Source organism: Nakaseomyces bracarensis (genome assembly GCF_045282275.1).
Source record: "Nakaseomyces bracarensis strain CBM3 chromosome Unknown Scaff7_0, whole genome shotgun sequence".
Classification (NCBI taxonomy): domain Eukaryota; kingdom Fungi; phylum Ascomycota; class Saccharomycetes; order Saccharomycetales; family Saccharomycetaceae; genus Nakaseomyces; species Nakaseomyces bracarensis.
The window spans coordinates 1-925,214 of NW_027263968.1; the positions used below are offsets into that span (position 1 = coordinate 1).

General features: G+C 37.2%; 359 protein-coding genes across 359 annotated transcripts; 180 read left to right on the top strand and 179 right to left on the bottom strand.

The window, feature by feature from the left end:
- Positions 1–1,195: 1,195 nt before the first annotated feature.
- On the bottom strand, positions 1,196–3,802 carry RNJ42_01491 (uncharacterized protein; the record flags this gene model as incomplete). Its single annotated transcript, XM_071051656.1, has 1 exon — positions 1,196–3,802. The coding sequence occupies one exon, from the start codon at positions 3,800–3,802 to the stop codon at positions 1,196–1,198; it is 2,607 nt and encodes an 868-aa protein (XP_070907046.1).
- Positions 3,803–5,996: 2,194 nt separating this feature from the next.
- ALD4 (aldehyde dehydrogenase (NADP(+)) ALD4) lies at positions 5,997–7,568 on the bottom strand (the record flags this gene model as incomplete). The annotated part of the gene is made up of 1 exon (XM_071051657.1): positions 5,997–7,568. One exon carries the CDS (start codon positions 7,566–7,568, stop codon positions 5,997–5,999), a length of 1,572 nt encoding a protein of 523 aa, XP_070907047.1.
- Positions 7,569–9,452: 1,884 nt separating this feature from the next.
- Positions 9,453–12,119, bottom strand: NUD1 (Nud1p; the record flags this gene model as incomplete). The annotated part of the gene is made up of 1 exon (XM_071051658.1): positions 9,453–12,119. One exon carries the CDS (start codon positions 12,117–12,119, stop codon positions 9,453–9,455), a length of 2,667 nt encoding a protein of 888 aa, XP_070907048.1.
- Positions 12,120–13,914: 1,795 nt separating this feature from the next.
- On the top strand, positions 13,915–17,376 carry SPA2 (Spa2p; the record flags this gene model as incomplete). The annotated part of the gene is made up of 1 exon (XM_071051659.1): positions 13,915–17,376. The coding sequence occupies one exon, from the start codon at positions 13,915–13,917 to the stop codon at positions 17,374–17,376; it is 3,462 nt and encodes a 1,153-aa protein (XP_070907049.1).
- Positions 17,377–17,948: 572 nt separating this feature from the next.
- Positions 17,949–20,225, bottom strand: KNS1 (serine/threonine protein kinase KNS1; the record flags this gene model as incomplete). Its single annotated transcript, XM_071051660.1, has 1 exon — positions 17,949–20,225. The coding sequence occupies one exon, from the start codon at positions 20,223–20,225 to the stop codon at positions 17,949–17,951; it is 2,277 nt and encodes a 758-aa protein (XP_070907050.1).
- A 2,615-nt stretch (positions 20,226–22,840) lies between these two features.
- Positions 22,841–23,131, bottom strand: COX19 (Cox19p; the record flags this gene model as incomplete). The annotated part of the gene is made up of 1 exon (XM_071051661.1): positions 22,841–23,131. One exon carries the CDS (start codon positions 23,129–23,131, stop codon positions 22,841–22,843), a length of 291 nt encoding a protein of 96 aa, XP_070907051.1.
- Positions 23,132–23,634: 503 nt separating this feature from the next.
- On the bottom strand, positions 23,635–25,302 carry DPS1 (aspartate--tRNA ligase DPS1; the record flags this gene model as incomplete). The annotated part of the gene is made up of 1 exon (XM_071051662.1): positions 23,635–25,302. One exon carries the CDS (start codon positions 25,300–25,302, stop codon positions 23,635–23,637), a length of 1,668 nt encoding a protein of 555 aa, XP_070907052.1.
- A 3,345-nt stretch (positions 25,303–28,647) lies between these two features.
- On the top strand, positions 28,648–32,583 carry RNJ42_01498 (Cell division control protein 25; the record flags this gene model as incomplete). Its single annotated transcript, XM_071051663.1, has 1 exon — positions 28,648–32,583. The coding sequence occupies one exon, from the start codon at positions 28,648–28,650 to the stop codon at positions 32,581–32,583; it is 3,936 nt and encodes a 1,311-aa protein (XP_070907053.1).
- Positions 32,584–32,860: 277 nt separating this feature from the next.
- Positions 32,861–33,760, bottom strand: RNJ42_01499 (Chitin deacetylase 2; the record flags this gene model as incomplete). Its single annotated transcript, XM_071051664.1, has 1 exon — positions 32,861–33,760. One exon carries the CDS (start codon positions 33,758–33,760, stop codon positions 32,861–32,863), a length of 900 nt encoding a protein of 299 aa, XP_070907054.1.
- Positions 33,761–35,399: 1,639 nt separating this feature from the next.
- STT4 (1-phosphatidylinositol 4-kinase STT4) lies at positions 35,400–41,120 on the top strand (the record flags this gene model as incomplete). The annotated part of the gene is made up of 1 exon (XM_071051665.1): positions 35,400–41,120. One exon carries the CDS (start codon positions 35,400–35,402, stop codon positions 41,118–41,120), a length of 5,721 nt encoding a protein of 1,906 aa, XP_070907055.1.
- Positions 41,121–42,376: 1,256 nt separating this feature from the next.
- Positions 42,377–44,716, top strand: ACO1 (aconitate hydratase ACO1; the record flags this gene model as incomplete). Its single annotated transcript, XM_071051666.1, has 1 exon — positions 42,377–44,716. One exon carries the CDS (start codon positions 42,377–42,379, stop codon positions 44,714–44,716), a length of 2,340 nt encoding a protein of 779 aa, XP_070907056.1.
- Positions 44,717–45,480: 764 nt separating this feature from the next.
- On the bottom strand, positions 45,481–47,037 carry RNJ42_01502 (putative glycosidase CRH2; the record flags this gene model as incomplete). The annotated part of the gene is made up of 1 exon (XM_071051667.1): positions 45,481–47,037. The coding sequence occupies one exon, from the start codon at positions 47,035–47,037 to the stop codon at positions 45,481–45,483; it is 1,557 nt and encodes a 518-aa protein (XP_070907057.1).
- Positions 47,038–48,220: 1,183 nt separating this feature from the next.
- Positions 48,221–49,546, bottom strand: MET17 (bifunctional cysteine synthase/O-acetylhomoserine aminocarboxypropyltransferase MET17; the record flags this gene model as incomplete). Its single annotated transcript, XM_071051668.1, has 1 exon — positions 48,221–49,546. One exon carries the CDS (start codon positions 49,544–49,546, stop codon positions 48,221–48,223), a length of 1,326 nt encoding a protein of 441 aa, XP_070907058.1.
- A 1,113-nt stretch (positions 49,547–50,659) lies between these two features.
- RNJ42_01504 (uncharacterized protein) lies at positions 50,660–51,718 on the bottom strand (the record flags this gene model as incomplete). The annotated part of the gene is made up of 1 exon (XM_071051669.1): positions 50,660–51,718. The coding sequence occupies one exon, from the start codon at positions 51,716–51,718 to the stop codon at positions 50,660–50,662; it is 1,059 nt and encodes a 352-aa protein (XP_070907059.1).
- A 1,012-nt stretch (positions 51,719–52,730) lies between these two features.
- TYW3 (tRNA methyltransferase TYW3) lies at positions 52,731–53,534 on the top strand (the record flags this gene model as incomplete). Its single annotated transcript, XM_071051670.1, has 1 exon — positions 52,731–53,534. The coding sequence occupies one exon, from the start codon at positions 52,731–52,733 to the stop codon at positions 53,532–53,534; it is 804 nt and encodes a 267-aa protein (XP_070907060.1).
- Positions 53,535–53,913: 379 nt separating this feature from the next.
- Positions 53,914–56,970, bottom strand: TIF4632 (translation initiation factor eIF4G; the record flags this gene model as incomplete). The annotated part of the gene is made up of 1 exon (XM_071051671.1): positions 53,914–56,970. The coding sequence occupies one exon, from the start codon at positions 56,968–56,970 to the stop codon at positions 53,914–53,916; it is 3,057 nt and encodes a 1,018-aa protein (XP_070907061.1).
- An 862-nt stretch (positions 56,971–57,832) lies between these two features.
- RPT6 (proteasome regulatory particle base subunit RPT6) lies at positions 57,833–59,056 on the bottom strand (the record flags this gene model as incomplete). The annotated part of the gene is made up of 1 exon (XM_071051672.1): positions 57,833–59,056. One exon carries the CDS (start codon positions 59,054–59,056, stop codon positions 57,833–57,835), a length of 1,224 nt encoding a protein of 407 aa, XP_070907062.1.
- A 502-nt stretch (positions 59,057–59,558) lies between these two features.
- On the top strand, positions 59,559–60,158 carry ALG13 (N-acetylglucosaminyldiphosphodolichol N-acetylglucosaminyltransferase catalytic subunit ALG13; the record flags this gene model as incomplete). The annotated part of the gene is made up of 1 exon (XM_071051673.1): positions 59,559–60,158. One exon carries the CDS (start codon positions 59,559–59,561, stop codon positions 60,156–60,158), a length of 600 nt encoding a protein of 199 aa, XP_070907063.1.
- A 7,168-nt stretch (positions 60,159–67,326) lies between these two features.
- Positions 67,327–67,488, top strand: RNJ42_01509 (uncharacterized protein; the record flags this gene model as incomplete). The annotated part of the gene is made up of 1 exon (XM_071051674.1): positions 67,327–67,488. The coding sequence occupies one exon, from the start codon at positions 67,327–67,329 to the stop codon at positions 67,486–67,488; it is 162 nt and encodes a 53-aa protein (XP_070907064.1).
- Positions 67,489–68,817: 1,329 nt separating this feature from the next.
- On the top strand, positions 68,818–70,941 carry RIM8 (Rim8p; the record flags this gene model as incomplete). The annotated part of the gene is made up of 1 exon (XM_071051675.1): positions 68,818–70,941. One exon carries the CDS (start codon positions 68,818–68,820, stop codon positions 70,939–70,941), a length of 2,124 nt encoding a protein of 707 aa, XP_070907065.1.
- Positions 70,942–71,445: 504 nt separating this feature from the next.
- RNA15 (Rna15p) lies at positions 71,446–72,273 on the bottom strand (the record flags this gene model as incomplete). Its single annotated transcript, XM_071051676.1, has 1 exon — positions 71,446–72,273. One exon carries the CDS (start codon positions 72,271–72,273, stop codon positions 71,446–71,448), a length of 828 nt encoding a protein of 275 aa, XP_070907066.1.
- Positions 72,274–72,586: 313 nt separating this feature from the next.
- Positions 72,587–73,483, top strand: DST1 (transcription elongation factor DST1; the record flags this gene model as incomplete). The annotated part of the gene is made up of 1 exon (XM_071051677.1): positions 72,587–73,483. The coding sequence occupies one exon, from the start codon at positions 72,587–72,589 to the stop codon at positions 73,481–73,483; it is 897 nt and encodes a 298-aa protein (XP_070907067.1).
- Positions 73,484–73,962: 479 nt separating this feature from the next.
- On the top strand, positions 73,963–74,403 carry DPC13 (Dpc13p; the record flags this gene model as incomplete). The annotated part of the gene is made up of 1 exon (XM_071051678.1): positions 73,963–74,403. One exon carries the CDS (start codon positions 73,963–73,965, stop codon positions 74,401–74,403), a length of 441 nt encoding a protein of 146 aa, XP_070907068.1.
- A 273-nt stretch (positions 74,404–74,676) lies between these two features.
- On the bottom strand, positions 74,677–75,699 carry HEM2 (porphobilinogen synthase HEM2; the record flags this gene model as incomplete). The annotated part of the gene is made up of 1 exon (XM_071051679.1): positions 74,677–75,699. The coding sequence occupies one exon, from the start codon at positions 75,697–75,699 to the stop codon at positions 74,677–74,679; it is 1,023 nt and encodes a 340-aa protein (XP_070907069.1).
- Positions 75,700–76,255: 556 nt separating this feature from the next.
- Positions 76,256–78,811, bottom strand: POP1 (ribonuclease P/MRP protein subunit POP1; the record flags this gene model as incomplete). Its single annotated transcript, XM_071051680.1, has 1 exon — positions 76,256–78,811. One exon carries the CDS (start codon positions 78,809–78,811, stop codon positions 76,256–76,258), a length of 2,556 nt encoding a protein of 851 aa, XP_070907070.1.
- A 1,114-nt stretch (positions 78,812–79,925) lies between these two features.
- Positions 79,926–81,224, top strand: ADE12 (adenylosuccinate synthase; the record flags this gene model as incomplete). The annotated part of the gene is made up of 1 exon (XM_071051681.1): positions 79,926–81,224. The coding sequence occupies one exon, from the start codon at positions 79,926–79,928 to the stop codon at positions 81,222–81,224; it is 1,299 nt and encodes a 432-aa protein (XP_070907071.1).
- A 395-nt stretch (positions 81,225–81,619) lies between these two features.
- ALG9 (dolichyl-P-Man:Man(6)GlcNAc(2)-PP-dolichol alpha-1,2-mannosyltransferase) lies at positions 81,620–83,275 on the bottom strand (the record flags this gene model as incomplete). Its single annotated transcript, XM_071051682.1, has 1 exon — positions 81,620–83,275. The coding sequence occupies one exon, from the start codon at positions 83,273–83,275 to the stop codon at positions 81,620–81,622; it is 1,656 nt and encodes a 551-aa protein (XP_070907072.1).
- An 825-nt stretch (positions 83,276–84,100) lies between these two features.
- MGS1 (ssDNA-dependent ATPase MGS1) lies at positions 84,101–85,834 on the top strand (the record flags this gene model as incomplete). Its single annotated transcript, XM_071051683.1, has 1 exon — positions 84,101–85,834. One exon carries the CDS (start codon positions 84,101–84,103, stop codon positions 85,832–85,834), a length of 1,734 nt encoding a protein of 577 aa, XP_070907073.1.
- An 872-nt stretch (positions 85,835–86,706) lies between these two features.
- On the bottom strand, positions 86,707–87,195 carry YPD1 (Ypd1p; the record flags this gene model as incomplete). The annotated part of the gene is made up of 1 exon (XM_071051684.1): positions 86,707–87,195. One exon carries the CDS (start codon positions 87,193–87,195, stop codon positions 86,707–86,709), a length of 489 nt encoding a protein of 162 aa, XP_070907074.1.
- A 496-nt stretch (positions 87,196–87,691) lies between these two features.
- Positions 87,692–88,621, top strand: PPN2 (putative serine/threonine-protein phosphatase; the record flags this gene model as incomplete). Its single annotated transcript, XM_071051685.1, has 1 exon — positions 87,692–88,621. One exon carries the CDS (start codon positions 87,692–87,694, stop codon positions 88,619–88,621), a length of 930 nt encoding a protein of 309 aa, XP_070907075.1.
- Positions 88,622–89,526: 905 nt separating this feature from the next.
- Positions 89,527–91,704, top strand: RAP1 (DNA-binding transcription factor RAP1; the record flags this gene model as incomplete). Its single annotated transcript, XM_071051686.1, has 1 exon — positions 89,527–91,704. The coding sequence occupies one exon, from the start codon at positions 89,527–89,529 to the stop codon at positions 91,702–91,704; it is 2,178 nt and encodes a 725-aa protein (XP_070907076.1).
- A 662-nt stretch (positions 91,705–92,366) lies between these two features.
- On the top strand, positions 92,367–93,494 carry IES2 (Ies2p; the record flags this gene model as incomplete). The annotated part of the gene is made up of 1 exon (XM_071051687.1): positions 92,367–93,494. The coding sequence occupies one exon, from the start codon at positions 92,367–92,369 to the stop codon at positions 93,492–93,494; it is 1,128 nt and encodes a 375-aa protein (XP_070907077.1).
- A 1,253-nt stretch (positions 93,495–94,747) lies between these two features.
- MFG1 (Mfg1p) lies at positions 94,748–96,838 on the top strand (the record flags this gene model as incomplete). Its single annotated transcript, XM_071051688.1, has 1 exon — positions 94,748–96,838. The coding sequence occupies one exon, from the start codon at positions 94,748–94,750 to the stop codon at positions 96,836–96,838; it is 2,091 nt and encodes a 696-aa protein (XP_070907078.1).
- Positions 96,839–97,358: 520 nt separating this feature from the next.
- PEX17 (Pex17p) lies at positions 97,359–97,988 on the top strand (the record flags this gene model as incomplete). Its single annotated transcript, XM_071051689.1, has 1 exon — positions 97,359–97,988. The coding sequence occupies one exon, from the start codon at positions 97,359–97,361 to the stop codon at positions 97,986–97,988; it is 630 nt and encodes a 209-aa protein (XP_070907079.1).
- A 323-nt stretch (positions 97,989–98,311) lies between these two features.
- On the bottom strand, positions 98,312–98,926 carry RRG9 (mitochondrial ribosome assembly protein RRG9; the record flags this gene model as incomplete). The annotated part of the gene is made up of 1 exon (XM_071051690.1): positions 98,312–98,926. The coding sequence occupies one exon, from the start codon at positions 98,924–98,926 to the stop codon at positions 98,312–98,314; it is 615 nt and encodes a 204-aa protein (XP_070907080.1).
- A 323-nt stretch (positions 98,927–99,249) lies between these two features.
- On the top strand, positions 99,250–101,643 carry VID27 (Vid27p; the record flags this gene model as incomplete). Its single annotated transcript, XM_071051691.1, has 1 exon — positions 99,250–101,643. The coding sequence occupies one exon, from the start codon at positions 99,250–99,252 to the stop codon at positions 101,641–101,643; it is 2,394 nt and encodes a 797-aa protein (XP_070907081.1).
- Positions 101,644–101,970: 327 nt separating this feature from the next.
- On the bottom strand, positions 101,971–102,234 carry MRX7 (Mrx7p; the record flags this gene model as incomplete). The annotated part of the gene is made up of 1 exon (XM_071051692.1): positions 101,971–102,234. The coding sequence occupies one exon, from the start codon at positions 102,232–102,234 to the stop codon at positions 101,971–101,973; it is 264 nt and encodes an 87-aa protein (XP_070907082.1).
- Positions 102,235–103,356: 1,122 nt separating this feature from the next.
- On the top strand, positions 103,357–105,198 carry SSB2 (Hsp70 family ATPase SSB2; the record flags this gene model as incomplete). The annotated part of the gene is made up of 1 exon (XM_071051693.1): positions 103,357–105,198. One exon carries the CDS (start codon positions 103,357–103,359, stop codon positions 105,196–105,198), a length of 1,842 nt encoding a protein of 613 aa, XP_070907083.1.
- Positions 105,199–106,698: 1,500 nt separating this feature from the next.
- On the top strand, positions 106,699–107,139 carry RNJ42_01529 (uncharacterized protein; the record flags this gene model as incomplete). Its single annotated transcript, XM_071051694.1, has 1 exon — positions 106,699–107,139. One exon carries the CDS (start codon positions 106,699–106,701, stop codon positions 107,137–107,139), a length of 441 nt encoding a protein of 146 aa, XP_070907084.1.
- A 1,260-nt stretch (positions 107,140–108,399) lies between these two features.
- On the bottom strand, positions 108,400–109,878 carry RNJ42_01530 (Zinc finger protein STP4; the record flags this gene model as incomplete). The annotated part of the gene is made up of 1 exon (XM_071051695.1): positions 108,400–109,878. The coding sequence occupies one exon, from the start codon at positions 109,876–109,878 to the stop codon at positions 108,400–108,402; it is 1,479 nt and encodes a 492-aa protein (XP_070907085.1).
- Positions 109,879–116,248: 6,370 nt separating this feature from the next.
- On the top strand, positions 116,249–117,874 carry ART5 (Art5p; the record flags this gene model as incomplete). The annotated part of the gene is made up of 1 exon (XM_071051696.1): positions 116,249–117,874. One exon carries the CDS (start codon positions 116,249–116,251, stop codon positions 117,872–117,874), a length of 1,626 nt encoding a protein of 541 aa, XP_070907086.1.
- Positions 117,875–120,676: 2,802 nt separating this feature from the next.
- RNJ42_01532 (uncharacterized protein) lies at positions 120,677–123,745 on the top strand (the record flags this gene model as incomplete). The annotated part of the gene is made up of 1 exon (XM_071051697.1): positions 120,677–123,745. One exon carries the CDS (start codon positions 120,677–120,679, stop codon positions 123,743–123,745), a length of 3,069 nt encoding a protein of 1,022 aa, XP_070907087.1.
- Positions 123,746–124,896: 1,151 nt separating this feature from the next.
- Positions 124,897–126,699, top strand: RNJ42_01533 (allantoate permease family MFS transporter; the record flags this gene model as incomplete). The annotated part of the gene is made up of 1 exon (XM_071051698.1): positions 124,897–126,699. One exon carries the CDS (start codon positions 124,897–124,899, stop codon positions 126,697–126,699), a length of 1,803 nt encoding a protein of 600 aa, XP_070907088.1.
- A 3,503-nt stretch (positions 126,700–130,202) lies between these two features.
- RNJ42_01534 (Vitamin H transporter) lies at positions 130,203–132,059 on the top strand (the record flags this gene model as incomplete). Its single annotated transcript, XM_071051699.1, has 1 exon — positions 130,203–132,059. The coding sequence occupies one exon, from the start codon at positions 130,203–130,205 to the stop codon at positions 132,057–132,059; it is 1,857 nt and encodes a 618-aa protein (XP_070907089.1).
- Positions 132,060–132,484: 425 nt separating this feature from the next.
- Positions 132,485–132,793, top strand: SPT4 (transcription elongation factor SPT4; the record flags this gene model as incomplete). Its single annotated transcript, XM_071051700.1, has 1 exon — positions 132,485–132,793. The coding sequence occupies one exon, from the start codon at positions 132,485–132,487 to the stop codon at positions 132,791–132,793; it is 309 nt and encodes a 102-aa protein (XP_070907090.1).
- Positions 132,794–133,217: 424 nt separating this feature from the next.
- COX18 (membrane insertase COX18) lies at positions 133,218–134,186 on the top strand (the record flags this gene model as incomplete). The annotated part of the gene is made up of 1 exon (XM_071051701.1): positions 133,218–134,186. The coding sequence occupies one exon, from the start codon at positions 133,218–133,220 to the stop codon at positions 134,184–134,186; it is 969 nt and encodes a 322-aa protein (XP_070907091.1).
- A 704-nt stretch (positions 134,187–134,890) lies between these two features.
- ADE6 (phosphoribosylformylglycinamidine synthase) lies at positions 134,891–138,943 on the top strand (the record flags this gene model as incomplete). The annotated part of the gene is made up of 1 exon (XM_071051702.1): positions 134,891–138,943. The coding sequence occupies one exon, from the start codon at positions 134,891–134,893 to the stop codon at positions 138,941–138,943; it is 4,053 nt and encodes a 1,350-aa protein (XP_070907092.1).
- A 637-nt stretch (positions 138,944–139,580) lies between these two features.
- Positions 139,581–140,507, bottom strand: ERG25 (methylsterol monooxygenase; the record flags this gene model as incomplete). Its single annotated transcript, XM_071051703.1, has 1 exon — positions 139,581–140,507. The coding sequence occupies one exon, from the start codon at positions 140,505–140,507 to the stop codon at positions 139,581–139,583; it is 927 nt and encodes a 308-aa protein (XP_070907093.1).
- A 1,545-nt stretch (positions 140,508–142,052) lies between these two features.
- SPR3 (septin SPR3) lies at positions 142,053–143,372 on the bottom strand (the record flags this gene model as incomplete). Its single annotated transcript, XM_071051704.1, has 1 exon — positions 142,053–143,372. The coding sequence occupies one exon, from the start codon at positions 143,370–143,372 to the stop codon at positions 142,053–142,055; it is 1,320 nt and encodes a 439-aa protein (XP_070907094.1).
- Positions 143,373–143,786: 414 nt separating this feature from the next.
- Positions 143,787–144,914, bottom strand: PEF1 (Pef1p; the record flags this gene model as incomplete). Its single annotated transcript, XM_071051705.1, has 1 exon — positions 143,787–144,914. One exon carries the CDS (start codon positions 144,912–144,914, stop codon positions 143,787–143,789), a length of 1,128 nt encoding a protein of 375 aa, XP_070907095.1.
- An 833-nt stretch (positions 144,915–145,747) lies between these two features.
- On the top strand, positions 145,748–146,584 carry LST7 (Lst7p; the record flags this gene model as incomplete). The annotated part of the gene is made up of 1 exon (XM_071051706.1): positions 145,748–146,584. One exon carries the CDS (start codon positions 145,748–145,750, stop codon positions 146,582–146,584), a length of 837 nt encoding a protein of 278 aa, XP_070907096.1.
- Positions 146,585–146,780: 196 nt separating this feature from the next.
- Positions 146,781–149,552, bottom strand: RSC1 (RSC subunit protein RSC1; the record flags this gene model as incomplete). Its single annotated transcript, XM_071051707.1, has 1 exon — positions 146,781–149,552. The coding sequence occupies one exon, from the start codon at positions 149,550–149,552 to the stop codon at positions 146,781–146,783; it is 2,772 nt and encodes a 923-aa protein (XP_070907097.1).
- Positions 149,553–150,482: 930 nt separating this feature from the next.
- MUP1 (Mup1p) lies at positions 150,483–152,234 on the bottom strand (the record flags this gene model as incomplete). Its single annotated transcript, XM_071051708.1, has 1 exon — positions 150,483–152,234. One exon carries the CDS (start codon positions 152,232–152,234, stop codon positions 150,483–150,485), a length of 1,752 nt encoding a protein of 583 aa, XP_070907098.1.
- Positions 152,235–153,731: 1,497 nt separating this feature from the next.
- RNJ42_01544 (translation initiation factor 2A) lies at positions 153,732–155,678 on the bottom strand (the record flags this gene model as incomplete). Its single annotated transcript, XM_071051709.1, has 1 exon — positions 153,732–155,678. The coding sequence occupies one exon, from the start codon at positions 155,676–155,678 to the stop codon at positions 153,732–153,734; it is 1,947 nt and encodes a 648-aa protein (XP_070907099.1).
- A 1,493-nt stretch (positions 155,679–157,171) lies between these two features.
- MCO32 (Mco32p) lies at positions 157,172–157,987 on the top strand (the record flags this gene model as incomplete). The annotated part of the gene is made up of 1 exon (XM_071051710.1): positions 157,172–157,987. One exon carries the CDS (start codon positions 157,172–157,174, stop codon positions 157,985–157,987), a length of 816 nt encoding a protein of 271 aa, XP_070907100.1.
- A 761-nt stretch (positions 157,988–158,748) lies between these two features.
- On the bottom strand, positions 158,749–159,819 carry FMP48 (protein kinase FMP48; the record flags this gene model as incomplete). Its single annotated transcript, XM_071051711.1, has 1 exon — positions 158,749–159,819. One exon carries the CDS (start codon positions 159,817–159,819, stop codon positions 158,749–158,751), a length of 1,071 nt encoding a protein of 356 aa, XP_070907101.1.
- A 5,508-nt stretch (positions 159,820–165,327) lies between these two features.
- SCM4 (Scm4p) lies at positions 165,328–165,891 on the bottom strand (the record flags this gene model as incomplete). Its single annotated transcript, XM_071051712.1, has 1 exon — positions 165,328–165,891. The coding sequence occupies one exon, from the start codon at positions 165,889–165,891 to the stop codon at positions 165,328–165,330; it is 564 nt and encodes a 187-aa protein (XP_070907102.1).
- A 6,338-nt stretch (positions 165,892–172,229) lies between these two features.
- On the top strand, positions 172,230–173,801 carry RME1 (Rme1p; the record flags this gene model as incomplete). Its single annotated transcript, XM_071051713.1, has 1 exon — positions 172,230–173,801. One exon carries the CDS (start codon positions 172,230–172,232, stop codon positions 173,799–173,801), a length of 1,572 nt encoding a protein of 523 aa, XP_070907103.1.
- Positions 173,802–174,589: 788 nt separating this feature from the next.
- On the top strand, positions 174,590–175,390 carry RNJ42_01549 (uncharacterized protein; the record flags this gene model as incomplete). The annotated part of the gene is made up of 1 exon (XM_071051714.1): positions 174,590–175,390. The coding sequence occupies one exon, from the start codon at positions 174,590–174,592 to the stop codon at positions 175,388–175,390; it is 801 nt and encodes a 266-aa protein (XP_070907104.1).
- Positions 175,391–177,960: 2,570 nt separating this feature from the next.
- On the bottom strand, positions 177,961–178,833 carry RNJ42_01550 (aquaporin family protein; the record flags this gene model as incomplete). Its single annotated transcript, XM_071051715.1, has 1 exon — positions 177,961–178,833. One exon carries the CDS (start codon positions 178,831–178,833, stop codon positions 177,961–177,963), a length of 873 nt encoding a protein of 290 aa, XP_070907105.1.
- A 5,483-nt stretch (positions 178,834–184,316) lies between these two features.
- Positions 184,317–185,606, top strand: RNJ42_01551 (C2H2-type zinc finger protein; the record flags this gene model as incomplete). Its single annotated transcript, XM_071051716.1, has 1 exon — positions 184,317–185,606. The coding sequence occupies one exon, from the start codon at positions 184,317–184,319 to the stop codon at positions 185,604–185,606; it is 1,290 nt and encodes a 429-aa protein (XP_070907106.1).
- A 1,806-nt stretch (positions 185,607–187,412) lies between these two features.
- On the top strand, positions 187,413–187,940 carry CNB1 (calcineurin regulatory subunit B; the record flags this gene model as incomplete). The annotated part of the gene is made up of 1 exon (XM_071051717.1): positions 187,413–187,940. The coding sequence occupies one exon, from the start codon at positions 187,413–187,415 to the stop codon at positions 187,938–187,940; it is 528 nt and encodes a 175-aa protein (XP_070907107.1).
- Positions 187,941–188,987: 1,047 nt separating this feature from the next.
- HYM1 (Hym1p) lies at positions 188,988–190,196 on the top strand (the record flags this gene model as incomplete). Its single annotated transcript, XM_071051718.1, has 1 exon — positions 188,988–190,196. The coding sequence occupies one exon, from the start codon at positions 188,988–188,990 to the stop codon at positions 190,194–190,196; it is 1,209 nt and encodes a 402-aa protein (XP_070907108.1).
- A 268-nt stretch (positions 190,197–190,464) lies between these two features.
- PXA2 (ATP-binding cassette long-chain fatty acid transporter PXA2) lies at positions 190,465–193,128 on the bottom strand (the record flags this gene model as incomplete). Its single annotated transcript, XM_071051719.1, has 1 exon — positions 190,465–193,128. One exon carries the CDS (start codon positions 193,126–193,128, stop codon positions 190,465–190,467), a length of 2,664 nt encoding a protein of 887 aa, XP_070907109.1.
- A 1,153-nt stretch (positions 193,129–194,281) lies between these two features.
- FAT3 (Fat3p) lies at positions 194,282–196,492 on the bottom strand (the record flags this gene model as incomplete). Its single annotated transcript, XM_071051720.1, has 1 exon — positions 194,282–196,492. One exon carries the CDS (start codon positions 196,490–196,492, stop codon positions 194,282–194,284), a length of 2,211 nt encoding a protein of 736 aa, XP_070907110.1.
- A 1,779-nt stretch (positions 196,493–198,271) lies between these two features.
- MTR2 (Mtr2p) lies at positions 198,272–198,802 on the bottom strand (the record flags this gene model as incomplete). Its single annotated transcript, XM_071051721.1, has 1 exon — positions 198,272–198,802. One exon carries the CDS (start codon positions 198,800–198,802, stop codon positions 198,272–198,274), a length of 531 nt encoding a protein of 176 aa, XP_070907111.1.
- A 1,623-nt stretch (positions 198,803–200,425) lies between these two features.
- Positions 200,426–202,561, top strand: ASH1 (DNA-binding transcription repressor ASH1; the record flags this gene model as incomplete). Its single annotated transcript, XM_071051722.1, has 1 exon — positions 200,426–202,561. The coding sequence occupies one exon, from the start codon at positions 200,426–200,428 to the stop codon at positions 202,559–202,561; it is 2,136 nt and encodes a 711-aa protein (XP_070907112.1).
- A 1,262-nt stretch (positions 202,562–203,823) lies between these two features.
- On the top strand, positions 203,824–205,194 carry SPE1 (ornithine decarboxylase SPE1; the record flags this gene model as incomplete). The annotated part of the gene is made up of 1 exon (XM_071051723.1): positions 203,824–205,194. One exon carries the CDS (start codon positions 203,824–203,826, stop codon positions 205,192–205,194), a length of 1,371 nt encoding a protein of 456 aa, XP_070907113.1.
- A 562-nt stretch (positions 205,195–205,756) lies between these two features.
- LOT5 (Lot5p) lies at positions 205,757–206,584 on the top strand (the record flags this gene model as incomplete). Its single annotated transcript, XM_071051724.1, has 1 exon — positions 205,757–206,584. One exon carries the CDS (start codon positions 205,757–205,759, stop codon positions 206,582–206,584), a length of 828 nt encoding a protein of 275 aa, XP_070907114.1.
- Positions 206,585–207,504: 920 nt separating this feature from the next.
- On the top strand, positions 207,505–213,753 carry FAS1 (tetrafunctional fatty acid synthase subunit FAS1; the record flags this gene model as incomplete). Its single annotated transcript, XM_071051725.1, has 1 exon — positions 207,505–213,753. One exon carries the CDS (start codon positions 207,505–207,507, stop codon positions 213,751–213,753), a length of 6,249 nt encoding a protein of 2,082 aa, XP_070907115.1.
- A 707-nt stretch (positions 213,754–214,460) lies between these two features.
- Positions 214,461–215,747, top strand: PRS1 (ribose phosphate diphosphokinase subunit PRS1; the record flags this gene model as incomplete). The annotated part of the gene is made up of 1 exon (XM_071051726.1): positions 214,461–215,747. The coding sequence occupies one exon, from the start codon at positions 214,461–214,463 to the stop codon at positions 215,745–215,747; it is 1,287 nt and encodes a 428-aa protein (XP_070907116.1).
- Positions 215,748–216,008: 261 nt separating this feature from the next.
- Positions 216,009–219,134, bottom strand: VAM6 (Vam6p; the record flags this gene model as incomplete). Its single annotated transcript, XM_071051727.1, has 1 exon — positions 216,009–219,134. One exon carries the CDS (start codon positions 219,132–219,134, stop codon positions 216,009–216,011), a length of 3,126 nt encoding a protein of 1,041 aa, XP_070907117.1.
- Positions 219,135–219,814: 680 nt separating this feature from the next.
- Positions 219,815–220,903, bottom strand: RXT3 (Rxt3p; the record flags this gene model as incomplete). The annotated part of the gene is made up of 1 exon (XM_071051728.1): positions 219,815–220,903. One exon carries the CDS (start codon positions 220,901–220,903, stop codon positions 219,815–219,817), a length of 1,089 nt encoding a protein of 362 aa, XP_070907118.1.
- Positions 220,904–222,198: 1,295 nt separating this feature from the next.
- RPL31A (60S ribosomal protein eL31) lies at positions 222,199–223,176 on the top strand (the record flags this gene model as incomplete). The annotated part of the gene is made up of 2 exons (XM_071051729.1): positions 222,199–222,255; positions 222,892–223,176. The coding sequence occupies 2 exons, from the start codon at positions 222,199–222,201 to the stop codon at positions 223,174–223,176; spliced, it is 342 nt and encodes a 113-aa protein (XP_070907119.1).
- A 1,291-nt stretch (positions 223,177–224,467) lies between these two features.
- Positions 224,468–226,537, bottom strand: BRE1 (E3 ubiquitin-protein ligase BRE1; the record flags this gene model as incomplete). Its single annotated transcript, XM_071051730.1, has 1 exon — positions 224,468–226,537. The coding sequence occupies one exon, from the start codon at positions 226,535–226,537 to the stop codon at positions 224,468–224,470; it is 2,070 nt and encodes a 689-aa protein (XP_070907120.1).
- Positions 226,538–227,800: 1,263 nt separating this feature from the next.
- On the top strand, positions 227,801–231,178 carry AHK1 (Ahk1p; the record flags this gene model as incomplete). The annotated part of the gene is made up of 1 exon (XM_071051731.1): positions 227,801–231,178. One exon carries the CDS (start codon positions 227,801–227,803, stop codon positions 231,176–231,178), a length of 3,378 nt encoding a protein of 1,125 aa, XP_070907121.1.
- Positions 231,179–232,145: 967 nt separating this feature from the next.
- Positions 232,146–233,801, bottom strand: RNJ42_01567 (Transcription factor SFP1; the record flags this gene model as incomplete). The annotated part of the gene is made up of 1 exon (XM_071051732.1): positions 232,146–233,801. The coding sequence occupies one exon, from the start codon at positions 233,799–233,801 to the stop codon at positions 232,146–232,148; it is 1,656 nt and encodes a 551-aa protein (XP_070907122.1).
- Positions 233,802–235,163: 1,362 nt separating this feature from the next.
- YET3 (Yet3p) lies at positions 235,164–235,727 on the bottom strand (the record flags this gene model as incomplete). Its single annotated transcript, XM_071051733.1, has 1 exon — positions 235,164–235,727. The coding sequence occupies one exon, from the start codon at positions 235,725–235,727 to the stop codon at positions 235,164–235,166; it is 564 nt and encodes a 187-aa protein (XP_070907123.1).
- A 738-nt stretch (positions 235,728–236,465) lies between these two features.
- Positions 236,466–237,068, bottom strand: CBS1 (Cbs1p; the record flags this gene model as incomplete). Its single annotated transcript, XM_071051734.1, has 1 exon — positions 236,466–237,068. The coding sequence occupies one exon, from the start codon at positions 237,066–237,068 to the stop codon at positions 236,466–236,468; it is 603 nt and encodes a 200-aa protein (XP_070907124.1).
- Positions 237,069–237,574: 506 nt separating this feature from the next.
- On the bottom strand, positions 237,575–237,748 carry COX9 (cytochrome c oxidase subunit VIIa; the record flags this gene model as incomplete). Its single annotated transcript, XM_071051735.1, has 1 exon — positions 237,575–237,748. The coding sequence occupies one exon, from the start codon at positions 237,746–237,748 to the stop codon at positions 237,575–237,577; it is 174 nt and encodes a 57-aa protein (XP_070907125.1).
- An 897-nt stretch (positions 237,749–238,645) lies between these two features.
- IDP1 (isocitrate dehydrogenase (NADP(+)) IDP1) lies at positions 238,646–239,917 on the top strand (the record flags this gene model as incomplete). The annotated part of the gene is made up of 1 exon (XM_071051736.1): positions 238,646–239,917. One exon carries the CDS (start codon positions 238,646–238,648, stop codon positions 239,915–239,917), a length of 1,272 nt encoding a protein of 423 aa, XP_070907126.1.
- A 306-nt stretch (positions 239,918–240,223) lies between these two features.
- On the bottom strand, positions 240,224–241,204 carry RTA1 (Rta1p; the record flags this gene model as incomplete). Its single annotated transcript, XM_071051737.1, has 1 exon — positions 240,224–241,204. One exon carries the CDS (start codon positions 241,202–241,204, stop codon positions 240,224–240,226), a length of 981 nt encoding a protein of 326 aa, XP_070907127.1.
- Positions 241,205–242,062: 858 nt separating this feature from the next.
- Positions 242,063–243,016, bottom strand: PEX19 (Pex19p; the record flags this gene model as incomplete). Its single annotated transcript, XM_071051738.1, has 1 exon — positions 242,063–243,016. The coding sequence occupies one exon, from the start codon at positions 243,014–243,016 to the stop codon at positions 242,063–242,065; it is 954 nt and encodes a 317-aa protein (XP_070907128.1).
- A 432-nt stretch (positions 243,017–243,448) lies between these two features.
- UBC9 (E2 SUMO-conjugating protein UBC9) lies at positions 243,449–243,922 on the top strand (the record flags this gene model as incomplete). The annotated part of the gene is made up of 1 exon (XM_071051739.1): positions 243,449–243,922. One exon carries the CDS (start codon positions 243,449–243,451, stop codon positions 243,920–243,922), a length of 474 nt encoding a protein of 157 aa, XP_070907129.1.
- Positions 243,923–244,336: 414 nt separating this feature from the next.
- SYO1 (Syo1p) lies at positions 244,337–246,202 on the bottom strand (the record flags this gene model as incomplete). Its single annotated transcript, XM_071051740.1, has 1 exon — positions 244,337–246,202. The coding sequence occupies one exon, from the start codon at positions 246,200–246,202 to the stop codon at positions 244,337–244,339; it is 1,866 nt and encodes a 621-aa protein (XP_070907130.1).
- Positions 246,203–246,611: 409 nt separating this feature from the next.
- Positions 246,612–246,782, bottom strand: RPS29B (40S ribosomal protein uS14; the record flags this gene model as incomplete). The annotated part of the gene is made up of 1 exon (XM_071051741.1): positions 246,612–246,782. One exon carries the CDS (start codon positions 246,780–246,782, stop codon positions 246,612–246,614), a length of 171 nt encoding a protein of 56 aa, XP_070907131.1.
- Positions 246,783–248,171: 1,389 nt separating this feature from the next.
- TSR1 (small subunit rRNA maturation protein TSR1) lies at positions 248,172–250,580 on the top strand (the record flags this gene model as incomplete). Its single annotated transcript, XM_071051742.1, has 1 exon — positions 248,172–250,580. The coding sequence occupies one exon, from the start codon at positions 248,172–248,174 to the stop codon at positions 250,578–250,580; it is 2,409 nt and encodes an 802-aa protein (XP_070907132.1).
- A 290-nt stretch (positions 250,581–250,870) lies between these two features.
- RAD59 (Rad59p) lies at positions 250,871–251,515 on the bottom strand (the record flags this gene model as incomplete). The annotated part of the gene is made up of 1 exon (XM_071051743.1): positions 250,871–251,515. One exon carries the CDS (start codon positions 251,513–251,515, stop codon positions 250,871–250,873), a length of 645 nt encoding a protein of 214 aa, XP_070907133.1.
- A 1,194-nt stretch (positions 251,516–252,709) lies between these two features.
- On the top strand, positions 252,710–258,748 carry USO1 (Uso1p; the record flags this gene model as incomplete). Its single annotated transcript, XM_071051744.1, has 1 exon — positions 252,710–258,748. The coding sequence occupies one exon, from the start codon at positions 252,710–252,712 to the stop codon at positions 258,746–258,748; it is 6,039 nt and encodes a 2,012-aa protein (XP_070907134.1).
- Positions 258,749–258,889: 141 nt separating this feature from the next.
- On the bottom strand, positions 258,890–260,125 carry RNJ42_01580 (CRAL-TRIO domain-containing protein; the record flags this gene model as incomplete). The annotated part of the gene is made up of 1 exon (XM_071051745.1): positions 258,890–260,125. One exon carries the CDS (start codon positions 260,123–260,125, stop codon positions 258,890–258,892), a length of 1,236 nt encoding a protein of 411 aa, XP_070907135.1.
- A 1,236-nt stretch (positions 260,126–261,361) lies between these two features.
- RNJ42_01581 (uncharacterized protein) lies at positions 261,362–262,306 on the top strand (the record flags this gene model as incomplete). Its single annotated transcript, XM_071051746.1, has 1 exon — positions 261,362–262,306. The coding sequence occupies one exon, from the start codon at positions 261,362–261,364 to the stop codon at positions 262,304–262,306; it is 945 nt and encodes a 314-aa protein (XP_070907136.1).
- A 690-nt stretch (positions 262,307–262,996) lies between these two features.
- MBP1 (transcription factor MBP1) lies at positions 262,997–265,411 on the top strand (the record flags this gene model as incomplete). The annotated part of the gene is made up of 1 exon (XM_071051747.1): positions 262,997–265,411. The coding sequence occupies one exon, from the start codon at positions 262,997–262,999 to the stop codon at positions 265,409–265,411; it is 2,415 nt and encodes an 804-aa protein (XP_070907137.1).
- Positions 265,412–266,023: 612 nt separating this feature from the next.
- Positions 266,024–267,109, bottom strand: PSA1 (mannose-1-phosphate guanylyltransferase; the record flags this gene model as incomplete). Its single annotated transcript, XM_071051748.1, has 1 exon — positions 266,024–267,109. The coding sequence occupies one exon, from the start codon at positions 267,107–267,109 to the stop codon at positions 266,024–266,026; it is 1,086 nt and encodes a 361-aa protein (XP_070907138.1).
- A 1,088-nt stretch (positions 267,110–268,197) lies between these two features.
- On the bottom strand, positions 268,198–269,622 carry MCH1 (Mch1p; the record flags this gene model as incomplete). Its single annotated transcript, XM_071051749.1, has 1 exon — positions 268,198–269,622. The coding sequence occupies one exon, from the start codon at positions 269,620–269,622 to the stop codon at positions 268,198–268,200; it is 1,425 nt and encodes a 474-aa protein (XP_070907139.1).
- Positions 269,623–270,367: 745 nt separating this feature from the next.
- On the bottom strand, positions 270,368–270,835 carry PBP4 (Pbp4p; the record flags this gene model as incomplete). Its single annotated transcript, XM_071051750.1, has 1 exon — positions 270,368–270,835. The coding sequence occupies one exon, from the start codon at positions 270,833–270,835 to the stop codon at positions 270,368–270,370; it is 468 nt and encodes a 155-aa protein (XP_070907140.1).
- Positions 270,836–272,010: 1,175 nt separating this feature from the next.
- Positions 272,011–273,027, top strand: RNJ42_01586 (fructose-1,6-bisphosphatase; the record flags this gene model as incomplete). Its single annotated transcript, XM_071051751.1, has 1 exon — positions 272,011–273,027. The coding sequence occupies one exon, from the start codon at positions 272,011–272,013 to the stop codon at positions 273,025–273,027; it is 1,017 nt and encodes a 338-aa protein (XP_070907141.1).
- Positions 273,028–273,434: 407 nt separating this feature from the next.
- Positions 273,435–274,334, bottom strand: SLC1 (1-acylglycerol-3-phosphate O-acyltransferase SLC1; the record flags this gene model as incomplete). The annotated part of the gene is made up of 1 exon (XM_071051752.1): positions 273,435–274,334. The coding sequence occupies one exon, from the start codon at positions 274,332–274,334 to the stop codon at positions 273,435–273,437; it is 900 nt and encodes a 299-aa protein (XP_070907142.1).
- A 713-nt stretch (positions 274,335–275,047) lies between these two features.
- Positions 275,048–276,790, top strand: SHE10 (She10p; the record flags this gene model as incomplete). The annotated part of the gene is made up of 1 exon (XM_071051753.1): positions 275,048–276,790. One exon carries the CDS (start codon positions 275,048–275,050, stop codon positions 276,788–276,790), a length of 1,743 nt encoding a protein of 580 aa, XP_070907143.1.
- A 682-nt stretch (positions 276,791–277,472) lies between these two features.
- Positions 277,473–280,175, top strand: VID30 (glucose-induced degradation complex subunit VID30; the record flags this gene model as incomplete). The annotated part of the gene is made up of 1 exon (XM_071051754.1): positions 277,473–280,175. One exon carries the CDS (start codon positions 277,473–277,475, stop codon positions 280,173–280,175), a length of 2,703 nt encoding a protein of 900 aa, XP_070907144.1.
- Positions 280,176–281,319: 1,144 nt separating this feature from the next.
- Positions 281,320–281,757, top strand: MTC3 (Mtc3p; the record flags this gene model as incomplete). Its single annotated transcript, XM_071051755.1, has 1 exon — positions 281,320–281,757. One exon carries the CDS (start codon positions 281,320–281,322, stop codon positions 281,755–281,757), a length of 438 nt encoding a protein of 145 aa, XP_070907145.1.
- A 2,486-nt stretch (positions 281,758–284,243) lies between these two features.
- CRH1 (transglycosylase) lies at positions 284,244–285,632 on the top strand (the record flags this gene model as incomplete). The annotated part of the gene is made up of 1 exon (XM_071051756.1): positions 284,244–285,632. The coding sequence occupies one exon, from the start codon at positions 284,244–284,246 to the stop codon at positions 285,630–285,632; it is 1,389 nt and encodes a 462-aa protein (XP_070907146.1).
- Positions 285,633–286,053: 421 nt separating this feature from the next.
- On the bottom strand, positions 286,054–290,304 carry ULS1 (translocase ULS1; the record flags this gene model as incomplete). The annotated part of the gene is made up of 1 exon (XM_071051757.1): positions 286,054–290,304. One exon carries the CDS (start codon positions 290,302–290,304, stop codon positions 286,054–286,056), a length of 4,251 nt encoding a protein of 1,416 aa, XP_070907147.1.
- Positions 290,305–291,398: 1,094 nt separating this feature from the next.
- Positions 291,399–292,715, bottom strand: SPR1 (glucan 1,3-beta-glucosidase; the record flags this gene model as incomplete). The annotated part of the gene is made up of 1 exon (XM_071051758.1): positions 291,399–292,715. The coding sequence occupies one exon, from the start codon at positions 292,713–292,715 to the stop codon at positions 291,399–291,401; it is 1,317 nt and encodes a 438-aa protein (XP_070907148.1).
- A 1,914-nt stretch (positions 292,716–294,629) lies between these two features.
- IES4 (Ies4p) lies at positions 294,630–294,878 on the bottom strand (the record flags this gene model as incomplete). The annotated part of the gene is made up of 1 exon (XM_071051759.1): positions 294,630–294,878. One exon carries the CDS (start codon positions 294,876–294,878, stop codon positions 294,630–294,632), a length of 249 nt encoding a protein of 82 aa, XP_070907149.1.
- Positions 294,879–295,276: 398 nt separating this feature from the next.
- MSB1 (Msb1p) lies at positions 295,277–299,086 on the bottom strand (the record flags this gene model as incomplete). The annotated part of the gene is made up of 1 exon (XM_071051760.1): positions 295,277–299,086. One exon carries the CDS (start codon positions 299,084–299,086, stop codon positions 295,277–295,279), a length of 3,810 nt encoding a protein of 1,269 aa, XP_070907150.1.
- Positions 299,087–299,900: 814 nt separating this feature from the next.
- TUF1 (translation elongation factor Tu) lies at positions 299,901–301,202 on the bottom strand (the record flags this gene model as incomplete). The annotated part of the gene is made up of 1 exon (XM_071051761.1): positions 299,901–301,202. The coding sequence occupies one exon, from the start codon at positions 301,200–301,202 to the stop codon at positions 299,901–299,903; it is 1,302 nt and encodes a 433-aa protein (XP_070907151.1).
- Positions 301,203–304,735: 3,533 nt separating this feature from the next.
- On the bottom strand, positions 304,736–305,926 carry SER1 (O-phospho-L-serine:2-oxoglutarate transaminase; the record flags this gene model as incomplete). Its single annotated transcript, XM_071051762.1, has 1 exon — positions 304,736–305,926. One exon carries the CDS (start codon positions 305,924–305,926, stop codon positions 304,736–304,738), a length of 1,191 nt encoding a protein of 396 aa, XP_070907152.1.
- A 1,810-nt stretch (positions 305,927–307,736) lies between these two features.
- On the bottom strand, positions 307,737–309,629 carry LAS17 (actin-binding protein LAS17; the record flags this gene model as incomplete). The annotated part of the gene is made up of 1 exon (XM_071051763.1): positions 307,737–309,629. One exon carries the CDS (start codon positions 309,627–309,629, stop codon positions 307,737–307,739), a length of 1,893 nt encoding a protein of 630 aa, XP_070907153.1.
- Positions 309,630–311,624: 1,995 nt separating this feature from the next.
- On the top strand, positions 311,625–316,043 carry RNJ42_01599 (uncharacterized protein; the record flags this gene model as incomplete). Its single annotated transcript, XM_071051764.1, has 1 exon — positions 311,625–316,043. One exon carries the CDS (start codon positions 311,625–311,627, stop codon positions 316,041–316,043), a length of 4,419 nt encoding a protein of 1,472 aa, XP_070907154.1.
- An 814-nt stretch (positions 316,044–316,857) lies between these two features.
- Positions 316,858–317,463, top strand: SYC1 (cleavage polyadenylation factor subunit SYC1; the record flags this gene model as incomplete). The annotated part of the gene is made up of 1 exon (XM_071051765.1): positions 316,858–317,463. One exon carries the CDS (start codon positions 316,858–316,860, stop codon positions 317,461–317,463), a length of 606 nt encoding a protein of 201 aa, XP_070907155.1.
- A 2,455-nt stretch (positions 317,464–319,918) lies between these two features.
- Positions 319,919–322,630, top strand: GAC1 (protein phosphatase regulator GAC1; the record flags this gene model as incomplete). Its single annotated transcript, XM_071051766.1, has 1 exon — positions 319,919–322,630. The coding sequence occupies one exon, from the start codon at positions 319,919–319,921 to the stop codon at positions 322,628–322,630; it is 2,712 nt and encodes a 903-aa protein (XP_070907156.1).
- Positions 322,631–323,116: 486 nt separating this feature from the next.
- On the top strand, positions 323,117–323,917 carry RNJ42_01602 (uncharacterized protein; the record flags this gene model as incomplete). The annotated part of the gene is made up of 1 exon (XM_071051767.1): positions 323,117–323,917. One exon carries the CDS (start codon positions 323,117–323,119, stop codon positions 323,915–323,917), a length of 801 nt encoding a protein of 266 aa, XP_070907157.1.
- Positions 323,918–324,670: 753 nt separating this feature from the next.
- CIT1 (citrate (Si)-synthase CIT1) lies at positions 324,671–326,068 on the top strand (the record flags this gene model as incomplete). Its single annotated transcript, XM_071051768.1, has 1 exon — positions 324,671–326,068. The coding sequence occupies one exon, from the start codon at positions 324,671–324,673 to the stop codon at positions 326,066–326,068; it is 1,398 nt and encodes a 465-aa protein (XP_070907158.1).
- Positions 326,069–326,842: 774 nt separating this feature from the next.
- RNJ42_01604 (Flavoprotein-like protein YCP4) lies at positions 326,843–327,685 on the top strand (the record flags this gene model as incomplete). Its single annotated transcript, XM_071051769.1, has 1 exon — positions 326,843–327,685. One exon carries the CDS (start codon positions 326,843–326,845, stop codon positions 327,683–327,685), a length of 843 nt encoding a protein of 280 aa, XP_070907159.1.
- Positions 327,686–327,906: 221 nt separating this feature from the next.
- DOM34 (ribosome dissociation factor DOM34) lies at positions 327,907–329,100 on the bottom strand (the record flags this gene model as incomplete). The annotated part of the gene is made up of 1 exon (XM_071051770.1): positions 327,907–329,100. One exon carries the CDS (start codon positions 329,098–329,100, stop codon positions 327,907–327,909), a length of 1,194 nt encoding a protein of 397 aa, XP_070907160.1.
- Positions 329,101–330,213: 1,113 nt separating this feature from the next.
- On the top strand, positions 330,214–331,731 carry STP22 (ubiquitin-binding ESCRT-I subunit protein STP22; the record flags this gene model as incomplete). The annotated part of the gene is made up of 1 exon (XM_071051771.1): positions 330,214–331,731. The coding sequence occupies one exon, from the start codon at positions 330,214–330,216 to the stop codon at positions 331,729–331,731; it is 1,518 nt and encodes a 505-aa protein (XP_070907161.1).
- A 375-nt stretch (positions 331,732–332,106) lies between these two features.
- On the top strand, positions 332,107–333,006 carry ILV6 (acetolactate synthase regulatory subunit; the record flags this gene model as incomplete). Its single annotated transcript, XM_071051772.1, has 1 exon — positions 332,107–333,006. One exon carries the CDS (start codon positions 332,107–332,109, stop codon positions 333,004–333,006), a length of 900 nt encoding a protein of 299 aa, XP_070907162.1.
- Positions 333,007–333,510: 504 nt separating this feature from the next.
- On the bottom strand, positions 333,511–334,608 carry MRP7 (mitochondrial 54S ribosomal protein bL27m; the record flags this gene model as incomplete). Its single annotated transcript, XM_071051773.1, has 1 exon — positions 333,511–334,608. The coding sequence occupies one exon, from the start codon at positions 334,606–334,608 to the stop codon at positions 333,511–333,513; it is 1,098 nt and encodes a 365-aa protein (XP_070907163.1).
- A 338-nt stretch (positions 334,609–334,946) lies between these two features.
- RNJ42_01609 (Serine/arginine (SR)-type shuttling mRNA binding protein GBP2) lies at positions 334,947–336,365 on the top strand (the record flags this gene model as incomplete). The annotated part of the gene is made up of 1 exon (XM_071051774.1): positions 334,947–336,365. The coding sequence occupies one exon, from the start codon at positions 334,947–334,949 to the stop codon at positions 336,363–336,365; it is 1,419 nt and encodes a 472-aa protein (XP_070907164.1).
- A 540-nt stretch (positions 336,366–336,905) lies between these two features.
- Positions 336,906–337,763, bottom strand: PET8 (Pet8p; the record flags this gene model as incomplete). The annotated part of the gene is made up of 1 exon (XM_071051775.1): positions 336,906–337,763. One exon carries the CDS (start codon positions 337,761–337,763, stop codon positions 336,906–336,908), a length of 858 nt encoding a protein of 285 aa, XP_070907165.1.
- An 817-nt stretch (positions 337,764–338,580) lies between these two features.
- Positions 338,581–340,068, top strand: NFS1 (cysteine desulfurase; the record flags this gene model as incomplete). The annotated part of the gene is made up of 1 exon (XM_071051776.1): positions 338,581–340,068. The coding sequence occupies one exon, from the start codon at positions 338,581–338,583 to the stop codon at positions 340,066–340,068; it is 1,488 nt and encodes a 495-aa protein (XP_070907166.1).
- Positions 340,069–340,535: 467 nt separating this feature from the next.
- Positions 340,536–341,633, bottom strand: LEU2 (3-isopropylmalate dehydrogenase; the record flags this gene model as incomplete). The annotated part of the gene is made up of 1 exon (XM_071051777.1): positions 340,536–341,633. The coding sequence occupies one exon, from the start codon at positions 341,631–341,633 to the stop codon at positions 340,536–340,538; it is 1,098 nt and encodes a 365-aa protein (XP_070907167.1).
- Positions 341,634–342,183: 550 nt separating this feature from the next.
- On the bottom strand, positions 342,184–343,134 carry RLP7 (Rlp7p; the record flags this gene model as incomplete). Its single annotated transcript, XM_071051778.1, has 1 exon — positions 342,184–343,134. One exon carries the CDS (start codon positions 343,132–343,134, stop codon positions 342,184–342,186), a length of 951 nt encoding a protein of 316 aa, XP_070907168.1.
- Positions 343,135–349,060: 5,926 nt separating this feature from the next.
- RNJ42_01614 (RFX family transcription factor) lies at positions 349,061–352,102 on the top strand (the record flags this gene model as incomplete). The annotated part of the gene is made up of 1 exon (XM_071051779.1): positions 349,061–352,102. One exon carries the CDS (start codon positions 349,061–349,063, stop codon positions 352,100–352,102), a length of 3,042 nt encoding a protein of 1,013 aa, XP_070907169.1.
- A 1,753-nt stretch (positions 352,103–353,855) lies between these two features.
- On the bottom strand, positions 353,856–354,767 carry LST8 (TOR complex subunit LST8; the record flags this gene model as incomplete). The annotated part of the gene is made up of 1 exon (XM_071051780.1): positions 353,856–354,767. One exon carries the CDS (start codon positions 354,765–354,767, stop codon positions 353,856–353,858), a length of 912 nt encoding a protein of 303 aa, XP_070907170.1.
- Positions 354,768–355,476: 709 nt separating this feature from the next.
- Positions 355,477–356,562, top strand: SIS1 (type II HSP40 co-chaperone SIS1; the record flags this gene model as incomplete). Its single annotated transcript, XM_071051781.1, has 1 exon — positions 355,477–356,562. One exon carries the CDS (start codon positions 355,477–355,479, stop codon positions 356,560–356,562), a length of 1,086 nt encoding a protein of 361 aa, XP_070907171.1.
- Positions 356,563–357,270: 708 nt separating this feature from the next.
- On the bottom strand, positions 357,271–358,695 carry CBF5 (pseudouridine synthase CBF5; the record flags this gene model as incomplete). Its single annotated transcript, XM_071051782.1, has 1 exon — positions 357,271–358,695. The coding sequence occupies one exon, from the start codon at positions 358,693–358,695 to the stop codon at positions 357,271–357,273; it is 1,425 nt and encodes a 474-aa protein (XP_070907172.1).
- Positions 358,696–359,041: 346 nt separating this feature from the next.
- Positions 359,042–360,283, bottom strand: IDP3 (isocitrate dehydrogenase (NADP(+)) IDP3; the record flags this gene model as incomplete). Its single annotated transcript, XM_071051783.1, has 1 exon — positions 359,042–360,283. One exon carries the CDS (start codon positions 360,281–360,283, stop codon positions 359,042–359,044), a length of 1,242 nt encoding a protein of 413 aa, XP_070907173.1.
- Positions 360,284–360,605: 322 nt separating this feature from the next.
- On the bottom strand, positions 360,606–361,331 carry PYP1 (putative phosphoric monoester hydrolase; the record flags this gene model as incomplete). The annotated part of the gene is made up of 1 exon (XM_071051784.1): positions 360,606–361,331. The coding sequence occupies one exon, from the start codon at positions 361,329–361,331 to the stop codon at positions 360,606–360,608; it is 726 nt and encodes a 241-aa protein (XP_070907174.1).
- A 754-nt stretch (positions 361,332–362,085) lies between these two features.
- RNJ42_01620 (uncharacterized protein) lies at positions 362,086–363,546 on the top strand (the record flags this gene model as incomplete). Its single annotated transcript, XM_071051785.1, has 1 exon — positions 362,086–363,546. The coding sequence occupies one exon, from the start codon at positions 362,086–362,088 to the stop codon at positions 363,544–363,546; it is 1,461 nt and encodes a 486-aa protein (XP_070907175.1).
- A 278-nt stretch (positions 363,547–363,824) lies between these two features.
- SSP120 (nucleobindin SSP120) lies at positions 363,825–364,514 on the bottom strand (the record flags this gene model as incomplete). The annotated part of the gene is made up of 1 exon (XM_071051786.1): positions 363,825–364,514. The coding sequence occupies one exon, from the start codon at positions 364,512–364,514 to the stop codon at positions 363,825–363,827; it is 690 nt and encodes a 229-aa protein (XP_070907176.1).
- A 289-nt stretch (positions 364,515–364,803) lies between these two features.
- On the bottom strand, positions 364,804–366,762 carry SPO1 (putative carboxylic ester hydrolase; the record flags this gene model as incomplete). Its single annotated transcript, XM_071051787.1, has 1 exon — positions 364,804–366,762. The coding sequence occupies one exon, from the start codon at positions 366,760–366,762 to the stop codon at positions 364,804–364,806; it is 1,959 nt and encodes a 652-aa protein (XP_070907177.1).
- Positions 366,763–367,122: 360 nt separating this feature from the next.
- On the top strand, positions 367,123–368,601 carry HRR25 (serine/threonine protein kinase HRR25; the record flags this gene model as incomplete). Its single annotated transcript, XM_071051788.1, has 1 exon — positions 367,123–368,601. One exon carries the CDS (start codon positions 367,123–367,125, stop codon positions 368,599–368,601), a length of 1,479 nt encoding a protein of 492 aa, XP_070907178.1.
- Positions 368,602–369,814: 1,213 nt separating this feature from the next.
- Positions 369,815–370,351, bottom strand: MNP1 (mitochondrial 54S ribosomal protein bL12m; the record flags this gene model as incomplete). The annotated part of the gene is made up of 1 exon (XM_071051789.1): positions 369,815–370,351. One exon carries the CDS (start codon positions 370,349–370,351, stop codon positions 369,815–369,817), a length of 537 nt encoding a protein of 178 aa, XP_070907179.1.
- Positions 370,352–370,668: 317 nt separating this feature from the next.
- Positions 370,669–371,037, top strand: RPB9 (DNA-directed RNA polymerase II core subunit RPB9; the record flags this gene model as incomplete). Its single annotated transcript, XM_071051790.1, has 1 exon — positions 370,669–371,037. One exon carries the CDS (start codon positions 370,669–370,671, stop codon positions 371,035–371,037), a length of 369 nt encoding a protein of 122 aa, XP_070907180.1.
- Positions 371,038–371,461: 424 nt separating this feature from the next.
- On the bottom strand, positions 371,462–373,183 carry AFT1 (DNA-binding transcription factor AFT1; the record flags this gene model as incomplete). Its single annotated transcript, XM_071051791.1, has 1 exon — positions 371,462–373,183. The coding sequence occupies one exon, from the start codon at positions 373,181–373,183 to the stop codon at positions 371,462–371,464; it is 1,722 nt and encodes a 573-aa protein (XP_070907181.1).
- Positions 373,184–374,638: 1,455 nt separating this feature from the next.
- On the bottom strand, positions 374,639–376,792 carry HSF1 (stress-responsive transcription factor HSF1; the record flags this gene model as incomplete). The annotated part of the gene is made up of 1 exon (XM_071051792.1): positions 374,639–376,792. One exon carries the CDS (start codon positions 376,790–376,792, stop codon positions 374,639–374,641), a length of 2,154 nt encoding a protein of 717 aa, XP_070907182.1.
- Positions 376,793–377,278: 486 nt separating this feature from the next.
- On the top strand, positions 377,279–378,415 carry MPS2 (Mps2p; the record flags this gene model as incomplete). Its single annotated transcript, XM_071051793.1, has 1 exon — positions 377,279–378,415. One exon carries the CDS (start codon positions 377,279–377,281, stop codon positions 378,413–378,415), a length of 1,137 nt encoding a protein of 378 aa, XP_070907183.1.
- Positions 378,416–379,851: 1,436 nt separating this feature from the next.
- On the top strand, positions 379,852–381,507 carry HNM1 (Hnm1p; the record flags this gene model as incomplete). Its single annotated transcript, XM_071051794.1, has 1 exon — positions 379,852–381,507. The coding sequence occupies one exon, from the start codon at positions 379,852–379,854 to the stop codon at positions 381,505–381,507; it is 1,656 nt and encodes a 551-aa protein (XP_070907184.1).
- Positions 381,508–382,049: 542 nt separating this feature from the next.
- On the top strand, positions 382,050–383,618 carry DBP3 (RNA-dependent ATPase DBP3; the record flags this gene model as incomplete). Its single annotated transcript, XM_071051795.1, has 1 exon — positions 382,050–383,618. The coding sequence occupies one exon, from the start codon at positions 382,050–382,052 to the stop codon at positions 383,616–383,618; it is 1,569 nt and encodes a 522-aa protein (XP_070907185.1).
- A 213-nt stretch (positions 383,619–383,831) lies between these two features.
- KXD1 (Kxd1p) lies at positions 383,832–384,446 on the bottom strand (the record flags this gene model as incomplete). Its single annotated transcript, XM_071051796.1, has 1 exon — positions 383,832–384,446. The coding sequence occupies one exon, from the start codon at positions 384,444–384,446 to the stop codon at positions 383,832–383,834; it is 615 nt and encodes a 204-aa protein (XP_070907186.1).
- A 302-nt stretch (positions 384,447–384,748) lies between these two features.
- Positions 384,749–385,126, bottom strand: MPC1 (pyruvate transporter MPC1; the record flags this gene model as incomplete). The annotated part of the gene is made up of 1 exon (XM_071051797.1): positions 384,749–385,126. The coding sequence occupies one exon, from the start codon at positions 385,124–385,126 to the stop codon at positions 384,749–384,751; it is 378 nt and encodes a 125-aa protein (XP_070907187.1).
- A 466-nt stretch (positions 385,127–385,592) lies between these two features.
- Positions 385,593–386,327, bottom strand: RNJ42_01633 (uncharacterized protein; the record flags this gene model as incomplete). The annotated part of the gene is made up of 1 exon (XM_071051798.1): positions 385,593–386,327. The coding sequence occupies one exon, from the start codon at positions 386,325–386,327 to the stop codon at positions 385,593–385,595; it is 735 nt and encodes a 244-aa protein (XP_070907188.1).
- Positions 386,328–386,815: 488 nt separating this feature from the next.
- On the bottom strand, positions 386,816–387,973 carry MIY3 (Miy3p; the record flags this gene model as incomplete). Its single annotated transcript, XM_071051799.1, has 1 exon — positions 386,816–387,973. The coding sequence occupies one exon, from the start codon at positions 387,971–387,973 to the stop codon at positions 386,816–386,818; it is 1,158 nt and encodes a 385-aa protein (XP_070907189.1).
- A 912-nt stretch (positions 387,974–388,885) lies between these two features.
- On the bottom strand, positions 388,886–391,198 carry NAB3 (Nab3p; the record flags this gene model as incomplete). The annotated part of the gene is made up of 1 exon (XM_071051800.1): positions 388,886–391,198. The coding sequence occupies one exon, from the start codon at positions 391,196–391,198 to the stop codon at positions 388,886–388,888; it is 2,313 nt and encodes a 770-aa protein (XP_070907190.1).
- Positions 391,199–391,552: 354 nt separating this feature from the next.
- SCY1 (Scy1p) lies at positions 391,553–393,931 on the bottom strand (the record flags this gene model as incomplete). The annotated part of the gene is made up of 1 exon (XM_071051801.1): positions 391,553–393,931. One exon carries the CDS (start codon positions 393,929–393,931, stop codon positions 391,553–391,555), a length of 2,379 nt encoding a protein of 792 aa, XP_070907191.1.
- Positions 393,932–394,723: 792 nt separating this feature from the next.
- GUP1 (O-acyltransferase) lies at positions 394,724–396,490 on the top strand (the record flags this gene model as incomplete). Its single annotated transcript, XM_071051802.1, has 1 exon — positions 394,724–396,490. The coding sequence occupies one exon, from the start codon at positions 394,724–394,726 to the stop codon at positions 396,488–396,490; it is 1,767 nt and encodes a 588-aa protein (XP_070907192.1).
- A 136-nt stretch (positions 396,491–396,626) lies between these two features.
- On the bottom strand, positions 396,627–397,403 carry LCL3 (Lcl3p; the record flags this gene model as incomplete). The annotated part of the gene is made up of 1 exon (XM_071051803.1): positions 396,627–397,403. One exon carries the CDS (start codon positions 397,401–397,403, stop codon positions 396,627–396,629), a length of 777 nt encoding a protein of 258 aa, XP_070907193.1.
- A 283-nt stretch (positions 397,404–397,686) lies between these two features.
- MAD1 (coiled-coil domain-containing protein MAD1) lies at positions 397,687–399,726 on the bottom strand (the record flags this gene model as incomplete). Its single annotated transcript, XM_071051804.1, has 1 exon — positions 397,687–399,726. One exon carries the CDS (start codon positions 399,724–399,726, stop codon positions 397,687–397,689), a length of 2,040 nt encoding a protein of 679 aa, XP_070907194.1.
- Positions 399,727–399,989: 263 nt separating this feature from the next.
- On the top strand, positions 399,990–400,563 carry MMS2 (E2 ubiquitin-conjugating protein MMS2; the record flags this gene model as incomplete). The annotated part of the gene is made up of 2 exons (XM_071051805.1): positions 399,990–400,000; positions 400,158–400,563. 2 exons carry the CDS (start codon positions 399,990–399,992, stop codon positions 400,561–400,563), a joined length of 417 nt encoding a protein of 138 aa, XP_070907195.1.
- A 926-nt stretch (positions 400,564–401,489) lies between these two features.
- On the top strand, positions 401,490–402,014 carry MF(ALPHA)2 (Mf(Alpha)2p; the record flags this gene model as incomplete). Its single annotated transcript, XM_071051806.1, has 1 exon — positions 401,490–402,014. One exon carries the CDS (start codon positions 401,490–401,492, stop codon positions 402,012–402,014), a length of 525 nt encoding a protein of 174 aa, XP_070907196.1.
- Positions 402,015–402,303: 289 nt separating this feature from the next.
- LIF1 (Lif1p) lies at positions 402,304–403,479 on the bottom strand (the record flags this gene model as incomplete). Its single annotated transcript, XM_071051807.1, has 1 exon — positions 402,304–403,479. One exon carries the CDS (start codon positions 403,477–403,479, stop codon positions 402,304–402,306), a length of 1,176 nt encoding a protein of 391 aa, XP_070907197.1.
- A 752-nt stretch (positions 403,480–404,231) lies between these two features.
- On the bottom strand, positions 404,232–404,558 carry PET191 (Pet191p; the record flags this gene model as incomplete). Its single annotated transcript, XM_071051808.1, has 1 exon — positions 404,232–404,558. The coding sequence occupies one exon, from the start codon at positions 404,556–404,558 to the stop codon at positions 404,232–404,234; it is 327 nt and encodes a 108-aa protein (XP_070907198.1).
- Positions 404,559–404,971: 413 nt separating this feature from the next.
- Positions 404,972–409,174, top strand: RAV1 (Rav1p; the record flags this gene model as incomplete). Its single annotated transcript, XM_071051809.1, has 1 exon — positions 404,972–409,174. The coding sequence occupies one exon, from the start codon at positions 404,972–404,974 to the stop codon at positions 409,172–409,174; it is 4,203 nt and encodes a 1,400-aa protein (XP_070907199.1).
- Positions 409,175–409,289: 115 nt separating this feature from the next.
- On the bottom strand, positions 409,290–410,453 carry CPR7 (peptidylprolyl isomerase CPR7; the record flags this gene model as incomplete). The annotated part of the gene is made up of 1 exon (XM_071051810.1): positions 409,290–410,453. The coding sequence occupies one exon, from the start codon at positions 410,451–410,453 to the stop codon at positions 409,290–409,292; it is 1,164 nt and encodes a 387-aa protein (XP_070907200.1).
- A 388-nt stretch (positions 410,454–410,841) lies between these two features.
- GEA1 (Arf family guanine nucleotide exchange factor GEA1) lies at positions 410,842–414,876 on the top strand (the record flags this gene model as incomplete). Its single annotated transcript, XM_071051811.1, has 1 exon — positions 410,842–414,876. One exon carries the CDS (start codon positions 410,842–410,844, stop codon positions 414,874–414,876), a length of 4,035 nt encoding a protein of 1,344 aa, XP_070907201.1.
- Positions 414,877–415,600: 724 nt separating this feature from the next.
- RBH2 (Rbh2p) lies at positions 415,601–418,123 on the top strand (the record flags this gene model as incomplete). The annotated part of the gene is made up of 1 exon (XM_071051812.1): positions 415,601–418,123. One exon carries the CDS (start codon positions 415,601–415,603, stop codon positions 418,121–418,123), a length of 2,523 nt encoding a protein of 840 aa, XP_070907202.1.
- A 983-nt stretch (positions 418,124–419,106) lies between these two features.
- RPL17A (60S ribosomal protein uL22) lies at positions 419,107–420,365 on the top strand (the record flags this gene model as incomplete). The annotated part of the gene is made up of 2 exons (XM_071051813.1): positions 419,107–419,415; positions 420,120–420,365. 2 exons carry the CDS (start codon positions 419,107–419,109, stop codon positions 420,363–420,365), a joined length of 555 nt encoding a protein of 184 aa, XP_070907203.1.
- Positions 420,366–420,840: 475 nt separating this feature from the next.
- Positions 420,841–422,805, bottom strand: COY1 (CCAAT displacement transcription factor COY1; the record flags this gene model as incomplete). Its single annotated transcript, XM_071051814.1, has 1 exon — positions 420,841–422,805. The coding sequence occupies one exon, from the start codon at positions 422,803–422,805 to the stop codon at positions 420,841–420,843; it is 1,965 nt and encodes a 654-aa protein (XP_070907204.1).
- A 519-nt stretch (positions 422,806–423,324) lies between these two features.
- Positions 423,325–424,626, bottom strand: STE3 (Ste3p; the record flags this gene model as incomplete). Its single annotated transcript, XM_071051815.1, has 1 exon — positions 423,325–424,626. One exon carries the CDS (start codon positions 424,624–424,626, stop codon positions 423,325–423,327), a length of 1,302 nt encoding a protein of 433 aa, XP_070907205.1.
- A 665-nt stretch (positions 424,627–425,291) lies between these two features.
- TOH1 (Toh1p) lies at positions 425,292–426,482 on the bottom strand (the record flags this gene model as incomplete). Its single annotated transcript, XM_071051816.1, has 1 exon — positions 425,292–426,482. The coding sequence occupies one exon, from the start codon at positions 426,480–426,482 to the stop codon at positions 425,292–425,294; it is 1,191 nt and encodes a 396-aa protein (XP_070907206.1).
- A 692-nt stretch (positions 426,483–427,174) lies between these two features.
- Positions 427,175–429,712, bottom strand: LST4 (Lst4p; the record flags this gene model as incomplete). Its single annotated transcript, XM_071051817.1, has 1 exon — positions 427,175–429,712. One exon carries the CDS (start codon positions 429,710–429,712, stop codon positions 427,175–427,177), a length of 2,538 nt encoding a protein of 845 aa, XP_070907207.1.
- Positions 429,713–430,470: 758 nt separating this feature from the next.
- Positions 430,471–432,327, top strand: ZRT3 (Zn(2+) transporter ZRT3; the record flags this gene model as incomplete). The annotated part of the gene is made up of 1 exon (XM_071051818.1): positions 430,471–432,327. The coding sequence occupies one exon, from the start codon at positions 430,471–430,473 to the stop codon at positions 432,325–432,327; it is 1,857 nt and encodes a 618-aa protein (XP_070907208.1).
- Positions 432,328–432,665: 338 nt separating this feature from the next.
- TPO5 (Tpo5p) lies at positions 432,666–434,675 on the bottom strand (the record flags this gene model as incomplete). Its single annotated transcript, XM_071051819.1, has 1 exon — positions 432,666–434,675. The coding sequence occupies one exon, from the start codon at positions 434,673–434,675 to the stop codon at positions 432,666–432,668; it is 2,010 nt and encodes a 669-aa protein (XP_070907209.1).
- Positions 434,676–435,112: 437 nt separating this feature from the next.
- On the top strand, positions 435,113–438,049 carry SNU114 (U5 snRNP GTPase SNU114; the record flags this gene model as incomplete). The annotated part of the gene is made up of 1 exon (XM_071051820.1): positions 435,113–438,049. One exon carries the CDS (start codon positions 435,113–435,115, stop codon positions 438,047–438,049), a length of 2,937 nt encoding a protein of 978 aa, XP_070907210.1.
- A 914-nt stretch (positions 438,050–438,963) lies between these two features.
- Positions 438,964–441,732, top strand: NNK1 (protein kinase NNK1; the record flags this gene model as incomplete). Its single annotated transcript, XM_071051821.1, has 1 exon — positions 438,964–441,732. One exon carries the CDS (start codon positions 438,964–438,966, stop codon positions 441,730–441,732), a length of 2,769 nt encoding a protein of 922 aa, XP_070907211.1.
- Positions 441,733–442,566: 834 nt separating this feature from the next.
- Positions 442,567–442,983, top strand: MRPL38 (mitochondrial 54S ribosomal protein uL14m; the record flags this gene model as incomplete). The annotated part of the gene is made up of 1 exon (XM_071051822.1): positions 442,567–442,983. One exon carries the CDS (start codon positions 442,567–442,569, stop codon positions 442,981–442,983), a length of 417 nt encoding a protein of 138 aa, XP_070907212.1.
- A 532-nt stretch (positions 442,984–443,515) lies between these two features.
- KKQ8 (putative serine/threonine protein kinase KKQ8) lies at positions 443,516–445,813 on the bottom strand (the record flags this gene model as incomplete). Its single annotated transcript, XM_071051823.1, has 1 exon — positions 443,516–445,813. The coding sequence occupies one exon, from the start codon at positions 445,811–445,813 to the stop codon at positions 443,516–443,518; it is 2,298 nt and encodes a 765-aa protein (XP_070907213.1).
- A 562-nt stretch (positions 445,814–446,375) lies between these two features.
- On the bottom strand, positions 446,376–446,771 carry MRP49 (mitochondrial 54S ribosomal protein mL61; the record flags this gene model as incomplete). Its single annotated transcript, XM_071051824.1, has 1 exon — positions 446,376–446,771. One exon carries the CDS (start codon positions 446,769–446,771, stop codon positions 446,376–446,378), a length of 396 nt encoding a protein of 131 aa, XP_070907214.1.
- A 526-nt stretch (positions 446,772–447,297) lies between these two features.
- Positions 447,298–448,860, bottom strand: TPK3 (cAMP-dependent protein kinase catalytic subunit TPK3; the record flags this gene model as incomplete). Its single annotated transcript, XM_071051825.1, has 1 exon — positions 447,298–448,860. One exon carries the CDS (start codon positions 448,858–448,860, stop codon positions 447,298–447,300), a length of 1,563 nt encoding a protein of 520 aa, XP_070907215.1.
- A 350-nt stretch (positions 448,861–449,210) lies between these two features.
- Positions 449,211–449,468, bottom strand: RNJ42_01661 (uncharacterized protein; the record flags this gene model as incomplete). The annotated part of the gene is made up of 1 exon (XM_071051826.1): positions 449,211–449,468. One exon carries the CDS (start codon positions 449,466–449,468, stop codon positions 449,211–449,213), a length of 258 nt encoding a protein of 85 aa, XP_070907216.1.
- A 64-nt stretch (positions 449,469–449,532) lies between these two features.
- RNJ42_01662 (uncharacterized protein) lies at positions 449,533–451,227 on the bottom strand (the record flags this gene model as incomplete). The annotated part of the gene is made up of 1 exon (XM_071051827.1): positions 449,533–451,227. One exon carries the CDS (start codon positions 451,225–451,227, stop codon positions 449,533–449,535), a length of 1,695 nt encoding a protein of 564 aa, XP_070907217.1.
- A 571-nt stretch (positions 451,228–451,798) lies between these two features.
- MCD4 (mannose-ethanolamine phosphotransferase MCD4) lies at positions 451,799–454,549 on the bottom strand (the record flags this gene model as incomplete). Its single annotated transcript, XM_071051828.1, has 1 exon — positions 451,799–454,549. One exon carries the CDS (start codon positions 454,547–454,549, stop codon positions 451,799–451,801), a length of 2,751 nt encoding a protein of 916 aa, XP_070907218.1.
- A 2,557-nt stretch (positions 454,550–457,106) lies between these two features.
- On the top strand, positions 457,107–458,213 carry RNJ42_01664 (Cell wall mannoprotein PIR3; the record flags this gene model as incomplete). Its single annotated transcript, XM_071051829.1, has 1 exon — positions 457,107–458,213. One exon carries the CDS (start codon positions 457,107–457,109, stop codon positions 458,211–458,213), a length of 1,107 nt encoding a protein of 368 aa, XP_070907219.1.
- Positions 458,214–459,468: 1,255 nt separating this feature from the next.
- Positions 459,469–460,107, bottom strand: RNJ42_01665 (uncharacterized protein; the record flags this gene model as incomplete). Its single annotated transcript, XM_071051830.1, has 1 exon — positions 459,469–460,107. One exon carries the CDS (start codon positions 460,105–460,107, stop codon positions 459,469–459,471), a length of 639 nt encoding a protein of 212 aa, XP_070907220.1.
- Positions 460,108–461,683: 1,576 nt separating this feature from the next.
- On the bottom strand, positions 461,684–462,904 carry RNJ42_01666 (type II protein arginine methyltransferase; the record flags this gene model as incomplete). Its single annotated transcript, XM_071051831.1, has 1 exon — positions 461,684–462,904. The coding sequence occupies one exon, from the start codon at positions 462,902–462,904 to the stop codon at positions 461,684–461,686; it is 1,221 nt and encodes a 406-aa protein (XP_070907221.1).
- Positions 462,905–464,204: 1,300 nt separating this feature from the next.
- On the top strand, positions 464,205–464,372 carry PMP3 (Pmp3p; the record flags this gene model as incomplete). The annotated part of the gene is made up of 1 exon (XM_071051832.1): positions 464,205–464,372. The coding sequence occupies one exon, from the start codon at positions 464,205–464,207 to the stop codon at positions 464,370–464,372; it is 168 nt and encodes a 55-aa protein (XP_070907222.1).
- Positions 464,373–465,679: 1,307 nt separating this feature from the next.
- On the bottom strand, positions 465,680–466,498 carry DON1 (Don1p; the record flags this gene model as incomplete). Its single annotated transcript, XM_071051833.1, has 1 exon — positions 465,680–466,498. The coding sequence occupies one exon, from the start codon at positions 466,496–466,498 to the stop codon at positions 465,680–465,682; it is 819 nt and encodes a 272-aa protein (XP_070907223.1).
- Positions 466,499–466,835: 337 nt separating this feature from the next.
- CCC2 (Cu(2+)-transporting P-type ATPase CCC2) lies at positions 466,836–469,871 on the bottom strand (the record flags this gene model as incomplete). The annotated part of the gene is made up of 1 exon (XM_071051834.1): positions 466,836–469,871. The coding sequence occupies one exon, from the start codon at positions 469,869–469,871 to the stop codon at positions 466,836–466,838; it is 3,036 nt and encodes a 1,011-aa protein (XP_070907224.1).
- Positions 469,872–470,629: 758 nt separating this feature from the next.
- MSW1 (tryptophan--tRNA ligase MSW1) lies at positions 470,630–471,763 on the bottom strand (the record flags this gene model as incomplete). Its single annotated transcript, XM_071051835.1, has 1 exon — positions 470,630–471,763. One exon carries the CDS (start codon positions 471,761–471,763, stop codon positions 470,630–470,632), a length of 1,134 nt encoding a protein of 377 aa, XP_070907225.1.
- A 556-nt stretch (positions 471,764–472,319) lies between these two features.
- On the top strand, positions 472,320–473,333 carry CIA1 (iron-sulfur cluster assembly protein CIA1; the record flags this gene model as incomplete). The annotated part of the gene is made up of 1 exon (XM_071051836.1): positions 472,320–473,333. One exon carries the CDS (start codon positions 472,320–472,322, stop codon positions 473,331–473,333), a length of 1,014 nt encoding a protein of 337 aa, XP_070907226.1.
- Positions 473,334–473,676: 343 nt separating this feature from the next.
- On the top strand, positions 473,677–475,653 carry HEL2 (E3 ubiquitin-protein ligase HEL2; the record flags this gene model as incomplete). The annotated part of the gene is made up of 1 exon (XM_071051837.1): positions 473,677–475,653. The coding sequence occupies one exon, from the start codon at positions 473,677–473,679 to the stop codon at positions 475,651–475,653; it is 1,977 nt and encodes a 658-aa protein (XP_070907227.1).
- A 255-nt stretch (positions 475,654–475,908) lies between these two features.
- On the bottom strand, positions 475,909–476,889 carry PEX10 (ubiquitin-protein ligase peroxin 10; the record flags this gene model as incomplete). Its single annotated transcript, XM_071051838.1, has 1 exon — positions 475,909–476,889. The coding sequence occupies one exon, from the start codon at positions 476,887–476,889 to the stop codon at positions 475,909–475,911; it is 981 nt and encodes a 326-aa protein (XP_070907228.1).
- A 403-nt stretch (positions 476,890–477,292) lies between these two features.
- On the top strand, positions 477,293–479,554 carry AKR1 (palmitoyltransferase AKR1; the record flags this gene model as incomplete). Its single annotated transcript, XM_071051839.1, has 1 exon — positions 477,293–479,554. One exon carries the CDS (start codon positions 477,293–477,295, stop codon positions 479,552–479,554), a length of 2,262 nt encoding a protein of 753 aa, XP_070907229.1.
- Positions 479,555–480,182: 628 nt separating this feature from the next.
- DIN7 (exodeoxyribonuclease DIN7) lies at positions 480,183–481,385 on the top strand (the record flags this gene model as incomplete). Its single annotated transcript, XM_071051840.1, has 1 exon — positions 480,183–481,385. One exon carries the CDS (start codon positions 480,183–480,185, stop codon positions 481,383–481,385), a length of 1,203 nt encoding a protein of 400 aa, XP_070907230.1.
- A 387-nt stretch (positions 481,386–481,772) lies between these two features.
- RNJ42_01676 (uncharacterized protein) lies at positions 481,773–482,540 on the bottom strand (the record flags this gene model as incomplete). The annotated part of the gene is made up of 1 exon (XM_071051841.1): positions 481,773–482,540. The coding sequence occupies one exon, from the start codon at positions 482,538–482,540 to the stop codon at positions 481,773–481,775; it is 768 nt and encodes a 255-aa protein (XP_070907231.1).
- Positions 482,541–483,266: 726 nt separating this feature from the next.
- Positions 483,267–484,988, top strand: EXG2 (glucan exo-1,3-beta-glucosidase; the record flags this gene model as incomplete). The annotated part of the gene is made up of 1 exon (XM_071051842.1): positions 483,267–484,988. The coding sequence occupies one exon, from the start codon at positions 483,267–483,269 to the stop codon at positions 484,986–484,988; it is 1,722 nt and encodes a 573-aa protein (XP_070907232.1).
- A 585-nt stretch (positions 484,989–485,573) lies between these two features.
- On the top strand, positions 485,574–485,987 carry SWM1 (Swm1p; the record flags this gene model as incomplete). The annotated part of the gene is made up of 1 exon (XM_071051843.1): positions 485,574–485,987. One exon carries the CDS (start codon positions 485,574–485,576, stop codon positions 485,985–485,987), a length of 414 nt encoding a protein of 137 aa, XP_070907233.1.
- A 3,371-nt stretch (positions 485,988–489,358) lies between these two features.
- YAP6 (Yap6p) lies at positions 489,359–490,402 on the top strand (the record flags this gene model as incomplete). The annotated part of the gene is made up of 1 exon (XM_071051844.1): positions 489,359–490,402. The coding sequence occupies one exon, from the start codon at positions 489,359–489,361 to the stop codon at positions 490,400–490,402; it is 1,044 nt and encodes a 347-aa protein (XP_070907234.1).
- An 879-nt stretch (positions 490,403–491,281) lies between these two features.
- On the top strand, positions 491,282–493,621 carry HSP78 (chaperone ATPase HSP78; the record flags this gene model as incomplete). Its single annotated transcript, XM_071051845.1, has 1 exon — positions 491,282–493,621. One exon carries the CDS (start codon positions 491,282–491,284, stop codon positions 493,619–493,621), a length of 2,340 nt encoding a protein of 779 aa, XP_070907235.1.
- Positions 493,622–494,082: 461 nt separating this feature from the next.
- Positions 494,083–495,621, top strand: RKM4 (ribosomal lysine N-methyltransferase; the record flags this gene model as incomplete). Its single annotated transcript, XM_071051846.1, has 1 exon — positions 494,083–495,621. The coding sequence occupies one exon, from the start codon at positions 494,083–494,085 to the stop codon at positions 495,619–495,621; it is 1,539 nt and encodes a 512-aa protein (XP_070907236.1).
- A 419-nt stretch (positions 495,622–496,040) lies between these two features.
- Positions 496,041–497,681, top strand: PEX29 (Pex29p; the record flags this gene model as incomplete). The annotated part of the gene is made up of 1 exon (XM_071051847.1): positions 496,041–497,681. One exon carries the CDS (start codon positions 496,041–496,043, stop codon positions 497,679–497,681), a length of 1,641 nt encoding a protein of 546 aa, XP_070907237.1.
- Positions 497,682–497,921: 240 nt separating this feature from the next.
- On the bottom strand, positions 497,922–498,560 carry MRPL6 (mitochondrial 54S ribosomal protein uL6m; the record flags this gene model as incomplete). Its single annotated transcript, XM_071051848.1, has 1 exon — positions 497,922–498,560. One exon carries the CDS (start codon positions 498,558–498,560, stop codon positions 497,922–497,924), a length of 639 nt encoding a protein of 212 aa, XP_070907238.1.
- A 444-nt stretch (positions 498,561–499,004) lies between these two features.
- On the top strand, positions 499,005–499,556 carry IMP3 (snoRNA-binding rRNA-processing protein IMP3; the record flags this gene model as incomplete). Its single annotated transcript, XM_071051849.1, has 1 exon — positions 499,005–499,556. The coding sequence occupies one exon, from the start codon at positions 499,005–499,007 to the stop codon at positions 499,554–499,556; it is 552 nt and encodes a 183-aa protein (XP_070907239.1).
- A 505-nt stretch (positions 499,557–500,061) lies between these two features.
- SKG6 (Skg6p) lies at positions 500,062–502,137 on the bottom strand (the record flags this gene model as incomplete). The annotated part of the gene is made up of 1 exon (XM_071051850.1): positions 500,062–502,137. One exon carries the CDS (start codon positions 502,135–502,137, stop codon positions 500,062–500,064), a length of 2,076 nt encoding a protein of 691 aa, XP_070907240.1.
- A 911-nt stretch (positions 502,138–503,048) lies between these two features.
- Positions 503,049–504,647, top strand: PEX28 (Pex28p; the record flags this gene model as incomplete). Its single annotated transcript, XM_071051851.1, has 1 exon — positions 503,049–504,647. One exon carries the CDS (start codon positions 503,049–503,051, stop codon positions 504,645–504,647), a length of 1,599 nt encoding a protein of 532 aa, XP_070907241.1.
- Positions 504,648–504,760: 113 nt separating this feature from the next.
- On the bottom strand, positions 504,761–506,470 carry MTC6 (Mtc6p; the record flags this gene model as incomplete). The annotated part of the gene is made up of 1 exon (XM_071051852.1): positions 504,761–506,470. One exon carries the CDS (start codon positions 506,468–506,470, stop codon positions 504,761–504,763), a length of 1,710 nt encoding a protein of 569 aa, XP_070907242.1.
- Positions 506,471–507,940: 1,470 nt separating this feature from the next.
- Positions 507,941–508,354, top strand: SPO12 (Spo12p; the record flags this gene model as incomplete). Its single annotated transcript, XM_071051853.1, has 1 exon — positions 507,941–508,354. One exon carries the CDS (start codon positions 507,941–507,943, stop codon positions 508,352–508,354), a length of 414 nt encoding a protein of 137 aa, XP_070907243.1.
- Positions 508,355–508,670: 316 nt separating this feature from the next.
- RNJ42_01689 (uncharacterized protein) lies at positions 508,671–509,219 on the bottom strand (the record flags this gene model as incomplete). The annotated part of the gene is made up of 1 exon (XM_071051854.1): positions 508,671–509,219. The coding sequence occupies one exon, from the start codon at positions 509,217–509,219 to the stop codon at positions 508,671–508,673; it is 549 nt and encodes a 182-aa protein (XP_070907244.1).
- A 916-nt stretch (positions 509,220–510,135) lies between these two features.
- On the top strand, positions 510,136–513,243 carry RTT107 (Rtt107p; the record flags this gene model as incomplete). Its single annotated transcript, XM_071051855.1, has 1 exon — positions 510,136–513,243. One exon carries the CDS (start codon positions 510,136–510,138, stop codon positions 513,241–513,243), a length of 3,108 nt encoding a protein of 1,035 aa, XP_070907245.1.
- A 958-nt stretch (positions 513,244–514,201) lies between these two features.
- LAM1 (Lam1p) lies at positions 514,202–518,086 on the top strand (the record flags this gene model as incomplete). The annotated part of the gene is made up of 1 exon (XM_071051856.1): positions 514,202–518,086. The coding sequence occupies one exon, from the start codon at positions 514,202–514,204 to the stop codon at positions 518,084–518,086; it is 3,885 nt and encodes a 1,294-aa protein (XP_070907246.1).
- A 136-nt stretch (positions 518,087–518,222) lies between these two features.
- Positions 518,223–519,134, bottom strand: LIN1 (U5 snRNP complex subunit LIN1; the record flags this gene model as incomplete). The annotated part of the gene is made up of 1 exon (XM_071051857.1): positions 518,223–519,134. One exon carries the CDS (start codon positions 519,132–519,134, stop codon positions 518,223–518,225), a length of 912 nt encoding a protein of 303 aa, XP_070907247.1.
- Positions 519,135–519,608: 474 nt separating this feature from the next.
- Positions 519,609–521,207, bottom strand: PUS1 (pseudouridine synthase PUS1; the record flags this gene model as incomplete). Its single annotated transcript, XM_071051858.1, has 1 exon — positions 519,609–521,207. The coding sequence occupies one exon, from the start codon at positions 521,205–521,207 to the stop codon at positions 519,609–519,611; it is 1,599 nt and encodes a 532-aa protein (XP_070907248.1).
- Positions 521,208–521,533: 326 nt separating this feature from the next.
- Positions 521,534–523,465, bottom strand: SRP72 (signal recognition particle subunit SRP72; the record flags this gene model as incomplete). Its single annotated transcript, XM_071051859.1, has 1 exon — positions 521,534–523,465. The coding sequence occupies one exon, from the start codon at positions 523,463–523,465 to the stop codon at positions 521,534–521,536; it is 1,932 nt and encodes a 643-aa protein (XP_070907249.1).
- Positions 523,466–523,838: 373 nt separating this feature from the next.
- On the bottom strand, positions 523,839–524,909 carry IPL1 (aurora kinase; the record flags this gene model as incomplete). The annotated part of the gene is made up of 1 exon (XM_071051860.1): positions 523,839–524,909. The coding sequence occupies one exon, from the start codon at positions 524,907–524,909 to the stop codon at positions 523,839–523,841; it is 1,071 nt and encodes a 356-aa protein (XP_070907250.1).
- Positions 524,910–525,218: 309 nt separating this feature from the next.
- RKM1 (protein-lysine N-methyltransferase) lies at positions 525,219–526,970 on the top strand (the record flags this gene model as incomplete). The annotated part of the gene is made up of 1 exon (XM_071051861.1): positions 525,219–526,970. The coding sequence occupies one exon, from the start codon at positions 525,219–525,221 to the stop codon at positions 526,968–526,970; it is 1,752 nt and encodes a 583-aa protein (XP_070907251.1).
- Positions 526,971–527,546: 576 nt separating this feature from the next.
- Positions 527,547–529,961, top strand: TYW1 (putative tRNA 4-demethylwyosine synthase; the record flags this gene model as incomplete). Its single annotated transcript, XM_071051862.1, has 1 exon — positions 527,547–529,961. The coding sequence occupies one exon, from the start codon at positions 527,547–527,549 to the stop codon at positions 529,959–529,961; it is 2,415 nt and encodes an 804-aa protein (XP_070907252.1).
- Positions 529,962–530,456: 495 nt separating this feature from the next.
- On the bottom strand, positions 530,457–531,443 carry PGC1 (phosphatidylglycerol phospholipase; the record flags this gene model as incomplete). The annotated part of the gene is made up of 1 exon (XM_071051863.1): positions 530,457–531,443. The coding sequence occupies one exon, from the start codon at positions 531,441–531,443 to the stop codon at positions 530,457–530,459; it is 987 nt and encodes a 328-aa protein (XP_070907253.1).
- A 1,937-nt stretch (positions 531,444–533,380) lies between these two features.
- Positions 533,381–535,156, top strand: PUT4 (proline permease PUT4; the record flags this gene model as incomplete). Its single annotated transcript, XM_071051864.1, has 1 exon — positions 533,381–535,156. The coding sequence occupies one exon, from the start codon at positions 533,381–533,383 to the stop codon at positions 535,154–535,156; it is 1,776 nt and encodes a 591-aa protein (XP_070907254.1).
- A 1,283-nt stretch (positions 535,157–536,439) lies between these two features.
- PYK2 (pyruvate kinase PYK2) lies at positions 536,440–537,966 on the top strand (the record flags this gene model as incomplete). Its single annotated transcript, XM_071051865.1, has 1 exon — positions 536,440–537,966. The coding sequence occupies one exon, from the start codon at positions 536,440–536,442 to the stop codon at positions 537,964–537,966; it is 1,527 nt and encodes a 508-aa protein (XP_070907255.1).
- Positions 537,967–538,228: 262 nt separating this feature from the next.
- REV1 (deoxycytidyl transferase) lies at positions 538,229–540,904 on the bottom strand (the record flags this gene model as incomplete). Its single annotated transcript, XM_071051866.1, has 1 exon — positions 538,229–540,904. The coding sequence occupies one exon, from the start codon at positions 540,902–540,904 to the stop codon at positions 538,229–538,231; it is 2,676 nt and encodes an 891-aa protein (XP_070907256.1).
- Positions 540,905–541,916: 1,012 nt separating this feature from the next.
- Positions 541,917–542,645, top strand: TYE7 (Tye7p; the record flags this gene model as incomplete). The annotated part of the gene is made up of 1 exon (XM_071051867.1): positions 541,917–542,645. One exon carries the CDS (start codon positions 541,917–541,919, stop codon positions 542,643–542,645), a length of 729 nt encoding a protein of 242 aa, XP_070907257.1.
- A 1,926-nt stretch (positions 542,646–544,571) lies between these two features.
- RNJ42_01703 (uncharacterized protein) lies at positions 544,572–545,492 on the top strand (the record flags this gene model as incomplete). Its single annotated transcript, XM_071051868.1, has 1 exon — positions 544,572–545,492. One exon carries the CDS (start codon positions 544,572–544,574, stop codon positions 545,490–545,492), a length of 921 nt encoding a protein of 306 aa, XP_070907258.1.
- A 1,325-nt stretch (positions 545,493–546,817) lies between these two features.
- Positions 546,818–551,746, bottom strand: RPA190 (DNA-directed RNA polymerase I core subunit RPA190; the record flags this gene model as incomplete). The annotated part of the gene is made up of 1 exon (XM_071051869.1): positions 546,818–551,746. The coding sequence occupies one exon, from the start codon at positions 551,744–551,746 to the stop codon at positions 546,818–546,820; it is 4,929 nt and encodes a 1,642-aa protein (XP_070907259.1).
- Positions 551,747–552,467: 721 nt separating this feature from the next.
- RPA43 (DNA-directed RNA polymerase I subunit RPA43) lies at positions 552,468–553,379 on the top strand (the record flags this gene model as incomplete). The annotated part of the gene is made up of 1 exon (XM_071051870.1): positions 552,468–553,379. The coding sequence occupies one exon, from the start codon at positions 552,468–552,470 to the stop codon at positions 553,377–553,379; it is 912 nt and encodes a 303-aa protein (XP_070907260.1).
- Positions 553,380–554,121: 742 nt separating this feature from the next.
- Positions 554,122–555,000, bottom strand: RNJ42_01706 (uncharacterized protein; the record flags this gene model as incomplete). Its single annotated transcript, XM_071051871.1, has 1 exon — positions 554,122–555,000. The coding sequence occupies one exon, from the start codon at positions 554,998–555,000 to the stop codon at positions 554,122–554,124; it is 879 nt and encodes a 292-aa protein (XP_070907261.1).
- Positions 555,001–555,785: 785 nt separating this feature from the next.
- On the bottom strand, positions 555,786–558,380 carry TEA1 (Tea1p; the record flags this gene model as incomplete). The annotated part of the gene is made up of 1 exon (XM_071051872.1): positions 555,786–558,380. The coding sequence occupies one exon, from the start codon at positions 558,378–558,380 to the stop codon at positions 555,786–555,788; it is 2,595 nt and encodes an 864-aa protein (XP_070907262.1).
- A 177-nt stretch (positions 558,381–558,557) lies between these two features.
- Positions 558,558–558,728, top strand: RNJ42_01708 (uncharacterized protein; the record flags this gene model as incomplete). Its single annotated transcript, XM_071051873.1, has 1 exon — positions 558,558–558,728. The coding sequence occupies one exon, from the start codon at positions 558,558–558,560 to the stop codon at positions 558,726–558,728; it is 171 nt and encodes a 56-aa protein (XP_070907263.1).
- A 284-nt stretch (positions 558,729–559,012) lies between these two features.
- KRE5 (Kre5p) lies at positions 559,013–562,963 on the bottom strand (the record flags this gene model as incomplete). The annotated part of the gene is made up of 1 exon (XM_071051874.1): positions 559,013–562,963. One exon carries the CDS (start codon positions 562,961–562,963, stop codon positions 559,013–559,015), a length of 3,951 nt encoding a protein of 1,316 aa, XP_070907264.1.
- Positions 562,964–563,583: 620 nt separating this feature from the next.
- On the top strand, positions 563,584–566,454 carry ALA1 (alanine--tRNA ligase; the record flags this gene model as incomplete). Its single annotated transcript, XM_071051875.1, has 1 exon — positions 563,584–566,454. The coding sequence occupies one exon, from the start codon at positions 563,584–563,586 to the stop codon at positions 566,452–566,454; it is 2,871 nt and encodes a 956-aa protein (XP_070907265.1).
- A 223-nt stretch (positions 566,455–566,677) lies between these two features.
- Positions 566,678–568,054, bottom strand: MRS2 (Mrs2p; the record flags this gene model as incomplete). The annotated part of the gene is made up of 1 exon (XM_071051876.1): positions 566,678–568,054. One exon carries the CDS (start codon positions 568,052–568,054, stop codon positions 566,678–566,680), a length of 1,377 nt encoding a protein of 458 aa, XP_070907266.1.
- A 475-nt stretch (positions 568,055–568,529) lies between these two features.
- VMA4 (H(+)-transporting V1 sector ATPase subunit E) lies at positions 568,530–569,225 on the bottom strand (the record flags this gene model as incomplete). The annotated part of the gene is made up of 1 exon (XM_071051877.1): positions 568,530–569,225. One exon carries the CDS (start codon positions 569,223–569,225, stop codon positions 568,530–568,532), a length of 696 nt encoding a protein of 231 aa, XP_070907267.1.
- Positions 569,226–569,836: 611 nt separating this feature from the next.
- Positions 569,837–573,628, top strand: MIP1 (DNA-directed DNA polymerase gamma MIP1; the record flags this gene model as incomplete). Its single annotated transcript, XM_071051878.1, has 1 exon — positions 569,837–573,628. The coding sequence occupies one exon, from the start codon at positions 569,837–569,839 to the stop codon at positions 573,626–573,628; it is 3,792 nt and encodes a 1,263-aa protein (XP_070907268.1).
- Positions 573,629–574,226: 598 nt separating this feature from the next.
- On the top strand, positions 574,227–576,764 carry SCD5 (Scd5p; the record flags this gene model as incomplete). The annotated part of the gene is made up of 1 exon (XM_071051879.1): positions 574,227–576,764. One exon carries the CDS (start codon positions 574,227–574,229, stop codon positions 576,762–576,764), a length of 2,538 nt encoding a protein of 845 aa, XP_070907269.1.
- A 339-nt stretch (positions 576,765–577,103) lies between these two features.
- Positions 577,104–578,378, bottom strand: REI1 (Rei1p; the record flags this gene model as incomplete). Its single annotated transcript, XM_071051880.1, has 1 exon — positions 577,104–578,378. One exon carries the CDS (start codon positions 578,376–578,378, stop codon positions 577,104–577,106), a length of 1,275 nt encoding a protein of 424 aa, XP_070907270.1.
- Positions 578,379–578,687: 309 nt separating this feature from the next.
- On the bottom strand, positions 578,688–579,818 carry TSC10 (3-dehydrosphinganine reductase; the record flags this gene model as incomplete). The annotated part of the gene is made up of 1 exon (XM_071051881.1): positions 578,688–579,818. One exon carries the CDS (start codon positions 579,816–579,818, stop codon positions 578,688–578,690), a length of 1,131 nt encoding a protein of 376 aa, XP_070907271.1.
- A 437-nt stretch (positions 579,819–580,255) lies between these two features.
- YPT10 (Rab family GTPase YPT10) lies at positions 580,256–580,873 on the top strand (the record flags this gene model as incomplete). Its single annotated transcript, XM_071051882.1, has 1 exon — positions 580,256–580,873. One exon carries the CDS (start codon positions 580,256–580,258, stop codon positions 580,871–580,873), a length of 618 nt encoding a protein of 205 aa, XP_070907272.1.
- Positions 580,874–581,111: 238 nt separating this feature from the next.
- On the bottom strand, positions 581,112–582,581 carry SHM1 (glycine hydroxymethyltransferase SHM1; the record flags this gene model as incomplete). The annotated part of the gene is made up of 1 exon (XM_071051883.1): positions 581,112–582,581. One exon carries the CDS (start codon positions 582,579–582,581, stop codon positions 581,112–581,114), a length of 1,470 nt encoding a protein of 489 aa, XP_070907273.1.
- Positions 582,582–582,898: 317 nt separating this feature from the next.
- MIC12 (Mic12p) lies at positions 582,899–583,234 on the top strand (the record flags this gene model as incomplete). The annotated part of the gene is made up of 1 exon (XM_071051884.1): positions 582,899–583,234. One exon carries the CDS (start codon positions 582,899–582,901, stop codon positions 583,232–583,234), a length of 336 nt encoding a protein of 111 aa, XP_070907274.1.
- Positions 583,235–583,653: 419 nt separating this feature from the next.
- Positions 583,654–584,349, top strand: TAE1 (N-terminal protein methyltransferase; the record flags this gene model as incomplete). The annotated part of the gene is made up of 1 exon (XM_071051885.1): positions 583,654–584,349. One exon carries the CDS (start codon positions 583,654–583,656, stop codon positions 584,347–584,349), a length of 696 nt encoding a protein of 231 aa, XP_070907275.1.
- Positions 584,350–584,697: 348 nt separating this feature from the next.
- On the top strand, positions 584,698–586,917 carry RGD1 (GTPase-activating protein RGD1; the record flags this gene model as incomplete). Its single annotated transcript, XM_071051886.1, has 1 exon — positions 584,698–586,917. The coding sequence occupies one exon, from the start codon at positions 584,698–584,700 to the stop codon at positions 586,915–586,917; it is 2,220 nt and encodes a 739-aa protein (XP_070907276.1).
- A 179-nt stretch (positions 586,918–587,096) lies between these two features.
- Positions 587,097–588,914, bottom strand: RNJ42_01722 (uncharacterized protein; the record flags this gene model as incomplete). The annotated part of the gene is made up of 1 exon (XM_071051887.1): positions 587,097–588,914. One exon carries the CDS (start codon positions 588,912–588,914, stop codon positions 587,097–587,099), a length of 1,818 nt encoding a protein of 605 aa, XP_070907277.1.
- A 228-nt stretch (positions 588,915–589,142) lies between these two features.
- SHG1 (Shg1p) lies at positions 589,143–589,535 on the top strand (the record flags this gene model as incomplete). The annotated part of the gene is made up of 1 exon (XM_071051888.1): positions 589,143–589,535. One exon carries the CDS (start codon positions 589,143–589,145, stop codon positions 589,533–589,535), a length of 393 nt encoding a protein of 130 aa, XP_070907278.1.
- Positions 589,536–589,596: 61 nt separating this feature from the next.
- POP4 (RNase P/RNase MRP complex subunit) lies at positions 589,597–590,460 on the bottom strand (the record flags this gene model as incomplete). Its single annotated transcript, XM_071051889.1, has 1 exon — positions 589,597–590,460. The coding sequence occupies one exon, from the start codon at positions 590,458–590,460 to the stop codon at positions 589,597–589,599; it is 864 nt and encodes a 287-aa protein (XP_070907279.1).
- A 281-nt stretch (positions 590,461–590,741) lies between these two features.
- Positions 590,742–591,065, bottom strand: RNJ42_01725 (SPS-sensor component PTR3; the record flags this gene model as incomplete). Its single annotated transcript, XM_071051890.1, has 1 exon — positions 590,742–591,065. One exon carries the CDS (start codon positions 591,063–591,065, stop codon positions 590,742–590,744), a length of 324 nt encoding a protein of 107 aa, XP_070907280.1.
- A 56-nt stretch (positions 591,066–591,121) lies between these two features.
- On the bottom strand, positions 591,122–592,804 carry RNJ42_01726 (SPS-sensor component PTR3; the record flags this gene model as incomplete). The annotated part of the gene is made up of 1 exon (XM_071051891.1): positions 591,122–592,804. The coding sequence occupies one exon, from the start codon at positions 592,802–592,804 to the stop codon at positions 591,122–591,124; it is 1,683 nt and encodes a 560-aa protein (XP_070907281.1).
- Positions 592,805–593,754: 950 nt separating this feature from the next.
- Positions 593,755–595,419, top strand: RNJ42_01727 (MCT family MFS transporter; the record flags this gene model as incomplete). The annotated part of the gene is made up of 1 exon (XM_071051892.1): positions 593,755–595,419. The coding sequence occupies one exon, from the start codon at positions 593,755–593,757 to the stop codon at positions 595,417–595,419; it is 1,665 nt and encodes a 554-aa protein (XP_070907282.1).
- A 597-nt stretch (positions 595,420–596,016) lies between these two features.
- RNJ42_01728 (MCT family MFS transporter) lies at positions 596,017–597,771 on the top strand (the record flags this gene model as incomplete). The annotated part of the gene is made up of 1 exon (XM_071051893.1): positions 596,017–597,771. The coding sequence occupies one exon, from the start codon at positions 596,017–596,019 to the stop codon at positions 597,769–597,771; it is 1,755 nt and encodes a 584-aa protein (XP_070907283.1).
- Positions 597,772–598,649: 878 nt separating this feature from the next.
- Positions 598,650–600,515, top strand: RNJ42_01729 (MCT family MFS transporter; the record flags this gene model as incomplete). The annotated part of the gene is made up of 1 exon (XM_071051894.1): positions 598,650–600,515. One exon carries the CDS (start codon positions 598,650–598,652, stop codon positions 600,513–600,515), a length of 1,866 nt encoding a protein of 621 aa, XP_070907284.1.
- Positions 600,516–601,046: 531 nt separating this feature from the next.
- CDC14 (phosphoprotein phosphatase CDC14) lies at positions 601,047–602,651 on the top strand (the record flags this gene model as incomplete). The annotated part of the gene is made up of 1 exon (XM_071051895.1): positions 601,047–602,651. One exon carries the CDS (start codon positions 601,047–601,049, stop codon positions 602,649–602,651), a length of 1,605 nt encoding a protein of 534 aa, XP_070907285.1.
- Positions 602,652–602,814: 163 nt separating this feature from the next.
- ECO1 (Eco1p) lies at positions 602,815–603,600 on the bottom strand (the record flags this gene model as incomplete). Its single annotated transcript, XM_071051896.1, has 1 exon — positions 602,815–603,600. The coding sequence occupies one exon, from the start codon at positions 603,598–603,600 to the stop codon at positions 602,815–602,817; it is 786 nt and encodes a 261-aa protein (XP_070907286.1).
- Positions 603,601–604,055: 455 nt separating this feature from the next.
- On the top strand, positions 604,056–605,078 carry HIS2 (histidinol-phosphatase; the record flags this gene model as incomplete). The annotated part of the gene is made up of 1 exon (XM_071051897.1): positions 604,056–605,078. One exon carries the CDS (start codon positions 604,056–604,058, stop codon positions 605,076–605,078), a length of 1,023 nt encoding a protein of 340 aa, XP_070907287.1.
- A 598-nt stretch (positions 605,079–605,676) lies between these two features.
- On the top strand, positions 605,677–607,062 carry ARG4 (argininosuccinate lyase ARG4; the record flags this gene model as incomplete). Its single annotated transcript, XM_071051898.1, has 1 exon — positions 605,677–607,062. One exon carries the CDS (start codon positions 605,677–605,679, stop codon positions 607,060–607,062), a length of 1,386 nt encoding a protein of 461 aa, XP_070907288.1.
- Positions 607,063–607,532: 470 nt separating this feature from the next.
- Positions 607,533–608,873, top strand: RNJ42_01734 (SYLF and SH3 domain-containing protein; the record flags this gene model as incomplete). Its single annotated transcript, XM_071051899.1, has 1 exon — positions 607,533–608,873. One exon carries the CDS (start codon positions 607,533–607,535, stop codon positions 608,871–608,873), a length of 1,341 nt encoding a protein of 446 aa, XP_070907289.1.
- A 454-nt stretch (positions 608,874–609,327) lies between these two features.
- Positions 609,328–611,127, bottom strand: PES4 (Pes4p; the record flags this gene model as incomplete). The annotated part of the gene is made up of 1 exon (XM_071051900.1): positions 609,328–611,127. The coding sequence occupies one exon, from the start codon at positions 611,125–611,127 to the stop codon at positions 609,328–609,330; it is 1,800 nt and encodes a 599-aa protein (XP_070907290.1).
- Positions 611,128–611,705: 578 nt separating this feature from the next.
- Positions 611,706–614,477, top strand: BUB1 (protein kinase BUB1; the record flags this gene model as incomplete). The annotated part of the gene is made up of 1 exon (XM_071051901.1): positions 611,706–614,477. The coding sequence occupies one exon, from the start codon at positions 611,706–611,708 to the stop codon at positions 614,475–614,477; it is 2,772 nt and encodes a 923-aa protein (XP_070907291.1).
- Positions 614,478–614,709: 232 nt separating this feature from the next.
- MRPS35 (mitochondrial 37S ribosomal protein mS45) lies at positions 614,710–615,738 on the top strand (the record flags this gene model as incomplete). Its single annotated transcript, XM_071051902.1, has 1 exon — positions 614,710–615,738. One exon carries the CDS (start codon positions 614,710–614,712, stop codon positions 615,736–615,738), a length of 1,029 nt encoding a protein of 342 aa, XP_070907292.1.
- Positions 615,739–616,085: 347 nt separating this feature from the next.
- TRS65 (Trs65p) lies at positions 616,086–617,606 on the top strand (the record flags this gene model as incomplete). Its single annotated transcript, XM_071051903.1, has 1 exon — positions 616,086–617,606. The coding sequence occupies one exon, from the start codon at positions 616,086–616,088 to the stop codon at positions 617,604–617,606; it is 1,521 nt and encodes a 506-aa protein (XP_070907293.1).
- A 297-nt stretch (positions 617,607–617,903) lies between these two features.
- CLC1 (clathrin light chain CLC1) lies at positions 617,904–618,542 on the top strand (the record flags this gene model as incomplete). Its single annotated transcript, XM_071051904.1, has 1 exon — positions 617,904–618,542. One exon carries the CDS (start codon positions 617,904–617,906, stop codon positions 618,540–618,542), a length of 639 nt encoding a protein of 212 aa, XP_070907294.1.
- A 248-nt stretch (positions 618,543–618,790) lies between these two features.
- RNJ42_01740 (uncharacterized protein) lies at positions 618,791–619,852 on the bottom strand (the record flags this gene model as incomplete). Its single annotated transcript, XM_071051905.1, has 1 exon — positions 618,791–619,852. The coding sequence occupies one exon, from the start codon at positions 619,850–619,852 to the stop codon at positions 618,791–618,793; it is 1,062 nt and encodes a 353-aa protein (XP_070907295.1).
- A 193-nt stretch (positions 619,853–620,045) lies between these two features.
- On the bottom strand, positions 620,046–621,284 carry PUS6 (pseudouridine synthase PUS6; the record flags this gene model as incomplete). The annotated part of the gene is made up of 1 exon (XM_071051906.1): positions 620,046–621,284. The coding sequence occupies one exon, from the start codon at positions 621,282–621,284 to the stop codon at positions 620,046–620,048; it is 1,239 nt and encodes a 412-aa protein (XP_070907296.1).
- A 560-nt stretch (positions 621,285–621,844) lies between these two features.
- On the bottom strand, positions 621,845–622,129 carry LSO2 (Lso2p; the record flags this gene model as incomplete). Its single annotated transcript, XM_071051907.1, has 1 exon — positions 621,845–622,129. One exon carries the CDS (start codon positions 622,127–622,129, stop codon positions 621,845–621,847), a length of 285 nt encoding a protein of 94 aa, XP_070907297.1.
- A 1,112-nt stretch (positions 622,130–623,241) lies between these two features.
- On the top strand, positions 623,242–626,973 carry PSD2 (phosphatidylserine decarboxylase 2; the record flags this gene model as incomplete). Its single annotated transcript, XM_071051908.1, has 1 exon — positions 623,242–626,973. One exon carries the CDS (start codon positions 623,242–623,244, stop codon positions 626,971–626,973), a length of 3,732 nt encoding a protein of 1,243 aa, XP_070907298.1.
- Positions 626,974–627,201: 228 nt separating this feature from the next.
- On the bottom strand, positions 627,202–628,929 carry MSM1 (methionine--tRNA ligase MSM1; the record flags this gene model as incomplete). The annotated part of the gene is made up of 1 exon (XM_071051909.1): positions 627,202–628,929. One exon carries the CDS (start codon positions 628,927–628,929, stop codon positions 627,202–627,204), a length of 1,728 nt encoding a protein of 575 aa, XP_070907299.1.
- A 373-nt stretch (positions 628,930–629,302) lies between these two features.
- YIP1 (transporter YIP1) lies at positions 629,303–630,055 on the bottom strand (the record flags this gene model as incomplete). The annotated part of the gene is made up of 1 exon (XM_071051910.1): positions 629,303–630,055. One exon carries the CDS (start codon positions 630,053–630,055, stop codon positions 629,303–629,305), a length of 753 nt encoding a protein of 250 aa, XP_070907300.1.
- A 5,883-nt stretch (positions 630,056–635,938) lies between these two features.
- On the top strand, positions 635,939–636,400 carry BUR6 (negative cofactor 2 transcription regulator complex subunit BUR6; the record flags this gene model as incomplete). The annotated part of the gene is made up of 1 exon (XM_071051911.1): positions 635,939–636,400. The coding sequence occupies one exon, from the start codon at positions 635,939–635,941 to the stop codon at positions 636,398–636,400; it is 462 nt and encodes a 153-aa protein (XP_070907301.1).
- Positions 636,401–637,323: 923 nt separating this feature from the next.
- RNJ42_01747 (uncharacterized protein) lies at positions 637,324–638,976 on the top strand (the record flags this gene model as incomplete). Its single annotated transcript, XM_071051912.1, has 1 exon — positions 637,324–638,976. One exon carries the CDS (start codon positions 637,324–637,326, stop codon positions 638,974–638,976), a length of 1,653 nt encoding a protein of 550 aa, XP_070907302.1.
- Positions 638,977–639,959: 983 nt separating this feature from the next.
- Positions 639,960–641,441, top strand: RNJ42_01748 (uncharacterized protein; the record flags this gene model as incomplete). The annotated part of the gene is made up of 1 exon (XM_071051913.1): positions 639,960–641,441. The coding sequence occupies one exon, from the start codon at positions 639,960–639,962 to the stop codon at positions 641,439–641,441; it is 1,482 nt and encodes a 493-aa protein (XP_070907303.1).
- Positions 641,442–641,799: 358 nt separating this feature from the next.
- On the bottom strand, positions 641,800–644,148 carry COG3 (Golgi transport complex subunit COG3; the record flags this gene model as incomplete). Its single annotated transcript, XM_071051914.1, has 1 exon — positions 641,800–644,148. The coding sequence occupies one exon, from the start codon at positions 644,146–644,148 to the stop codon at positions 641,800–641,802; it is 2,349 nt and encodes a 782-aa protein (XP_070907304.1).
- A 300-nt stretch (positions 644,149–644,448) lies between these two features.
- On the top strand, positions 644,449–645,591 carry MYG1 (Myg1p; the record flags this gene model as incomplete). Its single annotated transcript, XM_071051915.1, has 1 exon — positions 644,449–645,591. The coding sequence occupies one exon, from the start codon at positions 644,449–644,451 to the stop codon at positions 645,589–645,591; it is 1,143 nt and encodes a 380-aa protein (XP_070907305.1).
- A 400-nt stretch (positions 645,592–645,991) lies between these two features.
- Positions 645,992–646,528, bottom strand: NUT2 (mediator complex subunit NUT2; the record flags this gene model as incomplete). The annotated part of the gene is made up of 1 exon (XM_071051916.1): positions 645,992–646,528. One exon carries the CDS (start codon positions 646,526–646,528, stop codon positions 645,992–645,994), a length of 537 nt encoding a protein of 178 aa, XP_070907306.1.
- Positions 646,529–647,050: 522 nt separating this feature from the next.
- MET16 (phosphoadenylyl-sulfate reductase (thioredoxin)) lies at positions 647,051–647,836 on the top strand (the record flags this gene model as incomplete). Its single annotated transcript, XM_071051917.1, has 1 exon — positions 647,051–647,836. The coding sequence occupies one exon, from the start codon at positions 647,051–647,053 to the stop codon at positions 647,834–647,836; it is 786 nt and encodes a 261-aa protein (XP_070907307.1).
- Positions 647,837–648,259: 423 nt separating this feature from the next.
- On the top strand, positions 648,260–648,607 carry MRP2 (mitochondrial 37S ribosomal protein uS14m; the record flags this gene model as incomplete). The annotated part of the gene is made up of 1 exon (XM_071051918.1): positions 648,260–648,607. One exon carries the CDS (start codon positions 648,260–648,262, stop codon positions 648,605–648,607), a length of 348 nt encoding a protein of 115 aa, XP_070907308.1.
- Positions 648,608–649,225: 618 nt separating this feature from the next.
- RHO1 (Rho family GTPase RHO1) lies at positions 649,226–649,858 on the bottom strand (the record flags this gene model as incomplete). The annotated part of the gene is made up of 1 exon (XM_071051919.1): positions 649,226–649,858. One exon carries the CDS (start codon positions 649,856–649,858, stop codon positions 649,226–649,228), a length of 633 nt encoding a protein of 210 aa, XP_070907309.1.
- Positions 649,859–650,269: 411 nt separating this feature from the next.
- On the bottom strand, positions 650,270–654,379 carry RNJ42_01755 (uncharacterized protein; the record flags this gene model as incomplete). The annotated part of the gene is made up of 1 exon (XM_071051920.1): positions 650,270–654,379. The coding sequence occupies one exon, from the start codon at positions 654,377–654,379 to the stop codon at positions 650,270–650,272; it is 4,110 nt and encodes a 1,369-aa protein (XP_070907310.1).
- A 338-nt stretch (positions 654,380–654,717) lies between these two features.
- MMS1 (Mms1p) lies at positions 654,718–658,719 on the bottom strand (the record flags this gene model as incomplete). The annotated part of the gene is made up of 1 exon (XM_071051921.1): positions 654,718–658,719. One exon carries the CDS (start codon positions 658,717–658,719, stop codon positions 654,718–654,720), a length of 4,002 nt encoding a protein of 1,333 aa, XP_070907311.1.
- A 1,037-nt stretch (positions 658,720–659,756) lies between these two features.
- RNJ42_01757 (uncharacterized protein) lies at positions 659,757–660,935 on the top strand (the record flags this gene model as incomplete). Its single annotated transcript, XM_071051922.1, has 1 exon — positions 659,757–660,935. One exon carries the CDS (start codon positions 659,757–659,759, stop codon positions 660,933–660,935), a length of 1,179 nt encoding a protein of 392 aa, XP_070907312.1.
- A 509-nt stretch (positions 660,936–661,444) lies between these two features.
- Positions 661,445–662,782, top strand: TIF3 (Tif3p; the record flags this gene model as incomplete). Its single annotated transcript, XM_071051923.1, has 1 exon — positions 661,445–662,782. One exon carries the CDS (start codon positions 661,445–661,447, stop codon positions 662,780–662,782), a length of 1,338 nt encoding a protein of 445 aa, XP_070907313.1.
- A 984-nt stretch (positions 662,783–663,766) lies between these two features.
- ORC4 (origin recognition complex subunit 4) lies at positions 663,767–665,395 on the top strand (the record flags this gene model as incomplete). The annotated part of the gene is made up of 1 exon (XM_071051924.1): positions 663,767–665,395. One exon carries the CDS (start codon positions 663,767–663,769, stop codon positions 665,393–665,395), a length of 1,629 nt encoding a protein of 542 aa, XP_070907314.1.
- Positions 665,396–666,000: 605 nt separating this feature from the next.
- Positions 666,001–667,977, top strand: SGV1 (cyclin-dependent serine/threonine protein kinase SGV1; the record flags this gene model as incomplete). The annotated part of the gene is made up of 1 exon (XM_071051925.1): positions 666,001–667,977. One exon carries the CDS (start codon positions 666,001–666,003, stop codon positions 667,975–667,977), a length of 1,977 nt encoding a protein of 658 aa, XP_070907315.1.
- Positions 667,978–668,320: 343 nt separating this feature from the next.
- GCD11 (translation initiation factor eIF2 subunit gamma) lies at positions 668,321–669,880 on the bottom strand (the record flags this gene model as incomplete). Its single annotated transcript, XM_071051926.1, has 1 exon — positions 668,321–669,880. The coding sequence occupies one exon, from the start codon at positions 669,878–669,880 to the stop codon at positions 668,321–668,323; it is 1,560 nt and encodes a 519-aa protein (XP_070907316.1).
- An 816-nt stretch (positions 669,881–670,696) lies between these two features.
- YAT2 (carnitine O-acetyltransferase YAT2) lies at positions 670,697–673,495 on the bottom strand (the record flags this gene model as incomplete). The annotated part of the gene is made up of 1 exon (XM_071051927.1): positions 670,697–673,495. The coding sequence occupies one exon, from the start codon at positions 673,493–673,495 to the stop codon at positions 670,697–670,699; it is 2,799 nt and encodes a 932-aa protein (XP_070907317.1).
- Positions 673,496–674,369: 874 nt separating this feature from the next.
- Positions 674,370–675,224, bottom strand: PRO3 (pyrroline-5-carboxylate reductase; the record flags this gene model as incomplete). The annotated part of the gene is made up of 1 exon (XM_071051928.1): positions 674,370–675,224. One exon carries the CDS (start codon positions 675,222–675,224, stop codon positions 674,370–674,372), a length of 855 nt encoding a protein of 284 aa, XP_070907318.1.
- A 355-nt stretch (positions 675,225–675,579) lies between these two features.
- Positions 675,580–677,598, bottom strand: SRB4 (Srb4p; the record flags this gene model as incomplete). Its single annotated transcript, XM_071051929.1, has 1 exon — positions 675,580–677,598. The coding sequence occupies one exon, from the start codon at positions 677,596–677,598 to the stop codon at positions 675,580–675,582; it is 2,019 nt and encodes a 672-aa protein (XP_070907319.1).
- A 547-nt stretch (positions 677,599–678,145) lies between these two features.
- RPN3 (proteasome regulatory particle lid subunit RPN3) lies at positions 678,146–679,681 on the bottom strand (the record flags this gene model as incomplete). Its single annotated transcript, XM_071051930.1, has 1 exon — positions 678,146–679,681. The coding sequence occupies one exon, from the start codon at positions 679,679–679,681 to the stop codon at positions 678,146–678,148; it is 1,536 nt and encodes a 511-aa protein (XP_070907320.1).
- Positions 679,682–680,289: 608 nt separating this feature from the next.
- Positions 680,290–681,672, bottom strand: STE24 (zinc metalloprotease; the record flags this gene model as incomplete). Its single annotated transcript, XM_071051931.1, has 1 exon — positions 680,290–681,672. The coding sequence occupies one exon, from the start codon at positions 681,670–681,672 to the stop codon at positions 680,290–680,292; it is 1,383 nt and encodes a 460-aa protein (XP_070907321.1).
- A 916-nt stretch (positions 681,673–682,588) lies between these two features.
- GPA2 (guanine nucleotide-binding protein subunit alpha) lies at positions 682,589–683,908 on the bottom strand (the record flags this gene model as incomplete). The annotated part of the gene is made up of 1 exon (XM_071051932.1): positions 682,589–683,908. One exon carries the CDS (start codon positions 683,906–683,908, stop codon positions 682,589–682,591), a length of 1,320 nt encoding a protein of 439 aa, XP_070907322.1.
- A 2,226-nt stretch (positions 683,909–686,134) lies between these two features.
- RNJ42_01768 (pirin family protein) lies at positions 686,135–687,274 on the bottom strand (the record flags this gene model as incomplete). Its single annotated transcript, XM_071051933.1, has 1 exon — positions 686,135–687,274. The coding sequence occupies one exon, from the start codon at positions 687,272–687,274 to the stop codon at positions 686,135–686,137; it is 1,140 nt and encodes a 379-aa protein (XP_070907323.1).
- Positions 687,275–688,901: 1,627 nt separating this feature from the next.
- NBA1 (Nba1p) lies at positions 688,902–690,449 on the top strand (the record flags this gene model as incomplete). Its single annotated transcript, XM_071051934.1, has 1 exon — positions 688,902–690,449. One exon carries the CDS (start codon positions 688,902–688,904, stop codon positions 690,447–690,449), a length of 1,548 nt encoding a protein of 515 aa, XP_070907324.1.
- A 245-nt stretch (positions 690,450–690,694) lies between these two features.
- On the bottom strand, positions 690,695–691,165 carry SDH5 (succinate dehydrogenase assembly factor SDH5; the record flags this gene model as incomplete). Its single annotated transcript, XM_071051935.1, has 1 exon — positions 690,695–691,165. One exon carries the CDS (start codon positions 691,163–691,165, stop codon positions 690,695–690,697), a length of 471 nt encoding a protein of 156 aa, XP_070907325.1.
- A 434-nt stretch (positions 691,166–691,599) lies between these two features.
- THP1 (Thp1p) lies at positions 691,600–693,000 on the bottom strand (the record flags this gene model as incomplete). Its single annotated transcript, XM_071051936.1, has 1 exon — positions 691,600–693,000. The coding sequence occupies one exon, from the start codon at positions 692,998–693,000 to the stop codon at positions 691,600–691,602; it is 1,401 nt and encodes a 466-aa protein (XP_070907326.1).
- Positions 693,001–693,301: 301 nt separating this feature from the next.
- On the top strand, positions 693,302–693,709 carry RNJ42_01772 (spliceosomal snRNP assembly; the record flags this gene model as incomplete). The annotated part of the gene is made up of 1 exon (XM_071051937.1): positions 693,302–693,709. One exon carries the CDS (start codon positions 693,302–693,304, stop codon positions 693,707–693,709), a length of 408 nt encoding a protein of 135 aa, XP_070907327.1.
- A 334-nt stretch (positions 693,710–694,043) lies between these two features.
- Positions 694,044–697,913, top strand: RNJ42_01773 (uncharacterized protein; the record flags this gene model as incomplete). The annotated part of the gene is made up of 1 exon (XM_071051938.1): positions 694,044–697,913. The coding sequence occupies one exon, from the start codon at positions 694,044–694,046 to the stop codon at positions 697,911–697,913; it is 3,870 nt and encodes a 1,289-aa protein (XP_070907328.1).
- Positions 697,914–698,023: 110 nt separating this feature from the next.
- MDM20 (Mdm20p) lies at positions 698,024–700,375 on the bottom strand (the record flags this gene model as incomplete). The annotated part of the gene is made up of 1 exon (XM_071051939.1): positions 698,024–700,375. The coding sequence occupies one exon, from the start codon at positions 700,373–700,375 to the stop codon at positions 698,024–698,026; it is 2,352 nt and encodes a 783-aa protein (XP_070907329.1).
- A 372-nt stretch (positions 700,376–700,747) lies between these two features.
- On the top strand, positions 700,748–701,632 carry BRX1 (ribosome biogenesis protein BRX1; the record flags this gene model as incomplete). Its single annotated transcript, XM_071051940.1, has 1 exon — positions 700,748–701,632. The coding sequence occupies one exon, from the start codon at positions 700,748–700,750 to the stop codon at positions 701,630–701,632; it is 885 nt and encodes a 294-aa protein (XP_070907330.1).
- Positions 701,633–702,100: 468 nt separating this feature from the next.
- On the bottom strand, positions 702,101–702,292 carry ATP19 (F1F0 ATP synthase subunit k; the record flags this gene model as incomplete). The annotated part of the gene is made up of 1 exon (XM_071051941.1): positions 702,101–702,292. One exon carries the CDS (start codon positions 702,290–702,292, stop codon positions 702,101–702,103), a length of 192 nt encoding a protein of 63 aa, XP_070907331.1.
- Positions 702,293–702,543: 251 nt separating this feature from the next.
- AVO1 (Avo1p) lies at positions 702,544–706,272 on the bottom strand (the record flags this gene model as incomplete). Its single annotated transcript, XM_071051942.1, has 1 exon — positions 702,544–706,272. One exon carries the CDS (start codon positions 706,270–706,272, stop codon positions 702,544–702,546), a length of 3,729 nt encoding a protein of 1,242 aa, XP_070907332.1.
- Positions 706,273–706,770: 498 nt separating this feature from the next.
- Positions 706,771–707,583, top strand: REX4 (putative 3'-5' exonuclease; the record flags this gene model as incomplete). Its single annotated transcript, XM_071051943.1, has 1 exon — positions 706,771–707,583. The coding sequence occupies one exon, from the start codon at positions 706,771–706,773 to the stop codon at positions 707,581–707,583; it is 813 nt and encodes a 270-aa protein (XP_070907333.1).
- Positions 707,584–707,774: 191 nt separating this feature from the next.
- On the bottom strand, positions 707,775–716,882 carry IRA2 (Ras GTPase activating protein IRA2; the record flags this gene model as incomplete). The annotated part of the gene is made up of 1 exon (XM_071051944.1): positions 707,775–716,882. The coding sequence occupies one exon, from the start codon at positions 716,880–716,882 to the stop codon at positions 707,775–707,777; it is 9,108 nt and encodes a 3,035-aa protein (XP_070907334.1).
- Positions 716,883–717,329: 447 nt separating this feature from the next.
- On the bottom strand, positions 717,330–718,580 carry RNJ42_01780 (uncharacterized protein; the record flags this gene model as incomplete). Its single annotated transcript, XM_071051945.1, has 1 exon — positions 717,330–718,580. The coding sequence occupies one exon, from the start codon at positions 718,578–718,580 to the stop codon at positions 717,330–717,332; it is 1,251 nt and encodes a 416-aa protein (XP_070907335.1).
- A 505-nt stretch (positions 718,581–719,085) lies between these two features.
- Positions 719,086–722,022, bottom strand: PHM7 (Phm7p; the record flags this gene model as incomplete). The annotated part of the gene is made up of 1 exon (XM_071051946.1): positions 719,086–722,022. The coding sequence occupies one exon, from the start codon at positions 722,020–722,022 to the stop codon at positions 719,086–719,088; it is 2,937 nt and encodes a 978-aa protein (XP_070907336.1).
- An 884-nt stretch (positions 722,023–722,906) lies between these two features.
- On the bottom strand, positions 722,907–723,155 carry RNJ42_01782 (uncharacterized protein; the record flags this gene model as incomplete). Its single annotated transcript, XM_071051947.1, has 1 exon — positions 722,907–723,155. The coding sequence occupies one exon, from the start codon at positions 723,153–723,155 to the stop codon at positions 722,907–722,909; it is 249 nt and encodes an 82-aa protein (XP_070907337.1).
- A 418-nt stretch (positions 723,156–723,573) lies between these two features.
- Positions 723,574–724,632, top strand: ADH1 (alcohol dehydrogenase ADH1; the record flags this gene model as incomplete). The annotated part of the gene is made up of 1 exon (XM_071051948.1): positions 723,574–724,632. The coding sequence occupies one exon, from the start codon at positions 723,574–723,576 to the stop codon at positions 724,630–724,632; it is 1,059 nt and encodes a 352-aa protein (XP_070907338.1).
- A 411-nt stretch (positions 724,633–725,043) lies between these two features.
- On the bottom strand, positions 725,044–725,298 carry MHF1 (Mhf1p; the record flags this gene model as incomplete). The annotated part of the gene is made up of 1 exon (XM_071051949.1): positions 725,044–725,298. The coding sequence occupies one exon, from the start codon at positions 725,296–725,298 to the stop codon at positions 725,044–725,046; it is 255 nt and encodes an 84-aa protein (XP_070907339.1).
- Positions 725,299–725,840: 542 nt separating this feature from the next.
- On the top strand, positions 725,841–729,185 carry DUF1 (Duf1p; the record flags this gene model as incomplete). Its single annotated transcript, XM_071051950.1, has 1 exon — positions 725,841–729,185. One exon carries the CDS (start codon positions 725,841–725,843, stop codon positions 729,183–729,185), a length of 3,345 nt encoding a protein of 1,114 aa, XP_070907340.1.
- A 651-nt stretch (positions 729,186–729,836) lies between these two features.
- On the top strand, positions 729,837–730,484 carry RPB5 (DNA-directed RNA polymerase core subunit RPB5; the record flags this gene model as incomplete). The annotated part of the gene is made up of 1 exon (XM_071051951.1): positions 729,837–730,484. The coding sequence occupies one exon, from the start codon at positions 729,837–729,839 to the stop codon at positions 730,482–730,484; it is 648 nt and encodes a 215-aa protein (XP_070907341.1).
- Positions 730,485–731,042: 558 nt separating this feature from the next.
- On the top strand, positions 731,043–731,792 carry MPD2 (protein disulfide isomerase MPD2; the record flags this gene model as incomplete). The annotated part of the gene is made up of 1 exon (XM_071051952.1): positions 731,043–731,792. The coding sequence occupies one exon, from the start codon at positions 731,043–731,045 to the stop codon at positions 731,790–731,792; it is 750 nt and encodes a 249-aa protein (XP_070907342.1).
- A 607-nt stretch (positions 731,793–732,399) lies between these two features.
- Positions 732,400–735,708, top strand: HAL9 (Hal9p; the record flags this gene model as incomplete). The annotated part of the gene is made up of 1 exon (XM_071051953.1): positions 732,400–735,708. The coding sequence occupies one exon, from the start codon at positions 732,400–732,402 to the stop codon at positions 735,706–735,708; it is 3,309 nt and encodes a 1,102-aa protein (XP_070907343.1).
- Positions 735,709–735,876: 168 nt separating this feature from the next.
- On the bottom strand, positions 735,877–738,759 carry MSH2 (mismatch repair ATPase MSH2; the record flags this gene model as incomplete). Its single annotated transcript, XM_071051954.1, has 1 exon — positions 735,877–738,759. The coding sequence occupies one exon, from the start codon at positions 738,757–738,759 to the stop codon at positions 735,877–735,879; it is 2,883 nt and encodes a 960-aa protein (XP_070907344.1).
- A 292-nt stretch (positions 738,760–739,051) lies between these two features.
- Positions 739,052–740,623, bottom strand: RNJ42_01790 (uncharacterized protein; the record flags this gene model as incomplete). Its single annotated transcript, XM_071051955.1, has 1 exon — positions 739,052–740,623. One exon carries the CDS (start codon positions 740,621–740,623, stop codon positions 739,052–739,054), a length of 1,572 nt encoding a protein of 523 aa, XP_070907345.1.
- A 372-nt stretch (positions 740,624–740,995) lies between these two features.
- YPQ1 (cationic amino acid transporter) lies at positions 740,996–741,919 on the bottom strand (the record flags this gene model as incomplete). The annotated part of the gene is made up of 1 exon (XM_071051956.1): positions 740,996–741,919. The coding sequence occupies one exon, from the start codon at positions 741,917–741,919 to the stop codon at positions 740,996–740,998; it is 924 nt and encodes a 307-aa protein (XP_070907346.1).
- Positions 741,920–742,239: 320 nt separating this feature from the next.
- On the bottom strand, positions 742,240–743,238 carry TRM10 (tRNA (guanine(9)-N(1))-methyltransferase; the record flags this gene model as incomplete). The annotated part of the gene is made up of 1 exon (XM_071051957.1): positions 742,240–743,238. One exon carries the CDS (start codon positions 743,236–743,238, stop codon positions 742,240–742,242), a length of 999 nt encoding a protein of 332 aa, XP_070907347.1.
- A 318-nt stretch (positions 743,239–743,556) lies between these two features.
- On the top strand, positions 743,557–744,519 carry RFC4 (replication factor C subunit 4; the record flags this gene model as incomplete). Its single annotated transcript, XM_071051958.1, has 1 exon — positions 743,557–744,519. One exon carries the CDS (start codon positions 743,557–743,559, stop codon positions 744,517–744,519), a length of 963 nt encoding a protein of 320 aa, XP_070907348.1.
- Positions 744,520–744,835: 316 nt separating this feature from the next.
- On the top strand, positions 744,836–746,959 carry HMI1 (ATP-dependent 3'-5' DNA helicase; the record flags this gene model as incomplete). Its single annotated transcript, XM_071051959.1, has 1 exon — positions 744,836–746,959. The coding sequence occupies one exon, from the start codon at positions 744,836–744,838 to the stop codon at positions 746,957–746,959; it is 2,124 nt and encodes a 707-aa protein (XP_070907349.1).
- A 254-nt stretch (positions 746,960–747,213) lies between these two features.
- COQ3 (hexaprenyldihydroxybenzoate methyltransferase) lies at positions 747,214–748,143 on the top strand (the record flags this gene model as incomplete). Its single annotated transcript, XM_071051960.1, has 1 exon — positions 747,214–748,143. The coding sequence occupies one exon, from the start codon at positions 747,214–747,216 to the stop codon at positions 748,141–748,143; it is 930 nt and encodes a 309-aa protein (XP_070907350.1).
- A 387-nt stretch (positions 748,144–748,530) lies between these two features.
- Positions 748,531–749,817, top strand: WRS1 (tryptophan--tRNA ligase WRS1; the record flags this gene model as incomplete). Its single annotated transcript, XM_071051961.1, has 1 exon — positions 748,531–749,817. The coding sequence occupies one exon, from the start codon at positions 748,531–748,533 to the stop codon at positions 749,815–749,817; it is 1,287 nt and encodes a 428-aa protein (XP_070907351.1).
- Positions 749,818–750,482: 665 nt separating this feature from the next.
- Positions 750,483–751,121, bottom strand: RIB3 (3,4-dihydroxy-2-butanone-4-phosphate synthase RIB3; the record flags this gene model as incomplete). The annotated part of the gene is made up of 1 exon (XM_071051962.1): positions 750,483–751,121. The coding sequence occupies one exon, from the start codon at positions 751,119–751,121 to the stop codon at positions 750,483–750,485; it is 639 nt and encodes a 212-aa protein (XP_070907352.1).
- Positions 751,122–752,189: 1,068 nt separating this feature from the next.
- Positions 752,190–755,246, top strand: SDD3 (Sdd3p; the record flags this gene model as incomplete). The annotated part of the gene is made up of 1 exon (XM_071051963.1): positions 752,190–755,246. One exon carries the CDS (start codon positions 752,190–752,192, stop codon positions 755,244–755,246), a length of 3,057 nt encoding a protein of 1,018 aa, XP_070907353.1.
- An 87-nt stretch (positions 755,247–755,333) lies between these two features.
- On the bottom strand, positions 755,334–758,618 carry PKH2 (serine/threonine protein kinase PKH2; the record flags this gene model as incomplete). Its single annotated transcript, XM_071051964.1, has 1 exon — positions 755,334–758,618. The coding sequence occupies one exon, from the start codon at positions 758,616–758,618 to the stop codon at positions 755,334–755,336; it is 3,285 nt and encodes a 1,094-aa protein (XP_070907354.1).
- Positions 758,619–760,658: 2,040 nt separating this feature from the next.
- Positions 760,659–761,588, top strand: IZH4 (Izh4p; the record flags this gene model as incomplete). The annotated part of the gene is made up of 1 exon (XM_071051965.1): positions 760,659–761,588. The coding sequence occupies one exon, from the start codon at positions 760,659–760,661 to the stop codon at positions 761,586–761,588; it is 930 nt and encodes a 309-aa protein (XP_070907355.1).
- A 293-nt stretch (positions 761,589–761,881) lies between these two features.
- On the top strand, positions 761,882–762,568 carry TPT1 (tRNA 2'-phosphotransferase; the record flags this gene model as incomplete). Its single annotated transcript, XM_071051966.1, has 1 exon — positions 761,882–762,568. The coding sequence occupies one exon, from the start codon at positions 761,882–761,884 to the stop codon at positions 762,566–762,568; it is 687 nt and encodes a 228-aa protein (XP_070907356.1).
- A 425-nt stretch (positions 762,569–762,993) lies between these two features.
- Positions 762,994–764,754, bottom strand: RNJ42_01802 (sugar porter family MFS transporter; the record flags this gene model as incomplete). The annotated part of the gene is made up of 1 exon (XM_071051967.1): positions 762,994–764,754. The coding sequence occupies one exon, from the start codon at positions 764,752–764,754 to the stop codon at positions 762,994–762,996; it is 1,761 nt and encodes a 586-aa protein (XP_070907357.1).
- A 904-nt stretch (positions 764,755–765,658) lies between these two features.
- NDJ1 (Ndj1p) lies at positions 765,659–766,402 on the top strand (the record flags this gene model as incomplete). The annotated part of the gene is made up of 1 exon (XM_071051968.1): positions 765,659–766,402. One exon carries the CDS (start codon positions 765,659–765,661, stop codon positions 766,400–766,402), a length of 744 nt encoding a protein of 247 aa, XP_070907358.1.
- A 568-nt stretch (positions 766,403–766,970) lies between these two features.
- On the bottom strand, positions 766,971–768,005 carry RNJ42_01804 (uncharacterized protein; the record flags this gene model as incomplete). The annotated part of the gene is made up of 1 exon (XM_071051969.1): positions 766,971–768,005. The coding sequence occupies one exon, from the start codon at positions 768,003–768,005 to the stop codon at positions 766,971–766,973; it is 1,035 nt and encodes a 344-aa protein (XP_070907359.1).
- Positions 768,006–768,350: 345 nt separating this feature from the next.
- INO4 (Ino4p) lies at positions 768,351–768,704 on the top strand (the record flags this gene model as incomplete). Its single annotated transcript, XM_071051970.1, has 1 exon — positions 768,351–768,704. One exon carries the CDS (start codon positions 768,351–768,353, stop codon positions 768,702–768,704), a length of 354 nt encoding a protein of 117 aa, XP_070907360.1.
- Positions 768,705–769,169: 465 nt separating this feature from the next.
- Positions 769,170–769,937, bottom strand: RNJ42_01806 (putative haloacid dehalogenase-like hydrolase; the record flags this gene model as incomplete). Its single annotated transcript, XM_071051971.1, has 1 exon — positions 769,170–769,937. One exon carries the CDS (start codon positions 769,935–769,937, stop codon positions 769,170–769,172), a length of 768 nt encoding a protein of 255 aa, XP_070907361.1.
- An 828-nt stretch (positions 769,938–770,765) lies between these two features.
- Positions 770,766–775,554, top strand: RNJ42_01807 (uncharacterized protein; the record flags this gene model as incomplete). Its single annotated transcript, XM_071051972.1, has 2 exons — positions 770,766–771,707; positions 771,853–775,554. 2 exons carry the CDS (start codon positions 770,766–770,768, stop codon positions 775,552–775,554), a joined length of 4,644 nt encoding a protein of 1,547 aa, XP_070907362.1.
- A 551-nt stretch (positions 775,555–776,105) lies between these two features.
- VPS17 (retromer subunit VPS17) lies at positions 776,106–777,716 on the top strand (the record flags this gene model as incomplete). Its single annotated transcript, XM_071051973.1, has 1 exon — positions 776,106–777,716. The coding sequence occupies one exon, from the start codon at positions 776,106–776,108 to the stop codon at positions 777,714–777,716; it is 1,611 nt and encodes a 536-aa protein (XP_070907363.1).
- An 831-nt stretch (positions 777,717–778,547) lies between these two features.
- On the top strand, positions 778,548–779,621 carry BAG7 (GTPase-activating protein BAG7; the record flags this gene model as incomplete). The annotated part of the gene is made up of 1 exon (XM_071051974.1): positions 778,548–779,621. One exon carries the CDS (start codon positions 778,548–778,550, stop codon positions 779,619–779,621), a length of 1,074 nt encoding a protein of 357 aa, XP_070907364.1.
- Positions 779,622–780,036: 415 nt separating this feature from the next.
- Positions 780,037–781,146, top strand: IDH2 (isocitrate dehydrogenase (NAD(+)) IDH2; the record flags this gene model as incomplete). The annotated part of the gene is made up of 1 exon (XM_071051975.1): positions 780,037–781,146. The coding sequence occupies one exon, from the start codon at positions 780,037–780,039 to the stop codon at positions 781,144–781,146; it is 1,110 nt and encodes a 369-aa protein (XP_070907365.1).
- A 685-nt stretch (positions 781,147–781,831) lies between these two features.
- RUP1 (Rup1p) lies at positions 781,832–783,760 on the bottom strand (the record flags this gene model as incomplete). Its single annotated transcript, XM_071051976.1, has 1 exon — positions 781,832–783,760. One exon carries the CDS (start codon positions 783,758–783,760, stop codon positions 781,832–781,834), a length of 1,929 nt encoding a protein of 642 aa, XP_070907366.1.
- A 1,307-nt stretch (positions 783,761–785,067) lies between these two features.
- On the top strand, positions 785,068–787,218 carry SFL1 (Sfl1p; the record flags this gene model as incomplete). The annotated part of the gene is made up of 1 exon (XM_071051977.1): positions 785,068–787,218. One exon carries the CDS (start codon positions 785,068–785,070, stop codon positions 787,216–787,218), a length of 2,151 nt encoding a protein of 716 aa, XP_070907367.1.
- A 1,518-nt stretch (positions 787,219–788,736) lies between these two features.
- ARP8 (Arp8p) lies at positions 788,737–791,286 on the bottom strand (the record flags this gene model as incomplete). The annotated part of the gene is made up of 1 exon (XM_071051978.1): positions 788,737–791,286. The coding sequence occupies one exon, from the start codon at positions 791,284–791,286 to the stop codon at positions 788,737–788,739; it is 2,550 nt and encodes an 849-aa protein (XP_070907368.1).
- Positions 791,287–792,840: 1,554 nt separating this feature from the next.
- Positions 792,841–793,803, top strand: LSC1 (succinate--CoA ligase (GDP-forming) subunit alpha; the record flags this gene model as incomplete). The annotated part of the gene is made up of 1 exon (XM_071051979.1): positions 792,841–793,803. The coding sequence occupies one exon, from the start codon at positions 792,841–792,843 to the stop codon at positions 793,801–793,803; it is 963 nt and encodes a 320-aa protein (XP_070907369.1).
- A 368-nt stretch (positions 793,804–794,171) lies between these two features.
- On the bottom strand, positions 794,172–795,119 carry THI80 (thiamine diphosphokinase; the record flags this gene model as incomplete). Its single annotated transcript, XM_071051980.1, has 1 exon — positions 794,172–795,119. The coding sequence occupies one exon, from the start codon at positions 795,117–795,119 to the stop codon at positions 794,172–794,174; it is 948 nt and encodes a 315-aa protein (XP_070907370.1).
- Positions 795,120–795,467: 348 nt separating this feature from the next.
- On the bottom strand, positions 795,468–797,795 carry ELG1 (Elg1p; the record flags this gene model as incomplete). Its single annotated transcript, XM_071051981.1, has 1 exon — positions 795,468–797,795. The coding sequence occupies one exon, from the start codon at positions 797,793–797,795 to the stop codon at positions 795,468–795,470; it is 2,328 nt and encodes a 775-aa protein (XP_070907371.1).
- Positions 797,796–798,279: 484 nt separating this feature from the next.
- On the bottom strand, positions 798,280–799,092 carry PNO1 (Pno1p; the record flags this gene model as incomplete). The annotated part of the gene is made up of 1 exon (XM_071051982.1): positions 798,280–799,092. One exon carries the CDS (start codon positions 799,090–799,092, stop codon positions 798,280–798,282), a length of 813 nt encoding a protein of 270 aa, XP_070907372.1.
- Positions 799,093–799,452: 360 nt separating this feature from the next.
- MDM32 (Mdm32p) lies at positions 799,453–801,345 on the top strand (the record flags this gene model as incomplete). The annotated part of the gene is made up of 1 exon (XM_071051983.1): positions 799,453–801,345. The coding sequence occupies one exon, from the start codon at positions 799,453–799,455 to the stop codon at positions 801,343–801,345; it is 1,893 nt and encodes a 630-aa protein (XP_070907373.1).
- A 142-nt stretch (positions 801,346–801,487) lies between these two features.
- On the bottom strand, positions 801,488–801,994 carry SPP2 (spliceosome ATPase-activating subunit SPP2; the record flags this gene model as incomplete). Its single annotated transcript, XM_071051984.1, has 1 exon — positions 801,488–801,994. One exon carries the CDS (start codon positions 801,992–801,994, stop codon positions 801,488–801,490), a length of 507 nt encoding a protein of 168 aa, XP_070907374.1.
- A 370-nt stretch (positions 801,995–802,364) lies between these two features.
- On the top strand, positions 802,365–803,630 carry RPT3 (proteasome regulatory particle base subunit RPT3; the record flags this gene model as incomplete). Its single annotated transcript, XM_071051985.1, has 1 exon — positions 802,365–803,630. One exon carries the CDS (start codon positions 802,365–802,367, stop codon positions 803,628–803,630), a length of 1,266 nt encoding a protein of 421 aa, XP_070907375.1.
- Positions 803,631–803,814: 184 nt separating this feature from the next.
- SMP3 (glycosylphosphatidylinositol-alpha 1,2 mannosyltransferase) lies at positions 803,815–805,320 on the bottom strand (the record flags this gene model as incomplete). The annotated part of the gene is made up of 1 exon (XM_071051986.1): positions 803,815–805,320. One exon carries the CDS (start codon positions 805,318–805,320, stop codon positions 803,815–803,817), a length of 1,506 nt encoding a protein of 501 aa, XP_070907376.1.
- A 436-nt stretch (positions 805,321–805,756) lies between these two features.
- On the top strand, positions 805,757–806,260 carry MRPL23 (mitochondrial 54S ribosomal protein uL13m; the record flags this gene model as incomplete). The annotated part of the gene is made up of 1 exon (XM_071051987.1): positions 805,757–806,260. The coding sequence occupies one exon, from the start codon at positions 805,757–805,759 to the stop codon at positions 806,258–806,260; it is 504 nt and encodes a 167-aa protein (XP_070907377.1).
- Positions 806,261–807,107: 847 nt separating this feature from the next.
- On the bottom strand, positions 807,108–810,776 carry RPB2 (DNA-directed RNA polymerase II core subunit RPB2; the record flags this gene model as incomplete). The annotated part of the gene is made up of 1 exon (XM_071051988.1): positions 807,108–810,776. The coding sequence occupies one exon, from the start codon at positions 810,774–810,776 to the stop codon at positions 807,108–807,110; it is 3,669 nt and encodes a 1,222-aa protein (XP_070907378.1).
- A 656-nt stretch (positions 810,777–811,432) lies between these two features.
- Positions 811,433–812,218, top strand: PUP1 (proteasome core particle subunit beta 2; the record flags this gene model as incomplete). Its single annotated transcript, XM_071051989.1, has 1 exon — positions 811,433–812,218. One exon carries the CDS (start codon positions 811,433–811,435, stop codon positions 812,216–812,218), a length of 786 nt encoding a protein of 261 aa, XP_070907379.1.
- A 482-nt stretch (positions 812,219–812,700) lies between these two features.
- On the top strand, positions 812,701–815,103 carry NFI1 (SUMO ligase NFI1; the record flags this gene model as incomplete). Its single annotated transcript, XM_071051990.1, has 1 exon — positions 812,701–815,103. One exon carries the CDS (start codon positions 812,701–812,703, stop codon positions 815,101–815,103), a length of 2,403 nt encoding a protein of 800 aa, XP_070907380.1.
- Positions 815,104–815,470: 367 nt separating this feature from the next.
- Positions 815,471–816,814, top strand: ISN1 (IMP 5'-nucleotidase; the record flags this gene model as incomplete). Its single annotated transcript, XM_071051991.1, has 1 exon — positions 815,471–816,814. The coding sequence occupies one exon, from the start codon at positions 815,471–815,473 to the stop codon at positions 816,812–816,814; it is 1,344 nt and encodes a 447-aa protein (XP_070907381.1).
- Positions 816,815–817,064: 250 nt separating this feature from the next.
- On the bottom strand, positions 817,065–821,555 carry PDR5 (ATP-binding cassette multidrug transporter PDR5; the record flags this gene model as incomplete). The annotated part of the gene is made up of 1 exon (XM_071051992.1): positions 817,065–821,555. One exon carries the CDS (start codon positions 821,553–821,555, stop codon positions 817,065–817,067), a length of 4,491 nt encoding a protein of 1,496 aa, XP_070907382.1.
- Positions 821,556–822,730: 1,175 nt separating this feature from the next.
- PET123 (mitochondrial 37S ribosomal protein mS26 PET123) lies at positions 822,731–823,651 on the top strand (the record flags this gene model as incomplete). Its single annotated transcript, XM_071051993.1, has 1 exon — positions 822,731–823,651. The coding sequence occupies one exon, from the start codon at positions 822,731–822,733 to the stop codon at positions 823,649–823,651; it is 921 nt and encodes a 306-aa protein (XP_070907383.1).
- Positions 823,652–823,819: 168 nt separating this feature from the next.
- On the bottom strand, positions 823,820–824,101 carry SME1 (mRNA splicing protein SME1; the record flags this gene model as incomplete). Its single annotated transcript, XM_071051994.1, has 1 exon — positions 823,820–824,101. One exon carries the CDS (start codon positions 824,099–824,101, stop codon positions 823,820–823,822), a length of 282 nt encoding a protein of 93 aa, XP_070907384.1.
- Positions 824,102–824,480: 379 nt separating this feature from the next.
- On the top strand, positions 824,481–827,369 carry MTR10 (mRNA transport regulator MTR10; the record flags this gene model as incomplete). Its single annotated transcript, XM_071051995.1, has 1 exon — positions 824,481–827,369. The coding sequence occupies one exon, from the start codon at positions 824,481–824,483 to the stop codon at positions 827,367–827,369; it is 2,889 nt and encodes a 962-aa protein (XP_070907385.1).
- Positions 827,370–827,608: 239 nt separating this feature from the next.
- Positions 827,609–829,309, bottom strand: PNS1 (Pns1p; the record flags this gene model as incomplete). Its single annotated transcript, XM_071051996.1, has 1 exon — positions 827,609–829,309. One exon carries the CDS (start codon positions 829,307–829,309, stop codon positions 827,609–827,611), a length of 1,701 nt encoding a protein of 566 aa, XP_070907386.1.
- A 1,440-nt stretch (positions 829,310–830,749) lies between these two features.
- YRR1 (Yrr1p) lies at positions 830,750–833,197 on the bottom strand (the record flags this gene model as incomplete). The annotated part of the gene is made up of 1 exon (XM_071051997.1): positions 830,750–833,197. The coding sequence occupies one exon, from the start codon at positions 833,195–833,197 to the stop codon at positions 830,750–830,752; it is 2,448 nt and encodes an 815-aa protein (XP_070907387.1).
- Positions 833,198–834,389: 1,192 nt separating this feature from the next.
- Positions 834,390–834,923, top strand: DDP1 (polyphosphatase DDP1; the record flags this gene model as incomplete). The annotated part of the gene is made up of 1 exon (XM_071051998.1): positions 834,390–834,923. One exon carries the CDS (start codon positions 834,390–834,392, stop codon positions 834,921–834,923), a length of 534 nt encoding a protein of 177 aa, XP_070907388.1.
- Positions 834,924–835,107: 184 nt separating this feature from the next.
- On the bottom strand, positions 835,108–836,031 carry GET4 (the record flags this gene model as incomplete). Its single annotated transcript, XM_071051999.1, has 1 exon — positions 835,108–836,031. One exon carries the CDS (start codon positions 836,029–836,031, stop codon positions 835,108–835,110), a length of 924 nt encoding a protein of 307 aa, XP_070907389.1.
- Positions 836,032–836,321: 290 nt separating this feature from the next.
- On the top strand, positions 836,322–838,646 carry SEY1 (dynamin-like GTPase SEY1; the record flags this gene model as incomplete). Its single annotated transcript, XM_071052000.1, has 1 exon — positions 836,322–838,646. One exon carries the CDS (start codon positions 836,322–836,324, stop codon positions 838,644–838,646), a length of 2,325 nt encoding a protein of 774 aa, XP_070907390.1.
- Positions 838,647–838,813: 167 nt separating this feature from the next.
- SWT1 (mRNA-processing endoribonuclease) lies at positions 838,814–840,106 on the bottom strand (the record flags this gene model as incomplete). Its single annotated transcript, XM_071052001.1, has 1 exon — positions 838,814–840,106. The coding sequence occupies one exon, from the start codon at positions 840,104–840,106 to the stop codon at positions 838,814–838,816; it is 1,293 nt and encodes a 430-aa protein (XP_070907391.1).
- Positions 840,107–840,462: 356 nt separating this feature from the next.
- RPS28A (40S ribosomal protein eS28) lies at positions 840,463–840,666 on the bottom strand (the record flags this gene model as incomplete). Its single annotated transcript, XM_071052002.1, has 1 exon — positions 840,463–840,666. One exon carries the CDS (start codon positions 840,664–840,666, stop codon positions 840,463–840,465), a length of 204 nt encoding a protein of 67 aa, XP_070907392.1.
- Positions 840,667–841,014: 348 nt separating this feature from the next.
- GLN4 (glutamine--tRNA ligase) lies at positions 841,015–843,405 on the top strand (the record flags this gene model as incomplete). The annotated part of the gene is made up of 1 exon (XM_071052003.1): positions 841,015–843,405. The coding sequence occupies one exon, from the start codon at positions 841,015–841,017 to the stop codon at positions 843,403–843,405; it is 2,391 nt and encodes a 796-aa protein (XP_070907393.1).
- Positions 843,406–843,831: 426 nt separating this feature from the next.
- LCB4 (sphinganine kinase LCB4) lies at positions 843,832–845,553 on the bottom strand (the record flags this gene model as incomplete). Its single annotated transcript, XM_071052004.1, has 1 exon — positions 843,832–845,553. The coding sequence occupies one exon, from the start codon at positions 845,551–845,553 to the stop codon at positions 843,832–843,834; it is 1,722 nt and encodes a 573-aa protein (XP_070907394.1).
- Positions 845,554–847,396: 1,843 nt separating this feature from the next.
- On the top strand, positions 847,397–849,895 carry YRM1 (Yrm1p; the record flags this gene model as incomplete). The annotated part of the gene is made up of 1 exon (XM_071052005.1): positions 847,397–849,895. One exon carries the CDS (start codon positions 847,397–847,399, stop codon positions 849,893–849,895), a length of 2,499 nt encoding a protein of 832 aa, XP_070907395.1.
- Positions 849,896–850,613: 718 nt separating this feature from the next.
- Positions 850,614–851,792, top strand: DCS2 (5'-(N(7)-methyl 5'-triphosphoguanosine)-(mRNA) diphosphatase; the record flags this gene model as incomplete). The annotated part of the gene is made up of 1 exon (XM_071052006.1): positions 850,614–851,792. The coding sequence occupies one exon, from the start codon at positions 850,614–850,616 to the stop codon at positions 851,790–851,792; it is 1,179 nt and encodes a 392-aa protein (XP_070907396.1).
- An 826-nt stretch (positions 851,793–852,618) lies between these two features.
- MED4 (Med4p) lies at positions 852,619–853,638 on the top strand (the record flags this gene model as incomplete). The annotated part of the gene is made up of 1 exon (XM_071052007.1): positions 852,619–853,638. The coding sequence occupies one exon, from the start codon at positions 852,619–852,621 to the stop codon at positions 853,636–853,638; it is 1,020 nt and encodes a 339-aa protein (XP_070907397.1).
- A 1,137-nt stretch (positions 853,639–854,775) lies between these two features.
- On the top strand, positions 854,776–856,128 carry RNJ42_01843 (uncharacterized protein; the record flags this gene model as incomplete). The annotated part of the gene is made up of 1 exon (XM_071052008.1): positions 854,776–856,128. The coding sequence occupies one exon, from the start codon at positions 854,776–854,778 to the stop codon at positions 856,126–856,128; it is 1,353 nt and encodes a 450-aa protein (XP_070907398.1).
- A 65-nt stretch (positions 856,129–856,193) lies between these two features.
- LRG1 (GTPase-activating protein LRG1) lies at positions 856,194–859,256 on the bottom strand (the record flags this gene model as incomplete). Its single annotated transcript, XM_071052009.1, has 1 exon — positions 856,194–859,256. The coding sequence occupies one exon, from the start codon at positions 859,254–859,256 to the stop codon at positions 856,194–856,196; it is 3,063 nt and encodes a 1,020-aa protein (XP_070907399.1).
- A 3,933-nt stretch (positions 859,257–863,189) lies between these two features.
- Positions 863,190–869,549, top strand: RNJ42_01845 (uncharacterized protein; the record flags this gene model as incomplete). Its single annotated transcript, XM_071052010.1, has 1 exon — positions 863,190–869,549. The coding sequence occupies one exon, from the start codon at positions 863,190–863,192 to the stop codon at positions 869,547–869,549; it is 6,360 nt and encodes a 2,119-aa protein (XP_070907400.1).
- A 39,051-nt stretch (positions 869,550–908,600) lies between these two features.
- Positions 908,601–909,041, top strand: RNJ42_01846 (uncharacterized protein; the record flags this gene model as incomplete). The annotated part of the gene is made up of 1 exon (XM_071052011.1): positions 908,601–909,041. The coding sequence occupies one exon, from the start codon at positions 908,601–908,603 to the stop codon at positions 909,039–909,041; it is 441 nt and encodes a 146-aa protein (XP_070907401.1).
- Positions 909,042–909,077: 36 nt separating this feature from the next.
- On the top strand, positions 909,078–910,544 carry RNJ42_01847 (uncharacterized protein; the record flags this gene model as incomplete). Its single annotated transcript, XM_071052012.1, has 1 exon — positions 909,078–910,544. One exon carries the CDS (start codon positions 909,078–909,080, stop codon positions 910,542–910,544), a length of 1,467 nt encoding a protein of 488 aa, XP_070907402.1.
- A 3,074-nt stretch (positions 910,545–913,618) lies between these two features.
- Positions 913,619–914,377, top strand: RNJ42_01848 (uncharacterized protein; the record flags this gene model as incomplete). Its single annotated transcript, XM_071052013.1, has 2 exons — positions 913,619–913,783; positions 914,051–914,377. 2 exons carry the CDS (start codon positions 913,619–913,621, stop codon positions 914,375–914,377), a joined length of 492 nt encoding a protein of 163 aa, XP_070907403.1.
- Positions 914,378–920,437: 6,060 nt separating this feature from the next.
- Positions 920,438–921,349, bottom strand: RNJ42_01849 (Transcriptional activator HAC1; the record flags this gene model as incomplete). Its single annotated transcript, XM_071052014.1, has 1 exon — positions 920,438–921,349. The coding sequence occupies one exon, from the start codon at positions 921,347–921,349 to the stop codon at positions 920,438–920,440; it is 912 nt and encodes a 303-aa protein (XP_070907404.1).
- Positions 921,350–925,214: the final 3,865 nt, after the last annotated feature.

Genomic DNA, 925,214 nt, shown 5'->3' on the forward strand with positions numbered 1-925,214 from the left:
AGCACCCAGACCCCACAGCACCCAGACCCCACAGCACCCAGACCCCACAGCACCCAGACCCCACAGCACCCAGACCCCACAGCACCCAGACCCCACAGCACCCAGACCCCACAGCACCCAGACCCCACAGCACCCAGACCCCACAGCACCCAGACCCCACAGCACCCAGACCCCACAGCACCCAGACCCCACAGCACCCAGACCCCACAGCACCCAGACCCCACAGCACCCAGACCCCACAGCACCCAGACCCCACAGCACCCAGACCCCACAGCACCCAGACCCCACAGCACCCAGACCCCACAGCACCCAGACCCCACAGCACCCAGACCCCACAGCACCCAGACCCCACAGCACCCAGACCCCACAGCACCCAGACCCCACAGCACCCAGACCCCACAGCACCCAGACCCCACAGCACCCAGACCCCACAGCACCCAGACCCCACAGCACCCAGACCCCACAGCACCCAGACCCCACAGCACCCAGACCTTTTTTTCTTTGTTTTCCTTATTATGTTTGTTGTTTTGTTTGTTTTTATATAATATGTTTCGTTACAATCCTTTTAATTTTTTTTTTTTTTGTTTTAATTTTTTATAAACTTCTGATAAATGTTGGCTATATTTAATTTGTATTTTTGTTTGCTGTTATGTTTTATAGGGATTTTTATATTTTGTTGTTTTTTCTAGTAAGAACATAATGTATTCCTGCAGTTAATATTTTTAGCTGATAAAGAAAGTTATTAATTTGTTTATATTTTATTTTTAGTTTGTCAGGGTATTGCTCTTTATAAAGATGTAAATATTTTTTTAGTTGGCTGGAAGAAAATAATGATAAGAAATATTTAATGTTTTGGTGCTTATATGATCATGGAAATTGTATACATAGTTTGTTGCTGACAGTATATATAATAATTTTAAACAATACATAGGGTATTAATCTATTATAATGGCTGACAAAAATTCAAAAACTAAAGTTGAATTTTTAAGAAACAGGTTAATTTTTATAAAAGAATTATGAATTTTAAAACGTCTAAATTATTAAACTGTAAATAAATATATTAAACGAACGGATTGCATGCAATTATTAAAGTCTTAATGTAGGAAAAGACGTATTATTCATAGTATTTGTATCAAATACTATGTGCTTTGTTTGATGAAAGCGTTCTTAATTATACTAAGTCGATCAAAAACAACTAAAGTAATAATAAGGCAAATAAAGATAACAGGTAAAAGTGTAATCGTCCTATGTCCACTGAAATGGCTGCGTTGTGTAACTGTTGAGAGAAAATATTTGGCGAAATAATACTTTGAGACGTTGGATGTGACCCATATGTTACAGATGTAAAAGGGATGGGACCAGATGAGGTTGGGGTTGTTGGAACAGTTTTAGTAGGCGTTGTTGGGTTACCATTAGCATTCTGAGTTGTGACATCGGATACAAAAGCTGTTAATTGTTGTCCGTTCGTTGTTATAACAGTTAATTGGTTACTAAATTTGTTAATAACAGTTCCAGAGGAGTTTGGAATATTAGCAGGTATGACAGATTTCACACTGTTAGTAGAGGAAGTAGTTGACAGTATTGTGGAAGATTGCTGCTCTGATGATAAATACACTGAATTAGCTCCTGCTAACGTCTTGTATAGTTTAGTCCATGTAGATGTGGCAATAGTTCCATCACTGTCTGTATATAGAGATATGATTACTTCTTTGTGAATTGTCTCACCGTCGGACACATATGCAGTATCTTCAATGGTTGAAGCAGGTAATTCCGTAACAGTCGTAATGATGATATTACCAGCCAAGTTGGTGGTAGTGCCGTGGTGGACAACTTCAACACTACCGTCGGAGTCGGTGATGGTGTTAGTGTAGTCGTCTTTAACATTGTCAATGGAGCTGGTGCTGTAGCCTGGGTTGCCACAGCTATTGCCACAATTGTTACTTTCAATAGTTTCAGATGTGCCAATGACAACTGGTTTACCATCACTATCAGTGGTAGTGACGAATTGCACAGAGTCATTCACGATAATGCTGTCAGAGTGTGTCTCAACGTTGGGGTTGTCATTGGTGTTACCACTGGAAGTTGCAAAACTTACTATGGCTGATCGACCGCTACTACCAATTTTATCTATACTGCTGGAATCAAGTTGAAAAGATTGAAATACTCCCTTAGTATCTAGCTTGACTCTGAAATGTTCCTCGGCACTATCGGTCACAATCTCGCCCTTACCATCAGTGGTGATGAAGTACGAGATCACATCCGTCTCAACATAGGCCTCCTCTGTGTTGGTCCTGTCCGTGGTGGTCACGGCTGGAGGACTGTACACGCTACTGTTGCTGGCCGTCACGAACCCGCCATACGAGTCCGTCGTCACCCAGTAGCTGATCACAACATACTCAGTCACGTTGTTCCCCAAGTCAACAGTCTTAGTCGTGTTTGGAGGTGCAGGTCCCAGAGAGGTGCGAGCTGCAGCAGAGTCGATCTTCTGTCTGCTCTTCACAACTACACTCTCGGTCACAATCTCGCCCTTACCATCAGTGGTGATGAAGTACGAGATCACATCCGTCTCAACATAGGCCTCCTCTGTGTTGGTCCTGTCCGTGGTGGTCACGGCTGGAGGACTGTACACGCTACTGTTGCTGGCCGTCACGAACCCGCCATACGAGTCCGTCGTCACCCAGTAGCTGATCACAACATACTCAGTCACGTTGTTCCCCAAGTCAACAGTCTTAGTCGTGTTTGGAGGTGCAGGTCCCAGAGAGGTGTGAGCTGCAGCAGAGTCGATCTTCTGTCTGCTCTTCACAACTACACTCTCGGTCACAATCTCGCCCTTACCATCAGTGGTGATGAAGTACGAGATCACATCCGTCTCAACATAGGCCTCCTCTGTGTTGGTCCTGTCCGTGGTGGTCACGGCTGGAGGACTGTACACGCTACTGTTGCTGGCCGTCACGAACCCGCCATACGAGTCCGTCGTCACCCAGTAGCTGATCACAACATACTCAGTCACGTTGTTCCCCAAGTCAACAGTCTTAGTCGTGTTTGGAGGTGCAGGTCCCAGAGAAGTGTAAGGTACCGCAGTGTCTAACTTCTCTCTGCTCATCAAAATTATACTCTCTTTCACAAAGTCGCTCTCCGCAATAGTATTCAGGGAATACGAGATCACATCCTTCTCGATATAACCTTCATCAGAATTAGTAGAGACAATCGTCTTCAAAGTAGGAGAAAGGAAAAGACCCTCAGTCATGACACTCCAAAACAAGTTCCCGTTCCAATACGTCGCTCTCTCATAGATAACCCATTCATATAAAGTTACGTTGTTTGGCTGGACTTGTTGATACGTTATGTGAATGGTTTCGACCGTAGAAGTATGGACAACACTATCGGTGATGATTTCACCCTGTTCATCAGTAGTGATAAAATAAGATATCACATCATTCTCAACATAAATCTCATCCATGTTAGTTGAGATGAAGGTCTCCATGGTAGGAGGGCTATAAACGATGCTGTTCTTGGCTGTGTAAGTGCTCCCATTGTCATTTGTCGTGAGCCAGTAACTGATTATTTCATATTCTGTTACATTATTGCCAAGGTCAATCTTGACTGTTGTTGGAGATGGGGCTAGGTTTTCTTCCTTGACTGCCTGTTTCATCAAAGTTCCATCATCTTCCATCCGATGGGTAATAACATTGCCATTAGATGTCTTATCACCATTTAGGGCCTTATTGCTTGATATATTCTCACTCAGTACTAAACTTAGCTGTAAGAGCAATAGTAAGTTACGGAAACTTTTTGAAGTCATATATAATTTATCACGATATATGTTTATTATCAAAATATTGCTTATTCGAACTAAATACAACTATATCTTGTTTAATTAATTCAGTATTCTAAAGTTATGGATAATCAAGGTATGGAAACAATGAGGAGCAAAATCGCTCCTAGGAGAATAAAAGACTCAATTATATAAGGGGCAAAGTGGGCGAAAAATTGTTAGAATGCATTTATGATTCAGCAGGAAATTTTTAGTTCTTAAGATAAAGTGTCAATCGACGGAAGATTAAATATTAGAAGAAAAGAAAAAGACAAATTTGCATCAGGTAATGAATACTATTTCGGTGGGATATTCTTAAGTTTAGGCAGTATATCACCAAGGCAATAAATACTGGATAAAATTCAGTGGGATGTAATTAGGTTAGTGAAGATTCAATTTTCGTATTGACCACCTTCTATATTTATTTTGGAACACTCTGAAATAAATGTAGAAGACTGTATTTGCGAATTTGTTATCTCGGCCATTTCTTTCCTAATTTGTAGGCTCGGCCTTATCTTTCGTTCATTCTCGACCTGTTTTTTGTTTTTCCCGGGAAAATCACAAAAAAAGGATTTTCCTAAGCTTCTTTCAAGGGTCCCGCACCAATGAAAAAAGGAAGATACACTACACACGAGAAGATCGAGAGATTTGCATCAAGGGGCAACATCTAAATCACTTACATGAAATAGAAACATTAGCAATGTTAGGTGCATGATTTTCTCCACGGTTGATATGTTTATAAAAAACAAATCTCTCCTTATTTTTTTTTTTTGCAGGAATGGGAACGTCATGGAATTCAGGGAAGAAAAAGAAATCTTGAATGTGAGAATCTACATCAGTTTAGTGAATCCCCCTTGAATTCCACCACGGAATTACTTTGGAAAATAAGGAATAACACTCTAAAATCCCGCTCATAGGCAAAAAGTAAGAATGTTTTTTATTTGTATACACAATACATCAACTTATGGTGTAACCGCATTAGGAGAAGTATTTTTGATCCTTATTTTGTTGCTATTTTAGCTCTACGATTTGGTATTATGTTATCTTTTATTCAAAAGTTTACCGGTTTCTCTTTAACATTCTAGATATTTCTTTCTTTTTTTGTAAAATTATACAAGCTTTATTTATTTTCTCAAATCTATCATATAAATCACAAGATTAAACCAGAATACTAGTGTAATGGAATACAATAATATATTGCACAAAAGATTCAATAATCCCACGGATTGAAAAGGAAAGTATCTATGGACTACATTTTGTTATTGTCATAGTTGCACGGCACTTTGTCTACCCAAATTTTTAGTTCCAGGGAATGCGGTAAAGGGAACGGGATATTTTGTTTAAAGACATATGATCAAGCACTCTGTTTGAAAGGGACACTTTTCCGTAGGTTTCAACAGTAAATCAGATGGGGGGGGTAATACTTGCATAGTTGATTCAAAATCATTGGTTGTTGAAGATACTACTGGATTAATGGACTCAGTTGAAGTATTTGTTCACGTAGAGCTGAGTTACTTTGATTTTTTTATCACTGCCACCCCTATTCCTACTCCTAAGTAAATGTGAATTGGCAGGAACTTAATAAGGTTTTTTAGTAATAAAATCTGTATTATTTTAGCCGCAGAACCTGCACACAGATCTTCGTAAGTCAGGAGACGTAATATATTACCCAAGGTGAACTAAATAGGCAAAAAGTTGGATTAACTATATTCTAAAGAAGTTTTCAGAAGTTTCATAGTTAATAGTTACTCCTTTTTGAATTAGCAGCCATTTTTGCTTTATGAATTCTTTACTCACTGCTCCTTAAAATATTATATATAAATCGATTATAATATCCTCTGATTCATGCATCAAGTAATATCTAATATAGTCACGTGTATTATTTTATTTAGGTATCTGTGATTTCAAAGGCGGGTAACAAAAAAGCTGTTAAAGGCTATCCTTCGAACTTTAAATTTTCATATTTTGTAGTCCCGGTACAGCTGCTAGGATATGGGATGACTAACCGAATATTATATATCGCTTATTATTAAACTAATCAGTAAAATATCATATTTCTAGTATTTTTATAAACATTTTAAGTGCTGGTATTTTGTATATTACATAGTAATGTTAGTGAGCTAATTGAATATTTGCAGATATATAGGCTTTGAAGTAAGAATATATTATATAGTTGCTATTTTTAATCTAGCTTAACACGGACAGCTTTAGCTTGTAGGTAACCATCTAGAGCCTCTGAAGACATCTCACGACCTAAACCGGAAGCGTTGAAACCACCGAATGGAACATTATGGTGGAAATCATTATATGTGTTAACCCAGACAGTACCAGCCTTAAGCTTATCAGCAACCTTGATGGCACTGTTGATGTTAGTTGTGTGAATACCAGCAGCTAGACCGTATTGGGAATCATTTGCCATTTGGACAACGTGATCCAAGTCCTTGAACTTAGTAACAGTGACAACTGGTCCGAAAATTTCTTCCTTAACGATTCTCATATCCTCAGTCACATCAGCAAAAATAGTTGGTCTAATGAAGAAACCCTTCTCACCTAATCTTTCACCACCAGTAACTAAAGTTGCACCTTCCTTCTTACCAATGTCGACGTAGCTTAAAATTTTATCTAGTTGCATTTGGGACGTTTGAGCACCTTGGAAAGTGGACTCATCAAATGGGTTACCAACCTTCAAAGCCTCAGAAGCAGTCTTGAATTCTTGAACGAAGCTGTCGTAAATAGATTCTTCAACATAAACTCTTGAACCAGCACAACAAACTTCACCGGAATTGTAGTAGATACCTAGAATGATGTTTTGAACAGCCTTCTTTAGCTCAGCATCGCCAAAAACAATGTTAGGGGATTTACCACCAAGCTCTAATGTAACCTTCTTCAAGGTTTGAGCTGCAGAAGAATAGATGTGCTTACCAGTGGCAGTGGAACCAGTGAAAGCAATCTTCTTAATGTTTGGATGAGTAGTTAAAGCTTCACCGACAATCTTACCGAAACCAGATACAATGTTGATAACACCAGGTGGGATACCAGCCTTTGGAATGTATTTAGAGACATATAGAGCAGAAAGTGGCGTAGATTCAGCGGTTTTTAGAACAACAGTGTTACCGGTAACCAAAGCTGGGGCGATCTTCCAGGCCCACATTAGCAATGGGAAGTTCCATGGGATAATTTGACCACAAACACCCAATGGTTCTCTCTTGACGTAGTTGAAGTAGTTAGAACCGGTGTTAACAACTCTGCCATCAATCTTGTCAGCTGCACCAGCAGATGACTTTAAATAGTTGATAACCAATTGAACATCACCTCTTGCAGATTGGATAGCCTTACCGTTGTCCAATGATTCAATAGATGCGATAATCTCCTTATCCTTTTCAATATATTCAGCTAGCTTGTACAAAGCTTGGCCTCTCTCAAATGGTTCAATGTCAGTCCAGCTTCCGTTCTTGAAAGCAGTGTCAGCAGCTTGTACTGCTGTCTCAACATCATCCTCTCTACCTTCATAAATGTGACAAATTTCTTCTTCAGTGCTTGGGTTGACAACTTCGAAAGTCTTGTGTTGCTTAGAAGGAACAAACTGGTTGTTAATGAAAAGACCAGTTGGCTGCTCATACTCCAATCCGTTTGGTAATTTAATTGGGACGTGCAATGGCAAATGAGAGTATGCTCTCAAAACCATAACAGAGGAAACCCCTGTAGTTCTAGCTCTGGCTGCCTTAGCCAAAACACTAGTAGTCGATCTAAACATTGTGATTTTCTAATAAATGATAATAAAGAATATTATAGGGCTAGCAATAAAGAAAAAAAAAAGAAATGACAATAGTTTGTTGTTAATTTCTTATTCTTCCTTTATCCTTTTTAACCTTTTATTACAAAACTAAACTTTATACATAACAAATAAAGAAGCATGACACGTCTTTGTCAAATTTATCTCGTCTATCCCCATGCTCTTTATATAGTACACAATATACAGTTAAAGTTGTAAGAGTCTGGGTCTTTTTAAGAGTGTAAACCGATATTCACCAAAAAAAATAAAAATAAAGCGATGAGGTTAACACAATTTAGGGAGAGCAACTCTTATTCAGTTCTCCTCTACGTGATCATCTCCATTTCTAATCCCCCCAACAATTATAGATATCTACAAACAGTCCAAGAGGAGGAGGGATGCTAGTGATTTTTTTGCAAGATGAAAACAGAAACCCCTCTCTACTTTACACTTATAACACAAGGAGTAGCGGTTTTTCTTCTTTCTCTTCTTTTCTTGATGATCACACATCAGTTTTTCCTTAGAACGTTGAAAGGACCCTGTGCTCTGAGTGTGTGTACGTTCCTCATACTAAGAGATTATCTGTCTACTCAATTTGTTGGGTCTGTTGATATTACCTCTACATATATTTTATTAACAGGTTTCTTTTACCCTTCCAGCGTTGAAAGTGTCTAATGAACGTTGTCTCTTCCTAGCATTGTACGTCCCCCTCCTACATAAATCGTCATCCCCTGCAGGTTTCGTTACATCCCCCTTTTGGTGTGAGAATACGAAGTACCCCAGCTCTGTTGAGTCTCTCAGAGCGAAAGAAAGAAAAAAAAGAGGAGAGGTAAATAACGTCATTTCATAAGAAAGGGACAACCAAGATGTGCGGGGAAGGTAATGATCAATGAAATATCTTTGTAAGAAAATTGATAGTTTAAACGTTCATGAGTATGTCTGTTATAACTTAACGGTCAAAGGGAAGTTGGATATATTTGGAAGTCTCCAAAATATTTTGAATTTTTTTGTTAATCGAGTCCTGACATGCACCACAAATTAAGAAATTTACGTTAAAATGGATGGCATGAAAGAGAAAAGCACATGATAGAGAAAACTCATGATAGAAACAATAAAGAGGGGTTCAATGAACAAAAAAAAATTGCTTATTAACTGTGAAAGAATACATATATTATCATTTTTCCTTGAATTTGCTGCTCGATATCTCAGTAAAAAGATCAAGATATCTGATACCAGATACTCTTCAGTTCTTTAAAAGAACTGGGTACATCACTGCAACCGCACGCGGATACGCCTTTTTTACTTTCTTATATTGCATTGTGTATTTTCCTGTAAGAAAAACTAGTAGGTGCATAATAAATCAATGTGTAAAAAGTGAGAAACAACGATTTAATGAAAACCCAACAAAAAATAACCGGGTTTTCATCTCTTCAAGAATCTAGGTTCCTCCTATTCTATTCTTTTCATATGACCCGTGGGAATGACTGAAATGTAATTAAGAGAGGGAAGCTGTATTTAATATTCGCTATCTCGATCAACCCAAGATTCGTAGAGATTGTTGTTAGTGATGAGAAAGCCATTATTTTTCTATTACCCGACATCCGAAACTTCGGACAAGAGTTCTATCTCAAAAGAGCCTCAAGCTGGGAGTAGTTTATCGGAAATTAAAAGCCAACAAACATTCTGAATTAGGTTGATACCTGCAAATTACTACGTTTATAATATTTATGTTTAAGATAAATGTAATAAAAATTATATGGATTAATGTCTCTAGAAAACAAGATCAACACTTACAAAAATATATTCAGAATATACCGCTTTCATGCTCTCATATTAAGTATTGGTATGCCTATTTGCAATAAACAATTACCTAATCACTTCTTTGAGACACGGGCATGCAATCTTTAAAGCTTGCTCAAATAATTCGATGTCTTTCAGAGTACTTGAGAAGTCATTATCTGATATATCTATGCCTTCAAGATATGTAGTAGGTATAGATGTAATGATATTTTTAGGATCTGATAAATTGTTGGAACCTAGTTCCAAGTATCGTAGAAATGGGACCCTTTCAGCTAACTCATTCGGCAATCTCATCAATGAAGAATGCCCGGATAATTTGAAATACTTTAAAATAGGAAACTTGGAGTTGTTTTCAATATTATCATCCAACATAAAATAATTCCTTATCCTGGCATCATTGAATTGATCACTATTTACACCGAGAATAGAAAGTTTGGTTAATGATAATGGAAGTTCCCTAAAATGACTGTTCAAACCTGTCAGTACCATTTCATCTAAATTTTTGAATGAATCTTGGTTAAAGTTTATATTACAAAGAAGTTTGCCGTCGATACCTAGACATTTGATTCTACAGTTAGATGTTATATTAGTGTCAATAGTGATTTCTTCTATTGGGTTGCCATTCACAAACATTTTCTTTAGTTTTTTTAGGTGATTGATATTCAAAATTTTTTTGATTTGATTATCTTTCAAATCAAGGATTTCAACATTATCTAACCAGCAGTTGGAGGATTTGCCATATTTTCCCCTTATCGTTGCAAAATCTAGGGTTCCTTCTAATAGGTTTGAACTTAAATTCAACTCGACTAGGCTATAGACATTTTCAATACCACATAATAATTTTATCTCATTATTACTTAATATTAGCTTCTTCAAGTGCGGTAAACTATCAAATGTCTGATGCATTGAATTGATTTTATTATTGGAGAAATTAACTACTTCCACATGAATTAAATCCTGTAATAATAAAAAAGCGTTTGTAATGTCATTCTTAGAGGCATTAATATTCATGATGCATAATGGTAGACCATTCAAACTGTTCAGGTAATTATTACTTACATCAATTTCCAGCAATGAGGGTAAAAAGTCATCTAGTTGATTTACATTCAAAAGGTGCTGACCTTTTAGATCAATACTTCTGACTTTCGTCCAATCAGCCTCATGGTTTACCACCTCTGTTAATATTGATAAAAGATTAATTTTATTCTCATGAAATGATGTATTTCCTTCAAATTGCGATACCGATGTAATATCAGCTGCTTCAGGAGGGGTAGTATTTCCATCGTAACGACTATGTATTGTTTCTTTAATTGGACTTAATTGGTCATTGAAATTATGACCTTTATTGCGTTTTCGAGAGCTTGTTTCTGTCAGGATACCGGTCTGTAGATAATCTTTGTGTTCAATTATATATTTTCGATCTATCTTTGGTGGGGTGAGAGATGTGTCATCTGATATAAAACCAGATTCATCCTGCTCATCCAATTTTGTTTCTTTGAATTCCTCTATTGTTGGTGATTCTTTAGCCGTGTTTGAAATGTCACTACTCCGTAAAATTTTTGAATTGATTCCTCTCCTATGGTTTTTTTTTTGTATTTGAAACCTGTTGTTGTGAATAACCTCCGAATCTAAAGAATATTCCTCGGTATTTTGTGTACTTGTGTTCGATGTAGTATTCTCCACTGTATGACTGTTTGTAATATCGTGATTTTGGGACTCCGGTTCTTGCCACAAACCATTCGCTTGATTGAAAACCAAACCAATCGACTCTGGAGTTATTAATGGAACCTCAGAAACAGTATTCGTTTTCGATTTATCATTGCCAAGTTTTTGCTGAGCATTTTTGTTTTCAGCCGATGTTGGAGGAGACTGGGATGAGGTTGACATTCTTGATAGTGAAGAAGTACTTGAAATTTTTCTTGAGGTGTTGTCAGAGACAGACTCAAGTCTATGTAGGCGTTTTTGGTTTTTCGCAGATTCAAAATCATGATATGATAGCGAGTTCACCTCATTCTTCGGATAACGTCCATTTGAATCAGTTTCGTTGTGATAAGCATGTGAGTAGCTGGTATCAGAATTAGAGGTTTCGTTACTTACAATTCGTTGGGTGGTGGAGTTGATAGCGTAGTTTGATTTTTGATTCTTCAGAACATTATGAAAGATATTGGCAGCTTCCAGCGCTGGATCAGTATCATTAACATAAGAGGGGCCTTCCTCGTGAAATTTTGCGTTATCTTTTTCAATTCGGTAATCACTTTCAAAATGATCAGCTTCACTGTCAGTTTTAACACTCCCATTTCTCATCACATGCGAGTTATTGCTACCATTATTTTTTTGACCTTGTTTTCTGAAAGTGTTTGTATTAAGGTATCCTGATATGTCATCTAATGCCTGGGTAACCACTAGATCACCATGCGGCAGCAGCAATTGACCTTCAGAACTCTGGTCCTTACCGCCGTTACCCATCATAAATGCCTTATACTGTGGAATATCCTCTACGGAGCCTTCGTTTTTGGGCTTATGTCTTTGCTGTACAGTAGCGTACATAACGCTTTGGTCTGCTCCTCCGAGGACAGAACCACTATTTGTTCTCTCCAATCTACTTTCCTCATCATCTTCTTCCTTCAGCTGAGACATAAACTTGGAATCCGAAAACTCGTGATTCGAAACGTACTCCTTTGTCTTATTAGCTCTCGGCACCATTAAATTTACACCAACATCACTTCCTGACATAGTTTATGTTTATTGTAAAGTGGAAACCAGAAATATTTCCTCTATACCTTACAGTAAGTATCCGATACGTATTGTATAGTATTTATTATACGATAATAATAAATAACTACCTAACCTACAATTCAAACTATTATAACTTATCCATATCTAATTAGGAAGAGCATCGCCGTGCAAACAAATCGCTTGTTTAACAAACCTCTTGTTTGTTTACATAGCAAAAAAATTAAAAAGGCCCATTGTCCTTCCGTACATCCAGCACACGCTGATCGCGCGCTCTTCGGGGGGAAAAAAAAATTAAAAGATACCAATAAATCACATGAATCGTTCGTCAGGAGTGTTTATAATGTGATATATCGTGAAACAGTATATATTTATATTATGAAAACGTAAACAGAAAAATGAGTTGAAATTTGGCTGTAGAGACAATGAATAAAAGGGGGAGATAATAAGGTTACCCGTAGAGTATTTTTCACATATTTCCGTTCCAGGAAATAAGGTATGTCCTTAGAATTATTACATGTCCTAAGGTGGGTGTAATTTTCACTTAGGTTGGCTTTTATATTAATGATTACGTTGTCAGTAATTTTATTTTTCTCGAGCGAAAAATTGAGTGTTAAAAAACTAAGTAACTATATTCGATTGAGGACCTCCTATTTCATATATTTCTTTGTCAATAATAGGCTCTTCTTATCCTAAAAACAGTGGCTGTGAGTCGTGAACAATACTAGTATGTAAAAAAAAAAATATAAAAAAATAAATTACCCTTGTTGTGCGAGGAATCTTTCATAAAAGATTTTTTATATAATTTTCAATTCTTTACGCGTTTTTTCCAGTTTCCCGACGCGAGACGATGACCTTTCCCAGTAGGCATCTAAACAACAACACCGCTTTGAAAAAGGGACTAGTAGACCTCTTTTATCTTTGAATACCGATGCTATCTAGTCTGACAAAGGGACAGAGTGGAAATTCTAGTAGATGGTAAATGGTTATCTTTCTTTAAAATTTTTTTTATTATTGTAGTAGTAAGAACATTTGACAGGTCTCATTTCTTCTTTTATGTTTTTTTTTTGTTAAACTCATTCTTTCATTGTGTACCTTTAATAATATAAAATCCTTTTATTAGAATTATATATATGTTTTTTGTTTGTTTTTTTGTTATTCTTTGTTTTTATTTATTTTAGTGAGGTAGAATATAAGCACATAAGATAACTAGATAATTTAAACCTACCTTACGTCTAGACAGGTTTGGGCTTATATAAACAAAACAGAGTGCAGATAACTCAAAAAACAACAGTATTAAGAAAAGAGAAACGACTCTATTTGCTTTACCATTCAAACTGGCCTTATAAAGAATAGAAAGACGTAGGGGAATAACTATCACTACTCTAACGTCAAAATTATCTACAAAAAAGGTTACGTGGCTGTATTATTATTACTATTATCCATTTTCGATTTGTTTTAAGAACGGAAGTACCAATTGGTATTCTGTAATTGTTAATTTCCATTATAATTTCTCATCATAAGAAGAGATTTAGGTCAACGACTGAAAGAAAAAAATTGAAAAAATTTTGAAAAATTAAAAAAAAAAAAAGAAAAATACACAGAAATACAAAATTAATTACTGGTAATAAAAAATAATTAATTAATAAATTACTGTGTGATAAAATTGTTGAAGTATCTTGCGCTTTTTAGTCTATTGTTGTGGTTAATATCAACTGTTATATTGTTATATTTAAAGAGAAAAAAAAAATTGGGTGAAAGTTGAAGCTCAAATTAAAATAGAGAAAAAAAAAGCATGTCAGAATTATCTGAGTCACAACAACAGGATGTGTACCAGTATTATATTTCACTGAAAACATTCTTTGAAGCAACAGATTCTAATAAGGATAGATCGAGCTCTAGTAGAGCCCAAAAAGCCAGAGCAAAACTTTTGAAATTGAGTCCGTCTCAATTCTATGAGTTAAGTACCGATGTTTCTGATGAACTGAATAGGAGAATCGATGAAGACCAGGACCAACCAGAATATCTGCTTCCTAAGGCGAGTTTCCATGTAAAGAGGAATCAAGCAAGACAAAAACTAGCAAAATTATCTCAAACTCGATTTAACGATCTTATTGATGACATACTATATGAAATTTATAGGAGAGGTTATGATAAATCACAGCCTTCGAAGAATGATAGCAGCATGCATGAGATACCGGCAGATGTGCATAGGGAAGACAAAAATTCCATCAAAATACAAGAAGAAGTAGATCACTTACCTAAACAGTTAGAAGGAAATGATGAACAGGCAAACAATGATACAACAACCTCATCTTCTGTTCAACCCTTACTTGTGTTACCTAAGAAAGCCTCTATCGATTGGTCATCAGATGAAGAAGAGACAAATGATAAGGTAGAACGTGAAGTTGGTGAACTTGCCGAAGTAGAGACAAAGTCGAAAGATATCTCAAATATGATAGAGAGCACTTTCCAAAAAGCTGCTGATATCCAAGAAATGGAATATAAAGAGAGCCCTAAACCCAAGTCGGAATCTGATTTAAATACTACTCCTGATTTAAACCAAGTTATACAGTCTGAATTCAACTCAACGGATCAAGTCTATGAGTCGAATAATATCTCATTTGAATACGACCAGCCTCAAGATACTTATAGCACAACCAATGATTTTCAATCACTATATAAATCTGCTGAAGATATTTCTGAAATACAGGATGATAAAGATGAGGACAATGAATTAGCGAACAAAGCAACAGATACTTTACACTCTTCTACTTCAGTTGAAGAAAGATACCAAAAAGATTTTATTCAACTTAACTCTGAAATTCGCGATCTCTCTATTGAAAATGAACATTTAAAACAAAGGATCTCTGAACTAGAAATTGAAATTAAATCTCCCTCTAAAGCTAAAAGAAATGAATCAAATTTGCAGCCAATGGATACAAAGAGAGTTCTAAAAAAATTAATGGATGAGAATATCCTAAATGATTTCAAAACCCTAGAGAGCTATTTTGACTCGAATGGATATATTTCGGTCGATGTTGTTGAGAACATTAGGGAAAATGTTAATCAGATATATGCGATAATTTATGACAATTACAATAGTAAAAAAGATAATTTCGACATTAATGGTAGACAATTATTTAAACATATGGCACACATATCTGATTCTGTTGCTAAAGTATTGAATATGGTGGATTTCCCAGAATTCAATGACCAATCTGTTATCTTAAAAGCTGCCATATCGCACGCAATCACTACTTTAAGGTATTATACCACATATGGTCCATTAATTCCTGTTATCACATTGCTAGCATCGATCACAGAGGTTTTATTCTCATTTTGTAGCTTGATTAAAATTGCAAAAATAAAATTAGATGAGAAAAAATCTCTATTCGGGGAGATTGCGGACTCTAACAGCAACAAATCATTTAAAAATGAAACAATACCTACATTTCCATCTACACCAGTTGTTGCAGAGAAAAAGACATCTACTCCATTTTTTGAAAAACCAAAAGATGTTGATGGCTTCTTAGATCAGAATGATGAATCTCCTGTTAAACCGTTAAAGATAACCCAAAAGGCAATCAATAGTCCGAAGCTTACACCTGCAACGAGTTCTAGAAAACCTTCAGGGACAGGCTTGTTTTCGTTAAAAATTGACACGAAATCTGTTGATGCACTATCAAAATTAAATGAAACCTCTCACGAAAAAGATTCCGATATAACTCCATCAAAAAAGAAGCCTGAAATTCAAGAAAACCCATCTAAATCCAATGATTTAGAAATTATATCACCTAAAAAAGATGATGAAGAAAAAGCCTCTAAATCGAGTGGCATGGATGTTCAAGCACCTAAAAAGGATATTCATAATCCTCAAGAGGTTATCGACTCTAACAACAATACTATTCATGAGGTAATTACTAAAGATGTATTGGAAACAAGTCCAATAAGAACTGATGTACTTCATAACAAAATTTCATCTGATCTTAAAGAACTAGACCACAATCAAGAAAGCTCTATAGAAAATATAAATGAACCCGAAGAAGAATCGGCTACAAAAGAACCACAAACTCATATTAACAAGGATGAAAACATACAAAAAAATCAAAATGAACCTGATATTCATACTCCAAAACAAAATGGCGTTCCTATATTTGGAACCATTGAAAGGGCGTCTCTGAAAAAAGTTGATTTAGCATCCCCAAATGCTAATATAAATGCGCCAAGTACAGACAGTGTTTTGAGTAGCAAAGCAAAGGGACTGGGTATAATAAAAAATCCTGAAATTCCACAATTGCCACACTCAGAAAAAAACAGTAACCAATCTGAGATCAATGAATTAAACAGGAAACTGGATTTGTCCAAAGACATTCCTGTTGGTAAAATAGAAAGAACAACCGAAATCCAAACAAGTACTGAAACTGGTTTCAATGACAGCAACCCTATTAGTGAAAATAAATCGACCGAAAACAAAGAAGCTTTTGACACTCAAGGATTGAAAGGGTTCAATACTACTGATGCAGTAAATAAGAATAGAGAAGTAAAAGTTAAACCAAAAGAGAAGATAAATCCTCAGCTAAATGCGGAAAATGTGGAGAATAGAAAAGTGGAGATAGAAGATAAACAAGAATCCAGTGAGGAAGAAGACGAATCTCTTGACGAAGAGGAATCGGAAGAGGGCGATGATACATCTGAAGAAGATGAAGAAGATGATTCTGAAGAAGATGAGGAAGATGATAATGAACAAGGTAGCGACATAAATTTCGATATAGATGCATTTGATATCGAAAATCCTGATAATACATTATCTGAGCTATTGTTATACCTCGAACATCAAACTATGCAAGTTATTTCGACTATACAAAGCTTGTTGACCTCAATTAAAGAACCACAAGCTACGAAGGGAAATCTAAGATCCGAATCTAATGCCATTAATGGTGTAATTTGGCAAATGGTGGACGCTACTAGTGTTTCAATGAATCAAAGTAGAAATGCAAATCTCAAAGAACATGGTAGTTGGGTAGTACAAAGTTTGGAGGATTGCGCTATGAGACTCACTGCACTTTGTAAATTGAAGAAGGACGGTCATATCATTCATGAGGATAATGATGATGAGTACGCTGATAAAAATTTCAAACAAAGGTTAGCTGGTATTGCATTTGATGTTGCTAAATGTACCAAAGAATTAGTAAAAACTGTTGAAGAAGCAAGTTTGAAAGAAGAAATTGATTATCTAAATGCCAGATTAACATAATATTCTAAAAAAAGATAGTAGTTTTCTAACCCAATTTGTATTTATAAAGAAAAGTTGTATTATACGCATAAAAAAGTTATATTATCTAAAATAGAGAATTTTCACTATGAACAAGATATGCTCAAGATAATATGGAGTTGATGATAGATTCTCAAATTTACATAGTAAAATTATGTTTGAAAAGAATACTCATAACGTACTTAAATATAATAAGATCATAATTTTTTAATCAATACTAATAATAAAGTAAAGATATTAAATCGAATATAATATATAATATTAATATTTGGTATCCTAATATTAACTAACCATAACAATTAATTTACATACAATCAATTAGGTCAATTTTTAGTATTATAAATTTATAATTGCGCTAAATTGATGGTGATGAATTGTAATAAAAAATATTAGGTAAAACATTTAACTAAACCCATGAATATTAAATAACTTAAAGTTGTTTCCTTAAATTCTACTCCTAACTTGCCATTTTTTTTTTTTTTATGCATGCATGTGTTTACCATGACTTATTTTTAGTGTGTTGATTATCAATTTAAACAACAATATACCTTGATTTAAATGGAATTACGATAACCTGCTCTTGAATTAACAAAGTTAGCAATTCCCTCATCTAAAATACCTAAGTCAAACCATTCATGATCAAGGGCATTTCTTGCAGTAATCCTTTTAGTTGGATCAAACTCAAACATTTTCCTACATAAATCAATGAACCAATACCAGAATAAGAACGACTCCTTGTCTAGTTTATATGGAGGAGGAAACAACCTTGAACTGTCGTAATTTGCAAAATCGTCTTGGTCCCTCCACAAAAGCTTCGAACTAATCAAACTCCAATTTTTTTCTGGAGCTAAATTCCAATTAATACTCAATCTCTCTCCATAATCCTGTTTTAATACTCTAGAAATATAAATATCAAGTCTATCACATGATTCCATAACTCTTTTCATTGACTTTTCTGTGCTGATAATTTCACCTCTCTTATTCTTCTCGGGCCATTGTAGGGTCAGAGATTGGCGATTAAAATGTCTAACTACAGTAGTATTTAAATCAGAGGGGAGATTTCCCAGTTTGTGTCTGACTTTGTAAAACATTTTATCAACCAATTTTGTAGGGAATGGAGTACCGTTTATTCTTTGCATCATTGCCATGTGTTCCAAGTTCTCGTGGATTGGGTATAAAGACTCACCAATTACAAGTTCTACCAGGACGCATGCAATAGACCAGACATCACATGGAAAAGACCATCCTAATCCTAGGACAATTTCAGGGGCTCTATAGTGTCTTGTAGAAATAACAGGTGGATGATATTCCTTGTGAAAAACTGCACTTCCGAAGTCTATAATTTTGATTTCGGGATTGGTTAAAATCTTTCTTTTCCCTTTACTAGCTAATCTCCTACGGTTGCTCATAGAATCAACAACATGTTGAGGTAAGTCATATTCAACGTAAGTTTCATCAACTAAAAGTATGTTTTCTGGCTTTAGATCTGTATGAATAATTCCCATATCATGTAAAAAGCATACAGATCTAATTAGCTGTCTTGCGATAGCTTGAATATGTGACCCTGGGAATCTTGCTATACCGTTCGAACACATAAAATCATAAACGGATCTACCGTACAAATCTGTAACCAGACAGATATGATTTTTATAATCGAAACAATCACGCAAAAGCAAGCACTGATATTGTCCAGAAGGATCATGCTCTAATATGGTGCTCAGTACACGTAATTCAGTTTTAGCTGCTTCCCTATATCTGTCTACAGCCCTTATAACTTTGACTGCTACGTACTTGTTATTGGGAGAACAAGTATCAATACATTTCAATACTTTTCCAAATGTGCCTTGGCCTAACAAATCTCTTACAATGAATTGTCCGTTAGAGCCAAATACATCATTTTCCTGGTAAATGTAATGTCCATCCTTGTCTGTCTTGAAATAATCATCGGGTACCTTTTCCAGGCCATATTTTGCGGTGCTTCTCCTCCTGCCTGTATAACTACCACTGCTACTTCCTCCACTTCCACGCCTGTTGGCGCCGGATTGGAATTTTTCAATCTCATTGGATGATGTTGGTAGTAACCTCCTGAAATTTTCTTTAAAACCAGAATGGTTACTCATGGAAGACATTGGAGACACACTATGGGCGACCTTCAATTGCACCCCACGGTTACCCTCAAGAGTTTTGCTCGATGAGCCAGTTAAATGTAATAGTTCATCATCATTTTGTACCCTAGCTGGTGGAGTAATAAGCATGCTTCCAGCGCTGCTTAGACTATTATTGTTATCGATGTTATTATTATACTGATTTTGACCGGTATTGTTATTGAAATGCAGATGACTCGAAATATCACCAAGTACGGAATTATAATGAGTATAACTTGAGTCATTGAAGATATCATTATTAACAGTACTGTTTGAAGCGATACTGTTGTTCAGATAGTAGCTGTAGGATAATCTCGAATGTGGCAGTTGAGGTAGTGATACTGTTCTCTGCTTTTTGTATCTTGACGAATCCTGCGTCAAAAGTTGTGGGTGTTGTGGAAACATCATCAAATCATCATCTTCCTCCTCTTCGTCGTCACCTTCGTCCAAGATCGCATTCTCGTTCGGAATATTTAATTTGCCATGATCATCCAGTATCAGGTCGTCCATCATATCTGATGTGTAAAAATTAATGAAACTATTAGCATTCATAGTGTTGTTATCTCTGCTCTCGATAGTGGTATTAGTATTGGTATTATTATTATTATTATTATTATTATTAGCACCTAAAATGTTGTGTGTTTCTGAGGGTAAAATTCTTGATCTCTTCCTTTTAAAACCTAGCATTATTTTCTTTAATTCTTTGTTATTATCCCTCCTCTTTTTATTACCTTATTAACTCTAAAAAAACACCTTTGTATCTTTTCAGCCTCTTTAAGTATTCTTTTCAAACCGATGAAATAAAGTGCTTCTTATTATAACTTTTTTTTTAATATTCTTATGTTAGTTTTATTTTAATATTGATTTAGCTTGCTATGCTTTTTGTATTATTATTTTATTTGTATTCCGAAGATAATAATATTACCAAAAGAATAAAGGTTTTATAGTTTTAATCTTGATTTCTTTATAAAAATTAATAAAAAATCGGTATTCCTTATTGAAATAATATCTTCTATATTTCCAGTTAATAATGTTCTATTTTTATGTTCTATTTTTCTTTTAAATTTTAAATGTGTTTTCCCTCTTAACAGTATATTAATATAGTCATATACACGGCTCCTTGCAAAGGAGGAAGAGAGAGAGAGGAGGAGGGGGGAGGGTATTTTATTTTAAACAAAGTTGGTGGATACTCAAAAGAAAACCTGGAAAAATAATAACTGGGAATTGCAAAATGAACAAAAAAAAATCAAATAGAATAATATTCTAATATTTTTTTTTTATTGAGCTGGGATAGGCAATGCCTTCAAGATAAAGGCTGGAGGAAGAGTATGGCTGTATGAGTGCGCAGTAGTGATACAAAAAATGTGGTATGGAATTGAAGAGTACATGGGAGTGTAAGATAATGAAAATACAAAAGAGAAACGATCAAAGTGCAGTGGGTTGAACCGTATTTCTGTTCTTTTGGGTTTTAATTTAGTTGACTACAAAGTACTTTTCTTTCCGGTTTTGGGGGGTAAGTTAGACTTATTATTTTTGTAGTAGTTTTTGATTTTATGTTGAAAAAGACCCAAACAATTACACTTAATTACACGTAGAAATATAGTCATATGTTCTCGTCCTTTCTCTCTCTCTCTCTCACTCTAATCCCTTTTTTTTTAATGGTATTATCCTATTTTCTATGTATTTTGTCCTCAAAGTAATAGGGATTTGCTTGCTCCTTTTTCTGTGCCAAGTATGATGCCATCTCTAGTATAGAGTGCTTCGGCCTTACACGAACTATGCCTCATATCTCCATAATTTCACTCTCAGCTAATAAAATGTCTATCTACACGTCTGTCTCTCTCTTTCATATGGTACTTTCTCGCCTATCTCTCTGCGTCGTTTGTCTCTCTCGATCTTAAAATGGCAACATATTTGCTGTTTAAGCCTACAGGAAGACTTCGACGTTACACTACCAACATCAAAATGAAGGCGTTTTATTTGTTGTTGTTGGATTTCTCCTTTTCCTGCTACTCCATCTGTGAAGAAAACGTGTTAAGTTTCTTGCTCCCGGGAAAAAAAAAATATCCGGATATAAGAAAGAAAAAAAAACGTGTATAATAGAATTAAACAATGAATAAAAAAAAAACCCCACCTGGGACAACCGAAGGTGGTTATAGGGAGTAAGAAAATTACGTACAGATATGCCCTTCTTCTATTCGTTCGTCCACCCCCGTTACTTCTTCATTTATTATAGTGATCAACCTAATGTGCGTGCATTTTATTGTCTTTACTAGATGTTCCATTTTCTTTTTTAGCTCCGTGAGGGCGTGCATCAGTTCTAGAACTTGCTTTTCATATGTGGAAAACATGAACCGTGGGTATAGGCAGTATTGAACCCGTTTCCCATACCCACTTATTCCACCACCGGATAGGTGGACAATCTGATCTGCAATAGGTGGTGTGTGGGTGTCAAGTAAAGGATTGTCCTGAACTGAAAGGTATCAATGAGTAATAATGAGTGTACAAGCATGTGAGAGAGAGAGATCAAGGGTGAATAAAAAGGAAATGATACTGAAAAAGAGTTTGTTTCTTATGGATAACGTACAAAGGTCGTAACATTGTCGTCATGATTGCTACATATAGAAATCAAATCTGAATAAAAACATGTAGGGATAACAATTGAACTCTCTCTCTAGTACGTAGATATGCACAAGGGAATTTTCTTGATCGTTATTGGACCTTCTGTGCGGGGGAGTCATAGATGTTTAAATTTAATAACAATCCTTGGAAGGAACAAGGATTAGTTGAAAGGTACAGCTCTCAAAAAAAAAGAGACAAAGAGATAAATATTAAAAAATTAAAAATAAGGTTCTAAAAAAAAAAATAAAATAAAATAAAATACTAAGAAAGGCGAAGCGGTGATATCAATCCTTTAATGCATCATTGCTATTGTAATTTTCTTTTCGTATACAGCGAATCTCTTAACATAACCGTAGAATAGTAGTTCTGGTTCGGGGATGTGCATCTCCATAAAAAGAGGAGTGGCAGAGATTGAAATCAAAATATAAAATATAAAAATAGACTGGAAAATATCATATTGAAAAGAAAAAAAGAATTCAAATAAAAAAAAATCAAGAACAATGCGATGACGATAAATGAATAGTTGAAAGATTAAAGGGAAGAAATACTAGCATCTTACACTAATGCTTATTTACAGGATTAAAATTATTTTGGAAATAACGCTAAATTACGTAGGAATTATGAATAAATATTCGGATTTTGGTTTAATATTTGATTACATGTTCGATTTTATAGTTCTCTCATTTCTTACCAAAATTCTTGTGTTCAGTTGTAGAGGGTTCTTTATCGGCTGGCAACCCAAGGTTCTTCCAGTCGTCATAGTCCATGAGTTGGTTGTCCATTCGACACTTTAAATAGTCCTTAGCTAACAGCCGACAGTTGTGTACGTTTTCGTTAGATGCTAGTTTCATACACTCGAGGTATTTTTGCATATGTGCGGCACATTCACCATCATGGTCTAAAGGAAAAGATCCACGCTCAGGTGGCGTTGGCGATAATGCCTTTAATCCTCCACCAGGTCCGCTCGACATTGTATCTTCTTTTTTTTTTTTAAATAGACTTCAAACTTTTGAAAGAAAATGCACTTATGATTATTTTGTTTGAGGATAGCTTCCGTTTATAGTGAAAAGAAAATAAGTACTAAGCTGGCAAAATAGTAGTGTAGATATAATTTGTTCTCTTATTGAACAAAATAAGAATCTTGGGTCTAGAATTAGACCTTAAATAGTTTTTTTTGCTTCATTAATTACCATGGTAGTAAGGTTCCCTTATTTTTCGAAGTGATAGAGTATTACTAAACTTCATTTCTCGAAGTTTTTGCACAGAAAAATAAAAATATACGGTAATATTCACGTGATATATGATATTTGAAAATTTTTGATATACTACACATCAATCACCCATTATGAGTAAAGTTCGAATATATCCTCGCATTTATTAAATTTTATATTTAATTATTAAAGATATACGGTTTGGGACGTTACTAGGGTCATTGGTTTGAAAAATTAATTAAAAGCTATAACAAAATAGTTATTCATGGTCTCAATCTCTTTGGATCTCTTGGGAACAAAGAGGCTCTTCTGATATTCTTTAGATCCAAGAAGAACATGACAACTCTTTCTAGACCAATACCACCACCAGCGTGAGGTGGACAACCGAAACTGAAACCATCACAGTAATCTTTTAGACCTGGGTCTTCGCTACTCAAACCGTGAACCTTCATACGTTCAAGCAATAGGGCATGATCGTGAATTCTTTGAGCACCGGACAAAATTTCTTCACCTCTCATGAAGAAATCGTAAGAGTTCGAATATTGTGGATCTTCTGGATCTGGCATAGTATAGAATGGTCTAACAGCTAATGGGAACTTATCCAAAATGTAGAAATCGGTGTCGTATTTCTCACGGACCAACTTACCCAAGAATTTTTCGTTCTCTGTACTTAGATCTTCAAAATCACCTAGTTCCTTACCGGCATCTCTCAACATCTTAATACCTTCCTTGTATGTAATACGAACCATCTTACCATCCTTTGGTAATTTGAAATCTTCAACTGGATATTGCTTACGGACAAGCTCAATTTCTTTGGCGTATCTCTTCTTCAATTCAGTAAATAAGAAAACGAACAATTCACTCAAAACATCCAAAACTTCGTGGTAGTGCTCTTCGAAGGCCATCTCCATGTCCAAACCAGTGAATTCAGTCATGTGACGATGAGTGTTGGAGTTTTCGGCTCTGAAGACAGGACCGATTTCAAAAACTTTTTCGAAATCAGCGACAATCAATTGTTGCTTATTAAATTGTGGTGATTGAGCTAAGTAAGCCTTACCCTTAAAGTAAGTAACTTCAAAAACGTTAGCACCACCCTCAGTAGCAGCACCCAACATTTTTGGAGTATGAGACTCAATAAAACCCTTGTTGACCAAAAATTCTCTGAATAATGCACAAACACCATGTTGAATCTTGAAAATAGCTTGGTTAGTAACAGTTCTTAAATCAATAACACGGTTGTCTAAACGGGTGTCTAGGTTAACAACTGGTAGGCCGGCAGCCTCAGCTTCAGCTTCTGATCTGGAAGCATCCTCAATCAAAATTGGAAGGGTCTCTGGAGTTTCACTGATGGTATGAATCTGGGAAACATGAATTTCCAAATCTTGAATAGTAGCAGACTTAATTGGTTCATCAACAACCTTTACAATACCACGAACAAGAACAATAGATTCTAAGTTCAAAGAACCAGCCCATTTGACCATGTTCTTGGAGACCTTTTCACCATTCTTATCAGCCTTGACCAAAGCTTGGATCAAAGAACCCTGTTGTCTCAAAGTCAAAAAGGCTAAGGTAGCACCTTGTTGTCTAGTGTTATGAACACGAGCTCTGAACAGGATTTCCTTATCAGCATCGGACTTAGATAGATCCACAAACTTGGTACGTTTTTCACCAGTACGGGTTTGAGATTGAACCAACGGAGCCTTACCATAGTTGTCAGCAGATAAGTCGACCTCAGCAGCTTTAGCGGCTTCACGTTCCTTTTGTTCAGCTTCCAATTGAGCAGCACGCTCTTGCTTTCTCTTTTGCTTTTCTTGCTCTTTTTGTAGCTTCTTTAAAGCTTTCTTAGATAGTGGTTGACCATCTTCACCTAGAATAACTTCGGCTGGAGCATCTGGGGATGGAGAGGCTGCTTTAGCTTCTTCAGTAGACATTGTTGATAGTATATGGTTATTGTCTAATAAAATGCCAATTCGTTCCTCTTTCCAAAATAATAGTAAATTAAAATCAATTAAAAAATAAAAAAAAATAATTGTGTTCCTAAGAAATAATATGGGTTAAGGAAGCCGGTTCCGTTAGTTAACACTTACAACAAACTATTGGTCCCAGTAACAATTGCTCATCGCCGAGAATGAAAAAAAAATTTAATAAATAGGTAAGTATAATTGTGTACGATGGAATGCACATATAATTCGTGCAGAGTGTTTATTCTGAGCAATAAATTGTAGAACAACTGGGTGAGCGTTCTGAAGCTAGCATCTACGCTATTTTTTTTATATTTAGTGGATTGTTTTAAACTAAACGTACTACAAAGTCTTTGAAGTTTCTATTAATAATTACTTGAATGAAAAGTCATAAGATTTTATTCTTATTCGGTCAAATAGTTTTATAGCCAAATCAAATAGTCATCTTCGTGTAACGGTTGAATAACCTTCAGATTCAATTAACGCCACTCTATTTGTAAAATGTTTTTATAGATTAAATTGAAGCAAGGATTTCAAGTCTGATAAGAGCTAATATTGGTATATTCATAACTGCTGTATATAATGCTCAGTAAATTGGGTTCTATGTATGCAATTATTTGGCTTGGAATTACAAATATATGATATTATAATTGCAGTAAAACTTGTAGTATGAGATATCAACTACAATATACTTATAATTGATAATGGATAAATCAAATATGAGTATTTCTTTTTGTCTCTGTAAAAAAGAAATACATAATCTATTTTGACTTTATAATTGAACAGGGAAATAGAAAAACAACTTATAGATAACTCGATTTATAATTCGATGATATACAAAAAGTTTAGTCACTCGAGAAATATATTAATTATATTTCAAATGACTGATGATGATGCAGAATTTCTATTATATGAACCTATTTTATCTCATCTCGTAAATTCTTTACAGGATTAATTGGTGTTTCGAATTATATCACATTATTACTGTACTGAACTCAGATCAAAAAGAAACGGATTTTATTAAGATGTAATAATGACACAATAAAAATTTAAATACTACAGCCTATATGTTATATCTAGAATTTGTAGAACCTTTGCGTAGAAAGGTGGTAATGGATACTAGAAGAGTTCTGTTGATCGTTAGTTATTCCTAATTATATTGAAGTAAAAAAGTCTGTCAACTAAAGTTTATATTTACTTCTTTAATTTGTTTTTAATGACAATCGCTGATATTTATTAGCGGATCTTAAAATAAAAACTATAAAACCACAATAAAAATAATAACATGGTGTGTATAAACTGCTATTCTTTTAAGAAACATTGCCACTATCAATAAATAGTGCCTCTATATCCCTGTCAAAAGAAACATGCTACAAGCGTTTTGGTAGCAGTAAATATTGACGTAGTAAACATCGTTGCCTTAAAGTGACATATATCTATCTTTTCTCTTTAGCTTAAAGAAGTTAAGGGTGCTCGTACCTAGTATTATAAAATGTAATCTATATTAGCTTCTTTTTTTATAATCGTAGGTCATTTATATTGTCTGAACGCCTTTAGTATATACATGGAAAGACATTTATTGGCAGGTAATGATGTACAAAACATATTTTCTATCCGAATACGGTTCCATTCTCATTCTCCCGTCCTGAATATAGTCAGCTACTACTATCTGATATTTTCTAAGTGTTCTGGTGCATTTGCATAGAAAACAAAGCAGACGTTAGGGAAATAATATGAGGAAGAAAAGCCTGAGATTTTTAGCTGTGGGGATAAGGTTTATTCTCCTGCGCGGAATCTTCTACAGTCCGTTCGTTGCATCTAACAGTGGTAAACAAATAAAAAAAATTGAAACCGTTTCTACTGCAGTCATTTCTAAGAGATCTGGGGGTATCCCTAATTTTTTTTTCTCTCTTCATTGTAATTGTTCACTTGTACGTCTCTGACTCTCAGCCAGACAAAGCATAGCATAGCACACAAAGCCCCATTATTTATTTCTGGGGTATCAGTTTGTTTCGACAATTTTCAGATTGGTATCCTTAGTAATATTGACGTAGCGTGACTATTTTGTGATTTTTTAGTCACTTGTATAATTCCGTAGGCCATTGTTGAAAAGAGCTTTGGAAATGTGGTTTTTGTCCATGTTGATTTTTTTTTTTTAAGGGTTACATTCCTTATTAGTCAACGTCATCACCTTATTTACATTAATTTATTGTTTGCTGCTAAAACTCCCTTATTCGCAATAGTAGGCAAGTAACATTCAACTTCATTTCTAAATATCTTTTCTTAGAAGTAGATAGAATAGCAAGAGGCCGGGGGATACTTAAAAAATAAGACAAGAAACAAGGGATTGTATTGGAAGGGGGGAGGCATAAAGTTCTTCACTACTAAGTTTCTCTTTCCTACAGGTTCCTGTGGTATCTCGGTGGAATGTTCTTCTCTTTTGTTAATATTGCATCCGTGTGGATCCGTCTCTTCCATATGATTGCTGATGCACGATACTATACTACCAATAAAAAATTAACTGCTTTGGCTGACGTTCCCATGACTCGTGGTGTCCTCATTGATGAATCAAAAAAAATTTATATATGATAATTTTAAGGGTATTTGATATAACTGCGGGGTTTTCGTTGTTATTTGAGGAACCATGTTCTTTTTGAAAGAATTTCTATCTAATCTGGTTATTTGAAACCCTTGCCTTCATTGTAAAAGGAAATGGGTGAAAATGCCTCTAGTTGAAAGGCGTTTTGGATCATATGTGCCTGATATTAATAGAACTAATTTGATGCTAAGTATTGTAATCTGGGGGACTGATCGACTACTTGTTGATTAGTATTTTATATTTTTGGGCTGTATTGCAGGAAACCTTCCATTAATAGCCGACAGAGTTATGAAGTTATTGGTTTTTGATATATCTTATCCCCTTATATTCTATACCACGTTTTAAGGAATAGGATAAAGTCCGAGATAGTTTACTATTAGTTGATAACTAATAAATAATATATGAACCGATAGACGTTTTATGATTAGATCTGAACACTGTGCCCACTTCGAACAAAAAAAGAATAATCAAGATTCTAAATAATCGTTCCATTCCATACACATTCCAATTACGGTTGGTTTATCAACACACCCCTAAAGGTTTGAAGTGAAGGTGATAAAAATAGAAGCATAAATTAATATCTATATAAAATAAAACTTTGAACAAAGAAACCTGATAATTAGCACCTATTGGTGTTAATACTTGAAAACGGAGAGTTACTAAAAACACAAATTAAAAAAATATAATTAACTACTTTAAATTTTTAATATTAAGATATGCTTAAAACGAATGAAACTAATGGTTTCAAGCCTATGGACGTCGTACGAGCGATTGCAGATTATATGGACCATGTTAATGAAAAAGACCAGAATAAACTTACATTCTATCATGGAGATGTCATATATGTGGTAAATAAATTAGATTCCGGTTGGTGGGATGGCATAGTAATACAAGATAATCTAGTATCTACTGGGAATAACAAGCAGCAAAATGTTCTCCGTGGATGGTTTCCTGGAAGTTATACTAGATCGCTTGTTATGAGTAGCAAAAAATGCAGTAATACTAATTCTGTAATGTCGTCTGAAGTAAATACAGAATTTTCAGCATTTGATATAAATACCCTTACAGATACTGAAAAATTACGAACCTCAATAACCTCTATGCTGACCTCAGCACCTAAAGTTGTGAAGCTTGAGCAACAACCTGAGAATTATGATGAAACAGTACTACTTAATTATGTTCAAGCAGATAGACATTTATTCTACTTATCTGATAGCGATATCATTACGTGGACACAGCTTTATCTGGTTCTACGACATTTCTCAAATAAATGCCGTGAATATTTCCTTAGTAGTTATAAGGATATATCTAATACTAGAGATAAAAAAACACATAGACCGGCTTTCCGATATAACTTTAAAATTCTCAGTGCCTACATTACTTACTTAATTGTTGCTTGCAGAATCCTGGAACATTCGACGCCGAACGATACAATTATTCCTGGTAACAAGGAAAAAATATTATATTTAGTAGAGAATAAGCTAATTGGATCGCTTTCACTTCTTGCTGAGCATGTTCATATTTGGTATAATCATCTTTATTACATTCATTACAAACACAATGATGCTGATACTGTTATTCGAGGAGAAAATATATCTACTCTGAAGAAATCGGGGATAATAACGAAAAGTTACCATTTAGTTTTAAAAGGTTTTGATGATATGAATGATTCACTTAGAGATATATTTGAACTGTTGAAGACCTATTCTATTAACCATAAAACAGTCTTGATACCACAATTATTTCCAAGGTTTTTCAAATCATCTTTTAATGGTGGTGCATGGTCAAATCCCTTTGCGATTAGTCCAGCATTGGAAAATAACTTGAGATCAGAAACGGCTAAATCTCAAGATACAATAGCTGAGATAGTTAGGAGAGTACATGATTATCATAGGATAAAGAAGTATAATGTTAGTAGCCAGCGTCAATCTGAATCTACCAGTGACTCTAGAAATAGTTCGATAAGTGCTGTATCTGGACAGAATCCGAAAGGACTAGTAAATGGATATGCACCTTCAAGCATTTTCAGGCCACCAACAAGACGAACTACATCGTGCTGTAACCATTCAATTCATGGTGTAAAAAATACTTCAATAAGTAATGCCTCCCATTTCACTATATTCAAGGATAAAAGTAGGAGCTACGATTTAGGCCGTATTGTTAAATATCCATTAACTAAAGACACATTGGAATTACTCGAGAAAAGAAAGGGTCAGATACATGTCAGTTTCAGTGAAAGTTCTGATAGTGAAAATAATGATGGAAAGGGCAGCGTTGGTTCTGCTACTTCGGCTGATAAAAATGCAAAACCCAAAGCCATTCAGAATTTGGAAGCTAACTTTAAGACTTATAAGGAGATTAACACCACATTTTTGATACTTTCGATTTTAGAAAATCTTGATCTATCTTTATTCACAAAAATGAATCAAATTGTAAGAGAAAATAACGTATGTGGCACCCAATTTGAAATATATAAAGATCTTCTGAGCCATACATTATCGTCTGTTGCCATTGCTGTCGACGAGTTTTTCAGAATTAAACAAATTTTCCATGATAATGCTATTCGCCTAATTATGTGCTCTCAGCATACCACCTTAGATGATCCATATGTATTTGCATCTATGTCGCCCAACTATGCAGTCGGTACGCTAGATTCTTCCAGTCTGGGAAATTTAACGTTAAGATCTAAATCTATAGTCAGTGCATATGGGACCTATTTACTTGACAATGAAAAGGAATTAGCTGACAACCTTTATAAAAAATTAATTTCTGAAGATGCAGAATTTAACTATGTCACCTACTTCTCGGTCAGCTCAGATTTCAAAGATGCTAGACGCAAGTATCAAGAAATGGCTGAAGCTGCCACGATTGTTGTTGCAAAACTCATAAAAGAGCGTGAGGATATACTGAATTATGCTGCCAGAACTATGCAAAGCGAGCTGGTAGCGAAACTACTGGAGGATGAAGAAATAAATGATTATTTAAACGAGGAGGAAGAATTATCTCAGGATGATTCAGATATTATTATTTCCCCTGAAACTGATGATATGTTAATTCCCTGGTTCCTTCAACCTAATTACACTGATGAAGTAGTTTTTGACTCTAAAGGGAGACTAAAGAGTGCTAATAAGCACGATATACTAGAGTATTTGTTCCAATCAAAAGGTTTAGACAAAGAATTTATGACTACATTGTTATTAAGTTTTGCTACAATATATAGCCCCTCGGAATTCATACATAAGGTTATTGAAAAATATGAGGAAAGCCCACCAGAAAATTTAAGCTATGAGGAATATAATATCTGGATTGAGAAGAAGTATCTTCCCAATAAAGAAAAGGCTATATTTATACTATGGAACCTTTTTAAATTTTTCTGGAATAAAAGCTATTACAACTTTTCTTTTGAGTTACTTGAAAGATGTACCAAAGCTGGTATAAGAGAAAAAATTGTATATGCAAAAGAATTACAATCTTTAATTCATAATATAAAGAGCAATAATAAGAATGCACATTTCACGTCTTGGTCCTTGTCCCAGCCAACCTACTCTAGCCGTCCAAAGTTCCCAAATCATACTACCTTATCGAGATTAAATTTTGTGGAAGAATTTTCTATGTTTTTCCCTAATAATATAAGTGATATATCGGCGGCAAAATTATCAAGGCAACTAACAGCCATAGAAGAAGAACTGTTCAATGAAATAACAATATTTGACTGTCTTTACCGCGTATGGGGTGATAAATTCTATAATTCAGATGCAGATAATAATATCAGTAAGTTCGTTGCATTTGCAAATAATTTAACAAAATTTGTGACTTACAAGGTACTCAGTTACGACTCGCCTAAAGAACGTGCTTCGATTATCACATATTTCATTAAGGTTACTGATGAATGCTATCTTCTCAAAAACTTTTCTAGTATGACTGCTTTGATATCGGGATTATATGCCTCTCCTCTTTATAGGCTTAAAAACACGTGGAAATATGTACAACCTGAATACTGCTCCAAGCTTCAAAATCTAAACGATTTTATGGATTCTGCTAAGAACTTTCATAAATATCGGGAAACTCTGAGGAATATAAAAGGAGAACCCTGTATTCCTTTTTTCGGTGTGTATTTATCAGACCTCATTTTCACACATAATGGTAACAAAGATTATATCAACAAAAATAACTCCATTGTGAACTTTACAAAAAGATTTAGAATCTTTGATATCATTCAAGAAATATTCAACTATAAACACTACAACTATAACTTCAGAGTAGACAAAATGATTAGAACTTACATAAATGCTGCAGTTAGTGATCTTCCATCGATTGAGGAACAGTATCAAATATCTCTGAAACTAGAACCTAGATCAGGCAAGAATAATTCTGATCTGGATTCTCCACTAGGTGATAAAGTAGGAAATACAGAATTGAAAGGAATATTTCCTGAAGAATCTCAAAAGAAGAAATCTAGAAGGCATCACCTTTTTAGATCAAGAAGATCTAGGAGTAATGAAACTAAATTAACATCTGGAAGTGAGAAAAACAGAAAAAGTCATTCAAAAGCGAGAAAGAGGAGTTCTGGTTTTAAACTGTTTAGTAGTAAACCTGCAAAACTTATAGACTCTGAATCATCACTCCAAGATACCAAATTAGCAAGTTATTGAGTCTCACCAAAACCTTACTAAAAAAAATAAATTGAAAGAACAATTATTCTCTAATAAGAGTACTGTACTATATTTGCAAGTTGTAGAAACAATTTGAGTTGTATTAATAGCAATATTTATGTAAACTTTAATTACATACAATGATGACCTTCGAAGCTTGATTTATTAAGTGTACACAGAATTATTTCAACCTCTATATATTTATATAGATATTGTTTTTTGATTCAAGAAAACTTCCTAACTAGAACTATATATTAATTTCTATATAACCTTATGGCTATAACTTTCGAATATAATTCGTTCCCCCAACACATTGTGCAACTGTTTTCTGTTTATTATTTAGAATTTCTTCCAACTGTAGACCAATATTCGTCGTCAAATATGTGGTATCATGTTCCAAAATTATTCCATTATCTCCCTTACTGTGCCATTTTAAGGCATCTTTATATATATCATATTCATTTCGTTGACCTATCAAGACTTGCCAATCAAATGTATCATGGTCCCATAAAACTGATTGTAAACCGAATTGTCTTGCAATCGCTCTAACCCTACTGTCCACGCCTCCAAAAGGAGGTCTAAAATATCTTGGTATATGATTACCTGTGGCATTCATCGCCCACATTGTCCATTCCAGTTGAGCAACTATTTGTTCATTGTTCAAAGAAGGAAGGTGGACATGAGACCAAGTATGGGATGCTGTATCATGGCCCCTATTAATGATAGTTCTATAGATATCAGGATATTTTACTATATTTATCCCCAAATTGAAGAATGTTACTTTGTTTTTCAAATTATCCAGTAAATTTAACGTTGCTGGTGTTGGACCATCATCGAATGTTTGTATAAGTCTATCACAAGTTATAATATCATCGTGTTCTAAGCATTTGTGACAATCGAAAGAGCACGATAATCTTGAAACACCAGGACATTGGTTTTGGTTATACTTCGGTAAATCAGGAACTTTCGAAAAATCGATGAAACTTAAAGGTATATATGGTGGATTCATATCTGGCCAGTCGTTGAGATGGGTAAAATCTTTTAACCATTGTGGAAATTCTAATTTTGAGTTAGCAACAGTTTGAACATTTTTATTTCTATATGGTATGGCAAAAACAATTTCATTAAAAAAAAGGACCATTACTATAGCAGTAAATCCTCTGCTATTTACCAGCATTTGTTTTCTATAATATCTGAAGTTGTTTTGTTGATGAAAGAATAAAGAGAAAAGATTATTCCAGGTATAAATATAAATGTTGTTTTAAAGCTTCAGAATGACGAAACAGTGAATTTTGCCCTTTCTTAAAAATATGTTTTTGTGCCCTTGTTAGAATAAACACTGACCACCGATCCTAAGTAATCAATATACCAGAACACATTTGAAGATTATCTAATTCCATTTTTCTGACGTAAAATTTTCAATCATTCAAGTTTCACATTAAATGACACATTCATAATAAACGTTTCTAACCATGGCGCCCATCATAGATAACCGGGCAAGGTCAGCAAATTTATGCTCGTCATCCTTTAAAATATCAGCAGCTTCTTTATTTAGTGGATCAGTAGGATTGGGTTCTAGAAATAACGAAAGAAGACCGATAATTATACTCTGTAAGTCTAATGCGGGGGACCAGTCTTCCCTTAATATATTAAGACATATCTTGCCCTGAGGGTCGATATTAGGATGAAATATTTTGTTATTGCAAATAACTTTAGGTGGTTCAATAGGATATGTTGGGGTAAATGTGAGGGTGAACCTAAATTTACCACCTTTGTAAAATCCCTCATTTGGCTGAACAACCACACTGATTGTCATTTCGTTAGGATTATTCAAACTTAAGATATTAAGTGTAGTGCTTGGTGGTAAGATAAGCTCCTCTAAGTCATTTTGTAGCCTAATTTTAGCGGGAGAAGACCCAGTCGAGCTTCTATTCAGTGCGCTTGTTGCTCCGTTGTTTGAAGCAGAGGCCAATTCCCTCTGCTTTTGTTGTTGTAATTGACGTAATTTCAACTAAAAAAATTAGAAATCTATAATCATACTTCAACAAAGGAAGCTAAATTATTAGTAATTGTTAGCAAATTTCATTCTACTGTGTATTACTATGTCTGCGAGGAGTTTCTACCAAACCCTTAAAAACAGGGAGAAAAAGGCCATTTTACTGTCCTTTAGTCAATCATTATCCTCAATGAAACCAAATATTCTACTAAATCTAATTACATACCATATTCTATAGCCTTTTTCCAACAAATCTTGTACTATAGGTACCAGACCCGCTGACTAATAGTAATCGAGTCTAACAGGGTTATACATCATCGAACTTCAGTATTTTTATTTTTTATTGGCAATAATATTGTAAACATTTAATTACCCGGAACGATAATATTTTTTTTTTCACCTCGAGCGTGAGCTTCAGAGCTCGAGTTTTTATAGATGTTAGATCTATGAAGTCATTGAACTTTATTTGGGATAAAGCTATTTATCTTTTATGGCAGCTACGGTTTCAGGTGATACTCTGGATAAATATATCTCCAATTTACATTCATTGTGTTCCTAAACTTTGATCGTTCAAATTAGGATATTGAGATATACGTACACACTCTCTTTTTTTTCGAGGAACGTTAAAATTACGAACTGGTTGAACTGTTTTATTTACGTGTCATATTGACTGGAGATAGATTTTTGTTGATCCTGAAATAATCTTTTCGAGGACGAATTGACGTTAGCATAATTTTAAAGGTACATTAACAAGCGAAAAAGAGGATATACTATTTTACTCAGTATCAATTCTGATTATATACACATCTCTGTCAGAAAAATGGGTACCAGTCGGTCATTGAGAGGTAGAGCTTTGGAGAAGCTGGCCCAATATGCTGTTTCGAGTAAGTGCACTGGAAATATCACAGTTGCAAGCAGTGATGGCGACATTAGGAAAGATATCGATGAAGCTGATGATACCTTGGAGATGATCATAAAGTCATTGCCTATATATTACTCCACTTCACCTGCTAAGCTGTACACTATTCCTATGAACTTGAATGAATGGGAAGCTATCGTTGCCTTATGTAGAGCTATTCCCGATAATCTGGACCAAGCGCAAGATATCATAGATAACGCAATTGCTTCTTATTTTTTGCATGCACCAAGACAAAGAATGTCAGATCTGTTGTACGCTAAGTTCAAAATGCAATATTTGAGAAATCCAAACGAATTAATAACTTTTGAGATGACGAAGTTCTTAATTGCTGTTGCTAATAAATTTGAAAGCCTTATTCCTCAAATAGAAAAGCTGATTTCCCAATTTATTACAACTATTACAGGTGTTATCTTTAATAACAACACTGCTATTTTCTCTCTATTAGGATTTTTAAATGCTTTTATAATTGAGGTCCCGCCTATTCAATTAACCACCATTGTTTGGAGCGGAATTTCTAATTTCTTCATCACACAGAAATTCCTTGTAGATTTGGATAATGTTTTGGCTTCTACTAGTGGTTTTGATAACTCCTTGTTAATTCAATATTACGAAGGTGGTGAGGAGATTTGTGCAGCAAAATTTTGGGGGATCCTAAGTGCATTACAAGTTACTATAATGAAAAGAATTTTGAATGTCCCGGCCAGCTACGATTTGATTTCTGAATATCTGCTAGGTGTTCAATATAATCATTATAAAAATATGCATAAAATAGCATCCAAAAGAACCGATGAGCAGGATTATATTAAACTGAATGAAAACTTGAGAACCAACTCCGATATAATATTCCAATTAATAGAATTCTCGATAAAAATGTGTGAGGCAAAAGATTATACTGATTTATCTAGCGACACCAGGACCAAATATACATTCAATATTGACGCACATTTTTGTCAGGTATTGGCTATTTTACCATTCATGGAATTTGATCATAGAAAGGATCCATTGCTGGATAGGTATATCAAATTGATATCAGCAAGCATGGAAAAATATCTTCTGTTTGAAGATTCCACAGATTATTTGGTAGAAACATTAATATCTGTTGGAGCAATTATTAACTTCTTTACTTCAGAAATCTCCTTGCTTGAATTAAGATTCTTTCCTCTTTTGATTGCTTCTCAGCATATAGGTCCTAAAGTTTTATCCAATGTAACTAAAAACTTCACAATGGGTTTGAAACCGCTTAATGAGGATGCCATTGTTAGCACGATATACTCGATCAATAATTTATTAGCTTTAACTGAGGATGGCCTACCTATGCCTATTATTAAAGAAAGAAAGCAAACAATCACTTCTGCGAACGATGATGTGCAAAATGGCATGCAAGTTACTCCACAATTTTTAGATGGTTTTGATATTAAAGCTACTTCAGCTACTGTGCCTACAGTAAGAGAAGTCTCTTCCACACCTGCAACATTTCACAGAATGTTGTTTCGTAACTGTGTTAGTACAATTACACAGATTGCCTCGCATTATAATACTCAACCAATTACTGCACTTACACTTTCGATTTTAACCCAGAAGGTTGGTGTTGTTTCAAATGAATTAGATGATATCATACTACAATCTATGGCAACATTTGCTCCTTTCATTGCTCTCTCGGAGTTCTCGTTATTTTTGAAGTTTCTAAAGCTAACTGAACATTCCTCTTTGAAACAAAATAACAATACCCTGTTCGAATGCCTTTTAAGAGCCAAAGTGACATTGTCGAAGTGTTTATATGAGAAATCTTTCAATTCAGAACTGTATAAGCTCTACTTGCATGATATTCTTGAAAGTATCATAGCTAGTGGTGATGTTGAAAGGTCTGACCACCATAGAACACAATCAGAAATTACCAGGGTTGCTGATCAAATTGTAAAGTACTTACAACCCTTATCGCAGTTGCTACCAAATTTAGGTACTGTTCCTTTAGATATGACTGGTGATGCTAAAACAACTGTTATGTTTAGAAATATTTGGTTTAATATGGTTGTTCATGGGTTTTGTTATGAATCTGACCTAGTTAAGTTACATTATGACAGTTTATTACGAATTGCTTTTAACAGTCCTCCTCTTACCTCAGATTTCCCAGTTAATAATAAGGAACTATCCGTTGATATGAACTCAATTTTGCGTCGTAGTTCATCAAGTGCTAACATTAAAGTTCAAAGGCAATCAGTCTCTGAATACTTTAACAGTAATATAGTCCAATCTCGAACGATCTCAACCACTAAAATAATGTTTCTAGCATCTGCCAAACTAGTCGAAACCATTCGTTGTGAGGCCGGTGATTGTTCTAAGGTTGTTTTATACCTTTCTGATCCCGCCTTAAACTCAGGTTCTATAGAAACATTCATCAATGCCATGGCGGTAGCAATGATAAGGAAGTATGCCAATATTTCAAAAACGGAAGTTTCAGACCAGTTTAATGCAACTGCTATTGCCAAACAGTTGACTAATCTGCTTCTATTATTGTCTCATAGAGAACAAGTCCTTCAGGATCTGGCATTCCAGTGTTGTGACCTATTGATACGTAGTATTCCTTCGGCATTGCTACATCATAATTCATTATATACGCTGCTTGATCTTTTAACTACTTTGTTTGATAGTATTGTTGACTCGGAAGTTACTAAATTTGATCCACATTATGAATTTTTATTGAAATACTCTAAAGTGAAGATCTTACTACCAGGATCACTGACTTGGAGGAAGAGAACATTAACTAGACTACACAATGCAGCAAAAGTCTGGACCATGTTTATTATGAGTAACGCTAGTCAAAATGCTAAGATTTTACTTCAAACATATATTTCAGGAGTTGCTCAATTTTACAGATCTAATTCTATTGAATACGGTGTTTCCTTCGCCATCGATATGGCAGGATCTATATCAAATGCTGATAAAGAGTTAAGTAAAATTGAATTTGAAGGTTTTGAAAAACCTAATGCTGTTGCTGGTTTTATTTCTCAGCAGTCTTGGAGATCAAAGTTCTTGGTTGATACTAGTATTTCTTTCACCCCAGAAAAATTTGCTGATCAAATTCAGAACCAGGCAACAGCTATCAGAAATAAGATCAAAAGCGGATTGAATGTTACTGGACAGGAAATATCAGATTTGTTAGACTTCTGTGCTGCTTTATTAATTATTGGCAACTATAATGGAAAGTCAATTATTTATGACTTGGTCCGAATTCCTTTTGAAGTTTTTAAATCCTTTTCAATGAAAAGCGCAACTAATATATGGTTGACAGTAATTACCGAAAGGCCTGATCTTGCACATACTATATTAAGCGATGTTATTTTTTGCTGGAAAGAATCAATTGAATCACGAAAGGGTCTGTTTAGCAAAGAGCATGATTTACTAGATGAAGACTTCCAAATGATGGAATATGCTCCTTATAACAAACGGGAAATAAATAGAGACGCCAGATTTGCCTCAGATGCCTTGAAACCTCATAGACACTTAATTAACTTCTTCGCATCTCATTTTGCAGGTACAATGCATCAAAGTGATCATCTACTAAGTATGTTCACGTCATGTTTTATATTTGGGGTTGAGAAATTTGCTATTGCTTCCTTACACCCCTTTGCACGTTTGGTTAGGAATGAATATCTACTCTTCGGTATATCCATATTAAAAGCAAATCTGAAGAGAAATACCAGTAAAGTATCATTATTATCAAACTTGATTGTTAAATCCGGTTTAGATTGGTTCCGCAGGCCAGCAAGTTGGCCATTTGGTTCCAATGAACTAAAAATTCGGGCCGACTTGTCCATATTAACACAGCTCTTTAAGCAATTTGAATTATTAGATTCTGTATTTGTCGAGAATTGTGGTAAATCCTTCAAATTACTTGAATTCTTTATTGCTCATGAAATACAACAAATTCAAATATGGTTGACACCACTGGAGAGAATTCAAGGTGCTAATAGTAATGATCTACCGTTAGACCTGTTGAGCGTGGCATATAATATGAATCCTCAGCTAGCTGTCAATATAACTCATAGGTATAACAGTAAGAAACTGCGCCAATCCCTTATAAAACTAATAGTTGACCATCCACTAAGGTCTGTAGGGATATCGTCTACTTTTGAACACTTCTTACATGAGTCTAAGCCAAAATCAAGAAATGATCTTCACTACGCCCTTTATTGGGCACCTGTAAGTCCATTGAAGTCGATAAATCTGTTTTTGCCTGATTGGAATCATAATGAATTCATCCTACAGTACAGTATATTTTCTCTTGAAGCACATGATGTTAATTTAACCTTCTTCTATGTTCCACAGATTGTACAGTGCCTAAGATATGATGGCTCGGGCTATGTTGAGAGATTAATTTTGGAAACTGCCAAAATAAGTGTTCTATTTTCTCATCAAATCATTTGGAATATGTTAGCGAACTGTTATAAAGATGATGAAGCCACTGTTGAAGACGAAATAAAACCTATTTTGGATAAAGTACGCGCGAATATGGTATCAAAGTTTGATGCAGCATCACTTGATTTCTACAATAAAGAATTCACTTTCTTTGATGAAGTCACCAGTATTTCCGGTAAGTTAAAACCATATATCAAAAAGAGTAAAGCAGAAAAGAAGCAGAAAATTGACGAAGAGATGGGCAGAATTTTAGTCAGACCTGGTGTTTACCTACCATCTAACCCAGATGGTGTTGTGGTTGATATTAATAGAAAAAGTGGTAAACCATTACAGTCTCATGCAAAGGCACCATTCATGGCTACATTTAAGATTAAAAAGGATATTCGAGATGAAGATACGGGTGATCGTAGAACTATTGAAAAATGGCAAGCTGCAATTTTTAAAGTTGGTGATGACTGTAGGCAAGACTTGTTGGCATTGCAATTAATCTCTTTGTTCAGGACAATTTGGTCAAGTATCGGTCTTGATGTCTATGTTTTCCCATACAGGGTTACGGCTACAGCACCCGGTTGTGGTGTTATCGATGTCTTACCAAATAGTATCTCAAGGGACATGTTAGGTCGTGAAGCTGTAAATGGGCTATATGAGTATTTCATTAGTAAGTTTGGGCATGAGGATAGCATTGAATTCCAAAAGGCCCGCAGTAATTTCGTGAAGTCGCTAGCGGGTTACAGTGTCATATCGTATCTGCTACAGTTCAAGGACAGGCACAATGGTAACATCATGTATGACAGCGATGGACACTGTTTACACGTAGATTTCGGTTTTATCTTCGATATTGTTCCAGGTGGTGTCAAGTTTGAAGCTGTGCCTTTCAAGCTAACGAAGGAGATGGTTCGCGTGATGGGAGGCTCCCAGAACACGCAAGCATACCAGGACTTCGAGGAGCTCTGTATCAAGGCCTACCTAGCGGCTCGTCCGCATATGGAGATGATCCTCGCCGGTGTACAGCCCATGTTGGGCAGTGGTCTACCATGTTTCAAAGGCAGTAAGACAATGCGTAACCTAGAGAACAGGTTCCAACCGAACAAGACCGACCAAGAGGCCGCGCACTACATGAAGTCGCTAATCAATAAGAGTTACGAGTCCATCTTCACGAAGGGTTACGATGAGTTCCAACGCCTAACAAACGGTATTCCATATTGAAAAGAAGCAATGTATACATTAATCATATTAAATAACAATAATAAACCTAGAGTAAACTCCGAAGAAAAGTCCCTCCTGTTCTTTATAAGATATTTAATATACATAAAAAAATTTTGTACATAAGCCCCGAGATCTCGGTCTTGTTAGTTTTGTTTTACCACCTCTTTTTCCTCAATAACGGGTTTCTTGCTCTTAACCACAGCTTTCACCCATCTCCGAGAACTCGGCCCTGTCTACGCTAAGAAAGAAAAAACCGGTCTCTTTCTATTTGTCGCTGACCAATGAGCGCTCAGAAACGTCATCTTATTGTGTAGAGAAGAGACGAGTCGTCGTGTCGCCGAGGTGGAAAGGGCGTGACCTACCAAAATCGCAGGAGGGAAAAAAAAAAGGTAAAAGATCCTCCCGCTCCCACAGAATAAATGCGGAGAAACGGCAACTTGGTTCATCCGATTTGTTTTTTTGAACAAAATCATGTTTAACGTCACGAAGAGGGAAAAGGGCCAATGGGAGACCGACTTTGCGGTTTGAATTGGTGCCAGTTGTATTCTCATTGGCCCAGAAGCCGTGAACTCCGCATAACTCTTTCCCCTTTGACCCTTTAACAGAGTCTGTGTTCTGCCCGTGTGCTGTCTACTGTTGTGCTTCTACTGCTGCGTTGTGCTACACTCGCTACAGCTAATGCTACGCTAATACCGCGCTGCAAAGTGACAAACAAAACAGGTGGGAGGTAGACACTACCTTACTGCTAACCACTGACACTAGTATAATACACTATTAAGAGCAGAGAGAGAGAGAGAGAGACTGGAGTGATTATAGACTTGTACAAACAACGACAATAGAGACATTATTATACAGGGGAATGATTTCGAACCTAGAGAAACCCATTCTGAAAGGAAGAAAGAAAGAAAAAAAAAAATAATATATATATAAAGGGATTTTTATATGAATTGTGATTCTTTAGAAAAAAAGGATTAACCCCAGGTTTATATTTTTATTTGTTAATTTGAATCAAAAGAAGTTAAACAAATTATAAACCTTTTTTATTCAAATCCCTTTGTTTTTGTTTTTTGAAAGAACTTTGTGTTTAGAAAAAATAATATATATCGATATCTGTTAAAGTATCATATATTAAAAGGAAAAGAGAAATAATATATATATAATATTCTTTTGTGAGGATATTTTATAAGTCTAAAAGGGGAAAGACTATTTATTAATAATTGAATAAAGAAGAAAAAATACCTATAATATAAAAAAAAATGTTGTCTGCACGCTCCGTGGTGAAGAATACCAGTTTTAAGCGTGGTTTGGCCAGTGTTTCTAACTTGACTAGAGACTCTAAGGTCAACCAGAACTTGTTGGAAGACCACTCTTTCATCAATTACAAGCAAAACATCGAATATGTTGACATAGTGAGGAAAAGACTTGGCAGACCTCTAACTTATGCCGAGAAGATTCTATACGGTCATTTGGATGACCCTCATAACCAAGAGATCACCAGAGGTGTCTCCTACTTGAAGTTGAGACCAGACCGTGTCGCTTGTCAGGATGCCACCGCTCAAATGGCTATCCTACAATTCATGTCTGCTGGTCTTCCAGAAGTCGCAAAGCCAGTTACCGTACACTGTGACCATTTGATCCAAGCTCAAATTGGTGGTGAGAAGGATTTGGCTAGAGCCATTGATCTAAATAAGGAAGTCTACGACTTCTTGGCCTCTGCCTCTGCTAAGTACAACATCGGTTTCTGGAAGCCAGGTTCCGGTATTATCCACCAAATTGTTCTAGAAAACTACGCCTTCCCAGGTGCTTTGATCATTGGTACTGACTCCCACACTCCAAACGCTGGTGGTCTAGGTCAATTGGCTATTGGTGTCGGTGGTGCTGATGCTGTCGATGTTATGGCTGGTCTTCCATGGGAATTGAAGGCTCCAAAGATCTTGGGTGTTAAGTTGACTGGTAGAATGAATGGTTGGACTTCTCCAAAGGATATCATCTTAAAATTGGCTGGTATTACTACTGTTAAGGGTGGTACCGGTAAGATCGTTGAATACTTCGGTGATGGTGTTGACACCTTCTCCGCTACTGGTATGGGTACTATCTGTAATATGGGTGCTGAAATCGGTGCTACTACCTCCGTTTTCCCATTCAACAAGTCTATGGTTGACTACTTGAAGGCTACTCGTCGTGACAGCATTGCTGACTTCGCTCAATTGTACCACAAGGATCTATTGTCTGCTGATGAAGGTGCTGAGTACGATGAAGTTATCGAAATCGACTTGAACACCTTGGAACCATACGTCAACGGTCCATTCACTCCAGATTTGGCTACTCCAATCTCCAAGATGAAGGAAGTCGCTGTTCAAAATAACTGGCCATTAGAAGTTAAGGTTGGTTTGATCGGTTCTTGTACTAACTCTTCTTACGAAGATATGTCTCGTTCCGCTTCCATCATTAAGGACGCTGCCGAGCACGGTTTGAAGGCTAAGTCTATCTTTACTGTTACTCCAGGTTCCGAACAAATTAGAGCTACAATTGAGCGTGACGGTCAACTAGAGACCTTCAAGGAGTTCGGTGGTATCGTGTTGGCCAATGCCTGTGGTCCATGTATTGGTCAATGGGATCGTCAAGACATCAAGAAGGGTGACAAGAACACCATTGTCTCCTCTTACAACAGAAACTTCACCTCCAGAAACGATGGTAACCCACAAACTCATGCTTTCGTTGCTTCCCCAGAATTGACCACTGCTTTCGCTATTGCTGGTGACTTGAGATTCAACCCATTGACTGATAAGTTAAAGGACAAGGATGGTAATGAGTTCAAGCTAAAGGAACCATTTGGTAACGGTTTGCCAGAACGTGGTTACGATCCAGGTGAGAACACTTACCAAGCTCCACCAAAGGACAGAAGTGCTGTTGATGTTAAGATTGCTCCAACTTCTGACCGTCTACAAGTCTTGAAGCCATTCAAGCCATGGGACGGTAAGGATGCTTTGAACATGCCAATTTTGATCAAGTCTTTGGGTAAGACTACCACTGACCATATCTCTATGGCCGGTCCATGGTTGAAGTACAGAGGTCACTTGGAAAACATTTCAAACAACTATATGATTGGTGCTATTAACGCTGAAAATGAGAAGGCTAACAGCGTAAGAAACGTCTACACTGGTGAATACAAGGGTGTTCCAGACACTGCTATTGACTACAGAGACCAAGGTATCAAGTGGGTTGTTATCGGTGATGAAAACTTCGGTGAAGGTTCTTCTCGTGAACATGCTGCTTTGGAACCAAGATTCTTGGGCGGTTTCGCTATTATTACTAAGTCCTTCGCTCGTATCCACGAAACTAACTTGAAGAAGCAAGGTCTATTGCCATTGAACTTCAAGAACCCAGCTGACTACGACAAGATCAACCCAGATGACAAGATTGACATCTTAGGTTTGGCTGGTCTAGCTCCAGGTAAGAATTTGATCATGAAGGTTCATCCAAAGAACGGTGAGGCTTTCGACGTTGAATTGACTCACACTTTCAACAGTGAACAAATCGAATGGTTCAAGCATGGTTCTGCTTTGAACAAGATTAAGGCTGACAAGGGTATTTAAATGGACTTGATCAAAAGATGTTAAATATAGCTCTTGACGAGATATATTTTATTTTTTTCTTCTTATGTTTCATTCCATTATTAACTTTTGTTTTTATTCTCATTCATTTAATCTTCTGTTCATTTCTGTACTTAACAATATCTGGTTTAGTTAATAGCTGCATACATCGAGCTATACTCAATTGGAGACTGTATTTATTCAATTCCCTAATAATAGCTTGACATATCCTTTTATTAGACTAAGGGTTTTGATATGTTTTCTATTATCTTTGTCAATAATAACCTATTTATTCAGTTATAGCACGAATTATACCTATTTATTTATTTATTTATTCCTTATATTATTTATTTAAGAGTAATTCATACATACGAGCTACAAATAGTAGCGTCATTATTCGCTTCCAAAAGATTAAAAATATTAGATTACCTTAAGCTGAATTTTAAAAGAAATGCTACGATAGTAGAGCTACCAACGAGTAAAATTTAATATTGGTATCTTTATTTAGTTTCATATATATTAGTATACCATTTATTTATTCTATCATAAAATAACATGGATTTATTAAAACTTATATAATTGAATCAAATAATTTGCCTTAATTGATTTTATTCATCGAATATTGTATTAGAAATGCTGATATATAGTACATGTATTTTAATTGGTATAAAAATGAAAGGGTGGTTACTAGAACCAAAGAACAAAATGCTATTAAGTATCATCTATGCCGTGACGAAGTGGGAATAGTAAGTTTGATTGAAACATTATTATATCAACAATGTCAATACAAAAGCTAACAGAGAGCCCAAATTGTTAAATGAAATAGTTGAGGCAGCATTAGAATCCTGTAGGTAAATTTTAGAGGAGGAAAATGGAGAGCTGGATCTTGACTCTACGTAAGCAGAAGGTTCAGCAGCAGAGGAAACAGATGTTATCATCACAGTGCTAGATTTGGAACTGGATGCTAATGTAGAACTAGATGATGTCATCGAACTAGAACTTGGACTAGAGCTAGAAGTAGAGGAATGAGTGGAAGAGGTAGTCGAGTTAATAAAAGAGGATGTGGAGCTCATAGTAGTGGAGTTACTGCCCAAAGAAGAAGTAATGTTTTGAACAGAAGAGGTGGAAGACACCATAGAAGATGAAACAGATGAAGAGACAGTGGAAGAAGAGACAGTGGAAGAAGAGACAGTGGAAGAAGAGACAGTGGAAGAAGAGAAAGTGGAAGAGACTTGAGTGGAAGAGGAAATCATTGAAGATGAAGCAATCTCGGAAATACCCAAGTGGGCACCATCGGCACCGCTGTTGGCCAGAACATAATCTCTATCAGAAATAACTACACTGTCCTCTGTGAAATTATCCTTATCAGTGAAAATGTATGATTTAGACCCATTGATTGTTGCACCAGCTGGTGGGTCGTAACAAGTAATGTTAGCTTCTTGTAGAACCATGTAGTAGTAACCAGGGTCTTGAATATCTGGAGCATCCCAGTTAATAGCGCCACCAGCCCAAGCTATGGTACCTGGAGCGTTAGTAGAGTTACCACCTGGCCAAATAGAGAGTTGAACCTTAGCTGGAGTTTGAGGGAATTCGTACTCACCTGAAGTTTCATTGTAAGTGCTATTTTTGTACAAAGTTCTACCAACTACACCATCAATGGACCATGTGATGTAATCAGGGTGCCAGTCAACTTCATAAGTATGGAAGTTTTCAAATGTGTTGGAAGCTGATAGGTTTGCGCTGTTAGTGTAATTTAGGATACCTTGGAAATAGTAGTTTGTTTGAACAGTTTCTAGATCGGTACCGACAAATTCGAAATCAACTTCATCTTGAACATTAGAAAACATGATAAAAGCGCTAACAACACCAGCCAAATGAGAGCTCTTTATTTTAGCAGACATCTTACCATACCACATATATCTAGTACTTGACAAAACAGAACCACCGGAGTATTTTGGCATGGTCAATAACATACCGTCTTCTTGAGGGTAGTCAACCAAGTAACCATTGTAAGTCCAGTCACCGGCGGAAGCATTACCTAAGTAAGTGTTAGCATCCAGGACCTTACTTGTGTAGTTGTTGTTGAATTTGGTAGAAATATCTTTACAGATAGGCATAGCGACACAGGAATCAACAGAGAAGGAGTATTTAGGGTTACAACTGTTCACACAGTATTGACCGGTACCACATTGGCCAAAACTGGAGCAACATGGGTATTCTTCAGGGCATTGGGAAGTAGCGTTACAGTAAATTGGTTCATCCAAAGCTTGAACTCTTAGGATTTGAGCGAAAACTGCTAAGACAGCGAATAACTGATAAATCATTGTTATATGTTAAGTTATTAAAACTATTAGTTGTTAATGTTTTATTGTTATATATACAAGATAAGTAATATATAAGAAAAAGAGAATTGCAAATAAAAGCATTAAATAATAATTACAATGGTTCTTTATATATCTATTTTTTTCAAATATTTTTCACATGATGATCAATACCTAATACACTATATTCTTAAGCTCTTATTACTATTGATTGATAATCGAATTAAAAATACTATTGTAATCGCCAAATGTCTACTTTAAGCTGCGTACTGGATCACGAAATGAATTATCATAAACAAATAATATAGTGCTAAGTCCGCCAAAAAATCAGCTTTAGCGAAGAGGCATATTTTCGCGCAGCCAAATCAGAAATTAAAAAAAATCACGTAAGCTAGTCTTTTTTTTTTCGCATATCATTACTTAAAAGAGGCATATAATTACAAAATTACTGGTTACCCGGATACACTATCTTTGCCTAATTTGGTATCTTAATATTTCGAGATTATCGAGCGTAGTTAATTGTATAAATTTGGAATTTTCGTGGAATTAATATGTTTACTGGATATGGTATCGTATATTGTAAATTTGTCGAATTAGGAACTGTAAACGCCATTATTCGAGTATGTTACTAAATATCGATAATTAAGTAATTACTATATAATGCCTAATTAGGAAAATGACTTGGTTTAGGCGGGATTATGTGATATATCGAGGACTGATAAAAAAAGTGCACCCGAACGGCTGCCCGCGGACCTCCCACATCATTGCGTTATATTAGATGCGGAGTAGTACATGCTTTTACCTGTGATAGTATCATTATACCTCAGCTTGATCGTAGAGCTATAGTGTTCTAGTGTTTTCTTCGGCTATATTACGATATCAACAACTATAAAAGTTTGGGTTATAGAATAGGGCTATTTTATTGGTATAGTATAACAGACCTTACGTATGTATTTACAAATCGTAGAATCTTTTTAAAGCAACACAAAAAAAGAAATTATAGGCATATAGCTACTATTGGCGGTATTTTATAGTTTTTATTTTTATTTTTATTTTTATTTTATTATATCTTTAAATGCAAATTTATACCTTACTGTTAATTACATATAGTCATTGGTACGAATTGAAGGGAAAATAGAAATATTTTTTTTTAATAATGGAAGGATAGACAATAGCCTTATGATAATTAGTTACCGTAAACCTTGGCGAAAGATTGTTCGAAATCGCCGATGATGTCATCAACGAATTCTGTACCAACAGAGACACGGATCAAGTCCTTAGTAACACCAGATGCTAGCTTTTCTTCTTCAGTCAATTGTTCGTGGGTAGTGAAGTATGGAGCAATGACCAAAGTCTTGGAATCACCGACATTAGCCAAGTTGGAGGCCAATTTTAGGTTGTCAACAACTTGAGCACCAGCCAACTTAAATGGATCCTTTTCAGAGGAAGCGTTAGGCAAGTCCTTAACACCAAATGAAAGCATACCACCAAACCCGTTGGATAGGTACTTCTTAGCATTTTCGTGATGAGAGTGACTTTCTAGACCTGGGTAAGAGACCCAAGCAACGTTAGGGTTCTTCTCTAACCACTTGGCTAGAGCCATAGCATTTTGACCATGTCTTTCACCTCTTAGAGACAAAGTTTCGACACCTTGTAATAGCATGAAAGCGGCGAATGGGTTCATACCTGGACCCAAATCTCTTAGAAGTTCAACTCTGACATGAATAATGTAGGCCAAGTTACCGTAAGCTTCGTTGAAGACACTGCCATGGTAACCTTCAGCTGGCTTAGAGAATTGTGGGAACTTTTCTGGGTAGTCCTTCCATGGGAACTTACCAGAATCGACAATGATACCACCGATAGTGGTACCGTGACCACCGATCCATTTAGTAGCGGAGTGGGTAACGATATCAGCACCGTACTTGATTGGTTGACAGAAGAAACCACCAGCACCAAAGGTGTTGTCGACTACTACTGGGATACCGTGCTTATGAGCGACTTCAACGATCTTCTCGAAATCTGGGACATTGTACTTAGGGTTACCGATGGATTCCAAGTAGACAGCCTTAGTCTTTTCGTCGAAAAGCTTTTCGAAATCCTTAGGGTCATCACCTTCGACAAATCTGGCCTCAATTCCTAGTCTACCGAATGCGACCTTGAATTGGTTGTAAGTACCACCGTATAGGTAAGAAGTGGAGACGATGTTGTCACCATTGTGAGCCAAACCAGTGATGGCCAATGTTTGAGCAGCTTGACCAGAGGAGACGGCCAATGCAGCTGCACCACCTTCCAGAGCAGCAATTCTTTCCTCAAGGACATTGTTTGTAGGGTTTTGGAAACGAGAGTAGACGTAACCAGGTACCTCTAGACCAAACAATTGTGCACCATGGTGGGAGTCATTGAAGACATAAGAAGTTGTGGCATAGATAGGAACAGCTCTTGGCCTGTGATTGTTGTCATCTGGGTTCTCTTGACCGGCATGCAATTGAACAGTATCAAAATGGGAAGGCATTTGTAGTTATATTTGAAACAAAAAGGAGTTGTTGTTGTTTTGATATCCTTTATCTTTAAAGAGTAAAAGGGATACTAAGCATTATATCAAGAATTGACAAGAATTACATGTAGAAAAGCGGAGTCTATAAATATCTATTCACTCTTACTTATATACCAATATGTGAAAGAAAAAAAAAAGGCAAAAGGGTTTTCCCAAATCGATAGGAAAAAAATTGTGTATGATGATTACATTTACACTGTTTTTCCTTTAAAAATTGTATGTAATTGTCTCTGTCGGTCTAATTGCTGTTCTTCGAGCATGGGTACCTGGTAGAAATAGTAGGGAAATCGTATTTATGAAAAAGGCCCTTAAAAACTGTGGCCCACGATAGTGAAAGTTGAAGAGAAAACGACCATCTTGCCATAATAAAACTGTTCTCTTCTTTTCTTTTCAATCTCTGAGTCAAATCCGAGCAATAGCAGCCCGACATTACTTGCTGACTTTAACTGTGCTTTAATACTGTGCTTCACTCAAGAAGAGGGACAGAGAGAGAGACTCGAGTCAGCGTGGTTTATAATGCCCACAAAATGCCTACACACTCACTGACACTCACACTGACACTCACACTGACACTCACACTCACACGAAATTATTCTCGAAAAAAAAGCTATAAAAAAACACACACTTCACAAATAAAAATGGAAATGTTCTGTTAAACACCCGAAGAGAGAGACATCTCTTTGTGGGAAGAGAAGGCGATTGCTGTCAGAGATGAAAAAAAAAAAAATAAGGGGTACGCGACTAAAAGGATGCATACACGTGACTCTCTGTCAAAAGGTGTGGCTTTGTAGCTATGAACGGTGTGAAGGCACCTGATCCTATTTAATTTTAGTAGTCACGTTTTCTCGTATACGGTTTCATAGTAATAGTACAAAATGTATTGAAGTTTTAATGAATAGTTGAAAATAGTTTAGTATTATTAAAAATAGTAAGTAGTAAGTAAATAGTTAAATAATTGTAAATAATATAGGTAAATAAGAGTAAATATAATAGTTATAGAAAATAGAAATAGAAAAATAATAGTAATGAGTAGAAGTGGATAACAAAAGAAAGTAACAGACACATTGAGATTTACAAAATATTCATGGTCAAGAGAGGTTCAGGGTTGACACGGTCTTTGTTGTTGATGACGATGTGGATCTGATCGTGTGGCTTACCAGAGGCAAGCTCATCACTCAAATATGTCATCTGTTCCATGATATCACGGGTGTACTCGCGGAAGTTGATCATTTGCCACGTAGTTAGAGTCTTCTTGTTCTGGAAATCGCCCATGTATTTCTCGAATCTTTTCAAGTATACTGGTTGTTTCAACTTCTTCATGAGCTTATCGTAAGGAGAATCGTATGGTGTTCCATCCTCACGTAATCTTTCGAATGTACGGATACCCTTTTGCGTCAAGCAGACGGTACCTTTGATTAACTCTGGGCCCATAATGTGTTTGTACCCTTCCTTGGTAAACTCATAATGAGCACACTCTTGTAGAGTGGTCTCGTTCTTGAATGGCACAACTTGAATACCAAGGACATTCATGATGATTCTGGTGGCCTTGAAAGTAACATCACCGTTGTTTTGCATTTTATACGATTCGTCATCGTCATTGTAATCTTCTTCACAGTCGGTATCGTAATCGTCGTCACCAATTGCATTTCCATACTGCTTTTCCCATTCTCTCCATTGTTGTTGTCTCTTTTTCCAAAATTCATGGTGGTCTTTAGCTCCAATAATATTAATAATCAAGGAAAGAAACATGTTAAAAACGTAGAAAGAGCATTGGATTCTGGCCCAGCCGGGAGGGACTGGGACACCGTTGTCTGGAAGACATGTTTTCATAGCACCAATAATACCAAAGATAAAGTTAATTTCACCGGCCATTCTACTGACCAACGATGGTCTCTTGAACGGAGTCGCTTTAGTAGGAGTAACGGTAACAGTAGTAGTTGGTGGAACAATAGGAACAGCGACAGTAACTGGAGCACAGGAAGTTACAGTAACTGTGTTTGGGACAATCGGAACCATAACAGTTCTGGAGTCCTCCTTTACTGTTTCAGTCACAGTGATAAACTGAGGTTCATGTGCCAAAACCATTGGCAACAACAGCTGCACAAACTGTAAGTAGTTGTAAAATTTCATATTGATTTTTTGGGTTAATTTGTTGTTGTTTTGATATATATAATTATGAATACAAAGCTTAATAAGTAAAAATTGATTTTTAAAACCAGAAAGAAGTTGGGAAATGTTTTTCCAGAGTTCATGGAAAATGGAAAGTTGACCTTCTATTTATACGTTTTCTAAAAAAAGGACAGGACATCTAATATTCTTTGAAACTAACGAATCTTTTAAATTATTCTTGGATAACCATACTAAAATGCTAATTGGACCCCGAAAATCCAATTACACCGTTATAAAATAATCTCTTAAGCAAACATATATTTCAAAATTCGATGTCCCACGATATGGACAGTGAAAATGTTGCTTATTAAAAGTTTTGACTTGCTGCTTATTTCTCTCTAAAATTTTACACTGTCGACATAGTAAATAGCAAAACAAGAAATGTGATTTCAAGCGTTTTTAGCAAATAATAGTTAATTTGAAAATAAAAGGAGCACATCATCTACTGGGAAATATTGTCAATACATTCTACCAAAGCTATATATTAATTTTATATTCAATACTTATTCCTAACCTGACATTGTTAGTTATAGCAATGTACTATCTCTATGCTAGTGTAATTTCGGTGGTGCGCGTTTACCATTGTACCTCTGCTATTAAAGTTTATTCTCTGCCTCTTCCAACTTTTTCTTCTTCGGCTAAAATATTCAAGCAAGGAAAGTGAGTTATTCAACATTAATATATTAATGTTATTTAGGTAACAATCTCAACAAATAGTAAGCTCGCGTGGCGTAATGGCAACGCGTCTGACTTCTAATCAGAAGATTATGGGTTCGACCCCCATCGTGAGTGCTAATTTTTTACTAATTTATGCTTATTCACTTTTTTTCAGCTTTAATGAATTTTTTTTTTTTTTTTTTTTTTTTTTGAAAATCCATCTCATCGCAAACATCTAATTGATATAAATTAGTAATTACATCTATATTATATTTAACATTCATTATAACCAATATAAATAATCCGCTGTTAAAAAATGTCTAAGCAAAACCCATTTGACCAAAAAAAGAATGCAATTCTTCAAGAAATAAACTCTATTGGACCTGATTTATCTCCAAAAGGTACGATTGATCGGTTATGTATACCTATTATTGATCTTATAAATAAATCGCCGGATATGGTGACAACATCTTCTTGCTCTGGAAGAATTAGTGTGTTTATAGAAGGAACTAAAGCTATAGATGGTGATATAAAAGTTGGTGGTAAAGGTGAAGGTGGTAAATGGCTGTTTGTTAGCCATGAGCTTGATGAAGTAGACAATTGGTTTCAGAGGGTTACAGAAAAAGAGCAAATCACATGGGAGGTTGACGCTGATTCTATAGAAGTTTACCCCGATGGTAGCTCTAGGATGATTCTATATAAATATGAACCTTTCATATTACATGTAAAATGCCGAGATTTTGAGACGGCATCTAGGTTATATAACACTGCAATGTCCTGCGGTTTTAGAGAAAGTGGTATCGGATCTAACTTCATTGTAGCTATAAGAATAAATATAAAACTGGACGTTCCAATCGGATATGTGGACGAAAACAAGGGTACTCTAAAACTAATTTGTAACCCAGATTATATTAAAGTTCTAGACATAATGACCAAGGCCAAATTTTCTGAAAATAGTAAAAAAATGGATCAACTTTATGGTAAGATCGAAAGTGAAATGATACTCAAAGTAAATGAAGTTAGTAAGAAGGAAAATCATACTGAAAGTAAAGAAGCAAGGAGAGAGAGGAAACGCAGAGAGGGTTTGGAAAAGCAGAGAATGATGAAAGAACAAACCTGAGCTGTTATAGGAATTAAATAAGTATGGCATACCGACGTATAGTGGAATAATTATTTAAGTATAGCTATATATACTCCATATATATAGGATATTGTACTCTTTAGAGCTAAAGGCGTGATATTTATAAGAAATTTATAGGTATACTTTAAAACACAAATATATAAGAAATGAAATTGGTAAATAAAAGCATGAAAAGAAACGGATTGATCGTGATGCATCAACCTCAGACTTTAGATACAGAGTAAATTAACTTTAATATGCAATGGGTAAAAGACTACTAGAGTCAGCATAAATATATTAATGCAGAAGGATAAAATGAAAATAAATTTTTTTAATAACATCTAAAACGATTCGATTAGATTGGAACTATTGGATATATCTATTCATCATCTTCGGAATCCATCAGAGCAGAAAACATATTAGTTGTTTTTGGAGGAGGAGCTTTTTCTTCTTTCTTCTCATCTCTGTTATATCTGGTAGAGGGATTTCTTGTATTGGTAAAGTTATCCTTAGAATAATTTTGGTTATCTCTTCTGTAGTAGCCTCTATCTCTGCTGTCTCTATTATTCATGTTGCTGTTATTTACACGTCTAGAGGCTTGTCTAGAATTACTCTTCAGAGCACGTTGTTTTTCTTCTTCTTCGTGAATTTGCTGAATAGTCTTTGGACCTGAGTCCTTCTTATCACTATTCCAATGCTTTACTTCCCTTAATTCCTTGACATCCAAAAGCTTGAATTTAATTCTGCTAGTGATTTTACCCTCATTAATAATGTTCTGTAGGATTTGGAATAGACTGTCCAATAGAGCTGAACCTTCCAAAGTTGCATTGACGGTTCTGAAACTGTCGGATTCGAATTGTTCACCAACAGTATCAAGTAATTCGACAACAGATTCCAGGATTTCTTCTGAAGGAGTGTCTGTAAGATCTTTCATTAATCTACGGAAACACTCAAACATCATTTTACCTGTTAAGAGATTCAAACGGTACAAGAAACCAATAAAACGTACCAAACCCAAACCTCTTCTCTTTGCAGCAGCAGCTTGGTAATACTCATCTGACATCATTTCTGGTTCTAATGGACTGCCATCATCTTTAGTTGGTAATTTATCAGTCCAACCTTTTTCAAATTCAGTATGACATCTAGCAACAAGATAGTGTAGAACCAATTTAGGACCAACCTTACCTTCATTTGTAGCATCCTTGATTTCTGGATCTAACTCTTTAACAATCTTACCACATAATTGAGCGTACATAGAGGACCAATGAGGTTCGTCACAAGCTTTATGGAATACCTGTTCAATAACCAACTTCAAAGTTTCACCTTCAGTTTCCCATTTAGATTGATTAGCGATGGCTAACATTTCATTTGAAATTGGATCAAATTTCTCCAAAGTAAGCTTGTTCAATAATGATTTCATCTTTCTTTCGACTTCTTCTTTGTCTAGCATTTCTGTTCCATCTGGAGCCAGTTTCTTTTCAGTCTCTTTCTTTTGTTTTGATTTAGGAACCCATCTATTTGCACTTGGGACAAGAGGGGCAACTTCGGCTTTCCTATCTTCTTCTTTCCTTTCTTCAGCAGCCCTTTCACGGTCCCTTCTGGATGTGTACGAAGTTCTAGTAGATCTTCTATCATCCATAGTTCTTTTAGATTTTCTTTTAGAGTTTGCCTTGGAATTCGTTCTCATATCCATGCCTCTAAATGATCCATTTCTGAAATCATTCATACGGCCGCCCATACTGTTATTGTTAAATCTATTAGAATCTCTGGACTTTGATTTGGAAATGCTTGGTGGAATAACAATCTTTGCTGCAGTACTTAGTTGCCAAGGATCATCTGGAAATGCCTTAACTCTACTTTGAAACTGCAATAAAAAGCTGGGGCCATAAGTGTACTTGACTTTTTCCTTCTTGTACTTTTCATTTGGTTTCTCAATATCTGATGGATAGCTGAAAGAATAAATATCTTCAACAGGAGGTATTTTTTCCAGTTTTTCTAAAAGTTGAGACATCGTTAATATATCAGAAGGAGGAGTGGAGCTTGGAATTTCTGTTGGTTCATTAAATTCATTATGTGTAACATCATCCTCTGTATCTCCTGAGTGATCCTCTCCCTTCGGATCTTCTAGAATAACCTTCTTTATAGGAGCTGTTTCTTGTTCATTAATATCTTCAACTGTTTCTGTCTTATTTGGTACTTCACGTTCAAAGTCTGCAGATTTAACTTCTACCTCTGCATTTTTTTCGGCATCGACTTTTTCATTATCCATATTTTGAGAGTTGTCGAGGGCTGCACTTGATACTTCATCAGTAACCTCTAGATCCTCTTGGGCTTTTTGCTTCTTAAGTCTCAAAAGCTCAGCAAATGTGGGAGGTTTTGATTCTGCGATGTCTGCATCTGGAGAAGCATTCTCTGGGGCCGTAACATCTTCTGCATTTTCAGTTGTTTCGATAGCCTTGGATTTTTCCTTGTGATCTTCATTTTTTTCTATACCCTTAACTTCGACATTAGATTCAGATGTTTCTTCTTCCTCATTGTGTTTTTCGAGTGGCTTTTCAGCAGCATCTTTATCTGGGGACTCTCCGTTCTTAGCCTTTTCGATAGCGGCTTTACGAAGCTTGACCTGTTCCAAGAATAGTCTTCTAACATCAGAGGCATCATCCTTTTTCACAGGTGCAGCCTCAGGAGTGGCTTCCTTTGTGGCAATAGTTTCTGCAGGTTGTGGAGTAACTTCTTTAGATTCAGAAGGGGTAGATTTTTCATCATCTTTGTCAGATGGTACACTTGAGGCAACCTTAGCTTGATGTTGAGCTCTGATTTCGTTAAGGTCCAAGTGTTCACCAGTTTTCTTCGTGATTTCAACTTTTTTAGTAGGCGGCGTTACAGGCTGTGGAGGAGGGCTTAAGCTTGGTTGTGGTGATCCCATCATACTTTGTTGAGCTGCCATGATGGCTGCCATATCCATACCAGCTGGGTTTCCCATAGCAGCCATACCCTGTGGGTAGTAGTACATTTGATTACCGTAATATCCACCCCATTGCATACCAGATGCAGCTGAATTCAGTTGCTGGCTTCTACTATGCTTATTGTATCCGTTATTATATCTGTTGTTACCTGTACCGTTATAATTGTTGTAATAACCTTGTGACATGGTCCCACTTTGGGAGTTATTTCTACCACCGGCATTGTTATTATATTTGTTATATCTATTACTATTCCCTCTGGATTGATAATTTCTATTGTAATTATTAGTATTGTTATGGTAGTTCCCTCTGCCTCCGTTATTGTAGCCACTTTTAGAACCCTCACTTATATTACTTCCACTGTATTGATTGCTGTGTTGGTGATCTTCGGGTTTCCGGGAGTTGAACTTTTGTGCACTGTCAACCTTAGGAACTTCACCCTTTTCGATCTTTACTCCTTCTTGATCAGTCATGATATTTCTTGTAGTATTAATCTATCAAACGTTTAGGTAATTTGTTTTTGTTTTGTTTTTGTTTTTATGGTTTAATTTTTACGTATAAATTAAAATGAATGAACCCACTTGAGTATATTAATAAAACCCAGAAAAAAATAAAAGATTTCTATTATCTAAAGATCTTTTAACTCTTTTGTAGTTTTAGATAGAGATAAGTTAGTGTTCACCTTTTTTTCAGTTACTTGTGAATTATAGCCTCCTTTAAAACAAAGTAATATATCTTTTATTATTGATTATTTCAAATTACCGCTCAATTGGTTTTAATAGTGAGGAGCTAAACGAAGTTTATATGTTTCAACTCTTTCTATTATAATTTATGGGGGGTAGAAGAAATCAAAGAATAAAAAATATATAGTTTTTTTCGAGTTATTTTTCAAAGTAGTTCTTTAATTTGTATTGTAATTGGTGATAGACCAGTGGAAGTGCTCAATCGATCTCAAGAACTGGGTTCAGATTCCTTTGTTAATAGCCTAGTTACTTGAAACAGAATACCAATCCTAGTGTAACTCTCTCTTAAATTGAAAAAAAAAAAAAAAAAAAAAAGAAGGCCGTCAAATTTCAAAGAAATTAAAAATTGGCCGTCATGCTCGCGTTGGAAGGGTGACAAAGGTATTATCACTTCAGACGAAATACTGTAACAATGGTCTTGTTTAAATACACTGACAGTATGAAGTATTTGTGAGTTATGATTGCTATGGATATTTATATTTGCACACACCTGATTCTATGTTATATATATTGATATTCTTATAGAAGAGGTTATCTTTTTTTTTTGATGTAATGTAATATATGTACTATATATTTCAGAAAAAATAACCGACTACTTGAACAACTTGGCCTCGGAGATTGCGGTTTCTTGGTTCTTGTTCATAACCTTACCTACTGCGAGCTCGAAATCTTCTTGGGTGACATGGATTCTTCTTTCTCTTAGGGCGTACATACCGGCCTCTGTACAGACACCTTTAACGTCGGCACCGGAGCAGCCGTTCATCTTCTCGGCTATCTTTCTTAAGTTTATACCACGAGTCAAGTTCATCTTTCTGGAGTGGATACGGAGAATCTCGGTTCTTGCGGCAACTGTTGGAGGTGGGAACTCAATCTTTCTGTCTATTCTACCGGGTCTCAGCAGAGCTGGATCCAGGATATCTAGTCTATTGGTGGCCATAATAATCTTAATATTCTTCGACGTTTCGAACCCGTCCAGCTGGTTCAATAGTTCCAACATGGTTCTTTGCACTTCGGAGTCACCACCACCAGATCCACCACCTTCAACACGACTGGAACCTATGGAATCGATTTCATCCATGAAGATAATGGATGGTGCATGTTCTCTGGCCATAACGAACAGTTCACGGACCATACGTGAACCCTCACCAATGTACTTCTGCACCAATTCGGCACCACTAACTCTGATAAATTTACAATCTGTATGGTGTGCTACAGCTCTAGCTAGCAGTGTTTTACCTGTACCTGGAGGACCATATAGAATTACACCCTTTGGTTGTGCTATACCCAAACTCTCGAATAGTTCTGGATGCTTTACTGGCAGTTCGATAACTTCCTTTATCTCCTTAATCTGTTTCGTCAAACCACCAACCATATCATAGGTAGAGTCCGGCACCTTCTCAACCATCATCAGTGACACAAGTGGGTCTGCTTTGTTCTCTAGTACTTTGTGTAACATATAAGAGTCACTTCTGAGGCACACACGCTGAGAAGCTTTCAAATCCTTGACATTGATATCCTTGGCTACATCGACGATATATTTACCTTCAGGCTGTACTTTGACCAGGACCTTCTTGTCAGAGACAACCTTAATCACCTCACCAACATAGGACCCTGGCTCCTGTAGAAGACGCAGTTCGTCCTTGATAAAGCGCACCTTATCGTTCAATGCATTTCTCTGTGCCTCTAATCTCCTCAAGTTCTCCGTCTTAGCACGGATCATCAATTCCGTCTCCTGAATCTTGTGCTCAAAGTAAGGCTTAATACCACTCTCGTGCACATTCATCGACACTGGCGCATTTCCAACCACAGCAGTCATTATATATATATATTTCTTTGAATCTTATTGTATCCTTAAAATTTATCTCTTCTTAATTCAAGTCCTAGAAAAAAAAACCAGTTTATATATCTCCTTTGTATCTTGGATTGTGAATCAGTCTCCTCAATGCTTGTGATATAATACAAACAGGTTAGCACTTGCCTAGTTGTACCCTTCAATAAATTAGCAAAGGGGATCTCACTGAATAAAAATTCAAATCGTTATTTTGCCACAGGCTCCTCATAATTCCTTTTTTGTTCATTTCTTCTGTCCTTCTTGAATATTATTTCGTTGAATGTGATGCTAAATCATATGATATTATTACCCGGATATTCGTATAGTGTTATGTATTTGTATCAGGTGACTTAGTATCTGTATGAAATTTGTTAAGTTCGCACGTTCAAGTTAGATCATATGTAGTGACTTATATTTTAGTTATACGTTAGTGTCATCGTCGTTTAGCAAACTGTTAAATTGTTTTAACAGAGTGGTTGAAATACGGATGACTGGTTGTTGTTTTGTTACTTGTGGTGCAACTGTGCCGTTTCCGGAGTTGGTGGAGTGCGTATTGAGCACAGAAGTGTTAACGAGTCTTAATGAGGAAGGGTATAATAGACTTGTTGTACAGTTTGGTAAAGGCTATAGTGAGGAGTTTAAGAGACGTTGTATTGGACTAGGTGATAGTTTTAAGATACATGAAGTGTTGCAAGATGGAGTTGATCTCCGGGTAGATAGTGCAGTCGAATTCAGAAGCGATAAGCCCTTCGGGTTTGAGATTATAGGGTTTCCGTACTCCAATGATATAGTCTCACTACTTGATCAACATGCCGATGTGGTTATCTCTCATGCAGGAACTGGTTCGATACTAGACTCCCTTCGGCTCAATAAGCCCCTAATTGTGGTTGTAAATCACACATTGATGGATAACCATCAGCAACAAACAGCAGATAAATTCGAAGAGCTCGGACACGTTATCTCGATATCTCCAGAGAAGGCTGAACTATGCAAGGCTATAGATAGCTTGAAAGGCGCAAGCTTGAGACCCCTGAGAAATGAGCCAAATAAAGAGTTTCTAAATAGGCTTAAGAACATCGTCTATTAATAACTTATTCTTAAGTAAAGGGCTCATATCTCAGCACCCAATCACCCCTATGTTATATTTATATACTAACGAGCTACTTAGAATAATTTATGGTTTTTCCTACGTTTTGTTACATTCCATCACTAGAGAATGTTTAAGGTTGTAAGAGTAGAAGTATATGTTCTTCCGTTGAATTTACAGATAAAAAATAAAAATAAAAGTAAAAAAATAGTGATCCGTCATTCTTTGTCTAATTTGTTATTGTTTTGTTATTTTTGGATTTTTTTTTGATTTAATTATTCTGTCCAAATTATAAGACTAATTGGTATAAGAGAAAGGCTAAAGAACAAAGCTCTAATCTCATATTCCAATGACGTATTTTGCTTTGAGCATGTTCCGTGCGTAATAAGCCTACATTCACGATTTTTTGCTGCGTTTATGAATAATTTTTTCCGGTGACGATTTCATTTTCTCATTATTATTTATTGACTATACCACATTACATTAATACCTAGCCTCACACCCGGAGTGAAGTTAACAGCTCATCGATTTATTTGATCATGTTGTGCGAGACTTTCTTTACGAATCGTTTCTTTTAGTTTTAATTTTTGTTTTTGTTTTTCCATTATTACTATTTCAGGTATGGTAATGATTAATGATTAATGACGTTTTCTTTTGATTTTTGTTAAAAAAAAAAAAAAAAAAAAAAAAAAACAGAGAGAGAGAGAGAGAGAACGACTATAAACCTTTTTTGTTCGGGATTTTAAGAGGTTATAATAGAAATGGTACTATACAAATCTATTATTTTCATCTTTAATTTTTATCTATTTCCATTCAGGCCACATCATCCATTTTCTTATATTATTTTTCTTTTTTAAAGTTTTTCCGATCCGCTTTTCTCTTCACACTGAAACTTCGTAGGCACTAAATATTAAAATCGGACAAAAAAAGCAATTTACCTAAATGACGGAATAATTCCACTAGCAGTAAGCAAATGAGTTAAAAAATAACAAGAAAGTAGTAGTGCACAATGGAGGTAACACTGTTGCTGTTTGTAATAATGATATGTTTCCCACCCCCATCATCCCTCCTAATTAAATGAAATGCCTTCCTCCCCCTCTCATATTTCTGAGAAATACTATTTATTTTTGGGATTAACGCTAACAATAAAAAAGAAGTTTATCATTTGGAATGTGCACATTTGTTTTAGGTATTGAATTCTTTTAATAGCCACTTAATTTATTACTTTTTTTTAGTTCCTGTTGATGCATGTGGTATTACTTTACATCTCCTCTGTTGCTCATCGTTTGCACCCCTCAAATTACTAATGGGAATTGTTTATAGAAACGTTAAAACGCATCAACTGCTTTTTTTATGGTGGCACTTATTACATTCCGTAGTAAATAGGTGGGTTAACGGGCTCTGTTTTTTTACTATATGTATACAATAACTGTTTCCAAAAATAACTTGCGGGATAGTTATGTTTATCCAAGTAATTGCTTTTTTATTTTATTTCTTTACTCTTTATTGATGCAGCTCTGATATTGAAATGCAGAATTCAAGATGGCAACCCACAACTCCTCATTACACTAACTACTAGTTTAAAGCGGCTTAAATCAAATTTATAATATGGTTAGGATTCTAAAAATAAGAAAATATAGGAGTTGATATTTCGTTTCATCAAAAAAAGCTGTAGTAATTGAAGTATTGAAGCCACTTTTGACTATTAGTGCTTTTAGTGAATAAGTGGGGTCCAGTTTAGTTGTAAGTACTTTAAGTCATTCAATTAGGTTTTGATCTTGGATAAAAAAAATGAAAAGTATATAAAGAGTAGATGTTTTCATGATTGATGAACTTATTCCGATTCTTTTTTAAATATTTCTTTTACAATTTAGAAAAGTGAGGAAAATAGAACACACAAAATGGACATTAATACTATAATGTGGTTTTTGGCTTTTTGAAAGTTGGTAATTGAGAATTGAATCCGAAATCCTTTAACAGAAAGCACCTTACCAAAAAACTATAACATTATTTTATTTGTTGCATGGTTTGAATGATCTTCAATACTGACAACATTAGATTTTGCTATTAGGATTTTTTGGCGCCCTTTTGTACTTTTTATCCATCAATAAAGACATCTTAGTGAAATGTCAGTTTGGGTATAGGTTTTTTAATTCGAGGTATAAAAAGTGGTTGGTATCCAATATTCCTTTTACTTCCTAACTATTTAGCGCTAGTACTGTCTTTGGGGAAAAACATAGTTAAGCATGCTATAGTTATTGGAAATATGGAATTCTGGAGTGTGTGGAGCTAGTAGCCTTTAGAATGGGGTATTCGTCGGCTTTAGCAAACTGTTAAATCATTTATTATTCTATTTTCCTCAGAATCAGTGTTTAGGGTAGAAACACTGATATATCACGGTTATAAAAAAACTTTTAAAAAAAAAATGGCTATTCCTTTTTTTTATAAAGAATGGAAGTGTAAGCAGTTTCTCTTTTATTATGCCCTCACAATGTGGGGAAACTTTGTTCGAGGTGCTTCATTTGTTGTATTTTGTTTTGGCAGACACTAATAATATTTGTTGAAATGCAATTATCCTTTTTAGGTCAACAATATAATGTTGATTTACCTTGATAACCATTAAAGATATGTGGCTAATTCTAAGGTATTGTATTCAATACTAAAAGTATTGCCTAATTTTGATAACTATGAGTTTATCTGCTACTTCTAAAATAGGTATATTGCTATTCTTTGGGGAAGGAAACTTCAACTTGTACTTATTAGTCATTGGCTAAGTAAATACATAAGTTTAAAGAGAGCAAGCATTTTTAAATGCTGGTTGTATTATAATAATAATCACATAAATTATAGATTTGTATACATGTATAGAGTGTGTTGTTAAACTTTTAATAGCATATAATGACTTGATGATAGAATAAAAAAAAAAAGGAAAAAAAAAAGAGGTAACTTTTTAGTTGGTGTATTTAGAGACCAATTTGGGTTTGAATAAACTAAAATGGTTTATCACGCTGATTTGCGAAGTTCTCGCTTACCAAAAATATGTAAACTACAGATATTACTATCTTCTATTTGATATTATTTCGGTTTTCTAAATGATGCTGCAAGGTACCTTTAGCACCGCTGTCAAATTTTATTAAATGTGTATATTAATATTTATAGGATAGTTTTTCGTCTACTTTGTATACATAAATTAAATTTTTTATCAGAAATACGTTTATATGCCAGTACTCTAAGGTTCAAATACGTATGATTTTATGATTTGGTACTAAGTTTAAACAAATCAAACAAAAATATTCTACGACAAAAAAAAGAAAAAAATTAAATGATTTCGCCCAGGATCGAACTGGGGACGTTCTGCGTGTTAAGCAGATGCCATAACCAACTAGACCACGAAACCATATTAAGTTATTGGGATATCTGTTATTTGGTAGGAACACAATCATAATGCTACTCCAGAAGATTACCTTTCATCAATGTATGCCACCAATTTTTCTGGCGCACGAGTTAATTATGCCATGTGCTTCAATTTTCAGCCAGTTTTATCTTTTTGCCCAAGGGTGTTTTATTCCATTGTTTCTGTAAAAATAATTCAATGCACTAAGCAGTGTTAGATCGTTTAATGTAGCCTAACCACAACCAAACTAGTGACCAAACTATTTTTACTTAGCCCCATTATTAAAGGAAACTAAACACATTTAAGTAATTTAAATTATCTGTACGTAGAAATACGACTGGGTATTTAATAAAAAGATATAAATGTAGCACCTCATAATGTCCTTTCATTGATAAAGAACACTACTCAATCTCATATTTTTTATATGCCCCTGTCGCATGTGTATGTATACAGATAGTATATATGCATTTTTTGCATTGTTCCATAGTTATTGTTATGGTGAAGGAGTTTTAGAGTAAATTCTACAAAAAAATAATAATATATCTTAAAAACTTGAAATGTGTAAATCAATAGTTCTGTCAATTGCCCGAAGTTGATATTCCTTGAGGCCAATTAAGATAACATTCTCCGCACTTCGGAATGTTTAACTACTTTTTCTTTTCTCCATAGAACGCGCCGAACAAAGCGAAGTGGAAATAATATATACCAGTTATCTGATCTACGATATTAGCGGAGAAAACTGCTAGACAGGATATTAAGATAGTCAAGATATTATGAAAGGTTCTCACTTTCGTTGTTATATCTCTATCCAAAGATCAATCATTTACATCATGTAAATTGCCTAATTAGCTCAATTACCTGGACCTCACCAACTGTTACGAACTACAGTTAGGGTTAATATATTAAGAAACTGCATTTCAAAATAGTGGGCCATCCACTACACCGATACTATGATTATAATGATTCAATAAAGAAATTATAATATTGAATATATTATTTCTAATTTTATCACCTTTTTTCTGATTTTTTCTTTCATTTTAATACGTAGCTCTCATTGTAACTTTCATAAGAAAAGTTGTTATTTATTGTATTTGAACTATACGAAACGTTATGCCGTAATAATTAAAAAATGAGAGTCATATAGTGAGGTATGAACTATTACGGGTTGTTCAAAAGAAATAATGTGATAAACCTCAACGCCACAAATTTTTCATTAAATAAATGGAAACGTAGCTTTTAACATATAATAGGAACGAAGATATGGCAATACATATTCGAAAATCCGTACCACCATCAACTCTGAAGATTTATATTTATTGAGCCCATTGAAAGGTTTACTGAACTGGCTCTATTTTACGTATTTTGAAATTGAAGTACACTACCATAAAATTAGCATCAACCGTTAAGAATTTTAATATAATCAATATTTGATGTCGCTAATTTACATATGTCTGGTTCTCATCTTTATAATAACTCCTATAAGATCACAAGGCACTAAAACTGTCCGTATAACTTCAAAGACAATCAGTAAACTATGTCCACTTTGTACTGTGATTGTTAACATCCCAGGGAAGCCGTCACCATCATCAGTTCCTCCGGAAATACCGCCAGTATATTCACCACCTGGACCACCTGCCGAAGATAATACAAAAGTCTGTTCCGAAACCAAAACTATATCTACAACAAAAACAGAAACAGCTACAACCTTCACTACTAAAGTTGACATTAAATCTTCTACCATCACGCAAACGTATATATCAACAACCTTTACAACGGAAGTTGATATTAAGTCTATTACAACAACTCAGACAGACACGTCTTCAGTTTTTATCACCCAGTATACTAATATTACAAATGTGAATAATATAACTGACCATATATCAGAGCTTCTGACAGAACATATAACAGATACAAATACAGTACTTACTACCGAAGTAGAACATATAACCGAAACGAGCCATGTAACCGAGATAGATCATATAACCGTAACAGACCATACCGTTGAGATAGACCGGGCTACTCTCACAGTACTCACGACAATAACAGGATACACCACCAAAACCAATTATTCAGTAGAGATAGACTATACTACGCAAACAAGTCATACAACTTTGACGGACCTCACCGTTAGAATTGAGAACATTACTCAAACCGATAGTATTACTGAGACTGAGATAGTTTACGTTACTAAAACTGATCTCACTACATTATTGGAACGAATATTTGAAACTGAAATAGAAATTGAGTATATTACTAACACCATTCAGACTACACAGACTGACCATATAAACACAACCGAAACCAAAACAGAATATCGAACAAAAACATCTGAAGAAACCGTCACAGTAACGGACTATACTGCGCTAATTGCTACAGTCACCGAGACGGAACATACATTGGAGACAGAAACAACAACAGATCATATTAGAGAAACAGAAATTACTACACAAACCAAATTGGAATATAGTACTGAGACAGATTTAGAAACAACAACTGTTACGGTCCTGAACACCATATCTCTTTTTTCCACGGTTTTAGAAACTCGGTTAGAGGTAATTTCTACCACCGATATAGCTTTCACAACAAATTTTGAATATCTAACAGAATATACTACAGAGACAAATAAAGAGTACACAACAGATATAAAATATATTACAATAACAGGAACTGAGATAGTTTCTGAAGCTGATTACATAACTGTGACAACAACTGAAACTACTATTGCTCTTACCACCGAAACTACAACAGACTATGTTACCGAAACTGTAACTGCTCATATTAATGAAACAGTTCAGCAATATATAACAGTGACAAATACTAACCTAGCTACTAATTATGCAACATCAGCTATAACCGTCAATTTCACGAATACAGTCGATGCCACTTTTACAGTAAACAACACAGAAACTGTAGTATCTACTCTAACTGACCATGTTACAGAGACAGAGAAGGTTACTGAGATAGTAGTTGGACATGTAAATGAGACTAGATGGGTAACCGAAACCGAAACCGAAACCGAAACCGAAAAGATAGTTATAACAGAAACTGACAATATCACAACAACGTACTTCACCACAGAGATAGGTTGTAGTAATTCACCCGTTTTGGTTACTGAGACTGTAACGGAATTTAAAACGCTTACTGATTACACCACTATGACAGATATTACTGCATTAGTAGCAAATGACACTAAGAGCACTGTTCATGTTCAATATACGACAAATACCAGTCATGCAACGATTACTGATTACGTAACTTTAACTGAGACCATAACTACTATGGTACCAGGATGGTTTGATAACTCAATAATCGAGTATTACGATATTGAGATAAAATCGGTAACGCGAAACAGGGTGAACAGGCCTTACCAAGTTCAGAATCGTAGCTGTGTACCTGTTACCATAACAGAGTATTTACCTTTGCCAAGTCAATCGAGCTCAGGAACGATGAACACCAGTACTATCGATTTTAGTAACTCCAGCACAGCACCACATCAGTCCTGTCCTGTACCTAGTCAAGTGACAATCACCGAGACGAAGTACATACAACCCTCCTATCAATATAACAAAAGTATCTCATCAGATAGTACAAAGTGGTCTTATATCACAATAACGGAGCTAGGCGTGGTAGCTACTGCTACATCTACCAGTACCAGCACAATAATTAGCACTAGCACTAGCATCAGCATCAGCATCAGCATCAGCATCAGCACTAGTACTAGCATCAGTTTCAGTACGGTCACTGTGGTGGGCAGTTCCGCACAAGACCATAGCAATGCCGAGCTTCAACCCAGTGCGTACCATCAGACCACACGAGAGGGCTCAAACCACACAGGGACCAGTGAGGTCTCCAGTGAGGTCTCCAGTGAGGTCTCCAGTGAGGTCTCCAGTGAGGTCTCCAGTGAGGTCTCCAGTGAGGTCTCCAGAGAGGTCTTAACGGGGCCATCACCCCACTCATTGCCCTTGGACAAGACTATCACGGTGACAGTCACGAGTCCTGCGGGCTGCTCATATCCATCGCACTCAGTTAAAAGTGGTCCGATGCCTCCTCTCATCCAATACCAAGGATCAGGCTCCCCTGCTCCTACGACTTTCCTCAGTCTGCTATACATATTGCTATTAGTTACATTCTTCTTCTAAGGCAATATTCTTTTCTCATAAATTGGCCGTACAAATGTTTAGATCTTTTCTTCCCACTTAAATTTTGCCTCCTGTTATTTGCAATTCTTTCTTTCTTTTTTTGTCTTTCTTTCTTTATTTTCTTTGGGTATGCCAAGATTGCCGAACTCCCCCCACCCCTTTTTTTTTCCCTTTCTTTCTTCCCTACGTCGTTTCTTAAGATCCCACCGCCGTGACTGTGTCATCAGGATCTCTCTCTCTCTCTCTCTCTACGCAGTGGATTTTCTCTACCTGCCGTGTTATCTTGGCAAACCGTACGAAATTGCCGAGTCCGTCTATCCTTTCCCGTCTATCCTTTTTTTTTTCTTTCTTCCCTCCCCTCTTGGTACGCAGTTCTGTGCGGAAGCTCTGTGCGGAAACTCTGTGCGGTAAGCTCTCTACTTTCATTTGTTACTAAGCCACACAACTATTTTTTTTTGTTCTTCCCCCTCCAGAATAACCACCGTACAGCTAGTACTACCCACATATCATTTCTTAAATACATTTATTATAATCCCGGATAACAAGTTTCGCGTATTAAATCTCCGTATTGCCAAACTTTCGTTGGTCTTTTCGTAAATCTAAGCACTCTCAGCACAAACGCAAAATCTGTTCTCTACTCTTTTCTTCACTGCGCAAAATCTGTTCACCACTCCTATTTTTTTGTTTCTTTGTTTCTTAGCCTTTTTTTTTTTGCGCCAACTTCCAATTTCCGTGGAATGACAATAACAAAAAACCCTTCTATAATTCCACTACTTGCAACTCTCTCCACTAAAACATACGTACAGGCTTTAAAATTTCATGGGTCCTTCTATAATATAACCCAAAAAAAGATTAATTCAATATATTGAAGTATTAGAAGATGAAAATAAAATTTTATTACTTGTATCGAAACTAGTAATTACTAAACACTAACATTTACTAACAGTAATATAATAGCAACAATAATATAACAACAATCATACTATAATATAATAACATACAATATAACAGTAATAACAATATAACAATAACGATAACGATATAAGAATATTTCTTGGGACTTGGCATTTTTTTTTGATAAACCATAAAGAAATCTAAAGGATTAAATAAAAAAATTAGATTCTACATGTCCTTTTTCAAGAAGTTGAGGCGGACGGAAGATGAAGTGCCGCGAGGGAAGAAGAAGGATATTGGGAAACTGGGCAGTGTGGTGCGGCTGTTGGATGTTAATGTGGTGGAGAGACATATGGTGTATAGACCTGGGGATGTGCTGACTGGAGACGTGGTGCTAGAGCTCAAGAAGAACGTGAGTAACATTAGGATACGGCTGGCGTTTCTAGGTGAGGTGAAGTCGAAATACGGGAACACCAAGTCTAAACGGGCAGAGTATTTCATAGAGAGGAGTACCGTATTGCACGGCCCAGCCGAGACGCAGGGCCATACCCGAGGCCATACACAAGGTGAGATACAAGGCGAGTCACAAGGACATAGCCCAATGCCCATTAACTATGAGGATCTACTGGAGAAAGGTATAGAGCTGAATGGGCTTACAAAAGGTATACATAGGTTTCCGTTCAGAATAAGAGTACCCCACAGTAAACGGATGTGCTCCTCCATCAAATTCGAAAGAGGCTCGATTGCGTATTACTTAAAGGCTTACTTTGAGTCCCTCATAGATGTCACGAAACCGCTTGCGAAGAAAGCGTTCAAAGTTAATATTATGATGCCTATAGACGTCGCGAAACTCCCGTCACCTGTACCTAAAAGCGTTGTACTAGTATCCAATTCCAAACGACATCTGGCACCGTCCGCAATGGTAGGAAAACACAAGACACATGCTTTAGCCTTGAACGAATCAGTGAGTAATAATAGCAGCAACCTGCATATTGCAAACAAAACTATAGTAGACCCGGTAGAAACCATTCAGGAAGACGGAGATATTGGTGACTTTGCATTTAACCATAGGTCAGTCCTTGGTAGCCAGGACAGTTCAACAGAAAACGGCTCGATCAGCAGAAATGAACCACGGCATTCTATTACATCTATTTCATCATCTTCTAATTCATTATTATTCAAAGAGAAACGACAGTCCACTATCTCATCTACCTCATCAACGTCAAACGCAAATGTTATTCAGAATCATGAACAAGATAGTGATGTACCCGCGACATCAGTCAATATTACCGTTAATCTCTCCAATACAGGATACTTCGGCGGAGAATATATTCCAGTTTTGATAAATATAAAACATTACCGAGAATATTATCATCCTACCGGTATTATTACCACTTTAGTAAGGATATGTCACGTAGGCACTGGCAAAAAAGACGAACCGAAGGAAACATTTAGAAAAGACATTTGCCAATCAATCTCGCCTTTATTCATCGATTCAGAGACTTTAGAGGAAAAAGTGTTGACATACTTGAAAGTGCCAGTGGATGCAATCTCAACAATGACCGGCCTTAATAGGTACTTCTCCTTCCAGTACTACGTTGAGGTGGTAGTTAATCTGTCAAAAAAATTAGATATATATTCTCACGGAGAAAAACCTATTTCTGAGATTACCGAATCGCAAAAGGTTAAAAAGACTGTACTGTTTCCGGATTCAAACACACCATCACTCTCTCGTAAAAACTCTGAAATGTCCACTATAGTCGATGAACCGTTAAGTAAATCAGGTAAATTTACTGGACTAGACATACCCTTTGATGGTTTACAAGAGAAGATGAAAGGTGTACTTAACACAAAAGCATTTTTCGGTTTGGATAACATGAATGACATTAATGTAGTCGAAAGGGCTATTATATTCGATGATATGGTCGATGTTGAACGATTAAAAAAAATGAGAAACGTGGTCGGGCTATCAATTGAGACCATTATTGGCACCCAGAGATCTTCTTCTGCAAATAAAATATCGAAATCATCAGTAACTGAGGTTGAAGATCAAATGAGCATAAATAATACCGTTAGCATAGGTCAATCAGTTGAAGTTCGCTCTACCGGGGCTCAATATACTGATTTTGATGAGAACCACACAAATAACTTTAATAACCCAGGACCGGTTTTAAACGAGACTACCGAATTCAATGACGCTGATATTAATGAATTAATAGCACCCTCTAATGATTATGAATCGTACCAGCCTGTACCGGAATATACACCAAATCCTGATATGCATTCTGATGAAGACAAACAAGAAATGGAGCAACGTAGATTGCAAGCGCTCGAAAGTGAACCGCCATTAATGTAGTATTAGCAGGTACTTTTCAAAAGTAAGCAAATAAATTGTAACCCAGTATCCTGATTGTATTATAGGAAATAATAAAAATAATAATAGTTTGAAGGTAACATTCCAAAATCTAACTTGATATTAATGTTATGTTCCTTCTATTAACTTGTTAACCTGTAAATTTCCAAAAGTATGAACAACAACATGTTCCAAATAACGAAATAAAATGTATTAAAATCAAACAGCCATGATCTTTTCCAGAATACCAATAAGCATCCTAACATATTAAAAATTAGTCACTTCATTTTAATGTCACTCGCAAATATAAATAACATATACGGCATTGTATATAGCAATAATAATAACAATAATAATAATAATAATAATAATAGAAAAAATGCATTACTTTTTTGTTTTTATATCTCTTTATTGACTAATAAACTTCATAACTACTTAATTGATTTAATTATTATCTCAATTCCAGGAAATCGGTCAAATTTTTGTAACTATTTATAATTATCATTGTCAAAGAGCACCAAACTCGCCTCTGAGTGCCTTTTGCTTCAAATCCCATATGATCATCTTCTCGTCATAAGGCAAAACTGCGATTTCACTATCATTCAGCTGCAAGACTTGTCTCAGAAGTTCTATCTGTTTGGCTCGTACCTGTGGATCGACATCGCTATTTAGAGTGTTCCCATCACTATTAGAGTTGTTTTTGCTTTCTAGAGATGCAAGTTGTGTCAATTCATCGACTTTACTGATACCTGTAGTCAATAAGAGTTCAGCTATCACAAAGGATAACTGTGGGCATTCCTGCAGTAGCAACACAGCGTCCTCTGGGTTTGCCCTAGTCCAATTTTGGAACAATTTAAGTAGTTGCTTCTGTTCTGCGGGTGACTTCTTCGCCAGCTCACTACTTATCATCATCGCTGGAGTTGTCATATTGATATTCACATCCACACCTTGAGGAAGTTGCGGAAACCGAGCACTTATACTATCAGTTGGACCGCCATCACCAAACTCCTCATACGCGCTATTGCTCACAGCAACTCCTTGCTCTGAAATGTCGCTGTTCGAGGAGTACCCGCACTTCAGCAGTCTTGACCCTAGCTGGTACCCATTCAGGTTTCTCACCGCGGAGGCGCTAGACTCCAGGTCCCGGAACTGAACAAAGGCATACCCCTTCGACTTCCCGGTTTGCGGGTCAAACATCATCTTCAGACTCACTACAGGCCCCACATTGCTGCACAAATCCAATATCTGCTCCTCCGTCTGGTCATATGGAATAGACCCAACATACACTACCCGCGATGGCGGGTTGTTCTGTACCTGCGCATTTCCTCTATTCATTATGCCGTTGTCTCTACCTTCTTCCAACTGTTGCCGCGATCCGCTACCAAATTCTGTCAATGTCAAGTTAGCCTTCCTGTCCTTTATCGAAATTCGGATTGGGTCCCTTCAAATAAGCCAATTTCTATAAAAAATTGGCAATTCGCCTTTTTAAAGCAAAAAAAAATTTTAATAAAAAAAGACTATATAAGAATACTTTTAATCGGAACAAGGCCTTGAGAAGACCAATCGCTGAGCTGAACAAGGACAATTGCCGAGTTGAACAAGGATAAACTTGTATCTGTTTGGTTAAGTCAATAAAAAAGAGGAAAAGATGGATGCTAAGGACGTTGTAGTGCATGTTAAGAATCTGGAGAAGTCGAAGGGGAACGATGAGGCTGTTTTGGAAATACTGAGGATCCTTGAGAAGGAGGTCGTTCCTACTGAGAAGTTGCTGAGGGAGACAAAAGTGGGTGTTGAGGTGAATAAGTTCAAGAAGTCTGGAAACGGTGAGATTGTGAAGTTGGCGAAGCGGATGATTAGTTCGTGGAAGGATGCTATCAACAAGACGAAGAAGGCGCGGACTCAGCACAGTGGCGATGGCGCCGCTGGCCATTCATCTCAAAGTGGGTCGACCGCTGGTGCTACATCTCAGGAACCTCGCAAGACTGATAAATTTGTTAGCACTAAAGTGAGAAACACGAAGAACGACGGTGTGGATCCCAATGTGCACAACAACAAGCTCAGAGACCAAGTGATAAGAGCGCTGTATGACGCCCTGGCCAAGGACAGTGAGCACCCACCGAAGTCTATTCTGCAGACGTGTATATCTGTCGAAAATGAGATGAATAAGTTAAACGATAGTACAACGAAGGAGAAGGAATACAAGGATAAGTACCGTGTTATCTATTCCAATATCATCTCAAGGAATAACCCAGACCTGAAAGTCAAGATTGCAAATGGAGACCTGTCGCCAGAGCAATTGGTGAACAGTGATCCAAAGGACTTGGCTCCTGAACATTTGAAAAGAAAGATGGAGGAGATTAAGAAACAGAACTTGTTCAATGCCCAAGGTGCCACAATTGAGAGGTCCGTAACTGATAGATTTACATGTGGTAAATGTAAAGAAAAGAAGGTCTCCTACTACCAATTGCAAACCAGGTCTGCGGATGAACCTCTTACAACTTTCTGTACTTGTGAAGCTTGTGGTAACAGATGGAAGTTCTCTTAAAGGAAATTAAGAGATAAATGAATAAAAAAAAAGTTGTATTATTAATGTCTCATCTTTTGCAAAATACAGTTTGTTATTTTTCTTAGTTTGATACCATCAAAAAACATTTAAGGATATATAAGAGTCCCACGCAAGACTTATATCAAAATATTTGTCATACATTTAAGCCCTATAGTCATACCACAAGAATAAAAAGAAATACCGAAATAGCGAGATAAAAGCTAATATCAAGGATTTCATAATCAAATCAATTATATATATATAGACTCGATTTAATTAACTTACATAAGTGAACTGGATCATTTGACATTAGTGTTAGGTATTTGCCCACGAGAATGAAGCGTGCTCCTTACAACTTCTCAAATTGTGCCTATAAGATGTTTGACACATTAGCAAAGACTATTACTTTAACATTTTGGAAGTTCGTTCTTTCATCAAACAGTTTTTAGATACAATATCATAGATATATTATTCAAGTTATGCTACGTTCAAGTATGTTGAGAACCCTACTACCAAGGGTAAGTGTTAGGATTTCTCCAGTTATTCAAAGAAGGAGTCCTGTTAGATTCTATGCTCAGTCCTGGGATAACAAAGTTAATAATGACAAGATAGATGCACATATCAAGGTTCAACAACTGATGGATCGTATACATTCAAACCCAGAAGTTATGCAAAAGCTGGAAAAAGTTAGTCAAATAATGATCGAGAAGAAATTGGTAAATAACGACAACCATGATGCCAACGGTGAACGTAGCTTTAAGCCCATGCAAATGATTAAAATTCTGATGGACAAGGATTTGAGACTCGCTATGAATGAGTTTAAGGGCTCACTGGATAAGGCTGGTATTCAATTAGGACCGGACCAACTGGGACCTCTGATGACAGTACTAGGTATTGAAAAGGAAAAGAAATCTGAGTAATAATATTGTGTTTTCACATCAGTTCCCAATAGCATTGTAACTAGTCAAATATTTAAATATTCCGCCCAATTTGTTCTAAGTAACTTATAGTTAATCATTATTAAAAAAATAAAAATAAAAAATAAATTAGAAATAAAACAAAATACTCGACTTTGTCCTCATTAATTAGGAAATATTAGTTACATATATGCAGGAAATTAGGATTATATAACAAAACATTAACAGGAAAAGGTTATAGATGAAACTTCATTAAAAAATCAGTCATGGTTATATTTATGCTTCTAACCAGCCTAAGAATTCAGGAGTGAAGTAAGAGATGATCAATCTTGCTCCAGCTCTTAAGAAACCCTCATGAGACTCAAATGCAATACTCTTTAGGTCAACTATACCCTTTTCTGCTGCAGCGTGTAACATAGCGTATTCACCAGAAACGTGGTATGCGCAAATAGGTAAGTCTTTGCATATCTCGCTGGCATCACGCATAATGTCTAGATAAAAAGTGGAAGGCTTAACAATGATACCATCAGCCCCTTCATTCATATCCCTGGTCAAGGCCCTTCTTGCGAGTCCACGACCCGCTTGTGGCAGCTGATAACACTTACGGTCACCGTTTCCAGGACTTGAACATGCAGCGTCTCTGAATGGGCCGTATAAGTTACCACTGAACTTGGCGGCGTAGGATAGGACAAAAGTCTTGTGAGCCAAACCGGCATCTATCAAACCCTTTTTGATGTCTCTGATTCTACCATCAATCATATCACTTGGGGCAACACAATGGGCGCCGGCCTTGGCATAGTTAACTGCTACTGCTGCAATTCTCGACACACTTCTTTCACGGTTGATGGTTCCATCATCGTACAATACACCACAATGACCGTGGGAAGTATATTCACACAAACAGACATCACAGATAATGTACAGGTCTGGGAACTCTCTTCTCAACAGCTTGATAGCCTGGATGACAGGGCCCTGTGGATCATCTGCCGCAGTACCGACAGGGTCCTTTGTACCTTCCTTCAACGGAACACCAAATAGAATGACAGACTTCAAGCCCTTCTCAATCAATGGCTTCAGGTACTCAGCGAGCTTGTTCACACCGAATCTCTTGATATTAGGAAGAGACTCAATAGCTGTACAGTCATCTGCATTATCAGAAATGAACAATGGGAAAATCAACATGTTCTTCTTCAATTGACGCTCGCTTTGCCACTCTCTCAACAATGGGTGGTTGTATCCACCGGCAAGAACCGACGATATCTCAGTTGGCTCAGTATTTAGGAATTCAGCAGTATGCATATTTCGTTAACGTTTAAGATATTTTGAAGCTCTATACTCTATACTTGGATCGAACCTATCCAATTCTATAAGAAAAAACAGTCCTCAATATATAATTGACAGTCTAAGATGCTACAGGATTAGAATGGGTCCAGGCACTGACTGCCAAAACTCGCCGTTACGTAAAGTCCAAGGCATGACATGACGTATGGTATACAGCTAAGGTGATTTGATTGTTCGTCAGTTTTTCACTTCGCTCTGCAAAGTGGCTTCTCTATACGAAGCCCCGGAAAAATTGAATTTCAGCAACAATGGGCCAATTAAAATTCAGATAATTAAATTAATATTACTTTATAGTTTTAGTTTAGTTATGTTTTATGAGTATATACATATAGTTATATGTGTATTTTTGACTACCAGTTGATTTACGGACCAGGGACCATGACTATGACTAAAATGTCAAATGTGTGCTATACGATGTTGAGACAATGGGCCAAACCATAATAGCAACAAGAACGAAGAATAAAAAATAATAATAAAAAAAGATGCAGATAATTATATATGATATGTTATATTCTTAAATAGTGACTTGTTCACATCTTGCCAGTCTGTAAATATTTGTGCCGGGGTTTCGTAGAAGGAGGAAGTGTGGGTTTTTGTTTGTGAAATATTCACTGTCCACAAAGCCCGTGCATGTTCCCATACCTTTACCGAGGTTGAAAGATCCCGATGTAGCAAAACCGATAAGGTCGTAAGCCTCAGGTTTTGGTGGGTTCTGATTATGCAACTTCTTACCATTTGCGAGGTACTCACCATTGGCCACGGAAATCCAGTAATCTATATGGCTGTCCGGAATCTTGTAAATTCTAGCATTGTCCTTTGGTCTACCCTTTTCAACGCAAATACACGAAACCGGCGTAACATTCAACTGCGTCGAAGAAATTTCAGTAACGGTGTTTATCGTTGAAGTGCAAATGGTAGCTTTTCTACTATTGCATAGTTTCACGGGTATCTTTGTGTCTTCTTGCAGTTTATCCTCAGTAAGATCTTTGTAAAGTTCAAGTAAGTCATTTATATTTCCCACCATTCTATTCCTCTGATCATCAAATTGACCAGTTTTAGCGGGATCTATTAATTTAATCTGACCTGAATCCTTGGTGAGATATCTCATACCGTTTCTGAGAATTTGCAACAACTTCCAATCGGCACAAAATGGATCACCAATCTCACCTTGAAATGCAGGCAAAGTGGTACTATGAACGTCTTTTATTTTCTCGTAGTTCACTCTTTTCCCGATTGGCTTCTTCTTCCAGTGTGAATAGGAAGACTCCCTTTTATATATTTTGCTTTCTAGATAACCAGTTTCAGTAAAAGGATAGTCATCTGGATAATAGAATTGGCCATGCTCGTATTGTAGTTGTTGAACTTGCCTTAACCCAATGTGATAAACTCGAGGAATCTTATTAAGTTGATACCAAAATGGTAACAGCCAAAACCAAGGTAGAACTACTAGCCAGTCGTTCACTTTCTGTCTCTTAATTACTAGAAGTGGTATTTCTGGGTCCTTTTCTTTATGAAACTTCAGGACTCGACTACTTCCACTGTATTTATCATTTTTTTCAAGCTCATATCTTCTTCTTTTAGCAATCATTTTTAATGTATGTTGGTTATTGTAAGATTCTGTTCTATCCTTGGACTCAGTTAACCTATCTATAATACCTTTGAGTTCAGCCTGAGGAGGACTATTTTGGATCTCAATGATACTGTCAACTAAAGTTTTGGAATTTGTTACGGTATTGGGCAAATGCGGAGTTGTAAGATATCGAGGATCAAGAGCTTTGAAACCAAAGATGGTACTCTTTGGTAGCATCGAATAATCTGATAGTTTAGCTATACCTAGTAACTGTCTATAAGATTGCGAGGCTTCTGTACTTCTAAAAATCGAAAGCAGAGAGGATAATGCTGCTGCACCACGTATGGTAAAACTAGATAAAGCAAAACGACCATCGAGAATATCGAGGCCTTCTGTTTTAGTCTTACATAGTATATCAAAAACTCTGCCATAAAGAGCTGGGTGTAACCGAATAAGTATTTTGCTGTCATTAATCCACAGAAGTTCCATAGGTCCCATAATAGTTTCTGTTTCCTCAGGATGATATAACTTTCCCTCAAACCAAGAAATTTTCCTTTTATATTTTTTCTTGTTGGCCTTATTCTTTGTCAGCTTTCCAACAAGGTTATCTAAACACTGTTTGTCAGAGCCTTCTTTTGTTGTCACAAACATAGTTCCATAAAAACTCGTATCCATACATAAAGCACCATCTGATGCAGCTGTCTCACTACCCAGTCTGTGTGTCATTTTAAAACATTTCTGTGTTGGAGCCCAAGCAATTTGATATCCCCATCTTTTCATCATGTGTGACCGCTTTGCATTCCATACGTGTGTAGGTAACCACGCAAATAGTTTCTGCCTTTTTAGATATTTGATCTTAGTCTTCGGCAATGGTGCCAGTTCATTAACAGCGACTATATCATGGCTTCCCATCGAGTTGTTCAACCTATTAATCTTTCGTCTTGAAGAATGCGTCTTGATGGCTTTTTTGAGTGTCTTAATCTTATTTCTTATTCTTGTGTTCTTTAGAGTGACCGCTTTTGGGAGTGTCAGCTGCAGAGCAGTTGACCTTGTCGCCAGTCTCAAAAGTTTCACCGCCATACGCATCTTATAGAGCTGTCTGTTAGTCAGCCCATGGTTTCTGTATTTTGATTTAGGAGGCTCATCGCCTTTTTTAACGTCCGCAACGTTACTCTTCCGCATTTCTCTAAGGGCTCTGTTCCTCATCCTTCTCGGTATATGTTTTACATTATGAGAAGCAGTTCTCCTTCTCAATTTCCTGGGCAATGCTTGGAACACCCTGGTAGACCCCGAATTCTTCGAACTCTTCATTGCCATCTGTAAACTGGTGATCTCATATTTTCTGGAGTGAATAAACTCACCTACTTTTAACATCCCACCCGCATCAGACAGGTCGCTGTGTTTGTCCTGCTTGATAGCCTCAGTCCTGATCTGCCTGGCATCCCGGACCTTCTGTCTCTTAAACAACTGATTATCATTCAATTGTTTTTTACCAGACATTTTTTGTTGATGCTGCTTTATTAGGTTTTTATGGTATAATTATTTTTAATGTTGATACAGTTAAAGAACATGAATAAATGGGTAATTTAATTGACTAAATTAATACATGCTCATCGCATCTCATCGCATCTAAGAGACAAATTCCAAAATAAAAAAAAAAAAAAAAAGAAGGAAAAAAATCACATGACCCAAGAAGAAAGATCCCATTGTACGTTTAAAGCACATGATCACATGTAATTATATACTAAATACGTGAATAACTCGTATAACAATACAAATTTTAAATTAAAAGAAAAAATATATCACGTGAACACGGCTGAAACTGGAAGTTTTCCAAAATTGCGTCTCTTATCTAGTAGTTGCCGTCCCCGGTTTATAATGAGACTAAAAGTTTTCAACAAGATTGTACATTTATTACCCATCTTTCATGAGATATTATTGATGTCATTTTTTTTTTGGTCATCACATGCTACTTTCATCTTTGGGCCCTTGTTGCTTTTCTATTGGTTGACTTCTCCTGTCGAGGGATTTGTGGGATGTTGACCCATTGTTGGACTACGGGTTCTACTACGCTAAAAATTTCTTTTTCCCTCCTGTTTTATGGATTTGCGCAGGTATATTCTCTATTTAGCAAGTTTTATTGATATTATATTAATTAATTAATTAATTAATTAAATTTAACATCTTGAATTCAATGGTGGGGCAAAAAAAAACAACAACCAACAACGGAGGCAGAGGGAGAAAGAGAACTGAGTAGACGCAAGTCCTTAGATGATCACACTACAATGCAGACTATTTTCTTTCCCAGAGAAACAAAAAAAATGAACTAAAAATGTGGACTCAGTAACTTCTTTATAGGGTGTTTAATACCCTATTTTCTTTCTTTGATACTTATATAATTTAACTTCTTCATATTGAGTAAAAAATTTTTTTCTTATCTCTTGTAATTCAATTATAATACTATTTATATTTATATTCCTTTATTTAATTATTGCTTCAATTGAAATCAAGAAAGACATATTCTTCTGTAACAAGACTAAAGAACGTATAGACTAATAGTAAAGTAACAATACTATTATATTCACAATAACAAAAAAAAAAAAATCAAATAAAAATGGTTAACATTGTTTTAGGTTCTCAATGGGGTGATGAAGGTAAAGGTAAGCTTGTTGACTTGCTGGTGAGTCATTATGATGTTGTGGCTCGTTGTGCTGGTGGTAACAATGCTGGCCATACGATTGTGGTGGACGGTGTGAAATACGACTTCCACATGTTGCCATCTGGTTTGGTTAACCCAAACTGTAAGAACCTGTTAGGTAACGGTGTCGTTGTCCATGTTCCATCCTTCTTCAAGGAATTGGAGACTTTGGAGTCAAAGGGGTTGAAGGATGCTAGGGGACGTTTGTTTATCTCTTCTAGAGCCCATCTAGTTTTTGATTTCCACCAAAGAACAGATAAGTTGAGGGAGTTAGAGCTTGCTGGTCACTCTACCGATGGTAAGAACATTGGTACCACCGGTAAGGGTATTGGTCCAACTTACTCCACCAAGGCTTCCAGATCTGGTATCAGAGTACATCATTTGGTGAACGAGAACCCAGGAGCCTGGGAAATCTTCGAGACCAAGTACAGAAGACTTCTGGAAACCAGAAAACTGCGTTACGGTGACTTCGATTACGACGCCGAGGAAGAATTGAAGCGTTTCAAACAATACAAGGAAGATTTGAAGCCTTTCGTGGTTGACTCCGTTGAATTCCTACATAAAGCTGTTGAAGAAAACCAAAAAATCCTAGTTGAAGGTGCTAATGCCTTAATGTTGGATATTGACTTTGGTACCTACCCATACGTTACCTCTTCTAGCACTGGTATCGGTGGTGTTGTTACCGGCCTAGGTATCCCACCAAGAACCATTGACAATGTGTACGGTGTTGTAAAGGCTTATACCACAAGAGTCGGTGAAGGTCCTTTCCCAACAGAACAATTGAATGCCGAGGGTGAAAAATTGCAAGATATTGGTGCCGAATTTGGTGTCACCACAGGTCGTAAGCGTCGTTGTGGTTGGTTAGATTTAGTTGTGCTTAAGTACTCGACATTGATCAACGGCTACACTAGTCTGAATATCACCAAGCTTGATGTTCTAGATACTTTCAAGGAAATCCCAGTCGGTGTTTCTTACAAGTACAATGGTAAGACTTTGAACTCCTTCCCAGAGGATTTGATGACCCTAGGTAACGTTGAAGTAGAGTATGTCACTCTTCCAGGTTGGAATGAGGACATCACTAAGATAAAGAAGTATGAGGACCTTCCAGAAAATGCTAAGAAGTACCTAAAATTCATCGAAGACTTCCTAAAGGTTCCTGTCGAATGGGTTGGTACCGGTCCAGCAAGAGACAGCATGTTACACAAAGACATTTAAATTCATGTTTTTATGTATAGAAATCTGCATGTTATGAAAAAAGCATTTTTCCTTTATATATATATATATATATTGATATATTAGAACAATATATTTCTGTTTAGACGTACTATTAATTTCATGGCTCTTTAATATTAGATATTTAATTCATGTCCACTTTATAGGTTATCCAAAGGGATAGAAATAGAAATATTTCACTTACTAGTGGAAAAAAATAAAGGAATAAACATTATGTTAAAGTGCTAACTTAAATGAAAATGATTTACATGGTGCTTAATACGTAAATAATAGAAAATAAAACATGCCGTACGACTGGAATAAGAATATTTACGACGTTCATAATAAATTTGCAGTTATTTTAGTCCAAGTTCAACTTCTAGTAAAATGTGTCACATTTATACGGCAACTTTTTCATAAAGACAGTATTCATTATATTCAGAGTGATGAACTTTATTCCAAACTTTTGGTAGATGCTTCTGGAGTGTATGATCAACGAATTTGGGAATGTAGAATGTTCTTCCTAGAATTTTTGACTTTTCAGAATTTATAAATTTTGAACACTCTACTTTATTCCAAGAGATTTGTTCTTTAGTTTCAGGGTTGAAAGCATCTTCATTATCAACACTTTCTAGAACTACATCAACGAAATAGTCACAATCTTCTAAAGGCCATAGTTTCGACTCATCAAATAGATTTTGGTTATTCATACCTTCTGGAATACTTCTTATCTTGGTGAATATCGATTCATCTTCTAAGAAGTCGCCTGGTAATAAGCCATCAAATGCAGACTTAGTGAATTTCAATCTATGCGAATCAGGTAGGTAAAATGAATTTGGGAAATGATACCATTCACGCCCTGTACATACATTAATACGGTCATCGGAGTTCGTTTCTCTGTCGAATAAAGTAGAGTATACATCCATTGGAGCTGTGTAGTTGTTAACAAGCGCATAAATACGGGACGTAGCCTGCAAAATTACAAGGGAAATTATTGAGAATTTTACTAGTTTGGCTAGGGGAAGGTGTTTCTTCCAGAACTTAAGGATCTTATAAGAGGATATGGCAGCACTCAATGAGATATATGCGTATATTGGATAAAGGAATCTTTCTTCTTTATGAGGTTGAGCGGCAAAAATAGTAAACCATGTGATCATTGAACCCCAGAGTGGCCATAGCCTCCAGTGCGTAATACCTATTATTGCAAAGAACAATGTTGGAAATGGGAAATTCAAAATCAGGTTTTGGATATAGTATGAGAAAGGTTCCGTACCAAAAATGTTAGGACCTGCGCTCTCGTCTGCATTTAGGACATTGTAGAAGAAAATATTCCAGGCAACAGGTGCGAATTTACCGTATAGCAACGAATCAATACCGATAACAATGGTGGAAATCAGACAGAAAATGAGAGAGCAGTCAAAGACAGTTCTAACAGTTGAAATCAGTCTGTGATTAATTAGGTAATGGAAACATAGAGGTAAATTCAATATTAAAACAAAAGGCCAGCCTAGAATACCAGCTATGAAATTAAAGGAAACACTTCCGATGAAATTACTAGTGGATCCTGTAGATAAGTATTTCAAAGCATAGTTAATGGAACCCAATTGTAATATCATAGCACCTGCAGAAGGTAGCAACTCAACAGAAGCATGGAACCAGCCTGGATTAAATATTTGGTATAACAACCACAGATTAGCTATTTCAAGCGTCATTGTGCTTGTAATCTCTTTGAACACTTTCCACTCAAGTACTAAACTGAGTAGACCCAGGGAAGCTCTAACAACATAGAAATTCCAGTTGGCCTGGATTTCAGCAAATGCCTTGATAGGATATAATACACCGTAGAATGGAAGCAAAAATGCCCATGATCTGATAGAGTATTCTGGGGAGTACTCCCAAGTTTGCTTACCAAACCCACGGAGCAGCAAGTTTAGCGGTTCCCAGTAGTTGAAAGTCTCATCACAGTCAGAGATCAGTGAGTAAACCGGTTGCACGTACAACCTCGATGCCACAAGAAGCAGCACCAAAACAAAGGTGTAAACTTTACAGTTCATTTAGAATGAAAGGAAAGCAGAATCTGGCGTGTCAGTGTATAAAGTATTCCTTAGATAAGAATTATGAATAGATTAATGATCTCTAAAACTGAAAGCCCTTGAACAATAACCTCTATGTTGCATGTTTATAAATTTGGATGTTCTCGTGTTTCCCCTTCAACTAAGCGATTTTTCATGCTGTCAATTTGCAACAAGAACAATGGGTTAAGACTAAGAGTTACATAAGCAAAAGTTACCATTGTTGTCAGAACTACTTTTGAAAACATGTATTTTATGAGGATAAGCTGTATCATGTAATAAATTCATGTCCTATTTAAATAGTCAATCTAATACTGAGAATTTTAGCCTTAATCGACGTAGTGTATTGAATATCTCTTCTTGACCTGACGGCTGTTGTTGTATAGTTGGTAACTTAAGGAAGCTTTCATGTTGAACAGCTATATAAAGTGAATGACTTTATGCCAAATGGTCCTACACATACTTACACATTACAAACATCTACAATATTCCCATTTGTTGATACTGGCATGAAATATATTGTAAAAAGAGAATCACCACCATATAATCAGTTAATCTATAAACCAACTTACGTTGGAAAATACTATTCTTAACGTATCTCTTTATAGCATGTTCGTCTTCTGTTCCATGAATCCCTTATAAGCCCACTTTCTTTTAAGAGCCCAAAAGGCGATGAGCTATGAACAATGGGTGTTATATCTTTAGCTCACTTTAATGGTAAGATAGGAAGAGTGGCCTGTACATATCTTAGATAGGTATATTATTGAAACTTTCTATATACATAACTACGTTGAAAGGTAAGTAAAGATGAGTGGCAACTCTAAAGGTACTGAACAACTTATATCGTGTCCAGTATGTAATGAGAAAATTCAGTTCTCACTGATTAATAGTCATCTCGATGGGTGTACATCAGGATCTGCCACTAGTTCAGGCTCTGGTGGCCAACAGAAGACTATAACGAGTATTTTAGGGTCGAGAAGTCTAAATAAGAAGAGGAATATATCACAAGAAGAAGTTATTGATCTAGATAATGAGAAAGATGAGATAACACCGAAAAAGCCAGAGGAGAAAAAGCAGAAGGTAACTAATACAGTGGTTGATCCATCCAAAAATGCTGACTATGAGTTCAGATGGCTACAGAAGATTGGACATCTTCCGCTTAGTGAGAAGTTACGTCCAAAGGAGATCAGGGACTATGTTGGACAGCAACACATTTTATCTCAGGAGAATGGTGTTTTGAACAAATATGTCCAAGAAGGGATAGTACCGTCGATGATATTATGGGGTCCCCCCGGTGTTGGTAAGACATCTCTTGCGAGACTTTTAACCAAGACAGCCTCTGTACATGGAAGCAGGTACAGTATGATAGAGACAAGCGCAACAAAAGCAAATACTCAGGAACTCCGTTCTATATTTGAAAAGGGACGGAAGGAATACCAATTAACAAAGAGAAGGATTGTTTTATTTATTGACGAAATTCACAGATTTAATAAAGTACAACAGGATCTGCTACTCCCTCATGTGGAAAATGGTGATATCGTGTTAATAGGCGCTACTACTGAAAATCCGAGCTTCCAACTGAATAATGCTTTGATCAGTAGATGTCATGTGTTTGTTTTAGAGAAATTATCCCAGACAGAAATTATTATAATTCTTTCTCGCGGGGTTGCATTACTTAATAAGTGTAGAAAAATCCTTTGGAATGTCCAAAATCCTCTTAAGCTTCCCCGTAATGTACTGGAATATATATATGACCTCTCTGTTGGAGATGCGAGGAGATCACTTAACTTACTGGAAATGATAGAAGTCTCCAGCAGAGCGATTGATGAGGAAATAACGATCGAGAAGCTCAAAGAGATTATCAAGAACAATAATTCTCAAGGTCTTAACACATATTATGATCCTAAGGGTGATAACCACTATGATACGATCTCTGCTTTCCACAAGGCCGTTAGAGGAAGCGACGAGAACGCATCGCTGTATTATCTAGGCAGAATGCTCCAAGGTGGTGAGGATCCGTTATACATCGCCAGAAGAATGATTAGAATCGCTAGTGAGGATATAGGAATCCGTGATAATAGTCTTCTTCCACTTGCGGTTGCAGCCCATGACACAGTAATGAAGCTAGGTCTTCCTGAGGCAGACATGGCTTTGGTTCAATGTTGTGTATCGTTAGCACGCGCCCCCAAATCGGTGGAGATATATCGTGGATGGAAGAAACTGAAAGGTATGCTAGCTGAAAACAAGTACAATTTGGCGAGCAGCGAGATACCGATGCACATTAGAAATGCACCTACGAGGTTAATGGAGGAGCTGGGTTATCACAAAGGCTATAAATACAATCCTGGCTATAAGGATGGTCTAGTCAAACAAGAATATTTCCCACAAGAGGTCCTCGAGAAATGTGAAGATAAGGATGACCTAGTGTTCCTAGATGGACAACACCTAGGTGACAAAATCGATCCCGAACTAGAAGAAAATTTCGAGAACGAGAACAGTAACCCATTAGAACCAAATATAGATAAGAAACACGATACATAAAGGCTAGACTGAAATAATGCACATATATTAAAATCGTACTGATTTACGATTTATTTAGTCTTTCTCTAATTTCTTTATATTTTTACAATACGTCATTTAAACGGGCTGAGAAAAACCCTGCACAGACGTACTTCATAAGATAATATGTGAATCTCATGATTTACACTTCTGCTACGATGATTTCTGTGGTTACCACCAACTTTCTAAATATACGAACAATTTTCTATTTTTTTGCGCACAGACAATGGCGTACAAAACGCTGTTTTTCTAACTAATTTTGTGGAAATTTTAAAAAGGAACCGGATTTTAAAGTATTGCCGATCATTTCTCGAAGGGGATGTAGCTATTATATAAAGTCAATTAATATTTGTGTTATTTTTAATTATGGTCATAACTGATATTTTTTATATTATTGTACTGGTATTATTTTTTTTTTTTTTGTTTTTTAATATTGGTAACTAATATATATATATTTTCTTTTTCATCTTTGGTTGTTTCATTTAATAGTTCTTTTTTTTTTTCATTGATTTCAAAAGGACCGTAGTATTTCTATTATATTTTTTTTTTACAAGAGAAACCCATTTTTCAGGGTTTCTTCGTTTCTATTGCTTAAGTGTTCCATTTGTATGCTTTGAAAAAAAAAATTCTTGATTAAAAATACTGTCGAGCCCAACTACATATATTTTTCTTCATAAAACTCAAAGGCAATAATTTTCATGATATAATACAACTCTGTAGAGATAGATAAGACTTAGAGTAAGTTAGCGAAAGAATTGTCTTTTGTTTTATTATTAAATTTTGTTTTTAATTTGTGAAAAAAAGGACTTCTAAACTGTTCTTATTTTGTAATTACATTGAATCTATTTTTCTCCTTACAATTCGGATTTGTAGTAGTCTGAGAGTTCTTTTCTCGCAAGTTTGAACTCTATCCTGGCTTGTGCGAGTGCCCTCTTGATTAACAGTAGGTATTTAGTATCATCTGCTGGAATCGGTTGATCGTCTAAGGGTTCTGACTTGTCTTGGCTCTCAACACTAACTTTGTCTGGGAGATTCTTCAGAATCTCGGTTCTTTTTGGAAACTCATCCTCTGCTTTACGACCCAGGTTCTGAATCCTCTCACAGGCCCATGCAATACGTTGTAGACCCAAAGCAGCTGAAGAGCCCTTCAGGAAATGACCCAAGTTATCCAACTCCTTCAAGTTATCGACATTATCCAGTAGATCATCCATCTCCTTGAACGTCGTCGTAGCTTGATCAATATACTGTATAATTAAACCCTTCGAGAATCCGGGATCATCCTCATCCATAGATACAATCTCGTTCAATATAGTCCAATCTATAATATCTGCAGGCACAGTCATGATTTGTTTCGTTTCCTCCTGTGATTACCCTTGCTTTTTTTTTGTCTTTATATCTTGATCTCACTTGATATGTAATAACTTGATAGTTCAACTTTTACCTTCGGAAATATATAATTGTAATATTTCCCTATACAGATCAATTTACTCGAGATTATTTACACCAAACTATTACCCCTTCCCAAATAATCAAGACGAACAAAGAAAACGAAGAAAATTAAAAATTAAAAAAAAAAAATAATATTAAAATTTTTTAAAAATTCCCAAAGTTGGCAAATCACCCGAAAAAGATAGAAAAATTCATATCTTAAAAAAAGGATCCCCACAAATAAATAAAGATTGAGACTATATCAGAAAGGGAAACAACATAGAATACTGAAAGAGAGAGAGAGAGAAAAGAGAGAGAGAGAGAGAGATAGATAGATATTAGCTCAGTAAAAATATTGATAACGAGCTCAATAAACTATTACCTAACTTTAATTTATTCAGTATTTTTCTGATGATTGCTAAGCGTATTGCAGTCTTAACGCTAGGATTTGTACTCAGTATATTTTTAATAACTGTTATGACACTTGATGTTGGCCATGGGTATAGAGGTCTTACCACGGAGGCCCTAGAGGGCATTCTGAAGCCGCGTGTTGCTCGAACGATGGTGGAGCAAGGGAATGAGAAGCAATATCTGTTTATAGGGGATGTTCACGGGATGTATGACAAGTTGATGGATTTGTTGAATAAAGTATCCTTTGAGAGCAGCGATATGGAGGTTATTTTTGTCGGAGATTTCATCACCAAAGGTCCTGATAATGTTAAGGTCGTTGAATGGATGATGGAGCACCGTGACAAAGTCCAGTTTGTGCTGGGAAATAACGAGTTTTCTGTGATTATGTGTGCTCTAAACCCCGAAGTATTGCAGGAGAACTCTGCTGGTACAGATATCTATAAGGTAAAGCAGTCACATTTGGAAGTAGCACAGTCACTAAGCGGCGCTCAAGTGGAGTACATAGCACAGGAAGGTACCATCGTTCTCGAGGTAGATTTGGAGAAGACTCAACAGAGACTGATCGCTGTACATGCTGGTATACTTCCTATGGACTATGACTTCAGCACACACCATCTGAATCTGAAGTCTACCATCTTCTCGTTAACAAACATGAAGTACGTGAACAGTTACGACAACATGGACACCAGCCGTGAGAAGAAAGGCAACCACTGGCAACGGTGGTACAAGTTCTGGGACGCCGAAATGGAGGCACATGAAGAAGAGCACGTCACTGTCATATACGGTCATGACGCCAAGAAGGGACTCAACATCAGAAAGTACACGAAGGGTCTAGACTCCGCTGCTGTCAAGGGCGGTAAGCTGTCAGCACTCCTGTATACATACGACTCTTCTCAAAACCTCTACAAAGAACAACTAGTCCAAGTTTAAGAGACACTTGGCTTTAATTTTGCTGTTTAACCTTATTAAGGAAAAAATAATTCTTTTACATAATCGGTGTTAATAATATTCAAGAGCGTGTTCCCCTCATCTGTGAACAAAACTCTATTTTCTTACATATATTAGAATATAGGATCTATTTGATATAAAATTACGGCGGCGGCTACCAGAAACCCAAATAGACCTTCCCGCCGATCATCTAACAATATTGGTTGTGGTGTTTGTTTACGGAGTAACCACGTGAAATTCACGTATAACACTATGTTGTCGTACAACATTACATACCTTAATATCATAGATAACGGCTCTGCCATATAATTTATTACGTATATAGGTATACCCATCGCGGTGTTTTACAGCGGTGTTTTTTTCTGTTTTTTTTTAATTTTTAGGCGTTGCGCTGTGCGGGTGTCTCTGAGTGGTAGTGGTTTTTCTCTAAGAAAAAGGCGTGTACGTTACTGTGATTTGTTTATGAAATGAATTTTTTTTATTTGTTTTTTCTGTTTTTTTAGAGATTTTTGTTATTATCCAAGATTTTGGGTTATATATATATTTTTTGGCATATGTGGTCATTAAAGATAAACACCACAACACCCCGTTCTAATTATATTGCATGGAGGTAAGGGGAGAAAGAAAGAGGTTAGTTAATAGGAAATATTTATAAGTATCTAATTCCAGGATAAATTAAAAATAAACTGAAGTTTAGTACTTCTCAAAAAAACAAACAAGAAAACGTTGCAACTTGACCATTGGAAAATAGTATTATACTTCTATTGAAGCACACCAAGAAAACCGAAAAAGAAAGAAAGACTAAAAATAGATTTAATCACAAAAAAAAAAGTAGAACAAATAAACAGATAAAAGTAAAAGATATAAAAATAATATAACAAAAAAAGATGGCTACAAATGAGGACGACTATGATACTGCTCCCAATGAGTTTGTTGATGCGTTAGAGACTAATATCATTGAGTCTGGGAACTCACTCGGTGTGGAGATGACTCCTCTGCCAACAACGGTTACTGAGGATATGGAACATAAAAGTGATGAAATGGGAGAACAAGACCATGGCCATGTACCACAGAACCAAAACCAAGACCAAGGCCAAGGCCAAGACCAACAAAATATTGTTGTAAGTCAAGAGCAACAAGAACATGGAGACGGAGACGGAAATGAACTACAAGGTCAAAATCAAGGAGAGCAAATGATTCACAATGAGGAGAATAATAAAGGTATATTTGCTGGAATGAGGTTCTATTTAAATAGGGACTCCAATGCTCATGACTCGCAGATTATCGTGGAACAATTGAAGAATCTGATACTTTTGAATGGTGGTGATGTGGTGAATGAGTTACCGGACAAGAACTCCGAGGAAGCCAAGAGTGTCATTGTGGTTTCTCCTTATAACAATACAGAATTGAAGACCGTTACATCTACTTTCATCAGGGCATGTGTTCATAATAATACACTATTAGACATGTCCAACTACCTGGTCCCATATGATAGTTTTCAAGCAGTCCTTGACAACGCAATAGTCAAGAACCAGGCATCAGTAACCTCTACCCCTAGTGCTTCTAGTCAGAGCAATGGAGAACAGATCGGTGAGCCGGTAAATGAGATAATGAATGAAACAAATGGCACTAAGCGAGATGTACCCACGAAGAAAGTCTTTGGAGGTACTGGTGTCAGCAAAACCTCATTTACCGAGGAAGAAGATGAATTTATCTTGGATGTTGTTAGGAAAAACCCTATGAGACGTACTACACACACACTCTTTGATGAAATCTCTCATTATGTGCCTAATCATACAGGTAATTCCATCAGACACAGATACAGGGTTCATTTATCGAAAAGGTTAGATTTTGTCTACCAAGTAGATCAATATGGGAAACTAGTTAGAGATGCGAATGGAAATTTGATTAAAACAAAAGTTCTTCCCCCTTCGATAAAAAAGAAATTTACTGCAGACGAGGACTACGAGTTAGCGATTTCTATCAAAAAACAATTCTATAAAGACATATATCAAATCGACCCAGATACCGGTGAGTCGTTAATTTCCCCAGATGACCCACCTTCAAGGGTTGCCAAGAGAAATTTGATGATGGATCCTAACATCAAGAGAGGCTCTGAACCAAACTTTGAGCAATACAAAGTCGGTACTAGGAGAGGTCCAATTGCCAGAGAGTTTTTCAAACATTTTACAGAAACACACCCTACTCACACCGATAGTGCCTGGAGAGATAGATTTAGAAAATTCTTACTTGAATACGGTGTAGACAAATATATCGAATACTATGAAAGAGAGAAAGCTAACAATAATGAACCAGAAGCAATGAAAAACCTTACGATCAGAGGTAATAAGAGAGATCTGCCTGTACCTGGCAACTTTAACCATAACAGTAAGAGACCAAGAAGTGAGATAACAATGCCTTCAGGGCCTTCTACTATTAATGCTCCACAAAAAATCCACGGAGTCACAGCAGATATACCGGATAATGATTTATTAGACGAAGATACTATGAAATTCATTTCTTCCTTAAAGAATGATCTATCCAAGATTGACAGTAACTTTGGTTTTGACTATACCAATGAAATTGCAGAGGCAATTAGAAATGATTTCTCGGAAGAAGAAGCCATATACGATAACATAGATCCCAACACAATACCGTTTCCTCCACCAATTGCCACCATTGATTTATTCCTTCCCCAATTCTTTAGGATGGCAAGCACACAAGAGTTTATTGAAAAGATCAGAGAGATTATTCAGAGAGATTATGAGCCTTCCCAGGCCGAAGTCCTGATGCAAGATCTCAATGACGAAGCTGGTGTACGAAAATCATTCACTAGTTCTATTCTTGGTTGTTTATCCGGTGATCTTATGGTATTACCAAGATTCTTCTTAAACATGTTTTCCAGGAATGAAAATCCCCCAGTAAACATTCCTGGTATTTGGACTCCAACTGATGATGAAATTCTAAGAAATGGCGATTTACAAGAAATTAACAAATTGATAAAGAGGCAAGGATCTGGACGTGTTGAAATGAGAAAGAAATTTCTTGAAAGAAACCTAATTTAGTGAAAGAAACATGATTTCTTTTTTGTTTAGTTTTTTTTGAGGAAATGTTTTTGTTTCGTGTTCACAATCACACTAATTTTATATTTCAAACTTTATTTCCTCCTTTGAACCAGTATTTTTTTGTTATAAAAGTTGAGGATGTTGTATTATTACTATAGTATATGGGTGATTAATTTCACTGAATATATTACTAAATTACTTATTGTTATATTTTTTTTTTTTTTCTTTGTTTATATATATATTTTTTTGTTTGCACTTGATTTCCAATTACTAAGTAGTTTGCCATAAAATAAAAGTAGCATACTTATGATACATAATATTAGTCTGTTCCACTTGTTTATAAATGTAATATTTACTGTTGCCAAAAACACATCTGATAACTCTGACTAGCTCGATATTTAGGTTATTTTTTTATATAATAATTAAATTAAAATAGGTTTAAAAAAATCCAGAGATCCTTTTTTCGTATTTAAGAAAAAAATTTTGATAAAAAATTTTGGATTGTTGAATATTAACATCCTGTCGACGGATTGAATACTATTAAATCGTCATTTTTTATTAAAGAGACACTGGAAAAGGGGAATAGATAAAGTGTATATCTGAGCTAGGACAGAAGTATTCCAGTAAAAGGGGAATAAAATATTGATATCTATATATTGATAATGGAGAGTGATTTAAGTGATATTGATTCGGGGGAGTCGAAGCATGATTCAATACAGGACGATGATTTTTATGAGGAGGAGCAGGAGGAAATAATTGATGATGACGACTATAATGATGATGATGATTATGAGCAGAGTCTTGAGGATACGAAAAGGAGTAGTAGGAGGAGTAAACCCAGCCGTTCTAAAGGAGGCAACGTGAATGCAAAGAAGTCTGATAGAATTGCATCGAGAGCCACTACGGCGGTGTCTAGTACGAGGCCCAGGAGAAGCCTGCGAGATACAAATGTGAACTATAACGAAGAAAAGAATATGCTTACGGATGATGTGCTGGAAGAAGGTATCAGCGCTGAAGATGATGAGGAAGAGATTGTATCGCCAGCGAAAAAGAGACACATTAGGTTAGAAGAAGACGAAGAAATTGAAGTGCCGGAGGAATTGGATGAAGAACCACAAGAAGATATACAAGAAGATATACAAGATATACAAGAAGATATACAAGAAGATAAACAAGAAGATATGCAAGATGAGCAAGATGACTTACAAGACGAACTTCAAGAAGAAATGGAAGATGCGCCTGAGGACATGGAAGATGCGCCTGAGGACATGGGAGAAACGCCTGAAGAAATGGAAGAGACGCCTGAGGACATAGAGGGAACGGTAGAGAAAGAAGATGATGAGGACGAGGAAGAAGACGATGTCGTGGATGAAGAAGGAGAACCCATGGAATCGTTTAATGAACGGTCTGATGGGTTAGATGAGAAGGAGTCATCCATGGATGTAGAGAAAGAGGACTCGTCTACCAGTATGACACCGTTTCCCAAGAACAAGATGTTGATGAGTATACTAGACGACAATCCGTTCAAGAAGAAGCTCACCGAGGAAGAGCTACAACTGAGACGTGCGGAGAATGCGCGTAAACGTAAGAACCTGAGCGAGAAGCGTCTTGCTGAGGAGAAGCGTGAGACTCTGAACAAGCTTCTCAAGAAACGTGCAGGTAAATCACGTTCGAAGATAGACAAACGCGGAGAAACCAACGACACAATCAAACCTCGCCGTCCATACAACTCCAAAGGTATGATCCGAATCCTCCGCACTCGTGAAACCGACCTCTATTGTACATACTAGTATGGATCACAAATGCAAAAACGTTAAGTACATAGTATCTTTTATTGCTATATAATTTAATACGAGAACGTGTTTCATCACTACAAACGCCATCGGGGTTATGCAAGCAAGAAATTGCCTGTAGCAACCCTTCTTTCTTTTTTTTTTGTTTTTGAGATCCTTTTCTTCTTCTAAAAGCGTTGAAGTGGGAAAGGCATTTATTTTGTTGTCTTCTTGGTTTCGAGCGGGCGTACAAATCGAATAGAAGAGTGGGGGGAGGGCAGCCTCGAGATTATGTCCCATAATTATTTTCCCTTTGACTTACGGCTATTCCTCTGAGAGGCTTTTCTCTCCATCTCTGTGTCTGCCCACGATATGATATGGACACTTGTATCTTCCATCTGAGAAACCTGTACAGAAAAATAGAAGCACAAAATAAGAACTGTTGTTTTATTTCACGTGGACTGGTTGATCAGGAGATGTCGGACAAGAAGCGCGTAATCAAATAAAAAAAAAAAAAAAAAGCTTGTACGGGACAATCATGCAGGAGAGACAATCATTAGACCCATCCGTAACTTTTTTCTTGTTCTTGTGAAGCAGACAAACGCGTAGCAAAAAACACAGACAAGTGTGAGTAGGCAGCTTAGCTTAGAAGGATAAGCTTAGAAGGATAAGCTTAGAAGGATAAGCTTAGAGCGATTACCGTAGAAGGATTACTGTAGAAGGATTAGCTTAGAAGGATTATTACCCACTTTTTATGTATTTGGGTTTTCGAGAAACTAGATATAAGCATGGTACTGCGGGTGTTTCTGCGTGTTTCATGTTTCCCACAGCGAGAACCAAAGCAACCACGCAAAAAAAAAAAATTTAGAAGAACGAAGCAAGAGAAAAAGGTAAATCCCTTTTCCATCCCTCTTCTCTCTTCTATAAGCTTTGGAAAAAAAGTAATACTTGGACCGATAAGGGCCCCTTTCAATATTTCAACATGAGAAAGTCGAAGTCTTTATAAGACCTTTAACTTTTCCCTTTCATTTACCACTCACTTATAACAACTATACAATAAAATATAATATAGGATAAATATAAAATAATATAATAACAATATAATATACGCTATACACTATACACTATACACTATACACTATACGCTATACGCTATACGCTATAACACTATACAGAAAACCTCAGCACTAACACTTTAATTACTATAACGAATTCGCATAAACAGAAAACAAGGGAAAAAGGGCAAAGCACTAGAAGGGATATAAATATAAATGGCTGATACTATGCGTCCCGATGTGTTGGAGCAAAAAGAAGGGTTTTTTTCGATTCCGCGTGTAGCAGGGAGTACTGTGAATGTAAATGTAAATGGTACTAGTTCTAATGGGAATACTAATGGTAACGGGTCAACGCCTTATCATGTCGAAACTCCGACTGGGAATAACGCTATGAACAGCGAGTACTACCAGTACATGCACCAGCAGATGTTACACCAGCAGATGCTGCAAAGACAGATGCTCTTACAGGACCAGATGGCACAAGTGCCGCCCTATATGCCCAACCACATGTTGTCACAGCAATCCCAGCAACAGAACAAGCAATACATGACCCAATACTCCCCACATCATGGTAATGCAAGCACAACGAATAATGCGAGTCAGGGCCCCTTCGGGTACACTCCGGGGGATAATGGCTCGTACATAGATAAAGATGACGAAAGAGACCACGATGATGGAGATGAAGAGGTGTATTCCGTGCCAAGTGTTGGTATGCACACTCCACAACTTAATATTAGTCTCCCCAGTACCAAAAGGCATGTCGACAAAGTCAATGGCGATAATAAGGGATCCCCGGCTACTTTGTCCACATCAGCAGCAACAACAACAACAACAAAGAAACAAAATACTTCTGCCAGAGGTAAGAGGAGCAAAGCGGCAACCCCGGCTGGGAGTGTAGAAAAGGGCAATAATAGTGGCAGTAGCGGGAAAGGCACTCCAACAAATACATTACCGACACCACATGGTTCAGATAACTATAATGGTAGCTTTAACACTCAGCCATCTTTATCACCTAATGACCCCAGTACATTAGATAACAGATCTAATATCAATAAATCTAATGACAATAAAAACGTAAGTCCCAAGAAAGACGCCAAACAAACATATCCTAACGACAATACCACTAATACTGAACAGAAAACGAAATCATTCCAACAGCAGCAGCAGCAACAGCAACAGCAGCAGCAGCAAATGTATATGATGTACCAACAGCAACAAATGATGCATTATATGTTACAGCAACAACAAGCCAACAGAAATTTCCTAATATATTCTTATCCAATGAGGAAGTACATTGCAAATATGGTAAATCTTCGATTGTATGATTTAGTGGGGATACTAAACAGGTCCGCGGGGCAGATCGGGAACCCCAAATTCTGGGAGAATTTTGTATCACAAGTTTTTGTACCTAATGGTTCAATTAACTTTTCAAGGAAACTGGATAACAATTTCAAACAATTTCAGTTTTATGCCGCCCTATTACCGATGTTTGGACTTGCTTCTGCCGAGCTGGGACTCGTAAGAATTGAAACTGTGCTTCAGCAGTTAATCACACAAGTTCTAAGCAATGGTACCATCTTCTTCAACTGCCCTCGTTGTACCTTTACATATCATTACTCAGACGGCAGTTATGTAACACATTTTACCCAATTGAAAGGTATATTTGATGGGACATTCAAAGTAGAGTGGATTGATATCTGCATACACAGTTTTGTTCCCGGTGTAGAATGGAGCTTTTTAGAAGCTTTAGTTAACGACACTGCCAAAAGCAAAGAGATTTTTGAAAACCTACAGAATAACAAAAGTGAAAGTAAATCAATGCCTCAACAAAATAATTCTTCGACACCTCCTAATTTCGAAGCTATTATGAAGCTGCGTTCTTGTTTTAAGGTATTTAAGAACTTATCCATATTCGGAATTCCTGATGACATAGTAAGAAAAATGCAAATGGGACATGTCATGTCAACATTGAAAAACATCATGATTCATGACAAGAAGTTATCAATGCAAAAAAACCTAGGGAAAGCAAGAAGCCCATTTGAATCATATACGAACTATGTTGAGACCAAGAAACAACAGTTTCCCACAAATGAAGAAACCGTATTGAACTCCCAAGTTTTTCAAAATCAAACGATGGCACAGCATCAATCACAAAGGAAGAGAAAATTTGATGGAGATAATCCCGCTGCAAGTAAAGATAATAGTTTCCATTTTGACAGAAAAGATCAACAAAACCAAGAACCAAGAGATAATAAGTCGAAAAGAAGAAGACCGAGCGGAATATCTCCCCATTCCTTTGATGGTTGAGCTTATCTACGGCACTATGAGATAGTAAAGAATCTCATATAATCAACTCTAATCTTAACTATTCAACATAGAATATTTTACGATAAAACAATTGCTCATTGCAAAACCTTCTTAATTCCAAAATATTTCACCATGAAATATATGAGAAAATAAGAAATAACTGAACTTCTCTTTCAGCTGTCCATTATTGGCAACTGAATAATACGCATATAAACCACATTAATCGTCGCATTTCATAATTACATACCTGGCTTTTATATAGAATTTTAAAATCGGTAATCTGCATATAACAAAACTTGAACAAAAAATAATAATTAAATGTTCTTTTGAACATTGCTGACTGTTTTTCATCCACTTAGGAGTTAAGCCGAGCATCTCCGAATTGCTAACAAATATTATATATAGTCATAAAATAAAAAGAGCAGTATCTGATAATACTATCAATGCAAAATTAACTGGAGCAGAACATATCAAAGATTGTTTCGTTTCGATTCTCTATTAATTATATATAGAAGGTGGGATGTCTCACATAGCTGGTGATATAAAGTGGCCAGATCAGGCGTTGATTAGGAACTACAATGGAAGAAATAGGACTATACGTACCATAAGAACGATCTTTTATAACACTGGGCTTATATTCACAATATTTTATTTGATTGCTAGCACAGTTGTGCAACCTTTACTTGAAGTACAGGTTTTTCAGAGATTAGAGTTGTCCGCTCAAACTCTTCTTGGGGTACGGAGACTAATGTCTAAGCTGTTGAAAAGACTTAAATCCACGGATAGTTCAGTTATACAGCTTGCTACTGGAGATAGTAAATATATTGAAAGAAGTGTCCAAACGGATCATGTACCATCAGATGATTATTATTACCATGATAATATGGAGGAGGAGTACTCAACAGCATCTACCTGGCAAAGCATTGGTAGTAAACTGGCCAGTGTAAAAGAAACTGTGGACCGATTCAACACTAACTGTGCTAGGCCAAGTACAAACATAGAGAATTTAACTTTTCAAGCTAAGTTAGTGATTGATCAGCTAGAACTATCAGATAATACGGAGAAAATCCATCTAATGACAAAAGAATCTATTGACTCAATTCGCGAAATGAAAGGTTGGTATGTCAATGGTTTAATACCCTATAATTGAAGAAATAGTAAATCTAATATATTCATTAAAAAAAATGAAAAATTCAAAATGAATTTTGCTAAAGATGTACTGTAATCAACGGCAATAAATATTTAAATGTTAGAAAATACCGTTGATAAATGTAAAATGGTATATTTAATTATGCAATAAATCTATATACAGAATGCAATGAATAGTTTCTATAAAGTATATTAACAGAAATGGTGGTCATTAAAATTTATTTTGGTTTGTTTTTGTCTGGAATATTAAAATTATGGGAGGAAAACATCTATCAAAGGTAATAACAAACATTATTCTCTGACTCGAATTTCAGAGAAAGGACTTTAATACTGGTGTTTCAGAAGCGATTCCTCTAAGATATTCAGCTTCCTTTCCTTTAGCTTTTGTACTTTCGAATCATTCTCCTTCGGTTTCCGTTGTGCCTTATTATGGTTCTTGACTGTGAAAGCGTTTGGATTAGCAGCATTTTTCAGGATAATCTTCTTTCCTTGAAAAGGAGCATCGATTCGGTATTTTTGGTCTCCCTCTGCATACATCATATTTATACGTTCACCTCTATTTTTCCACCTCTTCTGCATATTATCCCACTCGTCATCAGTGGGCTCCCAATTCGACTTGAGTATCCTTCGTATAGCTTCTGGAGACACTTTAAACTTCTCACTAAGTTCTCGAGTACTGATTTTAGGGAATGTCCTCTTCAACAGCCGCAGACTCTCTATTTCCTCCCTTGAAAGCCGTTTCGATGGGCTCCATCGCTGATTTCCAATGGCTTTCTTCACTCCAATGATCTGCTTCTTCCATTCTGGGGCATCGGTAGCGTTCACGGGGCTCTTCCCTCTTTCAATAACCTTAATAGCCTCCTTAAACGATTTCACACGCTTCGGTGGTTGTGAGTACCATCGATGAGGCGATGCCACCACTCTTAAAATACCAAGCATCCCAGTTTCTTTTTTGAAAGTAAAATAAAGGAAAAGGGCAACGTTGTGTATACAACTATGCTGGATATCTCTATAATATGATGCTGATCCAGGTACTTACGATAAGCTACTATACAGTTTTCTCCTTCGACATAATTTCTACAATACTAAAGCTTTGTTTTTAATCAGATTTTCAAAATTTTTCGATTTTTTGCATTTCTACAAGGGGTGGTGAAAAATTAAAGGAAACCCTTATTAAATTAAGATATCGAAATATATTAAGAGAGACATAAGTCTTGGTTTTCTATCTCAGCCGATCAATATAAATATAATAACACGGGGACATGAATATTATTAAGAAGTTTATGCAGATAGGAGAGAAGCAGGAAGTTGTTATGATACCCTCTGGAGAGTTCAATTTGCTGAGGTCGAGCAAGTCACCTAAGTCCTCGCTTGAATGTATCTATAATGATGCTATGTTGCGGATACGTAAGAATGGAGAGTATAATTTTGAGTTGGTGGTTAGTAAAATAGTAGATCTAAACGAGAATGTTGATGATAACTCGAGTGATTATACGGATGACTCCAGTGTTTTGTCAGTTACTAGTAACCGTCGAGAGGAAGAGTGGACATTTGTTTTGGATGAGAGCTTACAGTTTAGTAAAGAGTGGAATAAGCGTGGTGACGCTGCGTTTGTATGGTGTAACACGTTAGGTGATGTCGAAGTTGAGAAAGTACAGTTTGTAATTACTCCGTTGTTGACTCTTAATGAGATAGAAGACTTTCTGCTCACCGTGTATCGTTGTATGTACGAGCATAAGAACCGGAAATCTGCAGCAGATGTTCCACGTGATGAGTTGTACAAATATCAGCCAAGTGACAACAAAGAACTGTTTGTTAATGAGAGTGATTCGCCCATTCCTGATGACCTGGGTGTTTCGCTAACGGAAGTTGGGCCAGAGAAAGAAATAGTAACAATCGATTCTGATCATGATGAGTTTGTTGATGCGCAAGAAGTTACACCTGTATTAAGGTCTAAAAGTAAATCGAAAAAGAAGAGTAACTCTTCAGTTGATAAGAAGGTGAAATCATCTCATGACAAAGACCAAAAACGTCTTCATAAAGCTCCGGATGGCGAAGTCTTATGTCTTAAGAAGGCCGAACTGTCTGTTTATGATCCATTTCAGGAGAAGTTCCTATTACAGGAGAAAGTTGCAACTGTTGCTCTGATTGAAAAAAAAACTTATGAATATTGGCTAGCCATCGAAGGCCAGGAAATTAAATTTGGTGTAGATGTGTCTCCAAGTACTAACCCATCATTTGCCGGTAGTAATTCATCGTTCACCTTTAATTACACCGTGAGCAGGATAACACTTTCTTACAGACTAATATTTAAGGATGTAAAGGATTTTACTGACTTTGAGAGCGTTTGGTCTAAGTGTGTTTGGATGACTCTAAATAAAAAGGATTGGGGGGATATACCAGAAACGGAACAAAGATATATTGAAGAAACCATCACTGCAGATCTGGAAAGAGATTTAGATAATATTCTGAGGTTAGATGAAGAAGAAAGTGGTTCTGAAAGTGATGATGATGAATATTCTAAAAGAGTAATAAGTTCAGAGGCATTTGAAGAACCTGGTTCAGGTGGTTCAAGGGGCTCTTCTAAGGGTAATAGTTCACTAACTGTTGCTTTCCGTGGTAATAGGTCATATGTGGTAAGAGATAACAATATTGGCGTTTTCAAGGTAGACGATGATGATGACTTAGAGTTTGTTGCCGCAATTAAAGATGTTGTTAGGTCAAATAAAAAAGAAATAGATCCACAAGATCCGATGATGTATATGGAAGACCATGCTATGGTATTTTCCGATAGCAAAAATAAAAATACATTGTACAAAATGGATATTGAGAAAGGAAAGGTTGTTGATGAGTGGCAAGTTGGTGATAAAACAGTAGTGCAATATGGTCCAACAAAAAAGTTCGATCAACTAACCTCTGAACAAACTATGTTATGTTTATCCAATAATGGTGTGTTCAAGATCGATCCTAGAGTTCACGGTTCAAATAAAATCGTTCAAGATGAAAGTAAAGAATATGCTACCAAGTATAATTTCAGTAGTATTTCTACAACTCAACATGGTTACATAGCTATTGGGTCGAAGAGGGGTGAAATTAGGCTGTATGACCGCCTTGGAATTCGTGCTAAGACTTTAATTCCTTCTTTGGGTCAACCAATAAAGCATTTATGCACATCCGCTGATGGTAAATGGTTGCTAGCTACTTGTGACGCTTCCTTGTTATTAATGGACCTACAAATAAAATCTGGGAAAAACACCGGTGAAATTGGCTTCTTAAAATCAATGCCATCTGGTGATAATGTAAAGACCTATATTCTAAAGATCAGTCCTGAACATGCTACACATATTTTAAATCAAACAAAGAAACCATTGTGCTTCTCGAGGGCCTTCTTTAATACTGGTATTGGACAAAAAGAGGATACTATTGTCACTTCTAATGGGCCTTTTGCAATTTCCTGGTCCTTGCCAAAAGTCATTAGAGGTGACAAAAAACCATATACACTGGACTGGTACGAATCGCCCATTATTGAGAATAATTTTGAGTTTGGAAATAAGGATAATGTTATTGTGGCATTGAAGGACGATGTCTCATTATCTAAGATAAAGAACTTCAAGAAACCAACTAAGTCCATATTCTTAAGAAAATCGGAAAGCTGAACCCAACAAAGAATACAAATAAAATGGGTTTTGCCAATTGTCAATGCAGAACAAGTCTATTTTCTATTTGTTGTTTTTTATTGTTTATATTAATCTCTAAGGACAAATCGTTGTATTGTTTTGTCCGCTTCTAATGTTATGTATAGTCCTGTCTGAATAAATATATAAGTTGTATTAGTATAATAAGTTAAAATCTCAATAAACATAAATGAAAAAAAACTTTTAATTAATAACTAAGTAATACATAAGTTGTGATGAATATTTAATCGTTTTCATTAGTTCGTCTTTATGTGTTAAAATTGTATGATGATCTGTGTGATTGAATTATCATTTAAAGTATTTAGTGGATTTCTTCGGCAGACCAAAACTTCCCCTGATTTCATCCCAGAACAAGAGCCTGTAGGCTTTGAATTTATGCATCCTAGTAGGCTTAAATAGATATTCTGAAGGGTTAGTATGGTGGTGTAGAGCAGGAGATTCTGAAATCCCGTTAATTCTATTATACACTCTCCGTACAAATCTATTAAAGGAAGCACTGTCCAGTAACTTATAGTAAAGCCACTCTTCCAGGCTTCTAGGTGGTCTCCTCATATCTTATTATTGCTTGTGGGTATCAGGAAGCGGGAGAATGATTCCAGTTTAGCGTATTAATCAGCTTACAAGATGAGGGCTTCTTATTTCGCTTTTTCTAAAGAGCTTTGTACTAAAGGGAAACCCGTTTAATCCTTAAAAGGAGCGAGAATAGTGATGCTAATAAGAATAAAGCTTTAGATCTTTTTTTTTTAACTTTTTTTCAGATGATCAAGGGACAATTGGTGGTTAATATGAATTATAAAGCAAAACAGTTAATGAAAGATATGAGTTGAGGTGGTAGAGAAAGATAGGAAGAAGAAGAAATGACTGTGTCTTTAGCCGCTGTTCTTATTTTTGGGATATATTCTACAAGAACGCATTATACCTGTTTACCTCCAAATTACTATATGTCATTAAGAAACCTGGTTTGTCTGAAAAAGTAGTATATTATGATGGAACACGTGAGTTAATCATATAAGATAAAGAAAAAGGCCTTTGGGTGGCTATTGTAAGGGGAGAACGGAATTGTGGAGAGATAGGTTGGAAACCTTTAAGATACAATAAAATAGCAGACCCTTTTTAATTATTTTGAATTGGTGATATATTCCCTGCGAAAGATTACCAGCACTAAGAAATAAGATTACCTCTTGGGCACTATATAATAGATGAAATGACGTACAAAGGTTAGCACAAAAAGAACTGACAATGATAACTAAACAATCAATAAATACCCAAGAGTAATAATGAAGAAAAAAAAAAAGCAATAATACCAATTGAAGATATTGGATTTAATATGGTTTAGTGAAGAGGTCGATTACAATAAAAAGAAAGAAATTGAGATTGCTACGGCACCTTCTGTGGAAATAAGGCGATGGGTGGAAAAATTTTTTTCACTCTTTTACGCAAGCACTCGAACAAAAAAAAAAAAGCAATGAGCGATGGCCCAAGTAGTGAAAAATTTTTTTTCATTCAAATAAAAAAAAATTTTCTCGAATTCATCAACTGTTATAAAAAGAATGAGCTCTTTTACGGAAGAATAAAATTGACGTTTACTTAAATTTCTACTTGTTTTTATCAATTGTTTTCCTTTTTTTTTGGGTTTTTTAAAGACACATAAACTAAATCATATAAATAAAAAAAATGGCTGACGGTGTTTTCCAAGGTGCTATTGGTATCGATTTGGGTACTACTTACTCATGTGTTGCTACATATGAGTCCTCTGTTGAAATTATTGCTAACGAGCAAGGTAACAGAGTTACCCCATCTTTCGTTGCTTTCACTCCAGAAGAGAGATTGATTGGTGATGCTGCTAAGAACCAAGCTGCTTTGAACCCAAAGAACACTGTCTTCGACGCTAAGAGATTGATTGGTCGTCGTTTCGACGAAGAGTCTGTCCAAAACGACATGAAGACCTGGCCATTCAAGATCATCGATGTCGAAGGTGCTCCAGTCATCGAGGTTGAATACTTGGGTGAAACCAAGCAATTCTCCCCACAAGAAATTTCCTCCATGGTCTTGACCAAGATGAAGGAAATTGCCGAAGCTAAGATCGGTAAGAAGGTCGAAAAGGCTGTTATTACTGTCCCAGCTTACTTTAACGATGCTCAAAGACAAGCTACCAAGGATGCCGGTGCCATTTCTGGTTTGAACGTTCTACGTATCATCAACGAACCTACTGCTGCTGCCATCGCTTACGGTCTAGGTGCTGGTAAGTCTGACAAGGAAAGACACGTCTTGATTTTCGATTTGGGTGGTGGTACTTTCGATGTTTCCTTGCTACACATTGCTGGTGGTGTCTACACTGTTAAGTCTACCTCCGGTAACACTCACTTGGGTGGTCAAGATTTCGACACCAACTTGTTGGAACACTTCAAGGGTGAATTCAAGAAGAAGACTGGTTTGGACATCTCCAACGACGCCAGAGCTTTGAGAAGATTGAGAACTGCTGCTGAAAGAGCTAAGAGAACTTTGTCTTCTGTCACTCAAACTACCGTCGAAGTCGACTCCTTGTTCGAAGGTGAAGACTTTGAATCCTCCTTGACCAGAGCTAGATTCGAAGACTTGAACGCTGCTTTGTTCAAGTCCACTTTGGAACCAGTTGAACAAGTCTTGAAGGATGCTAAGATCTCCAAGTCTCAAATTGACGAAGTTGTCTTGGTTGGTGGTTCCACCAGAATTCCAAAGGTCCAAAAGTTGTTGTCTGACTACTTTGACGGTAAGCAATTGGAAAAGTCTATTAACCCAGATGAAGCTGTTGCTTACGGTGCTGCTGTTCAAGGTGCTATCTTGACCGGTCAATCTACCTCTGACGAAACCAAGGACTTGTTGTTGTTGGATGTCGCCCCATTATCTTTGGGTGTCGGTATGCAAGGTGACATCTTCGGTGTTGTCGTTCCAAGAAACACCACTGTCCCAACCATCAAGAGAAGAACTTTCACCACTGTCGGTGACAACCAAACCACCGTTCAATTCCCAGTCTACCAAGGTGAACGTGTTAACTGTAAGGAAAACACTTTGTTGGGTGAATTCGACTTGAAGAACATCCCACCAATGCAAGCTGGTGAACCAGTCTTGGAAGCTATCTTCGAAGTTGATGCTAACGGTATCTTGAAGGTTACTGCTGTCGAAAAGTCCACTGGTAAGTCTGCTAACATTACCATCTCTAACGCTGTCGGTAGATTGTCTTCTGAAGACATCGAAAAGATGGTTAACCAAGCTGAAGAATTCAAGGCTGCTGACGAAGCTTTCGCCAAGAGACACGAAGCTAAGCAAAGATTGGAATCCTACGTTGCTTCCATCGAACAAACTGTTACTGACCCAGTCTTGTCTTCTAAGTTGAAGAGAGGTTCCAAGACTAAGATCGAGGCTGCTTTGGCTGATGCTTTGGCTGCTTTGCAAATCGAAGACGGTGCCACTGAAGACTACAGAAAGGCTGAAGTTGGTTTGAAGAGAGTCGTTACCAAGGCTATGTCTTCCCGTTAAAAAGAAAATTCCTGAAAAAGAAATAAAGAAAAAAAATAATGAATGAAAAGAAAACTTGAGAGAAGGGAAAGTTTTTTATGATATCCACATTTTTTAATAGAGGAAAACTTTCCTCTCAATCTCAAAGTATATCTTATCTCTTAAGATTTTTAAAGATTCTTTTTGTTTTGTTAGCTTAATATCCATTTTTTTTTTTTTTTTTAATATTTCAGTTCCATTTTCTATGATCCTTTTTTAATCTTGTACAACATTTTACCCAAAGAAACAAAGACTTAGTAAGAAGGGGATATTGGCATTTAATTTTATATTTTTTTGCAATATACTTTTTTATATACATCATGGCATTAATAATTTTATTCCTTTATCTTAATTTACTCTTCACGTAATTATTGTTTAGTGTATCCTGTGTTATATTACTATAAAGAACATCACATTTGTTTACGTAAGGTACATAATCTCATATCTATCCATCAGTAATAAATCAATGCAGAAGAATGTTCACACAATTTCAAGTTATGAGATGTTAAATTGTTTTACCAAACTACTGTTTCATTATGTCTCGACACCCCAGTTAGTAGAGTGGCAGTACCAATATTCGATATTCACGTTCAAATTTTCAAATTGCCAGTTCCGGTGAGCCATTTATGAATCGTGTTGCTTATTATCTTCATCCCCAGACAAACCTAGGCAGTCTTCCTTCGAGGATGGCTCCTACTAATGTTTTTCCTGTAGGTTTTTTTGGCTCGCTCCTTGTGATGCCGATCCGCTTTAGGCTGGGGCAGCTCCCCTGAGGGAGCTTCCCTGGGGGGCTTCCACAAAGAGAAGACACAGTCGTAGGCTCAGACAAGGGCACAGTGTTCGGCTGAGAAGCAGCAGCACAGGGCGAAGTTACTGATACTAGTAGACGGAGGAGTACAAAGGCAAATCGCAAGGGATGGGGGGAGTAGAAAAGCAATATTGAAATGAGAGGATAGACGTTATAATACACTCAGATGGAGGTGGAACGAATTGAGAGTTTAATTCTTACACTGTCTCTTGTACTATCAATTCCAGCTTTTAGGTAGAGTAGAATAGGGGGGGAGGCAGGTTGAGGAGGGGACAGCTACACCTTGATACATAATAACTCGAAACTAACTATGAGTAAAACATCAAGATAAAAAAAAAAAAGAAATCGGAATTCTGCCTTACTCACGGTACTCAAGCCTTGATGGGCAATCTCTTCTATAAATATCACTAAATGGTATAGAAGAACCCATTATAAATAAATAAAAAAAGAAATTAAAACAAAACAGTAGATATTGGGGGGAGGCATTGGATGGTTCATGAGTACAGCTGATCAGGTTAGTATAAAAAGAATATTAATTCCTATCATTGCTTTTAAGAAACTTTGATTTGATAATTCCTGGCTTTTAATTTTATTTTTTTTATTGTTTCTTTTGATGTACATAGATATATAGAACTATCATAGATAATTTTAACGAAACGAAATATATATAGAAGATGTCTGGTGAAAGAGGAGAAGAACACCATCACAAGCACCACGGAGGTAGAGACGCTCTGGGAGCCATTGCAGGTGGTCTAGCTGGTGCGTATGCTGGATCACATTTATCTAAGGATCATAAAGGTATGGGTGGTGCATTGGGTGCACTTGGTGGAGCTCTACTAGGTGAAAAATTAGCTGAAGGTACTCATAAGCACCATGGTCACGAGTACCGTGATGACGGTCCAGCCTACAACAACCCACCTCCTCCTATGAACAATATGGGATACGCACCACAAGATCAATATTACAGAGATGATAGAAAAAATAACGACTACCAGTACGAAAGACGTGGTGGCCCAGCCCATAGTGATTCCTATGACCAAAGATACGATGAACAAACATATGGCCGTCCACCACAAGGATACCCAGGTCCAAACCAAGGTCGTCAAGGATGGTGATTTTTTTTTTACAGAAAATCTCGGCTAAAATATATATATTATGAACCCTACCTAATTTTATACTAAATATTCAGCTTTTGAAATAAAATATAATAAAGAAATGATACTAAATATTCAGCAAAGTCAAGTATGAGATAGTGTATCTCGTGATTCACAACTATAGAATCAGCCAGTATGCAACAATGCCGTTATGCCATTATGTCAACTGCCATTATGCAAATATCTATCACTACCATGAGCGTTTCTACGGGTTTTGTTAAACGGTCTTTAACTTTGAAAAAATAAATCGGATTTTCGTGAGAAATTAAATTTTTGAATGAGCGGATGCCTAAAATAATTTCTTTCTTTTTTTTTATTGTCTAGATCGACTAAGTCGGTACTAAATTAAATTAGAATGCATTGGAATATATAAATAATTAAAATTAAATATAGTCAAAATTGTATTAAGGTTATCAAATCAAATTAATATATGAGCATTAACATTCAATTCTTGCATTGAAATTGTGAATGGGCAATTTCATGTAATGAGGAAAAACATTATTGAAAAAATTAATATTAAAATTTTGTTAAATATAACAGAATAAAAGAAATAGCAAGGAGGGCCAAATTAAGAACAATAAATAAATAACAAAAAAAAAAAGAAAAAAAAAAACGAATAGAAAATGAAAATGTCATTAATAGAAACATAAGTTTGTATTTGATTAATCTATTGGACCAAAGAGGTGTTGAACGAGTTAGAAATGGAAGGAACAAGTAAAGAAAGATGGATTAAAGAACATAGAGGATAACTTTTCAGATTAAAACTTTGGGTATAATAAAAACTGTTGGTATTTTCAGATTCTAGAAAAACATATCTCCGTGCTTAAAATACAGAGAAAAAATAAAGTATTAAACAAAAAAGATGGAAAAAAATAAAATGAAGTTTAAAAAAAAAAAAATATAAGGCCCAAAGAGTATTACAAATGATATTTGTTGATATCGCTTGGAGTCAAATGGTAAAATTTTGTGGTATGGCTGTCCATAATATTATGTTTAAGTAAAGCAGCTGCTTAACAGATTTACCGCTATTAAGAGTTTAAGAATTTTCTTTTTTATTATTAATGTTACCTTAATATTAAAGCAGTTTACCTTAAGGTATTAGCAAAGAGGTATTGTATTTCCCGGCTCTGGTTTATAATATATGTTCTGTTTTATTCTGACATAAAATTCTTTTGTTTAGTACGCTTGTTAGTAATATAAACATCGTACAACATTCATTACCTAGTGGTAGGGGAAACCACAAGTCTTACCAACATGTTGATTAAGCCAAACATCGACATTTGGAAATTTTTCACCACAGTGTCTGCATCTTCCGGGAACTATTCCTCTTTGTTCCCTTTTGGTTCTTGGTGGGTACTCAAAATGAAGTGCTTTCAAGTGATTTTTGTAGGTATCACATCTAGAAAATACACCAGTCTGATGACAATCGATTGGCTTGAAATTTAACACACCGCTCTGTGCTTTGTATTTATATAATTCCAGATCAACCTCTATCAAATTGGTATTGTATGGACATTGGAATGCACCCTTTATTTGGTGTAGGGATTTTAGCTGATTTTTCTTGAGCTCTCTTTGCTTCGCAATAGAATCCTGTTGTAATTCGACATTTCCAGATAGTTCCGGATTAGCCAATACATCTAGATTATCTTTCCAATGGCGCTTCTTGTGTCTTATAAGGTCATTGTTTCTTGCAAATCCTCTTTGACAGATGACACATTTATGTGGTCTATCCTGAGAAGTCAAGTGAGTTGATTTATGTGTTGATAAGTTCGCAAAAAATTTGTGACAGATAGGACATTCTCTCTTTTTCCTGTTTTTGTTATTATAGTCGCCTTGTGATCCATTGGATGATCTTCTAGATAAACCTGTCGGTGATTGACTTGGTAGGGATGCAAGCTTAGGAACTTGATATTGTGATTGTAATAAACTGTCGTTTCCAATTTGGAAGTTTTTGCCTATGTCTAGTTCTGATCTAGGTGTGGATACAGATGTAGAGGCACATGATTGAACGTAATATTGTGGTGATTGAAATAGAGCTGAACCCACAGTCCCCATACTGCTATTAGAAGAGGCAGAAGGTAGTAAATAAGGGGCAGAATTGGTTGCTAGAGTTACTGGGGATGCCATTGCAGTTGACATAGAAGGTGAAGAGCTTTGTGATTTTAGAGCTGGGAAGTATGAGTTTGGTGCAGAAGTTACTGCAGCATCTGGTGTCGGTACCAGCGCTTGTCTGTCAGCTGGGCATTTATTGTTTATATTGGTATTGCTTGATAGTATTGGGATTGAAAGAGATTGTCTTCCTGATATCGGTACAGATCCAGTTCTGGATCTTCTCCTATGTAAGGTATCATAAAAATTATAATCCTGATTCTCAAGTTTTATTTTTGGTGCTGTTTGTTCGGTATTTTCATTTTTAATTGCTGTTATTAGTTTATCGAAGGACGATATTGGTGGTAGTTGTATTTTCTTAGATAGTGGTCCTATATTGTTAGTAAACTCAGTTTTCACTACCTTCCCGCTACTATAATTTTGAGGAGATGATATTATATTTGTCGTGTAAGTATTATTGTTTGGCACGGAACTCGTTTTTGGAGTCGAGACATACAGCTTGTTATTTTCGTTTGAGCTCATTAGATCGTCAGCCCTTTTTGTATTGTTGTTTAAAATATTGAAAGATGGTAAAAGGGCAGTAACAGTCATTATATATATATAATATTCTTTTTTTTCTGTATTATTTTTATATCTTTTTTTTTTTTTATCTTCCCTTATATTATTATAATATAGCAGATGTTCTTTTCTTGTCTTTTATATTTATAATATATAAGAACAAAAAAATGAAATAAAAAATAGAAAAAGATACTTTGGTATTAGTTGTTGTAATAAAATTAATTCTTTTTTTTTTATTTTCTAAAGATTAATTCAATTCAACAGAATTAAAAGATATACTAATAATTTTATTAGTGATGATTTGTAATTGTATGATTTGTTTTATTGGATAACTGTGTTCAAAATAAATATAACTAGTATTAATTTTTATTTTTTTTTTATTGATTGTGTCGATTGTGTATTCTTTTTTATCTTAATGGCATCTACTTATATATAAGTATTTTTTTTTTTCCAATTAAAGATTGCTTTTTGTTTTTGTTTCTTTCAAGAATACTTTCTTATTTTTTTCTTTTGGTATGAATCATCAGTTTAAAGCAAAGAGAGAAAAAAGGAAAACCTTTATATATATAAATATATATCAGTTTCTTGTTTTTTTATATATATGATTTATTATGTGGTTGGTTCGACCTTAGATATAACTACTTCTGCTATTTTTTTGAATTTCTTTTTCTGCTAAGTTTTTCTTTTTTAATTCTTTTTTCATTATCGACAGTTGCAACTAAAAAAAGGTTCCTATATGCGATCACAAAGTATTATAAGAGGGATTTTCTGCTAGGTGTTAATGAAAATGGAAATTCTCAATTACTGGTTATTCTGTTTGTCTATTTAGCAATAAAGAAGAAAAAAGGTTCTCTCTCTTTCTCTATCTCTTCTCTCTATATTTATTATTCCTTTCTTTTCAAATGGTACGATTTGTCCACATCACCACCAGACTTGATGGTATTTCGTTTTTGTCCCCATTTGTCATTGTGCGAACGTAAACAAGCTTTTAGAAAGGAACAAATGTAAGAGGAAGGAGTAGAGGGTAGTTACAGGAGAACTATGAGAAACACTACAACAAAAAAAAAAAAAATAGCGGTGTCATGCAAGTTGTCTTCTATTTTAAGTCCTTCGGTGCATGAGTTTCAGAGGGTTCTTCCATATCTTCCTTGTTAATTTAGTATATCAAAATGAAAAAAAAAGGCTGCGGAGAGAGAGAGAGAGAGATAGAGAGTTAGAGAGAAGTAGTGATGCTATGTACTTTTCAGTGTATAAAACATTTTTTCGGCTTAGAGATCCACGAAGGTACAAAAAAAAAAGAAGAAGAAAAAAGCCGGAGATTGTTTCGTGTGTACTTTTGCAAAGCACTAAATAAAAAAAAATGGCGTGGGGTGGAATGGTAATAATGGATCGGAACAGGGCCTTTTTAATATTAATAGGGCAAAGAAAATCATCTATAACAAAAAAACTTGTGGACAAAGGGATACAACACCGCCACTTTTTTTTTTCTCAGAACAAACTTGGCGAGGGTGACCCGTTACCGGATCTATAATCTACAGAAGGAGCCGGAATACCAATAAAGCACTATATTATTTTTAAAAAAAAAAAGAAATTAAAAAAAATTATACCCGACGTAGAGAGTAGGATTTTTAGGGTAGTAAAGTTATTTTGACTTAATTCTAGGTAACGGTGTTTTACGGGGGGGCCCTGAGAATGGGTAGATGGAAGTGTAGAGATAATTGAAATAAAAAAAAGGAGAAAAAGTAACGAGACCTTGTTACAATAAGGGCAGGGGGGGGAAAGGAGGAAAAGAGAAGAAATCATGGAATGTTTTCCCTTTATAGTAACGTGGGATTTGTAAGCAGGGAAGGAAAGACATTATGAAGTAAAAAAGTGGCTAGAACAAAGGTTAGTACGCGATGATCTTCTCGGTGACCTAGACTAACGCCCCCAGAGAAATAGAGAGCAAGCAAATGTCAGAAAAAGGAAAAGAGGAATTTTGTGAATCGTGGTTGGGATTACACAACCACCGTGCGTGTGCTGTCAATATTCTGCATTTTTTTTGACAAATGCCACTCCGTAACAAAGATACAACAATTCCCGTACGAAACTTTCTTTCCCCGGACACAAGGGCAACAAACACCGTGGTCGTTTGTAATTTTGTTAACAAGGATCGGGATCATATGAGGATTTAACATTTTACTTCTCTCCCATGCGTTCTGTTCTGTGAATGAGATCTCGGAAAAATGTAGTGGTGTGTGTACTCTTTGAAAGGGGCGGGTTTTTTTTTTTTTGCTCCCAAGAAGGGCTAACCATGCACGATAAAACTCCTTTATTTTTCTAAATTCTTTTTTTTCGTTAATTCGTTTAACGATGAAAGGCCTTCTACTGCGGCGCTTTCACCTAACGACAGCCCGTCCGGTGCTCTTGTTCCGATTTTATCTTTGATATCTGAGTCTACTTCTACTACACATATCCTTAGAAAGAGCTTCAAATCATGTCTATATCTGCATCGATTTTTAGTAGCCATTCAAGATTCCATTCGTCCTATGTAAAGCGTGGGATGGATGGAGGGGCAACGCAAGGGGCGTGAAGGGGCTCAAGAAGTAAGTGATGCCGCTACAGTGACCCCTACGAATGTTTATTAAAGGTTACAAAAGGAAAACTTAAAAAAAAAAGTAATAATAAAAAGAAACTGAAATTCAGATAAAGGTCTTAAGTGATCATTGACCAATAGGGAAAATAATGATTTTGTAAGCAAAGTTTTTAAGATTATCTATTTTCTTTTTTGACTTGTTAAATGCAATGGGGAATAAAGAGGCACTTTTTTGTCTTGGTCACATTGTAAATGAAGGATTATTCACTGCTTTCCCTATCTATAGATGAGTCCTACGAACAATGGGAAAAAATATCCTTTTTTTTGTAATGGCAGCGGGGGGAGAGAGGTGAATTTGTACTAACATGGCTGATATGGTTCTATGTAGATACGGATGCAACATGGCCGTACCAAAAAAAAAAAAAAAAATAACTCTGATGTAGAGAAAACTAGGTTATTATTATCAAATATGTGGAGCGATATAAAAGTGGTAAGGATACAATTATTAACGGTAGATAAAATAAAAAGTGGGCAATAAATATTAGATAACAAGGAGCCCTATTTCGTATTAGCCGTGTAGTTCTGTTCTCTGACTTGTTATAGTTTTATTTTAATAGGATATGTTGACAATTGGGCCTACACAACTTAAAATGGAAGGAAATCATAAATATTTTTCACATGTTGATAATAAATAATTCTTGTAAATCGCAGGCATTTTGTCTTCTATCATCTATGATGATAGCTGTTAGATATAAAACCTATAGAAGAAATAAAAAAAAAACAATGTTCTAGAACGCATTCAAATCCATCTAACCGGAAAGAAGGAAATAATTTGTAAGCTCCGGTTTTTTTATTCTACTGTACTTCTTGTTCTTCTAATTCTTTAATATGCAGAAGTTGATAATTTGGAAAACCAACCAAACTAGTCATAAGGAGAAATATTGTTATGATTTACCTACTAAAAATACATAGGGATATTAAATAATCAGTACATACAAAAATTCTTTGTACTAAGATTTACGCTGTTTGTACAACATTGCTTCGAAAACAAAAACAAAACAAAAAGACCTCAAATAAAAGTAAAAACCAACAAGAATTAATAACCAATACAAAAGCAGGGGAAACGCAGGTAAGTGGGGGTGTTGGTTTGACAAGGAGTCGGACTATGGTAATTGTGAATCAAAAAAAAATAAAAATGAAAATAGGGAATGAATAACCTAATTGGGAATATTGGAAGAAGGGGTTGGTGAATAGGCTACAGGACTTTCTATTACATCCCACGTTTTTTTTTTCATTATCTTCTAAATAACACATAAGAATAAAATAAAAATAAAGCAAATGGAAAAGGAAAAGGAGTCGAAAAAATAAATGCGGAAGAGGGTTTAAGACAAATAATATAGCATGTCTAATAGGAATAACAAATGAAATAGGACATATTTCGAATGATAATTACCTCGGACCTGCCTCAAATTCGATTCCGTGGTGATGTTTTCTTTTTAAATCTTTCTACTGATATTCGAATCTTTTAGTTGACATTACATGACATAATGTAGTGACTCATTATTTTTGTTACCAATCAAATTACTTAAGAGTGAAGGTCTAACGCTATCTAAAGGTTCAAGTTAAAGTAAAATAATAATATCAAGATTTGAACAAGTAAGAGATAAACAGATCTCATCCGAATCTTCGGGAAATGAACTATTGCGGTATGTCCACGATGGCGTAAATAGGACATAGACCGATTTAGGATACTGTGGCTCAAAGAAATTGTCATAGCTATCAAGTTAAGTAAGGATTTTCAAAGACAATTTACTAAAACATTCATTCTTTCTTTACTTGATTATGTTTTGTTGTTTTTTTTAGTTTATGCCTCCCTAATAGTTATTAATGATGATGGTCTCTTTTATCGGTCTTTTTTTCCCTATTTGCCTTCAGAAAGCTCCGTATTTCCTATATATATTTTTTAACCCTACCAATCCCAATCTACGAAGAGGTCGTGTTTTTAATGATGAGTAAAACACCGGTTCTCCATCTCGGGATATCGAACGGTGCTAAATTTTTGAGAGAAAGATATAAGATATAAAAAAGGGCGTAGGAAAACCAAATTCTGAAAATAAGGGCAACAAATACTAAGAAGTCAAAAAAGATGGTGTATCTTAACTGATACGAAAACCGTTACTTCCTTTAATCTTATCGACAAATATTTATCTTGCAAAACTAAACGAGGAAAAGAAGTTTAGTAAAACACTGGATGTTGTCTGTATTAAGAAGATAGATGTTTATAATTTTTCAGTATCGATACATTTGACTTCCAAAAATTGTATCCACTTTTTGTTTTTGTTTTAAGTTTTTGTCTTTCACTTTTATGTCGGTTTGACTCATATGATGTTCTTGGTATGTTTCTTTCCTACACATTTTCACCGGTGTTGTCTTACAGTCATCATACGACGTTAATATACATCACCTCATGTCACGTTGTTGGTATAGTAGTCGTATACCGACGGACGATCGTAGGCTATTTTTTGTCGGTAACATACATGCGAATTCTTGCGTTACCAAGAAATTGAAGTACATGCAATAAATGCAAAGTAAGGACAAAAATAAGAAAAGATGCCAGAAAGATCTGCAGATTGACCTATTTTTGTTTTTGTGCTATAGTTTTTTTTAAAAATTTTCCAGAAGAAAGTATTGTAGAAAAAATTACGTATAGGGAGTATGATAGAAATAGACATTTAGATTTACTAGAATACAGAAAAAGGCCTTTTGCGCGTGGATGTCTCTGTAGAATTTGATGAATTCCTTTTTTTTCTTTTTATATTGCTAGGATGAGAGGAAGGACAAGATTTTTCTTTGAGCAACAAAGATAATGGACCCCTACTTATGGATCTGACTAGAGAAGGGTCAGAAATGGAAATTTAAAACCCCAAATATGATTTAACAATTCTTTGGTTAGGGATTGCTGTACTTCGTTATATCAGAGTGGTTTATTTTTCTATAAGACCATCTTAACAGGTCACGTATTTACTATTTCGGTATGATACGATAATAGACTTAAAGAAAAAAATAAAAGAAGATTGCCTGATGAGAGGAATTGGTCCAATTATGGTCTTCTTTTTATTATTTCAGGAAAGTGCCCCTTTACTGAGCTAGAGGAAAAGATTGGGGAATAGCCATATCGAATTCAAAAGATTTACTGCCATGTAGCTGTTATTCTTCTTTTTTTTTGACGATAGTAAAGACTGTTCTTGGTGCACCAGTTTGGTTATTCTGCAGATTCATGTAGCGTAATATTTCTATGATAAACATCTAATGTCTACTAATTATGACTATATCTAAGCTTAAACATAGAATAATATACTAATACAAATTGTAATAGAATATTGACTATTTTTTATCTTTTTCAATTCCATTAAGGCGTAAATTCTTCTATTGGATCCAATTTATATAAAGTATTAAGGTATAATCAAAAACAGTGTAGTTTAGCCATTAAAATAGTTCAAATATTGGAATTGAATAAATTACGGACCCTGATCGGGATTCTGATTTGCATTTTATTCACCATAGTTATGTTCAAGTAAGATGGAGTAGGGTAACAAAAAGTACAAAAATTTAAAGAAAAAAAAAAGGCAATTAAGGAAAACCTAAAAATTAAAGAAATGCAATGTAATCATAGTCAAACTGCGATTTTTGGGATTATATTTTGGTAAATATAAGAGAAATTTGAAGTTCTACTTTTATTAGCGGATCTGGTAAATTCTGATCTTTTTATTTCAATTTATTTTTTTATTTGGCTGTTCGCTCAGTTTGATTAGCTGTAACAGAAACTTGATGTTTTCTCTAAAGGGCTTGGATAAACGATTACATGATGGGAATAATAGTAAGAAAAAGAAAAAGAAGAAGCTGGTTTATATTGACATAAGAGTGAATTCTCTTTATAAGGATATGATAATGATACAGGGTACCCCTTTAGAGACTCCTCCAATTCCTCTATCGGGGCATGTAGTGTGTAGTGTTAGTGGACGTATACGAATAAAAAGAATTAAGCTGCGCTTAGTATGTCACTACAAATTAGATTTTATACAAATGGTTCATGACGATATGGCTAGCATAGTGAAGGAACGGACAAAGATACTAGAATGTACCTGGAATAATTTGTTGAATGATCCTGAGGCAGAGACTCATTATGATTTCATAAAAGTACGGAAAAATAACAAGAAGATGAATGGGATTTTTCGAGGTATTACCAAATGGAACAGTAACGACTATTCAGATACAATACCGCTGAGCACTTCAAAACCGAATGACGTTAATAGCAGTGGCTCTGATCATGGTAAATGGTATGAAGCTGGTAATTATGAATTCCCATTCCATGTTCAACTACCGAATGATATACCGGAGACAATTGAGGGTTTGCAGAGTGGCAGTATATTATACAATTTCATCCTCGATATTGAAACAGATGAACGGAATAATAAGGTAGATGTGTCAAATAAATATCATTTTTTCAAATATTTGCGCATATTTAGGACATTATCATTGAATCATATCGCCATACAGGAAGAAATGATGGTGACAAATAAGATAAGAAATATGCTTGAATATGAGATATATATACCGAGTAGAGCAGTACCTATTGGTGAAGATAGCACAATTGATCTTAAAATAAAGTTGATGCCTTTCGAAAAAAAGTATTATAAACTTGACGCTATAATTGTCGGTTTAGTCCAAGAATATTGTGTGAAGGATAGGCATGATGAAGAATATGTCGATAATAGTGTTATAGAATCAATGCATATTACAACTTTTGATGATATGAATGGTATAACATCAGGGACTAATGAACTTATTGATTTCACTAGCCTCGAATTCAATTATGAAATGCCAAAGGACCTAAAGTCCATAACACAGGATTGCGATATAATTATTGGCAAAGGGAAGAAAAACATTATGTATGTTAGGCACGAACTAAGCGTTCGGATTAAGATGATTAAGTTGAAAGATGGTTGTAAACCAATGGAAATTAAGACCAGATTGCCGTTATTACTCTATGTATCGCCAATGAAGAAATTAATGGGGCGACGTGTATATTTTAACCAAGCAACAGGAAATATACATTTTCGAGCCAACGATTATGTACCTTTGTTTCATGCACAGGAGCACACTGCGGGCGGTGATGCTCTCTATGGAACTGCAGCAGTTCCTGGTCTCATAGTCAGTAACACCTATGGTACTGCGGTAGCACCGCCTCCACTATACAACGAAATCGATCAAGATCAGGTCTATATGGACAATATGGAATCGCAACTAATATTTGAGAGCACTGCCGCGGAACTCCCTGTTACGCATCAGCCGTTAGCAAACAATGGTGAAGGCAATCCAAAGGTCAGCACTCCGAGCTACGAAGAAGCTGAGACTAACATTCATATTCCCGAACCGGCTCCTAAATATGAGTGAGCATTCAATTAAAAGGCCGTCCCATTAAAAAATTACCGCCTTACAACCAACAAATCCACCCTTATAACTCCGTCGGATCACTCATGATGTACGTTTTTTCTGGAGGTGATAGAATTTTAGATGACCCCCCTATAAATTTCTATATTATCTTTTCCACTACCTCCTCTAGGTTATTTAAAACATCCACATGAGGCTTTTTAGAACAACACGTAGAGAATATTATTTCTATTGTCTTTTTTGTGTTTCTTTTTTTATTTTTAAGGTTTCCTCGAGAGTGTATTGCAGGGTAACAGATATGCCTAGATCCTTCCAAAAAAAAATTTTATATGTGTTTCTATTTGTTTTCTTTTCCTTTTCGTAGGGAGGGTGATTGTGTGGGGTGCAAATTGCGGGGGGTGAGTTAGGTTCGTGTGTGTGAGAAAAAGGAACGAAAAAAACGCACCTCTGCGGGGATTTATGAATTTATTATTTAGTATAGTGAATTGCGAGCAGAACAGATCGTCTATTTCATTGTACATGGTTTTTTGTGATGTAAGGGGTGGGGGTGGGATGGGATAAACAGAACAAGTTAAAAATCAATAACTAATGTTTTACTTTTCCTTTCATCCACCCGTAAAGAGAGAAAGGAGGGGTAATTGTTATGAAATCAAGAAGACAATGGAGAGAAGAAATACTAAGAATTCAAAATAAAAAATATAGCAAGTTGTAAAAACCTGAAAATATTTTGAGAGCGGTCCGGACCAATGGGAGTGTATATTTACTACAGACTAATCTGTACGGAAATTATCAGTTCCGATAAACGATTGTTGTCGAGCCATTTCTTCGAGAAATCCAGAACAGAAAAAAGAAAAGACAAAAAAGGGGAATTTACCTGAGATCCCTATTTCTTCACCCCATAATTAACTACACGCACACAAAGGTTCCCAGTCTCTCTCTTCTCTCTCCATTTATCCTTCCTATGAAATCACCCTAGAAAATTTTTAATTTTTCCGTAATTTCCCTCCCCCTCACTCCTTTGCTCCTACCCCCCACTTGACTCCACAATCATACATGATTCCGTTGTTGATGTTTTTCTTTTCTTTTTTTAGATTATCTCTTCTAACTTTTGTGCGAAGACTAAGGAGGAGAAGGGAAAAAAGGAGGTCTAATCCCGAAAACTCTTACCGAATAACCAAAAATATCTGTTGTAGATAAGTATCACCGAGAGTACGGGTAGGTAAAAAGACAACAAGGAGATAATTTTTTTTTGAGCGACGAACAGCTAAAGAAAAAAATGGCGGGGCGGTGGGAATTAAGGTAGCGAAGGTCTCTTAGCTGCAAGGAATCACATAAAGAAATAAATAGAAAAAAATTAAAAATAAAAATAAAGAAAGGGTTCTTTATTACAGTTAAATCATCGCAGATCATTATTCTTTGTGATGTGAAGTCATGGAATGGTGGGGGTGGGGATAGAGATAGAGACGGTCTCTGTGGATTGTTGAGGAAGGGGAAAGAACTCAATTCGATACTAAAACTGAAGTACATGATGATAATTAAAATTAAAAAAGTAAAAAAAAAACGAAGGAAAAAAAAATGCCCCACCTCCCGTGCGTCTAGGTGCATATTAGGTCTGGAACTGGAATTAGAGGTAAGTATTGCAGTAGGGAGAACTATATGGGTGGTAAGTTGATCAGCTGAGAAACCTCTGTAGAAAGTATTTTATTTGATATTTTTGTTGCTATTCTATTCCACGTTCATTAAGAAAAAGAATTAAAGTGGGGGAAAATCAAAACCATAGTCATCTTTATAGAGAGCAGTATGGCATGGCTACTACGCAATTAGGAGAGAGAGAGAGAGATGCGATACGAAGATACAGAAGAAGATAATTTTAAAGGGTAAAAGACAATAAACAGAAAGAAGGAAAAAAAAACTCATCTCTCTCTCTCTCCTTCACCATTCGCCCCCTTTGATCCAGGGTTTCTTCACAACAGAAGATTCTACCATAATTCTATGATGATCATCTCTGTACGTGTACTTGTCTCCCCCACCTCTTCTAAACAGAAGAATAGATAAATTAGAGAGTAACCCATACACTCAATAACTCAATAATATTAAAAAAGAAAAAAAAAGAAATGTAATAGACAAAGCAAGGAGGGAAAAAAAAAAAAGCGAAGAGCCCCAGGCGAAGAGACCCCACCAAGGAAGATTGCCTTCTTTGAATGATGAAGAAAAGCCCAATAAAACTTCTAGTACTACTAATAAACTGACTCCCTCTCAGCACTCTATAACGTTGACACATTTTTTTAAGGAAAAATAAGACAGATTGTAGTGGAAGGTAATACTATAAGCTTAGGGGGGTAGCTGTGATTAACTCCAATGAAGGGGAGGCTGGGAGGAAGGAGGTGGGGAGAGTAAAGAGAGTTTGTGAATACTCAGGTTTATATAAAAAGTATATCTCTATTAACAATATGGACTAATAAAGATATTTTTGGAATTTATTTCCCATTTCCGAAGAGAACTTTTGTATTAGCTTAGGAAAGTAAGGATACTAAAAGTATTTCAAATAAGAAGAAAAACATATTCTTTCTGGAAAGAAAAACTAAGAAATACAACACTTATAAATATAGTTATAATATAAATCAATTTTTGTTTATTGATTGTTATTTTCTTTGATTGATTGAAATTACCCAACATTCTAACAAAATAAAATAAAATATTGCTCAACAAATACGGACTAAAATTATTAGGACTACTTAATAATTACTAATAAAAAATAAAAAAAATAAAAAAACTAGTTTAAAAAATTTTTTATTATTATTATTAATGCAACAGAATACTTTAAGGAAAACTAAGAGACATTTCTGTTCGTTTTGTAACAAGGCGTTCTCGAGGTCCGAGCATAAGACTAGACATGAAAGATCGCATGCTGGGGTGAAACCTTTTGAGTGTCAAGTGTGTAGCCATTCTTTTGTTAGAAGAGATTTGTTGCAGAGACACATCAGAACCGTACACAGAATTCTGTTGTTAAGGGATAGCGCTGCTGCTACGACTACCACTTCTACTGATAGAGATGCAGAGACTGTAAACAACATTGAAAAGCTTATTAACTCTATGATAATAGTTAACACCGCTGTAACGACAAGTACCTTACCAAGTGCTATAGAGAATAAAAATAAGAATTGTAACAATACCAAAACTAATAATAATGAAGATGATCTAATTGAAGATATGAGTCTCAATAATATCCAGGTTTCTAGTCAAGTGCATGATAAAAGCACGAATGATACTGCTGATAAGAACAGTCTATCTGTATCACATCATACGAATGTCGATGATGATGACGGTAAAGTTAATTTTAGAAATAATAGCAACTCGAATAATAACGATACCCTGCATATAAATAATTCTGGTGGCAGAAGAAAGAATAAGTCCAAGTACATACGTTTCAAACTGCGTACGGATGAATATGGAGAATATGGTAATTCTGAGGGTATGATAGCCATAGATTATTCGAGAGAGCCAGTGTTATCCAGTTTTGAAGATGACTTGATTTCTTTGATAAAAAATGGTATTAATGATTATTTTAATATTGAGCTGTTGCTTCTAGTTGTTTATTTAATGGATGGTGATTTCCCACATACTGAGACTTGTAGGCGGATTTTTGATAGAGTTGTTTCGAATGCTGACAAATTATTGATAGAGTCTCAGTTAATAGTAGCATTACAGCTCCGTTATGATTTTTTACCAAATTCTAGTCCACATCTTCTCTCATTTTATAGAGATTACCAAAGTCAGCTTTATGAATCAGCTCAGTTTTCGGTTTTTAATCTAAACCAATGGACTTGTTTATCCAATTTTTTGAATTTTTATACGGATCAACAATCATTATCAATTTTCGAAGAATTCAAGAAAAAGTTCCTACTGGATAAAAAATCAATACTGCTTTCATTTGAGATTTTAAACATGCTAAATAGTGAATCCAAGAGAAAGTTTAGGAATCTAAACAGTCTGGATTATTTAACCAACCTCACCTATTGGGAAATGGTTCTGCTCAATGATCATAACATTAACCTATTAATGGAGCTGAACAAGAATTATTGTTGGTTTTTCGAAAACGGTTATGGTCATGGTAGCTTAGCATCTCATATATACGGTTCAGATAATAAACAGGACACTAGACAAAAGCATATTTTCAAAGTCTTGTCGAACTCACACTGGATACTTCTAGAACTAATATGGTGGAATAAAGGCATAGAAGGCATTGATACTGTGCATAACATAAAATCAGGAATTATTACTGCTACGATTCCACTAATGAATTCTTTGATTGAAAATAGAGAGAGACTATCATCAATCAAGAATGATGGATCCAAATTGAAAGTTATAGTTGATTCTATCTTTTTCCAATTAGAGCTATTCTCGGTTCATTTGCTACCAGTCACTGGAAACTCCTTAGATAACGTATTCACCTTATTATCAGATAAAGCAGTACAGGACTTGATATATAACTGGTATTTGATTGTAACGAAAACCTTTAGTAAGTTCAAAACGAACGATAAGCGGTTAAAACTAATCAAGCAATTCATAAATTCCTATATTAAAAAGGGTCAATCTTCCAGCTCGAACAAGAAACTAAAACTAAATGACGAAAGCTCCATTCATATTAAAAAGGAGGAGCTTACTACTGAAAGGCTTAAGAATGATTTATCAACGATATTATATGATATGTGGTCGAATGAATATCAGGGCTATCATTTTCTAATTGATACGTTGGTAAAGTGTATAAAAGATGATTTCATTGAGGGCAGGTTACTTCAAATTATTAATCAAGAGCATGAGGAAGTGAAACTAAAACTAATTGATGCTGTCTTGGGAGCAATTAGCCGCGTAGAGGGAGCGATAAAAAATTCAGAAAGCCAATATCTTTCAACTTTAAATCGTAGAAGGAGCTCGGCTTCTCAATCAGTCTCTTTGCCAATTAAACATGAATCGGTAGAAGGGCAAGGACGAGTTAATAACCTCGGTGATGCGAACTTTGTAGGTAATTTTATTTTCCCTAAATCAGAGAAGCACCAAAATTCAAAGACACCTTTAAAAACTCCATTTTCATCGGAATCTTCGCCTAAGGTGGAAGATAATTGGTCTGCCCAGAATTCTTTTTCTCATGGATACAGTACCCCTAACTCACGTCACAACTCTAGAGTAAGGAATAGTATTAGTAACGGAATGATTAGTCACAAATCTTCAAGAACTGATTCTAAAATTGTATTACCACCAATAAATTTGAGTGCAATCCTTGTGCCAGGACAAAGCGGAGAAAGGCCTTCGACGTCATCTTATTTTGATAGGAGGCAGCATTCATATACATATGGATCTGTATTGCTCTCACCGCAATCAGGAGGCCCACAGAATGGAAGCACGGTATTTGCCGGTAATGAAAGTATTTCTTACGGCACTAATTCTGTGAGAAATAGTATTCATGATATAATGAACACTAGACATAGTACTGGAAATGACGGTAATAATAATACTCGGTCTTCTAATAATAGTAGTAATGAGAGCATTCATAACACCTTTTCACCTCCTAATAACTTCACTTATGGTCTTTTAAGTGGGTATAGTATTGGAAGCCCTACTAGAAGTATCCAGAGTAAGTTCTCCTCCCAAAGAACTGTACCTCCAATGAAAACAAGCTCAAACGCACTAGACCCCATCGATGGCGAGTCACGTCAGTTACAGGAAACTCCTAAGATAATGGAGTTCAAGCCAGAGCAACAAGATGAAAAAAATGAAAAGTCATCAATGAAAGACAGCAGTGAAGAAAACTACCAAGACCAAAGAATAAGACTGCCCCCACCTTCAGAGTTGTTGAACAGTCCTACAAATTCCTAGCGTAATATTTATTGCTACAATAAAAAATTGCTACAATAAAATATTGCTAGACTTATGATGAGATGAATTATTATTCCTTTTTTTTGTTTGTTATCAATATTCTTTTATAACTGTTAATTGTTGTTTATATTTTTTTATTTTTTTTTACTTCTTTTTATATACGTTTGGTTTAATGACATCATGTAGTTTATACTAATTTTTTCTGTAGGACTTCGTCTCTTCACTCATTACCATAGTAGCAACTCAATTTTCTATTCAATTATACTTGATTCATTCTTTTAATCATTATGGCTATATTATTATCATCTTCACCTCTATTGTATTTGTACAAGCATAACTGCATTTTTAATCATCCAAGGCTGACTCAATGCTTATCGCCGTGCTAGATGCTTGAAGATTTTTCCTAAAAGGGACATGAGTATGCATTACTGCGGTAGTTTCTAAGAACCTCCGAAATATTGTCGATAAGTTTTCTATTGAAAAAAATTTTTTTTTCATTAAAAATGAGTTAGCCATTCAATATAGTATGTTAAAGTCAGGAGAAGATGGTCTCATCAATTCAACAAATTGGATTCTAGCTGTAATATAAAGAAGTTTCTTTTTGGGAACATATTGAGGTTTTGTTATTGAATTAGAGTAGAGTCATGGGTGTGCAGAATTGATAAGTACAATTATAATATCTTTGATACTCTTTGTGTTGCATAACTTGTTCGGTGAAATATTTTAGTCCTTGAGGTGTGATTGAATCAGAACTTCATATATATACTGTCTTATAAATTGAAAGGCGGTGTATAATATCCTATTCATCATTACATTACTTCTGAAAAGTTTTAGGTCATCTATTTTGCATGTGAATTACATTAGAAAGACCTCTTTTTACGTTAACAATATATTCTGAGCACCAATAATACAACGAATTGCAATAGTATTGAAGTATATTGAAGCTAATTGAGATAACAAACTATAGGTGAGTAATAGTACCTCAGTATCATTTGAATTTATTCTTTATTTTTTTATCAATTCTGAAGTATAAAAAGGGAACACTTTTCTGCTTAACGGATAAATCTAATATTCTATCCTTTTATCAAAATTATTATTAATACTTATTACTTGAATATTAGGGTTTCATTAAAGTGAGAACAGCCAATATAATGATTTGGAAGAAATATATACCACATTTGAGGGTTTTGCCAGAAGAACAGAACCATGATGAATCAAGTTTTGACCACGATTCGGTTGAGGAAGTAATTTATCATTCCGAGACCAAGTCTGATGGTGAAGGTGAGAAGCTCTCCCACAGACATCAAAGTCACATTGTCCACGTTCCGGAAGATGTTCATCTTGTTGCTAGTAATGATGCTGAAGAATCTATTAGCCTACAAAAGGGGATTCCGTATGAACTAAGAGATGAAGCCAACAGATCTAAGTGGAAATTTTTTGACGAATATGAATATCGGCTAAATAAAGAGTACAGGAAATCTAGACGTTGGTTTGAATTTCTGTACCCTAACCATTCCACCCAAACCAAAGCTGAACGGAGATTGTTGTATAAGTTAGATATAATCATAGCATTGTATTTCTTGATGGTTAATTGGTCGAGGTCTGTCGATTCAAGTAACTATACGAATGCATATGTTTCTCATATGAAAGAAGACTTACATATGAAAGGGAATGATTATATTTATACTTCTACTATTTCCAATGTGGGCTCTATTGTTTTTCAATTACCTTTTATGTATATTTTACCAAGATTTCCAGCGCATATTGTTCTTCCAATTATGGATTTTGGTTGGTCATGGTTTACTTTCGCATGTTACAGAGTGAAATCACTTCCAGAGTTAAGAGCTTACAGGTTCATCTTAAGCTCCTTTGGTGCCGCTTATTATCCTGTTGCTCAATACCTTATGGGATGTTGGTATGCGCCTGATGAGATTAGTTCGAGAGTATGTTTGTTCTTTTGTGGCCAATTATTAGGTGGTGTTACTTCAGGTTTACTTCAAGCCAGGATATACAAAAGTTTGAACGGCGTTCATGGTCTCGCAGGTTGGAGGTGGATGTTCTTAATCGATGCCATTGCCATCTCAATTCCAACTGCTATTATCGGTTTCTTTGTTATTCCAGGAATCCCATCTAAATGTTACTCCTTATTTCTAACTGATGAAGAAATCAGAATTGCTAGGGCTAGAAATAAGAGAAATCAAATTGTTGATGGTGTTGAAAGGTCTAAATTGCCCAAAATTTGGTCTTGGCAGGTATGGAAAAAGGTAATCTTTACTCCAACTTTTTGGGTTTTGGTGATCTTTGATATGTGTTCCTGGAACAACATGACCGCTTATAGTGGTTCTTATACCCTATGGTTAAAGTCCAACACAAGCTATTCTATTGCAAAGGTCAATAATCTATCTGTTCTTCCAGCCTGTTTAGGTTTTGCATTTGTCTTCTTTTGTGCATTTGGAGCTGACTTATTCAGAAATAAATGGCCATTTATGGTTTTCTCTCAAATGATGAATATTATCTCTTGTGCAATTTTAATCAAATGGGATGTTGCAAGCAAAACTAAATGGTTTGCCTTTTTAATCACATATTTTAGCGTCGCCGCTTCACCATGTTTATGGTCTTTTATCAACGACTTTTTACGTTTTGACCCACAAGTTAAGGCAATTGTATGGATAGCTATTTACTCTTTCTCTCAGTCAACCAATGCATGGATTCCAACATTGGCTTGGAAGACTGTTGACTCTCCTCGATTCAAAACAGGTTACACTGTGAGTTTAATCTTCAGTGTCATTTATGGGCTTTGGACGTTTATTGTATTGTTTTTCTACAAGAAAAATGAGAAAAAGCATGCTATTGGTAATGGTATTATTCTATTCAATAGTGCCAAAGGAGAAAAGCCTCCATCATATGTTGAGACTGACATGGTTGAAAAAGATGGATACTACTATGTAAAGTGAAACTAAAACATGTATAACTTGTTATGGCTGTATAACTGTAAATTATTATTGCTTAAATTTGATAAACATTATTTTGACTTTTTGACTTTTTGACTTATTAAAATTATTAGTAGCCTTGTTATAATATAATTAGTTTCCTTACTGGATTGTAAAGCCAAATTATAAAGACCAATTAATTTAATTTCATGTTTTGTTGGTCTAAACAAAACGTTTTTTGATTGCAACTTTTTGCATAAACTATAAAGTAAAAATTAAAACCCAAATTAAATTCGTTTAGAATATTATACAACTTAAAGTATCTAAAGATTTCTTCTAAATATTAGAATTTATTCTACAAAGACATTTATGTAATCAACCAAAAATCAAGTGCTTACTGAATTAGTAGACGAAACCTAAGATCTTACCAGAGACATGCTTTCTTCTAGCTTCTTCATGGTCCATAATACCAGCAGAAGTAGTCAAAATAACGTAACCAAATTGTCTAGCTGGCAACAAGTTCTCAGTCCACTTTTCAATATCACCAATCTTAACGTTGAATCTTGGGGAGATGACGCCACACTTGTTTAATCTACCGTTCAATTGAACGACGATCTTACCAGATCTGTGGTCATCAATGTATTCGAACTCACCAATGTAACCTATACACACGAATAATAACAATATTCAAAGTTAAAATAACTCAAATAAAGTATATTGTTTACTGTTAGTAACCTTTGTCATTTAAATCATTAGAGTTTTCCAAAGACAAACAGTTCAAAACATATATTACAAGAATAAGAAAATGAAGTGAGTTTAATTGAGCATGATAATTTCAGGCATTTTACCAATTTAACTTTATTTGGATAAAAAGAGATACGATTGACGAGTAGTTAAAAATATTTCCCACAATATGAGAAATATTCCAAGCTAATAAGTTTCAGAACAAGGATAGAAGGGTGGACGATTGTTGTAGAGGAAAAGTAAACGGTAAAAACCACTTTAAACTTCGAGAAGTTCTTGTCAGTACCGTGTAAGAAGCATTTCCACGTGAAATAAATCATCTTTATTCCGGATAATTAAAAGACAGTATGGGACTGAAAACTGATCCTCTAATATAGAAGAGCAGCCAATATCAATCAAAATAGATACTATCCGATCGTACCATCCAGTTATCAATCCGGGTTTTTATTTTTATTCTCATGTAGAGAGAACTTAAAAAAAAAATCATCTCCCTTTTCCAGAACCTTTTCTAAACCGTTTGCTAGGAACTCATAAAATCACACCCAAAAATTCCAATAAAGTAAACCGGTAAAATTAATAAAACAATACACAAATCACTCTTTTCATTTACCTTATGCAATACACTGTAAAATTTTTGACCTGATCTCTTTGATATTCAAAAAAAAATGGAAATTATTCACATACCATGTCTTTGCATAACTTGCAAGAACTTAATAATAACCTTGGAAGAAGGTCTAATCAAAACTTGACGCTTACCAGTCTTTTCAGCGTTGTTAATAGCGTTCAAGGCATCAGCCAAAACAGAAGATCTAGTCATTTTTTTAAAATATTAACTGGAATCATGGAATATCAATATCTTATTTTATCAGGATTGTATTGCAATAAAATAAAAGGTAAAGAAGAGAAGTTAGTAAAATTCAATAAAGCACGAGCTTGAAATTCATAATTTTAAAGGGTCAAGAATGTTTAGAGTTTTAATTTTTCTTAGAAGAAATAAAACCTTTAACAGGAGAGAAGATAATTACGATAGTATTTTTACGTTTTTAGTTTCAACTTTTATGAGTAGTAAATTATTTTTTTTTAATTAAAAACGTCTCATAGGTATCCCTACAATTGGGGATCTATGAAACATCAGCTTTGCTCTCTGCCTCGGCAGATAGCAAAGATGTAGAACATAAACAAAAGGTATCAGAGAGTTTACCGATGTAAGAATATCCCGATTCAACAGAATACAGAATACTTACTTTACTTTCTATTTCCAAATCAATGACAGCAAATCAATGACAGCAAACCTAACTCTGATTCTGTTATGCCAAAAAAAAAAAATATTTAACACAATTAAAGTAAAAACCAAAACCTAAAAACCAAAACCAAAAAACCACTCCTCTTCCAAGTATAATTTTTCTCTATATCAAATAACCTTTATATCAGAATAACCCAACATACTTATTATATATGGAGGAGTTCAAAAAATGTAACTGTGGTTCGTCTGCTTTTCAAGTTGAAAATAAAAATTTAAGTAAAACATCAAAATTCAAGTGTTCAATATAGCTTGTTTATATATTAATTACTGAAAAAAAAATTTTTTTCTTTCATTTCGGACAAATGGTGAAAAAATGAAAAAAGTTGCGTGGGTAATTATACACGAAATTGCAGGTGATAAATTCAATTGTTACCCGGAAACCCATCGAAGCCCTAAAAAGTGGAAAAATCATTAAATGATATGATTTTGATATTTGCAACATTGAAGTTCGTTTATTCAGTTTTAAAGGTGGGTGCCTCGCCCCTTAGGTGTCTGTGTGACTGTGTGTGTTTTCTATTACAATTACAAAAAAAATTAAATAAATAAATATTGCCCTTTGTAACGCGTAAACAAGATTCCAACGGTTATAGTATGTATTTATTTGTATTGCTTCGTTATTTATTTTCTTTCTTCTCTCGCGTTTTGTTTACATTTCTACGGAGTTGTAATTAAATGGGTATTACACCCGCCCTCAGCACCCACAGTAGAACCCGTATACATATGCCCATTTCCCACTCCCCACCCACCAAAAAAAAGAAAGAAATAAACCAGCTTTCATTGCGTTGCTTACTACGAGATCTCATTCTCGAATTCAAGATCGATCGCTGACACATATTTACTTTAAATTACGTCAATGGAATCCCAATTGAAAGGCGGGGCTGGGAGAACTGGAGAATGGTAGGATAAAGGTACCTTCCATTGTTTCAATTCTTTCCATTGTTTACAATTTATTTCAATATCCTATGTCTATACGACTCTTCGACTACCTATTTGGGTTAAATAAAAGGGTCTCTTTTTATATACCTAGAGTAGAATAGAACATGGAGTAACAAATGCACTCCCTGTTTGGAGCTTCTCCTTGTGTCCTACTATGGGATACTAGAAAGGTAATAATTTCTTTAGTAAAAAAACAAAATAATGAAAATAAAGTAACTAACTATCAACTTTGACCAATAACAAAAACAAATAAACATAAACGCCAGAAATAATGAGATAAATATTTACTTTATTTTTGGCGTTCTGTTTTGGATTCTTAATATATTGGTGTTAAGTATTTCTATAATTACTTTAACAGAAGCATCGAAGAAAAGGTATAAAATAGGCATGGTATTTCAAATACAATTCGTAATCTTTTCATCCTTTCCATTTCTTATATATTATTATATAATAAAAGAACAATCAACCAATAAGCACTGGCTTTATAGTAAATACTGCTTTTTGTTCTAGCACACTAAAAGAAATAAAAATAGTACCAAAAAAAATGACACCAACTAACTGGAGAAGATTTTTCCCACACCTAAGAGATGTATCTGATGACCAGGACGATGCTTGTAGCACATTCTCTAACGAGTCTGACTCCTCAGTCGAAGAAATCAATAGTCATATAATCAATAAGAAAGACAATAATGAAATCGATAACAGCAAGGCGCTTAATGACGTCAAGAAGGCTCAAATTGAGTATCATGTAACCTCAGATGATGAAGAGTTAAGTGGCCCCGAAGACGATAACCACGCTGATGTCAATAATAAGCACCTTGAATTGAAAGAAGGGATGCCTTATGAATTGAGAGACGAAGCTCATAGGTCCAAATGGAACTTTTTTTACGAGTACGAGTATAGGTTCAATAAACAGTATAGGAAAGGGCGGCGGTGGTATGAATTTTTGTATCCGAACCATGCTACACAAACTAAGGCAGAGAGAACACTTTTGTATAAGCTTGATATCATCGTCGCCTTATATTTTTTCGTCGTAAATTGGACAAGGTCCATCGATGGTGCAAACTATTCCAACGCTTATGTATCAAATATGAAGGAGGACCTTCACATGACCGGTAACGATTACGTGTACACCTCAACAATTACTACTGTTGGCCAAATTGTGTTTCAAATTCCATTCATGTATATTTTACCAAGATTCTCACCTCACTGCGTCTTACCAATCATGGATTTAGGTTGGTCATTTTTCACCTTTGCCTGTTATCGAGCAAAGACTCTTCGTGCATTGCAAGGATACAGATTTATTTTAGGTGCTTTTGGATCCGCTTACTATCCAGTCTCTCAATATATTTTCGGCGCTTGGTACGCTCCCGACGAAATCTGCTCAAGAGTGTTACTATTTACTTACGGTCAACTTCTTGGAACAATTACTTCTGGGCTATTACAAGCTGCCATATTTAAGAACCTCAACGGTGTATGTGGACTAGCTGGCTGGAGATGGATGTTCTTAATTGATGGTATTGCAATTTCATTACCAGTTGGTATTTTAGGATTTTTTGTTTTGCCTGGTGTACCATCAAAATGCTACTCTCTGTTTTTATCTGACGAGGAAATTAGGATAGCCAGAAGGAGAAACAGGAGAAACAACATCCACGACGGTGTTGACAAATCTAAATTGTTACCACTTTATAATTTGGGATTGTGGAAGAAGGTTATCTTTAAACCAAGTTTCTGGATCCTTGCAATCTTTGACATGCTTTCTTGGAATGTGATGACTATTTACACCGGTTCATATCAAATGTGGTTAAAGTCAAACCCGAATTATTCTATTGAAAAGGTCAATAACTTAAGCACCTTACCTCCATGTTTAGCATTCATTTATGTCACTATTTCCTCACTTGGTGCGGATTTGTTTAGGAGTAAATGGGTCTTCATGGTATTTTCACAAATAATGAATTGTGTTTCTACTGGTATCTTAATGAAATGGGATGTTCCAGTTAAGGCAAAATGGTTTGCCTTCTTAATATCATACTATTGTATAGGTGCTTCATCTTGTTTGTGGTCATATATTAACGATTTCCTAAGATTTGACCCACAGGTTAGAGCGGTATCCTGGATAACCAATTATATGCTTTCTCAAGCTATGCACGCTTGGATACCCACTGTTGCATGGAGAACAGTTGAAGCGCCTAGATTCAAAACAGGTTACACAGTTGCATTGGTATTCAGCGCCATCTATGGTGCTTGGACCTTTGTAGTTTTATTTTTTTACAAGCATAATGAGAAGAATCATGCCCTTGAGAATGGTATTATATTATATGATAGCTCAAAAGGACAAGAACCACCATCTTTTGTCTCCGAACACATGGTAGAAAGGGACGGCTATTATTATGTTAAATAGCTTTACTAAAATTTCTTACTTCTCCAATTAAAGTCACTTCTTATTCATAATAATGAAGCAATAAGTTTTATCTGTTTATTTTTTTATTTTATTTAAATCACTTATATATTAAAAAAAGGTCTTTTTCAATGTAAAATAAATTATTCAGAATAATAATAATGGATGGGGGTATGACATATACTATAGGCATATCACTTTCAGACTGTACTAAAATATAAAACTATTAATATATTTTAATTGTCTATATCATAACTAATTCTGTAATTTTAATCATCACTATAAACGATATTAAGAAAACCAGTTTGAAATTTAAAAGGCCATAGAGAAGAGCATTGAAGAAGAATATGGGAAATGATTCAAAGAGTGGATGTCATATTACTAATAGTTCCGAAGGTCGCAACTAACCAATATATAAATAAGAAGAAATGTCAAGTGAGAGAGCTTGTATGCTATGCGGAATAGTACAGACGACTAACGAGTTTGGGCGTGAAGGTTGTCCAAACTGTCAAGGTATATTTGAAGAAGCGGGTGTATCCACTATGGAGTGTACGTCGCCGTCCTTTGAAGGTCTAGTAGGGATGTGTAAACCAAGCAAATCGTGGGTCGCCAAATGGTTAAATGTGGACCCATATATTCCAGGGATGTATGCAGTTAAGGTAGATGGTAGACTTCCACCTGAGGTTGTCGAGTTATTGCCTCACTACAAACCAAGAGATGGTAGTCAAGTCGAGTAGAGAAACTTATTAGAAAATATCAATATTAGAACCAAAAACTTAAGAAAAGAATAGTCTAGGTCTAACACCCTAAGGTCATATCAGAGACTTATTTCCTGTTGCATATATCAAGAAGAAAAATTAATGATAGTATAGAATATTTATGATTATATTTCTTACAAAACCGCTCCTTTAGAACTGAGCAAAACTATATAATAATGTACTATAATTTATTCTAAGGTAACTTAACGTATTCCAAAAGGTTATACCTAGCATATATTATATAACTAATTAAGGACGGAGTGAAAAAAAATCAGATCTTGACATGATAATTATCATTGAGGGAGAGATTACAGACATCTCATTAGACGTATAAACTAAAGATAATCTAATAATAATTATAGGAGATTAACATTGAACAATTTAATAGCGTTCAATAAATGATATGAGTTCTATATTTTTCTCCAGGGCAATTGCTAGAGGAAAGCCTGGAATAGTCAATCCCAATGTACTAATAAATGGATTGAACCTTCGACAAAAACAAACGAGAGGTGTGGCAACTTTCCAATATGTTGCTGATACATTAACTCAATTGCATGATCTCTCTGGGCTACATTGGGTATTCCTGGTCCCACTCACCACTTTTGGTTTGAGAACTGTATTTACATTACCACTCAGCATCTGGCAAAGGCGAAGGATAATTAAGCAGCAGGAATTGAGGAAGCTCGTAGCCCCTGTCACGTCTATTGTTAAAATGAGGCTAGCAGCTACAAGTAAAAGTGCGAAGGATAAGCTGGCAAATAACATAGCTGACCCGATTCCCATTGCAAAACCTGTGGGAAGTCTTAGTGTAGAGAATCTAACTCCAGAACAGATAACGGTAATAGCAGCAAAGGAGGCCAGGAAACGCCAAAAAACCCTTTTCAAGAAATATAATGTACAGATGTGGAAGAATATGGTACTGCCGTTGGTCCAAATCCCGCTGTGGGTTACTGTATCTATGGGTATAAGAACCCTAACTGAGAAACCAATGAGAGAGAAACTATACAATAGCGACTGGCTCTCATACCTGGGGGTCGGCGAGGACTTCTACCTCAGTGAACCGCTGGTAAACTACCCTTTCGCTATCCCATTAGTCCTGGGAACACTTTCCATGCTCAACGTCGAGTACAACGGCCGTGTCATGCTTGAATCCAACTCTGCATCTAACGTCGGGCTGGACCTAAAACGTGATGACTCTAGACTACAACTAGGGCTACAGACAGTACTTAACGTCGCAAGAATAGGAACGGTGTTCATGATGGGCTTCTCCTCGCAGACAGCAGTGATCCTGTCCCTCTACTGGATAAGCTCCCAACTCTTCTCCTTACTCCAAAATATATTCCTGAACTGGTTATGGCCATACCAAAGATAGTAATACGACATACCTCCCAATATGTATAAACATAACATTGTATATAATAGACTAATATAAACAAATCACGTGTATATCATCATCAACGTTTGAGTTGATTTCTTTTTTTTTTTTTTTTTTTTTTTTTTGAAGAAGTCATCGCGACTTTTTATTTTTTCATTTTAGCAATTGCAATTCAATTTCATTTAATTAAATTAAATGATTAAACAATATAAAAAAAAGAAACTGGTATTGTTCACTTATTTTTTACTTCTTTTCTCTTTATTAGATTAATTAATGATCTGACTAACTCTGTTTTTTTTTGTTCTAAATTTTATTATATATAGTGGAGGTTTTCCTTAAATTTTCAACAAAATGTTTCCTTTCATCGATGATCAAGAGACGAATTAGTGAGTAGGGATTCTTTTTTTCTCTTAATTACATAAAACTGTATATAAACAAAATAAGCGTTATACTAAGCCAGAGATTATTTTAGGAAGATATTAATCACCTATAAATATCATCTAGTAGTGAGAGGCAAATAGGATAAAAAAAGAAAAGAATTCTTTAAAAGGAGGTAAAGAAAGTACAAAGGCCGAATAACGATCAGCCTTACGAAATTAATAAAAACTCCAGTTTTACAAGTAATAAATTATAGAAAAAGGAAGATATCTTTTCTTGATAGCTACAAAAAACAAGCAAGTAAATAGATACGATCAAAAAAAATGGCATATGTTCAACCTGGGCCACAGGCTTTGTCTCCATTTAGAGTGGACAACCTGATTCAGGACATCAATTCTGTCACAGGTAGTGACTCTATCGTCAAAGAGATTCGTTCTTGCTATATCCACTATGCTCAAGTGTTAGGTGGTACTCTAACTGAGGAAGAAACTAAATTGCTTGAAGTGTTATTGACCTATGACTCTCCTTTAGACCTTGCCAATGACGATTTTTCGAAACAATTGCATACCGCAATTGGTGAGGGGAAAGTCGGTAAAGATCTAGGTGAGGATACTTATCTGATCAGAATCTTGCCTAGAGCAGGTACTATTTCACCATGGGCCTCTAAGGCTACAAACATTGCTGAGGTCTGTGGATTGAATCACAAGGTTAAGAAGATTGAGAGAGGTTTAGCTTTGCTAATTAAGACAGTTCCAGGATTCCCTATCCTTGAAAACCTAAATGAATCTTCATTGAAGTCAATTTACGACAGAATGACTCAAACTTTGTATATAGACGAAATTCCTCCTATGAGTGCCTTATTCCATTTCGACTTGCCAAAGGATATCATCACTATCCCATTGGTTGGTGAAGAAGCAACTGGGTCGCCAAAGGAGATTCTACAGAAAACAAACAAGGAACTAGGTCTAGCCCTTGATAACGGAGAAATAGACTACTTGGTCCATGCATTTGTTGAGGTGTTAAAAAGAGATCCATCAGATGTTGAACTTTTCATGTTTGCGCAGGTCAATTCTGAACATTGTCGTCATAAAATCTTCAACGCCGACTGGACAATTGATGGTCTAAAGAAGGAATATACACTCTTTCAAATGATTAGAAATACCCACAAAGTAGCTCCAGAATTTACCATCAGTGCTTATTCCGATAATGCTGCTGTTCTGGATACCGAAAATAATGCATTCTTCTATTCTCCTGATCCAGAGACCAAAGAATGGAAATCCATAAAAGAAAGCGCACCAATGTTAATAAAGGTTGAGACCCACAACCACCCTACGGCCGTCTCACCTTTTCCAGGTGCCGCCACTGGTTCTGGTGGTGAAATCAGAGACGAGGGTGCCACTGGACGTGGTTCTAAGACTAAGTGTGGTTTAAGTGGTTTCTCTGTAAGTGATCTATTAATCCCTGGCCACAAGCAGCCGTGGGAATTAGACGTTGGTAAGCCTTCTCATATCGCCTCTGCCCTAGATATTATGATTGAAGCTCCATTAGGTTCTGCTGCCTTCAACAACGAGTTTGGTAGACCATGTATCAATGGTTATTTTAGAACCCTTACAACTAAAGTAAAGAACGCTAACAACCAAGAAGAAATAAGAGGCTTTCACAAACCTATCATGATCGCTGGTGGTTTAGGAACAATCAGACCAAAATTTGCTTTAAAGAACAAACCTATTACACCTGGCTCTCCAATTATTGTTTTAGGTGGTGAGTCTATGCTGATTGGTCTTGGTGGTGGTGCTGCCTCTTCTGTTGCTTCTGGTGAAGGTTCTGCGGAATTGGATTTTGCTTCTGTGCAAAGAGGTAACCCAGAAATGGAACGTCGTTGCCAGCAAGTTATCGATGCATGTGTTGCACTTGGTGATGCAAACCCCATTCAATCTATCCATGATGTTGGTGCCGGTGGTTTGTCCAATGCTCTACCAGAACTAGTTCATGACAGCGATCTTGGTGCCAAGTTCGATGTCAGGAGAGTTTTGACCTTAGAACCTGGTATGTCACCTATGGAAATATGGTGTAATGAATCTCAGGAAAGATATGTTCTAGGATGTAGTCAAAAAGATTTGGCTCTCTTTGAAGAGATCTGTAAGAGAGAAAGAGCTCCTTATTCTGTTGTTGGTTTCGCTACATCTGAAAAGAGATTACTTGTTGAAGATTCATTTTTAGAGACTACTCCTATCAATTTAGATATGTCTATTCTATTTGGTAAGCCACCAAAAATGTCAAGAGAAGCAACTACTAATCCATTGAATCTACCAGCTACCGATCTAAGTGTCATACCTTCCTTAGATGATGCTGTTGAAAGAGTTCTAAACCTACCTTCTGTAGCTTCTAAATCATTTTTGATCACTATTGGTGACAGAACTGTTACTGGTTTGATTGATAGAGACCAATTTGTCGGACCATGGCAAATCCCTGTAGCAGATGTCGGTGTTACAAATACTTCACTTGGTGATAGCATTATCAAAACAGGTGAAGCTTTGGCCATGGGTGAAAGACCAACAAATGCATTAATTTCTGCTTCTGCATCTGCTAAATTATCTGTAGCCGAATCATTACTGAATTTGTTTGCAGCAGATGTCAAGTCTCTAAAGCATGTAAAATTGTCAGCTAATTGGATGTCCCCAGCTTCTCATGAAGGTGAAGGTTCCAAGCTTTATGAAGCTGTACAAGCACTAGGTCTAGATTTATGTCCAGATCTTGGTGTTGCAATCCCTGTCGGTAAAGATTCGATGTCTATGAAGATGAAATGGGGAGACAAAGAAGTGACTGCTCCATTATCTCTAAACATTACTGCTTTCTCTCCAGTAAACAACTCTTCCAACACCTGGACTCCATTGATCAACAGAGAATTGCATGATTCTGTCTTGGTTCACGTCGATTTGGCAGCAAATAAAGAGAAGTCACTGGGCGGTAGTGCTATTTTGCAAGTTTACAACCAAGTTGGTAACACTTCTCCAACTGTTCACGACAATAAAACCTTGAAAAATTTCTTGGAGGCCCTTATCGACTTACATCAAACTGATATTGTTAGCGCTTATCATGATGTTTCTGATGGTGGTTTATTGGTTACTCTACTTGAAATGGCGTTTACTGCAAGATCAGGTCTTGATATCGAAATTCAATCTATCAATGGTGACATCATTACTCCATTGTTTAATGAAGAATTGGGTTCTGTTTTCCAAATCGCTACAGAAAAGCTAGACGACTTCAAGAGCATTCTACAAAAACACAACATTACATCAGAATATGTTTCAGTTGTTGGTAAACCAAATTTCTCTAACCAAAATGTTCAAATCAAGGATCTAGCAACTGGACAAACTGTCTTTGAAAACACAAGAGCCAAATTACAACAAATTTGGTCATCCACCTCCTACCAAATGCAAAGAAGGAGAGATAACCCAAGATCTGCTGATGAAGAGTTTGCTAATATTTTAGACAATAATGACCCAGGTCTTCATTATACTTTAACTTTTAACCCAGCCGATGACCTACAAATATCGAAAGAATTATCTTCCGTCAGACCAAAGGTTGCCATTCTCAGAGAACAAGGTGTCAATGGTCAAATGGAGATGGCATGGTGTTTCCAACAAGCAGGCTTCAATTCAGTCGATGTTACAATGACCGATTTGATTGAAGGTAGAGCTAACTTAGATGATTTCGTAGGTTTAGCTGCTTGTGGTGGTTTCTCATACGGTGACGTTTTGGGTGCAGGTGCAGGCTGGGCTAAGTCCGTTCTATTCCACGAAGGTGTTCGTAAACAATTTGTTAGATTTTTCCAAGAAAGAGAAGACACGTTTGCATTCGGTGCCTGTAATGGTTGTCAGTTTTTGTCTAGATTAAAGGATTTGATTCCAGGTTGTAGCGACTGGCCAACATTTGAGCGAAACTACAGTGAACAATATGAAGCTCGTTTCTGCATGGTCGAGATATCTGACGAAACTGGTAACGAGAAGAGTATTTTCTTGAACGGAATGGGTGGTTCCAAGTTCCCAATCGCTGTTGCTCACGGTGAAGGTAGAGCTCATTTCGCTGACAAGGCTACTTTGGACAACTTCGAATCATCTGATCTAGGTGCCGTAAGATATGTGGACAACTATGGTAATGTTACCCAGAGATTCCCATTCAATCCAAATGGTGCCACTAACGGTATCGCTGGTATTAGATCTCCAAATGGTAGAGTCTTGGCTATGATGCCACACCCAGAGAGAGTGAGTAGAATTGAAGCTAACTCTTGGTACCCTGAAGGAAAATTCTCTGAATGGAAGGGCTACGGTCCTTGGATCAGACTTTTCAGAAACGCCAGAAGATGGGTTGGTTAAGCAAAGCAACAAATAAAACAAATTTAAAAAATTCTTTGTATATGTATATTTAGTTTCTGAATTATAAAAAAATTGTTAATTTTTGAAGTTATAAATTAAAATAATGAGTAATTTATTTTCTAGGCAATATTAAGATATTGCAAATAGAGTGAGTTTAGACATAAATATTTTACATAGAAATGTCCTTTTAGTATAGTAAAATTGAAACATAAAAAAATATAAATATTGATGGAATAAAATATGGGATAAATAAACAGTACCCTTATATAAAGAGAAAAATCTATGAGCGGGGGTTAGTTCAGTTAAAGATAAACTAAACTAAACTTCATTAATTTTTTTTTCTTTTTTAAAGTTTTCTTTCTTGTTAGTCTAGGTAGTATTCAATCGAAACAAAAACGTTACTTTACAATAAAAACAGATTATAATTGTCTTTTGGTTAGAAAGATAATAAAGATGATTCAAGAATACTGGATAGGTTAGAAAAACTGGTAGTAAAAGAAAAAAAAGCAATGAGTGTGAAATGAATCGTTAAAAAAAATAAATTAAATGATAATGTGATGGAGGTCTATTTTTTTATTTCTTGATCAGAGTTCGAAAGAGAAAAAAAAAATAAAAAGATAGCTTAGATTTTAACAAATCAATTGTGCTTCTTAGCGGTCTTTTCGGCCTTCATCTTCATTCTTTCTTCTCTAGCAGCCTTAGCTTCTGGACCAGATTCAGTGTCCAAACAGTAATCCCACCATCTGAAAGAGGAAGCGTAGTTACCGATGAAGTAGTGGTGGTGCAAGTCGTGGTGTTCAGCACCGGCCCAGAATGGCAAGAACTTGTTCAAGGACCATGGGAAGTCGTAACCACTGTGAGAGTCGACGGCTTGGAATAATCTTAGGGTGATCCAGACACATAGGGTGAACAAGTGCAAGTTACCGGTGTACATAACGTAAAGGATTGGCATACCGACGGTACCGAAACCTAGAGACATAGTTTCCAATGGGTGGGCGTACTCAGCAGACAAACCGAATGGGGCAGCGTAACGGTGGTGTTGCTTGTGGATGTACTTGTAGAAAACACCGTAGTGGAAAAGTCTGTGAGCCCAGTAGTGCCACATGTCTTCTAGAACGAAGAAAAGAGCGATCTCTAGGGACATTCTCTTGATGGATGGGAATGGGACCTCGACGGTGATACCTAGCTTTTCACACATTGGGTGGAAAGTCCAGATTGGGATGGCTTCGACCAAGAAGTGGGACAATAGGACGGCCTTTAGACAGTATAGTTGTTCCTTGGTGGAAGGAATCTTGGTTGGTTGCAACTTCCATCTTCTGAAGTATGGGATTTGGTCAATAATGAACCATGGTAGACAACGGAAGAAGTACATGAACTCATGCAACAAGAAGAACATTAGACCGGTGGCTAGGACATCGTTGTTCATGTACGTGTACCAAGCAGCCCAGTACTGTTCCATGAAGTTCAATTGTGGTTGGTACTTGGCGACATTAGCTAATGTGTTGAAGTAAGTGTCCTCACGAACTAGCTCTGTCAGCGTAGCGTTGTTGAAAACGGCAGACATCGTTATTTGTTTGTAGTTTTGGTATTTAGTTAGTTTTTTTTATTTCCTAGAACTAATTAAAAAAAAGTTTTTGAAGAAAAATAATTGTTTTCAACTATTTTTTTACTTTACTTTATATAAGTTTTTTTTTTCTTTCTAAAACAATGATTATTCTTAATTTATTACTATAGTTATGTTATTGACTTAATAAAAAAATTTTGTTACCTTGTACATCGTAAAGGACCAGGAAAGAAAAAAAACTTTCATCTCTTAATCGTTCAAGTAAACGAAGAACTCATCGGAGGGGACAGAGACGAGCATTAAACGAACCATTTATTCACATCTATCTATCCTTATGGGTACTACTTGATTACTCCTTGCAGATGGGTCTTTTGGTCTATTTTTTATCGCTTTCCCATTTGCACGATTATTCATAATAAAAGCAATGGGAAACTATAATCGTATTTTGCCAGGATTTAGATACAATACTGAGTTGACTGAGCCTCGACTTAGTCTAGTCAGTAGATGCTATTTAAGCAGACACCATCTCAGTAGTACACCATCTCAGTAGTAGACCAGGTAATATACAAGGTAGTACACCAGGTAAAATACAAGGTAGAGAGTAGTAGTAGAACGCAACTTTCTTCTTGCCCGAGACAATAAAAATATACAATCTATGCGGTGGTTTTAATGGCGAGAAAAAAAGCAATTATCAAACAAGGGCAGAAATAAAAAAAAGCAATGAAAAGGCAGCATATGTAGAGCGTCTTTGTAACAAGTTCTTTAGTAATACCCGAAGGAGTAATCGGGCCAGTCGTATACAAACCCTTTATTTTTCCTTTCTTTGTCGTATATGCATTTGGGTGGGAAGTAAAAATTTCGGTAAGAAAGACAGACCAAAGAAAAAAGATAAAAAAATGGGTTTAACGACACACCGGGTAAGGAGTATTTTAAACGAGACACCTCTTTTCGGTAATCTTTACGAAATCGCTGCCTAGTTCTTTTTTTCGGGATTTGATTAATCTCATTCATGAACAATACGGAGATAAGATACAAGAAGAAATTGATGTACGGTGCCGTATATAGTGTTTTTAAGCAAGTTGAATATTATATGAAATAAAATAAAATAAAATTGAACTTCTATTAATATTGATCAGAAAAATAGTCATTTGTTGTATTCATCGAACGGGAGAGTACTTAAACACCGCCGCCCTAACATTAGAGATGCCAGAAAGAAAAGTAGGTAAATAACATAGTGTCATCATTATAATTAATAAAATAATAGAAGCAAAAAAAAAATAAAAGAGTTACACAAAACAAATAGAAAACTTTACTTATTCAATGCAATTCATCATCTGATTAGAATAGACATTTCAAAGTAACGCTATGTCTCATTTTATTTTTTTAAACCTAATACCAGGAGAACGTTATAAAAAAACATAAAATAAAAAATTATGCTAGTTGATTTATATGCAATTTATATATGAAAAAGTTTTGGTCGAGAAGCGAGATGAAGACAGAAAAAAAAAATTTTTTTTATGACTACGGTTACCCGGTTGGATAGGGTTATATCTGTACTAATGTTGCCGAACTTTCGTGGAAAGTGTCATTGACTCTCAGAGAATCCAATTGCCCACGGAGTGCTTGGATTTCGTGTACTAGTTGCGATTGCCGTAGTTGTACCTGTTTCATTCGTTTCTCTTCTCGCTGTGCCTCCAGTGCTAACATATAATGATGACGTTTCTGTAGGTGGATTATGCCTCTTAGATAATTTGGGTTAGCGATGGACATGAGATCCTCGTCCACTCTTTGCTTGGATACCGTTGTGTAACGAAGGTATTCACTTATACCGGGGCTCTCGTCCTCTGCAACTCTTTTAGCGCCATCGGGTACTGCTGGCTCTTGTACTTGTTTCATACGGAACTCCAGGATGAACTGGCGGTACCGCTCGTAATGCGATTCCGTACTCTCAACAAACTCTGGGAGATGTTCTCCAAATATAGCATCTCTCAGTTGCTTATATTTAAGGTTGTTTAAGTGTCTCCAAGAATTATTACTTAACTTGTTCATAGCATCTTGCCAATGGTAGGAGTCCCTTTGTAACCGGATGTCATACGGTACGTTGGCGTGATATTGGCTAGCTACCTCTTTGGAACTGAAAAACTTACAAACTTTGATGTTTTGCGCAGCAATCACATCCATTATTTTCTGCTTCAGTACACTTAGTTCTTCATCAGTTAAGTGATCACTCTTTGATAAAACAGGCACTAAGTTGCATCTATTGGAGATCTCTCTCATAGTCATCACATCCACGGGATGTACACAGCTTTCATACGCATCAATGAAGTATAAACAACAATGAACTCTATTGTCCCTTATCTTGCCTTGCCGGTAAGGTTGCTCCTCCTGAAATACGTAACCGCTCATCTGCTCCTCCAAATAATTTATTAAGGGGATCCAACAATATTCGTTATTTATACGTGCACCAAACCCTGGTGTCTCTATGATATTAAGTTTCAGCTTAACACCTGTGTCATCCTCAATTTCACACTGGTATTTCACCAAAATGTTCTTACTATCTGATGTGTTTTCAATTAATACTGTATCAAACATAGTATTAATGAAAGTAGTCTTTCCGCACCCTACTCTGCCAGCAACCAATAAATTAAATACCAAACCATCTCTGGAGAACGTTTTAATACTTTGATCTATCAACATGGATACACCTACTTCATAATTATGATTTATTATTTCTTTATGCGGAAATAGGTCTTGTAGGTTTGAATTAGTTACATATGGTTCCTTATGCTCTTCTCCATTGAAGTAAAAGTAAGAATCGCTAAGGAGCTCAATTTCCTCAATGCTCATACTATTTGAACCTGCCATAATTCCCAAAACACAGAACAGAAATTTGTAGATTACAACGGTAGGTATAGCTTATTATATATGTCTTCAGCTTGAACAAGAAAGAACATGAAGCCGCTTACAAATTCATAGACGGCGGAAACAGATACATTTCGCACAATGTGTACTGAAAACAATAGTATTATATCTTAAAATATTTTTCAATTGATGAGTCCCTATTTAGTCCTTGTTCTTTGACACAAAAACGTTATTATATTTGATAGTTTGATATAGGCTTAATAATCGAACGTTATACCGAATGATTTAGAATAAAAAAAAATAAAAAAAAAAAAAAACATGAAAAAAATAATGTAACAGAAAAGACCAATGATTGAAAGCAATTGATTGTAAAAATAAGTCATATAGACGAGATTGAATGCATAACCGGATCGTATATTAATGGGGTAGAAATCTTCCCAGGTACAAAGTAACGTCGATAAAGTCTTTATAGTGAATATTTGCGACACCTTCTTGGTTAGTGTCAAACTTCCTAAACAGTTTAGTTAATCGCATTAACCAAACCAAAGCCTCCACAAATTTGTCAAATTTAAGCTCCTTTCCGTTATTTGCAGGATTTATAAACTCAGCATATTGGTCGAATAATTTTTCGCTAACTTCTACTGGAACCATATAGCCAAGTTCCTGAAGTGAGTTGTGGAATTCACTCATTGTTATAGTATACGACCCATTAATATCATTATCTACATAAACTTTCCTCCATTTCTTGACTCTTTTGTACATAGATATGAACTCGGATTCATTTACTGTACCAAATCTCGATGCACCAAATAAGTTTATAAGAGCATCAACTGAGGATATACAGAAGTGTGTGTTGTCATCGTTTTGTAGAAGGTTTTGTAGCTCTTCAGCGGTAAGTCTGCTCTTGCCTCTGACATCATGATTGTGGAATAACTGGATCGCTATTCTAGCGTCCTTGGCATCTTCTTCAGTAATAGATTTCGGCGAATCACGCACCTGGTGTTTCGCCTTAGATATCATAGCGTTTTGTACAATCACGGGTGACTCATTCGCTACTCTAGGTGGAGTGTGTCTTATTTGTTGTTGTGCTCTTTGAACAGCAGATGATGGTGGATCCATAATGGGAGGAGATGACACGATACGGTTCGAACTAGAGCTTCCATTACCCGAGGCATACATCTGTTGTCCTTGGTTCGGCTGTGCCTGCGGAATAGGCCTTGACCTACTGTGTACTGGAGCACTATGTTTTCCACCAACAGGCTGACTAGATCCATGCACATAATTTGTTCTCGGTACCTGCATCTGTGCCACCTGATGTTGCTGCTGTTGTAACTGCTGTAACTGCCTCTGCTGTAACTGCTGCTGCAGCAACTGCTGCTTACTCACAGATGATGGCTCAGACTGAACCCGTACATCCCCTCGTCTCATCCGAGCCTTCCGCTCCTTCTCCTCATCCACCCGTCGATCATTCTGCATAGCCTCCTTCGGTGTAGCATACAGCAGCAAATCATCACCTGCAGCATATTTCAACTTCCTAGCACACATTGTTAAAGTTTTGTTTTTTTCCTCTGCACTTCCCAGTTTCTTTGTCAGTATAAGCCCAGGTCAGGAATATTCACAAACTAGCTTATAATAATAAATATTATTAAAAATTTTATCTTTTGTAAATTTAGAAATTCGTCGTTGTGCTTTGTTAGGTCCCTATTTCGGTATAAACCGCTTCTTGACAAAGCGAGCTTTAAAAAATTCAATGATCATTGATTATTTAACAATTTTCATCTCTTTGAAATATTTTTTAGTATTATCTGTGATTTGGTAAAAAGACCGTCAATCATTTGATCTGTCATAGTGGATACTTCATATCTATTTCTCCAATCGAACGGTATAGCTAATTTTTTTATTTTATCACTCGTTTTTTCCCAATTCTGATACTTAAAACGTGGCCTATAACGAACTTAAGTGTGCCTATGAGTTCTATCACGGTCTAATCTGCAAAACAGCCATTAAAGCTTTATCAATATTGAACTTCCTCCCTACTACAGAAATAGATATAACTCTAAGCTTTTTCTTTTGGTTTTTTTGCCTAAAAACATTAGTAACTATATTATGGACTTGATAAACATTTTCCTCTAATAGATAGAATCACAAGGACTTTTAAAAAACTATTACTTATTAAGGCAATCAATAGTATTTAAGAAAAAAATAAAGACAGATATTAAAGGTACTTGGTCTATTGTTGTTGTTTTTTTATCTTTAATTGATTCTACTTTTACTGACTTGACTCCAACATCTTACACTCCGCATCTACTTTACTATAACTTAGGTTTAAAGTTTTCTGTTAGAAGGTCTTATCAATTCTCTACACAGACATCACAATCATGATTTTCATGTCTCTGGGTCATTTTTGTGATATTCATGGTCCTACTTTAATATGTGTTACCCAAGAAGGTCAGCTTGGTAACAATGGTAATGAGCTATTGCTACCGAACTACCCTACCGAATCGTACTGTGAGTCCTGCTTGCTCAATTTCCCAGATTGTTCCACCCTGGATGATAACAATGGTATTAGTACTCCTACCCAAGACCTATCTTCACTCTCATTTGATGAGGTAGATGAGGGAAAAGGTATAAATGGCAAAAACAGCCACCAACCAAGATCCATAAGAACTTTTCTTGACAAAAAAACTTATGTCACAACCCAGTATTCAGCTATACGATACCAATTACTCACTTCGATGATACGAAAGGCCTTCTCAGAAGAAACTATGATATATGATAATTCACCACTAGTGTTCTATGATGAGTTAAAAGGACTGAACTTAGTAATGGGATTTAAACTATATGACCCTAACGCGAGAGGGAATGAGCGCAGATATTGCCTGGTGTTAACAATTGAAAACACCGAACAGTTGGATGCTATGAAAATTGTGGCAGCTCTGTGGCATTTCATTACTGATAGTTTTGGTATGCTAATAAATAGCCTTAAAGAAAAGCACTCGAGGAACTGTTCAAATTTGGAAAATCCAAATACAGAAGAAAATGGTTTCACGCATGATATTGGTACTTTCTTAAGAGCAAATAAGGCCAAAAAAAGTAGGAATCTATCAGAATTAACTAATGACGATTTTATTTACCTGCGGATTCACAAATGGAATACTTATATTGTTAATACGTTGAGCTCATACATTGAAAAAGAGACTAAACTGAGTAACTAAGGAAAATTACTTAAGATAAAACTATAAGGGAACCGACTGAGAACTAAACAACTCTTGGAAGAAGAAATTATAGATCCTGTTCTTCACTATTACAGTATATAATATTTATGTATAATATTTTTATTTAATGACCGTTACGATTATTGTTACAATGCACTTTATATTTTTTTCTGAAAACATCATTAAAACCAGTATTTTATATAATGTTCTCTATGGTAGAATACTTGTGTTTATGAATGATGAATTTTGCCGAAGGTCTCAAGCCAATGTTGATTGCTTCTATGGATTTTTCAGTGGCTTGTCTTCCATAGGATAAGTCTTCATCAACTATTTCATTTTCGCCATTTAAGCTCTGTTTCGAAAGATCTTCAACCAAAGTCCCGGTTTGAGTTCCGTTCTCATTTTCTACTTTTGAATTTGAGGGTTGATTAATAATCTCCTCTTCAATTTCTTCGTAATCTAAATCGCCCATATCCGGAGAGTCTAATATGTTTAATGGAGCACCAGCTCCCAATTTTCCACTATCAATATATCTTTCTCGTACAGATATACCAGGTCCTCGGTACCATATGATGTTATTAGTACTTATGTTTGGGTTTTCTGCTATGCGACGAGTTCTATTCCCGACATCAGCAACAGCAACAGGTTCACTTGAGAAATTAAATGGTAATGGAAGTACATATGAATGTGGTACGTCAATGGTAATATAACGCATTCCACCCTTTGCTGCTTGGTTTGATAAATCGCTAACAACACCGTTCAAAGCCGAAGAGTTCATTTGTGTGTAATTATGTACTGGTTGCCTTAAATTCTGGATAGAATTAGGTTTTTGGATTTTATGATTATTCATGGAGTGGTTAGTTGAGGAAGGAGCCATTGCTCTATTTGGCATAATAGGTTTCGTTTGGGTAATTGGCATAGAAGGTTTTTGGTATGGGACCTGTTTCATAGCCATATGAGGTGAACTCATACCAACATTTGGTTTATTTTGCTTTAAAGTAGGCAATCTTGTAGATGATTGACTTGTCCTCGGTAAAGCGTTGGCTGTCTGCATGTTAGTGATTATTGTTCCATGTACTTCATCAATCACACCCTTTTCTGGTGGATCAGTAGGTCTGATAATATACCTTGGACAATCATCAGATGTTGAATATTCACCAAGGTCGTCTCTCTTCACTTTTGGTCTCAAGTATACTGCACCAATAAGAGGTGGAGCAGTGGGATCACCTTCAGTTGGTTCAGGTATCGGATCATGTGGTGTAGCATTTGGAGGTAGCAAATGTCTAATTGGAGAGGGGTACTTGAAAAATTTTCTACCATTTACAGGTATAGTATCTTCGTCTTGGTCACGTAATTCTTCAGGAAGACAGGCTTTCCAAGTTCTAATTTTATTAAATGCTTTATCACTCTCATTATATCTAAATTCACAGATAAAGAGAGGGCCTTCATAAGGAATTGCAGGGTTACCACGTTGATATCTTGTGAAATGTACAACATAACATTTCCCGACCAAATCACTAATCAGGTGATCCCTATATTGACCCGTTTTAACTACCTCATTCTTGTAAAATAATCTGTCCACCCGATGAACTGTTTGTTCAGGTCTGAAATACCAACAGGCGTTTAACCACCGAGTACCATCGCTAGTATACCAAAGTTTAAAGATTTGAGCCACCACTGGCTTATTCGGATCATTGGCATTATTCAACAGAACCCAATCACCGATCTGATATATACTTCCTCTCATTTCTACGCTTTCCATTGGGTACCTTAGTTCGCCTTCCGGCAAGAAATCACTGTCAGGTTTAGAAAGCTCAATTTCAACTAGCTTTCTGAAATGGTATTCGAGTAAACCAGCAGCTTTTAGGTACAGTGGGTTTGAAGCATAATACCTTTTATAGTTTTCAAACATTATTATGAAGTCATTTTGGAAACTCTCAAAATCTTTATATTTACGTGTTTTCACCCTCCTCCTGATATCATCCAAACATACAGGATGGCTTATCATTTGGTAATACCCAGGATTAGTAGTTTCGTCAGGTAATTTATCAAAAGTTGAAGTCAGGTTCCTATTATTTTCATCTACTTCACGTTTTAACATTTTCATTATATTCTTTATCCTTAGGAGGTACGGCAGATCAATAATTGGTGGTCTACCACGTCTTGTTTGTAATCTTTGTTGTATAGAGGGTTTTAATCCTGTGCTTGGAGAATGTGTGGCTGGTGTTGAAGACATTGACCTTGGAGGTATCACTGGTTGTGGACTAATTCTGGATCTTATTTCCTGTCCGGGGTGCATTTGATTTGTCACTGGATTATTATTAGACATACTGATTCTACCATTGTTGGACATGTTGATGTTATTGTTGATACTAATCCCATTGACAATAGGTATCTGTTGGGGAGCAGCCGGTTGGATGTTTTGCAGCCCGCTTTGCATGGAACTATTAGCATTGTTGGCTGAACTATGTGTTGCCATATTAACTGGAGGAGTTGGGCCTCCATTAATTTGTTGTTGCATTGTATATTCCCTTTCAGTTTTAAGACCAGTTAAACCAGCATTATTGATATTACTACCATCCATTGGCAGACCACCTAAATTAGGATATCTCACGTGTCGGTAAACAGTCTGCAACTCTGGTATAGCTTTCAGTTTCAGAAAATTCTCTAATATTGTAGCAAAACCGTATATTGCCGAATCTTCGGAGTTATACGTTTTAGCATTCCAAGGGATTTGACACACGTCATTGATGAATTCCTGTGCATCAACATAATGAGGCAATCTTTTCTTCATTGTATTCAATGATATAGGGTTCTTGATAACACTGTAGTAATCAGGATAATCCTTCTTTATTGGAAGTACGTTAAAGACAGGATATATCTCAACACCATTGGGGTCCTTCAACTGGAAAATCGAATCATACTGTTTCCTCAAATCAGCACGCAGTTGTGAATATTCTCCGTCCATTATACAATTATCTCTCTATTATTTTCTATAGTTTTTTTTATCGCGACTTAACGAGTTTTAATTTTGTAATGTTTTTACAGGCACTAAGTCTTATCTTTAATTCTTCAATATTGCACTCTTGTTCATATATTTCATAAAGTTCGTTGGCCGTTTCTATAGTAAATGCTTTACTCTTATAAATGAGTGATTTTTTTGATTTTTTTTGTGCTGCGTTTTGTAATGCCTAATCGCCTAGCCAAAAAAAGAAACCTTTAGACAATTTACAACTAATCAATTCAAAGTACTAGTAATAATTTAGCCGCTGAACACTAAGCTTTTTTTGTTTTTCTTGTTCTACTCTTTTTTTTCACTTTAAAAGTTCATAAGCGTTTCCTTTTCAACCTAAACTGAAAATCTCGTGTTGTATGTTCGTTTCTGCCTTTATTGCTTTCAATCTTTTTTTTTTGGTTCTCGTCCAAATTTTTTATTTTTTTGGGCCCTTCGCCTCCCTTTGGTTATCATATTATACGTACGTCATGTGATCATTTGATATTTGGCAAATGGTTTAAATGATATTGGCTAACAACTAAAATATTGGAATTATCTACATATATATATATATATTATGTTTACGATATGTTTTATCTAAAGGTTTTAAAATATTATAGTATTAGTATGAAGAAGATATATTTCTATATGCATGCAAATGAATTTATAAAAGTGAATAAAAAAATTAGAATAAATGCTTGCTCTATTTGGATTAAGAGTCTCTCTATCATCTTTGGTGACTTTTTAAGTTGTTATTGTTTTGTTGTTTTTCAAAAAGTAAAATTAATAGTTACAGTACTGTTGAAGAAGAAAAAAGAAAGATCATGAATAATATTAATGTTGAAATTAAATTATTGAAAGAAAATGTCACAGTTTTCCTATTATCATATAGTGTTGTTATTTTTAATCTTCATGTTCTTTAGAAGACTCTTTACTATTTTCAACGTGGATTTGGTTTAGTTCGATATCCTCAGGTGCTTCACTTAGAGACTTGTCAGAAGATGATCCGTTTTTCTCATGATCCTTTAGATCAGTATCATATACCTTAATAATCTCGACTCTCCAGAAACCATCTTCACCAAGAATATCCTTTGTTTCCAATCTGTAATGACCCCACTTTGGCATGGCTTTGGTCCAGACCAACCAGTAGAAACCACCAAAGGCAAAAATACCCCAAGCGACAACACAGTGAATCCAGTATGGAGCATGCTCGTAAACACTCTCACCGTGAGTTGGAGGAACATATGGAGCAACAATCAAATATACGTTAGACAACATGAAGAAAGTAGTAACAACGACACCAGCCTTAATTGGTGGGTTCCACTCAATCTTACCTTGTCTTCTTTGCCAGTAAATCCATAGCAAACCAGCGGAAATAACAAAGTTGACGATATTCATTGGGTATGAAATCAAGTTCAAAATAATGTTATAAGCGTCACCTGGTGGAGGAGCCAAAATCGTAACCATACAGACTAAGAAATGTTGGAATAGACCGACAGTTGGAGAGTTGAATGGCTTAGATGAGGCAAAGAAGTTAGAGAAAGGCAAGACACCTTCACGACCCAATTGCTGGATGATTCTACCTTGGGAGAAGATAACAGATAACACGTTACCCAATGCACTTAGACCGACCAATGCGGCAGCAACTCTCTTAGAATTACCACCGAAACAAATATCGAAGAAATCAGCAGCCAAAATTAATTTGGAAGATCTCAACTTATCCTTTGGAACAACGGCGAAGTAGGCAATGTTAACAAAAATATAGATGATAGCCAAACAAATCATGGATGTTGGACCAGCAATCTTCAAGGTTCTCACAGGGTCCTTCACTTCACCCAAAGCATAGTTGACGTTAGAGTAACCAACGAAAGACCAGATGACATTGTATAAAGCATTGACGACACCATAAGCAGTGGCATTTTCAGTACCTTCAAATGCATTATGGAAATTATGGGATTGGTAACCGTGCTTTAAACCACCACCCAATGCTACCCAACCGGTAACAGAGATGAACAGAACAATACCAATCTTGAAAAGACCCAAAAGGTTCTGAATGTATAGACCTAACTTAACGTTAATAGCGTTGACAGCAAAACAGAAGAAGATAACTGCGACAGCAATACCTCTTTGGTTCCATTTAGTGACTTCGGTATCAGCAGCGGTTAAGAACATGACAGCGGTGTTAATAGAATTACCGGCAGCCCAACCTAGGAAGAACACATAAGACGCGTACATACAAGTAATAAAGAACTTAGGCTTCCTTACGATTGCTTCCAAATAGTTCTTTTCACCACCGTTCTTTGGGATAGCTGTACCAAATTCCATGTAGACATATAGACCCGCTATGGCGATAATTGCACCGACTGCCCATAGAATTAGGGCTAGACCGATAGAACCACTCAATGTGTAAATAGTAGACGAGACAGCGAAAACACCGGTACCCAGCATTCTGTTACAAATCAAACCGATACAGGAGAACAGACCTAGCCTCCTATCACCTTGCTCCATCTCTGTAGTGATCTGTTGACCTTGTTCCACATCGGAAGCTTCACCATCGCCGCTATATGTAGTTTCACTGGATTTCTTCGTTGAAGATAGATAGTTCTCTTTGTTGAACACATTCAACTGTGATATAAAACTTCTGTTATTGGACATTGTTATATCTTAATACTCATGTATTATTATATTGCGTTCTGTTTATGAATAAAAAAATTTTTCCGTTATTCAAGACAATAGTTATTATTGTCTTTTATTTTATTTTATTTTTTGGTAGTAAGGATTAGAAAGACTTAGTAATTTTTTTTATAGTATCTCTCAGATGGTATCCTTTATAATAAATAATTTAAACGGGATTAACAGTTGACTAAAACTTTTTTTTTTTTATTAATTTATTCTTAGTGAATTCCGATAAGTCAAGTAAGTAAACTGTGTGACTCGTTGATAGGATTAACAACTGTGGTAATTTTATTAGAAATAATTTTAAATTAAAACTAGAAATACTTTTTTTAGTTTTTTAGTTTTCCTTTGCGATGTTGATCGAACGGCACTTTTATGATATTTTGTTTTCTTATTGACACGGCATTATCCAAAAGAAGCAATAAAACAAAAAAAAAATTTTCTCAAAAACCCATCTTCATCGAGCTCTTATATATATCCTTGATAATTAATTCAACGTCCGATGAAAAAACTTTTTAATCTCTTTTAACAAATTGTGTATTTCATATTGTGTACACACTTAGTTATTACTTTTCTGGCCAATTACTATTATAGTTCTTCCTTAAATTAGCTTTATTTGAAATTTGTTTCTTTTTTTTTTCTTCAAGCTGTGGGCATCGCATTGTCGAAATACTTTTTTTTTTTCTTCTTCACTTTTTTATTGCTTTTTTAATTCCTTCCTTTTTCTTCACACTTTCTCTGCGAACTCTTCTGTGTCCCCTTCTTTCTAATATTTTTTATACTTCCGATATATTACCGTGAAGGACTAAGGGTCTTGTACATTTACCCGGACTAAATCTCTTCATTTTCTTCTTGCTTTTTTTTTTTTGAGGGGTCCTATCGTAGAAACAGTTGTACAAAAGACAAGAATATGGTGTTTTTTGACACAATTCTATGCTAACACAGTTAGTGTTGGGAAAAAGAAACCCCTTCACACTTTAAACTGTGCTACACACAGCTAGAAACTGTGTTTCCTACAGGATTTCTTACTGCTCTTATACCGGAAGTACTGAACATTGTGCAAAAATCCAATAAAAAATATGAATTGTGTCAAACTGTGTGTAGCCGTGTAGATCTCAGCAACAGGGTAACACATTTATGAGTACCGCCCAAATCATATAGTATAAGATCAGGATATTGATGTTGTTTAAACGGAGAGATATAGGTCTGAGTCAGCTTTTTAAGATTAGTCATTGTTCTAAAAATAAATATATTATTCATTGACAGGATCACGTAAGATCTCAAATGTAAAAATTAAAAAAGAAAGGATAATATATTATCTATGCCATTACTATCTATATTATATATGCGCTTTTATTTATTTTTTAAGATTTTTTTTTATTGTCTAACTTACTTCTGTCCTTGATCTTTTGTCAAATATCATACAGAATAAAGAACAAAAGATTCGATGTGGTTTATTTAAAAAAAAAAAATCCTTTACTCTTCACCCTTCCAACCGAGAGCAGACAATTCTTGGCGGAATTGATGTTCAGTTTCTATCTTCTTTACTTGAAGATCTTGTAGTTTTTCACCAGAGGCTTGTTTTTCTTTCAATGTTTCAATAGCTCTTAACTTCTTAAGCAAGGATCTGATTTTTTTTTCTTCTGGAGAAGCCTCTTTACCTGAAGCATCAGAGGTAGATGCTACGGAGTTGGTTGGAGGCTTTGGAGAAGCGTCACTGTCTTCAGAGTTAGACTTCTTGTTGGCTCTTCTTCTCCTGTTCTTGTTGGCAGCAGCACTTTCCTTCACTTGCATGCCTGGGATAGTCAAACCTGGGATAGTCTTTTGAAGAGCTGGGCCAGCACCTGGAATGCTCTTATTGTTAGCAACAGCTGCAGCTCTTCTAGCGTGTGGAGGTTTGTACGCACCACCACCACCACTTGAACCAGATTTAGCTTGTGCTGTACCATTACTCTTACTAGTCTTCTTTGGGTGTTTTTCCTCGTACTCCTTAGCACTTGCATGAATAACAAGCTCTTTCTTGGCGTTGGCTATTTTAGGATCTAGTTTGGAGTCTGCTGTATCTGGTATTGGGGTCCAGTCCTTGATAACATGTGGGTGGTCCTTCAATGTCTTATATTTACAAGTATTTCTCCAATCAACCTTTAACAACTCATCGAATTCCTTGGCAAACACCAGGTTGCCACTGACGTGCCATATTTTGACACAGTTGTCGACTCTTAATCTAGGAGATGTCGTAGCAGTCATAATAAATTCACCACCAGGTGACCACTTACACACAGAGGTATTAGCTGCATCAAAGACGACGACTGACTTGAACTTATCGTGGCGGTCTAGAATTTGAACAGACCCTTGCAGGTTACCAAAACCTGCAATAAGGATATAACTACCACTAGGAGAGAACTGGATGGTATTCTTTGGCTGTTTCTCAAGGGAATGCACAACATTACCTCTTAGATCAAAAAATTGAATAGTAGCTGGCATATAACCGGATATAACACCAAACTGTCTAGAGGTTGGAGACCAAGCAAAGTCGTGAACTGGACCCTTTGCTAATGAAACACGTACGGAGTTGTTACCTACGGCACCATTCACACCTTGGAAGGAAAGGAGGTATAAAGTGTTCTCACCGTAGTAAGATTTGTTGGAAGAGTCAAAATCAGTGGTAGCGACACATAATACAGCGTTACCTTGTGGGTTCCATTGTAGCTGACAGGAGTCAGCCTTGAAAAAGGTCTTGGATGCAATCTTCTTTGTGATTTTACCTTCAGTAATAGACCATATCGATAATTGAGCAGGCTTACCACTCTTCTCAGGGGTGAATGTACAGATGGTAGGGTGGTCAGCAGGGGAAACCTGGTAAGTGGAAAACGGTTGAGAGTCGTTCTCCTGAGTCTTAGACAATGTCGCAAAAGGTTGGTCAAAGTGGAAATTTGTTTTAGTTTCATCATTAATCTTAACAATTCTGATCTCATTCTTGAACATCTTCAATGCATAGTCATCAAGTTTGGAAAACTGCATAAACCAACTGTTCTGTGGTTTGTGTTGGTACTGGAAAACAGGCACTTGTTCCTCATCTCCTTCAAACACTCTATTCAAATACCAAACTTTAACGTTCTTGTGGTCTGCATCCTTAGCAGAAGGTCTCTCCCAAGTACTCATATAGTTTCCGGATGGTGAGAACTGAATGTCGTAAACATCGTCAATATTCAGCGTCAATAGTTCGACCTCCAGCAATGGGCCAGAGAACACTGTAACCTTGTGTTTAGTGGAGATAGAGAAGAATCTACCACAGGGAGAGATCACCGATGAGATGACTTGATCATCCTTTGCATTTGCAGCTGAATTAGATTGGTTAAAGTCAGGATAACCTTGGAATAACTCTATATCCTTATTGGTTTTCAGAAAAAATTGAGAGGACATATTAATTTTTTTTTTCAGATCTTTTGGGGGTATTTCGTTTTTAATATGTCAAAAATTAACTTGTCGATCCTTTATAATTTATACGTCTTTCTTAACCCTTCGGATGCGTGTTCTAGAATAATAGATATAATAAAAAGAATCAAATAAGAATTTATTATTATTAAAATACCAGAGACAATACAATTCCAATCAAAACAAATATAAATACATAACTCTTAAGCACAAAATTTCAATATTTTCAATATATAGCTTTTTTTTCTTCACTAGCAACTTTTTTATTTTTTTCGTTGTGTTGTCAACGTGTTGACGAACAATAAAAATTTTCTTTACTATGCAGAAGAAGGCCTATATATTTCAAGATTCCTACCTTTCACCTTACCCGTACAGAAGCCCGTACAGAAGCCCGTACAGAAGCCCGTACAGAAGCCCGTACAATAGGTCTCTCTTTTTCTTTCTTTCTTCCTCTTCTTCGAACGTTTTTGTCGAGGCCCCCCCCTCCGATCCTTCAATTCGCCTTCGTTGTTCCCGCATCCAAACTGGCCTGCTTCTCTTCCAACTCTCCTCGAACAAAAAGAAAGAAGTAATATCGCTGTCTACGTGTTATCAGGTGTTTCTGGTCAGGTGTTTATGTATATGTACGAATTATTAACGTGATCCTAGATCGATATTTAATACTTACCCGGATATTCCTTTTTTTTTAAATCTTCATTGCTTTGGGCAGCGTTTAGTATAAGTATCAAACTATGGCTCAATGATATGATATCTAATGGTCTGATATGAAATATCCTTATACAATAAGTTTGATATTCGGTGGGAGGAACTAAGATATATGGGTTCTCTTTCGTATTTCTGTATACATAGAGGGTTATATGTAGAATATCGTGGCGTAGTTGACATTTACTTTATATCAATGTCATAGTGGAGCTTATAATGTCATTTTTTTAGTTTAGCCATATATGTCAATTTTTTTAGCAAGCCATATGACATTTACTAATGTCATAGTACATGAAGTGAATGGAGTTTGTATTGGATTCCGGCCGTTGGTGAGGGTACGTCCTAACTAATCACTTATCTTCCCCCTTGTTTTATTTATTATTTATTTTTAAAATGGTGCAAGGGGGACGACTAATTATTTGGAATTAGTAGAAAAAACTATATAGTATCGCCCTAAACACAGGACAAAATCATAGTTAAGACTCGTAAATGGTGTCTGTGTGTGGGGGGATGAGGTTTTTTTTTCCTTTGAGGTGGGAAAAAGGGAATCAATATATTACTCTGTACTAGTGATAAGGAAAAGAAAAGTACAAAATAATCTTATTTTTGACATAAATTTGACATTAAATGAAAATTCAACTTCACCTTTGAAAGAAGTATTCAATTGGGTAGTAACATTCTTTTATTTCTCTTGTGTTTTTTTGACTTGTTAATATTGGTTATCCGAAAGTGAATACTGGTTGATAGTGGCTTTTTATTTTCGATATACTAAACCATCTATGTTAGGACGGAGATATAAGTATATTAGACGGGTTATAACCTCGAGGCCTGGGAAGTACCAAGTTAGGGAGATAGTTACCAATTATAATGATCCTAATGACACAAATCTAGGTAATTTGGCTAATTATCTGAAGAATACCGGAGTTCCTAATCTGCTACAGGAGAATTTGAAAGAAAGTATACTAGATGAAGCGATAGTGTTGCGGCTGCTGCCTATTGCGCACCCTTATATCCCAAATTTGCATGGCTTGATCCAATATAATGCCTCGATGAATGCAATTAGGTTGATAATGAGGAAGTTCGTTCTGGAAGAAACCTCTAGAATTAAGATTTTGTCCTCGAAGAGGATATCTGGTGCTCAAGGGGAAGATATAAGACAACAATGTAAACTATCTCCTTACTTAACCAATAATGATAAACTATTAATTAAGTGGCAGAGCTGTTTGCCTCAAAATGCTGACCCCATTGAACCGGAGGATGATGACTTCAACAAGACTTTCACATTCTCTAGTAATGATTCCCTTGAACAGAAAAAGGGATCGCCCATATTAGACTATATTCTTCAAAAAAACCCTGCTGGAAGCCCTAACCTGTCACCTGGACTCATCTCTCAACATATCACCATAGGCAACAAGCTAACATCTATGAATAATGATGACACAACTGATAATGAATTCACGAGAATAGTAAATGGCATCTTTGTTTTTGAAATGAATGAGGATAATACAAAAATTACTGTACATACAATCGAAAATGTTGAGTTAATTGATTATGAAAGAAGGCTACCATTACCCAAAGGTGCCTTCGCCTGTTGATATAAATATTTTATATACATATTCAATCATATTGATTTTTGTTTTTATACAAACATTAAAAACTACCAAGTAACTGTAGATAACGAACCAATTTAGTTTTTCCAAATTTTGAAAACTTAGTTTGTTTTGATATACTATCCTGATACATCATATTCAGTTTTTATTTTATGCAAACCAGAGTTCTTTTTGTAAAGAGGTGCTGACAATTTAGTTTGTTATGAAATTAAATTTTGTAACTAAAATAAGGGGAAAAAGAAAAGATGTTTTATTTATTATTACTATTATTATTATTTTAATATGACTATGAATAAATTATGTCAGTCCGTCTGACTTTCACAGAGTACTTAGTAAATAGAAAAATAGAACTAAAAAATTTTAAAAAAAAAACTAGTAAAACGTACAATAACACCAATCTAAAACTGCAAAATCAACTTGCAGTCATACGTAGACGAATGTAATGATTGAACTTTTACCGATAATCCGATGTTTGCTAATATTCCATATCCAGTTGAATAAAAATCAATTAAAAGCAATGAGGAATGTAAAATAAAATATTATTAGATTGAAAACTTGTCAACAAGCTTTCATTGGCATTAGATCATGTTCTACTGGAAAACCTTTCGGTTAGTATGAAAAGTTTCACAGTACATTCTTTCAGATTACTAGTAGTTCGTCATAATATTTACGAACACCATTGAAAGTTTTAAGAAATAAAGCCATGTTAAAAGGAACTGAATATTAAATTAGAATGCAACACAGACTCAATATTCCCCTGTGACACCAACAGCCTTTAAGTTATTGCTCTTTACATTTCTCACAACGGATCTGGGCATTTCATTCTTACCTTGTTCACAAGCGCTCCAGAAGCAATTAAAAGACTTCAAAAACTTAGTCAACGACCTGTCGTTGGGATCAGGAGATAGTAGATTATCAACAATAATCTTTGTCAAGTCAAATAGATCTTGCATATCAGTAAGATCTTGCCATAAATATGGGGTAATGTACCTTGATGAGTTCAATTTGAATAAACTTCTCTTCTTGTTCAAGGACACAGAACTGAAGAAGTTATCGTAGATGAACTTATAAGGATCGTTAATGTAGTCAACAAAATTATGACAATTAGGGTAAATTAGATTGTCACCATTTTCTAGCTTTTTGTATATGACTTTCTCATTCTTTATGTTAGAACATCTGAAGGGACAATGACAAAACAAAAGGTAGAGTAATGACACACCAATAGACCAGTAATCAGCCTTATAAGTGTTATAACTTACTTTAGAAGAGAAAGTTTCTGGGGCTCTGTAATTGTCAGTACCGATATTGTTATCGTTAGAAAACATAGCACGAATAGCATGACCCCAGTCAGCGAGTTTTATATCTCCATTGTAATTAATAAGCATATTCTCTGGCTTTATATCGCGGTGAGCGATACCTAAAGAGTGAGAATATCTAACAGAGTAACATAACTGAAGTACCACTTTTTGAAAGTTTAACTTAATAATAGATGGAGCATTTAGATCACCCTTCTTCTTGGATAACTCCAAGAAATCATAGAAGTCACCACATTCACAGTATTCCAGCACTAGAACATAGTTAACCTCATCTTCGTAGAAATCAATAACGGAGCAAATGAAAGGACAGCCTTCATCTTGACTTAATATCTTTTCTACGCTAAATTCGTTAGCCATACCTCTTTTAGAGAATTTGGACTTTGGAATAACTTTCAATGCTACATATTCATCCAACTTGGTACTGTAGCCTTTATATACAGTACTGAATGAACCAGATTGTATTGGGTTTAGCTTCTTATATTGGGAAGCTTTACTTTGCATTTTTTGTAGATTTTAGTAGCTCGGAGAACAGTCAACGTTTGTTTTTTCAGTGCAATATTAACCAAAGATTACTGCTAGCCTGAGAGCAATCTTATTATCTTATTCTTGTAATCTTTATAGATTTTCAACCGCTTCAAACACGCAACATACAAAGTGGATTGTCACCAACTCTCCTTGATTTGCGTTTAATAATTAAGAGTAGTGAGACTTTTATCTTAACTAATTATTTTTTAAGCAGGTTCCTCTTGATTTTGAAAAACAGCTATAAATGTTGGAAAACAAATACGAATATAGGTAAGGTAATATCAATTTCTTTAACTGTTTAGCAGTTTTTTGAAGTACTTTATTCAGAACTATAATTCACGCTGCTAATAAACTTCTAACTTAGGTGTTCTGGCACAAGAGAAGTTCTTCTAATTATGGATTAATAAAAAAAAATAGACGAGTTATTAGTATTTCTGCAAATCTAATAAAACTTAGATGCGGTAGGTTTTTATCGAATAGACTTTTTGATTGATAGAATAATTTCTTGATATGATAGAGATTCGTAGGAGAAAAAGAAAATGGTTAGTGGGTAAAAAGTTGTCAAGATCTAGGAACCGAAGGAATATAATACTTATATATATATTTGAATTTTTATTTTATTTTTTTGTATTCCTGTCCTTATTTTTTGGTTCGACCTTGAAGTTTACTTCTTTACATGTGCATATCCTATTTTTTTAGCTGTACATTATTGCTTTTTCCTACATTGAATAATCATGATAATATGATTTTCATATAATTATTAATGTGCAATTCAGTAGTGTCCAAACCTCCTCTACATTCTTTGAGTAATTCCGACATTTGAAAAAGTGCAAAACAGTAGGATCCCATGCCTATTCAAAAAGAAAAAAGAAAATTATTAAGTAAAAATATCGCTCCGGTGTCCTTATTTTTGAATAATTTTTCCCTTTTTTCCTTTGGGTGTGTATGTAAACAGCCCATTGATGTGTATCAGATTTCTATGCTATTTTATTTTATTTTATTCTTTCTTTGTTAATGCTGTAGTTCCAGACAAAATCAAATACCTCTTTGCCATCGGATAAACTATAAGACCACTCACTCATCTGTTGGAGACAAAGGGGAAAAGGGAGAGAGAAGTAGAGAAGAGACGAATATGTTGTGGTGAGACATGCACGTAGAGGACAGGGTTTTTTATTTTATTTGTTTGTAAAATATGCTGATGTCGTTCTTGAACCTTGCCGCTAATGTGATTAGCTAAGAGTAGGACTTTATCAATTCTAGAATTACCACACTAATCGAGGACAATCACCCGAGTTCATGGGTCTTGAACGTATTTTTGCGACAATCGGTAAAGGGATCTTTCCGAACTATGGATCATAAAATAGACTACAAAAAACTTTAAAGGCTGCTGAGAAATTGTGCGGCTACTCAGAACATGAAGTAGAGAAGGCATACTCCAAAAGCATGGAATCCTTCATACGAATGCAGAGAACATGTAAAGGACATCAAAAAAGAGCTATCTGCAAACTCTGCTAGGTGTTCTCTGCAACTTCCGTTCGTGGGGACCCTGTGGAGAAATAAGGGGGGGAAGCGGAGGGTTTTTGAGAGAAAACATAACATGAGCATATTCGGGGAATATTGGTTGTATGGCTATTTACTTCAGATATACAGGTTATCTATTATTTTGGTAAGAAAGGCTATAGGGAAGAGTCAAAAGTTAATAGACAAAAAATAATTCCTTAGAGTTTGTTGCAGAGATTACATATATGGACCCTATGCACAAAAAGAGGGTAGAAGAGTAAAGCAAATATCTCTCTAAAAAAATAAAGAAATTATATCTCGGAAGAAAACAAAAACACGAGGGTTTCTAGGCTCATATCTTGATTCACACTAAGGATAAGCTGGCAACAAAATGTAAGAGAGGGGGCCGGGAAAGAGAAAAGGAGAAGGACAGAGAGGGATTTATGCAATTTCTGTGCGTTAATTTATTAACAACTGTAAGGAAATCAAGAGAGATAAATAAAAAAAAAGGAGATGGGTTTGTAAATCATAAAGAGAAAAGGGCGTATCCCAATAAAATAGATTAGTATATATTTAGATCTCTTCGTAGAGAAGGAACAAATACAACAAGAGCGAGGCAGTTGTTGTTTTTCCTATGGGTAGTACAACAATTCAGATGCTTGAATGTGTAGTACTGAAATTATGTGAATGTGCGATACAAGAGAAGAGTCAAGGCGAATTGTCTGTCCACACATATCAATAGAACTCCTATATTCCATCTAAATTATATACACCACACTGTATTAGCTTTTAAATACCATATTAGGAAATTCTGGGCTTTCTTGACCATAGAAATGAGAAACTTTAAACAACCCTCATAAATTCTTGTCCCACAAAAATGTGCTGTGCTAAACAGTAAAATGATATTACATGTGATTTCAATTCGTACGTAAATTATGAGCAGGAGTATAGAGCCTTTCGTATAAAGATAACAATGATATATGTGCTACTTCCGGGGGCATTTGGTTCTAATGACTCTATCGATATCGGTACATATCAGTTGATGGAAATACTGATGATATAGACTCCGCGGTAAGGACGAAGTCCACTCTTTTTTGTCAGTACTGATTTGACTGACTTGTCTTAAAAACAAAAAATAACCGAATCTTTGGTCCCACCCCTTTTTATTTTTCTTTACGCAAATTCTGGGTCTCATTTACAGAACCAGGTAGCAAAAAAGTGTAAATCATTTCATCTAATCATTCGGAACATCTTCGGGTATTATTCAATTCCGTCTACGATATATTCTATAGCTATATTGTCTAGGTTCAGAGAAGTATGGACTCTGTTTGTCCACCATCTCCAAAATACCTTACTTACCGTTAAGTCAAATTCCAAAATTATATCTATGATTTGAAACATACAATGCATTTCAAGCAAGAGTAAAGTATAACTTTAAAATAACTAACAATTCTTTACATATGGACATACCCCTTCACCGATGGTACAACCCTTACTCCATCGCTATTTTTGGCTTAATCCAGCCGTCTTTATTTGTTGTTTTCTTAGTCTATCTTTGTGTGCTTTTTAGAAGTAGCTATATACAGTGTACACCCCCTAACCATATTATTTAAGAATTCTGGAGCTGGCTCCATTAAATTTGTCAGTTAAAAAATAGAAAGTCAACATATACAAAACCTTTATTAAACTTCATATTGTAAACCGAACGGATCATTTGAAACATTTTAAACCTTCGGATACGGATTCAGTCTGATAGTTTCTTTTTTCTTTTTTGATGAGGTGATGAGGGGAGAGCTATATTTTATTTTGTAAACCAAAAAAGTACCTAGAAACACAGGGATAACTCGGTGTACATTGTATATTTTACATGATTTACGAATTTTAGAGTTGTTCCGACAAGGCAATTCTTATTAGGAGAGGACCCTTAATGCATTTTCAAAATCTTCAATAATACGAGTTAGCTGTTTGCCCATTGATAGTCGGAAAAGAGTGCAAAAATAGTAAAGCTCTAGGTAATGGCAGTAGCAGTAAAGTTTTTGTTGCTGATTTTTTCTCCATTATTGAACTATTTGATAGGATTAAGATATTTTGAAAAGTATGCAAATTCGTTCGTATTATGTTAGAACTCAATTTTCTTCCATTGGTCATTGAATAACAAACTTTTATTTATGTTGAAGCCCCCTTTCGTTGAGTTGTTGAAAAGAAATGGTCAAAAGTTTATTTTGCTTATTGGTTGTTCTTATTGCAGACTTCTTTGAAGTAAGTCAATAGTATATAATTAGTATATGACTTAGCAAAATAAACTCTCAAAATGAAAGGAGATTTGGAGTAATATTAGAAAAAGAGCTTTAAGGAAATTTTGCTAATTGTGTACAAGCGAGCGAGCTTCTAAAATAAAGTGTTTAACGAATTTCATCGCCTCTTATAATTGCAACTGCAGATTCCTATGTATAAGGTGAGAAAATTTCAAATCGACGTCGATAAAAAAACTGTTAAGATACAAAAGCCTAGCAATGCTAATTTGACATTGTTACCTAATTTGCACGATTGGCATTTCGCCCTAAAGGCAAACTATATTTCAGTGAATTACCATAGCATATTCAATTAAGAACGTATCAACTTTGTGCCTCTTAGCCAAAATAGGACACTCAAACGGTTTCTTAATGAATTCCGTTTTTCCGAAAACCTAAAGCAGACGCGGAGAATTACGTTAATCGTGTCAATTTCGGGATTAAGTCGTTGCGGGAAAGAAAAAGATCTGCCACTCTATTCCAAAAAAAGGCCATGCGTAAATCACAAATAAACACCGGAAAGGGCAATAACAGAAATTGCTTACAATTAACTTTACATTGACAATTCACTGTAGTATGGTGCAAGATTCCTAAATCCGATATCAGGTTTAGCTATTTATGAAATTACCAAAACAAACCATCCCCAGGAATATAGTTATACAGTTTAATATATATTTACCATTACTCTATTTTTGGGTTAAACTAGCTACGTGTAAGATATTATTTATGTTGCCAAAGTAAAAACACTCTCTTTATAAAGGTACTATAGTTAATAATGTACATATAATTGAGTGTTGTTTTTTGTGTTGTTTTTTTTATATTCATACTAGTTGTTGAATATTCTACTATTTGAAGGCAAGTGTGGTTTACTTTATTCATAGTACTATTTCGCAACTAAACCTCTTATATCTACAAATTACAGGTCCTGTCGGAGAAAATTCCATTCTCACAGTAATTCTCATCAAAACGTATTAGTATAATTTCAGGATTCTTAGTTTTATTCATGTCGATACAACTACAAAATATAAATTCTTCCCTTTTTAAGAAAATAAAGAACTCTATTAAAAAAAACTTTACTCGAGAAGTAAAACATTAATATAATATCACAATAATTTTTTATGATAAAAAATACATGACAGTGTTATTTGTTGCTAATTTCATTATATTGTAAAAGTTTCATGATATAAAATAAATGAATAATAACCAAGATTATAAAAAAGTAGATAAATATATATGTTTGTATGCTGTTTATATAAAAATTTGGAGGTACTCACGGTTAGTTGTTGAAAATTATAGAATGACAGCAACAATAATAATCCTGGATGAAAAACAGAAAAACGTCAAATTATTTGCTAGCAAAGATGCTAGTTTTCTATGCTGGCATATAGAAACCCGCAGATCCCGTTCATATAAATTTATGTAGGAAATCTCGAGAAGTATATTTTCATATAGCTATTATCACTTCACTTTCTAGAGGTTGACAGAAAAAAAAAACATAACTATCTGAGCACTTCAAAATATTATTGATTTGAGTAGAAACCGACCAGTGAAAAACCGCTATTACTTTAAATTAATTCACATCACCCTGAGCATTGATTTGAATAGTAGTAAGGTAAGATGTTCTAAAACATCCTATAAATAAATAAAAATGAAAATAAAAGAGCTTAAATTAGAAACTCTTTACATGATCAATTTATATGCGACTGTGGAAACCATCGAAGACGCTCTTGGCGAAGATACCACAGGTAGCAAAAGTGACAACACTCAAGTGGCACAACATAGCATTGTAACACTTGTTACTCTTGACAGAGCTGCAGTGTAGATTCACAGAGGAACCTTCATCCTTCTTGGAGAATGGGCAAACTGGAGCATCAGCGCCGACCTTAGGGTGACCCTTTGGCAAATCGTCGGAGCCCGCAGACTTATGGTGAACTTTAGCGTGTCCATGGTTTACTAACGAGGAAATCCATAGAGACAGACCTGTAATTGGAACAACTAGAGCACCTGCTAATTGAGTAGGGGTTCTTTGAGCTTTCTCAGATAAAATGTATGAAGTGGCAAAAGCACCGGTGGCAACGGAACCTAGAACTGTAGCCCAACATCCCAATTTACATAGAACGCTCTTCAAAGAATCACTTAATATACTCAATGGAGTGACAGAAGCTATAAGTGTGGAGGAAGTCATCAAACCAGCGTAAAGACCCAAAGAGGTTACGGCAATAGTTTTAGAACAAGGAATGATATCGCAGTTAGTCATTATTTAATATGTTGTTTTGTTTTGTTTTGTTTTGTTTTGTGATTTCTTCACTTTTAGATGATCTCTATTATATTTGATATTTAACTACTCTTAATTTTTGTACAATCAAGAATTAATTTAATTGAGAAAATAAGAAACAAGAAAAGAAAACCTTATCGTGGAAATATATAATCATTTATATATTATTTTCGCGAGGACCAATTTTGGTACAACAATACATCAATGCAGGAAGGATAAAAGAACTTTCCTTTCCTTCTCTCACCCATAGCTGACCTTGATTAGGAACGAACCACCCCCCCAATGTAAAGCCCGATATCTTCTTTATTGTTGGGTCCCATTATCCAAAAAAAACAATTTCGGTTTTCTTTTGTGTTTCCTTGATATTTTGTTGTTTTTTCGCTTTTCGAGAATATTCCACCTTTTCCTACGAGCTTTTAATCCTGTTTTCTTTCAATTCTCGAGAGTTGTACAAACCACGCAAATACAAAAAAAATAGGGCTTTTAGGTCTCGAGAAAACAAATTTTTGGGTGGCAGGAAGTTTATAGATTAGACTACGAAGGTTTCTATTCCATAAAAACAATGGGGGAAAGTAGGGTTTCTTTTACAACATGTCTTTCAATAGTTCTTTTTTTGTCTTTTTTTTAGGGTTGCGAATTAGGGTCGAGAAATACAAAATAAAGGCATTGCCATGACAGTACCAAATCGACCAAACGGGCGCCCCCTCTGCTATGATATCTAAGGCTAAGGGTCTCGGATGTATCGCACCAGAAAAAACAATCTTTTTTCTTTTATGGGAGAACAATGGAAGGCGATGTCATAATTGATATTCAATAAACCACAAAGTCTTGCTTGGCAGCTTAGCCTGGTATTTTATCGCTGTTAAGAGTTAAAGGATTTATATCGCATCTAATCTGTAGATTTTTATATCGCATCTAATCTGATGAATTATGTGTAATCATAAAGTAAAAAAAAACAAAACAACTTCTACTATAACTAGAAGATATAATGTTGGCTCCTTATTACAATTGGATACTTGTAAGTCAAATAGAATTTTTGAAAAGCACTCTTGAATTCTTTATGGTAGGTTGATTAAAGCATAATAAAGAGTAATATCTTTTGACAGTTTGATCGAACAACAACAACTATATGTTTATTCTAGCTACAGGTAATATCCTAATAATTGATTTTTCTATTTTAGGACATGAAGAAAGCTATAAATAATAGAAGAACAAAAAATTTGGAGTAAAATAGAAATATAATAACAATTTAGTAGTAGAATTTATAGTGACTACATCGGATTTATTGGTGTTAAGTTTTTTCTTATCGTAAATTCTTTTTTTTTTTGGTTCGTATTTTTTTTTTAGTAGATCAAATAATACAAAAATGTCACATGTCAAATTCATTGATATTCTGTTGAGTTATAGCTTTTATTACTCTTTATTAGTATCATATCATGATTCCAATATTTGAAGAAATATATAATAACTCGACGATTAATAATAATCCATTATAGTTTAAATAAGTTTCCCATAGTTGTATGCTAACGACTTCTTGAGGAGACATTAACATCTGGTGATACATTGGCACTCTTATTATTGCTTTTTTTTACAACCAGAATGTTATAGGTGTAGCTTTACGGTATTTACTAATAATTTTTCTTAATCCTGTTGCTATTCTGAACTTTTTAATCAACAACTTTTTTCATATCACCAAAATGAAAGCTGCAAAACTCTATTTTCTTCTATGGTTAATATATGTTGTTATCAGTTTTATTCTTCTTGTATTCAATATCATTGCTTAGTAAAAAATCATTTATACAATCAAAACGAGGAATAGAAATACTCTTGAGCATCATTATCAACTTCTCAAAAGCGTATTCCGAAATTCCACAATATATTTATCATCTGTTAATAGAACAAAAATCTACGAATTCTTAAGACCGAACGTAAGGCATATGCAAAATCGTATCATACACTATATTTAAACTAACAACGATTTATTTAGTCCTATTTTTTTTCAATTGTTCGATAGAATATCCAAGCTAGAGAAATGTTTAATGAACAGGGAAGTATTTATTCTTCATTTAACAATTTCCAGCAAGGGTTTATTTGAGGTAAGATACTCGTGTATTAAAATGCATCAAATTTCAAGGCCTCTACTTTTTAGTTAAGTTCGATCACCTCTTATGTCATTTTTTCGACGCTTATAAAGATACCATGCAAGCAATATTTATTATAGTTTTCATATAGCTTCTTTTTAAAATACCTCAAAACCTTATTCCATTTTAGTCCAACAGATGCCATGTTACTGTAGCATCTTTCATCCGAATAGAATGGAACGGTTCTTTATAGAAAATTCAAACATAACATTATGACATAACTATTACGAAAACAATTCGAATAAAAAATTGAATAACAAGATTACAACAATGATCAACATTACGGTAGCATATAGTTTTGTTGTTGATTTTCTACTCCTACTCTTTTTTTGCACAGCAAAAATTTTAATTTCTTTCTTTTTCTTCTTATATGGAAGAGCCTTAGAAAGAAACTAAATAACACGTTCTACAAGTTCTGTTCTTACTTTGTCCCTCCGTTATTACTAGACGGGAACATTCCTTCATGTTGAAACGATCCGTTTTCTGTTACTTGCTTACTTGACTATTCTTTATGAGATCATCTTAATGTAATGTTGAAAACAACGGAGGAAAAAATGAAAGCAATTGTGTATAAAAAACTGTTAATTGTTGATCTTCATAAAAAATGAAGTGGTAAGGTGTATAGTACATGCTACACAGATGTTCAAATATACTTCCGAAACATTGTAGAACAACATCAATAATCGAGGTTCTTACTACATTGGTGTTTTACTTGCTTAGTTATTAAGAGGTAAAGGATGTAACCCTTTATTTTTTTTTATTTTTATTTTTATTGCTTTTATTAAGATTAATATTTACTTCAAAAAAAGGGAGCAAGAATTGACAAAGCCCTCATTGTAACTGTTTATGGTAATGCAGCCGTCCATATTTTCCCTAAAGTACTTTCCCCTTTCATATATCCGTGCTAACAATAGCATCTTCACATTTTAAGATAATCTGATGCTTTTCATTACACAATCATCTCAAAGAAAATAATTAGTGTGAAAGAAAACAAACACGGACAACCAACACACCCGGAAACAATACATTAGGAGAAATTGTAACAAATGTTATGTAACTTTAATATTTACATACTTCATAAACAATGTAAGCTGAGGTCCTGCCAGCACTATCAAAAAGTCGAGCCACGGAATCTTTTAGAGTTAAATATTAAATAACCTTATCACACTCTGTAGAAATAAGCTAGAGAACAAAAAGAAATTTCCTTGAATTGTGTCCGGAGATCAGGGAAATATATTTATAAGGTGATCCAATAGATAACAACCCGGAGATAAGCTTGAAGAGGGGCAAACGATGGACATACTACGGAGACTGTTTTTTTTAATTAAGGCACTCTATTTAATCCACCCCCCAACTAAAAAAAGTGTGGAAAAGTTAATACTGAGATGGCGCAAACAGGTTGGTATCTTACACATTAGTTTATTAACGTGTATCTCCAACATATCCAGTTCCTCGTTATAGATTTAGGACAGAGAATAATCCGTAGATGGATATCTCTACTTACTTCTGTTATTCCGATTAAAATATTTGTTTAACTTTGTTTTCTATTAAGGATTGGGGGAGGTATCCGTAGTATTGTGAGATATACGGCAAAAAAAAAACCAACAATCATACAAAATCATAAAAAGAAAAAAAAGCATTTCTATGAAAAAAAAGAAAAATTCATGCGTATTAACAAATCAATCTAAGACATAAGGCATGTGATAAACGCCTCTGTCCTCCCCTGCTCACGTTCTAGTTTCTAACAGTACCACAGCTATATATTTTCTCGGATTTTTTCCCTTTATTGAGTATTTAGCTTTTTCTTTTTCTGTCCTGATTTTTTGCTCTCTTTCTCTCTCTCTCTTTCTTAATCGGGGCCAAGGATGTACACCTTTTTTTTTTTGTTTTCTTTCTTTCCTCCGGTTCATCATTAGTTAATATCATGTTGTAGGACTAGACAGACACATCATGCAATTACCAGACTCCACGAAAAATGTCAGTGTGGGGTACACATCTTCCTTAGGGAAGTTACTAGTCGTGTATTATTGGTGCAGATGGCATCTAACAACTAATTGGTAGTTGGAGAGAAGTAAAACGTTCCTTTTTTTATTATAGTCTTCTTGTATTGTTGTCTGTTTATGTGCACAGATACACACGCGCAAATAAACTAAGTTTGACATTGGTACCTGTCCGGCAAATTAAAAAAAAAAAAATACCTTAGAGTTTCTTCTGTATATCGTTTTTTTGTTAGCGAAAAAACCCAATACACAATAATAATAGAAAAACTACTGCGGAACCGGTATAACAATAATTATGAATATCAAAACAAAAACAAAAATCAATAACAAGAGAAACCTGTATTAATAAAAGCAATTAATATTAATAATAAGAATCCAATTTTAAAAAAAAGAAAATCCATTTATCCCTTATCTGCTATCTAAGAAAAATACCTAGACATAGTGTGGGTATCTAAAAATAAAAATATAGTACGATCCAGTGTTTATGTTCTAGCTTCTTTTTCTCGTGCACTGATTTTATCAAAATATCAATGTTACTACTGTCAGATAGAGAGGTGAAAAGCAATAGAATCTTAGAGAAAGAGTAAAATAGGCGGGAAATTAAACAGCAAACTGAATGAATGACTATTACCTACATTACCTTCTGAAAGGACTAATGCATATAACTTAGTCGGCCCTAAAAGAAGTTAAGCAGAAACTAAGGTCGAGTATTTTTTTTTTTTTTTTTTTTTTTTAATTTTTTTTTTGGATCTACTGTTCTCCCTTAGTTAGTTTCCATTAAACAATGATAGCTTAATTTTCGTGTAATTTCATCGTAATGGCTCGCTACAAACCCCTCCTTCCGTTAAGTAGCTATACCGGATGGTTTCTAGTCTTTTTCTTACTTCATTAATGTCACCCATTAATTAAAAAATCTCCCTAAACCAAATTTCTGCTAGGTGTACAAGATTATAAAAAAATATCATAATACAAGGAAACCACCTATATTTAATTTCTTTTTCCGGATATGTGTGTTGTGTTATGTATATGTGTGTGTGTATTATCTCTCAGGGAATGCATCTTCTACATGTAATTTAAAGTAGTTTTGTTTTCTTCCTTCTCTTACTTTAATACCCTATATGGATAATAATATACATTTATTCTAACTCGAGTACCAGAAATTTATATATATAAGTGAATTAAAAATGCCACCTTGACGTATATAATTCTTTTGAAGGGATCTATGTTTAACTTTAACAGTTATAGGATTCATTAACAGAAATCTTATTATACTTTTTTCTTTCGATTGTTTTTTTTTTTTTGAATATTTTCTTCATTGTTATTTGGGTTTTCGTTATTAATATTATAGCAATTATTAATCTTTGAATATCTTAATTTTGACATTGTCCTCTTTTTGATATCGGGATTGACTATAGAGTTTTAGAAGGTTATATATATTCTTCTATTTCCATCTTCTAGTCTGCTGAAATTAACCAAGATAATATTGAAGACTAAGGGCCAATTAGTTATCCATTTTTCAGACTTGAAATTTTGTTCCATTAGTGTGGGATTAACAGCTTTAATTACTGTATTTTTTGTTCTGCTTTGGCGGTATATTTGGTGAATTTGGTTCGCTATATAATTGGTGACAATATTGGCGAGTAATTTAAGTCACCGATAAAAATAAAAATAACGTCAATAAAAGAAATCAGTGTTTGCATCATATATTAATAATTGAGGTGTTAAATTAAAACAAACTGGAAGAGAACATAACTGAGCTTATTGAATAACCTTTATTCACTTAAGGATATTATTCTTAGTCAGTAAGGAGTAATATAATAGGGATTAAGTTGATATTAGTAAAAAATATTTACTAGATAATATTCAAAGAACTTCCTTAAAAATTTTTTGTGTTAGCAAATTTTATTATATCTAATCAATCATTAATATTATATCACCTAGTTTCTAATCCACAATTTAATTGTATTGAACTTAATTGATTTTTATTGAAAGAGAACAAAATCCTATAAAGGAAATCAGTACCTGTAGACTGGATCTAGTTGACTCTGAGTTTGGTAAGAAATTATAACCTCGTATTCATATTCGGCATCATTGTAATTTGCTCGCTAATAAGATCAACTGTTAGTTCCAGCTACTAATTAAATACAGTACCTCCTTACCTTTAAGTGTTAGGAGAGATATGCTTAGAAATAAAGATGTCAGTTACAACTTCTTATACAACGCAAACTATAATAGACCTGAAAATAAAGAAAAATTCCCATCCTTTCCAAGTTCATTCAACATAATTAAAGAATTACATAACTGCCAACAATATGAAAATGTATTAGAAGCTGAGTCTATTGAGAAGTCTAATGACTTAACCACAGCCCCATTATTACTCAAGAGCAGTAAGCCGCCTGAATACTATACAAATTATACAACTACAAACTGGAATATACAATCCTCGTTGAATACCGCCTGGCCAAATCGTGATGATAATGTTAGTTGTTACCATTCTAGAAATGATTCAGGAGAAGATGAGGGGCCAGAAACTGAGAATACTAATGAGCAAAAGCTTGAATTAACTGATGGTAATGCTATAAATTTTTTGGATCTGGAAGTCCGTAATCAAGAAATAGAACATTCAGAACACCAAAGACTACAAGTTAATAATACGCTACAACTAACAGGCCACCAATTTAGTTTAGTGAGTGGACTTCCAACTCCAAATGAATATCCATTTATAAGAAATTTGGCAAGTACCGAAGATGTTCCAGAAATCAGTCTAGCAGAAGCCAAGCAACTGTTAGACTGCTATGCCAATGCATCCTGTCCAATATCTGATGACCGAGATACTGGAATGAATAATTTCATAGAGAACCCATTTTCTTCTAGTCATAAAACAGGTTTAACATTCCTGAACAAGCAGCCAAATCTTCTTCCGTCTACAGAAAATATACCTCTTGTCAATAAGGCAAATAAATATCATAACAATTCGTTAGAATTTTCGATAGATAACAACGAATTATGTTCAGGAAGCAATATTTCCTCAAGTTTTCCTTCAAGGGAGAGCAACAATCATTGGACTTTTAATTCTGCACTAGATATTTATAGCTATCCTTCTGAGGGAAACAAAAATTTACTTGAAGCCCAGAAAAGGAGACATACTACAGAAGACAATGTGCTAATGCATGCTAAAAAAGTAGACAGTAATTCATTAACAACACCCGCAATGTCTAATTATACTGAGTCCAATCCCCATTCTATTGTAAGACAGCTCTTAGAGGATCCATACCTTTCTGATATCATCGAGAAACCACAAAAAAGAGGGCTATATAGATGTGCTCATTGTCCGTCAACATTTGGGACTATATTTGAATATGCATCCCATTTAGATGAATATAGGGTTGAAAGAAAATACAAATGTCCATTTAAAAGATGTGCGTGGAGGATACTAGGCCTACCCCGTAGATCAGATCTACGTAGACATTGTGCTATTCAACATAAATATGAACTCTATAAGGAACTTAAAAGAGATTTGAATCTCAGTGAAGATGCTTATCCAAGTCTTGTATGCCCAGTTTTATTTTGCCAAAAGGAGTTCTACAGAAGGGATGCATTTAAAAGGCATCTATCAATTGTTCATCAAAATGAAAATTCCAGATTTAACAAGAGATTGAAGAGAATTTCAGAAGAATGCCCATTGTTTGAAACTGAAACTGAAAAAATAGCATTCATTAAAGAAAAAATGGCCTGTAAAAAAAACGATTAATAACCAAATCATCATTAGATTTTTTAATTGTTTTTGTTGTTGATTTCTAACACTACAAATTATAAACAGGAGGATTTTTTTTTGTCACCCTATTCCTTATATTAATTATTTGACATGACAATAAAATGGGTTGTTTCACCTCCCTAATAAGCTAGCTTATCAAAATATGACAGTATTATATATGAATAGTCTGTCTTCATAACTATTAGGTTTGTTTTTCTAATAACCAAACTTAGTTGATGATGTAATTTCAAATTACAATTGTTCTTATTTGTTCTCCCTCCAAAATTTCCTTACTGAAGAGAAAAACATGAAAACCTGTTGCTATATCAAAACTTATATTATTATAATAATTATAGTATAAAATAATATATAAATTGTCTTTTTTTGCATTAAAACAATTATATATGTACTTTTTTCTAGCGTTAAATTAATAGAGCTCTTTACTTTTATATATCTACAAGTAATTCTTGATAACTAACACAAGCATTCATATTTATGGTAAAGAAGTAAGTTTGATGGAGTTATATCTAAAATATATGTCTTTTTTTGCGGTACTATATGCTGCCATTATATTATTTTAGAGCAACATATGTAGTCCGCATAGCGGCAGAAACACAACTACCAATGATGTCCATTTTTGTGTTCACTATATGTCTAAAAAATAACAAAAAATGAACTGATTTTAGTAAATCATTCAATAATTATAGCAAATGAAATAATTTATTGGTGTTCATTAGGTAGTTGTTTTTTACAATATTAAAAGTGCTATATTCCAAAAAACTGTAATGTTAAAAAATTATGAAGAATTACTACAGCAAATTGAGAGAATTGAAGTGGGCCTGGTCAGTTATGAAGCAAAGATAAATAGTATAGCTAGTAATCAAGCCAGGCTGCTTGTTGAGGTACAATTAGAATCAGAAGTTGCGCAAAGAAAAAAATTAGATACTCTAGTGGCAGACGTAGATTTGATACAAAAAGAAATAGCCGACAATATTAAATTCTTAGATTCTCAAATTTCTAAAAATGACAACGAGTATTATGTCCAATTTCACAATGCAAGGAAAAAATTTCTTCTATTGCTTGGTAAATTAAAGAGCCTCCATTATGATTGGAAGGAAAGTAGCAGGATAAAGTTAGAACGACAGTTAAGTTCATTAGATATAGATATAAACGAAGTTGAAATAAAACAGTGTATAGAAAGTTCAGAAAGTTTAGGAAATCTTAAAATCTTCCAAGATTTTATTTTGAGAAATAGTACAGCTCAGGAAATTTTAACAAATGTCGAGAAAAGACGGCAAGAACTGCGCATCATAGAGATTCATATGGCACAATTACTACAACTTTTCAGAGAGATGGAGGATATGGTAGCGGAGCAGGAATATCCTGTTGAAAAAATTGAAATCGCAGTTAAAAAAGCCACTGAGGATATTGAAAAGGGAATACTGGATATTAACTCTGCAGTAAAATCTGGGTCAAAAAGTTACTACACGATGAAAAATATATCTTATTTAATTATCTGTGTAATGCTAGTCATTGGAATGGTTAGCGCTATTACAGTAGCTTCTGTACTATCCAAAAATAAATAAATATAAAATTTTAGTATATGATTTCAGAAAGTATTTTCAAATAAAATAATGTACTCTATTATTAATATGGAACTGAAATTCAACATAATAAAAAACGGTTAACTATTATGATGTATATATTCTTAAGTCCACTGAAAATAATAGCAAGTTCAGGGTTTTCCCTCTTCGTTCGGAGATAGTGTACGAGAAATTATGAAATTCAAAGAAGTTTACCTGGCTTCAGTACTGCTATAGAGACATTCTGAACTACGGGATTAAGTATACAAAATATATTAAAAAGGATAAAAAAAGGCGTATATACCCCCAGATAAAAATAGTCCTAAGAACGTAACGGGATCAATCTAGATTGCTCCAAGATTAATTACAGAAATTAGGGTGGAATCAGGGATTGGAATATTTTTTCTACCAAATTAGTATAAAACTAGTTTCCAATATAATGTTGATGGAACAAGACAATTGGTGTAGTCGCAACCACGGTAATTGAATCCTCCTCCTGTCAGACAATCACATTAAGGATCGAAATAGAGAAAGGAAGGCATTATACTGGAAGGCTTAAGTTTTTGGCTTACTGATTTTAGGAATAAAAGAAAGTTAAAAAAAACCTATAAAAAATATATATTTTTGAAATAAACTTAAGGGAACAAGTTATGAGAACTCTCAATTGGGATCATCTTATATAGAATGTTCAATAGACTAAAGACAATAGACAATGTAGATTAGAAAAAAAATTTTTTTTCTCTTTGTATCTCGTACAAAAGAATACATAAAGAGCAACATTTTGCACACCTTACCCTGATCGAACTACTATTAGGGCATTACATGGCCTCTCATGAATGTACTAAAGGATAAGTTAGAATGAGTGCAATACATTATATCCAATGAATTATATTCACTATTCATATCGTTATTAATAGAGGTTATACTTGCTTATTTTTGTTTCTATTGATCATTTTACTACTACTACAGCAGAATTTTTGATAGACTCCTAGACAAAAAGAGATATTAAGTTTACTAAGAGCGAGTAAATGCAAATTCGATATCATAATGTTTTGGTAATATTGGAGAAAGGTCTTAAAACAATTTTAATGCAGCAGAAAGGTTAATATGCGGTGTTAAAAATCTCAATTCCCTGAAGCCACATCCGTTCTACATCATCTATTAAGACTAACATGGGAAATCAAATCTCAGAAGACTAAAGACTTCCGTATCTATTACTTTTTAGAATCAATAGTTCTGGATTTCTATATTGGTTCCGTAATAAGTTGTTCCTCCGTCTTTCCGCCCGGTAGATGGCCTCTTCTTAAGTTAAAAAAAAGAAAAGAAATTAAAGTTAGAAATGAAGAATACAAACCGCAGGCCCGCGGAAACAGATCATCAACGGTTCTCCGCATTCATGATGTAAGTCCAAGAATGCGTAAATCATTTAGCTAGAACATGATCATCGTAGTTCTTTTTCTTATAAGCTGTAATTAGTACAATCAAGACTTTAAAAAAAATTTTTTTTTTGCCATTCGATAGCCTATATGCTAGCTAAGTACTTATCTATGTTTCTTTTTCTCTTTCTTCCAAATTACCACAGTTTAAGGTGTATAATGCTGAAAATTTCCTTTGGGCTTTGAAAGCATAGTATTGGGAAATATAAGATGAAATAATCTGACTGCTGGGAAGAGTGCACAATTAACTGTAGTGTAATGGCTAATAATACCATTTAATGCCTAATGCATACACTTTAATTTCTTCATAATTACACTAAACTTCTAACTATAACTGCATCTTATTATAACTTAATTATTCTTACTAGAATATTTAGTGATAGATTAGATATTTAGGGATGATGTTGTCCATTTTTAGTGGAATATATACAATTTGTGGGGTGTCAAAGAGAGATGCTATAATCCTCAAAACTAATATAAACAGTAAAAATTACTTTATCTTTAATCTGCTATAAGGTACTAGTTATATATTGAATATATATTATGACTCAAAATGAGAAATGAACCCATCTTTTAATACAATAGCATAAAATGTAAAAACAAGATCTGTGGAGTTATAGAGTACAAAATAGAAAAAGGGATGTAATCTTGTCAATAACTGTTTGTCAATCTCTCTAGAGACAATTTGGCCATCAGGACTAAATAAAATATCCCCATTCTAGTGTCATTACGTTTTTTCCCTTTAATTCATAAAGCTTTTAGCTCTACATATACGCCTACGTACTAAGAAAGAGTGTGAAGAGGCTCGAAGCATATATATTATTAAATTTCTTGTGTCTTTTTGATCTAGAAGCTTATATATACTGTATGGAAAATTAAATCTAATTATCTCTATTAGACTTTTTCAGATAAGCACCAACTAGCGAAGATAACGAAAAGGAAGAAAAAAATAGATTTTAATAAAATATATCATAAATGTTAAGTGAAATGAAAAAAAGAAAGTGACTAATTGTCTTGAATAGAAAAAATGAAGATGAAAATGAAGATGAAAATGATAATAACTGTGAAAATCAGTTAAGAAAAATGAAAACGAAGATTGAAAAGATTGACAATAAATTTGATGACGTCAAAGAAGTGCTAATTCTTGGCACTTTCTGCAAGCTCTTTTTCTCTGGCAACATAATTGGCGTAATCCAACCAATGTAGAACTTGCCAGATAAACCATGCCAAGACAGCACCTAGTAATGGACCAATCCAATAAATCCAATGGTAATGGGGAAAGTATCTTTTAGCGACAGCCGAACCTAAGGATCTAGCTGGATTAATTCCGGCACCGCTGTATGCAATTAGGGCGAGATTTCCAATGAATAGTGAAATACCGATTGGTAAAGCGCACATAAAGTTAGACTCGCCCTTTTCAACGGCAGTCATCAAAACTGTTAAGCACAAAATGGCGGTAGCGAAAATCTCCAAGAACAAAGCTCTGGTTCTCGAGCAACCCATTCCCAATGCATTGTCAAACTTTACAGGACCTGGTGTCATACCCGATGCAGCACCGCCAGCAGCCATAGCACCAATAATTTGGGCAATCCACATAACACCACATCTAGTTGGTGTAATAGCTCTAGCTAGACATAAAGATAGAGAAACTGCTGGATTAAAGGCACCTCCAGAAACACCCACAAAACACCAAATAGAGAACATCACGGATAAGCCGAAACCAAGAGAAATCATGAGCAATTGCATTGGATGGGAATCATGTGATGAACCCTCCTGTAAACTGACAGCGTGGTTGGCAATATTTGCGATGACATATGCACACCATAAAAACATGAATGTACCAAATAATTCACCAACGAATGCAATGACATGATATCTAATAGTATCAGGTCCCAGACGAAACCTTGACTTCAGCAAGTTACTATCCGGTTGGGATGAACAAGAGCTGTCATCAACTGGGTTTATCTCATAAGCTGTATCCATTTTAGTTTGCTTTTCTAAATCAGACATTATTAATGTAATAAAACAGGTGTAAAAATATTGCGATGTGTGCCTTTAGTATAGATAAGGAAAGAAGATGTAAGGTTTTTATTATCTATGGATTTTGGAACATGCCTGTATTTATACAAAACTTAGACCTTTTTGAATCTGCTCTCATACAATGAATTACATATGGATTCAATAGATGTCAAGGGTTCAGCCATGTAGTATATTGTTTAAACGCTAAACGATGACGATTGAGTTGGGAAACCGAAATCAACAGAATATGGTATTAATAAATTGAAATCAACAGTCGATAGTAATTACTTGTCGTAAAAAAAATATTTGGTTGGTCTTCTCATGTATTCTTATCACAACCGAGATATTAATTTCTACACTATTACTTATCGGGCTGATACGATAACAATTGAAGGTATATATTTAGATGAGTACTTGTTGAATGCTCAAAAAAAATATTATAACTCATTAATCCTTGAATAAAGGTAAAAATTTGAATGGTTGAATGTTCAACATGTGATAGAAATCTATCACAAAATAGTCCTGACACAATGAATCTGTTTCAACTTATGTCATGAGTTTATTGTCCTAAGTATACTAACAGTAAAAAGGAATAAGCCTGTTCTTACTTGAAAATATTCCTCTCTTTCACCACTTGTTTAATGAAAACCGTCTAATTTAGAATTTGAAAGTCTAGAAGGACAAAAAAAAGAAGATATTGAGTAAATAACAACAATACAGAATTGAATAAAGACTCAATAACAATAAAATGGATCAAGTGCAAAAAGCTTGTCGTCGTATCGTTCCAATATGCTTTGTTTTCTTTTTATTTACCTTTTTTTTTTTTTGTTTATTCCGTTCGTGTTTGTGTTACTTTTATTTTTCATTGTATCCCTTTGTCAACTTATGCCAACTTGGAAACTTCCGATTAACATACATTGTTTCCAGTGTCTTTAACCAGTAGATAGGAAAGGAAAATGGTACATTCTTGTGTTGAGCACTGTACTTAGGAATCGATATAATCTTTGCTTAACATAAACGCAGCAAAATATTTAGCATCTTCCTCTTTATGTCCTACTACCTTATAGAAACCATAAAACACACTAACATCTATCTTTTTCAGGGACAATGCGCTAGGACGCATTATATCGATCAACAGTTGCCTATAGGCTTTATTTACAAGATATTGGCTACTAAAAAGAAAAGATTTTTTAAAAAAGGAAGGAAATCCGATCTACAGAAATAGCTGCAGTAAACTATGAAGACTCTATCTTTCTCCTTTTCATTGAGTCTCTACATCTGTTTCTGAGCCTTCGTAAACGAACAATGGCGAGCTTAATGAAGCGATGGCTGATCGCAGATGATCTGCTGTTTTCTCCCACATCACAGGTTCTACAAAAGGAATTCCACGGAACTCTAATAAAAAAAGAAGGCAGTGATTTTCGATGCAGGTATTGAACGTTGAGGAAATGCTAATTAGCGAAGCCGATAAGTATCATTAAAAGAAGAAAAAAAAAGCCCTCTTTGCCTATTTTCCTTAGAAACACCCATGGATAAACTGGCCCAAGATCTAATTATTAAATCGACGATAACTGCTCAAAATTTCTGGGGGAACGTTTAAATAAATAAAAATTGCATAGAAAGCGGAGGAATGAAGGTGTGTATGTATCTGGCGATTGTTTCCCTCACTATGTGTAAGAAGAGGGGAAAAAATGTTGAGGATGCAGGTAGGGAAAGTAAAAATAGATTCGCTACTAAGTATCTCATAGAGAAAATTGTTAAGTTATCTGGAGGAACACATTCCAGTTCCCAGTATTTCAAAAGTAACCAATTAACGATTATAAGATGGAATCCATAATGGTTTTAGAAGAGAGAAATGTTGATGGAAAAGCTTACTTGTAAATTGTATTCGGAACGAACAATTTCGTTTAAAAAATGATTGTTTTAACTATAGGTTAAAAATAAAGAGAATTTTGATTATCCACTTTAAACTTTAAACAGTTACTCTTTCTTTTTAATATAAACCTCTTAACTAATACTAATCGTTGCATTGACGTATAAATCCCCTATAATGCCGCCAACATAAACTGAACTCCTTATCTAATGCGGAAGGTCCTCTCAAATCTCCAGGCTTAAGTGTCGGTAACTAACCCCATCCCTCTCGTATAGAAAAGAGAATAAGTTTAATAAAAAAAATTAGTCGTTTATGAACTAAACATAACATTTTATTTTTTTTTCGGCTCATGATTGAAATGCTAATTTTTTGTGAGTGATTTTTTTGGAACTTTCTAACTAAATAAAGCCTTGTTGGCTAGTCTATTTTTAGTTGTCAACCTTACTAGTTTCATCCGTTGGGTTCCACATTATATCGCTATCACCAATGGGGAAATGATGATACTACTAATAGAAAAAATTCCCATTGTTTTAAGATAACTATAAACGCCAAATGTTTAAGATACTCCTTTTTCGCATTAGATCTTAAAATAAATTGAAAATGAAAGGAGTAATTATGATATAACTTACAGAATAAAAGAAGTCGAGTTCCTACCAGTATTGACTAAAAGGGGAAGAGTGGTATACAAGCAGATTGAAATATGAGGATATTCTTTCCTTTATTATTGACAACGACGTTTTAAAGAAATCAATCGTAGTATATATAAATGGAATGTCATGTAAAGTTCTTTTAGTTGGATGAGAACAAAGTCACAGATCAGAATTAAAATTGAAGGAATTAACAGTAGAAGTCGTGCTGTTCGTCATAGGTAGTATGTGTTTTAGTGGTTTAGTTACTGGATTTTTTAACGTAATACACCTTAAGATACTGAAATGAAGTGAAACCACTGTATTTATTATCATTTCTTAGAAACAAGATCAACAACCTACACTTTCAGATTCCGTTTTGATGTCTTCGATCGTAACTCTTTAGTTGCTGCTTCTGGAGTGTAAAGTAATGGGGTTTTAGAATAAACGCCCGCTCTATCGATTCTGAAGTAATCATAAAAAGTTAACTAAGATAACAATAGCATGAAAATGAAAATCTCCTAGTCGATTCTACAATAGATGACAAGATAATCTCAACGAAAGCAACTAGAAAGATAATGAATGAAAAAAGATCTTTAAGAAGGAATAGATCTCTATTGGCAATTTATCTCTCTAAGTTTTAGACCTTTTGACCCTATAAAGAAGCTAACTTAATAATTAGTATACAGAAACAACTAAACAATCATTAGAAATAAAATAGTAATAACAGATGAAAATAAGAAAACGGTAGCTTTACAAAGGATAATTTTATGTATTTTAAAAAGAAGCAAGTAATCGTAAGCACTGTAAAGGAACCATCACTTATATCACAATTCTCATAGATAATTTCAGTCCTATAACTAGACAGTATAACGTTTATGGTGTTAAAAAACAATGCTATTTAATGATATTGGCATCGAGAAAATGATGGAAATCGATAGTATTACTAGTATTGTCGTATGTGGGGTTCTCGAATTCTAACCTCTATCACCTAATTTTTCCAGAACAAGAAGAGTTTTTTTTAAAAAAAATCCTTTTAATCATTTGCTATCTTAACTAAGGTGTATCATCTTAAAGAGCCTAAACACAGAATGCGTCCTTCCTTTATTTCCTCCCCCCTCCATCTGTTAAGGGATCGGTACCAAAAAGTGAATTTCCGAAATAGCTTTTGTACGGGTGATATACTATTGTTTTAAGTTATTCATCGTTTCTTTCGGAAGTAGAGAAAACGGAAGAAGCAGATGGTACATCCAAACCGATGGGACAATCAGATTCCGTTACAGCTGTTTGTGTGGCCATTTTATCCAGATTTATTTGAATAGAAGTGGTCTCCTACCATGCTCTTTATTTAATATTAGTATTTTTTTTTCTTTGTTCTTTGCAGTGATTCCATCTTTGTTAGGGTAGGAGTCAATGCGGTGGACATGAGAGGACAATTCGCAAAAAAAAAAAAAGAATAGAAAAGTAAAAAAGAAATAAAAATATCTCAGTATGCTTTGTTCAGCCCTATCCACTAAGAAAAGAACGCAACGATGTGGAAATTTGTATCTCATATGATAATGGTGTACATTTTATTGTATAATTACTCAATCTCTTGTACGCTATTTTCTGATCCAAAAAAGCAGGTTTTCTTGAGTATCTCTAAAATGGTAAATAGAAGAAAGTAGGACCCTATCCTTATTTAAAATAAAGAGAATATTTAGAAGAAAAAAAAAGAAAGAAATTAAAAAAAATTCCCTACCTATGTTCACTACTATTTTTTCGTTGATCATTTATGATTAACAGAGTAATGACGCAAGCCTGGCCTAATTCCATACTTGTGAAATCATTCTAAGAAGAGAATATTTGGTAGGAATGAAAGATGAGGTAATAGATCGGTAGAGAAAAACAACAACGTAGGGTTTAAGAAGGTATACAGTTAAAGAGATAAATAAAAGGATAACTACAAGATTATAACAGTAACAAGTAAGAAAAAGCAATTAGTTACTTTTTTTTTTTCTATCTGTCCGTTATTTTCTTTTCTATTTCCCTGTGAATTATCGAAGTTATCTTGTGATTATCATTAGATAGAAGTACTTTCTCACCCCTCCCTGGTGATCCTTAGCAGACGCCCTCCCGCATACACGTCGAAGATCGTTCTAATTTGAAATCGTTGTACCCTTTTAATATAGGGCAGATTGTACTAAGAGATAGACAAAGAGAGAAGGAAAAATAAAAAAAAACAGAAAAAACATAATAAGTCCTTTTCTTTTTTCCACTAACGTTCTTTTCTCTTTAAAAAACCTCTAATAAGCTAAAGATATGAAGCTGAGAACTGAAAAAAAAAATTAAAAATAAAAATAAAAAAAGTTAAACTGGGGAGAGAAAAAAAAATTTTAGGACTGTAATATAAGAATCACTGAAAAATTCACCTCATCTAAAAAAAATTATCTTCTCTACAAGTATAAAGTTTTGGAAATTCATTCCATTTTTTACTATCCAAGAGGTACAGAGAAAAACAGTCTATCTAAATTTTGCTTTTTTTTTTACTTATTGTTGGACTAGGCAGGCAATTCAGGCAATTTACTAAATAATATTCTTAACCTAAAACCAATAGCACCGAAAAGCAAAAAATCTGAAATAGAATTTAACCCGATAAAAGGGAACATAGAATACGCACTTCCCTCATTAGACGATCCTGATTTTTGATCCATTAACAATTTTCCCTTGTGATTGTGGTTTCCTTTTACCTTAATACTGGGTGAACAATAAGTGATTGTTGATTTTGACCTGTAAAGTGCTATCGATATCACTTTAAATACGCATCCTCCAGGTCTGTTTTTTTCTTTTTTTAATGATTTTTGTGGGAAACAATAGTGATAATTTTACTCTAAAAGGTAAACTCTGAAAATAAATAATACTAGTCACTGTTATTATTGTCTTTTCTTTTCTTAGAATTTAAGTTTGAATTTGATTATTTGATTAAAAGACCCATTATGACAGCAAGTGATTTTAAAAATAATGAGAATAGTGAGTATATTTATAACTCCAAAAATAGTCCAGATCGTGGAAGTTCACAACAAAATAAGAAAGTGTTCCAGTGCTCTGGTTTTGAAGATTGTTCGATGGCTTTTACTAGAGCCGAACATTTGGCCAGACATATTAGAAAACACACGGGAGAGAAACCATTCCAATGTGATATATGTTTAAAATATTTTAGTCGAATAGACAATTTAAAACAGCACAAGGATTCTGTTCACTCAACCAATAAAACTCGGAACTTCAATTCCGTTTATTATAACCGGAAGAAGAAGAAAATGACCAAAAAGTCAGACGTAAGCACGACGTCTGATAATAATTCAAGTTCATCTAATGATTCTAATTTGGTATTGAACTCTCCTTCTTCTCGATATGTACCATTTGGCACCAGTTACAATAATAACAACTCGAGCCAAATTAGTGACTCGAAATCATCTACCTTCTCATCTAACAGTCTCAGTGAGGATGGAAATGACTCAGCTGCATCTTCAACCAACTCCAGTAATGGCATAAATAATAATATTCAGAAGACTGAGGAGCTAGATGGACAATATAATAAACCTCTAAATCAGAATATACTTCCTTCCTATTTTCCTATGTCGCAAAAACTACCCTTATATCAAATTAATGTGGCCCATACACCAACACAATATGCTCCTTTACCTTATAAATACATGAAAGGAAATAAACATCCAGTGCAGCCACTTCCCACGCACGGTAATCTGCACACATATGACAATTTTAATGTATTTAATTCTAATAATCCATATAATAATATGAACTCTCACAACGAAGGGCAATCTCCAGTTTCCCAATACATTGCACAAAATATTATGAACGAACCGGTCGTTAAATATAATGGGGTTACGATAAAGAGGGGAGAAGGTAGTATACATGATAGAGGATCTGGTCGGAAACCAGTAGGATACTTTAGAACCACTTCACCATCTTCTTATAAATCACCAATGCCTAGTGATAGAAAGAGGCATCATAGTAATGACAATGGTAACATTATAGGCAGAAGAAATGATAACAAAGATGAATTGTCCGATAACTCGTCGACGTTAAAGAACAGCACATTGGCTCCTGTAAGCCCAACATTGAATAATCAATCGAACTTTATTAAAAATGAAGCTAAACAAACACCAAATAATGGTAGCCAATCGACATCAGATACCTCAGTGGACACAAGATCGGATGACGAAGGGTCTTCGTCGAGATTAAAAGTCAACTATATAATAACTTGAAAACGTGTCCAAGAGAGCGGTGATTTTTGTTGGTTTGATATTATATGATTGTCATGTTCAGTGACTTTCTAAATTCAGTTATTTGGGATGGATCCTACAGAAAAGGAAATCATCAAAAGTATGCGAGCTCTTTCTTTTTTATGGATTTGCTTCATTTCTCATTATTTAACTTATTTCTGTTAGTTTTTTTCTTTTTCGTCTCCTGGAAATTAAATTCCAATCACATAAAACAATACATTTTTGCATTAATTTATTATCCTTCTATAGTTCATCTTTTTATAATTGCTTTATAATAAATATTAACTAGTGTTAGCACAAATTGTATTTTTTTTTATTATATTCTGACTGAAATTGATTATGAAATAGGAGCTCCTGTACAAGAGATAAAACAATTGGAATGGTTATTTTTCTTTATCTATAAGCAATTTCTTGAGGAAAAAAAATAAATATATTTCAATGCTAATATTGCTGTAAATAATTCAACTCAAAAAAAAAATAATGTTTCTGAGAAAGACATTTATATATTTATTTTTATAAATTTATTTCAATTTGCTCTTTATATATAAGTATTTATAATACTATAATTTTAAAGCTGAACGATAAAAAAAAAAAAAAGAAAGAGTAGATAATTAAAAAAGAAGTAAAAGAAGCTTCTACAAGATCGCCATTTAACTTGTGTAAAGATTCAGTACCTCTTGTTCTTCCCCTCGTTTGCTCTTGCTGTCTCTCCATCTCTCCTGAAATAGTAATGTTTACGTATATATTATTAAATACTGTAGGCACTACTTATTACTAAAATAAAAATGCTGCTATTCCTTCAGACAAATCCTACTACCAGGGGCACTCCCTAAATAGGAAATCCGAAAATCAGGCAACACTGTTCTTCATACGTAGGATATACAATACGTTATATATATTTCCCTCCTTCCTAGGTCCTGCATGGATCTCTGAGGATTGTTGGGAAAAACACATAGTACTTTAATTTAGTTGAATGATATAGAAAATATGATAAAAGAAATAATAAAAAAGCAAAGAATTCAACGCCTCTTACTAGTCCAAAACGCAGAGTTATTTTTGTAAATAGAAATAATATAATGTATAATTGACTATTTCCCAATTATCTATTACTAAAATTTTTTCAATTTTTAGATGAATCTTGAAAGGATATACGAGCTCAGATGTAACAATACAGAAAATACTTAGGTACAATTACGATAAAAGTTTGAACTACTTAGTCTATTGCCCTTTTTATAATTACATTCAAGTGAACAACTAAGTGTACCTTTGCTGGTGTTAATTCACGTGTTTTACGTATTAAGTGACTAGACATCTGGGTAACAATTTCTTGGCCTTTTTTATTTTTATTTCTTTGCAAATTTTATGGGTCAGCACTTTTCTGCAGTTACTTCTGGGTCTCTTCTTCTACCCCCCTTCACTATTAAAAATTGATATTTGGTGAGTAAAATATATTCCGCGCGCTTAGATACAGTCGGAGAGAGCATAAGAGAGAGAGAGAGAGACAGAGAGGGATGTTCAGGCAAGAGAGAGCTTTACATATTTTTATTAATTCTGAAATCGTTACATAGTAAACCCTTTTACTTTATTAATTCTGTAGGTTGCTGATTTTCTGATTTAAACAAGAAGTTGAGAGAGATTTTGTTGATTCAATACAGTGCTATTTTACTGTAGACGGAAAAGAAATACTATTTATATTACAATTGAAATTCGGGAATTATAGAGTTATCCAAGGAGAAAAGTTTCTTTAAAAACAGTTACAGACATATTTAGAATACGAGGTAATAAAAAATGGGAGCTGCACCATCCAAAATTGTTGATACTTTACTAGAAGATACTAATTTCGACAGAGATGAAATAGAAAGGCTGCGTAAGAGATTTATGAAACTGGATCGTGACAGTTCAGGTTCTATTGACAAGAATGAGTTTATGAGCATACCGGGTGTTTCTTCCAATCCACTAGCAGGACGTATTATGGAAGTATTTGATGCAGATAATAGTGGGGATGTTGATTTCCAGGAATTCATCACTGGGCTGTCAATTTTTAGTGGTAGAGGATCAAAGGATGAAAAATTAAAGTTTGCATTCAAGATATATGATATCGATAAGGATGGATATATTTCTAATGGTGAGCTTTTCATAGTGCTAAAGATCATGGTAGGCAACAACTTAGATGATAAACAGCTCCAGCAGATTGTTGATAGAACCATTATGGAAAACGACCTTGATGGAGATGGACACTTGAGTTTTGAGGAGTTTAAGAGTGCTATTGAGACTACTGAAGTTGCCAAGAGTTTAACTCTTCAATACAATGTATGAGGCGATATTCGGTCTGTACTTAATTAAAAATACCCCCGCCCCTTACTCAAGTCTTCTTTTCAATTGAACGTAATATTCTTTATGTTCAATGTAAAATAAATTAAGGATATTCTAGAGATTTAAGCAATGTAAGTTATTTTTTTATTTAACTCTTTATTTAACGATATTTTATTCAAGTATTACACGCATTCGTGCCAAATAGTACAGCAATTTTTTTCTTTCTCATGAAGCACCACGTTATGTTATATATAATGATAATTATTACATTGCCTTTAGAAAATCATGCTATACAAGAAAGAAAACATCTTTCAAAGCCTGATAGTTCTTGTTCTAAAGAGTGAAAGTGTATCGAATGAAGCTTTAGATTATATATCATAACCGTATCCTTCCAATAGAACAATAGTAACTACGGAGGGTTGGCCGAGTGGTCTAAGGCGGCAGACTTAAGATCTGTTGGACGGTTGTCCGCGCGAGTTCGAACCTCGCATCCTTCACTATTCTTTTCTATTATTTTTATACTAAATAAATCACGTGATTTATGGCTGGATTTGTGCTTTTTTATTTTCTTTCTTTTTTTTCGGTTAAATTTTCTCGCATTCTCGCTGCCTTTCAATAGCCACATCCAAAAATGAATTGCCTGTTAGTACTTACAGAGTTTGTGTATTTGGCAACCATCGAACACAAAATTATGACTACTTGTGAGTTTATTTGATCTTATCATTCCAAATTTGTAACCAAATTCATATTATTGCCTTATTAATTCTTTAGAATTAGGTTTACTTTCCCACCTTCCCATTATATTTCCATTTTTCTTTTGTATTTGTGATAATACTTCTATCGTTGAATAATTTACAGCCTTTGTTCTTTGTCGTGATTTATTAATTCAATCCTTATTATTGTCAAAAATTAGCCAAACTCATCTAATATTTTCAATTGTTCCTAACAAAGACATCTGAAAATCTATTCAACTTTTCTATATTCGCTGCTGTTTGGATTTCATTATACCTAGACCCTCAAATTGTTTTACCTTACTAATTTACTCTAGCTATGTTTAAAAAGTATAAAAACCAGGACTTAGATGTTGCCTTCTGGTGGAAGAAAAACCCTAAAACGCCATCGGATTATGTGAAACTTATAAATGATCAACTGAATAAGATAGAAACAACAACATCGCTGAACTCAACTGGGAATGCTTCTTCATCATCTGTTTCAGATAGTAAAAAAAAGGCCCAGGATGAAGTATCCAAATACTTAGCAGGTATGAAGCATTACATCCTGGGAGAAGTTGACCCAAAACCGTCACCTGAGGCTATTGACGAATTCTATCAAGCAATGTTGGCTTCTGATATTTTCCACAACTTAATAGCACATATTGCGGACCTAGATTTCGAATCTCGAAAAGAGGTTATGTTGATTTTATCTATCTGTCTAAACTATTCCAAGGACAACAAGTTTGTGACAGTAGACTATTTAGTTTCTCAATCTAGAACACTTTCATTAATGTTACGTACTATGGGTCTTACGTTGCAAAGACGAGATACTTACGATATTTTCATTATTGTTGGTAATATGATAATAGAATGTAACAAGTATGAACAACTCTGTCAAATTTTTCTCTCAGATCCTCAGGTATGGAGTCTCTTTGATTTTGCTGGATTATCCAATTTTGAAATTAGCACACAATCCATGCAGATTCTCAATAGTATGCTAACTACTCATCCTAAATTGGTGGCAAGAGAATTTTTCTCCCTGGAGAAGAATATATCCAAGTTTATAAGGTACGTCAATAAACTTATGGCCCATGGTAGTTATGTCACTAAAAGACAAAGCTCGAAATTGTTGGCCTCTCTAATTGTCGTTCGTGCACATAATACTCTCATGCTCACTTATATCAACTCTCCTGAAAACCTAAAACTTATCATGACACTTATGACAGACAAATCTAAAAATTTACAATTAGAGGCTTTCAATATTTTTAAGGTTATGGTTGCTAATCCAAAAAAATCAAAGCCGGTCTTTGATATTTTGGTTAAAAATAGGGATAAATTATTGAACTACTTTGAAGTGTTTGGTAAAGATGTCCAAGACTCTACATTTTTAGATGAAAAGGAGTTCATTGTCCGTGAGATTGAAAACTTGCCTAGATTAAAGCAAAATACTATGGAGGGAATGCCTGTGGTATCAACCTCTCCCACTAGGAATATTATCGGGCTAGATCAGGTATCTGCTCCTCATCAGTCCGGGACTGAGAACTGAAAATAGTATCTATAAATGTTAAGACTTATAATCAGCTTATCCAAAATTAGATATAAATAAGTGAGACAAGACGGATGCTTAGAAATATGGTCATACAGATCATCACTTAACATCTGAGGTAGCTATGGCTAGAAAGGTCCATAACAAAGTTATAATGATCTTTGCTAGTTTGTATTGTAAGTTGCTGCCAGAGGTATCGAATATATAAAATTTGATTCTTGTTTAAGTTTAGTTCCTATTTATCGCAATATATATTTATTCACATGCATCATTTCTTCTTGGACTTTTTCCGTAAGATCTTAGAGTTAGAGCTGGTTTTAGAGAATGATAACGGTAATCTACCTTGTGGGTTAGAAGGATTCCTGGTTATTTTTGAGGTAAAAGTCTCGGTCTCAGCTCTTATTAATTCAGGAATTTCAGATCCGCTTGACTCATTTGCTAGACTGTGTAAAGCCTGCAAATCCGTTTCAGACTTTCTTATCACATTAGATTTCCTTGCGTCAGACAAGTCTTTTAGACGCTTTTCCCATAAAGGTACTTGTTGGTCTAACAAGCTATTTAATTCATTTAAACGATTTTCAGTTTCCAACCTACATTTTGCATCAAATTTCCCGAATTGATAACCACCTTTACCATCAAATTTGAGGAGATAGTTATGAAAGTGCCATAAACTGGTTCTATGACAAACTGAAATCACCGAAATTCCTAACTTTTGAGCATTTTCATACATTTTTTGTTCCATTTCTGGAGACACCGCAGATGTACACTCATCAAGTACAGCAAACTTTGGTTTATGGTAGTACATCCTTGCCATTGCTAATCTCTGCTGTACACCAATTGATAATTCTTCAGACCAGTTACGCTTTAAATTAAATGCTGCTCTAATATCAGTAAGTTCGTCTTCAGATTCGACTGACTTATTATCTTTCTTTGCCAATACTAGTGACATATTTTCTGTAATTAGGTCAGTTAGATCCAATAGTTCAAGAACTTTGATTAGCTTCTCATCACCAAGTGTATAGTCGCCATTAAATCTTTCTTCGAACTGTTCAATTGTATCCGGGTATATTATTTGCTCCCTGAATGTAGATCTATTCCCCATATAAGGTTTCTGAGGTAGATAAAAGATGGCACATTCTAGCCCAATCTTTCTGGGTGGGACGGTTAATTTAGTTTCTACTCCATTACCAAGCGGCTTTATTGGCCACAGTCCTCCCAAGAGTCTGAACAATGAAGACTTTCCGCAGCCATTAGGTCCTATTATCAATAAGTGATCGCCGTGTTTTAGTTCAAAGTTCAGTTCAGGTACTAAAACTTGGTTAGCAGGTGTAATTAATGGAATATGTTCGAACTTGATAATATTTTCGTCATGCTCAATCAACTCGGAAGATGCATCCTCATTAACACTTTCTGGAGCAACCATATATTTATCTAGTAAGTCATTGAAGTAGTTTAGTCTTAAACTAGTACCACGCAATTCTTGTATGTTTTTCTTTAGTTCTACAAACCTTCCAACTGAACTAGATGCTGTTAATAGCAATCTTCTGTTGGTGATGAAATCAGCGGTGGAATCTGTCTCCCTCTCATCGGCTCCTTCATTAACTCTACCCTTGAAAAATATAGGAATTGAACATAACGCAAGCCCAGCAGCACCCCAGGTATATTTTATGACAAATGTGGAGGCTAAATCATAGACGGCTCTGGCTTTAATCTCTTTGCTCATAAATAGAACCAACCTATAGAATGAAAAATCCAAAGAGGTCAACTCTCTAGAATGTCCTCTTAGGAGAGCAATCTCTTCATTGTTGCTATGTACGCTAGAGTGTAATGATCTGAACCAACTCTCTAAAGAAGATCTCATCATTGTAATCTTGGTAAAGTTAGGCTGAATTAATTTCAACATCGAGTTAGATATGTATACAATGAGACCTAGCACAAGAGTACCTTCACCCATGACTCCTGACCCTGACATAAGCAATTTGAAGGAACATAATATCAAATCGAGCATAGGCTTTAAAAGCTGATTCAATAATAAGGAAGTATTATTTGAGAATTTACTGATATCCTTGGTTAAATTATCTTGAATTTCGGAAGAGCTGTCAGCAGCTGCAACCGAATAAAATGTATGATGATTTGATAAATATTTCCCCATCAGGCATGATGATACGGTGTTGTTAATTGAGACTGAGCACAATTTAGTAACGTAGTTTATAAGGGAGTTAATAAAACTTGCGGGGATACCTAATAGCATCCATTGCCCTAGTAAAATCTTTAAGAAGTTACCGTACTGCGCTTTAACTAGTGTTGATACCAATCTACCATCTAAAGTAGCCACATGCAAAGATAGAAAAGTCCTTATCACTAAGAGAATTGCCTGAGATACAAACAGGAGCAGTATCTTCCTGTCCTTCAAGAGCAATTTCATCAAGAAATCAGTTCTTCTCAATTTTGTCCCTATTTCATCTTCTGGTCTACTTGTCTTCTCTACCACATTAGCGGTCTTCAAATTTGTAACGCCAGGCAACGCGCTAGTCTTAGAGACTTTATTCAGAACTCTGTTACGAGCCTTGATAACCAGTTCATCAGACTCTTTACCGTCTAGCAGGTCATCTACATCTATACTCTCTTCCGAATCAATCTCCTCGGGACTAGACAGGGAGTCCTTCCTGTCACGTAACCTCTCACTCAACCTACCTAGTGTACTTTTCTCCTCTCCAAGAGAACTCGAATTAGTATCCCCATTTTTCTTCTTCCGCTTCTTCTCATTCACATTAGGCGACCCAGACCCATATAGAGACACAAATAGCAATAAGATATAAGACGTTCGCAGGATATTCACCCTATGTTTCTTATACACACTCAAAATAGACATTCTCTTAACATTAATATTCTTCAACCTCTCTTTGCCTAAGGAATCAACAAGAATACACATAAGGGATCGTTAGATACAAGCACTTATATATGGTAGTTCTTGATTTGGAGTTGGTACCCGCTATGCGATGACTCTCTCTCTCTCTCCCACTATTCCCCACACACACACACACAGAACACACAGAACACACCGCACAAGACTCTTTTCCGGGGCATTTCACAGCTACAAACAAAAACCGGCTGCGAATTTTTTAACAGGTCGGAATGCCTTTATTTAACTCCGAGTTAGGGCTTTACTTGACATATATATATATTTTAGGGTTATTGACTGAATTGGTTTTGATAGAGGGTTCTTTAGGGTTATCTGTCATCACGTGTACGTTCGTGGTTTCGTCTCTTTTTGTATCTGTGGGGGGCGGATAAAAAATAAACGCCGACCCCTGTTCATTCTGATTTTTCAAAGGGGGGGCCAGTGCGGTGTGTGCATAAAACCTCGAGGATTTCCAGGGGCAGCTCCTTTCCTTTTTTTTTATTGAAATAATTTTTTGCCAGAGAAGCGAAGAAGTGAATGGGAATCGCGTCTCTTTTATTTTTTTTTGATGTGATGTGTTTTAGTAATAGTAATTATGTTATTGCTTTTTTATTTTCCAGCCCCCCCATTGTCTTAACTTTCTAGGCGATTTGCGTGCCCTTTGTTTTTTCATAAGGCAGTTTTTTTAAAGAAGCACCATTTTAAAGGCATTAAATGTGGATGCCGGAGGTAATCGAACAAACAGCGAGAAACGGTATATAGAATAATAATATTAATGTTAATATAAAAAGGGAAATGTTTATTCTCCGGATTTACAAAAGATGCTAGACTTTGTGATTCTGATATATATTATAACTAATCAATAAAAATATATATTATTTTAATTTTATAAATTAGAGAGAAAAAAAACATAAAATAGATAATGTTAGTGTATTAAAAAAGGTATATTATGGCTAAGGGAAAAAAAAGAACTTATTAACGGTATAATACAATGGTAACAAAATAAAAAGAGATAGAAATATTTTTTTTTTTTTTGGGAGGGATATTGGACCTCTTGTGGTGTAAAGAAAGTTTATGCAAATCATAAAAATTTAATTTTTTTTTTTAGTACTATGGCACAGGATATGTTGTATTTGCTTTAGAAGTACGTCATAATTATTATACTATGAGAAAAAAAATTTTTTTAGACCATAGCATGACGAGGAGAATTATTACGCATGTCAGAGTTGGAGCTGTCTTCCTCGAGGTTTGCTACATCGACGGATTGCACTACCTTTTCGGTGTTGTAATTGCCATCGTTCATGCTGCTAACGCTATCGCTGGATTCTTGGTTCATATTCTTCTCAGTCATTAAGAAGCCGTCACGTGGTTTACCAACTCTAGCGTAGAAGGCACAGTACAAGAAGATAAAGGTAGCGATACATGCTGTGGCAAAGCCACACCAAACACAACCGTAGTATGCAGAACCGATGGTGTACACAACGTTGAATTTATCGTGACTGGTACCGGATTTGATGATAGTGACCATAATGGCAATAACACCAGCACCTAAACAACTAAATAAAGCAGCGCAAGAAGTCAAAGTGGCAGTGTAGCACCAAACATTTAGATTTCTACCATACTTTGGTACGAGCAAAATCACCCAGCCGAAGATACCAAAGAAAGAGACAATAATTGCAATCAAGTTCATCGATAGAGCAGCTTTGACGGCAGGAACATATTGATGTTGTCTGTGAAGCAATTTACCCTCTAGGTAAAGATCGTTAGCTGTGATATTCAAAGCATTTAAATAAGGTTTGAACTGTGAGTCAATTAAACTGTTGTAAATGATGTTTCTGAAATCCAAGTTCTGCACAGCATGAGGAGCATTACACTTTACAACTTTGCCCTCCATGTTAATTTCACACAAAGTGAAAATAGATAGTCTGAAAGCTGCTGGAATCTCTAAATAATCCAGTAATGATGGAGTCAAATCATACAACTGCTCTTGAGTGACCTCTGTTACTTGGTTTGCATCTTGCAAAATTTTAACGATTGGCGTGAATGTCTCAGGATTAGAAGTAGCCCAAGCAGTCAATGAGACTAAAGAGGTAAAAGAGTTGTAAGGATTAGTTGAAGCTGTCAACAATCCAAATAGAGAAGGAACTGCATCAGTATTGGTATTAGGATCAGCAAGACCTTCTGAAAGAAGACTTAGAATACCTAGGACGTTCCTTGGGTTGTTGGTTGACTTAACGATACCGCCCAGACCAGCTAATTGTAGACCAGCTAAAGTACTGTTACGGACAGCAGCAAGTTGAGGTACAGTTTTCAAAACCAAGGTTTGGTTCTTTGTATCAGTCAAAAGGGTAGTTAGATCAGCAAAAGCTACTTTAGCTGATGGTGAGGTAGTGACATTCTGTCTTAGCAAACTCAATAGGTTGTTAATAGTACTGTTCTTATTAGTTGAATCGTCCAGCAATGTTTCGACAGCACTAACTGCGTCCTTTTGGCTTTCTGGGACAGAACTTTGAAGAGTCGTAAATAAGGCTGATAAGTCCTGGTTTGCATTTCCATTTAGAGATCCTTGCAATGTGGTCAATAAAGTAACACCTAGTGCAGATGGAACGCTTGCGTTCATCAAGGAACCCAACGCTTCAAGAGTACCGTTGACATTATTAGTCAAGCTGAAAATTTGGAAGACTGGAAGTAATTGTGTCTTATCAGCCAGGGTCAAATTGTTTAGAGAGTATAGAGCATCGACGTCACTAACGGTGTCTTGAGAGTTCTGCAAGATGTTTAGCACCATGGTAGTGGAGTTATCGGATGGTTGACCCGACTTTTGCTGTTCCAAAGTAGGTAACACCAATTCACCTAATGATTCCAGAGTCTGGTTCTTGTCTTGAGAGTAATTCAATAACCCACTAATAGCCACAAGTTCTTTGGTTGATGAATCAGAATCGTTACCGATGGCTAGAGGAGCAAGTTTAGTCAAAGCAATCACAGTATCAGAGGTACTGTTGGCGTTAACCAACAAGCTCAATAATGGAGTAAGTGCTGGTGTATCGGCAACAGCTTTCAAGGAGCCAAAGATCTGACTAACAGAACTGTCTGGAGCAGTTAAAGCAGTACCCAAGATGGTAAGAACTGGTGCAATTTGAGGAATAACTTTGGTGACATTAATATGACTGATATCAGCATCACCGATATAGATATTATGAATCGGACTGTAGTTGGCAGTAGACCCTGCAGTGGCTATAATGAAAAGAATAAAAGTCGTGAAAAGAAACACTGCACATGTGGAATATAAAATAATTTGAGTAGATCTCTTCAGCTGTTTGGCATTAGGATATGTATCCGGATGAGTATATTTCACCGCAGCACGGTGGGCATGACGATGTAAAGTAAAACCCATATTAGTTTTTTTTTTAATTCTTATTTTATTTTATTGTTCTTTTTTTTTATTAACTGTTCTGTTCCAATATTATAACCCAATAAAAAAATTAACAAAAACTTCTTAAGGTTTGCTTCTTTTTGTTAATAATTAAGATATTAAGACGCAATTAAATGATTATTAAGAAAGAAAAAAAACAGAGTACTCTTTAATTAATGATAAAGAAGTTCTTATATATTGCGTATAACAAAGTCCGAAACTTTTTTGTTTTTGTTCTGAAGTTGTTGTTTAGCTTGTCAGATGAAAAGATTGCCTTCTTTTGACTTTATTTGTGGAGTAGTATTCGGAGATAAACCTGACACCGTTCCGGGCAATATTATTGTATTTTTTTTTTCTAATTTCCCTTTGCTTAACAAGTAATATCTTTGAAATCTTTATTTTGATTCATTTGACATATTCTGGTCTACTTTGATTTGTTTTTCCTTATATAGTTCTACTCCAACTTTTTTTCTTTCTTTCTTTCTAATTCATCTATGATGTCTCTGTATCTCTGTCTTTACCATTAGGGAGTTTTGGTTTGGGATTGGTTTTTTTGGTTGTATTTTCTGTTCATATTGATAGTTCCTTACTGTGTGTCTTTCTAAGGGGAGTGGTTTTCTAAGTGAACCTACCTCTGTATTGTCTCTGTAGGGGGAAAGGATGACTTTCTTTAAAATTTTTTTTTCAAAAGAATTTTTAAAAAAAAAAAAGGAGGAGGGATTCACCGTTTACGGGTTCGTTGTTTGTTTTGTGATTTTTGGAATGAGAATTCGCCGTTAGAACCCCAACAAAAAAAATTAATACTGAAATACTTGATACTGCCTACAGTGTTTACAACGCTAATTCATTACAATGACTACAAAGGACTTCTCTCTCTCTCTCTCTTTCAATCTCTTAATCTCTTAATTTCTTTTTTTTTCATTGTACAGTGGTTGCTTTCAAGAATAACGGTATATGAGAGCGGCTAACAGACAGAGAAAGAGTAGGAGAGAGAAGAGTTAAATCAGTAAGGAAAGAAATTTAAAGAAAAAACTCAACAAATTTATTTTTTTTTAGGTAAATTAGGAAAACCCCCCTCCTCCCTTTTGTTGGGGTAAGCTATACTAATGCCCTTGAGAAAAGAAACCTCAGAAAGTGTAGTACGGAAGGCTGAAATTTATTGCTTTTTTAGAAGACTGATTGGCCCTTCCCCTCTCTTTTCTAACTTAAAAGCACTACCTCCCCCTCTTTATTTTTCCTTTGAATTTACCTTATTCGGACATGTAATAACGTTCTTAGTAACTACGCGATTAAAGTCGGAAATTGAATAGAGACGGTAAAAATTTGGGTTCACACTCCGTTGCACGGAGAAAAGCAAACGACAAAACAGCCTTACTCCCACCCCCTTCGCCCGAAAAATCTGTGCCAAAACGAAAAAAAAGAATTTACGAAGATGCGAGAACCGTAGAAGAGAAGAGGGGGGGAAGAAAAGAAAACAAAAGGGAATGGGGAAGGCATTCTGGACGAGAGGGTACTAAAATAGAATAAAAATCTCCAGGGTAACTTATGCTGTGTCTAGAACTTCGACTTACCCAGCCTTGTAGAAAATATATTAAGATATTAGAACTGAATTCTATTGTTAAGAATTGTTGATCCATTGTTCTTAAGCAAGTAATAATAAAAAAAAGTGTAGAATTGTTATGCATTAAAGATCTATCTATAACTTTAAAAAAAAAAAACTAAAATTAAAAAAAAAATACTTGAAAAAAAAAAAAGAAACTCTTACATAATTTTTATTAGGGAATCATCAGGTTTGTACACGATTTTGTAGTTTAGAGATGTGATGACACCATTGAAATCGTTCCTGAATATGCGGTCCTCTAGACATATCTGTAGAGACACTCCGAAATAGGACCCCCATTGAGGTCTGTTATTCATAGTGCTGCTATTCTCAAGCACACTGTCTTGGCCTAGCTTGTTCCTCCCGCTCTCGTCAAACCGCACTTTGCAATTCACATTACAGAGAATCGTATTACTGGCTCCCGTTGGTATCACGTGATAATCTAGAGCCGATAGTACATGTTGTGTCTGGACTACCTGCTGTGACCACATCGTCAGAAATATAGTAGGGTCGGCAAATGGCATGGAGTCGAATATGATCTTACTGGCGGTGGTGGCTTGTGGGGTGGTCTTTGGAGATTGGAACAGTTGCAGAAACTCCACTAGTTTGTTCTGGTTGGTTTCATCTAGATGGGCAAGAACTTTCTTGACAAATAAGTCTATCAGTTGGAATTGGTTAGGATTGCTATTCATTGCTTAGGAAATTAGTAGCTCTTTATTATAGCTGTTTTTTTTATATATATTTTTTGTCCCTTATATTATATTCCTATTGCTGATCCATTGTCAAAATAGCCTCATCTATATCTACCCACCTACGTTTGTTAATTAATTTTTTTTTTTCATATTTTTTTTTGGTTCGTCAAAGCATATTATAGAGTCATTTAATACGTTACATTATCATGATATTTTCCGTATATCAGTATATAGAATGGATGTAAATAGTTGTTACCCGACATATATAAGCTATTGTGCATGTTAAAGAGGCACCCACACATATATTGAATGAGTTCGCTTGATGAGGCTCCAACCATCTAATGGAATTCAAAGAAAAAATAATTAAATGGCTGGTTTAGTTATCCATAAAAAACAAATTTAATAAATAGCTTGAAGAGAATTGAATATGACGTATTCTATGTTTACATATTTCCTGATCTGGCTATGTAGTTGATATTTTCCAAAAATAGTAATGATGAGATCTAACGAATCTCTGAACTAATTACCTGATTCGGTCATATGATAAAGGCAGATTTAATTTCATCTTTTTTTTTTTAACTGATTTTCAGTCGGAGGTGCCTCCATTTCTGTGCCAGCCATTTTATAAATTGACTTAAAAGCAATTTCATTCATTTTTTTTCTTTTTTTAATTCTCAATTAATGTTGTTAAGTATTGTCCGAGGTAGATAGCACCATTATTTCCTTATTAGGAGTAGTAATTGGTATAACCAAGATAACTATTGGTAGAATTATTCGAGAGCGTAGTTAAAAGAAAAGATATAAGTAATTGAAGTAAAAAAAAAAATATGAAAGGGCTGGTTTAAGTCATCTGGTGTTTCTTTACGGGTTTTATCTCTTTCATTGCAGATGTTGGGATCATGTCGATCTAATATGTATAATATAAATACATCGACAAAGATCAATTAGTCTCTCACGTAACCCTTGATTGCGTACTTTCTAAAAAAAAAATAGCGTAAGAGCTAATCTTCTCTTCTCTATTTTTTTTTTTATATATTTTCAGCATTCTTTTACTATTACTATTTTTAATTTTAGTGCTGGTCTTTTTATTTATTTTTTTAATTATAGGTTTCTTGTTTTTCCTATTGTATGAATCATATATATTGTCTTGATCAGTTTAATCGATTTCTTTTAATTTCATTTTTTAGGGTTTTCTATACTCTGACTCAAATTCTATTTGACTCTTCACTTATTTATTAATTTTTTTTGATTTTATTTATTTTCAGATTACCTTAAATTATACTAATTTGGATACAACTAAATTAAACAAAACACAAAAAATTGAGGATAACTACAAAAAAAAAAAAATTATAACCAGACCGTTCATTAACTAATTCATTGCAATCAATTAAACTCTGACATTCTTTTATTTAATTAGATTTCTAACCTGTTCATTCATTCTCTTATCTTTGATTTTTCATTATTTTCATTCGTTTTATTGAAAATCAGATATTTCAGTTTATTGATTTTACATTAATTAGTTTGGTTCATTCGCTTTACCATACAGAATATAAATTTTAGCTTAGTAGCAAACTTTTCATCAAGAGACAAAAAATAAAATATTAATTAAACCTAAGAAAATATATGTCGGTACCTTTGAATGATCTATCGATGCCAATATTAGGTAACTCATCATTCTCTTCAAATCATGGTTCTTACGTGTCTTCTGCTGGTTCAGAGGGCCATTTGCAAGCTGTCAAGAGTAATGTGTCACCAGGTACAACAGTAATGTTGCCTCAATCTACCACTGCGACTTTTGATTTACATGGCCACTCGCATTCAAGTCCAGCTTCTAGAAATTATTCATACTTTTCTTCTCCAATACCTTCTTCATCAAAGTTCTCCCTTAATACTGGGAAGCTCGGGTTAGCCAGAGACAGTGCTACTGTATTTGATCAGACAGATAAAGATTTGTTGATCTCTAAATTTACTGGCCCTTCGCAATTCCTTAACGGAATGCCTTTTAGGAAATCTAACACTGCGCCAGCTTCTCCTAACCACTTTAATGGCAATAATTACATCTCAGCGCTAACACCATCCACGTCACCTCCAATGGATAGAAAGAGTTTAACAGCTAAAACCTCGCTGTTCTATTCAGCTGAAAAACTAAACACATCTACAGTCCCTAACTTATTACGCTCATCGACGTTTCAAGAGTCATTAGATAGGGTAGATGCAAACGTTCCAATAACTCAACCCCACCATGTTTATCCTCTTAACAGAGTTGCTTTGCCGTCTTTGAGACACTTGCAGTTACTACCGGATCCATCTGTGCAGGAAAACTCAAAATTGTATGCCGATACAGCTAGAGTTGACGGACGCTGGAGGCAGAACCTTGTTCATTGGTGCAAAGAGAAGTCCTACGAAGACTATGTGAAGATTCAGGAGGAAGTCTCGAAAGTGAAAACACAATTCCCAATCAGTCAATTAAGAAATAGCATTGGAAGTTCCGAGAGTGTAGGCGTAAAGTCTGGAATTCCTTCCATTTTAAATCCTAAAGATCAATTCGAAAAGCTCTCGAACTCTCCTTGGACTTATGAAGCACCAGTAACACCACCAATGAGCCCAAGTAGTACAAAAAAAGCTAGGAGACAAAACTCTAATGAAAATATGAAGGTCAATAATCCTATTATTAATCAAACTCCAAAAACACCAGGTGATGATTTGAAGGAGTTCACTCCAATAATTAGTGAGAAGTTGATACAGACAGTTAGGACAAAGCAGTACGAAAATTATAATAACGGATCTTCCCCAAGTGGACACAAAAAAACTAACAGCTTTAAGGCTCTGCAGATTAAAAGATTATTGGATAATAGGGATGTTCTTTCGATTAATTCGAGAGCTGGGAATAGAATTTCTAAGCCAGGTAGCTTGAAATCAACAACGTTTATCAGCGACGCAGCTACCCAATTGGCCTACAAGTTAGACAAAGCTACATCTAATTCGACATCACCTTCCTCAACCAGATCTTCAAGTCCAAAGAGAAGAGATACTTCGCCAACTAGATTTACTACATTTGTCGAGCCATCTACACCAAAGGAATATAAGAGACAGCAACAAGCTCATTCTTCACGTTCAAGATCACGTTCTCCATCTAGACCTATCACGCCGAATCAAAATATAATACATAGAGACAGCTTCTCATACCAACCTCAACAAGGATACAATGCCAACAGTACCAGTGTGTTTAGCACCCCAGCCCTCAAATATGGTCAAAACGTCTCTGAATCTCCAAACCTAGCGCTACTGGGAGCTGCTGCGGCTAAAAGCTCTATATCGACGAACACGTCCCCTAAGCATTACTACAACAGTAAGAAAATTGCTGGCGGTAGTAGTTCACCAAAAAAGAAATCATCAAATGCCGCATTTGCCACAATCCCTCCTCGCTCCAACAGTAATAAGAGCAGAAGTGGCAGCGGCAGTCCCAAGAATTCTTCATATAACCTGAGAAAATGTGTCTCATGTAGTTCAAGTGATTCACCATGCTGGAGACCCTCGTGGTCTGGTAAGAAAACTGAACAACTATGTAACTCGTGTGGGCTCAGATATAAGAAGACAAGGACGAGGTGTCTAAACGATACGTGTCGTAAGATACCTACTAAAGGTGAACTAAATATCATGAAATCCCATGGTGTCGAGAAAGAATTTGTTCCTTCCATGAACTGTGAGATTGAAGGTTACAGATGTCTCTTCTGCAATCATATTACAGAAACAAAATAATCTTAATCCAAACAGAAATTTAAAAAAAAAAAAAAAAATGCTAACAAAAAAAAGCTATTAACATAAAAAATATTACACTTATCATATAGAATAAACAATTACAATTACAAAAAGGGAGGGGAATGACATTTACGAATAATTATCAAGCATCAAAATGAAATACGACGCATTTAATCTACGAAGCTATTAAGAAACTATTTTTTTTCTTTTATTAAGGGATGCTACAATTTACTATCAACTTTATTATTATCTTTTTTATTTATCTTAAATCTCTAATTTTTTTACTATATATATAATTCCGGAATTATAACTTTTTTAAACCTAAAAAAAGAAAATATTTTAAAAATATTCTTACCAAGATATTCTCATCTAATTAAGATATTATTATTACATTCTTTATCATCACATCACGATCACTTTATATTCATTTGATCACTATAGAGATTACCCACCTGATTACACCAAAACATTAATAACTAAATATTTTGTAAGTTACCCTGATAAGTTTACCCGGAGAACAGGACATTTGGCCTAAACAGGTAATAAAAGGAGTTAATAAAAAGAAGGGGGGGGCGAGCCCTAGCACTCGCCCACTAGCACTCGCCCACTAGCCCTAGTTTCCTAGGGCTAACGCCTTTTTTTTTCACCAGTAGAAAACCCGCACAGGCCCCCCCATCAATTCGGTGATGGAAGTGAAAGCGGGGGGAGGATAGAAGGGAAGAGAATTGTGAAAGAGAGTATTCAGAAAACGACGTAGGAGCTGTCAGAATATTTTTATTTTAATTGGATGAGGTACACTGAAAAGAGGGTTAGTTTGCTGATCCCGGGAAATAGTATTCAGAAAGTGGCGTAGCAACATATGAAGTATGAAGAATTGAAAAAAAGCAAAAACAAAAAAAAATTTTTTTGATATTTTTTTTGAGTTTAGCAGAAATGGCATTTGATGCAAAACAAGATGAAGTCAAATTAGAAGGGAAGAGAAAGAAAGAACAAAAATAAAAAATTTTTTTTTTATTATCCTAATTAGAAAGACTGCAAGGGGTATATATATTACAAGTAACTCATAATTGTGAACAAAATAAGGACTTTCTTTAGTAGAGGCTTGTTGAAGTAAAAAAAACAATTAAAGAAGGGAACAAAGGAATAAAAAAAACAAGCAAATAAAGGGTGTAAAGAATAATATAAATATCAATAATAGGTTCTAAAAACTAGCTTAAAGCAAGAGAAGAAATTAATACTAAAAACGAAGAAAAAAATTAAAAATGACTAGTGCTGAAATTAGCAAGAACTTATTTGCCTCTACCACTACTTTGGTTGATTATTCTGAGTTGAAGAAAGTGGATGACACCACTGAAGCAGTTCTGGAGAAGTTTTTGGATGATCTCAAGAACGATGTGGATATCAGCAGGCTGCCACACGAGCAGGCCCATGCGGAGATCTTTGAGGCTTTGAAGCAAAGAGTGGACAAGATCAGTAACGAAACATGTGACCCTGGCGAGGAGAACTCTTTCTTTGTCTGTGACCTGGGAGAAATTGAAAGACTGTACAAGAACTGGAAGGTGGAACTACCTAGAGTTCAGCCATTCTATGCTGTGAAGTGTAACCCTGACATGAAAATCATTAACAAATTGGCCTCCCTGGGAGCAAATTTCGACTGTGCGTCCAAATTAGAGATCGACAAAGTCTTAACCTCTGGTGTGCACCCAGACAGAATTATCTACGCAAACCCTTGCAAGGCTGCTTCTTTTATTAGATATGCAGCTAACAACAACGTTTTGAAATCCACTTTCGACAATGTTGAAGAATTACACAAGATCAAGAAGTTCCATCCAAACTCAGAATTGTTCCTGCGGATTGCTACAGACGACTCTACCGCCCAATGTCGTCTATCGACCAAGTACGGCTGTGAGATGGAGAGAGTTGATTCTTTGCTGGCATGCATCAAAGAACTGGGATTGAACTTGGTAGGTGTATCTTTCCATGTTGGTTCAGGGGCTTCCGATTTCTCCTCTTTGTACAAGGCCACTAGAGACGCAAGAATTGTGTTCGACAAGGCCGCAAACGATTATGGACTACCACCACTAAAGACTCTTGATGTCGGTGGTGGGTTTCAATTGGAATCCTTCAAGGAGGCCAGTGCTGTGCTCAGATTAGCTCTAGAGGAATATTTCCCAATCTCTTCAAATGTTGATATAATTGCCGAACCTGGTAGATACCTTGTAGCATCTGCATTTACCCTAGCAGCTAACGTCATTGCCAAGAGAAAGCTGAACGAAGTAGAATCTATGATCTATGTTAATGACGGTGTCTATGGTAACATGAACTGCATCCTCTTCGACCACCAGGAGCCAACCCCAAGAACTCTGTGGCACAACGAAAACTTCCATTACGATGATTTCGGATCTACTAGTTCACAACCAATTGACAGTTGCCCTTACAAAGTTTCTATGTGGGGCCCAACATGCGATGGTCTAGATTGCATTACAAAGGAACATTACATGAAGCACGACTTGGTCGTAGGAGACTGGCTATACTTCCCTAACCTAGGAGCATACACATCTAGTGCAGCAACACCTTTCAATGGATTCGATCAAACTGCTGACATTATCTACATTAACTCCAACGAAATATGAAAAAATCTAATAAATTGATACCATAAAATGGCGAGTAAAGCAAAACATAATCACGATATGAATACAACTTTTTTTTTCTTTTTTTTTCCATTAATATAGAGAAAGAAAACCAATAAATAAATGTCTTCAAAACTTTAAAATGAAGACAATATTAGCATTTCTAAAACATTTTTTTATTTAATTTTCTGTTTCTTTTTCTTTTTTTTTTTTTATGTACCATAAATCGAAAGGACTAATTATAAGATATATATGTTGAATGGGTTAAAACACTGATATTATATAAGATATCTCCTTAATAAATATAGCTTTTCCTTGTTCGACCTTAAAATTATAATCTCTGGGCCTAGATTCTCCCATTGTTCGTATGTAAAACTGCCGTGTGAAAAAAAAAAATTAATTAAAAAAATTAGACAATGAAAAATTTAAGGAAACTGTAATATGAAAAAGTAAAGGAAGATAAAAACGGATATAGGTGCAATTTAAAGCATTGATAAAGTAACGAAACAAGTATATACAATATATGGAATACAAATCGGACATATAACTGTATTAAGTGAACATTATGAGTACTATTGCGTCTATTAAACCCACGCTGGAGAACGTTATACCGTGGAAACAGTACCAGTTACATCAGCCTCGGGCGCTAGTGAATAACGATCTTTACGACGACAAGGATGGTAAGCTGATACTTTACGGTGGTGGCCGTGAGTTTATGCTCCGTGATCTGGATAAGGATGAAGCGCTTGAGACGGAGCTTTACATCCTTGAGGGCCGGATAATCATCTGGATTAAACGTGAGGATGTCAACCGTGGAGTGGAGATACCGAATGAGAGCATATTATACCATGGGGTGCGCCTGGATTACACAAGTGGACGAGAGGGCCACCAACTCGAGCTCATACTAAGTCTCGCCAGGGACCCCGTACTAGACGAGCTACTAAGTTACCCTCCTTCATCTGATGGTCCCACTGACGAAACCTCTGCCTATACCATGTCGAGTCTAGAGATCATCTTGAAGCCGAAATATTCCATCTACGACCGATACTACAACGAAGCAATCGAGACGCTGTTTACGTTTGAAAATTTCGGACTCAACCGTGGCGACGATCTTGTAGACAACTGCCAAGCGCAACTTGCTCTGAGCCTCGAGCACACGCCAGAACAAGAAGACGAATATGTAGAGCAAGATCAAGAGGAAGAACTAGAAGAAGCCATTCCGATGAGTCTCGCCGATACGTTGAGCCCTCCAGCAATCGGTAATACCGGCACTTGCGACGACCTCGACGACACACAGTTCAACTACGACCACCAGTCAAGCTACGCCATCGAACAAAGCCAGCTCGACCCACCAAGAAGCATCCTCGGTCACAGAAGAGCCCGTGGCACATGACGAAAACTCAACAAAAAAAATATAACATATAGTACAAAAAAAAACCGAAAAAAACACAACACAACACAAGAGCATTAGTTAGAAATAAACACAACCAAGAATATAATGAATAAAGCATTTGTTTCACACAAATTCTAATTTACACAATAGCATACATATTAAGGGTTACCTTTTCAACACAAGCACTTTTAGAGCCATAAGTATATAGCTATGTACGTAAAATCACTCTCATCACGTATATAGAGATGTGTGCATGTGAAATTCAAACAAAATACTAATCTTAGTTAGACAGCCAAAAAAAAAAGAGTGGAACACAGAAATCTCCGTACACCCTTTTTTTGTTGTGTTCAGTTTTCTGTTGATAGGGTTTTTTCACTGAGAGATAGTTAATATACAGGCATTTTCTCAGACAGAGAGAGAATACCAGCAGAAGGAGAGGGAAAGTTAGAGAAAGACGTGGACAACGGTAGCAAAATTGTTGACATGTGAAAAAAAAAAAATTATGAAGAAACTCATCAACACTTTGTGAATGAAATGGTCGATTGATAAAAAAAAAAAAAACTTCAACAATAAAGGTACTTTCTTTCAATGCTTTCAATTGTTCAACGGTTGAGGAACTTTTTTTTTTCTTTCACTTATTTTTAGATTACCAATATAAAGAGTAAGGTTAAGAACTAATATAGATTGTGGTAAAAAAGTATAAAAGAAAGAGACAAAGAATAAGCTAATCCTCAAAGTAAATAAAGGAAAAAAAAGTACGCCTAATATATAATAGACGGAAAAAAAAAATACTTATAGAGGTTACATTATTTTTTGTACTATCTTTTTTTTTGCTATCATAGATAGATATAACAAACCTACTATATTCAATTAAATAGGAGAAAAAAACAACAAAGAAATAACGTATAAGAGAAATTAAAATGGATACCAGGCCCTTTACGTTATCATATGGCTCAATTGAGCACACTTTAGTGATTCCTATTTCACAATTCTTTCTTTTGTCACAATTGAATGATCAGTTTTTGAAACTGCAGTTACCTAACCACCAGCAACCTTCTGAGGATCTACAGAGTGATGAGGAGCCTACCTCGTCCGTGGAGTTGTTGGGTAAGTTCGTCGGCTATGTCACTTCGCTAATCAGTGCCTCTTCTTCGTCTACATCTGACGAGGAGAGTAAATTCTTGTCTATACTCGCTCTAACTTTCAGAGATTTCGAAAGCTCGTACTTGAACGGTAACGATATTCATGCTTTGGCAGCTGAATTGCTACAACAGAACGATGCTCTCGAAGCCAGTGAAGGTGTCGAAGCCATCGAGACAGAGGAGAACAGCAGCGGTTTGAGATTCCCAACCACATTAACTAAGGTAAAGGAGCTAATCCGCAACTACTTGAATGCCAAGGCTGTACTAACTAAACGCGGTGCTATCCAGCAACAACAGTCATCTACAGTGCACTCAGCTCTCTTCGGCAGCGACGCCACCAAAATCTATGCTATATTTGGTGGTCAAGGTAATACCGACGACTACTTTGAAGAACTTCGCGACTTATACGAGACTTACAATTACTTGATAGAAGACATTCTCGCATTCGTCGCTAAAACTCTGAACAAGTTACTGAAGAATAGCTCCCAGGATATGGAGAAGATCTTCACTCAGGGCTTCGATATTATGCACTGGCTAAAGCACCCACAAGCTACCCCAGAAAACGACTATTTATTATCTATCCCTATCTCTTGTCCTTTAATCGGTGTCATTCAAATGACTCACTACGCATTGACTGCTAGACTTTTGAATGTCACTCCTGGACAATTGAGAAGTAAGATTCAAGGTGCTACCGGTCACTCTCAAGGTCTGGTTGCAGCAGTATCTATCGCTGAGGCAGACTCTTGGGACGACTTCTTCAAGTCTTTCGAAAAGGCTATCTCACTATTGTTCTTCATCGGTGTACACTGTTACTTGGCATACCCAAAGACTTCTTTGCCCCCATCTATCCTTCAAGACTCTCTTGAAAACGGTGAAGGTGTCCCATCTCCAATGTTGACCATTTCTAATTTAACAAAAGATCAAGTTCAAGAATTTGTAGATAAGACTAACAGCCACTTGCCAGCCGAGAAACACATTGTTATCTCCTTGGTCAACGGTGCTAGAAACTTGGTTGTCTCTGGTCCACCACAATCTCTATACGGTCTAAACTTAACCTTAAGAAAGGCTAAAGAACCAAGTGGTCTAGACCAATCAAGAATACCTTTCAGCGAAAGAAAGTTAAGATTCTCTAACAGATTCCTGCCGGTTGCTTCTCCATTCCACTCTCATTTGTTGGAATCAGCAAACGACGCTATAATCAAGAACCTCAAGGAATTCAACATCGAGTTTGCTGCCAAGGATATTAAAATTCCTGTTTACGACACATATGATGGTAAGGATTTGAGAGATTACAACGGTTCCATTATTCAAAGAATCACTGCTCTTATCATCAGACTTCCAGTCAACTGGGAACTATCTACTCAATTTGAAGCTACTCATATTCTAGATTTCGGCCCTGGTGGTACTTCTGGTTTGGGTGTTTTGACTCATCGTAACAAGGATGGTACTGGTGTTCGTGTCATCGTCGCTGGTACTTTAGATATCAATCCTGAAGACGACTATGGTTTTAAGCAAGAGATCTTTGATGCCCCAACTCGTCCAGTTAAGATGAACCCTGATTGGTTGAAGGAGTATCAACCAAAATTGGTAAAGACGAAGGCCGGTAAGATTTTCGTAGAAACTAAATTCTCCAAGATGATCGGTAGACCACCATTGTTGATTCCAGGTATGACCCCTAGTACGGTCTCCCCAGAATTTGTAGCTGCCACTATTAACTCTGGTTACACCATTGAATTAGCTGGTGGTGGTTATTTCTCCCCAGATGGTATGACTAAAGCAATCGACGAAGTTGTCTCCCAAATAAAGAAGGGTTACAGTCTGTCCATTAACTTAATTTATGTTAACCCAAGAATGCTACAATGGGGTATTCCATTAATTAAAGAGTTGAGAGCTAAGGGTTACCCAATCCAATCCATGACTATCGGTGCTGGTGTCCCATCTCTAGAGGTTGCTACCGAATATATAGAAACTCTAGGTTTAACCCACCTGGGTCTAAAGCCAGGTTCAATCGATGCTATTTCCCAAGTCATTAACATCGCTAAAGCTCATCCAAATTTCCCAATTGTTCTACAATGGACTGGTGGTAGAGGTGGTGGTCACCACTCTTTCGAGGATTTCCATCAACCTATGCTTCAGATGTACTCAAAGTTGAGAGGTTACTCCAACATTATTTTGATCGCTGGTTCTGGTTTCGGTGCCGCCGAGGACACATACCCATACTTGACTGGTGAGTGGTCTACAAAGATGAATTACCCACCAATGCCTTTCGATGGTTTGCTATTCGGTTCTCGTGTAATGGTTGCCAAAGAATGTAAGACTTCCTTGGCCGCTAAGAAGGTCATTGTTGACTGTGCAGGTGTACCAGACTCTCAATGGGAAAGTACCTACAAGAAGCCAACCGGTGGTATTATTACAGTTCGTTCCGAAATGGGTGAACCAATCCACAAGATTGCTACTCGTGGTGTTCTATTCTGGAAAGAAATGGATGACACCATCTTTAACCTACCAAAGAATAAGCTACAGGCCGCTTTAGACGCTAAGAAGGATTACATTATATCGAAATTGAACAAGGATTTCCAAAAACCATGGTTTGCTACCGTTAATGGGGAAGTCCGCGATCTAACTTCAATGACTTATGAAGAAGTCGCCAATAGACTTGTTGAATTGATGTTCATTAAGAAGAACAAGACTTGGATCGACATCACCTTGAGAAATTTCACTGGTGACTTCTTGAGACGTGTTGAAGAACGTTTCACTAAGTCTAAGACTACTTCCGTCATTCAATCCTATTCTATTTTGGATGAACCAGAAAAGGCCATCAAATTAGTGTTTGATGCTTACCCAGCTGCTAAGGACCAATTCCTAAATGCACAGGATGTTGATTACTTTTTGAACATGTGTCTGAATCCATTACAAAAACCAGTTCCATTTGTTCCTGTCCTGGATCAAAGATTCGAAGTTTTCTTCAAAAAAGATTCCCTATGGCAATCTGAACACCTTGAAGCTGTTGTAGATGAAGATGTCCAGAGAACCTGTATTCTACATGGTCCTGTTGCTGCCCAATATACAAAGAAGGTCGATGAACCAATCAAGGATATATTAGACGGCATCCATGATGGTCACACCAAAATGTTGTTGAAGGATTGCTATGGTGGTGATGTCTCTAAGATCCCAACAGTTGAGTACTTCGGTGGTGAAGACCCTACTGAAGTCGAATATTCTGACATCGAGAAGGATGCCAAGAAGATCATCTTGAAGGCTAACATCGATACTGATGAATCTGTTTGGTTTAAGCTACTTGCTGGTAACAAGAGAAACTGGAGACATGCTTTCTTTTCCACAGCCAGAGTTGTCCAGAACTCTTCGTACACTGAAAATCCTGCTAGAAAGGTTTTCAGACCAACTAAATATATGATTGTTGAAATCTCAGACTACGACAATGAGGATAAGACTGTAATTACTTTGAAAGAATTGGTTCAAGGCGAATACAAAGACACTGCTGTTTTAAAACTGGTTCAAAAAGACTTGATTGAATTGGATATGATTGAAAATAGATCTATGGATGGTAAACCTGTTATCCTACCTTTATTGTACAAGTACAACATCGAAGATGGGTTTGCTCCAATTTCTGAGATTATGGAAGACCGTAATCAACGTATTAAAGAAATGTACTGGAAGCTATGGATTGATGAACCTTTCAACTTGAAGTTTGATCCTAGAAAGGAAATTAAAGGTAAAGACTTTAAGATCACCAAACAAGATATCCAAGAATTTACTCATGCCATTGGTAACAACTGTGAAGATTTTGTTCCAAGATCTGGAAGAGATCTTCTTGCTCCTATGGACTTTGCAATTGTTGTTGGATGGAGGGCCATTATTAAGGCTATTTTCCCAGAAACTGTTGATGGTGATCTTCTGAAATTGGTTCATATGTCCAATGGTTACCAGATGTTACCAGGTGCTAAGCCATTAAAGGAAGGTGATATCATCTCGACATCTGCTGCTATCAAATCTGTTGTCAACCAACCAACAGGTAAGATTGTGGAAGTTGTCGGTACCTTGAGTAGAGATTCCAAGCCAATTATGGAAGTTACATCATCCTTTTTCTACAGGGGTAAATACTCCGACTTTGAAAATACATTCCAAAAGACAGTCGAACCATCATACGAAATGCAAATCAATTCCGCTAAGGATATTGCTGTTTTGCGTTCCAAGGAATGGTTCCAATTGGATGACGAAGATTTAGAACTCTTGGGTAAGGTATTAACATTTGAGATCGAAACTGAAGTTACGTTCAAACATGCCAACATTTTATCATCTGTTAAATGTACTGGCCCAATATTAATGGAATTACCAACTAAGGAGAAGATTGAGATAGGTATTGTTAATTATGAAGCCGGTGAATCTTTCGGTAACCCTGTTATTGATTTCTTGAAGAGAAACGCTTCACCTCTAGAAGAAAAGGTTAACTTAGAAAACCCTATTCCAATTGCTGTCCTAGACTCATATACTCCAAGTACTAATGAGCCATATGCAAGGGTTTCTGGTGACTTGAATCCTATTCATGTTTCTCGTCATTTTGCCAGCTACGCTGATCTCCCAGGCACTATTACACATGGTATGTACTCTTCCGCCTCTATCCGTAGTTTGATCGAAACGTGGGCTGCTGATAGTGTTTCTTCTAGAGTTAGGGCTTACAACTGTCAATTTACCAGCATGGTTTTACCAAATACTCCATTGAAGACATCTATTCAACATGTTGGTATGATTAACGGTCGTAAATTGTTCAAGTTTGAAACCAAGAATGACGAAGATATTGTTGTATTGACCGGTGAAGCAGAAGTTGAGCAACCTGTTTCTGCTTTCGTTTTCACTGGTCAAGGTTCTCAGGAACAAGGTATGGGAATGGACTTATATGAAAAGTCAGCTGTCGCCAAGGAAGTCTGGGACAGAGCTGATTCTCATTTCCAAGAGACTTACGGTTTCTCAATTCTACATATTGTGAAGAACAACCCTACAGAATTCACTGTTCACTTTGGTGGTGAGAAGGGTAGAAAGATCAAAGAAAACTACTCCAATATGATTTTCGAGACAATTGTTGATGGTGAATTAAAGACTGAGAAGATTTTCAAAGATATCGATGACACTACTACATCCTTTACTTTCAGATCTCCTACTGGTTTGTTGTCTGCTACACAATTCACTCAACCTGCTTTGACTCTAATGGAGAAAGCCGCATTCGAAGATTTGAAGTCTAAGGGTTTGATTCCTGTCGAAGCCGCATTTGCTGGTCACTCTCTAGGTGAATATGCTGCTCTTGCTTCTTTGGCTGATGTCATGTCCATCGAATCTTTAGTTGAAGTTGTCTTCTACAGAGGTATGACTATGCAAGTTGCTGTGCCAAGAGACTCTAGTGGTAGATCCAACTACGGTATGATTGCTGTTAATCCAGGTAGAGTCTCTCCAACCTTCTCCCAAGATGCCTTGCAATTTGTTGTCGAAAAGGTTGGTCAGAGAACCGAATGGTTGTTGGAAATTGTCAACTATAACGTTGAAAACCAACAATATGTCGCCGCAGGTGATCTAAGAGCTTTAGACACTCTAACAAACGTTTTGAACTTTGTCAAGATCCAAAAGATCGATATTGTGAAGTTGCAATCCGAAATGAGTCTAGAAAAGGTTGAAGAACATCTATTCGAAATAATCGACGAGATTTCCAAGAAATCAGTAGCTAAGCCTCAACCAATCGAGTTGGAAAGAGGTTTCGCATGTATCCCATTACGTGGTATCTCCGTTCCTTTCCACTCTTCTTACCTAAGAAACGGTGTCAAACCATTCAAGAACTTCTTGAACAAGAACATTATCAAGGACAATGTCAAGGTTGACAGATTGATAGGCAAGTACATTCCAAATTTGACTGCAAAGCCTTTCCAAATTACAAAGGAATACTTCGAAGATGTCTACAAGTTGACGAATTCCGAACGTATTAAGGAAATCCTAGACAACTGGGAGAAATACGAAAAATAGTTTTAGCCAAATTGCTTCTGCTATAAAACATTAATAACCCTCATTTTATATTACTTTATAAAGTTACAATAGAAACATTTGTATAATAGAAATAATTTATGTTTAATAAAAATACTACTATTCATAGTCAAACAACCTAATAACCATGAAGTGAGCCTTCAACCGTGACATATCGAACTCGGATCACTCCGGTATGAGAAACCCTAGGGTTTTTTTGTAACAGCCAGAGTCAATTTTTGTTTCTTTTTTTTTTCTGGTTTGAAAAAAAATTTTTTTTTTTTTTTTTGAAAATTTTCATAATGGCTCTTACCGATGCTCATCGCTGAATGCGATACTTGGGCCTGAAATTCAATTGGTCCAAGAAAGTGATTTTAGAGAAGGGCTCTAACATTTAATTCAATCAGTATGATTCTTGTTTAATTCATTTTTCGCAATTTATGTGAATCAAAGTTATTGTTTCCCACAGCTTAACTGCTTCCCTGAATTACTAAGGTGAAAATTCAATAGAAAAAAAGTACTTGACTATCTTTTGTATTGAAAGGAGTTATTTTGCTTTTACCTTCCTAAAGAACTCTATTTATTAATTGGTTTTTACCTAGAGCTCTAATCAGAATAACATTTCTCAGAGTTGTTCTGCTGTTCATAATCTCTCAAAAGTGTCGTCACAAATTGTATCAAGTTTAGACTTTGAAAAGGAGTCTTTAAAAATGCGTAAGTGTAAAGTTTTTGTCGGTAACTCACACCCAGAATTAGGTAATCTGGTGTGCCAAAGACTGGGCATTGAACCTGCACCATGTACTCTGAAGAAGTTTGCCAACGGTGAGACTTCTGTGCAAATTGGTATCTCAGTCAGAGATGAGGATGTCTACGTTATACAATCCGGTTCTCAGAACATCAATGACCATATCATGGAATTGTTAATTTTGGTTTCTGCTTGTAGAGGTGGTTCTGCTAGGAAGATAACCGCTGTTATTCCACAGTTTCCTTACTCTAAACAGTGTAAAATGAAGAAACATAGAGGTGCAATCACAGCTAGGATGTTGGCCAACCTATTAGTCATGGCAGGGGCTGACCACGTTGTTTCTATGGATTTGCATGCCTCTCAAATGCAAGGGTTCTTTACTAAACCTGTGGATAACTTGTATGGTGGTCCAAGTTTGGCTAAGTGGATCAGGGAAAATGTTGAAGATTTTGAAGAAGCCGTCGTCGTATCAAAAAACCCTGGTGGTACGAAAAGAGTCACAGCCCTGGCTGATGTTCTAAAGATAAACTTTGCTATGATCCACACTGATCGTCGTCGTTCCAAGGATATCTATTCTCAACATAAAGACTGGAAGCAGCTAAGACAGAGAAAACAATCTTTACTCAGAAAAAACAGGCCAATTGTTAGACAAGGTGATGATCCAGATGAAGAGGAGAACATTATTCTGACAAACGGTATCCAAACTGCCAGAATTCGTAACGGTCATGTTATCGGTGATGATGAAGAAGATGGTCCTGTTGATGACGAAGTTGCCATGGAGTCAGATGAAGAACACTCAGTAAATGGGTTAGACTCTTATGGTCTAGGTGGTACATTTGATGCTGTCGATTCAGAAGATGAGGAAGAAGTTTCTGAAGCTACTAAAGAAAAATTGATCACATTGGTTGGTAACGTCAATAACCGCTCTGCCATTATTTTGGATGATATGATTGACAGACCGGGCTCATTGATCAGTGCGGCTGAGCATTTGGTAAAAAACTGTGGTGCTAAAAACGTATATGTTGTCGCTACACATGGTTTATTCACCGGTGATTGTTTAGAAGAGTTAGAGGCATCTGACGCAATCGCCAAGATTGTTGTTACAAATACTTATCCAATCAACAGAGAACGTTTCCTGAACTCCAAGAAATTAGTTGTAATTGATGTTTCCGCAATCTTTGCTGAATGTATTCGTCGTGATCACTATGGTGAGAGTATCTCTGTTCTATTTGATTCATTGACTAATATATAACATAATTCCTCATTATGTCTCTGAATAATCTGTATATTTATAAGAAGCGAACTCAAATTTATTAAGTAATTTGAGGTTATGTATATCATTATGCTAGCTCCTTTGCTTGTGAAAAACTAGTCCTTTGTTGCACGTAGATTCTTCACAATATACTCTGCTGGGTACGGAGTAAAAAGATTGAACAAATCTTATATATTACTAAACGATCTTATTAAAATGAACTGAACAATCTTTTGATGTTACAGTTCAGTAGGTAATTGATTACTCCTTGAGAGATTGCAATGTCCTAAATTTTTTTAAAGCTGCGCTATCGTTAATTCGAGGTAAATTATTTTTGCATGCATAATGGGTTATCATATCACGGCCTTTATACTCGAACCACGATAGTTTCTCACTCAAAGCTCCTGTGAACGATTTCTTACAAATCGGACATTTAGATGTTGTCGATATTACTTTATATTTTGATCTAATATTGTTCAAGGAGGTTGTTGTATTAGCTAGTTCGATTTGAAGGGTATCCTTTCTTAAAATGACATCATTTGCTTTCAAGGATTCAGACTTTAGGAGTTGAGAAATAATATCTTCAAAGTGTATCAGAGGCATATTTTTTGGAAGTTTGGCAATTATTTCCTTTGTATCGACCTTTAAACAATTTCTTTGCAGAAATTTTCTTAATAAATCAATGTTGCTATCGTCAACGAGAGATAGAAATTTCTCAAAGACTATGGACAAATACTTCGTACCTGCAGTGGCATCTTCTTTGTAGATCTTATCACAGTAGTCGGAAGTTGCTTCATAATCTGCAAGATCATCAAACAAGATATCAATAGCAATTTGGTATTTTTTCAACTGAAATAGTGGTATTGTTTCGAGATACTTCACAAAGTTGTTTTTATCACTAGATTTTGCATTCTTTAGAACTTCTAGGATAACGGTAGCATGACGTATTGATGCCAATTTCACTAACGATGAGATTTTCATCTTCAATGGCTTCTCATTATCCATATTTAGATATCTTTTAAGCAATTTTGTAAATATAAACTCTTCATCCATATTGAAAGTAGTCAAACTGTACTCTAAAAAGCTTAACGAAACCTTAGTATCTCGTTTATCAATGAATTCATATACTTGGTTGGAAACTAAACTCCTACAAGCGGGTGTGTCATTTAAAAAGACCGATGAAAGAATTTCTTGTTTCGATTCTGGGAATTTTTGTATTAACCACTCAGTATAAGAGTATATTACTTCTAGCCAGCGAATATCTAACCGTTGCAAATACTGAAGAATCAGTAATTTCGTGGCATTCTCCAACTCTTTTGTATTACTCTCATTCCCAAAATCATTGGTCATTGATGTCAAAAGTCGTAAAGCAAGTTCATGTTTTTGTCTCTGATAGTAAAAATCCACTAATTCTTGTATATATTTTTTTTCTTTCAATTTCTGTGTTACTATTTCGTAACTACATTTGTTATCTATTCTCAAAAAAGGGCCGACCATGTTAGGATTATAATAGTAGTAAATCTCAAACATAACTGTATCGATAAGTGTTAGCATTGAATCTGGATTTATATCTTCGTGTTTATCAATTAGAAAAAAATTAAAATCCACAGATATATTATGATTAAAGCAAGGCCAGTTAATAGAATCATTGTTGTCCATTAACAGTCGACGAATGACTCTCCTGATATCGATCAAGTATGGCAAAATATATTTCAGTATGATATCTGGTGGAATATTCAAATCTCTTTCTGACCCTGATAGCTTTGGTATACAATTATGGTACTCACCGGTTAAAGTACCAACTAGACTAGCGATTGAATTTGGTAGTGTTTTAGCTATCACTAAAGGAGGAGGAGCCCAGAAATTTGTCATTGTTTGAAATATTCCTGATATTATTGTATTTTCAAAGTGTTGAATGAGATCTTTTATTTTCTTTTGATTTTGTGAAACATCCAATGCATTGGTGATTTTAATATACCTTTCTAATAAATGTAAGCTAAATAGAACGGTGAGATCTCTGAATCTTAATAACAGCATATGCAAGAATCCATTTTCAGTTATTCCAATTAGAAAATCATCCAAATATTGGTTTTGTAGCATATGGTTATAGAATACAACATTTTTCCATAATTTATGAAAAGATGAACTATTATTATTACTGGAACAGACCGAAATACTATCATCATCACTTTCGTTTTCAATTGTTTTAATGTCGCTGAGCACCAACTTATAAGATTTCAAACAATCAGATTTAGTTAGTATTAATAAATGTGTATTATTTATTGCTTTTACGCATTTAATACCATCATTAACCTCAATAACAGAAAATGGTACACCAAATCTATTATCTGATATTGTTACTACGTTATGTCCTATTGATAGTAAGAAATCAATTCCTGGAATATAATCAAATATAAAACTTTGCTCAGGCCATGAAAAAATTTCTGAATAGTCTGCACGGAGTAAGTACGGTACCTGATTATCTCCATGATGAAGGGAATAAATTGACCTCGTTAGTGGTTCAACAACAACAATTTTCTGACTTTCTTTATTGAGATAGGTGAACTTCCTCGTTAAGTACCTGTCATTCTCCCCGATTCCTAATTTAAATCTTGACCATATATTATATGAGGATTTTTTCTTGGTTATACTTCTATTTGAAAACAGGGTAGACCTTCCATCTGATAGACTGTTATCAAGGTCTTCATGTCCCTTCTTTGTTAGCGCTTCAAGTTCATCCAAAGCCACAATAGGGTTATCTGGGCATTTTCTTCGTAGTTTTTTTTCTACCTTTATGATTTGACTATCAGGGCGATCATGCTGCCAAAGATAGATTGATTTATTGGTCGTTATTATCAATGTATTGGCATCCCTATTAACATCCTCGATCAGTTCTTGTTTATCTGTTGTAATTGTTTTTTCCAACATATATTGAAAAGTCCGATTTTTCCATACAAATATTCTTAAAGTCTTTGGAGAATTTGTAGAATAGGCTAAAACTGAAGTATCTGAGAAATTTGCAGGATTCTGAGTTCCACTAGTAAATCTATCATCCATCAGCCAGCAGTTTGTAATACCTCTTCGTTCAGTAATTTTGTCATATTGTTGCAAGTTTCCACTATTAAGCAACAGTATCTGCTTTTCGCATTGAACAAATATTGTCCCTAGTAAATGAGCATATATGAGTTCCTTGCATTGAATCTTACTGTCATCAATTTTAAGGAGACCGGGAAACGTCTGAAATAATTTTATCGTATCCTCACTTCTTGAAAACACTTCAATATCACCATTGTTTTTGGCTATAATTAGTTTCTGAGCCTCATATATTGGTAGTATATCCGCTATATCTTCACTTTGAAAACTATATGCTAGTTCCACACTTAACATATTCTAAAGGACTGCTTTTTTATTGTGTCTTAGTATTATTACTGGTAACAAATATACATGTGAACAAGCCTAATTATAAAAAGGAATAGAGAAAACTTGATGAATAATGCAGCGAGAAGTGTTATTGAATTTTAACTATAACTCAATCCCTTCGTTCAATTAAAACACTGGGGGCCAACACTTATACTTTATGCCAAAATCTATAATGTAAAAACCGATGAACACTATTAAAGTTATTAGTCAATATAAAAGAAATTGTGTGTATGCTTCTATGAAGTAATGCTTATCTTTAATTCTTTGGCAATACTAATAATAATCCTTGAATATAAAGATTGTATTAATCCTGCCTAATCCTACTGTTCTATTTTTTTTTACTGCTTGTAGTTAATTTAAGGGACCGTTCGCTCTCTGCGGATTTTCTCTGTAAACATCGAGGAGTATATGATAAATAGCGTTCGGTATTGTGCTCATCGAATAACAATCATAACTAGACAACAATTATATAAGCCAATATAAGCTTTAATAAGCTCATAACATGAGAGAAAAGAATATGCTGGACGTTAGATTATGTTAGCTATAGAATATGCAATGAGATGTATATAAAAAGAAATAAGAAAAAGGTATAAAAAAGATAATGTATTTCTGTATTAGGAAGAACTTTTTTCTGTAAATTGCGCTCACTACCAATCCACAGTATCCGGGTCTCTCTGTTTTATGACGATCTTATGAATACCGTAACTTATTCCGTCGTGAGAGGCTGTTTCTGTGGGGTAAATATTGTCCTCTAGGTTCATATGCATGCTCATACGAAGGTACACAGTATATGCATCCAATTTTAATGGTGTCGAAAAGGAACCCCAATGACGTGAGTTTATTCCGTAGCGTTTTACCGAGAAGTACTGTTGTAATCGAGGCAAGAGTAATAGATCAACCTCTAGATCAAAAGGTTTCAATTCACCTTCAACTTTGGAAATTTCACCTGTGACGTTATCTTTATTATCTATATTTACTGGAGTCCTCTGTAACGGTGCCGGCACTATTACCTTGTGAGTGTTTTTCCCTTTACCACCAGTAGAAATATTTGTATTATTGTTGTTAGCTGCTGCCGTATCAATATGAGTGAATCCGCAATGTCTCAATGCCAGTATCGGATCTGTATCATCTGTGTACACATCACAGCCCCAAATCTCGTTGTTAAATGTACGTGGGCAACTCACATCTTTGTTAAAGCTTTTCATATAATCTTCGAATTTGATTCGTACTGTAACTATCGAATACACTTTATCTCCTGAAAACTCAGGCATGAATGGTACAGGCAGGATCCTACGTTCCAAATTGAATGGAAACGGTACCGATATCCCATCAACTGGCGCTGTTAGACAGTTATCCTGTCTTCTCGGCAGCACATTGTTCAGAACCCCTTCGTGCATGGAGTCATATTGTATCGTACCCAAGAACTTCTTATCCTCAACACTTATATGATCTAAAATTGACTCGGAAACCACATAAACTCTAGCCTCTTCTATTTTTTTCAACTTATTACTATTGCTCCGTTTATGCTGCACATTTTCATCACCTTTCCTCTTCTTTGCCCTAGGTTTCTTTTCTTTCACCTCTTTATCTTTATCTTTATCTTTATCTTTCACCTCTTTGTCCTTCTCCTTAACTTCTTTCTCTTTCTTCGGCCTCTTAGCATTCTTATTCGAATCTAGTAAGGTCTCTTGCAAACTGTAAATCTGCGACTGAGTCGCCTTATATGCATCATCCATCCTTTCCTTATTATTTCACTTGTCTCTTATTTATATGTTTTATATTAGTCTGTTTATAAAATATCAAGGATATGTATATATATGGCTTGTCTTTCTTGCCCCTCTGCCTCTCTCTCTCTATCTCTTCTCTTATGGTCCCATCTTTACAAGACCTAACTCATCGAAAGAAGCCCTCTTGCATGCCCTTAACCTAAACTCCCCCCTTATATATTTTGAAAGCACTTACACGTCTCGCCCTTTTTTTTTTCCTTTCCTTTTGCTGTGAAAAAAAAAATTTTGGTTCCCCAAAACTATAGGAGCAGTCACAAATTCCGAGAAATACATAGGTTTGGGCCGTATGTTTCTTTCTCTCTACGCACTTTTTTACAAGGTTTTAATCACTAGTCCCCACTACTCCAAATACGCACACACGACTACGGATTAAATTTTTCTACCCACTCCCCTTCTTTGGTATGGTTATTATTGTATTTGTATTCCGTAAACTGCTATTGTCTTACCTGTGCGGACTATTTAACTTGTGTTTACATGAATCAACATCTTTCGCGTTTTTTTGTTTGTAATTTTTAGCAGAATGGTCTACTGTACTTTCTACGTCTGTCCCCCCAATACTTACAAACAAGGGACGGACAGCGCAAGAGATATTGAGAAAAAAAAATTTGTTGTTTTACTCGGATAACATTACATCCTAACACCATATTCATAACACCCACACATATTCTATCTTGATAGACCGTTATCTGAAAGTTTTTTTTGCGTTTGAGTTCGCGGGAACTGGTATGAAAGTTTCAAGTTACCTTGACAGAAAGAGACGACGGGGTATTGTGTTTCGTAGGTGTTGGGAAGAACGTTTACCTCTTTGGAACTGGGGCATAGGCTGGAGGTGTTGGGTGGGCCGGTGCTAGACTAGGCTGGAAACCAAAACTGCTGGGCCTCAACTCCTATCCTAATGGGCGTACACCCCAGTGGGCGAGTGCGAGTTTCTTTCCATTCCTTCCAGCAAGAACTTATGATAGTGAGCGACATTGGTGTACGTCCCATTGAGTACCGAGCAGAGTGCTGAGGCAGAGACAATCAGTGAGAGTTTGAGGGAGTTTGAGGGAAGTTGGGATTGTGCACGAGTCTCTATGGTAGGTGTGCAGAGAAGGGCATCAAACCAGAAAAATAAAAAATTAATTGAAAAATTATTGAGAAATAGTTATTACATATTAATAAAATACATACTAAATATTTTTGAATATTTGGCTATTATTATTTGATATTACCATAGCTCGATCGACAAAATAGGATATCAAAAAATGGCCGGTTTGAAGGACGTTGTTACTCGTGAATACACCATTCACATGCACAAGAGAGTATGTTGTTTTTTAGGAAAAAGAAGAATAATCTTATAAGGTTTGAAATGTGTGGTTTTGGTTTGTGTTATGATTGTAAAGAAAGCATGGGCTAATTTGAAGATAATCAGGAAAAAAGTGGATTTGAAAAAACTGCGGATAAATTATGAAATTGACGAATAAAAGAGACATGCAACACCGAACACACCATATCAAATGAATGACACTATTTTTTTTGTATTAGGTCAAAAAATACTAACAGAAAGTCTTAAACAAAAACATTTTTTTTAATTGAATTATTGCTCTTTTTATTTTTATTGAAATTTACCACTACCTACTGTATTCTTTGATGTTTTCCCTACTCCTCGACTAGATAAAAAAAAAATGCAACTAGAAGAAATAAAAACTAATGTAATGAATCGAATTGAATTGCCTTTATTAATACGAATCCTTAATGAATAATTAGGAAGAAATTGAAAGAAGTGAGAGAACTGCAAGATGGTATGGAAGGAATCCGTATGACTGATTAAGATGGAAAAAGAGGTTGAAATAATCTAAGCATTTATAAGGGGGGAAACAAAGAAAAATACTGACAGTTCCGATATGAATAAAAAGAGGATTAAAAAAAATTGGTTTTGTTATGAAATATCTAATTAGTTGCATGGTGTTTCTTTCAAGAAGAGAGCCCCAAGAGCTGTCAAGGAGATCAAGAAGTTCGCCAAGTTGCACATGGGTACTGAAGATGTCCGTTTGTCTCCAGAATTGAACCAAGAAATCTGGAAGAGAGGTATCAAGGGTGTTCCATTCAGAATGAGATTGAGAATCTCCAGAAAGAGAAACGATGAAGAAGACGCCAAGAACCCATTGTTCTCCTACGTCGAACCAGTCTTCGTCGCCTCCGCCAAGGGTCTACAAACCACCGTTGTCGAAGAAGATGCTTAAATTTAAAAACGACATTTTAAAGAAAATCCATTTTTAAATAATCATTTACATCGTCTCTTTAATCGAAGTTTGTTTTTTTTTATTACATAACAATTAAGAAAAAGACAACATCACACTCATAAAATATATAATATTAGTAACATATTTTTCGGTATTCTAACGAATTTTTATAAGTGAATGTAAGTGATTGTATGATATAGAACTACATGACCTTTCATCTAGCCAAGGTTTTAGTGGTTATATACAGAGAACCTTCGTCCAGCAATTGCGTGCCGTATTTGTTCTATATAGATTTTACAAGATGATAATAACTACTACTATTTAAGAAATTTCTAAACTCAGTGTAACTATGACATAAAAATACTGGCCACTCATTACATTAAGAAGCGCCCAATTCCTTCAAAGAAACAGAACGTTTCTCGCCCATTAAAGGGACAACGAAAGATTTGAAGTTCCGAAGAACCCCAAAGGATGGCTTCCAAGAAACAACTTGCGGTCGTTCTCTGTTCTCAATAGGCCAGCGAATATTTAAAAATTATCATCATTGTTTAGAAATATTATCAAGTTGGTTTTTCTTACTTTAGTCAACAAATATGCATTGAAAAAGACAACATTTGTGAACTCACAAAAATTGTAGTCATTTCGTAATTATAGAGTTTCTATTATACTTCAATGTGGCTGGTTTTCAGTCATATTAAGAGGCTGTATGGAAATATTGAAACATAACATATTTAAATCACATTGGTATTTGTATTTGACATATGGGAACTTTAAATACGATGGAGGACGAGCATTTGATCTTTTCCAAGTTGAAAAAAAAATTTCGACATAGTAAAACCTATCATTATCAACGTTTTGAATGAATGATATCATTAGGGTTTTGCCTAATGAATAGTACTAGATTAGTAAAAATGCAAAGTATTTATCAGATTAGTTGTATGGGATTTATAGATATAAATAAATTAGAGACTTAAGAGAAGGTGTGGATTATAATAGGTTGGTAAGTGAAATATAATGGAAAAGTAGATCATATTCCTGGTCAACAATGAAAGATATGCTAATCGATAGTGCAATCATGGCTAAGGCAATATTCATAAATGACCCTTAAAGTGAATGATTACCTAAGGATGTAGTAATGGAATTAAAGGTTATTAGAATATTAATGTTACAACAACTTCTACTACGCAACCCAATAGTTTTTCGATATTCTTCTTCAGTTTTTAAATATTAATCTGATATCTTTTTCCTCCCTACTTTAAGTCTTGTGGATGTCTTTAGTTTCAAATTATTCTCACAAGTGTACCGTCAATAAATCATTGGAACTAAAAGGTTTGTTACATGTCGGGCATTTTCTCATTCTTGCAGCGAGTCTTTCCTTGCAACAATCTTCGCAGAAAACATGTCCACAGGTTTTGATAGCCATGTTCTTCCAGTTTCTGGAGCATAATGAACAGTATACTAAAGTTCTGAAGTTTTCAAGTTCTTCTGCCATTGCATCGTCAGAATTTAGAAGCGGAGGGGATCCAGATCTAGCCTTTCCAAGTTTACCTTTATTATCCTCGTATAGTAGTTGTTCAAGTTTTCTATATTTCTTCGTAATGTTTTCGATGTCATTTTTGACAGATGCTATCTCTATGTCCTTTTCCTTAATAACACCTTCAGTTTCAGTTACATTCTTTATTAAGGATGACTTCTCATTTTCAATTGATTCTAATAATTTTTTTTGTTTAACAACCTCCGAGTTCAGCTCCATCATTTTCAGATTGGTAGCTTTGTTTGAATCTAATAGTCTCTTCTCATTATTTTGGGAAAGGGTTAATTGCTTGTGTAGATTTTCAATTTTTTGTTTATATAATTTGTCGGAGTCTTTCAGTTGTAGTATCAGTTCATTAGATTTAGTTAGACTCTTAGATAGATTCTTATTTTCTACCAAAATTGAGTCCTTTGACCTCATGGATGCAAAATACTTTTGATCAGCTTTTGTCTTTTCAATAGTCAACTTTGAAATTACGCTTTCATGGTTCAGATATTCAGTATATTTAGTGTGTACGAGATTAGATAGCTCTTTAAAACCACTCTCTAAATCCCCAATTTCCTTCATTAGGGCATCTTGATTTGGTACGTCGTTATGTCTCAATTCTATTTTATCCCATTGTTCTTTGCAGATACCAAGAGCTCTTTGAAGGTCTGATATCATGGTTGATTTGGATGTTTCAGCTTCTAGAATAGATATTTTACTTAATAATTCATCTCTTGTCGTTCTAACCCTCACTAAATCTTTTTCTAGATTAAGATTTTGTTCTTTCAGATTCTCCAAGGCACTTTCAACATCGGCAGATACCTTTTCTATAAATACATCTTTCTCGCGTGCAAGTGTCTGAAATTTAGCCAGAAAAGCATCATTCACAGCAGTCAACTCCCTATTAGTAGTCTTCAGTTTATCAAGTTGCTGTATTAGTCCATTTTTTTCCTCATGCTTCGCCAGTTCATCGGACACCATTTTTGACATTGTGTTCCTCAATTGTACTAATTCAGATTCATTGATAGTTTTCAGTTTTTCAAGCTCCTCAACCATAGTTTTCATAGTTTTTAATTGGCTTTGTAGGTCAGAAATGTCACTCTCATATTTAAAGACTAGTTTCTTCTTCTCAGATTCGCTTATACTTTCCTCATCGCTGGCCGGCTTTGTACCGTTGGATACGGATTCTCCATTTGGCTCTTGTTTCAGTGCAGGTTTTACCTCTGTTACGCTTGTTGGTGCTTCACTTTGTATTTCTGATTGTTCGGATTCTTCCTCAGTCTTTTCTTTACTAAATACACGTTTGACAGTTAAAGAATCCTCGCGATCATACTTCTTTATCAGATCGTCATAGTACCTTTTAATCGAGTCTAACTCATTTTTGAGCTTGTTGTTTTCGAGGCGAAGTTCTTGTTTGATAGCGTTGAGCTTTTTCAACTCATGAGAGAAAAGTTCAGAATGTTCAGCTTTCACTTCTGTGTTTGAGCAATATTTATACAGGATCTCTAAGAACTGTGAGCTTAACTTTAGTATAGCCTTCTCATCCCCATTAGCTATCTCCTCGCAAATTTTTTTATCCGAAGGATCCTGACAAAGTTGTTGTAAGTGGGTTGCAGAGGTTGTACATATAGCGATGGTGGCAGCCATATTCCTCGATATCTCATCATAATTCTTCTCAACAGATTGGTACTGTTCCTTTAGAGCCTCTAGCTCAGTTCTCTTGCTGTTGAGACACCTAAAAAGCGCCTCCTTCTGGAAAGCAATGACATCTGTCTGTGTTAATGGCTCTTCTGGATCACTAAGTTCCAATTTTATTCTTTTAGCAGCAGGCTCAGAAGACATGGCAGTTTTCGAAAACACTTAAGAAAAAACTATGAACAAAATGCCTTATTGTTATCTCTCTTATTTGATGTTGTATAGTTGTTGTTTTACTTCTATCTTTTATGTTAGAGAAGAATGTATATCGTACTTTTTAGTTTTTGTCGATGCTTGTATATCTATTCAAACAAATAAAAACAAAAAAGCGTATTTCAATATGCAATAGAAGCGGTATTTCTTTTCTATTGTAGATAAACCTATTGTTGCTTAGTTTTAACAGCTTCTTCAACTTTTATTTTTTTTTTTCTGATGTTACCAATTATAATTTTTTTTTATTTTTTCTATCTTTTTACCAGCAATAGCAATATTTTTTTTTTTTTGTCCTACTGCCAAGTCACTTCTATATTTCTATCTCTCTTTAAATTCTGAACCGAGAACAGAGACTTACTACCGTGCCCACGTATATCACATGATCGATCACTTCCAAGTCCACCAAGTCACCCAAATCCATCTGTATCCCCCCCCCCCACTTTGACCCATTGAGAGCAGTCGGTGGACCAGACCTACAGTAGACAACAGTTTTACAGTCCAACACAAAACACCCAGTACAGTTCAAACACTGGGCACATTAAACTCCCACTAGGGCAGGGACATACAGTCATTTCCACTTATTCTAGTGTATTGCGATATCACGATGTCTCTTTCAACACTGGGTTGGGATACGTAACGAGTGTGTTAAGGCTCCACCAGTGTTATTGCTGTGCCCCTTACCATTATAGTTACTAAACAATGTGAGAGAAGCCACTGGGCAATATATTTTTTGGTTTTCATCACGACTGACGTGGCAACTGGGAGAAGAAACTGATTTACGGGTTTCTTTAAAACGTAGGCACAACAAAACCCATTGTCCTGTGGTACATTCTTAGTACTTTGTCTTTGTTTTAAGAGACCCACAAGAAATGCCTTAACTGGGCTATCGACTACAATCAAGTTAAAAAAAAAAAGAAAGAAAGAAGGTAAAAAGAACAACAACCCACTTTTGGGCAATGGCAGGAAAAAAAAAAGAAAGAAAGTTAAGAAAGATTATAACAAATATAAAGAAATAATTTATAGATATTAATAGAAGTTTCTTTCTTTTACTTGTTAAAGAATTATAACATATTAAAGTGAATACATACACATAAACAACAAATAAAAGAGAGATAAACAAAAACAGAGGATAAAAAATAAAACAATAAAAATAAGAAGATAGGAAAATAGGAAAATAAAAAAAAAAAATAGCATACTATGACTGATGATTCAACTGAATCGTTCAATGTCTTTTATGAGCAGGAGATGATGGAGCAAGAGGAGGATGAGAAGCATTTGTTTCGGGACTTGAATGCTTTTATCAGTTTGATTTCGGATTTTGTGGAGCCCAGCAGGGAGAAAGGGGATTCATCTATACGTACCAGTTTTGAGTCAATTCGGAGACGGAGCACAAGTTTAAAAGAAATAAAAAGAAAGGATGTTTCTCAATTCACTTTCCTAAGATATAAGAGTAAAGATATAGCCTCGCTATTGCGGTTACATCTGCTGAACTACCTTAGGTCGTCACAAACTTTACAACAAAGAGAGAACTTCCCATTGGTGAAAGAAGTAAAGAAGCGTGAGATCTTGCTACAATGGTGGATTACTCTGCTGAATTTCTTGTCTAGCAAGCTTAAGTTCGATTCGCTGGTGAAATTAAATGAGCCATTGGAAGATATACCGACTAGCACGGAACTGGTGTCAATAGTGCTAGAATGTATAAGCAGGATAATTACTTCTCTGATAATTCTACCACATCACTCGAAAAGGGATCATGAAGTATACTCACAACATTTAAGCATTACAACAAAATTTATCGCTGATATACTAGTTGTCAATTCAAAAATTCAAAAACGGTATCTGAGAAGAACGTCGTCTTCAGAAACTTCTTCGATTGTCTCCTCTACCAATGAAAGCGCAGATACAACTTTCACTTCTTTGACAAGTAGTACTCACAATAAATCGATTCACACTAACAATAACAACTATAATAATAATAACACTAATACGAACACTAATATGAACGGATCTTTTCAGAAAAACTATCATGATCTGTTGTCGTTTCTCGAAAAATATAGCGACCTGATTACTACATTTATTGGGAAAATTAACGCCTATGCATTCATTTATTTACCAGATGACTACAACTACGATTATACTGTATTGTCACTATGGTATCCTAGGTTGAAAAGAGAAGACTCTAAGGATCCATTATTTCCATGGAGAAAATCTGAAATTTCACTAGTTAGCAGTCGAAGAACCAAGGGAAATATATCAGTTAAAAAATCTCAGACTGGTAAATTCAAAAGCTATGAACACCAAAAGATGTTCGCATCATATATGAAAAATAAATCCATATTCCTAACATTCTACTGGCATTATTGGTATATCATTCTACGTTATACAGAAACGAAGAACAAAAATTACTTTACATCAGAAAATTTACATCACATACCTGGTGCTTCTTTATTATTGGACTTCATCACTGATATTTCCTTGAAAGTTGACCTTAGGAACTTTGATAGATTCATTAATGGAACACCAGTAAGATCACAAGCTCATAATCGTATGGGTAATAACTCATCGTGGAATGATACAGAGGAATCTGTAAATTCTGTAATCCCGCTTGGAAAAAGATACATTCGGAATGAAGCTGTTAATAATTTCATTTTTACAAATTTCGGTACAATTAAACTGTGGGAGGTTCTTAGGTCAGTGTCGAGTTGTATGTCAGACTCCAAGTACTTGTCATCGATGCTTTCTTTACACGACCTGGCAATATTGAAACAAATCAAGAAAATTCCAGCACATGAATATACTGTTGCCAATATTATTTACAACAAGATTTTTCAGTTTATTTTGTTTCAGTATTTTTCCTTGAATAATGTTCAATTTATTAACTGGGAAGCGTGGGTTGGCGGCATGAAACGAATGTTAGATACTCTGAATATTAATTCTCAGACGGTAGCCCTAATAAGCTACTTCAATATGTGGTTTTTCATGCCTGAAGACGTTAAGATATCTGCTATTAGAGATCTAGTATTCACAGATAAGTATTGGGACATGCTGATGGAAAATAATCAGTATCCTATTATCCGAATTTTATTCATTAAACTACTGGTATTTAGGATCATTCCTAATATGGGAATGACTGATAAACAGGATATGTTTAAAAAATTAAGACAAATGGAACTGAAAATGGTGAGTCTTTATGAACTCTTAAAGGCAGAAGGTGTATCTCCATATATCGAAAATACAGATCCATTTTTATTCGCCTTGAACAACAAATTTGTCTTAACAACAGGTAAGGTCAATGATGAAGACTATTTAACATTCGACCTAAATCATAGACCTAGAAAACCTAGACTGATAGCGGTATTAAACAATGATTTATATGCACTGGAAAAATTTCCGAGTATTGGAAGTGTTGCAAATCTGCGTCCTACTTTTGTATTAAAAAAGGGTAAGTACCCGTATGATATTTTTGATGAACTTTTAGATAACTTGGCTAGATATAAATCTTGTAAAAAATGGGGAATCAAAACCGATTTCCCGGACGATTACTTTGAAAATTTGATATATGATGATTTCGACGCGCTGGTTGCAAAGAAATATCATGGTGAATCTGACAATACTGTTGTTAAGAATGTTACTAGCACTATAAATTCATGGTTTTCTAAGCTGTCTACAAAAGATGAAAAGAAAGCACCATCAGTTTCAAGAAAAAGCAGTGTTGTGCGGCCATCCTCAGCTCCAAATTTGAAAAGTTCAGGTTCCTTAAGAGTTAAGAATGAAACACTGGAAGATAAACCCTCTAAACCAAATGGAGGATGGTCATTTGCTTTCACAGCTAGAAAAATATCAGGCGCCTTAGACAAGAAGAATGTAAAGGATGAAGTTACTTCAGATAATACCTCAAATTTAGGCATTTCAAGCAATTCATATGGTAATATCCACAGTAATGGGAAAATATTGGAAAGTTTATATGGTAAACTGCTATCCAAGCAGAAAGTCGTAGTTGCACCAGAGATTCAATATTCCAAAGAAATATTGAATAACCCAATTGTTACAAACGTTGTAAAAGCTATCCAACTTCACCCTGACGGCAGCATGCTAGAGAAATTGGAAAAAGCGAACTCAAAATGGGGAACACCAATTATTAAACCATCAATGTCTTCATCCAAGGTGATCCAACTTAAAGATGACCTAGACAAGAATGCTATCAGGGTTTTGGAAATTCCTCTTGCGTCGTCCTCAAACTCTGTGCTATCTGAAATTGTTGAAGCAGATCAAACATCCTCTGAGGATACTGATTTAAAATACTCTTTGCCAACGTTAGATTTAACCTTCCTTGAAGTGAATCAAGTAGGAGAATTAAATTCTAACCTCGATAACTTTCAATTGAATGCTCTACCGCCGGCAATAAAAAATGCAACGCTAATGAAGTACCAAACATCATATGAGTCCATTGTGAAAATTATTCGTGTTATTAACGCAACTAAGAATGAATTTGCTGATTTCGATCAACATAATAATATTATGATCGAATTTGAACTCTATAAAAATGGTCACCAAAACTTATCAAGCTTCGGTTGATGAAGTTTTTTTCGACATTACGACCAGCTGGGTGATTTCTGGTTCAATTATATATGCCTCCTATCTAAAACAATGTTTTAAATCCATTCTATTAATTATATCATCATCTATAAACTCTCAACTATTCATGAAGACTAATCTAAATGACAATATCAATTCTAATAATTAATTTCACTTAATATAAACAAAAGTAGGAGACGATGTTCATTCATTATTCAATCCCTAAAACTCGCTTGCGTTCGACTGTGTTAGTTGGATAAAAGGTGTTTTCAAATATTTTTATTTCTCTATGAATTTAGTCTTGACCATTAAGTTAATCTTCATAAGTGTTTATTTGTTCACATCGCTTGTATCATAAATCCTATAAATAACCGCTATGATTATAGCGGTTCAAAAAGTTTGAGTAATATTCTAGAGTCGTTGAAATCGAGCATTGAGATAATATTGGTTGTTTGTAAACTGCAGCACTCAAAGGCATTAATTTTAAGCTAAAACAATCCTTAGTGCTTTCTTTAAAACTATAAATTTGAACCACTAATTTGATTTAAACTTTAATTAGAAAAGTTATTTTGATTCCTAGACTACTGTATATGTAGGAATTAACTTTCTGTAAGTCTGACTATTACTGCAACATCTGATCCTATATATATTAAAAATTAAATATTGATAAGAACCCTATTTTAAAGGTGTTGTTGAGATAAATATTCTACAGTGCCATATTTGAATGTTAAATAACTAATTAATAGTTGCAGTAATTTATATAAATCCCTATTTTTCAGATTAAATGATGTATCATTAAGATCATAATAATCATAAATTACATCTAATACTTAATAACATAAAATCAGTTAAGAGAATTGAAACACAAAAAAGATATTATTAGAATAAAGAATAGTAAAGGTGATGTTATATTAGTAGTAACTATTATTTTTGAATATTAAATATTTAAGTGCCATTCTAGTTTAATTCAGTGTGTAGAATGACCACGATGGTACTTTAGGCCATTTAGATTTTTGTAGCGCTTACCACAAACATCACATCTGTATGGTTTGTCTCTTATATCTTGAAGACTTTCGATATAAACTTTGTTAGAATCAGGGTCAAGTATGCTAAAAGTACCATCTGGATTTTCAACTAGTGTTTGGTTTTGATGACCATGTAATCTATGATATTTTAAACCGTTTTGATTTTTGTATGTCTTGCCACAACCCAAAACAGGGCATTTATAGGGTTTGTTTTCCTCACTTTCATTTGAATATAGCGTTCTGGCAAGGTCTACTGCCTCATTATCATTCGAGTTTGATGAATTTGAAATTTGGCTCAATACTGAGTTCTCCCTTTTCACTAATGGGCTATTATTAGATACTAGTTTGGGCGATGCCATCTCAGAATATCCAGATGGTGATTTGAGTTGTTCATTGGTCGTTTGAGTATTTGTCTGGCTAGAATTTAAGTTTTTAAGTCCTGACACAGTTGGTTTGTTGGATAGCATATCCGGATGTGCGTGTGTTGTTGTAACAGAAACTATTGGATTTACATCAATCTTTGTTGACAATGGACCGATACTTTTATTCTGCTGAGAATGATCCTTTATGTAATTACCAGTTGTATTTCTGTTGTCATTGATACCGTTGGTTCCATTAATATTTTCTGAAAAATTAATGGAAAAATTCGAGAAAGAAACAGCTTGGTTGTGTACCTGACCAGTACCCTCTAGATTCTGGATATTAGATTGGTTCATAACATTCAAAAACACATCATTTGTCGGTACCGTATCCAGCAAGCTTCCATTGTTGTTTTTTCTATGGTTTTGAGTGAAAGCTGGTGTTGTCTGATTTGATGACAATGCAGTATTTTTTCCCACTAGAGGAGTGGTCTGGGTGGATGTAATCTGAGAAGAGGTAGGTGAGGGAGAAGCACTGGGCGCTACGTGGCCCATGTACTGCTGGCCCAGTGCAGTAGTAGAACTAGACCTTGATAAGCGATGACTGTGATGGTGGTTCTGTTGCTCGTAAAGGCCATCGTGCTTAAGTTGTTGCCGTATAATGTTCATATGTTGAGGTGTATTAGGGTTATTTGTCGTAGCAGGTGTAGGAATAGCTATTTTTGTTCTATTCTTTGCAGTGTCATGTGTACTACTTGCGAGGTCATTTCCTGATGTTGCACCAGCAGGATCAATATGAGCTTCCTCGTAATGTTTTAGGAGATCATGTAGACCGGGTAGAGATAAACCGCAGCAGGAGTAGTCTTTGCAGTATTGTTCTTCTAGATTCGGAAGAATAGGATTATAAGAAACAGGAGGCGATGTTGCAAAGCCAGCTCTATCAGTACCATAGTGAGGATGTAGCACAGACGACCTCCTTCTACCGGAAGTGAATGGGTATACCAAACTCACACTATTTTTCCTATGTCCTTTGCTCCCATTATTATGATTGTTGTTAAATGCGGTATGGAACATTACCTCATCCCGAAGCCATGATCCAATACTCAATGATCCCCATGAAACACCACCAACACCTTGTATGTGTGCAATAGAATCCCGCCTCAGCCGTTGATGAGGAGATATAATATTGGGATCATCTCGGTCGAGCATTGCACTATCTTCCATATAAGCAGCTTCCATTATTTAATTGAAATGGCTGATGTTTTATTTTCTTTGTATTGTGAATATTTATTAGTAAATTTACTTATTTGACAAAGAAATAATTGAGTAGTTGCTTTTTGTGAGTGATCTACTCTTTCGTATAATCTTTTTTTTTCGTTCCTTGTTCTTTTGATTTTAATATGTCTCTGTCTTTGATAAGCAATGATATTAAACAAGGATATAAAGTTCTTTGTTCTAATGAAATGAAAGACTATTAAATCTCAAAAAAAAAGAAATCAAGACTAGATGATTTTAAATGATTTCAAGATAATGATTAAAAATATACTACTCACCCCATTCAAAAACAAATTCATATATATAATTAATTATTGTACCCCTGCTCATCGCCCATAAGCAGGTGAAAAATTATTAATCCTATTAATTTTTTTTCGTAATGCTGTTTAGTTCGTAATTTTTCAGTTTTTTGCCAACTGGGTTTTGTTTGTTTGTTGTTTTTTTCACACCGCAGGACCAGAAGGGAAAAAAAAAGAAAGAAAAAGAATATCCTTTAAAATAACAAAACCATTGTAATATGACGTCATATTTACCCGGAATCCAATTGTAAACCAATATTGTACGCCTCCCACCCAGCGAGATCGAGAAAGCGATGAGATCTTTAATGTTACCCGGAGGAAGTATCTTTGTGATAGTGTTAATTTTCAGTATTTTTTGCTTGGGAGGGCAGGGAGGTACGGTGGTTTTTCGTTCTTGGAGAAAAGAGCCTACAAACACGCAGCCACTGCATTGTAAAAATGAGAATGTAACTGCGGGTGCGGGGTGGGTAAGATGGAAGGCCCAGAAAGAAGCCAGTACGAAGAAAAGGGAATTTTAAAAAACACATATACACATACGCACATACACATAGACGCACACAGACAGACACACAGAGAGAGAGAGAGAGAAATAGCACAGCCCGGGATACGGATGCCGACGAGCCCAAGCCCGCAGAAGCTCTAATCCAAGTAGCACACAAAACAGAGAGAGTGCGGGCAGAAGTAGATGAGGTAGCCCAATGTGCTTAGACGAGTTAGTAGATATTAAACGGTACTCTATATAGGTGTGACAAGTGATAGGCGGAGTATTACAGTGGCGGTTAGATGCACCAGTGGAAAGAAGATAAATGTGCTACTAATTGAGATGCATATGATGTATTCGTATATATTGATATTATAAACTAAATATATGTCTTCAATAGTAAATGTCTTCAAGCACGGACGTCAGACCTTGTTGTGGGTTCAAAATGTCATAGATATAGATTGTTTCATATACTAGCTAAATATATAAGATGTGAATTTTTTCTCCAATTATATTCTCTTTTTTTTTTTAATGAACAAATATATATCACATTTCCTTTTGTAGGAGGGTAGCCTTTTCTTGCAAGCGCGCAATTTCTTTATCCTTTTCTGCGATTTGGGCTAGTAGTTCTTCACGTTTCTCCTTTGTTTCTGGAGTCTCCTCTTTCTGGTCAAAGGCTCTGTAGTTATCCTTTAATGTGAGTAGCTGGTTTACCAATGCATAAGTTCTCACGACAATGAATGTCAAAAATAGGGTAATGCCTGTTAGGTACATGTTTCTCTGGGCCAGAAACTTGCGGGAGATCACCTCAATACGGTTTTGAGATAGAACGGTACCACCGGATGTAGCAGCAGAGTTAGAGTTAGGGTTCTTACCCATATTTAGTTCGCGGTTGATGTTGTACACCTTTGTGATACAGTCGACAAATAAAATTAGGACGAAACCGAGGATACATTTGATGGCCACTTGTACCGTAGGTAACCTGAACGGTTTCAATAACAGTAACGTCATTGGCTTCCTGATCCTGCTTGGGATTGGTAACGATAGCACCGAGAATATACATATCTCAACTACCAAAATAGCAAACACTAGTGCATAATATAACGACATTATTTGTTTTAGTTTTTTTCTTGTTCTTTTTATTGGCTTAGTTTCTCTCTCTTTTTTTTAATGATTGATACCTTTGTTAAACACCTCTATTTCTCAATCTAAAATAAATGTATTAAATATTAATCTTATCATTGAAGTTAATAAACCTTTGTCACAATTTCAACCCTTACTTTTTTTTTAACACTCATCGGGGCTTCCCTTAATATAAAAATAAATTTAAAAAAAAAAAAAAGAATATCGCCCAATATTAAATTAAATTAATTAAAAAGGGTTCCCTCTTTGTTAGCCCCCCCTTCTTCTTCTTCTCTTCCTCGAAGCTTTGTACGGTTGTTTCTTTCCGCGCTTTGAAGAATCGTATTGCTTTTTCTTGATGCCCAGTAAATATAATAGATCATTCGTAGGATGTGATAGTACAGATGATGCCGTTACCTTGTAGTCGAACCACTGGTTTAGTTCTAGTTTTGGATATTGTATAGATATAGTTTATCTAGAACTTAGGCTATCACTACCGTATTGGGTCTATGTCATGGACTTTCATGTGGAGTTTGTGAAATATTATTAAATTTCGGGATGGATCCGGTCATCTGTACGTTCCTAAACATTAAAAACAATTTAAATTATTGAACAATTATGTAGCTTGTTAATTAGTGGTCATAGTGATATGTGAATATACAAATAAACAATCATCCTGGGATAATTTAAGGAATATATAAATTCTGTTATAATTATCTTTTTCTATCAGTAAAAGATTGGCTGTATTATTGGCGTTATGATACCCTCGGATATAAATCGATTTATGATCTCACGTTTATTTACAAAGGATAAATACCCAATTGTCCCATACAGTACTCTTAAATCCTGGTTGTGTTGTAACTTAGGTCGTATTTTATCTTTGGGTAGCGGCACCCTGGCAACACTACTCAATTCGTTCTGTTTAATGAAAGCCTTGTACATCTTGTCTCTGGTCGGCAGCTTATCAGGCTTGAGATTAGCCATCTTCTCAATATAATTGAAGTCATACCCGTTTATATCTTGTTCCGTTCTCTTAAACATCCGCAGCATGGCTAGGTTCCACTGCAAGTTGAGCAAGTTCTGACCTTGTTCATGTAGCTGCATGATACCATAATGTTGAGTGCCCACACTGACTTGAACATGTTTTTGTGTATAAAGACATTGCTCTAACGACTCAATGTTGTAGTGTACCTTGTATCGATCTAACTTTAACCCTTCTACAAGCCTAGCTACTCTCTTTTTATTCGTTACTCTATGCGTTGACGGCACCATAAACCGAGCAGCAACTGAATCAGCAATTGTACTTACTTTAGTACTTTTGAACAGCATGTTTACCTGACTTACTTTCCTTTCTTCGAAATACAGCTAGGGTCTCTTTTCTCAAGTCATCTTAAACTTATAAACATGAGTGTTTTTTTGCTTTTTTTTACTATTATTTTTTCTTAGTTTGTATATATTAAGGTACTTGTAAAATATTAAGAAATTATTTTATGATTAATATTATCTCATTGAAAGTGAAAATCTGTTTTCTTTTTATATAAATAAATAAAATTAGAATATAGAAAATATAAGTAAAATATAAAGGTGTTTATTTTTTGTTATTAAGATAAGATCTTACCAAAAATCTTTTTGTTTAGTGGGTGTCCTACAATAAAAAATAACAACAAAGCTTTTTTAAAAGGACTGAATATTGAAATTAAGTTTTATTACAGTACATTTTTTTTTTGTTTTTTTATTTGTATTGTTTGGTTTATTGCATCAAGTAATTTGTTGTTTTTTTTGAGTTGTAATTTGTATTTGTGAGTTATGTGTGTGTGTGTGTGTATGTATTATCTTTAGTTCTCTGCCTTCTTCTTGGCCAAGTCAGCATAGAAAGCTTCACGTCTGTCAATAACACCCTTGTGGAAACCCCACCACCAGTAACCAGCCATAGCACCTCCCAGACTGAAACCAATAACAATATCTTGTAGAATTCTCTTCTTCAATGTACCAGTAATTGGAGCTAGCATTTTATCTCTTCTCTTTTTTTTTATGTAGTTTTTTAGTTTTATCGTTTACTATAAAATGTTCTATTACCAAAAATATTGAAAGATAATTTAAAATTATATAAAAATGCTTTCTTGATAATCTCTATATATAAATTCGAAGGTTTTCTTCCCTTGTAAGCTCTCTCTCTCTCTCTCTCTACCCATTATCTCCGTAAAAATCCCCCCAAGAGACCTGCAACTAAAAGGAACAATCAAAACTCAGAAATCACAGCACAAACCTTTCTCTATTCTTGTCCTTCACCCCATACAATGCACCGCTGTAAAATACACAAAAAACCTCTCTCGAACAACCAATCAGCGCGAACAGTACTTCTGTAGATGGAGAGCAGGGTAACACTGTTTTGTATTCCGTGAATATAACTGGTTACCCTTGGTTTTGCTCTTACTTTATACCTTCGTTCATGACTATTTAAAACGTATTTTATGATATACATGTGACTTGAGTCACAGTTCTCTTATTTACCGGGTAAACAAAAATTTGGAAATGACCTCGATCGCCGGTTTTATTTTTTTTTCCTGTAGTTTTCGTTTTTTTGGTATGACATTATGACTTTGCCCAGTGCGTGACGTTTAGGACTTATTTAAGATATGCGAATATAGAATACTTAGATAGGATCGTAGGGTTTCGTACCATTTGTAATTACTATGGGGGTGGAAGTAATGTGTCTTGACAAAAAACCCTATCGATGCTTATAAATGACCTATTATAACAGTAACCTTCTTTATTACAATTCACTGTATATAAGCAACTATTTTCTTCTAGTAAATATAAAATCATATACAAAAAGATCTATTGAAAAATAATAGATATACTGTGAAGGTTAAAAAAACAAAAGGAACACTAAATATAAGGAGAAAATGTTGGGTAGAAGATGTTTTTCTTCCTCTGCGAAGCTGGCTAAGATTAAGGTGAAGACACCTATAGTCGAACTCGACGGTGATGAGATGACAAGAATCATCTGGGACAGAATCAAGAAACAATTGATCCTGCCTTTCCTGGACGTGGACTTGAAATACTATGACTTGGGTATTGAAGCACGTGATCAGACTAAGGATCAGGTGACTCATGACGCTGCGAATGCGATCAAGCAGTACGGTGTCGGTGTCAAGTGTGCCACCATTACACCAGATGAGGCCCGTGTCAAGGAGTTCAACTTGTCTAAGATGTGGAAGTCTCCAAATGGTACCATTAGAAACATCCTTGGTGGTACCGTCTTCAGAGAACCCATTGTGATCCCAAGAATCCCAAGACTCGTGCCAGGTTGGGAAAAGCCAATTATCATCGGGAGACACGCACACGGTGACCAGTACAAGGCCACAGATGCGGTAATCCCAGGACCAGGTAAGTTAGAACTTGTCTATAAGCCTAACGGCGATGCTTCCAAGGCTGAGGTCATGGAGGTCTATGACTACAAGGGCCCTGGTGTCGCCTTGGCTATGTACAACACTGACGAATCTATCGCCGGTTTTGCTCATTCCTCCTTCAAGCTGGCCATCCAGAAGAAGCTAAACTTGTTCTTATCTACAAAGAACACTATCTTAAAGAAGTATGACGGTAGATTCAAGGATATCTTCCAAGAAATCTATGAGTCTGACTACAAATCTAAGTTCGCTGAGTTGGGCATTAACTACGAACACCGTTTGATTGATGATATGGTTGCCCAAATGATCAAGTCCAAGGGTGGTTTTATCATGGCCTTGAAGAACTACGATGGTGATGTGCAATCTGATATTGTTGCCCAAGGTTTCGGATCTCTTGGTTTGATGACCTCCGTCTTGATCACACCAGATGGTAAGACATTTGAGAGTGAAGCTGCCCACGGTACAGTTACTAGACACTACAGAAAGCACCAGCAAGGTGAAGAGACCTCCACAAACTCAATTGCCTCAATTTTTGCTTGGACTAGAGGTTTGTCTAAGAGAGGTGAATTGGACGGTACCCCAGATGTCGTTAGATTCGCTAACATCTTAGAAGCTGCAACTTTAAACACCGTTCAACAAGACGGAATCATGACAAAGGACTTAGCTTTGGCTTGTGGTAAGACTGATAGAAGCTCCTATGTCACCACCACTGAGTTCTTGGATGCTGTTGAAAAGAGACTACAAGCTGAAATAAAGTCAGTTGAGTAAATCGGTATCTATACCACATCACTATTAAACCAGTAAATGAACCCCATCAGCTGAAGAACGAGATATATCCTATATGAAATCTCCTTTAGTTAATATCTATGTATGTAATGCGCCTTTCTATTCGCAGAAATTGACGATAAAAAACAGTAAATAAATATTTCAATAACTAGATTTTAATAGAGAAGTTTTTATTATGCTATTTTTTTAAATGAACAATTTTCTATAAAATCAAAATACAAATGCTGTGAAAGAATTATATAGAATGACTATACGTACTATATTAAGAGTACCGGTTAGTGGTTACAACTATAGTTTTGAAGACACCATTTCGATATCAGAGACAGAATCGATTGAGCTTACCGTATAGCTAGGGCGAATACCATTCTCTGAGGTTTTCATTTGCAGATCAATTGAGTCCTTTTGGATTTCATATATGTTCAACCATAACATGGTACCACAAAACATAACAGGTAATAAAAACATTGGTGTTGCATCAAAAACATATAAGAACCACTCATGTCCCGAAATATAACCATAATAACCTTCTAAGAATTCTACCGTTCTAACAATGGATCTCAAGAGAATCATGGCACTAGTCACAATAAGTATCCAATTATAACGTATCCATTTGGTGGCTTGTCCAGCAATTTTATTCTGACCCTTTAAGGAATTCACCCTAAACACAAACAAAAATTCGTTGATCATGAATATACCGAAGAAACCAATCTGTATGAATAAACCAGCTGTTACAATCTTGGAACCGGTATGTCTCGTTGATTCGCTTACCTCCAAACCACCACCACTGGCTTGTAGCAGCAAACTGAAAACATCACCAAGGACAAAGATAAGTGTATTATAACGTGCAGGCATGATCATCAAATTCTCAACAAACATTAAATGTGCCATTCTTCCGAAAAGCATATAAATACTTGCAGCATATAAAGTAGGAGCAATTAATAGTAGAACTGTCTGGATTGCAAAGGGTGGCAGTGCTTCAGGGTGTCTAGAAGACACAGCTCTACCAATATAACCTATAATCTCCAACAAAACACCAAAAATCATCGGTAAATGAGCGGTACAAAGTTTATATGTGCTATAATGACGGATATCCGAAATGGGAGCATTGGAATCATACCATTTTGTAATGAAATTTTTGTGAATGTTAGTGGTTATCCAAAGGAAACCACAGAAAATCAAACCGAATATAATAAATAATACTGCAAACGCTATCGCAGCCCCCAAGTTAGGAGTATAGGTATAATAACTCCAATCGTCATCGTCATGCATTCTTAATTTACTTTTCCTTAAAAAACTTGTTATCGCGATGTATGATATTCAATTTTGTATCTCCACCTTATAATTCTAATAAAGAAAACACTTTTGTACTTATATTAATTTTAATAAGAGCTGAGTTGTTGCTTATATTTCCAATCATTTTATACTTTCATGTTTGTTTAAATTTGTTTATATGTCATATGATATACTTATTAATATATTATTTTGCCTTGCCTCCCCACATATTAAATCTTCCCGCAAGGCTATTGTAGGAAGTTTGCAGTTTTTTTCTTCCTACTAAATAATCCTGCAGCCTAGAATCTCGCATATTTGTACAATTTTGTTTATTTTGGTGTAATTTTTTATTTAACATTCAAAATTTTTCATTGTTTGTTTTTTATTAAAATTTTCAAAACTTCTTTTTATGGTGATCGAGCATCTCGGAAAAAAAACGAGGCGTCATCTGTACGCTGATCTCTGAGGAAAATACGTCCAGATATTGTTTTCCCATTCACTTCCGCGGAAATAATTTAAATTGCCTACCATTGCTTTAACTCATTTCTTTTTTATTTTTAGCAGCCTTCAAATCAATTTGATCTGATCAAAGCTACTTATAAGCCTCCCCCCGCCATAAGTCCTAATACCGTACTCTACAGTGATTCAATGGTTAATGAAAGGGTCTTCTCATAGTTCTTCTGTCTGCCAAATATGATATAGCATACTCGAGTAAAATTTCAATTATCCCTGGAAACATAAAAATAGTAGTATTGAGATGATCAAAGATAATCAAGGAGATAAAAAAAAATAAAGTTGCATTCAATATTTACATAAAAAAAAAATGATGAGAAAAGTAGCAATTGAGGCAGAAACTTATTGTTGTTTACATGTATCAGCTAAATCTTGATCCAGGTTAGCAAGATTTGGGTCTGATCCATCGATGTTTAACATTTTTGATAAATCATCAAACTCACCACCCTTCCCATTTTGGTTAAAGTTCTTGCTGACAGGCGAGTCACCAAGTTGTTCTAACTTATCTAATAGAGTTGTAACCTCTTCTCTGTCCTTATCGTTGTTATACTCTGGTTTTTCATAAATAGTTATCAGCTCTCCGATGAGGGTATACTGCTGCCTATATGTATCGATTTTGTCCTTGTGTTGTGGTACATCTTTATTCTCTTCTAACCATGTAGAGAACTCTGCTTGCATCTCTTTCATAGGCTGATATAACACCTCTTTCGATGACATCTGGTTTAAGATGCTTAGAATAGCATTGTCCATCTCGCCTTCCTCTGGTAAAGAACCAGAGTCATTGACCAACTCGTTCAATAATTGCGAGAGTACTTCGTCAGGATTACCGCTTCCTGAAGTTCTTTGCTTCTTCTCTTCTTCTAGCTTACTATCAACTTTATTACCGTTCTCCTTGAGTCTATCTAGAGTACTGGATATAACATCCTTAAAACCTCCGGGATTCTCCTTTGTCTTATTTAAGTTTTCTAATTGCTCTGTAGTGGTCTCAGCGGGAACTTGACCAGCTTCCTCCAAGATCTCCAGCAACTTCCTGTAGTTTTCAGCAGCCTCCTTGTCCTCAGCATTCTCACCGTCATTGCTCTTCATCAGGTTTGCGAACTCCTTTTGCAGATCTTCAATCATCTCCTTAACAGCCGGATCTTCCTTGTTCAACGCACCTGTAGCACCCTCTTCCTTAACAGTCTCAGACTTATCATTAGATTTAGCCTCTTTAGCTACATCGACAGTAGCCTCCAACTTGCCTGGATCTTCATCCAGAAGCTCATCCAAGTCATCATAATCCAAATCGTCACCCATGTTATATTTTATCTATTTACTTCTTCGCCAATACCTTACTTGGTTCCTGTATTAACCCCGACTTCAAAATGATAGAGTCTCAATCACAAGAACAAATTAAAGTTTGTATTACAGCGAAAGCAATGGTAAAGATAATATTCACTTTCGTAGTATGCTATTAATCTTATATGATTTCAAAGGCTTTACAGATTAAACGTCCCTTTTCCAAAATACCATTCATCATCAGTTAGTTGGACGCTTTCTTAGGCTTGGATATGTATTTTTTCGCCTTCGGATTTGAGTATTGTATTGCGGAAAAAAAAAGCATTTTTAGCGTTTTTAGTTCCTTTTTATTCAAAATTAATTAATATTTTATATAAATACTTCAATAGTGAATTGCAACTAAGGGCTAAAGCAATATAAGTAAATCAGAAAGTAACTAATAGAAACAATATGAGTAGTTTATGTTTGCAAAGGTTGCAAGAGGAGCGTAAGAAATGGAGAAAAGACCATCCTTTCGGGTTCTTTGCGAAACCTACGAAGAAAGCTGATGGGACTATGAATTTACAGAAATGGGAGGCTGGTATCCCTGGTAAGGAAGGTACGATATGGCAAGAAGGTGTATTTCCTATTACTGTTGAATATCCTGATGAGTATCCATCTAAACCTCCTAAAGTGAAATTTCCAGCTGGGTTTTACCATCCTAATATTTATCCTAGTGGAACTGTGTGTCTGAGTATTTTAAATGAAGACCAGGACTGGAGACCTGCTATAACGTTGAAACAGATTGTGTTAGGTGTACAGGATCTACTGGACTCTCCAAATCCAAACTCTCCAGCACAGGAACCCGCCTGGAGAGCTTTCTCGAAGAACAAAACAGAATATGAGAAGAAAGTTCTGATACAAGCCAAACAATATGCTAAGTAGAGAATAATAATCGATCAAATAATAAAATAATCAGTTACATGTACTTATAAATAATAAGTTAAATTAAACTAAGAAAAATCACAATAATTGTATAGTTAATGATTTTTGTTTTTGGAAAAACTATATGTAATGACGAACTTATATTTTTAATGGTTTTTTTGAACATGGTAATATAAAATAAAAATCGATGATAAATACAGATATTTGAACAGGTACCCGATGTTTAATCCAACAACACAATGTCTTCTTTCATTTTCTTGATCCTTCTGCTACAAATTTATTAATAAATAATATTTAAAACGAAGTGTCGTAATACATAAATGATGCAATGTTTATTAATTTAATTTATTTTTATATATGATTCATGATACATAGCCTTAGAGAAACGAGGTTTGCCAACATAAAAACATAGGCTTATGACTTTTCAGTAGCTTTGTAATTAATAAAACTATCGAGCATGTTATATGTCTCAGTCGCACGTTCCTTCAATTCAGGATTTTTATTTCTATCAATAAATTTGAATTGTTGTTTTAGATTTGGTGCAACTTTTGTCTTGAGAATTTCTAAAAAGCCACCGTTAACAAAAACTTCGGTATCGTAGTCGAAATCACCATCGGAATATATCTCAAATATAAAGTTTGTAAGTTCAACTAAGATCAAACCATCGACCTTTTCAGTAGAAAGCTCTTGTATTATAAATTGACCAATAATACGATTAATTTCAATTTGTCCTTGCATTAATGCTAGAGCAGCTAGCACACCACAACATCTCTGCTTTAATTCTAGATCCGTCGTACTTTTATATTCAGATATTACTGAATTCACAAATTCAACATTGTTGTATAACCCTAAATCAGATAAAATTGCCGAAGAATCAGGATTCAATGACGCCGCTTTTAACAATGCCCAAATCACACTCATCGAACCTACTTTTAATGAAAGATCATCAGTTTCTATGCTTTGCTCCTTTTTAACGAATGCCCATAAGCTCTTGTAACGATTGTCCGGCAATTCATAGAAATTTACTCTAATTGACATATAGAGCCATAATAGGTTATTCCACCCTATTAGAATTCTCGATGGAAACATATCAGCCAAAGTAGTAAAAACATGTGGGACGAATATAGTCAAAGTTTCTTGTAGCTGTTCTGGTATTTTTTTCTTTCCTTGCTCTTCATATTTAGCGGCTAAAATTTCGGTTATTGCAGTAATTAGATCAATGGCAATCTCAATGCTTTGCAGCTTCATAGATGCTATTGCCCTTTTTTTGGTATATTCCTTGATCTTTGCAGCAACCTCTGTATTTGCCGTATTGGCTATATCTTCATCCTGTGCAATTGATGATAGGTCATGTTCCAATTCTTTCAAATTTATATCATTAATTGACCCGCATACTTTATGAATGATCTCGTTAGCTTGTTCGTAAGTGATTTCAAGATCCAAAAATTGTAGATATATCCCTTGAGCAAGAACTTCAGTCAATTCGTTGTAGTTATTCTCCGTACTTCTCTTTAAATTTGGTAAAGTTTGAATAAAAGAGGCCAAGTATTCAACACTTGAGATAGCTTCGATGAATTCAAAAGATTCTGTACTGAAATCATAGATAACATCTAGAATGGTATTAAATAGATTAATTGGCAGTTTATCTACACCGTAAGTCAAAAGATCTGTTATAACTTCAAATATTTTATCTAATTTATCTGATTTAAGCACCTCTTCTAAAATGTTATCTGAACCGTTACAAAGAGCAACAACTAATGACAATAAGTTTTCTGCGAAGTCAAACAAAAGACGTTTGGATTCCTTGTTTTGTGCTGTATTTTTCTTTATGTTTTCATTATTAGAAGTTGCACTTAAAACCTTCAAAGACTCTTTCAGTTTGTTAAATCCATCCAGAATGCTTATCCATATTTCTGATCTCCACAGATGAACGGAAACATCATATCCTTCTTCCAAACATAAATTTCTAAGTAAACCGTAAGCTTCAACAACAATTTCAGTATTTTTATCTGATAGGAGCTTGGTCGTGATAATGGAGACCAACTTCTGTTTTAATAGTAGCTTTCTCATATGAGGATCCTCACACATCACCGAAATAGAACCCAGAGCCATGCTCCTGTCATTAGGGACTACACTTTCTAGGTTTTTTAAAAGTGGTTGTAGCTTTCTATCCACCAGAGATGCATCCTTTTTAGAAAGACCATTGTTATTATTATTATTATTAGCTAAAGGATTTAAACGGGATGCAGAAGATCTAGACTTCTTCTTTGATCTACCCATGATTAATTAGTGTATAATTATGTCCTTTCTTGATACTTTAGTAATCAATGTATAAAAGAATTAAATGTTTTAATTATAATTTTAAGCTTACGTTCACTATTTTATCATATTGGATTCGATGAGATGAGATGTAAGTAAATTTTTCAAAAAATTTCCGCTCGTCATATATTACATAGATAGATCACGACCTATAAGTCACATATAACTATTACTAGTGTTTTAATGATTATTCTGTTGATTAGATCAATACATGGCTATATAGCATATGCCTAAATACAATCTTACAAAAGGTCTTCTTTCTTTTAAAAAAAAAAAAAAGAGTTTTTAAAGAGTTTTTATATTGTGACAAACACTGAATTAAGGAAGATATAAACAAAATTAATTACTAGTAATTAAAGATGTAAACCCTTTATCTGTACTTGTTGAAACCAATGTCATTGGCCTTTTCTCTGAAACATTGACGACAGATGTTCAAGTCGTACTTTCTGATCAAACCGGTGTGAGAAGAGCAAACACGGCATTGACGAGAGCCCTTACCGAATCTTCTTGGGTGAGAGAACCAGACGTTTTCGTGAGCCATTTTATCGACTGCATAAATATTAGATTTTCAATTGTAATTGTCGGCGCATAAGCTGTAATAACAACACCCACATTCAAATAGGAACAAAAAAATCATAAATCTTTGTTAGTAAAAGAGCTCCTTTATATTGATTATCATCTTTTGAGCATCAGAATACATTGAGAGAATAGGAAGAGTGTATTAGGCACAATTAGAAATTTTTTATTTATCTCTTTCAGCTTTTTCAAAAATGATATACTTTAAATTCATATTGATAAACTGCGATACTACCGATCATGATGTTCCACCTTGCTAATTAAAACATAATTTCCCACCGTTGTGTACTTGCTATCCATTTTGTCTTATATAAAACTGCCAAACTCTGATTAACATTTCCACTTAAGCTTCTGATTATCCAGTATCCTGCAATTGCATCATCCAAACAGCTGTTAAATTATTTTTACCCATAAAGCCAGCCCATAACCTCGTTCTTTTATTCTCTCATTATGTTCTTCTCAAATCCACACGCATTATTTTACTCTTGCACATACATTATTATATAGTCTCAGTGATGTGATTCTGCTATGTATTGATCAAAATTACGCAATACCTGCTCAAATAGTCAATATATACTTTTGAATAATTGGTATTATTTTACCTCACTCTGGCGAATGTTCAACCGCTAGGAAACGATATTTCGCTCTCTCTCTCTCTCACAGAACCGAATCCTCTCAGAAGCACAAAGGGTACCCTTCCAACTTTCCAAACTTTTCCCGGGCACCACTGCCAGACAGAATCGTACCAGATCAGACATGTCCTTTGATGGAAAAATCCCTTCCAAACTGGAGCTAGCCACCATCAGCATTGCAGCCTAGGAAAACTTTTGGTTCAGCTTTCCTAACTAAGCTGCCATAATGGCAGCAACACGAGATGGCTTCCCACCTGTAAATTGCGTAGAGTTTCATCAGACCTTTACTACTCTCTACCCGTAGTGCACAAAGACAAATTCAATATCTTATTAAGTTTTTTTTCTCGTCGACTTTTGTATATCTCCGGGTTATACTCTATCCTCATTAGGAAGGGAGGGTAAATAAAAATACAGATAATTTTCAGTCAAAAGAATGTACAGGTGTTTAATAAATAAATGTAAGGATGTGTGATTTTGCGACAGTCACACAAAAAATTTTTCCAATGTGGATTTCTGAAAAAAAAAATCGATGAGCATCGGGTAAAGCTTATTGACAGAGAGTAAGTGTTATGCACAGTAACCATTCGAATAGTAACGGTAGTCATATGTGAAGTGGTAAATAGTACTTTTCAATCAATTGCGATAATTATTCTCCATAAAATATTAATTTCTCAAAACTGAGTCGCTAAGAAAACGAATCTTCTATACTACAACTAAAAGCTATGGCAGGTCATTCACACAGATCGTCTGTCAAGAATGGTCATAAGGCTTTCAAATCTAGACACTCTTCAAAGAGTGCATTGAAGAGATATAACAAGGGTAAGGTTGAGAGGGAAAGTATGGGTACCGGCAGACCTATAAAAAATGCCTCTAAAATGCAGAGGAGAAATAAATCGAAACAATTAAGAGCTAAGAAAATCCTAGATAGTTATCAAATCAAGAAGGTGTTTGAAGGGTCTCATGGTGCTGAGAAAATTATTACCGTTATACCATTAACTGAAGATATTGATTCGCATGATATTATTAGGAAGATTTTAAGCTCCGCTGATCTTGACGAAGAGACTATAAGTCAATATGTTCCTGTAGGGATGCCAAATACACCACTGGTCAGAGATATTTATATCAAAAAATTCAAGTCTAATTTAAAGTTTGTTGTACCAGACATGTCAAACTTCCTGAACATCCTGGATTCCTCCAAGATAGCTGATTTCACTGTCTTTGGCTTAAGTGGTACTTCTGAGGTTGATCCAGATTTTGGTGAACAAGTCATTCGTGCTCTTGAGTTACAAGGTATAGCCTCTTACATTGGTGTAGTTTCAAATCTATCTAATGTTCACCCCAAGGAGAAATTTCAACTAGATGTAAAACAATCCCTAGAGAGTTATTTTAAGCATTTTTTCCCTAATGAAGATAAAGTTTTCAATTTGGAAAAGCCCTCTGATTCTTTAATTACCTTAAGGACGTTATGTCAAAAGATACCAAGAGGTATTACTTGGAGAGATAACAGAGGCTACATGGCGGCTAACCAGATTGACTTTAACGAACAAGGGTCTTTACCAGATGTTGGTGAATTGATTGTTTCTGGTACCGTTCGTGGTGTTGGCTTTAATGCAAACCGTTTGATTCATATTCCAGGCATTGGTGATTTCCAAATCAACAAAATTGAAAAGGTTGCTTCCTCTGCTAGAAAGAGCAACAAGGTTGATGAATTAGAAGAATTAGCTACCGATTTAGATAATGTGTACTGTGCAGATGAGAGCAGAGATACTTTAGAAGATTATGCCCCCGTTGATATGGAATTTGAAGAATGGTCTGATGAGGAAGGCTATGAATACGATAACCTTCAGGCTGCTAGGTATGATGATCACGGATTTTTACCAGGTAGAGAAAAGAAAGCCGCCAAATACAGAATCCCTAAAGGTACTTCTGATTATCAGGCTAAATGGTATCTAGACGATATTGTCGAAGTCGGAGATGATGAAGAATTAGAATCTGAAAGTGAAATGGAAGAAGACATGGAAATGGATATAGGTGGTGAAAACATCGATGAGTTTGCACATGAAGGATTTATCGATGATGATGAAGATGATGCCAGGACGACAGTAGCAGATGATATGTTTGTGGAATTATCCCCTGAGGAGGAGGAACGTCAACTACAAGAATACCGTGCTCTGGAAAAGGAAGACAGAGAGTTTCCAGATGAAATCGAATTGGATCCATCTCAATCTGCAATTGAAGCATTAAAATATTACAGAGGTCTAAAGAATTTATATAACTGTATGTGGGATGTTGATGAAAGGGACCCACGTATTCCTCAAGAATGGAAACGTTTGTTGAGAATAGGTAACTATAAGAATACTAAAAATAAAGTTCAAAAAGAAGCAATAAAATTATCTCAGGTAAAAGCTGGTGATCGTGTAAAACTTCATATTACTTTTCCAAAAAACCTTTTGAGCAAGATTATTGATCCAACCATGATTGTTTTCCCAATATATGGTTTATTACAACATGAACATAAGAATGCTATGGTTAATTTCAAAATCCAAAGATGGGAAGAATACGAAAAACCTGTACCTTCAAAAGAAACCATTCTGGTACAATATGGTGCAAGGAGATATGCTATACAACCATTATTCTCAGGCGATTCTAATAGTCCGAATAATGTCCACAAATATGATAGATTCTTACATCCTTCCACTTCTTCGGTTGCAACATGTATAGCACCGGTTGACTTTACACAATCTCCTGCCATTTTCTTCAAACTATCAGCTACCGATAGAAAGGGTGTTGAGCTAATTGGTCAAGGTACTTTCATGAATGCTGACCATACTAGAGTGTTGGCAAAGAGAGCTATCCTAACTGGTCACCCATTTAGATTCCACAAGAAGGTCGTTACTGTTAGATATATGTTCTTCAACCCTGAAGACGTTGAGTGGTTCAAATCCATTCCACTATTCACAAAAACCGGTAGATCAGGGTTCATCAAGGAAAGTTTGGGTACTCATGGTTACTTTAAAGCTACTTTTGATGGTAAGTTATCTGCACAAGATGTGGTTGCTATGTCCCTATATAAACGTATGTGGCCTAAACCATCCATACCATGGAATGGTGAACAGATTGAAGAGGTATAGTACCTTTTTTCTGTATACTAAAATTTTCTGAAAACTAAATATGGACATAGATATTAGCATTGTATACTAGAATTAAGTTAATAATCCCAACTGTTCAAACCTTTTGGGTGAAACAACAATACCGATAAAACTGAACAAGGTTTACTTATTCAAGAGACTGTTTGCAATTATTAATCTTGAGTCATTATTATTCACATTACAGAAATTTTATTTAGAAGAGCAATAAGATCTACTTATGGTAATGTATGTGTCATTGGGTCTGAAATAAATTCCAGGCACTTAAGATATTTTTACTGTACTTTAGAACCATATAGACCATCAACATAGAAATTATTTTCAACCTTTATATCATGTTCAATTATTATTTTTTCAAAGCTCAATAAAGCTTTCTTTAAAGCATCATTTACCGCCTCTTTCTTAGCTTTATTAAAGCTTTCAGCTTTTGATTTTGTTGTAGCCCTGCTGAATCCTGGCATCCGCGTATTTGTGCCATCTTTCAGAGTAACTTTGACGCTAGCCTCTGCTATAACTGTAACCATCTCGTTGTTATCATGATTCAACTGCTCATCTTCTTTCATATCATTCGTTATATTCACAGATGAAGTAGAGATGGGAAAGCCATCTCTGATTTCGATGAATTCAATATCAGTCCTCCAACCATCAAACCCAAACGACTCATTGGCATACTGAACAAGTATATGTCTCGGTATCAACTTCGAGAGGTTATGTTTCCCATATCTACTACTGTGGTATATTTGGTACGTATATCGCTCGATCTTCGATTGTAAAACTCCGATTCGTTGTACAGACCAATCACTGGCAGGTCTTCCTTCCCAATCCTCTCCTAGACTCAACTCACTGAGATGTACTCCTGATTCTGCCGTATAAATGGTATTATTATAAGACACATCTCCATTGTGATAATTAGAACCCATTTACCCCCTTTGTTCTTTTCAGTTTTGTTCTTTATTTTCTATATATATTTGGATCGAATAATGTTATTTCAACTTCAACTCGCTCATTGATAGGTATAGTACTTTGAAGTTCATATATTAGACACTTATATTATAGTTTATTTTTTTAATTCTTTTAATGGTATTGGCAGATGAAAGGTTTCTCTAATTGGTTACATAGAAGCACAAGTAATAATGACTTAATTTTAATATAACACGTGATTTTATTATTTTTTGCTTAATACTAATCTTTCCACCATATAATAAATTTTAGAAAAAAGAGCTCATCGCAACCCACACCCACACTAAACACCCACAGTTTTTACTAGTCTTGTAAAGCCTATATACTATGTCTGTAGTATACTGTACTATATACTGGGTTTGGTGGATGCTGTTGTTTGACCCAACTGCACATCTCCGGGGGTGAATGGCGGAGGTAAATATAATTGTAAACAATATATTATCCCACTTGCACATGCTCTCTTAATAACTACTGTACATCTCTCCCCTAAAACAAACTGTCACAACTGTGGCACAACGCAGACCCCAGACAGACCCAGACTCAGAAACACACAGACACACAGATACATACACAGACACACATAGTCATAATGCCAGATATGAGCACCGAGATAATCATTTACGGTGGTTTACACATGTTTTCATACGTACACTATTACTATTAATACCACTGTACGAATACAAAACGTGTATTTCCCCATTTTTCGTGTTTTGTAGTTACCCGGATCAGTCCCCATCGATATTTTATGTTTCTTTAATTTTTTATTTTTTTTTTTTTTTGGGCCGCGCTTTCGTTTGCAGGTCGAAAGGGGAGCAAGCGCTATGTTTGAATTTATATATATATAGAGCAGTGGGAAGAAGGACAGCTTAATTTACGTATATATATAGATCTTCGGCGGCTATTGTATAGAGGTTAAAAGAAGAATCTTTAATAAGGATACCAAAAAAAATTTGATAGAATTGGGTATAAATATATATCACCCATTAGACATTAATTGATTTCATTAATTAATTGTTTTTTTTCTTCTTATTTTTATTCTAAAAGTATTTGCATTTTTTTATTTTTATTTTATATTATTTTTTTTATTCTTTTTTCCTGATTATTATATTGTACTGTCATTATAAAATAATTGATATAAAAGAAAGATTAGAGCAATGGAGAAGATTCAAGAATGGATGCAACCGCAGAAAGATCAGGATGCAGAAGAGACAATTCCAAATTACTGTAATAGACTGCAATTCGCCACGAACCTAGAGGACAGACGTAATGCGGTGCTAGGACTAAAATCATTCAGCAGACAATATAGAGAGACTGTAATTGCATCAGGTTTGAAACCTTTATTGAATGCATTGGGTCGTGAAAATAACGACGATGATATTGTCAAGGCTGGTCTAGAGACTTTATTGATCTTATTCATACGTGGAGATGGGGACGAAGACAAGACTCGTAACTGGATCTCTCAGCATTCCAGAGCTCGTAATGGTAAATACCCCTCGCCATTGGTTATGATGCAAGAAGAAGAACAGGTTGATCAGTTCTCGCTCTGGATAGCCGATGCGTTGACACAATCTGAAGATCTGCTTCAAACGATTATTGAGTATTTAGAGTCAGAAAATTTCCATATCAAACTTTACACCATTCAATTGCTCGAGTCGATCATGGTAGCAAGACCTTCGAGAGCTAGAAACGCTATGATCAACGTTCCAACTTGTATATCTACTCTCGTGGCATTACTCGATGATATTCACGAACCTATCAGAGATGAATCTATTTTGCTACTTATGTCAGTGGTAAATGATTCTCCTCATATCCAAAAATTAGTTGCCTTTGAAAATATTTTCGAGAGGTTATTCTCGATTATTGAAGAGGAGGGTGGATTAAGGGGTTCGTTAGTAGTCAATGATTGTCTATCGTTGATAAATAACATTCTAAAATACAATATTTCAAATCAAACCTTATTTTTGGAAACAGGAAACTTGCCAAAGATTGCACAACTTCTTAATGAACCAGTCTCTAGCGAGGAAGAGTTTTTCTGGAACGCTCAAAGGATCATAAATATAAATATTGTATTGGATATTGTTAGCCTAACTGTGGAAGCAGGTAATACTGTTACAAAACAACATCAATCTATATTGTTAGATTCACATATTTTACTTGTTGTTCTTCGTATCGCATTTTACCATAATATCCCAAAGAAGGTGAGATCTCTAGCTTTGATGGCTGCAGCAGATATGATTAAAGATAACGAATATGCTCAGATAGAATTTGGAAAAATTGATGTGCCATATTTTGACCCTTCTTTACCAAGTGATACCAAGTTTGATCTGTCACGTTTAGTACCAGTTGTAGACTTATTAATCAATTGGGCGTTATATGCCAACTCTGTTCATACGTTTGATACGAGGGCTGCAGCAAACCATCTATTAAAAGCATACTTGTCCAATAATGTAGCACTACAGAAAAAGGTTTTGGAGACTCAGATTGAAAACTTTAAGAACATTGAACAAGGTATTATTGGGGAGAACGAGGGACATTTGAAGAGTAATCTGATTGAAGCTGTGTTAGTGTATGATCCTGACTTAAAACTTAATCCTTATAAACTTTATTTTGCAACAGATATTCTGATGTATCTATTTCAGCATGATAACGAAGGTAACATCGAACTACGTGAATCATTTAGATCCATTAAACTTGGTACTCAATTAGAAGATGAAGAACCATTGACTGGTATTGAAACAATTGGTGAACTAATAGTAACATTCTTAACCTGTGAAGATAAGAGAATCCCAATCTTCTATTTATCCTTCTTAATTTTCTGGTTGTTTGCTGATTTTGAGGCCGTGAATGATTTTCTATCATCTAAAGGGACCATACAATCATTATTGGATTTCTCTCATCAGATTCAAGATGAAGATGTAACTGTTAAGTGTTTGATAACAATTCTCTTTGGTGTAACTTTCGAGTTTTCCTCCAAAACATCGCCAATACCGAGACTAGACTTCTATAACATGATCACTAAATCCATTGGACAAGACAATTATTCCTCTCGAATTAAACAATTTAAAGAAAGCTCATTGTTCGCGATGTCATGCTTGGATATAGATGTATTTGATGTCGCCGTTGATGATACTGGCTTACCAAAGATTTATTTCAATGAGTATTTTATTTTACTTTTTAAAGAAAACTATTATAGAGTTCTTAGAAGTTTTTCTCATGATCCTAATGAGGAACCGATAGCAATGATATCGTTTGAGACATTTGAGGAAGTGCAAACCCAATGCAGTGCATTGAGAAATGAGTTAAGATCTATCGAAGAGGAGTCTAAGAAAATTAAGACAGACCTAGAAAGTAAGTTAAATGAACTTGGTAAGAACTTTGAAAATGCAGATATAGAGAGAAATGAGTTAACTCTAAAACTGGATGAAATTACTGAAAAACAGAAAATATTTCAAGCTGACTATGATAAGAAGAGCAAAGAACTTGATGAGTTACATGAACATAGAAAAGAACTTGAGCAAACAAACCTGAAGCAATCTCAAACAAATCAAGAAACAACTAAAACGATTGAAATGAACAAAGAACAAATATTATCTCTTGAAAAGCAAGTAAAGGATTTCCAAATCGCAAAACAGAAAGCTGATGAAGGAATAAACAAAATGAATAAAGAGCTATTTTCAATACAGAGAGAAAAGCAGAACATTGAAGACAGTAACAAGAAGCTTCAGAAAGATATTGAAAAGCTTAACAAAGAATATACATCTAAGGAGTCAAAATTAAGATCTGATATTGAAAAAAAAGAAGCTACTGTAAAAGAATTATCAGAATTAATCAAAATCAACGAAAAGAAGGTTTCTGAACTTCATAAACAGTTGTCTACAACTGAAAAAGAGTCAGCTGAATGGAAATCTAAGTATCAGAATCAAGAGTCCTTTGTAGGGAAGCTTACTGAAAAATTGAAAACTTTAGCTGCTACCTATAAGGAACTACAACAAGAGAAGGATGCTATAAACATGGAATTGGAAAACTCCCAAAATAGTAAAAGGACTGAATATGAGGAGATTCTAAAGGAGAAAAAAAGCATTGAGGAACAGCACTCTGCCCTTTCCAAAGTAAAGGAGGAGTTAGAAAAAAAACTGGTGGACATGGAGAGCACTTTAGAGAGGATGAAATCTGATTCAGAGAGAATGTCGAAAGATTTTATTAGTAAACAGGCATTACTTGATTCTGAAGTGGAAAACTATAAAACCCAGGTAAAAAATCTACAAATACAGTATAACGAACTAGAAAAAAAAAGTCAAGAGTATCAACAACGTGTAACTAATTTAGAGACCTTAGTAGAGCAAAGAGAAAATGAAATATCTAATCTTAAGAAAGAGGTCTCTGATATTTCAGCAACGAAATTATCTGTTGAAACCAAATCGAAAGAACTCGAAGAAGAGATAAAGACTAAGACTGACAATCTGGATACCCTAACCGAAGAGAAGCAAAAAAATCTCTTACAAATAACTACACTTGAAAATGAAATTGGAAGATTAAACAAGGAGGTGTCGAGTCTCAAGAAAGAGACTGAGTCACTAGCTGACCAGATTACTGAAGGAGCTAAAAGAGAAGGTAGCCTGGAAAGTGAAATTGATAAGAAAACCCAAAAAATTAAAGAATTGAATCAAAATATAATGATAATATCTTCAGAAAAAAATTCGTTAACTGAGAAATATAATGAACTGAGAAGTGAATGCACAAGCTGCCAACAAGACAAGGAAAATATATCTGCTGAATTAGTAAATGCCCAAAATACGATTCAAAAAATGGAATCCAAAATATCTGTTTTGGATGACAAATTCAATAGTACTCAAGAAGAAATCAAAAACTTGCAATCTTCATATGATGAAGCGAAGGAGGTTAACAAAAAGCTGGAGGATGAAAAGAAGGCCTTAAATGATTCGATAAAAAAGATCAACGATACCAATTCGAAAGAATTGAAAGACGTGAGAAAAGAACTTGAAGTGATAACGCTAGAAAAGGTAACCTTGGAACGTACTTCAATGGAGGTTGAGAAGACCGTTCAATCTTTAAAGGGTGAGCTATCAAAACTGAAAAACCAAAGTGAAGATCATAAGAAAGAGTTGGCGTCCTTAAAGCAACAGAACACTTCATTACTCAATAAAACTAAGAGTTGTGAAACAGAGAAAGAACAACTGGAACAAACTATTTCAAGTTTAAAATCTTCTATGGGAAAGCTGGAAAAGGACTGTGAGTCCATGAACCTAGCACAATCGGAAATCAATTTGTCTAAGACAGCTCTCGAAAATGAAGTAAAGGGCTTGATAGAACAGAAAAATAAACTATTATCTGCCCAAGAGGCTCTAAAGTCTGATATAACTAAAGTTACTACTGAAAGAGACAATGCGCAAAGTTCTGAAAAATCTCTTAATAGCACACTAGAAAAACTGAAAAAAGATCAAAAAACTAAAGAAATGAAACTAAGTAAAGACTTGAAGAATTTGGAAAACGAACTGAAGTTGAAGACTGAGAGTTTCGAAAAGGAACGGAAAATGTTGAACGAAGATTCATCAACAGTTACCAAAGAATACTCTGAAAAGGTTACTGCATTAGAGGAAGAGTTATCTCAACTGAAAAATGAGAAAACAGCAATTTCTGATGAATTAGATCAATTGAGGAATGAAATGACCACCAATATCGAAAAAAAGGAACTTGAAATTGTAGAAATGAAGAAGACTGCTGAAAATAATGAGAAGGATGTCAAAATGAAAGATGATCAACTAAAAAAAGCTAAGGAAAACTTAGATATTGTAAAAAAGAATTGGGACACTAAGGAAATTGAACTAACGCAAAAAATAGAGTCACTCTCGAGCGAGAAGGATACCCTTTCTACTAAATTAAACGAATTGAACTCCGAATATAAGAAAACTAAAAAAGAACTCAATGAATTGAGAGATGAGCAAAAAAGGTTGGAAACTGCACTAAACGAGAAGCAGAATCAGGTGGAAAAATTAACAATGGACATTGAAGAATCTAATAATGCCAACAAATTGGAATCTAATGCTATGAAGAAGCAATTAGAATCTTTTGATAAGTTAACTAAAGAAAAAGCGAATGTAGAACAAGAGAAGAATGAACAAGAGAAACAAATCAAATCTCTTAAGGAAGAAATTAGTGTCCTCAAAAAAACTAAAGAAGAGCATAATATTCTAGCTTCTTCAAACAAGGAGTTGCATAAAAAAATTGAGAATATTAATAAAGAGAAGGATATGCTGAAATCTGAATTAGATAAACACAATACTGGCGCTAAAACACTAGAAGAGAATATCAAGAATTATGAAGAAAAGCTAGCTGCGTCAGAAGCAGAGAAAAAGGAACACGCCTCATCTATGTCTCGTCAAAAAGAAAATATTGACAGCCTCCAAAAAAAGCTGACAGCTGTCAATGAGGAAATGAAGAATGAGCGTCTTGAGAAGGATTCATTAAAAAAGAAAATTGACCACTTGACAAGCTCGATACAAGATTTAGAAAAAGATAAAAATGCATACGAGAAAGAGTCTAAGGCTATCGCTGACAAGTTAAATAAGTTGGAAAATGATCACGAAAACTTAAAGAAGACAGACTTAGAACAAAAGAAAGAGCTAAAAAGTATTTATGCACAATTAGAGAAGGTGAAAGATGAAAAGGAATCTGAAGCAGCTAAAACGCTTTCTGAGAGATCCAAAGAAATAGTTGAGTTAGAAGATAAGCTCAAAATTATCAAAAAGGATTTAGATGAAAAGGATTCTAAAGTTAAAGCTGTTATGGAAGAAAATTCTAAAAAATCAGAAGATATTTCATCAATGAGTGAAAAATCGAAATCACTGGAGAAATTATTGAAAGAGAAAGATAGCGAGTTAAAAAATCTTCAAGAATCAAATAATGCTGTTAACCTGACTAATAATAATGAACTTAAAAAGATGATGCTGGAAATTGCACAGCTGAAAGAGAAAAATGCCGAACTCGAGAAGAGCGTCTCAGATAGATCAGAAATTGATGATCTAATGTTATTAGTAACTGATTTAGATGAAAAGAATTCGAAATATAAGCAAAAATTAGAAGAATTAGGTATTGAAGTTTCTTCTGATGAGGAAGATGATGAAGAAGATGATGACGATGACGATGACGATGATGATGACGATGATGATAATTGAGATTTTCAGAGTTTTGTAAATATGCCTATTAATTCCATATACTATTGTAAACATTTGATAGTCTTCGCCGGGAAACATCTACGTATTATCAAAGTTTTATGAATGTATCTTTTGTTTTGATTTTCAATACGTACTCATACTTTAGATATCTAACATACCATTTATATCGTACTTTGAACGTGAGCGAATGTAGGGATCTAATTCTGAATAGTTGGATGACAGTTGTCTTCCGATGCTTATTCTCTGCATTAGCAACGTTGATGATTCTGTGCTATTATTACTTTCGATCCAACCTCTAGTGACATCAATAAAATTATTGATTATGACTCTCCTCTTCTCAAGGATTTCATTTCTAGTATTATGATCATTTAGCAGTCTGTCATGTGATTCGTCGATTTTTTTGTAGTTATTTAAGTCGATTTTATTTGTGCCATCCAAGTATTCCGGTAATTGATCACAATCAATATAATCTTTTAGATCATTTGTAGTTTTAGTGAAATATATTTTGGATGCTACTACAGGATCTAACCATTTTTTAATAACTTTCCAAATAGGTGAGAATATCCAAGGTGCTTTATGGATGTAAAGTCTCCCTAAAGATTCTGGATAATGAGCCTCAAAGCATGTTATTAGAAATTGTACAGGGGCGTAATCCATGTTAGACATAGAAAAGTCGGAAAGGTCAAATATTACTGTTGCAGTATCTACTGGATCTTTTAGGAACAATCTTGCTTGTTCTATAATTAGGAGAGAATATCTCTTCATCTCTTCTAAATTTTGGTCTTTAGCACGATGTAATTTTGGGCGAACACAAACAATAGGTCTTCCTTCTTTATCTCTACCACATATTACTGCCTTTTGAAGAGTCAAGTTTTTTAAAAAACCTTCTTGACCGTTAGTGTAGGCAGCTCTTTCACCCTCATAAATAATGGTGTCAACTTTTGACTCATTAACTCGCCATTCCATGGTCTTCGCAATCATCTCCAGGGACTTATCAAGATCCCATTTTCTGGCCCGAATGAACCTTAATAGCAGTGCATCTGGGAAATCACCTCTAATCATGTTCCAGAAATCATCACGAGTTTCATCTGGATTCATATCTTGTAGTGATTCGTGTACATCAGACAATTTCTTTGTATCTTCACATTCTTCGACTTCTGAAGATGTATGGACTCTAAAAATAGTAGACCTCGATCTGGAACGGTTCTTTTTCACATCAGAGGTACTAATAGCACGCTTTCTATGTTGTGCTGAGATAGCATCTGAATTTATACGGATTCCCCAAAATTTGAATAGTTCTGCCCAGACACCTTTTAATATTCTTAATTGTTCTTCATCAAGACTTCTAACTCTGAATGCGTAGTCATCCACTGTCATTTTGGTATTATATTACTTGGTCTATATATAAACTAGCAAAAAGAACTTTAGGATTTCTTCGATATCAAATATATCAAAAATTTTTGTATATATATAGAATATAGTGCGTTGTCTCCTTATTATACACAAATCTATTGCAGCAATTCTGTAAATACAAAGAATTATTTTTTTTATAAGCTGGCGAAATAAAGCAGCCGTATTACTCACTTACATACTTGTGCAGCGTAGAAGCTTCTACAAATCCCAAATATACGAAAGTTTGTCTATTGAAAGCCTCGGTAGGATTGACATATCCGCAATTTGAGGAAAGTACTGTATAGAGAATAAGAGGATCCATTCACAGCTGTTGTAGGGTTATGGACAGCAAACGTAGTTCGCTTGCTGCTAGCTATCGTATATAAAAGCAGTCTTCTGGGAGGGTCCACCAGCTCAAAAAGAGAATTGAAATTATCCAGGGCAACTCTCCCATCCATTGTTCCCCCAGAAGGCACCGCAGATGCACCCAAGATCTCTTAAACAGATCTACAGAACAAACACGCAGAGTTCTTCCTCCCATTGTTCTCCCAACTAATTTCTTTTTTTCTGTAATTATACTACAGTGATTTCTATGAGTAGTGGTTCCTCTGCAGTCGTTTCTGTGGAGACCATAACGAATCATCAGCTTTTTTGTTGGCCTCGATGACATTCATCCTTCTATTATTAGTTTATTTGTTTTAATTTATTATATGCTTCATAACTGATATGTCATAGCTATGTGAACAACAGTTGGCTGAGATGCTATGTGGATACCGAGGATATTCTACTCTGACCATTATGTAAGTGTGGATTACAATCGAACATGTGGATGTACCAATGTTCCGAATTACGTTCGTTAGTGCGGGGGGAGTAATGATAATTCCTCGAGCATTAATCTCAGTTTTTTTAGCATATGGATAGTTTGTTAAACTGCCTTCTAACATAACTCTAAATAGTTCTCTTGTATCATTTTAGCAATTCCTTTTTCCAGTCCGGAGAAAGACGTGTAGGAACACAAAAGTAAGAAAGAAGGCTGAGAGAGTGCAATAAAGAGACCGGTTCGACTGTTAATAAGAAAGGAAGAGGGAAGGGAAGGGGAAAAAATATGAATATAGCAGTAGTGGGGTAACGGGTATAATTAATAATCGCGTTGTTGTAAATCTGTTTATCCATTCTTCTCTTGTTTTTTTTGAAGGCTGATTCGTGGATATAGTGAACACGATGTTAGAAGTGAGACATAGTACAACTGAGAACTATGAGCTCAAAGAAAATGAAAGATTTGTTTATCTTCGCGATGCCAATTTACACAAGGGGGATGGACTGGCTTGCATAGTTACTATACCTTCCAGGTTTCCCAATGTAGCTAAATTGGTTCTGATGATACACGGGAGTCTGTCCCACAAGAATGCTATATATCAGCCTCTCTTGGCTGAGAGATTAGCAGACCTCGGGTTCTTTTCGATAAGATTAGATTTTCGAGGTCTAGGAGACTCTGAAGATGCTCCTGATCCAAGTGTAGGGAGGACAATTGCAAATGATGTCGATGATATTAAACTGATAAATGACGCACTACAAGATACCACTGTTTGTCAAAGTTTATTTGGTGCTTCACAATTACAATTATATGCGATTGTTGCGCATTCGCGTGGCTCGTTGGCAATGTTTAACTTTGTTCTAAATTTGGAGATCGGTACTATCCCGTTACTTGTCAATTGTTCGGGTAGGTTCGATGGTAATGGCCTTCTGGACAGGTGTAATAGAAACCACCCTGGTTGGCAAGAGAGAGGTGGAACCTATGCCACAACTCTAAGATACGGGCGTCTCCAGAAGGTATGGATGCCAAAAACTGAGACATTATCAGTGATACAAGTTAACACCGAGATATACTCAAAAATCACAAAGCAATCCAGCATAGTTTCGATTTATGGTACAGACGATGAGATAGTGCCTCCAATTGATGCATCGCTTGCTTACGCTACGGTATTCAAGGGCCACCATCGATTAATATACATTGATGGTGCCGGCCACAACTTCTACGGGGGAAAAGGAGACTTAAACGTAAATAATCTACCTTACAAAAGAGGTCTAGTCAACTACAATGTGGAGCTGGTTCGATGTCTATACAATATTTTTGCTTCAACAGTAGAAATGGACCAAAATAAATGATTTTGATGGCGACTCTCGAGCTTTCCCATAGCTGTATTTAACTGAACCGGATCAAAAAAGAGTGTTACCCGGTTCCTCTCTCACCGAATTTTTTATGGTTTTTTTCTTTTGTTTGTTTGTTTTTTTGATGGTTGGCCAAAGGGACTCGTTTTTTTGAAAATTTAAAGGTAAACAAATCACAAGCAGAGAGGTAATCAACTTATTTGGTTTCATTAGCAAGCACAAGAGGTGGTATTTTCTGTTGATATACATAACGATTCACTTCTCAATTGGATATATTGAAGCCTGTACTGGACGCTCTTATACCCTTACCCATTCTCTCATTTTTTTTAATTGAATTATATTCATCGACTAGGTATATCCTATTTTTGATAAATAAGGGGAAGTAGTGCTGTCAGTAACTGTTAACAAGAGATTGTACAGTTTTTAATTCCAAGAAAAAATAATAGAACTAGATAAAAAAAATATATCTTTCTGAATTGAAGCCACTATTTGTTTGGATAAGATTATATTGTATTTCTTCATTTGGGTTGTATCATAACGTTTTGACTTTCATTATAATAGGTTTTGATTAGAATTATAGGTATATTACTTGGTAGTATCACGGTTTGTACTTCTAATTTTTGGGTATCTGATTGAGCTAATTATTTTGCACAATTAATTTTTTTTTTCCAGTAGTTTAGAGAGATCATGTCTAATCAAATATATTCTGCTAAATACTCTGGTGTCGATGTTTACGAGTTCATCCACCCGACGGGGTCTATTATGAAAAGGAAAAATGATGGGTGGGTCAATGCCACACATATATTAAAGGCAGCTAACTTTGCCAAGGCTAAAAGAACGAGAATCTTGGAAAAAGAAGTGCTGAAGGAGAAACATGAAAAGGTTCAAGGTGGGTTTGGTAAATATCAAGGTACGTGGGTTCCCTTGGATATAGCAATAAATCTAGCTGAAAAGTTTGAAGTATATAGTGACCTGAAACCGCTTTTTGACTTCAGTGAGAACAATGGTGATGCGGCACCACCCCCAGCTCCAAAACATCACCATGCTTCAAAGTCCGGTTCAACAAAGGTAAAGAAGGCTGGAAGAAGTGTTAGTACACCAGCCATGGGTGAAGGGAAAACACGAGCCAGCACAAGAAAACCAACTACAAAAGCAACGGATCAGAATTTTGATAATGTAACTGTAGTCAATCCTGTGGTAACTAGAAGAAGGGGTAGACCACCAAATAGTACATTAGCTAGCAAAAGAAAACTTGGAGTTGGTATTCAAAGATCCCAGAGTGATATGGCGTTTGCAAAACCTGAAATACCGAATCAAATACAAGGCTATTCTACTGAAATGAAGAGGGTCAATAGTCTGAATCACACCAAAACAGAGAAACCCCCTAGGCACATGCAATTACATGAAATTGATATTGATGACGGACTATCTAGTGATATTGAGGTACCTGATACAGAGCTTCTGCGGCCAAGTCATCAATCATCTCTAGTTAAAGCTGATACAAACGAGGGAAGGACTAATGATATGTCAGTTACGCCATCATCTTCATCCTCATTACCTACTTCTCCTAGTCACTTGACTGAAGATATACCATTTGATCAGAGATTAGGTAGTGGCGGTACGTCACCTGTCATAAGTTTAATCCCTCGTTATTCTGTTCAAAGTAGGCCTCAAGCTACCGATATCAATGAAAAGGTCAATGACTATCTTACAAAACTGGTTGACTATTTTATTTCGAACGAAATGAGGTCAAGTAAAACTGTACCTCAAGATCTTCTATCTCCGCCACCTCATAGCGCGCCTTTTATAGATGCACCAATTGATCCTGAATTACATACCGCTTTTCATTGGGCATGCTCCATGGGAAATCTCCCTATATTAGAAGCGTTGTATAATACTGGGACCAATATACGTGCTGCTAACTCAAAGGGCCAAACCCCATTGATGAGAAGTGCGATGTTCCACAATTCTTATACTAGACGCTCGTTCCCAAGGATTTTTGAGCTGTTAAGTGATACAGTATTTGATATTGACAGTCAGGGCCAGACCGTATTGCATCATATTGTAAAAAGAAAATCATCGACACCATCCGCAATTTATTATTTAAATGTGCTTCTATCTAAAATAAAAGATATTTCTCCCAAGTATAGGATTGAACTTCTGTTAAATACTGAAGACTCAAATGGAGAGACGGCTCTACACATTGCTGCACGAAATAATGATAGGGAATTCTTCGATATGCTGGTTAAAAATGGTGCCCTAAGTACTGTGATTAATAATGATGGCCGGACTCCAACAGAAATTATGAATGAGCACTTTCAAGATATTCACATGCAGTCACAGGGGTCAGTATCGATGTCACAACAAACTGATAATGCCAATACTAGGAGAGGATCGTCACTCTTAAAGAAAGAAAAACAGAATAAGCTGTCGAATATATCTGAGAACAGTGATCATAAAGACATTTTATCACCAAGTAGACATGATATAATCGCTTCTCCTATGGCAGATGTATTATATGCATCACAGGCTGCAACTAACTTGAATCGTGGGATCCCAGCTATTGTAAACAGTATAAAACTTGTAGCTGATAACCTTGATGAGAATTATAAAAAGCAAGGGAACGAATGCAAAAATTTGAATGCTATGTTAGCAAGTATAAAAAAGACTGTTGAGGGAACAACTAAAAGGACAAAGGAACTACTGGAAAATGGGGGGAATGATGACATTAATACTTTGATCGCTGCACAAGAGAAGGAAGTAGAGGACCTAAAATTGGAAATTGGAAAGGGGATGATGTATCTGAGAAATAGAATAGAATATCGCCAACAAAGAAGACTAGAAGGAGTTGCTAATAGTGATAACATGCCTATGAACCCTAGTGCTTCTAGTCTTGAGGAGAGAATTGATGTCGCAAAAGAATTGACCATTTTACAGCTGCGGAGAAAAAGAAAAATATCTGAGCTGCTGTATAATTACGAAGACACTAGAAAGATACATAAATATAGGAAGATGATTAGTGAAGGTACGGAAATGAAAACTGAGGATGTTGATGACTGTCTGGATATCATATTGCAGACCCTAATAAGTAATAATACATAAGTAATTAATATTGAGCACAACTTTTGCTTATCGCCCAGTTCTAAATATTTTTAAATCCATTCTTGCTAAAATAAACATGGAAACGTAACATGCATTAATGTATATATAAAGGTATTTCCTTGGTTATATAAGATAGAGTTTTGAGAAAAGCTATTTATGGTTACAATGAAAATAATAGACTTTATTTCACAGAAATAAAATAACCTTTTACTTGATACCAACATGTTGACTTAACAAAATGCAACTTTTCTCGGTAATTAATTGTATTAAACATATTTTTAGATGAAAATGAGGTTATTAGGAAGAACCATAAATGTTACAAATATGATTTCTTACTCTTTCGTAAAATTATCCTGAAAAAAAGATTATAATTGGAAATCGTATCATCAAGCTCGGTTAGATATCTTAATATAAGATAGAATAGAAAGTTCCCAATGATTCTTTTTTTTTTTTACTTTGTATCCAAACCGATAATTAAAAATAAAATGAGCTTTAGTAAATTAAAAATACAGTGATGTGATAGAAAAATAATTGTTGGAATTTTTTTTTTTAACAGAAAAAAAAATAGTTACTAATGGAATAAATATCTTGAATGCAAAAGAAAATGTTTGCTTACATGATAATAGCTTCGCTTGGAACATTAGCGGAAATAGACTTGTGAGGCAAGACCTTACCACCGTTAACGTAAACTTCGTCCTTAACAACGACGTCGTCACCTAGAACAGTGACACCTTCCAAACGACACCACTTACCGACAGTAGAGTTCCAACCGACAATGGTAGACTTAACCAAAGAGTGGTCTTGGATGCAAGAGTCAGCCAAAGCAACGGATCTGGTGATTCTAGCACCTTCACCGATGACGACATTTGGACCAATGACTACATCTGGACCGACCTTGGCGGAGGCAGCAATCTTGGCAGATGGGTCAATCATGACGTTACCGACAATGTTATCACCCTTAGTCAACTTCTCTGGGTTCTTCTTAGAGACGGAGTTCAAGTACAAAACGGTACCAGACAAGAAGTCCTTTGGTTGACCGACATCCATCCAGAAGCCTTCCAAGTCGAAGGAGTATAACGACTTTTGTTCGACCAAGATTGGGAAAGTCTCGGTTTCGATAGAGGTTGGCTTCATTTCGATCAAGTCAATGACTTCTGGGTTCAAAATGTACAAACCAGCGTTAATTCTGTTACCAACGAACTCCTTTGGCTTCTCGACGAACCTGTCAATCAAGTTTGGAGTAGCGATGTCGTGAACGATAACACCGTACTTGGATGGTTCATCGACCTTGGTGGCAACAATGGTACCCTTACCACCGTGAGCTTGGTGAAATTCAGCCAACTCCTTGAATGGGTATTCACAGATGACATCGGAGTTCAAGACGAAGAAAGGAGAGTTGTCCTTCTTCAAGACCTTTTCAGCCAACTTTAGAGGACCAGCAGTACCCAATGGTTCGGTTTCGACAGAGAAAGTGATGCTAACACCGTATTCCTTTTCGTACTTCTTCAAGGTCTCGACCATAACTTCTGGTCTGTAGTTAACAGCCAAAACGATATCGGTGACACCAGCGTTGGCCAAAGCCTCGATTTGGTGCAAGATCATTGGTCTGTTACCGAATTCAACCAATGGCTTTGGGACAGTCAATGTCAATGGTCTCAATCTGGTACCGTAACCACCAACCAAAATTAAACCCTTCATTTTATTTTAATTTCTTTTAATTATATTGAATGAAAATTTATGCCGTTCTTAATAATGAAAGACGTGCAGATATTTCTAGTCAAAGAACTCTTTTATGTGAGAAAAGAACAACTCCAAATTAAATAATTAAAAAAAAAAAAATAGAAGGTATTATTAGAAACACAAAAAAAAATCAATTCCAGTTTGTTATTGCGAATGGAATTTATATATTAATTTTTCAAGAGAAAAAGAACGCGGTTCCATTTCGACAACACGTCGACGTCGACCAAGTTTTGTTTGTTCTTGTCAATATTAAGGAAACATAGAGGAACAAGTAAAAAGAAAATTTTTTTTCAAGCACAGCCTACTCGAAGCAACGCGAAATTGAACTGTTCTATTAGTTGAAAAAAAAAAAAAAGACAGTATTTTCTGACTTTTAAAGTAGTCTTCCAATCCCTCTCAAGGGTCCTTTGCTTCCTTCCATTTTTATGCACCTTCTCTATTCGGAAAGCAAGAATTCCATTATTATACAAAAGCTCTCTCTTTGATGGATTAAAAAGAAACATTGAAAATAATTAAACATAAAAAGCCTTAGAAATGGGTCCGGAACAACTTACTGCTGGTTTTGTCAACTGACACACAGAAACACATGTAGGAGAACGCGAAAAAAAAGTTACTAAATGGTGGTTTTCTCAGAAACATATGCAGAAGGCAATTCTTTTTATTAATGAAAATTTTTTCGGAAAAACTTTATGCTACGGGTGTTTCTGGGTGTAAACTGTTTTTGAAGTGAAATATATTGAGCGTAGAAGTCGAAGACCAAAAAAATGGACTCTTGGGACTTATAGTAGCTGGACAGCGTGTTTAAATACTAGTAGACCAGTGAAGTTCTAAAAAAGCTCATGTTCAAATTTCAAAATATGAACTAATATTGTTGTTAAAAGAGGACTTTTTTTAAAATAATATGGAAACGACCGTAGTTGACTTCTTTCTTTTTCTACTCTTCAGTGTAAAAAAAAAAAAAAAAAAAAAAAAAAAATGGGAATCTATTAATAATTCCTAGAAATGAAACCTTACTATTTTCTTCTTATTTCGGCACTACCTCCTTACTATAGACGAATTCTTCTTCTTCTCCAGGCGATTGTGACTATAATTGTGAGGATGATGGCTATGAGGAATTGTAGAGCTGTACTTTCGTAGACAGGAGCGATACAAGATCCCTGGCCTGATTCAGAGGCACATTTTGTGTCGTATATATTGGCATAGATCATACAAGACAAGGCGGAGCCAAGTGCAGGAGCAATCATTAGTGTACCGTAAGCTGTCCCAAAAAGTTTGTCTCCCCATACCATCAATGTTAGTGTAGGATAGATGGTGAATAAACCACCGTAGGCTATACCTTGCATTATTCCAACGGAGAATAAATCATTACTTACTTCACGTGTGTCCCCATGGCGACCACTTGATGTTACGGACAGTAAATAAATTTTTCCTTGCGTTATTAACCCAATTGCTAAGAAGAACAGTAGGATCCATTTTACTGAAATTTGTTTCTTGTTAAAGTAGTCGGTAATAAGACCAGTGGTGAGTCTAGTAATCGTAGAAGTGAATGCATACACGGATAACAGTGCACTCGATAGTTGTGGTTCATGACCAGCTATCACATTTGTCAACGAGCCCATGTTGGCGATAAACATCTCTAATGGACCTAGTGCTAAGAAAATAGTCATACCGAAGACATAGAGTATAGGGTCGGATAGGACCTTCCACAGGTTTTTATGCTGATGAGAGCTATTGTTCTCGCTTAGCAATCTAGATTCTTCAGTTTCTTCAGTACGATCAGCATCGTCTTCAATCATTGCTACTTTACTGGTAGCAATCCAAACCATAATACCAATGACCGCATATATCCATGCGAATGCCTTAAATACTCGACCGAGATCTAAGTATGGATAGTCAATTGGGTGAAAATATTTCATTCTTAAAAACTGCGAACCGATCAAGCTAGAAAGCCCATAGCACGTCGTAGGTATACTAATAGACAGTAGTTTAGTATTTGGGAATAACTTGGCACATGTAATTAGTGCACTGAAGAACAGACCACTTGTTGCAACACCTATAATAAAAAAACTGATCAAAGTTGGAGTAAAAGATCCATCATCTTCAGTAATTAAACGTTCATCTCTATTGAAAGTTCGAGCTAAATAAGCATAGGAGGGGACGAAACCAACGATAGAAGTCAAACTTAAAGTAATTGGCCCGTGTGCATCTGCCACAATACCTAGGATTGGGGGTGTCAGGTACATACCCATGTTAATTATAGTGACAATCATGTTTATTTGCCACGATGTATAAGAAAGATGCTCCTGCCATGGTTGGGCATACAGAGATATAAGCGAGACAAACCCGGATGTAATAGCGGCAAATAGGGCGAACACATAGGCCATCCTATGTGAAGTCTTTGATGAGAGAACTTGCGGAAGCAATATCCTTAAATGATATGATAAGTAGTGTTCTATGTTTGATAATGCCATGGTTAAGTTCTTATAATGCGAAAGTAACTTTTTCTTTCGAGAAAAGTGAAATATTTATACTAACTTTTAAACCTCCCAGTTTCTCCTTTAAAAACTTAAATTAGTATTCTAGTTATATGATCTTATAATATAATGAATCCTATATGCAAAAAATAGATATCTTTCTAAAGACAGATTAGTTTGGATGAGACGATTTAATATCTAATCCTCTCTTTTGCTTAGGATCATGAGTCAACATTCGATTATTTAATTAAACTTGCACTCTAAAATATATATTTTTTGGGTTTCGTTAATGTAATCCCTTAAATATATCACGTGATTCGGTATTTTAAACTAACTATATTATAACTTTAATTAAATTGGCATGCTTAAAAAGTACAAGATTGATATAATTTAGATGAAAAATACTATTTATAGAGTTAAATATGGGGGGGTTGAATGCTCAGTAGTTGTTATTTCTTTGTGTGTTTGTTCTTCATTCTTTTTATGCTGTTATTAAATATTTTGTTATGTTTTTTTTTTTTTAATTCAATGCTCAATTAAATGAATGATTTATTAGCAAAAGGAGTTTTTGTATTCTTTAGTTGGATTTTTATTATTTTTTTATTAATTTAATATTATCGTCGTTATCATGGAAATGTCTTAGTGCAGGGATTAGGGGTGGTTAGGTATTTTTTTTAAATGTAAAAATAAAATTCAAATGAAAAAAAAATAAAAAGGATGCTTTTATTTCGGAAAGTAGAACCTAGTTTCTTAGTATTCTTGCAATATCTGCAATAGTTCCATACTTTTTGTTCCTGTTGTTTTTGTTTGTAACAGTACCCCAATCAGCAGAATCAGTCATATCAGCCAAATCAGTATCTTGTAGCACCTCTTTGAAAGTCTTTGCAGACCCTACATTGTCCTTGTACAATTGATTCATCATACCTCGTACCTCATCTCTGTTATATGGAGGTCTCTGCTGTCTCTTCTGATTAGTATTAGTGCTAGTATTTGTATTAGAGCTTGTATTTGTATTGGAGCTTGTATTAGTTTTATCATTGGAATTTGAGTTTGAAGAGAAAGCAGAAGAAGGACCAGAGGAAGTTACAGGAGATGCAGATTTCTTGGCAGCCTTCACCACAATTGGTTTCTGCATCTGTTTTGGCATCGCCTTAGAGGCAGCCTGTGCCCATCCCGTCAATTTAGGTTTCTGTGGAGCAGGAGATGCCATTCTATTTTTTTATTATTTTTTTTTTTTTGGTCCCTTTTTGGATTCCCTAGATGTTAAATTATAATCATATAAAGAAAAGAATTAAGTAATTAATCAAATCTCCATATTACTTGGTGGTATTGGCTTGTGTCTCTCACCTTCACAGGTTTTTCCATCTTTGTTGTTTTTTTTTCAGTTTTCTATTACCCTGATGAAATATTGTATTCCTATACGTAGATCATATGATATGCCGTACTACAGTATGCTACCCCACACAAAAGGATTACATCACTCTCATCCTTTCCCCCACCACCACCCCTTTTTTTTTGCTTCGTTGAGATTTACCGTGTAGGGAACGTAGAAAAAGAAAAAAAGAAATGATATGATAGAGACTCCTCGGCAATTCTCTCTCCTTCTTCCGTCCCCCCTTATCTACGTCATTTTCAAAAGGAAGACTCAGCCGTGATTTATCAGGGGGAGGGCCGGGCAGAAGAGTATTAGCCTATTAGATCGTAAACTCTGTCTATAGCTGTCTTCTATGTAGCTAGTAGCAAGAAGGTAGTACTACGCTATGCTGAAGTTCTTTACTGAAGCAATGTATAAAATAGCACCTGTAGTATAATGTAGCCCACACGGTACTTGCTTTTTAAGCGTTTTACGTCAATCTCCTTATGTCAATCTTTTTTTGCAATACTACAAGCTTACGAAAGTTAAAACCACGTTCTTATTTCATCTGATTGTACTACAATACAATAACAAATGCCCTATTTCACTGTACAATACCATATTACAATATATCACCAGGAGTACTTCCCCTATAACTTTTGATGGGCCTTTTCTTTGCTTGGATTTACATAGATATATCCAAAAATCCTATCTTTAGTTATTATTACTGAACATCTCTGTGCTACCCCCTTTTACAAGAAGTAACACAAACACTCCTTTTTATGATATTTTTTATCATAAGCATCTCTATATTCATCAATATATATATGTGTGTGTGTAATAACTTTTTTAAAACTTCTTTTTTTTGTATCTAATATTGTATCTTGGGTTACCTTGTTTATATCTTAACCTCCTTATCAAATTGAATTTTTATCCAATCTCCCATATCCCATATCCCCCCACCCCTCTCACCCCACACAGTATATAATACTAACAAACTAACAATATAACAAGCTTAACTATAAAAAATAATGACTAACCACGAAGGTATTGATACAGATGTTATTTCATTGCCAAGATTCATCATTGAATATCAAAAGAGTGTCTCTAACGCTACTGGAGAGTTCACTTTGGTCTTGAACGCTTTGCAATTCGCTTTCAAGTTCATTGCACATGCCATCAGACGTGCTGAGTTGATTCATTTGGGTGGTCTATTCGGTACTTCTAACGCTACTGGTGACGAACAAAAGAAACTGGACGTTATCGGTGATGAAATCTTCATTAACACCATGAACTCCAGTAACTGTGTCAAGATCCTTGTCTCCGAGGAACAAGAAGACATGATCGTCTTCGAACACAACGACGGTAACTACGCTGTCTGTTGTGACCCAATTGACGGTTCTTCTAACTTGGACGCAGGTGTCTCCGTCGGTACCATCGTCTCTTTGTTCAAGTTACAACCGGGCTCTAAGGGTACCCAGGCTGACTTGCTAAGACCAGGTACAGAGATGGTCGCCGCTTGTTACGCTATGTACGGTGCCTCCACACATTTGGTCTTGACCCTAGGTGAGGGCTCCGGTGTTAACGGTTTCACCCTAGATACTAACCTAGGTGAGTTCATCTTGACCGAACCAAACATGAAGGTCCCAGAATTTAGACAAATCTACTCCGTCAACGAGGGTAACACTTACTACTGGAATGACGAGATCAGAGACTTTGTCGACTCCCTAAAGAAACCACAAGCTGACGGTAAGCCATTCAGCGCACGTTACGTCGGTTCCATGGTTTCCGATATGCACAGAACTTTCCTATACGGTGGTATCTACGCTTACCCAGAAGACAAGAAGAATCCAAAGGGTAAGTTGAGATTGCTATATGAAGCCTTCCCAATGGCTTACCTGATGGAACAAGCCGGTGGTAAGGCTGTTACCGATAGAGGTGAACGTATTATGGACTTGGTGCCTACTCAAATTCATGACAAGACCTCCATTTGGATCGGTTCTCCAGGTGAAGTTGACAAGTTCCTAAAGCACATCGGTAAGTTGTAAATAAAAATAAACACCTTATTTTAAGATTTAAAAGTAAGAAAAAAAATTATAAAAAAAACCTCTTGAATTTATGATCAATACTTATTATTTTTATCAATGAAAAAAATAATAGATGCCCTGTATACTTTAATTGAACATAATAGATTTTACTGTTCGAAGCAACAAAACAAAAACATAAATTTATTGTATATATAAGTACATATTCTAAAGATTCCTCGATATTAAGGGAAAAAAATTGATATAAAATATAGTAGTTACGACCCTACCATAGAGCATATTAGTATGTTGTTGTTTTCAATGATATTCATATTTATATTTATATATACAACTACAAAGTGAAAATAGTTATGCATCATAAGATATGGTTTGAGAATAGGCTGTTATCTCACCAGTCATCTTTATTTTATTTAGGATTCATTTAAATGGGAATTGCTGCCAGAAGAAACAATAACGGTAGCAGAATCCTTCTTAATGGAACCGTAGTCGCTTTTGGTGGAAGTAGAGACATGGTCTTGTATTAGCCTAGTAGCTTCTGGAGGCACACCAGTATCATCTATGGCCTCAGAATACCCTAAAGTATCTATTTCTTTCTCCATCATGGACCTTACCTTTTCGGTTAACTCGGAGACATCTTCTTTCTTTAAGTCCTTAGTTGGGATCGGCTCCAAAACTTTAACATATATGGTACCTCTGTTGAATATACTGTACTTGGAACAGAAAATTGTACTTGTGTTTGATACGACGACAGGAACAATTGGGATCTTGCCCTGTTGAGCCAAATGGAAAGCACCTTTCTTCAAAGGCAGCAGTTTAGGTGTGGTTGAATACGATCTGGTTCCCTCTGGGAAAATCCACAGTGCTCTTTTCTGCTCTCTGACTTTCTCTAGACCGCGGTTTAACGTAGTCACACTCTTGTCCCTGTTAGCCCTGTCCAGAAATAAAGTACCACTCAGGGCCATGAACCAACCTAGGAAAGGAACATATTTCAATGACTTCTTTGCAGTCACTGTACATCCAGGAGGAAAGATTCTACCTAGAAACAAGATGTCCAACGTGGATTGATGGTTGGAGACAGCAATGAAAGGCTTGTTCTCTAGGATATGCTCGTTGATTACCTTCACCTTGACACCGAGGAACTTTGACATCACAAAGTAATGAAACCTGGCAGTTGACCATTGCGCTAAGTGCTGTTTGCCCACAAGAGTGAGAACTACAGAGGCAATTGTACCATATGCAGCAGACAATAGCAATAAGAGTATCCACGAGGTGGCTCTAGTATAGTATAAGACTTTACCTAGGAAACTCATAAGTAAATTGATAATTTTTTTTCAGTTCTATTATGCTTATGTTCTCACAAAGGAAGAATAAACTAGAAACAAGTATTACAGTAATTGGAAATATATATTAACCAAAAAAAAATAGATCATCAAGAATTTGGTATTATAAAAAAGAAAGAAAGAACAAAATTTTGTTGGGTTTTGAGTTCATACAATACTTTTATACTTAGCCAATGTCCAAGTGCCATTGATCATCGCATGGCAGCATTAGGCTTCGATCAATGAACTCACAACAAAATCTTTGGCCTACATTCAGGGTAAATATACCTTTCAGGCACCTTTTTTCTAAAATATTGTACCTTATCTCGTAACAAGATAGTCAATTCTCTAACGATTATTCAAATCTATAATCAAATATTGAACCTTTTTTTCAAGACTACTAAGTTTATAAACTATATTTAAATCTAATAAGTAAAAGTAATATATATTATAAAATATATAGGTCACGTATTTTTAGTACTGTTATACGTACTTACCCGGGTGGCCCTTTATTTTTATCGGGTTTTTTTAATCCCAAAACAACGGAAGGAAAAAAAAAGAAAAAAAATTGATTTGTGTGTGCGTGTTGGGATCGACCCTAACTTGTTTAAGATTTATTTATAAAGCTGGACCTTATATTATTCTTTGTCCCTTTGTCTTTTTACACTGTATTGTTATCCTAAGCAAGTAAGACGACATTAAGGATGAAGTTTTTTACCAAGTTTTTGGTTTTCTTAGCCGCTGTGTGGCTTGGTTTGAAGTATGCTTGTGAGTCTTCTTTGGTGGAACATCCACAATTGAGGTTAGCTTGTCATTACTCTCAGCCAGCTGTGTGGAATGAGTACTTGATGGGCAATGAAGTTTACAAGAAATCCGTCTATCCTCAATTGGTTGTAGCCAAGGGTAAATACGACGAGTTTGTGGAGCCACATGTTTCTAAGGTTTGTGAACAGGCACATGCTCAATGGGACCGTATTGATAAGGAGAAGTACTGCAATTTGGCACAAAAGTATGGTGCAATTGCATGCGAAAGAATCCAGTTCTACTACAATATCGGTGTCAGACCTCATGTTGACAGGGTCTTGAACTCTGAGTTCTACAATAAGAACCTGAAGAAGTACGGAGACAGAGCTAAGGAGGACCTATTGAAGGCATACAACTTGGCCTTTGTGACTATCCCAAATGTATTCAGAAAGGAAAATGTTGATAAGTTTATTACCACAGCTTCCTCCATGGTTAACCAACAAACAGATGCCGTTAAGAAACAGATTAATAAGGCCACAACTAAGATTGCTGAGGAAGCTCAAAGAGTTCAGGAGTCCCTAAAGGATGAACCTGAGGAGGTTGTCACTTCCACTGTTGTCAAAACCATTACTCAGACTCAGATCAGCTCTGCTGCAGCTACCGAAGCTAAGGAAGTGGAAGAAGCTGAGGTCAAGGACGTTGAGATTGACCACCAGGTTCAGCTACAAAGAGATTTTGACAAGTGGTCCAAGAATGTTGCCAAGAAATTCAAGATGGTCAATAAGATGCTTCTCCGCGACGTTAAGAAGCAACTAAAACCAGAACTTGATAGCAGGGAACAACTATTCGCTCAAAAGATTAAGGAACTATCTCATGAAGCTGAATCAAACTTTGAAGTTATCTCTAAGGCCATTGAAGATATCAATTGTATTGAAGGTGAAGACCCAACAACAGGTGAAACAATCTACTTCGACGCTGAAGGTCAGAACCAAATTGAACAATACATTACCCGTGAAATGATTAGAGAAATGTTGAACAATACTCAAACTAATCTATCTACTATCACTGAAGATATTCAAGGCGACATTAAGAGCATCATGGAGGTTTTCAAGAAAATCTCAGAAAGATCTCGTGATGAGCACTGTACCGCTTTTGAGGAATGGGGTGATATTATGATCAGTGAATGGTCTAAGAAACTAGCCTACTTAGATGTCTTGGCTACTCATGAAGATGACTCCGAAAGTGAAGCAGGTGCTCAAAATGAAGTTTCCGAAAAGAACTGGAAAAAGTTCATGGAAATTAAGAAGAAAATTGTTAGCGCTAGAGATAAGTTGGGTACCAAACAAATTAAAATCAAGGAATTGAAGACCTTGCTGGACAATATCCAAAAGACCTTGCAAGCTTTAACTAACGAACATGGTGAATACCTATATATATTGAGAGCCAAGGCAAACTTGGCCTTCCAAGAACGTGAGGCTAAGGAAAGAGAAATTAAGGAAGCCCCAAATACCGCTGACGGTATCGCATCTCCACAAGCCGAAGCTGAGGCTGAACTTGAGGAAACTCCAAAGACTGAATCTCAAGTTCCATCCGAAGATAACTCTAACGCATCTGAGGAGAGCGCTTCAAATGAGGCTAAGAAAGAATCTGAATTTGTAAACCATCAAGATCAAGATCAACAACACTTTGACGTCAATGAATAAGCAAAATACCCCCCTTCTGAAATGGTTTGTTGAAATTATCCTGATCTTTTAACTTAACGAAATTTTTTTTAATTTATTTCTTACCTACCCAAAAGTTTTGATTTCTAAAATAACATTGTAAAGCAAAAATACTAAATTGTAATAAAATGAAAATAAAAATTTAAATAGTTTGTATTTATTATTATTATATTATATATATAAATATAACTTTTAGTTAAAATCTTCATTATACAAGAGTATATAACTCTATTGGTGTAAATGTTTTATGTACTAATACACGGTTCTCACATGATCGTGTATAAAATCCCGTACTTTTTAAAGGGAGGTTAAATCGTAAGTGGTTCACTAAAAAGGATAATGAATCATTCTAACATCAGATCTATAAAGTAAGATAAACCAGGTAGTCATATAATAAGCTGTGTATTAGATATACTTAACCGTACATCTACGTTATATCCACTTATCTAGTCAAGTCAAGAAAATCTAACGGATTAGGTTGAGCATTTGTGTCGCGCTTGCCACTTTATTGAGTCATTAATACTGAAAAGTTAAGGTATTGCTGGTCATTTAGCTGCTAAACTCACTTTATTATCTTAGGTCGCTATTTTACTTTCGTTTTTGCAGGTAATTTACAAAAGTTTTGAACAATTTGATAACTAGAAATCATAAAGAAGAGGTAAAGATGTCGGGTCACATGGATGAAGTAGATCGTGAATTCATCAAGAGTTTATTCCCTGAGTACTTGTTACAGCAACCTGTCGCTTATGATTTGTGGTGGCTCTATAGGGAGAATAAGAAACTTTTCTGTAAGTTTCCGCACTATCATCAGAAAGAGGATGATAAGAAAGGGATGAACAACGGAAACTCAATTGTACGAAAAAAGTTATCATATGCTACTAAAAAGGAGATTTGGCAGAAATTGATGAATTTAGGTGTCCTGGGTACCTTATCGTTTGATGCAACCAATGATGAGTACTTGGTTCAAGTTTATAAGTACTTTTATTCTGTTGATGGTTCCAATATAAATGCACAAAATAATATTGAGAAAAATGGTTCAGAATCCGTAAGAAAAAATGGGAAACCAACATTTAGGGAAGCTGACGATTCTTTACAGAGAGTCCATGATGTTTTAGACCAATATTATTTGAATTCCTATAGTGGCGATAATGTTGAACTTGAGAATGAAGATATAGAAACTGAAGATAACAGAGGTTCAACTGAGGGAATCTTTAATGCAGATGAGGAGGTAGAGGATGACGATGAAGACGACGATGATGATGATGGTGATGATGATGATGATGATGATGAAGTTCTTGAAGATGAGGAGGAAGAGGAGGAAGGTGCTGACATCGATGATGAAAGGCAAGCTATAGCTGGGGAGGGTGCAGATGATCAATCTGGTTCTACTAATGAAGGATCTGTGCAAAGTTTAGCAACAGTTGCTTCCATTCATAGAAGAGCTCATTCATATTCTACTAAAGACGATGTTGTTAAATTGTATCCAGCACTTGACTCTCAAAAAATACCTTCAAAGAAAAAGAACAACACATCTGCTCCTGATGTCTATAACTTGATGGGTTATTTCTTACCTAGTCAATGGATTAGAAGGGACAATAACAGTGTTATTGTATCCAGTGATGGTATCACGGAATTGAGTGCCAATCCCAACTGGCAGCCTTATCTCGCTAACGATAGAGGTGATACTTTTGCAAGAAATAGGCTACGATCTGCATTGACTAGTTCACAGAAGACTGAGTTTGTTACAACCCATGCTAATGAAGTTATTTCTGGAAGAAAAGTTGCTATATTTTACTATGAAGTCCGCATTCTGGACGTAACAAGTTCTAAAAGCGCGCAAAATAGTAATATTGTCGTGGGTTATAAATTAACTAATGACTCCGATGATGACGTCGATCTTGCTAAAATTGATGAAAAAACTTTACTTGAGCTAGTAAGAAATTCGGGCGCATTATCTGTTGATTTTGGCGGTACCAATGAAATTGGAGGGACTCTAATGGGAAGGAGTGAAGCAACGGCAGTCGATCCTTCCGGAGGACTGGCTAAAAGAAACTCTTTAGACGAAGCTTTTGTTGGGTATTGTGGGTCAAGTGGTAACATTACGTTATTGTCGAAGGAGAAACCATATTCGAAGCCGTATGGAAGAGATGATGTCATTGGTTGCGGTATCAATTTCGTTGACGGCTCCGTATTTTTCACAAAAAATGGTGTTTATCTAGGAGATGCAATTTGTTCTTTAATGGACGTTAATGTTATCCCTTATATTGCTCTGAAATCAGGTAATTCTGTTAGAACAAATTTTGGTCTTTATGAAGAATTTGTTTTTGATATTAATAAGTACCAAAGGAAATGGAAGAGAATCGCGTATAATAACATCTTCAAGGCCTCAAGCACGGTAGTACCTCATAAATCCGAGGATAGTACTAGAGATGAATCGCAAATGGATATTGATGAAGAGGAAACTTCGGGAGATAGTTCACTGGCCAAGAAAGGAATACTCCTAGGGAAGGATGAACGACTCGAAGACCCTCATATGCATAAGCCTGACAGTTTACTTATTAATACTCTAAATACACAAGACGGCTCCATGATTTCAACTCTTAATATTATGGTGAATGACTATTTAATTCATGAGGGCCTGATCGATGTCGCCAAGGGCTTCTTAAAGGATCTCCAAAAGTTCTCATTAACAAATCCTTATGATGATCAAATACAGTTAGAGGAAAGAGAAGTGATTAAACATAATGAACTGCAGATCATTAGAGAAGAAAATGTTTTGAGGATTAGACAGGAGTTGAGGAAGTTAATAAATGACAGGGAGATTCAAAAGTGTATCGCCTTTTTGAATCAGAAAATCCCAGAACTTCTCATTGAGAATGTTGAATTGAAGTTCGAACTATGCGTGGCCCAGTATTTAATTCAAATTTCGAACTCTGACGTAAATAGTACGGACAAGTTGATTGAAAGTGGTCAAAATTTATCTAGAGAATTTGTTTTCAATGAGAGCATACCTGAAGAACAAAGAAACAAGTTCAAGAACTTACTAAGTGATATTTCTTCATTATTAGTGTATGAAGATCCCCTAAATGAAGCTCCTGAAGAATTATCATATTATCTATCTGCAGAATATCTACAAGATCGGTTATTCCAGATTACAAATTCTCAGATATTGACCCATCTGAAGAAGAGCAGCGAGTGTATTCTTGATGACGTTGTAAGTTCCAGCAGAGCCATGTCGTTGACACTTATGGGAATGAATGCGAAAGGAACCGCAGTTGTCGAAGAGGATGGTAGCCCTAAAGTAGTTGACACCCCAAGATATTACAAGCTTGTGAATATTGATGGAGATCTTCTAAGTTTACAATGAATATTGAAAACCGTGGATATTTAAAGATTTCTAAAATTTATCATTTAAATAGAAATACAATTAAATAGTCAATCTAAAAAAAAATAAAAACAACTTCTCTATATTTTGTTTGGTACTTTATAGTAAAAGATATACGAAACATAAAATAAAATTACAAATTTTTTCTTATTAGTTGTTGATTATAACTTCGTTTTATTTAGGTATGTTGGAGTTTACTTGAAACTAAACATACACACCAACAGAATCAGATAAGAACACAATACCGACACCTAGGAATAAACTACCAATGGCACTTAAAATTGTGTATAGCAAAAACTTGGAAACAAAGTTCTTGTTAGTGCTTGCATTAGCAAGAGCCAATGAAGTTACAAGCAAACCTACTACCAGCGTAAAGAATGCTAACTTTGGCTGTGCAGATAAATTAACTAGTGGTTCGAAGACCTTACCATAATCATAAGCCTCCTGTGAATATCAGATACAAACCCTCGTAAAAATGATGGAAAAAGAGCACAATGTTTGATTGCTTTAACTCTTTTTAAACTCGATACTATTACACTTTTATTTTTTTTTTGGGTAAATGGGATTTGCACAAGGTTTTGTTAGTATTTTAGCTCATAAAGAACAAATGCCAGGTATATCAGTTTGGGTTAGAAATAACCTTTGCCATAAGATAAAAATAGGTATTTAACTGACTGTACTTTCAATCTTAGATAAGTCGAATGGAAGACAAAGGTGACTTTGGTTAAGGAAGCCAGCATTACGTTTTGTGGGAAACTGGGATTAACATACAAATACATTAACATATTCCATCTTGGGTGTTTATAATTTAATGTGTTTAATAATAAATACCTTGCGGTTTGATCAATTGGTGTGGGATAAACTGTACATTAACCAATGTATAACTAATTAGTCTCAAAGTTCTTTCATTCAAAGGGTCCTTTTAATCCTCGCTGTTCATACTCGAGAGAGGTGACAAAAAATGGAAAAGGCGGTGGAACCGGGTTAAAGAAAAAAAAAAGAAATTAGCATAATGAGACTCGACGATAAAACCAATGCAAATCATATAGTATTGGGGATTGAATCATAGTCTTATCTTTGAAGTAAGTGCTTTTTTTCTATATCGATTGAGTATTCTAAGCCAGCAATGCTAAGGAATATTTGCAGATGCTCTAATGTTACTAGATCAGGAAAGATTTTATTGCCGTTTATACGGAATTCTTCCACAATTATATACAAGGGAGATGGGGAGGACTATATACCGCCAATGAATGAGATCCGTGATGTACCGAGTAGGTGGGAAAAATATGATATCGACCTGAAAGAGGAGATCACGGAGTACTTGGAATGGAAACAAGAGGAAAAGTGGATCGATATGCCTAAGGAGGAACAGCGTGCAGCATATTATATATCTTATGGCAGTTGGGGTCCAAGATATGAAGGTAAACCTAAATACGATACATCATATGTCGTATTAAGGGCGCTTTTTAATGTTGTCCTGCTAACGACTTCAGGACTTGCTATTATCAACTTGAAAAGAGATATGAAAGTAAAAGACGCTTTAACGAATCTTGACCCACAGTAAATGTAAGATTAAATAGACTAGAAACCTGTACATATAAAATAGAGAAATTACTAATATTCTATGTTTAATTATATTGTTCAAATTTGTATCTCTTAATACGATTTTATACTAACATACGTTGTGTTTTTTAAAAAAATCAAAAAATTAAATGATTTCGCCCAGGATCGAACTGGGGACGTTCTGCGTGTTAAGCAGATGCCATAACCAACTAGACCACGAAACCATGTTAATTTGTTGGAGATGGTAAACTAATAGCAATACTGGCCTTGTGCTTTTATTGTTGAATTCCGTCAAAAATAGGCTTTGAGTTAGTCAATATTAATATAAAAGATATTTTTAGACATATAGACACTATAATTTATAAAAGAGAAGTAATGAGAATTACAAAAGAAGACTACATAAGATGCCAAAATGATATGTTCAGATTTTTCATTGTAGAATGGTAATAAAAAGAAGACAATAAATTTCATGTATTCTGGTTAGTTAGGGGCAAGGTAATCTAAACCGCTAGGGATAGTACATACACGCTTTTGTTCCAACTCAGTTAATAGACAGTTAATTTTACCTACGATAAGAAATAGAACATCTATTGTATTTTAGGTAGAGGTAATAAACGCTCTGGGAAAGAGGAGAACGTACTACTAATAGATGATGTAGTACAATCCTTTCTCGACTTTAAGTATTTAGTAGCACATTTTTTCTTACACCTTAAATTATTTTATATGAAATCTGTAATACTCTTGTTTATTGATATTATTTTTTTTTTTTTTATGTTTTGAGCTTAGAATCTGTATCGCTAACACAATTACTGGAATGAAAAAAAACAATATCATATTATTAATGTCCACGAAAAAGTATGAGATAATCTATTCTGTATATCTTGAAACTCTGGCTACCAGTGTATCATCAAACTTTAATTGTGAAAGTCTAAAAGATATCAACTTATTACGCACTACATTATGGCTATACTTTTTTCTACAGTTTATTATATTTATATTGACGACACCTTTATCGATAAGAGGTATTACAAGAAACACTTCTATCAATTTAATAGTACTTTTTTTTAATAAGCCCCCGTACTTAGGTGTGTCTTCAATCATTCTTTTAATGTTTTATCATTGTTTCAATTATCTTAATTTTGTTTTTACTACTACCTAGTCGAGTTCTAAATCACATCCTTTCAACAAATAGATGAAGCGGTGGCTCAATGGTAGAGCTTTCGACTCCAGTTAAATCTCTGGGATTTCTCGGAATCACAACAATTGCAATCGAAGGGTTGCAGGTTCAATTCCTGTCCGTTTCATTTATATTTTTTAAAATTTCAAATATATAATTTCGGGTAATACTTACTATACATTTGACAATCTTCTTAATCATCACCCATAACATGACCGTTACGAATTCTGGCAGTTTGGATAACGTTTGTCAGAATAATGTTATAAATAATATTCATATGGCTGGTATTTGATAACATTAATTGTATAATACTACTTAATATAGTTTAGAGCATTTATTTTTTTACGGGTGTGATTAAAGGATATGCAACATGTGATGCGGTTGATGGGTTGACCCCACATTAGACCGATGTTTTTTCTTATCCATAGTTATCATTTAAAGAATCTTTACCAAAAAGGGCCATAATCACTTGATCTAGGTTCATGATCTAATGTTTTAGTATTTTTGCTTATCCTATCCATTAATTATGTCTTACACCTCATAATAAATGGCTGGCCATATACCTAGCTACGAATACACCTGACTCTTCGATTCTCTCTATCTCAATAAAGGAGAGAAGGGCCAAATTATAGAATTTGCACAATAGCCTATAGACACGCTACGCGAATTCTCTCCTGGTCCCTACACCAAATGCAAGGAACAGATAATAGAGTCCAGAGATCACCCCGTAGACCACCAATTTTTTTTTATAACTCCCACGTCAAATTCCTTTTCGCGTTTCATGCTACTCCCAGGAAAAAAAAGCAATTCTTTTTTAGTCTTCCATTTTGTTGGTGTTCTACGCCTCTTTCTGAATAGTTGTACTAATTTTGTAGGCTGGGTCTGTTTCTATTTATTTTTAAATGATAATAACAGCAAAATATTTTGAGTCCAGCCTACCAAATGGGCATACTAGAGGGCCTCGAGACCACTAAAACTTCTATGTTCAAATGCTCATCAATCTTGAACCAGCCTACTTTCAATTTTGTATCTCCATTATCTTACCATTTTGAGTAACGATAAAGGAAGAACAGTTCGTGTAATTAGTTAGGTGCTATTTTTAGTAGTCTTTAGATCAGCGAAGAGCTGTTCCTATATTAATTAACAGAAACTACTCTTCATCCTATATATAAAATGAAAAAAATACTGTTATAACGATTTATACTTGCCACCAGTAAATATATATATATTAGACATAAGTTTAGTCTTCATATAACCATATTTCTGCATATAATTGCACAACAAAAACAAAACAAAACAGTATACAAACTATGGTTTCTAGTTATAAGACGTTGCTGGGATTGAGTGCTCTGCTTTGGGGTTCAGTATCTGCTGATTGTAATCCATTAAAGGAAACAAACTGTCCTGCCGATCCTGCTCTTGCAGGTAGTATCGCCGTCGACTTTCAAAGCGAATCGAGCTACTTTGTTGACCTAAAACACCAAGGTACAGTTGAATATACATCAAATGGACTTGAACTAACACTAGCTAAAAGGTTTGATAATCCAAGTCTTAAATCCGACTTCTACATCATGTACGGTAAGACCGAAGTGATATTAAAAGCTGGAAAAGGTCAAGGTATTGTCTCATCATTTTACTTACAAAGTGATGACTTGGACGAGATCGATTTAGAGTGGATCGGTGGTGATGGTACACAATTCCAATCTAATTACTTTTCAAAGGGTAACACAACCACTTATGATAGAGGTGAATTCCACACAGTGTCTGACCCCCAGGGTGAATTTCATAACTATACTATAGATTGGACTAAAGAACAACTTGTATGGTACTTGGACGGTCAAATTGTTAGAGTTTTACCTAATACGACAAATCAAGGCTATCCTCAAACACCAATGTACATTATGATGGGTATTTGGGCTGGCGGTGATCCAAGCAATGCTCCTGGTACGATAGAATGGGCTGGTGGTTTGACAGATTATTCTCAAGCACCATTCACAATGTATATCAAGGATGTAGTCGTTACTGATTACTCCACCGGTAAGCAATACAGCTACAGTGGCCAGTCAGGTTCTTGGGAATCTATTCAAGCTGAAGATGGTCAGGTCTACGGCAGGTACGAGCAGGCTCAAGAAGACTTTGCCAAACTGGTTGCTGGTCAATCTGTTTCTGAGCCAAGTGTCGAATCTGCTTCTTCAACTGACAGTTCGTCTTCAGTTACTTCTTCTACTCCATCAACTTCCAGTGTATCCTCTACTTCTTCCACCGACAGTTCATCATCCGCATCATCCACATCATCTTCATCTACTTCATCTTCGTCTACTCCAACTACATCATCATCATCTACATCATCATCATCAACATCATCTACATCATCATCATCATCATCATCATCATCATCATCATCTTCACCATCAACTTCATCAACTACGAGCAAGATTGAATCGGTTAGCAGTACTAGTTCTCAAGGCACTACCGAAGCTCAAAAAACTTCTAGTATGTCAGCATCCAGTTCATCTGTAGCCAATATTAGAGATGATACTTCAAAATCATCTGCCGGTAGTTCTAAATCTACAATTTCAACTGTTAGCACCTCTTCTGCTTCGAAGAGTCATTCGGTTCTTCAAGCCAACAATGGTTACAAGAGTACTCTTCCAGCTTTGACGTTGATTGCCGGCTTTTTCTTCAGTTTACTTATTTAGTGCATAATTTTATTTTAGATCATAGATTGGTTGTATAAAAATGATGTAGGTTTTTAATAGACAAATATCCAATTCCATTAAAAATTAAATATAGATAAAAAACAGAGGCATTGATTGTAATTAGTTTTTAAAAATAATAAAAAAAATCTTCAAAAAAGAAATAAGCCCTGTAGGGGGCTCGAACCCCTAACCTTATGATTAAGAGTCATACGCGCTACCGATTGCGCCAACAAGGCTTATTATTTATGTTGTATAAAATAAATTCATTGTAATACATACTAAAAGGAAGCTCCATATATATAAGTAGTTGTTTGTACGCTGAGTTATGAATCAGGTTCATTTTATTCTTTGCATGTAATATTAGTAGATTGAATATAATTTTTATTTATTTTATTAGTTTTAGGATAGCAGCCTACCCAAATTATAGAGAGTTCAAACCGAAAAGGAAACCAAGCTCACGGGTACCCAATTTGTTAATATCCTTCATCTTCTTAGCATTCATTGCGGCATCCACCATTTCTCTTTTCAATTTCTGCAGTTCTAAAATTCTATCTTCCACAGAGTTCCGGACAAATAAGCGATGTACTGTAACACTTCTAGTTTGACTAATTCTGTAGCAACGATCTTGCGCTTGCTCTTCAACATATGGATTCCAAAATGGATCAACAAGTACCACATGGTTAGCACATGTTAACGTTAGACCAGAATTACCTGCTTTCATCGAGATCAAAAGGATTCTCTTGTCGTCTTCACTATAAAATCTATTAATAATTTCAGACCGATGTTTAGCATTAATGTCACCAGTATATTTCAAACAGGGCATATTTTTTCTCTTCGATAAGATATATTCTAATAGGTCAAGAAAGGTTGTAAACTGTGAAAATATAATTAATTTTTCTGTGTCAGATTTATCAAAAACGTCATTTATTATATCAATACACTGATTCATCTTAGTAGAAGGGACTAGCTTTTGCAAATCCGGGGTATACGAGTTTTTCTTTCTGTCTTTCTGCTTAACCATTTCTCTCTGGAACTCTTCATATAATTGTTCTCTAGTAAATCCTTCGATAACGACTTGATTAAAGAGTCTTAATGATACAAAATCTTTATCATTAGTCAATTTATTACAGTCCTTACAAGGTAAATATACACTTCCTTTTGCCCCTGACTTTGCCTGTGGTTGACTTGATGCTTCTTCAGTGAAAGTTTCAATACAGGAATTACAAATCAAGTGACCACAACCAGTTAAAACTGATGTGGATTCAGGTTCCAGTTGTTCCATACACCATAAACATGTCATAGAATCATTAGCAGAATTAACAGTATCAATGGCTTCTGGTTTCATTTTTTTAATCACAAAATATAGTCGTAACCAGTCATTACTAAAGTTTTTACCATTAACCACTGCAGTTGCCTCAGATTTTTTCTCACCAATTATTACCAATTCTGGATGGCAGCAAGCTTGTCTTAGTCTTAATAGAAGTGTTAGAACACTTGAATAATTTCCTTGAACTTTGGACTCAAGCAGTTTTTTAGCCATCTTTTTATTTTTTGCTTCAAGTTGTTTATAAAATTCCAGTTCATCTCCTTCTAATGCCTTTTCATCAGTTTTAACAGTTTTTGGAGGTAATTCTAAGATCGATTTACCATCAATTTTATCCGATTTAGATCTTCTTAACATGATTGCTCTCAAAAGAACTCTTACTTTCTTCATAGCTTGTTTTCTGCTTTCACTATCATAGTTCTGCTTTAAGTTAGAAAATGGCTTTCCTATGTCTCGTTGAAATCTTTCCTCTCTACTATATGGTGGGATTCTCAAAAACCTAATCAGAGAGAATAATTCTTCCATGTTATTTTGAATCGGTGTTCCTGATAATATCCAGCGATACATACTATTAACAGTACAACATGCCTTGGCTGCTTGGGTTTCCTTATTTTTTATATTCTGGCCTTCATCAAGGATCATTCTATAAAACTGTGTCTCATTAGAAAAAAACGGAGACCAGTACTCATTTTTAGTTTTTAGAGAATTCATTGCCTTTATATCAGGGATTGGTGGCAATTGCTTACTATCTGACTTTAGGCGTTCTGGCCAATGTTTCTTGAACTCATTAGCCAGAGTTTGATAAGATATCAAAACTACATCATTGCTAGCAATTGCTTCCCAAAATCGTGGCTTAGCTCCACTCACCCCCCCATATATAATACACTTGATGTCACTAGATTCCTTGATTTTTGTCTCAATCTCACCTTTCCATACTCTCAGGACAGAGACAGGAGCAACTATAAGATTAGTCTTCATATTCTCATCTCCTGAGCGATTAGCAAGCATTAAAGCAATTGTCTGAACAGTTTTTCCTAACCCCATATCATCTGCTAACAGGCCACCTCTTTTCTTTGAAGCCTCTGCATTCAACAACCACTGTAAACCAAGTCGTTGATGCCTCAACAAATTGACAGTCATACCCTCAGGTGTTAACGCCTCACCTTCCACTTCATCCTCACTTTGTTTCAAATTTTCGAGAAGAGATCTGATTTGCTCTTGATCCTGGACAGAATGCACATTTGTGATTGCTTGTAAACCACTGGAATTAATATCATCTGAAGGATTTATCGGTTGACCGAAGGACATTGATTGGACAGTACTCCAATTTAGTAGCTCGCCTTCTGTTACCGGTACACCGTAAATCCTGAGATTTTCATATAGTTTTTCCATTTTCAAACCTTGCTGTTTTAATTGAATTACATTTCGACCAATTGTTTCCTTATCTGAAAGCATTGGTGGTCTACCTTCATCAATTTCCAATCTAAAATTCTGTAACTGTTTTAACATCTCAAGTAACCTCCATTTAATCTCCATATTTCTGTCGGATTTTTGGATCAAATTCATTGCTACATCAATGCTTTTGAAAAATTGATCTCTTCGATCAGGGTTGATAATATCTGGTACAGTATATTTGATACCATAATCTTGCAATCTCTCAAAAACTATCGGCATCTTTACTCCATTATGGTGCAAAGCTTGAGCAGCATCTGCACAAGCTCTTCGTAAGGTTTTATCACAGAAACTACCATTTTCAAAGGTTTGTTTATAGGAAACGAGCGTGTTTAAATAATGATACAGTTGATTTTTGGTCACAACTGACCTTGATGTATTTTTCATTAATAGATCTCTTGCCATATTAATCGATTTAATAAAGAGATCATCGATAGGCGGTGCACCGTGCATTCCTTGCATGTTTTTATTATCATCAAATTGCTCAACGCTAAGACTGTTAATTTTTTGCTCGAGCTCTCTTAACAATTGTGTGTGCATATCACGGGACAGTGATCCATTTTGAAACATTTCATTTAATATATCTCGTTCAACCAGATACTTTTTCCTCTCATCTACAAATTTTTTATTACTTTCATCTCTAGTTTTATGCTGAATTTCTTTTTTTGTTTTATCTAATTGTTCTGATTTATGTTTCTGAACAGAATGCCATTTTGTATTGGCCTCATTTAATTTTTGAGCAACATTATCGAGCTTCAGCCGTGTTGCATCTCTATCAGATTTAAGTTTATTGACTACATTTATAGCCTCATTAATTAGAATTTGTTGTGTTGAGCTAGCTTCAGTTTGCCTGGTAGCTGATCGAAGTAATAATTTCCATCTCTTTTCTGCCTCATCCAATTTCTTTTGTCTTGCTACCAGTTTTCTTTGAAGAATAATGTGTGTATTTTGCAAATTTCCAATATTATTCTTGAGTTCTGCTTCCTTTTTATTAAAGTGTTTTGCGAGCATTTTGTAATTTTCCTGTAACTCATCAATTGTAAGGTCAGTTTTCTTATGGAGTCCTTCTATATCTTCATTAGCTTCATTTTTCACAAGATCTAAAATGGGAACTTCTTCTTTTACTTGTTCATAGTCATTTGAGATAGAGTTTTTATTCTTTAGCTTCGAATCAAGGTAATTGGAATCATTATTATCATCATCATCAGATAAAACTATAATATCGACGTCATCATTATTAGCTAACTGAGCTGCAGGTTCATCAGAAAATTTTTTCCTTTTCCTTTCTGAATTATCTGAGTCGTACATTTTCTGAGAGTCATTAGAATCGGATCCAGTACCGTGATTAGATATTGGGGTGGCCACTGCATATGCACTACGCTTTTTCCCGGGGCTACCATTTCCAAGTCCTTTTAGTCTCATTGTCCCAGGTGAGCCACCATCGAGTAGTGGGCTGCTAGAGGTATCCTTCTTAATATTTATGTTTTTACTATCTTTTGGAGTACTCGGAAGTGTAGATAACGTGTTACTCTCAATACCTTTATTCAAGGTCGTTCTTTGTTCTAGTAATTTTTGCATTCGTTCCTTATTCGTCACTAGCCTATTCATAGCCTGTCTATTAGAGGCTACTGGTAATTCGTCATCCTCCTCTTGGGATAACAGTAGTTTCTCATCGTCAGTCTTACCTACGTATTGATTATCGTTAAACGAAAACTGCTCCTCATCCTTATTATTCGAGTTTAACGAGGCATCACCCTCATCGAGTTTAGCACTATTATCTCTAGTAATACCATCAGCTACGGTATTTTTTAATCCTCCAGGTAGTTCTCCTAGAGCATTATATTCTTCCACATCTGAGTCTTCCAGAGTAAGATCAATAGTTGTTACGTTTTGCATCTCAAAAAGTCTATAAAAAAGGCATAAAAAGTGTGCAAATTAATTCAGTCTATGTTATTCTACCAATTAATCACTAATTTATTAACAATGAAGCTTGATATTTCCAAATATATGCAAATCGGCAATCAATATATAGCAACTAGTACCACTGTACAGGGACTAAATAGTTAGCAAAAAACGTAGTGAGCAAATACTTTAATGGTTTTAATAAACCTCAGAACTCCTTAATATTCACGTATCTACCACTTCTGAGTTGTATTATGGTTTAATCATCAATAAAATAGAAGTAAGGCATCACAAATATATTAGTGTAATTTTGTGTGTGCGCCAAAACGCGGAATTTATTAACCCGGGTAATATATCAATAAAATAAAAACTTAAAATAACTATAGTAGCTAATATGAAAGTATCCATTAAGTTGAAAGTATCCATTAAGACCATTAAATATTATTCGAACGCAAAACTACAACATTAATTTTAGTTGTATTATTAATCTATATTATAAACCGGGAAATGTAAACTAGACAAACAGATAGAGAAATTTTTATATAAGATAGTAAGATAGTCATTGTAGAAACAAGTCTCAATGGTGCTCAAATACACGGCAATTGTTAGACAAATGAAAAAGAAAGTTATTTGAATTGATCACAGTGCAATAGGTAGAAAACGTCAGAATTAATAGTGTTAATTCGATTAAAAATTAAAAAAAGGAAGTCAAAAATAAAAATAAAAATAAAAATAAACCTGGGCCAAGTATAATAAATACGGTTATTAATTTTTGTTGTCAATTTGAACTCTTTCTTCTGTCTCCTTTGTTATGATTCACAGTATGCAGGTAAAGTCTGGTAAACGAAAGCAAAGAGAAATGCTGGTATAAGAAAAAAAGGCAAAAATTTAATGATGATAAACATCTAGAAAATAAAAAATAAAAGCAGATTATAATTTGTAAATTTTTTGAGTAAAATAATGTCATTTTTGATGGAAGCCAGTTCCAAATAAACGTAGTAACATCGGAGAGTCATTCAAGGGAAGAACGAAAAATAATAAAGCGAAAAATATGAGAGAAAATTTAAGGCTTATAGGGATTAAATGATTTATTGGAAACCGCATTGATTTGGGTACCATCTATCAGATAATGGTTGTGGGAATAAGCCATACTCAATCAATCTAGAAGCGTCCCATTCTATACTGGTTTCTGTTTTCCAGCACCAGAAGATCCAGCCTCCTCTCAATTCAAAAGCGTCTAGTTGAGCTTCGATGTACCTTCTTGTGTTCTGCTTTCTTTCTTCCGTCCAAGAGTTAATATCCTCATTGTTAGCACAGGACCCAATGTAGTAGGAACCAGCGCCATTTTTCCAGAATGATCCGTCGTATCTGGCACCAATTCCTACACCATTCAACCACTTGGTACAATCGGTCAATGCAGCACTCCACTCACCAGCAACCGTCCAGTGTGCTTCATTCAAGACACCGGTTCCCCAAGCACAAGCGACGCTGACATGGGTATCAATGTCACGAGAACATTCTTCTGGACTGAAGACCTGGTAGTGGTGATGATCAACAGTAACACCCCAAGTATCCTGGTCTAAAGTTAAGAAATCATCCCAGTAATTGTATGGTTGAAAAGCGTCGTGAATAATAATATTCTGTGACTTCTGCACAGTATCTCTTAAGTATTCATAGGCAGGTTGATAGTAACTGTACTTCAACTTATCCATATCAATAGCTGGTCCCAGTGGCTCGTTAATCAACTCAACACCAATGACAGTTTCTATAAACTCATCTTGGGAATACTTGTTCAACAAGTAGTTGATAACATCAGTGGTCACTTGGGTGAAGTAGTCTTCAGCAGGGAATCCAATAACGTCTCTTTGACCTGAATTGTCAAACCCATTCTGCGACCCTGCAGCACCGTGCAAGTCGACCCAGACCTTCAAACCGTATGTAGAGGCCCATTGAATAGCCTGATCCAAGAAAGCCTCTTGTTCTCCCGTAACGTATGGGTCACCGTACACGGTCTTGAAAGCCCAGTAACCAACCGGGATTCTAACCATGTTGAAACCCTTAGCGGCAATCTGTTGGAAATCCTGTTCGGTGTAGAATGACGACCAGTGACTCATTAGTTGGTCCTTGGCAGCGTCGTAGCCCAATTGCTGACAGAAGTGAAACTCATCCACTGGGATACCGTCATCGTTCTGGTCATTAGTTCTGAACTGTTCAAAGAGGGATGGAGTGATATATGGCTCAAGGACTAACCAACCACCTATGTTGACACCTCTCATAGTTTCAGAGCCGTAATCAAACAGTCTTTTCTCGAGCTTAGAACCCGGAACCACCCTATGTGGCCCAACAGGCAGACCATATACAAGCGCTATAAAGAATGAAACGAATAATAATGTAATTGAAACCATTATTTATTCTAGTTAGTTTTTTTTTTTGCAATTGTTCTATTGTTTTATTATTATTACTATCTTATTAATATATTGTGTTCTCCCCTCTCCAATAAAAAATACAAAAAAAACTCTTTATTTTTATTTTTATGTTATACTATTGTAGTATTTATATTTATTATTATAATAATTTTTTATTCCTTCTTCTTCTATCAAGAATCTTTATCAAAAAGAGATGAGTATTATATTAATTTTTTTTTTTTTTGAATTTTACAATCCTATTTATATGGTAAGATAAGTACACATTATTCGAAGATAGTTTTTTTTTCTTTCTTTCTTTCCCTTTTACTTTTCTTTTGACTCAATAAATGGTACTATATTGGGATTAGTTATAAAGTACTATAAATGACGTAAAGAATTAATACACATAAAAAAAAACCGAATGGAGAGGTTAATTTAACTTATTTTAGTTGATAAATATTGTTCAAGAGATGTGCATTAAGGCAAATCATTAAAACAAAGCAAAACGAAACGAAACAGCTCATCGCGTATTTTAATTTTTTTTGTGATTGTTTGATTTTTTTTGTGTCCACCGCACAATCTCACTCACTTTACACAAGAGAGAGAGAGTTTTTCCGAAGTATTTATAGAACCCTTTGGAGCATTTCTTTTTATTTTTTTTTGTTTCCCACCCCCAGTTTGTTCTTAGACGGTGATAGTGTTTCTATTTCTAATGAATTCTTAAATGGTTGGGTTTGGATACCCCAGCCAGGCTGATTAAAATATTAATGCTCCTGGCTGGTTTCTTCATCACTCATCTCTTATTAAACTCCCTAGTTAAAACAATGAACGGCAAAGTGCACTGCAAAGTTATACAAAACAAAGATACACGTTATAAAAAAAAGAAATGTTCCCTCGTACAACGTCCTGCTTGATCTCTCTGTAACCTCTCTATATATATGTTTTTAGGAGTTTGGATGTGAGGTGGTGGAGACCACGAGTTTAGTTGAAAGGAATAAAAACCACCACTGCGGGTTCCAGGCTGGGTTTTTTTTTTAAGAAATAAGACTTATTTCCCGAATAGGTAACAAAATACCGGAACGAACGAATGCCCCCCACCCCTGTCAAAATTTACTATAGTATAAGGGTGCTATTATTAGTTATTTAGTAGATTAAAATGGACTAAAGATATACGTCGCATCATTATAAGCACGTGAGGTTAGAGGGTAATATAGAAAAATAAAAAAAAATAAAAAAAAAGACGTGTTATTTGTCTCTTCAATAATAAAGAAATAAGATATATAATAACAACACCCTGGCATATGTTGAAGCTATCAGTAGGAGATAAACAATTCTTTCTTTTCTTTTTCTGTAAAGGAATGGGCGGCAAATCTTTATATACATAAGATTTACCTTCACCATTAGGGGAATGCGGAGCGGGAAGAAATCGTCATCCCCAGATATACACCGAAAGTAAATCTCTCCCCCTGTTCTTATTATAAACACTAGCGGGTAAAAAGACAAACAACCGTAGTCAAGTGTATAGAAAACAACCGTTATTCATTTTGCTATGCTCTTTACAAAACTGATACGTAGATTTGTTAACAACTTAAAACATTACAATAACGTAATCTAATCTTAGTTTGGATTTACACTGTACCTTCCCCCCATACACACATACATACACCTTAACGCTAGTTCAAGTGTGACCTTATCACCAGTTAGAAAGTGTAGTATAGATAGGAACAAGAAAAACGGAGAAAATCTAATGAAATACTCCCAGATCGATGGTGAGGCTGTAGTTTCCCTAAATAAATGAGAACACTTTCTCGGGGCACGGGGCGGGGGCGGTGGAGAGAGAGAACTATAATATTACATAATCTTGACATGCTGGCAGATTGCTTATTCTGTTTCATTAAAATATCCTTAAAAAGCTTAATTCTTTTTTGTGGGAGCGTACACGTTTAATCTTTCCTCATTCAGGCTTTCTTTATTCTTATCTTCCTCCTCCATCTCCTTTTGACGGTCAGCTAACTTGTCGTTCCGTATCCATCCACCTAACTCAACTCTATACCCAGTAAAGGAACGGACCGGTATTTCCTGTTCTACTTGGGTCCATGGTTGGACCTTTTCTCTTTTATCCTTATTCTCTATCACTTCCTTTTTCAGTTCATCACTACTCATTTTTTTTCTATCACTATTTCTATTTCTAATCTAAAAGAGTTTTGAACAGGTTTATACTACTCACACTCAATAATATTTGCTCTCTTATATATCATTTGCTAGGTCCTATTTCCCTTTCTTTATTTTCCAATTTTTTTTTTGTATGGCAAAATAAACGCGTTTCTCTTTATTTGAACAAAAAAAACAATATAAAACAAATCCCAACCAAGATCAAAATACCCATAAATTAAAAATCAAAAATCAAAAATCGATCATTAGTTATTAAAAAAATCTAGACTTCTTTATGATTTTATTCTAATCGGCATCATAGATTCTACTTAACTTCTATTATAAAAAGAAAAAAAAAGAAAAAAAAAAACACTAACTAATATTAAAAATTTTATATATGTGATCAGTACCTAGATACCAAAATTACCACTTCTTATATCGTTATATAATTTCTTTTGTTCTCGCTTCTTATTCATGTTAACACCATGTAGTTTATTCACATGGCCCATAGGTGCCATAGGAACCATAGGCGGAATGTAGTCAGCCGGAGCACCCGCACCTGCACCAAAATTACTTTGTCTCTTATGTGGGCTATGTGGAGGCATTAACGGTTGAGAATACTGAGGATTTGGCATCATCATTTGTGGATTACCAGCACCATTGCCATTACGATAACCACCGGCCATAGGTTGCGGTTGCTGAGGCACCGGCATAAATTGACCATATTGTGATGGTGAATTTGGCATCCTTTTGTTGTTATACTGCGGATAGTATCCATCCTGGGCGGGGGGTGGTGGCATCATTTGACCATACCCACTGTTGTCACTGTACCCTTGTGGTGGGTACATATTTTGTTGATATTGTTGTTGCTGCGGATACTGCTGCTGTTGCAAACGTTGTGGAGGATAGCCACCATGCTGTTGTTCCATGTACGGATCTTGTTGTGGAGATGCATAATCAGATTGATTATTCATTGGATAACCCATCTTCTTTTGAGGTGTATGAAAAGGCTGCTGCTGAGGTAGTCGCTCTTGACTACCAGGCACGTTTAGATGCTTCCTTGCGACATTTTCTGCACTACTCATTGGAGAACCTGAGTAAATCTTATTTCCTATTGGAGGAGGAATTTGTGTAGGCATAGCGTCTTGGAAACTTGGAGACGAGACCATACCACCGTGGTGTGGTTTAGGTATAGGTATAGGTATGTTAGATTTCATAGGGGGTTGAGGAGACATAGATTTCTTCTCAGGAGATTGTGACCTATATGCTTGATTTGGTAATGCTGAATTGAATTGATGATTTTGTTGTGGGTGACGATTGTTACTCATCTTTTTAGGCGTGGGTATCATTTGAGGATTTGGCACCATTTGAGGATTTGGTATCATTTGATGGTTTACAGAATGTTCTTGTAGCGGAGGCTGTGGAATAGCTTTAGAAACTTCATATTGATCTCGTGATGGAGATAAAATATCATTCTTATTATAAGGAATTTTAGTTTGTGGCCCCCGAGGAGTGCTTGGAAGAGCTTGGTTTGTTCTTTCCGGCGAAATATTACGCTTAGATTGTCCTACAGGAGAATGTCTACTGCCTTGATCGTTAGTGTATGTCGATGGATTTGGATAACGATTTGCTTCTGGTACAGATTCTTGAGGATAATTAGAGTTATTATCAGGCTGTTGGTAAGATAAATCAGGAGATCTCCTGGTCATTGGAGTTTTTGAGTCATTTGTTGGGGATAAATAATCATTGGAGTTCATTGGTGAAGAGTTCTTATTCTTCACCAGCCTTGGAGTACGATCAATATCGTTTGACATTGATACAGGTACCCTCGAATATGGGCTTCGTTCATGGTTAACTAACTGAGGTTCCAAACCTTTCTTTGTATTTGGCAGATCAAGACTATCGACCAAGGATTCCGATGTACCAGTGCTGATTTTCAAAGAGTGAACTGCAAGAGAATCAGTACTTTGAATTTCATTTCTTTTGTATTGATCAAATTTAGTAACTCCTTTTAGGATATCGTCACTGTTTTCTATCGCATCAGCATCTTGATATTCGAAGGCCATCATCTGTTCAACCATTCCACTCAAGTCCTCAATAGTGCCATCAGTAATTCTTTTTTCTTCCTTTGGTATAATTCTTTGTTCCTTTGAAGGTCTTTTTTCCTCCTTCTCAGGTGCTCTGTCTTCGTGTATAGGTTTTATATCATCATTATTTGCTCGTAAATCTGGCCTAGAAGGTCTTTGTCGAATATTAAATTTGTTTGGCTGCGCTGGTCGCTGGTAAGCATGTGCTTGTTGATTGTTCAACTCTGAATTACTGACCGGCGTTATGTAACCATGATTATTTGTTCGTTTATCATCCAACAATTGATCACCTTCTATATCAGGGAGTTCAATACTGAAACCTTTGTCATCTGGTTTTATATCCGGTAACTGATAACTCATAGGATCACTTAAATCTGTGAGAGGTGCTGAGTCATCATATTTATGGCTCTTGAATTTTTTCTTGATATCTGATGTTGCTTCTTTATGTTCTGTTTCAGAGTTTCCACTTTTCTTTCGTAAATTATGTAATGGGTTCCATTTCTGAATTTTGTTCTTCATATTGTTCTTATCTTTTCGTGCATCTAAATCAATTACTGTGTGATACCCAGATGTATTAGTGGATTTTGGATTCATGGCTACACTATTTTGGGGTACTTCATTCTGGAATTTTTCATATACAGGTGTTATATTTCGATTAGTGGAAGATTGTGAAGTAGGTTCGCTGAACGTATCAGATTCGAAGCTAGTATTAATAGAATCCTTTTTAGCTTTCATGGATTTTTGTCTCTCTTCATCAATTATATGTTCTAGTACTAAATCGGATTCTTGAAAAACTACCCATTTCTTAAAACCATCAAATTCAAACTCTAAAATTAAAGAACGTCCAAAAATTTTCTTTTTCTCTGAGGTCTGTTCGTAGGATAACGTAGAAAGCCATGTCCAAATAAAATAATCATCAATATCAATACGTTTGACATCAATTTTAGAGCGTAAATTTAAATCATTAGGTAGAGCCTTTCTAGGTGCCCAGCCAGCCTGGAAGGTTGAATGTTTTGTAGACATTTCTTTCATTAAGCGTCTTGATTCCTGGGACATTTTTCTGCTTATTCCTTCAACATTGTTTTTCTTTTTGAATAATGATTTTAGTAATGCATAATCTTCTCTAGCTTCAAACGCGTCGTGATGATCAAAATTCAACATTTCGTTACATCTTTCCAATAACTGCCAAGGTTTCCTTGAAAATGTACTTGTATGAAGAGTGACTAAAGGAATAGTTAATATTGTCTCTGAAGCAAAAGCCGTAGATTTCAAAGGAGGGTATTCACTATTGAACAGTAGATTCTTTAGCGTTTTCGGAAGCTTTGCATTTTCTATATCTTTCGGTACAAAACTCCTTAAAAATGCCAATAGTAAATGAAACATAGCATCAGACCCGGGGATCCATTGGTCAAACCCGTCCTTGATTGAGTTATTAACAGTTTTCGATGACTTCGAATCAAAGTCATAATCATGGTTCTGATCTGGAAATTTGCCGAATGCCCACACAGCACACATTTTAGAAATCTTCCTGGCACTCATCTTATTAACTTTAGAGTTTGAAGATATTGTAACTATGAGGTCGAAAAAATCGTACACTATGGATGCATGATTTGGTGATGCGAGACACTGAGGCATAATCTCAAGGAACGATTTTCTCGGGTAGTCCTTATCCTTTTCTCGGAGTTTGAACTCGTTATACGCTTTCCAACCAACAACCTCTGCACCAGGCAGTCTGCACCAGATATATTTCAACGCTTGGAACAATGTCCACACATCACACTTGGAGATTATCTTCAGCTGCTTCTTCTCGTTGACAGGCTGCCCGTTACCTAGAGGGAACACCTGGTTCAGGAAGCCCAACAGTTTTTCATTAGTCTGCTCAGGCCTCAACGGTATCATCAGATACTCTACATCTGTACCTCTATCCTTCAACTCCGCTGTAATTAAATGTATAACACCCTTGACATTACTCCTAGAGAATTCATGGAAAAATTCAAACTCATCTTGATCCAGATTATCAACAGGTTTCTGCTTCTTCACCGGATGTTTCCGACTAGGAATATCCATCTCGGTCTTGCTTTCCGTCCCTTGTGGCATGGGCACTGTAGGTAATGGTTTAGTTGCCGTCGTCATATATTTCTTTCTTTCTATTTTTCTTTCTCTTGTTTTTAAAATAATTAATAAGAATGGATTAAAAACATCTAATACTAACTCTGAAATCTTTAGAATCCAATTTTATTTTTAGCTTTTTTTAATATCCCTCTTTTTCTTTTTCCAGTGAGATCAGATCAAACTTTTTATTGTTATTTATAGAATTATATTCTTTCTAACCTGTAATATAGTAGTAATGTAGTTTAATAAAAATATAATATAATACAATACAAATGTAATATATTATATTAGATTATAAACTATTACAGCTTATCTTCTATAAACTAAATTTAAGATAAAAAAAAAATGATAATAAAAACAATGAATACAAGAGATCAAAATGAGATGGATCCCAAAGCAAAGCAAGTTAAAAATAAAAACAAAATAAAAATAAAAATAAAATCTTGAAAAAAAATTATAAATTAAAAATAAACAAAAGAAAGACGAGATGAACAAATAAAAGAAAAGAGAAGCTATTGAACGAGGTACAAGCTGCCAAAACAAGAACAAAAAAAAATAAAAAATTCGCGTGTCCGTAGGCAAGTATATATCACATGAGGACAAGACGGATGATTTAATACTAAATATTAACATATGTGGTTTATTTTTTATATACATCAAGGGATATTAATATTATTTAACTTATCTAATAGGATATTATTTACTTATTTCCTTTGCTTTGCGAAACAAGTAGGAAATGTAGATGGGGGGGGGGGGGGAAAGCAAAGAAATTTCTCTAAAGAAAAAAAAAAGTATTTACAAGTTCTTGTTTTTAAAAACTTTCTTTTATAATTCTTTACTCGATGATACGAGTAATTAGACCTGTACCAACAGTTCTACCACCTTCTCTGATGTTGAAACGTTGACCGACTTCCATTGGAGTTGGGTGGACTAATTCACATTCCATTTCGACGTTGTCACCTGGCATGACTTGTTGGGAGTGGTCTTCGACGGACTCTGGGAACTTCATGACGACGGTAACGTCAGCTGTTCTGATGAACATCTGTGGTCTGTAGTTTTCACCGAATGGAGAGTGTCTACCACCTTCTTCCTTGGACAAAATGTACAAGGAGGCTAGGATCTTTGTGTGGGCCTTGACGGTACCTGGCTTAGCCATGACCATACCTCTCTTCAATTGGTCTCTTCTGATACCTCTCAAAAGGATACCGGCGTTGTCACCAGCCATAGCACGGTCTAATTCCTTTCTGAACATTTCGACACCAGTGACAGTGGTCTTCAATGGGGTGGTGTTGTGGCCGACAATCTCGACTTCCTCACCTTTCTTCAACTCACCTCTCTCAACACGACCAGTGACGACGGTACCTCTACCGGAGATAGAGAAGATGTCTTCGACAGGCATTAGGAATGGTTTGTTCAAGTCTCTTTCTGGGGTTGGAATGTATTCATCGATGGCGTCCAATAGTTTCATGATAGCTTGTTCACCGATCTCTGGTTGACGACCTTCCAAGGCACATAAGGCAGAACCCATGATGATTGGAGCGTTGTCACCATCGAAACCGTATTCGTTCAACAATTCTCTCATTTCCATTTCCACAAGTTCTAACATTTCTGGATCATCGATGGTGTCAACCTTATTGACAAAGACAACAATACGCTGGACACCGACTTGTCTAGCCAACAACAGATGTTCTCTGGTCTGAGGCATTTGACCGTCAGTGGCAGCAACAACGATAATAGCACCATCCATTTGGGCAGCACCAGTAATCATATTCTTGATGTAGTCCGCGTGACCAGGACAGTCAACGTGGGAGTAATGTCTTTTGTTGGTCTCGTATTCAACGTGTGCAGTAGAGATAGTGATACCACGGGCTCTCTCTTCGGGAGCCTTATCAATGGAACTGTAGTCCAAAAAGTCAGCACCACCTTTCTCAGCCAAAGTCTTGGTAATAGCAGCGGTCAACGTTGTCTTACCGTGGTCAACATGACCAATAGTACCAATATTCACATGAGGCTTCGTTCTGTCAAATGCAGCAGCCTGTAAACGAACAGAGGTAGCAAAAGTCCTACTGACTTTGCCCCACACTGGCCTCACTCTCATCCCCAGAGAAGGCACCAATCTAGGTAATAACACACTCATCTTGTTTTATTGTTTCCTTCTTCTTTCTTTTGTCGCTGTTCTGTATGGTGTCCAAGTACATTTGTCAAAACACAGTCTCATATTCCAAAATAAGATCCTTCTCCTTATATATGAGGTCCCTTGCGGGTCAAAAAAAAAAAAAAAAAAAAAAAATTCAAGAAAAACAAGGTATCACTAACAACGATACGATTACCCGGACACAGTTTCGGGAGTAACGGACTATCCCACTATACGGTATGGCTATGATGTGATACGGCTGCGTTATTACTAAACTATAGTATACACTGCCATGATATACTGTAGTATGCTTTGTCCATGATATGATTAAAACAGTTAGAAATTAATATATTAGAGGGTATATAGCCGGTGGTAAACAGGAATAGATAAATGCACAAAAAAAAGAATATATATATGGGTATTTTTGTAATATTTTTGTAATTAAGACTAAGATTTTTCATCTATCTCATCTTCCGTCTCAGATAGTTCTTCATCTATGGACTCTTCACGTATGAGAGATTCTTCATCGGGTACTGTGGTTCTAGAAGAGACTATAAGGATGATGACTGTTCCCACCACGATGGCGGTCACTATACCGACTATAAACCACACCACCGCGAGAAATACAATACTCTCTGTGTTATCAGCAGGAGTAACCGTCTGATCCACCTGTGGTCCTACAGAGTCATCCAGTATGAAATCCAATATATCTGTAAGCATTGTATTGTTGTATTATTGTATTGTGATATTATTGTATTGTTATATTATATTATATTGCTATGTTTGCTATTTGTCTTACCATTGTTTTATCGATGTTTATAATTCCATATGGGTTATTATAGCTTATATATTGGGAGAGAACTGAATTGGAACTAAAAAAAAAAAGGATCGTCTCTGTGTTCTTTTTCTTAAGAAATAGAAGATAATATACAGGCTAAGACCACCCCGTAGCCCAACTCAAAAAAAACTTAATTGCACTTAAAAAATAGCAAAAAAAAAAAAGGAGTTTGATCGTGGCGAAGAAACTATCGTACGAATAAAAGGTTTTATTCCCGCATAAACTGAAAAACTAAATAAAGAACTCCCAGAAGAGAAAATCCTCGCAGAGTGGGCATGAAAGACAAAAAAAAAAGGGGTGGGGGCTCCCACTATAAGCTACGTCTTTATGCTACGTCTCTATGCCGCTACGTCTTTTTCCGCATCCTGCAACTGCCCCACACAAAACAAAAAATACACATCTCTGTTACGTGATGGGCGGATGGATTATGTAACGAACCCTAAAAAAATAAAAAAAAAGAACAACTAAGGTTCCTCAATAAATAAAACCCTAAAGTCACATGTTATATACGTAGATCAGTATGACGTATAAAAAGATAGTCACGCACGCTGAGTATTCGTATATATGTATCAATATAATATTTTATGTTGACAGGAAAAAAATTTTTTTTTTTTTATACATTTTTCACTTTTTATAAGAGATGGCCTTTTATTTCTTTCACCTCTTTCAAGTGATATTTTTATTTGTAGGAAAAAGGGGGGGGTGTTCGTGTTATAAATAAAACGTTAACAATGTCTACTGTGCTTAATCAGAATACGAATACAGATATCAATGTTACAATTGATGCGTTTATTGCTAAGTTGAAGAGGAGACAGGTCGAGGACAGCTATGAGATTGCTCTGGAGACGTTGCAGATACTGATGCGGTTTTTGAGTGCGTCGCGTTGGAGTAATGTGCACGAGATGATAGAGTTGATTAGACAGCTTGGAAACCGCCTAGAGAAAGCGCATCCTACCGCATTCAGTTGTGGGAATGTGATAAGACGTATTCTTGCGGTGCTGAGAGATGAAATCGAAGAGGAGTCCAAGGAGAACAGTGCCGAGAAGAACCCACAAGGGCAAGCCGAGCCATTGATCTCCTCGATGTTTAATCTTTTGCAGAAACCTAAGGAGGAGACTACCGCGGTGCCCAATAAGAAACAGAGAAATAACAACGCATACAAGACTGATTACCGTCAAGTCGCTATCCAGGGGATCAGGGACCTAATAGACGAAATCACCAATATCGATGAAGGTATCCAGCAGATCGCTATTGATCTTATCCACGACCACGAGATCTTGCTTACACCAACGCCTGAATCTAAGACTGTCCTAAAGTTTTTGATCAGAGCTAAAGAACGTGGTAACAGAACCTTTACCGTGCTCGTCACTGAGGGTTTCCCTAATAATACAGAAAAGGCACACTCCTTTGCAAAGAAACTCGCAGAGCATCACATCGAGACCATGGTTATTCCTGACTCAGCTGTGTTTGCATTGATGTCTAGAGTCGGTAAAGTCATCATCGGTACTAAGGCAGTTTTCGTTAACGGTGGTTCCATCTCTTCCACTTCCGGTGTCTCTTCAGTATGTGAGTGTGCACGTGAATTTAAGACACCAGTGTTTGCTGTAGCAGGTCTTTTCAAATTGTCTCCATTATACCCATTCGACGTGGAAAAATTTGTTGAATTCGGTGGGTCTCAGAAGGTTTTCCCAAGAATGGATCCTAACAACCGTCTAGATACTATTAACCCAATAACAGACTACGTACCTCCTGAAAATATTGATATCTATATCACAAACATCGGTGGGTTTGCTCCAAGTTTCATATATCGTATAGCGTGGGATAACTACAAGCAAATCGATGTTCACTTAGAAACTAAGGACAAGAAATAAGTCGAAAATTTAGATTAAATTCTAATTGTTGCATACTCCATATTATGATAGAACAGTGAAGAGGTAATTTTTTTATTATTCTTATCCCTTACCGATCGGTTCATGTACAAATCAGTTGTCTAAAGAATTTAGACATGTTCGAGATAGAGCAGAAAGCCGTGTCAACGAATAAAACCAGCATTTTTATGATATTATCTCATAATTTAAGTTATAAGGCCTTTTTTTTCTATTTTTTTTTTTTTTTTTTTTTATTAATTATTCATGCATTTTAATACTGATATATTTTCTTTTACTAAGAAAATTTCTAACGATAACATTTTCCAGTTTTATTTTTTTTTGTTTTTTCTCTTTGACTTAACTTGGCATCTTAACCAAATTTATATTACGCCCTGTGCCTCGCTCGGTTACTTGTCCTAACTGGTGATCTTGAGCTGGATGATCGACCAATACTATGGATCATGGTAGTCTATCCTTTACCTTTTTGTAATGTGATGTCTATTTCCATGATCTGTTGGCGATCAATGGGCCATAAAAACATAAAAGGAAAAATTTCCTTTTTATAGACTTCTTTTGAGTACGAAATTATCGCATAAATCCCGACGATGTATTTTGTAATTAGACGGTCTTACATACTTGAAGTAAAAAAATCTTGTTTTTTCTTGTAAAAGTCATTATTATATGTTCATTTTATAATAGTAAAGTTCGTTACACATGAAAATACTTAAAAACTCTTAAAAAATGTACTGAAAGAAAGCAAAACACAACCGGAAAGCAGGTAAAGTTTAGAAATCTTGGTCTTCTACAAATCATTAATGTAATACAATGACTTACTGATTTTCCTCAGCAAATTTTTTGACGAAATCGACAAGCAATTGAACTGATTTCAAAGTTAGAGCGTTGTAGATGGAGGCTCTGAAACCACCAACCGAACGATGTCCCTTTAAACCAGTTAGCTTAGACTCACTTGCTTCCTTCAAAAACTTTTCGTCTAAACCCTCTTTCTTCAAAGTAAATACGACATTCATACTTGATCTGGCCCTAGCGGTGACAGGCAAGTTGTAGAAGTTTGGATAGCTATCTAACGCTTCGTATAGAATCTTTGCCTTTTCCTTGTTTTCCTCCTCTTGAGCAATAAGACCGCCTTTATTCAACAGATTTTTGAAAACGAGGTCCATTATATGCAGAGTGAAGATAGGTATAGTGTTGTAAGCAGAGTTATTCTTTGCCACCGTTGGGTAATCAAATGCAATTGGAGTGATTGGAATATGCAATTCAGCCAACTTATCCGTAGAGATAGCGGAGATGTTGTGCAGGATTTCCTTCTTAACAATGTACAAAGTTAGACCGGCAAGACCAATATTCTTTTGTGCACCGGCCATGATAACACCATATTTTGAGACATCAATACGACGAGACAAAATGTCACTAGACAAATCAGCAACTATTTCAATATTTGGGTCCTCAACAAGACACTTTGGCAGCGATGGCCATTCGACACCGTGTACGGTTTCGTTCTCACATAGGTAGACGTAGGCATATTTGTTACCTTTAACTCTATCACACCATTCAGACTCCTCTGGGATATCGCCGTATTTACCATCCTTGCTAAACTCCTTCGTGCTGAAGATCACTTTGGCTGGGACATGCAGTCTATGAGCTTCTTCGTAGGCCTTCTGAGACCAGGACCCAGTAACCAAGTACCCACCTGGGGCCACTTCCCCGGTCTTAGCAATGTAGGCAGCCTCTAAGTTGGTAGCCAAACTGGAGAAACCTGTAGTACCACCACCTTGCAAGAAGAACACCTCATGAGTGTCCGGAATATCTAGTAACTCCACAAGATGCGCCTTAGCATCCTCAATTACCTTGGTGGCATCCTTAGAACGGTGAGAAATCTCACCAATACCTAGACCAAGCCCATTATAGTTAATCAAATCCTTAGCAGCCTGTTGCAACACCGGAGTTGGCAATTGAGCTGGACCAGCTCCGAAATGGTTAGGTTCTTCTCTATCAAGACTCATTTTTTATTATTAATGTTATTGATGTTATTATTGTACGATTTTGTATGTAAAAGAGAATCAAAGAAGTAATTTTAACCAACCCATTGTTCAAATATTAGTGTGTTTATATATATATAAAAAAAAGGGTTTCAGCTGTGAGAAACTGTAGCAGTAATTTATTTTCTTCCTAAGTAACAATCTGAAAAAAAAAAAACGTGACCGAAGACAACAAAAAAAAAGAGTCACCAAAAAATTAAAAATAAAAAATCGTGAAACCACTTTTAAAGGATAAGGCATGTGCTTTGTTCGTAGGATATTATATACAATTTGTGACTGTCTAAACACCCACACACCCACATACATCCGTGCATTTTGTTTTATAATTACATTTTCTTAATAAAGAAGACAAGAAAAGCGGTATTGCTGCTAAAAAATATTACAGGGAGGGAGGAAAGAGACTGGAGACGGCGGGGGTGTTTTTTTGTTGGTGTGACACATGGGAAAATAACGTCGCTAGCCACAGTTCGAGTAGCAAGTAAAAGCTTTTTGACAGAGAGCACGCAGGAGAGAGGTGCCGAGGTAGGAGAGGACGTTTCACTAACTCCAGTGAATTTTGGTAATGGGTAACCTGTGCGAAGGGAGATGGCTTCAAGTGCGAAGGGAGAGATGGTGGCAAAATTGTAGATGCAACCATTTTACAAACACAAGAAAAAGACTTAATACGGTTGATATATAAGTAATTCAGTAATTTTATACTTGTATATTGTTTAACTTATCAAACCAAAGAATCTAAAACACACAAAATGGTACGTTTAATATAGAGAAAAAAAAAGATAGCGAGAGAGTAAGAGAGAGATAAGATGATAAACAGGGCTAAAATATAAATATTAAATTCCCAATAGAGACAATAAGAGATTAGATGCCACTAGCTATATAATGAAATGGGGGCTGTGGGAATATAATCAAGAGAAAAGTAACCGTGGAAATGAAAGATGAGCATAAAGATAAATATTCCTGAATAAATGCTTATAACCTGTTAGAGACCCTGTACGTGAATCCAGAATCCGACATGAGGTATAAAGACTTGTGCAATAGTGAGGGGTGTTTAAGAGGTTGCCCTAATATTAAAAGAAACTGACTAGTTCCCCGTTTTTTTCTTACTCTTACGTGCTTGAATAATAAGACAAATTAAGATCTTTTTACTAACAAAACATATTTTTTATTATCTATTTCTTAAATGTTCATTCTTCCCCTTTCATATTCTCCCATTTTAGTGGTTCAGTTGAAATATTATTCCCTTTAGGGGGGGCGAAGAATACATGTGAAAATTAGAAGAGATATTTGATAAAAACATTCAATTATTACAGGGTAAAGTTCACGGTTCTCTAGCTCGTGCTGGTAAGGTTAAGTCCCAAACTCCAAAGGTCGAAAAGACTGAAAAGCCAAAGAAGCCAAAGGGTAGAGCTTACAAGAGACTTTTGTACACCAGAAGATTTGTTAACGTCACTTTGACTAACGGTAAGAGAAAGATGAACCCATCTCCATCTTCCCAATAAATATAGTCTACATGGTTAACTTTTAAAAAAATATAAAAAATACAACTTTTTTTAACTAATATTTTGCCTCCATCTATTCTATATATGATCAATATACTACATTTCACTTAATCTCCTTCATCTTTCTTTTTTTTATTTATATAATTACTCACCACTCATAGCTATGCCAGATGTGCTTAGAATGAATTATCGCCATTGCAAAAATATGATCATTATATATATTAAGTACATATACAGAGAGTATACGTTAATATCATTCTAGATTAAATATTATATTACCAGTCATCGCCATTATCGTAGTCATCACTGGCACTGACTTTGTTTTTACGTTGATTCAATGCAGCGGCAAGTGCATCAGCAAGAGACCCGCCGGGACCGCCGGGACCGCCAGGGGCCGCACCACCAGTAGGCTGGGCGCTAGCAACAGGTTCTCCACGAGCCTCTTGTAAAAGTACTGATGGTTTATCTAGTTGTGATTTATCTACCTTTTTCAAAGCGCCAATACCACCAGCTCCCCTAATTGACGCTAGTAAAGCATCTCTACCTGGATCACCAGTACTCTCTGATATTCCGCTTCCATTGCCGGCAGCAGGCATGGCGGGAGGTGGAGGAGGTTGTGATGGATTAGCTGCGGCCGCAGATAAGAATGCTGGAGGGGGTGGTGGAGGAGCGCCACCACCAGCTGTTGGAGTGCTCGTCATCATCGGAGGTGGTGGAGGTGGAGGTGGAGCAGCAGCTGAAGCAGATTGTGGTTGTTGATATTGCTGAGGTGGTTGTTGATATTGTTGCTGAGGCGGTTGTTGGTACTGTGGTGGAGGAGGTTGTTGGTATTGTTGAGGTGGAGGTTGTTGAAATTGAGGTGAGGGAGTAGCTGTATTGTTTGGAAGCTGTGGCATAGGACGGCCCGCCCTAGGAGGTGGAGGAGGTGCTGGTCCTCTTCTTTGATGTGTTGGTGCACTTGGTGTTGGAGCAGAACCTGATACATTTCTATGAGGTGGAGGTGGAGGTGCTGGTCCTCTTCTGGATGGTGGTGGTGGAGGAGGTCTTCCGCCAGCAGCTGGTACGGGTCTATTACCTGCAGGAGGTAGTTGTGGGACTGGTCTTGCGTTTCTGTTTGGGAGCTGTGGTACAGGTCTACTCTGCTGCCCAAATACTGGCTGACCAGGCATATATTGCTGGTTGAATTGTTGAGGCGGTGGTGACATATTCCCTTGTGGAGGTTGAGGAACTGGGAATGGGAAGTTACCAGCAGGCGGTTGTGATTGAGCTGGGGAGGGAGGGACTGGGTATGGGAAAGAACCTTGTGACGTATCTTGAGCTCTAGGTGGAGCAGATGGTGGTTGTCCTGGAACTACTGGTGGTTGACCAGGTGCTGCAGTAACCGGTGGTGGTGGTGGCGCCATTGTCAGATTATCCGGCAATGGCGGTACCTTATGCTTTGTATGTGATTGTGTCGTATTTGTTGGTGCTTCTGATACAGGTGAGGATACAATTGAGTCATTAGGAGGTGCTGGGGTTCCTGAATCCATGGTGGTAACAGTGGTAGATCGTTCTCTGGTGGTAAAATCCTCTGGTTCTGGTGTTGTAGCAGTAGGGACAGGTGGAGGAGGAGGTGGAGCCTTCTTCTTCGTGTTAGGTATGTGTTCTACGTTATCTAGCGCATATCGTTGTCTCTGGTTATCTATTAGGGCTTCACCTCTTGGTCCATGGACCACTTTAGATGCGTTCTCTTTTTTTACCTTTGCTGTCATTGCAATTGCATTCTTATTATTGAGGGTCTTCCTTGAGGCATATTTATGACGTTTCTCTACTCTTTTATGGAAGTGAGCAGCATCTGAAATGTCCACGAAGAGAAGACCAGCATAACAGTCTTCCATCTCAAAAGTGTGGAAGAAAGTTCTATCCTGGTTGTACTCGAAATTCACGTAGAGCTCTTGATCCCAAAGAACACCGCGGTGTCCAAATATGTCTACCAGTTTCAGGAAGAAGGTGTTACCCACTAGATCATCGACTAGAGCTATGGCCCCCGAGAGCCCCGTGAATTGCCATTCTTCTTTATTCGGGTACGCTATGTACAACCTAGCCACTGTAATATCAATAATCTTATTAGAACTTTTAGGCAATGCTCTCTTAATTATCTCTTTATCAGCATTGGTAAGTATACCCATCTTTTTTTTTTTTTGATTTTTGTTTAATTGTATTTTCACTTCTATTTAGAAATCGATATCCACAAAAAAAAAGGGGAGGATGTTGGAGTGGCTAGACAATAATTTAAAATATTCAATTGTTTCTACCTCCAAAAATGAAGTACTTTAATATAATAATATATCTCTTTTTTTGCAAAAGGGTTTTTTCTTTCCCTAAATTTACCTGTCTCCCCTACAAAAGGGCTTTGTTTAAAAAATAAAAAGGATATGCCCTTAACTCACAATCCTAAAGAAATGGTAAAAAAATGTAAAAATTAAAAAAAAAAATTAAAAAAAAATATACAAAGCACGTGATACGTACAACGATATATATTACCCTGATGTGAGAACGCGATTTGACGGGTAAGGAGAGTAAAGAAAGAATCAAACAAAAAAAGCGTAAATCAGGCTTTTGGTCAAGGGGAATTCGTAGATCTGATATGCACGTGCTATCGTTAGTGTGTGTGTGTGTGTATAGATAAAGAGAGAGAGAGATAAGGGAGTGTATTATAGAAATAGCCGTATGGTTGGGCTAGTCACACATAGCGGTAATAGAGCTGCTTTTCAAAATAATAAAGAAGAAGAAGCGTAATTGTACTCCGGAAAAAGAAAGCGGATACGAAGGGAGGGGAGGGAAGTATAATAAGGACAACAAGAAAAGCGGAACCGGGATAATTTATTTTTTTTATATCTATTCCGGTAACGAAATGCAAATTAAAGGGGAAGAAATATGCTAGATATAGCCGTAGTGATGAGAAATTAAAGCGATAAATTAACCAACAATTAAAAAAGAAAGAAAGTATAAAGCTATGTACGGGTTTTTAACAATGGGGCGGAGGGGGGGAAAGGAAGGAAACTGGAAAATGCCGAAATAATACGTACAGACAACGAAGAAGAAGAGCGTTGTACGGATGCTACTGTGTGAATTTCTAAAGTGGAACAATTAATAAAAACAAGATACTGTACAACTCGAAAGGTAACGTTCTAGAAGAAGTACCTACGGTATAGAAGATTAGATAGGAAATAGCATATCACAGCCCTTCAATAAGAAGTTACATATTATAATATATCATAAACAGATTTTGCAAATGAGATATAGTCTGGTTAGCAATGAGTTATAGGACTATATTATGAATAATTTTTCACGGCTAAGGATGTCATATTTTCACTACAAATCCAGGTGATATTATCTAATTCGTATTTTGTTTTTCTTTTTTTTTTTATACCTTCCTTCGCTGCTTCGCCTGTATTTTTCTTTTTTCTTCTTAACTTGTAGGCTTTCACCTTATACACAAGACACAGTACAATACATTCAACATTACACAGACACACAGTATAACTCATACAACGTTGTGCATAGAACACTACCTGGACTACCTGGACTACATAGACTACATAGACTACATAGACTACAGAGACTACAGAGACACTAAACTAGACACAGGCAGAGACAACCTTACACAGACACAGACTCACAGCAACGATAAAAAAAATTTTTTTTTTCTTTTGAACTATTTCACGAAGGATAGAAAAAATTCTGTGATCCAAATTAATTACAAGGTAAAAGGAAAAAGAAAGATACAGCCAAACAAACCAAAATAGTACTAATGCTATTTGTTATATAACTATATTCTGACTAAATGAAAAGAAGTCCTGACTAAAGTTGCAACACAAATAAAATAGATATTAGAAAAAAAAAATTTTTCTATTAAAATACTAATCTCATTCTATATAACTTTTTATTAGAATAAATACTTACAAAAGTAACAATAATACTAAGACAAAACACAAAGAAAAACCGGCTTTTATTATATTAAATCGGAGTCAATATATCAAAAGGGTGTGTGAATAGAATTAAATAGGAAGAAAGAACAATAACAATAACAAAAACAGATTCATTTAATACTGGATACTAATCAGAAGATATATATATAAAAAAACGAGCTCAAGGAAAAAATTAATAAATAAACAATAAAGATGGGTCGTCCTAAGAAACAGGTTAGTGAAGAGAATATTGTACGGTTTCAGAAGGAATTGGAGGAAGCTGGTGATAAACTGGATATCTTGTTGAAGGATAAGAAAGGTAGGTCTCGGTCATGTTTGTTATGTAGAAGACGGAAACAAAGGTGTGATCACAAATTGCCAAGTTGCACAGCGTGTTTGAAAGCTGCGGTGAAATGTGTTCAGCCAGCCCGTTATTCTACTCCTCAAAGCCCCCAGGAGGCTGATCCATCAGATAGTGGTAAGCCCTCGAAGGCGAAAAAAGTAAAGAAAGTGACTGTAAAACCAGACCAACAACAACACGAGTATGTGTCGAAACTACAAAATCTCATCCAGAGTCAGAATTACGTCAATCATAATGGTCATATTTCATCTAACGCTAGTTCTATGAGTCCTCCTGGGCATATGAGTCCCCACGGTCATATAAGTCCACCAAATCATATCAGCCCGCTAGGTAATATGAGCCCTGCAAACGGAATAGGGCAGAATAGTAATATCCTACTCTCGGCTAATGGGCCCACGACTACAAACAATAACAGCATTCCCATTTACCATAGTAATAATAACAATAACAATAATAATAATAATAATAATAATAATACTCACATGATGATAAACCATGGTTCTCAAATATCATATAATAATACTCAAATGGTAGGATATCCAAATCAAAATACTGTTCATCAACAATCGATTTTCCCACATCATCATTCTAATACCAACATTCCAAATATCAGTAACAGTGGCAATATAAGCAATGAGAGAAGCGGAGGTTATGAGCATAATTCTAATACTTCATCTCCAATGCCTTTACCAAATAATTATGTTCCATTATACCAGTATAACTTTCAGCATCCAAACGTGAATAACAACCAACCCAAACCTATACTTGCTCAAAAACAGAAAAGTTTACCTCCTATTCCTACTCCATTATTAAAACAAGAAAATAGTACAATATACGCATCTCAGTCTCCAAGTGACCATTCACTCGAAAGCACATTCATGAGTAGAGCTGGATCAGCGACTTCTGATTCTAAGATAGGAAGGAAAAAGTCTAGTACCAAGCACAAAAAATCGAATGAACAGACAAACTCGAATAAAGATGATTATACAATTTTCTTGGAAAAGAAACTAAAATACCTGGAGAAGCTTATGGAATTACAACCGGGTTCTCCTGCATACATGAGGAAAGCAAATCAATATAAGAAAATATGTCACCTTCTAGGAGAAATAGGTGATCTTAAGGATTTGGAACAATTAGTAAAGAATAAAGATGAGGATAGAAACCAACAAAATACCCATTCAAATATAGCTACCCCAAGTGCAATGGCTACTACACCGAATAGCAGTATCTTGCCTTTACCACCCGTTCAATCAAATCATAACAATGTCTACCCTATGAGATCTCCATATGTTTCAGCAGGAACTCCAATGGAGAGTAATAATAACTCTAACCAAATTCCTGCTCTATCATCCGATTCTTTGGATTCAGTGGACTTTTCGAAGTGTATTTTTGCCAAATATAATTTGAAAGAATTCTTGTCCTACGATCCTGCTTTTGAATTTGATGAACAGCTTTCAAGGTCCTTCTTAGATACATTTTTCACAAGACTTCAATTTAAGTACCCATTACTGGATGAGGAAGAAATTTATGCATTCCATGAAAATTATTTACAAAACCAAATATATTCATACTCGGAAACAGAGTTTCATTTTGCTTGTGGTAGAATGTGGATGGTTTTCACGATAAGCGCTTGTCTTCACATGACGACCGGCAAATATAAAGGCCAACCTCCAGTACGGTATTTTTCTACAGCTATTAGACACATTACAAGATGTGGCGATAAACTAACTCCTGTACAAGAACTAGAACTCTCAACTCTACTTGTACTTTACATCGTTCGTACAGATACGGATTCTATGCTACTGTATGACATTATTAATGATGTGATGAACATTTGTAAGAATAAGCTACATTTACACAAATGGCACTCTGAGGATCCATTTGCAAGCAAAAAGCTAAGACTCTTCTGGTGTGTTTATTTACTAGAGAGGATGATTTGTGTTGCCGTCGGAAAACCTTATACAATTCATGAAAATGAGATAGACGTGCCTCTATTCGATGAACACTCATTCTTCACGCACAGTAAATTAAGCTCTACCTCCCCTAGAAGAAGTGGAGTACATTTTATTAATCAATCATTAAAACTTAGAAGAATTGAGTCTCATTTTGTGGAAAAACTTAAAATCTTGCCTGCTACGGAAAGAAAAGGTAACCATACCAGGGACGAACTAGAAAAACAACTTCCATTGGTTAAGAAAGTTTTTCATGAGTTAGAGCTATGGAGAGCAGGTTGTTCTAGCGCAGAATTGAGAAATTTTGAGAATGAAACTCTAAAATTGTACTATTATAGATCAGTTAGATTATTAATTCAACCATTCCTGGAAGTATTGAGGCCAGAAGATAGATTGTTTAGAGAATGTCAGGCTTCTGCTGGCCAAATATGTCAGTTGTATAAAACCTTTCATCAAAAAACTGTCACTGGTCATTCCACTCCAGCTGTCCATACCGTGTTTGTTGCTGGTGTTACTCTCATATACTGTATGTGGCTAGCAAGAAATTATGATGATGAAAAAAGACGTAAACTTGGTGATATATCTAAACATACCAGACCGTTAGTTAGTGCCAGTTTATTTTCAACAATGGATGACTTAAGAGCTTGCTCAGTTTGCTTGTATGTAATGACTGAAAGATCTAGGTTTGCAAAAATTTTCAGAGATACTTTTGATCAGTTAATGAACGCAACTGTTGGTAATTTAATTGAACGTTGTGGCCCTGATTCAGCCGAACTGATTTACATGAAGCAAAATAAGAAAAAGAATAGTGCTCATCAGCTTGTAATAAAGAATTCCGAGAATAATTCGAAATCTAATGAAGGAGCTATAGAAAATAAGAATGAAACTAAGAACAAGACTGAATTTGAAGATGATTCATCCTCTGTTTCTTCTGATGTCGCAATTAGTAGGGAAGGTATGCCACCTGCAGTAAACAGAACATTTGGTAAGAGGCAAGCAAATGAACATGTAGGTTTTGTTGAGAACTCTCAAGTTGATCTTGATAATGCTGAGAAAGAAAAGTTGAAAATGCAAAAAGGTGTTCTAGAAAAGACAACCGTTCCTAAAGGCCTGTCTCATTTATTGATCGAAGAAAGCGAACAATTAATGGAAGAAAGGAAATCGAAATCCAAGCAACATGAATTGATACAAAAAGATTTAAAATCCACAGAATATCACTCAACTGACAATGGTAATAATAATGGCTTCAATAATACAACAACTGCCACCAAAGATGATAGTAAAGATAGCAGTGGTACGAGCTCTCCAAATGTAAATGAATATATTGTCCAGAAACCAATTAATGCTACCTCATTTGATTGGAATTTGTTTAAGCAACAAGCTTTCTTACAACAGCACCTAGCACAACAAAACTTACAAGCATACCTATCAACACTAAAGCATGATACAGACCAATTAGATGAAAATGGAAATACATCCAAAGAGCCTGTTGATTTTCAAACACATCTTGCATACCAAGAGCAAAACTCCGGAGATCATGAATATTCGAACAATAATAATAGAGCCATATCTGATATTGCTAAAAGCCCTGGAAATAATAGTAAGGTAAACTCACCACCAGCAATAAGCCAAGATATTGGTAACATGAATAATACCATTATAATAAAAAAGGAGCATCAAGAATTCCAAATGTCCAATACAGTCAGCCAACACTCTCCTCTACAGTCAGTAATGAGTGCTCACACCCCTGTACCTTCTATGCAAATGAACGGTAATAATGCTAATAACAACCAAGTACCATCTACTGCGAATAATAATAACTACAACGGTAATCAGCCTGCGGGCGCTAATAAAACGAATGGTATGATATTGTTCAGTAATGGTACACATGATATGATTAATAATATTTCTACCTGGACTAATGATTCTGTACTTGAATTTATGAATACAGAAGACGACTTAGGAGGTAAAACCGGGCCAGAGCTTTTGAATAACCAGCTCGCCTTATCTACAGTTAATATTCCTAGTAACCAGAACCAAAACTCTACTACTGATAAGACTATAACAAGAACAGGTACACCAGCATGGGCACTAGCGAATGGTCATATGTCTGGAATAACATTCAGTAGTGCCACCGATACACGTAACGATGGGAATCAAAATAACTATAATAATATAAATGGTTCTAATAATGAAAACGGTTATAATATGAGTATATTCACCGCAATGGGTAGCAACTACTTCCCTGGGAATGGTACTGTTGTTGACCCAGATGCTAATAATGACGGTACAGAAATATATTCTGAAATGTTGTTTTAATGATAGTGATATAATTTTTTTTTTTTTGCAATTTTTTTTTCTTTTTTTTTTTTAAAATTAAATAAGCTGTAATATATTTACTATCTAAAAATATTATTTTCATTTTGTAATAACTATTTTAACTATCATCTATCTGATATGAGTATTATCATACCATTTTAAGATCTTTTTATACACTACATAAATATTATGTAACTATTATAATATGTTGAATATCACGTGTAGATGATGACGTTATTTATGATAATAAAGTCGATAAACATTTTTTTGTCAAATAATTTTATCAAAGAAAAAAAAAGACAAGAAACGACAATTCGATCCCATATGATGCAGTATTTGAAATGTCTAAAACTGTTCTCAGTTCAAAGAAGACCCCATTGACAAACATCCAAAGCCAAGACAATACAAGACATAGTCTGATTCAACTTTAAATAAAAGCAAAAAGGAAAAAGAGACGCAACGTTTAATAAAGATCAAACGGTTCTTAACAAGTACGTAACCAAAATCATTTCTTAGAGCAACTCCGATTTATTACAATATCATTATATCATAAATCATAATTTATTTTTTTTTCTTCTTCTCTTAACGATACTCTTTTGTTCTTTGCTAATCACTAAAGGTCGTTATTTTTTTTTTTTAGTTTAAATTTAGTGTATTATTATTGTACATTATTTATTTTATCAAAAACTCAACAACCGACCAAAGGGAATAAAAAAGAATACAAGCCTTACTCATAATTTCATAAGCATTTTGTCTATTGTTGTTGTTGTTTTTTGTGAGCTATAACCTTCATCTATACAGTTATACAATCAAGATGAGCAAACAGAACACATTGATAATACGAATTGAGGACCAGAAGACCATCGACCGAGTGGTTCATCAGATACTTCGGCCCAGACTCATGGAGATATTTGAAAGTACGAATACACTAGACGGTTCATTACTGTACCAGCGAACGATAGAAATGGACGAGGATGACCATCGGATCATATATATCGGTAACGAAGTGGTTCTCGACTACAGGGAGTACGAGTCGAGCACACATAGTTACTTGCTGAAGGTGAAATGGCTACAGCAGAAACACACAGAGGAGCCACCATTCGACCTCTACCTAATACAAACGGTACTTGCCATCGTGGTCTCGGCATGTACTACGCAACATTCTGACACTCCGAACATAGCTGTAGGGGACCAGCAACGTTTGATGGTGATTCAGGAGCTCATGGAGGCCCAGTTTGGGTCAGACGGTTACACACCATCCCAGAACGGTGAACGAGCAGTGGTGAAAGTCGGAGACAAAACCGGCCATGTAGACCTCAATACGCTAAAAGTGTTAGAATGCGACTCCTCACTTCTCAAGGGTAGACTAGAGGGAGTACTCCGCGTAGCTGAACAGCTGGCTCGTCCACTGATAGGCTGAAAAGCATTGGTTTTATTTTTCTGTGCAGAAAAAAAAACCCCGGCCAAGTTCTGCCTATCTGTCTTCTCTCCCCTTGCCCCTCCATCACACTTCCATTCCCTTCCCTCCCCACATTAAATAGATATACAGAATATTTAAGAGAAATCAGTGGCTGTATTTTTCGTTGTAGTTCTTTTTTGCCCGTAGGTTCTTCTGCGGCTGATAATAGACACAACCTTTAAAAAAAAAAATAAATGTTAATATTATCCTCCCATGGATATGAAGGTAATTAACAATGAAAGGAACATAAAAATGCGTGATTCAAAGGCTGTAAATAGTCTCACTCTCTGGTATTCATAGGCCCCTTAACGAAATGTTGTTCTAATAAAAGAAATAAAAATAAAAAAAGCGGGGCTTTACGTAATATCGTTTTTTTCTTTCTTTTTATTATTATTTTGAGGCACTGTTTTAAGATAATTGTTTTTTCCAACAAAGAAAAAGGTACCAAGGCATATGTAACGATCAGTTGAGAATACATAAATTTTTTATATTTGTTAAACGCATTTTTCTGTGGAAGCCCCACAAATTATGATTCTCTTTCTTCTTTCATCTTTTTTCTTCCGCTCCCCGCACATTTACAGAATTTTTTTCGACTTCGCGATTCTTTCTAAGAAGAAAAAGTTGTCCTGAAATGGAGTGCTAAGAAGAACCTGTAGTACTGTAGTTGGTAATCGGATTTATATTTTAGTTTTTTACCAAATACGGTATCTTGAGATCTCTACTAGTTAAAAAAGCAATTTTTTTGGTATGTTAATTGTGACATGTCAATTGGTTGTTTAAAAAAAAATGTAAGACCATTTTCATGCATATGTTTGACTAAGATTAGAAAACTCCTTGAAATTAAATATGGACTTATTCCTATTATAGAAAGAAGTAAGACTCTAGTAAAGCTACGCAAGATAAAATAACCACACGGGGATCCGAAAACTTTTACGACATTATCAAATAATAATAAAAAAATAACGCCCCTTTGTTCAACATCACATATCTCATCCCCACCCGCGGGCAGAAAAAATAAGAATAAGAAGAATGTTAGTCCCTCTTGTTGTAAAAAAAATAAATATCAATTCACGAATGAAAATTTTATTATAGCGATACGCCGTTGTTCTGGCTTTTCTTGCACTAGTAAAATTTTCATAAAACTCCCTTTGTCGCAATTGTATATCCATCTACGGTGAGACTCAAGATAAAGAAGGAGAGAAACAAAAAAGAAGACAATAAACCGTTCGTCGTGTTTGTTTTACTGTGAAATGTCCGTACTAAGAATCACAAATTGTGGAAATACTCGTAACCCCCATAAAGAAAGGAAACAAGAAGCTCATCTTTTCTCTTCGCTATAAGATTTTCCCATCGGGTTGAACCGAAAATAGTTCTGCCACAGTAATCTCAGTAGCAAAAAATATAATTCCTTCTACTTTAAAAAATTCTCCCACCCATTTTGACTGTCATTGTTTACTCACTTTTTATCCCGCAATTTCATTTCCTTCTTCTAATTTTTTTTATTATGGGGTAGCATCTCTACGTCATTATCTTAGCTAAGGAGCACTACAAAATAAAAAAAAAAAGTCAACCAAAAAAAAAAAATCAACAAACCTCCCTTTCCTACAAATCCCCCTTCCCAATTTAAAAAAAAAAGGCTGGGGTGCTAAAAATTTCTTTTTTTTCACTTAAACCACTGCAGCTTGACTAACGATGATTCCCACTTATTCCTGTATACAATGAGACCCAGAAAATCAACAACAAAATAACCGTGCCCTGCAGGATTGGTTACTGGGCTCTTCTTTTTCTCCTTGTACCTTTCATTGTGGGATAACAGACAATTACATGTAAAAAAAAAAGTAGTCATTCCCACAGAACGCGACGTACAGACTAAGTTAATTTTATGTTAAACATGTCATTTGTGTCTTGGGTACGGCTGCTTCTTCGTAAGGGGAAAAAATGTAGATAAAAGGGAAGTTGATCTGCCTAAAACGCAAAAAAATAAAAGCTATTTCTGAACAGCAATTATACTAATATACAAACCACAATACGCAGACAAAACACACAGAAGGAAAGAAATAAAAAAGTCTCATATACAAAGGAGGAAGACATTCAAGAAAAAATTTATGTATATAAGTACTAGATCTTTTTTTGCTATAACTCGTGATAAATATATACTATATCACACTACTCTTCTTTTTATTTTTTTAATACATATATAGATATAGAAAATAATAGTTGTAACAAGATTCTCTATAAAATTAAAAGAAGAGATTAAACAATACTATAAAAACGATAACGATAGCTATAACGATTACTAACTTGATTCTAACTTAACCAACAAAAAAAAAAAAATATAATCAACAATAAAAAAGAAATAAAAAATTAAATACTCTCTTTATCCCTATTATAAAGAAAGATATTTTTTAAAAAAGAAATGAGTATTTTGTTTGATAAGAAAAATGGTTCGAAACTTAAACCTTCATTAAAGTCATACTCTTCATTTGATGATTCTACTAGTAATAACAAAACACACAATAGATCATTATCAAATACTTCTTCATTGTCATCTTTTTCTTCGATGAAAAATGTACGGTTTGCGACTAACTTGACAACAGTGAAGAACTTCGATATAGCTGCTGAACCGATCTCTATATCTCATGAGAACTCGCCTACTCTGAGACCAGTGGCCTCTGTTCCTCAGCCATCTATCAGGGACGAAAACGTTCTTTATCTAAGTGACTACGATGACTTCACTAGGCACGTTGATCTGAACTTTCTGCATGGGTTTCACAAGAGCAGAGATATAAGTTTCTTTCTAGATGATGACGACACAGGAGATGATGATGATGATGAGAACGTCGATGATGGGTTCATCAGAGATCATGAACTTAAACAATTTTTCGGTAGTTTGTATGCGAACTCTAGTTCCAAAAAACTATCTAATACTTGTGGGAACAGTGACATCCATAATGAATTGAATGCTAATTCATCTCGTGCAGGCCACGATTATAGAAATATGTCATCTTCTCTCTCACAAATTAAAAACATCGATAACTCACTTGCTACATCAGTACCTAATATACCTAACTGTGTGTCTAACACTGGTTCCTCCAGATATGGAACCGATGACTTACTTACTGAAATGAATTGGAAGCTAGTAAACTCCAATGTCAATTCTCACAGAAAGTCCTCAAACTCTAACGAAGCTAATATTCATTTGGTAAGCCTAACTCAAAATAATCATACTAACGACAGTATTGTAGGACGTATAATTGTAAAAAATATTAGCTTTGAAAAATTTATCGAAGCTAAATACACATTTAACAACTGGAAGGATATACACTATAGTACTGCTCTGTTTAAAAAGTCCATCTCGTCAGATCTTGATGAGTTTGAATTTACTATCAATTTAAATACATTGAAGTACATTTTGCAATTTAAAAATATACTACAGTTCCACTCTGACACTGCTAACTTAAATATGGAATTGTGTTGCAGATATGATGTCAATGGCGAAACATATTACGATAATAACGATTATGATAACTATTGCTCTACATTAATGGTGACCAGAGTTATTTCAGCCCCTCTAGTTAACCCTATCCATGTCGCAAATGATATCGAAAAGAGTGTAGTTGTTTCTGGTCCGGAAAAGAAACAACCTACAAATACTACTACAAAAAAACCACTGACTCCATCTGCTCCACGTATTTCATCTGTTAATGGTAGTCTCAGCAGTAACATTTTCTTTGGTAAACCATCTAGCAGAAGGAGACGGATCAGCTCTAGAACATTTAGTGACAATACGGACTACTACAATACATCACCATTGAAGCATTTGTATCATAGTGATCCAACTAGCTGGGTTAAGCCTAAAAGACTTAATGAGGTGCTGTATGACAGTAACACGCCATCTTCTTCAGAAACTGATGGTAATGCTGTACGCAATGATTCTATCAGCCACATCATGCAAGAGCCACTGACTGAAAGGGAACATTTGTTCTCAGAGCTTGACTACACAAACTTAAACGATTCTATGGATACACTCACTTCAATTAACTTAATGAATCATTCTATTAACAGTTACGAAACGCTAAATAACAGTAAAAATGTCGCTAAAACAACCCCCAACGCTAGTATTGAACAAACTATCCCAAAATTGAACTTACAAGATGAAACTTTAATCATAAACGAAATAAGCAATGATAGTGTCATTGAATTGGAATTCTCACAAAGCCCTATGAATCCTGTTATGGGTGAATTGGAGTCTAATGAAGATAAGCAAAGCGTAGTAACGGATACTACTCTTGATATTGAGGCACTAAAGAGGGCCAATGTATCACCACCACCACTGCCACCTGTTGTGCCTGTTTTAAATTATTACGACTGTTATAGTACTGCTAATAATTCTGTCGAAACAATTACTCAACCCTTATCTGAGACTCCAGCTTCATACCTAAAGAATACAGATGAATTACCAATCAATCGTAACTTAAACTCATTCGAGGAATCTCTATCAAAGATGTATAACATTCCCTTAACGACCGATAATTCACATTCCACAATCAATAATCCTATATCTAAAGACCCTGGGCTCCCCATTGTTGTTGATACGGATAACTCTGAAGCTAATGATGACACCAAAAGCTCCATTTCCAGCGGCTCGGGAACAATTATAGCTAGTGATCACATTATGGGTACTAGAGACTCTGTAATATTACCAACCGAATCTAATGGTACCGATTACCAGAAGTTCTTGACGTCTTCTTATTTTGGAAGACCGTCGTCCTCATCATCGTCGGTCTCTACTACTGACTCTTCGATGTCTACTAACTCCATTGTCACGAGTAACAGTGGCAGTTTGGCCAGTGTGCTATCTAGTATTCCTTCCTCGGATACTGGATCATTCATTTACGAATACAACAACAGCTTCAACAATAATGTCTACAGGATTCCTTCCAAGAATCATGCTCCAAATTTTTCCGACTATGTATTTAATAATAGGAAAAACTTGAGCATGATGAAAGAAAATAAAAGCTCAAATCACGGAGCTGTAACTGTAACAGAATCATTAGAACTAGCTGATCCAATTGAAACTATTATGCCCCCAATAAAACCTACATTAAAAGTTTCAGATATACAGTAACGAAATCTTTTTTCTTTTTTTTCTGCTATTTTTTTCTTCAATATTGTTTTTTTTTTTTGTTTAAATTGCAAATGTACTTTTATTTTACGATGAAGAAGCAAAAAGAATAACATTCAATTTTTCATATATATACATTTCGATTTTTATATTTCATTTTTTTTTTTTATTCTATTATATTCTATTCTACATAATATAATGCATAGCATTTGGTTTTTTTTTAATTTTATTTTCTTTTTTTGTTAAAATTAAACATTTTTGTTGTTGGTTGACACAAATTCTTGAGATTTTTTTTTTTATTTTCTGTCAATTAACTCTGATTATCAAGACTTTATTTTCTCATCTTTCCTTTAGAGCCTTTTTTTCTTAAATTGAAATATAATATAAATAAGCTATTTAAAGATTAATATAAAATATAAATAAGCTATTAAAGGTTAATATATAAAATAAGCTGATAAAAGGTGTAATATATAATAAACTAAAAGATAAATGGCGAAAAAAAAAGTCGTACAATTTGATCAACGAGAGTATACCTTACCCGCCAGCACTGGCTCAGCCATAAAGCACAAGTCGATACTGAAGCCCTCTACTTATTCACCAGTAGAGTACAACGAGGACCTCGAGTCCCTGAGGCAGACAATCAGCCGCTGTTTCGTGCTCTGCAACACCGAGGTGGATATACCGCCTGAGCTCGAGTACGACTCCGTGGCGATGCTGTTCACAGAGCTGTCCCGCGTGATCCCTCAAAACTTCAAAGAACGCGTCCAGCAGGTCCAGGCGCGGCTGGCGTCCCAGCAACAGGAGCAGATCTTGAGGCAAGACGCCGCCGTGACCGCGTTGAAGTTGGAGAACCAACGGCTTCGCACGATGTTGGAGAGCTGTTTCACCACGAAGAGAACCGCGCAGTTCGAGAGAACATTGCTCTCGTTGGTCCGGGACAGCGTCAACCGCCGCGAGACCGAGATACACCTCACAGAGCTGCAAACACAGTACGATGATCTCAAAAGGAAATACACCCGCCTCGCTGAATCCCCGTGCCACTGTCTAGACCCAGTAAACCGGAGTTTCAAAAGTAATCATCACACACCCGGCACAGTGGCAGGGATAAATATCAACACATCGCACGACCAATTTACCGGGGTACAGAAACAGAAACAGAAACAGAAGCAAGAGCTCGAGAACCGATGCCTCGCACTGATCCAGGAACGCACACAGTACCAACGAGAGGTTAACAAACTCCGCAGGGAACTCCGTGAAGCACGTCTACAACTGCAACTTAAGAACCTCTAGAGAGAGAGAAAAAAACCTTACCCTGAACTAAACAATTCGGACCAATGGGAGAGAAGAGAATAAAAATATACATACTGGTTAAAGGGCGGAGTTCAAATGGCGTTGATAGAATTTTCGAGCCCCGAGAAAACGGGGAACCAAAGACCAAGGGGTGGGGGGGGGGTAGGAAGTTAAAGGCGTGGATTGGGACGTGACCCTTGTAAACAAAAACAAAAAACTCCAACTCTCCTGATTCAAATGTCTTGTACAGTGGTTTCTATAGGGTCACGTTTGTTTGTTTTTAAAATTCCTCGCTATCTTACCCTGCATTTATATTAAAACAGAACAGTCCGGGGGGAGGAAGAGAGCTTGAAAGGCTCGATGGGTCTATTCTATACGTATGTTTCTGTGGCTGGTTTAGTTAAGGTATATTTTAGACGCTGACGTTTTTTGCTTGGTTGGTTGGTGGTATTAAAAAAAAAAAACTTTCCACTCGGAGCCGCCCAAAAAAAAAAAAGGGAATTAACACGAACATCCAATCATTTGTTTTAGAGCTTTCCTTGAATAACCTCTCTCTCTCTCTCACTCTCTTTGAAAAGATATATAAAGGGGATTGATATACAACAAGAGGGAAAAAAAAATAAAACCAAATTCTTATAAGTAAAGAGAGAGAGAGAGAGAGAGAGATAGAGGTAAATCTTAATTCTCTAAATAATTAAACATTTGGGGAGAGAAAAAAAATAACTTATAAAATATAAAAAAGTAAGAATAATAATGTCTTTAGCTAGAACTAGTCCATTACAGAAACATGCCTTGAAGGCGTTTTCTAGAAGTTTTAGTGTTACTGCTAGAAATAATGAGAAGACTTTAAAGGATACATTTGCTGATATTTTCCCTAAACAGGCAGAAGATATTAAGAAATTCAAGAAAGAGCATGGTAAGACTGTAATTGACCAGGTGCTGCTGGAACAAGCATACGGTGGTATGCGTGGTATTAAGGGTATTGTGTGGGAAGGTTCTGTGCTAGACCCAGAGGAAGGTATTAGATTCAGAGGTAGAACTATCCCTGACATCAAGAAAGAATTGCCTACCATTAACGGTTCTTCCGAACCAGTCCCAGAGGCTCTGTTCTGGCTGCTGTTGACCGGTGAGGTCCCAACTGAGTCTCAGGTCAAGGCCTTCTCTGCTGATTTGGCCTCCAGATCCGAAGTCCCTGAACATGTCCTAAAGCTGCTGGACAGTTTGCCAAAGGACTTGCACCCAATGGCCCAATTGTCCATTGCCGTAAACGCCTTGGAAACCGAGTCTAAATTCGCAAAGGCTTATGCTAGAGGTGTCAACAAGAAGGAGTACTGGAGTTACACCTTCGAGGACTCTCTAGACCTATTGGGTAAGTTGCCTGTCATTGCCTCTAAGATCTACCGTAACATCTTCAAGGACGGTAAAATCTGTGAAGTCGACCCTAACGCCGACTACGGTAAGAACCTGTCTCACCTATTGGGTTACACTAACAAGGACTTTGTCGACTTGATGAGATTGTACTTGACCATCCACTCTGATCACGAAGGTGGTAACGTCTCCGCTCACACCACCCATTTGGTTGGTTCAGCATTGTCCTCCCCATACTTGTCCTTCTCTGCCGGTATGAACGGTTTGGCTGGTCCATTGCACGGCCGTGCTAACCAAGAAGTCCTAGAATGGCTTTTCACCTTCAGAGAAGCCGTTAAGGGTGACTACTCTAAGGAAACCGTCGAGAAGTACCTATGGGACACCTTGAACGGTGGTAGAGTTATTCCAGGTTACGGTCACGCCGTCCTAAGAAAGACTGACCCTCGTTACACTGCTCAACGTGAATTCGCTTTGAAGCACTTCCCAGACTACGAGTTATTCAAGTTGGTCTCCACCATCTACGAAGTCGCTCCAAAGGTCTTGACCAAGCACGGTAAGACTAAGAACCCATGGCCAAATGTCGACTCTCACTCCGGTGTACTGCTACAATACTACGGTTTGACTGAAGCCTCCTTCTACACCGTCTTGTTCGGTGTCTCCAGAGCCTTTGGTGTATTGCCACAATTGATCATCGACAGAGCTGTCGGTGCTCCAATTGAAAGACCAAAGTCCTTCTCCACCGAAAAGTTCAAGGAATTAGTTAAGGCTGCTGAGAGCAAGTAAGTTTAAACTAGAAATTAACAAAAACTAACAAAAAAACAATACAAAAAAGACTTGTAACATAGTTATCGGGTTGTTCTTTAATTTATTCTTAAAACTACTTTCTATTTTCTTTTGTGCATATTTCACACTGTAAGGACGTCACCAGTGTGTGTAACCTAGATATTATTATTATTATTATTATTATTATTATTATTATTATTATTATTATTATATATATAATGAATTGATGAACAATTTTTTTTTCTCCTTCCGTTTAGTTGGCTTTACGTCATTATCGGCTCATCTCCTTTGTTTTGACAGCAGGCTGTCTTCCTAGCTTCCCTCCTACTGAATGGCCTGATGAGTTGTTTTTAATCCCAGGCGAAAGAAAAGAAAAAGAAAAGAAATTCGACCCGACTAGGACTACAAGGCTTGACTAAATGGACTTTTTCTCCGTCAAACCGTCTAAACACACCAGCATTATTCTTCTTTCCTTTTTTTTATATCATCTATCAACTGTGTGTGTTTATTTTTATTTCTGGCCCTTCTTTTCCCTCTTAGGATTAGTAACCTTTACTCACACGCATTATCTCTCTCACTTTGCGTGTGTCTGTTGTTCTTTCCTACTTTACTTCTACCACAACTCCATACCATCCCCTTTATAAAATATACTTGCAATTTGAATTATCTTATATAAACTAAAACATTATTGAAACTTGTGGCCATAGACTCTTATAAACTGGCATTATTCACAGATAACCTGTAAAGAAATCATTAAATCAACAGAGAGAAAAAATGGTGAAAGTAGCTATTATTACGTACTCGACTTACGGCCACATCACAGCATTGGCCAGAGAGGTCAAGGCTGGTGTTGAGGCTGCCGGAGGTGAAGCAGTACTGTTCCGTGTTCCTGAAACATTGAGTGAGGACGTGCTAAAGGACATGTACGCTGCTGAAAAGCCTGATGACTTCCTAGTGGCTTCAAAGGAGACTCTAGAGGAGTACGATGCGTTCTTGTTCGGTGTGCCAACCCGTTTCGGTAACGTGCCTGCTCAATGGGCAGACTTCTGGGACAAGACCGGGGCCATCTGGGTCCAAGGTGGTCTATGGGGTAAACCAGCTGGTATCTTCGTCAGCACCGGTACTTATGGAGGTGGTGTCGAACAAACAGTAAGGACGTGTATCAACTACTTGGTTCACCACGGTATGGTCTTCGTACCACTGGGCTACAAATTCTCCTTTGCTGAATTGGCTAACATCGAGGAAGTCCACGGTGGTAGCGCATGGGGTGCTAGTACACTTGCAGGTGGTGATGGGTCCAGACAGCCATCTGCACTGGAGTTGAGAATGGCCAAGACCCAAGGTAACACCTTCTATCAGATGGCGACTAAGATATGTTCCGGAGATGAGGTGACTCTGATTAAGGATACAAAGTCCACTAAATCTGAAACCAAGAAAGCCGCTAAGGCAACACCTACTAAGAAAGAGCCTTCTACTAAGACTAAAACATCAGCTGCTCCTACCCCTGCTACTGCTCCTACCCCTGCTAAAAAGAGCACAACCGCAAAACCAAAGGCAACTAAGGAGAACAAAAATAACAGCTCCTTCAACCCAAGCAAAAACTGTATTATTATGTAATGCTCAATTGACCTATAATCTATAATGATACAACTGTGATCAGGGTAGGTAACTTCGTGGTGTTCGCCAAGATATTGCTGGACTTGTTCTTAGAATTAGTTGTATTATGTTAATAAATATGTATTATTCAAACACTTCAATTTCTATATTCTAAATATGTTAGAAGGTTAATAGATATAGTTATATAGTTATCTCAATTGAATTTTGAAAGAGAAAATTCATTATATCTCAAAATCGTTATTGTCATCTTCATCTTCATCTTCTTCGAGGTCTTCATCGAGGTCTGGAAGTGGATAATTCAAAATACATGCAACACCTGTCATTCTGTCCAACTCTTCACCTAGAGAATGCAATGTGCTGAAAACAACACCTTTACCACCACTTTGTTCAACTCTTTCCAGAAGTTCCAGAAATTTTTTCCTCTTGGCTATATCGTCATTATGTAACATTGTGTCCGTGATTAATAGGTATCTGATTGCGCCCATCTCAGCGGCCTTCTCAACTTCTGCTTCACCATACCAAGCTTTAAAATCATCTTTGTTTAGATGGTCCATAAATTCATCCATAATTACAGCATCCTTGGCATATTTAGTATCACTTAACTTGGAGGAGTATAATGGATTTTTCAGGACTTCGTTGATACCTTGTAGATAGCCTGTAGAGCAATGCGCTACCAAAAAGAGTGACTTATTGTCCATGATATTCTTATTCCTCTCCTCTTCTGCATACTGGTTAATCTTGTCTAGAAGTGTCTTAGCGTAAAAGCCAGGAGAGCACAGAAGTACCAGTCTGATCTTGGAGAAATCGTAGTATTTCTTAATTGATTCATAAATAGCTTTGTAGAACTTCTCCGTTTTCTCATCGAACTTCATTAGATCAGTAGCCCTCTTCTTCTTCGGCATACTATATTCAATCTTCTGTTTCAGTATGGTAGATGAGGCTGTCAGCAGACAGACATGGGCAATACCTTCTTGCAATACCACAGCAGCAGTATCGGATCTTGTCTCCGGGTTCGCAGCATCCTGTAACTTCTTCTCCATATAACTATCAAAGTTCTGCTTGATGATGGTAAACGGATAGCTGTAATTGACCGTGAAACTCAAAAACTTGCCAGCAGGAACATCGACATTGGCCTTGCCAGTGTCATCGGCCACAGTGACACCTTTATACCTCAAGTACTCATCTCTCATTTCGAACTCCGAAGACACAATCTTCAGCCTCAACTTGACAAGATCCGTGCTCTTCTTCTTACCAGCTTCATCCAGGTTAGTCGTGAACTTCTTCTTGCATATAACTTCATCATCCTTGTCAATAATCTGGTGAACAGTAAACAAATCCTCCTTGTCCTCCGGAAGAATAACAAGAACAGCTCCTTCCTTGTTGGTAGAATCCTTAGAGATACTGATAATCTTCATCGTATGTCGACCCTCCGTTTGCACCAGGTTCTGCCTTCAAGACTGCTTAATTTAGAGATAGATGGCCATTAAAACTGCCATATTATATAAAAAAACGTCTTATATGCCCAAAGCAGAGCATCTGTTACCCGGATACTCCACAGAAACTCCAGTAGCAACTTCTATTAATTTATTCAATATATAACCATTATCCAATGATGTCCAATGGTGATGCTACAGCTGCTATATTGATTCATTGTACTGGTTGTAATTGGGTATTTATGAAGTTCATTTGCTCTGTTTAGAAGTTCATTGCTTTGTGGAATTTGAGGCTCAAGGACATCCTCTATTGATACAGTACTACTAGTTACAGTACACTATTCACATAGAGCATAATTATTCTAGTCACGTAAATATGTTTTATTGGGTCCTTTTATATATTAAATATGTTTTAGTTTAGCCTTATACGGGAGGGGAGGGGATAGATTAACAACTCATATGCTCTTCTAGCTTTCTTGCTCTTTCTAATAGTTCTTACTCCACGAATTCAGGTCTTAGATCAGAGCGACGGGGTACTACTAGCGGATGTAACTGTGATAAGTACGTTATAGCCCACATCAGATACATCATCGCCAGCGTTAGTATCACAGTGCTCCTCCACACAGTTCTGTCCTCCTTGGGGGCTATCTTCCAAAACCCAGCACAGAATAACGCTACCACCAGGAATACACCTACTACAGTATAACTACATTAACACCAACTTCTTAGAAATTATTTCCCTTATGACAAATAACTTCTTGTTTTATTGATTAAATGTTAGTAAATCTAGAATATCAAATAAAATAAAAGCACCACGAGGGGGGAGAGTGAAATACATACAAACTCATCACTTAGATTTTTGTGAAAATATTGTCCAAACTTGATTCTTTCGACTTCTTCTCCTTAGTCCTTCGTCTTATCTGTAATATACGTTTCTTACAATAAAAGGATTTTAAAGGGCTCTCTCTTCTTCTTCTTTAAAAAAAAAAAAAAATATAGCTTATGGACAATGGGAGATTATAAGGGGAGTTTGCTACAAAGGAAGGGCAATTGAGTGATAGACGTCAGTATCAAAGTCTTTAAAAACAATATATAATGTCTGGACTTCCTGCTGCTGTTGCGGATTGGTTATACCAGGTCGTGCAGCCGATATACGAGGATCCGAAGCGTGTGTTCCATGATGCGGCGGAGGTGTTGGACCACTACAGGCATCTGAGGCCGCGGACGCGGGTTTTTACTAGTTCTGATGGGCAGCCGGAGTTGTTGTTGTGTGTTTATGGAAACATCAAGGTGGAGTTGATGGAAGTACCTGTTCTGGTGTGGGTCCCGAGGCGGTACCCGCGGGAGTTCCCGCACATCTATATTGATCTCGAGGCGCTTGGTAGCAGGCAATTAAAGCTGAGCAGGCACTTGGATTCGAACGGGAGGCTGTATCTGGGGCTTGCGGAGCAGTGGGACGCCTATAGGGGCAGTCTTGTCCAGGTAGTCAGACATCTCGCGGCGTTGTTTTCGAGGTCACCGCCGATATTGGCTCCTCCTGTGTCTCCGGTTAATGGAGCTGGAGTGCTGGCGCCGAGTGATCCTCCTGAGGATCCCTCTTGCGCACCCCGTGCGGTGGCGCCGCCATTGCCGCCAAAGAGCCACGAACCGCTGGCTGGTGTGGAGCAGAGGCTCGAGAACGTGTACATATCAACTCCAGGGCCACGGGACGTTTCTTCTTATTCAAGTCCCCATTCTACAACAGTGTCGTTGGACAGACCACCACCACCTCTCCCACCTCAGACAGCAGGCCCATCATCAGCGGGCCCATCATCGGCTGAAACAGGTGATTCCGTACAATGGTCTAGGCCTCCGGGGCCTCCTCCCCCTCTATCACCAGCTCCTACAAGTACATCGACTACAGAGGCACCAAGTCTACCGTCAAGACCACAGAAGAAGGAACACCCTCATGTACGAATTAACGATGAGGTGACTGTTTACCCAGCAGGAGACGCTGTACCCAAGCCTACCAGTATGGCCAGGCCGCCTGTGCTACCTGAACGACCTGCAGCAAAACAAGAACCCGAGGTTGACCTTCTTGACATGGGTGGTCCCTCTCAAGGCGACTCTGACCCGCATGCCCGTGCGATCAACGAACTCAAGAAGAGCATGCTCGAGATGTTGTCGTATGATCAGGGTTACGGCCGTGACCAAGTACAATCGCGACTACCTCACATCCAAGTGGCTGTGACCCAGTTCGACGACATGTACACTCATGAGACCCAGCGTCTCGCATGGCTGGTGCAGTCAATTGCAGCCTCGAAGGAGACCCTCTGGACCCAGATCACAAATGTAGACCGAGAGACCCAAGCCGTTAACAGTTTCATTGAGGCTAACGGCAAGGATATGGATCCCGAGCAAGTGGCCACCGCGGAGACCCGCGCTTTAAATCAACTCTACGAATTAGTCGCTAAGGATAGAGCCATTACGGACACCATCCATGCGCTGTCCCGCCTACTGAACTGCGGAGCCCTGGGCTTCGACCAGTTCGTCAAGAAAGTACGAGAGCTCGCAAGAACCCAGTTCACAACAAGACTACACATCCGCAAGATAGTATCACTACTAGAGAACTGAATATTATTTCTGATCTCCTTGGAACCAAGATTGCTTTTGTCAAATAACAAATGGACTTGATAGCCATTTTGATCAATTGCGATGACTCAGAGGATGTGATGTTTTTTTTTTTCAGTTAAATTTTTTTAATTTGCGGGCAGAAGAAAAAAAATTTTGGGTTTTTGGTAAAGGAAGGGACCGACACCGGGCTGTTCTCCCAAAGAAACCCATTAAACCCCATCCACCCAAGAGCCAATTTATCTAAAATAAAATCTTGGTGAAAGGTTATATAGGAATAAGAAAACAGGTCGGTTTAGAGTTCTTTTAAGAGAAAAGTTAAGAAAGAAGGGGATTTACAACCATAAACCAAAAGACACAAAACAAAAACAAAACAAAATGATTAGGACGGTGTTGAGCAGTTCTATGAAACGAGGTGTGCGTTGCAGCTCGTCTTCTACCTCTGCTATGGCTTACAAGCAGTTGCACAAGCATACCGCTAGGCCACCTTTACCTATTGTGGAGACTCCGGCCTGGGATGCGAACAGTGCTGTGTCATCTATATTGTATGAGACACCAGCACCATCTCGTCAGCCTCGTAAGCAACATGTATTGAACTGTTTGGTGCAGAACGAGCCTGGTGTTCTTTCTAGGATTTCTGGTACGCTGGCTGCCAGAGGGTTCAACATTGACTCGTTGGTGGTGTGTAACACCGAGGTGAAGGACTTGAGTAGGATGACCATTGTGTTGAAGGGTCAGGACGGTGTTATCGAGCAGGCCAGGAGACAGATCGAGGATCTGGTTCCTGTGTACGCGGTACTAGACTACTCCAATGCGGAGATCATCAGGAGAGAATTGGTTATGACCAGAATCTCTCTGCTGGGTTCTGAGTACTTCGAGGATCTGCTGGTTCACCATCATAAGACGACCGCTAATATCGAGGACTCTCAGGAACTTGTCTCCGAAATCAGAGAGAAGAAGTTCCACCCATCGAACTTGCAGGCTAGTGAGGTGCTCAGATTGAAGCATGAACACTTGAACGACATCTCCAACTTAGCCAAAAACTTCGGAGGTAAGATCGTTGATATCGGTGAGACCAGTTGTATCGTCGAGTTGGCCGCAAAGCCATCCAGAGTCTCTGCGTTCTTGAAGTTGGTCGAACCATTCGGTGTCTTGGAATGTGCTAGAAGTGGTATGATGGCATTGCCAAGAACCCCATTGCAAACTGCTGCTGATGAAGAAGACCTAGAAGGTAAGATTAGTGATATTGTCGACATCAGTCAATTGCCTCCTGGTTAGAAAGAAAATGCAGAGTTAGTTAATATTTGTTAATAAAAACTCGAAAAAGTATCATAGATACTCTTGTAAAGCAAAAGGAAAAGAGACACTTTATCCTACTCTTTTTATCAATTTTCCATAACATTAATTTATGATTATATCTACATTTATGATATTTAAAGAAAAAAATAAAAAAGAAAAAAATAACATCATCTTCGTTGGAGTATTCTGCAAGAACCTTCATGAAGCAAAAGTAAATAATTAACACATAAAGATATTTCTTTTTATCTAGTAGAAGAGAATGAGATATTATTACAATCGTATACTATGAACGACAAAAGATTCGAAATAAACTGGAATGTTTCATTTAATTTATTTATAAAATCCTATGTACATGTTTGTGGATCGGATACTAATTATATAAATATATGCATATAATTGTTATCATATAAAGAGAATATAATTAAGGTCTGAGAAAAGGAATTATTTGTGAAGATGAAGCCTTTTTTTAAATTCTCAAACCTCTTAAATTCTCTTGAAAAAGGCTTCCTTTGTTCTTGGGATAATATCAATCTTGCTCTTCTCGTAGTTAAATCTTCTGATAACCTTGGTTTTCTTGCCTGCAGTCTTAGCAACATTAACGTCAAGGAATTCGCTTTGGACAGGTTTCATGTATTGACGACGTAATTGAACTTCTTCGGCCAAGGACAAGTAGTTACAAGCATCTTTAAACAATTCGGTAATTTTCTTTTTGTCCTCCTTGGTCTTAACAACGTTGAAACCCTTCAAAGCTTCCAATAGAGTTTTCCTAGATTCAGCTCTTTGCTCATCGGAGATGAATGGTATTATATCTAGCTTGTTACTAAATGATACTGATCTGTTCAGCAGAGAGGTCACTTCTTCCAGGTGCTGTAGTTGCTCATTGAGGTATTCGTCAGTCCATTCTTTCCTTTTAGCCTTCAGCTTCAATGTCTGTTCCAGGTAGTACTTGGAGTTGAATTGGGCGTCCTCTCTACAATAACCATTCTTCAGGCCGACTTTGTATCTCAATAGATAGTTAGAGGCCATCTCTTTCCACTCGTTGCCTACGGGTACCTTCAATTCTTCGCTCACATATTTCCAGTAAGTATCCAGAAATTCTTGACGTTTAGCTTCTCTGTCCACTAACCCCTTCAATAGCGAGTCTCTGGCCAAGTACTCCTTCCTAGGAAGAGCTGACTTCTCCTTGGCAATGGCCTTCGCATTGGTCAACTCGATCCTACCAAACCGTCTGTTATTGGGAGCAAAATGCGGTTTGGGTAACTTGATGTCCCGAGACAATGCCACACCAATGAACTTACGCCTAGGATGGAACGGATCCAAGTAATACCGCACTACACCAGGCTCAACAGCATATATCGTGTGGTCCCGCCCTATCTTCACGTTTTCGCCTGGGTAAAACTTGGTACCACGCTGCCTCATGATAATCTCACCGGGCTTCACATCCTGACCTTCATACTTCTTAGGTCCTAGCCTCCGACCAGCTGAATCCTTCATAGACGTCCTGGAACCAGCAGCTCGCTTCGTAGCTGTACGCACTTGCACAACAACCTGGCACGCAAACTGTCTCGCCCTGCTGAACATCGTGTCTCTATCTTGTATGTCTTAAGAGTATGCTCCCTTGTTATCCGTACAGTCTCTTGCGTTTCTACTGAATACCCTTTTAAATACCAACTTGCTAAGATTTGCCAATTAATCGTTGTTTGTGCTTGGCCCAAATTTTTTTTTTTTCAAAATTTTTGGAAGACCCCTTCGAAAACCAAAAAGGCCAATTTTTAAAGGTTTTTACTTTAATATTCAAAAGCAAATTTAGGAATTGTAACTCTCAACTATTGGCTATAGTTGGTCTTTAAACAGGAGATATAGGGACTACTAATCTTGGTAGGTTTCAAAGAAGAGCGTTGCAAAAAGAGACTAGAAAGATGGCTGATGAGAGAAGTAGATCTAGGAGTCCTGTGCGTCGCAGGTTGAGCAATTATGCTACTAGGAGAGGGTATGAACGTCCTGATGGTGGAAATGGAGGTAATGGCAATGGTATGAGTGGGTCTGGCTCTGGCCCTGGTTCTGGCCCTGGCTCTGGCCCTGGCTCTGGCCCCACCTCTAGTGCTAATACTGGTGGGAATACGACGCCAGGGTCTCGTCGAGGCGGAAGGAACAGGTTTGGTGATAGAAGGAGGTTTAATGAAGGACGTGGAGGAGGAGTGAGGAAGTTTGGGAGAGAACGTGGTAGTGAAAGAGAGAGACAGGCACGTGTAAAAGGGGATTTTGGGCCTAGGTTAGCTAGAGAGCTTGACAGCACATATGAGGAGAAAGTTAACAGGAACTACTCAAACAGTATATTTGTAGGGAATTTGACTTATGAATGTACACCTGAAGATCTTAAGGATTTCTTCTCCCAAGTGGGGACAGTGGTGAGAGCGGATATTATCACCTCGAGAGGACACCATAGGGGTATGGGTACTGTGGAGTTTACCTCTAATGAGGAAGTTGACGAGGCTATAAAGAGATTCGATGGAGCTTACCTGATGAGCCGCCAGATCTTTGTCAGACAGGATAACCCTCCACCAGAATCAGCCAGCACTCATGCTCCAAGCAGCGCGGGCAGTGCTCATGGAGCTCCACCACAGAAGAAACAGAATAAACCACAGAAAAAGGGGTACGAACTTATGGTTCTCAACTTGCCTTATTCGATTAACTGGCAGGCTCTGAAGGATATGTTTAAACAATTCGGGGAAGTCTCCAAGGCTAACGTAGAACTGGATCCTAACGGTATGTCTGTTGGTGTTGGGAGTGTGATATTCAAGAACCAAGACGATATGGTGAAGGCATATGAACACTACAATGGATTCGAAATTGAAGGGAAAACTCTAGAAATTCGTGGTCAAATTCCACCACCGAAATCCGCAGATGAAAATAATTCCGAACAGACCATCAATGATAACAACTCTATGGATGTGGACATGGACAACGATGCAAACAATTCAGCTGGAAAACTAAATGAGAATACTTCTCTAGAAGATGAACTTCCGGAACCTGCCAAGAACACTTCTTTCTCCCTAGATGACTACGAAAAGACTAATGACAAATCTACTACTATTCTCTGCGACAATCTCCCAGCAGCAACAACGGAAGGTGACTTGCTCGATTTGTTTGAGACTCTAGGTAAAGTTAAGAAGGCTGGATTTGTTAAGTCCCAAGAACCTTCCGAATTGGTTTCCGCAATCGTCGAATATAATGACGCTGAAGATTCAGAGGTTTGTTTAAGTCGTCTGCAAGGGTACAATTACGGTGGTTGCGATTTGAGTATATCCTATCTGAAAGAAAAGCAACTCCAATACTAAAAAGAATGACAATCCCATATGATTAAAAATGAAAATGAAAACTAATAATAATAATAATGAAGAAAAAGACATCCCCATTCAACCAATACCATTGTGGGCTAAAGCTCATTATTAAGACTGCATTAAGAGGTGCATATATATTAACCCCATTAAATCCCAACTAAAAGGGCAATATAAACTCTAAAGTAAAAATAAAAAATAAAATAAAAAATAGTGATGCATAGTCATTCCGCTTGCTCTCTTTTGTTAAATAAGATGAAGTATGGATGGCTGTATAGTCCCGTTCCTTGGACTTTAAGTAATATTATAATTGAGTGTCTATCTTATACATCAAATGTTCATACTTTTTTGGTGCTATTATGCGGTTTGATAAATTATTAATATGTATATTACAATCTGACAAATGATATAGAATTTAATACGATAGATGCAATAAGAAATGGATGTCTATAACCATGCTGATCAAGAAGCTTATTATGCTATTGTGCTTTTGTACCATCTACTATTATATGTACATGAGGTTCGAGGAAAAAGAGATATCTATTGTGTGTTTTTCTTACCTTGTGGGGTCAGAACGGCGTGTACAGTCTCATAGATACCTAGAAAGATTGCACCTCCAGCACTGATCCACATTGTCCTAGGACCAACTCCACTGAAGAATACTTTAAATCCCTCTTCTCTGTATATTCCAGATATCAGTTTTAGTAAAGGAACAGAGTTCTTGGATAACATGAGTCTGGTCTTCAAGAAGTCCAGTGGAGTAGTGCTAGCAGCGGCCACACCACCAGCTATCGAACCGCATACGGCACCTTTCCATGGTTCTACACGTTCTATCTCGTCATATGCAGCCCATTCCTTCTTCAAGAATTCGTATAATGGGAATTGAATGCAAGTGAACGGTATTTCACGCATAATGGTAGTAGACCATCCACGATACAGGTTCCTTCTGATCCCTTCTCCATTTTCATTTCGCAGTATCACCTTCAGAGTCTCCCATGAACCTCCACCTGTGGCAGATGTTGAGGTTTGTGAACGTTGCTTCACCACCTCAGCAGGCACCCTCACCATACAGGCCGCAATTTCACCCATCGAGGAAGAGAACATGTGTGTTACTACATCGACAAACCCTGCAGACCGATGCGGGAACAATTGCTCGAACACGGAGTGTGTCTCCTGTTTGCAGTAGTCATACGTAATGAAGAACAGCGATGCACCGGGAGCAGACGCCACGACAGCACTTCCAAGACCACGGTAAACTCCATGATAACCACCGTTCCTGAAGAATCCTCCTTTAGCCTGTAACCGGGTCTTTAATGTGTCAATTGGAAAGAACACAAGGTCAGTAGAAGTCCCAGCAGCAGCCCCACTCAGCAAAGACACAAGAAACCCATTCAACATTGGTTCAAAAGTTTTCTATAAGTGGAGTATCAGTTTTACCTTGCCAAAATTGCCAGTGGTTGAAAAGTTTTACCAAGGAACAAACTAGCCTAGTCAAGAATCAATTGGCTCGACCTCAGAGGGGGGTTTTTCGTTTGATTGACTTTTCACAAATCACTACAGGATCAAAGGTCGCGGCACTAAGCAATATAAAAGGCTTATATTGATCTAAGCACACAGGGTGTTCGGGTTGCGAGATTGGAAGTTGTTAATGCTTTCGAAAGTTTGGGATGGTGGAGGGGTGTCTACAGAGAGAGAGAGGGCATATTTTCCAACTAACTTTTTTCTTTTTTCCCATCATCTTGGAAGGATACAGTACATGTGATTCCTTAGTGACATCTCTCTTGATTGTCAAAGTGGGAAAAGACGTTAAGGCCCAGATCGCCCCCCAGTTGCTCACTAAGGCTTCTGCGCAAATGTCGCTTGTGAGTTGTGAGCTGTGAGTTGCGAGTTGTGAGTTGTGAGTTGTTAGTAGAGACACTGAGTAGTAGGTTCTCTGTGGATGTTGGGATACACCGGTTTTTGGAGAGTGTAAAGAGGTCTGGAAAAATAGTAAAAGACCGGGATGCTATATGGGTGGAAAGTGATTACAAATCAGTTTAAAGGTGTTTCTTACTAAAAACTAAAAACAAAAATTAATATTTAAACTTTATTTCTGACACCTTAGATATAAATCAAATAATCCCATATATAACTACATTCAGAAGCAGAACAAGATATACTAAAGACAATACAATATATACTCCATTAAAACTAAAAATAATAAGTCATATTAACGATGGTTTTTAGTAGAGGGTTAAGGAACGCATCGGTGCGACTAGCTGCACAGACTAGTGTGTTGCAGAGCACCAGAAGGTATACAGCAGGTGTGACTCTATCGGCAGCAGCATCTGCTGCCAAGGCTATTAAGATGGATGACGTTTCCTTGGAGACTCATACTGATATCCAGGCTGCTGCGAAGGAGCAAGCTGATGTGCGGTCATCGGCTACTAGTGACGAGGCTTTGAAGAGTGGTGAAACTATGCTAAATCATGCATACAGAGAGTCAAGTGGCTATGGTACTAGACCTATATATATGGATATGCAAGCTACAACTCCAACTGATCCGCGTGTCTTGGATACCATGTTGAAGTTTTACACTGGTTTGTACGGTAATCCTCATTCTAACACACATGCCTACGGTTGGGAGACTAATAAAGAGGTGGAGACAGCTAGGTCCTACGTAGCCAAGGTTATTAATGCGGACCCGAAGGAGATTATATTCACATCGGGTGCCACAGAATCTAACAACATGGCTATTAAAGGTGTTAGTAGATTCTTCAAGAAGACCAAGAAGCACATCATCACTACAAGGACAGAACATAAATGTGCGCTGGAGGCCGCAAGATCTATGATTAACGAAGGGTACGACGTGACTTTCTTGAGTGTTGATGACAAAGGTTTGATAGATATGAAGGAGTTGGAAGCAGCTATTAGACCAGACACTTGTATGGTCAGTGTTATGGCTGTCAACAATGAAATCGGTGTTATGCAACCGTTAAAGGAGATTGGTGCCCTATGTAGAAAGCGTAAGGTATACTTCCACACTGATGCAGCACAAGCCTATGGTAAAGTCCCAATCGATGTTAACGAAATGAACATTGATCTCTTATCTATTTCATCGCATAAGATATATGGACCAAAAGGTATCGGTGCCTTATTCGTCAGAAGGAGACCAAGAGTTAGATTAGAACCACTAATGTCTGGTGGTGGCCAAGAAAGAGGTTTGAGATCTGGTACTCTTGCCCCACCTTTAGTAGCTGGTTTCGGTGAAGCAGCAAGATTGGTAGCTAAGGAATATGAAGCAGACATTGAGCATATCGAGAGATTATCCAAGAAACTAGTAGATGGATTGTTAGCTCTAGAACACACATCATTGAACGGTTCAGCTGAACACAAGTACCCAGGTTGCGTCAATGTGTCATTTGCATATGTTGAAGGTGAATCGCTACTGATGGCTTTGAGAGATATTGCTTTGTCCTCTGGATCCGCTTGTACCTCTGCTTCTTTAGAACCATCTTACGTTCTACATGCCCTAGGTAAGGATGATGCTCTTGCGCATTCTTCAATCCGTTTCGGTATCGGTAGATTTACAACTGAGGAAGAAGTTGATTACGTGTTGAAAGCTATTACTGAGAGAGTTAATTACTTGAGAGAACTATCTCCACTATGGGAAATGGTCCAAGAAGGTATTGACTTGAATTCCATTGAATGGTCTGGACACTAAGCATATGGCTGGGAAAGTAGTTCATGCATAACATATCTAGCCTAAAAATATTATGACAAGCAGTTGCTGTTTTTTTTACTTACGTCGTTTTAAAAAGTGCCAAGTTCATAGGGGTTTTCAGTAATCTAACACAAGAGTATGAGGTTTTGCAAGAATGGTCAACCAAAAGAATACTTTTGTAATCGTGTTAATATTATAATCAGTCTTATTTAGAAAAAATTATCATTTTCTCTCGTTGTATAATATTTAAAGGAAATAAAAAGTTTTGAATAGACCAACAAAATATAAAACGTGAACATTTAATATTTTGTAATTAAAAATCCACTTAATCATTTTAGATGTATCTCAACACGAAATATCGATGCTTCTATATGTGGTTATTTATTATAGATCAAAATTCGCTGGCAGTTAAGTTCATCACGGTATGTTTTGAATTATTCACAAAATCTAAAAGTCTATATTATTATTTAAGCTAGAGTTTCTCTGACAGCTTTAGCGACAGCATCACCCACCTCAGTTGTGGAGTTTGAACCATGCAAATCGGCAGTTCTGATACCAGCATCTAGAACCTTCTTAACAGCTTGTTCAATTGCAACACCTTCATCAAATAGGTCTAGAGATAACTTTAACATCATAGCAGCCGATAGGATAGTAGCTATTGGGTTTACCTTACCCTTTGGAAGATCTGGTGCTGAACCGTGACATGGCTCATATAGACCAAATGCATTGTTTTTCTCTGGTAGAGAAGCTAGAGAAGCAGATGGCAATAGACCCAGGGAACCTGGGATAACGGAAGCTTCATCCGAAATAATATCACCGAACATATTATTTGTAATAATGATACCATTTAGCTTCGTAGGATTCTGAACTAGAATCATGGCTGCAGAATCAATCAGTTGATGTTGCACAGTTAATTGTGGGAACTCATTCTTTATAGTTTCTTCAACGGTCTTTCTCCATAATCTAGAGGAAGCAAGAACATTGGCCTTATCAAGAGACCAAATAGGTAATGGTGGGTTGTGTTGAAGAGCCATGAATGCAGCCATTCTGGTAATTCTTTGCACCTCTGGAACCGAGTATTTTTCGCTATCCCAAGCAACTCCGTCACCATCATCTTCTTTTCTCTCACCGAAATAGATACCACCAACCAATTCTCTAACAACAACGAAATCAGTACCCTTAGCAACTTCAGCCTTTAATGGAGATAAATCCAATAAAGACTCAGAAGCAAAATTACAAGGTCTCAAGTTTGCATATAATTGCAGTTCTTTACGGATCTTTAGCAAACCTTGTTCTGGTCTAACGGCCCCCGTGCCCCATTTTGGACCACCGACAGCACCTAATAGTACAGCGTGAGCCTTCTTGGAAGCCGCTAGAGCCTCATCAGGTAGCGGAACGCCTGTAGCATCAATGGCAGCACCACCAATCAAATGATGTTCAAAGTTAAACTTGATCTTACCCTTGCTAGCTTCTTCAACAGCTACCAGAACCTTAATGGCCTCCTCTGTAATCTCTTGACCAACATGGTCACCTGGCAAAACAACAATATTCTTGGTAGTAGTCATTTTTTGGTTTTACCTTTAGTGTATATTTATTTTTAGTACTATATCTTATAGTCCTGTGAGTATCTACCTTCGGTTAGAACAAACCTGACAGCAATTGTTAACAGTGCAATTGAATTGGTATCCGTTTATATATGTTTGGTGTTAGTTCACACAACTATACAACATTAGAAGAGTCATCTCTTTGGTTAGGATTACCAGAAGGGCTTCCTCTCCGGGCTCCTTTGTTGTCGCTCGATGAAATGCCCGGTCCCGCTGCCCGGTGCGGGACTCAAGAAGACCGCTACAGGCATCCCGGCAAAGACATATAGTATATGTTTCCTTTGTATGTCATGTGATCAACTCTATGTTTCAAGGTAGGTAACTTCAGTAATGTATTAGAATGTAGTATACTTACCAATGGGTTTGTATATTTATTATCTCGGAGTTTTTTTTTTTTATTTTACTATTCTATTATACAAATTATTTATGAAAAATGTCAGAAAAAGTGTTTGGAATTTATTATAACGCTGAAAGTTATGATGTTAGTACGTGAAAGAAAAAAAAATATAGCTCAGTTAATCTTAGCAATTAATTCATCGACATCAATTTGAACAATTGGTGCAGTAGCTGCGTTTGAAGTCTTTCTTGTCTTCTTTTCAACTTCTCTTTGTTCCAACTTTCTCAATTTATTCAAGGAAGAGAAACCCGAGACTTCTCTATTAAGCTTGAATGGTTGCAAGAAGAAGTTACAAGCGGTGAAATTGTCACCTAAGGTAGCAATTTCGTGGATAATATCGTCAATACAGATGACGCCGGTCTCTCCTAATTTTTCTTCAACAATGTTGTTGTCATTTAAAACAATCTCATGTTCTTCTTCCTCACCTTCTCTCTTGTGCATTATTCTACTTCTCTTTTGGATTATAGAACGGATAGACTTCAAGGATGGTTTCCCTACGATAACATAAGGAGCAACAATCTTCAATAAGGAGAAAGTCTTTTCGTTAAGTTTGATAAATACAGCTGTATTTATCTCCTCCAGTCTTAGGACATTCAAAATTCTAAAAGCTTTGCTTGGGATACTAGCAGCAACAGGTCCTCTAACTCTCAGCACGAATAGAAGTTGTTCCTCACCGTTATACTCAACCTTTTCTCTTTCGAATCCATCTTCTTCCTCTTCTTCAACATCCTCCTCGACATCAAGGTCATCAGTCTTCTTTTCAGTAACTTTTAAGAAGAAGTTCTTTTCAGATGGTAAGTGAGCAAAATCACCCTTGGACTTCTTGGCCTCCAACTTAGAGATTCTCTTGATTCTCTCTTTCTCTCTGTTAGTAGCTAATGTAGAGGCAACCAAACTCTCAGCTCTCACAAACCTCTTCTTGTTCTTAGATTTGTCCTTCTTACGTTGTTCCTGCTTCTTACGTGCAAGCTCTTGCTTCTCCAGCCTAGTTATATCAGCATTTCTTCTCTTACGCAACAAAATTTCTGGGTTACTATTTAAAGTCTTCCTTTCTTCAGTAGACATTGTTATTATGGTTGTTCTTTTTTAATAGTTAGTCTATATATGTCACTATTTCTTCTTCTTCCCTTTTTGTCTTTGAATTGAAATAAAAGAATATACAAAACACAAGTCATTATATTTTAATAATAAATCATAAAAAATCGATGCTCATCGCATCACTTCATTTTTTTTTTATTTTTTCCATATGGTGAAATTTTTCACCGTAAAGAATGAAAGTTTCATTTTAGCCAAAAAAAAAATTTTTAGCTTCTTACCCGGAAAGAAAAATATACGGTCACGTGGTGTATCACATGACCTTAACATCCGGGTAAAATATTTTAATTTCTGAACTTTGCAAAAAAGAATCCGAAACCAGCAGAATTGTTCTTTAATGTTGTTACAGTGTTATTTTATTTTTATTTTTGTTATTTGTTGTTGCTATAAAAAAAAGGGTTTATAATATTTCTACATATTAAGAAGATACGGGTTTATAATATTTTAGCATATTAGAAAGAAGAGACGGGGTTATAGTATTAGTGAAGATTCCGGTTTATCCCAATTTAGTAATATAAGCTTAGTAATATGAATTGTGTATGGCAACAAGGAATTATTTGGCGATACGTGTGTTTTTGTTCTGTACCATAGATTTGATTTTTCTTTTTTAATTTTATATGCTTAACGTGTTTTTTTTTTATTGGGATCTCGTTGCCATCCTTCCTTAATGATTATAAGTTAAACGAACAAAACAATGGGTATTAAAAAAATATCAACTTATGTAACTTTTATATAAGATACAGTTAAAGATAAATTAAGGTTCTAAAAAAAGTAAAAGACTCCTTTTTTCTTTTTCTGATCGGTTCTTTTCCCATTGTTTCCGACAATGCAACCAAAGGGGAGAGATTAGATAATTTGTTACTATATGAGAAATAAAAAAAAAACTAAATACTTTGCATAGGTACAGATGTTTCTAAGGAGTAGAGGAAAAGAGAAGGCAAAAAGGATGCTATTTAAAGACATCATGGGGATTCATAAGAAGAAAAAGAAAGAAAAGAGAATTTTCCTGTCGAAAAAAAAAAAAAGTGAATTAATAAATTTTTACGTAGCTGTCTTGTCAGCAAGGTATAGCGTGACTAAAAAAACTAACGAGTGATATGTTACTGAAAAGAGAATAAAAGAGGAAAAAGAAAAAAGATCAAGACAGCAGCAGCTGTAATAAAAAAATAAAACTTACGACTGTTTAAGTGGAAGTTGAATATAAGATACCAAACAAAATATGACTTACGCATATTTTATTTCTCTCTGAAATTAACGTAGGGATGGAGGGGGGAGGGGAGGGAGAAAAGCTATTTACAATCTCCCATCCTCCCGATTCGGAAGAATGGCCAAGCACCAGCAGACAAATGGATAATCTTTTCCTCAACCGCGGGATTCACTAACAACCACAAAGAAAGGATGTAGAAATAAAAAAAATAAAGGGAACGTTATTAATAATATTTTAGTGATATGAGTTCCACGGGGTTTTTCTCTTATTACCCCACGTTAAATAAAAAGTTATTCGTTCTTCGTCGCCCCCCCTTTTTCTCTTACCGTGACCTTTCAAAAGAACGAGGCACTTTTATTATTTTTTTTTTTTAAATATGTTTATTTGGGTTTTTATTATTTTTATTGGTTTCTGAGAATGCACAGCAAATGCAAGGAGCGGCTTTCACAGAAACATCACGTAGGTAAAAAAGCTATTCTGTTTTTATGATTTGTGATTGGGTACATCACATGGTCATCCGTTTTTTTTCTTCCATCATCCCATAATTTTTTTTTTTTTTGATAGAGAATTTTGTTTTTCATGGACCGGGAAAAAGAGAGAATAAAGGGAGAGAGGGAGATCGGTGCGATAAATTCCAATTCTGGTTATAACACCGACTTTCCTTTTGTGGATGTGCAGTGATTGTAGAGCTTATTTCTTTAGCGCTGTTTTTAAATTTTTTGTACCTCTTGATAAATTAAGGTTTTTAATTCTTCTCCCCCACTTTGTTACCATTTCTTTATTTTTGTCCATTTTGTTTTGTTCCCTATAATGCAGATGGGGCGAAAAGAAGGGGAGATCACCACCTGGATATTTTAGCGTTACCATCCACCTAGTGATCGAATTCTCTTAACAACAGATCGTTACTTTTTGGTCTTTTTAGTTTTGTTTGCTTATTGATTAATCGTATTTACGTATTCTTATTATTCTACCTTTCTTTATCAAATAATAGATGCTCGATATTAGAAATCGGAATCGTCAATTGTAATATAAACAAGTAAAAATAAAAAGAAAGTAATGATGCAACTACTGATCAACACAAAAAAAATACTATAATTTGTGATCTTGCTATTATTTCTTTAATTTAATGATAGAATACCCCGCACAATGATAATGACAGCAAAAACACACACACGCACACAAAAACGAACATATCGTTCCACATAAACATGTCACTTCTTTCCAAAATAATCTTTCATTTTCTCCTTCTACATGCCTTTCTTGACCCCTCCTCTCTTTGCTATTTGTAAGAAAACTTATTAAATTTGTGAATTACATAAAAAAATGATAAAATCTAAAAAAATCATTTTCTTTCTTTTTTTTCCCTTCTAAGGATAAAACGGGAATCCAGTTTATCTTTTTTTTTTCCTCTCTCTCGGCCTGTTTTAGTCCCGTTCAAATTCAAAAAAATTTCTAACTTCATCCCTACACAACGTCATCTATGCGGCTAATAACAATTACCGATCAAAAAAAAACAAGCTATGCTTCAAAAAAGAGAAATTGCGTTTTTTTGAATATTCCTTCCCCCCTCCCTACTTTTCTCAGGGAAATAAATGGTGATTGGCTCGTGCTTTACCTTTCTAGACTTTTGTACCTGTATTTGTGTAGCATTCCATTGTCCTTCAAATGGTAAGTATAAAAAAAAACTTAAGAGCTTCTAGAAGATCCCAAGGCAAAAAAAATTTCTTTTATTAAAATAAAAAATCACATGAAATTGAAAGAGAAAAGATGTAGAACTTTGCGAAGCGGAAAAAAAAGAATAACTTCTCTAAAAATGGCTACATCAAAAATTACCGAAGCCGTCTCTTTTTTTTTTTCTTCCTCCCATCAACAATCCCTCTTCTCCGCTTTTACATAGAAACAGTTGTAGCCAAACCTTCGGGAAAATATCAAAAAAAATAAAATAAAATAAAATATAATAATAAAGCACAACCAAATCGATCAAGTTTTTAAAAAAAAAAAAAAGAGGTTCATTTTCCTTTCTACGCGTTTTTTCTCTACCTCGTCTTATGCTTATTATTATTTTTTTTTTTGAGTTAAAAAGCTTCGATGAATTCTCTTGTAGTTGATGCGCAGGGATTGATGCGCAGGGAATTACGTACTCGAAATGGCTTTTTCTTTATTATTATTTTTGTGTTTTTTTCTAAGCTTTTTTTTTTTTTTTCTTCTCAGAAAGAAAGAAAGGAAAGAAATTGGTAGAAGACGATATTACTGTTTTATTACAAATTAGGAATAGAACACCGATACTCTTTTGACTCGACGACTTATATGGAATGATCCGGAGAGACAATCAATTAGAGGGAAAAATCTGAAATATAATTGAAATAAAATAGTATATAAGGATTTGAGAAACTACGGTTTTGTTAGACATTTACGTCATTTTATCCTTTTCTCTATTACTTCTCTTCTTGGTTTTTTTTTTTTTTCATACATAATGGATAGATAGATTATAATAATAATAAAAGTTTAAATCCATTTTGTCTTTTTTGATAGATGTCTTTCTAACCCTTATTTTTTTATTATTCTTAACTTTTAAATTATCTTGCTTTTTTAAATGTCAATAATATCAATATCCCCATTGACAACCCTCATGTATATCTTATAAAGATAAAAAAAATTGTATTCATAGAACAATAGAGAAATATTCGAGAAATACATTTTTAAAGGAAAAAAAAAAACAAACTACAATTATTTTATTTTATTTTATTGCTTGCATTTGCATTAATTAGACCATAGAGAATTATATCCAACACTCCCCCACACCCCTGACCCATTATTAAACCCCACTTATCAGCGTCTATCAAAAAACAATTTAAAAGTTTTATTGTTAAGAGAAAAAAAAATATTATAAAGGATATAGCTAACAAACAACCAAATTTTTTTTTCATTGTTTAAGGTTTTTCTCTATCCACACTAATAAACAAGAAGAGGTACCCTGGTATTTAATAAACATATTTTTTTTTTTTTGCATCTTTATTATAAACCTTTTCCTCCTTTATTCAAATAACTAGATCCATTTCAATTTTTATTTTTGCTTTTGAATATTTGTTTTTTTACCTAACACAAAAGAAAGTTAAATATAAAAATACAAGATTACAAGAGAAAGGGTATCAAGCAATTTCTTTAAAGAAATAAAAGAAACAAGAAAAAAAGGAAAAACAAAACAAAAGAAGAAGTTAACGTCAACTGATTTTTTTTTTTTTTTACACATCTATTGATTGAAACCCGTTCCTTCTAAACTTCATATAATTTACAATTTGAACATTACAATCTTTTGTTCTTTTAAATTATACGATAATTTCACAAGAAAATAATTTATCCCTATTGCCAATAAAGATTCTATTACTTTTGTTAAAGAATTTTTTTTGCCAACACCAGTCTCAGATCCCTTTTTAATATTTGAATTTTCAAAAGATTCTAACGAGACATTGAAGTTATAACATTTTTTTGTTTTCTATCTTTCCCAGTTGATTAGATCATAAAATATACCAAACGGTGGTGTATATCTGTTTTCTTTGGTAAGACTAAATCAAAGAATTAAGAAGCTTTTAAATTTTTTTTTTTACATTTTTCTCTGAGAAACAGGGATTTACGGTTTTTGGCCAGCGATACATCCAAAAAGTTCGAGTGTTCTCCGCTTTTACCGTAACATTCACCTTTTTCCACATCCCTCAAATAATTTACACTTTTTCTTTCTTTCTCATAAATTTTTTTTTGATTTCTGTACGCTCGCCGCTTTTCTCGACGCATTTTTTTTGGTTCTGGTGATTTTTTTTTTTCCAATTGTCTTTTAACCTTTTGTACGCAACTTTCTAAGCTAGGCAAGGGTTTCTCGAAGGAAAAAAACAAACAACGAACACAAGGAATAACTGGACAAAGCAAAAGTGCAAGGGCAAAAAAAAAAAGAAAGTCTCTCTTCTTAGTAAGGTCTTTTTAGGGTCTAGTGTTTCTAGCTGAGCAAAGCGATTTCTAAAGGACAATTGCTTATTTCATCAAAAGAACGAAAAGTTATTTTGACAAGACTTTATTAAAAAGAAAGTAAAAAAAAAAAATTATCGTTCATAAGCAAGAGATAAAAGAAACTAGTATTTTGAAGTCTTTAGAGAAAAAATTTCTAATAATTGAAAACAAGCAATTGAACAAGAGGGAAAATAACTAATTTAAAAAAAAAAAAACAAAAACAAAAACAAGAGCAACAATCCTAAGCAGTTTATTTTTTTTTTTTGAATCCTTAATAAAGTATTATTGATATTCATTTTTTTCAGGGGAAGAAAACAATCAATAATACTAAAGCAACAGAATAAAAACACAAACTCAAATAAGAGAATAAAAAGAGACTACGAATTGCTAAACTGCACTCTTATTTTTTATTTTTTTAATCTTTGTTGAATTATCATTTCAATAAAGTAAAGTCATAAAAGAGATAGAGATATTATAAGAATAAAACCTCTACTCTTTGAATTGGTTTCAAGCAGAAGACTTAAAAAGAAATCTCTCTTTAACTTTTTTTGCCCCTACTCAATATAGAAGAAAAGTTTCTTTTTTTCTGTTAGGATTAAATTTGGCATTTAGGGTTTTACAAAGAAAGGAAAAATATAGAACCTTGTTCTTTTTTTTTTTAATTTTTACCAATTACACAATAACAAAGAAATGCATTCAAAGGAGAAACCTGACGGGTTCATACGATACAACACGATAGGTCAAGAACAAACCTCTGAACAACAAGGACAACAACAAGTACCTCCTTCGATATCATCAACACCTAGTATTAACGATTATAATGTTCAGGAATCTGGAAGTCAACAAATATATTATGCACAACAACACCAGCAACAACAGGCAATGTCTGGGCAATATCTACCGGGTGCAACAAATATAGCATATGGAGCATACGAGACCCAAATACCACAACAGCTGCATTCTGGGCAATTATCAAACGAGTATCTGATATATCAGCAGCAGCAGCACCATCAGCAACAACAACAACAACAACAAAGGCAATTTTTACCAAGCTTGATACCGAGTGAACAAAACAAAAGTATGATTAACCAACGCAATATATCTCCAGCCACTGGTGCATATCAACATAGGATTCCAATTCAACTGCCATACGTTCCAGAGCAAAGGTCAGCAATACCGTCTCAATATGGTGGTGTTAAGATGATACAAACACAACAGTACGTGAACGCGCCACAACAGCGAGAAGATTATCGATACGCCGAAGAACAGCAAGGAACGGCCAAAAGACCTATGCCAACAGTTGATCAAAGTGCGTTACCCTTGCAAAAATCTAGTAGACTGAGCCAGGGAAGTTTGAGTGGTAGTATGGCTGGATCTAGTGGAGATTATTTAAGAAGATTGTATGATGGTACTCCAATACCGTCCGTTTCCACTCCAATATCATCTATCGGTACACCGCCTGTTCTATCAAAAATACCATCACAACATATACTAAATGCGAACGAGTTAGCACGGACGAAGACAATTGCACAATTGAAATCACAAGAAGAGATCAAACTTAAGAAAAAAAGAGGCCGGAAATCTCTTGAATCCAAGTATAACAAACCTCAGAATGCTTCAGTTACCATAGTGGCAAACAACTCGCAGGACTCAGATAACGGAGGCCCCTCTTATCAAACACCGGAAGCAATTGCTAAGAAAATAGCTGAAGATAATATCCATAAATCTGTAGAAGAGTATGCTGCCGAAGTACGTGAAGCGGAATTAGAGGTATTGGGACTCAATAAAAACTCTAAAGTTGAAAAACAACACGCAGAGCAAAACCGTGAAAGGAGTAAACATGTATACGCGTCCTTATGGTTAATGAAAAACTGTGTAGTCCAAAACGGTGGCTATGTGAGAAGAGGTCGTATATTTGCTCAATACGTTTCTTCTTGTGCCCAAAATGGGTTGAAACCACTATCACAAGCGTCATTAGGTAAGCTTATAAGAGCTTTGTTCCCAAATTTGACTACACGTAGACTAGGAATGCGCGGGCAATCTAAATACCACTATTGTGGATTGAAATTGGTCACGGATAATATCGAACAATTACACCCATCAGCATCAGTCAACCAAGTAATTGCAAGTCCGAATTCTGCTTCTAATAATACGCCACTATCTGTGCCAAATATCGATATATCAGGTTCTTCTATGCGTAGACCTTCCCTATTCCGTGGCCATCAACACTTGTCCGAACCTTCAATCCATCACCCACTCAATAGGGACAAATCAAACGAGAGTCCCTCACCAACCTCAACCTCACTTCCTGCTCCAACAACCCTAAGACAAAGCCAGAATCAATTGCAAACCCAGGGGCAGAGCCATTCTATGGCTCCCCAACCATCCCTGCACGGGAGAAATTCGGCACCGACTTTATCCCTCGGTACGCGCAGCACGGGTCCATCCCCCGTGGGTTCCTTTTCTAGTAACACAGAGACGCCAACAACAGCATATATATCCAGAAGTGAAGAAATCACCCAAACTTCATCAGCAACTACTTACGTCGACAACGGCAATATCTTCTTTCGCTCTCCTTCCGTTCATCGCTCCTTATATTCGGACGACGTTGCCAGCGGACAACAGGAAAAATTTGACCAACAGCGCGATTTGCGGAAACATGGAATGTTCCGGTATAACTGGTTCAAGCACCAGTTGCAAGTGGGAGACCTCATAAGAGACTGGTTGTCAGGTGGAAACGGTGTTAATGATGGTAATCATGATGAAGGCGAAGGTGCGTCACATGATGCAACAAGCAGTTCAGGTCCAGGTGCTGATGCTGTGATAGTGGCAGTCGGAGCTGTGAAATTACCGGGGATACCGAAGGAGGTAGTTCCCCATGGCACGGATTCTGATATAACTGCTGCGTTGCAGTCGTTGTATCATATTCATTGTAACACGTTATATGAAAATGTTCGCTATTTGAACCAGGAGAGGTTGGCGAATAATTTGTTCTTGTCGAGTTCGGGGGCAATTTCACCACAGATGTACAACCTGCTTATCTCGGAAGAGCTTCAAGATTGGGTTGTAGAGTGCGACCTGTTGACATACGTCTCGGTATTGAACTATGTTGTTAGGTCGTTGGTGGAGTTCCGGAAAATAGATGATAACACAGAGCGAGGATGGGAAGACTTTGCCAACACCTTCTATGATACATTGTCAAAGTCTGTCGTAGACCTACCTGCTGCATTAATGACAAAAAAGCTAGACGTTGCAAATGTATTTCTTCGGTTGTTCAAGCAGCTGCTACGTTTGCTTCGTTTGCTTCGTGTCATGCAGACAAATTACTTCGACAACGATGTTCAATTGCCAAAGCTGTCACAAACTTGGCTTGAAAAGATGCTCCCAGTACTAAATAAGACTCTGGAAATGATGATGCCGGATGAGAACTACGACATTGCCTCCAATTTGCTGGAGTTCCTACAAGGACGGATGCTGAGGTTGCTCAACAACGGGCTACCGCAGACTGAGTATGACTTGCAGCACTTCTTCAAGGATCTCTGCTCACTCATGCTAAGCATGGCAGATCTTCCGATATTTAAAGTCAGTATCGGCATATCCCAGGTTGTCGATAGTACCGTTTGTAATATGGTGCTTGAAGACGCAGAACATATCGCCCCATGGTTGCTTTTTGGAACTGTAATGAGCCAATTCACTAGCTATTGTTTCGACATATCGAAATACATTACATGACTGGAAACAAAAATTAAACAATATTTCTAAAAGTATTTTGTCAATAACGTAAAAAAATTGGAAAAGTGAGAGAAAAAAAAAAAAATTTTTTTTCTGTGTTCTTATTCTTCCATGTTTATCCTTTATTAAAAGAAGAAAACATAAGGAGTAACAATCTTTTTTCGGTCGTTATATTATATTTATTGCAATTAATGTTTTTTTCTTCTAATGTTTCTTTTCTCATGTTAGCTGATGAATACTTGTTCAATTACAGAAAAGAATTTGCCTCATTGTAAAGAATTATGGCTGAAGAGAGAGAGAGAGAGAGAGACGATCTGGATTTTGAGTTGGGAATTGAAATAAAATACAGATATATTTCCTATTCCAAGAAATTAATATTCTTGTCATCTTTTCATTGATCTAGGATTTCTTTTTTTTTCCTTTCTTCTATCATTCATAACTTCCTTGTTACTTATAATCTAAATGAGCTCTATATTATTATTAAGTATTAATAATAAAAATTTAAAAGGGCTTATAAACTATTATTTGTTAAACCATTTTAAATTGGAAAAGAAGTATCTGGAATATATAACTTTTCTATGTTAACTTTCTCTCTCTACCTTTTCATTCTTTATTATATATTTATATTTTTTTTTTATCTTTATAATATCATTCTGCATAATATATTTCCAAATAACATTCCATTTCTTTTGTAGAACAAAAAAAAAAGACAAAGAAAATTTTTTTCCCTTTCCCTGCCCTTCTCTTAGTCCTTGAGACTTCTTGATGTCACCGTTACAATGATTGCTTAGACAGTTGGAGCATGTCAACGGAGTGTTGTAATTGTATAATTTAAATTTAGAACCAAATTATTAATATTGTCTTCGAGATATACCCAACACGCTAAAGAAGGACCCTTTTTTTACCCACAAAACTTCTTGAAGGAAAGGGTGTGTGTAAATGTAGAATACTTTTTGAAAGGAAGTACGTTTTAAAGGAAGGGTTGTTTACTGGTTTATACTATATCAGATAAAAAAGAAAAGAATATTTATTTTTTTCCCTTCATTTCTTTCTCCATGTAGTAAATTGCAGTTTAAAAATACAATACCTCTTAGCACAAAACGATCTACAACGGTAAACTTAACGTTGAGGATATACCCAGAGGTAGAAAAAACAAACAACCAAGACGCTTACATATCTGTACCAACAGTGGACTTCGAAGCAAAAAAAGAAAAAAGTATTCTTTGATTATCGAATGGGTTGTAAGAGAGCAGAAGGGCTTTTTTATTTGAAATAAACATCTTAAAAATAAAACAAAAAAAACGATCTTGCAAACAATGAGTTTTCCCTTACCAACTAGGCATTTACACCCTCACACCAACGACTCCTATTTTATTACCACGTATCAACCAATTCCAATGAAATACTCGAAAAATTTTTTTAAAAAAAAAACTATAATAAAAATTTTAGGAATTGGAAAATGTAATCTTGGAAGGCATTGATAATCATGACTATTGCTCTTGCATTCTTTGCATTATAGTAGTTTCTCTTAATCATTAATTTTTAGTTCATAAGTATAGGAATATTAGTACTATCACCATAAACCTAAAATATTAATTAAAAAAAAATTAATTGAAATGAAATGGAACCACCGATATCAACGAATAGCATCGAATTATTTGTTATGAGAAAGACTTTTTTTTAGGCATAATGGTTTGCAAAAAAAAAACAACCTGGACTAAATTTATACATTTAATTCGACGTTCATACTATTTCATACATCGTTCAATGCAACGCAAACAGCTCCCTTATGGTGTCCTCCATATTGTCTGATAATATCTCTTGTTGAAAGGTCCCAGAGTCTAACATAGTGGTCTGATGATGCAGTGACTAAGTATGCGCTGTCAGCACTGAACGCACAGTCCCAGACCCATCTTTGGTGACCATCGAGCGTGGATTCGAGATTGAAGTTGTCCTCCACTGACCAAATTCTTGCGGTATGATCTGCGCTGCATGTAGCCATATGCTTAACATCAGAAGAGAGTAAAACCCTAGTAATATAGGAAGGGTGCGCCTTAAACTTAGTAGCAGGCTTTAGATTAGAAGCGTCAGTGTGGTTTGGCATTTCCCAAACGTAGCAATTTCCCTTGTTGTTAGCAGCGACCAGCATGGAGCCATCACTGGCCACGCTCAGAGACTGCAGCGGCACTTCATCCTCGGGAGTCAATTGATGTGTACATTGGTTCTCACCTAGATCCCATATGCGTATGTTCCCGTCACGGTCACATGAAATAAGCTCTCCTTGGTTCGGATGTATTACAACCTCATTAACTGGTGCGTTATGTTTATAGTTCCGCGGCACCTGTGGGGACCGCACGTCCCAAACTTTGATAGTCCCATCCTCACTCGACGTCACCATCCACTTGTTATCCTGTTGAAACGAAACCGACGTAACATTACCTCTGTGGCCTTCAAATGATGCCACAGGGTTCGGATTCGTAGTCCGTATATCATAAAGTCTCACATTCTGATGTCCTGCAGCAGCTAGCAACTTCTTATCATTCGTAATCTCCAACCGGTTAACCTGTGAATCAGCATGTTGTATAGTCCTCGAACAAACCCCTGTAAGTGCCTCCCAAAACCGAATAGTATGATCATACCCAGCAGATACTAATAAAACCGACATTATCTCTATCTTTCTTCTTTGTACTGTACGTCAGTATCTGGCAATTTCTTCCCCGTTTTTGGTTTCCCTTTCTGAGTTTTAAAATCACAATATGTATTGATATTGACTGGCTAAATCCTTTATGTACTAAACAAATATAAGCTACCACTGCCCTAAAATAAAAATCATCTCTTTAAGCTCAAGCTCCATAATATAATTATTTTTTACTCTTCTGGGTTTTTTTACCTAAAAACTTCAGACCCATTACCCGGAACACAAATTTTATATTTTTTTCATGTTAAAATCATTTACCCGGATGAAGCCGGGTAAGTGATAGTTCCGGGTAAACAATAAATCCGGGTAATTTATAATATCATAACCAACGAAGTAGTTACCCGGATATCTATTTCCGGGTAACTATTATCGTGCCCTTCTTTTTTTTTTTTTTCTTTCCAGAACCTTCGAGATTTCAAAAGGATTCTTCTAGGGAAATCCAGTAGGGAAAAGAGTGGTTGTACGGGAGGTTCTGTGGGGCATAAGGGGATTACATGCCATTTTTGTTACCTTTGGAAACTTTAGTTTTCATTAATTTAACAATGGGGTTATATATATATAAGTACGTTAGCGATGTTAATATGATTTTATTTGAATGTTCCCAGTAATCCATAATATTTCTTATTGGATAAGTATAGAAAGAATTGAATAAAATATAGAAATACAAAAAAATATAATGGTGAAAGAGACTAAATTATATGATCTACTGGGAGTTTCGCCCAGTGCCAATGATCAAGAGATTAAGAAAGGGTACCGTAAGGCTGCGTTGAAGTACCATCCTGATAAGCCTACTGGTGATACTGAGAAGTTTAAGGAGATTTCTGAGGCGTTTGAGATTTTGAGTGATGCGCAGAAGAGAGAAGTGTACGATCAGTACGGTTTAGAAGCGGCCAGGAACGGTGGGCCTGCGTTTAGTGGGTTCCCTGGCTCTGGCGGTGCTGGCCCTGGCGGTGCTGGTTTCAGTGGTGGTCATACCTTCAGTAACGATGATGCGTTTAACATCTTTTCGCAGTTCTTTGGGGGTAGTTCTCCATTTGGGGCTAGCGATGACGGGTTTTCATACTCGAGTTTTGGTGGTATGCCCGGTGGTGGCATGGGTGGAGGTATGCACGGTGGTATGGGCGGTATGCCAGGTGGTATGCCAGGCGGCATGGGAGGAGGTATGCACGGCGGTATGGGAGGCGGCATGGGCGGTATGCCTGGTGGTTTCAGAGGCGGATCTGCCTCTCCTGCAGAGGAGGAGGTTGTCGAGGTCAATGTTCCTGTGTCACTAGAAGATCTATTCACAGGTAAGAAGAAGACCTTCAATATTGGTAGAAAAGGCCGCGATGGCTCTCCGGAGAAGAACCAGATAAATATCCAATTGAAGCCAGGCTGGAAGGCCGGTACCAAGCTAACTTTCAAAAATGAAGGTGACTACAACCCTATGACAGGCCGCAGAAAGACGCTAAGATTAATTCTACAGGAGAAGAGACACCCACTTTTCACACGTGATGGTGATGACTTGATATACTCGTTACCATTGACATTCAAGGAGTCTTTACTAGGTTTCAATAAGAGTATACAGACTATTGATGGTAGAACTCTACCTATTTCTAGAGTGCAGCCCGTACAACCAACACAAGAGCTGACTTACCCAGGCCAGGGTATGCCACTACAGAAAACCCCTAGTCAAAGAGGTAACTTGATCATCAGATACAAGATCGATTACCCAATTTCTCTGACTGACAAGCAAAAGATTGCTATTAATGACAACTTCTAGATGAACGAAAAACTTCAAAAAAATTACAAAAAACACTCAAAAATAATAACAATAAAAAAAATAAAATAAAATAAGAACGAATTAAAAGGATCTTTTTTTGAAATGTCTTTTGACTCCTAATATTAAATCAAGCTGACTTTTATTTATAGATTTATTATCAACGAATTACAAATATACAGTAACGGGGAATAATATCATGTTTTACTTTTCTTTTGATTTCATTTTATTTCGGGCATTTCGCATATGACAGTTTCTTTTGTACATTAATGTTGGTAAGCAATACTACTTACAAGTAGCAATACATATACATTGCACCTCCAAATATTTTACTTTTTAACAATAAATAATCCATATATAATATTACTTAATAAAACTTAATGAACTAAAAAGAGCATTTATTCAATATATCATCATTTTAAACGAGTACTATGTGCATATTCCTATTTAAGATAACATACAAGTAATAAAATCAGTAGATTCCATGTTATGTAACCATGGATTCATACTGTTTGATTGTGTTTTTGAAAATTTTCCTAGTATTGGTTATATATATATAAAGTACAATGTGGGATTGTTGAGTTAATAATAATAAAAAAATATACAATAGTAATGGTGCATGTAGAAAAATGAAAAATGAAAATTAGTATAATATTTTGGAAGTGCGGGAAATATATCACACTTCATCATGGAGTGGTATGCATGTCATATTTATTTCTTAGATTTCTTCTTCTTCTTTTCTTCACCTTCATCTTCAGCCTTTCTCTTCTTCTCCTTCTTTTCCTTCTTCTCCTTCTTCTCCTTCTTCTCCTTCTTTTCCTTCTTTTCCTTCTTTTCCTTCTTTTCCTTCTTCTCTTCATCATCTTCCTTCTTCTCTTCCTTCTCTTCCTTCTTAATTGGTTCTTCTTCCTTCTTCTCAGCTGGAGTTTCAGTCTTGACAGGAGCTGGGGTTTCCTCAGAAGCACCCTTATCTAGAGGGACGTAGGACTTCTTCCATTCAGATGGAGTGTTTTCGTTGACACGACCGTACTTGTCTAGCTTACCATCAGCCTTCATCTGTTTCTTCTTTTGGGCAATTGGACCTAGACCCCATCTTCTTGGGTACAAGTCTCTTTCCATGATACATCTCTTGACGGTAGCAACAACACCGTGGTCGCAAGTAGCCAAGTCAACAGTAGACATAGCAGCAATGGCAACAGCAATAGCCTCACCCTTAGTGGTCATCAAAACAACTTCGTCATATAGCTCAATACCTTCTTCGTAACGTAGAAGACCTGGAATCATCAACTTAGCACCGTAACAGACGGCGTTAACAGCGGAATCCTTGACAACAATTCTCTTGTAACCGACCAAAAGGGTTTCCAAAGGCTGGATAATCTTCCTTAGGTAGGATTCGTCTCTAGTGTTGTCGTAGACCCATTGGGCATCCAAAACATCATGTAGAGTAACCATGTTGTCGTTCTCAGAAAGAGCACCAGATCTAACTCTACGTAGTTCTTGCATGTGACCACCAACACCTAGAAGCATACCCATGTGAACACACAAGGTACGCATATAAGTACCAGCTTCACAAGAAGCCCAGAAAACACCCAAGTTTCTCTTGTTGTCGAATTCAATCAAATTAGAATCGTATATAGTACGCACACGGAGTTGACGCTTAACAGCAGAGATCAAAGGTGGTCTTTGGAACAAAGCACCAGTCAAGTTCTCTAGCGAACGACCAAGGTCCTTCTCGTCCTTTAGAGCATCGTGTAATCTAACAATACACACATACTCCTTACCAGCACCTTGCTGGGACTTCACCAGTCTAGTGGCTCTGTCAATACACACAATCAAACAACCAGTAACCTTAGGATCCAAGGTACCAGAGTGACCAGTCTTTTCACAACGCAAGATACGCTTAATCCAAGCAACAACTTCGTGGGAAGATGGGTTGGATGGTTTGTCCAGGTTAATGACACCTGAGTTAATGTAGGACTTGATGTCCCTTTTCAATGGAGAGCTACCAGCAGGTATTGGTGTGTAGTGTCCACTTCTCACCAATAGCTTGTCGTAGTCCTTCAACAACAATGGCCATTCACTGGCATTGTTAGATGGACTCGTGGTTTCCGGCTTGATAATATGCTCCTCAGACATAACGTTATTTATTTGCTATTCTTATGCTTAATGCTCACTGGTTCCTCTCTATCAATGAGACAATTAGATGAAAAGATCAAACCTAAAAGAAATATTGTAAATATAATATAAACCCAATGCTCATCGCAAAATTGCATTTTGCAAAATTTTCGCAGGAAGAAAATTTTTTTTTCAAAAAAAAAAAATTTTTTTCTAGGGCTTAACCCTAAACCCTATTTTGACAGCCCTAAAAATTCAATAACGGGCATTAAATCATTTCATGGCACATAGTGATAATGAACTCTTTCTAAAGAATATATAATTATAACGTAATTTTAATACAGAATGAATATTTATTTTTTTTTTCTCATAACTTTGAGTTGAAGTTCTTTTTGAATTCAGATTTAAGTCTCTTAGCCACGGCATCGATGAATTCCTCGGTGCTGGCGTAATCTTTTCTCTTGGTCTTGCCAAGGAGTAGAGCCAAGTCTTTCGTCATAATGCCATCTATTTGGACAGTTTCTACTGTGGCTTTCTCGAGGATTTGGCCAAACAATGTCACTTGTGGGGTCTTATCAATCTTGCCTCTTTGGATTATTCCTTGAGACCAAGCAAAGATAGTCGCAATGGAGTTTGTTGATGTTTCTTTCCCTTCTTGATACCTTCTGTAATGTCTCGTCACGGTTCCGTGTGCAGCCTCACTTTCAAATATCTTCCCATCTGGGGTTATAAGCGTCGAGGTCATCAAACCGAGAGAGCCAAAACCCTGTGCTACAATATCTGATTGTACATCTCCGTCGTAGTTCTTCATCGCAATGATGAAGCCTCCTTTAGACTTGATCATCTGCGCGACCATGTCATCAATAAGTCTGTGCTCGTACCAGATATCAAGTGCTTCGAACTTATCCTTGTATTCGGAGTCATACATCTTTTGAAATATGTCCTTAAATGTACCATCATATTTTTTCAAGATGGTGTTCTTAGTAGTGAAGTACAATGGCAGCTTCCTCTTGAGAGCCAGCTCAAAGGAGGCCCGTGCAAATCCTTCAATGGATTCATCCGTGTTATACATTGCCAGTGCTACACCCGGCGACTTGAAGTCATAAACTTTGATCGATTTCGGTTTACTAGAGTTCTCAGGCGTGAATACCAACTCTAACTTACCTGGACCCTTTACAACAGTGTCTGAAGCCTTGTATTGATCCCCAAAGGCATGTCTCCCGATGATAATGGGCTTCTCCCAAGTGGGAACAAGTCTTGGTATCTTGGGTATGATTATGGGCTCACGAAATACAGTACCGCCAAGAATATTCCTTATAGTTCCATTAGGAGACTTCCACATCTTCTTCAGATGGAACTCCTTCATACGAGCCTCATCAGGAGTAATAGTAGCACATTTCACAGCAACTCCATACTTCAGTGTGGCATACGCAGCATCCTTGGTCACTTTGTCCTCCGTCTCATCCCTATACTGAATAGAGAGATCGTAGTACTTCAAATCAACATCCAAATACGGAAAAATAAGCTTCTCCTTAACCATCCCCCAGATAATTCTAGTCATCTCATCTCCATCCATCTCCACGATGGGATTCTGAACCTTAACCTTCATTGCACTAGTGGTTGTTTTTTCTTTGTTGTTTTGATGGCTTAGTTTATTCCTATGTTATGATGTTCCAAATATTACTATTAATAATTATATAATAACAGACTTACAGATTTCATAGACATTTTGCCTTTATCCAGTAGCTTGTCCCCTTCCCCTCCCCCGCTTTTATTTTTTTTAAAGGCCCTTATTGGCTTACTAACAAAACTATCTCCGACATATCATAATAAGTAAAAACGTTGATTTTGAAGTTGGTTCTATTATATATATCATTAACAGATGGTTTTCAATATCTATATCTCTATAATGTATTATATATTGTTAGTCATTAGTTTTGCATCAATTCAGTGACAGTCTTTTCACCGGCAAGAACTTCCTTCATCCTAGCTAGGATGTCAGCAAAGCTGTCGAACTCGTGGTATGGCACGTTTTCTCTCTTACAGTAGGTGACTAGATCCTTACCTCTCTTGGCGAAAAGCAAGTCACATTCCTTTGCAGCGCTCAAGTCAGAGACACCGTCACCACAGTAGAAGTAGACTGGTCTCTCCTCGCCTTCCTTTAGGTCGGCTTCGAACTGTTTCTTGTAAGCGTTGATGGTACGGGACTTGTCGTGACCGAATGGACTCTCGTCCTTGTAGACAATCTCCCATTCCTGGTTGTCCTTGATGTCGACCTCATTGGAGACAATGTCCAGCTTGTGGATGGAGTCCTCACCGACCATCTTGGTCAACAGATCCTTGATAATTGGCTTCATACCACTGGAGACAACAACGATAGGAACATTGTTGTCTAGGGACCAGTGGAAAGTGTCCTTGAAACCAGGGTCTAGCTCAATCTTCTCCTCTAGAATCTTAACACACTCTGGGAATGGAGTGTGGATAGACTCCAACATCTCCATGAAACCTTGTCTAAATGACTTGGTACCATCCAAGACACCTTCAAAGACCTTTAGTCTCTCTTCCTTACCGAAACCAAGAGTATCAGTTAGGTAGTCATTGGAGTCCTGCTTGGTAACAGTACCGTCGAAATCAGTGAAAATAACAGCTTTGACCATTGTTGAATGTATATGTGATTTTCTTTTTTTTTTTTTTTAGTTTTACCTACTTCTAGATCAACATATATCCACTTATAATAGAATTGTAATAAAGTTAAGACCAGAAATAATAAAAAAAGAAGTTAGGGAGCAAGTGAATAAACAAAAAAATTTTCAATTTTTCAATTTTTTAAATTAACGACGATTCCACTAAATGTACACACTGCTACAGCTGTTTCTAAGGACCCTGTGCAAAAAAAATACATTATGACGTAATGTTCCTAAAATTAACCTGCGATCGCCTTCTCTACTTTTTACTCTTAAAGCTTCTAGAAGCATGATGTACTTAGAATATTCCGTAGTGCACTCGAGAAATATTAAATGAAAGCGAAAAAAAAATGATTTACATGTTTAGAAACAATAGAAGGAACGTGTGAGAGAAAGGGCAGTAGAAGAGAAGGAACCTCACAGAAGTAACTGTACAAGGGATAGAAGACTCTGCAGCACCCAAACATTCTTCGAGAAAGTAGTGTATGTTGTGCGGGTGGTTCAGTGTGTTCAGTGAATATCTCGCACAACAACTATTAATTAGCTTCTATTTCTTAGCATAAATTTAAAAGCGGGGCTTCAATGGGCTGAGGGGCAGTTCCAAGCCATACTAATGCATGGAACTGGATATATAAAATGCTCTGTTAATGCATGGAATATATAATAAGGGTAGAGTAGGTTGTTGCTATACACCCAGAGCTAATAATAAAAAAATTACAGCGATATAATGAAAGTAGTGGTCTTTTCAGGTGGTACGGCGACCAATTCGTTGACCCCCAGTTTCAATCAAGTATCTATCGACAAAGGGGATGATTTGACGTATGTTTTACCTATTTCTGATAACGGTGGCTCTACTAGTGAGATATTGAGGGTTCTGGGTGGTCCTGCAGTCGGAGATATACGATCACGTATAGTGAGGTTGATACAGGACAGTAGTTTAGCACATTTGTTTGGCTACCGGCTCCCTAGTGATCCACTGGAGGCAAAAGTTGAATGGAATCTAGTGGTAGAAGGTGCTCATAAGATATGGACTGATATTCCAGTGGAGTCCCGTGACATGTGCCGGCCATTCTTAATACACGTACAGGCAGAATTATTGAAGAAAAGTAAGAACTCGAATCCCTTTCATTTCGAGAAGGCCTCTATCGGTAACTTATTTCTGACTGGGGTCCGTTTGTTTCTGGGCTCGTTAGATGCCTCAATTGAGTTGATGCTACGGGTGGGTCGCTGCAGTTCACACCTTAATGTAGTGCCATGTATCAATACTAATCATACTCACCACATATCTGCACTACTGCTAAATGGAGAAGTGATTACTGGCCAATCACAGATCAGTCACCCTTCAAAACCCTTGAAGAGACAAGCTGCTGGCAATGAGACACCTCGAAACAAAAAAATGAGACTGACCAACTCGGATGAAGAGTCATCAATTAGTGGTGATGCAACACCATCTGTCATAATGAAGGATAAATTTGTACAACTGATAAATAATGATTCTGAATCAGGTAAACCGAGCGAGAGTCCTGTTCCAGACTTAGGCGGGCTGTTAGAGAGTCAGAATATGAACGATTTTACTGATACCGAGGAAGAGGAGTTTGCAAATCCAATCTCTATATTACCAGTTTTGAAGGAATCCCAGATAAACTTTGACAAAATGGATGATTGTACATTACCTGCTCCGATTAAGAGAATTTTATACATTAATCCATATGGTGAGGAAATTAGGCCTATAGGTAACCCAAGAGTTGTATCTAAAATCAAGAAAGCCGATATGTTAGTTTATTCCATTGGTTCTCTAATGACAAGTCTGTTACCTGTTGTTATTCTTGGTAATATAGCCGATGTTATTTGTGAAACCAAAAATTTGAAGAAAGTTCTTCTTGTAAATAACAAATATGATAGAGAAACATTCTTCATGTCTGGTTCAGCATACATCAAAATACTGGTCGACTCAATGTCTAGGGCTATTATTAATTACAGGAAACACAAAGGCATCCATAGAAGCTCTTCGAAATCTAAGAATCTAGAATGGAAGGATTTCTTTACCGATATTGTCTTCTTATCTGAAGGTGAAATTAAAATGAACGAGACACAGTTGTCTAAAAAGGGCATTAGATGTCATATCATTGAAGGTGATAAGATGGAAAATGATGCCCTAGCACAGGTGCTAGAAAAGATAGCTTCATGAGTTGGTCTGAAATCAATATTCAAAATAAAATAAAATAAAAAGCTATGAGTCTTCTAAAATATAAAATAAATGCATTAATAAAAAAAAAAGATAGAAACCTGTGTAACATAGGTTGGAAATAGATATGTACTTTGGCAGCAAACTTCTATTTTTCAGTAAAAAAAAATTGAAAAACCTGTCAAAAATGTATTACATAGTTATATAATGATGCGGTCTCAAATGGTTAATATTTTTTTTTTTTTCTGTCATGAGTTTTGTTGTCGATTCGTTTTATATTTTTAGAAATAACCATTCTTGAACTTTTCTGGGATATTCTTCAACTCAATTCTGGCTTCTAGTTCATCATCGGTAATGACAGTACCTCTGGAAGCACCTCTCTGTACTTTCTCCTCGTGTTCTATCTCGTGTTCGTGATGAAGTAATTCATGTTCTATATCTTCCTTGTGTACATTTTTTACGTACTCATCGTTATCCTTATGGTACTTGTTCCAGTGGTGGATTTCGTACTCGTGCTCAAAGTCAGAGTGGTGACCTACACCAACACCCAAATCTGGGAACTTGTTGCCCTTCTTTGCAAAATCCAAGTACTCCTGCTTCATGATCTTGGTGTCATCATCTACATCCACTAGCTCCAGGATAAATTTCACAACACGCTTAGCAGTAACTTCGTCTATCTGCTCAGAGTTGTCATGTTCTCCCATACCGTCACCAGAGCCAACAACCTCCCCACGGTTTAACCCGTATAACGCAAGAATATCGTTCTCATCCCAGTACCCTTTCTTCTTTATATCATGTAAAGCAAAGAATTGCTCAGGAGTATACTTCTTCAACTCATGCTCTTGCTCCATATGCCACTCTTCCCACTCCTTCCCCTTAGGTGGCTTCGCAACTTCTACATTTACATCCTCATTCCCATGACCAAATGCAAAGGCCACAAGACCAGCATATATAACAGCACTCAACTTCATTATTTTCTTGTTATTTTTTTTTTATTTGGATTCACTACCTTCTGTTTAAGCTATTCCTTTATATCGTTTGGATCAATTTTAAATAAATTAATCTTCTGATTTGGGATTTTTGTTTGTTTTCGTTTTGCACAAAAAAAAAAATTCTAAAAATAAACCAAATGCTGTCAAAAGGTATAAAACGGAACCCAACCAAAGCACAGATGGAACCGGTATATTATCAACTTGATAACTGGCCTGCTGAATGTACTTGTCAGAGCCGTCTCACCCTTTTCTCTTTGTTCCTTCTTTTTCATGAATAGCAGTAGTTCTTATAGCAGTCAAGACAATAGTCTGTCGGGGCCCTGTGTAATCGATCCAGGGATCTCTTGGTTATGATACAGCGTAGACAACCTTCGTACTTCGAGTCGTGATAGTTGGTTACCATGTTTCTTCCGTGAGTTCGCAGGGCATCGATCTCCTCGGGGGTGTAGGTCATCTTGAAAGTTGATGTGTTTGTGTTGTTATAGATGGGCAAGTTCGCATGGTATATGAGTATAGGGGGTAAATGGTCATGGCCAAGCTTCTTCTTGTGATGGAAATGACAACCGAGGATTAGTGGTGAATTCTCCGGGATAGTCGTCGGGTATTTGTATGTGATCCTTTCTTGTACTTTCACCTGGTGGAGGACATTCTTCAACTTGTCGCCGTTGGCGTAGTTATCCACATCGGAGCTGACATCTAACATGAACACTAAGTCCAAATTTCGTGGCAGCAGTGACCGCAATGGGATGTTCTCGCCGTCTTCACCGCCATCCACGAGGTACAAATGGTCAGATGCTGTAAATTCGCTGTCCCGCTTCTCGTATTTGTAGAAGGGATTATGCCTGTAGACTGCATAGTCTGTATCGAGTCCCGGCTCAATATCTTCATCGAGCAACTCTAGATTCATGGAGCCGCCTAGCCCAAATATTGACATCACCGTCTTGACTGCCTTGACTGCCTCCACAGAAGACCTTGAAATTAGCCGCCATACATATACCAAAGCATTGTTGAAGACTGACGAAGACGTGGCCGCTATATACCCGAGCTGGTCTAGCCCGTTGAAACACTTAACCGCTGTACCGTTGGTGATACTGGACCCTAAGTACTGTAATTTCATGAAGAGACTCACCTGTGAGTCCCAGGATCCAAATTCCCAGGGCGTGAACTCAAATATAACGTTCTTCCTGCTTCCAGTCCTGCTGGTAGCAACGATAATGGGCACGGGTGCCGTGTGGTTTTTGAACCTGGCACTCTCAGTAACCGCCTTGTTAAAAGTTACGTCGAAGCTGTTGGTGTTCTTCATTAGTGACTGCGCCCAGTAATCCGTGAAGGATACTGGGAAACCAGCCATCTTCTTGGGCCGTACGCCCAAGTGAAGGTCTATATAAAACTCCACATTCTCTTTGAAATGCTTCAACTGTTCGAGAAATGAGTCTGAGTTCGTAGCAATGCTGCTGTTCTGGAATAAAAGTTGCTTCAACTTTAGCAACATGGTGATTCCCAGGGCGGCAGGTGGATTTGGTGTTGACGCTCTAAGGTCAGCGCTTGGCCTTGAAGATATATGGCGCTTGGAGAGTTTTGTGAACTCATTATTGCTAATAAGGTCATCATCTGTGCGTACATCTATCTCCGGTATCCCAGGCAGGAGGCTCCTGCTAAGATCCCAGTGTTCTAGAAGCCGAGCGGGGTCAAACCCGCTCAGCACAAGGTCCATGATAGCCCAGCTTCCGCCAGATACTCCCGATATATAGTCTGTGCACTGCATTAGACCGATATCGTGCATCCCAGTCATAAACCCAGTGCTCGTGAGCATGGACCTGTAACCGCCGCCAGACAGCGCCACGCCAATTCGCGGCACAGGAACACCTGGACCCAAGGTTATAACGGCGTCATCACCATTACATGTAGCATTGGGTGTTGTTGTGGCAAGATACTGTTGCATTGAGACCCGGTTGTTAACGAGTTTCCTGCTCGTATACACAACCTCAGAATCGCACAGAAACCCCTGAATACTGTCACGTACCAGAGGCCCAGGACACTGCACTTCTACAGGAATACCAAGACTGAGACCCAGAAAGAGAGCCCACATCCATATAAAGAAACATGAGCTGTTGCCATTAAGAATAGCCCCGGCACCAGCTCTGGGGCTGGCTCTGGGGCCAGCACTGGCACTGCGGCAAGGACAAAGACAGGGCCAAGCCCATAACCATGATATACTCTCAGACATTGTTTGCTGATCCAATTCGGCTAATAAAGTGGTCTAATTCAAGTTGCTTCAACACTGGCTGGCATTGGATCATATATTATCACGTGACGTATACAACGAGGTAGAAAAAAAAATTTTTTTTTGTGTGCGATGCCAAAAAAAAATTAATAAACATCATGAAGGATTTCTGGGACAAGGTTTTTGTGTTTTATTCATTGGGGCATGAGAAGGTACAATTGATTAGGCATAAGAGTTGGAAAGAGATATATACAGTTACCTACGGCAAGAAGAGTTAAAGCATTACTGGAAAAGAAACTGGATTAAAAAAAAATTAGTAAAGCAAATTAAAATAAAATAAAAAAGAACCTGAATATATAGAAAATGGATTTACGTGTTGGGAGGAAGTTTAGAATTGGTAGGAAGATTGGGAGTGGTTCGTTTGGTGATATTTACCATGGTACGAATTTGATTAGTGGTGAGGAGGTTGCGATCAAGTTGGAGTCTATTCGGTCGAGACATCCGCAGCTGGACTATGAGTCTCGTGTGTACAAGTACCTGAGTGGTGGTGTTGGTATTCCGTTTATTCGTTGGTTTGGGCGTGAAGGGGAGTATAATGCGATGGTTATTGATCTACTGGGCCCGTCGCTGGAGGACCTTTTCAACTACTGTCACAGGAAGTTCTCCTTCAAGACTGTGATAATGCTGGCATTGCAGATGATCTGCCGTGTTCAATATATTCATGGGAGATCATTCATACATAGAGATATCAAACCGGATAACTTCTTGATGGGTGTTGGGCGTCGCGGATCCACCGTGCACGTTATTGACTTCGGTCTGTCCAAGAAGTACAGAGACTTCAACACGCACCGTCACATCCCTTACAGGGAGAACAAGTCTTTGACCGGTACTGCGCGTTATGCGAGTGTCAACACACATTTAGGTATCGAACAGAGTAGAAGAGACGACTTGGAGTCTCTGGGGTACATGTTAATCTACTTCTGCAAGGGGTCGTTACCATGGCAAGGTTTGAAGGCCACAACTAAGAAGCAAAAATACGACCGTATATTGGAGAAGAAGCTATGCATTAGCATTGAGACTCTGTGTGCAGGTCTGCCCTTGGAGTTTTCCGAGTACATGAACTACTGTAGAAACTTGAAGTTCGACGAGAGACCTGACTACTTATACTTGGCAAGACTTTTCAAGGATCTAAGCATCAAGTTGGAATATCATAACGACCACTTGTTCGACTGGACTATGCTAAGGTATACTAAGGCCATGGTTGAAAAACAAAAGGATATCCTTATGGTAGACACCGCTACTGTGTCTACCACTGCTGATAATGATGGAAGCAACAATAATAGTAATACAGCTACTAGCAAAGATAGTAAGAATGACTCGTTTAATAAAGTTAAGTTGCTAGCAATGAAGAAGTTCGCTAGCCATTTCCATTATTGCAAGAATGACGATAAACATTATCCTACCCCTGAAGAGATTAAGCAACAGACTACTCAAAATAGTAATGCCGCTGCATCACTACCTCCTGAGCTTTTGAGTGCCATTGACAAAGGGATGGAGAACTTGAAGCAACAACAAGGTCAGCAACAACCACAACAGCAAGGGAGGATGCAACCACTAGCTTCAAACGAAATGGTACAAGAACAAATGCCGGCACAAGGACCCGAGCCTTTACTACAAAGACAGAGGAAAGAAACACAGGGTCAATTCGTACCACAGGCCGAACCAGTAACTAGAGCAACGCATTATCCTCCTAATATCCAACAGCAGCAAGGACAAGCTCAACAACAAAACCTATCTCCACAAAACTCCAAACCTTCTGGTGGTGATAACATATGGCTATGATGGAAATAATAGAACAAAAAAATAAAATATAAACCTTCCTCCTCTATTGTTTGGTTATGTTAATAACCTTATTACTTCTTTTTTTCTTTTTTATTAATTAATTTTTTACTTTTTGGATTTGGCCCTTTCTAATGATCTCGAAAGTTTTAGAAACGACAGATATCCACGTTATAGATAAATTGAAAAAGGTTAGCAGACGATAAACTTGAGGAAGTTCGATCAAAATTGCATAAAAAAACAATTTGAAGAAAAATTATATAAAGTAATGATCAAAGAAGGTGTGCAGTTTGTCAATTGCATGGAATCTCCGATGTACCCTACGTAGAGTAGACTAATTGAAAGTGAACAGAGAAAAAAAGGATATAAAAAATCTGGGGCATGATTATAATATTTTATTAGAGTTAATTTAATGTCTTTTTCTTTTTTTTTAATAATTAGTACATTTTGTTGTTGTTTTTTCATCAATATAATTCTGGAAACACTGGTGGTTTCGATTATAATAATATTGTCTCATAATTATTGAAATTACCAATATATGCATTATTTTATACCTTTCCCTTTTATTCTTTGTATTCTTTTGATTACGCTTTTCTAAATACCTTTGCTGGTTATTCAAGATTAGATTTCATAATTGAAGAAAAGATCATATAGTTCTTTTTACGCGACTACTCAATTGTACCCAGCATAACGTTACTTAATCCATTTTGCGTACCTCTTAAACCAATAACACCATTATCTGTGATATACTACTAAATATCCTGATAAACTTAAATTTTAATGTATATGTACTTTCTCGTTTTGTTTTGTTTTTTTTTGACGTAGTATTTATTATTGATTGAATACATCACTTAATAACTATTAAACCAAAATAGTACCGTCATTCGATCATTTTGCTTGTTTAGTTTGTTTGTTTATTTGTTTTTTATTTTAGAATATTCGATTAATATATGTATATATTATTTATAGGAATCAATGAAGAAAGGAGAATAATGCAGCCATTCCTTTTCTAAATAAGGATTCTCAGTTCAAGTTTCTTTTATCTTAAACAAGTCGAATTTTATTATTTACAGGGGATTTCTTTTTATATGAATCCAATAATACTTTGTGTTGTGGTTGAATGTTTTGATTTGTTTCTTTTTATACAGGAGGAATTGTAATGACAATTTTTGTTTTCACCATTTTTATTATTAAAAATATAACAAAGACAATTTAATCATTCTAAGGTAACCTTGGCACCAAGACCTTCCAAAGTAGTCTTTATCTTATCGGCGTCCTCTTTAGCTACGTTATCCTTCAATACCTTAGGAGCAGCCTCCACGAACTTCTTGGCTTCAACTAAGGACAGGCCCAGCAGACCCTTGATCTCCTTAATAACCTTAGCCTTAGTCTTCGCATCAAATGACTCCAACTTAATACTAAAGACGGTCTTCTCCTCTGGCTTAGCCTCCTCGGCCTCCTCTGCTGCCTCTGTTGCTGCAGCTGGTGCTGCTGGTGCAGCACCTGCAGCAGGAAACGAGATATCAGCGATGTTCAACTTCTGCTTCAACTCAGTAACCAGCGAGGCTGTCTCTAACAACGTCAATTTCGAAATATCATCCACAATCTGACTAATCTTTGGATCAACACTGGTGCTAGCACCAGTGGCAGTGGTTGCACTGGCAGTGCTGTTGAAACGGCTCAAAATTGGCCTAACAACAAACCTGGACAAACGAGGAGCAGCAGCACTTCTGGCAACAATACGGAACGACATTCTTATTTACTTTCTTTCTTCTATCTATCCTCTAATCAGGTTTACGACTTTTGTTGATAGCCTTTTATAAAAAGCTTCTTTGTCCTTTGGAAGGGATGAAAGCAAGAAATTGAAAAATTTGGTGGAAAAAAAAAAATTGGTGAAAAAAAAAAAAGTTGATGAAATTTGAACTATGGATATCATAATTGGCATATAAGGACTATTGGCATTATTTGGGATATTGGCATATAATACTGATTATTAGTTCTACAATTGCTACAGTACGTTGATTTTGACCAACCGCTGATTACTACAAAAAAAAATACTATAATTAAACAATGACTACATTTCGTTTCTGTCGAGACTGTAACAATATGTTGTATCCCCGTGAGGATAAGGAGAATAATAGGTTACTGTTTGAGTGCCGTACGTGTTCATATATTGAGGAAGCAGGTGCTCCTCTTGTGTATCGTCACGAATTGATTACAAATATTGGTGAGACAGCTGGTGTGGTGCAAGATATTGGGTCTGATCCCACACTTCCGAGGTCTGACCGTGAGTGTCCAAAGTGTCACTCGAGGGAGAACGTCTTCTTCCAATCGCAACAGAGGAGGAAGGATACCAGTATGGTTCTCTTCTTTGTGTGTCTGGCATGTTCTCACATTTTCACTTCTGACCAAAAGAACAAAAGAACTCAATTCGAATAGATAAAGCTTGCTAGAAATAGTTTTTCACTATCTCCCCCTTACTCGAATCTGTATTATAGTATTAAATCCCTTTCAACTTCCTACTCCTGTCTATTTTTAAAATACGTATGTTCCCTATATAAATTAAAGCTTTAAACAGACATATAGACAATGATATAACTGCACTGACACAGACCCCCCGACCTAACAAACAAAATAAGTATGTGAATCTCTCTTGAAATATTTATTTTAATTATTCGTTTATTTACAAAAAAAAACTGGAAAACAAGAAGAGTTTAATATATTTGTATATATTATATTAACGAGGACATGGTTGAGGTAGCAAAGAGCACGTTTCTATTACTCCACCCTTTTACACGGAGGAATAATATTGAGGGGAATAAAACAATAGGTACTTTACATTTTAATGTTTCCGGTTTTACCTTTAAACTATGTGTTCATCTTCCAACTTTAAAAAGCTCTCGTTGACAGATCGGTGCATGTCCATAGACCAAGCTCCGTTGTTACTTGTATTATGAACTGATGAATCTATATTCCCAATAGAAGATTCTACTGGGGTGGTAGATATATCCTTCATATCTGAGAGTTCGTTCAAAGTGGTGATTTCTTTGTTAAGTAATTTATCGAATAAAGTGTCATTGTTCATACCTTGTTTGAAAGTGTTGTTAGCTTCTGGTTTAAAGAAGACAGTGTTATTTGGGCTTTGGTGTTGATAGTTCATACCTTCATCAGTGGAATCGTTGTGCTTCAAGAACCTATCGGTCATATTAGGTGATGGTGGCGATATGTCAAAGGGTGATTCATTAGGTTGACTTGATGGCGAAAAAAACATCGACCAACAATCATCTAGACCATCATATGCGTTCTTCAGTGGGACGTGAGGTGTAGCCAGCGAGGATGAATTGTATGGCCTCACAGCCCCGGTCGCTGGCGTATTGTTATTCGTATTATTAGCTGGTAGGTGAGCGGTCTTATGAACTGCACCTGAAAAAGACTTAGAAAATATGTTCGTAAAATCGATTTCGTTTAAATCAGTCACTGCATCATCGAGATTAGATACAGTAAACGGTTGAAACTCCAGTCCTGAGCCAGAAGCACCCATCGTGAATGGGTCGTCAATAAAATCGTTGAAATTTGTACTTTCTTGTTGACTTGCATCGCTATCGTGACGCTTATGTGTCTCTGAGGCAGTACTATTTCCAATCGATAACTCTGGTGCAGAGATAGAAGTAATATTATCACTGAAGATGTTTGTAAAAGAATCTTGTACAGGTGAATTTACGGTCGAATCGCTATGATATATTTGATTTGCCTTTAGTAACAAGTTCTTTCGCAGAACATCTGAGCTACTCGACTGCATATGCTTAGGTTTGAGACGTTTTGCGCCTTTGGCTTTCTTGAATACAGCGCTAGACCGTTTTAAGTTAGTCAAAAAGGTACAGTTCTCTTCATCTGCGTCTTTCAGTACTTTCTTGAGGGAGTCATCTGACCAATCTGAATTTGCTACGTCACTACCATCCTCATCTTCTTCGTCACTGGTTTTATTGGATTTAGTGTCAGAATATGGCTTTGTAGTGGTAGTTTTCGGTAGCACGACATCGAAACTCTTCACTTCATTCGTGAGCCCACAATCACAAGGTATTATGGCGGTTGGCAGCGGTAAGTTATTTCGCGTCCTGTACTCAAGCTCATCGAATTTCTTAATCGCCTCGATGTCATTTTCACTTCGGAGTCGCTCTTTAAACTTCTTGTACTCATCTGACTCGGGATTAAACCTCAAGGAATGCGAGTGCGAGTTGTTTAACACCACTATACTCCATTTCTTCCTCTTCAAAGAATACGTAGCTCTGACCCTGAATGGACAATGATTGAATTTGGAGACACTCCGCTTGCTGTTCTTCCGCCGTTTTTCATGTTCACGGGCTAACTCTTCTTGTCTCTGCTTCTCCTCAGGAGTCATGTCCTGGAGACTTCTTCTCCCTCGTTTTGCAGCTTTACACTTAAACACTACTTTTAAGCTGTCTGATCTCTCTATCACCAGTTCAATCCCCTGTGGGTAAAATATCTTCTGTAACCATGGTTTAATGTCGTTCTTGTCTTCAAAATTAGGAACTGAATCCAAATGTATAAGTTGGTCTGCATTCATAGGTGCATATTATTAAACTGTAATGGTAATTAACCAAGCTCGGACAAAATAAAAATAAAATAAAAAAAAACTAATTCTAATAATAATATATTAAAACTCGTAAATGATGTATGACGAAATGGGAAATAAAATGATACTTGGTCCTATGTGGATATTAAAAAAAAAAATTTCCTTTGCCTATTGTGCCCTGAAATAAGGTCTTTGAGACAACTGTTGTTATTTTGTATTTCCTCTTTTTTATTATTTTGTTCTTTATATTACTCCTTTTCGTTTTAGAAATATTAACCCTCTACTTTAAGCAAGAAAATAGTTAATATTGATAAAATAAAAAGAATAATGGTAACAAAACTAAAAAAAAAATGAAATGAAATAAAATAAACAGTTATCGCCGGACAACTATATTATAATTCCAATCAACGTTGTTATCGTTGTTATTGTAAAAAGGTATTCAATTTTTTCTCTTTCTAAGCTTAAAATAAAGACATAAAAAGAGCAGAAGACGTCAAATACCTATTTAAATCTTCTTCTTTTTTTCTTATCGGTAATAATTAATGATTTTTTTTTATTGAAAACCCTCCTATAAGCTTTTTAATATCACAAACTTTTATCCAATAACTAATGCTTTGTCTTGTGTTTTTTTTTTTATTCTTTGACAGCTAGTTATAATAATCCCTTATAAGATTATATCCTCTAAATGGCAGTGGTTGTTTTTTGTTATTGTTGTTATTAATAGCTTGCTTTCTAATCGTAACTTATCGCTGCCTTGTATTTTTTTTTTTTCAATGACTTAATGAATAAAATAAGCAGTTTCTGAAAAGAACAAAGTAAAAGAGTAAATACTTTTTTTCTTCTTTGCTTTCCAATACTTCTATCCAATTAGAAAATGGCACCTTTCCAAACTCGGCTTCCTCCCGATGTCCAAATAACTTCTCTTCGTTTCTTGATTTTTGTTGTAGCTTTTCTTTCCTTTATTTCCCCCTGCGGAGTTTATTCGTTATGATCTCTTCATTGTCTCTTTCGAATATAGTCAAACTCGGTATCAAGTTCCTTCTAGTCTCTTAATTTGTAGTTTTTTATTAATTTTTTTTTTTCTTGTCATATAATACTGCCATTTTTGCCTACTCCTCGCTGCAGGGCTAAAGCACTAAGAAAAAAAACCGAAATTCATGGGTGCACTTTTGCAGAAAAATTTCAAAAAAAAAAAAAAAAAAAATAAAATAAAATAAAATAGAACTTATCAAAGTGCAAACGACAGGTTGTACGCGTATTTCTGTATTTCGGTATTTATTGGATGAACGAGTGGAACATAGAACTTTTCGATAATAGAAGACAGAGTGGTATTATATTTCGAAATAGTACGAGATTTCGATATTGGTCCGTCGTTAAGGATATAGGTTCACGTTACCGTAGGTTGTCAAGTGACACATAGAAATAAATACAATAAGTAACACAAGCTCATATAGTGCGTTTCTTTTTAGTTGGGTTCTCTTCAAGCTGTGGCGGTTCATGTGTTATTGGAGTTTGAGCCTGGGAGCTGTTCAAGTAATCTGAGATATCGAATGCTGGGTAGCTTGTGATATCTCCTAGTGGGGTCATGACATTGTGTGTCTGTGGGGACATTCCCAGGGCGTCCATGGTTTTACCTGGTGATACTATGTTTTCTATGTGTGGCAATGAAGAGTTATCATTGATATTTAATGGGTTATGCTCTTGTTCTTGTAGTAAAGTCGCATTGTTGTTTTGCGTTTCCTGTTGCTGTTGCTGTTGCTGTTGATGTTGTTGATGTTGATGGAGCAATGTGGCATTATTCTGTAGTGTTTGCTGCTGTAAGGCATCTTGGGTCTCAACCAGTTGCTCTAGGTGTTTGATACGTGCCTCTTGTTCATGGAGGTTGGCCTTAAGGTCATGGAACTCCTGTTCTGGGGAAACAACATTAGATATCTCCTCAATACTGTCTTCATCTGATGAGTTCTTCTTCTCTTCATCTTCTTCTTCAAATGGAATTTCAGAAATACGGCCACTACTATCATTATGTTTGTTCAACATTCCAGGGCTAGTATTAGAGCTGGTGCTGCTCATAGCCCTGTTTTTCAGTAAATAACGTGCACGACGTTTAGTAATATCATCATCTGGCATGAAGTGCTCAGCATCAAACAGATTGCCAAGGTCGCTGTCAAAACGGTGGCTATTATCATACATATCGACATTATTCCCGGAATTCGTATTAGTCGGACCATTCATATCTACACCTGAACCGCCATTTGCTACAGTTTTTGCATCCATAAGTAATTTCTGGTCTGCATGTGGGACCACTGTACGTAAAAATTTGAATATCTTTTCCAAAGCTTGTTGCTGAGTACGATGTCTTTCTCTTGCCATCATATTTTCTTTCCATAGTAGTTCATTGTCCTTGTTAATGCGCATCAAATCCTTGGATAAAGCTATTTGATTGAACTTAATCTGTTCTAGCTCCCCCAATATCGCTGTAACGTCCATAGTGTTGCCCATACTTGCTTCATTCATTAATCTTAAGGTAGTACCGGAAAGGTTCGGCAGACTCCTCAATTGGCTACCGTTAGTGAAATTTAGATTAGCATTTGAACTTCCCTGTCCGATTCCACCAGTCTGTTGGTTGGTAGTACCCTTTTGCCGTACAATGTTGTTTAGCAAATCTTCTCGACCTCTGATGAAAAACTCGTTCTCGAACTGCCACCTGTCATCTGAACTGCTCTGTATTGAACCAGATTTAACATCTTGTACCTTATGCCAGCCGTACATATTCAGTTGTCTAACAAATGAAGCAAAATTTGAGTGTTTGAAATATTTCGGGAGTATCTCGTGGACGAACTGTTCTCTATGCGTAACTATGAGAGATAATCCATCATCAGCCCATTGTATTAGGTGTGAGTTTGCAGGGTCATTGATCATGCTCCAAACTTTATTCACAAACGCTGGCCTCGTCTTATTTTGGAACCGTCTATTTATACCACTAGTTCCTGATCCACTTCCCGTATTGTTATCATTACTGTGTTCTTGTATCTGGGCACTATTAACCTTAGATCCATTGTTGTTATTGCTACTATAAGGCATTAACCGCTGAGCTTTCCCTGTGTGACCCGGAGAAGCCAGTGCCCCACGGAGCAGGTGCGACGAGTATAATTCCTGGTTGGTCATATTGCCGTCATTAACACCTGTGCCGCTAATATTACTATTCACACCACTGCCCCCACCGCCGCTAGTACTACCGCTGTTATCGTGTTTGCTATTAATATTACTACTGCCCTGCTTACCGTCTGCAGTATCGTGATACTCATCGAACAAGTCGTGGAATTGATTCCTGAAGTTCCGGCTCTCATCATCATGCCCTTTAGGTCCGTTATAGTTTTTCCGTATAATACTCACAACCTTGTTGTTGGGACTATTATTTTCTCCTTGGTCCTGCTTCGGCGTAGATACGTACTGGTCTATAGATGGATTGATAATATCCTCAACCTCACCGTCATCTCCTCCGGACTCCTGAGGAGACGGAGTAAACAAAGGATTGATCAACATATTCTCAATCTCATTCTCATCCAATAATCCATCCCGTAATAACTCGTTCTTCTCCATTATTTATGACCTTGTTGTTTACCCTTTTTTTTTATATCTTTGTTCCTTATTACTTCTATCTCTCTTTCTCTCCTTCTTCAATTTGTTACTCCTCTACAAGACGTAGTTATTATCTTATAGTTCCTTATTCCTCACCCTTTCAAAGATCCAGTGATAAGTAGAGATCTGGGAAAGATCGAAACTTAACCGCTGGTGTTAACTACTTTATATCCTTAATATTGCTTTTTTCTTCTAACAAAACCGGTTTTTTTGTCCATCGCTCTTTCATCGCTGCCGAAAGCAAAAAAAAAAAAAATTTTTGGCAAAAATTTCGATCCGGGTAACATAATATCCGGGTAACATAATAATGTGGAATCCGGGTAACGTATTTGTTGATATTTCCCTGTTTTATATTTAGATCTCTACCATACTAGCAGCTATATATATTGTATCAACTAGCAATGCGTATGCGACCAAGAACTGGCAATTACGCGTAAACGATTTAAGATGAGTTTGAGTACAGATGTTGATGTTCCTGCGTTGTTATTCGAGCGGGTTTGGCGGGAACTCGGTTCTGATGCTGTCACGTATAATGCTGGATCTGTTTCCAGTGGGTCTGGGTCTGAACCTTTCATATATGCAAGGGATATGGTTAAGTTTATCACGAGGTGTGAAGGTGTGATACGGGATCTGAGTGTGGGGTTTCCGGTGTTCAATGGCAAATTGAAGTTCCCAATGCTGGGACAAATTTATATGGATGTGCTGGACACGTTCGCCAAGGAGACGCCGTACTACAAGGTGTACAAGAAGGCGTTTTCAGAGATGTTCACTAGATTAGTTGGTAAAGGGTTTGATGAAGTAATAGGATCTGTGTTTGAAGGTGTTGATGGGTTTCCCAAGGAGTTTATAGATCAGTTGCAGTTGCAAGTGAATCCGATGCCCGCATCGACCACCAAGGAGAAAGAGAGAGAACAGAGCAGGTTATGGGAGAGGGAGAGTCCCGCCCGAGTTCATTTATTCCAAAATACAGTGAAATCACCTGCTGATTCTCCTCATAGGATGGATAGGAAATATAAGAGCCTGGAATTACAGGTGCAGACGATGAAGAAAGAGGTTGATGACAAGGACCAGCTAATCAAGGAACGCGAGCAGATGGTTGCCCAACTGAACACCAGCCTCCAGATATACAGGGAGAAGTACCAGACGTTGAGCCAGGAATACGAACGATCACTGCAAAGGAAACCCAAGCCCCAGATCCACGTCAAACAAGATGCGTTTATCCAGGAATTAAAATTGAAACTACAGGAACAAAACAAGATGATTAGAGAACTCCGAGACAGAATCAGTAACAAACCATTGAGCACCACAATACTATCATCGCAGAAAAAAAGTGATACTAATGCCAGCACTAGTTCTGGAATAATAACTAAATTTGCTCTGGTAATGGCTACCTTGTGGCTTGTATGGTTCATCAGATTTCCCATTCTATCACCGAACGAAGAAGTCGACGGGCTGGCCCTGTCTTGGTGGGAACGCAACAACTTCATCAGTAGACTAGTTTGGGCTTTCAAAGACACGATCAGCTCTACTTCACCTCCAACACATGCAGAATCAGATGCATACAATAGAGTATTTAACATGTAAACCCTAATTGGAAAAAGAACTGGTACATGTGATATAGCAGTTAACGAAGAAATTTGTTTTTTTTTCAGTTTTTTTTTTTAATTTTTTTGTTTGTGATTCTTCGAGGTATATAAAGCCAAGACTAGTTTGTTATATATTTGACTGCCCTTATGTATTGCCAATTTTAAAATATTCTAAATGTTGCGATTTAGTATAACAAACCAAATAAACTATACTCTTTCAATTTGTATATGGTGAGTACACCGTATTAATTGAAAAAGAATTCTGTTTTTTTCTTGATTTAATTATTATTATTGGAAAGTGATGACAAACAGTCGATTTTTCGACAGCTTTTAAAAGTGACTAGTGTATAACACGATGTTGTCTACTTAAATTACACCATCTTTCGGGACTGATCCATTGATAATAATATTTTATAGACACTTGATTATACAGAGATGTAGTTATATAATAATTACAGTAGCGAAAGGTGGAAGAGTGTGGAAGACATGCTGAGAAGACAGAAAGACATGCTGAAGAGTGTGAAAGACGTAGCTGAAGAGCGTGAAATACGTAGCTGAAAGAGATAGAGGACGCAGGCTAAACCCTAAAAAGATATATCAATGTATTTTGAACGAAGATACATGGAAAAAAAAATTTTTTTACAACGCAATAAAAAAAATTTAATATATAAACAATATGAAATATATAAATTTCACATGTTCTTGTTTTCCATTTGTTGAGTTTTTTTTTTGCCATCTGTAAACCCTCTTTATTTTCTTCTGCTAATTGATAAACTAAATAAAACAAGTGGGGCTTACCCATTTGTCACTGACACTGTCACTCTTTTTATAAAATAATTGGCAGTATGGCTACTGCAATTACATTGGAATATTATTCCAATGTAATTTATATTTTTTTTTTTAAAAAAGTGACTTCTCTCTTGCAAAAGAAAATAATGAAAGAAAGAAAAAAATATTGAATTCTTTAATGATGAAGACCTTTTGTATCCCAAATACAATACTCGACTAGTACCTACGGGTACAATGCTGTCGTCAATTTATCACCATCTTTCGACTGATTTTTTATTAATAAATTATTTTTTTTTTTCAATATTTTCTATGTAGTTGTAGTGACTTGCGAGTAGTGATTTGCCTGGTAGTAGAAGAGAGGGTGCTATTGCGGGAAGAAGCAAGGCAGGGGACTACCAAATAAATAAAAAAATACGTAAATGTAAAGGTAAAGTCCGTTATGTAAACTTGTTGAAATCTAGAGAAATCGGATATATTATTTTGAATTTTTCACATGGTTCTTCGGGTATAATAAATTCTCTTGTAAACTTCTTTCTATAAAAAATATTTGAATATAAAGAGACTTCAAATATCAGCTGATTCTTAAATAATAAAAGTATAATAAGATATTAAAACTAATATAAACTCCAACAACAATATATAACAATGGATACAGGTGGAGATACGGAAAACTCGATTGTATCGAAGGATAAAGTGATATCGCAGGAGCATACGGCTGACGGGGAGGTACATTTGCGTAAATCTTTCTCACTATGGTCTATCCTGGGAGTTGGTTTCGGGCTTACGAACTCCTGGTTTGGTATTTCGGCGTCGATGGTTACCGGTATTAACTCTGGTGGACCTATGATGATCGTCTATGGTATTATCATTATTGCATTGATATCGGTATGCATTGGTGTCTCGCTGGGAGAGCTATCTTCTGCATATCCACATGCTGGTGGTCAATTCTGGTGGTCTCTGAAGCTGGCTCCCGCTAAACACAAGAGGTTCGCCGCATACTTGTGTGGGTCCTTTGCTTATGCGGGGTCTCTGTTCACCAGTGCCTCTACCACACTGTCAGCTGCTACTGAATTGGTCGGTATGTACGTGCTGACACACCCTGAATTCACCCCTAGGAGATGGCATATCTTTGTAACTTTTGAACTGTTGCATCTTTTCTTGATGCTGTTCAATTGTTACGGTAAATCTTTGCCCCTGATTTCGTCCTCGTCGCTGTATATCTCATTGACATCTTTCTTTGTGATTACAGTCACAGTATTAGGTTGCTCCTCTGGTCAATTCAATGACGCTAAATTCGTCTTTGCCACCTTCTATAACGAGACCGGTTGGAAGAACAGCGTAATTGCTTTCATTGTCGGTTTAATTAATCCAGCTTGGTCTTTCTCCTGTTTAGACTGTGCCACTCACATGGCCTTTGAAGTCGAGAAACCAGAGAGAGTCATCCCAATTGCTATCATGGGTACAATCGCTATCGGTTTCATTACCTCATTCTGTTATGTTATTGCCATGTTCTTCTCCATTAGAGACCTAGATAAGCTGTTGCAATCCAACACCGGTGCTCCAATTCTTAATATTTACCAACAAGCAACAGGTAGTACAGCTGGTGCTGTGGTTCTCGGCTGTCTGGTGTTGTTGACTTCCTTCGGTTGTATTATCGCATGCCACACGTGGCAAGCTAGACTATGTTGGTCATTTGCAAGAGATAACGGTATGCCATACGGTAAGTTGTGGGCTAGAGTCAGTCCAAATGCAGGTGTCCCATTGAACGCCCATTTGATGTCTTCTGTATTGATCGCTTTGATTGGTCTTCTATACTTGGCCTCAAGTACTGCTTTCAACTCCTTAATCACTGCTTGTATTGCCTTCCTGCTATTGTCTTACATTATTCCAGTCATCTGCCTATTAATTAAGAAGCGTAATATCAAACATGGTCCCTTCTGGCTAGGTAAATTCGGTTTGTTTTCTAACATTGTTCTGTTGGGATGGACTTTGTTCGCAGTCGTCTTCTTCTCTCTACCACCAGTCCTGCCAGTTGACAAAAATAATATGAACTACGTCTCTGTAGTCATTGTGGGTTACGCTGTTTACGCTATCGCATATTGGGAGTTCAAGGGTAAGAAGGAATTCCATGCCATTGAGGACGAAGGTTCTGCTGAAGACGATGATGGTGATGAATCCAACATTGAATTGATCTCAGACTATCATGACAGCAATAGTGTTAACAATATCATTCATCATCACTACGACAAGCCTAGTTTTGAAAATCACTTTGACGAACCGGGATTAGATATCAAGAAATAGAAGTCTCCAAATTTTTCTATTCACTTACACCAACAGAAGACAGTAACCTACCTCCATCGGATAAACTATGATCTTGCTGTAATTTATTGTATAAAATTTGTTTTTTACATAATATCATCAAATAAACTTATATAATAGAACCCATATTCTTGCTATTGATATGTTGTTTTTTTTCTTATACTTTTTTTAGCTCAAACTCTAAAATAGATTAGTATCTTTAATATCAGTATCAAGTTTATTGAGCACTACCAAAGATCTTATATGATACAATGCTAATTTTCTTAATATATAACTATTAATATACCAACTAATCCACTAATGATGACTTTTTCTATAATGAGCGACATTGTACGGTGGTTTCTGTGAAATGATTTTTCATGCAAATTTTGCGAAAAAAAATTTTTTTAGTTATATTTTGCGATGAGCTCAGCTCATCGCATATACATAATAGTAATAAATTTACATTTTGAATTTCTTTGCTTATTTTATTATATTGTACTACTCAATCAAGAAGCTAACAATCAAATTAAACTAATACCACAATGACTGTTGATGAAATCAAGAAGAGAAAGCTAGAAGACAATGAAATTGTCGACAAGAAAGAGAAGAAGTTGAAGAAGGATAAGAAGGAAAAGAAACATAAGAAGGATAAGAAGGAGAAGAAGGAGAAGAAAGACAAGAAAGACAAGAAAGAGAAGAAAGAGAAGAGTAATAAGAAGGAGGAGAGCTCTACTGAAAGCAGTGCTTCTGCTTCCTGTACTGGCTATGTTGAAAACGGAGAGCTGGCCAAGGTTCCTCAATCTGAAATTGATGCCTTTTACAAGGAAAACGAGGTTTCTGTTGATGATCCATCTAAACTAAATCTACGTCCATTGCTCGCTTTTAACCAACTTTCTTTGGACAAGGAAGTTCAAAACGAAATCGCCAAGTTCCCTAAGCCAACTCCAATTCAGGCCGTGTCATGGCCATACTTGCTTTCCGGTAAGGATGTTATTGGTGTTGCCGAGACTGGTTCCGGTAAGACTTTCGCATTTGGTGTTCCAGCTATTAACAACCTTTTGACTGCCTCTGAAAATCCAAGAGGTGTCAAGGTTCTTATCATTTCTCCAACTAGAGAATTAGCTTCCCAAATTTACGACAACTTGATCTTGCTAACCCAAAAAGTTGGTATTGAATGTTGTGTTGTATATGGTGGTGTTCCAAAGGATGACCAAAGGAGACAGATTGCCAGGTCCAATGTGGTTGTTGCTACCCCAGGTAGATTACTGGATCTTATCGAAGAAGGTTCTGTTGATTTGTCTGGTGTTGATTACATGGTTCTGGATGAAGCTGATAGAATGTTGGAGAAGGGTTTTGAAGAGGACATTAAGAGAATCATTGGTCAAACCAAATCTGTCGGTAGACAAACTCTTATGTTCACCGCTACTTGGCCAAAGGAGGTCCGTGAGTTGGCCTCTACTTTTATGAACAAGCCTGTTAAGGTCTCTATCGGTAACAGAGATGAATTGGCAGCTAACAAGAGAATTACCCAAGTTGTTGAAGTGATTGACCCTCGTGGTAAAGAGAGAAAATTGTTGGAACTTTTGAAGAAATATCACTCTGGTCCTAAAAAGAATGAAAAGGTTTTGATTTTTGCTCTATACAAGAAGGAAGCTACTAGAGTTGAGAGAAATTTGAAGTACAACGGTTATGATGTCGCTGCTATCCATGGTGATCTTTCTCAACAACAAAGAACTCAAGCCTTAAACGAATTCAAAGCTGGTAAGACCAACTTGCTATTGGCTACTGATGTTGCCGCTAGAGGTTTGGATATTCCAAACGTTAAAACTGTAATCAATTTGACTTTCCCATTGACTGTTGAAGATTATGTCCACAGAATTGGTAGAACCGGAAGAGCAGGCCAAACAGGTACCGCCCACACACTGTTTACTGAACAAGAAAAGCATTTGGCTGGTGGTCTTGTAAATATCCTAAACGGTGCCAACCAACCTGTACCAGAGGACTTGATCAAGTTTGGTACCCACACCAAAAAGAAGGAGCACGGTGCATACGGTGCTTTCTTCAAGGATGTCGATATGTCAAAGAAGCCAAAGAAGATTACATTCGACTAGAAAAATTATTTGCATCTCCTCCATATTGAATTTTTTCCTTAATCTTGAGTTTGTTTTTTTATGATGCTTAAAAATATTGGGTAATGTATTATAACGGTTGCAAATGATACAGATAAAAAATGTATAATTTTTTTATTTTTATGTTTTTTCTATTTTCTACTTTATAGTTTCGTGTACACTAGAAATTTTAAACTTTCTAATTCAAGTAATTGGTCATTCTTCTGGCTCTTCCTCGTCGTCATCGTCCAGAGTCCTTTCAAGTATTTTATCTCTGGCCTGGTTAAACTCTATCGGATGGTCTGTCTGTAGGAGAGCATTTATCGTCTCAATTCTATTCCTGGATTGTTCTATGTTTCGCTTAATATTCTTAGAGGTTTCCTGTCCCTTTTTAAACTTCTCTTGTAACTCTGGAAGTCGCACCTTCGTTTCATCTATTAATTGTTTAAGTTCTAAACTCTTAGCATTGATAACTGCGGAAGTCTTAGTCTGTAACGCTAGTGCATCTGAGAAATCACTGCTGTCAATTGCTTGTTTCAAAGATTCGAATACATATTTCGAAATATCAAATATTGTACCTGGGTCTGGCGTATCATTAGGTTTGAAGGACGTACTGGTTGTGGGTACCATCTCATCAAGAAACTCTTCTGCTGACTCACTCACCGATATAGAACAACCACTGCCCTCTGAGCCCCTTTCCTCGCTGTTATTACTGGTATCACTATCATCAATATCATCCATATGCTCCGGTTCGGCAATACTATACGATTGCGTATCGACGCTCGGCGTTCTGGACCTTGTCACGCTGTTGGCACTATCATTAGCTGACATCTCTTTCCCGTATTGTTATCAGTTCGTGATTCTTTTTTCTCGTTTGTTCTCCTCTTATATCCCAATTTGCTAGCTTGTAATTGTGTCTCTTCTTGTGTTGTCTTCAAATTTTTTGTTAAAAAAGCTTTGATATCACAAGCAAGCTTATAACCTTGATTTTGTAGAGAGTACCTTATATCAAAATAAATGAATCTCTTTATTGTAGATTGACTTTATGTGCTTTTTTTTCTTTTACTTATGTGATTATATGCATATAAATTTTTTATAAATACGTTTTTAAATGAAATTTGTCTTCGTTGTTTTCACTCCTTCTCCTTGTATTTCTCGATGATCTCCTTCTTCTCCTCCTCAGAGGTTAGGTAGTTATAACTTAGGAATCTGTAACCTTGACCCAATTGGGCAGTCTCATTGATGAAATGGCACGCAAACAGAAGGTAATTCTTTGGTGTCACCGCCAGTGCATACTTCATGAAGACACCAGAGTACGCCACCAACGCCAGCGTCATAGGCCCCGAGATCAGCGTAGGATCCTTCTTCAAATCGTATATCGCAGCAATTGGTATACCGAAGTTAGACACAGGTCCCCAAAAATGCGTCGTGAACACATATTTTAGAGTCTCCTTGTTTATATATTTCTGGATAAACGAACGAGCAGCAGCTCTCTGTACAGGTTGTGACATTCTTTTTTTTTTTTATCTTCTACTGGTGGTACCTTTAAGTCGTATTCCTAATCCCTTTCAATGAATCCCAATTACCTTTATCCATTAAAACTCATCCCCCGTCTCCTTCCTTCCCCCCAACAAACCCCATCGCCCTTTTTAGTTAGACACGGCTGACTCTTCCTTTAATCGCTGTATCGCTATTTTCACGTCTGGGCACCTGCTCATCGCTCCCAGCGTGAGGACAAAAAAAGTAAGATAAAGGAAATTGACCAATCAAAATTAAGAGAATTACATATTTTAATATAGCAAAAAAGTAGATATTATGTAGTATTACGGTATTTAGCATATATATAACATATAAAGATCTAATATCACATATATATAAGGGGAAATAACTGGAAAAACGTATGGGTGAATATGGAAAAAAACAAAACAAAATAAAAAAAAATTAGATAGACGAACCTTACTTCAGACAAAATATTCATTATAACATTGATTCTAGTTGGTCTCCAAAATATATGATAGCACCGAGAATACCCATAGATCCGAGGACAGTTCCTATAAGTGTTGCTAGCAATACTTGAGGAACTGATGGTAGATGGTCTGTGTGTTTTCTTCTTCTTATTCTGCTTCTGTGATGTTTGCTGTGTTTATTGTGTTTTTTGAAGTTGACGACTACTAAAGACCTCTCTGGTGTCTGGAAATGCCTACTATATGTTTTGCTTCTTTTATGTGGGAGTGTGTGAGTGTCGGTAGCCATAGCAGGGAATGGTAAATAATCAGTTGAGATATCCCGCATTACTACCTGGTAAAGACCAGTACTGGCATCCTCGATATATACGTTTACTTGCAACTTTAAGAGTGGTTTTATCTTGCCATCAGGGCCAGAAGAAGGAATACCTATCAGGCCAAACCTCCCGCCATTCTCAATGACTAACTTGCGCTTTAAACAGCCCTGCTGAACATCTATCAAGTTGTCTACCTCCTTGCAGGACTTGATAGTGATTAGGAGTTCGTTAGGGCCCGGTACTGGATTATCATATTTTTTCTTCCTGCTAAACGTTATAGAAGCGTGGCGGCGGGACAACAGTGCCTCATTATACACTATGTCTGCTTTCGAACTTTGATCTGAAGAAGATTTACTTTTTCTACCTAGTATCATTGTAGTATCTAGGTCTTCAGGGTACCTGAAATAAAACTCTTTGGTGTCGTGCACCATTTTATTCGTTTTAATGATTTAGATTTAGATTTAGATATGTTACTTCTTCAACTATATAATATCGGCTCGAATTAGCTTTAAGACTATTAGAGATATTGATATTAATTTGAAATATCAAAGTGATGATTTGTAATCCCTTTTCCCCCCTCCATCAGATTAGGTCATCTCAGTGGAGGCGTCCGCAAAAGTCCGAAAAGCCGTTATTATCGCAATGAATCGTCCCAATGGACCAAAACCCACTGATATGGTCGTCATAGCAATACATACAAATTATTCATAGTTATTAATTATGTTTATCTAAATATTTGATATATGGATAATACTTACATAGATGGTAATACGACTTGTGTCTATTTTGTTTTGATTTGAAAAGAACAAACAATATGTTTTCAAACAAAGAAATGAAAAGAAGAAAGAATGGCATTAAAAAGTCATAACGTTAATATCATTTACAAAAGGATGTAAGGGCTATTTGAATTCGCTTTTGTTCACATAATAATACAATTCTTCTTTCCCTTTCCTTTACTTTTCTTTGAAAGATGAGGAATAAAACTTCGTCTCTTGTTCTTCTTATCGTCCATCTTACTTTTATTATTTTCCGTCCGGGGGGGTCTTTCCCTAGTGTATGCAGACTGCATTAGGTCAGCAGCCCGTCTATCCTCTTCTTCTTGTAACTGTCTTGCTAGCATTTCATCGTCGTCTAATTGTTGAGTATTTGCTTGATTCAAACCGTAGTCATCAGCACCACCGTTGACTGGTGGATCGCTAAAAGGGTTTGTCGTAGTTGTTTGCATTGGTTCTGTTACGAGGTTGGCGGTCGAACTGTCCTGATTATTACTGGCAAAGAAGTTACTAGTGTAGAATACGTCATGAGTACCATTAACAGATCTCAGAGACATCCATATCACTTCTTTACTGCTGCCGTACTGAGGATCTGTAACTAAGGTATACAACTCACCTCCTACCTTGTACAGTGTGAAGTAGTGGTCACTTCTGTAAAGAACAGCAAAGGATTGTTCAACAAGGATTTCTTTTAAATGGTTGAGACCGTACTCGGTTAATTGTGTAGCTGAACGTGCCAAGAAAGATTTGATATACGTAGAGTCCTCTAGCAGTTGATGTTCGCTCACGTTCACATCCTCGGTTTTCTTTTTTTTGTTTATCTCAAATGCTTGTACTAGAGCCATTTGAGCTGCTTCATATGAATATTTCGACAGATGTTGGTAGGCCAATGGGTCCTTCTCACCATCCACAATCCACCCATGCACCAACCCCACATTAAAGGTACTGAACACGGATGTCTCAAGACTCTCAGCAAAGGCACCGTTGAATTGAGGATTGGTATGTAAAGCATGCTTTAGTTCCCTCAATAAATTCAATAGTTGCTCCTTATCCTGGGGTGCCCCCAGGTATGAGCTATTAGTCACACCAATATTCGCTAATTCATCCAAAAGTTCGTCATCAGTCAGGTAATTTTTACTGTTTAATAAATACTTGAGCTGCGTTGCAACTCTCTTATGGCTAGGTGAAAGGATTAGCACATTTGCCAACGCTATTAGCGCCGACGGACCATCACCGCCATGTAATAGGATCCTCGCAGGCTCACCGTTAAAATCGATATTTTTGACTCCGTAAACTTCACTCATGACTAGTAAACGGATTTCTCGATAGATATATCTAACTTATTCAATTACAGTTGCTTGTTTTGCACCCAATTACAAGAAGCTATGATTCCCAGTTACACACTATGCTATTAAGCTTCTCCGTTTGAAAGGTGTCTGCAGAAAAGGGACAGCTGCCTTAATAAAAAATAAAGGGTGGAATTTAGTCAGCTGACTATAATTGTAGTAAATAAAGTAAAAAACGCGCCTGACGGGAATCGAATGGTTGCTTATATACTTGCTTGTGACTCTGTCAATCAATAACTCATATTACAGCCATTTTAACAACCCTGTTTAGTATTTGATTCATTTGCACTTAGTTATTGGTATTAGGTATTAAAGGAGATCTTCCCCTTATAAGGCGATTAGAGATGTATTTTATTTTAATATTTTAGTATTAGTTTACATAAGATTGTTCTTTTGACCAGAAGGGTATACAGAATACACCCTGATGTAATAAGACACTTAAGGATATAGAAAAAAAGAGACTAGGAACTAACTGGATACTTAACATAATGTTTTGAGATGATTAGAGGGTTAAGAGTAATAAGATAAAAGATGAAAAAAAATAAAAAGATTTGTGTATGTGAAGGTTTATATTCGATGATAATATGATTGAATTTTAGAATTCAATCTTTTATAATTATGGTTAGTTATTTTTTAATAAACACAAGAACGTGATTATCATGAAAAGAAAAGAGATGAAAGGAAAAAGAAAAAGAAATAGAAAATAAGAAATAAGAGTTGTTGTTGTTATTTTAATCTCGCCATAAGTGGTTATTTTAAGTATAGTGTAATGATAAGGGAGAAAAAATGTTTTAAATGAAATGCAAATTAGTCGCGGTAAGCACTTATAGTTATTGCTATTTGTATTTCTCTTGACTTTAGTATTTGGGTTCATTTTTGTAACTGCGTCAAGCTGTCCAACAAACTCTGAACATTATTGGCAGGAGTTTGTTCTGTTTGGTTTTGATTCATAGAAGCACCAGGAGGTGGAGTGTTGTTGGATGGCTGTGGGGGTAGTTGCTGAGAGCTCATCATATTGTAGCCACCTTGTTGTGGTACATTTCCTTGCTGAGGAGTTTGTTGAGCAGAATGTTGAGGAGTTTGGGCATACTGTTGAGGATTGGTTTGCATAGATTGAATCATGTTCAAGATTTGCTGTTGTGAATCAGGCTGTTGCTGTTGCTGTTGGGCCATTGACAGTAGATTAGAGACAACATTTGGTGGAAGGTTTTGAATGGCAGACAATAGTTGTTGTTGATTCATTGGAGCATTGTTTGGAACAGGGGGTTGCATTGGTGGTGCATCGTATCTACCATAACCAGAGCTCATCATAGGTTGACCAGGTGGAGGTGGAGGCGGAACTCCGTAGCCTTGTCCCTGTGGTGGCATACCCGGTTGACCGTACCCTTGATTAGGAGGCATTTGTTGATAATACCCTTGTTGACGTTGAGGATCTTGTGGTTGGTTGTAGTTATACCCTCCATAGTAACCTTGTTGTGGTGCTTGTGGAGGTATACTTTGCATTGGTGGCTGACCGTATTGTTGTTGGTTATTACTCATTGTTGGCATACCTCCACTATTATTTCTAATAATTTTTAAGTTATTAAAGATAGCAGAGGCGTCATCAGCTGAAACACTAACGTACTCGTCAAACTTTGTTTCACCGCGAGATCCAGAGTAGAAAGTCTGTATATCCAAGTTTCTAGTTTTGTTTACCAAAATAACACCCCAGACACCATCATAAGCAGCGTCATTAACTAATTTCCTTAACTCCATACGAGGTTTTAGAAAGATCATATCAGTCTCCAACCCAGTAAGATTGGTAAATCTACTGAAAACCTCATTAGCGTAGTTTCTGTCAGCTGTTCTCTTCACAAATATAATGCAAGAAGGAGTACGCTTTCTTGATTTCTTAATACTGTCGGCATACATGTCAGCTTCCTCTTCTTCACCTTGGAACGGACGCTTCGACGAAGAAATAAAGGTCGAACTACAATTGGTACCGTGATCACCATGGTCATACTGTGGTCTATTGTTGGAGCTAGAGACTTCCAAAATTAGCTTTTTACCAAAATTGATTTCTTGTGATTCGCATTCAATTGCATCTCTGACACTCTGTGGATTATCATACTGGATGAATCCAAAAGCATTTTTAATATTTATTTGTAGGATGTGACCAAAAGGAGAGAAGATCCTGAATAGATTTTCCTTAGTTACATTTTTCAACGGTAAGTTACCGATGAACAATCTTGATTTTGGTGGTAATGATTGTACCTCTGTGATTCTATTTTCTCCTCTTAGGTATTCCTCATATCTTCTGGCTTCAACTTCAGTCATTTCCTGCGATAGGTCTGTCCTTGGATATATCCTCCTAGCTTGTGCTTCCATGTATTTTCTGGAGTGGGATGGTTGTCTTTCTGATACGGTGAATTCAGTAGACTTGTTAGAATTCAGTAATCTTAGGACAGCGCTAATCTTATCGCTATCAGGTAATTGTTGAAATTGAGGCTTTTCAAGCAGCTTACTTTCCTTTATATATTCCATTTGTTTATCAAGCAACTCATCGTCAAGGTTTTCTTTTTGTTCAGGATGGGTTCCATAATGAGAGTGGCCCTCATTTTGAATGCTCTGTTTTATATCGGATCCTGTATTTTCATTTGAGGAAGTAACTTCCTCACTCGAATTTTTGATCGGTTCAGAAGATTCCTCAATCGAAGGTTCAGTTTGCATAGTGTTATCTTGTTCTTCCATCACTTCATCCTTTTCTTCAACGTTGGAATCTACTGTTTGATTAGTATTAGCTTCGTCTTCTCTTTCTTCATTATCTTCACCTTCTTCTTCATTATCTTCAGCTTCTTCTTCATTTTCTTCTCCTCCTTCTTCTTCTTCAGAATCTAAATACGTTTTACCCTCAGCGGCTTTATCAACATCTGCCGCAGTGTTTTTATCACTTTCTATTGCCTCATTTTCAGCCTCTTCAACGTTTTCAGCTTGTTCTCCAGCAGGTGTTTCATCTGAATATAAGTCTCTAGCAAGAGCCTCTTCATCATCTTCATCCTCTTCTTCCTCTACTTCATGTTTCTCCTCATTCAGTTCAACGTTTGGGGCAACAGATTCAATAGTATTTGTCACCTCATTAGTTGTTTGTACTTCTTCAGTACCTTGCTGCTGCTCAATAGAAGGAGTAGTTTCACTATCACTCATTGTGTCTTTATAATTTTGGTTGGCTTAGTTATTAAAGATGTATAATAAACTTATTAACTTGATTTTAAACCTTCCATGAATTCCAACCTCTAAATAATGGATGGCACCTATTTGCATCCAGAAACCAAATTTTGCCCGTCCGAATGAAATTTACAGATTCTTGAAGTACGGTAACAGTAAACGTATTAAGTGACTTAATTATTACAATATATTATTGAATTGAAAATTGTAGTTTGTATTATGGATATAGAGTAAGGATATGAGTAAATATGTTATAGATTAGATTTTTATGACGACTTTAGCTTTTTGCTGCTTTTTCTGTATCATTATCTCGCTAATTTTATAAGATCATCATTAATTCTTTTTTGGTTGAAGAGCAATTGAGAATCCCGGTGGTAAATTGTTGGTCTGGGGTGTAGGGCTTAAGGCAGGAGAGGAATTTGTGTTTTGAGCTATGGTAGGTTTTGGAGAGGAAACGGCAGAAACGAAGTCATCAAACTCATCATCAAAGGCTGAATTAGCTGTCTGTTTATGAAATGGTGCAGGAGGAGCTTGTGTCACGCTTGACCTGTTAGGTATAGCTCTAGTAGGGGGCACCTCTCTTTGCTTCATTGTCCTAGCCATGGAACTATATTCATTTCTTGATGGGATTTCCCTCTTGTCCAGGATAGATTTTTTCTCTTCTTTCTTTCTTGGTTGAATGGCTGGTGTAGCGATTGTCTTGGCAAATGCACTATCTGGATCCTCCTTTTTTGGTTGCGGTTGACTCTCTATAATTTTTGAGAAAACCTTGTTATTATCATTATTGCTTAGATCAGATAGTGAAGCGTTAGTGTCCTTTAGTTTTGTTATATGTACAGTTTGAATATCGTGTGATACTTTATTTATTGCCTTGGTAAACTCCGAATATTGTGATTTTGTCAAAGTGGAGGACATCGAGTAGTTCCATATCAAAGGCAAAAGGTGCTCGACGAGTACCACTTCATCCTTGATCAAGGTTGGAATAAGTTGAAATAGGGATAATGATTTCATTAATATTCTTGGATCACGAGTTTTCATAGTCTTGAAAAGAGGTAGTACTTCTTCAGAGCAAGTATATGAGTCAATCGTTTTCTTTTCAATTAATAGTTGGAAGGATGAAACACAAGTATTCTTTATGGTTAGACTCGTGGTCTTAACAAATAATTTGGATATTAATGGTAGTAAATAGTTCTTCACTGTTAAGAAATCAAAAACCTCCAGTATAATATTGAGTTGTGCCAGTACTTGCTCCTGAGCATTTACTGCAGCTTCGCCTTCCATGGTCTGTAGTACATAATTTAGGAGCGGTTTTAAGAAGTTATCTATGAAGTCAGAAGTTTTAAATTTCTCCTTAAAGATAGGTATGTTTTCAATAAGTACCAAGTTTGAAGTGTCTAATAAAATCTTAAAGTTATCTTTATTCCCTACAATAATATGGTAGAGTTTTTCATGGAAAGATAATTGAGATAAGTTGGAGGCAATTTTGACAATTAACTTTAAGTCATTTGATATGCATCTTTCATCTGGGATCTTCTCTTGGCACAGCTGCGACAAGAGTTCGAGTAGTATTGGCAGAAATTTTTTCTGTAATAAGGATGCAGGGAATTGACTTAAATACTGAGAGAGACCTGTTAGAAAAACGTATTTCTCATCGTTGTTCTTCGTTGGTAGATCATCCAAAAAATTTAGCATCTTTAACAACGGATTGTTAAAATAGTCGGTTTCAAGTAGATCTGTTAGGGTATCATATCTGGAGATCATATCCCTACTCATTAGTTTCGGTATTAGTACTCTCAAATCTTGAGGTACTTTGGCAAATACATTGTCCCATGACATTGAGCTGATTTTCCTTTCGAATTTGGCATACTCCTGCCTATATTGGGATTCTGAGTTCTCAGTGTTCAACAAGTTTTTACCAGTGTATAAAAAGTAAATCAAGAGACTCAGGGAGAAGAAATCGTTCTTGAATGAGACTGTATTATCCATTACCAATTCGGGAGCTGAATAATCGAGGTTGATATGCATAAAAGATGGAATTCTCGGATCATATTGGGGCAAGAAGAAATCGGTAGACATACCACCTTGTAGGTTATCGTTGAGCTTAAACAAATGGCCCAGTCCAGATATCTTCCAGTCAGAGTTCTCATTTATAAAAATCGATCTTGGCTGTAAGTCTAGATGCACAGACCCTGCTCTATTGTGAATAAATTCTAAGGCATTCACCGTTTGCAATATACCACGCTGTATCAATATATTATCCATTGTTGTAGCACTGCTACCACTATCACCAAAGGGATCAGAACTATTACCATCTGAGAACCGTGAGTGGTCATTCCTATAAAGCGATTCAATACAGTCCGTAACATACTCAGTGACAAACATGAAGTTCTTACTATGCTCCTCAAGTGGCTCGATCAACGTCAGCACATTTGGATGCCTCAACTTTGCCAAGTTGTTCACCTGATTCCTCAGCACCTGGTACCCTTCCTGGATGAGGACTTTATCATGCGAGGAGGATTTCGACTTGATAATACCGTAGTTCAACAGGTAGTTCTCAAACTGCTTCTTATCAAATATAAACACAGAGACCTTCCCGCTAGAACCCGACTTAGCTCTCCCGGTATAAACACTCCAGGGCTCCGCGGTGAACGTGGGAGAAGAAGAAAACGTGTACTTAGAGCTAATCCCACTCTTCGAAGACCAGAACATCATCCTTAGTTATTATATTGTGGTTGCCGAAAAAGTTGCTCTGAAACTCTTCCAGGGCTGGTTATAAAAGACTCACAGTGCTTCAAAAAGAAATGAAAATGAAAACTAATATATATATTAACAACTATGATAAGATCTCTCCGACTTGGACATAGCTGTAATATCGGGTTTTTTGCCCTTCCCTTCACTTGTTTATATTTATTACCCGGATATTTATATTATTCTTACCCGGATGTATTTGCTACTATTACCCGGATGTATTGTATCCTTTTGATGTTTTATTGTACAGTCCCCAAGTATATATAGCTGTATAATTGTATAAAGATATATATATCTGTGTATCTGTGTATCTGTGTATCTGCATATCTGTATAGTTGCTTGTTTCAATATGTACTAATACAGCTGCATTTCGTATGTAGTTACAATGTAAGCATTTCCGTGTATAACGATATCGTTATTGTTGTTTTTTTGTTCAAACAGCGAATGTACAGGTACCATTTTTTTTTTATAGGAAGGGTAGTATGATTTATTAAGTTAGTTTTGCTATTAGCTATTGACAATGTGCGGCTAATTGATAAATAGATTACTGTCATTTTCTACCCTTTTTTTTTTCTTACTGCTTTTTCTTTGTGATGCGATATTGCGTGTTTTGGAAAACTGATTGGGAAGGGTAAGCAAACCCCGAATTTAAGGTGTATCCTTTTAAATTAAGCATGGAGGGAAGCAATTTATTGTGAGCTACTAGAACTATTTCATTTGTTACAGTGCTCTAGGGGTAGCGATAGAGAGCAAAACATGTCATTTCTCAAATGTTTGTTACCGTTGGTGGATGTAGAGCATTTGGATAGTAGGCTAGTGCCTAGACCTGCTACTGAAGATAGTGGTAGCAATACTAGTACCAGTAGTACTAATAACGGTAATAAAGAGTCAATTAAAGAGAAGAAAACTGGTAAAAAGGGAGCCGTTGTGGCGGGAAAGTCACTATGGGGAACGCTGGAGTTTAAACTGTATTACGTGATTTTCATTCTAGTCGTGCCTCAGATGTTTATGGCAGGTTACAGGGCTAGCTCGTCAAAGAATGAAAACTATTATAGATATCAACATCTGTTGTCTGACGGATGGCTGTTTGGTAGGAAAGTGGACAACAGTGATGCGCAGTACAGGTTCTTCAGGGATCACTTCTGGCTATTGGTCGCAATTGTGCCTGTCCATGTCATCATCAAGAGGTACGTGCTGGGGTTCACAGGCGCATCTAAATTCAAGTTCGATGCACTACTAGGTTGTTTTGTGCTATTCGGTGCCCATGGGGTTAACTCGCTTAGAATTGCAGCCCATATGTTTATATTATACTCGATAGCACATCTTTTAAAGAAATGGAAGAAACTTGCTGTGATATTGACCTGGGTTTATGGTATTTCGACTTTATTTATCAATGACAACTACCGTGCTTATCCTTTCGGTCAGATATGGAGTATTTTGAGTCCCCTAGACACCATGAGCAGGGGTATCATTGAGAGATGGGACGTATTCTTCAACTTCTCTCTGCTAAGAATGATAAGTTATAATCTAGACTATTTGACAAGGTATGAGTTATCAACTAAAGGCGATGATAGCTCTAAGAAAAATGATGATATAAATAATGCTGAATTGTTGTACAATGATAAAGCGCGCATGAATGCTGTCCTCCCCATGGAAGACTATGGAGTTGTAAATTACTTGGCTTACATGATTTATACCCCGCTATTTATTGCTGGTCCAATTATTACTTTTAATGATTACATATTCCAATCTAAACGCACTTTACCATCCATTAAGAAAGATTTCATTATTTGGTATGCCATTAGATTCGTGTTTACTGTGTTATTCATGGAATTGATCCTTCACTTTTTCTACGTTGTAGCTATCTCCAAGACCAAAGCATGGGATAACGATTCACCCTTTGAGATTTCTATGATTGGTCTCATCAATCTAAACATTATATGGTTTAAGTTGATGATACCTTGGAGATTGTTTAGATTATGGGCATTGTTAGATGGTATCGATACACCAGAGAATATGATTCGTTGTGTTGATAATAATTATAGTGCACTGGCTTTCTGGAGGGCTTGGCATAGAAGTTACAATAAGTGGGTCGTACGTTATATTTATGTCCCATTAGGTGGCTCAAAAAATAGAATTATCACCTCCTTAGCTGTTTTCTCCTTTGTTGCTGTTTGGCATGATATCCAATTAAAACTACTACTCTGGGGTTGGATGGTTGTCTTGTTCCTGTTGCCGGAAATGTTCGCCACGAATTACTTCTCACAATTTAGGGAAAAACCATGGTATAGACACATATGTGCTCTTGGTGGTGCTGTGAATATTTGGTTAATGATGATTGCTAATCTATTTGGATTCTGTCTTGGTTCTGATGGTACAAAAAAATTGTTGGCTGATATGTTTGCTACTTGGTCAGGATTTTTATTCGTAATATTATCATTCATGAGCTTATTTGTAGGTGTACAACTAATGTTTGAGATTAGAGAGGAAGAAAAAAGAAATGGTATTGATCTAAAGTGTTAGTAAAAGTACCTAACGAAAGTCAATATATAACTATATATTTACATGATAAATGCTAATTATATACTTTGGAAAATTGTAAACCATTAAACGCCTTAGATTTATGTGGTCTTGGTCCTAAGAGTTGATATTATGGTAATTAAAGCTTTTTTTTGTATTCACCTGGAGTCTCGAGTCTTTTCTGTGACCATAATCCCTTTCGCTTAGACCGAGCAATGAATTCATACCTACGATATTTCTTTTCTCTATTGTCAAACTCTGCAGTAGTTTTACCTTCGTAGACTACTGCTAGGCCTTCTTTCAACATTTCTAAACTTAAGTCCTTATAACCTAACCATGACCAATATCGTACGCTTGCAACGCATCTACCATATTGGTCAACACTTAGAGGTCTAATCCACAGCTTCCTACCCAGTATTTCATGCCGTAGCCATGATAAGGCTTCTTCGCTATATGGTTGGGCAGGATTACCAAAATGAGATCTTTCAGGAGCATCAACTCCACAAATTCTTACCGATATGGTTGAAAGACGCCTCTTGTTTTTGTAATGTACAGGTAAATTAAGATATTTATTCGAGAATCTAATTAAGTTTAGCACCGTCTTCTTCGTCGATTTCGTTGTGACTCTCTCAAGTTGTGGTATACTTCGTAACCAACCCCAACCTCCGAAAATGCCACCAGGCATATGAAATAAATGGAAGTTATCTCCATCACCAACAGCGGTTACTTTTCCATAGAGCCATCTGGATCGGAACACTTTATTCGGAATATCTCTTGCGCTCTTGATTTGTCTCAAATACCTTGTATAGCCTTTGTAACTAGCAAATATTGATCCTGTTAGAAGTAGAGACAGAAAACCAGCATCAATTAGCACATCATCACTAATCTTTACAGTTCTTGGCTCTGTCTTAGTCATAATGCCTTGCAGTCATTGTTAGTTATAAATATCATGGTTTCTATTGGTGTGAAGCCCTTTTTTATTATTATTCAACGTTTAGTTTAAGGGTTTCACTGCGTGATCCGATGACCAAAACTTAAAATCACCCATCACAAAAATAATAATATTTATTCATATAGGATTATTTATTTGACAGCACAAACTATTTGGAATATATTTTAATCATAAATCTATAAATACACTTTATATATTTCTCTACCAGGTTAAAAATTTTATATGTATATTCTATAAATAATTCAGGTTAAGTTGGGTTTTGCTCCCATAACCTAAGTGTAATTGTGGCTAGGAAACAGGGCAATTGGCCACGTTCAACAACCCAAAGATTTAATAAATCATCCCAATCTGATAATATCGAATCTAAATTAGATTTTAAGGTGTTTTCAAGCAAATTTGCGATGAGATATTTGTCAGGTCTATAGCATGAGTATATCTTGACACGGCCGTCCTGCATAAACTCTAAACGAAAGCCTAACATTGAGTTCACAATGTCAATGAATTCTAAGGATTTTTTGTTATATATCTGTTTCAGCCGAGACAATCTTTTTTCCCCTGTAACGATACTATCTTTGGATTGTTGATTTTGTATTTCTAAAGTTTTATAAGCAGATAGTGGAATTGTGTCAATTTTATGATCTTTGTGCTCGGTAACGTTCTCAATAAGCATTAATAACTCCTTATTTTCTTCTCTCAATAAGTCTAATTCACGTTTTCTAGCAAATTGAATTTTAAGTAGTGGTGAATCTCTCTGTTGTAAAATTCTAATTCTTTTTTCTTTATTCGATTTTAATGCTTTGATTTTGTTTTCGAGTATTTCAATTATCGATTTCAGCTTGTTTATCTCTTTTTGTAGATTCGAGTTTTCTATTTGCATCGAGTTCAGTTTCTGTGAGAAATTCACAGTTACACTGTCAACTGTTTTCAGTTTTCTTTTCTTATTCTGGCTATCAGACTCACGATTTGACTGTATGAGTTCATCATTCATTCTTTTCAATTCATTTGTTAGATCCTTAGTTTGATTTTTATATTCATCAATTAATCCTTCGTAGTCCTTATTGTCTTTGTTATCTTCAGTATTCGTACTCTTCCTGGCGGCTTCCAATTCTTTGCGAAGTAATTTGCACTCCTCAAAGGACAAAATTTTTTGTTGCTCCAATTCATAGTTTAATTTCTCCAAGTTGATAATATTTCTTTCGTATTCATTTTTTAGATTCAAAATTTGATTTCTTTCCATGGCCAGTTCATCATTCAAAACTTTAACCATCTGGAATTCTTTTTGTAAATGATTATATTCTTCACTTACCATATCAAAATCCTTTTTCAATATTTCATAGTCTCGAACAAAGTCACTAGGTGTATAGTCAGGTATATCTTGGTCGTGATCAACCCTGTCCTTCAGAAACCTGTCCCATTCTGAAATATTGGCCTTCAGTTCAAGGATTTCAATCTGAGCTTCATTATAGCTCTGTTCAATGTCTTCCAGCTCATTAATACGCTTCTGTAGATGTTCATTCTCCGATTGCCAGAAAGTAGCAGATTCTTTTAAAGATTTCAGCCGATTCAGCTCTTCTTCCTGTTTTTTATTAGATTTTTCCAAGTCCAAAGCATATTGATCTTGGGTAGTAATGATCTCGTTCAAAGTTGCAAGATTCCTAAAGTCTTCTGTATTGGTTATGTTGTGATCCTTTTTTACTTTTACAACTTCGAGCTCGGCTATGCGGTCGTCTTTATTCTTAATCTCTGCCCGTAAATTGTTCATCTTTTCGGATTGTTCACCCAATAGTTGTTCATACTTAGTAATTAGAGATTTGCAGCTGTTAAGCTCCAACCTCAATTCTTCATTTTGCGTTTTCCATTGAAACAGATCAACATCATATTTATTCCTCCATTCATCAAGCTCTTCCTTATAACTGTCATCATTTCTTCGTACAGCTCCAGTTTCTCCTTCTCTATTCAACTCTTGCTTCTTTTCATCCTCCAGAGTAGCCACTCTATCAACTAATTCTAAGTTACGTTGACTTAATAGTTCCAGCTCTTCATTGGCATCGCGGAGTTTAGTCTCAGCAGCCAGCTGCTTTCTCTCAAACTCGTACTTCTCTTTCGCCCATTGGATCTTCTGAAACTCCCACTCATTCACTAACCCATCATACCTGAATTTCCACTGGTCCTTACCATATGTGTCGTTCTCATTACCTGCCAAAGTCTCAGGAACATGAACATTATCAGGATCTTCGCGTGGACTCTCAACAAACGGTGAAGACCCTCCACTCTCTGAATCCTCCATATACAATAAATATCTAAAGCTTCAGTTCCACTAACATCAATACAGGTCTCATCTAATGATGACCCACGAACCTTAAGTATATGCCAGTGCTTTCTATGAATATCCACTTTTTTCATGAAATTATCGGCAAAACAGAATTGAATCCGAGGGAAACCTTTAATTAATAAAGAGAGGCCACAAACTATTTTGAGCAGAAGGTTTAACCAAAAACTTCTTTGATGTAATCTATCTTTTTACTAGAAACAACAGCATATCACGATATAATGTCAAAAGTGTATGTATATATTCTAATATTTGAGATGGGAAAAAAAAATAAAATAACTGAACCTCTACTAACAAGCACACACACAACGTTAAATGTTTAATTTTGAATTCTATCTTTACAGGTTAGCAATCAAAAGTTAAAATTGTCACTTGAAAGAACAAAACAGACCAAGAAATTTCAGACTTCTAGAAGAATTAGAGAAAGGTGAGAAAGGGTTAGGCCCTGAGTCCTGCAGTTATGGTTTAGCTGATTCTGAGGATATCACCATGACTTATTGGAACGGTACCATTTTGGGGCCTCCTCATAGCAGCCATGAGAATCGTATTTACTCTGTGTCTATTGAATGTGGGCCTAAATATCCAGATGAGCCTCCAAAGATCACTTTCGTCTCCAGAATTAACCTACCATGTGTGGATCAAGCAACAGGTGAGGTCAAGAGAGAGAAATTCCACACTTTGCGTGACTGGAAAAGACTGTATACCATGGAGACTATCCTACTCGATTTAAGAAAGGAAATGGCTTCACCAGCCAATAAGAAGCTACCACAACCTGAAGAAGGTTCTACTTTCTAAAATAAAATGGAGACACATAACCCTATGAGAATAAAACTAAATGAATAAAAATACAAATACAATACTGAGGTAATTGCTTACATCACTTTTCCTGACACATTTTTAAAATAAATCACCCTCTGGAAGTGTTTAAAAATTTCTACCCTTCGAACTCTCAAAACGGTATTGTTAGTTTTATAGAGGTGAAATACCACCTACATTTTGAAAGGATATGTACTTACGAAGTATGCTCTGGCTCAATTAATGTCCACTTTTGGTAATAAATTATTATAGTTCAGTACAACATACATACCTTATGATATAGATTAAGTTTTTTTTATTAAAATATATTGTATTTTTGAAACTCTTTATAGCCAATACTCAGCAATACTGATATGTAACAGCTTAAAATATATGATAACGTAATCCATAACTTAATTAAGGACTACTAATAACTATTCCTATTTTGGTCATCAATGACGCCTCGTCTAATTGATCGCTTGGATAGGTAATTAACTAAAGTTATGATACAGTTAACCTACAAATACTTCCAATTGAATACATTTATTGTGCTTTTTTCTTAAATAGATACAACTGTCAATATTGATACTCATCCTCAAATTGATGCACTTTTTTACATACCTTTCAAGATTACTTCATTTGAACAAATAAAGTGCTAAAATTCAAGCTTTTAGATCTACTTTCCGATGTTTATTACATCAATAAAAACATCACATTTATCGAGATATAATATATATACATGTTTCATTGTTGAACATTTCAATATGAATTATGAATATTGGAATGGTATAAATACAACACATTATTTTCATCATTCGATCAAAATGCTATCTTTCTTCAATTGTTTTCTTATTTTACAAATAGTATATAATATATTCATCAAATAATAATTAGAAGTTCAATAATAACAGCAATATAACATTAAAATGAAGTTTACTAAAGTCTTAATCGCCGCTGCTTCCATTTTAGCTGCTACCAACGGAATCCCTGTTAACGAAATCGAGGAAGATGCCGCTGCACAAGTCCCAAGTGAAGCAATAATTGGATACATCGATTTCGGTGGAGCTGATGATATCGCCATCCTACCATTCCAAAATAGCACTGATAGTGGGCTTTTATTCGTAAACACAACCATCTATAATCAAGCTACAGTAGCAGCTGGAGGTAAACCACTAAAAAAACGTGATGCCGAGGCCGAGGCATGGCATTGGCTAAGGTTCAGACCAGGTCAACCTTTGTATAAAAGAGAAGCTGAGGCTGAAGCTGCGGCTGAAGCATGGCACTGGTTGAGATTTAGACCCGGCCAACCATTATACAAGAGAGAAGCGGAAGCTGAGGCAGAGGCATGGCACTGGTTGAGATTTAGACCCGGACAACCATTATACAAGAGAGAGGCAGATGCTGAAGCATGGCATTGGTTGAGATTCAGACCCGGCCAACCATTATATTAGCATATTTAATTTTGCTGAAAATATCCGCAGAAGTAAGTAACCCTTCTACAGTTAAAGCTGATGCTGTTCAATCTAAGTTCTCTCGAGATATCTCTCAAATATTCGTACTCTGTTAGAAAGACAATATTATCATCATTATTTTATATTAAATAATGAGGTGGCTATTCTTGCTTTTTTTATTATTTTATATTCTTTTTAGTAAATGTTTACTAGGTATAAGTTACTGTCAATAAAAAAAATAATTCAACAATTATATCCATGGTTATCGTTTACAATTCCAAAATATAAGCTATGCTCCAGTATCAGTGTCTTCACTTGATCCGTAATTATTTCCACTATTCGACGATGCCATCTTTTGCGAGTTTTCAATATCAGTATCTGTATCCTCACTAGATGAATTTGCTTTTGGTATAGAACCCTCCGGAACTTTGATATCGATTCTGTCATCATCAGAAAACTCTTTTTTAATATCAATACTAGATAGGGAATCCTCATGATGGCTAGGATCGCGATGAAGAGATTCATGGTCAGAATCACTTTCCTCTTTATCAACAGTTAACTTTTTCTCAGGTGATTTTGATATTCCCAAAAACTTGAAATCATCGAAATCATCAGAATGCTTCAAAACTGGCGCGTCATCATGTTCTTCCTTGATATCTAATTTTCTTCTCACAGGTTTCAACCTCTTAATTGGTCTTGTGTCCTTCCAAGCCGCTACTCGCCTCTTCCCAGGAGAATTTAACTCGGATACTTCATCAGTTACATATTTATTAATAAACTCAGAGTCTGAATGATCCTCTTCTGGAACTTCAATTCCAGATATCTGGATAAGATGTTTTAGCTGTCGAATTTTCTTCTTTTTCTCATTTAACAATCCTACCATAATGGAATTGACCTTCCTATCTCTCTCTAAGGTCAAGTTTTTAATCGTCTCAATTTCTTCACGTAAATTATCCACATCTAGTTCCAAATATTTATTTCCTGCATCTAAAACCTTACTCTTAACGTTACTGTCACACAAATTGTCATAGAGTTGTTTCGCTAGTAGAAATAAATCTAATTCTGCTTCTTCGGTAACCTGTACTTCCAGCTCAGCCAGCCTCCTCGTAATTACTCCTACCTGACTGATCATAACTAGGCGCCCTTCATGATCACTCGTTGGCACACAGATAATCTTCGAGTATAAAGGTTCTTTCTCTTCCACTGCATCATCCCTATCTAAATCAGGAAGTGATTTTGCACTAAGTGCCCTTATAAACCCATCCCATATCAAATCTCTCTGTGATTCTTCCACATGCAATTTTATGCCATTCTTATTTACCACCTTCCGCTCAAAAATCCTCTCACCATCACTAAAGGAGAGGTCTCTAACCACATAGTTGTCTATATCCTGTACCAATTCACATCTACACAATACGACAACATCATCTTTTCCCTCTACATCGAAACAACTTGAATAATACATTACTGCATATTGGTCGAAATGTATAGGGTCAAAAATAACAAAGTACGATTAAAATTAGACGTATAAACTATAGCTGATTGCTATCCCATCTAATTGTAAGTCAAATAATGCAGGCAATGCCGAAGTTACAATTAATCTATAATCTACAATAGAGTGTTATGTATTTTAAGGGTGAGAGCTAGTTTAATTGAAAAAAAAATATAAAAAATTAAATCGGGGCGAGCTGGGAATTGAACCCAGGGCCTCTCGCATGCTTGTGATTTGTACTCAGATTTTCTCCGAATTCGCCCAAAGCGAGAATCATACCACTAGACCACACGCCCTTATTAATCGGTTGATATTAATAGAATACCACTGTAACCAGATGGTTGCGGAACCAATAATGCTTACTAACTCCATTACTTATTGTGGATTTATGCGACTATTGAATCATGGATTCTTTGTTCCAGATCATATAATTCTATATATATATATATTGGTAAAAGGCACTAATTATGAATACGATCCCACAGAAAATAGATAAAATCATTAAAAGTATTTTATAAGTTATATGTTTAGTATATTTATTATTTACAGATAGAGTTCAAGATGTTCCCAAAAGGTTCAACATTCTTTCTCTGTTATTATGATATTATCGACTCCATGATGAAATCAAAAACCAGTTTGATCGTCATTCACAATATTGCAGATTATAGTTTGGGGGTGTATAGGATTTTCAAAGGGACAATAATGTCTCCAACTCTCAATAATTATCAATCCTTCTGAGAACTGTTCAACGTATTAAGCTTTTGAAGTTCCTCTCTAGCATTAAAATCTCCATTACATAGCTTTTCATACTGTTGGTCATACTTACCACTCGACAATGGAGCATTACCTGTAAACCGCTTAGTCATGTCAACCATACCTCTCTTACAGTCCAGAAAGGCCTTCATTTGCGCAATACACAACTCAGGGAGATCCTTATTTAGATCGGGATTATCGAGACACTCCTGTGGCTTATTTCTCTGAATCATTACACATGGCGACCTCTGCAGGCAAATAGCAACTGCCTTCTTCTGATCTTTACAACTAGCTCCCATTCTTCTCTTGTACCAAAGGTTAAATTCACAGTTCTCTCGATATTATTTATTAGGACCTAACTGTCTGAATGAAATGATATTTCACTCTTTTTCTTTTACTTAATTAATTCTTATCACCACTAGAGGTTCCCCGTACTTAAAAAAAAAATGGGTAAAATCACATATATAGCCTTATTAAGGTGAAACCCACTTAGCAAGAATACAAAGGGTGGTTAAACTGACACAATACTAGGTGCTAAAAGAGTTCAGAAGTACAGTTTTGGATAATAACTTACAATCTAGTTCAAAATTTCCTGAAAAGTAGACGAAGCTCAACTGTGAATTAGGAAAAAGTAAGGTGCATCAATAGAACAAAAACAAGGGACTAGTTACCAATAAGAAGAGAGTGTGTAAGTATTAGTTGTAATATTAATATGTCCTTGAATTTTTTGCCCGGGAGGCCTAATAATACTGTGACCTCTGTGTGTCAACGATTATGGCAGTACCAGACATTGTTAGCATATTGTTCTGGTAACAATTTAAATGTTTTATCGGATAATTTTTGTAAGCTACAGACGTTATACCTAGAGGAGGATTGCGTCTCTGTGGATATCAATGCATCCAACGGATTTATTGCTGTTGCATTCGGTAATAAGACAAGAATATACAAGCCAATGTATCAAGTAATGAAAAGTCCTAAATGGACATTATGCACAGAAGTCTTCCATGACGATTCTAAGGTAAATTGTGTAAAATGGGGGGTAAATAACGAGTTAGTGATAGGATCGAAATATTTATCGCTATGGAATATAAAGGATGAATTTGGTGACTATAAACCCATTCTATTATGGACTAAATTACAGCCAAAGCCGGTTTATTGTTGTGATATCTCAGAGGATTCACAATTAATAGCTAGTTACGGAAAATACGAGAAGACTATTAAGCTTTGGAAAAGGATTTCAATTGGTGGTGATGAAAACATATTTAACGTCACATTATTGAAGCATGACAAAGCGGTGACTGCGATAAAATGGAAGAGATACTCAATTGATGGGGACATCCAACGTAGGTCACAAGTTTTGTTTTCTCTATCTGAAGACAAAAAACTGCGAGCATGGTCTTGCTATAAGCTAGATAACGGTCATAACGTTGATCTATGGGGTTCATTAGATCTTCATAAAAATCAAAAGTATTGTCTAGTCCTGGATAACTGGTTATTTAAATATTGGGACAAAAAAAATAGTGGACATACAATCAATCGAAAGATATCCAGAAACTCCGATCTTGTGATACTAGGGGATTCAGAAGGAAATGTTGAAGTGTATACCCTTAATCATTTATCTAGCGACCCTCCCAGAATTATGACAAAGCATCTAATATTTTCGAAGAACTATAATACCAAATCATTTGTTACCAACCCTGATATTATCTATTTTGCGGAGGCCCAACCATATTCCTGTGTAGAAAATACCTTATCAATTGTAATACATGACCTCAGAGGTGTTATAAGACATTCATCGTTGGCTTTAGTAGATCTTTTAGATCCAGAGAAAAAAACTCTGGGAAACTTGGAACATAAGTTCACTGGGCATAATAAATCTATTCAAAAATTGATTAGAAGTAGTGATGGTGAGGCACTTATAACAACAACTCGATTCTCAGAAAACTGTGTTTGGAAGCCACAATATCTAAATAATGGAGTTACTTTGAGGCTAAAAAATATGATATTGACTGAAAGTCCAATTGAAATGGCTGTCATACATGAAAGGGGTAGATTGGTAATTGCTCTTCTGAAGAATAAAAAACTACAGGCTTGGGAATGTCCGAATTACAATGAGCTAGAAGTAGATACTAAATCTTCCTTAATGAAATCAGAAATTCAAATCAATGATGAAAACAAACCAAGGAAACCAATATTGATGTTAAACACTCCAGAACAGTCCCACAACCATAGTAGACATTTTATAGCAATATTTTATGATGACGGATCACAGAGTGCTTACGAAATTTCAGAAACAAATGGTATAAGTGAAATTAAGTCGAACTTTTCGAAACTACATAATAGCGATATGCATCTATTATCGACAATAGATCCTGTACACAAAAATTTTAATAGCAATCGCCCTCTTCTTTCAGTGTGTACCAAGGCAGGTAACATTTCTACCTTCAAGGCCGAAATAAACTACAACACTAGGGAAGTTGTTTGGCATAAAGTACACGAACTGAATAGTGGTATCGAAGACATATTATATATGAGAGGTTCGTCTACTGGTAAAATGTGTATCGTTGACTCGACAGGTAGACAAATGACATTATGGGATTCCAAAAGAGGTGTTCTTGAATATAAGGAGACTTTTGACGAGGAAATATGTGATATTGATTGGACTAATACCGAACATCACCAAAGTGTAGTATCGATAGGTTTTGAAAACCATGTTAGGTTATTCACACAACTAAGATATGACTATACCAATAACATCCCAAGTTATTTACCAATAAGTGACATAAATGTAATGGCTCATACCGCCCACAAGATAGGAGACTCAGTGTGGCTGAAAGACGGTATACTTGTGGTGGCTTCTGGTAACCAATTTTATGTGAAAGATAAAACACTGGATCCTAATGACCCATTTACGCATTCCTCTATTGGTTCTAGAATGATTTTGTCGAATGACTTATTCCACTTAAGTAGTGTTTTGAATGGTCCCCTTCCTGTTTATCACCCACAGTTCCTAATTCAGGCGTTAATGGCAGAAAAATTACCTCTTGTAAAAGAATTGTTGCTGCGATTATTCCTAGAGCTAAAACGATTAGAATTAAACGCAAAAAATATTATAGAATTGGACTCTGCACTTAATATCGACCCAGCGAAAATCTTCCTAGGAAGACACGTCCACTACCCTAAAGAAGATTTTCCTCCTCCATACCAAGAGTTCAACAATGAAATATCATCACAACTAACTGAGCAACTGACGAAAATTGCTTTACCATATATGACTAGACACCAACAAATCACCTTGATGACAGTCATAACTGGTGTCAATCATTTAATGAAATATGAAAAAACTGTTGACTTTAATGGTTTAAGGTTCCTATTAGGTGTAAAACTGTTCCAATCACATAAAAAGTCTCAGAAGCATGTTCTTATGAGGGACGTCTCCTGGGCATTACATTCAGATAACAAGGAAATCCTCCTTTCTATCATAGATAAACATATCTCAACTTGGGAGCATGCAAGACAGTACAAGCTAGCTTATTGGGCAAAGCAAGATGATTTGATTGAAAAGTTCGAGAAAATTGCAAAGTATGAATTTTCCAGAGATGATACTCGTGATCCAAATCGATGTGCAGTATTTTATTTGGCCCTAAAGAAGAAACAGATTTTACTTGGACTATGGCGTGTTTGTCCCGGTCATCCAGAACAACAAAAAATGCTAAAGTTCATGAATAATGACTTTACTGTTCCTCGCTGGAGAACTGCTGCTTTAAAAAATGCCTTTGTTCTAATAAGCAAACATAGATACTTGGAAGCTGCCTGTTTCTTCTTATTAGCAGAGTCATTAAAGGATGCCGTAGGAGTTATTTATAAGCAGCTCAATGATGTTGATCTTGCTATAGCTGTCTGTAGGGTATTTGAGGGAGATAATGGTCCTATTTTGGGAGACTTTTTAACTAGAGAGCTTTTAACTACTGCTATTACCGACAATGATAAATGGACCACTAGTTTCATTTATTGGAAGTTAAGAAAACAAGAACTAGCAATCAAAGCCCTAATTACAGCACCAATCGAAATGGAAGATAATAAGAATTTAGTTGATGAAGATAAAGTTGTTAACAAGTCTTTTTTGGTAGAGGATCCTGCGTTATTATTTTTGTACAATCATTTGAGGAATAGAAATGTTAGATACTTTTTGGCTTCATTGGATTTGAGTAACGATAAAGAGAGATATTTGATTTTGAGGGCAACAGAGATTCTATGTAGGATGGGTTGTGACTATCTTTCCGTATCTTTAGTTAAGAATTGGAGATTTATAGAGAAACCTAATATAATTGAGCTACCAAAGAGTCCTATCAAAGGTAACAATTATTCAGGAATTGACACTATGGTCGAAGAACCTACCACCACTCACAGGGTGCGCAAAAGTTTGTTTGACAAATTTGATAACAACAATGACAATAATAACTCTAGTAAAATACCACCACCTAATCTGCTGGAGAGTTTTTCAACTGAAATTTTACCTTCAAAGTCATCAATACTTGAAAGGTCTTTGGATGATCCGGCATCAAAAAAATCTGGTTCAATGTCTAAAGATATTGAAGATAAATCGCAAGAACAACATAAAACATCCAGTGTTACACCATCTAGGAGTTTACTAGATGAATTCATGGCACCACCGAGTACTACAAATAAAAGCTCTTCACTAGCTTCCAACCATAATAATCTATTAGATGAATTCTCATCTCTTCCTGATAGTAATAAAAGTTCTACACCTAGAAATTTGTCCGATCATGCTTCTGAGCCTAGCGATAATACTAGAAATGAAAATCAAATGAACGGCAGCAATAAACAAGCAAACAAAGCTACGGCCCCACCTGCTGCCCCAAAGGTCAAGAGCTTATTAGATGATTTCATGTAATGAGATTTAGTATAAACATATCTAAATATATAGATTAATGACTTTTTTTTTTAACAGCATTAAATAGGTAATATACTCAATGGTGCCATGCAAACAATTAATGAAAGAATCATATTCAACTAAAGAACTTAGCAATACTTTTTCTAGTCTTTTCCTTTTTGTCTTCTAGGATCTTTTCAGTAGATTCAATCTTTTTATCAGTAGCTGCATCTTCAGGGTTATTTTCTTTACATAGACGATAGTTGGTTAAAGCTTCTTCGAATCTCTTCTTGGCATATAAACAATTTCCCTTTCTATAGTAAGCTTTAGCCAGATCCTTCTTATCAACATTTTCCATTTCGATTAAGTAATCAGCATATTTAATGCTAGTATCATAATCTTTCATATTGAAGAGAACAAGACATAGGTTCAGGTACAGCTTCTTCTTCAGATCAGTGAAAAGAGCGTTGTGCTTTTCATCCACATCTAATTCTGGTATATATTCATTAGTATAGTTCAGCGATTTGAGATATTTGAAGTAAGCGTTCTTGAAATCTTTCTTCTTAAATAGCAATGTACCAGATTCCTTGATTATAGAGGCAGCATTAAATGCACCAGCAAAATCCTCAGAACCGAAGTGATTATCATCATCGGGATATTCCTCATAGATATCACCACCTTCACTAGAATTTGATGCATTATACAACGGAATCTCCATTGTATCATCCCAGGATCCACAGTCTTCAATAGTCATTACCTGATCTGGATTCCCATCTTTATCCGTCTTACTATACTCAATTGTTCGTACCACAGACTTACCATGAATAACTTTACCGAATATGGAATGTTTACCTTGTAAATGTGGGGAAGCATATGTAGTGATGAAGAATTGGGAACTGTTAGTGTCTGGAGAGCCAGTATTGGCCATCGCAAGCATAAAGGGCTCGGTGAACTCTCCTAAATTCTCATCTTCAAAGAGACCAAAACATTTCAACTCAGAATCCTCACGTGTAACTTCCTCCTCAGTAGCAAAAATGGAACAACCACCTAATCCAACATGAACTGAATCCAACTTATCAACATTACCATACACCAAATCCCCACCTTGAATCATAAAATTACGAATCACACGATGGAAACTGTTTTTCTTGTAGCTTAACGAAACAGGCCCAATCTGTCCATCTCCAGTACACAACTTATAGAAGTTCTCGACGGTCCTCGGAGCCTTCTCAGGAAATAACTCGCATACAATTCGACCAATCTTCTCTTCACCAATGGCAATATCAAAAAAGACCTTCATTGTACCAAAAATGCTCAATTCTTCTACCAAAAAATACAAGAAAACAAAGAAATTATTATCGAAAGCTAGAGGATGGGGAAACTATTATTCTTAGTTAAGCATAAAATATTTTGATTTCAGCCATTTTTTCATCTTTAGAGCTTTTTGCAGGCTTTTGACGGTTTTTTTTCAAGCTGCCACATAATAAAATAATTCTAAGAGACAGATCTCAGATCATTCTTAGGAATAAGAAAAGAACTAAAAGTCCAAGCCATAGCATTTAGAATAACAGAGTAATATTTCTGTAACACATTTACGCAATTGTAAATTGAAAAGGGAAGTTCTTATCAGCGGGGAGAGTTGCCAAACTATATAAGAGCAGGTGATAATTAAGGACGATTGTGCAGAGATGGAGCATATAAGGGAGGAGTACGAAAGTACTGTGGATGATCCCGTTTCCGTGGTAGTAAAAGAGTGTTTGGCGCTTAGTACTGAGATAAAGAGGCATGAGGAGAGGAACTATATATCCGGAGTTCCGGACCTTATAGGGAACACCAATGATTATATGGATACCGAAGAGTCTGATGAACAGTCGAGATCTGGATCGAACACGGAATTAGACGAGAAGCATACGATTTTGATACTACTTGATGAATTAAAGGATAAGCTGTTGGTACATAAAATTCTTAAAGACGTAACTGCCTTTGAGATCATCGATCCCTTCACCAGAGCATTAACAACGGAATTTATTTCTAGGAAAGCCACGATACTGGCATTAGGTTCTATAGAGAGCTTTCTTAATTATTGTATCCTACATGATGAAATGGAAGGCTACGTGAAGGCCATGAGGTCAATTGTTGATGCGCTGTTGAACACTAATTTTAAAGCATATGACAAAACAAGCGACGAACAGATACTGCTGAAAGTTCTAATCATTCTTAAAAAGGCAATCACAGCACAGAATGCATGCTGTTTATCTGATTCGATTATGTATGATGTACTAAAGACTACCTTGACCATGGCTTGTAATTCGAAAAGGTCGCAGCTATTACAAGATTTCGCACTTTCCTCTCTTAATGACTTTAATGTATTTGTGTTCGGAAAATTGAGGACTATCGACAAACATGAGTTTGAAGGTGACTATATTAATGACGAAAATTTACAAAATTCTGCTTTAAAAAGATACCTGGCGAATCGAAACAACTCTGAGGAAGAGTTTTTCAGTTACAATGGAACATTTACAGATACTTCAACCCTTGATCTTATCAAAGACAGTAAATATCAGGATCCTAACTTTGGTGTACCTGTAGTTAAAAAATATTTACAACTTCTCTTATCATTATTAACCATTTCCAATGACAATAAGAGAACGAAACAGGTTAAAATCATAGGCTTCAATCTGATAATTTCTATAATTGAGATATGCAGCTCCAAAATACCGACCTTCCCCGCTTTGTTTAGTATAATTGCGGATCCCATTTTTGAGCAAATATTATTCGTTGTTCGTTCTGCTCATGATCTTGATATGGTTAATGTCGCAATGGATCTATTTGTTACACTGGTCCTCAATATGGAATCCCACTTATATGCCCAAATTGAACTAACATTTGTTCATATTAGTGATATCTTGCTGGACAAGGCCGTGCCTCCAGGGAACAAACCCAATAGTATAGATTTGAAAGAATTGCTCCTGGAAAAAATTTCAATCATCTGGAACAGAAAGCCTGATTACCTAGTTAATGCTTTCATTAGATATGATTGCAAGCTTAATAGAATGGACCTTGCAAATATCATATCTGGTACATTGTGCAAATTAACTATAGCAGCTTATAACGTTCAAAATAAACTTTTTACACTTTCTTTCAATAGCCTTTCGACCTTTTTGAATTTCATGTTTAAAGAAGTAACAGTAAATGATAAATTAGACAGCAAAGCGATAGAACAATCGAATGATATAATTAGTCAGAAGAAGAGGAAGATAGAGTACATGTCTTCAGCGGAAATGTTCAACAAGAAACCCCAGGAAGGATTGAACCAATTCCTAAAAGCAGGGTTTATATCATCATTATCTGACGAGGAAGTAGCAGGTTTTCTATTCTCTAACAAGGGGGCCCTAAACAAGCAGAAGATTGGTCTTTTACTTTGTGATCCTAGCAAAACAGTTCTGCTAAGGTGTTACATGGAAAACTTTAAATTCAAGGGCTATAGACTTGATGAAGCTTTAAGGATTATGCTCTCAAAATTCAGACTACCAGGAGAGTCACAACAAATCGAAAGAATCATTGAAATGTTTTCTGAAGTGTATTCTAAACAAAATGAATTAGATGACGGAGAGCAAACGAACGACACCATTGAACCAATTTCAACTGATAATAAGAGTGAAGAGTCGATGTTAGATGACGTCAGTAGCGAGGTTACAAAGATACAATTAGATGAAAGGGTAATTCTAGATACTGATAGTGCTTTTGTGCTCAGCTACTCACTAATCATGTTGAATACTGATCTACACAATCCTCAAATTAAGGTCCATATGAGTTTTGAAGATTATTGCAGTAACTTAAAAGGATGTTATAGAGAAAATGATTTTCCAGAATGGTTTTTGGCTAAATTATACAAGTCAATTAAAGAAAAAGAAATTTTAATGCCAGAGGAGCATCACGGGAATGAACAGCTATTCAAGGACGAATGGAACAATTTGATAGCTTCATCTTTTATCATTACAAAAGCTAAGGTAAACTCCGATGATCTGAAAGAAACGATGAGAAGTTACACACAATTTATTGGTGCGATATTTGAAACATTTGGCTACTCATTAATAGATACCTTCCTAAAGGTCAGTGTTATCGCAGAAACGGAAGATATATTTTCCAGCTCAATTCTCCTCTCCGAGAAGTGTGGTCATATCTCGAGCTTCTACAATCTGCAAAGTCCCTGCAATAAAATACTAGAAAGCCTACTCAAATTAACTTCCTTTATTGGTGATGTTGACGTGAATTTCAAAATTCAGGAAAATAAAAATGATGAATATGCACAAGTTGATGTTTCTGATGATGAAAATAACACTACCATATGTGTCAGCAATGAATCTATTGCGTTTGGTAAAAATATCAAAGCACAGTTAGCTTATAAGTCCGTATGGAATTTGCTATCTAATAAAGAAATCTCCTTTACATTGCTTCCGGGTACTGCTGAATGTGTTGTATACGTACTCAGTGTGTTGTATGATAAACATTTACTCTCTGAGAATTGCTTTGCTATCCTACACAGCAAATTAAATTCCAATACCCTTCTAAACTCGCCAGTAGACATGTCACTGAAGAAGGAGGACCTAAATAAAGGCATCCTCTCAACATTTGCATCATATATAAAGGGTGATGACGGCCCAAGCAAGGAACAGATAGACCTTTCAGAAAACACCTTCCACATTACTAAAGAATATGATATTCTCTCCTTATTACTAAACAACTCAAAACTATTTGATTTGGATTTGTTGAGAACAGTCGTAAACTTATTCAACAGCGAGAAACTGAAACATAAGAGAAACTACAAGAACTTCATATTCCTATTTCTAGTTGAATTCATCCTTTCTATTGCCATTAAGCTTGATGGTATAAATGAGGTAAGTTCTGATATTCTGGATATTCTTGATGCCCATTCCCAAGAAAAAGATATCACTCCAAATACTTTACTGTCAATGGAGTTATACAAGTTATTTATCAAAGCAAACCACAATGAGAAATATCAGTTAAATGAGATTTTAACATTCCTGTCTGCTAATGAATCTGTGCTGGAAATAGGAAATAAAGAATCAGTGACCTCGTTAGCGACAAGATTATTCCAGTATATCTTAATAGAAGATCGTGACAAATACGTAGAAGATACGAGATTATGGAAAAGTATAATTAGGTTACTGAAAAGAAAATTATGCATCGACGATGTTAAAAATTTTTACTCTACTTTCATCAAGGAAAAAGGCAACGAAATTAACGATTCTATCGTGGAATATCTACTTATAATTGAGTTAGAATACATGCACGATCCTGAAGGAATAAGAATTATTGTAAATTCTTTGAAACAAAGGCAAACTTACTCAGAAAGGGTTATACCTATATTACTGGATTTCTTTTTTTCCAAACAATGCAAAGAAATAAATATGTTAGAAGATGTTGAGGAATGTCTTGTTAAGATTACCGCACATTGCAGTAGCACTGAGAGACCCGAACCAACTAATCTCGTCTCATCTTATTACCTACCGGTTTTGTCAAAAAATATTTCGAATGAAGATATTGTCTCTGTGATATTAAAGATAATAGCAAGATCCCACAAGGAATGTCCTGACCCATTGGCATGGCACACAAACGAGCTACAACAGCTATTAGAGCCTATAGTTTCTGAAAATCAATGGGCACACTTCTTCTCCATAGAGGAAGATGGAGAAAAATAGATATTTTATGTAACAAAACAGCACATGCGGGATAACACACAAGGACCAAGAATCTATGCATTGCAGAGATAAAAGAACCCAATATAGTACAGTGAGAACATGAGATTATCTAAATTACGAAAGAAGATGAACCCATCGCGTAAAACTATTATCAAAGTGAGAGTTTAATTAAGGGTCTGGACTATGAACACATACAGAAGTAGAACCTCTCATTCTATCCACATATAATTGAATGAAAAAAAAAAAAAATAAAAAAGAAAAAAAGAAAGAATGAAAATTCTCTCATTTTTACGCGTTTTGGCGTCTTTTTCACTCTCCGTCTTTATTATTATATCCTTTTCGCGAAGAGGTTCCGTCTGGAGCTAACGAGGGAAAAAAAATGAAGTATTAGCTGATGAACCATTTCCTAATTAAGTATCATACCTGTGGGGAGGCAGGAAGAAGGGAAAGTTTAAAGGTTTCCTTTATAAAAGAGTATTAAAGGAAATTAAGATCTATAGCAGTGATAAAATGCAACCGTTTAGTGAGCTCAATATATAAGCGATAAGCAGAATAATAATAATAATAATTATAATAAAAAAAAGGCTAATAACGGGCTCTAAACCATTCAAAGTGCTACCAATACCAATATACTGCAATCCAACGATTTAAATAAAAGTGTACTGGCGAATAACAGGTTCTGTTCTGAGGAAAAAAAAATAAAAAGGAGAGGATTATAGGAAATATGAATGTTGTTCAGCTTAAGACCTTATGGGCAGGTAATATACAAATTCAGAAACAATTACATTGGGCATGCTCTAGTGCCACGAAGAGATACTTTGAGACTCGCGGTGGTCCTGAATTAAAAATATTCCATGGTTATTTACAACTTGTTTTGAAGTCTCTGTCTTATGGTAAATCGAAATGTCTCCTAATTGAACAGACACTGAAAAGTATAAACGAAATAACACAAGAGATTGAAAATCTATTTCTGGACCCAGAAATATTCAAGTGTTTTCAGAACGTACTCATGCATGGAGTGAAATTGATTTTTGACTATTCTATTCCTTGGTTTAGAGTGCCTCCTGAGTTGAGATTCGTGAGCTATCTCTTAAAGCTGTACTCTAACCTAAAAAATACCATTTCACTCGTACCGGCAATGGAAGAATCATATAGAGAGTTATTGGACTCATTCGAATACCAATTCATGACTCAGTACAACATTGCCAACTGTAATATTATCCATCTTGATCAAGTACATGATATTTTTGCCAAGAATCATGGCCTAATATCTCCACCAGTGCTTTCAATCAATGACATTGAAAAGCGTGGGTATTTCAGATTATCCTCTTCTGAGTTACAGCTGAACGATAAATTGGTAGAAGTAGCGCAGTTGAAAAGCGGCCAGATTGCTATCCTCCTAGTTAATGGTCAAAGGCTACCATTTAACACTGGTGAATCAAAAAAATTAATCGATGAACTTCTAAGTGAAAATTGGGAATTATTCCATATGGGAAGAACATTGCTCTACCAAACTATCAAACCAAAAGATCTAGTTGTATGCAATGAGACTACAAATGGAATTGAACTAGTCACACATTCCGAAAACATTTCTAGATTACGCCTTACTTGTTTAGATGAGATGGCATGGTTGACTCATTGGAAGATATATTTCCAAACTCTTTTTTCAGAGAAACCTACTAGTATGGCTAGCAAAGCTAGTGCCTCCATGCTAAGTAGCTCTCACAACTTCCAGAATTTCAAAATGAAACACACAAAATTATCTAATTTGAGGCCTAGTAATCACAAAGGAATTGCTTTGAATATTGCATCTGATCTAAATAAGGATGACCATAAACAATCAGATAGTATACAAGACGATCTCGACGAATTCAAATTTGATATTCATCCATCAAAACCTGTTGCTAACAACATCGATACCCTAATTAGTGACGAAGTCATTGCTAAATCTCCACCTGTTACGGATGCCTCATTAAGGGACATAGAATTCTTGAGTTATGACAAATTGGTTGAACTTGATAAAAGCCTTCAACTCGATCTTTCACCAAAGCTCCTACAATCTCCAGAACCATCCAATTTCAAGACAGTATCGCATTCTTTTAGCTTAGATAAAATAAATGATATTACTCAGAATATTGCTGAAGTAAGCGATGGAGAAAGTATCATATCTAATGACAATGAGAACAACGAATTGGTTTTCAACCCAAGTGTAGAAGAATATAGACCTCAATTACTTGGTCGAAAATCTAGTTCGTTATTTAATATTTTCAGTTTAAAGAATAAGAAGAAGCTAAAAATCGAGACCGCAGGCTTACAAAGCGACTCTACTCCTTCATTGCGTAGTGCCTCTAGTACAAGAACATTTTTCTCAGTCAAATCTGAAGATTCTATTACTTCAATTGTCGATCAATACATAGAGAATCCTGAAAATTTGGAAATAGAGAATCCGGTAGATATATTCAAATGTAAAATCAGCAAGGCCTCCTACTGGGATAATTCAAAATGGCAGGTTCTTTCTACAATTCCATTGTCATTGAGTATAGTAAAAGCTGCTCAAGGGATACTTCTAATACTACAAAACCCAAGCAATACTGGCAGATTCAAAATTGTAACAAAGATAACTACATCGTGCAAGAGTCACAGATCTACCGCTAAGGATATTCAAATCACTATCCCTGGATCTCAGATATTGGCTAGTATATTCACGTCTGTTACGAACTCATCATCAAATCATGTACTATCTCTTCGCAGTGATGATATTGAAAGGTTGAAAAATGTTATCGACCACTGTATTAAGGGTACTTTACTATCATCAATCTCTACTACTACTAGTAGAACTCTATCCAGCCAGGCATCCTCTTCTTGTATGAGCAAGTCGAGCAGTAATGTCAGCAGATCATCTACAGAGGCTTCCGATCTTGATGTTAAGCTTTTGGCCACAAAGAGACCTGTACTCTTACTCTCTGATATCAAGACAAGACTACATACCAAGAACAATAATAAATGGACACCACATAGAATCGGACTTGTCAACATTTATCACGCAGAAGGTGCGAAGACTGAGATTATGCTTGAGCTCTCCACTGATAGAAAGGAGACCATGCAGTTCAAAACGGGATCCCAGGATATGAAACGACTCGGACGCACAGGTATCTCACTGATTGATAACTCTGAGTACCTCTTCGAATTTCCAAACAGTGTAATTACAGAGCAAGTGTATAGAAACATTGCTTCCTGTAACATTTAGAATTAAACAAAATTTAGGAAAGATCCTAACAGGCATACAAACATAACATAATACATAATTTTATAAAAAAGATAAATAAAAATCAAAATACTATACATAGATACCCATTTTTATTACATTCATTGGGGTGTAGATTTCACCTAGTAAATTATTTTCTTGGCAGGCAGTTTTGGGCTAAGTACAGTGAGAAATTAGATATATCAACTTTCTGTGACTGCCTATTTTACACCCACACCACCAAACAGTCATTTTTTATGTTTTCATAATTTCACAAATCCGGGTAAAGACCATATAGTTTCCAGTTTAGGAAAACCTATAATTTTATCTGTCTTACTTTTTTATTTTTTTTCCGCCTATTTTATTCTGACAAAAAAGTAAAAGCCCTCTCAGAAAGAGATGCAGAAACGAGTCAGAGTGGAGCCTACACCGCAACACGAGAGTAAGAGCGAGCCAGCCAGCCTAAGCTCCTCCACCCCTTAGAGGTTTCGGCCTAAGTGTCCAACTCCATTCTCGGTTTAGGAGGGAGGTGTGTAGAGTATGTTTGCCCTTTAGTGCGCCCTGTAACTGCTTGTTGCGTAGGCAGATGTCTCTCTGTGTAGAGGGAGAGAGCAACACAGAGCGTGGACAGGGACAGGTAGAGAGAGAGTGTGAGCGTGAGACTGGGGGCAGTGGAGGCTACGATGGTGCTGAGGCTACGCTGGTGCTGAGAGCTCAACGGTTTTGCTTGTTTGTGTGGGCAGTATGAGGCTCTTTACTATGGGCTCCAGTCAAACTGCCGCATAGGGGCTCGAAACTTGAACTTTTTGATTTGGGACGTCTTTGTGGGCGATGGGAAGAGTTTTTCGGATTGCGGAAAAATCTTGAAAAATTATACCATTCAAGACAGGACGTAGTCAAAAAAATTTATATTAAAAACAAGAGGCTATTATTTTTGCTTTTGGTAATTTAGAAAAAGCTCGAAAACGACCAAAAGAAATATAGCAATGGCCAGATACGGTGCTACCTCTACTAACCCAGCTAAGTCTGCTTCTGCTCGTGGCTCTTACTTGCGTGTTTCCTTCAAGAACACCAGGGAAACCGCTCAAGCTATCAGCGGTTGGGAATTGACCAAGGCTCAAAAGTACTTGGACCAAGTCCTAGACCACCAAAGAGCTATCCCATTCAGAAGATACAACTCTTCTATTGGTAGAACTGCCCAAGGTAAGGAATTCGGTGTCACCAAGGCTAGATGGCCAGCTAAGTCTGTTAAGTTCATCCAAGGTCTATTGGTAAACGCTGCCGCCAATGCTGAAGTATGTTTTAAAATAAATGATAATATAATAGGATAAACCAACCATTTTTCATGATAAAAATGCGGATACCTAGAAAATAAATGGAATATTAAAAAACTCTCGATTTTGATGAAGTGTGGGAAGTGATTTAACAACATATAAGGAAAAGCAAAACCCTGAATAAAGTAAGACAAATAGAATAATGTGAAAAGAGTGTGTGAGAGAGAAATTGAATCCCCTTCAAAGAGTTGATGAGTTATTATATCCATTACATTACAATATTTTGGAATCAAATTTACTAACAAAAAATATTTTATGTTTCTTAAACTGAAATTACTGATAATTACTATTTTTTTATTCTTTAACTTTCTACTTGAAAATGCTATTCCACCCATCCTACAATATAATAAACAAATTTATTAGACATTGTGATAGAAAAAATTATACACATCAAAAAACTAATATTGAGAAATAAATGAAATGCTAGATGAAGTCCAAATACAAAAATAACTTGAAATGAGAATAATTTTTGATTGAAATTATAGAAAACCATTGGACTTGTCAGAGAATGACTTTTCGATATTGAAATTAGTTTGTGAGAGTTATTGCAACATTTATTGTGAACGGATGCGGAATTTATTCGGAATTTTTTCTGAGAGTAGAAGAAAAGGAAAAAAGGAAATTATCAGTAATAATAGGATTGAACATAATATAATTTATTACAGGCCAAGGGTTTGGACGCCACCAAGCTATACGTTTCCCACATTCAAGTCAACCACGCTCCAAAGCAAAGAAGAAGAACTTACAGAGCCCACGGTAGAATCAACAAGTACGAATCCTCTCCATCTCACATTGAGTTGGTTGTCACTGAAAAGGAAGAGGCTGTTGCCAAGGCTGCTGAAAAGAAGGTTGTCAGATTTACTTCCAGACAAAGAGGTAGAATCGCTGCTCAAAAGCGTATCTCTGCTTAAATTTTTAAATGAAAAAATCATTAGTTAGCTTTTAATTATCAAATTTTTTTTTTCATATCATTATACTAGCAAATATACAAAACCACATAAACCTTTTAAGAAAGTAACCATCCAATAATAAAAATTTCAGAAAACCTTTAAAATTCAATAAATTTAAAGATATAAAATTTATAAAGTGTCTACTAGATAGTGTTGTTTCATAAAGCAAGTGTATTAAGGACATACCTTTTCTAATTGCTAAAAATTGTTTTCGTTAGGTTTGTACATTAAATATATAAATAGATGGTAATATACAAGCGAAAAGAAACGAGCTTTTCATAGAATACAGAAATAATTATTGTTTCCTTTTACAGCTGATTAATCAGAATAATATAAAATAGGTTGAAAATTCAACATAGTTTTGGTTTTAACTATCTTAGTGTAAGATAGCTAATCATGTCTCTAAGAATGTTGGAAATATAAACGTCGTAAGCTATTAGATAGGATTTCCAAATTTCTTCTCAGAACTAGTAACGGTATTCACTTCAGGAGTTAGATAACCACTAATGTTGATAACATACATACACATCATAAAGACAAGACCATGTAAACATATGCAGTAGAGGAAAAAGGCTAATCTAGTAGATTTGTTCTGCAAGACAATCTTCGCAAAAGTTGAAAACAATTTTTCCCACACAGAAAGCTTTCTATTTAGATAGTAGTCTCTCTCTGACTTTTTGAAGTTCGCAAGAGGATGTAGTGATTCATTATAGCTATCAGCATACTGAGATTCAGTATCTAGGTTAAAGTCTGAAGTTGAACCAGTTTGTACACTGGACAGGTATCTAACCTTCTCATACAATTTGGCATTATCTTTCTTCATTATCTGTAATTCTTGTGTTATTTTACCCTTCTCTTGATTAATTTGTCGTAGTTGTTTTTCAAGGTCACTGTTTCTACTTCTAAATCTATCTCTTTGTTTGGTAACAATAGGTAAAATAGTGGAGTTTTGTAACGAACCATCTCCCTCCGGCTCTTCAGATATACCGACAATTGAAGTTGTTGGAGAATACTTGCCAGCTCTGTTTCCTCTATTATTCATTTGTCTAGTTACACCAGATATCATACTTGCTGTGTCATTGAACTTCTGATCAATATCTTCCATTTGTTGTAAGTCTAACTCCAATTTAGCGTTATTTTCCTCTAATTGCCTCAGTCTTATTTGTAATGACTTAATGTCCTTTTGTAGTTTCTCATTCTGAGACGACTTCTCCATAGCTTCTGTTCTAATTTCGACGAGAGATTTTTGTAGCTTCTTGTTCGCAGAGAGTAGGTTCTTCTGAACAGAGTTATCTTCAATATCATCCTCATCGCCATCGTCATCGTCATCAACACCAAACTCAATTTTTTTCAAGGCTTCTAATTGTTCCTTGATTTTGTTGTAGTCTGAATAAGTATTTAGTTTCCTTCTCAAAGTATCCAATTCAGTCTTATACGATGTGGCTTCCGTTTTTAGGGATCCTAATTCCTCTTGTAGTTTTTTACTCCTAGTCTCTGCATTCTTTCGCTCCCTTTCAATTGAGGCAGTGATTAAAGCGTTTTCACTTTCCAATTGATTAATAAGCTGTAGTTTAGCCGACAGTTCAGATTCCTTTTCAGCATCACTTGTTGCTTTAGCCAATTTACCATTGAGTTCCTCGTTTCTTTTTTCTAACTGGAAAATCCTGGATTGAGAAGATTCTAACTCCTGTACCAGTAAATTGCGCTCAGCTGAGTTGCTGAAATCATACTGGACTTGTCCGCCTTCAACTGAGTCATCAGTACCTTCAATATCTATCCTCTTGGCAATTGTTGCCTCCAATGCCTTGTTGTTGGTTTGCAAAGTGTCTATTTGCTTACTTAACTCTTCTTCCTTATTCTTCCAATTCCTTTGTTTTTCTTCCCAAGTTGAATTCAATTCTTGCTCCTTCGCAGCTAGTCTCTTAGTCAATGTTGTAGCGGAATTCTGCTCCAAATCTAATAGACGCTCCTTGATCTTATCATAGTCGGCATACTTCGCTAAGCGATCCTCCAATTGTGTTATCTTCTCCTGAAGTTCCTTCGAGTCCTCAACATTTTCCAATCGTTCAGCTGAACTCTGCAATAAAGGACTAGGATCAGGCGCCTCAGATATCTTAGCATATACATCTAGCAATGCTTGCTCTGAGTTCTTAGATCTCTTTGTCAGACTATCTATCTCCTGTTGATACTGTTTGATCAACTTGTTAATCGTTCCCAATTTCTCATCTGAGTCCAATTTCTTAAACGATTTCGTCTCACTGGCAAGTAATTTCCTAGACTCTAGAAACCCAGATTCGCGGTCCTTAATCTCTATAATCGAGTTATCTAGATCATGTTGTAAACTGGATAGATCAGCCTTAGACCAGAGTTCAGCAGCATGCTTGAACACTGAACCATCCATGTTTTCTTCCGTTATTTCTGTCTTTATCTAATAGATATTATTTACAATCCCCACTATAGTAGAATTTAAACAATTATATTAAAACAAATGAATATCCTCCCTTATCAAGAACACAAATCAATGGTACTTGGGTGGTTCCCTTCAACTCGACAATTAATCTACGTTTTAACATCACAATGCACCTTTTTGATTATAGATGGGATATTAGGGCATAAGCCCTATTTCTTGGGATTCTAAACACGTTTCACTCGTATATAGCTATAGAACGCGTGACTTCCATTCTAAATTATATTAAGACTATATTAAAATATTAAATATATTCATTCTTTTTATCAACTTATCACAAGTAACCAGCGCTACTTACTGTTATCGTTATATTATCTGAGTTTTTATCTTCGAGTATTTTTTTTTCTTAAAATTTCATTCAATTATTAAACGTTTTGTAGCTGTAACTGAACTTCACGGGGGAATATATAATAGAGTGTATGGAGAAACTTTGGGACACAGGAGCCTAAGATATTAGAGAGAGTCCACTTTAGTAGCTGGTGAATTTGAGTCGTCATTATTGTCTTTGATAATTGAGGGCATTGAGCTTCTTGTAGAGATGGCATAAATCTTTGAGTATTTACGTTGTGATTGACTATCTACGTTACCATTAAATGTCAAGTCATCATCGTCAAAGGCCTGTTCAGTAAACTCTGCTCTGTAACTAGGTTTGAACACATAACTCTTCTCTATCTCAACTTCGTTTTCCTGAAGAGGAAAATCGTTCATTGAATTGTAGTGATAATTGTATGTAAAATGTTCTTTATCGGCTGTGTTAATGATATATAGCCCTGTATTCATTTCCTGATCCTGTAGCAGGTCATCTAAAAATTTGTCAAATTTATTCTGTGGTATTTCATGACTCTTTTCTACTAACAACCCCAAATGTATTAGTCTTAGGAAGTTAGCATACATCTTTAATGCATCTGAACCTAAACCAAATATCAAGAATACAATATAGGACATAAGTACGTATAACCAGACATCGACAAATTTCTTAGCTGATTCATGCTTAATTATGACATACCAGAACTCCTTTGAATGTGTAGCTTTAAAGTCAAAGGAACCACCTAACGACTTCAGATCCTTCACAAATAAATAAATAGAGAATGGGAATATAACTAAAATTATCAAGAAAGAGAAGATGAGTAATCTGGCAAATCTCGCTATGTTGAGCCCCGAATTAGTACAGTACAGGATATCCTTCACATCCTTTCGCTTTCGGTGATATATAGAAAGAACCAAAACTGCATAAATGGCTCCTATAGATGACCAGATCAGTAACCACATTGTGTATATGACTGTTGATACCCACGTTGGGGAGAATAGAGCTGTACACCCATAATAACGTAGAATTCCATACCTCGAAATCTGTACCACATGAGATAAACCCATCACAAGTACAGGTGTAAGCAAACTAATCGCTAGATCTCTCAGAATTTTCTTCCAGGACACAACTTCCAATAAAACGTTATCGGCCTTCAACACAATATGTAGGTTAAACATGATATTTGTGACGGCGCAGGATATCCCAACATTAGCACCTATTTGTAACTTAACCATAATATCACACCATCCCTTCCCTTCCCATTTTTGCATAAAATCATAACCGCTCCATATCGCTGCGTCTACTATATACTTAATATCCATTATCAAAAGCCATGATATAAGAATGACAGCTGGAATATTCCTTGTGGTGGTGTGCCAGGCTAATGGTGGAATCAATGCTAAAACTCCAAGGCTACAGAGGACAATTATTGTAGACTCTAGTCCCATTTACTTTATGTACCTTTTAGTTACTCAAATTAGTAGATGAATGTATATGTATTCTTCATGATTTTTTTACTTTAATGAGGAAAATAAATAAATAGAAAACAGCAACCACGGTTACTGTCTCATTTAAATAACATTAAAAACCTATTTATGAGGTCCATAAACTTTTGATAATTAATATACTAACATAAATCAAGTTTTTGAAGATTTTTCCTATTTGGTCCATTAATGAGTCGCTTAGAAAACGTTGCAGTACAAAGGTTGCCAGTCGTTAAGTATGTGATTTCGATGCAATTATTTACATGATGATCATGAATTTGGCGAACAATATACTCCACAAAAGATAAGTTTATAAGTGTATCATATTGTATTAATAAATTATGTAGTGTAATACTAATAAAACCATTTTAAAAAGAAAAAAAAAATTAAAAAGGAAGAAATCTAATACTGAGATAAGCACGGTATCTCATTTTTACCCAATTTGTTTTATAGAACACAGGAATAAATATCTTTTTTAGAGCCTTAACAGGACTGCCTTTTTGAATAATTATTCACAATGTTGCCCACGTAAAATATTTGATGAAACATGTAATAAAAAGAAAAATAGAAAAATATAAATATTAGCAGAAAAAAAAAGAACAAACAAAAAGTTGCTTAGATCAATCTGCTTAGATCACGAATACTTGAGTGAATGCTAGCAAACCGCTGACGATGTAGTACCAGATTCCAGTTTGTGCGTTCATTAGAGAGAAACCGCTAGACTTGTGCTTGGTAGAGGATGGGGCAGTAGCTGAGATACTCTTCAAAGCAGAACTCAATGTTTCATTCTTAGGAATGGAAGCCAATAGGGCGTTCACAGCAGAAGCTGATAGAGTTTCATCGAAAGTAGTAGAGTTGGAAACAAAACTGACGACGTTACCATCAGCATCGAATACAACACCACCCATCATGGTTCCTTCAGTATCTCTTGGAATGTAACCGTAACTTTGGATACCAGTACCCAAGTCTTCGATACCTTGGTAGGTATGGAAGGTAGAGTACAAGTGGTTTCTTTCAGTACCGTTCATGACTTCAAAGATATCGTATTCACCACAACCACTAGCCCAACAGGAACAGTTAGCGTTCAATGGGTATTGAGAGGTTCTTGGGATTTTGTCGTTCAACAACCAGATAGCTGGCATGTCGTAGTACTCGATAGAACTGCTGTTGGCTTGAGTTTCAGTTGGCATCTTGAATTCAAATAAAAACATCTTTACTTGGCCACCGAAACCGTAGTAAGCTGGAATTCCGCTACGGTAGTAGCCACAACCGTTATTAACACCAGACTTTGGACACTTGTCTGTGGAGAAGATAGAGTATTCTTCGCCGGAACTAATGTAGTTATCAGCCTTCAAGACAGTGGCAGAAGAGGCAGAGGCAGTACCATCCTCGTTTGCGTAGGACAAAGCCTTACCAACACAAGGAGAGTCTTCACCTTCATTGTTCAAGAAGGTGACATTAGTAGCAGTTTGAGAAGAGGCATCGTAGTAAGCCATACGAGTCCATGAGTCAGAAGAGTTATTGTTGACCACAAAGTTATCTGACTGGTAGAAGGCAAACTTCTCAAGAGTCAATGGACCACGGAAATGAACCGATAGGTGTTCAGACAATGGGGCATCATAACCTTCAAACCATGTCTTTTCAGCAACTTCACACTTACATGTGCTGTTGTTATCCAAATGAGACATCTTCTTAACTGGTGTATAGGAACCTGTGAAACCAACATTGGAGAAGGCAATTTGTTCAAATCCTCGCACTTCACCCTTAACAATTGAACCAGTCAAGGCCAAGGCCATTGCTGCAGTAATTAGAGAAGACATAATATATATATTTTTATTGTGTTTTCTGTTATTATTTTGTTGTATTGTAGTATAAAAGAATACGAGGGAAGGGAAGATACAACTTAAAGAAAAACCTCCTAGAATTAAATAATGAACCACTTTATAATTAAAACAAATAGGAAATCCCTTGCTGCCTAATAGAATAAAATATGAAATGAAATCATCAAAAGGATTTTCAGCCCACTTAGAAAGCAAAAATAAAAAAATCTATAAAAAAAAAAAGAAAGAAAAGAGAAGCACAAAAAATAAACAAAGCATAAAAAATTAGCTGACGTCATTTTGGGTTTGCATTGAATTTGATGAACGAGAAGTAGAAGGAAAAGGACATAGTTGTATAATGCGTATTATCATGACTTGCCACTGATGGGGAGGCAGGTAGGAATTGTAATGGGTGGCTTGATTTTTAACGTAATCTTTTCTGCAGGATTGTCGTATGCAAAACCAAAAACCAAAAATTCCATTCTGTAAAATTGATTGACTTGAGAACAGAAAAGTGACGATAGGGGATGCCAAAAATGGCAGTGTAAATTTGAATGGGATCATGCAAATAGGCTTGAAATCAAAGTTTAGGAGTAACTAAATAGGAATTATATTGAAAAAACCGAGAAAAAAAGGCAATACAATAAATAGCAGCAGAAAACTTCTCTAGAACAAAAAAAAAAAAAAAAAAATTATGCTTCAGTGTTATAGTGTACTACAGCAAGGAATATTTTCTTGATTCTCTCATCACGGTATTTACGGTCGATTGTCGGGTCACTATAGAGGGACATGGCACTTTTGAGTGCAGCCTCGATGAAGGCTATACAATTGTTCATTACTGGGGTGACTCGAGTCATACTGTTTCCGTTGGCGAATATTTTTTTAACTTTTTGTTTTAACATTCCACGGCTGTTTCTTGAACGTCTATCTTCTGAACTTGCCGATGCCTGGCTTGATGTGGGTAGGCTGCTTGTCTTACGTACTATTATTTCTTTTATACTGCGAGATCTCATGGAGACACATAAAGTCCTTGACACTTGGCAATTATCGCGAACAAAATCCCTCTTCAGTCCATGCACAATGCTTGTTTCAATTTCTTTACTTGCTGGAATGGCTTGTAATCTGAAAAATGGATTAAACCCTGAAAGATACATGGTGTACCTGGGCAATAATTCTTGAGGGTATTGAGGAAATTCACCTGTAGAGATGGCAACATCAATGGTTGATCTCTGATGCTCTGTTATAGAGCTACTATCACCATGCATGCCGTCATGAATATGTGGCGCTATATCTCTGCAGGGTACCATTGTATCAACTTTATGGGCAAGAAGCGGGCCGTCAAATATCTCATCAAAACAATTTTTAAGTAGTTCGTGATGATCGATTGCGCTGCTGTTCCGTTCAAATTCAACGTTTTTCAATGGGAATGTATATACGGTATTGTTGCCGCCATTTCTAATATTATTTAGCATTGTTGTTGGATCTAAGTTATTATTATGATTTTGTAATAAAGGTTGTGATGCAGTAGCGTAGACATTACTAGCAGCTGCAGTTGTACCTCCATTATTACTTCCACCAGCCCCAAACCATGGGTACTCCTCATATTCTGAATTAGTAGAGGGGGAGGTCAGTTGTTGCTGGTAAGGTGTAACCAAATGGCGTAATGAACTATTACTAGTAGTCCTTTGCAATGTTGTGTTAGTTGTTGTTGTACCTATACGATCCCATCCATCAGTTCCAGCTGAGGAAGGACTATTCTGAAACAATGCAGACAAATTATTTTTCTTGAAAGAATTACTGAACCCAATGGTATTTGTTGTCGTCCCACTGGATATTGGGTTAATATTACTGAAGCTTCCTGTGATACTTCCATTAAACCATGATCCATATGATGTTCCTAATTGGTTGCTCAATGATGATGAAAAATTATGTAAAGAGGTAGTATTAAGAGACTTTAGCGAAGATGGTTGTATAACTTCCGCTAAAGACTCACCAGAGGATATTGAAACTGAACTTGTAGCACTCCTGTGACTCGATGGAATTTTCCAACCCTTAGAGGTCGAGAATGGTGAATGATCAATTTTTGTAGAAGGAATATCCATAGAATGTGAAGGAACGTGCAACTGCTCAATATTACCAACGCTATGTCTTGAAATCCTTCTTTCCATAATTGTAGCAGGTATCTTCGGTTTAATAGGAGTATGGTGAATGTTAGATGAATGACTTTGAGGGTCTACATCAGTATAATGGGATTCAGGATGATGCGAAGGAGCGACCTTGATAGCTGCTGTCGGTATATTTTCATCAATAATGTGAACTTCACTATCATACCTTGGATTCAGTAAACCTGAAAGGATAAAGACTAACTTGTTCGCAATGACCATGTTTCCCGAAGTGATGACAATCCGTGAGCTTTCTGCTCCGCCCTCCTCCTTACGGTAATCAATTAGAGTCTTTGCTATCAGATATGGAAGAAAATTAAGCTTTGTACCTTCTTTCATCTCTATCCAATTGAATACATCTTTAAACCAACTGTGTATGAATTCTATGTTGTCCAGCGGGTAGAGAAGGAGTCTTGGGATCTCATGACAGGATCTCAGAGCGGGTATCAGTAATTTATTGACTAACTCAACAAAAAAATTCTGTTGCGTCTCTACTACATGGAAAGAAGTGGCCATCAAGTGTCTCTCAGTCTGAGTCAGCCACCCGTCTATTTCTGACCAAGTATCCGAGATATCTGCCAGCAGATAACTAGGTAAACACAAAGTTATAGAGACTCTACTGTCTGTGGACTTATAGTTGTTGGTATTGCCCTTCATCTTCATCCCTTTCTTATTAGATGATGTTGATGTTGATGTTGTTGATAACGCAGGGCTCACTGTTACAGAGCCCTTCTTCGGATAGAAGATACGCGTTACTAACAACTGTCGCGAATTTGGGATCAGTCGTATCTTATTCTCTGTCTCCCTACTCTTAGATCGTATCGGAGACCCATAAATATATTGTTTCAACTCACTAGATGTGATAAACGCATTCCGTCTTCCGCTATAATCCAATATCGTCCTGTACCTCTGCCGACACGCCATCTCCGCATTTTCCTCAATAATTAGCAAACGATACTCCACATTAAGATGCGGGACATAACCACGCAACCGAGACCCAAACAGCTTCACCCTCCACTCATCATTCAGATTCTCTAACGCCTCCGCACTCCGATCAACAGATCCCATTTATATATTTTATTTCCTTCGGTTCTTTTTTTTAATATTATTACAACTCCTCCACACTATATAATATAGTAGCTATGTTTTATTTCAATTTATGTCCCTTTATCTGCCCAGGCAGAAATATCAGTTCATACAAAGAACTTTATTTGAAAGAATATATTAGTCCAATGATTTCCCATAACTTTTAAAAGTCCTTGAAAACTTATAAGGACAAGAGATGACTTCTTATAACTCAAACAGTAAATCAAATGAAAAAACCCATCTAAAGCCCAAAAAGAACCGGGTAACAACAAAACAACAAAACTACATAATACTTATAAACGATATAATCACATGTAAGTTAGTAGACAGTGATATAACGTCATACGGTAATACACGTGATAAAGAATGATATCACAATGTACTAATAATAACGTGACTGTACTTTATGGGTTACCAAAGAATCAAAAAACATTTAGCAGCCGGGTAACCACTGACATAATTACCTCGGAGGTTGTTCCTCTTTCCACTATGCGTTTAAATAAGTTTTTATATATATTGGATAGTGTATTGAGAGTTATTTGGATTCTTTTCCAATTTGTTATATATAGACTGTACCTTTTCTTATCATCGTTGGACTTGTATATAGAGGCTTTTATATCAAGATTGTATATTTAGCAGGTCATTATCGTATATATATTAATTGTGGGGAGGGTTTCACAGAGAGACATTAACTTAAAAAAGGGTATTAAAGAAAGGATACAAAACACAAAGATATACAAATGGTACAGGATATTATGCCTAGATGGCTGCTTTTCTCATTAATATCCTCATTGCTTTGTATATTGGGTGGGGTCTTCGTTCCAGTGATAAGTTGGTACTCGAGTGGGTCTGGTACTGCTTCCCATAAGAATAATACAAAGCTAGTGAACTATGGGTTGTCTCTAAGTGCCGGTTGCATGATTACGACCTCTATGTATAAGATGTTACCACAGATGGAGACTGATAACAAGTACATTATTTTCATTGGGTTCTCGCTGGGGATACTGATAAGTTTCTTCTTGAACTTCTTGGTCCACGCATTTACTTCGGAGTCTCTGGTGCATTGTGCACATGGAGACACGGAAGGAGAAGGTGGAAGTGTAGGGGAGATCACAAATGGAATTGGGGCCGGTAGAGGCCACATGCACTCTGTTCATTTCAGAACCGAGCATCTGGAGAACCCCGAGGCTGAAAATGGTTACGGTAGAGTTTCCTCGGTCGATTCTGGAGGTCGTGATGCTGGGTCCGTAGAAGACACACCTGCTGTGCAGAGCGAACATACCCCATTGGTGAGTACACAAGAACATAACAATAATATTAAGGGTGTCAATAGACGTATATCTATTAGAGACTTCTTTTCGAAGGAGAACAGAGAAAGTGGTCCTTGTTGTGGGGGGATCATCAAATCTTGTGGTGTATTAAGCATGCCTAGCGATAAAAATACCTGCTTAAATCCACAGAAACTTCACCATCCATCAATAACAAGCCTGAATAATAGCAATATGCACAATCACGATGAACATGAGGAAAATGAAATGAATAATGACAACAACAACAACAATAACGATGATATTGGGGGCAATACCGACAACATTAATGATACCACTAACACTACCAACCAAGAACCTATGAATAATAATATTTCACCTAATAATAGCTCTTACGAGGACGATGATTATATGTATGATGCTGATGATAAGTCATATCATCAATCACAAGGTATTGCTTGTGTAGAGAACAACATCGGTTACGATCTCGAAAATCTAGATACATATAGAAAGAACTACATGACGGGGAGGCGAAACACTATTGAATACGCTCCTTCTATAACACACAGTGTCAACCCTGGTCCCAGAAGTGTCAGGAGTCAAGCTGTATCCAGAGTTGGTCTTGATCCCCAACTATCGCGTCACTCGCATTCTCACAATCATTATGGTACCTCAGTGCCACCTCACTTGTCAACAGATGAAGAAATGGACCACGATCATGGACATCATCATAGCCACTATGACGAAGAACTAGGACTTAATGCTCACCATCATCACTTAGAAACTCCATTTTCAAAATTACTTTCGATTGGGTTACAAACTTGTCTTGTCCTGACTCTGCATAAATTTCCAGAAGGCCTAATTATTTTTTATACAAACCAGTCTGACTCAACAAAGTCTTTAGGTTTGTCCATCTTTATCAGTCTTTTGCTACATAACTTTGTGGAGGGTTTTGCCATGACACTACCTTTTTACACCGCTTTTGAAAGTAAATGGAAGGCGGTATTGATTACTGCAGTACTTGGTGGTGGTTCTCAACCTTTAGGCGCTTTGATTGGATATTTCATTTTCACTCATAGTGATCATAGTGATCAAAAACCTGGTGATGCGCCACCAGGTATGAACTTTTTGCTAAGTATCACTGCCGGATTTTTGACTGTTATTAGTCTTCAGATGTTCCAAACAGCTGTTAGTTTTAGTGATAACCATCACCATCATACTGATGATGATGAACATGAATTGGAACAAAATCATACTATGGGTACAACGTGTTTAAAATGGTCTTGTGCTGGTATTTGTCTAATTTTAATTAGTGGTATTTTTGTTTGATTACTAGTTAGATTGTGCATTAATCAAACAAAACATGTTCTTTCAATTTTTTAGAATTTAGCCTTTTATTGAAAGGCTGAAATATGGTGACAAAAATAGATGTTCTAAGCATATAAAGAAGGAAAGCATACAACTACCTTCTTTTATTAAAAGTGAAGATAACATACGGGAAAAACTATAAAAATATATTAATTTAAAATACATAAAACATATTCACACTATTATGGGATTAAAAATAATCGGACAGTAAAATAAAAAGGAGCGTGTAAAGTCGTTACAGGTATATTACTATATAGATGAATGCACATTATTTACATAGTATCCGTTATTAAATTTTTTTATGATCTATCATTAGAATTCCTGTCTCTTTCTGCTATTGCATCTTCCAACTCAACTGAGACAGCGTCATTATGTATGATAGGTTTAACCTGGTCTCTTTCTGCTATGGCATCGTCGAGCTCTATAGAAACAGCATCATTATTTATGGGACGGTCCCTATCAGTTATTGCTTGACCCAAGTCCAGAGAGATTTCATCTTCAGAAACAATAGGTTCATTCCTTGCTGCAATAGCATCTTCTAAATCTACCGATATCACGTCATTTAGGTCCGCATGTTCATTATTGGTGTCTAAATTGAAAACCGTACTATCATGATGTTTACTTGATGGTTGCTCACCGTGCATATCATATGGAATATCCTCAATACTTTTGGTATTAATATTGCTGTATTCTGTTATGTGGGTTTCTTGTTTAATATCGTCAGCCAAAGGTAATCTAAAGTTATACTTGCCCCAAGTAAAATAAAGAACTGTAATACCAATCAGACATAATATATAAACAACTAAAGCATAATTCATGCTCTTCATAGTTACAGGTATCTGAATTGGGAAGGATACACTAACCATTACCAATAATAGCCAAATGACCGACATAATATTTATAAACCAGCCAAACTTATACCGTATTTTTACTGGAGCATGTTTGATTACTCTTCTGCCTGTACACAGTACGAGCACTAGAGGAATGAACGTAGCAGAACATAAACATAATACGGCTAATCCTATGAATGCATTGAATGCTGCGGTTGAAATCAGAGCCAGAAGACCTAAAATGTACGATATACACATACTCAGAATAATAGAGTATTTTGGAACTCTGGACTGTGAATCATCAGAAACAAAAGTCCAAAGATCGTGACGAGGAATAGCTCTATCACGACTAAAACTGTATACAGCACGAGAGGAGGTAGTGATTGAACCAATACCGGAGAAAATTAAATTGCCTAAGATTAATAAAACCAACAATATGGAAACAATCATAGAGTCAGTCGATTTAGTAAATATTGTAACAATCGGTAAGACTTTATGATTGGAGAAAATCACCTCAACGTCTGGTAAAATAAACATAATAGGTAATAAAAATATCAAACCAGAGAAAGTTGCCAGCAACACAGCAATAGACATCCCTCTAGGGATATCCTTTTCAGGTTTTTTAACCTCATCTGCCAGTGCTGGTAGCATACTGAAACCTTGCAATGTGAAATTAGATTGTTGAAAACCTATCATGAAAGAAAGAAAAGCGCTGGAATACCCTGATAAGCTGTTGTCAAAATGAAATAGAGCATATTTGAGTGATCTGAACTTCCCCTTATGGAATATTAGTAGTAAAATGTCAATGAATATAATTGCATAGATAATCCAATAGACACATACCTTATTGATTATCTCTATGAATCTAGCAAACTTCAAGTTCACTAGTCCGACTATGGTGACGACACAATAGAATACTACAACTGTCCAAAGGATCAGATGAGTCTCAGAGATCAGATCCGAGTTATTCATTAATATTAAGGAGATTGTCAACTGTGCCCCGGCAAATGTGATACTGGTACTCATAGTCCAGTTCCCGATCAGCATTAGCCAGCCTGTAAACCAGGAGCAAATCAATTTGAGTCTCGGTGGGGCCACCATAGCACTACCGACATGTAACTCCATTGGAAACTTAGAGACAATCTCTCCAAGTGACAGGGACGAAAACCATATCAACACACCGCTGATCAAAAACCCTAGCATTATTGAAAGAGGACCTCCATTACGTAACCCAATACCCATACTCGTACACATCCCTAACACGGGACTCATTAGACCAAACCCAAGACCTATAACCGAATTCCGTGAAAGTAAAGACTTATCCAGCTCCTGCTTATAATTAAAGTGCTCAACTTCCTCAATCCCATTATCTGCATCTTCCTCCTCATGAACATAGGTGTGTAAGTTATTGAACATTTCATGCGGATCCAGATTCCGCATGTTCTCTCGGATATTATCCGATATTAATGTATAGTCCATTTCTATTTATGCCTGTTTAGTAGATTTGATCTTAATATTGATATATATCCATCGATAAGTCAGAACCAAGTGTCCACTTATTATCCTATAAAAAATCTAATAATAGAAAGTATAGCCTGCTCTCTTTCTGCTTCTTTTTTCTTTTTCCAGTATTTAATATGACCAGTTGTGCTTGATCAATGCTAGAGAACGTTAAGGCCCAATCTTTAAATATTTCAAGGATATATCGATTGTTAACTGAATCTTATATTTAAGCCTCATCGCTATTTCTTGCACAAAGTGAAAAAAAAAAAAAAATGTAAAAAAATAAAATAAAATATATATATAATTTATATTTCATTAATATACAAAATAATAAAAACTTTCAATATTTAAATCCATCTAATATTCCAATTTATTGTAAAGATTGAAGTTCTGCTAGATCAATTGAGAACTATATGGATTTTGATGAGTTTGGAAACCCCATTGGGGTTGAAGAGGAGCCCGAGGTGAAGGTTGAAGAAGATGACTTCATTGCATTAGCTGGTGGTGTGGAAGATGAGAACGACGATGACGAGGAAGAGGACTATATGGATGATTTAGATGCGGATCTTGAAGATGGTGGGATGGCGGTCTCGCTTAGGGACACTTATGGAGACCAGGTAGAAGTACTTGTTGAACGGGAGGACAGAGACGGAGATAAACCTATACTGGAGAATGCGGAAGTTGTGAAACAGAAGGAGCAGATGCTGAAGGGTGTGTTCAGTAAACGTCCACTTTTTAAATTTGATAGTGAGTATTTACAAGGGATGATGAGTGTTCCAGAAAGGATACGGACATGTTGTATTTTAGGGCCCTTACACTCTGGGAAAACCTCTCTTCTCGATATTTTCGTGACGGAACACTATGAAGTTATAGATTCAATGTCTAAGAACGTAAAACTAGGTTGGAAACAGATGAGGTATCTTGACAATATGAAACAGGAGATGGAACGTGGTGTATCCCTAAAATTAAATGGTATCACATTTCTGGCTACTGACAACTCGGATAAATCATATGCAATGACCATGTTAGATACACCGGGCCATGTAGACTTCATAGAAGATGCAGCTGTGGCCATGGCAGTCAGTGATACGGCACTCATTTGCATTGATGTTGTTGAAGGTATAACTGCTACAACACGATATATGATTAAAGAATGTCAAAAGAACAAACTCTCCATGGTTTTTATTCTTAACAAATTAGACAGATTAATATTAGAGCTACGCTTGTCCCCTCTTAACTCCTTTAGAAAGATGGCCCGTATAATTGCTGATATCCAAAGTATAACCAGAACTAAGGGTTGCTATTCACCGGAGAATGGAAATATTATATTTGCTTCTGCTAAATTTGGCATGTCATTCACAATTGAACAATTTGTTACAAAATATTATGGTAGTGTTTTATCAAAAACCAAGAGAAATGAATTTATTAGAAGACTCTGGGGTAGCTATTGTTATGAAAAGGGTGTCTTTAAACTTTTGAATCAAGACTCCACTAATCTACCTACTTTCGTTACTTTTATCCTAGATCCCATATACAAAGTTTTCATGCATACATTATCTAGAGAAGTCGATGAGGTTGCTGCCGTAGTTAAAAAGTACTTCAACGTTATTTTGTCCAATGAAGAGAAAAGTTTAGATCCACAACCACTATTGAAAAAGATCTGTCAAGGGATATTTGATGATCAAAAAGGTATTATAACATCTATAATCAAAAGCATTGATGACTATGGTTCATTCTCAGCACAGAAATTCCATCATTTAACCGGCCTTCCAAATTTTAATATGTCTTCTGATAAAGAATTTTTGGGTCATGCTGTCAAAGTTCTGGATTATGTTGGTTCAGATTGGACACTTATGAGAATACATTCGGGAGAAATAACTGTTGGAAGTAAGGTCAAAGTTCTTGAGGCTGTCGACATCGGGGACTCTAACTTGAAGTATATAGATGAAGACCTTCTGTTGGATGCATCTCAAGTATCAATTACGGGCATATCATTGCTATGTGGAAGATTTTTAGCTCCTATAACGAAAGCTTCTGCTGGACAGACAGTATTAGTAAAGGGTGTTGCATCTGCATTCACAAAGTCTGCTTCTGTTTTCGCTGACGCTCCTAAAAGTATAGGCTTACCTTTGTTCCATGCCCTTGATTATATTGGCGGACCTGTTTTCAAGGCTATCATTGCTCCATTGAACCCGAAAGAACTTCCTAAACTATTGCATGGCCTTGACTCTGTCAATAAATATTATCCGTGCCTTCAGATTAGAGTGGAAGAATCCGGTGAACATGTAGTGTTAGGTACAGGCGAATTGTATTTTGACTGTTTAATGCAGGATCTCAGAAATCTTTATTCTAAAATCGAGATTAAAATTTCAGACCCCGTCACCACATTTTCGGAGGGATGTCAAGAAGAATCATTTGCTGCAATACCCGTGGAATCCACAAGCAATAATATAACCATTACCGTATCAGCCGAAAGGCTAGATAAAAAAATTGTTCAAGATATTAGCAAGAAGAGGCTGGTAGCCGATGTAATAGGTGATAAAAAAGAATTAAGAACCTTAGCCAAGAGGCTACGAGAAGAGTACGGATGGGATTCTCTTTCAGCGAGAAATGTATGGGCTTCTTTCAACACCAACTTCCTGGTTGATGATACTTTACCGGACGAAACTGATAAAAATCTGTTAAACGACTATCGTGATTATATATTGCAAGGCTTTTATTGGGCAATGAAGGAAGGTCCTCTAATGGAAGAGCCAATGTATGGCATTAAATTTAAAATCCTAAAGTTTGAAATAGGACATAATTCAAATGTTGATGTCCCTATAATAGGTGCTCAGATAATTCCATTGATGAGGAGAGCATGTTACGTGGGCCTCATGACAGCAAAACCGATGGTAATGGAACCTGTCTACGAGATGGATATAGTGATGAAGGAAATATATTATCCCGCACTAGAGGACATATTGAGAAAACGCAGAAGCGCTCATATATACAGTGTTGAAAGTATAGTGGGCACACCTCTAATCGAGGTCAAGACACAAATACCGGTAATCGATTCCTTTGGAATCGAAACAGATATCAGGCTCGCAGCGCAAGGAAATGCAATCGTGCAGTCTCACCACTGGAACAAGATTTGGCGCAAAGTACCAGGCGACGTCTTGGACGAAGACGCACCAATACCTAAACTGAAACCCGCACCAACCACAAGCCTCGCCAGAGACTTCGCCATGAAAACCAGGAGAAGAAAGGGTATATCCAACGACGGGTTTATGTCCAACGACGGACCTACATTGCAGAAATACATATCAAGAGAGCTCTTCGACCAACTGAAAGAGGCTGGACTAGTATGATTTTCGCGGTTTGTAACAATAAATTGGATAAAAGACAACTATAGACTACTTTATCCTCTCATATATTATATATATAAAAGCATCGAATCACTAATACGATTAAATAAAATAAAATATTTTGCATACTTCACGAGTTTCACCACGTTGTGTGGGGTTTTGGATTTGGATTTGGGCAAAAAAAGGAAAAATGTCAAATAAGGCGATTTCGGGCTTAATGAGATGGAGAAGGGCTGGTCGATAGAGTCAAAAGTAGATCATTAAGGCAATGGAAAAAGGTGTCAAAAGGCATTTCTATTGTATAACATTCTAAACTTCTTCAAATTACTAAGTGAGCTGTTGAATATCTGATAACAGGTTGCTTTTAGATTTTTTCTTCTATCTGATAGAGTCCAGAAAGAATAAAACAACTAACGGCTGAATATATTTTGACACAAAAAAGTGTTCATAGTATTCAGAAAATTATAAGACTACCTTGTTGATCTGATACTATTCATATAGATTGATAATAGAAAAAAATACAGCATTTTTTAGAGAAAGGTTAAAAAAAGGTTAGAGAGGAAACTGAGTACTTGGAGTACTATATAAGATAGAGAGTAAAAAAGAAAAGATAAAGGAAGCCATCAGGAACATACTCTTTTAACCGCTGGTTGGTAAGATCATTACTAGATGTGATTATAGCTCTCCAGTATTAAACATATCTATATTTATATTTCTCCTAATAGAAGAAAGTCAACAACTAAAAAAAAAAAATATAGAGAAACATACAATAAACTTAAGGGAAGACGAATATACATCTATTCAACAAAAAATAAGAGATATACTATTTCATAGTAAAGCCAAACGAACTATAGTTCTCTCTTTTTTATTTGATATTATATTATTTTAAAGCTAAACTAAGACATTCTTATAGATAGATGATCGGTAATAGGCATACGGAATCAGGTAAAAGTGATAAATTCTCTGAGAGTTCTAGAGACACTAATAATAATGAACAAACGATACAACGCAGTAGAAATATTGATTGTCCGGGAAGAAGGAGAGAGAGTAGTGAAGGAGAACAATCCCTGTACTTTCAGCCCAAAAAGATATATCGTCTAGAACAGGAGAGGGCCTCACGGAGCACATTGGTTAAGGATGAAAAACCCTATAGTGATGCCGATGCAGAGGAGATGTATTCGATACCAAAAGTCGATTCAACTAGTCATATCGACAGATATATGGATAGGAACTACCAGTATAGCCATATTAATGGACTTGTACCCAATTATACAGAAGCAGTAAAGAAAAATAGAGCTGCACTTAGTAAGGATAACGAAGACGCCAAGAATAATTACGATTTTAAGACTAACATTAACTTTGCAAGTGAAATGTCTATTGACGAATCTGGTATAGATGAGCAAGAATTGCATGACATGCACGATGAATATATTCCAAATCTAAATTATGATGAGCTCATTGAGAAATGGAAGGATGCGGATAACGACAGGAAAGAAATAAATAATCTGGAGGAATTACATCGTACCGAAAGTTTATACGAAAGGGATATGATGAAAGAGGCCTCACAAATACTGTCTAGTAAGAGTCGACCTAATAATTCTCTAAATAAATTTGTTTCATGGAATGATGAGTTTGAAAATGAATCACAGAGTTTAACACAGAGACCATCTGTAACTATTCCAGAGGTTTCAAGCGATGACGATGCCATGATAGAAGGTAGTTTAAGTCCAAATACGTCTGCCATTTTTAAGACTTCTCACGCTCAAGTAGAGCCAATTCCACTACCGAGACATAAATCAATAAAAACGCCTCCGTCTACACTAGAAATGGATAGACGTATGTCATACTTAAATTTCATTGGAAAGGGTACAACCTTTGGCACTATAGATAACTCAACTTTAGGGGGGACAGTTAAAAGTATTTCCGGACTATTACCTTTGAATAGATCGTCTTTACCAGTGGTATCACAGATGAGAAAAAAATCTTCTGGACAATCTACTGGCGACTCAGATTCTTCTTCCATGCAACTTCAAGGCAATTTGAGTCCTTCAATCGGTGATCTAAGGATGGATGCTGAACAAATGATTGACATTGTAAGGAAACTTCCATCAGATTATATGACTCTTCCTTATTCTAAGCGGAAAAAAATAATAAATGATTTGGTTCCAGATAGAGATACTAGATTGGTAATGACCGTACTAAAAAAGTTTATGCTGACAAACTCTAAGAGTTCAAGTTCAGTGCAAAAGCAAGGCGGAAGGTCTAGACACGGTTCCGTTGCATCTCAATTTTTAAGTTCTTTTTCTCCGTCAGTATCTTCAATGGTTAGCGGTGGAGGTGGATTTAAACCAGATGATAAAGGTCTACTGATTATGGGCCATAAATTAGGAAAAGTTATTGGTTTTGGTGCATGGGGTATGATTAGAGAATGTGTCGATGTGCAATCTGGAGCAAACCGGGCAATGAAAATTGTGCGGTTCAAAAGTAATCAAAAAGTAAAAAGAAACGTTATACGTGAAGTGGGTATTTGGGAGGAACTACATCATATGTATATACTGCCATTATTAGATTGGAAACTAGTCACAGATTATGCGATGTATTGTCTAACCGAGAGGGTAAAAGATGGTACTTTATATGACCTTGTGCTACATTGGGAAGATCATCGATCAAATCATATAACAGTTGAGGAGAGAGTCAAGTTGACAATTTTTTTGATGTTACAATTGTTATCAGCTTTAAATTATATGCATTCGAAATCTATAGTTCATGGAGATGTCAAATTAGAAAACTGCCTACTTAAAAAGGGGAAATCGCATAAGAACTGGACTATTTCTGTTTGCGACTTTGGTATGAGCTGTCATTATGGTTCTGTAAAGAATAGGTACGATGCAGTTATCGATGATTCTGGTAGTGATATGAATATAAGCCGACAGGGGTCGCAAGATGTACTAACATTTGAAGCTTCACCACGACCTATGATTCCAAATCTATCCAAAGACAGTCTCTATACTACAATTTCTAATTCTAGCGGAGGAAGTCAGCCGGCTTCAAAGCTGATGAAAATTATCACGAATAAAAAATATGTACATGATGATACTGCTGTTGAAGTTACGCCAGGCTCTACCAAAAGAGCTTACGGACCCGCAATCACTAGTGCCCGGATGTCTACCCTTAGTACAGCGTCTTTGGAATCACTTCCATCATCTCCATCAGCGATGGGACTTGAAAAAATTCATCAATTCAATCCGACCTCTGCTGATCAGCGCAGACATATCTCAATGTCAGGTGAGTCACATGTGGAACCGATACAATCATCTCAGATCGGTTCATTGCCTTATGCATCACCAGAGTTATTATCACCAGATCCTAGTCCTTTAGGCCCAGGTGCAGATATTTGGGCATTAGGAGTTACAATGTACACAATGCTTGTTGGAAAACTACCTTTCAAGCATGACCTTGAGTCGAAATTAAGACAATTAATCATCTCAGGTAAGTTCGATAGAAAAGCTCTTCGTTATGTTTGCAACAATGGTGATGATCGTATTAATAAAGACGAGCTAATATATCAAGGGCTTTATAATGCTATTCTTGGTTGTCTGAACACTGATGTTCTAGAACGCTGGAGTTTGAAAACTGTTGAAATTGCACTTCGCAGAGATTTTGAAAATAATGGCGGATTAAATTAATAAGCTAGCTTTCTTTTTCATTCTTATTTGTTTTCAATTATACTTTTTTGAATTCGCAATCGCCCCATTTTCTTTTTAATATTATTATTTTCTTATTAGTATCAGATTTGAGCCCTTCCTTCCCACGATATTTTTTTTTAATCTACTTTGAGCATTGACCATTGTCATACCATTTCTTTTACGATGTTTCAATTCTTTTATTTTTCGCAGCATTAAAATCTGTATTATTAAAACTTCATTTGATGAAAAGCTAGCTCAATGAACTTCTATATGAACAATAACGAATTTATGACAAAAAAATGCTCTATTATTTTATTCACGTGTTTTTTTTTGTTTTTGTTTGCATTCCTTTAAAGCTAATAAAAGAAGTAAGGAGCATATAACATCTTAGGCATATCCTACAAAGCCAACTAAATAATAAGTATATATATATTCATATTCAAAAAACAAGAAAAACAAAAAGTCAACAACAAATAAGATATATCAGCTATTTGCTGATATATTATCACAATTACCAATGTAGCAAACACAAATTGCCCTAAAGTAAGACTATAATTTAATCGTCTTTTAACAGAATGATGAACTAGAATCCGTATTACGGCAGACCGTTTAATATCATTATTTACGCGATCACATGATCTATATTTCTGTCGGCCACTCAGCGTCCGATCAAAAGCTGCTTATAGCCCAGATACATAGCAATGTAGTGTTATATATTATTAGTTCTATAAAGACCGGCCAACCCTAGTACCGTTATATCCAACACGAGGTTATACTTTTAGGACTTTGAGAGGGCATATCTAACTAACACAATTTAATAATATATTTTTCAGGATGATTTACTTGAAGTCTATTATTAAGGTTATTGATAATTCTGGAGCTCAATTAGCGGAGTGTATTAAAGTCATTGGTAAGGGTTCACCGAAATCACCAGGTCGTGTCGGAGATAGGATTGTCTGTGTTGTACAGAAGGCTAGACCTCTTACGCAGAACATTACTGGTACTGCAACTACTAATCGTGTTAAGAAGGGTGATATATGTCATGCAATTGTAGTACGCACGAAACAAAGCAATGAATACAGAAAGGATGGCTCTATGATTAGTTTTGGTGATAATGCATGTGTTCTCATCAATAAAAATACTGGTGAGCCTCTCGGGACTAGAATTATGGCCAACGACGGTGTCGTAGATAGAACGTTAAGAGATAAAGGGTTTAATAAGATTTGTTCGCTAGCAAGCAAAGTGTTATAAATAACTCAAACTACAAGTTATAATTTCTGATGTTATTTAAATATTCCCATTATCGATATGCTAATTATTAGTCGAAGAATCCTATGAATAATACTTTCTCATTGATGTATAAAAAAAATTCGAAATGCCCTTTCAGCACCATACACTGTTGGTAATTTGAGCTCAAAGGTGCTATTACATGTATATAAAATAGTCATTTTTTTTTTACAAACAGAATAAAAGACAACTGAGTCTTATAATTAATAGTATATATAGATATATTTTAGCCTAAATCATTTTATCTGGTGGTAGTGTTTGCAAACTTCAACATTAACTCAGTTATAGGCAAAAAAGTCAAATATATACATGTATATTAAAATAACATGGGGTAAAAAGAATATAATATAAATAGTAGTATTGCAAATATTTACTCTGCGCTTTATAATTTAAAAATGCATGGTACATGAAATTTTTTATAAGATATAATGCAAAGTAAATTTCAGGTTGAGTATTTAATAATGGATGATCTATTAAATGAGTTATAATGATAAAGTTAATAAAGACCAGCATTTCTATAATCAATGCAGCATTTAGTGTGCCTCATCCATCCTGTTTGAAGAAGTTTATCAACAGAGATACGTTTAGATGGTGATGACTGGAAAATTTGGTATAGGGCAATTCTTCTTAAACGGTTGATTTCTTGGTTCACATGACGCAGCTCCTCAAATACATAGAATTCCTTTTTATCATGCATGTCATCATAAAATGCATCGTAGAGTGAATCTTTTCCACGGGCAGCATTTTTCCATAGGTAGTGGCCTAATATCATTGTACAGTAGACTATTCCTGCACTCCAACAATCTACAAGTCTAGGATCGTACTCCTTCTTTGAATAATATTCTTCTGGAGCGACATAAGGTTCAGACCCTTGGAGACCAGTTTGGAAATGAACATGCTTCTCCCACGCTGTTTGGAAGACACAACTGGTACCAAAATCACATATTTTCAATAGCCCATTAGGATGTAATAAAATGTTTTCTGGTTTGAGGTCACAATGTGCAACACCATGACCATGCATAAATTTGATTCCGTGTAATAACTGTTTCATAAAACAGTCGGCTTCCAATGGATGTAGTGCTTTACCAATTTTATTTTTCCTAGCAGTTAATAAACTATACATATCGCCAGCTGGACAAAATTCCATAACCTCAATAAAGGTATCGTTATATTCTAATAGGTCAATGATATTAAGAATATTTGGAGCAGATTGTTCACCAGTACGTTCGTAATAATGACTCAATGAATGACCAATAATAAATTCAGATGTTATCCTAGTGCTGAATTTTTCTATTGGATCAGTTCTCCGAGGTTTTAGTTCTTTAACTGCAAAATATATTCTTTTCTCATCCATATACGTCTTTACCGGTATATATGCATCTTCCTCAGTTCTGGGTCTAGCACATACCTTTACAACCCCATATGCTCCATGACCAACTACAGAAACACATCTTCCGTAAGTATCTGTAAAAGTACTACTTCTTTCCTCCTTTTGATTTCCAGCACCTGAAGGAGTTCTTAGCATTTGGTTAGTTGGTCTGTTCTTTGCAGCTTCAGAAAGCCCATTCCTGATCTTTTCAGAAAGCTTATTAATCAGTTTCAACTCCTCTGACCCGACTGCCGCATTTTTGTTGACAATTTTTGGGATGGAAGGGTCATCTATCTCATCCTCACTTTCGCCATCTGACGTTTTTTGTACATGGCTTCTAGTTTTCGAGAAAATGGGTGAATGAGGCTCGTTATTTTGATTCTTAGTGCAGGTCTTATCCTTTGGTAGCAAAGATACAGCATATTTTAACTTCTCATCGTAATTACTTATATCCTCTTTACTGTGAGGTTTAAAAAATCCGGACAGTGAGAATTTTGATTTTTGTCTCACTACATCTATATTTTCATCGGATGTTTCAAACTCCCCATTCCTTGCATTTCTTGGCATGGTATTACTATGTCCATTACCATCATGAGAAACAGTAGACATAACTTTTAAAGTATGTTGGTGGTGGCCATCTTCATAAAGTTTGAAGTATTCCAAGTTCAAAATACATTTACTATCCGATTCATTGTATTTAGACAATTGTGCAGCACTGATAGTTCCAGCATGTTCCCTGGTTTTTACAAAGTTGCTGGTGGTGGTGTCTTTTCTACTGTTGGTTCGACTTGGAGCCCTAGAACTAGAAGGCGATTTCATAGATGGTGCAGCATATTGGCCAGTTGGCAGCGGGAAGCTCTGTAAATCATTCAATTCTCCAGAGAATGGATTTAGATCTCTACTGTCCAGTAACATATCAATATTGTTCTCATTCGTTGTGATGGTGGAGTCAGGAGCACTACCGTTACTGCTTGCGGGGCTCCCTGGTCTAACCGTTGCTGAGCCTGATTCGTTTAGACCAGGTTTTTTATTCCTGTTTATCCTATCATCTTCACTTTTGTATCCTTCAAACTCACTATCGGTGGTTATAGACTCTTGTGACACATGTTGGCTCTCGGGTGAGCCTGACTTTGAGTGTGTATGTGAAGTGGTCAAATTGAGTTTCAGTATATTTGGAATACCGAGATGATGTCTAGGAGAGTGATGAGGCTCATGCTCTGACGGTACAGGTGTCTCAAAGACACCTGGTGCTGGAGTACCCTTCGGAGTAGGCCCCGGAGTAGCTCTCGGCGTGAAACCAGGCGTGCCTACCGGAGTACCAGACCTCATAGAACCCTCGTGTGATACAGAAGTATTCACTTTGATTTCTGGCCTCTCTCTGTCACTCGACGCTCTCGATCGTTGAGATTTAAACAAACTTCTCATTACTTATTTCTTCCGTCTTATTCGTTTTTAATTAGGTTCTTTATCCACTAACCTTCTGCCCTCTATCCTTTGTATATTCTGCCCTTTACGATACAATAGCTCAGCAGCAAATACCGTTTTTTTTATACTATTCTTTCCTCCAAAATCCTCCAAGCACAAGGTATTAATCCAAAGGGATGGACCCAAAAAAAAAAGAGAAGCAGTAATCGATAATGGCTTGAGCCCAATTTTTTTGTACTAAGAAATGATAAACCAGGTTATCAAGGAGAGTTTTGCTTTACTGTCTTTTGAAGGTTGATGAGATGGTTGCTGTTATATAGTCCAAACCCCCTTTCAATTTTTCTGTAAATCCCCTTTCGAATCGATTTTTGGCATAAAGGCCATCTCGGCACTAAAAAAAGTCAAAAATAGGCTCATAGCCTTCATTGAAAGGGGTGGTTTGATGTATAAGCTGTTACATAACATGTATAAGGTAAACTTCAAGCAACGAGACGAACTGGGGAAGAGAGGGAATATGCTATTAATTATTTACATGGCTATATAATAAATGTATACAAGTAGTTTATTGGCCTATTGTGATTATGTCTGATTCTGGAATCTTGGTGTGGTCTAGTTTTTGTAGTACTGTGTTCATTATCTCTAGAGCCTGTTGGTCTCTCATGTCAATCTCCAGTACAGGGCCGCTCTTATCGTAGGCCTCGAGTTTGCATGGCACGCTGGTTGTCTTGGAATCGTTCTTGACACGAGTAACGTCGATCCTGAGGTTTGGGTTGTAGAATTGTAGTGTAGGTAAGTACTCTCTCCAGAACTTACGTGCTCCCATGTGTCCATTGTGGTTCTTCACCTGGAAAGTCAGCGCCAGACGTTGGTACTTTTCTGGGTTCAGCACAACTTGTGCCTCCCGCGTGGTAGAACTGATCTTATTTAGAAACTTGAGCTGCCTCACCACTTTAGACATTGTGTTGATGGTTTTAAGCTTGTGAGTCTGTCCATGTAACCCTACTATATATGTGCAATCGCTTGAACTACCTCTCACCATGCTCTCTTCCTTATAGCCCAAAAGACAGAAAAAAATAGCAGAGCCCAGCCCGTTCATGAAGGGATCAGCTGATTTTCGTATTTAACTATATACAACCCCAGGTATAATAACCTGGAATCAGCGTATGGACTAAAAACATTTGACAGTTGTGCTATTGTGACAATCAACAATCATGTATGCTTATCTGTTCGAGAGTTACTTGTTAATAGAGGGTTATTAATTTAGTAAAATGCATACATGTTTTTAGCGATCTATAAAAAAAGTATATATATGTATGTATACATAAGTATATATATTCACAATTATGGGCTTATCTCTCAAACAAAACCCCGTATATGTGTTTCTTTTCATATTTTCCTTTGTTTGAAGAAATTGAGTTCGGTCATAAGTTTACTCATATTGTGAATTCTTTCTAGTGTTATATTTTTCATCTCTATCTTTTTTTTTAAAATTCAGTAAAGAGGTCAGCATATGGATCTTCACCCTGGATACCGTAGTTTATCTCTTCTTCAGGGTACCTGTCGAACTGTGAGGTGTCACCTTGGCCCTGTTGGATAGGCGGTTCGTAAGGAGTCTCGATGTATCTCGCAAGGAGCTTTTCCCAAACCACTTCGCTGAACCATGGATGACTCTTCACATCTTCACTGCCATTCTGTAGATTACCCAAACGTTTACTTAGATCCCTAGTTATTAGTTTTGAAAGCAAGTCCTGGACATCAGGATGGAAAAAAGAAGGAAACTTCAATTCAGAGTTCAGAATGTGTTCATAAGTTTTCATTGTGTTCGCATCATAAAACGGCGTGTAACCCGCCAGCATTTCATATATTAATATACCGAAACTCCACCAGTCGACTGATTTATTGTATGGTTTCGTACTTACTACTTCAGGTGCAATATAATCTGGGGTACCACACAGAGTGTATGTGACATCAGGAACATATTTAGCAAATCCAAAATCTGTTATCTTGATGTGACCGTTTTTGTCTAGTAGAATGTTCTCCGGTTTCAGGTCTCGGTATATTATATCTTTGCTGTGTAAATATTCCAGAGCCAAACACACTTCCGCTGCATAAAATTTGGCCACCGGATTTGGGAATCTCTGTGATTTCCGCAGAAGAGAGAATAACTCACCACCTTCGATATAATCCATGACCATGAAAACGTGTTGCGAGTCCTGGAAAGTACCCCACATACGGATTAGGAAAGGATGTGATACTATGGATAACATTCTCCTCTCATCGTTCGTGTGTTCAACTTGCTTTAACTTCACTACTGTGTGTTTCTTTAACGCTTTCAAAGCATAAAAACGTCCATTGTGGTTAGAACGGATGAGATGAACTCTACCAAAGGAACCGGTTCCCAAGGTTCTTAATATCTGAAAGTCAGCTAGACTATACTTTCCTGAAGTGTTAGCCCCATATATTACTGGTTTCTTCTGCTGTTGTTGTTGTTGTTGTTGCTGCTGTTGCTGGTGCTGGTGGTGTTGGAGTTGCTGTTGTTGATGCTGCTGTTGTTGACTTAGTTCTTGTTCGTTATTTTGAGAGTGATTAATCCTATTGTCGTTCATATTCATTTGTTTATTCGAGCTGCCATTGTCATGTTCCATCATGTCATCGCTGTGCTCCACTACTAGTTCTTTACTCATCCTCGCCTCGGTCAACTTGTCTATACATTTATCTTCCACTTCCATCTTATCATTGTCATCTACGTGCGCTTGTCCTTGTCCATGTCCATTCCCATGCCCATGCCCATGTACTTCGAGATGATTTTGAGTTCTGCCTTCGTCTACAGCATCTTCATCATCACTACTGGGCCCTGTCTCGTGTTCTAAAGGCCTCCTGTCATAGTCATTATCCATAATTTCAACCTCTTTGAAATTCTCTCCAAGTAATTGCATCTGCTGTTGTTGTTCCGTCATTGAATCCTCTTCTTCACCTTCATCCATTGGAGGCTTATCCGGAATACTCAACTTCCTTACCTCGTTATTTTTCCTTGGGTCAACATACATTGTTCCATATAAATACTAGAGATGTAACGAATCGAAAAAACACTCTCAACTAACTTATATCTCCTTTCTGAGTTGGGGATGTACCTGTTTATTTATAATCCTATTCTAAGTTCGTAACAAAAATTTGAAGAGAGGAATATCAAACCTTCTTGATGTGTACAGTATATAGTAAATGCTGTACAGTTTCTAAGAACCTTATAAAACCTCCTATTAAGAACTACCTTCCAATATCACAGTCAAAGATAAGACTAAAAGACGAATTGTTGGAATATGAATTGGTAATAGAGAATAAGTATACCAAAAAAAAAAAAGAAAGAAAGAAATAACAATGAAAAGCAGTAATAGTAAAATTATTGAGAGAGCATAAACACAATGAGTTCTAACAAATAACCAAAGTTGATACAATACAATACAATACAATACAATACAATACAAAATAAATAAAATAAAATAAAATAAAAAAAAAAAAAATTTGAAGGGGAGAGCCAAAGGACGACAGGAAAAAAAAATAATGAAAAGCTTGAAAAAAGAAAAGAGGAGGTCAAAAAGCACGATTTGTACGGGAGTTTCTGTGTCCAATTAAAGTTTAGCTTGAAGACACCTGACATTCGTATACTCCATTGTTATAATATAGTATAGATATATGACATTTGTATTTATATAGTCTTAAGATTAAGGTCTAATCAAGAAAGAAAATGCGACCGCTAAGGACGATACTAGCAGAGGTACGTACATGAATGCAGCTGGAGATGTAGAGACTGTAGAGCCGTATATTGACAGTAAAAGAGGTGGAAATACTAGCATGGATAGGGACCTGATAAGGGCCATACCTCCGAAACATAGACCTGTCTTGTCCTTTGGGCAGTATTTCACTATAGCTGATTGGATTGTAGGGGAGAGTAACGCGCTAAAGGCCTGGAATGAGGCATAGTAGATCACAGTGTTAACGCTGTGAGGGTTCGTTATTATCATGAGTATACCACATACAATTGCAATCATGGAGATACGTATGCTAGTCATGTCAATTAAGTCTACTTTCTCTATGGACACTTTGTAGATTTTCTTCAAGAAAGAGACGAAATAAGGAGAAATTAGAAGCAGAATCAGAGCTCTGGTGATACCTGAGAACGATACGAAATAACCGATCTCTACGGTCTGCCAGTCGAACATGTATGTGGTAAATAAGATAAGTGCTGGCATACTAGCTGTTGTAGAGCACATGTACGCTATATCAATAACCAACAACAGCACTACCGTGTATCTATTTCTTGCTGAACCTGTGATTTCATCCCTAGGAATCCATAGTGTCTTCACTGGCGCCAGCAACTGCAGCAACTGTGTAGCATAGAAATGGCTGTAAACATAGAGTTTCTGAGAGTAACAATAGGTACCCGAAGAAGATACTTGACTATCAAGACGTTCTCTATGCTGACTTAATCTGCGGTGGAATACCTCTTGTGAGTCTTTTAATGATTGCTCATGCCTTGTCTCCGTAACGAAAAAGACACACATAATAATAAATAATGTGCTACATCCTAAAGCAAAATATACTGGTGCAAAATTATTTCCATGGAACAGTGTCACTATATTTGAACCTATCAGAAACCCACCACCCATTGTTGCAAACAAAACACTAACTACTCGTCCAAAACTGACCGACCTATTTTCAGGGTTAGTGATATCAGAGAGATAACTATTTGCATTCGCTATAATGGCATACATTCCACCACTGAAGGCATTTAAAGAGGCAGCAATAATAATAAACCACTTATAGTAAGGAGTTGATGGCCATAATGCATATATATGAGCAGCATTACCGATTAAGCGTATCAATCCGATATAGATGAAGACATGTACACGTCCATATCTGTCAGACAACTCACCCATCTTACCAGCCATGAATGTAGATATTATACCTGATAATATCAATGACTTCGAGGTGATCTCGGAAAGAATGACCTGCAATCTAACCGGGTCACAGTCTGGGGGCGAATCATTAGATATCTCACCAGTAGATAAACTCCGACAGATCTTATCCTTTGTTATGATCACAATTGGAGTCATATAAAGCGTTTCAGCCAATGCAAAAAACATGACCAGTGTACAAATAATTAAAAGGCTCGGCCGTTGGTACCATGAGAAGTGACTGTGCCGTTCTTGATTCTCTTTTATTCTCAACAGTTCTGAACTAATAGGCATTGGCTGAGACTCGTCAAAAAAGGACTCTAATAGAGCAGCTTCTACCGTTTGTTCTCGAACATGGTCATTTGTTTCTGATACAATAGAAGACGTAGAGTTTGACTCATTTTCATTGGACCCATAACCCCTACCGGTATTCAATAAAGGGGTCCTGTCATTTGAAGACATATCCTTTTTTTTGTGTATGTGTCTTATATTCGTAAATTTAAATAATAGTAATAAGAAATGCTATTATATTTTAAAGGTCTTAAGTTTTAATCCTTATATTTCCAATCAGTTGCGTAAGTAAGTTTACTATTTAAATACTTCTATCTGTCATTAATAAAGGTACAGCTTTAATATGATATAATAATCTAATGTTTTTTTGCCATCTTCGAAAATATATTTGAATGTAACAAATTAAGTCCTTCCCTTAATTATAATATTAAAGCCTCTTGCCCCATTGTTATCAACTTTTTTTTCGGCAGTCTCTCTTTTCTTTTTCTTTATCTTTTTAAAGTTTAAGCTTTGGGCTTTAATATTATTGATATTAATCATTTTAGTAATCCGATGTATTCTGCCTTTTCAATAGTTGTTAATAGAGCCCATGGAAGTAATTTAGAATTATCTATCAATATATTGTTAATCTATCAGTTTTACATCTAATATATACAATAAACAAATTTCATATATAAACATAGACATGCATCTTTAAAGGATGTCAATAGATGCGATGAATGAAGGGCGGGTTATTAATGAATCAGTTCGTCTTCTTTTTGGGTCTTGCCACATTCTTTAGTAGCTGGTGGCCAACAATTTCTAACAGCAACATGAATAGAGAAGATAAGATTGCTAAACAGTAGTTAGAAATGGTAACACCAATATCTAACCAAGAACCCTCAGTTTTTAGAAGATAAAAGAAGTTCAAAGATAAAATGTCACTTGTCGAAATGATCAATGAGGAAATAGTGTAATCACTAATATCTAGTTGTAGATTCATGATACCCAAGGCACAGGATAGAAGTAGATATGGAATGATTAATTTTAACATGAGTAATGCACCCATTGGGAAAGGATCAAACACAGGCAATAGCCTATAGACGGAATCCAATGAGAAAGAAGAAATAGATGATACGTTACCAGTCCCAAAAAATGCTATTTGTTGTAAAAAGAAACCGATAACGGCGACTCTCAACAACTGAAGCCAGTTGTTCTTTGAACTGCTTTCTTCTTTCATCTCCTTGATAGTCTTTTCAATTTGTATCCATTGTACTAAGTAAATAGTGAAGATGAAATAAAAGAGAGCCTCGAAAGAAATGGATAGTATCAGAAAGGCTGGTGCAAAGGTCAAATATATTGTTAATAGTCTAACCTTATAGTTTCTGTTAGGTCTCAAGTAATGTAGTAAAGGCACCACTGTTAGAGATAGAAACAATACCGTCCACCCACCAATTTGAGCGCTCCTAGGTAGACCATCTCTTTTTTGTAAAGAAATTACAGCCTTTGATGTGAAATGGATCATAGCTGCCACTAGAATAACTTGGAGAGCTAATAGATCCTGTGTGCATCTACACATAGAAATATTCTTCATTGCTACTACCGCACTACAGATTATTAAGAACCCTGCCACTTGAATCTGGGTTAAGTTCTCGATCTTTACTGCGTCAAACAGAGTGAAAGTTGACAAACCGGCACTTGTTAGAATCCATAGTATATTGGTTTTTATAGTCTTGATACCACATACAAATGGATAGAAGGCAAGTAAATTGAGAATTAGAGTAAAAATCCAACGGTGGAAAAACCCGTACACGATACCTTCATAAATGGAAATGATCGTAACACTGATAGCCATTATTTCAGAAAGAGATATTCCTTTAAAAAACTCTCTTATACCAGCTTGCAATAATTTATTATTCGTACAAATCTTACTCCAGAAGAATAGTGGGAAGATCAGATATAGATAGAAATTCAATGGAGACCTTTGATAAAATAAAACATAGTTTAATACCAAACCAAGTGAAGTAAATATTGATAGGTTCAAAAATGATGGTTTCACACTTTCGGTATTTTTCAGGATAAAAAGTTTTAAGAATATCATTAGTGAATAACAAATCCATCCTAAAAATCCTAGAGTAACAATGGTTCTAATAAATCTCCAATTATAAGTAGTTAAATAATGAAGACCTTCTAAAGTGTTCTTCATTAGATCTTCGGTAAGGCGAATGGCTTCAGGTTCGAGAAATTCTTCACCATTTTCGATTCTGTGAACTAATTCTGTAATCTCATCAAGATATAATTTATGAGACTTCTCGACAAATTTAGGGTACTCTTTGTAGATGAATTGAGAGTTAATTACTTCATTTTCTTTCACAAGGTATTGTTCTAAGATACTTTTAGCATTGTTGAGGAGAGCCTCAAGTTTTTGGCCTTCGGAGCCGTCGATATAAGCTAATGGTAACTCACCGACCGAATTTGCTGGGTAATTGGCACCAATTAAATAGGACATAAGAGCGGCAATGTCTGCTTGTTTAACATCGTTTCTTTGAATGTTTCCCAAGTTCCAATTCTCAGTGTAGTTGTCGAATACAGGCTCATCTAAAACTACAGGTTTGTTCAATCCTGCACCCCAAGCTACCAGAGGAGTTCTGGTGTTGTTAGGATGGCCATCACCGTGGGAACCGAATGCACTCATACCGTGATCAGCAGTAAAAATAAAGGCGGTGTCTTTGTCACCGAAGAATTGTTCCACTTTATCAACTAATTGTCTAATTTGATTATCGATATAAATGACATTGTCATAATACTCGGCTGAGTATGGTCTATAAGAGTGTCCAGCAGTATCACAACCCAGTAAATGTAAAAAGAATGCATTACCATCTTGTCTGATTTCTTTATTCAGAGTTGCATTTGTGGTAGAATTTTTAAATAATTGATCCAGATGTCTAAACACATAAGCATCCAACTCAATTGAGGATTGAGTGAAATCTTCGTATTCGTGACCGTACATCCACGCATCGACTTTATTAGGGTCTGATGCGCCATCTTTGAACATAGGTAAAATGTCTGGAGAACCAAAAGAATAGGTATGGGCAGTTTGGTTGAAGAAACTATCAAAGTCGACAGGATTCTCTTTCCACCCTTTAGTCACAGCACTAACATCTTCATAGAACCCAGCAATCATGGCAACATGACCGGGTCTTGATTCTGTAGGCATTCTTGTATGAGAGACACCATAGGTAGCATTTTCAAGCACCAATGATCTAATAAAGGGGGCCAAGTAATCAGTTTTCTTAGAGACTGGGTGAGTAATTTTATCAAAAGTAGTATCAGCCCGCAGACCATCACCAACCACCAAAAATAGTCTCTTTGCTGGTGGATCGTTTGTACTTTTATATTGCTGCATACCATGGACTAAAGGCGAAATGAAATAGATATCAAAAATAGACCACAGGTAAAGTAAGTGGAAGAGAACACCCACTACTATGAGCGTTACTCTTGTATTGTTCCGCATTATATTATATTATAATATATTTGTTTGTTGTCAGTTGTTTTTAGGGTTAGTTTTTTATGCAATAAGAATTGATACAATCAAATGGGGAAAAAAAAAACAGGTTTATTATATATCAATACATCCCCCCCACACCTTTTAAATTTTTCCAAAAATGAATCATATGTAATCTTTATATATCTTCGAGGCTGTTTTGTAATTCCTAATGTCAATTTCGATTTTTCGTCAACACTCATCGCTCTTAACCTTTTTTGTTTAAATTTTTTTTCCCACCCAAAAGATTATCAAGAGGAAGGACGTTGAAAAAAAAATAAAATCGCGTAAAAATTAAACACGAAAGTGTTAAAACCATTTAAATTTTTTTCAAGTCCCCAGACACCTTAACCGATATAAAAAGGGTAGTAGCTGAAGAGGTATTTACTTTTGTTGAACCAATATAAAATATGGGTATTTGTACAAACACTGGGGTGTTATCTGGTTACCATTAAACGAGATTGTTTACATGGGATTCCTCTAAAAAACTTCAAAAAGAATTTTTTTAGAACACGTTTCAGTTAATAACATATTAATAAGTCTCATTATATAACTAATCATATTCAAATATGATGGGGGGGGTGTGAGAGTCCTATGGGTGCAATTTCTTTCTATCCCATCATCTCATCTAGTTGTTCTTTTATTTATTGTTGACTAACCATAGCCTGTAATACTTACCTTTTTATATCTCGTTTATCTTACAAGTATTCAAGTTTGTATACAAAGGGTTAGAATCCCATAACCGCTGAGACAAAGGAAGTTCAAAAAAAACTGGGTGTGTCACAAATCACGTTTAAACAAAATTTAGAAGGTGGGGGGGGCCAAATATAAAAATAAATAAAAAAATTTAACTCCGATACGGGGAGTCGAACCCCGGTCTCCACGGTGAAAGCGTGATGTGATAGCCGTTACACTATATCGGAATAATAAACTTGTTAAGTATGGTAGTAACACTGGGGACCACTTTCTCCAAATTTCAAACAAAAATACACCCTCCCCCCCACCTTCTCCCTCACCGATAGGGTAACGAACCCAAAATACTTCTAAATTTAGAAAGAGAACTATTTGAACAATGGAGGTAGAAATTTTTATGATGGAGGGTAAGTCCTTGAGTTTTTATTCTGTACGGAACTTTCAACAGAGATCTGAGAAAAGTGTGTCATGTCTTTTTTTTTTTTGATAGAGATTAGTACTGAAGAAAAATAGAAAGACATAGTCACGAGGTGAACCCTATTTAGTTAACGGCAATTGTCTTTAGGGTTGCAACATATAAGTATTTTTTTTTACCTAAATTAGTAAAGAAATGAGGAAGGGCACTAAGAAATCGAGGGGTTAGACTAAGTTTCGGTTCTTCAATAGAAATCAAGAGAAAAATGGTTGTATAGGACTTTTATGAGGGAATTTCTCTCATTGTGTCATTTCTTTTCTCCTCGTTAATGATAGTAAAAAATAACGCAGCCATCTCAAAAACCAATTTTTTTTACTACGTCTTTTTATAACAAAATGGATTTCTACAACGATGCCGTGGACAAGGGAAGCAAAACCGCTAAAAAAAAAAAAGAATGACGGATGTACATAAAATTTTGCATTTTAATTACTAAGAATATCCCCTACAATGAATAGGGAGGAAACGGAAGCTAAGGAAAATAACAACCCCTAGTGGGCTAGGTGGGATATGCTTGGACCAGAAAAAGTACAGTAGCATGAAACAACCCAGCCATAAATGCTATCAAATTTTTATTACTCAACTAGTAGTGGGGAGAGAAGGGGGGAAAAAAAAAAAGAAAGCGGAGAAATATTATAGGCTTAGTTACTTAGGTTTCCAGATTAGGAAAAACATCGAATCTACAAAATTACTTCCAAAAAAAAAAAAGAAAATGAAAAATTTCTTTTTATCTCTCTCTCTCTCTGCTGCTCCTTTATAGAAAAGATTTTTTTCCCACTATGAGGGAAGAGCAGCAAGAAGTAGCATTAATAGCAAGAAGTATCATTAATAGCTGCTAAAATTGGAAGTGTATAAGTTCATCAGAAACGTGCGTACAAAAAATGACAAAAAAAAAACGGAAATCTGAAAAAAATAAGAAATTTAAAAAGATGACATGTTATTTTTAGTAGTATTATATATCTTAGGGGGAAAAGTTCGAATCAAAAATTTGTTGTACGGGCTATTGTCTGGTAATCGGCTGCAAGAAACATAAATCAGCTGAATGCTTTTTTTTTCAGTGTGGGAGACAAAATGGCTGGGTGAGCCTGCTTGAAGCAATTTGACTTCTTAATTAGGAATAGTTATTGATTTTGATTGGGAATCGAAGTATGAGGGTGGTTTTGAAGTAAATGGGGGGATTGCTAATTGTGAAAGTGGAAATAATAAAATCTGAAAATCAAAAAGTATAAAAAGGGATCCTCCCCAGATCGAAAGAATATTTTCTCAATTCTTATTCATTCTATAATTCATTCCTAGAAGATAAAAAAAAACCAAAACCAATCTCAAATTGCTTTTAAATATAACTATTAGATAAAAAAAAAAATGCAATACAAAAAGTCCTTCGCTGCTACTGCCCTATTGGCCTCCTCTACTTTGGCTGCTTACGTTCCAACTGAGCCATGGTCTACTTTGACTCCATCTGCTACTTACAAGAGTGGTATCACTGACTACGCTTCCACCTTCGGTATCGCTGTCCAACCAATTGCCACTACTTCCGTAGCTAAGAGAGATGCTGTCTCTCAAATCGGTGATGGTCAAATCCAAGCTACCACCAAGACTCAAGCTGCTCCAGTTTCTCAAATCGGTGACGGTCAAATCCAAGCTACCACCAAGACTCAAGCTGCTGCTGTCTCCCAAATTGGTGACGGTCAAATCCAAGCTGCTACCAAGACTCAAGCTGCTGCTGTCTCCCAAATTGGTGACGGTCAAATCCAAGCTGCTACCAAGACTCAAGCTGCTGCTGTCTCCCAAATTGGTGACGGTCAAATCCAAGCTGCTACCAAGACTCAAGCTGCTGCTGTCTCCCAAATTGGTGACGGTCAAATCCAAGCTGCTACCAAGACTCAAGCTGCTGCTGTCTCCCAAATTGGTGACGGTCAAATCCAAGCTGCTACCAAGACTCAAGCTGCTGCTGTCTCCCAAATTGGTGACGGTCAAATCCAAGCTGCTACCAAGACTCAAGCTGCTGCTGTCTCCCAAATTGGTGACGGTCAAATCCAAGCCACTACTCAAACTACTGCTGCTGCTTCTCAAATCGGTGACGGTCAAGTCCAAGCTACTGCCAGCGCTGCTTCCCAAGTCGCTGACGGTCAAGTTCAACAAGGTAAGAACGACCCAGTTGGTGCTGTTTCCTGTAAGGTCGATGGTACTCTAGAGATGAACTTGAAGGGTGGTATCTTGACTGACGGTAGGGGTAGAATTGGTTCCATTGTTGCCAACAGACAATTCCAATTCGATGGTCCACCACCACAAGCTGGTGCCATCTACGCTGCCGGCTGGTCTTTGACCCCAGAAGGTAACTTGGCTATCGGTGACAACGATGTCTTCTACCAATGTCTATCTGGTGACTTCTACAACTTGTACGACCAATCTATCGGTGGTCAATGTCACCCAGTTCACTTGTCTGCCATTGATTTGGTTCAATGTTAAATGAGATCTATCAAAGATTCTTACCCTTTTAGTGGAAATAGTAATTCCCTGTTTGAGTAAGTTCTTTTTCTTTATTTAATTTAAGAGACACGAGAAACGATATTATTCCAATATAAAGAAAGAATAAGCTGGTAACCTATTTTTTCAACCAATTTTTATTTTTATTTCAGTTTAAGGAAAGCAGATATGTCTATACTGCTAAATTACAAGTCAAAGCATACCACAGAGAATGGTTTATTGCCATCTTTCTTGGTCTTATTACAATTAGTTCGTCAACATTTAAAAAGGAGATCACCGTTAACTAACTGATTTCTTTTTTTCCCCTCAATCAATTCAATTTTTATATTATTTCATTTTATAGTTATATTTTTTTTTTTACTCTTTATAAAACCATGCACATGCACTACATACACTAATAAATTATTATTCAAGGAAACGAATAAATAAAGCAAAACTACACTTCTTTATAAGGAAGAAGTAATCTGATAATACTAATAAATACTTGACATCAATCCCTACACTACAAAATACTTATTAGGAACTCCGATGTATGTGATTTACAACTTAAACTGATCTAAGGCTATCGGATCGTACATAATGTTCGGCGAGAAACCTTTTCACGTTAATAGATTAATTAAATGTAAATGTACATAACAACAAATCCAATAACAAAAGAAAAAAATAGCAACGGCCAGGATAGTATTCCAGATTTTAGTTCCTCTTATTTTTTTTTCTTTTTTGAACTTTTCTGTTGGTTTGTTTTTTGCGTTTGTCTTTAATTAGTTGCCTGTAGTTTTGAAAGTAAACGTGGTAAGAGGTAACACTTGTTCTAGATGTTTGTTATTTTCTTTTCCTATTATATTTTAGTTTTGCCCCGATAACAAGTGTTTACCTTTCTTTTACATGATATTTGAACGCAATCAAGATGAGCTGTCCTTTTTCTGTTCAAAGCGAGTGTGAAGAAAAATCAAATGAAAAATAATAAAACAGAGCCTGTGGAAAAACAGAAGTTATTGAAACTTCGAGGTTAATATTTTGTCAGTTAGAAGTTTCGGTCATTTCCAACTATTCTAGCATTAATTGAGTATTTACTGATATTATGAAATTGTCGTTTATCTTTTTTTTTTAATATTGTTTTTTATTTCATTATATATATTATATTTTCCTATTTCCCTGAGTATTAGTAAGTTTTAAAAAAATTTATGAAGTAAAGATAAAAAAAATCTTAATGAAAACCGTATAGAAAAAAAGTAGCTTATTCATCGGCACATTCGACCAAGGACAAGACTTCCAAGTGGATTGGGTGACATTGCTCAGCAATGTACTCGTCGTACAAGTTGTAGAAGTTACCAGAAGAACATTGGTAGAAGACATCACTGTCACCTAGGGCCAAGTTACCTTCTGGGGTGATGGACCAACCAGCGGCGTAGATGGCACCAGCTTGTGGTGGTGGACCATCGAATTGGAATTGTCTGTTGGAAACGATAGAACCGATTCTGCCCATACCGTCTCTTAGGATACCGTTTTCCAAGTCCATGACCAAAGTACCGTCGTTCTTACAAGAAGAGTTGACGATGGTGATGTTTGGAGAAGCGGAAGAGGATGGAGCCACAGAAGAAGTGGAAGTAGATGGGCTCAAAGTGGAAGTAGAAGAAGTAGAGACCAAGGACTTTGAGTAAACAGAGGCCTTGTCGATACTTTGAACGGCAATACCGAAGGTGGATGTGAAGTTGACAGCAGCACCAGAGTAAGTAGCATTTGGGGCGAAAGTAGAGAAATTGTCACCTGGAGTGAAAGTCTTTGTGGTGGTAGAAGCGGTGGTGGTAGCGGAAGCATCGCTAGCAGAAGCAGCAGCAGCCAAACCAGCTAATAGAGAAATCTTCTTGAATTGCATTTTTTATTTATGTATAGTTGTGTGTTGTTGTTATTTGTTTTAAAAAAAATAAAAGAATTGGTATTAAAGCGAATGTGATTTTCTTTATTTTATTTTAAAACTGGGGAAAGCAGAAGCGACAATTCTTATATTGAAGTTAAAGAAATAAATAGAATAGAAAGGGAAGAAGTTCTCTAAACAAAAAAAAATCTTCTTTTATTTATGATTTCTTTTATACTTATTTTCCCTTCTGTATATAACAAATGGAAAAAAAAAAAAGGAAGAACAAACATCCTTTGAGCTTATTTTAGTCTTAAAGTGAATAAGATTCTATCTCTTTGTTTTTTTTTTTATAATCAAGCCGTAGAACTCACTACATTCTACAAAGATGTTAAAGCCTAGCTCAAGAACGCAAAAAAAATGCCGTTAAAAAGACTTCTCGAATAAAGTTTGTTGTCTTTAACTAACAATTAAAGAAAGAAAAAGCCTTGTTTATGCCTCTACTTTACATAAAGTCATGTAGAGAGTAATTCAATTCCTACTTTGCCTACAAAGCTAGGACCTAGACTTCTCAATAAGAAGTAAACAGTGAACCGTATAATGGAGAGATTTCCTCCGCTCTTTATCTGGTTGTTGTTTTTTCGCACTCCTTCTGTTTATAGCATGGTGTATTTGTTATTTTCCTGTAGAGAATTTTTCATGTGGGTAGTGAGTTGCATGTAAAAATATATAACTTCCTAATTGGGTAACTACAATTTGTGTTTGTTTTTTTGTGGTAAAGGCTGAATTGTGCGTAGAAAGAAAGACAAAAAAACGCCCTTTCTTCAAGAAAGCGAAAATATCAAGAGAGCAAGACCCATACAAACATTTTTCATGCTTCTTGGTCAGTTCAATTCATTTTTAAGGTTTCATTCGCTGTCCTACCTTTAATGCGGAGTACGTACCTATTTACTACACCATTCTCCCTCCCCTCCCCCACCCTACTTCTTTGCCGTAGTAAAATACAACCACCTAAAGATTTTGAACACTTTCGACTTGTTGATAATTATTCCATATTAGGAAATCTTGAAAATGCGAAGGGAACTCACATGGTGTTCGTACAGAAAAATGACAACAAAAGCGAATCTCGAAAAACACAACAAATAGTTAAAATGAAATATAAATAAACCATTTTACGATTCACGCTGTATACCGCCCGTAGTAATCTCATTCTAGATTTATTGTTATTATTTTTTTGTGTGTTGTGTGATGTTGTTTACATTATTTTGGCGTAGTTTTTCAAGAGAATCGTAAAGTTGATTTGAGATCAAAACTAAACAAATAACACTAACAAAACAAGACGACTGCTGTAATCAATTTAGTCTATCCTTCTCTTCCATTGTTTGGATTCCATGGATACACCCTTGTCCGCGGAATCGTTTTTGCATGTCAATTTTTTTAGGGGAAAAGCTATGCGGCAAAATATATATATATATGTGTGTAAAAAAATGCAATGACTTTTCTTGTATATAATGAAGAGCAAGAAGCATGACTAAAAATTATTAGAAATTAAAATGAAAAATTAAAATTAAAAAAAAGGGCTTGCCTCCTTCTTTGCTCATTCTCTTGCATGCATGACGTATAATGATTTATTCTTATGATTTATAGTTTTGCCGTTCCAATTATCAATGAAAATATCGAGGGGTTCAATATTACAAATCTTTCTACCGTCATGCACGCTGGTATATAGTCTTTGTAATTGGTGTGGATTAGGTATAAATTTCAATGCTCTGTGCCATAGGTTGTCGTCATTCCCGATGCTTCGATGCTGGCACTCATTGTAGCCTAGCACTAATGTACTACTCTCCATACCTTCGGGCTCCGTCCGAGATAGAGCCAGGACTGATTTGATAAAACGGTGCCAAATAGAGGTGCAGTCTGGTGGCTGAAACATATCTACGGCAAATAGCTTGTGCTCGGGAACTCTATATCGCAGAACATTGAAGAGATTGACAATTTGTGTAGGCACATATATCTCTGTATCGGAGGTTATCTGTTTCCTAGAGTCTGAGCCTAGGATTAGGTGATCGATGGTTTGCTGACAAAGTGGATCGAGAACCGCTTGGAACCTCTTGCTCTTATTACCACTCGGATCGATATCTATATAGCATTGCTCCCAGTGGCCTTCGTGGTATCGTACTAGGTCATGTGATAGGTTCTCTAGAACATCATTAAAAACTACCACGTGTACTGGATCTTCGACTACAACGTGACCTTTAATCGCTAAAGACGCATCTATATCAGTCATTCCGTCGAAGGAATCTGCGTACTCGAAGATCGCCGATTCGGTGAATACCTCGATGTTAGCCGGGAGTTCCAGCTTATTAAGCCTACGTTTCTCTTCCGGTTGCAGTTTGTATAGAGGCACCATGAAGATACGGATTCTTTCAAGCATTGATTGTGATAATTCTGACTTCAGGTATTCCATCATCGAACCCAAAATCTTACTTGCTTGGTCAGCGTTTGTGAAGATGTTCAACACTGTCAGATCATAGTACGGATATTCGTTCAACTTATAATCCACCAATAAACTCTTCGCGAGGCATTGTGACAGCTCTGGTTCATACTCTGCCAAAGAATTATCGAACACTTGGCTCAGTGTCCTAAAATGAGACGATAGTAAACCGTGTTTTAATGTAGTATGGTAATCTATAAAGAAATTCTCCTTCTTAACTACATTAGGCAGATTAATCCACTCGAGAAAGTCCCGCAACGGTACTGTTCGCGTACGTGAAATGTAACGTTTACTTGTATAGGCAAGAAGCCTCGATATCGACATCCTTGTATATTCCTAACTTAATCGTAAATGTGCATATACCCTTTTAATTTGACTTCTATATAGAAATAAATACCTTTTTTTTTTTAATATTATTCTTTGTTTGATTTGGAGTTCAATGAAATTCTTACCCTTCCTTTTTTGTTTTTTCTTCACTTGTACCTGATTTGATATTGCACTTAAAGATTTTTTCTAATTGGACATACAAAACATTAAATTATTCCGTTATTTATCGGGTTACAAATAAAAAAAAAGAAAGAAGTTAGTTTCCCTTCTTTAATCACCAATAAGAAGGGTTAGGTTGAATCTATAAATAATGTCAAGTTCAAGAAAAAAGTAATCCCCTTCCTAACCAACCGGAGTTCGTATTAATATTCTCGGTAATCTCTCAAACATCGGTGTTAGTGACTTCTAAAACACACAGTGGTGTACTTTATGTAGGAATAAAAACCCTCTTCTCTAGATGTTTTTGTAATGTATTGTATTTGTTCATTTGTTTCTTATTTGTTATTTGTTATTTGTTATTTGTGGTTATTCCTTTTTAGTACATCTCATCGCCTTAGCTTTTTCCGAAATCTCTGCCCCCTTTTTAGGGGACCCATCAAATTACGAAATAGGGATAAAAAATTTTTTTAGGGAAGAAAAAGCCCTGGGTGGGGACGGAGAGTAATTATATTAGCTGAGGCTGTGTGTAGGGAGGAAAAAGCATCTCTCCCTTAAGGTTTTCTCTTGTCTCGCTCTCTCTCTGGCGACTCTCTAGACAGGGGGGGTGAGCTGGTATCTTTTCTTGATAGTGAGTGGGAAAGAGAAAGAGACTGTGCACGGTGAAGACAGAAAAGAGGCACAGAGAGACCTGAGAAGAGAGGAAGTGTGTATCTTTGTCTGTGTGCTTGTAATGAACCTTTTAGATTTTTTTGTTTACCATTCCCATTGCCCCTGGTCATGCTGGTAAGCGTTAGAAAGAAAGAGAAAGAGAGAGAGACTAGCGGTAGGGGATAAGGTGAAAGGCAAGTGCGAGAGAAACATGCACTGGTAATTAATTAAGTAGAGTTGATAAAACAAAAAATAATAATAATAATAAGATGTATATAAAAAAAACGGAAATGGTAAAAGAGGGATTTACTCACTTCGATTACTACTGAATATATAAAAAGGATACCTGTAATGTTATTTTTTTTTTTTTTTTACCGAAATTTTCTTTAATTTAGATTTCTCGTAAATACCTTTTTTCCTTTACTTAAGAACTTTCACTTATCTGTTGAACAATTAAAAAATATAACAAAACTAATAATAAATCTAAATAATGAGTGGTTCTAAAATCGTTAACGTTATCCTAGCTATCATTTTGCCACCTTTGGCTGTTTTCTCTGCTAGAGGTTGGGGTACTGAAACCATATTGTCTATTGTATTGACTATATGTGCGTGGTTCCCAGGTATGCTATATGCTCTTTTCGTTGTTTTATCGGATTGAAAAACATTGAAACATCATAACATAAAACAAAATTCTAAAAAAAAAGAGAGAGAAAGAAGATAAGATACCCTTTATCGTACCCGCATTAACCATTGCTAATGAAATAATAATAAAAAGAAAATGTAATAGAAAAAGAAACTTCCTTATTGAGAAGTTCTCCATTTTAGTTTAATTTTTTTTTTAAAATTTCTACACTGACCTCATTCCTAATTCGTGAAGTATAAGAAGAACAAATATAAAAATCAACTAACAACTAACTGCAATAAAGGCAAATGAGAGAAAGAAGTACCAAATTAAATCAGGAGATATAATTATTCACCTTTCTTTTGAAATTTATTTAATGAAGAATTGTTTTCTTTTCTTTTTTTATTATATTAATTTTTTTTTTTATATTGTAATTACATATCTAATACATTATTGGAATAATATCAATTTCGTTTCATTTAACTTTTATTTAAAGAAAAAGGTTCTATAGCTATGTAGTTGGGGATACTTTGATCCAACTATCATAACTTGATAATTGTCTATAGTATCCAATATGTCTAATACAGTAGTCTATTAGTCGTACAACATAGAGAGCAATATCAATAGCGTCTAATAATAATATGGGTGCAATGAGCACAAGTATTAACCCTGTACAGCAGAGTTGAAATAGTTTGAAGAGATTGAGAAATATGCGATTTATTGTATAATCTATCAATCTATGAAGCATCTCTTTAGTCATCATATTAGAACTAATCCAATATCAAAAAACGAACACAAAAAAAAGGAAAGTTTATAAAAGAAGTGGTAGCTTTTTCTAGTTTTTTTTTTTTTTTTGAACTTAAAACATATAATAAGACTTGGTACAAAAAAAAAAGTATAGTAAAAACTATAGAAATGTCGATATATATATATATATATATATATTAGGACCTTTTTAACTCGAAATCGTAAATCAATAGCACTTCTATGCTACGGATTGATTTCACTTAAGATCTCTCATAGAAAACAAAATAATAAGAAAATAAATTAATTGTATTCTATACATTTCAAATCACCAAGTTTGAGGTTTTTACTTTTTAGGGATCCGTTCTTACTGTTCTTTACTTCTTTTAATTATTAAAAATTTTCTTGTAAAAATACAAATAGATTATATTAAAATTATAGTATACTTTATTAGAGACGTAGTCTCTATTAAAATATCACGCTAGTATTGACATGTGCAAAAATTATTAATAGGCTTGATTACTTCAGCGCCACTAAAGATAATTAATCTTTCTTCTTTCTTTTTTTCAATTTTTCAATTATTCAATTTTTCAATTTTTTTAGTCGGCCTCCTTCGGACCACGATTATCTCCGCCGCCGACACTATGGTCATCCTCGTTTTCATCTGTGGCTAACAGATCATAGGGGTTACTAACCGTCTTTGCTTTAGTCTCGTTTGTGCCGGACTTCGGAACTGATTTACTATCAACCTCTTCTGAATGCTGTGCGGAATTGGATTCTAATTTTTGTTTACCTGACTTCACACTCTGACTTAGCTTTTCTTTTAATGCCTCTTGATCCGACGGTTCCATAGCCACGCCCTTCTGTTTTGTGGCCTTTGAATCATCGTTCGGTTTCGTAGGTTCCCTTTTATGAGCTTTGTTGTCTAAACTGGTGCCAGGCGGCTTGGTCTTCTTATTAGAGAATGACTCGGGCTTCTTGTTTTTCTTACTATCGCTACTTTTCTTTTCTGACCTCTGTGTGTCTAGTTTCTTTTGCTCAGAGCCCTTAGACGATGACTCAATGACCCCTTCTTCCTTATTCTGAGATAGTAACTGGTCTAACACTTCCTCCTGTTTCCCTTTCAATGCACGTTCCATTAACCCTCTATCCGGCAGATACTCATATCTTCTCATAGGCAGTCCCAATTGGATGTCTTCGCAAGTGAGGCTCAACAGAGCATTGAAAGCAGGTGCCAAATCGCCACGGGAAGCCAAGAGGATCGATCTTGTGATATTCTTTTCAACTGTGGGAAAGGCATTTACTAAACGTTCGAAATGTGAATTCGATTCTACTTCTACATTCAGCTGTTTGATATCAGCAAAGACCAGGAATTTTTGTAAATACGATCCGGATATCCTACTGGGGCTGTCATCCATTGCTTTCTGTATGTGCTTGAAAGAAGGTTGAAAACTACTGTGTTACAACACTCTGCATGAATAGAATTACAATACCACCCCCCCTTTCAAATAAATCGCAATTAGCTTATGCTATAAGTAACCACAAAATGAAAGTGCTTATCACTAAGAGATCTGCGACACAAAAATACCCAAAGATTGTGAGTACATGCTTCAGCAATAAGTCAAATTATATAGATTTAAAGGTGGGTGGGTCATATTAGATAAAAAGAAAAGACTTTAAATTAGACGTAATATGCTAGTTCTATAGGAATATAATTACAAGTAGAGTTGAGTTCATTGTTTTTTATTTAATACTTCACTCATCTGACGTAGAGCATGTAGATGCTGATGTAGGTTGTAGTTCTAGATCTGGAGGGAGTTCATCCTTACCGGTTGATCCAGACCCGAGTAAACGGGCTAGCTGTTCTGTGGCATCCTTTGCGTACGATTTATAGTTCTTTTTCGAAGTGTGGTAATAATTCGATACCTCATGATCGATTTCTGGCGATTTCCACCGTTTCAATAACAAGGAATTTAATACAACACTAACAGAACTAAATGCCATAGCTAAACCGGCAATCATAGGATGTAATGTGATACCCCAAGGAACAAGTATGCCCATAGCAATGGGCAACATAAATATATTATAACATAGAGCCCAGAAAAGATTTAGTTTAACTTTCTTAAAAGTCTTTAATGATATGTCCAATGCATTAACGATTCCCTTTAACGAAGGCTCCATTGTATTTGAATCACTGAGAATGACAATCCCAGCAGCTTCAATAGCAATTTCGGTACCAGACGAAATTGCAATACCAAGATCACTTGTGACCAAAGCAGGAGAGTCATTGATACCATCACCGACAAAGGCAATAGTACGCTGTTTTTCATTCTTCAAAAAGTTAACAGCATCACATTTACCACTAGGCGAAACCTCGCTGTATACATTTTTGACATCAATGTTAAACATTTCTGCAACCTTCATAGCAGACTTATGCGTATCACCAGTGACCATGAAGATTTCATAGTTTTTGGATCGCAAATATTCTATAACCGGCTTTGCATCGCTTTTGACTTCATCATGAATTTCAAACCTACCACAAACAGTATCATCTACGGATACATATGTTACCGTACATGGGCCAGCCCTTCCGTAAATGCCCCAGAACTTTTCTAGTGAAGCCTGGTCCATTAATGATTTATTACCAATCACTAGCTTAAAATTTTTTTCTGGTGTTTCGCAAGAACAAACGATACCTTTACCGGTAATAAGTTCCTCATTTTGAATGTTAATACCAGATCCTGTCATGTTAGTATTTAATTCTGCTTTACAGTAGTTTACGATTGCTTTAGCAACAGGGTGATCGCTTAATGATTCCGCCTTTTCAATGCACTGAAGAAGTAGCAAATCTCTGGTCACTTTAGTATCACCAACAAACTCTTGCACTTTCATGTGTCCTGTAGTTAATGTCCCTGTCTTATCAAAAACAAATGTATCCACCTCATTAAACTTCTCTAGGATATCCCCACCTTTAATAAGGACACCATTTTCACTTGCCACACCTGTGCCCACCATGATTGCCGTTGGAGTGGCAAGCCCTAACGCACATGGGCATGCCACAATAATAACCGATGTTGCAATTTGCAAACACATATAAAACCTACTTTCTCTGGTTTCTCCAAAAATTGTAAACTTTGACATAACAAAGTTACTTCTGGTCAGACAGCTCCATACTATAAAAGTAACCAAGGCGAGTAATAATACTGTTGGAACAAAAATTGATGCCACGTAATCTGTATATCTTTGAATGGAAGCTTTCTTTAGTTGAGCTTCTTTCATAACTCTAATAATGTTTGCAAGTTTCGTATCTTCTCCTACTGATGAAACTTTGAAATATAATAGACCAGATCCATTAATAGTACCTCCGATAACAGAAGATCCAGTTGTTTTTGGAACTAGAATACTTTCACCGGTCATAAGCGACTCATCTACTTCAGAGTTACCTCTTAGTACAAATCCGTCACTAGGAATCTTTGAACCTGGTTTTATCATTACAATATCACCAACCTCTAAAAGCTCAATACCTATATCCTGAGTCTCAGAATAATCGTCTGGATTAGTGACAACCGTGCATGAAGAAGGTGTTAATGCAACAAGTTTGGATAACGCGGTAGAAGTTTTTGATTTAGCCTTATTCTCGAGATATTTCCCGATAGAGATGTAGGCAATAATCATTACAGAAGTGTCGAAAATAACTTTTGGTAAAGCTCCATTCGTGGGAGGGTGAATAATCGAAACAGTGATAGAATACAACGAGAAGAGATATGCACAAGTAGTTGAAAAGCTAACTAAAGTATCCATCGTGCCAGCTCCATGTTTTAAGGATGCCAATGCTGACTTATAAAATGTACCCCCAATGGCAAATTGAACATACGTTGCAAAAATGAACCCAAATATATCCCTATAAAACAACCCTTCGATATTACCTACCTTATGGTAAGGAAATTTCTTATCTTTTATTATAGCAGGAAACAGCATTGGGATACCCATGTACAATAACATAGTGAAGAATGCAATGAGACAAGACTTCATACAAGATGATCTCCAATAGCTGATTTCAGTGGCCTTATTCAAGAGATTTAGCTGCGTGTTCTTATCATACGAGACTTCTACCATCACATGAAGACCCATAGCTTCTAAGTCATTTATAATTTTTCTGATACCTATCTCGCAAGGAACATACTCGACTGAAACAGTATTCTCAACAGAGTCAAAGTTACAACCTTTAACACCTTCCGTAGTTTGGAAATTGGCTAATATCCCGTCAACTTCTGAAGAATTGCCCTCATACCCTAGGATGCGCAAAGTAGTCATCTTTGCATCATTTTCCACGGCCAACGGCTCATTGCTGAAAATCGATGCATCAAATCCGCAGTCATCGATGGTCTCCTTTATCTGGTCAATAGTGACTACGCTGGGATCGTATTCTACTGTACATTCTTCGGTAAGTAGTGAAACATTGACATCATGGACACCGTCCACTTTTTCCAGTTGTTTAGTTACAGTAGAGACACATGAACTACATGTCATCCCCTTGATACCGATCAGACCGCGATACCGTGTCTCAGTATGACCAATGCCACGATCAGATATCACTATACAATCAAACCCACAGTCTTCAATCGCCTCCTTGATCGACTCCACTTTGACCTCATCCTCATATACTACTTTACACTCACTTGTCACCAGCGACACAGAACATTCAACCGAAAGCTGTCGTACTTGTTCAGTAACAGAATTAACACAGGAACTACATGTCATACCTTCAACGGTAAGTAAAGCTTCCCTCATTGTTGTTTTTTTTTTTTTCTTGCTTTTTCTTCCCCTGATTTCTTTCTAATTTCTTCTTTCTAACTTGCTTTTTATATTGTAATGTTTTTATCAAGTCCTAGTACTTTTTATTCAAATGATATCCATCGATTCCCTTATATAGTTATATTGAAAGAATTTTACTCATTGTTCTAATATTTTTTGCAACAACCTGGGTGCAATCCATTAGGAATGTTAATTAATATACTTTTTTTTTTCCCTCTCTGTGTGAATCGCTCTATCGGCCCTACCACAAAAACTCCGCAGCACAGAGATGTCTCTTTAATTTAATATTTGTATTTAATTTCTTTAATTTTTTTTATCCACCTCTGAATTTTTTTCACTTATTGGGCCGTTCACTCCCTTCTAAGGGAAGGCTGTTAAATCACCGCAGAGATCTTCTTCTGTGTTTTTTATTGGAAGATATATTAATTCTGGGTGCAGCTCTCTCGAACTTTGTAGGACCAGTTCTGAGTGGAGTATGAAATATACCCAAATACAACCCAAAAAAAGAAATTGTTTTGGTTAATCTCTTTGTTGTACGGCTTGGTCTAAGTAGACTCAGAGGGAATCAGTGGAGCGGGAACTGCCATGGCAAGATAGGTTTGTAGACCAGAAGCGGGAAATAGCCTTTATGTAAGCGGTCATAAGATCCCGATTAGGAAAGCAGTATTAAATTTCAATTAATTATATTAACTGTGTGTACATATTTTATTTACAAGGGGATTACATATTAACATCTATCTGAATCCCATTATCTTCATTACGTCGTTGATTGTCTTTTGAGTCATCTCTTGTGCCTCGGCGGTTCCCTTTGTGACCACAGATTCCAAGTACGATGGGTCTTCCATGTACCGTTGGAAGTTTTCACGGGGCTGGCGGAGTTCTTCCACCACGACTTCTGTGACATAGCTTTTAAACTCTCCGTAGTTGGAAAACTTGCTCACTTGTTCCTCGACTTGTTGGATCGGGACCTGTAGGATACCGCTTACTATGTTGATCAGGTTGGAGACGCCTGGGCGGGCTTGTGGGTCGTAGTTGAATCTGTCCGTAATGGAGTCAGTGCGGGCCTTCCTGATCTTGCGAGTTATTTCGTCCGGTGTGTCGTTGACATAGATGACACCGTCCTGGTTGGGATCGCTCTTCGACATTTTCTTGGTCTCCGGGGAGATCAACGAGAGAATCTTCTTAGTAGGAGCCAGCAATGTGTTGGGTAGTGGGAAATAGTCCGTCTTGTAAAGTTTGTTAAAGTTTTCTGCTAAGGTACGGGTCAACTCTAGGTGTTGCGACTGGTCATCACCGACAGGAACGTGTGTGGCTCTGTAGATGAGGATATCTGCAGCCTGTAAGACCGGGTATGAGAAGAGGCCGAGTTTGACCGCGCCGATTTCTTTGTCAGAGGCCTCACGATCTTCCTTGAGGTTCGATTTAGATTTCCACTGCGTCATCCTGTTCAAGTATCCCATTGGTGCCAATGTACTTAACATCCAGTGCAGGGTAGCGTGTTCCGGCAAAGCAGACTGATACATCAATGAAGCCCGCTCCGGATCCACCCCAACAGAGAGAATACTAGCAATGGCTTCGTGTCTCAATTGCCTGAACTCGTTAGCATCTGGCTTCGGCACAGTCACCGCATGCAAATCAGCCACGCCAAACACCAATTTCTGCTCCGGCTGCTTCATCTCACACAACTCCTTCCACACCCTCGTAGCACCTAGGTAATTACCCAAATGGAACTTCCCAGTAGGCTGCACCATGCTGAATACAACAGCATCGTGGGGCAGGTCAGCTGACCCTAGTTTATAATCAGTGTTGATAACAGTGTTCTTAGACACATACCGTCTAAACACAGAGAGTTTGCTACCTCTCAACATTAGTATGAATGTGATCTTTTTTTTCGAGCTCTTCTTACTCATGTACCCTTTCAACTGCCAATTACAACGTTCCTTATTTACTTTTTTTTTTTATATATTTTTATTATAGAGGCAGGATCACTTTTTTCAATGCACAATCATATTTTAACATGTAATTAAACAAGAACTAAGTTGTCACCATAGATTTAGATTTATCAACCTACAAGAACATTCTTGGCTAGTTTCAGGCCCTAGCTGGTGATAATATGGCTTTCTCTTTCTCTCTCTCTATACATATTCAGCCCATCTTTATATATGTTCTTTGTGATTGTGCTTTTCTTAAATAAAACTTAGATGTATATGCATATTTAAATTCAGATATAAGACCATTGTATATGACGAATATGCTTTATTCCCTTCAATATGACTTTTCTTATTCACACTTAGTAAGCGAGGTGTTGAATATTTGAGATATTGCTATGATGAAAAAAAAAGACTATAAAACTAAAACATATCCATCAAGCATCCTGGAGAAGAACGAGATAAAAAGGTGAATAAAGTGATAGAAATCCCAAGGATGTCGGTTAAGTTAGTTAAGTCATTGAAGCTTCATAACGATAAGGTCTGGTCAATTGATTTTGAGCCGAAGAGAGGGCTTTTGGCCACTGGGTCTACTGATAAAGCTATTAAAGTGGTGCAATTGCGAAATGGTAAGGAGAACTTGCTTGATGTTCTCGATGATACGGTGCACAAGAAGGCAGTGAGGTCTGTAGCCTGGCGTCCGCACTCTGATCTGCTGGCAGCAGGTTCTTTTGACTCTACTATTTCGATCTGGACCCAAGGTGACATGGATGTAGACGAGCCCTCGACACTTGAGATGGATCTACTTGCCATTATTGAGGGTCATGAAAACGAGGTGAAGGGGGTATCGTGGTCTCATGATGGTTACCTACTTGCAACTTGTTCTAGAGACAAGAGTGTATGGATTTGGGAGACAGATGAGGCAGGTGAAGAATATGAGTGTGTCAGTGTGTTACAGGAGCATTCACAGGATGTCAAACACGTTGTATGGCATACTAAGTTGAATCTGTTGGCATCCAGCTCATACGATGACACAGTTAGAATCTGGAAGGATTTCGATGACGATTGGGAATGTGCAGCGGTACTGACAGGACACGAGGGAACGGTGTGGTGTTCAGATTTCTCTAAAGAAGAAGACCCCATCAGGATATGTAGCGGAAGCGACGATTCCACTGTACGTGTCTGGAAATATATTGGCGATGATGAAGACGATCAACAGGAATGGGTTTGTGAGTCTGTTTTGCCCGCAGTGCATAAGAGACAAGTTTACGGAGTCTCATGGGGTACAAACGGCTTGATCGCTAGCGTAGGTGCCGATGGTGTATTGGCGATCTATAAGGAAACCCAAACTGAAGATGGCAACTCTACTTGGGAGGTTGTGGCAAAGCATTCCACCAGTCATGGCGTATATGAAATCAATACGGTGAAATGGTCTACTATAGACGGCAAGGACATGCTTTTGACTGCGGGTGATGATGGAAGAGTGAATCTATGGGACATACAGGTTTAATAAACATATAATTGCATATTTCTTACATATATTAATAGATTTAATTACACGATTAATATCAAACTAATAACAGTATCACGTTCTATGTAACTGTATACGTAACTGAGTCCAAACAGAAAATGGAAATTGAAAAAAAAAAAAAAAATTGAAAAAAATCACATACAACCTACTTAGTTAAGATGGCCGTTGCCTGAAGGCAAAGTTGTATAGTTTTCTTGAGGATTTTAAGTTGCTCATTAGTCGTTTAAGCATAGTTACAGTACCCTTATTATTAGACTAGTTCTGAGTTTCATAGAAGAATTAACGATTATTAAAGGAAATCATATTAGGGTACCGCACTAGAATGAATAATATGAGTACTGAATCATCGCAGGAATCAAAGCCGAAGAATAGGAACTTCCGTAGGACTCAATCTGGTGCTAATAACAATAATAACAATGGCAATAGTAAGATTAGAAATAATCGTAAGAAGGTTGGTGGGAATCCAGAGTTTCTGCAGACAAATGTGAAAAAAGGAAAGAAAAGTAATATCGAAAAGCAAGTAGAAGAATTTGACTCCCATGATGCTGAAAAGGATGATGAGCTGTGCTTGATCTGTGCTAAAAAACTTGAGTTTGCAGCTTTGTCTCCATGTAATCATAAGACGTGTTACAGATGTTCTTTTAGACAAAGAGCTCTTTATGACAAGAAAACTTGTTTGATTTGTAGAACAGAGAATGACAGGTTGACATTTACAGAACAAATAGATGCCACTTACACAGATATCACCCAGTTTAGTAGTTCTAATGATAAATATGGAATCGATTTCACATCTGAGGAAGTCAAAGAGGCCACCTTGGGCTTGTTAGAATATAAGTGTTCAATGTGTCCAAAGAACGAGACACCAGTGTTCCCTGGTTTTAAGAAATATAACGAACATTTAAAAACTGCTCACAATCGTATGATATGTTTAATTTGTGCTAACCACGGTCATTCCTTCCCTTGTGAAATGCAAATATATACAGCCAATCAGTTGAAGAACCACCATTCGAGAGGTGATGATGAAGGTTTTAGAGGCCATCCGATGTGTGCGTTTTGTACAGGTAAGAGATTTTATTCTGATGATGAACTGTATATACATATGAGAAATGAACATGAAAAGTGTCACATCTGTGACAGAATAGATCCAAATCAACCACAGTATTTTAAGGATTATGATCAACTATTTGAGCACTTCAGGACTTCGCATTATGTTTGTACTGTCCAAAAATGTCTTGATGACAAGTTTGTGGTATTCAAAGACGATATGGAACTTCAAGCGCATATTTTGAAAGAGCATGGTGACATTCTTAGAGGAAAACCTAAATTCTTCCAATCAGAATTATCAACTTTTATTTCAGCCCCTTCTCAAGTTGTTCGTGAAAGGGACTCATATAATTATGATATGGGTTCTGTAGGACATTCAAATATTGAAGATGAAAATAATCCAGAAGTTAATAAACTGAGAATGAGTGAGAGAGCTAAGCATTACCTGAATAATTCTCTTGAGGGATACCAGAAATTTGAACGCCTAAACGAAAACTATGACAACTCAATTCTTACTGCCAGCCAACTTCTTCAAGAATATAAAAAGCTGTTCACTGATACACATGCTGATGTATATTTATTGATTCATAATCTAGCTGCAACTTATCCTAAGAATTCAAAAAGCTACAAGGATTTGAATGTTATCTATGAGAGTCACGAACAAGCTGAGCAACGTAAAAATGCTCTTCCATCACTAATGGATGACCATGTAAAGACAGCACCAGGCGGTGCCTGGGGGGCATCCTCTAGTAAATCGAAATCTTATAGCTCTGTTACTAGTCTCAACGACCTACCTTCCTTAGGAAATGTTCCTGCTTCTTTCGATCCTTTCAAAAACCCTAATAAGGCTCCAGGATATAAATCCCTGAGAGTACCTGCCAATACTTCCAATGCTGGCAGCAAACAAGCTCCCCTCAGAGTAAGTGCCAAACCATCATCCTCAAATAGAGTCGAATTTACTACCGCTCCAAAGAGCAGGAGCTCTACACCAAGTTGGGGCACTACAGTTTCATCCTCTAAACCAAAAAACACCTTAGCTGACTTAAATCTTCCTTCTCTACCTACACCTAAACCAAAGGTATATATTCCACCTGTTCATGAAACGGTCATTCCAGATCCTAAACAGTGGGGAAACAAGAAGGAATCCCCAAAACCTGTTAGTGAGGAGGAAGAACTTCTGAAAAACCTCAGTTTGAATAGTAAATCGAAAAAGAAAGGTAAGCAGAAACAACTGTTGTTCCACATAGGTGTTTAGATCAATACTTCTATATTGACCTTAATGATTTGGCATATTTAATTACAGGTGATATTTGAGCATTTTGAAATTATTTTAGAGATATGATAGAGTTAGATACCTATACATAATAGTCATTAATGCATTGAATACAAACAGATAAAATATGGACGAATATTATTTTTAACAACTAGTAGTCTTTTTTCCTTCTTTTCTTTGTTTCTTTTCTAGTACTCTTTCTTAGAAAATAAAAAGTCAATGACAGATTACAATAAACTAGGTTCTTAGTGCAAGTACCTGTTGTGGGTAACATTTCTGTCTACATAATGGACATTCTGGATTTTCTTTAGTCCAATCTGTAATACATTCCCAGCAGAAAATGTGCCCACATGGTAGACAGCTTGGATCCGTCATATTAGTTAGGCATAAGATACATCCACGAGAGTCCTTGGGTATATATTGCAGAGCAGTTCCATCATCTAGACTGATATGGTCAATAGATTTGCTATCTGGAACATCAGTGAGGCAGGAAAAATCTTTTGAGTCACCCTCCGATAATAACACTTTTCCCTTTTCCGCATTTGACTTTTCTGAAAGCCTTGAGCCGTATATCCTTGACATTATTCCTTTTAATAAAGGCCTCACTTTTGATACATTCTGTAGTAATAGAATATAACCCAATATCTTATAACTTCTACTACTCTTTTCCCTGTATGCCTTCTCTTCGTCGGATAATATATGGCCCACCGCATATCTCATCCCGAAAATCCTCTTAAATACATCATAATATGTCCCTGTGAAGTAGAATATAACGAGGTTTAAGTCCAGCATAGTATTGAGGACATCAGTACTTGTTAAATCCTTGCTTAGCTCGTCATCAGTGTTATTGGTAGAGTAATATTTCTTGTAAAGTTTCGGTAGTAAATAAGGCCCCACAGCATAGCTCACCACAAATAAACCTCTCTTTATCGTCCTGATAAGATCATCACCTTTACGACTGACATACACCAAGTCAACATATTCTTCTCCCAAAGTCCTCCTCGAGGTAAGTGTAGTCAACCCCAAGTAGAGCAATTTAACTAAGACAGACACCTCCTTCGGGAAACTGTTCACAAACAACTGTCCCTTAAGCCCTCGTAACAACTCAGTTATCTTGGTCGACAGCAATGTCTCTATCTGTTCATCCTTCTGATGAGCCTGTATAATAGTAGGTGCATCGGCAAACGTCAACGCCCAGTTTCTAGTACCCTTAGCCATATTTTTTTTTTTAGACAAGACTATACCTTAAGCTAATAGAAATTATAACAACAGTATAACGCAACTCAAATGCTTGAACAGTTATCAAGTAATCATAATATTAAATCGTGGTTGCTTTTAGAAAAGCTTGTTCTTAATTGAACAAAAGGGCTCATCGGTGATTATTTTCCAACTCGCGGTTTGTGAGCCCTGTTTTGCCCAAAGTTGAAAAAATAGTGGGAAGGGCAGGCCAAACGCAGACATACTCGATTGTTGGCACAGCAGTTATGCAGTTGGAATTCAAGTACCAGATCTATACTTAGTTGAAGAAGACTCCACAAATAACCTTAATACTGGCTTCTAGATCTAGAAGACGGGGAAGCTAAATATCCTAACAGTCAAAAGGAATAAAACATTAAAAAATATGAGTGATACGTCGGGTCCTATGCCTGATGATTCTGCGTCAGATGCCAATTCGCAGTCTTCATTGAGGCCGATAGTGTCCAATGCGGTTGGGAATGAGGAGTACTCTGAGGAGGAGACGGATCCTGTGTTATCGAGGTATCACAATGCTTGCCAGCGTGGGGACTTGGAAGTGGTGAAGGAGATGATTCACAATGGGTTAATTGATGTCACTAACGATGCTGATCCGGAGGAGAAAGTTACTGGTCTTCATTGGGCTGCAATCAATAATAGGCTTAATGTTGTAGAGTTCTTGGTTAGTAAAGGTGCATTGATAGATAGTAAAGCTGGTGCTCTGGAGGCCACTCCGTTGCACTGGGCTGCTAGGTATGGGTTTGTGTATGTTGTTGATTTCTTGTTACAACACGGAGCGTCTCCTACTCAGGAGGATAACCAGGGTTTCAATTTACTGCATTTAGCTGTCAACAGTTCGAATATCATGCTCGTGGTTTACGTACTCTTCTTTGTCGTTGGGAAGGGTATTATTGATGTGAACTGTGTCGATCCCAAGGGGAGGACTCCGTTATTATGGGCTGCCTATCAAGGTGATTCACTTACAGTCGCCGAACTACTTAAATTTGGCGCGAGTGTTAAAATTGCAGATGAAGGTGGGTTCACCCCGTTACACTGGGGTACCGTGAAGGGCCAACCTCACGTGCTTAAATATCTAATACAGGATGGGGCTGATTTCTTTCAAAAGACTAACGATGGTAAAGATTGCTTTAAAATCTCTGAGGAAATGGCTACTACGTACTCCTTCCAAGAGGCTTTACAACAGAACAGGTTTGATAAAAACGGTTATCCACTGAAGAAACTTTTCAAGAAAGACGATCATGCTAAATTAGTAACTTTCTTTATTCCGTTAATTGTTCTGGGTTTAGCATTTCTTTTAGGTTCAAAGATTAATATACTTGTTGCTCTTCCAATAATGATGGTGTTTGGTCTCGCAGTTAATAAGTTTCTACAAAAATATGTTCTTCCCTCTTATGAATCAAAAGGAATTCATACAGTAACCTTGATCAGATCACCAATAATTGCCGGTATTTTATTCGGATCGATATTCTGGCTGGCTTTTGTATGGGTATTTAACGTCATGCCTTACACCATTTCGAAGAGGTTCTTTGGTAATGTCACCTTCTTCATATTATTATCTACAGTGTTATTACTTCTATTCAAATTGATATTCTCAGATCCTGGATGTATTACAGCTGATCAAGATCAAGAAAGGATAAGAGGAACCATCACTGAACTGCTTCAAGAAGGAAGATTTGATACTAGAGACTTTTGCTTAGAAACATGGCAAAGAAAACCTCTTAGAAGCAAGTATTCATTCTTGAATAATGCATTGGTACTAAGATTTGACCACTATTGCCCTTGGATTTACAATGATGTTGGTCTAAAAAATCATAAGCAGTTCATCTACTTTATCCTGGCACTAGAATTGGGTATTGCTTCCTTTACTAAAATATGCTTAAAATATTTTGACAAACTGGATATGGAAGATCATTGTTTTCTACTTGGCGATGATGATCTCTGTTCCGGCTATATTGGTGATAGATTTACCTTCCTAATTTTGTGCTGGTGTTGCTTACAAGGTGTTTGGATTTTCAGTCTAATTGGTGTGCAGCTTTTCCAAATTACGAAGGGTATTACAAACTCCGAGCTAAATGCTCTAATAAGAGAAGGCAGAAGATCTGAATTTGACACTCCAATGCACAATGAATTCTTTAACACTGTACCAGAAAGTTTCAACTCTAAAAATAATGATAGAAATGAAGTACATGAAAGAAGTAACCAAAATGCAGGCGGAAATGGTACTAATGAAAGAATTTCTACTGCTTTCTCTGGAAATATTCCTAGACCAAGAACGTGTATGGGTCTAATATGTGCCGTTACTGGATTGCATCAATGTCTGGCAATTGTAAAAGATACTCTTGGCTTAGCAAGACATAAAAGTGGTTCTTCTGCAGGGACTCGTGCTCTCCTTTCATCTATATCCACTGACTACGGATGGAGAACCAACTGGAAAGATTTCTGGCTGGTAAGTGATGCCCAGGCTCCGATGTGGCAAAGAATCTTTTATGCCCCTCACTCTACTAAAGCTCTCTTGAATGGCAAAGAAGTAGATTACTCCACCTTATACGAAGTTCCAACTAGAGATCATGGAAACGTATCGGTTATTCAAGAACAAGATCCATTAGCTGAACTAGATGACTTGGTTTGAATATTTTACAGATATATTAATTAAGCAAAATCAAGAGTGAAAATAGTTATCCTAGAAAAAAGTGGCCTTTTAGTCCTTATTATGAACCTTCCTATACTTAAAGGTGCGAGACATTTTTAATCATGAGTAAAATACGAATAAACATTATCATAAATGATACATCTATACCTAATACAACTACTATATTGCTATTTACTTAATCATTGATAGAACTACAAATAAATTATTAATTTACATACGTTAAATATACTTTGGGATTCTTGTTTTTCTCCCATTGTTTATTTACAACTTTTTCTTACGTGTTTATTATTGAATCAAATAACGCGATAAGTACCAATTTAGTAAAAATGTAAACATAGAAAAATAAATAGGAAGCCGTGATGATTAATAATTAATTTATAATATTATGAGGGTGTAGTTAAACTGACAACACCCCGGACTTATTCGTTCCTTTTTATCTTAATATTGTTCACTTTTCTAGTTATTTTTTATTTATCGACTAATAGTTAGAATCATACAAAAATATAAAGTACTATATAATGTTAGCAACGAGAATACTTATATCCGTTGTAGAAATAATGTGTAATTCTTAATCCGTAAATAAAACTAAATATGCTGAGAGCTTAAAATGGGTATTCCTGGATTATTACCGCTATTGAAAAATATTCAGGTTCGTACTACAATAGCCAAATACGCAGGTATGACGCTAGGTATCGATGCCTATGCATGGTTACATAGAGCATCTGTTACATGTCCATATGAATTAGTAATGGGAAAACCAACAGATAAATATTTGAAATATTTTATCAAAAGGCTTGATATGTTAAAAAAACTAGGAATAAATCCATATTTAGTTTTCGACGGAGATTATCTTCCAGTTAAAAAGGCTACAGAGTTTAAAAGAGAGCAGTATAGATTACTTAATAAAGAAAAGGCCCTTGAACTCTATAAGTTAGGAAATAGGGAAGAGGCAGAACTTAATTACAGGAAGGCTGTGGAAATAACTCCCGAAATGACGAAATGCATTATGGAATACTGTCAAGATAACAATATAAAATATATTGTAGCTCCTTTTGAAGCCGATCCCCAGATGGTTTATTTAGAAAAACTCGGAATAATACAGGGAATTATTGCGGAGGACTCTGATTTGTTAGTGTTCGGCTGTAAACGGTTAATTACTAAATTGTCAGACAGCGGTGAATGCTTTGAAATCGAGTCACATTGCTTCCCAACTGCAAACGACAATAAAAAATTTGCAATTGGTGAGTTAAGCATTGAGGATATGCACACATTAGTTTGTTTATCTGGTTGTGACTACTGTAACGGAATCTTTCGGGTTGGGCTACTAAAGGCATTCCAACTAATAAAAGAATTCCACACAACCGCCGAGATAATGGACTTTCTTCATGATTGTCAACAATTTGAAGTACCTTCAAATTTTCAACACGAATACAATACTGCAAATTATGCTTTTAAATACCAACGTGTGTTCAATCCGATAACTCAAAGATTAACTACTTTCACTCCGTTACCCGTTGAGCTTCACCATGATAAAAGCATTTGTAATAGTATCGGATATGCAGTCAATAAATTTACCGGTAATAGAGAATCTCTTCTCGATGAAGACCAGATCGATCATAAGCTGTATTTAGACATCTCAAAAGGGATACTTAATCCAATGACACATAGATGTCTAAATAATAGAGAAAGAGAGTTTAGTTTCTATTTTCATAGAATACTACACGAAAGCGGTGATTTCTACAATAGGTATAAAACAGTGAATCTTTTTCTAAGAGAACATTGTAATTCTGCAACTCCACTTTTGGCATAATATAAAAGAAATAAAGTTATTTACCGATATTCGATGAATATTAAATATTACATTCTCTCTATAACGTTAATAACGACCTAGGTTCAATTCATATTGCGTTTAGTATTGGAATATATGAACAGCATATATTAAAAATTAACCATATTGTAACTAAAAAAATAGCAAAACATTGCTAATAGAATATAAAATAAAAATAAAAAATAAACAAAATACTAATATATAAATTAAAAAAAGCAAACAAATCCTAGCTCCGTAATAAACGAATAATGAGCCCAGAATACTAGTATACCAAACCGAAAACAAATAGAAAATAAAAAATAAAAAAAAAATAAACCAACATTAAAATCCTCTGAGCTACATTAAGCACTTTTGTTTGAAAAAACTTTTTTAAGCATTAGGTTTAGATAAACATGCGTGCACCATCAGAATTACACCGTTTCTAGTCAGATGTACGCCTTCTACTGGGTGATATATTCCATCATTCACCGAAGCAATACTGTACGTATCGCCATTCCTTCTTAATAATATGTCACCACCTCTTTTGTTTGGATAATCCATTCTGTAAGCATCACTCTTTAATAACACCGTACCATCTTTATAGGTCTCTACATCCTTCTGGAATGATACCACATGTGACCTTACGAAATGCACAATATTACTGTGAATGGCATTATCGATATCTCTTACCGAGGACCCTCTTTCTTCCATATCATCAATATCTGTAGGGAACTGCCATGGTTTCTTAGAAAGAACGGTAAAGGCTTCGTTTGTGGGTGCTATGACTATCAAGTCACTCTCTGGGTCTCTAAACATATCGTACACCTTCTCATCATTTCTAGAATAAGAGGCAAATATATCCACCTCCTTCAGCACTGAAATCTGTGAGTCTAGATATGTATTTGGGATATCGATATTGCTCTGTGTATCGTCACCAATTGCAAAATACGCATCCAGCGAGACAGGAGGGTGTTCAATCAAGTCTCTTTTCCTCAAAGCGCTTTCATCCGTGAAAAAATCACCTCCTTTATACTCTTCAGGTGCCAACCTTTTATGTAATCTCTTATTCTCATCTCTATAAGTAATCATCTCAACAATATTTTTACCATATACAGGAAGTACAAGTGGTACAAACAATAAACTCCTTACCGCGACCATTATAAAATTTTCCTCTCTTTTTAATTTGTTTCAGTGAATATTTTAACCTTGTTGTTTTTGTATATATCCTATTTCCATGAGCTAATGCCAACTCGACTACTGCAAATGGTATGACTTATAATATACTCCCCATGTTCAAAAATGGCTCTATAAAACTTGAAATTTAGTAGGCAGCTAGGGGGGAAATGAAGTTGTGGGGAGACCCACATCGTAAGTTACCCTGATTTACTGATGTCCAGTCAGGGTAACAGAGGATGTCTCGCTTCGTATAAAGCTAGTATAACGTGATATATCTACATACGAAATTCAAGATATTTTGGCGTCGCTAAAAGAAAAATTCTTTCTTTTTTTTTTTATTGAAATTTTGGCGTTGATTTACGTTTTTCTTCAATTTTTTTTTTGTTGATTCTTCTCGAAGCCTGCAAGGAGTTGTTTCTGTGCAGGAAAATATTTAGTTATCTACTTCGAGAATTCTCTCATAACAATGACGTTATATTGATCCTGCTCCATGTTTATACAATATTTTTTTATCTTTCTTTGAAATTCTTATCGTAATAAACAAAATTGAAATCATATATTTCTCTTTTTTTAAGCAACTGTTTTTATAACTTTAGTAAATTTGTATTTCTATTAAACAAGAGTTTGTAATATACAGTCTTCTTTTTTGACATAAGATTTTTTCGAGTGTCATTGTAGTCTTTGTGAACTCAAATAAAGATAGAAAATATGATTCTTTACTTCGTGATATGTGCATTATTCAGCACTGTATTGGCTAAGAATCTAGTGAATTATGATATACAGGACTCATTGAGTGACGATCAGCTAAAAAAGCTGCAAAAAAGATTTGAGAGTTATTATACGGACAACAATGTTCAAATCAAAGGTATCACCGTTGGAGGTTGGCTAGTTACAGAGCCATACATTACACCATCCCTATACGAGACTGCCTTTGCTTACCACAACGGCTCTTTGTCCCTGAATAAGACCGAGTCTGGTACAGGTACCTATGGTAACAATTCTATTGTGGATGAATATACCTTGTGTCAAGCGTTAGGCTATGAGAACGCTAAGACCCTCTTAGCAAGACATTTTGAGACGTGGATCACAGAAGATGATTTCGCTAAGATTAAAGAAGATGGGTTTAACTTGGTCAGAATTCCTATTGGGTACTGGGCCTGGAAGAAGAGCAGAAACGATACTAGCAAGTACAACTATGTCGGTAACTTGACCTACAAGGATCCATACGTGAGTGACAACCTTCAATTGAGTTATTTACTCCAGGCTATCTCTTGGGCTAGTAAATATGAATTGAATGTGTGGATTGATCTTCACGGTGTCCCAGGTTCTCAAAACGGATTTGATAACTCTGGCCAAAGAATTCTTTATGGAGACCTTGGCTGGTTATCCAACACCAAATCAAAACCATTAACTATAGCTGTGTGGCAGGACTTATTTGACAAATTTGTAAAGACCAATAATTACAACGGCGTTAACACCACTTCTGTTGTAGGTATAGAGATTGTAAATGAACCATTAGGCCCAAAGATTGGTGTTAACAACATCGCACAAACTTATTACGAGGCTTTCAATATCTTCAAGCATGCACAAGAAGAGAATGAGAACCCACAAAATCCTAATATGACATTCATTATCCATGATGCATTCCAATCCATCGGTTTCTGGAATTTACATCTGAATCCGGATTACAAGAATGTCTCTAACCACTACTACAATTTGACCAATATCACTTACGATTCCCAATCCATTCTTGTTGATCACCATCATTATGAGGTTTTCACCGATTACCAATTAAAGGAAAATCAATACAGCAGAATCACCAACATTATTAACTATGGTAACTCTATCCACAATGAATTAGTTTATCATCCAGCAGTCGTCGGTGAGTGGTCTGGTGCTTTAACAGATTGTGCCCGTTGGGTGAATGGTATAGGTATTGGGGCTAGATACGATGGTTCATATTATGACACTACTGCATTCCACTCCGACTCACCACCAAATGGTACTTGTACATCACAGTATGATATCAGCCAATGGTCTGACGACTACAAGACCAAAGTGAGACAATTTATCGAGGCCCAATTAGCAACTTACTCAGCAAAAACTAACGGTTGGATCTTTTGGAATTGGAAGACCGAAAATGCTGCCGAATGGGATTATTTGAAGTTAAAAGAAAATGAATTATTCCCCTCACCTTTTGATAACTATACATATTTCAATGCAGACGGTGAGATCAACTCTACTTTTTCAACATCTCTATCAATTGAGGCCTTTGGAGCACCATCTTCCACCAGGGCGTCGTCTACTAAGCATAAGAGCAGTGCTGGTTTTACAAAAATAATGGGTACCTCTATGAAATCCAACACTACAAGCAATGTATTGGTTTTTCTTCTGCTTGGTGCGATTGGTTTTATAGCCACTGTCTTGTAGGTTCCTTATGACCGAGCAGCATATCAAGCATAAAGCATTTAATATAAGAATGAGCTATTGGTAATAGGGAAGAACTGACAACGTTAAAAGAAAGAGAAAACTTAAATTCATCATAGAGGAAGAGCTTTCATCCGCTTTACATAATATTTATAGACAAATTGAGAAAAAAAATAATAAGATCAAAATTATATAATAATTAATTACTGTAATGTTATCAAATGATTAGATTAGTCAACTTCAATCGATAGATGCTATTACCCTGCTTAGGATTTCCATATTTCATTTTATTTTCAACATCTTCAGTTTGGGTGGGTTACAAAGACCTGATTATCGATTCTAATTACATTAGCCAGGTTTATTTTTATCTCCGAGATTAGCATTCATAAGTTATCTTATCTAAACCTTTGCACTTTTCTGTCAATTCTAATTAACCCAAAAACAAGAATATCTTGTTTTTTTTTTTAATTATCAAGAAGAACGATAATACAAACTCCGTATAGATTTTATGTTCGTGTGATATTGACTCTTAAACATTGGGCAGTTGAATACACGTATAGTTTAGTTTTAAGAGAGTAACATAGATCAATGCAATACAACAACTCCTACTACAATTATAACCATTTGCCTTGCCCGCATCACGTTTTATACTGGGAATGGAATAAAGATGAATTTCCAAATCCTACTAGCAATGACAATAAAACAGTTTCGAACCCGTTGAATAGTTTATCCAAGGATTCTAATGCAGATCTTAAAAATGATATAATTTATTGGGACGATTATTTAGACGAAGAGGATTACCAATTATTTCAGAACACCAAATTGGAGAGCAATGGTGTTTTACATGTAACTGTTGCAAATCTAAAATTACCACTACCTTCCCAGAACAGTAATCTCAATGTAAACAAAGAAGAAAGTGTCACTTTAACTGGTTCTCTGTTTGAAAATAATGGGAGGATTGTGGCCAAAGCTAAGCACAGATTCCTAAGCAATGGTTCATAATAAGTAAAGAAATTGTACAAGGCAGGGAAATATAACGCAACTCGCTTCAAAGTAACTCGTTATGAGCATTAACGACTAGCATTTCAGTTTCAGTGCCGGTAACATCAGCTTATCAGAGATTTTTTTTTTTTTTTTTTTACAGTTAATTTTTACTTAGCAAATACAATTAAAGAGACAAAAGACTTATAGTGGTGTGCTATTATAGAAGGTATGATATCGTCGATATTATAAGACCATTTTTCCATGCACTTATTTTTACATATTTATATTTATATTTATATTGAAATGTATATTTATATTTTATATTTATTTTAGGTTCTTTTTAGTAAGATTTATACAATCAGTTCATCGGATCAAATCTCTTTTTACAGCATAACAACCGTTATAGAAAAAAATGTCCTAGAAGAATGTTCAAACCCTGTAAATCCAATTGTTTTCTTTCTTTTTTTCTCTCTCTTTCAAATATAGCTTTGTTTTCTCAGGTAGGATTTACATTATATATATAGCACACCACCCCTTTTTTAATTTAATTTATAGTTGTCATATACAAAAGAATTTCTATCTGCCTTTTCTATAAAATTAGAATAACAAAAAAAAAACCCTCAGTTAATTACTAAATTATATCAACATTATATCTAATAAAGCACACTCTACTAAATAACATTATTATATCTAAATAAGCACATTTTACTAAATAATATCGTTATATCTAATAAACATTTACTTCTAATTTTTTTTTTTATCTATTTCTTGCCAAATATTATATAATAAGGCTATTATCAATCTTTTGAATCGGAGAACACAAAATGTCTATAGCTGAAAGTTTGATGAGGCACGACTTAGAGACAAGAAGTAAATCCTTTTTCTTTTTCTCTTCCCAGCTTCTTCAGGACTGTACGAGAGCTCAAGATGATGTCCGATTCCCCGAGAAAGAGATATTGTATAAATATTTTTCTATCTATTTTATTTTATTATTTGTCACATCTATTTCTTTTTTTTTCTTTTTGTCCCTATTTTTCTTCTCTACACTACTATTTTTTGTCCAAATGCGGAGATGGTTTTTTATGTTGGTTTGTCTATCAAAAATTAGGGACAAAAAAAAATGGAATTGATTCGATTATTTTTTGGGCTCTCTTATATATTTTTTTTGTTAATCCCTCTCTCGGTGCTTCTCTTCTCTCTTATCTCTTCTCTTCCCCGAAAACTGTCAAAACAAGTTCAGTTCCTTTTTGGTACGCTTTTCTTTTTCGCTATGTGATCAAGGGTTCGCTTTAATCTCAATTTATTTTATATTAGGGATTCTTCATTAAGTTCTCTACTGTACGTTTCTATGTTTATATACATCTTCTGTCTTTGGGAATAATTTGTATCTCTTCTAAGAAAACCAGGTACATTAATAATTGTACGCAATATTCTTAGTTATTTTCTTGTATGAAACAAAAAGAGAACCAGATAAAAAAAAAAACAAAGATCACAGATTTCGGAGGTACAAAAATAAATTCTTTTTTTTTTATCCTTAGAGAAAGATAGAGAAGAGAGAAAATTTAAGTTTAAAAAAGTTAAAAAAATTTTTCTCATACAAGATTACCTTTAGTTGATTAGACTGATCTTATATATATATATTTATATTTCATATCAATATGATGAGTTATTGGTATAGCAATTATTACTTTTAGCCCATCACGTTTTATATCTGTATACCCAAACGAAGTCAATGAAGATATTAAAACGGAAATAGTATCATTCCGACCTATCTTTTCCTTTTTTTTATTCTTCCTTGTTTTTTTAGGTATTCTTTCCTTTTTTTAAATAACAAAAATTCAATTTTTTGCCCTAAAAGAATTTCAGATATTATGCTCAAAAAAAAACAACAACAACAACTATCTAATAGTAGATGGGGCATTTATCTTTCTCTCTTTCTTATTCGTCATTTCTTGTTATCTATTGTTCTTTTTTCTTTCTTTCAACGCTTTGTTTTTGAGGTAAATGATATCGATTTATGTATATGTTACAGGTATATTGAATATAAGGTTTTTTGTGAAAGAAATGATATTGGAAATAAAAAAAAGAACAATAAAAACTCTAAATTATAGTATTATAGGCCCTGTAGATTATTCTCATTTATTCCCCATTAAATGTAATTCTAACTTCGTTTCTAGAACTGAAAAAAGAAAAATGTACAAAAATTTTCCTTTTCAGTTACGATGAGAAATTAAGATTTATACGTAGAAGATTTTTTAATTATTTATATAAAATATACCAAAACAAACAAACAAACAAACTAATAAAAAAAAATATCGCTCTTTGGTACACAGAATATGTAGTGTACAATTCCCTCTTCCCGTTTATAGTCAGCAATATTATTTTGTACCTAATTACAGAGAATTTTTTTTTTTTTTTTTTTTTTGGTTTGATAATTTTTTTAATAAAGAGCCATCTCTTAAGACATTTATATAAAAAAAAAAGTTATTGTTAAGATAAAAAAAAAAATATAAGCAAAAGCGTATATTTCAATGGACTTTTCCCTTGTACCATTTAAATATTCCATAAAATAATAAATTAAACTTTTTTTTTTATTTTTTTTTTTCTGGAAAACTTTGATTCTTTTATTTTGCATATTTATTATTTTTGGTAAAGAAAAAAACCAACTAAAAATAATTACTTCCTTCATCCGTTACTACTATCTATCCTCCCCCGCCATCTCATTTCCATTTTGCATTTCAAATCTTTCTTAAATCGATTCTTTTTTGACTTTTTTCTGCCCACTTTTTTCCCAAAAAAACAACAAACTACAACAAAGACAAATAAAAAAAAAATTTTTAATTATATTTAAAATTAAATTGTATTAACTATAAAAAAACAAATAAATTATTCAGAATTAAAACAATCTATTTATTAGTCGATATTTATTTTTTATTAATAAAACAAAAAGGTTAAAATATAACATAAACGGTCCACATTTTAATTTATTTTTTTATTACCTTCATTATAATTATTAAAAATTCAAAAAAAAAATAATTTATTCGCATAAATAAAGAGGTTGGTTAAAAAGACTGTTGTTGATTATTATTTCAATTGATTGATCGATACGACTAATAATTCTATTACAAATAAAAAAGAAAAAAAAAATATAGAAAAACTAACTATTCCTTTTTGATAAGCCTAAGTAATTTCTTCGACAATAAGCTGAAACGGTAACTAAAAAGGAAAAATAAAATATATCAATTGAGATATTTATCTTTTTATTGCTTGAAAAATTATTTTTTTGAAAGAGATATTAATTGGTATAAGTATTAGAAAAAAACACACACACACACAATAAAAATAATAATAACTTATTTTAACAATTCCCCTTTTGCCTTAGATAATAGATGTCACATGATCCAAGGCACGAGGATGTACGGGACACGGGTACGACACCAAACAACAATAATAATATGATCTATTTATCCACAGAGATGATTAATCATGGTATGCGACCGCCAATAAATGGACATATACCCCAATACCATCTCACAAACTTACCTCCCAATATACATCCACATGCCTATATATCCCAACACCCGGGAGGCGCGCAACAACAGTATTATGTAATGCACCCACATATGGTTGTAGCTACAGAAAACCAGCTCCATCAACACCAGGCCTCCCCACAACTGCAACCACAGCATCAGCAACATAATCTCCCGCACCAGCAATCAAGGACGACCGTTCTTAATAATTCTATTCATGGCAATTCGTATCCTCACGCTGGTCAACCCCCAGTGCTGATAGACCAGGGAATTCAGTACCAATATCATCATTCTCCACATATAGTACAGTCGAACTTAATACACAGAGGAAGCATCTCGCAACACCCACAAGCGCAGCCTCAACCACAGCCGCAACCACAACCACAACCACAACCACAACCACAACCACAACAACATTTAGTGGCGAGACCGCCATTAGCTTCACAAAAGCAAGGTCCTCATCAAGGACCTGAACAGATTACTATCTCTCAAGGTACTATACTTTCGAGACAAGGGATCCAACCTCCATTAGCGACTCTGATTTCTTCACAGCAGAAATATCAAAAGGATACGAAACGAGCTATGCAAAATAGGAAAGCTCAGAAAGCGTTTAGGAAACGTAAAGAACAGTATATAAAATTACTGGAGAACGAGGCCAAGTTAATTGACGAGGTGCTGAAAAAGAATGATGATCTTAAAACAGAGAATGAGAAGCTAAGGGACCTACTATATCAACTAATACAGAAATTAAAGGATAACGGCATCACTTTTGACCTACCATCAGAATTTATAGAACAGATAGATAAATCCATTGTGGCGAGCAGAAAACTTCAAGAACAACACCAAGAACTAACACGAGCTTTCGAAGAGGGTTCATTAGGAGTTGAAAAGAAAATAGATTAACAACTCAAGGAAGTATAATGACCAACAAAAACCAGTAATTTTTTACTTATAGAAAAGAATGCTTAGAAAAATAAGATATTACTAATAATCAAAGGTTAAATTTACTGTAAATATTAATACTTACAAATACATGAAAGTAGGCTACCTACAATATTTTTTTATATATTACATTTTTTAATTCAGTTGTTCTTTATATAGGTTGTAACATTAATAATTTTTTTTATAAGCTTTTTCTTATTACACTATTATCGATAAAACAACAGGTAATTCAAATTGCTATATATGCTATATATACTGGATATATATACTTGCCACATATATGTTTGCTATATATACTTCAATACATATCATGGGTATATTATGAATATGTCACGTGACTACCAAACTGAATATTCGTGGTCGAAAACTCCATTTCCCAAGTTCGAGAACAATAAATAATCAAGTAGTGCGCTACATTAACTGATTGTACTCATGGGGACTATACCAATTGGGTGCAGCCTGCATGCAATAAGTAATCACGTGATAATTCCGGAATTTTCCAGAAAGAACAAGAGGTCCGGGGTGGTTAGCATATGTGGTGTTTGGGTGTATACATGAGATTGCTTTGTTTCTACGGTGATTTCTAAGATTTTGAATCAAGGTTACTACTTCTCTTTTCTTTTTCCTTCCTTTTTTTTTTTTCAGGTACACTAGTTTCTCAAAAAAGCCCTCATCGCTTACTCTGTTAAAAAGAGCCATATATAAAGGCAAGGGATAAGTCAAAAGGGAAGGATAGGCGGCAAATATTCTTGTGATATACTCTAATTGTAGCTCTATTAGCAAGTTACTTGATAAGCTAGACGCTAGAAATATACATTTTTTATTTGGTAGAAAAGGGGAATGTTGAGGAACGTTACGAGGAGTGCAATTAGGCGCCGTTTTTTGAATGTTTTTGCGACTTCTCTGCCCAGAGTCATGGCTGGTCGAGTGTCAGTGAGCCCCATGTACAGATATAGTAATGTGAGGATGTTTCACTCTGAGATGCCCAAATTTGTGCAAATGAGGATGGATCCTAACCAGGAGCCTGAGAAGCCACCATTAGAGCAATTTGGTACCAATTTGACACAGCTAGCGAGGGATGGTAAGTTAGACCCAGTTATTGGGCGTGATGAGGAGATTGCGAGGGCCATTCAAATTTTGTCTAGGAGGACGAAGAATAACCCTGTGTTGATTGGTAGAGCTGGTGTGGGTAAGACTGCGTTAATTGATGGGTTGGCTCAGCGGATAGTGGCAGGAGAAGTGCCAGAGTCTCTAAAGGATAAGGATCTGATTGCTTTGGATCTTGGGGCTTTGATTGCTGGTGCTAAATATAGAGGTGAGTTCGAAGAACGGTTGAAGAAAGTTCTGGAGGATATTGATAAGGCCAATGGCCAAGTAATTGTGTTCATCGATGAGGTGCATATGCTTTTAGGGCTTGGTAAAACAGACGGAAGCATGGACGCCTCTAATATTTTGAAACCCAAGCTAGCTAGAGGGCTAAGATGTATTTCTGCCACCACCTTAGATGAGTTCAAGATCATCGAGAAGGACCCTGCACTAAGCAGAAGATTCCAGCCTATATTGTTGAATGAACCTTCTGTCGCCGACACAATTTCTATCCTGAGAGGTTTGAAAGAAAGATACGAGGTACACCACGGTGTCAGAATTACAGATACCGCCCTGGTTTCAGCTGCAGTGCTATCAAACCGTTATATAAACGATAGGTTTTTACCTGATAAGGCTATCGATCTAGTCGATGAAGCCTGTGCTGTCCTAAGATTACAACATGAATCTAAACCTGATGAAATTCAAAGATTAGATCGTTCAATCATGAAAATCCAGATAGAACTGGAGTCGTTGAAAAAAGAAACAGATCCTGTTTCCATAGAAAGAAAAGAGGCTCTTGAAAGAGATCTTGCAGCCAAAAATGATGAGTTATCAAGGTTGACTAAGATTTGGGAAGAAGAGAAGGCAGAAATCGAATCTATCAAGACAGCTAAAGCAGATTTAGAACAGGCTAGAATAGATTTAGATAGATCTCAAAGAGAAGGAGATTACGGAAAGGCCTCCGAATTGAGATATTCAAAAATACCTCAATTAGAAGAAAAAGTTAAATTAAGTGAAAAGAAAGACCAAGGCAAGGAGAACTTGTTACACGACTCTGTAACGTCTGATGACATTTCTAAAGTTATCGCAAAGATGACTGGTATTCCTATGGAAACTGTTTTGAAGGGTGATAAGGATCGTTTATTATACATGGAGGATTCATTAAAGGAAAGAGTTGTTGGTCAAGACCAAGCAATCGAAGCTGTATCCGATGCAGTTAGACTTCAAAGAGCTGGTTTAACTAGTGAAAAGAGACCCATTGCCAGTTTTATGTTTTTAGGTCCAACTGGTACTGGTAAAACCGAGCTGACAAAGGCATTAGCTGAATTTTTATTCGATGATGAATCAAATGTTATAAGATTTGATATGTCTGAGTTCCAAGAAAAGCATACTGTGTCGCGTTTGATTGGTGCTCCACCTGGTTATGTTTTGAGTGAATCTGGAGGTCAATTAACTGAGGCAGTAAGAAGAAAACCTTACGCTGTGGTATTATTTGATGAATTTGAGAAAGCCCATCCAGACGTGTGTAAAATATTATTGCAGGTCTTGGATGAGGGTAAGCTGACTGATTCTTTAGGCCATCAAGTAGATTTCCGTAATACGATTATTGTTATGACTTCAAATATTGGCCAAGATATTTTACTCTCTGATACCAAATTAGGTGATGATGGTCAAATCGACCCTTCAACTAAGATTGAGGTTATTGATGCAATGAAGAAAGCTTATCCACCAGAGTTCATCAACCGTATTGATGACATCTTGGTTTTCAACAGATTATCCAAGAAAGTCTTGAGGTCTATTGTAGACATAAGAGCTACGGAGATTCAAGAAAGAATAAATGATAAGCGCATGAAAATTGAACTTACTGACAGAGCAAAAGATTGGTTAACCGAGCATGGCTATGATCAGTTATATGGTGCAAGACCTTTGAATAGGCTAATCCATAGACAGATTTTGAATCCAATGGCAACATATCTATTAAAGGGTCAGTTAAGGAATGGTGAAACGGTTGATGTCGATGTGGAAAATGAAAAATTGGTTGTCAAACCAAACCACGCAGAAGGTGAAATAATCGACGAAGAACCAGAGAAATAAGACTAACATAAAAGATGAGGTACAAAACTAGGGCACGAAACATACTTAACGAAAACATATGAATATACTAATGTAATGTATCTGGTATGCATGTGCATTATCTGTTAACGTTATTCATTCTATTAATTATTAAAACATTGTATGTAGGGTCACAGAGAGACCATTTTTATATATTTTGAACGTACCAAATAAACTATTTACTTGTCTATATATTCAATATTCAAATTATAATTATTTTTGTTTTATTGCCGTACCTCATTTTTTTATCAATTACTTTTCTAAAAAGGGAGCGATGAGCTTAAAAAAAAAAAAAGAAAATATTTCAAGTGATCTAAGGATAAGAATATGAAGAAGCTATTACTAACAAATTGTACTTTTATATAGCTTCAATCGGATAAACAAACGTATAATTAACTATCTGCTGCTCATTTGAATTGCGTATCAACTGTTAGTGAATGAATATGACTGATAGTTTTACCGAGAAAAGCAATACATACGTTTCTTGGCTCGAGGAATCCGGGGTCACAATCTCTCCAAAGCTTCGTCTAGAGGATAAGAGAAGTGAAGGCCAAGGAAGATGTGTGGTTGCCATTGAGGATATTTCTGAAGATGAATTACTTTTTGAGATTCCTAGGTCATTATTACTAAATTGCGAAACTTCTCAGTTAACCACTGATTTTCCTAAGGCTGTTAAGCAGTTCGAAAAATATAGCGATGAACCCTTATCCTGGGAGCCACTAATTCTCTGTATGTTTTATGAAATATATATATTACAGCAGAAAAGTAAGTGGTGGCCATATTTTTGTGTATTGCCTGAAAAGGAAGAATTAAATGGACTTGTTCTGTGGCTTGATGAAGAACTTGATAATCTAAAACCATCTTACATTCTGTCTTCTGTAGGTAAGGAACAGGTAAGGAACATGTATAACACTCTCTTAAAATTCATTGAGGAAAGTGAATATGAGACGCTAAAGAATAACATTGAGAAATTAGATTGGAATACCTTTTTAAGGATCGGTAGTGTCATACTTGCCTATTCATTTGACGTTGGAAAAGAGATAACAGGCCAAAACACAGAAAGTACAGAGACCAAAAATGCTGAAGAGTTTAGTAACGGGGATGACGAAGAAGAGGAGGAGGAAGAGGAAGAGGAAGAAGATATTGAAATTGAAATGACCAAATCCATGGTACCATTAGCCGATACTCTGAATGCTGATACTAAAAAATGTAACTCAAATTTACTTCACTCTGAAAAGACTCTTAAAATGATCGCAATAAAACCAATAACTAAAGGCGAGCAAGTATATAACACTTACGGTGAATTATCTAATGCTGAATTATTAAGAAGGTATGGTTTCGTTGAATGGGATGGCTCTTACTATGATTGTGGTGAAGTATCAAAGCCACATATTCATCGTGTCTTGAAAAAAACCTTCCAAGTAGAAACTGATATATTGAACAAGTTAGACGATCTCATTGACAAAAATGAAAAGATTTTAGACCTATTCGATGAATTCAGTATTGTTCAAGAGACTTTTCTATTTGAATCTGATGGAGAAATCCCGTTTAAATTCCTGTTTTACGTTCAGGTATATACATTATTGCTCCAGAACCCAAGAATTTCCAAACTTGGGCCAATAGCGCTGGATAAGTATCTGAATAGAAGCGTCGATGAAACAAGTAGAGCTCTTCAAGAAAATAAAATCACAGAGAAGGCTTTGGAGGTTGTTAAGTTGGCCTTAGAAAATAGGATGAAGGAATACGAGATTAATCTAGATGATATCGAAAAGTCTTTCATTCCTGTCTCCGCAGACAAAGATATAAAAACTAAAAGAAAACAAATGGCAGAATTTATACTAGTCAGTGAATTCAAAGCCCTCAGAGAATGCAGCAAAGCTATTCTAGAGAAATTTGACTCCATAAGGGACGTTGAAATTCTAGCTAATATGAAAGACGCCAAAAACGAGGAAAGAAGGCCAAAGAAAAGGGTAAGAAGATAATAGAGTCATTTTGCTTCTAAGATCAAACTCAAAGCTCTAATCTCTAATTAGCAGGACTAATGTTAATTGATAAGTCACTATATAATAGCATTTTTGTATTGATAGGCATGAAAAAAGTTCATATAATAATGTATGTATGTCTAAATAACTATTAACGAAAAAGTCTCTGAAAATGATCATATAATAGCCATAAGGATCAAATGAGAGATGCCCTTAATAAATTCACATGTGTTATATCAAGGAGGACTCATAGTATTTGACATTTTAGTATTATAGATTACCTATGTATGCTAAAATCATATACAGTTCATCTATTTAAGAATTAAATTAATTGAGATAATAGCTGAATTTACATTCTTTTTCTTTTAAGGGTCACTGATTTATTGGACTTATTGGGAGATAGGTTGTTTTGATTTGAAATGTCATCTGTCGCCGATTTCTTTTGGAATGATAGTTATAATAAGAATACTGCTAGTACAATTGAAACTGTAGGAAGTGAGAATCAAGCTTCGAGAGAGAAGAGTACACCAATAAAGAAGAAAGGAAATGTACGGAATAGCAGTTCCCTGGAAAAAGTAGATTCCAGAGACTCAAGTTTAAATTATAATCCTGGGTCTGGCAATGTTTTTAGTAGTAGTGGAGGGCTACAAAAGGCCATGACTGACACATTGGTGGAGAAGATTATAAAAATGGCTATACCTCCATCTTCTGAACTAGCTACAAATACAATCAAGATAAGAATGCAAGCAGGTAAGGAAAGGCCAAGTCTATCAGTTCCTATTACGAGCAGAAACTTTATTTTAATGAACTCTCGTTTGAGTGTTCCGTTTTTGATAATCGATGAAATTATTAAAGTTTTGAACTGGGTAGATCCAGCATATACTATAACAATGTTATTAGTATACACACTGTTCATCCTCCGACCACTACAGATATGTACATCATTACCTATTTTATACCTTGTTTTTGGAATAATGGTACCTGCATATCTACATACTCATGAACCGTGTCAAAATAATTACCTGGATGTTAATAGAACTCCTTCTCAAGGGCCTCCGCTAAGAAAAGCCGATATACCGAAACCTGTTCCAGAGTTTAGTCAAGAATTCATTCTAAATATGACTGACTTACAAAATCATATGCTATTATACGTACAACTGTACGATTCCACTGTATCAATTTTGCAGAAATTTGCCTTTTTTGTTAATGAGCAATTATCTGCTGCTGCCTTTATGCTTTTGCTATTATTAGGCATTTTCAATTTTTTATTTATTGACATTATTGTACATATACTACCCTTCAAAATTATTTTTATTATGAGCGGTTGGATATTAATGGCAATTAGCCACCCAAACTTAAGAGATAGGTTCTTTTCTAAGTTCAATAATGAAGAAACAAGACTTAGAGTATTGAAATTTACTACTAAATGCGAAGATATTATAAATGAAAATCTAAATTACTCCGAACCTAAAGAAAAACGGGTGGTTGTAGTTTATGAATTACAGAAATATAAAGAAAAACACAAAGAATGGCATGTAATTGGATATGCTAATGACGATTATACACTCTTTTCGGATTTCAGAATTAATGAAAATAAAATAGAGACTATATCGGTCCCTACATTAGATGAGATAAAACCCCCAGTAGGGTGGGAATGGTCTGATGATTCAAATTGGGTACTTGATTTAGATCCATCAGAATGGGTAGAGGAGGCTTTTGTACAGTTTGTAGAGATTGATACTGAAACAAAGTGGGTGTATGACCTAAATTTAGATGGTACAAAAGGTCAATATAGGCGGAGACTCTGGACAAACAGATGTGTACGGAAAATTTATAATGGAAGTGAAGACCGAAATGAATCAATTAAATTGCGGGAAGTAAGTAATCCTTTGAGAAACGATGAAACAAACACTCGCTCAATTCATGGTGTTTCCAAAGGTTCAATGGCCGGTAACACCAAAACTGAAACGGATACTGACAACAGCATAATCTCAGAGAGAAATGATAATTACGGAACAGACGACAGCATGATAAGTGATATCCTAAATACTACTATTTAATTACTCAATATTCAAGGAAAATATACAATAATTCAAAAGTTAATGAGCATGTTTCCATTAAGAATTTATATTAGCATGTTTCCATTAAGAATTTTAAATAATACTGATATATAATAAACAGAATGCTACACTATCAATAAATTTATAGAATCTAGCCATGTTGGTGTATTTACAAGCATAATTTCGCCATTCTAGTCTTAAGAGTTTGGCTGTCGTTTATTTATATCTTTTCGAATAAGATCATTTAATCTTCTTGGCCTTCAGTTTTATAGTTTCCCCATTAACATATATGCCCTTACCTTTGTAAGGTTCGGGAGGGTGGAAATCTCTTAACTTTGCAGCAAACAATAAAACCTGTTGCTTGTCACTGCCTTCGATAATTAGTGATGTTAGAGATGGTGATTTGACTGTAATACCGTCGGGGACTTCGAGACCCTGCTTAATTGAAGCACCTACTTTGATATTTACGAACTTTCCATCATTCTCCAGACGGGCACCATAACCAGTACCAACAAACTTTAATATAGCCATATGTCCTTCAGTAACGCCAATAACATGATTATTTACAAGTGATCTGACTGTACCCCACATGGATCTCTGTATCTTATTTTCAGCATTCACAACATCAACACTTAGTTTACCAGAACTTTCATCTTTTTTAATCGATACAAAATCTGGAACTTCAAGCTTCAGTGTACCCTTTGGCCCCTCAACAGAAACTAATTGTGCAATGGACAACATATTTTTACCCTTTCTAATGGTTTTCCTAGCCGCCAGTGGACCTATGCTAACCTTTACCTCGGGCCCGACATATATAGGCGAAGATCCGATTTGGGATCGTAGAACGCGGCCAGTAGAAATAAACCGTCTTCCTAGCATGTCTAGAAGTTTGTTTAACCCTTGTTGGAGATATTATTATCGACAGTAATTACTCCAATCCACGCTTCAGGAATAAACGCAACTATTGATGTATAGACATCTGGTTGATAACTCGCAATCCATATTTTGTGCTTCATTTAACTCCCATCCAAATCTGTTCCGGGTAACAGACAAATACTAGTTATCCGTTTATACGTAATAAACACATGATATAACGTATGAATGTATAACAATTCTTCACTTACCCGGAATCTTTAAATTTTTCTCTTCAAATGCAAAAAAAAAAATAATTGATATTCTGTGAGATGCTCATCGCATTGTATATTATAGGTTGCTCATCGGTAGTATTTATCTTGGGATTGTTGTATTACTTGTAAGCTTATATTAATTAGTATACACCTTATTTATAACGGATCATATCAGTATACAAATAATAGTGAAAAAATGGTTAGGAAACTGAAACATCATGAGCAGAAGTTACTGAAGAAGGTTGATTTCCTGGATTGGAAACAAGACCAGGGCCACAGAGATACGCAAGTTATGCGTACTTATCATATTCAGAATCGTGAAGATTATCATAAATACAAAAGAATATGCGGTGATATTCGTAAAATTGCTCATAGGCTATCTCTTTTACCTCCCACCGACCCTTATCGTATAAAACAAGAGAAATTACTATTAGACAAGTTGTACAATATGGGAATATTAGCCACGAAATCTAAGATATCGGATCTGGAGAATAAGGTAACAGTTAGTGCTATATGCAGGAGGAGACTCCCTGTTGTAATGCATAGATTAAGGATGGCTGAAACGATAAAGGATGGCGTTAAATTTATTGAACAAGGTCATGTTCGTGTGGGACCTAATCTAATAACAGATCCAGCATACTTAGTTACCAGAAATATGGAGGACTACGTCACCTGGACTGACAACTCGAAGATCAAGAAGAACGTCTTGAAGTATAGAAACCAAATTGATGACTTCGACTTGTCATAAACATTTAGATTAGAATAAAAAATAACAATTAAACGCTAGCTTTTTCGATATATCCATAAATTTTGATGTATACTAATAAATGTTTCTTGTAAACTGAAATCTATTCAGTAGATAATGAGGCCTGAGCTAACTTTTAATATAAGCTTACTTACGGCCCTTGATTATATACTTTTAACTTGATTTTCAAATAATTTCGTGACTAGTTTTCAATATAAAAAGTTAATAAACACATACACACAGATATTTATATATACATAATTATATTAATGGGATGCTATTGAAACTGCCTTTATGGAGAAAGGGGAGTAACATATATTTGATATTACAAACATTGTAATATTTCTGAAATGCAAAGGTTTTATACGAAGCATTAGGCTAATAAAAAAACAATAAAAATAATGCTTAAGGGAATTCTCATGAATATGTAAGGTTAAATGGATAGCACAACACGACAATAGGGTCAGTATAAATTAGAGATAAAGTTTCATTGTCTATCTATATGTTTCTAGGAGAAATTATAATTATTAGAAGCTCCAAGTTGTTTCCTTAAATCATCACTGCTACCAGTATGAGGTAATATATTTCCGACTCCAGGTGGTTGCATGACATCACTCTGATCTAATATACCACTAACCCTATTTTGATATTGTGGCTGATACGGATTATTTTGGGTCGTTAAACTATTATTTCTGGAGTTTGCATTGACTAAATTCCTAAAGGAGCCAGCCGGTTTATGGACTTTGTTTACAGATAGATCAGAAGGATTAGTCATCACAATACTCTGACGCATTTGATAAGGTAACAAAGCACCTGTTTTTTGAGTAGCATTTGTATATACACTTCCATTAGATGTTTGAGCGTTATTCAAGTAAGCATCTGTACTCTGGGAATAAAACATTTCTGGATGATCCATAGGGTTTAGTGCAGTACCATTCAATCTTGCTGTTTGTATCTGAAACAATTGTTGTTTGGTAGGTTTTTTAAAAGAAGTCAAAGAATGTGTAGATTCAGAATTAGTCAAGTAAGCAGGCGTTGGTAGCTCATCTATCATTTCTAGATTTTGGGGATGATGAAATTCTCTACTGGCATTGTAATATTGTGGCTGCTGATACGGCATGTTATATTGACCTTGTGGATATTGACCTTGTGGATATTGACCTTGTGGATATTGACCTTGTGGATATTGACTTTGTGGATATTGACTTTGTGGATATTGACCTTGTGGAAACTGTTCTTGTGGATATTGACCTTGGGGATATTGGCCTAGTGAATATTGGTCTTGTTGATATTGACCCTGTGTGGAACCTACTTGTGTTCCAGAATGTTGGTACTGCTCTTGAACGTATTGCTGAGTATGTTGATCTTGTGTAAATTGTTGGTTCATATCTTGTGATTGTGACTGAGGAATATTATTATGAGTCATTATAGCAATATCTTGAGATTGTCTTGAGGAATGCAACGGTAGTTCCGAATAAATAGAAGATGCAATACGATGACTCTTCTGATCTCCAACTTGTAGTTGTTGAGAATTTGAATTGCCATCAATGCCATCTGGAACTATATTATTATTAGCAGGTCCAGTAGATTTTCGATAGGCCATCTGATTACCATCATCTTTTTGCGTTGCGGCTTCATTAATCTGCAGAACATTATTGCCTATCTGTTGATCCTTTACGTCGGCGTCGATTTCATGGTTTTGAGTGTATTCAGATTCATTAATGTTCTCTAAATGATGTTCCGCCTTACCTTCATTAATACCGTTTGTTGCGTCTCCAATTCTGATTTCATTTTCTATAGGTTCATCGTACAATTCGGGCATTGGATCATCAGTTTTTCCTTTCATTGTTTTACTTCTATCAAGATATACCTTGTAGATACTCTTCATTCTTTTAATGTTTTCTTCTTCATCGGGACTTAGTTCCGCAGCGTATTCGGATTTATCATCCGCATCATCTTGTTCAAATTCGAATGTTGTTTGTTGCTTTAGTTTGTCTTCTTCCTCTAGTTCAGGCCCAGAGGTAGTTGCGGTTGTAGCATCTTCGAGGCTAGATGTAGCATTATGCCTCAATGAACTCGTTGAATATTGTTGTGGCATTGGTGGTCTCATCATTGGCCTCTTGTTATACATTTGAGACAAGGAAACCTGTGAACCAATTCGTGAGCCTTTATTTGATCCTGTTCCAAGAGGGAACCCTCCCGTCATCGATGCCAATTCGTAACCACCGTATGCATCACTTTGGACACGTTTTGCAAATTCATGTAACGGGACTTCATCTTCTCCATCTGGTAGTAACTGGAATGGGTCTGTATTCTGCTGTACCATCTCCCTCTGTCTGTTCAAAGCACCGTGTCTTGCTGGCACATACACATTAGTATCGGGCTCAAATTCAGGATCAACGTCTTCTTTCTCTTCACGTTTGTGCCTACGATATACAACGATCATTATGGCTGCTAGGAATATCAAAATTACACCAACAGGAACCGCAACAGCTATACCAACACGTTCACCATTATTATGGTCAGTGGGCAATTCACACTCCTGCTTAGTCCCCACACACTTCTCCCCTCTCCTAACAAACATTAGTACTCTGATTTTTAATCGTTATTATTATTATTTGCTCTTTCTACTCTCAGGTTATACTCTATATTTTTCACTTGTGCATTTAACCATTTATAATATACTTAGTTTATATCTGAAGCTATCTGAAGAAAGGATTTATTGCTGATCAAATATCGAGTTCTAGATTAAGCTCAATGCCGTCGATCACCTACCCCAGGACGAATTGCTGTTGATGATAGTGAAAAGAATCAATGAACTCATCAAGTAGAATCTATCTCGACATGGATAAGCTCTTTTCCTGATTAGGAAAATCCGTCTGGAAAATAAATAGAAGACAATAAAAGATAAATTGCGTTTCTAGAAGCGGAAACTCAATTACCAGATCGGGAAATACAGAAGCACGTAGTGGGAGCGTGCTCTTTTTTTTCTATGTTCAGTTCACAGGAAGACGCGTTTAAATTGAGAATTGCGATAATTCCACGTAGAAGAGAACGTGCGTTGTTTATTTTTTTTTTTACATAAAATTAGGTTTCGTGGATATTTAATTTAATGAAATGGTATTAGGGTAATACTTTCTTTGTGCTTACGTCAGGGTAATAAATTAAAGTATTAAATTACGAATGTGTCAGAATTGATAACGTAATTAATGAGATCCGTGCCTATTTTCTTTAATTTCTTTCTTTTTTTTCCGTTTGATTAATTTCGGCTTTTATTATTACAGCCCGGCGCTATTGCCAGCTTGTGCGTGGATTTGTGTTGTTTGATTTGCAATACTCCGCCTTTCAACTATCGAATTATCTTAGTGGTGCTAACTGTTAGCGACTCATCGCAAATACCATTTGCTATATAATGATTATTGAGGTTGTTGATCCTTGTGTTGTTTAATAAAGGTACTATTAGAGTAAATTGGGAAAGAAAGATATATAATAAATATGGGGGACTCTATGGTAAGAGGGTATGTTAAGAAGAAGTATGGGAAAGTGTTAGATACGCTATTGGAAGCGGAACAAGGGCTTATGATTCCTAGTGCTGAGAAGAAAGAGAGTTTGAGCCAGCGGGAATTAGTGCAACAGCTCATGGGCGTGTTAGTGGCTACGTCTCTAGAGAAGCTGAGGCCGAGTGAAGACGTGTTGGGGGATGCTGAGAATTACTCTAAAGAGATGGAGGAAAGAGAGCTGAAAGAGCTGAAGGATTATCTAAAGTCGACAACGACGAGTAGTCTCAAGGAAGAAGCCTCATCGTACTTCCTGGATATATTCGTGGATAAACTTGTGTCACGGTTAATTCCGCTAGACAACCTGCCCGAGAGAGAACATTTCAGCCTCGACGATGACGAGGGTATAAGGGAAGACCAAGGTAAACCGCCATTTAGTGCGTCAGTACTTACTGTGAACATGAAGAAACTGTCCGGGAAGATGGATGGTATATTTGAGTTTCAAGATTCAATCATCAGGGTAGTCACGTGGAAAACTCCAACGGTAACATTAACAGCGCTGATAATATTCACCCTAATATGTTTTAACTTGATGAATCTGGTACTTTTCCCGCTGCTGTATGTAACGCTGGGAGTAATGGTACAAGGTTATATTAAAAGGCATCCTATACGGAGATCAATATATCTAAAACGACGTTCCTGGGGCAAGTCTCTTATAACAGAACTGTTTAACGGTGGAAAGAGTCATACACCTTGGATTGAAGACGATAAGAAAAACAGCAGCAGTAGCAGGGATGAGTCGAGCAATGGAGGCGTTGTTGATTTAGACGGAAATCCAATAGAATATCAGGATGAAAAACTGAATAATTACAACTTGAATCACGGTGCTAAAGTTGTGGTAACGCTAAGAGATATACAAAATATGACCACAGGTACCGTTCACTTAATGGATTCTATTGACCAATTTAACAGTGGAACTGCTGCTTTTATTGATGAATTAAAGTCCACATCAGTATTTTTTTCATTGTTAGTAAGTGCAGTTGCTTTGGCTCTAGCGTCACACTATGTGAATTGGAGTTTGTTGATTGCTGTTAGTGGTTGGGTTGGTCTGTTAGTAATACATCCAAAGATTCATCCCTACATCAAACGTCTCAAAATGACGAATACACCTATTTCTGAGGAAGATATTAATTTAATAACTACTCGTTATAACCATAATATTATATTAGATGAGCCTCCAGAAGTTAAATACGTTGAGGTGTATGAAATCTATAAACGCGGCATTCTACCTAGCGAATGGGAATTTTACAAGTTTTCCAGCGCTATCTTTGATCCATCTGATAGCTATAGAAAAGCACTCCAACCTCCACCCGGTGTGGATAACATTAATGAGATAAAAGCGCCTGCCGGCTGGGCTTTTGATGATAATTCCGAATGGGTAATTGATAAAAACTCTGAAATTTGGGGTGTTGAGAGAGGCATTCACTTACCTCATGAAGATGAATTTTTGATAGACACTATGTTCAAAAGAAGAAGGCTAATTCGTAAAGTTATTAGGTATACCAAGCCTCTAAAAAGGTTGATAGCTTCTATTTAATGACATTCTGTTCAATGAATATTGTAATACTTTTTTATTGCCTTTACTTCTATATACTAGCAATTTTAGTAAAGATTATATATTTAGCAATGCGCGAATTCATATCAGATAATTTAAGAAGGAACACCCTCCATTTCAGTTTTAGCATAATTGCTCACGATCTTTTCCCATTTATGTCTGTTGTCATTAATGGGCATTCTAAGTAGACTTAAATAAGTTGCCAAGCAGAGTAAAATAAAAGCACAAACACTTATAGGCACCATCATTGTTACAAAATTTCTAGTTCCAAAGACTCTTTGGTAAGGACACTGAGCGTATGCGCCGTCTGAAACCCAACAATTCGCAACAGATATAGAGTTTAAGTCAATCCATAATGAACCATCAATAACATCTTCTGATTTCAAAAACATGAGCGCAGCACTCTGTTCAAGAGGTGTCATGGGTTTTGAAAAGGAGTAACCATTAGGGCATTTTGTCTCACCCTTGTAACCTTCCATTTCAAAATATGCATCCTTATTGCTGGTAACTACCCATGTAAAACCATTATAATTTGACCGACATAAAGCCCGCTTATGTTCATAACAATTCTCAACAACCCATCCAGCCTTTGAATAAAAAAGTGAATATTCAAATGCTGCACAATTATCAGCTGTTAAATCCATTAGTTTTTTATGACGTGTAGAATTCGTTAAAATTGGTTCGCCTGGTCCCCAAGACCAAATAATAGCAGGTTCTGTTAAATTTTGTAACATTGAAATATTAGATGTCGTAAACGTATTGGATATTATTGGGGAATAACCGCAACTTACCTGAGATGCTATATCATCTTCATTAAATTCCGATTCTAGATACCGAAAACTTATAGAAGATGTATTTTTATAGGCCTCAACAGTGTTTGGACAAGCAATTGTTCCGTTTTTGGTATCGTAATGGAGAACAGAGTTATTGAATACATATGAGGGACTAATATTGTCAAATATATCAGTTATCTCAGCAACTATCATTCTTTTCTTTTTGTAGTACAGAAAGTTCGACAACGATGGCCAACCGGTAATTGCAGAAGCGTTATCGGACTGCAATACATAACCACCCCTGGCTCTATCTTCTATCAAATCTGTCGGGGTGTATTTGAAGCTCCTAGTTATGTTTGTATCCAAAATTGCAGATATATTTAAATTGGGATACTTCGAAAATGTGTTGTCATCAAAATTAATCCTTATAGTGGTAGTGGTAGTAGCAGAATTACTACCAGTAGTGTTAGTTATATTGGTAGGGCTAGTAGTGTTTGACGGAGTTATCACTTTCATAACAGGATCTACTCTTAGGAGTATTGTTACCACATTAGCAAGTAAATTTGTATCAGTGGATGCTACAAAATCGTTGAAGAGAGCCATGACATCAGAAAATAGATAACCTGTATCCTTCACTACCCATGTATACTTTGGACTAACTTCTATATCAATGACAAAGGTTTGTATCCCCCATATAAGCATATCTAAAAGGTATTCATATTGGGGAATGAATGCATAATTTATGACTTCCGTCTTATTATTTTCAATAAATTCATTATGAAATAGTACATCACGTAGTATGACACCCACTTGTGGTAGCTGGTCAACTGTTATGAGATTCATACTATCCCTTTGAGATCGTATACCGATATTATGGGATTCTGAGTTGGGAACCCATGATCCTAGGTCAGTAAATTCAGTAAAATTACTTAGACCTGGAAAGGTACTATTAATAATGAAGCCTAGATCATTCACTGCAAAGATATTTGGAACGAAGAGTAGTAAAAGTATGTTTAACGAGAGCCAGCTCATCAGTTAAATTATAATAAAAAATTCTATATTTACCGTTAATAATAATAAGTTCTGATAGTCAAATATTTTTCTTTGTTGTTTTCCTCGTAACTTAGGTTAATAAAAGGATTTTGTTATGTTATCTGTAGATTATTTTGACACTTTGTAAATAGCATTTCTGATTTGATGACCTCAAATATCAATCAATGTTTTTTAATTTTTATTTTTATCTGTTACTATTTTTTTAATTTCGTTTTTGTCAAGAACTTATTTTTCCGAAATGAAAAGAAAGAAATTAGTGTGATATTATAAGCAAGGGCAAAGTAAGTTCCAAACATTAAGGCAAAGATAGCGCTTTGTTATAGTACATTGACATATGCTCGCTTTATAATATGACATATACGTTTATTATTATTTTTTCTTAGCGTCTAAAGCTTTTTAGATACATTACTCTCTATGATATTGCTGATTCTCTTCCAACTGATCAGCAATGTTATGTAGTTTCAAAGGTATCAAAACACTGTAGAATGGTTCCAAATTGTGGAATTAAGTAGTAATTTTTTTATGGATGTATTATCATAAATCCACTATCTACAATATCTATTCAAATAACAAAGATAGTTGTGCGCAACTCGTTTTGATATATTCTTATGGCACCACCATAACCCTAAATATGTTTTGGGGGCATTTCTAAGTTGAAAGTTCTATTCTCTCACCCGTTATCTAGTCTTTGATCTTCTTCGAATGTTATACCATGGTTATGCAGTGATATACTACGTCATAATATTTTCTTGGTCCAAAATAGGAATTCTTCGGTCTTGACTCAATTTTTTGATATAAGTTAAATTTCTTAATACGGAAATTGGTAAACAAAAATATTTCATAAAGGATTCATAGTTCCTTTAACTGAAAGGGAATCAAGTATTTCCACGATGGGAAGAATACTCAATGCCCTCGATATTCGAAGGGATCTTAAGCTGTTACACTTTTTCTGTACTGTTACTTTCATTTGTTTGTTTTTACTCAAAATGGATAATTAATTGAATACATTTGGAGATTTGGTTTCTAATAAATCAATTGTACTAATATATTTGAGGATAGTATTAACAACTTCTATTATTTTCTTTTTTCATATCGTTTTCATTAAGTGATTGAAGAAATAATTGCAGGATTTCTTTATTGCAGATCTTTAATTTTGTTGTTTCTTGTATTTTCTTTTTTGTCACCAACAGCATTACTTATAAGAACAGCAAGATTTTCTCAAACAGCAAGTCGATTCAAAAAAGATATCTTAATTATACCTTTTAGATTTTTTGGTCAAATATATTTTTTCTGTAGTGTTTCTTTGTTTATAGTTCTCATTTGCTTTAATTCTTTTTTTCAGTTGTGCAGCGATTTTTATCTCAAATATTGGTTCAATTACAAAACTAATAGCTTGTACCAAACTCTGGAACATACGGTAATAATAGTTCTAAAACAGAATACCTTTTAATGATAAACACCCAAACTAACACAGATGATGCCCCAAGCAGGAGGCCTAGTAACGCAGATGTACAACCAAAACCTTTGAGTCAGCTGGGTTTACATACAGAATATAACGAAGGTGACAATTTGCACAGGTCATTATTCAAGTCTGTAGAAAATGCAGGTTGTCGTTCGAGAAAGTCACCATTTTGTATTAAAAAGGAGCGAAACAGTGATAATGTAGGGTGCCACCATATGGGCAGAGAAACTGCCAAGATCCCAAAACTAAGAAGCAAATTTGCCTCTCCAACTGATAGGCTACTGTCACCATGTTCAAAGAAACTAAATGATCACAAAGCGAAGATCTTTGGCTCGAAGAGTAAACCAGTAAAGTTAAGTTTTACTGAGAAAAATAACATGGATTCTGATGACAGTATGTAATAATGTTATTACTAGCCCAACTTTGTCCAAATCAGAAGGTTTACATTGCCTTCTATGGGAAGCTGCAATACCCAATAATATTCATTTCATTAACCTTTTGATTAAGCTGATATTAGTTATCATAATTAACAGCTATATTTCAGTTTTATTATATTTTTTTTCCCTTCATTCTAATTAATATGAGAGGAACATACAGTTTTTTATAGTATTTTATTTAATAATGGATTCGCATTTTTTTTATTCTATTTTATTACAGTTTTATACTTTTAAGATAGCTCATGATAGTTTCAATATGGTTAACACCCTAGTGTTTTTTTTATGTTACCTTTTGTGATAGTACAGTCAAAACTTCTTCAAGGTTTGTACAGTTTTTTAATAAAAGCAGCATATCTTCATCTGTTAAGTCATGTTCGTCGGATAGCCGTAGCAATATCTCCTTCATCAGTGATTCCTTGAAATTCGAGTCATAGTCATAATTTTCTAGATTTGTTATAACTCCACTAAATCTACATACGTTTTTGTTTTTGGCATATTTAATGATATCTTTAAGGTCAACGTGATTGTCTTTTTCACACATCAATATATCACGAATACCATAATGGGATCGTTCGTTTAGGTACTCAAAGACTACGTACTCCCAGGACTCAATAGTTAATCCTATGTTGTCCAGGCACACAATCAGAAGAATGCCATCTAAACACATTTTCACAATATCTTTAACTTTTCTAACAAGTTTATCTAACTCTTCAACGACGATCATTCTTAATTCTTCTTCAGGTAGCCCTCTAGGGAAACCAATACTGGTGCATTCAACTGCAACAAGTTTATGGCTTTGCTCGTGTACAAGTATGGAAGAAAGATCCATATCTTATCAGAATTAATTTATGGGCTTTTTCCTGAGAATTCTACAAATACAGATTATCTGTAGAATTATTATATATGCAAAAAAAAAAACAAAAAAAAAAACAATAGCCGCTGAAGGAGAATACCCAATATACGTGTTGTATGATGTAGAAAGGGTATGATCAATATTGAATAGATAGATATTATTTGTATATTTTGAATTATTAGTGAAACCTGTTGGATTTGCTTGTCTAATTACTATAGAAGTAATTTCTTACCCCAGATAAAGACAAGTAATCTAGTCGATGTTTCCTCATGATGCCCTCTATATATGCTGATGAGAACCAGTTCGTTTTTTAGATTAAAACTGTTTTAAGGAGGAATTGGATCAGTTGTAAATATTATAGATGTTTTGACTGTTATAGAGGTGTTTTGACTGTTATAGAGGTGTTTTGACTACTATAGATGTGTTTGACTATTTTTCAAAAACATGTTGAGCAATTACATAGCATAGAATAGAATGAAGGGAAAGGGCTAATGGATAGAGCAGTAGTAATATTAAAAAAAGCATAATAATGGACTAGGTACGAATTCATGATATACGTGAACGTTATTTAAAGGGACCGGGTTTAAAAGTACTATTCATGCTCGTGGGTTGTTAGATGTGCTTTTACGCGTTAACCTGTCGCGTCAACACAACGCAAACAAAAACAATAACAATCACACTGAAAAAAAGCTTATTATTTGCGATGAGGTTAGATAATAAAATCAATTAAGGAGGGTGACCCAATTAATAGACATATTAATTAACCGAGAAATATTACTTAAAAGAGTGATCAATAAGAATAACTACCGAAATCGATTTCAATACCTTGTTTTCTATTATTTTTAGGGACATAGATTGTTGGGTACAATACACCAAGAAAAATATAGCATAGATGACAAAACAGATGGGAATAGAACATTCAATAATATTTGACCAGCTAAATTTCCTTATTGTGGTAAATAGCCCCGGTGAAGAGGAAGATTGCAAGAATGTCGCAGACTATATTAAAAAACACGGAGCTTCCAATTGTGAAATGTACCACACTTATAAGGTGGATTACCAAATACCCAAATCTGCGAATATTCGAAAATGGTTTCTCAGGCAAGATTTTAATAGGAATGAAATACATATTGTGGTATCAAACTCCTCCAACTTCCAACTGTATCCCCTTTTTGAATACGAACTGATGATTCCCGTAGTTACCTCGGAATGGGTGTCCCTTTGTGTGGAATCACAGAGACATGTACGAACTTCTAATTTTAGTCCAAATCCGAAGTTTATCTTTAAGAACTATCAAATGTTAGTATCAAAGAATGCGTTTAATCATGCGGAATATTTTTTGCTGTCTGAAATTATACATTGCCTAGGTGGAACTACTGTGGATTATATCACTAGAGCGACAACTCATATTATAGCTACCAGTCCTACAGATCCTGCTATTACCACAATAGAACGGTACATGACTTCTAGGAACGATAAATGTGAAAATATGGATATTAAGTACGTCCTACCAACCTGGATATCCCAATGTTTCTTGGAAAGTTATCTTGTATCTATTAATGATCACTTGATACTACCAACGGTAGACAAGCAAACCACCTTAGAGAAACTAAATGATATCTGGGACGATTTACATGGGTTTGAAAGTCTGTATAATAGTAAAAAAAAAAAAATATTATCCGGTAAAAGCTTTAAAATATCTACAGATATTGAACTGAACGGAAAGCTGTACAGGTACTTCACGTCACTTATAAGAAGCCTTGGTGGTAATATCATTCAGCAGAATCATGAGGATGGAGAAGACATTCAAAGGAATAACAAATATTATTTAGTCCTGAATAATGAAATTGAAGATGATTTTGACTCAGAACAAATATTAGGAAAAGGAAATATACTGTGGATAATTAATATGTGGAACAGGGAAAGGTTCTTTAACCCGGATTCTAATATTCTATTTACAGCGCTTAAAAGAAAAATTTTCAAGAAAAAGGAACTAGTTGTAACATATACCAATTATTTTGGAGTTCAAAGATTATATTTACAGAGGTTAATTGAGTTCCTTGGTGGATCGGCAACTATGGAGTTATCTAAACAAAATACCCACCTTATCTGTAATATGCCTTTTGGTAAGAAATATGAAGTGGCCGAAAAATGGAAAAATAATGGTTCAAATATCGTGATATGTAGCCACCGATGGCTTGAGGAATGCTATAAAGCTGGTAAAAAATTGCCATTAGAAATTGAATTCCTAAATTTGAGAAGGTTGGATAATACGTATAAATATTCTCTTGGTCAGCTAGCATTAGAAAATTATGAATATAATGATGAATCCGAAGAAGAAACAGATATTGAAGATAGTCAAGCAAATCCTTTTCAGTTCTTTAAAGAAAATCATAACAAAATACCCAAAAATGATAATTCATTAACTAAAGTGGTTATAAATCAAAGTACCTCAAAAGCAGAACAAACTACAGATGTTCCCTTAAAAACTAACACCGAAGCAGACGCTACATCTTTACCAAGCACAAATGATTCAAGTTTAACTGATCCAGAAGAGCAGCAATGTGATTCCAAGACTGAACACAAGGAGTCTAAAAATGGATTAAAATCGGATATTTCTAGAAAGGAAACTGGGGCTCAAGAAAATGTTTCTCAAAACAATGATGATAAAGATACCTTTTTCAACGAAGAAAGATTTGATACAGCGCCATCAGTGCCTATTGAAGCAATTGCGCCTGTATTAAAAATTCCAAATGATAACATTTCCTCAAAAGTCACTGAGAGGAGTTCAGATATAGGGATGACAAATAATGATCATAAAGCATTGACAGACCTTGGACGCGAGGTAATAAATTCTTCAGATCGAGGCAACGATGCCGGATCAGATTCTGTTCAGGATCAAACTGTAACCGCAACAGCACCCAATAATGTAGATATTACGATCACTAAACCAGATGTAGATAAACAAAATAGTTCTGAAACAAAACCAATGAATATTGCCAATGTATCCACTAGAAATGAGTTTCTAGTCGATGTTTCTTCTGCAATAGGGAATAGAAGGGCAAAAGCCCAAGCTGCAAAAAGATTACACGAAGATATCGAGTCATTGAATGAGCATGAGAAGAACAGCAATAAAAAGCGTAAAGTTAGAGATAGAAATGGTGCATTATTACTACCAGAAGAAATTAAACAATTGGAAAGAATTCAAAAATTAAAAGAAGATGCAAAAGAAATAATTCTGACGAATAAATACACACATAACCAAGAAACAAAAAATATTTCGGTGAATTTCAATATAAATGCCATTTGTACGGGTTTTGCGACTAATGATATTAGTGATGTACACAAGCAACTTCTTGAGTTGCTAGGCGTTCATCTATTACACGATGATATTGATAAGCATATATTTGAAGACCAAAAAGGACACCGCGGTAAGAATAGAATCAACACAATTATATCTCCGAAGAAAGCACGTACTGTTAAATTTCTGAAGGCTCTCAGTCTTTCTAGTTTGACTAATTTTCTTCAACCTGAATTTTTGTTCGATCTTATTGATGATATTACAAATGGACGGAATATTGAGAAATACAAAGACGTTCCGGACAAATACAGGATTGAAGGTATTACAGACGATTTAACAGATGCCCTTAAACGAGGAAAGGTCTTTGACAAGGCTATGATACATGCCATTAATGTTGTTAGTGATCTAAAAGGTGGACCTCGAGTGATAATTGATATACTGAAATGCCATGGGGTTAAAGAAGCAGCAATTCTATCCAAAAATTTTACTATTGATGATATAACAACAAATAAAAAGAAACCGAACTACATTCTAGTGGCTTCAACAAAGACGCAAGCTAATAAGTTCAAAAAGACTATTACACCCAACGACGCTACGGTTTTAATTGTCAATTGGGATTGGTGTGTCAATTGTATATTTAACTCCAAAATCGATTATAACGATAAACAGAACATCTTTTACTCAAGAATAGGAAAATAATAATCTAATTATGAAAAAAGAAAAAAAAAATCCCTTTTTAGTGTATCTCTTTTTGGTGACATAAAGTTGCAAATAAAGAATAGAAAAATAAACCTTTATGAAAGATTAAATGTTTATATTGTTATATTGCTGTAAAAGTGCTGAGACGGATGGATAAATATCAGTATATCCTACCAGCTATCTCACACCTCTCCATGTTTTTGTCTATTTGTTTTCTTTTATTTTATTTTTTATTTTTTATTTTTTATTATTTTTTTTTTGAGAACTAATATAGGGGCGTTTGGCTATAGAGCCGAAAAAACCTACTGCATCGTGTTCGATGTACTTACTGGATAAACGTAGTTTACTGAGAAAATCGGCAGAGGCAGCACAGATGTTGATGCCCCCTTTGCTTATACTCTTCAATCTAGCTCATTGGTCCCCCGGTTACATCAGTACTACTCGCCCTGCATTGCCATGCGGATCACAGCTGATGGTTGTATATGTAACTTTAAAAAAAAACAAATAAGGATGGGTGCTGCGAAATAAACTTAGTAGAAAGGAAAAGAGATAAGCAATGGAGGGGAGTTCTGAACTATTTTATTAAAAAAAATTTAAATCCTTTCAGCATTTGCCAAATTCCTCTATTTTTGACCAAAGTTGACTTACTCTTCAGGGGGGAGGGACAGAAACTTCGAAACCTCGAGGGATTTTTTTCATATAAAATTTTTGGTCTTTTGTTTTTAAAAAGGAACTAACTGCATTGATATTCCATATTTTTCCCGGAACTGTACTCCATAACTTTAATAAATCATAATTTAAGAGCAATTGTTTTAGGGGACAGTTTATTGTCGATTCCTATAAAATTATTTAAACTCTGAAGGTTTTAATATTAACAGGAATAATATTTATATTCGGACCTCTTGAACGTGAGTCAAGTGATTGAGAACAGACGGAAAAACTACCTACTATTGCTAATATGACTTCTGCGGATATGCCAGCAACTCCTGGCACGAAACGTGAAAGTCCATCTAATGTGGCTCAAATTCAGATGAATACGGTCTTGTTAAGTGAAGCAGCTATGGACTCGCCTTCATTTAGAGCTACTGTTAATTATTTTGATTCAAGAGTGAAGTATTTGGATGAATGGATTAACGATACTACACTAAATTTACAGAACAAATACAAGCCAGCCTTAACTGAGTTCAAGAAAGTTCAAAAAAGCTTATTGCAACAATTGCTCCCTGACCCTAACATGGTGTCTAATGGTATGCTGATTAATCAAGCTTTTACTCCAACACTGATTGATTCTTTCAACAGAGATTTCAATCATTTAGCTGCCAATTTGCTGTCGATTGTTATGGGAGATGAAACTGCATGTAATAAATTTACCAGTATGCTCTCCAAGTTGAAGAAGGATTCCATCGTACAATATATTGAGAGAAAAAATACATTTGACTATTTCCAGCAAAAATTTGATGGAAGCATTTCGAAATATAGCTCAATTGAATCTACTAAGACTGTTGCATCTAGTTTTGATTCGTCTAGTAACACCTCTAATTCTGAATTAGCTAGTCGTGTTGTAGACGTTGATCCAGCGCTTCTACGAGATGAGCATTTGAAATTATTCGATTCTAGGAAAGAATATTTGAAGGCATCTCTTGACTTGGTAGGTGCGATGAGCAGTCTAAAATTCAAACTTGATAAGATGCTTGTTGATATTATCGATGAATTGAGTTCTAAAAACACTATTACTATCAACGATGATTCTATGAATGTTGAAGGTATTGAACTTGGAAGAAGAACTATCGATCTCTCACCCAATATTTCCACTTATCTAAAAGATTATAAGAGATGGGTAAATGATGTTATAGACGCATCACAGGTGTTGGAAAATAATATGGAAAAAACCATTATAGCCACATATACGAGGACGGTGAAGAACAATGGTCCATCTAAGGACCTACAGGACTATAATAAATCGATAGCTGTAAGGTCTATTGAACATATTGTTGGGCCAAAGCTCGGTACTCCTCAAAAGACTATAGCTCCATCAACAATGCCATCAAAATCTGGTTGGTTATATATGAAAACATATTCGACTTCTATGCCTCGTAAGGAAATGTGGGTAAGAAGATGGTGTTTCTTGCAAGGTACCGTGTTTGGTATGTTCTCTTTATCTCCCTCTAAAACCTACGTTGAAGAAAGTGATAAGTTTGGTATATTTCTGACAAGTATCAAGTACTTACCTAATCATAGCAGAAATTTCTGTTTTGAATTGAAGATCATTGGTAAAGATAATCCTGAAAGTGATGTGTTGGAGAGATCGAAAGATATCGATATTATTTTCCAGGCTGAAGACTTTAAGGAGTTGAAATCATGGATTATGACATTTCATAATTCCAAAAAATTTATTATGTCACAGGATCAAAAGGGATTACAATATGAAGTTGCCTTCAAGAGATTCTCTCCACAGTATATGGAGTTTGCCTCTAGAGCAAATACAACTATGGACAGACTGTTAACTTCAGATGATAATGATACTCTATCTAGTAAATCTGGTAGTAGAAACCTTCGTGATTGCCTATCCAAATTCTTGTCCAGTGAGGAGCTAAAAATTGTTAAGGAACATAAATCTTTCTTATTTGAATTTGTAGGTACTCCACTTGCAACTGAAGAGACGAGATTAGCACTACTGTCGAATCTACTTACCTCAGATCATAGCTTCCCTAATGCTGTCTTGGCTAATTTATGGGGTAGTACTTCATGGAATGATGTCTCTCATTTTGTGGATATTGGCTCTGAGAAAACACCTATATTGAAGACATTACCTCCTATCAATGAAAATCTCGCTGATATTGGATATCCAAATTATTACTCAAGAAGTTTGAAAATTGCAGATGTCCAATTCAGAACGATATTTTACTCCAATAACCGTCATTCATACGATATTCCGAAACAATTTTTGCTGCTGAGATTTGGTTCCATTTGGCAACCAAATGGCAAGCAGAAATTTGCAGCTATTTGTTATGCCTCTAAAGACTATTTCCATGTTTACATGAATTGTTTGGGTTTCACATATGCCGGGAGAATAAGTTTTGAAGACGTTTTAGACGTTGAGTACAGTAAGAAATCTGAAACTATTCATATTATAAAGCATGATGGTATCAAGTATGATTTACATGCTTATTTCACTGACCCAAGATGTGTGACGGCAAAACTAAAATTTTTAATTGAAAATAGACTTGATGATAACCCAAAGAATGAAGGGGAAGTTTTAGTAAAGTTTAAGCAGATTGATAGAGAGTTTTCTCAAAAATCTACTAATGAGAAACTGAAATCTTATATGGGTACTGGTAATATCCAAGGCTCCCAAGAAAATCAATCACTTTCTAGGCTAAACTCATCACTATGGACAATTAATGGCAGTATGGTCGATTTATTGAAGAGAAGGTCTGAACTTCAGAAAGAGAGCTTTGCCTCTTATAAATATAGTTATGCTATACCTTGTAAGGGCTTGTTGCATTTGCTATTTGGTCAGAAATCGGATGCCTTCCCTCGTGCTTTGTTTTTAGCACGTAAAGGAACTGACTATAATGTTACTCAGTACTGGACCCAACGTGAAATGGAAGACAAGACAACGCAGTTGGTCAGAAAAATTCAATTTCAAATAAACAGAACGTCCAGTTTTATTTATGAGTCAGCTCAGAGCAAGGAGGAATATTTAGCGCTACAGATAATTGTTGAGCAGAGGATGATTAAAATGATTGATAATACCTATTATGAAATAGATCAAGACCCAATCATTGTTACATTCCCAAATGCTCGCCCATTGAAATTACAGGTGAAGTTTGTGATCAGTGAAAGGTATGATCATGATACAGACGCTGCTTCAAGTTTGATGTTATCAACTAACCATTCAGATTTTATGACATATTATAAGGTTGAATTTATTGAAGACGTTGATCATGAGGATAATATAGTTGAAAACCCAACTATGTGGGAACAATTTATTTTGGGTTGTGTATACAAATCTACTGAATATGAATTTCAATTAATGAAAGGTGTTATTCAGTCATACTTGTCCAAAATGGGTAACCATGGTAAGCTTTCAAAAGCCCTTAAGATAGGTGGTAAGTTGGGAATATTAAATACCATTGAAAAAGATACGCCTCCTGATAAGAATGAGGAAAAATCGGCCATTCTCTCTAAACGTATCCGTATTGATTATACATTTTCATTACTATTAAAGGTTTCAGTTAAGGTAGTTGTTTTCAGAATAACTAGTTTATTCTTTTTCGGTTTCAGGTTGTTCATGAATCTACTGCAAATAGGGGGCAAGACATTGCAACAGATTAATAGAGTTTTACTAGCTGGGCTAGTTATCTCTATTATCTTTAATACTTTCTTGCTTGGACGTTCCACCATAAATTATTGGTCTGTTAAGAGAGCCGAGAAATCGTTCAAAACACACATGGACTCTCCTCATAACTCTAATATGCAACGAGCCTTATTTGTCAAAGATTTGGATCTACTTACGGATCATTTGGTTAATGGCTACGATAATCCAGTATACAAGAAATTCAACGAAGAAAACTATAATAATCAATTAAATAATTTCAGGTATAAGGATACTAGACAAGAATTAGCAATTAGAAGAAATGAGCTTTTGGTGGAACTAAAAATACTGCAGAATATGGAGAAAGAATTGGTGAAAGGGGACTACAGGCAATTTCTAATTAATGAGTTGAACAAATGTGAAACTGTTGCTATTGAACTACCTCAAGTTTGGGAGAGTGATGAAAGCTTGATTGAATATTGTTCTATAGCGAGAGAAGAATTCAGCAACATGCTGTCGTTATAATAGAAATGAAACATAAAAAGTAGTCATATACCTAGGTGGCTTTTGACTGATGCTCACAAATCTATATATAAAAATAAAATTTATTACTAAAATGCTTCTATGTATACTTAATATATTTACTACTGTATAAAATAGATTATCTTTTCCTTCTTATGAAGTCAACTGCGCCAATGTAAAGCCACTTTTCTGGTGAATCAACATCATCCTTTATTTTCACCACAACTCTATCTCGAAAATAAGTCTCTTTCCAATGTTGCATTTCATAGCAGCTGTAAGGACCATATATCTTGTGCTGGTTAACCCATTTGTACATCCAATATTTTGTATTCAAAGGATTGACAAGCTCTTTTTGATCAAAGGCCTCTTCCTTGATTAGTTGCGCAAATTGTTTTCTTCCAGAGTCGTATATGTTTTCAAATCCTTTCCTTTCGAGGATGTCGACACAAGTAGTTATTAAGTTGATAGTATTGGTAATATATTGTAGAAATATTGAACGATTTTCCTTCTTGACTTGTTTTTTTAGTTTATTCAAATGAGCCAATGTAGAAAATACATTACCATCTACTTCACTAGCAGAGAGGAAATATAACCGATACAATGCCTCCAAAGCAGTGTAGTTTGTCTTTGGCGCCTTAACAGGTTTTGATTCTACATCAGCGATATCATTTTTTTCAATGCTTTCCTTTAGCCAGTATTCATCCTCATCACTATCATTATCTGCCCTATTCAAAGGATTATTTCTTATATAGTTACCATCTTTATCAAATACTCCGGATTTCAGATCTTCTTCAATATCAAAAGCCTCGATGTCTATACTTTTCTGGTTAGCATTATCGTCGTCATTAAGGTGTAATCCTTCATCTACCTGATCATCCTTAATCTCGGATCTGAACTCACTAACATCCATAAGATTTTCCTCATTAGATTCTTGATCTGAAGGTATATCGTACAGCGGTTCTACTTCTTCATCAGAATCAATTGACGTTGGGAAATATTTAGGTTGTTTATTACTTACCTCTTCTTCATCATATTTTCTTTTTGGTCCCATTTAATTTAACGCTAAGCAATACATATACGCAAGTGTTGGTGTAGTTAGGACATTATCTAATGAATTCAATAGCTCTCAAGTGCATTTTATATATAATAATTTGGCTTTTTTAAATTATACAAGATACATTTTTGATACTGAGGTTCAGCTGAAAGTAAATATTTCGTAAAAAGATCATTCTAGTCATTGTCATCAGCTACCATTTCACATCGAAACACGCCCCATTTATTACACGACTATATAATAGTTGTCAATATCGCTATATAGATGTTCGTTAAAGTGACTCAGTTATTAGTTCAAAAGTAATAAATTCTCTGTAAAATAATTGAAAATTGATGATGAAATATCCCAGTTTGAGTTATTAACTTTTTATATATTTATCTATATAATTCCCTTTTCTATGCAGTGTTTATTGATACGTGTGTATTGAAAATTTATACTTTCGTTAGTGATGGTCTAATATTATATGACTACTTATTGTGATCCTTCTTTGCTTTCTTCTTCTTTTTTGTCTTCCTGTTTGGAGCCATAATCAATACCAGGAATACCCTTAGCCGATAAAAACTCGAAAATACTCTTTGTGGTTGGTTTATCATCATTGCCTTCGCATTGAGCACCAGTAACCTTATTGAAACTATCAATGTAACTGAAGAAAGCGTTGAAAACGTTTTCAGTAACTTCCTCTTCGTAAATCTTATCATAGATATGCTTCATCTTGAATTCATCCACTTTAGTCTGGTATTTAGCGAAGTCTATTGGTTCGTAACCAAACTTCTCTAACCTCTTGTTGTAACTTTCGAAGACTGGGGCTTCAAGGAGAAGACCAAGAGCTGGTGCCTTTGGGATGTTAATCTTTTGAGGACCAAAAGCCTGAGATATACGTTCAACAGGGGTCCCACAACGGGCAATAAGAGTAGCCATTGATATCATTTTACGGATTTGATGTAGCATGAAAGACTGACCATGGATTTTAATTGAAACCCACTCGGCTTTAGCATCACCTATAACAAATGGATCGGATACTTTAATTTCTTTCATGAATCTAATGGCACTGGGTTCTTTGAAGTCCTTTCCTAAGGTGAAGTTATGAAAATTGTGTGCACCTAAGTATTGATTCATAGCAGCACGAAACTTTTCTAACTTTGCTGATGAGATTCTGTAGTTTCTGCGAAGAGTATTTTCTAAAAGTTTGAATTGCTTGACCTTCTGATATAACTCCTCTTGCTCGTTGAATTCGTCTCTTGGAGGTGGGCTATAGGCCTTGATGGCTTCGATTTCTTCTGGAGTGAACTTTTTAGCGGCTTCAGTATCGAAATTGCTCCAGAACTCCTTTGATTCAGTATCATCGTCCAATACTCCTGGTAATTCTAACTTACTGCTCTCAAGATCATTGTAAAGAATTGTGTGAGGTTTTGGTCCAATCAATGAGTATGTTGGCAAAAGGTATTCATACCATCTGGAGCTACACATCTTTCTGCAGTCAAAGGCCTTGTTTACTCTCTCAATATCCCAAACCCTAATTCCTTCTGGAAGTTCGGCATTAATCTTTTCCTTGATTTCTGGATCCTCGATGATCATTTTCAATGAGATTAAATTACCACCAGCGTGAACACCTTTATCGGTTCTTGCTGCCCTCATAAAGTTACTTTTCTTCAAATCATCACTGTTGGCTTTTGATATAGCACCAGCTTCAACAAACGCTTTAAATAGAGCATCCTCAATTGTTGGATGTGGTGGGTTATATTGCATACCGTGATAGCCAGTACCACAGTAACCAACCATAACAGCGACTTTTCTCTTTGGCAGACGTTTTTCTCTAGGAATAGGATTACCATTTTCATCCAATTGAATTTTTGGTTGCCTCATAGGAGCCTTCTGCTTTTTAGCAGGCGGCTCATCCTTCTTGGTATCATCTGTAGATTCACCTGAACGCTTGTTAGAATCTGCATTAAAATCATTCTCTGATTGAGATACATTTTCTGCAGACTTCAGCTCTGTAACAGTAGTCTCAGGTAAGACTTCCTCAGCAGTCTTCTCAACAACAGGAACTTGTTCGATAGGTGCTGTTTCCATGTTATTTATTCTTGATGATATTATTTCTCAGAATACTCAAAAGTTGTTTAATACAGCGAAGCTAAAGTTCAAAATAATATAGAAATATTGATACATTTTTAATCAGGCCCAAGGCCATCGCGATGAGCTCACACTATAACGAAAAAATTTTTTCAGAGCGAAGAAAGTCTCGTAGAGTTGAATTCATAGTAGCTAAAAGCTAATAATACATAGGAAATTTTCAGTTTCAATTTATAAGAGAGGTACACAATGGGTCAAAAAAGTTTAAATTTTTAAGAAGTTATGCGCGATATGTTTACAGATATGAGTAGAAAGATTTAATAAACTTATTTACGGCCCTTCTTTTTGGATTTAGGTTTGGACTTGGACTTGGCATTTGCAGTCTTGGCAGCAGTCTTTTTTGTGATATCCAAGGACTGTTCGATCTTCTTAGTTGTGGCACCACCTTGCGTATTTTTACCAAGCTGCCTCTTTTTTGGTCTGTAACTTGATCTGTCTTTCATAGGTAACCACCTTTCAGGATCAGGATTCTTCTTAACATTTTCACGCTTTGATAGGAATTTCTTTGCTCTCATAGTTCTCTTCTTCTTCTTTCTAATGTCAATCTTCTTCTTTTGAGCTCTTAGCAGTGCGGCTGGGGCCTTGTCTGCTGATTTTGGAGCTATAGGTTTGATACCTTTACTTAACAGCTCATCGACATCAATATCTTCTACTAGTCTCGACGCTTCATCGAAAATATTTTCACCAGTACTTAATACAGCTTGTATTATTTCAGAGTCTTCTGAACTCAAATTATTGGCATTCTGTAGCACCTTGTTTAGTGTTTCTTTAGCTTTTTCCAATTCACCATTGGCCAAGTATTCGTAACCAATATGAATCCAGAACCTCGCGTATTCTGAAATGGATGTTGTAGGAAGTTTATTCAAAGTCTCAGCCAGTTTGTTGATATTCGTGTTTCTTGAAGATAATCTATAAAGTTGGAATAAGATAGAGCACACAACCATATGCCTTTCATCGAACTGGCTAGGCTCTCCTTTTTTATAGCCATCGTGATTAATGAATTGTTCGCATAATCTGATGGCATTTTCGTACTCCTTTTCAACAGCAAGGAATTGCACAGCAACGAGCAAATTACCAATTGTGTTACCTTGGTTTCCACTTTGAATTGACTTCAAAGCAAAGTGATATAGTTTTTTAGCCTGAGTCTTATATGGTTCAAGAACAACATTATCAACCAGCTTTTCGTAGTTATGTAAAGTCTTAGATAGTAGGCTTTTCTTTTCGTGAATCTCATTGTTATTGAATAGGTGTAAAAATAGGATATTGTTCTGAATAACAGACCATTGCTTATGAGAATACTGTTGTAAGTTATAAGTGTAGAATTTTTCCTGATTTAATTCTCTTAAGAGGAAACTGAAATTGGTATTGAACTTTGAATAGTCAACAAATGAAAGATTGTTAGATTTCGCTACCAAATGCAATGGAGAACCTGGCACTAATCTTTCCAATAGTGGTTTCAAAATCTGCTTGCTTTCTTTGCTTTGACCAGAAATTTGTAGCAGATATGCTCTTTGTAACTCAATGGTATCTATATCGTTTTGGTATCCCTCAGTAATAGCAAGTTCATAAGCTTTGTTCAAAACCTTAGATGCTAATTCTAATTCTTCCACAGAGACAAGGATAATAGAGTAATTGAATAACAAGTCGTACGATTCCTCTGAGGAAAGCAAAGACATGACATCAGCCTTGATTTCACTAGGAGTCGTCAGAGTTGGTGATGACGTCAATGGTGCAACAGTATTACATCTCAATTCAGTTTCGTTATCATGACCGCCATTATTTTCAGACAACATTTTATAAACTTCCAGTGCCTCTTTATCATCACCATTCTTAAAACAGAATTGGGCTCTAATATGCAATAGTCCTCTATCAAGGTTAGTTTTGTTGCCGGCAATGTTCTTGTACAATGCCTCGAATTTATCGACAATGTTAAGCTTGTAATAGATATACAATTTCTCAAGTGCGAACTCATTACCATGCTTCTCATCAATCTTCTTGTAATTGCTTAATAATTGTAATGCCTTTTGATACTTGTCCTGTTTAATCAAAGCTACTAACCAGTGTCTGAAAACTTCACCTTGATTGGAACATCCACCTCCTAATAGCTGCTTACAGGTAGCTTCAGCACGAGAGTGTTCGTCGTTAGAAGATTGAACATCCAATTGCGACAGAAGGTCTGTCAAATTTTTCTGTACCATTCTTCTTTCTTTGCAATTTTTTAAATTATTTTAACCTACGTTTTTCTTTGTAATTTTAAAGGAAACGAAGTAAACCTGGAACATTTAATTTATCAAAACTGTTAAGATGAACTCAAGCTTTAGCATATAAACAAAATCCAAACCCTCTGTCGTTGCCGTTTGTTCAACATCAACGCTTGGGAAGAAGAAAAAAAAAAGTACTTAATTTAAAATTATAATGTCGTGTTTCGTGATTTTCGACCATTTTAAAATATAGTTTCAAACCATCAAGGCCTTGAACTTGCGTCGCCTTTTATTGAATTATTTACTAACACAAGGCTGTGGTTTTTTTTTGCCATTCTGCTCCAATCTATTTCTATTTCTTCAAACATACTTACCAAAACGGTTTATTCTTAAGTATCCAAGGATGGGTCTTTGCTGCAGTAAGGGATATCCTTTCCGATGAATCTGTCATCAGTAGCTTTGTTATTAGATCCTGAGCATCTTTTGATACTGAGCTGGGAAAGTTTATATCACATTTTAGGATACGTTTATATGTCATTTCTTTCGAGTTTTCTTCGAAGGGTGGTACACCAACAACTAGTTCGTATGTGAGTACACCTAGTGCCCATACGTCTACTTTCTCGTCATATTCACGAGGTTTTATCATCTCTGGAGAGAGATAGTCTATTGTACCACAGAGAGTTTTCCGTTTAGATCCCTGAGGGTTCAATATACTCCATCCGAAATCTGCGAGCTTCACTTTGTTGTCGAAACCTATTAAAATATTCTCTGGTTTGATATCTCTATGAATAATCCGTTTTTTGTGCATGTACTCCAGTGCATCCGCTATTTGGTATATGTAGTTAGAAGCTAAAACATCGTTAAATGGCCCGCTACTTCGCAGACTCTTGTACAACTCACCGTATATCGATAATTCCATGACTAGGTAAACGCGTTTCTCATCCTGGAAATGGCCATACAATCTTGTGATGTTAGGATGATCCATCCCTAGCTGTATATCGACCTCCCGTTTAAGCTGTTTTAATAGATTAAATTGCAAAATTTCGTTCTTCTCAATTGCCTTCAACGCACAAACAAACCCAGATTTCTTATGCCGCACACAGTACACCTTCCCAAATTTACCTTTCCCAAGCTTCTTACCGATCTCAAAATCTAGTAAAGTTAACCGTCCCGTAGTACTATCTATTGAACGTGAACTAGAATATCTAGAAGGTGAAACATTCGCCAAATTACTCACACCTAATGGCCTCCGCAAAACCTTCCCTTCCTTCATATTCAGTCTCTGTCTTACCGGCGATGGAATCTTCGAAACCTTGCGCAAAACACCATTCTCTAACTTCTGAGGAGAGTAAGATATCCTCCATGACTTCCCTCCTTGACTCCTCTTATTGACAACAGTCTCAGCGGCTCGCAAAGACCTCCGATCAGCATTCCCATACATGTTTACCTTCCGCTATTTTCGTGTTATTGTCTGTTTGCTAGTTTGTTTGTTCCATACAATAAATGCTATCCCTAGATAAAGTATATCGTTATCTGTCAACTTGTTAGTTCAAACACGAGCAGCTGTTGGCTTTTTGATTGATGAGAGATTAGTTGTTTGATGTTCAAGATCTAAAGGCTTTTTCAGCACTACGCGGTTATAAAAAAAAATCTGATCTGGACTTAAATTAAGCTGAAATCAAAAAATCAATAAAATAAACCTAAGGATATTTTGATGACTTCTTGAGCATATAAAGAGGTACTTTTTGATATGTCGCTATTTGATTGGGCACGTAGTGCTGGGTGCGAATGGCCTTCTAGGGTTGAGTTTCGTCGCGATGAGGAGAGAGGTGTTCATTGTGTTTGTACCGAAGACTGTGATTCTGCTGTGATTCGGATCCCAGTGGATGTAGTTATACGTGGCACACTGGCTCGTGAGTACTTTAAGTTGACGGATGAGGAGCATGTTTACCAGAATAGTTGGATGAAACTGCTTTTCTCGAGGATGAAGTATGGTGGAGAAGGTGTGATAGTGAATGGTGAGGATCTATCCAAGAAGTTTGGTGGTTATATTAGCGAACTCCCTCAATTGGTGAATTCCCCTCTCTTGTGGACTCCACAGGAAGTATCTCGGCTATTGGCTGGTACCAATTTGGGGAACTCTGTCTACGAGAAGTTAAATAGTGTGCTGAATGAATGGAAAACTGTTATAAGGACTAGGCCTGAGTTCGTTAACGACATCACTAACCCATTTTTGAGTGTTAATTATGATGATTTAGATGACAATCAGATGTACCAGTTGTTAGTAGAGCCTCTTACCTCTGGATCGGAATTACATTGGCTATCATTTCCAGCATTTCTGTATTCTCATTTGATCTTTACTTCGCGTGCTTTCCCGGAATATGTAGTAAATCCAAACTGCGAACAGACTTCGGTGGTATTATTACCTGTCATTGATCTACTCAACCATGATTATAATGCTAAGGTGGAGTGGTATCCAGAGGAAATTGATGGAACTACATATTTTTGCTATAAGAGTCTCGACAATGTTTCTAAAGAATGTGAACTTTTTAATAACTACGGTGGTAAGGGGAACGAGGAGCTGTTGATGGGTTATGGGTTTGTGCTGGAAGAAAATATCTTCGATGCTGTTGCACTGAGGATAAAACTCCCAGTTGATACTATTACTGACATCATAAACAATCATCCAGATGTTGAGTTGCCTACAATGGATAAATATACCACATTTGCTTTCGATCTAGCCAAAGTGGGAGATGAGATGAAAAAGGAAACCCCTTCTGCTAAAGATTTCAAGGACGGTGTCATGTATTTTGTAAATAATACTAATGCATCTGTTTTAGATTCACTTATAGATTTGTTTTCGTATATGAAACTATACAAGAACGAAAACATCACCGATTTAAGACCACGGCTTGATGGGATTCAAATGCTGAAAGTCGCATTCAAACAGAAACTTGATACTGCACTACAAAACACACCAGACTCTATAGATCAGAACTCTTACAAGGATAGATGTTCATTACTGTACAGGAATTCACAGATCTCTATATTGAAAAATGTCATTACTAATTTGAAGAGAATTGAAAAGGAGTTATTCCGTGAAAACAAAAAATCTCTACTCTCCATGGATAAAGTGATGAAAAACGATCCCGGCTTTACTTCAGAAGAACTTCCATCATTGTTTGAAGGTCAAGATGGAGACGATATTGTCTTCGACTCTTCTCTTGATTTGTTTGTCTTGTGGGTAATTCTAAAAATGGAGAACAAGTCATTTGTAGAGAAATACAGAGATATAGAAATTGACTTGGCCAAATTTGTAAAAGCATATAATCACACAAACACAAGTGAAGAGGCTAAGGGTTTCAAAGATCACCTCTTACCACAATCATCTCAAATCTCTATAGCAACCGTCACTATAGCGATAGATTACGTAAAAAGTCACATCGTAACAAGATTGAATTCCAAGTGCGAAGAGGATGACACTATATTTGTTAGGAAGTAATCTCAATTATTAGCAAGGATCTTCTAGTTTGATACTAGCAGAATATGGCTTATTAATGTCAATATATTTGATACTAGCGATACCACTGCATTTACTAATATTCTCGCTTCTGATTGGCCACATTGGTTGATATTCGTACGGGTAACTTCGTAGGGCTTTTTTTTATTTTTTTCGAGGTGTTATTGTTAATTCCGGTAGGTGAGAGTGTGGAAGAGTGAAAAATTTAAAGCTCATCGCAAAAATATATATAATACCGGTTATCTTTGAGTGGATCTTGTTTGAACTTGTGATTTGTGTCTGGAGTATTAGGATAGTTACTTAACTCCTGGTCAGATTAATTCATTTCATAGGAGCCCCCTATAAGAGATTAGTTTTCATAAAATATTTATTTCGTGACACGATTGTTTTTTAGTTGTTGTGGTTATATAACAGTTCAGATCTAGAATATCTAATACTTACCGGCTATTAGCTTATAGGCAATATAAGCTTCCTGTGGTTTTGAAAACGTCATATATTCTTTAGAGTAAGAATATCATTAGATAAAAAATAAACACTATAATAATAATAGCATTAATCATGTCAACTATTGATACTGTTATTGGCAGCACATTAGCGGTGTTTTCGCTAGTATACTTGTATTTTGGTGGAAGGATCAGCTACGTTCTTGCAGTTGTTGTTGGGTTCTGTATTTACTACAATGAAAGAAATAAGGTAAATGAAGTTGTAGATGAAAAAAAGGTGAATGTTGTGATAAATGAAGTAGTGCTACCAAAGAAGAAGAAATGTTGTGGTGGCGGTGTAGGTGGTAAATGTTGTTCTGAAACTAAAGCAGAAGGTGGGGAGAAAACTGGTCATACTGGTGGTAGCTGTTGCTCTACCAAGAAAAAGGTGGAACCTCTACTGCAGAAGTTGAAAGAGGAAAAGAAATCAACTGATGAGAATTCTTTCCCTGTCAGTGTTGATTTCACCGATGCTTTCAAACCTGTGGCTAAAAAGGTAAAGAAGGTTCCTAAGGTTTTCTCAGCAAAGAAGAAAGAGGAAGAACCTATTGAAGACATAGTGAAATCTGCGTTAACAGTATCTAATGTAGAGTTATTATCTTCACAGATTTACGTTTTTTACAGTTCTCTACAAGGAGCCGCTGAAAGAGTTGCTGCAACCGTTGCTGAAGACTTAAAAAATGTTAAAAACCTCACATTGGAACCAAAACTAATAAACCTAGATGAATTGAATGACATAGACGAGTATTTCGTTGATGTCCCTGTGGATAATGCCCTATATGTTTTAGTTGTACCATCTTATGACACTGACTGCCCCTTGGATTACTTTCTACAGACATTGGAAGAAAATTATCATGACCACAGAATAGACATGTTCCCGTTGAAAAAATTAGTAGGTTTTGCAGTCTTAGGTTTGGGTGATTCTGAATCATGGCCAGACAAGTTCTGTTATCAGGCTAAAAATGTGGATCATTGGATTGCCAAGTTAGGTGGACGTAGAATTTTCCCGGTAGGTGAAGTTTGTATGAAGACCGAAGGAATGCAAGGCGTTGATAAGTGGACTAACTTGCTTGCTGATACATTAGAGGATGACGAACCGATCATTTATCAGTACGATGAAGATTTACAATCTGACTATGAAGATGATGGTGAAGAGCAAGCTGATAATATAAGTATTATCTCGGGAGGCAGTGATGTACAAGATGTTGAGGACATCGGAGGAAAATCTCAAAAAAGGAGTGAATTTGGTATGGATGTTAAACAGATGGTCGCAAAGAACAGTCCTACCTATAAAAACTTAACAAAACAAGGCTATAGAATCATTGGATCCCACTCAGGTGTGAAAATCTGTCGTTGGACTAAGAATGAGTTGCGTGGTAAGGGTTCATGCTATAAGAAGTCTCTATTCAATATAGCGTCAAGTAGATGTATGGAATTGACACCATCTTTAGCCTGTTCATCAAAGTGTGTTTTCTGCTGGAGGCATGGAACTAATCCAGTCTCTAAGAACTGGAGATGGGAGGTTGATTCTCCAGAGTATATCCTGGAGAATGCTCTGACCAACCACTACTCTATGATTAAACAGTTAAGAGGTGTTCCTGGTGTTATTGCCGAAAGATTTGCAGATGCATTCAAAGTTCGTCACTGTGCCTTGTCTTTAGTTGGAGAACCAATCTTGTACCCATATATTAACAAATTCGTTGAACTTCTTCATGAACATGACATTACCAGTTTCTTGGTCTGCAATGCTCAACACCCGGAACCATTGAGAAACATTGGTAAGGTTACCCAATTATACGTCTCCATTGATGCACCAACTAAGAATGAGTTGAAAAAGGTTGACAGACCACTGTATAAAGATTTCTGGGAAAGAATGATGGAATGTTTGGATATCTTGAGAGAAGTTCAATATCACCAACGTACTGTTTTCCGTCTGACCCTGGTTAAGGGTTTCAATATGGGAGATATTTCATCTTATGCGGACTTAGTTGCTAGAGGTTTACCATGCTTTATTGAGGTTAAAGGTGCCACATTTAGTGGTTCATCTGATGGTAACGGTAACCCATTAACTATGCAGAACATTCCATTCTATGAAGAGTGTGTTAACTTTGTTAACGAATTCTGTAAAGAGCTACAAAGAAGGGGTTTGGACTATGAGGTAGCAGCTGAACATGCTCACTCTAACTGTATTTTGATCGCTAATACAAAATTCAAGGTTGACGGTGAATGGTATACACACATTGATTTCGACAAATTCTTTACTTTATTGAACGATGAAAAGAGAACTGAACAATTCACGTATTTAGACTACATGTCAAAGACACCAGAATGGGCATTATTCGGAAATGGTGGGTTTGCACCAGGTAATGTACGTGAGATCAGAAAGGATAAGAAACGGAAAAACCGCGAGGAAAGAGAGAGGTTGAAGAAAGAAGCTGAGAATATGGAACCAGAAACAAAAGAGGAGATTCAGATAGAGGTTGAGGCATAAACTTTTTAATGGCATTTCATATTTAAAGCGGGTGATTGTGGAATATAGTTCACTACACTTGGATTGAGTTAACATTACAAAAAAAAAAAAACTCATTATTTATTATTAACTTCAGTATAAATTCATACATAAATCAGATTTTAACATTAATGGAAAACTTATAAAAAATTATAAAAAAATAAGTTAAAGTAACTGACAATTGCGGTATAATTTAAGCGCCATTTTAGCATAGAATAAAAAAAAATTATCGTAATAACAATCATATTATAATATAATGATTTAGGAAAGTGGACAGAAATAAAAAATCATTAAATTTTTTTTGTTGAGTAAGTCATTAATCTATCGGGAAGGTAAATAAAATAAAATTCAGTGGTATTGGTATAGGAAGTTCGAAGTTAAGGAATATAGCTTTCAGGTAGCTTTAAATTGTATTATTATCGGTGGTGAATGTATAATAGGGTTGTCTTGTTTTTTGTTTGTTTTTATGTTGTTATTTTAAATGAAATGTACCATTCTTAAGAACATAAACATTATAGTAGCTAATGAGTATCCTGGAACAATTTCCTTTCTGAACCAGGAAGAGAATAAGACTGTTGTTACGAATTGGTAGATTAGTAAGTAACTATGGAATCTGAAACCGTCCTTCGTGGTCCATTTTGGTGCTCTGAAAGCGACAAAATCTGATTTCTTTTCGGATTCGACTTTTGGATTGAACTCGGTGATCAAATGGTCCTTTGCATAAGCTGGATCATCTGTTATTATACTGATCATTTCTGGGTCTACAGAATACTGGTTCAAATACTTGACATCGACTGCGTTATTTACTGTCCAAACAAGTAAATGGAATTTCTCACGTTTTAGAATAGGCAAAATCTGGTATCTGAACTGTTCCGTCCATGTAGAGACAAAATGTACACTGATGGCGTACAAGGAGTAGTTCTTATCGTCGAAGTCTACAAAGAAGTCGATAAACTCCCTGGCGATATCTAGGGATAACGTGATCGCAACGATTTGAAAGTGCTTTAGGACACCAGTCTCAATACCGTACTGCAGCCAGTCCATCCCCCATAATCCCCACATCACGTGCTCATGCCAGAACTTCACATCCTCATTAACTCTGAGCATCATGGTGTATATCTTCACCAGGGCGATCTTTGGAAGGATGAACTTGACATCCAGCAGGAACTTCGTGTCTGGGTGCTTTACTAGCCACCTCAGCGACTCCTCGAGAGTCATCATAGTCTGGTCACCTTCCACGGTCCTTAATTCTTGCAACTCCTCCAAAGTAGAATCGATAACGGTCAAATCCTTGTTGTACATCCTTCCGGTAGAAGGGTCGTGGTGTATAACCATGACACCGTCCTTCGTGACCTGCACATCAGTCTCGATAACATCCACCCCACACTCATAAGCCTTCTCGAATGCGAGCAACGTGTTCTCAGGATACTTCCCTTTATAAGCTCTATGTCCAATAATTTGCATAATTTTTGTTATTTTTCTTTAGTGTTATTATTTTAATTTGGTCTTCTTTTAGTATTAAGATAATGGTAAAGAAAGAAAAAAGGGCCCCACTTATATATCAAGTTCGTAAAGTTTCGTTTCTTTTTTTCTATCTAGTATTCTAATATCTTAGGCTAGTCTTATTATAGTAATATCTTATGCATCCATTGTATAAGTACATCGACGTGCCAATTGGGTTAAAATTGGCATTAAATTATTTTTTAAAGGGTCCTTTTTTCCAACTTTTGCCCTTGAGAGTACCGGTGATAATTTTTTCCGGTCCGTTAATACAAGTAAAAAAAAAATTCAAAGGGCTCGAATCAGATATTTGCTTAGAAAACGTAGTACCAAACAAAAAAAGTACTTAAGCTATTCGTGTAAATGTTTTGCCGTACAAGTACCAAAAAAAAGGGCATCGCAAATCCCTTTATTGTGTGCGTGTGTGCATCTTAAACGAAATTTTCCATTTTATTTTTCCTCTTTTTCACATGTACACATCATTTTATACAGGATCCGCACATGGATATTCGTACAGGTGTTTATAAGTATGTACGAGATTCAACGTGACCTATGGTTGTGTACGTACACGCATGTGATACACACTTAGTACGGGATGTGTTTAATGTGATTGCTTTTTTTCTTTTTTCTTCTAGTAACCGGGTGAATGGAAGTAGTGAAACCTGTAAGGGTGCGTTTGAAGTGTCAGTACAAAAAAATAAAAAAAAAGTGGAGGGCGGAGGCGTTTCTCCGTGTGTCCAAACGGCAATTGTACTTAAAATAGCTGACCCTACTAGCCTCTCTAACTCTTGCTCTCTCTCTCTCTACTAAGGTTACGGTGTTTTGTTACCCCCTCTTCCATACAATAAAAAGTATACCCCCTCCTCTCTTTCTCTTTCTATCACTCCGATTACTTCAGAATCCACCGTACAAAGAAGAAAAATATTTCGAGATTCTCTTTAGGAAGATGTCTCCGTACTACAACAGGGTACCCGTATTCTCGGGCTTTGAAGCCCGAGACCTCAGAGTAGTTCTTTTAATTGGAAAGTGGTCTATTATTATAATTTATTTCATGACAAGTAAAAGTACTTCCTCTTGCCCCCCCCCCCCCGCCTTTATAATACTTCTACTTCTACTTCTACTTCTCTCTCTTAAACGGTATCTCCAATTCCTTACCCCCTCCTTCCCTCCTTTCCTTCTTATATACTACCCAAATGACGTATATTATAGATCTAAGAATATGGCGTACACCCTACAGAATGGGAAAAAAAGTAAAGAACTATTGAACACAAATAAAAAAGACGTGGCACATTTGAACAAAGTGGAAGGAGTTTTCTTAAAAAGGTCAGACAAAAAGAAGAAAAAAAAAGAAAGAGTAGAGATGAGAAAGCTGGGTAAGTAAGTTATCTTATCTATAGAGAGAGAGTCGCTGAGTAGTTTATCGCTGTAGAGGAGGGGGTAGCTCATATGTCATTTCCTTCAGCACACAACTCCTTGAATTAATCTTATCTCTACTTGCTATCTCTGCTGCTATCTTTACCACGATAGGGAATAAAAAAATTTAAGATAAAATAAATGATTTATTCTTGCCAACGGTGGGGGAAGACAGAGAGAGAGAGACTTACAATATATCAATGACTCGTCATTATGTCTTATGATCACGGAGATGGCACACCGAGAGTAAAATAAGTACAAAACCTCTCTATTATTACAATTTTATTTTAATAAATTAATATATAAAAGCTATACAAGATGTGGTTTTTTATATAGTCGATCATATCCTTCCTTTGTAAAATTAAAAACTAATAGATGCATATAAGTATTGATATTGATATTAATCCTTACCAATATACTTTTATATCTCCTAAAAGGAACTACAGAATACAATATACATACACTACAAACAACCAAAGTGATATACTATGTTTTGGAAGAAAGAGAAAGACACGGTGAGTGTAGTCTCACTCGGTGAGGAAGACGTACAGAGGGAGAGTATCGGCAACAGTACCGCGAAGGACAAAAACCAGTACACCCAGGACGAGGTGTACTCAATATCTTCTTCTACGGAAAAGCGTACCCCAGATGCGGGCTCCGAAGACCAGGCCGTAGCCGATCCGCACCAGCTGAAACAAGGTCTGAAATCGAGACACGTGCAGCTGATTGCACTGGGTGGTGCCATCGGTACAGGTCTGTTCGTGGGTACCTCGTCGACACTGCATACTTGCGGGCCAGCTGGACTGTTCATCTCGTATTGCATCATCTCCACCGTCATATACCCCATCATGCAGGCCATCGGTGAGATGGTCTGTTACTTGCCCGGTACGGGTAATGAGTCTGCTGGGTCAGCTGCTCATCTCGTGAACAAGTATCTAGATGAGTCCCTAGGGTTTGCTACTGCGTGGAACTACTACTACTGTTACGTTATCCTTGTTGCTGCTGAGTGTACTGCTGCCTCGGGTGTTGTTGAGTACTGGACTGAGCGTGTGCCAAAGGCCGGGTGGATCACTATATTCTTGTTCATGGTTGTCTTCCTGAACTTCGCCGCGGTCAAGTTCTACGGTGAGTCCGAGTTCTGGTTCGCTTCCATCAAGATTCTGTGTATCGTTGGTCTGATTATCTTGTCTTTTATCCTGTTCTGGGGTGGTGGTCCAAAGCACGACAGATTGGGGTTCCGTTACTGGCAGCACCCAGGTGGTTTCGCCCACCACATCAGAGGCGGTAGTTTCGGTTCTTTCCTAGATATCTACACCGGTATCATTAAAGGTGGTTTCGCCTTCATCTTGGGTCCAGAATTGGTTGCCATGACCAGTGCCGAAGTCGAGGACCAAAGACGTAACATTGCTAAGGCCTCCAGAAGATTCGTCTGGAGACTGATGTTCTTCTACATCCTTGGTGCTTTGTCTATCAGTGTCATTGTGGCTTGGAACGATCCTGCCTTGACCAACGCTTTGTCCCAAGGTAAGCCAGGTGCCGGTTCCTCGCCTTTCGTCATCGGTATTCAAAATGCTGGTATCCATGCCCTACCCCACATCATCAACGCCTGTATTTTGACCAGTGCTTGGTCTGCTGGTAACGCTTTCATGTTCGCCAGTGCTAGATCATTATTGAACATGGCATACCACGGACAAGCTCCACGTATTTTCGGAAGAGTTAACAGATGGGGTGTTCCATACGTTGCAGTCGCCTTCTCCAGTGCTATCTCCTGTTTGGCTTACTTGAATTGTTCTTCCTCCACCAAAGATGTCTTCAACTGGTTCTCTAACATCAGTGTTATCTCTGGTTTCATTGGTTGGATTTGCATTTCAGTTACTTACATCAGATTCCACAAAGCCATTGTCTTCCGCGGTATGCTGGCACGTTTGCCTTACAAGTCTTGGGGTATGCCATACTTGATCTACTGGTCTCTAACCGTCATCTCTATCATCACATTGACTAACGGTTACCAAGTTTTCATTCCAAGATTCTGGGACGCCAAGGATTTCGTCGCTGCATACATCACGTTGCCAATCTTCCTAGTCTTGTGGATAGGCCACAGAATTTACAGAAGGAGAATATTTACTTTGAAATGGTGGAAGTCGATCGAAGAAATCGATGTCATTACAGGTGTTGAAGAAATAGAAGAAATCACCAGAGAATGTGATCTAAAACGTGTTGTTCCAACTAAATGGTACGACAAGGTTATGGATGCTATTTTATGAGCCCCCAAAAAAAAAAAAAAAGAAAAAAGAAAAAAAAATAATGCGTTATTCTTTTTTTTTATTTTTATTTCATTTACATTAACGATTACACAAAATCATTTTAACGATCAAACTTATGTTTTTAATTATATTTTTATTTTCCTTTTATTTGCTTTTACACCATTCATTTTAAAAAAGAGCTTAAAAATACAAATTGTAATATCACTCCACATTTAAACAATCCCATTAACCCAATATCCTTCATTTGCATGTATATCACCTGAAGGCATAAATAATATTCATATATTGTTTTTTTTTTATTTGTTATTTGTTATTTTTAATTTCTTTTTTTCTTCACATTTTTATCCTCACGGTGGCCTGCTAATAATATTTATACTTTTATTTTATATTTTGTAATCTATTCCTATACATTATACAAATTGTTTCTAAAAATTAATATCAATTTTTCAAATCAAGATTAAAATTAAATTGGTCCTCTTCCCCATGACTTATTGTCCCCAGTTCTTCTGATTCAACGGGATGGCTCATGTGATCTACAAAGCCCATTTTGGATTTTTTGGATTTTTTGATTTTTTTGTCTTTGTCACTATCAATTCTCAATTCTCAATTTTGTCCCTCCATTCCTCTACGCCCTTAGCTTCTCTTCGTTCCAATACACTGAAGCCCCCTCCTAGCACTAGTTCTTCAGTATTAGACCCCTTCAGACTTGGTGCTTTAGACTATGGAGGGCCAGTACAAGGGAATTCCAATTGTATTGATTCAGCTATCTAAGGACAACTTTTCTTTTATAGTTCTTCCCCCATTCCATGACTTACTGTTCTTTGTCCCTATTCTTGATGCATGTTTCTACATTTTCATAAAACAAGAAGTGGAAGCCCAAAATACACAACACATTGCAAGGGGGAGGGGAGCATTGGTGTTAGGAAGCTGGGACTTTAGAAGAAGCTTTCTTTTATTGGGCTTAATTCTTTTGCAAAGCTGTATAGATATTTAGAAAGGGTTGCAAAGCTGTATAGATATTTATAAAGAGAACAAAAAAGAAAGAATAGTTCTGGATAGTTTAATAACCCTTTTTTTTTATACGTGGATTGTTAGTGAGCCGTATAAGAAATTGCAATTGAAGTTGCTTGAGTTATATGGGAAGAACCCTTTATATAAAGACCTAGTTCTATATCATTTTGATCAAAAAAAATCGTCTTCTAATATCATTTCTTGTTATATTTATTTTTGTAGAGTATACTTATTGCTATATAAAACAGTTCAGATTTTTAACAGAACTAACGATGGAGTCCAGATTGAACAGATTGATTAACTTGCAAGTTACCCCAGGTACTGAGCTTAGAAAGACAGCTATTATCGGTACCATTGGTCCAAAGACCAACAATGTCGATACCTTGGTTGCCTTGAGAAAAGCTGGTTTGAACATTGTTCGTATGAATTTCTCTCATGGTTCTTACGAATACCATCAATCTGTCATTGACAATGCCAGAAAGTCTGAACAAGTCTACCCAGGTAGACCTTTGGCCATTGCTTTGGACACTAAGGGTCCAGAAATCAGAACTGGTACTAACAGGGACGATGTTGACTACCCAATTCCACCAAACCATGAGATGATCTTCTCTACCGACGACAAGTACGCTAAGACTAGTGATGACAAGATTATGTACGTTGACTACAAGAACATCACCAAGGTTATCACCCCAGGTAGAATTATTTACGTCGACGACGGTGTCTTGTCCTTCGAAGTCTTGCAAGTCATCGACGACAAGACTTTGAAGGTGAAGTCTCTAAATGCCGGTAAGATTTCCTCCCACAAGGGTGTTAACTTGCCAGGTACCGATGTTGACTTGCCAGCTCTATCCGAGAAGGACAGGGCTGACTTGCAATTCGGTGTCAAGAACGGTGTGCACATGATTTTTGCCTCTTTCATCAGAACCGCTGATGACGTCTTGACCATTAGAGAGGTTTTGGGTGAAAAGGGTAAGGACATCAAGATCATCGTCAAGATTGAAAACCAACAAGGTGTCAACAACTTTGACGACATCTTGAAGGTTACTGATGGTGTTATGGTTGCCAGAGGTGACTTGGGTATTGAAATTCCAGCCCCAGAAGTCCTTGCCGTCCAAAAGAAGTTGATCGCCAAATGTAACTTGGCTGGTAAGCCAGTTATCTGTGCTACTCAAATGTTGGAGTCCATGACCTTCAACCCAAGACCAACCAGGGCTGAAGTTTCTGATGTTGGTAATGCCATCTTGGATGGTGCTGACTGTGTTATGTTATCCGGTGAAACCGCTAAGGGTAACTACCCAATTAACGCTGTTACCACAATGGCCGAGACTGCCGTCATTGCTGAACAAGCTATCGCTTACTTGCCTTTGTATGACGATCTAAGAAACTGTACTCCAAAGCCAACACCAACTACTGAAACTGTTGCTGTTACAGCTGTCGCCGCTGTTGAAGAACAAAATGCTAAGGCTATCATTGTTTTGTCCACTTCTGGTAACACTGCTAGATTGGTTTCTAAGTACAGACCAAAGTGCCCTGTCATTTTGGTTACCAGAAATCCAAGAACTGCAAGATTCTCGCACTTGTACAGAGGTGTTTTCCCATTTGTCTTCGAGGAAGAACCATACGCTGACTGGAGCGAGGATGTACACGCCCGTCTGAGACATGGTGTTGACAAGGCCAAGGAATTTGGTTTCGTTAAGAATGGTGATGCTATCATCTCTATCCAAGGTTTCAAGGGTGGTGTCGGTCACTCCAACACTATGCGTGTGTCCATCGTCGGTGGTGAAAAGGAAGACATCTAAGTATAGCTTTATAAAATCATCCTAAAATCTGGATTTCATGATGAATTTTCTTACCAAGGACGATATATAGAATTTCTTTATATCTAACCTATATACAATCTAATGTCCACGTCCAATGATAAATATTGAAAATTAACTGACTTGTTTGTTCTATGTCATTATAAGAATATTTATAGTTTTATATTTAGTGAGTTAACAAGATATATTTATATATTTTGGGCGGAAAGGTTTGCCAATTTTTTAAGGACATAGGAAATGCAATTCAACCTATATCATATTCGATATCCAGCTTCCTCTCAGTTTGAAAGGTGTGTTTATTTTGGTTAAGGAGAGGAATTATCCTTTTCATTAAAATTAGATCCCATTCATGAAAACCTTCTCCATTTTGGGCTTCACGCTCCATCAAATTTAACTCTGTAGATATTATATAAGCTATGCGGCTCAAAAAATGTGATCTATTAGTATTGCAAAGTTTATTTGCATACTTTTCGAACAGTCGAACATCCTTATCGTGTGGGCCATTATCCTTTAAAGTTAGGTGTACCCATTGCTTTACTAATAGGCATATATCCTTAAAGCTAGTCTGATCTTGGAATTTAATGGGTTCAAAAAGGCTTTTCAATCCAAAAAAGTGATCGAATTTCGTTTTTTCCTTTTCTTCATTTAACTTTCTCTTTTTCTTTATTTCTATTACTTTCATATCTTCTACCTTCCTTTTGATTCGTAGTTCATGGCTTACCTCTGATTTCAATTGAGTAGGTAGAGCATCTAAAAATTGTGCTTCGAATGTACTAGGGATATCATATTTATTTTGATAAAGCTCACGAAGGTTTTTTAGGCCCTTAACTGGAGAACGTTTTTCAATCGAATTTGGATCAATGGGGGATTTCTTCGGTGAACTTACATTAGACTTTTCTGGAGAGAACTTTAGCTTTGGAGTAGTATCAAATAAATTCAAGACGCCTCGCTTCTTGTCTGTGATATCTACATTCGATTTCACTAGTTTATTGAATTGAACTGATACACCTCTAAGTTCCTTGGGCGGACAACCAAATGTCCGGAATATAGCCTTTATTTCAGTCGCTATCGTTCCGTGTTCATTCGTTGGGACTCCAAGTCTACTACTTCTATTTAATGCATCACATCTACCCATACCCATATATTTAGGTGGATCGATTGGAGCACCCTTTGCCCTTCTCATTATTTTCAGCGATATTTGAGAAACTTTCCTATCTAATTCATTCATTTTTTCGAGTAAATAATCACAACATCTATCAATAAAGTCATCGATATCGTTTATATTGTCGAATCTAATTCCCCAGTTTATTTCGATAGAGAGAGATTTTCTCTCAAAATATTCTTCTGGCTCAAAGATCATTCTAGATGACTCTTCATTATCTAACCCTTCGAGAGCCCTATATATCTTCGTACCTAAGTTTACACCAATCGCAGATTTAAGCGTATCCATTGTTGCACATTTCTTTAGATCAATAAGAGACATTGGTTTTGAGTTATTAAAAGTTGCCTGCAACTTTGAGACTATGGCTCTTCCAACGCCTGGAAGGTCCTTCAATGCGAATGATCCAAAAAATTCATCCTGTTTATCTTGAGAGCTTTGCAGTAGTTCTTTATTTGTAATATAATACCCATTAGGTTTGGCTTTCTTTAAAGCCAACCTTGCCAGTATCAAAGAACTGGCACATCCTATACTCACGGTACACCCGCCGGTAGTTTCAGAAATTAACTTTCTGATTCTCATACAAAGTTCTTCATTTGACACGGATTGTGAATCTTCACCATTACGACTATCAGATCCCTGGCTGCTGCCAATTTCAATATCTATTTTCACACAAACTGCTTCATCGATTGATATGGGCAATATCATATCGAAGACATTGAGTGAACCCAATGACTTATAGAATTGCTCTGACTTATTTTGGATCTGGTCAAAGTTATAAGGCAATGTGTACATTTTAACATCTTTTGGCAATAAAGTCTGTGCGTGTCCCACCCACATACCATTCTTGATACCGTACTTCCGTGCAACGTAGTTACAACTTGCGATGTCTGAGTTCTTTGACCCGTGACACACAACGATGACATCCGTATTGATATCACATTTAATTGCTGGATCCTTTGTGAGATATGCTACGGTAGCGAAGAAACAATCGAAGTCTATGTGGAAAACGGTAAAGGTATCTATATGTCTTCTGGGTTTACGCAAGTTGGCATTATTTTCAATGAACTCTTTAAGAAATTTGGCCCTGAGATCAATCTTCCAAGTGGAAAGATGGTGAAGCCTCGAGTGTTTGAAGTAATCCTGTATGAAACTAGGGCTCGTACAATCTACAATTGAGCCTGATCCTGGAGTGGCTGAGTCCAATTTCGGTTGGTTTGGATCCACATTATTTATTAACGCATAGTCTCTCCAGGGCAACAGTTCCCCCTTTTCGATAGAGTCTACAATCCAATTGGGCTTGACAACTTTATAGTTGGCGAACTCTATACGCTTCTTCAAGGGCAGGTTGGAGGCGATGATGTGCGTAACCGATCTTTTAGCACTAAGATGGTGTAAGAATTTGCCCCCATGCACCACGATCATCTGGTGCAACTCAAATCTTCCGGGTGTGGTGAACCCATTGATATAGATCACCAACTGGTCGAAAATCTGTGGGTAGCCTCTGTTGTTGAACTCCGACGGAGATCGCACCTCCAAGAGCTGCCTCTTCAGTTTCTGATCCTCCTCCCTCTGCTTCCTCGCCTTCTCATAGAAATACTCGCGTCGCCCAAAGTTTTTCTTCGTTCCGGGCCCGTCCCTAGAAGGCGAAGGCGAAGGCGAAGGCGTGGGCGTGCGTGGGGGAGACTCAGACTCAAATATACCCTCATCCTCTAACAACCTCTCCAATAAATCATCCTCCATCTTCCCCTGGTCCCCCATTTTTTTAAGTATTGTATTATGTTTGTGTTGAGCTACTATTGAAAGTATTATTTGATACTATGATACTATGATACTATGATACTATGATACTGTTATATTGGTTATGATATGGGTTTTTTTTTTTTATGGCGATATTTTGCACTATTGTACGGTTACTTGCAAGACTCGCTTCTTTTTTTCTTCGTATTTCTAAAAAAAAATAAAAAACGCAAATTTTATTCGATGCGTTATTTTTATTTTCTTTCTTTTTTTTCTTCTACAATGGGAAAAAGAGGCAATTTTTTTTCACTGCATATGGTACTGTGTATGTCACTGCAGATGTCACTGCGTATGTCACTGCGTATATTGTTACTTGTTGGTTTTTGCCAGATCTGGGAATTTTTTCTTTCCCAACCTTCTAGAAGGTCAGTACGTGGTCAGTTGTTATTTTTTCTTCACGTGCTTCTATTTTCGTAGTCCCCTATCGAAACCCATTGATGCAGAACGGAATTTTTTTTTCTTCCAAATGAAAACAAATAAATAATAAAACAACGCACAGAACCATTCGCACAGCACAGAACGATTCACACAGGTATATTTAGTCCGCTTCTTATACTTGAAAGTTTTTCCGTTATTAATTCCCCCCCCCTCTACGCCCTTTCTCTCTCTCTCTCTCTTTCTCTAATATTGCCCTCCGGAACAATTCCCTACATCTGTGTGCGCTCTTAATTTTAATTTATTTAATTCCTCGGATTTCATTTTTCAAAGCCCACGGGTTCTTCTGCTGTGTCTGTGCTCTTCTTGGTGATAGAAAAAACAATGAAAAAAAGGACAAACTCCATTCTTTGTTGAGTTGGAAAAAAAAAATTTTTTTTCATCCATTTATAAAGCATTGTATCTAAATTAGATTTGAAAAGAGAAATGAATAAAATAAAAGAAAACTACTCCTTAAAATAAATATTTTATATAGTAATTAAAAAAATCATAAATAATAATCTTTAAAAAATTACTAACAAAACAACTAAAAAAACAAATGGCTACTGAGAATGATTCTAATTGGGTTAACTGTAACGATAAACTTCTCACTACTTCAGAATCATCTACCTCGCTAGCTTCAGGTTCTCCATGGTTTGAACCCCTGGAGAACATCATTTCCTCGAACTCGAGCTCCAGTTCGAGTGTTACTTCTCCTGACTCTAACTTCTTGATCGATGGGAACCAGAACGATATCTTCTTGTTCAACGTCGATAACTTCGAGTTGTCTAATGATGTCCGTGTCAAGAAGGAGGACGAGGAATTGGCCACTCTCGGTTCTACCACGCCTACGTCCATGTCAATGTCCATGTCGACGTCGAATCCCGGTGCGAAGAAACAGAAGAAGAAAGCACCAAGGAAGAGGCTGACTCAGAACCAGAAGGAGGCACACAACAAGATCGAGAAGAGGTACAGAATTAATATCAACAGCAAGCTGGCTAGGTTGCAACAGATCATCCCATGGGTGGCCAGTGAACAATCTACACTTGAAGTGTTGGAAGGTAACAGGAAAGGTAATAAATCCGATGATATGGACGACCCATTCAGTACTTTCCCAACAACTACTCCAAAATTGAATAAAAGTATGATTTTGGAAAAGGCTGTTGATTACATACTGTACATGCAGAATAATGAGAGATTGTTTGAACTTGAAGTGCATAGGCTGAAAGCTGAACTTGGTACTGTTAAAAAGGAAAACGAAAAACTTAAACAGACTAATATGGCATAACATTTCAAACTATTAAAAATACACAGACCCAAAAACAAAAAAAACTTTTCTCTCTTCTACAACTAAAAACCTTTAAAAAAAATATATTAAACAAACTCCAATCACTATAGACTCAATGAATTAGAAGTCAGGCAATAACAAATAGCGAATTAATTTCACTTTTCAAGGAACGTTCTAGGCTATTCCTTTTGCCAAATAGGAATAGGTTCAATTCATGAAAAGTAAGAAAGTTACTCTTTTTAAAGCTCAAAACTTCTTAATTCTCTTTTTTTTTACAACAAACCGGTATGATAGAATTAGCATTACCGCTATTCACCCTTATTATTTTATTCTATTTTCTTTTTTTTCTTTCACTTCTCAAGGTATTTTGGGATCTTCTTATATTTATAAAGAAGGAAAAAGAACGACTTTTACAAACCAATGATTTTTTAACTACTATTATTCTTCGATTGATTACTTTTGGGAAACTTTTTCTATTAAAAAAAAATCAAACTACAATTACAATTTTTTTTTTATTACAACTTTATGACAATATAAGTTTTTCACTAATGATTTACTTTCTTTTATTTTTTTTGGGATTATAAAAAAAAAATAAAAATACAAACAAAGAAAGAAACTAAAATTGAAATAAGACTTCAATTGTTTTTTTTCCTTTTTTTTTCTTTCAATTTTAACCTGCTTTTTTTACCTATAATATTCTTTACAAGACTATTGCGATGACTACGACAAAATAATCAATTGATGATAATGACTATACTATATTTTGACAACGATCGAAGATCTTTTTTTTTCTTTCACTAATGATTACTCTAATGACTTTATGAACAATTCTTTTTTTTTTAAAAAAAATATTTTCTCTCTTTTTTTGTTATCCTATTCTCAATAAGAATAGATAATAAACTTTTTTGCTGTTATTCTTTAAAATAAATACCAATTACACAAATTATTCCATGATAAATCTTTTCACGTTTAACAAACTTATTATTACTCTCCTTAATAAACTTTTGGGAATACAAACAAAACTTATAAAACTAGGATAAAATTATTTTGTTTCAATTATATATAAGAAAGAAAAAAAAATAAATATATAAAATAAAAATAAAAAAAACAATAATAATAATAATACTACATCTTGCTATAGCAATGACATAATATTATTCAATGTGTATACATTGAACAGAAACACATAAAGTCTAAATGGGAAAGAGAAAAAATTAAAACTGCTCCTGGGGAGGTTCGAACTCTCGACCTTCAGATTATGAGACTGACGCTCTTCCGACTGAGCTACAGAAGCTTTGTTTTTTCTTGTCTGATTCTTGAAAACCAGTAATTTTGTAGTGTAGTTTGGATATCTGCAAAACAAAAAAAAAAGTATAGATAAATCAAATGATATCTTTACGAAAATGATGTCGGCTAGGTTTGTTAAAGATAATGATGAGGGGTCTTATAGTTTATTCCAGAATGTTAATTTTTTGGAGGGGTAATTTTGGGCTTTGCTAAGTAAAGCTAATATCCGATGGTATTCCCATTATTTAAGCAATGAAAAAAAAAATTTATTGTGCATTCGCGTTTCTTTTGAATGTGAAAAAAAATTTTTTTTTCAGTTAAATATTCTAAATGATGCCCTTTCTTATGTCAAATGGATGAAAAGGAATATTTAACTATTATATCTCTAGTTGTTGTTAGATTATCCCTTTGTATTAAAGATAAAACATTTGAGTAAAGAGTTAAAGAAAGGATCATAAAGATTAGGATACCATAGCATTGATTATTTTTGTATTATCTTACATACCATATATCAATCTTAATTCATATTCCTTTTATTGGAGGGGGAATATAACAATAATACATCGAGTAGTCCAGTGAGAATAAATTGGAACAAAATCAGGCAAAACAAAAATAAAAATAACATAAAATTTTAGTGCAATGGATTATGTACCGCCCCAGAAACTGGATAGTAACGTCTATTTTGGATCACTAACTACACTTACTGACCCATTGTCATTACAGCAGAGGAACATCAGGTATTTCATCGGTGTAGATATACCAAGCATTGTATTTGCCAATGCGTACGATATGTTATGCAGGCCATATAATGAGGAGTTAGTTATGGCCAACTTGGAGAATGATATGTTGATGAATACAAATGAATGTCATGACGAAAACACAGAAGAGTTGATCTCGAAATATCGTAGGAACAACACTTACTTGCTGCAGAAATTGCAAAATGGAGGTAATGAAGTATTTGAAAAATATACCACTGCGATGGTAACTCCACCTGTGACTCCAGTAGGTAGTCGTTCTCACCAGAGATTTTCATATCTAGATGGTGAAAAACCGGTGAATGGTGCACTTGGGATGCAAGTAAGCTCAAATACCTTTAATGAATACAGTTTGGATAGATTTAAAATATTCAATGAGTTGATCTCATTGTTTAGAAATACAAATGGAAACGATAACATCCTGGTAGTCTCTGAAAGTGGTAACGATCATGAACTTATAACATTGCTGATATCCTTGATCCTAAAGAAGGATCCTTCCATTGCTATTATGGACGCGCTTCAGTTCGTTAAATGTTGTCGTGTCGTCGATGAGCCTATCCTGAAAGAAGAGCAAATATTCTGGTCTAGTGGCTTGATTGGTTACCATGAGCATGTTAAAACCACAGGTATGTTCTGGGGCCCAGGGTCCTCGATGGGACACCTGGCTGGAAGTCCCGTCAGAACGAACAGAAAGAACAGGAACACAGACTCACAAGATCAAATAGTAAGTCCGACAGCAAAAATAGCCTCTTCTGACGGTTGCTTCCAAAGAAGAATAGCTAGTTGTAAAAGAGTCAGGTTTTAATTTTAATTAGCCCAAAACAATTCTTGACCGAAAAAATTGTTGTTTTTTTTTTATTGTTATGATTGAAGGGCTTCATCCTATCAGTATTACAACTGAGATATTACTCACTAATCGGTTCCTTTTTTATTCTTTATTTCCTAGAAGATATCTTTTAATAATGTGTATGTATAATATAATTGACAACGGTAATTAATACATTAATAAGATAATTAGATTAATTCATTATTTTCAAGGGTATAGAAAAAAAATCATTAATTATATATTAATATGGATGTTAAATATAGATATCGATTTTAAATGTTAATCAGGTTCCTATTTCCAAAAAAGGACCGTTTAGGCCTAACTATATTTCTTCTTCTACTGCTTTTTCTTATATCAAAATCAAGACCTTTGTATTGTCCCTATTTAGTTTAGCTTTAATACACACATTAGTCCACAAATATGGTAATACGATAGCAGCTCCTTGTCCTGCTCTTTTTATTTTAAATAATATAGGAGTTAGGAGCATCAGTAGGACACCAATACTCCCCCTATACTATGCAGTTGACTTGTCCATTCTAAGATATAACAGCGAAATGCTGTTCTCAACAAGGCTTACTAATTGTTCCGTACTATTGGGACTTCATTTTGCTTTTCTGGCTGTATTTCTCTTGATTTGTCCCTGCAGGCCAAAAGCTTTTAACGAACGATCTCAACAACACTTTTAATAAGACAAAAAAAAGAAAAATGGTTATTTATCTTTAGTAAGCTGTATGTAGATACAAAACATTAATTTAACTCGAGATTTGAAATAAATAACATTTGTTAATGTTCAACCAAGATGTTCCTAACCGTTAATTAAAGAAGTTGAGTATAATAAATATTATATGAACTATATCGTTTATAAACGATAAATTTTAGTACTAGGATTTTCTATTAATATGATAGTAATATAAAAAATAATATATAGTAAAAATGATGTCAGTTGCTAAATAATGTACAAACGGTGAATAAAGAAGGTAGAGTGAAGACGGAAAATAATAATAATGATAATAATAATAAAAAAAATTAAGACGATCCAGATCTTCTAAAAAGTCTATATATTTTCATGTGAGGGGGGGGTATACCATAGTAAAATTAGGATAAATACGATGGATTGAAACCAAATAATAAAAAAGTAATCCAATAAAATATTTTGTAAATAAAAGCTGTCCTATTCTTTTAGTACAAAAATTCGTAGTACCTTGATTTACTTGATCTCTCCTATGATTTTTTTTTATTTTTTGTTCTTTTATTTTAATGAAATGAAGGAAAATAGACTAACAGTGTTACATCTATTTTTCCTATTAGTTTGAGGTCTTGGCTAAAATATCGAAAGAGCCAGTACCAACATTGTTGAGCTTACCCAAAACGATTCTTGCAGAAGGTGATTCTAATTGTTCACGTTCGTTGTCTAGAACAGCCTTTGTTAAGAACTGACAAGTAGTTTCGTAAGACATCTTCATCAAGGAAGAGGTAGATGTTTCCATACCTTGTCTATTGAAAGCCAAATAAGTACCTTGTCTAGTCATCATATCAGCAATCAAATCCAAATGACGGAAAGAAACAGAAATAGCATAACGAGAGAAAACGTTGTTAATTTCGTTAACAATGGTGTTTCTGGCAGCTTCCACACCATAAGTCTTCAAAACAGAGGCAATGTCGTTAGAAGTAATACCGTCAACATCAATGAAAGCCTCTTGGTCCCACATAGCTTGGAAGTTGACACCTTCAGTGACAAGTACTCTGTGTCCCTTCTCCGGTTCTGGACGTATACAACGGTCGATGTGTGGAACTTGCCTTATAATAGTCTTTCTGCAAATGTCTTCGACAATGTTGACCATCAGCAATTTCTCAGTGTCAGCAGCTAGTTCTAGTTTGAATTCACACCATTTACCATCCTTGTCATCAAAATTGTACTTGGTGATAAACTTGTGGTTAGTAATAATAGCAGATTGACGATCTCTTTGTTCTTTGTTCATGTTATTGTTAGCATCAGCAATCTTAGAGTCTATTTCATCCATACTGACATCTTCATCGTCTTCAGAATCAGATGATTCAGAGTTAGATTCCATATCAGAATCTAGATCTTCATCAGAGGACTTCTCAGCTTCTCTCATGGTTTCGATCTCATCTTCATCAGGCTCATCGTATGATACTGATTGTTTAGTCTTGTTATGATATTGTTCCTCATCGTTATCCTCATCCATCTTCTTAGTAGAGCCTTCAACAGCGCCCATGGTTGTTTGAGCTTTTGGAACGGCAATACCAATATCTGGGGAAGAGTCCTTCTTTTGTTTCTTGATCTCTTTAACAATTACTGCTTCTAAAGCGCGGAGCAGTTTAGTAGCAACAACGTTTTGAAGTTCTTGTTTAGAAACATCGTATTCTTCGTTATATTCAGATTCATCAAAGAATTTCATGTTAATAACATAAGAACGAGAAGAACCTGCTGTTTCAGTAACATTGACCTTATCAATTACTTCAGATAAGATAACCTTGGAAATAGATTTACAGAAAGTGTCAGCGGTTTCATCAGAAACGTCATTCCAGATAGGTAACGTCATCTGAGGCGTCTTGATAGCAGCAGAGGCTGTCATAATAATTTCTCTCATACGAGGAATACCTAATGTCACATTAGCGGCACCGTGACCAGCAAAGTGGAACGTGTTCAAGGTCATTTGCGTGGATGGTTCACCAACGGATTGGGATGCAATAATACCAACAGCTTCACCAGGATTTATCAGAGATCTCATATACTTCAGTTGCATCAAAGCTCTAAATTTCTTCTCATTGATATTATTGTACTTCTTAAAGGACTTTGATTCGTTGTCCAAGAATAGTTCCAGTTTATCTTGGAAATTCTCAGAGACAGAACCTAAGTACTTGGCAGGGTTGTATTTACTTAGAACTGGGTCATACTTCAAGTCCTGTTTGTAGTGTTTCTCATCTGCATGCTTCTTTCTGTTCTTTAAAGTCTTCTTAGAGTATTTCAAAGCATTTTCCACATCGACATGCTCAACAAGAGCAGAAGGATTGTATTTCTTCAATAGAGCATCATAGTTGTCCAAACAGAAGTCAAATTCAGTCATATGGGATTCCTTTGTCACATCAACAGCATCACCACCGTATAAGAATTGGATCAAAGTACCATCAGCGTCTCTGACACTGTTATCATAAGAAATATGAACACCTTCTAGTTGCTTGGTCAAACAACGTTGTAGATAACCAGATCTAGATGTTTTCACGGCAGTATCGATCAAACCTTCACGACCGGCCATACAATGGAAGTAATATTCTTGTGGTCTAATACCAGAGTAAAAACGGCCCTTAATGTAACCACCTGCTCTAGCATCAGTTTCATAAGGTTTGAAAGATGGAAGTGTCTTACCACTAACCATGACAGGAACTCTTCTACCTTCTAAAGCTTGTTGACCTAGCAGACACATAATTTGCGAGACGTTAACGTTAGAGCCCTTAGCACCAGATAAAGCCATCGCTTGCATAGAGTTTTCTGGAAATTTCTTCATGGTACCACCTGGAACACACTTAGAAACAACCTTGGATGTAATACTATTAACCTTAGAAGAACTAACGGCATCAAGAATACCAGATTTGTTGTTATCACGCAAGATTTCTTCCAAACGCTTCAACAGTTCTGGATCATCAGAAGAGGTGTCCTTGTCCAGGTTGGTAACCTCAGCAGCTGCTTCTCTACCAATATCGACTGATTCTGATAAAATCTCCTTTCTCCATTTATTACCATCTTCGGTTAAACGTAGATCATCCATACCACAAGTGAACGCAGTGGCAGTGATATAGTTGGTGAAAAGTCTACCAAGAACAGAAAGAACCTTTGCGGCTGTTTCTGGTCCATAAACTTCGTGCAGAGAGTGAACGATACCATACTTAGAAGCACCATATTGCGATTTATCTAGGATACCACACAAAAGTTGACCATCCTTGAAAAGAACGTCATTTTCAGTAGAGTGCTTACCCCAGTACTCATTCTTAATCTTGTTAGAAGACTTCAAATTGATACCTGGCATATCTGGCGGAGTGACATTTAATAGAACTGTGGTGATAATTTGCTTACCAGTCCATAGAGGAACAGGCTTGTGGATAGCTGGTGGCAAGGTCACTAACTTAGCTCTGGTAGCATGACCATCTTCAGGACGAATACAGCCATAAATGTATTGTTGGTATTGTTCTCTGGTGAAGAAGCTATCTTTGCTGGTCAACCAAACACCGGCAGAAATGTGATCTTGAATCAAACCTCTAACAGGGGAACCAGATGTTGGTGTTAGATATTGAGAGTCAGTATTGGCCAGGTTGAAAGCTTCAGCTCTTGCATTCTCATTTTGAGGGAAATGCATGTTCATTTCATCACCATCAAAATCGGCATTATAAGCACCTGTATTAGCATAATGCAAACGTAATGTTTTTTCACCAGGAAGAACTCTAACTTTGTGACCCATCATAGAAGCCTTGTGTAAAGTAGGCTGACGATTCATCAACACTATATCTCTGTTCTTAATATGACGGTAAACCTTTTTGTTGAGGGTATGTGTACTTGGGTTTGATGATGGCGTCATCAATTGATTGGCTAGAGCTTTACGTTGTTCCAAAGTCATACCAACCAAAGAAATTAGGGAACCATCTTCATTTTGAATTTGAGTAGCACCAGGCCATTTATCTGGACCGTAAATAATGGCTTGACGTAATTCAGCAATGTTGTAAGAAGTAACAGGTTCTGGGTAGGTAAGCTTTGTAGCGAAAACTGGTGGAACACCGATTTCATTAGTCTCGATGTTTGGATCTGGTGAAATAACAGAACGGGCAGCATAGTTAACACGCTTACCCATCATGTGCTTTCTGAACAAACCTTCCTTCTTTTCCAGAGCTTGTTTAACACCTGGAATAGGGACCTTACCACCCGTATTACCTTGAGCCTTGGTGGAATCAATGAAAGAGTTCACATCATTTTGAATAGTAACAAATGCGTTCATTAATCTACTGAATATTATTCTTCTATCATCAAGAGAAACCTTGTCCTTTTGAAGTGTAGATAATTCATCATTTAGGTCTCTAATCAACAAAGATGTAGTTAAGATCTTTGACAAAAGCTGATTTTGGGCATTTTCATGGATCTCGTCACCTAGCTTAGATGGCAAACGGAATCTAGTTGGTGGAACAACCAACACATCCATGAAAAACATATCAGCCTTGACTAGTTTTTTAGATAAATTTGGTTTTGAATGGAAAACATATTGAAGAACCTGTTGTTCTTTTCTGAAGACAGCACTTAGAATGTTTCTAACCTCAGTCGACAGAATGTAGGTGGAGCCAGTCTTTGGTCTAGATGTTGGGTTTCTGCCAATATCAAATGAATCATCAGCTGTTTCCTTACCTTCCAACTTATCACCTTGTTCCTTCTTCTTCAACATATCACGACGAACAAAACCTCTAACTCTGTTGTTGGTGAGTTGTTTTTCATTTAGAGCAGTTTCAAAAATTTTAGTGAAACCATCCTTCCTGAACTTTGGAGAGTACATACCACAGTTATCACACTTTGGTCTCATCAAAATCTTCTTGTGGAATTCATGGACGAGTTTCTTTCTCTCATCATTTACAGTGGCAGTAAATGTACCCTTTTCAGTGGTTCTACCCTCAGAGATAGCTTTAGCAATAGAAATTTCTACGAATTCCTTACGTCTGGCTTTCAATTCCTTGGCTAATGTAGAAGACATGTCATTCTTGGACTCTTCTTCACCATCATCTTCAATCGCCTCCATGTTGTCGTATGCATTGTCTAATTGAACATGATCAACTTGGTAGGATTCATCAATCAAACCATATTGAAGTAGCCTCAATTTACAGGCATAACGGTGGACATCTAATGACTTGAGTTTGAAGTGATGACAGAATAAACATGCAGACCTCAAGTAAATGTACAATTGATTGAAGAATAATGGGTTATAACATGGAACAGGTAATTCAATGTGACCTTGATGACCAGGACAGAATTTTTCATCAAGACCACAAGTACCACACAAGTTCCTTAGAAAAGCACCCAATGCCAAATCGTATAGACCACCAGCAATGGGATGACCCAAGTTATCCAAAACTGTAGGATTGGTAATTTGCTTTGCAGATAGGTTTCTAATATCTTGAGAGGTCAAGATACCGAAATCAACGGAAGTGATCTCAGAACCAACTGGCTTAGAGATATCCATTATTGATTACAATACTTGATTTTTTTTTTTGTCTTTGTAGTTCTCTAGATGTTTACAATAATAAGATATCAAATCTCCTTTTCAAGTAAATAATACCTTAAAAAAAGCTTAGTTTTTTGTTGTTGTTGTGTGTTTCTTTTCCAAAATGAAATAAAAGGCTAAAAGGTTTAACTTATAATATATTCAAAACCTTTTTACTCTCCTTGATTCAAAGAAAAAAATTTTTTATTTTTTCCTAAAATTTTTTTCAATAGGAAAGCCTCTTTTTATTAACACCTGAACAAGCTTCTCAAAAACAGGTTTATAGTATACAAGGGACAGATGGCTTCTTATTTCGATCTTCCAACAATTAACTAATCCCGAATTGATTAAATATAGCGATGAGATGCGATGAGCTTATTATTTTAATGTTTTTATTAGAGATGCCCATTGAAAAAAATAAAAAATTTTTCGCTGAAAAATTTTTCTTCCAACCCGGGTAAGTAATCCTGGGTAATGTTTGAAAAAAATTTTTTTCAATTTCTTTTCAAATTGATGCGATGAGCTCATCGCATACACAATAAGGAACAAGCATTATAGATTATTGAACAAATTAGCCCATAGATGTTTCCAGCCTTTAGAATTTAAGATTGGTATATTATCATTTAGAATCAAGAAGAAATTTTATATAAAGACGAACAATACCACGATTGGGATTTTTTTTTTACGGAAACATATATAAATGGTACAAGTTAAGAGACCTAGCGAAGAGCACAAGCTTCACTTCATTAAGAGACACAAGAAACAAGTCAAGAACCCAGTTGATGGTGAAACTGGTATTTCCAAATGTATACTTCGTGTCCCTTTTGCGATGTATGTGTCGCTGGCACCTATGTACCTAAAGGATGCCAAGCAAGGTATAATGAGACAACACCTAGATCCTATGATTATGAAATACAATAGCAAAGTAGGCGGTGTTGTCCTTGGGTATGAGAACCTGGAAATAATCGATGCCGATCCATTGAATGAAGACAACGAAGACGAAAAGTTAGTTAAGATAACCCCTGATACTCCATTCGGTTTCACGTGGTGTAATGTTGATTTTTACATTTGGCAACCACAGGTAGGCGATGTTCTAGAAGGTCACATTTTTATACAATCGGCCTCTCATATTGGTATTCTTATTCACGATGCTTTCAACGCCAGTATCAAGAAGAATAACATACCGGCGGATTGGACTTTCGTACATAACGAAGACGAGGAACAGGAAGAGCAAGCGGAGGATGAAAACAGCAAATCTAATTATAACAATAGATCTTTAGGTCACTGGGTTGATTCTAACGGTGAGAATATCGATAGCAAGATCAAGTTCAGGGTCAGAAGTGTCTACACTACAGGCAGAGTTATCTCTGTGGAAGGTACACTACTTGAGGACCCATCTATATGGGGCCAAGGGCAATCACGTTCTCCAGCCGAGAAGTTGCCAGTGGTGTCAAACAAAAAGATCATATTCGATGATGAGGTATCCGCTGAGAACAAGGAAACCCACCAGGAGTTGGAAATACCAGATGCAAAGGAAGACAAAGAAGGTGAGATAGTCTATGAAGACAATTCTAGCAGCAGCTCCAGTGATGACTCTAGCGAAAGCGAGTAAAAAGAATGAAATATAACATGTAACACTCACAAAAAAAAAAAAAGAAAAACAAACTAATACCTTATGCATGAACATTTTTAAAAAGCTTTTATTTTCCATACACAATAAAATTGATTACATAAAACAATGTTATAATTTGGTATATAAACAAAAATGTATATTAGAACTAATAGATCACAAACTTCTAATAAAAACTATAGTCATAAATATTTTTTTATTTTAACATTTTGTTTCTTAAAAAATAAACAAACTTAACCAAATTAACCCGTAAACATTTAAAACAGCTTTATATCAATATAAAAGTAAAGAAGTATTAATATCATAATACCAAAAAAATAAAATAATGTAAGACTATAAAATATAAGTTTTGTTAACAACAGTAAAAAAGTAGTGAAATTCTGTAACCCAAATATAAAACTAAAATAGAAAGAATAATTTCACAGTAATAAGAATAATAAAATAAAAGTAATAGAAAAAAGATATTACCAATGAAAAATAAAATAATAAAAAAAAACCAAATCAATATTGTAAAACCAGATGAACCCAAGAAAAATGTAAAACCGATGGAAAAAAGATAATTAATTATTAATTTTTGAAAAGTCATGATGCTCTCCTATTGCACTAGGGGATAAATTGAAAACAAGGATTAATGAATGAAATGAATGATAGTGAAACAAATAGAAACCATTAGTATGAAAATGAAAAATGAAGCTTGCTGTAAGATGGAAAAAAAAATAAAAAATCATAAGTACTTTTCGAAGTTGGAATCATCCAACCAGTTTACCTTTTCAAAAGCAGCGTAAAGTCTAGAAGCCTTGTTGACATCTATTCTACAAGCCTTTTGAGCATCAGTTCTTCTAAATGGAAGTCCTTTCCTTAATTTTTGAACTTTCTCTATGAAGAACCTTCTCTTAGAATCTAGATATAAATCACATGGCAGTCTCAAAGTCTCAGCTAACACCAACTCTGCAGGGTGTAACTTGTCCTTTAAGGGATCCTGTGACAGATCCATTGATGAACCCTTCCATTCAATCTTCAAACACTTGTTCTGGTTTGGAGGAAGTGTCGACAATGGGGGCGAATAGTCAACCAACTTAGACCACGACATGTTAGGAACATGTTGTGTAACAGGGATTGTAGAAGCAATAACTTGAGGAGTCGTGGAAGGTTTCTTCACTACGGCTTTAGACGTCGTTATAGCAGATTTCCTAACTCTAGTTTTATCACCAAGAGCCAAATCTCTTTCCTGGATATCCAGGTCAGCACGGTAGTTCCTACGAGGAACTCTTCTTCTGGAGCTTCTCTCTGGTAAAGTCTTTACCGGAACACTTGAGGAAGACCGTGGCGAGGCAGAAGGTTTATGCTTGGTTTCAACAGAGTTGTTAATGTTTCTGTACTGAGCCAAAAAATCAAAAGTCGCAGTAAGTAAAATTGAGTCATTCTGGTGATAAGGAGTAACAACAATCCCAGATTTCTCATGATCCTCCTCCTGTATGAACCGAGGAGACATCGGAGGAGAAGGAATCAGAATATTCTCCAACACAACATCGTGTTGTAAGAGTAAAGACTTAAAAGAACCACTCAATTGAGCTTGTTCTGGTCTAGGCGAGAACAATACCATCTTTTATTATTATTTTTTTTTTTTTGAACTACAAAAGATTTTTGTTCTTTTAGTTTGTATTAGAGTATATATTATTATAACAAGAATTTTCAATGCATCCTTTTTAAATAAAATAATTTATTTTAGAAAATCCCACTATTTATAGTAAGTCATCGCCTATTTTTGTGCTAAGCTCATCGCAAATTTTTTAATGTTTGTTGTTATTTTTTTTTTGCCATATTTTTTTTACTGCCTTTCACTACCCCCTACACCACTTTCTGAGCCAAACTCACTCTTTAATACAAGAACAGAAAAATAAGCTCATCTCCACAGAACTTCCCGCACAAACTGACGGTACCTGTTTTATTGTTGGTGCGAGTCACTTCGCCTATCTTTATCAGTTCAAGAACAACCGTGTGCGGGATTTTCTAAGGGATATACTGTCCTTTTCTGAGCACAATGTCGTCCCCCCCGCGTCGGCATAGAAGAAGTCGCACCAGTGTTTTTTGCTATAAAAAAAAGAAAGAAAAAAAAGAAAGAAAGATGGGAAAGGTAGTGAAATCAATTGGTGTGGAGTGTGATGCGGTGGTTTCTGTGTTTGAAAGCCTTGATGGACCACGAAAAGGAGCATAAGACGGATAAAAGGCATTAGTAATTGAAGCCGGGTAATACAATTGATTTACATGTGATTTTCGTTTCTTTGGCTATAGGACATTAATAAGATGTATATCTTATATTTATTATTAGTATTTTTGTTTTTTGTTTTGTATTTTGTTAAAAGGCAAATCTATTATTTCTATATAATTCTATCGTTTTGTATGCATGAATAATGTACCTGTGTGCTTTTTGTTCTTCACCTTTGGAGTAGCTCTTGCAAGATGTGCGAACTTCGGTGGGGTCGGGACCGGATCGTATGCAGAGACTGTATTCTCTCTTGAAGGAGCGCTCGATGGGTTTCTTGAATTGTCTCTTGAGATATCTCTTGATTGTGTCACGGATACCGAGGGTACAGGTGTAGGTGTAATTGTTGACCCTGTGGTCAATGTACTAATATCGTTCATTTGTGGGTTAAGGGCAATGTTATGGGCGATAGGGTGGCTCATTGGCGGGTTTATTGGCGGGTTTATTGGCGGGTGTATAGGGATATCAACAGGATTGTTGAACGGGACCTGAGGATCCTGTGGGCCCGAGCCCATCAGATCTATTTGTTCAACACTGAAAAAATCTCTGATGATATCATCAATCTCATTACTCAAGGAGAAATCGTGTGTGTAAGTAACATCGTTGTTCACCTGGTTCAACGGATATAATGAAGGTCCCATATCAAAATTGAACTGGTCGATTTCTTGGTCTTCTTGCACTGCAAGCGCTAATTCATAGGTCTCAGACAATTCATTCTTCAAGATATTATCAAAGAAACTTTTCTGTTTCTTGTACTGGACATTCTTATATGGGGAAAGTGTTTGTTCTAAAAAAGACTTCAAACAAGTCGATGCAAGCAGACATGCATATAGTTGGAACAAAGTTGCCTTCTTAAATCCGCCCATCTTCGATTGGAAGTTCCCCAATAAAATCTCTAATTGTCCCACAAGTGTTTCAATTAATGAGAGGAACTCCTCTGACTGCCTCACAAATGGTTTATTGAATGTCATCAAAACAATATAATAGTAGTACCAAAAATATGAAATAGTAGGATCAGTGGTGATATCCTTGTCCTTCAAAGTTTCATCGTTCCATTGTAAAAATTCTGGTAACGATTGTTTCCAACACTCAACTTGAACATTGAACCCTCTCAAGAAATGAACTTTGCTCTCCATGTTATCTGACTCAATAAAAATTTTAGAGGTAAAAACCTGCACAATTCTCGAAAGAACTATGAGATTTTTCAAAGGCAACGATATCTGAAGCACGTGTCTGCCAACGAAACTGAACTCCTCCGTACCTTCAACCTCAGGTAGCTCGTCTGATTCTGGAATTGTAGAGTTACTCACACTTAAAGTAGAGTTTCTACCTAACATCAAACAGATGAAATGGTCTGCGATGTAACAACCCCAATATATACGTGAACGAATCTCCAGTTCACTCTGCGTCAAATTCTCGTCAGAATCATCATCGACATGCCATACCTTGGGATCTAATTGGAAACCCATAGCATAACCGACCCTTATAGCCAGTCCAGAAAAATACCATGCCATTTGCATATTACCTTTCCCCAACTCATAAAATGCCAAACAAAAGAGTGCTTGAACTGTTGTTATCGTAGCAACACTTTGCTCATCAAAAACAATCTCTAGTAATGCCTTTTTACTCTTTTCGTAATAGACTTCAGATAGGTCTCTAAGCTCTGGGGATAGACGAGATCCTATGGCACACATAGAATACACTAGTTCTTCCGAGCAGTATTGTGAATTTTTATAATTGTTTTCAGCATGAGCAAAAAAACCATAAAGGAAACTTTCTCTATGAACAAAGATAAAATGTCCAGGATAGAGCCACTTGTAGAAGTTTGATAGGGACTTGATGATTTTATAATCTGATGTCAATAAATTCCTCGAGGCACCCTTCGTATCATTATTTCTAACAATAACTGTTGTCTTTAAATCAGAGATACGTTCCTTTAACTCTCCACTTAGCCCAGTGGATGACCTACTTGAAGACAATAGAGAAGACACTGACAGAGAGGAGTTCGGCTGTGTTAACCTACCTGTTTTATTAGTACTGTCCATATAAATGCTACCTTTAACGAAGGATTTCCTAGGTTTCTCAGTAGAGCTATTTGGCTTTTCCGAGCTTTGTGGCTTCACTGTGCTCCCGGCTTGGGACAAATTGTCACGAAAAGTCCCTAGTACAGGAACTTTGTTATTCACCTTAGGTGCTTCTTCTCTTTTTAAATCTGGAGAAGATTGTCTAGAGATCGGAGAAGCTTCACGTATTATATCTCCAAGTTTCATAGAGTCTAAAATTTCATCTTTATTACCAGGTGCAAATGATTCAACTAAGTTCCTCATCGAGGTTTCTAGGTTTGCTATATGCTCCTCTAAAGATGTCACATACGAAGTAGTATATCTCTTCTTCCTCAAATCTTGCTCATTAATGTTACAGACCAATTCTAACCTCTTACAATTAGCGCAAGGATAATCTAGAGTACATTTCTTCCGCCTCTTCCTACAGTTATAACACGCCAGTCTTTTCCTTTTAGGTTCTTCTGATCCACTATTCGTTCCAGAATCGATATTAACCTTATTGTCATTAGTCTTTTGTCTCTTTGATGCCTTTAAAGGAAAGGAATCGTCGCTTACTATCTTCCTCAAGAATTCTAGTTTTTGAGCATCCGTTGGATCTGATTTCATTTCACCATTAACCTGGTTGTCTTCAACACGATCACTAACTTCGTCAATCATTAGTATAGTACAATTGCTATTGTATCTCTACTTTTATAACTTCTCTGCTTCCCAAAGTGTTTTGCTTGACGGTTTTATTGTTATGAAGACAAAGTGCCTTCTTTTTACCCCTTATTTCAGTTCGAGTAGAATACTTAATCCTTCTTAAATATTGATTTTCAGCAAACACAACCTAAAATGGAAATGGCAAAATATATGCTATATTTTTATATTTTATTTTATTTTTTGACACAATCTCTTCTTAATGCTCATCGATTTTTTTTTTATTTTTTTTTTCCAGTTCCTTTCCCTCTCAACTTTCTCCGGCTGCATTTACCATTCATTGTTTATGAAAAAGAAAAGCATTAACCATCAGCTGATAATGCTTTAAAAACAAAAAAACTTTATCTTGTTTCGGGTGTCTGTAATTTCTCTAGGTCCGGGTGATATATACATTTTTATTTTATTTCTAATTTATTTCAGATTTTTTTTTTTATTTTTTAGGTGTGCGAAGATTATATATTTCCAGATTATACAGACGCACAGTAGAATCACTCATCGTACTTTACGTATAGCGATATAGTCCCTTATTTTGGTTCTCATTCTTTATCTGGTTCTCATTATACTTTATTTATTATTCTGTTCTTTTTACTTTACAATTCATCCTCAAAGTAGTTGTTTTCTTGATCATTTACGAATGTTTTTGTTAACTCTTGTACCTTAGCCTCCAGTTTCTTCAACTTAACCTGATTCACTCTTACTTTCTTAATGGATGTCTTCCTCAAGGTACGAATAGGTATCTCAGTTTGAAGGTCGTTCAACAAATCTTGATCAATTACTTGTAGAGAGTTGATATCAGTTGAAACCATTTGGTAATGAATTCTCAAATAGTCACCGCCATATGCAACACGGAGTTGTTTCATATTCACAAAAATGAATGGCAGTGTTGAGTGGAATTCTAGTTTCTGTTTTGACAACTTTTCGGCCCAATAACCCTCACTCCAATAGCCCGTACCTCCCATCTTCGCCATGGCAAACATTCTCTTGATTTCGGAATCATATATATCAACAATATCTACATTCTTTAACTCAGGTGGAACAATAAGTAATTTTTCAACAGTGGAAGGAAATATCAAATCAAGAAATAACAATTTTGAAACTGCCAATCTTCTTTCTCTGAATCTCTGCGGTCTAATCCACGATGGCCATTTATATCCAACAAATTGTATACTCACGGATTTACCCTTAACAGAAGATGAAATGATCTTCGCGAATTCACGGAACCCTTGCGATATTGTAGGTTCGTACCAGACATAGAAGGTAACAGGTCTCCCCCCAGTGGTTATAATAGTATTCAATACTGTGGTTTTGAATTTTTCTTCGTCTTCCTTATTCATTAAAGTGGTAAACAAGTTGATAGTCTCAGTTTCATAGTCCTGCTCGGCAGGAAGCCCAGTTGGAGTGACTTTAACGTATATCATCTCTTGAAGATTAGTCTTCCAGTGAATCTTTTCTGTTGGAATATACTCTGCCTTAGGGTTGACACTAAAAGATTCAACTTTATACCTATGATCACAGGATTCAATGGTGTAGCTTTCCGATAGGTCACTAATTCCCAATTGAGCATAACCATATGTACTCATAGTGATGGAACGGTCAACTATATTCCCCTTAGAGTCACGCATTTGGATACAAACGTTTGCTTGTCCTTCTACGTTTCCAAGTTGCACTCTATCAGTAGCAGGATAAACATGAACCCGGAACATAAATTTTTCTGTTTGATCATCACTTTGAGCACTTACAAACCATGGCATATCTACTTCGTAATCGAGTTCTGATGAAGTCAAACTTTTCATTTCCTCCAAGTCATCCAAATAAACTCTGTTATTTGGCGTGAAAGTAACTTTTTCCGTACTAAACCAAGTCAAATGAATATTGACAAACGGAAGATCAACAAATCTTTCAACTAAAGATATTAATTTTTGTGATCTTTCCTCAATTGGATCTAAAACTAGGTGAATATCAATAGGGAAATCTTCCTTTTCATGAAGCTTAAACATTGTGATACCATTAACTTTATCCAAATTACCTAAATCCATCCTAGCAAGTGAGGTTTCTGTTGAGTAATACAAGGAACCCTCACTCGGATCAGATGAGTGGTAAAATAATTTAGTCATGTAGGATGAAATGGATTCCATAAACACAGGATCTATTGCCTCAGATGAGAATCCAGTAAACATCTCCTCCAATATATAAACTAAATCTAACGTTCTTTTACTTTCCTGGGAGAGATAAGCATCAATGTCACTAGTTTCGGGAACATAATCATCATTAAAGAAAACAACCCTACCGTTGACTATTAACATTGGTGTTCCATCTAGATCATGAGAAGGAATATCGAGCAGCCAGCTGCTTAAGTAAGTATTAACATTTTTGTCTTTTTCTGGTATAGTGCTACATCTTCCAACACTTAATTTTGAGAGGTCAATTTTTGTGCCTTTCTTCATGAAGCCCTCCCAACAAGATTTCTTAGATATATCACCAGTGTGAATTATCCTGAGCTTTACACCAGAGAATTTATTTTTACTAATTACATTTAACCTCTTAATAGCTACTTCGGTGTTAAAATCATCCACTAAAGTAATAGTATGTAAGATATTATGACCAGTTTTCTTTTCTTGTTCTAGTATGCGATCTTTGAAAAAATCTAATACGGAGTTATTGACTCTAGTGTAAGTTGCTTCTTCGAAATAATCGGTTGTGAACTTAGTATTTCTTTTAGGCAGAGATTTTGTGTGTAATAACTCTCGAATATCAAGATCATTAGAATATTTACCCATTTTGGTTAGTTCATCTTTCACCAGCTGAACATCTCTCTTGATAGTCAGTGCAAGCAAGTAATTCCAGGTGTTACCTTTGAATCTAAACACATCACCGTTGATAATTATAGATGTTTCATTTATAGATAACTCTTTTAGTACATTCTTATAGTCAGGAAGGTTCTTAAAGCGACTTCCTGAGCCTTTTCCATCATTCTCGAGAAGATCGGTAAGGTAAAGAACAATTTCAGATGGTTTTTCAAATTCCTTTAATTCATAGATCTTTCGTACTATCTTGCTATTACCAGATTTTGAAAATGGAATAAAGCCAATTCTTTGAGGGTAACCATTTTCTACAACTTGAACTGTTCTTAACATGGATGCCAAAGCATTCTTTGACTCCATATCGGTAGCCAAATTATCTACATCGATAACGAACACAATTTCATTCCAATTCTGTCTTAATTCAGGCAGTTCACCAAATTTGGACTCTTCGAAGAAAACACTGATATCGTTACTCAATAACGAATATTCAGGATCTTCTTCAATATCATTAAAGTAGATAATAGATTCAGAGTAGCCTATAATTCTATGTGTATCAATTTTGTATGGTTGCATGACATTTAGATTTGAAATGGAAAACACAGAGTAAAACCTCATCAAATTCTTAACAGTTGCAGCAGAAACTGTTTTAAACTGCGATTTCATAATCTCAGCTATTCCATTAACGTACTGTAGTTCAGTTCTGATGACATTCAACAGCGTCGACATATGTGCCAATGGATATTTCACAAATTGTCCGTTCACATAAATACCAAGCATCTTATGATCAATATTAATTTCCTTCAAGAAACTGTTAGATTCAGTTATTTCCTGACCATCTTCTTCGGTTTTCAGGATTTGTGGAACCAACAATGGTAAATTGTTAATAGTTCTTTTCGAGTAATTGAGGAACTTCTTAAAATCTCTACCGTTTTTTTTGAAGTAATCCGATAATAAAGTAATCAATTTGAGATCCAACTTCTCAAAGTCTTCTACTTCCAATTGGGCCAAGTCCTCACTGTCGACCTCTTCCATTCCTTCAGGCAGGTCCAAAGCAATACCGGAGTTCAGTAAAGCATCTGCATCTTCAGGGAAGGACCTCACGGTAACGCCTACAGGGTAAGGATTATAATCCAAAGCCTCCTTCGGAGCACAGGTGCTTCTCCATACGAATCGTAGCTTATTACTCTCGGTGGCTTCACCATACAGAGATCTACTAAATTCATCGAATTGCTCAGATCCTGGACACCCATAGAACAACACCAAAGGAATTGGTTTCCCATCAGCACCATAAGCATCACCAATAACTATGTCATTCTCTCTTAACAATCGAAGATCTTCCACTGCTGCTTGTTTTTGCAATTCATCGGTCTTGAAATAGAAGACCTGGTCTGGTTCAGTATAGTTAATACCATTCAATACCACAACATTGTTGCCAACACCCGCATAATCCATAGCCAACTCATCCAGAACACCCATTGGGTAATGTTCGTACGTTATTTCAAACATCGACGCCAAATTTTCATCGACCTCAGCAATTTTGTTCACTAGATGCTCAGAAAACGAGACTCCTTCCTCAATCTCCTCTATTCCAGAGATGTAGGGATACAATCCAGCTATTATCTCCTTACTAGGAGCCAACCACGTAAGCAAAGTCCATGCTCTAGCTCTCTCATCAACCACCACATTCAATGCAGTAGCAAAGAAAACAAGGGAAGCCCAAATAAATCCCTGTATTAACATTCTACAAGCAGCTTCTTTTGATTGGTATTCAGACACTTATAGGGTTTTTTACAGATTATTTTAAATATAGCTTAAAAATAAATTAAAACTATTGGCGGCTAAATTAAACTAAACTAATGGTATAATGTGTATTCTTCTAGATATACCCTTTTTGACAGATCCCGAGAATGTAAATCCAATAAAACATTTACCCGGATGATAATATCATTACCCGGTTAATATCACATGATAGTATTACCCGGCTGCTACCCGGGTAACTATCTTAGTCATAGAAAGTGAATTCCGATTTTTTTCTTTCTTTTTTTTTTCTGTTTTGGAAAAAAAAAAATTTTTTTTATTTTTTTTTCAGTTCTTTTTTGGCAGTTCTAATGGCGATGAGCTCTTCTCTCGTGTAACCGGGTTATCGTTGGATGGATAGGTTGATAAGTCTATGTATTGTTAATTATAAGGAGATTTTCTTAGATAGATACTTCATCTACTAACTTTTTTATTTTAAGAATTATCTTATTTTTTTTTTAATACTTTATAAAGTTGCCAAAAAAAAAAAACTTTGATTTTTTTCTTCCCTCAAAACGATTAGAATTAAAAGGTATATTCGTGTCGATAGAAGAATAACCAGGATGACTATCGGTGATAAACAGAAATGGACGGCTCAGAACGTCAGAAACACATTCCTGGACTACTTCAAGTCTAAGGAGCACAAGTATGTGAAGTCTTCTCCAGTGGTTCCATTTGATGATCCAACTCTATTGTTTGCTAATGCTGGTATGAACCAATACAAGCCTATCTTTTTGGGAACTGTGGATCCATCCTCGGAGTTCTACAGTTTGAAGCGTGCTTATAACTCTCAGAAGTGTGTAAGAGCTGGTGGTAAGCACAACGATTTGGAGGATGTCGGTAAGGATTCTTACCATCATACTTTCTTTGAAATGTTGGGTAACTGGTCGTTTGGTGATTATTTCAAGAAGGAGGCCATTAACTACGCCTGGACCCTGTTGACAGAGGTGTACGGTATTCCATCTGACAGATTGTACGTTACTTACTTTGAAGGTGACGCCAAGCAAGGTTTGGAGCCAGACACTGAGGCTCTAGAGCTATGGAGACAAGTCGGTGTTGCCGATGACCATATCCTACCAGGTAACGCCAAGGACAACTTCTGGGAGATGGGTGACCAAGGTCCATGTGGTCCATGTTCTGAAATCCACTACGACAGAATTGGTGGTAGAAATGCCGCCTCTCTTGTTAACCAGGACGACCCAGATGTCCTTGAAGTCTGGAACTTGGTTTTCATCCAGTTCAACAGAGAACAGGACGGATCATTGAAGTCCTTGCCAGCTAAGCACATTGATACCGGTATGGGTTTTGAAAGACTGGTTTCCGTCTTGCAGGATGTCAGATCTAACTACGATACCGATGTCTTCCAGCCTTTGTTCGCTCGTATCCAAGAGATCACTGGTGCCAGACCATACTCTGGTAAGTTCGGTGCCGAGGACAAAGACAACATCGATACCGCTTACAGAGTTCTAGCTGACCACGTTCGTACTTTGATGTTCGCTTTGGCTGACGGTGGTGTTCCAAACAATGAAGGTAGAGGTTACGTCTTGAGACGTATCTTGAGAAGAGGTGCTCGTTACGCTCGTAAGTACATGAACTACCCAATTGGTAACTTCTTCTCTACTTTGGCCCCAACTTTGATTGACCAAGTCAAGGATATCTTCCCAGAACTCGGAAAGGACCCATCATTCTTGTTCGAAATTTTGGACGAAGAAGAAAGCTCTTTCGCCAAGACTTTGGACCGTGGTGAAAGACTATTCGAAAAGTACGCTGCCGCTGCATCTCAAACCGAATCTAAGACCTTAGATGGTAAGCAGGTCTGGAGGTTATATGATACTTATGGTTTCCCAGTCGATTTAACTGAATTGATGGCTGAGGAACAAGGCTTGAAGATTGATGGCCCTGGCTTCGAGAAGGCTAAGCAAGAATCTTACGAAGCTTCCAAGAGAGGTGGCCAAAAGGGTGGCGACGATTTGATTAAGTTAGATGTCCATGCCATCAGTGAATTGAACGAGGCTAAGGTTCCAAAAACCGATGACAGCTTTAAGTACGGTACCGAAAACGTCGAAAGTAAGATCCTAAAACTACACGATGGTGAAAAGTTCGTTACCGAAATCTCTGAACCAGGTAAGAAGTATGGTATAATTTTGGACAAGACCTGTTTCTATGCTGAACAAGGTGGTCAAGAATACGATACCGGTAAGATTGTTATCGATGATGTCGCTGAATTCTCTGTCGACAATGTTCAACTATACAACGGTTTTGTCTTCCACACTGGTGTCTTGAACGAAGGTAAGCTATCCGTAAATGATAACATCATTGCTTCCTATGATGAGCTTCGTCGTTTCCCAATCAAGAATAACCACACTGGTACCCATATTCTAAACTATGCTCTAAAAGAAACCTTAGGTAACGATGTTGACCAAAGAGGTTCCTTAGTTGCTCCAGAAAAGCTAAGATTTGATTTCTCTCATAAGAAGGCTTTGACCATCGAGGAAATTACCAAGGTTGAAAACATTTCTAACGAACAAATTAAGGAGAACCTAAATGTCTACTACAAGGATGTCCCATTGGACTTGGCCAAATCCATCTACTCTGTCCGTGCCGTCTTTGGTGAAACTTACCCAGACCCAGTCCGTGTTGTTTCCGTCGGTAAGCCAGTTGAGGAACTACTATCTAACCCATCTAATGAACAATGGGGTAAATATTCTATTGAATTCTGTGGTGGTACCCACGTAAAGTCAACTGGTGACATTAAGTATTTCGTTATCCTAGAAGAAAGTGGTATTGCCAAAGGTATTAGAAGAATTGTTGCTGTTACTGGGTCCGAAGCTTTCGAAGCTCAAAGAATTGCAGACCAATTCGATGCTGAGCTTGAGGCCGCTGAAAAACTACCTTTCTCTCCTCTAAAGGAAAAGAAGCTAAAGGAACTAGGTGTCCAACTAGGTCAATTATCTATTTCAGTTATCAGCAAGCATGCTCTAAAGGAGAAGTTCACAAAGATCGACAAGGTCGTCAAGGATGAAGTTAAATCCAGAGCCAAGAAGGAGGCCAAGCAAGTCTTGGATGAAGTTAAGGGTCATTTCACTGAAAACCAAGACTCTCCATACTTCGTTAAGTTCATTGACATCCCTGCCAATGCTAAGGCCATTACTGAGGCTGTTAATTACATGAAAACTTCTGCCAAGGATAAGTCTATGTACTTGTTGACTGGTAATGACCCAGAAGGTAGAGTTGCTCATGGTTGTTTCATCTCCGATGATGCCTTAAGTAAGGGTATTGCTGGTCCAGATTTAGCAAAGAAGGTCTCCAGTATCATCGGTGGTAAGGCCGGTGGTAAGGGTAACGTTTTCCAAGGTGTCGGTGACAAACCAGCCTCTATTGAAGAAGCTATAAATGAAATCAACTCGCTATTCAAGGAAAAGCTAACCGTATAATAATAGCATTGTAACATACACATATTCCTAGCTAATATTACTGTATATGTACATATTACGAAACTTTTAAGGATAAAATATAATATTTATTTTTGTTCAATTGTTTTAATAATGCAGTGAATGAATTAAACAATGATACTATTTACAATATACTTTAATCTTAACTATTACAATATTATATATGCTAATGAATTTTATCTATGATGCCTAAGAGCCAGAGTGACTAGTTTTTCTTTTCATCTATAAGCCATTTCCAAATCAAATCTCTATCCTGTTTATTCCATAAATGATGCTCCGGAACTACATTGTTATCCTTCTTGAATGATATTCGATTGATGAACTTCGACCAAGCATCCTTTCTACCAACTACAGTCTTTCTAGAATTTGGAATACCACTTGTAGTCTTCAGCATAGTAACTTTAGTTACTGATTTCAAACGTTTAAAATTAGCACGAGTAACCACATAACCAAGGATTGCCGAAAGTACAACAACTGCTCCGAAGCCTATATAACTTTCTTCAATAAAGTTCTTCAAGTTCATACCGTAGAAGGCTGGGATTAGTGTAGCCACAGTAAAACCTAATGTATAAATAGTAATCTTTAACTCAAGATGCATCAGAGAGTTTCTATTGGCGTCCAATATAATGTTCACAATTTCCTCAGTGTTTTTAATATCCTGAATCAATGATTCCGATTGCTGTACATATTCGTCACATTGGGTGTAATATGTTTCAATCATCATCTCCAGATCTGCGAAGTCATCATCCTCCGTTTTCGGTACCGTTAAATATAAACTGGCCAGATCATCATCACTCTCTAATAACTCATCCAAGACTTCACGGATTAATAATGATTTTTGATAGAAAAGAGTAAGGTTTTTGGATTTTATCAGAAGTTCTCTTAATTTGTCTCTGTTAACCTCATTCTCCAAATCCGAAAGGATATCACCGCAAATTGAGAAATGCAATTTGAACTCTGCCTCCAAGGAGCTCATTATATTTATCAGTATACTTTCTAGGGCTCTATGCTCATACAGTTGTGACTGTGATCCTGCCTTCGAAGACAGCTTTGATTCCAAATCATACATCAACACACCCAACTTGACAGCCGATGATGGGTCAACTGTGTCAAACACGTACACTCTATCCTTCTCTATCAATGCCTTTATATGCAACATGTTCAACAATATACAGCTGTTCGGTTTCACTTGTATCGTCGGTATAATATCCACAGAAGATGTATCGATTTTCCTCAAATCTCGAGGAAACAACGAGTGCTCCCTCAGAAACTGCCATTTCTGAAATCTCTTAGACACAGCAGCAATTTTGCCCTTCGAATCAAACACAGTGCATGAAATATACGACTCATTGGGTGTAATCGGTTTCAATGAAAGCAATTGCTGATGAGCTGAAGGAAACGCTCCAACACTTTTCTCCGTAGGCGTCTTTAGGAGCGGTACTTTATTCTGTCTCGATATATTCATCGATATATGTCGTACATTCACATTACTTCTAAAAGGTCTTACCCTCGAACATATGGCTGTAGCACCCACAAATCGTGCTGTGGTGCCAGCAAACCTGTATCGTACCATTGGTATCATTGTCCAACAACTATTTATTTCCTAAATATCACTCAAGACAAAGTAAAGTCCTTTCTTAGATGTCTCAATAAAAATTAAGGTAACCAGGGAACATTAAAATAAAGCCTTTGATTTTTTTTTATATAAAGGGCCCCCGTTCTCAGGAACAAAAATATATATTGAAGAAGTAATATTAGGTATTATAAGTTTAGAGAATATTAATTTTATAAGAGCATATGATCCAATGTGATTGGAATAAAACTGATGACCTGAAATAGACACCGATGTATAATAACGACAAAAATATAAAAAGTATTCTTATATAAAAGGTAATGCCTACTTTCTTAAAATATGGAAAAACGAAAAATTATTATCATTATGATATAGAGAAAAAGAGTAAATAGATTATAAGTAGAGAAGGAGAATGTATTGGATTTTATATATATATTTTTTTGATGCGGTAAATAAGTAATGGGGGAGTAAAAAGTTAGGAAAATCAGTCGAAGAACTTTCTCGTCTGTGAAGGTCCGAAAAGTTCAAGTCTTATAGCTGGGAGAGCTTCTTGACTTAGGATGGTCAATCTCTCGTCCAAGGTATTGTTGACTTCGATTTTGCCATCGGAGTCAGTGACTAAAGTTCCACCTATGACAGATGGAGCCAAGAAATTCTTATCGTTGAATCTAACTTCGACTTCCTTATTTGAGAATTCGTTATACTTCTTCACCACTTCTTCGACGAGGTTGTCCTTACCATATTTCTTGTAGTCTTTCTCGGTCAGCTTCACAATGACAGCTGGTTCCAGTAGCTTCACCATAGCCTCCACTATCAACGATACCAACACATCCTTGTACTCATCGCTGTCCACCAACTTAGATAGTTTGCCCTTGGCCTCATCAAATATACCTTCTAGAGACTCCTCTCTACAGTTTAGTGCCTTCAGACGCATCTTATTCGAAATAGTAGATTTTGTAATCTGTTGTTGCAGCATGATTTTCTTACGACGAGCCTCGAAGTTACTATCAATTGCACTCGTCTCCGTACGCACAATCCCAGTCTTCTTAATCTCGTATTCTTGGTCAGCCTTCAATTGAATCTCCTTAGCCTTCTCCTCGGCTTCCTTCTTAATGAAAGCCTGCATCTTATTCAATTCATCACTCACCTGATTAGGCGTCAAAGCAGTAATCATAGACATCCTTTTCTCGTTTTCAATGTTTTATATATATAATCTTAGTTTTAGTTCCAGCGTTCTTCAAAAAATAAGTCTTCTAGCGGATACAACTACAGTTAGAGATCACCACAGGTAAAGAAACACTTTACTCATTGTAGCAACACTTTAATCACCAATATTAAAAATATAAAACCTTATAATTCTCCCCTTGGGCTCTCCACCAAAAAAATAAGAAGGAATGAGGTTACGTCATTAGTGATAAAAATGAATCACATGGATATTACGTACACAGTAATATATCATGTGATAGTCAGTATAACACTATTACATCATGTGATGTATCGTATACAATTATGTAAATCGAATAATTTCCCGATTAGGAAAGTTACCAAATTGGGAAACAGAGATGAGACAAAGCTAAAAAAAAAAAAAGAATGAAATGTAAACTAAATGTAAACAAAGAGTTGTATAGTAAAGTAAAGGATTATATCTTTTAACAACATAGGTATTGAAATAGTTTAGCCGCCAACAGGGAAATATAAGGAGCAAAGAATTTGTATATTGTATGAGATATTGATTTAGTGGAAATAGAGAGAAAGAGAAAGAGAAACAAAGGGAAAAAGCATTTTTTTTAGATGATGATGCTTAGACGAGCGTATCCGGGGCTGCGGCGGCGATGGCCGGACACATTTGGGGTGATATTAAGACGATATAGTGAGGTGCCGAGGACTAATCCATTGGGAATACAGTATTTGAGTGAATCGTTACAGAAACAGGTATTTCCGCGGTCTCAGTTGGAAAGTAATAAGGATGAGGAGATGGAGAGGAAAGATGCGGAGCTGGTGAAGTTAGCAAAGTTATCTCTTAAGGCACACGATTTGCTTGGAAAGAGTACTACCATTACCACTCCCATATCGTTTAAACTGCCTGAATTACAAGGTCAGACGTTAGATGAACATTTTCAGAAGCTAGGACATTTCGGGTCAGAACCGTATAGGACAATGGCCACCAATAAATTTACTGAGATACCGAGTATGCCGGAGAAATGGTTGCGAAAACCTGGGTGGTATAAATATGAGCCAGGTGAGCCTCCCCGCGAGGTTAAATACCCAGAAGAGGAAACCATTGTATTTGATGTTGAGACATTGTATAAGATATCGCCGTATCCAACTTTAGCGACCGCTGTATCTGAGAAAGCTTGGTATCTTTGGTGTTCCCCATATATCTCCGGAACTGGGAAAGCAAACAAGAAGGTAGAACACCTGATTCCATTGGACACTTTAAATAAAGAGAGGTTGATCATTGGCCATAACGTCGGCTACGATAGAAGTCGAGTACTGGAAGAATATAACCTACAACCTTCAAAAGCATTTTTCTTGGATACTTTATCTCTCCATGTGGCATCAGCGGGTCTGTGTTCAAGGCAGAGACCGTTTTTCCTGAAAAATAAGAAAAATAAAGAAATAGCTAAAGAAGAGGAAGATACCCCAAAGGAAGTCTCTGAGTCATTAGAACTCAATAGTGAAACTGATCCGTGGTTAGAAGTAGCAACTATGAACTCTTTAGCTGATGTGGCTTTATTTCACTGTGGTATCAAAATGGATAAAACTTTAAGAGATTACTTTGCCGCTCCGGACAAGCAGGAAATTATCGACAATTTTGATCTTTTGGTAAAATACTGTGCTGGTGATGTGGTAGCAACAAGTAAAATATTTGATAAACTATTACCATCGTTTTTAGAGAAATGTCCCCATCCTGTATCTTTTGCCGGCCTAAAGGCCTTAAGTTCATGTGTTCTACCAACTGACTATAATAAATGGCAGAATTATATTAAGACTTCTGAAGGAAAGTATCAAGAATCTAAAACCTTAATAGAAGATAAGATTGTTCAAATAATAGAGGATAGCGTAAATTTGAAAGATGATAAGAATTTTACTAATATTGTAAACAAAGATCCCTGGTTGAGACAATTGAACTGGGATATCAAACCGTTAAGGCTAACTAAGAAAGGTGTACCAAGCAAAGGTCAAAAACTTCCTGGATTCCCTGAATGGTATAGGTCACTTTTCCCCAACAAGGATGCAAAGACTCCCCAGATTACCATGAGATCAAGAATAATTCCTTTATTTTTCAAACTGTCATGGGAAAATTCACCTGTAATATGGACCGACGATTGCGGATGGTGCTTTTCGAAACCGCGAAAAGATATACAGACCTACTTGGATAAGAACTATAAATTAGCTGACGAAGAAGTCTCTAATGAATACTTTAAGAAATTAATTGCATCTGAACAATACCCAGAAGAACAATTAGGAGCTGAAGTTCTTTTCAAAGTACCACATCCTAACGGTCCTGCTAATAATTGTACTACTTTACTCAGTAAACCATATGTGCATTTCTTTGAGAAGGGAATCTTGCAATCTCAGTCAGAGCTAGCATCAATGGCATTGAAAATGAATGCGGCTGGTTCATATTGGATGTCAGCCAGAGAAAGAATTATGTCTCAATTCGTTGTCCCAAAAAAAACCTTTTCTGACCAATTTAAACCATTGAGCGAAAATGATAATGTGAACAAACAGGATACTGAATCCCAAGGTATTATCATCCCTAATATTATTCCAATGGGTACAGTAACTAGAAGAGCAGTAGAAAGCACCTGGTTGACTGCCTCTAATGCAAAGAAAAACCGTATTGGTTCAGAATTAAAGGCACAAATATCAGCACCAAAGGGATATTCTTTTGTAGGTGCCGATGTTGATAGTGAAGAACTTTGGATTGCTTCTTTATTCGGTGATTCCGTCTTTAAAATCCATGGTGGTACAGCCATTGGATGGATGTGTCTCGAAGGTACCAAAAAGGAAGGTACTGATTTACATACCAAGACGGCGAATATTTTGAATTGTGACCGTAACGAAGCCAAGATTTTTAATTACGGTAGAATTTATGGTGCTGGTGTGAAATTTGCTGCGCAATTACTGAAGCAATTCAACCCCTCCTTAAGTGAGAAAGAGGCCAAAGAAACTGCAGTGAAATTATATGAAAGTACCAAGGGTAAAACGAAGAGATCAAAAATATTTGAAAAGTTTTGGTATGGTGGATCAGAGTCTATATTATTTAATAAACTGGAAAGTATAGCAGAACAGCGAGCGCCGATGACGCCCGTTCTGGGCTGTGGTATTACAAACTCCTTGGTGAAGAAAAACTTGAGGGCAAACTCATTTCTGCCTTCAAGAATCAACTGGGCGATCCAATCTTCAGGTGTTGATTATCTCCATTTATTGTGTTGTTCTATGAATTATTTGATAGCGAAATATAATCTGGATGCACGACTAACAATTTCTATCCATGATGAAATTCGATATTTAGTTGCCGATAAAGATAAATACAAACTAGCCCTTGCTCTTCAGATTAGTAATTTGTGGACTCGAGCGATGTTTTCTGAGCAGATGGGAATCTTTGAATTACCGCAAAACTGTGCTTTCTTTTCTGCAATTGATATCGATCACGTCTTAAGAAAAGAGGTTGATTTAGATTGTGTAACTCCTTCGAATGAAACTCCTATACCGCATGGTGAATCGATTGATATAGTAAAATTATTAGAGCGCCCCGAATGTGCGCTTGAGAACCCGAATGAAAATGTGGATGTCTCCCATTTGCCTTTCAAAGAAAGAACTTCTGTCTTTGCAAAGTACAATGGTGAATATTCACATGATTTTTTAGAATTTTTTCTGAGGATGCAAATACAGACCAGCACTTGGAAAGTAGCTGAACTTGAGAAAGAGTATATACTAAAACAAACCGAGAATGAATTGAAGAAGAAGAAGAAGGAAGAGTATGGATTCCTGGATTACATAGCAGATGTCAAGAAGGGTAAGCGGCGTAAGATGACCATTATGGACAACAGATTCTCGCCCGCCTACTTCCGACAGCAGAAGCTAATTATTGACAAGAAGTTGAAACTAGACCCCGACATAGCAGGGTCTGTTCACGACATCAAACCACATGAGAGATCTCAAGAAACAAACTCCGGAAACTACTCCCTCTTACATGAAATAGCTGCATCCTCAACAGATTCTAAGAAAAATCCTGTACTAACTACACTACCAGAACAAGAAGCCGTGCCAACCTCCAACACAATGGATCAATTAACTGGCAAGGTCTCCACTGGTGGTCGTAGACGCAAGTATAAAACCATCGGGGGCAAGAGCGCATACGACGCATTCTACGCATCAATCGACGAGTCACGCGCATTCGCCAACGAACAAGAGAGGATTATAACAGAAATCATAGAAGAGATCAACGACAACACCAAAAAGAAACCGACGCCCAAAAGAATGGCAGCTTTCACTCCACCAAAGAATAGGCCCATCGAAAGCCATCCGTTACATGTCTACAAGACCAAACCTCATCAACGTGATATGAAATAATATTCCTAGCAAACAACGCAGTCATGCCTTACCTCTATGTAATAAGAACTATATAAACAATATACCATTAAAAATAATGATAATGAATATTTTTACGATAGTTAATTCGTGTTTGGATAGTTCATTATCCATAGCTGTATTAGAAATCAGAAGCTGCACTACAGAAATCACCGTAGGGAAGCTTTTATCGAACTCTTGGAAAACGCTCTTATGCGTGCTTTATGGAAAAACCCAGGAAAAATCACAAAATAGCGATTTCTATTAGCAAATTTAAAGGGTCAGTTCATATTCTGAACAGTAGAGATAGATACTGGCGATTTAGGTTACCACATATTTGGTTGTGGGAGTAAATTGATCTAGGATAGTAATAGCAATCAAGAAGGAAAGAAAAAGAAGAAAAAACTAGCTGAAAATAAGCATTTTGCATAAAGGAGAGATCGTAGCCCTGTCGACTTAACCATAAAGCTGGTCTACTATTAACATACTAAAATTTATTCTGGAGAATAAGATTAGATAATAAAGAGGCGTAATTATTGACTGACGAGAAGTTTTGATATTTATAGAGGTAAGAAAGATAAAACAGGGTATATAAACAGCCATGTCTTTCGATTGGTTAAATGTACCTGGGTTAAATACTGGGACAGATGATAGACAGAGCAGTAATTTGCCAACCGTTTCCTTCAATTTTGGTGATAGTAGCAATACGAATAATGATTTACACTTCTTGGATGAAACTATGAAGAGTAGCAGTGATCCTGCTCTAGTGCGCAAGTTAGATAGCCAAGGGAGGGATGTACCTCCAGCCAGTGGTGCTTATCTCCAACAGAATGGGCTACATAGATCGCAAGAGGTTTTATCTGAGCCCCAGAATAGGAGTAGAGGTAATACGCTTAACAGCCAAAGTCATAATCCTATACATCAATTACAGGATGACTATAAGGAGACACCAGAGGACCTGCGAGTGCCCTTATCACTGTCTCAGGCCCAATTAACACATGAGGAATTGAGAACTTATATAAGATGGTATAACTATATTACAGCCAGGACTCACGGTAAGTTGATCAAGCTTACCGATATCTTTCAGTTCATGAAAAACTTCAATATTACAGAGGAGTTGAAAAATCGAATATTTTTGGTCTTTAGAAGTTGCAAAAATGCACTGAACATTGGTCAATTCTTTGCTGTGTTGAGGTTATTGGCGAAAGCATTACTTGCTGGTGTCTTGCCAAATAGGCAAATGATTTTGGAAAAGGCTCCAATACCTAGACCTAGGCCGATCTTGAACAAAGAGGGCGGGAATGAGTTTTATGAAGAAATCGAAGAAGATGTACCAGAGACTTCTGGTGATGTTTCTGGTAATCAGTCCGGATCTGGCGAAAAAGTAGATTTCGATTCATTTGCCTCCTTACTTCTTACAGGTAAGAAAGTGAGGAAGAGGGTGAGGCGTAAGGTTAAAAATTCTGTCTTTAAGAATAAAAAGGTTAGATTTGCTGAAAAGGTTACGTTTCAAGATGCACCACATTATGGTAAAGGTAAACAAAACCAATCTGGTCAAGATACACCATCTCCTGAAGATGATTCAACCACCGAAGACGGACCACTAGATCTTTCCTTACCTATGGATCAATTATTGAAGCAGATGGCTAAAAGGAAGAAAAATAGCGCATTAGTATCGTCAGTCCCCACTGAACAGCAGGAAACTGAAGAAGAACGTGAAATACTCAGTGATATGAAGGACTCATTATCACATTTCAAACAAATACAAGCACCTGATTCGGTAACTCAGATCCCTCCAATTATTGCCCAAGACGGGAATCAAAATGGTTCTACGGCCCATAATTCAACAATATTCAATACCGGTATCGGAATTATGAACCAATTTCCGACTCCTAATAATGCTGTTGATAATGCTGAACCCGAACTTCAACCACTGAAACCTACTGCAACAGGTTCAGCTAACTATCTAATGAAATCACATATGGATACAAGCGCTCCAGCTCCACAGTTTGATAATCCACCTATCATCCCTCCAGCTAATCAAACCGAAGTAATGGAACCTCTTAAACCTACTGCAACTGGTTCAGCAAATTATTTGATGAAGCAGCAATTCAAACCTCCTACTACCAGTCATCCGCCTGTCCCTCAACAAATGTCTTCTCCAGAGCCAAATGGGCAAGTCTTCTCCAATCAATCAATGAACATGCACTCTATGCCATTGAGTCCTAATAGTACTAATCAACAAAACATGCTTCCTCAAACACATGGACAAAATCTCCAGCCACAAATATCACAAATGCAGCAAAACACCACGCAAGGAATGCAGCAGCATATACCACAAATGCAACAACAGAATAATACACAGCAACAATTACCTCAACAAGCAACTCCTCAACTCGTTGTGCAGCCACAGGCCCAGCACCAAAATCATATTACCATCAACCCACCGCAAACGCAACAATCTAATCACCAACAGACGTTCCAGCCCACTCAACAACAACAGCCTATTAGAGGCCCTAACAATTCTCAAACTAATGGGTTGCAGCTTCCAAATAACACTGGAATGAATAACTTGCGTGTAGAATCACCAAGTATGCTTTCACCTAACAATGCTGCAGGTAATTATTTCCAATCGTTACTCTCACACTCACCATCACCTAATAATAGCCAAACAAATATCCATTCTAATCTCACCGGTCAGTTAAGCCCTAACTTATCGTACGGCAACAATATACAGACTGCACAACCAACTATCGGACAGCAGCGTATGCAACAAACTGGAACTGGCCAACAACTTCCCATATATAATAACAATAATAGCTCCGTTGGAGTGTATAACCAGTACCAACAACCTCCTATACAGCATCAAAATTCACAGCCCCCTCCACAGCAAAATAGACCACCGTTCGGTAACATGCAACAACACCAACCTCAACAAGGTGTTCCGCAATATTTCCAATCTGATATCCAAGGTAGTTACAATACAAATAATCAAAGGTATATGAACAATGCTTCTCCTGTGGGAAATAACCAAGGTATGCCTACTAGTAATCAAATAAGCACCCAAGACATTTTAGGAAACTTACAGTCGTTAAAACAGCAAGTAGATGCTTTACAAAACCAATATAGCGGACGATAGAAATTGATGTTTCATGATTAAATATTTTAATATTTAATGACTATATATTTAATTTTTAAAATTGATTTAAACATTCAAAGTTTATTGTATTGATACCGGAATGTGGTTCAATTATTTACACTGACATACAGATATTTCAACTCCCTCAACCTCATATAGTTTATGTAGTCATCACTAAAATGGCTACAATTTCCATAAGAGAAACCTATAACATAAATATGTGTTACAGCATATAAAGCTTAAAAAAAAACAAAAAAAAGTAACTATTGAATTAAAAAATGCAGAATAGAATAGAAATATATTGGAAAAAAACTAATATACAGATTGAATTTGTTAAGTCTATTGTAGAAGTTGGTCTCTGTAATGGGGTTGGTTATTAACGAACTTAGCAGCTCTTTTATCGTCTCTCTTTCTGTCTTTAATTTCGGTTTTCCATGCTCTTTGTTGAACCTTGACAGTACCTCTATCGAACTGAGGCAAGAAAGATCTGGTTTCTGCCGCAACTAAAGTACCTTGACCCTCTGTTAACTCCTTCTCTGGTCTTAGATCTTGTTTAAAGTATCTCTGGAGGGATCTGTGACCGACCTTGATACCAGATGGCAAGTGCAATTCAATTCCATCATGGTATAGATATTCTTTTGGAGGCTCACCTTCTTCGTCGTCAGCATCCTCACTACCTTCCTCTTCATCAACATCTTCCCAATCTTCGTCATCACCATCCACTGCAGTTGCTGGTATAATGTTGGCCTTGTCAATCGCTTCATATGTTTTACTGAAATCATAAAATTCTGAAATTTCTAGTCTCTCATTTTCGGATTCATATGGAATTCTACAATGTCTCTTGTCAAGCATATGTGCTCTCACGGCGTCCAGCGTCCTACCTTGATAGTTACACACAATACAGACATTACCCAAACCAATTTTCTCCGAAATGTAGTTTACAAGACCTTCTCTATCAACAAGATATTTTTGCTCAGGGATGTAGAAACCATGGGTCTTGAACATATGCTCCAAACATGCATCCAAGTCATCAAAAATTCTCTTTCTGGTACAGAACAGACATTGATTTAGAGGTATATCGACTTTATTTTCCAATTTTTGTTTCATTAATTTTTCAGCTAATTGTTCCTCAGTAAGTTCTTCGGCTGGTAATTCAGTAGCTTCTTCTTTTTGTCCCTCTACCTGAGTTGGTTCTTCTGTCTTCGATTCCTCTACTTCAGGCTTAGCATCCGCAATTGTGCTATCTTTGTTTGAGTTTGAAACTTCATCTACTTGTGTTGGCTGTTGTTCTTGCTGTTGCATTCTCTCCAACATATTCTGTCTAGCTATCTCCAATAACTTCTTCTTCTTCTCCAGAAGAGCTTCCTTCTCCCTCCTTCTGATCTCTTTCTTAGTCAGCTGTTCGTTAGCTTTCTTAGAGCGCCCACTGGCTTCATCAGCTGCAGCATCATTAGACATCTGAACCTTCGAGTTGAATGTAGCCTCGGAGATAGGTGGAAGAGACGCAACTTTCCTCTTCAAATTATAACGGTGCCAGTCTCCCTTCATGTGCTCCCTCTGGGCCGCACCGGCCTCAAATATAAGCTCACAACAGTTACAGGTATACATAGACATCCTTAAAGCAATATCTTCTTACTGACTTACATAAATGAGAAACATGATACATATAAGATCGACATTAATCAAAACTTATATCCAATATATTCAACTTTATTAATAATGTAAGGTCATCGCGATGCTCATCGCAGAAGCTCATCGCTTTGAATTCTAAAAAATTTTCCAGTAACGTATATAATGACAGTAATAGAGCATGTGATAATGTTTATATATATATATATATATATTTAGTACTGTTTTAGCATAATTTATTTCAGTCTTTAATCGTGATGTGTATTTTAGATGCACTTTTAGTAATATTACAAGTTACTCTACGTCTAGGATTGAACTGACAGGCATGCGAGCAGAGGTGTTATTTTTCTGGTGCCATTTCTTTATTTGATATGAGCATAGAACCATGTAGAAGGGCACAATGAGCAAGTTTGCGAAAACACCGACTACCCATTGAAGGAACCAGTATGCAGAGTTATTGTTATGTTTGTTGAGGCCCATATCTAGACTCATTAGCAGCCAGCCAACTGTGTCAGTCGTGATATCATCATATCCATGCTTCAACCACCAGACGATCTTGTCGCAGCACTCCTCGCAGGAGATTGGGTAAGAGGAGCCCTCAATGCTTCTAGTAATCTCTGGCTTGCTCATTTCTTCGAGGATGTAGCCCTCACTGTAGAAGTTTCCTGGATAAATGCACGAAATACGGTTACCAGGTAGCTCGTGACGCAATATCGAGGCAAGAGCCTTCAATGACACCTTCGCTGGAGCATACTGCGAATAACCTATAAAGGGGAAGAAAGCAGTAGCACTAGAGAACAGAATAAGGTGCGCGTTGGGAACCACCTGTGCGGCCTTGTGAACCACGTACAATGTAGTCATGTAGTTAACCTTGACACCCATCTCTAGCTCCTGTGTAGTTAGCTCAGTGAACAGCTTTGGCACCGATCCGCCCGCACAGCTCAATACTTGAGTTGGAAGCAACTCGTTAAACTCCAGCACTGTAAATAATTTCTCCACCTCATCTGCCTCGCTTAGATCACAAGGGAAATAGAACAACCGGTTCTTAGACCCGTCACGGTAGTTATACCCATCACCTCTGGCCGTACTAGTACCATTATTACGGTAACTGCTGTTGCTATTACTCCGTAACAACCCACTACTCTCGCCGTCACCATTACTACCTTCGTCCTCCTGTAGCTCGTCATCATAATCTCTCTGCTGGCCAGCCAGTGCTTTACCAGCTGGACGCACCATATCTAATCTGACCGGCTCCTGGCTACCACCAGTGATCTCAGAGATGGCTTTACATAGCTTCATCTCACTCCGACTCACCAAAACAACCGTCGAGTTGCTCTGCTCATAGTATTTGTGCCCAAACTGCTTCCCAAGACCCTGGGAACCACCAGTTATAAGCACCACCTGTCCGTCCAATGTAAATGCCATTAATATACTGCCTATACCAACAAATTACTTTACTTATTCACTATATCGTCTGTTACTTCAATTATTGTAAATCGCTATAAACCCGCTTTCTTATGTTGCTTACTAAAATATTGGCAACCACCAGAGCAAAGGGACAAGAACAAGGACAAGGAGTACAAACAAGCTATATAATCTGCTCAGTATACAAGACAATAAAGATTACTATAATAACTGCGTCGCACTGGATCCCTTGCTGCTAATCGGTACTCAAGATATTCTATTAATAATAACAAGGCTAGCTAAATATAGGGATAACAAGGAGGGGTATACACTGGCAGGGAGAGACAGGAAGGTATAAAGAGAGAGTGTTGTTTAACTGCTAACATAATATTCTACATTGGGAGTATTTCATTTTCCATATAGCAGAGTTTAGGTCGAGAAATTGTTACTCTCTAGACATGGTCTGCTATTATAAGAGTCTGAAGGTGGTGTTATTGGGGGAATCAGCGGTTGGGAAGAGCGCTATAGTGACTAGGTTTAGTACAGGTAAGTTTCAGCGGAATAATGCTACTATAGGAGCTGCTTATGTGACGAAAAGTGTGGAGTTTAAAGACGGGGAGGATGATTATAAGGTGCAGCTAGAGATATGGGATACTGCAGGACAGGAACGGTACCGGTCGTTGACCCCAATGTACTACAGGAATACCGATGTAGCGCTGGTAGTTTTTGATTTAAGCCGCCTGCAGAGTTTGTCGATGGCTCACAAGTGGATAGACGAACTGAACCAGTACGTGGAGAACAAAGGGAGGGAGAGAATCAATATAGTGCTCGTGGGTAATAAGTTAGACCTTTTAAGCAGTGACGATGGTATTAGGGAGGAAACTCTTGGTGAGATACACCAAGAGTTCAAACCTGTGAGTGCCAAAACTGGCGAAGGTATAGATCTTATATTCGAAGATATAGTAAAGTCTATACCCCGAGACCAGTTTGAGCTGAAGGAGGACGCCAATACAAGAAATACCAATAATACCGTAGATCTCACTACTACCAGACACAGTTCCACTTGTAGTTGCTGATATGTCAAAAAAATATGAAAAGCAAAATTATGTCAATCTCCCAGCACCCTAATCACTAATCCTCGAAAACCATTACCTACATAATTAATTGCTTGATTGAAACGACTATAAGAATATCAATTGTATCTTTAAAATTTATCCTATCTAATATAGCACTAATAAAAAAAAAATTAATGGTACATTACAACTTTATGTAGTGAATGAGTTATATATCAAAATAACAGAACCTATCTTTTTATCAAACCTCACCTGGAACAGGATATTTACCAACCCAGTTAGAGACCTCTTCAGCAAGTTCTTTGACAGGTTCGGACTTGTCACATAATTCCTTGAAACTGTTTAACTTGGATCTAACATCCTTAGCATCTGGGGATTCCTGGGACTTCAAACCAATGGACAACTTGACAGCACTCTCAATGTACTTGGCGACCTGCTTGAACTCCTCGGTACCAAATCCTCTGGTTGTCATGGCAGGTGTACCGACTCTCAAACCGGATGGGAACAATGCAGACTTATCACCAGGAATAGTATTTTTGTTAGCGGCAATATTGATCTTTTCTAGCATGGTCTCTAACCTGGCACCATCAATGCCCATAGTAGATAGGTCAATTAACAACAAGTGATTATCGGTACCACCGGACACTAACTTAAAACCACGTTTGAGCAGTTCGTCACCGAAGGCCTTGGCATTAGCCACCACTTGCTTCTGGTACTCCACGAATTCCGAAGTCTTGGCCTGTTTTAGAGCCACGGCCAGGGCAGAAATGGTGTGGTTATGTGGACCACCTTGGTGACCAGGAAACACGCTGAAGTTGATCTTCTTGTCCAAGTCGTACATGATCTCCTTCCCGGTCTTCTTATTAACTTTCTTAACACCCTTTCTGTAGAAGATCATAGCACCACGAGGTCCTCTCAGGGACTTGTGAGTCGTGGTTGTAACGATATCGGAATGCTCGAATGGAGTAGGGATGACTCCCGCGGCCACCAAACCAGAGATGTGAGCCATGTCGCTTAACAAGTACGCACCACAGCCATCGGCAATCTGTTTGAACCTCTCGTAGTCTAGCTTCCTCGAGTACGCGGAGGTACCGGCAACGATTACCTTAGGTCTGAACAACTTCGAAGTCATCGCCAAAGTCTCGTAGTCGATAATCCCGGTCTCCGTATCAACATGGTAAGGCATAGTGTTGAAGTATTTGGAGATGTAGGAGATCTTTGTCCCGGATGGCAGCTGGTACCCGTGTGACAAGTGCCCTCCATGGGGTAAGTCCAGTCCCATCAACCTGTCACCAACGTTCATCACAGCGGAGTAAGTGTAAAGATTAGCAGGCGCACCACTCAGTGGCTGCACATTAACACCCCAACGCTCGGGATCCAGCCCATATAGCTCGAGAGCACGACCCTGACACAGAGTCTCAGCTTTGTCAATGTACTGGTTACCACCGTAGTACCGCTCACCGGGATACCCCTCCGAGTACTTGTTCTGCATCTCAGAACCTAGCAAATCCATCACAGCCTTCGAGGTGAAGTTCTCAGAAGGAATCAACGTAATACTATGCTTCTGCCTCCGCCTCTCATCCTTCAGAATCCCATACATCTCAGGATCCACCTCTTCGACAGGCCCAGAAACCATCGACAACGACCGTCTCAACATTGGCCTGAACTTGAGCATTGGGAGCATCTTCCGCACCGGACCTGACATATTCATGATTTTGAGTATCTACTTAGCGTTGTATACTACCTCATTCCCCCACAAACTTCTCACCACCCTTCCAACCAACCCTTTCTTTATATAAGGCCCTTCGCTTGAAGGAGTCACGATTAGCAGGCGCGCCCGCTATCCAATGAAAGGAAGAAGAAACAAAGCTGACTCTTGTTGAAAGATAAAGACTACACTCATACGCTCTTGGTGTAATACGATTCATTGAATAATCACTACCGTTATCGTTATCGTTATCGTATCGTGTGTACTGTATTGCTATTTGTTGACATAACAGCGTAAGAGAGATAAAACAGGAAGTGGGAATGAAACTATTGAAGCTAGGGTCTGTAACTGTTGGTAGTGGTGTTGTAGCCACTGCGTGGTATTATTACTTTGTTGACAGGGATGGATACCATTATAAGCGGTCTGTATGGAAGCGTGTCAGTGATGAAGTTCAAGGGTTGATAGACAGACGGAGTACATTGTTTGACTGTAAAGTTTACAGGGACCAGTTTGACTATAGGGCTGTGCTGGGCGCACAGGGCACGCAGATGGTGCCTGTTGACCATAGAGACCTGGTTGTGAGGCCTCCCGCTGAAACGATGAAAGATTTGTGGAACAGAGAGATAAGAACCATCGTATCCTGGGTCTACAAATGAATTACATGAAAGAAAGATACTGTTTCCTTGTAAAAAAAATTATAATAATAATAATTAAATAAACAATTCTAAAATATATTCTATATTCAAGATGAGATTAACGCACTTATATTTCTGTAATTGTGGCTTACCTAGTCCCCAGAACAAAATATTTCAACTTCAAGCAATGACCATAGCTTCCACAGAGAGCTTCTTTCCAAGAATCTACAAGAAGTATACAATTATGTAGCACAAATCTATCTATTTAATAAGTACCAGCATCAAATTGTAATTAATGTTAGCCCAACTAATTATTTCATTCAATGAGAAAATTTTTTTTTGCATTTTAAAGCTCATCGCATCTTAAAGCTCATCGCAATAGGTTGGAAGACTCGATAACTGATAAACGTGAAAGATATAACACTAACGGCTTATAGAATATGAGTGGCAAACCAGATGAGCTGATTGATTACGGCGATGCGATTGACTATTGGACGAGTATTCCTGCCACCGTTGACGGTGTGTTGGGAGGTTACGGTGAAGGCACTGTGGTCCCCGTGATGGATGTGTTGGGGTCTAACCACTTCTTGCGCAAGTTGAAGTCTCGTATGGTGGTGGAACCAGGGTACAGGAAGGTGGGATGTGACGTTGGTGCCGGTATTGGGCGTGTTACGAAGACTATGTTGCACAAGCATTGCGACGTGGTTGATCTGGTGGAGCCTGTGAAGCCATTCGTAGCCCAAATGGACACCGAGCTTGCGGATCTGCGTAAGGAAGGAAAGATAGGAACCATATACGATATCGGGATGCAGGACTTCGTGCCGGAGAAGGGGAAGTACTGGCTGATTTGGTGCCAGTGGTGTGTGGGCCATTTGCCGGATGAAGAACTCGTGAAGTTCTTCAAACGATGCATCGAGGGACTACAACCCAACGGTACCATCGTAGTGAAGGAGAACAACACTCCTTCGAACACCGACGACTTTGACGACACGGATTCCTCGGTGACCAGGTCCGATGCAAAGTTCAAAGAACTCTTCGAGCAGAGCGGCTTAAAACTAATCGCCACAGACAGACAGAAGGGACTCCCCGAGGAACTATACCCAGTACGCATGTACGCCCTGAAACCAGCAACCTAGATTATGTTTATAGATATAAATTTATATGGGCTATATTATACTGATATTGATTGTATAACTGTATACGAGAACGTGACTTGGATATTTATTTTGGCGCTCGTAGGAGCGGGCTAAACCTCTAAGTGATCTATTTTTGGCGATGTGGTGTTCAAGCACAGAGACGTAGACGTACACAAAGCTATCGTGGTGCTGTTTTAAACCCTAAAGCAGTTTTGAATAGGTCTAGCTATCGTAGCATCTGGTTAATTTTATTGTGTGGGACTGGACTGAGCAGATAGAGCGCTTAGAAGATAAGGACGTGAGAAAAGGAAAATAGGAGATAACGAAGAAGACTAAGACTGATAAAAGATGTCTGATTCTGCACAAGGGTTGGGAATACATGCGGAATATATGGGCTCGTCGCATATGGGCTCGTCGGGATCGGGAGCTTTGGATGAATTCCATGAGTCTGGGATGAGTAACGGGTCTCATCCTGAAGTGCAAGATGATCCGAGCACAATGAACATATCTAGCGTTGCAAACGTTCCTGAGTTTAGTACGAATGGGCAGATTGAGAGTGTGGATGATCTGTTTAATAAGGAAGAGATCACGCGGGTTCTTAACTCAGATGTTGCAATTAACGCCTTGTTGACACGGCTGAAGCAGTCCCTGCTTATCTGTGAAGAGTTTACGAAGTTTGTGAGAAAGAAGTATATATTCGAGGAGGAACACACCAACGAACTTGCCAAACAATACAAACATTTCTTCAGCACGACACCGGCTAGTAATTCCTCGTTGAACAGGATTATGCATGAGGTTTTGTCATACGACGGGAAGATGAGCCAAGTGAAGCAAAGCTACGTAAAGGCCTTGCAGAAAATGTACGATGAGTTAACTGCTCTGTTATTCACTATGACCAAATTGAGAAAAAGCTGTAAAGAAAATAGTAGACGATTAGAGAAAGAGGTTACTGATGCTATCCACAGTGCTGAGAAGGCTCAGGCACGTTACAACTCTCTATGTCAGGATTGGGATAAGTTGAGAATGACAGACCCCTCAAAAACAAAATTGACCTTGAGGGGTTCAAAGACTACTAAGGAGCAGGAAGAAGAACTGTTGAGGAAAATTGATGCACAGGATCTGGAATATAAACAAAAAGTCGACCACTCAACATCATTGAGAAACACATTCATAACTAGGGAAAGACCCAAGATTGTTCGCGAATTAAAGGATATGATCTTAGAAATGGACACGGCATTGGCTATCCAACTCCAGAAATATACAATCTGGACGGAAAACCTGATTTTAAATACAGGTATCACTGTTAGCCCAGTTGACTCTGCGAAATCTATGAAATCACTCGCTGCATCTGTGTCTAATGAAAGAGACTTATATCAATTCCTTAAGAAATATAACTCTTCGGGTAAGAATTCCATGCTAATAAATAAAAACCTGATACCTGTTGACTACAAAAAACACCCTTCAATGAATAAACAGCAAGGAGGTTCACGAAACTTCAGTGGACCAAAGAAGCCCCCAAAATTTGCGGTAGACCCATCAAGGAACTCTATACCAAAGAGGATATTATCAACACATAACGATACACCATTTACATCATCACCTAGTACGCCTTCAATAGCAAAACCAGGCGCTTTTAATGACATGAATTCAACAAGCTCTAATCAGAGGTATAGAACTTCGTCTGGCTCAAGTAACACGATGTCCCCAAGCGGTTATTCACCAGTATCAAAAGAACAACCTTTACCCTCGCTACCATCAAACTCCTCTAATAGCAACAACAATCAGAGTACCTTAGTGTCACAAAATGAAAATTCAGAACCACATTTCTCCACCCTAGATCCTGGTCCAAAGGCTAAAATTGTCCCAAGTCTATCAACAGCCTTTTCAGTGGCTAGTGGGGATTCTGATAGACCAGTTTCACATATTCAAACGGGGACCGCTATTCCACCTGGTGTTTCTAAGAACTTCAAGTCGTTTGGTGTTCCACTAGAAGATCTAATTGAATTCGAGAATGATATGGTTCCCGCTATTGTACGCCAATGTATTTATGTTATAGACACCTATGGGTTGGACTTAGAAGGCATCTACCGTAAATCAGCAAATGTTTTGGATGTTAGCAAACTGAGAGATGAGATCGATAAAGATCCAGCCAACATATCCATGATCTTACCTCCAAAAAATCACTCTGATTCAGATATATATTTAGTTGGTTCCCTATTGAAAGCCTTTTTTGCAGCACTACCCGATGCGTTGTTATTAAGAGAAATAACTTCTGAAGTTAAAACTTGTGTAGCTATTGAGGACTTTACAACAAGAAAGAACTACATGCATGGTTTGTTGTATAAATTACCAGATGCTCAATACTGGACATTAAGGGCTTTACTCTTCCACCTAAAGCGTGTTTTACAACATGAAGCGAACAATAGAATGAATCTGAAATCTTTATGTATAATTTGGGGTCCTACAATCATTGCTCCAAATGATGAAGATAGAAATGATGTTAATTTCCAGATAAAGGCTATGGAAGTTCTTCTAGATGTTACTGAACAGGCGTTTGAACCAGAATAAGCCTCCTAAAGATAACCCTGGAACTAATGATAATGATAGAACTGTTTATTCCAATAATTTGATATCATCATATAATTAGAAAAATACACTGCTTCTCATAGTTAATAAATATTGAAGTCATAAATATTTTTATTCGAATATATAATCTATAAGTAATGGAAAACCTATTGTTTTTATTTCTAAATCACTCGTATGTATCCGCTCTTTTGAGATCTTGTTGGCGGTTTGAATTCTTCGTTAATGTGAAATTTGTTAAATGTTAATTTCAAGAGATTATGCTTGACCAGAATTTGTACGGAGCTTTTGACAGTTTCTTCATCTAGATTAGGATTAACTTTTCTCAATTCCCCAAATATTTCTTCGATTGAAAGCTCCTTAATGTCATTGTAGAGATAAATTATACTAGCTGTGTACATATTGCAAATCAAGTCCAGATATTTTCCACTTTTTAATTTTATATCACTAGTAATGATAAAGACCTGAAAACTTACAGAGAGTTCAAGTACTTTTCGAGAAGCTCGCATTCTTTCACATTTTTCTTTCCAAAATTCAGCGTATTCCTTAGTTGGCCAGCATGGTATCTTACTCTTTCCTTTATCCATTTGCAGCATTTGTTTAGCAAATTCGGGTAGGTACAACGGAATATGACTTGAATTACCGTTTTCGATGTTGTTATCTGATGATCTCTTAATAGATTCTTTGAGCAATGTCACGAAATCTGTTATATGAGGTGTATTATTTTCAAGGATCTCAAACATCAGATTCAGTTGTGCAAAGTCAACTGTAAAATCACCAACTAAATGTCTATTATCATAAGCAATGACTCTTATAGCCTCAAGAAATAGATAGTTTTCGACAAAATGTACTCTATTTGGGATGAGTTGAAAAAGTTTCTTTAGAGCACCAACTAGCCACTGTTTATTCGATTTCTCTTCCTCCTGGCTCATTTTCATTGGTGTATTAATGTGAGCTCTGATTTCTAGGTCACAAAAGTTCTTTAGCTTTCTGTAATAGTGAATCATATTATATTCAAATGTAGATTCTATTACTTCGTGCAAAAAAGCCCTTATATCTAAAGTTATATTGTAATCCTCTTCGTTAATATCCGGATCTAGGCATTCATACTTCCTCAAATGATAAGCAAAAAATTCATCACAATCTTTAATGGGGACAACACCAATAGTTTCTAAATATCTCTGAACATATACACGTTTGTCATCACAATTATCGTATAGATATTGCAAAGCTTCTAGCGGGTATTTATTTTCCGGTATATCAAAACATTTAGTATAGTCTTTCAGGAGTATCTTCGCTCCTTCGGTGATATATTTGTTCTCAATCGTTTGGCTTAAATTATGGGCACATTCTATTATATGACTATAATCTTCAAGATGGCTCCAAAATGGAGTGTCGTCTCTAAAATTTTTATTGAACAGTGTAATGCCAAAATCTAAAATTCGAGTTCTATCATAGTTACTCATTTCGACATTTTCCAATATTAATTTGAGATAATCTAGGTTATATGCGTCTTCTTCGTATGTTTTTGCTTTATTGAATGTTTGCAGAAATAGCATTTCTGCAAGTTGAATAAACAATTTCTCTCCACTACCGCTCTGTTGCATGAAGGTAAATGGAAGTATATTTACAGTGACACTCTCCCAAGGCTCTAAATACTCTATCAGTGGTACTAAATGTATTAGAATCGACTCGTATTCCTTGAAGAAAACTGTTGCATCATCACAAGTGGATGATATTTTCGTCAACAACTCATTCAAATAGTTACCAAAAACAATTTTAAATTCACTTGCCAATTCTTCCTTGGTAACCAAACCGTTCCGTATGAGTACTTGAGCCTTCTTTAGCACGTTCCTTGCTTGTATTCTGGGTGAAACTTCGGATGTAGCAGTATTCTGCAGTATTACGGCCAACTGAGACCAGAACTCATGATCTGGTCGCTTCCTGTTATTCACATAAGCGATTGTACCAACAGCAGCCATTCTATTGAGTTTACAAGCTTGATCTTAAACAATACACTAAGAGCTCATTTTGCTATGCCTTTTCAGACACTAATTTATTTAAATAGGGCATCGCTCCGAAATTTTTCAATTCTAGTTTTTCAATGTATATAGCAGTTAACTTATCTATAATCTTCCATATGAGCAAATCTAATCTAATACAGACTTGACCATTGACTTTATATTGTGAGTTACACTAAAATTTAGGCAATGGCAGGTATTTCTTATGATGCGGCACGGGAAGTGACAGAACAGTTCAAGAAAGCTGGTCATTTCGATAAATTGAAGCAGGAGATGTTGGAAAAGAAGGTTTCTGGGTCTGATAAGACTTTGCAGGTGGTGTTGAAGGAGTCTGTAGCAGATATAGTTCGTGAACTTGTAGGCGAAGATGAAGAGATTCTATTTAAGAATCGAGGGTCGACAAGTGCTTTGGTTGAGGCCCAACTGATGAAGGGAAATTACGAAAAGATCAGAGAATCGCCCTCTGGTGTAGATATTGAGAAGTTTGTGAACGATGCATTGGCAGATCCGGAACTACTAGCTAAAGTAGAAGAAGAAGTAACAAAAATGGTTAATGAGCGATCTGAATCGGATGAGAAATGAAACTATTACTACAAGTTTAGAAAAAAAAATGATGATGATATATTCAATTAAAAATGATGATCTATATATTGACATAGTACAAGAGGTCGTCGCATCTTCTTGTTTTGAACTTACGGCCCGCCCTGTCAGCACTTCTGTACTTAAATCTGTCACCTATAATGCTATACTCTAGGGCTTCGGTTTCATTTATTGGAATTTCAAATTCGAAGACTGTGCCCTTTTTCGGTACTATCTTCAGTTCGTCAACTAAAGCACCTTTTGTTATCATCATGAAACTCTTTTGTGCATCCCATATGACTACGCCCTGTTTACCAATTAGGTTAGTATTTTTACTTTTCGATACTCGGAGTAGGGCTCCATTGTAATCAGCCATTGACAATTTTGTTAAAGCCTGAGCTCCATTTAACGTTAATTTTGTGGAATCTTGTACAGGATATGCTATGTTAAGTAAATCTTGCATATAACCGACCCATAGCTTTTGGTTCAATGGTTCAAATACATCGTATTTAGGTAAGTCCTCATATAAATTGTGATTGTTCTCCTTCAAGAAATCGTATAGCTGATCTCTGGAAGTTATACCCTTCTCATGGCACAATTGTTTTGCCTTTTTAGTCGAGAGCTTCCATTTCCATATGAGGTCTCTTAAAGTATCCTTAGACCTTCTGTTTATTTTTCTGTAGTGCTTCTGTTTATACTGTTCATAATTTTTTTCTGTTGCATTTTTTTTATTCATCACATTCTTCATCTTAGTTTCACTTATTTTAGTCTTTCTTTCAATATGTTTTGTTATCTTAGCTTGTGAACCACCATCAGTGGGTAGAAGAAGTAACGTATCGGTAAGCCTGCCTTCACTAATTTCATTTTTCGGATCATTGAAACTCTTTGTAAGTAAGTTCTTAAAAATGAATTCTTGTGATTTATCCATTATCCAAACTGTGTTGTTAAAATTATCTTTTCTAGTTCTTGTTAATTAAACTAAATTGATTACATGTCTTACAGCTATAATCCAAGCCAATACCGTTACTACAATTAAATACTAAACTCATCGATTTTTTGTATCTTTCATATTGAATTTTTTACAATTATATTGAAAATTCACGTGATTTTATTACCCGCTGTTAACATATTCATATTATGTTGCCATGGAAACGGTAGTATTTAAGCATTAGTCTATATTATTTACACTTGAATTTTGATAGTTTTGATTTACTCTATTTGCTTACAGCGCGTAATATCAAGATCTTGTGGCTGACCTGCAGCAAAATCTTCTACGTATAATATTCCCTTCCGGTCTACTAGGTACAATTGATGACCCTCGGGGCTGAATCGGAGGGAAGCTGACTCATAGGCACGATGTGAATTAGCTACAATATCCACTAATGCTACACGTCTCTTTTCGTTATCCATTATGGCAGGTGTAGACATTATATAAACAGAGCCGTTTTTGTCTAAGAATGCAATAGCATCGTTACGAGGAGATACTTCACATTTGTGGATTTGGGAACCGAGCTCGTTAAGTCGCATTATCATAGTAGGTTGGGCTACAGTTCTTACGCCGTTCTTCTTGTTGTTTATTCTTGTATTAATCACGATAGGGGGGAATTAAATGCCGCTGATGTTACACACATTATATTTGGGTCACCATTGAACAATTTAGTGTCAGTGATACCTTCTGATTCAAGAGATGAATCAATGGTTCTTAGACTTTTCATGAGCAAACGAGGTTCTTTCGGTCTCTCTACTGAAATAATAAGGAATCTAGATTCTAATGCTGTTGAACAGGAGATATATTTACCATCGTTAGATATTTGGATAGTGTTTATAGGATCCTTGTATGGAAGAGTTATCGTCACAGGTGTTAAAAATTCTGGCTCTGAGGTAACCTTGTTGTTTATAATTTGGTGGAATGCAATCAAAGCTTGTTCGGCTCCAGTGTTTCTTTCTTTGCCAGTGATACCGTATGCGATTATTTTTGAGGCTGGGTCAATATCAATACATCGTATTGGGAACGAAGATTTATACACATAAATTATTTCACCGCGGTTTTGTAAACTCAAAACTCTAAACTGATTTCCTGATCCAGATATCACCAAATAATCATTTGACATTTTGCAGTAGTACTGCTGAAAATAATTATCCTGCGGTTTTACTTTTGTTGATGATTTCTTCAGTTCGTTGAAGTTAGGGCCATATTGTCCGTTAGATTTACCACAACAAAGCAATATCGGTGCTTCAATACCATGCGAAGTTTTATTTATCTTGTAAACTTCCCATTTAGATTCACTGATCATAGCAAACATAGAACAATCGGGAGATATCGCGGTATTGGTAAAATATTTACTTTTGGTCTTGATAATGTTAAATTTTGAATGGGTGTTAAATTGGTACCGCTTCCTATACATCGGGAAACAGTTAACAAAATATAACTCGCTTTTCTCATCCACAGACATCAATGAGTTGCCAGTATTTGTATGTTCTAAAGAATTCCTGTTATTAGCGAAATCAAGTTTACTCTGTGTTTCATTACCAGTCATTAGATTAGAATATGAAATATTTTCCTGTGAGATTGGAACCGTCCTAGTGTTGGAAACGTTATCCAAAATTCTGTAGTTTTCTTCTTCCTCCACTTCGCCCGGCAACTTCTTATTAATGTGTTTAGTTTCAGTAATAAGATTCACTTCATCGTCATCTTCATCAGTGTTGTTCATTCTTGATGCAATTGAATGAAACAAATGCATTAATGATTGTGTTTGAATAGTACCACTTTCATCACTACCATTTCTTGAATCTCCAATATCGGTTGAGTAAGGAGGAGCAGTATCCATAGATTTCGTGTAGTTACTTTCATCCTTCGTTATGGTGGGGAACGCTTGATATTCCACCGCACTACCACCGATATCAAAAAATTCTAGCTTCTTTGTGATTGGGGGCAACAAATTATCCATTGAGCTAACTTCATCTCTGCTATAAGTCTCTGATTCGGTCTTAGTCGCGATGGTTTTGGTCGTGTCCCTATGTTCCATCAACCTCTGCTCGAAATCCACCAATTGTTTGTACAAATCACGAAGTGGTGAACATATACCGACAAGTTCGGGAGATTCACTGTTACATACGGGACATATCACCAGCTTAGAAACCACAGTTTCAGACACGATACAGGAACACGACAGAATACAAGCATCTTCTATAACTCCATACTTGACCTCTCCATCCACTAAATCACTTGGCAGAAACAACACTGTATCCCGCAACTTCTGCACCAAATCCATCCATATAAATATTACAAAATCCGAGCACACACAACGATTACAATCTTAGGATGATAGATTCTCGACTCAATTGAGTCCAGAAGTACTAAATAACCTGGAACTCAAACCTTCCCCCCGCAATTATTTATAATTCCACAACTATATCATCGAATATGCCTCACGGCATTATCATCAATGCCAAGAAATTAAGGTAGTATATACACTCTATACGAGCTAATCACATGTTTTATATTGCTTCACGGAATATCATGTGATTGTATATTTTTATACGTGACATCATGTGACAATTGGAGAGGTTACGATGTTGGGAGAAGTCAGAATATTGTTTGGCAAAAAGGAGTTAACTAGTTAGCCATGACTTCGTCCTGATGTTGACTACGACTTGAATTGTTGTGATTACATAGTTGTGTGGCGTAGTCAAGAAAAATATAAGGCCATATTGATAAGATCTGAACCCCTGTATTTACCAATGGACCCATTCACAAAAAATGGTACTATTTACACAATAGTGCTATAATGGGATTTACACTTGCTTCAAGTTTTTACTTAGCCGGAGCTATGGGCGGGGGTTCTTATCTTACACCTCTTATTCTCCTGCTATTATACTAGCTTCGATACGCTGTTGGAGTGACTGGATCGGTGGAGCGCCGGACCACGGCTCATGAGCCGTTGATGAGGGTTCTGCGATAGGTCACGTGCAAATATACTGTCACAACGGATACGTAACACTATAACCCTTTTTTATCTATTCATAATATAGTCAAACGATTCTTGAGTATATTTACCTAATTGTTGGCTTACTTAATTATCTAATTGTTTGGCTCTATTGATTAAACAGCAGTAGTATATATATAAGGGATAGATATGAGTATAAGGTTCCGTGTGTATCAATTTGTATATTTCATTTATGTAGTTATAATGAGTAAGAAACAAATAGACATATATATAAAATGGGCAGTAAATCGGTATGGGATGCTATAACAGATGATGGGGTAAGTATTGTGGAGACTTGGTATCCAATGGATTTTCCAAGATCTGGGTCGCGGCTGCAGGAAGAAGAGGACAACAAAATCCTTGAAGCTCATTTTGAGTTAGCAGATGCTATCAGGTTGCAAGATAATAATGATCTTGAGAGCAATGAGTCTATCACTACATTGCGTCGGGTATTTACCGTACAAGAGGATGGTCTTGACTTACCGCCAGATGGTGGATACGGATGGGTATGTGTGTTATGCGTGTTTCTAGCTATGTTCTCTACTTGGGGGTGTAATGCTGGGTTTGGTATATTCTTAGGTTTCTATTTCAACAATGATACTTTTCCTGGGGCCACGAAGTACGATTATGCGTTGATAGCGGGGCTTACTGGCGCTCTGGGCCAAGGTATGGCCCCGTTCGCAATGATATTGATGAGACTATTTGGAATTAAAGGAGCAATGCTGATTGGAGATGCACTGTTACTTTCTGGGTTTCTTCTGGCATCTTATGCAACCAAAATATGGCAGCTGTACTTGACCCAGGGGGTGCTAGCAGGTTGTTCCATTGCTGTGGCAAGTGTCCCGGCAACAGTGGTCTTGCCTGGTTGGTTTCTTAAGAAAAGAGCAGTAGCAGTGGGGTTATCACTACTAGGAACCGGAGTTGGCGGTGTAGTATATGGTTTGGCTGTTAATAAACTGATACAAACTCATGGGGATACAAAACTGGCTTTACGGGTTTTGGCTATTACTTGTTCAGTGACTGTATTTGTTGCCGCAATGTTGGTCAAGGAAAGAAACCCTAGAAAATCTGTTGGTCTCCGGTCACCATCATTGGTATTGCAACAGTTCCAAAAAATGTTTACTATTAATTTAATTAGAAGACCGCAAATTCTACTGGTGGCCTGGTGGTTCAGTTTTTCATTTTTGGGATATGTTGTCATGGTATTTACCTTGTCCCCTTATGCAATTGCTAGGGGAATGACACCACATAATGCATCTACGTTAACTGCTCTATTAAATGCAGCTCAGTGTATTGGTAGGCCTTCCATGGGCCTTGCAGGTGATAGGTTTGGTCGGATTAATATCACTATTCTACTTACCGCCAGCCTCGTCATTTTCTTATTCGCATTTTGGATTCCAGCACACACCTTTGTCCAACTAATCATTTTCTCCCTGTTGGTCGGTATAGGTGTTGGAGTAGCTAATGTATTCAATAGTGTGCTCACAGCTGATTTGGTAGAACCGGATATGTTCCTACCGGCTTGGGCATTTGTATGTTATAACTCCTCGCCATTAGGTCTTGTAGGAGAAGTTATAGCTCAGGCATTGGTCATAGAACATACGTCTCATGTAAACCCATATATACATACACAAATATTTGCAGGGTGTTGTTTCGTAGCAGCTCTCCTATTAGCAATGGCGCTGAGAGAATACTCAGTTCGACTACGATATCAATCGAAGTTACAACAAGTTATTAAGGATATAGAGCACCTCGACGAAAGTCTAGATGATAAGAAACAGTACATTGTCAGCTTAGGAAAACTTCAAGAATTAGAAAAATCAAAGAAATACTGTGAAGTTGTACTTGCAAAAACAATGTGGGGTTATTTTAGTCGTATGGTCAAGCCATTGGTTATATAAATATATGCAAAAATAAAATAAAATAAAATTTGGTTTGATAAGAGTTGAGTCACAGATAGTAACTATCCTTGGCCGCGGATATGAAGTTGGAGATGATATGTGGATATGGAACTTTTAAAGGTAAAATCCACGAACTGACCAGTTATGTGTCAAAATAGCCCAAAAGGCATCACTCCATTAGGAAAAGCTCCCATTCTGCGTAGGTTTCTGTGCGGAGAAGTCAATAAAATGGGATAATCCGGAGGTCCTGCAGTGTTTTCTAACACAAGCAGTACAGAATAAAAAGAAAGAAATGAAAAAAAAACTTTGGTATTGAAAAATCTTTCGATGAGATGCATGACACATCTTTACTTTATTTCAAGCCCAATTGCTTCCTTCTTTTGATAATTCTAATAGTCATAACCATGATGAGAAGAAGTCTAATTTTTAAAGGTAATTGTGGATCAGACTGTTTCTAGTTCTTGTTTCATATAACGTTTAGTTATCGTTTTTAAAGTATATAAAAGATACTACTACGAACTAATTACTTATTTGTTCTACAAACAATTGTAAATTTTTACCTCTAAGCTACAGCTGAAATAATTAATATTCTTTAGTATGGTTAGCATAAGTACTATATCAAGTGGGATGACTCGAGCAGAGAGGAAATCGATCGAGGTTAGAAGTTATACTGGGCCTCAATACTCCGATTCAGAAGGAGAAGACAGTCCCAGAGATGAAGGTGTATGGCGGGCCTTAACTAATGATGGAACGAGTTTGATGGATATTGTTAGGCGACCATCGTCTACAAATGTCTCGAAAACAGTGTTAGGGAGCGATGAAGAAGAAGAGCAAAATAGGATTCTAGAGACTCATTTTGAGTTAGCTGATGCAATGCAACTCTATGATAAAAGAAGTATATGTGAAGATGATATTGAAACTGTCTCGAGAGTGTCTGACAAGAGCGGAGAATCGTTAACAAAAGTACCAACTATCAAGAAGGTTTTCACAAACCAGTCTACAGGAGAGCTCGATTTACCACCAGATGGTGGTTATGGTTGGGTCTGTGCATTTTGTGTGTTCTTGGCTATGTTCTCAACTTGGGGGTGCAATTCTGGATTCGGTGTGTTTTTAGGTTTCTACCTGAACAATGAATCATATCCTGGTGCAACTAAATATGATTATGCTCTAATAGCAGGACTAACGGTTTTCTTAGGTCAGGGATTTTCACCCTTCGTAATGGTAATGATGAGGGTTATTGGGATGAAGACTACAATGCTACTTGGAGATGCAGTGTTGCTGGCAGGATTTCTTTTAGCATCGTTCTCTAAGAAGATATGGCAATTATACCTTACACAAGGTGTTATGGCTGGTTGTTCAATTGCCATGGTATGTGTGCCAGCTACAGTCGTTCTACCTGGTTGGTTTCTAAAGAAACGTGCTGTGGCCATGGGGCTCTCTCTGCTTGGAACTGGTCTTGGTGGTGTTGTTTACGGATTGGCTGCTAACAAGATGATTCAAACACAAGGGAATACTAGATTAGCACTGCGAGTACTTGCTATTACTTGTTCAGTAAGTATACTTGTTGCAACAGCCTTGGTAAAAGAGAGAGTTCCCAAGAAATCTGTAGGATTGAAGTCCTGGAAAAAGATACGGGAACAATTTAGAACAATGTTCACTATTAATCTCTACAGAAAACCCTTCGTACTATTAATAGCAGTATGGTTTAGTTTTGCGCTATTAGGTTATATTATCATGGTGTTCACAATGTCCCCATATGCAATTGCGAGGGGTATGTCTGCACATGACGCATCTACGCTGACTGCTATCCTGAACGGTGCTCAATCCATCGGAAGACCCTGTATGGGTCTGGCTGGAGATAGGTTTGGTCGAACAAACGTTACCATTGTCCTCACCTGCTGTCTCTCAATTTTCTTGTTCGGATTTTGGATCCCCGCATACACTTTTGTTCAACTAATTTTCTTCTCCATATGTGTGGGATCATGTGTTGGGGTAGCCAACGTCATGAACACCGTCCTCATTGCAGACATGGTAGGCCCAGAAGAGTTTCTCCCAGCATGGGCATTCGTCTGTTATATTGGTTCCCCCTTGTGTCTAGTGGCAGAAGTCATCGCACAAGCTCTCACGGTACCCTCACACACACAAAACCCGTACCTACACACACAGATATTCGCTGGCTGCTGTTTTGTCTTCGCTCTCACCCTCGCCCTGATGCTAAGAGAGTACAGCGTGCGCCTGAAGTTCACGCGAGAGAAGGACGCCCAACCCGAAAAAGGTACATCCCACGGTGATATCCTGGATAACACTCCCTCGGCATATTTCAGACGGATGACAATGAAAATGATCATATAAAAACTTCATATATTCTATAGGTTGATAGGACCCTTAAAAATTTCTAATTAAACATTATGTATCTATTAACAATATGGTCAAAGAAAAATAACTAATCTATTATGTAATTTATATTCTACGTCATTTGGTTTCCTTCCAGAGTATCGATGCACGGAAAAACTTTTTTAGGGTGCCAAGACAGTTTAGCCGTAGGAAGAATGAGTAACAAAGATGTAAATCTTAGATTTTCTGTACACTAAGAACCGTAGTACAAACTTAGTAGAAAAAGAAAAGATAAACATCAATTGAGGAAGATATGTTGTGCTTGCTTGTCTAAGACAAGCGTCTGTTCAAAACTGTCAATCTTTTTTAGGGGGGTAGAGAAAATATAAGAAAAACAAAATAAACGCAAATTTCAGTGTAGGAAAAAAAAATAATGGCGGGGAGAGAGAGAAGATGTTTTGGTATAGTACTGGTTTCTCTTTGGACGGAGTTAAGCCACTACCATAGAACCTTTAAAGTATAGAAGGAGGACAAAATCGAAAGAATAAATTTTCTATATTAAAATACCGCAGGACGGAGATAGGTAAGGTTAAAAATGGAAGCTTTTAAAAATTCGATGTGGTAAAAGCATAGAACATAAAGAAGGATAGTAAAAAAAAATAGAAAATTGTTCCTGGAGGGGTGTTTTTCCGAGAGAGAGAGAGCAGCAGCAGCAGCAGCAGCCCTTATAATGCCCTCGTTGATAATATGAGATCATACTAGGAATTGATATATAAGCGTGGGATAAGCATCTTCATTTCTTTTGACACATAATTGGGGGTTCCGAAACTTTTAATTACTTTGAATCGGTTATTTAAAATAACTTAACTTTGTTTTTGTTTAGTACATTCAAAAAGATGAATTCGGACTCATCTTCACATAAACCCCAAAAAATAGATGATGATAGTGTTAAAGCTGATGAAGGAGGGATTTGGCGCGCGCTCACGGAGGACGGGCGGAGTATATTAGATAGTTTTAGTGCGAATGTAGGTACAGATTTGGATGACGTAACAGATGAGCAGCTCGCGCACGATGAGAGGAATAAAATTCTAGAATCCAGATTTGATGTAGCCGATGCAATGCGACTTCACGAGCAATCTGAAGTTGATGGCGAATCGGTGGGGCACGAAGCTGCCTCTGTAGCTGCAAGTAGAAGATCGTATAATTCAGGATCGGATCTGGAGTCTGGAATGTCGTGTCGATCCAGACAAGACGACGAGAATCAGAGTTTGGAAAAGGTGCCCACTATAAAGAAAGTTTTCACCAATAAAGACACAGGAGAACTAGATTTACCACCAGACGGTGGGTATGGTTGGGTGTGTGCGTTTTGTGTCTTCTTGGTGATGTTTTCTACCTGGGGATGTAACTCTGGGTTCGGTGTCTTTCTGGGGTTCTACTTAAACAATGATACTTATCCAGGAGCCAGTAAATACGACTATGCATTTACCGCAGGTCTGACCGTCTTCTTGGGTCAAGGCCTAGCACCATTCGTAATGGTCTTAATGAGGGTTATTGGCTTAAAACCAACTATGCTATTTGGAGATGCCTTATTACTTGCCGGGTTTTTGTTAGCATCTTTTAGTAAGAAAATTTGGCAACTATACTTAACTCAAGGTGTCCTGGCTGGTGCAGCCATCTCTCTTGTCTTTGTCCCAGCAACCGCAGTTATTCCGGGCTGGTTTCTGAAGAGAAGAGCCATAGCAATGGGTATTTCACTGCTAGGAACGGGTGCTGGTGGTGTAACTTACGGTCTTGCAGTAAATAAAATGATACAAAACGACGGAAATACTAGGTGGGCATTGCGTATACTTGCTATAACGTGTTCCATTAGTATAATTGTTGCTACTGCTTTAATTAAGGAAAGAAAGCCATTTAAGCCTGTTGGTTTGAAACACCCAAGTCTTATTAAAGATCAGTTTATACTGATGTTCAGGATAAACTTAATACAAAAGCCTTACGTTTTATTAATTGCAACATGGTTTGCATTTGCACTTTTTGCCTATAATTTAATGATTTTTACGTTATCACCATACGCAATTGCGCGTGGAATGTCATCTCATGATGCAGCTACATTAACTGCAATATTAAATGGTTCACAAGCCATTGGTAGACCTTGTATGGGCTTTGCCGGAGACAAGTTTGGAAGAACTAATGTAACAATTGTCTTGACCTGCTGTTTAAGTATATTTATGTATGCGTTTTGGATTCCTGCACACACTATGGTTCAGTTGATTTTCTTTTCCATTTGTGTTGGTTCTTGCGTAGGTGTGGCTAATGTTATGAGTACTGTGTTGATAGCAGATATGGCTGGACCTAAGGATTTCCTGCCAGCTTGGGCCTTCGTTAATTATGCAGGTTGTCCTTTGCTGCTTTTCACTGAAGTAATCGCTCAGGCACTAACAGTTCCATCGCATAAATCAAACCCATATCTTCATACACAAGTGTTTGCTGGTAGTTGTTTCACATTTGCATTATTTCTTGCCTGTTTACTCAGAGAATACATCGTACGTATAAAGTACACTCAGAAATATAACGAAATTGACAAAAAACTCGAGGAATACTCCGAAGATACCGAGAAACATTCTATACCCACCACTATAGACTCAAGCACATTTACTGATGACGAAAGAAAATTAAGAGAAAAAAGAGACCACTACAAGAAATTCATTGCTATGAACCCCGGCGCATTCCTCAGACGTATGACACACAAGATGATTGTATGAATTCACATACTATTACTTCTTATTCCCAATATTATTATTATTCTTCTCTATATACACATTATTTTTTCTGTTAACTTTTACTTATTAGATAGATTGTCAATGCATGACTTCAATACTATGAAAGCAATTGGGTTTTACCATAATTATTATAATACTATATAAATAGCTTTTCCAAATTAGGAAAGTGTAATTAAAGTAGGCTCGTCTTAGAAACCCCTGTAGTGCCTTCGAGAAATCGCTTACAAGTCCCGATTTGGTAAATGGTAAATATTCGTGGATTTTTTTGAAGAAAAAAAATGGCAAATGTCGATGAAATTTTGGTGAGTTATAGCCAATCTTGCCTTATGAGATGAACTAGATAATTTAGCAAATTGATCTTATTAGTATTTTAAGAGAATTATTATCCAGTTTACAATATTTCTTCGACATCGGCTATTCCATTCTATATATAAGGACCAAGGAGTAAAGTGATTTATCGGAAAATCATTTATAGTAGTTAAGGATTTGGAGCAATAAAGGACTGGTTTAGAAATGCGTAGGAGTATCTACTTGGATAATACTATTGAGTTCCTTCGAGGGAGAGTCTATCTAGGTGCGTATGACTATACTCCTGATGAGACTGATGATATTGTTTTTTTCACCATCGAAGACTCAATTTTCTACAATAGCTTCCACTTGGATTTCGGCCCTATGAACATCGGTCATCTGTACAGATTTGCTGTTATCTTTCATGAAATATTGAATGATCCAGAGAATGCACAAAAGGCTGTTGTGTTCTATTCATCTGCATCTACAAGGCAGAGAGCTAATTCTGCATGCTTGTTGTGCTGTTATATGATCCTTGTTCAAGGGTGGACTCCACATCAAGTCCTGCAACCTCTTGCACAGGTTGATCCTCCATTTATGCCATTTAGGGATGCGGGCTACTCCAATGCCGACTTTGAAATTTCAATTCAAGACGTTGTATATGGTGTTTGGAGAGCTAAGGAGAAAGGATTAATAGATTTACATTCCTTTAATTTAGAGACATACGAACGTTATGAACATGTGGAAAACGGTGATTTTAACGTATTGACTCCGGACTTTATTGCATTTGCATCTCCACAAGAAGATCCTAAGGTTCTATCAGCAGGGACTGTGACGTCCAAATCCCATCTGAATCAGCCATTCCGTAGTGTTTTGAATTTCTTTGCTAATAATAATGTCCAACTAGTAGTGAGATTGAACTCACACCTATATAACAAAAAACATTTTGAAGATATTGGTATCCAGCATTTAGACTTGATATTTGAAGATGGTACTTGTCCAGATATGTCTATTGTAAAGAATTTTGTAGGAGCAGCTGAAACGATAATTAGAAGAGGTGGGAAAATAGCAGTCCATTGTAAAGCAGGTCTGGGGAGAACTGGGTGTTTGATAGGTGCGCATCTGATATATACATATGGATTCACAGCGAATGAATGTATTGGTTTTCTGAGATTTATTAGACCGGGAATGGTAGTCGGGCCACAACAACATTGGCTATATCTACACCAGAATGACTTCAGAGAATGGAAGTACACTATGAGACTATCCTTAAAACCTAGTGAGCTAATTGGTGATTTATATCCGTTGGTAAACCTCGAAGAATATCGTAACCAAAAGAAAAAACTTAAAGAAGGTAAACGCCTGGTAGACGGCGTTAATAGAGGGAATAGTAATGATGAATTAAGAGATATTGAAATGACACCGGCAAGGGCAGCAAAATATGGAAGGTCTCCGGAGGATAAAGTAAGCTCAACGGTATTCAAGACTGCGGTACCTCAACATTCTCCAGGTCAACCAAGAAAAGGTCAAAATGGTACGAACACCATAGAACAAATAAGTAAAAATTCGAAAGCTTCGACATCAAGAGGTATTTCAAACAATACCTCTACAGGCTCTAATATGGTTATAGATAACAATTCCGATGATGATTCTATGAGCAGCAACTATCAAAATGCCAATTCCGTAAGTAGATTAGCCAGACAAAATACAGGAAGCGATGATGATGAAGTACTAAAACAATTACTACCGAAAAATAGACGTGTGACATCGGGAAGAAGAACTACAAGTGCAGCTGGTGTTAGAAAGGTTAGCGGAACGACAAAAAGATAGAATTTTACCTCTTATCAGTAGGAAATTATTCTTCTTTGTTTCAAATTTAATTATAAGTTTTTTACATAACACATTTAAGTAATAATAATAATACCCCCTTCAAATATTCATTTTTTTTCATTATCATCAGTTATTTATGTTCGGTAGTATTTGCTTATATAATCTATAAATAGCAGGGAATCAAAATATTCCCTGATTTATGTTTTGCACCGTTGTATTTTCGAGCCAGTTTGCCTCCACTGTTAGTGGGTTGACTCCAAGCCACTAGATTTTTAGGAATATTTATTCCTGGAATAGTATGTCTTCTAGCAATGTCTATCATTGTCGATGCAATACCTTCTCCACGGTAAGACTTGCAAACCCATATACGTGATACACCAATTTTGAATACTGGTTGTACGTGTTCCACAATAGCTCTACTTTCATAAACCATCCATCGACACCTCTCTGGTTTCAGGACTTCCATCGTAATAGCACCTATAGCCCTTTCATTCCGTACATACACGAAAGCATTCCCTCTTGTCTCGCCATGTTCACTACTCCAGAACTCATTTTCATCATGCGGAGCATTCAGTTCTCTATTTACCACACCCATAATCTCTAACATTGCATTAACCTCACTAGTGTGACCTCTTCGTACTTTAACAACAACGTCTAGTTTTCCAGTTTGCCCTCTAATCGGAGATGACATAGGTGGTGTAATGGCTCGCCTAACACTTGATTCCTCCTGATCCACATGGTGCCGTTCCCCCCACTTGCTAGACCAATGTCTACCCTTCAACATCATACCATGGTACTTACTATGAAGAGCTATGTCATCCATGGACGCCGACATATAGCTCATCTCACATTTCTCACACTTAATTATCGGACTTCGGTCACAATCCAGCTTCAACCGAGACTGTACCAACTTCTTTGATCTGTAAGACTTCTCTTTCCTTCCAGACATTCGCACAACAAGCTTAACAGCTACAAGTACTAATCCTAGCGCAATAACTAGCTACAATATCCTTTCGATTGTAATTGCCCTTGACATTATATGGAAATTATTTTTCATAGTAGGTAGACTATAGGCCTTAAGTCAACATTACTTAGTTCTATACAGTTTTACAAATATCATTAAACTATTATGGGCGTGTGGCGTAGTTGGTAGCGCGCTCCCTTAGCATGGGAGAGGTCTTCGGTTCGATTCCGGACTCGTCCAGTTAATTTTTTATATTTTTATTACAATTTAAAGACTCACGTGTACAACAGTTTTCTAGCACACACACACACACACACACACACCTTTTAATTTCTAAACGTCTATTAAGGGACACAATTGTTGTCTTATGCACGTTTCCAGGTTCAAATACAATACAATAGATTTAGTATATTTATTATAATATAAATAAGCACACAGCTATGTATTCACATCACTCTCACTCTGGTGATTATGTGGCACACGGTGTTGATCCGTTAGAGGACATTGTTGCTAAAGCTATTGAGATGGGGTTTGATACCTACTGTCTTACTGAACACATTCCCAGGGTTAATGCGGAGTATCTATACCCTGAGGAGAGGCAAGAAGGGTTGAGTCCCAGTCCCAATATGAATGGTGCTTCGCTGGAAGTTCTAAAGCAGAAATTTCTAGATTTCCTCGAGCATGCTCGTAGGATCAAAAAGCGCTATGAGGGTGATTCCTGTCGGACTAAGTTTCTAGTTGGCTGTGAGCTTGAGTGTTGTGATATTGAGCATATTGAGTATGGTAAGTATCTGATGCAGAAGTATAGCGACGATATTAAATTTGGTGTCGGATCCATTCATCACATCCGTGGTATTCCCATAGACTTCAGCCCACATAAATGGAATGAGGCGCTTCAATCCTGTGACGACAACTTTGTTGTATTTTTAACATCGTACTTTGCGATTCAATACACCATGATACGTCAATTGAAGCCACTTATAGTGGGACATTTTGACTTGTATAAGCTGTTAGCTCCTCCGGACATGTTCGTGAATCCACAAACAGGCGATTGCGCTATGTCACCCACTACAGAATTCGTTCCGCTTACCTCCATTGACATACTCGAGACGTTCCCTGATTTGAAAGAGTTAGTTATTCGTAATTTAAAAGCCATTGATGAGTATGGTGGGGCCATCGAGATTAACACTTCTGCGCTCAGAAAGGGACTACCAGAACCATACCCAGGCCGCGAAATATGTGATCTAGTTAAATCGTACTGTAGTGCAAGGTTTGTACTAAGTGACGACGCACATGCTGTCTCCCATGTCGGGACATGCTACAAACAGGCTTTAGACTACATTGTCAACGTCATAAAATTGCAACAGTTATATTATTTATCTGAACAACCCGATGGATCAGTACAGTTCAAGACTATATCTATTGAGGACCTACAGAAAGCTCCATTCTGGACTAACCTATAAACAATTACTGCTCCTAAATATGCTGTATATGTACAATATAAATATAATAGCCCATTCAGTATATTATGTGTGATATTTATATATCACTGGATACGTATCTGACTCAGCACAAGGAAACATTTTCCCTTCCTTTAACGGAAAGTTAGTGTTATACCAACAAACGGAAAAGATAAGCGAGATAGTTACGTTATGGCTCATTACGTTGTACATACAAAAAGAAAGAAAAAAATTAGGCTGTGCGATTGTTTATGTGGGTAGCTAAAATTTCGGATGATGGTAATAGATAGCGAGAAAAGTAAGCGTTAATGGCAACTTACTGTGGATATGAAAAAGAGGAAGTCACCTTTAATGGCATCTGTTAATGTAAATGGAAGCTCTTGGCGAGGAGATAGTCGATAGAGCCTGATATGCCCTATTAGGCCAATTTTCAGCAAAGGAATACATATATAAACTGAGATGATTTTTGAGATGTGCATTGCTCGAGAACCACTTCTTCCTTATTTCGATCTAGAACAAATAAACTAACCAATTCTTTTTAGAGAAAGAGCCATTCAAAGTTGCTATAAAGGGATTATAAAAATATTTACATAACAAAATCATGTCAGGACAAGAGAAGACTAAACTTTGGGGTGGTAGATTCACTGGGGACACTGATCCTTTGATGCAATTGTACAATGCCTCTTTGCCTTACGATTATAGAATGTACAAGGCTGATTTAGAAGGTACAAAAGTATACACCGCTGGGTTGAACAAGCTGGGTCTGATTACTGATGATGAGCTTACGAAGATTCATCACGGTTTGGTGGAGATTAAGAAGGAATGGGATGAGAACAAGTTTGTTCGTCATGAGAGTGATGAGGATATCCATACCGCTAATGAGAGAAGATTGGGTGAGATAATTGGGCGTGACATCGCTGGTAAAGTACATACTGGTAGATCCAGAAACGACCAGGTGGTCACCGACATGAGAATATACTGTCGTGATATACTGAATGAGAAGATATTCCCTGCCATGAAATCTCTGATTAATGTTATTGTCAACAGAGCAGAGAAGGAGATCGATATTTTGATGCCAGGGTACACCCATTTGCAAAGAGCACAGCCCATCAGATGGTCGCATTGGTTAAGTTCCTATGCTACATACTTCCATGAGGACCTGAAGAGACTGGAGCAGATTGCTGTTAGATTGAACAAGTCTCCGTTGGGTGCCGGTGCTCTAGCCGGTCATCCATATGGTATCGATAGAGAGTACCTTGCTGAAAACCTTGGTTTCAACGGTGTCATTGGTAACTCATTGGTAGCCGTATCTGATAGAGACTTCGTAGTTGAGATTATGTTCTGGGCCACTTTGTTCATGAACCACATCTCCCGTTTCTCCGAGGACCTGATCATTTACTCAACTGCGGAGTTTGGCTTCATCAAGCTAAGTGATGCCTACTCTACGGGTTCTTCTCTAATGCCACAAAAGAAGAACTCCGATTCACTAGAGCTACTGAGAGGTAAGTCTGGGAGAGTTTTCGGTGAATTAAGTGGGTTCCTGATGTCCCTAAAGGGTGTCCCATCTACATACGACAAGGACATGCAAGAGGACAAAGAACCACTATTTGACTGTCTCACCACCGTGGAACACTCCATCCTGATCGCAGACGGTGTCATCGGCACACTGTCAGTGAACCAGGAGAAGATGGAAAACGCATTGACCATGGACATGCTGGCGACAGACCTAGCGGACTACTTGGTCAGAAAGGGCGTACCCTTCAGAGAAACACACAGCATATCAGGTAAGTGTGTCGCATTGGCAGAACAAGAAAACCTCTCCGGAATAGACAAGCTGACAATGGAACAATTCAAGGATATCGACCCTCGTTTCGAAAAGGACCTGTACGAGACCTTCAACTTCGAAATGAGCGTCGAGAGAAGAGACGCAATCGGAGGAACAGCAAAATCTGCAGTGCTAGCACAGCTAGCTTCCCTAAAAGTATAGTATATAGAAACAGTACACAATATAATTAATACAATCATCTGTAAACAAATAACCTGATACGTATTCGTATAGATGTGATCACATGCTTAGATATGTCAAAAAACAAAACCACAGAGGGCTGTGGGTTGGCTGTAGGCTGGTCTTCTCTGTTACGCTGTACGCTGTACGCTCTTCGCTGTTCGTTGTGATCGCTGTGCTGGGTTTACGTTAACACCTAACGAAAGGGGAGGCGTGGTATATATTTATTTGAAATATAGTTTTTTTCTTAAAAAGAGCTCTTTAAAGAAGGGGACCTGAAAAAATATTACCTTTAAAGAGATTAACTAAGGTTAATCCAAGATTTATATAACAAAAGAAAGGAGAAGCTCGTTCATCTAGGAATAGAAGTGATTCAATATTGAATATATATAAGAGAGAGTAATTAGAAAGCAAAACTAATAAGGAATAAAAGATAAAAAGAAACATAAAAAATGGGTATTAACAATCCTATTCCAAGGAGTTTGAATAGTGAGACGAAGAAAGCTGCAAAGATTCTTGCTAATTTTGTGAAACCTAACCAAGTATTTGGTGCTGACCAGGTTATACCTCCACATGTTTTGAAGAATGCTAAGGGTCTTGCGGTGATTACGGTGTTGAAAGCAGGGTTTCTGTTTTCTGGTAGAGCTGGTTCTGGTGTTATTGTTGCTAGACAGAGGGATGGGACATGGTCTGCTCCCAGTGCTATTGCGATGGCTGGTGCGGGTGCTGGTGGTCTTGTTGGTGTTGAGTTGACGGATTTTGTTTTCATTTTGAACACTCAGGAGGCTGTGAGGTCGTTTTCGGAGTTCGGTACCATTACACTGGGTGGTAACATCTCGGTATCTGCAGGTCCTCTGGGTAGAAATGCTGAGGCTGCTGCTTCTGCATCTGCTGGTGGTGTCTCGGCGGTCTTTGCTTACTCTAAGAGTAAAGGTCTGTTTGCAGGTGTCTCGCTAGAGGGTTCCGTTATCCTGGAGAGAAGAGAGGCTAACAGGAAGTTTTATGGTAATAACTGTACAACTAAGATGATTCTGTCAGGTAGAATCAGACCTCCTCCATCTGTAGATCCACTCTTCAGAGTGCTGGAGTCTCGGGCTTTCAATTACAAGACTAGAGACGATGACTATGACTATGATAGTGAGTACGATGATGACTACTATGATGATATTCCAAGCTCATTTGGTTCCACTCGTGATGATTCCAGTTCGAGATTCGGCAGAAGTGGTAGTATGAGGCGTGGTAGGAGAGATGACGACGACTATAGCCGCCATGGTCGTGGTGGCGGTGGCGGTGGCCGCAGAGGAGGATACAGAGATGATGATTACGATGACTTTGAAGATGATTTCGATGATCCTTCTGGTGCCAAGGACTACTACGCTAGTCATCGTAGAGGCGGCGCCACTACTGGTGGCAGAAATAGAAGCTCCCGTTATGATGATGATCGTGATAGAGATTATGGCAGAGATCACAGCAGTCGTAGGAGCTATGAGAACGGGCGTGATGTTGATGACCTATCAAACAGATTCTCCAAGTCTAGAATATCGTCATCAGGAGCAACTAATGGAGGTTCATACAGTAGACCTGCTGCAGACCCTCCTAGAAGTACGTCTTCTGGTATTCCTAAAGCAGTTGCTTTGTACAGCTTTGCTGGTGAAGAAGCAGGCGATCTGCCTTTCAGAAAAGGTGATGTTATTACAATTATTAAGAAGTCAGACTCGCAGAATGATTGGTGGACTGGTAAAGTAAATGGTAGGGAAGGTATTTTCCCAGCGAATTATGTGGAATTGGTATAACTCATCGCCTTGTAAACCTTAGTATCTTAATAGAAACATCATAATAATAATAATAATCATATCAAATTCGAATCAGAAAAGAGCAGTTTATAACAATCGAATAGAATTGAGAATAAAAATCTCATAATGTATAACCCTATGTTATTTATTCAAAACTTGTAATTATAACTAGTTCTGTTAATATTTGAGGATGTCTAATATCCAATCAAATTATAACAGGCTTACTAAATGTGTTCAGAAAACCTCATAGATAATATATATATATATATATATATTAGGGGAAAATTATGTTTAATATGATAAGAATGTTATCAGTTTTTATAATGCTATTATACTTGTAGTAATATTTAATAATTATGAAATCATTTGTGGAATGGATAAATATATTTTATTACTCTTATTTTTTTTTCAGCTAAGCACTATTATATTAATAGATGAACCTACGAAGATTATTTTATCTGCCAAACCCTAAGGTAGTTGCTGCAGAGTCAACTTGAGCTACGAATATCCTACCGTACTTGGGAGATGTTCCCAATAATAGCAGAAATTCAGATACCTTTGATTTATCTCTATTCCAATATACTGTGAAGATATAATCACTGATAGTATTCAGGTTTTCTGGTCTACTGGCAAATGGGAATTTCAAATTGTCAAGTTGTTTTTTTACGTTCATATTTAGTACTTCCGTTATCGTTGTAAAATCTTCTTGCTGGTTGTGCTTTGAGTAGGTATTACTAATAGTATTGGGAGATACCACGTATCTGTTTCTTGGTATATAATAGTTTTTATTTTCTTTAGTAAATGGTGTACTAGAACGTACCACATATTTCCCTAGAAATGGATTAGATACATTTGATTGAACACTTATTCTACCCTTTTTTGGAGCAAAATTTTCTGAGATAGGATTAGGAATAATCTCCTTTTTGACTTTGTTTTGCAAGCCTTCTTGTATAGCTTGGATCTCACAACCGCCAACAATTTTTTGGTGAAGGAATGATTGTGCCGTTAGTAAATCACGTTTATTTTTAAATGTAATTTCACCAGTCATAGTTAGAAATTCCTTGTTTTCCGATTCTCTGATAACTATATCTGCATCTATTATTTTCAACTGCTCCATAGCCTGAATTAAAAATCTCTTGTTACAGATAGGGCTCAAATTGGATAGTTGAAGTAGTAGTCCTTTTGAAGGAATATTCTCTTTTGAATATGCATAAGTCACAAAAAGTTTCTTACCTCTTAGCTCTCTTCCATTGAATTTTTGAATAGCTTTAGAAACTGATTCTTTGTTTTTAAAGGTAATAAATGCCCATAAATAGTCTGAATTGTTTCTAGTTGATAAGAATACTGATTTGATAGGACCAGCTTCGCTGAAGTTGTCCAATACATCGTTCTTCGTTACGTTTATTGAGAGGTTCTTAACAAAGATACCGTAAGGTTGGATCAAGGCATTTTTCTTTATGGCTCCTTGCAATTCAACATTTTCAGTCGTTGGTATATCAATTTCTTTTTCTACAAGAATTGATGTATCGAGAATAGACAACTTCTTCTCAAATTGAGGGTCCTTTCTGATGTCTTTATCAAAATGAATACCGCAAGAGACAACATTACCAAGAAATTCTTTCCTGTTGAATTGTTTGATAACATCTTTGGCAACTTTCTCATCTTCGAAGTAAACAAATCCAATATTTTTATTTGAGTCAAGTTTAACAGATAAAATTTTACCAAACTGCCTGAATATATTGTAAAATCTACGAGAAGTTAATTTTTCCCTTTGTAGTGGTAAATTAGAAAAAAATACATTGGTGCCAATATTCTTCCTGAATATAGAGTCTCTGAGACTGGGCATTATCCTTATTTCTCGTCCAAATACTACCTGATAGTTATGCTCATCAGTGGCAATATCAGCTTCTTCTTTACTCCCGAAGTTAAGGTATCCATGGCCCAATGATTTTTGTGATTCAGAGTCAATACACACTTTTGCAGATATAAAGGAGGGATATTTTTGGAATATTTCTGAAAGCATTTCTGTGGTAACATGGGGGTCTAAGTTACCTATGAATAAAGCAGTAGAGACAGAGTCTGATGTTCCTAGAGTAAAACTCTCATTATTTATCTGAACTACATCTGGACTAGCCGACCGTGAAGAAATAATAGAAACATGACGTTGTCCAGTGCTAAAATTTTCTTTTTCATTACTAGCATTCTTAGGACGTTTATTCAGCGAAATTTGCCTTAATACATTGGAGGACTTCATAATAAGTTCGGCTTATTTTTTTTTTTTTTTATATATTCGTATTATTATTCTTACTACCTGATCTGTTTTATTTAAACTAACAGATGACTACTCTTTAATCCCCTTTAAACTCATGGATATCTAAGCAATATTCAATACAACAAATGCAAGGTTAGCTCTATACTAAATATAATTCAGTTAAACTTAACTTCTTTAATACTTTTTGTGTACACAAGATAATGTTATACGAAGTTACGTGACACAAAAATAACTAAAAATAAAAAAAGGGAAAGGTCCTACCCGGATTCGAACCGGGGTTGCTCGGATCAAAACCGAGAGTGATAACCACTACACTATAGAACCATAATGGATCTTTGGTTAAGATAGCGGAACTTGGTGATATGAAGTAGCAGTTGAATAAAAAAATATTCGCGTTGCTACGTGTAGAATTTCAAAATTTGGATGTGCGATGACCCAAGCTTTATTGCACACTAGACTATTACAAAGCTTTAGATCTAAGTATAGAAACTCTATAAAATATATTCAAGGAAGAGGTATAAAAAACGATTCAAGTAACAAATAAGGTGTGGAGATGTACAATGGTATTAGAGGAGAAAAGAGCTGTGGGTGATCTAGAATCACAGCAGACCTTTGAGGAGGTCAAGAAACGGTATGAAAATAGGCTGTATGAAGAGCTGGATGAGCTGGATGACCCTATAGAAGTTTTTCTTAGTTATATTAGTGATGTAGAGAGGACTTTGACGGAAGATTCTGAGCTGTTATATAGTACCGTGCGTGACCTTATGGAGCGGTGTCTCTTGTATTTTTTGGATATGGATGTGTTTAGCAATGATCCTCGTTACTTGCAGGTTTGGTTGTGGTATATTAATATGGTACCTAAACCTACAGCGGATGAGCAGTTCAGTACGTTTACGTACCTGTACAACAAGGGCATTGGTTCGCGCTTAGCTCGCTTTTACGAGGACTTCTCCGAACTTCTAATCAGTATGGAAGAATATGAAAATGCTTATACAATACTATCAATTGGCCTCGATCGGAACGCCTATCCCATTGGAAGACTTATTAAGAATTTTGAAGCTTTGAAACAAAAGCTAACTGAGGTTGGGATTAAGTTACCTGTTACTGCTAGCGAGAAAGATGTACTGTTCCTCCGATCGAGTCATGTTCCTCCATTCATTCTCAAGTATAAGTTGAACAAGTTGAGTCCGAAACCCTTACAGAATATAGAGCAGTTTCCAAATAACGCTCATAGTTTCCAACAAGATAAAACAAAGAAACCCTTCTATCAAGATGAACCCCGGTCAACAAAAATACCCATATTCAGTGATAGTACCGCCAATAGTGTTTCTAAGACTAAAGAAGTTTATAAAATTGTTGAAGTCCCGGGAAAGAAACCCCAGAAAATATGCAGTAATTTTCAGTTGTTATTTCCATCTATCGATGAAGAATACTGTCTTGAAGAAATCCTAGTAATGAAGAAAAGAGTCCACTACAAAAAGAGCCGAAGACCAATGCAAAAGAATGAAGAATCTTTAGAAACAGGTGGAAACAAGAAGAGAAAGGTTTTGTCTGAGAAGCCCTCCATTGATTATCCTCCTACACAACCTCCGGTTATTAAATCTGAGGTGCCTGATAAAAAGATTGAAATGTACCGCGATGAGGAAATAGCTCAATTTCATGAAGTTGCGAAAACCTCTGTTTTACCTTTGAAAGATGCACCTGCTCCAGGATCTACAAATTTGAAGTCAAATGGTGCACCATCTTCTCCCACTGTTACCATGTATTCCAAGAATGCCATGAATGAGGTTTACTCTATGTTTAATCAGTATTATGAAGAACCTGCTGGGTTTGTAGAACGAGATGATACTACGAGTAAGTTTAGCCAGTTTGAAAATTTTACACAAGAATTTACCGTTAAAAACCTTGATGACCTAACAGAAAGCAAGACTGCAAATTTAACAGTAAGGAATAGTCCGGAAAGTGTAGTTGTAACCAGCCAGCAGTCGCAAGACAAACCATCTGAACCTCCCATTAAAAAAAGTAAACTACCGGAGTTTATGACACCAATAAAAGAAAACTCGACTTCATTGAAAAAGAATTACGTGACAACTAATGGATCCAGTCAAAACATAGTAAGTTCCCAGGTGGCTACACAGAGCTCACCCTTTATATCCCAACCCATGGGACATTTAAATAAAAACATTAATTCACAAGCGCCAAAGAACTCTAGAATTATTGAGCACCCAACGTCTCGTAAGTTTAGACAGGATCTGCTGTCGCAAATTCAACCACCATTATCAATGTATAAAACTTTCTTCTATTATGACCAGAAAATAAGGATGAGCACTCATTTAAAGCGTATGCATAAGGCATCAAAGATTGAAAACAAAAAACAAATACTAGAGTTCAAGAAGGCCGACGACCTATATTGTATTGTAGGAGAGCTAGGCCAAGGTGGGTATGCCACTGTTTATTTGGCAGAATCTGACAAAGGTGAAATAAGAGCTCTAAAAGTTGAGTCCCCATCAAGCAAATGGGAGTATTATATATTGAAACAAATTGAAAAGAGGCTTGCTGGTCATGAGGTAATACGCTCTATCATCAGCGCATACTCATTGCATTTCTTCCTTGACGAAAGCTATCTAGTACTAAATTTTGCGAACCAAGGAACTATCCTGGATTTGGTCAATTACTATAGAGAAAAGACCTCGGGCCCCATAGATGAGTGCCTATGTATATTTCTGTCATTGGAAATGATTAAAATACTAGTATCCTTGCACAAAATTGGTATTATACATGGTGATTTGAAGCCCGATAACTGTATGATACGTTTTGAACCTGGCCAATTGGGTTACTTTGAAAGCCAGGGTTCCAATGGTTGGGACAAGAAAGGGGTGTACTTGATCGATTTTGGGAGGTCCTTCGACATGCAACTGCTCTCCTCTGACGCAAAGTTCAAAGCTGACTGGAAAACAGACGCACAGGACTGTCCAGAAATGAGAAAAGGTGAACCTTGGAGCTTTGAAGCCGATTATTTTGGCCTCGCAGGTATCATTTACTCCATGTTGTTCGGGAAGCTCATTGAAGTAGAGAGCACTCTGGGAAACCGGTACAGAATCAAGGGCACGTTCAAGAGATACTGGAACAATGATATATGGACTCCACTGTTCGATACACTACTGAACTCCCGGCAGGTCAGAGATCCTGCTGAAATCTTACGTCAACTAGGCAACACAATGGAAGAACATCTGTCAAACCCAGCAGTAAGCGACCAACTGAGAAATATCATCTATGACCTACAGCCAGAATTGGTAAAGACAACTACAAAACGGATGTCAGGGCGTAGGTAGTCTTTTTAAATAAGCATCTAATATATAATTTTCATACAAATTTTCATTTGGGCACTTAGCCCATATCATCCAATATCGGTGATTTTCATCCACGAAGGGTCTTGGAAAAAAAAATTGCTAAACAGAAGGCTAAGGGCAGAAGAAAGAGGACATGAACGCATATCAATAATATAAGATTAAGGACATACACCTCTAATTGCCAGATATAGTAAAGTAAAGAAAAGTATAAGCAATGTTGCGCAGCTCGGTTGGAAGCGGTGGCGTCTTTAACGGGAGTGGCTATGTTTTCCAACAGGTAAGGAATATATCGAGGAGGAGACTGGCGTATCCGTTCTATCCGTTCAAGAGACTTGGCAGGCAGCATCCTAAGAAGCATGACACTAATTTGAAGGCTGCGATGAGGCAGTTTCTCGGACCTAAGAATTATAAGGGTGAGTATGTGATGAACAGCTATTTTTCTGTCCCAAATAACCATGTGCCTAACTATATCAAGCCGGATCTAGAGAGAGGGCAGGCTCTAAGAGATCCTAACACAGGGAAGAGGCTTGTCGAGCGTTATGATGGTGTGTTGGTGGAGGCACCAGCTAACAGAAGGCTGGATAATATACCGGAATCCAGGGCTTTGCAACCATTTCCCTCAAACCCTCATTGTAAAACCAACTATATGGTGAGTAATGAACTCAAGGATCAGATTTATAATGACATTGTAGTCAATAAATTATCTACACAACAGGTGTCTCAAAACTATGGATTAAAGATTCCTCGTGTTGAGGCTGTTTTAAAACTTGCATCTATCGAAAAGAAGTGGGAGAAGAACAACAGAATAAAACCTGAGTTAAAGACTATGTCTGAGACTTTATACAAAATGTTCCCCTTATTCACACCAGAAATACAACACACTAGAGAAAATCTATCCGAAATTCCAGTCCCACAGAAGGCTTTGTCCTCCAGGTTCTTGACCATAGCGGAATCGCAACCATTCGGTCCAATTGATGCAGCCGAAGTCCTAGAACTGGAACCTGCCGTAAAGACATTAGAGAAGCTTTCAACCATCGGTGAACACAGTGAAGGTCATGTCAAGAAACAGAAGAAAACCAAAAAGGTCGTCTACGCTGAATTGAGGAAAGGTGAGAGGTCTCAATTGAAATTCACACATGCCCGTGTTGGTGAAGTGGGTCACCGTTACGGTCGTGTTCTAAGGGATAACAAGAAGGATCGTAAAATTGGCTTCAACGAACTGGGTCAAATGATTTACATTTAAAACCCTCTCTCTCAAACTCCATTCAATATTCCCTTTAACTCATCATTACAAATAACTTGAAAGACCAAAATTAAAAGGAACAATGCACCAATAGCAATAAACAATAAAAACTTCTTGTATATATCAAGTGTGTATATGCTTATTTCCTTTTCAATAAATATATATAATTGACTTTTTACTAGCGATTTTACTAATAAGAGCCTTCGGTGAATCCGACTCGCGAAAGGCTAAATGACCAAAAGCTCATATTGAATTAAAGGTCAGGATCATGACGATATATTCAAAACAAGGCACTTTTTTCTCGATTTCCAACACTTACGAATCTGAAAGTAAATAAGTTAAAAAAGATGGAATGTCTGATTCCTATCGAGAGAGGTATTGTCAATGGTACAGTTGATGACACTGTTTTAGAGAGGCTACGGGAATCGCATAAACAGAGGGACATAATTGTGTTTGATGAATGTCTGGAGATGTACTTGTATTTCCCAGATGGGAGCACAAGAGTTGATGTTGCTAGTGTGTGGATCAATGACGCCTTGGTTTTGGAAACTTTTGGAGGTGACAATTTTATTCAGGTCGAATGTGAGACTGGTAAAATGCTCAAATTGAATGAGAAGACCTCTACGAGGCACATTTTTCGTTCGAGTGTGGTGATGAATAATGGCTACAATAATATTTTAAAGCTACGAATTAGTTATATAGATGATATTGAGCGTAAATTGAATGGGAATGGGAATATTGAGAACGAAGCGTCTAACGGTGACAAGTACAGTGATGACGACGATAGCGATGTATATCTTCCTAGTTTTGAGCCAGTGTATTCATGGGTTCCAGCAGAGCCCTTGACCAACGAGAAGGATGAAGATAAGCAGGGTGAAAGTGGTGACAAAACTCAAGACGAGGATCATGACTATAAGTCCGTAGAATTGTCCTTTCCGATCTATTCATTGATCAATATGAGACTGCGGAACACATCTCTAGATAATATATCGGCTATTATATCGTGTTTGGACTTTCAAACTTCTAAGGCAGCTGAGAAGTTTGTCACTAAGCACCGCGGTTTCAATTCTTTCAAGATGGAATTTGAGAAAGTATCATATAACCTCATGAGCAGAAAAAGCCAAACTGAAATTGATGCAGTATGTGATTTCCCGATGCCCATGACAATGTCACTACATGATAGTTATAGTATAAGTTATAAGCTTCCTCTGGTCCAGAAAAACCAGACATATCCGCATCATGTGAAGATCAACCTTAAATATGACTTAGTATTGGGAGAGAAAAGGTTCCCAGTAAATACTATTTGGGAAACGGATGTAACTTTAAAGAGAGCAATCAATTCCAGCTTCTTGCCCAATAGCTCATCAGCATCTAATCTTGCGGTTAACCAAGTTGGGAGGCCCTATGGTGTATCACCTAAAGTGGGTTATAGCAGCCCTTCGACTTCTTCTCTACTGTACAACAAGTTAAAAACTGTCAAATTTAGCATACTTAATAACAATTTGAAGGTAGTAGCAGGCAAAAAATTCATACTTCGATTACAAATCGTAAATACCTCACCATCGCCTTTGGACCTTGTGGTGTATTATAACAATCAGTCCCCCTCAGTGAACAACTCCAACAATCTTTCATTGGAAAGACAGTTCCAACTCTACAAAAGGTACAAAAAGATCACTGAAGGCATAATATTACTCTCAAACGACTATAAGATTCCAATGATAGACCCCCACGAAACGTATTTCGTCGACCTGAGCTTCATCGCCATCATGTCCGGCTACTATCCATCATTGGCAGGCCTCAAACTTCTCGACCTAAAGACAAATGAATTGATAGAAATAGGCCAAAACGCATCTATACTAGTTAAGTAAGTATACAAATAAAGAATAGTTGAATTACTATATAATGCTTATCTAATAATATATATAAACACGTGAATATATCGTGTTATACGTTATAATTTGATGAAATCGGAAGGGCACTCTGTTAGCTGGAAGTGCGTTGGAAAGGGATTGGGAGAGTGTGTGAGTACTATTCTATCATAGAACAAATACAAAGTTGTAGTAATCAATTGGGCACCTTGCACTGTCTTGGAGCACTTGACAGATTAGAGTAGGTATAGCTAGTTTTGAATAAGTAAGCTAATTAAAATACACACGAGAGCGAGGATGTCAGAGAAGTTCCCACCATTGGAAAATGAAAATGATGATCTAGTTGCTGATCTAGACAACAGCACTGACTTCTTGAAAAGGGAGGCTGAGGTTCTAGGTGATGAATTTAAGACTGAGCAGGATGCTGAGCTATTGGATGATGTACAAGATAACGAAGTTGACGAATCTCTGGAGCAAAAGTACCCTGAGGCTACTGATGTTGATGAATCTGTAGTCAACGCAGCCCAGAGCCACGACCTTGATGATGATTTCGGTGAGATGCACCAAGCCGTTGGTGAGGACCGTTCCAAGTATGTTCAAGATTGGAAAGAGAAGCGTGATGCTGAGATAAGGGAGAAGGATTCAGCAGAGGCTGCTGCTAAGGAGAAATTGCAAGACGAGGCAATTAAGTATATAGACGACTTTTATGAGACTTACAACAAGAAGAAGGAGCAACAGATAGATGTCACCACGAAAGAATCTGAAGAGTTCTTGAAGGAGAGGGAACAATTCTTCTCTCAGGATAACACTACCTGGGACCGTGTCCTACAACTAATTAATGTTGACGATGCTGATGTGATTGGTGGCAGGGATAGATCCAAGTTTAAGGAAATATTGCAAAGGTTAAAGGGAAAAACTGGAGTTCCAGGAGCTTAAATAAGAAAGAATAACAAATCAATTTCCCCTTATAAGAGGTCAAATCAAAGTACTCAATTGATTGAGGACAAACGACAAACAAAAAGGTTCGGTAGCAAGTCTGCCTGGATATATCAAAATGGAAAGCTTTGTTTCTAGCAAACAAATGCGCATATTCTAGATACAATATAAATGTAATATATATATCATCTAATAAAACACAAAACAAGAAAGTATTTAACTTAGTATACAAAGGAAGTACGAATCGATTATATCAATAGGCAGGAACCTATCGAAAGTATGATTTTATGCAATTGTTGAGAAAGGTCTAAATCATGATAATATTTCATAGAAACATAGTATGTGAGTAACTTGAGCAATTTTGGATGCACATACATCACCTTTCCAAAGTCGAGTGTTAGCAGGCTGAAAAAAGTGAGTAGGAATTTCTGTGTAGTCACATTCAATCTGAACTTACCGTAGGTACTCTTAAATATATGTATCAGCAATACTCTGAAAATACACCATTGACTAGTTTTTACTAGGTTTTGAAATATACTTGAACGCAGTAATAACTCTAATTTTGTACTGTTCTTCTTGAAAGAGAGTTCATACTTTTCTCTCAGTTTATCAATTATAATTTTCGAGTTATTGGATATCTCAGAGTATTGGTTACGTCTGTATCTCTTGTAGGTATCTCTGCTTGCAGACAACTTTGCCAGCAGGTCTTTATCATTTGAAGGGGTTACAAGTTTATTCCTAAAGTGACTATAAAGGGAGTTAACTGAAAAGAGTCCATATATGGTGATGAAATCAAAGAAAAGGAATTGGTCCTTAAATATGATTGACTTGTAAAGTCTACTCTCCTTATCACCCAATAAGTATGTTAATGTAATGAGTCCCGAAGTGGCTAGATGATTTAGAATTGAAATTGATGCACTGTCGAGCCTTTTCGAGTTAAGAAAATGTATAATATGGTTCACTACAGCATTGGAAAGGGTTAAAGAAACCAGTCGCTCTGGAATATCATTAGCTATTGATATGGAAAGAATTAAAGCAGCTCTATCGACCAGGGATTCATATCTCCTGTTATTGAGCAGTGATTTTAAGAATGGGGATAAATTGATAGCTGATAATACGGCAACGGTATTAATTCCCCACCTTTTCAGATATACCTTATCAAATCCTCCTAGAGCCCTCAGCCGTCGCACTAAAACCAATACACTCACCAGAATCGTCGTGATGACTCTTTTACCAAGGACGTTAAACGGCCCGGAAGAATGTCGTTCCAATAATATACGAACTATAAACCTTAGACTTCCGCCTCTCATTTCATTATAATACCAATTATCCTGAACTCTGTGCGCTAAGTTCCTTTTTGCATATACTCTAAATATAGACTTATTATTGCTATTTTTATCAGTTGCTCATCGCCAAGTTTTGTTACCGTTGGGTTTTTTCTCGTTACATACTAGCGTATTGACTTTATAGACACCTGAATATATATATAATACATGAAGGAAACTATAAATTAGCCCATCTTGGTAGTTCAGTTTTGAAGTTTAGCGTCCCTTCTTTATCTGAGTATCTCCAGGCGTGTAGCCAGAGCTCCAATTCTGTTTCTGGTGGATCATCAAGTGTAATGGCTCCGCACTCGTTACAAATGGGATGTAGCTTGTTTAATTCGTTGGCTGCCTTTTTATAACGTATAGTTTCTTGTATAAAGTCATTAAATTTTTGCTGTAGACTTTCTTTGCTCAGACCGCAGTGCTTCCACTCAGGGTTTTCCAAGATGAATTTGAGCCTCTCTGGGTACTTTGTAACGTTTTGACAATACAAGCTGTCATTTACTATAGGGTGATTTAATCTTGCTAGGTGGATACGTATTTGATGTGTACGGCCTGTGATAGGCCTGCATGCAACAAGTGACTCGTTTTTGCTTTCACAATAGATGAGAGGATAAAATACAGTTTTGGCTTGCTTTGCTGGTTTCAGTCCAGTAGGGAATTGTCTCTTAGGCTCAATTGTGTATACAGCAGATTCCTCGATAGTAATTGGTGACTCTTCATCTTCGCTTATTTCTATAACTTCATCCGTTGGAAGGATAACGTTCTCTATGTTGACAGGTACATATGCCTCATTGATTTTGGGAAATTTTCCCATCACTTTAGCAAGATACCATTTCTGCATGTTATGAGATCGTATCTTCGCTTGAATGGTGGAGGCAGTAGTTTGATTCTTAGACATGATCAAGAGGCCCGACGTTACTTTATCGAGTCGATATGCTGGCAATACCTCCTTCCCATGTCCTTGAAATAGTTCCGTTAAAGAATTCTGATAAAATAGACCAGTAGGATGTATCGGTATTCCGCAGGGCTTATCGACAACAAACAAGTTATCATCTTCATATATAATATCTATTCCTGCTATCTTTTTTTGCGGAATGTCAAGTTCATCCCCATTATTCCATTGTTTTACAGGAGGTTCATGTTTGTGTACCGTAGATTCTACGATATCCTTATTTTGAATTGGAACTTCCATACAAAGCTGCGGATCCAGGTATGTGCCATCTCTAGATAACCTATAGTTTCCTTTCAGTATCTGCTGAGCATAGAATTCCCGAGAATGTGCTCTGAATTCTTTCACTAGTACTTCCAATAACGACTTATGCAACCAACGTCCCTTGGCATAAGATGACCTAGTATGGTAATAAGGGCGTATCTTCCGAAGCCCATTCTGATAATATACCTGTACATTACACATATTAGAAATGTAAAAGTACTTGCATACCCATACCACATGTACCAGAGGTAGATTACAAAAAGTTGTTATATAAGCTCATCACTTAATTTTTTCCAAAGCAAGTTTTTGTAGCAAAACTCATCATGCGATGCCCGTCTATATAAGAAAGTTATGGTATAGTTTTATTATTGTTAATATTATTTTTTCTAGTTATGGTGTAAAAAAAACTCTTTAGTTAAGAATCTTATTATATATTAAATGTATTTGATGAATGTTTTTTCCTTTATACTAAAGAATAGCTAGTGTTTTTGGTTACAGAAAAGGTGTTAAATGTTGTTGACTGTAATTTTTTTGTAGATTATATTACAGTTGAAAGTAATAATAAATATTTTTTATACCATGAGGTAAAATGCATTAGTTAATTGTAAGCCAAAAAAAAAAATTAAGGGAGCTAACTTATTTTTTTTTTTTTTTGGTACTTCAAGTTGTTTTTTTAATATTGTTTTGTATTAGTGTCGTTTGTTTTTTACTTCATTAGTTTTTGTTTTTGTTGTCGTATTGGTTGTTTGTTTGTTTTTTCATTATTCTTTACCCTTCAGTCTTCTACCTTTACCACCTCTCCCCAGCATAGCTTCTTCTTCAGCTAATTGTGCCTCTCTCAACCTCTTCGCTTCAAGTTTTTCCTGTCTCTTTTGCTCTTCTATCATCTTCTTTGGATTGGCCTTCTTAGACCCTTCTTCCCATTTACTAGCCTCTTCAGCTTCCCTCTTCTCCCTCTCTTGTCTCTCCTTCTGAGCAGCTTGCTCCCGTTTCCTGGCCTGACCAGCTATCTTCTTAGCAGCAGATTCTGAAAATCTCTTACCCATTTCTATTTAACTTATGTTGGTTTTGTTTATTATCTGTTATTATAAGATATTATATTTTTAATAAAATAACTTTCTTTTTAAACCTGTAACCTTTCCTCCCCTTCAAATTTTTTTTTTTACTTTTCTAATTTTTCTTAAGGCCCGCTTTTGCCATTTCTTTTTTTCTTCATCTCATTGGATTGTTACAACATAGAGTATATACCAATAAGAGAACCCCATTATAATTACATATTGGTTATTATAATTATTATACCATATCACAGCATATCTTATCATATCATACCATACCATACCATATCGTATCATACCATATCTTACCATACCATATCATATCATACAATACCATACCATATCATATCATACAATACCATAGCATACCATAGCACAGTATGATATACTGCTTCTATTATACTGTTATCGTATTAACATGTACCACCATCCCCCAACACAATAGAATGTGCCATTGTATTACACCATTTTGGGACTATGGATCCTATAACAGATCTAGGGTTAAGGGTCCTTCCTAATCGGGACACCGTAATTTATTAATTAATTTAAAAATTAATTGGCGATGACGTAAGAAAAGCAGAGAACAAAGGCAAGGGAATATATTTTCTCGAAGGGGGTAAGTCTTAGAAGAAGACGGAGAAGTAACTTTGGAAGGGGGGGGGTACTAGACTAGAAACGAGGCTGGGTAATCTGGAAAAAGCAAGATGTGCGAGGGTTTCTGTGCCGAGTTCTGAGAAAATTTACGCTTTTTTAAGGAAGAAGGGGATCACTTGTGCGTAGTTATTTGAGAAACGGCTTATTCCCTCTTAGAAAGTACCGTGGAATAGGATTTGAGATTTTAATTTGAGAACAAGTATGGAAAAGAAAAAAGCGTAAATCAATTCTATGCATCGAAGGACCAAAAAAAACCAAATGCAAAAATAAAAAAATAATACTTGCATAAACTTGTATTGGACAAAGGGAAAAGTTAGTTCTTATAAACTTGTAACGAACTGGACACCAAAAGAAAGAAAGAAGTGGAGAAAAAAGAGGAGTATTTTAACTAACAAGTACCAATCACAAAAGGGGAACTAAGAAAAAAAATAAAGAGTTTTAGATGAGGTATGAGGATTATTGGGAGGAATAAGAAGAAGAATAAGGATAAGTTATATGGTGGATTGTCGTTGGAGGTGCACCTTGTTGGGACACACAATGTAGAGCTGTTTAAAAGGTTTCAATGCAGTCCGACATGTTTTGTTACCACTAATACTTTCTTTGTAGAGAGGTCTACCAGGCTTCGGAACTCCAATTCGAGATGGGACCAGATTATCAAGTTGAAACTTCCGTCGAAGCCTAACTCTCCGTGGGTTAATATCATTGTATATGATTGTATATCGTCGAGGTACTCTCATGGGGTGAATGATGGTGGAGACCCCGGGGCAGGTGACCTGGTGTTGCAGCGGAGGAGAAGTGGGAGCTCCATTTTGCAGAACTCCAAATATATGATGACGGGAGCTGCGTCGAACAATACACTGCCGATAAATAACGAGGACGGGTACTCAACTCAACATTACAATGCATCGACAGATAGCGGACTTGATTTCCCGTTTAATTCGAAAGCGAGCAGTTCTGCTAATCTTCTCTCAGCGGAGGTTTCCAGAAATAGTAGATCTTTAATGAATATATCCATACCGAAAACTAATGGGAGTAGTCCCACACACTCTCCGGTCAATGCTGTTTACCAGAATAGCCCCGGTAATCACCAAAACCACAGAAGTAATTTGAGTATATCCAGGCCAAATAATAATAGTAATAGTAATAATAACATCAGTGGTAGTGGTGGGAGAAAAGGTATGATGGCCAAGAATAGATCATCGTATTTGTATGTCGGAGAAGCACGTGTTTCCCTTTTAGAGATATTCAAAGTTGAGGACACCACTAATAAATATAATTTCTATCAAAAACCAAGATGGCTAACCTTATATGACAAAAAGAGGCAGAGGGAAGAAAATTGCGGATCGGATTACGTTGTTGGTGAAGTTCAAGTTGGATTTCGATTACGATGTACTTCGAAAAATAGCACTACAATTCAGGTATTCAGTGAATGGCAAAAGTATCTACAAGACAATTTGAAGAGTAACGACTATATCCAAAATGTATACTCAGCTACAAACTACTTTAAAAATCCTTCAGAGGATATAATTTCGATGAAAGATCCTGAGGCCCATGAATTTTTTGACGAATTTGACGATACGAATGATGATGAACCAATTGAGGATGAAGACGATGATGGAGCAGATGATGAAGATGAGGTCGATTCTGAAAGCTTATTTGCAATTAGTGATGACTTAGTCAATCCTATGGAGATGTTGGGTTTGTCGGGAAATTCACATGGAGATGATGACTCAATATCTGACGCTCTGGATGTAATAAGTTTCGAAGGGGCTGAAAATGATGGAGATCCAAATGAATATGATAATGATGATGAATCCTTAACGGAAGTATTGAAGGACCTAGAATTGGTTGATGAGCTTGCAGACCCTCTGGATGATATAACTAGTAATTTTTCGATTCCGACAGTTGTCACAGCACTTGATGAGTATGATGTGGTTTTTCCAAATGGCCCTCCAGTTAATATAGATGACCTAATGGGACCTGGACAAGAATCTCCGGTAACACCAACTACTGACAACTTCCCCAAACCAGAAAAGACTTTCTTTAGTTCCAGTAATTCATCAAAGTCAACTCAAGGAGATGAATCAGATAAAGATGATAGCTCAGACTTGAACAGCACAATATTGAAGATGAGTAAAAAGAAAAGGATACCTCTATTAAACAGAAAAAGGATCAATCGTCAGGCATCGGGTTTAGATTACCATGGTTCTCTGATCAGCAACCAATTTCAACTTGCCAAGAAAGAGCATGCTCTCGGAGTAATTTTCATACATTTTCAACACATAGAGGATTTGCCAGAACTGAAAAATAAAATATCTAAAACGTACTATGCTATGGACCCTTTTATTGTAGCTACTTATGGTAGAAGGGTATTTAAGACATCCTGGAGAAAGCACGCACTTAACCCCATTTTCGATGAATATGCTGCATTTGAGGTTTATCCTAATGAAAAGAACTTTGATTTCCATTTCAATGTGATCGATAAGGATTCTTTTTCATATAATGATAATATTGCCAAATATGATCTGACCTGGCCTGAGATAATGGCTAAGCAAACTCCAGATCATGAATGGCAACAATATAAGATTCCACTAAATTTGACCATAAACAGCAGAGAAGATTTTCCGGATCCTATATTGACACTGGGCTTAAGATATGTTCCTTATTCCTCACTTAAGAAGTTTTTTTGGGAGAAGGTTGTTGCATTGACTACAAATAGAGAAACTTTTGACATCGTACAAACTTATTTATTTTTACAGACTTTGGGCAGTTTCAGTGAATCTGATGCAAATGAATTTTTTGAGTTATATGACAAGCGACCCTGGGCTGGCGATACCCTTACGCAACACGAATTAGTTGGGGGTTTAGAAAAGTGGAATAAATCTGCAGATTTCAAAAATATATGGAAGTGTCCAAATTGCCTGAGGTCTTTTATCCCAACTAATAATGAAAAGAATACGAAGCTTACCTTAGAAAATGATTTAATCACACATTTTGCTCTATGCACTTTGCAGAAATGTGGTAAAGTATTGAAACCTTCTTATGTTTCATCTGAATTTGCTTCCAAACGTTGGTTCAGTAAAGTTCTAATTAAACTGACCTATGGTAGATATGCTGTCGGCTCTAATAATGCTAATATCTTAGTTCAAGATAGAGATTCAGGGATTGTCCTAGAAGAAAAAATAAGTCCTCATGTTAAGGTTGGTATGAGAATTATTTACAATGGTAAGGGAAAAGAGAATAAAAGATTCAAAACTTTGTTGAAGACATTATCTGTTCGACAAGGAAAAAAATTTGACAGTCCATTATCTGCTCGTCAAATTGATTCTTTTATCAAATTTCATTCTCTCGATATGTCACAATGTATGGAAGCAGACTACAAGACATTCAATGAGTTCTTTTACCGGAAACTAAAACCTGGAAGTAGAATGCCTGAAGGTGATAGTCCTCAGGTTATGGTTTGCCCTGCCGATTCAAGATGTGCTGTATATTCTTCAATTCATAAATCAAAAGAAATATGGATTAAAGGGAGTAAGTTCACACTTGCTAGATTAACAAAAAGTTACCGACCTGATCTGTTTAATGAGAGCTCTTCTAGTATTGCAATTTTTAGACTGGCACCACAAGATTATCATCGTATTCATTGCCCTGTTGATGGTATTATAGGGAAGCCTATTTATGTTGACGGTGAATACTATACGGTTAATCCTATGGCCGTAAGAAGCGAACTTGATGTTTTTGGTGAAAATATTAGGATTATAATACCCATCGAATCCCCGCAATTTGGGACTCTGTTGTACATTCCTGTAGGAGCAATGATGGTTGGTTCAATAATACTTACTTGTAAAGAGGGTGATACAAAAAAGCGTGGGGATGAAATTGGCTATTTCAAGTTTGGTGGTTCAACGGTTATTATTATAGCTCAATCAGATAAACTCATTTTTGATTCTGATTTAGTACACAATTCACTAGAAGGTATTGAAACACTTGTTAAAGTTGGTATGAGTTTAGCTCACACACCGAAAATGAAGGAGTTTAAGAGACGTGTTAGAAAGCCAGTTAGTCCAGATCAAATTGATAAGATTAAGAAAAGAATTAGTGTTACTATGGATAATATGGCGAAGTCTAGTAATATCCATTGGCAAGCAAAAGCGCTGACAGATGCATTGACCTCGCAATAGACGAGAATAATGCATGTTCTTCAGATCTTTTAAAAAAAAAAATACTCATATATTCTGCTAATTATTTATTGACCTTTTCACATTCTATAGTTGTTGAACCTTTTTTGAATTATATACGTCATGAATAATGGACATTCGTGCAATAAAAAGTACAAAAAGTAATTAGGAAACATCGAATTGGTAAGTAATGCTACTATTTACAAGTATTTTATTCGAATTACAAGTTTCTTATGAATGACGTTTCTTGATTCTCTGAATCGGAACCTCACCTTTTTTTAAATTAACATTTATTCCGTAATTATTATCGGTCCCCATAGGGAGGTATTCTATACCTCTCCTACTGACATCCACGGCTAAATGGTCTAGAAATTTGTTCGATAATTGAGGTATTATAGGTTGTGTTGAGATGGCTAGAATACGCGTAATATCAATACAGAAGAAAATTATTGCGTCTTGTTGTTTTCCAGACCTTTTCCAAGGTTGAGATAGTTGAAAGAGAGCATTTGTATCATTGATTATGTCCCAAATCGTTTTTATTAACATGTTTGGTTGGAACCTATCGTAAGCGTTTTCCATTATCGAAGGAAGCGAACTTAAGTTATTGGATATATCATCTAACGTGTTTAGTAGCTCCGTCTCCCCAGAGAAAATTTCTTGGAATATCCGTTTCAGATCCTTGTTGTCCTGGGTGAAATACTCAACAGATCGTTGGATATTAAATTTACTCCCACTACATCTATTAATCAAATTTCCCCATTTCGAAGCGAATAGTTCTGTAGTAGAAAAAAGTTTGTCTTCTTGAAAGTCACCATCTTCTTCCAATTTCGAGTTTTCCATTAAGAACCAACGGACCATATCTGCACCATAATATGTAGACATCAATAATGGTTCGACAACGTTACCTAAACTTTTAGACATTTTAACACCGTTACAAAGCCAATGGTTGTGAACGACTATTTTCTTTGGTAGTGGAATATTAGCAGCCATCAAAAAACTAGGCCAGAAAATAATATGAAATTTCTCTATATCCTTACCAATTAAATGGATGGTATTGGACCATACTTTAGCTGGTGTTTTTAGTGTTATTTGACTTCCGTCGACTTTATGCACAGTTTTAGTAGTCTGATTCTGTAGAATCGCAACTATTCCACCAACAGAGGTTAAATAGTTGCACAAAGCGTCAAACCAAACATAGACCTTTTGTGTTGAATCATTTGGAACCTCGATCCCCCATTGTAGTCTGGTAGATGGTCTCGAAATGGAAATATCCTTAACGACGCTTGCATTAGAATCATTTTTAAGGTCTCTTAGAATCTGGTTCTTCTTAGACGGAGGATGAATAAAATCGGGGTTCGATTCAATGTATGCAATTAGTCTGTCCTTGAATGCAGATAATTTAAAATAGTAATTTTCCTCGCTCTGAAAGATTACCTCATTATTAGATTCTGTATTAATATATTTGCCTTCGTTCTTGGGGTCCTTGATAACTTTCGATTCAGGGTAGAATGTCTCATCAGATATAGAATACCAACCTTGGTGTTGCCCTTTATAGATGTAGCCTGCATCCAGGCATAACAACCACAGCTTCTTGACATTCTCTAGATGGTCTTGGTCAGTGGTTCTTATAAACCGTGTATATTTTATATCGAACTCGCGGTCTAGTTCCTTAAATTCAGGGATCAATTGGTCAACAAATGCTCTAGGATTGTCAAAGGAGTTCTTCTCAGCAGCTAGTTGTATTTTCAAGCCATGCTCGTCTGTGCCAGTAGTAAATAGTGCCTCTTTGTCTCCGTTCAGTATCTTCCACCTGTGATAAATGTCACAAAGCAAACTCGAGTAAAGGTGACCTAAATGAGGTTTGGCATTTGGATAGAAAATAGGTGTTGTGACATGACTTTGGCTCGAGTAACACCGCAGTAAGTGAATACCACCGCTCCTGGGTCTTAATCGTAACATATGGTGAGAAACAACTTTGCTATTTTCTTCTTGATAGTATAAAGGTTCTAATAGTTTAGTCTAATGTTGTTTATAGAACAATACTTAACTTGTGTACTGTCTAGCTCTTGATTCTTTATGTCTTTTTTTTTATTTAATTAAGGGTAGAATTTCATGTTTTCGAACTCTAGCAGCCCAACTTTTAATCAATTGTAGATCACAGAAGCAAAATAAACTACTTTTGATTAAAAATCGAGTCACTTAGTAGTATTCAGAATATCAAATTTAAATATCATTTTCTCAAATTCAATTAAGTTAGTTCAAAAGATTTGTATTACATGTAATAAATATAATTTTGGTCTTTAGTATATTAGAACTTCTATATAAAATGCGACTATACGAAAATGGCCATCAGAGCGAACACGCTGTAAAAGATGAGTAAAGGGTAAGCGATGAGGGTTCTAGCGCTTTCCAATTGCAGCAAGTTGTTCAAGAACCCAGAAGAGGACCAGGTGCTCCATATCACGAACAAAGCACCCATGACATGGCCCATCGTGTTGTTCAGCGAGTGGAAGACACCGAAGAGGGATAGTAGGCATAGAGGTAAGAAGCAGTAGCCCAGGATGGATGCTGTGTTGAAGAAGTGGAGGGAGGACTGTTGTGCCTGAGCAGGGTTAGAGTTTGCCATCAGTTTTGACAAGTTGTGGAGGGATATGGTTCCAAAGAGGCCGACACCGTAAATGTAGCCGAAATGCACTTTACCAGCCATCAGGAGGAAGAGACCGAACAACATGAAGAAGATCACGGGGCCAGCCAGGTCAGAGTCATTTAGAATTTCGTGAGATAGCATTGAGCTCGACATTGTAGGTCTCAGCACGTACATAGTCTTTTTGATGATGTGATCGAAGTTTATACCTATTTCTTCCAACAGAGGAGGTTCGTAAGCATATCCCTTTGTAGACAATGCATTTAATAGCCCAGCAGGCAATGGATCAGGAGGCACCATGTTGGTATCAGTTGGAGTTTGCCCTGATTGGAAAGACATTGACCCCTGTGGGAATGCAAACTGGGATGAAGGCTGATAAAACCCGGATGAGTTCATATTATTAGTATTATTAGTATTATTATTACTCTGGAAATAACTCATTTTATATGTTTGTTATATACCCTTCTTTTCTTTCTCTTGATACTATAAAAGAATTATATTTCTAAATATACTATTTAAGAAACTCCCCTTGTAAGCCCCATAGTTAAGAATGAAATAGCAAAATATCACCAAAAAAAAAAAGCCCATTACAAAAAAAAACGAGAAAAAATAAAACAAATAAAAATCATTTCGTGTATATTTCCGGGTAATCGATGGTAAAAAATATACAAAAAAAATATAACGACAACTGCAGGATTCGAACCTGCGCGGGCAGAGCCCAAAAGATTTCTAATCTTTCGCCTTAACCACTCGGCCAAGTTGCCATTGTAATTGGATGAAATGTTTGTTGATTATGGATTAGTAATTTATGTGAAATGTGTTGACGTAGATAAGATGGTAAAAAATCAGATGGTAAAAAATTAGATAGTAAAAAATTAGATAGTAAAAAATCAGATATAAATGAATTAATATTGAATTTTGTTCAAAGTTTCCGTGAAAAAGTGAATATATTAAATTAAAGAGTTTCGTAATCTATAAAGCAAAGAAATATATAATACAAGAGATGTTAGGGAAATAAAAAAATGATATTGTCTTAGCAATGAGAAGGTCAAGAGGATCAAATGGTCTCTTTTTATATGTTTTTTGCAATTATCTTGTTTTTCATTACTGATTTAGAATTGTGTTGAATTGCAACAAAGTCAATGGTAAATTACTCCTTTTTTTAATTGTTTAAATTATCTTGCACATTTCAGGGCACACTCTTTTTCCCAAAATTTAGCCTTCTTTCGTATTCTTTTATCTTGTCTCTTTTTTTCTTCCTATATTAGAATAAAAAAAAAGGCTACACTACAATTGAGGTTATCTAAAGTGGTGATTAATAAAAAAAAAAAAGGAATACCAATAAAATATAAGCCGCTATTATTATTAATTCATTTTTTTTTCCGTAAATCTACTACTCTTGGAGACAGCTACACTTTATGTCTCGGACAGGGACACGGACATGAACACGACACATGGCCAGGGACACGGACACGACCAAATAGTAGGAAAAAAAAAGAATTAATAAAACAAGAAGCCTTATTTTATTTGTAATAAATTATAACAGTTTTATTAAAAAAACAACCATTAATTGGTTCCTTCAATTATTTTTATAATTTTAATAAAAATAATCAAAGTAATACAAAATAATAGCTTTTAAGTACTAATAAAAATACCTGTTATTATTCATTTACGCGATATTCTTTTAATTTTTAATTTATTTTTTCACCATTAGACACCTCAAAGAAAGATAAAAAAAAACCAAAAGAAATTCAAATAATGGAAATAGAAAGAAATGATAGATGATTTAATTTAATTAGGAGTAACACAATTTAACCGACCACCACTATTCTAATTATAGTAGAAACAGTAATTCTAAAACATATTCCATCAACCTTATACTTTTAACCCTCCACAACACTTCTTATTGTAAAACAATGTTTCATTGATATCATTTACCCGCTTTCGATCGTTAAAAAAAGGTCTTACCCGTTTAAGACATCCATTTTGTTTTAAAAAAAAAGCTCTTTATAACCGCTTTTTTCTTTTTTTCATTTACAAGCTTATTTTTTTAGGGACTTTTTTTTTTTAATTCTTGATGATTTTCATACAACCATTCCCCCTCTCTCCTATGGCTTCGAACCCCACCACATATAGTAATGCAATTAGTATTCGAAGAGGGTGAAAGAGAAAAGCCATTTTAAACCATTAAGAAACAAAAAAAACAACAGCCATAAGCAAAAAAAGCAAACCAAAATGAATAAATGAACATTAATTTAGACAGAACTAGAAATTAAGACTTCGCATCATTAGTTTCGTTTAGATTATACCCTTAGAATAGAGAGAGAGGGAAAAAAATGGTGAATACCAGCGACCAATCTTTTATTCACACTTTTCCCATACTCAATAATCAATAAGAGTATCGTTCATAATCAAACAGAAAAAAGTGATGGAAATATAAATCCTAACTCTATTTCTAAAGCGATGAGAGAGATCATTTAAAATAAAATGATCTCCCTGTAGATCTAGTCTGAGAATTGTTTCAAAATACTTAAATTAAGTTTAAAGGTTTACAAGAAATAAAAAAAAATCTGAATAGCATAAAAGAATATCAATATATATACCTTTTTTTTAAATTAAAATTCAATGAGCTATCCCATTCATCGTTGAATATACAATGCTTTAATTGTTTTACGTTATTCCTCTTTTAGAGAATTTTTAACCAAACGAAATGTCACAGTATGATACAATAGATTCAATTAAAACAAAACATACGTTACTAATAATGCTTGTTTTGTTTTTTCGTTTTTTGTTTTTTTAATTCCTAATACTACGTGTCTTTCTAATAATTGCTATCTGCATTTATTCATTGTGAAAAGGGTAGCAGGGTTTCTCAATTTATCATTATCTTTTTGTTTTCTTAGTCTCCCCACTGTCAGCGATTTTTTATTGTCTTTATTTTTAATTTTTTCCCTCCATCGAAGAATTAAACAAAACACTACGAGGTTACTGTGCATCTATTAATAAAAAGTAATAAAATTATAAATTGCTTTTTCTTACCTTTGTATGTATTTCTCTGTGTTATACTTAGTTATTCCCTCCTTTTTGATCCCTTTTATTTTTTCTTTTACATGTAGTCCCATCAAACTTATTTTTATCTTACCGTTTTTCTTAGTACATTGCCTGGGCATAGTATCCTCCCCCTCCCCCCTCTTCCTTTGTCCTCAATTGTACTACTTTGTCCTTGAATGTCGTGGGGTGAAAGGAACAAAAAAAAAAGTAACAGGTCTAAAAAAGCCCGCTTTTATTTAGAGGGTGCCAGCAAGGCAAAAAAAATAATTGTTTTTTTTTGCGGTTCCTGCCGCGCCTACTTATTCTCCGTAGAAGATACATTTCTTTCTTTTTTTCTTGTCCCTTCAAATAATTTTAATGTTACCGTGCGGATTCTACGTGACGGACAATAATAATCGTCCGTAATAATTACTTTTTTTTTTAATTATTTAGTATTTATAAAAAAAAAGCAACTTCACCTGCATCAATTTAAAGAATTTGAGGGAAAAATAGAAAACACCTCAGTGTACGAAGGCGGGGGTGCATAGACTTCTCTACATCTTAGGAAAATTATTCGAAGAGTTTGGGGGCGGGGAGGAGAAGCATTCTTATCCTATCGTGATGGGCGGTAAATATAGTTCGCCAATACTAAGAAAAACCACAACAACGAGCATACAAACACGAGATGTTATACCTAGAAATAAAAAAAAAATAGAAAATGAAAAAAAAAGGACGCAACTGAATTGAGAACGAGAGGATAGTTGACAATATTGCTACTATGTTACTAATGAATATCAGGTGATAACATTTGGATCTTGCGCCATCGAGTATTTTCCAACACTTTTAAGGTTAGCTTTTTTTTTTTGCTACAACTCCTCCCCCACTCTATGTTATTCCCCCACTCTAAGGTATTTTTTTTTCTTTCTATATATGAAGCTCAATTATTTTATTTGCTCCCCACTCAATAATGCTTTTCCCTCTATTACTAACCCTCAAAATAAATAAATAATAAATAAATAAATACTATCTATACTTGCCATATACTATTTCCGTATTTGGGAATAAGTTTTATTTGTCATTGGGAGGGCACTTTTATTTTGCCGCAAAACGTCTTTTTTTTCACATATAGCATTTACTCTTACGAGGATGTTGAAATGCGAAAAATGCAATTTTTGAGGAAAAAAGAATTAGATGGAATTTTTTTGTTGTTTCCTTAGAAGGCACCCTTGCCAATATTGAAAATAGCACAAATTTAACGTAAAAAGAAACTAACAACTCCACACTGTGAAATGACTGGGTCACGGCTGAGAACCTAAAGAATTAAACATTGCCGAGAACCAAGATATATGCATTTTCCTTCCTACAGGAGTTTTCTATTACAGCGAAAAATGCGTAATTAGGAACAAGGAAAAAAAAATAGTTGCGTCCCTCTTTACTAAGAAGGCTTCTCCTAAATATCTAAGATCGGATCGGATGCATCAACATTCCTTTTCTTTCTTTTTTCTTCCTTTGACACTTTTTCTTTCTTTTTTCTTTCCTTCTTGCGCATAATTCGCAGATACCCGAGGGTTTACGTAATTTCGAAAAAAAAAATAAAAAAGAGCCTATTAAATAAGTTGTTTATTTAGACAAATTGAATTTTTTTGGTTCGCTACTATTTTAGGTAATTCGTCCGTTCTGATAAACCATCGGTTAAAAGCTTTAACATCCATACAAACTTAATTAAGAATTACAGAATAAATAAAAAAAGGGGATATGGCTGCATTCTAAAATATTTGGTTTTCCTTCCCCTTTACCTCTCAAATCGAAAATACGTAAAAATAAAAATATGGTTTTAAAAAATGACGTGTTAGAAAAAATTAAAAAAAAAATAGAGGACACACTCATTTTTTTTGCTAGGCCGGAGGGTGCTTCTAACGTATCAGGTGATGGTACTTCAAATGGGACACTGCTGCCCTTCCCCACGAGCCCCGGACTTTTTTCGTTTATGAGACATATAAAGACATATAAAGACATATTACGACAAAACCAAGTTGAATACTGTTTCATCTATTAGACACATGACTCGTCAGGTGATTTACGTATACCCCATATTCTTTTTATGAAGTAAGGGAGAACAATGCCCATGTGCACACGTATACAAGAAAAATAAAGCATCACGCAACTACAGCACATAACAAAGAAAACTATGACTAAAATAAGGTGATCGTTACTATTTTTTTTTACTGGGTAATAAAAATTGCATACTATAAACCGAACGGTTGTCACTTGACAGAAGAATGTAAAAAATGTTTTCCACAATAGATAACAAAAAATAAAAGGTCAAGAACCTCAAAACTTTAAATAACACATATACCTCAAAATCAGAGTATATTTGGAATGGTAAGAGATTAGAAAACCACAAAAGAATTGGGGAGGGGGGACACATTGCCAAGTGCCACGTTAAAGATCATTTTAAAGTAATTTCCACATACCCCAGATGTTTTTAAATTACCTTGGATGCTACAGTTTTATTAGTACAAACCAATTTAATGCTTAGACATGTAAAAAGTCTAAATCTTTCTTTCAAAAAAAAAAAAAGACACCTCAACGGAATGCAAAAATCTAAAACCACAACAAAAACTAAAAAATCTTGTATAATGCCAATGAATGTTGTATTCGGCGTTAGAATGTATGATCCGCTTCTATTGTTTGCATAACACCAAGCAAGCTACAATAAATCATATACTAAAAGAATTATTCGCTTATTAATTTCTTTACATACAAGCACAGATCGAATAGATGAAAAAATTAGAAATGCTCGCTATAAAAATAAATCGATATAGGGACAGCAAGTTATGAGTTACGTAACCGAATTCTTGTTCCTCGTGGCCCAATGGTCACGGCGTCTGGCTACGAACCAGAAGATTCCAGGTTCGAGTCCTGGCGGGGAAGAATTATTAATATTTTTAAATTTTTTTGTAAATTTCACGATTTCGAAACTTACCCGGACATTCCAAGTGCGAATCTCTGTATTTTTCCACAATGGATGGGGGACGGTTTTTTTTTTTTTTACAGCATCGGTAGTTTTTTTATTTTTCTTGATATTTAAATAAATTGAAGTTTTAAAAAAAAATGAAAATAAATTAAGATAAAGGACATCTCTTATTTTGGATAGGTCATTACATAAAAAATAATGAGGAAAAGGGAATAGAAATAAGAAAATATCTCTGGATTGAAAACATTAAAAGAAAATACGAATCATTGAGAGACAAGACGATATATTGTAAATAAACAAACAAAAAACACAACACAATGGATATTAATCAATTGACGGATGGGTATGATGGTGTACGTGTGAATGATCCTGTGGCGAGTAACGAAGTGATGGAGGAGCCTACACAAGGACAAGGACAAGTACAGGGACAAGTACAAGTACAAGGGGTAGGAGAAGGACAGGATGAGATGCGTGAAGTATTTGAGAAGATCAAGACACATTTCCCACCAGCGAAGGTTAAGAAGATAATGCAGTCTGATGAGGATATAGGTAAAGTATCACAGGCTACACCAGTGATAACGGGTCGTTCACTGGAGTTCTTTATCGCGCTACTAGTGAAGAAAAGTGGTGATCTTGCACGTCAGCGCGGAATGAAGCGTATCACAGCAGATGTGCTGAGAGACACCATACTTGAAGATGAGAAATTCGACTTCCTACGTGAAAGCATATGTGCAGGTTACAAAGGATACGAGGAAGATGAGAAGGAAAACGAAGCATAATTTTTTTTTAATCTGTAATTTTATATCTTTTTACTTCAAATCTTTTGTTAAAAAAAAGAAGAAGAGTAGAAAGAACGAGGAAACAACTCTACAAAGTTTTAAAACACAACAAATATTATAATTAACATCCCAACAAGGTATTAATAACTTTTGATTAATATTCTTTTTATCTTTTACACATAATAGAAATATACCCAGTCACGTGTATCCTCCACGTGACCGATGAAATCATATCAGGGTAAAATGACATTACCCGGAGTTAATGCAATCAAAAATAATAAAAAAAAAAATATTCGACTAAATGCATCGTCTCAGACCGACCGGTAACCGCATTGAAGAAGGATGGCTCAAAAATGAATAACTTTCAAAAAATTGTAAGTTTATGCTTTGAAAAATAAAAGATTTAGTCAAGATTCACAGAAAGATACGCAGAAGAAAATTTTTTACTTTATAAAAAAAAAATGTAAATATTGTTTGTTGTGTTGTATTCAAAGGTGTGTACTTTTGGAAATGATTATATTAGCTATATACGGCCGAGAAGAGGGAAAGAGAGAGAGAGAAACAGTGGGAGCAAGTGGAAGATTAATGAGATAGGAAAGGTCCGGCTGTAACAGAAGTTTCTTTTAATTAGAAGACATCGGAAAAATTTTTTTCTCATTAATTAGTGTTTTTTTAATTAATTTTTCAAATCAAAGAATAAAATTGGGTGTTTCACTTTTTGTTATTTAAGCGCCGTGATATCTCTACCTGTTCCTGCATCTTCTTCCTTGAAATCTGAAATTAGAAGAAGTACAGATCTTGAGAGATTCATAGAAGAACCACAGACGAAAACCTCAAAACAGTGTACAGACGAAACCGAACTATATTTAGAAGGTTAATTTAAACAAATACAAGGCTACTAATTATAATATAATATTAACAGAATGGGTAATCTCTCGTTCAAAGCTGCACATGCAATTATCTGGCCGACATATGGTATGCTGCTGTTTACTGCGTCCGCGGTTGCGTACTGGAAGCGAGACGCCAAGACCTTCTTGTCTGCCAACGGGACGCAGAAGGCGTTGCCGCTGGCTTTCAACTTCGTGGCGTCAGGTCTAGGGTGCGGTGTTTTGTCTGCGTACCCACAGATTGCCAATATCGATGGTCTGCATGGGCTTCTTGTATACGCTCTGGCGGGTGGGCTTCCTATGTTCATCTTTGCGTTCCTGGGGCCCGTGATCCGTAAGAAGACTCCGCGTGGGTTCGTGCTGACGGAGTGGGTGTTCCATCGTTTCGGGCTGATATGCGGGTGGTACCTGAGTGCGTGCACGATTCTGACTGTCTACCTGTTCCTGGTGAGCGAGGTGGCCTCGCTGAAGTATGCGATTGACACCCTGACCAACATTAACTCCCTGCCGGTCATCATCATCGAGTGTGTGGTGACCACTATCTACACATCCATCGGTGGGTTCAATATATCGTTCATGACGGACTCTCTTCAAGTTAGTATAGTGTTTGTACTGTTGGTGATTGTTGCTGCTGCCATGGGTAGCCGTATACACATCGACCGTGACCTAATAGGGCCATCGGGGCTGTTGAAGGCCAACAAACTGGGCTGGCAATTGATCTATATCTTGACCTTTGCCATCTTCACCAACGATTTTTTCATGAGTGGTTTCTGGCTGCGTACCTTCGCCTCCAGGTCCGATAAGGACTTGCTAATTGGGTGCTCTATAGCCTGCGTGATCCTTGTTGTCTTCGTCACTGTGATCGGTGTTACTGGGTTTATCGCCGTCTGGGCCGGCTTGATGCCCGCAAAGGACGAGGAGAACAGTGGTGCTGCATTCTTCTTACTACTGGCACAGCTTCCGTCCTGGATCATGGGTTTCACACTAGTCTTCGTTGCCGTGCTGTCCACCTGTACATTGGATTCCTTACAGAGTGCGCTTGTCTCCACCGTATCTAATGATGTGTTCAGAAACAAACTGCACATCATGATTGTGCGTGGTATCGTCGTTGCGATCATGGTGCCTGTCGTGGTGGTCGGTTTGATTGCCCAGGATGTGCTGAACATCTATCTGATCGTTGACTTGCTGTCCTCCAGTGTCGTCCCCGTGTTGGTGATCGGCCTGTGGTCCAAGCTCGACAACCTCTGGAGCGCTTGGGAAGTCATCGGCGGTGGTCTCTCCGGTATCCTGGGCGTATGGATTTTCGGTACGATCTACTACGACTCTGCTAAACAAGGTGGTGCGTTATTGCTGATCACTAACGGTCTGTACGTCGACGATTGGAGCACTTTCGGCGCCTTCGTGGTGGCTCCAGGCGCAGGTCTAGTCTGTGCCTTGATCATCTGCGTTACTAGGCTCACACTAATACATTTCTACAAGAAGAACCCTGAAGGCCGTTTCCACAGAACATGCGACAAACTAGGCCACTACACAGGCATCACTGCCTTATCCCATTTCATAGAGTACTGGGATAACAGGTTGATAGACCGCTCAGAAGTAGTCTCCTTATCCTCAGCCTCAACACATGATGACGAATCTACAAAGAAAGATACAAGTATACACGTTCACGAATTACCCGTAGACGAGTAGAACCCATTTTCTTTTTTTTTACTTTTTTCTTTTCGTAACGTTTAATTCAACTATAGACATTTTAAATACATTTCCTCTTTTAATCAGCTATTTTTTTTTATTTTTATTTCTTGATTTATTTATATATAGGGCTAGTCCGTAATAAACACGAATTGTTTGTTCTTATTTCTGATAGCGTGTTGTGTAGTTACGAGGCTTTGCGTTTTCCATCCTACGTGTCTTCTTATTTACGTCGCGTTTTTGGTTCTTCCTCTATGTTTACGTATTTTTATATTTTTAGGGTTTAGTCATATCTATTTTGTTTGTTATTTACTACTCCATCTTCTAGCCCTAATTCTCTCTCTCTCACCCTGCCCCAGCCCTGTACTCACAATCTACGCACAAATCTTCCCTCCCCCCCATATCCATCCACCTCCATTGTTCGTGGCATTGTTTCTTCCCTTTCTCCCCACGGTTCTCTTTACTTCTTCCCCCCCACCACTCCTTATGCCCTAAGAAACAAGTGGAAGGGAACCTGCCATTCCCACGGCAAGAGATTAGACGGAGCGAGTACACGGAGAGGTTTTCTGACTTGCGTGGAGAGTTTGACGGGCGCAGGATATTTTTTTAGACAGGGAGTTACAGTTTTTAGACAGAACGTTTTCTTTCACAGAGTTTCGTACACAGAGTCTCTAACAGAGAGACAGGAATAAAAAAGGCAATCCAGGAAGGCTGGAAGGGCTTTTTTCTTACTGTTCCGGTGTTCGGCCTTTTTTCTTTTAAGAAGACTGCTAAATTTTTTGTTGGCTGCTTTTTAAACAGGGCTTTGTACAAATTGAGCTGTCTTTATAACCAACAAGTATCAGCCTATTGACACCATTGTAAAATAACACTCTTACACTGAAAATACAAATTAACTAAAAGAGAACACATAACTATCATAAGTAATTAGTATATACGATAACCAATACAAAAAACAACCAAAACGTACTAACTCCAAGACAATGTACGCATCTCCGGTGTTACATTCTGATCCTAGGTTCAGCCCCAATAGAAAGTCTAGGCTCATGACGCAAGATCAAACGTCATTGAGACACTCTATAATGTTGGGGGAGTTTATTCTTCCTGATCGTTCTGATGATATAAAAGAACCTAAGACAAAAGTGACACGCCCTGAGAAGAGGTCGGACTCTATCAGAAAGAGAGCTATCTTACAACACTCCCAACTGAACAACAGTAACACTCAAATTGATACTGTTAAAAGGACCTCAACTCGGAGTCCTACAAAACCAAAACCGAAAACAAAACCTGATCCAAATCCAAAGTTAAGATCAAGTTCAAGTACAAATAATATGTACTCTATTGCAACTGGTACTGGAGCTGGAGTTGGTACTGTAACGCAACCTCCACCAGCGATGAAACACCTCCATCCTAATGGGAGGCCGAACCCTGTGCAGCAGTACAGGAACTATAGACCTGAACAGAGGCATTCTTTTTACTCACACTCTCAGTTCAATGCTTATCAAACGAATAGTCATAACAACAAGAACGGTGGAGTGGTAAGGAGCCATAGTTATAACACCTTAAGGCCACAGCATGCTAATACGGTGAAACCAGCGGTTCCAATGCTGACCCCTTACCAACTACAGAAACAGAAGATGCGCACTAGGTTCCAATTCGATAACGGTGAGGTCTTCATCCCTAGAAGGGAACAGAGGTTAAACAACCAGGAGAAACCTAATCCATACGCATACGTGAGTAAGACCACAAGCACGCAACAGAACGAAACGGGCACTGGTGTCACCAAAGTTGTTGCTACTCCGACGGTACAGAAAAAACAGGCTGGTACTAACTTGACCAAGGAGAAAGAGAAGAAGAAGCTGGGATCGTTTTTCAAACGCTTGTTTAAGTCTAAGGATGAAGTGGAGCACGTTGCTACCACTTATGTGGCTCCTGAACCTGCCGTCACTGTCAACACCGCGGTTATAGAGGAACCGAAAACAAAGTCCGAGGATGACTCGGATGTCTATGCTAGACTTGTGAAACAATGGGAGAAAGTACATTACATTGCTCCTGAAGAGCTACAAAACTGCTCCTTCTCTGGTTCAAGCTCAAATCAATCCTCGATACTCACTTCGTCTCTGCCAGAAACATCTCAATTGACTATTCCATCAAACTCGGACTATAAACGCATGAACCTTGCTAACATCGTCAGAAACGGTATAGCTGTTACCATGAGTAAGAGGATTAGGTTCTCAAACGAGGTATACTTGACAGACACTTGGGCTCCGGAAGTCTACGAAAGAAGCGACGAGATATTCTTGGAGAATTTCATAGAAGTTGAGTCTTCTCGCCCCCAAGGTAACGAAAGCAGTGCAAATACGACTACTCAGAAACCTGAAATTAAGAGAGAGATTAACGAATTCAAACGTAACGAAATGGTTGTTCATGAAAGTAGTAGAAAGATGACCCACTTCTATAGCTGAAATATTCTAAATTTCTCTTTAAATTGCTTTTTTTATGGTAAAACTTTCATTGAAAGTATACCAATACTAACCTTCACGACATTTTTATAAAAATAATGATATTTTATTCTATTTTTTTATTTCATTAACGAATAAGGAAAATTTTTTCTTTGATTAACATTTTATTTTGTTATTTGGTGATAAATTTTAGGCCAATTATAAATTAGGCAATTGCTGAAGTGCATTGCTGATCTCTTTACAATAAATTAAACTAATAAAAAACCGACAACAGGCAAAAAAAAAGTCTTGTTTATTTCTATAGATATATATTAAGACAAAACTAATTTTTAGATTTTATATAAAGAGAGTTCCTTAGGGATCAATCTTTAATACTCATATTTTTCCTAATGCTAGAATTCAAGTATTCGGCAAATGTATCGATATACATGACTTCTGAAACCTTTGATTTCTCAACAGAACCTTTTTCAATCATTTCGTTCAGAGTTTCAAAGTAATTTGCGTACCTTGCTTGTATTGTTTCCTTTAGAGCATCTAAAAGATGCTCGAGAATTTCATCAGAGCTGATATAACTACGGATTAAATTAATAAGCCTTGGTAAGTTTTCATCAATAGATTCTCTGAGCTTTATATTATTTCCCAAGATGTCAAAATCAGCAGTATCAGGAATTTGTAAGTATTCAGCAATAATCAAAGAGGTAGCCCTAGATGTAAACATTCTTATAATATATCGTAGAGAATCAATGATCTCTGACCTCGAGTCAACCATGTTGGTGACTAGTTTTGGTATCAAACTTTTAGCCGCATTAAACAGTTGCTGTTGAGAAGACATTCTTCTTTCAAGCACTGGTTTCTGCACCTCTTCAAAACCAACAGACGACTTCGATCTTTTGAATAGCGATTCAACGGCAGAGAAATCCAAGAATGTTTCATTAACAGTATATTGTATACTGAAGTCCTGAAGTTCATCCCTTAGAAAGAGTAAATTTCTTAAGTATGATAGACTATTTTCCACAAAACTGAAATCGTCACTCAAAGTTGCAATGCTTTCAAATGCGCTTTGTAAAGATACAAGACAATCATGTATTATATGATGTGCCAAGTCGTCAAATACAACGGATCCTATCTTTTCATAGATACAACTTAAGAGGGCCAAAGTACTTATAACGGGTCTATAGTAAGTGGTTAAGATATTTTCCGTAGACTTCTGCGAACCATTAGTACCGTCTTTTATCATTGTTGTATCAAAATTGTCAATATACAGCTGTACTATCTCGTCATTTACATCATTATTCTCATTCTTCTTTCTATTTGAGATCATAAAGATATCCTTTGGAGGTTTGTATTTAACGATTTTTTCATCAATATATTTTTGAGTAATGAATATTAATCGAGATTGTAACTTTTGCATAACTGGCTCGTACAATTTGTCATATTGGATATCCTTAAATTGCTTTTCATACTCCTCTGATCCCTCCTCAAACTCGTAGTATGAGGAAAATAAATTTATGGAATCACATATGGTCAATATATTGTTCTCCTTTAGCAACTTTGACCTAACAGAATCATAGAAAGGATCACAAATTTGCATGAGCCATTGAGTTGCCTTTTCTTTGTTGTCCTTATTAGGGAAGAACTTTACAAACAATTGATACTCATTTTCACATAGCTGCTGAAAATACGAGGATTCAGCTTGAATGAATCTAGTAGTCTGTACATATTCATCATTTTTGTAAATTGAATTCAGTTTTTCTCTATTAACTGGATCTATTAATTTTTTTCTCGCTTGATAATAATGATTGAAACACTCATTTAACAAAGAATCGATTTCATCACTATATCTGGTATAGGTATCCATTGAACGTCTGTCAACTATCTCTCTCATCTCATCCGAGTACTCTTCTGCAATAGTTGCAAACTTATTGTATAAAAGCACTTCTTTTGTTGTCGCTGACATCTGGGGATCCTTAGCAATGCTACCTTCAATATCATTTAGCACACGTTTCACTAGGCCATTTAGAAAATGAACTATCAAATCACAAGATCTAATTAAACACTGTTTATATTTTATCCTGTAAGTTTCTGCTTCTTTGAAATCGGAGTGTTCATGTAAGTAATCAAGAGCTACATCTATCTTCTTCAACATAGACTTAAAAGAGTCCTTCTTTACAATAGATGGAGACGTAGCATGATTCAACCGACGGATAATGGTGTCTAAGGACTCAAAATACTTCAAATCATTAGGAACAATCTCATTCAAACGTTCTAATCTCAGTTTATCATCATGTATCTCTCGAGTGTCGTCAATGAATGCGGTTGTACTTTTTGATATATCCATAAATTGACTAAGCCCTTCCTCCAACTTGTTATTGACCTTCTCGGTCTGGTGTAATACCACCTTGAACTCATCAATACTCTGGTCTAGCTGCTTGATATACCTCCTATATACTTCATAACGATCTTTATCATTATCACTACTGATATCAACACGTTTCCCTATAGTTGTGCCACCACGGTTTGTATCCAATACAAATGCCTTGCTGGCACCATTCCTATCTACTTCCACGGACAGAGACTCCAGCTTCTGCAACAAATACCCGTCAGCCAGCAAGGAACCAAACTTCGTCTCATCATCCGCCTGAAAGGAATCCAATTGAATAGGTTGAGATGCTATATCCTCAACCACAGACTGTCTTCGAGCCCTAACCATTATTTTCTTATATTTTTATTTATCTATACTCCTTTGTGATAGCAAAACAACATAAACAACTTATTGAAAGAGCTTAACAACTAACCAGAATACTCAATTGATATAAAATGAATTATTAGACGTTCAAACGTTGCCAATCCTCTGTTTCAATGAAAACAAAGTAGATCACTACTATCGATAATTTTAGAAGGTGTGTTCAGTCCTGTTCCATAACGGAAAATCAAACAAAATCGAAGAGTCACGTGAATTTTCACTCACGTGACTCTTCTATGAAAATTCCAAAAAAAAAAAAAATTTGCGATGAGCTTTGATGATCAATCAGCCATAATGAGCTATTTTGTTTTATTTTTGGGGTTAAACAGTGATAGATCCTTTATTCATTTCTCAATTGGGTCCATAGAATTTCTTTCATCTCATAAGAAAGCTACTTTAATGAGTGACACCAAACGAGTTAAATTAGAAATGTTACAAATCTGTACCCATTCCGGTCCATTCCATGCTGACGAATCGCTAGCTGTCTACATGTTGAGACTTTTGCCTAAGTACAAGGATGCTAAGGTTGTTAGATCCAGAAACCCTGAAGATTGGGAAGCCAGCGACATTGTCGTTGATGTTGGTGCTAAGTACGACGGTGTCAAGTTCTTTGACCATCACCAACGTGAGTTCTTCGAAACTTACAACGAGAATTATGCTACCAAGTTGTCTTCTGCTGGTTTGGTTTACAAGCATTTCGGTCGTGAGATCATTTCTACTATAATTTCTGAGAGTGGTGCTACTTCCTCTGAGTCTGATTTGGATATCCTGTACGACAAGGTCTACAAACAATTCATTGAAGCTCTTGATGCTAACGATAACGGTATTGACAAGTACGAGAACTCCAAGGACCTAACTCCTAAATTCAAGGACACCAGTATCAGTATCCCAGGTATTATCTCCGGTATGAACCCATCCTGGAACGGTGACAGCTCATCAGAGGCATATGACAAGAACTTCCAAAGAGCCAGCAACTTTGTAGGTGAAGTATTCGTTGATTTGGTCAAGGGTTACGCTTTGTCTTGGTTACCAGCTAAGGCTATTGTTGCTGAGGCTATCAAGGATAGAATGATTGCTGATGCCAGCGGTAAGATCGTTGTACTACCGCAATTCTGCCCATGGAAGGAACACTTGTATGAGATTGAGAAGGAACAAGGTATTGAAGGCCAAATCGAATTTGTTCTATTTGCTGATAGTACTGGTACCTGGAGAATCTCTACTGTTCCAGTTACCTCCACTTCTTTCCAATTTAGAAGAGGCCTACCAGAGCACCTAAGAGGTCTAAGAGATGATGTGTTATCCGAAAAGGCTGGTATTCCTGATGGTGTTTTCATCCACGCTGCTGGTTTCATCGGTGGTGCCAAATCTAAGGAATCTGTCTACAAATTAGCCAAGATGTCCATCGCTTAAATTGTATAAAATTTGATTCTTGATAAACAAGAAGAATAACAATTTTTATTACAATAACTTTTTTGATCTTCTTTTGGTTCGAGTACTTTTCCTAGGTCAGTATAAAATTACAACTCGAATAATTTGCTGTAACTTCTAAAAAGAAGCAACAGAAATAAAGATTTAGCGGTGAGAGGTAGAAGCTATTAAGGAGCCATCACATTCTGCAACACTCTAACTACTTGCTATAGTAGGTAAATTACCATAAAATGCTCACTTTTTTTTTTTTTCATTCGTGTATATTATATTTATTAGAGACTGACTATATTAGTAGTAGTATATTACATTTATTTATTTTTGATAAGAAACAATCTATTCTTAATCTTTTTTTGCTATCATTATATATATATGTATACGTTTTTTATGAAGTATTGGCCTGTTCACCATTCGGTACAGGTTCATGAGAGATATCAACTTTTGGCTTAACCTCAGTAGACTTACCGTTCATTTGATTGCCATCGGTTTTCTGTACTATAACATCAACTTCGTTCTTCAGCTCTGGAAACTGTACTGCTATCTTCTCAGCTAAGGAGTCTCGCAGCATTTTCATACCATGCATCTTACCTCTCTGGTACTGGTTAGACCTCCTTATAGCCTCCACAAACTCCCTGGTGTATATATCAGGATTACGACCGTCCTCAATGTATTGAACAACCTCCAAAGGCACCTTCACATCCTTCAGCATGCTCTGAGGGTCATTACTCCGCTGGTTAAGTTTAAAGATACGGTCGACATTTCTCTTTAAATTCGTTACCATACCTTGCGTAGCCTCAGGTGTACCAGGGAAATCATAAACAGAGACACCGAGCTCGATAAACGACTCTATAACAGACCGAACCTGGTCCTCTGTGGTCCCAAGCTCTTGATGTAATTCTTCCAGGTTAGTGGCAGTAACCATTTTCACTCTTTTCCTCTTGAAGCCTAATATAAGTGTAAACCAAACAAGTTTTGCAGCAATTCCATAGAACCTATATACAGAATTCCCTTATTTCATTAGTAATTGAGCTCACTAACCTGAGCTTTGACCTTTATTTCATAATTCCATCAAAGGTCACATGATAGCCTAGGTGATAAAATTTTTGATTTACTGGCTAGTTTGGGTAAGTCAAGCTCAATTCTCATGGTCAGAGTTCAGAGTGACTTCACGTGGTTTACTGGCCTTTGATTACCAAGAGAGCTTAGCCATTCGATTGTTTTCTGGAAGACCATATCTCCCACTGTGGCATTTATTTCACAGTTGTTGAAGATCGTGTAATAAAATGCATCAAAACACCGAATATAAAGTATTGTAATATATAAGTATGTCAAAACTGGATATGTCAAAAACCCATGTATAATAATGCTGGCCGTAATATTTATATAGAGTCCTTTACTTTTCTTTTGGCAACATTAATTAGAACCATAATCAAAAATCACTACCATGAAGGTCTATAACTTGAATAACGGTATTAGTGTGACACAGGAGCAGGTAGGTCACTGGAACGAAGCTCTTTCACACTTGGAGCCCCAGGAGATCCTCAAATGGTCCCTAGTCACCTTCCCACATTTATTCCAGACCACTGCGTTTGGGCTTACTGGATTGGCTACTATTGACATGCTATCGAGACTGGGTCCCGAGGCTGTGGTGCCATTGATCTCGATAGATACACTACATTTATTTCCTCAGACACTCGAGCTGAAGGATAAGGTCGAGCAGAAGTACTACAAGCCTCTTGGTAAGTCTATCCATGTGTACAAGCCCTTGGGATGTGAAAATGAACAGGAATTTGCACAGAAGCATGGTGACTTCCTTTGGGAGAAAGATGACGACAAATACGACTTCTTAGTCAAGGTCGAGCCTGCTAGCAGGGCTTACAAAGAACTTGGTGTGACCGCAGTGTTCACTGGTCGTAGAAAGTCCCAGGGCTCCGCTAGGGCGAAACTACAATTCATTGAAATCGAAGAACTAACTGGCATACTGAAGATCAACCCACTAGCTAACTGGACATTCGACCAAGTAAAACAGTACATTGACGAACATGACGTCCCATATAACGAGCTCCTGGACCTAGGTTATAAATCCATTGGTGACTACCATTCCACTGAACCTATCAAAGAGGGAGAAGACGAGAGAAGTGGCCGTTGGAAGGGGAAGAAGAAGACTGAATGTGGTATCCACGAAACGAGCAGATTTGCTCAATACCTTAAGGGCACAGGTGCCCAATAAAACTCCACGACTATTATTATTTATTTTCTACTTTTAAGATATATATATTTATCAGCTTGTTATACATTTTCTTTTTGGTCTTTTCTAATTAATATATATGTGTCTAATAGATCCTAGTCAGTGAACATTATACACTTAAACAACTAATTACTAATGTAAAACTTTATAATTAATAATATACTCTACTGTGTGTATTACGGTTGGATAGGAAGTAATGATACACGATAATCACGATAAATTACCGTATACTAATACATAACTTCAATAATTTTTATGGTTTTCCGCTTTGGCCTCTCGCAGATAGCGTAATTACAGCCTATAACAAAGAAGTAGACATGAAATAGTTATCCAATATTCCAATATCTATAAGTCTAAATATCAATTAACCCAACGAGGTAGGTTTTCTTACTAATATATATCGAAATGGGTAACTTCAGATTTCCGATCAAGACCAAGTTACCTCCTGGATTCCTGAATGCGAGGGTTATAAGGGACAATTTTAAAAGACAGCAGTTTGCTGAGAATGAAATCACATCTAAGGCGCTGAAGTTCATTGCCAGAAACACAACGTTACCACCTCGTGCCAGGCTGGAGGCTCAATTACAGCTCAGTTCTATGCCAAACTACACGAGATTGACACAGGTACGGAACAGATGTGTGGAGACTGGTCATGCGAGAGCTGTCCTAAGTGATTTTAGATTATGTAGATATCAATTTAGAGAACGTGCGTTAAGGGGAGAACTACCTGGTGTTAAGAAAGGTGTCTGGTGAGTATGGGTATTTCTTCACTTACCACAGCTCCCCACCACTTGTATTTAGAAGTATTTCATTTAGCCCCGTTTTGTACATAGCATATAAATATTCTAATTAATATTAAATTATTACTAACATTATTATTGCCTTTCTTGTGAAGTTATTATTGCTTTCGAGTAGTGTTTTGTATTTTTTATTCATTAGGATAAAGATATATAAAGGGTTTTCTTTTTGTTCGTGTAGTATAAACAAATTAGCTATATATAAAACAGATGGATTAATCAAAAATAACCATTGGATGATGGGAGTATTTGTTTTTATTTGTTGTAATACTGAAGAAGTTATTTTTCTGTCAAAGTGGTTAACATAATATTATTAATATTGATTTGATATTCTGAATAAAATCAAAAGACACTTAAAGTTTTTTCTAGAAATTGGTTATTAATTTAAAATTTGAATACATTGGATTAGATTAATAAAAAAAAAAAACTATTTTTTTATTTTAGTAGACAGGAATGGGTTAATGGGAAAAGACATGTTTTACTTTACAGTTTTTTTCTTATTATATTTTATAGTTTTATAGTTTTAAAATATTTTTTTTAAGGAAGAAAGAGATGATTGATAAAAGTGTAACACTTACAACAAAACACACTTTCTCTTCTTCTTTTCACCGGTGTTCTTCTTGTTCTTCTTACCAGTATTCTTGGTCTTACCCATCAAAGAGGCTCTAGTGGCAGCCTCAAAGACTTCACGGACACCGTAACCAGTCTTAGCGGAACACTCGTAGTAACCAGTAGCACCGATCTGGTCAGCAACGTTTTGACCATCAGCAGTGGCGACAGGTTGCAAACCGTCAGCTCTCAATTGCTCCAAAGTTTGTGGGTCGTTTCTCAAATCAACCTTACAACCCACCAGAATGATAGGAACACCTTGACAGAAATGTAATACCTCAGCAATCCACTTCTCCTGCACATTCTCCAAGGAATCTGGAAGATCAATAGAGAAACAGATCAACACAACATTGGAATCCGGATAGGATAGAGGTCTTAGTCTATCGTAATCTTCTTGACCAGCAGTATCCCACAAGGCCAACTCAACACGTCTACCGTCAACTTCAACATCCGCAACATAGTTCTCAAAAACAGTTGGAACATATACTTCTGGAAATTGACCCTTAGAAAAGACAATCAAAAGACATGTCTTACCACACGCACCATCACCAACAATAACTAACTTTCTTCTAATACTAGCACCTACTTGTTGTGACATTGTTCTACTCTTGTATTATTCTACTGTTTATGACTTTATTCTTGCTAAATCCTTGGTTCTTTCTCGTTCTTGCTTCTAACGTATCTAAAAGTAAAAAATCCAGTTTTCTATTTTAGTGTTCAAAATAACGTCTTTCAGGTAAGCGTTCCTTTCTTTTCGTTGTTCTTCCCTTAAGCTTTGAAAATATTACGATACTGAAAGAAGGACTAGCATCTAAAAAGAGTTTGAACTAGAATACCAAAAATATCTATTTATATCATTTAAACACAAAAAATAAACAACAAATTTTCCCTTCGAGATCAAAAAAAAAAAGAGGATTCCGCGTTCCCTGACTACGCCTCTTCGTGTTCAGTGATAGTACACATGTCAGCACAATTCAAGTAATATATATATATATATTAATGTTTTAGACTAGTCCAGGATTGATCTACGTAGTGGGGTTAAGTACCATTGGTTTATGTCTGACACCTTTGTGAAGTCGCGCAGTGCTGGGATGTAGTTTTTGATGGAGAGGTTCGTTTCTCTTGTGTATGGCCTCACTGCACCATCTGTAGCTATAATACAAACCTGTGTCTCTGAGCTGACGTATATCCTGTCGTTAGTAGAGTCGTAGAACACGGAGGGCGTACCCACAGTGGGGATTTCCATCGCTGTGGTTTCCCAGGTGCGCAATCTTGAAGAAGAAGATGAGGATGAGGAAGAAGAAGAAGATGAAGAAGAAGAAGAACGCGAGGATATGGTGCTTGAGGTAGAAGGCTGATTTGTTATAGTGAAATTTATCTGTTGATCTTGGTTAGTTGTATACTTCTCAAATTTATGTTTCAAACTTTTGCGTTCGGGCTTCTGGGATAACTCTGCCAAATAAGTGTCTACTACACTCCCATTGCTGGACCTGTATAGTCCGACGCTAAATACCTTGATATCTGTGCCGTATTCATAAGGTTCCATTACACATACTTTATGGTCTCGTAACAAGATTGGAGAGACGCCTGTACCACTGCTCATGCTTTGATTGCCGATAATACCATAGCCCATAAAGCCGAGTCGATCACGCACTTGATCGTTACCTACTGCGAAATCGTGCTTTTCAAACATATACAGCTCACCGTCAATCCAATCCAAGAAATATGCGCTACTGTTCGGAACATAACATGACTTGGTTGTTGGAAATGCCATTGATTTACCCCTCTTTAATTTGTTTTCACAAATCGAGAATGGGATGCATTGCTGTGAGTTATGAAGGTCATACGTGGCTACGAACTTGGCACTCTCTAACGATGTCTCAATTGATTTAATACTGACTTCGACATTCTCTTGTGATATAATATCAAAATAATACGTACCACTACCCTCTTTCAATACTAATCCCAAATATATGCTTTGGTCGTGATAGAGTATCAACTGAATCATTATATCGGACTTATCTTTACTACTATTGATACCATTCAATTTTTCAATTTTTAAATGGCTGAGTAGTTCAACGTTCTGTTCAAAAGCTCTATTAATAACTTTTACACTTCGCTTCGTTACCTGATCTATAATATAAAAATTACGAGAAGTTTTGGATTTTGATGTTTTCACATTGAGATACTTAGTAGGTTCTAAACAGCAAAATACTTCTGTATCAACTGCCTTCTCAAGACCCAGGTCATTATATGCTAATGGAACTTCTTCAATGTCTAATCCATACTGTTCAATTTTTATCATATGTAAACCATTCTCAAAAAGTACCATAAATGCATTGTAATGTGGAACTAAAATGGCATCCAAAATCGAAGAATCCAATAGTTCTCCTGGCATTTTAATTTCTCTGCAAAAACTGTTGGGAATTAACCTAAAATTAAAGTCTAATAGAAAGAGCTTCTCTGGAGAAAAAAGTAGTATTTGATCCTTATTATTTGTGGTCTTGAACCTATAGTCGGCAGCAATATTTATATCAATTCGGAGATTCAAATTGACTGGATCAATTAGCTTACAGTTATTGTTGCATTGGATTTCTGATATTGGGACAGAAAACTGGAAATGATCACTTATCAATAATAAAATTCTGTCACCTATGATAGTAAATCCTTGAAGTTTATCCTCAGACCAGCTGAGAATATTATCGTTCAAAGTACCTATATCTGGCTCTGATATAGCGTCCTCAAAGATTCTAGACCAATCTAAAATATGGCAATTATTCTCTAATTTAAACATGAGCAAAAAATTTCTCCTTCTCTTAGAGTCCATACCAGAAAAATCCCTTGAAAATATTTGTAATTGTTCAATATAGGCCCCAGGGTATTTAATTGAGTTTATGCCTCCATTTAAGGAAGCAGATATTTGACTATTGGATTCGACATACTTCTCTAAGCTCGTAAACCTTTTGAATATCTCTCTACCTTCTATAACTGCCAGCAAATCATTCGTATAAAAAAGATGTCCAGGGCTACAATAAAAAATTAAGATATTACCCACATTCGTAACATGCGTAATTATATCATTGGTTGAAAATAATTCAATAGTAGCATCATCTATTTCTATGTTCGTAGATAAATTTGACGCAAATACCCCATCTGGGGTTACTTGAATAAGATAACATTTTATGAAGAATAGCTGAAGGTTAAATCCATCCTGTTTCGGGATCAAGTCGTCAAGATAAGTTAAGTTCACCTCGTTGACTTCTAGTTTTACAAGTTGACATTTCGTTTCTCTTTCATTTGATCCAGCAACTAATACAGAAGTACTTTGTTTATCCTGCTCTTGGAATAGAGCTAATGAAAGCTCAGTATCAAGTGATGATAAATCAACATCCAGAATCTTAGAGTAGTTATTGAAAAAGTCTATTGTCCATAATTTCCTTGTCTGTATAGAAAGGTTATCAAGCTTAAAAAGTACAATACTATCATTTCTTTTTGATATTAACAGGTTATTCTTATTAGAATCATTGGTAACAGAACGATTAATATATGGGCCCTTAGGGAATAATGTAGGCCTAAAATAATCATGTAGTTCAAGAACAACTTCGTTCAGATCATGAATTCCATATGTTTCAGAGGTTAATAGTTCTGTTATATCAAGTCGTATCTCAATGATCTTCTCCTTGTTGTATCCTCGTATACAAATATGATCATCCACATTTCGCAAGTCAATTGGAGTAAAGTTACCTATAATTTTAAATTCTAACTCATTAAAAACACCCATTTTTATTTGAGAATCATTAGAAATTAATACATACCCAAAAGAATTGTCTGAAACAAACAGCATCGCAGTTGCTATATGTCTATAGAATTCAAACTTTCTCAGAAAAGCTACAAATGAGCCCATTTCATAGAATAGTACCTTGGTAGAGTTCAAGTTGTAATCAAACCTTTGTATGGATTCTGCGTTATTTGACACCAGGTTCTTGGGTTTTACCAAGTATTGGGACTTATTTGTTGAGATAAAGTAATTTCCGGTGCTCAACAGCTTACCCCCAATAATATTTTCTTCACTAGATTCAAAAATCAGTGAACCACTATCAGTTATAGCAGTTTCAAAGTTGCAATTATTGTAACTTAAGATCAGAAAATCACCGTTTTCGCTAATAAACGAAATATTACACCCATCTTCTTCATTCGTAGGACAAGGTCCGCTTAATCCATGTATTATATTACCACAGACCTTAATTGTAGAGACATATTCAAATTGTAAGACATTTTTGAACCGAAATATTTTGCAGGTGGATTTAGAACTTTTACATACAAAATAAGGAGAGTCATAATTCCCTAGTATTACCCATGGTGCCTCAAGGTCGTCATCTAGCGTAGGTTTCAACCGATGGTATTGCATTATGAAAGATTTTGACATGTCTCGCACCAAAACCACTGAATATAGGATATTAGTTCCTCGTTCTATAACTAATAGGATGGGTGGTAGTTTTCCTTTAGAAGTGTCAATAAACCTGTATGCGAGAGCCTGTATTTTCAAGTGAGCACGGAAGTTATTACTCAAAATTAAGAGAGAATTATTATATTGGAGACAATATGAACCTTCTAACGATACTTCAGGATATTGTTCAAATTCAAATGTTGATTTATTTCCAAACAAGGCTGCTTGAGTACTAGCTTTATTCGATAACTGTGAGTCAAGGTCTCTTGGCAAGCTCTCATCTAACAAGCTATCCAAATCTGGGTCATCAAGTGATTCAGGATCCTTATATACCTTCTCCTTATCCACAACATGTCCTACCTCTTTCTTCAGCATAGTAATCGCATTACTATAAAAACTATTATCAAATGACTCTGTATTTATTTTAAAGCTCTGACAATCATTTATCTGGCCATACAATGGGTAAAAACCTTTCCATTGATACTTAGATTCCATAGATTCTTCATCATCCACAGTTAAGCCATTCCCATATAATCCTCCAGATATTACTGATTCAAAACCTTGTATATTTCCATGTTCTTTAATAATATCCGAAATAGGTAACCCTAACATCCGTTTAATAACATCGTCCTCAGAAAACTTCTTATTCACATCTCTATATTTAGGATCCATAATGCAAATATTTGTATCTTTAATGGTTGATCAGAACCTCGTTTTCCTAAATGAGAAATTAAAACAAAGTCAAGTTTTAAAAAACTCGATAGCCATTAAAAAGAACCTGATCGTATTTGTCATTTATAGAGATATATAACTATTAATCAAAGGGCAATTATTCCTTAACATGATCCCTCAACACCCCCCAAATGTATGAGCTCATCGCAATTTAAATTAATTTTTCAATAATTTTTCTTTTTCTTCCTCTTCACTTAGTGTACCCTTAAAAGGGCACCTATTATTAAAATTAATATAAAGATCTACAGATTAAAATACCCATTCTCAATAGTTATAAACTACAATGGATACTCTATACAGTTAGTCTGGGTCCTTATTTGCATCGTTTTTAGCCCATTATTCTCTTTATTTTGGCGTTTTCTACATCCGAATACTATCACAGACTGGTCTGCTGTTAGTACGTAGAGTTTCTTAGTACCAGGCTCAAACTTCAAGTCCAGTATTGTCTTGTCTAAATTAATCGTATAGAAATCTTTGAGTAATGACCGATTCTCCTCTGGAGGCCCCGGTGATTTCATGCGTCCCAGGTCCTGGGAAGCTGTGATTGCGGGATTGAATACACGGTACGTACTGAGACCTTCTTTTCTTGTCAATTTTGAGTGCATGATCATATTGTCTAAGAGAGGCCTATCTGTATTCAGTTGTAGTAAATCCTGAATCTCTTCCATAGATTCGTCATCTGAGCTCGGAGTAGCCTCCAGAGTTTGTTCTGGGCCAATTGTGAATACGTTCTGATCTACTAACGTATTAGTCTCGTTTAACATAGTTAATTGCACACCACCATCGTAGAGAGGCTCATCATCATCGGGATCTTCAGTTTGCGTCTGCAATTGTAAATCTTCATATTCCTCTTCTGATTCTTCATCAAGATCAATTGACATTATATCTTCCGAGTCTTCTGAGAGCCCTATGTCTCTTATATTCTGAATTGGTATGGTATAGTTAAATTGCTCCATGTAATCGATATCCCAATCTTCAATCACGTAATATGCATCCTCATCATCATTTGTGTCCGTCTCAAAATAGTCTTTGTCCTCTTGTGGGTCTGGTTCGTAACGCTTTAGTGCAATATTAATTCTTATTTTCTCTAAGTCTATTAGAACTATCTTTGATTTTGCTATACCACGTAAATCACATTGAAATGCTAAAGCCACATGAGTATTGTCGACGATTTCTGCTCTTAAGAATTTGGATTCACTGGGGAGAGATAACCTTAGAGGAATCGTCCCTTGTTTAGATTTAATCGTACCATATTTGACATAATATATAGTGTAGCCATTATCTATAACAATCAACAGCTCGTTCTCAGTCGCAAAGAAATCATTTACAGTATGTAAAGATTTAAACTCATGAATAGTAGTAAAACGCAAATCATCATTGATCCCAACAGTTAGCATAATAAATTTGTGAAGGTCAGAGGTATGAAAATTATCACCATACACATGGAAAATAACTTTATTTTTACTAACCTTGTTTACATGTGCAATATCCCAAGAATTTTCATTATCGTAAATAGTTGTAATTTGAATTTTACTCCTTCTCGTACTAATTTTGACTATTCTTATATATTTCTCCATAGTCATAAGCAACATAGTTTCATTCGGATGTGTTTCTAGTTCAATGAAATTAGTAAATATCTCACCTTCTCTATTTTTTAAATATGACTCATCTAGCGGTAAAGTCTTATTACCCTTTAATTTAACAATATCCCAGTTTCCTATATCTTTATCAACAACTAACATCCTGTTTAATTTGCTTAAATACAAAAATGCCTTATTTGGATTTCTAGTATGATGTAGTATATGGTTATCCGAATACCAGCTAGAATATCTCTTAGTAGAAATTTGTAGCCCACCATAATTTATAGCAGCAACACTGTTAGTATCATCGTTTAATAAACATGCATCAATGATAATATCATCCTTCTTGTTTCTACAGAGGTCAATTTCATGTTTAACAAAATTCTTGTCGACTTTGATGAGAAATAAAGAATCACAGTCAAACATCAAAAGGTCACCATTCTTTACTGGTTTGATCCTCCAATCTTTACCGCTTCTATCGCACCAAATACAGCTATCAAATATAAGGGCAGTTTCCTTCACCTTAAGTAATACAAGACACCGATCTGTCTTTACAATTATATGGTCATTATGGAAAACCAACTGAGAAGCGATACCATAAGAATCCATATCTATGCAGGCCTTATTTTCAAATGCTGCTTTTCTAGGGTTCAATTGTAACGTTGTCAAAACGTTTCCAACTAGAATAGCACATATTGTAATAGCACAGTTTGATAAAATATCAAGTTTTTGAAATACACACATATCAGTAACTGCTTTCTGGTGTTCGGGGTCAGATAAAGGTTTCAATTCTTGGCATGCTATTTCACTAATCTTGGTTATATCCGTAATATAATATAATTTTTCACCCTTCTGGAAGATTATGAACTTGTTTACATGCGAAATTTTTAGAATAATACCATCTGTGATTGGATAAGTAATGATATCTAGAGTATTGATATGTTTTAAGAATATTGATTGTGGAGTGACTTGTACCACATAATCTTCTACTTCATAGAAGTCCAATGTTTCTACATTAGCATCAATTAAAATATCCTGATAATATCGGTTACAGAAATTATAGTTACTATCAACCGAAAGAATTTCGGATCTACCCTGTGATGAACTCAATAATAATAGAGAGATTGTATCATCTATAGGGTTCCTTCCTCTTAGCGCACCCTTTAATATAGAATCGATATTTAGTATTCTATCGTAATCAATAACTGAATCCATATATGTAGACATGATGTATTTCTCTGTAGGTGATGATTTGTTTAATCTACAAATAGCGTTAGGGGCTCCTAACCATAACTCTGGGTCTACTTCATCGAGGACATAGCTTGGCTTCACAAAAATTAGTTCAGAACTAATTTCAGAATCACATCCTATAATTTTTTTATCCAATAACGCTTGTCTTATACTATCCTTTCTCTCTTGGTGACCAGAAGGAAATGCCAAATTTAGATCAATCTTTATCACCATTGACCTGCCAAAAGTTAACGCAACAATTTCATATATATTTTTATTCAAGGAGTTCTGGTAGAACATAGGAGAAATCGACCTGATACCCTTCAGTCTAGTCAAAGGATAAGATATTACCTCACTTATATTACTAATGAAAATTGCAGTTATATTTCCTATTGCTGTTGTAACAATAACACAGTCGGTAAATCTGTCAAATTCCTCTGAGTTATTCTCCTTAAGATGTTGTAGTAATTCTGGTGCATGTATCCAATCTATGGTTCCCTTCACTAGCTTGGATGATATTGTAGGAAAAACCAGCTCTCCTGACATGATTTGATCAACATTTACAAGCGAAAATTTGTTTATCGAGAATAGTAAGAAATTCTTATTAGATAGCGGAATAAGGCCATTGATGGTCTTATTGTATGTTAGGTGGGGTAACTCGTGAATAGCAGAATCGTTGTCAATATCGTCAGAGTTATATTCTACAAGAACATATGAAATTACATTCATGCGGGAGATTATGAATAATAGATAAGTCCTACTATTATCTTCATTATTAAGGAATTCCGCTTGTGATATTGACGCTTCTCCATCTTCACCAAATTTTATTTGTCCCATATGATGGAACTTGTAGTCAGGAGTAACGTTTACGACTTCACAAGACCCTGTCTGCTTGTCAAAGAACACCAATGACCTAGACGAACTGGAAACCCGTATGTTCCAGGATTTAGATCCTTGAGATTCATATGTATCAATAGTTGTAACTTTGTTGAGCAGCAAAGAAGCATAGCACAAGTATACCTTCCCGGTGTACTTCTCACTAATTACCAGGAGATCCCCGCATCCTTCTACATGCAACGGCAGCATATCGTGTATCGCCATATTAAGATTTGTAGGGCTAATATTGTCCATAAACCGTACTCTATTGTTAGAAACCACCATATGGATTTCCTGTAGATCCCCAAAGTCAAGCGCAGTCTTTTCATTGACACCATCCATTGATGACATTTGATAGAACAGCAAATCATTTCGTTCAACTGACCGTATCGGAAGTATCCTCTGGGGTACAAGTCCTTTATGAAATGATTCTAGAAATATAGGTATCGACTCATCGACATTCTCCTCATCGACATCCTTGTACTGCTCTTTCTTCCAGTCTCTAATCGCTTCATCAAACGTACGTATTTCCGGAACGTTAGAGGTATTATTATCGGCTTTAAACCATTCACTTAACAAAGAAAGAGCACTCATTTTTTTTTATCCTGTTGTCCTTTGATTACTAAATAGCTTTATTCTTCTTATTCATGATATATAGATAATATCTTTTTATCCTTAATACTTTCTTCTTATCGTTCTTCTTCTTCTTCAATTTTTTTTTTTTTCTTTTGGTTTTTTTTTTCACTCACCGATGTAATCAAGAGTAAATTAACAACAAGGAATATAATGAACTATATAATCGAAACTTAAAAATATACTTATCCCTTCTACTAATATTTATTCATTATAACTACTTTGTAATACAATTAAATTATAATACCGGTTTATTACGGTACAGAAAACACCCGCAGCAGCCTCAATGGAAGAAAAACTCCGCGGGAAAAATAAAGTTATAGAAAAAGCGTAAATCAACATTCTCCGATTACCAAAAGGCAAGGCTGTAACAGAACAGGGCGTAGTTAAAGGAAGTGTGAGTTGTGCGGCTGGTTTTGTGCGGCTGGTGTGTTTCTGTATTACTGCCTTCTTTAATAAAAGAATTGTAGATCGTATACCATACGAATATATTACGTGCTTTCAAGTAGTACATATTCTGTGTGATCTCTTCGTATTGAACCAATTGGTATTATTGAGATAACAATCTTATAATGCACATTTTTTTTTTATTAAAAATGTTCCCTTCTATATATGTATTGTAGTTGATTGGATATGTATCATGATCTATATACGTTTCAAATCGTTTTATTGCTATAACATGTATATTATAAATTAGTAAACGAAGGCATAAGACAAAAAGGTCAGGCTTTCTTAGGGCTGTTGATTAGTCCTGTCTGATATTTAAAATACAGCAAACTGTACTATAACATTGTTTTACTATGTTTGTTATACTATGAGATTCTTTATATTGGCCTCGGGGACCCTGGATTTCCAGATAAGGTTCTTGTAGAGTGATAAACCCGAAAGAAAGAGAAAAAGCACTGAAGGACAAAAAAAACATGGGATATTCCCACTGATGATTCACTTAATTCTGTAGTTTCGAGAACAGGACTCAGCAAGATACGACGGGGATACATATGGCTATAATTGAGAAGTTATATTACAAGTATAAGAAGAAGGCGTCGATTGAGGAGCAATTCCCACTGCATATAGACGAGAATGAGGATGTCCCTGACATTGCCAAGTATAATACGTACCGGGTCATGCCAGTGGTGAGATGGAGCCCCTGGAATCGTGACTACATGTTCCCATCTGTGGAGTCATATAGGTCCTTCCAACGTAGGGAGTTGGCGAAAAAGAAAGTGAAACCCAATTTTACGGCAATAAGGAGGAAAATGCGACACAGCAGTGCCGAGGAAGACGTTGTTGACTACTCGGGTAGACAAGACTATGATTCAGATCTTCTCCTTGATGAGGGCCTAGGGATACCGTTATTCGAGTCAGTCTACCAGAAGTCTATCTACTCCCTCCAAAATACGCCGTTCTTGGTCATATATAAATTTGTTATCCTCCCCAGCGATGAGTCAGCTCCGTTCTTGGAATACGAGGTTATAGAGGAGAATCAAAAGCAACGACTATATCGGATACCATTCTGTACCATACACCGGATTAAACAGAAACGAAACAGACACAAGTATCTGATGTACTTTACGGATTTGAGCGTTTGCCATAGCGTTGAGATCGACACGAAATACATACCATCGGAGACAGTATGGGCAAATTATAAGGGCAAAATCGATGAACAACGTCAATTCACATGGGACATAAGATCTGTTCCCTTTTACCGTGGTAAATTGACCATAGACGTCAAGGACATAAAACCTCTCCCTGAAAATAATTCAACACCGTCCTCTGATATCGAAGTTGTCTCTATGGATCTCCCAAAAACCAGCAGTGGGGCAAAAACTGGATACGAGAGTGAGAACGATGACGAATATGGTTTGAGTAATGAAGAGGAGGACGAACCCATGTTCTCCAACTCCCAGATTCCACATGATACGCTTCTCGAGCCCAAAGAAGAACATAATTTTGAAGGCAAGCTGTGTGGCTACTACACTAAGATGTTCGAAAGTGGGTATTTCAAAAAGATATTACGTGAGGTAGATCTCGTGATCGGAGAATGGAACAACAATGATACACTGTCCATCGACAATGTACCAGAGTACTCACAGCTCTTCGCATGCCAGACAATGCTAATCAAGTATCTGCACCATATCAAATTCGAAAACGACCAGAACCGTACAAGAGTCTGCTAAGATATCATTAATAATTATATTTAATCTGTAAATTGTCATTTCCAAAACAAAGAAACCAAGTTAAACAAAGAAAACCCTTACAATTGAACAACACATAATACCATGTATGGGGACAAGGTTATTAGTCAAACTACAATACCTTTGTATAATTCAATACCATGCCAATATAATTAGTATCACGTGGATTAATTACCCGGGTGAGTGACGTGAAAAAAAATTTTTTTTTTTTGGCGATGAGGAATGGATAATGATTGCTAAACTTGCGATGGGAATAGTAGCAAGCATGGACTAGTGATTACGGTTTTCTTGTAGGAGAGATTGCTATCTATTGAAGAATATCTTTAGATTTACTTAGTGATTTATTGCTAAACTATTTCGCAAAAGAAAACGGTAACACCAATTCACAGTCTAAATTTTAGCATATAAAAAATAGACTTTATAAAATACCTTCTTAGTTCTAGGTACATTTGAAATAGCGACGACTTAAAGAAGACAATAATAAAGACAGTATGGCTCCACCAAAGAAGACCGTTAAGATGGACTTGAACTCGTTCTTGAACGACGATACTTTCGGAAGTTCTTGGGCTGAGGACGAGGTTGATTTGAACAAGATCAACATTCCAATTGAGAACACCAGTGCCAACACTATTCCATTGGAGGAGATTGCTGCTGCCAAGAAGGCCGGTGCCATGGGTGGCATGGGTGGTAGATCCAGACTTGACCCAGCTTTGGGAGGTGCTAGAAGTTTCGAGAGAGAAGAGTACCCTGTCCCAAATGCTCCACCATACAGAGCTATTATCAACAATATCCCATGGGATATTTCCCCAGAGGGTGTTCAGGCTTGGGTTGAAGATGGTTTGGGTAGAGAAGGTGCTGTTGAGGAGGTTAGTTTGCCAGCCAGTGCCAAGGACCCAACTCGTTTGAAGGGTATTGCCTTTATCACTCTGAAGGAGCGTGATGACTTGGTCAAGGCCTTGACTTTCAATGCCACCAAGTTGAACGAACGTACCGTCTACGTTTCTGTTGCTGCTCCAAGAAGAGAAGGTTTCAGATCCGGTGGTGATGACTTTGATTGGGGTTCTGCTAGAGGTTCTGGTTTCCAAGCCTCTAGAGATGAACCAGATTTGGACTGGGGCTCTGCTAGAGGTTCTGGTTTCCAACCATCTAGAGAAAGAGGACCAAGAAGAGAAGAACCAGATATCGACTGGAGTGCCGCTAGAGGTTCCGGTTTCCAACCATCCAGAGAGAGAGCCCCAAGAAGAGAAGAACCAGATATCGACTGGAGTGCCGCTAGAGGTTCCGGTTTCCAACCATCCAGAGAGAGAGCCCCAAGAAGAGAAGAACCAGATATCGACTGGAGTGCCGCTAGAGGTTCCGGTTTCCAACCATCCAGAGAGAGAGCCCCAAGAAGAGAAGAACCAGATATCGACTGGAGTGCCGCTAGAGGTTCCGGTTTCCAACCATCCAGAGAGAGAGCCCCAAGAAGAGAAGAACCAGATTTGGACTGGAGTGCCGCTAGAGGTTCTGGTTTCCAAGCCTCTAGAGAACGTAAGCCAAGAAAGCAAGAACCTGAATTGGACTGGGGTTCTGCCAGAGGTACTCACTTCAAGCAAGCTAACCAAGCCGGTGTCAAGAAGACCTCAGCACCATCAAAACCAACTGAGGAACAAGCGAAGATTCAAAAGTCTGCTTATGATGTACTACGTGCTGAAGAAGACGACGAAGATGATTCAGAATCCACTGAGCAAGTTTCTACTGAAAAGAAGGTTGACGATTTGACCAAGGCTACTGGCCAACTAAACGTGAATGAAGACGACGGCGAATGGGAGGTTGTCGGTAAGAAATAAATAGATTAGGAAAATCTATTTTTTTCTTCCCTTTTTTAATTCTTTCCCTAAAAAAACTGATAAACGTAACAGAAACACACCAATGACTCTTTTGTAATTGTTTCTTTCCAGCCTTGTATTATCTTTTTTTTATTACTTTTTTGATTTTGTTTTTGTTTTTGTTTTGTTTTTGATTTGCACCAACATATTATACTTTTATTTTTTGAATAATAGAAGAAACTCCAAATACCTAATTGCCCTTATGAAGGAATATATTTATCAAAAATTGTTCTGCATTGATCCCATTACCTGAAATTTATTAATTTGTATTTTTTATTTTTTTCCCTCCTGCAATGCATGGATGCTATCACTATCACATTTTAAATGTTTTGATCACAAAGAAAAAGCTACTGTATGAAAACTATAATCTATTGTTATGTTATATGAAGATTATATCGAAAGAAAGCTTAATGATAAAGAAATAAAAAAGATGAACTAATAAAGTTCCAAAATGAAAGTTACCAGCAGGCGGTAAATGCTAGAATAGATTATCTATTATATTTTTGAATTGTAACCGTATCAATGAGTATCAAAATACTAAAAAGTTTCACTGAAGACAAAATAATAAAAAAATAATAAAAAAAATTAAAAATAATGAAAAAATAATGTTAAAAAAAAGTTAGAAAACCAAGAATAGAGTTATAAGAAACAAGAGGAAAGTACCTTTAATAATTTATGTATCATTTATATCTTTTAATGTAGAATAGGAATCCATATAATAAACTATCGAATATTGCTAATCGGAGGGTAACCTTTTTTAGATTCTATCCTCATGTGACTTTTTAGCAAAGTTTAACAAAGATAACCGTTTGCTAACTTAAACATATGATCTTGTGTAGTAGTAACGTCTATGCAAACGGTATAGTTACATTGGTTTGATTTGATTCATTTGTATTGATAATTATAGCCTATTAGTAATAGTAAAATTAATAAAATAAATAGGTTATGAAGATGGATGATCAACAAAATGAGGTAGTGAAAGCTGAAATCAAAACTGTTAAGTTACTTCCGATTAAAGTTGATGAGAACTTGGAAGATGATGCTATTGAGTTAGGGAAGGTGTTGAAAAAGAGAAGAATAGCAGCTCCTCAGAAAAATGATGAATATATTGATAAAGACTTCAATGAGTTGAAAAGGTACATTTTGAGACAGCTGCAATTCAGTTTACCTGTTGAGGATAATTTTGTGCTTCCATACCTGCAAGAAACCGAACAAGAGATTGATAGAATAACTAAACAAGCAGTAGTTCAAAAGGAAAGTCACTCGGCTATTATAGTGGGACAAAGGGAAGGTTTTAAGACATATCTACTTGAACATGTTATTTCAAAGATTACAAGGGATTTTAAGGACCAGTTTATTACTATTAGGTTAAATGGTCTGATACACTCTGAGCTGACAGCAATTAATAGTATTGCTATTCAGTTAGAACAACAATTGAATAGTCTACAACAGGATAATAATAGCGACAGTAGCAATGATTTGGAAAGTGCTATAGTAGAAGATATTAGTAATGGTTCCCTAACTGAAGTGTTTGAAAAGATTTTGCATCTCTTGGATGTTGCCTCTACTAGCAAAGATATCGGTGGTGAATCGAATAAGGCTGATAGCTCTAAAGTGACAGTTCTGTTTATCTTTGACGAAATTGATGCCTTCGCGGGACCAGTTAGGCAAACATTACTGTACAATTTATTCGATATGGTTGAACATGCTCGAGTACCAGTTTGTATATTCGGCTGCACTACGAAATTGAATATTTTAGAATTCTTGGAGAAAAGAGTGAGAAGTCGTTTTTCCCAAAGAATTATATACATGCCACAAATTGCCTCTAGAGAACAATTTATTGAGAACGTCAGGCATCTACTATTAATACCAGAAGGTAAGATAAAATATGCGAAATTTTGGAACGAGAAAGTAAATTTGTTATTGAATGATCAGAATTCTGAACTAATAAAAATCATTGCGACGAATGATGAAAATTTTAGGTCTATATCATTACTTAGAAACACAATATTGCCTATAATAGCAAATTCAAAGGATATTGAAGGTCTACAAGACTCCATAGTTAGTTGTAGCTGTGCTCATATGTACAATAAGAATCAACTAGAGAGCAGTTTGAGTCGAAGAACACTATCTTTATCTGACTTGGAGCTTGCTATTTTGATTTCTTCTTGTAGGGTTGCTTTAAAGACAAGGGATGAAACGTGCAACTTCAACCTAACTTATGCGGAGTATGAATCAATAGTGAAAACTTTAAATGCAAAAATTCCAACCATGACACCATCCCCATCAAAGTCAAAACAAAATACTGTAACGTTTGACTCGGCTATAAAGTTGTGGCCAAAAAAGGATATCAAGAACGTTTGGGAGTCCCTATTGTCATTAGGATTCCTTGCTGAAAAATCAGATGTCGGTCTCAGAGACTCAGCAATGGCTGTCTTTTACGCCAGTAATTACCAATTACAAGGTAATACATTACCATACGACTTGAGAGTATACCAAATCCAACTGACACTCCATGAACTCAGAAGAACAATTCCGCGTACATCGATGTATTTCCAGTGGACACAATTATAAACATGCATTACCAAAATAATATCTTTTTTTTTTTTTGTTTTTACATAAGCTTATTGAAAAGAAAAAGAGGGTTGTAATAATAAAAAAAACACTAGCACTGTAATATTTTCTTTAAAATAAAAAGAAGAAGATACTGATCTTATCTTAACTCATGAAGGGACTAAAGCCCTTTTCATTAATAAATAATTCCAAACTAAAATTTGATATAAAACGATATTAATCGGATCATTCTTTATATCACAGTTGACGATGCTGAAATATTTTTTTTGGCTTAAGGTATTCGATATTCATATATTTTCATCAGATGTATTGTCATTACAGAAAACATATGTTGATTGGTTTCCTTTTGATACTTTATGGTCGGTTTTTCTATCTATCTTCAACACTATATAACGCAGAAAACTGGAAGACAACGCAGTTCCATTTTGTTGGTTTTATAAATTTGGAAAGATAGTGCAAATTTCTTACTTTTTGTTTAATTATAGCGGACTGAAACATAACCAACACAAATTCTGGACAATTCTTCGTTTCATTCCCAGTTAAGACAAGCTATTGATACGTTGATAAATATTATTGGATATTAGAAACATTACAAACAAATTAAGATGTCTCAAGAACAATATGCACCACCAAAAAGATCGGAATTTAAATATAGAATAGGTAAAGTTAAATCGTTACCTACTGTCCAAGTAGATGAGAAAACTGGTGAAACATATATAGAGCTGAGGGCAAGAGCTGAAGAAAAAATTTATGGCTGTACTAAGTTCCAGGGGCATTACAAAGAGGAAGAGAAACTTGGGCAAGGAACCTTTGGTGAGGTTTACAAAGGCATTCATTTAGAAACACAACGTAAAGTGGCAATGAAAAGAATTATAGTCTCTCAAGATAAGGATCTATTTCCAATCACAGCACAGAGGGAAATTACCATTTTAAAAAGACTAAATCATAAGAATATAATTAAACTTTTAGAAATGGTTTACGATTTTCCACCAGAATCGACTAATAAGGATCACTCACAGGTAGCTGCAGCAAGTGGACCACAATCTATATCAAACAAATTTTTTTATATGATTCTTCCTTATATGGTAGCTGATTTGTCGGGAGTGCTACATAATCCTAGGATATCTTTACAAATGCCAGACATTAAAAATATGATGAGACAAATATTAGAAGGTGTAAATTTTATTCATTGTTCGAAATTCATGCATAGAGATATTAAAACTGCGAATTTATTGATAGATCATACAGGTATAATCAAATTAGCAGATTTTGGTCTAGCAAGGCAGTATTATGGTTGTCCACCGAACCTTAAGTTTCCAGGAGGAGCAGGAACAGGAGCCAAATATACGTCAGTAGTTGTGACAAGGTGGTATAGAGCTCCAGAGCTGGTTCTTGGTGATAAATACTATACAACTGCCGTCGATATCTGGGGTGTAGGATGTGTTTTTGCCGAGTTTTTTGAAAAGAAGCCAATATTACAAGGAAAAACAGACATAGATCAAGGACACGTAATATTTAAACTAATGGGTACTCCTGATGAAGAACAATGGAAACTAGCAAAGTATCTACCAGGTGCAGAATTAACCAAAACAGACTATAAAGCAACCATTGATGAAAGATTTGGAAAATATCTGACCACTACAGGTCTGAACTTTTTGAAGGGTCTACTAGCACTAGATCCTTATAAACGTTTGACAGCTATATCTGCTCTGAATCATGAGTTTTTCAAAGAAGAACCATTGCCAACAGAGAAGTTGACTTTACCTTGTGAGGAGAGTCATGAAGCAGATATCAAAAGATATAAGGAGGAAATGCACCAAGCCATGTCACAAAAAGCTCCTACAGCTCCAGCTGGTCATATCAATGAGGATGAAGTTTCACCTGGTAAGTTTGATTCCAGTAATTATAAGAAAAGGGAGCATGCAGTTATGGGAGATGTCAAAGCACAAAATAGAATGATGGGTAATAATAAAAGGCAGAAGGTGCGGGAACCTTATAATAATAACAAAAAAACTAGCAGGTACAACCCTGCTCCTAATCTACCAACTGGTCCGAAGACTGGTAGCAGGCCAATTGATCAAAGACAACTGAATCCAAATAGGAATCGTCTTGTTATATCAACAAATTCTGATGCAAGTCGAAATTTCTCTAACAATCAACGTATTATAGCACATCAGAATAATGATTTCCGAATGAATAGAGATTTCGATGGACACAATAGCCGCTATAATGCTCAGAATGAAAAACCGAATGTAGAAAGCTCGGAAGAGGATAAAATTACGAAAAATACCCTAATACGTTATAGAAACAAAAGTCATCATCATAATGACTGGAACCAAAGATCTAGGCTTCAAAGTCACAATAGTCTTCCAAATAAACCTAATGGTCCGTATAATAACAAAGACTCTAATAACGGTTCTTATAGAAATAATGATTGGAATCAACAAACGAAAATGGATTCCTCAGGTCAGGATAGGAACAATGACTTTAAAAGAGTTGATAAACCAGTTAGGAACATTCCTGAAAATGAGAAGTCATCGGACAAACAGGACAAGTCTAAAGATATTGCAGATCTTTATTAATGATAGATATTTATGATATCCTAAATAATAATAGTTTTTAGCATTTTTTGCATCAATAAGTACATGTAGATGTAACTATATGTATATATCCAACACTACAACTAATCACCTTTTATCTCAAATAAGATGATTAAGCTATGTTATAGATATTTCCTTATTTTTAAATTATTTGAAAAAACTGTTTCTATATTTAAAGGTTAAAACGTTTAGCGTTTTGAAATAACTAAAATGCGAAATATATTTAATTACATTAATTTGGAGTATACATTGAGATGATAGTTGCATAGCTTAATATTAGCATGAACTAGGTGTGTTTTATAGGAATTAAAGAATAAGAAGTTGTTTAAACAACTGGCTCCAAGGTAGTACCCTTCTTGATTGTAGCCCAACCAATTAGACGCCAATGCTTGTCGATACGTCTGGATAGAGCGATCTTCTCATTGACTTCTGTACAGGCTGGGGAGGTCAATTGTAATCTGGCCATATCAGCCTTAACGGCAACAACACGAGCACCAGTAGCAGTAGAACCGATGTTGACCATAAGAACTTCATTAGCGACCAACTTTCTAACCTTAGCTTGTTTTTCTGTCTTGACACCTAACAGACGACGTAACAGGAAGTAGTTGATTTCAATATCTGTGTAAATGTTTGGAAGATGACCCTTAGCACCGACAACTTGACCGACAAGACGATCGGCTCTACATAGAGTTGGGTCAACCTTTGTACCTACACCAATCAAACCACCTGGAACAGCAAATTTCAAATCGTTCTGTTCAGCAAATAAGGAGACAATGTTGGAAAAAATAGGCTTACATTGAATCTTACCCTTGTCATCCTTAGTAACGATACCTGGTCTAATTTCAATCTCATCACCTAGCTTGAAGACACCATTCAGGATAGAACCACCGGCAACACCACCCTTTAGATCATCAATTTCAGCACCTGGCTTGTTAACATCGAAGGAACGAATAACAATTAAACGTGGGGAAACCATGAAATCTCTTGGTGGCACTGGGATGGTCTTAACAATGAATTCATTAACTGCATCAATATTGTATTTCAATTGTGCAGAGATTGGGACGATAGGAGCACCATCAGCAATAGTACCTCTGATAAACTTCAAAATGGATTGTTCGTGTTCCAAAGCGCTTTCTTCACGCATCAAATCGACCTTGTTCTGCAAAATAATAACATGCTTCAACTTCATAATTTCGATAGCGGCCAAATGTTCAGAAGTTTGTGGTTGAGGACAGGATTCGTTACCTGCAATCAAAAGTAGGGCAGCGTCCATAACGGCAGCACCAGACAACATAGTACTCATTAAAATATCGTGACCTGGACAATCGACGAAGGAAACATGACGGACCAACTTGTAACGACCTGGACAACCTGGTCTTTGACATTTTGGTGATATCTCCTTATCAGACTTGAAAGATCTGTAACAGTCTGGTTCTGGACAAGTTGGCTCTTGACACTTATATATCTTGGCATTAGCGTAACCCAACTTGATGGTAATGTTACGTTCCAATTCATCCTTGAAACGAACAGTTTGAACACCAGAGATGGCTCTGACAACAGTGGACTTACCGTGGGCGACATGACCAATGGTACCAATGTTGATGGTGGCTTGTCTGTTGATAATCTCAGCAGATAGAGGGTTCAACTGAGTGAAATCAGGATTCTCAGGTTGCTCTGGTAATCCACCACCTTCTTCAAATTCACGCTTTCTTTGTTCTTCTTCAGATTCACCATCCTCTAGACCAGTGAAGGCAACCTTCTTCTTTGGTTTCTCCTCAACAACTTCTTCCTCGTGCTCTTCATCTTCATAGTGGTAATCCTCTTCAACAGGTGGAAGGTCACCGTTGATAACAATAGTTGGCTCTTGCTCTTGTAGATCAGACATCCTCTTTGTTGCTCTTTTATAGTTGATCTAACTTTTTTACAACAAACCTATAGTAAATACTCGCAATAGCAGGTAATAAGTTCTTCTAACTGTATCTTGTCTAAGTATTGATTGCATCATCATTTCGTGATCCTAACTGGCACTATTGCACGACAACATTTGCTCTAGTGCTTATTCCACTCATCGGCCGCTAATAGGAAAAAAAATTTTCAGTTATTCTTAACGGCAATATCACATGAATATATTGTTCGTATTATATGATTATTTTATTTTGAATGTATACGGATAATAAATTAAAATTAGGACTATACTTTTGAGTTGTCAAAATATATATTTTCGATATTGATGGCATCTATACCTGTCAATATTGAAGGCTTATATTCCTGGCTACATTCGATTCATTTTAATTATAATAAAAGAAGCAGTGGGTAAAACTAATGGACTGGTCGTTCATTTCTGATTTTTTGATTTTATTAAGTTTATACATATTCAAGAGCATGCGTAAAGGAGATATAAATAGATTATAAACATTGGGATAAATAATAGAATGTAATAATTGGGATGAAATTGGATTGATAAATAGGGTATGAATAAAATCAGAATAAAAGAAAAGTAACTTCTAATTATTCAGTTTCATTTTGTCTTGATTTTTTTTTTTTTCAAGATAGTATAGTGTAATGATACTATATTATCGATAACAATCAATCAATCAAAAAATAAAACACAAAAAATATAATAGTTTTATTTTAAGCATATTCTTGTATTACTGTAACTTATGTTCAATGCAAAAAAAACAAAGGATGAAAGACTATCATATTAGTCAAAAGTAGCAACTTTACGACCAACACGAGATCTGTCGAAGTCAATTTCGAATTTTGAATCGATAACGTTACGCTTCTTGGCTTCCAAGGCAGAAAGCATAAGCTCTTCTTCTTCAGCCTCGTCTGAGATAATCTTTGGCTGGAATTGAAGGATTTGGTGACCAGTATTTAATTTTTCAGTCTCTGTAGGAACTGATAGAGCTAAACTGGAATGAGTTGATATTAGTGGGTTCATAGGGGTCATCTCTGAAAATTTAGCAGATAGATTCTTAACCGATGGTGATTTTGATACACTTCTGCTGTCAACATGTGCTTCTAAATCAAATAAACCGTATGCACTGTTCATGTTAACGCTCGAAGATGAACGATTCTTTGCATTCATAGCATTATCCATTTCGTATAATCTATCAACCAATGGACTGATTTTAACACCAGTCCTAGTTTGGGAAGTTGCTCTAGCCAATTTCCAGTTATTACGAATTTCATTCAAAACCCAGTTCAGCATGAACAGCAAACGACTTCCCTGTCTAAATTGTGACGTAACAGTTAGATCACACTGATCATCTTTAATTATATAACCGATACCAAAACCATGAGGTACAGCAGGGGTTATACCAAAAGTAGTGGTAGCTGAATTACCACAGTTAGCAATAATTAATTCAGGTTGTGAAAATGGGGCAATAGCATCGTTATCAAATACAGCAGCAGCAATTTCCTTGTCCTCCTCACTTAGATCAATTCCAAAGAGACTGTGGAACTTGTAGATATATTTTAGTGCACTAAAATGCTTTTCAAACCCCTTTCCTTGTTTGGCTAATCTAACAGTCTCTGTGTGTTTTTGACAGGTTTGGATAAATTTATCCAATTTACCAACCCCATCCATTGACGTGGAAATAAATAATTGGCACAACTCTAGAAGCTCTTTATTTTGAATGTTTATGAAAGAGGATCTTGAATTCTTGAAACTTCTAGTTGAGATAGGTTCATAACCATAAACCATTTTACCATATAGGGCATAAAATGCAACTTGTAGAGCAACTTGGATCATTGAGTCAGGATTGATACCTAACCTTTGCGCAGAACGTCTTCCGAGTGATACGGATGACCTCACGATGTTATGCTTAGAAATCAAATCTGCTAATTTAGTCTCTGATAAATGTACATGAGTGTTCAAGATATTGCTAAACGACCAGTCAATTTTATTCACAAGTAATTCAGGACTGATTTCGCCAGATTTTATATCACCAGCGGTTTTGGCTATCTCTTTGTCGCAAACAGCATCAAGTACAGATGGCCATAAAGAAAATCTTGGGTCCCCGGCATTAACTGCTCTAGCCAATCTTAGAATAGACTCTGTGTAAGTTTCAGAAGTTAATCGTAGCACAACAGAGCCATCACAAGTAAAAGAATCCCAGATGACGGCTGCTTTAACATCTCTAGTGACGATAAGTTGCAATTTGTCGTACCATCTAGAGACACAGGAACCAACTTGGTGACCATTATTATCAATTATACTTGTACCATAGAATAATCTCTTACAGGTTTCCGAAGTCGATTGTACAGATCCTGGATGCATCTCTGCATCATCTTTCTCAATAGTCGACCCATTTCCCGATGATTCGTCAAGTACCAAAACAAATAAAGCAGAATCAATCAGATGCAACTCGTTTGGATATCTTTTTTGAAGTCTCTTTCTGGCGTATTTCCAGTTCTTGAAGGAATGAGATGTCAAACTCCCTAAAGCAGTAGATTTCTTGAAAGTGTATGATTTCTCAGAATCATTGAGAATATGATCGAATATTGATGTCAATTGGTTGCTATTGTACAAGATTCTGTTTTGTTCATCTAGGACATCCACAGTGTAGTATTGACCCTTAGAGATCACAAGTATATGCCGTGATTCTGGGTTTCTCTTTACAGTAATACCATGGCGCTTAAAGAATTCCATAGCGGAGTCATCTTCACAGTCTCCTTTAGAATCCGGTCTCTCGCTGTGGTTGTTTTTCTTTTTAGATGCACCTTTAGGACCCAAAATCTTTTTCTGAGTCTCTTCAACTAACTTCTTTGGCTCTGGCCCGTCATCTTCTTCATCTTCTTCTTTCAAAGAACTCATGTTACTGTTGGCACGTTCCCTCGCCAACACATTTTCTTCGTGTTCATTCTCAAAATCGTAATCGTCATCAAACTCATCGCTAGTATCTTCTCCGTCTAAATCGGAGGCCGTGTAAGGTTTATCCAAATCAAAGTTCTCAACTTCCCCTTCCTCGAAAATGGGGCATCTGGTGGTACCGAACAGGTTCAAATATGGCTCCATGGACAAGTACTTCCCTGTCTTAGTGTTCACATCGGGAGGCAGCTTATTATTCTTCAGCGCAGAGATAAACCTAAGTGCAGAATGCACAAGGACTGCAGACCTCTCAGCCTGCGTAATATCCACCACAGCGTCATCCGCCAGAATCAAGAACGGATTCCTAGGCAAAACATCATCGGCAACCTCCTTCGAAGACGTCTGGTTGTTGATGTCCAAGTGCAACTTGTCCAGATAACAACTGTTCTGTGTGTCAAACTCCTTCAACTTGTCCTGCAGCTTCTGCGCAGCCTCGCTCTTCGCAAAATCACTCAACGTACTAGAAAGCGACTGGATCTGCTCAGGATCTAACGGATGCTGGTAGTACCCATCCGCATAGTATAATGGCTCTAAACTAGCCTTCAACTGCTCAAACGTACTGCCCAGCTCAGGAAGCGGCAATTTAGGCAGCGACTCCTCATGTGAAAACGTACCTTCTTCTGCCATTTATCTTTTTTTTTAGTAATATACTTTTACGTGTTTACTTCGTCTCTCGTATGCCCTCTAAAGAGAGAAGATAGTGATGCAATGTAGACATTACATGGATATATGACTATATATATATGACTTCACAAGAAGGCCAAAGTGCGGGGGTGGGCCACAGAGGTCATTAACATTACTATGGGGGTGTGAGTGTGAGTGAAAATATTATAGGAAGGGTCATCAGTCAGCTGGAGTATGGGCCTGGTGGCTCTACGGAGATTTCACTGCAAAACCAGCAAATTCTCTCTATCTTTCTTTCCTCCCCCCTCCTTCTTTCTTTTTTGACATGACTTCCACAGAGAACACCGTACCAATTATGATATATTTTCGGAGTCTCTTCTGGATGTCACGCTCTGTTTCTTTTAGGGGTCTCTTACTGTGCGATCTCCGAGAGGAACCGGGTAATACCATCTATCCGAGATATACTCTATTGAATATAGTGCAGCACATACGTACATACATACATACATAAATATCTATCTATCTACATATATGTACATATATATATATATATGTATGTAATTATGGATTTATGTATGTATGTATGTAATTATTGATTTATGTATTTATGTATGTAATTATGGGTTTATGTCTTTATATGTAGCTGTGTGATATATATTGGTTTGGCCGAACACTTCCCTAGCTTTTAGTTTAAAGAATCGATGCTCCATTCATCCGGTAAGTAATAATATACGTTTTCATCATGTGACTGTGACTGGTAACATGTGACTGGTTTGTGTATGGTGATAGGTATTGTGATATATAAATATCATAATATTATAATATATATTTATAACGTTATATATATATGAAATAATACACTGGTACTCGATAAAAATTATTTTTTACCTAGTTCAGATGCTACTCTAGCGGCCTCTTCAACACCTCTGATTATACCAGACTTGACACCTCTGTCTTCCATGACACATAGACCAGCGATGGTGGTACCACCTGGAGTGCAGACTTGGTGTTTTAGAACACTTGGGTGTACACCACTCTCTTCAACCATCTTGGCGGTACCTTCTAGCACCTTGATAGCACACTCAGTACTCTCCTTCAATGGGATACCCATCTTGATACCACTTTCCATTAGGGACTCCAACACTAGCAACACGAAAGCTGGACCAGAACCCACCAATGCAGTGGCTGCGTCCATGTTCTTCTCTGGCAACTCGACGTACTTACCAACGTGGCCAATCAATTGGCTGACCAGGGTCTTTTGCTCTTCAGTGACCTCGGGAGAGTGGGAGACGACAGCACAACCGTAACCGTACTTGGCTGGAGTGTTGGTCATCACTCTGGATACATTTGGAGTGTAGGTTTGTAGCTGACCAATGGTCCAACCAGCAGCCAATGAGATGATCAACTTACCCTTAATAACATCCTTGACACCGTCTAGAACTTGCTCTGCAAGGAATGGCTTGGTACCCAAAATAATGACATCGGATTGCTTCACTGCCTCAACATTCTTACCAAAGGTAGAGTCCACTTCAATGCCATTTGGAGAGGCATCAAAAGTATTGACCAAGTCTGTAACCTGCTGTGCACTACCATCATCGTGGTTACAGGTGATGATCTTGCTTGGGTACAATTGCTTTGTCTTTTCATCTTCAGCTTTTGGAGCCTTGTAGATAGCTGACAGGACAGCTTGGCCCATAACACCACATCCTAGAATAGTTAATGTATAAGTCATCTCTCTCTTTTTTATCTTCTTATTTGAATAATTATGAATATAAGCAATCTAATTTAACTGAGTTGCAGTTATTTCCAAGTTTTTATTGATAGATAACTAATTTATACAATGTTTCTCCAATAAAATAGATAGATAAATTTGTGTAAATCATTGCCTTTCGAGTTTGTTGATATCCAAATTTGTCAACTATGGGCTTCTCCCTAGAATAGGGTTCTTTAAAACGTAACTTTCGAATGAGCTCTTAACACTGTTAACGAAGTTAATTTAAAAAGTATAAACAATAACAAGTTTATTGTTACTGAAATGAGCATTTCAATCTATATTTATAGAGCTACTTACAATAAATAATATTCATTCAGTTTTCAGATACATATGTCGAGATGAGAAAATGCAAAAACTCTTCTACTTCCTTGAATTCCGTCGAAGAAGTGTTGAAATCGACATTCTTGCTGGAATTCTTGTACTTGATAGAGACGTGAGCATTGCAGTAGTTTGGTGAGGACAATATGAGTTCTAAAGATCCATTTTCCTTTAAGTCGATTTCAAACTTCTTCTTTCCCACATTAAGAAGATCATCGAAAGCTTTTATATCTTTGTTGAGTTTCATTATATGAGCGTCTTGCACACAAGAATAATTAGTTCCATTATCACCACTTGACTCTTGTATGTCTGTCTCGATTATCTCGGCATCCTTAACAACATCTAAAATGCAATCCTTTATTATTTTCTTTAGTAGAAGTCTGTGGTTTGAATGTCTCATTTTTCCTAAAATTGGCCTTATCAACAATATATCTTTTTCAGTTGAAGAAATATTTTTCCGACTCCCTGCTGTTAGTTTCTGCCTTAGATTCTTTTTATGTACTACAATTAGCAGCAGTCTTAGTGTTACTAAAATTAGGTTAGCTCTTTTATCGTTTGCCTTAGGTGCATCTTGTTTATGATTTACTACAGAGTCATCATCCAAGCTGAGGTATTCTATTTCAAATTTCTCGTTTGGGAGCTCAATGACGATTTTGTGCTCATTTTCAACTGTTACACCATAGGATATCAGGTGAATGCATTCTTTTTTTAGTTGGTGCATCAGTTCTTGTTCAAAAATGAAGAACTTCAGTTTAGATATTTGAAGTCTAATATCCTCATTTTTTAAGTCACACTCGTTGTCATGATTAATAAATAGTTTATCCAGACTGCTTTCGCCACATAAAATATAATCACCTTCTGATTCAATCTTAGTAAATATACGAACCCTAATAAAATTTTCTTTTTTTCTAAAACTTCCAGGTGCTCGAGCTGCGGTAAACGGTATTAATTCTAATTGGTCAGACTCACTATTTGCTCTTAGGATTGCTGTTCCGCTATCATGTCTATACATCGAACCAGAATCTTCGTAGCCATACTTCAAACCCAAGGATCTCTTATTAGTTTGCCTATCTCTTAGCTTGAATATAACGTCCTTATTACTAATATTGTTAGAAATTTTAAGCCAGAAATCATGTTCTTTTTTTATTGAATTCGATATCTCAAGGTAATTCTGTTTCAACAGTGCTCGAGATTGATTTAGTGCACGTAACTTCCATCCTCTACTTGTAACCTTAAGGAGAAGCTGCTCTTGTAACGGTTTCTCGACCGTACGTACCTTGTCACTGTTCAAGGAACCTGGACTTACAGTTTTCTTTAGGAATGGAGACATAGAAGATACTGCCGTAGATTCACGAACTGGAGATAGTAACAAACTAACAAATTCCATAGCCAATGACGATTCGTTCATAGCCATATTGATATGCTCTAACATATCTTTTCTCATTTTATTAAATTGTTCTTGTGTTAGTTGTACTTCATTGGATACTCTATCTAGGGGCTCTAAAATATTTACCGGTTTTGAGTCATTTGGTTTTTCGAGATCGTTGAATTCATCCAAATTCGACTCATTTCTAGCGCTCTCATTTAGGCCCTGCTCATCGATATCCATTTCATCATTGCTCTCTTTATCTTCGTCATTTTTAATATTAAGTTCTTTCTCCTCGTTATTAACCTCAGCTGAAATCTCCTCTTGTAACAATTGTTCAGTAATATCAGCAAATTTTACACCAGGTCCTCTTTGTTGGGTAATTAATGGAATAAGTTGACTCAATTTCATCTGTCCGTACTGTTCGTAAGGGTTACCAATGAGTGATTTCGGTGCCACTTGTTCCATATCAGTCTTATCTTCTACCTTCATCGATAGCTCTTCGTTCTCAACCTTGACTGGATTCTCTACTGCAGATACAGATGTAATATTAGGTGAGGTCGATGTACGATGTATTGGCAGAGCTATTAAATTAGGATCCAAAGCTAAACTAATACCCTGGCTTTTTTCCATATTATCTTGCGCCATTTTTTTATTCTATGTGCCTTACTCACTTGTGTTTATATACAGTATTCTTTCCTCACTAGCTCGAAAACTTTATACTTCCAAATAGTTTTGCTATTAGTGTATATATTGATTGAAGTTTCAGTACTGTTCTTCACCAAAAAGTAGCCTACTAGTAAGTTCAATCAATCACGAAACTATCAGTACGCTTATATGTAGTAATATGTACATATATGCCAACTTAATGATTGTAAGACTAACTTATGCAAAGATCCAAACCTTTTTTCTTGTCATTTTGTTTAATGGGTTGACAAGAGAACATGAAAAAAAATTAAAATTATAGTGAAATGAAAAAAATTACACAGAAAGGTCAGTACAAATATATTAAAAATTGAATAATAGCCACCTAATATAGCCTCTTTATAGTATAAACTTATGAATTGCAGAATGAAAAACTATCTTTGTCAATTGCATCAACATATGCGAATAGAGCTTTTTTTATTTTACACAGTCTGAAGGACTATTGAAAAAAAGTAGGTTAACTCTTATATATGATATATAATATATTTTCTTACAAGAAACCTAAATCATCGATGTCTGAAAAGTCAGACAAGTCGTCTAGCAATTCACCTTCCATAAATTCATCTTCATCGTTCTTCTTGGAACCCTTCTTCTTATCTTCTGGATATCTCATTGCCACCACACTTTCGTCATGTAGCTTGTTGACAAACCTGATTCTTTCGTCAAATACATTTTGAGGATCCTTTGTATCATAAGTGTTATTGACTTCAGAAGTTTCTATGTAACCTTCTTCATGGTTGACCTTTGCTTCAATGACACCATCCCTTATAGCTCTTGAAACCATGTATTCGGCTGTTTGTTCGGACTCTAGATGCAATTTCATACAAATATCTTTCAATGATATCTTTTTATATGTCAAGGAGATTATTCTGATACCAGTTTTGATAACATTAGATCTTAATCTCACACAAATTTGGTAGTTGTCATCGTTTATTAACTGTTGCTTGTATTTGGTGATGGTTGACGTAAACTTCTTTAAATCACCTAATTTAACAGCCTTGGATATATGATAATATGGAATTAATGAGTGCTCCATACCCTCTTGATGGAAAAAGGAAAGTTCAGGTATATCACCCATAAGAAGTTGAATAACACATGAAAGTTTGTTAGCTTGCTGTAAGAAACCTAGACTGTTCTTTGTATGGGGTGCTTTCCTAATAGCGGCAATGATATACTCGTTGGCGGTGGAATAGTCCAGCTGAATGGCATTGATTTTGGACAAATAGAAGAAAAATCTGGCCTCCAATGGACTGGATACATCAGGAGTCAAAGGATCGACCTTATTTACAAAGTCTGAGGCAGCCTCGACCTCACCAGAAGCGAGAAAGTTCCTCAGGATAAGACTAATCAACATAGCTCTAGTCTCATTGTCATGTTTCAAAGACGCTGTTTTCAAAAATTTGGTCATTTCATTACGCAATAGAGCATTGTCTTGCCTGTTTTCTAAACGCTCGCGAGCCATAACTATATAGAACCACAATTTAGCGTTTATTAGGTCTAGAGATCTGTGGTTATAGAAAGACAGCAGTCTAGGTACAACAACCTTAGTGTTGAAATCGTTTAGTTCTTGAATTTTGCCAGAGTCAAGCAGGTACAATTGGACTAAAAGATGTACGAAGGAGTTGATCTCAGCAGAAACTGCCAAAGATCTCCCGTCTGGAGTAATTTCATAAAACGTTGCAGGATATTTCGCCCTGATCTCTTCCTCATGGGTAACTACACTTTTGTGCTTATCATTTATGTATTTCAATAGACTCTTCTTATATTCAGAAGATTCAGGGTATAGAACAGTCACCAGAACAGTTAACGTCTCCTGTTTTAGATGGTTCTTTCTTATATGACTGACCTCTTTTAATGCTCTCCAAACATAACGTGGATCTAGAGTAGCTGTGGTCTTTGCAATAACTTTGAGGGTATCAATAATCTCCTCCATAGTCTCCTCTTCCGCGTATTTAACCGCACCCTTAACATCTCCAACGTTGTTGACCTCGTTGTGTGAGTCTATCTCCATCTTATCAGAAGTCATAGTTGCCTATATTTTATATGTATTCTCCTTTGTTAACTCAGAATTCAACTATAGAATTCTCTTTTTTATGAACCAAAAGACTTCCTTAATAAATTCTTGTAGACGACAAAGTTAATAGGTCACAATATTTTAAAGTTAGTCTCCAAATATGTTATATAGTGAAGTCCCAATTGAGGTGTTTTAACAGTAAAAGCTCCATCAATTACCAGATTACAATAATAACAAACTTCTTGAATATTCATCTATGGTCTCCCTTCTTTCGCCTTCACTTACCGAGCGGTGGCAAACCCCTTCACATGTGATATTCGTAAATAGGTATTTAATAGAAATAGACGTATAGCAATAAACTTAAATTATAATATACTCACTTTACAGAAGTTAGGAATATATGTTATGTTTTAATATTTTATTGTTTTTTTTTCAGTTAGCATTACATATAGAAGTATATGTTATTTTTATATTTTTTATATTTTTATATAGTTGCATTAAGTGGTTTGTCATGTAGCGATGTTGTGATACATTAAATTATTTTTGATTTCATAATTAAATAAATGTAAGAGATGAAATAAACGAAAGATTTAACTTTGAATATCATTTCGAAAAGAATATCACTCCTTCTTTTTTTCATTAACAAATTTAATAGCTGTTAATCTTTCTGCTAGTGTTGGATGAGAATAGTGGTAACTAGAGTACAAAGGATCAACGTCCATTGTGGATAAGTTTTTGACTTGTAGATTAATCAGAGCTCTTCCTAGGTCTTGAGTGTAGCCTAAAGCCTTTGCGTAAGCATCAGCCTGGTATTCATGGGTTCTGGAAACTAAGCTCATAACAAATTGCATGATACATTCAGATGGCGCCAGCAGATCGTTGAACAACATGAAACCGATGATAATAGGGAAATCTGAAGTGAATACAGTGGTTGGCCCAGCGACAATGTTTAGAGCTTCACTTAGACCAACATTAAAACCGAAAGTGTTGTAGAATGAGACATTACGGTAGACACTGGTAAATAGGGAAAAGATGGCAAAAATATGGATCTGACTTATCAAAAGCATATTAACAATGTGATTTTTCTTCCAGTGGCCAATTTCATGAGCTAAGACAGCGGTAATTTCATCTACGGAGCTTTCATTAACCAAGGTATCGAACAGAACAATTCTCTTGTTGGTGAATGGTAAACCAGTGAAGTACGCATTAGAATGGGAGGATCTCTTAGAACCATCGACGACGAAGATCTTATCTAGTGGGAAACCTATCTTTCTTGCCAAATTCTCAATAGATGTCTTCAACTCACCATCGTCTAACGGTGTAAAAGTGTTAAATAGAGGCATGATGAAAACCGGGATAATGGTGATAGCCAGGATTTGGACAACGAAAACAAACAAACAGATGTACCATAAGAAATTCGTCTCAAACTTCTCAAAGATCTTCAAGAAACCATACAGTATAGGGATACCAAAGACTGCACTCAAAACTGTACTCTTGACCATATCAGTAATCCACAATTTGACCGTCAATTTATTGAAACCAAATTTTTCCTCCAATACGAAATGTCTGTAATAAGAAATTGGAATACTGATAATGGTGGACAAGTTAGACAACACCGCCAGGAACCAAAGACTTTGTGCAATGGTAGAGACAGCTTGGTATTTTACCGGTAGAATACAGTTACTCAACTTGATACCATCGTGCCAGATTCTAGGAAGCATATCGTACTTGATGAAAGCCAAATTCTGCACCAAGTTGAACAGATCAGTGAAAATGGAAAACTTGGCCTTGGCCTTAGAGTACGCCTGCGATTTTTCAAACGTTTCCTTGTCAATCTCATTCTCTAATACCGGAGGCAAAGTGTTCCTCTGTAAAACCTTATATTGTCTATAAGTCAAATAACTTTCAAATGCAAATTGGCCAACACAAAACCCTGTGATAATCCCCTTCCATGGAATATTTGGACTATCCACAGCATGCTGTAAATATTCAAATACTGACATTACAATAAATTTTTGTTAATTGGTTTTTTAATCTACTTTCAATAATAGAGAGGGAAGAAAGAAAAAAAGGGAAGTATTCTAGGATATATTTAAGAGTGTTTTTATAATAGTCTGAGGACAAAAAATCCAGATTTCCCAATGTACATCAAGTAACTCGAAAAGAAACGGGCAAATCCACGAATTAATTAATTTCAGAAATTTTGAAGTAGTTTTTTCCTTCTTAACGCTTCCCTTCCGTTCCGTTTCCTTCGAGGTTGGGAATTTGGTGAAAAAAGAGGCTTTGTACGGTGGTTTCTGCGTGGTTGGGTGTGTTGTTTATTATTATACAAATTAAAGGTGAGTATACAGAGGAAGTTGATTTATGTTATAATATTTTGTCTATATCAGTTTTTGAATAATAGTAGCAATTAGAGGTAATCATCCTTAAAGTAATGATAGATGTTTTTAAAAAATAAGAAAGACAGGGATGGTTAAAAATTAAAATATAATACAGCAATTGAAAAAAGATAAATTAAAAAAATTAAAAAGAATGATAATTTACAATAAACAAAATGTCTATTGTCTTTATGCTAGGATGGTATGTACCATTGATCTTTTCTTATGATTCGATTTGGGTGGTCAGGAAACAAAATTGCCTAAAATAAAGCAATTGGTAGAGTCTTCAAATATTAGTGTAAAAAAAAAAATATTTTATTGGATTATTTTAAGGTGATAGTTATTTTTGTCATGACTATGAAAATGAATGAATAATAAATTAAAATTGAATTTCTTTAAGGACAAATAGAAATGGATGGCGAGAAGAGAAAAAAAAGAGATGAAAGTAAGTCCTACTAAAGCACCAGAATTTATATTTTGCGTTAATTTCGTAAAAACTTGAGAAGTGTGTATATCTTGTTTCTTTTTTTTTTCCTACTTATTATTGTAAAACACCTGAATCTTTTAGGATATTTTCTAGAATTGTTTCCTTGATAGCTGCAAAGACTAATTTGATGTTAGAAGTATCTGTGGCTTGTGTAACGTGTGGATAAATATTCAAGTTAGCTCTGTTCAGTTGCACAAATCTCCAAAGAATATACTTGGCCGCCTTATTAATATCTTTACCACCCATGTAGTCTGGGAAATAGTTTTCCAATGGAACACGTTGAATCTTCTCCGCAAACAAATCGATCTTGTTAAGGAATAATACAACGGAGGTTCTGGCAAACCACCTACTGTTAACGATATTGTCGAAGAGAACTAATGACTCTTGGAATCTGTTCTGTGATTTGTCTTCCATCAAGAATTGATCGTATTCCGATAGCGACACACAGAATATAACTAGTGTTACATTGTCGAAACAGTGGATCCACTTCTTACGTTCAGACCTTTGTCCACCAACGTCGAATATATGCATTTGGAAGTTGTTGCCCATGTTGACAACAGTATCGAAAATACCTGACGTCTTCTGTCTGGATCTCAGCACATCTTGTTCCGTAGGTATATAGTTTGGAGTGTTGCAAATTCTATCAAGGTTTTCCAAGAAGTACCTTGTGGAGTCCATAAGATATACTTGCGAGGATTTTTCGCTTACTATGAGATTTTGCGTTGATTTAAGTTTCCAAAGCTTCGATAGAATAGGATAGAACTCCTTGGGGAATTCATCTTTGCTGACAATGCTGGTAGTATTCCCAAGTTCGTTGGCAGTCTTGTCGTTATGATGATCACCGTCGAGGGGCTCATTTATGTCATCAGTATTCTTCCGCGTACTGGTGTAGTTAGCAATTTTGTCTAAATCTTCCTCCGTTAAGGAATCATCCTCAAGCTCGACATTAAACTTCCTCCTCGCACTAATTATATCCTTACCGATCTCAATTATATTGTCGTAGATAAGAGGAGTGTAGTCTATAAGTTCTTGTTTACTGAAACCATTCTGATGAAGAATCTTCAATTGCTGTAGGATGGTAGACTTACCACTCTCACCAGCACCAAGAAGCAGCACCTTGATGGCCTTCTGGTTCTGACTACCCGCATCGCTACTTTGCTCTATCGGCAGCCCCCTAGTGTTCTGTAACTCCTCCGTTAGTGTCGTCTGCTGCATGGAGTTATCAACACCAGTCTGGTCGGAAACATCCTGTTCCTTTGGTTTAGATGCAGATTTCTTAGTCTTCTCAACAGTTGGTTGTTTTTTTACCTTACCTGTCCTCGAACTAGTGCCAACAGGCTCTGATTTAACTGATTTAGAACTACAAATACCCATTTCTTTTTTAATTATTCTATTTGTTTATAATGGGGATAATGTATTTTTTATTTCTTTTTTTGTAATTTTTATTTGTTTTTGAATGTTATTGAAAATAACAATGGAAGAAGATGAAAGATATTTTCTTATATATTTATTTTTATAGCTTTGCTATTCAACTTTCAATGCGGGGAGGGGTGAGACAGAAATATTTCCTAGTTCTACCCTTCTTCTTCTTCTTTTCCTCTAGTCCTTCTTACTGTGTTAGAAGGGTCGTTGTTTCCTTTTGAACTCCTTAGAAACGGCCTTTTTTTTTTTGGGTAAAATGGTCCTATTTGCCCGTTAATTTAAACCGAGGGGACTGAAAAAAAAAACTTCTTGAATTGACACCAAGTAGTAGGTTAGGTTTGTAGATAATGAAATATTTCAGTTTGTTTCAGTTATCCAAGGAAGATTTTATTGTGTACAACTTCTAGATAATTTCTTTATATATCTAGGACAAAAGGAATTTTTATTCTTTTAAAAAAAAGTATATAGAAAGGAAAGAAAGAAAAAAAAATGCTTTGTTGTATTCTTGGTTGTATGTAGGATAACTTCGTGCGGAGATGCAACCGATGAGCTCTTTTTATCTTCCTTACTACTTGATTTGGATTTCTGTAAAGGTTGAAACACCAATGTACTAAATAAATATTTAAAGACAGAAAATTGTGCCTGCACTGTTATAATGAAATACAAATCATAGACAATGGAGGTGTAGGCAGACGGGGAGGGAAAGTATTAAGTGGGATGGTCTTCTTTATTTGAAGGAAAATAAAATGCCTAACTAGAGAAAGAAGTTCCATAGAGAGAGAAAGAGAGAAAGAGAGAGAGAGAGAAAGAGAGAGAGAGATAATGATTTAGCAGCAACGTGAAATGTTTACAATAGCAAGAAAAAAAAAAAAGAAAGTTGAATTAAAAAGTAAAAGAAATAACAATGAAATCGCACAATGAAATGTAGAGCGATTTTTTTTTTAAATTTTATTGACTTTAGACTAACCCTCTTTACTACAACGTTGACTTTAAAAGACTTTTTTCTTTTTGTCCTTATACAAAGAAAAAAAAGCTTTTTAACGAAAACCAGCATCGTATGCTTATTTATTCCATTTGAAGTAAGAAAGAAATCAAAAGATATATTTGTTATTATAGGGAAGCGGCAATAACTACTATTGCATAAGTTTAGAGAATGTTTAGCCAAGAACTCTACATACATTATAAAATATTGGGAAAACATAGTAAAAAAAAAATTTTTTACTGGAAAAAAAACCGGAATTATTGACATTTAATCAGGAAAATGCATCTGATAACCTTTTTTCTTAGAAAAGTAGTAGAGAAAAGTGGGTTGACATTCTTATATTGTTTTTTTTTTTGCCCTTATATGCCTTTCTTGAAATGGTTAAAAATACAGAATCAAAGAAAAAGCCAAAGAGAAATATGGAAGCGTCTTTTTAAAGTTGCCTACACAAATTAGAGTACATAAATTGGCTATTGTAAAAGTATTAAAATCTGAGGGCAGCAATATAGATATGGTCTTCCGGTTTGAAAATTTATATTTGACATTCAAGTTAAAATAAAAAAGCTTATATCAAATTGTGTCAAAAATCGTCAATGCCTTTGTTCTCTTCTTTCTTTCTTTTTTTGATAACTGTGACAGAAAATACAATTTTTCTATAGCAAATCTGATTTGGCTGTAAGTACCATAGCAAAAAGTCATGAGACTGTAAATAACAAAAAAAAGAAATATTTAATCTCGATCACCAGGCCGTAGAAATTAACACCGACTACCTTTCCATTCCACGGAGAAAAAATTTGTAAACTTATACAGGGAGAAAAACATACAAAAAAATATAACGACAACTGCAGGATTCGAACCTGCGCGGGCAGAGCCCAAAAGATTTCTAATCTTTCGCCTTAACCACTCGGCCAAGTTGCCATTGTAATTGGATGAAAGGTATATCCAGTATACTGTCTATAACTTTTCTCTTTCGTTGTATTACGTTTTGGTAAGTATGATATATTACTACCCAAACGTTAAATTTTTCCATACAAGAATAGAAACGATAATAATAAACATTCATAATATATATATATGATAGTCTAGGCACTTCCAAAAATACTCTCCCCATACATCATTGATTTTATCAATAGATAGATTTGAGAAATGAAAATAGTTTTTATTATACAAAAAAATTTATTTATTTATTAATTCGTCTATTGGTCTTCGTTATATAGCTTTCTGGCTTCAGTCTCAGAAATACCGTCGTGAATAGAAGATCTCCAACTGTGAGCACCCTCGAAACCGTTGGTCTCTTCTCTGTAGTTCTTGAAAACTTCCATTAACTTCTCTCTATTGGTTTCAACAAATGGACCATGTTGCACAACTTCTTGATCTAGGATTTCACCAGCAATAATGGCAAATTCAGCATCTTCTGATGCGGAAACACCTTTAACCGCATTACCATCTGCATTGAAGAAGACAGAACTGAATTTAGGAATCTCTTCACCATCAATTGTAATCGAACCCTGGGAGACATAGATGAAGACATTGAAATTTTCTGGTATGTCTTGAACCCACTCAGTACCAGCTTTTTTAGTGATAAAATGGTAAAAGTGAATTGGAGTGTAGGCCAAGTCTCTAACGGACTCAACACCATATGATTTACCACTAATAACACGAACTTCCAAATCATCGCTTGGGTAAGCAATTGGCGTCTTATTAGCTCTTAGATTTCTATAACGTGGATCGATATTCTTCATATCCTTTGGCAAATCAACCCATAATTGTAGACCTCTACAAGGCTTACCGTCATCAGTAGTGACAGGAATTTCGGAGTGCACAATACCTTTACCAGCTGTCATAAATTGTAGATCACCTGGGAATAGAACACCCTTAGAACCTGTAATATCCTCATGAGCAATCATACCATCTGTGACGTATGTAATAGTTTCTTGACCGTGATGTGGGTGATCTGGGAAACCGTTAGGTGGAGCTACTGTGAAATCATCTAACATAAGGAATGGAGTAAATCTTCTCATCTGGTAAGAACCAACTGATCTCCTCACTCTAGCTCCAACACCTTCATTTTGTTCACCAGCAACAAAATGCACATTAACAGAACGGAAATATCTATCCTGATTCATGTTATCATTGATATTTTTAAGCTTAGCATAGCTATCATCCGGAATGTCTTGAGCTGGAGCTCCTGTAATAACATCTGCCTCCCCATTCAAACTATAGTAAACTCTATATATCACACATGCAACAAGCACTATCATACTCAGCAACTTAGCGCTGCTCATCTGTTTCTTAGGCTGCACAACCGTCTGCTTCTTATCCGTTTTTTCACTCATTTTCTTCAATTCTATTTAACTTGTTGGCTTAGTATGCTTAGCAATGTCAATCCACAAAGTCCAAGTTAATATTCACATATCGACTCCTTATATACAATTCCCTTCAATGCTGCCTGGAGGGGAATTACGTTATTCTTTAATAAGGTGGACTCTCATTATTAAATAATTACTTAACCGAGAAAAGCGCTGCAGGACTGCCGATCGCACCATTATTTCCTAAGAAATCCCCGTACCTATCAAAAACATAATCATTAAGAAAAACTCGAGATTGACAGATAGGACAATTCTCAGCCATTAATTCCTTCAAATGACATAATCTGAAGCACGTCGAGACTCGTTTTTAGTCAAGGGGATATCTCTGTAGTTGTTATTAGTGATAGTTACACATTTCGTGGTTCTTTCTATCAAGCTTGCACGTGAGGAAACTAGTTGACAAGTCATCATGTCATTCATTATAAGATGAGTCGACAAAATAGAGTTTACAGGAGAAAGTTCTATTCATGTATATATATGTACCGATGTCACCAAAGAAAAAAAATAGAAGGAATATTCTCTGTAATGCTAGTTTTCCATCTCACCCATTAACACTACTACCTGACAATCAATCACACTATTACATTTGATTTTTACTCATCAATAACCTGGTAATCACTTAATAAACATATATAAATATAAATATAATTGCATAAAAGTGAACCTTCTTCTATTTAAGGCACCCGAAGTGCATAATAAGATAAGTTATAAAAACTAACGTATCCAACATGTGAACAAAAGGGAATATTCAATATTAATTGTACTAAATTATCATCTATTGATTTCCTCCCAATATCATCTTATTTAATACATAAGCTCTAGAATTTTGGTATAATGTGTTTGTTAACCTTCTTGATTTATATACAAGTATAAAATGTACTATACCATACAATGGTATTTACACAAAGCTATATTATAGGTAATTTAAGCCATTATAGGTATAGCTATTTCACTAATGTTATTATTTTTTTCATTACCAGAAAGAACAACTATGTATTTTATTAATAGACAATAAAATTCTAGAAAAAGTATAACTGATGAATTATCACATGATGAATTATTATATATATCATTTATTTCTAAAACCTATTTATAGTAATTTAAGATATAAAATAATTCCCTATCTCTATTGGGTTTGCATTCCGAAGCTGGAAAATATCATTGTAAAACTATATACGTAACTTCCTTTTTTTTACCAAAACGGAAAAGACAATTCGATATAAGCCATCTATATGGTGGCTAGATATTAGTAACCTAATTGGATTACAACCGAAAGGTTTTGATAATATATTATTACTTATTTATTTATTTTTTTAATCTTTGATAGTATTTTAACTGTATCTTATTTCATATTATAATTTGTTTTACAAACAGAGATATATTTTCCGATGGCTTGATCTAGGTTTTCTTCGGCTTTGTTTTGTATTTCCGGAAATAGTAAAATGTTGATATATAGATCGAAATCCATCGCACTCACAATTGATATCTAATAAGTTAATGAATTTACAATAGTGAAAAATATTATCTCTGTCACTACTAAAACATAGCTTGTTAAAACAATATTACAGCAACAAACCCAAAGCATCAGAGCAGTATGGAAGAGTACAACTCACCCTCAAAGGTTTCCCTAAACACACAACGGTTATCAGCTATGATTGATTCGTTAAGTAACGAGGATGTTAATGAACAATCCCCTGAAGTAAAAGCCAATGTTTTAACGCAACAAAATTCACTTCCTTTACCACCTAAATCTCCTTTCAAGAATGATTTAGCTGTTAGCTCCCCCTTGACTTCATTGCAAATGCCAAGATCACCAGCTACTGGGAACCTTAACAACAGAGCAAGTATAATATCAAATTACTCAGGAATTATTGATGAGGGTGTAGAAGTATCATATGTGGTCCGCAATAGCCCTGCTAATGATACTCTAGCATCTCCGGATAAAAGACAAGATGAAGGACAACCACTATTGCCAGCCGTACCCAAGCAAGAATTAACAACAGGATCGACTTCCAGTGGAGTGATTATCCAACCGGTAACCAATGCTAAGCCTGTTGGTAGATTCAATTCGTTGAATAGGTCTCGCAAATCATATAAAGCACAATCTGAAGATACTTCTACAACTTCCCCAACAAAAGACACTTTACACTTATCAACAAGCGCTACTAGAGCAATGCATTCTTCAATCGGATCTGGGAATTTGGCTAGTGAGAGTGGAGCATCGTCATATTATGAGCATGGTGGAGCTGTTTCGCCCGGGAAAAAAGTCACACATAAGCAAAGTATTGATGATCTGTCATCTATAGCATCAAGTACAGTACAATCTACGTTACAGACAAATACATTCTCTAACGAAAGCTCCAATGTTCCACATATTAGAACTGAAACAAATGATTTTAACCCTACAATTCCACCAAGGAGTAAAGATAGACCCAGGTCTCGACTATTCCTTGATGAAGATGAGGAAGAAAGTGTTTCTCCTAGGGAACCTCCTGGAAGAACACATATTAACTCTTCTAAAAGTGATACCCTCCAATCGGAGACGTTCTACTCTGCAGCAAGCTTTGATGAAGACTCTATTACTGAAGGAACTATGCATAAAAAAGATGGGTCACCCACTATTTCTGATGAGCAATATATAAGCCGCCCACTCCCGGTCACACCTCAGTATGATCATACTATAAATCGTGAAGATACTTTAAAGGCTAATAAATCTGCTAACGAGAATAATAAATATACTCGAAGCCAGACTGTGGAAGATGAATACGAAGACATCAATGACGGCGATGAATATGAGGAAATCCAATATACTCCTGTCCACCAGGAATCAGAAAATATGAATGACACACCGAAGACTGCATCTATAGCATCTCCCAAAAAGAAGAATAAGAAAAAGTCCAGTAAAAATGAAATAAGGTCATTTGATATTGAAACATTAAACCATCTAATGAATGTTACGAAAGGAACACTAATTGGATCTGAATTCTCAAATTTGGGAATGAAAGTAGAAGAAAAGAAAGCTCTAGAAAGATTGGTTGATTCTTTGTCAAGATTGACCGCAGATATGGTATTAGATCCTGAAAGATACGAAGAAGGCTTGAAAAGATTAGACAAGGCTACTAGAGCCTTGGAAGGGTTCTGATTAGGTATCTACCACAAACCTCACCTTTCCCGCAACCCAACACCGTAAGAATTTATGTACAGCACATGATATTAATACTTATTACTACAATAAATATGATACAAATAATTAATAGTAGAATCTCTGTTTTAATGAGTTAATTGTATCTGGTAATATGCTCAGTTAAAACAATCCCCCAAGCAAAATATATATACAGTGAGTATTTTTTTCAAGGATAAAAAGAGTACTAATCAGCGCACATTGTTCTAGTAATTTTCTAAATCAGGCATACGTAGAATCTTCTTCTCTTTATTTTCACTAAAATCTTGCAACTTCTTCAAAAGCTCTGAGTCCTTCCATCTGCCGGGGACAGGACTAGTTTTGTAGTTCTTTGTGACCCAGTAATATATATCCCAGTCTAATTCATTTAGGAGCGCATCATATTCATCCAACTCTTCATTAGTCATGTCCTTCAAATATTTAGCGGCGAACCCCGACAGCAATAAATCGGTCTCCAATATACCTCTTTTCCTTGACTGGTAAACCAAACGGGCCCTTTTCTTATCCAAGGATTCGTTAACTCTCTTAATAGGATTTACCTTGATTCTACTAACAACGTCATCGTTTGATTTATCAGAAGTAGAATATTTATGAATTAGTGATGGAGTTCTAAAAGCCAATGACATTTGTTTTGTTCTCAATAGGGAAATAGCCCTACCACCAGTAGTCCTCAACATAGCTTGAAATGTGTTTATAATCCTTATTTTATACTTCTCAAGGCCTCAAAGTTTGAATCTCAAGTATAAATTTAACTTTATATCTCTTAAATCACTAAGAAGGCACATTTTCGTTGCGCTCGCCTTGTCACCGTAAATATTTTGCGCAGCTTAATTTACAGTTGGGATCCAATGAGAACTAAAAGAATTTATTAAGAGGACGTGGTATATATGAGAAGGTCACTAACAGTGTGGTATATCACAAAGGCAAACAAAAAAGCATAACGGTTATGATTATGCTTTTTGCCTTGAAAGAATCCCAAAGCCTAGCTTAATAAAAAAAGATCAAATAAATCTAAAAGTTTTTAAATATATCATGAATCTATAAACATATGTCATATATAATATAGGTAAACACAATTCGACTTATACAGGATTTTTGTCATGCTGTGTAATTAGGAATCAAACCAATGATCCTCACTATTCAATGGGAACATTTTTATTATCCTCTCTGTAACCTCCGGGAATACTTCTGATATATTTTGAGTTTTCTTTACTACACATACTTCTAAAGATGGGAAGCAATTACCTCTTAAGAACCCCAGATTGATTAGTGTGACTAGAATATTTTCTACGTCCTCTGGCTTGTGAATACTGTTATATATCAGCGACATATTATTGTTTTCATCACCTATAGACACCTCCAACGACTTCCTTATTAAACCATAAGGAATCTTATTGGTGTTCTGGGGAATAATAGCATATTTTGCCACTTTTCGTATAAGATTTCTGAAAACTATCATTGGTAGCTTCTGCAACAAAGGTATCAACAAATGATCTCTCCTTAGTGATGATTCATATTGCGCGAGCCACATATTCACCATTTTCATATTACCTGATTGGATATGTTTAGATAAATCGTAATATCTGTTGGCCAGAGGTTGGTCATAATCAACTAGTCTTTCAAAGTTTGGAATTTTACCGATTGTAAGTCCTACAGGGATTAGATACTTAAGTATTCTCTTCAGATTTCTTACCATCACTTCCTGAGTCTGGGTTCCAGGACATTTAGGAATCACAGCACAGATCATTCTAAAGGCATTATCTAATTGGACATACGAGTTTGTCATTCTGAAATTTATCATGTAGTATCTGCCCAGCAGATATCTAAACTCAATTTGCTGTAGTATTGGATATTCCCTAAAGTTACTGAACATACTCTTCGGCTTGAAGTTCTTGAATATATTAGAACAAAGCTGAGGGGAATCAATTCGAAAGTAGATATTGTTTAACTTGTTCACAATGCTCAACAACAACCGTTGCTTCTGAGGAATCACGCCCATATCGCCATCTCTAGGAGGTTTAATAGAGTTGAAAAGTTTTGAGATGATAGATGAGGTATACGAGAGAAACAAATTGTGCTTTGTCCCTAACTGCAGGTTATGGCTATCCAATTCACATGAAATTCTCGTTACATACTCAGTTTCGTCCAAGAATAACCTCGTGAGGAAATCCACCGGATAAGAGTCGTCCAATAAAGCATTGTTGAGGTTAGAGTAGTGGTCAAATATGAGATCAACACTATTCCACGTAGACCACGGGTCTACATCCCTACAGAATTTGAGAAACGATACCACTAAGATATTTAGCCTAGTCCATCTCCGCTTGGGATCCTGCCCAGGAATCACAATTTTGCTCCCATCTATCATATTATCCAACGTTTTGTCGTTCTGTCCTTGCAAATCCCTCTGTAACGCAGCCACCCTACCACCATTCCTCGCCAAATCAACACTCAGCACATCAGCAACCCCATTATTCAAATCACCGATGAGGTCAGCAACACTATAGTTCATCATAACGGCAGCAGTTTTATATAGCTCTTGCGTCCCCTTCTCACAGCTGATAACTAAACAATGTTACAGTACTTCTAATCACAATAGCTCTTATACCTGTTCTAAAAGAATCGAATTTGATGCTTGTTTTGGGCTCTTCAATATATATTTTTTTTTTCCAATTTCGCTTACAGGCCTTATTTGACGTAATTTCAATAAATTTAAAGGTTTCTCGAGCCTCAGCAAGGGGAAGCAGGAGCCTAAACTCTAAACGTGACTTTATTCATAGATCTCGACTACTGGATAAGGTATATAGATATCAGATATGAACTTAAAGCTGACGAATTTCCTGCGCAAGCTGCATAACCAGCATATAACGCTGGAGCTAAAGAACGGTTCTACGCTTCACGGGACGTTAATCACGGTCTCTGGACGCCGAAACATCTCTCTTGGAGACGTTACGCTGCTGCGATACCATAACGGTGCTTACATACCGTATACAGGGGCTACTCCGCCGCCTACTACGTCGACTTCGCATTTGAAAGTTGTTAATGTAAAAGAGTCTACTGTGAGACAGGTGATTCTGCCGGACTCTGTGGACTTAGATGCCCTGCTGGTAGGTGAGAATGAGCTCAACGGGCTCAAACGGCTCGGTGTGCTGTCAGACCTCGGCGGGAACAGGAAGAGGAGGAGGAGGTCCAGTGCAGACAACTATAAGAGGGCTAGGGGCTGAGTTTGTTTAAATAAGTCATTAAACTAATACATAGAAAACACAAATACCGCTAACGCACTTTTTAATTGTATATCCATAACATATTGCCTTTATAAGCTGTACGAGTCCAAGAGTCGTTTAGCTAAATGCTCAGAAACCAGAAAAATCAAATAGGAAAAGAAAACTTTTCCAATTCTGATGGAGATGCCTGTGATGTAAAGGGCATCTACCATCTCTAATAAGGTTATACATTTCATTGATAAGCTCATTCCCAAGTTTATACAGTTGGCTGCTTTTGAACCTCACTAAGGGCTGAAAGCTAATATCTACTATCCTAAAGAGACCTAAAGGCCCCATGGATGAAACGAATGTGGTTGAGAACAAATTATCGTTCTCAAAGATACCGAAAGTTAGTCTACATGTGCGTGATCTGAGCATCATTGCCTCTAAGACAGATACGGTCTTAGTTCAGCCTTTGTCGATGGATCTACCATGTGGTTCTGTTATGGCCATCATGGGGGGATCTGGCTCCGGTAAAACTACTCTTCTTAATGTCCTTGCCTCAAAAATGAGTAGCGGTTTGAAACAAGTTGGTGAGATTGCGTATGTGTTGGATGATGGTGCCCGGGACTTGTCTTCGAAAGAGGAAGATGTTAAGGAAGAAAGCTACTCAATAAACGATACGGTCAAAGAGGACGTCACATTGGCATATGTGCCGCAACAGGATGTACTATGTGCAAGACTTACCTGCAGAGAAACGCTTATGTATGCTGCAGATTTGAAGTTGAATGCGTCGAAGGAAGAGAAACTTAATATCGTAAACCAATTAATCGATGAGTTGGGTTTAAAGGACTGTGCAGACACTATGGTCGGTGATAATGCTCATAGAGGACTTTCGGGTGGTGAGAAAAGAAGACTGAGTATGGGGACACAGATGGTATCCAACCCCTCGGTTTTATTTCTTGACGAACCCACTACCGGTTTGGATGCTTATTCAGCTTATCTTGTGGTGAAAACCTTGAAAAAGCTGGCAAAAGAAGACGGAAGAACAATCATATTATCAATTCATCAACCAAGGTCGGATATCCTTTTCCTGTTTGACTATGTCTGTATTCTTTCCAAGGGTAACGCTGTGTATTGTGACCAGATGGAAAACATGATTCCTTATTTCAAATCCATTGAATACAACGTCCCAGATATGGTAAATCCTGCAGACTATTTTATAGATTTATCTAGTGTAGATGGACGAACTGAAACGAACCTCGAAATAACGAAGAATAGATTAGACCAACTAACTGAAGCATGGCATGCCTATGAAGCAGCTGCTTTATCTTTCAAACCGGTAAACTACAAGAATGAAATCAAAATCAAAAGCATGACAACTAAACTCCCGATTTGGAAACAAATTAGTGTTCTAACCAGAAGAAACTACCGCCTGAATTTTAACGACACAAATACATTAATTGCAACTTTTGCCGAACCAGTAATTATGGGTGCGATCGTTGGGTGGATTTACTATAAACCTGATACTACTGATATAGGTGGACTTAGAACATTATTATCTTGTCTATATGCTTCTGTTATTTTACAGTCATATTTGTATCTTTTGTTTGACACATATAGGCTTTGTGAGCAAGATATTGCCCTCTACGATAGGGAATGTGCAGAAGGGTCTGTATCAGCAATTTCTTTCATTGTGGCTAGAAAACTCTCTTTGTTTATTACCGATGATGTGATGATGACACTCTTATATACTTCGATTACTTACTTTATGTTTGGTTTGGATAAAGATGGTGGTAAATTTTTTTTTCAGTATGCCGTTAACTTACTTTCTCAATTAATATGCTCTGCGTTAGCAATGGTTTCAGTAGCTGTATCGAGAGATTTTTCTAAGGCATCTTTAGTTGGTAATCTAAGTTTTACATTTTTTTCCATGAGTTGCGGTTTTTTTGTAAATTCAAAACATATGCCAGTATATGTTAGATGGACAAAATACGTCGCTTTCACTTGGTATGCATTTGGTTCACTAATGTCAAATACTTTCAGTAACTCGTATTGTAATGGAGGTATTGGTGATGAGTGCATGGGTAATCAAGTCGTTAAACAATATGGATTTCCAATTAAATGGAGAACTTTACCAATGTGGATACTATTTTGTTGGTTAATTGGGTTTACCATAGTAGGTATTATAATTTTGACATGGAATAAGATTGATATCACGTTACAAAACGAGGTTAAATCAAATAAAAAGAAAAATAAAGACATATCTAAGGAGGATACCCTTGAAGTAGCAACTAATGATGAGAAAAATGATGATTACGACTCAACGTCTTCTGAACGTTCCACTGAACTAAAAGAAAAACATCAACCTTCTTTGACTGTAACAGCACAAGATGTTGACCTTGATGTCAGATATCTAAAAGTGTTCGACAGGGAAAGTAAAAAATTTTTTACCCACGAAACTAAAAGAATCTTACAAAATGTTAGTGCCACTTTCAAACCAGGTATGATAAATGCTATTATGGGACCATCCGGATCTGGTAAATCGTCTTTTTTAAATCTGATATCCAAGAGACTTGATTCATCCGCTTTTGTAAAGTTCAATACATCAGGTATTATAAAGCTGAATGATACACCAATATCACAAGAAATGTTCAAACATTTATGCTCTTATGTTTCTCAAGATGATGATCATCTTTTATCTATGCTTACAGTGCGGGAAACCTTTAAATTTGCAGCAGCTCTTCGACTACACCAAGTTTCTCAGAAGGAGAGGGAAAGTAAAACTGACACTTTAATAAGTATTTTGGGCCTTAAGCACTGTGAGAACACTATAATTGGTAATGAGTTTGTGAAGGGTATAAGTGGCGGTGAAAAGAGAAGAGTTACTATGGGTATTCAACTTTTAAGCGATAGACCTATTTTACTTTTAGATGAACCTACCTCTGGTTTAGATAGCTTTACTTCTTCGACTATCTTGGAAATTTTAGAAAATCTCTGTTCGAAGTTCAATAAAACAGTTATTCTAACTATTCATCAGCCAAGGTCTGAGCTATTTTTACGCTTCGGTAATATACTATTACTTGCGAAGTCTGGCCGTACTGCTTTCAATGGATCTCCTACAGAAATGATCCATCACTTTGAGAAAATGGGCTATACTTGTCCATCATTTACTAATGTCGCAGATTATTTCTTAGACCTTATTTCTGTTAACACACAGAATGAACACAATGAGATAAACTCGAAGACACGTGTGGAAAACATTTTATCTTCGTGGAGATCAGAAACTTTAAGACTTTCGACTAAAAAATCCATTGTTGAAGAAGAACATACCTTTGAGAGTTTTCAAGAAGAATATGGGAAATATTTTGCTGAACCAGCATCATTGCAACTTGCATATTTTGTTAACTTAAGAAGACAATATACTACAACAGTTCGGAACTTTGATGCATTGATGGCACGTATTGCACAAGTGCCAGGATTGGGTGGAGTTTTTGCACTTTATTTCGCTCCGTTGAAGCATAACTATGCCAGTATTTCTAACAGATTAGGACTAGCTCAGGAATCAACTTCTCTTTATTTCATTGGTATGTTGGCCAACTTGGCAGTATATCCTTCAGAACGTGACTACTTCTATGAGGAATTCAAAGATGGGATTTATGGTGTGGCTCCCTTTTACCTTGCCTACATGACATTAGAACTACCTTTAACCACTGTTGCTGCTATTGTATATTCTACTCTAACAGTGTTCGGTTGTGGTATGCCTCGTAACGCTGGTAATTTCTTTGCAAACATTTACTGTGCTTTAATGATCGTTTCCTGTGGGGAAGCACTAGGGATAATGACCAACACATTATTCAAACGTCCTGGTTTTGTTGTCAATGTTATATCAGTAATTCTTTCCATCGGAACTCAGTTATCAGGGTTAATGTCTTTACACATGTCTAGGGTGTTAAAAGGTATCAACTATATAAACCCTGTATGGTATACATCCATTATTATTATTAATTTAGCTTTCCCTGATAATTTAAAATTTACCTGCAAGGATGGCCCAAAAAATCCTGACGGTAGTTGCCAATTGGCAACAGGCAGAGACGTTCTCGAAGCATATGGTTTGCATCGTAATACTAGGAACTTCCTAGGCGTCATAGTATGTGTTACGGTTGTGTATAGATTTTTGGCCTATCTAATGTTGAAAGCTAAGTTAGAATGGTTGAAATGGTAAATTACTTAATATAATATTTGTTTGATCTTTTAATATATTCGTAAATTAATAATTCCAGAGTGATATCTAAATACGTATTACACTTATTCTATGACTTTTTTTAGTCTTATTTAAAAGTTACGTATGGTTTTTTGGGACAATTTCAAGGAATCAACAATAACATTAGCATCCAGATGCTCGTAACCAAGTTCAGTTATAATATCATTCAACTTACTGGCTTTCAAATTTTCCATTTCATTCTTGATTAGTTGACATGATTTACTAAACAAATCATCACAGTTATCCCTCAAGTATTTCATTTTATCTTTTATTAGTTTTTTTTGATCTTTATCCTTAATCTTTTTCAGGTTGTCTAAAGTCTTCAATGTTGTGAGATACTGTAAGTAGGAATGAATTGTCTCCCATATTGGAATGCCATCGCTAGCGATTGCAACTTTTTCAATATATGGTTTCAAATCTTTTACCTCAGATCTATATATTTGTTTTATGACATCATATGTCCATTGTTCACAAGAAGTTAAGTCCAATTGGTAATCTTTATCTTCATTCTCCAGTTGCTTCAGAAGTTTAGAAATTATCCTTGAATATAGATCGTCCCCAGTAGAGTCAAGCATCAGTTCCTGAATAATATTGACGAATAGCCAATTTTTATCTGGATGAAGTGGCCACAATAATTTCTTTACTCCGTCATTATTTTTTGAATTTGTAAAAATGGAGATATCTCTATTATCACTAAACCCAGCAGTATGATAGCTCTCATATTCTCTCCATTGGTCCATGAAGACATTCATTGCAGGACCACGTTTATCATTATTTAATCTCGAGAATTTGAGAATCTCAGTTGATCTGTTCCACTTATAAAATGATGATTGCAATTTAGAGTTAAAATCTAACATACCCAAAATCTTACTATATGATTTCCTCTCAAAAGCAATTCTAAGTAATACAGGCAATCTTTCCATAGAAGTTTCATAAAGATTTGCTGGATTCGCAAGTAGAGTTTTTAGGTAGTCATGTTCCTTTCGAGGAAACATCGTAGAAAACCTTGAGTACAAGATGTATTCCATAGAATCTACTTGGACATTTTTAACATTCAGTTCCTTGAAGTGGGCGTAAGCCAATGGAGCAGCTCCAATATACATATATAGGGCAACTAACCATAGGCGAGTCTCGTAATTATATGGATCTTCGCCTTGATAATTTTCTAGTAGGGTGATCGAGAACAATATATTGGACAAATTTAGTTGTTCATCTTCAGCAATGGTGTGCTTCACGATATCAAGAATAAATGCTGAGCATTTAGAGAAAAGGGTCTTCGACTTGACCTTCATAGTTTTTTTGTGCTTATTGTACAAGGAAATGTTACTCTTGTCGTCTCCCACAAGGCCTAATTTGAACTCATTATAATCATGAAGAATATCGTCATCATCATTGTATTCTTTAAAAACTTCAAGTAGGTCCTTATCATCGAAATTTCCTTCAAAGGTTTTCAGATCAAAAGTGCAACAGGGCTTGTTATGGAATTTTTTGACATATATTCTCAATGTTTCCTTTGATATCTTACCGTTATAGATTATGTCAGCCTTCAAAGCAGATGGACCGTAATTCCTAGAGTCACCAATAAGAGATTTCAATTCTCCCAGGACTTCCTTTTGGCTTTTATCCAGTTCTTTTCCAGCTTGCAGTAGTGCCTCAATTACTGAGAAATCATCGATATTCGATAAAATCTTTGAGAAAGCTTGATACCTCTTTTCTGGCTGCAATTTTGTTGCGTGGGTCAGTAGGAAGTTTTTCAAGTACAAGTCAACAGATTCATCCAATGTTGGTAGGATTTCTTGCACAATAAGTTCGGATTTGTCGTCAAATAAAGTCTCACATACGTTGCAAAACACAACAACTTCCTGCATACTTTTGAAAGGTTTAATGCTTTCCAAGTTCTTCAAACACAGCAGTGGCAATATTTTCATTTCTTGGTCTGTGACCGAATGCTTTTTCCATTTGAATAGAGCCACTATAGATATGGAGTGCCATAACAAGTAATCACGCTTGGTAAGGCTGGTATCACCTGCAGTAGAGTATTTGGCCAATTGCAAACAAGCTCTCCCCATTGCCTGGTAGTCAGACACAGAAAGAGCCTTGCCAAACCATAAATAAGCGGTCTCATAGCTCGGAAATTTAGTGGATGCGTGTTCGTAGACCCCGATTGCTTTACTATATTCTCCTAGCTCAACGTAAAACTTGTATAAGAACGATAACGCATAGCTTTCAGAAGTCTCAATTGAGTCCAATTCAGCAATTTGAAACTTCGAGGCACTGTGTCTGTACTTAACATATAGCTCCAGAGCCAGGAGAAACGCTGACCTAGGGTACTGCTTCCGAAGTTTACCCAAATAGTCATAACATTGCTTGAAATTGGACCTCTTGATCAGCTCAAGAACCTCACCCTCAATTTTTTCAGACATGGTCAAAAAGAAGCAATGTATCAATGGCGTACTCTCCCTCTTACAATGCCTTAAAACAATACCTGAATCACTTCAAGCCAACTAAAATTTCTTTTTAACTAGCTCATCGCAACATTTTCCAATTTCTTCACAAGCAGCACCGAAATCCCTGCTGCTACGAGACTTTCTAAGGAATGAAAAATTTCAGCGAGGTCCAACTGAAAAATTTTGGAAAAATGGAAAATTTGCGATGAGCATTGCTACTTGATATAGTAGTTTGTTTTAAAACGTAAGGTTTGATTAATAAGGAACTGTGATTGTATTCATTTTGATATTGTTATAATCAAATCAGCTCAACTGTGGAGAGAAGAATAAGGGAGAAGAACAAAAAAGATGTCATCTATTTACAAGTCGTTGGTTAAGACTGACAAGAAGAAGGAATCCAAGACTGATGGTGGTAATGGTAAGCTATATATGAACAAGCAGCGTACTTTGCTGATTTCCAGTAGGGGTGTTAACTACAGGCACCGTCATTTGATTCAGGACCTGTTCTCATTGATGCCACACTCCAGGAAGGAGCCTAAGTTGGACACTAAGAAGGACTTGCAACAGCTTAATGAGATTGCTGAGTTGTATAACTGTAACAATGTTATGTTCTTCGAGGCTAGAAAGCACCAGGATTTATACCTATGGATGTCTAAACCACCTAATGGCCCAACTATCAAGTTCTATGTACAGAATTTGCATACCATGGATGAGCTAAACTTCACTGGTAACTGTCTGAAGGGGTCCCGTCCTGTGCTATCCTTCGACCACAGATTCGACTCCAGTCCTCACTATCAACTAATTAAGGAGATGATGATACATAATTTTGGTGTTCCACCAACTTCAAGAAAGAGAAAGCCCTTCATTGACCATGTCATGTCCTTCAGTATAGTTGATGATAAAATCTGGGTCAGAAACTACGAGATTTCTCATACCGCTAGAAACAAGACTGAGTACGAAGATGGTGAAGAAGCTGAAGACATTTCCCTTGTTGAGATTGGCCCAAGATTCGTCATGACTGTTATTCTAGTTTTGGAGGGTGCTTTCGGTGGTCCAAAGATATACGAGAACAAGCAATACGTGTCTCCAAATGTTGTCAGAGCCCAAGTAAAACAACAAGCTGCAGACCAAGCAAAGAGTAGAGCAGATGCTGCTGTCGAGAGAAAAATCAGAAAGAGAGAATCAGTTCTTGCTGCTGATCCACTTTCTAACGAAGTGCTATTTAAAAGTTAAATCTCACATATAGTAGTACAAGTGTATATTAAAAAATCATTAAATAGATAAAAATATAAACTTGCAGTTAAATATCTAACCTAAACCAATCTCAAGTTCAATTAGAAAAAAAAAATAACATTCTCTTTATAGTATATAGTTCGAGTATATTTGATTTCAAGTATAAATGTATGAATATTAAAGAGGTAAGAAGATTAAAATTCGAATTATAACTCCTGAAGAGTAAAGTCTCGCTTTCGTGTATATATTTGATGCGGAGTCACTTTATTTGAATATGATTGCTTTGATTTCAGATCTGGAATGCATTATGGTCCCAAGAGAAAGGAATAATTTGTACAAAAGGAACTTGGAACATTAACAGTTTTCTCGATATATTTTATTAATTTACAAGATGAACAAATAAAAAAAGAGTCATATTTTCTTTATGCACACTAATTTTTTTTTATTTTCATTATCTTTCAGAGTACCTTAAATGTGCTTTTCCAAATACTCCTTGATAAATTTCTCTTCTTCCTTGGAACTGGCGTTCAATTCTACCTCTCTTGTCTTCTTAGCAGCAAATGGATTTGGAGCAGCTGCAATGGCAAGTAGAGACAGCGTAGCAATAGCTAGCTGATGTGGTTGGAAGGTTCTACCTAGAATTTGATATGCGGCACCCATGATTAAATATTCAATTATTATAGCTGTATATTGTTGTACTTCTAGATGGAGGAAGCAGTTGAACCAAAATTCAATACTATGTTAACCCTTCTTAACGACCTTCAATCCCGGGTTTCTTGCACCGTGGTCCTAATTATCACTTTCTACGTACAACTAACTGACCAATTAAATTGAAGTATAGCTCGAATTCTTAAATATATATATTATATTGAGTATAGTTGACAAATAGTGGTCATACAAACACAGACTCATTATTTAACATTCATTTTGTAAGCGCTCATCAAGTTTTGCAACCTTGTTACAATTTCTGTACATTCTTGAGGGGAGGAAGCTTCGAAGTAGTACCTTTTGATATCATCGTGACCTCTGCGAACGTAGATCTTGAAGTTTTCCGGGGCACTCTTCGACTTCTTGACAAGGACTACTTGGCTAATGTGCAGTGACTTCGTTTTTATATTCTCATGCCAGTGCATTCTTCCTTCTGGAGGAACGATATAAATGTAGTCACCGTCCAGGGCCAACGTACGCTCATGTTTGTTAATGAAAGACATCTGTTGTCGTCTCCAGACTCTGTACCTATGGTAAGCACCAGAGAACAGATCCTGGAAGTTATTAGCTCCCACATTCGAGGTACTGATGTCTGAAGTACCTACCGATTTACTGTAGCTTGCACGGTTATCCATATTAGATTGTGACCTATTCAGGTGATAGAATTGTAGCGGTCCATGTAAGGATGACTTGGAGGAATTTTTGGACTTGAATAAGGTGCTTGTGCCATTAGCTATTATATTTCCACCACTAGAGTTAGAGTTGTGATTGGAACCGGTGCCTGCACCAGCACCAACACTATTACTACTGGTGAATGAACTTTGTTTAGCTAGTCCTAATTTATACTTAGAAGAGCCCTTCTTTGATTTTGAACCTGATTTCATCGACTTGTACTTTTCGTCTGGTTTGGCTTTAAAGTATGATGTGCTTGGCTCTAACGTTAAGGGTGTCGTATCGCTGCTTTGAATTGTAGGCAGAACAGGAATTGTAGGATCTGCTTTCAGTTTTTCCATCTTCTTTTCTCTTGCTTCCTTCTTAGATATTAATTCTACCGCTGTACTTCCATCGAGTTTTAACACTGTATCATTTAAATCATAGGTCTCCATTTTATCAGCTACCTTCAATAAATATTCATTTGGATCAAGATTTTTCATCTTACAATACTTGACCAGGATATCATTAATCTTCGACGTAACATTTACAGTAATAATAGTAAAGTTGAACTTTGGATTTAGATTAGGGTACAAGTAAACCGTAACTGGAATAGTTTTAGTACCATCCGTATTTTCAAGATCCTCAGTACTTTGAACAATTGGCTTATAAAAGCTGAGTTGATTGATCTTTTCAGATTTGCTAATACTTGAACTTCTACTAATTCCACCACTTTGCATACCATCAATAACATCACCATTTATATCATATGGAAGAGGTGTACTTTGAATATTAGATTTTCTCTCCTGCTCACTGACATCACAAAGAACTACTTCATTATCTGAGACAGTTTGTATCTCACTCTTCCGATCTAGTCTACCAAAATTATCTTCAAATGGCTCACCATCCTCATCAACAATGCTTAATGAGAAGGCATTTGGGTCACTAGCTTTTGGACTTCCAATACCGTCTTCATCAAAATTTGGAGGCTTAAAATCATTACAATAAGAATATAAAATGTAGCCAATAACTTCAAAAACAGTAGATGATTTGCGAACATCAATAGAAAATGGTACCTTTTTGTATTTTTTCGAACTTTGTATATATACCTCTAATGCCATTGAATCTGATTTTTGAACTTTGCTTCCTGAAACGAATGAGAAATAATCAAGTGCATTGAGAGGGTTTCCTGCATTTTGTTTCTTCTTCTGGAATAAATAAGATAGTTGAGATTTAGCATCTCTTGGTGCTTCAAAATCAGTTTTCTTTTCTATTTGGAGGCCATCCATCCTCTTAGTTTTCATTAATTGATCGGTTGAAGAATTGGTATTCGAATTGCATTTTTGACCAGTGCTTTCTCTTTTAAACTGTCGATTATCATATTTATTGTACTTTGTTGGATCACTAGAATTTGAAACAGATCTAACATGTGCTGTTTTTGACTTACTCATCACTCCATTATCAAGGAATCCATTATTTGTGGTGCTATTTGCGGTAGAATCATAAAATGCAGAAGGCAGCCTTTCTTTCTTTCCGCTAGAGGAAGCAGGATTTTTGAGATTCTGTACAGCTTTATTAAATACGTTATTAATAGTTGATTCATCTGCACCATGATATAATCCATAGCCAGTAAGTGACATAGGGATGGAATTCGATGGAATAGTGTGAGTTTGCATTTCTACAGGCCCAATGATAGAATTGGAGTCTAAACTAGAAACATCAGGCTTAATGAGATCATCTGCACTATAGTCAGAACCCAATAACGATTTTCCGTACGAAGATGCATCGCTACTTGAAACATCATCAGCAGCCAATGAAGTTCTCTCTGTATCGATTTCATTTATAGAGGGAATATCTCTATTTGATTCATCAGAAATAATTTTATTAAGGCCATTATTTTCAGTATCAAAATCAATTTCTTCAAGGTTCTGAGCTTCAATAAAGGAATCTATGTCTGAGATAACATCATCATCGCCATGTAATGACTTTAATTCATTACCAGAAACAGATTTGGCCGCTTTACTTTCTACTGTTGGATCTGTTGTCAACACTGAACCGTTTATCGAGGATAGACTCTTACCTAATTCTAGAGGTCCACCTTTCTGTGCTACACTTTGACCACCATTTTGTTTGGACTTATTAATACCCTGGTTATTAGCTTTTTCATTTCCGTGTTTGCTATTCGTAGTACCAGCATTGCTAGAATTCCCATTATTATTGTAGAATTGTGCAGAGTTAAGTAACCTGCTACCATTACCGTTCGCTATAGAAGCATTCTTACTCGAAATGTGTTCTGCTTTGGAGTGAGACTCTGAAGCATTTGTAGATCCACTTTCCAATCTGAAAAACTTCGAATGGATATCGGCACCTTCTTCGTCTTCATCTTCGTCCTCTTCTTCTTCATCCAGATTCTCATCGTAATCAAAATTCATAGAGTACTTGCTCCGTCTACGTACATGCCCTTGGTTAACTTTCAACGTCTGTGGAGATTTTCTTGAACTATTTTCAAATGTTCTCGAGGACTTATTCGACACACTCAAATTATTGCCATTAATATTGTTATGGTTGTTGTTATTGTTGTTATTAGAGCTGCTTCTGCTGTTAGATGTAGCATTGTTCTTCTTTCCACTACTAGATCCAGTATGGCCTTGTTTTCTAGAATCAGAACTTGAGCCATCACGTTTACTCTTAAAAATCCTTACAAATGGTAATCCTGATTTTTTGTTCTCTTTCTTCTTATCTGTTGGATGATCATAAACAGTGTTGTCATTCAATTCATCAGTTAGTATGCTCGTTGAAATGGAGTCTCTCTTCATCGTGTGGTTGTCGTGATCATTGATGTTAGCGTTATCAATTAACTGATTGTCACGCTCAGGCGTACTGAATTTCCCATCTTTGGCAGCAATATTAGATACCTCAGGTATTTCAGTCTCCTCAAGTTTCTCGTGTCCAAATCGCATTGTATCACTTCGGCTTACATAATTTCTCTCTTCAGCATTCTTCTTCATCCTTGCCTTGGCAATAGTAGCATAGCTATCCATGAAATTCTTGGAAATAGGCGGCGACTCCAACTCACCAAGTATCGAAGTACCATCCGGATTCTTATAGATGTCTGCAATCTTCGAGTCGACATTGTCAAAGGTATCTGATCCATAGTTTAACACTGCCTCTTCACCATCTATTGGAATATACGGCTTCATCAACCGTGACATCTGGTCCTTCTCGGGACAAATTCGGAGAAACTGAGCCCGCAGTATATTAATAGAACTCACAGTATCCATATCCTATTCACATATAAGTTTCAACAGTAGTAAGTAATATTGATACGATGTCCTGTAGAAAAGAAACCCTATTTTTTTTATCGTTTGTCCTGTCTGCAACAGCAAGAGAGTATTCTTTCTAATCTCAATATAATGTGACGAGTTAAATCAAGTAACCGGAGTGCTTGATGACGTGAATAGGTAATTATCAAGGTATCAAACTAACATACACATCTGACTAAACTACCTTGAATCTTAAGCAATTTGACCAAAAACAATGGAACTTGATATCATATACAACGATACATCATGTGTGCGAAATTTTGATTTGAATGAAAAAATTCATTGCGATGAGGTAGCTCATCGCAGTAAGTCATAGAGATTTTATTTGATCATCTGGGGCCAATACTTATAACACAGTATATCCTCATAATTGGATAGAATTACTTCTCGATACAAATTCTTAACGATCAAAAAAAACAAAAAAGATTTAAAAGAACTTAACAAACAACGCAAAGGATGAAGTTATCGCAGAATTGGACGACACTATCTAGTGCTGGTGGTAAGAAGCTGAAGAAGAAGAAGGCTGGTGTGGATAAAAAAGTCAAGAAGGATGTAATTGTGAAGAAGGCTCAAAAGAGTAAGATAATGTCTATGGTTTATGATATGAATAAAGAAATTGAAAAGCAGAAGGAGAACAAAAAAACTGGTAAAGAGTTTGAATTCAAGGGTCAGGTGGTAGAAGATGATACAATGAAGATACTCGAGGACAATGCACTTGTTAGAGGTGATGGTAAGAATAGAAAAGATATTGGTAAGTATGTTGCCATGGATTGTGAATTCGTTGGTGTTGGTCCAGAGGGTAAAGAGTCGATGCTAGCAAGGATATCGTTAGTCAACTATCATGGTAATCTGATCATGGACAAATTTGTTAAACCAAGGGAAACTGTCACAGACTGGAGAACATGGGTTAGTGGTATAAAACCCGAGCACATGAGAGGAGCGGTCACTTTCCACGAAGCTCAAAAAGAAGTAGCGGCAGTATTGGAGAATCGGATATTGGTTGGACATGCAGTAAAGCATGATTTAGATGCACTGATGTTGTCCCATCCAAGGTCAAAGATCATAGATACCTCTAGACATGTCCCCTTTAGGCAACAGTACGCCAAGGGTAAGAGCCCAAGTCTCAAAAAATTGGCAAAGGAAATTCTAAAAATTGAAATTCAAGATGGTCAACATTCCTCCGTTGAGGACGCTAGAGCTACTATGCTTCTATACAAATCAGCCAAGAAAGAATTTGATCAAGAGCATAGGAAAAGAAACGGTCATTAAAAACTACCCATTTCCCGGCATTGCAAAACATTGAAAATAGTTAAACGTCGGTATAATTCATAGCTTTAAAAGGATATATGGAGAGTCAAAATAAAAGAAAAACTGTACATTACGTAATTTTATAAAATTCATAACGGCATATTTAATCGCATTACCTTTTTTTTCTAAGAAAAATAAAGTCATTGAATAATTTAATAGGTAGAGCTAATCAAAACTGCTACTATTTGGGTTGTTAGTCTCTTTCTCTTATAAATAACTTCAGGACTTTCGAAAAAGGCAGAGACCAGGAATTTGCTGTCTTGTTCGAGACTATCCACTTTAGCAATAAAAGATAACCCTCTTTCCTCTAATTTCTTCAATGTTTCTTCGTAGAAGTCATCAAGTTTCTCAAATTCAGGGTGCAAGACAAGTAATCTAATAATCTCAAAAATAACGGGTCCACAGTCAGATACCCTTTCGAAAGATGAGATTCTTTTTAATTCTTGCCTAATCAAAGCATAGAAACTAAAAACTGTGGAAGGGTTTTTATTCAGGAGCCATTCTAAAATGAGTGAGAATCTTAATTTGAAAGGTTCATCTGTCACTGTGCTACTGAATAGGACAGCACACTGGAATAAAGTTACCTGTGCTGATTCACTGTTCTCACTTAGCCATTCTAATACTATTTCCGGAATTTTAGTGTGTTGATCTAAGTAAACATATTCACTATCAAAATCGACATCCTCCAATACCTCCAAGAATTGCTCCGTACTGAATAGTAGATAGAGCAATGTGAGGTACGGGAAATATTCTTTAACAGACTTATCAATTAAACTCTCAAAGTAATTGTGTCTGAACTGCATTGTGAGAAATGCAATAGCATTTGATCTAATAAAGGGGATAGAAAAGCCGCGAATAACAAAAGAAATAATAATATGGGTAAAATTGTTATCAGACCAAGTTATCCCGTAGGTGCCATCAATTTCTGATAAGAATCTAGCTGCAAATTTCCTTTCTCCCATCAGCAGTGGTATAATTGGCCCAACTTTAGAATTATCATCGAATCTATAAACGTATAACTTTCTAAAGCACATAGTTAAAAGTAATAGGCCAGACTCAAACAAAATAGGATGTTTCGACTCCAAAAATACAGTGGAGAACCAGAACATTTTTCTGATCAACGGAGAAGTTGGGTGTAATCCATCAACAACTTTGCTGTACGCGAATATATGTGCAATAAGCAAAAATGTAGTTTCTTCATTAACTACTGGTATACTGCTGACTTTAATTGTCTCACCGAGAAGATTTCTGCATAAAGGTAATGATGCATCGGTCTTTCCTACTATACCGACTATCATTATTGCCCTAGCAGATAGAAAAGAATCACCATTAAAAACAAATGACATTAAATACTTTTTATACTGGCTCTTCCACTGACCAGATTCTATTGTAGCACCGTAATCCATTAATGCCAAAACATTGGTAATAAAACACTCTAGAATATTGAATTTACTGGAAACAGATGTGGTAGTAAAGCTCTGTAATAAACTGCCTTTTTCCTGACCAAAACCGAACATGAATTTTGACTTTTCTGTGGAAAATATTCTTGTGATTTCCTCGAGATGAGACCTCTCAGATTCAGCTAGTGCTATATTCATAGATAAAGAGTAACAGACATTCATTAGCAAACCATGCAGGGAGTTTCTGAGTTCAATAGGACCGACATCGATAAGTAATGAAATAATAAACAAAACTTCTGGTAGAAACATTTGAGCCAACAATGGAGTCTCAAAAAATAAATGTATACTAATTTTCACCAGGATTTTTAATTCTGACCAACTCTGAGTCAATGCCTCTATCCTTAGGGAGGGTAGGAACCCTCTGATCTTCGAGATTAATTTTTTGATGACACAGCCAGCGATTTCTACTGTTGGTAATGCAGTCAATAAATGTATCGTTTTTGACCAATCCCTATTTTCAGAGTCTCTTTCTAGGGCATGGTTAATCACTTCATTTACTAGAATATCAGATAATTTACCATCGATAATAATTAAGCACCATATTTGTTGAACATAAATAGTAATGAAATCTGGTTCATCGATTGTCAAGCGAATTAATGAACGGAATATTCTAGAGATGGCTTCGGGGCCTTCTTCAGGATCTTCTAAATATACATGTTCGTACAAATTATGAGTCCAATAAGATAAAGCACATATCGTTTGCGGTACCATATGATGTGGTAAAATGCCATTTTCCAAACCATCCAGAAAATAATCCCAAATATATCTCGTTAATTCGGCGGAGTTATGTGATAAAGATTCAGATATAACGCATAAGAATGTTGTTGTGTCATCTGGAACATATATTTCTGGTGACTTATGAAAATGAGTACCAAGGTCCAAATGGAATGCCCTTTCAGCAGCAGCTAGTAGATTATATGAGTAATTTTTAACAAGATTATCCTCATCAAATAGACCTACCAGGGAAATCAGAAGTATATGACACACAATCTTCTTATTATCACTTAGATTTTCTTTTTCTCTTTCAATTGTTAGCGCTACCTTCGAGTTGATAGACACTGCCGAACTATTAATAATGTATTCATTTTCAAGACGAGATTGTGCAGATGAAAACATCTTCACAATTTCTAGATATTTGGAACTGCTAAATATTAATCTTTCACCATTTAAGAATGCAACAGTAAACTCTTTCATTATACCAGTAGTAGAAGAGACATGAATTGATGATAACTGGTTGATATCGTAGACATCATTGAATCTTATACTAACCAAGGAATTTATTTCATCAATCTTATAATGACGTGGTGTTTCATGGAGGACTTGAAAGTAACGGTTACCCATCTTCAGAAGGACTGGTGTGAATCTCTTTTTATCTTCATTGTAGAGTGAGATTTCGTGAAGAGAAATTCGAACATCATGTACAATTTCTAGGCCTTCATTTCCGATACCAAGAGTCTTGATCAACTTTTCGTCAGTACTACTATTAATAAAGTGGTGTGGTATTTGTGGTATCAAATATGGATTTTCTTCACGGAAGAAGTCAGCATAGACATCCATAAATTGTTCGTTGACATTAAAATAGTAAAATCCGATACAATTCATAACGCAAACATCGGGGACTAAGGTGCAGAGCATAGTAGCAAATTTCTTAGTATCAGTTCTCTGGTTATTAAATTTAGTACAGTCCAGGATCAGGTAATGCTTTACAGTCCATATTCTAGAGTATATTTTGAAAAATTTGTATGCTAATATTTCCGTTTCTACTTCGCCATTACTAAAATTACCAAGTAGAAGAGTTATAGTTGGAATTCCTTCAGCAGACATTGACTCTTGAACGTAATGCGTTGTTCCTTGTAATGAGTGTGCATTTTTGAATGCATATCTACTCATAAAATCATATAGTTGTGGATATGTTGCTGCATTGTCACGCACAAATACAGGTAAACCACTAGTATATTGGATTTTTGGTGGACCCAATTCACCCAGAAGTGAATCTACCAATAGTATTGTATTCTTCAAGAACTCAAAATTATCGGAGTCTTCATGTCTTGTCAATAAAAATTGTCTAATGACCAATCCATTTTGATATAAAAAGCTATGCAAAAATCCAAAATCAAATGAAATAGGCGTTGAATCTGTCCTAATTGGAATATTTATCTTTCTGTCAGGTCTGGAGACTTCTCTTAAAAATGTGAAAATTCTCTTTTTACAGTCAGCAAAAAATTCCGTTTCATTCTTTAAGGCCTCCCACTTAACATAATTGTCCGAACCATTTGCAATATTTTGTATCACTTTTGCCAAAAAGATAAACGATCTCTTCTCTTTTATGGTCATGACATTGATTAAGTTTTCAGATTCCGGACTAACCAGAGCCGGACAAATGAACCTCAAGAATATACATGACCCAACCGCAACTAATGCATAATCAGGAAATTTCTCTTTGACATTTAGGTAGATGGTTTGACAGATATAGAATAGCTCAGCTGGCATTGAGGAAATAGAAGCATTTATGGAGTCTAGAATTTTTGTCATATACTTCTTGAATAAAATAACATCCCTTTCGTAACTTTGTCCAGCAGGTTTGATTTTTTCCACTTCAAATGCTTCCTGGTTATTAATGAGCTCCTGTAAGATGGGTTTGATGGTATACACTAGATAAGTATTTCCCTTTATTCTTGCTAACATAGACAAAGCACGTGTAGCTACACTGTTACGTCTTAAAATATCAGTGGACCTCGAAGATTGTTCAATTTCAGCGCTAATAAGTTGTGAGACTGCTATGTGTGCAGCATTTCTAGTATTAAAACCGTCAACTAAATCCGCAGCATAAGCATCTAAATCATTCGCAGGACATTTTGCAGCAGCGATAAGAGAAAGATTTGGGTGACTAATTGCAAACTGGAGTAGCTTATCCATAGCGATTAGTTTCACTTGATGTGATTTCGACGGAGAGAGTTCAGAGTTGGAAACTGTATTAATAAAAACTTTCAAAAATGCCAAACGGATGTTCTTATTTTTCGAATAGCCCATAGGTAATGTAAATTGCAAGCTTGCTTCGACATTTCTGTTAGAGAGATTAGTTAAGGACAAGATGATATTATCAGTAAACACACTCATTTTGTGTTTTAACGATGGAGGGAACCTCTCAGGGTCCTTGGTTTTCTCTAGACCTTTCAGCAATATATTAAAATAGTGACCAAATATTAGCGCTTGTGACTTCTTTAGTTCCTCTATTGAAGTTGATGGTGGGGTCTCTAAAGGTAGGTTCTCAGTCAAGTAAGCTATAGCATTTGAGGATTCGATAGCAGTGTCTATATAGAGGATATCAAGATCACGAGTTTTCAGGTCCATCTCTCTATGAGGTTTGGAAAGATTATCAAAATCATAATTTTTGGATATGGTCAGCTTGAACCAATTTGTTACAGTCCTCAACCACTCATTCTTGAGTTGATAGTGATTTATAATCGCCAATGTCCCTTGAGCATGATTCATTGCTCGGATCATTTTTGACATTTGGATTATAGCTTTATAATACTTAGGACTATCATGCGGTATTTTTTCAACCATGTCACATAAATCTTTAATGAAATTAACAATTTCTGATGAGAAAAGCAGCATTGACTTCTCTTCATCCTCTCTATTTAGTATCGTTCTCAATATAATTATGATTTGCTCCAATAAAACAAAGTTTAGTTCCTGTTCAGGTTGAGATAAGTCTAAATCAGATAATTCATTTAGTCGAATCCTTAAATTCTTGAAGAGATACTTGAACGCCAGTGGATGAAGTTCTAGGCTTAAAATGTCCTTCGAGTTTTCTCTCGTTAGTAAATCAACATTATTCAGCCACTGACATTGCATGCTAACAAAATAGTCTAGGTCTTTTTTTAGTTCAGTTTTCATAGTCTCTATATATGTGAAGTTCTCTCTGAGACTTTTATTACTGGAAAATAGAATACCTGATAGAGCTGCAATGATACCAGCAAAGCTTCTAAAATCATTTAGCTCTTCATGTGAATGACCAGATATGATTGACAAAGAGTACCACTTTCGATAGATCATCTTGAAAGAATCCATAAGTATTGAATCAGGATATTTCAAGCATTTTAGTATACTACTTCTAACACGTCTTTGAAAGGCAACTGAACCAGAAGTAGAGTGTGTATCACTTGCAATTGCCTTGATAAATTTAACATTGTCAATCCAATTCTTTTCATGTTCTTCCGCATATTTGTCATGAAATTGCAATAAGCTGAGAAATTCGCCGAAAGCGACCTTTAAAGTTTTCTGTATACTAGGCTTGCTACAATAAAGTGAAACAAATAAACCTCTAGCAACGATTCCAAGTATCATAGGGAAGGTGGCACATTCGATATCTTTTATTATATTTATCTGATTTGTCTTTTCTGCCGTTAGGCCTAAATGGGAGCGAACCCTCATAAACTGGACAGCAATGTCCAGTAGGCTTTCTCTCTTTTTTGTTTCAAGTTTTAAATCAAATAACCCTACAGAAAATAGAATTATAGTGTAACTGCAAATTAAATGGTATCCTTGCATTGTTAGTGGCTCTGTTGAGTCGCTGAATTCAGTGACAAAATCAATTAACACATTCATAAAAGATTTGGCTTTTGATTGTAAATTTTCATCAGCACTGATAAAAGCAACAAAAATAGGTTTGATGATGTTACGAAAATCCTTTGAAACCCAACTGGATTTAGAGTTTTGGTCGTGTGGGACAATAAAATAACGTGTTAATCTTTTGAAAATACTGAAAATTGAGGTCATAATATATTTAGCATCAGGATTTTGCGCTAATTCGTCATCAACTAAGGCGCTATTGGAGACGTTTCCTAAATTCAGCTTTAAAAATTTCCTAGCAGCCTCATCGGAATATCTCCTTTGTTTACTTTTTTGAAATGGTGACTTCATGGAAGGACTTTGGATGGATGGAGTCGAAGTAGTAACTGTCATCAATGCAGCAGCAATGTTTGAAGAAGATTCTGCACGAGCGCCTTTTTCATTTGAATGGGATTTATCTTTATTAGGGATGGTTGACAATACAGCATTTCTTAGGTTAGATGATGTTGGCGGTAAATGATGAGGACGTGGCGCAAGTAAGTGCGAAATTTGAGAATCAGAATTAGAACTCATTTCTACTGACCTGCTATTTTCTGAATCAGATAAAAGTGGCGAAGCAGATGAAGCTGGAATAAAAGAATGAGCAGAGTGTTCAATTTCAGAAAAAGAAGGACTAATTCCAGGAGTAAAAGACCTCTGTGAGGGAGAAAAAGATCTTACTGAAGAAGATTCTGAGGTTGTACTGCCCGTGGAATGTTTCCGCGTTCCAAACTCGTCTAGTATAGTTCCATCGAGGATAGAATTTACGATATCGGAAACCTTATCTTCAAAATATGGATGTTCTGTCAATAAAATGTCAGCCGTTCCAGAAAATAAAACCTTGAAAAAATCTGAGGTTCTTTCAGTCACAGATTGTAGAAGAGATTTAGTATTCGGTAAATGAAAAAACACTCTAAATCCCTCTGTATAGAGGTTCAATTTCTTCAAATCCGATGCCGTTATAGTTGATTCTGCATTAAGATGGGAAAGAAAGGAATCCCAATCAAATCTAATTGAAGAAGAAAAAAAACTCAATGAAAACCTTCCATGTATTTTTGGATATCTTTGAAGACATTCTATCAAACTTGTATTTAGTTTACCATCCCAATTATCACCCACTTTTAAATTATTTCCCAATACGCCTAATAACCTTCTTGCAAATAATACAGACGGAAGTGATGGTTCCAGTAGAGAGATAGCGGAAGTCATATTCATTAAGCATAACAATGCACCTACAGTATCTAGAAGGGCGTTATCACTAACGTATTGTAAGCCGTTTAAGTTCTTGATTAATGATTTTAAGAACTTAACAGTTTTTTTCTTTGATAGCTGCAAGTTAGTCAATTTCTTCCAACTATTCGAGAGTTGCTTGATGCTAGGGCTTTTCTCCTTTTCTTTTGGGCTTTCCCCTCTTGAGTAGAATGTAGAAGCTGTAGCACTTCCTTTAGAGAGCTTATTGACATCAGTCAAATATTTAAAAGGCATAGAGTTCAGTTCGGTGAAAGCTTCTGTATCCAACATTACCAGGGTAGTTAAAAATCGAAGAACTGACGAATGTGGTAATGAAATACTATGATCATGAATGGTATATAGGTCTAGAATATTATCCAAATGGGGTACCTCTGGTCGAGTGGCCTCTGCAGCCAATTTTACATCATCGAAGTCGACGAATGGATTAAAGCTCTTTGATTTGTTTGAGGAGCTTGAAGAATTTGAAGGGGTACTTAGTCTGTTCGTAGTAGGATAGTTTTTTAGTAGTTCAGAGGCATTGAGCGTTACTGATGAGGATTTAGTTGAAGCTACGTTAGCAATATCTTGGAAAGCATCACCAAAGTTAGAAATTGGTGTGGGTATTTCAAGTGTTGTCTCTGGTGAGGCCCTTGATGAAGACCTAGATTCTGTATTGACGAAGCTATTCCTATTGGTTCTGTTGCGATCTCCTGTTTCTATCTGAATTGGGCTTATAGATCTTTCACCTTGCCTTATTGAACTGAGAATATTGATATTTTGTGTACTTGAAAGAATAGAACTAACATTAAACATCGAGTATATTTCTTCAAATAGCTCGTTGGCGGTCGTACTTGTGGACTTGTTTATCTCTAAGTGCGTAGTTCCAGTATGGTGACTTTCTACTAAAGTATATATTCCCATAAAATCTCGAGGTCTTAACATTATCCAAAATACCATCGATTCTGATGCAAAAAATAGTAGCACACATTTATACACTGGATTCCTTAATGCATGGAGGACGACACTAACTTTTTTTAGGTAAGTAGGAAGGAAATCCTTTGTAATGTATGCAAAACTGAATAAGTCGAGATATTCGATAATGTAAGGCTCTGCCTCCACCGCATTTTCTTGTAGGAGGTTTTGTATGTTAGTCTCAAGAAATTTCAAATACTCTCTTGGGTTTGATGCAGCTATGAATTTGACGATATGCCCTATTGTAGTGTCCATCAATTTGCAGTATTCCGGATGTTTGTTGGCTTTCAGGTAAGCATCGTAATGGTCTAGTGTATTTGGCTGATGTGCCTCCACTGAATGTTTCTCAATATTCCTAAGGACTACCAGAGTCTGTGTATTGAACTTTAGTCTTGCGCATGTGTAAATCAGCCGAGATGTAACATTCCCATCAAGTTTCTTTGGAGGGCTCTGGTGATAACAAGTCTTAGATGTAGAGTACCCCACGAAGAAACTAGACATATTCTGCTGTTTCTTCTGCCACTCCTTGGACTCAGTAGAAGACGTGTTCGGATTAAACGATTTAGAGGCAAACTTCCCGATTTCAAACACATCTATATTGGAGTTCATGTCATCTCTATTATCCTTAGACTTCTGCTCATCAAACTGCCAGTAAAACTCCAAAATATCACTTAGTAACCGTACAACCACGAGAGTAGACTGTATGGCATCCGGTTTGATCCGTCCAGATATAATATCCTCGTCATCCAGTATAGTCTCCAGTAAATTGAGCGCATTCTCAATAACAGTATTTAAGTCCTTGAACACCGCAATTTTCATCAGAACAGAACGTATCGATAGGTAAAAAGGCTCAGCCTCAACCTCCGTATGTGTTGTAGCAGTAGACTCAACAGGAAGCAACGGAAGCAACCTGCTGAAGAACAGATAGTTCACCATAGACTGTATCATGTACGGCCTAGGCATCTGCGGGTCTATACTACTCATTATTCAATTGTTTCTTCTTAGTGCTTCTTAATATTCTGTCAATCTACTCTCCTTAAACAATGCAAACGTTATATAGCAAGTAGCAATTTGGGTAGAAGCAGACCCACATCTTAAAAGTCACCTTTGTGTTAATGCGCTCTTTATTTTTTTTTGTTCTTTTTTCGTTTTTTGGGCTTCCCTTCGAATAATTAGTTAGAAGCCCTAATTGCTTTTAGGGCTACTTTTCCTTGTTCAATCGTATTTCCATTGTTCAACGAAGAAAACACCGCAGAGAGGAGTAAATCATTTTCTTTCTTTTTTTTTAGAGTGGTTCTATTAACCCTAAGTACCAATATTATTATATTACTATTAATCGCCATGCTTTTGACATTGAGGAGGCGGAACGCACTTGTTGATAAATTTTTTGTGGTAATATATATCTATATAACGGTATATTATGTTTTACTTTTAAATGCTGCTGTCGCTCAGGAAGTCGTAGTCCTCCCAGTTTCCCGTTCCGGCTCCGTTGCCCTCGTCTTTCCTGGAGACGGACTCTCCTTCCTCGCTTATGATGCTCTTACCGGCGTCATTATCTGTTTCGAATTTCAATATTTCTTGGTAGAGCTTTGCGGTTTCTGACTGGAGGTCCTGGAGGTCAACGGAGCTTAGGTTCTCGCGTATTTCGTCAGTAGAGTAGGTATCGTCGTTGCGGGACACGGGCGGCGTGTATATGGACTCTCTATCACTGTGCATGTGTATTTTAGAGTTTATGTGACCAGTCCCCACTAGCAATTGTTCTCCGGTGGATTTGTTGCGAACCTTCACGCTGATGTCATCGTTAACTGATATTTCTTGTGTCAGAGGGAAGTAACGTAATGTTTTCGTGGTGCCTTCGATTGGGAAAAGTCCTAGGAGGTCTACAGGACCGAGAATGGTTGCTGTGGACTCATTGTAAAGCACCAGCTCGTGGTTTTCTGGGAACTGGCCCTGAAATGTCTTCAACCTGATATACAAAATGTGATTATCACGTTCGAGCTCACATGTTGCTCCTCTGCATCTCTCAGAAGACACCACGTCGTCTGTTCCTTGGAAAAAGCTCTTCAAACATTTCCCATACTTCAAAACAGGCTTCTCAGAGTTTTTATGAGCAAGATATTTCTTATAGTAGTAGTAACCATGAGCGATTTCTGCGAGTTTCTCTTGATTTTTCTTTTCAGCCCCAGTAGGGCTCTCTTCAAGCAGCTGGCTGAGCTCCACCGCGATATGCTTCTCATCATCTTTACTCTGCTGCTCCTCTATCTTCTTGATCGACTCCTCCATGTTCATCACCTGCTGGCGTATATTGTCTATTACCACTAGGGGTACTTGCACAGAATGGTCTAAGTACTCAGGTGTAACGTTTCTGGTTTGCGTGATCACGTCGTAGTCCATAGCATTGGTCTGGAAAGTGGATACGTACGCCATCGGAACACGGTTCCTAAAATGTATCACCAGTGTGGCGTCCCTAAGCTCCTCCGCCGGCATCCTAAGGTCACCATCCCTCTTAATCAGCTTTGAGATGTTATTGTAGTACAGAACCACATCTGCTTCCTCATATAGATTCTTCACCCGATACCGAAGCACCGTAAGTAACGTGAACACTTCTACCGCATACTTGCAATCTTCAAAGGTGGACTCGTCCACAGTATCACCATTGATAGTCCGAATTATAAAAGCCATTGTTATTTTTGCAGCTGGCTACAAGGAAAGCTTTGATTAATAATAAACAGCAAATCAAGTACTGCATGTTGGTTATGACTACTCTCGTAAATCTCATTAGGGGTCTCTCTTTTTAGCCTATATTACGGTCAGGGTAACTTCTATTGGATTGATTAGTCAGAGTGATATCGGCTACAAACTATAAAATTCAGTATTATCTTGGGGATAATACCGTATTATACATAGTATTTATGGGTATATTTAGCTACTGAAATTGCTGTAGTAGAGTCATGGTATGAATCCATTTATTTGTTTTCAAGAGCATTTTTTTTTAATTGCATATTATTTATGTTTTGGTCGTAAGTGATGTCGAGATGATATCTGACTGTTGGTGAATGACATAGTAGGGCAGTTAATTAAGAAAATACTATTAAAATTATTACTATATTATATATTAGATAAATATTAAAAGATAAGAAAAATGAAATGTAACATTAGCTTAAAGGAAAAAATAATAGCTTTTTGTTCACTTTTTGGCAGCCCGTACAAAGTCTGGTGGGTTGAAAGTGTATTGGGCTCTGCCCTTTTCGTCGTATTTTGTGAATTCGTCTGTAATTGGCACGTCTTCCATGTGTGCCTCGTCCATTTGTCTTTGGGAAACACCCATTGGGTCTCTGCAAATCCATACGATAGGTGATTTGGCATTCACTGCGGGGTCTGTGTATGCTGTTTCAGCATAATCGAGGTTATATTGGATGGTGGTGTTCATGCACAAAGGTAACCTCATTCTTACTTTGCAGAATGGGTAGCTCTTTCTTGGGACGAAGAAGTTTGCAATTCTTCTGAATCTGCCTTGGCTTGGCAGAATATTTCCTGGGAAGGCACCTGGGTCGTCAGTCATTGCCATTGGGTCACTGAAGATCTTACCGACGTCGGCATTTCCGACAATAGCACCTTCTGGATCCATACCCTCACCGAAGTTACTTTGCTGCTTCTTCATGTCCTTGACATCTGCATAATGGAGCTTCTTGAAATCTTCGTCACTGCCAACAAATGTTTTAGCATTCTTCGATGGGTATGTGGCGTTACTCTGTTTTCTACCGTCACTCTTTGTCGTCCCTTCGTCCAAGTTGCCTATTGTGGATTCTTCTGAGCAGTTATTGTCATCATCACTTTCTTCGAGTTCCTCTTCAGGTAATAAATCAGCTCTTCTCAAATCACCCTTAGTTGCAGGTCTCAAGACACCATGGTTCTTATCATCATCAAACAATTTTTTCATATCATCACCTATCTTTTTGACTTCTCCCAAACCTTGGTCATGTTGAGGATATTGTTGATCTGTATTACCTCTAGCGTTCATAATTGCACTTAAAGGAACAGCATCAATTAAAGGTAAGAATCTCCTTTTGATATAGATATGACATAGAGCAGTAACGGCGATCCAGAAACACTCTAGTACCAATGGACCCCAGGCTTTACCCATAATAAACAAACCTAGAAGACAAACCTCACTTAGGTAAATGCCCACAAAGACTTGTAATAGAGCACTCACATAATTTCTACCCTTGAGATCAAATGAGAAACCTTTAACGAAGTTGAGGTTGTAAAGGTTAGATAAGTATAGGAATAGGAACATTATCGTAGAAAAGACTAGAATGATAGGGGCAATGATAATGTAACTGATCATGATACAAACCAAAACCTCAACTTGTGGGTAAATAACACCCCAAGATGGTTTAGAAAGATTATTGTATCTATTCCATTTTTGTCTTGGTGTAGTGTCCAAAAATCTGCCCAAGAATTTAGACAATATTAAGTTAGCGGCTTGCAACAATTGGCTAGTTGGGACTGTTAGACCCTGTAGCAAGAAGTACGTGATATAGAAGTTGGATGACTTTGGTAAGTTATTTGCTAGCAATGTCATAGCAGAACCTGGATCAGACATAATAGCAGTAACCGTTGATGATGCCGATGAAGTTGCAGTTGTAATAATGAATGTCTGGATGACTTGGAAGGCGTAATACCATTTTTGACAAAAGTCATCAGTTTCTTGTCTTGTCACATTACCACTCATGGTACCAACCTTTTTAATGAATGGAGCAACAAGTGACATCAAAATTGATAGGGCCAACGATGGAACTAGACCTGTAATGATACCCATTATGACGCTAGGAACATTATTCAAAAAATGCAAGAAATATACTCTTTCAGCCAAATAATTCACATTTGAGATACAACCGACTACTGCCACTGGAATAGCCCAGAAGATGATCAAAGCGGTTAGGATGAGGTTAGCAACAGCACGTTTCATATATCTAGCCTTCTTTGTTAAGTTCATGTTGTCCCAAAGTAGATCCTCTGGACTATAGCCGATCAAGCACTTACCATAATCAGTGAATCCAAGAATATCTGGAATAGATTGATAGCATCTTTGGGCCTCTAACTGAGTATCAAAAATAATGAAGGCTGTATTTAAATGCGAGCTCTTCGACCAATTTGCTTGTTCATCCTTAATCTTTTCGTTTAATTCACCAATAGTTTTTGTGGAGTGATTTAACAAGTCTACTTGCTGACCACCCAAATAGGTAGGCAATGGCCAATACTTTAGCCAAACTTTAGGTCTGTTCTTCTGTGGGACGTAAGTTGACAAGTCATCCTTTGGTTTACCGTCTTTGTACAGCTTTTCACGCTTCTTTTCTGTATTCTGTTTTTTCACACACTTATTGATCAGTTTATTCAGTGTCTTTTCATATTTCTCAGCTGTTTGATCTCTTTCCTTTACCATATCGTGCAGCTCTTTCAGTTTCCTTGCGTAGATGATGTTAGTTGCGTTAGGAAACAGTCTATCGAACTCACCTTCAGTGTTGTATTCATCTGACAGTTCTGTTACCACGACGGTTCTTGACGAGAGCAGTCCGTCATATAGCGGAGTGGTCTGCATCGAGTGTCTCAAGGAAACGTAGTAGTACAGTTCTCTGTAGATGACGTAAGTGATGAGTCCGAAGATGATCCAACTTAGGAAGACGTGAGCGTAGAACCTGTTTTTGTTCTTGACGTTTGAGAAGGACATCACTTCGAACCCCTTGAGGTGGTTCCCGTTAGTAGCGTTCACTGGTAGTAAGATAGGGAAAAGTATGAAGCATGAAATGAAGGAGATACCGGTGAATATCCCTAGGTACCTCAGGTACAGGTACCCGTCCATGCTACAGTGTTGTATTAGGAAAGAGTGAGGTCTTGTTAGTAGGAAAGAGATCCAGTTTGTGTGGTCCTCATCGTATTCTATTGTGTCTATTCTCTCTTCTTCGGAGATAGTTTGGACATCGGTCAGCGTCCTTGGTTCATAGACCCGCTTATTCCTGGGCTTGAAGTACCAAAAGAGTAGTATAAATATTAAAGCCACGAGACCGTTAAATATTAACGTGGTCACAAAGGCCGAGGTTGATGAACTAGAATCAGCAGCCATCGTATTGTTATGTTATGTTATGTTATGTTGTTGTTGTGTTATGTTGTTATGTTATGTTGTTATGTTGTTATATATTTATATTTATATTTATATATATTTGTATATTTATATTTGTATATTTATACTTGTATATTTATACTTGTATATTTATACTTAGTATATATGTAATTAATTAGCCCCTTGTAATAAAGGCACGATACTAAGGCAACGATAAAGTTTAATTCTCCGAGGAATTAAAGGGTTTTATTAATAAATTCGGCACATATCAACATCTTCCACGCTTCTGCGTCTGCGTCTCTGCGTCTCTGCGTCTCTGCGTCTCTACGTCACCCCCATGCATCTTTTTTAAGGTTACCGTACTCCGTGCGTCATCGCTTCCGTCATCCGCCCCCACACACACATTCGTCATGACATGACGAATGTGTGTGTGGGGGCACGAGACCGTTACGTACACCAGTACACCAGTACCATGTGACACAGACGTACAACTGTATATTCGTATCATTGTACTTTAACGTGGTCAATCAATTGTCCAATGTCTGTATAATTAGAACCCCCAATGGCTGAGAAAGGGGGGAATGTTTCATATATGAAAGGGTGTTTTTTTTTGAAAGACGACAATCAGGGGTTGTGAAACTCCCATCTATCCGGACCATTAAGCATTTTAGAGCAGCCAATTACTTACGGTGTCATTACTTTTACAGCCAAGTGCTATTATAGTGTCAGTACTTACAACGTCAGTGCTTACTACGTCAGCGCTTTTACAGTCCCCCCAAATCTTAAAGAAGCATTACGACACAAAGGGCTGACTCTTTTCCATATAAAAAAAAACAATGGGGTTTACGAAAGAGAGAGGGGAGATAATACGTGCGGGGGTGTTGTATTCAAAAAAAAAGAAAGAAAGACAAAAAAAAAAGGAGAAGGGGTGCAAAGCAGCCAAAAGCAACTAAAAAGGTACGGCTTACGAAAAAAAAGAAAGAAAGAAACATCCAGACACCCTGGGATTCTTGTATGCAGCGAGAAGAGTAAAGAAGAAAAAGAAGAAGAAGAAGAAGAAGAAGAAGAAGGGATTCTCGGGGTTCCTGTATAGAGAACAAAAAAAACAATCGATGCTTCTGCTTTGGGCTCCCCATTCATTGTGTGATGTCAAAAAAAAAAAAGAGCATCTCCAAAAAAAAAGCATTGGGTCATGCGATAGACAAAGGACAAAGAAAAACCATTAAGCAGCATTGGTGGACAAAAGTGATAATGAGATTGAAAGTGATGAGGGAGGGTTAAAGAAAAAAAAATGGCGCCCAAGCACAGAACCAGAACCAGAACCATAACCAGAAGAGACAAGAGACACCAAGACACAAGACAAAGGCAGACGATACACCCTCATGATGGCAGGATGGGCATGATGGGCTAATGTGGAAAAAAAAAAAAACGTATATAAAGAGGCTAGGTATTTAATGAATGGGGGGTTTTTTTGAGGAAAAAATCTTTCTTAAGGAAAGAAGAAGACCAAGTTAAATTATTAAAACCAATTTAAACAACAAAAAACAACAAAAAATGGCCACTCTACAAGCTGTCCCAGAAACCCAAAAGGGTGTTATCTTTTACGAATCCCACGGTAAGTTGGAATACAAGGACATTCCAGTTCCAAAGCCAAAGTCCAATGAGATTTTGATTAACGTCAAGTACTCTGGTGTCTGTCACACTGACTTGCACGCTTGGCACGGTGACTGGCCATTGCCAGTTAAGCTACCATTAGTTGGTGGTCACGAAGGTGCCGGTGTTGTTGTCGGTATGGGTGAGAACGTTAAGGGCTGGAAGATCGGTGACTACGCTGGTATCAAGTGGTTGAACGGTTCCTGTATGGCCTGTGAATACTGTGAAAAGTCCAACGAATCTAACTGTCCAGAAGCTGACTTGTCCGGTTACACTCACGACGGTTCTTTCCAACAATACGCTACTGCTGACTACGTCCAAGCCGCCAGAATCCCACAAGGTACTGACTTGGCTCAAGTCGCTCCAATCTTGTGTGCCGGTATCACCGTCTACAAGGCCTTGAAGTCCGCTAACATGAACGCCGGTGAATGGGTTGCCATCTCTGGTGCTGCTGGTGGTCTAGGTTCTTTGGCTGTCCAATACGCCAAGGCTATGGGTTACAGAGTCTTGGGTATCGACGGTGGTGACGAGAAGAAGGCTTTGTTCCACGAATTGGGTGGTGAAATCTTCGTTGACTTCACCAAGTCCCAAAACGTTGAACAAGACATCCTTTTGGCCACCAACGGTGGTGCTCACGGTGTCATCAACGTCTCTGTCTCCGAGGCTGCTATCGAATCCTCCACCAGATACGTTAGATCCAACGGTACCGTCGTCTTGGTCGGTTTGCCAGCTAACGCCAAGTGTGCTTCCGACGTCTTCAACCACGTCGTCAAGTCCATCTCCATTGTCGGTTCTTACGTCGGTAACAGAGCTGACACCAGAGAAGCTTTGGACTTCTTCGCTAGAGGTTTGGTCAAGTCTCCAATCAAGATCGCTGGTCTATCTGAATTGCCAAAGATCTACGAAATGATGGAGAAGGGTCAAATCGTCGGTAGATACGTTGTCGACTGTTCCAAATAAGCTGGATTAGTTTCTTAAAAAAAAATAACTTTATTTTTATCTTAACAAACTTTTCCTAACTTATTAACAAAAAAAAAAACTTCTTTAGAAACTGTAATGATTTTTTTTCTATAAAATATAACGATACATCTCTTTTTATCACAGCACTGTTTTTCTTCTATTATATATATATGCATTATCCAATTCAATGATAAAATGAAATAGATATAAAAGAAAACAATATAATCCCCAAAATGTTCCCTCTTATATATACAGGAAATTGCTGTGGGGAGGTCTATATAAATTAACCTTAGAGGTTACCTTATGGGATACCTTCAGGGTTATTTCTTTTAATCTGCCAGAAACTGTGGCTGTAAATATATTTATTACTATTCATTAGCTAGAAAGAAATAGATTTACACATTTGTTAGACTAGTTACATATCATATCTGTCAGTTCCGGTGACTTCCGGAGCAGTAAACGCACGTCGTCCACCGAGATAACATCCCGACCGGCGTGCTTAGCGAAGGCCTCGAGGTCCTGCCCCGCGTCCACGAGCTGGAGGAACACGAGCTCAACCAGCGCGTTGACGTACTTCGTGGAGAACCGGTGCCGGGCAAACGCAGGGTCCGTCAACAACATACGGTCAACACAGTACCATATCTTGCCCTTCAACTGCGACTCCATTCAATATTTCTTTGTGCTTACTAAATTCAAATATAAAAGAACCTTTAACCAATAGCTCAAAATACACAATATATAGAGCCCACACCACCCACATCCGATTTCCTCTTCACCGCAACGAAAAACAGAAAACATCATCTATTACGTGTTAGCACGTGAAGATAGTACCTTCATAACAGTATACGAGTACGCACATGGTTACGTATTTGAGTACACAACTATATACGATACATCACCTGATATCCACGTATACAAGGATAAACCGGGTAACGAAATTGGTGGCGGAGTGGTTTGTTACCCGGAATTATTGAATTTGTGTGTGTGTGTGTGTGTGTGGGGGAGGGATGAAGTTGCTAAGGCGTAAAGTGCAAGTTGTAATAGAGAGAGAGAGAGAGAGGCTGTTGATAATGGTGTTTTAATTAGATTGTAAACCCTTTAATCAAAGATCTAATAGAATATTGATCTTCCCCTCTCTTTACTTCGACCCTCCCCTTCCCATTACCATTGGTAAGTTTTTTTTTAGTAAAGAGGAATAATACAAACAAATGAAGCTATCTGTAAGTTATGGATTAATACCTCCTAATTCGCGGGTCAATTCACATATACTGCCGATTACGAAGATCATACATCCGGTGCTCAATGATAAGCCCTATTTCTTGACGTGTGGTAGAGATGGGTCTGTGGTTTTACACAAGGGTCCAACGTTCGAGGATGTTAACAACGGTATACGGATGCAGGTACACAGTGACTGGGTCAGTGATATTATAGAGGTAGGTAAGAACAAGTTCATTACGGTGAGTCATGACTTCTCCATAGTACTGATCATGTTGAGTGATGATCTGGACTCGTGGCAGATGCAGATTGTAGGGGACCACGATGACTACATTAAGTGTGTGGTGCCGCTGTACCACTCTGATAACGGCGGAAACCACCACGGGCTGTTGAACTCTACTGGATTAGAGCCCTCTGCGGATGGTGTTGGTGAATTGAACGTTGAGGAACAGATGCATAGACTCTCGCAGCAATTGAGTCGTAGTGACACAAGTGACAACGAAATTGAAAACGAGAACGAAAACGGTGAAACAGTGGAGGCCGAAGTGAAAAGCACCTATTTCCATTTTGCTACCGGTGCATTAGATAGAAAAGTGAAAGTATGGAGGCTAGACAACTTGAACAATAGGGTGGTGCTCCTGCACACCTTTGACAACACACAGCCTGACGACATGGGTTCAATTTACGCGATGGCATCTCTGAACAAAAACGATATCGCAATGTACATGAACCCCGAGGAGTACAAGGAGAAAGTAACTGACGGTACTGGTTTTACGGAAAATGAAGTTCCAGATACAGACTCTGATTCAGAATTTGTCCCGGATTCAGATATGCCATTCGACCTTATCGTAGGTGACTGTAACGGTAACCTAATATTCTATTCCACTGAACATCTCAGAGAGTTCACCAGGCTGAAAAATGCCCACATGTCTAATATTAAAGTGCTAAAAGTGATAGATGATTCAACTAAGCTTTTAAGTACCTGTTCCGATGGTGTGATCCAACTTTGGGATCTCGACTCCACAGCAAAAGCAGAGGATGGAAAACCCGTCAATATTGGTTGCTGGAATTGGAACGCTTCGATATGGTGTATAACTGGTTCTTACTCACATGATCTCTTTTTTGGTGATTCGAAGGGAAGAATTGTAAAGCTGGATTTAAGCAATTTCGCAGAGGAAAACACAGACGTTACCATGGAAATAATATTCAATAAAGATATATTCAAAAATGAACTTTCAGATAGTGAATCAAAAGTGCAGGCTACTAAAAGACAGAAAGGTATACTTGACTTGATATGTATACAAAACAGAGACCTCTATTTTTCTTTCTGTACAGATTCAAACCTGAACAAGTATAGAATGTTAACAAACGATTTGGATGTAAAGAAAGGTGGCTTTGCTCTCACAAGAAGTTCTCTGCTAACGAATAGACGACATGTAATTACCGAAAATACTAAAGGAGAAATACAAAGATGGGATATTTTAAGCTGTGACCTATTAGATACTTTTCCCTCAAGCGAAGGTACATTTGATGAAATTGTGGTCAAGTATACTTCAAAGGAAATACTTTCACATTGGTGTACAGTATCTGTCAAAGTTGGGATGCTGTACGTTAAAGTGAATGAAAAGTTTATGGGCACCGAAGTCTATGGATCAGCTCTCAAGGATTATGAAATGATGCGGAAAATTGACTTAGACACCGATGAAAGATACAACCTTGGAAAAATAGCAGTCAACTCATTGTTTTATGAATTTGTCGGGTATGAACTAGACAAGGATAAAATATGGAGGAAAAAACTAGTCACTAAGAGAAAAGATCATGGAAGTACTCGTGATAATAGTAACATAGAAATGTCGGCGTCTCCTCAGGAAAAGGGTAAAGATAAATGGAAAAAATCTGCCTTCAATAAATTTCTTGGGTCAGGCGGTAGCAATATGGAAGCATTAGAATTAGTGACAGAAAATGAAAATTCTGAAAATGAACTTTACGAAACTCCACCATTATCACCTGGTCAATTGAATGATAAAAACATAGATGAAGTAATTCAGCCAACTGCCCATAAGAACTTTAGTGGAAGAACAATGAGTTCAGGTTCTCTTTTAAGTAGGAAGTTCAAGTCATTTAGAAGTAATTCTAATAGAAACATAACACAAAATAATGAAGCTGGGAATAATGACAATCCTACTGAAATGTCCGAGAGGGAAAACTCTGTCTTTGGAAGTCATAACGTTTCCGGCACAACTACTAAGGATGGAACACCAGAGTACATCAACTGGAACCATCCATTCAAATCAGAACACAGTCGACAAAATACAGTCTCGTATACTAACCTAGTTTCGAGGCTCCAACCATCTGAAAGTAGTAGGTCGAATTCGATCCCCGCTGCTGGCGCCTTTATTGCTTCTCCTGCCCCAATCAACTATAAAGAAGAATTTATGTCCGACTTAATATCGGAGATACACGATCAATATCAGAAAGAGTACCTTAACAATAACACCTCCTTGAAAATTCTCGGACGAAAAGCTCCAGAATCAAAGTTAAGAAGGGATATCTCCTGTCCAATAATCAAGGCAGGAAGAGGGTGTCTATTGTTGGTACACAGTTGGAAAGACGGTGCATGTGGAGGTAGAGTCGTCTTCTCTGCATATCTTCCTGTTTCGAGATCCGAAGAGGAACAAGAGGAAGGTTTAAAGAAGATCAAAACCGAGGAAGAAGAGACTGAAGGCCACATTTCTGATGATGACAAATTGAAGAAATATGACTACATTGAAAATACAGATGGAAACGTTCTCAGCAGAAGATGTCTTTTCGAATTACTTGAGATGAATTTGCCATTTTGGATGGGTAAAACACTCCTGACCGAATCGAAAAGATCAGAAGAACAACCACGACTAAACTTCACTATCGTACCTTGGCAACCTGCATCCAACAATGATCTAACTAACAATTTTAATGACGAACAATCCAAAACTCTAACGAATGGTGATGGCCTGCAGCAACCGCAACCAACGAAACATAACGTACTGAAGTTCGGGAAATCAAAGTTCAACGAAAATAATTTGAGCCCTACAGATCTCCCTAAGATTTCAGAGACGAATATGAAACTTGTCGCTCCAGGGATGATTAAGGTAAAGAAAATCAAGAATTACGTTGTGGACAGATTTGAAAATAAAACACCAGAGATGAAATCTAAACAAGACCCAAGCGAATGGCTAGAAATCTTGTGTAAAGATCAAGTATTAGATAACGATATGACTCTTGGCACGATCAGGAGTCTCTTTTGGAAGTCTCAAAGTGACATTGTTCTACAATATCGTAGAAAACCGACATCATCATGAAAAAAAAAAATTAAAGGTCTCGTCTTCGTTTTTCAAACTTTTTTTATGAATTTTTATGTTTACTTTTTATTTTAATTTTACTCTTTTTTTGTTACTCTGTTATGAACCTAAGCAAGGTTTCCTTTTAAATCTATTTTTTTTGCAACACCAACCATTTAATTTTTAAACTCTCATCTAAAACTAATAATTCATTTGTTATACTTTTTTATTTTGTAGTAATTTACTTTTAATCTAGCATTCTGTAAATAGATTGCTCAATCAAATAAAACGACATACTTACTGACGTATAAAATTTGCAATTTATATAATATAATATAGTATAATAATATAATAATATAATATAATAATATAATAATATAATATTAATATTTAATGGTTTTGGCATTTCCTCGAGAAGTCCATTTTTAATATTCCGGGTAACATACTGAAAAAATTTTTTTTTTTTAACCGAAAATAAGACGATGAGGTTGATTTCTTAGTACATATATGCACTAATGATGTTATATATCATTGTTCTTGCTGGCATCGAGTCTTCCCGTGGAACTGGTATTTACTTTAGCTGATAAACTGCTTGCATTGTAATTAAATTGGTGTTGAAAAATATAGTGAAAGCAACTGAGAATTTACCACGGTATCAATAATAAACACATCATGGAACAGGAAAACGACAGAAGTATTTCTAGATTATGGAGAACCTTCAGAACGGTGAAGGAGATGGTGAAGGATAGAGGCTATTTCATAGCTCAGGAGGAAGTAGATCTTTCGCTCGAGGATTTCAAGGCTAAATACTGTGACTCTATGGGTAGAGCTCAGCGTAAGATGATGTCTTTCCAAGCCAACCCTACTGAGGAATCCATGGCCAAGTTCCCTGACATGGGTACTCTTTGGGTCGAATTCTGTGATGAACCATCCGTTGGTGTCAAGACCATGAAGAGTTTCGTTATACATATCCAGGAGAAACAATTCCAAACGGGTATCTTTATCTACCAGAACAACATCACTCCAAGTGCGATGAAATTGGTACCTTCTATCCCACCAGCCACCATAGAGACTTTCCACGAGGCCGCACTTGTTGTTAACATTACACATCACGACTTAGTGCCAAAGCACATTAGGTTGAATGAAGAAGAAAAGAAGGAGTTGCTAAAGAGATATAGGTTAAAGGAATCCCAACTGCCAAGAATCCAAAGAGCTGACCCAGTGGCCTTATACTTGGGTTTAAAGAGAGGTGAAGTGGTGAAAATCATTAGAAAATCCGAAACCGCTGGTCGTTACGCCAGTTACAGAATTTGCATGTAAATTCAAATTGGAATATCATACCTCTATAAACCTCTACAAAAAACAACAACATCATCAACCAATGCTCACTACAGACAAAGATATATCCAATATATCAAATAATTATGTCATCTATGTGTTCTAAACCCCCGATTATTATTTTTTATTACCTTAAACCCTTCCAAAAAGCTTTATTCCCTTAATCACCCACAAACCACATCCCACTCAATGTATATTTAGTAAATCTTTATAAAAAATAAATCGATATTTTACGATTCAACCTATGTTCGATGATCTAATCATCTTCCTATGCTTGTCCTTAAAGCTATGTATACGCTATTGCACTAATTGTTTATATCTTAGAGCAATAATAACTGGTTACATAATGTTCACTCTTGTCCAATTCTACATTAAATAACTTTGTAATCCGTTGAGTGATTATAGATTATTATCCTTCCTTACTTCCACTAGTAAGGCACTGCTGATATGTCGCTGTGTAATAAAAAGCGATATACATGACAATATCAATATCACAATTACTTTTGAAATCGACAAGAGCACCAAACTGAAGTAGAACTAATGAGGTTAGCATATCTGTTGTTAGGGCTTGTGTCTATCTGTGCTGCTGTTATCCCTATAGAGTCTATTGATCATTTCTATGACCTTGCGAATAACGAGAACGGTACATATACGGTGGTGAAGTACTACACACAGTGGTGTTCTCATTGCAAGAAGTTGAAAGGTGTCTACGAGGAGTTAGAGGAGGCCATTAAGCTAGACAACGTCCAGTTTCTGGAGGTAGATTGCGACCCGTTCGGGTCCAGCATATGCAGTAGGTTACCAGGGTACCCTATCGTCGAGGTAATCAAGCCACAGAGGCTTACTGAAGGAGAGGACGCCATACAGAAGACTAGTGAGGACGATATTACTGGCCAAAGCCTCTTTGACAAGTTGAAAGGGTATCTGTGGTTCAGTTCAGCAGGGAAATGGACCTTGGAAGAGGAAAGAGTGGCACGCTTCGAAGGAATTCGCAATTTAGAGCCTCTAAAGGGATTTATCGAGGTCATAGTCCGTAAGAACATGGTCAAGAACGACCTTCTTGATATAATTGAGGGGATAAGCATCACTGCTGAGCCTAAACTGGCAAAAGTCAGGGAATACTACAATACGCTGAACAATAACGATATCACTCACGAGAGATCAAAACTAGAGAAGATACTGAAAACCAATAGAGATAAAACCACACCAGAGCTCGAAATCGTGAAGTTACAGCTAGAATTGGTAAATATGCTAGAAACAGAGCTAGAAAAGCTAGATGATGAGCTCTAGAAGGCCGGAAAGAGCGCACCTACAAAACATATACAGGGTAAAAGTATATTGCTAGATAGCCAAACGGTGACAAACGGTTCATAATGTCGTTGCATTGTAGTAATGTATCGGTGGTGCTATAGAAACAGCCTCGATAGAGCAAAGGGCAATATAGCATATATGGCTAGAGCAATGATCTATGTATGTATATATAGTTGATCTCGTTGCAGGTGTATATAGATAGATCAATACTGCTTATATAGTCTAATGAAGTTGATTTAGTTAAGTTCAATTACAGCGATGGCTGATGGAATAGCCCATTGTCACTTTATCGCCGCTGCGGGCTTTAAAAAATTTATAAGGCCCGACCGAAATTAATTAAACAAGGAACCTATAACGATCAACTTGAATGCAATAGCAAAGGGTCTCGTATAAGGTCTTCCAACTAAGAAGGTGAGAACAGTGAGAAAACCGCAAATAATCAGCAAGACTTATAGGAAGACCAGGACAAGAGACGACGACTGTAAGGATTAAGGGGAAAAAACGAGGTGGGACAAGACAAAACGAAAATAAGATCAAAGCCTCTAAGAGCTTTGTTTGAAGTTGCTATAACAAATTACATACAAAAATGTCTAATCAGACGGGAGATTCTTCTAATATGTCTCCATCGGGACAGCCCAACCAGATGTCACCTCCGGTTTTGGACACGTTTTGGCAGAGGTCTGTTCCTGATCAGTATATTCTTAATGGGAAGTTTACTGGGGAGATGAATGCTGAGACGCCGTATGGTCTGGGTACTGGGAATAACAGCACACCTGGGAATACTGGGTTGGGTTTTGGTGTAGGTTTCAGTGGGGTCGGGTCTAATATTGGGCCATCTAATGCTGGTCCTAACGGTGGGCCTAACAGTGGTCCTAATGGTGGGCCGAATGTTGTTCCTAACGGTGGGCCTGCTGCTGCCGTCTCTGTAGGAAATTCTGCCGCTGGTGGGGCTCCTGCGGCAGCTGCACCAGGAGTAGCGGGATTTGCTAATCCTGCTAGTATGCAACACCCATCACAGGGCCATAGGCCTTCAAATGGGCAAAATATGAATAATAACTCCAATATATCTAATACTATGCCTCCCCAGGGGTTTCCTAACGATCAAAGTCAAAATGTTCCCTTTGATCCAAATATGAACAGACAGATGGCTTTTTTCCCTAATCAAATGCCTAATATGATGCAAAAACCTTATCCAATTAATATGCAACCAAACTACCCTCATCCCCAGATGATGATACAGCCTCAGAAGCGGAGAGCCTCTAAGGCCTGTGAGTATTGTCGTAAAAGAAAATCTAAGTGTGATGAGGTGAACCCTTACACTAATAAATGTAGTAACTGTTCGAAGGCTGGAGTTGAGTGCATATTTTTGAATGAACCAGCAAAGAAGAAGAATAAATCAACGCCTCAGGACAAGAGTACGTCCCCAAATGTTGTTGGAGCTACTGGTAAAGGTTCCAAGAAAGGAAATGAAAAAAGCAACAATGCAGATAATTCAAAGGGCGGCAAGAATAAAGGAAATGATAAATCTACACAGAGCACCACTGAGGCAATTAGTCTCAGGATGGCTAAAATCGATAGAAAGATGTCTGTGGTAATAGATAATGTTGCAAGATTCGAATGGCTGCTGGATAAACTGGTACAAAAGCAGAATGAAAAGAAAGTTGAAGCAACTAGTCTCACTAAACCAAGAAGAAAAATATACACGACCGCCCTATTAACATGCCAGAAGCTACATTGGATTAAAAGCAAAGTTTGTAACGATATGTCTGATGAGAGTTTCACTGAGCCCTTAAATGAGATACTTTCGAATGGTTTGAAATGGTATGTTGCACAGATTAAACAATATACCGATTTTTCTTCTCCTTGTTTATACGGTGTGGAATTTAAGGTCCATTCCTTACCACCTGAACCTCAAGCCAAAAGAATCCTCGAAAATTTCAATACATATTTAACCTCTGTGACTGGAGTATTTGACTCCTCTGAGTGTTGTAAAGTTACAGAGAAATTTTACAGTCAGAATGGTGAAAATATGACATTTACGGATCATTTACTATTGAATGTGTGTATATGCTCTGGTGCGTTAGCCACTCGACTTTTGACTGCTGGCGAATCTCAATTTTTGAGAAAAGATCGTCATGATCCAACTAAAGAAGAGCTGAAACAAATAGAAAATAACTGTTTTTTAAACTGCATGTTTTATTACCATAAAATTTCAACAGTTTGTTCCGGCCCTAAAACATTGATGCCATTATTTTTATTAACGAAATATTTACAAGCCAATTATAATACTGAAATTGCGAATACTATTCTAACAACTGCTGTACGATTCACAATTGACATGTCGATGAATAAGAAGGCAACTTACAAGAGTTTATCTCTTAATGAACAAGTTAGAAAAAGAAGTATGTGGTGGCATTTTTTTGCTACAGATAAGCTATTTTCTTTGGCTCTTTCTAGACCTCCTATGCTTCTAGAAGAAGATATGGATATGCTAACTGATCAAAATTATTTGGAAGTTATAAAGGAGTATATTCTACCCAATATTATGAAGAATGAAGATGAGCGCGAACGTGTTTCTGATCTACAAGAGGCACTTGCAATTATAATTAACTATTCAGAGTATATCCCATTCTTCACATCATATTACGTTACAAAGTTATTACGCATTGAGTCGAAATTATTTTCAACGTGTTTTTCAGTTAGGAATACTCTAGATAATTCTTTTGATGGACTGTTGAGCAAAGCGATAGAGCTATTTGAGAGTCTGAAAAATTGGAGAGACAATTTGCATCCGAGTATGAGGCTTGAAAGCTATCGACAATACATTTCTCTGTTATACTCTCAGAGTGCAATTGAAAATCCGGCACTTGCATTCGAGCTAGCTTGTTCTCATGTGCTAGCATGCCATTTCAGGTGCTTATACCTTGTTATTAACTTAAGTATGTTCATCGTTTCATTACTAAAAGAGAACAGAAATCTATTCAAGGATTCTTTACATGACATTCCAAATATCTACAAAAATTTCTCAGAACAATATATTTTTGCCAGTGTAAAAATGGTAGAAATATTTCAAAATATCAATTTTGAATTCCACACTTATAACGACCTTGTTTATCCATTCTTAACCGGTGTTTATGTTATACTTTTACATGTAGTCGATGAGATGGATAATGCGAAAAATCTTGAGATCCCTTCATTGATAGAACTTTTATTGAAAGCACATGAGGGTATTATGGGTGAGAATTTCAAACACTTAGACAGTTTCAACATGAAATGGAATATATCACTTTATATATACACATACCTATTGAAACATGTCATAAAATATTACAATAATAATCACCCACTAGCTGCTCAGACTACCTTCAATGTGGATCACTTTGATGAAATTTTGGAGACTCTTTCTGCAAACACCAGGAATGTGAAAAAGGCAGCTGTCCATCGACTAATCAGCAACTTAAAAGATAATGGAATGTATGATGACAGCGAAAATATAGGAGACGGAGAAGACTTAAAGAGTCATTATCACGAACTATTTAATGACCTGAACAAATATACAATAAAAATATTGAAATCTGACGACATGATAAAAGGCAATGATAACTGGAATAATTATTCCCCAAAGAAAATGGAAGACGTTTCTTTGTTCCCAAACAAATGCCCAAGTTTTTCAATACTGTATCCTATACATAGCAGTGAAACAAATCATTTCACCAATGCTTCAACATATTATAACCAAGCAGGCGAAACTCAGGAAGGAAATGCTTATTCAAATGAGAATGAAATTAAGCAGTTCAGAGATTTACTTCCTCTTGGTGACTTGTTATACGATAGAGACTTTAGATTCATTAAACCGTTCCAAAACTTTCTGTCGAGGCATACAATCAATAAATAGTGCGAATGCTGTAAATGTAATTATATTCCAACTAATTTTCCTCTTTCCTAATATTTTAGTTTCTAAGACAAATTAGGACTTAATTTAATAAAGAATGTTAACCAATGTTTATCATTGACAATACTGATATACAGATATATATATATATATATATATATATGCTATACTCTATAATAGAAGTTCTTTTATGTAATTGAAGTATTTGTCATTTACATTGTCTTTATCACAAACATTTCTCAGTAGTTCTTGTATTTTCTCTTGACATTCCTCCTGTGACAGATGTGCCATGTCCAATAGCCCCGCTTCCTGAACACTTTGTTTCCAATTCTTAAGTATGTTTTTCAATTTAATGTTACCATCTGTAATTTCCTGTGAGGACAGCTTTGCTCTTTTTAAATCATCGTTAGTTTCCTTCAATTCCTCCAATTCGTTGGCTTTTCTTTTTGCCATTTTTACAATTTTGTCTGGAAATTGAACTAATTCAGCAACATGGATACCAAATGAACGATCTGAAATTCCTGGTTCAACTTTGTACAACAGAGTGATGTCATCTGAATTGCCGATAGTGGAGTTCTCCTCTGATTCGATATGAGCTACTACATGCATATTCTTTACATTAGGTAACTTCTCAGAAAGACTTGTCAGCTCATGGAAATGTGTAGCAAACAAAGAGAAACATTTAATCTGCGAAGCAATATGCTCAGCAATGGCCCAAGCTAAACCAAACCCATCATATGTACTCGTACCTCTTCCTAATTCATCAACAATAATAAGAGAGTTTTTTGTTGCATTTTTCAGAATCGATGCAGTTTCAAGCATCTCAACCATAAATGTAGAAACACCTTTCAGTTGAGAGTCTCCGGCACCAACTCTACAAAGGATAGCATCTACAATGGCAATATCAGCATGATCACATGGAACAAAACAACCAATTTGAGCCATCATTGTAATCACACCAACTTGTCTTATATATGTCGATTTACCTCCCATGTTAGGACCAGTGATTATTAAAAACTCCGAATCACTGTTCAAATCCACATCATTTGAAATAAAAGTAATATCATCCTGCACCTCAAGAACAGGATGTCTAGAATTAACCAAATGTGTCTTTCTTTCTCCATCAAGAGGGTACATTGTAGGTCTGACATATGGTACCGGTGCATATGAGGAAGCATGGGCGAAAGAGCAAAGCACATCGAGGTTAGCAATAACGAGGGATAATTTCTCAAAGACCGGTGTATATGTAACCGTTATATTTACAATTTCCTTTACCAATGAGGATTGTAATCTATCATATTCTTTCTGTAGTACTACAGATTCTTGTGCTATTTCCTTCATCTTTTTAGTACTGAAAAATATACCTGCTTTAACTGTCGAGAGTTCAATGTATTTTTTGTGAGATCTAAGAGCTTTAGCATCATTTCTAGTTAGTCTCATACACCAACCATGTATATGATGGTTTTCCAGTTTTAACTTTTTAACCGGATCAAATCCTAGGTCTTCAGAAGCTTCGATATGTATAGCATTAATTTCATCTCTTATACTAGTTAATTGCTCTCTGACCTTAGCTAAATCTTCGTTGAACTCAACTCTTATCATAAATTCATTATTTTCCTCATATGCATCTAAATCAACAGTAGTTTGTACCATCTCTTCAAATTTCTGCAGAGGACCCATATGTTCTTTCATAGGATTACACCACGTACTTCTAACCAATTCTTTAATGGCTGGTTCACAGCTATCATCTTCTAAAAATGATTCCAATACCTGAATGATGTCTGGAATCTTTTGACTAAATTGATAAACTTTTAGAACATCTTCTAAATTCCCGTTCTTGTTCAGCTTCTTTATCAGTCTACGAATATCTGGTATACCAGGTAGATATTCCGTTTGCAGAAGCTGTCTTAGTTCCAGTTGGTCGATAAAGAACTCGACCAAATTATGTCTTACCTGTATTCCCTCAAAATCTGTCAATGGTTGTTTTAACCACTCATTTAACAATCTAACACCGGCATTAGTTTTACAGTTGTTCAGTAGCTGGAAAAGCGAGGAGACTTTGTTACCACTGTTACTTCCAACAGCTGAAGCTTGCATTGGTGTGAAAAAGGTAGCATTTCCTTGAGGGAATAAATTCAGAGATTTCATTGCAGATGAGTCCAGCTTCATTATTTTCTCCAAGGAGTGCTGTACAAGCTCATACTTCCCCATCATATCCTGATCACTCAGCAACTGTAGATAATTCAACAGCGCATGACAAGCACCAAGAGCCAGCTGTGATATATTTTGTGGGAGAGTCAGAGTCAATTCATTACCCAATAGTTTTGCCAGGTCGAGTTCTACATCCTTGTTCGCAAACTCCGAGTTAGGCACCATAGTAACTATCGACCCGCATCTATCTATCACACTAGTGATCTTCTTTAGTTCAGGGTTACTGGCACCACTTTGAGAAGAAATGTCCGGGACCAAACACTCTCTTATCCCCAACTGGATTAGAAAACTCTCCAGATTCGAATACGCTTCATTATCCACAATATCCAGCATTCCTATCTTATAATTACTGGTGTCTATGAAGGTAACACCTATCACCACATGCGCATCCTTGGGATTTAGCTGTAGTTTCAAACTAGCTATGATAATAGACGCATCTATAGCCAGGTTCAGCAAATCAGAGACTTGTTCGATATTACCTGGCGACGCACTCTTAACCAACTTCCAACTCCTATCATAGATCTCAACCTTGTGTCCGACATCTAAGAGACACAGTTTCAACAGACTAGACACTATCTGCATCGACATAGTCACATATTTCGTCGGCTCATTAAACTGCTTCGCCACCATCTGATCAACACGACAGTCCTTAAGCACAGACATCGTATGGTATACGTTCTCTGCAATGAAAACTGCATCCTGGCCAACAGCCGTGTAGTAATCTCCTTTATCCACTATACGCACAGTACCAGCACCTTTCTCAGGCAGCTTGACATACCGCTTATAGAAGCCACGCTCCTCAGAAACATCGGAAAACTTCAACTCAGGTCTATTTGAAGCCATTTTTTTGAGCTCGTACCTTTAACCTGTCTTGCCTCTAATACAGATCTAATCTACTACCTTTTCAAACTACTGAAGCATTTTAAAATATCCTTCTATCACTAATTCAAGAAATATAATAAAAGTGAAAGAGATGGCAGACGCGTCGCGATGCCTTTATCTTTAAAAAAAGAAACGACTAAATGTAAACAGTAATAAACGCGTAAATATCATTAAAAACGAGTAAGGCTAAGCTATAATAGGTCTTCAAATATTATATATATATATATATCTATATATGTATATATATATGTATCTATAACTCCGAATGGTTTACGCTTGTCAAGGTTCTATGGTTGTAGCTATTTTCATGTTTCTTCTTGATGTGGGCCTTTAGGTCTGACAGTTTCTTCTTGGATTCTCCCAGTTGGTTAGTCAGGAAAGTGACTGACCGTTCTGCTGTTTCTAGTCGCATTAGCAAAGGCTCTACGAATTTTGTCTTTGCTGCAACGGTGTAGAAGTTGTAAAGGAGTTCCTCAGCCTCTTGGAATTTTGTTTCATTTGCAGAGGCAATGAACTCTCGTTTCAGATCAATTATCTTGTTCATCTGTACAAAATAGCTGTTCAGTTCGACCAGATAGTCATCCTTAGACTTATCCTTGAAGGCTTCGAGTAAATAGCCCATGAATGACAGCGATTCCCTAAGACAACTCTCGAAGAAATCGGTTAGTCTCTTATAAGATAGGAGCTCTTTCCGATAGATCGAGAGCTTATTCCTTTGATAGTCGTGCTTCGTTTTCAACTGTTCAATGGCATGGTAAGACCTTTCAATTTCTGTTTGAATCTCATTAAACTTTTCTTTAGTTGCGTACAACGTTTCTTGATACTTTTCACCCCTTTCATCAGATTCAGTGAGACGCCTGGAGACATTGCTAAGCACCTGGGTTAGATTTGTGACCTTCTCTTCGAGAACCTCAGTCTTCATCTGCAGTTCTTGATTCGTTTCTTCCAGTTCTCTACTTTTCATCTCCAAACCAGCATTGAGTGATTTAAAGTCGGACATCCCTTGATCAAGTTCCTTCTCATTTACCTCCTTGCTGATTTCTAGTTTCTTCATATACATTTCTATGGTTTCTTCATAGGAGTCTTTCAATTTCTTTATCTTTCTTTGATTGGAATTCTTCAGGGCTTCCATCTTGGTGGTACGTTGTAACAATTCTTCCTTGTACTCAACGTTTTGGTTTCTTATTATCTCATATTCCTTTTGTAATGTAATTAGACAGGTAAGCAGGTATTCATCCGGTTTCTTATTACCAAGTGCTTCAAGTGTAATCTCATTTCCAGTTAGTAAAGTCCAGCTATCATAAAAAAACCTTGAGAAATCAATTCTGGCGGTTACATATTGTTTACCATTAGCCCCATGCTCTAAGGGTGTCAGAGGAGATTCATTGTATCCATCTTCAACACCCTTTTCGAATAGTTCATCTCTATCATCGTCGCTCGTACCGTCTCGTTCCGGAGGTGGATGGTGTTCATCCTGCAAATGAGTTCCTTGCGCAAATTGGGAATCTAAACTAGAACCGCTACTCAAGTTCTTGTTCTTCTTTTTTCGATGATGTCTGAAGACAGAAAACGAGCTAGCTGGATCGTCGACTACTTCAGAGGTTAATTTCTTGTCTCGATGAAAGAATTTCCTTATAGAATCCGTTATACTGCCCCTGCTGGAGCCATTAGTTACCTCACTATTCTCCGATAATGATGTTGTTCCATCTGATGATTCGTCATAAGTATGTATGGAGTAATCTTCTATGTTAGGGAACGCGTATATATTTTCACTACCATTAGACTCCAAATCGTCGTTCACAAATTCTACTTTGCTCATGGGCATTATGTGAGGCTAATTAGTATTCCTACCCCCTAATTCATATAAAAAACAGACAAACGGAAAATATCTATTAATATTCCAGATTCCTTTCACATTAGCATTTTGGTTTATATCGATTTCAATTCTCCAGCATATAGCACCTGACACAAAAATATGTGTGTCTTTCCTAATAGGTGCCACTTTCTATAACAATCAATTGAAGACGAAGGTTTAATTGGGATGATGATAAATGCTGTAATATTTATTAGGTCATATAATTATGCAATTAGATAAATAAAAGTCAATACTGTTCTTGTATAATGCAATTAATCGGTAAAGAAAAGTGAATGAAAAAGCTGTCTTTTTTTTTTAACTTCATATTAAAATAATTCTTATTCATACCACTTCAGAGGCTCTAGAAGATGGAACTACAGCTTTCTCAGTACCATAAGCAAAGAATTGAATAAAGATGATGAAATCCATAACTAGAGTACCTGAGCTACCAACCAACCAAGAGGCATTCACCATGATATAGTCGTAGTCTCTTGAAATAGCAAGAACAGAGATAATGAAAGTAGTATTACCTAAACATGCAAACAAGAAGAACAAGAAAGAAATACCCTCGCAGGATTTCCTCTTGAAATTCAGTAGAATTTGTGGAACACGAGAACCCAAGTAAAGAACAGCACTTAGATATCCGAAAGACTGTGCCAAGAAGTTCATCTCCACATCGGGCTTACCAACTATAGGCTCTGGAGGGTTTGCACAATACGATATATACCACGATACAATACCACCAAGTATAACAGAGGTAACAATAGTGAAATCATTGACGAAGTTACCACGCTTAACGTCCTGTTCCTCCGCTTGTAAAAGCGCATCCACAGCTTGCGATCTAGCCCCAGTAGAGTCCCTGTTAGCTTCTCCACTACTGTTCAGTAACGGCTGGTGCTCATTAAACACATCCTGTAGCACATTTTCGTTGATGGGATTGGCTGGAGAGAAATGAATTGGGTCCAGTTTCTCCTCATTGTCATACCAAAGACATTGAATAAGTAGAATAACATCAGCTGCAGTATAATAAGCCGCAAGAATAACCATAGTGAGAAGCAGATGCTGCATCATTGCGCCGACCAGGTTGAACACATCACCAGCTAACCACAGCACAACGAACAACAACGACAAACCGTCCGCGGACTTCCTGTAGAAATTCTCATATATTTGCGGCACAAACACCACAACCCAACACGCAATCGATATAGACCCGGCTATACCACTGATACTCTGCGCATCCCACACTATCGGAGTTAATTGAAGCATTTATTTTGTGTTTTCTCTATAATTGTCTTATCAGCGAAATAAAAAGAGACAGAAGAACCAAAAGCAAATTCTGAAGCTAGCAGCTGTTTTATATCCAAATCGGGATCCTCGTTGAATGACTAGAGGTGACTAATGGGTTGTATAGTTTATAGTTCTTGCACTGTAATTCCATTGCGATGAGGGCCTTTAAAAGGCCCACGGAAGAAGAAAAAAATTTTCCCGACGGGATTTTGAGATCGTATTATATTATTATACACGTGATTACGTATCAACTATATTTCAAAAGGTTCTATCTTTAATATAAACACCATTGGAAGCTTCTATTGCGAGTCTGATTCTGATTCTGATTCCTGTTGGGACTCGGTGTCGAGTTGGTCCTTTGAGGCATCGAGTTTTCTGGCTGGGAGGATCGCCTCGAAAGCCTGTTTCCAGTCGCGGGAGTCGAAGTATTTGAGCATGATCTGGATAACATGCGTGGTGGTGAGCACTTTTCTACCTTCTATCTTGATGTACTCGCTGATTGGTAGTCTTCTTGTTGCGATTCCGAGCTCCTTGGCCTTGTTGTAGCACAGGAGCTTGTGTCTGTTCTTGTCGACGATACCACCGACGATATAGGTCATGCCGGGCTCCAGGGTCTCTAATTGTTCGTCTGTGTCCGCGGTAAGGTAGACAAGTTTCGACTTGTCCTCCTGGTGCAGTATGTCCTCGTTATCCTGGAACTCGAAGTGCGTCCATGCTGGGTAGTTTGTGTCCGCAAGTGCTCCGTCGAATCTCTCCTTGAGTCTCTTGCCGAAGGAGGTCACCTTGACGTCCGCATAGTGATCAGACCGGCGGTTTGCCGAGTACGCCCTTGTAATCTGGTTTGAGGTGCTCACGATCTCCTTGTCATTCATTAGGTCGTCGAACGCGCAGTCGAGCACGATCGTGATCCCGGAGGCCTTCTGGTCTTTCTTCACCCGTGGCTCACGCTTCAGTTCCGCTGGAACTTCTTCACCACGGTCCAGGTACTCCTGTATCTTCTTGCGCCTGTTCTCCTTGAGTCTCCGACGTTTCTCACGGCGCACCTCAGCAAACTCTTCTTTCCTCATCTCAAAGACTTGACGTTTCCACTGCTTCTTCCACTGACTCTTCGACATCCCCGCAGGCACCGGTGGCAGCTTATACTCTTCACGAATCATCGGACGGCCAGTCGTATTTGTATTTGTATTTGTATCCGTAGTGGTAGTTGCATTACCAGTGTCATTACCAGTGGCAGTACCAGTGGCACTGCCACTGGCCTTATCGCCTTCCCCACTTGTAGCGTTATCCTGAACAGACATTGGTCACAGATATCTACAGAGTTACACTGTAATAACAATTGATATAACGTCGAGCCAATGGTGTTTTAACCGCAAAGCGTTGCGTTGTCGTTGCGATGCGATGCGATGGGCCCTCGACGAAATTTTTCATCATCTGAAAAAATGTTGTGCGGGTATTTCTGTGCGAAGTCCTCGATATTGATGAAATTTGGGCTTTTGACCTTTGAATAAAACCCAATTGAAGGCCAATGATAGTTTGATTTGAAGAGTAATCTGCAGTTAGCGGGTTGATCTAGTAATTGAGTTATTCAGTGGAAGCATTAGAGAGTATCCGAGGAAATGTCGATGAAATTGGAGCTTCCATGGGTTGAGAAGTATCGTCCACAGGTGCTTAAGGACATAGTTGGTAATGAGGAGACTGTTGAGAGGCTGCAGCAGATTGCGCAGGATGGTAACATGCCGCACATGATTATCTCTGGTCTTCCTGGTATTGGTAAGACGACGTCTATCCACTGTCTTGCACATGAGATGCTTGGGGATGCGTATGGGCAGGCTGTGTTGGAGTTGAATGCGTCTGATGACCGTGGTATAGACGTTGTGCGTAACACCATCAAGCATTTCGCGCAGAAGAAGTGTCACTTGCCAGCTGGGAGGCATAAGATTATTATTTTGGATGAGGCGGACTCGATGACTGCTGGTGCGCAGCAGGCGTTGAGGCGTACCATGGAGCTGTTCTCTAACTCGACACGGTTTGCGTTTGCGTGTAACCAGTCGAATAAGATCATTGAACCCTTGCAGAGTAGGTGTGCCATCCTGAGGTATGCGAAGCTATCCGACGAGCAATTGCTCAAGAGGCTGCTCGAGATCATAAAGGCTGAGAACGTGGAGTACACGAACGACGGGCTCGAGGCCATCATCTTCACCGCAGAGGGTGACATGAGACAGGCCATCAACAACTTACAAAGCACCGTCGCCGGCCACGGCCTGGTGAACGGTGATAACGTCTTCAAGATTGTAGACTCCCCACATCCTCTGATAGTGAAGAAGATGCTCCTCGCCGAGACACTGGATGGCTCGATAGACTGTCTCAGAGACGAGCTGTGGTCGAAGGGGTATTCTGCAGTGGATATCGTGACGACTTGCTTCAGAGTCACAAAGAACCTGTTCCAAGTCAAAGAACCTGTGCGCCTCGAGATGATCAAGGAGATCGGGATAACACACATGCGTATCCTAGAAGGTGTGAGCACTTACCTACAACTAGCCAGCATGCTTGCCAAAATCCATAAACTGAAACAGAACTAAAAGAAAGCTATTAAACTACGTCCTTTTGCTAGTTCTTGGGTTAATACTTTGACAGCGTTGCCCTTATCTCGAGATGAATATATAATTTATAAAATACTGGTAATATATAGAATTCATTGATGTATCACATAGCCTACAATTGCTGTATAATGTTATAAAATCATTTCTACATGTGACCTTTAAAGGCTAGCGATGCCCTTGGGTCCGTTTTAAAAGGTAGACGGCTTGAAAACCTATAAAACTACTGGGAGTGTTGGAGGATTAGGAAATCTACAGACCCAATACAGCTTTAGGATTAAGGTGACAGGGTGCTCGAATGTTGACTGCCTCTCAAAGACGTGTTCTGGATGTTCCATATGAGCCTGGCAGTACGGTTAAGGTGGTAGCGGGCCCAGGGTCTGGTAAAACTACGGCGTTGCTGCATAAAGTCCACCATCTGATTGAGTCTCAGGCTGTGTACCCTGATGAGATTCTGATATTGTCGCTGACCAATAAAGCTGTTGATAATATAGTGGAGAAGTTGTTGGGAGTTTTCCATGAATTGTCGCCGAATGTGCCTATAGAGCTGTTGGAGCGTGAGGTTGATCAAATTGGGTGCTATACTATCCACGGTTTGGGTAACAGGGTGGTTACAGAGAATGAGGGGTCTATAAGTATTATAGAGGAAAATGGATGGCGTGGTTTAAGCCAATTGCTGTCCAGGGACTTTTGGATTAAGAAGCATATTGTTGGAAATAAAACCAAAAAGCTGGAAGCGCTATTGAGTGAGTACAAGAAGAATAATAAACAGGATGATAACCATTTCGAGGAGCTGCTAAAAATTATGAATTCTTGTAAAGTGTTAACTAACGAGGATCTGATCCTTAAAGCTGCGGATCATCTTCAGAAGCCATCGCAACATGTCTCAGAGAATCAAGAGTACACATTTACCAAGAGTTTGCTTCAGCGTTATAAAGTGGTGTTAATAGATGAGTTCCAGGATCTGTTCCCACAATTGGTTCCTCTACTTGAGGTCATTGCTAAGAACAAACAGCTTTTCATATTTGGTGACGTTCATCAAAGTATATACGAATTTCTTGGAGATAACAGGAAAGTAGTTGATAGGTTAGATAATGTTCACGAAAACTTGACTACGATCCATCTTGATGATAATTTTAGATGTACACCAGAAATAATGGCCTCTGCAAGACGACTCATCAACAAAAATAAAGTAGAGACTAACCTAGAAACTATATCTGATCTTATCGTCAAGAAGCCCTGTGGGATAACACCAATATTCAATGCTTTTGACAGTCAAAATGATCATTTACGTTATCTGGTCTCAGAAATATCCCAGGCTATCTGCTCATCTGCAAAATTTTCTGATATAGCCATTCTGACTATGACAAATTCAGAAATTAGTACTATAGCTGAATACCTTAAGAATGTGCATATACCATTCGAAAAGCTTACAGCACAGCCAGAATGGATGAGTGATTTTAGGATATTATTCATTATAGATCTGATGAAAGCCGTCTTTCTTACTTGTGAGAATAAATTAGTTGATGGTAGTGATAGAGAGGGAGTCTCGTCAGAAAGGAAAAATAATTGGAAGAGTGATTTCAGTGTCATCACCACATTGAATGGTACTAAAGGAATAGGAACGACAACCATTCAACAACTTTACAAAGGCTCTAGTGAAAACGGTGTTTCAGTATGGGAATACCTGGTGAATAATGATTTCTCTGGTATCAAAATAACCGAATCAATTCAGGGTATCCTAAGAAGATATGTCTCGGTTATCAAAAACTTACATAAAGATGAATTCATTAAGGAGTGCTTGGATCCTTTACAAATACTAGAAAAAATCACCGACGTTGTTACCGAATTACAATACCAGCCGTTAATGTCTTTACAGGGCCGAGAAGCTCAAGTTACTGTCGAATATTTAAGCGATCTACTTGCAGCCATGAGAAATAGCTTAGAGTCAAAACCAAATGATGTCCCTCTAATCGAATGGTTCTTGAATACTTATGTCGAACAGGCCGCCACTGCCCATCATCAACGTTTGCTAAACTCTAGCCCGGGACCAGGAAAGGTAAAACTATCCACCATTCATTCAGCCAAGGGACTAGAATTCCCCATCGTATTCGTCTCGAAATTAAATCAAATGGATTTCCAAACACCGGCCAAAAATCATAATGTTCTGTACGTAGCAATGACAAGAGCTAGAAACCTACTCTATTTAACAAACATCAGTCATGACAAGCTCCCAAAGATAAGCTTACCAAGCGTCCCCTTGATCGAAAACAGAGAATTCTGGATGTACTACAACAAAGACCTGAAACGATACAATCTGATGGAGCCAAATATCCTACGTTACAACGAGATATGCGCACACTACAACCTGAACCCGATCGCAAAGCGTTTATATTCCACAGCCTGTAGACTGCTACGTTAAACAGAAAAAGAACTTGCTTATTTTAATTGCCCGGTTTCTTATTTTATAGAGTCAACTTTACTTGCAACTGGCTTTGTTTTTAAATTATATATTCAATTAATATTTTAGCTACATTATATTGCCATAGTAACCATTCGCTTACAAAGCGAGGGTATACGAAAACGGCTAATGTGTAGGGATTAATTAATTTAAAATAAATAATTATGTTTGCATATTGCATATAGCTATAGAGAAGACCATTTATTAAGGATCAGATGCTTTGTTCAGGTTCAATTGGTAAGACTGCGATGTTAAGGTTCGGAATTGGTAAGATACCCAGGGTTGGCACTATAGCCAGGAGGTTTAAGAGCACGGAGGCTACAGCGGATGAAATCAGTCATTTCACGGAATTGGCACCTACATGGTGGGATCCGCATGGCCCACAGCGTATATTGCATTTAATGAACAATGCGAGACTTGATTTTATCCAGCAGACGCTACGAAGTTGCGTGAAGGTTGATAACCCAGATATTTTCATTCCTGGGTTTAACCACGAGCAATTTCTTCCAAGTTATGTCTGTAAAAATATTGATCGTGAGCTTACACAGGAGATAGATAGTCAATTGATACAGAAGCAGTACTCTGTTTTGGACATTGGATGTGGTGGTGGTCTTTTGGGCGAGTCAATGGCTCGTTTACCCTTTATCAGTAGTGTTTATGGTATAGATTTGACTCCCGAGGTAATTGCAGTAGCTAGAGAGCACGCCAAGCAGGACCCAGCTTTAGTGAACAAACTGGACTATGACCTGAAGGCATTAGAAGACGTCAAGGAGAAGTACGACATCGTGACTTGTTTCGAAATGCTAGAGCACGTCGATTACCCATCAGAAATCCTGAAGCACGCCTGGAACAGACTGAACCCCGGAGGAGTTCTCTACGTTAGCACGATCAACAGAGACCCAATCTCATGGTTTACTACTATTTTCATGGCCGAAGAGGTCCTGAAAATTGTACCAAAGGGCACCCACCACCTAAGTAAGTACATCAACTCTAAAGAAATACGAGAATGGTTCAGCAAGAACCAGCCTCACAGACACAAGATCCTGGACTGCAAAGGCATGATGTACCTGCCTCTAAAGGGCTGGGTCGAACATGAATGCCCCGACTTTGGTAACTACTTCATGGCAGTCAGGAAATCAGAGTGAAAAGAAGCCAAGATTTTAATGGCCCAATTAATCTATACAAATTTTGTAAATAAATGCTAAATATTGAAACTGAATCGATAAGTTCGTGGGAGTTTAACAGGGTCTTGTTGCAATATTTGGTCATCACTATATTATTACTTTGATGACAATGGCAATGGATGTCTTAGAAAAGTCCGCAGGGAGTCATCGAGATGAGCTGAAAAAATTGCAAGAAGGCCTGTAAGCACTGAAAAATTTTTGGCCAAAGGTGATTGTAGTGCTATGATTACTATCCATGGCAGCTGCGATTTAGTATAACCGTTGGATATATTCATTAATCCTCTTTATTACTATTTGTACAAACAAGGCCAAGCCATCCTACCTAAAAAAGAACTATAAGAGACAAAAATGGCTGATATTGAGAAGGTTACTGAGCAGGTTGCTGATTTGAAGACTGCTGACAAGGGTCAAGTTGTTACTCCTTGGGATGTTGCTGGTGCTGTTGATGAGAATGGTGTTGCTCAAGAGATTGACTACACCAAGCTTATTTCCCAATTTGGTACTAAGCCAATTAATGAAGAGACCTTGAACAGGTTTGAGCAAGTGACTGGTCAGAAGGCGCACCATTTCCTACGTAAGGGATTGTTCTTTAGTGAGCGTGATTTCAATAAAATCCTTGATCTTTATGAACAAGGCAAGCCATTCTTCCTATATACCGGTAGAGGTCCATCCAGTGACTCTATGCACATGGGCCATATGATTCCTTTCTTGTTCACTAAGTGGTTACAGGAGGTATTCGATGTTCCATTGGTTATTGAGTTGACAGATGATGAGAAGTTCTTATTTAAGCAGAAGTTGACCATTGATGATGTGAAGGGTTATGCTTGTGACAACGCTCGTGATATCATTGCTGTTGGTTTCAACCCAGAGAACACTTTTATCTTCTCAGACTTGGAGTACATGGGTGGTGCATTCTATGAAAATGTTGTGCGTACCTCTAGACAAATCACTGGTTCCACTGCCAAGGCCGTGTTCGGTTTCAATGACTCCGACTGTATCGGTAAGTTCCACTTTGCTTCCATCCAAATTGCTACTGCTTTCCCAAGTTCGTTCCCTGATGTGCTTGGTCTTCCAGCTAAGACACCATGTCTGATCCCATGTGCTATTGACCAGGACCCATACTTCAGAGTCTGTAGAGACGTTGCCGATAAGTTGAAGTTCTCCAAGCCAGCCTTGCTACATTCTAAGTTTTTCCCTGCCTTGCAAGGCTCCACCACCAAGATGAGTGCTTCTGATGAAAACACCGCCATCTTCATGACCGATACTCCAAAGCAAATCCAAAAGAAGATCAACAAGTATGCCTTCAGTGGTGGTCAAGTCTCCGTGGAGCTACATAGAGAGAAGGGTGGTAACCCAGACGTGGATGTTGCCTTCCAATACATGTCCTTCTTCAAGGACGACGACGAATTCCTAAAGGAATGCGCAGAGAAATACAGAGCTGGTGAATTGCTATCCGGTGAAATGAAGAAGTACTGTATAGAGGTTCTACAGGAATTCATCAAGGGCTTCCAAGAACGTAGAGGCCAAGTTACCGATGACATCTTAGACAAGTTCATGAAACCACACAAATTAGTCTGGGGTCAAAAGGAAAGAATAGTCCCACCAAAGCCAAAGGAACCAAAACAAAAGAAATAATGTTTTTTTTGAACAAGCCCTGATAAGATAGAAAGATAAATATATATAGAGAGTTTGTTGTATCCCATTATTTAATACTATAAAAAGATGTTATAATAAAATCGTCCCACCATTTTTCTTTTTGTGCAATACAATATATATTAAAAAATGATTGTAAATAAAAATATAAAAATATGGACGTTAGGTGAATATTTCAATAGACTGTTTCGTAATAAGTTTTTTTAGTGTTTTTCTAATTTAATGCTTTTTTGGTTTTAGACAATGGATTATAACTGGAATTTAAAAGTTTTTTTTGTTTTTATTTTGGGTAAGACTTTTTAAGAGCTCATCAATAATAAGGTCTCTTCAATAATAATTCAGTACCCCCGCGCTAAATTTATAAAGAAGACCTAATATTGATATCAACATAAATTTAATATTAATTTAGTTTAAAACAAGTAGATAAAAAATAAAATAAAAAAAATGTCATTATTTCTAAAATAAATTTCAGAAACCGTTCTATTATGGACACAAATGATTGGGAATTAGATTGAAAAAAGAAACATTACCTATAGTGTCGTTATTATATTATTTGTTATTAATTGATTCTTTGTTTTTTTTCTTTTTGTCGTTGTAAGTTTGTATTTTGCTATATAGAAAGAAGATTGGATAACACATCATCAGAATTATAAATTGTTTTCCTTGATGTACTTGATCAAATCTTGGATGGTAATCAATGGGATGTTGAACTTCTCACCGAACTCAGCACAGTCGTTCAATCTCATCATGGAGCCGTCTCTGTCGTTGACCAGTTCACAGATGACACCGACTTCAGGCAACCCACTCAGTCTACACAAGTCGACGGCGGCCTCAGTGTGACCGTCTCTGGTTAGCACACCACCGTCCTTAGCCCTCAGAGGACAGACATGACCAGGTTTTAGGAATTGTTGTGGCTTGGCAGATGGATCAGCCAATTTGGCACACGTTAGAGCCCTGTCATGTGCGGAAATACCAGTAGTGGTGCCCTCGGCAACATCAACAGTGATAGTGTAAGCAGTACCATGTCTGTCGTCATCGGCACTCTCGCACTTCAGATTACCTCTCATCAAAGGCAGGTCCAAACGGTCAGCAATTGTATTGCTCATAGGAGTGCAGACGTACCCGGAAGAGTGTCTAACTAAGAAAGCTAGATGTTCCTCAGTGACATTGGCAGCAGCACAGATCAAGTCACCTTCATTCTCACGGCTTTCATCGTCCATGACAATAACAAACTTGTTCTGCTTGAAATGCTCAATTGCATCCTTAATTTCAGTGAATTGTACCATTGTTTATATAGTTATTGTTGTTTGTTGTATTGTGTTGTTGTTGTTTTTTTCAGGTTTTGAAATAAATATATTACAATTGGTATTCAATGACAATCAATTGACTTATATATGATTATTTAGACTATATTTCGACCCGTAAATCGGTTCCTACTTGACTAATCCTTACGTTAAGTGGCAAGTCCTCAGTGCTTCCACTGCTTCCAATGTGTCAGTCAACTGCCAAAGCTTCTCTTGGCCGTAGGGCCTTCCACCAAAAATTTTTCAGCTCTCCAGCGGTTTCTACGGCATTCTAACGTCAAATGTTTACGACCGGTGATAAGAGCCCACTATGAGCCGGAGATAAGAGAGAGAGAGAGAGGGCTGAAGCGAGCCGTCTCTGTCATTTCAAAATACGAGCTGTTATTTCAATGCATTACATTATTTTATATGAACCAATGGTTATATTGATACTATATGCTCAGTATTTATAGCCCGGTACTTATTTATACAATTCATGTCATTGGGTACTAACAGGTCACAAGATTTTTCACTCGCATTGTACGGCTCATCGCAAGTCGAATTTGACAAAAAAAAAATTTTTTTTGGGTTATAAAAGCCCAAAAGCTCATTTACATTAGTGGTATAACTTCTATTATATTGAAATAAAAGCAAGCAATGGACATTTGTAGCATATCTTTCAGGTGAAAGAAGAAAAAAAATAGGAAGTTCTTATCAACAGAAAAAGTCCTTTTTTTTTTTATATAGATTAAGAGAAAAAATAATATGATGATATTACGGTTTTTTTTAGACGTTAGACTTCTGATTCTGATGAAGACGTCAAACCGAAATGATCTGATTTTATGTATAACGTTGTATTTTATTAATAAATCTTAGTAAATAAAATAATAAGTAAAAAAAAAAAAAAAAGCAAGGCTCTATAAAAGATAAGACCCAAATAGAAGAAGGAAGAAGAAAAAAAAAATTTTCTTGTGTAACAGCCATATCAGTATTACAAGGGAACTTGAAAGCTACTAACCTATCTTCTTTTTTATTTTAAATAATATAACAACGATATTCAATAAGGCTAGGATGGTATTTAACAAGCTGGTTAGTTTCCAATTGGACTACGCCCCTCAGTACCACATTTCTAAGTATGTCTCGCCACGTACCAAACTGCAACTAGTTCATATCAACCATAAATCGTCTCCACTGGTGGAAGGGTACTTTGCCGTAGCTACCGAATGTCCTAACGACTCTGGTGTGCCACATACCCTGGAACATTTGCTATTTATGGGTTCTAAAAAGTATCCATACAAGGGTCTCCTGGACACAGTCGGTAATCTATGTATGTCCTCCACCAATGCATGGACCGCTACTGACCAGACCGTCTACACACTAACGAGTGCTGGTTGGAAGGGGTTTAAGAAACTTCTACCCGTTTACCTAGATCACTTGTTGAGCCCCACACTAACGGATGAAGCCTGTGTCACTGAAGTGTACCACGTTGACCCAGAAGACCTCACTGATAAAGGTGTGGTCTATAGTGAGATGGAAGGTATCGAATCTCAGAGTTGGTTCCTGGCCTCTTTGGAGAAACAGAGACTTATGTTCCCAGAGGGTAGTGGCTACCGCTCTGAGACTGGTGGTTTAACGAAGAACTTAAGAGAGTTGACCAACGAGGAGATTAGAAACTTCCACAAAGAGATGTATTCTGCCCAAAACCTATGTTTGATAATAACCGGTAATGTTCCGGAACGAGAACTGCTTGATATAGTGGGTGAATGGGATGCTACGTTACCTACTTACGAATCAGAGGTGATCAAGAGACCATTTGTGGATACGCTAGCTTCTCAAATTCCGGAGAAGAGAGATTCCATCATACAATCAACTGTTGAGTTTCCAGAATCCGATGAGTCCCTTGGTGAGATTTTACTCTCATGGATCGGTGAGAAATACGATGCTTATGAAGCTGATTTGGCTGTTACTATGTTGTTGGAGTACTTTACTGACTCAAGTATTTCTCCATTCAATATGGAACTGGTCGAAATTGATGACCCATACGCCAACTCTGTCGATTACTACACAGATGACTACCTAAGAACTATAATAAATTTGAATTTGCATGGTGTGCCTACAGAAAAACTACAACTAACAACAGAAAAGGCCTTAGAAATATTTGCTAACCATAAAATAGATTTGACTAGACTGAGACAAGTGATCACAAACTCAAAATGGGAATTTGTTATGAGATGTGAGAAGAATGCAAGTGATACTTTGTCACAAGCTGTTATATCCGATTTCCTATACGGTACTTCAGATGGTACCTCAATGACAGATACTCTAAAATCCCTAGAAGATTACGATACCTTGATAAATAAATGGACAGTGACGCAATGGGAGGAACTGACTAAAAAAATATTTGTGGATAATAAACCTGTTATCGTTGTTGGCAAACCAAGCTCAAAGATGAATGAGGATATGGAGACTGAAAAAGAGAAACTGTTAAAATCGAGAGAAGAAAAGTATGGTGAGTCTGGAAGAAGAGATTTGGCTACTAAGCTCGAGGCAGCAAAGAAAAGAAACGATGTTGAGATACCTAAGAATATTTTGGACAGTTTCTCTATTGAAAATCCTGCTGCAAGCGTTGATTTCATTGATACTGAAAGTAGAGAACATCAAACTTCGAAAAACTTTCCTATTCCATTCCATATTGAAAATTTCCCTAGTCGTTTTGTAGAGGTGCATTGTCTCTTGAATACCATGTTCATCAAAGATACTTCTTTGCTGCCATATTATCAAGTATTTCATGAAATTTTCTCTCTGCCAATGAAGTCAACAACTGATGGTGGCATAATTCCATATGAAGAAGTCGTTGCTAAATTAAAAACTGAAACATTGGATGCCAAAGTAACACTTGGTCTTTCTGGCGCCTGTCCTGACTTGATTGATATTATGATTAGATGTAGAGCCGATGACTATGCCAGTGCTGTGGAGTGGTTTAATCATGTTTTGTTCGATATGGTATTTGATGAAAACCGTATTAAGGTCATGTTGGAGAATTATTTGGATTCCATTGTTGAACTGAAGAGAGAAGGTGTTATGATGCTGGAGTCCATCGGTAACAGAAATCTATATAATGAGCGTTCTTTAAAGAAGTCTGTTGATCCATTATATTCTGAATCCTTCTTGGAGGAAGTTTTAGAGAGTATCGAAGCAGGTGACTTTGAAGATAAGGTTTTGCCAAAGCTAGAGACCATGAGATCGCAACTTCGTACTCATTTCACCAAGTTCCGTATTTTATTGTTGGGTGATGTAGCAGCAATTGGTGGTGAGGATTCAGTTTATGAACCATGGAATGGATTGTTGTCCAACATGGAAAAAGACAATAATGAGTTCGGTGAGCATAAAATCCCCCCTGCTCCTAGACTACTTAATGGTGTTTCTGATATATGTAAGAATCCTAATGGAAAAGCTTTTATTATCACTACCCCAGCTTCAGAATCTTCTTATATGAATGTTATTACTAAGGTACCATTTGATTTAGATTACCACCACGAGGACTATGCTAAGGTCTCATTAGCCTCGGAGTATCTTCAATGTGTTGAAGGTCCCTTCTGGAAGGGTATTAGAGGTGCTGGTTTAGCCTATGGTGCTAACATGTTGAAGTTAACAGAGATTAACTCCTGGGGTTTCAGTATCTATAGAGGTGCTGACATTATTGGATGTTATAAGGCTGGTAAAGAGATAGTTGATTCATTTGCTCAAGGGAAATCGCAGTTTGAACCACTTTTGATGGAAGGTGCTATGAGTTCTATAATCAACCATATGGCTACTGTTGAGGACGGTTATTTCAATGCCGGTTTGATGAAATATGTTGATGATAACCTCTATCAAAGAGGTCCTGACTTCAAATCCGTCTATTTAAAGAGATTGAGTGAAGTAACTATATCTGACCTTGAGAAAATGATGAAGAAGTATCTAATAAACCTGTTCGATAGTCAGAAAAGTGTTGTTTTTGTTAGTTGCCATCCTTCAAAACTTGAATCTGTTCAAGAATTTTTGGAATCAGAAGGGTTTGAGGTTGAAGTTGAAGAACTAGAGGAAGACGATTCCGAGGCAGAGAGTGATGTTTCAATGGAAGAATAAATTGATTTCCTATCTGATATATAAACCAACATAGGTTCCTAAATTATAGAGTATAGAAATGACTATTGATATTTAATTGCTATTACCCTACTTATGTCTTAAAATGTTTTCACTTCTACTCAAAAGTCTAGAGTTTGTAGGAGTTATTGTCTTTTTTGTTGGCTTTGGTTCTGGTGGTTGTGGTGAATGTTGAGGTGAATGGCTATGTGTCTTGGGCAATGAATTCAACCCGAGACCAAATACAGCAGAAGCGTTAGATACGTTTGTTGGCAAACCATTTACAAGCTTACTTGAAAGCGGGACTTGTGAAGAAGATTTTGTTTTCCTTTCCCTCGAATGAACGAAATTATCAAACAAACGACTCGATTTCTGACCACCAGGTTGATTGTTATCATTAGCTTCATGAGGAAATGATGGTTTATTAGCAGTAGATGGTGAAACGACTCGATCTCTTGGAATACCAATTGTTGGAGATACCAAAGGTTTATTATATTTTGGTACAGTTGGACTACTATATGATGGAGTTTCGATCTTAGGTCTGTTAGACTTCTTTGTCGTATGAATGTTATCTAATGAGGTGCTTTTCAGTAATGTATTAATCCATCTTCTAGTTTCATTTCTTGCACATCTAATGATAAATGAATTATATGGAGTTTCAACAACGACATAACCAGCGTTTTCTGAATGGTTATTGGTAGTTGTTGGAAAGCTTAATTCTCTTACTTTACAACCATGTTGATATAAATTAATAGAATATAGTTCTGCAAACTGACCAGTAGCATCGTTACCTTTCATTTTTACTAAGATGATTAATCTGCCTTTATTAGTCAATAACAAAGTCCTTTTGTAATACTTGTAGCGCTCGAGGTTTCTGTATTCTCCGAGATTAGCAAGTTTGTTATTATGGAAGAGCTTTTTAAATTTACCAGAAATATTTGTATTGCCTTCTTCATTTGGTGTGTCAGTTTCTCCAGAGACTACTGTAGGTATTTCCACATTGTCAGACATTAATGGTGTAATTATTCCGTCATTACTTTTGTAATCATCATCAATCATAGGAACATCTATTTGATATTTAGTATAGTATCTCTCTTCTGGCAAATTACTAGCCTCCCTAAAACCTGTTGTGGAACCACCTCCTCTTGCAACTTGAGAAAGTAGTGTTGATCTTGATGATCCATTAATCTGGGGTTCCGCGAGTAATCCGTTTGTTTTTAGTATCCTTTTCTCTAAGATGTCTGTATGGACAATTGTAAGACCAACTTCCTCTCTCTTAAGAATGGATTCTTTACTGCTATTTAAGAATTGAGACCAATAATCTTGGTTATGGGAATAAGAATGGGCATGGATATATTCATTTGAGAGGTTCTTATCAGACTCAGTTTTTGGAGATTCAACAATAGTTGAGATAGGTGAAAATGCATTATGAGTAATGGAATTATTACGGTTATTAGCTGATGGAACATTATTGAATGATGCTGGTGAATTCTCTCTTGTGCCATTATTAGATTGAGATCTTGACGCAACAGGAGATTCGAAACGACTTGTAAATTCTGATACAGGAGTTGATGGAGAGGTCCGTTTTCTAGTGGGTATGGAGCTTGCTTGACTAGATTTTCTTGATAGTGCAACAGATGCAGCAGACGCAGCACCACTTGCCTGTCTCCTGGACAGTTGCATTTTTCTATTACTAACAGATTTTCTTGCATTTTCCAAGATCTGTGCAGTCCTCTCATCAGTAGTCTTCTTTGTGATTTCATTGCCTGTACTCTCACTTCTAGTAGGTATATCAGAATTATCACTTGACGGAACCAATGCCGGAGTAGAAGAAGAATATACATTTTTTTGTAGTTGTCTCTTTGGAAGAGTTATAGGGCGTTTCAAAGCATCCTTCAGTTCAGGCACTGGTTGCATGGATTTAGCATTGATCTTATAAGGCATAATCTCAGGTGGGGTAGTAGTCCAGATGGAGCCATCTTCAAAACCCATACCCTTAAAAAAATGATGCTTTTCTATTTGTGGAATGGTCAATCTTTGTTCAGGAGCTTTAATCAGAATCCTCTTCACCAGATCTCTAATAACAACTGGGAACCCAGCTGTGAATGCATATTGAACTTTCATAACTTTTTGAAATGTCAAGTACTCATTAGTGGCTTTGAAAGGTGGCTTACCTGCAATCATTTGGAACACGATACAACCAAATGCCCAAATATCTGATCTGGCATCAGCATAGCTATCATTCAGTAGCTCTGGAGAGACATATTCTGCTGTCCCAACGAATGATTTGGATCTTGTAAACAAATTGTACTGTGGTGGATCCTCGTTGGGTTCCTTAGGATCTAGTATCTTAGCAGTACCAAAGTCGGTGATCTTTACTTTCATATCCTTGTCTAACAGTATGTTTTCTGGTTTGATATCTCTGTGGATAATACCCTTCTTATGCAAATAGTAAATACCATCAATAATCTGAGCACTATAGTAACGAGTGCATTCCTCGCTAAGCGATCCGTATTTCTTCATCACAGAAAGGAAATCACCGTTTGGAGCGTACTCTAATAGGAAATACAGACTAGACTCGTCCTGAAAGGTAAAGAACAGTTTCACGATACCTCTGGAGTTGTTCAACCGCTGTAGTGCGTTCTTTTCTATGTTCACATACTTCACCTTCTTCTGTTTGATCAGATACTCCTTATTTAGCACTTTCACAGCGTATTTCTTGCCTGAGTCCCTAGCGGTAGCCAGCATAACAGTGGAATACGCACCGTCACCGACCATCTCGCCGAACTTGAAGTCCTTGATACCCTTTCTAATAACTTTCTTCTCGCGGGCCCCGGTCTCAGGGTTCACTGTCTCCTTGACAATCTGCGCTGCTCCTCGCTTAGCCCACTCGTCCTGCCTCCGCTTAAGTGCCGGATCAATGGTCAACCCAGCAGTAGCATAAGAACTATCACTAACCAGATCTCCATCGTCGTCATCCAACGCCTCATTCCTCCTACGGTTCCCCCCGTCTCCGCCATCGTCCTCCTCTTCTTCCTCAGTAATCTCACCAATGTACTGCTCCGTATTGTCCTCACTCCCAAGCGAAATCCGCTCATCATCCTCATCGTCACCATTGTCCACACTCCTGTTGTTATGATTGTACATGGCTATGAAATTCCCAGTGTCCGTAAGCGCCTTCTGCACCTGAGGATGGTAGTTCTTCCTCTCGTATATCAAATCAGCCATGTTCCTATTAGAAGAGCTGCGTCCGCCCATCCCAACCTCCACTTCATCATGCTCCATATGCATACGTGCCAGCTGGTCATTCAGATCTCGCTCATCAGTGGGCAACAGCGGCCGAGAATGAGCCGACCGTTCATCCGAATAAGTCATATTGCGTCCGTTTAGCGTTTTAAACTCTTGCCTTGGCTTATACCTCTACTATAATACAACGTTAATATAACTCTCCTTGCCCACGCGTCCCTCATATAAGACCCCCGTTCCTAATAATTTTTCTCTTTGCGCCCGCGTCTCTCAGAAAGACGTCATTTTCATAAATTAATTTATTAATATATTAATATATTAATAATATTATATTATTGTATTATAATTATATTAATATTATTATAATATTTTATATTTTATTAGTTTATTTATATTGATTTACTAGGTACTTATTAACTATATTATATTATAATTATATTAATTTAATTTAGTTTTATTTAATTTAATTTAATTTAATTTAATTTAATTTAATTTAATTTCAAAAATATTTTATTATTATATTGATTATATTAGTGCAACAGTATTTATAATATTTGTATTATTTATCATATATTTTTATCTGTATATACTAATACAAATATATATGTTGCATGTATAGTTATTCTATTATTATTATATTATTATATTATTATATTATTATATTATTATATTATTGTATTATATTATAGCACGTTGGTGTGATATTATATGCTAGATACTTACTATTTTATAATTTTATATACTTGGTAATTTTTTTATTTTTATTTATACATTACAAATATTGTTGGATATAGTATTATATTTATTTATCATAATTTGGTGATATGTATTGTGGACAAGTACGTGGATGCTTTTTGTTTTGGATTATTGAACAATTCAGGCGTGGTCGAACCATGTTAGCCAAAGATTGAAACCCCCTTTAACCAACTGGTTGGATCACTGTAATTCCAGCTCTTGTAGCAGTCAATCGTACCTTCCACTTTTCAATTCATATCGGTGATATAAACATTGACACAATTTAATCTAGCTAGGGACTTAGCCCCAACATTCAAAAACCCCCAATTGGGGTACTCATTACTGTCATACTATTTATTCTTTATAAGTTGAGATAGTTTATTAGCTTCCACAATAGCATACATTTATATACGTTCATATAAATTGACATACTCCACATTTTGGTAAGTATAACTGAATAAGAACAAGATACATAAGAATGCTCTATACGATATTACATTGTATTCAGAATTATACTGTTGCAACAATGCTATGTCATTATTGTTATATTGCCCTAGTATTATAGTATTGTAGTATTATAGTATTTTGATTGTACTATTATACTATTATACAATTATAGTATTAGGTATTGTACTATTTTTATTATAGTGTTATAGTTTTAGTTATGGTAATAGCCACTGTAAACGACTATTCCAATCTTTAAATGTTGTATGGCGTAATGCTATTATAGGATTATTGTAATATGACATTGATATTGGCAAATCGACAAACGGTTATAGGCTGATTTTAACTCCTACGTCTGCATGCTACGATATCATTAGGATTACAACCTTGTTAGGTTTGACACATGGTGGTCCATAATAGTCCATCACAATATGATACTTCTATAAATTAAGATGTTACATTGTATTGATATTTATCGCTACTACATCACTTTGTCAGAACATCGTAGATTGTAGCCATAATAGCATGATATAGAATAGTAGCTACAATGGAGGGGTGGTATTAGGATAATCTTAATAGAATGTTATCCCCACCATTGTATGTTCTTCTCTCCGTTTATTATGGGTTGGGGAAAACGATTGCTGGGTACTGGAATATTACATTAGCAATGGCTTGAGAGTTGTTTATTTATTTTTCTTGGGTTAGCTTCTTCCTGTGTCTGTGGGGGGGCAGAAGGTTGTTGGGCTTTCGGTTTTGTTGTGCTTTCACTGATGGACTTTTCTTTTAATTCATTCTGGCCTGGGCTTGCTGAAAACGTTTCTGGGAAATTGGGCTTGATGATTCAACATTTTTAAAGTGTAGATCATATTATATATTATAATTCATATATATATGGACTTGAACAATTCAAAACAAAGTGTGTCATGCCATCCTACACTTTATGTAATATGTATAGAATATAGACTAGCCTGTATACACTGAAGAAGAATTATGGAGAAGAAGCACCGGGATCAGGACCAGGAGAAGACGGATGTGTTTAGAGAGACCGTGGTGAGTGTGGATAAGTTGCCTCTGTGGTATAGGAGGTATAGTAACACCAGGATACGTACTGGGTACCACTACGTGCAAGGAGGTGGGTACTGGTCGTGTCTCGGGAAGTTGACGCACTTGAATAACGACACGGTCTCGATATATATGAACGGTGTATGTACGTTGGCCTCGTTGTTCAAGCTGGTGTTCTACACGGACATGACGCTCGTGCCTCAGAACCCATCCACGACGATGACCGACTACATCGTCATTAACCTGTTCTTTATGGCTACTACGATGTACTTCGGTACCATGACCTTGGGCCAGCTTCTCAAGGGACACTCCGAGTACCAGTGCAAGTTGTGGAATCAGGTCAAACAGCTGGCGCTCGTGGTGCTTGTGTCGTGCTCTATAGTAACACTAATGTACTATGCGTTCTTCGACCACGTATTCTTATTTAAGATGTTCGTGATATGGACAGTAATGTGGATGTCCATCGCATGCATAGTGATCATTAACGATCAGTACAGACGTGTGCAGAAACTGGCCTGCGTCATCATATCCGGCATGATGAGCATCAGCTTGCCCATTGCGGTCTCTATAGTCAAGTTCGGCCTCTTCGACAGTTACAAGAAACAGAGAGTACCCTTCCAGTACCTCACTTGGGAGATAACACTCTACTCGCTGTCAGCACTGTTACAATTGACAAGGCTGCCAGAACTAACGCTGTCCACCTTGGGAGACTCCTTCTGGATCGTCGATTACCTCGGGAACTCAGATCAATTGTCGCAATTCGTCACCGTGCTGGCTACAGTGGTGCATTTCAATACAATTATCTTCGCATACACTATAGTTCACAAGAACCCACCAGTAATGTTCTACAAAGAATAGTTATTTATGATTTGTTTCTATATATTTTACGTATAGCCAACGCTTAGGCCTATCTTTTTATCGAACGTCATATTACTCAAATAGATTTAGATTGTATCAATTTTGCATTATTAGTATAAGCTAGTTAATTCTTTTATTGAAGCACCTTTAACGTTTTTACTACTCTGACCTTTAAACTTTGGTATAAATAAAGATCATTAAAGAGAAAATTTTAGCTAATATTTCCTTTTTAGACCCTCATTCAACTGACAAGCAACTACAGTGCTTTCAGCGAGCCAGGCTGCTAACAACGAATGAGCTCTAAGAGAGATATCCAAATTTCCAAGGCCCTGTCCTATTTGCTGAGGCATGGTGCGGTGAAGGAGAACCTGACAATGGATAACGATGGCTATGTGGAAGTGTCAAATTTGTTGAGTCATCAACGATTGAAGTCCCACAAATGTACTCTGGAGGATCTCCATAGGGTTGTTGACGAAAACGACAAGAAAAGGTACCATATTAAGACAGGCGGACCCGATGGAACCACCGAATATGTGTGTGCTGTCCAGGGACACTCTATTAAGACAATTAAACCTAGCGAGGAGTTGCTAGAGCGTGTGGAAGAAGTTGACCAGCTGCCTGCAAACTTGATACATGGTACTTCCTTGAAGAATGCCATTCAAATTGTTGAGTCCGGCTCTATCAAGAAACTGAATAGAAACCATGTTCATTTATCCATTGGGGACACTGAGAGAGATGACGGAGTGATTAGTGGTATGCGTAAATCTAGCTCGGTCCATATTTATCTTCTCAACAATTCAGAAATGCTAGATAAAATCCAGTTATACAAATCACTTAATGCTGTGTACCTTACCCCAGATGATGTAGATGTGTCATTGTTCAAAGTAGTTAAAGTTAAGAAACAAAAGTCTATGGACAAGAACCAAGAGGAACTCATCCACCTACTTGATTCTAAAGGGATTAATTATGAATTTATATAGTTGTTTTGGAGATCGAGAGGCCCTTGATAATGATTTTCGTAATTTCATAATAGCATAAATATAGACTTATTAGCATTATGGATAATAGTAATACAAAGATTTATACAGTAGATAGCGTTGTATTGAATATAGGCTCCAAAAATATAGAGATGGACTGAGAAAAATAGATAATTTTAAAATATGTGTTTCAATAATTGTCGTAATTTATCCATAAAAACTCTCTTCTTCGCAAGATTAATCGTTTATTATATGCAAGAGAATAGGATGTGTTAAATATATGGTTATTGGCTCATGAAAGTTTTCTAGCTGTTTATATCTTATTTTTATTTTATTTTTTATTACTTTCGATAGTTAGAATTGGAATATAGATATCATATTATAGGTTACCCCTTAGGATTTGGTTTTCATAGATAATAGAGGGAACTCTATTCTTCAATTATTTCCTGAGTTGGTTGATGCTTTGACTTTTTTAGGATAGTAACTTGCTTCTTACGTTTCTTGGCAAGCTCTTCGGATGCCTTGACGTTAAAACCATCTTGTAAAATTGCTTGTACTTCTTCTAATTCTAAACCGGATAGTTCAGGATAACAATAATAACAGAATACAATAGAAATAACACCTAGACCGGCAAAGAATGCAAATGTACCAGTTGGGGTGATATTACGCAACATAGTCAAGAAAGTGGCCGCAATAACCAACGAACCAGCCCAGTTTGTAGCAGTGGAAAAAGCTGTACCCACACCTCTGACGTTTTGTGGGAAAAGCTCAGATTGTTGCCATGGAACGGTACCGATACCTAGAGCGTAGAACGAAGCAAACACGATAATGAAAACGATAATCACAATACCCCAAGAAGAGTAACCAGAGTGCGTAACCACAGCGTCGTTACCGACAAATTTGATACCAATAAAGTGGAATGCAATGGAACACATAACTAAACCTGCAGTCATACCTGGAAGACCGATCAATAAAATATTTCTACGGCCGACCTTGTCGATACAGAAGAAAGCCACCAAAGTGAAAACGAAATTGGTACCAGAAACAATAATAGAGACAGCAGAGGAGTTCTTGAAACCAATAGACTCGAAAATAGTACCAGAGAAATACAATAGAGAGTTCCAACCGGTGAATTGTTGGATACCTTGAAGGGCACAAGCAATGATCAAAGCTCTGAAATTAGATGGCCTGGTGTGTAGTTCTTTAACGGCATTCCAAGTTCTTTCAGCGTGATTCTTACCAGGGATAGAATGGTTTAGAGCCTTTAGTTCTTCGACCTTTCTTTCGATCAACTCTTCAGGAGCATTAGAATAACTTCTTCTCAAAACGCTCTTTGCTTTTTCATATTGTCCCTTCATAACGTAGTATCTAGGCGTGTCTGGCAGGAAAATAAAGAATACAAATTGTAGCACGGTTGGGATCAGCGATAGACCCACCAGAATTCTCCAACCATTATGGACATGGTGTAAACCAGCACCACAACCATAGGCAACCAGTTGACCACCAGTTAGCCACAGGGAATTAATGACTGTAAGTCTACCTCTAATCATCTTTGGAGCAATTTCACTGATATATAGCGGAGCGATTAGGGAACCGATACCAACACCGAAACCCATAACGAATCTACCGGCAGTCATCTGCCAGAATCTATGTGCGGTGACTTGCAATATAGCACCGACTAAGAACATAACATTTGAAATCATCAGACAAGGCTTTCTACCTATTATATCGACAGAGAACCCTGCAATAAGAGCAAATATAAGCGCACCTAAGGAGGTAGCAGAGGTGATAAATTCTTTATTACCGTAAGTCAACTCCTTGTGGTCCAAATCGGTACCGATAGAAATCAATGCCGAGGAAATATAACCGGTATCGTAACCGAACAGGAACCCAGACAATGATGCAACAAAAGTCAACATAATAATAAAGTGCGACACACCTTGGTTGAAAGTAATAATAACGGAGGTGTCGTCTTCATCATTTACAGGCTTGATCACCACACGGTCACTGCCTTCGTCATTATGCTTAGGCCTCGAGTTCTCCTCCTCATCACTACACTCATCTTCCTCTACTTCTTCATCAGACCTCTTGATCTTCGAGTCTTTACTCGAGCTAACATGCTGATTCACCTGCCTGATATCCATGGCACTGTCGATAGAGTTCAACTCTATCTTCTCACCACTCTTCATTCTTTTTTTTTTTTCCAATAGTGGTCCTTGTTAGAATACGTGATATGTGAACTAGTTTCAGTGAGAATTATCCTTTATGATTTTAAGCCAATCTTAGAAATTTTGTTCTCCCTCTCAAAATTTAACGTGTTTTTTTGCCCTTTTCAAAGAAGTTTTTTCTTCCCACTTTAATTGATAATTCCTATTAGCTCCTTCACCAAGTGATATTACACGTGATTGGTCTCTTTTTACTCTAATATCCTATATCTCTTATATAATCAAATAACTTATAGTAATACTTATATATATACCATTTTACTATGCTTTTTTTTGAATAGACATCTGTTTGGTGTGTATGTTCCATATTGTTCTTCATTTTCACATGCAAATATCAAATTATATAGATCACTGTCGAATGCCCCCACCAAACGACTTTTTATTTCTAATAAAGCAAATATAATCTCTAAACAAATAAATAACTAAATGAACGGACCCGGAAAAACCCCTTCCTCTAATTGTTCCGGACACATCGAAAAAAAAAGAAAGAAATGAAAAAAAAAAAAAAAATGCGTGTGCCCCACCATATTTGGGACACTTCTACCGCCCCGCCCCCTCACTACTGAGTTCCGGGTAACTCCATCCCTATCTCATTTTTTTTTCCGCTCAACCGAATTTTTTTGCAGACTGACCGGGGGTACGATAATAATCACCGAAGGGTAACCCGGACTGTTGAGTTTGATAACTTTTTTTCACATGTACAGGCATGTATCACGAATAGTGTTCACGTTAGTTTTAGTACGAGGTGATGTTATTTTAGTAGATGATGAGGTAGAATTAAATAATAGCGGTTAATATTTATGGACAGTATTGTTGTTTTTAAAAAATAGGTTTAAAGTTTAAGACATATGGGTAAGAAGGTATAATAATGGGCAAGTATTTGGAGGTTCGAAAGTATATGAATGAATATGATGTATGCTTTGGTTCTTCCAGGGCTGATATCGCGTTATTCCGCGACTGCAATGTGACTGCAGGTGTCACTAGCTACAGTAAGTATATAAGTATATCTGATTCTGCTGATACCACGCTTGTGCCTGGTTTGTCCGGGACTATCGATGTGCTCCCGAGTGTTCTGTGTATTGCCCCGCAGGACACCGTCAGGGAATACATTATCTACCTCACGGCAATACTGTTCAAATGTAAAGGAATGTACTTGAAGATATTCGTGAATTGGAGACAGCTGATACACAGCTACGTTTCTTACCAGTGTATGGTGTTATATAGAGGGTGGAGCGGTTTCAATAAAACTGGGCCCAGGACGGATATACAAGAAGTATGTGACCAGGTGCTCTCAAACCATTTATATGTAGTCAGTTCGAAACAGTATAGTATCGACACCTTAGCTGAAGAATTGAAAGCTTCTCTCTGCAGAAATTTTATACAGTGTGATATAAAATGCACAATGGTGAACTACTGTGTCTGGTTTGATTTACAGAATGGCGTATTGCTTTTCGTTAACGGTGAATTATCAAGTGTTATAGAAGATAAAGATTTGACAGTACATTCTACTTATGGTATCTGTATCGGGCATATAGAACCAGAGATTATCGTACACAAACTGCTGCTTTTCTGTAACTTAGCCCTGATCGAGTTCTTTCTTCACAACCACTAGTGATTTTATACTGAATAAAAAATCGATGCACGTGACTTTGCTAGGTATATTTAAAAAAATAATAAGAAAAAAGAAAATTGCTTCCAATCGGATTTGAACCGATGATCTCCACATTACTAGTGTGGCGCCTTACCAACTTGGCCATAGAAGCTAATTAACTTGTTGGAATAACAAGAGAAAACTAGCCGTCAAATAACTATGGTGCTCATTATTTTTGATTCAAACTCTCCACTTCCTCCCCATCGTTTTAGATGTAGTAATCAAGTCTTGAAATAAACTTTGAATTGATAGCTATTGATAGTTACGCTATATAGCTCAGTCTACACGTAAATGAAATGTGTAAACTCTGTGTTTGTTAGAACATATTTGAAGTTAGCCTTAAATAATAACATTTTGATTGCTATTTACATAGGGATTGGCATGAATTATTCATTAATATTGTTATATAGTAGCCATATAATGATCTCGTCGCTATATGACTTTTCGGAGGAAATGAATGCACCTTCTATCATGAGCATCAAGAAAGATTTTTAATTATTTGGTTCTAGGAGCGACTATTACTGTTTATCTAAGAAGCTTCCTGAGATTCGTCCATTCTTTGATTTAAGACTTTAAGAGCAAGCTCCCGTCTTCTACTACCGGCTTCAATGTCATCAATTGCATCGTCCGCTGTCTTCGCACCTCTACTAACAGCTACTTGATTACCTTTATCAATATCATCTGCATCAAATGGTTTTATTATTCTTAGTTTCTCACAAAAGAATTTATAAGATACATCAAATACAGGCCTCAATACAGGTTTCATGAAATCCGGGAAGAAATATATCAGCTGGAATGTGTCTGAGGCATCGCCTACTATAATCTCACTCTGGATTGTAGATCCCGAGTTGCTGAGCGCTGGTAACCTTTGATAGAATCTCAAGTATATCCAAGTAACAAAAAAGGTTACCCAAAGTGAAATTAATTGAGCGAAATGGTGGAACCATATTAGCTGCATGAATGTCATCACACAAAGTACAAATATTGGAAGCAGTTTAAATCTAAAGTTCTTGCTCAAAATATTTGGATATTTAATATCAATGATGGTGGTCTCTGGTAGAAGCTGCCTGTATATAATGGGGAAACCAATTAGAATGGTGTAGTTTCCGTCTAGCGGAACATCTAGCCTTACCCCAGGGAACACTGAGGCTAGCAGATATGTAACTAATACGATAAAACAGTTGGTGATCGAACCAAGACCCAGTATAAATATGAATAGCTCCTTCGTGCTCCCCCAATTCCTCTCTATGAAAGAGCCTCCCATAACTAAATTCAAAAGTGTCAAAATGAACCTCCACAGCACTATATCCACCAAGTTCGACAACACAATTGAGGTAGGATACTGCAGTACCTTCGACGGTATCAATTCTAATATCGGGACCACAATATATTGGATATCATCCTCTTCACCCAGTTTCTGATAGTGAGCCATCCGTAATATATACAAAAGCACTGTCAATGTCACATACGACACCGTGATGATCTTTGTAGCCATCGGTAGCGAACTGACATATATACCAGCATCAGGGAAATTGATATCAAAGAACCTATTGCTGTACTTCATCCTCCCCTTGTATCCGTGTAGTACCCAATATGCCAAATTAGTGTAACCCTTTTTTTTGCTTTCCTCCCAACTTATGAATTCCTATTATAGATGTTCAATGGTATGCAATAGTCGAGCTCTAAAAACGACTTATTCATAAGACCAGGCTCCTTACATGATGAGATAAACTTCTTACATGGGCTTTTAATGGATACGTTGTTCTTTGTCGATAGTATTTTTTTTTGAGCAAAGCACATTCTCGGGGTGTATTATATAAAAAGACCGAGTTGAGCCCAAAACGGTACTTAAATACCCAACCAATGACTACGATCTAGGCAGCGACCAAGCTAAAGATAAAGTAATTATATGCATTTGCAAGTGGATCAGATGGATACGCCGTTGAAGAAAGCTCCTAAGCGTGTTGTCAAGAAGACTAAGAGCAACAAGTTGACTGAGGGACAAGTGCGCATCAACCATGTTGTTTCGGAACAGAAACGTCGAGAGCTGATCAGGGCTCTGTATGATGAGCTGGTAGAGATTGTTCCTGACCTGCTGCCGAAGGAGAACCGTTCCGAGATGGTGATATATTTGAAGACAGCCAACTACCTGCGATGGCTATACAAGAGAAACGCCGAGTTGAGAAAGCAGATAGATGAGAAGTTTCAAGGAGAGAAAGAAATACCGTCTGATCTCGTATGGAATCTGCGGGAGGATGAATAAAGACTAGGAACATCTCTTTTTTTCTTTTATATATTTTTATAGATATTTCAAAAACAGATAAACAATAGACAATTTATAGTATTATACAATATAAATTAATAAAGTCCAGTGAGATGGTTAACTGAATATTACTGTAAGTAATTAAACTATGTGCCGCTGTATTGCTTAACGATATATGAACTCAACTCCGAATTCATTCTTTGTCCAGGAGTGATCAAGTATGACACTATGTTTACACAAGACCATCATGAAATTACAAATCCGTGATAGTTTAATGGTCAGAATGGGCGCTTGTCGCGTGCCAGATCGGGGTTCAATTCCCCGTCGCGGAGATATTTCTTTTTTTTTCTTGCTACCGTTTGTAGAAGATACAGTTGATGAGCATTTAGTAAGGGTGTTTTGGTTTCTATATTACATTATGTTGTGTGTTGTTCTTTTATACAATAAGTTATGCTAGATTATTTTCTATGTTTGAGCATTGATCTCTTCGATTATCTCGATCAATTCTCTTAGATCGTTGATGATAAAGTCAATAAGATCTTTATGATTCGCAACCACTTTATCGTTAGCTGTTCCTTTCAGTAAGACTGTGAGACAACCAGCTGACCTCCCACTCTTCATATCATCGAAGGAGTCACCGACCATTATTACGCTTTCAGGCTCAGTTTCCACTTGTTGGGCGATGTGGAGTAAAGGGTCAGGAAACGGTTTTGCTGGCCTGAAGTCCCTAGTTACAATATGATCGAATTTGCTGTAGTCTTCAGGGATGAACTTGTTTATAAGGTACTCGACAGGGCCACCGACGTTTCTCGTACAAATATTTTTACTGATTTTGGATTTGGTCAAGTAGCCCATAATTTCTGTGAGTCCCGGTTGTGGGACCATATCATCCATGGCCTTCTTTTCTACCATTTTTAGACCGTTCTCAGCATCGATTTGACTCTGCGGATCCTCCATCTCATCAATAAACTCCAATATGTCCTTAGAGGTGTCCCGCAAACCAATGGCTTCCCTCATTGCCGGAAACATCCACGGTTGCGGTAGACATAAAGTGCCATCCATATCAAAAATCACAGCATTGATCCGTCTCAAAGCAAACTTCCGTAGTACCGTATAACCCATGTTACTGTTACTGCAAATAACGTTATAAACCTGGAAAAAGATATGTACTTTCTCAATATGCTTTTTATTTCCATGTACTAGTTTTTTTTTTCTCAATATAGTGACCAACATATACCAATGGTCCTCGAGACTAATTTAAAGTTTAGGTCATGAATATAATGGAGCTCAGGTTCAATGATCAGCTACACTAATACGTCATTAGTAACAAACACGTGAAAACCCAAGTTACCCTGATGGATAAAACGCGAACATTTAAAAAAAAAGAAATGTGAAAAGACAGATATTACCCGTTTAAGAAAATAGAAGCCTCGATGACAGGAACCGTGTTTATATTTTTTCCAGATCTTGCAGCTTAGTAATGATTAGTAAAGGAAAGCGTAGAGATACACTTCTTTCTTTCTTTTTTTGTTTTTTTAAGCTGTTCCAGTTCTACCTTTACGAAAGATTCGTTCATTTACTGTGTGGGGGTTATGTCGTTTGATTAATGCAAAGAAGCTAAATTACATATAGAGCTATACGTTCTTTCTTTTTTTATAAACTTTAATAGAATAAAGTTGTGGAAAAGATAATAATTTCTTAGGAGTTTCCTGGTAGCTAAATTATGCTAGTGTGTGGAGCTACTTTTTTATCTTGTCGTTCGTTATTAAAACACTTTGTTATTCCCCCAAACCATTTGGACTTTAAACGAATTTAGTATAAGTGAATTAGCTTGCACTGGGTATCAATTCTCATGTTAGATGAAACGGATTAGCGGTATTTTTATTTCTGATTCTTAGCAAGTTGAAAGTACGAGAGCAACAATGGAAGGAACTTTGGTGAAACTATATAACTATGTCCTGAACAATACTGATTTTTTTTTTAAAAATAGGTTTAACCCATACCTTGGTATAAAGAATATGGTATACTCAAAGCTAACACGCCTACAACAATCCAGCCATTATGCAAAGTAGGTTGGGTCTTTGGATAAGAATTGCGATATTATGTTTGCAAGGGACAGCATTAGCAATTACTATAGATACAAACACGTATCTCACAAGCCCACCTAATGAAGACATAACAATTAATTCAAACGTGTTTCTTGCCATGGTCGATACGGGTTCCGAAACTTTTACTGCTGGAATAAACAATAACGGTTATATGTTCCTGGGCAACGTCGAATCTGGTAAATCAGGACAGGTTTTCAAATTAACCGGTTCTGGGCAAACATCAAATCAAGGTATTATTGTTCTAGACAACAGAAACGAAACTAATGGCGTATCACTTGAATGGGACGGAAGTTCCTTTATTAATAGTGGAACAATGTATTTTATGGGTGCCGATAGTCCTCAGAATTCCTACACTTTTTCTCAATCTGGAGAATTTAACAATAAAGGTACTATGGTTTTCAGCCAAGGTACAAAGAATACTGACAGTTATGCTAACTTTCAAGCCAACACGGTCCAGAATGATGGTACCATTTGTCTCACAAATACAAAAAGTTTATTGAAAAAATCAATAAATGGTAATGGATGCATAACGATAGGAGAAAACTCAATGATGGTTTTACAATCCACAGGTTCCGGTACTATGGGTCCTCAAACTCTTTATATGACCTCACAATCGTCAATAATATTTGCTGAAAGTGACTCCAAAACAGATAACATAATTGTTCGAGGATTTGGTAACGGAAATTTCTTGACTTTTAGAACATCTGTTGATCCATTTCGTGGTAAATGGTCATATGATAGTACGAAAGGTATTTTAACAGTCAAATTGTGGCCGAGCATTACTCATGCCTTCAATATTGGTACTGGGTATGACTCAGGGAAGTTCAAATGGAAATCCATATCAAATCATGTAACCCCAGATTTAGTGAATAATGCAGTTATTTATGACGGCCCTGTACCTGATACTAGTAGACCCTCAATATGTAATATATGCCCAAATAATTCTCCTTGGATACCTCAAGAAAACTATATAACTCACATTGAACAGTGGACTGGGGAAGAAATAACAACTGTTAACACAAATATGCAAATTTATACAGATACTAATGGCAACCTTCTTGATGATATTTCCTAAAAGTCCAATGAAAAGAATATCAAGTACTATAGAAAACCCATGGACAGGGAATGAGACTACCACGTACTCCACCGATGTCCAGACCTTCAGCGGTAGCGACGGTAAGGAAACGATTGAGACGATATACTATGTGGAGACTCCGATTGAGTACATCACGTCTACCAGTGTAACAGCGTGGACAGGGAATGAGACTACCACGTACTCCACCGATGTCCAGACCTTCAGCGGTAGCGACGGTAAGGAAACGATTGAGACGATATACTATGTGGAGACTCCGATTGAGTACATCACGTCTACCAGTGTAACAGCGTGGACAGGGAATGAGACTACCACTTACTCCACTGAAGTAGCTACACTAGTTGGCAGCGACGGTAAAGAAACGATTGAGACGATATACTATGTGGAGACTCCGATTGAGTACATCACGTCTACCAGTGTAACAGCGTGGACAGGGAATGAGACTACCACGTACTCCACCGATGTCCAGACCTTCAGCGGTAGCGACGGTAAGGAAACGATTGAGACGATATACTATGTGGAGACTCCGATTGAGTACATCACGTCTACCAGTGTAACAGCGTGGACAGGGAATGAGACTACCACGTACTCCACCGATGTCCAGACCTTCAGCGGTAGCGACGGTAAGGAAACGATTGAGACGATATACTATGTGGAGACCCCGATTGAGTACATCACGTCTACCAGTGTAACAGCGTGGACAGGGAATGAGACTACCACGTACTCCACCGATGTCCAGACCTTCAGCGGTAGCGACGGTAAGGAAACGATTGAGACGATATACTATGTGGAGACTCCGATTGAGTACATCACGTCTACCAGTGTAACAGCGTGGACAGGGAATGAGACTACCACGTACTCCACCAATGTCCAGACCTTCAGCGGTAGCGACGGTAAGGAAACGATTGAGACGATATACTATGTGGAGACTCCGATTGAGTACATCACGTCTACCAGTGTAACAGCGTGGACAGGGAATGAGACTACCACTTACTCCACTGAAGTAGCTACACTAGTTGGCAGCGACGGTAAAGAAACGATTGAGACGATATACTATGTGGAGACTCCGATTGAGTACATCACGTCTACCAGTGTAACAGCGTGGACAGGGAATGAGACTACCACGTACTCCACCGATGTCCAGACCTTCAGCGGTAGCGACGGTAAGGAAACGATTGAGACGATATACTATGTGGAGACTCCGATTGAGTACATCACGTCTACCAGTGTAACAGCGTGGACAGGGAATGAGACTACCACGTACTCCACCGATGTCCAGACCTTCAGCGGTAGCGACGGTAAGGAAACGATTGAGACGATATACTATGTGGAGACCCCGATTGAGTACATCACGTCTACCAGTGTAACAGCGTGGACAGGGAATGAGACTACCACGTACTCCACCGATGTCCAGACCTTCAGCGGTAGCGACGGTAAGGAAACAATTGAGACGATATACTATGTGGAGACTCCGATTGAGTACATCACGTCTACCAGTGTAACAGCGTGGACAGGGAATGAGACTACCACGTACTCCACCAATGTCCAGACCTTCAGCGGTAGCGACGGTAAGGAAACGATTGAGACGATATACTATGTGGAGACTCCGATTGAGTACATCACGTCTACCAGTGTAACAGCGTGGACAGGGAATGAGACTACCACTTACTCCACTGAAGTAGCTACACTAGTTGGCAGCGACGGTAAAGAAACGGTTGAGACGATATACTATGTGGAGACCCCGATTGAGTACATCACGTCTACCAGTGTAACAGCGTGGACAGGGAATGAGACTACCACGTACTCCACCAATGTCCAGACCTTCAGCGGTAGCGACGGTAAGGAAACGATTGAGACGATATACTATGTGGAGACTCCGATTGAGTACATCACGTCTACCAGTGTAACAGCGTGGACAGGGAATGAGACTACCACTTACTCCACTGAAGTAGCTACACTAGTTGGCAGCGACGGTAAAGAAACGGTTGAGACGATATACTATGTGGAGACCCCGATTGAGTACATCACGTCTACCAGTGTAACAGCGTGGACAGGGAATGAGACTACCACTTACTCCACTGAAGTAGCTACACTAGTTGGCAGCGACAACAATATGTCTATTGAACCAGAATCCTTTTCGCAATCAAATATTAGTTATAACAGATCTTCTGATAGTTCGAGCGTGCACCCACAATCTGTTTACAGTGGTAGTGGTGGATTTCAGGTCTCATCTGAATTAAAATCTTCATCAACATCTCAGTTACCATTCGAATCAGCATATACTACATCCTATAAATCAAACGAGTGGAGAGTTGTTGAAATTGTATCTTATTACGTGGTCACACTTCTTAACGGTTCCTTTGAGCAAGGAATAAACACGAGCTACTTTGCAGATCGTGTAGATGCTCAGCCATTATTCTTATCTTCTAGTATTTTCAGTGACGTATTGACAAGCTCTTCAAATAGTCAAAAAACTGAAAATATCGAGTCCTCAAGTAGGTATACCTCATCTAATGAAATGACGGATAGGTATACCCCATCTATATACTTGAACAGTTCCTCAAGACGTTATGAAACTCAGAGTTCTTCAATTGTGACAGGCAAGCCATCTTTATTTCCAAGTACTTTAAAAGGAGCAGTAACCACAAAGGAATCTACTTCATCTAGCTATTCGACCACTGATCACAGTATAAACGATTATAAAACACTCAGCTCTGATAGTATATTAGTAACGCAATCTAGAAGTGCAAATATCAATAGTACAAAAGCATTTTCTGATCTTCCTTCCAGCACTGAAGATTATCAGCATTCGAGTTTCGAAGTACAAACTGTAACCACAACAAGATTATTAACTACCCCAGTAACATTGATAAGTTGTGTAGATCATAAGTGTAATGATACAATGGATAAATCAGAGAGCATTATTAGTACTATTAGTGTTAGTGGTAAGATTACTAATACCTTTGAAGAAACAACCATGTACAATAATCAACCATCCAAAAATGTATCACAAACAGTATCTACTGCAACTGTAATACACTACTCGACTACCTATAACCAAAAACATAACACATCATCCATGGAGATTGAGGTATCTAGTAAATTACATGATTCTGTGTCTTCTAAATTATATTCATCACAGGATGATAACGGAGATATGACTACCAAGATCGATAGTAATACTATCATGTTATCAATATCTAGCACTGATATATTATCAAATGCATCTATTGTTGTTACAAAACCTTCTTCTTCGGTATCGCCAGATAGCATTCTCTATAACACGCAGAGTGCGAAACTACAGAATCATGTATCAGATGTTGCATCCAGCAGCTTTGTACGCAGTAGCAGTTCTATAAGCAGCAGTAGCTCTATACACAGCAGCAGCTCTGTAAACAATATAACCAGAAATGGTCCTGTTCTCGCATCAACCGAAAGTATAGGCCTGCATAATAGGACTATCTCAGTATCAAATAGTGGCAGTACTTTAGTTACCAAGACTAGTACGAATGGACTTTCTCACAAAGAGAAATCAACATCTTCTACATATGGTATGGAGCAGTTTGCCAATACGGCTGCTAATATCAATCCAAGTTATGGATTCTCGATAGGTATTATCTTAGTGATTACTATTGCGTCCATAATGTGAAAGAACTTACGAACAACTGTATATTAATCCTATTCTCTTAATTCTACGCATTATTCTCCTAAATAATTGACTAATATCCATGCATTATTGTTATAAAAGTATTTGACTATATAAATATTTTAAATATTTTATATTAATATAAACTATTGTATATATTACATTCATCACGTGAATATAATGTTAGTTACCCTGATGGAAGGCTTTGGTGTGCCGACCGCTGGCGTTCTCTTGAAGGGACGAAAGGCGAAAGGCCATTGTCCTTGCTGAGGGTTAAGATCTATATAAACGTTGGGGGGAGGCTTCTCTCAGTTGAATGTATTACAAACGAAGGGCTAATATCAAAACAAGCTACCGAAGTTGATTATAAACTTATAACACCGCTCTACCCTTCATTTTTTTTTGGAACGATTCTATTAGGAACACTTGATTTGTCATAACGGAAGCTACCGAGAGACCTGATCTACAAATATATTGAGTAACGAATTTTAAAAATAAGAAATTGGTTAACAAAAAGCTGCATTAACAATACGAAAAAAAAAATATAAAAAAAAATGTCGTCTGCTGTATCATATGAACCTGAGGATGAGGTTGATGATGTGCTAGACAATAATCCATTTCAAGAGCCAATTGAACCAACCACCACCAATAGCACTGATAATGAAAATGAAAATGAAAATGGACATGGAAATGTTAACGAAGAGGAATCTACACAACAACCTGACACTGATAACGAGGAGCAACAAAAAGCCAAAGAAAAGAAGAGGAAAGAGATGCTAGAGAAATTACTGCCGGAAAGATTTGCGACTGGTCAGAAATACCAGCTTATCACCAAAGTGTCTGGATTGGAAAGAGTAGGTTCTAGTGCGAATAAAAGAGACAACCCGACCATAATCTTTGATGTCACTACGGATCTTCCTACTTTCCGTAAGAAATCTCACAAGAAAGTGAGAAAAACTATAGAAGAGTTTCGGTATCTATTTAAATACCTCAATGCTGCAGTACCCGAATCATTTATCCCTTCTCTTCCACCGACTTACACTCATTTTGGTATCAACACCAAGGACGACTACAAGAAAGTGGTTTCTAACTTTCAACTATGGTTTGACCGTATAAGCAGCAACCCACTGATCTTACAGAACGAAGAACTGGCATTCTTCATCGAGTGTGATTTCGACACCTACTATCCTGTTAACCAGTACAAGTCCCCAATTTCGGGTCTCAAGCGTAAAACGATGAAACAGTTTGCCCCACCATATGATGAGTTCACTGAGCTTGCTGAGTTCCGTCCATTGATTAAGTCCATATACACACACTGCGATGCTATCCAGGAGAAGCTCCTGAAAGTTAGCAGGGTTCGGAAAGCTCTCGTGGAGGACGAGAACCTATATGGGAAGTGTTTTGTTGAGATCAACGACAACAACAGCCTTTACCGTAGGTACGGTCATGTGATGACCACAGTAGGTGACATCGACAGTATTATTGCCAGTCTTGACATGGCAACACTCTATGACGGGCTCACGTGGGTGGTGCGGGACACGTACGTTGTAAAGGAATCATTGACGAATCGTCACTTTCTGATGAAAGAACTTATCAAGGCCCAAGGAGAGACGAAAACTAAGCAAGAGCAAGTACGCAAGATTAGGACCCGTCGTGACAACAGCCCGCTGAAAGTGGAGGAGGCGACCCGCAGTCTACGTGCCGCACATGACTACGAGACCGAGCTCTCCAAGAAACTCAACCGTGTCACCCAGAACATGCTCATCGAGCGTAAGCAGTGGCTCAAGTGGTACGACGACTGGTTCCGCAGCTCTGTCCGCAGCTATGTCCTGAAACGCATCGAGTACGAGCGCAAGAAACTCACATTACTGGAACGAGTCCGCACAGAGGTCCGGAAAGCAGACCCGAACGGCGGCCTCTCCAGACTGGGCCGTCCACACGTCAGGAAACACATGCAACAAGAACAAGTAGACTCAGAGCCAGGGTCTCAGTCACAGAGCCTCCTCGGAGACAGCTGGACAGGAGACCACCGTGTCCGCAACCAGGACGACCTCTCAAAGTTCCTAACCACAGAGTTCGACATTACCCTTAACGAAGAAGAACGCCACCAGGAATCCCTCGACGCAAAGAACGCTGCATCACTATTGGGAACAACAACGTTCTAGTATAAACACTATTGCCCTATTGCACTATTGCCCTATTGCCCTATTGCCCTATTGCCCTATTGCCCTATTAAACCCTTTTACCCTATTACCCTATTACCCTAACCCTAGTTCTAGAACCCTTCTTATGGCCCATCGCCTCCTCTCCCCCCGCGCCCCTTTTTTTCATTCTTTTCTTTTCTCCGTGGTCCCCGTGTCTTTCCTTTCCGCTTCCGTGGGATGGGTTTTTTTGTTGTCCTTACTTCCAAATTACTTCATTTGCTACGTCTGTTTCTGTGTTTTACTCTTCAACTGGCCCCCCACACAGATTTCCTATTTGGGATAGAAGGAAAGGATTGGCGTGGCCGCCAGCGTGGTTTCTTCGAGGTGCCACGGTGCTTTCTAAGAGAACTTGCCTGATTTTCCAGGCTTATGCAATTTTTTTTCAGAACTGTATTGTTTCCCGCTCCGTGCTTGTCTAAGCATTATGATCATCTTCGAGAATTTAAATTAGATGCGCCTTCTTCTTCTTATTCCCTCACAGAACAACCCGCACAAGATAGCGAGAAGGGGGGGGGCGGGAAATAATTAATTAAGGTTTTTTTAATTGCAGGGGACCCCAGCCCCGATTAGGAATAATATTAATAAATAAAGTGCAGATCAGTGCTGGTACGGGGGTTTCTGGGTGGCTATTTACAAAAGAAGGATTTTCCCTTTTGAACTATATAATAATAATGGTTTTTATGACTGGCAAGAATAGGATATAACCAAAAGAATAAGAATAAGAATAACAACAATAACAAGATTAAGTATAAGTATAACAAGAACAAGAATAACAATAACTGAAAAGACTCAATGATATTTTGGAAGAAGGATTTGAGGGTATTCGGAGTCACGTTTGAGGAATCGCTGAAGACTGCTAACTCGCAGGTTGTCCATGATGGAACGCAGTGGGGGAAAGTGCCTGTGCTTGTGGCCAAGTGTGGTCACTTCTTGAAGAGCCATGCTCTCGAGACGCCCGGTGTGTTCAGAGTAGCTGGTAATACAAAGAGGATACGGGAGTTGCAGGAGGTGTTCAGTACTCCGCCAAGTTACGGTAGAGACTTCGAAGATTGGTCACAGTACAGCGTCCACGATGTGGCGTCCTTACTGAAGAGATACCTCACGAACATGAAGGATAATGAGGCTCTGATACCGGACTCCCTCTGCGACGCTTTTGAAACAATATTGCTCGAGCACCCGGACGTACTGTACTACCTGCGCAAGAACAGCTCCAGCTTGGACGTTTCAGAACCAACAACAACACCACACAGCCTCGAGGCACATAATGTTAATGAAGAAGAAGAACCGCTGGTCGGTATCAATCAAGCTGTCATCGAGTACAAGATGACTATACTGAGCGGGCTCACACCTGACCGCAGGCACTTGTTCATGTACCTGCTGGACCTGCTGGGCCTCTTCGCCTCGAAGGCTGATGTAAACTTAATGACCGCTTCGAACCTCTCGGCTATCTTCCAGCCCGCCATCCTGGGCCACAGCCGTGTGTTTGAAAAGAAGGAGGACAGGTTGATCCTGGAGTTCATGATACGGTACAGCGAAAAGCTGCTGGCATTGTTATGCGCACCCAACGACCCCTTCACGACCTTGTTCGCGGACTCGTGCGACTTGGAGGCCTCACCATTGTCACAATCCCCACCTACCCCTGCATCCACCATTTCCTCCACGAGAAACAACTATTTCAGCACGGACCCACAAGAAGAACCTAGCTCCTCAAAGAACGCCATGTTTATACCGCGTACAGTAGTCTCTGGCGCTGCTGCTCACGCCCATACCGCTGACCACGTTGCTGCTGCTGCTGCCCCTGATGCAGACCAGTACAAGAGACGCTCCTCACTGCCGTGGCTCTACAAACTCCGCCATAAAGTGTGATTATTTAACTTATAAATACATAATAAAAACCTCAGATAACTCTAAAGCACAATGTGTGTATGTGTGTGTGTGTTATATCTCTACACGATATTGAAACGTGATATATAACAACAAACGATACAAACGTGATCACGTATAACATGATACCCGAAATTTCGGGAATCAATTAAAAATATCACGCCACACGAATCACCGAGTTCTCGGTGATTGCAAAAAAAAAAAATTGGGCGGGCCAATGAAAACCGAGAACACCAATAATAAAAAACCAAAAAAAGACTTGAGTATTTAAAGGGCCAAAGGGATATTATAAAAAATACGAGTTATTGATTCTTTTGATCGGTTGGAGATTTCTTGAATCCAGGACACACTTAGGGACGAAAAGGTAAATTAAAAGTTGAAAATAGTAAATAGCAAAATGTTGGGTATTAGATCATCGTTCAGGTTGAATGCTAGGAGGTTTCTGGCTACTGCTCAGCCAAGTATAGGTAAGTACACTGGTAAGCCTAACCCAGACACTGGCAAGTATACTGTCTCTTTCATTGAGGGTGATGGTATTGGTCCTGAGATTTCTAGTTCCGTGAAGCAGATCTTCTCTGCTGCTGAGGTTCCTGTTGAGTGGGAGACCTGTGACGTTACTCCGTTGTTTATCAATGGGTTGACCACTATCCCAGACCCCGCAGTGAAGTCTATTAACAAGAACCTAGTGGCTTTGAAGGGTCCTCTAGCGACTCCTATCGGTAAGGGTCACAGATCGTTGAACTTGACTCTGAGAAAGACGTTCAACTTGTTCGCCAATGTGCGTCCAGCCAAATCTATCGAGGGTTTCAAGACCACTTATGAGGATGTAGACCTGGTTCTGATCAGAGAAAACACCGAGGGTGAGTACTCCGGTATCGAGCATCTAGTAAATCCAGGTGTCGTGCAATCTATCAAGTTGATCACTAGAGACGCCTCCGAGAGAGTCATCAGATACGCCTACGAATATGCCAGAGCCATTGGCAGACCAAGATTGATCGTGGTCCACAAGTCTACCATCCAGAGACTTGCTGACGGTCTTTTCGTCAACGTCGCCAAGGAATTGTCTGCCGAATACCCAGATATCCAATTGGAAACTGAATTGATCGACAACACTTGCTTGAATGTCGTCACAAACCCAAGCTCTTACAAGAACGCCGTCTCCGTTTGTCCAAACTTGTACGGTGACATTTTGTCCGATTTGAACTCCGGTCTAAGTGCTGGTTCTCTAGGTCTAACTCCTTCCGCCAACATTGGTCACAAGGTATCCATTTTTGAAGCTGTTCACGGTTCCGCTCCAGATATTGCCGGTCAAAACAAGGCTAACCCAACAGCTTTGCTTCTATCTTCTGTTATGATGTTGAACCACATGGGTATGACTGACAAGGCTGACAGAATCCAAAAAGCCGTCCTTGACACAATCGCCAGCGGTTCTGAATACAGAACTGGTGATCTAGGTGGCTCTGCATCTACCTCTTCCTTCACCGATGCTGTCATCAAGAGATTGTAAATAGTACAAACCAAAAGAAAAATGAACTTCTCATTTTAAATCTGCCATTAAGAAAATTAAAATCAAAATTAATAAATGCAATACCATAATAAACAAATAAAAATGCACTAATTAATAAATGCACTCAATTTATTCATATAATATTTCCTTTTACTACTTTTTTTTTTTATTTTATTTATTTGACTTTTTTTTTGTTCTTGTTGTAATATTATTTGCAACAACACCGTCATGATTGCTAAATTCAAAAATCTGTAGCAATTCTTTCTCTCAATTAGTCCAAAATTTAGGTCTATAGACTTACTTCCATTGCTTAGTGGAAGTAAGCTTAATGAAAATCCAAACTATGGAAGTGAGTTTAATGAAAATCCAAACTATTTGAGAGAAATATATAATGCTTTCACATTCTCTGACTAACTTAAATGTATACATAACAGCTTGATTTGTTGAACATTACATGCTAGAAGTAAATAAGTAATATTCATGTATAATAAGAAGAGTTTAATAACACCAATCTGAAAACCAAAAAAAAATTAAAAGAAAATCAACTTACTTTTTTAGACAGGATCTCCTTCTATATGCATTATTATTGTTCTACATAATCATAAATCATAACGTACAAGTACGTCACAAACTTTAATAAGAATTTCTAATTCTCCTTCTATAAAAAAAAAAAATATAGCATTATCTACAGGGTTATCCCACGGTCTGGACTCCCATCTTCTTTGATTGGATCTTGAAAGTTCTGGAGAAAAACTTGGTCCTGTTTAAAGAAATCCACTAGAATTGATTTCTCGTCAACCATACTATTGATCTCTTCATCGTCAATTATTAGAGATTGTTTACAATAAACAAACATCAACGGAGTAACGCTAGGCAGCTTTGTAGAGTTTCTAATATGATTTGTGACTTCAATTGTGTCTAGACATTTCGTCACATGGATCTTTTCCTGTGATTCATTGAACGGATTAAACCTCACTTCAAACCAGTCTCCACTTCTCTTTCTTATTAGGTAAAAGAACGGGGACACTACGGCCATTGTTAGCAAATACGGTTCATCTATTAGATTCATCTTCTTGGCGTTATCAATTATAGAAATTTCAGGGTTCTGAATGTTCCATTCCTTGTGCAACTTTTCGGATATTGCCTTATAGTCATTCATTTTTCTCGTCTTCTTCTTAGTCAGCTCATCTTTCAATTTCGAAATCTGTTCTATTAGGCCGGATTCATCTTTATCCTTCGTCAAATAGTCTAGTGTACTGTTAACGAAGGAAAGAATGTCCTTGCCCTGGTATGATTTAAGAGCACTTATCTCCTTCAGTATCCTTCTAAGATCATTCTGAGCAATCTTCCGCTTTGCTATAATGTGCTTTATGAGTTGGTCTTTACAACTTTTAGAGTACAATTGAGGGTAGAACTCCAATGGTATATCTACACCGTTTCCTGATGGACGAATATTTTCATCAACTGCCTCTGCTTCGTTAAATACAATTGTCAAAACTGGTGCTATCTCTTTCAAGGAATTTTCGGAACTTGTCCCTTCACCACTATCGCTTTCCATTTCACTCTCACTGTCCGAGTCCTCATCTGGATATAACAAAACATTGAACATCCGGTACAAGTTTGCTTCATATTCTTCTGGTAAGAAATGTAGCAATGACAATAGAGATTCTTTTGGAGCCTCTTCTTTCGATACTGTATGGATAGCTGACGATATAAATAAGTTCGTTTGCTCAGAGCTGATATTCGAGATGGATTTAATGAACGACGGTAATATTTCGTAGAGATGGTAGAATTCTGGGTTTGTCTCTAAGGCGTCCTGGGTCTGTTGCCGCATGGAGGTCAAATCGACGTTAAACATCTTGGATGTAACGAAGGAACGCATAGAGTGGTTGCGAGAGTTTTGTACCACGATAAGTTTCAGCAATTGGTCTCGCAGCACAGCTAGTGGTTCATCTTCTGGTTCTTTATCTATATCATTGAACCAATCTGGGGAAAATAGTAGTTGTTCCAAAGGGGGTTGGCCTTCCTTATCCTTTATGAAAAATTGAGGCAGATTTATAGAGATGAAGAGCGCGAAGAGAGCACAGTAATATATGTGATTTTGCACTACCGGCGAAGGAATCACCACGGTGGGTGAATCCATATCGCCCTTCAGCTGTTGTGGGATCAGATCATCAATTGATCTATATTGCGAGGGTTCCAATGAAGAACTAGAATCCGAGTTCTCATCGTCATCGTCATCATCAACATTATTAGTACCAGTACCATTATGTTTTGCAGAATCTGAGTTTGAATTTGAATTTGAATTTGAATCCGATTCCGATTCCGAGTCTGAATCCGAGTCAGAGTAAACCATCTTAGTATCCCTATGTTCACTGTTCATATAATTGTCTTCTGGGCGACCAGTGGGTACCGGGTATGCCGTTGCAAAACCCACCTCGTTCTCCTGTATCCTATGAGTCTCCATTATCCCTTGCGTCTCCACTGGCACGGAGTCGTTATTAAATATACTGTTCAACGCTGCTTCTAGATCCCCACCTGTCTCTTGCAGCGCGCTAACCGCTACATCATGCTCAATTCCCATCTCCATCAAAGCAGCCACATTCTGATCCATTTCTTTGCTTCTTTTGTTTATGTGCAGATATTTGTAGTTAGACGCAATGCAGCCCTAAAACACTATCATTGTAGTACAGATATCTCTTTTAAATCAAAATAAGGGCCCCTCTCTTCTCTCTGTCTCTTTCAATCTCACATATGTAACTTTATACGAACAATAACGTGCAAAATACAATAATACGAATCATAACGTGATCAGTACGTTATTACGAACAATAACGTGATAAATACCACTACACGAATAAACCGTGACTGCCGTATAATAATATACGACTGTATACGAACAATAACGTGCAGCCGTGTATCAGTACAATAAAAAGAAAGAAAAAAAGGTTTTTTTCTTCTGCGGACGTTTTAGAGTCAGTAATTATTTTTTTGTAGAGAACACCGTAGAAGGTTTTATATTTTTTTTTCATAACAAAAGCGATGAGCTTTAAAGGGCGTTGTAATGTTGCAATCTGCAGTGGTGTAGTATTGTTAGTTTATTTTGTAAGTGAAATAGCAGTATTCAATTCCAAAAAAAAAAAAGTGTTTTTTGCGGTGGTGGGGAGGTGGAAAAGGTGTTGTAGTGTAGTAATGTATTAGTACTAAGTAGTAATGTTGTAGTAGTGCCGGAAGTAATGTGCGTCAATCACAAAGTGGATCATACTAAACACCCCCCCCCCCTATTCAAATTTGCTATTGGAAAGTAAGAAGAAATTAAAGGTGAGGAGAGACAGAAGGTAAAGAGACATAGACAGAAGGTAGAGTACAGAGACAGACAGGTAGAGAAAATCGCATTATTACCCCTATAAGGACAACAAGCCGAAAATAAGATTATTTATTGTTTTTTTTCATTATTCTATCTATTCTTTCCCTTAGTTTTTTCAGTTCCCAGTTTTCGGGATTTCCATATTGTTTTAATTATATGTTTATTGGTGTAAAAATATCAAAAGGATTAAGAGAAAGAGAGAGAGGGCTAGAATTAATGAAGCAACATTTATAATAAACTTTTTTAAATTTTCACTTTAATTTTTTTTGCTTTTTTTTTATACTCTCTGCTGTTGGACAAAAAGAATTTTAGTAGGAAATACAACAAAGGACAGTCTTTGAAATAAAATAACAATAAAAAAAATAATATTATTTGATAAAAAAAAAAAAAAAAAGCTAATCAATTATTAAATAATTGAAAATAAAGGTAAAAAAATTTAGCAAAAACAAAAACAAAAAACGAAAACAAAATAATAATAAGATATTATTGGATTAAGTAAGGTTATAAGGGGTTGGGAAGAAAGAAAGAAAGAAGAAGAAGAAGAAAAAAAGATAATGATGAGTGAGAAGGACGGGAACACCGTCTTCATACACAAGTTGTATGACCTGCTGGAGAATACGGAGTTGGATGAACTTATCTGGTGGAACCATGACGGGGAGTCCTTTCTCATTAGACCCAATGAGGCCTTTTCTAGGAACTTGGCCCAGTACTTCAAACACACTAACATAACCAGCTTTGTTAGACAGCTCAATATATATGGTTTCCACAAGATATCTAATGATCACTTCCAAAACAAGGATAATGAAGGAGAGGATGCTGGGAAGAAAGGTATCAAAGTATGGGAGTTCAAGCATAGTAATGGACTGTTCAAACGAGGGGACTTAGAGTCTCTTAAGTTAATTAAGAGAAGGTCTACCTCCAAATCTATCCCAAGTCTAACATCTGAGAGTAATACTCCTGCTGCTGTGAATGAAGTTAAAACAAAGAAGAATAAGAAGAAGAAAGAGAAGAACAAGAAGAAGAAAGAAGCTACCAGAGTGTACAAGAGCGAATCCACATCTATAACAGAAGGCCACTCAAGAAAGCACCCTGTGGTAGAGGACAACAAAGCTAATATTCCAAATAACTCTGAACAAATCAATGGCACCAACAATAACAGTAACAGCAACAACAACAACAACAACAACGACAATAACAATAATAACCCTAATAATAATATTCTTGATCAAGCACTTTCTATGGATTTTCCAAGCGATAATAACTCGCTAATGAGCCAACATCTAAACCAGATTAAATATACAAACCTGGATATGTTAAGCGTTGTTGAACTCATCTCGAAACTCACTCGGTTTAACAGAGAAATACTGGCCATTGATAACAATAGTTCTCCGAAACTCTCTGAAGCAGTTACGCGACAATTTCAAATGTTTGAAGTTCAGATAGCCTCTCTGAGGAATAGCATCATGGATAGACTAAATAACTCCGATGCTTTTAAAATATCTTTAGAACCTCAAAAGGATCCTGAGAGAGTGTCACTCTCCTCATCTTTTCCATCTACACAACACCTTTCAAATCAGTACCCTCATTCACAACTGTATGGACCAAATGACCAAGTACACAGCAATAAAAACGTTCCATTTTATCCTAAACATCAAGGAAATTCCAGTACTCCAATGAGTGTAACCCCCTCGTCAACATTCAGCAACAAAAATAGTCAACACACACAAATAGTTGGAGACTATTTTGGGAATGTGCAACATAATTCCAACGGAGGAAATCCCTTCGAAAAGTTTCAAAGTGATCGTCATAGTGTTCTAAATGCCAATTCTAGAAGAAATATGAGTGTATTAGTGGATCCATTAACACCAGCGTCTATGATATCATTACCCACTACAGCTAAATCGAGTCTAACAGGGGCAACTGCTTTTAATCAACAAAGCTTAATGATGTATCAACAACAACAAGAACAGCAAAATAGTTACTTCTCGAGAAGTGAGCCAATTATTACTCCATTACCTTCCAGTCATGGGTTCAATCCTAGTAGATACTCCGATCCTAACCTGACACTTGCACAACAACAACAACATCAACAACAGCAAAACATTGGTGTTATGAAAACTCGAGTATCATATCCTTCTAGAAGAGCTGAAAGTCCTCTCAAGTATGCTACTGGACCAACGACGGTAAAGGAAGAGCCAAATAATGATATTTCAAAAAGTAAACAAGAAAACTTGAGCATGGAGCTAGTTGGCTGCGCTCCTTCTATTAATAGCCCAATGCCTGTACGACCACCTTATTCCCGTGTTTATAGTAGCAATTCCATTCAATCCTCATCATTGCGTAATACATCTCCACCTATTGGTCAACATTCAAGTAAGGATAACGTCCTAATACTACAAAGGCCAAATACTGTGAATCCTATAGAAGGTGGCAGTGATAAGGCACTCTCTTTACATGCTAATATACAGAGAAACTCTACTGCTAATCCCATACTAACAAGCTATACTAACGAGAACTCTAAGAAGGAGTTTGAACTAACTTTGCCTTCGAATGACACTCCTATAGATGCACAAGGGTTGGCTGTTAAGAGAAATAGTAGTGGGGTTTATTCACTTTTGAATACTGTATCAGAGAAAGGAAGCTCTGATATATTTGAAGGTGGTAATGACACTTCTGAACCAATAGAGAAAAAGCAGAAAATCTAAGCCAACCTACATGTAACAATAATGAATGTTCTTTACTTTTAAATCAATTTTTTTTTTATAAAATCCCTCCTTTCAGAGAGAGGAGGTGTCTGTTCTTCAAAAAACAAGTTCCATTTGCCACTACTCCTAAATTCGTATTAACATTGCCCTACTCTTTAATGAAATACTTTACCATATAAAAATGGATATTTCATATCCGCCGAAATATTTGCATTGAATAATGCCTATTATTCCATACATTTTATTACCGTTCACCTTTCGTTACGTTCATCAATCACTTTTGTTTAAAGAATAATATGTTATAACTCATTTGGTCTCAAACACATTAGAGTATTATAGAAAGTTATAAAAGACAATGGGTTTTAACATTAAATGAAGTGATGAATGTAATCTACCTGTTACTATTTTTTCTTTTTTTTTTTTCCTTTTTTTTTATTGTTTGATCTTCACCATTAAACTGTATTATATGACATATTTTGTTAATGTACCGTATATTTACCATTTCATGTTCAATTTCTTTTTACTTCAACGTTTTCATTTCCTCTTTCTTATCAGCTATTGTTTTAACTAGATGTCTCGGTATATATTAAGTGTCCTATTTATTCTTTAAATAACATTGAATTTCTACAATCTCAACCTTTAGCTTTTTTTGAACTAAACAACTAAAATAAACCTCTCATTGACAACATATCGCGTATTCAGAAAAAAAAAAAAAATAAGTGTATAATAGAATTGTAATGTTTAATGTGTTAACTTTAACTGTACAGATTTGTAACGGATCTAAATGGCATTTTTCTATTCTTTTACAAATCAGCCATAAATTTCTTCCATAAAAAAAAAAAGATGAAGACCAAATTTAATGTTCGTCCAAAAGTCAAATACCGACATTCTGCATACCTAGAAAAGGTATTAAACTTTCATGCCACATCGGAAGCTACATACTTAATTCGGAGTCGCTTAAAAAGAATTACAATCGCGGTTTATGGATCTACTCAAGCAAATAAATATCTATTTTTAAATTCATTCTAAACCGAAATTTTTAGGGGTGATATAGCTTCACAATTTTAACTTTAGCACCATCAAAACTGACCGGTTTAACCAAAATGTCAGAGAAGCTATATTATTTATCTATTAACCTAGAGCTCTACATTAGACAAACATAATACTTTAAAAATGTATAACTTGCAAATAGTAATTTTAGCAATATTGATACAGTTTCTTGTAGGCCTTATATTACACCCTCTGTATTAATGATAATTATTTTTTCTCCATGTTATATCGAAGCTCTTTATCATCCCTTCTTATTTAGATTTCTTTTTGTCAGCAGGTTTGATAATGGATGAGGGATATCATATCAAAGAGAAGGTTTCTTCGCGAGCTAATATTAATAATAATAAACCATAAAAAAACAAAAAAAAACAAAAAAAAAAAAATCATTAAAATAAAATTCCAATAATGAAAGATAAGCCTCAAAATTAATATGCATATGATCAAAAGTTCTATAAAATATTTTATTCTTTAATAAGTAAATATGCATTTGTATTGAAGGATTCTATTACCATGAGTATCCCAATCAGTATTTGTAATGTATAGTTCCTCAACAAGTTTAATTTGAGCTAGAACACTAGCACCTTTCCAGAATAGTAATGATGAATCAATATTTCTAGGAGATGGAATTACTCCAACATTGAAAAAATGATCACCGCTATTTTGTATTTCAAGGGAAGCAACTAGTTTATTTAATTCCTTCTGTGTCAATTCGGCGCTTTGTTTCGCCAATTCTGCTTCTGCTTCTGCTGTATTAGTATTTCCTTTCGCATTATTCTGTAAATCTTTTAACTGTTTACTTAAATTCTTGAAGAAGTTAGGGAAAGAGGAGATACCAAGTATAGCTGGACGCCAAATATTTATTCTATCGGAGAGGATGAAATCAATAGCAGGAACATTTGCACCCCCACCAACAATAATTATATTGGAGTAAAATTGTGACAGTTTTGAAACATCCACATCCACAGCGGCATTAGTTATGCTCTGAACAATTGCCTTATCGAGGGGTGTATAACACTTCCTACTTTCAACTTCATCGACTTTTTCACTTTGAAGACTTTCAATATCAGAGCTTAACTCAATTATACGCTTCAAAATTTCCAGGTCATCCTTTGCATCACAATATATACTTCCATCAAGCAAGTCCTTTTGGGTGATTGATCTCCAATCATTCAAAGAATTGGTGAAGATGTCCCTCGATGCAGGTAGTTCATTTGCTAGCGATTTATTACTATTGGCAACAACTCCTTCTGCACGCTTCTCTTTGAGTAGCTTAAAAATATTCGGGTAGAATAGAGCTAGTGGAGCCAATATCACTTCATCAAACACCTTAAAGTCATATTTCTCAGATGGTTTACCAGGAGTTCTCTTGACGTAATTAAATAGTTGAACTGCAATATCTGCATCTTGAAAGGTCACAAAATCTTTCTTCAGCTGCTCTGCAGTTCTCCACCCATATAGTGTTTCTAAATTCCAATCATTATACGGAAAGTTACTCTGCTTTAGAAGTATAGCTAGTAGCCTGGTGATATCCGAACCACCATAATCTAGTGTCAAGGAACTGTTCTCTAGAACAGCGCCATCATCAACACATGATATCCGAATCTGCTCTGCACCAATATTTACAACACATGTTGGAGTACTGATACCTGCACCATAACATGTAGCGAGCGATTCTTGCATGATCGCGACAGCTCTAAAGCCCATCTCTGCCAAGAATAATCTAATTAGAGTTTCGACATGACTCTTTGCAAATAAATCCGGAACAATTATAACGATCTTGTATTCACTATACTCTTTTCGCTCTATCTTGAAGTTTTCCGAACATAATATTGCTTCAATTAGATTACAAACATCGCTTAAGAGGTCCTGGATTGAACAATAGTATCCAGATTCAAGATTAAAAGCCCCACTTTCTGCAAATGGATGCCTGATTATGAAATCTTCTCCACTACACCTCAGCGCATCATTCCCATAATATCTCTTATCTGCCTTAGTAATCCATTCAACTCTTGAAAAATCATTCTTATCTGAAACTACTTCAGGTTTGGATATTTTGTTAAAAGACACCACTTGTTCATGTGCATTATTTTGCATCTTACGTTTATAATACTTCATTCTTTCCTTGAAGCTTTGGTAAAGCTCATTTTTCATTTCATTAAATTCAGTACCGAGGTCATAGTCATCATCAAGCAAATTATTATTTTGTTCGTTGATATCAAATAAATGTGCTTTCGGTACTGCCACTGCGTTTGGGATCACAATTGGCTCTTCATCAGTTGCACGGCCAATTTTCAGAGAACTGGAACCAGGGTGTATAACTATTGTCTTTTCAATGTCACTAAGGTCAACATCCTTTGATAAACTTATAGGCGTTTCTTTCTTTAAGCCTGGATTGCTATCTGATCCTGATTCATTAATTTTACTATTACCATTTTCATTGATTGTATTGCTATTATTATTATTATTATTATTATTATTATTATTAGTGGTGTTACTGTTTCTCAAATGTTTCCTATCTCTAATAGCGAAAGCATTATCATCTTTTCTCAAGTAATCACTTGAGTAATTTTTCTGATTCACCAATGGTACTGAACGAAACAGTCCCGATACAGGTAAATTCTCATTTTCTACACGTTCGATACCAACAACTCTCAATTTCCTGGCAAACTCCTCGGCTGCTTTAATTCTACCAATTCTCCTCTTTTCTAACAGATGTAGTGGTACCTTTTTACCTGGAGGAGCCTTTGAGGGATCTACCTTTTGTTTTTTCAAATCTACATTTTCGTCTCCATCAACTTCATCTTTGCGTTTCTTACCTTCACCTTCTTCTTCTTCATCCTCATCTACATCGTCGTCATCGTCATCATCATCTTCCTCGTCATCATCATTTTCTTCTTCCTCTTCCTCCTCCTCTTCTTCCTCCTCCTCAATTACGCTTTCACTTTCATCTTCTTGTATTTCATCATCAACTTCATCCTTCCGTACTTCCCTTTCTTCCTTTTTCAATTCAGTACTCATGTCAAAATCAGCTGCGTTGGCTTTTATTTATTCTTTATAGTGAAAAAAAAAAGAAGACAAAAAGAACAACAAGTAGCAGACACCTTTTATAAACTTGTGAATATGAAACCAATTACCTGCCAATATTCAAAATTATTCAAAAATATCAAAAATATCAAAATATACAATTAAAAGGAAAAAAAAAATATAAAAAGGCGCCAAAATAATTCGTAACTAGTGATAGGCGTCGTATTCCGTGATACCCAAAAAGCATTTGGTACGATAAACCGTGACTTAGACCACACCATGAAAAAAAAAAGTCCATTTACTGTTTCCCTACACTTTATCAGATAACAAATCTATAATAAGAATTTATTTTTAAAAAAAAAATATCAATTTGATATGTTAGTACTGTACAAATGTAATAAAAGAAAAAAAAAAACAACAAAACAGAACTCTAATTCATATTGATAAATTAAAAGCGAACATACTAAAACATTATCATGTCAAGTTAAAACATACAGACATAATGTTACTTGTAATAAAAGAGAAAAGGAAGAGAAAAAAATACTCCTCTTGGTTAAAATCTTTCCCTCTTTATATACCCCGAGAAAATAAAAACAACATCGGAGATTTTTTTTTAACTTTTACCCCTCTTTTTTTTTTATTTGCTCGGCGGCTAATGTTTTACTTTCCCTCCTTCCCCTGAAACTATCGGCGGCTAAAAATAGTGTACGCTACTGCATTTTCTTCGTTAAAAGAGGATCGGCGGCTAATTTTTTTCTTCTTTTTCTTGGCAAGATCCATTCGTCCATCAACTCTTTTCTGTCAGCGGCTATTTTTTTTCCTCCATTCATCCATTTAATAGTAAACTTCTCCATTCGTCCATTTTACCGTTTACTTGGTTCAGCGGCTATTTTTTTTTTTTTTTCACTTTCTATTAAGTCGGGCTGCCCTTGTATTTTCCCCTCCGTACATAGAAATGTTCGTACAGAAAGTTCTTTTCTTGCTTCTTTTACCCCTCTTTTAAAAAAAAAAATAATCAGGCAAGTTTTGCACGTAGATCTCTCTCACGCTTAGATGATCTTAGAAAATGAAGCATACCTAATCCCTCTTTTCTTTTTTGTTGTAATTCCTTCGTTACCCCGCTCTCATTCGTAGATACGGCTTTTTTTTACTCTTCCGAAGAGTTCTGGGGGGGGGCCCGTGCTTTTTTCAGTTGGAGAAATTTCACAAAAATAACAAGCATATTTGTGCGCTGGTTTCTAGGGTTATGGCTGATTTATCTCGAATATCTGGTTTTATTCTTGGTGAGATTTATTGTAGAGCCGGACTTAGAAAGTGACGCACAGAGGCCCAAGTAGAGGGACGAAGGGGGGTTTCGTTGGTGTTTCTTCTTTTTTTTTTTATTTTTGAAAGACGAAAAAGGGAAAGGGCGACTATATAAAGACAATAAGTAAAAAGAGAGAGAGAGAGACAGAGATTGAAGTCATTGACTGACAAAGTGCAATAAGCAATATTGCTATAATCTAATCACTTTATTTATTTTTTTAACTCTTAATAGAACAGAACAACATGTTGAGGTTTACACGTGGATTTTCTAGGAAGGCTAGTGTTTATGATAAGACTATAAAGAATCTGTTGTTGCCTAAGGACACGAAGGTTATTTTCCAGGGTTTCACTGGTAAGCAGGGTACTTTCCATGCTGAGATCTCGCAGAAGTACGGTACCAATGTTGTCGGTGGTACGAACCCTAAGAAGGCCGGTCAATTGCATCTAGGAAAGCCCGTGTTCGCAACGGTGGCAGAGGCCGTCAAGGAGACCGGTGCTACTGCCACTGGTATCTTCATCCCACCTCCATTGGCTGCCAATGCCATCAAAGAGGCTATTGAGGCTGAGATTCCATTGGCTGTGTGTATTACTGAGGGTATTCCACAGCACGACATGTTATACATCTCTGAAATGTTGAAGAGCCAGGATAAGACCAGATTGGTAGGACCCAACTGTCCTGGTGTGATCAACCCACATAACAATGTGAGAATCGGTATCCAACCACCAAAGATCTTCAAGCCAGGTAAGATTGGTATTGTTTCGCGTTCCGGTACGCTAACCTATGAGGCCGTTCAACAGACAACTTTGACTGGCCTAGGTCAATCCCTTGTCGTTGGTATTGGTGGTGATGCGTTCCCAGGAACTGATTTTATAGACGTCCTAAAGTTGTTCCTAGAGGATGACGCCACAGAGGGTATTATCATGCTCGGTGAAATCGGTGGTAAGCCAGAAATCGAAGCTGCTGAGTTCCTACAAGAATTCAACTTCCAAAAGAGAGACAAGCCAAAGCCTGTCGCTTCATTCATCGCTGGTAAAGTCGCTGGTCAAATGAAGGGTGTCCGTATGGGACACAGTGGTGCCATTGTTGAAGGTTCAGGTACCGATGCCGAATCAAAGAAAGAAGCTTTGAGAAATGTCGGTGTAGAGGTTGTTGAATCTCCTGGTTTCCTAGGTGAAGCCTTGCTAAAGCAATTCGCAAAATTGTAAGTAGTATTGATACAAGTTGTTTTCCACAAGAGAAAAATCAAGAATCAAAAGTAATATATTCCAGAACTGAAAAGAAAAAGTTAAACCTAACACCCAACAACAACCACAAGATATTCTTATACAAAATCTTCATATATTCTGTTGCAATAAAAAATAAAAAAAAAATTAAAAAATCAACCTCTACAAAGAATTATATATATATATCTTTAGAGTTGACCAGAACAATGTCTTTAAATTGTATATATGTATGTAAATATCTTATACAAATGAAAATTTAAATATTGAAAACGTAATATTAATAATTTATACAGAGAAATATTAGCGATATATATATCAATCTATTAATACCAGGTAATACATTAAATGAATCACAGGTACTTGGCCAATGCTTCCTTTTTGATTTCTACATTAAGGACTATGCACTCTTCAACATTGATATAGCAATTTGAGTCACCTACAAACCTATTATTACTGCTCACTCTCCCTGTGGTTACACTAGTAGGCCAATTGGCTATATCCCATTTGAGTCCGATAGTTTCTTTCACCATTGTTGGCAATCCAATAGGTAATAACCCACAATTTCCAATGCAGTTCTGTCTAAAATCTCTATCAAACTCTATTAACGTCCCTCCAGCTGGCACTAAGAAGATGAGGTCTGTTGTGGTTAAATAGCTCAGTCTTATGTATGGATCAGTCTTGGGCAGGGTATAGAGCTGCGCTATCGAGTTTATAGTTTGGTCGAAACGGCCATCAATCCCGCCTGTAGCCAAGACATTTAGCTGTTTTAGTATAGATTTGTCCTTTATAGTATCATAGATCTCATGTATACCTCTCTCAAGACTCACTCCAAAGTTCACCTCATTCTTATTAGCTTCTAGGTTCTGTACAAAATTGCTTGCGTAGAAATGGCACGTTATGAGGTTGATACTCTTCATAAAGTCAGTAGAGTACTGAGTAGTTTGCTTGACAACATAGACACCTGCATCTTTATAAAACGACTCCACCTCGGGTAAGATTGAATCCAGGTCTCCTACAATGTAATGAGGCATATAATCCTCATGCCGTAAGCCATTCTCTTCACATAATCTGTACAGGTAATTTGCGGCACCGTCAGCACACACTTTAACGTCATATATTTCCCACAGCTTCAAGAAGAGATCAACCATAGTTATACGCTGATTTAAGATAAGCAGAGCAGACCTTTCAGACCTTGGAGGTGTTAACAATTTCTGAATATCGATGACATGCTTGTATTTCTCGCTCGATATGGGCTCCAGCTCCATAAAATCTGGGTTCTCTATGCACACTTCCGACATCAATAGAATGGGTATTAAGTACAATCAAGTCGAATTGAGTAGTTAACCTCTTAAAATCTGCTAATAGATTACATGTCTCGCATCATTGTTATATAGCTCTTTGGTAGGCATTATAATTTTTCAGATGCCCGATGATCCGCTTAAAGGCACACAGCGATCAATAGATTACCAGGAAACCTTTTGGCAACTTAAACAAAATAGCTTTTTATATATCAAAAACAACTTGTCTTGTCAATATAAAGTCTTTGCTTAGGTAGAAGTAAAATGCAGATTATTCATTACTATATGCATGTCTATTTTCGATACAGGTATATAACTACAAAATACACGTCTATAAATCACACTTTTTCATCTCCAGCAGTCCAGCACGTCTTTTGGATTTGATTTGAAGAAGATGGGTTTAAGTAAACCCTCATCAGTTAGTCTATATACGACTGCGTTCATTTGATCCTTGGAGAGACCTACAGTTTCTGTCTCAAATAGTTGTCTATTGTAAACTTTGACCTCGTTATCGCATTTGGCAATCTCTAAGATATATGGGTTTATCTCTTGAGCCAAGGTAGAGTACTTGTGCAGGTCTAAATCCATTTTTATTTCTTGTTCACTTTCTGTGTATGATTCGTAGTTAGAGTCTAGGCGTTCTAAGACTTCACGGATACGTCTCCTCGAGTTTCTTGAAGAACGCTCATTTCCGTTACTCTGCCTGGGGTCTACACGACTACTCAAGTAGGATGCTGACACATCTACTACTTTATCTATTCGGTTCTTCTTTGACTTTTTTAGCCTTTTCTTGATATTCCTTGAACCACTCGTTCCGCTCATTAATTGTTGTCCAATATCCAATTCGAATGGTTGAAGTGGATTATACAACAGATCCAACAGATGTAGCTGATAATCAACCATATAGTCATGCTGCAGTTTCAGCTGGTCATCAGTCTGTTTTTTCACGTATTCCATCGCTTGTCTCGACATTAGAGTAGTATCAATATCTTCTTTGAAACTGGAGTTACGACTATTTGTGTTTGAAAGCACATCTGCAAATGATTCTAGTTCAAACTGTTGGGCCATGCCTTCAAACGTCGGAGAACAATCTATTGAGGGTGTCGCGATGTCTTTTATTCCATGGTCATATAGTTGTAAATCCATCAAACATCCTCTAATATCGGCGCCGTGAATGTTCATCAAGTTATCAAGTTGAGCATCAGAAAGGTTAAGGTTTAGAGTCTGCAGGTGTCTAGTTAACAGGGTTCTTACTGTAGCCTTCGAAACTTTTCTTGCTGCGTATATCGATTGCTCCTCCTCCGCTACGTCAATCAAGTAGGTTGGTATGTAGTTTATATCTCGACATGTTAGAATCACAGGCCGTCTAGACACTAGCAACACTCTTTCTAGGGCCTGCCATAGAAATTTATCGTGCTCGTGGAATACAACGTCAACATCATCGATAAGGATGATACCATCCTTTGCACCCTTTACGTAGTGTGTTGTGGAGAATTCAAGCAAGACATCTAGAATTTCTTTTTTACCTCTATTACTACTTGAATTTATCTCATATATTTGACAGTTCAGTGTATTGGAAATTGTCCTAATCAACGTGTTCTTCCCTATCCCTTCGCCATGGAGGATCATCAACGGAACAAACTCTATCTCTCCGGCAAAATCATCTGGCCTCCGATCGTCATTGACCAAGTCGTCATCGTCACCACCGAAAATCATACTGTCAGGAACGATAAATTCTTCGAGCTCATTACGCATCTTATCTCGTTTCGTCTGTTTCATCAGTTTCTTACGCGTGGTAGGTCTTTTCAGTTTGTGGAATGCATCGTTAATCCATTTGAACACATCTTCCTTGAGGCTGGGTTCCAAGAGTACCTCACGTGGAGTGGTAGGGCTCAATAAGTCTGTCAACAGAGATACATGTCTCGGTATTTCCTCACTACCCATGTCGAGATCGACGACATTCTCAACCTCGGTAACTAACTCTGGCACATATCGATCCAATTCTCTATCAACACCATTGATAGTCAAGTATTCATCATTACCAAAAGTTATAGTGCCGGAACAGTGGGTTTTCTGACCAAGTGTTAAACTGAAAGGAGGTTTCGGCAGCTTCGGAGTAACCAGATCACTTTTATCGTAAATCAATTGTAATTTCGGGAATAACTCTGTTCGAAGTTCTTTAAGTTTCGAGACGGCACTGAACCTCTGGACACTACCGTACCCATCATATGGTTTTCTATCTATGTCGGCATCATCATCTACCTGGCCGTTACTCTTTCTGCCCGGTTTCTTCTCGAAATTACCAAACAAGTCCTTCAAATTTGTCTTTTTGAAATTGTCCGGCTCCATCATCTTGCTGTTCATGGTAATAGGCCCGTCATCAACCACTATAGCGTCACCAACTTCAAGATCATCATCCAGTGATATAACCATAGGGGTCTTTGGGGACTGCTTCGGTTTCGACATCAGGAAACTCTTCAATGACACGGGCTCCACGCGTTCGCCTCCAATTGGTTCAATCTGTCGCGACCTAAACACCTGAACCTCTTCATTATCAACACTTTTCTTACCGTCATCGACTTTAGTAGTGCTCTTCGCCCTCTGGGCTTTAGATCGGCTCTTGGAGACCACAGGTTTACCAGTCAGAACCTCAGAGAGAGAAACCTGTTTTTTCATTAATATTGCTTGTTCTGCTTGGTGTATTTTTTTGTTGTTTTTTTGGGCTAAAACATGAATCAACGTCTAGATCAACGTAATTGCTTAATTTATCAGCTTCTGAGTTATCAATAGACTCGATATCACGATATTGATAAATATATTACCTTTCACAGCTTTTTTTTTTTCATATATTATAGTGTATTTTCGGTATATGCGAGCGATGAGCTTAAAATTGGGTTTTTAGACCACCACAGCTAATTTCAAATATGATTAACAAGTAATAATAATATGCTAATCGATAAATATATAAAATCATATTTAAAATCATTTAAATAATCGATTAGAGAATTTATTTTCTAGTGTACAGAGAAACAATTAAAAAAAAATAGAGAATAATAAACCTTTTGTATGTAAGCTTTCTTTATAATGCTATGAAAAATGAAAAAAAAAAAAACAAATAATTTTGTTGTTTTTCTTGGTGAGATGGGCATGAACAAACATCTTAGTAACGTTCCTTTAATCTAGAAGCTACGGTTCTTAGGTTACCGTAGACCTTACCTGGAGGAGAACCCAGGATCAGACTGACGACAGCCTCTCTTGCCATTCTAATGTGTGTGAAACCACCCAGGATGTGGATCTTCGAGTCTGCGAGCACGATTCTGGTTCTGGTAGCGTTCTCGATGGCGAACTTAGTCTTACCGTCTTTACCGGCGATACGCCCGATGGCTCTGGACAAATGGTCCCCGGTCAATGTCTTCACGTCCTTAACTTCGAATGTCTCAATGTACAGGTCGTCCAACCTCAACAGAGCGATAGAGTCGTCCAGATCAAACCCCAGCGTGAAGGCCTTGATGAAATCAGCACCTTTCTGCAAGGCACCAGGGTCCGTGGTGTGTTTTGGGTGTGTCCTCAACTCTACACTTCTGGTCTTCAAGTTCATCCGCACCTGCAACTTCAAATGGTCTACCAGCGGAGGATATATCTTATTCCAACTGTTTCTCAACGGTGTCATACGGTGTGGCGGCACAGGCACTTTACGTGACTCCAATTTGACTACTCTCCCTTCTGCAACACTTGCTGCTCCAAAACGTGGCTTACCACTCTCATCAAGAACTACACCCTTCGACGTCTTCGTCTTCTTAACTTTATCATCACCTCCCTCACTTTCCTCTCCCTTAGCATCCTCATCAACAGCCATCAAAACCTCATCATCATCATCATCCATCTCAACAGGCTTACCACCAATAATCCTAGAGTGAGCCTCCATCGACTCTTTCTGTTCAACTATCTCTTTCGCAGTAGGAGCAACCATCATTCACACTACTTTTTACAGTTCTATGCTTATGCTGAAAACAACAAACAAGTATCGAAATATAACCAATATTGCTCTCAATAAAAACAAACCCAATAGAACTACTAATTGGAAATAAAATAAAAAAAAATAAAAATTTTGCTGAAAATTTTTTTGCGATGAGCTCATCGCATGCTCTCTGCGGGTGTTTCTGTGTGAAGACGTCAAATGATCTTTAATTAAACTGAAAAAAAAAATTATTATGGTCAAAACGGAAAGTAGCAAGCAAGGGAGGTTCACAGGTATTTGATAATCGAGGGGATCAAGAAAGGCCTGTATTGTTGATAAGTAGATAGAGAAGCTCTACGACTAAACGGAAAAGTAATGCTATCACACTTGGTGCGCGGTTTGAGGGTGCGAAGGCCCGGGTTGCAGCTGCAGGCCCTGAGAGCTGGGATGTGGGTGAGGTATATGAGTGAGCCCAGGAGGGAGGTGGTGAGGCCTCGGAGTGGTAAGTTAGAGAACAATAGTGATGTTTTGCGGGTGCGGAGTATATTGCTGGCGAAGAACCAGGAGCGGCAGACGCGGCAGATGCTTTTGCGAGATGCGGATAACTTTCTGGAGCGATTTAAGGTGAAGACGAAGTGGGTGCTGATACGTGGTAATAGACCATTCTCGCGGGACGAGCTGTACACGTTGTTCTCATGGCTGGTGCTGTCGCAGATCTTGTGGGTTGTGGTTGGCACGACGACGTTTCTGTCTTTGTTGATCATGGCGTTCAACACCGTATTTGCCAAGGAGATGGTCGGTGAGACTCTGGGCAACATTTTGAACCACAACAAGTATATACGTGGTATAGATGTTACCTTTAGGGACGCCACTGTGCCTGAGTGGGGTAAGAAGCTGATACGGTTCAATAACGTACGGATGAAATCCAACGACAAGGACGATACACAAGGTGTTACGTTGGACCTGCAACTACACAGGGTTGAGGTCTCGCTTTCGGTTATGAAGTGGCTCTCTGGTAAGGGTCTGGTAAACGATATATCTATTTTTGGCATATCCGGTGATATTTCGATAAATGACAAGAAGGAGAGTAACGTGGAATCCCTAATCAACTGGGTTACGGAGTCGAACCCGACCTATGAGCTCACAAATTTCACAATTAACGACTCCAGCACTGTGGTACATGACAAGGCTAAAGGTAAATCTCTCAAGATGAGTATATATAACTTAGAGATACCAAGACTACGCTTCGACCACTTGTTGACAGATATTTTCAGCGCAGATGTCCTGGTAGGGGCTGTGAATGACTCATTATTCAATATACACAAGAGACAAAACAAGCTTTTGCCAGCGTTCTTCCTAGAGAATGGATCACAGACGAATAACTCCAACGAGGCAAGTGAAAGGTTCACCAATTTGAGGCTGAACGCTATCAATATAAACGAACTGAATCTGAACCACACCGGTGCTTTCAACTGGATCGAAGATGGAATTATTGAGATCTCAGCCGATATCATGATACCAGAGGTCAACGATAATGATGACGAAAACTCCCTAATGAATATTTTTAGAAAGTCAGCCAGAAAACTTAATGAAGACGGTACATCTGTAAATAGTTCCGTAGCTGACGACGGACAACGTAATAGCAACGAAAACAAATATGTGGTTATAGATGTGAAATTTAAATTCAAGGATCTCAAGACCAGGTTCCCTAGCGAGGAGCCAAAACTCTCCTCGGGAGAACCTATTGTGACCTTAAACGAACTGAGACCAGTTATTGCATATATCAATTCCCGTGCAGGCTTTATACACTTCTTGAACTCTATAGAAGACCAACAGGCATATAGTGATGGAGGTGATGGTTCAGAAGGTAATTGGGGGCTATCTAATATCTCCATCAGAAGAAAGAAATCATACCCAAACACCACTGTAATGTCATCGAAACCATATTGGCATACGAGTGGCGACGACCGTGACAAGACTCTTCCTTTACAACTGAATCAGGAGATAATCAAGTTCCACAACATCTCAGCACAGGATGATAATGAGCTCGTACTAAGGTGTCGTATAGTACAAAATGTTGATGGTCTTGAAGACCTATCGAGCCTGAAGTTATCTAAGATGTGGGACTCCATCACCATGGAGATGTATATGGATCTGTTGAAAGTTGTAGAAGATTGGGAATATAGAAACAAGAACGACTGGATGAAACAATGGGGTGCCACATTTGCATCTCAGTTACTACTATTCGGTTTTGGTGCTATGGTATAATGTGAGGGGGAGGGGGGCTACCAATATGTTGTTGAGCTCTTCTATAAATAGTTATTTATTATTTATTAATTTACTTTAAGAATATATTCATTTGCTTTAGTTCGTTTATGTTTTTTTTATTTGTTATTTTTTTTTATTTCAGCTACTGTTTGGGAACTCTTTTAATTGGCATGAAGTTCTCTATTAGTTCTTTCACCGATTCTTTATCATTTGACCCATCATTCTTGGCACCGAGTCCCAGCCCTTCTGGATGTAACATTTCATGGGGCAGTTTCCTCCTGGACTTTTTCTTTTTGTCATCTTCTTCATTATCTTCTTCGTCCTCATTCCAGCCCATACCTCTCAACATTGCTGCCCCAAATTCCTCCACAGGCATCTCCTCATACTCAGCTTCAGTAACACGTTCCGGCACATCCTGTCTTTCTTCTGCTTCTTTTTTAACCTCCCCTTGTTTTACCTCTCCTCCGATACTTATCTTCCTCCTCTTGGACAGTCGTTCATGCTCAATCTCTTCTTCTCGACTGTAATGCGTCAATTGAACAGTATCCTTCACAACATTGACCTCCCCAAACGCATTACTACCTTGTTTCTTACTCTTCTTACTCTTACCCTTGCTCTTCTTCCCTTGAAGACTAACTGAAAACGACATGTTTATTTACCTGAAAAGAAAGAGCACCTTACTCACCTCTAACATTAAACTTGACAACAGCTAGAACCACGAAGGGATAGAACAATATAGCATTACATGTCTAACTAATACTAAATATATTGGATGCGGTGCTCATCGATGCTCATCGCTAATCGAAAAATCACGTGATCAAAATAAAAATCACTCTGGACGTTCGGTGGCGGTCCTGGAAAATTCAAAGCGAAGTGGGAAAGTGGCCCCCCCAAAAACCGCCCAAAGGGCTATATTTCATGAACCTTTAAGTTATCAACCAATATAACGATATCTCGAAGGGGCAAGTACGGTTAGGCTCGAAAACAGTAAGAGACTAGGACTAAGAATCGGAGAACAAATGGAGGAACTTGGCATTAGTACGTCAGTGGAGCAGACGAATGTAAAGTCGTATGCCAGTTTGCTGGAGCAATTGAGCAGTAGCAAGGCTGTGAGTGGTGTTCAAGGCAATAATGATGTGTATCAGAGGCTCAAGAAGCTGGAGAAGGAGCTAGAGCTGCTTGGGTTGCAGGAGGAGTATATTAAGGATGAGCAACGACATCTCAGGTTGGAGTTGAGCAGGGCGCAGGAGGAGGTGAAGAGGATTCAGTCAGTTCCGCTTGTGATAGGCCAGTTCTTGGAGGCCATTGATCAGGACACTGGTATTGTGTCGAGTACTACGGGTATGAATTATGTTGTGAGGATACTGTCCACTTTGGACCGTGAGCAATTGAAGCCCTCTACTTCTGTTGCGTTACATCGTCACTCCAACGCCTTGGTGGATATATTGCCACCAGATTCCGACTCTAGTATATCAGTTATGGGCCAGAACGAGAAGCCTGATGTCACTTATGCGGACGTCGGTGGTCTGGACATGCAAAAGCAGGAAATTAGGGAAGCTGTCGAATTGCCACTTGTGCAAGCAGACTTATACGAACAGATTGGTATTGATCCACCAAGAGGTGTCCTACTTTACGGGCCACCAGGTACAGGTAAGACCATGTTGGTTAAAGCTGTTGCCAATAGCACTAAGGCAGCTTTCATAAGAGTTAACGGTTCAGAATTTGTGCAAAAGTATCTTGGTGAAGGTCCTAGAATGGTCCGTGATGTTTTCAGACTAGCTAGAGAGAATTCCCCATCTATTGTTTTCATTGACGAAGTTGATTCTATAGCTACCAAACGTTTTGATGCGCAGACAGGTTCCGATCGTGAAGTGCAGCGTATCCTTATCGAATTATTGACACAAATGGATGGTTTCGACCAATCGACTAATGTTAAGGTCATCATGGCTACGAACAGAGCGGACACATTGGATCCAGCTTTACTAAGACCAGGAAGATTGGATAGAAAGATTGAGTTCCCATCATTGCGTGACAGAAGAGAACGTCGTTTAATTTTTGGTACAATCGCTAGTAAAATGTCTCTTGCTCCTGAAGCTGATCTGGACTCGTTGATTATCCGTAATGATGCTATATCTGGTGCTGTTATTGCAGCAATTATGCAAGAAGCTGGTCTGCGTGCTGTCAGAAAGAATAGATATGTTATTTTACAAAGCGATCTTGAGGAAGCATATGCTGCACAAGTCAAAACCGACAGTGATGTTGACAAGTTTGACTTTTATAAATAGGTTGAAACAGTCGCCCAGGATGGTTTTAGTAATTTATTTCTTTTGTGTTTTATACCGACCTACTCTTCTATTTGCATTCCGATAGTTATAAAATATATCGAATTATATTATAATAAATTTATTTTTAATCATTCTAATTCTATATTATAATACATATATAAATTAAAAGAAGTAACATCATTCACTATGAAAAGGATATTCTTATTGCGCCTATTCCTAATATCTTTTGGCCAAATATGTCAAGGTGATCTAGGTCCAGATGGTATCCACCTTGGTAAATATATGATACCCTATATTCTTCACTAATACCCTGTATAAATTTTGAAAATTTATCGTTATTTATCATTGTGAGCGGGTATATGAGACGTATTTCCTTGACGTTATTTTGTTGAAACCCTTGCAACGTTTCCTTTAGCAGGCACATGTCGCAACCTTTAAGATCAACAACATGATCATTAGCTATGCTGCAATCGATGTTATTAATATACTCGATATCATCTACTATATTTGTGGTCGATACAGTCAAGTTTTTATTCATGTACATCCATGTAGGTGGAGAGTAAGTCTTCCACCATATATCTACGTGCAGATCAGATTCATCCTTGTTGATCTTAGCTAATACAGGAATAATTCCACCTTGATGAACAACGCCCATGACTAGTAGCATTACAGCATTAAATAGAAACCACAAACTTAAAAGCTTAGAAGCTCTTATGAACTTAACACTTGAGAAATTGAAGTTTATTAGCAATAAAGGTAAAATTGGGATCAGAAATCTAAGCTCCTGGTGAGGCATGATTGAAAGAAAGAGAAGACCTGAGATTATGGACAAGTTTGGAATAGCTAACCATGGTTGTTTATGATTAAGTAGTGAAAGTACACCAGGACCTATCATTGCTGGGATATTAACTAATAAATGGGTATATCTTGGATGTAAACCATGTTCCTCGAGATGAGATGAGTCCAAATTGTATTTCAGATTATTCAAAGGCGCAATAACATAGTCGCCCGAATTAAAGTATTTTGTATCAGCTTTGATTAGCAGTAAACATGCTGGCAAAAAAGCTAAAAGTAGAACTAGCAAGACCTTTATCCTTTGTGGATTTAAGGTCCCAAATAACTTAATCCCAGGCAAGATCAGAAACGTTGGAAATGTAATCCTCGTAAAAGTCCCTATGGCAATCAGGATCCCGCATGTCAGTATCTGTAAAAGACCATTTTGTCCATTATTTATGTCATTAAATATTGTCAGTACCACTAATAATAAAATAGTCTCCATAGAATTCGTGAAGCTGTGACTTTGATATGTCCACGTTATATATGAGGACACTACCAGCAGAAACACATCTTTCCTAGATTTTTTAACTAACCTCAACAGAGTATAATTGATTGCCAGGAGAAATAAGACAGTGTTGTATATCCGTACAGCGCGTAGTATATGTATAGGATCAGACAGTCGCAGCACATCTGTTATAAACCTGAACAGAGGACCGTAGTACAAGAAAAGCACAGCCAAACTCCTAGCCGGGGAATCAGTACTAAATTCCCATGCTCTAACCCCTCGTATACCGTAATACTCTTGCATTAACACCTCCAATGTCTGGAAATGCTCATCGGGATGTATGTATGAGGGCTGTATAGCAGCTAGAAACCCAATTACACAGCAACACCATACAATTTTCGAGGCCATAATGTCAATTGGCTCAGTAGGGAAGAGAGAAACTAACTTGCCCCTTAATATTTTGCAATACTAATCTTGTGCTTGCTCTTGACAGTACATTCAACTTTTAAAGAGGTTTAGATACATTTATTAAGTATATCATCGATCACATGATCAACGTCACATTATCAACGTCACATGATCTTATTATGGTCACGCTAATATAACGTATTACACGATATTTTCAGGGTATAGTCTTAAAGCCCAAAGCCGTTTTTATAAAGAGAGAAGGACCACAGACTAGCTATGCAATCAAATCAAATCTGGGCATCAGTTGGCAAGTCTGCAACGAGATTATATCAAAAGGACGGGTATCGTTGGAGTTAGAAAAGGTGAATATCATTGTTTTTGTCTCTTTTGTTTGGTAGTGTTGTGTTTTTTCTTCTTATTTGTATCGGATTCAAGAATGTCTCAGAAAGTTGGACATACCGGTTTGGCATTTGCTCGTCTGTGGCACCATGTTGATTTGGCAAAGGATAAGCGTACTTTGGGTAGACTAGCATCATCTATAGCGGTTACGTTGATAGGAAAGCACAAGCCTGTTTATCATCCATCGCAGGATTGCGGAGACTATGTTGTGGTTACCAATTGTCAGAAATTGCGTGTTACTGGTAAGAAGTTTGAACAGAAGACGTATTGGTCGCACTCTACCAAGCCAGGTAATTTGAAATTGACCACGATGGAGAGTTTAGTGGATAATAAAGGCTATGGAGAGGTTTTAAAGAGAGCAGTAAAGGGTATGTTGCCAAGGAATAGGCTAAGGAAGGTAAGGCTCGACAGGTTAAAAGTCTTTGATGGTTCTGAACATCCATATGGTGATAATATTACTGCCTATGCCTTAAAGCAACCGGTAATTTTGAAAAAACTGGAAAAGCACAAGTTAAGAACAGCTGTTTCACAGGAATCATGAAATGATGGTTTTATGATTCTCACTTCTTCTCATACCAAAGTAAAAGATCCTTATATTGATACAATATTCTCATTCCAAAAATGTTACGACATCTCACCAACTTACATAAATGACAAAATATATCTATGTTAGAATGAGGTGTTCCACCTGTATATAAAAAAAAAAATAACAAAATAATACATCTCTATTTTAGCACTTTATAGTAGCTATTCTCTTATCCACTAGGAAGAGACGCATATATAGCAACAAGAAAAGATTTTAAAACGTTTAGTTCATATATTTATTTTTATTTTCATCATTATAATACAGAATAAATTTATTAAAAAGGTAAAAAGGGAAATAAGGTATTGTACCAAGATTTCAAAAAAAAGATTTGCTTGGAGTTCAGTTGGGATCATACCAGTAAATACGTTTGTAGTATGACACCGATTGATAATTGAACAATTGCTTTCTAAATACTAGCAAACACAATTGTATAATGACAGTTTCGTTTATTTTTTTTTCTTTTTTTTTTATTATTTTTTTTTTGTCTTTGATAAATTTTATTTTTATTCTATCTAATACCCATAATATTGCCAAACTAAAATCTTATTATCAAGTCCACATCGATGAAAAGTATTATGGCATATACAAGAGGATATTCAATTGGCTGTGGAAATTGTATATTCATTTAGCTGGTAAGAACACTGTAAAATGTAATTTATATGCGAGTTATTATACTAGCCAATCAACAAAAAGTCTATAGTTTTTTATAATACCACCTGGGTATTAATCAAATTAACGCATGTTAGTAGTAGAAAAATGGTTTTTGTAATGTTGTATATTGCTTTCCTTTTTAAAGACATTATTAGAAGTCTCTTGAACGATCTGTGTACAGACGTGGAGTAATGTTCATAGCCATTAATTCTTGGAATAATAGCTTAGCAGCATAAGGAATATGAATTTGGTAAATATCTATTTTGTTATCACAACCCTTACATTCGAATTGGTTGTGATTCAGCTTAGCGATAACAGACATTAGACCACAGATACCACAGATATGTACTCTGAAGGCATCTGAGGCTTCCATTAATCTTTCCTTCAGGAAAGAAGCAGCACCATGAGCAATCATACAATCACGTTCCATTTCACCGAATCTTAAACCACCATCTCTAGATCTACCTTCCACTGGTTGTCTTGTTAGCACTTGCATTGGACCACGAGCTCTTGCGTGAATCTTGTCATCGACCATATGTCTCAAACGTTGGTAATATGTTGGACCAAAAAAGATTTGAGCCATTAGCTTTTTACCTGTGTGACCGTTATACATCAGTTCAAAACCACGAGATTGGTACCCGTGTTCCCTTAGAAGTTTTGAGATACCCTCGACAGTAATATCAGTGAATGGGGAAGCATCACCTTCGTTACCTGAAAGTGCAGCAACCTTACTCAACAAACACTCAATCAAATGCGCGACTGTCATACGAGAAGGAATAGCGTGGGGATTGATAATCAAATCAGGAACAATACCTTCGGCGGTGAAAGGCATATCTTCCCTACGATATGTAATACCAATTGTACCTTTTTGACCGTGACGAGAGGCAAATTTATCACCAATTTGTGGGACCTTAGTAGTTCTAACACGGACCTTAACAAACTTTAGACCATCTTGGTTGGTGGTAATTAAAACTTGGTCGACAATACCATTTTCAGTACTTCTTAATGGTGTGGAAGCATCACGCTTAGAATGGTAAGCGGTTCTTTGACCTAATTCTTCCTCATCAGGGGCAATTGGAGTAGTTTTACCGATAATGATATCTTCACCAGAAACTCTGACACCAGGAGCAATCAAACCATCGTCATCTAGTTTATCATATGTACCGTGTTTCATTCTTAGGGTATTTGTACGTTGAGGTTTCTCAAAAGTTTCTGTGATAGACATACCATATTTCTTTTCTTGGTCCATATAAGATCTGAAAAACAAGGATCTAAACAGACCACGATCGATAGAAGATTGGTTCATAATCATGGAATCTTCTTGGTTATAACCAGAATAACATGCAATGGCCACAATAGCATTCTGGCCAGCTGGTAATTCTCTAAACTTTAGGTATTCCATAGCACGAGTAGTACCTAATGGCTTTTGAGGATAGTAAAGAATATTAGCCATTGTATCCATACGGAAGTTATAGTTGGTTAAGAACACACCCATAGCTTGCTTACCCATCGCAGATTGGTATGTGTTACGAGGAGATTGGTTATGATCTGGGAATGGAATAATAGAAGCAGCAACACCTAAAATCATAGATGGATGGATTTCACAATGAGTGAAGGTTGTTGCATGGTGCGTTACCCTAATACGTTTAGCAAGGTCTATGTTCTCTTGAGGCACGTCAGGTTCTCCTGCTGGTTCAAGATCTTCCGGTTGCATGGCGATTAAAATAGATTCCTCTTCTTCTGCATCGATGTACTCTACTAAACCTTCATTGAGCAGAGACGACCATGTGTATTCTTCATCATCTTCGAAACCACCTTCAATATCCTGGTATTCAGTTGCCATCAATTTAGCCACATGACTCTTTCTTACCTTTAATTCTTTTCTTCCTAGTTCTTCGTCATCCTCGACAATAAATAGAGGTCTGTAGACTCTACCGGCGTCAGTAAAGATCTTCAATTCTTGTTCACGGATATCTCTGATCATAGAAACCTCTGGGTTAATATCACCTTTTCTTCTCAAAGTTCTTAGGGTTTCCATTAGTCTAGCTGGGTTTCTGTGGACACCGTGCCACACACCGTTAACGAAAACTCTAGTAGCATCCGGAGATTGGTGAGGGACGTAATCCTCTAGAGGTTCCATACCCCATTCGCTTAAGAAAGTGATAATTGGCATTGGGTCAGCACCAACGGAAATACATGACATCAGTGATAAATTCTTAACTAAACCACAAGCTTGACCTTCTGGTGTTTCTGCGGGACACACTAGACCCCAATGTGTATTGTGTAATTGACGGGGCTTGGCCAATTTACCATCACGACCAATAGGTGTATTTGTTCTTCTTAAATGTGAAAGCGTGGAAGAGTAAGTATAACGATTCAGCACTTGAGAGACACCAGCTCTTGAAGACATAGCCTTCTTTTGTTCACCCCAGTTACCTGTTGCTAAGGCATACTTCAAACCAGATGTAATAGTCTTTGCGTTAATGGCCAATTTCATGTTGAAATCATTGGCTTCTTCGACTGTTCTTTGCATGTAACGGAAGATATCCTTGGTTAGTTTCCTGAACAACGTCTTGAACAATTGTGCTAATAGAGGACCAGCCAAGTCCAATCTCTTTTTACCGAAATGATCACGATCATCTTGGTCCTTACGATCTAGAGCACAAAGCAGTAATCTATTGATCATGTAACCTAAGAAGAAAGCTTTCCTACTCTCGAAACCTTCTAGTTGTGTGATATGTGGTAAGAATTCCTTTTGCAGAATATCCTTGGCGTATTGAATTCTCTTTTCTTTCTTGATACCTAAAGCAGTACCACGACGACCAATGAAATCTAGGGCTGTTTCACGATCCTGGATAACGAAACCATCTTCAACACAAGGTTTCAACATTTCTAGCATTTGCCAATCGTTAACATCGTAACAGATATGTTCTAAGATTTCACCATCTGGAATGATACCTAGCGCTCTGAAGATAATCACGATAGGGATATCCTGCTTAATGTATGGTAATGTAGCCTTAATGGTACGTGCGGAGGTACCTTCACGACCGTATAGTTTAACTTGAAGCTGACTGATAAATCTAGAACCCTTCTCTAAAGCAGATCTGATTTCAGCCACGTGAGAGATAGGAGAAGGAGCAGCCTTCTTAAACACTTGCACGATGTTACCTGCAGAACGTTCCTGGGCAATCAAAACTTTCTCAGAACCGTTAATGATGAAGTACCCACCCATATCGAATGGACACTCCTTCAATTTATAGAGGTCTGACTCGGTAGCGTCACTCAGGTAACAGTTCTTAGATCTCAGCATAATTGGCATACGGCCGATAAACACTTTCCCACTTTCGCTATCTTCCTCGGATTCTTCTGCAATCAACTCGTACTTCAAGTCTCTCCCTGGCACATCCACAGCCTCATACGTTCTCTTCGTTACATCCACAAACAACCCCGAAGAATAAGTCAAATTACGCAAACGTGCCTCCTGCGGATACAGCGCATGCGTCACACCATCGGACTCATTCACCATGGGCTTCGTCACGTATATCTTACCAAAACTAATCTCATACTTCCTACTGATGTTGTCCTGCTCGGTGGTATGCTGAGCCAACTGCTCCAAAATCAACGTCGAGTCCTCAGATATGATATCTTGTAACGTATAATCAACAAACTGGTTGAACGAATCTAATTGCTGTGACACCAGACCTTTCTCTCTGAAAAACGCAGATATAACAGCCCACGTATCTTCCGCCGTAATAGGTCCATTCTCATCATCAAACCCATATGGATCCTCATCATAGTATTCCTCGTTATCAGCAGACATATTTTTTTTTTCCTAAAACTTTTACTTTCTATCTCTTTCTCTCTTTCTATCTCTCTTCTTATTTATAACTCGGCTTGTTCAGAAATAAAAGAAGAAGGATACCCTAAGAGCAAATTAAGTCAAATACCAAGGATTCGATATTGCTAAGTAGCTGCTATAACCTTAAATATAACTAAAGACTTGCCTCCCTCTCTGTTTATATTCAATATACCACACTGTTCTGCCTTTAACGCTGTAATTTTTTTTTTCACCGTTTTTTTTTTTTTTCTTGGAACAACACTTGTCATTGTTTACGTAGAAGAGGCGTGTTTTCGTGTATTGTGATTGTAATCGTTTATAATTATGTAAAGTAACGTGTACTAAAGTAGTATCATACGTATTCGTTTATATGCACATACAGTCACTCTTATAATACGTATGCAGTTATATTTATATATCCGGGTAAACAGATTTAATTTTTTTGATGAGGATTGCTCGCGGGAGCTCAAAGCACTTTATTAAGTTGTTGGTTTTATTTAAAGGGTGGCAAGGTTGATATGTATAGAGACAGTATTACTTTGTGTAAACGGCCTACAAAGATCAATCAGGAATTAGTACTTTGGGCAGAGACAAGAGTTTACCGAAAGAAAATATAAACTATACACATATCTGATAAAATGGCTGGTCTTTCGTTTGAAAATTACCAGAGGAACCTGGAGATTACGAAGTCGCACGGGGCGGCGGCTAAGGCTACCTCTACTGGTACTACCATTGTTGGGCTTAAATATAAGGATGGTGTTGTGATTGCGGCGGATACGAGGTCTACTCAGGGTCCAATTGTGGCGGACAAGAACTGTGCGAAGCTGCACAGGATTTCCCCCCAGATCTGGTGTGCTGGTGCCGGTACAGCCGCCGATACCGAGGCTGTGACGCAGCTAGTAGGCTCTAACATCGAATTACACTCGCTGTATGCCAACAGGAAGCCCCGTGTGGTCTCTGCGCTGCAGATGTTGAAACAGCACTTGTTTAAATACCAGGGCCACATCGGTGCGTACTTGATCGTGGCGGGTGTGGACCCAACGGGGGCACACCTGTTCTCTATACATGCACACGGGTCTACCGACGTGGGATACTACCAGTCTCTTGGGTCCGGTTCTCTCGCCGCCATGGCTGTCCTAGAATCCCACTGGAGACCAGACATGTCGAAAGAAGAGGCCATCACCTTGGCAGCAGACGCTATCGAGGCCGGTATATGGAACGACCTGGGTTCCGGTTCCAACGTAGATGTCTGTGTCATGGAACTAGGCAAGGACGCTGAGTACCTAAGAAACTACAGAACTCCTAACGTCAGAGAAGCTAAACAAAAGTCATACAAATTCGCAAGAGGTACCACTGCAATTCTAAAAGAAAGTATAATGAACGTATGTGATGTAGAAGAACAACTGGTAGATACTACAGCATGATAAACTAAAACAAATAATGTATATGTTTCTCTAGAATAATTAAAAATTTTAAAAATAAAATTATGATCTCAAAGTTAAGCATAAAGAACCCGGCTAAGAAAGACAGAGCCTGGGGGGAAACATGGCACCATTGACTCTATATAAGTGTATAATTGACTACAGTCAGAGTATATAAATATAAACAGCCTGTTTGGCAATATGGGGCCATTGTTCCTTGTATAGCTTCAAATAAGGCCATCGCTTGGGAAAAAACCGAGAAACGAAAAAAATTCCATTTAGAGCATCTTGGGCCAAATCAAGACATCTGCAAGACATCGAGAGCGTATTAGACTTTGTTGTAACGGCATATTCTCACGGGAATTAGAGCTGGTGGTGTCAAGATATCAAGGAAGAGTGTAGGTGAAGTTTCAGCCACTCTAGGGAGTTTTAAAAGTAGAGCGAGTGCTTTTTAAATTAGGTATTTTACCAGGGGAAACAATACAATGGCTAGTTCTGGTGGGTTGCAGAAGGAGATGGAGGATGCGTCGAATATGATAGAGAACCTACGTGTTACTGATCTGAAGGAGATATGTAGGAGTATACAGGTGGGTGTTTCTGGGCGGAAAAGTGAGTTGCAAGACAGGATCAGGCAGTTTATAAAGCAGTCTATGTCGAAGGGACATATTGATCCGTGGAGACCGAAGGCGATAATAATACTGGCTAGGAAGGCGCTTCTTAATGAGGACCTTCCGTCTTATGAGCAACTCTGGCTGTCGTTGCGTAGCGGTGCATTTGCGCATCCAGTGGCCACCGGACACGCACCAGTGGAAATGTTGGGAGCTGCACAGGCTAATATCATGGGAGCCAGTGCGGTACGACCAAACAGTCTCGTGATAGGACCTGGAGGCAACACCACGACGTATGCTGCCACGCGGAGTGCGAACACCAGGTCTAAGAATCCGAATTTAAGAACTCCGTTTACCTGTCGAGCAGCTATATTCTACAAAGTAAAGAAAGTAATTGAGGGTTCCGGACTACGGCTTAAACAACACAACGGTAGAGAGCGGAAGATTGTCTCTTTTAAGGTTAATAATGCCGACATGGCGTATCTTAAACAGGATCCTCATCACAGAGTGTACTTATTCTGTGGGTTATTTGCATCACTTACGTCAGCAGATGGAGACAAAACTATAGAGTTTCCACTTCCGAACGAGATAACAATTAACAATACGATTTTGAGAGAAAACCTGAAAGGGTTGAAGAATAAGAGAGGTACTGTAAAACCTATTGATATAACGGAACATATACGGTCGAATCAACATAACGTCCTGGAGATTATTTATGTTTTCGCCAAAGTGGACTACTACTTATACTGTTGCGTTGTAGATGAACGTACTCCAGAATTTTTAGTGGATTCAATTAAAGGTAAAGAAATCATTAGCAGAGAGGAGACAATACTCTATATAAAAAAGCTTATGAATGAAGAGGATGAAGAATTTGTAACCACTTCCACAGTGATGAGTTTACAATGTCCTATATCGTATACACGTATGCGTCTTCCTGTTAAAGCAAGGAAGTGTGATCATCTACAATGTTTTGATGCATACTGGTTTATGCACTCTCAAAAACAAGTTCCGACCTGGGAATGCCCCGTTTGTTCTAGAGAGGTTTATCTTGAGGATTTAGCTACTTCTGAGTATGTGTTGGATATTTTAGAAAAAACTGATGAGGATGTAGAACAGGTCGATATTGCAGTAGACGGATCATGGAAGGTGATCAGAGAGGAAGACGAACCTGCACCAAAAGCAACCAACTCAGTCGTGATGAAACGTTCAGCCAGTTCTAATGAGGAAGATGAGGAGCTATTGCACCCCACGAAAAAGCCAACCGCTAGTAATGAACCTATTGTGATTAGCTTGGATAGTGATTCTGATGAAAATGAATATACAGATCAAAATGTTTCAGCTAGTTTTGAGGAGGAACCGCTGTCTCATCTAGTGCATAATTCGAATCCCGTAGACAATGCATCTCCGGTAAACGATGCTGGTAATACCGTACAGTCGGAGAGACATTTGGCTAGTACAACAAACGCCACTTCTACAAATGACAATGAAAACAACGAAATTAATAATGATAATAATATCAATAACGCAGTGCCTGCTGGAATTGAAAATGGCGGGGGCACTAATGGGCCAGAACCTGAAAATTCGCCTTTAAGTGATGTACAATCAAATACACCAGCTGCGATTAACAGAGGTGAGAGCAATAGTGGCTCTGATACCGACGATACAGTTAGTTCGTCTCCACCACGTGCTGCAACGCGGCTCCGGAGGAATTCACATAATGTCTCTGGAAACTTGTTAGGCCTTTCGGGATCACAGGTTCAGCTCCCAAATGATGCTGCAATGAGTACACAAAACGGGAACACCATTCTAACGCAGTCTGATAATGCGGAGACTTCTAATGTTAACACTGTACCAGGTACTCTGCCAGAAACCGCTTCAAAAAATCCTGCTGCTGGCGAACCAACGAATAGAAACGGAACAGCAACTTCTACGCAGACAAATGGAAACGGCACAACAACTACTACGGAGACAAGTGCTGTGGAGGGAGAGGCAGAAACGTCAAGACCATCTGGTACCACGACAGATGCCACCGCAAACAGTACTCCGGTGCTTCCACCTGCCCACACTACAAATCAGCCCATAATTGAAAGGAATATCCTTAGCAAACGCACGCATGAACCACAACTAGTATCCCCATTCATTCCAAAGAAACCCTACGCATACCTAGCTGCCAGAAGAAGGCACCCTCAAAAGGTCTCGAGCGTACGGCCGGAAAGTGCGGACTCAAGTCAGATGAACACTTCGTCCAGCGAAGTGATCGACTTGACCTCGGACGATTAACTTTTTCGAATGAGAAACCACTGTTTCTCTCACTCCTTTGCCATCAGAATAGTAATAAAAACTTAAGATATATATAATAATGTAATATTAACGATTCTCCAAAACTAAAAACTACTTCAAATATCAAAAAGAATTAATTAAGACTATTGCTTAAACGACTTGATAAATTATATCATGAAGTACGACTAAGATAGGAGGGACAAGGGCCTGGGGAGGAAGGGCTCCCTTTAAGGCTAAAGGCTTCATCATATATCATGACCTAACATGGACTAGGCTGTTCTGAGCTCTAAATACGTGGAACCTGAAAGACTACTAGTGTCAATTGAGGGTAGTTAGTTTAGGATAGGGTAGGACGAAGTTTGGAATCATGTCTTCTAGGTATAGAGTTGAGTATCACTTAAAGAGTCATCGTAAGGATGGTTTTATCGACTGGATCAAGGGATTGCTGGCTTCCCCTTTTGTTTTGCATGCTGTTTCGCATGATGGTGATGATAATGATGAGCTGACCACGACGCAGCGTGTTCGTTCGCAGTATGCGGAGATATTTAAGGACATTGAGGCCCTTATTGCTGATAAGATTGCTTTTGACGTGCGTAACAACCAATACAGGCAATATGAGGATGCTACGAATGATGAGGCTGCGATTCCCTTGGGGCAGCCTAGACTGGATTTGTTAGTTCCAACCATCGGGACGTTTTTCACCGAGCTGCCCTTGGAAAAGGCCTTCTTGTGGGAGGATTCAAGAAGGGCTATTTCTACTAGGAGAATGGTTGCTCCAAGTTTTAACGATATTAGACGTGTGTTAAACAGTGCCCAGATTTTCCATTTCATAAAGCAACGTAATTTGAACTCAAGCGAGCAACTCAGGATGTGTACATTTGATGGTGATGTTACGCTTTACGAAGACGGGGGCTCGATTGTTAATACTAATCCAGTTATCCCACTAATGCTAACTTTGCTACGTTCCAAGATATGTATTGGTATTGTTACTGCTGCTGGTTATGACGAGGCTACTACATACGAGAAGAGACTAAATGGTCTCATTACCGCTGTGCACGAATCTGACTTGCCTTACCACTTAAAGCGTAACTTAACTGTTATGGGTGGTGAATCAAATTATCTTTTCAGATACTACGAAGATGGTGAGAAGTTTGGTTTTGAGGCAATAGATAAAGAGGAGTGGTTGTTACCTCGTATGTGTACTTGGTCACAATCTGACCTGGATGATGTCCTCGATTTCGCAGAGAAGACTTTGCACAGATTAAAGAAAAGATTGAACCTACCTGAAGAAGCTGAGATCATTAGAAAGGCAAGAGCTGTTGGTATTGTTCCTGGTCATAAAATTGATCCTGAATCAGGTAAATTGGTTAAATATCAGTTGGATAGGGAACAATTGGAAGAAGTGGTTCTTACTTTACAAAATTCTTTAGAAGGGTATAGGCCCGCTCAAAGAATTCAATTCAGTTGTTTCGATGGTGGAAGTGATGTTTGGTGTGATATCGGTGGTAAAGATCTGGGGGTAAGAGCCTTGCAACACTATTACGATCCTTCAAATCCAATTAAGCCATCTCAAACACTACATGTTGGTGACCAGTTTGCCCCGGTAGGTTCCGCTAATGACTTTAAGGCAAGATTGGCTGGCTGTACCTTATGGATCTCATCTCCTAAGGAGACAGTAGATTACTTGCGTCGTTTGGTTGATATGGAATAATATATATATATATAATATTTTGAAATTATTAGTGTGATTATTGCTTTCCAAAAGAATATATGTATATGTGTAGATGAAACAATTAATTAAAAATAGTCGTTAGCAGCAGATAGTTGCAATGGAAAAGATATTTATCAAAAAAAAACCAATTTTTATTAACCGTAAATATATATATATATATCTTCTATAAAGAAATGCAGATTGAAATGTATAATAAAATAAAGAAAAAAATCTTAACTTAGTCCATGGATTACTTCTTGGATAGTTTACCAGATTTTTTAGGAACTCTAGCCAACCAATACAAGAAAACACCAGCAACATAGTTAAATACAATAAAAGCAATGAAGATACCATAATTTCTCCATCTGTGGTGGTAACTGGAACTCACTGTTTTCAAATAGTCATTAGTGTGAGAGTATGGGCATAATCTACACATATCTGTAGCAGTAGGGTCTGCAAGATAACCAGTACCAGCACTTTTTAGGTAAGGGCCAATGTATTCAGCACAAGTTTGATTGGCAGGAGGAGAAAATTTTAGTAATTCGTAGTTAGAACATTTGATGCCAACATTTGCCACACCAGTAGATAGAAGGCCATCAATTAGATACGTTAGAGGAGAAACTCTGTACATGAAAATCCAAAATCTGGGCATAGCCTTTGGAGTGGTCATAACACCACAGAATGACAAAGATAGCGTAAACAATAAAGACGCAAGATTAGCAGCAGATTCAGCAACTTGGTTGAACGAGATACATAATAAACCTAGTGATCCAATGTAGACATAGAAGGCACAACTGTAAAGCCAAAATAGTGCTCCTCTTTCGTGTAATTGATGTGCAACAGATGCATTAGAGTAGAAACCAATAGCATAGTAATAGATCAAGAAGGCAATAGTACCAGCTAAGAAGTTCCATGGAACTTCTACTAAGATTTGAGAAACGATAAATGCTTTCCATGAGAAGGTTCTTGAAGGACGTTCTCTAGCTTCATACAAATCTCTTTGTTGCACGAAAGAAGGCAAGTACTGTTGTAGAAGTGGGTTGAAAATAACTGTGAACATGAAGATAGCCAACATTTGGTTCTGCAAACCTTGTAACGATCTATCAGCTTTAAAGAATGTGAAACCAATGAAAATATTGTTGAAGATAGTCAAGAAAAACTTGGACCATAAATAATCAGGAGATCTCCAGTATTGTTGGAATAAACGAAGAGACACCAATTTAGTCTGGTAGAATAGACCAGAAGCAAATTCGCCTTCTAAGTCATCCTCAGTGTCCTTGTGTATACGTTTTGGCAATTCAGTTGCCATCCATTCCAATTCTTCATGGACCTTTCTGTACTCATCAGAGTTTTTCCAAACTTCATGATAGTCTTGGTTAGCATGACTACCTGGAGCTGCACCAACTACTTCTAACATCCATTCGGCTGGATTAGCATCAGGAGGACATTTGTGCGACCCGTGACTCTCAAAGTAGTCAATCATGGTTTTACAACCGTCACCCAAATCACCAAAGTAAACAGTTTTACCACCACGTTGTAAGAACAATAGCCTATCAAATTCTTGCATCAAGATTGCTGAAGGTTGATGAATAGTACATAAAATAGCTTGACCATGGTTAGCCAACTTCTTCATCAATTGACAAATAGACCAAGCAGTTTGAGAATCTAGACCAGAGGTTGGTTCATCCAAGAAAACTAGAAGTTTTGGCTTGGCAGCTAATTCCACACCAATAGTCAATCTCTTTCTTTGCTCAACATTCAGACCTTCACCTGCAACACCTACAACGGCATCTGCATATTGTTCCATTTCTAAAATTTTTATAACTTGTTCTACATAGGAATTCTTTTCCTCAATAGATACATCTTTTGGTTGACGCAAATAAGCTGAGAATCTCAAAGATTCTCTAACAGTGGATGTTTTCAAATGCAAATCTTGTTGTTGACAGTAACCGATGGATCTAGCAAATGAGTTATCTCTCTGATGACCATCAACAGATACTTCACCAGTAATGACACCCATAGTAACTCTTTCGGCCAAACAATCCAAAAGAGTAGTTTTACCAGCACCAGAGGCACCCATCAAAGCAGTCAAAGTACCAGGTTTTACCCAACCATCAACGTTATTCAGAATACGTCTCGTTTCCTTCTTGATTTGAACATCATAACAAAGATCTCTCCAGTGGAAAATAGCCTCAGATTTAGATAGACCAACATTAGCATCACTGTCTTCTGAATCGCTAGACTCAGAGATAATTTTCTTGTCGGTTATATCACTCGTGTCACCTACTTCAACATCATCAACAGATGCATTATTTCTTAACTTGCGTTGCTTCTTCATCTTTCTCACAATGTTTTGTGGGAACACTAGAATTTCACCCTTTTGTTTGGCACCTTCATTATATTCACAAAGAATCAAATATACAACAAGGAAAAAGATGACATAGGCCATACCAATACCAAACCCACGCCATTTGTGTTTATGTAGATAGGCGTAACTTTCCCTTAGGAAATCATCACCAAGAACATAATCATTACCAGGGATAGCACCAACGGAAGAACAAACCTTTGAATCGACAGGAACATCAGCATATTCCGGTCCTGAAGGAATATATACGGCACAAGGGAATTTTCTGTCGTGGAATTCGTTAATCATTAATGATTCGAAAAGATAGGCCAGTGGGTTAATGTACCAGATCCATCTGGACCATCCCAACATTTTCGTTCTTGGAATGGCAAAACCAGAGTACATTGACATACCTAGCAATAACATAGAGGCAGGTACCATCGCAGCAGAAATAGTTTTGGATAGAGAACCAACACATCTGAACAAATGGGACATGGAAAAAACAGCGACAACGTTAATCAGGAAGTAGAAAAAGAATACACCACCATTTCTCCTGAAGTTTACCAAGAAGTAGAAAATGATGTTGAAACAAACAGCAGTGATTAGCTTAGCTGGCACTTCAGAAAGAATAGATGCAAAGGCATCAGCACTTGGATGGTATAACGAATATGTTCTATGTTTCTCCGTAATAGGCCTAGCCTCGAACAGAGAGAAGATTTCTAATAAGGAAGAGAATGCATTAAACAGCACAGCGAAAAACATAGCTGCACCACGGAAATAAAAGGTGGCACTTGTATCGTGCTTCATAACTTTGTAAAACATGGAACCTAAAATGAACGCCATTGAACTGTTACCTATCACCATAAATAACGTTACACCCGAACTCTGTTTAATTCTCCAGAAATTACGGATCAACAGGTATTTGACTTGCATACCATAACTCACAGTATATGGGGAAGAAGGTCTAGCCCTCTTGGATTGTCTAGCAACGTGGGCATCCTTGATGGCGTCACGGGTATTTTCTGTGTTTTCAGCCAGTTTGGAGTCAATTTCAGCAATCAATTCAGCACGGTTTTGAGAAGCTACCCAGTATTCCCACATTTCCTTTGGTGTTTGTGGAACATGAATACCACGTTTTATGTAGTCTGGGTTTATGATTCTTTCAGAAGGAGAAGTAACAGCAGTTAAGAAATCTGCGGTGGTTTGTCTTTCTGGGTTAAGGTAACCCATTTTTTGGAAGTATTCCTTGGCCTCATTTGCAGGACCAAAATATATTTGGTAACCGTCGTACAGCACACTTACCTTATCAAATAAGTCATAAGCATCCTGAGAACACTGGTAGATAGCCACTGTGGCAGCGGCGTTAGAGATACTGGCCTGGACCTTTAGTGCACGGATGAACTCAAGGGCAGTGGCAGAATCCAAACCTCTAGTGGCATTATCCCAACATTGGAACTTAGAGCCACAGATGGAGACTTCAGCGATGGAAACACGCTTTCTTTCACCACCTGAGACACCTCTGACCAAATCGTTACCGACCTTTGTGTTTCTTGTATGGGATAGACCGAAGGTGGCCATGGCGACCTCGGTCAAGTGTTTGGCCCAGGATTCTCTGTCGACACCCTTGATACGGTTTTGTGGAGTTCTTAGTCTAGCGACAGTCAGCAAAGTCTGGTAGACGGTCAAGTGAGGCAAATGGATATCTGCCTCGGCGTTATAGACGACTTCACCACGGAAATGTTTCTTGATATCAGCTGGAGAAAGACCGCTGTAAGAGATAGTGGAGTCCGAGGAGACGTTGAAACCGTGAGTGTTAGAAGAGATGGATTTCAACAGAGTAGTACAACCGGAACCAGGTCTACCCAGCACGACTAGTAATTCTCCAGGGTTAACGCACCCTTCCATAGGTTTCAAGATCTTGAAATTTTTGTCCTTTGCAGATGCAGAGGTAGGCATCAGAGTCTTGTAAACGGTCTTGGCACCTTTGTAAGGACCGTTCATGAAGTTCGCCTGGTACTCAATGTCTGCGGACTCACCAGTGGCACTCAAGTCCTTCCAGTAACAACCGATGGAGTAAGGTTTGTAGTAGTCCGGGTCGGCATTGAACAAGTTAGACATGTTCTGAACCCATGCGGCAGAGGAGAAGTTATCCGAGGTGGGATCCAACTTCTCAATGTACTCTCCACCTTCAACGTTACCTAGGACCGGGTCTATACCTCCATGGGGCAGCGTGTGGTGCGACTGACCACTCTGCAACGTAAAAGTCCGCGCCAGCTCCCGCACTTGGTCCTCAACATTATGGTCAAACCCTTTATACAGGTTCTCGTCTTCATCAGCAGTAGACCGAGACCGCGACGTCTCGATATCAGTGTCCTTCTTCTCACCTAGAGAGGACATCGTCTTTGTTGATTTTGTAGTAATTTGCTTTCTTTACTGATATTTATTGTAAATGTATGAAATTGCAGATTCAAACAACAATGACCTTTATTTATATATAATGGTGGGGCAGGAAAATTTTCACTGATCACTGATTACATCAATTGAGCATCAAAACAGAGATCTCCACTCAGAAAACACCGTACAGATCTCATATAAAACTCAAAATAGATATTGTGATCTTCCGAAAGTTCCATTTTCTTCAGATTTTTTTTTTCCACGGAATCATTTCTCCCCCCTCCCTGCGCGGTTTCCACTGCGGATGCTGCCTTCAAAAAATAATCTATATAATCCCCCATAAAAGAAATAGATTTTTCCAGCGTTCCGTGGGATCTAACGACCATCCAATCTTGAGATAAAGCTCTCTGTCCTCCTTCTTCTTCTAAGCTTCTCTAAGACATTGTCTCTCTGAGAGACTTTGTCGCTGCTTCCTTTTTGGCCACGGAATAGTGTTGATTTACGGTTTTTTTTTGTTTGTTTTCATCTTAAACGATTCCACAGAAGAGACCGCGAAGCCGAGCTAATGCGCACCGCGGGTCTTCTTACTTTTGGGCTCTCTCCTTTTCTCTGGCGACAAAAGCTTAACCCGCGGGTACCCGCGGGTTAAAGGCTCTGTCGCTTCTCGATATCACCCGACTACCTCCCCCGACCCATGAAAAGCGGGAAATAATTCCACGGAACAGATAAAATGAAAAAAAAAACCACGGAACTCCGCAGTTAATTTTTTTGGTACAGTAAAAAACGACGCACGCCACCCGGAACACTCTTCAGATGATTCATAGCTTACCCGGTGGTGCTGTATCCGAGGAGTCGTTACCCGGTGTGTGTTCCCCGAAGTGTGTTATTACCCGGTTGATACGTTATGTTACCCGGAGCAGCTGGGTGTTCATCGTTACCCTGATTCAATTACCCGGATTATATCTTTTGCTACCCGGAGTGTGTATGTAGTTACCCGGATTTCTTGAAGTTTTCCATTTTTGATGGGAAGCAAGTGGGTTCTCTCTCTATCACTTCCCAAAACCTATAGTCGATCATAATATATTAATATTGTATTACGTATATGGTATTGTACTGTATACTACGTTTTGCTTCAGACAGATTGGAAGCTGACCAAATATCATTTAAACTAAAAAAAAATGAGTGGAAAGGCTGCTTTGAGAAAGAGTGGTACTCTCCCGGTCACGAGGCAGATTTTGAAGAAACCGACCACTGGACAGCAGTATCTACTAGATGAGTTGAAGAAACCGAAGCCCAAGGGTGTTGGTGGTGTTGGTTACGCGAAGGGTGTGCAGCACCCAAGAGGGTCCCATAGAAATCCACCACCAGTGGAGTTTGTAGACGTCGAATCGTTGATCGAAACCACCGTGAAGGAGCCCAGCAGACCTATAGCGGGCCAATTGTCCCCACAGATGCGTGAGAGACTGCGTAAGGCGGAGTTGAGGAGAACTTACCTGGCAGAGGCCTTCAGGAAGGAGGAAGAAAGGCTGATTGAGATGCATGCGCTTATCCAGAAGAGGGAGAAACTAGTAGCTGAGCAAAGAGAGCGCGAAATTCAGGAGCTGAACAAACCTCAGTCCAGTGATTTGACTATACCATCGTTGAGTAGCATGGTTGAAGGGAAACTGATGAGAAACAGAACTCCTGAGGAGGAAAAACTGTTGGCAATGAAGAGAAAGTACAACAGAGAGACCCACGAACTGAGGAACAAAGAATCCAAACTAAGGAAGTTGCTAGACCTGTACCACATGTCCTCTGAATTTATCGTTACAGAGGAACAACTACTGAACACCATCGAAAATGTCTTCTCCACAAGAGCTGCGGCATCGTCCTTTGAAACGATCAAAACACTACCGGAAACCACCATCACAAAAAGAAACAATGCCATCTCCCAAGATATGTTCTTCGGTACTAGCACAAGAAATGACAACTTCGAGGTCGGCCTACCGATGGTTCAGGACTTCATTAGTGGTGAACTGAACAACCTACACGCAAAGGCAAAGGAGAACTACGAGAAACAGCTCAAAGAAGAAAGAGATAGCTCGAAAATTGACTTGTAAATAATGAAACGGAAACATTGAACAATAATATCTCCCTATATATGGTTTTTCCCCTCTGCTTTCCTTATGTAAATATTTTTTTAAAATTCTAAAAAAAAAAATGCGAAAGATAACCCAATTCATACTGTAATATGTTTATTAATATACATTATATATATAACATTGTTATTATAAACTCTCTAGCGGGGTTATCAGCGTTATATTATCCCCCTTTAGCAGTATCCTCCCTAGCTTCGTCCCTTTATCCACTTGCTCCGTTCCCGTCTTCACATCCACAGGCACCTCCACAGCATCATCAATAACTACATTCATAAACTCATCAAACCCTCGAATCGTCCCACGTATCCTGATCCCAACTTGCTCATATAACCAGAAAGTGACGGGAGTCTGCTGCTGCAAATGCCCAAATATACAGTTTATTGGCGGTACCATCGCCTTGGCTTTCGACATGACGTAGATCTGATTAGTTTTATTCCTTATTCGAGTTGCAGAACTGGAGGTTAACGTTCTGATGTTTGTTGTATTACTATATCAGCTCTCTCTTAAAAGCATTGAAAGCATGGAAATTTAAAAATCCAGTCTTCGGGTTATTTTTATGCTGTTTTGTGCGGCGTTTTCTGTGTAAAAATTTTTCCGAAATGTCAATTTCAATACGAGGGCCTTTGGAAAGTGAAAAATTATTGGATTTTGGTTCTTGAACATCGAAACTTGCACAATGTGACTGGAGTAGAGGGCATCGCAATTGGAATATACGCTAAAAAGCTACACGAAAGGCTGTAATAACTTTACAAAGGCTGCTGGTTCATATTTTTACCTATTGTCTTTAAGGATGGCTACTGTTGAGGAAATTGTTGCTGCCCTGCAATGTATATCTTCCAATGCTGCTCAGGAGGAGAAGAACAAGGCATTGGGGTACCTGGAGGGCTTCCAGAGGTCTGCTGATGCGTGGATATTGTGTCATGATATATTGAATGCGGCAGATCAGACTTCTTTGGAGCTGTTGATATTTGCTGCGCAGACGTTGCGGAACAAAGTTACGTATGACCTGGTTCAGCTTGGGGACAACTTGCCTGCTTTCAAGGATTCGTTGTTGAAGGATCTTACCAGGCATCAGAACAAATTGGTTCTGACACAGATAAATGTTGCGCTTGCCAGGTTGGCTATACAGTTCTTGGAGTGGAGGGATCCGATCCAGGAAATCATTACTATATTGAGGCCCTACCCAGCGGTGTTGCTGGGTTTTTTGCAAGTGTTGCCTGAGGAAACGTTAAATATAGGTTCTATCCCATTGACTGAAGACGAGTTCAATTCTAGGATCCATGAATTAATCGATTCTATTGCGCAGGACGTTCTACAATTTTTGATTCAATGTACTGATAATATAAAGTCCGGGGATACTCAACTAAGTTTAGAAAACATTTTGAAGTGTATTAGCTCATGGTCATTTGAATTTTCTGTAGATCAATTATTGAGCGTGCAACCTTTAGTAAATTTAATTTTTGAAACGTTGATGAATGGTAGTGAAGACTCTGGAGATATTTTTGAAGCTGCTGTGGATTGTTTATGTGTTATCCTAAAGGAGAGTAGAGACGCCTCGAACGAACAGTTAATCATGGCCCTATATGAACAATTGATTCAATTACAGCAAAAACTTCTGCCTACATTAGAATCTGCACAATTGGATGATGACAGCTTAGATCCTGATTTAATGGAAGGTATGACGAGACTATTCGTGGAGGCTGGAGAGGCATGGTCTGTTTCGATCTCAAAGTCTCCTGAAGTATTTAGACCTCTGGTTAAAGTTTTGCTACTACTTGCTTGCAAAAACTCTGATTTAGATGTGGTGTCATATACATTCCAGTTCTGGTTTAACCTAAGACAAAACTTGGTCCTTCCAAGATTTCAAAAATCGAAAGAGGCGTATGCAGATATTTACATTGACCTAATAAACGGTGTAATTATACAATTAAAATATCCAGATGAACAGTTTTCAAATAAGGAAGAGGCAGATAAATTTAAAGAGTTTAGATATCATATGGGTGATGTTTTAAAAGATTGTACAGCTGTCGTTGGTACCTCGAAGGCCTTGACACAACCATTAAATGTATTAACTAATGCTATATCTAACAATAATAGCTGGCAATATCTAGAAGCACCTTTGTTTTCACTGAGGACTATGGCACAAGAAATCTCGCTGACAGAGAATAAATTACTTCCTCAAATTATTGATATTATGTGCTCCTTACCTGAACATCCTAAAATTCGCTACGCTTCAACTTTGGTTCTTGGTAGATACACAGAATGGACCTCCAAACATCCTGAAACTTTAGAGAAACAAATTCAATATATATTTGACGGGTTCAACCAAGCTCCAGCTGGTGATACCGAAATAATTCCAGCATCAGCACATGCTCTGATGTATTTCTGTTCTGATTGTGCTGATTTATTAAGCACGTATATTGAACAATTGATAGATTTTTACTTCAATATACAAGGCTCGGTAGATATTGAATCTCAATTCGAACTGTGTCAAGGTCTCAGTGCTGTCCTGAACAAACAAAGTAATGGTGTTGTTTCTCCTTTGTTCCAACGTTTGATCGAACAAAATTTCAGTAAATTAAACATATTGGTTCCTAAATGGAAACAAAACCAGGCTGGAAGTAGCGGTCTTATTGCCGACCAAATAGATCTGTTGTTTGCATTGTTTGAGGAGCTAAAGCCCAGATTTCACTACCCAAACCAAGGATCTGATCCTCTTCTTCCTCAAATTGAGTACATTTGGACTAGCATTAGATCTCTTCTCATAGATCAATCTGCGCTTGCTGATGAAGCGATTGCAGAAAGATCTACTAAGCTTCTAAGAAAAATATTTGAGAACTATCACATATTCTGTGAAAGTATCTTACCTTCTGTGGCTGAAGTACTTGTGCAAGGTTACTCCTTAACTGGATTTGGTTCCTACTTATGGTGTTCAGGATCAATCATCGTCATTTTTGGTGACGACGAATCATTTCCTGTTTCCCCTGAACTAAAGGAATCAGTTTGGAATTTCGCCTGTTCTCAATGCGAAACTTTCATGATTAATTTCAAGAAAATACATACCGATAATATAAAAAACCACCCAGACCTAGTAATGGACTTCTTTTCGATGATTTCTGATTTACTAATGTTTTATCCTCAAAATTTCATATTCTCTCCAGTTTTACTAAAAAATGTGTTAGAAGTTGCTGAAATTTGCTTAACGAAAATTGTACAGTACGATACATACATTCTGATTATCAGATTTATTGATGATGTATTATCTTGGGGCTTTAAAACCCCTCCAATATCAACAGCTGCAATTGAAACCGTGCCTGATGAGTGGAGACAAATAATCTTTGAGGTAGCCATCAGAGAACATGGAGCAAGCTTAATAAACTCATTTTTCACTGGTCTTATCTATACTTTTGACTCTTCTGCTCATTCAGACGCTATAACCGTTATTGTTAGATGTTGTCGTTTGGCATATGAGGGACATAATGGCAATGCTTCTGTGATCATGCAGTGGTTAGATCAAACTTGCTCAGCTCTTGGAAACGTTGACAAAAAAGCTAAGGAGAACTTAATTAGCGGAGTTGTTAATGGCATCACCAGGAGAGATTTCAGAAAGGTTAGGGAAGACATAAGAAATTTCGTTGATTGGTATTTAAGGAAAAATATCAACTCTAGATTAGATTAAGTCTAGATAAGATTATATTGAAATTAATTAGTATAGATTAGCTTATATTTGGGTTTGATTAAATAAAATTTTATATATTGATTTTAATAGAAACAAGATTAGAATTTTTTTAAAATTTTAATGTTTTGTATTTAAATTATTGTACCTTATAAGGAAGACAGAAAAAATGTAAACAGACTATTAATTATTAAATATGTAAAAAATTGGAAAATATTCAATTATTCTGAACCTAATTTGCATTAAACATTTTGATGAGTTAGTTTATGTAGAACATCTGGATATGCTCTAAAGATTTCATCAAAACGGTCAGGATACTGTGCCATAAAGACTTCAGGGTCATTTGCCAAGGCAGTGAAGAATGTTGCACACCCCGATCTAATTGTTTCGCTAGCAACATTAGCCAATTGCAATGCTATCACAAAAGAAAATGCCATCAAAGGGGCATTGAAGTCACCCTCAGAGTTATATCCTGGTTTTGTGAAACGTAAAAATAGGAAAGCGAATAGGCACGACATATAACTTGCAAACAATGAATAGAAACCAAGAGCAACATTCAACAAATTATCATTAACCAGTGCATCTAAACCTTTCTCTCTAAACATATGCCAAGTCTGCTTGGCAGCTTTTAAGTATGGTTTACCATAAAGTGCAATTATACAGTAGGCATAGTGATTAAAGTATTGAGCCATCCATTGGATGAAACCAACTAACATATCAATGAGCCAGAACACTATTCTTACAACAGTTTGACTATCAGTACTGGCAACAGCTGCCTGTTTAGCCAATTGTAACAATTGTCTAATAGTTTCAATAATAGAAACTATCAAAGAGCCGAAACAAATAGAACCAAACGAATATGTCATCGATCTTTTGAATGCCCCTAGTGCTGGCCACTTTGGCATGCCTTGATCTGATTTATACCTATAATACCATGATCCGAAAACCCCTGCATTGGTACAGTGAATAACGTTTCTAATAACTTCAGAAATATAATAACCGCAGAAAAATACCACTACTAGTACACCAATTAATTTGGCATGCGAACAACCACCACCGTTAACATTGCAACCAGAGTTAGTATTACTTGGATCATATTTCATATATGTAGATGCTACAACTGCAGAGAATAGCATTGCAAAAGCAGAAGCTACAATTGTGCCAAAAAACGATATACCTAGGGTCTGCGGACAGTTTTTCATTGCCAAAACAATAGTTCTTAAGATAGCTATCGTCAGTGGAATTCTTGATCTCATACCCCAGTAAAACCAAGCTGTCATGAATGTAAAAACTAGGAAAACAATACCTGCTGACCAGTATTTTAGTGACATGTACATAATGGCGGTACCAAGAGCAGCTAGAATATTGACGATCATACCAGCATAAATGAAAAACCTAGGGTATGCCCTACACAATATTATCCCTAAAAACGCAAAAAATAGCGCTACAACCACGGAAAAGACCAACAATATAACTGAGTTTGAGTTCATTGTTCCAGTATCAAAATCGTGATAGATACCTGATCCAGCTTGTGAGTACGTTTGTGAATAGGCCCTCAATGTTAAACCGGCTACTGCAATAAAACCGAATAATGTTACTAAGAACAGTATAATAAACGGCCAGTCATTCCATCTGGGGCGGTTGTCTGCTTCTGTGGGGAAAACCTCATCATAAGTACCGATCGGTGCGCCTGGACCCTCATGGTTTAAGTCGTAAAACTCATTGTCCTGTCTAAAGTGGTATTTCTGTTGGCCTTGCTGCTGAGCGTATTGTGTAGAACCATCGCCGGAATAAGAATCACCAGAGTTCGTTTCCGTTTTGCCATAGCTTTCTGGGTACCCTCCTCCAACGTTTGAGGACATCCTAGTATTTTGATCCGGTGCCGAGTAGGCAGGTGGAACTGGTTCAGGTGGTCTGTATGACTGCTTTTCCTGTTCAGCCATCGCTTCGTTTTAAATTTAAATTTTAGTTTTACTTTTTACTATCTCTATTATTATAGATTTTTCTTGGATTTTTTAAATTAGTATTTAGCAAATATATTAATATATGAGTTGCTATAGAGTCAAGTCGTTTTATTTAATAAAAATATAGAGTATCTATGCAAAAATTAAACCTCCTTGCTATTTATATTGAAATCATTAAAAGAAATTTATACTAGTTTTTGTGCTATAGGACTTGTATGTCTTTTTTTAGTTTTTCGCTCACCATTTTTATCTGTATAGGATAACAGAAGAACCCTTAAATTAATTACAGATGCTTCCCTTTTAGCAAGGTTTTTCTATTATTTGCCCAAAACAATATCGAAATATTAAATTAGACCCTTATCCTTAATTCCCGTTGCCTGGGAAAGCTTTAATTAAGCACGGCTAGACCCTTTTCCATCAATTATTTTTCACGTTGCATCGCAATGACGCAAGGAAGGCATCTTCCGTTTTTTCTTTCTTTTTTTTTTAAAGGTATCGACGTATTCGGTTTTCTACTAAGGGTTCTAACGTAATGACGTATATACATTATATAGATTGGATACTATGGCAATGTTATGATAACTAGCTAGAAATGATGGCTTGTTCATACGATACTCTCATTGTTATTCGGGGTCCGAGATTCTTTAGTGCTTTAGATACTGTATAGTTTATATGTACATGAGAAAAGGGTATACTACAGGGTCAAAGATATGGGGTGATGTGTAAAGTGGATCAGTTTTAGCGAGAAGGATCTTAATGGGCTGATGTGATTGAAATACTAATGAATGTCAATTGAAGTCATCGGACAATACGGTGTTTAACTAATTTTTTTAGCATACTCCTTATATAGGTTGATATTCTCTTTTCTGTATTTTTTATTTAAAGATTGCTATTGTCGGTAAGTTAGCCATTATGTTTTGCGAGATGATAAGATAGTTTAAAGATACTCTTTTCAATGTCTTTTAATAACCCATTGTTTTCAAAAAGCTATTGTATTAGGGGACTATGCTACAAAGTATTTTTGTTTAACGTGACTCAAAAGTCCTTGAACTTCCATTTGTATATGGCAATCCATTGATTTCAGATAGGGAATCGATAATCTCTATTGTATATGACAACCAGAAATCAGAGTAACTTCCTTTTTCTTATTTTGAGAGGTAATGAAGTTAAAGTACCCAATTTGTAAGGCCGAACGTTCTAAACGAAAGGACCTCATATAACAATATGAAACTTAGTCTAGTTGTGAGCTCATGATTATCAGTCTGGTAACGAAAAAAGGTCCTCTAATTTCGCCTAACGATATTGTTTCTCAAGTATAGAAAGCTTAATATTTTAGGAAATAAATCCTTAATTAAATGCAGTATCGTTCATGTTCATTAGTAATAGAAAATAAAATATTGCTTATAGGGATAGTTACCGTTAAGGATCTTCTGGGGAGGATTGTTGTAGGTCTGAAAAATTGTTAAGTTTCTGTATGCTTTGGAAATGCTGCGATTGATGATTATTTGGAAGTGAGCTATGATACACAATTGGATGATAGATATTACTGTCATCCGGCAATGGTTCGTTATTATTGTAAGATATTGAAGAGTGACCATTATTATGACTATCCTCTGGAAAAGAATGATTATTGAGGATGTCAGAGATGGAGTTCTTATTATTTATTGGCTCTCTATTGTACTGTGCGGAGGCGAAGGGTAAAGATTTTATTTCTTGTTCTTCTTTTCTATTGAATGTCTGCTTATACTCTCTACTTTCAAACGGCAACTGACGTTCAATAGTAGGCTGAGCTGATGCCTTCCTAAACTCAATAACTTTTTGAATTATTACCTGATAGATCCGCTCTAGTGATATCTGGATAATAAAAATGTAGGCATTAGAAATGGCATTCATTAATAATGCATTATCCTGGTATAAATATCTGCCCAACGCTTCTGAGTATCTCCTAAATGATGTTACTAAAGAAATCCTCCGCGTTCTATCTCGTGTGATTCCTGGACTAATATAGGTATTTTCACCTTCAGTTGCAAATAAAAATCCACTATCAAACTCGGAGAACTTAAAGTAAAGAAATAGAGTGAGAACAGTAGCAGCTCTAGCAAAAAGGTTATTAGAAACAGAAATGGAAAGTGCCATATATGGTGGGAGATGTGGGCATTCCGGCTCAAAAAAATTGGTATTTTTAATCCGATCAAGGTTGTAACAGCGCACCAGTAAGCTTATGGTTAGGGAAAATGATATTGACATAACATGAACAGTATCATCAATAAGGTCTGGAGATGTATCTTTTTTAATAGTGATTCTCAGAATATAAAAGGACATTAAAGATCCAAGAGCCATTGAAAGTATTCTTAAATCATTTATGAGATAATTTTGCACTAATGTTAGATCACTGCAATTGCCGATAGAATGAAACTCTGCTTCGATATATTGGTAAATATGGTCACAAAAATCTTGAAGAGGTGGGTCAAAAGTATTGTCATACAAAAGTATTAACATTGGTCTTCCTATTTTCAAAAAGGCTACCATTCTTCTGTAGTAAGAATCAAATATATTATGCGAGGGTGCGATATAATCCAAATTTTGCATATCATAAACTATTGTTAAAGGTCTACCGGTTTGAAATGAGATTTCATAATCAAAAAAAAGAATCCATATCCATAATTTCTGCAAGCTTTTAGTATTGCCTACAAGATGTTCTTGTTCCTTATACAGATTTTCTATATCCCCCTGCAATCCTAAAGTGTACGATAATCCAGCCAATGAGTTCAATATATTTAGTAAGTGGGTATGATCACCACGTGAAGCATAAATTGATCTATGATGACATTGTAATATCAAAAATTGGGCCCTTTCCATGTACATGGATTTCCCTGATGTTGCCCCGTTAATAAATACAAAATAGTTCTCAATGGAAACTGGAACATCTTCAAAATAATAATTCAGGCATAAAATCATCAAAATGATACCTATCTTATATAAATTCAGTCTTTGGTCTGGAACCAGTTCATTAACTAGGAATTCACCAGATTCGTTTTGATAAGTGCCTTTTTGAAATTCGGTTTGAAAGTCCTTCATAACCTTGTTTTTATCCAATATTTGGTTGAGTTCGTTAGTTTCGTCGTCTTCAAAAAACTTCAAAACTACTTCACGAATACTATCATAAGAAGGTAGATCAGCACATATATCTTCCAGTAGATTTTCATTCTCCCTTCGTTTTTTATATTTAACTGTTTGCAACTCCCGCAACAGAGATACATTATGCTTACTTTTGTATCTCTGTCTCTCTTCTTTCACCTTAGACCATAGCTGTTGGTATTTTTCCAAGAACCCGCCATCATTGATAGCCACCTGAGTTCTAAGTGCGGTTGGTCCATAATAAATTAGTCTTCCATATTGTTTGACCTGCAAGTAGTTGTATTTTAAATATGGGTTCGTTCCTCTCCAGTTTTCGTAGTTATACCTTATCGGTTGACTAGTTGGCAGAGATGCTTGTCTAGTCACTGTGATCATTCCAGAGGATTCCATCCGAGCCCGTTGATGATTTAAGGATTCCTGTTGTGTAGCAAATTGGAGAACATCCTTTGTTTGTTTATCCGCAAGTCGTTTCTCCAAGTCCCGGATTCTCTCCAATAATTGCATGCTAGTCACTTTCCCACTTTGCACCATTTCCAAAGTAAACGCATTTTCGGTATACAGACACTCCGGCAAGCACCTTCTGATGCAAGAGGAGCACCTGGGCTTCTTTTTGTCGCACTTAAGCTTCCTTTTCCTACAAAATGCACATGATTTCAGAGGCTTAAACCTTTTCCTCACCTTCCGCACCGTATCCTGAGAGGAAGGTGATTCATCCTCTACCGAAGACATATTTCCATATATATTGATATATATAAATAGCTGCACTGATATTCGTGTTGCTTTTCTTTTTCTTTGCAGCCTATTGCAGCTTTATGATTATGGTCTTCTATGTTCTGCTTAATAATTATGGTATGTATATATATAACAATAGCAGTTATATATTGAAAAGGCCAATTATTTGTTGTAACTGAGGATGCAAGATCATATGTTACTTTATTTTCCATTCATATACGTTTACAGATAATTTTTTTTTTTTTTTAAAAATGGTTAGGAAAAAAGAACGGAGTCAATGTACGAAGAAAAACAACAACAACATTCCTTTTAAGTTACTTTTAAAGTCCCCTCCTACACTTTCTTCGGAATCTATAATTTTCTGTTTTTTGGTCCTTAAAAAAGTAAAAGATCAAGAACCCTTAGCCATATATTTGGTAATGACTACTATAACAAAACAAACAATAATGAAAATAAAACATGACAATAAAATTATGCAAATGCATGATCTTCAAGAATAAAAAAAGAGGCCAGCAAATCAATGTGTCTTAAAACTCCTATTTTAACATTTTTTTTCTGTTTAAGGCACCGATGTGCCCAATTCCTTTCAAGGGCTTTTTATAACTAATCCCCTAGCACCCTTCTTTTATTTCTTTTTTTTACTTTTTTCCGAGGGTTGTTCCGACATTGTTCCGAAAAGGTTGTTCCGGCATAGTGGGTTGTTCCGGTAATTTTCCGATTCAATTTAATTAATTAACATTCTTCGAATATTCGAAAGGCAATAAAGTTCGTGCGGTATATTCAGTGGAATTGTTGTGTCAAAAAATTTCAGTAGGGGGGTTTCTGTACCATCATAAAATAAAATTGAGATAAAATTCGGGAAGTTAATAAATGAAACGGTTATGCGGAAATACTGTGGCAACCAGCAATTGTTATGCGGGGGTTTCTAAGAGAAGAACAAGAAATCTTCTTTTGGAAGAGCGGGAATTGAGTGGCATGGGCAATGTCCTGCGGAGAATTACTGGAAAAGTTGCAAAAAAGTTATTTATGCCGTGCAAAGTATCGAAATTTTTCTCTGCTTTCGAGGTGTAGATCATTTGTATGAACAAAAAGAAATCCCAACGAACCATTACCAATATATTGATAAGGCCTTATATTTACCCCTTACTGCTTAAATTGTTAGCTTCGGTTATATACAAACTAAAGTTAAATGAAAATGGAACGGTCTATGGAAGTCAGGGTAGGTAGAGAACATCAGGTTTACAGTGCGAATGGTGCTCGAGTTGTAGCTGGTTGTGTATGTTTAGACCGTGAGAAGAAGCGGGTGTTAATGATAAGCTCCTCTGCCAACAGGAGTAAATGGATACTGCCTAAAGGTGGGGTAGAGAGTGATGAGCTAGACTTCAGGGAGACAGCAAAGCGGGAGACATGGGAAGAAGCCGGGTGTATAGGTGAAGTCGGAGTATCCTTGGGTATAGTGCATGACATGAGACCTCCAAAGGAGTGGAGTGAACGCAAGATGTTTGAGAACGCCACAAGTGATGCGGAGGTTAATAAACATCCACCAAGATCAGAATTCCATTTCTACGAGATGATTGTGGAAGAAGTAGCTGATAACTTTCCTGAAGAGGCCAAGAGGGACCGTAAGTGGTTTACATATAGCGATGCCAAACAGAACTTACTGAATGCAAAGAGACCGGAACTTCTTGAGGCATTGAATAGATCCAGTATTATAAAGGATTAACCGTACGGCTTTCAAATATAGGACGATAGTATTATGCAAAGCCTATAAAACTGAAGGAGAATAAAAAGCTACTTTTGACAGTGCTAGCTAATACGGGTCATTTATTGCTAGTCAAGACTTAAGTCCATTATATAATCCTAATTTTATCATGTGTTCTATTTATTTATGAAAAAAAAGTATTTCATTACATACCACCACCAAGGAAACCAGACATCATATCCTGTAAAAAGTTAGATTGCTTAGGAGCTACAATATCGAAGTATTCTTGGCCAATGAAGGCCAACTCGTTCTTATATTTTTCAGCAGAGTCACTATAGTGTTCTTTCAAATTCAAAAAGAGATCTTTGCTACTTACTTGGCAAGTGAGTAATAGCAATTGCAAGAAGTTTAGGTCTGAGAACTCCTCAAAGTAGTACATCTTAAATCCGTTCTTATCCATGATATCCACCTTAGGCTTGTTCTTTTCGATGAACTTGTCTAGGAACATATCTTTGGCAATGTATGCATATGATATGTTCTTTATGAATAAGTAGTTAACGATGAGTCTGCTGAAATACTCGGCTACTCTAGAGACATCGTCACCTTGGACAAACCATTCATACATAAGCTGGACGTATTTTGTAACAGACTCATGAGTACCCAACATGAAATACCTTTCTGCTTCGTACACCAGGCCACCATCGAGAAGCTTCGTACCGATGACGTTATGTAGAGTAGGATCACCAAACTTGTAGTCACTGTGTTTAATGGACCAGTTGTTCATACCAGTGGCAATATCCTTCAAGTTAGGCTCACTGCTGTCCACCATCACCAGCAACTGGGCTAACCTACCTACGGAGGTCTCATCCACCTTCACCTCCGCCAGGTCATAAACTTCGAGCAAGTAGAAGATTAAATCAGAGGCAGAACCACTCTGCTTAGCCTTCAAAAACGACAGCGCACCCTGGTTAATCAACTCAATGGCATGGTCATACGACTTGCTCCGCACATACCTGTTCGCAATCGTTCTCAGCGTCTGATGCGCCTCGTAGTAGTCTCCAGCCTCGATCCTGCTCTCAAACCGTTGCAAAGTCTTCGCCAATTTCGCACTAACAGCTGCGTCAACCATGTTCTCAGTTGCGTTATAAATATAATTACCTGTTCAAAAGCTCACTAAAGTTACGGAATAGCACAGAAGATATCAACTAATACCTATTATTTGAATTTCATAATATTTAAATACTAATTAAAATTGAAATTTTTTAAATAATTTTTTTTTTTTTTCAATGATTTTCGCAATAGCGACTTTTAAGGAAAGGGGAGCTATAAAGAAGAGACAATGGGGAGGAGAATGATTGTTTAATAGTCTCAAATCCGAAGTTCAGTAGAGGCATTACCTGTTGTAATTAGATAACAAGAATGTCTGATGCTATCCAGCTCATTAATGAGCAGAAGGACTATAACAAGGAGAGTTTAGAGTATTTCAAGAGGTGTATTGATGGCCGGGATGTTGGGTTCAACTACCATGTCATCTCTGTGTTTGGGTCTCAGTCCAGTGGTAAATCTACGCTTCTGAACCATTTGTTCAACACGAAGTTCGATACTATGGATGCCCAGGTGAAGAGGCAGCAGACGACTAAGGGTATTTGGCTTGCGCACACCAGGGAGGTGAACAACAATGCAGGAACACAGGAGACTGGATCAGATTACTTTATCTTGGATGTCGAAGGTTCTGACGGTGCTGAGCGTGGTGAGGACCAGGACTTTGAGCGTAAGGCTGCTTTATTTGCAATTTCTGTCTCCGAAGTGCTGATTGTCAACATGTGGGAGCAACAGGTCGGTCTATACCAAGGTAACAACATGGGTTTGCTGAAAACTGTATTTGAAGTAAACTTATCGCTCTTTGGTAAGCGTGATAATGATCATAAGATGCTACTACTATTTGTAATCAGAGATTTTGTCGGTGTCACTCCATTGGAGAGCCTGAGAGAATCACTGGTTAATGAATTAGAGAAAATTTGGAGCGATCTAAACAAGCCTGCTGGCTGTGAGGATAGCACTATCTATGATTTCTTCGACTTGGAGTTCACTGGCTTAGCACATAAACTGCTACAAGAAGAGAACTTCTTCAATGACATGAAAAAATTGGGTGATTCCTTCGTTATCGAGAGTACTGATCCTTACTATTTCAAGTCACATTATCACCATAACTTACCTGTTGATGGTTGGAACATGTATGCTGAACAATGTTGGGAACAAATTGAGAACAACCGTGACCTTGATCTTCCAACGCAGCAAATCCTTGTTGCCAGATTCAAGACAGAGGACATTGCAAACGAGGCCTACGGAAAATTCATTGAAACTTATACGGAAGATACCAAGGCTATTATTGAAAAGAGAGAAGAGCTTGTTAGCTATCTGAAGAAGACAAAGGACGAATGTATAGCTGAATATGACGAACGTGCCTCCAGATATGCCAAGGCTGTTTACGAAGAAAAGAGAATTGAGTTGTTGGCCAAAGTAGACGGTCAGTTATATGAAACTTCTCTAACCTACTTCAAGAAATTATCTGAGAAGTTGCTTCAACAGCTAGAAGATGAGATGAAAGACAAACAAAGTTTGAAGACTCCTTTTGAAGAAAGGTATGATATTGCGTTCGAAAAAATTGAGAGTGAGTTCGATAACAATGTAACTGAATTCTTCTCTAATGATGTTATTACAAAGGTTAAAGATATTGAATTGAAGTTTGCTAAAGACCTGGATCTAAAAAAATGTGAATTGAGAGATGCAGAATTGGCAAACTTGATCTCCAGAATTAAGAAACATATAACTGCCAGAATAAAAGAGGAAGAGATCGAGATTTTAACCAAACCCTCTCCAACACTCTGGGATGACGTTACCGATAAATTTGACTCTATTATATCTGAATCACTTAAAAGATTCCAACTCGAAGATGGTACGTATGACTTTAAAATGGGGCTCTCTCAAGAAAATAACGAGAAGGAGTATCAAAACATTCGTGCTTTCGCATGGCATATACTAGGAACTATTGTACACGACTATTTAAAAGAAGATACTATTGTTAGTCTCCTAAGAGATAGATTTGAAGCTAAATTCAGATATGACCATAATGATATACCTCGTTTATGGAAGAATGAAGAGGAAATTGACCTATCTTTTAGAATTGCAAAAGAACATGCCTTAGAAATCTTAAATGTATTAACTATCGCTGTAAAATCTGATGGTACCGAGGTTATCCCAGACGCTCAAGACGATGATGCAGAAGGCGATGTTTACTATGAAGACGATAGTGGCGTGTATCACTCGCAAAGATTTGCCCATATCTTGACTGAAGCACAAAAGGAAAAAGTTCTGCAACAGTTTAGAAGACAAATTAACGTTACAGTATTGGACTCAAAGAGATCAATAATAACATCATCTACTCATGTTCCGATTTGGGTTTACGTTCTAATCGTTGTTTTAGGCTGGAATGAATTCATGATGATCATTAGGAACCCATTAGGTGTAACTTTCCTATTAATATCTGTTGTTTCGTTCTACTTTATCCAGAGATTAGGACTATGGGGTCATGTCATAAGAGTAGCTAACACTGTCATCGGAGAAACTAGAACAACCATTAAAGACAAGTTGAAGGATTTTGTTCTGGAGGAGGAACATGGTTCACGTTCTACTGCCTCATCTACTAGTTTTGAAATGAAAGATTTAAGTGAAAAAGAAGACTAATATATGCAAATAGAATTTTCAGTTATTTTTACTTAATGAAGTTAAATTTAAATAGTAGTTTTTTTGCTAATGCAATATATATCCATGTATAGTTGAAGGGACAGTGGATTATTTATTTCCAAAGGGTGAGAGTTGTACCAGGTCTACCGTGTGATATGTCACTGGCGTTATTCAGAGAAAGCAATATATCTGTTCCATTTCTCAATATTAGATAGGACAACTGTCTTATCATTTTGATCTAAATTTACTATTAGTTTTTTTAAGACTTTTTCCCAAAATTCGAAAAAGTTTTTTAAGTCATTAACATTGTGTGGAACCTCTAAAACGGTATCAGGTAAGTTCTTCCAATCATTATGGCGTACAGGATAGCGTTGAAAATAATCAGCAAATACCGCCAACCAAAACTGCGCAATTGTTTTGCCAGCATCAGCAAAGCTTTTAACTTTATCTTTTTCATAATTTGTGGCTATGATGTCATCACCATAGGCTTGGTTCATTATATGATCTATAATAGTAAGTAAGATTGTCTGCATTTCACCATACACCGAATTAGCAACCTCTGAAAGATTCAATTGAGTGTGTTGGACAATTGACTGCCCGCCAAAACGTGATATATTTTCATTGTAAGCAGTTTCAGCTATTAGATTAGCACTCATGCCGGGTCTATATGAAACTGTAAGCAGCCCTTCTGTTAGTGCTTTTAGACACAAGTTCTTATCATTTGAAAGTAAAATAACCAGTTTATGTTTCAGTTTATGTTGGAAGTATAGACAACAATCTAAAATAGCATCATCTTTTATTGCATTTAGGTCAAGTCTTTCCTTTAACCGTTGCCCCACTATTCCCGAGTCCCTCACCCCCAGGTTACGAAAGAGCCAGTCGTTACCAAAACGAGCTAGCTTAGCAATATTACGGTCATCTGTGGTCTTGAGCCCATCCAGTTCACGTATCGTTGTGAGAGGAGCTACAATGACATGGTTATACTGTGCAGATAGCTTTCGGAGTTCTTCCAATGTGTTCAAATGGGATATCACGAAATTAGTATCCGCCACAAAGATAGTCTTATCCTCCGGTACAATGATCTGGGTCACGGTAGGCGTTACAAACTGCGTGTCTGTTGAAATTGAGGACCTCTGGCTGGCTAGATAGTTCGAAATCGACTCTATTTGCTCATTATCAACATCTATCATTTCGAAGTCGTCATCATAATTTTCATCGACGTTACTTGCAGTAGGGCCGGTGCCTATGTCAGCAGTTCTTATATCACCTGTTATCTTCTCATTAGCATTACTTTGTAAATTCGTGCTGGTATACCTACCAGGTGATTGATCAACTTGATTCTTTGTTAGTGTATTTTTATCATGGGTCTTAGAGATACTGTTTTCTGGAGCCAAGTTAACACTCCTATCCAGATCAGCTAGAGTATACTTGGTCTTAGTACTGTGTTTGGACGGCAGCATTACGCTATACCCACACACAGTTGTTTGCTATTTATTTCTTAATTTCTTCTAGTGTGAACTTATTATTTATAGTATTAATATTTTTTTTTCTTTCTTTCTATTACTCTATTTGTAATTATTTATTATATGAAAAGGAAGGTATTTATATAAATATATATGTTTTATTCTAGGATAATGAATATAAAGGAGAAGAATTGCTAGAGCGTTCCTCGAAACCTCCCCTTTCATCCTTTACACATTCAAAATCACAAAAAAAAAAACATAACAAACCATGTTACAAAACTCCTCATTTTTGGCCATAACCACTGAACCATTTAATAATTGTAAATAGAGCAGGCAATAGATAAGAACAACAATTAACGCAAACGACGAGCTTCACGTTCAGATTCCATTAGCACAAGGATATCGTTCTCTCTAACAGGACCCTTGACGTTTCTGACAATGGTACGGGAGGTGTCTTCCAAGAACTCAACACGGACTTGAGTAACACCACCACGAGAACCAGTTCTACCTAGAACCTTGATAACTCTAGCCAATGTAACAGGGGTCTTAGTATCCATATTTGCTTATATGTTTTAATCCTTCTAGAAAATATAGATAGAGATATAGAGAGAGATACGTCTAGAACTTATATCAATACGTTATAATACAATTTAACGTAAACATAATATAATATAAAAATAATATAATATAATATAATATAATATATCAAAAACAAACTGAAAAAAAATTTTGGTCGACGACGAAAAAATTTTCAGTCATTTTACACGGGGCATCGCGATTCTTTCTGGAATAACGAATTGTTAAGATTTAGGTCATTAAGGATATATATTAAATAGATTCTCTGCTAAGCCCAAAGGTTATAGGCTTGATCTGGGAGTGGTAGATCGAATAAGCAGGCGGAAAATATGAGTATCTTGGAGAAGTTTGGGTACGAGGAGGCTAAGATCAAGGAGATCACTAAGAACCAGAAGATTTGTGGGGAGTTGGAGGCTCTCTTGGGGCAAGTGCCTGGCGGGAGTGCGCTGGACAAGACTCAGAGGGCGCTAGTGCACTCTTTTGCGACGTTGATTGTGAAGAAGGCGAGTAAGGAGGTGCCTACTGCCCTTGTGGTGGAGAACATTGTGAACGGTAACCTGAAGACGAATTTGCAAGTGGAGGCTGCCTTCAACTATGTGAGTGGCGCTTCCGAGGTGACGCAGGAAGCATTGGCCAGTGAGGCCGGTATTGGTGTGCATGTTGGCGAGGAAGATGTGCGGAGAAAGGTTGTGGAATACATTGAGGCGAACAAGGCTTCCATCGAGGAGCAGAGATACAAGTTGGTCCCTGGTATCATGGCCGACGTGAAGAAACTGCCGGAATTGAAGTGGGCAGAGCCACGTCTCTTCAAACCTATTATTGATGAGGAGATCTTGAAGGTTTTGGGTCCTAAGGACGAGAGAGATGTCGTCAAGAAGCAGCCTAAGAGCAAGAAGAAGAATGATGCTGCCAATGCCAAGAAGAACACGGACGCTGGTGACGCTCCAAAGAGAACTATGTTCACCGAGGGTTTCCTAGGAGACTTGCATAAGGTAGGTGAGAATCCTCAGGCATACCCAGAATTGATGGCTGAACATTTGAAGGCTACTGGGGGTAAAGTTCAGACCAGATTCCCACCAGAGCCAAACGGATACTTGCACATTGGTCACTCCAAGGCTATCATGGTTAACTTCGGTTACGCCAAATACCACAACGGTGTTTGCTATCTAAGATTCGACGATACTAATCCTGAAGCCGAGGCTCCAGAATACTTCGAATCTATCCAACGTATGGTTGCCTGGTTAGGTTTCAAGCCATGGAAAGTTACTTACTCTAGTGACTACTTTGACGAACTGTACCAACTGGCCGAAGCCTTAATTAAGTGCGGTAAGGGTTATGTTTGTCACTGTACTGCCGAAGAAATTAAGCGTAGTCGTGGTATTAAGGAAGATGGTACTCCAGGTGGTGAAAGACACGCTTGTAAGCACAGAGACCAATCTGTAGAACAAAATTTGGAGGAATTTAGAGCTATGAGAGACGGCAAGTACAAGCCTGGTGAGGCCACCTTGAGAATGAAGCAAGATTTAACTTCACCATCACCTCAAATGTGGGATTTAATTGCCTACAGAGTTTTGAACGCACCACACCCAAGAACCGGTACCAAGTGGAAGATTTACCCAACTTACGACTTCACTCACTGTTTGGTTGATTCTTTCGAGAACATCACACATTCGCTATGTACTACTGAATTCTACTTATCAAGAGAAAGTTACGAATGGTTATGTGATCAGGTACATGTTTTCAGACCTGCTCAAAGAGAATATGGTCGTCTGAACATTACTGGTACCGTATTGTCTAAGCGTAAGATTGCTAAACTTGTTGATGAACATTTCGTCAGAGGCTGGGATGATCCAAGGCTTTTCACCTTGGAAGCCATTCGTAGACGTGGTGTGCCACCTGGTGCAATTCTGTCCTTCATTAACACTCTAGGTGTCACTACTAGTACGACCAATATCCAAGTGGTAAGATTTGAAAGTGCGATCAGAAAGTACCTAGAGGACTCCACACCAAGATTAATGATGATTTTAGATCCTATTGAAGTTGTTGTTGATAATCTAGAAGATGATTTTGAAGAAGTAGTATCCATTCCATACAGAGCTGGTACTAAAGAATTTGGTGACAGAACTGTCCCATTCACTAATAAATTCTATATTGAAAGAAGTGATTTCTCTGAAAGCACAGAAGATAAAGAGTTCTTCAGACTAACGCCAAATCAATCGGTTGGTTTGATCAAGGTTCCATATACTGTTTCTTTCAAGAGTGTAGAAAAGGACTCTGATGGTAATATAACTAAGATACACGTTAAGTACGACAATGACGACAAGCCAAAGAAACCAAGAACTTATATCCAATGGGTCCCAGTTTCTAAGAAGGTTGACTCTCCAATTCGTATCTCTGAGACTAGAGTTTACAACCAATTGTTCAAGTCCGAAAACCCATCTGCTCATCCAGATGGTTACTTGAAGGATATTAACCCCGAGAGTGAGGTTGTTTTCAAGAATTCTGTTATCGAACATAACTTCCATCATGTCATTGAAAACTCACCATGGGTTGTTGACTCTGTCAAGAAGTCTGAATTTTACGTTGAAGAAGACAAGGACAGCAAGGAAGTCTGCAGATTCCAAGCAATGAGAGTTGGTTACTTTACCTTAGACAAGGAGAGTACCAAGGACAAGATTGTTCTGAACAGAATTGTGTCCTTGAAAGATAGTACCAAATGAGCACTGTGTCGCATGTAAATTTAGATTCTAGATTAGCTACGAATTTGTAGGCATATGAACTTTTTTTTTTGTAACCTTTTTAATGATAAATCTATAATTACCCAAATTAATATAATCTATAGAAGGCATTTTATTTAGAAAAAGAGTATAGTTCTCAGGGAAAAAAAAATATGAAATTACTTTTTGGTTGGATCTCTGCAACCTATTAGATAATTAAATTGCTAAACTAAATGCGATTGTAGGAAAACATTTCAATAAAAATTAATTATTAGAATAAAATGAAATTAGTTGTCCATTAGTTTTAATTGCGAAGTTGTATATCTATGATAGCCGATTGAATTGAAAGAAAGCAAACACAAAGAAGTAAAAAACACAAAAAAGAAAAACCAGCCGAACAACAGGAGATTTGTCCGACTTGGCTAATTGCTATTTGGAACTAGCACACAACATATCAAATTCTGTGTCAATATATTTACCATTTCTCAACAATGTCTTACACAGTCTAGGCATAACCTCTACTTGTAAGGGTTCTACTGGATATCTTTCACCGTCCACTGCAATTATACTATCTTTGATTTTAGGAACCAATTTGTATGCCAAAATTTTGCTATGTATAACTTCTGGGTTCAAAACATGTCCTCCACTATCAATTGACAATAAAATTGGGGCCATTTTTGTGATAGGAAGGTTAGATTTCATGATAATCATATCTATTGTACCATCCGCAGGCAAAGCAGCTGGGAAAAACTTAGTATTCGAGGCCACATAAGGCATTTTTCCGGTATAAAATATTGACAGATTATCAGTTACGGAGGTATCTATTTTAACCCAATCATCTGGCACACCTTCCTTTAAAGGATATTTAAGTTTCATGTCATCTTCCATTACACTACAACTGGGTGGTACTGAAGCGGATAATGTACTTTCAGAGTCATCGTTATCTTTGCAGTTTTCAAATTCCAGACAGTGTGAGTTTTTGCTCTTAATATAGTGTACATGCAAATCATGTTTCGACTTCGCAGCATATTTCACATATATATCACAAGGGTAGCTTTTGCCTTGCAAAACATTAAAGGCAACGCCAATATCGAATCTCATTGGGCCCATCCATCTGATAAATTCGGTATTTATATCTGATTCGGCAATAACACCGTATGTTTGACTCAGAAAAGAGAGTCTAGGAGATTCATCAACAAAAGAAGGTTGGGAGCACATCATTAAATCTATTCTCGACTCCACAGATTTTATCAGACACAATGCAGCAAAAGATGGGTTATCAGTCCAGTGACAAGAAATGCTCATCGCGTTACCTGACCCGCATGGTAACTGCGTCACAGCGATTCTATTGAAGGCATCAACCCTATCTTCTCTTCTATACAGACCATTAATGACCTCATAAGGGATACCATCACCAGAGGCACATGCTATAGTATCAAATTTATCTAGATCAACAGATTTGGCAATCTCAACAGCGTGTCCAGAATACTCTGTCTCTCTTAGCTCGAAGAAACACTCACTAGCGGCCAAGATAGGAGCTATTCTTTCAGTAAAGATACTCATAGCTTTCTTTTGGCCACCATGAGGGTTGATAATCACTAAGATAGATCTATGGCGTTTCACATTTTGATAACTCTTGTCCATGATCAATTGAACCAGGTCTTCGTGTTCGTGTGCCATAGGCACGTAGTCTATCTGTAAGAATGCTGTCACTGGCACGACATCGTTGCCCTTAACGCACGCGTAAGTCAAGTCGATGTAACCTCGATGGTCAACATTATTTAACAATAGCTCTGTATCCTGTTCAGCGAGAGACGACCCAGTGGTCATGTCTCTGTACTGGGCTGCCAGCACCCTGCCGAACGGTATGAAGTTAGTCGAAGTATTGGTCGCCAGCTCTGCTCTTTCTTCTTCCATTGAGAATGTAGAGGACTCAGGATCGAGTGACAACTCTGAGTCATTGATCCCAAACGGCGAACAACACGTAGCCACGAGTGAGTTTCCCAATATACTGGGCAGACTCTGTGGGTTGTGGATTATACCTTGGACAAGCCCTTCAGCAGATAATGCATGATTATGTTGTTTAGACTGCGACTTGATCTTAATACCACCATCTGTCAGCGTTGCTCGAATGGCAACATCGTGCTTCATTTTTTTATTTTTACAGATTGATGTTCTGGCGTTTTACTTTCCTTATATGATTTTTTTGATCGCCTATCTTTTTTGTTTTTGAGGAGTAGTCTTTCTAGAAAAGGTTCACGTATAGTCTTTTTCAATTCTTTATATATAATCGTAAGTTCGGTTTTTTCTGATTCTTTTTTGTTTTTCTTGATAAATAAAAGAAAAAGGAAGTCCTTTGGTGTTTTGTTTATCTTGCGTTATTTTATTTTTTTTTTAATTATGGTGTTTTTTTTTTATTTTTAATTTTATTTTCCTCTAAATAAGAGTATTTAAATTTTTCATTAAGAATTAACTATTTATAAGAGAGTTTTTTTTAAAATAATAGCTTGTCAAAGAGAGAGAGAGATTAAATTTGTTCATGGAGGAAGAAAGAGAGAGAGAGAGAGAGAGAGAGAGCAAGAGAGAGAGAGAGAAAGATGTAATCTCCGTTAAGTTCACTCCTTCGAAGACCCAATTACGTTATTACAATTTACATGTAAGGGAGTAAAGTAAATCAAAAAAACAAAATCCAAAAAAAAAATCAATTTAAACATCTCTAAAGAACAGATTGATTAAAAAAAAATATGTCCCTATCTTTCTATTGCATTTAGTAAGCCCTCTTTCTTTAAGTAATTTAATCATAGCTTTCCTTTTTTTTTTTAAAGTTTGCCTGATTTCTGTTTGATGCTATAAAAACATGGTCTTCACCAAAAGGGAGGGGCTCATTAAAAAAAAATGTATATATATAATTACTTAGAAACAGCAGTAGTACCCCCACAATTTTACTTTTCTACGCTTTTTATTGTGGAGGTATAATAAGGCCCTATAATATTACATCCACTATTTTATCACTGTTCGGTGTTCTGTGCGTGGGTATCTGTGTATAACGACTATTGGTGTATAAAGGGGGATTATAGCACGGACGGAACGGGTGGAACGATAAGTAGAAGGAAGTTGATAGAGTTGTGAGAACGTTATAGGTGAAGACAAAAAAAAAAAGGGATCAGCAATCGACGTGGTATTTGGGTTTAAGTGTAACCGAGTTCTCGTCTTCATTGCCTTATCATTCCCAAATCGCCACCTAAAATCCTTTCTCTTGCCCCCCCACCCCTTTTCATATAGGATGTGGAACTAGAGAAGCGGGATTGCGGGAAGAACTGAAAGTAAAACAGCCTTTCTCTACCCACCTCACACATCATCACGTACTGGGGACAACTCACAAAAACCACCACGCAACCATAGGTCACCACCAGCCAAACTGACCAGCATAAGCCTCTTTTAAAGCCTTGCATACGAACCTTGGCATGTGTGTATTTATATACGAAGTACGTGTGTGCAATATATTTAATATATTTGTATACGTACCATCATATGACATGTACCTCTAGACGTATACCCATATGAGAAAGAAAGAACGAAAAAAAAAGCAACGAAAGGGAAATGGGTCGATCACTAGCGACAACCGTTGTGACGTAGATTACTGTATGTCAGGCTTGTTCTTTGGTAAAGGACCCAAAGTTCTCTTGTGCAGTACTTGAGAGTTCGATCGATACCTTGTAAAAGAGTAAGAAGGTTTTCTTACAGATGCACGTAGATTCTTACATTTTAGATCTTTTCTTTTATTAGAGAATGCATGGACTGCGGGCGAGTTTATTTCGTGAACCGAAGGCTACATTTTTTGCTTATATATCTTGAGTGTAATAAATAGTGACAACGACATATATTGTATAAGCCAAAGGAGAGCTATTTAAGCAATAAGAACTAACACACTTATGCTTTATAGTAACACATATTATAGAAGAAAAAGGTAATTTCTAAAAAGATCAATATCAACATGTCTACACCTGATGTTTCTCCAACAGTAGACTCGCTAGCTGAGAAGATGCTGAATGGTAAGATTAATAAGAAGAGACCCAAACGTACTAGGAAGAAAGTGGTAAGAGCGTGTGCGTTTTGCAGAAGGAGGAAGCTGAAATGTGATACTGCAAGGCCGATGTGCAGCACCTGCGTGAGCCGAAAGTTACAAGTCTGCATATATGAAGAGCATGTCGACACCAGGGAGGTGAAACTGGAGGAAGTCTTTGATTCTGTGCCTAACGTTGCGCTGTTGAAGAAAGTAGAAGAATTGGAAAAAGCATTGAAGGCTGTTGACCCAGAGACTGCAGCTAAGCTTAAGGAAAAGGAAACCGGAGTGGTTAACCCATTTGCTGACCTTTATTTCCTACAGACAAAGGGTTCGGGAAGAAAAATCCTGTATGGCCCCACCGCAAGTAGAACATACATCCGTTTCCAGACGCATGACTTCATCGAAAAGTACAGGAAACTGTATGCTAAGGTAAAGATCGAGAGAAATAAGTGGAAATCACATCACACAACTCCAATCCTTCGGGAACTGGAGCTAATAAACTCAGACGAGAATACAGATATAGAGAGTCAATTTAAACAGGTCATTGACGTATTACCTCCGTTTGAAAAGATATGTCAAATCATTAAGGACTTCTTTAAAGTGCCTCCACACAATGAAATTAGCACTGTTCTGGACTGTAGTAAAGTTCTGAATGATTTTTACCAGGAGTTTGAACCAGGTGATTATATTAATGATGGTAGGGAGCGTAAAATTGCTAATATTAGGATTGGTGCGAAGCGTAACTACTATAAGATGGCCGTGATTCTGATGATCTTGTGCATCAGCTATTACTACGAGGATGTGCCCAGCGTGATCAGAAAGTTCTGTATTGTTCTTACAGGCTGCTCTACTTCCAAAATCTTATATTTAGAAAGAACTCAATTTCTACTACTACGATATTATTATCGAGAATACTACGCACCGTGTGGAGATGAGATTCACATGCTGAATCTTGTAGACATGCTATGCACTTCTGCCACCAATATTGGTTTGCATCTAAGCCACTCTATTTACGAAGGGCAAGAAGCCAATGTAGGTAACCTAAAGTCAGTTGAAAACCTTTGGATCTGGGTCCTTTTCGCCGATGTCAATGTCGCACTTCATGTAGGCCGACCTCTTTTAATTAATACTTCGCTACTAGATGATAGTCTGCCGAATATTCTAGACGACAATGAGGGTGATAGTTATTACAGCAAGATGAAAAGGATTCTTAAAATAGCTAGAGTCCACATTCAAAGTATGTATAATAAGAGGGTAATACCTAATCTAGTCGAATATTGCGAAGAAACCACACTACTAGTGGAGAGAGATTTTCCAAATCTGGCTGATTATACAAATTACGAATTGATGAACTCTGAGGTGCTCATGGATATAAGGATCCTATCATTGGCGTTAAATTTAATCATTACATATTACTCACTTCGATTTGCCGTCAACAAAGAACGTTCAATAGAACTGAAAAATAAAATACTAAAGAATTCACTAATGTCCGTGGCACTGGTTGTTAACATTACGTTGTACTGTTATGGGCAGGATAAGATACTCCACCGCAATATGTTAAATGAATCTGAATACATCACACCATACCTTTCATTCTCGTTATCAATTACCAATTGTTTGTTTCAGAAGGCAATAACTTTATTCTGTGCAATACTATACCATAAGTTAACACTGTTTGAGAGCGGGAAATTTATTAACAAGGAATTACAGGATGTTGTAGAGAATGACACCACAACTCTAAGAGTGAATTCAAACATCTCATTGCTGGCCTCTTTCAGAATATATTCTGATATGTTTGATAAGTGGCACAATGAAGAGATCAGCAAAGGTATGCTGAATGTGATGAGCCGGTCTCATACCTTTGTGGTCACCATGGCACTGGAAAGGGCACACAGAACATTGTTACAGAAAGTTATTGAATATAGAACACAAGCAGAAGAAAACTGGCTAACCATGAGCCCCAAGGGAAGACAGAAACTACCTCCTTGCGGTTGCGTTTATGATGGAAACATGTCATACAACAACAACAGCGGCAGCAGCAATAGCAATAGCAATAGCAATAGCAATAGCAATATTAACGGTAGCAGTACAATCACCGCAACTGGCCCATATATAGGAACCCCAAACCTCAATACCACCACACCGTTAAACTCACACCATATGACCACGCCTATCATCCACCGTGGCACTGTTGCAAGCTCACCATACAACATCAACTCGGGATACCAAGAAACGCAGAGCGACGCATTCACCACACCCTCCATCGCCGAGAACGACGGTTTCCTCCCCATCGCAACAGATATCCCAGACGAGCAACTGGACACTTTGGCCCAGTCCCTCGCCGACGAGTTCTGGAACAACTACAACGCTGGCTTCTCTGAACTGGTGGAAGGCCTCCACTACAACCAGTTGTTCCAGGACTCTTGAGAGAGATATGATTCTTAACGCCCAAGATAAATCACGTGATACTACGTCATTATATTTTTTTTTCTAATTTCCTACGGCCTTTAATCACCCCCGCGCCCTTGGTTTTTTCCTTTAATCTCTCTCTCTCTCTCTCAGAAACAGCCGCACAGGGTTGTGAGAAGAGAGGGGGGGGGCCAAGGCCTGATCTGGAGTTTTATCAAAGGGGGGGTCTACGGCTGTTTCTCCGTGGCAACATAAAAACTGTTCTTTTCTGCGTGTTCGTCTGTGTGTGTGCGGGGGGGTTGGTCCCAACGCAGTGGCTTTAGCAGCAGGGTAATGCTTGTGATAATTGGATGGATGCCAGAGAAAACCCGCAGAGAGAAGGATTCTCAATTTGCGCCCCTCTCAGTATAAATTATTGATTCCGGGTAATGTACTTCTTTTAAGGGGATTAGTTTTTAAAGGAAGGGGTTGTTATTTGTATGCATCCCAATTACGAAATTATTAATTTTAATTAGTTTCAACTTCAATTCTAGTTTATATTTATTGATTTGATTGATTTGAGAAGGGGGTCTAGTTTTAACCATTATTTCATTTGGGATTTTAAAAAAAAAAGGAGGATAACTAATTTTCAAATTGCTTTTATTATAAAAAAGAACTTGGTGTTGAACAAAAAAAAAAATACAAGTGAAACCTTTTTTATTCAAACAACAATAGACAGTTATAAAAAAATTAGAAAATGCCTAGCACAACTATGAATACGCCACCAAAGTCTTCTGAGATATATAAGAATGAGATATTCAAGATGGAAGGCGGGGGTATTCCGAGGGTGGAAGTAGAGGAGGAGAAATGGGTTCCTGATGAGGGGTCTAAGGAGCTTGCCAAGAAGATCAATAAGTTTATGTTCGAGAGGGTTCTTGATTCGAATCCGCAGACGAAGGTTATCTCCTTGTTGGGGACCATTGACGGTGAATATGCGATCTTGACGTGTGAGAAGACACACTTTATGTTCGAAGAGACAGTGAGAAGACCATCTGCAGATGGGCGTAGCACGCCTGTTTTCTTCCACAGGGAGAACCAGTACTCGTGTCTGACCGGGATCACGGATGTGGAGGAGATATCCTCCAATGATATCTACTACTGGGGCCTCTCAGTGATCAAACAGAACCTGGACAAAAACCCAACCGTCAAGCTGAATTTGATATACCCAGCTACAAACATCCATATCAGGCGGTATGACCAACAGGAGTTCCATCTGGTCACAGAGACTCCAGAAATGTACAAGAAGTATGTCGTTCCTTACATCCAGAAGATGACTACTAGCGAGATGATGAAATGGGTTAACAATATCTTGTATCACGGCGCCGAGGACCACAGAATTGTCTACAAACACCTTGAGGACAAGGACGAAGACGGGTTCCTAGTGTTCCCTGACATGAAATGGGACGGTGTCAACTTGGATGCGCTATACTTGATGGCAATTGTCTATCGTGAGGATATCAAGTCTCTGAGAGACTTGAGACCAGAACACCAGGACTGGTTGAATAGACTGAACAGTACACTAAAGACTATTATCCCAGCTTGTTTCAACTATGCCATCCATCCAGATGAGTTGAGAATATTTGTTCATTACCACCCATCGTTCTACCATTTCCATGTTCATATCGTAAATGTAAAACACCCAGGTATCGGAGAGGAAATGGGTTCCGGTAAAACTGTGCTGCTTGATGATATTATCGAGACCTTGAATTACCTAGGTCCAGAAGGTTACATGAAGAGAAATCTAACCTACGTCATCGGTGAGAACCACTCCTTGTGGAGAAATGGTTTCGAAGAGGAATTGCTCAAACAATTACAGAAAGACAACATCCCAAGGATACCAAGGGGCCTAAACACTCTACACGAGCAAACTGACTAATATAATTTAATGCCGTATAAATGAAAACAAATAGAAACTTTCCCAGTGAAGCTAAGTGTCATCCTTATTCAAAAACAAAAAAATACAAAATTTAATAGATTTGATATTATAAAATTTTTTTTTCCTACTGGTTATTTTCTTATTCTACGCTACTTTTATGGATTGTGGATAGACTTTTTGTTGTGGATGCTCAAAACCGAAAATAAATCTATAGGTTTTGTTTATCTAATGTCTTCAAAATCATAATGACTTTACTGTTAGATTGATCTCTGTTTGCTCTTCATTTTCTGAACTAATAATGACCCCTTAAATACTATACCACAACTCACATCTTCACCCTCACTTCTTATTATCTTCTATTAGATTGTTTATATTATATTTCCCTTTCATCCTGGTGATCAAATGAAAATTTAAAAGAGACAATACATTAACACTTCAATTTAATACTATATATATTTTTTTTCTTTGATAAAAAATTCACGTACTGTTCTCTGTTCATATATGTAAGCTAAGTTCCTAATACATACATGTTAAAATCAAGTACTTGACTATTATACTTACCATTTACATCTAATGCAGAGGCTGTAACTAGTGTTATCATTTCTTCCTACTGTTATATAATTTCTAATATATAAATTTGAAAGATTTATTAAATTTAAGGACACAATACTGATGTGATAATAAGTGATAGCATGGCCATTGTAATATCTATTGATGCTCATGTAGCTATGATCAATCATTGTTATCATCCAATATTTCTTTAGTCGTCTCGTACTCAACAGTTACGAAGCCTTAACGCAGCGAGAGCGAGGAATTTTGAAAAAAAATGGCATGCAAATGCTTTGAGAGCACAACGAACTGGACAGCTGATCTTGGAATAAAGTGTACTGTATCAAGGAATTCGCTAAGTTTGTACAGTGAAAAAGGTACAATTGCTTTTTATTTAGGAAGAGAGCATAGCCCCTCTAAAAAAACGACAACATATAAACCTGTTATTATGGCTGGCCCAGACGGTACGGCTTTTGAGCCGAATATTCAAGCAACAATACCGACAATGTCTTTGCTTACTGAGGTCAATAACGGCTCTATTGATGATGATGTTAGTAGGGTACAATTGTACAATGATCTTGAAGGATATGAGAAGGCATTGAGTAAGCTAATCGAGAGTGTTGATAAGTTTAAACCCACTGTAGAAGTAGGTAAGGACCTTATTAATGTTGACAAACAATTATACAGCACTTTGGATTCATTACCACAATATGACAGAATATGTGGTAGACTCCAAGAGCTTGATAATGATGCTTTTAAGTTAGATGAAAGCACTCAGAAAGTTCTGGAATTGCTTAACGAATGTCACGACGATTTAAACTCATTACCATTTTTGGAGCAAGTAGAGTTCGAGAAGAAGATTATACTGAAGCAACGGGAAAAGATAAAGTCAAACGTTTTGTTGGATTATGCTACAAAATTAGCCAAATTTACTAAGATTCCACCCACATTTGATAGAGGCTCCATCGGACCTAATAATTTCATCTGGCCTGCTGAAGATGCACTACGTAAAGGTATGCTTGCAATGGCTTCTCTACATGTTAAGGAACTTACGCATATCCCAGGGCAACCGGAGGAAGACGAAAGCGAACCTCAGCCAAAAGAGAGTGTACCATCCAATGACCAACAATCAGAAGAGATACAACAGGAGGACAAGAAGGAAGAGGATTCATTCATATTTGGGGCTTCAAATAATAATGATGATGAGAATGGAACTGGTTATGATAAGATCTCAAATCATGATGATGATGAAGCTATGGATTCTGACTTGGACCTATTCAATCCTGAAGATTTCTAAACAATGAAATAATCGAGTATATATTTGTAAGCTTTTACAATATTTCTGGTAATTACTATTAAAAAAATTATCACCACCAATAAAGTGGTCTAATTTACGAATATTACAAAAGCGATGACTACGTGCGTACACTGAAATTCTTGATCCTTTATTGGCATTGTTTAAAAATAATCGAAAAGATAAAAACTATAACTTTGATATACTAAACTGTAGACAGTATTATTGGAACTCCTAACACTGAAATTGTTGAAATGATATCTACATTAATATCTATTATTGCTATTATTGTTATTTTTTTGCTTTTTTAGGTTTAATCTTCCCACATAGAGGTGACACAAAAAGCTAGATTAATTTTATATTTAATCAAGGGAGCGCAAACGGATAATCTCATTTGGTCGTTAATAAACTAACTACCATTCGTATGAATTCAAAAAATTAGGTCACCAACGGTAGCAATATAGCTTTTTTTTTTTAATTTGATATTATATGTTCGAAATTGTGTGGTTTACAATATTTATTATTCTTATACGGTTTAAACTGAACTGAGTTTATTATGGATTCTTTCAGAGGGTTTACGAACTTTTTATTGGGTAAACCAACTGTAGACTTATATAATCAAGGTACCAGTTCTCCAGATAATCCAGATGTAGAATATCCTCTCGAGTCATCGATTATAGTCGCTTCTAAAAATAAAACCCATCACAAATCTGATGGTAATTTATTACTGTCGCCCAATAGGTTTCAACACTTTATTGGGTTCAGTCCAACGAAATCTCCAGAACATTATCAGGCAAAACATATCCTCACGAAGGAAGGCATCACGAATAGTTCAAAAAAAAATAGTACTGTTGGACCACAACAATGCAGTCCTAAATTAAAACAAGATGATGTAAATAAGGGAAAAAAGATAATAATATTTTTCTAGCAGAAGATGGCACTTCAATACCAATTCGTGAAAAATCTAATAACCATATAGTAGAATATGAGGAGGCAGTAAATAAGTTGGTATATGATGATGCCTATATCCCAGATATCCTATCACCAGAATATGATGATGTGTTTGATGGGAAAACTCCTGTCGAAGAACAAACTGCTTTGCCTCAAAAAATTGATAAGCAAAATAAAGTGCATGTTCAGATGAGTACATCAACAGCTGTAAGTGATGATTCAAAAATCTATTCCAGTGCTAACCAAATCATTGAAAGCATAATGAATATACTGAATGGAGATAATACAATTGTTCACAATGATGTTGAATTTACCATATATAGTGCAATTATCGAGGAATTTTGCTTTTTACTTAAAGAAGTTGAAATGATTAATGATGCAAATGAACATAAGCAATATAAAAGCAAGGTTGAGTGTATTTTAAGGGAATTTTCGGAATACTCTCACAAATACAGTGTCTTGTTAGAGGACCTTAAGAGTCTAGAAATGAAAGTAATTCGACAAGAAAAAGAAATTGATGCAAAAAACACTGCTATTAATGATTATTCCCATGAGATTGATACAGTGAAGTATCAAAACTCAATACGTACTCAAAACCTGAAGAATTTTATACAACAGCTTACATTATTTAAAGTCCCAATCGGCTTGTATATAATGAAACAAGTTCAGCACAATACTGGGATTTCCTCATTAGACGCCATAATGAAAGAAAATCATCCAGAATTTGTCGGCTATTTGTCTAAAGACAATTCCAGTAAGTTGAATAGTATGTCTGAACTTGAAAACAAGTTATTACATGTGACTGAAGAACTTGAACTAAAAATAAATGAGCATAGCTTTTCAATTGAGAAAATAAATAAGCTCAGCATTAACAATAAGGAACTTGAGTGCAAAATACAAAGTCTGGAAAAAAAACTTCTAGAAAGCAATTCAACTGGTGAAACTATGAAAAATGCGTCATTAAATATAGATAGTGAATTAAAAAGAATAAGAAAAGATAACGAATGCCTTATCATGAAATGTCATCAATTAGAGTTACAGATACAAAATGAAGGAAACAAAGTCAAAAGCTTAGAAAGTAAAATAGAGGTACTGACAAACCAGAACAAAGAAATGGAACTGAATCTAATATCAGTAAAAGGTAACGTCAATAAAGCCTTAACCTTTGACAAAATGAGAATTGATCACAAAAAAATGAGTAGAGAAAATTACACAGCCCTTGCAGTTGATTCTATCGACCAAGAAACATTAATTGACCTCCAAAATATAGTCAAGAGTATTGTGATAACATTAGAAATTCCTTATTATAAGCTCAGTAAAACAATTCCTTTACTTACAATACGACTATACTCAGAAAATGTTGCTCTTTTTGCATTTGCAGATGCAATACATGCTCAATTATACGGCGTATCAATATCGCATAAAAACTTTAGAAAGGCTGCGTATATAGAATATCTTAACACTCGAGATGTACATAATATTAACCATCCTTTAAAGGCAGTTCTAGAGTCTATGTATAAAAAGCTTATACCAAAGATTTAGAAAATTTACATTTTATTAATCCGTGCCAACGAACGAAATATTAATTATCGTAAAGATTATTCTATTCAAATCTCATGAGCATCATTAGAGTTATCCTTTATTGATGATTGAAGTATTTGAGAAACTGCATTCTTTACTAACGGGGATTTGATATTTTCAAATTCTGAAAAATCAACGAGGTTTGAATTCATTTTACCTACTACATATTGTCTGATTTCATCAAAATTTGATATGTTCTTGGATTTAATCTCCTCAAATATGGTCATCAGGAAGTTTGGAATCATGCTTATATCTTCGTTATGTGTAATTAGGTAGTCAATAACTTCAATAGCCATAAAATAATTTTCACCGTTTTTTTGTGCAAAGGTATTGGCCTGGACTTCTAGTGCCTTTGGTTGAGAGTCTGATGACGTATCGGATGTTGAATATAATATATTCGGAGTTATGACAGTAGAAAGATTGTGAATATCCATTTTAGACCCCATCTCATTTTCAATATAGGAAAATGAAGATGTCCAATTCAAAAACGATAAGAGCACTTCTAGTACGTTTCTATTGTAAAGTGGTAAAAGCGAATATACCAAGGAAAAGTTTTTCTGCTTGTTAATTGGATCTCCCAACTTTGCTACACCAAGCCATAAATCATACAATTCCGATGTTAACAGAGGATCTGGTAACTCTCTTAAAAACTTCTTTAAAAGTGCTGATAGTTGAATTGCATTTTCATTCGAAAAATCAACACTTCTCGATGGTGTCATATCTATTGATGTGGTTAGTTCACGTAGTCTTCTTATATTACCGTTTTTTCTGAATACACCTTCAACTGTCATATCTAACTGCTTCAAAGAAGATACTAACTCGTCAATTAGTACTGGAATTCTAATCTTTCGTGGACCAACGCCTAATTCAGAATCCACGCCACAAAATAAACACAAATCATCTAATGAAGTTCCAAAAACTTTCCTTGGTGTAGTTTTCTTAGGTTCTTTATTCATCATATTCCACATCTTATTCCAAAAGTTGGAATTTTGGGCCGTTTTTACCGTTTTGTTTATATTTATTGCTATCTTTTTAAAATCAAAAGTAATATTTTCTGTCTTTGAATAATCATATTCTAGAAATGATAAACTGATCATTTTTATCAATGTTAAACTATCACTGTCAAGTTCAGAATAATAAACACCTGTTCTACGGCGACCATTTGATACAATATCAGGCTCCTCTTTCAATGTTTTGAAATGCGTGAACGCATTAGGCCTCAACTCTCTTGCTTGTTCTGCGGCAACAATTCTAGATATATCATCTAGAGTTAATGTTTTATTGTTCCCAAAAATCAGCTCTTCTTTGTCAGTATTTTCAGCACCGTTGTCAGTTTTGATAACCAAACTCCCATCATTAGTTAGTTTATTATTCAAATCTTCCTCTGGAATTTCTAGAACAACTGATTTACGGGCATCTCTTTTATCGTTAGACAGTTTTATGCTTTCCCTCTTCGATTTTAGCCTTTTTACATCATTTAATGTCCTAATATATGTTTCCTCCAATTTAAAATGGTCTTTTGAAATACTGTTATTTGGATTCTTATTACCTTCTCTATATTGTAATTCCATAACTGTCTTTGTTTTGACTAGTGCAATCTTCAATAGGTATAATAACTGTGCCAAACTTGATACATGCTTAAAGCCAGGAGTCGAAGCAGCATCGTCAACTGAACATCTAGAACAAAGTATTGATTTTGATTCTTTATTAAAGGTACTATCAGTAACGTCACTAGGTCGTACAGCTTTATCACATTTTGAACATTTAAAACACTTCAGGTGCCATCTAAACTCATGATACTGAATACACTCATCTTGTATATAAGTTTGACATTCAGTACAGTTGTCAGTAGCATTAAGAGAAACATTGATAGATGTAAACGGATCTCTAATAAAAACTTCGTTCTTTTCAACCTCACGTAAGAATTTCATTAAGGGATTTACATTTGTCAATTCCTTATTCCGTTCTAGTGCTAAGTACAGACCATACCTTGTCAATAACTTTAGATACTGCGCTAAGCCGGTAATCGCAGACATGAATGCAGATAAATTGAGGTCTTTTGAAGACTCACCAGCCTGTAATTTTCTTAAAAACTGTAAATATATCATAATCTTCTTCGACAAATTTCTGGGCAATTTGATAAAATGAGATCGAAAATCAGGTGAATCGCTTGGATGTAAAATATCATTTGATTGTTCTGTTTGGGAGTTTTTGGTGTTGTAGATTTGTAAAGTATCTAAACCTTTAAACAAACAACTCACTTTTAGAACTAGGAGTGCAGTGGCATCGACTCCCTTCATTTGATCTGACGTAGTTAGGAATTGGAACATATCTGAGATACAGCTTGCAGCTTCCTCTTCAAATCTATAGAGAACAGACCATGTCTTATTTAGAATAAACGAAAATGCCTGCATTTGTTTATCCAAGTTTGCAACTTCATTAGCCAGTTTCTTTTCTATTTGTAAAGGAGACTCTAACGCGGCTTTCGGTATGCTAGTAAGGCCCAACTTAGCTGCAGATAAATCAACATGCCAATATTTATGGATACCATAACACTCAGGGTGCCAGCACAATATTTGGTCACCTTTTGGGAATTCAATATATTGGTCCGATATTGGGAAATCACAACCTACACATCTTTTGGAGAAATATTTGATGAAGTGGAAACGACAATAAAGTTTGTCATCGTTAATGAAACATTTCCTCACGCCACATGGGGTATGACAAATTGTACAAGAAAAATGCTCTTCGTCATACCTGTTGCCAAACGCGGTAAAATATAATCCTCTTAGCGGTTCATCACACACATGGCATAGTAAACTATTTCTTTCAAAGTAATGATATTGGCAAAGCAAAATAGTTTCTTTTCCTTCTTTCTCATCTATTTCAAAGGGGAAGTACTTCGGCTTTAATGGTTTCTGGCAATCGTGGCAAGTAAAACACTCCTCGTGGTAATATTTTCCTAGCGCCTTGAGTATAGGTTTCCTCTCTTGACTGCTATGACTTATAATTTTATTACAATTGGCACAAATTTTCCGATTTGTATGACCGATAGCCGTGACCTTCTGTTCGGTTACTTCAGCACTCATAATAGGTTTACGTAAATTTGCTTTTTTATAGGATGTATTATAAAGGTTATTATTCGTTTGCGATAAGTAGTTTTAAGGTTTTAGAACGTCTCTCCCTTTACTCCTTCGTTGTCCTTAGTTCTTCTTTAATTTGGTGTTCGACCTTTCTATCAACTCAATTCTATCATGTAAAGAAAGAAAAAAACACTGTTTTTTATTTGAGAATTGCTATGTTTTATGGATAATATTCAATTGGGCGTTAAAACAGAAGTAGATACCAAAGCCAAAAGTAAAAATATCCAAGTCACTTTCACAAAATTTTTCCTTTTTTTGTCTTTGTTTGTAATGGTCTTGTAGAATAATTATAGAATTTATTTCGTAGTTCCACTCTGTAATATTTATTGGCCTATACTTGAACACAGTAGGTGTATTGTGACCTTTTCAAGCATATGATATTGTTGTGTTGTTGTTAAACATTACTACTTTGTTTATGATTTCCCTCGCCGACACCAAAATTTAAGAAAAGATAAACAAAGGCGAGCTACAAATTTTTGTTGCTAAAAAAAAATTTTGAATTAAATCAAATATTAAAACATAACGACGACCAGCCATTAACGATTTGCTATTTGCTATTGGGATACCGATCCAAACGCTTTCCGGTATTTGGGTATTATACAACAAATACATAAGTCAAGGCTTTATTTTTTTTATTTTATCTTCTATTCTTGTCTAACCGTATAAAGAACAGAAAAACGTAGTTACCTATTTCTAAACTCAACACGGAGTGTGTTTTTATCTTGTCTTTATACTACCCCTTGGATCCGGGGATAGTGAGTTGAATAACTTGGACTTTATAAGTAGTATTGTCCTTATACTCACTCTGCTGTCCCCCCATTACGTATATATTTTTCTATGTTTAGGTAGCATGTAGTAACCATTTTTAATTCTGCCCCGTATTTGGTTCTCTAGTGTAAAGAATGATTATTTTAATAGTAAACAATATTATTTGACAAAGGATAATGAGTTATGTTCCTTCCTTTTATTTTTTTCTACAACAAAGGGCAATATATTTACAATGCCTTAAATTGAATTTGAATACGGGGAATAGGGAACTAATTATATATGAGATAATATGTTCATGGGGGAAAAGGAATATTAATCTCCTTCCTTTCTTTTCATAAAGGAGACGGGAATAAGAATAAGGTGGGGGGGGGGGCTACTTATCTACCAGACTATAAGGGTCCTTAGGTAATAAAAAAAACTACCATGTTGCCAAACCAACTCATCTGATTTCATCTCTCAAAGAACAATGGAAGGAATACATTGGGATGCATAGAGCTAATGAGGAGAATACCAATTGTGGCATCTAGCGAATACAATGGAAGCAATACTGGATACTAACAAAAAAAAAGAATTTTCTGGAGGGGGAATGTAATGCCACAATGAGAGGACACCAGTGGGACAAATAAATGTGTCATTATTCAATGCGAGAAGACAATGCGCCATTATTGGTTTTTTTTTCCTTTGAGTTTTCTTTTTTTTATATTTAAATTCTTGTTACTAAGAGATTTGGATCTTGGATAACATCTATATAGTAAATGCTGAACGGGAGGGCACTTCTAATAGCCGAAATACTCCACAGTAATAGTACATTAAAAGAAATTTTCAATTTCTATTGTTATTGGGTTTTTTTTCTTTTATACTCGGATGTTTCCTTTTTAGCACTCGAAGTAATACAGCTAAGCAAGAGAAGTTATACTATTAATACACTTACAAACCGTAAATGCTTAAACCAAACCGTAAATGTTTACATCCGTTTAGCCACCATCCTCATCGCCATAGACAAAGGGATTGATCGTCAGGTGATTCAAAACGAGGCCCAGATATTTATAAAAAGCAATTTTGTTTGATGGTTTGTCATAGAAACGCTCGTATCCCTTAATAAAAAAAGAAATTTTGAATACTCAGATACAGAGCGGGAGTTGGAACCTAACAATGTAGTCGTTAGCTGATAACCTAATTACCTTTTAAGCATCTATTTTTAAAGCTTGATCTATGATTTCTTTTTTTTTTTTATTTTTTTACTTTGGTAATTTGGGTTTGCCACCCACTTGCCTTTGTACCCTCCGAAGAAGTGTGAAAAGGTTCTTTAAAATATCAAGTAAAGCTAAGAAATATCGGTGCTAATGATCGATGTTGTGCAAAGATGTGAAATGGAAAGAATTTTCCGTAGGGAAGCCTCTATACGTCATGTTAGATATGTGGTAGTACCGAACTCTACAAGGAAAAATTACCAACAAGGATAAAAAAAAGAACTTGTAAATTTAAGGAGGCTTTTTATGAGGTTTATTTCTTTAGAAAACTAGTTCGGAATTATTATATTTGTGCATATCCCACCTTTTCTGTTGTACGAGCCCTATGCGATAATGATGATGTCAAATGTTCACTACATGTTTTCTATGTATTTTTTCATTCATAGAAAAGGCCTTTTTCAGTATTTCTAATTAGAGAAGCTGAAAAAAAAAAAAAATATTTTATTACACTCATCGAGGATAAAAAGAAGTTGGAGGTAAGGGAAGAAAAAGCAACAAATCAACATAAGTCCATACCACCCCACTCCATCGAAGTACCCCCGCCGTGCTACTTTCCTATCAACAAAAAATTGTATGCATCAATTTTTTTGTCTTTATAATAAGGACCAGTGAATAAGAACAGAGAAAAGTGGCAAATATACTTGCTCTTTAATGTGCTCTTTTCTTCTTGCCAAGTTCAACTTCTTTTGACATCTATATCAATGCGAAATACCACAAAACAATGTGGCCACAAAATAAAACAAGAAATGAAGAAGTGAATGGGCTTTAATTTGCGAGGAGAGAGATATAGAAAATGTGCTTATCAAAACACAATTAACTGGAACTAAAAAAGGAACCATAAACAAGAGCCAAAAAGATCAAGGTTTAAAGTAAAGTTAGAAAAAGAAAAACTGATTAAAATCGAGGAATGGTGAAAAGAAAATTGAAAAATATTAAACTAAATATATGCACTTGATAACAAAAGTTTTGGGAATGCGATGAGTTTACTGTTTATTTTTCCGTTCCGAACACCTCAAAATAAAAAAGAAATCAAATTCATAACAACGATAAACTAATTCAGCTCAAAAAAAACAAAAACCATGGTTACACAGAAGTTTACTAAAGAGCTATTTGTTTCCTAAGTGGAGGTTCTCGAAACCCTGAATAGTATCTTGGTCGAAATTCGCTCTGAATGCACTGGAGTTGCCCCTCTTTTTATGGGATTCTAGCACTGTTTGTACAATGCCGTGCAATCATTATCGGGATAAAGAATTGATTACACCATCCAACTTAATAACTCGATGGTATTTTACCCGAGATATTTTTTCTTAGCTATGGACAGGGATGTTTAGACTTTCTTTTTTGGTTATGGTCCTAACCTACCGCCCTGTTTATGCATTGCCCTTTTCATAAAACTTGTAAATTAATATGGAAAAAGATATCCGCAGGAATATCACCGATATGGCTTTTTAAAAATTTAATTTTAATCAAGGGATATACAATTTACGCAAATTTACTGTAATTCATGATTGTTTGTAATTGGATATGTTAGTTCCTATTCAAATATACAACCTCTTCTGCTTCCCGAAAAGAAATAAACAAAAGAATTTAATATTTTTCCCCATCTAGGCTAAAAAATTTGCCTTCTTAGGAATGGATAAGGATACAAGCAGGACAATGTTTATCCGGTTCTTATAAGTTCGTTAATTAATGAAAATTAATAAACAAGGAAAATTATTTCTCCATTAAACAACAGAATATGACATTTTTTTTGTTATTTAAGGCTCTACTTTTGAAAGGTATTGCTTTCCTTTCATGATTCTAAATTTTACATTTCCCTTACTAAGGCCAAATATAAAAAATTAACAGAGCATTAAAAACTATGCTCCATTATCCACATTTTATATTATCACTACTTATTATCCTAAAACTGGCAAGGGCACAGGATATATGTACCACAGTATCTCCAAGCTTGCCAACCGGCGATGCAAATAAATTCGATTCTGACTCACAGAATCCGTACCCATTAGGATGTTCTCCTATCAATGTTCCCACAAAAGCTGGTCTTAAAATGGAAATTTGGCAATACAGTTACCGTTATTATCAGGAGCCATGCTCTGCAGGTTCAACATCAATGTGTTATGTTAACAAAACCGATGGAGCATGTTATGATTCTAGTTACTTGGATGTCAACTACCCTAGGTACGGGTATCAGAGTAGGAAGAAAGTAGGAGAATCAGAAGGAGTTAGTGGTGTCCTTGAATTCAAGATCACTCCTGCATATGGTTGTTCTCCACAGTATGCTAATCTTCCTTCAGCATATAACTATCCTGATCCAATTACAATTTCTAATTTCACGATGATTATGTATGGTTATTTCAAGCCAAAAGTATCAGGTACTTATACTTTCTACGTTACCGGTGATGACTTGCTATATATGAATTTTGGTGCAGGAAATGCCTTTGACTGTTGTAAGTTAAATACCACTTTCGATAATTTTGGAAATTATCAGGCATACTCTGTGTGGGGTGTAACTAGTAAAACTGAATTAAAGGTTTATTTGGATAGCAACTCTTACTACCCTCTAAGGATGTTTGTGAACAATAGGGATTATGAGGCTGCAATGTCATTTTCATTTAGTATAGGTGACGATACAACCAAAATAAATGACTTTACAGGTTATTTGTTTTCCGTTGAAGATGAAGATATGGGATGCCCAAATAAAATTACATATGATACCACTTGTGTATCGGCATCATCAACACTGACTTATAGTACTGAACTGGTAGAATACTGTAGCGCGACCGGTGTTACTTCAGCAACTTCTACAGTTTATCATATCAAGTATCCATGTCCAACTACATCAAATAAATGTACTGATGGTTTCTACGACCCAATTCATAGCACCTGTGTTCCTGAATCTGCTATTACCACTGCAATTCCTACTACACAATCAACAACTTATAAATCAGGGGTTAGTGTCGGAACTGTGACTGTTTCCACTATTACCACATATATTATAGGAACAGATAATAAAAACACACCTGAAATTGTATATGTAGTAGAAACTCGTGACCCTCCCACTCCGCTAGTGACCACGAGTTACACGCCGGGCACACGTCCAGGTACTGAGACTTTGACTACGATCAGCACGTACACTGTTGGCACTGACAACATCACCACTCCTGAGACCATTGTTGTGATCGAGACCCGTGACCCTCCCACTCCGCTAGTGACCACGAGTTACACGCCGGGCACACGTCCAGGTACTGAGACTTTGACTACGATCAGCACGTACACTGTTGGCACTGACAACATCACCACTCCTGAGACCATTGTTGTGATCGAGACCCGTGACCCTCCCACTCCGCTAGTGACCACGAGTTACACGCCGGGCACACGTCCAGGTACTGAGACTTTGACTACGATCAGCACGTACACTGTTGGCACTGACAACATCACCACTCCTGAGACCATTGTTGTGATCGAGACCCGTGACCCTCCCACTCCGCTAGTGACCACGAGTTACACGCCGGGCACACGTCCAGGTACTGAGACTTTGACTACGATCAGCACGTACACTGTTGGCACTGACAACATCACCACTCCTGAGACCATTGTTGTGATCGAGACCCGTGACCCTCCCACTCCGCTAGTGACCACGAGTTACACGCCGGGCACACGTCCAGGTACTGAGACTTTGACTACGATCAGCACGTACACTGTTGGCACTGACAACATCACCACTCCTGAGACCATTGTTGTGATCGAGACCCGTGACCCTCCCACTCCGCTAGTGACCACGAGTTACACGCCGGGCACACGTCCAGGTACTGAGACTTTGACTACGATCAGCACGTACACTGTTGGCACTGACAACATCACCACTCCTGAGACCATTGTTGTGATCGAGACCCGTGACCCTCCCACTCCGCTAGTGACCACGAGTTACACGCCGGGCACACGTCCAGGTACTGAGACTTTGACTACGATCAGCACGTACACTGTTGGCACTGACAACATCACCACTCCTGAGACCATTGTTGTGATCGAGACCCGTGACCCTCCCACTCCGCTAGTGACCACGAGTTACACGCCGGGCACACGTCCAGGTACTGAGACTTTGACTACGATCAGCACGTACACTGTTGGCACTGACAACATCACCACTCCTGAGACCATTGTTGTGATCGAGACCCGTGACCCTCCCACTCCGCTAGTGACCACGAGTTACACGCCGGGCACACGTCCAGGTACTGAGACTTTGACTACGATCAGCACGTACACTGTTGGCACTGACAACATCACCACTCCTGAGACCATTGTTGTGATCGAGACCCGTGACCCTCCCACTCCGCTAGTGACCACGAGTTACACGCCGGGCACACGTCCAGGTACTGAGACTTTGACTACGATCAGCACGTACACTGTTGGCACTGACAACATCACCACTCCTGAGACCATTGTTGTGATCGAGACCCGTGACCCTCCCACTCCGCTAGTGACCACGAGTTACACGCCGGGCACACGTCCAGGTACTGAGACTTTGACTACGATCAGCACGTACACTGTTGGCACTGACAACATCACCACTCCTGAGACCATTGTTGTGATCGAGACCCGTGACCCTCCCACTCCGCTAGTGACCACGAGTTACACGCCGGGCACACGTCCAGGTACTGAGACTTTGACTACGATCAGCACGTACACTGTTGGCACTGACAACATCACCACTCCTGAGACCATTGTTGTGATCGAGACCCGTGACCCTCCCACTCCGCTAGTGACCACGAGTTACACGCCGGGCACACGTCCAGGTACTGAGACTTTGACTACGATCAGCACGTACACTGTTGGCACTGACAACATCACCACTCCTGAGACCATTGTTGTGATCGAGACCCGTGACCCTCCCACTCCGCTAGTGACCACGAGTTACACGCCGGGCACACGTCCAGGTACTGAGACTTTGACTACAATCAGCACGTACACTGTTGGCACTGACAACATCACCACTCCTGAGACCATTGTTGTGATCGAGACCCGTGACCCTCCCACTCCGCTAGTGACCACGAGTTACACGCCGGGCACACGTCCAGGTACTGAGACTTTGACTACGATCAGCACGTACACTGTTGGCACTGACAACATCACCACTCCTGAGACCATTGTTGTGATCGAGACCCGTGACCCTCCCACTCCGCTAGTGACCACGAGTTACACGCCGGGCACACGTCCAGGTACTGAGACTTTGACTACGATCAGCACGTACACTGTTGGCACTGACAACATCACCACTCCTGAGACCATTGTTGTGATCGAGACCCGTGACCCTCCCACTCCGCTAGTGACCACGAGTTACACGCCGGGCACACGTCCAGGTACTGAGACTTTGACTACGATCAGCACGTACACTGTTGGCACTGACAACATCACCACTCCTGAGACCATTGTTGTGATCGAGACCCGTGACCCTCCCACTCCGCTAGTGACCACGAGTTACACGCCGGGCACACGTCCAGGTACTGAGACTTTGACTACGATCAGCACGTACACTGTTGGCACTGACAACATCACCACTCCTGAGACCATTGTTGTGATCGAGACCCGTGACCCTCCCACTCCGCTAGTGACCACGAGTTACACGCCGGGCACACGTCCAGGTACTGAGACTTTGACTACGATCAGCACGTACACTGTTGGCACTGACAACATCACCACTCCTGAGACCATTGTTGTGATCGAGACCCGTGACCCTCCCACTCCGCTAGTGACCACGAGTTACACGCCGGGCACACGTCCAGGTACTGAGACTTTGACTACGATCAGCACGTACACTGTTGGCACTGACAACATCACCACTCCTGAGACCATTGTTGTGATCGAGACCCGTGACCCTCCCACTCCGCTAGTGACCACGAGTTACACGCCGGGCACACGTCCAGGTACTGAGACTTTGACTACGATCAGCACGTACACTGTTGGCACTGACAACATCACCACTCCTGAGACCATTGTTGTGATCGAGACCCGTGACCCTCCCACTCCGCTAGTGACCACGAGTTACACGCCGGGCACACGTCCAGGTACTGAGACTTTGACTACAATCAGCACGTACACTGTTGGCACTGACAACATCACCACTCCTGAGACCATTGTTGTGATCGAGACCCGTGACCCTCCCACTCCGCTAGTGACCACGAGTTACACGCCGGGCACACGTCCAGGTACTGAGACTTTGACTACGATCAGCACGTACACTGTTGGCACTGACAACATCACCACTCCTGAGACCATTGTTGTGATCGAGACCCGTGACCCTCCCACTCCGCTAGTGACCACGAGTTACACGCCGGGCACACGTCCAGGTACTGAGACTTTGACTACGATCAGCACGTACACTGTTGGTACTGACAACATCACTACGCCTGAGACCATCGTGGTTATCGAAACATACGGACCACCTACTCCTATATTGACTACGAGCTACACGCCGGGCACACGTCCAGGAGGTGAGACCTTGACTACGATCAGCACGTACACTGTTGGTACTGACAACATCACTACGCCTGAGACCATCGTGGTTATCGAAACATACGGACCACCTACTCCTATATTGACTACGAGCTACACGCCGGGCACACGTCCAGGAGGTGAGACCTTGACTACGATCAGCACGTACACTGTTGGTACTGACAACATCACTACGCCTGAGACCATCGTGGTTATCGAAACATACGGACCACCTACTCCTATATTGACTACGAGCTACACGCCGGGCACACGTCCAGGAGGTGAGACCTTGACTACGATCAGCACGTACACTGTTGGTACTGACAACATCACTACGCCTGAGACCATCGTGGTTATCGAAACATACGGACCACCTACTCCTATATTGACTACGAGCTACACGCCGGGCACACGTCCAGGAGGTGAGACCTTGACTACGATCAGCACGTACACTGTTGGTACTGACAACATCACTACGCCTGAGACCATCGTGGTTATCGAAACATACGGACCACCTACTCCTATATTGACTACGAGCTACACGCCGGGCACACGTCCAGGAGGTGAGACCTTGACTACGATCAGCACGTACACTGTTGGTACTGACAACATCACTACGCCTGAGACCATCGTGGTTATCGAAACATACGGACCACCTACTCCTATATTGACTACGAGCTACACGCCGGGCACACGTCCAGGAGGTGAGACCTTGACTACGATCAGCACGTACACTGTTGGTACTGACAACATCACTACGCCTGAGACCATCGTGGTTATCGAAACATACGGACCACCTACTCCTATATTGACTACGAGCTACACGCCGGGCACACGTCCAGGAGGTGAGACCTTGACTACGATCAGCACGTACACTGTTGGTACTGACAACATCACTACGCCTGAGACCATCATCGTTATCGAGTCATTTATTTCATTTACCGGGTCTAGTATGAAAATCAGCGAAACTAGTCCCCACAGCTCTTCTATGAAGTATAGCTCTACATTTCCATCTAGCTATACTAGGTATGTAAATTCCACTCGGTCTTCTATTAGTAAAAGTTCTTCTATTGACAGCTCAATAAAATTATCAAGTGCTTCACAAGAATCTATTTCAAAGACCAAAAGTTATGCTTCTCTAATAACATCTGATAGTAGTGTGAATTCTAGACAAATAACAACAGATATGTTTACGTCTTCAATTAGTACTTCTGTTGGAAAAGTCTCTACCCCAGGTGAAGAGTTAATACCGACTGCTTCCGTTAATAGTAACGAGAAAATAAGCTCAAAATCGTCTAGTCCATTATCGAGTGGTAATTGGGCCACTATTAACGTTGAAACTCAAATCTCAATCTCAAGTGACTTTCAGCAATCTCATCGCTCAACTAAAGATGCTGTTTTTAAGACTCCATCGCCCACATTTTCATCGGCAGTGGGCAACAACCATCGCTCTTCTGATAGTTTATCAACTAATCAGCAAGTAGTTGCTACTGCTCAAGCAAGTGCTAGTAACTCAAACATTAATGACAATATTTCTTCAGTTAAAAATTCGATTTCTAAAGAATCTGATTCCTCATCAAGTTTAATTTCTATTCCAGAATACTTCAGTACTACATCTTCTCCTGTTCGGTCCGAAATCCATACATTATTCGATGGTTCCTCTTCGATAAAGAATAGCAGCTGGTTAGCTACACTCATAATTTCACTATTAACATTTATGGTAGTGTAATTGAAAATTACCAATCTTAATTTAATTTTTTGTTGAAGGCTTTTTATAAATCTATATTAATATTATACAAGTTTTAGTTCATTCATAATTGATAATAATTTTGCTTTAACGTAGAGTTTTTTTAGCTTCTATCATTGCTATTCGCTTAATATTAAATATATTCACTTCAAAAACATGAAAATCTTGCATGTAGTCGTCATTCACTCTGGAGATCGAATTTTTTTATGTGAAAGAAGTGTTACCCGACAAATAAAATGAAAAATTTCAACATTTCTGGTTGTAGACGGGTTCTAACAAATAATAATAACACTTCTATAGCCCAGGTTCAGTTGATAAATTCGTAGTACTCTTTCAAATATGAGGCGTAGAATAAACAAAATTAAAAGTTTACAATTAGCAACAGTGTTCTTACTCAAATAAATTTTAGTTGATTAGTATTTCAAAATTTATTGTTTTTCATAAAAGAAATACTTATAATCTTTTACAGACAGTACAGAATATAGTGCAAAAATATCTATTCTTATTTCTGTAAGAATAGTTACAGGAAAGGACAGATAGTTCATAAACAAGCAACATGATGATAAATCTTTTATAATCTAAATCGAACTATAATACTTTACCATTATATGAAGCATAAAAATATTACCCTCTAATACAATTACCCGCCCACTTTGTTAAAACTTTAGATACATTTCATATTAAGTTTCATTATAACTTTAAATAAAGACGCTAGATTATCTCCACACATCTCCATTCAATTAATGAAGTCATAATAATATACATAAATACAGTTTTACCATACTAAATTGAAAAAAATTATGTGAACTTTTAGAAATATAAAATCGACCATATAATTGATAGCTTGATACATTTTGTGGAACACAAAAAACTCTTATTATTTCAAAAAAAAAAAAAATGAACTAAAACCACTACTGATAATCAGTTACCAAAGATCTCATTTTTAATTTAATATATTCACTTTTGTAGTTTACGTAGCATTATTGGCTATATAATTCCTTATTGATTTGCATTATATATATCACCAGTGCTTGAGAGGATTGATTCTCTTAAATATTTCCTTAACAACCTTGAGCATTCATTAAAAATTTCAAAGAATTTTATTCTGTTCAACTATATATATATATACTTTATATGGCATGAAATTTGAGAGCTATCATGTTAATTAAACGAAAGCACATAAAAAAAGAACAAAATATCTTAATAAGCTTCTGAATAGGATTTTCGGCGTTGAGAATATTACTTTTATCTAAGCTTTCTTAATTTTGAGGGAAATTTTCAAGGAATATAGAATGGAGAGAAGAATGCTATTATTAATAGATAAATAATAAGATAAAAACTCCAGCAAAAAGACAGATATTATTCGAAACCTTAGCACCAGCAGCCTGATATTGAATACTTTCCATTACGGTCTTCAGATAGAGAAAAGTTGTCGGTGTTGCCCAGGGTGTAGGTGGTGGAACCGGTGTGAGTCTAGCCGTCGGAGCCCACGGTTGGGTAGTATTGAGATCACATCTGTCTCGGAAGTGCTGCCCTTGCTGACTGTGGTAGTCGTCTCAGGAGCCTGGGTGTAGGTGGTGGAACCGGTGTGGGTCTTGCCGTCAGAGCCCACTGTTGGGAAGTGGGAGACACCGTCAGTCTCGGTGGAGGAGCCGGAGGTGATGACGGTGGTGGAGGCGCTAGGTTCAGAGAAAGTGCTCGTTGGTGTAGCAACAACAACGATAACTTCGGGTGTTGTTTTTCCATCTGTTCCTATTGTAAAAGTAGATATAGTCGTGTAGGTACTTTCTACAGTATATGAACCTGGTGTTTGTGAGGTTATAGTTATTGGTTTTGTTGTAGGGGTTTCAATTACTATGATGGTCTCGGGTATTGGTAATAAACCTGCCTATTCATATGATGTATATTTTGCAGTTGTTATTGTTTCTGCAGTAATTGTCACACTTCCAGTACCCGGCCTTGTTGTAGTCGAGTAAAATCCCGTTCCTGTAAATATCTCACTTTTAGGTAGACATTTTGTGCCAAAATATTTTTCACCCCATGGATTGAAATATTCTCCTCCACCGCCTCCAACATACTGTTTTCGCATGGTTGAAGCATGATATATCGCCGTCGTTGTTAGTGGATTTGCAGTAACATAATTTGTTTTGGTCGTTGTAGTCGCACCTGTTCCAACAAAACAGACTCCTACATACTCTACGGTATTTGGGCAACCTCCCTCGATATCATCTAGAGAAAATAAATAAGGCGATAAGTCTTTGACATCTGAATTTGGATTGTTTTCTGTACTGAAAGAAAATTTAAATTGTGCTCGTTTATCAGCATTTAGGTAAAATATTCTAATTGGATAATATATACCCTTTTCGAGACGAACTGTAAAATTGCTTTTATTGCCATCAATCGAATGTGAGTAATAATAATCAAAATCAGTGGCCGCTTTCTAACACGGAAACGCGTCCGATGGTCCCATATTCATTAGCGCTTCAGTATCACCAAGCATGGTAAAAAAATGATCCCCTGTTGTTTGAGGTTTAAAATAGCCATACAAAAGAATAGAAAAGTTGGTTGTCTGAATTTGTGGTTTATAGTTGTAAGCAATAGGTAAATTATTGAATTGTGGAACGCAACTTTGGTTGGCATTTATATCAAAGTCAAGTGTTCCAGCTTCTCCTGATCCACTAGCAACTCCTTCCACTTTTGCTATAAGTTTTTGTTCCTTAAATCCGTAACGCGGGTAATTTGCATACTAAAAATTGTCATTAACACAGGAATCAGTTCCTAAAGCATTTGGATCATATTCTCGGCAGTTTAAAGATCCATCTGGACATTTGACTATTTAAGTAGGGATATTCGTAAAGCTCCATGGTCAACCCTTTGGATTTTGCAGTTCCATTATACCCATTTAGATAAAATGGGGGGAACACCCAAGTATCCTTCGAGTACACAAAACTGATATTTACAACAAGAGCATATACCCAGAAATATAATCGAGGAATTAACATGATTTGGATTTCTTGTACTTCTTGTTTTACTCTTTATTCTTTTGGCTCTATCGTTTTTATGATTTAGGGTATTTTATTATCAAAACATAAGCTTCTTATAATTTTCCTTTCAATTGAATTATTCATATTTTTAGAATTCAAAATATTAATTTTGCCGTCTGGTCTTAGATCTGTCGCTTAAAGAAAATCGAGTTATGAAATTCATTGAACTCTGCGATTTTTTCGAAATTCTCGCACAGCGCTAAAAGGAAAGAACAGTTATGGATATAAGATTGTTTTATTACCCAGAAGTATGGGTATATTGTAGGCACTTAATTACTATCACTTTCAGTTTTATTCTCATAGGACACCAGTTCGGATTTTAAAAAATCAAGTTGAAAAAAACGACCGATTAATAACACATGTACAATAATGTAATGTAACTTCGGATCCATTAACAGATGCTTAGAAACAATATTTCCGGTAGCGACAGAAAGATTAAAGATCAAAAAGATTCACAATATCGTCCTACCCAAATTTATTCTGGATGATACGCACAATGATATTTTTCTCTCACTACATTAACCTAGAGATAACACTTTAGAAAGGTGTATTTTGTTTTACTCAAAAATTATCAACTAAAAACAGTGCAAGGATCCTTAATATACTGTGAATAATAGCACAATCTGTGCTTAGGTTGAATACAGGGCACACACCCATACCTTACAATTTTCTTTTTTTCCCTTCTCATTTTTCACCCAAGGATTATGGATGACCGACAAACAAAGTGGCAAAAAAAGAAATGATATTCTAAATAATTTCTTACGATTAAAATAACGCCTTATAGAAATTGCTTTTGCCGCAACTGGCGGCAACAAACCGCGAAGAGAATACGGGAATTCCACAAAAAAAAAAGAAAAAAAAAAGATAGGGATATTTAGTTGTTACTGTTTGGTATGTTGCTTTTATATTTACTTACTTTTATTATATCTTTCAGTTTCTTTTTTCCTACTCAATAGAGTTCGAACAGCTTTTTGAGATATGTTATTGTTACAGTAACTTTGTGTCACGTTGATAGATATAATATTTATTCTAAATATTACAAAGTATACAGTAAATATTATTTTTTTTTTATAATTCTATCTGCGGTTTCAGTAATGTCGTGTGTCTTCCATTCCTTCACATCGCAAGAACGTACAATGCTTAATGCATATCACTTCTCTCTATCTTGCAAAGAGATAAGTTCACTTTGTATTCATCTGTAATACTAGTTTTTTGGTGTTGTGGTATTTAGTTACGTTAGATGTATCACACATATGCAATCAAAATAAATACCTGCTGTTTTTTGAGATCACAACGTACAATAAAAAGAAAATAATGGTAGTGGTAAGAAAGAGAAAGATACAAGTATATGCCCTAAAATTTGTAAATCCAATGATTAGCATTGCATATCGACGTCATTTATTTATTGATATAAATACAGCATATTCAAGTCCAATTATCTGTGGCGTGTAGTTTTCAGAGGTACTTAACCCTCACACAGCCAATCAACGCAGTCGAACTATCACTAGTATTACTTAGGGAATATTGGGCAATATGTTTTTAACATTAAACTTTGGGGTATTCCTTCATTCTTCAAATATTTTACGATTATTCTAGGTATATCCATCATAGTTTTTTCAAATACGCAATATATTCTATTATTCTGTAGTAAAATAGACAGCATTTTCCAAGTCTTGCAACTATAATTTAGCATCATAAAGTTGTTGAAAGGAAAAGAATGTTAATGGAGAAAATAACATCTAATAGAGATGGAATATAACCTCGCTCATATTTCCTGGAGTTATTTCTTCTGTGCTTTGCCCAATTAGTGAGAAGTGACATTTTGCAAGACTTCTATCTAATGAAACTTCTCGAAGCAAAGATCACAATATATAAAATTATAGTTTTCAGCTTTCTTTCATAAAAGCCCTTTACCCGGATGTTTAGTACCAGAGCTTATATTTAATTTAGCTACCATCCATTCACTTTATGGATTAAGAGCAGAAGATGTAGTATGTGAAACAAAAAACGGTAGGACAAGTGGTAATATCGAAATTCTACTATCTCCCGGTATAGTAACTCAATGGGTTCGGTGAACAAAACAATGAAGAGGGGGGAGGTTGTGTGATGGACAAATTCTATAGATGATCGTAGATATTATAGTTGTGTATCAATATTATTTATTAGTTGCATCTTTTTGAGAACATTTTTGATGTGAGTTAAAAGCGTCTGCAATCAAATTATTGAGTAAAATGAAAAGCTAAATGTATTATAAGGAAATAAAAAAGCAATAAAAATATTTTAATTACCAGTTGAAAAGCACTTGCGTATATTTTATATATATATTTTTTTAATTCCTGCAGTTAGAACATCATTCTAGACATTATATCAAATATGAAAATTATTATCTGTTTCTGGAAATTCTTTCAGGATAATATCTATAATAGATTACTTCCACGACACTTCTCTGTGATTCTTGTACAACTCTGTAACCGAAACATTTTTTTCCTGTGGTAAAACAATAGTTGTTTCTCATTTTTTATTTGATGACAGGAATGCATATTTAACGGTTCCTGGGCGAAGATTAGCGAAATATGTTGTTATCGAATTGACACGGTGGCACTAATTGAACAAACATCATATAATATCATTAATATGTACATTCAAGTAGAATTATTTATAAGAGAATATTAAATGAATTTAGAATAGTTTGTTTTTCTATGGTATGGACTTGGAAACGGCTTTTTTAGTAAAATATCATATATGCAAATATCAGTTAAATATTATCCTATAAAACCAGCTGTGTTTATATTATGTATACTATGATTTTATTGATATGATAACCTGAAACGTATCTTAGGTTGCTCTTTGCTCGAAATAATTCATAAGTTCCAAAACAGAACACCAACAACTACAATGAGCACAACTGCTAGAAATATAAAATTGAGTAAATATAAAAAGAGCAATCGCTCTCATTCAAAGCTGCTTGTAATATCAATTGGTATTATAAAACAGGAAATAACCAACAAAAAAACAACACTATGTTGTCATTTTTCCAACAGTTTAAAGCATATATGGTTCATAATAGAACGACGTGTGAGAGAACTTTCTTAAATTTAGGCTGATCAAGAAATAACTTTTAGTTCTAGATATCTTTTGTTTGTCACTTAATAGCCACTCATGACTTTCTAAGTCACACACTGTCCTTCTCGGCTAAAGACTGTAGCATTTAGTACTGAAATAAAAACCAAGTTTAGATACCACGTTTCCTACACCTTACTATTCCTCAATACATGAAAGCATAAGCTGAAATAAAATGGCATTATCGAAGGCGCGGAATCGACAATGTCTGATTAATAATAAACATCCTTCAGAGATATTATAGGAGATCTTTTAGAGGGATCTGAAGAATACATGTTGATGTGTATTATGGTTTGTAGTCCTGCTGTTTTTGGGCATATGGAAAAGCTTCTGCAATGGAACTGCCCATATGACGTCATTAGAAATGCTTTACTTTTTTCTTTTCCCCACATTCTCCAGAGAAATCCCATATATGAGTCGTGATGACAGCAAACTGTTAGTTGCTATAGAACAATTATTGGGCATCACGGAGAAAGCTAAATAAGAAAAGGTAATTATAACTCTTTACGATTGACAATCAACGAAGCTTATTCAAAGCGGGATTTTCTGGGCTTTCCGAAAAAGCCGCAATGCCGTCCTTCCGTGGCAAATATGCGCGTTAAAAAAAGAAATAAGGTGCTAGCCCAGAAATCAATGCCCTCTTTTCTTCCTTTTTTAGTGACTCGTTTTGCAAACGTTTTCTAATGTACTCCTTTGAGATCTTCTGCATGAAAAACTCCACTTTGAGATGTAAGGGGTGATTATGTCATATCCTCGAAAATTACAAGCTCATAATCAGATGAATAATTATTTCCTGTACACTTTGAATGCGGCTCCTATGACTACGCATACTATATTAAGAGCTCCGCGGATGGCTACCAATTTTGATTCACTTTCAATTTTGTGTAAGGGCTTAGTTTAGTTTATTTCAAAATCACTTTTTCAAGGTTAGCTGTTTACAACTCTACAAATTTTATTGAAATTGACCACCAAAATATTAATTTACATTTTCTTAATCTTCCAGATCCGGGTAATAAATATCTACAAGATCTTACATATATTGAACTTATATCATTGTAATAACGGGGTAACACAAAATAACCATAGTTAAAACGGTACGTTTTTGTTCAGACTTGATAATATACCTGCTTGAATATAAATCTTTTTCTGAAAGTCACAGAATTTTTTTATACTGAATAAATTTGGGTGTTAACAGCGTTGGAATACCAAAATTCTAACGAAATATTTTTACTAAGCTTAAGAGCTGGACTATGCATTTACTCTGTATACTTTTAAAAATTCACTTGTATTACTACTAAATTATTCAAGACTTTGTATATTGCTTTCATTTAAATTTTCGAATATAGGTATTAAGTTTTAAACAAAGGCTAACAACTAAACAACTATACTTTCAAAATAACCTGGAAGATCATTTAGCAGCTCAGAATTATTTGCATCAGGCAACATTTGTTGCTCTACTATTAGAAGCTAAAAATCTGGAAAAAAACAGCATTAATAAAATTCAAAGAGAGATTGATTTGCGTGGGACACAACGAAAAATAAGAATTGTAAAACATACTTACCACCAAAACAATTTAAACCTTATAATTAATATTTACTAAAAAGACGACTTCTAAATTTTGTTACCCAGCCACGTACTGAAATAGAAGAATATATTTAACAATTTACACGGGATGAAGGAAGAATAAAAATTTTAAGAAGCAAGCTCTTTGGCTAAAATTTTCAAACAATCAGTTCTTCATCAAATTTTACGTCGACTACAAATATTGTTATGTCTTTTATTATAGAATGTCTTTGAACACAAAATAATTTTATTCTTGCCACAAAAATTCTATGTAGAACTCAAAACAACTTAACAGCGTTAAAATATTAGCGTGAGATGAAACTAGCTTGTGTATAAGAAGGATTGCACTAGAAATACAACAGTAAAAGATTCTAAATTTGGGAATGCTCGTATCTTCAATAATCTATAAAAATATGTAAAAATAACTATCATGAATAATCAAAGGCAATATTTTGCTTTATTTTAATTCTGGATTTTTAAAAAATAATATGTGAGACTACCAACAACTCAGGTGTCAGCTCATGGGTACTCTGATATATATATTGATTTTCTGTTTGTTATCTTATATAGGGTATCTGATGTATCTGATTTGTCAATACTACTTCTGGTTCCCATAAGTAGAGCCTATGTAAGGCTACTAGATTAATGTCGTAAAAGCGCATGTTAAACCAAAAGGGAAACGGACGTAAATTTTCATTGTGCTCGTTGACACCGCGATATCAGTCTTCACCATCCATTTGAAAGACAATAAAAAAACGTTCACAAAAAGGAAAGTATCCTGGACACCCATATCTCAACAAGTATTCTGAACACCCATAACTCAATAAGTATCCTGAACACCCATGACTCAATCAATGTCCCGGACACCCATTACTCAAGAAAAGAAAAGTATTCTGAACACCCACATTTCAAATAAAGAAACATGATTATTTTTTTTGTGGCTAGATTTCATAAAATGTGACAATTAAACCCAAGGACATGTATGGGTGTCGGTTAATTACTACTTTAAAAAACTAATTAGTCAGAAAATCAATTGTTGGTTCTTAACTAATTTATATGTATAATCATGACCTATTGAATATTTTATTTTTTTTTTTATTTTTTTTTTTCATTATTTAACTAATGAATTTCTGGAACTAATTAATAATATTTTCATGTCATTTTATGAAAAGAAAATAGTACTTTCAAGTCATTTTTTGAAAGAAATTAATAGTATCCATCCAATATGGTAATTAATACACTACTACTCGCTACCACATTTGTAGCTTTTTTTCTTCAATCAAGCTTTGCGAACTCATTAGAAGGATGCCTCATATCTCAAGATGGAATCGCCAAGTTGAATGTCAATGTGTATGAATTTACCTCAAGTCCTTACTATAAGGATCCAAAGTTAATAGGAACATCCACTGCATCTGACATTGACGTTAAATTGCCTTGTGCTGATGCTAGTGGACATACCTTGAAGTGGTGCCACCCGGACCTTTCTAAAAGTTATTCAATCGGATACAAATTTTACTGTGAAGGTGACTCTACAATGTGTTTTTTCCCAAGTACTGCAACCTATTATGGAATTAATATCGTAACCACAAATATGACCTTTGAATTCACTGGTTATTACAAAGCTCCAGAAACTGGTACTTATAAACTGTCTACACCTATTGTTGATGATTATGTTGGAATTAGTATCGGGGCTGGAACGGCTTTTAAGTGTTGTGCTCAAGGGTTATCACAACTAACTAAGGAACAATTTTCTTTTGCGGAACAGTACCCTCCGGACGACAGGATATTCAGTTTTAATTTAATCAAAGATATCTATTATCCAATTAAGGTCGTTTACTTTAATAGTAATTCGTGGGGTATGTTCAAATATAACTTGATTGCACCAAATGGGAAAAACATTGTATTTGGCGATTCTTTATATAGTTTTCCTGACACCAATGACGCAGCGATTTGTCGGGAAAGCGACGCAATATTGTCAACCTCATACACACCAGGAGGTAACGAAATTACCCAAACAGTATCCACAGCAACTACTCACATTGTTGGAATTGATGGTAAAACAACACCTGAGATAATTTATATAGTTGAGACTCCTCAAACATATTCACAACCAGAAACCTTCTCCACTTATTTCGTCACTAGGAAGACTACCACTGATACGGTTGTAGTATGGCGATTCCCAAGCAAGGGCATTGACGGCAAGACTCATACCGGCTCTTTTGTCTGGACCTTGGAAGATACCAATACGTACTCCCAACCACCAGAAACTACAATTACCGTTAAGAACAGATGGACCACCGAGACAGACGTGATTTCGTTCTTCCCAACCTTGGGCTCTGACGGTAAGACTCACACCGGCTCTTCGGTCAGCACCTTGGTAGAAACATATTCACAACCAGAAACCTTCTCCACTTATTTTGTCACTAGGGAGACTACCACTGATACGGTTGTAGTATGGCGATTCCCAAGCAAGGGCATTGACGGCAAGACTCATACCGGCTCTTTTGTCTGGACCTTGGAAGATACCAATACGTACTCCCAACCACCAGAAACTACAATTACCGTTAAGAACAGATGGACCACCGAGACAGACGTGGTCTCGTTCTTCCCAACCGTGGGCTCTGACGGCAAGACCCACACCGGCTCGGCCACCTACACTCTATCTGGCAGCGAGACCGTTTCTGCCAACCACACCTACTCGCAGCCACCAGAGTCTACCACTACCGTCGAGAACAGTAACACCACCGAGACAGACGTGGTCTCGTTCTTCCCAACCGTGGGCTCTGACGGCAAGACCCACACCGGCTCGGCCACCTACACTCTATCTGGCAACGAGACCGTTTCTGCCAACCACACCTACTCGCAGCCACCAGAGTCTACCACTACCGTCAAGAACAGTAACACCACCGAGACAGACGTGGTCTCGTTCTTCCCAACCGTGGGCTCTGACGGCAAGACCCACACCGGCTCGGCCACCTACACTCTATCTGGCAACGAGACCGTTTCTGGCAGCGAGACTGTTTCTGCCAACCACACCTACTCGCAGCCACCAGAGTCTACCACTACCGTCAAGAACAGTAACACCACCGAGACAGACGTGGTCTCGTTCTTCCCAACCGTGGGTTCTGACGGCAAGACCCACACCGGCTCGGCCACCTACACTCTATCTGGCAACGAGACCGTTTCTGCCAACCACACCTACTCGCAGCCACCAGAGTCTACCACTACCGTCAAGAACAGTAACACCACCGAGACAGACGTGGTCTCGTTCTTCCCAACCGTGGGTTCTGACGGCAAGACCCACACCGGCTCGGCCACCTACACTCTATCTGGCAACGAGACCGTTTCTGGCAGCGAGACTGTTTCTGCCAACCACACCTACTCGCAGCCACCAGAGTCTACCACTACCGTCAAGAACAGTAACACCACCGAGACAGACGTGGTCTCGTTCTTCCCAACCGTGGGTTCTGACGGCAAGACCCACACCGGCTCGGCCACCTACACTCTATCTGGCAACGAGACCGTTTCTGGCAGCGAGACTGTTTCTGCCAACCACACCTACTCGCAGCCACCAGAGTCTACCACTACCGTCAAGAACAGTAACACCACCGAGACAGACGTGGTCTCGTTCTTCCCAACCGTGGGCTCTGACGGCAAGACCCACACCGGCTCGGCCACCTACACTCTATCTGGCAACGAGACCGTTTCTGGCAGCGAGACTGTTTCTGCCAACCACACCTACTCGCAGCCACCAGAGTCTACCACTACCGTCAAGAACAGTAACACCACCGAGACAGACGTGGTCTCGTTCTTCCCAACCGTGGGCTCTGACGGCAAGACCCACACCGGCTCGGCCACCTACACTCTATCTGGCAACGAGACCGTTTCTGGCAGCGAGACTGTTTCTGCCAACCACACCTACTCGCAGCCACCAGAGTCTACCACTACCGTCAAGAACAGTAACACCACCGAGACAGACGTGGTCTCGTTCTTCCCAACCGTGGGTTCTGACGGCAAGACCCACACCGGCTCGGCCACCTACACTCTATCTGGCAACGAGACCGTTTCTGGCAGCGAGACTGTTTCTGCCAACCACACCTACTCGCAGCCACCAGAGTCTACCACTACCGTCAAGAACAGTAACACCACCGAGACAGACGTGGTCTCGTTCTTCCCAACCGTGGGCTCTGACGGCAAGACCCACACCGGCTCGGCCACCTACACTCTATCTGGCAACGAGACCGTTTCTGCCAACCACACCTACTCGCAGCCACCAGAGTCTACCACTACCGTCAAGAACAGTAACACCACCGAGACAGACGTGGTCTCGTTCTTCCCAACCGTGGGTTCTGACGGCAAGACCCACACCGGCTCGGCCACCTACACTCTATCTGGCAACGAGACCGTTTCTGGCAGCGAGACTGTTTCTGCCAACCACACCTACTCGCAGCCACCAGAGTCTACCACTACCGTCAAGAACAGTAACACCACCGAGACAGACGTGGTCTCGTTCTTCCCAACCGTGGGTTCTGACGGCAAGACCCACACCGGCTCGGCCACCTACACTCTATCTGGCAACGAGACCGTTTCTGGCAGCGAGACTGTTTCTGCCAACCACACCTACTCGCAGCCACCAGAGTCTACCACTACCGTCAAGAACAGTAACACCACCGAGACAGACGTGGTCTCGTTCTTCCCAACCGTGGGCTCTGACGGCAAGACCCACACCGGCTCGGCCACCTACACTCTATCTGGCAACGAGACCGTTTCTGCCAACCACACCTACTCGCAGCCACCAGAGTCTACCACTACCGTCAAGAACAGTAACACCACCGAGACAGACGTGGTCTCGTTCTTCCCAACCGTGGGTTCTGACGGCAAGACCCACACCGGCTCGGCCACCTACACTCTATCTGGCAACGAGACCGTTTCTGCCAACCACACCTACTCGCAGCCACCAGAGTCTACCACTACCGTCAAGAACAGTAACACCACCGAGACAGACGTGGTCTCGTTCTTCCCAACCGTGGGCTCTGACGGCAAGACCCACACCGGCTCGGCCACCTACACTCTATCTGGCAACGAGACCGTTTCTGGCAGCGAGACTGTTTCTGCCAACCACACCTACTCGCAGCCACCAGAGTCTACCACTACCGTCAAGAACAGTAACACCACCGAGACAGACGTGGTCTCGTTCTTCCCAACCGTGGGTTCTGACGGCAAGACCCACACCGGCTCGGCCACCTACACTCTATCTGGCAACGAGACCGTTTCTGGCAGCGAGACTGTTTCTGCCAACCACACCTACTCGCAGCCACCAGAGTCTACCACTACCGTCAAGAACAGTAACACCACCGAGACAGACGTGGTCTCGTTCTTCCCAACCGTGGGTTCTGACGGCAAGACCCACACCGGCTCGGCCACCTACACTCTATCTGGCAACGAGACCGTTTCTGGCAGCGAGACTGTTTCTGCCAACCACACCTACTCGCAGCCACCAGAGTCTACCACTACCGTCAAGAACAGTAACACCACCGAGACAGACGTGGTCTCGTTCTTCCCAACCGTGGGTTCTGACGGCAAGACCCACACCGGCTCGGCCACCTACACTCTATCTGGCAACGAGACCGTTTCTGGCAGCGAGACTGTTTCTGCCAACCACACCTACTCGCAGCCACCAGAGTCTACCACTACCGTCAAGAACAGTAACACCACCGAGACAGACGTGGTCTCGTTCTTCCCAACCGTGGGTTCTGACGGCAAGACCCACACCGGCTCGGCCACCTACACTCTATCTGGCAACGAGACCGTTTCTGCCAACCACACCTACTCGCAGCCACCAGAGTCTACCACTACCGTCAAGAACAGTAACACCACCGAGACAGACGTGGTCTCGTTCTTCCCAACCGTGGGTTCTGACGGCAAGACCCACACCGGCTCGGCCACCTACACTCTATCTGGCAACGAGACCGTTTCTGGCAGCGAGACTGTTTCTGCCAACCACACCTACTCGCAGCCACCAGAGTCTACCACTACCGTCAAGAACAGTAACACCACCGAGACAGACGTGGTCTCGTTCTTCCCAACCGTGGGCTCTGACGGCAAGACCCACACCGGCTCGGCCACCTACACTCTATCTGGCAACGAGACCGTTTCTGGCAGCGAGACTGTTTCTGCCAACCACACCTACTCGCAGCCACCAGAGTCTACCACTACCGTCAAGAACAGTAACACCACCGAGACAGACGTGGTCTCGTTCTTCCCAACCGTGGGTTCTGACGGCAAGACCCACACCGGCTCGGCCACCTACACTCTATCTGGCAACGAGACCGTTTCTGCCAACCACACCTACTCGCAGCCACCAGAGTCTACCACTACCGTCAAGAACAGTAACACCACCGAGACAGACGTGGTCTCGTTCTTCCCAACCGTGGGCTCTGACGGCAAGACCCACACCGGCTCGGCCACCTACACTCTATCTGGCAACGAGACCGTTTCTGGCAGCGAGACTGTTTCTGCCAACCACACCTACTCGCAGCCACCAGAGTCTACCACTACCGTCAAGAACAGTAACACCACCGAGACAGACGTGGTCTCGTTCTTCCCAACCGTGGGCTCTGACGGCAAGACCCACACCGGCTCGGCCACCTACACTCTATCTGGCAACGAGACCGTTTCTGGCAGCGAGACTGTTTCTGCCAACCACACCTACTCGCAGCCACCAGAGTCTACCACTACCGTCAAGAACAGTAACACCACCGAGACAGACGTGGTCTCGTTCTTCCCAACCGTGGGTTCTGACGGCAAGACCCACACCGGCTCGGCCACCTACACTCTATCTGGCAACGAGACCGTTTCTGCCAACCACACCTACTCGCAGCCACCAGAGTCTACCACTACCGTCAAGAACAGTAACACCACCGAGACAGACGTGGTCTCGTTCTTCCCAACCGTGGGTTCTGACGGCAAGACCCACACCGGCTCGGCCACCTACACTCTATCTGGCAACGAGACCGTTTCTGGCAGCGAGACTGTTTCTGCCAACCACACCTACTCGCAGCCACCAGAGTCTACCACTACCGTCAAGAACAGTAACACCACCGAGACAGACGTGGTCTCGTTCTTCCCAACCGTGGGTTCTGACGGCAAGACCCACACCGGCTCGGCCACCTACACTCTATCTGGCAACGAGACCGTTTCTGGCAGCGAGACTGTTTCTGCCAACCACACCTACTCGCAGCCACCAGAGTCTACCACTACCGTCAAGAACAGTAACACCACCGAGACAGACGTGGTCTCGTTCTTCCCAACCGTGGGCTCTGACGGCAAGACCCACACCGGCTCGGCCACCTACACTCTATCTGGCAACGAGACCGTTTCTGGCAGCGAGACTGTTTCTGCCAACCACACCTACTCGCAGCCACCAGAGTCTACCACTACCGTCAAGAACAGTAACACCACCGAGACAGACGTGGTCTCGTTCTTCCCAACCGTGGGCTCTGACGGCAAGACCCACACCGGCTCGGCCACCTACACTCTATCTGGCAACGAGACCGTTTCTGGCAGCGAGACTGTTTCTGCCAACCACACCTACTCGCAGCCACCAGAGTCTACCACTACCGTCAAGAACAGTAACACCACCGAGACAGACGTGGTCTCGTTCTTCCCAACCGTGGGCTCTGACGGCAAGACCCACACCGGCTCGGCCACCTACACTCTATCTGGCAACGAGACCGTTTCTGGCAGCGAGACTGTTTCTGCCAACCACACCTACTCGCAGCCACCAGAGTCTACCACTACCGTCAAGAACAGTAACACCACCGAGACAGACGTGGTCTCGTTCTTCCCAACCGTGGGCTCTGACGGCAAGACCCACACCGGCTCGGCCACCTACACTCTATCTGGCAACGAGACCGTTTCTGCCAACCACACCTACTCGCAGCCACCAGAGTCTACCACTACCGTCAAGAACAGTAACACCACCGAGACAGACGTGGTCTCGTTCTTCCCAACCGTGGGCTCTGACGGCAAGACCCACACCGGCTCGGCCACCTACACTCTATCTGGCAACGAGACCGTTTCTGCCAACCACACCTACTCGCAGCCACCAGAGTCTACCACTACCGTCAAGAACAGTAACACCACCGAGACAGACGTGGTCTCGTTCTTCCCAACCGTGGGCTCTGACGGCAAGACCCACACCGGCTCGGCCACCTACACTCTATCTGGCAACGAGACCGTTTCTGGCAGCGAGACTGTTTCTGCCAACCACACCTACTCGCAGCCACCAGAGTCTACCACTACCGTCAAGAACAGTAACACCACCGAGACAGACGTGGTCTCGTTCTTCCCAACCGTGGGTTCTGACGGCAAGACCCACACCGGCTCGGCCACCTACACTCTATCTGGCAACGAGACCGTTTCTGGCAGCGAGACTGTTTCTGCCAACCACACCTACTCGCAGCCACCAGAGTCTACCACTACCGTCAAGAACAGTAACACCACCGAGACAGACGTGGTCTCGTTCTTCCCAACCGTGGGTTCTGACGGCAAGACCCACACCGGCTCGGCCACCTACACTCTATCTGGCAACGAGACCGTTTCTGGCAGCGAGACTGTTTCTGCCAACCACACCTACTCGCAGCCACCAGAGTCTACCACTACCGTCAAGAACAGTAACACCACCGAGACAGACGTGGTCTCGTTCTTCCCAACCGTGGGTTCTGACGGCAAGACCCACACCGGCTCGGCCACCTACACTCTATCTGGCAACGAGACCGTTTCTGGCAGCGAGACTGTTTCTGCCAACCACACCTACTCGCAGCCACCAGAGTCTACCACTACCGTCAAGAACAGTAACACCACCGAGACAGACGTGGTCTCGTTCTTCCCAACCGTGGGTTCTGACGGCAAGACCCACACCGGCTCGGCCACCTACACTCTATCTGGCAACGAGACCGTTTCTGCCAACCACACCTACTCGCAGCCACCAGAGTCTACCACTACCGTCAAGAACAGTAACACCACCGAGACAGACGTGGTCTCGTTCTTCCCAACCGTGGGTTCTGACGGCAAGACCCACACCGGCTCGGCCACCTACACTCTATCTGGCAACGAGACCGTTTCTGGCAGCGAGACTGTTTCTGCCAACCACACCTACTCGCAGCCACCAGAGTCTACCACTACCGTCAAGAACAGTAACACCACCGAGACAGACGTGGTCTCGTTCTTCCCAACCGTGGGTTCTGACGGCAAGACCCACACCGGCTCGGCCACCTACACTCTATCTGGCAACGAGACCGTTTCTGGCAGCGAGACTGTTTCTGCCAACCACACCTACTCGCAGCCACCAGAGTCTACCACTACCGTCAAGAACAGTAACACCACCGAGACAGACGTGGTCTCGTTCTTCCCAACCGTGGGCTCTGACGGCAAGACCCACACCGGCTCGGCCACCTACACTCTATCTGGCAACGAGACCGTTTCTGGCAGCGAGACTGTTTCTGCCAACCACACCTACTCGCAGCCACCAGAGTCTACCACTACCGTCAAGAACAGTAACACCACCGAGACAGACGTGGTCTCGTTCTTCCCAACCGTGGGCTCTGACGGCAAGACCCACACCGGCTCGGCCACCTACACTCTATCTGGCAACGAGACCGTTTCTGCCAACCACACCTACTCGCAGCCACCAGAGTCTACCACTACCGTCAAGAACAGTAACACCACCGAGACAGACGTGGTCTCGTTCTTCCCAACCGTGGGCTCTGACGGCAAGACCCACACCGGCTCGGCCACCTACACTCTATCTGGCAACGAGACCGTTTCTGGCAGCGAGACTGTTTCTGCCAACCACACCTACTCGCAGCCACCAGAGTCTACCACTACCGTCAAGAACAGTAACACCACCGAGACAGACGTGGTCTCGTTCTTCCCAACCGTGGGCTCTGACGGCAAGACCCACACCGGCTCGGCCACCTACACTCTATCTGGCAACGAGACCGTTTCTGGCAGCGAGACTGTTTCTGCCAACCACACCTACTCGCAGCCACCAGAGTCTACCACTACCGTCAAGAACAGTAACACCACCGAGACAGACGTGGTCTCGTTCTTCCCAACCGTGGGTTCTGACGGCAAGACCCACACCGGCTCGGCCACCTACACTCTATCTGGCAACGAGACCGTTTCTGCCAACCACACCTACTCGCAGCCACCAGAGTCTACCACTACCGTCAAGAACAGTAACACCACCGAGACAGACGTGGTCTCGTTCTTCCCAACCGTGGGTTCTGACGGCAAGACCCACACCGGCTCGGCCACCTACACTCTATCTGGCAACGAGACCGTTTCTGGCAGCGAGACTGTTTCTGCCAACCACACCTACTCGCAGCCACCAGAGTCTACCACTACCGTCAAGAACAGTAACACCACCGAGACAGACGTGGTCTCGTTCTTCCCAACCGTGGGTTCTGACGGCAAGACCCACACCGGCTCGGCCACCTACACTCTATCTGGCAACGAGACCGTTTCTGGCAGCGAGACTGTTTCTGCCAACCACACCTACTCGCAGCCACCAGAGTCTACCACTACCGTCAAGAACAGTAACACCACCGAGACAGACGTGGTCTCGTTCTTCCGAACCGTGGGCTCTGACGGCAAGACCCACACCGGCTCGGCCACCTACACTCTATCTGGCAACGAGACCGTTTCTGGCAGCGAGACTGTTTCTGCCAACCACACCTACTCGCAGCCACCAGAGTCTACCACTACCGTCAAGAACAGTAACACCACCGAGACAGACGTGGTCTCGTTCTTCCCAACCGTGGGCTCTGACGGCAAGACCCACACCGGCTCGGCCACCTACACTCTATCTGGCAACGAGACCGTTTCTGGCAGCGAGACTGTTTCTGCCAACCACACCTACTCGCAGCCACCAGAGTCTACCACTACCGTCAAGAACAGTAACACCACCGAGACAGACGTGGTCTCGTTCTTCCCAACCGTGGGTTCTGACGGCAAGACCCACACCGGCTCGGCCACCTACACTCTATCTGGCAACGAGACCGTTTCTGGCAGCGAGACTGTTTCTGCCAACCACACCTACTCGCAGCCACCAGAGTCTACCACTACCGTCAAGAACAGTAACACCACCGAGACAGACGTGGTCTCGTTCTTCCCAACCGTGGGCTCTGACGGCAAGACCCACACCGGCTCGGCCACCTACACTCTATCTGGCAACGAGACCGTTTCTGCCAACCACACCTACTCGCAGCCACCAGAGTCTACCACTACCGTCAAGAACAGTAACACCACCGAGACAGACGTGGTCTCGTTCTTCCCAACCGTGGGTTCTGACGGCAAGACCCACACCGGCTCGGCCACCTACACTCTATCTGGCAACGAGACCGTTTCTGGCAGCGAGACTGTTTCTGCCAACCACACCTACTCGCAGCCACCAGAGTCTACCACTACCGTCAAGAACAGTAACACCACCGAGACAGACGTGGTCTCGTTCTTCCCAACCGTGGGTTCTGACGGCAAGACCCACACCGGCTCGGCCACCTACACTCTATCTGGCAACGAGACCGTTTCTGGCAGCGAGACTGTTTCTGCCAACCACACCTACTCGCAGCCACCAGAGTCTACCACTACCGTCAAGAACAGTAACACCACCGAGACAGACGTGGTCTCGTTCTTCCCAACCGTGGGCTCTGACGGCAAGACCCACACCGGCTCGGCCACCTACACTCTATCTGGCAACGAGACCGTTTCTGCCAACCACACCTACTCGCAGCCACCAGAGTCTACCACTACCGTCAAGAACAGTAACACCACCGAGACAGACGTGGTCTCGTTCTTCCCAACCGTGGGTTCTGACGGCAAGACCCACACCGGCTCGGCCACCTACACTCTATCTGGCAACGAGACCGTTTCTGCCAACCACACCTACTCGCAGCCACCAGAGTCTACCACTACCGTCAAGAACAGTAACACCACCGAGACAGACGTGGTCTCGTTCTTCCCAACCGTGGGCTCTGACGGCAAGACCCACACCGGCTCGGCCACCTACACTCTATCTGGCAACGAGACCGTTTCTGGCAGCGAGACTGTTTCTGCCAACCACACCTACTCGCAGCCACCAGAGTCTACCACTACCGTCAAGAACAGTAACACCACCGAGACAGACGTGGTCTCGTTCTTCCCAACCGTGGGTTCTGACGGCAAGACCCACACCGGCTCGGCCACCTACACTCTATCTGGCAACGAGACCGTTTCTGGCAGCGAGACTGTTTCTGCCAACCACACCTACTCGCAGCCACCAGAGTCTACCACTACCGTCAAGAACAGTAACACCACCGAGACAGACGTGGTCTCGTTCTTCCCAACCGTGGGCTCTGACGGCAAGACCCACACCGGCTCGGCCACCTACACTCTATCTGGCAACGAGACCGTTTCTGCCAACCACACCTACTCGCAGCCACCAGAGTCTACCACTACCGTCAAGAACAGTAACACCACCGAGACAGACGTGGTCTCGTTCTTCCCAACCGTGGGTTCTGACGGCAAGACCCACACCGGCTCGGCCACCTACACTCTATCTGGCAACGAGACCGTTTCTGGCAGCGAGACTGTTTCTGCCAACCACACCTACTCGCAGCCACCAGAGTCTACCACTACCGTCAAGAACAGTAACACCACCGAGACAGACGTGGTCTCGTTCTTCCCAACCGTGGGCTCTGACGGCAAGACCCACACCGGCTCGGCCACCTACACTCTATCTGGCAACGAGACCGTTTCTGGCAGCGAGACTGTTTCTGCCAACCACACCTACTCGCAGCCACCAGAGTCTACCACTACCGTCAAGAACAGTAACACCACCGAGACAGACGTGGTCTCGTTCTTCCCAACCGTGGGCTCTGACGGCAAGACCCACACCGGCTCGGCCACCTACACTCTATCTGGCAACGAGACCGTTTCTGGCAGCGAGACTGTTTCTGCCAACCACACCTACTCGCAGCCACCAGAGTCTACCACTACCGTCAAGAACAGTAACACCACCGAGACAGACGTGGTCTCGTTCTTCCCAACCGTGGGCTCTGACGGCAAGACCCACACCGGCTCGGCCACCTACACTCTATCTGGCAACGAGACCGTTTCTGCCAACCACACCTACTCGCAGCCACCAGAGTCTACCACTACCGTCAAGAACAGTAACACCACCGAGACAGACGTGGTCTCGTTCTTCCCAACCGTGGGCTCTGACGGCAAGACCCACACCGGCTCGGCCACCTACACTCTATCTGGCAACGAGACCGTTTCTGGCAGCGAGACTGTTTCTGCCAACCACACCTACTCGCAGCCACCAGAGTCTACCACTACCGTCAAGAACAGTAACACCACCGAGACAGACGTGGTCTCGTTCTTCCCAACCGTGGGCTCTGACGGCAAGACCCACACCGGCTCGGCCACCTACACTCTATCTGGCAACGAGACCGTTTCTGGCAGCGAGACTGTTTCTGCCAACCACACCTACTCGCAGCCACCAGAGTCTACCACTACCGTCAAGAACAGTAACACCACCGAGACAGACGTGGTCTCGTTCTTCCCAACCGTGGGCTCTGACGGCAAGACCCACACCGGCTCGGCCACCTACACTCTATCTGGCAACGAGACCGTTTCTGCCAACCACACCTACTCGCAGCCACCAGAGTCTACCACTACCGTCAAGAACAGTAACACCACCGAGACAGACGTGGTCTCGTTCTTCCCAACCGTGGGCTCTGACGGCAAGACCCACACCGGCTCGGCCACCTACACTCTATCTGGCAACGAGACCGTTTCTGGCAGCGAGACTGTTTCTGCCAACCACACCTACTCGCAGCCACCAGAGTCTACCACTACCGTCAAGAACAGTAACACCACCGAGACAGACGTGGTCTCGTTCTTCCCAACCGTGGGCTCTGACGGCAAGACCCACACCGGCTCGGCCACCTACACTCTATCTGGCAGCGAGACTGTTTCTGCCAACCACACCTACTCGCAGCCACCAGAGTCTACCACTACCGTCAAGAACAGTAACACCACCGAGACAGACGTGGTCTCGTTCTTCCCAACCGTGGGCTCTGACGGCAAGACCCACACCGGCTCGGCCACCTACACTCTATCTGGCAACGAGACCGTTTCTGCCAACCACACCTACTCGCAGCCACCAGAGTCTACCACTACCGTCAAGAACAGTAACACCACCGAGACAGACGTGGTCTCGTTCTTCCCAACCGTGGGCTCTGACGGCAAGACCCACACCGGCTCGGCCACCTACACTCTATCTGGCAACGAGACCGTTTCTGGCAGCGAGACTGTTTCTGCCAACCACACCTACTCGCAGCCACCAGAGTCTACCACTACCGTCAAGAACAGTAACACCACCGAGACAGACGTGGTCTCGTTCTTCCCAACCGTGGGCTCTGACGGCAAGACCCACACCGGCTCGGCCACCTACACTCTATCTGGCAGCGAGACTGTTTCTGCCAACCACACCTACTCGCAGCCACCAGAGTCTACCACTACCGTCAAGAACAGTAACACCACCGAGACAGACGTGGTCTCGTTCTTCCCAACCGTGGGCTCTGACGGCAAGACCCACACCGGCTCGGCCACCTACACTCTATCTGGCAACGAGACCGTTTCTGGCAGCGAGACTGTTTCTGCCAACCACACCTACTCGCAGCCACCAGAGTCTACCACTACCGTCAAGAACAGTAACACCACCGAGACAGACGTGGTCTCGTTCTTCCCAACCGTGGGCTCTGACGGCAAGACCCACACCGGCTCGGCCACCTACACTCTATCTGGCAGCGAGACCGTTTTTGGCAGCGAGACTGTTTCTGCCAACCACACCTACTCGCAGCCACCAGAGTCTACCACTACCGTCAAGAACAGTAACACCACCGAGACAGACGTGGTCTCGTTCTTCCCAACCGTGGGCTCTGACGGCAAGACCCACACCGGCTCGGCCACCTACACTCTATCTGGCAACGAGACCGTTTCTGCCAACCACACCTACTCGCAGCCACCAGAGTCTACCACTACCGTCAAGAACAGTAACACCACCGAGACAGACGTGGTCTCGTTCTTCCCAACCGTGGGCTCTGACGGCAAGACCCACACCGGCTCGGCCACCTACACTCTATCTGGCAACAAGACCGTTTCTGGCAGCGAGACTGTTTCTGCCAACCACACCTACTCGCAGCCACCAGAGTCTACCACTACCGTCAAGAACAGTAACACCACCGAGACAGACGTGGTCTCGTTCTTCCCAACCGTGGGCTCTGACGGCAAGACCCACACCGGCTCGGCCACCTACACTCTATCTGGCAACGAGACCGTTTCTGGCAGCGAGACTGTTTCTGCCAACCACACCTACTCGCAGCCACCAGAGTCTACCACTACCGTCAAGAACAGTAACACCACCGAGACAGACGTGGTCTCGTTCTTCCCAACCGTGGGCTCTGACGGCAAGACCCACACCGGCTCGGCCACCTACACTCTATCTGGCAACGAGACCGTTTCTGGCAGCGAGACTGTTTCTGCCAACCACACCTACTCGCAGCCACCAGAGTCTACCACTACCGTCAAGAACAGTAACACCACCGAGACAGACGTAGTCTCGTTCTTCCCAACCGTGGGCTCTGACGGCAAGACCCACACCGGCTCGGCCACCTACACTCTATCTGGCAACGAGACCGTTTCTGGCAGCGAGACTGTTTCTGCCAACCACACCTACTCGCAGCCACCAGAGTCTACCACTACCGTCAAGAACAGTAACACCACCGAGACAGACGTGGTCTCGTTCTTCCCAACCGTGGGCTCTGACGGCAAGACCCACACCGGCTCGGCCACCTACACTCTATCTGGCAACGAGACCGTTTCTGGCAGCGAGACTGTTTCTGCCAACCACACCTACTCGCAGCCACCAGAGTCTACCACTACCGTCAAGAACAGTAACACCACCGAGACAGACGTGGTCTCGTTCTTCCCAACCGTGGGCTCTGACGGCAAGACCCACACCGGCTCGGCCACCTGCACTCTATCTGGCAACGAGACCGTTTCTGGCAGCGAGACTGTTTCTGCCAACCACACCTACTCGCAGCCACCAGAGTCTACCACTACCGTCAAGAACAGTAACACCACCGAGACAGACGTGGTCTCGTTCTTCCCAACCGTGGGCTCTGACGGCAAGACCCACACCGGCTCGGCCACCTACACTCTATCTGGCAACGAGACCGTTTCTGGCAGCGAGACTGTTTCTGCCAACCACACCTACTCGCAGCCACCAGAGTCTACCACTACCGTCAAGAACAGTAACACCACCGAGACAGACGTGGTCTCGTTCTTCCCAACCGTGGGCTCTGACGGCAAGACCCACACCGGCTCGGCCACCTACACTCTATCTGGCAACGAGACCGTTTCTGGCAGCGAGACTGTTTCTGCCAACCACACCTACTCGCAGCCACCAGAGTCTACCACTACCGTCAAGAACAGTAACACCACCGAGACAGACGTGGTCTCGTTCTTCCCAACCGTGGGCTCTGACGGCAAGACCCACACCGGCTCGGCCACCTACACTCTATCTGGCAACGAGACCGTTTCTGGCAGCGAGACTGTTTCTGCCAACCACACCTACTCGCAGCCACCAGAGTCTACCACTACCGTCAAGAACAGTAACACCACCGAGACAGACGTGGTCTCGTTCTTCCCAACCGTGGGCTCTGACGGCAAGACCCACACCGGCTCGGCCACCTACACTCTATCTGGCAACGAGACCGTTTCTGCCAACCACACCTACTCGCAGCCACCAGAGTCTACCACTACCGTCAAGAACAGTAACACCACCGAGACAGACGTGGTCTCGTTCTTCCCAACCGTGGGCTCTGACGGCAAGACCCACACCGGCTCGGCCACCTACACTCTATCTGGCAACGAGACCGTTTCTGCCAACCACACCTACTCGCAGCCACCAGAGTCTACCACTACCGTCAAGAACAGTAACACCACCGAGACAGACGTGGTCTCGTTCTTCCCAACCGTGGGCTCTGACGGCAAGACCCACACCGGCTCGGCCACCTACACTCTATCTGGCAACGAGACCGTTTCTGGCAGCGAGACTGTTTCTGCCAACCACACCTACTCGCAGCCACCAGAGTCTACCACTACCGTCAAGAACAGTAACACCACCGAGACAGACGTGGTCTCGTTCTTCCCAACCGTGGGCTCTGACGGCAAGACCCACACCGGCTCGGCCACCTACACTCTATCTGGCAACGAGACCGTTTCTGGCAGCGAGACTGTTTCTGCCAACCACACCTACTCGCAGCCACCAGAGTCTACCACTACCGTCAAGAACAGTAACACCACCGAGACAGACGTGGTCTCGTTCTTCCCAACCGTGGGCTCTGACGGCAAGACCCACACCGGCTCGGCCACCTACACTCTATCTGGCAACGAGACCGTTTCTGGCAGCGAGACTGTTTCTGCCAACCACACCTACTCGCAGCCACCAGAGTCTACCACTACCGTCAAGAACAGTAACACCACCGAGACAGACGTGGTCTCGTTCTTCCCAACCGTGGGCTCTGACGGCAAGACCCACACCGGCTCGGCCACCTACACTCTATCTGGCAACGAGACCGTTTCTGGCAGCGAGACTGTTTCTGCCAACCACACCTACTCGCAGCCACCAGAGTCTACCACTACCGTCAAGAACAGTAACACCACCGAGACAGACGTGGTCTCGTTCTTCCCAACCGTGGGCTCTGACGGCAAGACCCACACCGGCTCGGCCACCTACACTCTATCTGGCAACGAGACCGTTTCTGGCAGCGAGACTGTTTCTGCCAACCACACCTACTCGCAGCCACCAGAGTCTACCACTACCGTCAAGAACAGTAACACCACCGAGACAGACGTGGTCTCGTTCTTCCCAACCGTGGGCTCTGACGGCAAGACCCACACCGGCTCGGCCACCTGCACTCTATCTGGCAACGAGACCGTTTCTGGCAGCGAGACTGTTTCTGCCAACCACACCTACTCGCAGCCACCAGAGTCTACCACTACCGTCAAGAACAGTAACACCACCGAGACAGACGTGGTCTCGTTCTTCCCAACCGTGGGCTCTGACGGCAAGACCCACACCGGCTCGGCCACCTACACTCTATCTGGCAACGAGACCGTTTCTGCCAACCACACCTACTCGCAGCCACCAGAGTCTACCACTACCGTCAAGAACAGTAACACCACCGAGACAGACGTGGTCTCGTTCTTCCCAACCGTGGGCTCTGACGGCAAGACCCACACCGGCTCGGCCACCTACACTCTATCTGGCAACGAGACCGTTTCTGGCAGCGAGACTGTTTCTGCCAACCACACCTACTCGCAGCCACCAGAGTCTACCACTACCGTCAAGAACAGTAACACCACCGAGACAGACGTGGTCTCGTTCTTCCCAACCGTGGGCTCTGACGGCAAGACCCACACCGGCTCGGCCACCTACACTCTATCTGGCAACGAGACCGTTTCTGGCAGCGAGACTGTTTCTGCCAACCACACCTACTCGCAGCCACCAGAGTCTACCACTACCGTCAAGAACAGTAACACCACCGAGACAGACGTGGTCTCGTTCTTCCCAACCGTGGGCTCTGACGGCAAGACCCACACCGGCTCGGCCACCTACACTCTATCTGGCAACGAGACCGTTTCTGCCAACCACACCTACTCGCAGCCACCAGAGTCTACCACTACCGTCAAGAACAGTAACACCACCGAGACAGACGTGGTCTCGTTCTTCCCAACCGTGGGCTCTGACGGCAAGACCCACACCGGCTCGGCCACCTACACTCTATCTGGCAACGAGACCGTTTCTGGCAGCGAGACTGTTTCTGCCAACCACACCTACTCGCAGCCACCAGAGTCTACCACTACCGTCAAGAACAGTAACACCACCGAGACAGACGTGGTCTCGTTCTTCCCAACCGTGGGCTCTGACGGCAAGACCCACACCGGCTCGGCCACCTGCACTCTATCTGGCAACGAGACCGTTTCTGGCAGCGAGACTGTTTCTGCCAACCACACCTACTCGCAGCCACCAGAGTCTACCACTACCGTCAAGAACAGTAACACCACCGAGACAGACGTGGTCTCGTTCTTCCCAACCGTGGGCTCTGACGGCAAGACCCACACCGGCTCGGCCACCTACACTCTATCTGGCAACGAGACCGTTTCTGCCAACCACACCTACTCGCAGCCACCAGAGTCTACCACTACCGTCAAGAACAGTAACACCACCGAGACAGACGTGGTCTCGTTCTTCCCAACCGTGGGCTCTGACGGCAAGACCCACACCGGCTCGGCCACCTACACTCTATCTGGCAACGAGACCGTTTCTGCCAACCACACCTACTCGCAGCCACCAGAGTCTACCACTACCGTCAAGAACAGTAACACCACCGAGACAGACGTGGTCTCGTTCTTCCCAACCGTGGGCTCTGACGGCAAGACCCACACCGGCTCGGCCACCTACACTCTATCTGGCAACGAGACCGTTTCTGGCAGCGAGACTGTTTCTGCCAACCACACCTACTCGCAGCCACCAGAGTCTACCACTACCGTCAAGAACAGTAACACCACCGAGACAGACGTGGTCTCGTTCTTCCCAACCGTGGGCTCTGACGGCAAGACCCACACCGGCTCGGCCACCTACACTCTATCTGGCAACGAGACCGTTTCTGCCAACCACACCTACTCGCAGCCACCAGAGTCTACCACTACCGTCAAGAACAGTAACACCACCGAGACAGACGTGGTCTCGTTCTTCCCAACCGTGGGCTCTGACGGCAAGACCCACACCGGCTCGGCCACCTACACTCTATCTGGCAACGAGACCGTTTCTGGCAGCGAGACTGTTTCTGCCAACCACACCTACTCGCAGCCACCAGAGTCTACCACTACCGTCAAGAACAGTAACACCACCGAGACAGACGTGGTCTCGTTCTTCCCAACCGTGGGCTCTGACGGCAAGACCCACACCGGCTCGGCCACCTACACTCTATCTGGCAACGAGACCGTTTCTGGCAGCGAGACTGTTTCTGCCAACCACACCTACTCGCAGCCACCAGAGTCTACCACTACCGTCAAGAACAGTAACACCACCGAGACAGACGTGGTCTCGTTCTTCCCAACCGTGGGCTCTGACGGCAAGACCCACACCGGCTCGGCCACCTACACTCTATCTGGCAACGAGACCGTTTCTGGCAGCGAGACTGTTTCTGCCAACCACACCTACTCGCAGCCACCAGAGTCTACCACTACCGTCAAGAACAGTAACACCACCGAGACAGACGTGGTCTCGTTCTTCCCAACCGTGGGCTCTGACGGCAAGACCCACACCGGCTCGGCCACCTACACTCTATCTGGCAACGAGACCGTTTCTGGCAGCGAGACTGTTTCTGCCAACCACACCTACTCGCAGCCACCAGAGTCTACCACTACCATCAAGAACAGTAACACCACCGAGACAGACGTGGTCTCGTTCTTCCCAACCGTGGGCTCTGACGGCAAGACCCACACCGGCTCGGCCACCTACACTCTATCTGGCAGCGAGACCGTTTCTGCCAACCACACCTACTCGCAGCCACCAGAGTCTACCACTACCGTCAAGAACAGTAACACCACCGAGACAGACGTGGTCTCGTTCTTCCCAACCGTGGGCTCTGACGGCAAGACCCACACCGGCTCGGCCACCTACACTCTATCTGGCAACGAGACCGTTTCTGGCAGCGAGACTGTTTCTGCCAACCACACCTACTCGCAGCCACCAGAGTCTACCACTACCGTCAAGAACAGTAACACCACCGAGACAGACGTGGTCTCGTTCTTCCCAACCGTGGGCTCTGACGGCAAGACCCACACCGGCTCGGCCACCTACACTCTATCTGGCAACGAGACCGTTTCTGGCAGCGAGACTGTTTCTGCCAACCACACCTACTCGCAGCCACCAGAGTCTACCACTACCGTCAAGAACAGTAACACCACCGAGACAGACGTGGTCTCGTTCTTCCCAACCGTGGGCTCTGACGGCAAGACCCACACCGGCTCGGCCACCTACACTCTATCTGGCAACGAGACCGTTTCTGGCAGCGAGACTGTTTCTGCCAACCACACCTACTCGCAGCCACCAGAGTCTACCACTACCATCAAGAACAGTAACACCACCGAGACAGACGTGGTCTCGTTCTTCCCAACCGTGGGCTCTGACGGCAAGACCCACACCGGCTCGGCCACCTACACTCTATCTGGCAACGAGACCGTTTCTGGCAGCGAGACTGTTTCTGCCAACCACACCTACTCGCAGCCACCAGAGTCTACCACTACCGTCAAGAACAGTAACACCACCGAGACAGACGTGGTCTCGTTCTTCCCAACCGTGGGCTCTGACGGCAAGACCCACACCGGCTCGGCCACCTACACTCTATCTGGCAACGAGACCGTTTCTGGCAGCGAGACTGTTTCTGCCAACCACACCTACTCGCAGCCACCAGAGTCTACCACTACCGTCAAGAACAGTAACACCACCGAGACAGACGTGGTCTCGTTCTTCCCAACCGTGGGCTCTGACGGCAAGACCCACACCGGCTCGGCCACCTACACTCTATCTGGCAACGAGACCGTTTCTGGCAGCGAGACTGTTTCTGCCAACCACACCTACTCGCAGCCACCAGAGTCTACCACTACCGTCAAGAACAGTAACACCACCGAGACAGACGTGGTCTCGTTCTTCCCAACCGTGGGCTCTGACGGCAAGACCCACACCGGCTCGGCCACCTACACTCTATCTGGCAACGAGACCGTTTCTGGCAGCGAGACTGTTTCTGCCAACCACACCTACTCGCAGCCACCAGAGTCTACCACTACCGTCAAGAACAGTAACACCACCGAGACAGACGTGGTCTCGTTCTTCCCAACCGTGGGCTCTGACGGCAAGACCCACACCGGCTCGGCCACCTACACTCTATCTGGCAACGAGACCGTTTCTGGCAGCGAGACTGTTTCTGCCAACCACACCTACTCGCAGCCACCAGAGTCTACCACTACCGTCAAGAACAGTAACACCACCGAGACAGACGTGGTCTCGTTCTTCCCAACCGTGGGCTCTGACGGCAAGACCCACACCGGCTCGGCCACCTACACTCTATCTGGCAACGAGACCGTTTCTGGCAGCGAGACTGTTTCTGCCAACCACACCTACTCGCAGCCACCAGAGTCTACCACTACCGTCAAGAACAGTAACACCACCGAGACAGACGTGGTCTCGTTCTTCCCAACCGTGGGCTCTGACGGCAAGACCCACACCGGCTCGGCCACCTACACTCTATCTGGCAACGAGACCGTTTCTGGCAGCGAGACTGTTTCTGCCAACCACACCTACTCGCAGCCACCAGAGTCTACCACTACCGTCAAGAACAGTAACACCACCGAGACAGACGTGGTCTCGTTCTTCCCAACCGTGGGCTCTGACGGCAAGACCCACACCGGCTCGGCCACCTACACTCTATCTGGCAACGAGACCGTTTCTGCCAACCACACCTACTCGCAGCCACCAGAGTCTACCACTACCGTCAAGAACAGTAACACCACCGAGACAGACGTGGTCTCGTTCTTCCCAACCGTGGGCTCTGACGGCAAGACCCACACCGGCTCGGCCACCTACACTCTATCTGGCAACGAGACCGTTTCTGGCAGCGAGACTGTTTCTGCCAACCACACCTACTCGCAGCCACCAGAGTCTACCACTACCGTCAAGAACAGTAACACCACCGAGACAGACGTGGTCTCGTTCTTCCCAACCGTGGGCTCTGACGGCAAGACCCACACCGGCTCGGCCACCTACACTCTATCTGGCAACGAGACTGTTTCTGCCAACCACACCTACTCGCAGCCACCAGAGTCTACCACTACCGTCAAGAACAGTAACACCACCGAGACAGACGTGGTCTCGTTCTTCCCAACCGTGGGCTCTGACGGCAAGACCCACACCGGCTCGGCCACCTACACTCTATCTGGCAACGAGACCGTTTCTGGTAGCGAGACTGTTTCTGCCAACCACACCTACTCGCAGCCACCAGAGTCTACCACTACCGTCAAGAACAGTAACACCACCGAGACAGACGTGGTCTCGTTCTTCCCAACCGTGGGCTCTGACGGCAAGACCCACACCGGCTCGGCCACCTACACTCTATCTGGCAACGAGACCGTTTCTGGCAGCGAGACTGTTTCTGCCAACCACACCTACTCGCAGCCACCAGAGTCTACCACTACCGTCAAGAACAGTAACACCACCGAGACAGACGTGGTCTCGTTCTTCCCAACCGTGGGCTCTGACGGCAAGACCCACACCGGCTCGGCCACCTACACTCTATCTGGCAACGAGACCGTTTCTGCCAACCACACCTACTCGCAGCCACCAGAGTCTACCACTACCGTCAAGAACAGTAACACCACCGAGACAGACGTGGTCTCGTTCTTCCCAACCGTGGGCTCTGACGGCAAGACCCACACCGGCTCGGCCACCTACACTCTATCTGGCAACGAGACCGTTTCTGGCAGCGAGACTGTTTCTGCCAACCACACCTACTCGCAGCCACCAGAGTCTACCACTACCGTCAAGAACAGTAACACCACCGAGACAGACGTGGTCTCGTTCTTCCCAACCGTGGGCTCTGACGGCAAGACCCACACCGGCTCGGCCACCTACACTCTATCTGGCAACGAGACCGTTTCTGCCAACCACACCTACTCGCAGCCACCAGAGTCTACCACTACCGTCAAGAACAGTAACACCACCGAGACAGACGTGGTCTCGTTCTTCCCAACCGTGGGCTCTGACGGCAAGACCCACACCGGCTCGGCCACCTACACTCTATCTGGCAACGAGACCGTTTCTGGCAGCGAGACTGTTTCTGCCAACCACACCTACTCGCAGCCACCAGAGTCTACCACTACCGTCAAGAACAGTAACACCACCGAGACAGACGTGGTCTCGTTCTTCCCAACCGTGGGCTCTGACGGCAAGACCCACACCGGCTCGGCCACCTACACTCTATCTGGCAGCGAGACTGTTTCTGCCAACCACACCTACTCGCAGCCACCAGAGTCTACCACTACCGTCAAGAACAGTAACACCACCGAGACAGACGTGGTCTCGTTCTTCCCAACCGTGGGCTCTGACGGCAAGACCCACACCGGCTCGGCCACCTACACTCTATCTGGCAACGAGACCGTTTCTGCCAACCACACCTACTCGCAGCCACCAGAGTCTACCACTACCGTCAAGAACAGTAACACCACCGAGACAGACGTGGTCTCGTTCTTCCCAACCGTGGGCTCTGACGGCAAGACCCACACCGGCTCGGCCACCTACACTCTATCTGGCAACGAGACCGTTTCTGGCAGCGAGACTGTTTCTGCCAACCACACCTACTCGCAGCCACCAGAGTCTACCACTACCGTCAAGAACAGTAACACCACCGAGACAGACGTGGTCTCGTTCTTCCCAACCGTGGGCTCTGACGGCAAGACCCACACCGGCTCGGCCACCTACACTCTATCTGGCAACGAGACCGTTTCTGCCAACCACACCTACTCGCAGCCACCAGAGTCTACCACTACCGTCAAGAACAGTAACACCACCGAGACAGACGTGGTCTCGTTCTTCCCAACCGTGGGCTCTGACGGCAAGACCCACACCGGCTCGGCCACCTACACTCTATCTGGCAACGAGACCGTTTCTGGTAGCGAGACTGTTTCTGCCAACCACACCTACTCGCAGCCACCAGAGTCTACCACTACCGTCAAGAACAGTAACACCACCGAGACAGACGTGGTCTCGTTCTTCCCAACCGTGGGCTCTGACGGCAAGACCCACACCGGCTCGGCCACCTACACTCTATCTGGCAACGAGACCGTTTCTGGCAGCGAGACTGTTTCTGCCAACCACACCTACTCGCAGCCACCAGAGTCTACCACTACCGTCAAGAACAGTAACACCACCGAGACAGACGTGGTCTCGTTCTTCCCAACCGTGGGCTCTGACGGCAAGACCCACACCGGCTCGGCCACCTACACTCTATCTGGCAGCGAGACTGTTTCTGCCAACCACACCTACTCGCAGCCACCAGAGTCTACCACTACCGTCAAGAACAGTAACACCACCGAGACAGACGTGGTCTCGTTCTTCCCAACCGTGGGCTCTGACGGCAAGACCCACACCGGCTCGGCCACCTACACTCTATCTGGCAACGAGACCGTTTCTGGCAGCGAGACTGTTTCTGCCAACCACACCTACTCGCAGCCGCCAGAGTCTACCACTACCGTCAAGAACAGTAACACCACCGAGACAGACGTGGTCTCGTTCTTCCCAACCGTGGGCTCTGACGGCAAGACCCACACCGGCTCGGCCACCTACACTCTATCTGGCAACGAGACCGTTTCTGGCAGCGAGACTGTTTCTGCCAACCACACCTACTCGCAGCCACCAGAGTCTACCACTACCGTCAAGAACAGTAACACCACCGAGACAGACGTGGTCTCGTTCTTCCCAACCGTGGGCTCTGACGGCAAGACCCACACCGGCTCGGCCACCTACACTCTATCTGGCAACGAGACCGTTTCTGGCAGCGAGACTGTTTCTGCCAACCACACCTACTCGCAGCCACCAGAGTCTACCACTACCGTCAAGAACAGTAACACCACCGAGACAGACGTGGTCTCGTTCTTCCCAACCGTGGGCTCTGACGGCAAGACCCACACCGGCTCGGCCACCTACACTCTATCTGGCAGCGAGACTGTTTCTGCCAACCACACCTACTCGCAGCCACCAGAGTCTACCACTACCGTCAAGAACAGTAACACCACCGAGACAGACGTGGTCTCGTTCTTCCCAACCGTGGGCTCTGACGGCAAGACCCACACCGGCTCGGCCACCTACACTCTATCTGGCAGCGAGACTGTTTCTGCCAACCACACCTACTCGCAGCCACCAGAGTCTACCACTACCGTCAAGAACAGTAACACCACCGAGACAGACGTGGTCTCGTTCTTCCCAACCGTGGGCTCTGACGGCAAGACCCACACCGGCTCGGCCACCTACACTCTATCTGGCAGCGAGACTGTTTCTGCCAACCACACCTACTCGCAGCCACCAGAGTCTACCACTACCGTCAAGAACAGTAACACCACCGAGACAGACGTGGTCTCGTTCTTCCCAACCGTGGGCTCTGACGGCAAGACCCACACCGGCTCGGCCACCTACACTCTATCTGGCAACGAGACCGTTTCTGGTAGCGAGACTGTTTCTGCCAACCACACCTACTCGCAGCCACCAGAGTCTACCACTACCGTCAAGAACAGTAACACCACCGAGACAGACGTGGTCTCGTTCTTCCCAACCGTGGGCTCTGACGGCAAGACCCACACCGGCTCGGCCACCTACACTCTATCTGGCAACGAGACCGTTTCTGGTAGCGAGACTGTTTCTGCCAACCACACCTACTCGCAGCCACCAGAGTCTACCACTACCGTCAAGAACAGTAACACCACCGAGACAGACGTGGTCTCGTTCTTCCCAACCGTGGGCTCTGACGGCAAGACCCACACCGGCTCGGCCACCTACACTCTATCTGGCAACGAGACCGTTTCTGGTAGCGAGACTGTTTCTGCCAACCACACCTACTCGCAGCCACCAGAGTCTACCACTACCGTCAAGAACAGTAACACCACCGAGACAGACGTGGTCTCGTTCTTCCCAACCGTGGGCTCTGACGGCAAGACCCACACCGGCTCGGCCACCTACACTCTATCTGGCAGCGAGACTGTTTCTGCCAACCACACCTACTCGCAGCCACCAGAGTCTACCACTACCGTCAAGAACAGTAACACCACCGAGACAGACGTGGTCTCGTTCTTCCCAACCGTGGGCTCTGACGGCAAGACCCACACCGGCTCGGCCACCTACACTCTATCTGGCAGCGAGACTGTTTCTGCCAACCACACCTACTCGCAGCCACCAGAGTCTACCACTACCGTCAAGAACAGTAACACCACCGAGACAGACGTGGTCTCGTTCTTCCCAACCGTGGGCTCTGACGGCAAGACCCACACCGGCTCGGCCACCTACACTCTATCTGGCAACGAGACCGTTTCTGGTAGCGAGACTGTTTCTGCCAACCACACCTACTCGCAGCCACCAGAGTCTACCACTACCGTCAAGAACAGTAACACCACCGAGACAGACGTGGTCTCGTTCTTCCCAACCGTGGGCTCTGACGGCAAGACCCACACCGGCTCGGCCACCTACACTCTATCTGGCAACGAGACCGTTTCTGGTAGCGAGACTGTTTCTGCCAACCACACCTACTCGCAGCCACCAGAGTCTACCACTACCGTCAAGAACAGTAACACCACCGAGACAGACGTGGTCTCGTTCTTCCCAACCGTGGGCTCTGACGGCAAGACCCACACCGGCTCGGCCACCTACACTCTATCTGGCAACGAGACCGTTTCTGGTAGCGAGACTGTTTCTGCCAACCACACCTACTCGCAGCCACCAGAGTCTACCACTACCGTCAAGAACAGTAACACCACCGAGACAGACGTGGTCTCGTTCTTCCCAACCGTGGGCTCTGACGGCAAGACCCACACCGGCTCGGCCACCTACACTCTATCTGGCAGCGAGACTGTTTCTGCCAACCACACCTACTCGCAGCCACCAGAGTCTACCACTACCGTCAAGAACAGTAACACCACCGAGACAGACGTGGTCTCGTTCTTCCCAACCGTGGGCTCTGACGGCAAGACCCACACCGGCTCGGCCACCTACACTCTATCTGGCAACGAGACCGTTTCTGGTAGCGAGACTGTTTCTGCCAACCACACCTACTCGCAGCCACCAGAGTCTACCACTACCGTCAAGAACAGTAACACCACCGAGACAGACGTGGTCTCGTTCTTCCCAACCGTGGGCTCTGACGGCAAGACCCACACCGGCTCGGCCACCTACACTCTATCTGGCAGCGAGACTGTTTCTGCCAACCACACCTACTCGCAGCCACCAGAGTCTACCACTACCGTCAAGAACAGTAACACCACCGAGACAGACGTGGTCTCGTTCTTCCCAACCGTGGGCTCTGACGGCAAGACCCACACCGGCTCGGCCACCTACACTCTATCTGGCAACGAGACCGTTTCTGGTAGCGAGACTGTTTCTGCCAACCACACCTACTCGCAGCCACCAGAGTCTACCACTACCGTCAAGAACAGTAACACCACCGAGACAGACGTGGTCTCGTTCTTCCCAACCGTGGGCTCTGACGGCAAGACCCACACCGGCTCTACCACCTATATTTTGGGTGGTTCTGAGACTCTCCCCAAGTCTTATTTGCAATCTGAACCTACGACGACTTTAATCGACAATGGGATCGCTACTAGTAGTCTATCTGTTTCATACTTCCCATCTATGGGTTTAGATGGGCAAACTTATACCGCTAGCAGAACATACTCATTGATCGATTGTTCTACTAATGGCGGCTCTTTAAGCTCTATCACCAATATATGGTATCTGGTTTTATTATTATTAATTCCCCTCGTTGTATAGAAATATTTCAAATATTCTTGCCCGTAGTTTATGCGGCATTCATTCAAATGTAAAATATATAATCGTTCAAAATATAGTTATTTTATTTATTTATGGGAAAAACAAAGTTACTTACAATTTACATAGTAGATGATTAATTGCCCTAATCAAAAATTACATTACTTTATTTCAATCAACACACGAACATTTTATTTGGTAATTTTGTCGCAAGTTTTAACTACCAAACGTAAAATATTTCAGTTGTTGAGATTGTTACCCGAAATTAAAATAAATTATATAAATATAGCTGTTACCCTACCAATTTCTAATTGTTAAAATCATCGCCTATGAAAAAGGAAACTCTAAGCAGTTTAAAGACGTAAACGCTGCGAGGCTACATCAGTGGCAAAGAGTAACTAGGACTTTGGGAGCCAGCAGAGACAATTATAGTGTAAATTGTTGGGGATGGACAAGTGGCTACTAATGCTCATGATATGACTCTAAAATGAATCCCTTAGATCATCACCTTCATTTTGCTTTACGTGCAATTAGATGTGTTCAAATCAATTCACAGTTTCAACAATTATATAATTATATCTGGACACCATTTGTGTCAAACAGCTCAAATGCCATAAACTTATTTAATTACGTCTTCATAACCACTTATGTGGATGCAATTTTCTACACTAGCTGAACAAATAATACCAAATACCACCATTGCTTCTAAAATTGAGGAAATATAAATTCTTTGTCTTGTAGTTCTAAATTGAATGGTGTTGAATTATCTTGAAGTTCCAAACACAAATACTCTCAACCATAACAGTTACACTATGTTATTATATAAATTCAAGTTTTAGGGCAATTCACCCCACCACTATTATCATTTAGAAATAATTTTCTGAAAATACATCGACAATTCAACACGACTTATTGAGGGTATGTGTCAATCAGTAACTCGAGTTTCGAAAAAATTAAGATGTTAAATCTTTACCTAAATGTTTGGTTCGACTATTAATCTTAAGTACTTCATCTTGTCCAGCTCCATTCGCAATCTGTATGTTATTTAATGATTATTCTTCGAAAGAAGGGCAGTTGGATATTCACATTTGTAATTCGATTTTCAACATTTTTTGTAGAAGAAGCCACCAAAAATAATTTTCAATTGGCAGGATCTTATATATATTTCTATAATATATCTTTCGTTTTTAGATACTTTTTAAAATTCTTTCCTACTGAACTGAAAATACTTCCTAAGTATTAAAATCTTGATTCTGACCTCGAACTAAGATGAAAAAATTTTTAGGCATAAAATATTTCTTAATACCAATTATAACATTAATGAAGATAATGTAGGAAAAATCCTATAGCAATTAAATTGAGTACGATCATGGAACATTATTATAGAAAAACTTTGCGAATGCAATTATACTCTATATAGAAAAGATAAAGAGACGATATCATCTCCTAACAGGATAATTAATTCAACCAACAGTTCGTAAAATACTAATAACTGAAAAAGCAGAATCTACTTTTAGTATCTAATGAATTGATAATAAAACTATTTATTTAATGGCAATGTAGAGGAACACTAAGCTATTATGAAAACAAGAATAAATACTAAGGCCATTTAACAAGGAACACCTAAATCGGGATATAAAAAGAGAGTGATGAAATTTAAATTTGGAAAACTAAACTTCCAATAACTCTGCAACAAAATATCAGTGCATATGTACATTTCGTATGGATAGTAAATAGCGATAATGGATTATACTCTCATATGCTACGGCGGATATATGTTTGTGTATATAATTACCTAGATTTTGTTTCTTTTTTCCTTTGTTGTTAATATGCTAGTGCTAAAATCTCCGATTATGTGCTAGACAGATATACAGCATTAGTATAACTCAATACAGGGCTATAACAATTCTATAGAAGAGACCTTGATTGTTTTTGCTTTGGTTTTTGTACTAAAGAAATTTTTTTTTTCATGCATGTGGATAAAAATAAAATAGAGACTACTAATTATCCGATATATCAACTTACTAAATGAATACATTTAGTACATTAACACTATTTTGTTATTTCCTCTTTGCTATTTTTTTTTGTTGTAGATTTTATAGTGATTGAAATTCCCCCTACATGTAGAGGAGGCCTTTACATTAAGATTCAATCTTCATTAGTAGGAATACCTCTTACGTTCCTGGCTTCCAACTCAAGAGTCTCTTCACCGAATTAGCCGTAAAACAATATCAATATTCTATTTTGTATTTAGACTTCCTCCTTGAGGTATTTTTCCTTCATGTCATTGATTGCAATCGTTTCTTTTTCTTTTCTCTTCGATTCCAGGCTATTATACACCAACTGTATCCATATTCAGAAGAAACAGCCCTTACTTTGATACTATTCCAAGTTTGATACACACGAGGCCACGTGAACATTTGTTGTTCTGCTATCATACTTCATGATCCCCAATGGACGGAGAGATTCTTTTTGGGACAGATCAAAAAACTTTTCGATTCGACGTATCTCATATAAATATTACGAAGATAATAATGTCTGTCCTCTGTGTCACCGTCGAAATATCAAATGATTTATAATATACAAGCAGAAAAATATTAGTATAAATGACATGGCTACAATTATTATTTGTGTACTACAAATTGATACCTTTCATCGTACAATATTCAAATTCACTGAACATTTGCGATGTGAAAAATGTTGATAAAGATGAAAATACTAATAATCTTAACTCCAATTCACAGAATCATTTCCCTTTAGGATGTGCCCCAAAAAGGAGTGCTATTAAAGAAGGACTATCAATGGAACTATATAAATATGATTACCGATATTATCAGGTACCCTGTGCAGATGCACCTTACGAATTGTGCTGGGTAGATAAGCAGGATGGATCATGCTATGATTCTAGTTATCTTAATTTTAACTACGCGAGGTATGGTTATCAACACCACCAAAAAATTGGAGAGGCCGAAGGTGTTACAGCTGTACTTTATTTTCGGCTTTGCCTTATGACTTGGTGTTACGTTCTACCACCTGCTTATAATTAGCCCACGCCGATCACAATTTCGAATTTCACATTAATAATGTATGGATATTTTAAACCGACAATCTCTGGGATATATACTTTTTATATCGAAGGAGATGATCTTTTATATCTAAATTTCGGTGCTGGTAATGCTTTTGATTGTTGTAAGCTAAATACAACTTATGATAAGTTTGGGAATTACCAGGCATATGCTATATGGGGTTCAGATCATGTTAAAAACCAATTGAAGGTTAATTTAGATGCTGATTATTATTACCCTATCAGGATGTTTTACAACAATCGTGATTATGTTGCGGCATTATCTATCTCATTCAGTATTGATAATGATCCTGAAAAAATAAATGATTTCACAGGATACTTATACTCTGTCAATGATGAAGAATTGGGCTGTTCAAACAATATTGTTTTTAATAGCACTTGCGATAACGTTCTCTCCCCCAAGACATATAGCACCCAGATAATAGATAAGTGCAATTCTTTAGAAATACTCACGGATGGAATTACTGTCTATCATATTAAAATACCCTGTTCGACAACTGCTACCTCAGTCGAATGTATCAATGGTTTCTATGATCCTCTACATAACACTTGCGTTCCTGCTAGTATAGTTTACAAATCTACTTTTGCAACAAATACTACACCTGTACCAATCAATACAGAAACTACTTTATCTAGTAAAACAAATAACCATAAGTCAATAACGACAAACCTACCAAATGTCATAACTATTACACCACGTGCTGCTCCGATGGTGACTACGAGTTTCGAGCCTGGCACGCGAGTTGGGACGGAGACAGTGACTACGATCAGCACGTACACTGTTGGGACGGACAACGTGACGACTCCCGAGACGATAGTGGTGGTGAAGACGAGAACGCCGCCTGCTCCGGTGGTGACTACGAGTTTCGAGCCTGGCACGCGAGTTGGGACGGAGACAGTGACTACGATCAGCACGTACACTGTTGGTACTGATCACATCACTACCATCGTCGTTATTGAGTCATTTACTTCATTTACCGGATCTAGTTTGAAAATCAGCGAAACTAGTCCCCGCAGTTCTTCTTTGAAGTATAGTTCTACATTTTCATCTAGCTATACTAAGTATGCGAATTCCACTCGGTCCTCTATAACTAAAAGTTCCTCTATTGTCAGCTCAATGAAATTATCAAGTATTTCACAAGAATCTATTTCAAAGATTAAAAGTTATGCTTCTCTAATAACATCTGATAGTAGTGTGAATTATAGACAAACAACAACAGATAGCTTTACGTCTTCAACTAGTACTTCTGTCGGAAAATTCTCTACCCCAGGTGAAGAGTTAATAACGACTGCTTCCGCTAATAGTAAAATAGGTGAGAAAATAAGCTCAAAATCGTCTGGTCCATTATCGAATGGTAATTGGGCCACTATTAATTTTGATACTCAAATCTCAATCTCAAGCGACTTCCAGCAGTCTCATCGCTCAACTAAAGATGGTGTTTATAAGACCCCATCGCCCTTCTGAAAGTTTATCAACTAATCAGGAAGTAGTTGCTCAAGCAAGTGCTAGTAACGTAAACATCAATGACAATATTTCTTCAGTTAAAAATTCGATTTCTAAAGAATCTGATTCCTCATCAAGTTTAATTTCGATTCCAGAATACTTCAGTACTACATCTTCTCCTGTTCGGTCTGAAATCCTTACATTATTCGATGGCTCCTCTTCCATAAAGAATAGCAGCTGGTTAGCTACATTCATAATTTCACTATTAACATTTATGGTAGTGTAATTGAAAATTATCAATCTTAATTTAATTTTTTGTTATAGAATTTTTAATATTATACATGTTTTAGTTCCTTCGTAATTTATAATAAATTTGCTTTAACGTATAGATTTTCTTAGCTTCTATCACTGATATGCGCTTAATATTAAATATTCACTTTAAAAACATGAAAATCTTGCTTGTAGTCGTCATTCAATCGGGAGATTTGAATTCTTCTATATGAAAGAAGTTCTGTTACCCGATAAATATAATGGAAATTTTCAACAATGCTGTTCTTATAGATGAATTGTAACATGCAACTCTTCTTTATCCCAAGTTCAGTTGATAAATTTGTACTAGTCTTTTAGATATCAGAGTGGAATAGACAAAATTAATAGCTTATTAATAGCAAGAATATTCTTACTCAATAAAATTTTAGTTCATTCGTACTTCAAGGTACTAACTAAAGGGATATGACATTACATCGCTAATATAATGATGATATCATCAGTTATTAGATTAAAGAAGTCAGATTGAGAAGCTACGAACATCTACACTGTAGACCTAAAAAAGCTACTTGACTGTAATTTACCGGGGCAAATATATTAACAACATCCACTACAACTAAGAAACCAAATTAAAAGACATCTATGATGATATGGTTTGGTTTTTATATCAGTCTAAGTAACTGATATAATGTAGAACTAAAAACTTCTGAGAAAACTAGTTTACTTCTTAAAAATTCAGAGAATTTGACTTTTAGTATTAACATTGTCTAGATTTGTAGAGAATTTAACTAGCAATTGGAAAGCTAGTGTTAAAAATATATTGCATTCAATTTTGAATAAAAAATCAAGAAAATTTTGCCCCCACTAATAGAATGGTTGGAAACTATAATCTCCAGTTTAAACTTCCCAACAAAATGGATAAGTTCAAAATATAGACTTTGAAATGTTAACTGGTGCAAACTATATTGATAAATGAAGATAATCTTAATATATGTGAAATGCAATACCGTATATGTAATTGCGATGAATTATTTTTCGATTATTTTAAAACTTCCACATTTAAAATTTACTACTAGTTAGTTATAGCCGAACTTGATACCTTGTATAAATAACTGTGATAGAAAGTAAAAATATTATTTAACCTTACAGTCAAATCAATATAAATATTAACAAAATTAGATACGATAGTGCAAAAGGACCGAATTTAACTAAAATTCAATATAAAACCTACTCTTGTTGTTCAGAACAAAATAGTTCAGTCTTTAGTTTTACTTCGTCTTATATCTCTAGATATTGAAATGTAGTGTGTAAATCTTATCTGGTAACCGTAATCAAAAATAGCTATTCAACAAAGTATCTGAACATTCTGAACAATTTTATCATGAGTTTTGTTTTCAATAGACCTCGTGTAGCTGTTCTATTGTTAAACCTGCTATAGCCGATGTTTTAGCACTCTATTCACCAGAGAACTCACTCAAGATCACTAAAATTGTTGGATTAAACCACATTTATACAAAGCAGAATGGTTTGATTAGAAATACCCAAGAAAGTTACAGCCTTTAAAATTATATGCAATAGTATAAACTAGCAGAACTAACATCCCTACAATCAAATAATTTTAATACATTAATAGGGATATACCATAATTGAAAAATCCAAAATTAGTTAATCCGAGTCTAAACAGTCACTGCACATAATCGTAAGCAGAACCACATCAACAATAATACATAATAAGGTAGCTTTCTAGAATTTCAAATTTTACTGTTTAATGTTTAATACAGTATAGGAGTTACGAACAGGTATTGTTCGCCCAGAGGTTTCCAACAACTATAGCATAACAAGAATAAATAGCTACAATTATAAATAAGCTAGTCTTGTAGTATATAATTATATAAAACGAATAGATATTGTTGGTTTTTATTTCTTTATCTAATGACATGTATAGATAGTATATTGGTTTGACATGTAGAGATAGTATAATGGTTTGAATAAAAACATTAATATTTTATGGTCTTAAAAAGTGATATTCTGTGTTTTTCCTATGCTTAGTTTGACATTAGTTGACTGTTAATATTTTTTTCGTAGTTTTAATGATTTGTAAAAAATTCTATCACTAGCTTACTTTTATTCTAGTTATTTATCTGAGATTGTCTATGTATGCCGACTGACAGAAAATATGAAGTAAAAATAATACACTCAATTATTGACGTCCTTCAAAGATATTAGCTAATTCAAAAATAAAGCACCTTAGCACTTATCATCTGAGATAACAGAGTTATAATTATTAGGTTTTATAATTATGCATATAAGATTAATATATTTGCATATTCTTTTTTTGTACTCAGTTCATAGGTTTGGCATATTCATTTGCATATTCAAACATTAAAAATCATCTTCTGTAAGGAATCTCTCATTAATTTCTGTTTGTGTCCGTATTATAATTGACCTTTTGTTCCCACTCCGAGAACCCCTAATCGACTTTATTAAAATATTTTGTTTTCATTTTCTGAATCTGCCATATATTGACTGTGGGGCGGGAAGTATAAAAAAAGGGATAAATCTTCTACGATTAACTTCAACAGGTTTGGAAGACATATACCCGATGACGCATAACACGATGACACAAGGGTTTATAGTCAATTCACGAAAGTGCATAATATTTACTAACGATGCAAATGCTCACAAATAAATAAATATAAAATGAGAGTAATTGCATCTGTAGATTCAAATACAGTTTCTTTATCTTCTCTATATCAAAAAGATATCATAACCAGTTAGTATATTCTTGAAATTCATATCAACAAAACAAATAAAGTACAAATACGATAATGTCTAAGGTTATTTCAGTAAAAGGTGTTTCTAGACGTATTGTTAAGTCTATTGTTAATACGCTTTTTTCTCTAAACAACGATGTTGTCATCTATGGTATTGCAAGATTCGAAGCCCCACTGAAGAAGTGGAAGGAAACTTACGGTGACAGGATCTTCGACTCTGTTGGATCACTGAAGAGGCCCCTTTGAAGAATTACGTTATGTCTGCAGTGGAAGGTCATGTTAAGATTGATTCTGTGGTGGCCACGCTGGTGTCTTGGAGCCAGTACAAAACGTCAACGAAATTGATGTCAACGGTTGGAAAAATTTGTTTAATATCAATTTCTTCAGTATTGTCTCTTTAATTAGCTTAGCTTTGCCACACTTGAAGAAGACTAACGGTAACACTGTCCTCGTCAGTTCCGATGCCAGTGATACTTACTTCAACAGTTGGGTGCCTACGGTTCTTCCAAGGCCGCCCTAAATCACTTCGCTATGACTCTATCCAACGAAGAAAGGGCTGTCAAGGCCGTTGCTGTTGCTCCAGGTATTGTTGATACTGATATGCAAGTTAACATCAGAGAAAAAGTCGGTCCAAATGGTATGGATGAGGAAGCTTTGAAGATGTTTAGGGACTTGAAATCACAAAACAAGTTGGTAGATAGTTCTGTTCCAGCTACCGTTTACTCCAACCTAGCACTCAATGGTATCCCAGACTCTGTCAATGGTAAGTACGTCAGCTACGATGCTGAAGTCTTAAAGGGATACCAACACTAAAATCTACAGGGAATTATGAGGATATATAATTTCCTTGTTCAATATATATGAAAAATCAAACTTCGAATTCAAAGGTCTATAGAGTATACAACGGTAAGTACATCCATTAACAAAATATAATGAACTGAAAATTATACTTCTTTTATTATAGACAAACCATTCCAAAAAGTCTATGTAGCTAGTAACATTAAAGAAAATAATGCAAAGTACCTATCTCTTGTGGTGAATGGAAAATGAAATGTAAACAGATTCCTACTGAACAATTTTTACGTCTAGCTGGTGGATAACTTCATTTATATTTCTTCCCTTATTGCAATCATTCTTGCTGGTTATATCTTATGGCGAAATCCATGATATGGATTACCATCTTCGTCATGTGCCATGTTTCTCTGCACGCTCAATAAATATATCACATCACACGTACTAAATCACACCACTCCCGTCCCCAGCTATATCTCGCGTTTTTCGCAACCCCTACAGTACTTTTTTATTTAATTTTTTATTTTTTTTAAAAAAAGAGATTGCAGCACCTGAGTTTCGCGTATGGTCACCCACTACACTACTCGGTCAGGCTCTCACAAGCTTAACTACAGTTGATCGGACGGGAAACGGTGCTTTCTTGTGGATATGGCCGCAACCGAAAGGGTGTGAATATCCAAATAATATATCGACCTTAACAAGTGGGGGGCGGGGGGTTTGGGGCCAGATTGGAGGGGATGTTTGTATGACAGCGTGTGGATGTTAAATACTGTACTGGGGCAGCAAATATCGAAGAAATTAAAGGTGATGTTTTTGAAGTTGTGGAGGGCTGTAGAGGGGTCGTATTCGCGGATATGTAGTTGTGATCGGTACTTTAAATGGGTTCCTTGTCACAGGACCAATTAGATGACCATGTGATAAACAGCACTGTATTGAGGCAAATTACTGCATTAGGGTTTAGTCAAAGGCGGGCTTAGGTACATTTTAACATTATGCGGTTGTAAAGTTTGTTGTATAAATTATATCATTCGGAATATATTGTATATGTATATATTTCTTAGTGTTAAAATATAAATATTGTGAGCCCAAGCACGATGATAGATTTCTTAAGAGAAAAAATTTTCTAATCAGGTGATATTACTGGACATGAAAACTTGATTTAAGCGATCTGTCTACTTTGAGTTATATTGTTGATAACAATGTTGTCAAGTCCATAATTTCAGTTTTGACTTCTCCAAAGGAAATAGGCATAATCATGCCGATATATCATCAAACTTCAAAAATGATAAATCATCTGGTTGTTGTGGGAGTAACATTAGTTTACTCAAGGTAATTAATGGTCTTTTACTAAGTCATTGGAGAAGATATTCGCATGGATACGAGCAGTTAAAAACTGTTCTTAATAAATAAAAACATTAAAAATTTAAATGACTATATATATATATTTATATACATGTATTGTATACAAAAAAAGTTGAGACAATCGAAATATAGAAACAATTGCGACCGAACGAACGAAAGAGCAACAATAATATAGAAAGGAAGTTCTTAACAAAAGGAAAAACCATAGGCATAACAAATGCTCATTTTGTTCCTTTACAACAAAATATTCGAAATATCTCAAATAAAAGATAATAATAACATCATTACAGCTACCCATACTTTGTTCATGATGATTGAGCCCCTTGCATTATATTGGATGGTGTTCACGGTCAGATGAGTGGAGCATGATAAGAGCGTCGCAGAGCCACTCAATCGAGTACCTTGAACACCGTAAGCAGATCTGGTTCCTGATATACCAGAGTTCGTACCAATGTTAGATCTAGTGTTGAATCCAGTGTTAGAACCAGAGTTATAACCAGTATTAGAACCAGAGTTTGATCCAGTGTTAGGACCGGCGTCGGAACCAGAGTTGGAACAAGTAACTGGTTTACTATTAGATGCTGCACTAGCTTCGGACAATATATTGCCTACCGTATTAAAAATGTAGGTGGTGGAACCGGTGTGTGTCTTGCCGTCGGAGCCCACAATTGGGTAGTAGTAGATCACATCTGTCTCGGAAGAGCTGCCCTTGCTGACTGTTGTAGTTATTATGGGGGGATGGGAGTATGTAGGTGTCTCAACAACGTCAATTATTCTGGTGTTGTTTTACCATTGGCTCCAACGATTTGAGTTGTTGTTGTTAATACTGTTGTTGTGACAGTGTTAATTCCTGGTTTAAATGTTTTTGAAAGTATTGCTTCTTCTTTCCGACATATCGCAGGGTCGGAAGTATCTGGAAAATTAAGCAATGAACGGGCGGAGTAATATGTGCTCCATTAGGTGCAACCAAGTCATACTTTAGATAACCCCATTCAGCAGCATTAGAACTTTAAATGGATAGTATACACCTTTAACCAGATCAATAGTTGCACTTTTTGAGGTAAATTTTCCATTAAGCCAAAGCCTAATACCATTACTAGTAAAATCCTAAGAACTTGTCTTGGAGGAATGTGCAGTAAAATAGTCAAAAGCGTTCCATCACCTATTGTAATGACAGCAGAACCTATATATAAATAAAGGCTACTTTCTCAATGTCATAAATTTTTTTGACTATCTGACTTCTTAATGAACTGAGCTATTATCTCATATTGGTGAAAAGTTTCTGAGATTCATAGCACCATTAGTAAGATAGAAACGATATAAAATGCCCTACTCTGTAAGTATAATATAATAGGGCTATATCTTCCATCAAGAGTTTTATAGTATACCATACTTTTGAATTGTTTTGAGAGTTATACAATTCATTATATTACTACTTAGATGTTTTCTATGCAGTAAATTTCATAGTATGGGGCTATTCCTTTCTCCGTACTTTACATAACAAAATAGTTACGTAATTCAGTTTTATTTTAAGGCAACATAGATATAATCAGTTTACAGTTCATCAGAAGGTAATAATGTTTATCATACCATAACAAATAACTTGGTAGTTACCTTCGAGCTAAAGACGATTATTTTAGATTATAGGAAACTAATCAGGGTTTTACGCTGCACTGCGAATTCTATGGTTTATGCGGTCTTGGTAGTGCTGTACCGTCAGAGGTTGTGAGAAGGTATTTACCATAAAACACATTTAATTACGTACAGTATCGTTTACTCGGTTTTACAAACAGTACAAATATTATAAATGAATACAAAAGATTTAGCTATCTTAAGTTAGTTAGGAAATTAGCGCGCAAAACAAATATACGCTTGATTCAATTAAGACATTTCATTAAATGTGTATATTATCCCTCTTTTGTTTATTTTTCAATCCCTATGTATAGTTGCTCTCTCCTAAATATTTAATTACGTGTCAAGAATTTCTCTGTCTTTTCAAATGATTTGTGATTATAAGGAAAAATTTTAACCTACTGAAAAGACTTCTAAATATAACCCTCTAAAAAATTTGTATGCTGAACTACATTCGAGATTTCTTGAGGCATTTACACTGCCAACATTACTTTTTTCTCTCCCCCCCTCCAAGCCATATTCCTGCCCCCACTCCCCATGTATCCTGGACGATAGGAAGCAGGACAACTATATACCGTGCCTATCTATTTCGCCATTGGAATTCATCAAAAAAAAAAGTTGCTACGTAACGTGTTACGATTAGAAGACTCTGCAACCTAAAAAGTATCGAGTAATTTTTGATTTCCGATAAAATACATCTGACAGAAATTTCTGTGTATGAAAAAGAACAAGGCTCGATTTTAATAATTATTCTATCGACCGTATTTGTTTTTTCAATATTTATGTTTTTCTTCTATTGGTTCTAAAAGTCGTCTAGAAGATCAGGTAGTAATATTGTAAAAAAATGTAGAGATTAATTCCCCATTATACTCTGCGGGGTGAATCGAAGCTCTTTTTGTATGATTTTTTGCTTCGAGTCTCCGCTGTTTCATAGAACAATTTAGTTAGAGGGGTGTCACATCACTCTTATGAATTTGAGAAAGGATGAATCCATTATATTATCATTTGCTTCTCACAAAATTATGTAAGTTTGAACCAGATGTTACCAAACAGTTATGTGTTATTATTAAAGTATAAATTTATGGACTGTAAAATATATACAGCCAATAAATATATTACATACACGTCAATTTAATTTCTATAAAGCTTAGCTGTTACAATAAGAGCTGTCCATATCAAATAACTATTGTAATTCGTTGGATAATTAAACAAAATTATATATTTGTTAAGTACTACTGTAACTGTTAAACAAATTGTGAACAATCTACAATCTGCTGACGAAAAGAGTGAATATTCAATACTCCAGGAATTTGAAAATTAATTACCTTTATCGGAAATAATATGGATCAACGGATACAGATTCTTCGTACTAAAAATACCTCAGGATATTTGCATGGACAGTATTATTCTTATGAACATGAAGAACATGAATGACATGAAGAACGTTACATGTGGTAACATAACTATACAACATTATCTATCTAGTTTCCAATATGTAATACTACGTGTTATGTTTCATATACAAATTTTACTTTAGATTCTGACAATTAAATAGAAAATTAATTTGAACAGTGGTATTGTATTGTATATATTTTAAGAATATGTGAAGAATGACGCGAAAGAGCAAATATTCATAGTAATAAGAGTTAATCGACCTCTTATGTTCGTTTTTAATATATTATGAAAGATGCTTTGTTAACATAATTACGCTATCTTATTGTTAGGATATTTTTTTTTCACTGCAAGCAAATGCAGGTAGAGACTTCACAAGTACAAATTTCTTTTTACTGAAGAAAATATTGAAAAAATAGCTATGTTGCAAGTAAGAAGTTAAATAATCAATCATTTTCGGGATACAATAAAGGCCTTGGGATAACAGCAATAAACTACCTTTTAATAAGAAGTATATTGGTGCTACCATAAAATTTGATCATTGCAAATTATTGAAAAGAAATTTCATAAACCTCAATTTGGTTTCAGGCATGGTAATATAGTTTATTCAATATCTAGAAATACATGGGTAATTTCTAATAGTTTACGGAAAGTAGTAAATGCAGTATCTTGAAATTTCTTATATATCCTTTTGTATTTGAGCCAGTATTTTGACTGTATAAAACATGATAACAAGTGTTTATTTCGAATGATTGCCTTTGTAAAGCATTTATCGTGATTATTATCTACCTCACTCTGCTACGATTCTTTAGCATTGGAACCGAACAACATCGGCTACATGAACGACAATTTTTTTAAGAGCAATTGAACATATATAGTAGATTTAAGTGATGAATTCTGACCTCCACCTCCTCGAATATGAAGAAATATCAACTTAAAGTGGAAACTTGTATCTATTTTAGATAAATCTGGAGATAAACTAGATATATGGAACCAAACTCCTTAATATGATTAACAAATTGGTAACTTAATTACTAACCCAAATATGTTAACACTTCTTAAAGATTTTGATGCCCAAAATTTTTACAATGTAGGTTTTTAGTTATTCGGACTATATACCATGTTAATAATGTTTACTCTTGGTTAAGTCACCATAAGTACATTCTTATGAATACAGAAGCAACAATTAATAAGTAATTGATGATTGTAATATCACTATAATTGAATAAGTATATTTCAATCCCAGATGTTTTAAAAAATTGGTTAGTTATTGTGTTTGATCAAACTAACAATTTTTGTTGATATGAAATTCAATAAATAGCAAAAGCTGCTAAAACAATGATATAGTCTAAATAAAAACGCAATTGTAAACTCTCTATATAAAAAAATGAGAGGAATCGACCTGTTAAACTAGATAATTACTTTACCTGAAGCATACAACTAACTTTATGAGATAATTCATATAAATATCACCCATGCTACATGCTACAGGTGGTTCTGAAAAAGTAGTCCATAAAAACCAAAAAATAAAAAACAAGTAGATAAAAAGATCACATAGAATATTCATCTGCATCAGGTTTGCTTTTTTCTTTCTTGAATAGAACACAACTCAACATTTATGTGTGTGCAAGAGCAGGTCTGTAATTTGTGCACATTAATTTCTAATCCCTATTAAACAAATCTACTGTAATTTAGCTAATGAAAACCATTTGAAAACTCTTTATAATGATCCATATTGAATTGATCGCTAATTTCCATGCTATTTTCACTTGTTTCAGCACTATCAAAGGCAGTTAGAATACAAGATTGGTTGTCACTATTCAAATGGGTAGATTGACTCTCAGTTGGAGTGAACCATTGTATTGGAGTTCGGGAGACAGAAGCAACTCGATTTGCTTTATTAGCAAATTTATCAGATGTTGACATAAACAAAGTTAACGGAGTATATTCAATTATGGAATCGGACCTTCCATCAGTTGTACAGTCTGAGAGATTGATATGTGGTGAGATAGATTGAGTTGCATTTTCGGAAGTCAACGGCGTTAATTGCCAAATATCTCTTACAAATATGGATTGCGATATACTATTTTCAGGTTTGGTACCTATTTGTGTTCCCCCCACTAAAGAGGCCTTTATATGACTTTTATTGTTCTCACCTGTAGTACAACAATCATCCAGTTCTTTCCCCCGACCTAAGGCTAATATAGGTTCAGACCTCGTGTATTTGTTAGAGGTGACAGTAAAGACAGTTGGGGTAGAGGTAACCAGATCTGTTTGCCATTCTAATTGACGGTAAAATTTCCACATATCTTTGTCTGAAAGAAGAGATTCGACATTAATTTTGTCTTGAAGTTCATCAATAATTTGTCTCATAATACTGCATTTTTTTTCAAGAGTCTCGACATGCTTACGTTTTCTGACTCTGGAATTTCGAGCAGCCCTTCTATTTCTCAAGACTTTTTGGATTTTTCTGATCTCTCTTTCCTTATCAGTTTTGGCTCTTTTTCTTGGGGTCATCCACGTCTCAAAAGGGGCATCGTCTCCTGGATTTAAAATTCTTTCTAGTTTGAAAGCATTAACTGGTTTCGATTTCATAGCATCAGACATCTTTGATGCGCGTCTATTTTAATAAAAGTAATAAGTCTAATTCCAGTATAAGATAATAAAGAAAGTGGCTTTCTAAATGGAAAAGAATCAGAAACTTTAAGATATGGATAAGAGGTTAAGAAAAAAAAATATTGTCCAAATTGATAGCTGAAAGAGATGAACTCATCGAAGATTAAATATATGAGATAAATTTGGGTTACTTTTCTACTTGTGTATTATTATATGTGAAGGGAAGGGGTCGTTCAAAAATAGGAGAATACCAATCAAGAGCTGGAAAAAGCAAATTGTTATGGTGATTAATTAGAATAGGAGGAATCTAGATGTTTCGTTATTGTATTATCATTAATTAGTTTGTTTTGAAAGTAACATAGAAGCACAAAGTAAGGAATGCTTGCATTACCAATTAATTTATTTATAGAAGAATTCGAAAATTATTGGGAATTACCAAATAATATGGTAAGAAATGTACATGTGCGTTTTTGGCTATATTTTATGATATATTGATCTTGAGAAGAGTTAGGTGCTAATTATTATAGGACAGTAGCAGTGAGGTTGTTATCAATTAATTCTACTATCAGAATAACACAACATGGATTAACTTTAATACACAATACTTCAAGCTAAGGCTTCAAATTTAAGTGCTTTACAAAATGTAAAGATAAAAGAAACATTAATTATTCCTAGTGTAATGAGTTATGCTCCAGTGAAAATACAACCAGGCCAAAAACTGAGAATTACCGGAATGTGAGGAATAAATGAAAAGCTCATCATTACATCTTAATAATAAAATATATTTGAGAAATACAAACGCATGATAGTTAATATGAATTTTAAGGAGAACGCTCGATAATTTGTAGTTTTCGTAATTCCAGGTGTATTAGTTGTATTTGGTAGTCTACAAGCAACAAAAAACTAAGGCAAAATAAAATCCTCGATGATATAAACCTTTTTTATCCTCCACTATTCTCTTCACTTCTGTTTAAACTAATTATGAAAGAAAATATTCAAAAAGAAATTAATACCCAGAAGTCAATTATTATTTTTTCCCTTATTTCGAGAACTCTGCTACTATATTCTGTATAACTATCAACCCACAAGCAAATCAAAGAGATTTGAGTTAATATACATAAATGGTTAACAATTATTTTCGAACGTAAATTTACAATTTAATTTTTTTCAACGTTTCACAAATATACAACCTCAACAAATGGTAACTTTGCAAATAAGAAGATTCTACGATATATTGTTTGAAACTGAAGTAATATCCTAATCAATGTGTCGTACTGGAAGTAAGGTGATAGCGAGTTGGGTGTGAGTGTTAGGGGTGTGAGCGTTAGGTATGTAAGGATATGGGGTGTGAGCGTAAGGGATGTATGGATATGGGGTGTGTGTAATGGGGTGTCTCGGAAGAGCGATCATTAAAGAATTCAGCATCACAAATTCATATAACTTAAACTGAATGCGGTAATAATATGCACATTATTAAATTACAGTAACCTACCTGAATGGATTTTAGCCGTATGTAGATTGACTCCTTTCATATGTCGCAGTTCTGGAAATTTTGAGTTTTATGAGGAGACAATCTACCGGTTTTTTATTTTAGCATTAAAAATATCAGTAGATTGAACGTTAACAAATCAACAGAGTTGGACGATAAGATATCCCAACGTGAAAGCAAGACATTTTAGAAAAAGAAATTGGCTGCATTTCGGTTTTCATAATACATGCTTTAATGTAACAGTTGTTTTCAAAATTTTATGTTGAACAAACTCGAAATATAATATCACTAAGTTCCTAAAGACGCTAACAGAGTATATATTTTTTAAGGAAATTTCAAAACCAGATAATACAAAAACCTACAACCTTCAAATATTTGCTATATATATACTTCTGACAATTTACTTGTACTATAAAAATTAAAAGAAACACCATTACAGGAATACGGTACACATCAATAATTACAAAACCACAAATATTACTCAAGTTTTATAAGTGTGAATTAAACCTTTATGGTAAAAGGCAAAATATTTTAGATAAAGGGAAAATGTTTATTTACCTTTAATTCAAGTGTTAATAACTGAACAAAATAACAACTTTCTGAGTAATTGGTATACAGTACAGGTGAATATGCTAGGGTCCATCAAATCCCTTAGTTTAACATCTTTATTTGGCTTTACAGATGTACATACAATTGAAGCAGTTCTCTGTTTTTTTCAAATCTACTTAGAGAGCTTCATGAAGCTCTACAAGTAATCTAAATGACAGTTCTGTGAAACAGTCAACTGCCATAAGCTCATTTAAATGCTCCAGTGATTCAGTGAATTCAATTTCAAATAATCAGTAGTTACGCTTCAGGGATAGTATCTGGTAGTAGTATGAATAATACTCACACAGCACTAGATCTCATTTCGCCTTCAATAACCGCTTATGTGGAAGTATTCGCTACACCAGCGGAACAAATAATATCCCATATCAGCATTTCTTCTAAAATAGACGAAATATAAATTCATAGTGTTTTAGCTATTTATTGAATGATGTTTGAGGTAGTTGGAAGTTCCAAAACACAAATCTGTCAAATATAACCGTCAAATATTGATCTTTTTAGACACTTTCCGGATTCTTCTCCATGAAGCTGAAAAATATTTCCAAAATATTAAATACTTGTTTGTGATCTCGAATTAAGAGGCAATTATTTTTCAAATGTTATTACCCGTCTAAAGGCATTCATGGATTTGTAAAGGATCAATATTATCTATTTATACGACAGCCATAGCATGTGATGTAAAAAAGTTAACACTAGCACAAACTTAATAGTGCATAAAATTTTCGGTTCCTTTACATTATCATATACAGAAACCGAATAAAGAACTTGCACTCTGAGGCATATATACAAACTGTAAGATTAATGAAGTTTAATACGGGAGAGATGCTAAACTGAGTACCCTTATCGAACACCATTGTACTCTAATGACAATAACTCCTAATAGGATAATTCCATCACATGTTCGTAAAATGTATATAATTTAAACAGTAGAATATAGTGTTGCTATACATTGATAAGGAATACCAAATCAATTTACTAAGATAATAAATTAAAAGAACAATGGACTATTATTAAAACAGAAAAACATATGACGACAGTTAAAAAAATTCAATTAAAGTGAGAAGTTACAAAGAATAATTCAAATAGAACTTTGAAAATAAGGTTTAAAAAAATAAATGCATTCATATATTATTTTATTCATTTTCAAATAAAAGTTCATCAAAACTTATTTGGTGCTGTGGGGTCTGGGTGCTGTGGGTGCTGTGGGGTCTGGGTGCTGTGGGGTCTGGGTGCTGTGGGGTCTGGGTGCTGTGGGGTCTGGGTGCTGTGGGGTCTGGGTGCTGTGGGGTCTGGGTGCTGTGGGGTCTGGGTGCTGTGGGGTCTGGGTGCTGTGGGGTCTGGGTGCTGTGGGGTCTGGGTGCTGTGGGGTCTGGGTGCTGTGGGGTCTGGGTGCTGTGGGGTCTGGGTGCTGTGGGGTCTGGGTGCTGTGGGGTCTGGGTGCTGTGGGGTCTGGGTGCTGTGGGGTCTGGGTGCTGTGGGGTCTGGGTGCTGTGGGGTCTGGGTGCTGTGGGGTCTGGGTGCTGTGGGGTCTGGGTGCTGTGGGGTCTGGGTGCTGTGGGGTCTGGGTGCTGTGGGGTCTGGGTGCTGTGGGGTCTGGGTGCTGTGGGGTCTGGGTGCTGTGGGGTCTGGGTGCTGTGGGGTCTGGGTGCTGTGGGGTCTGGGTGCTGTGGGGTCTGGGTGCTGTGGGGTCTGGGTGCTGTGGGGTCTGGGTGCTGTGGGGTCTGGGTGCTGTGGGGTCTGGGTGCTGTGGGGTCTGGGTGC